The 1,153,433-nt window shown below is 47.2% G+C and overlaps 4 protein-coding genes and 1 long non-coding RNA gene across 27 annotated transcripts; 3 read left to right on the top strand and 2 right to left on the bottom strand.

The window, feature by feature from the left end:
• Positions 1-45,196: 45,196 nt before the first annotated feature.
• On the bottom strand, positions 45,197-84,559 carry PARK7 (Parkinsonism associated deglycase). Its single transcript, XM_069220965.1, has 6 exons — positions 84,359-84,559; positions 76,296-76,397; positions 69,382-69,441; positions 68,919-68,988; positions 46,081-46,167; positions 45,197-45,701 (listed from the first exon to the last, which is right to left on the bottom strand). Exons 1-6 carry the CDS (start codon positions 84,446-84,448, stop codon positions 45,541-45,543), a joined length of 570 nt encoding a protein of 189 aa, XP_069077066.1. The 5' UTR covers positions 84,449-84,559; the 3' UTR covers positions 45,197-45,540.
• A 197,192-nt stretch (positions 84,560-281,751) lies between these two features.
• On the top strand, positions 281,752-833,516 carry SCRIB (scribble planar cell polarity protein). 23 transcript variants are annotated; one of them, XM_069220951.1, is made up of 47 exons: positions 281,752-282,101; positions 453,558-453,675; positions 470,713-470,791; positions 483,494-483,583; positions 486,910-486,966; positions 498,563-498,626; positions 505,860-505,934; positions 506,341-506,485; positions 507,352-507,470; positions 509,308-509,507; positions 514,693-514,859; positions 515,800-515,927; positions 526,356-526,481; positions 541,670-541,897; positions 544,909-545,217; positions 556,038-556,100; positions 590,936-591,025; positions 592,893-592,970; positions 595,842-596,168; positions 607,809-607,889; positions 612,821-613,096; positions 625,103-625,213; positions 625,413-625,589; positions 628,420-628,536; positions 628,790-628,978; positions 629,314-629,439; positions 632,776-632,832; positions 638,935-638,991; positions 663,619-663,699; positions 673,164-673,682; positions 676,751-676,816; positions 679,901-679,948; positions 682,415-682,453; positions 685,180-685,305; positions 689,895-690,002; positions 722,709-722,756; positions 723,686-723,845; positions 724,501-724,675; positions 724,874-724,963; positions 725,485-725,673; positions 733,445-733,591; positions 761,642-761,781; positions 780,305-780,342; positions 781,267-781,341; positions 793,056-793,107; positions 793,846-793,879; positions 828,820-828,946. In XM_069220951.1, exons 1-46 carry the CDS (start codon positions 281,943-281,945, stop codon positions 793,848-793,850), a joined length of 5,919 nt encoding a protein of 1,972 aa, XP_069077052.1. In that variant the 5' UTR covers positions 281,752-281,942; the 3' UTR covers positions 793,851-793,879; positions 828,820-828,946. The 23 variants fall into 23 exon arrangements, 22 of the variants coding, with proteins under 22 accessions (XP_069077052.1, XP_069077043.1, XP_069077054.1 ...); XM_069220942.1 differs by lacking the exon at positions 793,846-793,879 and having other exon boundaries at positions 281,753-282,101; positions 828,820-833,516; XM_069220953.1 differs by lacking the exon at positions 781,267-781,341 and having other exon boundaries at positions 281,753-282,101.
• A 105,588-nt stretch (positions 833,517-939,104) lies between these two features.
• On the top strand, positions 939,105-982,387 carry LOC138278537 (nmrA-like family domain-containing protein 1). The gene is made up of 3 exons (XM_069219258.1): positions 939,105-939,213; positions 972,114-972,352; positions 982,199-982,387. Exons 1-3 carry the CDS (start codon positions 939,174-939,176, stop codon positions 982,385-982,387), a joined length of 468 nt encoding a protein of 155 aa, XP_069075359.1. The 5' UTR covers positions 939,105-939,173.
• A 26,093-nt stretch (positions 982,388-1,008,480) lies between these two features.
• LOC138278521 (nmrA-like family domain-containing protein 1) lies at positions 1,008,481-1,069,264 on the top strand. The gene is made up of 5 exons (XM_069219257.1): positions 1,008,481-1,008,563; positions 1,010,004-1,010,197; positions 1,027,680-1,028,045; positions 1,031,325-1,031,515; positions 1,068,705-1,069,264. Exons 1-5 carry the CDS (start codon positions 1,008,481-1,008,483, stop codon positions 1,068,900-1,068,902), a joined length of 1,032 nt encoding a protein of 343 aa, XP_069075358.1. The 3' UTR covers positions 1,068,903-1,069,264.
• Positions 1,069,265-1,117,984: 48,720 nt separating this feature from the next.
• Positions 1,117,985-1,128,116, bottom strand: LOC138274804 (uncharacterized). The gene is made up of 2 exons (XR_011200395.1): positions 1,127,840-1,128,116; positions 1,117,985-1,118,903 (listed from the first exon to the last, which is right to left on the bottom strand). It is a non-coding gene; the product is annotated as an uncharacterized lncRNA (long non-coding RNA).
• Positions 1,128,117-1,153,433: the final 25,317 nt, after the last annotated feature.

Raw genomic sequence — 1,153,433 nt, 5'->3', positions numbered from 1 at the left:
AGGTCCCTTCGTGACTGCAAACGGGCCCATTTGCAACGAGACCTTGCTGCTCTGACAGCATATCAGCGTAAAGCTCTGTTAGTCCAACTCTTCTCACTGCAGCAACCACTCACGGGGAAAGCCAACATGAAGCTCAAGCAATGCCCGCCCACAATGCCGGCCGTCTCGTCGCACTTCACCAACAGCCTCCTGTATCGATCTTGCAGCCCTCTTCACTGCAAATGAAAAGGTGGAGAAGTGTGGCACAATGGTTAAAGTGGCAGACCCTGAAGCAGAGATCTGGATCAAGACCAGGGTTCAAGTCCCGCTTCGGCAGGTCTTGGGCTCAATTTCCCTTGGACCAGATAATTCTCGCCTCAGTGCCTAATCTAATTAATGGGTCCCACTCTGCAACTCTGGGCAATAGCTTGCTTAATCTCCACAACGGCCCCACCAGCGCTTGGATGCCTGGCTTCACACTGGGGGTGCCCAGGAGTGGGCACCTCACAGGGAAAAAGCCAGGAGGGGTTCCATAGCGGTATGAGTACAGCGCCTTGAGACCCTAACGGGTGAGTAATGCGCTATACAAGTGCAAAGTTTACAGTTTTTAAATGGGACTCTTGGCACAAACTTGAGAAGGTAAACTTCAGTGGGCCTAACCTGGTGACTGTATCCAAGCTACACTCTGTCGCGGTCAGCCTGAACTTTTGACTTTGAACCGGTCCATCACAACCAGATATCCAGAGTTGGTGCGTTGTTCTTTTTGGTGCTATATTCACTACATTATTTTAAAAAGCTACCAGGGGGATGAGCACAGATTAATTTGGGGTTTGCTTAGGACTTCATCTTTACAAGGATTGTGGTTGCTGCTTGACCAGGGCTCACGCCCCAATCAACCAGTAATATAATTTCTCACCACTCGGATCACACCCCGATCAGCAGTTGAGGGAAGCAAAAAGTAAAAAATTAGCCCTCAAGGGTAACAGAAAAAGCCACCAGTGCAGACAAACCTTTAGAAGCCACATCAAACAAATTGGTACTAAAGACAAGACATGGACATGGAGAAACTTCATGAATGCCACAGGAGAGGCAGTTGTTACTCTTGTACAGAAAATACAGTCACTATTGTCGAAAATGCCACAAAAGTAGTACCAAAGAGGAATGTATCATGGGAGTTTACACCATGTACTTTGGTATTTCCAAAGCAAGATTTATAGTAAATTCATATTTTACATCCAAAAACTCTATATAAATATGATTTCAAGAAGATGACAGCCCTACAAGAAGTACTCCTCTGCTTCAGCAAGAAATAACCTAGTCTCAAGAGACCTCAAAGATGTGTGCTTCTGTGTTCCAAAGAACAAGCAACATTGCGAATTTCTTAGATTTGTGATGGGGCCAAACATTATTAATTAAAAATTGAGGCCCATTTTCATGAAAGGTTAGCGTCGTCTTAACGCTATTTATTTTGGCGCTAAAGCGGCCCTAACGTAACTCCATATTTATATTTTGACACTAGACCCGTCTAGCGTCAAAATATTGGAGTCCGCTCCATTATTAGGATGCGCCAACCAACCTTGTGTCAATATGATGCAAGGTAGGCGTTCCCTTCCTAAAAATGACGCTAGCTCCCCAGCACCATATTTAACTCACGACGCAGAAACGTCACGCAACTGGAGGCTGGCCTAAAGTGCCATTATTTAACACCTAGTCAGACAAGGCGTTAGAGTGCAGATAGGCCCATTTCCATGGGTAAACACCATGGAATGGGCACAAGGATGCCCACCCCCAACCTCCAGCAACACTACCACCCACACCACAGGGACGCTACAGGAGGAGGGAGCCCATCCTAGGTAAGTGTTTGTGGGGCCCCCTGCCTGGCACTGGGTATGTAGTGCTTGCCCAGGGGACACTGGTCTCGTGTGGTGGGCATTGGGGTAGGGGTAATGACTCCTGTCATTTTTTGGCTGCTTGTGCGTCAAAAAATGACATTAGGCTGACTAGCATGTTACAAACCACAGAGGATAACCCTGCCAAACCCAAGAGGGGCTGGGTAGAAATTATTATGAAACTACAATGCCCACTCGGGAACCCAACTATATATATCCTATAGTTGACATGCGCCATAAATACATACTTATTTGGAACACATCCTTTATTTTATATACAAAAATATATTACATATTCAAAACACCAAAATAGGACAAAGAAAAATGCCAAAAGAACAAGTGCTCGTGATTAGAAGAAAAATAAAGAGTATAAATCTCACACCTATCCAATAAAAACAGAGACTTAAAAGAAATGCCTGTTTGTTAATCCTTTTCCACATTGAATCATTACTATAACTATAACTACAACGGCCCCAACAGCGCTGGGATGCCCAGGAGTGGGCACTTCACAGGGAAAGCCAGGAAGGGTTCCACAGCAGTATGCGTACAGCGCCAAGAAGCCCGACTTACAGGGTAAAAGAGCGCTATACAAGTACGAAGTTTACAGAAATTTTTACTATAATTACAACAGTATTGAATCCCCATTTAAGTCCTTCCTTCATTGTAAAAAAAGAAAACACATCCAGGCTCAACCACCATCGTCGACGTTTCGACCCCCTCTGGCTCTCGGGCTAATTCCGGGCTTACACATGGGTCTTCTTCAGGACTAAAACGATAGGGGGACCACTAAACTAATCCAAAAGAGATAATCAATATACTTGTACTTATCTTTTATGAAGTATCATGCTGCTGCAAAACTATCTACAACAATACTCACACTTAGTGCAATCTCTCTCTCTTGAGGCAACAATCTTCTTCATCACCACTTCACCTCGCCTCACATCTACAAAATACAATCATAACAGAGACTGTCTCTGTTAGACAACTCATCTAACAACAAAGTTATATTAACCAAATTCCAAACAGCACCACACTCTTACCCGAATTACATAGGGATATCCTCCTTCCATTATACGTTCACCAAATCTCTTCAAATTTCACTTAATCCTTAAAGAAAACCAAAAACTCATTGTAATATCCATTAGGAAAAGGCACCCTATACATTCAGCAACCTATAAATTCCCTGTATTCTATAAAAAAAATACACACATAATAAATAACCCATATCTCACTTCATTATTTAAATTACTCTGTTAATCCTCTTCTCATAAGACCAAAATGGTCAGAAATAGTAATACAGTTCCACCTCACTAAGTTTTATATTGTCAAAGAAATCCAAAATATAGCATATCATAGAAACAAAATACATTTAATCCAAACAGTAACTACTCTGCTCTACCAGGTTTCTCCAAAAAAAAAACAATACCTTTAACTGTGCCAGCCGTTAGCTTTTCATCTCGCAAGACCGACCTTCAGTGTCGATCAAAGACCCGGCAAGCCAAAAGCCGCACTTTTATAACTTCCTTCGGTATGTGTAACGTATGAAGGTATGAAAAGAATGTTTCCAGCTGTTCCACTGCAGTTCGCATCCAAATCTAAACAGCGTAGCTCTAGACGGACCCCCGGCGTCTGATGGTAAGTAAAACATATCAGCCTCCTAGAACTAAAAGCGGTGTTCTCGCTCTGGAAACCACAGAAGCAAAGTCCAAATGGCAACACGACAACAAACGGGAACAAAATAGTACACACTGTCAAAACTAGCTTAAGAAATGTGGACATGGCCTACCAACAAAAACGTGTCAGGAGCATTACAAATACCTGGAGAACAAAACACAGATATACAAAGCAGGCAACAGGGAGGGTCCCACCAGTGGATTCAAACAAAGAAGTAGTGGACATGATTTTCAGAATGTGGGGAACCTGCTTGTAACAAGAAAAAAAACAGAAAGCCACATTGTTGCATCCAGATGTCCACACCCACAGCCCAGGGGAAATGCACTTCCAATAAACTGGTACGGAAAACTGGATTACACCTTCTAGTGATACCATTCATAGTAAGTGTTAGCACCAAATACTACAAAATACACTTGACAATTCTCTTTAGTACACCTAAGCGGGCATGTAGGATGTTGGGTTCTAGTTGAGGGGGGTGAAAACCATTGACAAGCAACAACCACAATCCTTGTCAGAGTGAACCACAAAAGTCACTTAATTAACCTGTGCTTAACCCCTTGGTAGCTTTGCATAAAAGCAGTCAGCTTCAACTTAGAGGCAATGTGTAAAGTAGTTATGCAATACTCAAACAGTAATAAAGTGAAAATATAACAAGGCAAATCTCACCCCAATTTAGAAAAAAGTAATAAATCAAATGAGACCAAAATTATAAAAATCCAATCAGTAGATGTAATTAGATGCAATTTGAAGGGTTAAAGTAAAATTAGTGTCAAGAAGTTGAAAGCACTAACTGTGGGTATCCGGTCACATCTGACCAGGACAAAGTTACAAGCTCAGGCCGAACGTGATGGATTGCAGGCCAGATACAGGGACCAGGTTAGTCCTGTTGTGAAAGTTACCTTCCCAAAGTCCAGCGTGTATGATTAAAAACTTCAGGATTTCACAGGAGGAGCTCAACTGATGTCAGCCAAGGGTCCAGGATCTGGGGAGGCACCTCTTGGAGACCATTAACTCACTCCAGCAGAGGCCAGTGATGCTCAGGCAGGTCCAGTTGCAGGGCTAGTTGTAGCAGGTCAGCTCGCTAATTCTAGGGAGGTCTCTGGAGCTTGTTGTGCCCATGTTGCTCAGAACAGGATGTCAGCCAACTGACCCTTGGATTCACTCTAATAGGCCTCAAGCAGCTGGGCAATCCTCTGATGAACAAGCAGCAGGACAGTCCCCTGAGAAACAAGCAGGCCTCTGGTAGCAGCAGGGCATTCATGAGAAAAAAGGCAGGCCTCTGGATAGCTGCAGGGTAGAAACAAGGCATGCCTCTGGTAGCAGCAGGTCAGTCCTCTGAGGAACAAGGCAGGCCTTAGCCTCAAGCAGCAGGGCATTCCTCTGGAATGCAAGGTAGTCCTTCCACAGGTGATAGAGAGTACTGAATAGTGGGTCTGTGAGCCCACTATTTATATCTGGCGCCAGCTTCAAAGTGAAAGAAACGTCTGAGGTCCCCCTACACATGGTTCTGGTATTTTATTCCTGCCCAAGTCCCAAGATGTCTAGGGTGACAAAAGCCAGGTGTCAAGTTCATTGTGAGTGTGCTGAGGCAGCTAATTTGAATTGTAAGTTGAGCAGAGAACAGCTCCACCCCTCCCAATCTAGCAGGATGGCCCTCTCCAGTTAAACCCAGGTCCTATTGTTCACGGTCTGGGCCAAGTACGCATTGCTGATGGGGGAGCAATTAACAACCCAGGCAGCTGGAAAGTCCTAGAAGGCTTCAAGGTTTAGGCCAGAAAATTGCCAACTTTCTGAAATTGGCGTTTTTAAAAATTGTAATCTAAATCAGACTTTACAATTTAAGAGGATTTTAAATTACTATTCATTTGAGTCCAAACAGGACATTTCTACCGGCTCCCAATCTAAGGCAGCCCAATTTATCCTATGGGAGAAGTAGGCCTCACAGTAATGGAAACAAATGTAGGAGTTTATCACTACCAGGAAATGGAAGCATGGATCCAACTTTTTGAATACAATGCACCCTACCCTATGAGCTGTTTAGGACCTACCATAGCGGCCGGAAATGTTTTACAAAAGGAGATTTAGGCCTGGCAAAAGGTTTATTTTGCCAGGTTGAATTGGCAGTTTAAAACTGCACTACAAGTTGCAAATGCAGACCTGGGGCTACTTAAGTGCGTGGCAGAATAAATACTACTAGTAGGCGTGCAGCACTTAATCTGCCGGCCCCGGATACACGCTGTAACACTTTACTAGGTAATCATAAATACATTAAATATCTCAACTGAGTGTTCACCATGTTTACAGTGAGCACATGCACTTTGCAGTCGCAAAGTGTACAGTCTTAAGGCCAGCAAAAACGAATTTCATCAAACAGGAGGAGAGAAAGAAAAACGTTTGGGGTAAGACCACCCTAAGGCTGACAGGTCCACCAGGGCACAACAAACATGGTACTTGCACCTACTAGCAGTGACACACAAATCCCAAACAGAACAGACATAACACAGACGAAAGGCTTTATTGGTCAGATCTTGCCAGCCCTAATCTAACAGCATGGTTCCAGAGGGCTTGGAATTTGGTTATTTACAGCCACCATCAGAATGCATAGTTATTAAAGGGGCAAGAAAACAGATCACTCACAAATGTTCATTATCTGGCACAGAAGAGAAAACATTAAAAAACTTAACAAATGAAGTTGTTATTGTTGGATATATAAAGTAATCACTAAAATCCAGACTGTCATATGCCTCACTTATCTGTTATAATATCGTACACTAAAAGGAAAAGAGAGGGAAAAATACTTTTAAGGATTTTATTTAAAGCAGACAAAAGGGGGGGTCCCACAAGTGGAAATTAAACCAAGAGGAAGTGGACATGATATTCAGAATGTGGGGAATCTGCTTGTGCAACACAAAAGGATGATGGACAGATGCTGAAGCTTTTCAAACACTTGCCCCCAGTCAGATCTGGATTCAATCCATTGTTCTTTTGCTCACCATGCCACCCCGGTTTGGACCCAGCCATATGCAAATCAGTCTTGACCCTGTTCCCCATGGGAACTCTCCAGCCCGAACTGCCAAGCCAGGTCCTTCCTGGACCAGAAACAAGCATCCTGGGACCGGTTTCAGGGTATCACCCTTCATCAGCCAGGCTAGCTTGAATCCAGTGGCGCAGTGAGCAAGGGACCCACGTCTGGTCATACTCTTCCCACTTAGGGCAACATTAGTAACACAAAAGGATGATGGACGGAGTGCTGACAATGCAAACACTCACCCCCAGTCACAGATCTGGGTTTAATCCATCGTTCTTTTGCTCACCATGCCACCCCAGTTTGGACCCAGCCATATGCAAATCAGTCTGGACTCTGTTCCCCATGGGAATCTGCTTGCAACAAGATAAAACCCCAAAAGCCACACTTTTGCATCCAGGTATCCACACCCATAGCCCCGGGGAAATGCACTTCCAATAAATTGGTATGGAAAACATGCTTACACCTTTCTGCTGATACCATTCATAGCAAGCGTGAACACTAAATATGAAGAAACACCAGAAGGTTCCTAGAAGGGGCAAAACAGTTAACTCACCTAAGTCAATTCGACCACCAGTGGGGTTTCACAAGTTAGTTCTTGCAGGGTTGATGCAACCACCTTTTGAACCCATGCAAAAGGCTACATCTCACATTAAATACAGCCCTCCTTATAACAGTGACTTCCCTTTGTAGAATATGTGAAATTCAAGCATTGACTATTCAGTTACCATACTTACAAATACACAAGGACAAAGTTGTAACAAGAACGAACTCTCACTTTATACCAAAACTAGTTTCACTGTTTCAAATAAATCATTCCACCCAAGTTCTTCTAACAATCAAAAATCACAAGACGAAAAAGTTTAGTTATGTCTCTCAGCTTTTGTTATACAATCAACAATTATTACATTGTTTGAAAAAAAAAAATTAGCGCAGGATATTTGAACATAGCAACTATGAGATCACTGATCAGAACTTCTGTGGGTTGTGTCATATTAATTAGCAGGACCCACAAGATAAACCATGCTTATGGTGCTGATCCTTGAATAGAACTCAATTTATTTAGTGACATTTTTGTATGTTTGTACTAAATTAAATAACGGTTCTAGGAATTAAATAGTGGTTCTGATAAATACTAAGTAGGACTTTTACGTGTTCTTTCAGCTTTAATTTGGTGGAATCCATATACTGTAGTCCAGCCACAGAAACAAATAATCAGGCACACATTGTGTTCTTTGTGAAACAGATCATAAAGGGACCTGATCTGAAATCTCAGTTTTCATTGCGTTCACAAACTCTTGCATGTTGTAGACCACATAATTGTCGCATTTGTGAATATCTCTAGGTAATGAAGGGAAACCCATTTTGGATTGGTTTGTTGGATGAATCACACTTGTGTCACTTGGACTTATCAGACTTTTGAGCAATGTGTTCTCTTAAGGGTCATAAGAGGTTTTCTGTATCTTTTTTTCAGATCTTTGTGTAGCTGTAAAACAACACAATATTTAGCTAAACTGGCATAAAATAGTTGTTGTCATAACTATGAGTAGTTATAAATCTAATTTGATCACTCGCTTATTATTATATCCGTTTTGTAATCCTATCGTGAACGTGATACCTTACATGCTTTGGCATATTTTTAAAATGTTATTTCACTATCCAGTCAGTGAATCTTTCAAAGACATATTTTCATTATGTGAGACACACTTTCTCTTTGCTTGCATAAACTCCCTTTAAGAAATATTATGTTGTCTTCTGGGATGACCAGATTGAGAACAGAGTATTGAGAGCAAGACATTTCTTGTCCTTGAGCAGGACATAGTTCTCTACTGTAAAGAAATGGCTCCCTGTCGCAGTTACCCCCCACTTTTTGCCTGATACTGATGCTGACTTGACTGAGAAGTGTGCTGGGACCCTGCTAACCAGGCCCCAGCACCAGTGTTCCTTCACCTAAAATGTACTTTTGTATCCACAATTGGCAGACCCTGGCATCCAGATAAGTCCCTTGTAACTGGTACCTCTGGTACCAAGGGCCCTGATGCCAAGGAAGGTCTCTAAGGGCTGCAGCATGTATTATGCCACCCTAGGGACCCCTCACTCAGCACAGACCCACTGCTTACAAGCCTGTGTGTGCTGGTGAGAACAAAATGAGTAAGTCGACATGGCACTCCCCTCAGGGTGCCATGCCAGCCTCTCACTGCCTATGCAGTATAGGTAAGACACCCCTCTAGCAGGCCTTACAGCCCTAAGGCAGGGTGCACTATACCATAGGTGAGGGTACCAGTGCATGAGCACTGTGCCCCTACAGTGTCTAAACAAAACCTTAGACATTGTAAGTGCAGGGTAGCCATAAGAGTATATGGTCTGGGAGTCTGTCAAACACGAACTCCACAGCACCATAATGGCTACACTGAAAACTGGGAAGTTTGGTATCAAACTTCTCAGCACAATAAATGCACACTGATGCCAGTGTACATTTTATTGCAAAATACACCCCAGAGGGCACCTTAGAGGTGCCCCCTGAAACTTAACCGACTGTCTGTGTAGGCTGACTAGTTCCAGCAGCCTGCCACACCAGAGACATGTTGCTGGCCCCATGGGGAGAGTGCCTTTGTCACTCTGAGGCCAGTAACAAAGCCTGCACTGGGTGGAGATGCTAACACCTCCCCCAGGCAGGAGCTGTAACACCTGGCGGTGAGCCTCAAAGGCTCACCCCTTTGTCACAGCCCAGCAGGGCACTCCAGCTTAGTGGAGTTGCCCGCCCCCTCCGGCCACGGCCCCCACTTTTGGCGGCAAGGCTGGAGGGAACAAAGAAAGCAACAAGGAGGAGTCACTGGCCAGTCAGGACAGCCCCTAAGGTGTCCTGAGCTGAAGTGACTCTAACTTTTAGAAATCCTCCATCTTGCAGATGGAGGATTCCCCCAATAGGGTTAGGATTGTGACCCCCTCCCCTTGGGAGGAGGCACAAAGAGGGTGTACCCACCCTCAGGGCTAGTAGCCATTGGCTACTAACCCCCCAGACCTAAACACGCCCTTAAATTTAGTATTTAAGGGCTACCCTGAACCCTAGAAAATTAGATTCCTGCAACTACAAGAAGAAGGACTGCCTAGCTGAAAACCCCTGCAGAGGAAGACCAGAAGACGACAACTGCCTTGGCTCCAGAAACTCACCGGCCTGTCTCCTGCCTTCCAAAGATCCTGCTCCAGCGACGCCTTCCAAAGGGACCAGCGACCTCGACATCCTCTGAGGACTGCCCCTGCTTCGAAAAGACAAGAAACTCCCGAGGACAGCGGACCTGCTCCAAGAAAGGCTGCAACTTTGTGTCCAGCAGCCTTGAAAGAACCCTGCAAGCTCCCCGCAAGAAGCGTGAGACTTGCATCACTGCACCCGGCGACCCCGACTCGGCTGGTGGAGAACCAACACCTCAGGAGGGACCCCAGGACTACTCTGATACTGTGAGTACCAAAACCTGTCCCCCCTGAGCCCCCACAGCGCCGCCTGCAGAGGGAATCCCGAGGCTTCCCCTGACCGCGACTCTTTGAATCCAAAGTCCCGACGCCTGGGAGAGACCCTGCACCCGCAGCCCCCAGGACCCGAAGGACCGGACTTTCACTGGAGAAGTGACCCCCAGGAGTCCCTCTCCCGTGCCCAAGTGGAGGTTTCCCCGAGGAACCCCCCCCTTGCCTGCCTGCAGCGCTGAAGAGATCCCGAGATCTCTCATAGACTAACATTGCGAACCCGACGCTTGTTTCTACACTGCACCCGGCCGCCCCCGCGCTGCTGAGGGTGAAATTTCTGTGTGGGCTTGTGTCCCCCCCCGGTGCCCTACAAAACCCCCCTGGTCTGCCCTCCGAAGACGCGGGTACTTACCTGCAAGCAGACCGGAACCGGGGCACCCCCTTCTCTCCATTCTAGCCTATGTGTTTTGGGCACCACTTTGAACTCTGCACCTGACCGGCCCTGAGCTGCTGGTGTGGTGACTTTGGGGTTGCTCTGAACCCCCAACGGTGGGCTACCTTGGACCAAGAACTGAACCCTGTAAGTGTCTTACTTACCTGGTAAAACTAACAAAAACTTACCTCCCCCAGGAACTGTGAAAATTGCACTGTGTCCACTTTTAAAACAGCTATTTGTCAATAACTTGAAAAGTATACATGCAATTTTTATGATTTAAAGTTCCTAAAGTACTTACCTGCAATACCTTTCAAATGAGATATTACATGTAGAATTTGAACCTGTGGTTCTTAAAATAAACTAAGAAAAGATATTTTTCTATAACAAAACCTATTGGCTGGATTTGTCTCTGAGTGTGTGTACCTCATTTATTGTCTATGTGTATGTACAACAAATGCTTAACACTACTCCTTGGATAAGCCTACTGCTCGACCACACTACCACAAAATAGAGCATTAGTATTATCTATTTTTACCACTATTTTACCTCTAGGGGGAACCCTTGGACTCTGTGCATGCTATTCCTTAGTTTGAAATAGCACATACAGAGCCAACTTCCTACATTGGTGGATCAGCGGTGGGGTACAAGACTTTGCATTTGCTGGACTACTCAGCCAATACCTGATCACACGACAAATTCCAAAATTGTCATTAGAAATTGATTTTTGCAATTTGAAAAGTTTTCTAAATTCTTAAAAGACCTGCTAGGGCCTTGTGTTAGATCCTGTTTAGCATTTCTTTTAGAGTTTAAAAATTTGTAAAAGTTTGAATTAGATTCTAGAACCAGTTGTAGATTCTTAAAAAATATTCCAACTTTTAGAAGCAAAATGTCTAGCACAGATGTGACTGTGGTGGAACTCGACACCACACCTTACCTCCATCTTAAGATGAGGGAGCTAAGGTCACTCTGTAAAATAAAGAAAATAACAATGGGCCCCAAACCTACCAAAATACAGCTCCAGGAGCTTTTGGCAGAGTTTGAAAAGGCCAACCCCTCTGAGGGTGGCAACTCAGAGGAAGAGGATAGTGACTTGGAGGAAAATTCCCCCCTACCAGTCCTATCTAGGGAGAACAGGGTCCCTCAAACCCTGACTCCTAAAATAATAGTCAGAGATGCTGGTTCCCTCACAGGAGAGACCAACACCTCTGAAATCACTGAGGATAGCCCCAGTGAAGAGGACATCCAGTTAGCCAGGATGGCCAAAAGATTGGCTTTGGAAAGACAGATCCTAGCCATAGAGAGGGAAAGACAAGAGATGGGCCTAGGACCCATCAATGGTGGCAGCAACTTAAATAGGGTCAGAGATTCTCCTGACATCCTAAAAATCCCCAAAGGGATTGTAACAAAATATGAAGATGGTGATGACGTCACCAAATGGTTCACAGCTTTTGAGAGGGCTTGTGTAACCAGAAAAGTAAACAGATCTCACTGGGGTGCTCTCCTTTGGGAAATGTTCACTGGAAAGTGTAGGGATAGACTCCTCACACTCTCTGGAAAAGATGCAGAATCTTATGACCTCATGAAGGGTACCCTGATTGAGGGCTTTGGATTCTCCACTGAGGAGTATAGAATTAGATTCAGGGGGGCTCAAAAATCCTCGAGCCAGACCTGGGTTGATTTTGTAGACTACTCAGTAAAAACACTAGATGGTTGGTTAACTGGAAATGAAGTGTTTGACTATGTTGGGCTTTATAATTTGTTTATGAAAGAACACATTTTAAGTAACTGCTTCAATGAAAAGTTGCATCAGTATCTGGTAGACCTAGGTCCAATTTCTCCCCAAGAATTGGGAAAGAAGGCAGACCACTGGGTCAAGACTAGGGTAACCAAAACTTCCACTGGGGGTGACCAAAAGAAAGGGGTTACAAAAACTCCCCAGGAGAAAGTGGGTGACACTAGAAACAAAGAAAAAGAGTCCTCTGTAGGCCCCCAAAAACCAGAACAGGTGGGTGGGCCCCAAGACACAACCCAAAACAAAGGTGGGTACCAGGGTAAGAACTGGGATGCCACTAAGGCATGGTGCCACAACTGTAAACAGTCTGGGCACCACACCAAGGACACTTCTTGTCCCAAAAACAAACCCCAGAACAAAATTCCAGGGGTAACCAGTGTAGCCATGGGAGATGACTCCTCAGATGAGGAGGTCTTCATAGCCTTCAACTGGAAACAGGGCCCAACAGGTGAGTTGGAGATTCCGGAGGGAAGTAGACACTTCCACCACCTACTGGTGAATGGAATCCCAACCACTGCCCTGAGAGACACTTGTGCCAGTCACACTATTGTGCATGACAGGCTGGTGCTCTCAAACCAGTACATCCCAGGTGAGACTGCCAGGGTAAGAGTTAGCCTAGACAGGGTCACTAAGAGGCCTGTGGCTTTAGTACCCATCGAAGTGGGTGGCACTCTTAGCTGGAGAAGGGTAGTAGTCAGTACAGACCTCCCCCTTGATTGTCTCCTTGGAAATGACTACCCAGAGGTTAGTCAGAGCCCAAGAGAGGAACTGGTCCAGTGCCAGTCCTCTCCCAAGGATTCTGGAAGTCCTGCCTCTGCAGTAAATGCAAGCAGGCCCCAGAAGAAGAAGAAAAGAAAACAGAGTAGGAAGGGTGGACAACCTTTAGCCAAGGTTACAGCAAGCCAAGGAGATTCTGCTCCAGTAGGGGAGAACTCCAAAAATGGCCCTGATAAAGTCCAACCTGACCCACAAGAAGTCCTGGCTAGTCAGGCAACTGTTAAGCCTGAGTGGGTGGCTCCTCAGCTAACAGAAGAAAGAGTGGAAGAGGGGTGTTTACTACAAGATGTGGTAACCCCCCACTCTAATACAGCAGACAGGCAACCTGAACCCAAAGAAGCCTGTAACTTAGCCCCTTCCCTTTTAGGTGAAGAGCTAAAGGTGTGGTTCTGGGCACTGACAGCTGTCAGTGGCCTCTGCTGGGTGTTAGCCTTTATGGCTGCACTATCCTTAGCATGGTGGTCTGACCCCATGCCAAATAGCAAGTTAGGCCCCCTGACCCTATTGGTCATGGTGGGGTTACTCCAGCTCTGGGTAACCTCTCTGGGTAAGCTAGGGGTAACCCTGGCCAAGATAAAGTTAGCAGAGGTGGATACCTCTAAGACCAAAATAGAAAGAATGGGTGGAGACATTGAAGAGGCAGACAAGAGGCAATTCAGACTAGGTCCTATCACTGTGGAAGTAGGTCAGTTCCCCAAAGGGAATGACCTGAACAGAAGGATGTAAGGCAGAGTAGGCCCTGCAACTAACCAGCCTATTTCTCCTACTCTTCCTCGCCTGACAGACTAGGAAGACTCTCCCAGCTTGGGCTGAGTCTCCTGGCCTGTGGGCTGGGGGGGGCTTGTGTAAAGAAATGGCTCCCTGTTGCAGTTACCCCCCACTTTTTGCCTGATACTGATGCTGACTTGACTGAGAAGAGTGCTGGGACCCTGCTAACCAGGCCCCAGCACCAGTGTTCCTTCACCTAAAATGTACTTTTGTATCCACAATTGGCAGACCCTGGCATCCAGATAAGTCCCTTGTAACTGGTACTTCTAGTACCAAGGGCCCTGATGCCAAGGAAGGTCTCTAAGGGCTGCAGCATGTCTTATGCCACCCTGCAGACCTCTCACTCAGCACAGACACACTGCTTGCCAGCTTGTGTGTGCTAGTGAGGACAAAACGAGTAAGTCGACATGGCACTCCCCTCAGGGTGCCATGCCAGCCTCTCACTGCCTATGCAGTATAGGTAAGACACCCCTCTAGCAGGCCTTACAGCCCTAAGGTAGGGTGCACTATACCATAGGTGAGGGTACCAGTGCATGAGCATGGTACCCCTACAGTGTCTAAACAAAACCTTAGACATTGTAAGTGCAGGGTAGCCATAAGAGTATATGGTCTGGGAGTCTGTCAAACACGAACTCCACAGCACCATAATGGCTACACTGAAAACTGGGAAGTTTGGTATCAAACTTCTCAGCACAATAAATGCACACTGATGCCAGTGTACATTTTATTGCAAAATACACCCCAGAGGGCACCTTAGAGGTGCCCCCTGAAACTTAACCGACTGTCTGTGTAGGCTGACTAGTTCCAGCAGCCTGCCACACCAGAGACATGTTGCTGGCCCCATGGGGAGAGTGCCTTTGTCACTCTGAGGCCAGTAACAAAGCCTGCACTGGGTGGAGATGCTAACACCTCCCCCAGGCAGGAGCTGTAACACCTGGCGGTGAGCCTCAAAGGCTCACCCCTTTGTCACAGCCCAGCAGGGCACTCCAGCTTAGTGGAGTTGCCCGCCCCCTCCGGCCACGGCCCCCACTTTTGGCGGCAAGGCTGGAGGGAACAAAGAAAGCAACAAGGAGGAGTCACTGGCCAGTCAGGACAGCCCCTAAGGTGTCCTGAGCTGAAGTGACTCTAACTTTTAGAAATCCTCCATCTTGCAGATGGAGGATTCCCCCAATAGGGTTAGGATTGTGACCCCCTCCCCTTGGGAGGAGGCACAAAGAGGGTGTACCCACCCTCAGGGCTAGTAGCCATTGGCTACTAACCCCCCAGACCTAAACACGCCCTTAAATTTAGTATTTAAGGGCTACCCTGAACCCTAGAAAATTAGATTCCTGCAACTACAAGAAGAAGGACTGCCTAGCTGAAAACCCCTGCAGAGGAAGACCAGAAGACGACAACTGCCTTGGCTCCAGAAACTCACCGGCCTGTCTCCTGCCTTCCAAAGATCCTGCTCCAGCGACGCCTTCCAAAGGGACCAGCGACCTCGACATCCTCTGAGGACTGCCCCTGCTTCGAAAAGACAAGAAACTCCCGAGGACAGCGGACCTGCTCCAAGAAAGGCTGCAACTTTGTGTCCAGCAGCCTTGAAAGAACCCTGCAAGCTCCCCGCAAGAAGCGTGAGACTTGCATCACTGCACCCGGCGACCCCGACTCGGCTGGTGGAGAACCAACACCTCAGGAGGGACCCCAGGACTACTCTGATACTGTGAGTACCAAAACCTGTCCCCCCTGAGCCCCCACAGCGCCGCCTGCAGAGGGAATCCCGAGGCTTCCCCTGACCGCGACTCTTTGAATCCAAAGTCCCGACGCCTGGGAGAGACCCTGCACCCGCAGCCCCCAGGACCCGAAGGACCGGACTTTCACTGGAGAAGTGACCCCCAGGAGTCCCTCTCCCGTGCCCAAGTGGAGGTTTCCCCGAGGAACCCCCCCCTTGCCTGCCTGCAGCGCTGAAGAGATCCCGAGATCTCTCATAGACTAACATTGCGAACCCGACGCTTGTTTCTACACTGCACCCGGCCGCCCCCGCGCTGCTGAGGGTGAAATTTCTGTGTGGGCTTGTGTCCCCCCCCGGTGCCCTACAAAACCCCCCTGGTCTGCCCTCCGAAGACGCGGGTACTTACCTGCAAGCAGACCGGAACCGGGGCACCCCCTTCTCTCCATTCTAGCCTATGTGTTTTGGGCACCACTTTGAACTCTGCACCTGACCGGCCCTGAGCTGCTGGTGTGGTGACTTTGGGGTTGCTCTGAACCCCCAACGGTGGGCTACCTTGGACCAAGAACTGAACCCTGTAAGTGTCTTACTTACCTGGTAAAACTAACAAAAACTTACCTTCCCCAGGAACTGTGAAAATTGCACTAAGTGTCCACTTTTAAAACAGCTATTTGTCAATAACTTGAAAAGTATACATGCAATTTTTATGATTTAAAGTTCCTAAAGTACTTACCTGCAATACCTTTCAAATGAGATATTACATGTAGAATTTGAACCTGTGGTTCTTAAAATAAACTAAGAAAAGATATTTTTCTATAACAAAACCTATTGGCTGGATTTGTCTCTGAGTGTGTGTACCTCATTTATTGTCTATGTGTATGTACAACAAATGCTTAACACTACTCCTTGGATAAGCCTACTGCTCGACCACACTACCACAAAATAGAGCATTAGTATTATCTATTTTTACCACTATTTTACCTCTAAGGGGAACCCTTGGACTCTGTGCATGCTATTCCTTACTTTGAAATAGCACATACAGAGCCAACTTCCTACATCTACATACAGCTCTACACCCAAAAATACAATTTTAGGCTGTCACCTTCCAAACTGAGTGTAACATTAAAATAATTTGCTTCAAATTTTCAAGATAACCAATTAGCTAAGTGATGATCGCATCCCATATCGTCAATATATTGTCTATATAGTTTCACCAGAATACAGTCTATTCAAGAAGATAAGGGAGACTGAGGCATGCTCCCCTTCATGCACACCCCCATCAAGAGGTTTGCATAAGAAGGAGCAAGCATGAAACCTACTGCAATCCCAGTTTCTGCATGTATAACAAACTTGGTCAATACTTGGTCAATTCAAGTATCATTAGAGAATGTTGCAGGAAACTGGCTGATTTCATTATGGAAAGAGCCTTATAGTTTCCAAGCAGCCTTCAACATGTTCTAGAACTGTAAATGCTGGCTACATTCATGGTCCCAAGGGATGTTAACAATATTTCCCAAAAGACCTTTAATAACTGATAAAAATGTGTATTCTCAACCCTCTGAGAATGCGGTTGACTTCTAGACATGTTCAGTTATCGCGCACCATCATTTTGATGACCACAGTCTTTGCAAGTTTTCCATTTTAATTAGTGACACTTTTAATCCTCTAGGGTGTAGTGTTTTCCTTTCTTTAGCCAAACCAATGTCACTCAGTTAAAACAAATTACTTGCCAATTCTCTTTTGCAAGATGGTTCGACATATCTCCTTTACACCAAGATAAATTAATTTACAATGAAATCACTGAAAGCAATAAATGCAAAAACATAATACATGTTCTATATTGTTAAGTGGGGTGTATTTCTAGAAGTAGTAGAATTAGAAGTAATGTGGTATAATACGTGAGACAACCAGGAGCAAGTGACTTGCGGTACATGAATACACCGTTGTGTGTTGGCATACAAACAACTCAAAAAGCTCAGTCCATTAACTCTATGTGTGTGCATCGGACAGCTTGGAGGCAAGCCATCCTCGCACCCACCCACAGGGGTGGCGTGGGGGCGGGGTGTGAGGCGAATGGGGGAGCGCTGTTGCACCCTCTGTGGGCTGGCCCGCAATATGACCCCTCAGGGATGGTAGGGAAGCGCTTTCGCTGCCACCTCTCACTTAGCGATCTGATGTCAGCTTGTACGCCACTCGCTGGCGTCATCAGAGCAGGCCGGAGGAGATAGGAGATACGTTTTCCTCAAGGGCGTGCAAAGAGGCACTGGCAGGAAAGGAAAGAGTTTCTCCTTTCCCCCCCGGTGTCTCTTTGCAGTTCATTCCTGCTGCACTTGTATGGGTGGGGCTGCGATCGTGCAGCAGAAATGTGACCACTAGCACCAGGGATTTTTTGTTTTGTTTAGGGAAGTGACCTAGGGTGACCACCTGGCATTGAGGCAAATTCTGGACAGGACTGTAAAAAATTCAGGACAAAGGGTCAAAATTCAGGACAAAAATTCAGGACAAATGGTCAAAATTCAGGACAAAAATTCAAGAACAAACGTCAGTTTTACAGACACACGCAAGAGAGGCCATGCCTCACTATGTTGTCAGTGCATTTATGTATTCTTTTTCAACATAGCACTATTTATTCACTGTGGACCTTTTGTGATTGCCTCCTGGTGTGCTACAGACAGGTGTCACATTACGTCCTTGTTCAGTAGTAAATTAATGCCCTTCACGGCAAGGCCATCACCCCTACCCAAATCTACCCGATCTTTCCTGAAGAGAAAGTAACAGCAACATTTTGATTATGTTTCTGAACATTTCAAAACCCCTGGCAAACAGTTTGGGAAACATTAAGGTAATTAACCTTATGCTAGTTTAAACAAATTGAACAAAAACATCTGGCTTACCGCAACCGCCCATGGACTTTCAACCTATTTTTTTTTAAAGAGGCAGGACAGATGGTGTGGGTGACAGTCTCACACCTAATGACAGGATGTGATGTACCCATAACTTGTCTGTAGTCTCACTGCACTAGAGTGTATGTTTGGGACTCTACATTTATCTCAGAAATGGGAGCCCGGACTACCAATCAAAGATAATAAAAGAGTAGGATGAAATCGAGATCAAATGGGAGATCCACGGCAAGTAATTCAAAGGGTTGTTGCTAACAACTGGATAAATAAAGAAGAGAAGAACAAGGTGGGACAATTCCTAAAATCAGACAAGATGGGTCCACCAAGACTATTTGAAGGTATTGGGTACCTGGGGAGTTGTCTGCACACAGGAGCGAAACAGGAGGGGCACTGTCAAGTGGTTGAACAATCAACACCCATCCACCTTGGCAAACTCTTCTGGTGCAATGGTCCGCTGTCCGTGCTTTTGAAGGGTGAGCAGGGGCCAGACCCCTTGCAAGGTTGTGCAAGGCAATTGCCCGCTTAGTCCATGCCTTTATATGGTTTTGAAATTGAGCAAAAGCCAAACTAGAGATCTGGGTTATCCCTAAGTGTCAAGTACACATACAATCTTCAAAATATTTGGGATATAAATTGCACAAACAAAATTTACAAATTTTACAATTTAATTAGTGTTTCATTAACATATGGCACTGTTTTCGCCTTCATACACAATTAGACCTCAGATTGAACTGGGAACAAGTTATCTTTTGATACCTAGTGATTAATATCTACCATTCTTACACTGATTTCCAGGATGAAAATCTCGGCAGAGCGAACGGTTCCTCCAAGCCCAGTTTGCTTTTTGGTCTTCTCTTCTGCTTTCTGTAGAGGCCATGCGGCACTAGTGAAGATGGTGTGCTACCCCAATGATAGTATTATTTTGCAAACCTTCCCCTGCTCATCCTTCATTCCTTCTTCAGACAGGCCACACATCTGATTTGGTCGCTGCGGCGCCATCGGGAGCTTTTTCCACTCTAAAGCTAACTGTGACTGCGGGTGGATTAGATCTTCTGGACTTGGAATGCTTTTATTCAGCTGCAGATGTCCAATGGGTGGCTCACTGGCTTTCTGCCCACCTCCCTGCATGAGATGGGGTTTACCAGTAAAGACTTTTAAGGAAGGCTTAATGCACTGCTCATCGTTTCCTACTGACCATTCTATGGATCACCATCCGGGGTTATCATGCATGGCTTTCTCTTGCCTTGCCAGAACCTGTAAACTCACTGACACGAAGAAACCCTATGCTCCTGCACTACCTTTGCTAAGCCTTCCCACTCGCACAGGATGGCTGTGCTCAGAGCAACTCTATCAGTGGCATATTGCAGGTGTCTTTAAATTGGGGACTTTGTTTCTGAACAGTGAGCTACTAAATTTCCAAACCCTTGTGGCAGACTACCATCTTCACCCCGGTCAACTCCTTACTTACAACCACCTTAAATAATCATTAAATGCCCTATTTCATGTCTGCTACCTAGCACTAACCCTACAAGAGGTGTGCCAGAAGCTCTGTACCATAGGAAATGGTGGCAAACTGATAGGATGGGTGTACAGACCTATCCTGCAACATGGAAACCACTCCAGGTCTTCTCGTCATACTACCTGGGTGATTGATGTAGCCAAACCTCTGCAAGATATGGTCTAAAATACTGGACTTTCCCCACAAAGTATCCCCAGCTGTCACTTTAAGTAAATTCATAGTGCTTCCTTGTGAATGCATTCTGCCCGTTGCTTGCCATTGGCCTTGTTGTTTGTAACTCACAATTTGTTGCTTTCAATTTGCTGGCTTTATTTGTTTTAGGCCATGCAGCTTGAATTTGTCCCTTCCCTTGCCAAAACCTTATTTGCTGTATCCTGCCGAGTGCTCCCTTTCTGTAAACAGGCCTGTAAATCTTGTTCTTATCTCATCATATTTGCTGTGCATTCAAAGAACAAAGTCAAATGTCAGGCTCTGTCTTCGGTGGGAACTTAGTGTTTACTTTCCTTTCTCTGACTTCAAAGTGAGAGGATTTATGCAACAATCTTGCTGGATACTGGGGTTAGGAAAGAGTTTTTTCTATCACATGACAAAATTTAAATATACTTCAGAATATATCAGAATTGCACCCTACTCTGTATCACTCCACTTTATGCCACTCCATGCCACTGTTCTCTTCTCCATTCGGAACCACACTGCATTATGTCACTGCTCTCTATGCTACGCCACTCTACTCTACTCTGTACTACTCTACTCTACTCTAAGCCACCACACTTTGCGCATCTCTACACCTCTGCTCGTCTGCACGCCATACCACTCCAGTCTAGGCAACACCAATATAATCCGCACAACTCCACTCTCTGCCACTCTGCAACGCTGCACTGTACGCCACTGCACTCTAAGCTAATATACTCTATGCTAATGCACTTTACTCTGTAACACTCAACTCTATGCCCCTGCACTCTACATCAATACACTGTACATCATTCTAATCTACTCTGCACCTCTGCACTCTATGCCACGGCACTCTACACTACTTTACTCTATGCAATCACACTCTATGCCACTTTATGCAACTCCACTCTAACCTGCACTTCTCCACTCTAAGCCACCTCACTCTACTGTGAAATAATCTACTTTATGCCACTGCACTCTGTGCCACTGCATTCTATGCCTCTGCACTCTACCCTGCACCTCTCCACTCTATGCAACTGCACTCTACTCTGACACAATCTATTCTACGCCACTATACTCTATACCACTCTGAGTTCAATGCACTCTACACCACTGCAAGCTGACTCTCTGCAACACTGCTCTGGTCGCCACTATACTCTACACCACTCTGCCCTGTACTACTGCATTTTGCACCAATATACTCTATTCCACTGCATTCTATGCCACTCTACTCTGCCCAATGCCACTCTATGCTACTGCACTCTACACCAGTGCACTCTAAACAACTGCACTGCCCTTTACTCTGCACCACTGTACTCTATGCCACTGTTCTCTGTACCACTCTACACCACTGCACTGACACTCTACTCTGCAACTCTGCACTCTACACCACTCTACTCTATGCCACTGCACTCTAGGCACTATACTCTACACCACTCTACTCTGCACCACTCTACTCTGCACCACTCTATGCCACATGAGTCTACTCTGCACTCTATGACACCACTCTGCATTACTGCGCTCTCTGCTACTCTATTGTATGCCACTCTACTCCATTGCACTCTATGTAACTCTACCCCATGCCACTCTATGCCACTGCACTCTGCGCCAATGCACTCTAAACAACTGCACTGTACGCCACTGCCCTCTACTCTGTACCACTGTACTCTACGCCACTGCTCTGTGCCACTCTACTCCACTCTACATCACTGCACTGACACTCTACTCTGCAGTGTTGCACTCTCCACCACCATACTATACACCAATGTACTATGTACTACTGGATTCTATGCCACTGCACTCTATGCCATTCTACTCTGCATCACTCCACTCTACAGCACTTTGCCCTACTCTGCACCACTCTACACTACACCACTGCACTCCCTGCAATGTGAGTCTACTCTGCAATCTATGCCACTGCACCACTCTACACTACTGCTCTCTCTGCTACTCTGTTGTATGCCACTCTACTCCACTGCACTCTGTGCCACTCTACCCTGTCCATTGCCACTCCATGCCACTGCACTCTAAACCACTGCACTGTACCCCACTGCACTGTACTTTGCACCACTGGGCTCTACGCCACTGCTCCTATGCTAGTCTACTCCACTCCACACCACTATGCCACTAGCTTTAAGCCATGCTGAACAGCAGCTACTCTGGTGTATAACATGACTAATGGCTAAAACACATTAGCAAAGCCATTAACTCTTTCGTAGATGAAACGTATTGGCTTTGCCAATGTTTGTTAGTACTATGAGGTACCGTGGTACCTGAAAGAACTGTGAAAAATACAATTACATCATAATAAAAGCTGCTACAAAATGCGCAAATACATTTCGGTTAAATAAATAAAAAGTGCTTCTCAAATACAGATTTGAATAATATACAGTTTATACCTAGTGATAAAAAAAATTATAACACTCCATTAAAACCACACACTCCACAGCTCACCTTGGAACACAATTACAATACCTCTCTGAAAGAAATATCTTTGCCACCAGAAAACTTCAAGTGACTCCTTTTAGTAAAGTCAATGCAGGTTTTCAAGCCCCTTTGTATTTGCAGATTTACCAGTTGCCACATTTGCATGTGTTTAGGGAAGGAGACCCCTGACAAGAAGGCCTATTCTTATCTGTCTGCCCCTCCCTCCCTCAGAGCACAGGAGACCCCCTGCCTTCCAGCCCAGCTGGGGAAACTCATCTGCCCGTAATTTCGCCCTGCCTCCGTTGCCCTTTAGGTGAAAGCTAAAATTACGGACAAATGCCGTCCGTTAAAGCTTTCATCACGGACAACGGACAGCAGGGCGAAATTACGGACAGTCCGTGAAATTTACGGACGGGTGGTCACCCTAAAGTGACCCCTTGGGCAAGGGCCGCTTCAAATACATTGGGCATCGTTTTGGCGGTTTTCTGACCCCCCCTGCCACCCCCACCTCCATGAGGGCAGATCGACAATAGTTTGAGGCCCATCTGCCCTCAAGGAGGGCAAAAAGCCACTATTACCAGGGAGTTTGCTTATGTATGTGTTCCGAAGCAGCTCTTTGAGCAAGAGTCGCTCCCATTGTGGGGGCATATTTTTATGCATAACTTTGGGCGTTTTCTGCCCCCTCCCTCCTTCCCGGGAGCAGATTGGTTATAGTTTGAGGCCCATCTGCCTCCAAAAGGAGTAAAAAACCCACTAGCACCAGGGAATTTGTTAATCTATATGTTCGGGAGCCACCCTTTGGGCAAGGGTTGCTCTCCTATTGTGTGGGGGTGGTATATTTTTTTCTGCATACTTTTATCAGGTTTCTCTCCACCCTGGCGGTAGATCGGCCACAGTTTGAGGCCCATGTGCCCTAATTGGGGGTGGGGGGCAGAAAGACACTAGGCATGAGAGATTTTATTTTTTATATGTATGGGAGCAGAACCTTGGGCAAGGATCGCTTCCCATAATGGGGGCAGTGTTTTTGCCTTTTTTGACATATTTTTAGGCCCATCTGTCCCCAAGTGGGTGCAGAAAACCACTAGGCACCATGGAAAGTTTGCATGTGAACTAGGGCTCAGGTGACTGTGTGTACTGGCCTTTGGCTGAGGGGATGTGTGTAGACTGGCGTTTGGCTGGTGCTGTGCATGGACTGGCTCTTGGCTGGTGGTCTGGCGCTTGGCTGGCGATGTGCATGGACTGGCATTCGGCTGGTGGTGTGCTTGGAATAGTGCTCAGCTGGCAGTATGCATGAACTGGCGCCTGGCTGTGGTAATGTGCATGAACTGGTGCTTGTCTGGCAGTGTGCATGGATTGGCACTTGGCTGGCAGTGTGTGCGAGCATACATTGGCTGGCAGTGTGTAAGTAGTAACTTGCTGCTGCTCACTACACACACTGCTAGCCAAACGCCAGTCCACACACTCCACCAGCTGGTGTGATTGCTGTGTCAGTCATGTGGGCGTATGGAAGTGATGGGTCCTTGAATGGTGCCGTCTGTTGATGCTAATGTTGTAATGTGGTGGCCTGCGGCTGGTGGTGTGACTGGTCTTGTGTGTGTCACGCATGAAAGGTGCGTGAATGGCCTGTGAAGCTGTTGGTGCCTTGTTGCGGCTTTACAGCTCATGAGCTGCGAGTCATTGTTCAGTTTTTTGACCTTTCAATTATTAACAGTGCATTTCAGTTTTGTGAAATCTCTGATTAGTAAAATTTACATTTTGAACCTTTCATGCAGCCGCGTGCCAAATCCACATAGAATGTGTGTGTACTTGAGGAATAAATGGCTGTGCAGTAATATTTGTCTTTTCAGTCTTTCTCTGCCTTAGTGTACACACTGTCTCTAGGGAATATCTACCAACTCTAGATAATTTTCGTAAAATAGACACCCAGGGGTGTACAGGGTGGGGTGCCGCTCGTGGATCCCAACATGTTTTTTTAGCCACAATGCCCTGCAAACCTCAAAATGTGATCAAAATCACACATTTTCTTTTCATTTATGTGCTATATTCTTCCAGGATCGGAAGGAAATCACAAAATTCCTACCACACAACATTTCCTCACTTGTCCCAATAAAAATGTTGCCCCACTTGTGTGGCTGTGTCTAGTGTCCGCAAGAGGAATGGATACATTTAACATCAATGGGAGTCCTTGCAAAGGGACCCTCATTCACCTTGGCTTGATTTGTTCTGTTGTAGGCACTAGGTCCAGCCACACAAGTGAGGTACCATTTGTATCGTGAGACAGGGGGGAATGCCGGGCAGAAGGACGTCTGTGGCTCCCTAAAAACTCCAGAACTTTCCATCAAAGAAATGGGAGGAAAATGTGTGGGGGGTTTTTTAGGTCACAATTTGCAAGGGATTCTGGGTAATAAAATGTGGTGAGAGCCACACACGTCAGCCCACCCAGGATACCCAGAGGTGTCTAGTTTTAAAAAATGTACAAGTTGGTTAGGTGTCCCTACGTGCCGTCTGAGCTAGGGTCCAAAATCTAGAGGTTCCCACATTGGAAAAAGAGTCAGTTTTCGGTAGAAAAATGTGCTGTGTCCATGTTGGGTTTTGGGCCATTTCCTGTAATTGGCACTAGGCCTACCCACACTAGTGAGGTACCATTTGTATTGGGAAACTTGTGGGAGCATAGAAAAGTAGAACACTTGTTATTACCACTTGGATTTCACTGCATTTGTGCCTTTCAAATGCAAGCCAGTGTGTAAGAAAGATGACATTTTCAAAAATACCCTCCAAATTTTACGCTAGTTCAGGTACCCACAAATTCAGAAATGTAGGAAAACAACACTGCTCCTAAACTCTATATCTTGTGCCCATTTAAAAAATACATGAGTTTACTTGATACACATTTTTCACTCTGCCTATTTCGATATAAGAATTGGTCTATACTCAGTACTCAATGGAAAAACTACTGTACGGTGAAGCTCAGTTGTTTATTCTGGGTACACCTTGGATTCTTGGAGACCCTACAAACCCTGAATATCCTCACAACCAGAAGGGTCTAGTGGAAGTAATGGTATATCGCTTTAGTCAACTGGCCAACGTGACAAAAAGTTACAGATGAAAATGTCACAAATGCCAGTTTTTTTCCTACTCATTTTCAATATTTCTTTATTTCAACAGTTATTTTCCTTTGGAAAACCTTGAGGGATCTACATATATGACCACTTGCTGAAATCTGAATTTTGTTTAGTTTTCAGAAATGTATAGCTCTTTGGATCACCCATGGGGTTCACACTGGTTTCCACCACAAACTGGGAGTAGGTTGAGAGCACATAAAAATAGGGAAAATAGGCTAATTCTTAGAAAATTGCCAAACCTGTTGTACAAAGTTCGTTTTTTTGATTCAGCCCTGCATGTTCCTGAAACCTGGGAAGGTGGTGACTTTAGTACAGTAAACCGTTTGTGGATACCATTTTTAGGGGGGGGGGGAGGGGGACACACTTATCTGGAGCACTTTTTCCCTATTTCCATTTAAATACAAAAACCTCAAAATTTAGCTATATTTTGCCTGTTTTCTCAGTCCTCTCTAGGGGAGTCCACAAACCCTGAATATCTTTAGAATCCCCGAGATGTTGGAAAAAAAAAAAAAAAAAAGATGTAAATTTGTTGGGATACTTGGTCTATGAAAAAAGATATGGAGACGTAAGCTCAAACACCCCCAAAAAGCCAAAACACTTTTTTGTGGGGAGGGGGAAGGTCTAGCAGCGAAGGGGTTAAAACAGACATTCATCTGTGTTTATATAATATCATAGAATGGCAACAGGTTTGTTAGTATGAAGAATCAAAAATGAAATCTGTGCAAACAACTGTTTTTTATGTTACCTTTAAATCCAGCGTTATAAGGTGCAACCATAGACCAGAACAAAAAACAACCTTTAATACTGCCCCCCCCCCCCCCCCCCCCCCCCCCCACCAACTTCTCCCGCCCCCCTGCTCCCCTTTAGTTGTGAGGCAGGTGAGTGAGATGAGTCACTTGGACTTAGAAGCCTAATGAAGGCCCCATGGCTACTTGGAGATTGTGTTGTATTAAGTCAATGTTCTGTCAATTGGGGGCAAAAGGCGCAAGACTTTCAGGTAATTGGGACAGGTGAGCCCATTAAATTTGGAGAAAAGAATTTGGATGAGGAGCACCCAGATGGTAGGGAGATGGCAGTTTTGGTGGTCTGCTTATACAGATAATTTCTCCATTCCCAGCGGGAACTAAAGTTTATGGAGCTATGCCGTGTGGTCCGATATTTTCCAAGTACCCCAGAGTGATGGTATTACCTGGTGGGCCGCTCCGACAGCCAGGGCCATCTTTCTCCCTTTCGTGGAGCATAGTGGGAAGGTTAGTGAGTTGGGTAGGCCCAGTATAGTGTATGCTGGGACTTGGTGGATTGTTGTGTTAAAGGCTAGGTTGATATCGTCCAGTATGCGATACCAGAAGTGTTCTAGCTCTGGGCTTTGCCACATGAGATGTAACAGCGTACCCATGTTGCAGCATCTTCTCCAACATGCTGTGGCCTTGGACAGGTCCCATGAGTGGATCCGGGCTGGTGTGAGGTACAAGTAAGATATTATTTTGTAAGCTGTTTCAGCACTGGCTGAGCTGTGGGCTGAGTGCTGGGCCCTGTAGAATGGCTCCCCATTCCCCGTCCGTCAGTTTCCTACCTAGTTTAGCTTCCCATCTGTGTTGGCCCAGTGATTTAGGCAGGTAGGTTTGAGTGCATATATCTCGGATATCAGGCGTTTGCCTTTGTGCTTGAGGAACACCTATTTCTCGAAGAGAGAGAGGTCTCTGAGCAAGAGGTTGAATTGTGGGTTGTAGTACCCAATGATGGACCTGCAGGTATTGTAGTCTATGGCCTTAGTAAAGTTATAATCCTCCGTAAGGCAGTCAAATGGAATGATGACAAGTGAAAGATGCCCCCCCCCCCGAAGTTGGGGTTGGCACATATGGACATTATGGGTGAAGGGAAGGAAGTCAACCTGGCCTTGGGTGTGACCATATCCCACACCCGAAAGACACTGCTGGTGATAGGAGAGGAATATAGGCCTATTGCTCTATGTTTACAGGGTGCCAGGGCTCTTTCTAGATGTGGGACCCAGCCACGGCTTTGTCCATGAAACAACAGTGTTTTTCAGTAAGTGGGTGTAGGAAGTTGGCTCTGTATGTGCTATTTCAAAGTAAGGAATAGCATGCACAGAGTCCAAGGGTTCCCCTTAGAGGTAAAATAGTGGTAAAAAGAGATAATACTAATGCTCTATTTTGTGGTAGTGTGGTCGAGCAGTAGGCTTATCCAAGGAGTAGTGTTAAGCATTTGTTGTACATACACATAGACAATAAATGAGGTACACACACTCAGAGACAAATCCAGCCAATAGGTTTTGTTATAGAAAAATATATTTTCTTAGTTTATTTTAAGAACCACAGGTTCAAATTTAACATGTAATATCTTGTTTGAAAGGTATTGCAGGTAAGTACATTAGGAACTTTGAATCATTTCAATTGCATGTATACTTTTCAAGTTATTCACAAATAGCTATTTCAAAAGTGGACACTTAGTGCAATTTTCACAGTTCCTGGGGGAGGTAAGTTTTTGTTAGTTTTACCAGGTAAGTAAGACACTTACAGGGTTCAGTTCTTGGTCCAAGGTAGCCCACCGTTGGGGGTTCAGAGCAACCCCAAAGTTACCACACCAGCAGCTCAGGGGCGGTCAGGTGCAGAGTTCAAAGTGGTGCCCAAAACGCATAGGCTTCAATGGAGAGAAGGGGGTGCCCCGGTTCCAGTCTGCCAGCAGGTAAGTACCCGCGTCTTCGGAGGGCAGACCAGGGGGGTTTTGTAGGGCACCGGGGGGGGGACACAAGCCCACACAGAAATTTCACCCTCAGCGGCGCGGGGGCGGCCGGGTGCAGTGTTAGAACAAGCGTCGGGTTCGCAATGGAAGTCAATGAGAGATTAAGGGATCTCTTCAGCGCTGCAGGCAGGCAAGGGGGGGCTTCCTCGGGGAAACCTCCACTTGGGCAAGGGAGAGGGACTCCTGGGGGTCACTTCTGCAGTGAAAGTCCGGTCCTTCAGGTCCTGGGGGCTGCGGGTGCAGGGTCTTTTCCAGGCGTCGGGACTTAGGTTTCAGAGAGTCGCGGTCAGGGGAAGCCTCGGGATTCCCTCTGCAGGCGGCGCTGTGGGGGCTCAGGGGGGACAGGTTTTGGTACGCACAGTCGTAGAGTAGTCCGGGGGTCCTCCCTGAGGTGTTGGTTCTCCACCAGCCGAGTCGGGGTCGCCGGGTGCAGTGTTGCAAGTCTCACGCTTCTTGCGGGGAGATTGCAGGGGTCTTTAAAGCTGCTCCTTTGGATAAAGTTGCAGTCTTTTTGGAGCAGGTCCGCTGTCCTCGGGAGTTTCTTGTCGTCGTCGAAGCAGGGCAGTCCTCAGAGGATTCAGAGGTCGCTGGTCCCTTTGGAAGGCGTCGCTGGAGCAGAGTTCTTTGGAAGGCAGGAGACAGGCCGGTGAGTTTCTGGAGCCAAGGCAGTTGTTGTCTTCTGGTCTTCCTCTGCAGGGGTTTTCAGCTAGGCAGTCCTTCTTCTTGTTGTTGCAGGAATCTAATTTCTAGGTTCAGGGAGAGCCCTTAAATACTAAATTTAAGGGCGTGTTTAGGTCTGGGGGGTTAGTAGCCAATGGCTACTAGCCCTGAGGGTGAGTACACCCTCTTTGTGCCTCCTCCCAAGGGGAGGGGGTCACATCCCTAATCCTATTGGGGGAATCCTCCATCTGCAAGATGGAGGATTTCTAAAAGTTAGAGTCACCTCAGCTCAGGACACCTTAGGGGCTGTCCTGACTGGCCAGTGACTCCTCCTTGTTATTCTCATTATTTTCTCCGGCCTTGCCGCCAAAAGTGGGGGGCGGGGCCGGAGGGGGCGGGCAACTCCACTAGCTGGAGTGTCCTGCGGTGCTGTGACAAAGGGGTGAGCCTTTGAGGCTCACCGCCAGGTGTTACAGCTCCTGCCTGGGGGAGGTGTTAGCATCTCCACCCAGTGCAGGCTTTGTTACTGGCCTCAGAGTGACAAAGGCACTCTCCCCATGGGGCCAGCAACATGTCTCTAGTGTGGCAGGCTGCTGGAACCAGTCATCCTACACATATAGTCGGTTAAGTTTTAGGGGGCACCTCTAAGGTGCCCTCTGTGGTGTATTTTACAATAAAGTGTACACTGGCATCAGTGTGCATTTATTGTGCTGAGAAGTTTGATACCAAACTTCCCAGTTTTCAGTGTAGCCATTATGGTGCTGTGGAGTTCGTGTAAAACAGACTCCCAGACCATATACTCTTATGGCTACCCTGCACTTACAATGTCTAAGGTTTGGCTTAGACACTGTAGGGGCACAGTGCTCATGCACTGGTACCCTCACCTATGGTATAGTGCACCCTGCCTTAGGGCTGTAAGGCCTGCTAGAGGGGTGTCTTACCTATACTGCATAGGCAGTGAGAGGCTGGCATGGCACCCTGAGGGGAGTGCCATGTCGACTTACTCATTTTGTTCTCACTAGCACACACAAGCTGGTAAGCAGTGTGTCTGTGCTGGGTGAGGGGTCTCTAGGGTGGCATAATACATGCTGCAGCCCTTAGAGACCTTCCCTGGCATCAGGGCCCTTGGTACCAGAGGTACCAGTTACAAGGGACTTATCTGGATGCCAGGGTGTGCCAATTGTGGAATCAAAAGTACAGGTTAGGGAAAGAACACTGGTGCTGGGGCCTGGTTAGCAGGCCTCAGCACACTTTCAATTCAAAACATAGCATCAGCAAAGGCAAAAAGTCAGGGGGTAACCATGCCAAGGAGGCATTTCCTTACACAACCCCCCCCCCAAACGAAAGAGGATGAGACTAACCTTTCCCAAGAGAGTCTTCATTTTCTAAGTGGAAGAACCTGGAAAGGCCATCTGCATTGGCATGGGCAGTCCCAGGTCTGTGTTCCACTATAAAGTCCATTCCCTGTAGGGAGATGGACCACCTCAACAGTTTTGGATTTTCACCTTTCATTTGCATCAGCCATCTGAGAGGTTTGTGGTCAGTCTGAACTAGGAAGTGAGTACCAAAGAGGTAGGGTCTCAGCTTCTTCAGGGACCAAACCACAGCAAAGGCCTCCCTCTCAATGGCACTCCAACGCTGCTCCCTGGGGAGTAACCTCCTGCTAATGAAAGCAACAGGCTGGTCAAGGCCATCATCATTTGTTTGGGACAAAACTGCCCCTATCCCATGTTCAGAGGCATCTGTTTGCACAATGAACTGCTTGGAGTAATCTGGAGCTTTTAGAACTGGTGCTGTGCACATAGCTTGTTTCAGGGTGTCAAAGGCCTGTTGGCATTCTACAGTCCAGTTTACTTTCTTGGGCATTTTCTTGGAGGTGAGTTCTGTGAGGGCTGTCACAATGGATCCATATCCCTTCACAAACCTCCTGTAGTACCCAGTCAAGCCAAGGAATGCCCTGACTTGAGTCTGGGTTTTTGGAGCTGCCCAGTCCAGAATAGTCTGGATCTTAGGCTGGAGTGGCTGAACTTGGCCTCCACCTACAAGGTGTCCCAAGTAAACCACAGTTCCCTGCCCTATCTGGCATTTGGATGCCTTGATAGAGAGGCCTGCAGATTGCAGAGCCTTCAAAACCTTCTTCAGGTGGACCAGGTGATCCTGCCAGGTGGAGCTGAAAACAGCAATATCATCAAGATAAGATGCACTAAAGGATTCCAGCCCAGCAAGGACTTGATTCACCAACCTTTGGAAGGTGGCAGGGGCATTCTTTAAACCAAAGGGCATAACAGTGAACTGATAATGCCCATCAGGTGTGGAGAATGCTGTCTTTTCTTTTGCTCCAGGGGCCATTTTGATTTGCCAGTACCCTGCTGTTAAGTCAAAGGTACTTAAGAATTTGGCAGCCCCTAATTTGTCTATTAGCTCATCAGCTCTAGGAATGGGATGAGCATCTGTCTTGGTGACAGAGTTGAGACCTCTGTAGTCCACACAAAACCTCATCTCTCTCTTTCCTTCTTTGGTGTGAGGTTTGGGGACTAAGACCACTGGGCTAGCCCAGGGGCTGTCAGAGTACTCAATTACTCCCAATTCCAGCATCTTGTGGACTTCCACCTTGATGCTTTCCTTAACTTGGTCAGACTGTCTAAATATTTTGTTTTTGACAGGCATGCTGTCTCCTGTGTCCACATCATGGGTACACAGGTGTGTCTGACCAGGGGTTAGGGAAAAGAGTTCAGCAAACTGCTGCAGGACCTTCCTGCAGTCAGACTGCTGTTGGCTAGAGAGGGTGTCTGAGTAGATCACTCCATCTACTGAGCCATCTTTAGGGTCTGATGAGAGGAGATCAGGGAGAGGTTCACTCTCAGCTTCCTGGTCCTCATCTGTTACCATCAACAGATTTACATCAGCCCTGTCATGGAAGAGCTTGAGGCGGTTCACATGGATCACCCTCTTGGGGCTCCTGCTTGTGCCCAGGTCTACCAGGTAGGTGACCTGACTCTTCCTTTCAAGTACTGGGTAAGGGCCACTCCATTTGTCCTGGAGTGCCCTGGGAGCCACAGGCTCCAGAACCCAGACTTTCTGCCCTGGTTGAAATTCAACCAGTGCAGCCTTTTGGTCATACCACAACTTCTGGAGTTGTTGGCTGGCCTCAAGGTTTTTACTTGCCTTTTCCATGTACTCTGCCATCCTTGAGCGAAGGCCAAGTACATAGTCCACTATGTCTTGTTTAGGCTCATGAAGAGGTCTCTCCCAGCCTTCTTTAACAAGAGCAAGTGGTCCCCTTACAGGGTGGCCAAACAGAAGTTCAAAGGGTGAGAATCCTACTCCCTTCTGAGGCACCTCTCTGTAAGCGAAAAGCAGACATGGCAGGAGGACATCCCATCTCCTTTTGAGTTTTTCTGGGAGCCCCATGATCATGCCCTTTAATGTCTTGTTGAATCTCTCAACAAGGCCATTAGTTTGTGGATGATATGGTGTAGTGAATTTGTAAGTCACTCCACACTCATTCCACATGTGTTTTAGGTATGCTGACATGAAGTTGGTACCTCTGTCAGACACCACCTCCTTAGGGAAACCCACTCTGGTAAAGATACCAATGAGGGCCTTGGCTACTGCAGGGGCAGTAGTCGACCTAAGGGGAATAGCTTCAGGATACCTAGTAGCATGATCCACTACTACTAGGATGTACATATTTCCTGAGGCTGTGGGAGGTTCTAGTGGACCAACTATGTCCACACCCACTCTTTCAAAGGGGACCCCCACCACTGGAAGTGGAATGAGGGGGGCCTTTGGATGCCCACCTGTCTTACCACTGGATTGACAGGTGGGGCAGGAGAGGCAAAACTCCTTAACCTTCTGGGACATATTGGGCCAGTAGAAGTGGTTGACTAACCTCTCCCACGTCTTGGTTTGTCCCAAATGCCCAGCAAGGGGAATATCATGGGCTAAGGTCAGAATAAACTCTCTGAAACCCTGAGGCACTACCACTCTCCTAGTGGCACCAGGTTTGGGATCTCTTGCCTCAGTGTACAGGAGTCCATCTTCCCAATAGACCCTATGTGTTACATTTTTCTTGCCTTTGGACTCTTCAGCAGCTTGCTGCCTAAGGCCTTCAAGAGAGGGACAGGTTTCTTGTCCCTTACACAACTCTTCCCTTGAGGGTCCCCCTGGGCCCAAGAGCTCAACCTGATAAGGTTCCAGCTCCATAGGCTCAGTTCCCTCAGAGGGCAGAACTTCTTCCTGAGAAGAGAGGTTCTCTTTTTGGTGTTGTGTAGCAGCTGGTTTCCCAGCTGACTTTCCTTTTCTCTTGGTAGGCTGGGCCATTTTTCCAGACTCCAGCTCTACTTTTTCACCCTGTGCCTTGCACTGTGCCCTAGTCTTGACACACACCAGTTCAGGGATACCCAGCATGGCTGCATGGGTTTTCAGTTCTACCTCAGCCCATGCTGAGGACTCCAGGTCATTTCCAAGCAAACAGTCTACTGGGATATTTGAGGAGACCACCACCTGTTTCAGGCCATTGACCCCTCCCCACTCTAAAGTTACCATTGCCATGGGATGTACTTTAGTCTGATTGTCAGCATTGGTGACTGGATAGGTTTGTCCAGTCAGGTATTGGCCAGGGGAAACCAGTTTCTCTGTCACCATGGTGACACTGGCACCTGTATCCCTCAGGCCCTCTACACTTGTCCCATTAATTAAGAGCTGCTGCCTGTATTTTTGCATGTTAGGGGGCCAGGCAGCCAGTGTGGCTAAATCCACCCCACCCTCAGAGACTAATGTAGCTTCAGTGTGACACCTGATTTGCTATGGGCACACTGTTGATCCCACTTGGAGACTGGCCATTCCAGTTTTAGCTGGATGGGAGTTAGAAGTGGTATCTTTCTTGGGACAGGCCTTGTCTCCAGTTTGGTGTCCAGACTGACTACAGTTTCGACACCAGGCCTTTTTGGGATCAAAGTTTTTACCCTTGTACCCAGGATTGTTTTGTGAAGAGGCTCTGGGCCCACCCTCCTGTGCAGGTTTTTGGGGGCCTGTAGAAGACTCTTTACTATTTTTATTTTTGGCTGTCTCACCACCTTTCCCCTGGGGAGGTTTTGTGACCCCTTTCTTTTGGTCACCCCCTGTGGAAGTTTTGGACACCCTAGTCTTGACCCAATGGTCCGCCTTCTTTCCCAATTCTTGGTGAGAAATTGGTCCTAGGTCTACCAGATGCTGATGCAGTTTGTCATTGAAACAATTACTTAACAGGTGTTCTTTCACAAATAAATTGTACAGCCCATCATAATTACTTACACCACTGCCTTGAATCCAACCATCTAGTGTTTTTACTGAGTAGTCTACAAAGTCAACCCAGGTCTGGCTCGAGGATTTTTGAGCCCCCCTGAATCTAATCCTATACTCCTCAGTGGAGAATCCAAAGCCCTCAATCAGGGTACCCTTCATGAGGTCATAAGATTCTGCATCTTTTCCAGAGAGTGTGAGGAGTCTATCCCTACACTTTCCTGTGAACATTTCCCAAAGGAGAGCACCCCAGTGAGATTTGTTCACTTTTCTGGTTACACAAGCCCTCTCAAAAGCTGTGAACCATTTGGTGATGTCATCACCATCTTCATATTTAGTTACAATCCCTTTAGGGATTTTCAACATGTCAGGAGAATCTCTGACCCTATTTATGTTGCTGCCACCATTGATGGGTCCTAGGCCCATCTCTTGTCTTTCCCTTTCTATGGCTAGGATCTGTCTTTCCAAAGCCAATCTTTTGCCCATCCTGGCTAACTGGATGTCCTCTTCACTGGAGTTATCCTCAGTGATTTCAGAGTTGTTGGCCCCTCCTGTGAGGGAACCAGCATCTCTGACTATTATTTGTGGAGTCAGGGCTTGAGAGGCCCTGTTCTCCCTAAATAGGACTGGTAGGGGGGCATTTTCCTCCAAGTCACTATCTTCATCCTCTGTGTTGCCATCCTCAGAGGGGTTGGCCTTTTCAAACTCTGCCAACAGCTCCTGGAGCTGTAGTTTGGAAGGTCTGGGGCCCATTACTATTTTCTTTATTTTACAGAGTGACCTTAGCTCCCTCATCTTAAGATGGAGGTAAGGTGTGGTGTCGAGTTCCACCACATTCATCTCTGCACTAGACATTATGTTTCTAAAAGTTGGAATACTTTTTAAGAATCTAAAACTAGTTCTAGGTTCTAATTCAAACTTTTACCAAACTTTTAAACTCTAAAAGAAATGCTAAACAGGATCTAACACAAGGCGCTAGCAGGTCTTTTAAGAATTTAGAAAACTTTTCAAATTGCAAAAATCAATTTCTAATGACAATTTTGGAATTTGTCGTGTGATCAGGTATTGGCCGAGTAGTCCAGCAAATGCAAAGTCTTGTACCCCACCGCTGATCCACCAATGTAGGAAGTTGGCTCTGTATGTGCTATTTCAAAGTAAGGAATAGCATGCACAGAGTCCAAGGGTTCCCCTTAGAGGTAAAATAGTGGTAAAAAGAGATAATACTAATGCTCTATTTTGTGGTAGTGTGGTCGAGCAGTAGGCTTATCCAAGGAGTAGTGTTAAGCATTTGTTGTACATACACATAGACAATAAATGAGGTACACACACTCAGAGACAAATCCAGCCAATAGGTTTTGTTATAGAAAAATATCTTTTCTTAGTTTATTTTAAGAACCACAGGTTCAAATTTAACATGTAATATCTTGTTTGAAAGGTATTGCAGGTAAGTACATTAGGAACTTTGAATCATTTCAATTGCATGTATACTTTTCAAGTTATTCACAAATAGCTATTTCAAAAGTGGACACAGTGCAATTTTCACAGTTCCTGGGGAGGTAAGTTTTTGTTAGCTTTACCAGGTAAGTAAGACACTTACAGGGTTCAGTTCTTGGTCCAAGGTAGCCCACCGTTGGGGGTTCAGAGCAACCCCAAAGTTACCACACCAGCAGCTCAGGGCCGGTCAGGTGCAGAGTTCAATGTGGTGCCCAAAACGCATAGGCTTCAATGGAGAGAAGGGGGTGCCCCGGTTCCAGTCTGCCAGCAGGTAAGTACCCGCGTCTTCGGAGGGCAGACCAGGGGGGTTTTGTAGGGCACCGGGGGGGACACAAGCCCACACAGAAATTTCACCCTCAGCGGCGCGGGGGCGGCCGGGTGCAGTGTTAGAACAAGCGTCGGGTTCGCAATGGAAGTCAATGAGAGATCAAGGGATCTCTTCAGTGCTGCAGGCAGGCAAGGGGGGGCTTCCTCGGGGAAACCTCCACTTGGGCAAGGGAGAGGGACTCCTGGGGGTCACTTCTGCAGTGAAAGTCTGGTCCTTCAGGTCCTGGGGGCTGCGGGTGCAGGGTCTTTTCCAGGCGTCGGGACTTAGGTTTCAGAGAGTCGCGGTCAGGGGAAGCCTCGGGATTCCCTCTGCAGGCAGCGCTGTGGGGACTCAGGGGGGACAGGTTTTGGTACGCACAGTCGTAGAGTAGTCCGGGGGTCCTCCCTGAGGTGTTGGTTCTCCACCAGCCGAGTCGGGGTCGCCGGGTGCAGTGTTGCAAGTCTCACGCTTCTTGCGGGGAGATTGCAGGGGTCTTTAAAGCTGCTCCTTTGGATAAAGTTGCAGTCTTTTTGGAGCAGGTCCGCTGTCCTCGGGAGTTTCTTGTCGTCGTCGAAGCAGGGCAGTCCTCAGAGGATTCAGAGGTCGCTGGTCCCTTTGGAAGGCGTCGCTGGAGCAGAGTTCTTTGGAAGGCAGGAGACAGGCCGGTGAGTTTCTGGAGCCAAGGCAGTTGTTGTCTTCTGGTCTTCCTCTGCAGGGGTTTTCAGCTAGGCAGTCCTTCTTGTTGTTGCAGGAATCTAATTTCTAGGTTCAGGGAGAGCCCTTAAATACTAAATTTAAGGGCGTGTTTAGGTCTGGGGGGTTAGTAGCCAATGGCTACTAGCCCTGAGAGTGAGTACACCCTCTTTGTGCCTCCTCCCAAGGGGAGGGGGTCACATCCCTAATCCTATTGGGGGAATCCTCTATCTGCAAGATGGAGGATTTCTAAAAGTTAGAGTCACCTCAGCTCAGGACACCTTAGGGGCTGTCCTGACTGGCCAGTGACTCCTCCTTGTTATTCTCATTATTTTCTCCGGCCTTGCCGCCAAAAGTGGGGGCCGGAGGGGGCGGGCAACTCCACTAGCTGGAGTGTCCTGCGGTGCTGTGACAAAGGGGTGAGCCTTTGAGGCTCACCGCCAGGTGTTACAGCTCCTGCCTGGGGGAGGTGTTAGCATCTCCACCCAGTGCAGGCTTTGTTACTGGCCTCAGAGTGACAAAGGCACTCTCCCCATGGGGCCAGCAACATGTCTCTAGTGTGGCAGGCTGCTGGAACCAGTCAGCCTACACAGATAGTCGGTTAAGTTTTAGGGGGCACCTCTAAGGTGCCCTCTGTGGTGTATTTTACAATAAAGTGTACACTGGCATCAGTGTGCATTTATTGTGCTGAGAAGTTTGATACCAAACTTCCCAGTTTTCAGTGTAGCCATTATGGTGCTGTGGAGTTCGTGTAAAACAGACTCCCAGACCATATACTCTTATGGCTACCCTGCACTTACAATGTCTAAGGTTTGGCTTAGACACTGTAGGGGCACAGTGCTCATGCACTGGTACCCTCACCTATGGTATAGTGCACCCTGCCTTAGGGCTGTAAGGCCTGCTAGAGGGGTGTCTTACCTATACTGCATAGGCAGTGAGAGGCTGGCATGGCACCCTGAGGGGAGTGCCATGTCGACTTACTCATTTTGTTCTCACTAGCACACACAAGCTGGTAAGCAGTGTGTCTGTGCTGGGTGAGGGGTCTCTAGGGTGGCATAATACATGCTGCAGCCCTTAGAGACCTTCCCTGGCATCAGGGCCCTTGGTACCAGAGGTACCAGTTACAAGGGACTTATCTGGATGCCAGGGTGTGCCAATTGTGGAATCAAAAGTACAGGTTAGGGAAAGAACACTGGTGCTGGGGCCTGGTTAGCAGGCCTCAGCACACTTTCAATTCAAAACATAGCATCAGCAAAGGCAAAAAGTCAGGGGGTAACCATGCCAAGGAGGCATTTCCTTACAGTGGGCAACTCCACTCGACTAGAAAGCGCAGCTAGGCTGCTTGAAAGTAGTGTGAGAGGCAGGGGACTGCCAATGCCCCTTCCCACTTTGAGCAGTGCAGTAGTTCTCTGGATAAGCATGCAGGTTTCCGATTCCAAATGAATTTAAAGAGCACAGACTGGAGAAAGTGTAGGGTGTTTCTCGGTGGGATGAGGGGAAGTGTTTGAACAAGGTGGAGGATAGGGGGTGGGATGGTGTTATGGTCATTTTGATCACTGTCTTGTTCCTCATCGTATTGGGAAAGGTCTTGAGGACACTCCATTCACCCGGACCAAAGCCTGAATTGTAGGCACATTAGATCCAGCTCATTAGTTTAGGGGTGAAATCAGAAAGTGTCTCAAATAGGGAGGGTCAGTGTACCCTATCAAAGCTTTCTCAGCATCAATTGATAGCATTGCCTCTCGCTTGGATCAATGGATCTCGTCGATTAGATGGCAGGAGGCGCTCAGTATTGTCTACACATTGCCTGGTTGACACAAAGCCTGCATGGTCTGGATCTACCAGGCATGAGGGGGTTCAGGTGGTGGGCCAGGATACCAGGGAAGCGTTTGGAATCAATATTAAGTAGCGATAGGGGACAATAGGACCCACAGGAGGCCAGGTCTTTGCCCTGTTTCGGGATCACAGTGATAGTTGTGTCCAACATAGTGTCTGTGAGGGAGCCAGTATTGGCAAAGGAGTTGAAAAGCCTTGTAAAGATAGGTGTGAGTTCTGAGCAAACGGTCTTGTAGGGGAGTGAGGAAAAGCCATCAGGGCCTGGGAACTTCCTGAGTTTCAGAAGGGCGAAGGCTGAGATGGTTTCCTCTAGGCAGATGGGCTTGACAAGAGCTTCCTATTCAGATTGGGGGAGTGGTGTGAGGTCACACTCATTAAGGTAGGTAGAGAAATCTGAGGCCGTGTCAACCTCAGCTGCATAGACAGACCAGTAAAAGTCTCAAAAGGCAGGTGCTATCTGTGGGTCTGTGCATGCTTCGCTAGCCTGAGATACCGTATCACTGAGATAGAAGCTGCTTGAGTGCAAGCCCGCAGTTTATGCACCAGGAGTTGTCCACGGAGATTGCACCCAGGTAGGCCGTGTGCTTCAACTGTGCTATGGCGTATTGAGCCCGGTCAAGATCTTATAGTTTCAGCTGCAGCAAGGCCTTTTCTAATTCCCTTCATATTCTGGGAACCCCTATGCATTTATGAATCTCCTCCCATCTGTCACTGTTCGTTCTAACTGGTGCCTTTTCTCTTTGCAAGCTCTGTTCTCCGTTGCAGAGATGGAGATCAATTCCCCTCGCACCACTAGTCTGAGAGCTTTCCAGAAGGAGGAGAGAGGCACTAATCCATTGTCATTGCTGCTAAGGTAGTCTGTGATAACCCGGCACGCCTCCACCGTGCTGGGCATATGGGGTAGTGTGTCCCTCAATCTCCAGACGGAGGGCTGATAGTGTGGTGCATCTATGTGTACCATGAATGTTAGGGAGGCATGGTCTGAAATGGAGCTGGGTTGGATCGAGGTAAAGTGGGTGCAGCTGTAAAAAGCAGAGAAGGCCAGTCGATATGTGTATAGGTTTTCTTTGCTGTGGAATAAACGGTGTAGTCACGTGTGTGGGTTGGTAGCGTGCTGTGTAGACCATTCCAAAGTCCGTAAGCCACTGGAGCCTGGCATGGGAGAAGGGTCTGGTCCAATCATTGTCCCAAACTGCCCAGGTTGTTACCCATAACCAAGTTCAGGTCACCCCCCATGACAATCACTGCATCTGGGGTGCTTAGGATCAGGGTTAAGGCCTCTATGATGAATGGCTCTTGCTTCATGTTAGGGGCATATATGGAGGCAATTGTAAAATGGAAGTTGCTAAGTCACATTCTATAGGCAAGTACTTGACCTTCTGTTTCAGCAACTTTTGTGAGTATTTCTCCTGGGAGGGTTTTAGATACCAAGATAGCTACCCCTCCCTCCTTTGCCTGCGTCGAGGACCAGAATTGCCGGGGGAACCATTTGAAGCGCATTCACTTGGTAGGGTTGTTGAGGCCCAATAATCAATAATTTACGTTTCCAGTGGCTAATGGATTAGTAAACACTTAGGAGTGCAGCAGCCGCATTGGCGGAGTGGAGCACCACTGGTGGTGTGGTAGTGCTGTGTGGGCAGGAGTGTTGTCTGATTTGAGAGGGGGGGGGGGGGGGGTTGTTTAATAACGAGCACAACAAAATTCAACATGTGAGCAATAACAACTCAAAGTCCCAAGACAGGGATGTATTCACAAATGAGGTGCAGACTACTGCACGGACAAGTCAACCAGCACAGTGTGTTGTTTGGAAGTCCCCCGCCGCCTCGGCCCTCGGTTAAGGAGCACGCAGAGCCCTGGGCCTGGATCGAAAGGAATCTTGTTGAAATCATCGTTAAATTCCCTATTTGCTGGTACCAGAGGTCAAGCTAGCCAAAATTGAGTCGTTCTTGGGCACGTTCTTCAGAGCTCTGCCGATTATGTTTCTGGCTGCGACCCGCCCTTTGCCAGCGTAGGGACCTCCTAGGAGAACCTTCTCTGGAAGCTCGTGTTTCGGAGTCTGAGGGAGGGGTGGTCATCAGTCAGTCATAGGACTCATCAGGCGTCTTGAAGTGACTTTGTTTGGTGCAGTTGACCCTCCCAGCGGAAGATAAGCCAGAAGGGATGCCCCCATTCATATGAGATGTCTCGGGAGTGCAGAAATTCTGTGATGGGTTTGAACACTTTTCGATGCTGAAGTGTATGTAAAGAAATGTCTTGGTACAGGCCCAACGTGCGATTCCCTGAACCAAATGGATTGTGTGTCTCGAGCAAGCCTCAGGATGTCTTCTTTGATCTGGAAGTTGTGGATGCACACTAAAATGTGCGGAGGTCTAAAGCCAGCTCGGTCAAGCTGTAGATCTGTCATCATCCCATCCCAAGATTGAGCAGAAAAGGGTTGTAGTGTATTCCTTGATGTTTGCGCCCTCAGCCCCTACAGGAACCCCCCCCAACGCGGATGTTGTTACAATGGGACCGATTCTCCACATCCTCCGCCTGGGCTCATAGTAGATCATGCTGTTCAATTAGGCAAACAATTTCTTGGCGTAGTGCTCTACATGTTCGTCCTGCGTGATCTCTTTGTCTTCCCAGCCAGACACCCTCTCCCCTATTGAGTTGAGATTGGACCAAAAGTAGCACATTACCGGAGATAGGTCTTTCCAGAGATCTTTCAGCACAGTTTTCATGGAGCTGAAAAGGGAGGTTCGAAAACCCCTGTTAACTGGGGCTAGCTCAGTATCGGTGGCCCCTTCAGAGTGGTTGTGGGGGAGGGGTGAGGTGGTTCCAGAATTTTTGTTGTGTGCTGGGGTGGACCAAGTCAGCATCTCCCACATTGATTGGTCAATCTTGTGTTTCTAGACGGCCATGCTTGTAGGGGTAAGGAGGAATCTTTGAAGACTATTTCTTGCCCAGGAGGGGGTTGGCAGTGTCATGGAAGGCCTGAGGGCATCTGATACTCCAAAACAGGTGCAGTGGTTCTAGGCGGCTGTGGGTCATAGAGGGATGCAGGACCTTTAGGTTAAGGGGAAGGTATCTAAGTCTTTGCAGTCTCCTGGATGTGGGTTGTGGGCTGGGATCCCCTCCTCTGTTCTAGCTAGTGCCTTCTTAAGAGGGTACGGATCCCAGGGATCTGTGTAGGCAAGCTCTCGGTGTCAGGAAGGCTGTGAGGGGGGAGAAATGCTCTGTTGGGGGCACGCATGCGAAAGGCTCTGTTGGTCTTAGGCCTGCCTAGTGTGTGAGGCAGTTTTGGAGCCCCGTGTGGTTGTGGTGTTTGCACAGTGCAGAGTCAGACTGCAGGGCCACGGGGTGGGACTGGCTGGGAAGAGTGCTCGTGAGGCTTTGCTGTAAGTAGCAAGTGGTGTAGTGTTTTGTTACGGGCAAGGTAGGTGGTGACTGCCCCAGCGGGACCCCTCCAATCTTCGGTTTGCCTTTGCTGTGCCAGTGTCAGTTTTGAGAGGCTCAGGGCATTGGCAGGGTGGCACCTTGCAGTATGTAGGCCCTGGGTCCCAGAACCGTCACTCCTCGGAGCTTGCGAGGGGGTAGTCACTGATTCTAACCAGGCCCGGAACAGAGTCTCCATAGGTCAAGGTTCCCTGTGCCCTCTGCCTGGTATGTGTCAGAGGTAGCGCTGGAAAGGTTCAGAGTGTGCTTCTTTGGAGTGAACTTGGGCTGCAATAGCCAGCAGTGAAGTCAGCATTTGCAGCGGATGAGGCTTGCTGTGCCCAAGCCAGTTTTAAGGGGACTTTTGTGCTAGTTGGCCAGCTCCTTTCAGGGCGGGGGGCGGGGGGGGGGTAGGCCCAGGGTAGGCCCAGGGTCTCAGTCACGTTGTTCCTCAGTGCGTGCAAAGGGTAGTCGCTGTTTCTGGCCAGGCCCTGGTGCGATGATAATCTGCTCAGGGCAAGGTTCCCTACGCGTACTGCCCGGTAAACGTCAAAGCGGTGCCTTGGAGATTCAGGTGTGCTTCTTTAGAAGGGGGCCTTGGATGGAGTGATCAGCTAGGGCAGCGGAGACCTTAGGTGCTGGGGGTGAAGCTCACCAGCTCATTGTTGAAGCGTGTGATGAAAATGCTCGTTGCTCCAGAGCTCTCTGCGTAATAGTAGGCCCTTGAAGCTAGCAAGAGTGGAGGGTGGTGGCGAGGCCTCCGGGGAGCACTGTTGAGGAACAGCAGTGCATGAGGGCACTGGGTTGCAAGCATGTGTTGAGATCCCTCAACTGTTGAAAGGCAAGATCTCTGGTGATGGGGCCCGATGGCCAGCGACAATGACGGGCTCGGAATGGTTGAGCACAGCAGTGCGGCTTGAGAGGCTCTCAGGGGCGTTTACCTAGGTCCTGGCAGCCACCATTTTAGGTGGCAGCCGGTCTGTCGGCTCGCCGCTTGAAACTCCAGGTGCAAGATGATGGAAGCCTGTGAGGACCCCCTCCACCCCAGTCTTCAGGGCCATTCAGCAGGCATGCAAAGGGGAAGAGGGGGGTGCGAAGGCTCAGGATGCTGCTGGATGGTGCTGTGTTGGGCCCGGGCAGCAGAGGGACGAAAGACCTGTCTTAGTCCGAAGCCATCTTGGCCACGCCCCTGTGTGTTTGCTTTAACAAGTCAAATTAAACATCTGCCTTTCACAATGTATAACTGAAACCCATTGGCACGGACATTACATTTTCATTTATGAAAGATAAGGCATTTACAACATTTCTTTCTTTTACAAGTAGGTTGCTTAGCACAGACTCCTTGCAACACTTCGGGTGACACACTTCACAAAATCGAGGCCTCATGGAGTGGTCTGAAGAGGTGTCTTCTGCTCATAGCACCTGCCCTCCATCTCCTGGGACAGATATGGTGGTAATTTTCTGACTTTAAGACCCAACTTCCAGTGGGATACATGGTGGAATAAAATATGTGGATCATACTCGATTGTGCTCAGGCTCGAGGGCAACAGAGGCAGTGATGACAGTGCCACATGTGAGCTTTCAGCAAATATGCTGATGTCTTGGGCCGAACTGGGTGGATTGTAGCAGGGCGTTCACTGTGTGCTTCTGGAAGTTCGCTTGAGTCACCAGACAGTCTTCCGGGGCTTCTTTCTGGACCTACTTTTTCCCCTTCCCAAGAACTTCAAAGGGACAGCCTCCTTGTTGTTGAGTATTTGGAGCATTCCACCCCTAGATCAGAAAGTAAAGGGTGGATGATGGTTTTGGAGATTCCAAACCCACACACTTCATCTAGCAGAAGATGCATTAATTTCCAGGGGTCTTTAATCTGTCAGCTAGGCCAGCCAAGCAGCGAACTCTCCCAGATAGGCAGTTCGAATCATGAATCTCATGATGGCTGACTCAGAAAATCGTGCCTAATTGTGAAGAGTATTAAGAAATCCAAATGTGTTAAACCGGACCTAATTTGGCTTCGGGCCCAAAACATACTCTGATCTTTGTATACTTTGGTACACTAAAACACAACTTCCACAAATAGTGCAGAATCAAAATGATACGCTGTACCCAAATTCTGATGGCACACACCCTTTTGATATCAAACCAAATTACATAAAAGTTTAGTCTGAACCCCATCTGCCACAGTGCGACTTGCGCCAAGATACCATTCAGGCATCAGCCTACATACATATGTGTATGTATTCATGTGCATCCTCTGCATGGAGCAGGCAACCTTATTTTAAAACGTTGGTTATAGCTCAAAAATATTTTCGGTAGAGCCATACAGTGGGCGGGACTCCATTACAGAGATTCCCACACAACAGCAAGGGCCCCAAGACTATACTGTGGGGGATGAGGGTTTGTAGGTTAAAACTCCTTCATAACTCCACGCACCATCGCCAGATCCATCTAAAAAGCATCAATGAGTCTTTGCGCATCTCTCTAAATTTGTTACATGACCTCTCTCGATCATGTATTCATGTAATCCAATTGCATATGGTTTGTGCAATGTTTTATGCTGAGCTACATAAAGAACCTTGGGTACATAAAAGCATCTACATGCCTTAATGACCTGCTCCTCTTAACAGTGGCATCCACCCTGGGATTGGATTTAATGACAATAGTTCCAAGATGGGGAAAATTTTGTATTGAGAGAGTAGACCTCCCCCAACCCCCCCCCCCCCCCCCCGCTACTACCGGGTTTACTGCCACCTTCCTCATGCTCTGGACCACGTGCCTACAGCCTTTTCATGGTTTCGAAATGCTGAAGATCCATCCAGGGAATGCCTTGAAGTAATGTTTTCCTCTAATTAAGAGAGGTCCATGTACTTTGCCTTTTATGCACTATTCAGCTCTCTCGAAAATACATGGCCTTTTCTGGCCTGTGTTACAAACTGTACACAAATAACCTCAGATATGTACATTGCAGGGAGCAGTAGCTGATAAAAAGAAAATCATGTGATTGAAGCAGTGTTAACAGATAAAATTAATTCCTAAAATATGAATGGTAGAAACCACAAACAGGACCCATCTACAGGACACCGCAATAAATACAATACATGCCTTTCCAGTGCAGTCTATTCTTTAATTTAAAGCAAAATCATAAACATCACTGGAACTTAAAGCAACATTCACTGCTCTTTATTTACTGTGTTTGTGTGAACTCCATCCACAAAGGAAGATTTAGAGAGAACCATCTGCTATTTGTAGCACTAGAAAGCCAGAGACTGCTAGACAGGTCAAGCTGGTTCATCATTGTCAGAATTTGTGGAAGGAGGTTTAAGGCAGATCCAATGGAAAAGTAGAACTGTTGCTGCAAGCCAGACACCTGTGTTCTTGATAAAACCAGGGTGAAATGAATTAAGTGCTCTTCTAGTCAAAGTGCTTCTGCGGCGGTCAGCGGCTGAACTAGTCCTTCAGGACCAGGGGAGCCTTCACTTTGCCAGCGGTCTCTGGGCCCATCAATGCTTCTACTATGGCCAGGGCAAACTCAAAGCTGGTGCCAGGGCCACGGCTAGTGATCAGGTTTCCGTCCTTCTGCACACGACTTTCAGAGTATTTGTAATGATCTGGGATGAGGAGCAAAAAGAAAGATGGTTGAAAGGCCATACAACGCTTCAGAAAAAAATAACCACCACACCAATCAGGTAATCAACCCCATGTAAAAAAAAAAAAAAAAAAAATGAATTCAATCAACCTCACCGAAAGGCTGTAAAGATGGGATTATCAGGCCACATTTGGATGGAAGCAAACTCAAAACAGTAATTCATTCCAGCTAGAAGCCACAGACTATTTCACGCATTGAGCCGGCAAGTCCGTGGATGCAAAAGGCAGACTTGTACAGACAGAGGCACCAGGGTCGCTTGCACTGCTCCACACTGAGCAGACCTCCTAGCACTAGGCCTTAGCCGCAGCATGCTCGCCATGATACACAGCAATCACCCTTACCTCCAGCCATCATTTTATCTTTCATCAAAGGATGCGTGGTGACTGTTTTCCCAAAGTGTATTCCATGTGCCAACAGAGCGGTGGGGCCTAAGAAGAAGAGAAGTGTTAGGACCTAGATCATAGTGGTCAACAATTTCCTGACTACTGAGAAACAAAGGAAAAACTGGTTTTCATGTAGTGTTAGTCCTCCTCCAAACTTCCCAAAGGATTGATAGTGAGTCTAGGGCAGGTGAAGAAAGAAGTCCCTTTTCAAAGAGGTGCAATAAAAAGAAACTAAGTTAACCCAGCTGTTGAATATTAAATGGAAGTTGCAGAGTATTAACAAAATCATGCCAAATAGTCTAACATTTAACTTGTTCCTGATGAGTTATCTACTAGATGTGCAGTAGTATCTTAGATGCACAAAAGAGACCCATGAAAAGTAGACTGCCAATAATGACACAGCACATGTGTAAGGAAATGCCTCCTTGGCATGGTTACCCCCTGCCTTTTTGCCTTTGCTGATGCCAAGTTATGATTTGAAAGTGTGCTGAGGCCTGCTAACCAGGCCCCAGCACCAGTGTTCTTTCCCTAACCTGTATCTTGTCTCCACAATTGGCACACCCTGGCACTCAGGTACGTCCCTTGTAACTGGTACCCCTGGTACCAAGGGCCCTGATGCCAGGGAAGGTCTCTAAGGGCTTCAGCATGTCTTATGCCACCCTAGGGACCCCTCACTCAGCACATGCACACTGCCTCACAGCTTGTGTGTGCTGGTGGGGAGAAAATGACTAAGTCCCCTCAGAGTGCCATGCCAACCTCACACTGCCTGTGGCATAGGTAAGTCACCCCCTAGCAGGCCTTACAGCCCTAAGGCAGGGTGCACTATACCACAGGTGAGGGCATATGTGCATGAGCACTATGCCCCTACAATGTCTAAACAAAACCTTAGACATTGACAAACTCCCAGACCATATACTCTTATGGCGACCCTGCACTTACAATCACGAACTCCACAGTTCCAAAATGGCTACACTGAAGACTGGGAAGTTTGGTATCAGACTTCTCAGCACAATAAATGCACACTGATGCCAGTGTGCAATTTATTGTAAAATACACCCAGAAGCAATCTTAGAGATGCCCCCTGAAAACATACCCGACTTCTAGTGTAGGCTGACCAGTTCCTGCCAGCCTGCCACACACCAGACGTGTTGCTGGCCACATGGGGAGAGTGCCTTTGTCACTCTGTGGCCAGGAACAAAGCCTGTACTGGGTGGAGGTGCTTCTCACCTACCCCTGCAGAAACTAACACCTGGCGGTGAGCCTCAAAGGCTCACCCCTTTTGTTACAGCGCCCCAGGGCATCCCAGCTAGTGGAGATGCCCGCCCCTCCGGCCACTGCCCCCACTTTTGGCGGCAAGGCTGGAGGAGATAATGAGAAAAACAAGGAGGAGTCACCCACCAGTCAGGACAGCCCTTAAGGTGTCCTGGCCTGAGGTGACCCCTGCCTTGAGAAATCCTCCATGTTGAGTTTGGAGGATTCCCCCAATACGATTAGGGATGAGCCCCCCTCCCCACAGGGAGGAGGCACAAAGAGGGTGTAGCCACCCTCAAGGACAGTAGCCATTGGCTATTGCCCTCCCAGACCTAAACACACCCCTAAATTCAGTATTTAGGGGCTCCACAGATCCCAGGAAATCAGATTCCTGCAACCTGAAGAAAGGACTGCTGACCTACAAGCCTGCAGAGGAGGAGGATGACGACAACTGATTTGGCCCCAGCCCTACCGGCCTGTCTCCAACTTCGAAAACCTGCTCCAGCGACGCATCCGACAGGGACCAGCGAACTCTGAAGCCTCCGAGGACTGCCCTGACCCCCAAGGACCAAGAAACTCCAGTGAGCAGCGGCTCTACTCAACAATCTGCAACAAACGTGCAACTTTTCAACAACTTTAAAGACTTCACGTTTCCCGCCGGAAGCGTGAGACTTCACACTCTGCACCCGACGCCCCTGGCTCGACCTGCAGAAAACCAACACCTCAGGGAGGACTCCCCGGCGACTGCGAGCCCTTGAGTAACCAGAGATGACCCCCCTCAACCCCCACAGCGATGCCTGCAGAGAGAATCCAGAGGCTCCCCCTGACTGCGACTGCCTGTAACAAGGGACCTGACGCCTGGAACCAACACTGCACCCGCAGCCCCCAGGACCTGAAGGAACCGAACTCCAGTGCAAGAGCGACCCCCAGACGACCCTCTGCCTAGCCCAGGTGGTGGCAGCCCCAAGGAGCCCCCTTGTGCCTGCATCGTTGAAGTGACCCTGGGTCTCTCCAGTTTTCAATCTAAAACCCGACACCCGTTTGCACACTGCACCCGGCCGCCCCTGTGCCTCTGAGGGTGTACTTTCTGTGCCTTCTTGTGTCCCCCCCTGGGGCTCTACAAAACCCCCCTGGTCTGCCCCACCAAGGACGCAAGTACTTACCTGCTGGCAGACTGAAACCGTAGCACCCCTATTCTCCATAGGCGCCTATGTGTTTTGGGCACCTCGTTGACCTCTGCACCTGACCGGCCCTGAACTGCTGGTGTGGTAACTTTGGGGTTGCCTTGAACCCCCAACGGTGGCCTGCCTATGCCCCAAACTTGAGACTTGTGTTTTACTTCCCTTCAAAACTAACCTTTACTTACCTCCCCCCAGGAACTGTTGATTTTTGCTCTGTGTCCACTTTGAAAATAGCTTATTGCCATTTTTACAAAGACTTTGATATTGCTTTTATTCAAAGTTCCTAAAGCATCTAAGTGAAGTACCTTACATTTAAAGTATTACTTGTAAATCTTGAACCTGTGGTTCTTAAAATAAAGAAAATATATTTTTCAATATAAAAACCTATTGACCTGGAGTAAGTCTTTGAGTGTGTGTTCTTCATTTATTGCCTGTGTGTGTACAACAAATGCTTAACACAACCCTCTGATAAGCCTACTGCTCAACCACACTTCCACAAAATAGAGCATTAGAATTATCTAATCTTGCCACGATCTTACCTCTAAGGGGAACCCTTGGACACTGTGCACACTATTTCTTACTTTGAAATAGTGTATACAGAGCCAACTTCCTACAACATGTACAAAAAGAAAAGCAGAGACAGCTGAAACCTTAGGTTACTCCATCCAGCTCGCGTAGCAGCACAATTAACAGGGAATTATAATGGAGTGAATAACTCTTCTTTTAAGAACACTGCATAACAAACACAAAATAAAAGCCTTAACAAAACAGTAGCTGTAGCAAGTAAACTCAGGTTAGACCAATGAGAAAGGAATCTCACAAATCAACAGAGCAAAAAACTCCTGCAACAGCCTAATGTGAGATTGTTGTTCAAAGCTTAAAATATGAATTTCAAATTTGAATACAGTAATAAAGGCATGAGCATGGGGCTTCCAACTCAATACTGCTAGCATTTTATGGCCATGACTTTCACAACCTCAAATAGTGTAGGATTTTAAGTAAGCTTAACAGATGGCTGGGGCCTTGAATACACTGATATTCTGATAGAAAACTTGGTACAGATGACCACTTACTTCCGCGTGACGTATGCTTCATGACCGAAACCTTACATAGCTGAAGAAGCTGCAGCTACCACATGTCGAAGTAAACAGCTCTGCATATGGAAAATCCTACTTTCAACATTAGCCAAGACACCACTAAACAATGCTTTGGAACACACTAGGCTATGGTTCGTAAACTGGGAAATAACAAAACTTGAGGCGGTCCTGCCCCTACAGTGGCAAGATTAACAAGCATTTGCAATGCAATCGGTCTCGCATTTGTGAAAGTTAGAGTTTTTAGCATTGAAAATGGCATTTTTTTTCTTTACTTTTGCTTTTTTTGTATGCAGAGGAGTGATGATATTTGCATAGCGCTTTTGCCATTTGTATGACCTTGCGGCGCTGGAGAACCAGAAAATGGGAAATCGTTTATGAGGGAGGAGACACAAGAGTAATGTGCTGGCTGGGGGGTGGGGGGGCGAAGACAAAAAAAAACAAAGAAACAACATCCTGGAAAAAGCAAACACTCAGAATGCAAGATTAAGTAAAGAATGTGAAATGTAAGCAGGAACAACATGGCTACGTTAATGCTTTTACATTTATAATATGCTGGCTGAAAAAACAAATCTGCAAAATGTACTGTTCTAATGTGCACGAAGCAGGGAAAGGGTGGAGTACCACAGACTGTGACTAAGTGTCCCTTGAGACCTCTTATGGCTACATAAGGTACTGCACCCTGCAATCTTTAATTCAATACATCCCCAATGACTTTTGGGCGCTGTGCTAAAAAATGAAGTACGGCACCCTTTTGAGAGAAACTTTACGCTGTGCATTCAAGATATGAGGAAGGGGAGACAAGAGTAATATGCTGGCTGAAAAAATTAAATATATAGAAGTATGAGGTCCTGCTATATGAAACTTCAGGTAGTCCTGTAAAGCGATCTTCCGATCGAGTTTGCACTATATGAAACTTCACGTCCTTCTGTAAAGCACTCAGACACCACAAAGAATCCGCTGCATGCCCAAAACGAGTAACAGGAAGAAACTACATATGGCCACGCAATGCAAAACGGCAATGCAAAAGAAAAAAGTAGTGTGCCACACTGAGCTATATGGCCGATCGTGCAATAATTCCTGCAACAGGGTCAGTCTCCAAGGCAGTAACAAAGCAGCCTCAAGGCAGGACAAACGTAAAGCGTTTGCCTACAAAATCAAGGGAAATTCTGAAAGGCAGGCTAAGGAATGACTGAAAGTGATGGGCGTGTTGCAAGCCCACAGATGCCGATTACAACATGTCGAGAGACAGCACTTGCACGCTGCCTAGGCTCAACCTAAAAAATTCTATTTGAATGCATCAGCTGGAGTAGCCTGTCCTATTTGTAAAAGCCTACATGTGAATGTGAAAAGTCCCCTTATTGCTGGGTCGGCTTACAGGGTAGATACAGAGGCCATCCACGTGCTACAGACATATTTAGCATAACTCAAACATAGTGATTAATATAAATGTTTTGGTAAATGAACTCCAAGTGTGACTTTATAAAAAAAGTTGCTTATCTGGCCTGAAGTCTCTGCAGTAGCTGGTCCACTTCTGGCAGGCTTCTGGTTTTCCAGAGCCGGTAGCTCTACAGCTCAGCTGAAAGGGTGTGGTGCGACTCTCCTAGTAGGACTAAGCCTCCAGCAGACCTTTGTGTGGGGCGCAACAGGATTACAGACAGCTAAACTGCAATGTGGGACTGGGGAAGGGTGGATAGGAACAACAAGATGGCTATAGAACAGGCTGACCCCAGATACTGGACATGTTTATGGTGTGACACTTGCCAAGGACTGTGGCGGGTGCACAGCCAGCTTATTACTAATACTACAGGGTAGCTTGGGGCTCAGCCCTGACCTCACATGATCAGCTTTCTATTTGGGAAGATAAAAGGTCTTCTTCACACAGAAGACCCCCTGGTCTGCAGCACCGAGCTTCAGGGCGTTTGGGATTCTTTTGCAGCTAACCGAGAGGAAATGCAGTAAGGAAAAAGCCCCCCCCCCCACCAGCTCGTCAGAACACAAGGGTCAGAACTGGACAGGGAATGGCTCTTGGCACCTTTCGGAAGGGCTCAGTGGGCAACTGTAGGAAGTTGGCTCTGTATGCACTATTTCAAAGTAAGGAATAGTATGCACAGAGTCCAAGGGTTCCCCTTAGAGGTAAGATAGTGGCAAAAAGAGATAATACTAATGCTCTATTTTGTGGTAGTGTGGTCGAGCAGTAGGCTTATCCAAGGAGTAGTGTTAAGCATTTGTTGTACATACACATAGACAATAAATGAGGTACACACACTCAGAGACAAATCCAGCCAATAGGTTTTTATATAGAAAAATATCTTTTCTTAGTTTATTTTAAGAACCACAGGTTCAAATTCTACATGTAATATCTCATTCGAAAGGTATTGCAGGTAAGTACTTTAGGAACTTCAAATCATCAAAATTGCATGTATACTTTTCAAGTTATTCACAAATAGCTGTTTTAAAAGTGGACACTTAGTGCAATTTTCACAGTTCCTAGGGGAGGTAAGTATTTGTTAGGTTAACCAGGTAAGTAAGACACTTACAGGGCTTAGTTCTTGGTCCAAGGTAGCCCACCGTTGGGGGTTCAGAGCAACCCCAAAGTCACCACACCAGCAGCTCAGGGCCGGTCAGGTGCAGAGTTCAAAGTGGTGCCCAAAACACATAGGCTAGAATGGAGAGAAGGGGGTGCCCCGGTTCCGGTCTGCTTGCAGGTAAGTACCCGCGTCTTCGGAGGGCAGACCAGGGGGGTTTTGTAGGGCACCGGGGGGGGACACAAGCCCACACAGAAATTTCACCCTCAGCAGCGCGGGGGCGGCCGGGTGCAGTGTAGAAACAAGCGTCGGGTTTGTAATGGAAGTCAATGGGAGATCTAGGGATCTCTTCAGCGCTGCAGGCAGGCAAGGGGGGGGGTTCCTCGGGGAAACCTCCACTTGGTCAAGGGAGAGGGACTCCTGGGGGTCACTCCTCCAGTGAAAGTCCGGTCCTTCAGGTCCTGGGGGCTGCGGGTGCAGGGTCTCTCCCAGGCGTCGGGACTTAGGATTCAAAGAGTCGCGGTCAGGGGAAGCCTCGGGATTCCCTCTGCAGGCGGCGCTGTGGGAGCTCAGGGGGGACAGGTTTTTGTACTCACAGTCTTAGAGTAGTCCTGGGGTCCCTCCTGAGGTGTTGGATCGCCACCAGCCGAGTCGGGGTCGCCGGGTGCAGCGTTGCAAGTCTCACGCTTCTTGCGGGGAGCTTGCAGGGTTCTTTAAAGCTGCTGGAAACAAAGTTGCAGCTTTTCTTGGAGCAGGTCCGCTGTCCTCGGGAGTTTCTTGTCTTTTCGAAGCCGGGGCAGTCCTCAGAGGATGTCGAGGTCGCTGGTCCCTTTGGAAGGCGTCGCTGGAGCAGGATCTTTGGAAGGCAGGAGACAGGCCGGTGAGTTTCTGGAGCCAAGGCAGTTGTCGTCTTCTGGTCTTCCTCTGCAGGGGTTTCAGCTAGGCAGTCCTTCTTCTTGTAGTTGCAGGAATCTAATTTTCTAGGGTTCAGGGTAGCCCTTAAATACTAAATTTAAGGGCGTGTTTAGGTCTGGGGGGTTAGTAGCCAATGGCTACTAGCCCTGAGGGTGGGTACACCCTCTTTGTGCCTCCTCCCAAGGGGAGGGGGTCACAATCCTAACCCTATTGGGGGAATCCTCCATCTGCAAGATGGAGGATTTCTAAAAGTTAGAGTCACTTCAGCTCAGGACACCTTAGGGGCTGTCCTGACTGGCCAGTGACTCCTCCTTGTTTTTCTCATTATTTTCTCCGGCCTTGCCGCCAAAAGTGGGGCCTGGCCGGAGGGGGCGGGCAACTCCACTAGCTGGAGTGTCCTGCTGGGTTGGCACAAAGGAGGTGAGCCTTTGAGGCTCACCGCCAGGTGTGACAATTCCAGCCTGGGGGAGGTGTTAGCATCTCCACCCAGTGCAGGCTTTGTTACTGGCCTCAGAGTGACAAAGGCACTCTCCCCATGGGGCCAGCAACATGTCTCGGTTTGTGGCAGGCTGCTAAAACTAGTCAGCCTACACAGATAGTCGGTTAAGTTTCAGGGGGTACCTCTAAGGTGCCCTCTGGGGTGTATTTTACAATAAAATGTACACTGGCATCAGTGTGCATTTATTGTGCTGAGAAGTTTGATACCAAACTTCCCAGTTTTCAGTGTAGCCATTATGGTGCTGTGGAGTTCGTGTTTGACAAACTCCCAGACCATATACTCTTATGGCTACCCTGCACTTACAATGTCTAAGGTTTTGTTTAGACACTGTAGGGGTACCATGCTCATGCACTGGTACCCTCACCTATGGTATAGTGCACCCTGCCTTAGGGCTGTAAGGCCTGCTAGAGGGGTGTCCTACCTATACTGCATAGGCAGTGAGAGGCTGGCATGGCACCCTGAGGGGAGTGCCATGTCGACTTACTCGTTTTGTCCTCACTAGCACACACAAGCTGGCAAGCAGAGTGTCTGTGCTGAGTGAGAGGTCTCCAGGGTGGCATAAGACATGCTGCAGCCCTTAGAGACCTTCCTTGGCATCAGGGCCCTTGGTACTAGAAGTACCAGTTACAAGGGACTTATCTGGATGCCAGGGTCTGCCAATTGTGGATACAAAAGTACAGGTTAGGGAAAGAACACTGGTGCTGGGGCCTGGTTAGCAGGCCTCAGCACACTTTCAATTGTAAACATAGCATCAGCAAAGGCAAAAAGTCAGGGGGCAACCATGCCAAGGAGGCATTTCCTTACACAACCCCCCCCCCAAACGAAAGAGGATGAGACTAACCTTTCCCAAGAGAGTCTTCATTTTCTAAGTGGAAGAACCTGGAAAGGCCATCTGCATTGGCATGGGCAGTCCCAGGTCTGTGTTCCACTAAAAAGTCCATTCCCTGTAGGGAGATGGACCACCTCAACAGTTTAGGATTTTCACCTTTCATTTGCATCAGCCATTTGAGAGGTCTGTGGTCAGTTTGAACTAGGAAGTGAGTCCCAAAGAGGTATGGTCTCAGCTTCTTCAGGGACCAAACCACAGCAAAGGCCTCCCTCTCAATGGCACTCCAACGCTGCTCCCTGGGGAGTAACCTCCTGCTAATGAAAGCAACAGGCTGGTCAAGGCCATCATCATTTGTTTGGGACAAAACTGCCCCTATCCCATGTTCAGAGGCATCAGTCTGCACAATGAACTGCTTAGAATAATCTGGAGCTTTTAGAACTGGTGCTGAGCACATTGCCTGTTTCAGGGTGTCAAAGGCCTGTTGGCATTCCACAGTCCAGTTCACTTTCTTGGGCATTTTCTTGGAGGTGAGTTCAGTGAGGGCTGTCACAATGGATCCATATCCCTTCACAAACCTCCTGTAATACCCAGTCAAGCCAAGGAATGCCCTGACTTGAGTCTGGGTTTTTGGAGCTACCCAGTCCAGAATAGTCTGGATCTTGGGTTGGAGTGGCTGAACTTGGCCTCCACCTACAAGGTGTCCCAAGTAAACCACAGTTCCCTGCCCTATCTGGCATTTGGATGCCTTGATAGAGAGGCCTGCAGATTGCAGAGCCTTCAAAACCTTCTTCAGGTGGACCAGGTGATCCTGCCAGGTGGAGCTAAAGACAGCAATATCATCAAGATAAGCTGTGCTAAAAGACTCCAAGCCAGCAAGGACTTGATTCACCAACCTTTGGAAGGTGGCAGGGGCATTCTTTAAACCAAAGGGCATAACAGTAAACTGATAATGCCCATCAGGTGTGGAGAATGCTGTTTTCTCTTTTGCTCCAGGTGCCATTTTTATTTGCCAGTACCCTGCTGTCAAGTCAAAGGTACTTAAGAATTTGGCAGCACCTAATTTATCTATGAGCTCATCAGCTCTAGGAATTGGATGAGCATCTGTCTTGGTGACAGAATTGAGCCCTCTGTAGTCCACACAAAACCTCATCTCTTTCTTTCCATCTTTGGTGTGAGGTTTGGAGACTAAGACCACTGGGCTAGCCCAGGGGCTGTCAGAGCGCTCGATTACTCCCAATTCCAGCATCTTGTGGACTTCCACCTTGATGCTTTCCTTAACATGGTCAGACTGTCTAAAGATTTTGTTCTTGACAGGCATGCTGTCTCCTGTGTCCACATCATGGGTACACAGGTGTGTCTGACCAGGGGTTAAGGAGAAGAGTTCCGGAAACTGTTGTAGGACTCTCCTACAATCAGCTTGCTGTTGGCCAGAGAGGGTGTCTGAGTAGATCACTCCATCTACTGAGCCATCTTTTGGGTCTGATGACAGAAGATCAGGGAGAGGTTCACTCTCTGCCTCCTGATCCTCATCTGTTACCATCAACAGATTTACATCAGCCCTGTCATGGAAGAGCTTAAGGCGGTTCACATGGATCACCCTCTTGGGGCTCCTGCTTGTGCCCAGGTCCACCAGGTAGGTGACCTGACTCTTCCTTTCTAGTACTGGGTAAGGGCCACTCCATTTTTCCTGGAGTGCCCTGGGAGCCACAGGCTCCAGAACCCAGACTTTCTGCCCTGGTTGGAACTCAACCAGTGCAGCCTTTTGGTCATACCAAAACTTCTGGAGCTGTTGGCTGGCCTCAAGGTTCTTGGTTGCCTTTTCCATGTACTCTGCCATTCTAGAGCGAAGGCCAAGTACATAGTCCACTATGTCCTGTTTAGGCTCATGGAGAGGTCTCTCGCAGCCTTCTTTAACAAGGGCAAGTGGTCCCCTTACAGGATGACCAAACAGAAGTTCAAAGGGTGAGAATCCTACTCCCTTCTGTGGCACCTCTCTGTAAGCGAAAAGCAGGCATGGCAAGAGGACATCCCATCTCCTTTTGAGTTTTTCTGGGAGCCCCATGATCATGCCCTTTAATGTCTTGTTGAATCTCTCAACTAAGCCATTAGTTTGTGGATGGTATGGTGTAGTGAATTTATAAGTCACCCCACACTCATTCCACATGTGCTTTAGGTATGCTGACATGAAGTTGGTACCTCTGTCAGACACCACCTCCTTAGGGAAACCCACTCTGGTAAAGATACCAATGAGGGCCTTGGCTACTGCAGGGGCAGTAGTCGACCTAAGGGGAATAGCTTCAGGATACCTGGTAGCATGATCCACTACTACCAGGATATACATATTTCCTGAGGCTGTGGGGGGTTCCAGTGGACCAACTATGTCCACACCCACTCTTTCAAAGGGAACCCCCACCACTGGAAGTGGAATGAGGGGGGCCTTTGGATGTCCACCTGTCTTACCACTGGCTTGACAGGTGGGGCAGGAGAGGCAAAACTCCTTAACCATGTTGGACATATTGGGCCAGTAGAAGTGGTTGACTAACCTCTCCCACGTCTTGGTTTGTCCCAAATGTCCAGCAAGGGGAATGTCATGGGCCAATGTTAGGATGAACTTCCTGAACAGCTGAGGCACTACCACTCTCCTAGTGGCACCAGGTTTGGGGTCTCTGGCCTCAGTGTACAGGAGTCCATCTTCCCAATAGACCCTATGCGTTCCATTTTTCTTGCCTTTGGACTCTTCAGCAGCTTGCTGCCTAAGGCCTTCAAGAGAGGGACAGGTTTCTTGTCCCTTACACAGCTCCTCCCTTGAGGGTCCCCCTGGGCCTAAGAGCTCAACCTGATAAGGTTCAAGCTCCAAAGGCTCAGTTCCCTCAGAGGGCAGAACTTCTTCCTGAGAAGAGAGGTTCCCTTTCTTTTGCTGTGTTGTAGTTGGTTTCCCAACTGACTTTCCTGTTCTCTTGGTAGGCTGGGCCATTCTTCCAGACTCCAGCTCTACTTGTTCACCCTGTGCCTTGCATTGTGCTCTTGTTTTCACACACACCAGTTCAGGGATACCCAGCATTGCTGCATGGGTTTTTAGTTCTACCTCAGCCCATGCTGAGGACTCCAGGTCATTTCCAAGCAGACAGTCCACTGGGATATTTGAGGAGACCACCACCTGTTTCAGGCCATTGACCCCTCCCCATTCTAAAGTAACCATTGCCATGGGATGTACTTTTCTCTGATTGTCAGCGTTGGTGACTGTGTAAGTTTTTCCAGTCAGGTATTGGCCAGGGGAAACCAGTTTCTCTGTCACCATGGTGACACTGGCACCTGTATCCCTCAGGCCCTCTATTCTAGTCCCATTAATTAAGAGTTGCTGTCTGTATTTTTGCATGTTAGGCGGCCAGACAGCTAGTGTGGCTAAATCCACCCCACCCTCAGAAACTAGAATAGCTTCAGTGTGGACCCTGATTTGCTCTGGGCACACTGTTGATCCCACTTGGAGACTAGCCATACCAGTGTTACCTGGATGGGAGTTTGGAGTGGAACCTTTCTTGGGACAGGCCTTGTCTCCAGTTTGGTGTCCATGCTGTTTACAGCTATGACACCAGGCCTTTTTGGGATCAAAGTTTTTACCCTTGTACCCATTGTTTTGTGAAGAGGCTCTGGGCCCACCCTCCTGTGCAGGTTTTTGAGGGCCTGTAGAAGACTCTTTACTATTTTTAGTTTTGGCTGTCTCATCACCCTTCCCCTGGGGAGTCTTTGTGACCCCTTTCTTTTGGTCACCCCCTGTTGAAGTCTTGGACACCCTTGTCTTGACCCAATGGTCCGCCTTCTTTCCCAATTCTTGGGGAGAAATTGGTCCTAGGTCTACCAGATGCTGATGCAGTTTATCATTGAAACAATTACTTAACAGGTGTTCTTTCACAAATAAATTGTACAGCCCATCATAATTACTTACACCACTGCCTTGAATCCAACCATCTAGTGTTTTCACTGAGTAGTCAACAAAGTCAACCCAGGTCTGGCTCGAGGATTTTTGAGCCCCCCTGAACCTAATCCTGTACTCCTCAGTGGAGAATCCAAAGCCCTCAATCAGGGTACCCTTCATGAGGTCATAAGATTCTGCATCTTTTCCAGAGAGTGTGAGGAGTCTATCCCTACACTTTCCAGTGAACATTTCCCAAAGGAGAGCACCCCAGTGAGATCTGTTCACTTTTCTGGTTACACAAGCCCTCTCAAAAGCTGTGAACCACTTGGTGATGTCATCACCATCTTCATATTTTGTCACAATCCCTTTGGGGATTTTTAACATGTCAGGAGAATCTCTGACCCTATTTATATTGCTGCCACCATTGATGGGTCCTAGGCCCATCTCTTGTCTTTCCCTTTCTATGGCTAGGAGCTGTCTCTCTAAAGCCAATCTTTTGGCCATCCTGGCTAACAGGAGGTCATCTTCACTGAGAGCATCCTCAGTGATTTCAGAAATGTGGGACCCTCCTGTGAGGGACTCACTATTTCTGACTAACACAGTTGGAGACAGGACTTGAGGGGTCCTGTTCTCCCTATTTAGGACTGGAGGAGGGACATTGGCCTCCAAGTCACTAATTTCTTCCTCTGTGATGTCATCATCAGAGGGGTTGGCTTTTTCAAACTCTGCCAACAGCTCCTGGAGCTGAATTTTGGTAGGTCTGGAGCCAATGGTTATTTTTTTGATATTACAGAGAGACCTTAGCTCCCTCATCTTAAGATGGAGGTAAGGTGTGGTGTCGAGTTCCACCACATTCATCTCTGTATCAGACATTATTTTGCTAAAAGTTGGAAGACTTTTTAAAGAATCTAAAACTGTTTCTAGAATCTCATTTCAAACCTTTAACAAACTTTTAAACTCTAAAAGACAATGCTAAACAGGGACTTAACACACAAGGCCCTAGCAGGACTTTTAAGAATTTAGAAAAATTTCAAATTGCAAAAATGAATTTCTAATGACAATTTTGGAATTTGTCGTGTGATCAGGTATTGGCTGAGTAGTCCAGCAAATGCAAAGTCTTGTACCCCACCGCTGATCCACCAATGTACGAAGTTGGCTCTGTATGCACTATTTCAAAGTAAGGAATAGTATGCACAGAGTCCAAGGGTTCCCCTTAGAGGTAAGATAGTGGCAAAAAGAGATAATACTAATGCTCTATTTTGTGGTAGTGTGGTCGAGCAGTAGGCTTATCCAAGGAGTAGTGTTAAGCATTTGTTGTACATACACATAGACAATAAATGAGGTACACACACTCAGAGACAAATCCAGCCAATAGGTTTTTATATAGAAAAATATCTTTTCTTAGTTTATTTTAAGAACCACAGGTTCAAATTCTACATGTAATATCTCATTCGAAAGGTATTGCAGGTAAGTACTTTAGGAACTTCAAATCATCAAAATTGCATGTATACTTTTCAAGTTATTCACAAATAGCTGTTTTAAAAGTGGACACTTAGTGCAATTTTCACAGTTCCTAGGGGAGGTAAGTATTTGTTAGGTTAACCAGGTAAGTAAGACACTTACAGGGCTTAGTTCTTGGTCCAAGGTAGCCCACCGTTGGGGGTTCAGAGCAACCCCAAAGTCACCACACCAGCAGCTCAGGGCCGGTCAGGTGCAGAGTTCAAAGTGGTGCCCAAAACACATAGGCTAGAATGGAGAGAAGGGGGTGCCCCGGTTCCGGTCTGCTTGCAGGTAAGTACCCGCGTCTTCGGAGGGCAGACCAGGGGGGTTTTGTAGGGCACCGGGGGGGACACAAGCCCACACAGAAATTTCACCCTCAGCAGCGCGGGGGCGGCCGGATGCAGTGTAGAAACAAGCGTCGGGTTTGTAATGGAAGTCAATGGGAGATCTAGGGATCTCTTCAGCGCTGCAGGCAGGCAAGGGGGGGGTTCCTCGGGGAAACCTCCACTTGGTCAAGGGAGAGGGACTCCTGGGGGTCACTCCTCCAGTGAAAGTCCGGTCCTTCAGGTCCTGGGGGCTGCGGGTGCAGGGTCTCTCCCAGGCGTCGGGACTTAGGATTCAAAGAGTCGCGGTCAGGGGAAGCCTCGGGATTCCCTCTGCAGGCGGCGCTGTGGGAGCTCAGGGGGGACAGGTTTTTGTACTCACAGTCTTAGAGTAGTCCTGGGGTCCCTCCTGAGGTGTTGGATCGCCACCAGCCGAGTCGGGGTCGCCGGGTGCAGCGTTGCAAGTCTCACGCTTCTTGCGGGGAGCTTGCAGGGTTCTTTAAAGCTGCTGGAAACAAAGTTGCAGCTTTTCTTGGAGCAGGTCCGCTGTCCTCGGGAGTTTGTCTTTTCGAAGCCGGGGCAGTCCTCAGAGGATGTCGAGGTCGCTGGTCCCTTTGGAAGGCGTCGCTGGAGCAGGATCTTTGGAAGGCAGGAGACAGGCCGGTGAGTTTCTGGAGCCAAGGCAGTTGTCGTCTTCTGGTCTTCCTCTGCAGGGGTTTCAGCTAGGCAGTCCTTCTTCTTGTAGTTGCAGGAATCTAATTTTCTAGGGTTCAGGGTAGCCCTTAAATACTAAATTTAAGGGCGTGTTTAGGTCTGGGGGGGTTAGTAGCCAATGGCTACTAGCCCTGAGGGTGGGTACACCCTCTTTGTGCCTCCTCCCAAGGGGAGGGGGTCACAATCCTAACCCTATTGGGGGAATCCTCCATCTGCAAGATGGAGGATTTCTAAAAGTTAGAGTCACTTCAGCTCAGGACACCTTAGGGGCTGTCCTGACTGGCCAGTGACTCCTCCTTGTTTTTCTCATTATTTTCTCCGGCCTTGCCGCCAAAAGTGGGGCCTGGCCGGAGGGGGCGGGCAACTCCACTAGCTGGAGTGTCCTGCTGGGTTGGCACAAAGGAGGTGAGCCTTTGAGGCTCACCGCCAGGTGTGACAATTCCAGCCTGGGGGAGGTGTTAGCATCTCCACCCAGTGCAGGCTTTGTTACTGGCCTCAGAGTGACAAAGGCACTCTCCCCATGGGGCCAGCAACATGTCTCGGTTTGTGGCAGGCTGCTAAAACTAGTCAGCCTACACAGATAGTCGGTTAAGTTTCAGGGGGTACCTCTAAGGTGCCCTCTGGGGTGTATTTTACAATAAAATGTACACTGGCATCAGTGTGCATTTATTGTGCTGAGAAGTTTGATACCAAACTTCCCAGTTTTCAGTGTAGCCATTATGGTGCTGTGGAGTTCGTGTTTGACAAACTCCCAGACCATATACTCTTATGGCTACCCTGCACTTACAATGTCTAAGGTTTTGTTTAGACACTGTAGGGGTACCATGCTCATGCACTGGTACCCTCACCTATGGTATAGTGCACCCTGCCTTAGGGCTGTAAGGCCTGCTAGAGGGGTGTCCTACCTATACTGCATAGGCAGTGAGAGGCTGGCATGGCACCCTGAGGGGAGTGCCATGTCGACTTACTCGTTTTGTCCTCACTAGCACACACAAGCTGGCAAGCAGAGTGTCTGTGCTGAGTGAGAGGTCTCCAGGGTGGCATAAGACATGCTGCAGCCCTTAGAGACCTTCCTTGGCATCAGGGCCCTTGGTACTAGAAGTACCAGTTACAAGGGACTTATCTGGATGCCAGGGTCTGCCAATTGTGGATACAAAAGTACAGGTTAGGGAAAGAACACTGGTGCTGGGGCCTGGTTAGCAGGCCTCAGCACACTTTCAATTGTAAACATAGCATCAGCAAAGGCAAAAAGTCAGGGGGCAACCATGCCAAGGAGGCATTTCCTTACAGCAACTGAAAGTGTGCTTTATTGGTGGCCATAGGCGCACAGAGGTAGGAAGGATGGTCTGCCACAGTACCTCTTGCTGGAGTTTTCAAAAAGAGCGCTGAGAAGTTGGGGAGCATTGGGATTATTCAACAAGAACATATTCAACACTTGAATAAATCAGGGGACAGATACAGAGGGGACATTAGTGGCCCGCGTTTTCTCCCTCCTTGCATCCTCCCACTCCCCCAGAAGAACTCTGACCAAATTTAAAAGCATTTGAGTACACCAGCTGCTAGGTAATACTGTGCCCTTCAGGAGCACACACTCTGCTGGTAACTGCATTTGCATTTTAGTGCATTTGGTAATGCACATGACTTACCTTGTTTGGAGGAAAATCCTGCTAATTTGACCCACTCATACCAGGGATAAGCCAAGATGTTCTTATTGATAGTCTATTTCCCTAATAGGTCACTCGATTACTGCTTTGGAACAGAGACTTTCCTTCAAAGTACTTAACCGGTCTTTTACGTGCAGAAACCAGTTACCACTGGAAAGGCGTAATAAATCGCCAAGACCTTTCTTTTTAGGCTTTGAGTTTCTGGGGGTAGCGGGGTTAATTAGTCAAGGTGTAATCCTGACTGTTTGCTGTTGGGGTAGAACATCTAGGAAAAGGAGCACAGGTAGCCTGCACAATAAACGAATTGTCCAAGCAATGTTATTTTCTAAAATAGGACTTAGTAAAATAAGTAAACATGCAGTTAAGGCCGAGATGGTCTATGGAATAAAGTTACTTCGGGTCAATTCACTGTAAATACAATCTCACTGCTTTCTATGTTAAACTAACCAAGAATTAAACACATTTAACTAAGGATTAACTAAACACTCTGCCAGCGTTAGAAGGTTGCACTGATGAGGGTGTGAATTTTTCTATTCCTCACCTTTTGCAAAAATGCATGACTGATCATGGAGTTCATGGATCCTGCAGTGTTCTGCCACTGCAGGCCTGTAGTCGGAAGGAGGCATGGCAGTATTATACAGCCCTTCAGCTGTGGAAGGTGAACCGGTGCAGTGTCTGTCAGCCTGAGTTGTGCTGTGCCTCGGTGAGGGTCGGGCAGGGCTGACAACTTCTTTTCAGCTTGTGGTCATGGCTCATGGATGCCAGTTCTCAACTAATGCTTTGGATAAGGATACAGAGGGCCCCTGGGTGAGACATGGTGTCCTCGCAGGGTCACATACCGGCTTGGCATCCGACGAACCACCATACAGAATGCCTACAGCTGGGTAACGTGTCTGCTTTCAAGGAGGCAAGCATCGGGGATCACAGCAGTGACAGGCTACTTCATGGAGTGCCTCATGCAAGGTACATACCAGCCTCAGGCCTGCAGAACTGTGTCCACTTTGGCTTGAGGTGGGTCGTCGAGCATGGTTTCAGTGGAACTTGTAGTTCAGACGCCTTATAACAACACAGCGCACAGGATCCCAAGTTTTAACCGTTGGAAGGCAGCACAAGGTAATCCCCACCATCATCATCATCACAGGGCTCTCTACAGCCTAAGTGATTTGGTCCTAATCCCTTGCAGGAGGCAGCCATGGATTTTGTCTCATCTGATCCTTTAAGTGGGTGTGAAGGACCAGCGAGTCAAAAAGGGAACACTGTGTAAGGGAGAGCAACTCACTTTGATCCAGTCATGGGGACAGGTGGCCTTCCTAAATGACCACAAGTTTAAGTTCAGATAGCCACAGGTAAATGGCAAACATGTGGGGGTAAAACATCCACCCTGCCATTTGTGTACGGGTAGAGTGTGTCCACGTGCTGTACAAAGCACAAGATTTGGGGTAGAGACTCAGTCTTTTCTTGGAGATGCATCAGGGAGCAATGTACCATATTCAGGTAAAGCAGTGGTCAAGTGACACGGGTCTCTTGCACCAGAAAACATCCAAGGTCTGGAACAACTGTTAAAATGAGAAGCAGTTTCTCACGTGAACTCTATGCTAGGGACTCTCAGCCCTATAAGCACTACACCTATAAATTCATAGCCTCAAATAAAAGAACATGAGCAGTGAAAATCCATGGGGTGGAATAAACACGGAATTACCCCTTTTTAAATGATTTATTCGGGTAACAACTGACGAACAGAACACATCTGAAACTGGTGATAATTTCCATCCACCTCAATCTAAAAATGACAAGGAATGAGATTTAAGTAGGCAAGATCACATTAAACTGGAATATCTGTTCATTACAGCAGTAACAACCTGGACATATCTGACCATTATTATGCATTAAAGCTCCGCTCTACAACAGAAGACATTAATCTGTGCTAGCCAGTTCGCGTGCAGTGTAGAAAGGGAGACGAAGATGCATCAAATCGACCCAACACACCTAGGCAAATCAGGAGGGAGAAAGGAAGAGACTGTGGAGTGGAGGAGGCAAGTCAGTCGTGTCTATAAGTTGGGATAAACAATCCTTCCAATAAAATGTTGTATGGTAGGACTAAGGCACCACACTGGCCAAAACACTGCTGGAGAAACAGTCAAGCCAGGGTAAGGCAGAGTGTGTCCCCCATATAAATGATGTAACCGTGCAGGGGTGAGTCCTCCCCGGTGTGTGGGCACACCACCTGGGCTCTGCGAGGAGATGCTGGTAATCAGACCAGCAGTACACTTGGTTTAAACAGCTCTGGTTATACCACACAAATCTAAGGCCTTTATACTTCAGGACACTGCAGTGAACTGTGCTGCTGCAGTAATATATCTACACCTCTATCTGCTCTTTATCGAGTTGACCCTCCCTTCGTCTATTCTCCCCAACAAAAGAATCCTATCCGTTTTAGTATGTTATGTATATTTTTAATTGACGTGTTAATTAAACGAAATATATGTCACTCCCTGCTTCTGTCTTTTGAACTTCTAGAGGCTGTATGCATCTTTGTTCATAGTCTACTCGTATAAAATGGTTACGAAAAAGATATATTTTTTTTGTTTGTTTTTTTACAGTTTTGTCAGTGGTCAGTACTTTTAGCTTTTTCTATATGTATTTCTTGAGTTTCCTTTTGCAGTAACTCATAGTTGAACACCGAACCGTTTGCTGCTTTTACTTGTTATAGTCCTGGAGAACTCTTCTCCAGTCTAAAACCATGAGCTGAGGCCTTGCTGTGATCAGGCTGCTGCCTACCCCGAGGGAAGGCCTGGCTCTTCTTTCCCAGAGGAGTGGGGGTGACTCTTGGTGTGCGGCGTGGGTCTTCAATAATGGGTGTGGAGATGTGTTTCAAACCTAGGGGTTCACCACCGCAGGAGGGATTATCCTGTCCTGTTGCTCAGTTATCAGTGGGCTACAGGAACACTCACTGGGGTAGAAATGCACCTGATGGCATCCAATGGCCAAGGTATCTGCAGTGATCCTGGCAGACAAGTTCTAATCCCAGCGTTCCTACACTAACACATTGTGTGCTTCTGTTTTGCATTTACTAATGACCGAACTGACAAAAATCTCTGGAATGCACTTCTTAGTTTAAAGAAGACATTTATTATTATTCCACCACGCGGTTGCTAAAAAAGGAAGGAGAATAGTAGGTCGAAGGCACACGTTTAAAAATAGTCACAGCAATGAAAGGAAAATATATCAAAGTGATTCTCAACTGCAATGTACACAGCAAATATATGTAATTATATTATAGCATAATTGCAAAACAAAGGCTAAAGTACAAAATTCATCACAGTAGGGCCTGCCAAGCTCTTCATCTTTCTCATGCCAGCAAGTTGATGACCCCTGTTCAACTGCGAGAGAGATATCCACCCTCATGGGACAAGTGTCTGTGTCAGGCATTTGACGTCCAATCTTGACCGAGGTCTCGGAAATACCCCTCGCTACTGACCAGGGCTACCTTTTTTATAGCTTAAACAATCATGGAAAATGCCTTCTGAAAGGCCCTCTCCTCTCAGATAGAAATATTCAAAACATGCTGGCTACTGTAAGTCAGAGTTGGAAGAAAAACGTTGAAAATTGGCCAACTTCAAGGATCCCCTTCCAAGGCCAACCTGTAACCTGCACTGAAGAAAAACAAACAAAATATGTGCTTTCTTATCATGCTATCGTGTTTGGTAAGAGCAAATTCGAAAAACACAACCTTAGTTTACCATGTGGAAAAACACAGCTCATCTGCAATGTTTCAACTGAAATGTCTAACCCCACGATAAAGCCAATAGGCAGCTAAACTGAATACAAAATTTAATCGGCAACTAGTGAACATTGAACAACTAATATGCACAGTGGTGAAACACAAAGTCAGTGTCAAACCTACCTATTTTCAATACAGCTTCTAAGCAAATTCTTTCATCTCCCAGTGGTTCAATTCTTAACATTTCTAGGGGCTACCCACGTCATGAACAAGGGGGGACAATCTATATTTCTGTGCAGTAGTAGCCAGCATGTGCACTAATAACAGAGTCCGCCACCAGACAACAACCAAGTTCTCAAAGTTAGTGTGCAGACAAACCACACGAGCATGAAAGAACTGGATTATTAGTGATAAATAAGGACGGGCCCTGAAAACTAAAACAGTGCTCTCTGTGGCCATCCAAAGTATGGCTGTTTGAGAACATGTGCGAAAAACGCCAGCTGTGAGTGTGAGGAGGTAACCAGGTGGAGAAGGAGGCTGGCACAGAATGTGGACAGAGGTCTATCCTGCAGGTCAGACCTGTCTGCTGGTCTCCAAAGATCTCGGCCTGTCTAACCAGATCAAGGAGCGGTCTTTAACTCGTCTTTCACTTGCACTCCAGTGAATCTTTTCACAGTCCGGGTTCACTCACTGCCTCACAGATGTCTGATATTGTTTCTCGAACCCCTAGGTGCTCTAATGTACTCACTTGCACATGTTTTACTTTAGTAGAATGCTGCCACATAACAGCGCTCAGTAGGATTGCTTTTCAACTGCTCAAATCAGGGTTGTTAAAGTCTGCAAACCTACAGCCCAGAGAGCTAGGAGCAGTAGAGCAGGAAGGTGACGTCAGGCAACACCATCAGGGGAGGAGGTAAGACGAGGGGCGTAAAGTTGCCCGACTCAAGTATTGCCTGGCTAGGAGTCAACAAAATGACACTTTGTTTAGAGAACCAAAACTCGCTGTTTCGGCCCTTGGCAAATTGCTGCAACGGGATCAATTAGAAGACGTTACCAAACTAGTAATGTTGGAAAAAGTAGGGTAACAGCACTAGTGAAACTGATTAACAGATTACTAGAGGAAAAGTGGGACACTTGCAGGTGTAGGTTGAGGATCCCCAACCTTAAACAGTGTGCTGTTTATTTAAACACATGTCCACTTGACAGGCCAGTTCCCTCCCTTTCTCCAGCACGCTGGCTGTCCAAGGCATGCTCACAGACATGAGATGCCTCACTGGCATCCATCTGTAACAACTGCAGCTGTAATCCTAGCTGTTTAACCTTTTGGCTCGACAACCAAACGGCAAGAAAGGTCAAAGGACCACAGGTTTGCGTTAAAAAAAAAAAAAAGCACAGAACTCGCCCTTCATATTGGAACCTGCAGACTGCTTAGTCAACAGTCTAGTGTGGCCACCACTGTGCGGATATCTAAGGAATCTTTCAATCCTGGTACTGTTTTCAAATTTCAGCCATAGACATTTGCGGACAGGCATAGTCGATCAAACGCATGTTTAAAAGTTCATATCTGCATGCAAAACACAGAGCAACATTCACTGATTTTTGTTAATCGGGAAATTGATTAACAGAGGACAGGGCACGACTCCTCTCTACCCGTTCACGATCATTCACTGACCTAGCAGTTAAGTGTCTAAAGTCAAAGGCGGGCCGGCTTCCAAAGACAGCTCTCAAAATCAGGCACACATGTGGACCACCTGTAGGAATCCCTATGGTGATTTGTACACTGGTGGCTCTTCTCAACACGCGCCCCCTGCTGGTGCTGGAGACTAGACCTTGGTTGCCCCTCTTGCTGGTCTTGCAGATACATCATCCCGGCTCAACTGCCCCTCCCCTCATCGTTGAGTCCATAGATCAGTCTCTGGCGACCCTGTGCTCCACCTGGCAGGCTTCGTTGATAGTGGAACTTCTACCCAAGAGAAGCTCTACAGAGAAGCGTTCACCAAGCCCTTACGCCACCACTGCGTATACTACATCAGGCTTAAATTGTCCACCTCTGAGGGTGGGAACCTCCAATGGCATCTCCGGTAACAGTGTCACGCAGACTTTCCAGCTGATATTCAGAGTACTGTTATTTTCCTTTAAAAGGAGCCTAAAAATGTGTTTGTTTATTCGTGCCTTCTAATTTGCTTTTTTGGAGCAGTGGTCGATGAGCATTTAGCGCCGGGACACTCTGTAGAGTAACCGCTCACTCTACAAATACCACTTGATTTGATTTTCAACAACCTTCTTTGCCCACTGGAGAAGAGCACAAATTTCCCACACAAAACACCTGCCTGCATCTCTGATCAGCTAAGCGTTGTTAATCTATTCCACTTATTACACAAGAGGCCTGGATCTGCTGCAGGTGAATGGCAAAATAAAGGATGATGTTCAATGGACTTCCGCAAAACAATCTAGGTGCTCAGGAGGGGAGCGATATGTGCCCAATGCAAGTGTTTGTACCAGAAGAAACTTACAGGTTGAAAACATTATAAAATATTACCTAACGAGCTGTGGGTTAAAGGAATGCCAAGTGATAGTTAAGTAAATATGATGCAGAGAAAATTCTACAAAAGTAAAAACAATCATCAAGTCAGAATCAATAGGTTTTAGTTAGTAGATTCATACCTGCACAGATTGCAGCGATAAGCCCCCCACTGCTCTCCTGGCTCTTCAGAACCTCTTTGACTGCAGGAGACTGGATGGAAGAAACCAGAAGCAACCAACTAGTAAAGAGAGAACCTCGAACAAACAACTTGCCACAGCAAAGAAGTCTTAGCAAAAACAAAAAAAAAGAACCTTGCCCCTCCCCTACAAATGCAGAGCTACTAATATGACAAATTCGGGATACTGGATATCTAGGGCAACAGAGGGAGATGTGAAGTATAAATCTTGGGTGTGAAGCAGCAGTACAGTCTGCGTGTAGTGGTATTATGCCACTGTTGCGTGCCACGGTCACACAGCGGTGCAGTACTAGCATCTAGTCTAGAGGCCTGGGACACAACTACAGGGAAACATTCCCACCAAAGGAGGATTAAAAAAATATTAAAATAAATCTATATGTTAGAGGAAGAAAGATAGTTTTTTTTACCTCAGATAAATTCTGGGCGCCCAGATTACCTCCTGGCAGAACCACAACATCATAAGGCCCCTGAAAGAGAAACAGCTGATGTTAAACAACAAAAGTACTCTAGCTCCCTGGCAGCCTCGCAAACTTTGCAGATTTCATCTTCAGAGCACACGCTATGGTTTGCGGGAAGAAGCTGAGAGAACAGACTGCACAACGTTGGCTCCAAACACAGAATCTCACAGTTGCTTCAAACCGCACCAGTATACTCTCAAACGTGCCAAAAATGGTTTATTCCAAGAGAAAGATAAGGAGAGCAACATTAGATACCATTGATATAATGGACCATGGAAGTTACAATCTCCCTTACAACTGATTTACCCAATAATACAAGAGACAGTGGAATGGTAGTAACCCATAATATTTTGGAAGGTAATGAAAATGTCACTTACCCAGTGTACATCTGTTCGTGGCATCAGTCGCTGTAGATTCGCATGTTTTGCATAGCTCGCCATCTGGTGTTGGGTCGGAGTGTTACAAGTTGTTTTTCTTCGAAGAAGTCTTTCGAGTCACGGGACCGAGTGACTCCTCCTTTTGTCTCCATTGCGCATGGGCGTCGACTCCATCTTTGATTGTTTTTCCCCGCAGAGGGTGAGGTAGGAGTTGTATTGTAGTAATAGTGGCCATGCAATGGAGTGACAGTATGTACCTATTTAAGGTTAAAATAATATATATATACAAATAGTTGAAGGTACCTTCCGAACTGCTACAGGCTCCCGGGGAGGCGGGTGGGCACATGAGAATCTACAGCGACTGATGCCACCAACAGATGTACACTGGGTAAGTGACATTTTCAGTTCGATGGCATCTGTCGCTGTAGATACGCATGTTTTGCATAGACTAGTAAGCAGTTATCTCCCCAAAGCGGTGGCTCAGCCTGTAGGAGTGGGAGTAGTCTGAAACAATGTTCTTAATACGGCTTGACCTACTGTGGCTTGTTGTGCGGATAACACGTCTACACAGTAGTGCTTGGTGAATGTGTGAGGCGTAGACCATGTGGCTGCCTTACATATTTCTTGCATTGGGATGTTTCCTAGAAAGGCCATGGTAGCACCTTTCTTTCTGGTTGAGTGTGCCCTTGGTGTAATGGGCAGTTGTCGTTTAGCTTTAAGGTAGCAGATTTGGATGCATTTAACGTTTAGTTTTCCTGATGCTCTTTGTTCTTTCAATGTAATACATTAATGCTCTTTTGACATCTAAAGTATGTAGTGCCCTCTCAGCTACGGAATCTGGCTGTGGGAAAAACGCTGGAAGTTCCACTGTTTGATTTAGATGGAACGGTGAAATAACTTTGGGTAGAAATTTAGGATTAGTCCTTAGGACGACCTTATTTTTGTGTAGTTGTATAAAAGGTTCTTGTATTGTAAACGCCCGAATCTCGCTTACTCTTCTTAGAGAGGTAATGGCGATGAGAAATGCAACCTTCCATGTTAGGAACTGTATTTCGCAGGAGTGCATGGGTTCAAAAGGTGGACCCATAAGTCTAGTTAAGACAACATTTAGGTTCCATGAAAGAACAGGTGGTGTTCTTGGTGGAATAATTCTTTTAAGGCCCTCCATGAATGCTTTAATGACTGGTATCCTATATAGGGAAGTTGAATAGGTAGGCTGCAGGTATGCAGATATTGCTGCAAGGTGTATTTTAATGGAAGAGAAAGCTAGGTTAGATTTTTGTAAGTGAAGCAAGTAACCCACTACATGTTTTGGGGTTGCGTGTAATGGTTGGATTTGATTAATATGGCAGTAGCAAACAAACCTCTTCCATTTACTGGCATAGCAGTGCCTGGTGGATGGCCTTCTGGCTTGCTTTATGACTTACAACTTACCCAAGAATGTATGGAAGTGTCCGAATTCTAGGATTTCAGGAGCCAGATTGCTAGATTCAGCGATGCTGGATCTGGGTGTCTGATCGTTTGGTTGTGTTGTGTTAACAGATCCGGCCTGTTGGGCAGTTTGATGTGGGGTACTACTGATAGGTCTAGCAGCGTTGTGTACCAGGGTTGCCTTGCCCAAGTTGGTGCTATTAATATGAGTTTGAGTTTGTTTTGACTGAGTTTGTTTACCAGATAAGGAAGGAGAGGGAGAGGAGGAAAAGCGTAGGCAAATATCCCTGACCAGTTGATCCATAGGGCATTGCCGTGGGACTGCCTGTGTGGGTATCTGGATGCGAAGTTTTGGCATTTTGCGTTCTCTTTTGTCGCAAACAAGTCTATTTGAGGTGTTCCCCAGAGCGTGAAGTAAGTGTTCAGAATTTGGGGGTGAATTTCCCATTCGTGGACCTGTTGGTGATCTCGAGAGAGATTGTCTGCGAGTTGATTCTGAATTCCTGGGATAAATTGTGCTATTAGGCGAATTTGGTTGTGAATTGCCCAACGCCATATCTTTTGTGCCAGCAGGCTCAATTGCGTTGAGTGCGTCCCCCCTTGTTTGTTTAGATAATACATTGTTGTCATGTTGTCTGTTTTGACGAGAATGTATTTGTGAACTATTATTGGTTGAAAAGCCTTTAGTGCTTGAAAAACTGCTAGCAGTTCTAGGTGATTTATATGCAGTTTTGTTTGATGTACGTTCCATTGTCCTTGTATGCTGTGTTGATCGAGGTGTGCTCCCCACCCTGTCATGGAAGCATCTGTTGTTATTACGTATTGTGGCACTGGGTCTTGGAAAGGCCGTCCTTTGTTTAAATTTATATTGTTCCACCATAGAAGCGAGAGGTAAGTTTGGCGGTCTATTAACACCAGATCTGTAAGGTGACCCTGTGCTTGTGACCACTGTGATGCTAGGCACTGTTGTAAGGGCCTCATGTGCAGTCTTGCGTTTGGGACAATGGCTATGCATGAAGACATCATGCCTAGGAGTTGTAATATCATCTTTGCTTGTATTTTTTGTGTTGGATACATGCGTTGTATGATGATGTTGAAATTTTGAATTCTTTGTGGACTTGGAGTGGCTACTCCTATTGTTGTGTTTATTATGGCTCCTAGGTATTGTTGTACCTTGCGCGGCAGAATGTTGGATTTTGCGAAGTTGACTGTGAACCCTGGTTTGTATGATTTGATTTGTGTGGTGCGAGCACGTTATTAACGAATGGGTCTTCATTAGCCAGTCGTCTAGATACGGGAATACATGTATTTGCTGCCTTCTGATGTGTGCAGCGACTACTGCTAGACATTTGGTAAAGACTCTTGGTGCGGTTGTTAAACCGAAAGGCAGTACCTTGAATTGGTAGTGTATTCCTTTGAATACAAACCTTAGGTATTTCCTGTGCGATGGATGTATTGGTATGTGGAAATACGTGTCTTTGACGTCTAATGTTGTCATGTAGTCGTGTAGTTTCAGCAATGGTAACACTTCTTGTAGTGTGACCATGTGAAAGTGGTCTGATTTGATGTATGTGTTTAGTATTCTTAGGTCTAGGATTGGTCTTAGCGTTTTGTCCTTCTTTGGTATTAAGAAGTACAGTGAATAAACTCCTGTGTTTATTTGTGTGTTTGGTACTAACTCGATTGCGTTCTTTTGCAATAGTGCTTGAACTTCTATCTCCAGGAGCTCGGAATGATGTTTTGATAAATTTTGTGCTCTTGGTGGTATGTTTGGAGGGAATTGTAGAAATTCTATGCAATAACCATTTTGGATAATTGCTAGAACCCAAGTGTCTGTAGTGATTTCCTCCCATGCTTTGTAATAATGACCTATTCTTCCCCCCACTGGTGTTGTGTGGAGGGGGTGAGTGACATGTGAGTCACTGCTTAGTTGTAGGGGTTTTGGGGCTTTGAAATTTTCCCCTATTCCTAGGGAATTGCCCTCCTCTATATTGGCCCCGAAAGCCTCCCCTGTACTGTCCCTGGTAACTGGATGGCGTTGCCTGTGAGGTGCTGGCTTGTGTGGCCTGACCCCGAAACCCCCCTCTAAAGTGTGTTTTGCGGAAGGTGCTGTAATTTCCTCTGCTCTGCGGGGAGTAGAGTGCGCCCATGGCTTTAGCAGTGTCCGTGTCCTTTTTAAGTTTCTCAATCGCCGTGTCCACTTCTGGACCGAACAGTTCTTTTTTGTTGAATGGCATATTGAGAACTGCCTGCTGAATCTCTGGTTTAAACCCAGACGTTCGTAGCCATGCATGCCTTCTGATGGTCACAGATGTATTTATTGTTCTTGCAGCTGTGTCTGCTGCGTCCATGGAGGAGCGTATCTGGTTGTTTGAAATGTTCTGTCCTTCCTCAACCACTTGCTTTGCCCTCTTTTGCAGGTCTTTGGGTAGATGTTCAATGAGATGTTGCATCTCATCCCAATGGGCTCTGTCATAGCGCGCAAGAAGTGCCTGTGAGTTAGCGATGCGCCACTGGTTTGCAGCTTGTGCTGCGACTCTCTTTCCAGCTGCATCGAACTTGCGGCTTTCATTATCTGGGGGTGGTGCATCCCCAGATGTGTGGGAGTTGGCCCTCTTCCTAGCTGCTCCTACAACGACAGAATCTGGTGGCAGCTGTGAAGTTATGAAAATAGGGTCTGTAGGAGGCGCTTTATACTTTTTTTCCACCCTTGGTGTGATTGCCCTACTTTTGACCGGCTCCTTAAAGATGTCTTTTGCGTGCCGAAGCATACCAGGGAGCATAGGCAGGCTTTGGTAGGAGCTGTGGGTGGCGGAGAGGGTGTTGAATAGAAAGTCATCCTCGACTTGTTCTGAGTGGAGGCTTACATTGTGGAATTGTGCTGCTCTAGCCACCACCTGAGAATATGCAGTACTGTCTTCTGGTGGTGATGGCTTTGTAGGGTATGCCTCCGGACTGTTATCTGACACAGGGGCGTCGTATAAGTCCCATGCGTCCTGATCCTGGTCACCTTGGCTCATGGAGGTGCGAGCTGGGGAATGTGATGGAGTTTGTGCTGGTGAGACGTGAATTATAGGTGGAGGAGAGGGTGGCGGAGTAACCCTTTTCACCATTTTTGTTTGTGGTGTTTGGTCAGTTTGAAATTCCAGTCTTTTCTTTTTCCTAATAGGGGGAAGGGTGCTTATCTTTCCTGTCCCCTGCTGTATAAAAATACGTTTCTGCGTATGGTCTACATCGGTGGATTGCAGGTCTTCCTCAAACCTATGCTTTCGCATTTGGGAGGTCATTGATTGCTCTTCTGTATAAGAGCCTGAAACTGGGTCGGTTGCAGGTTGTTTTGGCACCGAAACCCTGTCTGCATCTTTTTTCGGCTCTGAGGTGACTTTTTTCTTTTTCGGAGTCGAAACATTTCGGCGTCGATCTTCATCGGTGCCGCTGTCTCTGCGTCGAGCCGTGTCTACACCGCTATCTCGGTGTCGATGTATGTCTCCAGCACTTTCTCGGTCCCGAGAAGGCTGCGTGCCGGTGTCTCGACCGGAGTCGGACGGTCTCGGCACTGATTGGGCCTTTTTCGGTGCCGACGGTCGGTCACCGAATTTATGGGTGGAGCCATGGCCTGGTGGCAGTGGCGTCCCCTGGGCCTTGACAATCTTCTTATGAGTGGTTTTCGACGTCTTACTCACGGTTCGTGGATCGTCGAATTCCTCGGAGTCCGATTCGTATATCGAAAAGGTTTCTTCCTCTTCCTGTACCTCGAACTCTCGGTGCGCTGTCGGCGTGGACGCCATTTGAAGTCTTCTGGCTCGACGGTCTCGGAGTGTTTTTCGGGACCGGAACGCACGACAGGCCTCGCAAGTGTCTTCACTGTGCTCAGGTGACAGGCACAGGTTACAGACCAAGTGTTGGTCTGAATAGGGGTATTTTTTGTGGCATTTGGGACAGAAACAGAACGGGGTCCGTTCCATCGGCGTTCTTCTACACGCGGTCGGGCCGAGCAGGCCCCGACGGGGGATCGAAAACTACCCCGAAGGGCTCCGGAGCTCTTCGATCTTCGATGCGGTGTTGATTCTAACTACGCCGATCCCGAACGCAACAATACCGACGAAAATCTTCCGAAATTTTGCTGTTTTTCCGTTCCGAAACTCGGAGCGACAGGAACACGTCCGAACCCGATGGCGGAAAAAAAAACAATCGAAGATGGAGTCGACGCCCATACGCAATGGAGACAAAAGGAGGAGTCACTCGGTCCCGTGACTCGAAAGACTTCTTCGAAGAAAAACAACTTGTAACACTCCGACCCAACACCAGATGGCGAGCTATGCAAAACATGCGTATCTACAGCGACAGATGCCATCGAACCCTCAGTTTCGAATCAGTCACAGGCACTCCAACACGATTGGAAGGTTAGTGGTGTACGTGTGGCAACAGCCGGTGAATTAATCGCTTTCCACCTACCCACAAAACAGGCAGGTTTGGCTTCTGGTCAGCATTGCTCATAGATTATCTCATCTTACTGCACATTGATGCAAGGGTCAAAACAATACCGAATTAAAGTGTATATTTCCAATCAATTACAAGTCTGGAGCACGTAAACTGGCGGGAGGATTCAACGTAGTCTTTAAAGGAAACCTACACTGCACCTCACACCTTCCCATATAGTGGATAAGGGCTCAAAGATTCTGGTGCAAGATGAACAGAACCCAGCTGGACCTTGTAATCGGTCTCAATGACTTCATTTGCCGCAACAATGTAACTAAACAGACCTGTCAGACAAAAGGACTGAGCATTTTCTAGTTCACTCCTGAAAACAAAAGCAAACATTCCCTAGTTACTTACAAATAAAGAAAATGAAAGGATAACAAAATAACTTTCACCGTCTTGCGCCTAGGCAACATGGAGGCTGTGCTTTTGAGGGCTCAATACAAAAGGCATCCCTTCTAGAACACATGATCTATAAAGCATTACAATCACAAATCAAGGAAAAACGTCCACAGGGCTATCTCGGAAACAGTGGTCCTGCTGGTCTTCCGCCCCCAACACTATGCCTCAACTTACCTCCTTCCGGGCTTCTTCCAGACTTGTGTCTGGACATATAACAACATCACGGCTGCACTGCACAGGATCCTTTCCCACCAAGCCAGCAATGGTCACCTTGATCTATGGTTCAAGAAATAAATGCCATCAGAAGCAGAGACTGCAAAGGTAATGCCGCCTACTCTAGGACAACTGATTCGACTGAGTGTGGGGGAAGCATGAACATCACTACACTGAAGTAAACCCCCAACGCCACTGAAGCGGGGCACATATATGTTATACGCGAGGACCTACCAGGCTAAGGTTGGGTGAGAAACCCATGGCCAAACCACGGAAGTACCTCAAATATAACATCCCAAAAAGTATGATAGGATGCTGGAGTCGTGTAGAAGAAAGAGCACTCTAGATAACGGTGTTGAATCACAAAGGGCTCACAGGCCCTCTAATGATAAGGCATTGACTCAAAATGCCTTCTCCGCAACAAGCAAGATACCGGAGTATTTTGATGGAAGTGTAAAGGCTCCAGCATCTACGTCCTAGAATCCCAATCCACCTTTGAACGGAAGCAGAGGGGCTATTTTATTATTTAAGAGGTTGACAGCTACACAGAAGTATTGTTACAATACTGGCTATCAAAAATAAGCCAAAGAAACCCACAGGATAGCCAGATCCAGATCTCTGCCACAGATGCTTTCAACTTTTTAGGCCTCTGTCCCATTGTACTTGGTTTAAGTTGTTTGAAGCTGGGTCAAGAAGGTGACGCATTCCAAGGTGAGGTTTTCCAAAATGACAAGAAAGAGAGCACAAATTCCTCATAACAAGGTTGCCAAAAAAAGTACAGATTGTGTGATAAAAGGGAAGAATGGACTTCCTTAACAACAATTTTGGCCAACTTGACTGAAATCAAAGTAGCCAAACCTCCTTTTGCTCTACCTACGGATGCAGAAATTCCTGGGATGCAAACTGAATAATATCTATTTAGGCAAAACAAATTATACCACAGTAATTCACAAAAGGCAACCGATCTGAATTTAACAGTTTTGAGCAAATTCTGGAACGGTTCCATGAAAGCACCCCAAAAGCATGGTGTGTGGCGTTACTGACAGAGGGTGATGTGGCTGTGGAGTTAAGAGTCTGAACTTGTGGATTGGACTCTTCGGGTAATTCACCTTGGGTTTTCATATGGTACATGGAATTGGGAATTTCAATAACAGCCAGTCAGTCCATATGCTTCATTGAGACAGCAGCTTTCTAACTGTTCCTTGTTTCTATGTTGCATGTAATTCAGGATGAGCATAGAAGGAGCACTGGTGACTATTTTACTTTCAAAATTAAAATACGCAGAACCAACTTCAACTTGTAAACAAACATTTTGCTAAATTGTTGTGCAATTTTAACTAGAACTTCTCTGAGGAATCATTTAGTAAAACAAGTTTTATTAATTCTATTACTAAAAAACATCATGGACCATTAGTGTAAAATCATTATAGGGAAAATCAAAAGCAGCTTGAAAATTAATTAGGGACACGATTCAATAAGAGCAGCCAAGAAACGGCATCTGTAGGAATGTCCTTGCACTGGTGCAGATTTTAGACTCAGGTTATAGAAGTGAGTCCAGAAACCATTCTCTTAGCAACTATTTTTAATTTCATGTTCATGAGAAAATAAACGTGTGTATTTGCTCATGCAAAAATGTGTGAGTGATGGCTAAGGGCCAGATGTAGGAAACTCCCAAATTGCGACTTGCAATTTGCGAGTCCCTGCGACTCGCAAATTGCAAGTCGCAATTTGGGATGCAGAAAGGTGTCTCAGACACCTTTGCGAGTCGCTATGGGGTCGCAAAGACCCACCTCATTAATATTAATGAGGTGGGCCGCAATTTGCGACCCCACAGCGACTCAGGGCACTCACGGGGATGGAGGCCTGCTGGGAACAGCAGACCTCCATGTCCGTGACTGAAAAAAAAAACTGCTTTATTTAAAAGCACAGTGCAACCCGTTTTCCTTAAAGGAAAACGAGCTGCACTTTGAAAAATAAACCGAAACCTTTTGTTTCGGTATTTTTCAGGGCAGGTAGTGGTCCATTGGACCACTGCCTGCTCTGAAAAATTATTTTTGGGTCCAGTCACAAAGGGGAAGGGGTCCCATGGGGACCCCTTCCCGTTTGCGAGTGTGTTACCATCCACTTCAAGTGGATGGTAACTGCGAGTAACTGCGAGATGGTAACTGGAATTGCATACCACTGCGACTCGCAAGTAGGAAGGGAACACCCCTTCCTATTTGTGACTCGGAAATGCATTTTGCGAGTCGGTTCCGACTCGCAAAATGCATTTCTACATAGCATAGACGCATTTGCGACTCGCAATCTCCGATTTTTCGCCGTTTGTGAGTCGCAAATTCGTTGCTACATCTGGCCCTAAGTCACTTTATCTGGATTGTTGCACAAGGACACGAGGACCGGGGTCAGTATTAGCTATGTGTAGAGTCCACCGTGGGTCCTTTTCTATCGAGCAGGCCACCCTCTCACACTAGTCTGGGGAGACCAACAATCAAGTTATTATTCGAGCAGCCTAGTAGTTAATTCCCACTTAGGTTACATTCATAAAAACACTTTTCCTGAAGTTTCTGTTACAGCTGTACATTCTCCTCCGATGCATATGACAGAACAAATAATATTTACAAAGTGCAGAGGAAGCAGTGTTTAATTGAGTGCGTACATATATATAAAAAGACATCAAGAAATGTCTTTGGTTCATAAAGTTTTGACGTATATGCGCGTACAATATAGCACAATGTGGATTTACAAATAATCTAGGCACCAAGAAAGATGTAAGTCGACGTTTCGACCCCTTGTGAGTAAAAGGGTCTCCTCAGGACCAAAGAGTTATTTCTAAGGCAGCATGGGCATGCGCGTTCCTTTGGGTAGTGGGACATTGGGCAGAATAGGGGCTTTTGACTCCATATCAACTGCTGAAGCCAAAACACCACAATTCAAGCACTTGTACTGTTGCTCTATCGTTGAAGTAGGTAACTGTACAAAACAGTCCATACATTCAAACGTTAACAGTTGTATAGTGATCAGTGTTTATGTGCTATAATACTGCTAAGATCAGACCTTTTCCCCAGAGAGTTGTAGACACTTCTGGTTTTCACTGTCTATCTTAGTCTAGTGTGTATTATTTTTGGGATGTATTAAATAACTTCTTTTAGAAAGTAAGTAACACGCGGACTAGACACTCATCTTATTAGCTGGTAATATGGCGTATAATGAAGTCTGAAAGTCTCACGCACCTCAGCCCCTTGAGTAAGCCTTGGTCTGTGCTGTCTCACTACTCAAGAGAGACAAGTGCTGGAGAGCAGTACTTGGTGATACAGTTTAGGGTCCAATAGTACTGCAGCCCCAGGACACCAGTGGTGACCGGCACCAAATGACGCAGCTGGAGACCAGTAAAACCCCTAACTACTGGTCGCCACAACCATGCAACTCTGCATTTATTTACACTGCATGCCAAAAGTCAACATCTGAGTCTCTGCTCCGTGCCTTCATATTGGCGCCCTTTAAGGGGGTTCTTTAAATAGCAATTGTACGTAGACGGTAATGAATCCTGCACTAAAATAGAAGAGGGCAAGAAACCAAAAAAGCGAGGGAAAGGTTCTAGACACTCAGGACAGCAGTGTTCCAGAAGGTATGAAAAGGTCCCAGGATTGTTCTGAACCTGCTAAAACATGTGTAAATATTTTTTTTTCCCCATAGTCTTCTCAACTTGTTTATGTCCAATTGCCATCTTAAATTGAGTTTCATTCGTTTTGTGGGATTTTCTTACAGTTCCATTATTCAGGAAAGCTTTACTTTAAATACATTTTTATTGTGATTCATGTTAAATATTTTCACCCCAGGTGTATCCTGATGAGGACACAATTAGGACATTAATGTGGTAGTAGTCATCACACGGGTTCCCAAAGGTCTTCGTCAAAAGAGTATACACTTTGAAATTGCAAAACAAACGTATATGCACATCATGCTTGTGTGCATGTAAGAATTTACAACTTCATAAACATTCTGGCATCAACACATTTGCAGAGGTACTTGGGCTTGTTAGCTAGTGAGCCTATGGCTCCATTGCCAAAAAAGTTTACCTGATGCATCGAGAAGCTGAGATGTAGTACACCAGTATCAATTCATTCAGAGCATTGAGGGTGAAAGGGAACTGCATTACCTCTAATGCTGCAGACAGCATCTTCAAGCAGCCAGTGAGTCTCTTGTCATGCAAGCTCTGGGACCTACAAGGGGGTTCCTGCAACCCCCACAAATGCATTGGGGTCTTGCGTCTTCTCCTTAGACGCACACCACTTCATACACTGCTGCATAAGGAGACCTTAAAAACACCCACTGTGCCCTCATTGGAGCCAATCACATGAGGTTAACCCTCCTCGTGACCTCAGCCAAACACTGAAGAGGAGCTAACCTAGGATTTTACTAGGGGACATTAACGGGATAACCCCAGGACACTTCAAATTTCCATTACTGAATAAACAGGAAACGCCCTTTCCATTTCTGGAACACAACATTGCACAATCCATTACTCAATAAAAACAATGCTCATTTCATTCTGTTACTGGACAAAAACAGTTCACATTCCCTCTCATGACCGAATCAGCAGAACTGATTCAATTTCAGGAGCAGAACAGTGCAGATCCTGCGCCACTGTGCAACAGAGCATTATACGAAACCGTGCACAGTCCTTTCAATTGCTTAAGTGACAGTTCCAGAAGAAAACTGCACACTCCTTTCCCTTGATAACAAATGTGCATATTCCTTTCATTCTGAATGAAACAATGCATACCCTTTCCATTATGGAACACAGCAGTGCATTTTACCAGCACTTGAATAGAATATTCCCTGTGCCTTTACTGAACTGAACACAATAATGCACATTCCTTTATAATGCTATAATAGAAAGGGTTAGCTGTGGTTACTCGTATTAGCACTTCTATAGTACTGGAGGAGTTAGTTGGATGGTCAGAACTAATAAGCAGCCTTGTCTATACATGGCTGTTCACTGTGGGGCTCAATGAGTACGAGTTTCGGGCTTTACTTTTACAAAGTTCAACAGTATTGGAGAATCAAGAAGATTTGTTGTTAACTGAAAACAAGTGTGTGAGTAGTTGAAGCAGGAGAACTCTCACTTTATAAAGAGGAATAAAAAGCAGAGTGACAAACATCATGGATTTTGAGAAAAAATGATGGCCTAAGAAAGATCGACTTGGTGGGGCTTAGAGCATTCTGGGAGGTACGTGGTAAACTGGATATGGTGGATGGATTTCTAAGGGGGAAAGGGGGATTGTTCCCCCTGCAACTTTGAGGAAAAATATCTCAGTGCCATGAAGGACATTTAGGCATAATAAAAACTAAATCTGCAATGAAAAGTTTATATTGCTGACCTGGTATTGACAAGATGTAGAAAGAATGGTTAAGGAATGCCATGAGTATCTTTGCAAACAAATCTTTGAAAAGCTCGAAACCTATTAGTAATACTTTTGAGTGCTCTAAAGTTCCTTGGGAAAAAAGTGGTGGTTGACATTATGGATCCAATAGAAAGTTCTCAAAAATATATTGTTGTGTTGATGGCCTTGCATCAGAATTGTTGACAGAACACATACGGACACCATGCTCGGGTCATTGATGAGATTTGCTCAAATGAAAGGATTCCCATGACACTGCTGAGTGATAACTGAGTGCAGTTTGTCTCAGAGAAGCCAAAGAGTATTACAAAGAGATGTGGGATTTGCCATTGAACAACTTCTCTTCACACCGTCATTCCTCCACATTCCAATGCCGTCTCCATTCACTGATGTCACTGCTATTATTACATCGCCAACACTACAGTAGCTGATGGAAGCCAGTGCTAGTAGACATCTTAATAACCAGTCCACTGTATATTCAGGCTGTGTTAAGTGTGTGCTCCGAGATATGCCTTAAGGAGAGCTGTTGTCATGTGGAGTGGGGCATGGCCTTATTACAAAGTAAAGGCTGCATTCCATCTTATTACTGAAGGAAACAGTGCACGTTTCCATCTGGCACACAAAAAGAATAGTGCAGTCTTTGACTACTGAATAGCACTGCACACTATATTTGATAACTGAATAAACTGTATGAATAAAGCGGTTTATTAATGTCATATGTTCATCGTTAGCTTGCATCATGACAGGAGTAAAAGAGGCACGACTTACACCCGTAGTTTTATGCACGGACTGGAATTCCCGTAGGGCAAACTGACCTTCCATCCTTCAAGGGCAGTACATTTAGAACCACTGAAATGGATGGTAGCAAACACCTTTTGTTTGAAGTGCTTTAACACAGAAGTGAGATATGAACCACATGTAAATTAAGTAATTATAATATCGAAAAAACAGTGCCTCTACTTTGTGTTAGAAGAGCAACGGGGGGTGAGGGGAGCGCGAGGATTATATTTCTGAATGTTTCTTTCGATGTCTTCAGCAAAACTGAATGTTATTTTCCATCACCCAATAAAACAGTGCTGGCTTCCTCCGTTGCACACTTTCCTACAACCGAAAGTTGTGTTTCTTTACTTACAAAACCACTGCTTAGTACACAGGTGGGCATTAACATGGAGGGCATAGGGGTCTGAGGGCCATGCTCGTACCAGCAAACACTGAGACATGCATGGACACTTTAATGTTATTTGCTATCTGTGTAGGCACACTACAATTGGCCAATAGGATTACGGGATTCTGCAGCTGGGGTGCTTCCTGCATAACCCGGGATTTACGGCACTAACACGTGAAATCTGCAAATTATGCAGCAGATGGTTACAACAATACAAAAAAAGAGGTTTTGTTCCTGGCTGCGACTGTTTAATAGTTACTTGAAAACGGTTTCACGTGTGGTGCCAAGCAGCATCAAACACTTTCCAAATAGTAACTTCTCACCTGGTGCTATATTAAACTAGCACTAATGAGGAGAAACTTTTGATAAGCTGTAGTAATGTGTGAGAACATGAAAAATAATAAAATAATTCTGCAGCAAAATATGCCAAGTAATTTGATACTTATTATTTAGTCAACCACGCCGTGTAGTTTGGTACTCTGCTGCTGTCAAATTCCAGTGGCACCGAGTATGCTTCACATATTTAACCCATCATCAGAACAGCAATGCAAAACGTTTCACTCCCCTGTGCCACGGGGCTAGAACTAAAATGCAAAGTTTAAATCCCTAAAAACTTCACCACGAGAACTCTAGCCTCATTCTCCAGTTACCCCGTTGCCCACTTGACCCTTCTCGCTCATGCTGTCACCAGACTTTCTCTCCATTTTTATCTTCACCCTCCTCCACGCCTTTCTCATCACCCTTTCCCCATCCAATCCTTCCTTTTCGGGCAGCAAGCGTCAACCCTCTCCTTTAGCACCCATTCTCCCCTCACGTCTATATGCCAGCGGCCGTGCATAAAATGTATGAGAACTATGTGCACACATGCAAGAGGAGTCACCAACTGTGGCTAAGCTATCTACAGCTATAGCTGAAAAGAAAATACATTTTGTAAGTATAACACGGAGGTAACCGCACGTAGAATATTATGCACACACCTTAAATGAAATACCAGGTAAACTAATGTTGACAGGTGCAGGAGACCCTAATTCTTTACTTTTAAACAGAAGCAACTCAAGGTTGTCAGGGACAGTACAGGAACAGGTATTTTTTTCCTCAACAAATCCCAAACTCTGCTCCCTCCTCCTTTCATTTCTCTGCCCAGTCCTATCCATATGCTCTCTATTCTTCGTCACTACATACTCCCCTTTCCTCAGTTGCCCACCCATTCTGTATTTAATTCCAAACCGTTGCAGCTTTTCCATCACATAAAATAATAACCCCGCATCCGGGGTGTAACACTGGCCCCTGTGGCCAAGGGGGCCCAACCCTGCAGGGGCCCGCTTCAGGGCATCAAAGGAGCACGTGAGCTGTAGGAGACTCGGTGCCCCTCTTAATAACGTGCAGGGGGGCGTCATCCTGCGCCCCCCGCGGCCCATCCTGTCCGCAGGGCCTCTCCTTTACCCTTCCCCACTTACCCCGGCCCTCCGCATGATGTCGGCCGGGATAACGGTCTCCATCTCCTCGGCCCCCTTGGCCAGGATGAGCAGGGCCCTCTTTGTCGCCATTGACGGTTCTAGTGAAAGTCCTGAATAACTTGTAACCGCGAACAGACGGAGCAGCCCCTCTCACTCAGAGCCACACAGACCACTCGGGGAAGTCAGGAGGTGCTGCTGGCAGGTGCGGCCTGCCACGCCCCCGCCGCCATCTTGGGAGGTGTCTCGGAGCGGCCATCTTGGAATGGTGCGCTCCTCACTCCGCCCCGTATGTCCTGCCCCCAAGTCACATATATTCCACAATATAATCATCAAAGCGCGCCTTCAACTTAAACAATGATGATAATCTGAATATAACTCGTCTGGGGGTTCAAATACAAAACAATTATAATCAGATATTTACAACTAGCCTCCAATGTCAGATAATGTCAAAAGTGGGAGTTTTTGAAAACAGTTCTACGACTTCACGTTTGAAATCTATATTAGTACAGTGTTTCTGGTCATAAAAAACAGGTCTCGCCACCACTTCAACGTGGTTACGTATTGTACTGGAAATGGGGCGCTTGCCATGGCCGACACTAAAGAAGGACTCTGGTGGGCGGAACTGAAGGGAGTGTCGGTGTGGTATTTGGCAGCAATCGAGGGCTGGTGCAGATTGTTCTTGTTGCGACAGCCACAAACAATAAACACACTCTGCACCCAAAAAACAAACGGCAGTAAATTTAGTATATTCGACAGAGTTGCTATTGCTTAATATTTTTAAAGTAGTTAAGGAAAGATGGGCCAATTTTAAAAGTGTACAATTTATAATTTATAATTTTTCTATCATTCTTTAATTAGAAAGCATAATGATTTATAATTTATACAATTTATAATGTTTCAATCATTCTTTAATTAGAAAGCATGATGATTGTTCAAATACTATATTTTATATTTTAAAACTAGTGTTATATTTTTGGTGTTGCATGGCAGTTTGCAAAAGTGGTGGCAACAGGTATCCAAATGAACATGGATGGAAACGACATATAACAGAAAAAAACAGATTTGCAGAAGCCTGGGTTGACAAAAGCAATCATCATCAGATTTAAGTGAGAATATTTCACAAAATGCAAACAGACAGATTTCGAGCTCTCCGAATACCCAGTTTCAATCGTGAAAAAGTCTAGCAAGTGTGAAAAAATCACCTACTCTAGGTTTTTCTGTTCCATGCTGGGATTTGTGGTCCTTTTTTTAACCAATTAAAAAGCCATGACTGCAATGACCAATGCTAGCCAACTTTTTAAAACTAGAAAGTGGGAGATTTTGAAAACAAATCGGAGAATATATTTTCCCTCTTGACTTATATTGAAGCAGAGGCAATATTAGGTAAGCGATAGCTAAAATAAAGCCATATTTGGCTTCAAAAATGAAGAGTCTCCCAGCTCAAATGGGTCTGTAGGCATGTATGCAAGTCTGAGATAGTGTGTCTAACTTCTATTATCAATTTACAGGTGTTAGAAATTGTGTTTTGATTGAGGGGGATGAAAATCCTATTCAAACAACAACCCCATGCCTTGTCAGGGTGAACCACAAAAATTACCAAATTAACCTGTGCTTAACCCTCTAGTAGCTTGGCATAAAATAAGTCAGGCTTAACTTAGAGGCACTGTGTTAAGTATTTATGCAGCACTCAAATAGCAATAAAGTGAAAACATCACAGAAGAAAACCCCAAAATCATTTAAAAATAGAGCGGATTTTAATAAATGAAATTATACCAGAGTGATATAAATCCAATCAGTAAAAGATTTGCAATTTTAATATTTTAGGTAAGTATAGCACCCAAAATCACAAAGCGCCACTAGCAGTCATCTGGGAGTGCTAGACCAGATGAAAGACATAATTTCAGGCCGACCGAGATGGAACGCAGGCCGGATACAGGGACCAGGTTAGTCCTCCTGAAAAAGTTACCTCCTCAAAGTCCTGCACAAAGAGATCCGTTTTCGGTAGAGGAGGCCGTGAGGAGCAGGGAGAGCATCATGGATAGTCATTGTAGGACGAAAAGCAGGCTAGGCAGCGCAGGCTATCGTTGCTGTAGTGCAATGAGCCGGTCAGGTGACATGGACAGAAGTTGCTGAGCTTCACATTGGAGGTCACTGCGGGCTGTCGTTTTAATGGAAAGTGAAGATTTCGCATTGCTGGTTGTCACTGGTTGTCACTGTAACACGAAGATTTGGGAGATATCATATCGGGGATTGGGAGCTTTATGCGGAATGATGGTGCTTTACAATTCTGAGGTAAGAAGCTGTTTGCTGTGTTTGTGCAGTGGGAGTGTACTTGGACATTTGATTTTTTCTGCATTAGTTTTCACGCTACTCCCGGTATTTTGCCGGTTGAGTGTGGGGCTATCATTTTAGGATATCGGAGGGTGGTCCCAAACACTACTTTTTTATGCAGGCTGGGGTTATCCTAGCGGGCTGGATGGAGTGTTCTGTAGTTTCATTAAGGTTGGCCATATGTGTTACCAGGGGGATAGACAAAAGATTACCCGCTGCATGTTATCTGGGTAATGTGGTGGAAATGGACTATTTCATCATAGGACTATTGTTAAACCTGTTTTTTTTAGGGTAGTCGGAGTCGGTGGAGTGTGCTGATGGCACGCCCCCTTACCCTTTCTTTCTGCTTTTTTTCCGCAATAATTATTCGTTTAGGATTAGAAACAAGCTCCTGAGTGTACTCTTTGTGTATTTAATTGTAAGCTATGGGATCAAAGGATAGCAGGCTACTGCTAGGTATGGTGTGCCAGTTGAGTATCCTCAGGTAGCTCTCAGTTAAGAGGTAATAGTCGTGCCGGACCCCCTGGTACTGTTGGAATTATTAGAGCCCTGTTTTTCCCTCTTTTACTTCTAGGACTTGAGGGAACTCTTTTCCACCTGTTTTACAGCATCAGGGTGTTCCACCAATAGAAGACGATTCAACAGTAGGACACTCCATACATCTGTGTGTAGTGAGGAGGTATTATTATACAGGGCTCAGCACAAGGTAATTATGTCCTATTTATGGCCCACTGTGTTATTTAGGGTTAAATGATTGGGAAGGATTAAGCATTTTTCATCAGAGTTTTGTTTGTTTTCATTTACAGGATGTTACTTGATTGGCCATCCTCTTTCTTTATCAATCTCTGGGAGTTGCAGTTATTTTCACAGCAGGATTACAGAGGAGGGATAGTGTGCCCCATCCCTGAAGTGATTTTGAATAATAGGCTAGTGTAGGTGAGTGTAGCTCATCATAAGTGAATGACAATGGGGAAGAGAATACACCAGAGGGTTCATGGCATGCAGACATGATTTTGACATCTTATTTTCATTTCCCTCTTTCGGGAGACAATTCTTTTCACCCTGTTCTTTCTGGGGCAGTAATATGGACTCTTATAAAGAGTACTTTAAGGTTCAGGCCCAGAAGTTTCCGGACCACACAGAGGTGTAGCATGACTATCTTATAACCCTATTTTCACCTTTCTGTCTCATATTTATATCCGTATTAATGGTGATTCTCTTTGGAACCTGAGATTTTAATGGGTTTAAAAATTAGCCCTGCTAAAGAAATATTATGGTTCTGATTGCTCATGTTCATATATGTTTGGTAGATCATGCCCACTACCTACCATTTTGAAGTAACCAGAGTATACTGTGGTCCTAAAGAAGATGGATAGATGAAATTATTCCTACACCGAAACGCAGGTTGACCGCCTGTTGGAGGGTTTCCAGCTCAACTGCCAAAAATCAAAACTCTTTTCCCGTTGTATTGCGTTTCGTATGTGTAGAATGGCTGTATTGGGATATGAATGGCCCGTATGATAGGGAACGATTCTGGATGTGAGTAGGAGTGAGTGCATTGTTGGTGTATTTGATTATGTATTGATTTATCTTTTGTTGTTCTTTCTCTTTTTAATATGTAATATGTTTAATAATCTGTTTGTGAAGTGTTTTATAGAAGCAATTTATGGAAAAACATAGTGAAATCATACAAGGTATTTGAGGATTGAAGTTATTGGTATTTATGGGTGAAATTATGTTAAAAAAAAGTTTCATCAATGAAAGTGTTTAAGATATTATTATTTAATGGGGGATCAGAACCGATGGCATTTGTTTAAGCATATAGGAAGAAATACAGGTAAAGTGGGACTTTGTTCACTGTTAGTTTGACACGAAGAGTTGGGTTCACCAGAGCTTTGCGATGCTGGATTTCATGGGCAGCAGAGGCTCGGTATGAAAGGGCCCATTTGCAGCTGCAAATAGCCCAAAATGTCAGGAATTTTCCTTTTCTTGAAGATGGGTGCTATCTGATGCCAGCCAGGGGTCCAGGACCTGAAGAAGCCCCTCTTGGGGATCCGGGACTCACTCTAGCAGAGGCCAGCAGAGCTCAGGCAGGTCCTGCTGCAGGCCTAGTAGTAGAAGGCCAGCTGAACCCTTGCAGGGAGGTCTCTGGAGCTTGATGTGTCCCTGTAGCTCAGAGCAGGAGGTCGAGCAACTGCCCCTTGGAGTCACTCAGGTTATCCTGGGAAGAAGGGAGCAGGTTCAGTCTTCCTTCTCAGAAAGTAGGGCAGACGTTGAGCAGCAGGTAGTCCTCTGGGGAACAAGACTGGCCTTAAGAAGCAGGCAGTTGTCTGGGGAACAAGTCAAGCCTCATGCAGCAGGACGGTCCTCTGTTATCAATAGGGCTCTCCTCTGAGATACAAGGCAGGCCTCAAGCAGCAGGGCATTCCTCTGGCAAACAGAGCAGGCCGGAAACAGCAGTGCAGTTCTCTGGGAAACAAGGCAGTCCTTTTCTGTAATATCCACAAGTCTAGGAGAATACAGAAGAGGGCCACTATTTATACCTGGTGCCAGCCTTCGAAGTGTGGGGAATTTCCTATGTGACCCCTTCATCTGGTTCTGAAAAATTCTTTCCTTCCCATGCCAAGGCTCCAAGAAGTCTGGGGTGGCAAAAGACTAATGTCAGCTTCCTTCATGTGAGATGGAGGCAAGCCCTTTGAAGTGTAAGTGGGGTAGGAAACAGCTTCACCCTCCATTCGCCATAAATTATTCTGTGCTTAACCCTTTGGTAGCATTGCACAAAAGGAGTCAGCCTTCCCTTACAGGCACTGTGTAAAGTATTTATGCAACACACAAACAGTAATAAAGTGAAACACAACACAAGAAAAATCCCTGGTCGTCGCTTTAGCACAAAGAAGCAGTCAGGCGTCACAGACGATCGTTGCAAGAGCTTCACGTTTGGGGTCACCTCAGACTGTTGTTGCTATAATGTGAAGTGCATATCTCACATTGTAGTTTATTGCTGGCGGTCGCTGTAGTGTGAAGAGTTGGGTTCACTGGAGCTTCACATAGGCGGTCGTCGCTGGCAGCTTAGTTACAGTGCAAACCAGCCCGTTTGTAGTCACAAAGATCCCCAAACTTCAGGAGTTCTCCTTTTCTTGACAATGAGGATATTGTGACGGTCCAGGAAGAAACCTTTTGGAGGTCAGGAACTTGCTTCAGCAGAGGCCAGCAGGGCTCCGCAGGTCCAGTTGCAGTAGGCCAGCTGGGCAGTTGCTAAGAGGCCTCACGACATTGTTATGTCTTTGTAGCGCAGCCAATGGACTCTTGGAGTTACTCAGGTAGACTGGGATGAAGGGAGCAGGGCAATCTTCCTTCTCAGAGAGCATGGCAGGTCTAGAGCAGCAGCGCAGCCCTCAGGGGGTCAAGACAGTCCTGAAGCAGCTGGGCAGTCCTCTGCTAGCAGCAGGGCAGTCCTTTGGGGAGCAAGGCAGGCCTAAAGCATCAGGGCAGCACTCTGGGGAACTAGGCATCCTTTCTTCTGTAATGTTCACAGGTCCAGGATTGTACTGAAGAAGTGTTATAAGGGTCAATCATTGTATCTGGTGCCAGCCTTCAAAGAGGGGGAATTATCTAGGCTACTCCCACATCTGTTTCCGGAAAGTTCTTCCCTTCCCCCTCCGAGGCTTCAAGAAGTCTGCAGGGACAAAAGACTAGTGTCCGGTTCCTTTATGTATGCTGGAGGCAAGCCCTTTGAAGTGCAAGTGGGGCAAGGAACAGCTCCACCCCAGCCATCCTGGCAGGATGGCCCATCCTGCCACACCTAGTCCCCATTTGTCTCACTGACTGAGAGGAATCCACAAAGCAAAACAGCAGTGACTTTCACAGTCATGTGACCCAGGATACAGGCAGTAGGCACCAAATGGTTATGACAAGCAAATGCCAACTTTCTAAAAGTGTCATTTTCAGAACATTGACTTAAAGTTGGACTTAACCATTAAAGAGGGTCTGAATTTACAATTCATTTGAGTCCAAACTTGACATCTCTATCTGTTCCCAATCAATGGTTAGCACATATTACAGACTCAGGCCTTACAGTACTGAACAACTAATTTAAGAGTTTTTTTCACTACCAGGTACGTATAACATAAGAACACATGTCCTACTTTTTGAATGCACACTACCCTATTGGCTTTTAGCAAACAAGCAACAATGATGGACGGAATATGCAACTAATCAAACATTCACCCCCCAGTCACAGATCTGGGTTTAATCCACCAATCATTTTGCTCACCACTCCATCCCAGTTTGGACCCAGCCATATGCAAATCAGTCTTGACCCTGTTCTCCATGGGAACAGTCCAGCCCGAACTGCCAGGCCAGATCCTCCCTGGACTGGAAACAGGCATCCTGGGACTGGTTTGAGGGTTTCAACCTTCATCAGCCAGGCTAGCTTGAATCCAGTGGCATAGTGAACCCGGGACCCACGTCTGGGCATACCCGGCATACTTATGGCACCAAAAGCAAAAAAACACAAATGATGGACGGAATGCAGAGCTACCCAAACATTCACCCTCCATCACAGATCCGGGTTTATTCTATTCATTCTTTTGCTCACTATGCCACCCCAGTTTGAATCCAGCCATATGCAAATCAGTCTTGACTCTGTACCCCATTGGAACTGTCCAGCCCGTACTGCCAGGCCAGGTTCTCCCTGGAAAGTAAACAAGCATCCTGGGACAAATTTCAGGGTATCACTCTTCATCAATCAGGCTTGCTTGAATCTAGTGGCATAGTGCGCCAAGGACCCACGTCTGGGCATTCCCGGCACACTTAGGGCAACAAAAGCAAACAAACACAAATGATGGAAGGAATGCAAAACTAATCAAACTTTCACCCCCAGTCACAGATCTGATTTAATCTATCAATTCTTTTGCGCACCACACCACCCCAGTTTGGACCTAGCCATAGGCAAATCAGTGTTGGCCCTATTCCCCATGGGAAAACTCCAGTCTGAACTGCTAGGCCAGGTCCTCCCAGGACCGAAAACAAGCATCCTGGGACAAGTTTCAGGGTATCACCCTTCGTCAATCAGGCGAGCTTGAAGCCAGTGGCATAGTGAGCCCGGGACCCATGTCTGGGCATTCCCTGGTGTATTTAGGGCGACAAAAGCAAACAATCACAAATGATGGACAGAATGAGGAACTAATCCAACATTCACCCCCCCAGTCACAGATCTGGGTTTAATCCACCATTTGTTTTGCTCACCACTCCATCCCAGTTTGGACCCAGCCATATGCAAATCAGTCTTGACCCTGTTCTCCATGGGAACAGTCCAGCCCGAACTGCTAGGTCAGATCGTCCTTGGACTGAAAACAGGCATCCTGGGACCGGTTTGAGGGTTTCAACCTTCATCAGCCAGGCTAGCTTGAATCCAGTGGCATAGTGAGCCCGGGACCCACATCTGGGCATACCCGGAGTACTTATGGCACCAAAAGCAAAAAAAACACAAATGATAGACAGAATGCAGAGCTATCCAAACATTCACCCTCCATCACAGATCTGGGTTTATTCTATTAATTCTTTTGCTCACTATGCCACCCCAGTTTGAACCCAGCCATATGCAAATCAGTCTTGACCCTGTACCCCATTGGAACTGTCCAGCCCGTACTGCCAGGCCAGGTTCTCCCTGGACAGTAAATAAGCATCCTTGGACCAATTTCAGGGTATCACTCTTCATCAGTCAGGCTAGCTTGAATCCAGTGGCATAGTGCGCCCAGGACCCATGTCTTGGCATTCCCGGGACACTTAGGGCAACAAAAGCAAACAAACACAAATGATGGACGGAATGCGGAACTAATCAAACATTCACCTCCAACCACATAACTGGGTTTACTCCATCATTTGTTTTGCTTACCACACCACCCCAGTTTGGGCCCAGCCATATGCAAATCAGTCTTGACCCTGTTCTTCATGGGAACAGTCCAGCCCGCACTGCCAGATCAGGTCCTCCGTGGACTGAAAACAAGCATCCTGGGACCGGTTTCAGGGATTCACCCCTCATCAGCCAGGTTAGCTTGAATCCAGTGGCCTACTGAGCCTGGAACCCACATCTGGGCATACCCAGCGCACTTAAGGCGACAAAAGCAAACAAACACAAATGATGGCCGGAATGCGGAACCAATCAAACATTCACCCTCAGTCACAGCTTTGGGTTTAATCCATCATTTATTTTGCTCACTACGCCACCCCAGTATTGTATAGAATAAAAAAACACACACTAGACATTTTTAATGGACACTGGTTATTATTTTATTACCATTTCCAGTGAAATTTTCTGGTAGAACAGTAATATTTACATATGCACTTGCTAAATCGAAATCTACACAAATGCTCACCATGACTCTGCAGTTACAACACTTATGGTAATTTGCTGTATTTCTGGTGAATTACAAAAAATAAGGGAATTGCAACACAGAAAATGTTACCTGTACGGATGAATCCATTGATATAATGATCAATGATAAACGTTGGTACCCGTTGTGGCATGTTGTACAGTTACATGGAACTGGTGTTAATAAATGTTCATACAATCAATCAATCAATCAGTTTTTATAAAGCGCAACTACTCACACGTGAGGGTCTCAAGGCGCTGGTGGTGGGCCTGGGCCTCATTCGAAGAGCCATGTCTTGAGGTTCTTCCTGAAGATGGTGAGCGATGGGCTTTGTCTGAGGTGCGTGGGCAGGTTGTTCCAGCTCTTGGCTGCAAGTTAGGTGAAAGATCTTCCTCCTGCGGTGGTTTTCCGGATGCATGGAATGGTGGCTAGTGCCTGCTGGGTGGATCGGAGGGGTCTGGCTGGGTTATGGAAAGAGATACGATGATTCAGGTACGCCGGTCCAATGTTGTAAAGGGCCTTGACGGTGTGGGTGAGTAGTTTGAAGTTGATTAGCTTCTCCACCGGGAGCCAATGGAGGATTCTCAGGTGTTGGGAGATGTGTTCCTGGCTGGGAGAGGTTCAGGACGAGTCTGGCGGCGGCGTTTTGGATGAGTTGTAGTTTCCTGATGTTCTTTGTCCTGGTGCTGGCGTAGAGTGCGTTGCCGTAGTATAGCTTGCTTCCGACTAGGGCGTGGGTGACTACAGCTGCGTGGCCCACCTCCTCCCAGCTAATACCAGTTTCTAAGATGCCACAAGAGATGGATGATGCTAAAATGTCAGGTCATATAAGGCTATTGTTGTGTCCTGTGTTTCTGGGTCCAGGCCTGCAGGCATGATGTTGGTGCTGAGGAGGTGTGATGTGTGCAGCATGCTTGGGGTGTGTGGGTTGGACTCCAGGATGGGCTGAGCCAGAGTCATCATGTACTCAAGGTCTGTGTAACCTGACATTTCAGCATGACTCATCTCTGTACACTGGACTTCAGTGCATCCACTGAACTAGGCAGACCAGAGAAATATGCAAAGGTGGGTCTTTTCAGAAATTAGGCACTTCTTGCCATAAACAAATCAGTAAGACCAGTTTATGTAGCAGATTACACCCGACGACCATTGTTTTTACCCCCCAGAATGGAGTGAATGTGAATACTCAACTGTTAATATTCTGCAGAAAGGTAGATTTTCTGCAAAAAGGAACACATTGTCCACTTTAAAATAAGAATTTACAATTCCATGCTTCCCCACGGGTGAAGAGAGCTCTATCAAAATGCTATAAACGTCAATCAGTCAATCAGGATCACCCAACAGGGTATCCAGGCGCTTTCAGGTTCCAGAGGTTCATTCGAACAGCCAGATCTTGAGGGCCCTTCGGAATTCTTGAAATCGTGATTGGTAGGATGGCTGCACAAAGCAATTGCAATGCAATAGTTCTCGCATTTGCTCGAGTTAGAGCTACTGCCATTGTAAATTCATAACCAGACTTTTCTTGCCACATAAATTGGTCAACCCTGCCTCATAATTTAATCTTTTCCTGCCATATAATTCCAGGGGCCAGGCATAAAATGAAACCACTTCCATGTACCTTCTTCCTCTATCTGGAGCAAAAAATGAAAATGGTGCTATTTAGCAGCATTTAACTGGGCAAACTTAATTGAAGCACGCTAAGGTTGTGTATACTGAAGGCACATATGCGTTTCCAAAATACACAATTTCCACTTAAACACTATAGTCGAACCACGGAACACATTGACCACATGGAAAATAAATATTTTTTAAAAGCTAATGCCTGCATAGTAATACGATTGTGTCTTTTAGTATTTATGTTTACGTGTTGGTTTACTGGTGTGTCCCATACGGTGTTTGGCTGCAATTTGCACTGTTTAGGTGTAACTCACTCCACAAAGTTTTATAGCATCTCATAACATTGCTGCTGTCTACAGAGCAAGGCAGCCAGTCATTAACACTCTTTCATCTGGGTGATGCTGACCTTATACGAACACATGCTAATGTTTCTGCTCTGTGTTTTTGTTTTTCATGTTAAACTTTTGCCTCCCCAGCAGTCTTTTTTATGGTAATTTGCTGTATTTCACAGTGTTTACGAGTAAAGAGTGATTCATGTCTTTGTGTTAAAAATGTTTTGTACAACATGATAACATCTTGCTGTTTAAACTTCCAGCCTGGCAGCTTATTTGTAGCTTGGAGTGGAAGGAATTTTTTACATGTTAGAGTTTGCATTTCTAATAAATTATTCTTTATTTTGCCCTCAGTAAATCAGTGAAGCAGAAAAATAACTGATGGCCCTTTAACAAAAATTGTTTGTGCCCTACATCGGAACACACCGGCTCAAATTAAGCACTGCGAACATAATAAGCGTGCCTTCTTTAGATCCAGCTGTTACTCTACACAGAAGGCTGATTTATTTTTCCTTGAAAGCGCAACCATAAGCTTTATGTTTTTAGCTTAGGAGACCCACAATTGCCTTGTTGCATACACGAAAAGTATGATTTTCTAGGTTCAGCTGTCACTTTACACCGCACGCTAATAACTGCTGCATATACTTTTACGAGTACTGAATACTAAAGCAGGCTAATTTAAAATTGCAAAGAAGCAAATATTCCAGTGTTTGTGTTGAGCTTTCGTTTTAGGTTTGTTATAACTTTCCCAAGTGTCTCTTTTGGTCATACTAAATGCAGCGCTGTAAGCAAGAGATGAAGCTTGGAATTATTATAAGGCAGTGCAGAAGGTTAATGTGGCTGTTGCAAAAAACGTTTTGGAGGCAGATCACAGACTGCATTCAATCTTCAAATGTTAAAATAACTTTGGTGATTAATGTTTTGTCTAGAGAGAGAACTTACTTTTCTCTAGTGGAAGCTTGGAGTAATTATAAGGTAGCGCAGAAGGTTAATGTGCCTGCTGCGAGGAACATGAACTAGGCAGATCAGAATTGGCAACTAATATAGCAAGCTCATACGAAAGGTGATATTTACGTGCTGCTGGCAAGCAGCTGAAACTTCACTGGAAGGACAGCTAAGGGTTGTTTTTGTTAAAGCTCTTTTCCCCTTCTGGGTGTTTCGGAAAGGGATTGAAACCAAGGGCCGGCTCAGCCCCTTCGCTCCTGATAGCCAGCGATGATTTTGGTTTGTGCGCCGTTTCTAAGCAGTACCATAGTACCCCCATAGTGAAAAACAAAAACATGATCTGCTCAGAATGAAATATTCCAAAAACACAGGCTGATCGGCCCGTGCCCTTAAAACCGAGGAGGAAAGGGCATAAAAGAGGAATAAGTAGAACACACACCAAAGACATGATCAGTAAACAGCTAATAAAAGAATGAAAGTAATACAGTTTCACATAAGCGAGCCAACGGCCGCCATGAGATGAGCATCAACGTGAAGAGACGCAAAAGGAAAAGAAGTTCGCTCACAGTCAAACATATCGGCAAAAGTGCAATTAGCCATGTAACAGGGGCGATAGCCAAGGTGGTAACAAAACCACCCTCAGGAGGGACAAATTTAAAGCATTTACCAACGAAAAGAAAGGATTTTTGGAAGGCAAGCCCATGAATGAGTGATAGTGATGGGCGTGGTAAAAGCCCAGGTACATACCAACACTTTGGAAAAGCAGCTCTTGTGCACTGCTATGCTCGACCTAAAAAAGTAGTTCATCCACGCTGAAGTATATCACCAACTGTCAATAATCCACGTCACTGGGGCAGTCTGCAAGGCATGACAAAAACAGCCTCAAGGCGGGACAAACATATAGCAATTACCAATGACGTCAAGTGATTTTTGAAAGGCAAGCCCGCAAACGAGTGAAAGTGATGGGCGTGAGGTGGGCGTGGTTAAAAGCCCACAATTCTAACAACAGGTCAAAGTGCTTGCGCTCGACCTAAAAACGGGACAAAAATCACAGAGAAAGCAGTGAAAACGAGAGGGTAAAGCAAGGACAAGCCACACAAAAAAATTAGGAAATGGATACCATGTTCTACCTCTCGGTGTTGCTGCTCTGACTATTGTCTAGTGTCATGTTTAGTTTTTCAGTGTATTCTGTTTCTCTTGCTTACATTGGTCACCACGTGTTAATTTATTCGTGCGTTAACAAAGCAGCTCCTCGTTTCTCGTACTGCCCCTCAAAGCAAGAGTAGGCAAGAAAACATAAAAAGAGAGATTTTCATAACACTTTTAGGACTGCATCATTTGCTGCAGAAACTTCTTGTGATGCTCCAAGGCAGGTGCCTTTTCAGATTGGGTTTTCTAGCACCAGGTACATTTCTAGATTTAATGGGCCATCTGGTGAATGATGTCACAATAAGTCTCAAAACCCAGGCAGACGTAGTCAAGCAACACCATATTCTTGAAGGCCTGTTGTTGGTGATTGTTGGAGATGCAGAGCTGGGTGAAGAAGTGTTTTCAAGGGGCAGTGGGGCTAGTAGCTACGTGTCCACGTATCAATAAACACCTCATTCCAAAAAAGTCAAGTGCTGCTTGGTTTTGAATAACCATGGCAAAGACATGTCCTAGCCAGCGAGGCTCACATGTGAAAGACAACTTTCTGGCCAGTGCTAGGTAGCCTATTTTCTCTGGCTGGGGCCTCTTCCTCTGCTTCTGTCCCTTCAAACCTGAATTAAGTAAGTAACCTTTTTCCTCAGCCCAGACACCCAAGACACACCTGTCACTCCTGGATTGTGTTAGGTGCCTGTCTTGTCCACATGACGGGTCTTGCTACTCCTGTGACTTGAGCCCTATCCTAGGCAGGGGTGTAGCCTACTCAGTACTGTTAAGGGTGTGTGAGTCTGAGATTGTCCAACAAACAGTGTGGTGTGCTTAGTTGAAAAGATGGGGATGGGCTGGAATATAGTCTCGACTATGCTGTCCAGTGACGTCCTACAGCCAGGGGCTTAGCTGTAGGGGGGCTGTTGGGGTGCTACGCCCCCGTAAAAAAATGCATTCTGTAGTAAATAGTTGGGTACAGGTGCTTTCAGTTGGTTGTCGGATTTCTGGATCCTGGATTTTTACATGGCAACACTGACAAAAACACATGCACAGTACACTCTCACATCTGTTTTGAAGGCCTCAAAAAGTTAGTTAGTTTGAAAAATATTGTGTATTAAGTACCTCTAATAATCCAACCTCCTCTCTCTTTCCACTGCTCCTTAAACCCCTTGTGTCCTGCTTCAAATATAATACGTTTTAAAAAGGTGTGTCAGCGTGATTGTTGGGAAATCTGAAGCTCACCCCTCTCCAATCCGACTGATCAACCTATACCTCTTCCTACAGCAACGTAGGGCAAGAAGGGCAACAGATGAACAGAGCGCAACAACTGATGTTGCATGGTGATGTGGTAGGAAAGTCACTGTTTTTGGCATGGTTACCCCCACTTTGTACCTGCTGTCAGTATGCTTTGACTGTTTTCACTGGGGCCTTCCTAACCAGGGCCCCAGTGATTGTGCTCTCCCCCACTAACTTTGGTTGCCTAGGACTTTGCATACCCCACAATTGGCATACTGGTGCCCCTATATGTCTCTAGTATATGGTACTTAGGTACCCAGGGCATTGGGCACAACGGGTTCCCCATTGGCTGCAGCATGTATTATGCCACTCATGGAAACTCATGCAAAATGTGTCTGTAGGCCTGCCAATGCAGCCTGCGTGAAGAGGTGCATGCACCCTTTCACCACAGGTCACTGCACCAGGTCACTGTAAGTCACCCCTATGATAGGCCCTCCTACCCCAGAGGGCAGGGTGCAGGTCCCTGTGTGTGAGGGCACCGCTGCATGAGCAGAGTTGCTCCTACGAACTCCAGCTCTATTACACTGGACTTTGTAAGTGCGGGGAAGCCATTTTACCCGTGTACTGGACCCAGGCTAGTACCTGTGTCCAGCTACATAATTGTAACTCCGAGCCTGGGCAGGTTTGTTATCAAACATGTTGGAATCATACCCCAATACTGTTGCCAGCATTGGTTGTATGATTCCATACACTCTGAGGGCACCTTATAGGACCCCCAGCATTGCTCCTAAGAGTCTTCTGGGGTTTTCCGGGCAGCTCATGCGGCTGTCACTTCTCAGACAGGTTTCTGCCTTCCTGCTGCTTGACCAGCTCTGGCAGAGGAATGCAGAACAAAGGATTTCCTGTGGGAGAGGGAGGTAATACCCTCTCCCTTGGAAATAGGTGTTACATTGCTTGGGAGGGGTAGCCTCCCCAAGATACCGGAATGCTTTGAAGGGCACATTTGGTGCTTTCCTTGCATAAACTGGTTTGCACCAGCCCAGGGACCCCCGGTCCCTGCTCTGGCACGAACTGGGCAAAGGAAAGGGGAGTGACCACTCCCCTGTCCGGTGCCCAGAGCTCCTCCAGGTGGCCACTTGATTCTGCAATCTTGAATCCAATGTGTACAGAGGCCCCTGGGAGCATCTGAGTGGCCAGGTCAGGTAGGTGACATCACAGCTCCCTCCTAATAGGTGGGCACCCTGCTAGGTGACCAATCTCCCTTCCTGGGCTATTTAGGGTCTCCAACAGGACTCCTCTATATCATTTACTTCATCTTCTTGCCACTGGGACTGCAACTGGACCCTCCAGGAACCGATAATCTGCAACTTCAGCAACAACTCCGGTCTGCAACATTGTTACCTGGGTTCTTCCAGCAACTGCAACATTTCTCCCGCTGTTCACCATCTGAGGGTGGTGAGTCTTCAGTCTGCACAAGAAGTAGGAAGGACTCTTCCTTGGAGTGAAGGAGTCACTCCCCTGCATCAGCAGGCACAAACTGCAATGACGACCAGCAGCGTGGATCTGCTCTCTTCTGGAACTGTGTGGATCCTGCATCACAGGTGGTGGTCTGGAGTGGTCCCCTTGGTCCTCTCTACCAGCTTTCCAACTTGGGAGACAGTAAGGCTTGCAGGACAGTACCCCTGTGCACCACAACTCTTGCACCTGACAAGGCTTGTTGTGTCTCCTCCAAGGGATCTTCAGGATCCATGTAGCCGTGGCCCCCAGCACTCCTTCCTGAAAAGCACAGACTCCTGCCTGCTGCTCCAGCAATGTGGGACTCCTCTTCAGATGTGCTGTGTTGGCCTCACTGTAACTGCTGTGCCTGCTGCCAGTGGGTTACCTGTGGGGCTGCCTCCTCTTCCTGTGACTGTCCCAGCTGCTCAGGGTCACCCTGGACTCCCCTTCTTGGGTTGAGTCCCCTGGACCTTGCTGGTCCTCTGCAGCTTTGCAAACCCTCTTCTCTGTCTCTTGCATTTGCCAAGGCTTGTTGGTGGTTTTACAGCACCATTAACTGACTGCATCTAGACTGCCGACATGGGACATCACTTGCATCACTTCTGGGACTTCTCTCATCTCCTGTGCTGCACTGCTGACCTTCTTCGTCCACCGTAGACCTGGTCCTGCATCCACAGAAGGGTGGGTAGTGGCTACTGCCACAACCGGACACTCCACCATGAACTGGAGTTGGTCCCGTTCCTTTGCAGGTCCTCTTCTGTCAGGACTCACCTTCGGGTACTCCCCGTCTTGGTTGGGTTTTGTATAATCAGTTTCCAAAGTCCTCCTGTTGTTTTTATGTACTTACCTCTGCTCTCCTGGTCACTTGGAGTCACTCTGGCATTCACCTCTTGGGGTCCCTAGTTCCTCTATCTCCCCTCTACTGATTCCACTTCCTTGGATGGGGGATGGCCTTTCACATTCAATTTGTTTAGTATATGGTTTGGCCCTCTCCTAGGGCCCTCCCTGTTTACCTATACTTTTGCCAATGCTTATTGCTTTCTATGCTCTTTACTGATTTTTATGTGTATATAATACTGTGTTTACTTACCTTCAGTTGGGGGACTGCCTATTCAGTATTCTAGTATTTGTGTTGCTGTAAAGTACCTTTATTTTTGTAACACTGTGTGGTACTTTCATGTGTGTAAGTGCTGTGTGTGTGACTACAGTGGTATTGCATAAGCTTTGCATGTCTCCTAGATAAGCCTTGGCTGCTCATACACAGCAACCTCCAGAGAGCCCTGGCTTCCTAGACACGGTGTACATTTCACTAATAGGGGATACCTGTTATAAGGCGATAACACAATAGGTGTTCACCACACACCAAACCAACTTCTTACAATGTGTAAGTATGGCTTGATCTAAATACGCTAGAAACACTTGAGCCAAGTGGACGGCTTGGAACTAATATAGGTGCATGGTAGCCTAAGGAGGTGTCCCCTCACCGAGGGCATTGAAACGGTCATGTAATGCTGCAATACGTTATACATAAGATTGGGATTTAAGTCTTAAAAGGGAAATAATGGAGTAATGGGAAGTTGGAACCACCCTGAGGCAGGAGGAAGATGGAAAACATTGGGTACAAGCCATTTCCTTGTGGAGGCTGACCAGATTACTCTGTTCCAGACTTCTCCCTAGTTCGGTGTTCGCAGTGCCTACAATGTTAGTTGGTTGTTAGCTGGCGGGCAGGCTGCTCCTAGTGGGGTGCACCGTACAGCTCACAGGACAAGGCAGCCGGTGTTCTTGTCCCGGCTGAACTCACATCTTCATTATCGGTGTGAGCCTCCGTGGTGAATCAGGAAAGCAGAGGGAGTGTCAGCACCCTTCAAAGAGACTGCTTCGGAATTGCAGAGTTAGCTGCCCTCTTCCAGAACAGGGAACAAGAGAGCTGTGCACTTTTATTTATTTTTAACACTTTTTAAGCACTTTGAGAAAGTCAAAATTAATGTGTTTTAGGTCACAGCCTACTAGGCAGGGCAGCTGTCTGGTTTGCTAAAGACATCTTGGGAACTTTCAGAAAGTTGACCTAGAAATGCATTCTACCCATTGATTACCATTGTCTTTGTGGTTTATCTCACATTTTCTGGCTTTATATTTGACAGCTTTATTTGCTTTAGGCTCTCCAGTTTCAGTTCATCCCTTCCTTGGCCTAAACCATGTTTACTGTATTTTTCCTCAAAGTCCCTTTCTGTAAACAGGCCTCTAAATCGTGTTCTTGTCACATTTGCTGTGCATTCAAAGACTGAGGTCAAATGTCAGGCACTGTCTTCAAAGGCACTTGTTTACTTTTCTTTCTCTGACTTCAAGTTGAGAGGATTTATGTGACAATCTTGCTGGATACTGGGGGGAGAAAAGAGTTTTTTTCTAGTACATGACTACATTTAAATGAACCGTGTGAGTATTTCAAAATATATATCAGAATTATAAACGCACAAATAAAGCACCTTTGTTGTTATTTCTGAAGTGTGTTGGAAACAAATACTTTAGTATGACGAAAAAGAATCATTAACCCAGGTGATGCAATTTCCACATATTGTCCTGTAGTTTTATTGGTAAATCTGTATGTCTGTGCAAATGTAGTGGTCATTTCAATTGAAAATAAGTTGTCTGTAATGGCAGTTTGATACCACACCATGAATACTCTACACCACTCCACTCTACTTTGCACCACTCCACTCCGCACCACCGCACTCTACTCTGCACTCTACTCTGCACCACTCCACTTTACAACACTCTGATTTACACCACTCCATGCCTCTGCTCGCTATGCCACTTCAGGCTACGCCTCTCTACCCTGTACCACTCTACCCTGTGTCAAAGCACTCTTTGCCACTCTTCTCTACACCACTGCATTCTTTGCCACAGCATCCTACACCACTCCAGTCTAGGCCACACAATCTACTATACACAACTTCATTCTACACAAATCTGCAACACTGCATTCTACACCAGTGCACTTAATGCCAATACACTCTACATCAATGCACTTTAATCTGTAGCACTCAACTCTATGCACTAGCACTCTACGCCAGTCCAATGTATGCCACTCTAACCTACTCTGCACCCCTGCACTCTACATCACTTTACTCTTCACCATTACACTCTAGGCCACTCAAGGCACTGCACTCTACTCTATATCACTCCACTCTATGCCACTTTGGTCTACGCAGAAACAATCTGCTCTATGCCACTGCTCTCTATGCCACTCTACTCCACTCTGCACCACTCCTCTCCTCTCTGCACCACTCCTCTCTATGCCACTGCACTCTACGCCACTCTAATCTTAACCACTGTACTCTATGCAAGTGCAGGCTATACAGCTCCACTCTATGTCACTGCACTCTAGTCTGCATCACTGTACTCTGACACTGCTCTCTACACCACTCTACTCTACACCACTGCATTCTGACACTTTACTCTCCAAAACTGAACTCTCCACCAGTGAACTCTATGCCACTCTACTTTGCGTTACTCCACTCTATACCACTGCACTCTATGCTACTGCATTCTCTGGCACTATGCTCTACACCACTCTATACTAATGTACTTTGCACCACTCTATGCCACTGCACTCTATGCCACTCAACTCTACTCTGCACTCTATGTCACTGCCATCTATGCCACTCACCTCTTCTCTGCGTCACTGCCCTCTATATCACTCAACCCTGACTCAATTCTGCACCACCCTATGCCACTCTACGCCATTCTATTCTATGCCACTCTACTCTACGCTATTCTACTCTACACTACTCTACTCTACTCTGAGCTACTGTACTCTCCTCTGTGCCACTCCACTCTGCACCACTCCACTCTGCACCACTGCACTCTATTATGCACCAGTCTAATTTACTCCACTGCTTTCTACGACACTGCACTGTACGACACTGAATTCAATGCCATTTTACTCAATGCCACTATACTCTGCAACACTCTATGCCAATGCACTCAACACCAGTCCACTCCACTCTATGCCACTCCAGTGTATGCCACTGTACGCGATTCCACACGATGCCACTCCAATACAAAACATTCTCTACCACTCCCATCTACAACACTTTACTCCACACTTCGCCATTCCACTCTACGACACTCCACGACACTCTCCTCTATACCACTAACCTTTAGCCATGCTGAACAGCAGCCATGCTGGTGAACAAAATGGCTAAAACACATTGGCAAAGCCAATAGCTCTTGCATATGTGAGACCTATTGGCTTTCCCCAATGCCAGTCATTTGGTTAGTATAGCAGGAATAATTTGCTTACCTGTACGGAGGAATAGGCTGCCCTTATGAGGAAAGGACTGGCTCATAGAAGGGTGAGGAAGAAGAAGTTAACTATTTCACACTGGGCTTTTAGAGCGAGGTCTGTCATGGCCTTCAATTGACCACATGGTGGCACTCTCGCCTCAGTCCATGAAATGCAGTTTGCATCCTAAACTCAACATTCAGAAAATGTAGTGAAGCATTTATGCAACGTTTAAATTGTGAGCCAGTGCAATAAGAAGACAAATCCAGGCAGCTGCTTAAGCCTCTTTCTTCTAGTGGGCACCCTTTATTCCCTAGAAGAATGCGATTTTCTTAGCTAGAAAGGTGAAGAAAATTCCAGATTTTATTACAGAGAGGCGCATATTACACTTCCTACAGTTATTATCGCAGCCACCAATCATGGAAGACTTTACTTCTCAGCAAACCTTAGGTCTCATACTATAGGCTGAAGGAAAGTGAAACTACCAATCATTATGAGCTTATTCTATATATAAAAGTCACCGGTAAGTAACAGCCTCTTTTCTTAATATGAAGACAAATGAAACTCTATGAAAGGATGGAAGCATCAAGCAATCAGAGGTTTGTAAAATACAGCGAATCACACATAAGGGTCTCAAGGCGCAGGAGTTGCTGCTGCTTCGAACAGCCAGGTCAAGCTCGAGTCCTTTCCTGAATTACTGGAGCAATGAGGCGGTCCTTCCGCGTGGGGTAGGTCGTTCCAAGCTTTGGCCGCCAGGTGTGAGAAGGAGCATCCTCTGCTGTTGACTCAGCGGATCCTGAGAGAGGCGGATCGTGGGTGTCTGGTTGTTTGGTGGAAGAATGACATAAATAAAACAACAGTAGGACAACTTTCTTGGAATCCTCAGATAACTCATCTGGAATATCCAGGAGTGTGGACTCCCGAGGTTTATATGGGAGAGCATGTGGCTTGACAGCAAGAACTGCCAACTTTAGACCTGGGAACCAGGTTTGAGCTTTCCATTCGCTCAGCATTCTATAATGCTGGGCAAACCTTCCCACACCTAAAAAAACAAAAAGTAACCTTGTGTAGTGTAAGTGATGCTCATGTACAGCGCTCCAATACTGAAGCATTATGAAAAAACAGGAGTTGTAGCAATTGCAGCTGAAAGAAATCAAGAATATTAATGACATAGAAAAGTTAAGGGGGGAAGGAACAAAACATTTGACAAGTTGTAGACAGTGGTTGGACAATATTCATTCATGTGTCCTTCATAAAATTAGGACTTTCGACATTCCCTACTACCAAACAGGCATGGGCCACAAGGTTGCAATAAAACATCCTGAATGTTGATGCTGTGGGCCACTCAGCAGATCTAAGAATGTCTTCCAACCTTGTTTCAGCCAAAAAGGTTCTGAAGGCCATGTCGCCTCTAGTGGAATGAGCCGCAAGGGTTTATGTATCTTTTTCAGTCAAAGACACATCTGGCCAAAGTAGAACAGATGTAGGAGCATCTTCAGGAACAAAATAACTACGAAGGAGCAGTCATTCTTAAAAAAATTAAGTAGTATTTTATTCAAATTATTTAAGGGCACTATGCACAAATATAATGAGAAGGAAGGGTATTCAACATGACCAGAGGCATTCTTAATGTGTCTCGTGCCAGAAAAGAACACTACTGAAGGAGAATAATGTCTTGTAAAAACAGCTGGATTCAAATACAGACTCTTTCAAAAGGAAATCCATCAGGTTAGTGAGGGTGGCTTTGCAATGATAGTGAGTCAATGCTGGGCCTTGTCTGGAACAAATACAGAATTAGTTTAGTATCACAGGTTGAGGAATGACATTATTTAATGAGCAGAATATCTGAAATCCATTGGCAATTTACAAATTAGATACTGTTCCCCAACCTCAGGGCAGGAGAATAGCTGATCTGTAGCCATTAACTGCCCTGGAAGACACGTCATGAGATGCTAATTATGCCATGAAAGTCAGAACTGAGGTATAGTTGGTAACACGAGATAGTGATTCCTTTCTATACAGTAACCAACCCCAAGCTTGCCAGGCTGTCTTGTTGGTTTTGATGGTAGCAGGGGTCCAGAAAGATTTAATGAGGCTAGCAGCTGAAGGTACAAGCCCTGTTAGGGACCAAGATTACTAGAAGGTTTTGAAGCCATCAGATGTGGATTAGAGGAGAGTGTGACTCTCACTGTGGGCACCTTAGAAGAAGTGAGGGTAAATGGAAGCAATAGCAGATGGTCTGTGGCCACTCTGAGAAGAGATCTGAATCAGGTTTGAGCCATCCAGAGTAGGAAATTTAGAACAATCAATGCCATATGTCTAAGAATCTGAGATAGGCACCGTAGTTCATGACAAAAGGAGGAAAGCGCCAATCTGATCAGTTAACTAGTCTTGCGTGAACATGTCTCTGGCTAGATCAAACGGATACTGTAAACCTCGGGCAATTATAAGTCCATATATACGACAAGGATCTATTGGCAACAGGCCTCAGTGATGATTCAGTGTCTGGAAAACTAGTGATTACATCTCTGCTCATGTAGGTGCTGGGAGTGCCAACCAGCCATCATGTGAATGTTAGGACGAAAGTCTGCCCCACCTGGTTTACAATGGAGACAGGACTACGAAAATGGCTTTGCTAACCCTACAAGGGGCTCGGACTTGGTGCCCCCCAGATGGTTTATGTATTGGGCTCTGGTAATGTTGTCCAGCCACAAAAGTACAGTAAAACGTGCCTTGTCCGTGGTGAAACTGAATTGCAAAGGACCCTGTAAAAGATCTGAACAACATGTGTGCAATGGCAATTCCTTTTCAGACCATGTTCCGCCAATGGAGTCCTGGACACTTCAAGAACCTCAGCTCCACAGACTGGCATCTGCGTCTAAGATTAGATTTTGGGATCTGGTAAATATGGAAAGACCATACCAAGGAACTACTGTGGCATCTCTTCTCAAGTATATTTGTATAATAGTGCTTTGTAATTGGTAATGAAGCGTCTTGGAAATACAGGTTTAAAGCTTGAGAGATTTCAAGGAGAGTGGCATCATCCTTTTTTTTTTTTTTTATATATTTTTATTAACAGTTTGCTGTTTACATCACATAATCACATTGTTGGGAACATCTTATTCTTGTTACGCTTATTATTTAAAAGGATGTAACATTGTACTTGCGTTTATAAATATCTTGTGTTGGGGTTGAACGCTCACCCAGGGCTCTGTCGATCTCTGTTATCTGCTAGTTTTACGGTCCCAGCGTGGATTTCTATGGGTGTCTGGTTCTTCAGTGCTGTGTTACCCGTTCGTTTTTCATGTACATATAACAACTTCAACTCAACATTAAACTTTATACATACTTAATGGCTTTTGTGGGTGGAACTAGTGTTGGGTGGCGGGGGTAATTCCCTGAGGGGGTTTTACTTGGGGGGGGACTGCCAATCTTACTCGTGTATTTTGCTATTGCTCTCTGCGTTCAGCTTATGTTCCTCTCCGGGCTCTTCCCTGTGGCTTGCTATGAGCTGATTGTGTCTTTTACTAGTTTTTCCCTTAATGTTTTCCACCTCTACTTTAGTGGTATTGTTGGGGAAATCCCCTGCCCCTTTCCGCATTCACTCAGGTTTCTGCTTCTGTTGGTGCTGTATTGGGAGTTGGTGGTCTTTCTCTTGTGGCAACCCAGTTCATCATTAGTTCTTCCCACCCTGGAGCCATGGGAGTCTGCCGGATCCCCTTTACATCCTCTGTCTTTAATACCTGTAATTCCGCCCCGGCCCACCTTGTGACATCGCTTTTCCATTCAGCCAGTGAGGGTTGGCTAGAAGCCTTCCACCCCTTTCTGATTAATCTCTTGTAGAGAGCCAGGGCAAGATCCAGGAAGCGACCCTCAATCTTCCCCTGTGGCGTGTTAGTCTTCAGACCCAGCAGGCAGACATCGGGGGTTAACGGTAGTATTGTGTCATATAATCCTGACATGTGCTCTATAACTGCTTTCCAGCCCAGTTGTAACACTTCGCATTGCCACATCATGTGGTCAAAGTCTGCCTCGCATTTGTCACATCTGGGGCAAGTCCTGGGGGATCCCCCATATATGCGAAACAGTTGGTGAGGGGTAAGGTATGTTCTATGCAAATAGTTATATTGGATATATTGTAACCGGGTATTGCGCGATATCCTCCGGGGATAGGCCAGAGCTCTGTTCCCGTCTGACTCAGTTCGTTCATGCCCAATTGTTTTCTCCCATCTCTCCCTTAGCCCGCGCATGGGGTCCAGAGCAGCCTCTATTTGGGCTTGGTATATTTTCGTAATCAAGTGGGGTTCTTCCCCCGAGGTTAGCAGGAGGTGTAATACTCCGTGGACCCCGGGTTCCGCATTAACCGTATCCCAATGGTCCTTCAGAGTGTGCACTAGTCTCCTGTGCAAAAGAAATTGACCCTGAGGGATTCCCTTTCCCACCAATTCGGTGAAGCTCTGTAGTTTACCTTCCCTAAAGAGTTCTCCCACTGTCGTAACTCCTGCATCTGTCCATGCGCCCAACTCTCGTCCCCCAAGTCCAGCTCCTTTCGGCTCTACTCCCAAAACCGGTATCGGTAGCGCCGGAGAGTAGCGTGGACTAACTCCAGTTCTTCTCATGCACCTTTTCCAGTATGCTAACGCAGTGCTAGTCATTAAGTTGTCCCCGGTAGGGGAGAGCTTTTTCCCCATCATACGTGCTATTATTCGGACTATGTCCAGCACGCCATGGGAGTTAAATAGGTCCAGCTGCCCCCTGCCCACCGTCCAGCCCGCCACCCACTGCAGCTGGGATGCCAGGTAGTATGCCTCAAAATCAGGTGCCCCCAAGCCCCCCGCCTGTGTCAGTCTACACATAGTCGACAGTGCTGTGCGCCTATGACCCACATCCCATATCAATTCCCGAAGCAAAGCGTTCAATTCCCGAAACCATGTAGGAGGGACCCACAACGGGATGTTAGCAAAGTAGTATAGGAGACGGGGAAGCATCACCATTTTAGACAGTGCCACTCTGGCCATTGTTGTTAGTTTCAGTGATCGCCAAAACCCTAATGAGGCGCGCAGTGACGGGAGTGCTCTACCCAGGCTACCATCACGGAGGTCGGCCAACTCATGAAATATCTGGATCCCCAGATATTTAAAGGTCCGCGGGGCCCAACAGACATCTCTTGGGCACGTTTTGGGGCATACGTTGTTTGGCAATATAGGGAATACAAATGTTTTGCTTCGATTAAGGCGAAGTCCCGATAATTCCCCGAAGTCCTCTAGGTTCTTTAAAACCCACGGGAGGCCACTGGGTCCATCTCCTAAATACACCAAAATGTCGTCCGCGTATAGGGAGATGATATGCTCGTCTGGGCCCCAATTAATTCCTTTACCGACTCCGTCCTGTCGCAGTTTGGCCGCTAAGGGCTCAATTGCCAGAGCAAATAGCAGTGGGGATAGGGGGCATCCCTGCCTGGTTCCTCGATATACCGGGTATGTAGTAGATATTGTTCTGCCTGTCTTCACCCTAGCCAGCGGGGAGGCGTACAGTAGGTCCACCCATCTCACCCAATTTTCTCCTAGTCCCATCTCTAGCATCACAGCCCTGAGGTAATCCCACCTGATCGAGTCGAAGGCCTTTTCAAAGTCTACTGCTAAAAAGGCCCCTGTGGGTGGTTTCTCTGCTGCTGGCATGTGTAAGATAGCAAAGATCCGCCTCAAGTTCAACGATGTGCTGCGGCCAGGAACAAAACCATTTTGGTCTGCATGCACTAGTGCGGTCATTCGGGGGAGTAATCTGTTAGCCATAATCTTACTGAGGATCTTAAAATCGCTGTTCAGCATTGATAAGGGGCGGAAGTCAGTCACTGGTGGCTCCCTGTTTTTGGTTTTGGGTAGCGGCACCACCAAGGCCTCACGCAGTGTGCCTGGTAGTTCTCCTCGTCGCAAAGCCTCCGCGTATACCTCAGCTAGTTGGGGCACTATCAGTGTCTTGCATTTTTTGTAAAAGTCCATTGGGAGGCCGTCGGTACCAGGGGTCTTCCCGGGAGCTAATTGCAATATGGCCTCGCTTATCTCCTCCGCTGTTACCGGACCCCCCAGACTGTCTCTCCCCTCTGGGTCTAAGGTCGGGAGAGCGATTCTTTGAAGGAAATCCCGAAAGGCCTCAGCCCCTAAGTCCTGGGGTTTCCTATATAGGTGCATATAATATCCCCTAAAAGCTTCATTGATTGGGTCTGGGCTTCGCCTGCAAGTTCCTTCTTTGTCTTGTACACTCGTGATGGGTTCTCCTCCTCCACCCGGGCGTACCAGCCAAGCTAGCAGCCTCCCTGACCTACCTTCCTCTGATTGTACTGATGTTAGGTATTTTTGTGTGCTATGGCTTCTAAGCTGTGCTTCGATCTGGGAGTGTTCTCTACGGGCACGTTTATATTCCTCATTCTCTTGGACTCCAGTGTCCCGTCTCACTTCCCATTCGTGTATTTTCTTCTCTAAGGAGGTCAGTTCCCTTTCAAGTGTGCGTTTCACCCCTACCGACTGGCCCAGGCAGAAACCTCTTGTCACCACTTTAAGTGTTTCCCACTCGGTGGCCCTAGTCGGTAGATCCGCTATTAATCTTGATATGTTCTGTCAAATGGAAACGAAGGGCCTCTCTATGCGCTTGATCCTCCAGCGCAGCGGGGGGCAGCCTCCACGATGGTATTGGGGGCCTGTCCCCTGGAATACTCAGTGTCACCAGTAAGGGGTTATGGTCTGATAGTGTGCGGCCAAGGTACTCTGTATGGGTCACATAACACGCCAGGCCCGTGGTGCATGTTATTCTATCAATTCTTGTGTGCAGTCGGTGGAGGCCTGAGTAATAAGAATAGTCGCTATCTCTTGGGTGTTGTTCCCGCCAGACATCCACAAGCCCCCAGGAGTCCAACCATTCACAGAGCTTCCTGGCTGTTTTAGTGGACACCGCACCCCGCAGCGGAGGGGTCGATCTGTCCATGTAAATGTCCAGTATTGCATTGAAGTCCCCCCCCACTAGTAATTCTCCTGCACATTGACGGGTGAGGTGGCTCGATAACTTGATCAGGAAGGGGACCTGGTCCTGATTTGGAGCATAAATGCAACTCATGACAACTGGAGTACCATGCAGTCTCCTTTCTAACACCACAAATCTGCCCTCTCGGTCTATGTAGGATGAGTCTATTATCAGTGGGACCCCAGCCCTGATCCATATCAATGCTCCCCTCGCATAAGCCGAGTACTCTGTGGCAAACACCTGTCCCCTCCATCTTCGTCTCAGTTTATCAACCTCCCCTGCTATCAAGTGGATCTCTTGTAATAGTGCCACCTGCGCCCCTCTTCTCTTCAAGTAGGTGAGGACTCTGTGTCTTTTGGCAGGTGTGCTCATCCCCCTAACATTCCATGTTATGAGATTATATTCTGCCATCTTAGTAGAGTAGTTTGATAATACCGTCCCTGGTCCCCCCCGGTTACCACTCTTTTCCTACCCATGTTCGGAACCTTTACTACTATTATGTTATGTGTCGCCACCCATATAGCCAAAATAACTGATAACTGTAAAACCCAACTCCCCCACCCCAGGGCGCCTACTAACCTGCAGGTAGCCCAGAAAATCACGCAACAGTGCAACTTGTTCAACATTATAGCTTCAGTTCTCACCAGGCTAGCTAGACCAGTGAGGTACAGGTTCGGGGAGCGGTCAAGTCCGGAGGGGCCGCATGTTCCTCTGCTGTGCCGTGTTGCCAGGTCCGTTCGTGTAGTGCTTAACCAAGATCATCAGCAGTCTGCAGGGTCACCCTAGGTGCTCGCGTCGAGCAGACCGAGTCCCCAGCCGATGACACCACGGTATCATCCGAGTCCTCTCGTGAGCCCCCCGGGGGGGAGGTTCCACCGCCGACTCGGGCCGCAGCCTCCAGAGCAGCTCTCTTGTCTTTTTCCTTTTGTATTTGTGTTGGCGCTAGCCTCGGTCGACTCCCAGGTCGGCTCGTCTTACCAGCACAGCAGTTCCGGCCCGCAGTCGCTCTCTCGCCGACGGGCCCGCCCCCCTGGAGCCCCTGCTTCTCAAGCCATTCCCATGCCTCCACTGGGGTTTGGAAGAAAGTGGTTTTCTCATCCAGTATCACTCTCAGTCTGGCCGGATACAACAATGAATATTGAATCCCTTCGTCTCTGAGGGCCCTTTTGACTGCTAGGAATGAGGCTCGCTTGTTTTGTACATCCAAAGTATAGTCCGGGAATAGCGTCACCTCCCCATTTGCTACCTTGAATGGGCCCATCTCTCTGGCCTTCTGTATGAGAATGTCTCTGTCTTTGTAGTGCAGTAATTTGGCAATCACCACTCTGGGTGGCCTACCGGGGGCAAGAGGTCTCGACGGCATTCGGTGTGCTCGTTCCAGCGTATAAAAGGGCGTTAGGCATCCGGGCGCAACCGCTGTGCTTAACCATTTTTCCAGGAAGTCCACCATGTTGGACCCTTCGATTCCCTCAGGAAGGCCCACCACACGCACATTGTTTCTTCTGTTTCTGCCCTCCGCGTCCTCGGCCCTTTGTTCTAGGCGCGTTACTCTAGCCGCCAGGGAGGTCACCTCAGCCGCGAGGTCCTTCTGTTTTGGTTCAACAATTGCCAATGTGGATTCCGTTTCCTTGACCCTGTCCGCCAGTTTGTGGTGTTCTGTCCTTAGGAGGCCCACTTCGACCGCTACTTGATTGATGTCATGTTGTAATGTAGTCTTTGTATCTTCAATCGCCCCTAGTATTCTGTCTAGGGTTTCCTGAACGCTGGATTGCAGGTGGGGCCGTTCTTCCATTTCTTTGCGCTCTGGTGGGGGTGCAGTGTCCACGGTTTTCTTCTTATGACGGGCCCTGGGGGGCATCGGCCGGGCGGGCGGTGAGCACGGCATCCCCAGGCGCAGGCTCGAGCCTCTTCCCAGGCCCACTTCCTTTCGCAGTCTTGTGACTCAGGCTTGATCCCCGGGGCCCAGATCGGCACTAGGCTGGGCCCGCTAGTGCAATGCCGGAGAAATCCTCACCTTCCGCCCGCTCACTGGGTCTCGTCTTCAGCCGCTCCGATAACAGCCTCCAGGGGGTCGCAGCCTCTGGGTCCACCACTCTTTCTAGGCTGGGCAATTTCTGTTTCCTCCTTTATTTTCTTTGTTCTTTTTATTTCTGTTTTTTGGGGTTCTGCCCCTCCCTTTCTGTGGTGCTTTTTTTCCCTATTTTTCTATTTTTCCTTTTTTTTATATTAATTTCTTGTGTTATAGTTGCTCCCCCGCGGGGCGCCCTCTTTCTGGGGCCCCCGCCGCCACTCAGCGTTGTCTTCTGCTCCCCTCTTTTCCCTGGGGTCTGATCCCAGGGCTCAGTCCATACCGGGCTCCTCCGGTCGTTTCCGCTGACCCCGGGGCCGGGCGCCACTCAGTCCTGACTCCCGGGGAGGCCCGACAGCCCCAGTCCCCCTCACCGGGATCTGAATCAGCGGGGTCGCTCCATTCGCCTGCGCTAGTCAGGCTGCGACCCCGGGCTCACCCGAGGCCCCGGCTCAACGCGGCAAGGAAGGCCGCGAGTCCACCCCGGCGCCGGCGGGCCGATCCTGGGTCTGCGCTCGTTCCGGATCACGGACGGCGACCGGATAGCATCCAGGGTCCGCTCTCAGCCCCCGCGGACGTCCGCGGACGATGTGTCGTCCGGACGTGGCACGCTTTTCTGTGCGAATTTTAGCGGCCCCTCCGGAGCTAGGAGATTAGATGTCCGCCATCTCCCAGCAGTAGGCCACGCCCCCCGAGAGTGGCATCATCCTTAATAGTGTTTTCGATAACAGTTACCTTGCAGTCTGGAAATTATACAACTTCACATTTGTATTCTCCAGAGAAACTTGAATAAACAGCATGAAATGAAATTAAAGGAACCTCCTGTCTTCCAGACAAGCTGGAGCAGGGAGATGAGAGTCCTCACGGTCAAGCTTCACCATCCATCCTCCTGGAAAAGGGCACCCATGAGAAAGTGAAAGCCCTAAGGATAAAGGGAACACTTTTTGATGGCTCCCGGGAAAGGAGACTCCTACACTCTATGGCCCATATATATACTTTTTTAGCGCCGCATTTGCTTCGTTTTTTGACGCAAAAGCAGCGCAAACTTACAAAATACAATTACACAAAAAAATACTAAAAAAAGTATAAATATGAGCCTATATGAGCTCTGATTCTTCCACACATAAATGATTTGACCTTACAGAAAACCTTTAAAACAAAGGTGAGAACAACTATTTGAAAAACCTGTACGGTTTGTCCCAGGGATTTTCTGACATTGCTTACTGCATTTGTAGAAACTGTTGTTTTGCAGTCAATTAACAGAGGGGGAGAAAATGGATCCTGGCCTTGAGTGAAAGCTCTCCCTTGTCCTCCTTTCTAGGGGAAATGAAGACCTGTTATTCTTTGGGGAAATGATTGGTATTGATGAAACTGACAACCACATGGGTCATTTTGTAACCGGTTACTGGAGTGGTAATGGATTAGTTCCTAGACCTGCTGACTGTGAAAAACATGTTTCCCAAACTCCGTCTTCAGAAAGTTATGTCATTTGTATGGTGAAGACAAGCCTTGACATATATTCCCAGTTTCTTTGTAAAATGGTCACTGAAAAGGAAACATTGAGCTACTAGACGAGTCAATGAGCTTGCAAGTTTACACAATTTGTAATCAATCTCAACCAACAAGATGTTGTGTGCTTCCGTGAAATAGCCACATTGGCATTCCAAGCAAAGCGCAAAGTGGTGGTCTTGTGCGCAAGGTCCTTGTAAATCTGGTCCTCAGTTCCTTGGGCACAGTCAGACAAGACAGTCTGATGAATCTCTAGACTTCTTAGCTTCTCCTGCAAGTTCTCACATCTTAGTGGCTCAGCAATAGCTAAAAGCATGCCTCGGCAGAATACCTTGGCCCTCTCAATACTATTCTTTGGGCCACGGCATTTTGGTGAAAACGCTACCCACGGGCAGCTGTTGAACAGAAGTGCCGAGTAAGAGATGGATCAAGTATAGGGTTAACATTGGTTTGTAGAAAGACTGATACTACTTCTGAGATACTTCAGTCTTTAGGTACAGGTCAGTGAACCTCTTTTGTCTTTTTGATGGGTCATGACCAAAACAGAAAGCATTGGAATAATTCCAGTATCATTATCTTAATCAGTGGTATTATAATTATCGTAATCATACTTTTGTGCATTTTCCAGAAAAAAAAATTGGTTACTCCAGATGTGACGATCAAAGAACTGACTAATTCTCATTACATGTGAGCGGTTGAGAAGTCAATCACACCATCAAAATTATTAGAATAATCTCCATTAACTGCATCTGAATCAGTGGTATCATAATTATCATTATCATCCTAATGTGCATTCTCTCAAAATAACATTAGATCATTTGTTTGTCTTGCATCCTCCAGACTTGAGAGTCAAAAGATTGAATTAGTGTCAATATCTTTGGCAAGTGAGAACGGCTAATAAGAATACAGAGTTGTTGAGGGCGTGGCTTCGGGCGTCAAGATGGCGGTCGCACTCTGAGAGTGCTCTGGACCCCTCCGTCATCCGCCCATAGCTAACGCGGTTTCGCCGAGCAAGGGATGCCGTTCCGACTCTCCCCGTGACCCTTGGATCCTGAGGAGCCGGTTGAGGTGAGCGGTCGCGGAAGGCAGGCTCCGATCTTGCGCCACGGCCCGACCGGCTCCCGGGGGAAAGAAAAACAAAATGGCGGGCGGGATTGAACTCCCGCGACCGAGTCGGCACCGACGCTGCTGCCCTTCCTGACGCCGCGGCGCCGGTCTGAGGGTGTACTGAGAGCCCTGGAGGGCGCTGGGGCCGCGCTCCGCACGCAGAGCCCCGCGCATTGAAAAGGCAGCACCGCCCCGGCCCAGGAGAGAGGCCCTGCGCTGACGGGGCCGCCCCTGGGTGCCCACTTAGAGACACCGGTGAAGAAGACCCGCGGGGCCCCGCCGGACTGGAGGTACGCCGGGAGCCCTGAGGGCGCTGGGGCCGCGCTCCACATGCGGAATCCCACAGATTGAGGGGGCGGTGCCGCCCTGACCCGAGAGAGAGGCCCTGCGCCGACGGGGCCGTCCCTGGATGCCCTCTTAGTGACATCGGCGGAGAGGATCCGCGGAGCCCCGCCGGACTGGGGGTGCACCGGGAGCCCTGGAGGGCGCCTGGGCCGTGCTCTAGGTGCGGAGCCCCGCGCACTAGGGAAGCAACGCCGCCCCGGCCCGGGAAGAGGGGCCCTGCGCTGATGAGACCGCCTCTGGGTGCCCACCTGGAAACACCGGCGGAGAGGATCTGCGGAACCCCGCTGAATTGAGGCGAGGCCTTGTTGGAATGAAGTGGAACGGCGTGACAGCGGTAAGGAGGATGCCCACCCGCGGCTCCTGCTCCTCCCCCCCCCGATGCCTCGACTGACTTAAGGTGAGGGCTGAGGACGTGTGGTGCGCCTGAATCGTGCAGGGGATCGGAAGAGGCCCCGCTAGAGGCGTGGAGGCGACTCGGGGTGGAGAGGTGGGAAGGAGAAGAGACTTGGAGAAAGAGACGCTCTCCCCCCCCTTTTCATCAATTTTCAAGCAGCAATTGACAAGCGGGCCGATGGGCTGGGTTTGCCCTCCCCCGCTGGGCCCCTGACCTGAATAGGTCCGCTGCGGACCACAAATGCGACTGGAAACAGGCCGTTAACTGACCTTGGGTACTGCGACACTTAGGGGGGGCTAGATCCTAGGCCGAAGTGCCTCTCTCCTTCTCTCTCACCACCCCATACGCAAAGGGTGTCACAGAGAAACCGTCAAGGGGGGAACCACGAGCCAGACCCTCCAAACGGAATCGGCGAGGAGGGTGTCCACCTGGAGCTCACGGAAACACAGACGGACCTGGAGGGGGCTTTGAGCCCGTCTTCCTGGCCTTCGTGCACATAATACTGAGAACATCCGTACCTGCCCGCAGCGGCGGGTCCCCACCGGTGTGGGCCCCCTCCCACAGATTCACGATCATAATAAGTGAACTGAGGCCCAAGGCTTGAATTAAAATACTGCAAGAATTAACCTATCTGACTCCCCCCCTCGCCACGATGGGGAGAGACAAGGCGAACAAACAACCTCCACCCTCCCAGCAAAAGATCGACCAGTTCACGACGCCGACGGGCCGGCGGGGAGAGGGGGACACAGCTAGTGGGGGCCCGGCGCCAGACGGAGTGAGTGCCATCCTTCAGGCAATCCAAACATCGCAGTCCGCTGTAGAGACCAAGATTGGGGAAGTACGGGAAGATGTGGGCCTTGTTAGGCAAGACCTCAGAAACGCAGTGAACCGGATCACTGAGGTTGAGGCCAGACTCTCCCAGACTGAAAGCGACCTAACCGACCTTAAAACCAAGGTAGCCCAGCTGCTGACTCGATCCGGAGAGTTGCACCGCCGCGCAGAGGACACGGAGAACCGGTCAAGACGCAACAACCTGCGCTTCATTGGATTTCCAGAGGGCATAGAGGACGGCGGAGCCTCTGAGTTCCTGGAGAAATGGATCAAAACCTGGATGCCGGATCAGTCCCTCTCGCCCTGGTTCGTGGTTGAACGAGCCCACAGGGCACTTGTCCCTCGCCCCCCCCGGGCGGCCCAAAACGCCCGATGATTGCTCGCTTCCTTAATTTTAAAGACAGAGACAACATCCTTAAGGAGGCTAGACGACTGGAAGATCTTCAATGGGAAAACCATAAAATCCTAATTTTCCCGGACTACACCCGTGAGGTCCAGACCCACCGTCGCTCATATGAACACGTTAAACAAAAACTTAGAGCAATGCAGCTTTCCTACATGCTCCTCTTCCCCGCAAGACTCAAAGTCCTTTTGGCCGGGAAAGCATATTTCTTTGAAACACCTGAAGTGGCATGGGACTGGCTAACGGAGGAGGGCGTCCGAGCCCGGAGGGGACCCCCGGGTCCTGCGGAAAAGACCTCCCGGGTGGGACCCCCCCCCCGGGGGAGCCCCGGAGGAGCCCCGGAGGAGCCGGAGGCGCACCAGGTCCCGGAGGGGGAGGAAAAAAGACACAGACACTCCTGTGGTCAACGAGGCAGCCCGAAATTTGGACTCACAGATAGAGGGAGGTGCGGACCCCCCCGAGCCTCAGGCCTTGACCCAGGCGACGGACGACAACCGCTTGAGCCAGTCCCCGGCACTTGATTAATACCGCCAATGCAACATACTTGACCCCTGCTGGAGGATCTCAGGGGGGGGCCCGAGTTGTTCAACTTATAAGATGAGGGCCCCTTGGGGGCCGCCATTGGTCGCATTGTGCCCCTCTAATGCACGGCGCCTGGTCTCGGCACACGGCCACTAATTGCAATTGATCCGGTTAAATGGAGGGGTCCACCACTCCACCCCAATGATAGTCCTACTGGCTATCTGGTTCTGGTTGGGTATTTGGGCGACAGATGCTTCTGGGGTGGGAGTATGGGGAGGGGGGCAGTTTTGGGGGGGGGGTTTGAAATCAGTTTAAAGCGTAACGACTGGCTTAACCTCGTTTGTTATTTTAATGTTTCACTGTTATGTTCAAAACGGCCGTCCCTAGATCCACAGCCAGACACTCAACCTTGTACAATACATATGCAACCCACGCCTGGCATACATTGACCCAGGTCCTCTCCTGGAACGTAAATGGCCTGTTAGACAAGATCAAAAGGTCAGCAGTATTTAGTACTCTTCACAGATATTCCCCCTCAGTGGTCTTCTTACAAGAAACTCACCTCCTCGGGACTAGATGCCCCATGCTTGTGCGAGGAGGGTACGATAGAATATACCACGCAGGCTTTTCTAGAGGCTCCAGAGGAGTGGCCATCTTACTCCACCGCTCCCTACCTATGGTGCTCACAGGCACGCAGTCCGACCCACAGGGCAGATTCGTAGTAGTCACAGGGACGCTCCACGGGTCGCCAGTAAACCTTGTAAGTGTGTACGCCCCTCCAACGGGACTAGATGCCTTCCTACTCTCGCTCCGCTGCGTGACAGCGGACCTTCCCCAGGGGGCTACCCTGTTGGGAGGAGACTTCAATGCCGTTCTCGATCGCAACCTGGACGTGTCTGGCGGTGCCACTGCCAGTAGATCCAACAGGGCTTCGTCCCTCAATAGCTGGGCCGAGAGCCTAGGCCTATGTGAAATATGGAGAACCTGGCACCCCAAGGGGCGGCAATACACGCATACATCAGCTGCCCACCAAATGCAATCCAGAATAGATTTTTTATTCATGCCCGCCACGGACCTCCCGAGCGTTACGGGGGCAGAGATACTCCCTCGAGGAGTCTCAGACCACGCTCCAGTACGTGTCCGGCTGGGCGGAACAGACCCTTCCAGGCGCCCGAAGTGGCGCCTGAATGCCTGGTATTTGCAAGATGAAGACTACACCCACGAGGTCAGGACTCATCTTATCCAATATTTTGACCTGAACATGGGATCAGTCTGATCTCCAGGAACACTGTGGGCAGCCTGTAAAGCCACCCTTAGAGGGCAAGCTAAATACCGAGGCCAAGGCCTTAAGACTGGAGCGCCAACAAGTGACTTCGCCGTCTGCCTCTACCGCGAGGCAGCTGACAATAGTCAGAGACGAAATCAAACATATAATGCTAGAATCAGCAAAACATATCTGGAGAGCCTCTGTGACCCGAATATATGGCTGGGGAGACAAAAATGGGAAGCTTCTGCATTGGTTGGCCACCCGTCCTCTGGCCAACAGAGTTATTCCTGAGATTTTAGAGGCCTCGGGCTCCCTCGCCAAAACACCTATTGATATTGCGCAGACTTTCGCCTCCTATTATGCCCGCTTATATGCAATGCACCCCCACCCGACCATTGAGAGAGAGGCTCCCCTTCTAAATGATATTACCCTACCCAAGGTCTCCCCGGAGACAAGAGACAGACGAAACCATTAGCCTCGAAGAAATCACCAATGCGATCTCCAGCCTGGCATCGGGTAAGACCCCCGGCCCGATGGTTTCCCAGCAGAGCTATACAGGAAATGCAGTGACATTCTGGGTCCACACCTGCTTAACATGTACAAAGAGGCTGAGAGATTAGGCCGCTTCCCCACTGAGATCGATCAAGCTACAATTGTGGTGATCCCCAAAACCCAACCCCCATCACGACATTGTTTGGCGTACCGGCCCATCTCACTCTTAAACACTGAGGTCAAAGTGCTTTCCTCGATCCTTGCCTCCAGATTGAAAAAAGTAATGCCCACTCTGGTACATCCTGACCAATGTGGCTTTATGCCCACTCGCAGCACCAGACACTGCATTAGGCGGCTAGACCTGGCCCTGGCACACCACAAGACCCTGTCGCACAAGCCCTTGGCACTACTCCTACTTGATTTTGAGAAAGCCTTTGACACGGTGGACTGGTCTTACCTCGAGCAGGTTCTGCAAAGAAACGGGCTCGGCCCCAAATTCCGAAGCCTGGTGAGACTCCTATACTCCAGGCCGACAGCCCGAGTCAAGGTGAACGGAGTGGTTTGTGACCCATTCCCCATCGGCCGTGGAACCCGACAGGGATGCCCACTATCTCCCCTGCTCTTCGCACTGATAATAGAACCCTTAGCGATAATACTCCGAGGAGACCCATTGATCGAGGGCTGGTCCTGGCCCACCTCTTTAGAGGATCGCGTGGCGTTATACGCAGATGATGTCCTCCCATATATTTCCAACCCGGCCAAAAGCGGCCCCCGCGTGCTAGAAATCCTAGGCCTCTTCGCGGAGGCATCGGGATTGATCCTAAACCCCACCAAGTCCCTACTGGTCCCCCTACATCGCTCCAGAGACAGTGTGGACTGGCAGCGAAACATCCCAGTGCGAAGAAACAGTTTTAAATACTTGGGAATATATATCTCACTCCTCCCCGAGTTGACATGGGAGCTTAATATTACACCGTTAACTAGGAAAATCAAGACTGATCTCCTACGCTGGAAGACCCTCCCCCTTAACCTGCTTGGCAGAATAGCGCTTTACAAGATGATGACCCTCCCTAGGCTCCTCTACTTATTGCAAAATTTTCCGTTCCCCATACCCATAAAATGGTTCAGGGAAATGGACTCACTGGCACGTCAATTTATATGGAGCGGAGCTCGCTCACGACTGGCGCTCAAAACTTGCCAGAGAGATGTATACGAGGGGGGCTTAGGCAAGTCCAATATCCACTTTTACTACCTTGTGACGCAACTACTCGTGATCAACGACTGGGTGGGGGGTGGGTGGTCAGACCCGGCATACCGGTTGGAACTTCAGACCATGGGCTACCCTCGGATATTTAGCACCCTCTATGGGGGTCCGATTTCCCAGGACGTCCCGGATGTAACTAGGGTGGTTTTACAGGGATGGCAGACTGCTCAAAGGTTGACGGGGTGGCGGGGGCGTCTCACCCAGCAAACTCCGTTATGGCATGGGAGACACTTGGCGCAAGTGGCGGGCCTGGAGGGTTTTCGAAACTGGGATAACATAGGTATCTCCACTCTGGGTGACGTCTGGAGAGGGTCGTACATGCGATCCTTCGAGGATCTCCAGAAACTTTTCTCATTGAATAAGACACAGTTCCACGGATACCTCCAGCTCCGCCACGCCCTACTAGTACATGTCCGAGTGGGAGAAGCCATACCCGAGCATAGTCCTATGGAGGCCAAGGTGCTGATGGGGGGCCTGGGTAGGGGAGGTGTTTCTCAGATATACCGTGCCCTGGTCACCGGCACCCCAGGTCCCCTGGAGGGGCTCCGCCGGAAGTGGGAGGGATGGACGGGCCCCATGGAGGAGATGGACTGGGACGAAGCACTGATGACCCCGTGCGCCCTAGCTATGGCTACACGCCTTCGATTGATACAAATCTAATATCTTCACACAGCCTATCTTACACCCGTCAAACTACACAGAGCGGGCTTACGCCTCACAGCGGAATGCCCTCGCTGCAGAAGCCCTACAGCCGACTTTTTCCACATGGTGTGGACCTGCCAAGCCATGGTGACATATTGGGAGGCTGTTTTGCAGGAAATCTCTGAGGTCCTACAGGAAGATATAGAGAGGAAACCTCTGCCTCTCCTTCTGGGGATCATGGGCGACACTGGGTTGAGGAGACCAGATCGAGCTTTCTTTGGGGTAGCGTGCCTAGTGGCCAAGAGGGATATAGTGGCGGGCTGGAAGGCTAAAAGTGCCCCAACACTGACTAAATGGAGAAGAGGGGTAGACTGGTGTGCGCAGAGTGAAAAACTTGTATACGAGGCCAGAGTCTGTCCAAATAAATATAATAAGATTTGGGGGAAGTGGGAGGCCGCAGCAGGTCCCTAAATTAAACAAAGTATAGCCGCCAATTATATTGTACCTTCTGGGATTATGGGTTCGACCGTTGTTAGATGCCCGTTGGCATCCTGTTAAATGTATGTATCATTGTTTTCACTTTTTTGCAAAATAATAAAAAGTCTTTATCAAAAAAAAAAAGAATACAGAGTTGAAAGTCCATTGTGTAAAAGGCTCCTAGACATTATGAGAAAGCATATGTTTATAGTTAAATAACATTTACCTCTTTTGCATGAAGTCTGAATTTCTATGGCTACAGAAACATGCTTACTGAAAGAGGGCGCAGTTTGAGAATGGGATGTGCGCAGCCTGCTACTAACGGCACATGATGGGCAGGTTTTCAGTAATTGCACGAACAACAGAGGACACTATGGCCCTCATTACAACCGCCCGCCGAGGTTGGTCCGCCGGGCAGCCGCCAATGCAGCCGCACTCCCGCCGCTGCCATTATGAGATCCCCGCTGGGCCGGCGGGCGGAAACCAGGTTTCTGCCCGCCGGCCCAGCGGGGATCACGGCCGCAACACAGGAGCTAGCTCCAAATGGAGCCGGCGGTGTTGCGGCTGTGCGATGGGTGCAGTTGCACCCGTCGGGCTTTTAGCTGCACTGGACCGTGGCAGGAGGCCCCTGCACTGCCCATGCCAATGGTATGGGCAGTGCAGGGGCCCCAGGGGCCCCGCGACTCCCCTTACCGCCAGCCTTTTCATGGCATTAGGGGGACTCGTAATCCGCTGGGCAGCGTTGCAAGCAGCGCTGCCCTGGCAGATTTAAACCACCGGGACCACTGTGGCGGGAAACTGCCGGTCCCGGTGGTGCGACCGCGGCGCTTCCGCCGCCGTCGTAATTCCCTGTGGCAGTGCTTCCTCCAGAACAAAGACCGCCAGGGTTGTAATGACCCCCTATATCTAAAGCCAGAAACTTTAAAACATTGAGTGAAGAATATAGGTTATATTTTAATAATTATTGCTCTTCAGGTACAGTGCCTAATGAAAAGTACCAGGCTCTTCATAACTATTGTGAGGAAATGGGATTTATTATATGGTGTGGTTGTGCAACCTCACAGTGTTCTGCATTTACCAGTTCTAGGTCCCATAGGTTTCAACTGTCAAACCTCAGGTCAACCCTGGGTAGCTGTGGCTCTGAGCAGCAATGCTTACACAGAGGAACAAGTGTCAGGCATTTAAACAGCACCAAAACAATTGAACAAGAAATTGACAAGACACTAAAGAAATCTGGCACCAATTTATAAAAATAGGCTGTATTTTTCTGTATTTTTAGCCACCACAATAAAAAATATCCACCAGAAGTTTTGGGAGATATAGAATGTACGAGGTATAGTAAATCAGGGCATTTCACTCAACCTTGAACAAGCATTAGCAAATTCAACAAATATGACACTTAGAAACTTTTTAACTTAAACGTTTGGCTAGTCATAATGTGGTCACTTGGAGTCATTTTAGGTGACCAACTCCAGTAGGGAGCCAGTGAGGGGGGCAGCAAGGTCCTCAGAAACAGTTACATCAGCAGGCAGAGCAGTCTTCAGTCAGTTCCAGGCACTTTTATCCTTTTGCAGGACTTTCCTAAAGCACTGATGTGATCCTGCTGCAAGGGATTACAGATGCTGAAGATGCTCATGGATGCTGTGGAAGCGATGCTGTTGATGGGGATCTTCTTGCAACTACTCCTCAATCCATGAAGGGGTTGAGTTGATCCTGGTCATAGGGTCAATGTACCTCAAAGTCCTGTCAGTGCTGGCAGTCGCCATTGGAATACCAGTCACCCAGTATCGTAGTCACATGCCAATCGTTCCTGGGTCGTTAACTCATCCTCTGGAGGTTCCAGTTGCACTCTGATGACCCTCTTTGGCTCAGCGAACTCATGTGCAAGTATGTGGATCAGGTCCTGGTCCCTGGTGCTGCATGGTAGCGGCTGGAGACGGCTTTAAGACTTTGGGCTACCAGCTTGCCCCAGCACGCCTCCCCAGCTGTTGTGCCCCTTTACTGAGAGCAGGAGTCCAGTCAGCTGGCCCTTGGAGTCTGTTGGCTGTGGCTGGGCTCTGCAGATAACTTCTCCTTGAGCAGGACACAGCAGGCACAGTCCCTCTCCTTTGCTAGCCACCAAGCGCAGAAGGTGCAGTCCATGATGGTGCAGCCTCCGTTTGCTGGTTTCACAGTGCAGCAGGGCAGTCCTTCTTTGGTACTCCTTCCAGTCCAGTCGAGATCTAAGTTCAGGGTGCCAGGGGTGTCCTACTTATGCTCAGAAAATGTCCTCAGGGCAGGATGCCGTTGGTGTACAACAGGCTATCTGGTTCCCTCCTACCTTATGAGCACTTCCTGCAAAGTGCGACATTTGGACATTCCAGGATGCACCATTCTGCCCACTTCAAATATGGCAGGACCCCTCTCCTGGCGTGTTGCGCTCCTTAGGCCACCTTAGAGGTGTTGCTAACAAGGGGGCTACACTACTCTGGAAAAATGGTTTGAAAACTGGTTCCCCCCTCCTGTCCCTAGTGCCAGCCTGGCTGGTTGAACAATGGAGCAGCCCCTCTTCTAAGTGTCACCCATTTGCCCGTCAAAGACAGCTTCCACCTTGAAGCTCACCTTTTGGGCCAACACTCGTGTTGCTTCCTGCAGGAGGGAGGTGACACCTTATTCCAAAGCAGACCCCTATTGTATCCTTTCCTTGGAGTCGTTAGCACATCTCCCCAGGAGGGCAGAAAGTTGTCTTGGGGAGAGGACCCCCAGTGGCATATCTTGGTCAGTAAGATTGAGGGGGTGTGAGCTTCAGATTTTCCAACAAATACGGCAAACAGGACACTTGAGAGGGGACAAAGCGGCATTGAAGATGGAGACAAATGTGGATTGGCAGTGGTAGTAAGTGAGAGAAAACACAATAGTCTCTAAGATAAGCAACATTTTTTTAGACTTTCAAAGCAGAAAGGGAGTGTGTGTGTGTGCGTTTTTGTCTGTGTTTATGTAAAAATTACTGGTGAAATCTGACAGACATCTCACCTCTCCCCAATTATTTACAAGAAACTAGATTTATTAGGAGGGTGTAACACCCCAGCACCCCCCTGAAGTTACATCCCTGAGGACCCCGTGTGGAACCAGAATGGGCACAACTGACTTAAGCAATCAAAGTGTCAACTTTGCTAAAGTTGTACATGGCAACTTGTTAAATTAAGTTTAACTCAAGAATCAAATCAGGCTTAATGTGAAGAGTTGTTTGATACCTTGGATGACCCACTTTGGTTGCACCGTTTCAGATTTTGCACAGCCGAGGGGTCAGCATGTATCTCTGTACTTGTCAATCAGGCGACCAGGCTTTTTCACATTAGAAACAACAGTTTTGTGTTTTTATTATCAGAAAATGTAAAATACATGTTCTGCCTACGAGATATGCTGCACCCTGCCTTAGGACTCGATAGGCCTGTTATGGTGTGACTTACACATATAACAGGGGAAGTATGGTTTTGCCATTACTTTAAACAGCAAAGTCAGGGTAAACGTTTAAACTGCAAAAGGCGGGCTGGGAGTCTCGTTTGACATGTGTCACATCCAGGGTGGCAGAACCAGTGTTGCAATTCCTGGGAGACCCTCTAACTTACATGCCCGGGTACCATTTACTAGGGACTTACAGTCAAGTTAGCTTATCCAATCGGGTATTAGCCAGCTCGACATACCAGTTTAAAGGTAAGGGCTCAGGCACTGAGGTCTGGTTAGCAGCAGCATCATATATATATATAAATATATATATATATTTGTATAAATTCAAGATTTTGAAACCAGAACGGCCATACTCGCATGTAATTTTCATTTTTACTGCCTATGCCATACAGCAAACAATCTGACTTCTACATGCACAAAGACATAATCCATTCCCCCTTCAAATGTTTTCACCATTTCATCCTCAGGAAGACATGAACAGGTGTTTCAGCTGCTAGCCAGAATTGCATCGGCAGCCATGGGACCTATAGTTAGTAAATTGCCCCAGAACTGAATCTATGCTGGAATACCAATGCATGCTAGTCATTGCAGAGTCCATGTCATGCCTTTAAGCAGAGTGTCAGTGCATGATACATATTGTGCGAGTAGGAGAAGCCCAAGTAACAGGAAAAGGAAAACATTCCCAAAATAGATCTAAAGATACAGAAACAAAGCAAACAACTGAGAAGGGAAATAGTCAAATTAAGCCCAACATACTACCAAATATGCAATAACAAACACATTTCAAACTCATTTCTAACAATAGAATACAGAAAGGAATGACACAGAGTACCTAATGTGTGGCTCAGCAGCAAGCAATGCATAGAAATACTGTTTTGTGTGCAAAGGGAAAGCACTAAATTACCCCAGATACTGGAGAACTGTATAACTTATTATTCTAAGTCCAGTCCTAACGTATTTGGAGAAGGTGTATTTGGAACACCCAAAAATACACTTCCCTCAAATACAAATATTGTACGACTACAGTTTAAGCGGCAAATTATCATGTTCGTAAAGGTTTCCAGAAATGATAATTGTGCATCACCTCCAGTTTCGTGGTAAAGCATAGTAATGCGGCTACTTTAGGGCATTTCTATGTCTCTCCTCCTTCTGGTAGCCTTTCTGCCATATGTGCACAATGTGCATGCACGCATACCTGAGGCGTTGGGGCCACTCTGAGTGAAGAGAGTAAAAATATAGCCAAGATCCCTTACACAGAGCTGGCCGGAACAAGTGCGCTGCAGAGGCTCAATCAAGGTTCATGTATAGCGCGGCTAATCACCTGTTCGGGTCTCAAGGCGCTGGGGGTGGGGGCAGAGGGGATTCTGCTGCTGGGCCGAAGCACTGGTTGGCCGGTTCATTCGAGGACCCAGGTCTCAAGGTCCTTTCTGAAATGAGGCAGAGAGGAAGATTGCCTGAGATGAAGAGGGAGAGAGTTCCAGGTCTTCACAGCGAGGAAGGAGAAGGATATTCCTCCAGCTGTGGTCTTGCGGATCTGTGGGATGTCGGCCAGGGCCAGGTGAGCGGATTGGAGTTGTCTGGTGGGTGTGTGGAAGGTAAAGCGGTGGATGATGTATGCAGGTCTGATGTTGTGGAGGGCTTTGTAGGCCTGCATGAGGAGCTTGAAGGTGATTCTTTTGTTGCCCGAGATCTAGTGTAGGTCTCTCAGGTGCCAGGCTTAATCAAACAATCAGTTAGTAGATTAGTAGAGTGCTTCTTGTCACCTTTGAGGGTATCCAGGCACTGCAAAGCCTTTAACATACAAAACGCCCAGTCCTCTTTCAATGTCACTATTCTCTTGGTCTGTTTTCTATAGAATGGCTTGGCAACCAATTCCTAGGAGGAACAGAGTCAAGGAATTAGGCTTGCTCATATGGCAGTCACAGCACCAGCAGAGCCATCAGAAGAATTAGCATAACAACCAGGCAAGTGATATCCTGTGAAATGAATATAAGACTCTTTCAAAATCATATATATTATGTCTTTAACATTTCAAAGTGATTTGATTAAGCGTATTAGGTCGCACTGCAGACTGCTGCTCATCACTACATTGGGTGACAATTGTTTAAAGTAATCCTGTGCCAAATAAGAAGTATGAAAGATTTAAGAATCCACTTAACGCTTCAATTACATTTTATACGTGAACCAAGAGATAAGTCAGGTTTTACATGTCCACACTAGTGATAGTCAATGTTACTAAATATTATGAAACAAAGGGGCAGATTTACAAGAAACTGGCGCATCGGCACTGATGCACCAGTTGTTTTGTGTTGCCCCTTCCCCACCTAACGACACCATGGGTGTGCCATATTTACAATACAGCGCATCATGGCAGTCGTAAGGTTAGTAGCGTCAAACTTGACACTATTGTGGCGTTTTTCTGCACTAGCATCACAAATGTTGATGCTAGTGCAGCAAAGTGCAGAGAGACCCATTGATTTCAGTGGGTGCGTCATTTTAACGCCTGCTCTTAACATTATCTTGTAGATTTCACTGTGTAATTTTTTTTGGGGCCTCTCTGCAGCAGAACGCCCCCTTTGCCTACATTATGCCTGGCGCAGGCATAATGTGCTGCAAGGGAGTGCAAAGTAGTGCAATGCATGCATTGCACCACTTTGTGAATCTGGTGCAGCAAAAATGCCTTCCTAACGTCACAATAGAGTAAAAAAAATGACGCTAATGTAGCGCATGGAAGCAGTAGGGGCTTGTAATATGCCCCATAGGGCCTGATTTAGTTCTTGGCGGATGGGTTACTCTGTCACAACTGTGACGGATATCCCGTTTGCCGACATATGAATTCCATAGGACATAATGGGATTTATATTTTGGTGGACGGGAAATCCTTCCCTGTTGTGGCGGAGTAACCCAGGCCCATAGTCTATTAAAACATGTCCAAGTGAAGATTTTGCTTTGTATAGAGCAACTTCAAACTAAATTACTTCAAGGTGCTTCCAAATTTGGCAGTCAGTCACGAAACAAAATGATTTGTCTACTATCATCCAATTTTGTTAAGACTGGAGCCAGGGCTCACGTTTAAAGGCCTGATTTAGATATTGGCAGACGGGTTACTCCGTCACAGTGGTGATGGATATCCCGTCTGCTGAAATCTAAATCCCATAGGAAATAATAGATTTAGATTTGGGCGGTCAGGAAATCTGTCACCGTTGTGACAGAGTAACCTATCCGTCAATATCTAAATCAGGCCCTATGTTTTCCTATTACATACTCTCTAGTACAGCCACTAGATAATATCTCATTTTCTATCCAGTTTCACGTCAAAGAACAATGATTTGTGCTTGTTATTTATTTCTTCAGGAACTGATTCATACTCTGCGGCCCAGGGGAAAATTCATGCAGTGCAGCATTGCATGAAAATCAGCAGTGCTGTGTTGCATGCATGTGAATAAATTGAAAACTGCTACATTTAGCATGAGTTGCCTGTTTATCATATCATTGACCCATGCTCATATTAAAAAAAGTCGCCATGTTAGCACCAGCAGAAACATATAGTAAATCTGGACCAATGTTCTATGGCGGTAACTCACTTATACAAATATTTCTTGGAAACAGTTACTAAGATTTAGTGCATCATTTCGGTGAGCTGTCGGGCAGCTCAATGGGTAAAGGAAGCCCTTCCTCCACTTGCTTCCTGAAAGTGTCCGCTGAAGATCAGGTTGCGGCCCTACAGATTTCCATTAGAGGAACCCCATTAGCTTCTGCCCAAGAGGCTGACACACTCCTTGTAGCCCTTCCGTGAACTGAGCCAGGTACCTGACAATCCATACCAGAATATGGTTAGATGGTAGCCTGACGTACCCACCTACTGATGGTCATAGTGGATGGATTCTTACCTCTTTTTATCTAGCCAAAAGCAACAAATAACTAACTAGATTATCTTATTTCCTTTGTCTTCTCCATGTGATGTGTTACAGCTCTTTTAATATCCAAACCCCAGAGATATAAAGCCTCATACTGAGATTGAAAAACTAGTGATACCAACTCTTGCTGTTTGTGCTACTGAGATTTAATTTTGGGATGGAATTTCAGATCTAATTTAAGCACCACCCTTTTGGAGAAAAATCATCGCAAGCAGCAAAGTTTGTAGCTGCATATGCTCTTTTTAAGGCACGTTCCACGCTTTTATACCCAGGATCGACCAGTAATGCTTCCCCCGAAGCTCATGATGACCACCATGCTAGAGAGAACCGAATTCAACTTGTGAATTTATGGCAACTCTGCCTCATTGCTTTCCAGGGAATGTCTCTTTTATTTAAGAAATGTGAAACCATTGACTGTCCATGTCACTCCCTTCTTTGAGAACCGTTTCGCAGAATGTCACAAAATAACATTTGTTCTGTATTCGCTCCTTAAGTTGTGCATAAAAACCTTTCCCAGGGGATAATGCTGTGTCAAATCCCAGGACCACCCCCATATGAACAAGCATATGTGGAAACAAACAACTTGTACATATGTCCCCTTTGGTCCAGTGCTCTGCTCATCTTCATCAGGGTTCAATGCTTGTTTTTTTGCAACAGGCTCATGTAAAGAAAACAAGACTGCCTACGGAGTGAGAGACTGGAGGTCAGCTCTAGACAAGGTCACCACATCATCACCCCTTTGATCCTCCACTTCCACATAGTGCCTTTTCCTAGTAGCCTTTTAAAACTCCATAGCTGTCAGAATCTCACCTTGTTTTTCACGGGAGCAAGAGGAGGACACGATGCTGGCTCCCACCTTCTCCCTCGACCAAGGGAGCCCAACAATAGTCAAAGCCAATCAAGGTGGATGAGGAGGAGGGGAATGGAAGAGAAAAACAAGCATTTGCAATGCAACAGGTTTCGCATTTGCTCGAGTTAGAGCTATTTGCGTTGTAAACTCCTAACCAGACTTTTCTTGCCACACAAATTACAAGAAAAAAACACAGTGCGATCGCGCTATGTAAAATGCAGCGCAATCGCGCTGAAATTGAAAACAGAAAAACCGAGCACGAATGCGCTATGTAAACCCCAGCGCGATCGCACTGCGTGGAAAATAAAAAGATAAAGTAGTCCGGAAACCATGGTGAAAACATCGAGCCTCTAATGGTTTCAGTAGTTTACCGGTGCTGTGTAGGTGGGCTAAACACAGGAAAAGGCATGACGTATGCATGCCTTTCACAAATGAAAGCAAGCGGATTTTAAAAGGCAAGCCCACGAACCAATGAAAGTGACTGACGTGACATGGTCGTGGTTAGAAGTCCAAAAAGAGATTACTGCAGGGGATGGAGCGCTTTGCACATGCCCATAATAAGTCTCCCACGGAGACTAAAGCGTGGTGTAAGTGTCTACCTTGGGCTATTCAAGACTCCTCCTGATAGAAAAATGAAGACAAAGAGGGAGTCAGTGACATCGCCTTTTTGGTATACAGATTTGTTTTCTATGAGTAACTAAATACCTGTACAATTCCCCTCTTCCGTTTATAAGTAGAAAGAGAAAAGCTAAATGATGTGTATGTGTAACTAAGGGAAAAGACAGAGTACATGTATATATGGTAAGGAGCAACAGGAGGGATTAGAACAAGTACTCCCTATAGTAAAGCAAACCTTAGGTCTTACTGTTCCTTTTTTGTAGAAAGGCTCAAAAGTACACAAAAGTACTCAAGTACTGACTAGAAATGTACATGTGTTTTTCTAGCCATTAGTCAAAAATAGCAAAAATAAAGAGTCTTAAAAAGTGCACAGATATGAAAAACAATGTGCAACTTATTTGAACCCATAGAAACCATCATAATCATACTATCTTTGTCCTTTTAGGTAAGCCATCAGAGACTAAAGTTCATGAAACAGAATCCACAGACAAGATGCAAGTTAAGATAAGTATAGTTCCGATATCACCTATTAAACATATGAGCACACAGAGGGCCTGATTCTGATTCCGCCGCCCGCCAGAATTCCGCCCTCCAAAATACCGCGCCGCGGTCAAAAGACCGCGGCGGGTATTTCAAGTTTTCCCCTGGGCTGGCGGGCGGCCGCCAAAAGGCCGCCCGCCAGCCCAGGGGAAAACGACCTTCCCACGAGGATGCCGGCTCGTAATCGAGCCGGCGGAGTGGGAAGGTGCGACGGGTGCATTTGCACCCGTCGCGTATTTCACTGTCTGCCAAGCAGACAGTGAAATACTTGTAGGGGCCCTCTTACGGGGGCCCCTGCCGTGCCCATGCCATTGGCATGGGCACGGCAGGGGCCCCCAGGGGCCCCGCAGCACCCCCTACCGCCATCCTGTTCATGGCGGGTTTCCCGCCATGAACAGGATGGCGGTAGGGGCTGTCAGAATCCTCATGGCGGCGGAGCGCGCTCCGCCGCCATGAAGGATTCCCCCGAGCAGCGGTAAGTCGGCGGGAGCCCGCCGACTTGCCGCTTCTGACCGCGGCTGAACCGCCGCGGTCAGAATGCTCGTGGGAGCACCGCCAGCCTGTTGGCGGTGCTCCTGTGGTCGGTGGCCCTGGCGGCCACCGGCCGCCAGGGTCAGAATGACCCCCAGAGTGTGTTACCCTCAGCTTGGAAGCTGCAGAGCACCGATGCTATAACCCCTCTCTTCTTTTGCTTTATCAGATATTCAGAATTGGGCAGCAGGAGCAACCGAGAGAGGAATCCAATGAAGTGGACAAAAGTATTCACAGTGTGAGGAGCAACCAATGAGGAGCCACCGAGAAAGCCGAAGATCGATCAGGGAACCTGGAAGCAAGGAAAGTGAAACCAACAGCAGGAAGTTGTAGGCAGGGAACAACTAGAACACCAAGCAGCTTCTTGTGTGTCTACAATCATTATATATTAGCAGTGCTCCACCCCTGCTGCATCTGGAAAACGGATAGCGGCAGGCATGACAATAGCTGCAGGCAGGACAGTGGTAACTCTGCTTGTTCAGCAACCATTTCCTGATTACACAGGGTTTTGTAAGAAATTCTGTTATTAATTGAGGAGGGTGAGTGTCCTACTCAAGCAACAATAACAATAAATACTCAAGGTGAACCACAAAAGTCAATAAACAAAAATGTGTTTAACCGTCTGGTAGCTTCGAACAAAAGCAGTCAGGTTTAACTTAGAGGCAATGTGTAAGTATTTATGCAGCACACACACAATAATAAAGTGAAAACTGAAAACAAGAAAATCCCAAAGCAATTTCGAAAAACAGAGAAAACATTAATAAATTAAATAAGACCAAAATGACAAAAGTCCAATCAGTGGATACAGAGATATGCAACTTTTAAGTTTTAGGTAAATATACTGTCTAAAAGCACAAAGTGCCACTCTTGGTCATTTGGTTGTGCTAGACGTGGGGGAAAGTCACAAATTCAGGCTGACAACGGTGGAGTGTGGGGCGGATACAGGGACCAGGTTAGTCCAGCTGAAAAAGTTACCTTCTCAAAGTACAGTGCAAAGAGTCTAGAACTTTAGGATTTCACAGGAGGAGCTCAGCTGATGCCAGCAAGGGTTCAAGACCTGGGTAGCCATCTCTTGAGGATCAAGAACTCAAACCACCTGAGACCAGCAGCGTTTAGGCAAATCCAATTACAAGTGCAGGTAGAGTCCAGTTGAAGGGCCAGGCAGGGCCAGTTGCAGCAGGTCAACTGAGCAGGTGCAAGGAGGACTCTGAAGCTTGTTGTCTCCCTGTAGCTCGGAACAAGAGGTCAGCCACTGATCCTTGTAGTCACTCGGGTTAGCCTTGGATGAAGGGAGCAGGTCCAGTATTCCTTCTCAGAAAGCAGGGCAGGCCTCAAGCAGCAGGGCAGTACTCAGGGGAACATGGTAGGCCTCAGGCAGCAGGGCAGCACTCTGGGGAATAAGGCAGTCCTTCCTTCTTCTGTAATGTCCACAGGTCCAGGAATGTACTTATGAGTGGCTTAGGGGCCCAATATGTATACCTGGTGCCACCCTTTGAAGTAGGGTCCACTCCACATCTGGTTCTGGAAAGTTCCTTCTTTGCCCTTTTGTCCTGTGTTTAGGCTCCAAGAGTTCTAGGGTGACTAAAGGCTGGTGTCAAGTTCCTTTGTGAGTGTGCTTGAGGCAACATGTTGAAATGTAAGTGGGAAAGGGAACAGCTCCGCCCCTCCTACCCTGGGAGGGTGGCCCTCTCCCAGCTACACCCAGGTCCTATTGTTTACTGTCTGGGCCAAATACACATTCCTGATGAGGGCGGGGAAATTAACCAGAAGAGGCGGCAGAAAATTCCTAAAACTAAACCCAATGTTATCCTATAGGTGAGACAGGCCTCACAGCAGTGAACAACGAAATTGGGAGTTTTAATTACTGGGAAATGTGGAACTTAAATCACACATCCTATTCTTTAAACATAATGCACCCTGCCCTATGAGCTATCTCAGGCCTACCATAGGGGTAAATTATATGTATTAAAAAAGGAGGTTCGGGCCTGGGAAATGCTTTACTTTGCCAGGCTGAATTGGCAGCTGAAAACTTCACACAGGCCTAAGACGTGTTTTTAAAGGGCCACTAAAGTAGATGGCACAATGGGTGCTGCAGGGCCACTTTATAGGCCCTGGGTACATGTGGTTCCAATTTACTATGAACTTATAAGTTAATAAAATGTGTCAATTTGGTATGAAGCAATTTTACCATATTTAAAAGAGAAAACATAATTACTTTAGCACAGGTTAGCAGTGATAAAGTGCACAGAGGCATAATGCCAACAAAAGCAAATTTCAGCTAACAGGATTGGAGAAGGCAAAAAGTATGGGGGAAAAGCACACCAAAGCTGTCAGGTCTAACAAGATCTCATCTTGCAAGTTCACTTCTGGTAAACTATTTCAGTTTGTTTGTAGCGTGTGCACCGGAGTGAGACTCAACCTCTATTTCCCTCACTTCAAGGGGTGAAAATAACAGCCGCCAGCCATGGAATCCCCACATTCCAGCCCTACACATGGATGCGAGGATTATGACAGCTCATCTGATCACTGTGCTACCTAGGTGGAGCTTTACGTTCCCAGTGTGCATGTAAGGAAATAGCAAAAAACATTTTATTTTTAAATGTATTGTTGTGAGAAATTGGGTTTTTGTTTCAGGGAGGTGTGAACCCTTCTCAAGTAACAACCATAATCTCTTTCAGGGTGAACCACAAAAATCACCAAATGGTTAGGACAAGAAAATGGCAATTTTCTAAAAGTGACACCAGTCATGGCTTTCCTACCTGCTCCCAATCACGTGTTATCACTTATTACATGTTATGAGGTAATCCAATGTTATCCTATGTGAGCGGTAGGCCTTGCAGTAGTGAAAAACTAATTTAGGAGTTTTTCACTATCAAGACATACAAAACATAAGAGTACATGTCCAACTTTTTAATTACAATGTTCCCAGCCCTATGGGCTGTTTAAGGCCTACCTCAGGGGTGACGTACATGAATTAAAAAGGGAGTTTTAGGCTTGGCAAAAAGAACTTGCAGTTTAAAACTACTGGCAGGCTACAATGGCAAGCCTGAAACATGTTTTAAAGGGCTACTTAAGCAGTGGCAAAATAAGTGCTACAGGCTCACTAGTAGCATTTAATTTACAGTCCTGGGGTATATCACTTTACTAGGGCCTTATGAGTAAATTAAATATGCCAATCAGCTGTAAGCCAATCTTTTAGGGAGTGAGCAGAAGCATGCTAGCACTGATTAGCAGTGGTAGTAAAGCACAAATTCAGAAAAATTGGCAAAATGTTTGGGAAACATCTAGAATTGCATTCAGTGGTGGTAGTACTAAAAAAGAGAAAAGTAAAAAAGCATTCTTAAAAGCACAACTAAGCTCTTGGAAAAGTAAAAGCAAAGTTTGCCCATGGATGCTAAACCTAAAATAAAAAATAATAATACCCTCACCTCAGCAGTGGTATGATACAAATCACCCAGTCAGAAATGATGTAAAAAGGCTATGCCCCAGTAGTGGGACAAAGACGCAAACAGCCTAGAAAACCTAGAAATCCTTCAAATAAGGAGCATGGGACTGAGGTAGAAAAGAAAGCCACCCACTCAAGAGCAAGGAGCTGACCCAAAGTCCACTCTCCATGTTGTATTGTACGCAATAGGTCTTGGACAACACTTGCTAAAGCTGTCTGGAGGCAAGACTTAATAATGGAACTGATGTGCAGTGAGTTTTCTCCCACCCTAAATCCCTGGCTTTCCAACATTTATAGTGCCAGCAGCGTGATGATGTTTGGGAAGTCTGCTGAAGATTTCCGGCGCCAGAGCCAGATGGGCTCCTTTGATGCAAACCTGGTGGTCCCACACCTCTAAAATAGACATGGGAAGACAGTGGGTTTGGTTGGGTGGCCCACACTCTGTTTCACAGCAGGTGTCGCGGTTCCACCAAAACCTGAATGAATCGCTAAGACTCTACTGGGGAGAAGCACAAAAGAGAATATCGGTTTTGAACATAGAAAGCAAACCACATGAATTTACGAATGCATCTGAGCTCTTCTGTGTGGAGAGAAGTTAAGCGCAAGGGAAGGCAGGGCATTCTATGTGTTAATATCACTGGCTTCCCCTGACTTAACAAACATAACAATTTTAGAAGAGGCTCAACTGCTCAAAGAAGGCAAGGCTATTAAGCAAATTAACCAAACAAAGAGATCTCCCACAGAGTTTGTTCTTTTGTTAAACAACCCTGAGTATGACAGGTTAAGTGCAGCTTGGCTGCAAACGTACTTTCACCTACATGCTCTGCACTTAAACTACAGTTCAAGCAGTAAGGCACTCTCACAAACTGGATTTTGCTCATATGGTGCATACTTGCCAGCTGTCCTTGTTTAGGTCTGAAAAACGACTACCTTCAATGTAAATAGATTGGTCTTTGGATCCATCCTTTTCAGTCAAGGGAAGATGGCTCTGTACTTGGGGGAAGAGAGGGCAGGGTTGAGACAGTGCTGTCCTCAGGCTTGGGCAAGCATCGCAGGGCTCAAGTTTCCCAGATTCTTACACGAGTAGCTCATCCAGTGCAAGTTTTGTCTTTGCATTCTGGTTAATCCTGTTTGATCCATTATAAATTCAGAATTCTGCAGCCAAGTTACTCACTTGTTATGCTTGACCTTCTGTAGGTCTAGGTTGTAAGGTAGAGCAGCTAACCCTTACTCCAGCAGGGTCTGAGACTCGTAGATAGTATGACACAGTAACTAACACTGATTAGAACAGTGGTTCCCAATCTGTGGTCCATAGGGGTTCGTGAAGCCTCCTCAGGGGGCCTGTGACTGATCAGAATATTGAATAATAAGAACAGATTAGGTCCCCAGCTTTTAGTAATGACTCTCTGGGGGGGGGGGTCCCCGGTTGCCAATAATGATTTAGTGGGGGTCCTGAGTTCCAGTAGTGATAAAGTGGGGGTCCACAGAAGTCAAAAGGTTGGGAACCACTGGATTAGAGCACTGGAAATTTGAGTTCTCCATCGACGACAATGAAGTGACTCAGGGCCAAAAATAGCTGCTACAGACCCTCTGCTCCAACATTCCCAAGCTTTTTTCTGTTTCTCCTGGTTTATATTGAAACATTGTACCCTCAGTAGATGGAATGTTCTAATAGCCGTATAGCCCTTTAGGCTGCAGCTCAGGAGTATACCTCAGAAGCGTGCTTAGCAGCGGGCTATAGTGCTTAAATAGTGTCAATGTTGGTGCTATATTGTCACAGTAAAATAGAACATTTGTTTACAATTTGGTATCAAGAGAACTTAAAATGAAGATGCTGAAAGAAAATTGAAAGGTGCTATTGCAGTTTGAGGCCGAGACACAACGTAAACGTGATTATAGATCATTAGCGCTTGGCACTAGATTTTCTAGAACATTGCCATATATGAGGTCACATCTGTGTGTGAATATAATAACCTATGTAGTTGATAAACTCTGGGTACTTCAGTGCTCGTTAAGTCTCTGACATTATGTGTCGCCTTTTCTCCGTGGGGTGTCTAGTTTTGATTCAGAACTGGGGCAGGTTCACTACATAGACCGGCAATGACACCTATTGAAGAGAGATGTTCACCTTAGTTAAATATGTCAATGATAAACCGTGGTAGACACTTAAAAATGTGTTAAGTCCCACAGACACTATGGCCCAGATTTATGAGGGTCTAGCGCCACATTAGCATCTTTTTTTCATGCGATTGTGGCGTTGGGCCTAAAAAATCACTGCGCCATATTTACAAAGTGGCGCAATGCATTCATTGCGCCACTTTGTATCCCTTGCACCACTTTATGCATACGCCGTGCATAATGTATGCAAAGGGGGCATTTCCCTGTTAGGGGGACGCAAATATGGGGCAGTGCAGCTACTTTTACCGCCTGCTCAGAGCAGGCGTTAAAAGGGGGCACACCATTGGTTACAATGGGCCCTTATGTACTGTTTGGGGATAGCGCCAACATTTTGGCGCTAACCCTAAACAGTAAATCATTAGCGTCAAAACTTTTGATGCTATTGCCTCCTACCGTGTGCCATGGTGCACCATAGTCTACATACAGTGCACACATGGTGGCGGTAGGGGGGCCCTAAGGGGTGCAAAAAAAGTGGCGCTGCACTGGGTGGAGTGCCACTTTTCTTAAATCTGCCCCTGTGATTTTTAAACCTACAGTAATTAAGGGACAATGGTTAACTCAAGAAAAAGGTTTCCATAAGTGTGGATGCTTAGTTTGTTGGAAATTCACACCTGGTAAAGCTCGAACATTTCAAGATCACATTAACAAACAAGTGTATGATATACAAGTTTTTAAAACTGTAATACCTCTTTTTATATCGAAATAATGGTTTGTGTATTTAAACAAATGTATGTCCATCAACAACTGGGATATTGAAACTGAGGTGGGAGGAGCACTTACGAGCTATAAAAAACAATGATGTCAAATACTCTATAACAGTACACTTTTCGAAAGAATCTATTTTAGAAAATATATCACATATAAGATTCATAGGGATAGCACAGGTGTGACCTCACCAAAAGGAAGGCAATAGAGTTTTGAAACTTCATAAAGTAGAATCCCTTTGGATTCACAAGTTACAAAGTGTTAAGAAAGGGATTAATACGGATGAAGAGTTACACGTTCATTTAAGATAAGAACTCTTGTAGTATGAATGAATGGACCTGATAGCTCTAAACAGATGTAGCCAATTTCCCTTAATGAAATAATGAACAGAGCTCACTACTTCACTACTGTAGTAGTGTTATAGAGTTCTAGACTCAATAGCTCTTCTCAGATGTAGCCATTATGGCTCAATCGACTAATGAGCAGAGCTCACTACATCATTAGTGTTGTAGCGTTCTAGACTACTATAGGTGATAACACTGTCAGATGTAACAGTTTCAGACTTTAATGAGTCTTTTTTATTTGTATTTTCTTACTTTTATTTAACCAATGACTATGGATTTTTCTACTGGCTGGAACCTAGGTTTTCTCGGATGTTTCAAATGTGATGAATAGTGGTACTGGTGTCTGGGCACCTTGATATACACTATACAGAAGAGTACATGTAGCCTCAGCATATGGGGTCATAGTATAATGGATCTCTTGTAGACTGACTTTCATTTTGGGATTGCATAGATATTTAATTATGTTTATTTTGTGACCTAGAGAATTTCTGGATTTGCTTAATTAATTTCAGATTATCGATTATCTCAGGGATAGGGGAGCAGACTGCCCCAGGTGTGGAGCAGAGGGGGCGCATCTTTCCTCCATATGGCGTGGGAGTGCCCTGGTGTTCATGCATATTGGTTGCAGGTGGTGGTGTTGCGACTGCAAGTGACAACGAAGCTGCTGTTTGAGGAGTTGCCCAAAGGCTGCTTACTGGGACTGGTCAGTAGACCCAAGAGAGGCAAGATAGCATGGAAGTTCTTGCAGCTGGCCCTAGTGTTGGCCAAGCAAAGAGTGCCTATGGGATAGCTGGGAATTCAGCACCTTGCACTAGTGCTGTGGATGAAAGATGTCACAAAGTGGGCGGTGGTGGAAGAAGTTCACATGAAATTACATCAACGAGACGATGCACTGCGGGACGATCTGGAGGCTGCTAGAAACGTTTCAGCAAGAACAAGATAGGGATGGGAACATGGGAACACAGACATAGAGTGGTGTGAACGCAACTTCACTGGGGCAAAGGATGGGGGAGACGACGATAATGGGGACACGACCGCCCATACTGCAGAATCCATTGATTGATTGCAAGGTGTTGTTGAGGTGGGAGCGGGATGGGACTGGTACTGAAAAGGGAGGGAGGGGCAAGCGACACCCAGGTCGCAGGACAGATTATGAGTATAGGCATACAGGTCCTACAAGGGAACTGCACCAGGGACTAGCTGGAGCAGGAGGGATAACACTCAGGCATCTCCGACACCCCATAGGTGGGACTACTATACAAGATAAACTCATGTATCTTATTGGAGCCCTTGTATCTGCTACTGCCTTAGAAGGAATGTACCATGACTTATGTTCATTGATGATGCATAGACACTGTATACATTGTACTTTGAGAATGTTTAATTGTGATCCCACGATGGTGGGATACTTGTACCAAAACTAAAAAACAGATTTACAAAAAAAAAGATTATCGATTATCTTAGGTCTTTGTGGCTTAATTCTAGTGCGCTATAATGATATTTAGTTGATGACCTTTTGGTGAGATGGTGTGTGGTATCGTTGAGTCTCTTCTGGACCACAGAGTAGTATAATGCTGATATGCATGTGCCTGCCTCCATTTTGTTTGTGGTGGGCAACAATACAAAAAGCGGCCATTTTGTAGGTTATTTTCCTGCAGACGCAGTGATCATGAAACAGCATCATGCCGGGTACTTCTCTTGTCACGTAAGGTGAGGAGCGATCTTATGGGAAAGGGTGTCAAACCTTTCTAAATTACTTACCTTTTTTTAAAAAATAAGCTTGTTCTAATAAACATCTTATTTAGCACTCAAACAATCCAGGGATACCATTTGTTTTCTTTAGGCGATTTCTATGTCTTATCAGAATGATATTCTAATTGGAATCTAAGCTGAACAATGACAATAGGGAAATCTATATGAATTGAGGTAAATTATTTAAGGGTCTAATGAGCTTTACCTAGTGAGATTATGTTATATCGCTGATACTGAAGTTTGTTCTTAGGAATTAAATCTAGAAAGGTATAGTGAGATATGTCAATTTGCTTATATAGAATTCGTAAATTGAGAGGTAATAACCGTCCATGAAGTGTATACTGATGTATATTTGATTATTCATGCATATCATTTTTTGTTTTTATTCGATGAACTGACATATATTTTTATATTGGTGTTACATTTCATTTATTGCTTTCTGAGTTCTCTTCTGTCCCACTCTTTCATCTCAAGATTGTATATAGATCAGTTTAAGATGATATTGTTTTATACATGCTGTAGTGGACCTGAGAATGGTGTACTTGCTCGTTCACAATGTGGTGTAATTTCTGATTGCATCTGATAGTGTGCATACTTGTCTGGTGATTTTGTGTTTTTTATTTTGTTTATAGTGATGCACTGGCTCTGTATAATAGGCCCTGATGAAGACAGTTTCATCATGAAATATGCGTCAGCCGGTCAATACTTGGGCAATAAACCAGAAAGAACACTTTCTTGCTCCTCACATTTCTTTATGTGCAGAGTGTCTAGTTTTGCAGTACTGATACAAATGCACTGCTTTGCGAACATGTTTCTGCACTAGGCCAACTCTGTGTCAAGGAATCAGTAAATTAGAGCAAGGAACTGGAGAAAAGGACTGGTGCAAGAAGGGATTCAAATGCAGAAGGGACAAATAGTGGAGCAAGTGTGGAGACAGTGGACATCAGGTCTGGGATTGAGATGGAAAGGAGAACAACAAAGGGCCTGATTTAGATTTTGGCAGACACGTTACTCCATCACAATGGTGATGGATAGCCCGTCTGCCGAAATCTGCATCCCATAGGATATAATGGGATTTATATTTCGGCGGATGGGCTCTCCATCACCCTGTGACGGAGTAACCCGTCCGCCGAAATCTAAATCAGGCCCTAACTCTGAATCGCTCTTTCAGGTTGCAGAGGGCGGCACATACTTCCATCTGACATTAAGTAGAGGCAGCAGCCGGGTGCAGCTTAGTCAATAATGTTTGAGGATGTGAGTCTGAGATTTTCCAAACAAGCAATGTGGTGTGCCCAACTGAAAAGGACAGTGATGGATGGGGACATAATTGGGACTATGCTGTCCTCTCTAGTCCAGTTTCTCTGCACAACAGCAACAAAAGGCATAGAGGCCAAGGACACCAACTAAACAAACAAGTACTGATGTTGTTCAGTGATGTGTAAATTTGCCTTAATCTAGATGTGCTATTGATCTAGCGAACACTGAGCCGGCTTTGATGGCTTGGAACTAATTGATGAACATTATAGACCCAGAAGTTGTCTCAGAAGTAAAAAGATGGTGTGATTAGTATTTACAGCGCTTTGAAATGACACATGAAGCCCTATAAGAAGTACTCATTTTTATGATAATAAACTGTGAGTAAAGTGTACCCGTCTGTGCTGTGATTCTCAGATTTGGAACGTCATAGGTCAGGGACATCTTAAAGTTTTTGGGTGTCTTGGGTCAAATGTATTTTGGGGGCCCCTGTCCGGAATAGCTTTGAATTTATGGTCCAGTTTCAGCTCTCATGCTCTGATGATCACACGCATTCTGAATGTCTCATCCCCTTCTTCAGCCTTCCCAGATACTTGGAAACACACACCTGTCCTCCCATTGCTGAAGAAACTCTCTGCAGACCCTTCAAAGCTTGCCAACTACAGACTGATCACCTGCTACCATTCCTGGCCAAGGTTTTATAGTAAGACATCAACAGACGCCTCACCAAATACCTCAACGACCACCACGTCCTTGACACCACTCAGTTTCATTATATAACAGTGGCAGAACATACCTCAATAATCACATCTTCTTTCACAAACCTTCCAGACACCGCTGCTCGTTCAGACTACTACTTGCACAAACCCTATGCATATGGAAAACCAGATCCAGCGATCAGGTCTTCTTCTACATCACTCCTAAAGCGTTTAACGACCTTTCACTACACATAAGAGTCTGCTCCTCACTTCTTGAATTCCGCAAAAAGCTGAATACTTGGCTTTCCAAGTATTACCACTGTTAGAAATGGGGTCTTTGGTTGGCAGTCAGGTTATCACCTGTCCAAGCAAGGACCCTCACTCTAGTCAGGGTAAAGGAGAATCACCCTCAGTTAACCCCCGCTCACTCTCTTTGTAGCTTGGCACGAGCAGGCAGGCTTAACTTCAGAAGCAAGGTGTAAAGTATTTGTACCAACACACACAGTAACTCAATGAAAACACTACAAAATGACACAACACAGGTTTAGAAAAATAAATAATATTTATCTACACAAAACAAGACCGAAATGACAAAAATCCAACATACACAAGTCAAGTTATGAATTAAAAAAGCAAAAGTCTTAAATCCTTTAGAAAACAGTGAAAATGTTGTTAGCATATAATAGTACCTGGGTAGCATCACAATAAAGCTGCACTGGCGAGCGTGCGTCAAAAAAGGCCAGCGATGCATCGATTTCTCACTCGCAAGCGAGAGCGTGCATCTTTCCTCCTCCTGTGGGTTGGCAAGCATTGTTTCTTCTCTCCCGCAGAAGAGAGCGATGCGTCGATCCGGATGGACACCTCAGGTCCGGGCAGGCTTTGTATTGATTTTCCATGCCCATCGATTTTGTGTGGAAATACGGTCGCACGGTGTTAAGAAACCACACTGCTTGGGGGCTTTCGTCGTTAACAGCAGCCGCTGCAGGTGTTGCATGTTGTTTCTCCAGCCAGTTTGCGTCAATCTCCCAGACGCGATGCAGGTGGAGCGTAGATTTTAGACGTGAAGCCGGCAGCATGTCATTTTTCAGCCACGAAGCGGGTGGTGCATCTAAAGTTTCCCCGCACGGCGGTCTTTATGTGGATTTCTGTCATTTTCCACCAGCTGCACCTTTCAAGCGCCCAGAGACAGGCTAGGGCACCACTTGGCATGCAGGACTCTCAGCAGAAAGTCCAAGTACTGGCAGAGAGAAGTCTTTGCTGTCCCTTAGACTTCAACAACAGGAGGCATGCTCGGTTTCAAGCCCTTGGAGATTCTTCACCAGTGGGAAGTCACACAAAAGTCAGTCTTGCACTGTCACAGGCAAAGAGGCAGTACTCCTCCTCCAGCTTCTCCAGATCTTCCCCTTGGCAGAGGGTCCTCTTGGTTCCAGAAGTAATCTGATTTTCAGGGGTTTTGGGTACTCTTCTTATAGCCTTTTCTGCCTTTGAAGTAGACCTACTTCAAAGGAAAGTCTCTGTTGTTTTCAAGATCCTGCCTTTCCCCGGCCAGGCCCCTGAAACACACCAGGGGGTTGGAGACTGCATTGTGTGAGAGCAGGCACAGCCCTTTCAGGTGAAAGTGACCACCTCTCCCCTCCCCTTGGCCCAGATGGCCCATCAGGATATGCAGGCTACACCCCAGCTGCCTTTGTGTCACTGTCTAGAGGAGAGGTGTAAACAGCCCAACTGTCAAACTGACCCAGACAGGGAATCCACAAACAAGCAGAGCCACAGAATGGTTTAAGCAAGAAAATGCCTACTTTCTAAAAGTGGCATTTTCAAACACACAATCTAAAAACCAACTTCACTAAAAGATGTATTTTTAAATTGTGAGTTCAGAGACCCCCAAACTCCATCTGTCTATCTGCTCCCAAAGGGAATCTGCATTTTAATCATATTTAAAGGCAGCCCCCATGTTAACCTATGAGAGGGATAGGCCTTGCAACAGTGAAAACTGAATTTGGCCTTATTTCACTTTCAGGACATGTTAAACACAGAAGTACATGTACCACCTTTGACATACACTGCACCCTACCCACGGGACTACCTAGGGCCTACCTTAGGGATGCCTTACATGTATAGGAATGGAAGGTTTAGGCCTGGCAAGTGGGTACCCCTACCAAGTCGAATTGGCAGTTTAAAACTGCTCACACAGACACTGCAGTGGCAGGTCTGCGCCATGTTTACAGGGCTACTAGCGTGGGTGGCACAACCAGTGCTGCAGGCCCAGTAGTAGCATTTAATTTACAGGCCCTGGGCACCTCTGGTGCACTATACTAGGGACTTACTGGTAAATCAAATATGCCAATCATGGATAGCCAATGTACACATACAATTTATACAGGGAACACTTACACTTTAGCACTGGTCAGCAGTGGTAAAAGTGCCCAGAGCAAACACAAACAGCAAAAACAGAGTCCATCACACAGAAACAACCTGGGAAGCAGAGGCAAAAAGTTAGCGGAGACCATGCCAATGATGCCAAGACTAACACCCACTATGCCCTAGGTGTGGCTAGAATCACACCTGCTCAGTGCCCTGATACCCTCCTGGGTGATAGTGTGCTCTATAAATCAGCATAAGATAACACTGCTTGTGGCAGCTGGACGGACACTGATTCTATCCCTGGCAAGTTGCCCAGGTCCATGCATACTGAGCTGTTCCAGTACAGGGTCTTTCTTTGAATTCTGGGATTTGTAGTCTTGCTGATTCTATTATAAAACCAGGAGCCCAAGTCCCAGAATTCAAAGGAAAAAACCTGGACTGGAGCAGCACTCACACATGAAACTGGGAAGCTTGGCAGCCAAGCGATTCTGGCCCTGGGCCTTGTGAGTAATTTCCAAAGACAGAGCTTCAGAACCACTTTTGCTGAGCTGTCATGACCTCTGGAGACCTTCTGGTGGTGGGATGAATCAGGCCTCTGCTGGTGATCTTCTTTGAAGACAGATAGCCACTTTGATGTCAATCTTAAGCTAAAGCACCCTTTATTTCACTTTGCACTACTTCAGGGCTTCTTTGACCCACAACTCCCAATCAAACTGGCCCAGCACTTGGCAAACAGGCTCCAGATATCTCTGTGCCATGTTTGAATAAATTCTCTTTCTTTGCCAAGGAACTTGATTTGTCCCCTGTGCATGTTGTTGAGAACAAGGTTAGTAAATGTGTGTGTCCTGTATTGTGATATGGAGATGCACCTGGAAAAGCATCTTTCATGAACTCCAAAATCCAATTTATAAACTATGACCTTTCAGAGAGAGCTAAAAGGATCATCTCTTCTCAGCCAATCAGATTCAGATTTCAGATTCCAAACAACTCATTTCATTTTTCAAAAACTACTGAACTTGCCCATGGGAGTGGAAAGGTGCTCCTTTATCCTAAGCACTGTCCTACTGAAAAAATGTGTATAAGTCTGTCCTGCAGGTTTTACTGCAGCAGGTAGGGTGACTACCTGGCATAGAGGCAAATTCTGTACAGGACTGTAAAAAAATTCTGGACAAAGGGTAAAAAGTCAGGACAGAAATTCAGGACGAAGGGTCAAAATTCAGGACAAAATTCAAGAACAATCGTCAGTTTTACAGACACACCTAAGACCATACCCCATTATGTTATCAGTGCATTTATTTACTCTTTTTTAACAGCACTATTTATTCACTGTGGTCTTTTTGTCATTGCCTCCTGATGTGCTACATTCAGGTGTCACATTACATCCTTGTTCAGTAGTAAATTAATGCCCTTCAGCACTATGTCAATGCCATCACCCCTTCCCAAATCTACCCAATCTTCCTTGGAGGGAAAGCAACAGAAATTTTTTGATTACGTTTCTAAACATTTAAAAACCCATGGCAAACAGTTTGGGAGACATTAAGGTAAATAACCTTATGCTAGTTTAAAAAAGTTGAACGAAAACATCTGGCTCACCTCAACCTCCAATGGACTTTCAACCTAATTTTCTTTTATTGAGGCAGGGCAGATGGTGTCGGTGACAGTCTCAACCCTAATGTCAGGATGTGAGGTACCCACAACTTGTCTGTACTCTCACAGCGCTAGAGTGTATGCCCAAGCCCAGTTTGCTTTTTGGTCTTCTCTTCTGCTTTCTGTAGTGGGCCACGTGGCACTAGTGAAGATGGTGTGCTACTTCGATGATACTATTATTTTGCAAACCTTCCCCTGCTCATCCTTCTTTCCTTCTTCAGACATGCCACACATCTAATTTGGTCACTGGGGCAGCTTTGGGTAGCTCTTTCGACTCTAAAGTTACCCGTTATTGTGGGTGGATTAGGCCTTCTGAACTTAGAATGCTATTATTTAGCTGAACATGTCCAATGGGTGGATCACTGGCTGTTTGCCTGCCCCCCTGCATGAGATGGGGTTTATCCGTAATGACTTTTAATGATGGCTTACTTCGCTGTTCATTGTTTCCTACTGACCATTTTAGAGAACACCATCCGGGGTTATCCTGCACATCTTTCTCTTGTTTGGCTAGAACCTATAAACTCACTGACATGAAGAAACCCTGTGCTCCTGCACTACCTTTCCTAGGCCTTCCCACTCGCACAGGACGGCTATGCTCAGAGCAGTTCCTTCAGTGGCATGCTGCAGACATATTAAAATTGGGGGATTGTTTTCTATATGGCGAGCTACTAAATTTCCAAAACCTTGTGGCAAACTTCCATCCTATTTCATGTCTGCCACCAAGCACTAACCATACATAAGGTGTGCCAGAACCTTTACACCATAGGGACTGACAGCAAACTGATACAATGGGTATACAGACCTTTCCTGCAACATGGAGACCACTCCAAGGCTTCTTGTCATACAACCTGTGGGATTAATGTGCCAAACCTCTGCAAGATACAAACTGGACTAAAATACTGGAATTTCCCCACAAAGTATCCCACGGCTGTCACTTTAAGTACATTCGAGTGGCTCCGGTGGGAATGCATTCCACCTGTTGCTTGCCATTGGCTTTCTGATTTGTAACTTATTTTTTGTTGCTTTCAATTTGCTGGCTTTATTTGTTTTAGGCTCTCTAGCATGAGTTTGTCCCTTCCTTTGCCCAAACCTTATTTATAGTCGCCTTCTGAGTGCTCCCACTCTGAACCACTGCACTCTATGCCACTGCACTTTATGCCTCTCTACACCACTGCGCTCTGCACCTATGCATGCTGAACTACTCCAGTTTAGGCAACACCAATCCACTCCACACAAATCCACTCTATGCCATTCTGCAACACTGCACTGTACGCTACTGCACTCTATGCCAATACACACTATGCTAGTACACATTACTCTGTATCACTCAACTCTATGCCCTTGCACTCTACATCAATACATTGTACGTCACTCTAATCTACTCTGCACCGCTGTACTCTATGCCACAGCACTCTACACCACTTTACTCTATGCCATCACACTCTATGCCGCTCTGCTCAACTCCACTTTACACTGCACCTCTCCACTCTACACCACTTCACTCTACTCTGAAACAATCTACTTTACGCCACTGCAGTCTGCGTCACTGCATTACATGCCACTGCACTCTACCCTGCTCCTCTTCACTCTATGCCACTGCACTCTAATCTGAAACAATCTAGTCTATGCCACTGCACTCTATGCCACTCTGCCCCACTGCACTCTGAACCAATGCACTCTACTTCAATGCACTCTGCCCCACTGTACTCTAAACCACTGCACTCTACTTCAATGCACACTACGCCAATGCACTCTAAATAACTGCATTATAGGCCACTGTACTCTACTCTGTTCAACTGTACTCTATGCCACTGCTCTCTATGCCACTCTACTCCACTCTAAACCACTGCATTGAAATTCTATTCTGCAACATTGCACTCTCCGCCACTGTACTCTTCACCACTCTACTCTCTATTACTGTATTCAATGCCAATACACTATACACCACTGCATTCTATGCCACTCTACTCTGCATCACTCCACTCTATGCACACTGCACTCTACAGCACTCTACTCTACTCTGCAGCACTCTACTCTACTCTGCACCACTCTACTCTACTCTGCACCACTTTACACCACTGCACTCTATGCCACTCAAGTCTATGCCGCACTCTACGCTATTGCACTATACACCACTCTACAGAACTGCACACTCTGCCACTCCACTGTACGCCCCTCTTCTCTCCACCGCTGCACTCTATGCCACTCTACTCTGCACCACTCCACTCTGCACCACTGCACTCTACTACACACCACTCTAATCTATTCCTCTGCATTCTGACACTACATTGTACGCCACTGAATTTTATGCTGTTGTATTCAATGCCACTTCACTCTACACCACTATATTCTGCAACACTCTGTACCAATGCACTCTACATCCGTCAGCTCCACTTCCTGCCACCCCACTATATGCCACTCTACGCGACTCCACAGTATGCCATTCCTAAATATGACACTGTCTGCCACTCCACTCTACAACACTCAACTCCACTCTTTGCCATTCCACTCCGTAACACTTCCCACCACTCTCCTCTCTGCCACTAACTTTTAGCCATGCCAAACAGCAGCCACTCTGGTGTATAAAATGGCTAAAATGCATTGGCAAAGCCAATAACTTGGGTAGAAGAGACCTATTGTCTTTGCCAATGTTTGTTAGTAAGTCCTTATTTTAAACATGCATTACACACATCATAATATAGGCTTCTACAAAATGTGCAAATACATTTAGGTTAAATAAATAAAAGTCCTTCTAAAATACAGATTTCAATAATATGCAGATTATACTAGTGCAAATTTTTTTCATAAGAGTTCATTAAAACCATACACTCCACAGCACACCTTGGAATACCCCTACAGTACCTCTCTAAACGAAAATATCTTTGCCACTAGAAAGCTTCAAGTGACTCCTTTGATTAAAGTCAAGACAGGTTTCCAAGCCCCTTTGCATTTGCAGATTTGCCAGTCGCACACATTTGCATTTCTTTAGGGAAGGAGACCCTCTGGCAAGAAGGCCTGTTTCTTATCTGTCTGCCCCTCCCTCAGAGCACAGGAGACTCCCTGCCTCTTAATCCAACTGGGGAAACCGATCTGTCCTAATTACACTTTGTCCTTTTCCTGAAAGGCTAAAATTATGGACAAATGGTGTCAGTTAAGTGTTTCATCATGGACAACGGAGGGTAGGGCTAAATTATGGGCAGTCCATGAAAATTACAGACGGGTGGTCACCCTAGCAGCAGGCAGCATTTATTCCTATTGAGATGTGAGCGAGAAAGACAGCTTCCGGGGCCCGCCCTCAATAATATGTACCTTCCCTTTTCTTGTAGACAGAGCTGTGAGTATGTTTTTATTTTTTGGAAATTCTTTCATCGGGTACTAAGGTGTTTGGGAAAATTATGGAAAAAGAGGTTGTGACTTCACGCCGACAGTACGGTTCTGTCACCAGGGTGACATCACCTAACTCTGGAAGTACTTGAGCTATCTCTTTAGTGCTCTGGTTCTGGAGATATTATCATAGAAGCAGTTGATTCTTAACCCTAGAGGACATAGCGCAAGCCCAGTGACATTCTTGGTAAAGGTACAAGCAAAGTCTAGCTTAAGTTAAGTTACAATACTTTAGGTAAAGGTTCAAGCAATCTGTAGCTTAAGTCAAGTAAACTTACAATACTCTAGGTAACTGTGCAACCAAAGTCTTGCTTAAGTTAAGTGAAGTTACAGTACTCTAGGTAAAGGTACAAGCAAAGCATAGCTTATGTGAAGTAAAGTTACAATACTCTAGGTAAAGGTGCAAGAAAACCCTAGCTTAAGTTAAGTAAAGTTACAGTACTCTAGGTAACTGTGCAACCAAAGTCTTGCTTAAATTAAGTAAAGTTACAATACTCTAGGTAAAGGTGCAAGCAAAGTATAGCTTAAGTTAAGTAAAGTTACAATACTCTAGGTAAAGGTGCATGCAAAGTATAGCTTAAGTTAAGTAAAGTTACAATACTCTAGGTAAAGGTGTGAGCAAAGTATAGCTTAAGTTAAGTAAAGTTACAATACTCTAGGTAAAGGTGCAAGCAAACTCTAGCTTAAGTTAAGTAAAGTTATAATACTGTAGTTAAAAGTACAAGCAAAGTCTAGCTTAAGTTAGGTAAAGTTACAATATTCTATGTAAAGGTGCAAGCAAACTTTAGCTTAAATTAAGTTACAATACTTTAGGTAAAGGTGCAAGCAAACTATAGCTTAAGTTAAGTAAATGTACAATACTCTAGGTAAAGGCACAAGCAAAGTCTAGCTTAAGTTAAGGAAACCTACAATACTCTAGATCAGAGGTCTTCAATCTGTGGGTCGTGACCCCCAGGGGGCCGTCGACTCGTGGGCAGGAGGTCGTGCATTGCCCCAGCCTCACTTCATCCATCCAATCATTTAAAGTGTGACCTTGAATGTGGAAAGCTCAAGATCTGTATAACACCCATTAAGCAACTTTGTTCAACCACGCTACCTTTTAGATGTTAGCTACATCATGATAAAGGAACAATGTGGTTGCTGTTTCTTGGAAGTCGATTATTTACAGTCGGCGCATAATGCAGTTGAATTCATTCTCCACACATATTTATTAGCTTCATAAAGAGGATAATTTGCTAACGTTATAAGATAGAATAAAAATTACCCTCAGAAGCACAGTGAGTATCAGGCACATAACATATCTAACTCTGAAGATGTTAAGTAGCCACACAGGAACTTTGCAGACACACATTTTGAAGTAATTTTCATAATGTGACTCACGTTCAAAGTATAACTTTATGACCGTGCTGTATCTACATGAGGTGTGTTGCAATTCTCACGAAGAATAAAACTGATGTTGACAACAGAACATTGGCAATTTCCTATACAAAATAGTTCTCTTTGGACAATGATAAATAAATAAATATTCGTATTTTTCACAATGTACTCAAATTGTTATTAGAATTAGATTTGTGTAGATATGCGCCTGGGCAGGATTCATTGATATTTTGTGCGCCAAAGAACATATTAGGTGTAATAGAAATCCATGGATGGAGATTCTGTAATTCTGGTTCACAAATTCAGCTTTGCAGAAATGAACACCAAGAAACGGAATTTAGTAATATAACAAATCCACAAGTTTGGCAGTTTTTCTCTGCAAGTCCAAGTTTAGGGATTAGGGACAAGAATTTGGGGTGCCATGGGGTGCAGTCATGAACATGTACTAAACAGCCACAAGAACATACTTTTGTAAGTATTCACTAATATTGTGCTTTGCCTTTAAACAAGCACATTTAAAGCACCCCCTGCAAAAAGCAGGAATGCCCGTGCTTCCACAGGAGGCTCTTTGGGGTCACGAAGGCGTTTCTGACCACTGCACAAACAAAGATTTCATTCTGTTGCTCTCCGGTTACACACAGACCTCTGCAGTGTATTAACTTCTAGAGATGTTTATAATGCACTACAGTGCATTTCCCAATGAGTAACAACTTTTATTTATTTTTCATTTAAGCTCACTGTTATTTTATATGTAGCTACCTGATGGTGAATGACTTAAAAAAACTTACAGAATATTTTGGGGCTTATTTATTAGAGGCTTGCACCCCAAGAACATCACTCTTTTTGACGCTCGGTGGCACAAGCCTCTCTATCATACCTGTGAGGTGACTCAAAGCCACCCTGCATGGCTTTGCATGGCCTTGTAGATATGGAATAAGGTAATGCAGCGCAAGCCACTGTTGTGCCTTACTTTGCGTCAAGGAGGCGTTCCATTGGCGTTGTGGCGGGTGTTCCCATACAACACCCATGGGTTTTGACACTGCCTCAGATTGACAAAATCACGTAAACTGGAGCAGTGCAAAACGTTACGCCTCCCCAGAGCAGGAATAATTAGGATTTTTTTTTTTATTTCTCCTAGTTTTTTCCTATTTCCATGTGTGTTGCATTCTGCCACACGTATAGAAAGAGAAAAATGCCTCTCGGGGTTGTTTTTGTGCAGGCAGGTGCCCCTTCCTGCACAAAAACAACCCTCCCTTTGTTGGTGCTAGGCAGCAATTGTGCGTAAGCGCAGGGAGAAAGGACTGGAATGCACTATATTTCATAAATACGGTCCATTCCTGCCCTTTTATATTGCCGTAGGGCAGTGTAGCAAGAAGACTTGCGGCACTGCCCTATGCCAATTTCTCACAAATTAGGACCTTTGTTTTTAGCCACACCTTTGACCACGCCCCCACACTCACTGACCTTTGGCTTGCTAAACACTGTTTAATATTATTTCCTCACCGTAAAAATGATTTGCTGTGGGAATTGGGGACGTTTATGATTGTTGATGATGAGTACCAGGTTCTAGAAATTTTTGTGAGGAGGGGGTCCTTACACCTAAAACTTTTTGAGAGGGGGTCCTGGCATCAAAAAGTTTGAAGACCTCTGCTCTAGATCAGGGTGCAAGCAAACTCCAGCTTAACATGAGTTACAATACTCTAGGTAAAGGTGCAAGCAAAGTCTAGCTTAAGCTAAGTAAAGTTACAATACTCTAAGTAAAGGTGTAAGCAAACTCCAGCTTAACTTGAGTTACAATACTGAAGGTAAAAGTGCAAGCAAAGTCTAGCTTAAGTTAAGTAAAGAGGTAAATGTGCAAGCAAACTCCAGCTTAAGTTAGTAAAGTTACAATACTGTAGGTAAAGGTGCAAGCAAAGTCTAGCTTAAGTTAAGTAAAGTTACTATACTCTAAGTAAATGTGCAAGCAAACTCCAGCTTAAGTTAAGTAAAGTTACAATACTGTCGGTAAAGGAGCAAGCAAAGGGGGTGATTCTAACCCTGGCGGTCGGTGTTAAAGCGGCGGCCAACCCGCCAACAGGCTGGCGGTAAAAAATATGGAATTCTGACCCTGGCGGGAACCGCCAACACAGACAGCCACTTTAACACTCCGCCCGCCACGGCGGTACAAACAAACAGCGCGGCGGTCACCGCCAACAGCCAGGCGGCAGACAATGTACCGCCCACACTATCACAACTCACCAATCCGCCACCTTTTCCGGGGCGGGAGCACCGCCGATAAAAACACGGCGGAAACAGACTACGAACGGGAAAACGCACACCACTACGCACTCCAGGAGGAAGGAGGACAGCATGGAACTCGAATTAAACATCCTACCTGCTCTCGTCTACCTTCTCATCTACCACGAGTACGAAGTCCGGCGCAGACGACAACAGTGAGTACTGCACCTACGACACACGGGAGGGGGGAGGACGAAAGGTTACGGGCACACACATATGCGACCCCCCCCCCAACTATGTACACACCAATGCAGAGCAACAAGTCACAGTGACACCACCCAAACACCCCTGAAAAATGCTAGGACATAATCAAAATTGGAATAAATATTTATGTACCAAAAAGCTCCTGAAAATTATCGTACAACCATGAAAGATATTTACAAGAAAACAAATGATATACACATCAGTGTATAACTGAAGTAACAAGTCCTGCACATCCTACGAAGGGCCCAGCGGAGCAGTGCTTGAGACGGCGGGGCCCAGTGGAGCGGTGCTTGAGAAGAAGGGCCCAGCGGAGCGGTGCTTGAGATGAAGGGCCCAGCGGAGCGGTGCTTGAGATGAAGGGCCCAGCGGAGCGGTGCTTGAGATGAAGGGCCCAGCGGAGCGGTGCTTGAGACGGCGGGGCCCAGCGGAGCGGTGCTTGAGATGAAGGGCCCAGCGGAGCGGTGCTTGAGACGGCGGGGCCCAGTGGAGCGGTGCTTGAGAAGAAGGGCCCAGCGGAGCGGTGCTTGAGACGGCGGGGCCCAGCGGAGCGGTGCTTGAGATGAAGGGCCCAGCGGAGCGGTGCTTGAGATGAAGGGCCCAGCGGAGCGGTGCTTGAGATGAAGGGCCCAGCGGAGCAGTGCCTATCTTCACGGCGGGGCCCTCTTCAGCGGTGCTCCTCTCCACGGCGGGCCCTGTTCGGCGGTGCTCTTCTCCGCGGCGGGCCCTGTTCAGCGGTGCTCTTCTGCACGGCGGGCCCTGTCCAGCGGTGCTCTTCTCCACGGCGGGCCCTGTTCAGCGGTGCTCTTCTCCACGGCGGGCCCTGTTCAGCGGTGCTCTTCTGCACCGCGGGCCCTGTTCAGCGGTGCTCTTCTCCACGGCGGGCCCTGTTCAGCGGTGCTCTTCTCCACGGCGGGCCCTGTTCAGCGGTGCTCTTCTGGACCCTTCGGGGACGGACTCCTGGCCTCCTTAGTGTCCTCCTTCCCAGCTGGGATGTGACATGTGGGGTCCACCTTCTCCGCGCTCCTGCTGCCCTTCCGCTCCTTTGATGGGGCTCTCGGGCCCTTGCCTCCCCTAGATGGTGTGGCTGGTGAAGTGGCCGCACATTGCTCCTTGGGGGCAGCCCTGTCGGTCCTCGCACGGCGGCCCTTGTTTTTGCGGGTCCTCTTGCCGGGGGGGGGGGGCTGGACGTGTCCTTGCTGCTGATCGATGTGTCACTGCTGGCAAAGGGTGGACTCCAGATCCCATGCACAACAGTGACACTCGAAGCTGGGCTGGTGGTGGCTGCGGTGCTCTTGGGACTCTTTGCAGATGGAGGGGGGAGCTCATCGGAGGGAAAGAGGTCAAGATTAGCCATGAAAAGCTTTTTAGGTCCAAGGTAAAGGGTAGGAGAAGTGGTGATGGGAGTGGAGGAAGAGGATGTGGTTGTAGGAGAGTCAGGTGTGCTGTCATTGGGTGAAGGTGCTGGTGCTGTAGGCTGTCGTGAGGTGGATGTCTGTTGGGTGGGTGGCTGCCTGCGTTTGTGTGTCTTGGAAGAGGGGGTGACAGACACAGTGGGAGAGGACACAGGGGACGTGTACATGGCAGTGGGGGTGGTGACTGCACGAGTGTGGACTGTACTGGAGGGTGAGGTGGTGATGGAAGCACTGGCTGATGTTGGGGTGCATGCAGGTGTGAGTGTAGACGTCACAGGGAGGAAGGAGGGAGATGAGGAGGAGGGGGACACAGAGGTGGTTGTGACTGTTGGAATGTCTGCATCTGGGGGTTGCTTGGGTGAGTGTTTGTGGGATCTGTGGTGCTTGTGTCTGGATGAGCTGCCCTTGGGTGTTGAGGTGTGTGCAGGCTGGTCTGATGGTGTGGATGGGATAGGCTGAGGAACAGGAGACAGAGAAAGGCTGGAGGCAGTAAGAAGAGGGAGGCTGGAAACAGGGACAATGGCTGCCGTCAGTGCTGAGGCCAGAGCAGTGAACGCTCGTTGATGGGCAGCCTGACCCGAATGAATGCCCTCCAGGTACGCATTGCTCTGTTGCACCTCCCTTTGCACACCCTGGATGGCATTCAAAAGGGTCGTCTGCCCAACAATGAGCGTCCTCACCAGGTCAATGAGCTCCGCACTGAGGGCAGCAGGGGCAACAGGGGCAGGGGCTGAGGTGCCTGGGGCGAAGGAGACGCGCGCCTTCCTGGGCGAGCGGGCACGGAGCGTAGGCTGAGGGGCTGCTGGGAGGGCGGGGCTGGTGCGCTGGGTGGCGGCTGTACCTGTAGAGGCGGGGGGCCCGGATGTTGCCGCCACCGCTAGGGAGCTCCCATCCGAGGACGTGTCGCTGTCGCTGCTCTCACCAGCGGTCCCCGTCGTGGTGCTCCCCTCGCCCTCCGGATCACTGGTGCCCTCGGTGTCTGTTCCTGGGCCCACCGGGGCCTTGTGTCCTGCAGCTCCCTCGTGCTCCGATGCCAAATCTCCTCCGCCTGATGATGCTAATGCACACATGCACAAGAAGATGAAGAGAAAGGGTGGGGGGAGAAAAAAGAAGACCAGGTTGAGTGCATGCAATGTCAACACCGTTGGCGGAGAGGACAGACACAGGAGCCTCATGCACTAAGCCGCGCATTCGGGGTACACTACTCAGTACTACTGACTAGGACAACAGGCCAAGAGACGTCAAACGCGCACATGGGTGATGCTGGACCTTCAATGGCTGTACTTGTCACCCTACAGAGGTGGGGGCCGGGGGCACAGGGCCATGCCTAAGGGAGAGGACTACACTACAGAAAGCGCCCTGGCCTAATGTCACCCACAGCCCTCCTCCCCCACCCAGACGCCTCCACTGCGCAGAAAGATAGGAGAATGTGCTGATACTCACCCCCTTGTGTCTGCTGTGATGTCTTAAAGCGCCCATCCAATTCAGGGTAGGCCACCGCCAGGATCCGGGACATCAGGGGGGTCATGGTGCGACTGGCACCCCTCCTAGGTTGGGAGGCCATCCCCAGCAGTGTTTCTGCGGTCTTCCTTGATCCGCGGCAGATGTCCTCCCACCTCTTGCGGCAGTGGGTGCCCCGTCTGTTGTGGACCCCCAAGTTCCGGACTTCCTTGGCGATGGCACGCCAAATCTCGATCTTCTGATGGGCGCTAACCTATTTGACATGTACAGGGTGGAAAGGAGGAAATCATCAATGACCTGCATGTTAGATGTGATTGGCCCCCCCCACCAACTTTGCCATATGGCACATGCTCTCATCTGTCGGGCGTTGCACTCCTCATTCGCCCCCCACCCCACCAACTTACATCCACCCCAATCCACACAGGCATAGCCCATTCCATGTGCACCCGGTGTACTCACTTGTTGGTCTGGAAGACCGTAGAGTAGCGCATACTGGGGGAGGACCCCATCCACGAGCTTCTCCAACTCTTCAGACGTGAAGGCAGGGGCCCTTTCCCCAGTCGCAGCAGCCATTGTCACTTCCAGACCGAGGTCACAGCAGCACTTGCAGTATAGGTCCTCTCCTGTGGATGATCAGGTCTCGAGTGATCAATCAGCTAGGAAATGGCGGTCACGCCCGCGGCGGTGCGTACCGCTGCGGTGCGTACCGCGACCGCCGGCGCACATCGTCATTGGCTCCTGAAACCCATAGGGTTCAATGTTAACCAATGCGGCTTCGCGCCGCGGTCTTCGACCGCCTACCGCCACGGTGTGCCCCGCCAGCGCATTGACCTCACATCCCATTGTCCCACTTCACAGGTCAGGCAGCCGCCATTTCAAGGGCCTACATGGCTTAATTTTGACTGCGACACACAGGCCTAGGCCTTGCATTGCCACACATACACGCCTTTCAACCCATTGCCATTCTTTAACTGTGCAAGCTGTCTGTATGTACCTGTGGTTTGCCTGACTCTGTGCTCCATGTTGTCCTTCCTAGGCACCGTCCGCTGGGACTTGCGAGGAGAAGGACGAATCCTCGCGTGTACCGACCGCTGGTGGACCTGTCGACAATGGAAGAACGCCATATAATACTTCGATACAGACTTGACCGTGCCACTATCCATGAACTGTGTGCCCAGCTGGAGCCAGCCCTGATGTCCCCCATCCGCCAACCCACAGGGATTCCCCCTCTGGTGCAGGTTTTGTCAGTCCTCCATTTTTTGGCAACTGGGTCATTCCAGACAACAGTGGCCATGTCATCTGGAATGTCTCAGCCTATGTTTTCAAAGATTTTGAGCAGAGTGTTGTCTGCCCTGATGAAACTCATGCGGAGCTACATCATTTTCCCAGAGGAGGGTGACTTGCCTACAGTGAAGGGTGATTTCTATGCCCTTGGACATATCCCCAACATCATTGGTGCCATTGATGGGACCCATGTGGCTTTGGTACCCCCAAAAGACGATGAGCAGGTGTACAGAAACAGAAAAAGTTATCATTCGATGAATGTCCAGGTGGTCTGTTTGGCTGACCAGTACATCTCCCATGTAAATGCCAAGTTCCCAGGGTCAGTGCATGACGCGTATGTGATGCGAAATAGCAGCATCCCCTATGTGATGGAGCAGCTACAGAGACAACGTGTGTGGCTAATAGGTGACTCTGGTTACCCCAACCTGCCTTGGCTACTGACCCCAGTGAGGAATCCCCGGACCAGGGCAGAGGGACGGTACAATGAGGCCCATGGGCGAACTAGGAGGATCATCGAAAGGACCTTTGGCCTCCTGAAGGCCAGGTTTAGGTGCCTGCATATGACAGGGGGATCCCTGATGTACTCACCAAAGAAGGTGTGCCACATCATCGTGGCCTGCTGTATGCTTCACAATCTGGCATTGCGACGTCAGGTTCCTTTCCTGCAGGAGGATGGTGCAGATGGTGGTGTTGAAGCAGCTGTGGAGCCTGCGGAGAGTGAAGAGGAGGAACACTCAGAGGACGACACAGACAACAGGGACAGAGTAATAGAACAGTATTTCCAGTAGCACACAGGTAATAATCACCCATGCCATTTTACATTTCCTGAAAGCCTCCTGCATCTCAACTTTGTCGATTTCCCCCCAGAACTATAAACATGATGTTTGATTTTCCCTTCCCTTTTCTGTGCTGTATGAGCCACTGCGTGACCTCGGCTTGGTTGGCCCATGGACTAATGCTAAGTTACCTCGGTATGTGTAATTCACAATGTTAATAATACGTAATTGATATGTAATGTGTCATACATTTGTAAATAAGACAGGCTGAGTCCTGATTGATTTCAGTGCAATGTGTGATTTATTATTAGTGCATAGATATTGGTACATGATAGTGAAACAGTGATGGGTGGGGGTGGAGTAATGTCCATGGCGGAGTCCGGTTCTCAGTCTCACAGGTGCATTGTCCATATGCCTGTGGCAGGATGGAGCAGGGGCAGTTCAAGGTTTGACAGGGTGGCAATGTGGAACAGTGGGAGGACTTCAGGGGGTATGTGATGCTGGCGGGGGACTTGACATCCTACTCTGTCGGTTTTTTTGATCTCAGGCTCCTTTTGCAGGGCGGTTGTTGTTCAGCAGGAGGTGGGGTTCTGGTGGGCTGTCGTTGTGGTGGGGCCTCCTGTCCACTAGCGCCGGCGGAGGTGGTAGGCTGTTCCTGTTCCTGGCTAGTGACAGGGGCCCTGTGTGATGCCACATGGTCCCGAAACGTGTCCTCTATACGGTTCAGGGCCTGGACTATGCTCCCCATAGCGGTTGAGATGTTGGTGAGTTGGTCGCTGAACCCCATGTAGCGTTGCTCCTGCTGTGCCTGGATCTCCTGGAACCTGGCCAGTACCGTCGCCATCGTCTCTTGTGAGTGGTGGTAGGCTGCCATGATGGTGGTGAGGGCCTCTTGGAGAGTGGGTTCCCTGGGCCTCTCCTCCCCCCCCTGTCGCACAGCAGCCCTCCGAGTTGCCCTGTTTCCCTGGGCCTCTGTCCCCTGGACGGTGTGCCCACTCCCACTCCCACTGCCCCCAGGTCCCTGTTGTTGTTGGGTTGGTGGGTTACCCTGGGGGCCCTGTAGTGGTAGACACACCGCTGCTTGACCTGTCCTAGAGACAGAGGCATGGGCCCGCTGGGTGGGAGCTGTGCTGTTGTTCCCAGAGGGGGTTGGGTCTGCAGTGGCCTGTGTCTGGGTGAGGGGAACCGACTGCCCAGAGGTCCCCGATGGTCCGGGCTGGTCGTCAGGTTCCAGGTCGACAGAGCTGCTGTCATCACTAGGGGCCTGTTCCGGGGGTGGGATGGACATTTCTGGTCCCTCCTGACTGGTGTGTTGTCGTTCGGGTCCTGCATGGGGTAAGAGGGTATGGTTATTGTTTCTGTGTGTGCATTAGCTTGCGTTTTATGGGTGCCCTTGTCCCCCAGTGCTGGCATTCCCTTGGGGAAGGTGTTGTGAGGGTGTTTTGTGGTCATGCTTAGGTGATGGGTGTCCATAGTTTGGGGATGGCATGCAGGGGTTGGTGTTGGGTGGGTTGTGCTGGGGAGACATTCTCAGGGAGGATGTGTGCTGGGGGGTTGGGGGTGAGGGTGGGGGTTAGCATGCTGGGGGGGGGGTGAAGTGGTTGGCCTTGTACTTACCAGAGTCCATTCCTCCGTGTACTCCAGCGAGGCCATCAGGATGCAGGATGTTTAGTACCTCTTGCTCCCATGTTGTGAATTCGGGTGGAGTGGGTGGGGGTCCCCCGCCAGTCTTCTGCACTGCGATGTTGTGTCGCGAGACCATCGAGCGCACCTTCCCCCGTACGTCGTTCCATCGTTTGCGGATGTCCTCTCGATTTCTGGGATGCTGTCCCACCGCGTTGACCCTGTCCACGATCCGCTGTCAGAGCTCCGCCTTCCTTGCTATGGTGGTGTGCTGAACCTGTGAGCCGAAGAGCTGGGGTTCCACTCTTATGATCTCCTCCACCATGACCCGGAGTTCTTGGTCCGAAAAGCGTGGGTGCCTTTGTGGTGCCATGGGGTGGTGTGTATGAGGTGTGGGGTGGTGTATGTGATGATGTGTGTGTTGGTGTGTGGTGCTTTGTGCTTCTATGTGGTGTGTGTGATGTTGTGGTGTGCCTCTGTGTGTCTGGCTCTCTATTCTCTGATGTGTCTCTCTCTCCTTCGTCTCTGGTTTTTGTTGGTAGGGGTTTGTGGGTGATGTGGGTGTGTGTTTTATATGGTATTGGATGTGTGGGAGTGGTGTGTGTATGTGTTTCAGGTGTGTGCCTTTCAAATTGTCCAATGTGGTAGGGGTTTGTAAAGGTGTGTGTATTTTGACCGCGGCGGTGTGTACCGCCAATGGAATACCGCGGTTGAATGACCGCCGCGTGGATTTGCGGGTCATAATGGGATGGGCGTATTTCTGTTGGCGTGGCGGTGGAGGTTTGGTCTTCTCCAGTTTACCGCTGGCCGCTGATGTGGCGGACTGCAGTGGAGGGCGGATTTTTGGAGGTTTTGCAGTTGTGGGTCAGAATGTCCGTGGCGGCTGACCGCGGCCGCGGCGGTATTGTGGCGGCCTTCTGACCGGCGGTAAGCGGCTTTTACCGCCGAGGTCAGAATGACCCCCCAAGTCTAGCTTAAGTTAAGTAGAGTTACAATACTCTAGGTAACTGTGCAACCAAAGTCTTGCTTAAGTTAAGTAAACCTACAATACTCTAGATAAAGGTGGAAGCAAACTCTAGCTAAAGTTGAGTTACAATATTCAAGGTAACGGTGCAAGAAAAGTCAAGCTTAAGCTAAGTAAAGTTACAATACTCTAGGTAAAGGTTCAAGCAAACTCCAGCTTAACTTGAGTTACAGCACTCTAGGTAAAGATGCAAGCAAAGTCTAGCTTAAGTTATGTAAAGTTACCATACTCTAGGTAAATGTGCAAGCAAAGTCTAGCTTAAGTTAAGTACACCTACAATACTTTAGATAAAGATGCAAACAAACTCTAGCTTAAGTTAAGTAAAGTTACAATATTCCAGGTAAAGGTGCAAGCAAAGTCTATCTTAAGCCAAGTAAAGTTACAATACTCTAGGGAAAGGTGCAAGCAAAGTCTAACTTAAGTTAAGTAAAGTTACAATACTCTAGGTAAAGGTGCATGCGAAGTCTAGCTTAAGTTAAGTAAAGTTACAATACTCTAGGTAAAGGTGCAAGCAAAGTTTAGCTTATGTTAAGTAGAGTTACAATACTCTAGGTAAAGGTAAGCAAACTCTAACTTAATCTAAGTAAAGTTACAATACTGTAGGTAAAGGTGCAAGCAAAATCTAGCTTAAGTTAAGTAAAGTTACATTACTCTAGGTATAGGTGCAAGCAAACTCTAGCTTAAGTGAAATAAAGTCACAATACTGTAGGTCAAGGTGCAAGCAAAATCTAGCTTAAGTTAAGTAAAGTTACAATACTCTACTAACATCAGGAAAGGTAAATGAAAATGCTCTTACCAAATCATCTGAAGGGGAATCTTGATTGTGATCGAAAATTTAAAAACCCCTAGAAATCCTGAGTTAAGGTGAGCTACACAACCATGCATACTCCAGTGAATTGCTCCTAATCTCAAACATGATGTCACAGATTATATCAAACACAACATCACCCCTGACATCAAATAGTGCACCACCATTTACATGATTGATGACATAATTGAAGACGCTAGCAATTAATCTTTTCCTTTGTTCCACTTTGTACTCGCTGAGAGGCAGGTGTCTGTTGATGTTGGTAGTAAGTTCTTCCAGTTGGGATTCTTGTTTATAAGCCTAATTACTATTTTGGTGGACAGGTTACTCCATCACAATGGTGATAGATATCCCATCCGCTGATATATACACTCCATTATACCCTATAGGATTTATATTTTGGCGAACGGGATATACATCACGGTTGTGCCTGTCTGCCAAAATATGAATTAGGTCCTATGTGGGTAACTCTGTGTATGTGCAGAAGCCTTTATTATCTGTTAGCCAGAAATAACAACACCAAAATCATCACTAATAACCGTACATTACAACTGGCGCCATTGATGACATTTTTAACATATGTTTGCTAACAGTGGAACTACAATCTTGTTTCTATATGTACCCCTGCTACAACGTGTACATGTCGACAGCGTACTGCAGCCACTCAGCCACTATTGAAAACTGAGTGTCATTTAGCATAACTGCAGTCAAATTTAATTTATTCACTAGAGGCACAGGTAGCATCAGGCGTGACATTATGGGTAACGGAAGGTGACATTATGTGTCACATCCTCTTGTATATAGTACGTTCCATTACTGAAGCCGCCAGTAGACGTTCTTTTCCAAATGTGTTTGCTGGGAGCTGAAACACAGCCTTGCTTGTGTATGTACCACTGCGAGGTATATTGACAGTGGTCCCGCAGCTTTTGACAAGTAATGCCACCAATGATTTCACTGATGATGTAACATCTGAGATCATGCGCAGTGCACTGGTGTGGGGCAGCTGTCGTCACATATCTCACACAACCTGGTAACTTCAGTTCTTTTTTTGTCAGGATTCCGCCACCGGGAAGGCACTCATGAAGGTCCTGTCGGTTCCTGTGGGTTGCTGACTCTAGACCAGTTTATGTCAAATATCAAACCTTGCTCCACGTTGCACTCCTGTTCTAGTTTCAGCACCATCATTGCAATGCTTTATGGTCCATGTAGTTAATTCTGTCATCAGACCTTGCCTAGATCACATCCTAGAGGTGAAGCTCTGTTTTAACTCCATATATATATTTTGACGCTAGACCTGTCTAGCGTCAAAAATATTGGAGTTAACGTCATTTTTTGGATGAGTGAAACCACCTTGAGTCAATGAGATGCAAGGGAGGCGTTCCTGTCCAAAACACCCAGCAAACGCAGCAGGAGATAAAACAGGGCTTCTACCAATTTGATGGCTTCCCGCATCTGCTCAGTGCAATTGACTGCACCCATGTCCGACTTGTTCCACCTGCAGCAACAGAGCATTTATACTGGAATCACAAACACATGCATTCCATAAATGTGCAGGCCATAGTGGACCACCGGGGACTATTCACAAACATTTTGGCCAAGTTTCCTGGGAGTGTCCATGATACCTACATATTCAGGCACAGCAGGATCAAGGAACACTTCCAGGATGGACAATTTGGAAATGGCCTACTTGTGGGTAAGTCAATAAATCTAGCAATTTACACACAACACACCAACCCTGTAGGACACACAAGACATACACCACTCCAAAAACACCTGGCCAGGGTAACACAGATGTGCAGGTAACAACACATATGCAACATGCTGCAGTGCAGCATAATCAGTGCACACCACAAACACATACATCCACATGTAAGTAACACACCCACAACTTGACAGGCACACCACATGAAGAACAGGTGCAGAAATGTACCCTTTGCAAACAGAAGATGTACACAAACCACTACAAGTGCCCACAGGATGCCTACTATGTACACTTCACACACAAAGTACACCAAACAAAGAATAGCACAGCAATGTCAATGGCATACACCATGCACATGTAACGTAAGGCATACATAGGCACAGATCCCTCAAATCATGCAGTGCAAGTCTCTGCCAGAGAAAACATCAAATGCCAGACAAATGGTGCCAATACGAACTACATCTCATCAACACATACCTGACTTACCAGTAATGTGCATATACATCTGCCTGATGCATTGGGTTACACACATAGGAATACAACATTAATGGGCATCACATACCATGTGCCAGATTTGTGAGAAGTGGCACCACACCTACTATAGTGCCACCTCACATGCAGCACTTCCTGACCTACAACACCATCATGTCTGTACCGTAAACAATAAATGGCCCACCATGGGGCAGAGTCACTGTTAGACAGTGCAGATAGTGCAGATCATGGATGCCATGGTGGGACCCGGTAGGAGTGTTTAGGACATCACTGACCTTACATGCACTGTGCTAAGGGACACATTTGCTAAGCAGCTGAGCTCTATCCCATAGCCTGCACCGTGCATGTGTGGACAGTATAAATGACGATTCCTGTTTTGGAAGATAGGAGAGACAATGGTAGTGATGTTGATCATCCTGAAACAATGGGACACACACCCATGGACACCTGATGGCTGGCACAAACATCAGCTGCCACTCAGGATCACTAAGGGACCTATGTAAGGGCCCCCAATGCTATTGTCATGGCCTACACTGTCTGTACAAGTTGGCGTATGACCACTCTTGTTACTTGAAGCCACATTGGAAATCGGCCACCCTCCCATGCAGCACTTAGCGCGGAAGGGGCTTGCATTGTGTTTAGCATGCAGGTCTGTCATCACAAGATACATACCATTATGGCACTGTCACAGATGTAGGTGTCACCTAAAACCTGAGGCATTGCCAACATCAAACACCACCAAAGGGGTGCCGTTTGCAGGTTGCAATATGGAAATAGACTGTGATTTGAACTCATATGAATGTGCCACCAATGCATGCTGCATACTGCTGCACACACAGAAAGAGCCAATTGTCCATCAAAAATGTATATGTATAGGAAGATGTCCCTTCCTGCATAGATACATCCACCTCCAAAGGCAGCTAGCCAGGCACCCGGTGCAAGGTTGGTAGTGTTGGTGCACGGCTGCATATTAGGTGCCAGCGCAGGGAACAACAAAGAGTTGCCTAGTAACATGTCACACTTGGTGCATTCCTGCATAGTGAAAATGTTGCAGCACAATGCTGCTAATGTTGGAGCTGTGTTGTGCATTGTCCATTACTCATTAAAATGGGCCTAAGTGTTGCACTCCATCTGTAATAACACATGTCAAAATGGCTGGGATGTCCAGGCTCTGTAGGGCTACCACGTTGTCACCACATCTGACCCCAATGTGTTGTGAGGATATGTCATGTTCCCTCTAGCGATAGCACACTGATACAAAGGTGCACTACACAACACGTGGTACATACATACTGAGCATCAGTTATGATTCCAAAATATATGTCCCAGGTCCTTGAGCCAATACCGAAGATTGTTCAACAACACAGTGCTAAGAGAACTTTGCACAAGGAAAGGAACTCACACCATACCACAAACACATATGAGTCCCAACCAACTCAAAATAACAAATGCCATGCTACATCACAAACCTGTTGCAAGCCTTAACACCAGCTTACACCTTCCATCTTTTGCAGGGAATCAGGGTTATGGCATACTGCCGTGGATGATGACCCCATTTTTAAACCCAAGCACAGCAGTAGAGCGTGCATACAATAAGGGTCACCTTAAGACACGCAATATTGTGGAAAGGACATTTGCCATACTTAAAACAAGATTCAGGTGCCTGGACCTCACAAGAGGCAGCCTTCTATATGCCCCACACATTTGTGTGCAAACTCATCCTGAATGTGCTATCCTGCACAACATATGTGTGCGGAAGAACGTTCCAATGTTTGACCAGGTAGATGACCTGCCTGAGGAGGAGGAGGATGATGGTGATGATATGGAGGGAGAACAGCACAACACAGCTGCTGGGGTATGCCGGAGACAGCACATGGTTGACAACTTTTACTCTTAAGAACTACTGAATTCACCTTGTCAATATTGTAAATAAACACTTCACTAATACAACCAATCCTGCTTTGGTCTCTTCAATCTCCACTACACATAGCATAGGAACGTGAGTCAAAGGTCAGGGATCATGTTACAAATAGGAATCTGACAAGTACTGTTGCAACATCATACGTGATGTGTAAGATTGTACTGCCACCATCACACACATCACTAACAGCCTCATCACTGGTATGTGACAACTGAAGGACACAATCTATGCACCACTACATATTTTGTACATCCACATTGCCAACTTGTTAGTCAATAGGTCATCAGACACAACTACATCATGTCCAAATAGAATTATGCAAGGGGCCCACACATGAGGCAGTGGATGTCAAAAAAATTGAAATTAAGTCATGTTGGAACTGAACACTGTCACAACTCAGTGTGAGAGTTGCAATGTCTGCATGGAATATGTGTGACGGGGGCATCATTAGTAACTATGGTCATCATGATTTGCCCAGGAATAAACACCAATAGTAAAAGTTGGGCCTGCGCAGAATATCCATGGTAATCTGTCCTGCCACTGTCATGGGGCACAATCCTGACACAGGGTACACATGACCTCACACATTGCACAGACACGTCTGTGGAATGCACATCAGCATGGATGAGACCAATGCAGCTAGGGCTGCAGGTCCGCCACACAAGACCAATAACTATTGGTAATTGCAACAAGCATAATCAAACTTTTGAGATCAAAACATATTCTGGGCGGAACGTAGGCAGAGTGTGTCATACACACTATGTACCAAAGACGTACACATGTCAGATAAATATGCAGGCTTCACACAAGGCTCCATAAACTCCAAATCTACATACGGAGACAGTTGTCAGGTAATATTTCCTAGGTAGCAATGGTTCACCCATCATCAACAATGCCTGACCTGTGTATGTAGCTTTAAATGGTATGCTCTGTATGACAACATCACACATCACAGACAATAACACAATATACAATCACAAATCAGAACTATTGCGTTGTACTGAATGCCAAACATATGTGGATATACTGTTGTCACAAAAGCATATATATGCACGACGTGCAACAATTTGTATGTTGTTGACTCTGTAACACACACATAGGTGGAACAGACCAATCACACCCTTTGTCAGAAGATTACCCATTAAATCAAACTTCCACAGGAGCAGATGCCTTTTACCCAACTCCCTCCAACAGATGCGTGCTCAGACTTTAGCTGATTATCTGAACTCTGCATCCGCTAGGGGGAAAGAGGAATGGGAGTAGAAGAAGATAGACCGCCTCCAGATCCAGTTCCAGCCTGTGTTTCCCACTTGAAGATAGGATATTTAGGGGGTGATTTTAACCTTGGCGGACGGCGGAGGCCGTCCGCCAAGGTACCGCCGTGAAATGACCGCACTGCGGTCAAAAGACCGCGGCGGCCATTTAAACATTTCCGCTGGGCCGGCGGGCGCTCTCCGAAAGAGCGCCCGCCGGCCCAGCAGAAATGCCCCTGCAACGAGGACGCCGGCTCAGAATTGAGCCGGCGTAGTTGCAGGGGTGCGACGGGTGCAGTTGCACCCGTCGCGTATTTCAGTGTCTGCAAAGCAGACACTGAAATACTTTGCGGGGCCCTCTTACGGGGGCCCCTGCAGTGCCCATGCCCATTGGCATGGGCACTGCAGGGGCCCCCAGGGGCCCCACGGCACCCCCTACCGCCATCCTGTTCATGGCGGGTTTCCCGCCATGAACAGGATGGCGGTAGGGGGTGTCTGAATCCCCGCCGCCATGGAGGATTCAATGGGGCAGCGGTAAACCGGCGGGAGACCGCCGGTTTACCCTTTCTGACCGCGGCTGAACCGCCGCGGTCAGAATGCCCTCGGGAGCACCGCCAGCCTGTTGGCGGTGCTCCCATGGTCGGTGACCCTGGCAGTCACCGGCCGCCAGGGTCAGAATGACCCCCTTAGTGTGTGTCTCTGAAAACCTGCACCTTTCTTCCTATTGGGATTTCTTTAAAGAAAGGACCTGCAGTCGAGTGATAAGAGCATAGATAAGTGCATTCCTACTGTGCATTTAACTGTTCAGCCACTTACATTCACCCAATTCTATCGTTCTCCTAACCTGGATCTTTTGAGAGACTAGCCTCTCTCGAAGAGAACAATGTTAACTTAATATCTTCTTTTCTCCAGGAGTCAGAGGTTTCCAAGGTTCTCTGAAGAACAGTTCAAAAGTTCACAAAAATACAAACTACTAATGTATTTTACAGGAAACAAAAACTCCTTCTCAAGATTCAGTTTTCTCTATGACAGTCTCTAGGAATTAGTCTGAGCACTGAGGTTTGTCTCTAGGACTGTCAAGTCCGCAAAGCAAAGAGTTCTTAAATATATATGTACATATATATATTGGCAAGTCTGGAAACCATACAAAATGATTCCTTACTGCAGTTGCTTGAAGTTCTGTTTAGCCAAAAACAAATTCTCCTCAGAAAGCCGATAGCCAGGTGTTCGAAGAAGGAAAAAAGTCAGCTTCTTCAAAAGAGAAAAAGTAGCTGGTGTGCACACCATAACAAAAAAAAGAATTAATTACTCAAAACTGGTAGTATTCTCTATGAAACGAAGAGCCTCAGGAACACTGCTCATTCTCCTCAGGATGACAGTTGAAGTGCAGGGCTCCCACAGAGAAACAGCTGGAAGGATGCTTCAGCATGAGACTAAGGTAGAAGCACTAGAGCGCTGACCTCACAAGGATTTGCGGCCTCCATCTTGAGTGGCAGTTAAACCTGAAGAAGCTAGTTCTAAGAACAGCCTCCACAAGAGCCACCGGGAGTGAGGACGCCGCTGCAACCAACGTGGGAACAAGGAAAAGGGGAATCGCTTTTGCCGAGGGAAGAACTTAACAACTCTGGCAATAGTTTTCTTGACAGTACCCCCTCCAAGGAATACCCTCCCACAGAAGATTTGTTGGGGAAAGTGTCGTGAAATTGTTTTAACAACCTAGGTGCATACACATTTTGGAAGGCTTCCCAGGACCTTTCTTCTGGCCCAAAACTTTTCCAATCAATGAGGTAATATAATGTTCCTTTATTAAACTTTGAGTCTAAAATTCTATTCACTTCATATTCTAAATGTGAATCTACTTGGATAGGATCTGGAGGAGTGGTTGTCCTAACATTGGGAGTGCTTCTTTTGAGTAGCAAGACATGGAATACTGGATGAACCTTAATCTGAGGGGGCAAGGCGAGTTTGACTGTTACTGGGCTTACAATTTCCTTTATTTTAAAGGGTCCTACATGTCTAGGCTGTAATGTTTTGTTCCCTCTTAAATGTAAATGTCGAGTGGATAGCCAGACCTTCTCACCCTCGCAATAACCAGGGTTGCCTCTCCTCTTTTTGTCAGCATGTTTCTTTTAAGAGACCTTCGCCTTGGTCAAGTGTTCTCTAGCAGATTGGTAGATCTTTTGAATTTTCTTACTGAATTCATTCACAGCTGAGACCGAGCCTCCCTACCTTCCTGAGATAATGTTTGGGTGCCTAGCAGAGTTCAAATAGAAAGGAGACTAACCAGTGGAGGCATGAATAGCATTGGTGTATGCAAATTCTGCTGTCCAAAGGAAATCTGGCCAATCATTATCTTGGTCCAGGATATATAAGTGTAGGTACTGCTCTATCTCCTGGTTAACTTTTTCTGTCTGTCCATCCATTTCCAGATGATAACTGATAGAATAGCGTGAGTCTATTCCAAGTTGTTTCATAAAGGCCCTCCAGGATTGGGAAACAAATTGAGGACCTCGATCTGAGATTACAACCACCGGAATGCCATGAGCTCTCACTATGTGCTGTGAAAATAACTGTGTTAACTGTGAGACTCTAGGAACCTTCTTCAGAGGGATGAAATGATTCATTTTAGAAAAGGTGTCAATGAAAACTAGGATTGTGTCAAAACCTTGACTTGAAGGTAAATCTACAATCAAATCCATAGTAGTGGTGTGCCAGGGATATGGTGCAATGGGAAGAGGCTGAAGCTCACCTTCAGGATCTAATCGTGTTGTCTTTCCCTGAATGCATTTATCACAGGTTTGAGCGTATTGTCTTATTTAAGGGATCATGGCAGGCCACCAGAAATACCTCTTAATTAATTTGGGAGTCTTCAAAATTCCTTTATGGCCAGATAAAGGATCATCATGACACGCTTGTAGCGCTAGTTCAACAATGAAGATTTTCTAAAACCCTTCTTCCTTCTTTTTTATTGGCCCAATCTGAAACTTCTTGGTCAGACATGGATTCTCAAACCTTCCTTTTTATTTTGGAAAATTGTAAGGTACAAACAAACTTGTCTGCTGGAATAATTTGAAACTTTTCAGCTTCTCCGGCTCCAGGTATGTTATTCATTCTTGATAACGCATCTGCCAATGTCAGAAGCAGGTCGATAAGCAATGGTAAATCTGCAAACTACAAGGACCATCTCAGTTGCCCTGGAGTTAATGTCTTAGCAGATTTTAAAAACTGAAGATTTTTATGATGGGTGAACACAGTGACTACATGACAAGCCCCTAATAAATAATGCCGCCATTCCTGAAAGGCATCCTTCACTGCCAATAGCTCTTTGTCAGCAATTGGATAATTTCTTTCAGGAGGGGTTAATTTCCTGGATCGAAATGCCACTGGGTGAAGTTGCCCTGTTTCCTTGTGCCTCTGAGACAATACACCACCAATCGCTTGGTCGAAGGCGTCAGCTTCCACAAAACATGGCTCCTCAGGGTTAGGATGGAGAAGGATCGCGGCTGTCGTAAAGGCTCTTTTGAGGAACTCCAAAGATTCTCCAGCATCAGGTGACCATTGAAAGGGTACTCCTTTTCTCAAAATTTTATTAATGGGGACCATCTTTTTAGAAAACTCTTTTATAAATCAGCAGTAGAAATTGGCAAAGCCAATAAAACTTTGCACCTCCTTCACCGTTTTAGGAGAAGTACTATCCAGGATTGTTTGAATTTTAGCAGGATCCATGGAAATTCAATTTTCCGATAAGTTGAATCCCAAGAATTCTACTTCTTTCGCATGAAAGGCACACTTTTCTAACTTCACATGCAGGTTATTTTCCAACAATTTCTTTAGAACTGCTCTCACATGACCTACATGGTCTTGCAAATTCTGGGAGAAGATTAAAATATCATCAATGTAGGATACTACAAATTGATCTAAAAACTCTCTCAGAACATTGTTCACAAAGTGCTGGAAAGAGGCCGGCGCGTTGCATAGCCCATGAGGCATCACTTGGTACTCGTATAGACCAAACCGGGTGTGGAATGTCGTTTTCCGTTCGTCTTCCTTAGCAACTCGAATTAAATGGTGCGCTCCACGAAGATCTAGTTTGGGGTAGATTTTTGCGTCTTTTACCTGGTCTAGCGGTACTGAAATCAAGGGCAGGGGATATCAATTCTTCACCAAACTTGATTTAACGATCTGTAATCGATACAAGTTCTAAACTCTTCATTCTTCTTCTTTGTGATGAAAAAAAGGGGGGAAGAGACAGGGGATTGAGAGGGACGAAGAAAACCGTTTACTGAATATTTTTCCAAATATTCTTTTAGGAACTTGTTCTTCTTTTCAGTAAGGGCATAGATTCTACTGCAAGGTAGATTCGCATCTGGCTCAGGTTCGATTCTGCAATCATAAAATCTGTGGGGAGGTAGCTTCTCTGCCTCTGCTTGGTCAAACACCAGAGCACAACCCACATTGTATTTAGTAGCTAAACCTTGAGCAGGAGATAGTGCACTACTTATCTCTTGAGGACCACAACAATGCTTCCGACAGTAACTTGAATTTAATTTGGACAGTCCTATTTTCCCAATTAATTTCAGGGGTGTGTCCATAAGCCACGGTAAGCTCAAGATCAGTTGAAATTGAGGAGCATTCATGAGATTGAAAGATATCTTTTCTTGGTGTCCTAGATGATCTTTCAGAACTTTAGGTTCAGTTTCATCTGTGATAGGAGCTGAAGACAAGTTTGTTCCATCCACCACACAAACAGATTATTAATGAGGTAGTCTCATACATTCCAATAGCGATTACTTAATTGTGATTCAAAAAACATTGCAATTAGGTATTCACTATGTTAAGAATGATACATCTGGCCCATAGATTCTTATATCTTCGCTTGTCCTTTTCCTCTTTAGGCAGGGGGCCTCTTACACTGCAGATTTGCATTGGCTCTTCCGAAGAGTGTCTCTCGGAGGTCTTGATACTTTCCACTTTACTTCTATGGAAACGTGGTGGGATAGAACGAAATTCTCTCTTGCGTTCAGCTTTCCTTTCAAACAGACGCTGATCAATCTGTAAAACTAGATCAATTAATTTTGATACATCCGTAGGTCGATCTGGAATTTGGGATTGCGCATCTTTTAGTTCTTCTTGTAAACCTTGGGAAAAAACCGCAGCCCTTTTGCTCTCTGGCCAACCAGTCTCCACAATTAATTTGTTGAATTGGGCCAGATAAGAGATCAAATCCCCATTACCTTGTTTTAAGTGTAGTAATTCATTATCTGTGGCTTGGGAAATTGCTCTGCAGTCAAAGATTTGAAGGAATTCGGTTTTAAAGACTTCAAAATCATACAATATAGGGTCATTTCGTGACACCAAAGGCATGGACACTAAAGCTGCATCTCCACTCAAATAAGACAAAATGAACGCTGTTTTTGACTGATCCTCTGTAACAAAAAATGGTGCGACAAAGGAAGTGTAAGGAGCACTGGGTTAAAAATATCTGCGCCTTGCAAGGAACTCCACTAAAACGTTCAGGTGGGGCCAGTGGAATGATAGGGGAGATGGAATGAATGACTTGTGTGGATATTTCTGAGGTAGAGGTAGGGAAGGTTTTACCTGAAACCCCACTATTCCCAGCAGTATTCCCAGAAGTGAAGTTATTTAATTTGTCCATGAGCTGTTGGGTCTCAACATGGGATCTTTTTATTTCCTCTCTCAAGTTTTTGTTTTCTTCTAGGGTAAGGGTTAACTGTTTTTGCATTTTGTCCATAAGTTCCACCAAGGCATTAAAATCTAAACCTTCAGCCATTCTGCTCGAGTGGAAATAAGTATTTTTAGACACTTCAGTCTGTCAGAAGATTACCCATTAAATCAAACTTCCACAGGAGCAGATGCCTTTTACCCAACTCCCTCCAACAGATGTGTGCTCAGACTTTAACTGATTATCTGAACCCTACATCCGCAAGGGGGAAAGGGGAATGGGAATAGAAAAGGGGAGACCGCCTCCAGATCCAGTTCCAGCCTGTGTTTACCACTTGAAGATAGGATATTCAGTGTGTGTCTCTGAAAATCTGCACCTTTCTTCTTCTTGGGATTTCTTTAAAGGAACGACCTACGGTCGGGTGATAAGACCATAGATAAGTACATTGCTACTGCGCATTCAACTGTTCAGCCATTGACATTCACCCAGTTCTATCGTTCTCCTAACCTGGATCTTTTGAGAGACTAGCCTCTCTCTAAGAGAACAATGTTAACTTAATACCTTTTTGTCTCCATAAGTCAGAGGTATCCAAGGTTCTCTGGTGAACAGTTCAAAAGTTCACAAAAAATACAAACTACTAATGTCTTTGATAGGAAACTAAAAATCCTTCCCAAGGTTCAGTTTTCTCAATAACAGTCACTAGGAATAAGTCTGAGCACTGAGGTTTGTCTCTAAGACTGACAGATCTGCAAAGCAAAGAGTTCTTGAATATATATGTACATATATTTATTGGCAAGTCTGGAAATCATACAAAAGGATGCCTTACTGCAGTTGCTTGAAGTTCTGTTAAGCCAAAACGAATTCTCCTCAGAAAGCCGATAGCCAGTTGTTGGAAGAAGGAAAAAATTCAACTTCTTCAAAAGGGAAAAGGTAGCTGGTGTGCATACTGTAACAAGAAAAATAATTAATTACTCAAAACTGGAAGAATACTCTTTGAAACGAAGCGCCTTAGGAACACTGCTCATTCTCCTCAGGATGACAGTTGAAGTGCAGGGCTCCTAGAGAGAAACTAGAGACTAAGGTAGAAACACTAGAGTGCTGACCTCACAAGGATTTGCGGCCACCATCTTGAGTGGCAGTTAAACCTGAAGAAGATAGTTTTAAGAACAGCCTCAGCAAGAGCCACCGGGAGTGAGGACGCCGCTGCAACCAATGTGGTACAAGGAAAAGGGGAATCGCTTTTGCTGAGGGAAGAACTTAACAATGCTGGCAATAGTTTTGCTGACTCCTTATCACATTGTTGCATGGACTACCACATGTGGCCATAACCAATATGCCATACTGCAGCACAGCCCATGTCATATGTATGTTGAATGAGGGTGCATCTAAGGACAATGCAAAAAGCCACGCAATCAGGAAATGAAAAAAAAAATATGATGCCAATGCATCTAAAACATCTGCAAACGCAAAGTAAATGAAACATGGGCCCTTATCGTGAATTCCACCTTCGCACTCCTTTCAATGCTGACTTCAGTGAAATCGACGCATAACCATCATGCGTCTATATAAACGTACGTGCGTTATGCGTCTGAAAAAACCTACGCAAATGTCAAATGCATCACATAAATATACTGAAAAACGTGACGCACAGGGACAGGAAGTGATGTAATAGGAAATCTTGTCTACAATCATGGTACAGTGGGTGTAGTTTCACTTTCTCGTTACAGTCTGTGCCTTTCTGACTGTGTGGTTGTGTTTTGGAGCTGGTGGTTGTGTCTTGGTTGTGTATTAAAGTTTGTGGTGTCCTTCTTGTCGTGTCCTGTTATATATTGTGTGCATTTTGACTGGGTAGTTGTAATTTTGTGTGTTTTTTGTCTATAGTTGTATTTGTACTGTGGGGTGTCTGTCCAGGGTAGTTGCACATTTGGGATAGTTGGGATTAGATAGTGGGGTTAAGTTTCTGTGTATTTATATTTTTTTGGGGGTATTCGTGGTCTACTTGGACCATATACAACACATCTGGTAGGGGGAGGCTGATGAGGATGTCAGAGAATGAGCTGGGTGGATTTGTGTGGCTGGTAAGCCACTACCTGCCCATGATTGAAGAGATGGGTGGCTGGGCCAGCCAGGGATACCGGACCGAGGGCAAGGCGGATGAGGTGGGGCAAGGTGCTCCACAACCTGAAGAGAGTGTACAGGAGCGGTAGGAATGAGCACCAGCTCAAGCACCACTGGCCAGATCTGGTGGCCAGGGAGCAGGATCTGCTTGATCACCTTGGTGTTGAGATCGGCAGACCTGTTGGTGAGTCTTCCATTGGCATACTATTTACTGTTCACTGCTCTTGAATGACAGTAGCAGATGAGTTGGAGTGCTGCATGCAATGCTTGTGGACAGGTTTTATGCAACCAGAATGAAGTGCATCTGCGCCAGTCTAGGCCTGCAGTTCACATGTCCAACCATGATACCAATGCAGGTCAGATGTCTGGTGAGTCCTGCACAACCATCAGGTAGGCACACATTTTAGAGCATATCGCGTCATCTGTGCCCGGCATAGTGTCATGTATGAAACGCCAAGGCACCGCCAGCCTACCATATTTTCCCTGGATTGTGTCAACAAACGGTCAATGAATGTATTGCGCAACTTTGTCATCATTTCACGCACATGTCCCCTGCCATTATGTTAGCAAAGGGGGCTTACCCACCTTAGGGGGCAATGTATATGGGGCGTTTGATACCATTAGACAACTTTGCCACATCACTCATGGATTAATCAACGCATGATCATTGCAGACTTAAAATTGAGCGCCATGTCTATCACAAACCTCCTCTGGGTGCCTTGCAGGACAAGCTTGAATACCTGAGTCATATGTCTTGCAAAGCGCTAGGGTAGTGTCATGTTATTTTTACACAACTCCCCCTTATACCATTTTGTTGCATCTTCTATAGATGGCCCATATATGGTTGTTGTAGGGGGTAGCACTATATATGTTTCTAGCCCAGTGTTAGTGTTCAGATGCGTGGCTCTAACTCACTTGAGTGTCTGTGTCATTGTGTGATCGTAGTGGTGTTTCTGTTGCACTGTTTCCCACTAGGATAACTAGTTCACTCCTCTCAACTAGTTCACACTGAAATTTTTGTCCACTAGCAGTGACTGTGATATGACAATAAGCATGGTTTTTCATTCATGTCTTACAGGTGGACCTGCCCCCTATACAATCGGCGAAGTGGCGCGATTTGAGGACCCAGATGTATCCAGTAAGTGTGATAATGTGTGTCCTGTGAAGTAATCCAGGGTTTGATGTGAGTGAGTCATGTGTGTTGAATACAATAGCAGATGTGATAAGCTGTCCATTGATTAGATATCAGAGTAGGCTGGATCCTGACATTATGGCCATTTTAAAGGTTCCCCATGCACGAGCAGAGGGTCATATCTTGTGAGGCTCGTGGTGCACAATGGCCATCATCGTGTACACAAGGTTATGACAAGCCACATGTAGGGCCATATGTGACTGATTCTCACCACACAGGGATGCACCATATTGAACCTAATTTGGTGCATCCCTGTATTGTCATGAAGATGGAGGACTGGGCTGGCAATTGTCCCCCAGCATGGCGCTCCGTCTTTTGCACTCCATGCATGTTACACTTATGTGGAATGTAATTGGCTTGCATGCAGGTCAAGGCCAAACGTGTGCAGGCATGGAAATGGGTGTGTAAGGAATAGTAGTGGCAGATCAGGTATTGATGGGTGTCTTACACCTGGACACATGAATGTAGATGTGATAGACCTGTAGATACCAGCTTCCTAGTTGTCATCCCTCCTAACATATGGTCTACTCCTTGACTCCATGTAAGAGGGGGCATGCCTTGGTGGATGACCAGGACAGTTGAGATGATGAATTGCATGGCCATCCTCCCTTAGGCTCAGGGGGAGAGGAATACCAAATTAGTAGGTAGGTGTGATGCTCACAGTGTAGGTGACAGTCATATTAATCAGGCTTGCAAGTGTACCTTTCAGCTCTGACCCCTTATGGTTACCAACTGCATCCCATCCTCACATTAACATGTCCAAGTTCCTGGTGATGTATGGTTGTAAATAGACACAGATGATGTGGAAGTTTGGGGCTGATCTATGTAAAGTTTGCACTGCCTTTGCATCATTCTTTATTATGCAAAAACGATGCACACTTCCATATGTTTGGCTCATTTTCACATTTTGTGTTGCTTTAGTGGGAATAAAATTATGCTAAGGCAGCGTTGTCATTACATTTATCAGGGCCATTGTCTTTTCTGGAGTGTGAGTTGGAGTGCATGTGTAATTAGATGTAGCAGTGTGAGCCACTTATCGGTACAGACGCCACACAATGCTGACACTGATGGTTGGTCTCCATTTAACAGCTGCCAACATGACCAATGATGAGCTAAGAGGGCAGTGAGGTACCGCCATATCCTGGCAGTGGAATCTGGGTTCAGAAAAATGGCTCGCCTCTACCGTACTGAGAGGGCAACGGACATCTGGCACCACTCCCACAGCATCAACTACTACAACTACAGCAGTGCAACAGCCCACACCAACTGCTGCCATGGACACGCAATTGCTGACGGATCTGAAGAGGGACGTTTCCCTGGTCCTGAAACATCTGGACAGTTTGAAGAAAGAGGTGGCTGCCAAGACCAAGAGGCTGAAGTTCAGAAAAAAAAAACCTGAAGAAGGCCAAACTCTGAGTCACATCTGAACTGCCACCTCCAAGTTCTGTCTCTTCCCTTCTGATTTTGAGTTATGTTTTATTGTGTTTTTTAGGGGGTTAGTGTAGGTATGTAGTTTAGGATAAGTGGATTTGGGGGGTGGATTATTTACTTATTACGTGTTAATTGGTGGGTGGGTGGGGGGTCATGTTGGGGTGTATATGTGTTTTAAAAAAAATGTTATGTGACATGCTATTGTCTAAGGGTCTTCCCATGAGTGTCAAGTGCAAATTGTATGTTGGCCTAGGGATTCCGTCCTGCCCCCAAATCCCACTCTTGACATGTTCATCACTTGTTTACAACTGAGCTGTCACATTGGCAGCAACAACACATCTACTAGTCCATGCATCCGCCATCCAGTGTACCCACCACTCAAGGTCACTATGTTTACTTTGTATTGGACAGGTAGGTGTGGTACTTCAGCTTTCAGTGTTGGGGTCCTGTGTAGGAATGTCGGGAACTGTGGCACATCTGACAACAGCCTACATTTGAACTCTATCCTGCAAAACTGACCAGTGGCAATCACTAATGAGGTTAGGCACCTCTGTATCACACCAATGGGTTCAACTGGTACTCCCAGCTGATGATATTGCCCGAGAACTGTTTCACAGCCATTCCTGCCGTATGCAGTGAGTGAAGCATACATGTGTTCTTCATTTTTGACATACTCAGTGAATTGCTTGTAGGGGATGAGACTAGCACTGACATTTGTTATGTTGGAACCTTGTGTGTAGGTATGTGCCCCCATATTCCTGCACTCATGTGCTGACACACTGTGACTAATGACATGATTACACACATCACAATTCCTAAGCGTAGTAGATGTGTCACAATACACAAAGACATGCTGTTTGTGTAGGAGGTGTTTATTTACAAGAGTCGTAGTGCAATATTTACAGTGTCCAGGTCAGTGACCCCATTAGTGAAATCCATACAATTGTGACACAACACAAGTCCAGAGTTGAGGGATATGTCATGGGACATGCTTGGGTGAAGTGTTGTTAAATGCAGAGGAACAAGAATTGCGAATTGGTAAGTGAGAGACAATGACAGTTCATAGCAGACAGGCCGACAGTGTGTCGGTAAAGAGTGCACATATCCAACTGTGCTAACACTGGCATGATCTCAAGCACAGGACAAAGGAAAACACTAGCCATGTGGCATGGACTGGTGCTACCTGAAACTCTTACGAGTGAAGATAATCTGTTCCACATTTTCATCTTCCGATGTGTGTGGTGTCTCCTCTGTCCCTGATGGTAGTGGTGGGGAAGTAGATGGGGCCACACACACTTCAGTGGTTGGAGATGTGGAGTCCCAATTCCCAGCAGCTGCCATCTGTGGAACAACATATGGCATCACTACAGCAAGGAGGAGCTGATGATTTTTGAGGATAGCAGCAACATCTTGGTGGTAGGCAGCCATGTCTGCCCTGATGGAGGCCATTTCCCAGTGCATGGAGTCCAGCTTGTTCTCAGTCATGCTGCTGCCAGTTTGGGAGGGTTGTGGCCTCTCCCTTATTGCAGCAGCTATGTCCCTCAGACACTGCTGGACTCCATGCAGTGGGGAGTGTGTGCCTCGTTTGGCTGCTGTATGTTCATTGGTCGTAACGAGGCACATGCGCATTCCCTCTAGGCTGGCTGCCACAGTCTCCATCCCCACCGCACCTCCTTGGCCAGCTCCCGCTGGACTCCTACCATTGTCCTCTCAATGCTGGTCATTGGGTCCTCGGAGTCCTCGCTGTTATGGTGCTGGCAGGTTGTACTATTGGGGTGTTGGGTGGGGCATCTGGGATGGCTGTACATCAATACTCCTCCTTGCGACTGGAGGGATACCAGGACTTTTTGGAGAGTCTCTTGGCTGATGGTTGTCAGCTGGTCATCCAGGTCATTGGGGTACTCCAGGACAGGCAGATCGGCCGAAGAGCCATCATCCTCTACAATGAGATAGTGTAAAATCAATCTTTCTGTGTTGTAGCAATTGACATGTCACGTCACTGACTTGCTATTGGAGGCTCATTGTCATCTTACTTCCCAAACATTCTTCCTGTACATCATGGTTGCAGTCTATCGGCCCTTTGCCCCACCTAAGTGTTACATGAGGGGAAGCTCAGGTGGCGCAATTGGCTGCGTCATTTCTACTAGGTATGATGTATATCCTTTTTGTGGATTGACACTATCATATTATTGTCAACCCTCCCTATGTATCCATTTGCATGGTAGGGCCTTGCAATGGGTGTTGCAGTGGTCAAGCCATGCACCTGTGCGGTACTGAAACCTTGCACCACCCCAGGGATGGCATCGCCAAGACACTATGCTGTTGTTTCCTTTGATAGCTCCTCATGTTGATGTATGTGTATGTGTGCTACATTGGACAGCACACATGGACCTAGCAGAGTTCAATTTCATCTTCTGTATGTGCAGGTAAGTGCACCTTCCTACACACCTATGATCTCCCCCTCAATGCAGCCATCCTTGCACTATGATGCACGAGATGCAGCATGGTGGCAGTGCAGCTAAATTGACACAACAACAGGGGTGGACCCAGGGATGGCCAGCATGAATATCATTCTTTGCTGTGTACATCATTTTGTATATGATAGTGCCTGAATGTAAATTAGTTTCTGGATATAGACCGCTTGTTCTGCCCGTTGACACCAATCCATGTCACGCTCCCAGTCCTCAATTCGGGGAGGGGCTGCTGCACCCCAATCTCACTCTATGCTGCATTTGGCCTCTATTGTTTCCACAGCCAGCCAGGGGCCAGATGTATGTAGGTTTGGCTTTGCTATTTCCTAATAGTGAATCTTAGCGATTCGCTATTAGGAAATCTCAATCTGGGATGTGTAACAGTGTATTTAGCACTGTTTGTGATTCCCAATGGTGTCGCAAATTACATACCTCATCAATATTCAAAAGGTAGGTCGCAATTTTCGACCCCATTGGGAATGATCGCACTCATAGGGATGGGGACCTGCTGGGGGCAGCAAACCACCATGTCTGTGACTGCTTTTTAAATAAAGCAGTTATTTAAAATGCAGCCCGTTTTCCTTAGAGGAAAACGGGATGCATTCAAACAAACAAAAAAAAGAGCGGTAGTTAGGGGACTAGTGTCAGAATATTTGATGCTAGTCCGGCACTTTGGAGGATTAGTGTAAAAAATGTTGATGCTTATCCTGCAAAGCACCCAGAGGCCCATTGTAACCAACAAACGCCTCCTTTTAATGCCTGGTCTCAGCAGGTGTTAAAAGTGCCGGAAAAAAATGACACAAAGAAATCTGTCAGATTTTTTCAGAGCAGGCCTGTTATGAAAAAATGTTTTCCCTTCCATTCACAAAGGGGAATGGGTCCGGTGGGGACCACTTCCCATTTGCGAATGGGTTACCACCAATTTTAAGTTGGTGGTAACTGCGATTGTTGTACGACCGCATTCACAGTCACAAAACAATCTTACATCCCCAGCGACTTGCTATGAGGAATGGACTCCCTTGGCACGTCCCTTCCTAACAGCGACTCGCAAACCTTTCTGTGAGTCTGTAACAGGTTACTGACTCGCAGAATAGGATTGTTACATGGGGAAAATCCATTTTTGCGACCGGGAAAAGGCTTTCATACATCTGGCCCCAGATTGTTTGATACTTGGGCCAGGCCTCTCCTCTCATAACATTCAAAGAAGCAGTTTAGCATCTAGGTGCTGCTGGCCTTGTTCATAGCTCCTAGTCCCCTACAGACAGATCATTTTCCATGGAGCTTACACGCTATCAGTTATATTGGTTTTTGTATTGTCCTGCTTTGTTCTTTGCCATAGCCTTCCTGCTGCTTGTTTAGTGTGCCTACCTTGTATTTTTGGTTTTGTCTTCAGTAGACATTACTCAGTTCCAGACCGGTCTTTAAATCCCAGTCCGCTTCAGTCTTCATCGCTGGTCCTATCGGTTTCCCTCCAGGTTTTCGGATACTCCCTTGTATATGTGAACCCCATCACCTTGAATTCCGCGTGACTAGTCCCGGTAACAGGAGGGTGCTGGCAGTTCTGGCAGTAACCTTCTCTTACTTTGAGGTTTTCAGTGTTTTCAGGTGAACCTTAATATTAGTATTAATAATAATAATAATTATAGGAATTTTAGAACGCATAGCTACTTCATACAAAGTGTCCCAGCGCTAGGATCCTGCTCCCAAGTAAGAGACCACCCAACATACTGAGCCAGTTGTCAATGGGACCCTAAAAGCCAGGTTTTTATATTTTTCCTGAAGAGAGTTCCATGTGGACGCCTGTCAAATTGTCAGAGGAAGAGAACTCCAGGAGCTAAAGGAGCTACCACCTATGCGGATTCTTACATTTGGGAACAGCGGCCAGTTTTGCTTCTGCTGATCAAAGGTTTCTAGAGGCGGCATTAGGTTTGGCCATCATCTGAAGATTGTGTGGACCATTAAAGTATCACGCCTTACAGCAGCAGCAGAGGGCTTTGAAGTTGGTTCCCTCCCTCAGGGAGCCATAGAAGTTTTCTGATTGCAGTTCCGATACAAGCCCGTTTGGGCAGATTTAACAGGATCCATGCAGCAGGATTCTGGAACAGCTGAAGTCTGCTCAGGCGAGAGTGAGAAGCATCTAGATAGAGAACACTGCAGTGGTCCAGCCTAGATATGACCAGGGAGTGGATTACAGGTTTGTGAGCAGACTCTGGTAAAAGGCAGACATTTTTCATTAAGGATCTCAACATCCCAAAGCATTTCCCCACTAATGCAGTGATTTGGTTATCGAAGTAAAGTTTGTCATCAAACCAGATACCTCCATTTTTGACCTTGGGATTAGGGAAGCGTAGTCAACAGAGACTGTCAGGCCACCATGCACTGGACCAGATGTTAGGATGCTTACCCAGAACAAGCACCTCAGTCTTCCCTGCATTCAACTTTAGGCAATTAGGGCCCATCGAGGCGGCAACGTCTGAAAGACATAGGCATAGAGAGGAGGCATCCAACACTTCTGGTGACACCTGAAAAAAAGCTCCTTCTTAATGGCTACCCTACCGACCCTGCCTGCGTTAATGACTTTATTGTAATGAAGTCTATTTTAAGACGTGTAAAGACACAATTGTACCCTCAGATTGCAGCAGACCCTGTCTTTTATGTTCTGGGGACTCTTGGTCTGGCATGGCTGGCTCGATCATTGTTTCTGGGCAGGAGACTCTACCGGGGAGCTTAAGCACTGGCAGACAATCTGAGTATTTACAATGTACAGTGTACCACTACCCCTCGTATTGATCTTCAGCAGGAGTAAACATTGGAAGTAAAGACACAGGTTCCTGCCCTCCCTGTAATCACTGTGCCTGGTACATAACCAAAGAAGCAGACCCCCTCACAGATATAACAAGGGTCACGGGACAGGGGATAAACTAAATAAAGAGTCCAAACTACCAGCCTGACTTTCCAAAACTTTCCAAAACTGGTAAGTACGTGAATATCAATTTGCCACAATGTTGGATTCCAAATATAAAAAAATAATAATCATAGACTGCATACAAAATAGTTAATTCTATTGCAAGTTTTGTAGTTTAAGATACACATGTTAATGTGTCAATGCAAAATTCTACAGAATAATTATTTATACAGAAGACAAAATTATATAATCAAATCAACAGAAGACCTGCTCTGTCACTGTGCTCGATAACAATAGTTAACTCCTTCTGCTGGTGTATTTGGTAAATGTTGTGTCCTGGCTGAGTGTGGGTGTGAGAGGCCAGAGGAACACTGAGCGCAGATGGAGGCTGTCACACCCTCCCACAAATCCTTCTGCCTCATTGTACAAGTCGAAGGAGACACATACAGACATTTATATATTTATATATACTGTCTCAAACCCTCTTTAAAGGAATCAGGAGTTTACAAATAAAAGTGCAGCGAGAGAGTGCAGAACTTGTTTATAGATATGCACTTTCTCTCTTTAGGTAACGCAAGGAAAGTAAGATGCCTATGAAGTGCGCACCATATGCAAAGCATTGCAGACCTAGGTCAATGTTGTACTAACATTTACTATTCCTATAGCTCAAAACACACTCTGAATTGTGTGTTTGTGCCTGAAAAATCCTTAAAAACAATGTCAAAAATGAAATCGACAGCCAAAATATATCTGATTATTTCTAATCCGGGTTTAAAGCAAGTTGCAGCATTAAAATAGCTCTCATGCAAACCACTGACGATGCTCTGTGAACCTTGGATAATGTTGATTCCAGCTACTGTTGGCATCATCGACCTTAGTCTTCTCACTCAAACCGTGGAAGACCACTTGGCCTTTAAAGACATAGGGCCGGATTCACAAAGGTAAAGTTAGACCAAAAGTCTAAATTTAGACCTGAAGTCCAGCCGCGGCCCGTTCTTTAGAGCAGAGGGGCAATGCCCCCCACCTTTTGTCCCTCATGATGAGTGTCTGTTGAGGTGAACAAAGGTCAGCCTGACAAACACTCTTCATGTTCAGATCAGGCAGCCAGGAGCAGACATGCGCAATTTGCGCAGACTCCTGGCTGCCTGAGCTGAACTTTGCTGGGCTGAAGAGGTCACAGCTCCTGTGGGCGTGACTTCCTCGGCTCAGCAAAGGTGCCTCGAGGCCCTCCCCCGGGTGACCAGGGAAGCATCACCCATTGACTTCAACCTGGGCGCTTCAGGTTTAAGCCCTGAAGCCCCCAGGGTGATAGTCAATCATTGACACCTCGTCACAGAGTGGGGAGGGGTCAGAAGACTTACTTACCCCATCCCACTCTGTGACGAAGTTGGGACTGCTGCCTTCCCTTATTGGCTGACCTAAGGTCAGCCAGAGAGGGAAGGCAGCAGTCCCAACCTTCCTGGGACCTCCGAGCTGAAGATAAGTGTCTGTGTGTTTTTTAAATGAATGTTTGGTGCGTGCGTGTATGTTTGAATGTTGATGAGTGTTGGGAATGGATGTGCGTGCGTGTGTGAATGAATGAGTGTGAGTGTGCTTCCCACCCACCCCCTCCCTCCTAAAATTACCACCGCCACTGCTGAAGTCTAAGTTTAGACCTAAAGTCTAACTTTATACCTAAAGTCTATGGGGCATATTTAAGAGCCCATAGCGCCACCGTTGTGCCACCATAGAGTCATTTTTTAACACTAAGGCAGAGCTAAAGTGGCTTTTTCCCCATGCCATATTTACAAAGCGGCTCAATGCATGAATTGCGCCACTTTGTAAACCCTTGCGCCACATTATTCCTGCACCAGGCATAATGTATGCAAGGGGGGAGGGGGGGCGTTCCGGTGCTAGGAGGCCCGCAAAAATGGCACAGTGAAATTTTAAAGATTTCACTGTGCCATTTTTGGCATCATTTTTTATGCCTGCTCAGAGCAGGATTTAAAATGATGCTCCCATAGTAACCTATGGGCATCCTTGCCCTTTGCTGCACTAGCATGAACATTTTTGATGCTAGTGTAGCACACAATACTAATCTGGTTTACAACCTACATGGTTAACCATCCAGAAATGATTAAAAGAAGCACTGCTTTCTGGAAGCTCACTCCAGAACCACAAGGTCCCCCCCCAAGGATCTGTTGTTGCTCCTGCACTCTTCCCTCTCTAGCTTGAACTTCTGGGTGACATCATCACAGAGCCTGGCATATCAGGTCACCAATATGCTGATGACAGAGCTCAGTTGTTGGCACTTTCCAGATTAGATTGCAGAAAGGCTATTCTCTCCAACATACCGAAAAATTACCATCCGTGCCTCTCAAAGCATCACTCCATGTTGCAGCCCATCTCATTTCTGGAATAGACCGTTTTGATCATGTTACCCATCTACATCTACTGTTTACTTTGAGTTGGCTCCATATTGAGGGTGGAACTACCTGTAAGCTTGTGTGCTGAAGATTTTATGAGGTTCTACAATCTTTGCAGCTCTGACACTTTCCGATTTGAAATCCGTCTGTTTAACAGAAAACGTACCCTCAAATCTTTCTGTGGCTTAGCCCACAAATTATGGAACTCTACTCCACATTCCTTCCACATTTTTACCTCATTATAGTCTTCCAAATATGCATTAGCAAAGCTAATAAGTCTGGCTTTATGGCACCATTCACAAATGCTGCTTACATTTATGCATGCTCAAGTGTTGTTTATCCAGTTAAAGCCTGCACATTTGACTTTGCTAATGTAAAGTAAACAGTAAAAGTAATTGCTTTCTGTATAACATGCACATATGTGATAAAAAATTGAATGTGACACACTGTGATGATTTAGTGTACTATTAAGATGTAATATAGTCCCCCATGCTTTCCTGTGGTGGCACTCCTGTAAGGTGGAATTATACACCAAAAAGCTACCAGCATGTTGTTAGAAAGTTATTCTCTAGTAGGTGCAGTCAAAGCCCACTCTACATATACCAGACGGGCCAATTAACATGGTGCCACCGTGTGTCACCTGATTTCGGCTGCCTTTACACCGTCGCCGGGTGAGGAGCCGAAATCACACAGTGGCAGGAAAGACAGCTGGAAAACACGGCTCAGAGCGCCTTTCCAGCTCTTATTTTGGAAGCTATAAGCATCTGATGGTCATAAAGAGGTGTGAAACACCCAAGGGCATCGGTGAGAGGTGACAGCCTCAGCGACCTTTTGTTTCTTTAAGGTAGAGAGGGGGTGTGAGGGGATTTGTGGAGGGTATAGTGCTTCTCAGGTAGTTGTAGGTGTAAGGCCCCATCCCCTCCAAAGCACCGTCCCTCCTCACACCATGAAATGTTTTTGCAGGTTAGCAGGTCCGATATATTTTCAAGGAATCAATAACAATATTACTTGCAGACAGCTGCACTGTCAAGCCGGACCTAAAAAGAGGTAAAACATTTCCTGCTCAATTGTGACCTTCTTCCACTATCTTCATAGCTCCCGGCTATGCTCTTTAAAGTTCTTGAATTGCTTATTCATCTGCTGAAGAAACATCTGTCTTCTTAACATGCTTTCTTTGTGACTTCTGTCTTGTGTGATATGTTGTACTTGTGGCGCTGTACCGTGTTTCTGACTGCTCTCACGATCTTACCTTAATCCTTCCAATGCCCTTCATCTAGCTACAGTTCTACAAATCCGCCACTCAAGAACTGGCGGTCGGTCCTTCTCACTTTTGGCCGCCTGTGGTTGGAACCTTATACAGAGAAAGGTATGGGTAGTGGTGGTAAAATGGATGCACTTCCTAAGCATTATGGGAGTACAATCAATGATAGTTCGTGTTGAAGGTAGTTCAAAGTAGGGTAGAGCGCGGTGCTAAGCGGTGGAGTATGCGCCACTACCCGAAAGCATAATATAGTGTTCCCAAGAAACTCCATACATATATTTTTCAAAGATACCGCAGCACTCCAAAATAGCTCATAATCAACAAGTCATCCAGATGAGTTTGTTTGTAGAAGGTTCCTTTTATTTGTAAATAAGGACATTAAAGTAGCAAGATGAGTATTGTTCCACAATCACAGCCGACACGTGTTTCATCGAAACAGGTGACTTTTTCAAGGCTAGTTAGGTAAGCAAAGTCTAAGTTGGAAAAACCAAAACAGCGTGTGTCTCTGTATTACAAAGTGTAACAGAAGGTGGATATGAGATCAGTCACTTGTTCATGCATCAAGGTAAAAGGCAGTCCCTGGTGGTTGGACTACACTTTTTCGTACTGTTGCTGCCGGATACTCTAGGTTCTAGACTTACCATGGTCTGTTGCTTTGCTTACCCAACTAGACTTCAAAAAGTCACCTTTTGTGACAAAACACTCTGACCCCACTCTGAAAATTGTTCCAATGCCACTGAGACTAAGGCATCTGAAATCACTGGTGTTAGGTGGAAGCTACAGGACTAGACACTGTGGGCCATATTTATGGCCTGGTTTGCGTTGCTCTTGCGCCACGCAAAGTGGTGCATGAGCCACGCAAACTTTAAGTGAGATTTCTGAAGCCACGCAAGGCCACCTTTCACGGCATTACATAAATCTGCACCAGGGAGGCATTTCCATGGGTGTAGTGTGGGTATTCCCACGCAACATCAATGGATGTTGATGCATTCGCAGATTTACAAGAACTTGAAAAACCTGGGAATGCGCCAAAAAGATATGCCTCCCCAGGAGAGGGGCAATGAGGAGAAATATGTTTATTACCCGTTTTTTCCTCTGTCCATGTGTGCTGCAGAACACACATAGAAAGAGGAGAAAGCCTCTCATGGTTGTTTTTGTGCAGGAAGGTGTCCTTTCCAGCACAGAAACAATCCTGCCAACAACGCAACATAGGTGGTGAAACGCATTGTTGTGCAAGGGTGCATGCATTAGCGCTAAGCTGCCAAAATGGCGCCAGTGCAGATGGATAGGACAGGAATGTGCCATATTGGATAAATACAGCACATTCCTGCCATATCCCAGTGACAGAGGGCAGCACAGCAAGATGACTTACCATACTGCCCTGCACCACAAAGCTCATAAATACGGGCCTGTGTCCTTAATGATGTGAATGAAGGGCAAGTCTATGCATTGGGAAGTCCTGTAGCCCCAACACAAGAGGAGTGGTGTGCAGACACAGATTGGTGTAGGCTGGCTAAGGAGCACTTGTGTGAGGGAAGGAGCTGCCTTAGAAATATGAGAAATTCTGGATCCCATGGATGAAATGTAGAGGTGTGTCTTGGGATGGCGAAAGATTTGTGGAACTGAACAACTAAAGCACTTAGTGACAGAGTAATGTATTATGATAAGAAAATTGGTCGTTGACACCTGAAACGTGCATTTATTATAACGTAGGATGCTACCCTCTACAATTACCCTTGGGCTGGTAAGCTTCTTCATATGAGATATTTGTGTTGTTGTCCTTCTCATCCATATGTTCTTTGTATTTGTTTTTTTTTCAAAATCAAATAAAAATGTTTTGAATTACTCTTGTTTCAATCCAAATATATGCACAGAGCATTCCATGACGTCTTTGCAACAGGAGCATTGCCCACTGTACTATGATTCCCAGATAGGAGTTTGGGACCTGCAGGCACATTTACCACCTGAGCTATCTCAGCAGTATTGAAGTCTGAGGACTGTGGAATGCACACAGAAGTCACCCACTGCGGCCATGAATGTTTCTTGCTTGGTTAATATTCTGTGTCAGGACCGGAGGCTCAGATTATGCTTCTCAATCTTTACTACTCAAACACAGCAGCTAATAGTAAAACAGTAAAAAGAGAAAACACACTAAACACTGAGGCCCTCATTACAACCCTGGCGGACGGTGTTAAAGCAGCGGTAATACCGCCAACAGGCCGGCGGAAAAAGAAATGGAATCACGACCACGGCGGAAACCGCCAATATAGACAGTCACTTTAACACTCCGGCTGCCATGGAGGTAGAAACAAACACCACGGCGGTCACCGCCAACAGACAGGCGGAAGACAAAGTACCGCCCACTGTATTTCAAGACGCCTATCCGCCAACTTTTCCAGGGCGGAACCAACGCTATCAAAAGGACGGCGGAAACAGTACACAGAAGGGAAACCACTCACCTCTCGACACCCAATGAGGAACCAGGACGCCATGGAGCCCGAGTTACACGTCCTGCCCATGCTGGTCTTCCTCCTGCCGCATCAGGAGCAGGACAGACGCCGTTGACGACCACGGTGAGTACTGCACCTACAACACAAGGGAGGGGGGGAGGGAAAAGAGAGTGACACACACAGGCAACACACAATACCCCCACCCTCACCCACAACACCATACACACAAATACATGCAGCAACATTACATATACACTCCCTCACCCCCTGGAAGAACGCAAGGACAAAATTAAATGATTGTAACGAGTGTAATCATGAAAGATCAGATAGTGAAAGTTCAAAAATTAGTATATACAAATATGTACACCAACTACACAAGTCCGGATAGTGTACCAATCATTGTCCGTGGACCAGTGGTCCCAAAATGCATGGGCGAAGCCCACACAAGATACCTGACTCGAAACGGAGAGAACACTGCTGGGGCATCACATCGAAATTAAACAGGCACCTCAGGAGGAAAGTGATGGGGGCACCTCAACCGGATGAACGCACAACGCCACTGCTCCACAAGGGGGCTCCATGCCCATTGCTGTATCCTGGGGAGTGCAAAGCCACAGTCTCTCAAGTCTTTCAAGTGAGTGGTTTGCCCACTGCTTTATCCTGGGGAGCGCAAAGCCACAGTCTTTCCAGTGGGTGGTTTGCCCACTGCTTTATCCTGGGGAGTGCAAAGCCACAGTCTCACAAGTCTCTCCAGTGGGTGGGTTGCCCACTGCTTTATCCTGGGGAGTGCAAAGCCACAGTCTCTCAAGTGGATAACAGTCTCCACCGGTTCTGGAGGGGGCTTGGTGCCCAATGTGCTTCATCCTGCCAAGGACTGAGGTAGTGGATGCCTTTCTCCACTGGTTCTGGAGTGGGCTTTGTGCCCAAAGTGCTTCATCCTGCCAAGGACTGAGGTAGTGGATGTGAATCTCCACTGGTTCTGGAGGGGGCTTTGTGCCCAGAGTGCTTCATCCTGCCAAGGACAGAGGTAGTGGATGCCTTTCTCCACTGGTTCTGGAGGGGGCTTTGTGCCCAGAGTGCTTCATCCTGCCAAGGACAGAGGTAGTGGATTCCTTTCTCCACTGGTTCTGGGGATTGGGGGGTGGGGTGGGTTTGTGCCCAGAGTGCTTCATCCTGCCAAGGACTGAGGTAGTGGATGTGAATCCCCACTGGTTCTGGAGGGGGCTTAGTGCCCAAAGTGCTTTATCCTGCCAAGGACTAAGGGAGTGGATGCCTTTCTCCACTGGTTCTGGAGGGGGCTTTGTGCCCAGAGTGCTTCATCCTGCCAAGGACTGAGGTAGTGGATGTGAATCTCCACTGGTTATGGAGGGGGCTTTGTGCCCAGAGTGCTTCATCCTGCCAAGGACTGAGGTAGTGGATGTCAATCTCCACTGGTTCTGGAGGGGGCTTGGTGCCCAGAGTGCTCCACATGCAGTTTGGCTGGTCCCATTACCTCAGATGGGTGTGTGTGTCACAAGATCGCCTAGCAACAGGTAGCATGATATGCCATGGAGGCAGAGACATACCCCACCCTGCTGCGGCTTTGCCTCCCACCTGCAAGTGCAAACAGTGATGAGAGTCATGCCTCCTGGAAGCTGGGCAGGGTCCAGGAAGTCACCTCCAGCCCCGGATGGCTGCCCACTGGGATGGTAGCCACGTCAGCTGTGGTGCCACTGTCCGAGCATGTCACGGGGCTGGTGGCGGTGCTTGCGGCGGTGTCTGTGGTGGAGGTGCTGGCAGTGGAGCATGTGTCAGTACCTGTTGAGGGACACAGCAGGACGTCTCCTGCAGCCTCGGACGGCTGCCACTGGGGAAGATGCTGGGGACTGTTGCTGAGGCTGCAGACGTACAGGTGGGGGTGCTGGTGGCGGTGTTCGCTGCCGTATAGGTTGGTGTAGTGGTTGACAGAAGGGGTGACTCTAGTCCTTCAGTCGGAGCCACCGTGCCCTGTCCTGACCTGTTTGGCTTGTGTCCCTTCCCCACCTTTGATGGTGCCGCAGGTGTCTTGCCAGTGTCCCCTTTTGTTTTGGAGGAGCCCTTGGTGGCTGGTAGGTGCGGCTTCTCCCTTCAGGATGTGGGCACCTTCTTCACCTTGGCAGGTGGCGGAATGTCCTTGGCCTCGCTAGGTGGCGCACTCGATGACCCCGCAGTTGCTGGCACCACTGTGCCTGGGGATTTGGTGGCTGAGGTGCTGGGCTGGGACCTGGAAAGCCTGGCCCTAGGGGAAGGACGGGGGTGTAGGGAAGAGGTCAATGGTAGCCAGGAAAAGCTTCTTAGACACACTGGGACGAGAAGATGGAGGGGGTTTGGGAGTGGAGGAAGAGGTAGTGGTTGTAGGAGGTGTAGGTTTGCTGTATTTGGGTGAAGGTGCATGGGCCGGAGGCTGTTGTGAGGTGGATGGCTGTTGGGTTGGTGTGTGCCTGCGTTTGTGTACTTTGGGACGAGGGCTCACAGACACACTGGGAGAGGACACTGGGGATGTGTGAATGGCAGTGGGGGTGGTGATTGTACGTGAGCGGTGTGTGGTGATGGGCGGGCTGGTGATGGAGGTAGTGGCTGAGGAAGAAGTGCATGCAGGTGTGAATGGAGATGAGACAGGGAGGGAGGAGGAGGACGTGGAGGAGGGGGACACAGTGGAGGCAGTGGATGTTGCTGTGTCTGCATGGGGATGGTGCTTGTGTGAGTGCTTGTGGGATGTGTGGTGCTTATGTTTGCCATGTCCACTCTTGTGTGTTGATGAGTGTGCATGCTGGTCTGATGGTGTGCTTGGGATAGGCTGAGGACCAGGGGATTGGGTCGGGGTGGAGGAAGTTGGAGGGGGGAGGCTGGACACAGGAACAATGGCTGCCATCAGTGCTGAGGCCAGAGCCTGAAATGCTCTCTGTTGGGCCGCCTGCCCAGAATGAATGCCCTCCAGGTATGCATTTGTTTGTTACAAATGCCTCTCAACACCCTGGATGGCATTCAAAATGGTAGATTGCCCAACAGTGAGGGATCTCAGGAGGTCAATAGCCTCCTCACTGAGGGCAGCAGGGCTGACTGGGGCAGGGGCTGAGGTGCCTGGGGCGAAGGAGATGCCCACCCTTCTGGGTGAGCGGGCACGGGACATACGCTGAGGGGCTGCTGGGAGGGCGGTGCTGGTGGGGGGTGTAGGAAAGTACCATCTTGCCTGGCATGTTACCCCCATTTTTCACTGTATATATGTTGTTTTAGTTGTATGTGTCACTGGGACCCCGTTAACCCAGGGCCCCAGTGCTCATAAGTGTGCCTGAATGTGTTACCTGTGTAGTGACTAACTGTCTCACTGAGGCTCTGCTAATCAGAACCTCAGTGGTTATGCTCTCTCATTTCTTTCCAAATTGTCACTAACAGGCTAGTGACCATTTTTACCAATTTACATTGGCTTACTGGAACACCCTTATAATTCCCTAGTATATGGTACTGAGGTACCCAGGGTATTGGGGTTCCAGGAGATCCCTATGGGCTGCAGCATTTCTTTTGCCACCCATAGGGAGCTCTGACAAATCTTACACAGGCCTGCCACTGCAGCCTGAGTGAAATAACGTCCACGTTATTTCACAGCCATTTTACACTGCACTTAAGTAACTTATAAGTCACCTATATGTCTAACCTTTACCTGGTAAAGGTTAGGTGCAAAGTTACTTAGTGTGAGGGCACCCTGGCACTAGCCAAGGTGCCCCCACATTGTTCAGAGCCAATTCCCTGAACTCTGTGAGTGCGGGGACACCATTACACGCGTGCACTACATATAGGTCACTACCTATATGTAGCTTCACAATGGTAACTCCGAATATGGCCATGTAACATGTCTATGATCATGGAATTGCCCCCTCTATGCCATCCTGGCATAGTTGGCACAATCCCATGATCCCAGTGGTCTGTAGCACAGACCCTGGTACTGCCAAACTGCCCTTCCTGGGGTTTCACTGCAGCTGCTGCTGCTGCCCACCCCTCAGACAGGCAGCTGCCCTCCTGGGGTCCAGCCAGGCCTGGCCCAGGATGGCAGAACAAAGAACTTCCTCTGAGAGAGGGTGTGACACCCTCTCCCTTTGGAAAATGGTGTGAAGGCAGGGGAGGAGTAGCCTCCCCCAGCCTCTGGAAATGCTTTGTTGGGCACAGAGGTGCCCAATTCTGCATAAGCCAGTCTACACCGGTTCAGGGACCCCTTAGCCCCTGCTCTGGCGCGAAACTGGACAAAGGAAAGGGGAGTGACCACTCCCCTGACCTGCACCTCCCCTGGGAGGTGTCCAGAGCTCCTCCAGTGTGCTCCAGACCTCTGCCATCTTGGAAACAGAGGTGCTGCTGGCACACTGGACTGCTCTGAGTGGCCAGTGCCACCAGGTGACGTCAGAGACTCCTGCTGATAGGCTCCTTCAGGTGTTAGTAGCCTATCCTCTCTCCTAGGTAGCCAAACCCTCTTTTCTGGCTATTTAGGGTCTCTGTCTCTGGGGAAACTTTAGATAACGAATGTAAGAGCTCATCCGAGTTCCTCTGCATCTCCCTCTTCACCTTCTGATAAGGAATCGACTGCTGACCGCGCTGGAAGCCTGCAAACCTGCAACATAGTAGCAAAGACGACTACTGCAACTCTGTAACGCTGATCCTGCCGCCTTCTCGACTGTTTTCCTGCTTGTGCATGCTGTGGGGGTAGCCTGCCTCCTCTCTGCACCAGAAGCTCCGAAGAAATCTCCCGTGGGTCGACGGAATCTTCCCCCTGCAACCGCAGGCACCAAAAAGCTGCATTACCGGTCCCTTGGGTCTCCTCTCAGCATGACGAGCGAGGTCCCTCGAATCCAGCGACTCTGTCCAAGTGACCCCCACAGTCCAGTGACTCTTCAGCCCAAGTTTGGTGGAGGTAAGTCCTTGCCTCACCTCGCTGGGCTGCATTGCTGGGAACCGCGACTTTGCAGCTACTCCGGCCCCTGTGCACTTCCGGCGGAAATCCTTTGTGCACAGCCAAGCCTGGGTCCACGGCACTCTAACCTGCATTGCACGACTTTCTAAGTTGGTCTCCGGCGACGTGGGACTCCTTTGTGCAACTTCGGCGAGCACCGTTTCATGCATCCTCGTAGTGCCTGTTTCTGGCACTTCTCTGGGTGCTACCTGCTTCAGTGAGGGCTCTTTGTCTTGCTCGACATCCCCTCTCTCTTCAGGTCCAATTTGCGACCTCCTGGTCCCTCCTGAGCCCCAGCAGCGTCCAAAAACGTCAAACGCACGATTTGCGGCTAGCAAGGCTTGTTGGCGTTCTTTCGGCGGGAAAACACTTCTGCACAACTCTCCAAGGCGAGAGGGATCCGTCCACCAAAGGGGAAGTCTCTAGCCCTTTTTGTTCCTGCAGAAACCTCAGCTTCTTCTGTCCAGTCGAAGCTTCTTTGCACCCGCAGCTGGCATTTCCTGGGCATCTGCCCATCTCCGACTTGCTTGTGACTTTTGGACTTGGTCCCCTTGTTCCACAGGTACCCTAGATTGAAAATCCACAGTTGTTGCATTGCTGGTTTGTGTCTTTCCTGCATTATTCCTCTAACACGACTACTTTGTCATTAGGGGAACTTTAGTGCACTTTGCACTCACTTTTCAGGGTCTTGGGGAGGGTTATTTTTCTAACTCTCACTATTTTCTAATAGTCCCAGCGACCCTCTACAAGGTCACATAGGTTTGGGGTCCATTCGTGGTTCGCATTCCACTTTTGGAGTATATGGTTTGTGTTGCCCCTATCCCTATGTTTCCCCATTGCATCCTATTGTAACTATACATTGTTTGCACTGTTTTCTAAGACTATACTGCATATTTTTGCTATTGTGTATATATATCTTGTGTATATTTCCTATCCTCTCACTGAGGGTACACTCTAAGATACTTTGGCATATTGTCATAAAAATAAAGTACCTTTATTTTTAGTATAACTGTGTATTGTGTTTTCTTATGATATTGTGCAGATGACACTAAGTGGTACTGTAGTAGCTTCACACGTCTCCTAGTTCAGCCTAAGCTGCTCTGCTAAGCTACCATTATCTATCAGCCTAAGCTGCTAGACACCCTATACACTAATAAGGGATAACTGGGCCTGGTGCAAGGTGCAAGTACCCCTTGGTACTCACTACAAGCCAGTCCAGCCTCCTACAGGGGGTGGCAGCTGTACCTGTTGATGCGGTGGGCACAGAGGTGCCCGCCACCGCAAGGGAGCTCCCATCAGAGGAGGAGTTGCTGTCGCTGGTGTATGCTCCTGTCCCCGTTGTGGAGCTCCCCTCGCCCTCCGTCCTACTGGTGGCTTCAGACTCCGTTGCTTTACCCTCCAGGGCCATGTGGGTTGCAGCTCCCTCCTGCTCTGGTGCCACTGCTCCTTCGCCAGATGATGCTAATGCACGCAAGAACAGGGAGACAAAACAAAAAGTGGGGGGAAGACAGAAGAAACACATGTCAGTGCATGCAACACCACTACCGTTGGCATACACAACACACAGGGAGCAGCCCTATGCACTAAGCCATGTACTAACAGTTCCTAGCTCATTCACATGCCCATGGGGGACGAGGCCTAAGCCCAATTGCTGCACACCTGGAAGTCACAGGAGCCTGACTAGGTGTAGATGGCTATTACCAGTAGTGGGGTTGGGGTGCCACAGAGCCTGTCTAACAAGGGACCTTGCCTACCAAGTTCGCCCTGGCCTAGGGCAACCCACAGCCCACTTCGACGACCCAGACACCTCGTACAGAGTCAGCTGAATTAGAGTGTACTCACCCCCTTGTGGCTGCTGTGATGCCCTCAAGCGCCCATCCAACTCCGGATAGGCCACTGCCAGTTTCCGGTACATCAGGGGGGTCATGGTGCGACAGGCACCCCTTCAACGTTGGGATGCCATCCCCAGCTGGGCCTCCGCCGTCTTCTTGCTCCAGCGGTGCAGGTCCTCCCATCTTTTCTGGCAGTGGGTGCTCCGTCTAAGGTAGACCCCCAGGGTCCGGACGTCCTTGGCGATGGTACGCCAAATACCCTTCTTCTGGTGGGTGCTGACCTAGAGGAAAAGTGATGAAAAAATGGATGTTTCTATCCCGTACATTTAATCTCACGCATTGCCAAACACCTCCCACCCTGGCCCAGATATACATACACACACAATCCTGACATGCTGGCCTGTCCCCCTCCCAACCCTCTTCCATCCACGACACTCCATACACTCATGTGCCATCCACCATGCTCACAGTATACTCACCTGTTTGTCTGGAAGACCGTACAGTTGCGTGTACTGGGGGAGGACCCCATCCACCAGTTTCTCCAACTCCTCCGCAGTGAAGTCAGGGGCCCTTTCCCCAGACACTGTAGCCATCGTCGCTTCCAGACACTGGTCACAGCAGCACTTGCAGTGCAGGTCCTCTCCTGTTGAAGGTCAGGTATCAAGTAAGGGAACAGTAAGAAAATGGCGGCCACGTCCGTGGCGGTGCGTACCGTAACCACCGGCGTACATTGTCATTGGCTCCTGGGACCCATAGGGCCCAATGTTAACCAATGCTGAATTGCGCAGCAGTCTTCGACCGCCCACCGCGAGGGTGTACAACGCCAGCGCAGTTACCTCATTTCCCCTTGTCCCACCTTACAGGTCAGGCCGCCGCCATTTCAAGGGGCCACATGGCATGGAAAAAAACTGCGTCACATCTATTTAGGCCTGGAATACGAACAGATACAGGGACATTGCAAATTTCCAACGTTTTACCAAATAACACATTGTGATACCTAAGTGTTGGATGACCCTCTGCTCGCTGTTCTCCTCCATAGGGCACGTCTGCTGGGGCAGGTGATGAGATGGCGGCATCCTCCGGTGTGCAGACCCCTGGTGGACCTGTCGACAATGGAAGAGAGACACATCATTCTCACATACAGACTTGATCATGCAACAATCCTGGAACTGTGTGCCCAGATGGAGTCAGACCGGATTTCAGCTATCCGCGATCCCATAGGAATCCCCCCTCTAGTGCAGGTTCTGTCTGTACTCCATTTCCTGGCCAGTGGGTCTTTTCAAACAACAGTGGCCATGGCATCAGGGATATCCCAGCCAATGTTCTCTAACGTGTTGTCCAGAGAGTTATCTGCCCTGCTGAAACACATGCGCAGCTACATCGTTTTCCCACAGGTGGAGGATTTGCCCACAGTGAAAGGTGACTTTTATGCCCTCGGACATATCCCCAACATCATTGGTGCCATTGATGGTACACATGTAGCATTTGTCCCCCCCCCCGCAGGAATGAACAGGTGTACAGAAACCGGAAAAGCTACCATTCACTGAATGTGCAGATGGTGTGTTTGGCAGACCAGTACATCTCCCATGTGAATGCCAAGAATCCAGGCTCTGTGCATGACGCTTACATTTTGAGGAATAGCAGCATCCCTTATGTGATGGGGCAACTCAAGAGGCACCGTGTGTGGCTAATAGGTGAGCCCAAGGTCCCAACACAGTTGAGATAGGTGTCTGGGTATGGGGTTGTCCCTAAGGGTTGGTGTCTGTCTAACAGTTGTCCCTCAACATTTGCAGGTGACTTTGGTTACCTCAACCTGTCATGCCTACTGACCCCAGTGAGGAATCCCAGGACAAGGGCAGAGGAACTCTACAATGAGGCACATAGGCGAACTAGGAGGATTATAGAACGCACCTTCGGCCTCCTGAAGGCCAGATTCCGGTGCCTCCATCTGACAGGTGGCTCACTATACTACTCACCGAAGAAGGTGTGCCAGATCATCGTCGCCTGCTGTATGTTGCACACCCTGACCTGTTACTTTGCCTTTCCATTTCACAGATCTGGGTCCCACTTTGTGCCCTCTGCTATGTTTACTGCTGGTCTACAGCTGTGTTACATTGGTATGTGAACAAGTACATTGCTATATTCCAGAGGTTTTGCAATTACACATTTGTGAAAGCACCGACAGACTCCAGATTGTTTTTTGATTCAAGTGTGTTTATTTCTGTTCAAATTGGCTGGGGTGATGGTGGAGGAATGTCCATGGCAGAGTCCAATCTATTTGTTTCACAGGTGCATTGTCCAATGGGGCATAGGAAGTGGAGCAATGGCAGTTTAAGGTGGACAGGATGTCAAAGTGGGACAGAAGGGTGACATTCAGGGGGGTCTTATTTCCTGGCAGGGGTCTTGGCAATGTTCTCTGTCTTGTGCCTGGATCTCAGGGACCATTTGTGGGGTGGTTCTCGTTCTGCAGAGGGTGGGGTGCTGGTGGCCTGTTGGTCCTGTGGCGGTGCCTCCTGTCCACTAGCGCCGGCAGAGGTGGAGGGCTGTTCATCGTCCAGGCTAGTGTCAGGGGCCCGTTGGTGTGCCACTGTGTCCCTCCTGGTGTTGACAAGGTCTGCCAGCACCCCTGCAATGGTGACCAGGGTGGTGTTGATGGACTTCAAGTGCTCCCTGATCACCAGGTAGTGTTCCTCCTGCAGCCGCTGGGTCTCCTGAAACTTGGCCAGTACCGTGCCCATGGTCTCCTGGGAATGGTGGCAAGCTCCCATGGTGTTGGAAAGTGCCTCGTGGAGAGTGGGTTGCATGTCCCTGTGCTCCCCCTGTCGCACCGCAGTCCTCCCAGCTTCCCTGATATCCTGTGCCTCTGTCCCCTGAACCGTGTGCCCACTGCCCCCAGGTCCCTGATCGTCCTGTGTTAGTGGGTTTGCCTGGGTTCCCTGTAGTGGTGGACACACTGCTGATTGACGTGTTCTGGGGACAGAGGGATGGGCCCGCTGGGTGGGTGCTGTGCTGGTGTTTCCTGAGGGGGGAGGCTCTGTGGTGGTATGGGACTGTGCCATGGTTACAGACTGTCCGGAGGTCCCTGGTGGGCCAGGTTGGTCATCCAGATCCAGGCGTGCAGAGCTGCTGTCATCACTGTGGGCCTCTTCTGTGGGGGGACTGGATATGTCTGGCACCTCCTGTCCGGTGATGTTGGGTATGGGTCCTGTTGGGGTGTGAATGCATAATCTTAGTATCTGTGTGTGCCATCTTGTGCAATGGGTGAGTTAACCTCTACTCGTGCTTGCATTATTGCCGTGGCCCTTGTGTGATTGGTGATTTTGGGGCATGAGTGAGTCTCTCTACTGGACATGCTTTGGTGATAGGTGTCCATGCATTGGTGTTACATGCAGGGCTTGATTTTGGGATAGTGGGGTATCTGTGGGGTGTTGGGGTGATGGGTGTGAGGGTGGGAGTATGTGATGGCATGCAAGTGGGGTGTGGGGGATAAAGTAGTTAAGATGTGACTTACCAGAGTCCAGTCCTCCTGCTACTGCTGCGAGGCCCTCAGGATGCATGATCGCCAAGACTTGCTCCTCCCATGTTGTTAGTTGTGGGGGAGGAGTTGGGGGTCCACCGGCAGTCTTCTGTACACCAATCTGGTGTCTGGATACCACGGAACGTACCTTTCCCTGTAGGTCGTTCCACCTCTTTCTGATGTCATCCCATGTTCTTGGATGCTGTCCCACTGCATTGACCCTGTCTGCGATTCTCCGCCATAGCTCCATCTTCCTAGCAATGGATGTCTGCTGCACCTGTGATCTGAATAGCTGTGGCTCTACCCGGATGATTTCCTCCACCATGACCCTGAGCTCCTCCTCAGAAAATCTGGGGTGTCTTTGAGGTGCCATGATGTGGTGTGGGTGATGTGTGAGGTGCTGTCTGTTGTGATGTGTGAGGGGATGTGTTGGGGTGTGTTGTTTGAGGTGCGTGGATATTGTATAAGTGATGGTGTTGTGTGTCTGTGGATGCTGGTGTTGTGTTAGCTAATCTCTCTCTCTGGCCTTCTTTCAGAATTTTGGTTGTAAGGGTTTGTGGGTGATGTGGGTGTGTGCTTTATATTGGCTTGGGTGTGTGGGTGGGGTGTGTGTATGTGTATCAGGTGTGTGTATTTCGAATTGCCCAATGTGGTTGTGTTTTGTGTATGTGTGTGTATTATGAGCGCGGCGGTGTGTACTGCCAATGGATTACCGCAGTTGAAAGACCGCTGCATTGATTCGTGGGTCGTGATACTGTGGGTGTATTCCTGTTGGCATGACGGTGTGGGTTTTGCTATCGCCAGTTTATCACTGACCTTTGGTGTGGCGGACTTGTGTGGGTGTCTGTATTGTGGCGGATTCCGAGCTGTGAGTTGTAATACCTGTAGCAGAATTCCACAGCCGCAACAATATGTTGGCGGTCTGTTGCACGGCGAAATGCGGGATTTACCGCCATGGTTGTAATGAGGGCCTGAGTCTTTGAACTACGCCTCCCTATGAGCCACCAATAGCAGTCCATAACAGCCTACAAAATAGAGAGGCACCTTCTTGACTTCCTCTTTCTTTGCTGCTCCGGAGTCAAGATAAGTGCCTCTCTCTTTACTTAGTTGTAATTACGGTCTATGGTTTCCCATCGAAACCAGAAAGACAGTCACCCACGCCCTGGTCAGCAGCCGACTGGACTACGGCAACGCACTGTATGCAGGAACCACAGCCAAAATACAAATGAAAATGCAACGTATCCAAAATTCATCCTCGACGTCCCACGCCGCGACCACATCTCTGCCCACCTCAGAGACCTACACTGGCTACCCGTATCGAAGAGGATTACCTTCAAACTACTCACCCATGCACACAAAGCCCCCCACAACACAGGTCCGGCCTACCTCAATGACCAACTCACCTTCAACACTCCCTTCCGCCAACTCTGCTCCGCCAGCCTCGCCTCCGTCCCCCGCATTCGCCGCACCACCGCTGGAGGAAGATCCTTCTCTCACCTCGCCGCCAAGACCTGGAACTCCCTACCACTCCACCTACGCCAGACCCAGGACCTCCTGACTTTCAGGAAATGCCTCAAGACATGGCTATTCGACCAGTAGCCCCCCCCCCCCCAGCGCCTTGAAACCCTCACGGGTGAGTAGCGCACTTTATAAATTATGTGATTGATTGATTGATTGATGTGAGGTTAAGTCTATTAATAATACGTAAATCGCCAGAGCTCCGGAGCACGGTGCTCAGGCTTTGGTGCTTGCACCGCGTTCCTTTTTCAGCGTTAGGTGCGCGTTGCACCTCTGAATCCCCCCACCCCACCCCCACGCCCTCTGCCCATTTGTTAAACATCCTCCCCCCTTTCTCGGCGAGGCCTTCGGTAAGGTTTTTTCTTACCTTTGCCGAACACAGCTCTCAGACTCACTTTGCATAGTGTCGGGCTGGTGTCCAAGCCCGACATCCACACTTCCTCTTTTTTTAAAGCTGGTGCGTACACCGTAACCACCGTATTAGGTGCATACTGATTTGGGGAGGGGCATCCGATCACTCACTCGCGCTCGGCTGCCCGTTTCTGCAAGTCACACAACACCTCCCCAGGCTGCAATAACGAGGGATTTCATTCAGAGACAGATTATTAAGGAGAATTTTAACACTTGACGATCGGTTGGATCCAATTCTAAATTTTGGTAACTTTTCTGCCGAAACCAGCTCCCTTGACGACGTCCCAAGCCAGTTGAGGCTGGGGCTGCAATAATTTTGATTTGGGTCTCTAGGGTTTAACCCTTTCTATACTGTTTCAGACCCTTGTTCCTTAAGGGACTCTGGCTTGTGGGTTCCTTCTCACCATTATGTCTGATTCTGAAAATTATGAACAGGGGCTTGAGGCTTATGGCCCATATGAGGAACAAGTCATTGACTCCTCTGTCCAAAATTCAATTAGTAAAGCTTTGTCCTCTGTTTTACACCCTTTCTCAAAAAATTTAGACAAACTTGCCCAACCCCTAGACCCCATTCTCCATTCGTCAGGGGATTCCTCCCTTCCTGCTCCTTCTCACCTGGACCAACCTTGGCCCCATGCCAATCCCTTGGCCAAATTATCGCAGGTTAAAGAGCATACTTATGCAGCCTCTGCTTTTCCCAGTTCTTCTTGCCTTTAATCCCCTGTCAGATTCTGAATCCTGTTCCTTGTCCTCGTCCCAAGAATCTAAGAAATCCTGCAAGCGCTCTAAGAAGTGCAGACACCCCCCCACTCCTTCCCCATTTACTTTTGAACCCTCAGAAATCATCCACCCTAGATCTACGGATTGGTCTCCGTCCCTGGCTGTGGCCGAGTATATGCAAGCGCACCACAGAAAGAGTTTTGAGATGGAGGTGAGATCCAGGTTGAAGCCTGAATGTCCCCGCCTGGGTCTACCTCATAAAACGGCTGTCACTCCTGACATTGATTCGACCATGGTAACTTTCTTAAAGAAATATGACAAGGATCCTAAGAAAGGCATTGACAGAGCCCTTCGTGCTTGTCAAGACAAACTGTTAGATGTCTCTGGCTCTATGACAAAAATACTGGAACTGACCCTAGAAACGCAGGAATTGGGAATGCCATTCATCCGGAACGCAAACTGTGTGCTTGTCTCTGAACGATGGAAATCCGTCCTTCTACAGATTGACCCTCAATTGGTGGATCTAGCTTTGGCTGAGGCGGGTCCTCTAGCCGAGGGACAGTTGTTTGGAGACCGGTTCATGAAGGACATTGCAAAGTATGTGAATACCTTCACACCTTTGGACAAATCGCAAACGTCTTTGAAGTGCATGTTCAGTCCCCTTTTTGAGAGGGCTGGTCGTTTTAGAGGATGCTCGACAGGCCAGGGTTTCCAACAAAGTCCTACGAGAGGGGCTTACCCGATACACAGAGGATACGTTCAAGACCCTTCTACCCGTCCAGAGCTAGATACGACTGTGGCTGCAACTTCCGTTGTTCCTCCAGAGGCTTTAAAGCCATCGACAACAGCCCTGCAGGTAAAGAAATCTCTCTGTTTCCCTTCTTTCTCTGGGGGGCAGGTTAAAGCATTTTGTTCACATTTGGGAAAGCATTTCCTCAGATGCATGGGTGTTAAATACAGTTCAAGGTTACGCCAGAGAGTTAAAGGCCCCTCCCTTGCAGTCAGTCCCAACCCCACTTCTCAATTTTCCCTACAATACAAAGCTTTTACAGATTGCACAATTCAAGAATTACTAGCAAAATAAGCCATCGCTTTGTCTTCCCGCCACCCAACAGGTTTCTGCAGCAATGTGTTTCTAGTTCAGAAGAAGGGTGGTGGACAGAGATTGGTGCTCGATCTCAGATACTTTAACCCGTTCATAGTATATCGACATTTCAAGATGGAGGGTATTCATCTTTTACTAGATCTTCTCCAGGAGAGAGACTGGATGGTCCGTTTCGATTTGAAGGACTCTTATTTGACCGTCCCCATTTCTCCTTCCCACGGAAAATACCTGCAATTCGGCTGGAGGGACAAATGGTTCGAATATCTGACACTCCCGTTCGGCCTCTCTTCTGCCCCAAGCTTCTGAAGCCGGTAGTAGAACTTCAGAAAAGGGGTATTCGGTTGATCATATATCTCGACGAAATGATCATCTTGTCTCAAGATCAATCTCTTCTTCTCACCCACTTATCATGGACAGTCTCCCTATTACAAAATCTGGGTTTTGTGATTAACCTCAAGAAATCCTCTATGATTCCATCTCAGCAGATGGAGTTTCTCGGGTTTCAAATAGATTCGGTCAAGGCTCTGTTGCTTCTTCCCTCGCAGAAAATGAAGTCAATCAAGCGGGATTTGAAGACGACTCTGTCGAGACAGATGGTCTCTTTGAGATTCCTGGCGCCAATTGTGGGATTACTTGTTTCTTCAATTCAGCCACTGACTTACCAAGACCCTTAATCCTAGATCTTCCTTTGAAGGCACCTGTCATCATTTGGTCAAGAAAGAACAGATCGCGTTCTAGAAGGTTTAGTCAGGGGGTGGAATACATATGCCCTTTTTACCTAACAATGAGTGCAAAATAGGGGCATAGCTGCCACATTTTCCAGGTCCATGCGATGTGCGCTGCTCCAGTGCAGGTGTTTTCCTTTGAATTCTGGGACTTGTAGTTCTGTTTTATAATGGAATAAATAAATAAAATGACAAGTCCCAGAATTCAAAAGAAAAACCTGGACTGGAGTAGCACATCATGCATGGACCTGGGAATCTTGGCAGGTCTGCGAGGAAGGTCTGACGAGAATTTGTACTCAATTTTATTTTAACTGGCCCTCATTTAAAGTCATTGAAATATATTGGAGTGAAGAGATCGTTTGAAAGTTCACTGCTGGAAAATCTTTATTTTTCTATGAATACTGAAGGTGAACTGTTGGGTACTAACCAAATTTTACACTCATTATAAAGCCAATTTCGTGCTATGATCGTCCGATTTAACACTTTATTACAATGCATTTCAATGAAAAGATCAAACCGAACCATCACTTTGATGTCAGAGAAGAGGGGCTGCAATAAAACTTTGGAAGGTTCAGAGCCAAATGATGAGTAGTGATATATTTGACAGGATGCAGAAGGGAGAGGTCAGTGCTTAATTTGAGCTAGTGGTGGCAGGCAGTGGACACCAATACTTATTTTGGGACCGGGACTTATTTTCCATCATCAGACTTTGGTCCAGACCAAAAGAAAGGACAGTGAGAAAAGAGGGGGAAGAGAGGGTGGGGAAAGAGTGACAAATAGATAAAGGAGAGATGGAAAAGAACAATCAAGAGAGAGATAATAGTAACAGTGGGGTGGTGGAAGAAAGAGGCATGAGGTGGAATCAAGACTAAGCAGCCTTGGTGTTTGGCAACCACAATGTTTGTAGCATCAGACTTCTAAGGACAACTACGGCCCCTGAAATTATGTTTTTTAGGGTTGTGCCTGTGAGTGCATGCGCTAGCGAATGCGTCTCGCATGCAAGACTCTTGTGTACAGTAAAGAGCTTGGAGCCCGCCTGTTGCTAACCATTTGTTGGTTTGCGTGGCACTCGGCTTTATAGCCTCGTAATTCGTCAAGGCAGGCCTGGCAAAATTTCAGTTCCTTTGTGTGGAGCAGGGACCAAGCACTGATTGATTCAACTTAATTAGTGCTCCTCCGCTGCTCCCGACATGATCAAGGTACAATTTGTTCTTTTTAACCTCTAGTGCCCTGCAAACAGAAGGCTTGTGACTAGCAAAAATGTGCCCAGCAGGAAAAACAAAATTGCAAAGTTTTCTTTTTTTAAAGCTAACTTTCTTTTATTTTGCCAAGTCGGCTGTTATCACTTTCCACTCATGTTTTGTTTTGTTTTTGCTCATGGGCGCTCTTCTAAAAAGATGACAATTAACTTGTTCAAAATATTGCAAAGTGACATTGTTTCTTATTTATGTGTCATTTCGGACATTGAAGCTTTAACACATAGTTGTGCAGTGCACCCCATTCCACCCTGCTACAGTCCACCCCAATCCACCCCATTTTACCCCACACCAATCCACCCACTCCAAGCCAAACCACTTACTCCAACCCAATCCACTCCAACCCACCGCACTCCAATCTTCCCAACCCATCCCAATCTAATCTGCCACACTCTAATTTGTCCCACTCTAATGAAAAAACAATCTGCACCACTCCAAAACATTATGTCCCACTCCAATCCAAAACAATCTGCTCCACTCCAGTCTGCCCCACTGCAATCCAAAACAATCTGCCTCACTCCAATCCACAACAATCTGCCTCACTCCAATCCAAAACAATCTGCTCCACTCCAGTCTGCCCCACTGCAATCCACCTCACTTGATTCTGCCCCACTTTATTCCCAAACAATATTCCCCACTCTAATTTACCTCACCCCAAATCAATCCAGCCCACTCCAATCCAGCCCACTCCATCTAGTCCACCCCACCTCCATACAATCCATCCCACTCTAATCCACCCTAATCCAATCTGCTCCTCTCTAATCTGCCCTACTCCATTCCAAAACAATCCGTCCCACTCCGATCCGGCCCACTCCAATCTGCCCAATTCCAATCCAAAACAATCTCTATCACTTCAATCCACCCCACTCTAGTCCAAAACCATCTGCCCCACTCCAATCTGCTGCACTCCAATCCAAAACAATATGCCCCACTCCAATCCAATCCACCTCACCCCAATCCAATCCACCCCATTCATCCCTGTTCACCCCACTTCATTCCACCCCATTGCCATCCAGTCTACCCCACTTCCATCCAATCCAGCCCACACGGACCCTGTCCACCCGACTCCAGTCCCCCCTAATACAATCTCCCCCACTCCAATCCAAACCAATCTGTCCCACTCCAATCTGCCTAATTCCAATCCAAAACAATCTGCCCCACTCCAATTCAAAATAATCTGCCCCACTCCAATGTGCCTCACCCAATCCAAAACAATCTTCCCTGCTCCAATCAAAAACAACCTGCCCTACTCCAAACCATTTCAATCTGTCCCACTTTAATCCAAAACAACCTGCTTCAGTCCAATGTACCCCACTCCAATCCCAAACTGCCCAGTCCAATCCAAAACAATCTGCCCAACTCCAATCCAATCCAATCCACCTCACCTCACCCTAATCCAATCCACCACACTCCACTCCATCCCAGTTCACCCCACTCCAATCCACCACAACCCACCTCACTCCAATCCAATACGCCTCACTCCAATCCAATCCACCCCACCCCACCCCAATCCATTCCAGTCCAATTCACCCCACTCCTTTCCAATCCATCTCACTCCAGTCAAATCCACCCCACTCCAGTCCGATCCAAACCACTCCAATCCAACCCACCCCACTCCATCTGCTCCCACTCCACCCCAATCCAACCTACCCTGGTCTAATCCAACCCACCCCACTGCAATCAAGTCTACTGCTACCCAATCCATCTCACTCCAATCCAATCCACCCCACTCAAATACAATCCACATTAATCCACCCTACTTCAGTCCAATCCATGCCACTCCAAACCACCCTAATCTAACTCATTTCAATCCAGTACACACCCCTCCAATCAATCCATGCCACACTAGTCCAAACTACACCAACCCACTCCAATCGAATTCACCCCACTCCAATCCAATCCACCCCACTCTAATCCAATTAAAAGCCACCCCACTCTAATCCACTTCAATCCAACACATCCTACTCCAGTCCAATGCACCCCACCCTACTTCAACCCAATCCACCCCACACCAGACCAATCTAATCCACCCACTCCACCCAAAACCAATCCACCCCAGCACAATCCAATCAACCTCACCACAGCTGTATCACTCCAATTCAAACCACCCACCCAAATCCAATCTAATCCATCCCATTTGAATCTACCCCAATCCCATCCACCTCACCCCATTTCAATCCACCCCACTCCAATCCAATCCACCCCACTCCACTCAATCCACCCCACGATACCCAAATCCTCTCCAACCCACTCTACTCCAGTCCAATCCACCCCACTACCTCAATCCACTCCAACCCACTCCACCCTATTCCACCTCACTTCACTCCATGACATTCTCTGCCACTGAACCACTGTACTCTACTGTCCTCTATTGAACTCTACGAAACTCTACTCCCCCTACTCCACTCTGACACTCCACACCACCAACTTTTAGCCATGCTGAACAGCAGCCATACTGGTGTACAACATAGGAAAACATGTTTCCAAAGCCAATAGCTCTTGTATGGGCAAGACATATTTTCTTTGCCAATGATTGTTTAATGAAGCATTTGTTGTGGTGCTTCTTTGGCAATGTTTCATAGCCTAGTGTGTTGTTGGTGGGGTGGTTGCCCCAGGGACACGGCGACGAAGGCTGTCCTGTCTGCTGAGATATGCTTTTTTTTTTTAAATAGTATGTATCCGCATGAACCTTGTCAAATATGGTAATGGTTATAGACCTAGCTAAGGCTGCAGTAAATATCTTTAAAAAATAAGGCTTTATTTTGCAGACTTCAGCTATATTCTGTAATGAAATGTTATGTTCAATTAGGAATATATTGAAGATACATGACACCTGCCTATATCTGTAAGGCCACTTGGTTACATAGGCAACACCTGTTGTAGTGGTTCCTGAGTTTCATCTTACGCCAAAATACATATGTAACAAGCACTGGCAAAGCCATTAGGTGTCGCCTATTAAAAAGCTATTGGCTTTGGTAATGTGCTTTAGCCATGCTGTACACCAGTGTGGCTACTGTTCAGCATAGCAGACAGTGAAAAGCCGCATGGTGCCCTGTCAGGGGGCCCCTGCACTGCCCATGGCAGTGGCATGGGCAGTGCAGGGGCCCCCAGGGGCCCCGCGACTCCCCGTACCGCCAGCCTTTTTCTGGCGGTTCAAACCAGCAGCGCCACACCAGTAGACCGCCACCGGTCGTATTATGACAAATAATACGTCCTGGCGGTGTTCTGCTGGCGGGCGCTGCTGCCGGTAGCAGTGCTCCGTCCCCTGCTGGAAGATCCCCTGGATCCAGGTAAGTCAGGTCTCTGACAGGGGAGGGGGGTGGGGGGGTGTTGTGTTTGTGTGGGGGGGTGCATGTATGTGTGAGTGTGTGCGTACGTGAATGCGAGTGTGTGTGTACTGTTGTTTGTGTACGTGTATGCATGTGTGTGAGTGTGTGTATGAATGTGTGTGAGTGAGTGTATGAATGTGTGTGAGTGCGTGTATGTATGGAAATGTGTATGCGTGTCTGCATGTATGTTATGTTGTGTGTGCGGATGTGTGCGTGAATGACTGTATGCATGCGTGTATGTATGTGTGGATGAGTGTGTGTTTGCGTGTGTGTGTGTGTGTTTTGAGGAGGGACGTGGATGTAGGGGGGGTGGAGGGGTGTCTGGAGAGATTTGGGGGGAGGGGGCCTCCTATCAGTGACAGGGAAAGAATTCCCTGTCACTGATAGGGCCTACCACCATGGTTATCATGGCGTCACGAACGCCACGAAAACCATGGCGGTCGGCAGGGACATAATGCCGTTGGTGGCATAATGGCAGCCGCCGGGCTGGAGATTCTCATCTCCAGCCCGGCGGCTGCTACCGCCATGGCGGTCGGAGTGGTACACTGGCGGGTTGGCTTTAGCCAACCCACCAATGTCATAATGAGGCGGTATGTACCGCCAGCCTGTTGGCGGCACTACCGCCACATTTGCTCCGACCACCGGGGTCATAATGACCCCCTTAATGTGCTACCCACTTAAATGGCCTCTTAAACATGTCTCACGCCTGCTATTTGCAACCTATATGCATTCTTAAACTGCTATTTTGACCTTGCAAAATAGACCTTTGCTCAGGCGTAAACTTTCCTTTTTAATACATATGTCAGCCCTAGGGTAGGCCCTAAAGAGCCTACAGGGCAGGGTGTAGTGTATTTAAAAAGTTAGAAATGTGTTTTTAAGTTTTATGTGTCCTGCCAGTTACTACTAATGTAAGACCTACCTCTCTCATAGGATAAGATTGGGTTACCTTATTATGTTTAATATGTGATGACTTTTGCTTGGGAGCAGGTATGACTTTTATGTATGATGTCTGGGGAATTGAAATTTCAAAACCTCTTAAAAGGTAATGTTCGATTTTAAGTCACAATTCTGAAAATGCCACTTTTAGGAAGTTGGCTTTTTCATGTCCTAACCATTTAGTTCCTACAGCCTTTATCTTGGGTCACATGACTGAGTGTAATGGGCTGCCGGCCTTTGTTTATTCCTTCCAGACAGCCACACAATAGAGGGCCATCCTGACTCGATAAGAGGGGTGGGGCTGTCACCTATCACATTTGCTCTTTAAAGACACTACCTCATCTCACACACAAAGGACTTCACACTAGCCTGCTTTACTTGCAGACAGTCTGGGACCAGGACAGGGAGGCAGACAATGTTAGATGCCTCTGTAGGGGGAAGACTCCAGAAGTTTCTTCCACTGCACAGTGGGTACCAGGTATAAAAAGTGGATCTTCAGAACCACTCTTCATTGCACTCCTGGGCCTGTGAATACTACAGAAGAAGGACTGCCCAGCTGCCCGTGGACTGACGTTCTGCTTAAGATCTGCCCTTCTGTCTGAGAAGGAAGACTGGACCTGCATTCTTCATCCCTGGCTGAAATGACTCTTGGGTCAGCTGACTGACCTTCTGTTCTGAGCTACAAGGACACAAGAAGCTCCAGAGGCCTCTCTGCAACTGCCCAGCTGACTTCCCCAGCTGACTTGCTGCACTGGACCTGCCTGAGCCCTTTCAGCATCTGCTGTAGTGAGTTCCTGATCCCCAAGAGGTGCCTCTCAAATCCGTGACCCTTGGTGTAGCATCAGTTGAGCTCCTCCTAGAAGAAAAGGAGAAATCCTGAAGTTCTGGGCTCTTCGCGACAGCAAGTAGTCCCATTCACACCATGATCTTGCCACCCGTGCCGAATGCCACCGCAAAGCTCCAGAGAACTTGACTTTTTGCCCTACTGCGACTGGCAACGGATATCTGCACTTTGCACTACAGCATTGACAGCCCACAGTGACGGCCAATGCTAAGCTCTAGCACCAATTGTCCGTGACGCCAACAGGATCTGCGTGCTTCAGAGATGACCATCCATGATGCCATTCTTGCTCTTCCTGCTTTAGGGATGACCATCAGTGACACTACCCCTGCTCCTCGCAGCCTCCTGCACCGCAAACTGAACTCTTTGCTCTTTTTAAAAGGTAACTTTTTCAGAGGGTCTAACGTGGTCCCTCCTTTTGGCCCACCTGTCATCATAATCTGCTTGAAATTCTCCCGGTCTCACACGACCAGTTAACCGCGGTAGCTCTTTGTGTTTTTAGATGCTATACTTACCTTAATTCTTTGAAATTGCATTTCTCCGATTCTACTGATTGGAATTTTGTCCTTTTGGTGTCAAATAATTTGTTAAATTGTATTCTACTTTTCTAAATTAGTGTGGAATTTTTCTTGTGTTGTGTTTTCACTTTGATACTGTTCGTGTGCTGCATAAATACTTTACACATTTCCTCTGAGTTAAGCCTGACTGTTTTTTTTGCCAATCTACTGGAGGGTTAAGCACAGGTTAATTTATTCAGTTTTTATAAATTGGTGACAGATTTTTTTTGTGTTGTGCTTTCACTTTCTTACTGTTTGTGTGCTGCATAAATATTTACACATTTCCTCTAAGTTAAGCCTGGCTGCTTTTTGTGCCAAGCTACCAGAGGGTTGAGCACAGGTTAATTTAGTGACTTTTCTGGTTCACCCGGACAAGGATTGTGGCTGTTGCCTGTGAAGGGCTCCCTTCTGAAAGGTTCACTTCCCCCTCAACCAGCAGCCCAATTTCTCACACCCAGCTTATGTAAACACGTTTTTAGGTGCTGTGTACCTTCTTGCCTGCAGAGCCGAAAGGCTGGGTCAAGCTAAGAAAAAAGTGTTCATTAATGCAGTCCTGAATTTATTAGGGAAGGTGTAGGAAAGTGCGCTCCCATCTCCACCACCAGCACGTTTAGCCTGATATTGATGCTGATTTGACTGAGAGTATGCTGGGATCCTGCTAACCAGCAATCTTTCCCTAAACTGTACCATTGTTCCCACAATTGGGACAACCCTGGCAAACAGCTATCTCTCTTATAAACGGTACCAGTGGTACCAAGGGCTCTGTGACCAGGGAGGGCCCCTAAGGGCTGCAGAATGTATTGTGCCACCTTAAGGGACCCCTCACCAAGCAGATGCACAATGCCATTGCAGATTGTGTGTATTGGCTGGTGGGAAGAAAGGGATAAAGTAGACTTGGCATCCCTTTCAGGGTGCCATGCCCGTCAACCACTGCCTATGGTATAGATACATCACTCCTCTAGCAGGCCTTACAGCCCTAAGGCAGGGTGCACTATACCACAGGTGAGGGCATAGCTGCATGAGAAATATGCTCCTACAGTGTATAAGTTCATTCTTACACATTTTAAGTGCAGTGTGGCCATATTAAGTACATGGGCTGGGAGTTTGTCATTACGAACTCCGCAGCTCCATGATGGCTTCACTGAAAGCTGAGAAGTTTGGTATCAAACTTCTCAGCACAACAAATCCACACTGATGCCAGTGTTGGATTTATTGTACAATGCACCCAGAGGGCATCTCAGAGATGCCTCCTGTATTTTACCCAGCCCTTGAGTATAAGGCTGACCAGTCTGTGCCAGCCTGCCACTAAAAGACAAGTTTCTGACCCCATGGGGTAAGAGCCTTTGTGCTCTCTGGAGTCGGAAATACAAGTCTGCTCTGGGTGTAGGTGCTTCACACCTCCCCCTGCAGGAACTGCAATACTTGGTGGTGAGCCTCAAAGGCTCAGGTTTCCTGTTACAGTGCACCAGGGCACCCCAGCTAGTGGACATGCCCACCCCCCACCCCTGAATGAAGCACCACTTTTGGCTGCAAGTCCAGCTGGACAATTAGGTAAAACAGGGAGGAGTGACCACTCCATCTAGGACCACTCCTAAGGTGTCCAGAGCTGAAGTGACCCCCTCCCTGCAGAATCCTCCATCTTGGTTTGGAGGACAGGGACCAATAGGGTTAGGAATGTGCCCCCCTCCCAAAAGGGAGTGGGCACAGAAAGGTAAAGTAGCCTTTGGCTACTTCCCTCTGAACCCGTAACGCCCCTAAATCTAGGATTTAAGGGCACCCCTGAACGTAGCTCACCAGATTCCTTGCAACCTCAAGAAGAAAAGAAGAAAGAAGCAAGAAGAAGGACTGCTAAGCCGACCCCAGCAGGGAAGACTCCAGACACCCACTGACTTGGCCCCAGCCCTACCGACATGTCTTTAGCTTCAGAAGCTGTGCTACAAAAAGGCAACGCATCCTGCAGGACTAGCGACCTCTACAAACCCCCATAGGACTGCCTGCCCAGCAGAGGACCAAGAACTCCCGAGGACAGCGGTCCTCAATCAGTCAATCAATCATATATTTTTAGAGCGCACCACTAACCCATAGGGTCTCAAGGCGCTGAGAGGTGTGTCCTCAGAGATCAGTTGAAGAGTCAGGTCTTGAGGTCCTTCCTGAACTGAGGAAGCAATGGAGACTGTCTGAGGAGAGAAGGTAAAGTGTTCCAACCTTTTGCTGCCTGGTATGAGAAAGATCTTTCTCCAGCCGAGGACTTCTTTATGCGGGGTACGTTGGCAAGCGACTGCTTGGACGATCGGAGAAGTCTGGAAGGGGAGTACCAGGTGATGCGGTGGTTGAGGTAGCTGGGACTGCTGTCGTGGAGGGGTCTGTAGACATGTACGAGGAGTATGAAGTTGATCCTCTTCTTGATGGTGAGCCAGTAGAGGTTTTTCAGGTGTTCTGTGATGCGTTCTCGGCGGGGGATGTTTAAGACAAGTCTGGCGGCGGCGTTTTGTAGCTTGATCAGGATCTTCTTGGAGGTTCCGGCATAGAGGGAGTTGCCGTGATCAAGTTTGCTCGTGATTAGGGCGTGTGTCATGGTTTTCCGGCAGTCGGTTGGTATCTAACTGAAGATCTTCCGTAGAAGTCAGAGGGTGTGGATGCAAGTAGAGGCAACAGATTTGACCTGCCCGGTCATGCTGAGAGTTGAGTCGAGGATGACACTGAGGTTTCATGCGTGGTCTGAAGGGGTGGGGGGCCTGCCAAGTGTTGAGGGCCACCAGCAGTCATCCCAGGCTGAGAAGGAAGGTCCCAGGATGAGGATCTTGGTTTTGTCAGAGTTCTGCTTAAGGCAGCTCTCCCTCATCCACATGGCGATTGCTTCCGTCCTGTCCCTGAAGTTCTTCTTGGCTATTGAGGGGTTCTCAGTCAGGGAGATGATCAGCTGGGTGTCATCAGCGTAGGAGACAATATTCATACTGTAGTTCCTGACGATGGAGGCGAGTGGGATACTGTAGATGCTGAACAGCGTGGGGCTCGGTGATGATCCTTGGGGTACTCCACAGCTGATGTCAGTAGGTTCTGACAGGTGTGGTGGGAGCCTGACTTTCTATGTTCTGCCTGTCAGGAAGGAGTGTATCCACTGAAGGGCCTTGCATGGTATGCCTGCTGCGTGGAGTCTGCCCACAGTGTGCGGTGAGACACTGTATCGAAGGCGGCTGAAAGATCAAGTAGGGTGAGGGCTGCTGTTTGTCCGAAGTTGAGGAGGGAGCGGATGTCATCTGTGGTGGCGAGCAGGGCAGTTTCAGTGCTGTAGTTAGTTCTGAATCCTGATTGGGAGATGTTCAGGATGTTGTAGTCCTCGATGTGTCGGCGTAGCTGAGTGTTGATTGCTTTCTCAGTGACCTTAGCAGGGAAGGGCAGCAGCGAGATAAGGCGGTAGTTCTTGAGGTCCATTGGGTTGGCTGTGAGTTTCTTCAGAAGTGGGTGGATCTCAGCGTGCTTCCAGTCTTCGGGGTAGGTTGCTGACTCTAGGGAGCAGTTGATGGTCTTGCAGAGTTCGGGTGTGATCAAGGCGCTGGCCTTGTTGAAGATGTAGTGGGGGCAGGGGTCGTTCGGGGCTCCAGAGTGGAGGCTGCTTATGATGGAGTGGATCCCGTCCATTGTGAGGGGGATCGAGGCGTGCAGGACACCAGTCGTGGGGGTTCAGAGGATCCTGGCAGGGGTGTTGTTGGCGAGTTCAGAGTGTCTTGGGGTCAAAAACTGTTATAGATGTCTTTGATATTCCGATGGAAGAAGGTGGCCAGTCTGTCACAGAGATCCTGAGATGGAGAGATGTTAGTGGTCTCAGCTTGTGGTTTGGCGAATTGATGACTTTGAAGATTCGCAACACCTAAAGGTACCCCTGCACCTGCAGCCCCCAGTCTTTGGGGAAGCTGACCGATGGCCCAGCGATGTTCAGCAGGTGGCCCTCCTCCAGCCTGTGGTTTGCCGGAATCGACCCCCTGGATCCAACCTGCAGCATCTTTTGTGACCCCAGGGGGCACCCTAATCAAAGAGCATTGGGCGCCCAGCATTGTGTTTTCACGCTGCACATGGCCCTCCTGTGCCGCTGAGGGTGTATGATTGGTACCTACCTGTGCTCCCCGGCACTCAACTAAACCCCCCAGGTCTGCTTTCCAAAGATGCGGGTACTTACCTGCAAGCAGATCTTTTTCCAGCACCCACAGTCCTTATAGGATTCCATCGCAAACTAGATGCCAACTTTGACCTCTGCACCCAGCCAGTCTTATGTTGCTGGTGGTGCACTTTTGGGGTCAACCTAAACTTCGACATATGGACATCCCAACCTCCGAAGACTGAAGTCGTAAGTCGTGTATTTACCTGTTAACTATACTAATACTTCCCCTCCCACCCAGGACTCTATGGACTCCTGTGGAAAATTGCACTGTCAACTTTTGAAATAGAAAAATGCTACTTACTTGTAAACTGCTCTATCTGCTAAAACCAAACAAAGTATATTTGATACATATGCTTGATACCTACTTGCAACTGTACTTACCTGCAACAAAGTACTTCTGGTTCTAGTAATAAAGTAACAAAATATATTTTTGCTATATAAAACAATTGGCCTGGAGTTAGTCATTGAGTGTGTGCCTCATTGCTTGACTGTGTGTGTACAACAGATGCTTTGCACTACCCTCTGATAAGCCTAACTGCTCGACCACACTACCACAAAAGAGAGCATTAGTATTGTCTATCTAAGCCTCTGTTAAGCCTCTGTGGAACCCCTGGACTTTGTGCACACGATGGCCCTCATTATGACATTGGCGGTAAGTACCGCTTACCGCCATGCCGACTGCCACCAACATACCGCTGCCACAGCGGATTACCGCTACCCATATTATGACACACACATAGCAATCCATCACTATACAGTCACACACACAAGTCCGCCAGCCCAAAGGTCTGATAAACTGGCGGTTCCAAACCTACACCGTTACGCCAACAGAACTACGCCCACAACATTATGACCCACGAATCACTGCAGCGGACATTCAATGGCGGTAAACCATTGGGAGTACATACCACCATGGTCAAAATACACACAACCTAACAAAACAGCACTACATTGGTCAAATTCAAACTACACAAAGCTGACACCCATACACACACCACACCCACACCACTATAAAACACACACCCACATTACCAACAACCCTTTACGAAGACAAACAAGTGCCACAAGAGAGATAGCAAGACCACAGACAAGATCACTGCCACACACCACCACCACCTATACACCATGCACGCACCTTACATCACACACCCTAACACATCACCCCACACACTGTCACCCACACCACTCACACTACACCCCTGGCACCACAACAACACCCCAGGTTCTCAGAGGAGGAGCTGAGGGTCATGGTGGAGGAAATCATCCAGGTTGAGCCACAGCTATTCGGATCACAGGTGCAGCAGACATACATTGCTAGGAAGATGGAGCTATGGCGGAGAATCATGGACAGGGTCAACGCCGTGGGACAGCACTCCAGAACAAGGGACGACATCAGGAAGAGGTGGAATGACCTACGGGGGAAGGTGGGTTTTGTGGCAGCAAGACACCAAATAGCTGCACAGAGGACTGGCGGTGGACCCCCACCTCCTCCCCCACAACTAACAACATGGGAGGAGCCTGTCTTGGCAATCATGCATCCTGAGGGCCTGGCAGGAGTAGGAGGAGGACTGGACTCTGGTAAGTCAAATCTCTATTACTATCACCCCCACTACCTGCATGCCATCACCTACTCCCGCCATTACGCTCACTCCCATCACTCCACCACCTCCCACACACCCCATCACAACCCACCCCTCCCAATACCAAGCCCTGCATGCAACACCAATGCATGGACCCCCATCACAGACATGCATGGACACCCATCACTAAAGCATGCACACGAGAGGGAAACAGCTAGCCCACCAAATAACTACTCACACAAGGCAAAGCTGCTAGGCACTAACAACCATAGAGGGCAACACACCCATGTACAAGATGTCACATGCAGAAACAATAACACTGCATTTACATCCCCATAGGTCCCCAGCCAACGTCACCGGAGAGGAAGTGCCAGCAACATCCAGCCCCCCCCCCCCACAGAAGAGGCCCACAGTGATGACAGCAGCACGGGACGCCTGGATCTGGATGACCAACCTGGCCCACCAGGGACCTCCGGACAGTCTGTAACCATGGCACAGTCCTATACCACCACAGAGCCTTCCCCCTCCGGAAACACCAGCACAGTACCCATCCAGCGGGCCCATACCTCTGTCCCCAGGACACGTCAATCAGCAGTGTCCACCACTACAGGGACCCCAGGCCACCCCACAAATACAGGATGATCAGGGACCTGGGGTCAGTGGCAGTGGGCACACGGTTCATTGGACAGAGGCACAGGACAACAGGGAAGCTGGGAGGTCTGCTGTGCGACAGGGGGAGGACAGGCCCAGGGAACTGACTCTCCACAAGGCACTCACCAAGATCCTGGGAGCATACCACCATTCCCAGGAGATGATGGGCCGGATACTGGACAAGTTGCAGGAGGGACAGTACCTGAGGATCAGGGAAGACTTGAAGGACATCAACACCACCCTGGTCACCATTGCCTGGGTGCTGGCAGACATGGCAAACACAATGAGGGAGGCAGTGGCACACCACCGGGCCCCTACCACTAACACACCGATGAACAGCCCTCCATTGCTGCAAGTGGACAGGAGGCTCCCCCACAGGACCAACAGGCCACCAGCACCCCTTTCCCTGCAGAAGGAGAACCACCCAGCAAACGGTCCCTGCGATCCAGGCAGAAACCAGAGACTATTGCCAAGACCCCGCCAGGAAATAAGGCTCTCCTGATTGTCACCCTTGTGTCCCACTCTGTCACCCTGTCCATCTTGAACTACCATTGCTCCCCTTCCTATGTCCCCTTGGACACTGCACCTGTGATACAAATAGACTGGACTCTATCCTGGACTTTCCTCCATCATCAACCTAGCCCACTGCACATCCCCCTCTACTTATTAGCACTGAAATAAACACCATTTGAAAAAATGCAAGTATGGAGTCTGTGAAATGATTTAACTATGTATTTGTTTAACAAGCTTTAAACACTGCAATACAACTGTACAGTAATGTATACGTAGGAATGACCTGTAGTTGGCTGCAGTCAATACACCAGGAGCAATATTGGGGCACAAATATCTGCAAATAGAGATGCCAAAGGGTACAGTACGTGGCCATAGAAGTCGGAAAATCAACCTGCCAGTGCCAATGTCAAACACAAAACTGTCAATGAAAAGTGAAGTTACAGTGTCTTACCTGTGTGTCATTGGAAGTATTGTCGTATATTGCACTTCTGTTGTCCTCATCCTCATCCTCTGCCTTCTCATCTTCACTGTCCACAGGGTCCACTGCTGCCACATGGCCATCTCCAGCCTCATCCTCCTGCAGAAAAGGCACCTGGCGACGTAAGGCAAGGTTGTGCAACATACAGCATGACACGATTTTCTGCCAGACCTTCTTGGGTGAGTAGTACAGGGATCCACCTGTTAGGTGGAGGCAACGAAACCTGGACTTCAGGAGGTCGAATGTCCTCTCTATGATTCTTCTTGTTCGCCCATGTGCCTCATTGTAACGTTCCTCTGCCCTTGTCCTGGGATTCCTCCCAGGGCAGGGGTCAGTAGCCATGAGAGGTTGGGGTAACCAGAGTCACCTGCAAATATCGAGGGACAACTGTTAGCCACACACTAACCCTTAGGGCCCACACCGTACCCATACACCAACATCCACTGGGTGGGAACCAGGGCTCACCTATTAGCCACACCCGGTGCCTCTGGAGTTGAGCCATCACATATGGGATGCTGCTATTCATCAGGATAAAGGCATCATGCACAGACCCAGGATACTTTGCATTGACATGGGAGATGTACTGGTCCGCCAGGCACACTATCTGCACATTCATGGAGTGAAAGCTCTTTCGATTTCTGAACACCTGTTCATTTCTCCGGGGTGGGGGGGACAAATGCTATATGTGTACCATCAATAGCCCCAATAATGTTGGGGATATGTCCCATTGCATAGAAATCATCTTTCACTGTGGCCAAATCCTCCACCTGGTGGAAAACGATGTAGCTGCGCATGTGTTTAATCAGAGCAGACAACACTCTGGTCAGTACTATTGAGAACATTGTCTTAGACATTCCTGCTGCCAAGGCCACTGTCACTTGGAAGGAGCCAGTTGCCAGGAAATGGAGTACAGATAGGACTTGCACAAGAGGGGGGATCCCGGTGGGCTGACGGATAGCAGATATCAGGTCAGGCTCCAATTGGGCACACAGCTCTGTGATTGCGGCCCTGTCCAGTCTATAGGTGAGGATAATGTGCCTGTCCTCCATTGTTGCCAGGTCCACCAGGGGCCTGTACAGGGGGGGATGTCTCCATCTCCTATTCATCCGCAGCGGTTGCAATCTATGGGGAAAAACGGTGAGCAGCTGGTCAGTATTCCATATTTCCAAACACTGCACTGCAATGCATGTTGTGACTGTAACTGTATATTGTTGAATAGGCTCAAATGGTGCCTATGTGTACTGTGACGCAGTTAGGTGCCATGGCCTGCCCCCCCACCCCCCGAAATGGCGTCCGCCTGTCCTGTATGGAGGGACATGTGGAAATTAGGCAATTCTGCTGATGATGTGCGCCGTTGTGGGAGGCGGTCGAGAATCGCCGTGCAACTACTCATTGGATACCATTGGGCCCTATGGGTTACAGGGGCCAATGGTGATGTAGGCCAGTGGTGACTGTACGCACTGCTGCAGATGTGGGTGTCATTTTCTATCTGTTCACTCACTTGCTACCTGACCTTCAACAGGAGAGGGAAAACTACTATATGAGCTACTCGAATACATATGAAGATACCATAATCTTCATAAAAACAACAATAAAGTTAAGGATAATACCACCTAAGTATAATAAGCCAATGATACACATATGATATCGGACTGCTATATACTTATTATTAGTTACAGATAAAGTAATCCCATTATATGATTTTATATATATTTTTTATTTTTGTTATTTGTCATTCAATAATAATACAATTATAAAAGAATTATGTTTAATTATATACATCATTTAATAAAGAAAACAAAAATATCTAAATCAGACATACCACTCACATACACTAAACACAATAGGTAAGAAAAAAGTCTTATAAACTAATGAAACATAATATCAATGAGGCTAATCCTAATATCATAGTGAAGCTAAAACAATTTTTAATAATGAAGATATATTGACATAAATTCTTCTAATACATTATTGATAGTCTAATACATAAAAGGAAAAGATAATGCTAACGTGGTTCTATCTGAGTGGTACCGTAGGGACCAAAAGGCCTACGCGTGTTTCGGTGTTTCGTGATGGATACCATTGGACCCTATGGGTTACAGGGGCCAATGGTGATGTAGGCCAGTGGTGACTGTACGCACTGCTGCAGATGTGGGTGTCATTTTCTATCTGTTCACTCACTTGCTACCTGACGTTCAACAGGAGAGGACCTACACTGCATGTGCTGCTGTGACCTGTGTCTGGGACCGACCATGGCTCCTGTCACTGGGGAAAGGGCCCCTGCCTTCCCCGCTCGGAATTGGAGAGACTGGTGGATGGGGTCCTACCCCAGTACCGAATGCTGTATCGGCTTAAAGACCAACAGTTGAGTACAGTGTGAACACAATGCATGGGGCATGAATGCATGGAGTGCTGTGTGTGAGGGCATCGTGTAGGGGGGGGTTGGTGGAAGGGCCCTGGGCAGCGTGCTGCATGTATGGTAGGCCATGTCTATGTGTAAGAGGATGTGAAGGCTATGGTGGGCCATGAGTGTAACAGGCGGAACGGTCTGACTGATACCTTTTCCTATGTGTATTTCTCTGCAGGTTAGCACCCATCAAAAAAAGGGTATATGGCGTGCCATCACCAAGGATGTGCGGACCCTGAGGGTCTACAGCAGGCGGAGCACCCACTGTCAGAAGGACCTGAGACGCTGGGCACGGGAAGACGGCGGAGGCCCAGCTGGGGATGGCCTCCCAACGAGGAAGGGGTGCCCGTCGAACCCTGACCCCCCTGACGGCCCGCATACTGGTGGTGGCCTATCCGGAGCTGGATAGGCACTTGGGGGCATCACAGCAGCCACAAGGGGGTGAGTACAGTGCCCCAATACACTACTTGCGCGTGGTGGGGTGGCATCCGGGTGGGGGATGTGGGCCTGTGGGTGCCCTTAGGCCAGGCCGGACATTGCAGGGTAGGTCCCATGTTGGGCAGGGTCTGATGTAAACCTCCTCCTACCAAGATAGTAGGCATCCACTACTGGGCAGGGGTCTATGGGTCACAGGTATTCTGCAATTGGCGTTAGGTATCCCTATACATGGGCTGATGACTAGCATTATGTCTGTTAGTGCATTGCCTACTGCGTAGGGCTGTTCCCTGTGTGTGTCATGTGCGTCAACTGTGGTGTTGTTGCCGCCATTGTCCAAGTGTATCATTTGTCTCTCCCCCCCACCCTTTTTGTTTTGTCACCCTGTCCTTATGTGCATTAGCATCATCTGGCGGAGGAGCAGGGGCACCGGCGACGGGGAGAGCTGCATCCCACAGGGCCCAGGAGGCCGAATCCACTGAAGGTGAAGGCACCAGTGGGATGGAGGGTGAGGGGAGCACCACGACGGAGACTGGAGAGGACAGGTCTGACAGTAAACCTACTCCGATGGAAGCTCCCTGCTGGTGGCGGACACCTCTGTGCCCACCCCAACTACAGGTACAGCCGCCACCCCCGTACCAGCACTGCACCCCCAGCAGCCCCTCAGCGTGTTTCCCATGCCCGCTCACCCAGGAGGGTGGGCATCTCCTTCACCCCAGGCACCTCAGGCCCTGCCCGAGTTAGCCCTGCTGCCCTCAGTGAGGAGGCTATTGACCTCCTGCGATCCATCTCTGTTGGGCAGTTAACCATTGTGAATACCATCCAGGGGCTGGCAGCCCATTTGCAACAAACAAGTGCATTCCTGGAAGGCATTCACTCTGGCATGGCGGCCCAACAGAGATCAATCCAGGCTCTGGCCTCCGCACTGATGGCAGCCATTGTCCCTGTCTCTAGCCTCCCCCCTCCAACTTCATCTACACAGCACCAATCCCCTCAACCCCAACCTATCCCAAGCACACAGGCAGACCAGCATGCACCCAGGACAACACACAGAAGTGGTTCAGGCAAACACAAACACCACACATCATCCCACAGGCACTCACACAAACACCATCCAGATGCAGACATACCAACATCCACTGCCTCCACTGTGTACCCCTCCTCCTCATCATCCACCTCCCTCCCAGTAGCATCTACACTCACTCCTGCATGCACTACATCTCCATCCACTACCTCCATCACCAGCACACCTATCGGTACAAACCCCTCACTGGCAGTCACCACCCACACATCCATGCACACGTCCCCTGTGTCCTCTCCTACTGTGTCTCTGCCCCCTCCTCCCAAATTACACAAACGTAAGCACTCAGACACCCAACAGCCATCCACCTCACAACAGCATCCAGCCCATGCACCTGTACCCAAACACAGCAGACACCTCCTACACCCACTCCCTCTTCCTCCACTCCGAAACCTTCACCCTCTTCCCGCCCCAATGTCCCTAAGAAGCTTATCCTCTTCACTGTTGACCTCTTCACTACCACTCCCCTCACGTCCTTCACGTTGGGCCAGGGTGGTCAGAACCCAGGCGAGCACCTCAGCCACCCTGTTCACGGCCACAGTAGTGTTGACAGCTACTGCAGGTAGGACAAGATCCTGGGCACCAGGCAGACACACTGAAGAGTGCCTGCACCAGGTGCTTCAAGGAAGGGCAAGGAGGCACCACCAGCTGCGACAGGGAAGGGCAAGGAGGAACCACCAGCAGCGTCTAGGAAGGGCAAGGAGGCACAACCAGCTGCTACAGGGAAGGGCAAGGGGCAATCCCTGGCTGCTGACAGGAAGGGCAAGGGGACTGCACCAGCAGGCAGGAAGGACAGGAGGCCTGGTGCTGGGACTCATTCGGAGCCCCCACCACCAACCATGGTGGTCCAATTTTCCGAGGCTGCAAGGGAAGGGCTGGAGCCTCCCCCCACCACTGCCAGCACTGCCACCAGCACCGCCACCAGCACCACTGCCAGCAGTAGCAGCCCAGTGGGCAGCCATCCGAGGCTGCATAGGATGGGCTAAGGCCTCCCCCCACCACTGCCAGCACTGCCACCAGCACCGCCACCAGCACCACTGCCAGCAGCAGCAGCCCAGTGGGCAGCCATCTGAAGCTGCATAGGATGGGCTAAAGCCTCCCCCCACCACTGCCAGCACTGCCACCAGCATCGCCACCAGCACCACTGCCAGCAGCAGCAGCCCCAGCGGGCAGCCGTCTGAGGCTGCAAGGGAAGGGCTGGAGCCTCCCCCCACCAATGCCAGCCCCAAACCAGCACGGTCACTGCTACCACTGAGCAGCCGTCACCGCCGGTGGACAGTGTGTAGTCCTGCCTCCATGGGCTGTTGTGCGGCCTGGCCCCTGCAAATCCTGTGGGACTGACACCCAGGTGAGAGACTGTGACCTTGCACTCCCCAAGATCTGCATCACAGGGCACAGTGCCCCCTCCAAAACCAGTGGAAGAAGCCATCCACTCACCCCATCCTTCCCAGGATGAAGCACACTGGGCACTATGCCCCCTCCAGAACCAGTGGAAGTAGCCATCCACTCTGGGCACAATGCCCCCTCCAGAACCAGTGGAAGAAGCCATCCACTCACCCCATCCTTCCCAGGATAAAGCACACTGGGCACAATGCCCCCTCCAGAACCAGTGGAAGTAGCCATCTACTCACCCCATCCTTCCCAGGATGAAGCACACTGGGCACAATGCCCCCTCCAGAACCAGTGGAAGTAGCCATCCACTCACCCCATCCTTCCCAGGATAAACCACACTGGGCACTATGCCTCCTCCAGAACCAGTAGAAGAAGCCATCTACTCACCCCATCCTTCCCAGGATGAAGCACACTGGGCACAATGCCCCCTCCAGAACCAGTGGAAGAAGCCATCCACTAGAGAGACTGTGGCCTTGCACTCCCCAGGACAAGTCAGTGGGCAAACCACCCACTTGAGAGACTGTGGCCTTGCACTCCCCAGGACAAGTCAGTGGGCAAACCACCCACTTGAGAGACTGTGGCCTTGCACTCACCAGGACATTGCACAGGGCATGTAGTCCCCTCCAGGACCAGTGGTGTTGTACCATCTTCCGGCTGAGGTACTCCCCCATTCCTCGTCCCCCTGAGGTGCCTGTGTATTTTCGACCCGATGCCCCTGCAGTGTTCTCTCCGTGTTGTTGCAGGAGTGAGGTGGGGCCTTGGCCTATGTGTTGTGGCCCTCTGGCCCACAGACATTGAGGACTGGGCAGTGTCCCAACATTTATAAATATGTATATACATTTGTATTTTGATGCACTTATTCATAGTATTTTATCGTATTACACTCACTTCCTTCAAATCATTTTGTCCTTGAATTATTCCTGAGGGGTGCGGGGTGAATATGTAATGTTAGTGCATCTGTTTGTGTGTATGGTGTTGGGGGTGGGGGTGTTGCGTGTGTGTGTCACTCTCTTTTTCCTCCCCCCTCCCTTGTGTGCTAGGCGGCAGTACTCACCGTGGTCGTCTTCGCCGGCGTTGATAATGCAGCAGAAGGTAGACGAGCATCAGAAATATTTGCAGCTCGGGCTCCATGGCGTCGTGGTTGTTCCCTGAGTCTCCACAGGTAAATCCTTTGACTTCTGTGCAGTGCTTCCGCTAGGTTTTTGATGTCGTTGGTACAGCCCCGAAAAAGGTGGCAGATAGGCCGGTCATAATAGTGTGGGCGGTACATTGTCTTCTGCCTGGCTGTTGGCAGTTACCGCCGTGGTGCTTGTTGATTCTGCCTTGGCGGTCGGTGTGTCAAAGTGGCTGTCTGTCTGAGCGGTTTCCGCCATGGTCATAATTTCATTTTGGTTACTGCCGGCCTGTTGGCGGTATTACCGCCGCTTTATCACCGACTGCCAGGGATGTAATGAGGGCCATTACCTCATTTTGATATAGTATATACACAGCCAACTTCCTACATTGGTTTGTGACTAAGATTCCTGAAGAGTGTTCCATAGTGTGAGTCCCAAAATAGAGAAACTACGGCCATCAAAGGTGGATAAGGAAAAGGCAAAAGAACCCCTTATTCGTGGATTGCTGAACTTCAATAGTTTGCTAAATAACCTTTCTGCTGCCTAATAAGTAGCTGTGCAAGACACACATTTATGTTATAAGGTTCTGCAAATGCTGCCTGAACACAGAACATGCTTAACTCATGATGTCTGGGAGAACTGGTGAGATTTCAACTTGCAATGTCCAAAGCATGCATTTATAGATTCTGGTGCCAGGTTACAACTAGAGTTCCACCTTTCCCAGAAACAAATACTGGCCATTTGCTTTCAAATTCTAAAAGATCAGTTACATGACTAGGAATTTAAGTACACCATCTGTATTCTTTTTTTGCATCGTTATTCTGCATCTGTTTACTGTAACAATCATTTAGGAATGATTTAGGCAGGTCTAAAACACTTGTGAAATGATTTTTTCATGTGTTTGCTATTTAAAGCTTACACTTTGAAGGCAAAAAAGATCATATTTGCTGACGTTGCCAATTTTTATACTGTTAAAATACTAGGCAGGTGGCAATCCTAGTTATTTGGGTCGGCTGGTAATCTTTGAGAGTGGTGGGGTGAGCAAAGTGCCCTACTGCTTCCCAAAAAACAAAATAAAACACCCTCCCACTCCAAACGCCCAAAATAAAACACCTTCTCCCTCCAAAAGCCCAAAATAAAACAACTGCACTAACATTCAAAGTCAATAAAATGAAAATAAATGGTACTTACCCACTGCTGCACGTACTCTTCAGTGTTCTGAATCTGCAGTCTGCTGTGGAGCTCCCCTAATCAATCCAGACACTGCTCTCAGGCTATTAACCAGCATGAGAGAAGTGCCAAGAGTGGGTGGAGTGGGTTGGCTGGACACTCCTTCAGGCCCTGGAGGCCTGTGATTTCTCTCCACCCATCTGTCTAAGACAGCTCAGGATAGAGAGCTTCAAAGAGTGCATGTCAGGCTGGCCATCGGAGGTCAGCCAGCAAAACTGACATGCGCACTTCGGAGCATCCGCCCAGCCGCTGCTTCAATCCTCCATGCTGCCAATTGGCAGCAGTGGGCACGCCCCGCTTGTCACCCGGCTTGGGGGCACTGGGGCACGCACATCGGTGAAAACCATTTAATTGCCATTTTATTTGTTTATGCGTGGCCTGCAGTGTGCGGAGGGCAATGCTCCCCTGCCCTTGTGGAGAAACTGCTGCTGCAGTTACGAATAATAGCCTGAGCACCCTCCAGTGCTAGGTGCTGAAAGACGAAGTAGTGAGATACTCAAAAGAATGTCTCGACCTTCTAGCTAACAAAGCTGCAGTGAACCACAGGCACCACCTACCTCAAGCCCTCTGGATTATAGAGCTGCAGCTCCTTACAGGCAGCACCTACCTCGAGCCCTCTGTGTCACAGCACTGCAGCTCAGTACAGGCACCCCCATGCTCGGGCACTCTGCAGATCTGACAACTCACACAACATTGGCTCCCTTCACGCAGTCACCTGGTGAGGGGCCAATATCACACAGTGGCAGGGAAGATGAGCTGAAAATCACTGCACAGAGTGGGTTCCCGGCTTGTCTTTGGAGGCTCTGAACTACCTGTCTCGAGCCCTCTTGGTCACAGCACTGGAGCTCCGCACAGGCACCACCTGCCTCAAGCTCCCTGCAGACTTGACAACTCACACGGCACCACTGTGTGTCACACAATATCAGCTCTCTTCACACTGCCACCTAGTAAGGAACCTATACCACATAGTGGAAGGGAGGATATGCAAGAAACCCCTGCACAAGGTTGTCTTTGGAGGCTCCGAGCAGCCAATATCCATTAAGGGTCTGAACACACCCCAGGACATTGGCGGCAACCTCTGCAAGCTTTACTTTTCCTTCTTTTGGTGGTGTGGGATGTTGGCTCGGGGAGGGGCCAGAAGTGTCTTTTAGTCAGTTCTGGGCATATGGGCTGGAAGTAGGAGTGTAGGGGTGCTGCAGCACCCCCAAAATAATCATGATGCCATTCAGAAGGTAAATGAGCAATAAAGATGCCTCCAAGTTTTGTTGGTGTCTTGTCACATTTGCTGTATATTCAAAGACAGAGGTCAAATGTCAGGCAGGGCCTGACAAATAGTTGCTTATTCTTTAAACATGGGGAAAGATATTTACTTTTCTTTCTCTGACTGCAAAGTGAGAGGGTTTTGTAAAGTGAACTGCATGACAACCCTGCAGGCATTGAAGGGGTGGGGAAAGGAAGGGCTGGAGGGTGTCTATGTTTTTTCTAACACACAACAACATTTAAATACCTGTCAATGAACTGTAAAAAATGATTCAAAACATATCACCAGTTCGTAAAGCAGAAATGAGGCACAATTGTTTGTATTTATGAAGTGTTATGGAAACACAGTTTTTAATAGGGTCAGAACAAATCAAGACACTTTAGTTGGTAATGCACAAATGATAAATATTGTTTGAAACTCCACACATTATCTTTTGTAAGCGCCCTATATAGTTCTATCAATAAAAGCTATGTTTGTGCAACTTTAGTAGTCATCAACAGAATATATTCTGTCTGTAAATACTAGTGTGCTCTCACACCATGGTTTAGTAATATATTTGCACTAGTGTGCGTGGAAACGCACCACTGGCTGCACACCACGCCCTTACCACTCTCCTGCTGAAGGGCTGTGGCTCATTTGAAACACTTGTTCTTTGTGTGACGCTTGGATTTTTCAGAATAATTCCTATGGTTTCAGTGATGTAATATTGATACCAGAATCCTCACTCTGAAAGTTGTTCCAGCTCCACTGGCTCTGGGCAGCAGGCCCCGCCCCCTACTCACAGTGAAATGTTTTTGTTAAGTTGGCAGGTCTGGCCCTGAGCTGCAGCTCCACACAGGCACCACCTATTCAGATTCCAGAAAGAAAACACAGGCAGGCGGCCTGCACGTCCATTATTCTGCCTTACATAGGGCACACCCAGGGAAAAAAACTACAGGTGAGCTGCCCATGACATCATAAATGCAGGGCAGCTCACCGTACAAGAATGTCAGTGTCTAATGCACGTGAATAGAGCGCCTAGAGGCTCGAAACTGGGACTGCTCAGCACAGGCGAAAGAGAGGCAGGGCCCTGCCTACTGTGACCTGGGAGAAGAGCAGACTGGCAGTGAACTCTCCTGCAACGCTGCTCTCTTTACAGAGACACCCACTGAATATGCATTGTTCAGGGAAAACACAGGGCATGCAATGTTTGCCTCACCCACAGGAGTATGGGTGTAAGCCACCATTGGTGCAGCAGGTGCAGTGGAACCGGGGCCCAAGCCCTGCGCGGCCCATCGAACCCTGGACATTGCTGTGTTTTACTATCGCCACAGTGGTCAGAGGGGCCACGTTACTACAAGAGGCCCGTGGCAACAACCTGCACGTCAGCTGCGACCCCAGTCCTCCTCTTTGGTACCTCGGGTCTCAGGGTAGCGGCAGCAATAGAATATTTAAAAAAAGTTTCTTTGAGCCTCATTTACTTTCTGTACTTTCCACTCTTTCTTTTCGCCCCTCCGTAGCAAATAATACGTTTTTGAGGGGGTGAGGGTGGGACAAGGGGTCATCCCTGTGATGTCACTGGGGCTCACAGAGCTGCCCGGCGTGTGTACACACATCCTGACAGGAGGCGCCACATGAAAATAACACTGTCCATAGAAAGGACCTGGACACTGCTCCGAATTACTGCGTCATATCCTCTGTATGACGTGCTATGCCAGTGACGTGCTCAAACCAGGAGTACCTTTCAACAGCATGACAAGAAAAATCCTTTTAGAATGTAGCCACTAGAGGTTCAGCCACTGCTGTCCCATCCTGGAGTTTCTCAGGGGCCAATTAGACATATCCCTGTAACAGGCGGGTTACTGACGTAATCTTCAAAATCATACTATGTCTCTGGGTTTAGTGTACCCCCAATATATAGGATGACAGTTATATCACATCCACTACATCAACATACCACTGCCAGGTAGGTATGTATGCGATAGCATACCGCTGCCATACATTCTAAGGATATAGCAGGTCATGGGGGAGTTCTGTGTCCATAGAGAAACGAGGCCGAAGAACTTCTGGGTGACTTGCAAAATGCTCCCACGGAAAGGAACGGAGGCACAGAAGTAAAATAACACCCCCTAAAGTGGAAATAATGTAATTCTTTTGAGCATTGAAACATATATATATATATATATATACATATCTTTTTATATATATATATATATATATATATATATATATATATATATATATAAAGATATGTATATATATATAGATATGTATATATGTTAACTACTGGTGGTCATGAAATATTCAAAACTAGTGTACTAGTCAATTCGCCTGCTGTCTGAAAAGTTTTGGGGTGATTCATCAAGCGTGCTGAGAACAAGGTGGGGGGGTTCCAAAACACATTTTCCCCATACAATTTCCCATGGGAATTTTAGACACGCCTACAAGCCCGAACTGCTGGACAGAATTACACCAGATTTGGCAAAAATCTAGATCTTGTTCCAGAAAGAGCTTTTTTTATAATTTAGTGTAAATTTGGCCAGTAGTTTTAGAGTTATTAAAGAAAAGCTATTTATGTATGTTGAGAGATGCAGATCCTCCGTGGACCTACCGCAGTGGATCTGTGGATCAATGCGTCAACAGCACAGCTGTGATTGACTGGCTTCAACCAGACAGGACTGTTGCAGCTGTCATTTTTTTCTATCGGCACTCGTTCCGGAGGCGAGGGGAAATAAAGATGAAATAGGATATAAAGGGTCAGGATAGAGGTATCCTGACTCCATAGGACTGATGGAGGGGTCTGTGAGGGACCCCTCATGGACAAGACATTTTTGGGGCGTACATGAATCTGTGGATCCTCAGAGGTACTCAGAGTGGCCCCCAGTGTGAATCCATGGTGGATCTGAGGATTCAGACCCCAATTAAAAAACAAATACTACCACTCACAGACCCACCTACACACTCAGTCACACACCCATTCACACACACACACACAGCCACTCACACACCCACACAACCATCACACACTCGTACAGCCATTCACACGCCCCCTGACACTCACAAAACCACTTGCACACCCACTCACAGACCAACACAGCCACTCATATACCCACACACACACTCACATACCGACTTACACAACCACTCCCACTCACAGACCCACACAGCCACTCACACATGCAGTCACACACTCTGGTAGCAACAGGACAGTCCTCTGAGAAACAAGGCAGGCCTCAAGCAGCAGGGCAGTCTTTTGAAGAACAAGGCAGGCTTCAGCAGCAGGGCAGTTCTCTAGTAGCGGCAGGAGAGTCCTTTGAGAGCCAAGGCAGGTCTCAAGCAGCAGGGAAGTCCTATGAAGAACAAGGCAGGCCTCAGCAGCAGGGTAATACTCTGAAGAACAAGGCAGGCCTCAGTAGTAGGGCAGTCCTCTGGTAGCAGCAGGATAGTCCTCTAAGAAACAAGGCAGGCCTCAAGCAGCAGAGCCGTCCTCTGAAGAACAAGGCAGGCCTCAGCAGCAGGGCAATACTGAAGAACAAGGCAGGCCTCAGCAGCAGGGCAATACTCTGAAGAACAAGGCAGGCCTCAGTAGTAGGGCAGTCCTCTGGTAGCAGCAGGACAGTCTTCTAAGAAACAAGGCAGGCCTTAAGCAGCAGAGAAATCCTCTGAACAACAAGGTGGTCTCAGCAACAAGGCAATACTCTGAGGAACAAGGCAGGCCTCAAGCAACAGGACAGTCCTCTGAAGAACAAGGCAGGCCTCAGCAGCAGGACAGTCCTCTGAAGAACAAGGCAGGCCTCAGCAGCAGATCAGTCCTTTGAAGAACAAGGCAGACCTCAGCAGCATGGCAGTCCTCTGGAAACAAAGCAGTAGGGCGACGCTCCTCGCCTTAGCGGAGGAGCCGCCGCTGTATGCTTTAACTATAGCAGACGTACAAGTCGTCATGTGCACAACCACAACACATGAACCTTGGCCTGTATCAACAGTTTCATTCAGGGATCTGAGTGAGCTTGACACTGTGCCCGGGACTCATCACATCTGCAGAGGCACCGGCATTTCTAGTGCCTACGTCTTGGAACAAAGCGAGAATAGCACTACATATAGTGTCAGTAGCATTGGTAATGGACAGCAAATTGGAGTCACCAGTAAAGTGCACGGGTCCCTTCACTGGCTAAAACTATCCCCCTTATTTCTGGAGTGATCTCGAGACACCCCAGCTCTCATCTTAATTTTCTTCTTTCTTGACAGATCTCTGGTGGCGTGACCAGGACTAGCTCAGCACTGCAGTTAAATAAGAGCGGATGAAACATGTGCCCAGTGAAGGGTCACTTATAAATAGCGAGGAAGACAGTGCAATAAAAAATATAGGGGCATATTTAAGAGCCTCTAGCGCCACCATAGTATTATTATTTTTTTAATGCTAAGGCAGTGCTAAAGTGGTTTTTCTGCCGGGTCATATTTACAAAGTGGCACAATGCATGCATTGTGCCACTTTGTAAACCCTTGCGCCACTTTATGTCTGCGCCAGGCATAATGTATGCAAGGGGGGCGTTCCGGCACTAAGAGGCCCGCAAAAATGGCACAATGATATTAAACAGATTTCATTGCGACATTTTTAGCGTCTTTTTTTTAATGCCTGCTCAAAGCAGGCATTAAAATGACGCACCCATAAAAACGGCCTCCTTGCACTTGGCTACACTAGTGTCAACATTTTTGACGCTTGTGTAGCAAAGCTCCACAATAGCATAAAAAATGTTGATGCTATTGTACTAATTACTGCCATGATGCACCATGGTTGTTAGGTGCCGGTGGGGTGCAGAAAAAGTGGTGCATCATAGCTGATGCGCCACTTTTTCTTAAATATGGGCCATAATATTTTGGAATATAAACAAAACTGCACTGACATGTGCGCTTTCTCACTGCTCCGGCCTGGTGGCTGCAATCTTTCTTTGGCCCGCTCAGAATTTTATATTGCTTTTCAGAAAGAAACCACCAAAGTTCGGGGATAGGGGTTGTAGCTGAAAAGCAGAAAAATAATACCCATGATGTAAAGGGAGTTTTCTCCCTCACGTGGGAGAAGGAGGCAGGAATATTTAGTTGTGGTAACCTCGCTCTAAAGGGTTAGGGCCGCTGTCGGTGCCATCGCCCCTACCAACTGGCGGCCCTATTCTGAGTGGCTGCTGGGTCAGGGGTTCCACTAAAGGTACTGGCTCTGTGGGCATCAGTCTAGACAGTTTATGGTGTGGCGTCCACCCCAATGAATGCTAATGCATGCTTTTACTCTCTTCTTTAGCTACACAAAAGGATGATGGATGGAGTGTTGAAACTTTTCAAACACTCATCCTCAGTCACAGATCTAGGTTTAATCCATCATCCTTTTGCTCACCATGCCACCCCAGGTTGGACCCAGCCATATGCAAATCCGTCTTGACCCTGTCTGAGATCTCTGTACTGCGGGTTCATGTTTGACATTATTCAGCATTCCGTCCATCACTTGTTCTTTTTGGATTTGTCGCCCTAAGTGGGGAGGGTATGCCCAGACGTGGGCCCGTGCTCCCCATGCCACTAGAGTCAAGCTAGCCTGGCTGATGAAGGGTGATACCCTGAAACCGGTCCCAGGATGCTTGTCTCCAGTCCAGGGAGGACCTGGCTTGGCAGTTCTGGCTGGACTGTTCCCCTGGAAAACAGGGTCAAGACTCTTTTTGCATATGGCTGGGTCGAAACTGGAATAGCATGGGTAGCAAAAAAACGATGGATTTAGGCCCAGTTCTCTGTACTGAAGGTAAATGTTAAACATTGTTCAGCATTCCATCCATCACTTGTTCTTTTTGCATTTATTCTTTGCTTGCCACAGTAGAACAAATCAAAAACATTGTTCCAACTGATCCTGTAAGCAAACTTGAACAAGGCCGATGGAAGGTGTTTTATTACCTTCCATTATCACCAGATGCACCCTAATTCCACAAGGAGGTGCCTTACAAAGAAAAGGTCAACACACTAAGAAGCACCAGTCATTGTTCTTTACCTGAAAAGCAACTTAGAAATTCACAATGATATATACTTTTTTAATAAATATTTTTATTCCAGCATTTTAGACGCATCATAATATATAATAATCGTGAGTTCAAACAAGTTCTCAGTTCCCATCACTTTTCCATGGGGGATAGTGTGATAAAAGTCATTATGTATCAGATATACTCTTGTGATTTCCAGATAGCACTAAATAGCTGGATTTTGGAATACCTGATCATCGAGTCTCACACCAGCCCCCACCCCACCTGCGCTTCCCCCACAGGTGCCATCCCTCCCTCCCAGCTGTCCAAACCACCATCACCCCCTCCCAAGCCATACAATTCCATCCAGTATCACAAACTTTATACAGTCTACAAGGGCCTCCTCTGTATTCATATGTCACTTTGGAGCCCCCATATACAGGTCCATGCCGTTTTTCCTCTCTGTCCCTTTTTACTACTATCAAACCCAGTTTAGCCCGTGGGAGGTCCACGCATTGGCAATTCACAAAACTACAAACTGACCCAGCTCATGGAGCACCCTGCTCCCATATTCCTGTGTTTTGCCTCAACCCAAGAGTGTGTGGAGAAAAGTGTCTCCCATATTTTGCATCTTAGCAAAGATGAGAAGTGCAGAGCTTTTTATGAAGCTGGCTAGTGTTGTAGTGTGCACTGTGTAGGATTTTAAGCTGGATCAGGTCTAGTCTTGCGGCAATCGCTACTTCCCTAGGATGAATCAATGCCGCCCAGTGGCATGGAAGTCAATTCACCGAATTGCTAGGGTTAGCGGAAGTGACGTCACACGCCCCTTGACCTTTATTTTTTACTCACACAAACACGCTTACACCAGGCCCGGTTCCAGGAATTTATAACTGAATGGGCCAAGGATGCATTTGGGCGGGCCAATGTGTGCCCAATTATCGACAATTCTGGAGGCAGCCTACAACCTGGGCTCTGGTGCCACTGCACCTGCTGCATCATTGGCAGGTAAACCCCTGTCTCCTCCTCCCCACTGCAGCTCGCCTCAGACATGAGCTAAGGTCCCCACCGGCCTGTTTTCTTTTCACGGGCATGCCCAGAGTCTTGTCTCAGGCAGTAGAAAAATAGGGAAAACCATCTAAAGGTGGTATTTTGTCTCCCTACCAGTACACAAGTAAAACAGCACTTATTAAAACAATGCACTATTAAATGTACTCTAGAGATTTCTCATTGACCCTTGACTGATAATTAAACAAAGTGAAGCCAAAAATCACATTTGCCGACATGGAGGAAGCACTTAACAGGTGCTTTCTCTGTGGCCTCTTTTGCTGTTACTGGGAGGGCCAAATGTCATATTTGGGTGGGCCTGGCCCACCCGCTAGAACCAGGCCTGGTTTACACATACACACACTCTCTCACATAAACACACTCTCCCCTCAAGCACACACACAACCTACTTTTAAAAGCATTTTTTTACTTACCTTATCTGCTAGAGAAAGTCGTATTGCAGCTAGGTTTACCCCATGTTTATGAAAATGAATAGGGAATAATGTATTATTCACTACTAGTGTAATAACAAATTGACAGAAGAGCTGCCCCTTTGTTCCAGGCACTGGTTTTGCCACCTCTGAGGCCAGGGGTCGCAGAGGCAGTGCCAGAGGTCGCAAGAGGCAAGCCAGGGGTCTTAGCTGCGACTCCTGGCGACCCCTAAATCCCGTCCATGCCTAGTGGTGCTGGAACATCTTTCAGAGTGTGGGTGCTGCCATCAGTGTTGCATCAGTAAACTCATGTGAAAAATCTATGTCAAAGAAAGAACAAGTGTAGCAAATGATCCTCACCCAATCAACAAGACAAGGGCAAAGGGTGCAGTACGCAGCTGGGGGTGAACGCTGGAGTAGCTGGTCGGAAATCAGTTACCAGGGCATTGTATGGTAGCTCTTTGGCCTGATTTAGATTTCAACAAACAGGCTATCTGTCACCGCTGTGATGGAGTAACCCCTCTGCCAATGTCTAAACCAGGCCCTCTGGCAGGGAAGAGCAGGGAGCAGGGTAATAAAGATTACGAGGATGTAATCCAGAATTACAGCCGAAAGAACAACTTTGAAATCAGTAACATCTGTTGTGCCGGGAGACAGCCAGCAGTGAGGTTACCACATGGAACATGCAGGGCTGCCTGGGGTCAATGCATTACCAATGGCAATTCCCATTATAGAAAACGTATTAGCCCAAATTAATGGAACATACTAAGCAAAATAAGATCAGTTTTAGACTCTAGGCTGATAGGAAAACAAATAAACCCAATTTCCAGCTTCTCTGGAGTGAACCTTTGGCTACATCCAATTATCAAGCATGCAGGAGTGTTTTGGCATGCTAGGGCCTTGTTACTGAATTTTACAGAGCATCAGGTGCCATATTATATTAGTAGGGTGCCTGCTTCTGGTGGTGCTGGGAGCCTTATAGGGTGTGAGTGGCGCAACCTGGGACCGTGCGTCACATAATGAAAATAACTTTTTAGATATTGGTGCAGGCGTGAGCTTGCGCTGCATTGGATAGTGCACCAGTGAAAGGGGGTCTGGTGCTTTTTCACTGTAACGGGGCAACCTTACACCGAAGATGAGGTAGAAAATTCACCTCCCTGTGGGCGAATCCAAAGGTTACGCTAAGGGGGTGCATTAGCTGAGCAATACTTCTAAGTGGCAAACAATTGGTGTGCCTATATCACACCTGTGAAATATCCCTGGCACATCAGGAAAGATGGCCCTTATGGGCATGTGGTAATCCCCATTGAGGTCACTGCGATGAACCCATCCATCTCCCACAATGCCCTTGGAACCACCATTACTATGAAAAATCTTATTCCAGAAATAAAGGACAAAGGGAAAGTTTGGATCGGTACCTACAAAATCCTAAACTGTGATTTTTATTCCCACCTCCGCTGCACACAACCTTTGGCAGCACACAGACAGCGCTGTAAGTAACAGGGCCTGGCCGGCAGCCAAACCCTGCGTCCAGCCCGGTGTGAGCGACCAAGGCCTTGGCCTTTGGTTCTCCCCCTCTCTCTTATGTCTTTCTCTGCCTTACGCTATACCTCATTGCCTCACACTCTTTCTGTCTTTTCATGTTTTTAGCCCTTTGTCAAAATTGCACATCTAATCTGAATCGTAATTATTTACAAAATGCAAGACAAATCTAGTACTTAAAATGGCAGCTCTTGCAATTGCATTTTGAGTCGCGAAGAACACAGGCCTTGACTTTTTTGCACCCCTTAGTGATCCACCATTGCCACCATGTGTGCGTCATATTTAACACACGGCGCACCATGACACAGGGTAGGGGCAATAGCGTCACAATTTTGACACTACTGATGTACTGTGCAGGATTAGCACCAACATTTTGGCACTAATCCTGCACAGTACAATTGGGCGCAATAGTGTGTTCCTTTTTAATGCCTGCTCTGTGCAGACGTTAAAAGTAGCTGCAAAAAAACAATGCGCCATTTTTGCAGTCCCCCTATCAAGGGAAGCTCCCCTCACATACATTATACCTGGCACAGGCATAACGTGGCGCAAGGGGTTACAAAGTAGTGCAATGCAAGCATTGCCCCAGTTTATAAATATGGTGCAGCGAATTTGGCCTCGTTGGGCCACATTAGAGTGAAAAAAATGACACTAATGTGGGTCAAGGAGGCGCTAGGCCCTCTTAAATCTGAGCCACAGTTTCTACGTTTTTTCATGATCTGTTAATCAGGTTTTTCATGCCACTGGCTTCCCCATCACTACCCTGTGGTCAGACACTTGTTATAATCTGACCACAGGGACATTTTTTCCCAGAGCTCGAATGTCACTTCATAAACCACAAGGCTATAGGTCAAGAGGTTTGCAAATATGACTAGAATCCCAATATGGCAATACAGAATCATGTTACACGTTACTCTTTATGACATTTTATACTACAGGTTGATTTTGGCTCAGTTAGGTTAAAAAGGTACTTTGTCAAAAAGGGAATGTTTATTGAAAACAGTAGCTCAAATACTGGATTAAATTGTTTGCTTGTCTTTAGTAAAAAAGAGACCGGCACCTTCCCAACCATAATTATTATTGTGGGCAGCACACATCTGAATTTTCTTTTTACAGATCACTGAAGTTCAACAAAAATTCACATATGTATTCAATCCTACCTGCACTGTTTCTGCCAGTACCAGGGAACGATATTCATACTATCATGTTAATGTGGAATCCTGATGGCTTATCTATGGTTAATCTATTTATCTTATGCAAATGACACCCAGTTAATATCAGGACTAGGAGACCTTTCAAGCCATACAATCCAGGTTTCGGCTCTGCATGACTTTCATGGCGAACTGGATGAATTGTAATTTGCTCAGGCTCAAATCTTTCAAAACTGAAATACTGGTGTTTGGTGATGCCTCCAGGCTAAGATTGCGTCAACACCTTCCCTAGTCCTCTCGGCAAAACATCTAGGAATCATTTTTGACATTTCTAGTCTATCATTCCAGGACCATATCTCCAAAACTGTGTCTACCTGGATATTTCCTCATAAGGTCCTAGAGGAAGTACTTCCTTTTATACCTACTGATTATTGGAAAACAATTGTTCACGCCAGGACTCTGGATGTACTGGATTACTGTAATGCTGTCTCCATATGGCTCCCCAAAACGCAGATTCTGCATCTCCAAATCATTCCAAATTCAGTATCAAGTCTCCTATTGGAGAACAGTCCATTCTGCTGTATGTCCCACCACCAAAGTAATCTGGGAAGAGTTGCATTTCCACGACTCTGTTTTTGTCATAAAGCGGTTCACACTCTGGGTCCCATCTATGGCCAGAAATGTCCAAATTGTATATCTAGACTCTCATGCTTTGAGTTGCTCTGCCAATCTGTTGTGTCTCCCTTGAATGTGAAACATTCAGCTACGGCGTTGCTCCTTTCGTCATCCTACTTCTGTATCATGGAACAAGTTACCAACCTCGCTACGCACCACCTCGTCTCATATGATTTTCAGAAAAGAGTTGAAAACGTGCCTTTTCACGCTACTGCTTGCTGTTGCTATAGCACTCTTCCTTTACTGCTACTTTCTGCTGCTAGCGGCTGGGCAACCGGATGGGTAGCAGCGCACTGTAAAAAAGTTACAGTCGATCAACCAGTCATATGAGTGCTCTTAACCAAAGGATCCAATAAGCCTGAGAAAGGCCATGAGGTAGCACCCTCAAAGTGATAACAAAGCAGAGGGTAACTGTACAAAGACAGCCTCAAGAAATACAGCTTCACGGCTGCAAACCTCCCACTCCCCATCTTAGCTTTCGATTGTGACACGCTCTGCTTCCAGTCTGTTGTGGCTTGGATTAGATGACTGTGAACAGAATGCCACGTGTGTCACCATGCGCAGAGAGATGGAAATTGTGTCTCCTAGGATTAGACAGTGGTCAGAAGGATTGCCTGGTTACAATTTTGTTGTTGAGTATGTTCCAGGTTCAAAAAATTGTTTGGCGGATTATCTATCAAGATTGCCAATTGATCAGGGCGAGGATGATGCTGGAAGTATATCATTCAATAGGATTGTGAAGAGTTGTGCACAACATGCACTTCTAAATAGGAAATCTCTGAAGAATGTGTTGAGGGAGAAGTGGTTGGCACAGCATCACACCTAATATTGTGACGTCTCTATCCCCATTTGCTGCACTAAGAGGTAGGAAGCCTCACATCAACCTCAATCCAGTCTGGCTAAACTTCGTTACAGAGGTGGAAGAGCTGTATGCAGAAGATAAATTGGTACAGCGTAGATTAGATCACCAAGATGGATATGATGCTCAATTTGATGCAAAGAATTGTATACGAGATGGGAGCTGGAAAGTGGGTGACAGAGTGATGGTGAAAAGACCAACTATGATGAAAAAGGGACGTTCAAGCTTCATTGGACCTTTTGTGATAACAAAGATTTTTTTTAAATGTTGCAATTCTGGTTTCAGCAGATGTGTGGCGCATGTCTTAGTAAAAGTGGATGATCCAATGTCCCAAAAAACCTAACTTGGAAATCACCTCATGGGGGAACCAAGTTGTACTGACGAAATACTAACAAATACAATGAGAGTCAGGCCGTAGTGGCATAAGGATTATGAAATGGGGAAGTGTGTGAATTTAAGCTGAATTTGGAATTCATTGAAATAGTGTTACACAAAGATGAAGTCACAGAACACCAGGATGTCTGTCCATGTAATTACCCATACAACTTTCTATGTATGTGTAGGAAGTTGGTTCTGTATGCACTATTTCAAAGTAAGGAATAGTATGCACAGAGTCCAAGGGTTCCCCTTAGAGGTAAGATAGTGGCAAAAAGAGATAATACTAATGCTCTATTTTGTGGTAGTGTGATCGAGCAGTAGGCTTATCAAAGGAGTAGTGTTAAGCATTTGTTGTACATACACACAGGCAATAAATGAGGAACACACACTCAGAGACAAATCCAGCCAATAGGTTTTGTTATAGAAAAATATCTTTTCTTAGTTTATTTTAAGAACCACAGGTTCAAATTCTACATGTAATATCTCATTTGAAAGGTATTACAGGTAAGTACTTTAGGAACTTTGAATCATTACATTAGCATGTATACTTTTCACATAAAACACAATAAGCTGTTTTAAAAGTGGACACTGCAATTTTCACAGTTCCTGGGGAGGTAAGTTTTTGTTAGTTTTTGTCAGGTAAGTAAACCACTTACAAGTCTCAGGTTTGGGTCCAAGGTAGCCCACCGTTGGGGGTTCAGAGCAACCCCAAAGTTACCACACCAGCAGCTCAGGGCCGGTCAGGTGCAGAGGTCAAAGAGGTGCCCAAAACGCATAGGCTTCAATGGAGAGAAGGGGGTGCCCCGGTTCCGGTCTGCCAGCAGGTAAGTACCCGCGTCTTCGGAGGGCAGACCAGGGGGGTTTTGTAGGGCACCGGGGGGGACACAAGTTCACACCAAAAGTACACCCTCAGCGGCACTGGGGCGGCCGGGTGCAGTGTAGAAACAAGTGTCGGGTTTTCAATGGTTTCTTATGAGAGATCAAGGGATCACTTCAGCGTTGCAGGCAGGCAAGGGGGGGGCTCCTCGGGGTAGCCAACACCTGGGCAAGGGAGAGGGCTTCCTGGGGGTTACTCTTGCACAGGAGTTCCGTTCCTTTAGGTGCTGGGGGCTGCGGGTGCAGGGTCTTTTCCAGCCGTCGGGAAATGGAGTTCAGGCAGTCGCGGTCAGGGGGAGCCTCGGGATTCCCTCTGCAGGCGTCGCTGTGGGGGCTCAGGGGGGACAACTTTGGTTACTCACGGACCCGGAGTCGCCGGAGGGTCCTCCCTGAGGTGTTGGTTCTCCACCAGTCGAGTCGGGGTCGCCGGGTGCAGTGTTGCAAGTCTCACGCTTCTTGCGGGGAGTTGCAGGGATCTTTAAATCTGCTCCTTGAAACAAAGTCGCAGTTCTTTTGGAGCAGTGCCGCTGTCCTCAGGAGTTTCTTGGTCTCTTGGAAGCAGGACAGTCCTCTGAGGATTCAGAGGTCGCTGGTCCTGGAGAAAGCGTCGCTGGAGCAGGGTTCTTTAGAAGGCAGGAGACAGGCCGGTAGGACTGGGGCCAAAGCAGTTGGTGTCTTCTTTCTTCTTCTGCAGGGGTTTTCAGCTCAGCAGTCTTCTTCTTCGGTAAGTTGCAGGAATCTAAATTCTTAGGTTCAGGGGAGCCCTTAAATACTAAATTTAAGGGCGTGTTTAGGTCTGGGGGGTTAGTAGCCAATGGCTACTAGCCCTGAGGGTGAGTACACCCTCTTTGTGCCTCCTCCCAAGGGGAGGGGGTCACATCCCTAATCCTATTGGGGGAATCCTCCATCTGCAAGATGGAGGATTTCTAAAAGTTGGAGTCACTTCAGCTCAGGACACCTTAGGGGCTGTCCTGACTGGCCAGTGACTCCTCCTTGTTTTTCTCATTATTTTCTCCGGTCTTGCCGCCAAAAGTGGGGGCCGGGGCCGGAGGGGGCGGGCAACTCCACTAGCTGGAGTGTCCTGCGGTGCTGGCACCAAGGGGTGAGCCTTTGAGGCTCACCGCCAGGTGTGACAGCTCCTGCCTGGGGGAGGTGTTAGCATCTCCACCCAGTGCAGGCTTTGTTACTGGCCTCAGAGTGACAAAGGCACTCTCCCCATGGGGCCAGCAACACGTCTCTAGTGTGGCAGGCTGCTGGAACCAGTCAGCCTACACAGATAGTTGGTTAAGGTTTGAGGGGGCACCTCTAAGGTGCCCTCTGGGGTGTATTTTACAATAAAATGTACACTGGTATCAGTGTGCATTTATTGTGCTGAGAAGTTTGATACCAAACTTCCCAGTTTTCAGTGTAGCCATTATGGTGCTGTGGAGTTCGTGTAAAACAGACTCCCAGACCATATACTCTTATGGCTACCCTGCACTTACGTCTAAGGTATTGCTTAGACACTGTAGGGGCACAGTGCTCATGCACTGGTGCCCTCACCTATGGTATAGTGCACCCTGCCTTAGGGCTGTAAGGCCTGCTAGAGGGGTGACTTATCTATACCTGCATAGGCAGTGAGAGGCTGGCATGGCACCCTGAGGGGAGTGTCATGTCGACTTACTCGTTTTGTTCTCACCAGCACACACAAGCTGGCAAGCAGGGTGTCTGTGCTGAGTGAGGGGTCTCCAGGGTGGCATAAGATATGCTGCAGCCCTTAGAGACCTTCCTTGGCATCAGGGCCCTTGGTACCAGGGGTACCATTTACAAGGGACTTATCTGGATGCCAGGGAGTGCCAATTGTGGATACAAAAGTACAGGTTAGGGAAAGAACACTGGTGCTGGGGCCTGGTTAGCAGGCCTCAGCACACTTTCAATTCAAAACATAGCATCAGCAAAGGCAAAAAGTCAGGGGGTAACCATGCCAAGGAGGCATTTCCTTACACAACCCACCCCCCAAACGAAAGAGGATGAGACTAACCTTTCCCAAGAGAGTCTTCATTTTCTAAGTGGAAGAACCTGGAAAGGCCATCTGCATTGGCATGGGCAGTCCCAGGTCTGTGTTCCACTATAAAGTCCATTCCCTGTAGGGAGATGGACCACCTCAACAGTTTTGGATTTTCACCTTTCATTTGCATCAGCCATCTGAGAGGTCTGTGGTCAGTTTGAACTAGGAAGTGAGTACCAAAAAGGTATGGTCTCAGCTTCTTCAGGGACCAAACCACAGCAAAGGCCTCCCTCTCAATGGCACTCCAACGCTGCTCCCTGGGGAGTAACCTCCTGCTAATGAAAGCAACAGGCTGGTCAAGGCCATCATCATTTGTTTGGGACAAAACTGCCCCTATCCCATGTTCAGAGGTATCTGTCTGCACAATGAACTGCTTGGAGTAATCTGGAGTTTTTAGAACTGGTGCTGTGCACATAGCTTGTTTCAGGGTGTAAAAAGGCCAGTTGGCATTCTACAGTCCAGTTTACTTTCTTGGGCATTTTCTTGGAGGTGAGTTCTGTGAGGGCTGTCACAATGGATCCATATCCCTTCACAAACCTCCTGTAGTACCCAGTCAAGCCAAGGAATGCCCTGACTTGAGTCTGGGTTTTTGGAGCTGCCCAGTCCAGAATAGTCTGGATCTTAGGCTGGAGTGGCTGAACTTGGCCTCCACCTACAAGGTGTCCCAAGTAAACCACAGTTCCCTGCCCTATCTGGCATTTGGATGCCTTGATAGAGAGGCCTGCAGATTGCAGAGCCTTCAAAACCTTCTTCAGGTGGACCAGGTGATCCTGCCAGTTGGAGCTAAAGACAGCAATATCGTCAAGATAAGCTGCACTGAAGGACTCCAAGCCAGCAAGGACTTGATTCACCAACATTTGGAAGGTGGCAGGGGCATTCTTTAAACCAAAGGGCATAACAGTGAACTGATAATGCCCATCAGGTGTGGAGAATGCTGTCTTTTCTTTTGCTCCAGGGGCCATTTTGATTTGCCAGTACCCTGCTGTTAAGTCAAAGGTACTTAAGAATTTGGCAGCCCCTAATTTGTCTATTAGCTCATCAGCTCTAGGAATGGGATGAGCATCTGTCTTGGTGACAGAGTTGAGACCTCTGTAGTCCACACAAAACCTCATCTCTCTCTTTCCTTCTTTGGTGTGAGGTTTGGGGACTAAGACCACTGGGCTAGCCCAGGGGCTGTCAGAGTACTCAATTACTCCCAATTCCAGCATCTTGGGGACTTCCACCTTGATGCTTTCCTTAACTTGGTCAGACTGTCTAAATATTTTGTTTTTCACAGGCATGCTGTCTCCTGTGTCCACATCATGGGTACACAGGTGTGTCTGACCAGGGGTTAGGGAAAAGAGTTCAGCAAACTGCTGCAGGACCTTCCTACAGTCAGACTGCTGTTGGCTAGAGAGGGTGTCTGAGTAGATCACTCCATCCACTGAGCCATCTTTAGGGTCTGATGAGAGGAGATCAGGGAGAGGTTCACTCTCAGCTTCCTGGTCCTCATCTGTTACCATCAACAGATTTACATCAGCCCTGTCATGGAAGAGTTTTAGGCGGTTTACATGGATCACCCTCTTGGGGCTCCTGCTTGTGCCTAGGTCCACCAGGTAGGTGACCTGACTTTTCTTTTCCAGGATTGGGTAAGGGCCACTCCATTTGTCCTGAAGTGCCCTGGGAGCCACAGGCTCCAAAACCCATACTTTCTGCCCTGGTTGAAATTCAACCAGTGCAGCCTTTTGGTCATACCAACACTTCTGGAGCTGTTGGCTGGCCTCAAGGTTTTTGCTTGCCTTTTCCATGTACTCTGCCATCCTTGAGCGAAGGCCAAGTACATAGTCCACTATGTCTTGTTTAGGCTCATGAAGAGGTCTCTCCCAGCCTTCTTTAACAAGAGCAAGTGGTCCCCTTACAGGGTGGCCAAACAGAAGTTCAAAGGGTGAGAATCCTACTCCCTTCTGAGGCACCTCTCTGTAAGCGAAAAGCAGACATGGCAGGAGGACATCCCATCTCCTTTTGAGTTTTTCTGGGAGCCCCATGATCATGCCCTTTAATGTCTTGTTGATTCTCTCAACAAGGCCATTAGTTTGTGGATGATATGGTGTAGTGAATTTATAAGTCACTCCACACTCATTCCACATGTGTTTTAGGTATGCTGACATGAAGTTAGTACCTCTGTCAGACAACACCTCCTTAGGGAAGCCCACCCTGGTAAAGATACCAATGAGGGCCTTGGCTACTGCAGGGGCAGTAGTCGACCTAAGGGGAATAGCTTCAGGATACCTAGTAGCATGATCCACTACTACTAGGATGTACATATTTCCTGAGGCTGTGGGAGGTTCTAGTGGACCAACTATGTCCACACCCACTCTTTCAAAGGGGACCCCCACCACTGGAAGTGGAATGAGGGGGGCCTTTGGATGCCCACCTGTCTTACCACTGGCTTGACAGGTGGGGCAGGAGAGGCAAAACTCCTTGACCTTCTGGGACATATTGGGCCAGTAGAAGTGGTTGACTAACCTCTCCCACGTCTTGGTTTGTCCCAAATGCCCAGCAAGGGGAATATCATGGGCTAAGGTCAGATTGAACTCTCTGAAGCCCTGAGGCACTACCACTCTCCTAGTGGCACCAGGTTTGGGATCTCTTGCCTCAGTGTACAGGAGTCCATCTTCCCAATAGACCCTATGTGTTCCATTTTTCTTGCCTTTGGACTCTTCAGCAGCTTGCTGCCTAAGGCCTTCAAGAGAGGGACAGGTTTCTTGTCCCTTACACAGCTCTTCCCTTGAGGGTCCCCCTGGGCCTAAGAGCTCAACCTGATAAGGCTCCAGCTCCATAGGCTCAGTTCCCTCAGAGGGCAGAACTTCTTCCTGAGAAGAGAGGTTCTCTTTTTCTTGCTGTGTTGCAGCTGGTTTCCCAGCTGACTTTCCTTTTCTCTTGGTAGGCTGGGCCTTTCTTCCAGACTCCAGCTCTACTTTTTCACCCTGAGCCTTGCACTGTGCCCTTGTCTTGACACACACCAGTTCAGGGATACCCAGCATGGCTGCATGGGTTTTCAGTTCTACCTCAGCCCATGCTGAGGACTCCAGGTCATTTCCAAGCAAACAGTCTACTGGGATATTTGAGGAGACCACCACCTGTTTCAGGCCATTGACCCCTCCCCACTCTAAAGTTACCATAGCCATGGGATGTACTTTAGTCTGATTGTCAGCGTTGGTGACTGGATAAGTTTGTCCAGCCAGGTATTGGCCAGGGGAAACCAGTTTCTCTGTCACCATGGTGACCCTGGCACCTGTATCCCTCAGGCCCTCTACACTTGTCCCATTAATTAAGAGCTGCTGCCTGTATTTTTGCATGTTAGGGGGCCAGGCAGCCAGTGTGGCTAAATCCACCCCACCCTCAGAGACTAATGTAGCTTCAGTGTGACACCTGATTTGCTCTGGGCACACTGTTGATCCCACTTGGAGACTGGCTATTCCAGTTTTAGCTGGAGTGGAGTTAGAAGTGGTATCTTTCTTGGGACAGGCCTTGTCTCCAGTTTGGTGTCCCGACTGACTACAGTTACGACACCAGGCCTTTTTGGGATCAAAGTTTTTACCCTTGTACCCAGAATTGTTTTGTGAAGAGGCTCTGGGCCCACCCTCCTGTGCAGGTTTTTGGGGGCCTGTAGAAGACTCTTTACTATTTTTGTTTTTGGCTTTCTCACCACCCTTCCCCTGGGGAGGTTTTGTGACCCCTTTCTTTTGGTCACCCCCTGTGGAAGTTTTGGACACCCTAGTCTTGACCCAATGGTCCGCCTTCTTTCCCAATTCTTGGGGAGAAATTGGTCCTAGGTCTACCAGATGCTGATGCAGTTTGTCATTGAAACAATTACTTAACAGGTGTTCTTTCACAAATAAATTGTACAGCCCATCATAATTACTTACACCACTGCCTTGAATCCAACCATCTAGTGTTTTTACTGAGTAGTCTACAAAGTCAACCCAGGTCTGGCTCGAGGATTTTTGAGCCCCCCTGAATCTAATCCTATACTCCTCAGTGGAGAATCCAAAGCCCTCAATCAGGGTACCCTTCATGAGGTCATAAGATTCTGCATCTTTTCCAGAGAGTGTGAGGAGTCTATCCCTACACTTTCCTGTGAACATTTCCCAAAGGAGAGCACCCCAGTGAGATTTGTTCACTTTTCTGGTTACACAAGCCCTCTCAAAAGCTGTGAACCATTTGGTGATGTCATCACCATCTTCATATTTAGTTACAATCCCTTTAGGGATTTTCAACATGTCAGGAGAATCTCTGACCCTATTTATGTTGCTGCCACCATTGATGGGTCCTAGGCCCATCTCTTGTCTTTCCCTTTCTATGGCTAGGATCTGTCTTTCCAAAGCCAATCTTTTGGCCATCCTGGCTAACTGGATGTCCTCTTCACTGGAGTTATCCTCAGTGATTTCAGAGTGGTTGGTCCCTCCTGTGAGGGAACCAGCATCTCTGACTATTATTTGTGGAGTCAGGGCTTGAGAGGCCCTGTTCTCCCGAGATAGGACTGGTGGGGGGGAATCACCCTCCAAGTCACTATCATCATCCTCTGAGTTGCCATCCTCAGAGGGGTTGGCTCTTTCAAACTCTGCCAACAGCTCCTGGAGCTGTAGTTTGGAAGGTCTGGAGCCTATTGCTATTTTCTTTAGTTTACAGAGTGACCTTAGCTCTCTCATCTGTAGATGGAGGTAAGGTGTGGTGTCGAGTTCCACCACATTCACATCTGTAGTAGACATTATGCTTCTAAAAGTTGGAATACTTTTTAAGAAACTAAAACTAGTTCTAGGATCTAATTCAAACTTTTACCAAACTTTTAAACTCTAAAAGGAAATGCTAACAGGGACTAACACAAGGCCCTAGCAGGACTTTTAAGAATTTAGAAAAATTTCAAATTGCAAAAACAATTTCTAATGACAATTTTTGGAATTTGTCGTGTGATCAGGTATTGGCTGAGTAGTCCAGCAAATGCAAAGTCTTGTACCCCACCGCTGATCCACCAATGTAGGAAGTTGGCTCTGTATGCACTATTTCAAAGTAAGGAATAGTATGCACAGAGTCCAAGGGTTCCCCTTAGAGGTAAGATAGTGGCAAAAAGAGATAATACTAATGCTCTATTTTGTGGTAGTGTGGTCGAGCAGTAGGCTTATCAAAGGAGTAGTGTTAAGCATTTGTTGTACATACACACAGGCAATAAATGAGGAACACACACTCAGAGACAAATCCAGCCAATAGGTTTTGTTATAGAAAAATATCTTTTCTTAGTTTATTTTAAGAACCACAGGTTCAAATTCTACATGTAATATCTCATTTGAAAGGTATTACAGGTAAGTACTTTAGGAACTTTGAATCATTACATTAGCATGTATACTTTTCACATAAAACACAATAAGCTGTTTTAAAAGTGGACACAGTGCAATTTTCACAGTTCCTGGGGAGGTAAGTTTTTGTTAGTTTTTGTCAGGTAAGTAAACCACTTACAAGTCTCAGGTTTGGGTCCAAGGTAGCCCACCGTTGGGGGTTCAGAGCAACCCCAAAGTTACCACACCAGCAGCTCAGGGCCGGTCAGGTGCAGAGGTCAAAGAGGTGCCCAAAACGCATAGGCTTCAATGGAGAGAAGGGGGTGCCCCGGTTCCGGTCTGCCAGCAGGTAAGTACCCGCGTCTTCGGAGGGCAGACCAGGGGGGTTTTGTAGGGCACCGGGGGGGACACAAGTTCACACCAAAAGTACACCCTCAGCGGCACTGGGGCGGCCGGGTGCAGTGTAGAAACAAGCGTCGGGTTTTCAATGGTTTCTTATGAGAGATCAAGGGATCTCTTCAGCGTTGCAGGCAGGCAAGGGGGGGGCTCCTCGGGGTAGCCACCACCTGGGCAAGGGAGAGGGCTTCCTGGGGGTTACTCCTGCACAGGAGTTCCGTTCCTTTAGGTGCTGGGGGCTGCGGGTGCAGGGTCTTTTCCAGCCGTCGGGAAATGGAGTTCAGGCAGTCGCGGTCAGGGGGAGCCTCGGGATTCCCTCTGCAGGCGTCGCTGTGGGGGCTCAGGGGGGACAACTTTGGTTACTCACGGACCCGGAGTCGCCGGAGGGTCCTCCCTGAGGTGTTGGTTCTCCACCAGTCGAGTCGGGGTCGCCGGGTGCAGTGTTGCAAGTCTCACGCTTCTTGCGGGGAGTTGCAGGGATCTTTAAATCTGCTCCTTGAAACAAAGTCGCAGTTCTTTTGGAGCAGTGCCGCTGTCCTCAGGAGTTTCTTGGTCTCTTGGAAGCAGGACAGTCCTCTGAGGATTCAGAGGTCGCTGGTCCTGGAGAAAGCGTCGCTGGAGCAGGGTTCTTTAGAAGGCAGGAGACAGGCCGGTAGGACTGGGGCCAAAGCAGTTGGTGTCTTCTTTCTTCTTCTGCAGGGGTTTTCAGCTCAGCAGTCTTCTTCTTCGGTAAGTTGCAGGAATCTAAATTCTTAGGTTCAGGGGAGCCCTTAAATACTAAATTTAAGGGCGTGTTTAGGTCTGGGGGGTTAGTAGCCAATGGCTACTAGCCCTGAGGGTGAGTACACCCTCTTTGTGCCTCCTCCCAAGGGGAGGGGGTCACATCCCTAATCCTATTGGGGGAATCCTCCATCTGCAAGATGGAGGATTTCTAAAAGTTGGAGTCACTTCAGCTCAGGACACCTTAGGGGCTGTCCTGACTGGCCAGTGACTCCTCCTTGTTTTTCTCATTATTTTCTCCGGTCTTGCCGCCAAAAGTGGGGGCCGGGGCCGGAGGGGGCGGGCAACTCCACTAGCAGGAGTGTCCTGCGGTGCTGGCACCAAGGGGTGAGCCTTTGAGGCTCACCGCCAGGTGTGACAGCTCCTGCCTGGGGGAGGTGTTAGCATCTCCACCCAGTGCAGGCTTTGTTACTGGCCTCAGAGTGACAAAGGCACTCTCCCCATGGGGCCAGCAACACGTCTCTAGTGTGGCAGGCTGCTGGAACCAGTCAGCCTACACAGATAGTTGGTTAAGGTTTGAGGGGGCACCTCTAAGGTGCCCTCTGGGGTGTATTTTACAATAAAATGTACACTGGTATCAGTGTGCATTTATTGTGCTGAGAAGTTTGATACCAAACTTCCCAGTTTTCAGTGTAGCCATTATGGTGCTGTGGAGTTCGTGTAAAACAGACTCCCAGACCATATACACTTATGGCTACCCCGCACTTACAATGTCTAAGGTATTGCTTAGACACTGTAGGGGCACAGTGCTCATGCACTGGTGCCCTCACCTATGGTATAGTGCACCCTGCCTTAGGGCTGTAAGGCCTGCTAGAGGGGTGACTTATCTATACCTGCATAGGCAGTGAGAGGCTGGCATGGCACCCTGAGGGGAGTGCCATGTCGACTTACTCGTTTTGTTCTCACCAGCACACACAAGCTGGCAAGCAGGGTGTCTGTGCTGAGTGAGGGGTCTCCAGGGTGGCATAAGATATGCTGCAGCCCTTAGAGACCTTCCTTGGCATCAGGGCCCTTGGTACCAGGGGTACCATTTACAAGGGACTTATCTGGATGCCAGGGTGTGCCAATTGTGGATACAAAAGTACAGGTTAGGGAAAGAACACTGGTGCTGGGGCCTGGTTAGCAGGCCTCAGCACACTTTCAATTCAAAACATAGCATCAGCAAAGGCAAAAAGTCAGGGGGTAACCATGCCAAGGAGGCATTTCCTTACAGTATGGAAGTTGTTTGACTAATTGTTCGATTCATTTTTGTTTTTCTGATGTATTTTTATTAATACTCATATGCATTAATTATTCATCTACTGCCATAAGTAATTATTATTTTTAGTATTGTTTCATTTGAATATTATATGGGGGATCACAAGGGGGAAGATGTGTTGTGGCTTGGCTAGATGGCTGTGAGCAGAATGCTATGTATGTCACCTTGTATGGTCATAGCATTCTGCGCACCCGGGGATTCTGTGGTGTGAAAGTCCGTGGGCAGTTGGGGTTAATTACTACCTTAATATGTTGATGGTTGTGTGTTGTAAACTTCAATAAACCAGTTCGAGTGATATCATGTTTTGGAACTTAACACAATCAGTACCAGCTCAACATTATATGGTGACATCACAGATTTTCTTAGCTCTAGATGGCACTATAATATGCTCATAATGAAAATATGTAATCAATCATACTTCCAAAAGGAACAAAAACAGAAAAAATTCTGGTTAAACCTAATGCATTCTGGTAGTAGTGGGCATGACTCCAATTAGCAAAAATATCAGACCTAAACTAACATATTGAAATGGTGAATAAAAGGACAGGACATGCAAGGAGGTATGAGACCTCTTCACAAATAAGTCAAATTGATCAGGAAATGCCCTGGAAACATTGAGACACCTAGCACCCTCAAGCGGGGGGGAAATGGGATGTTATGAGATGAACCATTCTCTCAAGATAATAACGTAGGTGACAGAGCTCTCAAGTTCCCCAGGTCCAGGCGTGAGTAGCTCATCCAGTCTATATTATTTCTTGGAATTCGATGTCCTCTTTATCCCATTATAAAATCAGGACTTCAAATACCAGAATACAGAGAAAACCATGGACTGGATTACATACTGGTGCATGAGCCTGGAAAACTTTACAGTTCTGGAGTGGATTTAACAAATGACTCTGTATCATTGAAGACATCATGTTTTGTAAATCAATGAATTCTGGGGACAGTAGTCTTGCCTTGGTTCAACACTGCTCTCCAATTTCCAAGTCCATGCCTGAGTGAAGTTCAGGTTTATTCTGTGCATTTCATGACTTGTAGTAAGGTTTATCCCATTATAAATTCAGGACTAGAAATACCAGAATGCATTGAAAAAAGACCTGAACTGGATAATCTGCTCACGCACAAATAGGAAAGTTAAGCCCTCGAGTTCAATTAAACATCCTGAGGATAAAATGAAAACATAAAACCTTGGACTTCAAAAGTGGCTTCCTGGCACCATGGAACCATCTTGTATTTAGAAGCATGGGATGCAGAGTTCATATCCCTAGGTATCAAAATCCAAGGTTACAAGGTGATTCCATGTCACTAAGGAAGCAATGATCCATTCCTGGCTTTAATTCAACAACCAATAAGTCTTTATTCTCCTTAATTAAAGCAACTGGAATAAACAGTAGACAACAATGTTTTAGAAAAAGCATGCCCAGGACTGGAGCACAGAGTCCTTGGTGACATGGAGGCATCATGAAGCCCTGAGCACAATAAGCCAAAATTTCACAATCTCATGCACCCAAACTGCTTATAAACATACATTCCTGTGACCAACCTGCTATACACAGTGGCATGATTTCTCTAGTTACTTATGACTTTGGGTATGCATTGCCAACAATTTATCTAACCCAACATGGATTTCTGAGGAGAAAATCAGTTACTTGTTAGGACTTGTGGTATGCACGCCATCAGGTAATCTTCATTACTCGAACTCCTAGACTTCCCTGTCACAGTCCTTGCTCTGTGAGTTGAAAGCTCCTGTTTCCCATCACTCCAACATGGCTCCACCTCCTTTTCAAGGAAATACACTAACTTACATCCTGTAATATTGAAGCTTCCCTAAATCAGAAGCCGAAGCAAACCCCACTGTGCCAGTGGGATGGGAAACCTTGACTGTGACGGGGAAGTCTAGGACTTGGAGTAATAAAGATCACCAGTAAGTAACCAGCCACTATCTCTGCATCCACCTTCCCCGTCACAGTCTTTACAACATGAGCTGATAACCAAGAAGCATGACATCCGCTCCATAATGAAACCATACTACCAAATATGATGCAGCAAATCTAATGCAGAAATCACAGTTATAGATTTCAGTCAATATCTAATTCAATCATAATTCTGTAGAATGTTTACCACACAAGAACTGAAAACAGAACAAACATCTCCCCCCAAAACAATCTTATGGTGATTTATGAATGAATGAGGGATTGACAAGGTAGAAGCATTACATATCTCTAGCTTTGATGCCCTTTTAACAGCTGCCCAGAAGGCAGCAATACTTCTTGTTGACCTCCCCTCAATTGGCCCTGATAAAACGTTCCCTTGTTTCTTCACCTTAAATTGTGCTTAAAAGCTGTCTGCCCCCCTGTCTTTTTTGCCTTAAAAAGCCCGATTTTCAGAGTGTGCGCCCAGAACTATTGCAGTGTTTGTCTCTTAAACAATCTCCCCCTTACCTGAAAAGTAGACTCTGCTAGCTTGAAAGTGTGGATTCAGCCTGTCTGTATCCAAGGAGATACTGAATAGAGCACCAGTAGCCTCCCCCAGGCCCCAGGGACTGGACTTAGCTGATTGGCTCCCTGAGTCTCTGCTGCACCTGAGACCCGCCCCCCCCCCCCCACCTGCTCTGGCTCCTTAAGTTTGTGGAGGGAAGGCCAAAGACAGGCACCTCCATTTTGTGTTCCCTTGTTTCTTCACCTCCATTTTGTGTTCCTCTGTGCATTCTCTCCTGTGTCCTGATACAGCCCAGTGTTCAAGGATTGCAAAGAGACCTAGGTAAGGAGCCCAAAGATATTTTCTAGTCAAATAGTATTAATTGTTCAAACAGTGTTTGTTTTACTGTGAACTCTCTGTGTTTTTCAGGCAGCTTGGCCTCTTTTAAAGTGGTGTTTGTTTCAAAATCGTTTTTTGCTGTGACTGTGTGAATTCCCTTGCTAGTTTAGTGGCTCCCCCGCCCCCCTTTTTTTTCACCCCTATTCTTAGTAAAAAGACTACATAGATCTTTCAGAGTGTGGTTTTAGGAGACTGTTTTTTAATCTGTTTGTGTGATTTAAATAGTGCTTAAAAGCTGTCTGCCCCCCTGTCTTTTTTGCCTTAAAAAGCCCGATTTTTAGAGTGTGCGCCCAGAACTATTGCAGTGTTTGTCTCTTAAACAATCTCCCCCTTACCTGAAAAGTAGACTCTGCTAGTTTGAAAGTGTGGATTCAGCCTGTCTGTATCCAAGGAGATACTGAATAGAGCACCAGTAGCCTCCCCCAGGACCCAGGGACTGGACTTTAGTTAACTTGCTCCTTATATAGGTTCCTCGTGGTTGTTGCATATGCTGTTATGATAGGTTCTTTTGGGAGATGGTGTTTCATTGGTTGCTAGCTCCAGGGATGCATTTATGATTGGTGGATAGGGCTGGGATTCTGATTGGCTGTTGGTTTCTAGGGCTGTGATTGGTGGATAGGGCTGGGATTCTGATTGGCTGTTGGTTCTAGGGCTGTGATTGGAGGATAGGGCTGGGATTCTGATTGGCTGTTGGTTCTAGGGCTGTGATTGGAGGATAGGGCTGGGATTCTGATTGGCTGTTGGTTCTAGGGCTGTGATTGGAGGATAGGGCTGGGATTCTGATTGGCTGTTGGTTCTAGGGCTGTGATTGGAGGATAGGGCTGGGATTCTGATTGGCTGTTGGTTCTAGGGCTGTGATTGGTGGATAGGGCTGGGATTCTGATTGGCTGTTGGTTCTAGGGCTGTGATTGGTGGATAGGGCTGGGATTCTGATTGGCTGTTGGTTCTAGGGCTGTGATTGGTGGATAGGGCTGGGATTCTGATTGGCTGTTGGTTCCAGGGCTGTGATTGGAGGATAGGGCTGGGATTCTGATTGGCTGTTGGTTCCAGGGCTGTGATTGGAGGATAGGGCTGGGATTCTGATTGGCTGTTGGTTCTAGGGCTGTGATTGGTGGATAGGGCTGGGATTCTGATTGGCTGTTGGTTCTAGGGCTGTGATTGGTGGATAGGGCTGGGATTCTGATTGGCTGTTGGTTTCTAGGGCTGGGGCTATGATTGGGGGTCAGGAAATAGGGCTGTGACTGGTGATTAGGGCTGGGTCTCCCACTAATTGGCTAAATTAGGGTTTAAAAATCGGATTGGCTAGGGTTAGGACCAGCTTCTTATTGGCCAGTAGGGCTATAAAAGGCTAGGATTCAGGCCGTCTCAGCCCGGGCGTCGAGGCAAAGGGCGGAGAGGACAAGGGCAGCTGTCTGTTTGGGTCTGTTCGGGACAGGTAGGGACTAGGGACTAGGGCCAGAAATGCTGCCCAATTCCCATTCTCATTCTACCAGAAATGGTTTCTGCCCCAACACATCCCTCAACATGCAAACACATTATCTGCAAAGATATCCAACTCATGCATCACAAACTGATTACAGACATAATGCATTGCCCCACCACCCAACACAATACCCTACATACAACACATATACACATACACCCCATAACTATTACAGTCAAACACCTTCATACTCACAGCAAACACTACTCTATCCCCTCCCACTAACACTACCTGCCACCGCCCACACAATACAAAACTACAACATACAACTCTCTCAGTTTCAGTCTCCCAGATACACACTCTCTACACATACTAACCAAAAACACTATCCGCTGTTCGCTTCACACAGACCGCCTGAACTCATAACAATGCCAAAACCCTGCCTTCAAACACATCATCTACACACACTCTTCCCCTCTGCTCACCAATTACACACAACCATACAATTCCCACATTTCACTCCACCACACATATTACCTCTTCCAGTCATCTCAACTAATACTTATCTCCCTGACACACATCCATCACCTCATATACACCTCATACATTCATCTCCAAAACACATCAACACCCCATCTAACACTCAAATTCCACTTAACAGCACTAACTCGCATACAAGTCCCTCACCAAAAACAACTACACCAATAACCCCTCTCATTATTCCACAAAAACAATACCAACCACAAACATCAGCACATCAAAGCAACACAAACTTACATTACACTCTTCATCATACCCACTCTCACCCCCAAGACTACACACAGGATACAAATTCCACCCTATCTCCACCCCTACCCCCCCACTCTTCACAAACACCTACCACAAGCACCCCATCCCAGCAACCTTCATTCAGTCGCCTCTCCTCCATTGCACAATTTAGAGCCTTACATCATGATCCACATGCTCCTCCCCCACCCCTAACGCATACTCCTTCCACACTAAACAAACGCAAACATAATAAAAAACATGCCACTCATAGCAACCTCGCATCCCCTTGTTTGTTTCATAATAAAACTACCCTACAAAAAACACTACACTCCTCATGGCTCTCTCAGCCACCAAGTTCACCACCCACACACACAGACCCAACAAAATGCCTCCTTAACCTGCTGGAAGAGGAACACTATGTTGAAAAGCAAGACTATTGTGAGCCTCAAACAGTCAACACAACTAGCAACACTCCTGCTTCAAGCTCACATTATACTACTTACCCTTCTACTAAACAAAACAACACTACCACTAACACACCCTATCTAAACTGCCAGCTCATAAATGCTCGATCACTCTCAAAAAACAAGCACCACATCTACGACCTGCTCACAGACACACAACCTGACTTACTATTCATTACGGAAACCTGGTTGGGAGATGACATGGCACCAGTATTGCACGAAGCCCTTCTTCCAGGCTATCAAACCATCACACAAAACCGTATAGGCAAGAGAGGAGGTGGACTAGCTATTATATTCAAACAGGAAATAAACCTCAGTAAAACAGACAACATCTCCATACAAGGTTGTGAAGCCCTCCTTACCAGATGCCACCCTACTCCAACTTCCACCTGTAACTTTCTCCTCCTTTACAGACCTCCACCTAACAACTCCACTTTCCCAGATGCCTTTCTTGACATAGTCTCAAACCTTATTACACTATACTCCAATCTATGCATTCTTGGGGATCTAAACATTTGGTTTGACAAACCCAATATGCCCCATCCAAAAGCTATCACCACTGGCCTACTCGCATTGAATCTACATCAGATTGTACACAATCCCAGACACATCGCTGGTCACATCCTAGATGTCATTTTTGCTAAGCCTGAACTTGTTACTATTCATAGCATCACACCAACCACCTGGTCAGACCACCATCTGATAACTTTCCGACAGACAACTCCACAAATCAACACACCCCACAACCACCTACATACATACACCTATCGACCATGGAGAAAACTCAATTTGGATCACTTAGAAACACAACTAACAGCAAAGACAGATCTAGATACAATCAATTCTGTACCTAAACTTTATGAGTGGCTACAGGAAGCTTTTGATGTCCTAATACCACTCAGAAAAACTAAACATGACAAAAGAAAACCAACACCTTGGAGAAACACAGAACTTAAAAAGATTAAAAAACAAATCAGAAAGTTGCAGCGGACCTGGCTCAAAACAAACAACAGTCAAGACAAACTGCAGCTACACAAACTTAACAGGATATACAAATCATCAATCAAAAAAGCTAAAAAAAGATACTACTCAGACAGAATTCTAAATGCTCAATCTACAACCAAGGAATTTTACAAAATTCTCAATGAATTTCGAAAACCCACATGCATGGAAGGAAGTCATCCCACCACTCAAGATTTCACAAACAAATTGGCAACTCACTACACAACCAAGGCAGACACACTGGACTCCTATTTAAAACAGAAGAAAACCATCAGCACCAACCCCTTTACTAAAATACCCTTTAAGAATAAACCATCCCAACCTCTACAGTCCTTCAAACAAATATCCCAGGATGAATTTATGGATTTGGTCAAAGCAAGCAGACCTTCTGGTTGCCCTTCTGACCCTTGCCCACCACAGATCTTCAAGAACATCCTGCTATCTACTTCCGCTGCCACACCTGTAAGAAGAATCATCAACAACTCTTTAACTTCAGGAACTTTTCCTACAGACCTGAAAAAGGCATACATACGACCATTATTAAAGAAAACAAATCTAGACCCGCAAGACCCAAACAACTACAGACCTATCACAAATGGACCTTTCCTGGGCAAATTGATAGAAAGAGCAGCATTCGCCCAGATGTCACAATTCATTGAAGACAACTCTATACTTTCAGACTTCCAAACTGGATTCCGCCCAGGAAGAAGCACTGAATCGGCACTCATGGCAATCTGGGACGATCTTAAAAACACAGTTGACCGAAATGGAGTTGCTGCACTACTTCTCTTGGACCTCTCAGCTGCCTTTGATACAGTTGACCATGACACCCTAACTCAAAGACTCCACGAAGCCGGCATACAAGGGATTGCGCTCGACTGGATTACTTCCTATCTCCAAAAAAGAGCAAATATCATCCACTCACCCCCCTTCTCATCCGAACCCTACCTCACAAAAACAGGGGTCCCCCAAGGGTCAATCATCTCACCTTTGCTTTTTAACATCTACATGATATCTTTACCAGAACTGATCAATGATTTCCATCTCACATGCTACAACTATGCAGATGACACACAAATACTACTTCAATTAGAAGACCCCAAAAACATTGAAAACTCTCAAATCTTCAGTTGCCTCAGAGCCGTTGATCAGTGGATGACCTGGAGCCATCTCAAACTAAATACCTCCAAAACTGAAATACTCACATGTGGTGACTGGAAACATTATGACCCTCTGTGCGGCTGGCCTGACGATCTCGGACCACCTCCTCAATTATCCAAGGAAGTGAAAAACCTAGGAATCACCATGGATTCCAAACTAACTATGAATGCCCAAGTAGACAAATTAGCACGCACAAGCTTCATCACCTTAAAGACTTTACGACGCATTTTCCCTCACCTCGGATTTCCACACAAGGTGCAAGCTTCTATCTCACTTGTATTATCCAAACTGGATTATGCCAATAGCCTCTACCATGGATCATCTCTATCTGTTATGAAAAAACTACAACGTATCCAGAATTCCGCAGCCAGGCTACTACTACATATAAAGCCGCAAGCCCACATCTCCCCTGCCTTGAGAGCACTACACTGGCTACCCGTTGCCAGAAGATGCACTTTCAAGCTGCTTTGTATCACCCACAAAGCTATACATGGAACAGGACCGCTTTTCATCAGAAAGAAAATTACCAAATACATCCAACAAAGAACCCTCCGCTCAAGACTGGCACCCCGCCTTAGAACACCACCATACAAGAAAAAGACTGTAGGTGGTACATCCTTCTCCGTCCAAGCAGCCAAACTATGGAATTCATTACCCCCAACTATAAGAGCCACAGATAACTTTCTTGTTTTCAGGAAACTACTCAAGAGTTGGCTCTTTCCTTCATAACCACCTTTTTCAAACAACTATGAACTGCATATGCCTATGGGGATAATTATTTTTTTCAGATTATATGTATATTTCTATTGATTTATAGTTTCTTTGGAAACTAAAGCAAGGCTGTGCGCCCAGAGATCCCATAGCAGAAAAAGATCTAGAATCCTTCCTGGAGGTGAACTGATGATGTACTAGAGCGTAATCTGTATCTGACTGTGACGCGCAGGTTCTATCTCCCTCTCCTGGAGACACAGAGTAGAAGGTTCTCCCTTTATAAAGCACCTGTAAGCTCCGCCCGCTGAGCCACGCCCGTCCACCCTCGAAGTAGGTAAAGGAATTTCCCGCCTTTTACCAGGATGATGGACAGCTTTCCAAAACGACCCCAATGCGTTTACCGCCGTTTCCGGTGGTGCGTTGTTAATGCTCAGAAGCACGAGGACATCTCCACAAAGACGCACTAGTAACAATCACATTGCCAAAGGAACACAAGGTTGATGGAGACGTTTTTTTCCCCGTGGCCCATCACGTACCCTTAGTGTACAATATAAACTGGGCGTATAAAACATGCTAGGTTACGCTTACTAACATACTCGTAGAAAATACTCTGGTTGGGTAGGCCACAATGCACTTTTTACAGAGGCTAAACCTCAAAGGAAGCACTTGCAATTATAATCGTAGCAGGTGCCGCAGTTGAAGCTCAGTTTCAGGAAAGGACAAGCCACCCTAACTCTTGGGCTTGGCAAAGATAAAGCACGGCTGTGCGCTCAGAGATCCCATAACAGAAATGATCTAGAATCCTTCCTGGAGGTGAACTGATGATGTACTGGAGCGTAATCAGTATCTGACTGTGACGCGCGGGTTCTATCTTCCTCTCCTGGAGACACAGAGTAGAAGGTTCTCCCTTCATAAAGCACCTATAATATCCGCCCGCAGAGCCACGCCCCGTCCACCCTCGAAGTAGGTATAGGAATTCCCGCCTCTTACCAGGATGATGGACAGCTTTCCCAAAACGACCCCACTGCGTTTACCGCCGATTCCGGTGGTGCGTTGTAGATGCGCAGAAGCACGAGGACATCTCCACAAAGACGCACTAGTAACAATCACATTGCCAAAGGCACACAAGATTGCTGGAGACGTTTACCCCGTGGCCCATCACGTAACCTTAGTGTACAATATAAACGGGGCGTATAAAACATGCTAGGTAACGCTTACTGACATACTCGTAGAAAATACCCCGGTTGGGTAGGCAACGATGCGCATTTTTTACAGAAACTAAACCTCAAAAGAAGCACTTCCAAATATAAACGTAGCAGGTGCCGCAGTTGAAGCTGAGCTTCTGGAAAGGACAAGCCACCGTAACTCTTGGGCTGGGCAAAGATGAAGGAAGGCTCTGCGCTCAGAGATCCCATAGCAGAAAAGATCTAGAATCCTTCCTGGAGGTGAACTGATGATGTACTGGAGCGTAATCAGTATCTGACTGTGACGCGCGGGTTCTATCTTCCTCCCCTAGAGGCACAGAGTAGAAGGTTCTCCCTTTATGAAGCACCTGTAAGCTCCGCCCGCTGAGCCACGCCCCGTCCACCCTCGAAGTAGGTAGGGAATTCCCGCCTCTTGCCAGGATGACGGACAGCTTTCCAAAACGACCCCACTGCGTTTACCGCCGATTCCGGTGGTGCGTTGTTGATGCACAGAAGCACGAGGACATCTCCACAGAGACGCACTAGTAACAATAACATTGCCAAAGGCACACAAGGTTGCTGGAGACGTTTACCCCGTGGCCCATCACGTACCCCTAGTGTACAATATAAACGGGGCGTATAAAACATGCTAGGTAACGCTTACTGACATACTCGTAGAAAATACTCCGGTTGTGTAGGCCACGATGCTCATTTACAGAAACTAAACCTCAACAGGAAGCACTTACCAATATAAACGTAGCAGGTGCCGCAGTCGAAGCTCAGCCTCTGGAAAGGACAAGCCACCCTAACTCTCGGGCTTGGCAAAGATAAAGCAAGGCTGTGCGCTCAGAGATCCCATAGCAAAAAAAGATCCAGAATCCTTCCTGGAGGTGAACTGATGATGTACTAGAGCGTAATCTGTATCTGACTGTGACGCGCGGGTAACAATAACGCACTAGTAACAATAACATTGCCAAAGGCACACAAGGTTGCTGGAGACGTTTACCCCGTGGCCCATCACGTACCCCTAGTGTACAATATAAACAGGGTGTGTAAAACATGCTAGGTAACGCTTACTGACATACTCGTAGAAAATACTCCGGTTGTGTAGGCCACGATGCTCATTTACAGAAACTAAACCTCAACAGGAAGCACTTACCAATATAAACGTAGCAGGTGCCGCAGTCGAAGCTCAGCCTCTGGAAAGGACAAGCCACCCTGGCTCTTGGGCTTGGCAAAGGATGAAGCACGGCTGTGCGCTCAGAGATCCCATAGCAGAAGAAGATCTGGAGTCCTTCCTGGAGGTGAACTGATGGTGTGCTGGAGCGTGGTCTGTGTCTGACTGTGACGCGCGGGTTCTATCTTCCTCTCCTGGAGACACAGAGTAGAAGGTTCCTCCCTTTATGAAGCACCTGTAAGCTCCGCCCGCTGAGCCACGCCACGTCCACCCTCGAAGTAGGTAGGGAATTCCCGCCTCTTGCCAGGATGACGGACAGCTTTCCAAAACGACCCCACTGCGTTTACCGCCGATTCCGGTGGTGCGTTGTTGATGCACAGAAGCACAAGGACATCTCCACAGAGACACACTAGTAACAATAACATTGCCAAAGGCACACAAGGTTGCTGGAGACGTTTACCCCGTGGCCCATCAGGTACCCCTAGTGTACAATATAAACGGGGCGTATAAAACATGCTAGGTAACGCTTACTGACATACTCGTAGAAAATACTCAGGTTGGTTCGGTCACGATGCTCATTTTTACAGAAACTAAACCTCAACAGGAAACACTTACCAATATAAACGTAGCAGGTGCCCCAGTTGAAGCTCAGCTTCTGGAAAGGACAAGCCACCCTACCTCTCGGGCTTGGCAAAGATAAAGCAAGGCTGTGCTCCCAGAGATCCCATAGCAGAAAAAGATGTAGAATCCTTCCTGGAGGTGAACTGATGATGTACTAGAGCGTAATCTGTATCTGACTGTGACGCGCGGGTTCTATCTTCCTCTACTGGAGGCACAGAGTAGAAGGTTCACCCTTTATGAAGCACCTGTAAGCTCCGCCCGCTGAGCCACGCCCGTCCACCCTCGAAGTAGGTAAAGGAATTCCCGCCTCTTACCAGGATGATGGACAGCTTTCCAAAACGACCCCACTGCGTTTACCGCCGTTTCCGGTGGTGCGTTGTTGATGCGCAGAAGCACGAGGACATCTCCACAAAGACGCACTAGTAACAATAACATTGCCAAAGGCACACAAGGTTGCTGGAGACGTTTACCCCGTGGCCCATCACGTACCCCTAGTGTACAATATAAACAGGGTGTGTAAAACATGCTAGGTAACGCTTACTGACATACTCGTAGAAAATACTCCGGTTGTGTAGGCCACGATGCTCATTTACAGAAACTAAACCTCAACAGGAAGCACTTACCAATATAAACGTAGCAGGTGCCGCAGTCGAAGCTCAGCCTCTGGAAAGGACAAGCCACCCTGGCTCTTGGGCTTGGCAAGGATGAAGCACGGCTGTGCGCTCAGAGATCCCATAGCAGAAGAAGATCTGGAGTCCTTCCTGGAGGTGAACTGATGGTGTGCTGGAGCGTGGTCTGTGTCTGACTGTGACGCGCGGGTTCTATCTTCCTCTCCTGGAGACACAGAGTAGAAGGTTCCTCCCTTTATGAAGCACCTGTAAGCTCCGCCCGCTGAGCCACGCCCCCGTCCACCCTCGAAGTAGGTAGGGGAATTCCCGCCTCTTGCCAGGATGATGGACGGCTTTCCGGGGCGACCCCGCTGCGTTTGCCGCCGATTCCGGTGGTGTGTTGTTGATGCGCGGAGGCGCGGGGACGCCTCCGCGGGGACGCACTGGTGACGGTAACATTGCCGGGGGCACACGGGGTTGCTGGGGACGTTTTGCCCCGTGGCCCATCGCGTACCCCTGGTGTACAGTGTGGACGGGGTATGTAGAACATGCTAGGTAATGCTTGCTGACATGCTCGTGGAAAGTGCTCCGGTTGTGTAGGCCACAATGCTCATTTTACAGAAACTAAACCTCAAAGGAAGCACTTACCAATATAAACGTAGCAGGTGCCGCAGTCGAAGCTCAGCTTCTGGAAAGGACAAGCCACCCTAACTCTCGGGCTTGGCAAAGATAAAGCAAGGCTGTGCGCTCAGAGATCCCATAGCAGAGGAAGATCCAGAATCCTTCCTGGAGGTGAACTGATGATGTACTGGAGCGTGGTCTGTATCTGACTGTGACGCGCGGTTTCTATCTTCCTCTCCTGGAGACACAGAGTAGAAGGTTCTCCCTTTATGAAGCACCTGTAAGCTCCGCCCGCTGTGCCACGCCCCGTCAACCCTCGAAGTAGGTAGGGGAATTCCCGCCTCTTGCCAGAATGATGGACAGCTTTCCAAGGCGACCCCACTGCGTTTGCCACCGACTCGCGTGGTGCGTTGTTGATGCGCAGGGGCGCGAGGACATCTCCGCGGGGACGCACTAGTGGCAATGACATTGCCGGGGGCACACAAGGTTGCTGAAGACGTTTTGCCCCCGTGGCCCATCACGTACCCTAGTGTACAATGTGGATTGAAGCTCACCTTCTGGAAAGGACGGCCCACCCTGGCTCTTGGGCTTAGCAGGGATGGGGCGGGGCGGGGCTGTGCGCTCAGAGATCCCATGGCGGAGGGGATCTGGAATCCTTCCTGGAGGTGAGCTGATGATGTGCTGGAGCGTGGTCTGTGTCTGACTGGGACGCGCGGTTTCTGTCTTCCTCTGCTGGAGACACAGAGTGGAGGGTTTCTCCCTTTGTGGAGCACCTGTGGGCTCCGCCCGCTGGGCCACGCCCCGTCCACCCTCGAGGTAGGTGGGGGAGTTCCCGCCTTTTTACCAGGATGATGGATGGACGACTAAGTATTTTTTACCCATGTTTCTAATTATGTATTGTATATGCAGATGTGTGTGTATAGTCATGTGTGTGTGTGTGTATAAATATATATATATATGTGTATATGTTGTCTCTGTGCCTGGCATGTTTCTATGAATTTCTGCTCTCTTTTTATCACACTTATCTACTCATCGCTCTTATGTCATGTCTCTATCAAACTATCCTCCATTCTCACTCGGACTCATCCCAAATCCCTTCGACCACTTCCATCTCCTAAATATCTCTGCCTAAGCTCATCCCTCCACCCCCACATCTAACTCACCAAACCTCACTCTACCTCTGTGACCTCCCACACAACCCTACTAAATTCTCCTGCATTCATCTCACCCTGCTACTATGCTCTCCCTAACCCTTCCACATCCTCTTTCCCCTCCGCCCCCCTTTTATTCATCTCAAGCCTTTGGATTGAGCAAATGAAGGATAAACTCCCAATTAACACTTCTGGATTTCTTTCCTCCTCCACCCCTCCATTACTCCAGTCAATCTAACTAACAAACTCTCATATCCGCAACTCAAATTAACTCATAATAATACTAAAACTGTACTCCTTATTAAATTATACTAATCCATCACTAATTCTTGTTGGGTACCGGAGTAGCGTGCTACTCATCGAAAAGCGCTTCGACGCCTCGTCAGGGGTAGTAAGCGCTATATAAATACGATTACAATTACAATTACAATTACAATATGCAGTTATAATAGCTAATTTCAACCACCCACTCAATGTGGTCTCAGGTAGTTTCAAACCTTAACACTTAGAAACCGGGAATATATTTTAAAGAATTATTTTCAAATTTAAATTCTATCCTTGTGCATACATTATGAATTGTAACTATTATAAAAATAAACAAAATAGTGGCAATGATACTTCAGAAGAGAGAATAATAAAAAATATTGTAACATGTTGGTGATATCACAAAGCTTTATATTAATATTTCCAACCCAACCTATGTTTCTCTTAGCTAACAATAACTAAGCTAAACTTAGTACCAAAAAGGGCCTAATTCTTTTAAGTTTTAAAGATGGTTCACACCCGCATGCCTCTTTTGAACAAAAGAACCAGTGTTCAGTAAAGTAAAAGTGTCTGCTGATGCGTTTTCTAGATGTTCTGTAACACAGCTCAGGAAATAGGTTTTTTACCCTCAGACACTAAGGACTCTCACTGTGCCAACCAGAGATAGAAAATCAGTTGGACTACAACCACCTTACTATGTTATGATATAACATTTTTTAGAGCACACAGATACCCCCAAAGGGGCCTCCCGGCGCTAGTCACAGGTGAGATAAGGCAGCAGTAAGACACCGAACGGTACCCTACCTGGAAAACAGCCAAGATTTCAGCTGTTTTCTGAATTGTAAATAGCCCTGAATGTTCCTAATTTTAGGTGGTATAGAGTTCCATGGGGTCGGGGTAAGACAGGAAAAGAGCAGCCTCCCGTTCTGGCCCTATTGTGGCAGGAGACATAGGCCAAATTTAAATCAACAGAGCACAGTGCTCTTTTGGCATGTAGAAATGTATCAGAGTGGAGAGGCTGGGAGCTCCTTGCTTGTAAAGAATTTTGTGAGAAATTGTCAGCTCTCACCTTAGTTTCTGCAGGAGTGATAGGAACTTCACGAGGTAAGTTCCCAACTTCACCCACCACCGAGTAAGCCCAACACTAGTCAAAGCCGATCTAGGTTAAATGGAGGAAGAGGGGGTAGAAGAGAAAGAAACACATGTCCCACAGAGTCAGTGCAGAGATGTACGTTACCCAGGTGTAGGATGCGGTGTACATATTTCACGAATCCATTCTTTGGTTCCTTCGGTAAAGGCAAGTTTATTGCGTTATAAATCAGGAAAACACCTCAGCCACCGGCGCTCCCAACCGACACTCTCACACTCTCTCCTTCAATCTCCTCACGCATCCACGCCACCGTTCCATAAAGGAATCTCCTAGATTCTATTCAAAACCCAAGACACTACACCACCTCCCTCACTTCACTATCATATAGGTGTACAACATATGTATTAACTTAATAACTTTACAAGATATACATTATACATTTTTATGTATGCGTGTGCAACATGTATACATCATCCTAATAACTTTTACAAGACATAATCCTTCATGTAAGAAGGACGTTTCCGAACACGTTGAGATTTGCATCCTTGTACAGATTCACTGCTTGAGGAGTTACTTTTTAACCTCCTCTCCACCAAATCACTCTCTTTGATGGGAATGAACTTAGCTACTCTATTAAGATTCCACACCCTATGATCATCAAGTTTCACAGCATTCCTAAATACCTTGATCACCTTAAAAGGTTGACTAAAACCAGATGAACCTAGCTTCTTAGGAGACTTTATCTTCACCCAGTCTCCCACTCTCACTACTGTCTCCTTAACCGCTTTTCTCTCATCAAACACCACCTTCCTATGCAACATTTTCTCTTTCTCTCTCCCTCTCCATTCCCCAGTTTCATCTACTTGATTGTCCACCAAAGTTCTTTTCTCAGAAACCCACAAGGGCATGATGTGAGTATTAGGTCTCCTTCCTCTAAACAATTTGAACAGCGAAACCCCAGTGGACAAATGCGGGTTAAAACGGTACTCCCTCACTTTTTTATTTACAGCACCTTCCCAATTACTACCCGTAGATACTGCTAACTGTATACTTTCCTTCAACACCTTAATACCTTAATAAACCTTTCTACAATGCCATTACTTTCAGGATGGTATAAGGCAGCCCTTTTATGTCTTACCCCTCTCTCTTGAAGGAATTTCTCCATCTCATTGGAGACAAATTGTACACCGTTGTCCGATACAATTGAAGAAGGAAACCCTTCCTTCTCAAATAAACTTTCTAAGAATCCCATGACAACTTTAGACTCCACTGAATTCACAATTTTTACTTCTGGCCAACGTGAAAACATGTCAATACATACTAAAACATATCTGTCAAAAGAGTTAATTTTTATGGGCCCTAAAATGTCAATTGAAATGTCAGACCATGGGCCACTAGCTTGTTCTCTCACAACCATGGGTTGCGCCCTACACTTCAAACCCTTATCACACTGAAAGCATTTAACACAGTTTCTAACCAGTCTTTCAATCTCTAATCCATGGCAGGCCACCAGTATCCTTCCCTTACTCTTTCCTTCATTTTGGCTATGCCCATATGAGTAGTATGAGCATGCTTTATCAACACGTTCCTCACAGCAGCAGGTCGGATTAATTTTGTGCCCCTCATGAGTAGTCCATCCAACACAGATAATTCATTTCTGATTTGCCAAAATCCTCTTATACTTTCCTCACATTTATTTTTTTCACACCAAGTATTACATACATTGAACATAATCTTTATTAAAACATCATCCTTCTTCAACTCATCTTTCCATTGTTCCTCAGAAATAATTCCTTCCGAAATCTCACTGTAATGGGTTTGTTATCCCACGAGAGGGAGATATTGGAATAATGCGACAGGCGCAAGATTTGAGGGGGATAACCGATTTATTTAATTTCTAATTACTGCGGAGTGTTTTAATCTCTTGTTCTTTTCACAAGATTTGTCCGGTTACTTTCACTCAAGGCCCCTTTCTTTTCCTTGCAGGGCTCTTGCGGTGATCCCGATGTGGTTTGGTCCAACCTTGAGAGAGGTCCGGTCTTCCCCTTGGTCCAGCCGCCCAGGTTTCCCAGAAACGAAAAAGAAGAACAAAAGCAGGTAAGTGGGGCGTACGGGGGAAAAAGTCTCTATAGGGTTAGTAGGGTACTGCGGGGATAGGTAGAAGGGGTGGCGGTTGTGACGGGATAATCTTTAATTGTTTGTGCTCTTAGCTCTTTTGGTGTGTTCCCAGGACTTTCCCTTTCTCATGATAGTTCTTGGAGCGGCGCTCCTATCTGTGGGTTAGGGAGTTCGAGGTTAGGTTTCCCTTCTATTAGAGGGTCTCCCCTGCCCTGCAGGACCTCCCCGGTTTCCTCCCTTTATTCCCCCACCCGCCCCTTATTCCTGACAGCCACTCTGTCAGAGCGCCCCAGTTATGGTACACACGTACCTGAGGAGGCCACGCCCCTCTGGGGACGCGGCCGGCTGTTTGGCGGTCTCCCGGCTTCTGTTCCAGAGGGGCGGGAGGCACCCTGTGGTTCCCCTCCTTTCCGTGAGGCTCCGTTCGGCCGGGTTCCGTTTCTCCTTTTTCTCCGTCCTCGGTTTGTCTCCGCGGCGCGTCTCTCTCCGTCTCTTTTCTTGAGCTCCCTTTCTGTCCGTCTTCTCTGTTTTTAAACGTCCCGACGCCTCCTGCGTCAGACGTCATACCCCCTAGGCTCTCTCTGGTGCCCCGGGGGTATGTTGCTACGGATGCGGCCAGCACTGTGGACCTGTTGTCGGCGGCCGCTCCGTCACACATCCCCTCCCTTGAATGGGGCTGTTTGAGCCCCAAAGGCTCCGGGTACCGAGACAAATAGTCAGCCTGTCCCATAAGATCTCCAGGGAGATGGCAAACCTGGAAGGAGAAAGGTTGAAGCTCCATAAACCATCTCAGAATGCGAACGTTGGTATCTTTATACCTCGAGAGCCAGGTAAGAGGAGCGTGATCCGTGTACAATAGGAAGGGTCTCCCTAGGAGGTAATATTGAAGGCTTTCAATGGCCCACTTAATGGCGAGACACTCACGTTCTATTATTGGATATTTCTGTTCCCGGGGAAAAAGCTTGCGGCTAATAAAGACTACTGGATGGCTCACATTGGTTTTATCCTTCTGAAAAAGCACAGCCCCCAGACCTACGTCCGAGGCATCTGTTTGAAGGTGAAATGGAAGATCAAACTCAGGGCATTTTAAAACCGGTTGTGTAGTGAGACACTTTTGTAAGGTATGATAACTATGTAACTGTACCGGGTTTAGACTTGAAATAATTTTGGGCTGACCTTTCCTTAGGAGATCCGTCAGAGGGGCTGCCAAGGTGGAATAATGCGGTATAAATCTCCGATAGTACCCCACCAGGCCCAAGAATGAACGGATTTCTTTTTTTGTGGTGGGGGTACTAATGCGTAGGATGGCCTCTACTTTATTCATTTGGGGTCTAATGCTCCCTTTTCCGATATGATATCCCAGGTAGGGGATTTCATTAAACGCTAGTCGGCTTTTTGAGGGATTGGCTGTCAGTCCAGCCATTCGTAGTGCTGTAAGGATTTTGTCTAAATGCGTTAAATGGTCTTCCCAGGTCTCGCTATAAATAACGATGTCATCCAGATAGGCGGCCGCGTATCTGGTATGAGGTCGTAGGATGGTATCGATGAGTCGTTGAAAAGTGGCGGGGGCCCCATGTAGTCCAAAAGGGAGAACATTAAAATGATATAGGCCGGAGGAGGTGGAGAAAGCAGTTTTTTCTTTATCTTCTTTGGCTAAAGGTATCTGCCAGTACCCTTTTGTTAAGTCTAGGGTAGACATGTATTTAGCTTTACCTAGTCTTTCTAGGAGTTCATCTACCCTTGGAAGGGGATAAGTATCAAATTGGGATACAGCATTGACTTGTCGAAAGTCAATACAAAAGCGTATAGACCCGTCCGGTTTTGGTACTAACACCACAGGGGAACACCAGGGACTTTGGGAAGGCTCTATAATACCCAGGTCTAGCCTTTTTTTTATTTCATTTTCAACTATGACTCTCCTAGCTTCGGGAATACGGTAGGGCCGTAGCTTGACTATCTTACCAGGTTGCGTTATAATCCGTTGTTGCACTAGTTCGGTTTTACCCGGTATCGGAGAAAATACATGGTTATGAATGTTGAGGAGTTGGGTTAATTGTCTGTTCTGTTGAACCGAAATTTCTATATTCCGATGGGGTACATCGTCTTGTGAGGGAAGTTCGGTGGGACACCATCCTATTTCCAGTTCCTTGACCATATTAACTAAACAGCCCGTGGTCTGGTCTACCTGCGGTTCTTCCCACCTTTTCAGCAGGTTAACATGAAAGATCTGAGATTGTTTGGGATTAACTGAGAGTTGTATGTTATATGTAACAGGAGTTACCACTCCTATCACCCTATACGGCCCCTGCCATTTGGCCAAAAGTTTGTTATCTGAACTGGGTAGAAGCACTAATACCCTGTCTCCCTCCACAAAAGTCTGCATTTGCGCATTCCTGTCGTAATAACGCTTTTGCTTCTCCTGAGCTTTTTCCATATGTCCCCTTACATCTTCCCATACCGTTTGTAATCGGGATTTTTAATCGCTGGTGTATTCCAGAAGAGACTTTTCCCCATCCTCCTCTTCCTCCCATAACTCTGCTGCCATGTCTAGTAATGTCCTAGGCTGCCGTCCAAACAGCAGTTCAAATGGACTATGACCTGTTGAAGCTTGTTCATGGGTCCTGATGGCATATAACGCCAAGGGTAGTTTCCTGTCCCAGTCCTTACCTGACTCGGAAATTGACTTCCTTAGGAGTGTCTTTAGGGTGCGGTTGTACCTCTCCACTAACCCGTCTGTTTGGGGATGGTAGACCGCTGTCCTCAACTGTCTGATCCCTAGCAATTGACAAATCTGAGCCATCAAATTGGACATAAACTGGGTACCTTGGTCCGTTAATATTTCCCGAGGAAAACCGATTCGGGAAAAGAACCCTATCATGGCATTGGCAACACTTTTGGTGTTAATACTGGTGAGGGGTATGGCCTCAGGGTATCTAGTGGCGTAATCGACCAACACTAAAATATAACGGTAACCCCTGGAAGAGGGTAGCAGGGGACCTACTATGTCCATTCCTATCCTAGAGAAAGGTATGTCAATAATGGGAAGGGGATGTAATGGGGCTCTTTTCTTAGGTCCAGGGTCGATCAACTGACATTTAGGGCATTGCTGACAGAATTTCCTGATTTGAGAAAAGACCCCAGTCCAGTAGAACTTCCTTAACAGGTACTCTTCTGTCTTCTCCCTCCCATAATGACCACCCCCCGGTTGGTTGTGAGCTAGATGCAGCACCTGTTGTCTATAGGGTTCAGGAACCAGTAGTTGTCTCTTTTCTTCTCTGCCGCTATTGGTGATTCGGTATAACAAGTTTTTAATTATCGTAAAGGAGGGGCCCTTATCATCTAGGTTTCGGGGTCTGGCATTTTTCCAGGCATTGATCAAGCTTGGATCTTCTCTTTGACTACTACGGAAAGGGGGAAGACCCGTGAGGGTGTGTACCTGTGTAAGTACCCTAGCGTGGCTCACGTTTCCTCTTACATAGGACTTCCTTGCTTCTCGTTTTTCTCTTTTAGTAGGTTTATAGCGACCAACAGGGGCTTGTATGGGTAGCTTAGAAAAAGGAGCACTTCTCCACCAGGCATTCAGGTCCTCCTTATTCCGTGTACTGTCTAACAGTATCGGGAAATCTTTAAAGTCTGTTCCTATTATGGCTTCTTCAACCAAACGTTCAACCACCCCCATCTTTATAGGGATCTCCTTTCCTTCCCATGAAAGGGTGGTCCATATTAGGGGATATTCTCTTGTCTCCCCGTGTATACAGCAAATAGATACTGTGAGTCCCGGAGTGAAGGTAAGGCCGGCCATTAAATCTGCCCTCACTACGGATTGACTGCACCCTGAGTCAATGAGGGCCACCATTTTTCTTCCACTGATGACGAGCTCCTTTTTGTATTGGGTTTCTCTTCCCCCGGTGTAGAATACCCTGCCCCTAGTAACCCCTATTTCCATAGGTTCAGGTTTTTCGGATTTTAGAGGACAGAAGCGGGCAATGTGACCCCATTCCCCACAACTAAAGCATTGGGGTTGTTGCACATAGGGCTTCTCCGTCCCGCGTGGTTTTCCTGGTTCTTCTACTAGTCTTTTCCCCATGGTCGAGGATTGTCCCAGGCTCGGTCTAAGGGGGTTAGGCAATGTGCACGGGAGGGGCGTTTAAACTCGAGGGAGCGATGGAAGGCACAGGCTAGCTCAATGGTAGTGTTTGTATCTGGATTTGGGTGTTGCTTAATCCGGTTGCGTGTATTGGTAGGTAGGGCGTCTAGATATTGTTCCAAGAGGACGACCTCAATAATATCTTCCCTATTCGTCCCTATGGGTCCTAGCCACTTGAGACCCAAATCTTTGATCCTAAAGTATAACGCTCGAGGGTTCTCGGAGGGGCCCCACTTGGCCTTACGGAACCTAACCCGGTAATGCTCTGTGTCAAAGCCCATCCGTTCCAGGATGCTCTTCTTGATGTCCTGATAGGGCGTTGTTCCTCCCAGGTTAACCGCTTGATATGCTGCTTGGAGAGTCCCTGTTAACAAAGGAGCGATATACTGACCCCATCTATCTTGCGGCCAGGTGGCTGAAGTGGCAACGCGTTCGAAGTTAGTAAAGAAGGCGTTGGGATCCTCGCCTTCCTGATATCTCTGTAAAACTGAACTGGGTACATTAGGATGTACCCGGGTGGCTGCAATAGTATCAGTCAGGGTTTTTATCGCGTTTTCATGTACCAAGTGGTTGTTGGCCATGATAGTGGCCTGACTTTTAAGAGCGCTTTGTAGTGCCTCCCTTTCCACTTTGGCTTCTTTCTGTTGCTCCTCCCACACAATTTGTAGATGTCTCTGTCCTTCAGCTAACTGCTGCATCATGTCCGCTATTGTGGGAGTACCCTCCATGTTCTTGAATTATCCTGTCTCCCGTTCCAATATCCCACTTCTGACACCACTGTAATGGGTTTGTTATCCCACGAGAGGGAGATATTGGAATAATGCGACAGGCGCAAGATTTGAGGGGGATAACCGATTTATTTAATTTCTAATTACTGCGGAGTGTTTTAATCTCTTGTTCTTTTCACAAGATTTGTCCGGTTACATTCACTCAAGGCCCCTTTCTTTTCCTTGCAGGGCTCTTGCGGTGATCCCGATGTGGTTTGGTCCAACCTTGAGAGAGGTCCGGTCTTCCCCTTGGTCCAGCCGCCCAGGTTTCCCAGAAATGAAAAAGAAGAACAAAAGCAGTTAAGTGGGGCGTACGGGGGAAAAAGTCTCTATAGGGTTAGTAGGGTAGTGCGGGGATAGGTAGAAGGGGTGGCGGTTGTGACGGGATAATCTTTAATTGTTTGTGCTCTTAGCTCTTTTGGTGTGTTCCCAGGACTTTCCCTTTCTCATGATAGTTCTTGGAGCGGCGCTCCTATCTGTGGGTTAGGGAGTTCGAGGTTAGGTTTCCCTTCTATTAGAGGGTCTCCCCTGCCCTGCAGGACCTCCCCGGTTTCCTCCCTTTATTCCCACACCCGCCCCTTATTCCTGACAGCCACTCTGTCAGAGCGCCCCAGTTATGGTACACACGTACCTGAGGAGGCCACGCCCCTCCGGGGACGCGGCCGGCTGTTTGGCGGTCTCCCGGCTTCTCTTCCAGAGGGGCGGGAGGCGCCCTGTGGTTCCCCTCTTTTCCGTGAGGCTCCGTTCGGCCGGGTTCCGTTTCTCCTTTTTCTCCGTCCTCGGTTTGTCTCTGCGGCACGTCTCTCTCCGTCTCTTTTCTTGTGCTCCCTTTCTGTCCGTCTTCTCTGTTTTTAAACGTCCCGACGCCTCCTGCGTCAGACGTCATACCCCCTAGGCTCTCTCTGGTGCCCCGGGGGTATGTTGCTACGGATGCGGCCAGCACTGTGGACCTGTTGTCGGCGGCCACTCCGTCACACACACACACTCTGATTTTCTCCTCAGAGTCTTCACAATCATCCTCCAGCTTGCTTCCAACCTCCACCAATCTTGAAAGACAATCAGCCAAGACATTGTCTACACCAGGGATATACGTCACCTCGAAGCTAAATTCCTGTAATGCCACGACCCACTTACGTATCCTAAGAGACACTAGATCAATCCCTTTTTTACCAAAAACTTCCTTCAGTGGTTTGTGGTCAGTCTTAACCAAAAACTTCCTTCCCCACAAAAACTTCCTCAGCATGCGTACCGACCAATACACAGCAAGTGCCTCCTTTTCCACCACAGAATAGTTATACTCAGCTCCTCTCAATGCACGTGAAATAAATAAATTTGTCCGTTCTAGTCCATTCTTCTTTTGCATTAGAACTGCTCCTAAACCTTTGGAACTCGCATCAGTCACAACCCAAGTCTCATCTCTACAGTCAAAGCTACCTAGATTTGGAGCCGAATTCAGACATTGCTTAAAAAAACTAAATTCTTCCTCACTATGTTCTGTTCAACATAACTCCTTCCCTTTACGCAAAAGTTATCTTATGGCTGTAGTATTTTGAGACATATTTTGAATGAACTTTCTATAAAACTCAGTCATACCCAAAAACTTCAATACTTCCTCCTTAGTTTGAGATGATCTCAGACTGTTGATGGTATTGGCTAAGTCATTTTTGGGTCTAATACCAGTGCTGCTTATGACACGACCCAAGTACTCAATTTCTGCTACATTAAATTTACATTTTGCTATCTTCAGAGTCAAACTCGCATCCTTCAGCTTTGACAATACTGCTCTGACCCGCACATCATATTCTTTTTCAAAAGAGGCCGCAATTAATACATCATATTGGTGAACTCTCACTCCTTCCAAACCATTCAGGATATGTTCCATACTTCTCTGAAACACAGCAGCAGTAGAAATCAACCCAAACGGCATTCTTGTGTATTTGAACGTACCAAACGGTGTAACAAAAGCAGTTAATTCTTGACAGTCTGGATGTAACCTTATCTGATGACAGGCAGATGCTAAATCTAGTGACGAAAAATGCTTGGCACCATCTAAGAAGTACAACAATTCACATATATTGGGCAGAGGGTAGTGATCCACTACCAGCATTTCGTTCAACTCTCTCAAATCTATGCATAATCTCACCTCCCCATTACCCTTGCGAGCCATAACTACTGGAGACAACCACTCCGTAGCCTCCACCTTCTGTATTATGCCTTCACTAACCAACCTATCCAACTCCATCTTCATACTGTCTTGTACTGATAACGGTTCCCCTCTAACTTTAGCTACTTTTGGACTAGCATTACATTTCAACTTTATCAGGTGCAAATAATTCTTAAGACATCCAATCTTTTTGTTAAATACTTCTGGGAATTCTTTCATCCAAGACATACTACATTCTTGCTCAATACTTGATTAATTTTCCCCTTGCACATTAACGGAATCAAAGGACAGAGAACTAGCAATACTCTTTCTACTGCACACAGGAAAGTCAGCATTTGGATCTAAGATTACATTTAGGTCTCGCTGGTGTAACCAGCTTATTAGTGAATCACCCTTCATGGAAATATATATCTTTCCAGGAATAATTATGTCACTAAACTCAATGGTTCCCCAAAAATATCCTAGAAGAGGTATTGGAACACCGCCATAACCTCTATGTTTGATGTCCGGTTTGAATATTTGAACATGCCCAGCCAACTCTTGGTCATACAATGTTTTCGGAATCAAAGTTATCTTGGCTCCCGAATCAAACTGCATTTTAACTATACTCCCGTTGACTTTGACTTCTTCTATTGGGCCATTTGGAAAAAATCCTTTAACTTGAAAAATATTGTAACTTTCCTCCGGATTTCCTTCACTTAAATCAATTTCTTGAACTTTCTTCCAGCTTTTTGTAGATCTGCAACATCTGGTGAAGTGTCCCTTCTTCCCACAGGATTTACACTCGTCCCCCTGGATAAACCTTCCTTTGATCTCCTACTCTGCTGCGCACGGATCATTAGGATCAGCAGACTCTATTCAAGGTTTCTTGGGAGAAGAAGCCTCTCTTGCCTTAAAGGTGGACGCAATAGCCATCTCAATCATGTGATGAATGCCAGCTAAAGTTGGGAACCCTTCAGGCCCCCTTGAGTAGCGCCTCCATCTCCTGGGTCTGAAGGGTACTCCTCCTCAACCTGGTGCCTCTTAGAAGCACACTTTCTACACTGATTACCAATGTGGCTAAGCAACATCTCCTCCAATATGGGTGTGGCATTCAGCACATCAGCTGAACTCAGCCTTTCCTTATTTAACTTGCATTGCCTATCAATGTCCGAATCAGCATCGCCTGCCACACCAGCAGTGTTAGCACTCAAAGAGGGTTCAGTACTGAATGGAAGACATGTAAGTGTGAGCACAAGTTATGGCTAAGGGTGCCCTGGCTTTGCTACTGCAAAAGTGCTTCCAAGCATGTCCCTAATTACTTGAATTGGCCTAATATAGCAGGACCACCTCTAAGTGCAATACCTTATGGGGGCCACTACAGAGGACCCAATGTGTGTTGTTTAACAAAAAAACATATATTAAATAGATCCCTACGTATCTGAGATTCGTGACCATACTTGACAAAAAAGCAAAAAAAACAGGATGTGAAGTTAGTGTATTTCCTTTTTTATATCATGTGACAGAAAAGGAATTGTAAATAGGTTGGTGGGATGAGAAACAAGTAATTTAAGCTCTGTGCCTAGTTTGGTAACTTGCTTTTTCACTAGTGGAGAAAGGACTTGTATGAAAGTGCCTGTTTTTGACATGGATACTCCCCACTTTTTGCCTGGTACCTGATATTATTTAGACTGAAAGTGCACTGGGTTCCTGCTAACCGGGTCCACAGTGCCAGATCTCTGCACAGTTGTTTCCACAATTGGCAAAAGCTTTACCACTCTCTGTAAGTCCCTGTTAAATGATAGCCATGGTACCTAGGGCCTGGTGTACTAAAGAGGATCCCTGAGGGCTGCAGCAGGAATTGTGCCACCCTAAGGGACTCCTCACCAAGCACATGCCAGGCTGTCATTGCAGGATGCGTGTCTTGGTGCAGACAAATGTGAAAATACGACATGGCACAAAGCCGGTGTGCCATGTCCCCTAACACTGCATGCTGTATAAATAAATCACCCCTCTAGCAGGCCTCACAGCCCTAAGGCAGGGTGCAGTATATTACATGTGAGGGCATATCTGCACAAGCAGAAATGCCGCTGCTATGCCTTTCTCAATTTTCAGACACAGTAAGTGACCAGGGAAACCATTTTAAATGCATGTGCTGGACACTGGTCAGTACGAGTTCCCCAGCTACATGATGGCTTCACTGAAGATAGGGATGTTTGGTATCAAACATCTCATATTGGTGAACCCTCACTGATGCGAGTCTTGGATTTATCAATACATGCACCTAGAGGGCACCTTAGAGGTACCCCCGGAAAACCTACCAACTGCTAGTGTGTTGAATTACTGGCCCTGACCAGTTCAGCCACCTTTGCCATATTTCTGACCTACTAAGGTGACAGCCAGAGCTCTTGGGGGCCTGAGGCAAAAGAATAAATGGGCGGGGTGTTGACACCTCCTCCAGGGAAGAGGGACATTCATCCTGCCTTTGAAATGCAACCCAGGTCTCTCCAGATGGCGAAGCTGACCAACTCCCCTGACCAGACCCCACTTGTTGACGGCCAGACAGGCGGGAAAATTAGTTAGATTAGCAGGTGTAGCCACATCATGCCAGTCCCACCCCCAAGGTGGACGAGCTGAAGTGGACACCATTTTTTAAAACCTCCCATCTTATTTTGGATGGAATTAGACTTCTAGGGTCAGGGTTATACCCACTTCCAAACGGAAGTGGTCATAGCGAGGGTGTAGTTACCCTAAAGGTGGGCAACCCATTGGCTGCTACCAGGCACTCCCTGTAATGACCCTAAATTGAGTATTTGGGTGGCACCCCTGAACCCAAGAACTCAGATGCTTAAGACCTAAGAACACGAAGGACACTGAAGAATCGTACCCGCAAAAGAGGAGAAAAGCAGCAGCGAACCTGGCACCAATCCTGCCAGCCTGTCTGCAACCTTCGACGGACTCTGCACCAAAAGACGGCTCGTCCTGCAGCTGAGCCTCTAGAAACCCAGAACGACTGCCTGCCTTTGAAAAAGACTCAAGACTCCTGTGAGCAGCAGACCTGCTCCCCAACAAACTCTGAAGAAAGGACTCTGCAGCCTCCGGAACCGCAAAGACCTGACACTTGAGATTACCACATTACCCGCCGTCTCTGACCTGAAGTGAAGTGGACCACTGGTGCCAGAAAGGTTCCCCAGAGTTCGAGTCCATTGTGATTTCACCCCTTCTAGACTCCCAGAAGTTACCTGTAGCCTCTGCAGGCAGGCCTCTCTCCCAAGGCTTCTGTGGTGAGAGAAACCTGGTGCCTAATGCAATCACTGCACCCGTCGCCTCCAGCCTGAGTTGAACTGGACCCTTGGTGTCAACGATGTCCCCTAGCTCTCCTGAGCTTGAGTCCACTATGGTTTCACCCCTCCCGGACTCCACGACAATGCCTGCAGCCTCAAACCACAGGACCCCTCAACCACGAGTCCTCCCAGACACAGAGGATAACATCGACAAACTCTGAAACTGCACTATTTTTGCAAGTGAAAAGAATGATATTTAAAAACGTGCTTACCTTATGACGAAGTTTTTGGTATCAAAGTATATATAAAAAGAAGTGTTATTTTTCTAATTTGGTCTCTGATTTATTCTTTGAGTGTGTATCTCATTTATTGCCTCTTGTGAGTACATAAAATGCTAAGCACTATCACAGATAAGCCTACCTGCTCGCCCACACTACCACAAAAATAGAGCGTTAGTACTATCTACTTTTGCCTCTGCAAACCAGTTTGGGATCCACTGGAATCTCTACACAGTGTACTTCCTTTTAGTGCACTGTATAGAGAGCCAGCTCCCTACAGGACTGAGATGAGAAGGCAGACGAAGAGGTGATAAAACATACTGACATTGAAGTGCCGAGTATTACCACATTTTATGCAGCACTTTCAGCTTGTCCTTGCTTTTAAGTCGGACCCTAAACAGCACATTGCATTTTGGGTCATGTCATATCACTATTCCCATGCAGTAGTTTTAGCTGTTGCCTAAAAAGCCAGGACTGGCTGAAGGAGTTACAGATAAATGTATGCAAGAGCAACAAAAATGAAACAAAGCCAACTGACACTTGTAGATCTTGAAATTGTTCATGCACAAGAATAGGCATGGGTCTGTTAACGCTGAATTTTACTAATGAATATTCATGTGTTCTGAGTGTTGAATTTGCATAGAAAATAAGTTAATGTAGAGAAATAATGCATGCATTTGGAATTGCGCCTGCTTGAGTGGCCATCAATGTTCACGAAGTGTACTTATTATTGGCTTATTAATATAAAATGATGAGCTCATGTTTCAATTAATATAGTAGTATGTCAAATTAAAGGTTATGCATTATGTATTAGCTTTATTAATTGTAGGCCTTAGCTTTAGCAAGGTCTTGGGCCTAGTTGCACAGCCCGTGTCAAGCTGCATTTCTTAGGTGACTTATAAAATGGCTGCTTAGAGAATTAAATTGTGATTTTTCCTCTGTACTGACCAAATGCTCGTAGCTGAAATTCTTTCACATGAGAACTGTCTGTTAGAATATGCTGTACTAATTATGGAGACAATATATAACGTAATATGTGTAAGAATTACCTTCCCAGGAGAAGATAATGGATGCACTGACTGGAGTATAAGCCGCTACAATATTGATAGCTGACAAGCCCAACGACGGGAACAGGAGAAGAGGAGCCAATCATCGACATGTGAACCCTATACCAGTAAATTCTTAGATTTTGGGTTCTATTTTCATTGGACTAAATGCAAACATGCGATTCTTTAACCAATAGGGGTGTGAGAAGTAGTTTTAGGAAATCTAACTTAGCCAGACTGCACCGAGAGGAGAGGGCCCACTTTTTTGATTATTCTTTTCCGAGCCGCAAGAAGAGACTTTACTTTTCCTGAACTTTAATGCTGAATTCTGATGCCTTGCTGACCAGAAAGATGTCCAATTGACAAAGCCAGTCACAGCTTGCTGAACCACACTGAGGCAAGGTAAAAGATGATGTTACTGATTGTTATGTCTATTTGCTTCTCTCCCTAGGAACCAACTGCTAATTTTGATAAAGCCATAGTTAGATGCTTTCCAAATTTGTATTGACTAAACTACTTTTGCATGAAGTCCAAACATGCTATTCTAATCTGAAGTTTAGTTAGGGCACTCACTGGTGATACTCGCTACATGTAATAACAGTTGATGTATTTTCTTTGCTGAAGCTAAATGTATGTCATTTCGTTTGCGCAGTTATTCTTGCTATTAATTTGTACTGTAACCTTAGAATGTGTAGTGGCTCACGGTTTGATTAGATTGCGATTCTTTAGGCGGTTAGGGCAGCCAGTATTGTTTCTGTATATTTATCATTTGATTTTGAGACTAAGTTATGTGACATTAGCATTGTTAATATAGGGAAATAAGCATTCTAACTTTTTACATAAACGTGTGAGTATTCATGACTGAAAGGTCATGGTGTGTGGAAATTACTGACTCCTATTGATTATTGATGTTATTGATTGCTATTGCTATTGATTTGTATTTGTACGGGGTTACATGGTGGGAACTACTGAAAGCGCAGTCAAAATGTCCATCGACCTACAACGCGTCCCCTTGTAAGTTAAATTAAAAGGTCTGACGCACTAACAGGTCTGTAAGTCCCACCATGCATACCTGTCAATAGACCCGATTCAGACGAGAAACTCCTGATTTTTGAAGCCAAAAATGGCTTAATTTTGTCTGTCTCCTGCCAGAAACTGCCTATAGTCCAATAAAAAAATCAATGGGGGAAATACGTTCTCCTGATTATTCTTTTTTTTTATTTCCCACTTACCTATTCTAAAATGTTGGCATGTGTGCAACATGCTAAGTACTGTTTACGAAAATAAGAAGACTGACTTAAGGTAGGGTTATCACATGGCTGTGTTTTTAGTAGTATGACCAGTAGTTGAATGTCCTGGCTGGCTTACAAAAAGTAAGAAAATGACCTGTAGTAGGTATGTTTTGGCGTATCGCTACATACTTAAAATAGCAAATATAAATAGAAAGCACTTTAAAATGTGTTATGTGCTGCCTTAATGCCCCATGACTGATAGTCAATGTGAATAAAGACCGCAAATCCGTGTATAAAATGAATACGGATAAGTTTATAAAAAGTCCTATATAAATGTCATGTTCGGGCCTTTGCAAAATCCTAAAACCTTGAACAAATGGCGGGTATTTTTGCTGTGGGAAAGGTGGCAGCCCCAAAATAAGGCATCTGATATGGGACCTCTTGGCAGCTATGGCAAAATGATTTTCTACATAACCTGCCTCTGTTTGCAGACAAACTCAGGTGCCTTGCAGGAGTTAATTAACCCTAAATTACAAAAATAAAAAATAAAATATTAGTATCAGTGTTCTAATTTGCTGAACTCTAGAACTGGATGAATGTGTCTCGAGTGAAAAGGGTGTCTCGCCAACTATACTAAATTGAAGGTCGTGTAAAGGGATGGAGATGCTGTAAATGAGACAAGTGAAAGTTTTTGTGTCCCTTTGTGGCGCCGGTGAAATCTTATTCATTTAACAAAATTAAAAAAATAAAATAAACGTTCACTCTCCACCACACACTTAACATGTCTGCCTCGCGGCTGTTTCGTTCCATGCGCGTGCCGGGTGTCTTTGTGACGTCACTTGTTTTGGGAATACGTTTTTGGACTGTGTTATTTATTGTCCCTTTTCTGTGTCCTTGCTTTTAAGTCGGTTCGCTGAAGTTGGCTCTGGATTTGATTTTAGAATGTATTCCGAAGAGTACTGGGAGTTGTGGTGTTTTTAAGGGCATTTATCGCAATCTACAAGAGTAAAATGACTAATTGTCCCAGAATGAAGTGCGGAAAGATATTAGCGTAAAAAGGAGGCGAGGGGCAACCAGGGACTCGTAGTTTTCTTTATTAAATATCGACGTGACGCCACTACATCGATAATAGGTTGAGCTATGCCTCTCGGGAAATGTAGTCCTTCTTCCACCTGATTTCAGCTTTCTTATCAAAAGATTGGACTAAGTATCCCATGTCACCATGCGACGGCTGGCTTCCAATCAGGGCTTTGTTTACATACTGGGATACGTAGTTCCACTCCCGCCATGCGCCATTGTTTTTTTACACCCGCAGGACTCACCTTCCCAGAGGGCCGTGCGATAGAGAGCGGTGCGCGGCCTAGTGGCAGAGCCGGCAGGAGGCGCTGTGCTTGGCGGAGTGCGCGAGGGGCGGGCCGGGGCGGAGTGGCTGCCGGAGAGTGAGGCCCGGTGCGCGGCCTGTGCTGGAGACCGGGATGCGGTGCGCCCGCTGAGCCCCCGCCATGCTGAAGTGCATGCCCCTGTGGCGCTGTAACCGGCAGCTCGATGCCGTGGACAGGCGGCACTGCTCTCTGCAGGCTGTGCCCGAGGAGCTGTACCGGCACTGCCGCAGCTTGGAGGAGCTGCTGCTGGACGCCAACCAGCTGCGAGAGCTGCCCAAGGTAAGCGATGAGTGCACGATCCCGGCGCACAGTACCGGGGCGCACGGAGCCCTCGGGAACAAGTGTAGGGACCTCTCACGGCGAGGGGGAGCCCAGGCTGTCCATATGGGACGTGGAGGGAGAGAGGGGGACAGCTGGGAGCCGAGGAGGACGTGGGGTTGGGAGCCCCCCACCAGCTACCAGGGAGAATGGGGCCTTGAGCCGCTTGCAGCAGCTGCTCCTGGACAGAAAACCCGCTGGGAGGCTGGGTGGGGGAAGGCAGCTGTTGGGGTTTGTGGGGTTCAGGAGGGTAGCAATTACCACAAGATATGAGGGCATTTGGAACCAATTATTGGTGCTGCCAGTGAGGTGGCAGAGGGTACAAGACCAGTATATGGGCTCCTATAGGCCTTACAGACAGTTATAGAAGCTACCACTGGTGATAAATGGATGGCACCTACTTTATACTGTCCAGGATTGGGGTCAGATACAAGAGCTGTGGGGGCAAAGTAGGAAGCCTCACCTCTATGTAACAAGGGTTCTTTGAAGCAATTGCAGGAGCTACCCCTGGCGCGGGGGTAGCAACTGCTGGGACTTTGCAGGACAAGAAGAAGGACTGGGCCACCACAGGATATGGAAACAGCCTTCAAACTGTTTGAAAAATTTACTATTGGTGAGGGGTTTATCGGTTGCGTTCTGCCCAAGGGTGCAGGGTGCAGCTTCTGGTGGGCAGTGGGCTTCAGTGGCTCTTGTTAACGTGGTGTTGAAAATTTGAGAATTTTAACATTCTCTGTAAATATGACAATTAAGTTGGTATCTTTATCTTGATGTGTTAGTACAGTAAACAGAATCTAGAATGGACGAACCATGATCTCAATTGAAGCATTGGTATGCATTGACAAAAAGCATTGATTAGGAGCAAAAACTATATTATTGCTATATTTTCTTAACGTAACCAAATTAAGAAGAGATCCAGTTTTCGTTTTAAAACTTGGTCTTTGATTCTTCTGTGGGCAATAAAGTGAATACTATTGAGTTAGGTCACAGTATATATTTGTTATTCTGCTCCAAGTTACTTGTCTAGGTGAACATGCACCAAGTCTTTGTGGGCAAAAGGGAAGGGCCATTAGAAAGTGTTGATTGGGGCAAAGTTCCATACAACAAGTTACTGGTGCTACCCACTGACACGGGAGAGCGGCTCCTAAGGGGAGGGAGGGAGCACCGCAGTGTACAGAAGTCTGAGGCCTTAGGGCAAGTTGGAGCAGCTGCTTATGTTGATTGGAAGGCATGTGATGTTTTTACAATGATGGCAGTTCTAGGGAAAATGGGGCATGACTATGGTAATCAGACCTAGGCGATTAAAACAATTGTAGTAGTTTCCCATTGCGAGAGGCAAGCAGGTGCAGGGGGGCTTCTCAAGCAAGAGTACCACTATCACCATAAGAAAGGTGGGTGTGTGCCATTGCAAATGGCTGGCCACGGTGAGGAGGGAGTGTCAAGCGCAAAGGATTTTAGGTGGTTGAGAAGAAGGGACATGCCAAGGAAAGAGTTTAGAGATGCTTAAGAACTGCTGATATTCCAAGGGCGGGATTAGTTGCCCACAGTTGGGGTAGGCACTTTTATGTGGACTGTTAGCTTTGAATGGGAAAGACAAAATGCATGAGGATTTTGGCTTGGAGAATATGGAACTGGTTTCTAGTGTAATCACAGCGTCAGCCTTCCACTTCTGATAACGTACCACTACCCGGCCCTAGGTGATTCCAAGTCTGCATTTTAGCAAATTGTGCCCTTAAACTGCTTTGAAGTATATGTTAATCGTCCACACTCTCCTTGCCTAACATGTTAGAAGCAAACGTAATTCTTAGCAATGGACTAGGCTCTGTGAAACATAATTACCATATTTAAAACACATACTGATTGCAAATTGAAGATCTTGGTGTTACGGTTGATATTATAGTTATTTATAGAGCGCTTGAATGCCCAAAGGCGCCTTGATGCTAAAAAAAAAAAAAAAACTGCCACTGACATGTGATTCCAAAGGGACAAACTAGTTAAACCAACCATACATTCAGCAGATGGATGGGGAGAATAGCCAGGTTTTGAGCAATTTTCTGAAGCCCAGAAGATTAGCCTGGCCTCTCAACTGAACAGGCAAGGTGTTCCAAAGATGAGCTGCCAAAACCATAAATCTTCTGCAGCCCCAGCTCGATCTTCTAAATTTACATTCCTGATTGTTCTGGAATTAGAGGATTTTAATAATCTACTAGGGGTATACCAAGTGAGTTTCTCCTTAAAATATTCCGGAGCATCTCCATACAATGCTTTGTGGACAGGGCAAAGGGGGTTGACCTGTACCCTTTTCCGCACCTGCAGCCAGTGTAACTCTTTTAAAGTTTCTGAGACAGATTGGAATTTAGGTATCTTTTTCATAAGTCTGGCTGCTGCATGCTGAAGACGTTGCAATTTATTTAAACAATACCGATGAGCTCCTAAATGTGAGGAATTGCAGTAGTCCTACAGTCTAGAGAAGATCAATGCGACTCATAATGCTTTTGATTAGATATGTTTTATATTTATTAACTTATGAAGAAGGCTTGTTACGTTGAGTTGTCTGAAACATGTTGTAGCAGACTGTCCCTTATCGAGTTTTCAAGGAATAGTTTAATCCCCGAAGTGTCAGTGCTTGAAAGTATTGTGATTTCATCCACACTTTATGCTTGCTTGCTCTAGTGAGAGGAACTTGGTTGTTTACTGTTTTATTGTATATAAATCAGCGCTTTTTTAATTGTTTTGTTAAGTTTATTTAGTAATGCAATGGTTACTGTTCTTGGAAGAGCTGTAATTCACTTCGCTAATCAAATTACAAACTATTTTCTCCATTGCTCTCCATACTGGACAGGAAGAGATAGCATTGATTTTTTTTTTTCTTTCTTCCTATGAACTGTAAATTAGGTTTCATGCTGGTTTATTGAGTTTTAATGTAAGATCCTTTTTCGGTGAACATTGTGCTTAAATATTGTGATCTACTTCATCCTTCTAATCAGTAACCATTTGAATGCTGTCCTTCTTGTTTCTTGTGAGCCTCCTAAGAGAGGTGTTGACTGACGACCTGATGGATCCCTTGGTGTATTAGCAAACCTATTTTCTGGATTCAGTAAGATATAACTGTGGCACGAAAGTAGTTGCGTTGCTGGAAGGAGTCTTGCAGCTCTTTTGTACACCAAGGAGCTGTTATGTTTTAAATACCTTAAGCTGAGTTTGAAAAATACATACAGTAACTCGCTTGCATCAACGTCTGCAACAGCTATAGCAAATGTTTTGCAAATTGATTTCATGTATATTAATGTTTTTTTTTTCTTCATGTTTTCCTTGTCTTATCATCCTTTATCTCAGCGTGTGCCATGAAGAGCGAACACAATTTCCCTATTGTTTTTTTGTTAACCCTTCTTTTTTCCCCTCTTCTAGACTTAAAACAGACTCAGTGGTCGATGGGCAGACACGGTCTTGGGCTGTCATTTCTATTGAAAAGTGGGGGATGAGGAAATGTTGGCATTAGAAACAAGCACTGGCAAAGCCAATAGATCTCACCTTTGGGACCAATTGGCTTTGACAATGGTATTTAGCCAAGCTGCACAGCTCCTCAATGCTGTGTAGCACGGCTAAAGAATAAAAAAAGGGGGGGGTTTGATGCACCTAGTTGTCATTTTGTAGGCGTGCGTGTTCTTTATTTTTGGTGAGAGTGTGCAGAAGCAACATGGAAGATGGGGGCGAGGGGGTAAAAGCCATGTGAGGGCACGAGAGAGCAATGTGGAGATAGTGGGGGGGGAAGCACACGGGTGAGAGAGCAACACAGGAGTGGAGTACACGATGGAGACAGCTGGAAAACACATGTACTCAGGTGTGTTTAAAGAAAAAGTTAAAAGCAGCGCTTTGAAAGCGAGCAGTGGAAGTATTCAAGTAATGTGACAATGCTCCAGGGGAGGGACAAACACAAGAAGCGAACGGAATCTCACATAAGCTGACAAATAAGCAACCAAATAGAGACAATAAAGCCAACCAATGGTAAGCAAAGGGCGGGCCCTAAAACCATGATAGATTAAGAACTAGCATGCTCTGTGTAGTAGGCAAGGCCTAAAAATCTAGACCAGGGTGGCAGCTTCTTAGCGCTAATTTTGGATTGAGTGCAGCTCATAACTAAGGTTAAATGCTAATTTTGGAAAAGGAAGTCCATATCTGAGAGTTTACTTTGTTGTGTCGCCTCAACATGTAGATGAATGTTTGAATAAGCATTGAGTGGCCACCAGATACTTCAGTGTTAAGGAGATTGCCAAGTCTGCGATGCTGGGGTGAGGAGAAACTAGGAGGGAAGTGTTTTGGGACCCTCGGTGGCAGTCGATCAGTATTTACTTTGGGTGTGGTGGGTAGTATGTGTTATTGGGCAGAAATTAGACTCTTCAGTGTCCATTGGCCAGCTTATTTTTAATTAGCCTTTTGTTAGTTGCTGTCTACTGTTGATCTGACAACCAGATTAATGATTGGCGATTTATGGTCGGTAATGTTAATTTGGAAACCAGGCCTGGGCTGATTCGGGCGGTGAAAGTTCTTGGTGTTGAAGTGGTGTGGATGACTGCACACAGCGTGGTGCGCTGGTCCTGGCTGCTGTGGTGATGGGAGAGGGTGTCGGTCGGTGGTTACGACCTCTGCGGTTTTTATGGGAAGCCCCGGCTCTGGCCACGAGGGGGGGGTGTGCGGAGGGGGTTGGTTTCAGTTCTCCTGCTGCTGATGTGGAAGAAACGTGCTTTTATCTGCTGAACGGAGCCCTGGGCTATGGATGTGCCGAGCTGACTTCCATTGTGATGGCCGAGTCCCTCGCTCGGGGCCTTCCCCTGAACACACAGACTATTCAGCAGTGCCCGCCCCGGCTGGGCTGTGCGTCCTGCAGTCACACATGCATCCATTGTCAGCCTGCTCTCCCAGACCATGCGGGGTTACTCGGGTTCAGAGGGCAGGGCCGCTGCCTGGGAGCCTCTCCAGGGCGCAGCATCTACAGGGATGATGGGATCGTGGGTCTGTCTTCGCCCCTCTGCTGTGGGGTGGCTGGGGGACAAGGACGGCAGGCCCCAGGCTGCCTTCGCCCCTCTGCTGTGGGGTGGCTGGGGGACAAGGAAGGCAGGCCCCATGGATCTCCGCAGGGCCGCTGCCTGGGAGCCTCTCCAGGGCGCAGCATCTACAGGGATGATGGGATCGTGGGTCTGTCTTCGCCCCTCTGCTGTGGGGTGGCTGGGGGACAAGGACGGCAGGCCCCAGGCTGCCTTCGCCCCTCTGCTGTGGGGTGGCTGGGGGACAAGGAAGGCAGGCCCCATGGATCTCCGCAGGGCCGCTGCCTGGGAGCCTCTCCAGGGCGCAGCATCTACAGGGATGATGGGATCGTGGGTCTGTCTTCGCCCCTCTGCTGTGGGGTGGCTGGGGGACAAGGACGGCAGGCCCCAGGCTGCCTTCGCCCCTCTGCTGTGGGGTGGCTGGGGGACAAGGAAGGCAGGCCCCATGGATCTCCGCAGGGCCGCTGCCTGGGAGCCTCTCCAGGGCGCAGCATCTACAGGGATGATGGGATCGTGGGTCTGTCTTCGCCCCTCTGCTATGGGGTGGCTGGGGGACAAGGACGGCAGGCCCCAGGCTGCCTTCGCCCCTCTGCTGTGGGGTGGCTGGGGGACAAGGAAGGCAGGCCCCATGGATCTCCGCAGGGCCGCTGCCTGGGAGCCTCTCCAGGGCGCAGCATCTACAGGGATGATGGGATCGTGGGTCTGTCTTCGCCCCTCTGCTGTGGGGTGGCTGGGGGACAAGGACGGCAGGCCCCAGGCTGCCTTCGCCCCTCTGCTGTGGGGTGGCTGGGGGACAAGGAAGGCAGGCCCCATGGATCTCCGCAGGGCCGCTGCCTGGGAGCCTCTCCAGGGCGCAGCATCTACAGGGATGATGGGATCGTGGGTCTGTCTTCGCCCCTCTGCTGTGGGGTGGCTGGGGGACAAGGACGGCAGGCCCCAGGCTGCCTTCGCCCCTCTGCTGTGGGGTGGCTGGGGGACAAGGAAGGCAGGCCCCATGGATCTCCGCAGGGCCGCTGCCTGGGAGCCTCTCCAGGGCGCAGCATCTACAGGGATGATGGGATCGTGGGTCTGTCTTCGCCCCTCTGCTATGGGGTGGCTGGGGGACAAGGACGGCAGGCCCCAGGCTGCCTTCGCCCCTCTGCTGTGGGGTGGCTGGGGGACAAGGAAGGCAGGCCCCATGGATCTCCGCAGGGCCGCTGCCTGGGAGCCTCTCCAGGGCGCAGCATCTACAGGGATGATGGGATCGTGGGTCTGTCTTCGCCCCTCTGCTGTGGGGTGGCTGGGGGACAAGGACGGCAGGCCCCAGGCTGCCTTCGCCCCTCTGCTGTGGGGTGGCTGGGGGACAAGGAAGGCAGGCCCCATGGATCTCCGCAGGGCCGCTGCCTGGGAGCCTCTCCAGGGCGCAGCATCTACAGGGATGATGGGATCGTGGGTCTGTCTTCGCCCCTCTGCTGTGGGGTGGCTGGGGGACAAGGACGGCAGGCCCCAGGCTGCCTTCGCCCCTCTGCTGTGGGGTGGCTGGGGGACAAGGAAGGCAGGCCCCATGGATCTCCGCAGGGCCGCTGCCTGGGAGCCTCTCCAGGGCGCAGCATCTACAGAGATGATGGGATCGTGGGTCTGTCTTCGCCCCTCTGCTGTGGGGTGGCTGGGGGACAAGGACGGCAGGCCCCAGGCTGCCTTCGCCCCTCTGCTGTGGGGTGGCTGGGGGACAAGGAAGGCAGGCCCCATGGATCTCCGCAGGGCCGCTGCCTGGGAGCCTCTCCAGGGCGCAGCATCTACAGGGATGATGGGATCGTGGGTCTGTCTTCGCCCCTCTGCTGTGGGGTGGCTGGGGGACAAGGACGGCAGGCCCCAGGCTGCCTTCGCCCCTCTGCTGTGGGGTGGCTGGGGGACAAGGAAGGCAGGCCCCATGGATCTCCGCAGGGCCGCTGCCTGGGAGCCTCTCCAGGGCGCAGCATCTACAGGGATGATGGGATCGTGGGTCTGTCTTCGCCCCTCTGCTGTGGGGTGGCTGGGGGACAAGGACGGCAGGCCCCAGGCTGCCTTCGCCCCTCTGCTGTGGGGTGGCTGGGGGACAAGGAAGGCAGGCCCCATGGATCTCCGCAGGGCCGCTGCCTGGGAGCCTCTCCAGGGCGCAGCATCTACAGGGATGATGGGATCGTGGGTCTGTCTTCGCCCCTCTGCTGTGGGGTGGCTGGGGGACAAGGAAGGCAGGCCCCATGGATCTCCGCAGGGCCGCTGCCTGGGAGCCTCTCCAGGGCGCAGCATCTACAGGGATGATGGGATCGTGGGTCTGCCTTCGCCCCTCTGCTGTGGGGTGGCTGGGGGACAAGGAAGGCAGGCCCCATGGATCTCCGCAGGGCCGCTGCCTGGGAGCCTCTCCAGGGCGCAGCATCTACAGGGATGATGGGATCGTGGGTCTGTCTTCGCCCCTCTGCTGTGGGGTGGCTGGGGGACAAGGACGGCAGGCCCCAGGCTGCCTTCGCCCCTCTGCTGTGGGGTGGCTGGGGGACAAGGAAGGCAGGCCCCATGGATCTCCGCAGGGCCGCTGCCTGGGAGCCTCTCCAGGGCGCAGCATCTACAGGGATGATGGGATCGTGGGTCTGTCTTCGCCCCTCTGCTGTGGGGTGGCTGGGGGACAAGGACGGCAGGCCCCAGGCTGCCTTCGCCCCTCTGCTGTGGGGTGGCTGGGGGACAAGGACGGCAGGCCCCAGGCTGCCTCGTGCCTCATTGTTCATCGGGTTTAATGCCTGCTTTACAGCCGGGCACATGACCACAGGCCCCATGGATCTCCGCAGGGGCGCAGGTGCCCGCGCTGCCTCTCGCATGACGGGGTTGAGGGATGGCTTCGATGTGGCGAGTCGTGGGCTGGGGAGGGAGAGGTGCTGTGGCTGCCAGTTAGATGGCAGTGAGCGATGGCCATGTGCGGTGCGCGCTCCCTTGGGTACCTCTGCGCCCTCGCCATGATCGCTCAGATTCCCCTATGGACACTGGTGGGACACACAGGTGACGCACCCAGACAGGTACAGGAGAGCCCTGGGGGCCACGTCACTGGTGTATATAATACCGTGCCACGCAAGTAAGGGTGACGTTGCATAGTGATGGCGAAAGGAGCGCAGTTTGGGGAAGTGTAGGTGTACTCTCCCAGAAAGGTTTCTTAACGCCTTTGCTGTTCATTCGTGGAAGTTTGGCCATATATATATATACTAGTGTGCGTCTTGCTTTTTAGCCCCTCTCGAGTTTCCTACCGTGATGGTTCAGTTTTGCTCAGTAACACCCCACTCGTTTGTTCTAGGGTTAGCCAGCGGCGTTTGATTCGAGTAACATTTTACACACTTTCACTTTTTCACAGCCATTTATTTATGCGAACTTTCATCCTGCCTGTTTCATCCATTGGCCTGTCGTTGTATCATTCTGACTTTTCTTCTGCCCACTGCAGCACTTTACTGTGAGTGACACCAGTCTGCTCTCGCAAGGGGCACATCCACCCTCGAGTAGTTTCCTTTGAAACTGAAGAAAGAAAATGCTTTTAGACAATGCCATTTTTACGTTGGCGACGTTCCAGTTGTTCTCTAGTAACAGTTTTACAAAAAATATAAGAAATCAAATGGCCCTTTAGCTTTGCAATGGTTGTCACCCGATGCCAGACATATTGGCTTTGCCAGTACTGGTGTTAGGCAGTACCTTTTAGAGTTTACTAACATTTTAAAATTAAAAAAAGTAAAATAATATACTTAAATGGGCTTTCAGCCAGCCCTCTTCATCTAGTAGCCACTTTTCTGTCACCCCATTTTTCTTTTGCTCTCTACGGCATATAGCACTGGGGAGTGGGTCAGCCCGCTTCAGTCTTTGCCTAACTTCACGGTGAGTGACAACCTTCTGCCCTTTGACGAGGAGCACTTCCCCAGCCTGAGTAGTTCTTTCAGTGCCAGGGCCTCCTCTGACAATGTGTGCCTTCTGAGTCCAAAAACATATTTCTGTTTCTAGCCAATGTGTGTGTTTTAGATCGGCGGTGGCACATCATCTTCCCCCAACAATAACATTTTGCAAGAAACAGGACAAAACAAGCATTGGCAAAGCCAAAAGACTGGCGGACAACTCCAATGCTTGCTTTTATTACTTATGATCCCGCATGTAATATGTATATGCAATAGTTCCACAGTTTGAACGTAGCTAGTAGGCACTGTGCATTGTAGGAGAGTTAACAAATCTTCGTTAAATAGACAGACTGGTCTTTTAGCTTTCTGGAAGCTGAAGGGTTGTGGCGCTGCCTGGGTCGTTGTCGGATGCTGTTCCAGACTGTTGGAGTGTAACAGAGGAATGCTGTACTGTCCTGAATTACCTATTACACGTTTATATTGTATTGATATTTCTGAAAAGCTAATTTCCATGGAAAGCAATGGAACGCTGCTCATTACCTGACGAGGGTTGAGGTTTGAGAGACTTGGAATGTTCAAATAAATGTGAGGTGTGCACATTTGGCCCACTACAATTAAGTTGTTAGAGTTACATTTCCTAAGTGATTTACCCAGAATCGCACAGTTTTCAGTCGTCTCAAAGCTAGGATTAGACAGAATCCATATTTTTTATGTTGCCATTTTAGCCTCTAAATCTGATCTCCTTCCACCTCTGTGTTGCTCCTAAAAACGTGGATCATCACCTGAGTCCCCCTCCGACCCGATTAGAGATATGTACTACTTGCCTTACTGAGCATCTCTCCCGGCTCATGCTGGTGCTGGATTTTGTGTTCAGGTTTAGGCCTTAGCCTGATGGTACTGCGCCGCTGAATCCCCAGCCCAGTCTGGAAGGTATATGAGGTGCAATACTGGTTGTGTAGGCCTCGGTGATTGCTTTCGAAGCTTGCTTCTTTGCTGATTTGATTTATAGTGTCACTGGAGAGAAACTAAAACTAGTTGCCTCTCAACTTTGATCCGAGGAAAATAGATTTTATACTTGTTCTTTGTGTTTTGAAAGTCAGACAACCTGCAAGGAGTTTTTCCTGGAGTTTCTATAATCATGTTACATACCCCAGCTTGAAGGAGTAAGAGGTGCTGTAAGCTTTCATTGACGTGTGGTGGGTGCTTTAAACTTGTGTGCATCCCAAAGTGCAACGTGTGATTACCAGGCACCACCTTCTTCACTTCAAAACACTTTTATAGCTGTTTGTTTGCGATGCTTTGGTTGCACAGGCGTGTGTGATACTTCCTCCAGGTTAAACGAGAGAAACTTTCTAGTTTATGGAGGCGGTTGTAGACCGGGTGTCTCCTGTGCAGACACTAACCTGAGCTCTCTACCTGCCCAGCGATCCTGCCGCTTCCTACTCTGTGCAGCTGGAAGCCTTGGCAAAGATCATGCTGGCTTTGACACGTGGAGGTCCTTGTAAAGCACAATCAAATATAAATTGTTCTTCTTTCACCCTGGATATAGTCATGTCGTCACAAGTTGTCTTTCTAACGTTCCCTGACTTGCAAAAAGGCAAGTAATGCTGTTCATTGGCTAGCACTAGAGTACGTTCGAGAAACACTGGGTAGATGGCCTTCATGTGTCTGTAGACACGTGGAAACAAAGCGTGAGGTATTTGTAGAAAGGGACAGTCATGTGACGTTGTTGGGGTCCATGAACACTATACAGACCTTAAATATGTCGACCAACATTGAGCATATTTTGAGTATATTTTAGAACATGGAGAGTTTGATGAAGAAATGCACAACTTGGAGCCATGGTCGCTTGGAGAACAAGCACAGTATTGTATGGACAGTCGTGTACCATGTACCTAGGAAAATTGACTCACTTGTGAGGACCTTTGTGTACAGGCCCAGGCCTAGGAATTTCACAAGTTACATGAACAGATTGAGTGGTACCCAGGGCACATAGGCAGACGTAAGATCTGTTTGGGTCTCAGGCGGACAGACTTGGGTGATGCTTGGGCACATGGACGGATTTTTAGAGAAACCTTGAACACACTTGGGAGTGTTCCAGATGCACTGGGCTGGTGAGCCTGGATGCATACACAGGAGCTTCCAGTAATATGGATTACATCAGTGGTTGCCCTTATTCAGTCTTCTGCTAGAATGAAACACAGGGGCCTAAGCACGACTGAGATCGGTGTGATGCCTGAGACCGTTTATGGTCTTGCAGGTTCTATGTTTATCTTGTGTATTGAGTGGGCCTACATTAACTTTAAATTTGTACATCGCAGAATGGAATGGGACACAGTTCTGTCTTTCCGATTGCATACACTTTAATCTTTTGGTGAAATGGTGTGCTAGCCACCATGCTAGGCAAAACATCTTTTAAAGAAATAGACTACTTGGCAGTAAGTAGCCTGGTTAGTTATCTATGCATATTTTGCTTAGATAATGCTTGTTTAGCATTCCTCTTAGCAGTTTAAATCAGCCGAGAAAGTGGCTGTATAGAGCTAAAATAAAATGGTGACCATCCTCGAGCGGACTCCAGCATGTAGTGAAACCACACATTTTACTTTACCTTACTAGCTGCACTGAAAACACTGTTCTGGTTCTAGCATGGCTGCCATAATCGGTCTTTTGTTAATGTCCATCATCGAGTCTGATTTTCTGCTCCCCCCTTTTTTTTTTTTTTTTTTAACATATTTTATTGTAGTTTCATTCAACCATTTGGCAGATAGTCATAATACCGTGCAGTACAACATATAACATTCTTGTTATCTAATGCCCAATTTCCACCGGGTCCCTAGAATCCTACTTCCTAAGAGACCTGATATCGCAATTATTCCCATGCCCCTCCTCCCTAGGTGAACCCAATGATGTGCTGTAATAGCATCAGCGGAGCTGGATGTGTCGTGGTTAGGTGTGGCCTTCCTCTCATTGTGTATGCCAGCATTCAACTCACCCATCATGCCTATACCCCCCGAATATGTAATCATAAGGGGAACCTCCAGTAGTCAGAACTTAACTATGTCTATTTTGCCTATTAATCAATAATTCGGTCAGGGGGTCGGTTCTGACTGTATTTCCGCTCCAAAGGCTTCTATCCCTATCTCCCAGCTCTGAGCCACTTCTGGAGGTCTTATTCCTCTCTTGGCCTCCTGATGGAGAACATTTCCCTCACAACTAGCCCATTTCGTCAACTCTCTTCTCCATTGGGATATTCTCGGCCCTGATTTTCTGCTCCCTTGATGCTTCTCTGCAGCAATAGTCCACATCATGTCTCGGTTGGGTTGGCCTACATTGCTTGCTGTGAAATGGGACCATCAGTAGCTGGTCACTCAGCACCAAGAGATCAGCAACATCCACACACCATGTCTGCTCTGAGGTTCACGTGCTCTTTGGGCGCAGCCACCGTTCAAGTTAGTTCCTGGATTGGGGTGTTGTGGTAAAGTAAGTAGGCTACTGGTGGTTCATGCACCTCAGTGGTAAACAGATTTAACTTAACTCAGCTTCTGTGATTTTCATACGGAACACGCCCTGCCAAGCCTCTTTAACCATCTCGTCTGTCTCTTAGCAGCGCTTGTCACTTAGTAATGAGTACATATAATTACAGCATGTGCGGATGTGCACCCGCGCCTTAAAGCTACTAGTCAGTCCCCTCCACCACTAACCTACACGCTGCTTAATGATCAACAAAATTTGTAGAAAATAAATAAAGCACCTTGGAAGCACAAATCTGCAGGATTGTTGCAACAGACACAAAAATATGAAGGCAAATGGACTTGTTTATATAGAGAATAAGATTAAGAACTCAAATCATCTGGATTTGCTCTTCACAGTTCAGGTCCTAGACCAGAGCTCCCTCCACGCGTGCTCCCTGTTTGAGGGCGCTTGCCCTACTCTTGACAATGCTGATCTTTTTCCATGTTGGAGGGAAGTGTGCCCTGCTGCTGTTTAAGCCGCATCAGTTCTCTGATATAGGGAAGCATGCACGGCTGTCTAGCTGTCCCTCTACTGTGGGGCACTCACTTGCACGTCTGATAAACCTGTGGTACCCGTTCTGTGTGCTAGGGAAGATTGTACTACTCTTGGCACTGTGGATCCTGTTCTGTGTTAGAGAGAAGCGTGTCCTGCTGCTGCTGAAGATGTAGAAGTTTTACGAAGCAGGGAAGCGTGCCCTGCTTCTCAAGCTCATCAGTTCTCTATAGGGAAGCTTGCACTGCTGCCTCTTTGTACCATTACTGTGGGGGGCACACCTGTTCTGCTGATACACTTGGTACCTGTTCTGTGTATGTTCTTCTGCTTCCAAGGATTGGACAGTTCTGTGAGTTCTTAACCTGGCCTGTCAGAAAGCTGATGCCCATCTGGTACCTGTTTTGTGTTTGAGGGAGGCCTGTCCTGCTGCTGTCCAGGCTGTATCTCTTTTGTGCGCCAGGAAGCTTGCACTGCTGCTCTTCTTTACCTAGCCTATCCGGAAGGAAGCTTGCACCGCTGATGTCCCTGTGGTACCTGTTCAGTGTTTGAGGGAGGCTTGTTGTGCTGCTGTCCAGGCTGTGTATCTTCTGTGAGGAAAGAAAGCTTGCACCACTGATGCCCATGTGGTACCTGTTAACTGTTTGAGGGAGACTTGTCCTGTTGCTGTCCAGACTGTGTATCTTCTGTGAGGGAAGGAAGCTTGCACCGCTGATGTCTGTGTGGTACGTGGTCAGTATTTGAGGGAGGCTTGTCCTGCAGATGTCCAGGCTTTATCTATTTTGTGCAGCAGGAAGCTTGCACTACTGTTCGTCTTTACCTGGGCTATCACGAAGGAAGCTTGCACCGCTGGTGTCCATGTGGTACCTGTTCAGTGTTTGAGGGAGGCTTGTCCTACCCTCTCCAAGCTGTATCTCTTATGTGCTGCTGGAAGCTTGCACCGCTGATGCCCATATGTGGTATTTGTTCAATGTTTGAGGGAGGCTTATCCTGCTGCTGTCCAGACTTTATCTCTTCTGTGGTGCAGGAAGCTTGCACTATTGTTGCTGTGGTGCACTTGTGTGAGCAAGATAGCTCGCTCTGCAGGTGCCCATGTTGGACCCATTCCCTGCGTTTAGGGAGTAAGTTTAACATCCCATATGTTTTCCTTTTTTTAGTGTTTCATTTTCATTTTGACTTTTCTTTAAAATGGTAATTGTATAACCCTTGCAAGTCTCCTCCAGCGGATCCAAGAAATGAATACACATTTAAGTTGTATTCTACTCTTTGTACTGTTTTTGATTTTGTTTGAGTTTCTTGGTGTAGTGGTTTACTGTAAATCGTTCTAATGACTCTTGGTCCAGTAGTGCTGTATGAAAGTGCTTAGAATACTTCTGGCGACCACAGATAAACGTATCATGGTTGATATGTGACCGTGCGCTCGTCGGAGACGCTGCTGCTTCAAGGAAGCCTTGTGGACGAGGGATGGGACCTGGTGGTAAAGGTGACTGGCGTTAAACCCAGGGATGTAAATTAGAATCCTGGGTTTACACTCGACCACTTGTGTGATCCAGGGCAAATTATATCTGCCTGTGCTTTAGTTTCACCATTTTCCAAAGCTGTCCACATGTTTTTCTTTCCACAAACCTGTATGAAAACAAGCAGTGCTCTTGCTACTAGGTTCCTGTGTTACTGAGTATAGAGAGCTGGTGGCTTGGAGGGCTCGAAGATGTGCAGGACCAGTTTTCCCTTCTGTAGATCACTACTTTATGGAACTTTACCTACAACAGGCGCGGTGAAGAAATGCCATTGCCTTTTAAATATCTGCTTTTATTTGTGGACGTGATTTTCAGAACCTGCATTAAAAATACGAGTGTAGGAAGTTGGCTCTGTATGTGCTATTTCAAAGTAAGGAATAGCATGCACAGAGTCCAAGGGTTCCCCTTAGAGGTAAAATAGTGGTAAAAATAGATAATACTAATGCTCTATTTTGTGGTAGTGTGGTCGAGCAGTAGGCTTATCCAAGTAGTAGTGTTAAGCATTTGTTGTACATACACATAGACAATAAATGAGGTACACACACTCAGAGACAAATCCAGCCAATAGGTTTTGTTATAGAAAAATATATTATCTTAGTTTATTTTAAGAACCACAGGTTCAAATTCTACATGTAATATCTCATTTGAAAGGTATTGCAGGTAAGTACTTTAGGAACTTTAAATCATAAAAATTGCATGTATACTTTACAAGTTATTGACAAATAGCTGTTTTAAAAGTGGACACAGTGCAATTTTCACAGTTCCTGGGGGAGGTAAGTTTTGGTTAGTTTTACCAGGTAAGTAAGACACTTACAGGGTTCAGTTCTTGGTCCAAGGTAGCCCACCGTTGGGGGTTCAGAGCAACCCCAAAGTCACCACACCAGCAGCTCAGGGCCGGTCAGGTGCAGAGTTCAAAGTGGTGCCCAAAACACATAGGCTAGAATGGAGAGAAGGGGGTGCCCCGGTTCCGGTCTGCTTGCAGGTAAGTACCCGCGTCCTCGGAGGGCAGACCAGGGGGGTTTTGTAGGGCACCGGGGGGGACACAAGTCCACACAGAAATTTCACCCTCAGCAGCGCGGGGGCGGCCGGGTGCAGTGTAGAAACAGGCGTCGGGTTCGCAATGTTAGTCTATGAGAGATCTCGGGATCTCTTCAGCGCTGCAGGCAGGCAAGGGGGGGGTTCCTCGGGGAAACCTCCACTTGGGCAAGGGAGAGGGACTCCTGGGGGTCACTTCTCCAGTGAAAGTCCGGTCCTTCAGGTTCTGGGGGCTGCGGGTGCAGGGTCTCTCCCAGGCGTCGGGACTTTGGATTCAAAGAGTCGCGGTCAGGGGAAGCCTCGGGATTCCCTCTGCAGGCGGCGCTGTGGGGGCTCAGGGGGGACAGGTTTTGGTACTCACAGTATCAGAGTAGTCCTGGGGTCCCTCCTGAGGTGTTGGGTCTCCACCAGCCGGGTCGGGGTCGCCGGGTGCAGTGTTGCAAGTCTCACACTTCTTGCGGGGAGCTTGCAGGGTTCTTTCAAGGCTGCTGGAAACAAAGTTGCAGCCTTTCTTGGAGCAGGTCCGCTGTCCTCGGGAGTTTCTTGTCTTTTCGAAGCAGGGGCAGTCCTCAGAGGATGTCGAGGTCGCTGGTCCCTTTGGAAGGCGTCGCTGGAGCAGGATCTTTGGAAGGCAGGAGACAGGCCGGTGAGTTTCTGGAGCCAAGGCAGTTGTCGTCTTCTGGTCTTCCTCTGCAGGGGTTTTCAGCTAGGCAGTCCTTCTTCTTGTAGTTGCAGGAATCTAATTTTTCTAGGGTTCAGGGTAGCCCTTAAATACTAAATTTAAGGGCGTGTTTAGGTCTGGGGGGTTAGTAGCCAATGGCTACTAGCCCTGAGGGTGGGTACACCCTCTTTGTGCCTCCTCCCAAGGGGAGGGGGTCACAATCCTAACCCTATTGGGGGAATCCTCCATCTGCAAGATGGAGGATTTCTAAAAGTTAGAGTCACTTCAGCTCAGGACACCTTAGGGGCTGTCCTGACTGGCCAGTGACTCCTCCTTGTTTTTCTCATTATCTTCTCCGGCCTTGCCGCCAAAAGTGGGGCCTGGCCGGAGGGGGCGGGCAACTCCACTAGCTGGAGTGTCCTGCTGGGTTGGCACAAAGGAGGTGAGCCTTTGAGGCTCACCGCCAGGTGTGACAATTCCTGCCTGGGGGAGGTGTTAGCATCTCCACCCAGTGCAGGCTTTGTTACTGGCCTCAGAGTGACAAAGGCACTCTCCCCATGGGGCCAGCAACATGTCTCGGTCTGTGGCAGGCTGCTAAAACTAGTCAGCCTACACAGATAGTCGGTTAAGTTTCAGGGGGCACCTCTAAGGTGCCCTCTGGGGTGTATTTTACAATAAAATGTACACTGGCATCAGTGTGCATTTATTGTGCTGAGAAGTTTGATACCAAACTTCCCAGTTTTCAGTGTAGCCATTATGGTGCTGTGGAGTTCGTGTTTGACAGACTCCCAGACCATATACTCTTATGGCTACCCTGCACTTACAATGTCTAAGGTTTTGTTTAGACACTGTAGGGGTACCATGCTCATGCACTGGTACCCTCATCTATGGTATAGTGCACCCTGCCTTAGGGCTGTAAGGCCTGCTAGAGGGGTGTCTTACCTATACTGCATAGGCAGTGAGAGGCTGGCATGGCACCCTGAGGGGAGTGCCATGTCGACTTACTCGTTTTGTCCTCACTAGCACACACAAGCTGGCAAGCAGTGTGTCTGTGCTGAGTGAGAGGTCTCCAGGGTGGCATAAGACATGCTGCAGCCCTTAGAGACCTTCCTTGGCATCAGGGCCCTTGGTACTAGAGGTACCAGTTACAAGGGACTTATCTGGATGCCAGGGTCTGCCAATTGTGGATACAAAAGTACAGGTTAGGGAAAGAACACTGGTGCTGGGGCCTGGTTAGCAGGCCTCAGCACACTTTCAATTGTAAACATAGCATCAGCAAAGGCAAAAAGTCAGGGGGCAACCATGCCAAGGAGGCATTTCCTTACACAACCCCCCCCCCCCCAAACGAAAGAGGATGAGACTAACCTTTCCCAAGAGAGTCTTCATTTTCTAAGTGGAAGAACCTGGAAAGGCCATCTGCATTGGCATGGGCAGTCCCAGGTCTGTGTTCCACTATAAAGTCCATTCCCTGTAGGGAGATGGACCACCTCAACAGTTTAGGATTTTCACCTTTCATTTGCATCAGCCATTTGAGAGGTCTGTGGTCAGTTTGAACTAGGAAGTGAGTCCCAAAGAGGTATGGTCTCAGCTTCTTCAGGGACCAAACCACAGCAAAGGCCTCCCTCTCAATGGCACTCCAACGCTGCTCCCTGGGGAGTAACCTCCTGCTAATGAAAGCAACAGGCTGGTCAAGGCCATCATCATTTGTTTGGGACAAAACTGCCCCTATCCCATGTTCAGAGGCATCAGTCTGCACAATGAACTGCTTAGAATAATCTGGAGCTTTTAGAACTGGTGCTGAGCACATTGCTTGTTTCAGGGTGTCAAAGGCCTGTTGGCATTCCACAGTCCAGTTCACTTTCTTGGGCATTTTCTTGGAGGTGAGTTCAGTGAGGGCTGTCACAATGGATCCATATCCCTTCACAAACCTCCTGTAATACCCAGTCAAGCCAAGGAATGCCCTGACTTGAGTCTGGGTTTTTGGAGCTACCCAGTCCAGAATAGTCTGGATCTTGGGTTGGAGTGGCTGAACTTGGCCTCCACCTACAAGGTGGCCCAAGTAAACCACAGTTCCCTGCCCTATCTGGCATTTGGATGCCTTGATAGAGAGGCCTGCAGATTGCAGAGCCTTCAAAACCTTCTTCAGGTGGACCAGGTGATCCTGCCAGGTGGAGCTAAAGACAGCAATATCATCAAGATAAGCTGTGCTAAAGGACTCCAAGCCAGCAAGGACTTGATTCACCAACCTTTGGAAGGTGGCAGGGGCATTCTTTAAACCAAAGGGCATAACAGTAAACTGATAATGCCCATCAGGTGTGGAGAATGCTGTTTTCTCTTTTGCTCCAGGTGCCATTTTTATTTGCCAGTACCCTGCTGTCAAGTCAAAGGTACTTAAGAATTTGGCAGCACCTAATTTGTCTATGAGCTCATCAGCTCTTGGAATTGGATGAGCATCTGTCTTGGTGACAGAATTGAGCCCTCTGTAGTCCACACAAAACCTCATCTCTTTCTTTCCATCTTTGGTGTGAGGTTTGGGGACTAAGACCACTGGGCTAGCCCAGGGGCTGTCAGAGCGCTCAATTACTCCCAATTCCAGCATCTTGTGGACTTCCACCTTGATGCTTTCCTTAACATGGTCAGATTGTCTAAAGATTTTGTTCTTGACAGGCATGCTGTCTCCTGTGTCCACATCATGGGTACACAGGTGTGTCTGACCAGGGGTTAAGGAGAAGAGTTCAGGAAACTGTTGTAGGACTCTCCTACAATCAGCTTGCTGTTGGCCAGAGAGGGTGTCTGAGTAGATCACTCCATCTACTGTGCCATCTTTTGGGTCTGATGACAGAAGATCAGGGAGAGGTTCACTCTCTGCCTCCTGATCCTCATCTGTTACCATCAACAGATTCACATCAGCCCTGTCATGGAAGAGCTTAAGGCGGTTCACATGGATCACCCTCTTGGGGCTCCTGCTTGTGCCCAGGTCCACCAGGTAGGTGACCTGACTCTTCCTTTCTAGTACTGGGTAAGGGCCACTCCATTTGTCCTGGAGTGCCCTGGGAGCCACAGGCTCCAGAACCCAGACTTTCTGCCCTGGTTGGAACTCAACCAGTGCAGCCTTTTGGTCATACCAAAACTTCTGGAGCTGTTGGCTGGCCTCAAGGTTTTTGGTTGCCTTTTCCATGTACTCTGCCATTCTAGAGCGAAGGCCAAGTACATAGTCCACTATGTCTTGTTTAGGCTCATGGAGAGGTCTCTCCCAGCCTTCTTTAACAAGAGCAAGTGGTCCTCTTACAGGATGACCAAACAGAAGTTCAAAGGGTGAGAATCCTACTCCCTTCTGTGGCACCTCTCTGTAAGCGAAAAGCAGACATGGCAAGAGGACATCCCATCTCCTTTTGAGTTTTTCTGGGAGCCCCATGATCATGCCTTTTAATGTCTTGTTGAATCTCTCAACCAAGCCATTAGTTTGTGGATGGTATGGTGTAGTGAATTTATAAGTCACTCCACACTCATTCCACATGTGCTTTAGGTATGCTGACATGAAGTTGGTACCTCTGTCAGACACCACCTCCTTAGGGAAACCCACTCTGGTAAAGATACCAATGAGGGCCTTGGCTACTGCAGGGGCAGTAGTCGACCTAAGGGGAATAGCTTCAGGATACCTGGTAGCACGATCCACTACTACCAGGATATACATATTTCCTGAGGCTGTGGGAGGTTCTAGTGGACCAACTATGTCCACACCCACTCTTTCAAAGGGAACCCCCACCACTGGAAGTGGAATGAGGGGGGCCTTTGGATGCCCACCTGTCTTACCACTGGCTTGACAGGTGGGGCAGGAGAGGCAAAACTCCTTAACCATGTTGGACATATTGGGCCAGTAGAAGTGGTTGACTAACCTCTCCCACGTCTTGGTTTGTCCCAAATGTCCAGCAAGGGGAATGTCATGGGCCAATGTTAGGATGAACTTCCTGAACAGCTGAGGCACTACCACTCTCCTAGTGGCACCAGGTTTGGGGTCTCTGGCCTCAGTGTACAGGAGTCCATCTTCCCAATAGACCCTATGCGTTCCATTTTTCTTGCCTTTGGACTCTTCAGCAGCTTGTTGCCTAAGGCCTTCAAGAGAGGGACAGGTTTCTTGTCCCTTACACAGCTCCTCCCTTGAGGGTCCCCCTGGGCCTAAGAGCTCAACCTGATAAGGTTCAAGCCCCAAAGGCTCAGTTCCCTCAGAGGGCAGAACTTCTTCCTGAGAAGAGAGGTTCCCTTTCTTTTGCTGTGTTGCAGTTGGTTTCCCAACTGACTTTCCTGTTCTCTTGGTAGGCTGGGCCATTCTTCCAGACTCCAGCTCTACTTGTTCACCCTGTGCCTTGCATTGTGCTCTTGTTTTCACACACACCAGTTCAGGGATACCCAGCATTGCTGCATGGGTTTTTAGTTCTACCTCAGCCCATGCTGAGGACTCCAGGTCATTTCCAAGCAGACAGTCCACTGGGATATTTGAGGAGACCACCACCTGTTTCAGGCCATTGACCCCTCCCCATTCTAAAGTAACCATTGCCATGGGATGTACTTTTCTCTGATTGTCAGCGTTGGTGACTGTGTAAGTTTTTCCAGTCAGGTATTGGCCAGGGGAAACCAGTTTCTCTGTCACCATGGTGACACTGGCACCTGTATCCCTCAGGCCCTCTATTCTAGTCCCATTAATTAAGAGTTGCTGTCTGTATTTTTGCATGTTAGGCGGCCAGACAGCTAGTGTGGCTAAATCCACCCCACCCTCAGAAACTAGAGTAGCTTCAGTGTGGACCCTGATTTGCTCTGGGCACACTGTTGATCCCACTTGGAGACTAGCCATACCAGTGTTACCTGGATGGGAGTTTGGAGTGGAACCTTTCTTGGGACAGGCCTTGTCTCCAGTTTGGTGTCCATGCTGTTTACAGCTATGACACCAGGCCTTTTTGGGATCAAAGTTTTTACCCTTGTACCCATTGTTTTGTGAAGAGGCTCTGGGCCCACCCTCCTGTGCAGGTTTTTGGGGGCCTGTAGAAGACTCTTTACTATTTTTAGTTTTGGTTGTCTCATCACCCTTCCCCTGGGGAGTCTTTGTGACCCCTTTCTTTTGGTCACCCCCTGTTGAAGTCTTGGACACCCTTGTCTTGACCCAATGGTCCGCCTTCTTTCCCAATTCTTGGGGAGAAATTGGTCCTAGGTCTACCAGATGCTGATGCAGTTTATCATTGAAACAATTACTTAATAGGTGTTCTTTCACAAATAAATTGTACAGCCCATCATAATTACTTACACCACTGCCTTGAATCCAACCGTCTAGTGTTTTCACTGAGTAGTCTACAAAGTCAACCCAGGTCTGGCTCGAGGATTTTTGAGCCCCCCTGAACCTAATCCTGTACTCCTCAGTGGAGAATCCAAAGCCCTCAATCAGGGTACCCTTCATGAGGTCATAAGATTCTGCATCTTGTCCAGAGAGTGTGAGGAGTCTATCCCTACACTTTCCTGTGAACATTTCCCAAAGGAGAGCACCCCAGTGAGATCTGTTCACTTTTCTGGTTACACAAGCCCTTTCAAAAGCTGTGAACCATTTGGTGATGTCATCACCATCTTCATATTTAGTTACAATCCCTTTAGGGATTTTCAACATGTCAGGAGAATCTCTGACCCTATTTATGTTGCTGCCACCAGTGATGGGTCCTAGGCCCATCTCTTGTCTTTCCCTCTCTATGGCTAGGATCTGTCTTTCCAAAGCCAATCTTTTGGCCATCCTGGCTAACTGGATGTCCTCTTCACTGGGGTTATCCTCAGTGATTTCAGAGGTGTTGGTCTCTCCTGTGAGGGAACCAGCATCTCTGACTATTATTTTTGGAGTCAGGGTTTGAGGGACCCTGTTCTCCCTAGATAGGACTGGTAGGGGGGAATTTTCCTCCAAGTCACTATCCTCTTCCTCTGAGTTGCCACCCTCAGAGGGGTTGGCCTTTTCAAACTCTGCCAAAAGCTCCTGGAGCTGTATTTTGGTAGGTTTGGGGCCCATTGTTATTTTCTTTATTTTACAGAGTGACCTTAGCTCCCTCATCTTAAGATGGAGGTAAGGTGTGGTGTCGAGTTCCACCACAGTCACATCTGTGCTAGACATTTTGCTTCTAAAAGTTGGAATACTTTTTAAGAATCTACAACTGGTTCTAGAATCTAATTCAAACTTTTACAAACTTTTAAACTCTAAAAGAAATGCTAAACAGGATCTAACACAAGGCCCTAGCAGGTCTTTTAAGAATTTAGAAAACTTTTCAAATTGCAAAAATCAATTTCTAATGACAATTTTGGAATTTGTCGTGTGATCAGGTATTGGCTGAGTAGTCCAGCAAATGCAAAGTCTTGTACCCCACCGCTGATCCACCAATGTAGGAAGTTGGCTCTGTATGTGCTATTTCAAAGTAAGGAATAGCATGCACAGAGTCCAAGGGTTCCCCTTAGAGGTAAAATAGTGGTAAAAATAGATAATACTAATGCTCTATTTTGTGGTAGTGTGGTCGAGCAGTAGGCTTATCCAAGGAGTAGTGTTAAGCATTTGTTGTACATACACATAGACAATAAATGAGGTACACACACTCAGAGACAAATCCAGCCAATAGGTTTTGTTATAGAAAAATATCTTTTCTTAGTTTATTTTAAGAACCACAGGTTCAAATTCTACATGTAATATCTCATTTGAAAGGTATTGCAGGTAAGTACTTTAGGAACTTTAAATCATAAAAATTGCATGTATACTTTACAAGTTATTGACAAATAGCTGTTTTAAAAGTGGACACTTAGTGCAATTTTCACAGTTCCTGGGGGAGGTAAGTTTTGGTTAGTTTTACCAGGTAAGTAAGACACTTACAGGGTTCAGTTCTTGGTCCAAGGTAGCCCACCGTTGTGGGTTCAGAGCAACCCCAAAGTCACCACACCAGCAGCTCAGGGCCGGTCAGGTGCAGAGTTCAAAGTGGTGCCCAAAACACATAGGCTAGAATGGAGAGAAGGGGGTGCCCCGGTTCCGGTCTGCTTGCAGGTAAGTACCCGCGTCCTCGGAGGGCAGACCAGGGGGGTTTTGTAGGGCACCGGGGGGGACACAAGTCCACACAGAAATTTCACCCTCAGCAGCGCGGGGGCGGCCGGGTGCAGTGTAGAAACAGGCGTCGGGATCGCAATGTTAGTCTATGAGAGATCTCGGGATCTCTTCAGCGCTGCAGGCAGGCAAGGGGGGGGTTCCTCGGGGAAACCTCCACTTGGGCAAGGGAGAGGGACTCCTGGGGGTCACTTCTCCAGTGAAAGTCCGGTCCTTCAGGTTCTGGGGGCTGCGGGTGCAGGGTCTCTCCCAGGCGTCGGGACTTTGGATTCAAAGAGTCGCGGTCAGGGGAAGCCTCGGGATTCCCTCTGCAGGCGGCGCTGTGGGGGCTCAGGGGGGACAGGTTTTGGTACTCACAGTATCAGAGTAGTCCTGGGGTCCCTCCTGAGGTGTTGGGTCTCCACCAGCCGGGTCGGGGTCGCCGGGTGCAGTGTTGCAAGTCTCACGCTTCTTGCGGGGAGCTTGCAGGGTTCTTTCAAGGCTGCTGGAAACAAAGTTGCAGCCTTTCTTGGAGCAGGTCCGCTGTCCTCGGGAGTTTCTTGTCTTTTCGAAGCAGGGGCAGTCCTCAGAGGATGTCGAGGTCGCTGGTCCCTTTGGAAGGCGTCGCTGGAGCAGGATCTTTGGAAGGCAGGAGACAGGCCGGTGAGTTTCTGGAGCCAAGGCAGTTGTCGTCTTCTGGTCTTCCTCTGCAGGGGTTTTCAGCTAGGCAGTCCTTCTTCTTGTAGTTGCAGGAATCTAATTTTTCTAGGGTTCAGGGTAGCCCTTAAATACTAAATTTAAGGGCGTGTTTAGGTCTGGGGGGTTAGTAGCCAATGGCTACTAGCCCTGAGGGTGGGTACACCCTCTTTGTGCCTCCTCCCAAGGGGAGGGGGTCACAATCCTAACCCTATTGGGGGAATCCTCCATCTGCAAGATGGAGGATTTCTAAAAGTTAGTCACTTCAGCTCAGGACACCTTAGGGGCTGTCCTGACTGGCCAGTGACTCCTCCTTGTTTTTCTCATTATCTTCTCCGGCCTTGCCGCCAAAAGTGGGGCCTGGCCGGAGGGGGCGGGCAACTCCACTAGCTGGAGTGTCCTGCTGGGTTGGCACAAAGGAGGTGAGCCTTTGAGGCTCACCGCCAGGTGTGACAATTCCTGCCTGGGGGAGGTGTTAGCATCTCCACCCAGTGCAGGCTTTGTTACTGGCCTCAGAGTGACAAAGGCACTCTCCCCATGGGGCCAGCAACATGTCTCGGTCTGTGGCAGGCTGCTAAAACTAGTCAGCCTACGCAGATAGTCGGTTAAGTTTCAGGGGGCACCTCTAAGGTGCCCTCTGGGGTGTATTTTACAATAAAATGTACACTGGCATCAGTGTGCATTTATTGTGCTGAGAAGTTTGATACCAAACTTCCCAGTTTTCAGTGTAGCCATTATGGTGCTGTGGAGTTCGTGTTTGACAGACTCCCAGACCATATACTCTTATGGCTACCCTGCACTTACAATGTCTAAGGTTTTGTTTAGACACTGTAGGGGTACCATGCTCATGCACTGGTACCCTCACCTATGGTATAGTGCACCCTGCCTTAGGGCTGTAAGGCCTGCTAGAGGGGTGTCTTACCTATACTGCATAGGCAGTGAGAGGCTGGCATGGCACCCTGAGGGGAGTGCCATGTCGACTTACTCGTTTTGTCCTCACTAGCACACACAAGCTGGCAAGCAGTGTGTCTGTGCTGAGTGAGAGGTCTCCAGGGTGGCATAAGACATGCTGCAGCCCTTAGAGACCTTCCTTGGCATCAGGGCCCTTGGTACTAGAGGTACCAGTTACAAGGGACTTATCTGGATGCCAGGGTCTGCCAATTGTGGATACAAAAGTACAGGTTAGGGAAAGAACACTGGTGCTGGGGCCTGGTTAGCAGGCCTCAGCACACTTTCAATTGTAAACATAGCATCAGCAAAGGCAAAAAGTCAGGGGGCAACCATGCCAAGGAGGCATTTCCTTACAACGAGTCTCTATTAAAAGTCTGTGAGAAATTAGCCTCTTTCTAGCCTTGTTACCCCCACTTTTGGCCTGTTTGTGAGTATATGTCAGGGTGTTTTCACTGTCTCACTGGGATTCTGCTAGCCAGGGCCCAGTGCTCATAGTGAAAAACCCTATGTTTTCATTATGCTTGTTATGTGTCACTGGGGCCCTGCTAGCCAGGACCCCAGTGCTCATAAGTTTGTGACCTATATGTATGTGTTCCCTGTGTGATGTCTCACTGAGGCTCTGCTAACCAGAACCTCAGTGGTTATGCTTTCTCTTTACTTTCCAAATTGTCACTAACAGGCTAGTGACCAATTTCACCAATTCACATTGGCATACTGGAACACCCTCATAATTCCCTAGTATATGGTACTGAGGTACCCAGGGTATTGGGGTTCCAGGAGATCCCTATGGGCTGCAGCATTTCTTTTGCCATCCATAGGGAGCTCTGACAATTCTTACACAGGCCTGCCACTGCAGCCTGAGTGAAATAACGTCCAAGTTATTCCACAGCCATTTACCACTGCATTTAAGTAACTTATAAGCCACCTATATGTCTAACCTTTACCTGGTAAAGGTTGGGTGCTAAGTTACTTAGTGTGTGGGCACCCTGGCACTAGCCAAGGTGCCCCCACATTGTTCAGGGAAAATTCCCCGGACTTTATGAGTGCTGGGACACCATTACACGCGTGCACTATACACAGGTCACTACCTATATATAGCGTCACAATGGTAACTCCGAACATGGGCATGTAACATGTCTAAGATCATGGAATTGTCACCCCAATGCCATTCTGGCATTGGGGAGACAATTCCATGATCCCCTGAGTCTCTAGCACAGACCCGGGTACTGCCAAACTACCTTTCCCGGAGTTTCACTGCAGCTGCTGCTGCTGCCAACCCTTCAGACAGGTTTCTGCCCTCCTGGGGTCCAGCCAGGCTTGGCCCAGGAAGGCAGAACAAAGGACTTCCTCAGAGAGAGGGTGTTACACCCTCTCCCTTTGGAAAAAGGTGTCAGGGCTGGGGAGGAGTAGCCTCAACCAGCCTCTGGAAATGCTTTGATGGGCACAGATGGTGCCCATCTCTGCATAAGCCAGTCTGCACCGGTTCAGGGATCCCCCATCCCTGCTCTGGCGTGAAACTGGACAAAGGAAAGGGGAGTGACCACTCCCCTGACCTGCACCTCCCAGGGGAGGTGCCCAGAGCTCCTCCAGTGTGCTCCAGACCTCTGCCATCTTGGAAAAAGAGGTGCTGCTGGCACACTGGACTGCTCTGAGTGGCCAGTGCCAGCAGGTGACGTCAGAGACTCCTCCTGATAGGCTCTTACCTGTGTTGCTAGCCTATCCTCCTTCCTAGTTAGCCAAACCTCCTTTTCTGGCTATTTAGGGTCTCTGCTTTGGGGAATTCTTTAGATAACGAATGCAAGTGCTCCTCAGAGTTCCTCTGCATCTCTCTCTTCACCTTCTGCCAAAGGATCGACCGCTGACTGCTCAGGACGCCTGCAAAACCGCAACAAAGTAGCAAAGACGACTACTGCAACCTTGTATCGCTTCATCCTGCTGGTTTTCTCGCCTGTTTCCTGGTGGTGCATGCTCTGGGGTAGCCTGCCTCCTTCTTGCACCAGGAGCTCTGAAGAAATCTCCTGTGGGTCGACGGAATCTTCCCCCTGCAACCACAGGCACCAAAAGACTGCATCACCGATCCTCTGGGTCCCCTCTCGGCACGACGAGCGTGGTCCCTGGAACTCAGCAACTCTGTCCATGTGACTCCCACAGCCAAGTGACTCTTCAGTCCAAGTTTGGTGGAGGTAAGTCCTTGCCTCCCCACGCTAGACTGCATTACTGGGTACCGCGTGATTTGCAGCTGCTCCGGCTCCGGTGCACTCTTCCAGGATTTCCTTCGTGCACAGCCAAGCCTGGGTCCCCGACACTCTAACCTGCAGTGCACAACCTTCTGAGTTGTCCTCCGGCGTCGTGGGACTCCCTTTTGTGACTTCGGTGGACTCCGGTTCACTCCTCTTCTAAGTGCCTGATCCGGAAGCTCCGAAGAAATCTCCTGTGGGCCGACGGAATCTTCCCCCTGCAACCGCAGGCACCAAAGAACTGCATCACCGGTCCTCTGGGTCTCCTCTCAGCACTACGAGCGAGGTCCCTTGAACTCAGCAACTCTGTCCAAGTGACTCCCACAGTCCAGTGACTCTTCAGTCCAAGTTTGGTGGAGGTAAGTCCTTGCCTCCCCACGCTAGACTGCATTGCTGGGAACCGCATGTTTTGCAGCTACTCTGGCTCCTGTGCACTCTTCGAGGATTTCCTTTGTGCACAGCCAAGCCTGGGTCCCCAGCACTCTAACCTGCATTGCACGACCTCCTGAGTTGTCCTCCGGCTTCGTGGGACCCTCCTGTGCAACTTCGGGTGAGATCCGGTTCACTCCACTTCGTAGTGCCTGTTCCGGCACTTCTGCGGGTGCTGCCTGTTTCTGTGAGGGCTCCCTGACTTGCTGGGCGCCCCCTCTGTCTCCTCATCCAAGTGGCGACATCCTAGTCCCTCTTGGGCCACAGCAGCATCCAAAAACCCTAACCGCGACCCTTGCAGCTAGCAAGGCTTGTTTGCGGTCTTTCTGCGTGGGAACACCTCTGCAAGCTTCTTCACGATGTGGGACATCCATCCTCCAAAGGGGAAGTTCCTAGTCCTCTTCGTTCTTGCAGAAACCAAAGCTTCTTCCATCCGGTGGCAGCTTCTTTGCACCCTCAGCTGGCATTTCCTGGGCATCTGCCCACTCTCGACATTGTCATGAATCTTGGACTTGGTCCCCTTGTTTCACAGGTACTCCGGTCCGGAAATCCACTGTTGTTGCTTTGCTGGTGTTGGTCTTCCTTGCAGAAACCCCCTATCACGACTTCTGTGCTCTCTGGGGGTTGTAGGTGCACTTTACACCTACTTTTCAGGGTCTTGGGGTGGGCTATTTTTCTAACCCTCACTGTTTTCTTACAGCCCCAGCGACCCTCTACAAGCTCACATAGGTTTGGGGTCCATTCATGGATCGCATTCCACTTTTGGAGTATACGGTTTGTGTTGCCCCTATACCTATGTGCTCCTATTGCAATCTACTGTAACTTTACATTGCTTGCATTACTTCCTTTTGCTATTACTGCATAATTTTGGTATTATGTACATATATCTTGTGTATATTTGGCATCCTCATACTGAGGGTACTCACTGAGATACTTTTGGCATATTGTCATAAAAATAAAGTACCTTTATTTTTTGTATATCTGTGTATTGTGTTTTCTTATGATATTGTGCATATGACACCAGTGGTATAGAAGGAGCTTTGCATGTCTCCTAGTTCAGCCTAAACTGCTCTGCTATAGCTACCTTCTATCAGTCTAAGCTGCTAGAACACCTCTTCTACACTAATAAGGGATAACTGGACCTGGTACAGAGTGTAAGTACCGCTTGGTACCCACTACAAGCCAGGCCAGCCTCCTACAAAGTCCATTTGCGTTTTCGTAACTCGAGAAAGGCTGAAACCAGGGTGGGTTTTATAACATTTTGGGAACTGTCTCTCTAGGTAGTCCTGATTGGCACAGTGACTGGTAATCGGTGTCTGGAGTATATGCGCCCTCTGGGCTGGACCAACCTGGGACTCTCCCCACGGTATTCCTGCTGTGAGGGCCCTGCACTGCATTACCCGTTCTCCCGTGCTGTATTAATGCTCCGAGGTCCTCTCACTGCATTGTAACTTCTCCCAGAGTGTATTTGTGGTGTTAGGGCTTCCCACTGCTCTCTCTACACACACTCCCCACGGTATTCCTGCTGTGAGGGCGTTGCGCTGCATCACCCGTTCTCCCGCGCTGTATTCGAGTTGCGAGGGCCTCTCACTGCATTGAAAGCCTCCTATTGGTCACATGAACTATACATCCCACTGTATCTGTCCCCGTGCACTCGGGAACAGTACTTTCTGACGCAGCTTCCGTACACTTTGCCCGGCCTCCACTTCTTGTGTTCTCCGTTCACCCCCCCCCCCGGATCCCAGAAGCATACACCCTCGCCTCCGTGGCATACGCCCCAGGCGCCTTCGGCCCCGCATCACCTTGGAGTCTGCAGGTAGTGGGCACTTTCATGAACTCCAATGCAGCCTTCCCGCGCAGAGACGGACTATGTGGGCGCTTGTTGTGATCACTGAAGCCGAGGCCGTCTCGCAGGTCGAGCTGGCCAGGAGGTCAGTTCATGGTGACAGACGCTGCTCCCTCAGATAGAACATCAGTAAAGTTCTAGACCAGTGGTTCTTAATCTTTTGATGTCTGTGGGCCCCCACTTAGTCATTACTGGAATCCGAGGACCCCCACTGAATCATTATTCATTCTTGGAATCCGAGGACCCCGGTCTAAACAATTTCAGTGCTTTAAACTGCAAAACAATACACAAAAATACGGGAACGAGCGTTCATCAAACAAATACACAAATGATGAAATATTGAATTCACTGTCAAATATAACAAATACAAATGTTACTTTTAAAGGGAGGTTTGGGCGCTTCTAAATTTAATTGATGCCACCCATACTATATTCTGTTTGATGCACTTGCACTGCTCCCGCAGATCAATCTGAGGTTATCAACTTGATGTTTGGCCTCTAGTTTGAAATTCCTTCACATTTACAGAATGTTTTTAAGGTTTTTTTAATTTTACATTTTGCTTCTTTATTTATATACTCATAATCTGTTAATATTACTGTAGGAAAGTACCATCTTGCCTGGCATGTTACCCCCATTTTTCACTGTATATATGTTGTTTTAGTTGTATGTGTCACTGGGACCCTGGTAACCCAGGGCCCCAGTGCTCATAAGTGTGCCTGAATGTGTTACCTGTGTAGTGACTAACTGTCTCACTGAGGCTCTGCTAATCAGAACCTCAGTGGTTATGCTCTCTCATTTCTTTCTAAATTGTCACTAACAGGCTAGTGACCATTTTTACCAATTTACATTGGCTTACTGGAACACCCTTATAATTCCCTAGTATATGGTACTGAGGTACCCAGGGTATTGGGGTTCCAGGAGATCCCTATGGGCTGCAGCATTTCTTTTGCCACCCATAGGGAGCTCTGACAATTCTTACACAGGCCTGCCACTGCAGCCTGAGTGAAATAACGTCCACGTTATTTCACAGCCATTTTACACTGCACTTAAGTAACTTATAAGACACCTATATGTCTAACCTTTACCTGGTAAAGGTTAGGTGCAAAGTTACTTAGTGTGAGGGCACCCTGGCACTAGCCAAGGTGCCCCCACATTGTTCAGAGCCAATTCACTGAACTTTGTGAGTGCGGGGACACCATTACAAGCGTGCACTACATATAGGTCACTACCTATATGTAGCTTCACCATGGTAACTCCGAATATGGCCATGTAACATGTCTATGATCATGGAATTGCCCCCTCTATGCCATCCTGGCATTGTTGGTACAATTCCATGATCCCAGTGGTCTGTAGCACAGACCCTGGTACTGCCAGACTGCCCTTCCTGGGGTTTCTCTGCAGCTGCTGCTGCTGCCAACCCCTCAGACAGGCAGCTGCCCTCCTGGGGTCCAGCCAGGCCTGGCCCAGGATGGCAGAACAAAGAACTTCCTCTGAGAGAGGGTGTGACACCCTCTCCCTTTGGAAAATGGTGTGAAGGCAGGGGAGGAGTAGCCTCCCCCAGCCTCTGGAAATGCTTTGTTGGGCACAGATGTGCCCAATTCTGCATAAGCCAGTCTACACCGGTTCAGGGACCCCTTAGCCCCTGCTCTGGCGCGAAACTGGACAAAGGAAAGGGGAGTGACCACTCCCCTGACCTGCACCTCCCCTGGGAGGTGTCCAGAGCTCCTCCAGTGTGCTCCAGACCTCTGCCATCTTGGAAACAGAGGTGCTGCTGGCACACTGGACTGCTCTGAGTGGCCAGTGCCACCAGGTGACGTCAGAGACTCCTTGTGATAGGCTCGTTCAGGTGTTAGTAGCCTTTCCTCTCTCCTAGGTAGCCAAACCCTCTTTTCTGGCTATTTAGGGTCTCTGTCTCTGGGGAAACTTTAGATAACGAATGCATGAGCTCAGCCGAGTTCCTCTGCATCTCCCTCTTCACCTTCTGATAAGGAATCGACCGCTGACCGCGCTGGAAGCCTGCAAACCTGCAACATAGTAGCAAAGACGACTACTGCAACTCTGTAACGCTGATCCTGCCGCCTTCTCGACTGTTTTCCTGCTTGTGCATGCTGTGGGGGTAGTCTGCCTCCTCTCTGCACCAGAAGCTCCGAAGAAATCTCCCGTGGGTCGACGGAATCTTCCCCCTGCAACCGCAGGCACCAAAAAGCTGCATTACCGGTCCCTTGGGTCTCCTCTCAGCACGACGAGCGAGGTCCCTCGAATCCAGCGACACCGTCCAAGTGACCCCCACAGTCCAGTGACTCTTCAGCCCAAGTTTGGTGGAGGTAAGTCCTTGCCTCACCTCGCTGGGCTGCATTGCTGGGAACCGCGACTTTGCAAGCTACTCCGGCCCCTGTGCACTTCCGGCAGAAATCCTTCGTGCACAGCCAAGCCTGGGTCCACGGCACTCTAACCTGCATTGCACGACTTTCTAAGTTGGTCTCCGGCGACGTGGGACTCCTTTGTGCAACTTCGGCGAGCACCGTTTCACGCATCCTCGTAGTGCCTGTTTCTGGCACTTCTCCGGGTGCTACCTGCTTCAGTGAGGGCCCTTTGTCTTGCTCGACGTCCCCTCTCTCTGCAGGTCCAATTTGCGACCTCCTGGTCCCTCCTGGGCCCCAGCAGCGTCCAAAAACGCCAAACGCACGATTTGCGTGTAGCAAGGCTTGTTGGCGTACATCCGGCGGGAAAACACTTCTGCACGACTCTCCAAGGCGTGGGGGATCCATCCTCCAAAGGGGAAGTCTCTAGCCCTTGTCGTTCCTGCAGTATTCACAGTTCTTCAGCCTAGTAAGAGCTTCTTTGCACCAACCGCTGGCATTTCTTGGGCATCTGCCCATCTCCGAGCTGCTTGTGACTTTTGGACTTGGTCCCCTTGTTCCACAGGTACCCTCAGTCAGGAATCCATCGTTGTTGCATTGCTGATTTGTGTTTTCCTTGCATTTTCCCTCTAACACGACTATTTTGTCCTTGGGGGAACATTGGTGCACTTTGCACTCACTTTTCAGGGTCTTGGGGAGGGTTATTTTTCTAACTCTCACTATTTTCTGATAGTCCCAGCGACCCTCTACAAGGTCACATAGGTTTGGGGTCCATTCGTGGTTCGCATTCCACTTCTGGAGTATATGGTTTGTGTTGCCCCTATCCCTATGTTTCCCCATTGCATCCTATTGTAACTATACATTGTTTGCACTGTTTTCTAAGACTATACTGCATATTTTTGCTATTGTGTATATATATCTTGTGTATATTTCCTATCCTCTCACTGAGGGTACACTCTAAGATACTTTGGCATATTGTCATAAAAATAAAGTACCTTTATTTTTAGTATAACTGTGTATTGTGTTTTCTTATGATATTGTGCATATGACACTAAGTGGTACTGTAGTAGCTTCACACGTCTCCTAGTTCAGCCTAAGCTGCTCTGCTAAGCTACCATTATCTATCAGCCTAAGCTGCTAGACACCCTATACACTAATAAGGGATAACTGGGCCTGGTGCAAGGTGCAAGTACCCCTTGGTACTCACTACAAGCCAGTCCAGCCTCCTACAATTACTTATTTGTCTTAAGCAACCGTAGACCCCGTGAGTAGGCGTCGCAGACCTCCATGGGTTCAAAGACCACAGGTTAATTATTATTTGGAACCTGGCGTCTCCCACTAAATATTAGCGTAATCCAGGAACATTCCTGGAAGCAGAGGGCCCGGGCCTAATCACTGGTGATGACTGGAACTGCAAAACAATACACAAACATTTTAAACAAGCATTCACCAAATACTCCAATGATGAAATAATGCATTTTATTCACAAGCAAATCTAACAAATAACATAAAAATAATGGGAAGGTTGAAGCTTTTCTAATTTCAGTTGAGGCCACTCATCCATATTTAGTGGTTTACACACATTGCTCTCGCAAATCAATCTCAGGATACTAACTTAATTTGTAGCCTCCAGTTTCAAATTGCTTCACATTTATGGAACTTTTCAAAATGTTCAACTTTAGATTTAACTTCTTTATTAATATACATGTTATTAATCTGCTAAGAGTATTTAATTTTATAAGCAGTCGTGTCCCGCCCAAGGACGGTTTGCAAACCTGCCCCCCTCATGCTCCCCAGGGGTCCCCGGACCATAGGTTAAGAACCACCAGTCTAAGGCTCCAGAATTGGTTTGGGTTGGTTCTCTTTCAAATGTTATCAAAGCATTACTCTCCAAACACCGGCTTGTGCAGAGTGTGAGTTCTAACTGACGGTAGTGGGCTGCACATGGCTGCCAACCCCCTTCCTCAAGCAGTATTCCAGGACAGACACCCTTGGTCTTCGGGGAGGGTGATGGGTGACTCGTGGTCTGCTTAATGCTGAGCAGTTAGTGGTGTAGGAAGGCCTTGTTTGCAGGACATTCTCAGTATTTGGCATCTGCCTCTTGGGATTTGTTTAGGGTTTTCCTCCAAGGCACACTCTTTGTAGGTTCCATGTTTAGTTTGATGATTGTGGTGCTACAGCCAGAGTTTGCAGCGTACAAACTGGGCCTCTGACTTCCTGGCATCATCCTTTTAGGGTGAGCCAGTCCGGGCTTCTGGTGTTTAGAAGTAGCTTCCAGTTTAGAGCGCTATAGCAGCAGCGCGGGCACTGGCTGGCACCTTCGAGTGATCTGCAAGAACCAGATGCCAGGGATAGGGAAGCTTTGTTCAGAAGGCTTGGTGACCTGTGCCAGTCGTGGGATGAAGGCAGTGCCCGCTTGAGACTTCCCTGTGGACTCCCTGGCGGTTGTGACTGCAGTCATGCTGCTTACACAGTTGGCATCTTTGGGCCCGTGCCAGGCAAGTTCCTCTTTCTTCTCAGAGCTGGCATTGTTTTCTCTTTGACTGATCGCTTCATTAAACTCGACTTCCTCCTCCTCCATCCGTTGCCAGCAGTTGATGTTGGGAGACCGGTGTGGCACCCAGAGGCAGCCTCCCCCCGGGCTCCGCCTCGGACAGGAGTTTCCAGGTGGAGTCGGTACTCCCAGGAGAGGGGGTGCGGAGGAATGAATCACTACTCCAAGGCCTCCCTGGAGGACAGACGGAGCTCGGATCCTCTCCCTCGTACAGGTGGCATTGCCCTGCTGAGCATGGCACGGTGGCAGTCCCTCGAGGAGCTGTCTTCCAGTGAATCCCGGCTCTGCAAACAGTGGGACACTCGCAAGCATTCCCTCGTTACCTTGTCTAGCCTGCTTCACCTTGAGGCAACGCGGGCCTGACGGTCCTTGCTGCAGGGACGGCTCCATGCCAGGCATCAGTGTATAACCCCATCTCACTCACAGCTGGGCTCAGTGGAATTCAGTCACATTGCAGTAATGCTCTGGTTCCCATGGTCTGATTTTTAAATATACATCTTCATAGAGGTGGCTCTTTTTAAATTCTAGTGTTAAGTGTTATAGTGTCTGTAATTACAGAAAGCAGCCACAGCCTGTCCAGAATACAAACAAGCATTTGCAATACAATGGGTCTCGCATATTTTCGAACAGGTTAATTATCTCTTGACAACCGCACCCACGAGCAACAAAAAAAAGAGTGGAAACTGAGAAAAGACGACTTAACAAAATAAAGTCAGTTGTAAAAAATAGAAGTTTAAAATTTTGTTTGTCCTGCTGGGGACGTTTTTGCCAGTCACAAGCCTTCTGTTTGCAGGGCACTGGAAGTTAGAACAAAATAGTATCTCGATCACGTCGGGAGCAGCGGGCATTGATTAAGTTGAAATCAATTAGTGCTTGATCCCTGCTCCTCACAGAGAAACAGAAATTATGCCAGACATGCGGCGAATTCCGGGGCTGTAAAGCAGAGTGCCACGCAAACCAACAAATGGTGAGTGACAGGCGGGCTCCAAGCCCTGTACTGAACACAACAGAGTCTCGCAAGCTAGACGCATGCACTTGCAGGCTCGGCCCTAAAAACTGTCAGGAATTGCCACCAGGCAAATTTTAAGGATCCCCTCCAAAATCTTGAGTCTGAGCAGATGTCACATGTGACTTTCTACACACCCCTAAGAAGCATGGGCTTATGGGGCACCAAATCCTCTCTGGGATTAGATGTGGTGCTTATAATTAGCTTTCCGCCCAACATTTCACACGTTTCAAGGAGGTTTTGGTGAAACTGGAAATTATACTAAATGCCACCCCAAGATTTTAGAAGCTTAGGTGAAGTGTGGATAGCTTTGTGGTGGAGTTTGCTTCGAGACATAATGGGTGGAGATACCCCACCCCCGCTCCGCATTTCTTTCTTTTGGGTTAAGCGCTCCTCGAGAGTGTGTTTTCAAGCTGTCTGCATAGAGAGTGACTGAGAGTGAGTGAGTGTGTCCCCCTCTCTCTCACACACTCGCTCTCTCTCTCGCTGTGTTGGTCTCTCTCTCGCCGGCTCCCATTTACTTTCCCTCCACTGCGCGTAACTTTCTCCTCTTTGGTTTGTTTCCTCCCCCTGCCCTGTGTGTTGCCTGCCGTGCTGCCCTCCGTGTAGATTTTCCTGCATGACCCCCCTTACTTCCAGCCGCATAGCTCCATGACGCTATCTCTAGCCGCTGTTTCTCCCTTCGCGCTTCTCTTCCAGGGAAGCGGCTTTTGGGCTCTGCCTGGCCAGGGAGTGCATGACCTGCACGACCTTTGGATCATCTTTGCAGCTCCACCTCTGGGCCCTGTGCGCTACAGTCGCGGCCTCGGGAGTCGCAGTGGAGGAGGGCGGTCCCTCTTTCTCCTTTCACTGGAGCGCACAACTCCCCCTCTGAAGAGTGAGTGAGTGCCACTGAGCACCGAGGGGGCCGCACTTTCTATCTGCTGCCCAGGTGTTAGATTTGACTCCAGGGACTTCACTCCTTGTGGTGGGTGTGTTCATTGTCGCCAACGAGAGACTGATCCCTTCACCCCGGGCCCCCAACCCAGCACAACAACTCAAATGTGAATCTGTCGCTGAGCGGGTTGTGCAGTGCTTTGAAGCCGCAGCCTGCACGTTTTGCGCAGATGGCAGCTGCTGCTCAGCTCTCTGGGATATTTCACTGCTCCGCTACTGACGGGAGAATAGTATCCCCAGCATTGCAGCCAGCTCGTTCCTCGCCTGAAGAATCCCCGACCCCACTAACCTCGCTGTAGGATGTAGATAACAACCTTTTGATTTGCTTTGAGACTGAAGTGACGTTAGGACTGTCCCATTCTTAAACGCGTGGTCTGTTATGTGACGCACAGACATACAAATACCTCAACACAGAAAGGACGGAACATTCAGCAAGCCTGTGCGGTACCACCAAACGTGGTCCCCCGAGTTAACACTGGTTAACCCGTCACTTTCGGTATATCCTTCTAACATGTCGTCAGATTGGCTGCGAAGTGTCGTGTGTCTGCGACAGTGCAGAATCCGCAGTCCGTGTTCAGCAGACAGAGCCCCCCTGTAAATTACTTGCAAGCAGATTAAATCGGGCCACCCGGAGAATGGTGCCACAGTAGGCCTAAAAACCCAAGCAGACGTCTTCAAGACAGCATTCTGGAAGGCCTTGTGATGGTGTTTTTTAGGAGATGGAGGACTCGGCAAAATGAACTTATAATGAGCAGCCAAGATCCTGACGAGGATAGGTTAAATCGGGTGGAAAACCTAGCAGGCGTGCAGAGAACCCTCGGTTGCCACGGCACAGCCCTAAATCTGATACATGGCACACAGCTTCAAAGTAGGCCAAATCAGAAAGGCAGCATTATAGAAAAGGCAGTGATGACCAACTCCTTCTTTAAGGACACACGTACGTGTGCATACTTGTGAAGTTTGGAACACGCAGTAGAGCAGAGGTGCTTTGCGGTGTCACCCCGAGATACTACACTATAGGAAATGAGAGAAGCACCCATCCTCCTCCTAGGCTGCTCCAGCTGTAAAGCATCTTAAAAGCGAGGGCCTGGTCCTGACGGCGACGTCAGCCCTCCGAGCAGGGAGTCCCTCCCAACAATGCTGCGTGGTTCAAAGTTCAGCTTAGGGGGCAGGGACAGGCCGCTTTCTATAAGGGTTTTTGTTCCTCGGCTTTGCCAGCTTGAAGTTGGCTGATGCAGCAGGGAAACGGGTCTCTCAAATGGTGTCTATTTTGCATTTCATGGCCCGGTGGACAATAGGAGCGGAAGAACCGTTTGTATAGTGAGCGCTGCCCCTCCTAGTAAGAAGGGCCTAAAACCCTTGTACCACCGTAGCTCTGGTCTCGGAGGCTTGTCCGAACCATCGAGGACCTGGCAGTGCACCGGGGGCACCAGTGCCAGGGCCTGCGGTTAGACAGAAGGCTGCTGTCCGCTGATGAGCCCTGTGCCCCGGACCCCACTGCCGGCAGCTCGGAGTGAGGACTAGACTCCGCATGGAAGGGGGTCTGAGAGAATCAGGCCTTTTCCCGACCACACTCCCAGTGATGTGAGCGGAGCTCGAGGCCTGCGGACCCCCGTCCACACACCTCCTCGGAATCACTGCTCGGAGAGCCGGACGGTGTGCCCCTGGGAGGCCCGAGTCCAGCGTCCGAGTGACCATTCCAGGGAGAGGCCGGCGCCTTGTGCGTAAAGTCGGTGAGCACAGGCGCCCGGTTCTCAGTGGAGGGCTGGGGCAGCGCAGGTGGCCTCTCGCCTCGATGATTCTTTTGCACCTCTTCCTAGTCTTCGGAGTCGCTTCTATCCTATGACCAAGTGCCTAGAAGCGGATTACTTGTAGCGCACTTGATACAGGTTCAGCGGTTGCTCACACGTGGCCAGACTGTACCCCTGTGGCCTCTGTGGCTCCATAGCTGGTCCCATGTTGTCTAACTTGGGTGCCGTTTTTGGTAAACCCTGGGTTTGGCAGCTAGTGATGGATGGATATTAGCAGTACATCAGGAGTAAGCCTGGGCGAAACGTCTATAACATTTTTGCGGAAATTGTGTAAAATGGCCGGGAAATCATGCATTACAATTGAAAGTGCCGGCCTGGCGTTTGGCTTGTGGTTTTGTATTATTTTTGTCAAACATCCGTAAATCCATTTTGAGCACATGGGCACATTCTACAGTTAAAAAAACACAAACTGCCGGTGACTGAAAGAGCAGCTTCTCGCATTGCATTAGTTCGCCTTGTCCACAACAGGCCCTCGGGCGCTCTTCATCGGTTTCCTTGGCGGCGGTGCCCACCACAACCTGCCCCAGTGCCCTCTTCATCGATCCCGGGGAGTCCGGTGTCCACCACGGCCGCCCCCGGGGCCCTCTTCATCCCTTCCCGAGGCGGCGGCGGTGTCACCCGCAGCTGCGGGATGAAACCCGAGGCGCCCCGCGTCTTGCTGCGCTTGGCACGTTGCCAGAGTGGCTCCTCCGGGCGAGGCCTATGGAAAGCCTCTCGCTCACCACCGCCTGGGCCCGGGGGAGGGTACCCGGGCTGACAGCGGAGGGAGGGTCGGGTGCTGGGCTGGACACAGCTCCCCGGGCTGCAGCCACCCGCCCAGGCACCTGGCCCAGGGCGCGCTCTCCGAAGGACTGACCTGTGCCACCTCCCCGCCCCCGTGTCCTCATTCTTGAAACCCTTGCAGGGTGGCCCGGGCGCTGCTCGACGCTCACCGGACAAGCCGCCGTGCCCCGCTGCATGCTCGGGGTGCCCTCTCCCGGGTGATGCATCTGTGCCGCCGGCCCTCCCCTGGGAGTTTGGGACTCCTGCCTCCATTCATTGAGGCTGTGCGTCCTGCTGGCAGGGCGGCCCCGCTTGTTGGGTAATGTTCCTGCCGTCTCTGCTCTTCGGTTCTCGGTGTGACCCGCTGTAACTCATCACACATCGTTGGGTCAGTGCAGGCCACTGAGATCGGTGCTCGCCAGACCCCAGTAACTCTTCATCGTGCCTAGATTGCTAGAATGGTTATTGATTAGGTTGGAAGGCCTGTTATCAAGCCTCCGAGAATTCGGACTGGGTGCTGCATAAATGGTCCGTGTTGTAGTTAATATTTTGGGGTTTATCCTCATTGGCCGATCCTGCATTTTGGATAATCTACAGCGTGCATGCCCCTGTCAGTATTGAAATCCCTTTCTCAGATGTTTGATTTTAATTTCATTTCCCACCCAAGGTTTACTAACGCCCCGAGATGGAAGCTCCGTTTTTAGGATAGAATTATTATGCGGGTCTTGACTTTGAGCTGAGGAGCTGGGCAAGATGTCTAGTGTCACTGTCTATAGTGAGAGCTCCTGGGCTCTGCCGCCCGAGATCTAGGTGGCAACCCCTGTTGTGGTGCCCACTAAACAGAAGCAGGCATGCTAACGCCTTCTCTTTTCTTGTGCCTTAAGCGAACCTATAAATGTGCATCGTGTTATTCCTGTGCGCAGGTTATGAGAACGTAAAGTGACCATGTGTTCCCTATTCTAGTCCCAGCTACACATCCCCGTGTGTGTAATACTGTAGTATTGGCCCGCCGCACGCCCTCCTCTTAACAGCACCTCACAGTCGAGGTGCTCCATCTGCAATAACAAGCATTGGCAAAGCCATTAAGTCTAGCCTTAACAACCCTAAGATTTTTGTTAATTTATTTTTGGCAAACCTATGCATCAGGCATTAAGGGTAAAAGTAATAAAAGGTTAGTAAGGTGACAAGCATATATTTTCAAAAAATTAAAAAATCGGCCATCATAGACATAAGAAAAAAACGTTAAATAAAAGCAGATTGGTTTATCAGTCCTAGCAGCGAGGGGGGTATTTGTTATGTACCGGTGCACGGGAAGAATGCAGCCTCGCAGCGAAGAGAGCCTGTGGCGGGCGCCCCATTGCCGTGGGCTGAAGAGAGAGGCCTGTGTGGGATGGATGCAGATTTAGGTCTTTTGTTGTTGAAAACATGAGTCTGGTATAATACTCCTAGTTAAAGGTGCAAGTTGCCGAGCCACGTTCGTGGTGTATCAAACACTTGAAACGCCTTCTCCAGCGCCGCAGCGAAGCGCGCACATCCTTGCATGCACGGCCGCAGCACGCCCTGCTTCTTGTGCAGGGCTCACCCCGAAGGAATCCCAGGGCCCCCGACCTTCTCCTCTTCTGTAATCTTCAGGCATTTGCTCTGGCCCACTTGGCGGGCGTGTCTTGTTCCTGCACTTGGCTCCTTTCCTTCCATCGAGCTACGAAAAACTCTAGCGTAGGAGGATAGAAAAAGCGCGCAACATTGCTGCTTTCGCACAAAGTGTGGACTTGCAACAGTTCAGCCCGTGTTTATGTTCCGCTCCGGTGCGCATCTGCCCTTGGGGGTGCCCGGGCAAGAGCACGGCCATGCCCCCTATCAGAGTTTGCCTCTGCGCCGTGGGCAGCACAGCGGGGGACACAGAGGCGGCTGTTTACAACCGCAGGCCTGACGGTGGACCTGTCCAGAGGGAAGGGCATCTTCACCAGGCAGGCGCGGTGTCTGCACCCCTTCCGGCCTCGGAGAAGCACGATCCTTTGTTTGCCCTGGCACCTGCCTCCCTAACAAGGCACAGGGCCACACCCACGTTCAGATCACGAGGACGCAAATGTGCGCTTGTGCAGAAACGGACATGAAAGCGTCTTACTTTGTGTAACACATCTCCGGTTCTTGGCGTGCTCCAACCTTAGAAGCCCGAAGGTCACTGATGAGTAGATGCCTCCCTTTTATGACGTTAATAACTATACTTCATGGTGCGCGTTACACAGGCCTGGGAGGAGTTGCACTGCACTGGGAAGTACCGAACAAAGCCAAGGACTGTTGAATGCAAGAAAGACCTGTTTGCAGCACAGGGAGACCGGGGAACAACAGCCCAGAGTGGCATGCTTCTCTTGGAAGGTAGACGAGAAGCGGTGCACTGCGGGTGAGAAGTAAGATTCTCACACAACGCTGTGGAAAGGGTGCTCTGCAACCACGTGGCTCTTTTGGAAAGGCATGCAAACCATTGCCCCTATACATGAACGTTGCCATAAGTGAGGAAGGATAGGTGAAGGCCTTTAAAGACCCCTGACTTTCAACCCAGAGCGCCCTCCAGGAATGACTTTAGATATCTCTCACTCACTTGAATTTGGTTTGAGAGTCACAAGACCTGCCCCACCCCCTTAGAAAAGACAAACGTAGACAAAATCCTTAACTTTACTCCCAGACCACCCAGCTAACTTGGGCCAGTGGAGGGGTAAATGCCTTAACTTCCCTGACAGGCTCTTGGAGTAAAACCACAATTTTTGCTCTTACCAAAAACTCTGTAGCACTCATTCAAAAGACCTGCAGTCCTGGATATCCTCTAAGGCTTTTCGTTAGGTTTGATGACATTTGCTAAGTACGCTTACACCACAAAAGTGGTTTTTATACGACTAAAGCTGTTACCTGTGACCTGTGTGCTGGATTATACAAGGGAAATCGGCCCGAGATGAGAGAGATTCTAAGATTTGAAATGAAGGTGAGGTTGGTCATTCAGTTCTCTGGAACGATGATGGAGAGCCTAGCAAAATTGGGCATCAAAGACACTGCTGCTGAAGAACGCTTGTGCAGGTGGGGTTTTTCATTAGCTGGACATTTTGTGCATTTAGGTCCTAGAGGCTGGTGAGGGGGATTAGCAATCAAACCGTCTGAGCTGCTGCCTTAGGATGAGCTGTGTAGTGCAGCTGCTGACCTGAGCCTACGGGCTGTACGTCAGTCTGTAGGTAGGATGCAGCCTTCTGAAAGCTCAGCAGGCATCCTCAGAGGTACGAAGGGGTGCAGAGATTGGCATACTCATGCCAGGTATGTGCCTGCTCTGCCTCAGTATTGAGACTCTCCAGGTAGGTCTCCTTTGGCTACAGTTGGTGCATTATTTCACCTGGTCAACCATGTAATCTGTGGGACTAGCCTCACTTTTAGGTCGAGTCTACCAGACAACGCAAGCGGTCTGGTTGCAAAAGACCTATTGTGCGATTAGCAGGAAATTACAGGGGTTTGCACCCTGCACATTGCTTACCACTGGTTGGCTTTAGTGTCTCTCTCATTCGCTTGCTTCTTATTCAGTAGCTTGCCTTGTCCATCTTTTGTTTGTCCTTTTTCTGGAGCAAATCTGCTTTACTTGCCCTTCCTCTGCTCACATTAAGCAAACTACTGGTTTCATTTTTGTTTAGGGAAGAACAAGTTCATTTATGCTTAAGCATTCCAAAGTGTACACATTTCCTAGCTGTCTTCCTCCTGTGCGCCTCTCCCAATCCCCTGTGCTCAGTTTTGTTCTCCCTCGTCCATGTGCTGTAAATTGAGACCTTTTGGCTTTCTCCACGCTTGTTTCCACCGCCCCATCATGAAGAAAGGGACTTTGGGGCTGTTATCCGAGATCAGGCATCCTCATCAAATTATGTAATTAGTAACATATCTATTTTGGAGGATTTAATTTAAGCATGTTAGCATAAATCCTAAAAGAGTCAGCTTGAACCAAGTAGTTGATAGTTTGTTGGAAGAGCAATGTCAATGGGAAATGATACATGTTAAGAAGTGGGACAGGTGGCAGGACACAGGAGCTCAACACAGGGCCCTTGTTGAGGAGAGGGTTAGAGAAGTGACTGGAGAGCGTGAGGAAGAGAGTGATTTTACCCAGTCCCAGGGCAGGTGAGCAATGCCATCTTGAGATGGGTGGAAGATTGTCCAGAAGTCTGATGTCCAATGCCCATCCCTTTGCACATGCTTCCTTCACACCTGAAATTCACCCAGCGCTGATTATCTAAGCTTCTATTGCACGAATGGTTCTGAAGCCATTTTGTGGAGCCTCTAGAAGATGGCTGAAAGTAAAGATTGATAGCTACTGCAACGGGTGTCGAGGAGCTGTTGCAGTGTAGGCGTCCTTGCAACATTGGACGGGAAACAAGCACTGCTTGGTGCCGGGCTGGGCATCCCAGGCAGAGGCTGCTCTGGATCCGAAAGGGAAACAAGCACTGCTTGGTGCCGGGCTGGGCATCCCAGGCAGATGCTGCTCTGGATCCGAAAGGGAAACCAGCACTGCTTGGTGCCGGGCTGGGCATCCCAGGTAGATGCTGCTCTGGATCCGAAAGGGAAACCAGCACTGCTTGGTGCCGGGCTGGGCATCCCAGGTAGATGCTGCTCTGGATCCGAAAGGGAAACCAGCACTGCTTGGTGCCGGGCTGGGCATCCCAGGCAGATGCTGCTCTGGACCCGAAAGGGAAACCAGCACTGCTTGGTGCCGGGCTGGGCATCCCAGACAGATGCTGCTCTGGATCCGAAAGGGAAACAAGCACTGCTTGGTGCCGGGCTGGGCATCCCAGGTAGATGCTGCTCTGGATCCGAAAGGGAAACCAGCACTGCTTGGTGCCGGGCTGGGCATCCCAGGTAGATGCTGCTCTGGATCCGAAAGGGAAACCAGCACTGCTTGGTGCCGGGCTGGGCATCCCAGGTAGATGCTGCTCTGGATCCGAAAGGGAAACCAGCACTGCTTGGTGCCGGGCTGGGCATCCCAGGCAGATGCTGCTCTGGACCCGAAAGGGAAACCAGCACTGCTTGGTGCCGGGCTGGGCATCCCAGGCAGATGCTGCTCTGGATCCGAAAGGGAAACAAGCACTGCTTGGTGCCGGGCTGGGCATCCCAGGCAGATGCTGCTCTGGATCCGAAAGGGAAACAAGCACTGCTTGGTGCCGGGCTGGGCATCCCAGACAGATGCTGCTCTGGATCCGAAAGGGAAACAAGCACTGCTTGGTGCCGGGCTGGGCATCCCAGACAGATGCTGCTCTGGATCCGAAAGGGAAACAAGCACTGCTTGGTGCCGGGCTGGGCATCCCAGGTAGATGCTGCTCTGGATCCGAAAGGGAAACCAGCACTGCTTGGTGCCGGGCTGGGCATCCCAGGTAGATGCTGCTCTGGATCCGAAAGGGAAACCAGCACTGCTTGGTGCCGGGCTGGGCATCCCAGGTAGATGCTGCTCTGGATCCGAAAGGGAAACCAGCACTGCTTGGTGCCGGGCTGGGCATCCCAGGCAGATGCTGCTCTGGACCCGAAAGGGAAACCAGCACTGCTTGGTGCCGGGCTGGGCATCCCAGGCAGATGCTGCTCTGGATCCGAAAGGGAAACAAGCACTGCTTGGTGCCGGGCTGGGCATCCCAGACAGATGCTGCTCTGGATCCGAAAGGGAAACAAGCACTGCTTGGTGCCGGGCTGGGCATCCCAGACAGATGCTGCTCTGGATCCGAAAGGGAAACAAGCACTGCTTGGTGCCGGGCTGGGCATCCCAGGCAGATGCTGCTCTGGATCCGAAAGGGAAACAAGCACTGCTTGGTGCCGGGCTGGGCATTCCAGACAGATGCTGCTCTGGATCCGAAAGGGAAACAAGCACTGCTTGGTGCCGGGCTGGGCATCCCAGACAGATGCTGCTCTGGATCCGAAAGGGAAACCAGCACTGCTTGGTGCCGGGCTGGGCATCCCAGACAGATGCTGCTCTGGATCCGAAAGGGAAACCAGCACTGCTTGGTGCCGGGCTGGGCATCCCAGGCAGATGCTGCTCTGGACCCGAAAGGGAAACCAGCACTGCTTGGTGCCGGGCTGGGCATCCCAGACAGATGCTGCTCTGGATCCGAAAGGGAAACCAGCACTGCTTGGTGCATGGCAGGGCATCCCAGACAGATGCTGCTCTGGATCCGAAAGGGAAACCAGCACTGCTTGGTGCCGGGCTGGGCATCCCAGGCAGAGGCTGCTCTGGATCCGAAAGGGAAACAAGCACTGCTTGGTGCCGGGCTGGGCATCCCAGGTAGATGCTGCTCTGGATCCGAAAGGGAAACCAGCACTGCTTGGTGCCGGGCTGGGCATCCCAGGCAGATGCTGCTCTGGATCCGAAAGGGAAACAAGCACTGCTTGGTGCCGGGCTGGGCATCCCAGGCAGATGCTGCTCTGGATCCGAAAGGGAAACAAGCACTGCTTGGTGCCGGGCTGGGCATCCCAGACAGATGCTGCTCTGGATCCGAAAGGGAAACAAGCACTGCTTGGTGCCGGGCTGGGCATCCCAGACAGATGCTGCTCTGGATCCGAAAGGGAAACAAGCACTGCTTGGTGCATGGCAGGGCATCCCAGACAGATGCTGCTCTGGATCCGAAAGGGAAACAAGCACTGCTTGGTGCCGGGCTGGGCATCCCAGGTAGATGCTGCTCTGGATCCGAAAGGGAAACAAGCACTGCTTGGTGCCGGGCTGGGCATCCCAGGTAGATGCTGCTCTGGATCCGAAAGGGAAACCAGCACTGCTTGGTGCCGGGCTGGGCATCCCAGGTAGATGCTGCTCTGGATCCGAAAGGGAAACCAGCACTGCTTGGTGCCGGGCTGGGCATCCCAGGTAGATGCTGCTCTGGATCCGAAAGGGAAACCAGCACTGCTTGGTGCCGGGCTGGGCATCCCAGGTAGATGCTGCTCTGGATCCGAAAGGGAAACCAGCACTGCTTGGTGCCGGGCTGGGCATCCCAGGCAGATGCTGCTCTGGACCCGAAAGGGAAACCAGCACTGCTTGGTGCCGGGCTGGGCATCCCAGGCAGATGCTGCTCTGGATCCGAAAGGGAAACAAGCACTGCTTGGTGCCGGGCTGGGCATCCCAGGCAGATGCTGCTCTGGATCCGAAAGGGAAACAAGCACTGCTTGGTGCCGGGCTGGGCATCCCAGACAGATGCTGCTCTGGATCCGAAAGGGAAACAAGCACTGCTTGGTGCCGGGCTGGGCATCCCAGACAGATGCTGCTCTGGATCCGAAAGGGAAACAAGCACTGCTTGGTGCCGGGCTGGGCATCCCAGGTAGATGCTGCTCTGGATCCGAAAGGGAAACCAGCACTGCTTGGTGCCGGGCTGGGCATCCCAGGTAGATGCTGCTCTGGATCCGAAAGGGAAACCAGCACTGCTTGGTGCCGGGCTGGGCATCCCAGGTAGATGCTGCTCTGGATCCGAAAGGGAAACCAGCACTGCTTGGTGCCGGGCTGGGCATCCCAGGCAGATGCTGCTCTGGACCCGAAAGGGAAACCAGCACTGCTTGGTGCCGGGCTGGGCATCCCAGGCAGATGCTGCTCTGGATCCGAAAGGGAAACAAGCACTGCTTGGTGCCGGGCTGGGCATCCCAGGCAGATGCTGCTCTGGATCCGAAAGGGAAACAAGCACTGCTTGGTGCCGGGCTGGGCATCCCAGGCAGATGCTGCTCTGGATCCGAAAGGGAAACAAGCACTGCTTGGTGCCGGGCTGGGCATCCCAGGCAGATGCTGCTCTGGATCCGAAAGGGAAACAAGCACTGCTTGGTGCCGGGCTGGGCATCCCAGGCAGATGCTGCTCTGGATCCGAAAGGGAAACAAGCACTGCTTGGTGCCGGGCTGGGCATTCCAGACAGATGCTGCTCTGGATCCGAAAGGGAAACAAGCACTGCTTGGTGCCGGGCTGGGCATCCCAGACAGATGCTGCTCTGGATCCGAAAGGGAAACCAGCACTGCTTGGTGCCGGGCTGGGCATCCCAGACAGATGCTGCTCTGGATCCGAAAGGGAAACCAGCACTGCTTGGTGCCGGGCTGGGCATCCCAGGCAGATGCTGCTCTGGACCCGAAAGGGAAACCAGCACTGCTTGGTGCCGGGCTGGGCATCCCAGACAGATGCTGCTCTGGATCCGAAAGGGAAACCAGCACTGCTTGGTGCATGGCAGGGCATCCCAGACAGATGCTGCTCTGGATCCGAAAGGGAAACCAGCACTGCTTGGTGCCGGGCTGGGCATCCCAGGCAGAGGCTGCTCTGGATCCGAAAGGGAAACAAGCACTGCTTGGTGCCGGGCTGGGCATCCCAGGTAGATGCTGCTCTGGATCCGAAAGGGAAACCAGCACTGCTTGGTGCCGGGCTGGGCATCCCAGGCAGATGCTGCTCTGGATCCGAAAGGGAAACAAGCACTGCTTGGTGCCGGGCTGGGCATCCCAGGCAGATGCTGCTCTGGATCCGAAAGGGAAACAAGCACTGCTTGGTGCCGGGCTGGGCATCCCAGACAGATGCTGCTCTGGATCCGAAAGGGAAACAAGCACTGCTTGGTGCCGGGCTGGGCATCCCAGACAGATGCTGCTCTGGATCCGAAAGGGAAACAAGCACTGCTTGGTGCATGGCAGGGCATCCCAGACAGATGCTGCTCTGGATCCGAAAGGGAAACAAGCACTGCTTGGTGCCGGGCTGGGCATCCCAGGTAGATGCTGCTCTGGATCCGAAAGGGAAACAAGCACTGCTTGGTGCCGGGCTGGGCATCCCAGGCAGATGCTGCTCTGGATCCGAAAGGGAAACAAGCACTGCTTGGTGCCGGGCTGGGCATCCCAGGCAGATGCTGCTCTGGATCCGAAAGGGAAACAAGCACTGCTTGGTGCCGGGCTAGGCATCCCAGGCAGATGCTGCTCTGGATCCGAAAGGGAAACAAGCACTGCTTGGTGCCGGGCTGGGCATTCCAGGCAGATGCTGCTCTGGATCCGAAAGGGAAACAAGCACTGCTTGGTGCCGGGCTGGGCATCCCAGGCAGATGCTGCTCTGGATCCGAAAGGGAAACAAGCACTGCTTGGTGCATGGCTGGGCATTCCAGGCAGATGCTGCTCTGGATCCGAAAGGGAAACAAGCACTGCTTGGTGCATGGCAGGGCATCCCAGGCAGATGCTGCTCTGGATCCGAAAGGGAAACCAGCACTGCTTGGTGCCGGGCTAGGCATCCCAGGTAGATGCTGCTCTGGATCCGAAAGGGAAACAAGCACTGCTTGGTGCATGGCAGGGCATCCCAGGTAGATGCTGCTCTGGATCCGAAAGGGAAACAAGCACTGCTTGGTGCCGGGCTGGGCATCCCAGACAGATGCTGCTCTGGATCCGAAAGGGAAACAAGCACTGCTTGGTGCCGGGCTGGGCATCCCAGGCAGATGCTGCTCTGGGTCCGAAAGGGAAACAAGCACTGCTTGGTGCATGGCAGGGCATCCCAGGCAGATGCTGCTCTGGATCCGAAAGGGAAACAAGCACTGCTTGGTGCCGGGCTGGGCATCCCAGACAGATGCTGCTCTGGATCCGAAAGGGAAACAAGCACTGCTTGGTGCCGGGCTGGGCATCCCAGACAGATGCTGCTCTGGATCCGAAAGGGAAACAAGCACTGCTTGGTGCATGGCAGGGCATCCCAGGCAGATGCTGCTCTGGATCCGAAAGGGAAACCAGCACTGCTTGGTGCCGGGCTAGGCATCCCAGGTAGATGCTGCTCTGGATCCGAAAGGGAAACAAGCACTGCTTGGTGCATGGCAGGGCATCCCAGACAGATGCTGCTCTGGATCCGAAAGGGAAACAAGCACTGCTTGGTGCCGGGCTGGGCATCCCAGGTAGATGCTGCTCTGGATCCGAAAGGGAAACCAGCACTGCTTGGTGCCGGGCTGGGCATCCCAGGCAGATGCTGCTCTGGATCCGAAAGGGAAACAAGCACTGCTTGGTGCATGGCAGGGCATCCCAGGCAGATGCTGCTCTGGATCCGAAAGGGAAACAAGCACTGCTTGGTGCCGGGCTGGGCATCCCAGGTAGATGCTGCTCTGGATCCGAAAGGGAAACAAGCACTGCTTGGTGCATGGCAGGGCATTCCAGGCAGATGCTGCTCTGGATCCGAAAGGGAAACAAGCACTGCTTGGTGCATGGCTGGGCATTCCAGGCAGATGCTGCTCTGGATCCGAAAGGGAAACAAGCACTGCTTGGTGCATGGCAGGGCATTCCAGGCAGATGCTGCTCTGGACCCGAAAGGGAAACCAGCACTGCTTGGTGCCGGGCTGGGCATCCCAGGCAGATGCTGCTCTGGATCCGAAAGGGAAACAAGCACTGCTTGGTGCCGGGCTGGGCATCCCAGGCAGATGCTGCTCTGGATCCGAAAGGGAAACAAGCACTGCTTGGTGCCGGGCTGGGCATCCCAGGTAGATGCTGCTCTGGATCCGAAAGGGAAACAAGCACTGCTTGGTGCATGGCAGGGCATCCCAGGCAGATGCTGCTCTGGATCCGAAAGGGAAACAAGCACTGCTTGGTGCCGGGCTGGGCATCCCAGACAGATGCTGCTCTGGATCCGAAAGGGAAACAAGCACTGCTTGGTGCCGGGCTGGGCATCCCAGGCAGATGCTGCTCTGGATCCGAAAGGGAAACCAGCACTGCTTGGTGCCGGGCTGGGCATTCCAGGCAGATGCTGCTCTGGATCCGAAAGGGAAACAAGCACTGCTTGGTGCCGGGCTGGGCATCCCAGACAGATGCTGCTCTGGATCCGAAAGGGAAACAAGCACTGCTTGGTGCCGGGCTGGGCATTCCAGGCAGATGCTGCTCTGGATCCGAAAGGGAAACAAGCACTGCTTGGTGCATGGCAGGGCATCCCAGACAGATGCTGCTCTATCTGCAGCATGGAACCTTGCGCAAGGGCTTTCCAATGGGTGGGTTCTCTGTCATGGATAGGCCACACAAAGTGCTGCTTGGAGGTTAGAAGTGCATGTCGCCACAGCATCTCGATGGTTCATGACAAAACAGAATTATGACCAAAGGAGGCTGCATCCGTGTAACACCACCTTACTCCTGGCCACGAGCGGACCAACCACTGCGGCCCTTTAGCAGTACACAGTCACAGTGGCTAGAGCTTGCCATGCACGCTCACTCACAGAGAGTTATCATGTATAAAGCTTGTGCAGCACTAAGAAGGCCTTTCTCTACAGAGATGGTATCTTTGTTGCCACTGTGTAAAAATCTGAGTCCTAAAATGTTTGTGGTAGTTGCCACGGGTTGGCAAGCATGCTAGCCGTGCACATACAGCGTGGGAGCCCTTCACTCGAATTTTCAGTATATGCAGTGCCCATTGTGTGCTAGAGTTGAAAGGGCAGGAGCATCTCACAGGTAAAAGGGGGGTAGCTTTTGTGCCTTCTGACTTTGCCCATAGAAAATTATCCCACTTCAGTTTATCTTTAATAGTTAAGAATTAATACATGGCACAATCACTGGAACAAGCATCAGAGTTGGTATTACGCCTTTAAACGTTTTACACAAGCATGTATCCGGTTGACGAGACGTGCTTCCTATTAGATTAGATTTAGATCATTTTGTGGCTAACTTGGTGAGAAGTTGCAACATATCTTATCTGGACGCTGCTTGGTCGTCTCCCTCGTCTGAGATATTGCAGATTTTTGTTGTTGTTGCTTTCGTAGATCAGTACTTGTATTACTTTGGTAGCTGTAGGAAGTATGGTTCTCTGTTATCACTTTTTCACCACTGTTGCCCCCTGGTTTATTGGGTACCTGGTATTCTAAGCCGGATATCGACCCTCTAGCAGTAGCGTGGTCAAGCAGTCCAGGCTAAATCCGAGGCGCGACAGGGTTGAAATTCAATGTATGTCCTAAAACAGTAACACTCAAAAGTAAATGTCCGCCCAGGGTCCTAGGCAAATAGTACAGTTGATAGATCTATTCCTGTGTGTCATGCGGCCTTTCTTTGAGACGTAAGGCGGTGATAGCCTGTGGGCCTGCACACGGTGCCAGTGCTATGTTACCGCTACATGGGCACAGAGGAAAGGTCTGTTCATAGCGTGGGCCCGGCAGTACGTATGCAGGAAGGTATGGAATATTGGTGTTGAACATGGAATTGATTGCGTCTCGGACTGACATCCTGGTTAAACGTAGTTTGGGGCAGTGCCATAGCAGCTGGCAAAATGCCCCTGTGCAACCCACCAGAACTTGCTACGTTTTTCAGAGTCCCGCACATGTATCTTGGCTGGTGTATGATAATACCTTTATGTTATTTTCTTCACAATTACCTCTTTAAAGGCAGTGCACCTGGATGTTCTGCGTTCTGTAGTATACCCGTTTCCATACTCTCACTGAGTATCTTACCTAGTTAAGTCCTCCATCTCCTCTGTCCGGCTATTTTGTTCTTTTTGTTCGTTAGTTTATATAAATCTGAGGTGATGACACTTTAATGGCTGCTTTATGGCTTTTTGTTTAGAAAGTGCTTGATGTTTGTATGCCTTAGCATCTCATTAAGACATGGTGCTGTTCACTAATTGTCACTGTGTGTTCATTTGTTTCACTTCGATGTCATGAGGTTGGATTTACAGCTTTTTTTAGTTGCAAAATAGAGGTGTGCATACGTGCTTTCTTAAAGATGCAATACAAATACTGGACCTTAATCAAAAGCATCTACTACGCAGTAGTTTGCTCTGCATGCCTTTTAAGTTTAGCAAGTCGAATAAACACGCCATCTTTTTATTCCTTTTATAATGCTTTTCTTTCCAGGATGCAGATTAGCTATGTAAATTAAATATGTTCCTTGAAGTTGCCCTACTCCCAGCTTTCATGTTGTAGTCCAAGATTTTTCTCTTTCATGAGTTTGATAACAGCCACCCCCAGGTATTAAGAAACAAACTCTCCCTCTATCAAAAAAACAGACTAGTATCTTTGCCAATGCTTGATTTTTTTTTTTTTTTTTTTTTAATATGTATATATTTTGTCGAGGGAGATAGCTGACGGTGGTAGGACATCAAATAGTTTTTTTTATGTGTGGCCGAGCGAGTTGGGAAGGGATAGGAGCAGTCTGTTCTGCAGGTGATGACCACTCCCTTTGGTCCCTATCCTCCTCCTCAACTGACTCCCAGGACAGGGTGACCAGATTTTGAAAATCAAAATCTGGTACATTCCCCAAGCATCGAAGTAGGACTGCAATTTTGCATCAACCAAGAGTCACAGAAAGTGCTCCTCTATGTGGAACACAAGGGATTAAGGCAGTATGGGTAATTAAACGCTTCTTTTAAACACTGTATAATTAGTGCTAATTAGACTGCTTTTTGATAAAGATAGTTGACTGATCCTATACTGGAACACAAGAAAACCTGCCTCCTTCGGTGTCCAATCGCCCCTTTTTGAAAACCCGGACATGAGCTAAATTTGCAGAAATCTGCCGGGACGGATGGTAAAAAGCTGGCTCTGTCCTGGGAAATCCAGGCTGCCTGGACAGTGCCGCGGGAGCATAGTTAAGTGGAGGGTGAGGTGTTGTTGGGAGGGCACTTATATAAGATTGTATATGGATAGCGGTCAGTGTGACGTTTCCCATAAACCTGACCCGAGCTATTTTGGTGCTAGACGTCACTTGCAAACCCATAGTGAAAATATGTATGGGTAACGGAGGATACTGGGGTTGTTGTACACTGAGGGGTTCTGAGTGACAGCATGGGCGAGAGTGTTAAGATATCACTCAGGACTACAACGTGAAAAGCTCCTAGTCCTCTTATTTGCTTTCAGGCATCGATAGTGTTGTCACTTCTAACTCCTACAATCACCTGCCCTTGTTGTAAGCGCTACACAGGGCAGCTGAGTAATGGGGTGCCATGTATAACATGGCCTCTTTTTGTTGCAAAATTAAAAAAAAAAAAAAACACGGGCCCTTAACACCCCCCAACCACAAAAAACCCCAAACTCCCCTCTGTGTCGAGTGTGCTCCTGCTCTCCATCGCAGCAGAGTGCCGGCGTGGCACTGCCGGGCTCTCAGAGGGAGCTCCTTTGGCACAGGTCTAGTATCCATCCCATCCAGTAATGTTTCCCATGGTCCCGCCTTCTTCCCTTCACAGCTCCCCGAGTCCGGCAGAAGGTCCTGGCGGCAGTGATACCTCTCGCATGTACTGTGGGCTCACGAAGGCCAGAGTCGGCGCTGCAGGCCTTGTGACGTCTAGCCGGAGCATAACCAACTTACTCGACACAGTGTGTCGCCTCAGCATCGGCCTGAAGCATCCTTTTCTAAAATAGCTCCTGTGGCCACCATATGCAACAGGCTGATGCCCGGACCTGGCCACATATCCTTCATTGTCAGGGAATGGAACCAAATACTGATCTTCCACAGGCGTGGGTCGAGGGGTCAGAGCTGCCATCAGAGACCTTGGAAACTCAGTGGACTGATGGGAACCTGAGTTAAACAGTACATGCCTTCCAAAGGCGATCCCTGGCGCCAATCACAATGAGTTAATTAGCCCACAATATCACTGTGACATCTCCGTCGGCACAGGTTTGAGTCTCGGCAAAACAGTTGAGTAATATTACTTGTTAATTACAGCGCTTAAAAACGGCAAAAGTGTGATAAGGGACACCCTTTACAATGCATCATTTTTGTACGTTTAGTCGGTCTCTTGGCTGAGTGCGTGTTCCTCCCGTCAGACTGGGTGCAGACCTTGGCCTCTTCAGGCTCCCACACGTGTGTCGGGCTGTTGTAGGTCTGTAGCGGTGAGATTCTATGTCGGGACCGGAGGCTTCCCATTATGCTTTCTCTTTCTTTACTGAGAAAATAAAGCAGCCAATCAACATTAACCAACACAGAAAAACTACATATCCCAACAATCCTGGTAGTCCATAGTGCCCAATCCCAGGCCTGCACTCCATATAACCGTCTTTCTCTTTAGTTCTTCCTCTTTCTTTGCAAATAATCAGAACAAAACAACCTGATATCCAACTGAGTTCTCCAAGGTCCCAACGAAGCCAAACAACTGTAGCCATTGTCCAAACTGGCGTGATCATCTAGTCCTCCACGAAACTTTGAAGAATTCATTTGCCTTTATTATCTGATCTTAAAACCTGTACCAATAATCTGGCAAAAAAAAAAAAAGACGGGGGAACAAATAAAGTATATCAGAAACACATTATGCATATCATAAAATCATAACATAGATCGTAACTACACAAAGATTGCAGTAAGTATCACAATAATATCATAACAGTAATAAGGGTGGGATAATCCTCACCTCCTGTCCTTAATAGAATTGAACATTCTTGACGCGATAGCTAGAACATTTTTTTATTCTGTGTGCGGACCAGAGGCTTCAGATTATGCTGGTTCAAAGCTGCTCCACCATGGTAGACGCTACATCCACAATAGGTTTGTGATAGAAAACCTTAAACGTAATGTCAGAAGACCAATCCGCGGCTGCCATGATATCCTCTGATCAAGAACCCGCCCCAAAGGACTTGGATGCCATGGTGCCACGCACTGAATGTGTTCCAAACTGGGAGGAATCTGTACCTGCTTCCCCCAAAAGCCATTTAACCCATCTGGCCAAAGTGGCTGATGAGACTGGTGCAAAGGGACTTCGTGGCTATATAAGCAACTGTCCTTGAGCATCCCTGCGAATCTCTCTGGTGCAATTTTCATAAGCCTTTAAACATTTTACAACACACAACATTTGATTATGGGGGAAAAGCTGGATAAGAAATACACTTAGTTGCTGTTTTCGTACGATTGTCATGGGCCAGAAGCAAGGAAACACCGACCTGTGTAATGAATGTACAAGCAGGCAGTGTTGACATTCTATTAATTTGAAACAGCGGTGTCTGAGGCCTCAGTGGTGAGCGACAGAATCCGCCACGTTGTGTTGCGCACCTGGTACTCTTGGGAAATCACTGCACACTGTGTCGTGGAATCACGGTGTACACCACACGGCTGAAGATTCACTGCACCTGGCTTTATGATGGGATCGCTGTGCATGATATTCTGGAATTGACATGCACGTGATATGCTGGGATATCTGTGCATGATATTCTGGAATAGGAGTGCATGTTCTATGGTGGATCATAGCATGATATTCTAGAATCAACGTGCACCTAATATGGTGGGATAGCTGTGCATGATATTCTGGAATCGGCGTGCATGTTCTATGGTGGATCATAGCATGATATTCTGGAATCAACGTGCACCTAATATGGTGGGATAGCTGTGCATGATATTCTAGAATAGGCGTGCATGTATTCTGGTGGGTTCGCTGTACATGATATTGTGGAATCGGCGTGCATGTACTATGGTGGATCACTGCATGATATTGTGGAATCAACGTGCACATATGGAATCACTGTGCATGATTTTATGGATTCATTGCGCCTGATATTATGGTTGAATCACTGCGACTGATCTTGGAATTAATGCTCACATCACAAGATTCGTGATCCCCGATGCTGCATGCCTGCAAACATCACAAGATCCTGGAATCCCCGATGCTGCATGCCTGCAAACATCACAAGATCCTGGAATCCCCGATCCTGCATGCCCGCGCACATCACAAGATCCGGAATCCCCGATCCTGCATGCCTGCGCACATCACAAGATCCGGAATCCCCGATCCTGCATGCCCGCGCACAACACAGGATCCTGAATCCCTGATCCTGCATGCCCGCGCACATCACGATCCTGGAATCCCTGATCCTGCATGCCTGCGCGCATCGCAAAATCCTGGAATCCCCGATCCTGCATGCCCGCGCACATCACAAGATCCTGGAATCCCCGATCCTGCATGCCCGCGCACATCACAAGATCCTGGAATCCCCGATCCTGCATGCCCGCGCACATCACAAGATCCTGGAATCCCCGATCCTGCATGCCCACGCACACCACAAGATCCTGGAATCCCCGATTCTGTAGCTCAAATTAAGAATGGAGCACACCTAAACAAGTGAAAGGGATTACAATTTCTAGTACAATACATGGAATCCATAATACTGTTGAGAAATTTGATAAATAGTCGTACTGTGATTTAAGAGAAAAAAATAGACCTACGCTGTAAGACAATGGTGTATGATGTATCCGAGACTGTACTGTTACAATACTTTTAATACCAAGCATATCTATAAAATGTGCATGTGTACAACAAAAAATTTGTGAAAGACCAACAAGAAATATTTATAATAAAGCCAAGTCAAGAATAAGCAAGAACACCACACATTTGTCCCAAGACCTATGACTTAGTCACAGCCTCGTATTTTGTGTTTTGGCAATGTCCAAGCCTCATGTTGCAATAAGTTCATCAGTAGCCGAGTAATATCCAATTCATTGGTTTGTTGCACTGAAAGTTCTTGTCATCCAATGTGGAAGATCGACATGTAATTTAATAATCCATTTCAGACCGATGTAGAAAAATTTTTGTAGATCAACAATCCAATTCAGCCATAATCCAATTCAGCCAAGTGAATTTTAAAATCCAATGTGATACCACACACCAACTACGTGTGAACACATCTAAGCACCTAAAAGTGTGATAAGAAAAGGACCTCTACATCAAAACACCAATCAACATGCCAACACAATTCTATGTATTCAAAATAGTATCAGACTTACACAATATATCTAAAAAAGTAGCTTTTGTATTAATTGAAATGTCAGAAAGAAGACAATAATTATCAGGTAGAGAGAGGGAAGAAAGAAGTGCATGCTATGTTCATGCAAGTTAATGTTAGTTGTTGCACCAAGTAAATCAGCAACACGATATCCTGTCACCATATGTTTAAGTGAAAGGAAATATCTATTCTGACCATGAGTAAGTGGCTCTAATAAAGAGCTGAGTAGTGTAAAATGAAAATTTAGATGTTTATATCCTGTACCTTATTTTTCTGTATTCTTTGTAAATAGAATGTCCTGTTTCAGATTGAGTAAATCAATTTAGATGCAACAGCACTGTAGAGCTACAAAAAGACAAGGTCAGTAAACCATGTCAAATGAAGATAGCAACAAAGGTGTCCCGAAGTCAGTAAGCCCAAGAGTATCACTAACCTGTAGTTGTTTATACAATAAAATCCAAATGTACAGTTCACAGGTATGAGTGATTTATGCACTGCGTAACCTGTAATAAGTTGTACAAACAGAAAACTTAACGGATGTTCATCACGCAAAGTCTTGTAGCAAGTAATGGAAAAGAACCAGAAAACGCTACTGCCAAAGTAACACTCAGCATCCAAACAATTTAAGATTGTTGAGTACATGTGTATGCTAATTGCTATACAGTGCATACACGCAATAAGTCCTCACACACAGAACCCTTAATGCCGTCTCCTACCTAGTTTGTAGTCCGTTCGGACTGTGTCGAAAGTCCTTCCGTGTATGTAACGCGAACCGGAATGTCTCCTGACTGCGTCTTTAGTAGTAGTTAGAAACTGAAATAGGACTACCCGCGGCCGCCATCTTAGAGTGTGCAACGAGTATTTCGTTAGCACACACGGCCCATTACAGGGAAACGCAAATGTCTAGTATCGACCTAAAGGTTACGGGGACTCCAAAAGGCAATATTAGATTATTATGCGACTACGAGGATTTTGACGCACTTGTCACATTATGTCTCTCAATGTAGATAATGGCTATTTGCAGTGCTGTTAGTCTATATTGTGAAGTGAATTAGAAGTATCAATGGTTAGTGGAGATTATAGAGTGTCATGCAAACCATATTTTAACCATATTAGGATACATATTGGTTTTTCACAGTTCATATGCATAACAGAGTAAGAGTCACGACATATGTAGTTAGAAAACATGAGAGGCATACATAAGTACATGTTATTAATCTGGCCATGTAGCTTCATCACAAGATCCTGGAATCCCCGATCCTGCATGCCTGCATCACAAGATCCTGGAATCCCCGATCCTGCATGCCTGCGCACATCACAAGATCCTGGAATCCCCGATCCTGCATGCCTGCGCACATCACAAGATCCTGGAATCCCTGATCCTGCATGCCTGCGCACATCACAAGATCCTGGAATCCCCGATCCTGCATGCCTGCATCACAAGATCCTGGAATCCCCGATCCTGCATGCCTGCGCACATCACAAGATCCTGGAATCCCCGATCCTGCATGCCTGCGCACATCACAAGATCCTGGAATCCCCGATCCTGCATGCCTGCGCACATCACAAGATCCTGGAATCCCCGATCCTGCATGCCTGCGCACATCACAAGATCCTGGAATCCCTGATCCTGCCTGCCCGCGCACATCACAAGATCCTGGAATCCCTGATCCTGCCTGCCCGCGCACATCACAAGATCCTGGAATCCCTGATCCTGCATGCCCACGCACACCACAAGATCCTGGAATCCCCGATCCTGCATGCCTGCATCACAAGATCCGGAATCCCCGATCCTGCATGCCTGCGCACATCACAAGATCCTGGAATCCCCGATCCTGCATCACAAGATCCTGGAATCCCCGATCCTGCATCACAAGATCCGGAATCCCCGATCCTGCATGCCTGCGCACATCACAAGATCCTGGAATCCCCGATCCTGCATGCCTGCATCACAAGATCCTGGAATCCCCGATCCTGCATGCCTGCATCACATGATCCTGGAATCCCCGATCCTGCATGCCTGCGCACATCACAAGATCCTGGAATCCCCGATCCTGCATGTCTGCGCACATCACAAGATCCTGGAATCCCTGATCCTGCATGCCTGCGCGCATCACAAGATCCTGGAATCCCTGATCCTGCATGCCTGCGCACATCACAAGATCCTGGAATCCCCGATCCTGCATGCCTGCGCGCATCACAAGATCCTGGAATCCCTGATCCTGCATGCCTGCGCACATCACAAGATCCTGGAATCCCCGATCCTGCCTGCCTGCGCACATCACAAGATCCTGGAATCCCCGATCCTGCATGCCTGCGCACATCACAAGATCCTGGAATCCCTGATCCTGCATGCCTGCGCGCATCACAAGATCCTGGAATCCCTGATCCTGCATGCCTGCGCACATCACAAGATCCTGGAATCCCCGATCCTGCATGCCTGCGCGCATCACAAGATCCTGGAATCCCCGATCCTGCATGCCTGCGCACATCACAAGATCCTGGAATCCCCGATCCTGCCTGCCTGCATCACAAGATCCTGGAATCCCCGATCCTGCCTGCCTGCGCACATCACAAGATCCTGGAATCCCCGATCCTGCATGCCTGCGCGCATCACAAGATCCTGGAATCCCCGATCCTGCCTGCCTGCATCACAAGATCCTGGAATCCCCGATCCTGCCTGCGCACATCACAAGATCCTGGAATCCCCGATCCTGCCTGCCTGCGCACATCACAAGATCCTGGAATCCCCGATCCTGCATGCCTGCGCACATCACAAGATCCTGGAATCCCCGATCCTGCATGCCTGCGCACATCACAAGATCCTGGAATCCCCGATCCTGCCTGCCTGCGCACATCACAAGATCCTGGAATCCCCGATCCTGCATGCCTGCGCACATCACAAGATCCTGGAATCCCCGATCCTGCATGCCTGCGCACATCACAAGATCCTGGAATCCCCGATCCTGCATGCCTGCGCACATCACAAGATCCTGGAATCCCCGATCCTGCCTGCCTGCGCACATCACATAAAGCGGGCTCTTGTCCCGTTCCTCTCCTCGGCAGCCCGTCGGGTGGCAGGGGGCCTGCGGCAGCTGTGCCGGGGGGGATTAGCGCCTTCGCCCTCCTTGTTGCCGCCATCTGTTGGGAGGACCCAGCGAGTGGGGCGAGGAAGCTCCCCGCCCGTAGACGGCTCGTCTCGTCCTCTGTGCTGGGGGCCGACAAGCGGAGCCACCGGCTGCGGAGGGTCCGTGCGGGGGTGACAAGCGGAGTTCAGGCCGGGTCACTGCGGAGAGGAGTGTCTGGGCACCGGCTCTCGTGGTCCGTGGTCCCTTTGCGGCTCAGTTGCATGTTTTTGTTGTCTCTAAAGATTATTTTCTTTACCTGTCCCAGGGCCATCCTCTGCACCCCAACATCGCCCACATAAATGGATAACATTCGGGTCTCGATGGAATTGGGAGACATGCGGGTGGGCGAGGGCTTGGGGAAAGAGTTGCCCGTGCAATACCTGCCCCTCAGCCCATCAGGGCTCACGTCCCTGGATTCAGGACCCGTGAAAAACTTCGTGTCTGGAAAGTGCAGAGTACTGGACGTGGCGTCTGCTGATGGCCTTAACTTGACCAAGTTATCCACAAGTGGTGCCAGTGACCTGCACCGACACACCGGGGTGGGCGGGTAATACCTGCAGCACAAGCCGTAGGCGAGAGTTGGAAACCCTCCCACCAGGATGAAGGGGCGCATGAAACCTTCAGTGTTTGTTTATATCCGTTTGCAGGGCACGAGTCACCCCAAGACTGCTGGGGCATCAGACTGGGACAGTTTGCGAGTTCCCAGATCACTTCCACCCTCACACCAGGGGTGGAAGTCACGGGCCGGGCGCTGGCCGCTCTGCCCCGTTATATGGTGATGATATAAATATAATATAACGAGTTTGTAACGTTAAGGGTTGGTTACCCCATCTAAAGTCTACTTCGGCGCGCAGTGGGCTCGCCGTGTGCTGCCCCCGGCCCCCGCAGTCCGCTTCCACGGGGGTCCCAGAGCGGGAGGTGGCCTGCGGCCGCCGCCTCGGCAGGACACGGAGCGGAAATGTGTCGCCTGTCACAAAGGAGAGGGCCCGGAGAGCGAGCAGACGTGCTCCGGCGAGAGACTTCCTGCCCGCTGGAAGAGCGGTGCCAGGGATGGACGTGCCTCGCTGGGCACTCTTCGTGCCCCCGCCCATCCTCTGGCCACAGCACGGGACGACCCCTTGATTCACCCGAGGCCTCGCTCCCTCTCTTGGTGGTTCTGCGACCAACTGAACTTGCTTTCCTAGCGAAAATTTTAAGCAAAGAATAAATAAATATTCAAGTTTTACTATTAAAAAAATACGAGAAAAATTGAAATGAAGTTGTTTTTTTTTTTTTTTTCTTTTTCTGAAGGGTGTCCTTGATGTAACCCGTTTGGGCAGGTCCCAAAGCTGTGAGAAGTCACCGAGTCCCGTTAATGTCACTGAGAGTCTTTCACGGGCGGTGACTGGGGCCTCCGTTCCACTGAGGACCAGGGCCAGGTACCAGGGCCAGGTACCAGGACAGCAGCAACCCAGGACCGGATAAACCAAGGTGACCTGGCTGATGGGCCTAACTAGGGCGAAATCGTGTTGGGTTTCTTGTGTTCCGGGTCAGGGAGGGCCTGGTAGATCGGGCTGGATTTAACTGAGGTGGCTTGGTGTGTGCAAAATAACGGATTAGGATGCGACCCATGACTTTTATAGGGTCGAGCCTGCGAGTGCATACGTCTAGCTTGCGAGACTCTGTTGTGTTCAGGACAGGGCTTGGAGCCCGCCTGTCGCTCACCGTTTGTTGGTTTGCGTGGCACTCTGCTTTACAGCCTCGGAATTCGCCAAGGCACGTCTGGCATCACTTCCGTTTCCCTGTGTAGAGCAAGGATCAAGCAACGGGTACTTTTTGTTGTTTTTAACTTCCATTGCCCCACTAACAGAAGGATTGTGACTGGCAAAAACGTGCCCAGCAGAAGAAACCAAATTGCTAAGTTTTATTTTTAAAAGCTACCTTTATTATGCCAAGTCGTCTTTTCTCGGCTTCTGCACGTTTTCTTTTTGCACGTGGGCGCTGTTCTCAAAAGATGATAACTTGTTCAAAATATGCAAGACCCATTGCATTGCAAAGGTTTGTTGTATGCGTGTAGCAGCTTAATGTTGGGGCCTGGACCCGGCCGACACTCCAGCCTTGGTGGTCTTCTGATGTTGGATCTTCCTGGCTCTGTTCCTCTCCTTCACGGCAGACCCCTCTCCTTGCAGGCACTCCCAGCCCCCAGACTGCGGTACCTCTCCTGGATCACCAAAAACAGGACTAGGACCCCTCCGAGTCCCCAGCAAGGCCATCTTCCCATGTTGCCGAGAGGGAGGGAGGGAGTGAGGGAGCTGGCCTGACCGTCTCTAGAGTGAGCCCACGGTCCAGGCCAGCAGTCTCGGGGCTCATGGCTGGTGGCTTAGCCCCTGCTGGTCTTGCCTCATGATTGTAAACACCTCTTCTCGTGGGGTAATGCGCAGGCCTCCCCAGGCTGGCGAGGCCCTGCAGTCACACATCCTGGCTCTGAAGCGCCAGTAACTCCCTCCGGGGCTGCACTGGTCACTGAGTCCTGGCACCCGGGCCTGGGTACATATTGTAGCTTTGCAGCGGTAGATATGGTTCCAGAGACGGTCTCTGGAGCTGGTTTAAGCCAGTCCCTGACATATGGTTTATTAGGTCAGCCTAGAGGATTGTCCCACTCACAATCAGCTGAAAGAGAGGGAGTGCCTGAGTGTCCCCTGATCGGAAAATGTGGAACAAAGCACAGGAGAGAGAAAGAGAGGATCCCTCCTAACCAGCGACTACACAAATCTGCAGTAACTCCCCTGGGGGGGAGGGGGGAGAGGGTAAGGTCTGGCCCTACATTTAGAAGAAGCCTCTGCCCCCTTCTTCCGTTCACAGAGGGCTTCTGTAGTGTCCATGCCACGTCACTTCATCATGTGTACCACTCACACACAGCATCCCTGCTCACACAGCCACACCCCCCAGTCCATGCTCACCCTAGTCCAGCGTGCACGTGTCACACCGCTGCACATGCGCACTGTGCGCCTCCTGCAGCCCGCGCCTCTAGTCGACTTCTATCAGAGCTTCCCTCTTCAATCATCCCCGCAAATTACATGGTCGTCTCGTGTCTCATTTTCCTTGGGTGGTAAAATGAGTACTTGCATCTAAATAACTGCCTTTAATACCATACATACCCAGGGTGTTCAGGCACTCCCTCGCCACCCCAGAGACCTCCCCCATCAGGCTCCCCTCTCTGACTCTAAGCGCGGAAACGTCTCAATTTGTAAGGCATTTTCGAGAACTGTGGCCTGTCTTTAGGTTGTTACTGCCGAGAGGCGCCGTTCTGGGCCTTTACTGGGAGCAGTGCCTGTAGGCTGGTAATTTTGAAAAGCAGCCTTCCAGGGTCTTTGTTCTGAGTAGTGCCTGTAGGCTGTTAATGTGGTGCCTGTCGGCTGGTAATGTTGAGAGGTGGCCTTCCAGGATGTTAACTGTGAGTGTCTTCAGGCCATTAATGTTGAAAGATGACCTTCCGGGGTCTTAAGGTGAGCAGTGCCTTTAGGCTGTTAATGTCAAGAGGTGCCCTTCCGGCGTGTTTGCCCTGAGCAGTGCCTGCAGTTTGGAAATGTTGAAGTAGTGCCTGTAGGCCGGTAATGTTGAAAGGTGGACTTTTGGGATGTTAACCGTGAGCAGTGCCTGCAGGCTGTTGATGTTGTAGTGCCTGCAGGCTGTTGATGTTGTAGTGCCTGGAGGGCTGTTGATGTTGTAGTGCCTGGAGGGCTGTTGATGTTGTAGTGCCTGGAGGGCTGTTGATGTTGTAGTGCCTGGAGAACTGTTGATGTTGTAGTGCCTGGAGGGCTGTTGATGTTGTAGTGCCTGGAGGGCTGTTGATGCGGTGACGCCCTTGGCTGCTGATGTTGAAAGGCGGCCTCCCGGGCTCGTTAACATTCAGCCTGCAGGCCTCGCTGTCCTGAGTGCCGTCAGTGGTCAGCAGCAGAGGGTCTGAGAGTCCTTGTTTCATGCTCGTGGCCGGTGGGATCTGCTTCCTGGGGATCTGACAAACCTCTTAGAGACGATCGAGTTTGCCAGCAGGTCCGTGCCTCTGTACTCTTCTATTGATCGGTTTGTGTTGGCGCTTCCTGTTTACTGCGTGGAGCGTCTCTTCCCAGCCTGTGGGATGAAGACTGTGGCTTCTGGTGTGGCCGGGCCCAGGAGCAGGCAGGGGGCTCAGGGGAGGCCCGGTCCTGCCTGCACCCCCTCTTAGCCAAAGCTTTTAACTAACAGTGGATCCTTTTCTACCCAGTCGGTATTTTTACTTTATAAGTTTTCTATTTTTTACGCTTTTACTTACGTTGCGTGTTTTTATTGTAATGTTTGGTATCCCCCCTAAAATGTGACCCGTCTGTGCTGCCCAGGTGTTAGTCTGCAGATCCTGCTGTTCTGAGTATTTGAAATCGCATATTAAGAACAGAACACATGAGTTACTGAGCGCTGCTTGCCAGGTGAAACGCTGGTCGGTGCAGTGGTATTATTTTGGGGTGTAACTGTGAGCATGTATGTTTCTGATGTCTTCAGCGCTACGAATGGTTTTTCAGACTGACATACATGTTATACATTGGAAGGCTGGTCCCGTGCTTGGCAGTTTCGCGCTTCTGGCCTTCAGGCTTCTTTGGCCGGTGATCCAGGCTCGGGTGAGACGGTGACTTTGCCCCCGAGTCGGAATGGCAGCCGGTGCAGACATTGCACCTGGAGTTTGTAGTCCTACACTGACTTCACCAGATGACACATTGCTGAAACGTGTGTGATAAACATGCATTGTTCCGAGTTCAGCATCTTTGAAGGGAGTGGTTGGAGGGGGCTGCGGTATCCCGCAGTCCACGGTGTGAAAATGGTAATCTGGCGGTAGCGCCTCACGGTACATACTGTGCCTTACTATCGGGGTTTCCCAGGCGCTGACGTACTCCTGGTGGGAGCGAGGCCCTTCGTGTTGGGTGCAGTGAGCGCCTGGGAGCGAGGCCCTTCCTCTTGGGTGCAGTGAGCGCCTGGGAGCGAGGCCCTTCATGTTGGATGCAGTGAGCGCCTGGGAGCGAGGCCCTTCATGTTGGATGCAGTGAGCGCCTGGGAGCGAGGCCCTTCATGTTGGATGCAGTGAGCGCCTGGGAGCGAGGCCCTTCGTGTTAGCAGTGAGCGCCTGGGAGCGAGGCCTTTCATGTTGGATGCAGTGAGCGCCTGGGAGCGAGGCCCTTCGTGTTAGCAGTGAGCGCCTGGGAGCGAGGCCCTTCGTGTTAGCAGTGAGCGCCTGGGAGCGAGGCCCTTCGTGTTGGGTGCAGTGAGCGCCTGGGAGCGAGGCCCTTCATGTTGGATGCAGTGAGCGCCTGGGAGCGAGGCCCTTCGTGTTGGGTGCAGTGAGCGCCTGGGAGCGAGGCCCTTCGTGTTGGGTGCAGTGAGCGCCTGGGAGCGAGGCCCTTCGTGTTGGATGCAGTGAGCGCCTGGGAGCGAGGCCCTTCGTGTTGGGTGCAGTGAGCGCCTGGGAGCGAGGCCCTTCGTGTTGGGTGCAGTGAGCGCCTGGGAGCGAGGCCCTTCGTGTTGGGTGCAGTGAGCGCCTGGGAGCGAGGCCCTTCGTGTTGGGTGCAGTGAGCGCCTGGGAGCGAGGCCCTTCGTGTTGGATGCAGTGAGCGCCTGGGAGCGAGGCCCTTCATGTTGGATGCAGTGAGCGCCTGGGAGCGAGGCCCTTCATGTTGGATGCAGTGAGCGCCTGGGAGCGAGGCCCTTCATGTTGGATGCAGTGAGCGCCTGGGAGCGAGGCCCTTCATGTTGGATGCAGTGAGCGCCTGGGAGCGAGGCCCTTCGTGTTAGCAGTGAGCGCCTGGGAGCGAGGCCCTTCGTGTTAGCAGTGAGCGCCTGGGAGCGAGGCCCTTCGTGTTAGCAGTGAGCGCCTGGGAGCGAGGCCCTTCGTGTTAGCAGTGAGCGCCTGGGAGCGAGGCCCTTCGTGTTGGGTGCAGTGAGCGCCTGGGAGCGAGGCCCTTTCTCTTGGGTGCAATGAGCGCCTTGAGTCGTGTGGTATGTCTTCTTTAGATGCTAAGCCGTGGGTGGGTATGCACCTTGTGAGCGGCCAGTCTTGCAGTGAGAAGTGAGGCTCTCGCTGGACGAGGCCACCCCTGAGGGGGTGTGCAGTGTTTAATAACCGCCCCCATCTAGCATTAATGCACAGCACATGGCCCAGACGGCCGCTCCCCTACAGCAGCAGCAGAACAGACCCTCTGTGTGGAGGGCTCGAGTCAACTGGCTAGAATGGTGCACAGTTCCGAGGCGCCCAGGGTCACACGGGGAGACGGCTTTCTCCACCCTGAGCCGCCCGACTACGGTCTCAACAGTCACCTCTTGTCCCAGGTATTTCTAATTTCTTCCTGCTGCCGGTCTTCGTGCTTCCAGCACACTGCAGGTTTTGTTTGTACTTTCCGCATCAGTGCACTTGGGATGCCAGTGAAATGAATTCCTCTGCCCTGCTGGAGTTGATTTCTCGCCCTGCACCAGGACTTTCTGGCTTTTTTGGCTGTTTTAACTCCGATGTTTCTTCTATGTGTGCCTTAACGAAGGCAACTGGTTCCAGACTTCAAGAAAAGACAGAAGGGCGTGAATGTCCTCAGTGGGTAATTCTCCCCAGTAGCAAGAGACGTCCTCAGTGGGTAATTCTCCCCAGTAGCAAGACCAGTGTGGCTTTCGAACCACTTCTTAGGCTGATTACCGCAACACAAGCCTGTTACAGCTGAGCCTTCAAGTTGACCTTCTCACATCGCGACAGCCTGGCCCCACAGCTCACCCTTGGTGTTCTGCCACATTATTGCCGCTTTATTCTCTGCTAGCGGCTTGCTGAGGGTGGCAATGCTTCAAGTTGCTTTCTGCCTTCTCTAGGATGCACCTTCTCCTTTCTAGCCTTTGAGTACCCTTCCTCTTCTCATCATTGTGCTGATGTCTGTGATTGTTTAAGGTGGCCGTGGAGAGGTCTCGCCAGTACTTGTGTGATCATCTCTTGGAGACTGAAGTCAGTCAATGCTTCCTTCTCACTTGATCCTAACAGCTGCTTGTCAATCTTTGGATCTCGATGTACCGATCTGGGATTCTGCTCCTTACCGTCTAGTGCTCACCAGAGTCCATAGCAACCAAACATGCACATTTTGAATAGCATCCGAGGCCCGGGATCTCTTTGTGCACTATCGATGGCCTAGAAACGGAGGTCCTCAAAGCCGCTTTCAGAGGCTGTAGATGTATTATGTCCAGTCAGGCATCTCTTTCCTTGCGTAATCGCAAAATGTACATCTAACAGCACTTTTTCTAATTTGAATCCAGAGGCCGAAGGTTTAAGATGGACCTAAGCGCTTTCACATAAACATGAGCTGTTATTTGGATCATTCTTTGTCAGTCAGTCCATGTGCAGAGCAGGCTTCGACTGCTACGACTGCTACGATTATCCGGGTATGGGCACAGCTAAGCTACCTACGCCCGCTTTAGAACAACTGCAAAGCCAGACAGGTCTGTGAAGCCTGTGGCATATGAGAGAATGGTAGGGGCTATGATGGCTCCTAGAAAACATTGCATAAGTCGAACAGATGGTGACGGCAATTGTTTGTGCCAGGCTATGATAATAAGAGATTGTACTTTGTGCATGCCATATTTTTGTCTGAAGGTAGCTGCACTGGCCCATTTGCAGCCATCAGGTGGAGTCACTACCCCTTGACCAGCCCACGCTTTGGGTGGACTCTTTCCCTGCTCAGGCACATGCAGCACGCATGCCGCTCTCCCCTGGGTGCTCCTGCTGCCCCCCAGCCTGCACTGCACTCTGGTCCCACATATAGCCTTCAAAACTGAGTGAGAAGCAGTGTACCCCAGCCTCCATCTCCCCATGCACTGATTTTACAATCTGAGGAAGCCATGCTCAAGGGAAAATGGGCATCTGCAGCTTTCAGCATCCCTAGATGAAAGCTGGTGACTGCAAATAATTCAAAGCACACACGTCTTAGGTCGCAATCAGATAAAGAGACGGAAAATGGCAGATGGTCACGGGGTGGCGGCAACAGCAAGTGGTATCCTGGATTCAAAAAGTGACACCAGGAGCACAGCAGAGATGCCAAAGGCAAGCCTGGGGGTTCAGTGTGGATGCAGAATTCCAGCCTGGAGACTCAGCTAGGGTGCAAGACTCCACAGAGGGAAGTCGATGCCGCATGAAGTAACTGCAGGCAAACCACTGGAACACCCGAGGGAAGCAGAAATGTAGTGTTGTGGCAGAATTATTCGTGGCTGAAATGCCAGCAGATTCCTGTTGAGGAGTCTAGCAGACTGGTGCGAAGGAACTCTGCTGAGAATTGTCATTTTAGATGGGGACGTCCTGCCCTGTTAATGTCGTGGATTGTAGCAGACGTGCCTTGAGCTCCATTCCGGCATGTTTGTGTTGAGAATTGTGATGCATTGTTGTGGAGGGGGAAGTGTCCTACATCCGTTCTGTTAAGAAAAGGGACAGCTGAACGTTGACAACCTGTTTTACATTAAATTACCCACTGCAGTGTGACATTGTGCCGTGTGTGATAGCCTTGCTTGATGGATAAAAGGAAAGGAAAACAAGTTATGGCAGTCTGCGTAAAGCGCTCCCTTTTGGAATATATATCAAAGGGTTGCTTATTTTCATTGACAAATATTGTATCGATGTTCTAAAGTGTGAGCGTAGTTTGCACATGGCACTTGGGGGGGAATAAAAAAAAACAAAAATCGAGATGGCCACTAGGTCCTGCAGAATTTAGAATTAAACACTACAGCAATTTTAGGTTGCGATGCTCAGTGGGGCCTGTAGAATTTGCACTTGGGTTCTACAATGGTTTAAGATTGCGAAGCTCCGTAGGTTCTGCAGAATTAAAAATTGTGCTCTAAAGTGGTAAGAGGTTGTAATGCTCAATGAGGCCTTTATAATTTGTAATATCGTTGTACAACGGTTTAAGATTGCGATGCTCAGTTGGTTTTGTAGACTTTGGAATTGCGCTCTACAACGGTTTGATTGCGATGCTCAGTAGGTTTTGCAGACTTTGGAATTGCGCTCTACAACGGTTTGATTGCGATGCTCAGTAGGTTTTGCAGACTTTGGAATTGCGCTCTACAACGGTTTGATTGCGATGCTCAGTAGGTTTTGCAGACTTTGGAATTGCGCTCTACAACGGTTTGATTGCGATGCTCAGTAGGTTTTGGAGACTTTGGAATTGCGCTTTACAACGGTTTGATTGCGATGCTCAGTTGGTTTTGCAGACTTTGGAATTGCGCTCTACAACGGTTTGATTGCGGTGCTCAGTAGGTTTTGCAGACTTTGGAATTGCGCTCTACAACGGTTTGATTGCGAAGCTCAGTTGGTTTTGCAGACTTTGGAATTGCGCTCTACAACGGTTTGATTGCGATGCTCAGTTGGTTTTGCAGACTTTGGAATTGCGCTCTACAACGGTTTGATTGCGATGCTCAGTTGGTTTTGCAGACTTTGGAATTGCGCTCTACAACAGTTTAAGATTGCGATGCTCAGTTGGTTTTGTAGACTTTGGAATTGCGCTCTACAACGGTTTGATTGCGATGCTCAGTAGGTTTTGCAGACTTTGGAATTGCGCTCTACAACGGTTTGATTGCGCTGCTCAGTAGGTTTTGCAGACTTTGGAATTGCGCTCTACAACGGTTTGATTGCGATGCTCAGTTGGTTTTGTAGACTTTGGAATTGCGCTCTACAACGGTTTGATTGCGCTGCTCAGTAGGTTTTGCAGACTTTGGAATTGCGCTCTACAACGGTTTGATTGCGGTGCTCAGTAGGTTTTGCAGACTTTGGAATTGCGCTCTACAACGGTTTGATTGCGATGCTCAGTTGGTTTTGCAGACTTTGGAATTGCGCTCTACAACGGTTTGATTGCGATGCTCAGTTGGTTTTGCAGACTTTGGAATTGCGCTCTACAACGGTTTGATTGCGATGCTCAGTTGGTTTTGTAGACTTTGGAATTGCGCTCTACAACGGTTTGATTGCGCTGCTCAGTTGGTTTTGCAGACTTTGGAATTGCGCTCTACAACGGTTTGATTGCGATGCTCAGTTGGTTTTGCAGACTTTGGAATTGCGCTCTACAACGGTTTGATTGCGATGCTCAGTAGGTTTTGCAGACTTTGGAATTGCGCTCTACAACGGTTTCATTGCGATGCTCAGTAGGTTTTGCAGACTTTGGAATTGCGCTCTACAACGGTTTCATTGCGATGCTCAGTTGGTTTTGCAGACTTTGGAATTGCGCTCTACAACGGTTTGATTGCGATGCTCAGTAGGTTTTGCAGACTTTGGAATTGCGCTCTACAACGGTTTGATTGCGATGCTCAGTTGGTTTTGCAGACTTTGGAATTGCGCTCTACAACGGTTTGATTGCGATGCTCAGTTGGTTTTGCAGACTTTGGAATTGCGCTCTACAACGGTTTGATTGCGATGCTCAGTTGGTTTTGCAGACTTTGGAATTGCGCTCTACAACGGTTTAAGATTGCGATGCTCAGTAGGTTTTGCAGACTTTGGAATTGCGCTCTACAACGGTTTAAGATTGCGATGCTCAGTAGGTTTTGCAGACTTTGGAATTGCGCTCTACAACGGTTTAATTGCGATGCTCAGTTGGTTTTGCAGACTTTGGAATTGCGCTCTACAACGGTTTGATTGCGATGCTCAGTAGGTTTTGCAGACTTTGGAATTGCGCTCTACAACGTTTTAAGATTGCGATGCTCAGTTGGTTTTGCAGACTTTGGAATTGCGCTCTACAACGGTTTGATTGCGGTGCTCAGTAGGTTTTGCAGACTTTGGAATTGCGCTCTACAACGGTTTGATTGCGATGCTCAGTTGGTTTTGCAGACTTTGGAATTGCGCTCTACAACGGTTTGATTGCGATGCTCAGTTGGTTTTGCAGACTTTGGAATTGCGCTCTACAACGGTTTGATTGCGGTGCTCAGTTGGTTTTGCAGACTTTGGAATTGCGCTCTACAACGGTTTGATTGCGGTGCTCAGTTGGTTGTGCAGACTTTGGAATTGCGCTCTACAACGGTTTGATTGCGGTGCTCAGTTGGTTGTGCAGACTTTGGAATTGCGCTCTACAACGGTTTGATTGCGATGCTCAGTAGGTTTTGCAGACTTTGGAATTGCGCTCTACAACGGTTTGATTGCGATGCTCAGTAGGTTTTGCAGACTTTGGAATTGCGCTCTACAACGGTTTGATTGCGATGCTCAGTTGGTTTTGTAGACTTTGGAATTGCGCTCTACAACGGTTTGATTGCGATGCTCAGTTGGTTTTGTAGACTTTGGAATTGTGCTTTACAACACTTTAAGATTGCGATGCTCAGTTGGTTTTGCAGACTTTGGAATTGCGCTCTACAACGGTTTGATTGCGATGCTCAGTTGGTTTTGCAGACTTTGGAATTGCGCTCTACAACGGTTTGATTGCGATGCTCAGTTGGTTTTGCAGACTTTGGAATTGCGCTCTACAACGGTTTGATTGCGATGCTCAGTGGCTTGACCTCGGTCAGCACACTTTGTATTGTTACAGAACAAGCAAAGTACATGTGTTGAAGGGAAAAAAGTCTTGTAGTGGTGGTGATGGTAATGAAACAATCGGGAACATGAATAAATTATACTTGCATAAAGTACTATAAATAGTAATATATAGTACTATAAATAGTAATAAAAATATAGTATTAAATTATAAAGAAAAGTTGTGCTCATATATTGCAAAATACCACATACAAAGCAATAAAACCAGACAATGATATTGGAGCTTTACGTACGTCACTATCTGTTACTCGGGTAAAAAGATCATAGAGGATTCTGAAAAGTGTGGTGCTTAGAAGGCTTCAGTTTAGAAATGTCTTTTGAAAATATGTGGGACTAATTTCTTGAACATAGTTTGCAATGACATGAAGCTGGGGGGTGCAGGCCATCAGGACATCCCATGAGGCAGGTGGACTAGAAGTGAACGCTTAAACATGGCTTCCGGGGATCCCATCTGCGCAAACTGACTGGTGGTATCTGCACAAGGTCCGTCAGTTGAGGAGACCACGTTGCTGCCGACATTGAGGCAGCCGGGATCTGCTGAGACCGCAGATCACGTGACCAAGGGAGAAATGCTTTAATTTGTAGCTTCCACTTGGAGCATGACTGTCATAACAATAATTACTCTCTCTACGTGGCAGTCTTTCTTTCCGAAATAACTATAATTAACTCTAATTGGGAACGTTGTTCTAGCTTTTGAACAGTGTTCTGGGGTCTGTGTCATGGTTTTATGGCGCATCCTGCCTCGCGACCTTCAGAGTTGCCAGTTCCGATGTCTCACCAGAGGTAGGTTGAGGTTTATCCACTATACTCCCTTAGTGCAAGATGGGACCGGATTCCCCCCCAAAAAATTGGCTGAGAATGAGCAGCCGTGATGGTCCTAGTTTGGATCTAGCGAGTACCTTAAGAAAAGCGTTGTGTTCTGTGGGAATAGGTTTGACAACCTGTGGGTTTAGAATTCCAGAGACCCTGGTTTACTAAACTAAACACTGATCACTTAAGATGCCAGGTCTCATCAACAGAGGATGCTGGCAAAAATGTCAAAAGATATTGGGAGACTGGATCACATATTACTCCCTGGAGATATAGATCAGGTTGGGGGAAACAGTCTTAAGAGAGAGACACGAGAGATAGGATAAAGTGCCGTTTATGGAGAGACTACAAACACAGGTCTAGGGATGAAAGAAACGAACAAGTCTGGTGGGGCTGATCAAAGTGAGGTTGTGTGCCATAATGGGAGTTGGGGGAAGGGGAGAGGGGTTGGCGGAGTTTTCTTTACTGAAGAATATATATCTGTATTTTTTTTTCAGAGACCTTATACTGTGATCCGTATGTGTAACTCCCTGGAAATATTGTGTCTCGATATAAATGCAAATAAAAAAATGTATTAAAAAAAAAAAGATGCCAGGTCTCTCCTCCCTATATTTACTCATCAGAACTTAGTGGCTTCTACACTCATGTCCTATGTCCTATGTTCTTGGAAGGATTAAAGTCCTGGCGTGATCTGTTGTGCCGTTGGCGCCAGACACACAGCTCTGTGCTACAAAGACTGGCCTGATGCTGACTGTAGATGTTTGTGCCTAGGCATGAATCCGGCACTGAAGATTGACGTGTACACAGAGCCCTGTGCCACAAATGTGTCCCCATGCTTGTCCCAGTCATAAGAGCCTAATCCTGGTTGCAGGCCTCAATCTTGGTGTGTGCGAGGAGCCCTGTGGTACTGAGATGGGCCTCCATGCTTAATGCAGACGTTGGAGCCTAGCAGTGCCTCCAGAGCTGAAGCTCGACGTGCTCAAGGAGCTCTGTCCTTCAAGGATGATTCTGCATCCTTATTGCGAATATTAATTCCTAGCCATGGTTCCCTAGACAAAGCTTGGTGTGCACAAGGAGGAATGGGGTACAAGGATGTGTGTCAGTGCTTACTGAAAACATTATAGCCTATCCGTGGCTCAAGAGCTGCAGCTTGGTGGGTGCCAGGAGCTCTGTGCTACAAGGATGGTTTTCCATCCTTCTTGCAAATATTAATTTCTTAGTCATGCCTCCTGAGCTCGAGCTTGCTGTGTACAAGGAGTTATGTGGTTCAGTGATTTGGTGATGCGGGATCTGAGTAGCCATATTCTTGTAGTCGAGCAAGGCACCCAGGCTTTTGACTTTGGCTACCAGGTAGATTGGGTTAGGCAGGGGTCAGGAGTAGCAGTCCCCTAGAGTGGAAGGCCACGTGGACGTTGTCCCAAAGGTTGTTTGTGAAAAACTGAGAGGATTTCAGAGTTGGTAGGTTTATTTTGAAGTAGTTTATAGCCCATTAGTTATATATTAATTTCATGGTGGCCTGTGCACCTGTAAGCACATCATGGGAGTCGCCCCTTAAGTTGATGATGACTTGGGTGTTGTTGGTGAGTTGGGTATTGCCTGCATAAAGAAATAGAGGCTTTACAGTGTTCAAGGAGTACTGCTAAAGTAGAATGTAGGGATTGAAGACCCACACCTCACCGGAAAGTAGGGTAGAGAGAAAACTTTTAGATGGGTAGTTTGCGATCTGCAAGTGAGGAATGAAGCAATACACTTAAGGTCAGTCTCTTTCATTTCAAGCCGGTTGAGATGATCAAGGAGTATGATCAATGGTATCGAACGCAGGCAGGGAGCTCCAGGAGTAACAAGACTCCTGAAGCTCCTTTGTCTACCAGTGTGCTTACGCCATCCATTGCTGTGAGAATGACTATCTCACTAGAGCTACCAGGTCGAAAACTGCTTTGATTGCTACGCAGATTTTGTGCCTCAGCAAATGCTTGGGCTTGTCAATGGTCTGCAAGGACATGGCCAGGGCTGGTGCAGGTTACCGCCTCCCCCCGTGTTAGTAGTTTTACAGGCTCCAGCCTCAGACCAAACTCTCTGTCCGGGTAGTTGCTTTAGATAATGCCATGATTCCAGTTTCTATGATGCTTATTCTTAAATAACACATCATTTGGCATGAAAAGCATTAATTGCCATGCCAGGTTCCATAGTGCCTGCTTGCCCTCCTTCACCCTATGCATCCCATGCTCACACCTCGGGCAGTGTTTCGGATGAGCTGCGTGCCAGCCCTGTGTTCTTGATGTTGCCCTGGTCAGCGCCTTGAGAGGAGCCTTCAAGGGTAAAGAGTGGTTCTTCAGCAGCTGTTTCTTATATATCGCGAATCCCCTTGGGCTCGAGAGAGGGAGTGCCCACCTTGTTAAAACAAGCTAGTCTTCAGAGCTTTCCAGAAGGCAAGCTGCTGGGTTGTCAGACTCTAGTGCGCCCCAGCTCTTCCACAGCTCTCCAGCTCCTGCTGGAAGTGCTTTTCTGCCATTCCTAGTCTGATTGATTCTAGGTGATGCCAGTAGTGTCACTAGAGCCGCTTTGCCTACAAGAAAGGTGTGGTGAGACATCACCATAGATTGCTTTATGTATCGTAGTCGGGGTTGCAAACTGCATTCTTCTGAATAGACAGTGCTAGGGTCTCGCGTGATGTTTTTTCATGGTCACAGTGCCACCGGAAGGAGCAGTGTCAGGGCTCCCACCCCATCTTCATGGGTTATAGATTAGGTTTGATCCTGCAGACACCATCACAGATCTGAGACAACAATCCACTTGTAGAATGGTGGTGCATGGCCATGCCAAGGACACACAACCTCTCTTCTCTGGTTTACAAGTATTTTATATTGGATCAGGTCATTGCTGCTGTCAGCAGTCCTAGAGGCTTTGCTGGTGAGCAACACTTAATGGTCCAGTTGCTAACCCTGTCAAAGGGGGAGCTGGAAGGCCGTCATGGACAAGTGTAGGCTAGTCCTTTCTGGCTCCTGCACATCTGCCCCAGCAGGGCTTTCATGGTGTTCCAGCCGGCCAGTCTGACTCTGTATAATACTGTTCCTTTGGAAACCGTATTGAAAAGATGCTCTGGTGATGTTTAGTGGTGTGTGCCAGTGTGAACCATAGGTTTGTTATCTTTCACAGGATTGTGGTCTTTTAAACCACTTCACACTCAGGCTAGTTGTGCTTTTGAAGGGATCCCTGTAGTGTGTGTAGGAGAAGTACATATACATGTATGGATCCCTAAACTCAAAGGTAGTCACTCCTGGAAGGAGTGTGAGCATGACTACTTGCAGATGCTGCATAGCATCTCCCTCCCTACATCTTAATATAAATAAAATAATTTAATATAAAAGCCTGGCTCTAAGAAGATACATACGAATCCTATTTATAATAGAAATGGGAATCCTCTTGAGCAAGCGTCTGGACAAATTCAGTCGTGGACTGAGTTGCCTAGAAGTTATTTCAGAACCTGCCCGTAAGCAAAGATGTTGAGTGTAGTGATGCACACGCCTTGTTGCACATCACGGCTCGCCCCACTTCAGGTAGTTTCTTGAGTTGGTGTAACACCGGTTGTAGTCTTTGAATTTAGGTTTGCCTATTGATCACAAGGTTCTCTGGAGTAGTGTTGTGTGGGAGGGAGCGTTATGGAGAGGCATAAAGTGGAGTAGAGTGTCATAGAATGGAGTGGCATAGAGTGGAGAAGCATAAAGTGGTTTATAGTGGAGTAGAGTGACATAGCATGGAGAGGCATAGAGTGGAGGAGCATAAAGTGGTTTACAGTGGAGGAGCATAAAGTGGTTTACAGTGGAGTAGAGTGTCAGCATGGAGTGGCATAGAGTGGAGGAGCATAAAGTGGTTTACAGTGGAGTGGCATAGAGTGGAGGAGCATAAAGTGGTTTACATTGGAGTAGAGTGTCAGCATGGAGTGGCATAGAGTGGAGGAGCATAACGTGGTTTACAGTGGAGTAGAGTGGAGTAGCATAAAGTGGTTTACAGTGGAGTAGAGTGATATAGCGTGGAGTGGCATAGAGTGGAGGAGCATAAAGTGGTTTACAGTGGAGTAGAGTGATATAGCGTGGAGTGGAGGGGTACAAAGTGGTACACAGTGGAGTAGAGTGACATAGCGTGGAGGCACGTAAAGTGGTATACAGTGGAGTAGAGTGACATAGCATGGAGTGGCATAGAGTGGAGGAGCATAAAGTGGTTTACAGTGGAGTAGAGTGACATAGCATGGAGTGGCATAGAGTGGAAGAGCATAAAGTGGTTTACAGTGGAGTAGAGTGACATAGCATGGAGTGGCATCAAGTGGAGGGGCGTAAAGTGGTTTACAGTGGAGTAGAGTGACATAGCACATAGTGGTGTAGAGTGAAGGGGTATAAAGAGGTTTACAGTGCAGTAGAGTGACATAGCATGAAGTGGCATAGAGTGGAGGAGCATAAAGTGGTATACAGTGGAGTAGAGTGACATAGCGTGGATAATGCATGGTGCGGTGTGTCGTAGAGAGTTATGGTGTAGACTGGAGAATGCATGGTGTGGTGTGACATTACAGAAAACACAGTGTGCTAGAAAAAATAACATCCTATAAGCATTTCCTTTAAACCCCCAGTATGCAGCAAGATTGTCTAATAAGTCCTCTCACTTTGCAGTCAGAGAAAGAAAATAAAACACCAACTTCCCTTGGAAGACAGGGTCTAACATTTAACCTGTGTCTTTGAATGCACAGCAAATGTGACAAGATAAAAACAAAAGGGAAAAGCCTGTTTATAGCTCATTCACGTCTGAAATCCAGCATAGTTATTTTGGGGATGCTTCAGCACTCCCTTACTTCAAGCGCCTATGGCATGGGTGTGAAATTGATGAAGAGGATTGTTTGTTATGCTATAAGTACAGAACACTGACCAAAATAAGCTTATAAAAAGAACATTGTTCCTCACAGGCATGTGAGGTTGATGAACTGGTTTTGGCAAAGATAAATAGAGTAAGTCAAGCAGAAAGACAGGATGCAGGACACTTTTTCAATACGATACAACATGTTTATTGGACTTGCTTAAAATGGAGATGACTGAAAACACATATACACTCGTTGAGTGCCTCACAAAAAAGAAATGGTTCCCAGAAAGCGATCACTCGTGGAAGAATACAAGGAGCCAGTCACAGAGGTGTTACACAAGCTATGCTCCACAGAGGGACAAAGACATGCTGGACAGCCTAAAACAAAGCCAGCAAATAGAAAGCAAGCAAATGTGGGTTACAAAACAGAAAGCTAATGGAGAGCAGTGGGCGGAATGCATTCCTAGGGAAGCTTCCAGCATATTCCCAGTATGTCTTTGTGACCCGACAGCTGCCCTGTCTGGTAGGCTTCCACCTGAAAATGAGCCCCACATTTTGCATTATAGAGGGAGGTGAATTCAAAAAGCCATGTCAATGTTAGTGAGGTCTGGAAGAGAGAACAAAACAACTAGATATTGAACTTAACGCATTACGAGCAGCGCTAACTGCTTGATGTCCAGGCCTTTAGAAATGGTAAGGAGGCTGTAACCGCTGATATCAACTGAACGCTTATGAATGAAGGTCTAATAGGAGCGAACCATCAGCAGCGTTCCATATGAAGCTGTGGACATGGACAGCAGGACTCCCCGCAGAAGGAACCTTGTTGATTTTGAACAAGGGTAGTGATAAGGCTGGCGACTGTTGAACCCCGCACCACATGAGTTGCATTTTACACATGAATTGACCTAAATAGACCTGCGGCGAACAATTTGTTTAAAATGATCAGACCCATTCTAGAGCCGTACCACACACTCCTAACTTGTGGTCTAGCCAGGTAAGAAGCAGCCTATTAATTAGTCTAAGGCAGGCTCTAGCTGGTTACTGCTTGGCAGTCTGTTCCGAAAGGGAATCTGCTTGCATTGTATTTAGTTGTCAGTACACGAAGGAGAATGAGGCCCGTGACACATGTTTTGTGATGGAAGAGCTCAGACTGAGGTTTGTGGCCCCTGTACTGTGAAGGAAGAGATAAGACTTAGGTTTGAGGCTCCTGTACTGTGAAGGAAGAGATCAGACTGAGGTTTGTGGCAGCTGTACTGTGAAGGAAGAGCTCAGACGGAGGTTTGTGGCAGCTGTACTGTGAAGGAAGAGCTCAGACTGAGGTTTGTGGCTCCTGTACTGTGAAGGAAGAGCTCAGACTGAGGTTTGTGGCTCCTGTACTGTGAAGGAAGAGCTCAGACTGAGGTTTGTGGCAGCTGTACTGTGAAGGAAGAGCTCAGACTGAGGTTTGTGGCCCCTGTAAAGAAATGGAAGAGATGAGGTTATGCTTGAAGGCAGCTGAATCACGTGTCTCAGTCTAGCAATACGGTGCTTTCCCTGTGTCACTGGGGATAAGGGAGTTGAGGACATGGATTTTCCAGTCAGCATTGCGTCTGCCTTGAGGAGTTAAGCGCTGTGAAGGGCTGTTAGATGCCCCTGTTGTGGATTGTGAAGTACTAGAATGAGGAACAAAAGACTCTACTGAGGTACAGAGTTACCGTGTTCGCAGTTGAAGGTTTGGAAATGTGTTTGTCAATTTAAGTTCATTGTAAGACTCTCCAGTAAAAGGTGCTGGTTTTGGCGCACATACTGTGGATCGGCAGTGGCGTCTGGCCTGCCATCCTTTCAGCAGAGGTATATGACTTGTAATTTTCGCTATTTTAGGGTAGGAGCGGTATCATTAAACTCGTCCACAGATGGGCACCCCAAATATGCATCCTTGCCTGGTACTGGCCACTGCTAAGAAATAAGAACATAGCTAGCATCTGAGTGCCAAGTCCCTGAGGGGCAAAGCTTCTCCTGCTAGACTGGAACTCTAGTAGGTAATGTGGAGGTTGAAGTGAGTCATTCGAAGTAATAGATTCTGTGTATATCACCGAGGAGTTCCATGACCATAAAGAGGTCTGAGGCTGAAGGCCAACATCCTTTACAAGGCTATGGTACTCCAATGTGACTTACAATATAGTTTTCATGTATGGCAGTGGGTAACTTATAGTGGAGCATATAGTTCAAGAATATGAATTTATGGTACGGCAGGGGGTACTTTATAGTCACACTGCCACCTTTCCCTTCAAACCACTTGAATTCTTGGTACTAGCTCTTTCGTATAAAAGAGAGAGTATGTTTAAAAATATCAGAATAAAAATAGAATCTCTAATGCAAAATTAAACACATCAAAAAAGCTGTGAGATTTGTTGCAAGAGTGTATTGGAATCAGTTCAACACAAGTCAAGAAAAGGCACAGTAACTCGAAATTTGTGGACACCTACAGAAATATTGTAACTCTTCTGTAATTACCCAAGTAGTGCAAAAAATAAACCTGTTGCCATAAATATCTCCTTTCTGGTTGTGACTGTACAGCTAGAAAAACAGAGCAGAAGAAAGAAAAGCAAGACTTTGTTTGTTCTTTAAACAGTTGCTTTAATTATGCTCTCTGACCTGACTTGCCATTCATTCCCCTCAGCTGCTGGCTCAGGCAGCAGGCATTGTGATGTCAGAACTTATCTGTAATAAGTTATTACAGTTGGGTGGCTAGGTCATTTCTCAATAATTGGTGTCTAATTGCATCACAAGTCCCTGATCATAAAGAAATTAGAGACTGTTTTTTATACAGCGTTTATAGAATGCTTTGTATCATAACAATACTAAACTACTCTCCTTTCACCATATATTAACTATGTTTTATAATGTATTACCGCAGAGGAGTTGTGATAGTTTGTGTTAAGAAAGTGGGTCTGCTTTCTAATATTTGAGGAATTGGAAAGCGCAAGAAAAGGCCCCTGAAAGCTTCCATTCCAACTTGTCCCGAGGATGCACGAAGACTAACCTAATGGTTAAACGATTAAGCATCAGTCCGTGGGTTTCCAGAATCCTAAACCTCTTTGGCTTTCAAGCGTTTAGAGTGCTCTGTGCTAAAGACATGTTGGGTATCAATACTCTAGTTTCATAAATAGCTACATCTGCCGTAACCTGAACTTTGATGGCTTGATCACATGAGGGTCAAGTATGGTATGGACATTTGTCTTGTCTTCTAACAGTTCTGGGTAGAAGACCCAGGGAACTTGGTGTATAACTTCTGAAACTACTAAGTGCTCCCTACACCCATCAGAATCTGGAGAGAAAGTCTGACAGTGTTTGTATTGACATCAAGTCTGCCATCTTGTCTACTTGCGGTCAAGGATGGTGCGCTGTTATGTCTCTGTTTCAGCACCACACTGTCCATAAATTCTCCAATCTTCATAGACACAATACTGCAGTGCTGTGCAGGGAAAACTCATTCACCATTTTTACTCGCCTTTGAGTTATTAATTATTAATTGTGTTACCATAGAGGAGGCCAAGCCGGATGTCCACCTGAGTGCTGAACATTCATAACATAGCAAAGTGAAATGATATTGATTGGGCGTTTCTGCCATGCCCTCAGGTTGGCTTAATGGATAACTGAGTGACTTACTAGCTGGCTAATGGATTAAGTGAAGTGGAACAGCCGCAGGCACATCACTGGAGTTTGCCACTAGAGCTAGGACTTTGATTACTGGCTCTGTGTAGCTCTGCACTTGGCAGGGTGCAATGCCTGTAGCAGGTCCCAGTCAAAGCCCCCCTGCGAATGCCCTTGCTCGTCCCCTCAAGGATGTGATGTTCTAGATCTATTACCCCCCCCCCCCGTCACCTCTCCCTTATTCCCTCAGGCATTCTCGCTTTTAGTTAACAGCTGAACTGTCGGGAGGCATAGGTGTGCTGCTTTCGCTTCGGTTGCTAAGCTTTGAACCATAATCGGGTATGTTACCTCCTTTTTCCTGCAGGGCACTGAACAACCCCATGTTAATAGGTAATACAGCCCCATGCATAGAAAGGGCTGCTGCATGTATTTACATATGTGTCACGTCACCAGTAGTTCTGCAAGTTTGCCCTATTTTGGGACGGGTTTTGCTGTTTCACACTTTTTTGTCGATCTAGGAAGGGTGGAGTGCCTAATCGCCCCGCCCTGGGTTCAAACATGACGATACCGGGCTAGTCGTTGTGCCCTAGAGGATGCTTAGCTTGGCTCTGTTTCGCTAGGCCGGTGTCCTGCATGGCCTGGAGTAGGCCGACGGCTTGGCTTGCTCGGTCACATAGGTGGAGCACCTACTCCTCCTCGCCTGTTGGGTTTAGACGGTATTCCTAAACTCATCGGGTGGTTGTTATTTTGATTTACTATGGCTTCCCTCCTCTGTAGTGGAGACAGAGAATGGAGCAGAGGGAAGGTGGGAGGAAGTCAGTACTGAAGCCTGAACCAATAGTAAAACTGACTATAAGCAACAATCGCCAAGTTGAATGAAAAGTAAGACCAGGTTAAAGTAAGTGCATTATCATAAATCCTGCGCTAAACATAAATGTAATATGTAAAGACGTAAGATCGACAGTCCTCTGTGATTGCCTATGGCTTCGTTTGACACCTCCAAGAAGGCTTCGGTGGTTTCCACCTGCACGAACCTGTCACCTGCCTGAGTAAGAGCTTCAGCTTCGTGTGGGCCAGAAAGAGGCTTCGGTTGTAGTTTGGGTAGGCCCTATAACTGACTCCTCCTGCAGTACGGATTGTGACTGTAATCTGGAATATTAACATGGCGCTCCCGTTTAGGGTTTCATGCCTCCTCCTGCTGGCTCTTGCATTAAAATAAGGCTCCTTGGTCAGACTGCCCAGCCTTTCTACTACCACTGTGCCTTTGGATTCAGAGGAGCCCCTCGGCCTCTTGTAGGCGGCCTGTATGCTTTGCACAGGGTTATCCGTGCTGGGGTCCTCAAGAAACTCTGGATCACTTGCTTCAGGTCACCTCGGTTGGATCCGTCTCAGGAGTACCCATAAAGCGGATGTTTGCAGATCTGAGGGTGTCCTCTGTACACGCCATCTGAGGTTCCTTGCAGCTCATTGAGCGATTTTGTAGATTTTCCACTGTTCCTTCCCAGCTGATTCCACGTGAGCTATGCTCGTCTCCAGAGATGTAAGTGTGGCCGCAGTGGGGGTCACTTTTATCTCAGTGTGTCGTGCAAAACACTCAGAGCTGCCAAAATCAGGGAGTCCCTCCCCCAACGGATCAAACCTCATTCTACTTTTCCTGCCTCAGGCGCGGTCCCTTGTTCTGGAGCACCGCCTCGTGGTCCATCATATCACCCTTCGCCTTACTTACTTTTCCTTGCACCTCTTTCCTGGTCATGGTGGTTCCCTTCGCCCCCTAATCTCAGTCCGGGCACCCACCACGCCCCCCTCGCCTGAGGTGTGATGCAGCCACTGGGGTCTAGAGGCCCAAGCCTACCATGACTTCTCCTGCGCCCCCGGCCTCAGAAGCAGGGTGTGGTCGGAGAGGAGCCTCCTTTAGTGGGGCCGCCAGGTGCCCAGCTCCCTCGCACAGCAGCCCGGCTGGCCCCATCGTGATTCCTGCTGTTGGTAGCGGAGTCTCTCGGCCCAGTTTCCAGCTGTGAACGGTGGGCGTCGTTCATGGCTGAAAACTGGAGAGGCAGTGGTTGGAGCAGGTAAGAGTTCCCCGGAGCTCCAGGCTCCCCCACCGAGCTGTTACTCGAACTCCGTCCTGCTCGGTGCCTGTGCTGAAGGTCTGCAACCTTCCCCTCCACTCTAGGGACTGCGACTCCATGAACGCGCAGGAGCCGGCAGGTGAATTAATCTCCTCTTTATTTAAGATCAGAGGTAGGGAAACAGGTCCGTGAAGGAACACACCGAGGCTCAACTGACACAGGGAGACTCTGCATGTCCTAGACTCGTGTCACCGCCTCAGCATCCCCCCCCAAGCATAAGCACACACAACACACTCCCACCTCTTGCTTTCTCTCTGCCCATGATTTGCTGGTGATACTGGCCTGTTCTGTGCTGACAACGCCTGTGGAGTCCGGGCACTAGTGACCTGGAGCTTTCCTAAGAGGCGTGACTCTCCCTAATACCTCGCAACACTGCATCGGGTCCCATACAGGTGTCCTAACCAGACAGGGCATCGTAGGGAGAAGTCCAGAAAGTGCTCAGATAAAGCACAGTGTATGGCCTGCGGCCTGCACATAGGCGACCCCTGAGCCGGTGGTAGGGTGTAGGTATGAATGTGCTCTGATGCATGTGTGTGCTACAAGGGGTGGGGGGGGAGGAAGACGAGGAAAGGTGTGTGTGTGTGAGGGGGGGGCTGCACTTCAGCCTGTGGTGGGACGCAGGCGCTAATGTGCTGTGTGTGTTGCTGTAGACAGGCTGTGGTCGGTAATCCTCTGATGAGCAGGTGCTGTGGTGCCTAGACAGGAAGGAGCTGTCATTACCGAGTCTCTGGCTGCAGAGTAGAACAGAGCTGACACTTGGTGGGGCAGCTTTCTCTGCAGCATCTGTGGTGTTTCACAGGTAGAGGTTTAAAAAATGTTTTTTTGCAAAGCAGTGTGACACATTTTGTGGTATGTCGTAGCTTTTTGCCACAGTTTGTGTCAAGTGGCCCTTTTAAATGCTTTCTAAGCGCTTTTGGACAGATATACTTTCCGGAATATTTAGTATTCAACTCCTCAGTGCTTGTGCATAGAACATTGCAAAAGGTAAGTAACTTCGCAGAGAATATTTCTGACTACAATATTCAGCATTCTGATGAAAGTAAGGATTCACTTGAAAGGCAATTAAAATTATTTTCAGACTGTGGGAACTTCGCAAAATTTTGTCAGTGAAAAAGGAACTGCACAGCTCTAGTTTAAGCACAAGGCAGGCATCACTGTTTGGTAGTGGCCAGTCGACTCCCGGGAAACGCTGCCGACTTCACTGAGAGACTTTTAGCAAGGCACTTAATAATCTGCACAGGCATTACCACGCTCCGTATAAACAAGATATCCAATTTGCTAAATAGAACAACGTGAAATAAGCAAGGGCACCTCCTAGGAGTCTGTTGTTTTACGTATTAACTCGTAATTGCTCTTTGTCTAGTCGACCGCATTGAGACCCCTTGTGCACTCGATGAATCTGTAACCTGTGAAGCTCACTTTACCAGCAGTAAGCTGAAGTAAACACATCTTGTTAGAGGTTTACACCTCTTTGGCATTACAGGGGAGGGATTCTGGCCTTCTCTTCCTTTCAAGCTACTTAAGCTCCGTGAGGTTTGAGGACACTTCAATATGCACAACTTTTTAGTGGGTTTGAGGTGTAGACTTTGACGTTCCAAAATCCTAATTATTTTTTTTTCCAGATATATATAGCTATATCAACAAGAATTGCTTCACTTCCAGAGGTATAGATTAGCAGATTCCATTCATTCACAGAGCATCACTTAAGACACTACTATGCGTTTCAACATTTCATCTTCCCCAGGTGGTTTTAGTCTGTAGGTACGCATGGTTCTCATTTACCTGCCTCATATACACAGGAGCATTCTGGGAGTTATAGTACAAAAGTGCCACTTTTCGGAGTCCTTCTTTAAATGTTAGTGATCAATATTTGCGCTCTGCTTATTTCACAAGTAAACATACTATGAGAGGTCATAACAGTCCCTGTGTAGTTTGTGCTCAGTGCTTTTATACTTGTACTTCCATTAATAAAGAGGACATTCACATAGTTAATTCATTAGCAGAACCTGTGTTTGAACATTTCAGTACAGAGTTCTCTGCAGGCATACTGTTCAAAATAAGTCTTTCCAGAATAATTCTTTGTCAGCCCCTTTGACCTCCATCTCTGTGATGATAAAACTGTGATTTACTACATTGCCTCAGGCCATTTCCCGCGAATAATTATTCAGTTAGGGCGGCATCAGTGTTGTGGCACAACAATTGTAGGACTTAACTCACCAAACATCTTGATAAGGATGCCCCACTGATTTCAGGATGACGCAAGGCGCATTTGTTTTTTTTCATATTTATCCGTCTCCAAGTGTACAGTACACACGCAGGAACATAGTATTTCCTCACCACCTGTATCATTTCATGATTTTTCCATTCCACAAAACCGGGTGCTGCCACTTGTGAATGAATTGCAAAACAATTGGTCTGAAAAGCACCGCTTTTCAGACCAATTGTTTTGATTGATATATATATATATATATATATATATATATATATACACACACACATACACACACACACCTATATTGTGTGTGTGTTATGAATCATTGCCCTGTTGCATTCTGTTGGACAGAGAAGAATTCAAGCTGGACTAATTGATTGCAAGATGTCTAGGTTCTGTGGCTGCAGGCCATGCTCACATCCTTGACCATTGTTATGAGGTTTTTGTGTTTGTGTTTTTGTGCATTACAGCCATACAACTTCACTTTGGTTTCATCTGCCCAGAGGACGTTGTTCCACATGCTCCGGGGTTCATTTAGGTGTTGTTTTACAAACTAAAACTGTGTAGCTGTTTCCATTTTTGGAGAGGAGGTCTTTTCTCCTGCCTACCACTCTACAAAATCATACTTGTTAAATCTTTTCACAATAGTGAACTCTGTTTATCGTGTTGACCGATGGATAAGTAGACCCCTGAATGTAGCTTTGGGCTTCATTGTGATCTCTTGAAGCACCACAGTTTGTTAATGGCAATAAGTTTTCTGGGGCATTGCTCCTGGGTGGACTGGAAGTGTCTTGAATTTTCGCCTTTTGTAAATCTCTCTGTGGAATGGACTTTTTTTTGGATGTGGTTTCATAACACTTCAAAGACTGAGCGGTAACAGTTCTTTTTTCTGTAACTGCCTTAAATCGCTTGACCTTGGCAAAATATATTACCACAACTCTGAATGCACTGGACTAACTCAACGAAAGATTCACATTTTATATACAGAAGCTAGCACTCTCTGATGATCCAGTGATCGTGGACATGGTTAGCAGCATTTGTTTCAAATTATTTTCTTAACTTGTATGAAAGCAGCAAAGGTGCACTTTTTCACACAAGGCTTCTGAATGTTGACTGATTATGTTTGTTTACTAATTGACGACCATGTGAAATTACTTAATTTGGACATAAGGTTAGGTGTAGCTTCTGTTTAGAGTTGGGGAGGACTAGGTGGGGTTCTCGTAAGTAATTACTGAATTTTAAGAGGCTTTATGTATTTTTTCATATCAATCTATGGTAAATCTTTTAGCCTAAAATATGAGCCACCTGCTGCTTGCTGCAGATGCTGCAGGATCTCTATAAACTTGGGGGACTTTATTTTTCCTTCCATGCTTTGAAGCGTTGAGTTCCAAAGATGCATCCGTTCCGATAAAGGGAAACCTATGATTGTGACCAAAGAGAGTAGATTTAATTTGTGGAAGATACTTCCCAAAGTGGCAGGCTTGTTCTACCAATAATTGTGAGAAGGTCGTGTTTTAGAAAGTCGATCTCGAAAAGGGAACTATTAGATGGTTACAGGTCCAGTTCCCAATTTCCTGGATGGCGGGAAAATATCTGAGGCTGCAGATAACTCCCATTTGGGGGTGTTATCGAAGAGTATGGGGCTGGTAACCAGTTGAATACTTTTTTAAGGTCACAATTTCTACAACAATACTTGACTTGCAGATCGGTAACCAGAAAACTAAAATAAGCTTAAACTTTGAACTGCTAGTTACAGTAAAAGTACATTAAAACAAATCGACATAGCTGTGCTGTTGGTAGTTCAGGCCACCCTCCCGTTAAGGCTTCAGATTCTGTAGGGGGTGTAGTTCTCTGGTCCCATAGGTACCAAAAACACGATCGGTACGTTTAAAAAACCAGCCCATCGAGACTAAAGTTAAACTATTGCACCATGTAGTGCGCGTCAACGAGTACAGGTCACACATGAGCAGTTATTCATCAGTGCAGAAGAGGATGCTGCCTTTCCAATCACCACACGTGCAGGTGAGAGGACCGGTGTTGGGAATTTCTTGATGCAAAACCAAATCCACATTATTATACTTTGTTTTTTTTCTCTCTTAACGCTGCCAGTGCTATTGTGATGTTTCCCGTTATTTAAGCTGCCCCTATATGACCATGATGTTGGGATCCCTTGGAGCGCTGAAATAGCTTCTCCGGAGGAGCCGGGGAGGAGGATGAGGGGATGCTGAGGTGGAACTGGCAATCTAAGAGTGACTTCCTGTTAAACACATCTGCTTTCATGAAGCTTGCCAACCTGTGTGCCTCATGCCGGCTTTCTGCGGGATGGCATCTGTGGTAATGAAGGAGTATTCCCTTACCACCTTTTGCTGATGGAGGTGGAAATAAGGGGGTTTCAGTCTTCCAGTGTCTTCTCGGCTTGCTAAAACGGATATGACATCGTTTTGGTGATGGTTGATATTAGATGTTATGTTGCCTTTCATTGGGTCCTGCCAGTGCCGACGTTCTCGCTTTCGTAAGCATGAGTCTCCCCTTTTCAGCCTTCTCTTCCCACCCTTAGTATGTTACGAGCTCCCAGGCCTCTTCGCCCTGATATATTTGCTTAATTTTCTTTGGGGATATTTTCTTTCTACTTCCCGTGCGGAAGGCTTTTTCCTGGTCTGTTGGGACCGCCTGCAGTCTCACCTTTGATGCTTCTAGGTGGTCCCTGCGACTTGAGGAGATGTGAAAACGTCTGACAGTTCACGTGCAATAATCATTCCAGTCCCTGTGATGTGCCCTTTAGTCTGTGTTGCCTGCATTACTTCACCTGTGAAGACACCCAGGACTTGTGCTGCACACAGGGTGCCAGTGTCGCACCACCAGTCACAACAGGCTCCACAGTGTGACATTCGTGGTCTGTGACACAACCTGGCGGGCCATTTAACGTATGGTTGTATTTCTGGACTTGAGCTCCACCTAGCATGCTCGCCAGCCATTCTCCCAGCAGGCTCGCCATTATTCATTGGCATGCTGCCAATCCTTGCCCAGCAAAAACATGCCAAGTCACCAAGGCAGGCAGGTACAAACACTGCACTCCTCGGTACACAATGAGCTCATTCACTGCATGCGTTTGATAAGAAGCAGGAGCAGCCAGCCAGATCTGGGAGCGCTCAGCCTGCGGAATCTACTGCTCTGCAACCCCAGGGCAACTGCAGGTCTGCAGGGGGCTCAGCACTGGGACTGTGCTACGGCGGCCTCATCAGTGGCTGCTCTAGATCTGCAGGGGTCTCAGCACTGCGACTGTGCTACGGCGGCCTCATCAGTGGCTGCTCTAGATTTGCAGAGGGCTCCGCACTGGGACCAGTGGCGTAGCGTGGGTGGTCAGCACCCGGGGCAAGGCAAGTAATTTGCGCCCCCTAACCCGGGGCAAGGCAAGTAATTTGCGCCCCCTAACCCGTGGATTTAGTCTCTTCCAAGATGGTGCGCCCAGTGCGGCCGGCCCCCCCCTGCATCCCCCACGCTACGCCACTGACTGGGACTGTGCTACGGCGGCCTCATCAGTGGCTGCTCTAGATTTGCAGGGGTCTCAGCACTGCGACTGTGCTAAGGCGGCCTCATCAGTGGCTGCTCTAGATTTGCAGGGGGCTCAGCACTGCGACTGTGCTACGGCGGCCTCATCAGTGGCTGCTCTAGATTTGTAGGGGGCTCATGTAGGAAGGTAGCCTCTTTCTAGCCTTGTTACCCCCACTTTTGACCTGTTTGTGAGTATATGTCAGGGTGTTTTCACTGTCTCACTGGGATCCTGCTAGCCAGGGCCCAGGGCTCATAGTGAAGACCCTATGTTGTCAGTGTGTTTGTGTCACTGGGATCCTGCTAGCCAGGACCCCAGTGCTCATAGGTTTGTGGCCTTAATGTGTTCCCTGTGTGGTGACTGTCTCACTAAGGCTCTGCTAACTAGAACCTCAGTGGTTATGCTCTCTCTGCTTTCCAAATTTGTCATGAACAGCCTAGTGACTAAATTTACCTGAGGTACCCAGGGTATTGGGGTTCCAGGAGATCCCTATGGGCTGCAGCATTTCTTTTGCCACCCATAGGGAGCTCTGACAATTCTTACACAGGCCTGCCACTGCAGCCTGCGTGAAATAACGTCCACGTTATTTCACAGCCATTTACCACTGCACATAAGTAATTTAAAAGTCACCTATATGTCTAACCTTCACCTGGTGAAGGTTGGGTGCAAAGTTACTTAGTGTGTGGGCACCCTGGCACTAGCCAAGGTGCCCCCACATCGTTCAGGGCAAATTCCCCGGACTTTGTGAGTGCAGGGACACCATTACACGTGTGCACTATACATAGGTCACTACCTATGTATAGCGTCACAATGGTAATTCCGAACATGGCCATGTAACATGTCTAAGATCATGGAATTGTCCCCCCAATACCATTCTGGTATTGAGGGGACAATTCCATGATCCCCCAGGTCTCTAGCACAGAACCCAGGTACCGCCAAACTGCCTTTCCGGGGTCTCCACTGCAGCTGCTGCTGCTGCCAACCCCTCAGACAGGTTTCTGCCCTCCTGGGGTCCAGGCAGCCCTGGCCCAGGAAGGCAGAACAAAGGATTTCCTCTGAGAGAGGGTGTTACACCCTCTCCCTTTGGAAATAGGTGTGAAGGGCTGGGGAGGAGTAGCCTCCCCCAGCCTCTGGAAATGCTTTGATGGGCACAGATGGTGCCCATCTTTGCATAAGCCAGTCTACACCGGTTCAGGAATCCCCCAGCCCTGCTCTTGCGCGAAACTGGACAAAGGAAAGGGGAGTGACCACTCCCCTGACCAGTACCTCCCAGGGGAGGTGCCCAGAGCTCCTCCAGTGTGTCCCAGACCTCTGCCGTCTTGGAAACAGAGGTGTTGGGGGCACACTGGACTGCTCTGAGTGGCCAGTGCCAGCAGGTGACGTCAGAGGCTCCTTCTGATAGGCTCTTACCTCTCTTGGTAGCCAAACCTCCTTTTCTGGCTATTTAGGGTCTCTGCTTTGGGGAATTCTTCAGATAACGAATGCAAGAGCTCACCAGAGTTCCTCTGCATCTCCCTCTTCACCTTCTACCATGGATCGACCGCTGACTGCTCCAGGACGCCTGCAAAACCGCAAAAGAGTAGCAAGACGACTATCCGCAACATTGTAGCGCCTAATCCTGCCGGCTTTCTTGACTGTTTCCAGGTGGTGCATGCTCTGGGGGTAGCCTGCCTTCACCCTGCACCAGAAGCTCCAAATAAATCTTCAGTGAGTCGATGGAATCTTCCCCCTGCTAACGCAGGCACCAAAAGACTGCATCACTGGTCCTCTGGGTCCCCTCTCATCCTGACGAGCGTGGTCCCTGGAACACAGCAACTCTGTCCAAGTGACTCCCACAGTCCAGTTACTCTTCAGTCCAAGTTTGGTGGAGGTAAGTTCTTGCCTCCCCACCCTAGACTGCAAAGCTGTGTACTGCGTGATTTGCAGCTGCTACGGCTCCTGTGCACTCTTCCAGGATTTCCTTCGTGCACAGCCTAGCCTGGGTCCCCAGCACTCCGTCCTGCAGTGCACAACCCGCTGAGTTGGCCTCCGACATTGTGGGACCCCCTTTTGTAACTTTGCGTGGACTCCGGTTCACTCTTCTTCTAAGTGCCTGTTGGGGTACTGCTGCGGGTGCTGCCTGCTTCTGCGAGGGCTCTCTGAGTTGCTGAGTGCCCCCTCTGTCTCCTCCTCCAAAAGGCGATATCCTGGTCCTTAACAGCACCCAAAAACCTCTACCGCAACCCTTGCAGCTAGCAAGGCTTGTTTGCGGTATTTCTGCGTGGGAACACCTCTGCAAGCTTCATCGCGACGTGGGACATCCATCTTCCAAAGGAGAAGTTCCTAGTCCTCTTCTTTCTTGCAGAACTCCAAGCTTCTTCCAGCCGGAGGCAGCTTCCTTGCACCTCCATCCGGGGTTTCCTGGGCTCCTGCCCCCCCCCGGACACTGTCGTGACTATTGGACTTGGTCCCCTTGTCTTACAGGTACTCAGGTCCGGAAATCCGTTGTCAGTGCACTGTTGGTGTTTGTTCTTCCTGCAGAATCCCCCTATCACGACTTCTGTGGTCTCTGGAGGTAGTAGGTGCACTTTACTCCTACTTTTCAGGGTCTTGGGGTGGGGTATTTTTCTAACCCTCACTGTTTTCTTACAGTCCCGGCGACCCTCTACAAGCTCACATAGGTCTGGGGTCCAATCGTGATTCGCATTCCACTTTTGGAGTATATGGTTTGTGTTGCCCCTATACCTATGCTTGCCTATTGCAACCTATTGTAATTCTACACTGTTTGTATTACTTTTCTTTCTCTTACTTACCTAATTTTGGTTTGTGTACCTATAACTTGTGAATATTACTTACCTTCTTACTGATGGTACTCACTGAGATACTTTTGGCATATTGTCATAAAAATAAAGTACCTTTATTTTTTTAGTAACTGTGTGTATTGTATTTTCTTGTGATATTGTGCATATGATATACGTGGTATAGTAGGAGCTTTACATGTCTCCTAGTTCAGCCTAAGCTGCTTTGCCATAGCTACCTTCTATCAGCCTAAGCTGCTAGAAACACCTCTTCTACACTAATAAGGGATAAGTGGACCTGGCACAAGGTGTAAGTACCTCTGGTACCCACTACAAGCCAGGCCAGCCTCCTACAGCTCAGCACTGCGACTGTGCTACGGTGGCCTCATTTCAACGGTCTTTCTAGCTCTGCAGAGCCCTCAGCATTGGGACTGTACTACAGCAGCCTCATATCGGTGGCAGCTCTACCTCTGCACTGAGCTTCTATGGGGGTCTTTCTGGCTGCATATCTCCACGGCAGCTCTTACACTTCACAGCGTCCAGCCTGGGAATCGGCTGCAGCTGCATATCTCCCACATCCGCTCTTACTCTGCACAGTCTGCTTCAGCCGCATGTCTCCAACGGTAGCCCTTGCACGTCACAGCGCTCAGGTTGGGAGTCTGCTGCATATCTCCCACTGCAGCTCTTGCACTTCACAGCGCCCAGCCTGGGAAAATGCTGCAGCCGCATATCTCCCACTGCAGCTCTTGCACTTCACAGCGTCCAGCCTGGGAAAATGCTGCAGCCGCCTATCTCCCACTGCAGCTCTTGCACTTCACAGCGTCCAGCCTGGGAAAATGCTGCAGCCGCATATCTCCCACTGCAGCTCTTGCACTTCACAGCGCCCAGCCTGGGAATCTGCTGCAGCCATATATATCCATCACGGCAGCTCTTACTATGCGCAGCGCTCAGCCTGGGAATCTGCTGCATATCTCCCACGGCAGCTCTTGCTCTGCACAGCGCACAGCCTAGGAATCTGCTGCAGCTGCATATTTCCCACGCCAGCTGTTGCACTTCAGCGCTCAGTTTGGAGATCTGCTGCAGCTTCATATTTTTCATGGCAGCTCTTGCTCTGCACAGCGCTTAGCCTGGGAATCTGCTGCTGCAGCGTAGCTCCTACAGAAGCTCTTGCTCTTCACAGCGCTCAGCCTGGGAATCTGCTTCAGCTGCAAATCTCCCACAGCATCTCTTGCTCTGCACAGCGCTGAGCCTGGGAATCTGCTTCGGCTGTAGATCTCCCACAGCAGCTCTTGCTCTGCACAGCGCTCAGCCTGGGAATCTGCTTCGGCTGCAGATCTCCCACAGCAGCTCTTGCTCTGCACATCGCTCGGCCTGGGAATCTGCTTCGGCTGTAGATCTCCCACAGCAGCTCTTGCCCTGCACAGCGCTCAGCCTGGGAATCTGCCTCGGCTGCAGATCTCCCACAGCAGCTCTTGCTCTGTACAATTCTGAAACTTGGGAATCTGCTGCACAGTAAACCCCATAGCAACATTGTATTAATTGCTTGGTTCCAGCCCCCTTCTTACTTTTTTGGTGCGGTCTACATTCAGCTTTTGCTGTTGGTTGTCGAAAGACCTGGTGTGTACAATACTAGTACGTAGAGTGCTGGCCTTATGTCAACCATTGGTTCACATTTTTGTCAATCTCATTTGCTTGCTTCTTATTTCACGCTTTTCGTGTCTCTGTCGTGGTGCATAGCTTCTTTACCATTGATTGGATGGATTGTATCCTTCCACTGCTTACAGTCCTAGAATTACTTTTTTTATTTTTATTTTGTTGTGGCTGTCTTTTCCTACTCTCATCCAGTATATTCACTCAATTCCCCATACCAGCATGCTCTGTGTTGCTCTCCTTCTCGCAGCTCATCTTTTGTTTCATCGACCCTGCCCACTTTGGCAAGCACAAAATGGAGGGGCTGGGGAAGAAGCACCCAGGCTAAAAAGCAAAACGGAGCGGGTATGGGGAAGCAGTATTCAAAGGAGAAAGCTGGAAAGCACATGCACTCTCATGGAATGCTTAACCAAAAAGAAAGAGAAACAAGCACTGGCAAAGCCAATAGGTTGCTCCTGTGCAAGTGCTGTGGGCTTTGCCAATATGTCTTAGCCATCTTGTTCACCAGCGTGGCAGCTGTTCTGCATGGCTAAAAGTTAGTGTCATAGAGGGGAGCGGCATGGAGTGTTCAGTGGAATAGTGTTGTGACAGTGTGTCATGTATTGGAGTGGCATAGTGTGCAGTCCCGTAGAGTGGCATACAGTGGAGCAGCATAGAGTAGAGTGGACTGGTGTAGAGTGCATTTGCAGAGAGTATTGCAGAGTGGAGTGCTGTAGAGTAGGGTTCAGTGGCGGAGAGTGGAGAAGTGCTTGAGTGCAGTGATGTAGAATGGAGTAGTGCAGTGGCGCAGAGTGCAGTGAAATGATGTGGAGTGGTGCAGGTTTCAGTCCAGTTGTGTAGAGTGGCATAAGGTGTAATAGTGTAGAGTAAAGTGGTGTAGAAGTGCAGTGGTGCAGAAAAGATTAGAGTGGTGTACAGAAGATTGGCATAGAGTGCAGTGGGCTAGAGTTGAGTGTTAGAGTAAAGTGTGTTGGTGTAGAGTGTATTGATGTGGAGTGGAGTGGCATAGAGCGCAGTATCGTAGAGTGAAGTTGTGTAGAGTAGATTGGTGTGGAGAAAAGTGCATTGGTGAAGAGCGCATTGGTATAGAGTGATGCAGGGTAGAGTAGAGGCGTAGCATTGGAGTGGTGCAGAGTGCAGTGGCGTGGAATGATGTAATGTGGGGGGGGGGGGAGTGCAGTTGTGTGGAGTGTTGATGGTATGGTAGCGCACTGGCATGCATTTTCAATTGAAATGACCATTACATTTGCACAGACATACAGCTTTACTAATAAAACTATTCAGTGCACAGACAAAAATGTGTGGAAATTGCATCACCTAGCTTAATGATTTGTTTTCATCATATTAAAGTATTTGTTTCCAACACAATTCACAATAACAAAAGATGTGCTTCATTTGTGTGTTCATAATTTTTAGGTATTCTGAAATACTTGCACAGTTTGTTTTAAACGTTGTTGTGTGCTGGAAAAGACAAACTCTTTTTTAACCCCTCCCTCCCCCAGCATCCAGCAGGATTGTCCCATAAACCCTCTCATTTTGAAATAGAGAAACAAAAGTAAACAAACACCCTTGGAAGACAGCACCTGACATTTGAAGTCAGTCTTTGAACGCACAGAAAATGTGGTGGGATAAGATTTAAAGGCCTGTTTACAGAAAGCAGTTTGTAAAAGGATACAGAAAACACAGTTTAGGCAACAGGGGGGGAGGGGGGGGAGGGGAGACAAACTGAACCCGGAGAGCCTAAAGCAAATAAAGCCAGCAAATGGAAAGCCAAAAAAGTGTGTTACAAATCATGAAGGGAAATAGAGTGGAATGCATTCCTAGGTTAAATTCCTGAAAGTCCCCAGGATGTATTTAGCAAATTAGATAGCTACACTGTCTGGTAGGCTGTGACCTAAAAAGATGGTGCTTCAGAGGTGATCAGTGGAAGGAAACAAGTAATATTTGAATGCTCCAGAGTAGGGACAAATGCAAGAAGACGTGAAGCCCACACAAGCTGACATGAAATGAGTGACAAGCCAACCAATGATAAGGAATGGATATGCTTTAAACCAACTGAAAGCTCACAATAGCTCTTTTTGCCAACAGATAGCTTGCACTATCTGGTAGGTGAGAGCGTAAAATGAGGACGTATGTCTATTTCAATCATAGCACTCCTAAAACAGTAGAGTTGGTTAGTGATTTATCACGGAATGTCTTTGAGGCATTTGTTTTAGTGCATCAGAAGTCTCCTGAGATAGATGTTGGAAGGCTTGGAAGAATACCATACTGTACAGAATGACTTGGATATTGGTGTAGGATTGTATACTGCATCTTTCATGAGCTTGAGGGGTGGTGAGTATTCTGTTCACATGCCACTTTAGTACATGTTGGTGCAGTATTGCCCTCTGTAGCTGTGTGCTCACAGTAGTGCTAATGCTGTGTTGATCTCTGGCTGTGCAGCCCTGGTGGTCCCTGGCTGTATAGTTGTTTACTGTTTAAAGGGCTTTGCCTGGTAGTGCTATGCTGCAGTATCCTAACTGTAGAACAGTATTCAGCTGACGCGGTGTAGAAGTGCCAGTCCTTGAACAGAGTTGAGCTGGCACAGTGATGCTGCATTATTAAAGAGCTGTTGATGGATGCTATTGGTGCTGCAGTCGTTGTGTTGGACACAAGTGGTGATGCAGTGTTTACCCGCAGAGATGTGGACAAGTAGTGTTAGGTGCTTGTAGAGCTGTCCTGGGCCGAACAGATGTGTGATGTTGGCAGCTAACTGCAGAACTGTGGTTGACCCAGTTTGTGCTTACAGGCTAGTCTTTGCACGGTTGTGTTGGCACTGCATTTGCTGGGCAGTATTGCTTCTGCATCACCAGTGTTCGTAGGACGTTGTTGACAATATTTGCGTTGCATTAGTCTCTGCGGAAATGCGCTGCTCTGTGTCAGTGCTGCAGTGTTCGCCTCTGCAGATCTGTGCTGCATTACTGTGAAGACGACTGGTCAGTATTGGTGTTACAGGTTTAGTCTGCAGGAATGTGCTGAGCAGTATTTGTACAGCAGTGTTAACTTGTAGAGCTGTGCTGGGTTGTGTGGCTTAAGCATGGTTAGGTCTGTGCGGGACAGAGCCTGGGGCAGGGGTCTACTGAAGTGGTGCAGATATCTCCTGCTTCACTGACCAGCAATGTCGGAAAACTCTACTGATACTGTGGGTTAAATGTCTCTTTCACTTTCAAGTTGCATTTGCCTTACATTTTTCTCACTAGAATTTTGCAGCACCTCGGATACAGTCACAACGTGGGTCAAACGCCCTGATCTGAGTGCTGGGAGTTCACCCCAATAGCAGAAATGGGCAACACAAATGCTGGTAACTCAGCCATATTGCTGTTCTTTTGAAATACATATGCAATGGAACATGTTGCTTGTGTGATGCAAGTAAAAGGAGTTTAAATTGCCCAACACATCTCCGAATACATCCCACGCATTTAGCAGCAGTGTCTTCTCACCTCGCCGCAGTTTATAGCTTCAGTTACTTCATTGCTTGAGTTTTCGTTGCACTTCACTCTTAACCTTCATCCTTTCTGCAGAGGGATCGATGGATTAGGGAACTTAGAGGTACAATAAGTCTTGGGGTGCAGGCGCTCTCTCTCTTCACTGTATCTCCCGGCTCCTGCTCCCTTCTTTTGTAAGGAGGGCAGTGGACGACTGTATGCCTCATGGTGTTCTTCTTGTGTCCTGGTTTAGGCTCTGTTCCCCTTTCTCCTACCACTGGGGTCTCTTCTGCAATGCCTTTGAAGGGTTGGTTCTCTTGCTGGTATGGTTGCAGTGTGATAGTTGTGTGATCCACGCCCATCGCTGCTTTCCTTACGTGTTCCCTGTGGGTGGAAGTGTACTTGTTCATCTTGGTGTGATCCAGCTATCCTCTCCCTCCACCTCATTCGCAGTTTACCTTCATGTGCTACTCAGTGTGCTGGCAGCTAGACCCAGGCCCAGAGCCTCCATGCTTCATATCCTGAAAGTACAAAAGCAACAGACGATGGACAGAATGCAGAGCAAATCAAACATTCATCCCCAGTCACAGATCTGGGTTTAATCCATCAGTTTTTTTTGCTTGCCATGCCATTCCAGGTTGGACCCAGCCATATGTAAATCAGTCTTGACCCTGTTCCCGATGAGAACAGTCCAGCCCGAACTGCCAGACCAGGTTCTCCCCGGACCAGAAAAAGGCATCCTGGGACCGATTTGAGGGTATCACCCCTCTTCAGCCAGGCTAGCTTGAAGCTGGTGGCATTGCAAGCACAGACCCACGTCTGGGCACACCCTTCCCACTGGGGGTGACAAATAAACTAATGGATTAAACCCAGATCTGTGACTGGGGGCGAATGTTTGATTTGCTCTGCATTCCGTCCATCATCTGTTGATATGGCTTATATCCTGTAAGTGGCACCCATTTGACACAAATCTATCTGTTGGCATCACCATAAATCATCAACTATGTTCCTTAGTCAGAACTGGTTGTCTCCTTTGCCCGTGTGGCATCTTAACCAGAGTGGCTTGCCCTGTGCTAACTGTGAAAACCTGAGAGTTGCGTGTCCAGAGACCAGTGCCAGGCATCTCTGCTTGTGGCTCCCATAGTGTGGGCACGGGGGACTGTTGGCCTGCGCTTTGGAGATCCCTAGAGGGGCACTGACCGCTTCTCTTTTCAGTGATGTACTCAGCCCTCTAATGTTCTCCAGCGGCCCGTGAAACATTTTCCATATTTGCGTGGAGCCTCCGTGTGTTTTTATGGAGCTGGTCGACTGTTACTTATCTTTTGCACTGTAATATCTACTGCTCTGTATGCTTCCTGTGCACTGCTGCTATGACAATCATGGAATTTGACATACCTTGAAGAGTTTTAGAGTATTGTATGTTGTTTATTAGAAGTGATTATAGGCTGTTTTAAGGGTTTTTAAGCTTTTTGAAGCAGTCTATGCATATTTTCCGGTTGTATTGTTTAGATAATTGGCAGTTAACCTTTGACTTCGAAGTCGGATTCGGGTTTCGTGGTTAAGGTGTATTACACGCTTATTTCTTACTACAGCTCTGCTTGGCGTAGTGGCAATGTTAAAGTGAGCACAGGCCCCTGGTACCCAGTATTTGCCAGCAGTCCTGATGTTTGCATATATTGGCTTATTTCATATTCTTTTATGTTGGTTTGCTTGCTTTTATGGTTTTTGTAACCGAAATAAAGCATCAATGACTGAATGATTTTCCATATTTCACAGGTACCTGTGAAATACGGGTTTTTAATACCACTCCATTGTTTTTACAATGAAAGCCCCTAAATTACGAGCGCTTACACACCCGCTCGCGGTGTTAATGTCCAGTAATGATACACAGCGTAAGGCCGAGGGCTGAGTGGTTTGTAAATGTCACCAGAATATCAAGACGGCCTTGTTCCGGCCTTACTGTATGTCAAGTGTTATGTATTTTAAGAAATATTTAGTGAAAGTCGTAAGTGAAACAGCGGAGTGCGCTGCCTGGTTGGCAGGAGTAAAGAGAAGGACAAGGTGGGCTCAGTGGACGGAATGAGCGCCGTGTAAGCGGTGCCTCCCGTCTGCGGTGCAAGCTCCGTGTATTTCACATCCTGTCTGCAGGGGCCGGTAACAAGGGGCCCCGTGGTGGTTAGAAAGCTGGGGTGCGCTTGGAAGCTCCGCGGGGCAGGTTGCTCCTCTCACTGGGTGCGCGCTGTGCAGCGCTGTCTGGGGTTATCCTTCCGCGGGTTGTGAGCGGTTATAAACGGACGTCACTGTTTTGTGGACGGTTATTAACGGACGTCACTGTCTTGTGGACGGTTATTAACGGACGTCACTGTCTTTGCAAAATGAACGTAGCGGCGCGTGCAACGCTCCGTGCTTGCGCAGTCGGGCGCGTGCGTTTGTTTCCGGGGTGACGGGGGGGAGGGCGGGGTCGGGCTCCGCAGCCGGCACCTCCCCTGCTGACCCCCTCACGCGGCCGAGGAGCTCGGGGAGTGTCCGGCTGCGCGTGAACGGGCCCGGCCGCCTCTTCACTAACCATCGCCCCGCGCGGTGGCGCTCAGTGTACAGCGCCTCTGGGCGCAGAGGCCTGCGGAGGGTGAACCGGGCCCGGCCCCTTCAGCGTCCTCTCTTCACACTGCACGAGAGGGGCTGCGTCCGCCTCTCGCCGCACTCGCCGGTGGACTGCTGCAGCCCCCTCTCCACGCTGCACAGTGCTGCACCCCCTCTCCACGCTGCACAGTGCTGCACCCCCCTCTCCACGCTGCTGCACCCCCTCTCCACGCTGCACAGTGCTGCACCCCCCTCTCCACGCTGCACAGTGCTGCACCCCCCTCTCCACGCTGCTGCACCCCCCTCTCCACGCTGCACAGTGCTCCACCCCCTCTCCACGCTGCTGCACCCCCCTCTCCACGCTGCACAGTGCTGCGCCCCCTCTCCACGCTGCACAGTGCTGCACCCCCCTCTCCACGCTGCTGCACCCCCCTCTCCACGCTGCACAGTGCTCCACCCCCTCTTCACGCTGCTGCACCCCCCTCTCCACGCTGCACAGTGCTGCGCCCCCTCTCCACGCTGCACAGTGCTGCGCCCCCTCTCCACGCTGCTGCACCCCCCTCTCCACGCTGCTGCACCCCCCTCTCCACGCTGCTGCACCCCCTCTCTCCACGCTGCTGCACCCCCTCTCTTCACACTGCACGGGAGGGGCTGCGTCCGCCTCTCGCCGCACTCGCCGGTGGACTGCTGCAGCCCCCTCTCCACGCTGCACAGTGCTGCACCCCCTCTCCACGCTGCACAGTGCTGCACCCCCCTCTCCACGCTGCTGCACCCCCTCTCCACGCTGCACAGTGCTGCACCCCCCTCTCCACGCTGCACAGTGCTGCACCCCCCTCTCCACGCTGCTGCACCCCCCTCTCCACGCTGCACAGTGCTCCACCCCCTCTCCACGCTGCTGCACCCCCCTCTCCACGCTGCACAGTGCTGCGCCCCCTCTCCACGCTGCACAGTGCTGCACCCCCCTCTCCACGCTGCTGCACCCCCCTCTCCACGCTGCACAGTGCTCCACCCCCTCTTCACGCTGCTGCACCCCCCTCTCCACGCTGCACAGTGCTGCGCCCCCTCTCCACGCTGCACAGTGCTGCGCCCCCTCTCCACGCTGCTGCACCCCCCTCTCCACGCTGCTGCACCCCCCTCTCCACGCTGCTGCACCCCCCTCTCCACGCTGCTGCACCCCCTCTCTCCACGCTGCTGCACCCCCTCTCTTCACACTGCACGGGAGGGGCTGCGTCCGCCTCTCGCCGCACTCGCCGGTGGACTGCTGCAGCCCCCTCTCCACGCTGCACAGTGCTGCACCCCCTCTCCACGCTGCACAGTGCTGCACCCCCCTCTCCACGCTGCTGCACCCCCTCTCCACGCTGCACAGTGCTGCACCCCCCTCTCCACGCTGCACAGTGCTGCACCCCCCTCTCCACGCTGCTGCACCCCCCTCTCCACGCTGCACAGTGCTCCACCCCCTCTCCACGCTGCTGCACCCCCCTCTCCACGCTGCACAGTGCTGCGCCCCCTCTCCACGCTGCACAGTGCTGCACCCCCCTCTCCACGCTGCTACACCCCCCTCTCCACGCTGCTGCACCCCCCTCTCCACGCTGCACAGTGCTCCACCCCCTCTCCACGCTGCTGCACCCCCCTCTCCACGCTGCACAGTGCTGTGCCCCCTCTCCACGCTGCACAGTGCTGCGCCCCCTCTCCACGCTGCTGCACCCCCCTCTCCACGCTGCTGCACCCCCCTCTCCACGCTGCTGCACCCCCTCTCTCCACGCTGCTGCACCCCCTCTCTTCACACTGCACGGGAGGGGCTGCGTCCGCCTCTCGCCGCACTCGCCGGTGGACTGCTGCAGCCCCCTCTCCACGCTGCACAGTGCTGCACCCCCTCTCCACGCTGCACAGTGCTGCACCCCCCTCTCCACGCTGCTGCACCCCCTCTCCACGCTGCACAGTGCTGCACCCCCCTCTCCACGCTGCACAGTGCTGCACCCCCTCTCCACGCTGCACAGTGCTGCACCCCCCTCTCCACCCTGCACGGTGCTGCACCCCCCTCTCCACGCTTCACGGTGCTGCACCCCTCTTCACACTTCACAACATGGATTGCTGCACCCCTCTTTTCACACTGCACAGTGCGCCACCCCACTCTGTTCTACACTGCACAGTGTGGATTGCTGCATCCCTGTCTCTTCCACGCTGCACAGCATGGATTGCTGCACTCCTCCCTCTTCACACTGCACAGAGTGTGTTACTGCACCCCTCTCTTCACACTGCACAGCGTGGATTACTGCACTCCGCTGTCTTCACTTTCCACAGCGTCTATTACTATACCCCTCTTCACACTGCACAGCATAGATTGCTGCACCCCTCTCTTCACACACTACAGTGTGGATTTCTGCCCCCCTCTCTCTTCACTCTGCACAGCGTGGATTGCTTGGCTCGCCTCTGATCACACTGCACAATTTAGTTTACTGGGTCCCCTGCCTTCACACTGCACAGCGCATTCCTTCAGATAGTGTACAGTGGTGATGCCTGTGTTGGCATAGTTGTTGATACTCATAGTGCCACCAGATGCCTTTGTTCTGATGGTGTACAGTCGGTGACTCCTGTGGTGGCATCAGATGCCTTTGTTCGGATGGTGTATTATCAGTGACTAGCCTGGTGGCATCAGATGCCTTTGTTCTGATGGTGTATTATCAGTGACTAGCCTGGTGGCATCAGATGCCTTTGTTTAGATGGTATAATGTCAGTGACTCACCTGGTGCCATCAGATGCCTTTGTTTAGATGGTGTATTATCAGTGACTCGCCTGGTGGCATCAGATGCCTTTGTTTAGATGGCGTATTATCAGTGACTCGCCTGGTGGCATCAGATGCCTTTGTTTAGATGGCGTATTATCAGTGACTCACCTGGTGGCATCAGATGCCTTTGTTTAGATGGTGTATTATCAGTGACTCACCTGGTGGCATCAGATGCCTTTGTTTAGATGGCGTATTATCAGTGACTCGCCTGGTGGCATCAGATGCCTTTGTTTAGATGGTATAATGTCAGTGACTCACCTGGTGGCATCAGATGCCTTTGTTTGGATGGTGTATTATCAGTGACTCACCTGGTGGCATCAGATGCCTTTGTTTAGATGGTATAATGTCAGTGACTCACCTGGTGGCATCAGATGCCTTTGTTTAGATGGTGTATTATGAGTGACTCACCTGGTGGCATCAGATGCCTTTGTTTAGATGGCGTATTGTCAGTGACTCACCTGGTGGCATCAGATGCCTTTGTTTAGATGGCGTATTATCAGTGACTCACCTGGTGGCATCAGATGCCTTTGTTTAGATGGTATAATGTCAGTGACTCACCTGGTGGCATCAGATGCCTTTGTTTAGATGGTGTATTATCCGTGACTCACCTGGTGGCATCAGATGCCTTTGTTTAGATGGCGTATTATCAATGACTCGCCTGGTGGCATCAGATGCCTTTGTTTAGATGGTGTATTATCAGTGACTCACCTGGTGGCATTAGATGCCTTTGTTTAGATGGCGTATTATCAGTGACTCGCCTGGTGGCATCAGATGCCTTTCTTTAGATGGTATAATGTCAGTGACTCACCTGGTGGCATGAGATGCCTTTGTTTAGATGGCGTATTATCAGTGACTCACCTGGTGGCATCAGATGCCTTTGTTTAGATGGTATAATGTCAGTGACTCACCTGGTGGCATGAGATGCCTTTGTTTAGATGGTGTATTATCAGTGACTCGCCTGGTGGCATCAGATGCCTTTGTTTAGATGGTATAATGTCAGTGACTCACCTGGTGGCATGAGATGCCTTTGTTTAGATGGTGTATTATCAGTGACTCACCTGGTGGCATTAGATGCCTTTGTTTAGATGGTGTACAGTCAGTGACTCACCTGGTGGCATCAGATGCCTTTGTTTAGATGGTATAATGTCAGTGACTCACCTGGTGGCATCAGATGCCTTTGTTTAGATGGTATAATGTCAGTGACTCACCTGGTGGCATCAGATGCCTTTGTTTAGATGGTGTATTATGAGTGAGTCACCTGGTGGCATCAGATGCCTTTGTTTAGATGGCGTATTGTCAGTGACTCACCTGGTGGCATGAGATGCCTTTGTTTAGATGGCGTATTATCAGTGACTCACCTGGTGGCATCAGATGCCTTTGTTTAGATGGTGTATTATCCGTGACTCACCTGGTGGCATCAGATGCCTTTGTTTAGATGGTGTATTATCAGTGACTCACCTGGTGGCATCAGATGCCTTTGTTTAGATGGTATAATGTCAGTGACTCACCTGGTGGCATGAGATGCCTTTGTTTAGATGGTGTATTATCAGTGACTCACCTGGTGGCATCAGATGCCTTTGTTTAGATGGTATAATGTCAGTGACTCACCTGATGGCATGAGATGCCTTTGTTTAGATGGTGTATTATCAGTGACTCGCCTGGTGGCATCAGATGCCTTTGTTTAGATGGTATAATGTCAGTGACTCACCTGGTGGTATCAGATGCCTTTGTTTAGATGGTGTATTATAAGTGACTCACCTGGTGGCATCAGATGCCTTTGTTTAGATGGCGTATTATCAGTGACTCGCCTGGTGGCATCAGATGCCTTTGTTTAGATGGTGTATTATCAGTGACTCACCTGGTGGCATTAGATGCCTTTGTTTAGATGGTATAATGTCAGTGACTCACCTGGTGGCATGAGATGCCTTTGTTTAGATGGCGTATTATCAGTGACTCGCCTGGTGGCATCAGATGCCTTGGTTCTGGTGGTGTACAGTCAGTGACTTCCGTGGCCGTACCAGAACCCTTCCTTCTGATGGGGTGCAATCAGCGATACCCTTGCATCTGCTGCCCTGGCTCCGGTCCCATAGCTCCTCGGAGCGCCCCGTGGAGCGCAGCACAGGGTAGAGCACCCCTTCAAGGCGTGCCTGTCCCTTCCTGCACTGCTGTGGTGCCCCTCCATCCCACAGGGCACCGTGGCTGCCAGGCACAGCTGTGCGCGCTCACAGAGGCTGGGATCCGTGGGAGACGGCTGTGGTGCGCCTCCGGGATCCGCAAATATTGATGTCCGAGCCTGGAGAGGCCGCCGTGCAGGGCTGTAGCACCCGCCCCCTCTCCCCCGAAGGCCTCCGGCGTGGGCTGCGAGGTCTGGTGCCAGGGGCCCGGCTGACATCAGCGTTTGCCGAGTCTCTGGATGTCAGAACTGGAGGAGGCTGCCGCTAGGCGCTAGAATACCAGGGGCCCAGCTGGCGCCACGGCTGCTGACAGGGCCGGCTCTAGCGCTGGTGGCCCCCGGTAGGGCTGCCTTTCTGACCTCCTTCTCGGATCCCCTCACTTCTGCCTGTCAGAAGTGCCCCTTATCTCCCAATAGACCAGGGGTCTTTAAACTGGGGGGCGGGCCTCCCTAGGGGGGCCTAAAGTGATCCCAGGGGGGGCGCCAGGCTCTGGCCAAAAGAAGCATTACACAGATAAGTGTTCTGTTTTAAGCAGAAACCTGTTATTGCACTTTTAAAAAGGTAAATTACTTAACTGCAATGTTTTAAATACGTCTAGACAAATTTTAAACATTGCCATCTTTATAAAATTATTGTGAAAAATTCTGAAGGGGGGCCCCAATGATTTTTATTTTTCAACTGGGGGGGGGCGCAGAATTAAAGTTTGGAGACCACTGCTATAGACTCTCTCTCACATACATTCCACTTGTTTCAAAGCACTGGTAAGGGCTGGTTTTACTAATCCACTTAGCTGTCCATATAGAATGCAGATCTCTTCCTTGCAGCAGGTATGTTAGCCCTCTGCGCTACTTTATGGCGAGAGAGCATTAATCACAAGTCTCATCTTGACATTTTATTTGTGGCTAAAAGTTGGATGCAGGGATGTGGACTTTATTAAAATACCAAATGCTCTATAAATCTTCTTGTCCCATAACAAAATCCACTTGTCCCTTTGGTGCCGTGCAATGAGCAACAAATTATGGCAGCAATCTCATTATATAAGGTCACTGATGATAGCCTCTCTGAATATGCCAGGGCTCTTACTATAGTAGGGTTTGAATACTGGCAAATCTCCTATTTTTCCACCTTTCCACAGATGTACATACTGAGGCTGTAGGTAGCGGTAAGCAATAGTTTCAGGGTCGGAATACCCTTTTGAGTCTGTGCAGACTTACGAACTTGCATGTTTTAGGGGGTTTTGCCAGATCTTCTCTAATCTTTTCCCATACTGAGAAAGCTTGGAAATGTATTCCTAACAGTTGGGTAAAAGTAATTGGAGAAAAAGTGAAATTGTACAAGCTCAATAGATTTTCACATGAGCAAATCCACCCATACATATTTGGTTGAGCTAAAATGCAGTTCTCAAATATTTTCTAGAAATTTCCATTTCCTGACCTTCTTCTGTAAATCTGCACTAATGCAAAAATATAAACCATGGGTGCATTTTGTGACCTTTTAAAAAAAGAATCGGTCCCCTAATTAGGCATGGCATTAACCAATACCTTTTTGTTTTTATTAAAATTCTGTCTATTACCTGAGTTAGCTATGAGTGACAGCATTGTGCTGTTTCAGAAGGGGCATATTGACACACAAAGTAGTTTTATTCAATGCCAATAACTACTGTGGCAATGTGTGCTTTTTGAGACCATAAATATTTTTGCTTTTTGCTAGTGTTTGTTATAACAGTGATGGCCCAGCAGCTCCCACAGCAATAACATTTTACAAAAAACATGTCAAAATAAGACACGCATTGACAAAACCAAGAGGCCTACGACCAAGGTTGCAACGTCTAGCTTTGCCAATGCTTGTTTATTTTCATGTTTCCCATAATATTGCTTAAACTGGTTTCAATGATTCTTCCATTATGGATATATGTTTTGGAAATACTAGCATGCATCAACACATTTTATTAAATAATACTTAAAAGAAATGGTACCTAAAATTTCACAGTAGTTTAACAAAGCTTCTCTTTCATAGCTGTATTTTTTTAATGGACGTTTTGATTTTGGAAGCAAAGAATCCTCAGAATTGCTTTCAAGCTTCTGCAAATATTTGCATCTAATTAAAGAACATTCTGGGAGCATTATACTTAGCCTCATATTTTTAAACTTTGCAAATGTGTGTACAATTTTTATACTGGAACTATCAGTAGTGCAGTCCAAGCTTACAACATTTCCTTAGTTTACGCACCCTAATAATAAAGACTTTGCATTAATGAACCATAAATACAAGTTTGAACAGTATTAGCATACAAACACAAATGTTACCTTTACTGTAGACAGTGTCCTTCCCTGATCCATAATGTGGTATCAGAAAAAAGGGTTTTTGCTGCAGGGGTATGGGTCTACTTGTCCCAAGGGCAAAATAAATATCAGGTGCTCTTAAATTGCAGATTATTGTTCAACACAGCGCCTCTCCTGAGGTCAGTGCCCCTCTCTAGGTCAGTGCCCAGTGCGGCCTGTCACACACCCCTAAAGCTGTGGTTGCTGATATCAGAAATGCTCTTGGCTGACACTGGAGGACGTTAATGTCCAAGCAGATACGGGCTGATATTCACTACTGTAATACCAGAGGGCCCAGGTGGTGCCACTCCGATGGAAGCTGCTGATGAGAAATCTGCTAGTGTGTGTTGCTTGGCACTAGAATACCAGAAGCTTCAGCAGTGATCAGTATTGGTGGAAGCGTGCGCTGCTCTGCACTAGAAGAAGCCCAGTCCGAGGCCACTGATAATATCCGCTAAGGCTGATATTTAACTTTACAGTGCCAGGAGTCCCAAATGGCATCCATTCTGTTGGTGTCACAACTGGCAGAGGAGGCTGCTCAGCACAATACCTGGAGATCTGTCTGCTGCTAGAGCCGTCTTAGGCTGCAGATATCATAAGTGGAAGAGGCTTCTCTTCAGCACTAGAGTAGCCAAGGCCTCCTGGTAGCAATGCTGCTGATATCAGAAGTGGCAGAGGCTGACGTGCAGCGCTATGGTACCAGGGGGGCCGCCTGGCAGGGGTGCTGCTGCTAATGTCCCTAGGAGAGGCTGAAGTTAAGTGCTGGAGTAGTAGAGGACCACCTGGCAGCAGGGTTGCCGATGTTAGAACCGACAGAACTGAGCAGCATTACTGCCAGATGCTGCTGAAATCTGAACTAGCAGAAGCAGAGTTTCATCCCTGGGGTACCAGGTGGGCCATCTTTGAAGTGCTGCTGATATGAGAACGGGCAGAGGCTGAACTTTGGCCATTTGGTGATGGCCGCTTGACAGCAATGCTGCTGATATTGGCCTTGGCTGAACCTTAGCGCTTCGACAATCGCCATCTGGCAGCATTGCTGCCGGCACCAGAGTGCGGGGGCTGAGGTCCCTCGCTACAGTCCAAAGGAGCCAGTTGGAAGCGTCCAGAAGCCACTTGTAGCGGAACTGGAGGGGAAGCTGCCTGTAGTTGTCATGTCAAAGAATACAGACATGAAGGTGGACTTTCAAGAGCGGCTTCAAGTAAGGAGTCTGTAGGATGTGAGGGGGCTTCTTCGACATGGCCGGCGGGCTGGGGTCTGCCGGAGAGGAAAATGTTCTGAAAGTGAGCACAAGATAGTAGGTTGAAGGACATGAGCACAGCTGGGGCGGTTAAGATGGAGGAACAGGGAGTGGGCTGCGACTTATCCAGGCTAGTTAGTGTTCTCACAAGGGGGCGATGGTCAGTAGAGGTCTGTGGTTTTCTTGTCCGACTGTTCAACTAGTACTCTATGGAATTGTTGAGATGTGTGATGTAGAGTTGTGCTTACTTGTGCACTGTTGAAGTCAGACAGGAACTTTAATAAACTCTTTAAGGGAGCAAACTGAGCCAGCAACACAAGTGGCGTAGTATTAAGCATTTGTATCCTTGGCTGATGTACTATATAGTTTGAGGTGTTAGTTTAAAAAACAAAAAAACAGCATGTGTGTCGTGGGTCGGAGCTGGCCTTCATTTTAAGCTGCAAGATGCGTTTTTGTTTTAGTTTTTTTTTTTTTTTTAGATCTGGCCTTAGAGACAGGTGTAGCGGTCTCGCCTGCCTCATGTTTTCCAAAAAATAAAATACAGTACATAATAAAATACATTTAAAAAATAAATAAAAAAAAAACATTCAATAATGCCGTCTGTATTCGTTGGCGTGTTCAAGTGTCAGTCACATTTCACTTCCACCCACTACAGCATACACTGTCTGGCAGTGAGTTAGTTCACTACAGCCACTAGCTCGCTGCTCTTTTAGTGATTACGTTTTGCTTGTGCATATCTGTCTAAAAAGTAATCCACTTCATGTTTTTCCTATTTTTTACCAAATTTTTTTGTTGCAAAAATATGCATGCTCCTGCTGGAAGGTGGCATTTTTAGGTCTTGCCTACTAGGTAGCTTTTGACGCTCTCTTTGCGAAACACCTTGTGAACCATACTAAACCTTAGCGGGCCGATGGCCAGCTGGCTGCTTACCATTGGTTGGCTTTCTTGTCAATCACATTTCCTTGTTGCTCATTCGATGGCCTTTACTTTATGTTTTTGTGATTGTTCATCCTCTGGAGTGTAGCTTTTTTACGGTCCTCTTGATTGGATGAGTTGTATCCGTCCTCTTCTCAAATTCTTGTTCTCACTTGTTGCTTCTGTCCTTAAATCTCCTCTTACCCTCCCTCCTCAGTTAATACTTTCGCTTCACTGACCCCGCTCAGCTTTTTTCTGTTTACAAATTGTTTTTAAACTTGCTGCTCTCCTCCACCTGCCTCTGCCTTCTTTATTGTTCGCCCACCCACCTCCTCCCGGTTGCACCCCTTGCATCAATTTCTCCCCCTACTGCTGCTGGCCTGCTCATGTTTAAAAACACACTTTTGAGCACATTTTAATTTTTTATTTTTTATTGATCTGTGTAAGATTGGCAGCTGCCACCATAGAACAATAAATCTAAAAAATAAATAAAATGACGGCTGCTTCATGTTGTGTGCATGTTTATACGTCATCATCCTGGGCCACAGTAATATAATACAGAAGCATGCATGTGTGACGATGCGTGTGTGCTTACACATCATTGTGTGTTTTAGGTCTCTCCTACAAGACAGCTCAAACGATCCTTAGGCAAAAAAATAAAACCCAGTTTGCAGTAGGCTTGGAGCTCACCTGTTGCCTGCTATTGGTCGGCTTTGTCACTCATTAGTTTTCTTATTTGTTAGTTTGAGTGGTCTTGTCTTCCTCTTTTTGCGTTTGCCCCTCCAGAGAAACATAAGCACATTACTGTGTTCTTCTACTGCTTGCTTTTCAAGCACAACTTTTTTTTATTTTTAGTTAAGCTCTCCATCTTAGTGCATGTGTTTTCTCCATCAGCTTTTGTGTACTTCTTGCCCCTGGCCGCAGTCCACTTTGCTGTTGCTCTTCTGCTTTCCCCCATCCCTTCCATGTTTTGCTGCCGCTTTTTGTTCTTCTCTTCCACCTACCCCAACGTGGTTTTCTTGCTCATGTGCTCCTCCCATGCCTGCTCCACATTTAGCTCTCTTGCCCATGGCTCCTCCCCTGAATCTCCTCTGCCCTCTGTGTTGATTTCCCCACCCTCGGTGTTGCTTACTTCCCTGCATTGCTTCCCCCACCCTCGGTGTTGGTTCTCCATTCCGTTGCTGTCTGCCCTCTGTGTTGCTTCCCTTCACCTGCGCCCTCCATGTTGCTTCCCTTCACTTGCGCCCTCTGTTTTGTTTTTCCACTTTGCATGCAATCAGTCATCCTCCCACACCTGGGTTTAAAAAAAAAAGAAGAAAAAAAAATGTGCAGTACTTTCTAGGGTCGAGCGCGCAAAGCGCTCTGTCTCTGTTGCAATCTCTCTGTGGTCTTTTTACCCACGCCCATGTCACCCCCATCAGTTTGGTTGGTTTGTGGGCTTACCTTTTAAAATTCGCTTTATTTCATTAGTGAAAGGCATGCATATGTCATGCCTTTTCCGGTGTTTAACCCTCCTCAAGTTTACCGGACAACTACTGAAAACGAGGCTCCATGTTTTCCATAAGGTTTCTGGACTACTTTTTCTCCTCATTTCGTAGGCAGCGTGGTCTCGCTGGGCAGCGCTTTGCATGACATCGACCCTGTTACATGGAGATTTGCACTTTTGCCGGTTATATGGAAAATTGCACTTTTGCCGATACGTTTCACTGCAAGGAAACTTCTGTTTCCTTTTGTGTGTCTGCTTTGCGCTCATGGGGGCCTTCGGTTTGCTTATGTGAAACTGTTTTACTTTTTATTTTCAGTTTGTGCAAGAAAAGTCCGGTTAGGAGTTTACAACACTAATAGCTTTAATTCGAGTAAACGCGGGACCCATTGCATTGCAAATGCTTTTTTTTTTTTTTATTACTGCACCAATTTGGTAAATACAAAAGCAGTCCTGTCATTTTGAAGGTGCGTGCATGTGTGATGCTTGTGCCTACAAAATGATACTGCTGCCACTCCGTAGAGCCTTTTTATGGTTCCTTTAGCCATGCTGCAAGCATCGTGATGATGTGCAACTTTACTAAAAACCATTGAGAGCGTCGATAGATGTCAAAGGTTTGATCTATTGGCTTTCTCTGTAGTTTTCTTTTTAGCATTGGCAAAGCCTATAGATCTGCATAGGCAGCCAAAAGGTGAGCCCTGTTTGTAATTTTTCTTTTTATTACTTTTACACTTTCAGTGGTCAATTAATATTTTTGCAAATAAATTGCAGGCTTTCCAAGCCCAGACTGGTTGGCTTTGCTAATGCTTGTGTCAGTAAGGTGTGGACGTTTGTTTTGTAAACTGTTTAGGTCCCTGGAGGTGGATGTAATTTGAAAATTTTAAGGTGGTTAAAGATTTTTAATGTCCAGTTGTTGAAAAGTGAGTCACTAACCCCTGGGAGGAAGGACATGCCATGGTGTCCTCAAAATTAACGGTTTCTCAGATCTGGTGCATTGGGGCCTTGAGCAGTTTCCAGAGGCTCTCGGCGTGTGCCTGCAGACGGACCCTGCCTGCTTCACTCTCCTCCTGGCAGACACCTTTACCTGCAGAGATGGGAGTGAGCCTGCGTCTGCTGACGGGCCCTGCCTTCTTCACTCTCCTCCTGGCAGACACCTGTACCTGCAGAGGTGGGAGGGGAGCCTGTGTCTGCTGACGGACCCTGCCTGCTTCACTCTCCTCCTGGCAGACACCTGTACCTGCAGAGGTGGGAGGGGAGCCTGTGCCTGCAGACGGACCCTGCCTGCTTCCCTCTCCTCCTGGCAGACACCTGTACCTGCAGAGGTGTGAGGGGAGCCTGTGTCTGCTGACGGACCCTGCCTGCTTCACTCTCCTCCTGGCAGACCCCTTTACCTGCAGAGATGGGAGTGAGCCTGCGTCTGCTGATGGGCCCTGCCTTCTTCACTCTCCTCCTGGCAGACACCTGTACCTGCAGAGGTGGGAGGGGAGTTTGTGTCTACAGACGGACCCTGCCTGCTTCCCTCTCCTCCTGGCAGACACCTGTACCTGCAGAGGTGGGAGGGGAGCCTGTGCCTGCAGACGGACCCTGCCTGCTTCCCTCTCCTCCTGGCAGACACCTGCACCTGCAGAGGTGGGAGGGGAGCCTGTGCCTGCAGACGGACCCTGCCTGCTTCACTCTCCTCCTGGCAGACACCTGTACCTGCAGAGGTGGGAGGGGAGCCTGTGCCTGCAGACGGGCCCTGCCTGCTTCCCTCTCCTCCTGGCAGACACCTGCACCTGCAGAGGTGGGAGGGGAGCCTGTGCCTGCAGACGGACCCTGCCTGCTTCCCTCTCCCCCTGGCAGACACCTGTAGCTGCAGAGAGGGGAGGGAATCTGGTGCTCCCTTGGGTTCTGCGTGTAGATCCTACCGTCAGCCTGTACTCCTGAGGCCCCTCTTCCTGGAGAGAAGGTGTGGGGCTGTAGGTGAACGGTTTGCGTGTAGTTGGATGGCGAGGGCCTAAGGCTGATGGGGAGGGAGCACCGCCTCTTTTCCTAGGCAGAGGAGCAAGGCATTAATGTCCGGTAGGTGAGGGATGGCTCTGCTCTCGGTTATACCTATGATGACACTGCAGGTGGCTCCTTGTTTTGCTGTCTGACCTGTGAGAGATGGCTCTGCTATCTATACTACACGGAAGATAGGCCATCGGCGCAAGGGAGTGATCTGTCAACAGTAACGGGTGCCTGAGGTGACGGGGTTAAGTGCGGGGTTGCGCTGCTGTCTGAATGATCGCCCAGCGAATGATGGCTCTGCTGTTGGTGACAGGTGGACGAGAGGCCTGTTCCACCTGCCTGCATATCCCGCCCTGGTGCCGGTGTACGCTCGGATGTCTGCTCAGGGGGCCTGCTGCTGGCATGTGGAGAGATGCGAGCCCCAGCAGAGGACGGCTAGAGATAGCCCGGGGATGTTTCCCGAGGCTCAGAGGAATGAGTGCAGGCCTCGGCTTTACCGCTGGTTCATTTGTGCTTTCCGAGCCTGTGAATGCTGATCCCGTTATGTCCCACTGACGCTAACTCAAGCTGTCCGCCCTCCTAGTTCACTAAAGGTTCGTGTTTAAAGGTTATCACTTTTAATGAAGTACTTATCGGTGCAGTGTTGTAATGTGTTTTATTGATGGTACTGATGACAGTGCCTCCTCATGCTAAAGAAATAACGTTTTTTGAGTTTGACTTTACCATATTTTAAGTGGAGTTTGATCTATGATTTACATAGCAAATATTTTCAGGGCTTGGCTCGTGCATGGGCTCTGAGATCCGAGCCAGACCCTTGGCACGGCTCTCCCTGTTAATGTTTACATTTGCCCATCTTTAGTTGTGCCCCGTATGGTGCCGAGAGCTGATGTGTCATGTATTATCCACTTACCTTCATGGATTTCTTCCACTTACCTCCTGCCACTGAGCATCTCGTCGTTGCATGTTTTCAAGGACCTCACTCTGTTGTGTAGACTTCTGACCCGCAAATTATCTAACCAAGCTGGCCAGGATCTCACCCAACCCCATCCTGGCCATACTGCTGCATGGGGGGGGGGGGGTGTACATTCTGGACCCCTCTGCCTGCAAATGGGGGGACCCCATTACTGACGCCGGCGACAGCGGAATGCTGTGAATCAGTTTGTCTGTGACCCGGGCCGCTGCACCCCAAAATAGCAGCCGGCTTCTAGGCGAGCCCCAGCAGCGCCGCAGAAGAACCGACGTCTAGCCGCCCTGGAGGGTGAGGCTGCCCCCTGGCACACCTGTGCAGGACTGAGCTGGCGCCGGGGGCTCCGGGCAGGTGTGTGGCCGGGCACGGAGGCGATGCCCAGCCTGTGCCCCTGGAAGAATGGGGCTGCGGAGACCCGGCTCGCAGGCGATTGAGGTGCCCGGGCGGTGATCCTGCCCGGGCCCTGGGCTGTGGCCCCATAGACAATAGATACCCGACATAGCGCCCGGATGCCCCCGGAGCCACGAGTAACCAGCATCCCTGGAGGGCGGCCCTGCCCCCCTGCGCGAGTGCTTGACCTGGCTCTCGGAAGTAGGCACGTGAGCTGGTGGAAGCTGGGCCCACGCCCCGGAGGGAGCTGGTGGGTGCACGGAGGGACGAAGGCGGCCCCGTGGGGAGTGAATGCTCACCTGCAGAGAGGCGCGTGCACTGATCCTTGCATCATTGACATGGACCCCCCATTACCTGGGAATGGGGACGGCGTGGAGGGTAGCCAGGATCACACCCGGGATCACACCCGGGCCTGAGCAGCACTGACTGTTAAGCGGAGCGGCGATCACCAGATCTGTCACTTAGTTCTGCTATCCCCCCTGCGGACACCCCAAGATGACAAATAACATGGCAGTGGGAGTGGAGGGGTTTGGGGGTCCCCATCAATGGGCACAAGAACCTTGACCCCATAGCTCGGTCCTATGCTTCATGGCCACTTGGGGAGGCGAGCCCAGCCTAGCCGGACTACACCACAAGACTGCGCCCACACGCCCAGACACGTGAAATTGAAAATCACTCCTCGAGAGAGCTAAATATTAGGAGGAGACCTGGCCCACCCTGTCCTGCCACGGAGACGAACCACCATTATCAAACCCATTAGGTGGCTGTGCTGTTGGGTAATGTCAGTGTAAGCGTTGACGTTAGGTGGGGCTCTCTCTCTAAGTGTCTATCGTTTCTGGGATTGGCCTTCAGCTGTGTAAGTGCCACCACATAGGTAGACTCCCTCTTTCTGCTCCACTAGCTTCCAGCTGAAGCCCGTCTGCTGTTGGAAGATGCAAGGACCTCTGGAAGCTGGACTCTGCATCCATGGCCTTGTGATGGTCCAGCATCCTCTCAGCCCAGGCTGAGATCCACCCTTCCTCCTTGAGCCTGTCTCTACGGCCTTCTTGCCACGTTCCCTCCTTCTCAGGTCACCTCTGTCAAGCTCGGTCGATACTTTAATATGTCTACTGTAGAATAACGTCAATGAATTAAAGGTTTTCGGGGACACTTGTGATGCTAGAGTTTGCAGGTTTTAGCTGGACATCTCTGTGGTTTCTTACCTTAGCATATGTCTGTTTTTGGGATCTTCTCTCTTGTTAGCATTTGGTGCCTGCACGTGTCTTTCTTCCCCCCTGCTTCAGTTGTGGGGAGCACTTTTTCCTGCATGGTCGCCTGGTGTGGAGGCGGCCCGGCGTTGGGGAGGGAGGGAGGGCCAGGCCGATAGCCGCCTAATCCTATTCCCGCGCCAGCCTTTCATGGCTGCTGCCCGGGCTTTGTCTCTGGTGGGAACCCTGCCGCCCCGGCTGGCAGTCCTGAAAGGGGATTTGTCTTCTTTTATCTTCCCTCATCCTCTGATCCAGTTTAGTGGGCGCCGCAGGATTGTGCAGCAGGGATTGCAGGCCTCTCGGCTGCAAGTCGCCTCCTCCACATGATCACGCAAAGGGCACTGGTTTTGCGCAGCCCTTTCACTTCTATAAATGGTTTACAAACTCCAGTGTGGAAAAGAGGCTGGTTTCACTATGCAAACGTCTTCCTCACCCTCCCATCCTTCTCTGCCTGTGCCCCCTTCTCTCCAGTCCAGTGGTGTCCAGAAGAAACATTATGAGCAGTGTTTGGATAGATTGGTCACTTGTCTTCCATTGAAGGTGCTTGTGGGGACAGATCAGTGCCTCCCCAGGCACTGACTGACCCTGCGAGTGAGAGTCCCTGGAAGAGGTAGGTGAGGCAGAGGAGGGGGTGTGATTTTTCAAAGGTCCCAGCTCAGCCCCTAACCTCTTCTAGAGGGGTAGCTTTGAGGGAAGTGTGACATTTGCCCTGTTATGCCGTTCAGTGACTGACACAAACACCCTGTTGTGGGAAGTATTTGCTGCAAGTGAAGGTTCCCTGGGAGAGGTAGGTGAGGCGGAGGCGGGTATGTGATCGTCCCAGGGTCAAGGCTCAGTCCCTGACCGCTTCTAGAGGGCACCTCTCAAGATGCTTACCGAGCATTGCTACCCCTAGCTGTGAGAGGAGTGAGACATTTACCCTGTTATGCCGTTCAGTGACTGACACAAACACCTTGTTGTGGGAACTATTTGCCGCTAGTGTACTCTCCACACAGGTTTGGTTAACGTAAGGTCCCTGGGCGCCATGGTGATTTACAGTAGACCACGAACACAAGCACAAGAAAGCAAGAGCCTGTAGAAACCAGCATTTTCCACTGTTAACTGCTTTCAAGCTCACAACATGTGAAGGGATTTGACCCTCACGAACATTTATTTAATAAACAATCCAATGTAGCCGCGGTGCAGCCATCGAAGGTCAGGCCTTAAAGGTTTCCTCTGATTGCCGACTACCCCAGCCCAGCTCAGACAGCCTTCTTGTAGATGCTTGGAGCTGGAAATCCCACCTGGGGTAGTGCTGTAGGAGATCAGAGGAGGGACCCCTCCCAGTGCTGCAGGGGAGCATCTCCTGCGCGCCTTACCTCGCCAGACACCCGAAGTCCGAGATTTGTGGTCCTCCTGAGAAGAGCCTCGGTTAAGAGCCTAAGGGGAGTCCCCTCCATGGGAGAATTGTCACACTGAAAAATAAGTAGACGTCCCAATCGTGAAAAATGAAGCTCTGACTAAGGGATGTGAATTCCTGCAGACAGATGGATCCCCTCAGCCCTTTTAGGGTACCTTGAGTGCTCAAACCTGGATCTAAGTGTGAAACCGTAAGACAAGCGATGCCGCCCCCAGCAGCATTTAAAAAGCTTGTTATGATATTGGGTGAAACTTTAGCAACAATTACTACTTTCACGTGGCTGTAATGGTGCAGTTACGGGTGCTGTTTTGGAATGTAAACCAGCTTCACATCTTATTCATAACAAATTTGAAAGATCTACCTTACTATAGGGCGGCCTGAATACCTGTGCAGAGACCTCTCAAAGGTTCTTGTTGGATTGGTTGTGACATCACTACTCAACTCTAATAAGAAAGTTACATCGTTGTTCTGGTTAGTAAGATATAACCGCAGAGTTGCAGGACAGTAAGCAGACAATACAGAAGAAAGGCATGGAGCTGAATTACACCTGCTGCTTAAACAAATAGTGGGGTTTCAGCTTTTTGTTCTGATTTTTGCTTTTAATCACCAGCAATGTATTTTGTTAAGCTGGTAAGGAGTTCCTTTATCTAAGTGGGCTTATTCATTCGACTGCTGTCATTCACCAGGAAGGCAGGAGTATGTCAAGTCACCTACACTTTGAACAAACCGCTTGATTGATGTGCTTGCCAACATAGAGTGAACTGATCACGGGCGTGTTCGGTTTCACACCACAGGTTCTGTGTTTTATTCTCCATGCCTGCGATCAGAGGGTGTGTTTTATAATAAGGTACTGGAGAACGACAGTGTGGATGAGGAGTGGAGGAGGGGTGATGTGTGTGAAAGCAACCGTATAGAATATAACACGTCCTACCATACACCAAGGACGTCACAAGTTACCTTGTAGCCCCCTCTACGCTATGAAGCCGTCTGTCGCTGTATAACTGCAAACTCCTCGTGACGTGCGGGGTCTTTCACATATAAGGTAGTAACTATTTTATTCCGATATGTGCCCCCTCCCGTAGTTACTCACATATCTTCAAGAGATGATGGTACCCCACCCAGCAGTGACCAGTGGCATCTTTAATGCTTCTGAGTAGAGAGGGCCCTGCCTTTAGGGCCCATCTACTGCCCCCTCGTGGTCGTTAGAGGGTACCTTTGGATTGAAGATGGCTAAGTGGTCATGAATGAATTGCTGCCCTCTGTTGGTAGGAAGCATTGACAGCTCCTAGCCCGGTGCCTCTGCCCTGCCGATGGAATATTACTTGTGAATGGCATCCTCTCCCATTGGAGGGTTTGATAAATCCTCACTAGGGCCTGCTGGGCAGGCGCACAGTCTGCCTTTGCACGACCCAGGCGACAAGTCTTTTAAGGGCTAAGATCCAGTCTCTGGCCGCTTTTTATGAAATGACCCAAACATGCATTTTCAGGAAACCCAAGCACTCCTTTCGCCTGGATTTTGTTTCTTAAACTTAAGGTCAGTTTGAAATAAATATATTTTACACTGTAAACATAGGTCATTGGTGTGTCTGTGTACATGGTTAAGAAATAAACCCAGATACTGTGTTTCCCCGTCATTTACTGTACTGTAGAGTGCATCTCTTGCTTCACCCTTCTGTGTAGGGTCGGAGTGAGTGGGCTGCGGGCAGTGTCACTGGCGCGGCTCCAGACGGTGTGCGTGTGATGACACCTCTCCGTGGAGGGCCTGCCCTCGGCACTGCCCAGAGCAGTGATAACATCACATCCCCGAGCTAATGCTGACTGTGCGTCTGCTGCACTCCGCCCGGACAGCAGAGGTTCACCTGCCCTGCTGTGTGCCAGAGGTTGATAGCGCCTCTGCGGGCTCTATGCCCTGCTCTGTCATTTATTCTACCCCCTTGGGCTCTCTGCCCTGCTATGAATCCGCTGTTTCTACCTCAGTGGACTCTCCGCCCTGGTGTGGACTCTCTCTCTCTGTGGGTTGTTCCCTGCTGCGCCAGTTGTTAGTTCTGCCTCTGTAGACTCTGTCCAGCTGTACACCAGTTCTTAAATCTACCTCTGTGGGCTCTGTTCTGCTGTTCACCTGTTAATTCTACTGTCCAGCTGTACACAGTTAATTCTCCCTCTGTTAACTCTGCCCAGCTGTACACCAGTTAATTCTACTTCTCTGGACTCTTCCCCAGCTGTACACCAGTTAATTCTACCTCTCTGGACTCTGGACTCTTCCCCAGCTGTACACCAGTTAATTCTACCTCTCTGGACTCTTCCCCAGCTGTACACCAGTTAATTCTACCTCTCTGGACTCTTCCCCAGCTGCACGTCAGTTAATTCTACCTCTCTGGACTCTTCCCCAGCTGCACGTCAGTTAATTCTACCTCTCTGGACTCTTCCCCAGCTGCACGTCAGTTAATTCTACCTCTCTGGACTCTTCCCCAGCTGCACGTCAGTTAATTCTTCTGTGGACTCTGCCCAGCTGCACGCCAGTTGTGATTCCTACCTCGCTGGACTCTGCCCTGCATAGTCAGTTTTCTATTCTTCCTGTCTGGACTCTCTGCCCTGCTGTGTGTCAGTTGTTGATTCTACCTCGGTGGGCGCTGTGCCCTGTGTGCCATGTGTTCCTTCTACCTCTGTGCAGGCTCGGCCTGGTTACCCTCACAGCTGATAGTATCTGTTCGACCACATTTTCCTCTCCTGTTTGCTAAATATGACACCTGGAAGGGTTGATGCTCGAGTCCGGGGCTTCTCGCGCTCAGTCCCTGCATTATCCCTCGGGTTATCAGCATCAAGTCTATAAAGCGCCTGTGCATGTGTTTGACTCTTGGAGTGATGTGCAGGCATGTGTTAACACGTGATATGTATTACATGCGTGTGGTTTCCATGCACTTCTCTCATGTTATCTTGAGGCTTCATGCCTTTCACAGGATAGTCCTGTGTGTTCGTTTAGGCGCTTCTGCCTCAGGGTTGTTTTCACAGAATGTTTGATTGGGTAACCAGCAGGATGTGTTCGTATTTCTGATAGATGATAGGCCCAGGGCAGAGTCACTCGCGTGGGGTAAGCCCGCCCACTGTGACAGCGTCCAGTGCTGCGGGGTGTATTCCGGGCGTGCAGTGTGCGCCTGCGCGTGTTTAAAGCCACGAGTTTCAAAGTTTTTAGCCGCCCGGCTATCCACGTGAAAACTGGCACGTTTGCAACAGTTTGACCCATTTTTCCATATTTTACATAAAATATGTACTGGGGAAGACAAATCCTGTGTGCACTTTCTAGCCTGGAATTGACGCACAAGCAGTGATTGGACTTGCTCCCTCCATCACACTAACTAGCAGCTCATAACTTAGCAGCCAGCCAGGTCGGTGTGGGTAGAAAATTAAGTTATAGAGTTAGCTTAAAATATAACCATAGAACGGATACTACATGAAATACATCACATGTACCGTTCCACGGATTCATAAGAGTTTATTAAAAAAAAAAATCTTGCATTTAAAATACCTAATACTTCTCCGTACAGGCTGTTGTCTACGAACATTATTTATTCATACATTTTTGTCTAAAACTCTTTCCTTATTCGGAAAAAGTTTGAAGCATAAACTGAACCCATCCTTGAGCCTGCTGAACATATCGAGTCACAAGTGGCTCTAAAAACCTGGTGAAACTGCTCCCACCCTGGATTAGGGGCGGGTAGCCCTTGAAATGGGGAGAAGCTGCCTGAGTTGTGGAGTTGTATTCCATAGTGCCCTGCACATTAAGCCCCTCGTCTCCAGAACAGCCATAGAATTGACAATACTGTTTCATGCTGTTTCTAAATCCCTGCCCTCCCCTGCACCCTGGATCCGCCTTCCCTTGCTGCCACAACCTTTGGCTAGTCAAGTGTATGAAATAAGTGACTTGATTGTTGAAATACAATCAAATTCTCTGCCCCACAATCTTCTTCTGCGTTTAGTCCCTTATCTGTGTATAATAAGCGTGCCTAGAAGCTCTGTTTAGGTAGCAAGTGCCATTAAAAAACATCCTTGACAAAGATGCCCGACTAAATGTGCAATTCACTGAAGTAGACAAACACGCAACCGCCACAGCTAGACATGGCACAGTGGGAAAGCTTTAGTCATGGCACCAAGACTTGACCTATTACCCTGGCTTTACCACTTCGCCAAAATATGCTGTTTGTAAACCGTTTTCAGAGTATTGTCCGGTTTCACAGCACAGTGACATTTCTTAGCTGCGTTGGTCTTTTCAGATCCTCACCATCATATATTAAGCAGCACTAGCCCCATGGGCTGCAGCACACTGGACTTATAAATAGAAGTCAAGCTCCCATTGAATGGATGAGTCACTAAATGGCATCTATCTATCTATCTATCTATCTATCTATCTATCTATCTATCTATCTATCTATCTATCTATCTATCTATCTATCTATCTATCTATCTATCTATCTATCTATCTATCTATGTTCAACAAAGTCATCTTTTAATGTTAGTTTTTTAAAACCATATTAATATAGTGAAACAAATTGAGTCTGTAAATAAACAGAAAGAAGCAGTTTGTGCGTCCAACAGTAAAAACATTGATTAAGAAGAGAAAATAATGAATATTTTAAGAGTCTTCCGTTTTGTTTGTGTTTTCTAACGTTGGTGGCTTTTACAATCTTTAGTTTCACAAAGACGGTTATCAAGATAACTTGGACATAACGAGCTTATAACAAGACTTAAAATATTCGTTCTTCCTTTTTGTGTTCCTAATCACTGTTTTTACTATTTGGTAACCAACTTACATATTTCTTTCGATTCACAGACCCATTTTATTTTACAGTATTGATATTAAACTAACAAAGATTTAATTAACTAATTTCTTACATGAGAGTAATTATGGAGTCTAAGCATCTGATCCACTTTCACCCCTTTTTTATGTAATGAGCCAGATGGAAACTAGAGACATATTTTGTAATAATATTGTCCTCTTCTTCTGAAAATTCTGCACTTTTGGGTAATCATATTCTGAAATTATTTATCAGTTTGTTTTCTTAAGATAGGAAAAGCCTAAACCAAACTACCCCGTATCATTCATTTAATGAAGTAGGGTATAGTGAAAAAGTTATGAATCTTGAAAAAAAAAGTCCTGCACTGTGGCGTTATTACTCTGCTTTAGCAAGTTGTTTGATAGTTAAATCATTTCCTTCCTCTGCCTTTGTCTCCTTGCTTGCGACAGTGTGATAGAGGAGAGGGAGTCACTGAAGGCTCAAGCCAAGCTGCAGCCAGATTCCTGGCACTGGCTCAGTTCAAGATTCTTTTAGATCCTCTAGACCAGAACGAGCTGAGCCTTCAAGTGACGTCTGTCTGCCACCCACACTATAGCTTCCTGTGCTAAGAGTTAAAGACAAAGCATTAACTGTAGCTGTAAAACAGAGGCAAAGAGATGCCCATCTAGCTTGTGAATTTCAAAATTGGGGTCAGTCTTGGCTTCCCCAAATGAAAAAATTGTGTGCCCATAGTGAATTATTTTATTTCACTTTGCCTGCTTTTTCTTTGTTATAACATATGATAGCACCTTGAAATGCAGAAGTTCAGGATGTTCGTGGTACAAAACCTTCTCTTGTGGTTAATTTAATACACTATAATGTTGTTCCGTGTATAACAACAACGTAGGTCACCCAGAGAGTGCATGACAACTGACTTGCATCTTGATTCACTAATGGCATTGTTGTAAAGTGGGTGTGTATGTGAATGTTTTTAGGTTTGTGTTTTAAAGCTATCACTTTAAATAAGTGCCTTTGAAAATGATGCAATCTGATGTACCAAGGTTCAATGCTTCTGCATGTTCACGAACTACACTTTTTTTGAATTTTTAAGAGACTTTATCATATATTTGTAGGTTCTTTGCACAATGCCTTTCAAAATGAAGGTGTGTAAGGAAATGCCTCCTTGGCATGGTTACCCCCTGACTTTGCCTTTGCTGATGCTATGTTTTGAATTGAAAGTGTGCTGAGGCCTGCTAACCAGGCCCCAGCACCAGTGTTCTTTCCCTAACCTGTACTTTTGATTCCACAATTGGCACCCCCTGGCATCCAGATAAGTCCCTTGTAACTGGTACCTCTGGTACCAAGGGCCCTGATGCCAGGGAAGGTCTATAAGGGCTGCAGCATGTATTATGCCACCCTAAGAGACTCAGCACAGACACACTGCTTACCAGCTTGTGTGTGCTAGTGAGAACAAAATGAGTAAGTCGACATGGCACTCCCCTCAGGGTGCCATGCCAGCCTCTCACTGCCTATGCAGTATAGGTAAGACACCCCTCTAGCAGGCCTTACAGCCCTAAGGCAGGGTGCACTATACCATAGGTGAGGGTACCAGTGCATGAGCACTGTGCCCCTACAGTGTCTAAGCAAAACCTTCGACATTGTAAGTGCAGGGTAGCCATAAGAGTATATGGTCTGGGAGTCTGTTTTACACGAACTCCACAGCACCATAATGGCTACACTGAAAACTGGGAAGTTTGGTATCAAACTTCTCAGCACAATAAATGCACACTGATGCCAGTGTACATTTTATTGTAAAATACACCACAGAGGGCACCTTAGAGGTGCCCCCTGAAACTTAACCGACTATCTGTGTAGGCTGACTGGTTCCAGCAGCCTGCCACACTAGAGACATGTTGCTGGCCCCATGGGGAGAGTGCCTTTGTCACTCTGAGGCCAGTAACAAAGCCTGCACTGGGTGGAGATGCTAACACCTCCCCCAGGCAGGAGCTGTAACACCTGGCGGTGAGCCTCAAAGGCTCACCCCTTTGTCACAGCCCCGCAGGACACTCCAGCTAGTGGAGTTGCCCGCCCCCTCCGGCCCGGCCCCCACTTTTGGCGGCAAGGCCGGAGAAAATAATGAGAATAACAAGGAGGAGTCACTGGCCAGTCAGGACAGCCCCTAAGGTGTCCTGAGCTGAGGTGACTCTAACTTTTAGAAATCCTCCATCTTGCAGATGGAGGATTCCCCCAATAGGATTAGGGATGTGACCCCCCCCCCTTGGGAGGAGGCACAAAGAGGGTGTACCCACCCTCAGGGCTAGTAGCCATTGGCTACTAACCCCCCAGACCTAAACACGCCCTTAAATTTAGTATTTAAGGGCTTCCCTGAACCTAAAGAAATTAGATTCCTGCAACTACAAGAAGAAGGACTGCCGAGCTGACAAACCCCTGCAGAGGAAGAACAGAAGACACCAACTGCCTTGGCCCCAGACTTACCGGCCTGTCTCCTGCCTTCCAAAGAAACCTGCTCCAGCGACGCTTTTCAAGGGACCAGCGACCTCTGAATCCTCTGAGGACTGCCCTGCTTCGAAAAAGACAAGAAACTCCCGAGGACAGCGGCACTGCTCCAAAAGAACTGCAGCTTTGTTACAAGGAGCAGATTTAAAGACCCCTGCAATTCCCCGCAAGAACCGTGAGACTTGCAACACTGCACCCGGCGACCCCGACTCGACTGGTGGAGAACAACCAACTCAGGGAGGACCCTTCGGCGACTCTACGACTGTGAGTAACCAAAGTTGTCCCCCCTGAACCCCCACAGCGACGCCTGCAGAGGGAATCCCCAGGCTCCCCCTGACCGCGACTGTCTGAACTCCATTTCCCGACGGCTGGAAAAGACCCTGCACCCGCAGCCCCCAGCCCCTAAAGAAACGGAACTTCTGTGCAGGAGTGACCCCCAGGAGGCCCTCTCCCTTGCCCAGGTGGTGGCTACCCCGAGGAGCCCCCCCCTTGCCTGCCTGCGTCGCTGAAGAGACCCCTTGGTCTCCCATTGAAAACTGAAGGAAACCCGACGCATGTTTGCACACTGCACCCGGCCGCCCCCGCGCTGCTGAGGGTGTACTTTCTGTGCTACTTTGTGTCCCCCCCGGTGCCCTACAAAACCCCCCTGGTCTGCCCTCCGAAGACGCGGGTACTTACCTGCTGGCAGACTGGAACCGGGGCACCCCCTTCTCTCCATTATAGCCTATGTGTTTTGGGCACCTCTTTGACCTTTGCACCTGACCGGCCCTGAGCTGCTGGTGTGATAACTTTGGGGTTGCTCTGAACCCCCAACGGTGGGCTACCTTGGACCAAAAACTGAAACCTGTAAGTGACTTACTTACCTGTTAAAACTAACAGTAACTTACCTCCCCCAGGAACTGTGAAAATTGCACTGTGTCCACTTTTAAAACAGCTTATTGTGTTTTATGTGAAAAGTATACATGCTAAAGTAATGATTCAAAGTTCCTAGAGTACTTACCTGCAATACCTTTCAAAAGAGCTATTACATGTAAAATTTGAACCTGTGGTTCTTAAAATAAACTAAGAAAATATATTTTTCTATTACAAAACCTATTGGCTGGATTTGTCTCGGAGTGTGTGTACCTCATTGTCTATGTGTATGTACAACAAATGCTTAACACTACTCCTTGGATAAGCCTACTGCTCGACCACACTACCACAAAATAGAGCATTAGTATTATCTCTTTTTACCACTATTTTACCTCTAAGGGGAACCCTTGGACTCTGTGCATGCTATTCCTTACTTTGAAATAGCACATACAGAGCCAACTTCCTACATTGGTGGATCAGCGGTGGGGTACAAGACTTTGCATTTGCTGGACTACTCAGCCAATACCTGATCACACGACAAATTCCAAAATTGTCATTAGAAATAGATTTTTGCAATTTGAAAAGTTTTCTAAATTCTTTAAAGTCCTGCTAGGGCCTTGTGTTAGTCCCTGTTAGCATTTCTTTTAGAGTTTAAAAGTTTGTAAAAGTTTGAATTAGATTCTAGAACTAGTTTTAGATTCTTAAAAGCATTCCAACTTTTAGAAGAATAATGTCTAGTACAGAGATGAATGTGGTGGAACTCGACACCACACCTTACCTCCATCTCCAGATGAAAGAGCTAAGGTCACTCTGTAACATAAGAAAAATAACAATGGGCTCCAGACCTACCAAAGTACAGCTCCAGGAGCTGTTGGCAGAGTATGATAGAGACAACCCCTCTGTGGATAACACAGAGGGGGATGATGGTGAACTGGAGGAAGAATCCCCTCCACCAGTCCTATCTAGGGAGAACAGGGCTTCTCAAGCCCTGACTCCAAAAATAATAGTTAGAGATGCTGGCTCCCTCACAGGAGGGTCCAGCCTCTCTGAAATCACTGAGGATAACTCCAGTGAAGAGGACATCCAGTTAGCCAGGATGGCCAAAAGATTGGCTTTGGAAAAACAGATCCTAGCCATAGAAAGGGAAAGACAAGAGATGGGCCTAGGACCCATCAATGGTGGCAGCAACATAACTAGGGTCAGAGATTCTCCTGACATGTTGAAAATCCCCAAAGGGATTGTAACTAAATATGAAGATGGTGATGACATCACCAAATGGTTCACAGCTTTTGAGAGGGCTTGTGAAACCAGAAAAGTGAACAAATCTCACTGGGGTGCTCTCCTTTGGGAAATGTTCACAGGAAAGTGTAGGGATAGACTCCTCACACTCTCTAAAAAAGATGCAGAATCTTATGACCTCATGAAGGGTACCCTGATTGAGGGCTTTGGATTCTCCACTGAGGAGTATAGGATTAGATTCAGGGGGGCTCAAAAATCCTCGAGCCAGACCTGGGTTGACTTTGTAGACTACTCAGTAGAAACACTAGATGGTTGGATTCAAGGCAATGGTGTAAATGATTATGATGGGCTGTACAATTTATTTGTGAAAGAACACCTATTAAGTAATTGTTTCAATGATAAACTGCATCAGCATCTGGTGGACCTAGGACCAATTTCTCCCCAAGAATTGGGAAAGAAGGCGGACCATTGGGTCAAGACTAGGGTGTCCAAAACTTCCACAGGGGGTGACCAAAAGAAAGGGGTCACAAAACCTCCCCAGGGGAAAGGTGGTGAGACAGCCAAAAACAAAGATAGTAAAGAGTCTTCTACAGGCCCCCAAAAACCTGCGCAGGAGGGTGGGCCCAGAGCCTTTTCACAAAACAATTCTGGGTACAAGGGTAAAAACTTTGATCCCAAAAAGGCCTGGTGTCAACTGTAGTCAGTCTGGACACCAAACTGGAGACAAGGCCTGTCCCAAGAAAGATACCACTTCTAACTCCCATCCAGCTAAAACTGGAATGGCCAGTCTCCAAGTGGGATCAACAGTGTGCCCAGAGCAAATCAGGTGTCACACTGAAGCTACATTAGTCTCTGAGGGTGGGGTGGATTTAGCCACACTGGCTGCCTGGCCCCCTAACATGCAAAAATACAGGCAGCAGCTCTTAATTAATGGGACAAGTGTAGAGGGCCTGAGGGATACAGGTGCCAGTGTCACCATGGTGACAGAGAAACTGGTTTCCCCTGGCCAATACCTGGCTGGACAAACTTATCCAGTCACCAACGCTGACAATCAGACTAAAGTACATCCCATGGCTATGGTAACTTTAGAGTGGGGAGGGGTCAAAGGCCTGAAACAGGTGGTGGTCTCCTCAAATATCCCAGTAGACTGTTTGCTTGGAAATGACCTGGAGTCCTCAGCATGGGCTGAGGTAGAACTGAAAACCCATGCAGCCATGCTGGGTATCCCTGAACTGGTGTGTGTCAAGACTAGGGCACAGTGCAAGGCACAGGGTGAAAAAGTAGAGCTGGAGTCTGGAAAAATGGCCCAGCCTACCAAGAGAAAAGGAAAGTCAGCTGGGAAACCAGCTGCAACACAACACCAAAAAGAGAACCTCTCTTCTCAGGAAGAAGTTCTGCCCTCTGAGGGAACTGAGCCTATGGAGCTGGAACCTTATCAGGTTGAGCTCTTGGGCCCAGGGGGACCCCCAAGGGAAGAGTTGTGTAAGGGACAAGAAACCTGTCCCTCTCTTGAAGGCCTTAGGCAGCAAGCTGCTGAAGAGTCCAAAGGCAAGAAAAATGGAACACATAGGGTCTATTGGGAAGATGGACTCCTGTACACTGAGGCAAGAGATCCCAAACCTGGTGCCACTAGGAGAGTGGTAGTGCCTCAGGGTTTCAGAGTTTATTCTGACCTTAGCCCATGATATTCCCCTTGCTGGGCATTTGGGACAAACCAAGACGTGGGAGAGGTTAGTCAACCACTTCTACTGGCCCAATATGTCCCAGAAGGTTAAGGAGTTTTGCCTCTCCTGCCCCACCTGTCAATCCAGTGGTAAGACAGGTGGGCATCCAAAGGCCCCCCTCATTCCACTTCCAGTGGTGGGGGTCCTCTTTGAAAGAGTGGGTGTGGACATAGTTGGTCCACTAGAACCTCCCACAGCCTCAGGAAATATGTACATCCTAGTAGTAGTGGATCATGCTACTAGGTATCCTGAAGCTATTCCCCTTCGGTCGACTACTGCCCCTGCAGTAGCCAAGTCCCTCATTGGTATCTTTACCAGAGTGGGTTTCCCTAAGGAGGTGGTGTCTGACAGAGGTACCAACTTCATGTCAGCATACCTAAAACACATGTGGAATGAGTGTGGAGTGACTTACAAATTCACTACACCATATCATCCACAAACTAATGGCCTTGTTGAGAGATTCAACAAGACCTTAAAGGGCATGATCATGGGGCTCCCAGAAAAACTCAAAAGGAGATGGGATGTCCTCCTGCCATGTCTGCTTTTCGCTTACAGAGAGGTGCCTCAGAAGGGAGTAGGATTCTCACCCTTTGAACTTCTGTTTGGCCACCCTGTAAGGGGACCACTTGCTCTTGTTAAAGAAGGCTGGGAGAGACCTCTTCATGAGCCTAAACAAGACATAGTGGACTATGTACTTGGCCTTCGCTCAAGGATGGCAGAGTACATGGAAAAGGCAAGTAAAAACCTTGAGGCCAGCCAACAACTCCAGAAGTTGTGGTATGACCAAAAGGCTGCACTGGTTGAATTTCAACCAGGGCAGAAAGTCTGGGTTCTGGAGCCTGTGGCTCCCAGGGCACTTCAGGACAAATGGAGTGGCCCTTACCCAGTACTAGAGAGGAAGAGTCAGGTCACCTACCTGGTGGACCTGGGCACAAGCAGGAGCCCCAAGAGGGTGATCCATGTGAACCGCCTTAAGCTCTTCCATGACAGGGCTGATGTAAATCTGTTGATGGTAACAGATGAGGACCAGGAAGCTGAGAGTGAACCTCTCCCTGATCTCCTCTCATCAGACCCTAAAGATGGCTCAGTAGATGGAGTGATCTACTCAGACACCCTCTCTGGCCAACAGCAAGCTGATTGTAGGAAGGTCCTGCAGCAGTTTGCTGAACTCTTTTCCCTAACCCCTGGTCAGACACACCTGTGTACCCATGATGTGGACACAGGAGACAGCATGCCTGTCAAAAACAAAATATTTAGACAGTCTGACCAAGTTAAGGAAAGCATCAAGGTGGAAGTCCACAAGATGCTGGAATTGGGAGTAATTGAGTACTCTGACAGCCCCTGGGCTAGCCCAGTGGTCTTAGTCCCCAAACCTCACACCAAAGAAGGAAAGAGAGAGATGAGGTTTTGTGTGGACTACAGAGGTCTCAACTCTGTCACCAAGACAGATGCTCATCCCATTCCTAGAGCTGATGAGCTAATAGACAAATTAGGGGCTCCCAAATTCTTAAGTACCTTTGACTTAACAGCAGGGTACTGGCAAATCAAAATGGCCCCTGGAGCAAAAGAAAAGACAGCATTCTCCACACCGGATGGGCATTATCAGTTCACTGTAATGCCCTTTGGTTTAAAGAATGCCCCTGCCACCTTCCAAAGGTTGGTGAATCAAGTCCTTGCTGGGTTGGAATCCTTTAGTGCAGCTTATCTGGATGATATTGCTGTTTTCAGCTCCACCTGGCAGGATCACCTGGTCCACCTGAAGAAGGTTTTGAAGGCCCTGCAATCTGCAGGCCTCTCTATCAAGGCATCCAAATGCCAGATAGGGCAGGGAACTGTGGTTTACTTGGGACACCTTGTAGGTGGAGGCCAAGTTCAGCCACTCCAGCCTAAGATCCAGACTATTCTGGACTGGGCAGCTCCAAAAACCCAGACTCAAGTCAGGGCATTCCTTGGCTTGACTGGGTACTATAGGAGGTTTGTGAAGGGATATGGATCCATTGTGACAGCCCTCACAGAACTCGCCTCCAAGAAAATGCCCAAGAAAGTAAACTGGACTGTAGAATGCCAACAGGCCTTTGACACCCTGAAGCAAGCTATGTGCACAGCACCAGTTCTAAAAGCTCCAGATTACTCCAAGCAATTCATTGTGCAAACAGATGCCTCTGAACATGGGATAGGGGCAGTTTTGTCCCAAACAAATGATGATGGCCTTGACCAGCCTGTTGCTTTCATTAGCAGGAGGTTACTCCCCAGGGAGCAGCGTTGGAGTGCCATTGAGAGGGAGGCCTTTGCTGTGGTTTGGTCCCTGAAGAAGCTGAGACCATACCTCTTTGGTACTCACTTCCTAGTTCAGACTGACCACAGACCTCTCAGATGGCTGATGCAAATGAAAGGTGAAAATCCAAAACTGTTGAGGTGGTCCATCTCCCTACAGGGAATGGACTTTATAGTGGAACACAGACCTGGGACTGCCCATGCCAATGCAGATGGCCTTTCCAGGTTCTTCCACTTAGAAAATGAAGACTCTCTTGGGAAAGGTTAGTCTCATCCTCTTTCGTTTGGGGGGGAGGTTGTGTAAGGAAATGCCTCCTTGGCATGGTTACCCCCTGACTTTTTGCCTTTGCTGATGCTATGTTTTGAATTGAAAGTGTGCTGAGGCCTGCTAACCAGGCCCCAGCACCAGTGTTCTTTCCCTAACCTGTACTTTTGATTCCACAATTGGCACCCCCTGGCATCCAGATAAGTCCCTTGTAACTGGTACCTCTGGTACCAAGGGCCCTGATGCCAGGGAAGGTCTCTAAGGGCTGCAGCATGTATTATGCCACCCTAAGAGACCCCTCACTCAGCACAGACACACTGCTTACCAGCTTGTGTGTGCTAGTGAGAACAAAATGAGTAAGTCGACATGGCACTCCCCTCAGGGTGCCATGCCAGCCTCTCACTGCCTATGCAGTATAGGTAAGACACCCCTCTAGCAGGCCTTACAGCCCTAAGGCAGGGTGCACTATACCATAGGTGAGGGTACCAGTGCATGAGCACTGTGCCCCTACAGTGTCTAAGCAAAACCTTCGACATTGTAAGTGCAGGGTAGCCATAAGAGTATATGGTCTGGGAGTCTGTTTTACACGAACTCCACAGCACCATAATGGCTACACTGAAAACTGGGAAGTTTGGTATCAAACTTCTCAGCACAATAAATGCACACTGATGCCAGTGTACATTTTATTGTAAAATACACCACAGAGGGCACCTTAGAGGTGCCCCCTGAAACTTAACCGACTATCTGTGTAGGCTGACTGGTTCCAGCAGCCTGCCACACTAGAGACATGTTGCTGGCCCCATGGGGAGAGTGCCTTTGTCACTCTGAGGCCAGTAACAAAGCCTACACTGGGTGGAGATGCTAACACCTCCCCCAGGCAGGAGCTGTAGCACCTGGCGGTGAGCCTCAAAGGCTCACCCCTTTGTCACAGCCCCGCAGGACACTCCAGCTAGTGGAGTTGCCCGCCCCCTCCGGCCCCGGCCCCCACTTTTGGCAGCAAGGCCGGAGAAAATAATGAGAATAACAAGGAGGAGTCACTGGCCAGTCAGGACAGCCCCTAAGGTGTCCTGAGCTGAGGTGACTCTAACTTTTAGAAATCCTCCATCTTGCAGATGGAGGATTCCCCCAATAGGATTAGGGATGTGACTCCCTCCCCTTGGGAGGAGGCACAAAGAGGGTGTACCCACCCTCAGGGCTAGTAGCCATTGGCTACTAACCCCCCAGACCTAAACACGCCCTTAAATTTAGTATTTAAGGGCTTCCCTGAACCTAAAGAAATTAGATTCCTGCAACTACAAGAAGAAGGACTGCCGAGCTGACAAACCCCTGCAGAGGAAGAACAGAAGACACCAACTGCCTTGGCCCCAGACTTACCGGCCTGTCTCCTGCCTTCCAAAGAAACCTGCTCCAGCGACGCTTTCCAAGGGACCAGCGACCTCTGAATCCTCTGAGGACTGCCCTGCTTCGAAAAAGACAAAAAACTCCCGAGGACAGCGGCACTGCTCCAAAAGAACTGCAACTTTGTTACAAGGAGCAGATTTAAAGACCCCTGCAATTCCCCGCAAGAACCGTGAGACTTGCAACACTGCACCCGGCGACCCCGACTCGACTGGTGGAGAACAACCAACTCAGGGAGGACCCTCCGGCGACTCTACGACTGTGAGTAACCAAAGTTGTCCCCCCTGAGCCCCAACAGCGACGCCTGCAGAGGGAATCCCCAGGCTCCCCCTGACCGCGACTGTCTGAACTCCATTTCCCGACGGCTGGAAAAGACCCTGCACCCGCAGCCCCCAGCCCCTAAAGAAACGGAACTTCTGTGCAGGAGTGACCCCCAGGAGGCCCTCTCCCTTGCCCAGGTGGTGGCTACCCCGAGGAGCCCCCCCCTTGCCTGCCTGCGTCGCTGAAGAGACCCCTTGGTCTCCCATTGAAAACTGAAGGAAGCCCGACGCATGTTTGCACACTGCACCCGGCCGCCCCCGCGCTGCTGAGGGTGTTCTTTCTGTGCTACTTTGTGTCCCCCCCGGTGCCCTACAAAACCCCCCTGGTCTGCCCTCCGAAGACGCGGGTACTTACCTGCTGGCAGACTGGAACCGGGGCACCCCCTTCTCTCCATTATAGCCTATGTGTTTTGGGCACCTCTTTGACCTTTGCACCTGACCGGCCCTGAGCTGCTGGTGTGATAACTTTGGGGTTGCTCTGAACCCCCAACGGTGGGCTACCTTGGACCAAAAACTGAAACCTGTAAGTGACTTACTTACCTGTTGAAACTAACAATAACTTACCTCCCCCAGGAACTGTGAAAATTGCACTAAGTGTCCACTTTTAAAACAGCTTATTGTGTTTTATGTGAAAAGTATACATGCTAAAGTAATGATTCAAAGTTCCTAGAGTACTTACCTGCAATACCTTTCAAAAGAGCTATTACATGTAAAATTTGAACCTGTGGTTCTTAAAATAAACTAAGAAAAGATATTTTTCTATTACAAAACCTATTGGCTGGATTTGTCTCTGAGTGTGTGTACCTCATTTATTGTCTATGTGTATGTACAACAAATGCTTAACACTACTCCTTGGATAAGCCTACTGCTCGACCACACTACCACAAAATAGAGCATTAGTATTATCTCTTTTTACCACTATTTTACCTCTAAGGGGAACCCTTGGACTCTGTGCATGCTATTCCTTACTTTGAAATAGCACATACAGGGCCAACTTCCTACAAGGTGTACTTAAAGATAAGCGGTGCAGGACACCTTCTTGGTTTGTTTTCCTTTACTTCAGTTAACTTAATCCGTAAATAACTGCTTGTCTGTTGAACAGCTTTCTGAATATTAGTGCTCAGGCAACTACATGGCAATTCAGCACAGGCTGTAGATAAAGGTCAGGAGTGCGGCACAAGCTATTTTGTTGTAAATTAGTGATGTTCTTCTGTACCTCATAAAGGTATAGTGTCCGATCTGGCCAAACGGTAGCTGGGCTGCTGGTGCACAACTCATGCTTTGTGTTACTGTTATTTGCTCTGTTGTCGCATCTTCCAGACATTGACCTGCGGCTGTGATTTATCTACTAGAAGATCTTCTCTGGAGGAATTTGTTCCCAACCTTGTTGGTGAGATTTGTTGGTGTTGAATGGTGTGGGTTATCTTCACAGAGGTGTTCTGGAAGGGAAATGTGGGTCTTGCAACCTAGTTACATAAAATCTGTGAAAGCCGAGTGTGTAGTGACTTGTCTTTGTGCAGTGGTTCACAGTGGGGGTCAGGAACTTGAAACCCCTGCGCCTAACCTGTCTCAGCCACAGCAGTGTTATTTGAGGCTGTGAATCTTAAGCTCTTCTAGATCAGTTTGGTAGTCAGTTCTTGGTATTGTAGTGTGTTAGACCTGGCAGCTCTTGGTGTGGGTTCCCCTGTCTTTTTTTGTATCTGACCTCCTGTTGTGGTCCTGTGCTGAGTTTCGTTTTTGTGGCTTTAGGACTCTGGGCACTTTACCACTGCTGACCAGTACTAAAGTGTAAGTGCTCTCTGTCTAAATTGTATTGGTGATTGGTTTATCTTTGACTGGCATGTTTGACTTGCTAGTAAGTCCCTAGTATAGTGCACTGTGTGCGCCCAGTGCCTGTAAATCAAATGTTACTAGTGGGCCTGCAGCACGGACTGTGCCACCCACAGGAGCTGCACCCACTTGCCAGGCCCAGCCTTCCCTTTTACTCCATGCAAGTTAACCCTAAGATAGGCTCAAGGCAGTCCCATGGGCAGAGTACAGTGTATTTAAAATGTCAGACGTACTGGTGTGTTTTACATGTCCTGATAGTGAAATACTGCTAAATTTGTTTTTTGCTATTGCAAGGCCTCTCTCTCTCCCACAGATTAACATGGGGATTGCCTTGAAATACCTTTAAAGTGTAATTTCCCATTGGGAGCAGATGGAGATTTGGAGTTTGGTGTCTATAAACTCACAATTTAAAAATACATATTTTAGTGAAGTTGTTTTTAAATTGTAAGTTTCAAAATGCCTCTCCTAGAAAGTGGGCATTTGTTTACTTAACCATTCTGTGCCTCTGCCTGTCTGTGGAATACACGTCTGGGTCAGGATGACAGTTGGGCTGTTTGTGAATTCACTCTAGACAGTCGCACGAAGGGAGCGGAGGTGTGCCCTGCATATCCTGATGTGTCTTCCTGGGCTACAGTGGTGGGAGGAGCTGCCACTTGAACCTGAATAGGGCTGTGCCTGTCCTCACACAAAGCAGTCTCCAACCCCCTGGAGTGTGTCTGGGTCAGGGCAGGAAAGGCAGGGTCTTGTGCACTACAAAGACTTTGAAGTTTGCCTACTTCAAAGGCAGAAATGCGTATAAGTATTAGACCTCTGAGACCACAACTTAAGAATCTTTCTGGACTGAGGATATTCTGCCAGGAAGAAATGCTGGATGCTGTAGGAAGGACTCCCACTCTGCCCTGCTGCTTTCTGCTTCTGTCCTGGGAGTGAAAGGACTGGACTTTGCTTTCTACATCCTGTTTTCCTCGATTCTCAAAGGGCTTGAACTGAGCATGCCTCCTGGTAAGAAATCTAAGGGACATCGAAAACTTCACCTACCAGTGCCTGCATGCCTGGGCTCTTCTGCGGGGAGTCCTGACTTGCCAAGTGGTGCCAAATCCAGTCACTGGGCCCTTGGAAGATAAAGCTGGCATCCTGAGAAAGAAAATCTATGCATCAAAGTGCTGTGGCTGAAAATTGTTACAATGCCTGAAGAAATTGATGCAGCACCTGTCTTGCGGTAGAAGAATCGATGCAGTGCCCGTCTTACGTTGGAAGAATTGATGCAGCGCCTGTAGGACCAACTCATCGCATTTTCACGTGGTCCATCATCACAGCGTGTCTGGATTTTCCACACATTGTATCTGAGCATCACTTTCTCATTGACCCCCCTGCACGGCTGTAAGGAACCGAGACTGCATGATCGGAAACCGATGTATCGCCTCTCCTGCCAGAAAGGAACAGACGCATCACCCCGCCTGTGCAGTAAGGAACGGACGCGTCACCTCCACTGCTCAGTAAGAAGTGGACGCATTGCTTTGGTTTTCCACCGCATCACCTCCTTTGCAGCACACATTATCTATTTTTTATGCATCGCATGTACTGTGTTAAAAGGATATAACAACTAATCACTATGGATTAAGACTCTTTTGAACCTTCAAAAAGTGGTATTTTTATTTGTGTATGTTTTTTGTTTTGGTCTTGTTCAGATAACTATTGAGCATGTTTCTAAACCGTTGTGGAGTACTTTGTGGTGTCTTCACTGTGGTGTGTGTGTGTGTGTGTGTGTGTGTGTGTGTGTGTACATATATTTTACACATTGCCTCTGAGATAAGCTTGACTGCTTGTGCCAAGCTACCAAGGAGATGAGCAGGGGTTATCCTAGCTGTGTGACTTCTTTACCCTGACTTGAATGAGCATCCCTGCTTGGACGGGGTGCTAACCACAGCCAACTAGAGACCCCATTTCTAATACAGTGAGTCTGTCGTCTGGAGTATCTACCTTCTGTCTCTTTGCAGGGGGCCTATCTTGCACGCTCTCCATTGTTCATGTGTGCAACGCTTATATGTAGCTGTCTGCGTTTTCCCTGCCCAGTGTTGCTCTGTGTCCCCTGTACCCATGTCTCCCTCACACTTGCTTTCCATTACCCATCAAGAAGGAGATCCACCAGCTTGACGAAGGGTTGGCCTTGCAAAGGCGAGGGGTAGTTGTGCTGGCTGTGGCAAGTGGGTCAGTGCTCCGCTCTCTGTGACAGCTGAGAGATAGCTGTGCTGTCTTCCCTGAATAACGAAGTAGTCCGCATACTAAGGGCTGGCTTAGCTGACAGTGGCAGGTGAACATGGGGCCTCTTACGCCTATCTATAGCAAAGGCAAGTCTACTCCCTGCACCCGAGCTGCTGCGTTCTGAAGTCTGCATCAGATGACTACTGGGAGAAACGGGCCTCGCTGCTTCCTGTCACTGATCAATACATTTATCCATAGATCCCTGCAGAGAGAATTGAAATAAGTAAGAGCTAGGGGAGTGGCCGTTCCTCATTTCTCTACATAATATGGGGCTTTGGGAGGGTAGGGACACCAGAGTTTAAGACCTTAGGCCATTTGTGTGTTATGAGATGAGCCCTGGCATGTTTCGATAGCAGGGATGCACCGACCAGGCTGCTCTAGCTGTGGCCCTCAGTGGTGGCTGCTGCACTTAGTTGCATCGGTCTAGACCCGACCATGTGACCGAGGGCCCTTCACCTCACTATGCCTGCGAAGGAACAGATTCTGTAGCAGCTAACTAGCAGCCTCCAGTGCTTGAGCCATAACAACACTCGTGCACAGGCTTTACATACAGCTTACCCGGGCTTGGGAGCAGTATCCTGCGGTTATGTACACACAGCTTACCCTGTCCTCGGGTTTGTGAGCAGTAATATGCAGTTATATACACAGCCTACCCTGTCCTCGGGCTTGTGAGCAGTAATATGCGGTTATATATACACAGCCTACCCTGTCCTCGGGCTTGTGAGCAGTAATATGCGGTTATATATACACAGCCTACCCTGTCCCGGGGCTTGTGAGCAGTAATATGCGGTTATATATACACAGCCTACCCTGTCCCTGGGCTTGTGAGCAGTAATATGCGGTTATATATACACAGCCTACCCTGTCCCGGGGCTTGGGAGCAGTAATATGCGGTTATATATACACAGCCTACCCTGTCCCTGGGCTTGGGAGCAGTAATATGCGGTTATATACACAGCCTACCCTGTCCCTGGGCTTGTGAGCAGTAATATGCGGTTATATATACACAGCCTACCCTGTCCCTGGGCTTGTGAGCAGTAATATGCGGTTATATACACAGCCTACCCTGTCCCTGGGCTTGTGAGCAGTAATATGCGGTTATATACACACAGCCTACCCTGTCCTCAAGCTTGGGAGCAGTAATATGCGGTTATATACACAGCCTACCCTGTCCTCAGGCTTGTGAGCAGTAATATGCGGTTATATTTACACAGCCTACCCTGTCCCTGGGCTTGGGAGCAGTAATATGCGGTTATATATACACAGCCTACCCTGTCCCTGGGCTTGTGAGCACTAATATGCGGTTATATATACACAGCCTACCCTGTCCCTGGGCTTGTGAGCAGTAATATGCGGTTATATATACACAGCCTACCCTGTCCTCGGGCTTGTGAGCAGTAATATGCAGTTATATACACAGCCTACCCTGTCCTCAGGCTTGGGAGCAGTATCCTGCGGTTATATACACAGCTTACCCTGTCCCTGGGCTTGTGAGCAGTAATATGCGGTTATATACACAGCCTACCCTGTCCCTGGGCTTGTGAGCAGTAATATGCGGTTATATACACAGCCTACCCTGTCCCTGGGCTTGTGAGCAGTAATATGCGGTTATATACACAGCCTACCCTGTCCCTGGGCTTGTGAGCAGTAATATGCGGTTATATACACAGCTTACCCTGTCCCTGGGCTTGTGAGCAGTAATATGCGGTTATATACACACAGCCTACCCTGTCCTCAGGCTTGTGAGCAGTAATATGCGGTTATATACACACAGCCTACCCTGTCCCTGGGCTTGTGAGCAGTAATATGCGGTTATATACACACAGCCTACCCTGTCCCTGGGCTTGTGAGCAGTAATATGCGGTTATATACACAGCCTACCCTGTCCCTGGGCTTGTGAGCAGTAATATGCGGTTATATACACAGCCTACCCTGTCCCTTGTCTTGTGAGCAGTAATATGCGGTTATATACACAGCCTACCCTGTCCCTGGGCTTGTGAGCAGTAATATGCGGTTATATACACAGCCTACCCTGTCCCTGGCCTTGTGAGCAGTAATATGCGGATATATATCCACAGCCTACCCTGTCCTCAGGCTTGTGAGCAGTAATATGCGGTTATATATACACAGCCTACCCTGTCCCTGGGCTTGTGAGCAGTAATATGCGGTTATATACACACAGCCTACCCTGTCCTCAGGCTTGGGAGCAGTATCCTGCGGTTATATACACAGCCTACCCTGTCCCTGGGCTTGTGAGCAGTAATATGCGGTTATATATGCACAGCCTACCCTGTCCCGGGGCTTGTGAGCAGTAATATGCGGTTATATATACACAGCCTACCCTGTCCCTGGGCTTGTGAGCACTAATATGCGGTTATATATACACAGCCTACCCTGTCCCTGGGCTTGTGAGCAGTAATATGCGGATATATATCCACAGCCTACCCTGTCCTCAGGCTTGTGAGCAGTAATATGCGGTTATATATACACAGCCTACCCTGTCCTCAGGCTTGTGAGCAGTAATATGCAGTTATATATACACAGCCTACCCTGTCCCTGGGCTTGGGAGCAGTAATATGCGGTTATATACACAGCCTACCCTGTCCCTGGGCTTGGGAGCAGTAATATGCGGTTATATATACACAGCCTACCCTGTCCCTGGGCTTGTGAGCACTAATATGCGGTTATATATACACAGCCTACCCTGTCCCTGGGCTTGTGAGCAGTAATATGCGGTTATATACACACAGCCTACCCTGTCCCTGGGCTTGGGAGCAGTAATATGCGGTTATATACACAGCCTACCCTGTCCCTGGCCTTGTGAGCAGTAATATGCGGTTATATACACACAGCCTACCCTGTCCCTGGGCTTGTGAGCAGTAATATGCGGTTATATACACACAGCCTACCCTGTCCCTGGCCTTGTGAGCAGTAATATGCGGTTATATACACACAGCCTACCCTGTCCCTGGCCTTGTGAGCAGTAATATGCGGTTATATACACATAGCCTACCCTGTCCCTGGGCTTGTGAGCAGTAATATGCGGTTATATACACAGCCTACCCTGTCCCTGGGCTTGTGAGCAGTAATATGCGGTTATATACACAGCTTACCCTGTCCCGGGGCTTGTGAGCAGTAATATGCGGTTATATACACAGCCTACCCTGTCCCTGGGCTTGTGAGCAGTAATATGCGGTTATATACACACAGCCTACCCTGTCCTCGGGCTTGTGAGCAGTAATATGCGGTTATATACACACAGCCTACCCTGTCCCTGGGCTTGTGAGCAGTAATATGCGGTTATATATACACAGCCTACCCTGTCCCGGGGCTTGTGAGCAGTAATATGCGGTTATATATACACAGCCTACCCTGTCCCTGGGCTTGTGAGCAGTAATATGCGGTTATATATACACAGCCTACCCTGTCCTCGGGCTTGTGAGCAGTAATATGCGGTTATATACACACAGCCTACCCTGTCCTCGGGCTTGTGAGCAGTAATATGCGGTTATATACACACAGCCTACCCTGTCCCTGGGCTTGGGAGCAGTATTATGAAGTTAAATACAGTTTACCCTGTCCCCGAGCTTTTGCGTTTATATACACATAGTTCACCCTGTCTCCGGGTTTGTGAACAGTATTATGCGGTTATATACACCCAGTTGACCCTGCCCCCGGGCTTGGGAGCAGTATTATGCAGTTATCTACACTCAGCTTTCCCTGCCCCCTGGCCTAGTAGCAGTATCATGTGGTTAGATACACACAATTTACCCTGTCCCCAGGCTTGGGAGCAGTATTCTGCAGCCACATACGCACAGTCTGCCCTGTTCCCGGGCTTGGGAGCAGTATTATGCAGCCAGATACACACAGCCTACCCTGTCCCCGGGCTTGGGAGCAGTATTATGCAGCCAGATACACACAGCCTACCCTGTCCCCGGGCTTGGGAGCAGTATTATGCAGCCAGATACACACAGCCTACCCTGTCCCCAGGCTTGGTAGCAGTATTCTGCAGCCAGATACACACAGCCTACCCTGTCCCCAGGCTTGGGAGCAGTATTCTGCAGCCACATACGCACAGTCTGCCCTGTCCCCGGGCTTAGGAGCAGTATTATGCAGCCAGATACACACAGCCTACCCTGTCCCCAGGCTTGGGAGCAGTATTCTGCAGCCACATACGCACAGTCTGCCCTGTCCCTGGGCTTGGGAGCAGTATTATGCAGCCAGATACACACAGCCTACCCTGTCCCTAGGCTTGGGAGCAGTATTATGCAGCCAGATACACACAGCCTACCCTGTCCCCGGGCTTGGGAGCAGTATTATGCAGCCACATACGCACAGTCTGCCCTGTCACCGGGCTTGGGAGCAGTATTATGCAGCCAGATACACACAGCCTACCCTGTCCCCAGGCTTGGGAGCAGTATTCTGCAGCCACATACGCACAGTCTGCCCTGTCCCCGGGCTTGGGAGCAGTATTCTGCAGCCACATACGCACAGTCTGCCCTGTCCCCGGGCTTGGGAGCAGTATTATGCAGCCAGATACACACGGCCTCCCTACCCTGTCCCCAGGCTTGGGAGCAGTATTCTGCAGCCACATACGCACAGTCTGCCCTGTCCCCGGGCTTGGGAGCAGTATTATGCAGCCAGATACACACGGCCTACCCTGTCCCCAGGCTTGGGAGCAGTATTATGCAGCCAGATACACACAGCCTACCCTGTCCCCGGGCTTGGGAGCAGTATTATGCCCGTTTGGTCCAGAAAGCTTCTCTGGAGATCTCCTAAGATGCTTAGCCTCTGATGGCTAGCTCATGGGATGCAGACCTTCGCACACACACTTTGGCCTGGTGTCAGCTTGTCCAGCCATGATGAGTCGAATCTGGAGAATGATTGAGTTGGGTAATAATTGTCATTTAAACGCACAAACGTAATGCTGTTGGTGTCTAATCACCACATCTGCCCGATGCACAACTTCGTTTTATTCACCTTCTCAAACTCTGTAGAACAAAAGGACAACCAAATGAGCTATTCTGCCCTCGTCTAAGGTAAGGAGCGTTTTGTATGTGGGTGACTTTTAGAGGTGGAGGATATTAAATGTCTACCAGATGTGCAAAGTTTGCAGTTTGTGATAGTTTCAGCGCTTTTTAATCTTAATGTTAGCTGAAAGGACAAGTTCTTGGTGAAGAATGTTTTCACTGAAACATTTTAGTGCGGCTATTCACCCACAAAGGTGAGTTAATGTGGAGCATTTGTTTTCTGTAGCAAGACACATCATTTCAGGGTATTTTCTTAACCCCCTTAACTTTTGGGGAACTAAAGGTTGTGCTGTGCTTTGGAATGGCGAGGTCAGTGTGGTATTGTGGCGATTATAGACCGCGTCATAGCTCTGAGACGGCGATGCTCTCCCTTGTGATTGGAGCACAAGTGTTCTGATGTAGCCTTCAGAGGAGCATGCACTTGAGCCAGATTCGATGGCTCGGGTTACAGAGGGTTGGCCAGCAAGGACGGTGTAACACCTTGTGTGGGTGGCCAAGGCGATTGATTCCTGGGCCGAGGTCCCTTGCTCGCTGTGCACGGTATCCTTGCTGAGGCGGCCTAGTGAGACCACAGCTGGTCTAGGGTTACTTGTGTTCCCCACTGGAAGGGGCACGCCATGCTGTCGCGATCCACTGTTTCCATGAGGAGCAAGGGGTAGTAGTGATTTGCACAAGACTGGCACATTGGATGAAAAATTATGGCTAGGAATGATACCCAGACCATTTGCCAGTGGTTTGTCCATTCGTAAGCCTTCATCCCATCACCTTTTGAGTGTTTGCCCACTACAAGATTACCAGCTGACATCCCCTCCGCGCACAGTGGAATGTCAGTGCATCGCGAAACCTAGTTTAGTGTGCAGCCGATTACCTGTGCCGGTACTGTTGAGAGGTTTCGCGTGGGCTTGCACAGAATGGCATTGCTTTCCGATCAGTGATTCATGCTCAATGTGCTTGTTGAAAAGTTCCTAGAGCCACTACAGAAAGAAAGATTGTATGTGAGACCAGTATATGTTGAATGATCTGACAGTATTATTGTGTCCTAAATATAGTGTACCAAAAATTCATCAACATGGGGGCATAGATTTTGTATTAACTCTAATTTAGGGATATTTTTGTAATACTTTTTAGGACACTGGTCCAGATTTACTAATATTTTGTGCCTGGTTTGTGTTACTTTTGTACTGTTAACACTGTGCAAAGTTTACTTTCCAACGTCAATTAGAATTTGCACTGGTAAATTGGTCAAAGTAGAGCACACTGGGTTGCGCCCCGGGGGTGATACATGGATGTTCCTGTGTAGCCTCCCTTCGGATTTAATGCAAATCGCTATATATTAACCACTGTAGACGTGGCTTTGCGGCAAAACCTTACACCTTACTTCCAGTAGGCATAACAGAAGAAAAGTGTTTTAATTTCGCCATACTTTTCAAACATTGTGTGCTGCTCTCTACCGCACAAATACAAGGTGGGGAAAGTAGTAAAGAATTGTTTTTGTACTGGAAAACTCCCCTTCCAGTGCAAAACTTCTGCTTGATGACCCCCCACCCCCACGCAGCAGGTGTATTTTCTAACCCATCACTTGCAGGTTATGCAAAGACCGCAGCAGGAGGCATTCTTGAGCTCTCTCTCCTGAGATGATGCTGTAACTTGCAGTTTCTAAGGCATGTACTCAATACACCAGTCTGTTAATTGACAACTTATCCGGTCTTTGCACACAACACACAGGTGTGGAATAAATGTTGGGGCAGGCCGGAAGGGCTGCTTTTCAGGATTGTCTGACATATCATACCCCCTCCCCCCCTCACTGTTCCACTTATTTGTTGTGTCGTTTATTGTAGCGGGGCTGCCCTACGGTGTTTGTTAGAAAAGCTCAGACTTGCATCCCGAATCTCACTACATGGGTCAGTCATGGTGCACTCTACGCCCCCCGAGGACCCCTGGCTCCCCTGTCACAGGGCCCGTGGCTCCCCCAGGCAGCCCCCCCTCCCCGCCCCCGGCCAGCGGGGCAAGCGTGCCGCCGCCCCAGGCGCACGGCGGATTTACGGAGCCCGGGCCTGCTGGCGGCCGCCTCTCGCTTTGTCCCTCGGTAATGGTCCCTGCGGGGGCCTCGTTGGACCCTGAGCGCTGCTTTGTGCGCACTGAGCCCCGCCCTGCAAGGACACCCCCGCTCCTCTGCGGTGGCACATTTACTGCCCATCCTAAGTGCACTTTAACTACATGATCCGTGCGCCCCGCCTCGGGCTGCTCCTCTCAATGGCCCCGCACACGCCTCCTTCGTGCGCTTTCTCTCTCAGATAGACTGGGATGTTTTCCTTCGCCTGTCCCCCCCCCAAATCCCTCCTCCCAATGGCCCTTTCCCGCCTCGCTGCCCGTTCTCATTGTATCTGTACCTTCTGCCCCCACCCCTCTTCTCCCTTTATCGTGGCAGCTACTTCTAACTTCCTGGGGCTTGGAGAGGGGATCTCGCGGGCGAGGGCTTGATTGAAGGGATGGGGTTTGGTGTAGGGCATGGGTACTCACAAACTTTTTCTCAGGGGCCAAAATTGCAGTATGGTTTGCGGCCGAGGGCCGCACTGAAGTGACAGCGGGGGGCGGGGCTTAGAGGGGGAACAACCACCCCACCCCCTTTTTCAAAACAATGCCCCTACCCCAGTAACACACACAGCGCGCACACACACAGCGCCATCTGCTCTCACCCCTACCCCAGTAACACACACTGCGCCATCTGCTCCCACCCCTACCCCAGTAACACACACTGCGCCATCTGCACACAGCGCCATCTGCTCCCACCCCTACCCCAGTAACACACACAGCGCCATCTGCTCTCACCCCTACCCCAGTAACACACACTGCGCCATCTGCACACAGCGCCATCTACTCTCACCCCTACCCCAGTAACACACAGCGCCATCTGCTCCCACCCCTACCCCAGTAACACACACTGCCCCATCTGCACACAGCGCCATCTGCTCCCACCCCTACCCCAGTAACACACACAGCGCCATCTGCTCTCACCCCTACCCCAGTAACACACACAGCGCCATCTGCTCTCACCCCTACCCCAGTAACACACACAGCGCGCGCACACAGCGCCATCTGCTCTCACCCCTACCCCAGTAACACACACAGCGCCATCTGCTCTCACCCCTACCCCAGTAACACACACAGCGCCATCTGCTCTCACCCCTACCCCAGTAACACACACAGCGCGCGCACACACAGCGCCATCTGCTCTCACCCCTACCCCAGTAACACACACAGCGCCATCTGCTCTCACCCCTACCCCAGTAACACACACAGCGCCATCTGCTCTCACCCCTACCCCAGTAACACACACAGCGCGCGCACACACAGCGCCATCTGCTCTCACCCCTACCCCAGTAACACACACACACAGCACAATCTGCTCTCACGCCTACCCCAGTAACACACACTACATTAAAAACAAATAAATAAATAACCAAAGAGCCTTACCTGACTCAAAGCACTGTAAAGATGCCACAAATGTGGAACAGCAGGCACGCAGGCGGGCAGCAGACGACCAAAGCCCCATAAAAGTTAGCTGCAAGCGCTGACTTTTATGGGGCTTTGGCTTCCAGGATCGTCAGGGCAACGCCATAAACAATGGCCACTGTATGTAAACATAGAGGAGGGCCGCGGGAGCATGCTCCCGCGGCCCTCTTCTATGTTTACATACTGCTGCCATTATGATGTGGCGTTTGGTGTGCGTCTCACGGGCCGCCAAGCTAGGTCCGTGGGGCCGCTGGCGGCCCGCGGGCCGTACTTTGAGTACCGTTGGTGTAGGGTGACCACCTGGCATTGAGGCAAATTCTGGACAGGGCTGTAAAAAATTCAGGACAAAGGGTCAAAATTCAGGACAAAAATTCAGGACAAAGGGTCCAAATTCAGGACAAAAATTCAAGAACAAGCGTCAGTTTTACAGACACATGCAAGAGAGGCCATGCCTCACTATGTTGTCAGTGCATTTATGTATTCTTTTTTAACATAGCACTATTTATTCACTGTGGACCTTTTGTGATTGCCTCCTGGTGTGCTACAGACAGGTGTCACATTACGTCCTTGTTCAGTAGTAAATTAATGCCCTTCACGGCAAGGCCATCACCCCTACCCAAATCTACCCGATCTTTCCTGAAGAGAAAGTAACAGCAACATTTTGATTATGTTTCTGAACATTTCAAAACCCCTGGCAAACAGTTTGGGAAACATTAAGGTAATTAACCTTATGCAATTTTAAACAAATTGAACAAAAACATCTGGCTTACCCCAACCGCCCATGGACTTTCAACCTATTTTTTTTTTAAAGAGGCTGGGCAGATGGTGTGGGTGACAGTCTCACACCTAATGACAGGATGTGATGTACCCATAACTTGTCTGTAGTCTCACTGCACTCTGCGCCAATGGCACTCTAAACAACTGCACTGTACGCCACTGCCCTCTACTCTGTACCACTGTACTCTACGCCACTGCTCTGTGCCACTCTACTCCACTCTACATCACTGCACTGACACTCTACTCTGCAGTGTTGCACTCTCCACCACCGTACTATACACCAATGTACTATGTACTACTGCATTCTATGCCACTGAACTCTATGCCACTCTACTCTGCATCACTCCACTCTACAGCACTTTGCCCTACTCTGCACCACTCTACACTACACCACTGCACTCCCTGCAATGTGAGTCTACTCTGCAATCTATGCCACTGCACCACTCTACACTACTGCTCTCTCTGCTACTCTATTGTATTCCATTCTACTCCACTGCACTCTATGCCACTCTACTCTGTCCCATGCCACTGCACTCTAAACCACTGCACTCTATGCTAATGCACTCAAAACAACTGCACGGTACCCCACTGCACTGTACTTTGCACCACTGGGCTCTACGCCACTGCTCCTATGCTACTCCACTCCACACCACTATGCCACTAGCTTTAAGCCATGCTGAACAGCAGCTACTCTGGTGTATAACATGGCTAATGGCTAAAACACATTAGCAAAGCCAATAATTCTTTCGTAGATGAGACCTATTGGCTTTGCCAATGTTTGTTAGTACTATGAGGTACCGCGGTACATGAAAGAACTGTGAAAAATACAATTACATCATAATAAAGGCTGCTACAAAATGCGCAAATACATTTTGGTTAAATTAAAAAAAAGTGCTTCTCAAATACAGATTTGAATAATATACAGTTTATACCTAGTGATAAAAAAAATGTATAACACTCCATTAAAACCACACACTCCACAGCTCACCTTGGAACACCATTACAATACCTCTCTGAAAGAAATATCTTTGCCACCAGAAAACTTCAAGTGAGTCCTTTAAGTAAAGTCAATGCAGGTTTTCAAACCCTTTTGTATTTGCAGATTTACCAGTTGCCCACATTTGCATATCTTTAGGGAAGGAGACCCCCTGGCAAGAAGGCCTTTTCTTATCTGTCTGCCCCTCCCTCCCTCAGAGCACAGGAGAACCCCCTGCCTTCCAGCCCGGCTGGGGAAACTCCTCTGCCCCTAATTTCGCCCTGCCTCCGTTGCCCTTTAGGTGAAAGGCTAAAATTACGGCCAAATGCCGTCCGTTAAAGCTTTCATCACGGACAACGGACAGCAGGGCGAAATTACGGACAGTCCGTGAAATTTACGGACGGGTGGTCACCCTAGTTTGGTGGTGTTGACCAGAAACTTGACCGAACCTTATTCATTTGTTGGTTGGGAAGCACCACTGTACCAGCAGGGAAGCTTCAGGCCTCCTGCAGGAAGCCAAAGGTGGAGAGGAACTACGAAGATGGACTTGACGGTGATGGCCAGAGTATAGACCATCACTTGTTTGGAGACGAAGGTCTTCAGCCTATTGCACTGTTTCCTGAGGTTTGTCTGCAGGTGAAGAGGCCGTGCGGGGAAGCTTCAGACCTCTAGCACGAGGCCAAAAATGGAAAGATGCCCAGTGTATAGACCACCAGGCGAAGAGGCAGCAGGAGAGTTCAAAGCATGGTGTCTTGAACATACATGGATCTCTCACCAAGCTGTTCGTGTCTTGGTGACTGGAGTGAGACGCCTTTGATGGAGGCCTACCTGGGGTGGCACAGGTACATCAGTTTCCAAAGTAGGCTGTAACCCCACCTGGCAACACAAAAGGATGATGGATGGAGTGCTGAACAGTGCAAAACACTCACCCCCAGTCACAGATCTGGGTTTAATCCATAATTCTTTTGCTCACCATACCACCCCAGTTTGGACCCAGCCAAATGCAAATCAGTCTTGACCCTGTTCCCCAAGGGAACAGTCCAGCCCAAACTGCCAGGCATGGTCCTCCCTGGACCAGAAACAAGCATCCTAGGACTGGTTTCAGGGTATCACACTTCACCAGCTAGGCTAGCTTGAATCCAGTGGCACAGTAAGCAAGCGACCCACGTCTGGGCATACCCTTGCCACTTAGGGCAACTTTAGCAACACAAAAGGATGATGGACGGAGTGCTGAAGAATGCAGACACTCACCCCCAGTCACAGATCTTTGTTTAATCCATCGTTCTTTTGCTCACCAGGCCACCCCACTTTGGACCCAGCCATATGCAAATCAGTCTTGACCCTACTCCTCATGGGAACAGTCCAGGCCGAACTGCCAGGCCAGGTCCTCCCTGGACTGTAAACAAGCATCCTGGGACCGGTTTCAGGGTATCATCCTTTTCTGTAACACCACCCTATAGTGCCTGTTGGTTGGTACCTAAGGTAGACTGCCAGAAGCACTGTGCGGCGGTCCCTGGCATCGACCAAGAACATCTGACTCGGTCCAGGCATTTTAGAACTGTCTGCCGGTTGAGGTGGGCAACTTATTCCGTTAGTTTCTGGCTATTAGCTGAACAATCACATATTCTAACACTAACTCTGCAAAATGTTGTATTATCTGCAAAATGTTGAATTCCATGTTGAGTGAGAAGGATAGTCTCCACGGAGGCTATGCAGGCATTGTAGTATTTCAAACTCAGGCACGCATCATGAGATGTTGCAGCTGTCGGAAGGGAATATCACCATATATGTAATGATGCTGAGAAAGCAGGAAAAATGTCATACATTTTAAAGGTTTGCATAAAATGGTTCCATGAGGTCCTGTCTTATTACTGGGGACTAATTAAAGTTAATGGTGTGCAAAGTTAAGAGTATGGTACGATGCAGGGAAAAACAACTTCATTTACAAGTTTGACAGTTAAGCTAGATAAATGTTGATTTAATATAAAAAGTCAGATAAAATAAGAATTAAAAAAATTCCATATATTTAGGACATATTATATTAATTAAATATCACACCCTAAAACGCCCAAATTTTGTTGCCACTGCACCATGTTCTCTATTCACAAGGGGATTGTGGCGTCCACCGACGAGCCCCATGGTAACTGGAGTGGTTTTTTTTTCCTTCACTTTTCATGGAATCACCTGATGCCCATCTGGTGCAGTGTAAGTTTTGGACCATAGGGCTGGAAACATGGTGCGGAAGGGTGGTTGCAGACATCCCACAACAAGCCACTAACTGTGTCTCTAAACACAGGCTCGACTGCAAATCCCTTTGCGCCCTTTGGTCCACCTGCACCTGGGATTATAGTACCCAATTTGGAGGTAAGGGAGTCTTTCAACCACTTATACCCCCAACCAGTATTCCCTAAAGATGGGGTTCCCTTGCTCATTGTGCCTCTAGAGCCAAGCTACACCTCAATGATGAACCCCAGTCAGAACGAAACCAGTCTTGAGTTGCTTGTGTTGCAGTTCACGAAGCACCTGGCCTGGCAGTTTTTGCTGTTCATATTGGAACAGGGTGAAGACTGGCATGTGGCTGGGTCCAAACAGAGGTGGCACAGTGGGCAGAAAAAACAATAGGTTCGAATTCTACCCCGGGCAATTGCCAGTGGTTAGTCTTCATGCAAGCATTCCTCCCATTTCGCCTTTTTTGGTGAAAAAGCTATCTTTTTCATGCGCTTCATGGAATACCAGACCACAGCACAGACTTTGGACTTTGTGACCTCTGCCAGACAGTTCCCTCATCAGTTTCTGTCCTTTTGAGGCTACTATAGAGGTTTGGTGTATAGACACCTCCAGGGCCAACTGCTCCAGCTTCAGTCACCTCAGCGATTTCGTGGCCGAGGATAGGGATCATCATATCCAATAGATGGGTCCTTCAGATCTTCCACCAGGGCCATGCCTGCACCTTTCTCCTTCTGTCTCCCCTACCTCAAGTTCTGAAGAAGATTAGAAACACCTGGGCCCAAGTCATCCTAGTTGCCCCACATTGGGCCAGGAGTATGTGGGACCCTGAACTTCTGTGCATGAGCATCTGTCCTCTGATTAGGCTACTGCTTTGGGATGATCTTCTGTTGAACCTGAGCAACCTACAGCACCATGTATGAAACTTGACTGGCAACAGTTGATTCAATTCGATCTTCAACTTGATGTTGTGGATGCTATTCTTGCTGCCAGGCGTCTGTCTGTAAAGTTCACTTATGCTGGGCGCTGGGACAAAGTTGTGGACAGGTGTGGAATTTATGAAATAGACCCTTTGCAAACCAAACTGTCACATGTTTTATTATTTCTGCCTTTGGTCCAGCAAAATCCTATAGTTGTCATTATTAAAGGTTATTTGTCGACCCTTTCAGCCCTTTCCATCCCTGTTTAAGTGACCTGTTGGTGTGTGGTTTATTAAAGTTGGAAATGCATGTTTCCCAAATTGTTTGTGTTGAAACACTGGGATCTTAAATTGGTCCTTCTAGCCAATGCACTGCTGCTTGTTGCCTCGGTTTTCAACTGACTGTTTTCCTTACTGTAATCTCTTCAGCTCGTTGCACGAGTAATCTCCAGGCTCTCTCGATGCAACTGACCTACACCACCCTTTCCCCGGACAAATTCATGTTGATGACCGGGGTGGCCTCTTTGCCAAAAGTCACTTTTTCATGTTGGCCAATCAAACAACCTCTCAAAACTCTTTGCTTTGTGTATCCCTCAATAGAGGAGAAGAGACTCTGGTGTGATCGATGTAATAGCTTAAGGCTTTTTTGTGGTCTAGTAAACAAAGTCCATCCGGTGAACGATCAGTTTTTCAAGAGATTGCTGGGGCAAAGAAAGGCAAGGCAGTGCAGAAACTGACTTCGCAAAGGTGGATCGTTCTCTATTAAGATGTGCTATGCGTTGGCCAAGAAGTAGCCTGTGGAAGCACTGGTGGGCTCCTTCACCAGGGTCAAGCCTGCTTCTACTGCGTTGGCACGCAGAGTGCTATTGACATCTGCCAGGCTGTGGTGTGGGCGTCAGAGCACACGTTCACAAAGCTCTATTGACTTGCTTGACATCCTGGTCTGACAGGCCATTTCATCTGTCAGTCCTGCAGGACTTTTGGTCTGAGCCCACTCCACTTTTGGAAGATATTTCTTTGATACCTATTCTGAAGGTGAGGTGTCTGCAGTTAAAAGTATCCATCAGAGGAACAAGCTAAATAATGTTCTTCCTGCTGGATACTCCGACTAGCAGCAGATTCCTCACCGCACCGCCACTTACTTCCCTGTTCTGTGGTGTGGACTCCCTTTTACCATCTAAAAAGGTCTCAAACTAGAGACAAATAGACAAGTGTTTCGTGCTGTGTCCAAGGGTGTGGAAAGAGTTGAGCTGGAAGCGGACATCTACGTGCAGTGGTGGTGCTTACCCGCAATATTGACCTACAAAGAGGGCATTTTTATGGGATGATGCCTTTTCAGACTATACTACTGTCCCTGGCATACTGGTGGTATTGTGTGCTTTACACGGCTACCTACAGAGGATTGTATCCAGTTCTTGGTGTCACTTGTGAAGTAGTGTAGTGTGAAGGAGGGTAGCTGACTGTGCTTCCTTCTACAGCCTGCATACGTAGTTTTAAGTTTACAGGGCTTTTATAGGGTGCGTTTCCATTTATTGGGGTTACGTGTGGAGGAGGTGGGGCATATCTGATATGTTTGTTCTGGAGGCTGCATGAGTAGTATCAAAGGCTAATGTAAATTGTCTGGTTCTTGGGTGTCTCGTGTGAAGTATTGTGTGACTGCTTCCTTCTTCAGCCTGCATGCGTAGTATTTAGTTTACAGTGGCACAGATAGGGTGTGTGTCCATTTGTTGGGGTCACGTGTGGAGGAGGGGGCACATGACTGGTTTGTTCTTGAGGCAACATGAGTAATACGGTGTATTTTACATATTGTTGTACCCAGCTTCTAGTGTCTCGCATGGAGGAGGGGGCACGTGACTGGTTTGTTCTTGAGGCTGCATAAGTAGTACTCTGTATTTTACATACAGTGTTGTACCCAGCTCCTGGTGTCTCGCGTGGAGGAGGGGGCACGTGACTGGTTTGTTCTTGAGGCTGCATGAGTAGTGCTGTGTATTTTACGTACAGTGTTGTACCCAGCTCCCGGTGTCTCATGTGCAGGGGGAGGGAGCACGTGACTGGTTTGTTCTTGAGGCTGCATGAGTAGTACTGTGTATTTTACGTACAGTGTTGTGCCCAGCTCCCGGTGTCTCATGTGCAGGGGGAGGGAGCACGTGACTGGTTTGTTCTTGAGGCTGCATGAGTAGTACTGTGTATTTTACGTACAGTGTTGTACCCAGCTCCTAGTGTGTCGCGTGTAGGAGGGGGCACGTGACTGGTTTGTTCTTGAGGCTGCATGAGTAGTACTATGTATTTTACATAGTGTTGTACCCAGCTCCCAGTGTCTCGCGTGGAGGAGGGGGCACGTGACTGGTTTCTTCTTGAGGCTGCATGAGTAGTACTGTGCGTTTTACATACAGTGTTGTGCCCAGCTCCTAGTGTGTCGCGTGGAGGAGGGGGCACGTGACTGGTTTGTTCTTGAGGCTGCATGAGTAGTACTGTGTATTTTACGTACAGTGTTGTACCCAGCTCCCGGTGTCTCGTGTGCAGGGGGAGGGAGCATGTGACTGGTTTGTTCTTGAGGCTGCATGAGTAGTACTGTGTATTTTACGTACAGTGTTGTACCCAGCTCCCGGTGTCTCGTGTGCAGGGGGAGGGAGCATGTGACTGGTTTGTTCTTGAGGCTGCATGAGTAGTACTGTGTATTTTACTTACAGTGTTGTACCCAGCTCCCGGTGTCTCGTGTGCAGGGGGAGGGAGCACGTGACTGGTTTGTTCTTGAGGCTGCATGAGTAGTACTGTGTATTTTACATAGTGTTGTGCCCAGCTCCTAGTGTCTCGCGTGGAGGAGGGGGCACGTGACTAGTTTGTTCTTGAGGCTGCATGAGTAGTACTGTGTATTTTACATACAGTGTTGTACCCAGCTCCCGGTGTCTCGTGTGCAGGGGGAGGGAGCACGTGACTGGTTTGTTCTTGAGGCTGCATGAGTAGTACTGTGTATTTTACATACAGTGTTGTACCCAGCTCCTAGTGTGTCGCGTGGAGGAGGGGGCATGTGACTGGTTTGTTCTTGAGGCTGCATGAGTAGTACTGTGTATTTTACATATTGTTGTACCCAGCTCCCGGTGTCTCGCGTGGAGGAGGGGGCACGTGACTGGTTTGTTCTTGAGGCTGCATGAGTAGTACTATGTATTTTACGTACAGTGTTGTACCCAGCTCCCGGTGTCTCGTGTGCAGGGGGAGGGAGCACGTGACTGGTTTGTTCTTGAGGCTGCATGAGTAGTACTGTGTATTTTACGTAAAGTGTTGTGCCCAGCTCCCGGTGTCTCGCGTGGAGGAGGGGGCACGTGACTGGTTTGTTCTTGAGGCTGCATGAGTAGTACTGTGTATATTACGTACAATGTTGTACCCAGCTCCCGGTGTCTTGTGTGCAGGGGGAGGGAGCACGTGACTGGTTTGTTCTTGAGGCTGCATGAGTAGTACTGTGTATTTTACGTACATTGTTGTGCCCAGCTCCCGGTGTCTCGTGTGCAGGGGGAGGGAGCACATGACTGGTTTGTTCTTGAGGCTGCATGAGTAGTACTGTGTATTTTACGTACATTGTTGTGCCCAGCTCCCGGTGTCTCGTGTGCAGGGGGAGGGAGCACGTGACTGGTTTGTTCTTGAGGCTGCATGAGTAGTACTGTGTATTTTACGTACAGTGTTGTACCCAGCTCCCGGTGTCTCGTGTGCAGGGGGAGGGAGCACGTGACTGGTTTGTTCTTGAGGCTGCATGAGTAGTACTGTGTATTTTACATATTGTTGTACCCAGCTCCCGGTGTCTCGCGTGGGGGAGGGAGCACGTGAGTGGTTTGTTCTTCAGGCTGCATGAGTAGTATTGTGCATTTTACATACAGTGTTGTACCCAGCTCCCGGTGTCTCGCGTGGAGGAGGGGGCACGTGACTGGTTTGTTCTTGAGGCTGCATGAGTAGTACTGTGTATTTTACATAGTGTTTTATCCAGCTCTCGGTGTCTCGTGTGCAGGGGGAGGGAGCACGTGACTGGTTTGTTCTTGAGGCTGCATGAGTAGTACTATGTATTTTACATAGTGTTGTACCCAGCTCCCAGTGTCTCGCGTGGAGGGGGAGGGAGCACGTGACTGGTTTGTTCTTGAGGCTGCATGAGTAGTACTGTGTATTTTATATACAGTGTTGTGCCCAGCTCCTAGTGTCTCGCGTGGAGGAGGGGGCACCTGACTGGTTTGTTCGAGGCTGCATGAGTAGTACTGTGTATTTTACATACAGTGTTGTACCCAGCTCCCGGTGTCTCGTGTGCAGGGGGAGGGAGCACGTGACTGGTTTGTTCTTGAGGCTGCATGAGTAGTACTGTGTATTTTACGTACAGTGTTGTACCCAGCGTCTCGCGTGGAGGAGGGGGCACGTGTGCAGGGGGAGGGAGCACGTGACTGGTTTGTTCTTGAGGCTGCATGAGTAGTACTGTGTATTTTACGTACAGTGTTGTGCCCAGCTCCCGGTGTCTCGTGTGCAGGGGGAGGGAGCACGTGACTGGTTTGTTCTTGAGGCTGCATGAGTAGTACTGTGTATTTTACGTACAGTGTTGTACCCAGCTCCCAGTGTGTCGCGTGTAGGAGTGGGCACCTGACTGGTTTGTTCTTGAGGCTGCATGAGTAGTACTGTGTATTTTACATACAGTGTTGTGCCCAGCTCCTAGTGTCTCGCGTGGAGGAGGGGGCACCTGACTGGTTTGTTCGAGGCTGCATGAGTAGTACTGTGTATTTTACGTACAGTGTTGTACCCAGCTCCCAGTGTGTCGCGTGTAGGAGTGGGCACCTGACTGGTTTGTTCTTGAGGCTGCATGAGTAGTACTGTGTATTTTACATACAGTGTTGTGCCCAGCTCCTAGTGTGTCGCGTGGAGGAGGGAGCACGTGACTGGTTTGTTCTTGAGGCTGCATGAGTAGTACTATGTATTTTACATAGTGTTGTACCCAGCTCCCAGTGTCTCGCGTGGAGGAGGGAGCACGTGACTGGTTTGTTCTTGAGGCTGCATGAGTAGTACTGTGTATTTTACATACAGTGTTGTACCCAGCTCCCGGTGTCTCGTGTGCAGGGGGAGGGAGCACGTGACTGGTTTGTTCTTGAGGCTGCATGAGTAGTACTGTGTATTTTACATATTGTTGTACCCAGCTCCCGGTGTCTTGCGTGGGGGAGGGAGCACGTGAGTGGTTTGTTCTTCAGGCTGCATGAGTAGTATTGTGCATTTTACATACAGTGTTGTACCCAGCTCCCGGTGTCTCGCGTGGAGGAGGGGGCACGTGACTGGTTTGTTCTTGAGGCTGCATGAGTAGTACTGTGTATTTTACATAGTGTTTTATCCAGCTCTCGGTGTCTCGTGTGCAGGGGGAGGGAGCACGTGACTGGTTTGTTCTTGAGGCTGCATGAGTAGTACTATGTATTTTACATAGTGTTGTACCCAGCTCCCAGTGTCTCGCGTGGAGGAGGGAGCACGTGACTGGTTTGTTCTTGAGGCTGCATGAGTAGTACTGTGTATTTTACGTACAGTGTTGTGCCCAGCTCCCGGTGTCTCGTGTGGAGGAGGGGGCACGTGACTGGTTTGTTCTTGAGGCTGCATGAGTAGTACTGTGTATTTTACATATTGTTGTACCCAGCTCCCGGTGTCTCGCGTGGAGGAGGGGGCACGTGACTGGTTTCTTCTTGAGGCTGCATGAGTAGTACTGTGTATTTTACATACAGTGCTGTACTCTGCTCCCGGTGTCTCGTGTGCAGGGGGAGGGAGCACGTGACTGGTTTGTTCTTGAGGCTGCATGAGTAGTACTGTGTATTTTACGTACAGTGTTGTACCCAGCTCCCGGTGTCTCGTGTGCAGGGGGAGGGAGCACGTGACTGGTTTGTTCTTGAGGCTGCATGAGTAGTACTGTGTATTTTACATATTGTTGTACCCAGCTCCCAGTGTCTCGCGTGGAGGAGGGGGCACGTGACTGGTTTGTTCTTGAGGCTGCATGAGTAGTACTGTGTATTTTACATAGTGTTTTATCCAGCTCTCGGTGTCTCGTGTGCAGGGGGAGGGAGCACGTGACTGGTTTGTTCTTGAGGCTGCATGAGTAGTACTATGTATTTTACATAGTGTTGTACCCAGCTCCCAGTGTCTCGCGTGGAGGAGGGAGCACGTGACTGGTTTGTTCTTGAGGCTGCATGAGTAGTACTGTGTATTTTACGTACAGTGTTGTGCCCAGCTCCCGGTGTCTCGTGTGGAGGAGGGGGCACGTGACTGGTTTGTTCTTGAGGCTGCATGAGTAGTACTGTGTATTTTACATATTGTTGTACCCAGCTCCCGGTGTCTCGCGTGGAGGAGGGGGCACGTGACTGGTTTCTTCTTGAGGCTGCATGAGTAGTACTGTGTATTTTACATACAGTGCTGTACTCTGCTCCCGGTGTCTCGTGTGCAGGGGGAGGGAGCACGTGACTGGTTTGTTCTTGAGGCTGCATGAGTAGTACTGTGTATTTTACGTACAGTGTTGTACCCAGCTCCCGGTGTCTCGTGTGCAGGGGGAGGGAGCACGTGACTGGTTTGTTCTTGAGGCTGCATGAGTAGTACTGTGTATTTTACATATTGTTGTACTCTGCTCCCAGTGTCTCGCGTGGAGGAGGGAGCACGTGACTGGTTTGTTCTTGAGGCTGCATGAGTAGTACTGTGTATTTTACATACAGTGTTGTACCCAGCTCTCGGTGTCTCGTGTGCAGGGGGAGGGAGCACGTGACTGGTTTGTTCTTGAGGCTGCATGAGTAGTACTATGTATTTTACATAGTGTTGTACCCAGCTCCCAGTGTCTCGCGTGGAGGGGGAGGGAGCACGTGACTGGTTTGTTCTTGAGGCTGCATGAGTAGTACTGTGTATTTTATATACAGTGTTGTGCCCAGCTCCTAGTGTCTCGCGTGGAGGAGGGGGCACCTGACTGGTTTGTTCGAGGCTGCATGAGTAGTACTGTGTATTTTACATACAGTGTTGTACCCAGCTCCCGGTGTCTCGTGTGCAGGGGGAGAGAGCACGTGACTGGTTTGTTCTTGAGGCTGCATGAGTAGTACTGTGTATTTTACGTACAGTGTTGTACCCAGCGTCTCGCGTGGAGGAGGGGGCACGTGTGCAGGGGGAGGGAGCACGTGACTGGTTTGTTCTTGAGGCTGCATGAGTAGTACTGTGTATTTTACGTACAGTGTTGTGCCCAGCTCCCGGTGTCTCGTGTGCAGGGGGAGGGAGCACGTGACTGGTTTGTTCTTGAGGCTGCATGAGTAGTACTGTGTATTTTACGTACAGTGTTGTACCCAGCTCCCAGTGTGTCGCGTGTAGGAGTGGGCACCTGACTGGTTTGTTCTTGAGGCTGCATGAGTAGTACTGTGTATTTTACATACAGTGTTGTGCCCAGCTCCTAGTGTCTCGCGTGGAGGAGGGGGCACGTGACTAGTTTGTTCTTGAGGCTGCATGAGTAGTACTATGTATTTTACATAGTGTTGTACCCAGCTCCCAGTGTCTCGCGTGGAGGAGGGAGCACGTGACTGGTTTGTTCTTGAGGCTGCATGAGTAGTACTGTGTATTTTACATACAGTGTTGTACCCAGCTCCCGGTGTCTCGTGTGCAGGGGGAGGGAGCACGTGACTGGTTTGTTCTTGAGGCTGCATGAGTAGTACTGTGTATTTTACATATTGTTGTACCCAGCTCCCGGTGTCTCGCGTGGGGGAGGGAGCACGTGTGTGGTTTGTTCTTCAGGCTGCATGAGTAGTATTGTGCATTTTACATACAGTGTTGTACCCAGCTCCCGGTGTCTCGCGTGGAGGAGGGAGCACGTGACTGGTTTGTTCTTGAGGCTGCATGAGTAGTACTGTGTATTTTACATAGTGTTTTATCCAGCTCTCGGTGTCTCGTGTGCAGGGGGAGGGAGCACGTGACTGGTTTGTTCTTGAGGCTGCATGAGTAGTACTATGTATTTTACATAGTGTTGTACCCAGCTCCCAGTGTCTCGCGTGGAGGAGGGAGCACGTGACTGGTTTGTTCTTGAGGCTGCATGAGTAGTACTGTGTATTTTACGTACAGTGTTGTGCCCAGCTCCCGGTGTCTCGTGTGGAGGAGGGGGCACGTGACTGGTTTGTTCTTGAGGCTGCATGAGTAGTACTGTGTATTTTACATATTGTTGTACCCAGCTCCCGGTGTCTCGCGTGGAGGAGGGGGCACGTGACTGGTTTCTTCTTGAGGCTGCATGAGTAGTACTGTGTATTTTACATACAGTGCTGTACTCTGCTCCCGGTGTCTCGTGTGCAGGGGGAGGGAGCACGTGACTGGTTTGTTCTTGAGGCTGCATGAGTAGTACTGTGTATTTTACGTACAGTGTTGTACCCAGCTCCCGGTGTCTCGTGTGCAGGGGGAGGGAGCACGTGACTGGTTTGTTCTTGAGGCTGCATGAGTAGTACTGTGTATTTTACATATTGTTGTACCCAGCTCCCAGTGTCTCGCGTGGAGGAGGGAGCACGTGACTGGTTTGTTCTTGAGGCTGCATGAGTAGTACTGTGTATTTTACGTACAGTGTTGTGCCCAGCTCCCGGTGTCTCGTGTGCAGGGGGAGGGAGCACGTGACTGGTTTGTTCTTGAGGCTGCATGAGTAGTACTGTGTATTTTACATACAGTGTTGTGCCCAGCTCCTAGTGTCTCGCGTGGAGGAGGGGGCACGTGACTAGTTTGTTCTTGAGGCTGCATGAGTAGTACTGTGTATTTTACATACAGTGTTGTGCCCAGCTCCTAGTGTCTCGCGTGGAGGAGGGGGCACCTGACTGGTTTGTTCGAGGCTGCATGAGTAGTACTGTGTATTTTACGTACAGTGTTGTACCCAGCTCCCAGTGTGTCGCGTGTAGGAGTGGGCACCTGACTGGTTTGTTCTTGAGGCTGCATGAGTAGTACTGTGTATTTTACATACAGTGTTGTGCCCAGCTCCTAGTGTGTCGCGTGGAGGAGGGAGCACGTGACTGGTTTGTTCTTGAGGCTGCATGAGTAGTACTATGTATTTTACATAGTGTTGTACCCAGCTCCCAGTGTCTCGCGTGGAGGAGGGAGCACGTGACTGGTTTGTTCTTGAGGCTGCATGAGTAGTACTGTGTATTTTACATACAGTGTTGTACCCAGCTCCCGGTGTCTCGTGTGCAGGGGGAGGGAGCACGTGACTGGTTTGTTCTTGAGGCTGCATGAGTAGTACTGTGTATTTTACATATTGTTGTACCCAGCTCCCGGTGTCTCGCGTGGGGGAGGGAGCACGTGAGTGGTTTGTTCTTCAGGCTGCATGAGTAGTATTGTGCATTTTACATACAGTGTTGTACCCAGCTCCCGGTGTCTCGCGTGGAGGAGGGGGCACGTGACTGGTTTGTTCTTGAGGCTGCATGAGTAGTACTGTGTATTTTACGTACAGTGTTGTACCCAGCTCCCGGTGTCTCGTGTGCAGGGGGAGGGAGCATGTGACTGGTTTGTTCTTGAGGCTGCATGAGTAGTACTGTGTATTTTACGTACAGTGTTGTACCCAGCTCCCGGTGTCTCGTGTGCAGGGGGAGGGAGCATGTGACTGGTTTGTTCTTGAGGCTGCATGAGTAGTACTGTGTATTTTACATAGTGTTTTATCCAGCTCTCGGTGTCTCGTGTGCAGGGGGAGGGAGCACGTGACTGGTTTGTTCTTGAGGCTGCATGAGTAGTACTATGTATTTTACATAGTGTTGTACCCAGCTCCCAGTGTCTCGCGTGGAGGAGGGAGCACGTGACTGGTTTGTTCTTGAGGCTGCATGAGTAGTACTGTGTATTTTACGTACAGTGTTGTGCCCAGCTCCCGGTGTCTCGTGTGGAGGAGGGGGCACGTGACTGGTTTGTTCTTGAGGCTGCATGAGTAGTACTGTGTATTTTACATATTGTTGTACCCAGCTCCCGGTGTCTCGCGTGGAGGAGGGGGCACGTGACTGGTTTCTTCTTGAGGCTGCATGAGTAGTACTGTGTATTTTACATACAGTGCTGTACTCTGCTCCCGGTGTCTCGTGTGCAGGGGGAGGGAGCACGTGACTGGTTTGTTCTTGAGGCTGCATGAGTAGTACTGTGTATTTTACGTACAGTGTTGTACCCAGCTCCCGGTGTCTCGTGTGCAGGGGGAGGGAGCACGTGACTGGTTTGTTCTTGAGGCTGCATGAGTAGTACTGTGTATTTTACATATTGTTGTACTCTGCTCCCAGTGTCTCGCGTGGAGGAGGGAGCACGTGACTGGTTTGTTCTTGAGGCTGCATGAGTAGTACTGTGTATTTTACGTACAGTGTTGTACCCAGCTCCCGGTGTCTCGTGTGCAGGGGGAGGGAGCACGTGACTGGTTTGTTCTTGAGGCTGCATGAGTAGTACTGTGTATTTTACATATTGTTGTACTCTGCTCCCAGTGTCTCGCGTGGAGGAGGGAGCACGTGACTGGTTTGTTCTTGAGGCTGCATGAGTAGTACTGTGTATTTTACGTACAGTGTTGTACCCAGCTCCCGGTGTCTCGTGTGCAGGGGGAGGGAGCATGTGACTGGTTTGTTCTTGAGGCTGCATGAGTAGTACTGTGTATTTTACGTACAGTGTTGTACCCAGCTCCCGGTGTCTCGTGTACAGGGGGAGGGAGCATGTGACTGGTTTGTTCTTGAGGCTGCATGAGTAGTACTGTGTATTTTACGTACAGTGTTGTACCCAGCTCCCGGTGTCTCGTGTGCAGGGGGAGGGAGCATGTGACTGGTTTGTTCTTGAGGCTGCATGAGTAGTACTGTGTATTTTACGTACAGTGTTGTACCCAGCTCCCGGTGTCTCGTGTGCAGGGGGAGGGAGCACGTGACTGGTTTGTTCTTGAGGCTGCATGAGTAGTACTGTGTATTTTACATATTGTTGTACTCTGCTCCCAGTGTCTCGCGTGGAGGAGGGAGCACGTGACTGGTTTGTTCTTGAGGCTGCATGAGTAGTACTGTGTATTTTACATACAGTGTTGTGCCCAGCTCCTAGTGTGTCGCGTGGAGGAGGGAGCACGTGACTGGTTTGTTCTTGAGGCTGCATGAGTAGTACTATGTATTTTACATAGTGTTGTACCCAGCTCCCAGTGTCTCGCGTGGAGGAGGGAGCACGTGACTGGTTTGTTCTTGAGGCTGCATGAGTAGTACTGTGTATTTTACATACAGTGTTGTACCCAGCTCCCTGTGTCTCGTGTGCAGGGGGAGGGAGCACGTGACTGGTTTGTTCTTGAGGCTGCATGAGTAGTACTGTGTATTTTACATATTGTTGTACCCAGCTCCCGGTGTCTCGCGTGGGGGAGGGAGCACGTGAGTGGTTTGTTCTTCAGGCTGCATGAGTAGTATTGTGCATTTTACATACAGTGTTGTACCCAGCTCCCGGTGTCTCGCGTGGAGGAGGGGGCACGTGACTGGTTTGTTCTTGAGGCTGCATGAGTAGTACTGTGTATTTTACATAGTGTTTTATCCAGCTCTCGGTGTCTCGTGTGCAGGGGGAGGGAGCACGTGACTGGTTTGTTCTTGAGGCTGCATGAGTAGTACTATGTATTTTACATAGTGTTGTACCCAGCTCCCAGTGTCTCGCGTGGAGGAGGGAGCACGTGACTGGTTTGTTCTTGAGGCTGCATGAGTAGTACTGTGTATTTTACGTACAGTGTTGTGCCCAGCTCCCGGTGTCTCGTGTGGAGGAGGGGGCACGTGACTGGTTTGTTCTTGAGGCTGCATGAGTAGTACTGTGTATTTTACATATTGTTGTACCCAGCTCCCGGTGTCTCGCGTGGAGGAGGGGGCACGTGACTGGTTTCTTCTTGAGGCTGCATGAGTAGTACTGTGTATTTTACATACAGTGCTGTACTCTGCTCCCGGTGTCTCGTGTGCAGGGGGAGGGAGCACGTGACTGGTTTGTTCTTGAGGCTGCATGAGTAGTACTGTGTATTTTACGTACAGTGTTGTACCCAGCTCCCGGTGTCTCGTGTGCAGGGGGAGGGAGCACGTGACTGGTTTGTTCTTGAGGCTGCATGAGTAGTACTGTGTATTTTACATATTGTTGTACTCTGCTCCCAGTGTCTCGCGTGGAGGAGGGAGCACGTGACTGGTTTGTTCTTGAGGCTGCATGAGTAGTACTGTGTATTTTACGTACAGTGTTGTACCCAGCTCCCGGTGTCTCGTGTGCAGGGGGAGGGAGCATGTGACTGGTTTGTTCTTGAGGCTGCATGAGTAGTACTGTGTATTTTACGTACAGTGTTGTGCCCAGCTCCCGGTGTCTCGCGTGGAGGAGGGGGCACGTGACTGGTTTCTTCTTGAGGCTGCATGAGTAGTACTGTGTATTTTACATACAGTGCTGTACTCTGCTCCCGGTGTCTCCTGCGGAGGGCAGCAGTTGTGCAGGAGCATGAAGACTGAGGACGAGGGAGCGCAGGTAGGTTGTTGGTCGTGGGGTGGAGCGCTCCGTGGGTGTCGGCCCTGGCGATTGTTCTCTACTCCTGTGTGGATTTGTGAAATCTTGTCTGTCCCCGATGTCTGGTTATCAAAGTACAAAGGCAGCATTGTTGAGAGGCAGTTCTCCTACTGGCTATGAGAGCAGTCTCTGCTGCTGAGGCCATATCACCTCCTCCCTATGAGAGCAGTCTCTGCTGCTGAGGCCATATCACCTCCTCCCTGTGAGACCAGTCTCTGCTGCTGAGGCCAGATCACCTCCTCCCTGTGAGAGCAGTCTCTGCTGCTGAGGTTGTCAGATGTCCCCGCTGTGAGTGCAGTCTCTGCTGCTGAGGTTGTCAGATGTCCCCGCTGTGAGTACAGTCTCTGCTGCGGAGGTTGTTGGATCTCTCCTCTTTGCTGTGAGTTCAGTCTCTGCTGCTGAGGTTGTCAGATATCCCTGCTGTGAGAGCAGTCTCTGCTGCGGATGCTGTTAGATCTCTTCCTCTTTGCTGTGAGAGCAGTCTCTGCTGCGAATGCTGTTAGATCTCTCCTCTTTGGTGTGAGAGCAGTCTCTGCTGCAGAGGTTGTCTGATGTCCCCGCTGTGAGAGCAGTCTCTGCTGCTGAGGTTGTCTGATGTCCCCGCTGTGAGAGCAGTCTCTGCTGCTGAGGTTGTCAGATGTCCCCGCTGCGAGAGCAGTCTCTGCTGCGGATGCTGTTAGATCTCTTCCTCTTTGCTGTGAGAGCAGTCTCTGCTGCAGAGGTTGTCAGATCTCCCTGCTGTGAGAGCAGTCTCTGCTGCTGAGGTTGTCCGATGTCCCCGCTGTGAGAGCAGTCTCTGCTGCGGATGCTGTTAGATCTCTCCTCTTTGCTGTGAGCGCAGTCTCTGCTGCTGAGGCCAGATCACCTCCTCCCTGTGAGAGCAGTCTGTGCTGCTGAGGTTGTCAGATGTCCCCGCTGTGAGTGGAGTCTCTGCTGCTGAGGTTGTCAGATGTCCCCGCTGTGAGTGGAGTCTCTGCTGCTGAGGTTGTCAGATGTCCCCGCTGTGAGTGGAGTCTCTGCTGCTGAGGTTGTCAGATGTCCCCGCTGTGAGAGCAGTCTCTGCTCCTGAGGTTGTCAGATGTCCCCGCTGTGAGAGCAGTCACTGCTGCAGAGGTTGTCAGATGTCCCCGCTGTGAGTGGAGTCTCTGCTGCTGAGGTTGTCAGATGTCCCCGCTGTGAGTGGAGTCTCTGCTGCTGAGGTTGTCAGATGTCCCCGTTGTGAGAGCAGTCTCTGCTGTCAGATCTCCCCGCTATGAGAGCAGTCTCTGCTGCGGATGCTGTTAGATCTCCACCTCTGTGAGAGCAGTCTCTGCTGGGATGGTGTTAGAGCTCTACCTCTCTGTGAGAGCAGTCTCTGCTGGGATGGTGTTAGAGCTCCACCTCTCTGTGAGAGCAGTCTCTGCTGGGATGCTGTTAGAGCTCCACCTCTCTGTGAGAGCAGTCTCTGCTGCGATGCTGTTAGAGCTCCACCTCTCTGTGAGAGCAGTCTCTGCTGCGATGCTGTTAGATCTCCACCTCTCTGTGAGAGCAGTCTCTGCTGGGATGCTGTTAGATCTCCACCTCTCTGTGAGAGCAGTCTCTGCTGGGATGCTGTTAGAGCTCCACCTCTCTGTGAGAGCAGTCTCTGCTGGGATGCTGTTAGAGCTCCACCTCTCTGTGAGCGCAGTCTCTGCTGCTGAGGTTGTCAGATGTCCCCGCTGTGAGTGGAGTCTCTGCTGCTGAGGTTGTCAGATGTCCCCGTTGTGAGAGCAGTCTCTGCTGTCAGATCTCCCCGCTATGAGAGCAGTCTCTGCTGGGATGCTGTTAGAGCTCCACCTCTCTGTGAGAGCAGTCTCTGCTGGGATGCTGTTAGAGCTCCACCTCTCTGTGAGAGCAGTCTCTGCTGGGATGCTGTTACAGCTCCACCTCTCTGTGAGAGCAGTCTCTGCTGGAATGGTGTTAGAGCTCCACCTCTCTGTGAGAGCAGTCTCTGCTGGGATGCTGTTAGAGCTCCACCTCTCTGTGAGCGCAGTCTCTGCTGCTGAGGTTGTCAGATGTCCCCGCTGTGAGTGGAGTCTCTGCTGCTGAGGTTGTCAGATGTCCCCGTTGTGAGAGCAGTCTCTGCTGTCAGATCTCCCCGCTATGAGAGCAGTCTCTGCTGGGATGCTGTTAGAGCTCCACCTCTCTGTGAGAGCAGTCTCTGCGGGGATGCTGTTACAGCTCCACCTCTCTGTGAGAGCAGTCTCTGCTGGGATGCTGTTACAGCTCCACCTCTCTGTGAGAGCAGTCTCTGCTGGGATGCTGTTACAGCTCCACCTCTCTGTGAGAGCAGTCTCTGCTGGGATGCTGTTACAGCTCCACCTCTCTGTGAGAGCAGTCTCTGCTGGGATGCTGTTACAGCTCCACCTCTCTGTGAGAGCAGTCTCTGCTGGGATGCTGTTACAGCTCCACCTCTCTGTGAGAGCAGTCTCTGCTGGGATGCTGTTAGAGCTCCACCTCTCTGTGAGAGCAGTCTCTGCGGGGATGCTGTTAGAGCTCCACCTCTCTGTGAGAGCAGTCTCTGCGGGGATGCTGTTAGAGCTCCACCTCTCTGTGAGAGCAGTCTCTGCTGGGATGCTGTTAGATCTCCACCTCTCTGTGAGAGCAGTCTCTGCTGGGATGCTGTTAGAGCTCCACCTCTCTGTGAGAGCAGTCTCTGCTGGGATGCTGTTAGAGCTCCACCTCTCTGTGAGAGCAGTCTCTGCTGGGATGCTGTTAGAGCTCCACCTCTCTGTGAGAGCAGTCTCTGCTGGGATGCTGTTAGATCTCCACCTCTCTGTGAGAGCAGTCTCTGCTGGGATGCTGTTAGAGCTCCACCTCTCTGTGAGAGCAGTCTCTGCGGGGATGCTGTTACAGCTCCACCTCTCTGTGAGAGCAGTCTCTGCGGGGATGCTGTTACAGCTCCACCTCTCTGTGAGAGCAGTCTCTGCTGGGATGCTGTTAGATCTCCACCTCTCTGTGAGAGCAGTCTCTGCTGGGATGCTGTTACAGCTCCACCTCTCTGTGAGAGCTGTCTCTGCTGGGATGCTGTTACAGCTCCACCTCTCTGTGAGAGCTGTCTCTGCTGGGATGCTGTTACAGCTCCACCTCTCTGTGAGAGCAGTCTCTGCTGGGATGCTGTTAGAGCTCCACCTCTCTGTGAGAGCAGTCTCTGCGGGGATGCTGTTAGATCTCCACCTCTCTGTGAGAGCAGTCTCTGCTGGGATGCTGTTAGAGCTCCACCTCTCTGTGAGAGCAGTCTCTGCTCGGATGCTGTTAGAGCTCCACCTCTCTGTGAGAGCTGTCTCTGCTGGGATGCTGTTACAGCTCCACCTCTCTGTGAGAGCAGTCTCTGCTGGGATGCTGTTAGATCTCCACCTCTCTGTGAGAGCAGTCTCTGCTGGGATGCTGTTACAGCTCCACCTCTCTGTGAGAGCAGTCTCTGCTGGGATGCTGTTACAGCTCCACCTCTCTGTGAGAGCAGTCTCTGCTGGGATGCTGTTAGAGCTCCACCTCTCTGTGAGAGCAGTCTCTGCTGGGATGCTGTTAGAGCTCCACCTCTCTGTGAGAGCAGTCTCTGCTGGGATGCTGTTAGAGCTCCACCTCTCTGTGAGCGCACTCTCTGTTGCTGAGGTTGTCAGATGTCCCCGCTGTGAGTGGAGTCTCTGCTGCTGTGGTTGTCAGATGTCCCCGTTGTGAGTGCAGTCTCTGCTGTCAGATCTCCCCGCTATGAGAGCAGTCTCTGCTGGGATGCTGTTAGAGCTCCACCTCTCTGTGAGAGCAGTCTCTGCTGGGATGCTGTTAGAGCTCCACCTCTCTGTGAGAGCTGTCTCTGCTGGGATGCTGTTACAGCTCCACCTCTCTGTGAGAGCAGTCTCTGCTGGGATGGTGTTAGAGCTCCACCTCTCTGTGAGAGCTGTCTCTGCTGGGATGCTGTTACAGCTCCACCTCTCTGTGAGAGCTGTCTCTGCTGGGATGCTGTTAGAGCTCCACCTCTCTGTGAGAGCAGTCTCTGCGGGGATGCTGTTAGAGCTCCACCTCTCTGTGAGAGCAGTCTCTGCTGGGATGCTGTTACAGCTCCACCTCTCTGTGAGAGCTGTCTCTGCTGGGATGCTGTTAGAGCTCCACCTCTCTGTGAGAGCAGTCTCTGCTGGGATGCTGTTAGAGCTCCACCTCTCTGTGAGAGCAGTCTCTGCTGGGATGCTGTTACAGCTCCACCTCTCTGTGAGAGCAGTCTCTGCTGGGATGCTGTTAGAGCTCCACCTCTCTGTGAGAGCAGTCTCTGCTGGGATGCTGTTAGAGCTCCACCTCTCTGTGAGAGCAGTCTCTGCTGGGATGCTGTTAGAGCTCCACCTCTCTGTGAGAGCAGTCTCTGCTGGGATGCTGTTAGAGCTCCACCTCTCTGTGAGAGCAGTCTCTGCGGGGATGCTGTTAGAGCTCCACCTCTCTGTGAGAGCAGTCTCTGCTGGGATGCTGTTACAGCTCCACCTCTCTGTGAGAGCTGTCTCTGCTGGGATGCTGTTAGAGCTCCACCTCTCTGTGAGAGCAGTCTCTGCTGGGATGCTGTTAGAGCTCCACCTCTCTGTGAGAGCAGTCTCTGCTGGGATGCTGTTAGAGCTCCACCTCTCTGTGAGAGCAGTCTCTGCTGGGATGCTGTTAGAGCTCCACCTCTCTGTGAGAGCTGTCTCTGCTGGGATGCTGTTAGAGCTCCACCTCTCTGTGAGAGCAGTCTCTGCTGGGATGCTGTTAGATCTCTTCCTCTTTGCGGTCAGAGCACAGCGGGGTGTGTGGCCGGTAGGTCGGGCCCGGCCTCTTTCGTTGAACAGCATCACCCTCTGTTACCAGGGACTGAGGGAATAAACGCATCCGGAGCCTTGATGTGCTATCGCGCATTTACACAGCGTCCTCCGGTTACTTGGCTTCTTGGCGCAGATTGTAATCTGTAGCTGTGATTTTGCACAGTTTCTCGGTTGGGGGGTTTGGGTTCTTGGAGCGTGTTGACACAAGCGGATGTAAGGGACACCCACAAAGGGGGGGGGGGAGACAGAGAGAGAGAGATTTTCTTTATCTTTTCTTTCTCTCCCGCCCTCACTTATGCGTGTGTGTGCTGGATTCCCTCTGCTTGGGTGGGCCTCTTCCGGCTTGGGTAGTCAGGTCACCTGATAGTAATAGAGCCTTTACCCAGCTGTTACCGGGTCGTAGTGATTGTGTGATAGTCCTTTGCAACCCTTTTTTGGGGGGTTGGTGGGGATGAGTAGTATTGGCTCTCAGTCGTGGCCTTAGCGAGAGGACTTGGAAAAGCTGGAGCCGGCCGCTGACTGTAAAGCAAGCCTGCACCATCACTATCCAAACTTCACTCGGCCATGGCGTCCCCACTGGGGCCCCTTTTGGAAGTCAGGCGTGACGTCATCCCCTGCACGCCTCTGTCCAGCAGAACAGCCAGAACTGGGAGGCCCCCAGCACCCCTGTCTGACCGCCCCTGACCACCACCACCACCACCTCATAGGCTCTTAGAAGCAGCGGACGTGCTTCAAAGACCAACTTGTATTCATGTTCTTATGTGTAGTAGCCTGGCAGCCCCCACCACAGCCGCTCACCTCCGTCATCGCCCCTGCATGTCATTGCTTCAGTGCCCCCCCCCCCCCCCCTTCTGAACAGGATCTCACTCCACTGCAGATTTTTACTGCAGATATTGTGCTCCTTATTTTTGTAGGTAGAGAATCATTCACCTGTCTAGTGTAAACATAGATGGACGTCTTCTCTAGTCAGTGATCCAAATGACACATTTTTGATGCGCACAGGCAACGAGTTCAGTTTTATTGAGGCCCGCAAACTATAAACGTGGGGCCTATTTCTTTTCTAAGGTGGTGCTCTCTCGGGGATCCGGCAGTGTACTTTAGGTTTGGCCACTGGGGGGCAGCGAATGACTGTTGTTCTTTCTCAGTATAGCAGCCCTATGGGGCGCATCGCAGGCTTTTATTTAGAGACTAGACCCTCTTGTCTGGTACCGACCCGACCGTGCACTCTCTCCCCAAGGACTATCGATTCTCCGTCTGAAATGTAAATCCCAGATCTGCTGTCCGGCATCAGCCTGCCTGAAACTGCTCCTTCCACCTGTTCTTCCCGCCAGGAATGTCTGCCGCCCTTGTCCTGGCCCCAGACACCCGCCCTCCTGCAGATTGGCTCCTTCCCCGACTTCATGTTCCTATTTCAGCTCTTCCTGACTGGTCAGCACCTGCTAGGCCACCCCACTTTGTTTCTTCAGGCATTGTTAAAAAAACACACAAGTTTTCTAGCATCCTATCCTCATGTCTGACCCGCCGATTGTGCGCGGGCCTCCTGTACTGTTTACGTCTGCTGTATTCGGCACTTTTGTTAAACGCCCTACAAAATGAGATGCGCTGTTTGACAAAAAAAATATACTTAATCATAGCTTTCTCTGACTAAAATACTGAAATACGTTATTCCCTAGTAGCAAAGCCCATGCTCCGGTGAATTGTTCTACATTTACTTGGAGAAAAGGCAGACGATTATACAAAAGGTTAGATTACAACTCGAAGATGTGCACTTGTGTCCAACACGAGTCCGTGCAGCCCTCTTCGAATATCAGGGGTCGCCAGGCTGGCAAGCTCCCGACCTTAGTCTCTGTGAGGTCTGGCCGGAGCGCCTGGGGCAACTCCAGATAGAGTGTTGGCCTAACCGGGTCTGGATGCCTCCAAGGCTCATACTGCAACGTCACATCTGCAGTGCCTCAGACCAGACATGTTATATGGCAGAAGCAGGATGACAACATTTACCTGGGATCAAGAGACAGATCTCTTATCGAGCGGTAGCCCAAGTACAAGATACAGATCTCTTATCAAGCGGTAGCCCAGGTATTAGAGACATATCTCTTATCGAGCGGTAGCCCAGGTACAAGATACAGATCTTTTATCGAGCGGTAGCCCAGGTACAAGATACAAATCTCCTCTTATCGAGAGGTAGCCCAGGTACAAGATACAAATCTCTTATCGAGCGGTAGCCCAGGTACAAGATACAAATCTCTTATTGAGCGGTAGCCCAGGCACAAGATACAAATCTCTTATCGAGCGGTAGCCCAGGTACAAGATACAAATCTCTTATCGAGCGGTATTACAAGATACAAATCTCTTATCGAGCGGTAGCCCAGGTACAAGATACAAATCTCTTATCGAGCGGTAGCCCAGGTACAAGATACAAATCTCTTATCGAGCGGTAGTACAAGATACAAATCTCTTATCGAGCGGTAGCCCAGGTACAAGATACAAATCTCTTATCGAGCGGTAGCCCAGCTACAAGATACATATCTCTTATCGAGCAGTAGTCCAGGTTCTTCATTTTGACCCAGGACATGGACAACCGCTTAACCTACGCGGTCAGGAGGTCGTGTCCCAGATCCTATTAATGGCTCCTACAATCCCATGAACCTATTGTCTCAGTCCTTAATTTCAGCCACTGTGCAATCCCTAACTACCATCGGCCAGTCTTTGATGAAATCTTCTGACGCGCCCTCCACCCCCCTTAAATCAGAGTGAATCTGGGTCTGCCTGGAGGCGGGACCCTATGGATTGGAAAAATGTTATCAGTGGTACTATATATCACCATAGGCTCATAAGACAAAGCAGAACCAGAAGGGTCTCCGCAGCCGAGGAAAACATTGGATCAGAATGATCTAAATATATATTAGAAAAATGTTAATTATTCAGTGAGGTCTGCTTTGGGAAAATGTCTGCACTTTACATGACTTGCAGCAGAGGGAACACCTTGTGCATGGTCTTGGCCCCATCACTGTGCAGTGAATAGCCCTTCCCAGCTGCACTGGCAAGACCCTTTTCTGTCCCATTCATAACAACACCCTTATCAATCACACGCTCTGGTCAGCCTAAACCACCACAAAACCCTATAGTCCCTGTTAAGTGGAGAAGCGTGGCACAATGGTTAGAGGGCAGACCCTGATGCAGAGATCTGGCCCAGGACCAGGGTTCAATTCCCCACCTTGGTGGGTCTTGGGCTCAATTCCCTTGGACCAGATAATTCTCGCCTCCGTGCCTAATCTAATTAATGGGTCCCACTCTGTAACTCTGGGCAATAGCTTGCTTAATCTTCACAATGGCCCTCACAGCGCTTGGATGCCTGGCTTTACGCTGGGGCTGTCCAGGAGTGGGTGCCTCACAGGGAAAAGCCAGGAGGGGTTCCACTTCGGTATGCGTACAGCGCCTTGAGACCCTAACAGGTGAGTAGTGCACTATACAAGTGGGAAGTTTACAGTTTTACCCTGTTACTCACTTTTGCGGTTGTGCTACCTGTTTTAAAACCCACTTAAACGTTGATCACCTCTTGAACTTTCAGTGAAAAAATGTCAATTTTTGTAAATTATTTAGTCCCACTTGAATCAAAATCTTCAAAGCTGCTAAAAATAAAAAAGTCATCTTTGTGCTCCAGTGAACTGAATATGGAGAAAAGATTTAACAAAATGGACAAAAAAACCTACAGTCAAAATCAACACATTTTTTGAAAACGCAAAATAAGTTTTAAGATCTCTAACCCCATACTTGAAATCTGAATCCGCTTGGCCTTAAATGCCCTGTTGTCCTATCCTACACCACAGCTTTGGCTCGGCCTGTGTACTTTCTGCGCACACTGTACCCTTCTTGAGTGAAATAGCCTCATATCTATACTAATCATACTATGAACCATTGAGGATGAGGTGCAGTGCATGACAAACCGAAGAGCCGTGAACTGGCAAAGTATAGTTCCCTTCAGGCTTGTTTGTGTGTCTGGTTGGAGTGAGATGGGGTTCATCCCAGGTGAAATATTGGTTTACGTTAGGAGGCCTGTGTGTAACATGTTATCGCAGCAGAGGTTCCACACTAATAGCTCACTCCCTAGAAAAGAAAGATGGCCATGATATTCTTCTAACAGGAGCAAGAGGAGAGGTTCTGCGCTGCAATTGGAACAGCAGACACTACAGGGAAAGGGGCTACAGGGTTTCAGGCTTTTTAAGTTTGATTCTTTAAAGCCATAGGTAGGATGGCCTCCGTAATGGAGACTGGGCTTAGCAAGGCCATAAGTATTGTCTACAACAGTGACTGGGATAGAGGTCTGTAGAGACCCAGCTTGAAGATTATAGTTATCTGGTTCATGTTCCCCTAATGCAAAATGCAGATAAGCTGTGGTGCCCAGATTTCAGGAGTTGTGAGCAGTGGTAGTCATAGGTACAGCGTGTGTCTGTAGAGCCTTCAGATCTAGATCATTGAGTGTACTGAGCAGCCTACACCAAGGGTCTCCACACAGAGAGATGACCTGTGGGTCGACTACTCGCTAAGTGTATTTAGGAAGGTGTTTGGTTAGAAAAGGTAGATGTTGATGGAGAGGATGAGTGAATCACCACTTTAGGTATGCTGTTAGGTTTGTGTGGCCCTTGTGACGCCCACACCAGGAACCAATTAATGCACCTCGAGGCTGAGGGCCCAGACTCATGGGAAGCTGTTCCCAGGTTTCCTCAGTTTAGTCTGTGAAATTAATCTTCCTGAAGAGTATATTCAGTGCTTGAAATGGAAAAATTAAAGTGCAGGTACTCTGTGCCAGAGTACCTGCTTGTTTCTGAGAAGTGCCAGTACTCTTCAATTGAAAGTATTACGTTTTTCTTGAGATGTGCCGGTACTCTCCCTCCCAAAATAAAAAAGTGCCGGTACTCAGTACCGGAGAGTACCGGCCCATTTAAAGCACTGAGTATATTGTAGTAGTAAGTAATAACCGCACAGTGCGTCAAGCGTTTAATCCCCTGGAAGCTGTGAATGCTTGTCACCTTGTAAGTAACGAAAGAGACTGCCCCAGGGGGGGCATCTTGTGTGGAGAAACCTGCATGCTGTTTGCTGGCGCTCTTTCTCTAGTAAGCAGATTCTACAATATAGGTGTTTTTTATGAAGTTTGTTCCAGTTGTATTTACTCTTCAGGGACCAAGTTTACTGTCACACTGGGTGGCAGCAGCTGAGGTCTCCCAGATAGTCATGATATGATCTCTGCTGAGAGGGAGTGGACGCCCTTCCATAGGAGCCAGATAATGTTCTCTCTTTAGCGGGTGCTACCTTAGCAAATCAACCTCTGAGACAATGGCCCAACAGCACCTGGAGACTGTAAAGTTCAAGAAACCTAAAGATGTCTCAGAGTAGCGCTGACTCAATAACTGTGCCACTTGCCTTCCTTAAGCTGTACTTGTTCCCCAGCACAAAGTGGAATTTATGAATGGAAAACCAGGATTCAGGGAAGAGATCCCTTACATTTGTTTCCTTTTGTGCAGTTTGTCGTTGTTGGAGTGAGATGCTGTGTGGTCTCTTCTAACCCATCTCCTCTCTTCTTCCTCAGCCATTCTTCCGGTTGCTGAATCTACGAAAGCTGGGCCTGAGCGACAATGAGATCCAGAGACTGCCTCCGGAGGTGGCCAATTTCATGCAGCTGGTGGAGCTCGACATCTCCCGGAATGGTAAGGAGCCAAAGGTCATATAGTGCTGCTGTCGAGTTGTAGAAGCCTTGTCAAATGAAAACTTTAGATGTTCTTAGATTCATTTTCACTCCTTAAACCAAGTTTCTTGGAAAAGGTATCACCATTAGGCTGTTCGTTGGTACGAGCAGTTCAGACGCACAGTACTGTGGCCAATAATTCTTAAGGCTTTTACTAGTCAGGGACACCTTCCCTCTGGATTTGGATTAGCTTTCAAGATTGACTCTAAGCTTTGGTACGCTCAGATTCTGGTTAGATCTTGGATTTGAAAAGTGTGTAGATACCTTGGCGCTTTTGGTCTTTTTTCAGTGCTTTGTCCCTAGATTTGAAGCTGAATTTATGATCTGCTTTTCTTGAGTGCTCGTGGCACGTTAAGGGTTTCTTGGTCCTGAATGAAGTCGTAGGGCTCCATAATAACTATTGCATGCAAAACATAGCTCCATTTTACATTCCTTTATAAGGATGAGTGGCACGTAGGCTATCCCAGAAGGTCGGGGTTCATGCCCCCACATTCTCTGACTGTTATGGGGAACTAAGAGCAAACCCTGGTTGGCACAGTGCAGTGCATGACCTGGAGAATATCCAGTTAATTGGTTGTTTAAAAATAAAAACGCTAAGAAAGGCCTTGTGTTCAGCACCGGGTCCAGCGGCAGAATTCTGTCCCATCGGTTGACATAAAATGAGGCTCTTTGCAGGGCATCCTTGTGATTCATCATAAAGCTTACGTTATGTTATGCGCCCTTTTTATCACTAAATTGTGGTAGAGATCTCTATAGTTTAGAACACAAAAATAATGCATCACAGGCACTGAAACCGGTGCTAATCATATCCTGGCTCTTTCCTATCGTCAAGCTGTAGGTACATGCGCCCCCAAACATTGTTCATTGCTGTTAAAGTATTGTGCAACCAATCCAACCCTTTAGGAGTGTTACCATGAATGCTTTGCATCTCAGAAGTTGTATCTATTTGTGTCAATACTGTACTCTTACCCAGGTTACTGTTAAAGAGAACATTTGTCAAAGCAGAATACTTTGTTTCCATTGGTGCTTAGAGAAGCCAGGAACAAATCACCCCTTGCACTGGAAAATGAGTTTCAAGTCCCAGAGCTTCATCCACTGCCTTGTTGTGATTTTCTGTGTCCTTGCTGTGAATGGTGTCTGAAGAACTCCAAGGGGTGTTTGGGTGTATGTGTGTGTGTCAGTTAAATGCAGGTTTGGGTGTGGGTGTGTGTGTGTGCGTCAGTTAAATGCAGGTTTTGTGTGTGTATGTTAAATGCAGGTTTGGATATATGTGTGTGTGTCACTTAAATCAGTTAAATGCAGGTTTGGGTGTGTGTGTGTCAGTTAAATGCAGGTTTGGGTGTGTGTGTCAGTTAAATGCAGGTTTGGGTGTGTGTGTCAGTTAAATGCAGAGTTGTGTGTGTGTGTGTCAGTTAAATGCAGAGTTGTGTGAGTGTGTGTCAGTTAAATGCAGAGTTGTGTGTGTGTCAGTTAAATGCAGAGTTGTGTGTGTGTCAGTTAAATGCAGAGTTGGGTGTGTGTGTGTGTCAGTTAAATGCAGAGTTGGGTGTGTGTGTGTGTGTCAGTTAAATGCAGAGTTGGGTGTGTGTGTCAGTTAAATGCAGAGTTGGGTGTGTGTGTGTGTGTGTGTGTCAGTTAAATGCAGAGTTGGGTGTGTGTGTGTGTGTGTCAGTTACATGCAGAGTTGGGTGTGTGTGTGTGTCAGTTACATGCAGAGTTGGGTGTGTGTGTGTGTCAGTTAAATGCAGAGTTGGGTGTGTGTGTGTCAGTTAAATGCAGAGTTGGGTGTGTGTGTGTCAGTTAAATGCAGAGTTGGGTGTGTGTGTGTCAGTTAAATGCAGAGTTGGGTGTGTGTGTGTCAGTTAAATGCAGAGTTGGGTGTGTGTGTGTCAGTTAAATGCAGAGTTGGGTGTGTGTGTGTCAGTTAAATGCAGAGTCGGGTGTGTGTGTGTCAGTTAAATGCAGGTTTGGGTGTGTGTGTCAGTTAAATGCAGGTTTGGGTGTGTGTGTGTCAGTTAAATGCAGAGTTGTGTGTGTGTGTGTGTCAGTTAAATGCAGAGTTGTGTGTGTGTGTCAGTTAAATGCAGAGTTGTGTGTGTGTGTGTGTCAGTTAAATGCAGAGTTGTGTGTGTGTGTGTGTCAGTTAAATGCAGAGTTGGGTGTGTGTGTGTGTCAGTTAAATGCAGAGTTGGGTGTGTGTGTGTGTCAGTTAAATGCAGAGTTGGGTGTGTGTGTCAGTTAAATGCAGAGTTGGGTGTGTGTGTGTGTCAGTTAAATGCAGAGTTGGGTGTGTGTGTGTGTCAGTTAAATGCAGAGTTGGGTGTGTGTGTGTGTCAGTTACATGCAGAGTTGTGTGTGTGTGTGTCAGTTAAATGCAGAGTTGGGTGTGTGTGTGTGTCAGTTAAATGCAGAGTTGGGTGTGTGTGTGTCAGTTAAATGCAGAGTTGGGTGTGTGTGTGTGTGTCAGTTAAATGCAGAGTTGGGTGTGTGTGTGTCAGTTAAATGCAGAGTTGGGTGTGTGTGTGTGTGTCAGTTAAATGCAGAGTTGGGTGTGTGTGTGTCAGTTAAATGCAGAGTTGTGTGTGTGTGTGTGTCAGTTAAATGCAGAGTTGGGTGTGTGTGTGTGTGTGTCAGTTAAATGCAGAGTTGTGTGTGTGTGTGTGTGTGTGTGTCAGTTAAATGCAGAGTTGGGTGTGTGTGTGTGTGTGTCAGTTAAATGCAGAGTTGGGTGGGTGTGTGTCAGTTAAATGCAGAGTTGGGTGGGTGTGTGTCAGTTAAATGCAGAGTTGGGTGGGTGTGTGTCAGTTAAATGCAGAGTTGGGTGGGTGTGTGTCAGTTAAATGCAGAGTTGGGTGGGTGTGTGTCAGTTAAATGCAGAGTTGGGTGGGTGTGTGTCAGTTAAATGCAGAGTTGGGTGGGTGTGTGTCAGTTAAATGCAGAGTTGGGTGGGTGTGTGTCAGTTAAATGCAGAGTTGGGTGGGTGTGTGTCAGTTAAATGCAGAGTTGGGTGGGTGTGTGTCAGTTAAATGCAGAGTTGGGTGGGTGTGTGTCAGTTAAATGCAGAGTTGGGTGGGTGTGTGTCCGTTAAATGCAGAGTTGGGTGGGTGTGTGTCAGTTAAATGCAGGTTTGGGTGTGTGTGTGTCAGTTAAATGCAGGTTTGGGTGTGTGTGTGTCAGTTAAATGCAGGTTTGGGTGTGTGTGTGTCAGTTAAATGCAGGTTTGGGTGTGTGCCAGTTAAATGCAGGTTTGGGTGTGTGTGTCAGTTAAATGCAGGTTTGGGGGTGTGTGTGCGCCAGTTAAATGCAGGTTTGGGTGTGTGTGTGTCAGTTAAATGCAGGTTTGGGGGTGTGTGTGTGTCAGTTAAATGCAGGTTTGGGTGTGTGTGTGTGTGTCAGTTAAATGCAGGTTTGGGTGTGTGTGTGTGTGTCAGTTAAATGCAGGTTTGGGTGTGTGTCAGTTAAATGCAGAAATACACCCACAGGGCGGGTGTCTCACTCTGCTCTTCTACCTTCCAGCTACTTGAAATCTCTTCCCCTCCTCGGTTGTCCTGTCCTTCTAGGATTGTACAGCGCTTCTCTTTGGTTGTTAACCTTTACCCAACACCCGCCTACTGACATCAACTCCTGCCCGCTTTGTCCATCCATGCATCTGGTTTCGCGAAAAGTTCATGAACTAATTCTCAAAATGGCCTAATTTCAGTCATGTCACCACAATCCATACCAAATTAAAAAAAATAAAGAAACAAACTATGCTTCAGAGCCTAGAATTGTGAAAGTTCAGATTTTATGACTAATAAGCGTGTTAACGAACTGGAACATTTCCAGCCTTTTCCTCTGCTCCATTGGTGGGAGCTTCGTTTCTCTGCTAACTCTGAGTTAGCCATCCCTCCCACGTCTTCATGGATTGTTATAATTCTGGAATCATTTTGTGTCCGCACAAATTGGAGTTCTTTTGATATGGCATTTTTACTGTAAAAACGACTCAAACGATTTAAACTTTCCCGAAAATGAAATCCTATGCGACAAGATTTAAAATTTTTAAAAGGTTTTAAAAATGAAATCATATGCAAAAAGATTTTTACATTTTTCAAAGGTTTTTAAAACTGTATTAATGTATGAATGTTTAATTAGATTTTATCGTTTGTATACATGAATGTGTGAACACCTTCGTAGGTTCGATTTTTTTAAAAATAAAACAACGCAGATGGATGTTCAGGTACATAATAGAATTACAGTTCTTAGATTCTGTTCCCACAAACAGAAGATAGTCCGCCTCCGTGGGCACGGTAATGAGGTTTCAGAGTCTGAAAATTTCGAAAGAATCAGTTTCACTGTGGCTTCAGTTCTGTAGTCCAGTGACATTTCCAATTGTTTTTTTATGTGCTTTTCCGTAAGCAATTAACGTTCTAGAGTTTTCCTTTGTGGGTCCAAGACTGAGTATTCCGTATATGAATCTTAAAGCACAAATACTTGCTAATAAACATTTACATATTTATCAGCATGCTTCCTGCCAACATTTAAACCAAAGCTGTCCACCCACTAAATCCTGAGAGCTGCCTGTGCAAATCTTTGGTGTCATTTTAGATATTATTCCTACTCCTAATAAGGTCTGCAAAGTTCTAATGACTTTGCTCTGTTGAAAGTCGGTAATCTATATCTAAACAATTCACATTAGAATGTCCGCTATGGATTCACATGTGTTTGTGTCCAGCAGATTGTAAGATCTCTGACATTTAAACACTGCATCAGAGCATTAATTCCACCCCCCCCTCCACTGAGTCACGTTTTAATTGCCAGTATGTCACGGTGCCCCCGTTAAAACTCCTGTTCTTCGGAGGACCAGGGCTTGCATTGTTTCTCTGATAGTGTTCGATGCTTCAAGCAGTTCATGCCTCAGCTGGTACCACCAAAGGCCTGACTGCCGCCCTTCTCTCAGAAGGTGACGTCAATTGATGGACAGGTCTGACATCGCTCACCGATTGGGTCAACAGCTGGATCTGGAGGTGACTTTTCCTGCTCGGTTTCGGGAAAGCCCTATCATGCACATATTTCTCCTCTGTCCAGACACACACTGAGGTACCTTGCGTGCCATGTGGTGGCCAGGGACGCTAAGGTGGAGTGTTGAGTGGTGTTTGTGGAATTGGTGGCGGGCCTTCCCTTACAGTTAAAAGCAAGGAGAGCAGTCCCTCCTGGAAACTCTGTGGTTGGCAGTTGAAATGGCAGAGTAGGTGGTCATCCATGGCTGTTTGTACTCATACATATTGTAAGGTGTGGCAACAGTGTGTGCAGTGTTAACGTGTCTTGCCACTTGCACTTTTGCATGAGAAATCCATCAAGAAGTGCTAAAGTCCTACTAGGGCCTGGAGGTCACAATCACCAACACTTTCACAATTCTGCTCCAGGTCTAGGAGGTGAGAGGCGGCAAATTATTTTTAAGATGTCCTTAGAAAAGTTGGGTCAGTTCTGAATGTACTATGGGAGTGTTGACCCCCAGGTTGTCCTTTCCACATCTGCCTCACACCTCCTTCAGAAGGCCTTCCTCTCCTTCCATGTCCTGCCATTGCTGGGCTCTAGCATCTGGATCTTGTAGAGCTTGCCATTCCCACCTCTTAATTTCAGGCGACTTGGGTGCCCGGTCAGCACCGCTCACAGCACAAGAACAGTTGAAGGTTATGTTATTGAGTTTTACCCAAGGATCTAAGGCAGTTTGCTTGCTCTGTGGACAGTCCTTCAAAGCCATCTAAATAACCAAACAGTATTACTTTCATCCGCATGTTCATCCGATCAGGCATCCTGGCTTTCTTGGTACTTGTACCCATTTCTGGCCATGTTAATGCATGTGCCCATAGCGGCTTGAAGTCCCTCTTTGATTTTCTTTGTGTCGCCATCATTTGTCAGGTGTGATGATGAGCTCCAGGCCTGTGTACCTCTTGCCACACACTTTGTTCCATGAGGACAGTGTGGTAACAGCCACTCATTCTGCTTTTGTCCTTATGTCGTTCTGTACATTTATTACTGAGGAAGGGGATTTGTCTCCTTCAAGTTGTACTTTCCCTGCAGTCCTCCCAGTCAGTGAAACACTTCGATATCAGCAGATGTAGTTTGCACATTCAGCTCGATAGGGCTCCTGGCACAGGTGAGTCTGGTGTGTGCATGGCCAGTTGTGCTGATGATGATCTTGCATGTCTGAGAACATGAGCGAGTGAGCGAACGGTTGGCGTTGGTTGGCTAGCGCCGTGAGCCGTGGAGTCTGTCGCTTGTGACTTCTGTGGTCCCACCTTATGCGATGCAGATGTGCTGCAGGCACCTCTCAGTGATGGCTGCGGGCTGATAGCAACAGCACTTATTTCTGGGATTTGGGACTGTCTGAGGTTCGCCCTCATTAATCAGGCAGTTTGTGTTTCAATTTCAGTCCAAGCTGCAGTAAGCGTCTGGCTTGGTAGACGCGTCACAGCACAGGGGAGGGACTGCCTTAGCCTGCTATGTACTCTGGCCTGCTTTCTCCAGCCTCCTATAGGCTGATGGTTGGGCCACGCATGGAAGGCTGGCATGCATATGCATGCCAGCTGAAGTTGTGCAGGTTTCGTAAAACAAGTACAATGACCAGGAACAACATTCTGTTCTGGTGTTTAGCCAGCCTTGGCAGAGCCATTACCTGGTGTGGTGCTGCAGCCTGACATTATAATGAAATAAGTGCCATGTGTACACTTTTAAGGTAGAGTCTCTGGCAATCTCCAGATATGTACAAAGTAATATGTAGGCCTGATATGTTGGAAAGCCTGTATGCACATGACATGAATTTGGCCTTGAATTTCCGTGTACCTAGTTATGCCTCTCCCTTCTCCATAGTCCTTTATGCTGTGGCGTCTATCTGGAAAAGGTATGGAGAGAACCCTATTATATGTAGTTTTTGCATAGTGTTGCTTTCCGCCCGTAAAAGGATTCTAGAGCACTTCATATAAAGGAGAGGCAAGTTCTTAAACTAACAGCCTGGTAGCAAGAGGCTTGGATGAAATCTACTGAAACAATCAGCAGGAAGGCATTAAGCAAGCTTACCTTACCTTCATTATGATTCCGCTTCTGGTGGTCCCTGGCTCTTCCAAAACCCTTTTGCCAAATGCTCAGCCATTGCACTCAAATAATAGATTTAGTTCCTTCTTCAAGAAAGCTGCTGATAAGGTAGCACACCCTTGCTGTAAAGAGACGGAGTCAATGTATGACTTACCTGTCCATGGCACTGAGTGCCCCAAGCTATAATGAACAGCTATAGCATCAGTTTACCTTCTGGTCATGAGCTGGTACCAGTTGCCGTCAGTGGTCCTTAGTTTATCAACCTCTTCTGAAAACAAAGCCTTGGTGGGACCCGCAACTGCAGACTCCACGCAGATCTCTGCAGTGGGTAAGCTGTCTTACCAAGGCATTACTCTAATTCTTTTATTTCTTCTCACACTGAAAATGTCCCTTGTTTTTTATTTTCGTCTAAAGGGTAATATGGACCCTTTTTTAAAAACATATTTTTATTAGCATTTGAATAAGACTGTAGGTCATCAATATAACAACAGTTATCACATATTATTGGCGCCAAGATTGTAGTCAACATTGCATCCCAGAGTAACACCACTATGGGCAATATGGACCCTTTTTTTAAAACATATTTTTATTAGCATTTGAATAAGACTGTAGGTCATCAATTTAACAGTTTTCACATATTATTGGCTCCAAGATTGTAGTCAACATTGCATCCTAGAGTAATACCACTATGGGCAATATGGACCCTTAATAAATAATTTGGAATGGAAGACCTAAAGGCAAGGAATGGATTATTAAATGGACTTCAGTAAGTTAAAATCCAGGGGTGTCAATAGTCATGCGTAGATCGGAAACCTTTTTGGTGGTTGGGAATATACTTTGAGGCGAAGCGGTCCACAAGCAGGAATCCCACAAAGGCCTTTGATAGGTTTGTAGCAGAAGCACTTGTGGCAGCATGGGATTCCTGCAGTATGCCCATTAGTGCACTTGGGCGTAAAGTCCTCAATCTGCAGTTGTGTAAAAAATCAAAACCACCAGCAAAGTTATGTAAATTACAGCTGGATAATGAGCTGATTCATCTTTGTTCATGATTGGCTGGGGCGAGGCAGTGGGCACTACAAGGATGGACGGGAAGGTGACTCTGCCATTGCCTTAGACTCTCCCATGCTTCCTTGCTTCACCTCTCGGCCACTACTGTGCCAGTAGAGTTGGGCATGGGGCATCTCATAGCGCAGATGTTCTCTCTTGGTTTATCCCTTTGTTGACCACCTACATAGTCATGGAGGATCAGAAGCCAGATTCAGAGGTGCTGCTGCGAGGAAGGCTTTGGTAGGAGCTAGAATGGTTGTGGTTCTATAGCCCGATGGTTGTAAATCTGTTGATAAAGTCTTTGAGCAGAAGGGCTGACCTGCATGAGGGCGTCGGCGAGAGCTTTGCCTGCTGCACGTAGTGGACTGGTTGGGTGTTTAGAATGCGTCATCACAAGCCAACGGTGCTGCTAAGAGTGGACACTGAGATGTGCAGCATGATGGGCAGCTGAGAAGGTTAGGTTGCATGAGCCATCAGTGTTTGTGGAGACACAAGCTTCCATCTTCAGATGGCTGCTATCTTGTTTATTATTATTATTTTCTTGACCGATTTCCAGACTTGGGCTAATTTACCTTGTCCTACCCACCCCCATGGACTTCTTTTCACAGGAATGCTTTAGGTAGTAACACAGCATTTGACTCATCACCACAGTAACGTCGGTGTTGACTATTTGAAAAAGCCTGAAGCCCACAACAGTCCTATATTTGTTGTTGATGAGCAACGAGTGGAGATTACTGGTAGCTGACGTGGATCTCAGTGTTTTCATTTCTTTTGCTGCCTTCATGACCCTTTCAGAGCAGGATGTGCAAGTGTAGTGCCAGGGAAAACAGCTGATTCTTCTGGTTATCATTAATTGACGTCCATGTGCTCATCTCAATCAACCAATCAATCTTTTTTAAAGCCCAACACTATCACCTCTAGGGGTATCTGGGCGCTGAGGTTTCTGCGTCGAAAAGCCAGGTCTTGAGTTGCTTTCTGAGGTCTGCCAAGGAGGGTGCCGTTCGGCGGTTGAGGTCATTCCAGGCTTTGGCGACTATGTAGGAGAAATTGCAGCCCCTGCTGCAGGTGCGTTTGATGCAGGGACATGTGCGAGGGTGAGTGAGGAGGAGCGAAAGTGTTTTGAGTGAAGATTGAAGTTCAGACGGTGGTTGAACTTGTAAATGTATTGCATGGAATTGCTGCAACTGCAGCTCATTCACTGTATATGTTTCAACTATTATTAGCCCCTGACTTTCTCCTTGCTACTGTTTCACCGACTTTTTTTAATTCATTTAACTTTTTCTTTTCCTTACTGGGGGACTCTCTCCGGTCCAAGTATTCCAGAAGACATATATTTTTTGTTCTTATTGGGATTTGGGTAATCACCACCCTCTCCACTGCAGCATCTCCTCCCTCCTGCTATTATATTTTTTTGCTCTCTTTAGTCCCTCTTGTGCAGTGTCACACTCCCGTGCTGGTGAAGCCGGTGCTACCCCCAAAACTCCCTTTCTGTGTTGTGCCACCCTGGAAATTGGTTTTGGATCCTATACATTCTCCAAAACAAAATGTTCTTTATGTTTCGGTGCGTTCAATCAACTTTATTATCTTCAATACAATTTACATGCCAGGCTCAAAGTGGGGCACATGGACCAGTGATGAGTTTGGTGCAAATCTGGTGAGTAAAGGTTAGAAAGCTAAAGTGACTGTCAGGTAGACTTAGGGTGACTTAAGTATTAAGGTTGAGCCCTACTGACGGAATCCACAAAGAGAATCTTTTTCATGAGCATGAAGGAGGACCCAAACAGGAAACCCGTAATCCACTCTGTCTTTGTATCTGTCCCCACAAGTGTTTTCCTTGTTCTTTCCTTCATCTCAGCCAAAGGCTGGTTTAGTCAGTAATTTCACTACTGACTGTATAACTGTTTTTATTTGGCTGTCAGCAAGAAGTGAACTTTCAAATGAAGTTGCGTTTTGGCAACATTCATAACTAAATTCTGCAAACCTGTCACTTCAAAATCTTTATACACTTTCTTGAACTACCACTGCAGGGGTGTAAAGTTTTATAAAATATCTACTTGTCAATGGGGTAGGTTGTGTTATAAATGTACTTGTACTGTATATATAAAAAAAATCCACTTGTTCCTTTGATGCAGCATGGTGCGGTGATAAATTATGGCAATAACCCATTATATAAAAGCTCTGATAATAGCCTTTTTGATTATGCCTGGGTTCATACTATTGTAGGGATTTAATTGTAGCAAGTCCTGCATGTTGCAGACTTTTCACTGATCTACATACTGGTGCTGGAGTTAGTGTTAAGTAGTAGTAATTCCAGGGTTGGAATGCGTGTTGGAGTCTGCAAACCTTCTTTCTAACTTAAATATTTTAGGGGTTTTCACCAGCTCTTCTTTAGTCTTTTCCCATACCGAGAAAGGTTGGAAATTTACTCCTGACAAGGACAGAAATATAACTTCTTCCACAGTTGAGGAAAAAGTGGTTGAAGGGAAAGTGAATTTGTAAACTCTCAGCAGATTTTCGTACGAGCAAATGTACACATGCATATTTCCTTGAGCTAAACTGCATTTCTCAATTTTTTTCTATGAGCACGATTTCCTGGCCCACTTCTGTAAAATCTTGTGAATTCATGAAAGCTGTAAATCTGTACTAATGCAAGAGCATATATCATTGGTTCACTTTTGTAACTCTTTAAGAATTGGGCCCATAATTAGCTCTTGAGTTAACCAAGACCTTTTGTTTTTTAATAAGTCTCTCTCTTCATATCTATAGACTCTCTTCAATGCCAGCATTCTGCTCTTTCACAAGGAGCATATTGGCGCACAAAGTAGTTTTGTTCAGTGCCCGAGACTACTGTGGCAATGTGTGCTTTTAGGGATCAAAGAATATTATTGCTTTTTGCCTATGTTTGTTATAATGGTGAGGTCCTGGTACCTCCCACAGCTATAACGTTTTACAAAAAACATGTCAAAACAAGACACACATTGGCCAAACCAAAAGGCTGATCACCAATGTTAGACCTATTGGCTTTGTGAATGATTGTTTATTTTCATGTTTCCCATGATCTTGTTGAAATTGGTTGCACTGGTTTTCTGTTATGAATATTTTTGGGTGATACTAGCAGGCATCACCTCATTTTATTAGATGATGCTACAAAGACGTGGTATCTAAAATTTCACAGTAGTTTAACAAAACATTTTTTGTGAACATTTACTTTGAAAGCATTTACTCAGTCTTGCTTACAAGCTTCTGCAAATATTTGCATCTAATCAGATAGAATTCTGGGAGCATTGTACGTAGCCTCGTACTGTTAAACTTTACAAAGGTTTGTACACATTTTTATACTAGGACCAATGTCAGCAGTGCAGTCCGAGCTGACAGTTTCCTTAGAGCGCGCATCCTAATAAAGGCTTTGCATTAATGAACCATGAATACAAGTTCTAGCAGCATTAATATATGGACACAAATATTACCTTAACTGCAAACAATTCCCTTTCTTGATCCATAATGTGGTGTTTTAAATTGGCAGCCAGAGGGTCTGTACTGCAGGGGATTGGGCCTACTTGTCCCAAGGACAAAATAAACATGAAAACTTGTTGTCCTTGATTCCAAACAACATGTCCTGGGAGTTGGGCTATAGGAATTCCACACCCTTGCTCTGTTTTGAATCTGGAATACTGGAGCGGTGATGGTGGGGCAGAAGGCATAACCGAATCTCTCCTGGTAGACTGTCTGCCCTTGTATGTGTGGCATTTGTATAACAGGCACTGCGCTAGCAGATTGATTTGTATGTATGTCTTGGTATTTGTAGAGTGCGAGGCTAGGTTGCGGGCAACGTGAACGAGCTAGCGTGGGTAGCGGACTACTTTGTATGCATTCATAGAGTGTGAGCTTAGCTCAAGGGCAACATGCATGAGCTAGCAAGGGTAGCGGGCTTCTTTGCGTGTGTTGCTGTTGGTAGAGTGCGAGCCTAGCTCAAGAGCAACGTGCATGAGCCAGCAAGTGTAGAGGACTTCTTCGTATGTATGTGTTATTAGTTGAGTGTGAGCCTAGCTTACGGGAAACGTGCATGAGCTGGTGAAGCTAACGGACTTCTTTGTATGTATTTGTCGAGTGTGAGCCTAGCTCAAAGACAAAGTGCACGAGCTAGTGACGATAGTGTACTTGTTTGTTAGTATTTGTAGAATGTGCAACATAGCTCAAAGGCAACATGCACAAGCTATAGAGGGTAGAAGACATCTTTGTACGTATGTTTCAGTATTTGTAGAGCGTGAACCTACCTCAGTCAATGTGCACCATGATCTTGAGGGAAGCAGACATCTTTGAATGTATGTGCGAGGGAAGCAGACATCTTTGAATAAAAATATTTATTTGGGGTGACTTTTGTCCACTCCTATGTAATAAATGACATAAGTTAATTTAGAAATTGAATTTTCAGTGAAAATTCTGGTTTAATGTGGGCTGTACTGTAGAATTTGATGGGGATGGTTGTTTGTAGCGTGTGTAGCTAGTTCAAAGGCAGTGCACAAACGGGGGTAGCAGACTCCTTTGTATGTATGTGCTGGTATTTGTAGAGCGTGTACCTCGCTCAAGGTCAGCATGCACCGAGCCTGTGAGCATGACAGGCGTCTTTGAATAAAGAAACTCTGCAAATTAAGCAGATCAGTGTATCAATGGCCAAGCTGGTGGGGCATCTTCTGGAAGTTGAAAGTGAGACTTGAACAGTAAAACGTTCATATTTTAAATAATGATGGGAGGTTGGGAGCAGCCAAGAATTGCCAAGGCACGAGAGCGGAGTGTCCAATAGCTCAGGGTTGACTTTCAGCGCGAGGGAGCTGGTTTTGCAGTTGACAATGTTCGTAGGGGGCTGTAAAGGATAATCACGAGGGGTCTTCTACCAGTGAAGCCCGATGACTGGGAGGCTTCCAGTTTGTTATGGTGCTGGTGAGGTGACCTTCAGGAGACGTCAAACGCCTTCCTCGTTGGACGGGTCACCCCAGGCCCTATTAAGAGTTGCTTTCCGGCGCAGATGTGATGGTCTGTGGGAGAAGTCACTTTTCTGTAAATGTGGTTCTGCCGCTTTAATAAGGGCGCAGCCTCTAAGTCCTCTCGGTCTGTGAGTTGTCGGAGCCACGCCGAGGCCGGCTGCGGCATTTAGGTCAAAGTCTCAAAGGTCGCCTAAGCCCAGTGCTTTATCTAAATAGGCAAGAAGTTCATATTATTTTGAATCGGACAACTTCATCTCTGCCACTAGGGGGCAGAAGATACAAAGGCATGACTCTGGAAGTATATTTGCTGAATAACTAATGTCTCTGTTAACCATGCTAGCGTTTGTTTTTTTTGCTCAGATTTAATTTTTAGCTCTCACGTGACAGCAGCTGCCGGTTTTTGTAACCTGTTACAATTTATTAAAAATGTACACAATGATCCTCGGCTCCACCCAGAGGAGTATGACTCTGACCCCACGCCATTGACTGTTGTGTGGGTCCCCCCCCCCCAAAATAAAATAAAAACACACACTTCACTTAAAGCTGAGCATTGAACAACTGTAAACCACCACTAATCCTTTTGGGTTCCGCAGTAGCGTGCTTCTCGCCGAAAAGCGATTTGACCCCTCCTCAGTAGTAAGCGCTGTATGAATAGTTACAACAGAACAAATTACATTCTGCTTTAGCCATTGATCCATACATGTGATACCTGATAAACCCAGAAACACCACGGACACCTGGATTCCAAGATGGCTTCCAGACCACACAAGCAGCTGTTCTGCAGCTGTGTTTCCTTTGCTCTCTGTTTTTTCTAGTCCGGTATTAATAATAGAAAACAAACTAGAAGTACTGGATTCACTGAAAAGACTAGATAGGTTCCTTGTCTGCCAGAGGTGAACTTGAAGGTTCTGTTTATTTCTAGTTGAGGTTGTAAATCTGCCTCTGTCCATTCCTTGGTCGTTCGAGTCCAGCTTGCCCACACCATTGAGTAGTAGTTCAGCTGTAGGCACGCTTGTTCAGTGTTGTGTGGGCCTGATTGACCCACCAGTGGTTGGCCAGCCAGCGACTCTCCCGTCTATTGAATGTGGTGGGCCTTGGAGAGGCCTCTTGTGCACTAATGCTGACGCAACTCTTGTGCCTTCGTAGTATCTCTATTCCTCAAATATAAGCTTGCTTCTCTCAGCATCGCTAATGTTGCTCAGCAGCCGCGGTTCTTCCATGTAGAGCTATCTGTCTTTTGCTCAGTCACTGAAGTCATGATTGTAATCTCCTCAATTAAATCCAAGTGCCCTAAAAAAAAATTCTGTGGCATAGCCCTGGTAAACACCTGCCAGGGTTAAGCATTTGAGGTCTGAGATAAAGACCATGCCTGGTTCTCTGGGGCTTGGTGCGTTTCTGGTGATGTCCCAACACAAAGTGTCAAGATCCTACACATCTGGGTGTTTAGTCACTGATATGCCAGTTCCCAAATTTACTCTGTTGGAAGGAATGACTGATACACCGATAGTGACGATGTCAGGGTCCTGACGTATGATATCATTTCACGCTGCTAGCTAATGTTCCTTATATATCATTAACTCCATGGGAGCCCTTTTTCATACTGTAGCCCAAATCATATTGACAAAAAGTTAATTCGAGCACATCTCGTCGGTTCGGAAGGAATTAGATTAGATCTATATGCTGAAATAAATTGTAAAACCTGTTGTCTGATGTGTATGGCTCTGTATTTGGCTACCTCATCTTACAGGGGTTCGCTGCTCACCTACTCTGGAGGATTTCGGGGGCTAAGTGATAGGTTGTACATGTTTTCTTGTAAACACGGCCCAGTAGATCCTTGGAGGCCCTCAGGCAAGGACATCAGACTGTGGACCACTCATCTCCGTCAATTTACCTGCAGGTTATGTGTATTGAGCAAACAATCCGATCCTGCCTGAGACTGTCAAAAATGCATTTATATTTCTAGTGGTTTGTTGCCACCCTTTACCGCAAAAGATGTGCACAGCCCCAATAAATCCATAGTTGTATATCAAGGCTTTATTAAAACAATGGCCAGTTTTAGTGCAGATTATATACAAAGGTGTAATTGCAGAGATCACATGTGAAACAAGATTAACAGAGGCACAGCATGTGAGCAATACGAAAATTAACAGTTTTTTATGGAATCCCTTTTCGCCTAATTCTAGCCAATGTTTATGATGGCGCCAAAATGTGAAATTTCCCAAGAGTTCCCATGATGCACATGCGTAAGCTGCCCATTGCCTGCCCTCCCCCCCCCCCCCACCCTCGAATGCCCTAAAGCCACTGGTTCTCATCTCTTCGTCAGTGATGTCGCTGTTCCAAGTCACACAAAACAGAAAGTGTCACCGTGATGCAGATGGTTTGTTGTAGGAGCTCCCGGTAAATGTTGAAAAGTTCTCTCGCCTTGAGAGACTTGCGGACACACTTGATATAATAATAATATTCAAACTTATTTTGGGAAGAATTAACTATGTGATGTAAGTTGAGAATAGAAGTGTGTGAATTCTCTTACATCTTTATCAAGAGCTGTCATGCTTTTCTCTAAAAGTCACACTTCGTGAATATATAACACCCAAGACTTCAAGCATCTTTGGTGCTAAGCAACCCTGTACTCACGCCGCAACCAGTTTATAGAGCATCCTTCTGTCCCACCCAGGACACCACCCAAACTCCTCACCTTCAATCAATACAGGTGAACGCTGATCTTTTGGGATCGCATGTTGACAAAATCTGTGTTTGCCCTCTCGTGTGTTGTTGTATTCCTGCATCCTTCCAGCTAAATCTCTCATGGTAACTCTCATCTCCACTTAACCCCACATGTTTTTCAGTGTTCAGCGTTTGTATTTTCAGATGTAAGTCACACTAATGCCTTTCGGTACAGGGGCTCTACAGAAAGATGAAGAGTTGTGTGTAAGCCACAGCTACTCAACCACTGGTTGCCCCAGCCCTGTGTGTCCACAGTGAGGCGCAGGTGTTGTGGTAGTTACATTCTGATACAATATTCATAAAACCAGTTTTGAGCTCACTAAGTGCTCCCTGGCATTGATTTCTTCTGGCTCCTATCTTCGATCTGTGTCGATTGTCCCTCCTCAGTACTTTGGAGAACCCTTTGATTTGACTCAGTGCTGTCACACAGATGGAACATATTTGTGTCCACCTAGACCACTGCAAACCTCCCAGTAAAATGGGAACTTCGTTTTAAGTCACAAATGCACCCGTAAGTTTGCTGCATTATTTATTTGGCATTATTTTCTACCTTACCTCATGATAACACAGCTGCCTCTTCAGTGGTGAACAAAGCTTCCTTTTTGTCTAAGGTTTGGAGTGCTCATAAGTATACTTAAATAGCCGTCTTGTTTTCCAGCATAAACAGGTAACCTTATTTTATATCATGAACTGCAAGTCGAAGGGCCCCTGAGGAGCCGTGTGCGAGTCTCTGTTCTCTAGTAATCCCAGTATATTTTGGTTTGGAGACCCTCACTTCCTCAATCACTGAATTCATTTTAATAGTGCAATCTTACCCTTTTTCCCTTCTTGCTGAAAGTTTGCTGTAGTCGCTGTGAATCAGAGCATTGACTTGTAGGAAAGCACAATCAGTTGCTTTCTTGATGTTAAATCTCGGTTTACCAACATCTCTGGTGGGGAAGGAGGGGGATTGTTCTTGCACTGCTTCTGGACATAGTTTTATGCACGACCATCCTCTCGAAGGAGCAATGTATTCATAGCAGCCATTAGTTGTCACCACGTGTTCCCTTTGCCAACTCTCATGATGCTTCTCAAGCCCCGTGTGTCACTTTAGCCCACACATTTGTCTCTGGGCCTTTTCAGTTTTGGGGACTTTGCAATTTCCTGATGTAACTCTTATTGACTTCTGTTTTCAGACATTCCAGAAATTCCAGAAAGCATCAAGTTCTGCAAGTCCTTGGAGATCGCAGACTTCAGTGGCAATCCTCTGGCGAGGTAAGGCCGTACCTCTTTTCCGATAAGGTCCAGTGCTGTTGGGCTGTTTCTAAATGACTTCTCTTATACACGTTTTATCAAGTTTCAGTAAGCCTTCTCAGAGTTTGGGCCAGGGTGGGTTGCTGCCTTCTTTCGAGGCTTGTGGCCAAAATTCTATTTTTTGTGAAATGCCATAGAAGTTAACAATTATCTAAGTTTGTCTAGTTTGAGCTTAAACCCCAGGGCGGAAAGTCCTCCCCACACTCTCTCCAGGGCCGTTAGTTGTGAGGTGGGTACTGTTCGTCTCTTCAACACCCTGTTCTTCATCTGTTTGGGAAGTGTCCTAAAGACTATAGGCATTCCTCCAGTCTGTGCCGCCCAGAAAGAAAATACTTCTCCATGCTGGCTGATCGAATTTAAAGGGACAAATCCATTTCAGTTGTCACTTTTCTGCATTGTTACCACAACTCACCCACCTCCCGGTTTCATTGAATTATTTAATATGATGTTTAAGTGAGAGTAGGCCAGTCACCGAGTCTTTCCATCTTTTATTTAATAGACCATGAAAAGGTACTGTACTAAAGTGGCTTGGGGATCGGGTTGGGTTGCAGGGGAAGTGGAGGTTATTAAAGAGTACACTACTTTAGGTCGGGATGATAGCGGAGGCTTCTGGCATGCGGTAACCTCCTGTGAGGGGCTATATAGTTATTTACCACTTGTATGCAAGAGTCTCCTGTTCTGTTGGACTCCAGGTGTATAACCAGCACACGCTTGACTTTAAAAGCAGTCTCGTTTTAATTCCGAAGGCCTGATCCCGAAGCTAGTGTCAAGGCTCAGACACACTGAGATTCATCACACCCTAACTCATTGTACATAAAGTAAGCGTCAGACATTTTACAAAATTCTCTGCAAAAGAAGCCAGGTGTCTGTAGGGCCTTCTGCGGATGCAATACAGTGTGCAAACATGTAGCAGCACTCATACTGTGGTGCTGTGCTTAGAAGACCACTGGGGCACTGGGACTGTCTCATGATCTAAAGAGATGATTCTGAGTTCTCTGCTATCTTCGTTAAAATGTGCCCTTTGCATTGTGTCCTGATGGATAATGCTTCCAGATGCCACAGAGAGATCCATTTTCTGTGACATGGCGGGCGGCCCTCTGCCCTGGTTTCACGGCAATCTTGGGAGTAAAGGACATCTCCGCTCTAGCTCTGGGCCTGGTTGGCTCAGAAGTGTTTGAACACCCATAGAACCATCACCCACATGTGGACTAGGCTTCAGATCCCATACCTAGATAGTGGCTTTAGGGTGTGAGGCAGCTTCATTCAAAGTGCAGGTTCCGGTATTTACATAACAGGTCCACCCAGGGTCCAGTGCTCGGGGAGAAGGGCTCCGGTCTCACCTCCTGGAAGAAATGGTGCAGTTCGCCCATGGGATTACCACGGTCTCTGTTCCCACAGTGGGGTTTCTGGCACTGAGAAAGGTGTTAGCATACGTAGTGAAGCCTCTTCTGGCTATCCAAATCTCAGTTGCTATATTTCTTATGCAGTTGGTCACTATCCAAATTCCCTGCCTTGTGCACCCACAGGCTGCAGAACTGGACAGACTCTGACCCACTAGAAACCTGTGACCTGCGATCATGGGTCACAACTTTACTGCACCTTTAAACGCCCGCCGAACCTTTACAGTGTATGGAGATTCTCCAAATCTTTGTGAAATCACAAGAATCAGCCCTGGCCTACAGGACACCGCCCTAGGAGAAGAGAGACCAATCCTCTTGTGCTTCGAAGGCTCATAACCAGAGGATACAATCTTCAACAAACGAAACGGGGCAACATTCAATGAACAGTGAGTATGTGCCATCGGGGGCCGTCTGTCTGTGGTCCCAGCATGCCCTGCTCTCCCAGGTATAACGGATATGATGGGTCGGCCACCATCAGCTGGCTGTAGATTCTCTCCGATTCCGATCTAGGCATTGGTTATCCCCAGACAGATTATGGCACTGAGTCTGACGCTTGATTTGGGGGTAAGTTGCTTCTTTTATTTCAGTGACGGACAGTGTACTACATTCAGAGCCTCATAACCTTGGCCCTCCAGAGTGGCACTCCGCTTCCTGCGCGAGACCTAATAAGGATGGGTAGAGCACGCACCCACCGGTCATACGAATGCATATTCCAGTGGAGACTGTAGACTTTCGGAGTGAGGTTTCAACTGTTTCCAGACACCCCAAAGTGCAAGACTGAGAGAGAGACTTCAGAAACATTCATCAGTTATGTGCTGTGCCACATACCTCTTTTCTACAGGCAGAGCAGCCAAGCTCCACAAATTGTTTTAGACAGCCAAGCGGGGGTATGGCCTGGCAAGAGGCATATGTGAATTCCCCTAACTTTCCCAGACATATTTCAGGACTCTGGAAGCTACATAAAGAATGTCTGCCTAACAAAGGCAGCATGGGGGGGGAGTGGTAGAGGTGGCCAACCACCAAACAAGGTGGCCACTCCCTAGAGAGGCTCCCACACACCCATCAGCTATAAACCCCTAACAAAATGATACATAATCCATCCTTATCGGCGAGCATGCTTCACTTTTGACATCAGCACGTCGAGAGGAGCCAAATGTGCTTTACATTTTGCTTTGATGCTGCATTAAAAACTACGAACATCGCACGGCCTACATGACGAGGCTCAGCCTGGACCCGAGTGCGACAATAGGGCGGACAGAGAAGATCGCTAAGCCAGAAAGCGGTGAGAAGGTGACGCAGACTTACCTTCACACGCCAGGTAATCGTGAGCGAACGGAGGATTCCTAGACCACGACAGAGAGAGAGAGGACCAAGATGAGTGGCTCTCCCCAGGCCTGCACAGCAGGGCGCTGCCGCAGGGGAGCGGAAGGCTGAGACGACAGTGGGCCTTGCGCTTTGTCCCCGGGCTGGTGGGAAACTGAGTGCTGGCAGAGGAGGTGATTAGGCCAGAAGAGGGCCTAAATGAGCTGCTGAGTGTGACTCCCCCAACCGTAAGAGGCTACACAACTCTGGCAGGTGACCGGCGGACAACTGGATTGGGCGCGCAGCAGCCACGTCAGCGAAACACCCCTACAAAAGTGTGCAACAAATACTAGCACCCCAGAGTACAGTGACAATGTAAAAAGAGACAGTTTGTGGGGATGCAGATATGCAAGGGTGCTGCAGAATACACAGATCCGCGGGAAGCCAAGAGGAAATTCGAGAGGTGAGCAGTGGGGAGTGCGGAGATAATGACTAAGGAGGGGTGGAAGATAGTAGCCGGTCCTTTAATGTACCCCCCTATCACTGTTGACAAGCAATGCCAGCTGCAGCGACTGCAAGAAGTAGCCTTGAGGGAGAGCCCCGACTGAGTAAGTCTAGTTCTCTAACTTATACTGGAAATAAAGGCAAAATCAGAGAGGGCAGCTTCGGGGGTGAGAGGGAAAACCAACAACCAACTGGTGGTATCCCTGCTGCCACTAGGCTGGCATCAGTTAGTACCTTGTGCCCCTAGGGTCTGCTTAACCTTGTTGCGTGGCTTTGAGGTGAAGAGTGCAGCAGTGCCACAACAGTCGGCCACTATGACAGGAGGCAAAAGCGCAAGAGGTGCCCACCAGGCCAAGCTGGAAAACATATGCTTACTCAAAAGAAGTGCCCACACGGGGAGGGGCTGCCCCCACACCACCTGCAACAGCTTCTGACTCTGCAGAAGGGGCATCACTCACGCTACTTGATGTAATGAACGCCATTCAAGGAGTGCTCACCTCCCTGGAAACAAAGATAGACTCAGTTGCAGTAGAAGTTACCCTAGTGCGGGCAGACCTGCGCAAAATAGGTGACAGGGTGAAAGAGGTGGAAGATTCTACGGGCACCCTTAAGGTGGGCACGACAAAGCTTACTGCCCAAGTAGATGAACTGCGCACGATAACCAAAACTCTGGAGGCCAGACTGGAAGACTACGAAGGCTGCTTGCGGCGAAACAACATTTGAATAGTTGGAGTCCCCGAACTCTCCGAAGAGCCAGCAGTAGATCTGTTTGTTGAGGAACTCATGCTGGAGAAACTGCAGCCGTGAGGCCTATCCAAATACTTCTTGGTGGAGCGTGCTCATTGGGTCCCAGAGGTCCCTCCAAAACCGGACGGGCCACCTCATGCAATAATAGCCCTCATATCTAACTATCTGGATCAAGATGTAATACTGCAGCCGGCTTGAGCAGCCCCACCACACACCCATTAAAATGCACAATCACTTTCTTCCCGGACTTCACCCTCAAGGTCCAACGTCAGCTGCGCTGCTTCCTTGAAATCAAACGCACCTTGAGAGACTGAGATATTATTAAATATTCAATGAGCTTTCCTGCAAAGTTGCAAGTGGCAGCAGAAGGCAAAACATGGCACTTCGCAATGCCAGAGGAGGCCGGGGTTTGACTTGAGGGTGAGAGAAAAGTAGACTGACAGAAAATCTGGGTGTACACAGACAAACAGGGGCAGAAACCTGCCATGCCTGACCCACAGGGTGAAGCTGCCAACCACCAAGATCATGTCGACTCCACGCGACAGCAGACACTGTAATACTCCGACTTGGTTGCAATTTCCTCTGATGAAGCTACTATAGGCTTGTCTGCTGTGTGATTAGACCAGAGGGCGATGAAACTGAGGCACCTCCGGCACAAACCTGCTTGATTGCAGCATTAAAAAAACTACAAGGCGGGATGAATGTCCATTCCATAGGACTCCGTGTACTACACTGGTAAAATGGGCTTTGCCCTTGTTCTCGTCAGGGGTGCTGATGGGGGGCCCTTAGTACTTGGCCCAACTAACCCTAAGTAATGATATGTTATTGGGACGACAGGCGCTCTGCATCGTTGGGGTGGCAGGCATGTTTTTGTCTGCAAGGCAGGGAGGGAGTGGACGTTGGGAATTGTGTTGTTTGTTGAATAGATTTCTATGTGACATTACATCACCTGCACAATCGCAATTCCATTTTAAGAACTTTAGCATACATGCCCCTTCCCTCCCCCCTGCAGCACTGACACGGGCCAACTCGTGGTCACACAACCTACGGCGCTGGTGGATACAAAGAAGGGTGACATTAGATTAAAAGTGCTCTCCTGGAGTGTCCAAGGGAGGGAGACAAAATCAAGAGAGGGATGGTCCTCTAATTTATTAAGATACTTGCCCGGCATAGTACTCCTACAAGAAATGCCCCTGCAAGGTAACACAAACAGGGCCCTAGACAGGTGGGGATATAAAATGTTAGCTCATGCTGGCTACACCTCGAGCTTCCGGGGAGTGGGAATCCTTGTACACAGAACACCCTTCACTATCAACGCACCTGGAACGGTGCACGCAGAAGATATGTGGCAGTCTCAGGGGTGTGGGAAGGGCGAGTGCTGAACTTCATTTCAGTGTACATTCCCCCCAGGTTGCATGATGCTGTGTTTGCAGACTTGAGTACCCTCGTGTTAAGCATCCCTGTAGGTGATTTAGTGATGGGCGGAGACCTCAACAACACTCTATGCGACTCTGAAGACTGTTGGCCACCTAGACAGGTTGAATCCCCTCGCAAACTTCTTGAAAGCGCTGGGACTCGTAGACATTCTGCGCGCACACAGCCTGTCCACGAAACAGTACACGTTCCACTCTGGGGCACATGGTAGCCTCTCACGTATTGACTACATCCTTACTCTGTCTGATCTCTTACCATGCTTAAGAAAGGTCGGCCATCTTTCGCAAGGCATCTCGGATCACTCACCAGTCTGGCAACATATGAAAAACCTGACAGTAGCCATTCTGGAAATTTAGGGCCATATGTACGAACACTTTTTCCCATAGACACAGAATGGGTAAAAACCTTTGATGCATCTGGCCCTTAGTGATTAACCCATGGTTCCTGAAGATTTTCCACATCCGGGCAGACCTTCACAAAGCTTGGAGAGGTACTTCAAGGAAAATGAAGGCTCTGTAAACTCACCATAGCTGTTGTGGGAAGCATATAAGATGGTTATAAAAGGTGAAGGACTCTCACTGATAAAGGGGCACAAAAAAGAGAAGAGGTCCTATCTAGTGTTGCTCAAAAGCGAGATTATAGGCTTGGAATCCAGATTTAGCGACAGACTGTGAAAGCTTGTGCCACAATTTAGTAATAAAGCAGGAGGAGTACAGGGATATAGCGGAAGAGGCCACCAAAATCAGTCACAGAGCAGCACTCTGCCGACTATACGAGGGAGGAGACCGGGCCGGGAAACTATTGGCCCGGCTCGATAGAAGTGAGGAGGGCAGATGGTGGGTCCTCGAAATAGTGACTGATAAAGGGCACTGGGTGAGAGGCAGGACAGATAGTGACTGATAAAGGGCACTGGGTGAGAGGCAGGACAGACAGTGACTGATAAAGGGCACTGGGTGAGAGGCAGGACAGGACAGATAGTGACTGATAAAGGGCACTGGGTGAGAGGCAGGACAGACAGTGAGTGATAAAGGGCACTGGGTGAGAGGCAGGACAGACAGTGAGTGATAAAGGGCACTGGTTGAGAGGCAGGACAGACAGTGACTGATAAAGGGCACTGGTTGAGAGGCAGGACAGACAGTGAGTGATAAAGGGCACTGGGTGAGAGGCAGGACAGACAGTGAGTGATAAAGGGCACTGGTTGAGAGGCAGGACAGATAGTGACTGATAAAGGGCACTGGGTGAGAGGCAGGACAGATATGGCAAACGCTTTTGCGGCGTATTACACACAACTCTACTCCCGACACTCCTAGCCACAGCTGAAGAAGCGCAGGACTTTCTGGCAGACATTCACCTCCCAGGCCTTCCACACTCTGATAAAGCCCTCCTTAATCAAGACGTTACTGAAATGGAAATTGTACAAGCCATCCGAGACCTAAAATCTGGTAAAGCGATGGGCCCCAACGGGCTGCCCATAGACCTCTCAGTTACTGTAGTGCCTCACCTCCTGCGTATGTTCATGGAAAGCCCTGAACTCCGATCCCAGCCCGAAGATCAATGATTAGCCAGCTTAGTGGTTCTTCATGAAGCAGGCAAAGTGCTCTGTAGACGCCTCATATAGGCCCAGTTCCCTGCTAAATGCAGAGCGCAAGATCTTAGAGAAATTGTTGGCTTCAGGCCTGGTCCGAGTGATCGAAACACTATTAAGCCACATCAATCGGTTTTGTGCTGGGCCGCAACACTTTACTCAATCTGGGGAGATTACATGGAGTCTTGGGACGAGCAGCTACTATCGGGGAGGATGCCCTTGTGCTTTACTTGGATGCACGCATGGCCTTTGATATGGTCGAATGGCTGTTCCTGTGTGAAGTGCTGGCTAAAATGGGCTTTGGTTCATTCTTTTAAGCCTGGATACGCCATTTACACACAGACCTACTCGCACAGGTGAAGGTAAATGGAGGGACGTGATCAGTGTTTAGCCTTCAACACAGCGAAAGACAGGGCTGACCACTTTCCGTCCTAATTTTTTCCCTGATACTAGATCCATAGTAGCCTGGATTAGGCGTGACCCCCTCGTCAGAGGAGCTGGTGGTCTGAAAATTGGGAGGACCGAATGTCCTTGTACGCCGATGATATCTTGCTCTATATCTCGGAACGGATCACTACACTAGACAGAATAATGCACATATTTGCTCTATAGCGTCAACCCTCGGGTATGCTACCCCCAGACTGTGAAGCAACAGTTGTCACTGAGGGACTGCCCTTTGTCCCTTCTAGGGAAAGCAGCACTAATCAAAGTGATGGCACTACCACGCTTTTAATATGTGCTCCAAAACACCCTATACTTAGTCCCCTCATCCTACTTTTAAGCAAAAGATAGTGAAACATTCCTCTGGGGCAGGGAGTCCCCAAGGATAGCACTTAAACTGTCGCATACGTGGTATTATGGTGGGATTTCCGTACCGGACATACAGAAATACTACTGGCTGGCGCAGGGTGGTGGTAATTAGCCAATGGGTCCACGCCTCGGAGTGAACCAGATTTCTGTATGGACAGATAAATGATGCAACCTGGGGGGGTTCAATTGGGGCATATACCGAGGTAAGAGTAACACTTCTATCCCAAACCCCACAGCAGTCATGCTCAAAGTCTGGCTCATGGCCACAAATGCCCTAGGCTGGCGTGAACTAATTACGCAAGCCATACTGTGGGACTCTGCCAAACTGGGCACACTGAGGGCGCCAAGGGGTTGTGCCGAATGGGACTTCATAGGCATTTAAAGGTGGGTGACCTTTGGCGGCAAGGGTACCAATTGGCTTCCAGAGAAACATATCGCTACCTACAAATTTGTCACACACTATTGAAGGTGCTACCAAGGGGGGCAGAGCTCCCTGAAGCCCCTCCACTAGAAGACCGATTACTAGATGACCCAGTGCCCTGGCAGGCAATCTCATTGACACACCGCAGACTGATAAGCAACAGCCCTGATAGCTTGACCAAGTTACAGGAACTATGGGAGCAAGGTCTTGTAAACCTAGAGGAGGATGGATGTCCAGCGGCCCTAGCCTCCCCTCAAGAAGTAGCAATAAGGTACAAATGTTGTTTAGTCCAACTTAAGATGCTACATAGGAGCTACTATGATTGCACAGTTTCGGAAAAAATGGGAAGGGCATCATCCGCCTTATGCATGAGGAAGTGTGGCCAAGGTGGGACATCCTTCCACATGATATGCAGCTGCCCTGTCATCAGCAGTTTTGGGAGGCGGTGGTCGCCCATCTTACTGAGGTATGCAGATGCGATCGAGAGTTATCCGCTGAGTGGTGTCTCTTCAATGTCTGGGACGAATCTGACTTTCCAAGGTTGGCTCAGATGTGGCTAACACTAGGCCTGATGGTTGGCAAATGAACGTAGCGCGCCTTTGGAGGGCACCCCGGGCACCACAGCTTGGCGACTGGGAAAGAGATATGGACTTGTGTATGACAGAGGAACGACCAGACTACAAAGGCAGGGGCTGCCCCCGCAGATGGGGACAGGTTTGGGGGAAGTGGAATGAATATAGGGGAACGCTTTGCGCCCAGTGGAGAACGCCACTTGTAATGGCCAACATAGGTGGCGCTTGCCCATTTAAGGTATCTGAAATGGAAGTGGGTTGGAAAGGGAAATCGTATTTTGTGTCCAGAGTGCTGCAATATTTTTCTGTTTTTTCTGTATTACTAATGTTATAATTGCAGTAAAACACATAGTAAAAAAAAATATAATAATAATAAAACCACATGCATCATTGAGGTGAACCATCCCATAGTTAGAATACCATCCTCATAGCACATGAACTCCTAGGCATGTAACTCAGCCGTCAGCTGATCACATGCACACAGGGAAAGGGGCCCCTGTTGTGAGGCAATGGACCAATTTATCCATTCATGTGTTGCCAGTGGACTCCATAGGTACAGGTAACAAAAAATCTTGTGACCCTCGCTAGAACTGCACTTGCCACCAAACATCAGTCGTGCCACGAGAGGCATTAGTCACCATCCGCCGTTGAGTGCGTCTCCACCCAACCACGTGTGCTCTTTGACAAGCAGGACACACAAACTCCATCGGTGCCTACTTCTAGTTTATTACGTGGTAAGGTATGTTCCTTGTGCCCGCCGGTGCAGTCTGTCTTCTCGGAATGTAGGTCAATGTTTTCAGCTGTTGAGAAAACACCGCGGCTCTTGGATGTGTCCGCTTTGCGCACCAGAAGCCAGTGTTTCCCTTGATCAGTGAGCAGCAGTGACTGTGGGGCAAGGAAAGGCTTGTGGCACTGAGGCCGGGCCCAGGGATCTCCTGCACATCTTCCGGCTTCCCGTGACGTGCGGTGCGTCTCCGCGGCCCAGACATAGGCGCTTTAGTTCCCATCTTGTGCACCGGCCTCGCGGCGCTGTGATCCGTCGGGGAGTCCGCACCTCACCTGTGAGGCTCAAGGAAAGGCTTGTGGCACGGAGGCCGGGCCCAGGGATCTCCTGCACATCTTCCGGCTTCCCGTGACGTGCGGTGCGTCTCCGAGGCCCAGACATAGGCGCTTTAGTTCCCACCTGGTGCCCCGGCCCCGCAGTGCTGCCATCCGTGGGGAGTCCACACCTCACCTGTGAGGCTCAAGGAAAGGCTTGTGGCTCTGAGGCCGGGCCCGGGGATCTCCTGCACATCTTCCGGCTCCTGTGATGTGCGGTGCGTCTCCGCGGCGCAGACATAGGCGCTTTAGTTCCCACCTGGTGCCCCGGCCCCGCAGTGCTGCCATCCGTGGGGAGTCCGCGGCCGCCGGCAGCAGTAGCTGCTACTCTGAATCCGATCCTCTCTTTCCTAAGCGTTAAAACTGTTGAGGTTCTCTGGATGGTTATAGGTGAATGGGGCAGTCCGTTCCCGGTGCAGCGACCGCACAGTTAACCTGTTGGACCTTCCCTCCACCGCTCCTGTCCTGCGCATTGTTTTATTGTTTGCGCGTATTTGATGTGCTCCGTGCCATCCCTGCGAGCCTACGATGCTGTCAGCCGGCTTGGCCTAGTTGTGGCGTAGGCATACCTTTCACACTGCACTTTAGTGATCTTGATGCCTTTATGTGGCCTCCTATAGTCTAAACTAGGTGTTGCTAATTGTGTTTAAATGACCAGGTTGTTCCATTATTGTATGCCAGGTTGCTGCTAACGGGCAGGGGCTACTCATGCCTTTGGCACACCTTGCATATTGCACTTTCGTGAACATACCTGTTGTCTTTTGTTTGCATGTTCAACACTGTTCTCAAATTTTCAGCCCGTTTGGGTGTGCAGTAACGGCTCGGGTGGGCACGTTTTGCATATAGGACGTTAGGGACTACAGCTGATGCCAATTGATTGGTCATTAATGCGTATTACATATTATTTGTAATGTTCACTTTTTTTTTTATTTTATATTTACTTTAGGGACCATACTTGTTGCCTTTTGTGTGGCGCCTGTCGTCATTGCGCATTGCTTATTGCATTTAAATGACCAGTTGTGTTTCATCATTGTATGCCACGATGCTGCTGACGGGGTGGCTCTACATATGCCCTCACACTACTCTGCATATTGCACTTCAGTGAAATATCTGCTGCTGTTTGCTTGCACATCGCACACGGCTCTCATGTGTCTACCTGTTTCATACTTTGCCTCGCGGCGCTGTTTAGTGTTTCCACGTTATGCCTCGCTCTAACATTTTTTTTGCCCCGCTCCCTTGTCATTGCTCGGACTGGCCTGCAGTGGGTTAGTTCGGCAGTGAGACAATCGTGTAATATGTCCTTTTCATGTGCCACTCTGGTTCCGCCTGATGAATTTTGCACATTGTGCTGTTTATTCGAAGACGAAGGTGTGTATTTTTTAGGGGGTCTACACAAGAAAATGCACTTTGCTTTTTTTATCTTCAATAACGGCTTACTTGAATCGCCTCTTGCCTAAATTTATAATTGATGTTTTAAATATGCAGTGTTTTTAATCCTGTATCTTGTATATTTCGAATTGTTCTGTTTGTAAAGGTTTTAAATAAATGTACTAAACTGACTGACTACTTAATCTGTGGTCGCTGCCCCGTTCTAGTAACTTTTCCTAGTCACTGCCTTGAGGTGTCATGACAGCTCTAGAGGTCACACCTTAAGGCAGTGAGAGTGGTTGTTTCCCAGTAGTGACACCCAGCAGCTCTGACCTATTGTAACACCCCAGGGCGAAGACAGTATAGTTGCCCTTGGGCCCCGGAAGCGGAGTTTAATTTTTTGGTAACCCCTCAAACCAAGGAATACTGATCTTAGAGAGCTGCGTTGTAAAAGCCTCCTGAGGATTAATTGCCCTGGCATTTTGACAGAGATCTGTGCTGTTTGAGTTTGTGTTTGATAAGACCCTATGACATCGGTTTATAAGGTGGTGCTTTGAATCTAGACTCCTCAGCTGTCCCTTATTTGATTTTTAGGGTCAAGCTTGCGTCGCATGCGTTTCGCTTACAAGACGCTTTAGGAGTTAGAAAAGGGCTCGGAGCCCCGTCCATGTCACGTCAGTGTCTTTCATTGGTTTGTGGGCTTGCCTTTTAAAATCTGCTTGCTTTCATTAGTGGAAGGCACGCATGCGTCATGCCTTTTACGGTGGCTAGCCCTCCTCGAGTGCAGCGACCAAGTACTGAAAACATGTGAGGCTCGCTGTTTCCCGTCCGGTTTGTGGACTACTTTTTATCTTTTGTTCGCAGCGCGATCTCGCTGGGCAGAAGTCGAGCGCTTTGCATAACATCGACGATGTTACCTAGTTAATTGCACTTTTGCCGGTTACGTAGATAATTGCACTTTTGCCGATACGTTTCACTACGCGTGAACTGTAGCAGCGCCGTTTTTTTCTTTCAATGTGGAAAGAAAAATCCGGTTGGGAGTTTACAACTGCTAATAGCTGTAACTCGGAGAAATGCGAGACCCTAGTGCATTGCAAATGCTTGTTTTAATCAGAGGTCTGTTGGTCTTTAATTGTCTGGTAACATATCTAAATTCACCTTCATTTATATTTCATATGTGGCTTCACTTTACAGACCCATCTATGCTTAACTTCACAATTTTCAAGCTTTCATGTAGGAGACAATGCCCAATCATCTGTACTTACCTGTGACACTCAAGTCTTACTCCAGCACACCCAGCAATGAAAAGCACAAGTTACATCATCGAGTCTGAGTATCTGATTACATTTCGACAATCTCTTCTTTGGTTGGGAAGTAGTTGGCTGGTTTACTGTTTTCATTTCTATCTGTTTTTGTTTGCAGATTGCCGGATGGGTTCACACAGCTGCGTAGCTTGGCGCACCTTGCACTTAACGACGTCTCACTACAAGCCTTACCAAGCGACATTGGAAAGTAAGTGTCTGTCTGTCCCCTATGCTCTGTAAGCTAAGTGAGGGAACCTTTCCAGTTGGTGGTTTATAATGAAGGAAACTATGACTTATCTGTGCGTTAGTGGCGTCACAGCGTTGAATCAGTTTTCTGCAGCCGCTATTGCCTCTTGTAAGGTGCATAGGGGCTTCTGTGAAGGATCTGTGGAGACTTTACTGTTGAGTGTAGCGCTCCGTCCTGCTGCAACGTCCAGTGTGCTTCTAGCTTCACTGAGTGTAGTGCTCCATCCCGCTGCAATGCCCAGTGTGCGTCTAGCTGAGTGTAGCGCTCCGTCCCGCTGCAACGTCCAGTGTGCTTCTAGCTTCACTGAGTGTAGTGCTCCATCCCGCTGCAATGCCCAGTGTGCGTCTAGCTGAGTGTAGCGCTCCGTCCCGCTGCAACGTCCAGTGTGCTTCTAGCTTCACTGAGTGTAGTGCTCCATCCCGCTGCAATGCCCAGTGTGCTTCTAGCTTCACAGAGTGTAGTGCTCCATCCCGCTGCAATGCCCAGTGTGCTTCTAGCTTCACAGAGTGTATCGCTCCATCCCGCTGCAATGTCCAGTGTGCGTCTAGCTGAGTGTAGCGCTCCATCCCGCTGCAATGTCCAGTGTGCTTCTAGCTTCACAGTGTATCGCTCCATCCCGCTGCAATGTCCAGTGTGCGTCTAGCTGAGTGTAGCGCTCCATCCCGCTGCAACGTCCAGTGTGCTTCTAGCTTCTGAGAGTGTAGTGCTCCGTCCCGCTGTAATGCCCAGTGTGCGTCTAGCATTACTGTTGTGTAGTGCTCCATCCCGCTGCAATGCCCAGTGTGCGTCTAGCTGAGTGTAGCGCTCCATCCCGCTGCAACGTCCAGTGTGCTTCTAGCTTTACTGTTGAGTGTAGCGCTCCATCCCGCTGCATTGTCCCGTGTGCTTCTGGCTTTACTGTTGAGTGTAGCGCTCCGTCCCGCTGCATTGTCCCGTGTGCTTCCGGCTTCACTGTCGAGTGTAGCGCTCCATCCCGCTGCAATGTCCAGTGTGCGTCTGGCTTTACTGTTGTGTAGCGCTCCATCCCGCTGCAATGTCCAGTGTGCTTCTTGCTTTACTGTTGTGTAGTGCTCCATCCCGCTGCAATGCCCAGTGTGCGTCTAGCTGAGTGTAGCGCTCCGTCCCGCTGCAACGTCCAGTGTGCTTCTAGCATTACTGTTGAGTGTAGCGCTCCATCCCGCTGTATTGTCCAGTGTGCTTCTGGCTTCACTGCTGAGTGTAGCGCTCCATCCTGCTGCAATGTCCAGTGTGCATCTAGCTTTACTGTTGTGTAGTGCTCCATCCCGCTGCAATGCCCAGTGTGCGTCTAGCTGAGTGTAGCGCTCCATCCCGCTGCATTGTCCAGTGTGCTTCTAGCTTCACTGTCGAGTGTAGCGCTCCATCCCGCTGCAATGTCCAGTGTGCTTCCGGCTTCACTGTTGAGTGTAGCGCTACATCCAGCTGCAATGTACAGTGTGCTTCTAGCTGAGTGTAGCGCTCCATCCCGCTGCAATGTCCAGTGTGCTTCTAGCTTCACTGTCGAGTGTAGCGCTCCATCCCGCTGCAATGTCCAGTGTGCTTCTAGCTTTACTGCTGAGTGTAGCGCTCCATCCAGCTGCAATGTCCAGTGTGCTTCTGGCTTTACTGTTGAGTGTAGCGCCTCATCCAGCTGCAATGTCCAGTGTGCTTCTAGCTTCACTGCTGAGTGTAGCGCTCCATCCAGCTGCAATGTCCAGTGTGCTTCTGGCTTTACTGTTGAGTGTAGCGCCTCATCCCGCTGCAATGTCCAGTGTGCGTCTAGCTTTACTGTTGTGTAGTGCTCCATCCCGCTGCAATGTCCAGTGTGCGTCTAGCTTTACTGTTGTGTAGTGCTCCATCCCGCTGCAATGTCCAGTGTGCGTCTAGCTTTACTGTTGTGTAGTGCTCCATCCCGCTGCAATGTCCAGTGTGCTTCTAGCTTTACTGTTGTGTAGCGCTCCGTCCCGCTGCAACGTCCAGTGTGCTTCTAGCTTCACTGTTGAGTGTAGCGCTCCCTCCAGCTGCAATGTTCAGTGTGCTTGTAGCTTCACTGTCAAGTTTGCAGCTCCATGCAGCTGCAATGTCCAGTGTGCTTCTAGCTTCACTGTTGAATTTCAGCAATATTTAAAATGTGAGAACATCATTTGACAAGAAATGCAGTAACTCGCATCTTGTGCCTTGTTGTGGACTCTTTTTTTTTTTTTTTTTTTTTTTTTAGGGGCTCGGCAGCAAATAAAAAGGAAACCTGGAATAGTACCATAGATTTACTGAATATTTGCAACTACAGCTTAGGCGTAAAAGATGCTGAACCTTGATTTGTTAGTTGTTGCCCTACAATCCAGTTACTGCATCACTGTAAATAAGACCTTTGTCTAAATGGCAGCAATTTGAAACGCCCTGAAAAGTGTGGCCGGGTGTTGCTTTCTGACCCGTCGGTGACGTCTCTTGGTAGGCATAGATTGACTACTTGCCGAAGGACCAGTTATTGTCAGTGGCTTTTGTCACCCTATGGTGCATCATTCCCCTTTAGGTAGTCGCCAACTGTGCATGAAAAAGCTCTCATTGCTGATGGCCGACTTTAGACCTTTTAAAAAAGAAACAGCCTCCAGCCCCAGGCCAGTTTGATTAGTATAAGCCTTGGATGGGCATTTATCATCGCACAGTATAGTTAAAGGCTCCTGGTGTAGAGACTAGAACTGTGGAACCTGAGAACATGTTGCGTGCTCAAGAATGAATGTAAAAAAGCAAACCCAAGCCGTTTGTTGGTTTGTACCGGTTGGCATAGCAGGGAAGTTCTGCAGTAGTCTCTGCCTCATTGCTGGCACCTGCTCTTGTGTTGGCCATCTTAAGTCCTAGACACGTTTGGGCTGCATATTTCCAGCTTGTACTGAGAACTTGGTCGAAAACAAGTTCTGCCTGACTACCAAGCGTTCATTGTCTTGTTGTGTCCACTCAGTTTTTTGTCTGATTTACCTGTGCCTGTTCTTGAATCAGTGATCCTATCTCCTCTGTGTCTCTCTGTTTCCTAGGGCAGAGACCTTCCTTTTCCCTAGAAACAGTGCTGCTGCTGTGCACAGTGGGCTGGTGGAGGGTGGTACCTTTTGTACCAGTCTTGCGATGAACCAATTTCTCTGCGGCCCCTCTCCTAACGTGTCGGTGTTGTTGAAACACATGTGACAGTACTTTGTAGGGGAGGGTTGCCTGGGCCTGCTTTGTCTGTATTGTCTTGGTTTATTGGGAGTGTTGCTAAACAAAGCCTGGATAACTTCTGCCTCTCCTGTCGTTTCCAGCCTGGCAAACCTGGTGACCCTGGAGCTGCGGGAGAACCTTCTGAAGCTGCTTCCAGCGTGAGTACTTGGGGACTTGCATGTCCATTCCTGATGGATTAACATCAGAATGCACCTTTATCAAAGCTATATTGAAATACTATTTAATCAGTCCTGCATGCAGTCGTATTTGTCATGGACCGTGACACCTTTATTCTTGATGTTTGTTGGTATTTTACAATCTACTATCTTATCCTATTGAACAACAAATGTTCATCAGTCCTCCAACCAGTGGATTCATCTTTACTGTAATGCCCTGCCTTCACAATACTTCATATTGCATTTGTGCTCAGATATTAAAAACATTTACAATGAAATATCAATTCAAAGGGGACCACCATTGATAAAGTGGAGGGAGATCTGCAGGTTCAACCTGTGGATGTCTCGTCTCTTGCCCCTTCAGTATGTCCCCATGTATGATAAGCGCTTTCCTCTAAAGCTGAATTACACTTTGAGATTTCTTTGATGGGCACCGTTCATGGCTCCCAGACACCAAGGGATTCCTTCGAAAAATTCTCCTTGTAGATGAGTTGTTTCTAGCACCTGCAGAAACGAGAGGTAGTAATTTAATGCTTCCGCTTCTTGCAGATGAGAGCAATGAAGTAAGGGCCAACTACTCCGTGGAACATTAACTGAAGGCAAGGAGGCTCTGTAAGGTCAGCTCAGAGTAAAAGTGAGCCCCTATGTTTAAGCATATCACTCTAGTTGTCAGATTTTGGCTTCCTGTGTGATTTTGCAGTTACTTATTTTCAGACTTACTGGATTTTAGCATGCACTTCTGTGAATTTTTTCAGGGTTTAAATCTGTAGATTACTGTAGAGAATTTGGGTAACCGGTCGAGGAGTGGCACTCAAACAGCAACCACAATTCTTGTCATGGTGAAACACAAGCAAACCCCAAATTAACCTGTGCTCAACTCTTTGGTAGCTTGACACAAAAGTGGTCTGGCTTAGCTTAGAGGCAATCTGTAAATTATTTATGCAGCACTTCAAACACTATTAAAGTGAAAACACAATACAAGAAATATCCCTCACCATTTTAGAAACAGTAAAATGTAATCCATTTTTTAAATTCACAACAACAAAAATCCAGTGACTAGAACCGGAGATATCCAATTTTAAATGATTTAAGTGAAAATAGTGCTTAATGCACAAAGCGCCAACTGTGGTTATCTGGTTGTGCTGGACCGGGACAAAGTCACAAGTTCAGACCCACCACGATGGAGCGCAGGGCGGGGTACAGGGACTAAATTAGGCCTGCCGAACAATGTACCTCAAATCTCGGTTGCTGAGTGTTGCAAGTTCCTGCATTGAGGATGCTTTGTACAGCTGTAGTTCTGATGAGCTGTGGGTGGCTGTGCGAGGCCCTCCGCCGTGCAGTGGCGGTTCCAATTGAGCCATCAATGGGGCTTGCAATGTGAGGTCCTTTATCGTCGTTCAGGATGCCGTTGATTGAGGCTTTCCATCTGGAGTCCTGCCTCTGGGATGCGTCTCACTGTTCCAGTGTGGGGCTGTGAGGAGATGTGCCACGCTGCGTCGGTTCTGCCTAAGAGACCACATCTGTGCCGGCAGAGCACCTTCAGGCCCACTTCCAAGGGTGCTGGCCTAGAACCACCTATGGTGCAAGATTCACATCACACAGTGTCCCAATGCTGGGTTCAGGGTGGTTAGAACCTTTTTTGTCCCTGAGGCTCCAATCAGGAGGCCAGCCAACTAGCTCTTGGAGTCACGCTGGTGGTCCTGGTTTGAAGATGCAGGCCTGTCCTCCTCACTCCAGCAGCAGATTGTACAGAGTAGCAGTTCTTCTTGCTGAGCAGCACAACAGTTCTTCTGAGTCCTCCACAGGTTCAGAGGTGTGCTAAAGAGTTGGGTGTGGGAGTCCAGTATTTATACCTGGTGCCACCTTTGACTAGAAGGTTCTGGAATTTTGCACCCCCAAAGGAATTTGTAATTTCCTGCCTCCCTGCTCTAGCCACAGGTTGTCTGGGGGCACAAATGACTAGTGTCAAAACCTTTGTTAGTATGCTCAGACAGAGGCTTTGTGATGTGCAAGTGGTAGATGACAGTTCCTCTGCCTTATCAAGTCAGAGATGGCTCATCCTGCCAACACCTATTCCCCCTGTCTGGGAGGAATACTCAAAGACCAACTGCCAGCTAAAACGAGTCATGTGACCGAGGCTGCAGGCACCAAATGGTTGGGACAAGAAAATGACAACTTTCTAAAAGTGGCATTTTCAAAATTGTGACTTAAAATCTGACTTTACCATTACAGAGGTCCCCGATTGAAAGTTATCACTTGCAATAGGTTAACTAGGGTATGCATCTAGGCCAGGCAGAACCCACCTCTCGAGTCAGGGCAAGTAAGTTACACATCAAAAATAACCTGTGCTCACCCCCTGGTAGCTTGGCACAGAGTAGTCAGGCTTATTCCCAGAGGCAATGTGTAAAGCAGTGGTTCCCAACCTTTTGATTTCTGTGGACCCCCACTTTAACATTAATGGAACCCAGGGCCCCCCACTGAATCATCATTGGAATCTGGGGGCCCCCGCCTGAGTCATTACTGGAAGCTGGGGACCTAATTTGTCAATATTTGTTAATATTATTTTTTTTCTAGGCTTTCGCGGACCCCCTCAGAAGGCTTTGTGGATCCCCAGGGGTCCCCGGACCACAGGTTGGGAACCACTGGTGTAAAGCATTTGCCCAACACACTCACACCAGTGACACAATAAATGGACCACAAAAGAGACTCCCCATGTGCTTATTTAAAAATGTGTTTCCCTGTTGTAAGTATCATAGGTCCAGAATGACGTAAACCTTACTAGGCGATACACAAAATGCAATTACTGTAGTAGACTCAGTATCCTGATAATGCAAAGGCCATAAGTTATACATTAGGCAATACCAAGCAATGCAAGCGGATCGCCCATCTGGCAAAATTACATGAATTGTAAATATTGTGCACATTATGTAAATACTGAAGGAGTATTTGTTATCTCGGACTTTTAAAAGATACAAAATAACATACCTTAGCAGTAGTCAGGGCATAACATGCAGCAAGTTGGTTATGACCAGGGCCTCTGCAAAAGAAGGTCAAATTATGAGTAAATTATGCGTCAAGAAAAGGCAAGTTATGCGGCACATTTTTGTATAGTATTTCTTTATTATCTAGTCAATTTAAAACTTGTTAACACTGTCTGGGCCTTTGTTGCACTTCATTTGTACCAATTTAATGCCCAAATAGAACAATAAGCAACAGAAAGGTGACCAGTCCAGCCTTGCGAAGGGCCTTCCACCATGCAACAACACGTGTTACTTCATTTTTAGTAACATTTGAACCGCTTGAGCTAGAAACAAATTGTTTTGGGTTAAAATCTGCAGATTATGTAGCCAATGATGGATTATGTGACAAGTCCTGCAAGACAATAACTATGTGAAAATCGCTGCGGCTGCACAACCTCATAATTCCAGTGTCCCTGTTTATGACACACATAGACCCCAAGGTATCACCCTAAATGCTCGAATCACCAATTATTCCCCATAAGTGGATAAGTAATGATAAGTGTATGCTGCAGGAGCCCCTGCATGCCTACTGTATGGAAGGTGGTAATTCACCATTTTCTTAAGAGCAAGTTCCTAGCAGTATTCTGCTGTGCGCGGAGACCTCGGTACAGATCCCATAACTCCAAGGTATGTACTCAAGGGGACTTGGTTGAATTAACAAGTTCGGGCACCCGGACACCAGCTGTGCCTACTAGTTTCAGTATAGGAGTGAGGTATCCTCAAGCAGGAAGGCTATTCCTAATGGGGCTTACCTTGTTTGAGCCCAAGCATCACGAGGGAAGCGTCACCGCGCTCAGCAGATTTGCTCGGGAGGATGCGCTGACAGGCGGGACTCCATCCGCGACCCATAGGGTGCTTCAAGGCCGCAGGTAGCTTTCAACACAACTCTCTTCTGTAGTGCAGTGTTGGGCCGGCTCTCCATGCCAGTTGCGGCACAGGTGCCTGACCAGAGGCCCGACTGGGGGGGGGGGGGGGGGGGGGGGAGGAATGCAGCAGACCAATACTTTGCTCCCCCATGTTGCACGTCATTGTCCCCTCCACGGGGGGGTGTAACAGCATGGTCCATAGTGGTATCACACGCCACTCTCCTGAAATCGTCCGGAGCACTCGCCTTGCTCTCTGGAACACCTGGTGAGAGCGCTTCTTCCAGCGCTGGATGCAAATACAGGCTGCAGGCTCCGGAGGCGAATAGTTCGGCACACGCTGCAAACGGCAAACTAGGGAGCAGCCAAGCAGCGCTTGCCACATGCTATTAAAATGGTAAAGCTCTCCTCATGCTTTGAGAGTAAAAATGAAGGGCTCACCACTCACTAGTTTTAAGAGAAGGAGGCAGGGAGCCATAAACAGCACTTCTCAATGCACTCGTTTTTAAAAGCACAGGGCAGGCCACCATGCTCCGAGAGAACACTGAGTGGGCACAAGGGGGCAGCCAGGCCAGCATAAGTGTGGCAGGGTGGCAATCACTCCAGCAGCCCAACAGGTGGACAGATCAGCACACAACAAAGCATGTGGTTCATATGGTGGTCTCTCCTGGTAGCCTAGTAGGGCCTGTTGAGACCACTGTGAGGGAGCAGCTGGCCACAGGGCAGCAAGAAGAAAAGCAATCCAGTGAGTACTTTAGGCCACCCAACAAGTAGTAGGCAGCAGGGCAACAGCAGAAGAGCAGTCCAGTTGAGTCATTCGAGCACTACAGCAGTCCTGACAGGTGTTCATTCCCAGTTCCAAAAGTGCTCTGAAAACATGTGGTCAGATCCCCTGTACTTCTACTCAAAACATTCTTTGATTAAGGGGTGACTTTAAAGGAACCCTTTCAAGTGTAACACAACCCTTTTCAACCCAGCCCAGGCTCTAGACATCAGTAGGTAGTAAATCAGCCCTTTGTGTTAGGGCAGTACACAACCTATTGACATTTAAGGTGTGAATGACCTCTCCCAGTCCAGGAAGACTTATCGGTATGCAGATAACTTTCCTGTCGCACCCAGCCCCATCCTTTGTTGTGGCTGTCTGGAAAGTAGGCACAAAGTTGTCTGTCAGTTTGCCCTAGATGTGGATTGGAGTCAGGCTGCAAAACACTAGTTATAAGCACAGAGAAATGCCCACTTTCTAAAAGTGGCGTTTCTAAAATAGTAATGTAAAATTCAGCTACACCAGTAAGCAGGATTTCTCACTACCATTCCAAACATGCCCATGCTACTCTTTTCAGGTCATAAATTACCACTTAAAAATGAGAATTCTCAATGCTAACTTATGAGAGGAGCAGCCCTCACAGTAGTGAAAAATGAAATAGGCTGCTTGTCATCACTAGGACATGTAAAACATTAAAGTACATGTCCTACCTTTTACATACAAAGCACCCCGCCCATAGGGCTACCTAGGACCTACCGAAGAGTGACTTAGAAAGGAGAGTTTAGGTCTTGGTAATTAGTTTGAAATGCCAAGTCAGAGTGGCAGTAAACTGCACATGCAGGTACTGTAGTGGCAGGCCTGAGACCGGTTTGAAAGGCTACTTCAGTGGGTGGGTCAATTAGCGCTACAGGCACACTAGTAGCATTTAATGTACAGGCCCTGGGTTTATGGGTTTACCACTTAGTAAGTGACTTACAGGTTATTTAAATATGCCAAACAGGTGTAAGCCAAACATACCATGTTTTAGGGGAGACAGCACATGTACTTTATCACTGATTAGCTGTGGTAATGTGCCTAGAGTCCTAAAGCCAACAAAAAGAGGGTCAGAAAAATAGGAGGAGATAAGCAAAAGGGTTGGGGATAGCCCTGCAGAAAGGGCCATTTCCAACAGTTATCCTCTGAGAGGCAAGCCTTGCAATAGTAAAAAAAACTAATTTAGAAAGCAGGTAAGATGGCATGGAGTTTCAGTATTTATATAGGAAGTGTTATAGCAACCCTTTCTCTCAGGCTCTCTGTAGCAGTTGTCTAATGTAATGTAATTATTGTACAACGAAATACACACACATGTCGAACGAACAACAAATACATGGGCTGTTTATGATTAAAATGGACCATGGGGTTAGGTAAGGATGGAGGTGGGAGTTCAAACTGACAAGTGACAGCTTGGCACATAGAGCCCCACTGGATCTGCAGGATTCACAAGAATGTTGGCAACAGAGCAAATTAATCATTTATACTGTGGGGGATTCCATCTACATAACTTTGGTTCTGTACATATAGGTTGACAGATACAGAAGAAGGAATTGAACCTCGTTCCTGATATTAGGAAAGGGTTAATTTTAGGGTAATTTGAAGATTAACTAGAATGTGTCTGCTTTCATTATTGGGACACATTGATAATATCTAGAGGAAGTGCACGTTCCCGTAATATATAGGGGTGGTTATTATTGATAACAGAGGATCTATTGAGTATTGAGACTTGGCGTGGCTATCTTTATAAGAACAATTACCCAAACTCGCAGGGAAATGAGATTCAAAGGAGTGGGTTATACGGACAGCAGTGGTCACTAGTAGGTAAGCTCATTTCAATATATCGTATTTGAGCTAAAATAGGAGATTTTGGAATACATTCCGCCTAACCACCATTTCCAACCGCAGTAGATTACCATACAGTGTATATCCATTAAAGTATTACATTATATTTGGCAGCTCGAACAAGTGATTTGGGTGAGATGAAAAACAGTGATCAGGAGATCTTCTAACCTCAGTATATATCAGGACTCCACTTCACAGGTGCTGTCCGTTGGGTTTGGTTGTTGCCCGGGGTATTAGGATAACACATATTGGTGTTTAAGAAATTATCGTCTCCACGTGTGTGCATGCAGATTGTGATGGATTTAATTCTTGTAAAAAAAATATTGGACATATACCACCTATACTAAGGGGTTGCGATTGATATAAAATCACTGTGTTCTAGTTGTGAGTATAATAATGTGTTTCGCTGACACAATGTTGGTAGATGAGTGTGTCTAGCTCATTGATATAAATCTTTGGGTTTTATGGTAGCACTTTACGTATTACTCTGGTTTCCACCTTAGGTACACTGGAGATGGACTGGGATATGGTAGTGATGGAAATAATTGGAATTGACTTTACATTATTGCATATGTGTATTAATCACAGTCCTGATGAAGTCATTGGGTTGCATCCAAGATGAAACACGTATTGGCTGGATTAGGAGCTGAAGGAATAAACCACCAAGATCACACCACGAGTGTGGATCAACACAAGGCGTGCGCCTTGTTTTCTATTATGATGGCAGGTAGCCCAGCTTTCTGAAACATTCCCTTTCATACTGCCTCAAAAACTGGTCACAAGATCCTCCGTACCTTAAAGCATCAAACTTGAGGCATTGGTTCAGCCTAGTTCTAGTTCTTTTTTTCCCTCACAGAACATAACCATGCTGTAGATCCCTAAATTTCACCTCATGATAATGAGAAGTGCTACTCCTTAGTACAAAACAGTGGAACAAACTTACCAGATCTTTTGATCCTAACGAAGTAGGTTAACTGATGTGATCTATGCAGGAACATGCAGAAAAGAAATCCAGAAACTTTAAAGGGTTCAAACAAAAGCGAAAAGACTATGCCTGAACCTCATGAGGTGGGCAAAGGATCATATGTACAATTCTTTACATTGAAGACATAGGCAAGCAATGTGTGGTTGCCCACCGGCTACACCAGCTAATTCAGCAAGCATCATACTGGTTTGTACACCCCAGTTGATCTGTCCAGAGTCAGGGGCAGAATTCTGGAATGGCAAGAATCTTCACTCAATGCCCCTTTCTAGGCTACCAAGAGTCAAAAAGCCTTTGAAACCTGCTTTTAAAAGAACCTTTCGAAATTAACTTATCCGCCATGGCCCGTGCTACATTTCTGGCTTGAAAAAGTGGGTGTCAAACTGTGCATGAAAATACATGGAGGTCTCAGTCGTACGAGATGCTGCCTTTTACATGTTTGCTTAAGGTTATGTAATAAGTGTTACAAGAACTTCTTGGAACCTACATGCTTCAAAAACTGAGTCACCCACCCTAGAAAGCCTCCTCAATTCATCCGGCTGCTCATCAAGCTTGCATTGCTGCTCCTGCACTTTTAGAAAAAGCTGAAAAACTGCGGCTTGTCCATTGTTTCTTTTAAAACTGCCTGTTTGGCCTGGTACCTTCAACCTAAGTAGTAGCCCTCATCCATTTGGCTCGCCACCATTATGTTCTTCTTCCATAAACATTTAGGAATCGGTTCCCTACTCATTGAGCAGTGCTCCCTTGCTGTCCAGCTTTGCTAATATAGAAACATGTTTATGCTTGCATATACGGATTGCGTCCTCTGGCTTAGGGTGCTGCATGAGTGATCTAAAGGAGAAAAAGCTGTCCCATAGTGTGTGAAAACTCAGCTCATTAGGGTGGCACAACTAATCCGCTGACTCTTTTACAGGGTGTTGGGGGTACAACGGTCATAAATGCGTCAGTGGACAAAATAGTGCAGCACAATAGTACAGCAAAGGCACTTTATTAAAACATGCTTTGTTTGTTTCCAGGTATAACCTACTCTAATCCACTGTTCCTACAACTAATTACAGGCAAGGCTTTGTTAAAATCGGACATTGGAAAATGGTACATTTTTTGAGCTACATTTACTGTGAATGTATACATTTCTTTAAAGGCGATTTCCAGCTAAGTAGTGCTTCAGATTTACCAAAATCCTTTTCCAAGTAAAGATGGAGCTTGTACTGCATCAGCAGTCTTTGTGGAAACACAGTTCAGCCGTTCCAATCTTAGCTCCTCAATAATACAGGACACTGGTTATTACAAAAATAATCACACGCTTTGACATCTAATTGCTGTGGGAACTGCACAACGCAATATGCCTGTGCATGATGATCACTCACAGTGAAGCCGAGACCAACGGGAATGGAAGAAATTGTACTAGTGTTTTTGGGCGGATGCTCCGACAGCAGTAGTAGTGTATGACCTACTTTGATAGAAGACTGTATGACTGAGAACGGTAAAAGACTGATTCATTGAGAAAACCTGGGCTTACCCCAGTAACAATGGCATAAAGCTGTAGTCTTTTCCTCAAGTATGCAAGTGAAAGAGTCAAGTCTCCTACAACCAACCAAGGTAGAAACCAATCAGTAAAATTCCACCACCAATTTTATCGGAAGAAAAAAATGTAAAGATTAAAACAGTATTAAAAAGACAAAATCTGGATAGGACATTCTGGATGTATATGTTTTAGAAGTGTACCAAAAAGCAAATGAGGACTGTCTGGATGTAAAAGGTTGCCTCTGTGCATTACCTACAGAACGGCACTGTTCCTCCAAAACTAAAGACGTCTGCCAACATAGCAGTCCGCTAGTGCCCTCACGTAGTCTGCAGGAGGAGGACAGAGCTGGCACTCAGGCAGACCTTTACTCTCCTGTACGTCCACTCTTCTGGAAGGGGAGGAGAGGTACAAGAAGGTGCCTGGCTGCTGATTCCCCAGTGAACACATTCTTCTGTCCCTCGGCTTCCAGGTCGCATTAAATATGCCCTCAGACTTTTAAAAAGAGCTATCAGGGCACAGATGACAGGCTCAACGGATCACTACAGGCTGTGCTGCAGCACAGCTCAGTCCACTTCCAACTGGTCAGCAGGTCCTTCCACAGAGGCCTTCTTTGCCTTTTCTGTCCTTGAGGATACAAGATTCCAACAGGTCTGACTCTTCAGAACTTTCTGCCCTAGATTCGAAAGGGACAAAAATGAGTCTTTCTCACAAGCCGACACGGAAAGTGGGCCCTTATCCCTCTGATCTTTTCCAAGTCCAGCAGTGTTTCCTTTCTTGCACAGGATGCAGGATGTCCAGCCGACTACCATAGGGCATCTTTCCTGACCCTTTCAGATGCTCTTCTAGAGCTGGCCATAAATGAAAATAGGCAATACCCTCCATACTCCAGCGGGTAATAATATGCTTTCTCTGTCTTGTTCATTCCAATTCCGGTGGTGCTCCAGTTTCCAGGTGGTAGGAGCTCCAAGATATGATGCAACCTCAGTAGTGTAGGGCCCCAGCCTTTCCCCACCCTCTGAGCTTTTCAGCCGTTTTCCCAACTTGCTACAACAGTTACAAGAGACATTATTCCATGGGCTTTCTAAAATGAAATTTCTCCCTATACTGCCAGAGCTCTGGGTCCTGGCCACAGGCTCCCCTGCTTACCAGAGTGAAATCTTCAGAATCTGATCGTGTCTTTTTGACCTTTCTGAGTGAATGAAGCTGTCTAGCTGAGCCAGATCCCCATAGAAGGCAGGTTCACTGTGACACTGTTTAAATAGGAAGGTCTCAAGCATGTCTTTGCCTATCATAGTCTGTTGATGCACAGGTCTCCCCTCATATGCTTGAGATATTTGGGGGTTAGGGGGGACGAAATGTAACTTCTAAACCACCTCTGCTGTGAACAGAGGGAAAGCCTGCTCAGTCCTTACAGGAGGGGCTGTGGAACTGGCCAGGCTCTGTTCCTGGGACTGCTTTCTCACATTCAGGCAGGGATTCTTGATTTTATTTTTCTGAAAGTCTCTACTAGGAAATGCCAGTTAAAAAAGAAAAGACTCTACATGCTGATTATCCATGCCGTCTTCTCCATTCACTTAGAAACTTGAATGTTTTGGAGGAAGCTCTTGGCACAGATAGACACTGTGCAATAGTTTAATAATGTGTGTTAAAACTGTGCCCATCTCAGTGAGCAGGGATCTCCTTGTACTCAAACCTGCAGTGAACGCAGGTCCCATTGGGCTGGATCCCTCTGTGGACTGTAGACCCTTGGGTTGGAGCTGGCAGTGGGTAGGTGGTCCCTTTCTACTGGATGCCACAGTGTACAATTTTTATCTTGGGTTGACCTCCGGGTGTGTGATGTTCAGTTTGGGCTGATCAGGGAGTGGATTACCATACTATTGGATTGGTTCTTCAGTGGATAATATTAGCCTGGTTCAAGCTCATTATTGAGTGATGTTTCCTTGGCTGAAATGTTGCTTTAGCTGGTTCTGTAGTAGACAAGATTTTATTAAGGATGATTATTCTAAGAAACAGTAAGTTGGTCTTTCGTTGTGCTACTTTCTGGTTCTGTAGTGGGTGTATTATCCCTGTACCTGACCGTGTAGTAGATATGGGTATTGGGAAGGCCATGCTTTCCTTTAGGTTCCTTGGTAACTTAGCTTGCTGGGTGCCTGGGTCTTCTCAGGCATGTGTGTGGTTCTTTCTGGGTTTATCCTACTGCTACTTGTTTGTCTTGGACTGGTTGCTTAGTAGGCGAGGTTGTACTTAGGCTACATTTGGGGTATAAGTTGATCTATTTGAACCTGTGTAGGCTAATGTGATTTTTCCTAACTAACCACAGTATTTATAAGATACCTACATAGTTTGTTATGCAGTAAGTGGCATGCAGAGGTTGATTCCATAATGGGTCATTACGTTAATCAGATTAAAATGTTTTCTCATGCAAACTGCTTGATTTAAAATCATTTTTTCTTCTTCTTCCCAACCTTTTCTTATCTCTATTTTATTCTTCTTTTTCCTCTTCCCTTCCCCCTCCGTGTGTCTCTTGTCTGACTGCGTGGCAACATTCAGTTCTCTTTCATTCCTTGTCAAGTTGGAGCAGCTGGACCTTGGCAGCAACGACCTGGAAGTCCTGGTAAGAGGTCATGCTTCTGACTCACCTCTCTAGAAAGTTGCGCTTCCCTACAGAACACAGTTTGTGCTTTGGGAATTTATTAAAAATAAAGAAAAACAGCAGAATTGCTGTTTGTTCAGGTGAAAAGTCTAACCTCTTTTCATGGATTCCTGCTTTCAAGTAAGTCATCTGAAGCTCTGCTGACATTTAATGAGACCATCCTCGATGCTGTCTGATATTGGGGGAACCCCACTCTGCGTTTGCTGTACAGAGAAGGCAGCGATTAGACACCGGCCAGCGTTTCCTGACCAAACATACCCATGCCCACAACAGACCTGGGAGTTTGATGATGAAAACAGTCTCCTTAGCATTCTCCTGTGGATCCCTCTAACAAACATTTAAAGCATATTGATTCCTTGGGAAAAATGTCTTACCTCTAGAAGTAATAGCCTGTCCCTACAGGTATCTGGCTTATCATGCACGATAGTTAGGTACACTTAGGCACTTTGCAGGAGGACTAATATAGAGCTACTTTTTACCAACTTCATTTTTGCTCAGTGTGGTCTTAGCGGACATCCATCCACACAGTCTTTTTCTTGGCACTGGAAGGTATTATCACATTGGTGCATCCTGAAGAAGGAAAGTGTGGGGGGAGTGGGGATGCCTGTGATTTTATGGTTCGCTTTGTCCCTGATTACGTGGGTACTGCCAAAAATTATTTGCAGCAGTCCCTGCCTTCCTCTGTTCTCTCGAGTGAAGGTAATTTGTTCAGTTGTAAGTAGTATTATTTTTTATGATTAGATTGCCAATACCGTCCCATTCACATTTTAAATCACATTAAAGTGGAATCTTAATCTTGCACTGAGGCTTCTAATGGGGAACTCCAGGTGATTCTTTTTGATCGTGTCCTCTGTTATTGAAGTTGTTAAACATTTTCTTCTTGAACCGGTTATTTCAGCCAAAAGCGAGGTAAAGTTTCAAGTTTTCTTCTTGTGGAACTATCTCTGTGGTTTGCTGAGCTATTAAGCTCATGCCCAGCAAGCGTTTGTCCTTCATTTTGCTTTAAAGTAATTTCAGACTTTCGCATCTCATGGTCATGTTGCCTTCATTCTTCTCTCCTTCGAATACCTCCAACCCTAAGATCGATTTCATACTCTAGACCATAAGTGGGATCGGAGTTTGTATGCAGAACTTTCGAAGAGGTACTGTCTCCGTCCTGGAGATAATTCTAAGCTGTGGAGTCTGTGTGAGTTTCATACTGAGCAAGAGTTAATGAAAAGGATCAATTTGTTCTTTGACAATCACGACCAAGCAGTTGTAATAACGTTTCCCTGTTTTTCAACTTTTAATCATGTTAATTCTGTTAGGAGTTACACCATTTGTCCCCCACACGTTGTCACCATGGTCGTTATAACTTGATTTTGTTGCCACAATGTCATGGCTGCAAACATCCCTGCTAGGCTGTTTTAATAGCCACTTTGGTTCTCACTTCTTGGATCAACCTGATTTATTGAACCTTGTTTTATGATTTCCCTTGTTCTTGGACTTGTCCTTGTTCATGGACTTTACAAACATCCATGATGAATAACACCTTACAATGGGACCCCATCAGAAGGTTTTTTCATCCAGAATCATGGCGTAAACTAGTGCAGTTACACATTTTCAAGGTAGGCAGCATCACGGTTTTGCGTGGTTCCCAACAAAAATCCCTTGAAGTACATCCCAGAGCAGTATGAGTTGAAATACCTTTCAGAAGTCTGTGGTGAGGTTGGAATGCAGTGGAGCAGGTCACGTTCTCCAGGATTTCTTGGACACATTCTGTTTGGATGTATATCCAAGTATCAAACACCAAAATACCCACCTGCAACAACCAAGACTACAAGAGGTCGAGTTGCACAGTATTGATAGGTTAAACATTCTGAAGAGATTGTAGATTTACTGTTTACCAAACCTTGACAACATTGTGAAGTTCGATATCTTGAAGTGGCGCTTGTTGTATGTCAGTATTTGAAAGTTGATATTGTGAGACTACACCTTCTTCTCTTAATTTCTGAGGAGTAACCCTCTTCCCTGCATTTCCCAGGCATTAGATTGGATGTCGAACACCTTTGGGTCCTTGCATATCACTGCTGCTAACAGCCTCCATTGGAGTCAGAAGCTGCTTTGTAACTCCAGGAAGTTACGTATAAACTGTATTAATGGGGCCTGTAGCATTGGTTCGTGCCAACTTTCCCCTAAAGAGTGCACACTCAAGACACCTGAACTGGTATAATTCGGGATTTTTTTTAGAAGCCAAGCCAGGATAGAGCATATGCAATATTATAGTGGCAGGTATCAGAATTACTGTGCATATAGAATGCGGCAACTGTAAATATTATGACAGGGATAGTATGTTTGTTCCATAACTCCCTTTTGTACTGATTTTTCGATAATTAGAATTAGCACGGATAAGTCTGCCATCTGTTTGTGTCCAGACAGGCTCCTGTGTGCTTGGGAAGTCAGGCTCTGTCTGAGAACTAAGCTTGTTTTCTTGGCAGTGGAGAGACAACCTTCCTGGATCCCATGATGACCATCTCTCTCAGAAGGCTGAACATGCTGTAGTTATACTGTTTCACTGGGCTATTGTGAGAAAGTGTCCTTGTGATTACTTACTGAGTGTGTGAAAGAATGTCATGGAAATTCTCACAGTTCTAGCTACAAATATCCGTATATGAAACTAAGTCCTAAACTGACACTCTCTGTACCTTATGGGAATATATGAATTAGATGTACACAATCCTAATACATGAAACATAGTCAGCATTGTAATACTGTCTGATAATGCAGAAAGGCAATCATGCTTGACGGTACATGCTCTCTGGCTATAGGTCATAGGCAAATGGTGGGCGCCCATGGAAATATTGTGTAAACTCACCTCATATTGACATGAAGTTGTGCAACCTGTGCCCAATAATGTACCTGAAGAGAGGGCAGGCTAATGGTGTGAGAGAGGAATCCATGGAGAGGAGATCCAGATCCCCTTCAGAGGAAGGACGCACACCCTGTCTTGTTCATGCAGTTGATTGGCTTAAAGAGCTTAAGCTTAAAAAGAGCATATTAGGTCCGCTGTGACGTCATGGTAAGAAAATAAATTGCTCAAAGGAGGGTACATAATTTTCTGAATCGTTACCCGTCTTGGAATAGTTGACTTCACTTAAGTTTCCCACTGTAAGTTCCACTGTGACAGGCATTGAGGCCTCCATGAAGACAGTGTTGGTCATATCTTCTGCTGGGGGCCTGGTTGTCATGGTGCCATACACTTTAACTTTGGATGATTTTTGTGGCCTGGGTTTCACTCGACCTGCCCCTGAGAACCATCAAAGCTAACTTCTGTGCACTGCTTATCTCTGTGTCAAATGATGCCTCTTGCAGGGACCTCAATGCTGTTTACAATGCCAGTACTGAAGGTATCGAGCCAGTGCATCTTAGAGATAACAAAGGCCAAATCCTTTTCTTACCTGCAGGGAAAAGAGCTGACCATTATGCCACCTGTTGCCGAACTTATGGCGGACCTATCAGGTGGGACTGAGACCTTGTGCAAATGTCCCAACAGATTTGATATTACAGGACTAGGAGGGTAGGGCTGTGAACGAAGCTGGGTTCTGGTTGCAGTACCCCTCCACTTTTTGCTTGGTATGTGGTGCAACTTTGACTGAAGTGAACTGGGTTCCTCCTAACCAGGTTGCAAGTGTTTCTTTCCCAAAACAAAACACCTGGTCACTTGATGCCCTAGTGCCCAGGCCCCTTAGCACCTCTGTAAGTCCCTAGTAAATGGTACCCCTGGTACCTACGGCATGGGTCCTGAAGAGGGCTCCAAGAGCGGCAGCACAGCTTGTGCCACTCTAAGGGATCCAACACCAACCTCATGCAGACTGCCATTGCAGGCTGTGTGACAAGGTGCTCCCAAAAGTGAAAACACAACATGGCACACACTGTGTGCCATGTCCCCTAAAACACACTGCCTGTAATATTTGTTAGTCACTCCTACAGCAAGCCTTACAGGCTCAAGGCAGGGTGCATTATGTTACATGTGTGGGCATATCTACAACAGCAGATATGCCCCTGCTATGTCTTTGTTGATTCTTAGACATAGTACGTGTGCAGTGGAGCCATTTTAAATACATGTGCTGGACACGGATTAATACGATTTCCCCCGCTACATGGTGGCTCCACTAAAAATAGGGATGTTTGGTATCAAACATCTCGTATTGACAAACCCACACTGATGCCAGGGATGTATTTATCAATACACGCACCCAGAGGGCACCTTAGAGGTGCCCCCTGAAAAACTACCAGCCTCTGGTGTGCTTGCTGACTGGTTCCTGCCACCAGAGACACTGCTCTGACCTCCTAGAGTGAGAGCCTTCTGCTCTCAGGAGGCCCAGACCCACCTTAACTCCTAGAGATTAGTCCTGTAAGTCATTGTACTATACCGGTTTGCAGAACTTGCTCTTCCTTCCATAGGCTAACATTGCAGAACTCAAATTGCTTTAAGTGCCCACTTTTTAAAGTAAGAAGAATTTATATTTAAAAAAAGTACTTACTTGAACGATTTTTGATTGATGCCTAAACATTTTTTAAGATACTTGCTATTTTTATAAATTGGTGTGGGTCTCTTTCGTGAGTCGTGCATCCCATTTATGTTGACCATTGTGTGTATTTGTAGATGTCTTACTTATATCACATTGAGAGCCAGCTTCCTACATACTTGTCTATTCATCTTATATTTGTAGTCCTGTAATGGCAAACCTCCGCGGGGACGTTTCCATAGTTATTCAGCTAGGGCACAGTAGAAAATTCCGCCACTTGAACCTTGGTCCCCCATTTGCCAAACATTACTGTCTAGTTTCAGATGAGTGGAACAGTCCCAATTTGATAGTGGTCCTGCGATCCTTCTTGTTGCAAGTTATGATGCATCCTCAACGATACTCTTCTGTTGCTTTCAGATGAGTTCCTATAGGGAATCTGCAGATATGCATTAGAACAAGAAGTTAGCTTTGGTAATGTTCGTTCTGACTAACATAGGCGTGTTTCCCTTAATTTCTTACTACCCTTTCACCTGCCATCTTGCTTTTGTTTGGCTCTGCCCTCTTCGTTCTCAGCCGGTGCGGGCACCTACGTAACCTTGGACAGAACTTAAGTTACTGATGCTTGTACACAGTTTGTACCGGTATGCCTTCTGGTACTTTGTACTGGTAATACGTACTGGTAATTTGTAGTGGTAATACGTCATTGGGACAAGCCATGCCATCTGTGACTGTTGGATGCTTTCTAGCGCCAGTGACCTTAAATGGCCAAAAGGCTTTCTGGATGCAGTCTGACACATGAGAATTTGTTCATGTAAGGGATCTGTTACAGCTCCTGTGTCCATCACCGAGGGTTCTTTCTTTTCATGCTCTTTCATCACAGAGGAAGAGAAAATATTTTAAATGTGCTATTGATCATCTTATTGAAAACCCTTGTAATCTTCCAATTCATCCCCACTCATTAATTGGTGCTTGTGTTCCCAGGATACAAAATGGCTCTTGGCTTTGAAAACTATTGTAGATAAGTTAATGCTCAACCCACATTAGCATGCGTTGTTAATCAAATAACTGAAGTTCAGTCGTTGGAACCAATAAACAGAAAATGCTTTCTATATGAAAGACAACAATCAGCACGCTCTGAAAATGCCTCAGGAGGAGGAGGAAGGGGTGCAGCAGGCACTGGTGTGGACGTTTGTAGTTAGACAGGGTCCACTGGCTTCAATTTCTGAGCAGTTTCCTTGTGGTGATCCATCTGGTAGAGAATTATAACCATGAACAAAAACATTACAAGTGTAAAAAGGTGTACAGATGAAATTACCTTTTACATTCTATTTAGAAGCCCAGGAAGAAAGTAAATGGAAGGAGAAAACAGGGGTTAAAGGAAGAACCCAGGCTAGAGGGAGAGCTTGTCTCACTCCTGCCTCCAAATATTTGTAGCATCAATGTATTTTTTTTATTTTTATATATTAGCCTAGATTTGGTACAAAAAAAAAAAAGCCAAAGAAGTCTTCGAAAATAGAAAGACAATTGGTTCCTTCCTGGCCTGAAATATTGTAGTCGGCAAAATTCCAAAGCTCCATTGCCAACTTTTATATCAGTGTCTAAAAGGGCGATGGGGGAGATCCAGTATTGTGTTGAGTAGCAGACTTTGTGTGATGTCTGGACACACCAGAACAGAATTAGCATTCAGTTGTTTGACTTGTTTCTGGTATTTAGAAAGAGGTGGTTTCTCAAGTAAGTTAACTTGAACCACTCTTCTTTGTGGTTTGCTGGTGAACTGTATATTTTGCTGCTGTGGAAGTAAAGCATCTCCTGGCTACCTGCAGAGTACAGGTGCTTCAGAAGTTCGACCATTAAAAGGATGGGTGGAAATAATGAATTGCATTTGTAGGAGAACCAAATGGCCTGGTGATTCTGTTAGTATTCTGAAGGACGTGAGGGATTCTTGCAGTCAGGTGTGTTTCAATAGTGACTGCTTAGGGGGTGAGGTTTCTGGCGATCTTTGTGAGGATGTGGAAGTTTGACTGCCATTTAGATCCAGTTATTCAAGGGGGTTAGGAGGTGATTATTTTCTGTAGGTCAGTTTATATAAGGGGCAGGGAGCCTAGGATCCTCCTTCTCGTTGGCCAAGGAGCTGACTTCTCATTGGGGTCAGTGTATGGATTAATGAGGAAAGTTGCTGGCATGTATCTGGTGCAGTTTATGGAATGGTGATTCACTGGGCAGATTTCTCATAGACCCAGTCCATGGGCTGGCAAGGTAATGTACGGCTTTAATTTTGGGTTCAGTGTATGTAATGTTGAGCAAGGGGGAGTGGCTGCTCTTTGAGCCACTGTAAGGGCTGGTGATCCAAGGAGAGAGCCCTTCTTGCCTGGTCAGTTTTTGGGATGGGGATCCCAGTAGCTGTCGCTCAACTAGCTCCTCATGTGAAATGCTGAGGCAGTGGGGTCAGCGTATGGAAGGGCCTAGAGTCCGGACTCTCCTCTGGCCGGGGTGTGAGCCAAGGGACATCTTGAGATCCAGTCAGTCTGTTGGATGGTGAGGTAAGGGACTATATTCTCAAGGTAGGAATGCATTTTGGTTTTCAGCAGCAACAGAAAAGTGTATATATAATATTTTGTGCTTTTCTAGACTATTGATTAGTGGTCGTTTATTCATGAATAACACTAATTCCTTTATTTTGGTGCAGCCAGACACTTTAGGAGCGTTGCCAAACTTACGCGAACTATGGCTGGACCGTAACCAACTTTCTGCACTTCCTCCAGTAAGTACTGTTCTTGCAACAATAATGGGTCTGTTATTATTTTACCACCCGTGTGCCAAAAAAAGTCTTGGTCTTGGTAATCGACTTTAACAATGACATTTGCTTAAAGCATCAGTGCCTCAAAACCTTATTAACCGTTAGCTCAAATAGACAACAAAAACAGAAGGGTTTGGGATTACGGAGCAGAATCGAACTCTTAAGATTAGTTATTGGTCTCACACTCACTGTGAGATTACTTGAACATTTAGTGTTTTTAGAAAATGTGGCTGTAAAGCCTGGCTGCTTATTGCACGTCTCTGCTGCTAGGGATTGTTTTTCTGAGCAGAGAATGTGCTCCACCGGAGCAGAACCTTGGTTTTCCCCTGTGCCGGGTGCCTTTCAATCCTCCTTTCTTCGTCTTTTGCAGGAGCTTGGCAACCTCAGACGTCTGGTGTGTCTAGATGTGTCAGAGAACAAGCTGGAACACTTGCCTGCTGAGATCAGTGGCCTGGTGGCTTTGACAGACTTGCTGCTCTCTCAGAATGTACTGGAAAGCATTCCTGATGGCATTGGTGAGGAAGCCGTCAATCTTCGTTCTTTTGTACCTATGTGTTGAACTGTGTATGTGCTCGGCTCTGCGCTCGTGCTGCCTTTTCCTTATTCTACCATGTGCTTGATAACTGCCTGTAACATGGCTTTCTATTGCTTCAGTGTGTTAAATGCTGTGTCATGTACTCTGACACCAGTATGGAGTATTTGTATATCATGCTGTCATGGAGATTGAGATTTTTATGCAGCCTTTGTGATCTGCTAGTGAGATATTCTCTTTGACAAATAATGTTTTGTTCTCCCTTACTAGTGCTGTAGTAGTTGAAGACACGTTTGTTTAGAGAACACTACATAACGCATTAAAATTTCATAAACCAGACCCCTCTACCAGCACTTGTGGACTCTATGTGCATCTTTGACACTGCTCAGAGCTCCGCTGCCTTTTAACTGGGTTTGCATTATAGAAATGATGCATATATCCAGCATTCTCCACTCTAGAGTACTAGTAAACCAACCAGTTTTAGTATCTCTCCTCATCATGCCTTACTCTCCCAGCAAGCCCAGCTATATCCTGGAATTGTTGGGGGACATAATTTCTTGCTAAGCCTGCATCAAGCTTAATTTTGGATTTTTATCCCAGCATGTCTTGCTATATGTCCAAACAGCTTAAAGCTGAAATTGTGTCCCACCATACACTATATCTAGATTGCTGTTTATGTGACCCATAGTTCCCCTAACTAGATAGCCACCTGTGCACTTAATGCTGTTAGTTGTATCATCCCAGCACGTCTGCTCTGCTACACTGTGATTTTGTGAACAGTTGCAGCCGTGCCTTATTACAGATGCTTTGTTTTCTCCTCTCTAACAAAACTTTGTGTCTCTACTCCAGGTCAGTTGAAGCAGCTCTCGATATTGAAGGTTGATCAGAATCGCATTGGCCTTTTGACGGAATCCATCGGGGACTGTGACAACCTGACAGAGCTCATCCTCACAGAGAACCTGCTAACGGTGTGTTTTCACTACTAAACCATTTAATGGTGATCACTCTACCACCCTTGGAAATATGGACGGGTCAGCTGCCCTTGCTGGAATTCAAACTTGTGACCCTCAGATCACAGCAAATGTCTGAGATGCATTTAACATGCTAAGCCACCTTACTGAAACTTGAAGTTCTTACTTGCATCACGTAGCACACTTACTCATTTCGGGGGAAGTGAGGAGCCTTTTATGAGGGTCTCAGTGGATGTTAAGTGATTGTCAGTAGACACCTCCACCTGTGCTACATGGTCAAAAACAAGCTGCACCCCTACATCAGAATTAACAACCACTGACCATCCATCTGCCCAAGCGTGGTGAGCTCCATTAGCTCTCATTTCTCCTCACTGGGTCTCAGAGGTCAGGGACTCTTGAGAGAAGATGTCCTGTCAAACTAATGCTGATTGTGTCAGGATAAATGAATGACTTTGCTGCCTCTTCTGGCTCTAGATGCTAATTGTATTAACATCTGGGTGATGAATGATTCAGTTTGCATTTGTATAAGTGTTTGGCTTCAACCTTTCTATCTTAACAAGGCTCAAGGCCTTCACCGGCCATGTGGCTCAGTGAGTTAACATCTACAGTCAACATTTGTTTTGGTGTGCAGATCACAAGTTTGAATGTAAGCAAGGCCAACTCAGCTTATTATCCTGCTTCCTGCCGAAATGTTTGTTTTGGAGAAGGATCAAGACTGGCTTTCCTATACTTGTCTACTACCTGGAGTAGTGCAGTTGGGGATCAGAAGGTGGACTGGAATGGCAGCTCTGAGCAGTTGCAGTAGCTGAGACTTTTGCATGGATTCCATCCATCGCCTTTGTTCGTTTTTAAGAAGGGTTTCCCCCACCATATCTTTGGGTGTCCTTTATCTGAAGAAGTCTCCATCACTCAGTTCTCAGTCTTCTCAAGGTTTCAAGTCTTACAAAGCAAGACCCATCTCGAAAACCAAACTCAAACTGTGGTGCCTTGGGGTGAAAGGGTGTGCTTTGTAGTTTGCAGTGATAGCAGATTATTAGATTTGTTATGTTGAATTTTGGGGTTCTCCTCATGTATTGTTTAGGGGCAGTTGTCGTTACTGGGCAGTATCCTGCCCAGGATGCTATTGTTTGCCACTAACGTCACAGGCCACAATAATATTGCATTTTACATAGAAGGCCAAGTTTCTCCTTTGGCCTGTAGATTGTCATTGCCTGGTGAAGTTAGGTAGCTTTGTCCAGAGTTTGATTATTACACAAAAAACTCTGATTCATAGCCCAACCCGTGTTATATTTTTAAAGTAACTAAAAATTGCACGTACAACTATGATACACAGAGAAAATATATCTGTGTGCTCTGCTTATGCATGTGCCCGGATCCAAGCGTCATTTTTAGTACTAAATTTTGTATTAAGTTGGGGGTGGGGATTACGAGGAATAGATCTCCGGGGTTACTCTCATCCTCTGGCCTTGTGTTAGAGGCACACCACAGGTCAGGTGACAAATGAAGCTACAAGAGGGCTTGGCACTGCTTATCAATCCACGCAGAAAACTTGTTGCAGCACCCAGGCCTTTCAGAGGCAGCTATTCCACTTTGTCAAGGTAGCTGCCCATGGAAGTCTAAAGAGCACCTTTTCAGGTGAGGTTTTATTTGAACAGATACTGTGTACATTGTGTTCCGAAGGATAGGGCAAGGTACACTACCTTTCCCCCCAAAAAAATCACATTTTCTGAAACTAAAGAAATGATTGTTGTAACCCGTGCTAGTGTGTTTTTCATTTCATTAAAACGTGAAGATTTGTGGCTATATTTTTTTCATGTTTTATTGTCCACTCTAGACTCTTCCTAAAAGTTTGGGAAAGCTCAGCAAGCTGACCAACTTGAACGTGGACCGGAACCGGCTCACCGTTCTCCCACCTGAAATTGGTGGCTGCGCCTGCCTAAATGTCCTTTCTTTACGAGACAACCGCTTAACGTGCCTTCCCTCGGAGCTGGCGGACGCCACTGAGCTGCATGTACTGGATGTAGCTGGCAACAGGTAAACCTAGGCTCCTATATATTCTGCTCCAAAACAGCCTCTGTAATCACAAGCTGTCCACTTCTGGTCTTCCTCATCCAGACTACTAGAGGATTGACCTGTGTTGTATTTGTGTGTGCTTATGTAGTCCTTAAAATGTTTTAGAGGATAGTAAAAAAGAAACTTCAGTTACCAGAAAAAAAGAAACTGTTAGACAACTGGTGACATAGTACTCAATTCTCCATTGAGTATTGCTAGTTAGGCCACAGGAGTGCATACTGGAATTAACTGAACTGTTGACAGATATTTGAGTTCCTTCTGTACATTAGTTCCATCAGTACATTTGAACTGGATTACTGTGATGTCCAAAGACCTTATGGGCTCAGCGTTTCATAAAGTAGATGAATGGCACCACAACATAAATTAAAGACTTTGTAGAGTACAAGGAGATTATACATCATAAGAAAAGAAAGGCGACCAGAAATTCGGTAAAGTAGTTGTTGTGGAGGTTACAATTAAAGCTTGTCTAAATTTAAGAATTTGTTAAATCCAGGGGTTATAATGGTCTTCTTATTTTGCATAACTTCATTTATTGTCAAGAGGTTCTGTAAATGTGTGCTGCGCTGGGGTTAGTTCAAACCACCAATGGGGAAAAGACTGGCATGATGACAGAAAGGGGACTTTAGAGTCCAGCTTGACAGGGTAAGTGAGTGTGTCAGAGGTACTTCAGTTCTACCCTCTGTTGTGTGTTGAGGTCAGCTGAAGGGTAGTCGGAAATATTCAGATTTCTAAATATCTTGTGGTTTGCTTTGAATTCAAGTGTGCGTTCCAGTGGACCATGCCCTTGTATATGCAGTGACCTACCTCTGTGGCTCCCACTCTTGTACAGTCATTGATTATTCATGGTGGTTTTAGCATAGGTTTGTGCAAAATGACATCAAAGTACAATACACCTCTGTAGGAAAGCACCTCTTTTCTGTGTGATCACACCCCCCCACCCCAAACAAAAAGTATGCGTGCAATTGGCGAACACCCGATTGACTCATTTAATTACTTGTATGTCCCTAGTAGATGGTATCAGAGGTACCTAGGGCTAGTAAGTTAAATGTCACTAATGGACTGCAGCACTTGATTGCATCACCACTGCTGGGACAAGGTGTAAACGTGTCCCTAGGCCTGCCAGTTCAGGCTGGTCAGGCAGCTTAAGCCCACCAACTCAACTTAGCAAAATAAACCCTTTTGTCAGCTCAAAACCTTCCTTTTTGATGCTAGTAAGTCACTCCTATGGAATGCATAGGGAGCCCACCAGACAGGGTGCTTACTATTAAAAAGAAGGGCATATTCATTTTGTATTTAACATACTCTGACAGTGAAAACGCAAAATCGATATTTTCACTGTAGCAAGGACTCCATTGGCTAACACAGAGTTTAAGTAGTCTCTGCGCTAAGTGCTCGCTTCTATTTGGGGACAGCAAAGCTATTACGCCAATGTATCAAATTAATTGTTATATTAAACTTGACTCATTGCTGAGATCGTATTTAAGGTAAACTTTAATAGAAAGGTTGACTGTAATAAGTCACCACTTTATTGCGCAAACATTTGGGAGCCTTTTTTGACTATCTGCTGCAGTTGTCACCCGGAAACCCATGCTACCCCCAGCTAGGAAGTGTGTAGCACTCCTAAGAACAGGGAGCAGTGAGAATTGCTGAATTGGCAGGGTGGGGGGCTTCTGAGGTCCTCTTCCAACAGGTTGACTACTGGTCGGTTTTCATAGGTGGCCCAGCATCAAAAAGGTTACTGCCACAGTGAAACAAATGGAAATCGCATCTTCACCTGTGCACTCTTTTGTGTAGGCAGACAGGCTAGAATCTCATCCAGAGGGGGGGAAACCCGTTGCAGGTCTGGTCTTTCAGTAGGAGTATGCAGGATACACCCCAGGTGTGTGTCCAAGGCTTAACACATTGGTAGATGGCATGCACTATCCTGGTTTAGGGTAGTGAAAGGAAATGCCTGCTTGGCATGGTTACCCCCTGACTTTTTGCCTTTTTTTGATGCCAGTTATGATTGAAAGTGTGCTGGGACCCTGCTAACCAGGCCCCAGCACCAGTGTTCTTTCCCTAAACTGTACCTTTGTTACCACAATTGGCACAGCCCTGGCACCCAGATAAGTCCCTTGTAAATGGGACCCCTGGTACCAAGGGCCCTGATGCCAGAGAAGGTCTCTAAGGGCTGCAGCATGTCTTATGCCACCCTGGGGAACCCTCACTCAGCACATGCACACTGCCTCACAGCTTGATTGTGCTGGTGGGGAGCAAATGACTAAGTCGACATGGCACTCCCCTCAGAGTGCCATGCCAACCTCACACTGCCTGTGGCATAGGTAAATCACCCCTCTAGCAGGCCTTACAGCCCTAAGGCAGGGTGCACTATACCACAGGTGAGGGCATATGTGCATGAGCACTATGCCCCTATAGTGTCTAAGCAAAACCTTAGACATTGTAAGTGCAGGGTAGCCATAATGAGTATATGGTCTGGGAGTTTGTTGAACACGAACTCCACAGTTACATAATGGCTACACTGAAATCTGTGAAGTTTGGTATCAAACTTCTCAGCACAATAAATGCACACTGATGCCAGTGTGGGATTTATTGCAAAATTTACCCAGAGGGCATCTTAGAGATGCCCCCTGAATACCAGTCCGACTCCTAGTGCTAGGCTGACCAGTTTCTGTCAGCCTGCCGCAACCAGACGAGTTTCTGGCCAATTGGGGAGAGTGCCTTTGTCACTCCGTGGCCAGGAACAAAGCCTATACTGGGTGGAGGTGCTTCTCACCTCCCCCTGCAGGTACTGTAACACCTGGTGGTGAGCCTCAAAAGGCTCATGCCTTTTGTTATAGCACCCCAGGGCATCCCAGCTAGTGGAGATGCCCGCCCCTCCGGCCAGTGCCCCACTTTTGGCGGCAAGGCTGGAGGAGATAATGAGAAAAACAAGGAGGAGTCACCCACCAGTCAGGACAGCCCCTAAGGTGTCCTGAGCTGAGGTGACCCCTGCCTTTAGAAATCCTCCATCTTAAGTTTGGAGGATTCCCCCAGTAGGATTAAGAATGTGCCACCCTCCCCTCAGGGAGGAGGCACAAAGAGGGTGTAGCCACCCTCAAGGACAGTAGCCATTGGCTAATGCCCTCCTGACCTAAACACACCCCTAAATGTAGTATTTAGGGGTGCCCCAGAACACAGGAAACCAGAATCCTGCAACCTACAACAAGGACTGCTGACTTGAAAGCCCTGCAGAGAAGACGGAGATGACAACTGACGTGGCCCCAGCCCTACCGGCCTGTCTCCAGACATAAAGAACCTGCACAGCGACTCATCCTACAGGGTCCAGCGACCTCTAAAGCTTCAGAGGCTGCCCTGAACCCGAAGGACCAAGAAACTCCTGTGAACAGCGTCACTGTTCAAAAACAGGAACAACTTTGCAACTTTCTTGCAACTATTAAAGACTTCACTCTTCCCGCCGGAAGCGTGAGACTTTACCCTCTGCACCCGACGCCCCCGGCTCGACCTCCAGAGAACCAACACTACAGGGAGGACTTCCAGGCGACTGCGACCTCGTGAGTAACCCGAGACAGCCCCCCTGGACTCCCACAGCAACGCATGCAGAGAGAATCCATAGGCTCCCCCTGTCCATGACTGCCTGAAACAAGATACCTGACGCCTGGACCAAGCACTGCACCCGCAGCCCCCAAGACCAGAAGGAACCGAATTCCAGTGCAGAAGCCCCCCCTGTGCCTGCCTGCACCGCTAGAGTGTTCCTGGGTCCCTCCATTGAAACCAATACAAAACCCGATGCCTGCTTGGTACACTGCACCCGGCCGCCCCTGTGCAGCTGAGGGTGTTTTGTGTGCCTACTTGTGTCCCCCCCCCCCAAGTGCTCTACAAAACCTCCCTGGTCTGCCCCCGAGGACGCAAGTACTTACCTGCTGGCAGACTAGAACCAGAGCACCCCCTGTTCTCCATAGGTGCCTATGTGTTTTGGGCACCTCTTTGACCTCTGCACCTGACCGGCCCTGAGCTGCTGGTGTGGTAACTTTGGGGTTGCCTTGAACCCCCAACGGTGGACTGCCTATGCTCCAGAACTGAGACTTGTAAGTGTTTTACTTACCTCCTAATCTAACCTTTACTTACCTCCTAATCTAACCTTTACTTACCTCCCCCAGGAACTGTTGATTTGTGCACTGTGTCCACTATGAAAATAGCTTATGGCCATTTTTACAAAGACTGTATATGATATTGCTTTTATTCAAAGTTCCTAAAGTATCTAAGTGAAATACCTTGCAGTGAATGTGTTTACTGCAAATCTTGAACCTGTGGTTCTTAAAATAAACTAAGAAAATATATTTTTCAATATAAAAACCTATTGGCCTGGAGTAAGTCTTTGAGTGTGTGTTCCTCATTTATTGCCAGTGTGTGTACAACAAATGCTTAACACTACCCTCTGATAAGCCTACTGCTCGACCACACTACCACAAATTAGAGCATTAGAATTATATAATGTTGCCACTATCTTACCTCTAAGGGGAACCCTTGGGCTCTGTGCACACTATTTCTTACTTTGAAATAGTACATACAGAGCCAACTTCCTACAATTACTTACTGAGGTCTCACAGCGACACCACATAATAATCCTCTTTTCTACAACCTACAATTTGTGCTGTTTTTTAGGCTTAGCTTCAGGTATGTCCAGGGTCTATATCATGATGGGCAATATTGCAATCCAGTCAAACTCCATTGATGACTGGCATGTTATTGCTTTATGAACATTTAATGTAAATTGAGTTATTATCAACTATTGAGTGTGGCAAAACATGGTTTCTGGTATTGTGTGCCCCAAACATCTCTATGTGAGGATTGAAATATAATTCTCCTGTATGTTCAGAATGTGAACATTGTGATCTGAAAGTCCAAAATCAGACATCCAGACATTGCTTTGTTTCTCTTTTCTACATTCATTGTAAAAAAAATCGAACAGCAATGCGTTGTACTTGTTTGTTCTGCTGATAAAATGTTAGAGGAAACCGTACGTTAATGACACCCAGCAGGCACTATAAAGATGTCCTTGCATTGGACTGGGACTGTTGCATATGTTTTACAAACAAATCAGGTTTTCTGTGTCACTTCCTTTTATTTTTGTTCTAAAACCTTCTAGATTGCAGAACCTGCCATTTGCCCTCACAAATCTTAATTTGAAAGCACTGTGGCTTGCGGAAAACCAGTCCCAGCCCATGTTGAAATTCCAGACCGAAGATGATGAGAAGAGTGGAGAGAAAGTCCTTACTTGTTACCTGCTCCCTCAGCAGCCATCGCCAAGCCTGGGTAAGAGTTGTGATGTGCCCTCAATCCTTGGGCCTTGTCACTTGGAGGTTAGAATGTCTTTCTTCATTGAAACTCTCTCCTCTGCCTTTGGTGAAGTACCACACTATATCTAATTACAGCCTAAGATACGTTTTAAAAACACCAACTGGGAAACAGTTGCACCTTCACTTGCAGCATACTTTCTGGCCAGTATTCTACCTTTCGCAGTGTCCTATGAACTCCATCTTTTTTGAGCATCACACTGTTACCTTTTCTCATCTAGTAAAATATAGCAATATTTTGGGGACAATGTCAGTTTTTATTTTGTATTTCATTGGTCTGCCTTCCTTTGCTATTTCTATCCATGTGGTGGTCCTTGCTTTTTTATTCTTCCTTATAAGCACTTAGCTCTTACCGATTGGTTTTCCTCTCTTCTTCAGTTCCCCTCCCTTGTTGGTCTACCTACCTTGATGATTTCCCACTCATTGGTTGGCCTTCCCTTTAACTGTTTCCTTCTTTTTGGTCAATCGCCCTTCCACATTTCAATACTTATTCTATTATGACACCATCTTTAGCATTGGGGACTCAAACCATCTACCTGGGGAAGTTACTAGCCCGGCCATTCGCAGTGGCAGGGACACTGGACATGCCCCACGGGCATAGTTCGTCTCTCATTAGTCCGTGAACCTCTCACTAATAAACTGGCAATTTACAATTTCTCCTGGTATCCATCCTTCGTACATTTCCCCTGTTACGGGTTCCCCTTCCCTTAAAGTGCATTCTTGTCATTGTTGACCAAAATCTCTGGAAGCTGTTTGGCAGCTCTTCTAAGCAGTCCTAAACACCACCCCACAGCAAGGTTGTATTAAGGTGGCATTCAAAGACATGTCCTGCTAAAACTCTTTTTCACCTTCGGCTGTCTTCCATTTGATGAATAAATGTTACATCACTTACTCTGCAGAGAACCTTCTTCAGGACAGTGTGGACGAGAGCTGGAATGACTCCAACCTAAACCGGGTCAGTGTGATCCAGTTCTTGGAAGAGCCCAAGCCTGAGGAAGATGACGACGACGATGGAACGGAGAAGAAGGTAGGATGTGAAATAGTCTTGTCACAGGTAAGGCAATGCTTTAGCAGGTTGCCAGACCCATCTCAGGGAAAGTACATTCTGAAGGATTAGGCTTATTTCCCGATTCTTCAGCACATATGATCGCCCATTAATTTACTTGTTGGAATTATTATAGCCAGGTCTCTTCTTAGCCTTTCCCTCAGTAAGGGAGGGCTTGCTGTCCGTTGACGTCACAGAAGCAAGAACTACCCACTCTGGCGCAATTGTGCATTACTTCTCTAAACCTACCACCACTTCTCATCAGTGCTATTTTGGTCCTTGTGACACTTTTCTTGTTTCTACTATCCATTTGATGTAAGTTATTTCTGTATTTTTGCTCACTGCATGGAAAATGTATGTTTCTTTGCAGGCTGCTAGGTGATTGGCTAATGTTTCTCTTTTGTTATAGTTGGCTAGGGTTAATATGTATTAATTTTGCTCTTGATTTTATTTTTTCTATGTTTCTTTCCTTTGGAATAATGAGAAGTAGTCTCTATACCACTGCCTTGCTCATAGCAATGGAGCTAAAGATGGTTCTTCTCACACATGGTCATGTTTGACAGTGGAGATAATTTAAAGATAACCCTATGCTGAGGCCCAAAGGGCATTGGAATGCTTCACTGTTGATTTCTCAGAGGGAGTAGGAGAGGATATTGGATACGTTTCCTTTGCCGACTCCTCCATCCAGTCCCAACATCATTCGAACAGATGAGTAGCCTTTGAGCAAATGACTGGAGTAGTCCCAAGCCTGAACACTAGAGTGCTTCAGGGACCCTTCTTAGGAGCTCAGAAAGTAAAAGAAAAAAGAATATCCTTGTCAAGTCACCACCCAAGTGTTTTACGAAAGCCACACATGATGGGAAGATCAAGTAATTCTCAAACTGATATGGCAGTGCATTCTCTAATTCTGATAGAATAACACTCCTTGAGTGCCAAGAGTCCCCGACTGCCGCTTGATGCCGAATTCTCCTTCAGTATTATGAGAACTTCGTACTAACGCATATTAACCACTAGACGTAAACAGGCAGATTCAAAACGAGTTGGGGTTCAAAATCGGCTGTTTTCCTTGAATAACATTTGAGTTAGGCAAGGCAGCAGGTCACAATAAGAGTCCTGGTAGCCAACTGTGACCTCTGACTACAACTCTGTTTGTTGGTGATCCTAGTATCCCGGTAGCACATCTCTTTCACACCATGCGTTCTCAGGCATTTGGGTAAAAAGATGTATTCCCTTTTATTATAACACTTTTTATCTCAACTGTTGTCAGAGCCTGATTCAAACTTCATTGTTAGAAGATGCATCTGTGCTTCAATCCTGCAGTCTCTCTTAGCAGTATTGCAGATATGTCTAGGAAGAACTTGATGTTCAGAGTCTCAAACAGGTTCCCTTCACAGCCACTCAAGGTGTTACAGTACTTTGAGCAAGAATGAAGTTTACGTTAAGATAATACCAACACATCCCTTAAATTAAAGTAAATTGAAACCCTATGGAGGAGATCTGGCAAGGTAAGTGGATCACTGTATCTCATAATTGTGAGGGCAGGAATTACTTTACCACTTTCCTTCATGAATGTGTTGACAGCTGGGCCTGCATTTTGATTCATTTAAACCTCCACTGACTGTTGTGGCTACTGAAACCTTAGCAGGATTGAGAAAACATTTCTATAAATGTAGCTGTAACCACGATCAGCCATGAAGGGATGTAAATCAATGTTCATAAATACTGTAATATCTTAGCCTATGTGCTGTTTTAGTCAAACAAAAACGTTTTCTGTTTTTCTGTTTTTCTTTCGGTCTTTTTAAAGGCCTATTCAGATTAAACCCTTTCTAAGCAAGGATTGTTTCTATTTGGGCCCTCTTTTTTATCTTACTTTTCAATAAGGAAGAACGTCAGGAACAGATTGACAGCTGCCCCACAGAAAATAATTTGTCACTACCACTTTAAGACACTGAGGTTGCTCCTGAGACCCACAATGCTTCAGTGACAGCGCCAAGACTTAGCATAGAGTTTGCTATTTTACATTTTATGCTCCTAGTATGAAATTTTAAAGAGTTATTTTGGCCTCCTTTTATGCACTTGTGTTAGCTATCAGTGGAAACCCTGATTGTGGCATGTGTAGTTGTAGATACACAAGCTCTGCATACTCCTGCCATCTAGTGTATGGCTGGGATGCGTGCAACTTATTTTCAGTTACAAGGTATAGTGACTCCTCCTATGACTGGTAGTGTGTATGGGCATCGGTTCCTCTGTCTGTGTCGGACGTGCATCACCAGGGTTCTTAGTCTCTGCCTTGTGGCACTCTTCATCAGGGCCTCTTGAGTCTTCTGTTCCGATAGGTTTGAACAATCTTTCTCTGCATTGCATTTCTTCACCTCTGTTGTGGTCCTTCTATTGGATCCATGTCTTCGGTTCTTTGGCGCCTTGTTTGGGGCCTCGCCTCTTCCGGGCTTTTTCCGCTTGGTTCCGCGCTCCCCAATGCAAGCACAATGATGGAAAAACACCCTTTTGTCACTGTTCACACTGCCACTCCAAGTACTTGTAAGCAGATCAACACGCAGTCTGCAATCTCTGCTTGTTGCCGGACCTACTCCACCTGCTTCGCCTTTTGGTCCAAAAAGACCACCAGGAACCAGCAAGATCATCAACTTGCGGGACTCGCCATGGAACTGCAACGTGACAATGATATCCCCAACATCTTTGGGACAGACTTCAAAGAAGAAGCGTAAGAAGAGGCAGATATTAAACAAGCCACGGCATTCAGCCTGTAATCAGATTCGCCCTCTGACTCCGAGGTGCAAGACTCAGCCCACACCAAGCCAGAGACCGAATACGGCAAAAGTGAGTACCAGCTTTCACCATCATATCACCCACCTTCCCTACATGTATCGAACCCACAGTCGGGGACCTAGCCTTCTGGTCTGCCACTACATCCCAGCCAAGGCTGGCATGGTTGTAAGGCTTCGGAACCATCTTCGAATCCATCCTACCCGCTGAGCCAGCTGTTTAGGATCTGGCTTGCCTCAACACCGACAGCTCCCTTAACAACCTCTAGAGTCTCGGCACAAACCCTGACAGGCTCTTCTGAGCCGACGCAACAGTCGACATCGAAACTGGCTTCAAGGCTGAGACAGCCTTCAGTGCCCAGTCAACTGGTGACTGCAGGCTTCGAGGATCACGAGCCACTGATTCTGCAACACCGCCAAGAGGAGTTGGACTCTCAGGCAGCCGAGACTGTTTATTCACCCTCGAACAAGTGAAATTACAGCAAAGCTGCCATATAAGGTGCAGAAGACCCTTTCTCGTAAGAAGAAGCTCACCTGTGAGGAGCAGCTGGCATTGGAGCCTCCTCCACTTTCAAGGATGAAAAAGCATCAAGATAGGGGCACCTGTCCCCTGCCCTCTTGACCTGCTTTACCACCTCATCCGTCTCCTTCTTCACCTACACCACCACATGAGCCTCAGCCTCCTTCTCCAGAGCGCACAGCACAGTCTCAGATGGGGCGGGGAGTCCTTAGCACATGACTCAGAGCCTCGGGACGATCCATGGGACGATTATGGGATTGTCCCTAAAGGTGACAAATGACCCCGACCTTTACCCTGTCAAGCCTTCCCCCTCCTGGCTATTCCACCTCTTACTATGAGATCATTCACAGGGCAGGCACATTCCACAAGGTAGACCTTCACACCATTGTGGATGAGGATGACTTCCTGGTGGAAACGCTTTCACACACTCTGTCTACAGTTTTTGCCCATGGTTAAGGAGATGCTTAAGCATATGCAGCATATTTTCAAAGACCTAGTCAAGGCTAGAATAACCATACTGAGGGTTGCCAAAAATACAAACCCTCCCCCTTGGACCTGCATTACATCACTGGTCAACTCCCACCAGATTCATTTGAAGTGCACACCCACCTGTAAACGGGCAAACACACAGGGTAATGGGGATGTCCCACTGCCATACAAAGCTAGAAAAACGATGCAGCGGGGCAACAAGTTGCAACACAATCTGCAACTCACTGCTTGATAGCCAACTCCATGGGGTTATTGTCCAGGTGGGACTGAGTCCAATAGAACGACATGAGAGGCCTGATCCACCATCTCCTGGATGAAAACAGCAGCACAGGAGATTGCAGTGCAAGGGCAAAGAACCTCCAGTACCATGATAGGATATGCTCTATGTGGTTGACACCGCTGCCAGAGGCACTAGTGTCTTGATCTGTGATATGCTCTATGTGGTTGACACCGCTGCCAGAGGCATTAGTGTCTTGATCTGTGGACATGCTTGTCTCTGGCTTCAAGCCAGAAGTGAAGCAGCAGGGAATAACTATTTGGGCCTCAAGGTGATCAGATGCTCAAAAAAGACAGAAAAGGCAATCCCACAGCCAAACCAATGGGAGCACTCCAGTCTCCATCGCCCCAAAGCCCCCTCCCACCACAGGCAGCAACACCTGCCACAAGCATCCCGTTTATTTTCCAGGGGTGCCTATAGGAGGAACAATTCTAAGGGTATGGGTAGAGGTGAGGTGGTTAAAGGAGCCACACCCACCAAACAGTGACTTTCTCTCCCATCCTCCTGAACACACAACACCTGTCGGACATCTGCAGTGTTTCCTTACATAGTGGCAGACTATCACATCAGACCAGTGGATTCTGTCAGTTGTTCAGCAAGCTTAATGCTGGAAACCTACCACCAAACGTCCCCCCCTCCTCACACCTACCCAAACACCCCCTGTCAGCAGAACACCAGCATCTTCACCAGGAAGATGCAAATGCACTCTGACTCAAGGGTGGCTGTGCTACTAGTACAACACAGCAAATGGTGTACTCTGTGTACTTTCTAATCCCCAAGAAAGACGGGACCCTCAGGGTCATTACTAGATCTCAGGCCCGTCAACAAGTACATCCTGTCAGCATTTCCACATGGTCACGCTCCAGGACTTCGTTCGACTATTGCAGCAACACTGCTTCATGACCATTCTCCCCTTGAAGGACGTAAAAATCAATATCCCAATCCACCCTGCTCATCACCACTACCCAAGGATTCTGGTAAGTGGACGGCATTTTTAATTCAAGCTTCTGCCTTTTGGGGTAAACACCGTGCCCAGAGTCCTCAACAAATGCCTTGCAGTGGTAGCTGCTCATCTCTGGAGGGGCAGCATCCATGTCTTCCCGTACCTTGACAACTGGTTGATAGCGTGCAAGCAAACAACAATGTTTGAGTCAGATCCCCTTAGATTTAGATATCCTCCACAATCTAACTTGCACCATCAACGTGGGCCCACTTCCAAACCCTACAATTATAGCCCTTCCTATGAGCAATTTTAAACTCAGCAACTGGGAAAGCTTATCCCAGCCCCCGACAGGTTCTTCTGCCTCTTTTTTTAGCTGAATCGTCAGCTAACAGTGAGAACAGTAATGCACATCCGCTGCATGATGGCTTCCTGCATTTTTCTCCACGCTCAGTTTCTTGTGCGCCGGCTTCAGAAGTGCCCGGCGGAAGCTTCAGGAGTGCCTGACAGCACAAGCAGCAGATGCTCAATTGGAGGATCTCGTGTTGATTTGGGCCAACACCCATCGCTGCCTGCAGTGGTGAAAGAACAACAATCTGTTGCAGGGCAGGCCTTTCCTAGACCCAGTCCCCCATGTGAACATCACCACGGATGCCTTCTCGCGGGCGAATCTGCAGGACATGATGGTACAGGGTCTGTGGAGACCCTTTCAACAGACCTTCCACATCAATTATCTTGAGTTACTGGCAGTCCAGTTGGTTCTCAAGGTTCTCTTCTTCTGTAAACATCACAAAAGAGTCCTGGTTAAAACAGACAACATGACTGCCATGTATTATCTGCGGAAACAGGGGCATGCACTCTCCCAACTCACAGCATTAGCGCAAAGCATTTGGCGATTCACCCTAGGGTCCATTTACTAGTGGAGTACCTTCTGGGAGCAGACAACCACTTCCCAATCCTGCTCAGCAGTATGTGACAACAAGTCCACAAGTGGGATCTCCGTCCTCAAGTCCTGGTCCCATACTTCCACCCTTGGGCGTTTTCTGACGTAGATCCTTTAGCAACTGCCGAAAATGCCCAAGCTGTCTCTTCAGATTTCCCCACCCACCAACTATGGGCAATACACTCTAGATGAACTGGTCAGGGGTATTTGCTTGTGTTTTTCTACCTCTCCCACTCCTTCCATATGTGGTTCAGAAGCCATGGCAAAACTTAGTCCTAGTGACCTCCACGTGGGCCAGGTAACTGTGGCTCACAACCCTCCTCGAGTTGTCCGTAGTCCCTCACAAGAAGCTCCCCAGCAGGCCGGATCGTCTCACTCAACACCAGGGCATAGTCAGGCATCCAAATCAGACAGCTGGTGATCTGGCTCCTGGGTCCCATATTTTGGGCATCTCAGTTTACCAGCTGAGTGCATGTCCATTCTCAAAGAAGCTCGCTGTCTCACTACACTAGCCTGCTGTGCAGCAAAGTGGAAGAGATTTGTCCACAGCTGCCTCCCCAAACACACAGACCAACTCAAGCCATAAAGTAAGACTTTAACTTGTGCCTTCTTCATGCACAGTTTTCTTATCAATATTTTACTTGAAGCATTACACTGTTATTATCAATAATGTCATAGAAGATGTCATGAGTGATGTAACATCTGGGGTAATTAGCAGTGCATGACAAGGGCGCAAGTTCTAGGTACCTTAGGACACAAGTTAGTTACTTAAAATAACAGCTGAATTTATATGGTTTTGTGCGTGTAAAATCTGAACCTAACTATAGCGTCCATGTAACCTTTGTTTTTGTTTTTTTAAGTGAATTTCTAAGGGTTTTTCAATTCTTTTTTCTAAAAACACCATTGTAACCTTTGTTTTTTTTCAGTGAATTTCTAGTCTTATTTAAAAAAAAAACTGTTTATCAAGGTTATGTACGATGTCCATGGCAGTGCACGCCTCAGCTGGAATTGTGCTGCCCCCAACCAAGCTTGCTGCTCTTGCTCCCCCTCCCCTTGCTAACCATTGTCCAAGTCCATGGCCTTGCTCCTTCATTACCGCCCTGTGTGGCGGTGTTCTGCTGCTGCTGCCCTTTGGGTCTACCCTGAACAGTTGGCTTGCTGTCCCAGCCACCTCCTCCCTATCCTCTGTTGTCCGAGTCTGTGCACCAGCCCCCTTTCTCCTGCCTTGCATGGTACGATGAGCTGCCGTTGCCCTCCATTTTGCTTCGTCACTGCCCTCTGTAGCCCAGTTCTGTGTCCCATCATTGCCCTCCTGCTTACCCTCTGTGCTTAGCTTGCTGCCCCTATCCACCTTCCCACTGCCCTCCAATATCTGTGTGCTTGCCCCTGCTCCCTCCTTTTTGCCCACCATGTTGCATGGATCTTCTGTTCCCCCTCCGATCTACTCTGAGTGTTCTATTGAGCTGCAGCTGCCCCGCTCACCTGCCTACCATGATCAGATGGCTGCCACCTCCACTCTGCAGGTCAGAGTTCAGTCCCCCTATCCCTCCCTTCTGTCCTCCATGGTCCATTTTGCTGTCACTCCCCTCTGCTCCCCATGCTCTGTTGTGCTGCTCCTACTCCTGGCTGCCCCGTGTGGTCTGTTGCGAAGCTCCTTCTCTTGTCAGTGTCCAGCCACTACGCCTCCCTTCTGTCCTCTATGGTCCTTTGTGCATGCCCCTGCCCCCTCCCTCTTGCCCACCTTGGCCATTGTGCCTCAACTAACCCTCTTGCGTGCCTTGCATGCTCTTCTGTGGTGCCCCAGCCTCTCCCACCTGCCTTGTGTGGTCAGCATGCTGCCCCTGACCCCCTCCCACCTTCCTTCCCTTGTGTGTGTATGCCATTGTCTTGCTTTTGCCTTCTATGGTGTGTTGTGCTTCCAGTTCCCATCCCGCCTGCCCTCAATGAGCTGCTTTTACTGCTCCTGCCCTGCCCGTTTCCCCCTGCCCTCAGTTTTCCATGTGCAGGCCCCTATCCCCTCCTTGGTGCCTTGTCTGGTCTGTTGTTTTGCCTCTGCACCCTCCCACCTGCCCTTCATGGTCGGTTATGCTGCAACAGTGCCTTCGGTCTGTCTGGTATGGTCAGTTGCCATACCCCTTGCCCTTTGTGGTGTATTGTACTGCTACAACCCCTGACACCTGCCCTGTAAGGTCAGTTTGGTGCCCTCTGCCCATCTCCCTCCTGCTCTCTTGTATGCAAGTCCATGTCCCTACCCCATTCCTCCTGTCCTCTGTGATCCAATGTACCATACTTGCCAGCATTTTGTACTTGGTAAGAGGGAGATTTTGAAGGAAAAAAACCAAACCTGTGGAATTGATCTTCTCCATTGACTTGCATTGAAAAAGAGAAGATTTTAGACAGGAGACAGATGAAATAAACCCCTTTTGGACTTAAAAATATCTGGAGTCTCCTGCCTGAATCGGGTCTGTTGTCATGTATGGTTGTACCGCTACTGCCTCTTCCTTCTGCCCTCAACGGTCTGTTATATTGCCACAGCCTCATGCCTGTCCTGCACGTTTAGTTTGTTTGCCCTGACCCCCCTCCCCTTCATGGTCTGTTGTGCTGCCACTGTACCTCCCGCCTGCTCAGCATGGTCAACTTGTTGCTCCTGCACCCTTCTCTCTCAATTATCCAAATCCTTGCCCCTGACCTCTGCCTCCCCACAATATTCTAATGAACAACTATATTGCTAACATTCTATATTTATTACAAAAGTGTGGCATGCCTGACGTCATCTTGATGTAATCAAAACTGTAATACCTAAAGCATTTCTTTTAGAAATTATAAAAATGGGAGTGTCTATTTCAATAGAAATTATGTTTATGCTCTAAAAAACTAAAATGAGTTCATATTTTCTGAATTCTCAAAATATTTAGTATCTTTGTTTTTTTATACAGTTGATCACTTGATTATTTGTTACACTTAGGGGAGAAAATGTGGCGTTATGGCCAGAGCTGCAGATATTTCAACTGGGTAACCAGGTTTGAGTTTTGGCGTCAGCTCAACATCCTGTGATTCTGGACAGATCATTTAATCTCCTCATGCCTGAAAACCAAAATGATGAGTATTTGTGTAATGTAACTGATGCTCATGTAAAGCACTCCAATACCTTTGGGTCAAGTCTTCGCCATATAAAACTGCAAAACAAAACAACCAATTAAGTGTTTTGCATACTTCCATCATTGGGCTATATTTGGGGGATATTTGTGCTAGATTTTGGCTCTTTTATTCCCTCCGGTGGCCATCTTGGATGGATGGCTTATTTGATATGAAGCTCCCTAATTTCCTCATTTACTGTAGTATCCACAGAAGAAAATCCTTTCAGTTTTCCACTTCGATTCCATCAAGATGTCGTTCAGATATGCCACACTTTGGGCATAGATTCAGAATGTTAGCCCTCTAGTTGCTCATTAGAACACTGGTATAAAGCTGCTGCTGATCACCAGAGAGTTAACTGGTAGTCTGCTGCTGGTGTTGAAAGTGCATGTTTCAGTCTGCACGTCCGTATGTGTTAATGAAATAGAAGAGTAAGATATTTGAGAACCCACTTAAAACATGTCCTACTTTTTCTTACTACAGCACAAACCATAATTTCTATGACAAAATTAACTTCCTCATTCTGTTCCTTTCTAAATTAAATGTTTTAAGTTTTACCAAGTTGATTCAATCAAGATGGCTTCAGGTGTGCCATACTTTTGTCATAAGTAAGACTGTTAGCGCTCTAGTTGTTCTATGGAACACTCTGGGAGGCTGCAGTAGAAAACGAGGGAATCGACTGACAGGCTGCTCCTGTTGGAAGTACGTGTTTTCCTGAGAATGTCAGACTTCATTCTTATGTGGCTGAGAAAAATAGTGTGAATTTACAGAAAATATACTGTAATTTTTGCTTCTGGATCACCTTGCATAACCTCTATGAGAAAATCATGAGAAAAGAGTTTCCTCTCAACCATGATGCATGCAATCCCAGCAGAAGGCTTTTTCACAGGGTAAAATCACCTTGGAACACACCACAATTCCTAAATGTAGTATGGTACCATCAAATGATTTATTTTGTAAAACATTGTCACTCACTACTATGCATTCCAATGGGGGTGCTATTATGTATGTTGGTCCCAAGATAGCTGCCAGCACTTCCTGGGTGAAGTACTGACAGCCAATCAGATCTCACCATAAGATCTGTTCTTAGGCTTTGCCCAGATTTACAATTTCTTTTCTTTTAATATCTCAAAAACTACTGAATGGATTTACACCAAATAACAAAAAGCACACTTTCTGGACCAAAAGCTACCTTTCTGCAAAATTTCTGTAGTGCACTAGTGCCCTGGTCGAGGGAAAGTCTGTTTTTCTCACCCACAGCCTGCTTTTGGGTTTGAGTGCAGATAACAATGCTTACTCTTCTCCCTCTCCCTTTCCTCACAGATCCTGCAGCGGCGAGCCACCCCACATCCAAACGAGTTGAAAATGATGAAGGACAACATTGAGGGGCGGCGCAATGAGCCCTACTTCGCCAAGCCTGACACTGAGCTGGAGTCTCCCAATGAAGAGGTAATGGCCCACCCCACCTTGCCTTTTTGCAGGCATTGGGTTTGGTGATGTTCAACTTTCCTCCAGTCAAAGTTGATCCCAGCGTAGAACTATTTCCAAGGCTCACGTTTGTTCTACTCCTCAGAAGCAGAGATTTCACACTGTGTTTTAGATAGCTCAAGTAGTAGCTCAAGTGTTTTAGATAGCTCAGGTAGTATCTCAGCTTAATAAGAACTCAATGGCATATTCCCTTGAAAATGTATTTTACTTTGTTTTGGCCATATTTGTGTTATGGGCCACTCACTCTGCACTATGCTCTCTAGAAGTGCACTTGTCCATTCACATTGGAAAAAAGTTGGAAATAAGATGCTTTTCTTCTTATGATAGATCTGGGTGATTAGGACACATAAGTTGGAGTGGCTTGTAGAATCAAAGGATGTCTCTGCTAAACATTGCACAGTTACAAAGCATGCATCTTGGGTGATTAGAAGAGGGACCATAAACAGACGTTTAGTGGAAAAAGCACATTTTCTGACACTTAAACTTAGGATAGTTATGTTGTCCCACTCGAAGGATTTAACCCAGATCTGTGACTGGGGCTGAATGTTTGACAATATCCAGCTTTCCATCCATCATTTTGTTTTGTTTTGTTGCCATTGTCACCCTAAGTGGGAAGGGTATGCCCAGGCATAAGTCCTGTGCTCACTGTGCACTGGATTGAAGCTAGCTTGGCTGATGATAGATGATACCCCGAAACCGGTCCTAGGATGCTTGTTTCTGGTCAGGGAGGGCCTGGCATTTCGGGCTGGACTGTTCCCATAGGGAGCTAGGCCCAGACTGACTTGAATATGGCTGGGTCCAAACTATGATGGGATGGTGAGTAAAAATACAGTGGATTTAACCCAGAACTGTGACTGGGGGTACATGTTTGACAATGTTCAGCATTCCGTCCATCATCTTTTTGTGTTGCTACAACCTCTAAACATATGTCAGTAACGGAAATGTTCTTTACAGTGCTGCAGTAGCAGCTCTTCCTTTTGTTGATAGGGCTCTGAGCCTACCAGGCAAAGTTTTGTTGGCACTGCGGTAGCATAACAGATAAAAGGAAACAATATTCAGATATGGACTGTTTTGGCGTGGCTAGCCTTGTTTGTACTGGACCATAGTTTTCAAAAAGGTGGTAACTCTGCCTAATGTCTTTAGTTTTAAATAGGTAGGATTTTTAAAATATCTCAACATCTAGAGAATATAAAGACCTTCCTGATGAAGAAGAGGATTTCTGGAAGAAAGTTGGAAAAGTAATAGTCTGGTTGATGTGAAAATAAAAGAAGGTTTAGGCAGGAAACTAGAATGGATTCTCATCACAAACAGATCTTTGTGGAAAACCATATTCAGTTCTTTACTGCGTAGGGCCTGAATCTCACTAACACTATTTATTGGTGGACATTATGGCCACTAGAAAAAGTCTTCCTGGAAATATGTTGTAATGTAACATTATGGCTAAGCTCACATGGAGGATACATTCAGTGAGAAAGGATCACGTCTAGCTCCCAAGGAGGAGAAGGGCTCCTTAATGGACAGTAAAGCTTCTTTAATACCTTCTAGAAAGTCTTTGACACCTAAAGTTTATTTATATATAAAAAAATGAAAAAAAAGTTGTGAAAGACTTGCTCTGTAAGAGGTAATGGTGGCTAAGTGTGCCTTTATTGAAGAAAAGTGCAGTCAGCCTTCGTTACATCAAGAAGCATCCCAAAAAGCTGAATTTCAGGTTTCACACCTTAGCCAGATTCATATTTTCTTTGAGACAGTCACTCGAAGCCAGTGGTCTTCAAACATTTTAATGCACCCCGTCGTGGAGAAAAAATAATTGGGGGGCTCCAAATTTTTCACAACTATTCTATTAAATTGCCTATGTTTAAATACGTCTACACTTATTTAAACACTGCAGTTAAATTCTGTTACTGTTTTAAAAATGCAAACAAATACATGATACCAAACATACTACTCTGGTCCAGCAGGTCTTACTAATGTGAAAAGGTATCCACAGTATGATTGTTAGAAGTGGGGGTTTTAAAGAGTATTTTGAGTCCCTTCCCCTTTGACACATACTCCCAGCTTTGATATAAATGAGATGTTAATGATGGCCCATTACATAACGGTTTACTGCTGCACATTTTGTTTCATCATAAAACATAGCCCACTATTTAGCATAATGCTTCTTTTGACCAGAGCATGCCCCAACCCAAGCCCCCCCCGATCCTCAAGTTTGAAAGCTCTTGATCTAAGCAGTAGATAGGACTTAAATTGGAATATTTTATTGGCACTTCGGACCTTCCATGAATATATGTAATCTCCATGTAGGTCATCAAAAAAATACAAAGTTTGGCAATTGCATAATTTTGAGGAAGGTGCTGAGCTGTACATTTTATGGGGGGTGGACGGGGTCACGTGGAACTCACATCATGCTCCATGACTAGTTTGTGTCCGGGTCAGAGGGCAGGCTGATGGATCGGTACACGAAGAGTGGCGAGTGGAATGCTGTGGCTTGAAGCAAAGGCTCGGAAGACCAGCCGCACGAAGGAACGATTGGCAATGAACCGAGTCGAATATTTGGTATCCCGGAGTCTACGAAATTGAGAGCGGCGTGTAAAGAGGGTCGGAGGAGGCCACAAAACAAACCTCAAGCATATCAGTTTCTGACAAAATTCCTTCGTGATCTGACCCTACAGGATCCTTGGCGGCGAGACCATCCGCAAGAGCAATGTTTCACTTGTTTTTCAAAAAGGTTTATCTCGGCATCAAGGATCGATTTCTTCCTAGTATCTAATTTTTGGGATACAGCCGGTTCTGGTATAATATCCAATCCCTTTTCAGACCACACTGTTACATTGGTACAATTATCTTTCCCTACTCAGCAGCGAGAAAGACCAAGATGGTCACTGGATAAATCTTTAGTAACTAAGGAAAACTGGATCTCCGGACTCAGATTATCAGTTGCCGAGTTTCTAAGTAGAAATTAAGCAACTGCTTCTATATTTGCCGTTTGGGAATCATGTAAGGCACACATTAGAGGGGAAGCCATAGCTTTTAATGTCTTTCTTAGGAAAGCCAAGAAGGAGAAAGTAGACAACCTTCAGCAAGAACTTGATTATGCCACGCACTTGTATCAGACGTTTGGTGACCAAAAATCATGGTCTAGCCTCTACGAGGCTAAAATTCAATTACAAAATATTTTTCTACAACAAGAGGTTGTCAATCATAATACATGCTTTCAGCAATATTATGAAGAGCGCGAGTATGTAGGTAAATGTTTGGCACATTATATTAAAAAACATCAGAATGCCTCCTTAATTAAATCTATTTTTGACGAATCCCAGGGGCGTATGGTCGATCAGGCGAAGGAGATAGGGAAAGTGTCTTTAACTCATTATACAAATACTTACACTCCTAAGTCAGCTATAAGTGATGAGCTCATTGATGAATATCTTACATCGGTTTTTCTACCAAGCGTTGACCAAGAACTCCAATCTACATTGCTGCAGCTGATTACTAAAGCAGAGGCGGCAGAAGCCATTAGCGACTCCCCAAATGGTAAAGTTCCTGGGGAAGATGGCCTTCTGGCAGCTTGTCTGATCAGATCGTGGTGTTCTTAGCCACACTCTTTGATGCAATACTCAATGGCGAAAAAGTACCTAGTTCATTTACCCGGGCAGTTCTTGTCTGCTTTCTTAAAAAATACAAGCCCGCTGAAAAACCTGAATGTTATCGCCCTATTAGTCTTGATAACGATTATAAGAGCCTCATGAAAATCTGGACAGCTCGTATTACACCTTTAGTTAAGGGACTCATTCATCACGATCAGTGTGGCTTTCTCCCGGAAGACTTACATCTACCCATACAAACGTTCTGCTTCAGACGATAGATTATTACTCTACGAATGAAATCAAAGCTGCTGTAAAAATGTTGGATGCAGAAAAAGCTTTCGATCTTGTACAATGGGAGCTCCTTTTTGCAATTCTCTGCAAATTTAAGTTTCCCAACAAAATGATTAATTTTTTTTCTAACCTTTACCTCGGGGCAGAGGCCAACATTTTAATCAATTCACAAGTAATCAGCAAAGTTTCAATACGACGTGGGACCCGGCAGGGATGTCCTCTGTCTCCGGTCCTTTTTGTTTTCTTTATTTAGCCATTGGCTTCTGCCCTGAGGCAGGACATTTCGATAAAACCCTCCGATGCCAGGTGCTCCTAGGGTAAAACCTTTTGCAGATGATGCAATCCTATGCCTCGCAGCCGATTCTCAGAATATAGAAAAGGCCTTTAGCAAAATCCAAACGTTTTCCAATTTGGGAGCCTATCGGATTAATAAATCCAAATCAGAGGCCTTGCTGTTTAATGCTCAAGATTCTGTGTTAACAATGTAGATGCAAACTAATTATCGGACTCGTCATTCCATCAGATATTTAGGAATTTATGTCACCCATAACATGTCCGACCTTTACTCCTTGAACTATCTCGCTATATTTAAGAAAGCACAAGCTCTCATGCTTAAATGGCAGAATGCACCAGTAACAATTATCAGTCGTATTGCCTTAATCAAAATGATGATACTACCATTATTTTTATTTGCCAATGTTATGATCAAGGCATCTTCAAAGTTTTTCAACGATCTTAATATAATACTACGCAAATTTATCTGGGCGAACAAAAAACCTTGCACTCGGTTCGAGACAGTGTATCTTTCTATAGAGGATGGTGGTTTAGCTTTACCCCATTTTAAAAAGTATTATGAGGGGACTTACCTAGACTGGATTGTGAGTGCTTCTTCCATGCATCATGTTGATTCAAATTTCTACTTGAAACAGATGCTTTTGGAGAACAATATTCATTTGTCTAAATTTTTTTAAATGCCATGGCTTCCGAAATGTACTAGATACAAGACTAAAGTTTTTCTTTGGTTTAGAGATGTAGAACTCCAACTGAGTTATCATTTTACTCGGATCCATCCAATCATTCCCCTAAGAGAAGTTGTTGTTTTGGGGCTTCCTCTTGCTAATAAAGCCCTCAACGATTGGTAAAATCTGGGGTTGGGAAAGCTACAAGATTTTTTAATAGGGGATAGTGTCATATCATAGATACAACTCCAAAGCAGCATCCCAGCTGATCCATCACGTTTACGCTTCTAGTGCCTTCAGATTTTCCATTTTATTCGATCAATGGGGCCAATAGGTTCATAGCCAGCCGAGCCATTGTATCTCAGAATTACACTAGCTATATGGGTGCAGAGACCGACAGGGGTTGGCAACTGGTATCGTATTCTTGTAGAGGAAGTGCCAGCAAAAATTCGTATTCCTGCTCTAAGCAGAATAACAGCAGCTACAACTTGCGTAATTGATCCCCAGACGTGGAAACATCATAATTACCTCTCTGCTAATGCCTTTCGTGGCACAACTTTCAAAAGAATGTAATTTTTCACTAAGTGGATGCTTTATTATACTCCCGCACAACTTAACAAGATGTACCCATCAATTCCAAGCACTGGCTTCCGATGCCACTGCGAGGTCAGGGATTGGCTGCATATCTGCTGTCCTTTGCCCTGTTGTCACTGATTTCTGGACCAAACTTTTCCAATCGTTTAGTTTGAAATTACAGGTAGCATTAGCGCCAGATCCATTGGGAGCACTCCTTGGTATAACTAATCATCCCGCGCTCTCCAAATACGCAAAACAATACTTTATTGCAACTTTGATTGCCAAGTCACTGATTCTACAACAGTGGAAGACCCCCTTAGCACCAACGTACAATCTTTGGGAAAAGAAAATGAGAGCAGTCCAAACCAAAGAATTTTTGTATGCGCAAAGAATCGGGGCCACACGGAAATATCATGCCATTTGGGAAGAGCCTTTTTTATCCCTAATATGACTTATAACTTAATTCAACTTAATGGATATTGATTTAGCACGATTTATGATTTATGATTTAGGACTTAATAGCTTAGAATAATTATGTAAAAGAAGCACGACAAAACTCAGTTCAAAGTAATGCACTGTATTGTATTGATTTTTGTTCTCATGCTTTGCTAATACTATTCGAAATCTCGAAGCTCGAATATTGTACCGGTGTAAGGAAATGCCTCCTTGGCATGGTTACCCCCTGACTTTTTGCCTTTGCTGATGCTATGTTTTGAATTGAAAGTGTGCTGAGGCCTGCTAACCAGGCCCCAGCACCAGTGTTCTTTCCCTAACCTGTACTTTTGATTCCACAATTGGCACACCCTGGCATCCAGGTAAGTCCCTTGTAACTGGTACCCCTGGTACCAAGGGCCCTGATGCCAGGGAAGGTCTCTAAGGGCTGCAGCATATCTTATGCCACTCTAGGGACCCCTCACTCAGCACAGACACACTGCTTGCCAGCTTGTGTGTGCTGGTGAGAATAAAACGAGTACGTCGACATGGCACTCCCCTCAGGGTGCCATACCAACCTCACACTGCCTATGCAGTATAGATAAGTCACCCCTCTAGTAGGCCTTACAGCCCTAAGGCAGGGTGCACTATACCATAGGTGAGGGCACCAGTGCATGAGCACTGTGCCCCTACAGTGTCTAAGCCAAACCTTAGACATCATAAGTGCAGGGTAGCCATAAGAGTATATGGTCTGGGAGTCTGTCAAACACGGACTCCACAGCACCATAATGGCTACACTGAAAACTGGGAAGTTTGGTATCAAACTTCTCAGCACAATAAATGCACACTGATGCCAGTGTACATTTTATTGTAAAATACACCCAGAGGGCACCTTACAGGTGCCCCCTGAAACCTAATCCAACTACCCGTGTAGGCTGACTGGTTCTAGCAGCCTGCCACACTCGAGACATGTTGCTGGCCACATGGGGAGAGTGCCTTTGTCACTCTGTGGCCTGTAACAAAGCCTGCACTGGGTGGAGATGCTATCACCTCCCCCAGGCAGGAGCTGTAACACCTGGCGGTGAGCCTCAAAGGCTTACCCCCTTTGTTCCAGCACCACAGGGCACTCAAGCTAGTGGAGTTGCCCGCCCCCTCCGGCCACGGCCCCACTTTTGGTGGCAAGGCCGGAGGAGATAATGAGAATAACAAGGAGGAGTCACTGGCCAGTCAGGACAGCCCCTAAGGTGTCCTGAGCTGAGGTGACTCTAACTTTTAGAAATCCTCCATCTTGCAGATGGAGGATTCCCCCAATAGGGATAGGAATGTGACCCCCCTCCCCTTGGGAGGAGGCACAAAGAGGGTGTACCCACCCTCAGGGCTAGTAGCCATTGGCTACTAACCCCCCAGACCTAAACACGCCCTTAAATTTAGTATTTAAGGGCTTCCCTGAACCTAAGAATTTAGATTCCTGCAACTTACCGAAGAAGAAGACTGCTGAGCTGAAAACCCCTGCAGAAGAAGAAAGAAGACACCAACTGCTTTGGCCCCAGTCCTACCGGCCTGTCTCCTGCCTTCTAAAGAAACCTGCTCCAGCGACGCTTTCTCCAGGACCAGCGACCTCTGAATCCTCAGAGGACTGCCCTGCTTCCAAGAGACCAAGAAACTCCAGAGAACAGCGGCCCTGTTCAACAAAGACTGCAACTTTGTATCCAGAGGAGCAGATTTAAAGACCCCTGCAATCCCCGCAAGAAGCGTGAGACTTGCAACCCTGCACCCGGCGACCCCGACTCGACTGGTGGAGAACCAACACCTCAGGGAGGACCCTCCGGCGACTCCGAGACTGTGAGTAACCAAAGTTGTCCCCCCTGAGCCCCCACAGCGACGCCTGCAGAGGGAATCCCCAGGCTCCCCCTGACCGCGACTGCCTGACTCTAAAATCCCGACGGCTGGAAAAGACCCTGCACCCGCAGCCCCCAGCACCTGAAGGATCGGAACTCCAGTGCAGGAGTGACCCCCAGGAGGTCCTCTCCCTTGCCCAGGTGGTGGCTACCCCGAGGAGCCCCCCCCTTGCCTGCCTGCATCGCTGAAGAGATCCCTTGGTCTCCCATTGAAACCGATTGAAAACCCGACGCGTGTTTGCACACTGCACCCGGCCGCCCCAGTGCTGCTGAGGGTGTACTTTCTGTGCTGACTTGTGTCCCCCCCGGTGCCCTACAAAACCCCCCTGGTCTGCCCTCTGAAGACGCGGGTACTTACCTGCTGGCAAACTGGAACCGGGGCACCTCCTTCTTTCCATTGAAGCCTATGCGTTATGGGCACCACTTTGAACTCTGCACCTGACCGGCCCTGAGCTGCTGGTGTGGTGACTTTGGGGTTGCTCTGAACCCCCAACGATGGGCTACCTTGGACCCCAATCTTAACCCCGTAGGTGGTTTACTTACCTGCAAGAACTAACAATACTTTACCTCCCCCAGGAACTGTGAAAATTGCACTGTGTCCACTTTTAAAACAGCTTATTGTGTTTTATGTAAAAAGTATATATGCTATTGGAATTATTCAAAGTTCCTAAAGTACTTACCTGCAATACCTTTCAAATGAGATATTACATGTAGAATTTGAACCTGTGGTTCTTAAAATAAACTAAGAAAATATATTTTTCTATAACAAAACCTATTGGCCTGGATTTGTCTGAGTGTGTGTTCCTCATTTATTGCCTGTGTGTATGTACAACAAATGCTTAACACTACTCCTTGGATAAGCCTACTGCTCGACCACACTACCACAAAATAGAGCATTATTATTATCTCTTTTTGCCACTATCTTACCTCTAAGGGGAACCCTTGGACTCTGTGCATACTATTCCTTACTGTGAAATAGTGCATACAGAGCCAACTTCCTACAACCGGCTTACACTGTGAGGTAATAAAAATATATTATTTTTTAAAAAAATGAGCTGTACATAGTGCAGGAGGCTGGCTCTGTTTGTTATACACCTATGGTGTGGCACCCTATACTGAGTTCCGGCAACCCTTAGTGATAGTGTTTAGGTATCCAGCTAGCAAACGTTCTCTAGGGGTAGCTGTGGGAGCAGCTAAAGTTTATCTGGAGGAGTGTAAAACACTTGCAATACCACAATAGTCAGTCAGTAACCATCCACAAGAAAGAACACTAAAGCTGTACTAACATTGGTATAGCTCCACATGGAGATATCAACGCACAAAAATATACACTCGGCAGCAAGCAGGAAAAACATAAAAATAGATAGGACCCTGTGGGGGACAAAACCATATACTAAGAAAGTGGTATAAGAATGCAGGTGCCCAACCAAGGTAAGTGTGTTGGGTGCCAGGGACTGGGGAAGTAGGAAATCACCAGAGGTCCCAGAAATCCCACAGGCGCCTGGGTGCAGAGCGGTTATCGAGCTGGTTGTCGCATAGGCTAACACATGACTGTCACAGTTGGATTTTTATGGATTCAGGATCCTTCTCAGTGGACCCCGAGGAAGCCAGTTGGCACAAGGAAAGTTGGAGAGTGCCCTCTCCTGTGGATACCCAGAAGACTGGAGTACCTACAGCAGGGAGCCCAAGTGCATATGGATGAAGTGGTGACAGAAACCCTAGTTGAAGTCAATGGAAGCCTCGCTTGTCCAGCTGCTGTCGCGACCTGTGGGCCAGGCCAGCGGAGCCAAAAGGTGGACTCCAGACGTGAAGAACCTGAAAAAGGAGGGAGCAGTGTCCAGACCACTCAGAGATGTCCAGGCGGTTGCAGGTAGGCAACGCCCACCCTCTTGGAGATGAAATACTGCAGAACGGTGAAAGAAGTCCATTTGCAGAGTCCGGGGGGCTGCAGGAGATCCTTGGAGTAGCCCATGAGCTGTCCCATGTTGGTTGCCGGATTGCAGGAGGGTCAGTGGCCAGCAGGACCACCAACAAGCCTTGGGAAATGCAAATAGTGGTTGTAAGGAAGTTTGCAGATTTTGGAGGACCAGCAAGGTCCTAGTGACTCGACCCTTGGAGGGAAGTCAGGGCAGGCCTTCAGCAGGAGGGAAAGCCTGCCGTAGTTGGAGGAGACCCCACAAGTGGCCCATTGGCAGAAGGCACAGGGAGACACAGTGAGGCCTGAGCAGCATAACAAAACAGGAGTCCCATGTCACAGGAGCTGCAGAGTGGACGTGAAAGCTGAATCTGGAGTTTCAGAGCGCTGAAGGCTGAGGCTCTTAGAGCTCGAAGAGCCAACAAGTCTTGGCAAGATCATCAGTCGCGGTGCACAAGTGTTCCGTTCCAGTGGCTGTAGCAAGGGTTCATCTCCCAAGTTGGTCAGAAGACAACTTGGACCCAGGGAGGACCACAGAACCACCACCTGTTAGTAGAGCCTTTACGTTGTCCTTGGGACATCAGGATCCACCAGCCGGTCGTCATTGTCTTGAGGTGCCTGCAGATGCAGGGAAGTGACTCCTTCACTCCAAGGGAGATTACTTCTAGCTTCTTTGGTGCAGCTGAAGTCTTGCCAACCCCAGAGGGTGCACATCCGTGGAAATGTTGCAAGTTGCCGATAGGAGCCGTGGAAAAATTGTTGGAAGAAGAGATATTCTCAGTGTTGCAGTCTTGTTCGGTTCCTGTGAAGTCCAACAGCGGTTCTGTGGCCAGAAGCAGAAGAGGTTGTTGCAGAGGAGTCCTGCACGCCGAATCTGGGGACGCACCCGCAAGGGAATATCTAAAAGGCTCAGAAAGGGGCTTGGTCACTGTGCAAGGTGACCACCTATCAGAGGTGGTCACTGACGTCATCTGCCTAACCTGACCAGTCAGATGCTCCCACTAGCGTCTGCCCATCTTGTTTTTAAGATGGCTGAATCAAGTGGTCACCTGGGATGGTGATGGACAGGGGAGTGGTCACTCCCCTTTCTTTTGCTCTGTTTCATGCCAGAGCAGAGACCGGGGATCCCTGAACAGGTGCAAACCGGATTATGCAAGGAGGGCACCAAATGTGCCCTTCAGAGGAATCCGTTAGTCTGGGGAGGTACCCCTCCCCAGCCCTGTAACACCTATTTCCAAAAGGAGAGGGGTTGCACAGCTCTCCCACAGGAAATCCTATGTTCTGCCTTCCTCTTCCTGAGCTGGTCAAGCAGTAAGAGGGCAGAAAAGTGTCTGGGGGGGCTGCAGCAGCGTTTGCTGCTCGCAGACCCTAAAAGACTGCTAGGAGTAATACTGGGGGGTCCTCTCAGGAGCCCCCAGAGTGCATGGAATCATGCCACCAATACTGGCATCAGTATTGGGGAATGATTCCGACATGTTTGATACCAAACATGCCTACGTTCGGAGTTACCATTATGTAGCTGGACCATAGATAGTGACTTATGGCCAGTACATAGCTAAAATGGCTTCCCCGCACTTATGAAGTCCAGGCAATTGGAACTAAAGTTTGTAGGGGCACCTCTGCTCCTGCAGGGTTGCCCACACACAAACACTGACCTTCATCCTGCTCTTTGGGCTAGAAGGGCCTACCATAGGGTGACTTACAGTGTCCTAGTTTAGAGACCAGTGGTGAAAGGGTGCATGCATCTTGTCCCACAGGCTGCAAATGGCAGGCCTGCAGACAGTTTGCATGGGCTCCCATGGGTGGCATAATATATGCTGCAGCCCATGGGACCCCCCTGGTGTACCAATGTCCCAGATACCTAAGTAACATACACTAGGGACTTACAGGGGTGCACCAGTATGCCAATTGTGGGGTCTAAAGAGTACCATTACAACCAAATTTAGAGGAGAGAGCACAATCACTGGTTACCAGGATCCCAGTGAAAACAGTCTAAGCACACTGGCATCAGGCAAAAAGTGGGGGTAACCATGCCAGAAAAGTCTTTTCTGCAGGATGTATACGATTAACTCACTAGGCACATCGGTTCCATAAAGATGGCCTTAAGGCGCCATGCTTAGTTGAGGAAGTCTGGCTTTTTGGGGGATGTCTAATGCACTCTTATGGACATGCCCTTTGATGGCACCCACTCTTCGGAGACAAAGCAGACTTGGCGCTCAATCGCTTTAGGAAGTCCTGGGTCAGGTCCTTGGGCCACGCAGCTGCCCCTAACCCCTCAGTCTCCTTGTTGCCCTTTTTGTGGCTACGGAAGAGGTGTCCCACCATGTCAGTTTTCCTTCAGCCACTGTGCCGCGCATGCTGGCCAGCCTTTGTGTGATTGGAGATGCGGGATCAAACATCCTCGTGGATCAGAGAGCCAGTGGTTTAGACAGCCCACTGCGCACCCCACCCTCCACCCTCTCATCCCCCCCTTCCCCGCAGCCTCCAAACCTTCCTAGTCTGACGCTTCCCCACTAAGGACCAGTCGGAGTCAGAATTCGCCATCACCTACTCCTCTATCCATGCCACTATCCTACAATCACATGACGGAGGATCCCTTAGGACTTCTCCGCAAGGAGGTTATGACTCTCTTGGCCAAAGGAGTCATGGAGAAGGGTCTCTGAGCCAGAAGTAGGTAGTGGTTGTTATTCCTGCTACTTTCTGGTGCCTAAAAAGGGCAATGGCATCCGCCCTATCCTAGACTCCGGTCCCGCAATCTCTTCCTCAAGAAGAAGTTCAAAATGCTCATTCTGGCTCAGGTTCTATCTGCCCTGGACCCAGGAGACTGGATTGTAGAGTTGGACTCGCAGGTTGCCTATTTCCATATTCCCATCCTGCCTACCTACAGACGGTACTTGCAGTTCACTGTAGACAACAAACATTTTCAGGTTACCATGCTCCCCTTTGGTCTTACCAGCCCTCCTTAGGTGTTCACTAAACTGATGGGGGTGGTCGCAGCTTATCTTCCCAGGTCAGGAGTTTCATTCTTTCCCTACCTCAACGACTGGCTGCTGAAGTCAGGCTTGCCCCAGGCTGTCATCTCCCACCTCCAGACTATGGTGGACCTCCTGCATTTGCTGGGGTTCACTATAAACGTACCAAGGGTGCACCTGACTCCCTTTCAGACGTTGTCCTCCATCAGAGCTGTTCTGGACACAGTGCAGTTTTGGGCTTATCCTCCCTAGCGGCGAGTCTAGGATATTCAGGCTATGGTACCAATGTTTCTGCCTCTATCCTGGATATCGGTGAGAATGACTCTGAGCCTTCTACGCCTCATGGCCTCCTGCATCCTGTTGGTGATGTATGTCAGATGGCATATGCGGGCTCTGCAGTGGGTCCTGAAATTCTAGTGCCCACAGCATCAGGGGGACCGCTCCGACATGGCCCAGATTTCGGAGGGTACTGCGTAAGATCTACAATGGTGGCTTTTGAACTGCACTTGGGTCAGAGGCAGAACCCTCTCCCTTCCCCACCCAGATCTGTCAGTGACAGATGCGTCACTCCTGGGATGGGGTGGCCATCTAGGAGAGGTGGAGATCTGAGGCATCTGGTCTCCGGGGTAGTCTGGGCTCCACATGAATCTTTTGGAACTCGGGGCGATAAGACTGGCATTGAAAGCATTTCTTCCCTCTATGAAAGGGTAGGTAGTGCAGCTGATCACGGAAAAACACCACAACCATGTAGTATTGCAACAAGCAGGGCAGGGTGGAGTTGTGGACTTTTTCAGGAGGCTCTGTGCATCTGGACATGTGGAACATCAGGGCATTTCCCTGGTGGTTAAACACCTGGCAGGCGCTCTGAACGTCAGAGCGGATGAACTCAACCATCAATGCCTGGCCGATCACGAGTGGTGTCTCCATCCTGCGGTGGTGCAAGGTCGTTTTCAACAATAGGGAGAGCATTGGTTAGATCTGTTCACCTCCACAGAGAATGTGCAATGTCAGCAGTTTTGCGCGTTGGAGTTTCCAAGGCGGCACTCGCTCTGCAACGCTTTTCATCTTGAGTGGAGCTCAGGCCTCCTGTACACCTTTCCGCCCATACCACTTCTGCCAAGAGTGAGTCTCAAGACGATCAAGAACGACCGGGCCCACGTGATCCTTGTGGCACTGAACGGGGCACGAAGAGTCTAGTATCCCGAGCTATTGAGCATGGCCATTGATCCTCCAGTCAAACTGCCCTTCGGGAGGATCTTCTGTCGCAGCAGCAGGGGAAGGTTCTCCACACATACCTGTCCAACCTCTGCCTTTGTGCGTGGTGATTGAGCGGCAGCAGTTGACAGCTTTTGACATACCGTCCGAAGTCTGATGTTATCTTGGCAGCCAGGCGTCCTTCAACCAAAAGGGGGTGGTCGCAGCCTTTCTTATGTAGGTGCCACCCTGGTGCGCTAACATAAGAAAGGCTGCGACCACCCCCTTTTGGTTGAGACGTCCTATCCGGTGCGCACGATGACAGGCGCAGAGCTGACCGACACCACATAACTGTGCCGAGGTACTGCTCGAGAAAAATCTCCATATACAGACTGATGCCTGGGGAAATTCTAAGGTAATGAATCTGCAACTAGAATATGTCTCTACCAGATAAGGCGTTACCGAAAGTAAGTAACGTGTTCAGGAGAGCCAAGGAACTAACAAGTTTTCGTTCAGTGGCTGTCAGTCTTTCAAATATCTACACCAATGGCAGGTGGCCAAAATGTATAGTCCCTTTTATGGCTTCAAGAACTTCACCAAAATATACCAGCTGCTCGAGTTTGGCAAAAACCTTTGTTCTGAATTGTACCCTCTGAAAACTGTGAGTCTACTCTGAGTGTTTCATTGGGTGTTGCATGTGGTCTGCTATTCTTTATTTGGTTTAGCTGTATTAGTTATACAACTAAGAGGGTACTTGTCCTCTTATTGACTCCAATCCTGCTGTTTGTCATCCTGTTGGCATGAAGAAAACACACTTCCTCCTGAGGGTGAGGTGTTCTTAACATTGTCTCTGCATCCTGGCTCTCCCAAAGGTATGCCATTGTGGTAGCTGCTGTTCTGATGTCAGATTCTTAAAATTGTGGTCCCCAGAGTGTTCTCTTCTAATTGTAATGGGCGTCTTATATAGACACATAGAAGAAGGAAATGAGCAAATTATTCACTGCTGTAGCTGCTTCAGGGGCATAAAGATGAAGCTGACTGAGCGCAGTCCATGAGGGTCTTGTTTTAGTGTATAATAAAGCGCGCCAGGAACCATTCCAGATCCTCCTTTTGTGCATGTCCTGTTAGTGAAGACTGTTTCAGCTTTGCCTTTGCCATAATAAGAGGCAAAGTCTTATGCTTCCTCCGGATTGAGACTGTACTAGAGTGAATAAAATACATAATAATTGAAATTGGCACTCACCAGTTAATGTTTCGGCTTAGACTTGAGTGAGGAATTAAAGGGCTGTTCTCAGTTTGCTTATAACCTTTTCTTCTGTATCGCATAGGAGAAGAGGCTCAGTGCATTATCCCATCAGAGTGAAGGGTCTCACATCTCCAGCAGCACAGCATCAGCTGGACACCGGGAGGAAGTAGAGGGCAACAGGCAGAACGGTCCAATAACATTAGACATTTGGAAAGAACCCCAGAAGGAAGCCCGTCAGCTGCCAGAAAAGGAAGTTCAAGGGGAAGATGAAGTCATCCCAGAGGATGAGTTGGAGGTGGAGTATACTGAGGTAAGTGAAATGCAAGACGCAACACCAGATGTCTATTGAATATTTTTCAGTATTCCACAGTGAAGGACTTCACTGAAGTTGACCAGAACTGTATACATAGTCATGTTCACCTGGCACATTATCCATGGCCAGATGTTGGATGCACCTACAGAGCTCTCAGAACGAAAGGATGATACCAGATGTTTGATACAACATACACTTCCAGAACTATCTAATTCAGTCCCGGGTCAGATGGACCAATAGATCTCGCTGAATGACAGAGTTCAGTCCCTTGTCAGATACACCCAGAGATTCCCCAGTACAAAACAGTGTAGACCAAGGTTGAATACAGCTAAAGAGCTCAATAAATGGTAAATTTCAGTCTTAGGCCACATTCACCTAGAAACCTCCCAGAAAAGTGTCATTCATTCCCATGTCGTATGCATTTGATGAACTCCTAGCACAGGGCTCAGTCATTTGTCATTGAGGTTCCAGAAAAATGGGATTCAGCCTTTGATGTGATACGCCTAGAAGGTTCGCAGATCCATTGGTGGAAGTCTCTGGTTGAAAACAAATAGAATTTTCAGTACAAGAGGATTCAGTCCCAGCTCTATATATTCCTAGAGAGCTCCCTGTACAGTAAGATTCAGTCCTAGGTTGGATAGACTTACGGAGCCCCAGAACAATACGATTCTGTCCCAGGTCTGGTACACCTAAAGACCTCCCTGAATATTGGTACTGTGTTCCCAGCCGCATGCACCTAGATGTTTCCCTACACAGTAGTCAAGTCCAGTGTCTGATAAGCTTGTAGGAATGTTTATCAATCATAAGGCTTACTTTTCGAGAGTTCAGCTGCCCCAGAATGCCTGCCCGCTAAAGTGCCTGCTGGGCAACCAAATCCTGAACGTCCTGAGGTGTACCTAAGACTGTGGAACTCGCATTCAAGGTCGAAGTGGTCTCTAGTCTCCCAAAGAGAAAGATTTACTAACCTGCAAAGAACCACTGAGCCCGCTGTAATAGGGAGACTAGTTGATCAGTAGCAACTTGCTGCATCATAGTTGACCTACTCTTGAGGTCGGAGATGACCCTTGACGCTTGTGGGCTCCAGGGCAGCACCAGAACTACTCACTGCATCTCTTTGTATCCTGCATCCCTAGCATCAGGACCACTTCTTGGCTGGAAAGCGGTACAGAATAAAAATTCAGAAAAGACTCTGATACTGCTAACGTGACAGGTGACAGTGGTCTCTGTGACTGGCCACCCAACCTGTTGTCGCCCGTCGAAGTAAAGAGAAGTAGCCAAGTAGAAAAACTACTAAACTGCTAACAAAGAATGATTGCATTTCCCAAGAGTGAACTACAATGATTTAATTGCCTTTTAAAAATTCCTGTTTCCCTCAATAGATTTTTGGATAAAAATACACATTTTTTTAAAATTGGTGTTCGATTTTTACTGTGCTGTTTCTTACTTACTGACTGTTTGTGCGTCCAAATGCTTTACACTTGTTGCTTTGATTAAGCCTGACTGCTCTGTGCCACAACTATCCAGGACGGAGGTAAGAGTTTTATTAAAGAAACCTTAGTGTACCGGAAAACAACTGTGACATTAATACATGGTGAAGTCTCACAGCTACACCACATACAACTTTCCAGGAGCGAGACCCCTAGAGAGGTACCTTAACAATAGGATTTAGCCCCATATTGGATGCGCATAATACTTCCTGAGCAATAGGATTCAGTCCCCTGTTGAATGCACTTGGAGAGCTTCCTGATTTAAAGAACTCCGTTGTATGTCAGATACCCCTAGAAAACTCACAAAATAAGAATTCATATTGGATACATTTAGTGATACCCTGAAGAATAAAATTCAGCCCCATGATAACTCACAAAATAAGAATATTCATATTGAATACATTTAGTGATACCTTGAACAATAAAATTCAGCCCCATTCAGTAATATCCCAGGACATGCGGCTTCAGCCCCACAATGGCTGCTCCAGAAAGCTTGAAGAACAGTAATGTTCAATCCTGGTTCGGATGCATTTAGAGAGCTCTCAGAACCGTAGGATTCAGTCCTATTTCAATTACACGTGGAGAACCTCCTGACAATAGTGTCGTAGAACTTTCTAGGCTCTTGTGATTGGACCACAGTTGTAGTGGTCATTTTTGAGCCTTGAATATTTATATTGGCTTTTATTTCACTTTTATTCTTTACTTAGGCACCTTTTTTTTTCCTTTTAAAAATGTTCGAGGAGATTGATAGACGCATGAACTGACTGTTATCTGTCCTGTCCCCACCCCGCGTGAACTTTCTACCTATTAATGGGTAAAATGTTTACAGAAACAGTACTTGATTATTTAGGAAGGGGATGTATACAGTGGACCTCTCTTTTTCAGTGGATGAAGTGGATTCTGTGAATGAGTATCCTCGTCAGACTTTGGATTCTTTATGCTCGGAAGCTCTAATTGCTTAAAATACCACGACCCCAGACATTTTCATGAGAAGCATGAGCTCTGACTCCAGTCTCCACCAGCTGAACCTTCTTTCAAGCTGAAATGTTGATGATTATAGTCATCGTGCCCCCGAAGGGAGATGCCACTCGGGACACTCTCGATTTATCTCCTTAGTTTTAGAGGGTATGCACACCATTTCAAAATGTCTTTCTGCTGAAATGAAGACGTTGCAATCCGAGCACTCTCCAACAACCTGCCATATTTCCCCAAGACTGAAAGTGCAGAGATCGCGTTCTTTTTCAGAATATGGTTGTCCAGAGTTGTTAGCGCAGGTCTCCACTTCTCTGTTCACGCTTAAGAACAAGGTCTTGCTGGTTTGGATTATTATAGGAATATTGTTTGAGGCCTTTTAGTAAAAGAATGTCTAGTTAAGTAACTTGATTTGATTCCAGCTTCCTCTTTGACACATGTAGTTGTCATTTGTGTCCCAGTTCTTATTGTGAGTGTGCATGCCTGTGAACCTTGCATACATAGTCATGTCTGTGATTGTGAGAGCTCTATAATGCCGTCTCTGTTCAGCCTACAGTGCACTTTGCAGAGGATACTCTTATCCGAAGTGATGACGAGGATGAAGACCGCCGTTCACCAGTTGAAAAGCAGCGCTTGATCCGCAAGGACACTCCCCACTACAAGAAAAACTTTAAAATCACTAAGCTGCCTAAACCAGAAGCTGTGGTGGCGCTGTTACAGGGGTACAGCCGCCCAGAGGTACCCGAAGAAGGGGAAGAGGAGGCGGAGTACGAAGGCGACGAACAGGCTGCAGATGAACAACCGAGGGAGTGGGATGGGGAGACAAAGAACGGGAGGCTGGTGGAACAGCCAATTAAGGTAGGGTCTTTGTGGAAGCCCGAGGAGTCCCAGGGATGGTTGCATTGGACCACTTGTCCGTTAGTAATGAAAGAACAGCTGCTCGCTGCCTAGGACACACACACACCAATTAGATGTGTTATGAGTAGATGAAAAATGCCGTGTAACATGTTATGTAGTAAAGCGGCCATTTTTCCATTTCCCCTCCCCATTACAGAGAGCATTAGAAAGTGGTCTATTAAGTCCACCATAGCCTACCTTTTACTGTGCCAGTGGTTGATCCTAAGGGGTCTTCCCATTACAAATCAGCTGCAGTTGATTGGTAATTTAAATGGTTAAGCCATCCCTTTGCCAAGTTGTGACTTCCTTTTTTCCTTCCTGTGTATTGGCTTAAAGCCCACCTGCCTCTCCCGAGTGAAGTGTTTCCTTTCTCTACACTGCCTAGCAATGATGTTGCCTGGCATTGTACACTTTTCTACCACTGCCCCAGCCTTCTGCTACACAATAAAGTTGAGTTAAAAGTCCCTTTTTTTAAATTCCATGTGTGGATGAGCATAGCTCATGATGCTGTTGCTCAGTGTACTTTGCAAAGTGGACATTGTCCATAATTAACACTGCATGGACTGGGTTCCTCAAAATCAGAGTCTTTAGATAGAAATACTCAGCCTTTGCCCCGGTGATTCATTTTCTCCCTATTCCTTCATTGAAACTAGTCAGTATCCTCTCACATGCTCATCACCAATAGTATTATTCAGCTCTTAATCCCTACCCTGATCTCCTTTGTTTCGCACAACTCCTGGCAGAACCTCAGTGGGTCCTATTAGGGACTCATCCCCCACCCCCTTTCGCGCCTTACTCAGCTCTTTGTCAGACAGCCTTATAAGGTCTCTGTGTACCAGTGGTTCTCTTCTGGAGATCCTCATCAGTAGTAATAGGCTCTGAACTGTCTCTCCAACGTGTGGGACAATTCAGTGCTTATGGGTTTAATGAAGATTCTCCTGAGGAGCACTAGGATTACAACTAAGTAACATTGAGTGCCCTGGATCCTGTTACAGAATATGCGGCTCGTACAGAGTAAGCCGTGTCAGTTTCCCATGGTAGATCATCTAGGTCAAGTTCATATTGACTCCATTGTGGTGCTTCGTGATTTGAACTGCGACAAATGTCAAGTCGCTGCATTTCTTTGCCATTTCATTGCGATATATTGTGTTGTACCGGTATTAATTGTGGTAGTGTGTTGTACCAACATTAATTTGATATTGTGTTGTATCCGTTGTCCAAAGCATTTGTCAGGCCCAGCATGTACCAGTGTCTAGGAATCGCATGGATTTGTTTGAAGGCGCTATGCACTTTGTACATTTTAGCTTGGGGCTAGTCCTGTGCTCTCATGACTTCCATGGGGGTGAGTACATACCAGGACCTCCCATTGCCCTCTTTATTTGATTTTGCCCCTGTACTCAAGTATTTCCTCTGCCTGCTTCCCCATATTTCTCCAGCACCTTCTCCTTTCCCCTGCCCTCGTCCCTATTGGCAGGGACCTTGCTTGTACTGAATGATTATTCATATACCATAATTGTCTTAGAGCGACATTTGGTTTTAGTGGACCCACTAAAGCCAGATTCTTCCTAGCCCCTCAATTCCTAAGCACTGTGCACTCCAAAAAGTGGGACTGTCCTCTTGAGACCCTACATTTGGTTTGTGGGCTCACCTCTGTAATGCAGTCTTCTGACCTTTGAAGTTCAAGCTACCAAGTCATTGTTTAGAATATGAAAGAGCAACAGCGCCAAGGGCACCGCCAACACAGTCAATCCTGACGTAGCTTTATTTTGGGGCTGTTATAAAGGATTTGTTTGCTGCCTCATCTGGGGGAAAAACTCTTTAAACGTGGGATCTGATGGAATAGCCAGCAAAGGGTAAGACTTTGCCCTAGAACTTTAATTTTTTTAAATGGTGTAATATTATTACTCTTACCCATTTGGAATGTATAAGTTTCTCTCAACTAAGTTATCGTAAAATCAGAGCAACTAGCCGCTATCGAAGCACGTTTTTCCTTTTTGCATATGTAAAACATAGGCACTGTCAGCAAAGCATGGCTTGTGCTATGACAGAGACTGAGTGCTTGTACTTGCATTCCATGTTGATAAAACAGTGGGTTTGGTTTATTATCTCTTTGCTGTTTAGCTATTAACAGAGGTCCACTCTTGAGTAATGTTTGGCCTTTAAATGTGTAGAAGGTCATCTTATGCAGGATTCCAACCATGGATCACTTAGGCTGCCGTGTACCACACAAGTCAAGTCATCACTGGCTTCAGTCAGTAATCGGCTAGATACACTCTCAAACAATGTTAGTGCTCCTTTGTGCCCTGTTCAGGGTTTGCAAACCTTGAGTAGGAAAACATTTAATTTGCAGTTTTACATGTTCTTTTTTTCACACTGAGGTGCTAGGAAGGAAATTGGAAGTATATACCTTAACCGATCACCACCTCCTCTCTCTCCTTGCTAATATGCATCCCCATGTCCCTTCTGTCAATTTTTCCTCATGGCTTTTATACCTTCCTGCCCCAATCCCATCCTTGCATTCCTACCCGATTGTGCACTCTGCTCAACTTTTTCTTTTGCCTCTAAAGTTTCTCGTCCTATTGAGTACCATTAACCACGGTCTTTGCTTCTCGTCCATGTAACTGACTTGGCAATAGAAGACGCTTAGTAGATCTGTTGTCTGACAGCTTGCAGGATTCCATTGTTGCCGTCTGATCCAGAAGGGTGTTTATACCAGATAGTGACGCCTGTTCTTTGAGCGCTCTCGTCTGTGGTTTGCTTGAGGTCTCATCTGTGTTCTCATTTTTAATGGGCTTCCCTGTTGCCTCAGTGATACTCCTCAGTGAAGTTTGCACATGAGTATGATTGCCTGAGAGATCAAACTCAAGACTGCAGAAGATCATTGTGTAACCAAGATGTAGCCCTAGAGTCTTTTCTGGGTTGTGAGTAGCACTGGGAAAATTTATCTTCTTTAGGCTGATACTCCTTTCGAATCTGCGTACATGTGGATCAGTGACTGAGAGTTCAATTTCCCTTTTTTCTCTTTTAGTCCAAGTTTTACAGTTTGCTCCAGGCTCATCCAAGCTATGCCTATTGGTTTAGAAGGGTTTTCTACTTACTTCCTCAGTCAAAGATCCATAGCGACCTATATTCATGCTACTTTGTGGGGTTTAAGAGGACCTCTGGTGTATATACCACCTGGATCTCATTCACTCTACTGGCATGTTTCAAGATTGTAGCCCTGGCTCCCATGGCTCTAACTAAAGTGTGCTTGGAGTGCCGGGGTAGAATGGACCCTTAAGGATGACTTTTTCCATGCACGTTTTCACTGCAGAAAATATTAGGCAGCTCATGCACACCTTGGGGTGTGCACTACTGATTGATGGTCAGCTATTTTTGGAGCGGATTCCCTCAAACATAAAGTTTCTATTTACCTTGTGTAAGAATTGCACAATCTATACCTGGTATTTTAAATGTTTTTTTTTTTTATAGGTGAGGTTGCAGTTTATTTTTCTACTCTTTTGAAATCCTTGAAGGTTACCATTTGTTTGGTCCTGTACAAACATTTCAGTGTGATGCCGTTAGTAGCAGCTGCACTTGTGATTGTGTTATATACTTCAGGCTCATTTGATCAGTGTGCAGACCTTGGTTCTCTTGTGAGTGCATTTGGGAATTGCTAGATTTGCATACTGTGGGGCTGGATTTAATGCTGCAGCATGTTAAATTACTGGCTTTCATAGGTGTACCCACCTAAGTCAATATAGATTTTTGTTTGCAGGCAAAACAGGAAGTTAAGTTGGCTGTACCTGTCTCATAAGGCAGCAGGCCTGATGTTTTTTTTATTTTAAATAAAGGAGGTACAGTGAAAATCTCTGAAAAATGTTTTCAGATGCTCACGCTTCTGAAGACTGGACTGAAACATACAACAGTGTGTGTAAAGTTGTGCTGCCACACAACTTAATAATGGTGCTGTGTTCTGAAAGCTAGGGGTATCTCCAGTGGGTATATCCGAACCCATCTGAAATGCTACATACGCATGAATTCCTGAGGTTCCCCTTGTCCCCCTTTAAACAGCAACTTTCTAACACACACTGGAGTTGTAGCCAATTTTTTTGTTGGCAACTATTTTGCCACCTGTTCATTCCAAGGAGGGCCTGCGTTCTGACAGTACCAATCTAATGTCGACAAAATAAAGAAGGATGTTGCCCACTTCTGCAGAGCCACCATAGAAGACTGAAGTACTCTACAGCCCATTACGTTCGTAGCACGTTTTTTAAATATCCTCACAATGTTTTGGCATGTTTACCTGTGCAACTCATGAATGGTAGCTGCATGAGGGTTGGTTTAGCTTTGCTCCTATGGATTTTAATGACAGTAGTTACATCTGCTAGAAAGATAAATGACCTGCCTTCCTTTTCTTCTGATAAAATCTACACAATATTTCTAAATGAGTAATGTGGCTCCCAGAGACAATCCTTAAATTTTTCCCCACACGTCTTTTTGGATTTTTACATTAAAGGGGATTTTCCTTCAAATATTTCCCCATTCAGTCTTCAAATGCATTTATGTGGAAAGACAAGTCACAAGAGGCTAACAGCAACTTAAAAAATGAGGTTGGGCATTTGCATGACCTTAACGGAGGAGATTCATGATCGAATTCCCCTCGTACGGCAATTCTAAGGGAGAAATCCATAAAGTACACAGAGGAGAAAATAAAAAGATTGTATGAAAGCAACAAAAGAAACGAAGGACAATTTTTGAAAGTCTGGTTTTCTTAACGGAGAAAGATTCTTAAAATTTGACGTTTGATGTTTCTCTGTCGAGTCATCCTTGCAGGTTGTTAGGTACCCCAGTTGAGACTTGGTTCAACTTGTGATGGTTGTTCCAAGAATCATTTTATTCAGAGTAGGATTGAGGTACTCCTAACTTTTGTTGCCTTTTTCTTTGGTCATCTGAAATTTATAGGAGGGGAAAATGGTAAACGTGTAGTATTGCAGATCAGTCTAACCAAGCTTGTATTCTGTTTCTACTTGGGTAGTGTATAGGAATGGCTTGGATCGAAACTATCTAAAATAATGTAGATTTTCCTAGTTTTATGACGGGAAGTCTTAATTTTATTAAAGACACGGAGGCGAGTATTATGCATTTCTTGTCTTACTTTAATTAAACAGCAGCAGTCAAGAAACACACTACAAATCCCATGAGGCAAAGGAAAAAAAGCCAATGGGGACAAAAACGTAGTCACAACATGGCAACCAATCAGAATGCATATAGGGTATTATGACATCACTTGACTGCGAACGGCCCTCTTTTCTTGCGTGATAAGTCAATCAGAACTAAGTAAAGGGAAAATGGCAAATAGATTAAGAATAGCCATGATAAAGGACAATAAGTCAGAACAAATGTTCAAAATTCCAGGGAGCTGAGAATGATCCGGGAATGCAGGATCAGCAAGCAATCCAACTCTTGAAGAAGACGATTAACTTTGAAGACTGGAATTCCAAGTAGTAGATGATGCTTTAAAATTGAAGGTTGAGTGATGGACGTTGATGCTAAAAAAAGGGAGGGGAGAACAACAAAGATTAAACAATGTGGTGGGATAATACTCTCCTCCGTGTCTTTAATAAAATTAAGACTTTCCGTCATAAAACTAGGAAAATCTACATTTTATGTCAAGACCGGAGGCTCCTATTAAGCGAGTTCAAAGCATATTAATTACATTCAATGAAACGTTATCAACAGGCTTGCAATAAAAAACCTTAAATACATTATCGTTAGACCAGTCTGCAGATTTAAGAATATCCTCTAAACGGGAACCTGCCCAGAATGCTTTGGAAGCCATAGCTCCTCTGGAAGAGTCAGCGCCAAACATGGATGTATCAAAACCCGCCAAGGACATAATCCATTTAACCCAACGAGCCAGAGTAGTGGCTGAAACAGGATTGTAGGGTTTTCTAAAAGAAATAAGAAGTTGGGATAGAGAGGGCATTCTTAAATGGTTGGATGGGATAGCTGAGCTATATAAATTAATGGTACGAAAAGCTTTACCTTTGCTGGCTTCGTCAGCTAGGAAATTGGCGATAAAGATCACATCTGCTGAAAAGGAATCAGTGTGTTTTCCCAAACACCAGCTGTGCCATAAATACCAGGCTGATTTGTAAGCTTTCTTGGTCCCTGGAGCCCAGGATTGTGAGATATATTGTGAAGCTTCTGACAAAATGAAAGGGAGAGATTGGGAATTCCCGAGATTTTCCATGCCGACAGGGTCAGGAGATTGTCCAAAATGAGGGTGTGGGGACGGTAAAGTGGATCTAACAAAAGGTTCGGGAAAGAAGGAAGAAGGAAAGGAAAAGTCTACTGAAAGTTCCAGGAGAGTTGGAAACCAGATTTGAGATTGCCAATTTGGAGCTATGAGCACCAAAGTGGCTTTTTGTTGTCTGAGTTGCGCAAGCACCCTGCTGATCATGAGAAAAGGGGGAAAGGTGTAATTCAGGAAGCTTGACCAACCCTGTGAAAAGGCATTGGATGCTAAGGCCAACGGATCCGGCCGCCAACTGTAGAATTGAGGAAGCTGAGTGTTGAGGCGGGATGCAAACAAGTCGATTACTAAAGGGCCCCATTTGTTCTGAATTTTTTGAAAAATTGAGGAATAAAGTTTCCAATCGCTCGAGTCTCGAAGATGGCGCGAATGCCAATCTGCTACTGAGTTGAGAGCGCCTGGAAGGTACACTGCATGAACCGAAATATGGTTTGAAAGGCAAAATTCCCAAAAGCCCTTGGCTAGTTCCGCCAAGGGTTTGTATTTTGTGCCCCCGAGGTGATTTATATATCGGACTGCCAAAATATTGTCCATCCTGAGAAGGATAGCACAACAAACTTTGTTATTTGCAGGGCTTCTGATTGCAAAGGAGCCAGCAAGCATCTCTAAACAGTTGATGTGCAATTTGGACTCCTCTAAAGACCATGTACCTCCAGTCGAGATTGGCCCACATCGAGCCCCCCAGCCTGTACGGCTTGCATCTGATTCTAATACTAGATCTGGGGCTGATGCAAAGATAGTTCTTCCGTTCCAGGCGTCTAAATGGTCTAGCCACCATTGAAGTTCTGTGGTCAAATCGAGATCTAGCGGGATAGTGTCTGAATATGATAGGCCTTTTCTTAAGTGTTGAATTTTCAGTCTCTGAGAGCCCGATAATGTAGGGGGCCTGGAAATATCGCTTGAATAGAGGAGGAAAGAAGACCAACTATTCGAGCCAGCGATCTTAGAGAAATCAATGAGCTGCGTAAGATCTGAAGAATCTCTGATTTTATGGATTTGATTTTTGCAGAAGAAGGATGGCCGAAACTGAATTTATTTGGAAGCCTAAGAATTCTATAAGCTGGGTCGGGATTAGAAAGGATTTTTCTCTGTTGATGATAACACCTAGGTCGGATAGGAGAGAACATGTGAGAGATAAGTGAGACATAAGAGAATGAGGAGACTGGCTCATTATGAGGATGTCGTCTAGATAAATGATGAGTTTCACACCTTGAGCTCTGAGAAAAGCTACCACCGGTCTCATGAGCTTGGTGAGACACCATGGGGCCGACGATAGACCGAAGGGAAGAGCGGTAAAATGAAAGTGTTGGTCTTAGCCACTGAAATTGGAGAAATTTCCTGAAATCTGGATGAATTGGAACAACTAGATATGCGTCTTGAAGGTCCAAACGAACCATCCAATCGTGTTGGAGGAGCGTATCTCTGAGGTGAAGGATGGATTCCATTTTGAAGTGTTGATAGACCACAAAATGATTGAAGTACTTGAGATTGATTACTGGCCGCACTTTTTTGTTTTTCTTTTGGACCAAGAAAATGGAGCTGGTAAAACCTGACAGATCGGGTTGGGTAAGATAAATGGCCTGTTTTTTCATGACGGATTGTACTTCTGAAGAAATTAGATTGGACATTTCTGTGGAAAAACGTGGAAGGGGAGGCAGCTGTTTTTGAACAGGGATTGAATAAAGTTCGATAATATAACCTTGGACAGTGTTCAGAACCCAAGGGTCTGATGTGATTTCCAACCATTTTGGAAGAAAGTAACGAAGACGACCCACTACAGGAATAGACCCAAGAGGTAGGCTTACCTGATTGATTGGAAGATCTGGAATTTCTGTAACCTCTGGAACGGTAACTTCTCCCTCTCTGTGGGTAGATTTGCGGCCTATATTCCTGGTAGGATGCATTGTAATAGCCTCTGGAACCTTGGTTGGAATAACCACTGCCCGTAAAGTGGTTCCTGCCTCTGCCAGCCCTGACAAAGCACGTTGTGTAAACATTTTCTTTAAGGATTGTTGATCCTTATCCAATGATGTGAACGTGGCCACATATTTCCTCAATTCTTTGATGAACGTTTCTCCAAAGAGTAAACCTTCAGTTTTGATATGAGGATGAACAGTTGCCAAATTGACTAATTTTGGATAAAATTTCAATAAAAGGCCTTTCCTCCTTTCATGATTAAGCGCGGAGGTAGCATTTCCGAGGAGACAGAAAGTGCGCTGAACCCATAAAGAGAGTTCTTCAGGATCGATAAAGGTACCATAAATTCAGGCCGCCTCAGTCAGATCAAATATGCGTGTCAGAGGCCCGAGAACATCTAAAAGTTTATCTTGGCAAGATGACCATGCCTTGTCCACCCCTTTTCACAGATACTTACCAAGTTTTGTAAAAAAATGTTAGAAGAGGTTGGTCAATAGAAGGGATAATAGAGGTTTTGAGAAAGGGAAGCGCGAGGACATTCAAACTTTAACTTGGCCCTGGTCTGTTTGTCCAAATGGCAATTCAGTTTGGCAGAAACATATTCGGCCACGTGGTCCGCAGGAACCCACTCAGTAGAGTTGGGGTGAAGAACGTGGCATGGGTCAAACATTGGTAAGCCTTCAGAGTCCAAGAGAGTCATGGGTTTAAAAATGTCAAGGGAGGATAATCTGTTTTTTTTTTTGAAGGAGGGGGTGATAAAGAACTACCGTCATCCTTGCCAGATAAATTAATATCTTGATTCCATATCAGGCATGTCGTCATCCGTATCGGGGATGGAAGTAATGAATATAGGGGGTATAATATTTTTAGATTTAGATTTATGCTTTAAAGACGATTTGACATTGTCCAAATTTTTATACTCCTTGGTAGGAGTCTTGTGAGGGACCGCGTCCTCTGCCATGTGTGAGGAACCCTCACTTACCTTTAGCGGCATTTTTTGTAATTTCTTGGGATACTTAATAGATGAAAGGCGCTGACTGCTTTTCCCCGCCGACTGGGCCGAAATGGTCTTGGTAATCATGTTAGAGATTGATGACTCCAAATTTTTTGATAATTTTTTAGAGGAACATGAAACTGCCTGTTGTCCATAGGATTTTATAAACGCATTAAGTTCTTGTCCAATGGTGTTAATGTCATCAGGGGCATCCTGCCCTAAAGGAGAGCTGTCAGTCTCCATATTGTAGTTGTAAACTGAACATGCACTGAAAAACCTCTGAAACCAGCAAAAAAAAGGGATTAAAACTGGAGAGGGAGGTGAAAAAAACGAAACACCGCCTATGGGCGGTATTATGAAGGAAGGAGGAAATACAGGAACCTGTAGCTGTCGCTTGAGCAGAAAGGAGGAGGCGACGAGCCCAGGTAAGGAAGAACGGTATAAATAGAAAATATGCCGTGCGGAACGAAAACAAGATGCTAGCGCTTTCTCAGACGTGGTAAATATGTCAACCCCAGTCTGAGGAAACGAGAAAACCGTTGATGAGGGGGAGCGCGAGGAGCAGCGCTCCGGATATGCGTGACGCAACTTGCCAACTAGTGAAAGGGGAAAAAACGGCAGAAACATGACAGAGCCTAAAATGCAATAACAATGAAGACAGTAGTCGAAATATAGTAAATTACAATGAAACATGAGTAAATATTGAATAAAGAAAATATGAAGGTACTTAACTTGACTGCGAGCAGCAAGAAAAGAGGACTGTTCGCAGTCAAGTGATGTCATAATACCCTATATGCATTCTGATTGGTTGCCATGTTTTTACTGCGTTTTTGTCCCCATTGGCTCTTTTTCCTTCGCCTCATGGGATTTGTAGTGTGTTTCTTGACTGCTGCTGTTTAATTAAAGTAAGAAAAGAAACGCAAAATAGGAGCCTCTGGTCTGGACATAAAATTCAGTTTTATCTAGTCCATACACATGCCTTGGCACTAATGCTGTATCTGTCGCTGCAGGGCATCTGTTGTGTACATGGGTCTTCTCATAAGACTAGTCCATCCAAGTGCGACTTGCTTTAGGGGGACTCCATGTCTCAACTGTCAGGATTTCTTGTGGTGATCAACTTAACTTAGTGTCAAGAAATCATAACTGATCTATCGATGGTTTACCATTTGCCATTACTATTTTCAAGCAGTGAATTCAGAACCAAAATTTGTTGCGTGTTCCTTGAGGACTTAAGAAGCAAAAATTACCTTAAGGCTTGTGTTGGCGGTGCCCCTTTATATATAGGCCTTCATTGCACTTGACCTTTCGTGGTTCCAAAGGCCATTGTACAGAATTCTTATTGGATCAGATTCTGTTCATCCTAAATCTTTCGCGGAATGAACTTCACAGCTCAGACTCCTGGGAGAGGTTTCTTCATCCTGATGATGAACACAAGAAGCAATTGGACACGGTGGTGGTGGCTGCAGCGTGCTTGCTTGAGAGGTGGGTGTTGGTGTTTTATTTTGGTTTTTGGCTCCACTAATCCGCATGCGTCTCTCTTTTCTCTCTCTGCTGGTTTTCCTGTCCTAACAGGGGGTGTCGTTTGATCAAGTCAATAATCTGCTGATTGAGCCTGCTCGAATAGAGGAGGAAGAGGTCTGTATCGCTCTGCTCTCTCTCACCAGAAATCACCGGGGTTTGACTCACCTGCTTCATAATTTGTTCAGCTTCACTGGGATTATCATGCTGCTGCCTATCTCATCTGTCTAATCTGTGTCACACTGTGGCATCTACAATCATGAAATCACAAAATGCAATGATTATTTTCTGCTTCTTCATCGCACCCACACTTTTTCACCTTTTTAATACCTTGTAACCTGCAGAGAAAATGAGGAAGCAGGTGCATATGGAAGAAGTGTTCTACCTGGGGCGCTTGTGTGGTATTGTAGACATATGAAAGTGTGTGACTCGTCTTGGAGAAGCAGGAAGCTTTTGAGGGTTCGTATGGGCAGGCCTAGTGTTGCACCTTATTTACTATGGTGTATAACTGATTGTATTTAGTGAAATAGAAACAATACAATAATGTAATGCAGTGGTGCTCTGTCATTCAAAGGGTTGACCTTTTTACCCAGATCTTGCATATGGTGAGTAAGGAACAAAATCTATTCTATTAACTTTGGTGTGAAAAGTTCAGTTTTTCATATAAGTGAGAGATTGCTTTCCATTTGCACCGATATTGCATCAGTTGTTTGTAAGGGTTTTATCTAATCGTGGGAGGTGGGTGAACCTCTAGCCAATGTGTTTGTGGCCTTTTTCTTTACACATCTTGTGTGTGTTTCATTATCACAAGAATAACAATTTTTTTCTTGGAATCCAAGAGCTTGCTTTTGATGGCGCCAATCATTAGCCCAAGGTAGTCAGTGATGGGCAAAACAAGACTTTCGAAACTGACAGGAATAAACGATGTGTGCATGACAGTCATACAAACAACGTCACTGAAAAGCAGCATAAAGGTAGCCATGACTGTGGCTATACCCAATTTGTAACCCTGCCACAGACGTCTTGTTCCTTAAATATTTGGAAAAGCCAGCCTTAAGGGAGTGTGATTCAAAGAATTGGTTTTCAGCTCTTCCATTTAGAAATTGTATGTTCGATGGCATCTGTCGCTGTAGATACGCATGTTCTGCAATAGCTCGCCATCTGGTGTTGGGCCGGAGTGTTACAAGTTGTTTTTCTTCGAAGAAGTATTTCGAGTCACGGGACCGAGTGACTCCTCCTTTTGTCTCCATTGCGCATGGGCGTCGACTCCATCTTCGATTGTTTTTTTTCCGCCATCGGGTTCGGACGTGTTCCTGTCGCTCCGAGTTTCGGAACGGAAAATTAGCTAATTTCGGAAGATTTTCGTCGGTATTGTTGCGTTCGGGATCGGCGTACTTTGATTCCACACCGCATCGAAGATCGAAGAGCTCCGGTGCCCTTCGGGGTAGTTTTTCGATCCTCCGTCGGGGCCTGGTCGGCCCGACCGCGTGCTGAAGAACGCCGATGGAACGGACCCCGTTCCGTTTCTGCCCCAAATGCCACAATAAGTACCCTTACACAGACCAACACTTGGTCTGCAACCTGTGCCTGTCACCTGAGCACAGCGAAGACACCTGCGAGGCCTGTCGTGCGTTCCGGTCCCGAAAAACACTCCGAGACCGTCGAGCCAGAAGACTTCAGATGGCGTCCGCACCGACAGCCCAACGGGAGTTCGAGGAACAGGAAGAAGAAGGTACCTTCTCGATCCAAGACTCAGACTCCGAAGGATTCGACGATACACAAACCGTGAGTAAGACGTCGAAATCCACTCAGAAGAACATTTACAAGGCCCAGGGTACGCCACTGCCACCAGGCCATGGCTCCACCCATAAATTCGGTGACCGCCCGTCGGCACCGAAAAAGGCCCAAACAGTGCCGAGATCGTCCGACTCCGGTCGAGACACCGGCACGCAGCCTTCTCGGGACCGAGAAAGTGCTGGAGACAAGCCTCGACACCGAGATGCCGGTGCCGACACGGCTCGACGCCGAGACAGCGGCACCGAAACAGATCGACGCCGAGAGGTTTCGGCCCCGAAAAAGAAAAGAGTCACCTCGGAGCCGAAAAAACACGCAGACAGGGTTTCGATGCCGAAACAAACTGCAAGCGACCCAGCTTCAGGCTCTTATACAGAAGAGCACTCGCTAACCTCCCAAATGCAGAAGCATAGGTTTGAGGAAGAGCTGCAAGCAACTGATGTGGACCATACGCAAAAGCGTATCTTCATACAGCAGGGGACAGGAAAAATAAGCACCCTTCCCCCCATTAGGAGAAAGAGAAGGTTGGAGTTCCAGACGGAACAGACACCACAACCAAAAGTGGTGAAAAGAGTTACCCCACCACCCTCTCCTCCGCCTGTGATTAACGTCTCACCAGCACAAACTCCATCACACTCCCCAGCTCACACCACCATGAGCCAGGGTGACCAAGATCAGGACGCATGGGACCTATACGACGCCCCAGTGTCAGATAACAGTCCGGAGGCATACCCTACAAAGCCATCTCCACCAGAAGACAGCACCGCGTATTCTCAAGTGGTGGCTAGAGCAGCACAATTTCACAACGTAAGCCTCCACTCAGAACAGGTCGAGGATGATTTCTTATTCAACACCCTCTCCTCCACCCACAGCTCCTACCAAAGCCTGCCTATGCTCCCTGGTATGCTCCGGCATGCAAAAGACATCTTTAAGGAGCCGGTCAAAAGTAGGGCAATCACACCAAGGGTGGAAAAAAAGTATAAGGCGCCTCCTACAGACCCGGCTTTCATCACTACACAGCTGCCACCAGACTCTGTCGTTGTAGGAGCAGCTAGGAAAAGGGCCAACTCTCACACATCTGGAGATGCACCACCCCCAGATAAAGAAAGCCGCAAGTTCGATGCAGCTGGTAAAAGAGTCGCAGCACAAGCTGCAAACCAGTGGCGCATCGCGAACTCCCAGGCACTACTTGCGCGCTATGACAGAGCCCACTGGGACGAGATGCAACATCTCATTGAACATCTGCCCAAGGACTTACAAAATAGGGCAAAACAAGTGGTTGAGGAGGGACAGACCATTTCCAACAACCAGATCCGCTCCTCCATGGACGCTGCAGATACAGCTGCACGGACAATTAATACATCTGTAACTATCAGAAGGCATGCATGGCTCCGAACGTCTGGATTTAAACCAGAGATTCAACAAGCAGTTCTCAATATGCCTTTTAATGAAAAAGAACTGTTCGGTCCAGAAGTGGACACAGCGATTGAGAAACTCAAAAAAGATACGGACACTGCCAAAGCCATGGGCGCACTCTACTCCCCGCAGAGCAGAGGGAATTACAGCACATTCCGTAAAACGCCCTTTCGAGGGGGGTTTCGAGGTCAAAGCACACAAGCCAGCACCTCACAAGCCACACCGTCCAGTTACCAGGGACAGTATAGAGGAGGTTTTCGGGGACAATATAGAGGAGGGCAATTCCCTAGAAATAGAGGAAGATTTCAAAGCCCCAAAGCCCCTACTACTAAACAGTGACTCACAGGTCACTCACCCCCTCCACACAACACCAGTGGGGGGAAGAATAGGCCATTATTACAAAGCATGGGAGGAAATCACTACAGACACTTGGGTTCTAGCAATTATCCAACATGGTTATTGCATAGAATTTCTACAATTCCCTCCAAACATACCACCAAAAGCACAAAATTTAACAACACACCATTCCAATCTCCTGGAGATAGAAGTGCAGGCACTATTGCAAAAGAATGCAATCGAATTAGTGCCAAACACACAAATAAACACAGGAGTTTACTCACTGTACTTTCTGATACCAAAGAAGGACAAAACACTGAGACCAATCCTAGACCTCAGAGTAGTGAACACTTTCATCAAATCAGACCACTTCCACATGGTCACACTACAAGAAGTATTGCCATTGCTAAAACTACACGACTACATGGCAACTTTAGACCTCAAGGATGCTTATTTCCATATACCAATACACCCATCGCACAGGAAATACCTAAGGTTTGTATTCAAAGGAATACATTACCAATTCAAGGTACTGCCTTTCGGATTAACAACCGCACCAAGAGTCTTTACCAAATGTCTATCGGTAGTCGCTGCACACATAAGAAGGCAGCAAATACATGTGTTCCCATATTTGGACGACTGGCTAATCAAGGCCCATTCGTTCAAACAGTGCTCAAATCACACAAATCAGATCATACAAACCCTCTTCAAACTAGGGTTCACCGTCAATTTCACAAAATCCAAAATTCTGCCACGCAAGGTACAACAATACCTGGGAGCCATAATAAACACATCAAAAGGAGTAGCCACTCCAAGTCCACAAAGAATTCAAAATTTCAACACCATCATACAATGCATGTATCCAACACAAAAGATACAGGCAAAGATGGTATTACAACTCCTAGGCATGATGTCATCATGCATAGCCATTGTCCCAAACGCAAGACTGCACATGAGGCCCTTACAACAATGCCTAGCATCACAGTGGTCTCAAGCACAGGGTCACCTTTTAGATCTGGTGTTAATAGACCGCCAAACTTACCTCTCGCTTCTGTGGTGGAACAACATAAATTTAAACAAGGGGCGGCCTTTCCAAGACCCAGTGCCACAATACGTAATAACAACAGATGCTTCCATGACAGGGTGGGGAGCACACCTCGATCAACACAGCATACAAGGACAATGGAACGTACATCAAACAAAACTGCATATCAATCACCTAGAACTTCTAGCAGTTTTTCAAGCACTAATGGCTTTCCAACCAATAATAGTTCACAAATACATTCTCGTCAAAACAGACAACATGACAACAATGTATTATCTAAACAAGCAGGGGGGGACGCACTCCACGCAGTTAAGCCTGCTAGCACAAAAAATTTGGCATTGGGCAATTCACAACCAAATTCGCCTAATTGCACAGTTTATACCAGGGATACAAAATCAACTCGCAGACAATCTCTCTCGAGATCACCAACAGGTCCACGAATGGGAAATTCACCCCCAAATTCTGAACACTTATTTCAAACTCTGGGGAACACCTCAGATAGACTTGTTTGCGACAAGGGAGAACGCAAAATGCCAAAACTTCGCATCCAGATACCCACACAAACAATCCCAAGGCAATGCCCTATGGATGAACTGGTCAGGGATATTTGCTTACGCTTTTCCTCCTCTCCCTCTCCTTCCTTACCTGGTAAACAAACTCAGTCAAAGCAAACTCAAACTCATATTGATAGCACCAACTTGGGCAAGGCAACCCTGGTACACAACGCTACTAGACCTATCAGTGGTACCCTGCATCAAATTGCCCAACAGGCCAGATCTGTTGACACAGCACAACCAAAAGATCAGACACCCAGATCCAGCATCGCTGAATCTAGCAATCTGGCTCCTGAAATCCTAGAATTCGGGCACTTACAACTTACCCAAGAATGTATGGAAGTCATAAAACAAGCAAGAAGGCCATCCACCAGGCACTGCTATGCAAGTAAATGGAAGAGGTTTGTTTGCTACTGCCATATTAATCAAATACAACCATTACACACAACTCCAGAACATGTAGTGGGTTACTTGCTTCACTTACAAAAATCTAACCTAGCTTTCTCTTCCATTAAGATTCACCTTGCAGCAATATCTGCATACCTGCAGACTACCTATTCAACTTCCCTATATAAAATACCAGTCATTAAAGCATTCATGGAGGGCCTTAGGAGAATTATACCACCAAGAACACTACCTGTTCCTTCATGGAACCTAAATGTTGTCCTAACTAGACTTATGGGTCCACCTTTTGAACCCATGCACTCCTGCGACATACAGTTCCTAACCTGGAAGGTGGCATTTCTCATCGCCATTACTTCCCTGAGAAGAGTAAGCGAGATTCAGGCGTTTACTATACAGGAACCTTTTATACAACTACACAAAAATAAAGTCGTCCTAAGGACCAATCCTAAATTTTTGCCAAAAGTTATTTCACCGTTCCATCTAAATCAAACAGTGGAACTTCCAGTGTTCTTTCCACAGCCAGATACCGTAGCTGAAAGGGCACTACATACATTAGATGTCAAAAGAGCATTGATGTATTACATTGACAGAACAAAAAACATCAGAAAGACTAAACAACTCTTTATTGCATTTCAAAAACCTCAGGCAGGAAACCCAATTTCAAAACAAGGTATAGCCAGATGGATAGTTAAATGCATCCAAATCTGCTACCTTAAAGCTAAACGACAGCTGCCCATTACACCAAGGGCACACTCAACCAGAAAGAAAGGTGCTACCATGGCCTTTCTAGGAAACATCCCAATGCAAGAAATATGTAAGGCAGCCACATGGTCTACGCCTCACACATTCACCAAGCACTACTGTGTAGACGTGTTATCCGCACAACAAGCCACAGTAGGTCAAGCCGTATTAAGGACATTATTTCAGACTACTTCCACTCCTACAGGCTGATCCACCGCTTTTGGGGAAATAACTGCTTACTAGTCTATGCAGAACATGCGTATCTACAGCGACAGATGCCATCGAACTGAAAATGTCACTTACCCAGTGTACATCTGTTCGTGGCATCAGTCGCAGTAGATTCGCATGTGCCCACCCGCCTCCCCGGAAGCCTGTAGCAGTTTGGAAGTTACCTTCAATTATTTATATATGTATCATCTCAACCTTAAATAGGTGCATACTTAGTCACTCCATTGCATGGGCACTATTACTACAATTCAACTCCTACCTCACCCTCTGCGGGGAAAAACAATCGAAGATGGAGTCGACGCCCATGCGCAATGGAGACAAAAGGAGGAGTCACTCGGTCCCGTGACTCGAAAGACTTCTTCGAAGAAAAACAACTTGTAACACTCCGGCCCAACACCAGATGGCGAGCTATTGCAGAACATGCGAATCTACTGCGACTGATGCCACGAACAGATGTACACTGGGTAAGTGACATTTTCATTCTTCTCAAGGAACCTTGATAGCACCAGCAAAGGATGATGCAGGCACATTTTTAGAAAATTGTGAAAGTCATGGTAGGTTGTTTCTTTTGCTGTCAAAGTCTGGTTAAATAGCGATCAATATAGCAAAGGTTGTCGGGACTTAATCCTTCTAAATTCTCAGGACCAGAAGGTTGCAGCAATTAGTAAAGCTCTCTGGAAAGCCAGGCAATATTATTCACTGATAAACGGTGGGTGGCCACATTGAAGAAAGGCACTATTTGATTCGGAAGGTGGGATCTCACCACAATTTGTAGCCTTAAAAGTGGTTATTTGCAGTACACCGGATAAGACTTGTCTTACAAAGGACCTCAGTTGACACCATTTGTTTGAACTTTTCAATCCACACAAAACGTGTTCTCAGGCTCTTGTTCATACAAAAGACAAACAGAAGGGGGAGGAATAAAGCCAGGAATTTAGTTCATCTTCTTATGTTTAAAAGTACAAATTTCGACTTGGAGCTTTGACGATGTAAAATCAGGAACCTAAATGGCAAACTGGACAGAGTAGTCCACTTCAACATCTACCCGTATTGCTGTTTGTAGAGGATCTAGGTTGGGTGTCATCCCTATAACTGGCCTCCTCAGGCAATCCCAGAGCCTCCCTCCTAGATCTCATTACTACAGCCTTCATTTCAGGGCTTGCTTATGAAGAGAGGCTGGCACCAGTGTCATCGGTGGACCACTGGCAAAGGCATGGGCATTGCTCCGGCTTATGTTGATGTACATTGTAGAAAGCCTCCTGGGTCGGAAAGGTGCTGAGGTTGAACATGCTGGCGGTATCCCATTCAAAGCCCTGGGTGGAACCATGGGGTCCACAGGTGCACCAAAGGGTACTGCTACACTCCTGAAAACAGGAGTTTCCAAAAAGCCAGGGCAGGAGATTGTTGTGCTCGGAGCTGCAGTGATGAATTCGTTGGAGTAAGGTCCACCAATTGTAGCTCAGAGTATTACTCCGCCATAGGTAGAGAACACCAAGGTGACCTACATTGCGAGAGGGAGCGGCGTCAAGGTGTGCACTTGTCTCATCTCCTCCTGTTTGTGCTTTCTCTTCTTTTCCTTGGAAGACTTTGAAGACTGAAAGGCATGGCATCGAGCCTAATGCTGATCTTGCATTCCCTAAAACAATGTAGCTCCCTACTCCTTTATTGCCTTGGTGTCCATGAGGCTACATTTATCAAACAACTTTGAGTTGTGCTTTGGCCCCAGACACCACACACAGAACTCATTGGAGTCGGAAAAAGGCATTTGTTCATGAAAGTAGTGGCACTGCTTTATTCCTGATTCCTTAAGGAAGATTCCATAGAGTTAGGAAGATTTTGTGGTAAAACATGAATATATCAGGGAGAGAAGCTTGAGATCAGCATTGAAGGGAGCAGAAAAAAGGGAACTGACTTTAGAGCACTGGGGTGGCACTATGTGGCTCCAGTGACATCACATCTGTGTTACAATTTATGTCGCACTGAAGCTATCACCACCAACCGGCGCGGGAAAGCTATAGCGAAATTTCCTGATCCCGTCCAGTGCATGCGACAATTCAGAAGGTGAGAAATCAACAGGTAGATAGTGTATCCATCCGGAATTGTCGTTACGGAAGATAAGTAACTTTTTCTTTCTGGACATTAAATATTTCTTTCTGGACATCAGACAGTTCTAGGTGTTACTTTTTATTGGTACCTTGCTGAAGATAGATGTTCCTCACTTCTGCCCATCTGTTCCCTAGTACAAATCTTCCTAGACACCTTTGAACACTTTACAGAAGTGCACCTATGACTGCCACTACATCACCTGCCTCTACATTGTTCCAGGTTTTATAAGCTAGGTTAAGTCTCCGGATTATTTAAATAACATAGGGTTCGGTTTAGTTATTACAAGTAAAAGGAGTGTTGGGATGATGAAATATAATGAGGTAGGTCGGTTTCGTTGCAAATGATAAGGCAGCTGTTGAGATCAGAATTGATGGCCATAATCAATGATCTTAGATTACTTTACCCTACTTTCCCCTTCCCTATAATGCTATTGCTTTGCTCAATTCCTCCTTTCTACAAGAGTGTTCAGAATCCAACAGTTCATGCCACTTCCTTGCAAACAGGCAATTTTCTTCCCCGCTAAATGCAACCAATGGGGAACCTAAGATCTGGCATGCCAGAAATTGTGTGTATCCCTAACCCTTTGTGTTTCAACATCGCTGAATTTATCAAATCCCCCAAATTATAGTTTATAATGCATCCTGGTGACATCCAGATTCACATCAAAATGAAAGATTAAGTGTGCACTCCAAGCATAATTAGCATCTCAGATTGTCCTGCCCCTCATAACACAATGGCTTTGAAAAATGTAAAACCAAAACTATGCTTTCCTCTGAGGTTATTAATATCCCTTCATCTTCCACCATCAGCAGATTACAAAGACTGTGTGATGTTTGGTTTGGTGCTGTCACTTACATCCAGATTCACATCAAAATGAAAGGAGATTAAGTGTGCACTCCAAGCATAATTAGCATCTCAGATTGTCCTGCCCCTCATAACACAATGGCTTTGAAAAATGTAAAACCAAAACTATGCTTTCCTCTGAGGTTATTAATATCCCTTCATCTTCCACCATCAGCAGATTACAAAGACTGTGTGATGTTTGGTTTGGTGCTGTCACTTCATTTTTCAGTTGATGCAGTGATCCTAAGAGTTCATTGTGTATTACACCTGTTGCAAAATTGTTGCTGCCCTTTTATTCAGTATTAGTGGTCACCTGTCTGATCAAATGTACCTGTTGCATTGCCTACTAAAGTGACACACTCAGGAAGCAAAACCAGTATTCCCACTTGGCAGTTGTAATGAATCTAGGGCCAAGAAAAGGAAATTGGGAGTGACCTGCTGCCAAAACCTTCACCAGCTTCCACAGAGCTACCTTAGTCTGCCTGTTATTTAGGTCACTAGAGGCATAGCTGCATAGGAGGAAGACCACTTTCAGGTCACATGTAGGGTGACCACCTCACTCCAGGTCATTGTGGACACTATCTCCAGTTTTGAAAGTTGCACTGACAAATCATTGATTTAAGGTGTTTTAGTCAAATTATATCAGTGGAAGCCAAATATGATTACGACCTAAAAGAAGGGTGCATTTGACTATCGTACAAAAGTTCAGGCCTGGAAACAGTGTCAATAATGACTTGGAAAGAGCTGGCCACCCAATTCTCAGGGCCTGACATCTGCTCTGTGTCTCAAAAATGCAGTGTGGCCTAATAAAATTCTGAAATTATGGATAAGCTGTGGTTTGAAGGACGTACCAAAACCTGTTTCGGCCAGTCTTTCCTGCAGGCCACGTATACATAATAGTTGAGATCCCCTGAACAAAGCCCACTTTACTAAAGTCATACGTTGCTCTCAAGTGCTCAGTCAAAATGTATGACTCTAGGTTAGCAGGTGAAATAATTGATGCTATTTGCAAAATACTTTTCTAGAGGAGAGGCCAGATGGCTGAGTCACAGCAAATTTCCCATTTGCTGTGAGACATAGCAGCTTTGTTTCACAACTTGAGTATCTTTGCTGCAATAAAACCGTGCTTCAGAAGCTGTATGTCAGCAGTGATTGTCTCCGGCTACCGTGACCTTTAGGAAAGGTGACTTTGTCTTGGAAATGAGTTGAAGGGCAGAGCATCTGTGGTCTATTCTCCAATTGCTAGTTTCCCAATGGCATGGTTGCTGGTGAAAAGGTGCAGAAGCTGTGAACTACACCTTCTCCCCCCCCCCCCCCCCCCCACTGTCTGTTACAGAACCATGGGATGAATTGCCATTGGTACATACTTCATCTCCTAGACCTTCTGTCCAGTGCCCAGTGCTGCAAAAGACAGCCCTTTCCTACATCTCATGACTTCTGAACAGGGCAAGATTTTTAAAAAATAAATTGCAGGAGTTGGTCCCTGCAAGCCGCCACATAAATTTAATAGGGTGTGTTGACTTTATGTCCGTTGCTCCACTTGGAGAGGGTACATCCTTGGGCATCTGTGGACTGTGCTTCATCTTAGTTGTCCTTTCTCCACACTGTGATAGTAGAGCCTACCTTGACTTCACAGTATCGCTTCACCCTAGGCCCTTCATTACAACTCCCGCCCCTAAAGGCAGAGATTCACAGGTCACACGCTCATTCGTCCATTAACTGGAAAGAGCGACAAAGCCCCAAGTTAAACTGTAGCTTCTAATCCCCATTTACCATCATGGCATTTCCTGCAATCCAAAGTGATGTAGGTTCTCCAAGCCATCGTTGATTTTTCTATGGCCTGCACCATTTTGATACAATAGTTCCTAAGACAGAGGCAGAAAGTTGAAATGTCACCTCCAGCCAAGAAGGGTTACGCCTCTCCATTGTGTATAGGCAACAGTGTTCTCCATCAGTATTTTTGCGTTCACTCTTTCTGGGATCAGAAGTAATGTTTACCATGTCTCTAGGGGTAGGAGTTCTTGAGGAAAATGGCACAAAGTATGATTACATCCCAGCCACTTCATACCTACCTATGAGGTGCATCTGGATGTGCAGACCTTAGTTGTCTGAGAGTGAGAAGCTCAGCCCCTGCTCCCCTCAGTAGTTTTTGTGCAATAGAGTGGATGTGCTCTAGTTGAGTAAGTATGTGTTCGATGGCATCTGTCGCTGTAGATACACATGTTCTGCATAGCTCGCCATCTGGTGTTGGGTCGGAGTGTTACAAGTTGTTTTTCTTCGAAGAAGTCTTTCGAGTCACGGGACCGAGTGACTCCTCCTTCTGTCTCCATTGCGCATGGGCGTCGACTCCATCTTCGATTTGTTTTTTTTCCGCCATCGGGTTCGGACGTGTTCCTGTCGCTCCGAGTTTCGGAACGGAAAGTTAGTAAATTTGGGAAGATTTTCGTCGGTATTGTTGCGTTCGGGATCGGCGTAGTTAGATTCAACACCGCATCGAAGATCGACGCGCTCCGGTGCCCTTCGGGGTACTTTTCGATCCCCCGTCGGGGCCTGGTCGGCCCGACCGCGTGTCTAACACCGCCGATGGAACGGACCCCGTTCCGTTTTTGTCCCAAATGCCACAACAAATACCCGTATACAGACCAACATTTGGTCTGTAACCTGTGCCTGTCACCTGAGCACAGTGAGGAGACTTGCGAAGCCTGTCGCGCGTTCCGGTCCCGAAAGACACTCCGTGACCGTCGAGCCAGGAGACTTCAGATGGCGTCCACGCTGACAGCGCACCGAGAGTTCGAGGAACAAGAGGAAGAAGAAACCTTTTCGATCCACGAATCGGACTCCGAGGAATTCGACGATCAAAGAACCGTGAGTAAGACGTCGAAAACAACACATAAGAAAAGTGACAAGGCCCAGGGGACGCCACTGCCACCAGGCCATGGCTCCACCCATAAATTCGGTGACCGACCATCGGCACCGAAAAAGGCCCAAACAGTGCCGAGATCGTCCGACTCCGGTCGAGACACCGGCACGCAGCCTTCTCGGGATCGAGAAAGTGCTAGAGAGAAGCAACGACACCGAGATAGCGGTGTAGAAACGGCTCGACGCCGAGACAGCAGCACCGACGAAGATCGACGCCGAGAGGTTTCGACTCTAAAAAAGAAAAAAGCCACCTCGGAGCCGAAAAAAGATACAGGCAGGGTTTCGGTGCCGAAACAACCCGTAACCGACCCAGGTCCAGGCTCTATACAGAGGAGCAATCACTGTCCTCTCAGATGCGAAAGCATAGGTTTGAGGAAGAGCTGCAATCCACCGAAGTGGACCATACGCAAAAACGTATTTTCATACAGCAGGGAACAGGAAAAATAAGTACCCTTCCACCTATTAGGAGAAAAAGGAGACTGGAGTTTCAAACAGACCAGGCGCCACAAACAAAGATGGTGAAAAAGGTGACTCCGCCACCCTCTCCTCCACCTGTAATTAACGTCTCACTGACGCAAACTCCGTCACATTCCCCGGCTCACACCACCATGAGCCAAGGTGACCAGGATCAAGACGCTTGGGACTTGTATGACGCCCCAGTGTCGGACAACAGTCCGGAGGCATATCCAACAAAGCCCTCACCACCTGAAGACAGCACAGCATATTCTCAAGTGGTGGCTAGAGCAGCACAATTCCACAACGTAAACCTCCACTCAGAACAAGTCGAGGATGACTTTTTATTCAACACCCTCTCCTCCACCCACAGCTCCTACCAAAGCCTGCCTATGCTGCCAGGTATGCTTCGGCACGCAAAGGAAATCTTCAAGGAGCCGGTCAAAAGTAGGGCAATAACGCCAAGGGTGGAAAAGAAATATAAAGCACCTCCTACAGACCCTGTTTTCATCACCACACAGCTGCCACCAGATTCCGTCGTAGTAGGAGCAGCTCGGAAGAGAGCCAACTCCCACACATCTGGGGATGCACCACCCCCAGATAAAGAGAGCCGCAAGTTCGATGCAGCTGGGAAAAGAGTCGCAGTACAAGCTGCAAACCAGTGGCGCATCGCTAACTCTCAAGCACTACTTGCGCGCTATGACAGAGCCCATTGGGATGAGATGCAACACCTCATCGAGCATCTACCCAAGGAACTTCAAAAAAGGGCAAAGCAGGTGGTTGAGGAAGGACAGAACATATCAAATAACCAGATACGATCTTCTATGGACGCAGCAGACACAGCTGCAAGAACAATTAATACATCTGTGACCATTAGAAGGCACGCATGGCTACGAACATCTGGGTTTAAGCCAGAGATACAGCAGGCAGTGCTCAATATGCCATTCAACGAAAAACAACTGTTCGGTCCAGAAGTGGACACGGCGATTGAGAAACTTAAAAAAGACACTGACACTGCTAAAGCCATGGGCGCACTCTACTCCCCGCAGAGCAGAGGAACTTACAGCACCTTCCGCAAGACACCCTTTAGAGGGGGGTTTCGGGGTCAGGCCACACAAGCCAGCACCTCGCAGGCAACACCGTCCAGCTACCAGGGACAGTACAGGGGAGGCTTTCGGGGCCAATACAGAGGAGGGCAATTCCCTAGGAATAGAGGAAAATGTCAAAGCCCCAAAACCCCTACAACCAAGCAGTGACTCAGATATCACTCACCCCCTCCACACAACACCAGTGGGGGGAAGAATAGGTCATTATTACAAAGCATGGGAGAAAATAACTACAGACACTTGGGTCTTAGCAATTATCCAACATGGTTATTGCATAGAATTCCTACAATTCCCTCCAAACATACCACCAAAAGCACAGAAATTGTCAAAACAACATTCCGACCTTCTGGAAATAGAAGTTCAAGCACTATTGCAAAAGAATGCAATCGAATTAGTACCAAACACACAAACAAACACAGGAGTCTATTCACTGTACTTCTTAATACCAAAAAAGGACAAAACACTGAGACCAATCCTAGACCTCAGAATACTAAACACATACATCAAATCAGACCACTTTCACATGGTCACGCTACAAGAGGTGTTACCATTGCTAAAACTACACGACTACATGACAACCTTAGACCTCAAAGACGCGTATTTCCATATACCAATACATCCATCTCACAGAAAATACCTACGGTTCGTATTCAAAGGAATACATTACCAATTCAAAGTATTGCCTTTTGGTTTAACAACCGCACCAAGAGTCTTTACAAAATGTCTAGCAGTAGTGGCTGCACACATCAGAAGGCAGCAAATACATGTATTCCCGTATCTAGACGATTGGCTAATCAAAACCAATTCACTAACAAAGTGCTTACAACACACAAATCAAATCATACAAACCCTCTACAAACTAGGTTTCACCGTCAACTTTGCAAAATCCAACATTTTGCCGTGCAAAGTACAACAATACCTGGGAGCCATAATAGACACAACAAAAGGAGTAGCCACTCCAAGTCCACAAAGAATTCAAAATTTCAACAAGATCATACAACGCATGTATCCAACACAAACGATACAAGCAAAGATGATATTACAACTCCTAGGCATGATGTCTTCATGCATAGCCATTGTCCCGGACGCAAGACTACACATGAGGCCCTTACAACAGTGCCTAGCATCACAATGGTCACAAGCACAGGGTCACCTTCTAGATCTGGTGTTGATAGACCGCCAAACTTACCTCTCGCTTCTATGGTGGAACAGTATAAATTTAAACAAAGGGCGGCCATTCCAAGACCCAGTGCCACAATACGTAATAACAACAGATGCTTCCATGACAGGGTGGGGAGCACACCTCGATCAACACAGCATACAAGGACAATGGAACGTACATCAAACAAAACTGCATATAAATCACCTAGAAATGCTAGCAGTTTTTCACGCATTACGGGCTTTCCAACCAATTATAACTCACAAATACATTCTTGTCAAAACAGACAACATGACAACTATGTATTATCTAAACAAACAGGGGGGACACACTCAACGCAGTTGAGTCTTCTAGCACAGAAAATATGGCGATGGGCAATTCACAACAACATTCGCCTAATAGCGCAGTTTATTCCAGGGATCCAGAATCAACTTGCAGACAATCTCTCGAGATCACCAACAAGTCCACGAATGGGAAATTCACCCCCAAGTTCTAAACACTTACTTCAGACTCTGGGGAACACCTCAAATAGACTTGTTTGCAACAAGAGAGAACGCAAAATGCCAAAACTTCGCATCCAGATACCCACACAGGCAGTCCCAAGGCAATGCCCTATGGATGAACTGGTCAGGGATATTTGCCTACGCTTTTCCTCCTCTCCCTCTCCTTCCTTATCTGGTAAACAAATTGAGTCAAAACAAACTCAAACTCATTTTAATAGCACCAACTTGGGCAAGGCAACCCTGGTACACAACACTGCTAGACCTATCAGTAGTACCCCACATCAAATTGCCCAACAGGCCGGATCTGTTAACACAACACAACCAACAGATCAGACATCCAGATCCAGCATCGCTGAATCTAGCAATCTGGCTCCTGAAATCCTAGAATTCGGACACTTACAACTTACCCAAGAATGTATGGAAGTCATAAAGCAAGCCAGAAGGCCGTCCACCAGGCACTGCTATGCAAGTAAATGGAAGAGGTTTGTCTGCTACTGCCATCATAATCCGATCCAACCTATACACGCAACTCCAAAGGATGTAGTGGGTTACTTGCTTCACTTACAAAAATCTAGCCTAGCCTTCTCTTCCATTAAAATACACCTTGCGGCAATATCTGCATACCTGCAGACTACCTATTCAACTTCCCTATATAGGATACCAGTCATTAAAGCATTCATGGAAGGGCTTAAAAGAATTATACCACCAAGAACACCACCTGTTCCTTCATGGAACTTAAATGTTGTCTTAACAAGACTCATGGGTCCACCTTTTGAACCCATGCACTCTTGCGAAATACAGTTCCTAACCTGGAAGGTTGCATTTCTCATCGCCATTACATCTCTAAGAAGAGTAAGCGAAATTCAGGCGTTTACAATACAAGAACCTTTTATACAACTACACAAAAATAAAGTCGTCCTAAGGACTAATCCTAAATTTTTACCAAAGGTTATTTCACCATTCCACCTAAATCAAACAGTGGAACTACCAGTGTTCTTCCCACAGCCAGATTCCGTAGCTGAGAGGACACTACATACATTAGATGTCAAAAGAGCATTAATGTACTACATTAACAGAACGAAAAACATCAGAAAGACTAAACAACTATTTATTGCATTCCAAAAACCTCATGCAGGAAACCCAATATCAAAACAAGGTATAGCCAGATGGATAGTTAAATGCATCCAAATCTGCTACCTGAAAGCAAAACGACAGCTGCCCATTACACCAAGGGCACACTCAACCAGAAAAAAAGGTGCTACCATGGCCTTTCTAGGAAACATCCCAATGCAAGAAATATGTAAGGCAGCCACATGGTCTACGCCACACACGTTCACCAAGCACTACTGTGTAGACGTGCTATCCGCACAGCAAGCCACAGTAGGTCAAGCCGTGTTAAGAACGTTATTTCAAACCACTTCCATTCCTACAGGCTGAGCCACCGCTTTTGGGGAGATAACTGCTTACTAGTCTATGCAGAACATGTGTATCTACAGCGACAGATGCCATTGAACTGAAAATGTCACTTACCCAGTGTACATCTGTTCGTGGCATCAGTCGCTGTAGATTCACATGTGCCCACCCACCTCCCCGGGAGCCTGTAGCAATTCGGAAGTTAGCTTCAACTTTGTATATTTGTATATATATTATTTTAGCCTTAAATAGGTACATACTTAGTCACTCCATTGCATGAGCACTATTACTACAACACAACTCCTACCTCACCCTCTGCGGGGAAAACAATCGAAGATGGAGTCGACGCCCATGCGCAATGGAGACAGAAGGAGGAGTCACTCGGTCCCGTGACTCGAAAGACTTCTTCGAAGAAAAACAACTTGTAACACTCCGACCCAACACCAGATGGCGAGCTATGCAGAACATGTGAATCTCCAGCGACTGATGCCACGAACAGATGTACACTGGGTAAGTGACATTTTCATTATAGAATATTCTGTGGTGATCATTTGGTGTGCAAACTCCTACCCTCTATGCTGGGCTCAAATGTTGCAAGTTGTTTTCATTGAAGTGCTTGAGGTTTCAAGGTGACTCGAGATACCCACCTGGAAACTCGCAATGGACCAGAACACAAGATTTTTTCTTAAACTGTCAGCCCGCTGACCCCATTAGGCTTTTTCCTGCATCCCTGTCAGCACTAACCCATGCCTCCAGCCTATTTCTGAGGCCACTCCAATCATGACCTCGCAAGCATCTACAGACTACAGCAGTGCCTGCTCCAGATGGCCATTATACTTCCAGCTCAGATTTGATCCAGAGCAGATGTCAGCCTGCGTCAAGCCCATATCCTGCTGTGAGCTATCAAGGGTGCACCCTCCATTCTTGGGTAAACCCCAGCCTTTTCCTTGAAGCCAGTGCTTCCGGAGGCTCATGCACCCGTTTTGCTCAGCTTTCAGGTGCATTTCCAGGGCTCCAAAATTATTTGCAGGATGAAGATTAGGATTAATTGAACAATTTATTGGACTATACCTAGATGTACAACATGCTAATCATTTACGTACGTCTCCTGAAACTGAATTGGAATCTTTTCCAGAACCGCCCACTGAATAAGGTGCTTCTTTCACTGCTGTTGTCCGCAGAGTTGCAGAAGTACTAGATCTCCAGTTTCCAACTTTAGAGACCAGAGATCTTGTAGCTTGGGTCTGCTACGCCAGAGCCCTTAATATCATGTACTGAAGACCTAATATACACCCTTATGGCATTATTGACCATGTTGTTCTTGTGTTCTCTCCTATCATCTTGGCTCTTTAGTCCCTGAAAGCTATCTTTTTTCGGGTTGGTCCACACATGCCCTTTGGTATGTAAACAGCGAGATCTTGTCGGCCATCCCCAACTAATTCAGAAATCACTTGACCAAAAAATTATGTTGAAAGCCAGCCTCGATACAGTGGATTGTTTGCTGTGCCATGGGCACCATTGTTATGATCAGATGTCATGCCAGAATGTGTTCAATAGACTTCGTTAGTGATAGAGGCCTCCTTTATGGACATGCTTTTGATGGTTCCGTACTGAAGCAGGCTCTACTCTGAATCGTTTAATAGACAGCCGAGTTACAGCCCATCAGTGGACACCACCAAGGATGTCCATCTTAATCTTCCTCCTCACCTACCATAATGGCTAGCAAATAGTTGTTTCCTCCTTGCATGGGCATTCTTGCTGAAGAGCTAAAACTTCAGATTAGTGGGCACTACAATTGTTTAAAGGGGTTGAGTCCTACCCTTCACATCTCCCTCCTTACATCTCACCTGTTTTCACTCAAACTTGAGTGCCACCATCCTTCTGAGCTGCTAGCTTTGGTCGAGAAAGGCTATAGGGAGGTTCCTGGATGTGCAAAAAGGCAATTTTTTTACAGTGTCCAAGAAAGGTGAAGGGCTCAGGTTCATTTTGGATCCTGGCCCCTGGAATGCCTTACTATTGAAGGACAAATTAAAGATGCTACCTCTGGCCCAGGTCATTTCTACCCTGGAACCGAGGGATTGAATGGCGTCTTTGGATCTGCAGGTCACGTACTTTCATGTGTCTGTCCTGGTGTGCCACCGACTCTGCCTTTGGTTCATAGTTGGATCAGAGCACTTCCAATTTCTGTTCTACCATTTACATCCTTATCTTGGGGGTTTATAAAAGGGTGATGGTTGCAGCCCATCTTCGCAAGTCAGGAATACACATTTTCCTGTACCTCGACAACTGACTGCTGAAGGCAGTTTGCTGCAGTCTCATAGAATACCTCCACATGACGGTCACCCTTCTTTCATCCTTGGGGATTTCCATCAGTGTTCCGAAGTCCCATCTCATGCCTGCCCAGAGGATTCCCTTCATAGGGCCCATCATTTTCACTGTGGTGTTCAGGTTTTTCCCACCCCGCAGCAAATCTCGGACATTTATATGATATGATACAGATGTTTCTGATGTTTACTTCTAACTACAGATTTATCACTTGTAGAGTATCTGCAGGTGCCAGACTGCATCTGGAAGATTTTTCAGCATTAGCCCTGTTTGCCACTAGGTGGCGGTGTGCAGCTCTTCACCTACTTCACTCCACCCCAGAAGTGACTGGAGCTACTTTCCGCTCCTCCATTCTCTGATCTGTAGCTAGCTCCTACTGACTTTTCTTTTCTACTTAATTCTTTTCCAGTATGTAAGGGAGAAAATATCCCCCCATAAAACTACAGGATTTAATCCTTGTAGGGACATTTGCAAACTAATGTTCCCACAAAGTGTCTCTTGAGGTCGGGCTAAGACTCCAAGTTGTGCTTGGAGTGTGCCCTAATGCACCTGAAGGCGTTCTAGGATGACAAAGCCAAGCTGTAGGTCACCCAGCGCCGAAAGAAGACACATAAAGGCTGTTCATGCTGAAAGACATGGACCCGTTCTCATTCTTGGGGCCAGGCTTGCAGAAGATCATTTGCGTTCCAATCCTCAGGTATTCTGAAATCCAAAAAGAAACACAAGAAGTCAGAGCAGCCCTCGTCCCAGCCTTGCCACTCTGTCTGAGATGTTGAGAGGATGTCAAGGTGCCCTTTGGCCTCTTTTCTGGTCCAGGACTGAGAAGCTGATTCCACAGCTGATCCCAATGCACCCCCAATTGCCCAGTTCTTCAGCGATGCCACAACAGGTTTAAGTGTTTAAGGAGGCCATGCCTTGCATCTTCAGCCCCCTATCAGCTCCCTCTGGCGCACGCTTGGGCCCTGTGGATCTACGGAGCTTGCTATCAGGTCTGCCATTTGTACCTCCAGAACCTCCCCCTGTAGCCAGCTCCACACCCAGCACCATGGCGCATTCCTGCTGCACCCATGACCATTCCTGCCACGTCAACGCCAGCAAAGCCAGTAAGAAAAATTAAGCCCATAGTCCTCTCTGACACCACACCAAATCTGTTTCCAAGGAGGCTGAAGCTGCGCTATAGTTAATTTACTGCACACACAGCCCCTAGACATTCTGACTCTTATAAGATTGTGTTTGTTTAGGAGCCGCCCTCCAGTGCTTCAACAGCCATTCTGATCAGACTCTGACCAGAGCCAACCAGCTTTTGGCAATGATGGTGATTGACAAATTCTCCCCACAGTATGAACATTTTTATGCTAGAGGCCAGTAAGCTGGACACCTCCCCTCACAGGGCTGGCCTCTCCCCGTTCTATAGAATAATCTGCTTTTTTGCCTTGACTGTCCGATGCACAGAGTTAGTTTTGAATTTACAATTTCCTTCTTTTGAATACCCTACTCCTGGGAGCCTAATAGTACAGGCCAACCCCAGTAAGTTTTGCCCTACCCTCTTGGACAAAGCATTAGACAGAAGGGAGACAATTGGGCAGAGGATGTTTTCTTCCGCTAGCTTTGCCTTCAGATCAGTCAGCACCAGCTGTTTACTGCGAAGGCGCTGCAAGGCATTATGGGACTCAGTGGTGGAGATCTTGCCCGCAGTCCCAGAGGAATTTTGTGCCAATTTAGCACAGACCAAACTGGATTCATCAAAATACATCATGTGATCAGGCCTGGGCATGGCAGACTGATTATTGCGGGTGGTTGGCACCATCATCGTGCTCTAGTGCAGAGTTTCTCTGGTGACGTTCATGTCATGCCTTCCGACAAGAAGGCAGACTCCGCCGTCAGGTGCTTCAAAGGGAGTAAAGCAGCTGCTCACTCTTTCCACACCCGCAAGGCACTATCCTTAACTGTATTGCCACTTTTGAGGCATCACCAGGGGGCACATACACTCGGTGTCAAGGTCCATTGCCCCAATAACAAGTACACCAGTCCTTTTGGGATCCGGGTAGGGGTTCTGGCGGACGGTGTCCAGACCAGCAAGGGCACCACACTTCCTAGTCCCTCCAGCAGCAGCCTGCGGGCACTTACATTTATCCTTAGAGGCACATAGCCACTCAGTGGAAGTCAGGCCACTCGTCTCCACAGGTGGCAAATCGTATCATCCAAGGTGGGTCCTGCAGGTAATCCAAAGGGCCTGTGTCCTGCCATTCCTTTCTGCCCCACCGCCTATTCCACCTACATCATTTTGGCTGTCTGAGGTTCATTTGTCCATTCTGCAGGAGGAAGATCAGATCAGGCCCTTTTGGATAAAGGTGCCATAATGATTGTCCCAGCCTTGGAGATTGAAACTGGGTGTTATTCCTGTTATTTCTTTGTGCTAAAAATTGTGGAAGCTTTTGCACTGTTCTAGATCTTCAATCAGGAGGACAAATTTTAAAAGCTCATGTTGGCCCAGGTCCTATTTGCCCTAGATCCACAAGACTGGATATTGGCATTTGATCTATAGGATGCCTAGGATTTGCATACCCCCATCCTACAGGTCAGCAGGCTCTACTTGTGGTTCCAGGTGGGCCACGAGCATTTTTAGTTTATGGTTCTCTCTCTCTCTCTCTCTCTCTCTCTCCCGTCCTCACAAGTGACCCTCGGATGTTCACAAGGTGATTTCAGTGGTTGCAGCACACCTTCGGAAGGTCTTCTCCAACTAGACGATAGGCTGTTGAAGGTGGGATTGCTGCATTCAGTAGTGGATCATCTCTAGATGACGGTGAGCCTCCTTACATTGTTGGGGTTCTCGCTCAGTGGGCCAAAGTCACCCCTGACTCCTTTGCAGAGGCACTCTTTATTCAAACCCATCCTGGATACAGTGCACTTTCAGGCATTCCCTCCGGAACGAAGAGTCATTAAAATTCCGGTTATAATCCTGATGTTTCATAATCAGTACTGGGTCACAGTGAGGATGGCTCTGATGCTTCTTGCCCTACTGGCTTCCTGCATCTTGCTTGCAGACCATGCCAGGTGGCATATGCAACTGTTGCACTGGGATCTGAAATCTCATTAGGCCCAGCACCAAGAGAATCTTCTGTACTCCATCCAGGTTTTGGAGGAGTCTGCAAAAGATCTGCTGTGGAAACTACTCAACCTCAATTGGACCAGCTTTAGACCCTGCTTCCTATCCCACACAGAGCTGATCGTGAAGACATACTCATCCTTGCTTGGTTGGGGAGGTCACCTGGGAGAGGTGGATATCAGAGGACTCGGCTTCGGTGGAGACCTGCCTCCACATCAGTTTGCTGGAGTTGTGGGCTTTCCAGTTGGTGTTAAAAGCCTTCCTGTTATCCATCAAAGAGAAGGCCGGTTCAGGTCCTCATGGATCACACCCCATATGGTTTTGCAAAAAGCAGGGCCGGTGGTGTCACGATCTCTGCGCTAGGAAGGCTTTCATCTCTAGACCAGGCTGAATCATCAGGGTGTCTTCCTGATGGTACACTACCTGACAGGATCTATAAACGCCAAGATCGATGAACTCAGCTGCGCATGGTAGCTACCTCCAAAGGTGCTGCAGGATGCCCTCCAACAATGAAGGAGAACCCAGGCCCGATCTGTTCACCACCAACAAGAACACACATTGTCTACACACGTGCAGATTGGAGGTACATTCCACCTAGAATAGAGCATGGTACTCCTGTATGCTTTCCTGCCGCTCCTTTCCTGAGTTCCGAGGACGATCACAGATTACTTGGCCTAAGTCATTTTAGTGGCTCCGGATTCTGCCAGGAGTGCTTGGTACCTGGAACATCTGCCCAAGATCATCTGTCCTCGCTCAGGCTCACGCTTTGGGAAAATAATCTGTCGCAGTAAAAGGGCAGGATCTTGCACTCGGGCCTTCGCAGTCTACACCTCTATGCATGGCAATTGAGCAGCAGCAGTTGACTGCATTTGATTTGCCTCTTTAAGTAGTGGATGCCATCCTGGCGGCGAAGCATCCGTCCATTAAATCTGTTTATGCTGGACTGTACATCAAATTTGTGGCTGGGTGTGGCACCCATAACCCGGACACATTGCAAGCTATACTGTCAGACGTTACTTTTTTTTTTCTTTTTGTCTTTCACCCAGCAAGGGCTTGCAGTGGGCACTGTTGAATGTTAACCATCTGCCATTTTGCGTTTACCAGACCAAATCATAGATGTTCAAATCACCTGTTCTAATGCGTTTTCTCAAAGGTTTGGTTTTCATCTCTCTCCGTAATCCTTTTGTGATTCTGCAGTGAAACCTTAATCTGGTCGTTGCTTTGCCTATGTGTACTGCCTTTGAGCCATTATACCGCGGCTTCCTACTTATACTGACCTAGGCGATGGTCTTCCTCATTGAAATAACCTTGAGTGAGTGAGTGAGCACCAAGCTCTGTCAGTCCATCCACCCTACAATACCGTCTTTCTGGACAAACTTGTGCTGAGGACCAGTGCGGTCTTTCTCCCCAAAGCTGTGACTTCATTGAGTAGTCCATCGCTCTTCTATCGTTCTTTACCCCACCTCATCCCTCGAAAAGAGGAGGAGATGCTCCATCGTTTGGGCCCCAAGCGAGCACTCCGCTTTTACATTGATCGTATCAGAGACCATCAGATGGACAGTTAGCTCTTTGTGGGGGGGTTTTGGGACAAAGAAAGGCAAAGCGGCACAGAAACGTACTTTGTCCAGAAGAATAGTCCTCCGTATTAAAATCTGCTTCTCTGTCAGTGGCAAAGAAGCAACAACTAGAAGTGTGGAGGGCCCACTCCACCAGGGCCAGTGCTGGTGCACCTTCGTTGCCGCTCTGAGTGCCTGTTCGGGAAATCAGTCAGCCTGCAACATGGGCATCAGTGCACATGTGCATGAAGTGCTACTGCTTTGACCGCCAGCTCCGACGGGAACGGTATTTTTGGACTTTCAGTGCTGTGGGAGTTTGTGGTTTGAGCCATTATGCCAGATCCACCACCTTCGGTGGTACTGGTTTGGTATTTATTCTGCATGTACGGAATCTGTAGTTACAGGTATCCATCAAACGAGCCAGTTACTTTTCACCAATCACTACTGCCTCCATAGTCCAAGACCACAGAGATAGTGGATTTGCCTGCTTGGTACTGCAGGACTTAGGGTGTTCACTCCTCAGTTTCAACTCTTTTTGGGGTGTACTGCTTAGTATACATTCAAAAGGGGACGAATGTGCAGTTAGAAGTATTTAGCAGAAGAACCAAGTTACTTATCTTTGGTAACGCTCTTTCTTGCGAATACTCCATAAATCCATAGATTCAGTGCCCTGTCTCCTCACCATTCTGTGAACTCCTGTGATCATAAGAAAGCCCAGGGTTCGATTCAGCACACCGTCAACGCCAATCTGTCAGGTTAATCCATGTCTAAGGGTGCGGAAGAGTTCAAGATGAGCTGCTGTCAGGATGTAGAGTGTGGCGCTTCTTTGCTGCTACGCACCATCGCTTCTGGAAACTGTACAAGGTTGCTGCAATGTGCAGTGGTGCCACCTACTGACACTCAGGAGCAGTTGCTTGAAGAAAGTCTGGATATAGTCTGCAACCTGGAGCTATTGAAAAAGTGAGGACTCTACAGTTGGAGTATATCCACTTGAAAGAGCCTTACTGCAGATAAGTAACTTGCGGTTATGAGAAAAACGCTCCTTTTAAATTTTGACGCACTTTGCAGGAGCACATTTCTGTAGTCAAGCCAACATCGAGTCTGTACCCTACTTAACCTCCATGTATTGAGAAACCATGACACAAATGCCTGTTCGGAGTGCTGTACCTTTCGGCATCAAACACTACTCAGTCAGCCAAGGGTCCTGTCGACTAGAAGTCAGAGTATTTGAATCTGACAATTTAGGGTTGTGGAGGTGGTCGTGGAGGTAATCTGGAGACCCATCGGTAGCAAAGCCCTTTACTTTTATCTCCAGAAGACTCCGACTCAAGAGGGCAAGGTTCTCCAGTGCTCCTTGTGAAGCCAGCACCCAGAACTAGGACCACATTTAGGGTTTCAGTATCATTGAGGACCAACCCCAGCACCCCCAGACTTGAAACAAACATTGTCCATTCACATATTGTGAACCATCCCCCCTGAGATTGGGCCGAAAGGAAACTAAACACTTACCCAATGGTATGGACTCATAAAGAACGCTGTGCCCTGTTTGAGGAACTACCTCAAAAGAAAGCTTTACCTCCACAATATATGCCTCCTTAGATGCTGTACCGTGTTTGGCATAAAAAATAAACTGACTCTGGAGGAGTCACAATGTTGATATGATGGCGACCAGTCCTTGGTGCTGAATTTGACCTTAACGCACACACGACCCTTGACATTCAGTAGGGATTCATCTTCCACAAAGAGTCAACTGCAGAAGGAATGTCATACCCCTCGGTTACCATAGCCAAATGTACAACAATGCATTATTTACACTGACCCTGACACATGGCATCTTTTTGCCAGGCTTCCACACAACTTGCAGATGCCCCAAAAATGCAAGATTATATATGAGGAAGCTATCACACAGGGGAGTCTGTGCTTTCCCCAATCCTAAGAAAAAGAAATTGTCCACAATTCCAACTCCGTCATTCCCACTGAAACCCCGCCTCAGCATACTCTGATTCTGAAGAAGACATCTCTGCAGACCCACTGCCCCCATGTCAGGGACAGCAAAACAAGAGGATGATGGGTAGCGAAAGTATATGGTGGATGTGAATGACGACTTTAACCACCAGTCATGTTTTGTATAGGCCTCTCCACCTGTGGATACTTTGCATACTGTGCAGTATTAGTTAAGGCTGCATAACTGTACAAACTCCCACTTGAAAAAGAAGAGGTTGATTTTATCACTGAAACGCTGTCAGATTGAAAGAAGCGACCCATGATAAAGATTATCCCAGTGCCCCCTGTAGAAAATAAGTTTGAGCCTGCTCCACGAGATCCTCTCTCCATCTGGGGGGCAAGTTGCCTTAGATTCACTGATCGTGCAAACAACCAGAGAAAAAGCTTTCATGCAAGGGAAAGCAGATACCCCACCAATAAAATAGAAGGATAATTGACACATTAGGAGGGGGTTGAATCCCATTGGCATGTGGCCATCTCACTGGCTCTGTCAGCGCATTAAATTAGTCACCGTTGGAAGGAGCCTTAGAAGCAGTTGCAGCACCTCCTGCAACCTCATTGAAAAAAGGCACAGGGTATCGTCCTGGAGGGGAATTCGTTTCAAATGCGCCAGTATTTGATATCCTCTGGATGCAGAAAACACAGACTCTCTGCAAGTGAACACTAGCGCGCTCCTCCATAGTTATGCTCGCTGCAAATAGCAAGGTTCCGTTCAACAGCATCTCATAGCCCTGCCGTTTGATGATGGAGTTCTATTTGGTCCTTTGGCGAGAATCTAGAAACAAATTTAAATTGCCACTGATATCTTAAGACCACAGTACCTTTTAATTCACAAAAGCTTAACAAAAAACAGCTCACACATGTTGAAAGTGTTAAAGGCTTTGCTTGTGAACATAGCAGTAGATGGATATAGCTTAACCTCTTTAGCCTTTCTGTTTCTTTAATACCTACAGTGATCTCATTGTATCTTTAATTGAAAGTTGAAAACCAAATAGTAACTCAGGTAACCCTTGCCCAGCTCCAAGAGCTTCTGAGCAATCTTCGTCCGTCACGCCCATCTTGACTGCTTTTATCAGCAATAGCCTGCACTGTATAGAAGCCCCAACAATATTAAAACACTCTGTTATCCCTCATTTCCTTGAAAAACCTTTGTTGTACAGCGGACCATCCCAACTATTATCTCATTGTGTTCTGACCTTGGATTTCCACAGTAATTAAAAAGATGTTATCACCTTATTCTGAAACCACCTTCAAGCTAACAGCATTCTCATCCCTCATCTGCCAGGTTTCTGACCTAAGCATGGTACTGGGAACTTCCATGCTGAATATCTGGAATGACATCCTCCTTATGCCTGACGAGGGATCACTGCATACTGATCCTTCTTGACCCGCCCGTCTCCTTTGACATAGTCACCCAAATAGAACTGCAAATCCAGGGGAGACAGACACTTCACAGTGGCTGGACCCCACTTGTTGAAACAGCCTGTCCCTCCACTTATGAATGAAAGATCAACTTCGACCAAAACTCAACCAATACTTTAAGTTGTGGGGGTCCTAAACTGTAGATTTTTTTTGCCACAAACACAAATGAAAAATGCCAGAACTTCACCTCTGGATACCTACACTCAGTCTCTGTGGAATTCCCTACAAATAATTAATTAGGGATATCTGGACAACCCGCTGTGTGACGCTTTACCTACAGCTCAAAAGGCAGCAGTCACCAAAGACTGTCTTTTTTTTTGTTTAGCCAAAATCTGCCCACCAGCCCAAGTACTCTCCTATTAGAGAGGTGCATTCAACCACACTAAAAAGCTACCCTTGCATCCTCACATTCCCAGTCAACAACAAGGTGAGTTGTTGCATCCCAGCCCATCCTCGAGTCACTCATTGTGGCTATCTGGTACCTGAAGTTGCTTCATGAATTCCTGCAAATTCTGAAGCAACCTAGAAAATCTTGTACACAAGCATATTTTGCAGCTAAATAGGAATTTTATATCATGAAATCTATTACTCAAAACATACACCCTCTCTGTCACTCTTTAACACATTGTCGGCTACCTGCTTCTTCTACGAAAACAGGCGTAATTTATTCTGCTGTATGCATACATCTAGGTGCAGTCGTCCTGCACCTGAAAAAGACATTCAGTCTTAATAAAGGATTTTATTGAAGGACTAAAAAAAGGGTAACTGTAGGAAATCTGCATTTTCTGCTGGGTCACCCCCTATTTTTTGCATTTTGTTGGACTGTATATTTTTTATAGCTTTCGAAATCTGTGCACTTCAACCCTGCTTAGCTTTGGTAAAGTGCCTGTGCGCCCCCTTAAACATGGGCGAATTGCAATATTCCTAATTGGTATATTTAAGTTATATATAAGTCCTTAGTATATGGTACAAAATGTACTTAAAGCCTTTAAGGTAAATGTCACTGCAGCACCTGTTGTGCCATTTACTACAATGATAGTGTAAAACATGGCTTCAGGCCTACCATTGTAGCTTGACTGTCGCAGCAGTTTAAACACTGCACTTTGACTTGTTAAAATAAACTCTTTTGACCGGTCAGAACTTCAGTTTACATATTATTCGGTCACCCATATGTAGGCCTCACAAAGCAGGGTGCATGGCAGTTAAAAGTAGGACATGTACAATTTTAATGTTGTCATGTCCTTACTGTGACTAGCACCTAAAAGCTATTTTCACTATGGCAGGCCTAGCTGTCTTATGTAGAAAAACAGCAGTGCTTACAATCTTAATACAGTACCTCAGGAATGGGACTAGCTAGAAAATTAACTATTGTAATAGTTAATAACATTCCAATTTGATAGTTAAGTCATATTTTTAATAAATATTAAAGCGATGTGACTTTTAGAAAGCTACTTTTTCCCCTGCCTGACATTCTTGGAGGCTAATTTGCAGTTTTCTCTCAAAATTCTCATAGCCACTGATTAGCATTTGAATAGGTGTGAAAAAGACATGAAATGCCTCCCAGGAGCAAACAGTAGGCTGATCTGAATGGGTAGAGAGGACTCCTCTGAACCTACCTTCATATGCAGGGTAGGGGTCTTTGTATCAAATCCTGCTGGAGTGTCAGAGTGTTTATATATAACACTTTAGGGAACACTTGAAAGGCAGGGAATAGGATGTCAAGAAAATTGTCTATCTGTTTTTTTGCTTGCTAAAGGTCCCTGCTTTTATCCCAGCAGGCGTATGTCTCTGGGTTTCACTTTTAACACTGGGGGCACTCTTGAAAGAATTGGAATAGGATGGCAAGATAATTCTTGTGTTTCCGCTATCTGGTTGCTGATGAACCCTGTTTTGTTTAACTAGACTTAATGTCTCAGAGTTTACTCTGGGTACACTGGGTGCCCCAAGCAGGATTTTAGTGTTAGATGTGGGAAGAAACTAAGATTACCATAATACACTCCCCACACACAGCCCTCGGCGCACGTTTAGTGTGGCTGAAGATTTTTGCCATCTTGAAAATGCTCAAAAAGTAGGATTGGTCTCATGAACTTTTACCCCATTGGTTAGGGCATACGCATGAGTCATTCCCCTCGCTAGCTTGTGCCAAGCATAAAAGTGACACCTCCAAGAACCCCCATTAGAAACCTTCTGAACCTGAGGAAGAACAGAAGAGGACATGACCTGCTGCCTGTGACCTGAGAGGACCCCTGAAGGACTGGACCTGCTCCCTATTGTCATAAGGCTGACCTCCTGTTACAGCTACAGGGACACAACAACCTGTTTTATCCTTCAACTGCTGAGCCGACCAGTGGCAACTGGACTTGGACTTTACCCTGCTGTTTGCCTCTGCCTGACAGCCTGTGCGTCTCTAAGTGTCTCCCCTGCGCTTCTGGGAACCTTAGAAGTGCACTACTGTGGTGAATTGGGACTTAAAGGACTAAAGCCAGAAGGTAAAGCCTTTGACCAGAATGGACCTGGGTTGTGTATCGGACCTCCTCTCCATAGTGGTCAGCGTCAGGTTGTGCCTAGGTTCTGTTCTACCATGACCGTTTACTATCATTGACAATTAGTACCTCTTAGTGCTATTCCTACTTAAATCATTTAAAAATTCATATCTCTGTTTCCCCATATTAGATGTTTGACATTTTGATGTCGTTTTGTATATGAAGTGTTCCCCCTATTTGTATAATTCTGTTTGGGAGCTTTATGGTTTTGGATTTAGACTTTATTACTGCTTTTGATAGTGCATAAATACTTTACACAGTGCCCTACGTTAAGCCTTTCTATGTGCCACAGCTACCAAGGGGTTGCATTCAGGTTAATTTAGTGACTTTGAGGGGTCACCGTGCCAAGGCTTGTGATAGTTCTTTCACAGCATTTACTTGTTCATAAGGGGCAGTACTGGACACTGCAAATCGAGCCCTCCCCACCCCGTGTCATTTATACCTACGTGACCTGCTAGCACATGAGGGCCCTCAATTGGTGCTGCTGCAGTCAATGGGTCCACACTAAGGAGAGCTCACGATCTATTGTGATTCCGAGGGATGCTGCAGGGGATTGGCGGAGAACCTGGTTCTAGGGATGTCCTTTCTAGCCTCCTCCAACAGTGGCCATGGTGGTGATGGAAACTTTCACTCGAGGGTAGGGGAGCATATTGAGGAACTGGAGATCACAGATCTCCACTCTGTCTTCCTCACAGTGTAAACGTTCTCTCGCATTCGTCCAGCAGGTGCTGCACCTAGACCTCCAGAGACTCCACCTTCATGCCTGGAAGTTGAGCGGAGATTTCGGAGTATGTTTTGGCCTTTTGGAGTGGTGGATGTTGAATTAAGTGCCTGTAATCATTCTACCAAAATGGTTTATTCTAGTAGATGATGTAGCTTCAGAAAGTGGTGCTCAGGCCACTATGTAGATCCTATCAAGGCCACTTTTTGGATGTTCTAAGATCACCCTTTTGTTAGCTCAGCAGGGTTGTGCAGTAAATACAGTGAAGGTCTACTTATTTGCTTTGTTGACCTTTCGGTGCCTCCCAGATCAGCTTTTGTTGTTCAAGTCCCCACAAGGCTTGAGTTGCGAACGCTCATTTTTAAGACTGTTGTTCTTATTACTGTTAAATAGGCTAGACTTCTGAGTGAATTGCATTCACCTTCAATCCCCACTTTCCTCCTTCACTGACAAGCTGGTTCTTAAGATTAGGGCTGCTTTCCTGCCGCCCTTCAGTTTAGGTCAGTCCACCACCTTTCCTGCCCTCTTTCCCCCTCCACGTCTCACTAGAGTGGAGAAGGTTCACTCCATGGGACTATAAGAGGGCTTTCAGTTTTTATATTGACCATACCAAGGACTTCGACTTGATGACCAGATTTCAATTGGCTGCACCAGTAGGATGAAGTGCAAAGCTGTCTAGAAGAGAACATTGTCACCGTGGAACATTTTGTGCATCACGATATGTTACGTCTTGGCCCACATCGGAGAACATTAGAGCTCATCTCTACAGGGCAAAGACTTTACCTTCAAGTCGGGCAAGGGGAGCGCCCTTGGCAGACATCTTGGGCTTCCCTGCACACCTTCACAAAACATTACTCTTTGAATTCAGTGGTGCGGAGGGAAGGTCACTGTGCCCTCAGTCCTCCATGAATTTTTACTTTCAGCAGTCCTTCGAGCTCCTCTCTTGGTTGGGTGCTGCTCGAAGAATCTTTTCAAAGTGAGGACTCTACAATGGAAGTATCCAACAGAAGAAAAAGTTACTTACCTTTGCTCACCAGCTTTCTGGTGGATAATGTGTCTACCTGCAGATTCCGCGCAGTCCCGCCCACCTCCTCTTCCGCAAGGCTGGCTCTCCATTGCAGACATTAAAATAAAGTTCCATTTAGTTTTAACGCACCAGTGACATTTTTTCTGGCACAGAGGTGAAGCCAGCGCTACACTTCCAGCACGGAGAGCTATTGAAAAGTTTCCAGATCCAGTCTGACGCCTGCTGTTTAGGCACCCATCTCCAAAGTAAGCCTAGGTAAATGGATTGCCAGGTGAACTCACCTGTTACGCCAAAGGTGAGAGCACGGGATGCAGAACTCCTAGACTACAGTCCACATGTGGTATACCATAAGTAAAGCAGCTGCTTGGTCTGTCTCATGCCTTTACCAAGCATGGCTGCGTGGATGTTCCAGCTCACAACGAAGGGCAGGTTGGAAAATGTGTATGTAAAACTGTGTTCCAGGCATCTTCTGCCTCTGCTCACAAGCCACTGCTTTGTAGATCGGCAGCGCGCGCCGCAGACGCGGAAGGTTACTTGGGTTTGCAACTTGTAGTGCTGTAGATTCACATGCTCCCTATCTGTGTGCGTGGATGTGAGGCGACGAGAGATCTCCGTCACAATCCAGTATGCAGAGTTCACAGTGCGCTGCAATGCTACACATATTTATGCCTAGAGGGGGGGGGGGGGAACATCCTGGGGTGCAGTCTGTGTCCTGGTGAACTGTGGGTTTCGGGAGGAATCACAAATCGAAACCAAACACATTTGTCAAAACAACAACTTGAAATGTTCTGAGCCCATCACTAGATGGCAGGAGTGTGCAGCATGAGATTGTACGATTACACAAGCTGGAACCCGGTAGTTACATGTAAGTAACGATTTTTTAACTTGTTCGCCTCGCCTACATTTTTTTTAGTGGAATCCCTCTTCATTTAGATTTTTCTGCTGACAGCTCTTTTTCCGAAACTTTAAAATATTTTTAATGTAAAAACGTAAGATTGCCTTCTCTGCTAGTGCGCTTAGTAGATCAGACAACCTGCTCAGCATTGAAGTGCCCGTAGCTTCTTCACTGTCGTGGGCACTGTCGGGAGGTGGAACCCAGTCTTAAGGGGGGTTGTTTTTGCTTTAAAATAAAACCTTTCACTTATTAGTAGGGAATGCACCCTCAGTCTTCCTTCTCGTCCAGGTAGGGGGGGTTAGGTAAGGCACCTGGGTTATGTTCTCAAGACATGTGGCTGTTCTCCCTTCCCCGGCACTGTTTACCCACCCATCCGTGCGGCTCACGTGTTTCACGTTTCCTTTGCATAGACCTTGGAAGTTAGCTTCCCCAGCAGCTCACAGTCCCAGGTGACCGTGCGTGGCATCCTCGTGGAAGCCAGGGAGCGTCCATCACTCAGGGTCCACTGGTGGTGGCTTCTGGTACCCGGGCTTCCGCTGCCCCGGATTAAAGTGAGGGGCCCGCCAGCATCATCTCCTGGGTCCTGAGGTCAGACTGCGGTCTTGACCTCCTGAGCGGGATGCTGTAGGCCTGGGAGGCCCTCCGGCTGCTTCCCCCATCACTTCTGTACAGACCTCGGCACAGGATCCCTTGCGTGTCCGGCACTCTTTACATAATATCCGTCTTCCTTCCACTCACTCGGAAGCCCCTCCTGGAATTGCCAGTGCCACCCACATGTTTAGCTCTCAGGATACCCCACGGGGCCTTCTGGGATGGGTGCGGCTACTTATTGATCGTGCAGTGTCGCACTGAGCCACGCACCACCACGTGTCATTCGTAAAAGCTTCTGAAGCCGTGTCTCACCAGCACACTGGGGCCTGGTCCACAGAACCACGACAGCTGGCGCTCTGGGCCGTGGCTCCTCTGGTCAAGCCAGTGCCGGTCAGATAATCCGCCTCTTCAGACCCAGCCACCAATCACTGGCTGCACTCTGGCACCTGAGAGAGGTGGCATTAAACCCATCAAAGTCAAGTTGTTTTTGCCACACATCACCTGACATCCCCCCTTTACCATCCATCCATTCACCCAGTCAAGCACCTCTCTAGCCATCCATTCAGCATCTCTTCATGAGGGAAGGCTATTTAGCGAGCAGTGGGAGAACCAAAACGTTGTAGTGCTTGTAAATGATTGTAAAAGAAGGCATTCAGAATATCGGAAGGAAAAGGAAACGCTTGTTTTAGGTTATCTCAGAACTAAACATCCAAGCCAGTATTTTCAATCTTTATAAATAGCATGGTTTGTTTTTCAGATGTTGAGTGGAAAACTTTGAACTCTTAAAGATCCCGTTACATGTGATTCGGTTTAAAAATAACACGACGGGCAAGATTCAAGCGCTTAAGAGCATAACATTTGTCTGATGAAGTGTCTGAAATGAAGGGGAAACACTTACCAGTTACTTTCTTCACGACTTGGAACTGGAAGAGACGGTTTCGCCATTTAGTGCTGATTTATGGGCCTCTGAGAGAAGAGACCTCTTTCCAGTCACTCTTAAGTACATTTTCTGCCTCAAGAAACAGACAGAGTGCATCTCCCTTTCACTTCCCTCTTTGTGGCAACACATGGCAGGAGAAAATCTAAATCTAAACTGATAGTCTGCACTTCAGTCAAACCTGGCAAAGATATACCAGTTTCTGTGCCTTTATGGGTGAGCTCGTGGCGTGCAGAGCAACACGGAGAGTGGGCGATTGGAGAGGAAAGTAGCGCATATGGGAGAGAGTTAGAAAATACTTGCACTCCCGTGCAGTGCTGAAAGTAAAAGAAAAAAGTAGTTCCCTGATGTGTGCCGTGGAAGAATACAAGTCATCCAGTCAGAAGGGTGGTAAAGAGGCTATGCTCCAGGTGAAGGGCAACACAAGAACAATAACACATGTAATCAGATAAGCAAGCAAATGGGATTGACAAGAACCTCAACAAGTGGTAAGAAACTGGCCGACCCAGAGCCCACTCTCAGCACTGGTATTGTATATGGCAAGTGTATGACTACAGACAGCTTAGAGCTGCCTGTAGGCGAGACCTAAACATGCTGCTCGTCCAGATAAATGCCAGCTAAGTTTATTAAGAGGTCAGTGAAGAGGGTTAGGAGTTGTTTTCATATATTCGATTCTTTCCAGTGAGCACACAAACTGCTAATATGGATGAAATAGTCCTGTGCTCCTCTGTAATTCCCACAGCGTTACTTGTAAATGGACATCGTATTAAATGTGTGATTAATTGTTTCTTCGTCTGTTTCCAGTTGACTCTCAGTATCCTGCGTCAGACCGGGGGCTTGGGCATCAGCATTGCAGGGGGCAAAGGGTCCACCCCATACAAGGGGGATGATGAGGTAAGAGACCGCGCAGACGTGGCAGCTCTTGGCTAGCTGTAGACAGATCAAGCTGCTGTTTGCTTCATGAACATGGGCTTTGCCCTCACGCCTCTGTTTGAAGTGGAGAAGAATGTGCACTGACCCAGGTTAGAAAGGAAGTTATTGACTTGAAGTGACTTATAGTTTCTTCTCCGTAGCCGGACCATCCACAGATAGACCTCTTACGTCACTGGCCACTTTGACTTTCTCCGTCACCTTGGACCAATTTGCCCTGAACCAATTGGGTCCATCCTAATGATACTGATCCACCTGGAACCCTACAACAGTATCTCGAGCCTTGGGCCCGTAGCCGCTGCTCTCCAGAAATGGTCGTATGGATGGTCTCGGATGGACAAGACCTCCTCCACCACCCCAATCCTTGACTTAACTCTCTCCTCATTTAAGCGCCTGACCATCTCACCCCAACAGTTCCACTGGGCTGGTTCTGCTGCTGGGGTGCTCCCCATCACCCCTACCCTTTTTCGACCTGGTCCCATTGCCTTCATTATTAAGTCTGGATGAACCGGGCACTGCAGGGCCAAGAGGTAACATTCTCTGGTGCCACCCTACCGCAGACAGTAACAGGCTGGCACAGCCCCTACAGGCAGGCTGCCGCGCACAGTGCTGCGTCCTCCGCATGCTGGTGTCCTCCTTTTGCCCTAGGGTGGGTAGGAGCTCCTACCCCTCTACTGCCCGAGCTGTTGTCTAGGCTCTCGCTGTAGTAAGAGGGTCTCACATCTTGCCCACGCACACAGGCGCAGCGCAGAGTAGCTTTGGCCCGAGGACGAGCAGTGATAAAAGCATCAGGGGCGGGCAGCAGCCCCCACCAGCGCTACCACCCAGGGGATATCCAGCTTTGGCATCCAGCAGTGTGTGCGGAAGATCCTCCAAGCAGGGAACCCAAGACCAGTCTAGCAGACTCCTGGTCAGTACCAGAACGAAGCCCTTTTCCTGCTCAAGTGATTTCTGTTTTTCTTTAGCTGTGCCATGAGGTTGATGTTCGTCTGTTCATAATGGCTGCATAGTTATTCCTCGATTGTCCATTTTATCATGAGGCCATGATCTCTGCACAGTACCGCCCCCTTCATCCACCAGGTGGCATTTAGAATCTATGTATTGGCCCCCTGCATCCCTCTTGTGAACCCCGAGATGCCTCTTGTGATTGCAAAGCACCACGGTTCTACCTGGCATTGATGGGACGTGTGCCCTGGTTCTCCCTCTGTGCCGGAAGCCATGCTGCTTCAATCCTGGGGGGTCTGGCGTGCAGTCAAACTTCAGCTGCTTGGGGTCTCGGGTTGTTTTTAGCTGTTGCCGTGCCCAGATCAAACTTTTCCTTAAGTAAACAGCGGCCCTTTTCTGCAGTTGCAAAACTTTGTCCTAAATAAGCCCGGCATCCATTCTGGCTCCTGATTGGTAGAGGGTTCTGCTGCTTGGGGGCAGTGAGCGGGTCCTGACGATGGAACAAGATGAACCCTTACCCCGAGCTGGAGTCAGCCCGGCTCCTGCTTGTTGGAAGACAGAGAATAAACTGCTTCTGCAGGCGATTCCCCTTCTCTGCGGGGTCTGGGGGGTGCCACTCTGTGGCTGGCATTAACGGGGGGGTACACAAGCCTCTGAAGCATCACCCGATCAGTAGCACCAGCAGGGAGGGAGCCGAGAGACCTCAGTGCGGTTTGTAAAGGGTTAATGCTGCATGTCGCCTCACCGTGCTTGTGCTGCCTCAGTGCAGTGTTGCACACGTGCCTGGTGCTGCATGGTTTTCTGACAGTGTGCGGTGCCCCGTGTTGTGGTTCACGGCAGGGCTTGTTTGTGTTGAGTTCCTCCACTGACTCTCTCTTTCTTCCAGGGCATCTTCATCTCCCGAGTGGCCGAGGAGGGTCCTGCGGCCCGAGCTGGCGTCCGGGTGGGCGATAAGCTGCTGGAGGTGAGGCGCTGGGGGTGACGCTCTGTACCTGCGACCCTGCCCCCTGTTCTTAGAGTTGATTGCTCACTGCTCCCCTTCCTGCGGGTATCTTTAGCTGCCTCTCTGCCCCTGGCTGGCACTGCCGCTGGCACGCGTTAAATGTTGCCAGGGAACTGATAGCGGCTGCAGTGACCTGACCTGACCAGAGGCCACCCTCCCGCCGCCTTTAGCAGATGCTGCCTCAGCAGCATGTGGGTGGGCCGCTGCTGGTGGTCACCTGCTGCCCCCTCTTTCCTGCGGGTGCAGTACAGTCATGCAGCACCCTGGGCCTTTTCAGTGTTGGCAGCTTTGCTGTTGCAGTAGTTATTGATTGTTTTTTCCACAGTCCGTGATGTTGTAGGATGAAGAGCTGGTATAGGCTGGAGCTGCATGTTCTTGAGTGCTCGAATGGCCCTTACTAGAAGCAGCTGCATTGAATCCTTGGCACAGAGGTGATGCGCAGGCCCCTGGTCCAGGTGGCATTGCAGCATCTCGTGCAGTCAGTGGTTGGCACCGATACACTATGTTCACCCAGAAGGGCCCGGACACCTCAGTATCAGGCCGGTGCTGACGAACTTTAGATGAGCTCCGTTACCCCCAGTGTTGCATTAAGGGGCGGCTGAGAGGCAGGAGCCCCCCCTGCCTTGCGGGGTGCCAAGCACTGCATTGTAAGGAGTGATGGACGGCTGTTAGCAGATTTGCGGTACCCTGATAGCCGGGGTGTCGAGTTGCAACTTGAGGGATTTCTTTTTTTAGGACTTTGGAATTTAAAGCGTGTTAATTTGTTTTGAAAAAGTATAGGAACACTTAAAACTAGGTTTTGTAGGAAAACACACATATGGTGGGGAGAATTATCTCAAATAGGATCTAGCAAGGCCATTTTAAACCCTTAAAAGTTGGGTATTTGCTCACGGTCCTTTCAGACTTTACCCCTGGCTCTCTGTTCTGCAGCAAAAACACGCTTGCTTACTGGCACCTTCTGTTTCTTGCCTTGTCGACTGCTTAACTGTGTCTGGGAGCCGCACCACTCCATCGTAGGCATCTTCCGTCGATGGATTCACTGGGCCACGAACATCTCCCTTCCAGTCCCCTTCTGAGCAGCTGGTGGCAGGCACCGGACAGGTTGTAAATAACCGCAGCATGAAGGTTGCGCTTCTGTGGTCCCCAGTAGCACTGTGAAGCTGCCTGCCTTCTCTTGCAGCACACCTGACACAACACAGGCACTGTCTGTAGAGGCTCAGCAGGCAGGGCAGTTTATCTACTCCGCAAACATCTCTTCCAGTCTCCTTCTGAGTAGCTGGTGTCAGGCCGCAGGATACGCTGTAAATAACGAGAACCGTCCTAAACAACGCGGCTGCTTGCCACACAAGCGGAACAACGCTTGTCTAAACCACGACTGCCTTTTTCTCTGCCTTAACCACGCATGTGCCTAAACCACGCTTATGCATGGGTAAGACCGAGATAAGGCAGCGAGCGGTCCAGTGGTGCAGAGATCAGAGCAGGGAAGTTCTGGAGATGAAGCGGTGAGGTAGATGTGGCTTGGGCACAGTTGGGGGGGTAGTTTTTAGGGGCAGGGTGAATTTAGGGCTTAGGATGGGTGGTGGGGTCGGGGTAGTTTATTTTTTCGAATTGGGTCATTTTTTTGGGGCTTAGGGTGGGTTCAGGGTAGTTTAGTTATTAGGGGTGGGGAAAGGTTTTAGGGCTCAGGATGGGGGGGGTAGTTTATTTTTTAATGGTGGGGTCCTCGGGTAGTTTATTTTTTAGGGCCGTGGGTGGGTGGGTGGTCTGGGTAGTTTAGTTATTAGGGGTGGGGGAAGGTTTTAGAGCTCAGGGCAGGTGGGAGTGTTCAGGTAGTTTAGTGCTTAGAGGTGAGGAAGGAACAGGAGAGGATGCGGTGAGGTAAGTGGGATTGGGGTAGGTTTGGGGTAGTTTTTAGTGGTGGGGTGGATTTAGGGCCTAGAGAGGGTTTGGGGGGGTCGGGAAGTTTGTTTTTTAGGGGCGGGGTGGGGGGTTAGGGTACTTCAAATTTTAGGGCTTAGGTGGGTGAAGGGGTTGGGGTACTTTTAGTTATTAGGGTGGTCTGGGTAGTAGGGGAGGTTTTAGAGCTCAGGGCGGATGAGGACATTGAAGTAGTTTTTTTAAATTTAAACAGGAGCCAGGGTTTTTTTTTGCGGGGGGAGTTTTTAGGGGTGGGGGTAGTTTTGGTCCTCAGGGTGGTTGGGGGTGGGGCAGGTTGGAGTAGTTTTTTTAGGTTTAGAGGGGTAGATGTATAACACAACTATGCATGCCATTTCCACATATTCCTTTACTAAGCATACTTTTACAATGAAATTGCGTGGTAAAGTCTTGCGTGGAAAAGAAGAGGTCATGGTTCTGACCGCGTTGTTAAGAAACGCCTGGTTCCGGGATGCTTTGGTTGTGTCATACAACCGTAAATAAGACCAGCACTGAAGGTTACATTTCTACGGGCCCCAGTACCACTGTATGGTGACCTGCCTGCTCTTGACACAACACAGGCACTGTCTGTAGGGGTTCAGCAGGCAGGGCAGTGCAGTTTATCTACTCCACAAACATCTCTTCCAGTCCCCTTCTGAGCGGCTGGTGTCAGGCACTGGACAGGCTGTAAATAAGACCAGCACTGAAGGTTACATTGCTGTGGCCCCCAGTATCTCCCTGTATGGTGACCTCCCCTCTCTTGCACGGGCACACCTGACACAACGCAGGCACTGTCAGTAGAGGTTCAGCAGGCAGGGCAGTGCAGTTTATCTGCCCCAGAAGCTCGGTGAGGCTCTGCCAGGATGTGACCGCTGTCTCTGGATGGCCACAGTTTCACCCTCTTGCTTCCTCCATCAGGTGAACGGCGTGGACCTGCACAACGCGGAGCACCACAAGGCGGTGGAGGCTCTGCGCAGCTCCGGCACCTCAGTCACCATGTCCGTGCTGCGGGAGAGGATGGTGGAGCCGGAGAACGCCATCACCGTCACCCCCCTGCGGCCAGAGGACGACTACTACCCGCGGGAGCGCTGGAGCGCCATGTGCTTCCCGGAGGAGACGGAGGACGAGCCGGCGGCGGCGGTGCCCACGCGACGCTTCTCCACCTGCCTCGTGCGCAACGAGAAGGGTCTGGGCTTCAGCATCGCGGGGGGCAAGGGCTCCACGCCATACCGAGCGGGAGACGCGGTGAGTACACTCTGGCCTCCAGACAAGTGCATTCTCAGGGTGGGGCTCCCTGATTTCGCAGGCCCTGGGCATCCAGAGTCCGCATCCCCAGTTCAAAGTTGCATTTATTTCTCTGCACTAAAGATGCATTTCCAAACGTAAAAGTAAAATCCTATATTGTACAGTGTGTAGTTTTAGTGTTTTACAACTGCATGTGAGATTGAAGCATCCGCTGCTGTACATTATAGTCCAGTCATTGTGGCCGCTGAGAGGAACTGTATGTGGCCAGCTACCCACATAATGTCACTGAAACTCTTGCATGACTTGCTGTATATGTTAAAGTCTAGTAGAGGCCACTTACTCCATATATAATCGAAATTCATCAGTCAGTATTCATTCAGCAATTCAAGGCATTCTCCCTCCAGCCTGTTTCCTCTACATGATGTGACCATTGAATGGCTTAACAATCGCCACGTTCTTAAATCTTTGCTAATTTATATTGAAAGTAAATTGTGGGAGCAGGTCAGTGTAATTCACTTTAATGCTGAAGGGTTGGTTGTAAAATGGTTCATGTGTGCATTGCCCCGTAAGCTCCTTTGTTTATAGTAGCATCACACTAGAAAAAAAATGAATGCTTCCGCACATTAAATGTTTCTCTGTTAGCTAGTTTCTGAATTGTAGAGAGGTTCACCGGCAAGAAAGTTTAAAAATAGAATGACACCTTCCTTTTCAATACATATCCAACAGCATTTCTGGCATACCAGGATTGAAGGTTGCTAGAGACTTTGCAGCATCTAAAGGGTCGGAGTTTACACAGATATTACCTGGCTGCAATGTATTACATGACATAAAGTACCCCCCTGCATACATTATTAGGATTGCACAAGTCACCAAGGAATTCTGTGATCTCAGAAGCACCAGACTGAGGCTTTGGAAGGCCGCTGAACTCAAACCTGTCTTAGAATATCCTTTTCATGTACAAGTTAAGGTATTGTGTTTCTCCTTGCGATGGCTTTATAGCAGTCAGGGGGACCTGCATCAATGAACGTCAATTCACCAAAATGCCAGGGGTAGGAGAGGTGACATCACACGCCATTTAATCTTTACTTTCACTCACACAAGCATTCATACACACACATTTACACATATACACACACTCATTGTCACTTGAACCTACTCTCACCTGCAATAGCGCATACATTTAAAGTCATTTTTTTACTTACCTCATCTCCCAGGGAGGGACATATTCCAGCAAATTGTAATTCATTCATTATTACACCAATTGTGAATAATAACATATTATTCTCTATTAATGTAATAAGGAATTGACAAAAAAACTAGTAAACTGGGGCTTCCCTCGTGTGCCTGCGACTGATTTTGCCACCTCCGAGGCCAGTGGTCGCAAAGGCAGTGCCAGGGTAGCAAGGGCGCAGCCGCGACTCCTAAATTACGTCCATGCCTGAGCATTCTGAGCAGTCCAGCCAGTCTTGGATTAGTAGCCAAGAGCTTTTTTCAATGTAGGGATGGTTTCTACCAGATGTGTAATGTTCGCATTAATACTGTATCCCACAACTCATCCTGCTGTAGGATCAAAGAGAGGAATAACCAAAGTTGTTGCACAAGGAACCACATAACCGCTGTTGAACTGCAGCAGCCAAGCAAAACCATTCTTCATGGTCGAGAGCATGCCCCTGCCTCAAACCTCAAAAAGTAAATAAAATATTTCACACAACTGTTTCTTCGAATGCTCCAACCTCAAAAAATATTCTCTACCTTTTTGAGAACAACTTGTTTCCAGTATGGCGTTCCACACTTCACTTCCACTATTTCTAAACACTGTGAATAAGAGGTGTAACTTCTTATCCAAATGAATTAATTATCATCTGCGGTGCCCCCCATTTGTGTTTAGGTCGAGCCTAGCCAGCGCTTGCACTGTTGCTTAGCGACCTGTTGTAGATGGTTTGTGAGGCTCAGCGCCACCTTTTCATTGTGATTTGTGTATGCCAGTGTCCTTAAAAAATCTTTGCTTGCTACTGGATAATATTACTATTTGCCCCACCTTTTTTTCTTTTCTGTCTCCTTCCAGGAGATTGCACCAATTACTTTCTAAATACACTGCTCACCATTTTAAGATGTGTTCAGAGGCTACTTTGATCTTTCATCTGGAGCACTGGAGAGAAGTGCTTATCTTTCTGAGCTCTGCTGTAAACGGGGTTGTAAATCTTATATGGTCACATTTGCTGTGCATTCCAAGACTTTCCTCCCTCCTCCATGTCTTACTCGTTTGTTTACATCGCAGGTTAAAGTATTGTTTTACTTTGGAGGCTGTGCACCTTTCAACGCTGCGTCTGCTTTCATTTTCACCATTGTGTGTTTCTTGCTCGTGGCGCCTGCTCTCCCTGTGCCATGTCTCATGTTTCGGTTGGTATTTGCATCGTGGGTTTTGCGCCTTTTAACGCTGCGTCTGCTTTCATTTTCACCATTGTGTGTTTCCTGCTCGTGGCGCCTGCTCTCCCTGTGCCATGTCTCATGTTTCGGTTGGTATTTGCATCGTGGGTTTTGCGCCTTTTAACTACACGCCCGCTTTCATTTTCACCATTGCGAGTTGTTTCCTGCTCGTGGCGCCTGCTCTCCCTGTGCTCTCTCTCATTTTATTGATGTACCACATGTAATTGTCCCTCCTTTGTGTGTTTTGTTCCCTCCCATGGCGAAGCCACTAATGGTTCCTTTTGGTTGTCCCGCAGGCGGAGGCAGTGCCTTGTGGGTGGGGGCGTGCGTCACACACTGCTCTTTGCGCTCAGTGCAATGCCCAGCAGCTTGTTTACTTTAGGAGCGTGTTTGTGTTTTGTTGGTTATCTTCTCCCTGATCACTAGTGAAGCCGTTTGATGTCACTCAATCTCTCTGTGCCATCCCCTCCGGACCCTCTCACCACTCCCCCGCCCCCGGAACCCCTCAGAGGTCTCTGCTTGTTTTTTTCTTTTAACTTAATATAAATTACCACTTCATTTGTAGTGCCGTCACTTAATCTCCCTGTGCCTCTCCACCTCACCCCTCCCACCACACTACTTGTTTTAGGTATGTTCCTTCCTGCTCACACTTTTAGGTTTGCTCCTCAGCTCGCGTATCAGCACGGTGCGCAATTCCATGCTTAGCGGACATTATTCCTCCTCACTTGCTGAAAACCATGACTACAACAAATGTCTCTTACCCTCTCTCTCCTCTCCTTTCCTTTATTTGTTCCCCTGTGGAATGGATCCAAAAAAGAAAGAGAAACTTTGGCTGCAAATGTATTTTTCTGACATTGTTTCTATTCCAAAGTGCACCCCCCCCCCCCCAAAAAAAAACAACGAAACAAAGTAAGGCATAGTGCTCGCAAAGTGGGCAGATAGGTTTTATTCACAACCACACACAGCGCCACAGATTTACATATTTAAAGCAGAGATTGGATGGTTTTAAAGATCTCTCTTGGTTTGGCTTGCAGTGCGCGCACTGTTGGAGGTGGTAATGTGGTCCGCGGGGCCCTCTGCCGGTACATATCTACCGTGGCCCTAGGCAGAGGCGTCTCCTCTGGTTTGACTTGCAGTGCGCACATGGTTGGAGGTGGTAATGTGGTCCCCAGGGCCCTCTGGTACAGATATACCGTGGCCCTAGGCAGAGGCCTCTCCTCTGGTTTGACTTGCAGTGCGCACACGGTTGGAGGTGGTAATGTGGTCCCCAGGGCCCTCTGGTACAGATATACCGTGGCCCTAGGCAGAGGCCTCTCCTCTGGTTTGACTTGCAGTGCGCACACGGTTGGGGGTGGTAATGTGGTCTGCAGGGCCCTCTAGTACATATCTACCGTGGCCCTAGGCAGAGGCGTCTCCTCTGGTTTGACTTGCAGTGCGCACACGGTTGGAGGTGGTAATGTGGTCCCCAGGGCCCTCTGGTACAGATATACCGTGGCCCTAGGCAGAGGCCTCTCCTCTGGTTTGACTTGCAGTGCGCACACGGTTGGGGGTGTTAATGTGGTCTGCAGGGCCCTCTAGTACATATCTACCGTGGCCCTAGGCAGAGGCGTCTCCTCTGGTTTGACTTGCAGTGCGCACACGGTTGGAGGTGGTAATGTGGTCCCCAGGGCCCTCTGGTACAGATATACCGTGGCCCTAGGCAGAGGCCTCTCCTCTGGTTTGACTTGCAGTGCGCACACGGTTGGAGGTGGTAATGTGGTCCCCAGGGCCCTCTGGTACAGATATACCGTGGCCCTAGGCAGAGGCCTCTCCTCTGGTTTGACTTGCAGTGCGCACACGGTTGGGGGTGGTAATGTGGTCTGCAGGGCCCTCTAGTACATATCTACCGTGGCCCTAGGCAGAGGCGTCTCCTCTGGTTTGACTTGCAGTGCGCACACGGTTGGAGGTGGTAATGTGGTCCCCAGGGCCCTCTGGTACAGATATACCGTGGCCCTAGGCAGAGGCCTCTCCTCTGGTTTGACTTGCAGTGCGCACACGGTTGGGGGTGTTAATGTGGTCTGCAGGGCCCTCTAGTACATATCTACCGTGGCCCTAGGCAGAGGCCTCTCCTCTGGTTTGACATGCAGCGCACAGAGGTGACGGCGGTAAGGTGATCCGCCGCTCTTTGGCTCGGAGGTTGTGGTTGTATTTTGGGATCCGTGCTGAGTCAGGTCAGGTGCTTGTGAACTTCGGGTGAGCGGAGACCAGAGCTCGGAGGCCCCGCGGGAGCGCACGGTCCAGCCTGTGGAGAGAGCGCCCGGCTCCGCCGCCGCACAGGTACGCGGCCGCGTGTGAGGGTGCTCGGGGTGCCTGTCCTGTTATCTGGCTTCTGTGTCACTGGTGGGATGTGACCCCCCTCTTCATGTTTGTATCCCCCTCCCCGGCTCGTCCTGAGGGGTCCGAGGTTTCCCCGCTTTTGGTTCAGCAGGGGTCTCGCCCAGTGTCCACGGTGCCCACGATCGCTCCGTTCTTAACACCTGGACTTTCTCCTTGGCTTCCAGGTTATTTTACGCATGGCACACTTCAGCTGCACGCATGAAGACGGCAGCAGCTGTGCGCCCCAGTGGATCGAATTCCTTGATTGCTGGATCACTCTTGTATTGAGGCCAAGATTACAACTACCTGTTTCTTCTCCGAGTTGTATTCACCTCTCCGGGATTGTGTCCGATCTCTGAACATTGTGTTACCGCTCTAATCTCGGAGATTATATTTACCCGTGTGAGGTTCTGTTTGCTGATGTCATTTCTGCCAACATAGATGCGACGGAGATGACATTATCCTGTGTTAAATCTACTCCGATTTACGTTTGGTCGCCTGTAACTGTCCGATTTCTCTCTGAGAATAAATGTAACCGTTTCATGGCTGCCTGGGAAGGCACCAGCCCCCCTGATTTCTATTCGATGCACAGCAGGGGTGATGCCTTCCTTGGAGGATGACTCCATGAGCTGTACGTTCGCCCTTGATGCATACAGTGATAGGAAGACACGAGTACAAATCCCAGCAAGTCGGACTAAGCGTTTCATCCTTCGTAGGCCAATAAATTGAGTGCTATAAATCTGGGTAATAGGGACATCTTTTACGTACAGCGTTTAGAAACTCAGATGTGTAATATGAAGCGCTGTATGGAAACAAGTCTCACTTGTTTGATTACCTCTGGCTGTCCCATCTCTCTCAGGGGTGAACAGTTACCCTGCATTACCCTTGTTTGTCTGATTTCTGCCTGTTTGATCTCTGTCTGGAATTAGATCACCTGTCTAGTATTGCAACTACTTGTACAGTTTCTGTTTTAAGGCTACATCTACCTGTCTGACGTATTCTGGAATTATTACTCTTGAAGTTGTAGGTTTTATAATTTTGTTAACATAGCCATGTTACTCGTGTAACGCATGCTGAGGATGGCGTTCTGACTTTACTTTTAAACTAGGCTGTTTCATAGGCATGGATTAGCCCACGAGAACCTTTGATATTTGCAGATTTTTAGGTAGAGCGTAAACTTTTGACCTTATGTATACTTTTAGTATATTAATATACTTCTTATGGCTCAAAGCGATTTCTTTTGTTGGGTGCAGTGTCCTTTAAAAATTCTTGCTCGCTATTGGTCAGTTCTGCCTTTCTCCCTCCTTTTTCTCTTTCAGAGCAGAGGCCAATAACTGTATTATTCCACTTTGGTTTCTTTATCTGTTGCTGTGACGGACTCTTTTTTTTACATTTCTTTGGTGCTCCTCTTTCACTGTGGGTGTTTTAAGCTAGTAGCTGCCTGCGTTTTATTGCAGCACTCCGTTCTTCCCATCTCCTCCCTGTCGCTGACATTTTTTTGGCTTTATTCCAGTGCTGTCCTCGTTTACCTCTGCCTCCTAAAATAAGCTTGTTTAGCTCACGAAAGCTACAATATGCCCTTTCTAGTAAAATGTAGCTAAACTTACAAGCAATGATGTGAAACTTGCTTAGCTTCTGTAGGAAGCGGGCTCTGTAAACACTATATCAAAATAAGGTATAGTGTGCACAGTCCAGGGGTTCCCCAGAGGCTTATCAGAGGCTAAAGTAGATTATACCAATGCTCTCCTTTGTGGTAGTGTGGTCGAGCAGTTAGACTTATCAGAGGGTAGTTTAAAGCATTTGTTATACACACACAAGCAATAGGGGAAGCACACTCAAGGACTAACTCCAGACCAATGGTTTTTATATAGCAAAAATATCTGTTGTTCATTTATTTCTAGAACCACAAGATTCAAGTTGCAGGTAAGTACATGAATAAATAAGTATTCCATATATGTATCAATACCACTTTGTGTAGAATTGCCAAGCTATACAGTTTTCGAATAAATTGCAATAATCTGTTTTAAAAGTTTACACAGTGCAATTTTCAGAACAGTTCCTGAGAGGAAGAAACGTTAGTACGATTTGACGATAAGTACAAGACTTACAGATCAATTGTTCCGGGGGTTAGGAAGTCCACAAGTTGGGGTTCAAGTTAACCCCAACCCACCACCAGCAACACAGGGCCGGCCGGGTGCAGAGGTCAAAGATTAGGCAAATTTAACATGGGCTCCTATGGAGACTGGGGGCAATTGGAATCAGGCCTGCTTGCAGGTAAGCACCCGCTTCTTTGGAGGGCAGACCTGCGGGGTTTAGAGGAGCACTGGGGTGGTGGGGGCCGCAGGTCAGCACCAAACACACACTCTCAACGGCACAGGGGCGGCAGGATGCAAACACAACATCGGTCTCCCAATTCTTTCCTATAGGGGGACCCCGGGGCCCACAAAGATGCTGCAGGTGAAGTCCACAGGTTCGGTTCCGGGAAACCAAAGGCTGGACAAGGAGGGGGGTCCACCTGATGGACATTGCTGCACCGAAGGTCTGATTCCCCAAGGCCAGGTGGCTGCAGGTGCAGGGGTACCTTTTGGCATCGGGAATCTTCATCTGGTTCTGTCGTGGTCAGGGGGGCCCTCCAGATTCAGTCTGCAGGTGTCGTCGTGGTGGACTGGAGGGGTGAACCCACGGTGGGCACCTGCTCAGAATTGTTTAGAGACCAGCTCCAGTCAGTTGGGCCACCTGGACTCGGGCCGCGGGCGTCCATGCCAACAAGGGCATTTTCCTACAGCCTTGCATCGCATCTCAAATCTCTCTCTCCAGGGCCCCTCCCTGCCAGCACTCACAACATCACACACAGGGCATTGCTTATCTCCTTTATTGGGGCCATAAATCTTTTTAGGCTGCTATGTTTTGAAATGCAAGGCAATAATGCTTGCAAGGCTTTCCATTCTGTTACAATAAAAAGAAAATACTTTTCCAACCTTATTTTCCAATTTCTGTTCAGGTGTTTACACAACGCAAGGTAGTGCAGTCATTTCCTCGGCTCTCCTTAAGGGCTTGTGATTTCTGATGTCAGTAGCCGCCAGTGACCACCAAAACATGGCAGGAAAAGACAAAATTATTAGACAGGGTTGACCTATTTGTGGTAAGAAAAGTCCAGTTCCGAATTTACAAAGCCAGTAGCTCTAACTCAAGAAAATGCGAGACCTATTACATTGCAAATGCTTGGTTGGGTTGTAAAAATTTACAGCTAGCCCGCAGGTTGCACAGACCTTCCAAGAAGCATTATTGCACAGCAGAGCTCTTCATTGGATTACACAGACCTTGGAGTGTGAGGCAGTTTCCTGGAGGTCCTGTGGCAGGCAGCTGTTAATGGGCAAGATGTGGGTCCCAGGCTCACTATGCCACTGGATTCAAGCTAGCCTGGCTGAAGAAGGGTGATGCCCTGAAACTGGTCCTAGGATGCCTGTGTCTGGTCCAGGAGGACCTGGCCTGGCAGTTCGGGCTGGACTGTTCCCATGTGGGACAGGGTCAAGACTGATTTGCATATAGCTGGGTCCAAAATGGGGTGGCATGGTGAGCAAAAGAGTTGATAGATTAAACCCAGATCTGTGACTGGGGCTGAATGTCTGATTGGTTCTGCAATCCGTCCATCATTAGTGTTTCTTTGCTTCATCTTGTACAGCCATGCCTATGATGGTGCCTATGGATAAACTCCATGCAGTTAAACACCTACCATGCACAGAGAAGTTACCCATATCCATCCCACACATTAATGGGATAAAGTCCCCAGATATTAGGGGTAGACAGTTGGAGGAGAAGTGGTGATCAGCCCCTCCAGCAGGACTGCAGGTTAAAGATCTGTTCTCCTGCACTATGGTCGCTGCCATCATGGCACTTTACAACTAGGGTTGATTGGTCATTATCCACTTTCGCTGAGGATGGGGAGCAGATATTTAATATACCCTCATATCTGCAGAGCATGCCTCAGTTAATGAACCATAGTATCCATGTGTAGCAACTCTAATGGTCTTGTAGATCGTTGAGGTCACTGGAGGAAGAAATTGGGAAAGGCCATAAAAAATAAAAAAGGGACTCTTGGCTCAACTTTTCCAACCCCCCATAGAAGTCTTGTGCCTCGTTGTCCTGTGATTAGGCTCACAAAACTGATCTTTCCCTGAGGTTACACAGCACTGACTCACATAGAAAAGCAATGCAGCTAGTGTACATGAAAGTGCTAAACACCAAGTTATACATAGGTTAATGCACAAGCCGTGCAAAGCTCAGTGAACACAAACCTGTGTGGCAATGTTATCCCACTGGGTTCCTCACAGACCTTACAGTGGAAGGACCAGAAGTCCCTGCATGGCTAAGTTTTTGGCACTTCTGGATATCGCTCTGTTTATTCACATCTGGTGGCTCGCTTCCTTTAGTTCCTGCAGGGATTAGTGTTACTGTGTATGTGCCAGTTGTGTAACTGCCATCATGCAGAATTGAACATATTCAGTCTTTGGTAGACTGATTTGTTGGTGTCCTTCACTATAATAGTGAGAGGCACAATGTTTTCTACCTGTACCCGACCCCCTCTGGTAAAAATAAACACTCAGTTTATATTGGTTTTCCACACAATGACGAGCCCTTGAGAACGTAGCACTCAACATGTTGCTTCCCCTTGGACATGTGCCATGCACAACTCTGTTTTATTTTTTTAGTCTTTGTTTATTGGCAAGGCAACATAACACCTGGTAATGCAGTGACAATTGACAAAGTACCAGCAAACAGTATGTGACAAGGTAAACTAACAAGTGGTACACCACAGTGACGGTCTGTGGTCCTTTAGCACTTTAATTCTTGGCTCTTATTCTGCCCTCTCTTTACTTGTTAGTTCTTGTTTATGCAGTACTTTTAGTTAGTGTTTGTCAGGACCCCTTTGCTGCTCTTACATTTTTTTTCCTGTAGCCGTCTTGCTCTACCTCTCCTTAGTTCTTTAACTACTCCTTTGGTCTGACAGTGCTGCTTCCAATGGTGTCCATTGTGCTGTAGTGCTCTTTTAGTTCTCAACAGCACATGTTTGTTTTGCTTTTTGTGTTCAGTTCTTTTCATGTCCCTTTGTTCTCTCACTATATATTTTCATAGTCCTCTTTCTTTGGCTTCTTCTTGTGTTTTTTACTTTCATCTGCCTGTTTTAGCCTTTCTTTTTCCATGCCTTTTGGCCTTGTTGTGCCCCCCTTGCCCAGCTTTTTGTCTGTTGACTTATCCCCTTTGTAATATGACTTGCTTGTCTTTTTTGCAGACCCTCTTGCTCTTCCACATATAATTTTTGCACCTTTTGCTGTATGTCTGATTGGTTCTAGCGCTGACCCTCCTACCCTAAGTGCGGATTCACCCATGGTAATATGCCACTTGAAGGCAATATTGTTGATCAGTTACTCCACCCGTCACTGGGTCTCATCTTTTTTTCTTATTTTTTCACTCTGTACGTCTTATCCCCAACAGGTCACCTTTGCTCGTCTGCTACAGATGTTGTTTCACCACTTGTACTTCCGCCCTTCGGTTCTGTTGCCACAGTTGCAGCACTGTTTTTTCTGTCATGGTTAAGTTTTTCCCATCTGTCTGTAGACTTTCTGTGAAATAAATAAGGGCTTAAGTATAAATTGCAAACAAATGTGAACTGACATCAATACCACTGGTGCAACGGCTTGAAATGTTTTGTACATCCTTTATGACAAGTCTATTGAGGGCACATTAGCGCTGTTTGCTTTCCAGTGTTATGGGTGACTTGGTTTCGCACATGATAGCTTGATTTTGAGAAAAATATTTTGACAGATGTTTCAGAATGGATGAGCAGGGGATGTTGGTTGCAGTCAAGTTCAGTACCTGAGCAAACTCTATTGTGAGTTTGACCGTGTGATATGGTTCAGTGCCTCACCCTTTCATTGATTTCTATAAGGTGATTCCAAAGTTGTACTTAGGTTCTGAAAGGGCTCATTTTTGTTTCTCAGTTCAGTGTTACACACTGTTAAACAGCTCTTACTCATCTCCACACCAGCACTTTCCTCTGCATGTACTCTGAGATTTGAGACTTCTCATGGTCTCACATAGCTGCCACTTTTCTTCCTTGTGACTACCATGAAAGAATTACTCACAACCATATTTCTGAAGCATAGTCTATCTTCTTTCTATATACATTTGGTACTTTCCGGACCACACCTTTGAAAAAGTCACTTGTTGTGACGAAACACGTGTTGGCTTGCTTATGCAAAGATGTTGATCCAACTAAGTACGATGGCTGTGGTTAAGGAATGTTGATCACTCGAAGGACCTATGCTGATGGCTTCTAATAAAGGATCATTTTGCAACTGTTTTCAACTGAAAGACTGATTTATATATGGACTTTCTGAGTGCGGCAGTGTCTGTTAATAACACTGTCCTTGGTCCTGGAAGGATCTCTTCTGTTCAGTGGGTGATGCTCACATGTGTTCCGTATAGTGCAGAATTGGTTTGTATGACCGGTGTCTCGTACTAAAGTGCTGGTGCTCTTTTCAGACAGCAGTGACATACTTTAAGCGGTGGTCATGGACTTCCATAGCGGTCTGGGAACCCCTTCAGCAGTAAAGTTCAATTCACATGATTCTTAATAACTGTTGAGCACAGTGCAGATGACTTACCCCTGTAAATCTAGGAATTTGTAACATGGCAACCAACTCTCCATGTCTGCCCAACAGGTTCTGCTACCTCTGCCTCCCTTCTTAGTTCTTGACCATATCATTATGCAAACTCTTGTCCCTGCTTGCTCTTTACAGTACTTTTATGCAGCCAGGTTCTATGAATTTGACCAAGGTTTCCCTCTTTTTTTTATAGGGAATTTTCATCTCGCGGATAGCGGAGGGCGGAGCTGCTCATAGAGATGGTGCTCTCAGCGTGGGAGACCGGGTTATGTCGGTGAGTATTTCAGCTGCATGCTTCTTTCAGGGTTGCTGACATGTCATACTCGCTCCCCCTTCCTCAGGTTTCCAGTGAATGTACACGCTCATCACATCTCTACAACGTAAGAATTGAAGTGACTAAATAACGTGTGGCGCTTGCATGGCTGCATGTTCGTACTCTTGGATTTGCAACTCCATGGTTGGGTCTGTTCTGTCAGGCATCACCCCTAGTTTGTCATATATCCTTTTGCCTTTGTGAGTACTTGCTCTGCTTATGCCTGTTGCTTTTGTCTTTCTTCCACCCAGCTGAGGTTGGGCTTTTATTATCTTACCCGTCTTTGTTTTATACCAGTCTTTTCTCTTTCTGTGCACTTTAGACCAACTGGAATGAGTTTTCCTTTGTTTTTTTGCGTGATCTATTCACAACAGTCATGCATTTGCCGTGTTATAGACCATCCCTTTCCTTCTGCACGTTAACACAGTTTCTCCTCCGTCCCCAACTCTTCAACTCCCATGCCCTGCCTCCCTTTTCACCTCTTTGCTCTCCTTGACACTTGGAATGCCATCCTCTCATCACTCTACATGCTCCAAGTAGGTTGAGCTCACCTGGCAGCTGCTGGTGGAGTGCTGGTTATTCTAAATCTGCTGTCATGGTAACAGCATGTGTTGCCGTAACAACTCCCATTGGTAAGAGCGGATACTGCCTTGTCGGTGCTGGCTTTCTGTCTGTCCTTCACTTCAGGACTGCACTTTCGCCACCTTTAGTCCTTAATCCTCTATAAACAACGCTGATGCCCGAGAGCAAGTAGCAGACTTGGTCTCTGACCTTATTCTGCTTAGTTAACTAAAAGGGACTCCTTGTTGTAAGGTTCTGTTTTTTTCTGCTAGACTGACCTTAGTGTATTACATATGAAAGATATTTAAAGGTAGTATCAGAGTTCACCTGCCTTCTTAGCTTGTGGCAGCTCTCTCGTCGGTAGCTCATTCAGCAGATTTTCGAGTCTTGAATTACATGAGATGTTGGTAATGAAATACATAAAATGTCTCAACCCATCCTGTGTATTTTATATCTATGGCCTGAGCACATAACCGGCATGCTGTACCTCCTGTTCAGGGCCTGCGGTCCCTTTTTATTAAAAAAAAGTCCACCTAGTGTTTCATAGTACAAACAGCCCACTACCCCTTCTCCTGCTCCCCATGCAAGTAAGGAACACAAACATCCTGACTCGGGCTGCTGAGAAAGGAGAGCTTTGAGGGGCATTTCTTAGCTCTTCCTTTGAGTGCTACTTGCTGTTTCTGGGAGGTGGCAGGTGAGGAGTCTCTGGTGATGATGTGGCTTGGTCTTATCCTTCAGCCTTTGGTCCTGTATGCTGGTCCTATCTTCCTTTACTAACCTCTGAGCTCATGTCTGCTTCCTCCTCTTCTGGGGTTGGGTTATGAACAGACGTGTCTTTGTCCACACATGCAGACCACACATGCACAAGACAAGGGTGTGTGAAGTAGGGGACTAGTAGCACTGATCCTTAACATTTTGTGTGAAACATACCTGAGTAAGCCATCACCATATGTCTAAATCTTCACTGATCCTACGGTGATCCTTGTTAATAATTACTTAACACAAGGAGGCTTTTGGGTACTGCAAGAAATCTTAACTTGAAAAGGCTTTTGGGTACTGATGGTGCCTTGAGTTCCAGTGCAAGGACTTTGCAGCAGAAGTTGCATTTAGGCATTTGTACCAAATGTTGCTGTAGTGTTTGTAAATGTGGTATGTTAGATGTAGCACTTATGGATATGGCACCGTGGTTGGAGGTTTTGGGGTATGACAGTACTGAATTGGTGATATGAGGATTGTGTGAAGTTGGGGTATGACGTTGTGTTTGGTGTTGTAAGGATTTTGTTCAAGGAATGTAGATATTGATGTTGGCAGATTAGGTAACCGTATTCAGGGGGCATAGCCACAGACTGAACTCTTGAGATCACTACAAGAAGGAAGCCTCAAATTGTTCCCTTTTGTTTACGCTTTGTCACTAGACAGTAGCAACAGCAATACTTTTGATTAAGGGAAATGTGGCAAGTCTGTAGTACAGTAAGCCCTGGAATTGCAGATGTCTTCAGTTGTGGCCCAGTCTGCTGCTTGCTTGCATCACATCTCCTATCTATTTCTTATCTATCCATTGCACATTGGCTCTTGTGTCATTATCCCAAATCTCTAGATTTTGGTGTTTGTTAGAGCTTTGAGAGTTCATCTTGTCCTCGTGACATCACCGGTCTCAATCACTTTGAAAATGCACACATTTGCCTTGTCGTTGGCACTGTGGAAATTCATGATGTCATGGATGGCTCTCTAGTCAAGAAGGAAATTGGTAAATTAAGTTTACGTCTCGGTCTCTCCTTTAGCTTTTGCTTCCTCTCTCCATCGCCAATCTTATGTCACTCATCCAGCAGTTTGCTGTTGGACAGTGAATAAAACATAACCACTATGAAACCGGTTTCTTGACCTGCCCTGCCACACCAACTTGATAGACACCTGCTACGGCTGTTTGACAGTTTTAGACCTATAAAATGGGCAATGGCATCTACTGGAAGATCCTGAAACAAATAAGGTTTATTTCTGGGGTAACAAGCAAATTCATCTTCCTACCACTCGCAGGATTATAAGACCGCTAGTGGACTTCGTGGAAGGGTGAACAAGTCACCCACTGCTGCAGTCAAAGAGTGATTCATTGCTCCATGTCAACATTGGGTTTCCTCTACTGTGTAGATAAATAACTGAGGAATACTTCTAACAGCGAGCCGCTGCCTGGGCATGCAACTGTGGGAGCTGATGTAGAAGTTGTGTTGATATTTGTGGTGTTTTCCAGATAAAACATTTCAATTTAATATTGCTTGTCAGCGTATCCCCTCTAACGTTTCATCGCACCTTCTTCCAAGTGTATCCACCATCTATGGCCGTGGACAGACACCCATTTATATATCTAATGCTGCACTGCCATACACAAACTATTTTGAGATCCCAATAAAACAAGTGTCATCACATATGATGTCTAATCTCATCAAGGATCTTTGGCTCTAAACAAAAATAAAAACCCTATCAAGGAGACCTGTGTGGTTTTCATGATCCCATTGAAATAACCTTTCCATATGGGGATATACTACTTCAAACCAGACCCTGTCCGTTGAACACCTCGACTGTCTCCTGTAGGCCATCATACTTTTTCGTATCCCCTCTGTCTCAGACCATCTTATTCAGGGACTTTATTGCACTTGTTGCAGCATCAATATGTAACAAAACTACCTTGTCATAAGACCCCATAACTGTACTACATGAACATGCTGTGGGAATTCCTCTTTAAAAACCCACTTGGCACAAGATCCCGCAGTGACAGAACTGGCGGACCATCATGTTCTCTCTCCTGGACATTCCATGGGGCCTGAATCAGTGCTGCTTCGATGTTCTAGGTACTTCCTCACTCCAGATCAGCACTTCCTGATTCCTGCACCATCTGCTGTCTTTGTTGGCAAATGCCTCCTGCGAACCTTTGTAGCATTCCCAGTGCTGTACACAGCATTAGGACACACACAATCGCATTTTAGCACTGGTGCCATTAACCAGCATCTCCACTCTTCTGTCATACCAATAGTGTCCTCAGGCATTACCATTCGGGTGTGCTGTCATATCTTGCCAATAGTACCATGTAGCACTACCATGCATTCGGAACTCACCAGTAGTGCTTTGTTGCTTTACCAGGTACATGCACTCTTGTATCCAACCACGAGGATGCTCTAGAGCATTACGAGGCCTGTGTACTCTCATTGTTGCAATAATTACGAAGCTACCAGACCTCTTCTTGTGCACTACCAATAAAGTTCTCAGGTGTACCAGGCATGTATAACCTTGTATCTTACCAGTAATGACATGCAGCATTAGTCAGTAGAAGTACTCTCATATGTTACCAGTAGTGCCTTGCAGCATTACCCATAATTTTACTTTAATTTTAGGAATAATTCAGTGTGCATAACAAACTATCTGTGCTCCTGTACTTACCACTAGCACTCTACAACATTGCCAAGTGCATTATCTCAAAGGCGGCAAAGAACATCCGAGCTGAGTTTAACACGTTTATTCTGCCACTGTAGGAGCTCTTGACAGCATTTTGAACAAGTGAAAATAAGTCATTATTTCATCTTGGCCTTTTCTTTCATGCATCAGTAGTAATAGACTTTACAGTGAGCCACGGGGGACCTGTCAACGTAATTGTTTTCGACATTCACCGGGGACAGTCAAAGCAACTACTCCCCGACTGTCGTAAGCAGATTGTGTGGTTTAGTGTTCTACTGGACATAGGAACGGTTCCATTGCTGCTGAAGATTTTAGACCAGCTCCCTGCCTAAACTGTGTTTGTGATTCAATCAGTGGGCTTATAGAGGCTTCATCCTTGCTTTGTGCATCCAGTACAGTCCACCTCTTTCATGTACTCTGTCTATTTGAGGAGCTCATCCACTCCGGAGTTGAGTAACATTCTAAGCACAATACAGTGCTTTCTGTGATCTTCCAGAGCCCCCTCCTTTGTTACTATGTTCATCCCCATCGCCCCTATCTTGTCCGACTGCTGTTATATTTGCCCCATCACTGGCACGCTAACTCGACCCCTGCTCTGTAGCTTGCATCGGTCTAATCTTGATCTTGTTGCCTAGAAGAGAAGCACCTTCTGAGTTGCAATTCTGACCGACCATGGCCTTCTCAATATGATAAACTAATTCTTCACCTAAAAATCATGTCCTCCGTAGCTTTTAATTTTGTTTACTCTTGTTGAAAGAAATGTCAGACAAACAGAGTCTGAAGTGTGTGGCTTTGATAAATGTGTTCGTGAATTGGGACTACTGTGGATTTCAGCTCCATGTGACTGTTCTTCCAGATGCTGACACTGGGTTTATGGGTTGTTTTAGATCAATGGGGTAGACATGACAGAAGCCAGGCACGATCAGGCAGTAGCGCTGCTTACCGGTTCCTCACCCACCATCACCCTGCTGGTAGAGCGAGAGATAGTAAAGTCGGTTGAAGAAGCAGATGTTGGAGCCTCCCCGGCACTGCAGCGGATGAGGCCACATTCCCCACCGCCACCAACTCGAGTGGATGCTGGTGACGAAGCCGACGGGCAGGAGGCGGATAAATTCCAAATGAATAACCGGACGCGAGGCATGGAAGATGAATATCCAATGGAGGTAAGAAAGTATATTTTTTGTCCCAATTATTTTAAATTCACTAAAGTAATTGCATGTTATATAGAATTTGAGCCCGGTCACACCAAACCTTTTGTTTTGAAAAAAATCATTTGTTTTTCAACATTCATTATTTAGTATTAAAATTTGTGTTTGCAATACTTAAGATTTCTTTCTAGTATTTAAGAGGAGGATTTTGTTTTTAATGGTGTTAATGACACAGTCACATTGTGTAACCTGCCCTCATGTCAATAAAATGTACACGACAAGGTGAGTATGAAGGGGTATTTGGGTCCTTGCAGAATCATACGTGTTCAGCAAACAATAGGAGGCCGGAAGGCTGCGACCCCGAACGAAAGAGGTTTGTATCTCTTCTCTCAAAAAACAAGATTAAAAAATATTTCAGCAGCCGCAGTGGTGGCTGGGGAATTTATTTACTTGCGTATTTATTTTCAGCCAATTTTGTGAGTAAATCATACAAATGTTCAAAAATCAAGGAAACATCAAAATATTATGAACATAGCTGCATAAATAGAAAAGAAAACATAAAAAAAAACGTATGGTGGCACTGCTAAACTAAGGAGATGTCTCTTGAGCATTTTTAATAGGCATGGAGAGGTAGTAACTTCATTCTCAAGTTTCGGGCTTTAAAGAAAAAAAGGGTACCAAAATGAGAGTAAAATCATGTAAGATATTGGCCATTTTGAAGACATCTACCCTTAAATGAGCTGGCTGGTGTAAAGTGAGCAAATCAAAGCGAAAGAAGGTGTGGTTAAGACATTTAGTACATTTAAAAATGCTGCACAAACAAAAGGTATGCAGAATAGGCAAGCCAAGCGGACAAGGTAAGAGAGAAGTAAGTAATATGAACCAGTTGACTGAGTCCAAGTGAAATGCACACTGAAGACCAGACAGTAGATTCAGGTATCAGATTGAGGAAAACCAAAACACACAGAACAATAGTATGTCAGAAGAGGAGCATGGGAATGCCTTTAAATAGGGAGATAATTTCTAAGTTCACATAGTACTATTGTTAAGGGTTCTGATCATAGGCATTGTCTTGAACTTAATCTAGTGCAAAAGGAGAGTAGTACTGCTTTTACAACAGAGAAGTGCTAAGGTTTTGTCACTTTGTGGTTTTATTGTTGCAGTGTTTGTGACATTGCTATAAACTACCAACCCTAAATATAATCTAGCAACTGAGCACGACCGATATCTAGGTCATGAACAGTCTCTATCGCCTGTAGTCATTGAGATGGGTGACCTGGTACACATGTTCTCTCTAAAGTAATACTTTGCTTACTCAGAAAGAAAGGGGCTCTTCTTTCCTTCTAGTAGGGGTCTTGAGAATTTTTCTTTGTGTCATTGGAACTGAATGAATGCAACTGAAACCTCAAGAACCATCACCTTCCAGTTTGAAGCACACTGTAAATGTTCTGAAAAGAAGACTTGGGTAACAACGTGAGAACTTCTTCTCATGGTTACCAGGCTGCACCAGCAGTTCCCATACAGTAATCTCGGATAAATAATTTATATTGCATGCCGTTAATGAGCTACATTTGTGTTTGGGGCACTAACCCTGGCCCAGAAGGAGCAAGGCACTTATTTTGCAATATTTATGCATGTTTAATGTTTATTGTATCCTTGACTTATAAATTATGTTTTTTCCTTTGTAAAATAATTGTCTGGAGCTTTATGTATTAAAAAAAAGAATTCGGGTTGAGAAGGTGGTCACGGGACCGCTGCAGGAGCCCCAAGTCCTCTTCGTCCCATTCAAAGTCCTCGGGACACTTGAGGAAGAGGCAGAAGAAGAAGTCGTCCAAGAGGATTTCGACTTTGCCTCTTCCGTTGACCGACATGATGGGTGGGGAACATCGGTGGTCCCAGCACGGTTCTGCAGAGTCATTGCCCAGTTCGACTTCACATCTCTTCCCCCCCTCCCCCAATTTCCAGGAGTCAGATCTACACCCGCTTAGATCAGATTTCATGCGCAGTGTATTTGAGCAGGCCTACCCCTCTGGCACTCCTTTGGGCCCGCAGGGTGAGAGAAGGCCCCATCCGGTTAACGCCGGCGGCTTCATCGTCTGCTCCGATGAGGTCTTGTGAATCTGATTCCGGACCGGCATTGGTCGTACCCACGCAGCCTTCTCTGGTGCTTGTCCTGACGCCTCTGCTCCTGGCACCCACCGGAGGCGCCAGACCCATTCTGATTCCCGACGACCCAGAGCCGATGGCGCCCACATGTCAGATCGTTGCCTGAGCCTTATTTTACACAGCCAGGCATGAGAAGAGTGAGAGGGCTCCCTGGACCCTTTGGGCCATCAGTTAGAGAGTAGTTTGTACTGGTATGATGAGCAAGGAGAAGCCAGTTGTCTGGACACCTCTCCAGATACTGGCTTGCTCCTCCCCTACTGTGGCTACGGATGAGGGAACTTCCTATGCAGTGGTGGTGCAGGGCAGCGGAGGTCCTTGAACTTCCCTCAGTGGCTGTTGAGCTGAACATCTTGACAGAAGTGCTTCAGCCTTGGGCTTCTACATCCGAACCCCTTCTCCTCTTTAACAAAGCACTTACAGACGTTCTGCTGGGAATTTGGTCCAAGTCCAGCACAGGGGCCCCTGTAAAAAGGATGATCATCCGCCGCCATCGCTCTGCATTAGGCGACCCTCACTTCCTCAGTCAGCACCCCACCCCTGAGAGCTTAGTAGTAGTAGTGATTTTATTCGATCAATATACATAAAATACATCATTGTCTCATAAAATAGATAAATGCATTCTTGAAAAAAATATAAAAACACAAGGTGCATTTCCAGCAATCAGCATACTAAAACAACAATACACCATAAAATACAGTTAAAATTACATCCACGTGTATTATCAAAGCTACACCATAACCAAACATCGATAATACGAATTCTGGACTGATATTTTGTTTCTAATCCACTAGGCAAAAAGAAGGTACCTTGATATGGAAAACGCAAGCCATTCCATACTATCTGATCTTAAAATGTGCATAGCTTCTGTAGATTGTGAAATACACATTAAACGGCAGGCTGGAACTATCCATCTTCTTCTGGTGTTCACATTTACACGGCAAAAAAAGATAGGATTTCTACAGATTCAGGACAGAGATTACAGGCTGGGCAAGTCGAAGATAAGGTAAACTGCTTCCATTTGCTTTTACTCAGATTCACAGGCAAAGTCCCATAGCTGATTTGTAGGTTAAGTGCATGTGCAGGCGGTGGATCTGTCTGATCCATGAATGCCCCCAGAAAGAAAGTGCATTTAATATCCAGAAACTGTTCAGTTAAAGTGTCAGTGAATTAAAAGAAAGAGCCCTGATTGAAGTCCCAGAATCTCCCCTTTACAATAAAACTGTGTCCTTGATCATGGACTCGGGATCCTCCCACGGTTCCCTCAAATGTAATTTATACAGCCAATGTTTAATCGCCTGCACCAGGGCATAGTCCTTGACACCATGTCTAATGCCTGCACCTGGACAGCAGCGGCTTTGACAGGGATCTGTGACTTGCCTCTCCAAAGTCTCACCCAAAACACTCTGCCTTTTAATGAGAAATAATTCTTAGCCCAAGGTCGAGGCATACCGGGACCAGCAGTGTTATTAATGTTAAATTCAATGTAGATCTTATAAACGTATTTTCAACCGGCTCTAATCCCTTTGTCTGTTCCAAGTCCCACGATTCAACCCCATCTAAACCTTCAACCAGCCCCTTACCTCAATAGATTTCAAGAACTGGGGCAATGGGGTGAAAGGCAGACTGGTTTAACTTTTTAACAATCGCCGCCCCTATGTGTTTTTAGTGATATTTTGCTTTTTTGAATCAGGGCAGACCATGACAGATTTCCAGACATTCCAAGCCCTAAATAATCGAGCACCTTAACCTGCTCAAAAACTTCAATCCCAACAGTAACTTCCTCTTGTAGGATCAATGAAGCCGAAAGTCATACATTTTGTTTTAGAGTTATTGATCTCCAGACCAAAATTGTCACATACGTTGCAAACCTATTTAATATATTCTGTATGCCCATTGGTGTGTTATAAATTGACAGCGCATCATGGGCAAAGAGAAGTGTTGGTATTGGATGACTGTAAGGAAATGCCTCCTTGGCATGGTTGCCCCCTGACTTTTTGCCTTTGCTGATGCTATGTTTACAATTGAAAGTGTGCTGAGGCCTGCTAACCAGGCCCCAGCACCAGTGTTCTTTCCCTAACCTGTACTTTTGTATCCACAATTGGCAGACCCTGGCATCCAGATAAGTCCCTTGTAACTGGTACTTCTAGTACCAAGGGCCCTGATGCCAAGGAAGGTCTCTAAGGGCTGCAGCATGTCTTATGCCACCCTGGAGACCTCTCACTCAGCACAGACACACTGCTTGCCAGCTTGTGTGTGCTAGTGAGAACAAAACGAGTAAGTCGACATGGCACTCCCCTCAGGGTGCCATGCCAGCCTCTCACTGCCTATGCAAGTATAGGACAGTCCCCCCTCTAGCAGGCCTTACAGCCCTAAGGCAGGGTGCACTATACCATAGGTGAGGGTACCAGTGCATGAGCATGGTACCCCTACAGTGTCTAAACAAAACCTTAGACATTGTAAGTGCAGGGTAGCCATAAGAGAATATGGTCTGGGAGTTTGTCAAACACGAACTCCACAGCACCATAATGGCTACACTGAAAACTGGGAAGTTTGGTATCAAACTTCTCAGCACAATAAATGCACACTGATGCCAGTGTACATTTTATTGCAAAATACACCCCAGAGGGCACCTTAGAGGTGCACCCTGAAACTTAACCGACTGTCTGTGTAGGCTGACTAGTTCCAGCAGCCTGCCACACTAGAGACATGTTGCTGGCCCCATGGGGAGAGTGCCTTTGTCACTCTGAGGCCAGTAACAAAGCCTGCACTGGGTGGAGATGCTAACACCTCCCCCAGGCAGGAGCTGTAACACCTGGCGGTGAGCCTCAAAGGCTCACCCCTTTGTCACAGCCCAGCAGGGCACTCCAGCTTAGTGGAGTTGCCCGCCCCCTCCGGCCACGGCCCCCACTTTTGGCGGCAAGGCTGGAGGGAACAAAGAAAGCAACAAGGAGTCGTCACTGGCCAGTCAGGACAGCCCCTAAGGTGTCCTGAGCTGAGGTGACTCTAACTTTCAGAAATCCTCCATCTTGCAGATGGAGGATTCCCCCAATAGGGTTAGGATTGTGACCCCCTCCCCTTGGGAGGAGGCACAAAGAGGGTGTATCCACCCTCAGGGCTAGTAGCCATTGGCTACTAACCCCCCAGACCTAAACACGCCCTTAAATTTACTATTTAAGGGCTACCCTGAACCCTAGAAAATCAGATTCCTGCAACTACAAGAAGAAGGACTGCCTAGCTGAAAACCCCTGCAGAGGAAGACCAGAAGACAACAACTGCCTTGGCTCCAGAAACTCACCGGCCTGTCTCCTGCCTTCCAAAGAACTCTGCTCCAGCGACGCCTTCCAAAGGGACCAGCGACCTCTGAATCCTCTGAGGACTGCCCTGCTTCGACGACGACAAGAAACTCCCGAGGACAGCGGACCTGCTCCAAAAAGACTGCAACTTTATCCAAAGGAGCAGCTTTAAAGAACCCTGCAATCTCCCCGCAAGAAGCGTGAGACTTGCAACACTGCACCCGGCGACCCCGACTCGGCTGGTGGAGAACCAACACCTCAGGGAGGACCCCCGGACTACTCTACGACTGTGAGTACCAAAACCTGTCCCCCCTGAGCCACCACAGCGCCGCCTGCAGAGGGAATCCCGAGGCTTCCCCTGACCGCGACTCTCTGAAACCTAAGTCCCGACGCCTGGAAAAGACCCTGCACCCGCAGCCCCCAGGACCTGAAGGACCGGACTTTCACTGCAGAAGTGACCCCCAGGAGTCCCTCTCCCTTGCCCAAGTGGAGGTTTCCCCGAGGAAGCCCCCCCTTGCCTGCCTGCAGCGCTGAAGAGATCCCTTGATCTCTCATTGACTTCCATTGCGAACCCGACGCTTGTTCTAACACTGCACCCGGCCGCCCCCGCGCCGCTGAGGGTGAAATTTCTGTGTGGGCTTGTGTCCCCCCCGGTGCCCTACAAAACCCCCCTGGTCTGCCCTCCGAAGACGCGGGTACTTACCTGCTGGCAGACTGGAACCGGGGCACCCCCTTCTTTCCATTGGAGCCTATGCGTTTTGGGCACCACTTTGAACTCTGCACCTGACCGGCCCTGAGCTGCTGGTGTGGTAACTTTGGGGTTGCTCTGAACCCCCAACGGTGGGCTACCCTTGGGCCAAGAACTGAACCCTGTAAGTGTCTTACTTACCTGGTAAAACTAACAAAAACTTACCTCCCCCAGGAACTGTGAAAATTGCACTGTGTCCACTTTTAAAATAGCTATTTGTGAATAACTTGAAAAGTATACATGCAATTGAAATGATTCAAAGTTCCTAATGTACTTACCTGCAATACCTTTCAAACAAGATATTACATGTTAAATTTGAACCTGTGGTTCTTAAAATAAACTAAGAAAAGATATTTTTCTATAACAAAACCTATTGGCTGGATTTGTCTCTGAGTGTGTGTACCTCATTTATTGTCTATGTGTATGTACAACAAATGCTTAACACTACTCCTTGGATAAGCCTACTGCTCGACCACACTACCACAAAATAGAGCATTAGTATTATCTCTTTTTGCCACTATCTTACCTCTAAGGGGAACCCTTGGACTCTGTGCATGCTATTCCTTACTTTGAAATAGCACATACAGAGCCAACTTCCTACAATGACTCCCTAGTTTAGGGGGGTGTCGGAAGCTGGCTCTGTATATACTATATCAAAATGAGATCTAGTGTGCACAGAGTCCAGGGGTTCCCCGGAGGCTTAACAGAGGCGAAAGTAGATCATACTAATGCTCTCTTTTGTGGTAGTGTGGTCGAGCAGTAGGCTTATCAGAGGGTAGTGCAAAGCATTTGTTGTATACACACAGGCAATAAATGAAGCCCACACTCAATGACTAACTCCAGGCCAATGTTTTTTTTATAGCAAAATGTTTTGTTACTTTATTTCTTGAACCACAAGATTCAAGTGGCATGTAAGTACATTTGCAAGTAAGTATTCAATATATGTATCAATACCACTTTGTTTCAAATTGGCAAGTTATACGTTTATCGAATAAATAGCAATAATCTATTTCAAAAGTCGACATTGCAATTTTCAGACACAGTTGGGGGGGGGGAGGGGGTCAGGGGTGGGGGAGTTAGCACAGTTTCAAAGTAAGTACAAGACTTACAGTTCCAGTCTCCGGAGGTTAGGATGTCCACAGGTTGGGGTTCAAGTTAACTCCAAACACCGACCGCCAGCTGTTCGAAGCTGGCCTGGTGTGTGGTGGGTACCTAAGGTACTTTACCCTTATACCAGGTCCAGGTAGCCCCTATTAATGAAGTGTAGGCAGTGTCTAGAAGCCAGGGCTCTCTAGGGGTAGCTGTGGATGAGCAGCCAAAGCTTATCTAGGAGACATGCAATGCTCATGCAATACCACTGTGGTCACACAGCACTTACACACATGAAAGGAAGCACTCGGTGTTATGAAATAAAGTACCTTTATTTTTGTGACACAATTACCAAAAAGTACTGGTTAGACAACACTCCAATAGGAGGTAAGTAACACACTAAATATGTACACCGGTAATCATAAATAGGCATACATAGCAATAGAAACCAGTGCAATAGACAATAATGACCCTAGGGGTAGCCCAAACCATATACTAAGAAAAAGGAATGCAATTGCAGGACCCCCACCTAGGTAAGTGGAATGTTCGAGGGGAACTAGGAAACCCCAAAGGTAACAACCACAGTGCCCCCGAGCAACCAGCAAGAAAGGAGTAACAGTTTTTTCCCCAAACCACCAAAAGGACTAGAAAGAAGCATAATGCAACACCCAGACAAGACTGCAAGATACCAGTGGTGGATTCCTGAAGAGGAAGACTCCAAAAAGAAGGGGGCGAAGTCCGAAACCGAAGGAATGTCCGGTGATGGCTTGAGCCACTACCCACCTGTCTGGTTGCAGGTGTTGGTCTACAGTAGTACGAAGACGGTCAGCAATGCAGTCCTGCAGTCGGTGAAGAGTTCCTGGAGGATGTCGTCGTCGTTCCACGCCGGATGGAAGATTGCAACCGTCTGTGATGTGGAAAAGCCACCAACAAGCCTTGGCAAAGGCAAGAGTCGTGGTAGAGGAAAAGTGGAATTGTCTGGAACCAGCAAGACCCAGAGGGACTCAACCCACGGAGAGTCTCAGGGGACCCTCAGCAAGGCAGAGAGTCCACAGGATAAAAGGCAGCCCCCATAGAAGACCCACTGAAAGAGGACCAAGGTGTTGCAGAGGACCCCACGCAGCACAACTGAAGAAGGGTTCCCACGTCACCGGAGGAGTACGCACAAGGCTGTGTGTTGCAGGGAACAGTGCTGGGGCTGGGGCTGGGGCTGGGGCTACACAGAGTCTGAAGATCCCTTGGAGGAGATGCCAACAAGTCTTGGTAGCTGCAAGAGACGAGGTGCACAAGGGTACTGTCCTGTGTGGGAAGGCAAGGGCTCACCTCCACCCAAGTTGGACAACTGGCAGAGAGGAACAAGGGTGCCCCCCCCCCCACCCCACCCCTCTGCGGGTCTTCATTTTATCCTGCTATTTCACTGCTTTCTATGGCAATTCCTGTGTATAATAGTGTTTACTCACCTTTTAGTGGGGTAATGCCAGTCAGTGTTTTAGTATTTGTGTTAACCTAATAAAATACCTTTATTTTTGTAACACTGTGTGTTGTGTTTAAGTGCTGTGTGGCTGTAGTGGTATTGCATAAGTTGTGCATATCTCCTAGATAAGTCTTGGCTGCTCATCCAAAGCTACCTCTAGAGTGCCTGGCTTCTAGTCACTGCCTACACTTCACGAATAGGGGATACTTCGACCTGATATAAGGTGATAACAACATAGGTGCTCACCACACACCAGGCCAGCTTCCTATAGGTTTCTCTTATTTCTATGGTTACATAATGGCACTAAACTTTTATATGACATACAGGTCCAGTTGTCTTCCACGGCCACATTTAAATTTCTATGCCTAGTCATTCATATTTAATTGAAGGTGTTAATGGAAAACTGGCTAAGGATTACATTTGTTTTATTTGGTAAATGTTCTGTATAAGAGTGGGACGTGCTCTCTTTAGTGATTGTGACAAAAGCTCTAACTTTGTTGTGGAGGTGTGCACTGTTCTCCGTTGGAGCAGTGCCTTGTTGAGCCATTTGTTAGTAGTTCAGCTTTCATTTCTCTGACGGTTTCTCTTGCACTTTTGCTCCCCAACTGCCTAGCATTCACACTGCACACTTCACCGCAAAGTGCCCTTTAGTTACTATCCAAATACTGCTAAACATCTTGTGTTGAGTGAAAGCTCGTTTTGTTCAAGTGAATTATTGCTTACACCAAAACAGTGAGGCGTTTTCTTTCTACCTTTGCACAGCCAGATGTTACTGGACAGTTTCCTTGGTTGCTCCTTTGCACAGCCAGATGTTACTGGGCAGGTTCCTTGGTTGCTCCTTTGCACAGCCAGATGTTACTGGACAGGTTCCTTGGTTGCTCCTTTGCACAGCCAGATGTTACTGGACAGGTTCCTTGGTTGCTCCTTTGCACAGCCAGATGTTACTGGACAGGTTCCTTGGTTGCTCCTTTGCACAGCCAGATGTTACTGGGCAGGTTCCTTGGTTGCTCCTTTGCACAGCCAGATGTTACTGGGCAGGTTCCTTGGTTGCTCCTTTGCACAGCCAGATGTTACTGGGCAGGTTCCTTGGTTGCTCCTTTGCACAGCCAGATGTTACTGGGCAGGTTCCTTGGTTGCTCCTTTGCACAGCCAGATGTCACTGGACAGGTTCCTTGGTTGCTCCTTTGCACAGCCAGATGTTACTGGACAGTTTCCTTGGTTGCTAATGTTTACAGTCCGGGTCCCTGGGCTGCCAGCCCTGTCCAGTCGGCTAACCAAGTTACTTCTTTTCCGCCCTTGACTCTCCAGGGGGTAGTGAATTTGAACAGTTAAGGCTTACCTTTGAAAGTAGTTTTTTTTAGTTTTAAATTAACACACAGCATGACACTGTAAAGGCAACGTTCTTGATAGTCGTAGCTGTGAAATGCAGCTTCTTTTTTACAGGTGGGTAAAATAAAAAGTTAAGCTCTTGAATTTTAGAAAAATATTCAAAGTTGCTAGCACCTGCCGAGGCGCGCACGCAAACTTCAGCCCGTTTTGAGCATTTATGCCATTGATGCCTTTATAATAAAAAAATAAAAAAACCTTTGGATGTGTAAACAGAGCTTTCCCATGGTGGTGTTAGCATTCATGGTTAGCCCTTTCACTTACTAGCTTGTTCACTTTGTTAGTTCAATAGAGGACATGCCTGTGATATCATGTAGAAATGTTGTCTTTTTTTTTTTGTCTGACTTGCACGCACTGGGTTATTTCTTGTCACAAGGCAACATGTGAAGAAATTCCGAACTACTCTAACAAGGCACCCACATCCAGTTCACAAGAGCCTTGCTGTTCTCATTTAATGAGGTTGCTGGGAGTTCAGTAGTGACAATGTCCCAACAGGTTGACTGGACGAGGGAGTCACTTGGAGATACAACTGGTCTAATGCTTTCTACGGGAACTGGGTGCTGTTGGTTGTAGGCACATCCAGCAAAGTCCTTCAACTGTAGCAAACAGGGGCCTGAAGCTGAGAACTACATAGTTACAGTCAAAATGTTCATTTGGCTTTGGCACTCAGTGGTCGCGGTGGCCCACTAGCCCCGCGATCTCGAAGAAGCACACCTGAGAGCTGAGATTTAGAGTCTGGGGAAACATGACTTAAGCATTTGTAACTCTTGAGCAGTTAGGGCTCGAATGACCATTCCTTTGGAGCCAGAATAATGGCAACCAGTTGCAGCTTAGATGGGGGGTGATGAACAAAATAAAAAGTCTGTATCTCCGTGCTGGATATGGGTGGATACAAGCTCTTCTTCGGTACCAGGATGGGTTTGGCTGGTGCAGGCTTTCCACACTCAGTCCTAAAATGTATTTTGGCAACTCCTGGGCCTCTGATTTCATAGTCTCTTCTAGGGGAAATTCTGCTTAGCTGGACTGCAAGGCCCTCATGTGTCCTGGGTTAAGCGGCTCTGTTTGCTTTTTGTTCCCTTGGAGCGGAACCAGCTCTTCTACCCTCTTGTGCAGCTCTGCGGATGCTCTTCCAGTATACAGCCTTGTCCACGTTCTTGAGGGGATCATCTAGCAACGAGCTCCTCTCTTAATAATCATTCTATCTGACGTAGTGCATGAAGCCTCCTCGAAGTCCTGATGAAATATGACTTACTTTTTCAGGGAGGCACTGGCTGTAGCTAGGATTGGCAAAAATGCTAACTTATTTCAAAATCGAAACATTCTTCGTGTCATGGGGGATGTCTACGCTAGGCTTTCCAGCCCGGCGGCCAGAGGCATGGCAAATACCACCCAGTCACAGTATTTCATGTTTGACTCCAGACAACTTTCCCCTGTTTTTTGGGTTGCTGGAGAATTTTCAGTGGAGGAAAGCTGGTTTTGTCTCAGCTTGCAAGTGGTGATTCACAATGTTAAAAGAAATCAGTATATTCCTCTATGCTTGAAATTGTTTTCTACAGAGAAGAAACACATGATTATGCTGCACTAATGGTTCAAATTAGACATAATTAATTTCCTTTTTGTAACGCCCTTACGTTTGATGATTTTCCCCAAGGAAGTATCTGAGTATGATAATGTGATCCACAGAATCATGGCACTTTGGCAGTAACTCAAAGGGCAGCTGTTTCCCTCACTTTGGCACGGTCTGGGTGTCATTAGCCATCTGGTGTATGCAGACTATCGATATTGAACTGTAATTGATCTGAGACTGTGTGGTCTTCTCAGCATTAACTTTATACTTCGTAAATCCCACCATTCATTTCTTACAGGAGGTCCTACTTGTGAAAGCAGGTGGTCCACTTGGACTCAGCATCGTTGGTGGAAGCGATCACTCAAGCCATCCTTTCGGAGTCCATGAACCGGGAGTCTTCATTTCAAAGGTACTGTGAAAAGGAGGCAGTCAACCCGTGCACTGGGAGGTGTGCACTTTGGGGGGGGAGGGGGGTCAACATATTCTGGTTTGATGATGTGATTTTAATGTTGGATACCAAGGCACAGTTGTCTCCTTACTTTATTTTTGTACACACAGAGGGTGTCTTTTCCCACCTCTGATTCTCTGGTCTTCGTCATTTATTTAAGGTGATTCCCCAAGGGCTAGCTGCTCGTAGTGGACTACGGGTAGGCGACAGGATCTTAGAAGTAAACACCATTGACCTGCGACATGCTACCCACCAAGAGGCAGTGAACGCCCTGCTTTCTAACTCGCAGGAAATACGGATGCTGGTCAGGAGAGATCCTCCACCACCCGGAATGCAGGTACATTTGCTGTGTCAAATATTGTGGATAATTTGAATGGAAAGGACACTTGGTAACAAAGCGTTGTGTGTCTCTTTGTATAAACTATGGAAACCACTCCAATAGTATCTATGTTTATTTTACACTTGTTGCGGAATTCCTTACTCCATCAGAATAGTGTTTGTGGGAGCATCTCTTCCTAAGCAGAATGAGCTGACATGGCATTGGATCAATTGTTTTTCAGGGTCCGTATGATTAAACTTACGGGTTCAATTCAGTGGTTGCTTAGCACTGGAAACAGCAACAATTGATCTGATTGAGTTAAGGTGACCTCATACTTGCAGTTGTTAGTCCGTGTTTGGCCACCTTAGCTTAGTAACTGGGTGGGTCTCATGGTGGCTTAGAGGCCTCCATGAAGGCAGCCAAACAACCAATGTTGGTATTCATCCTCTGAGACATTTTGACCTCATCATGAATCAGGATTCTTTAACCAACCCTTAATTCACCTCTTAGTAGTATGTGTGTCAACAGCAATGAGGTGCACTTGCCCCACGAAGGGACAGAGGTTACTTGTTTAGCAAATCAAAGTACTGCGATCGACAAGCCTTACTTCTCAAGGCGTCCAGCTTTCTCAGTATTCAAGTTGGTGTCAGAATAAATGTGGGTAGATTTTCCAGACTGGCACGGTAGAACATATGACTCGGGATATTATAGTGCTTCTCCACACCATAGAATTGATCTTCAGGCCTCCCTTAGCACCACCAAATATGGACCGCATTCTGCATCTGGTAGCATTGCTGGCAGAGATAAAAAAAAAAAAAAAAAATCTTCAGTAAATGGCGAGAGATCCAGTGCCTAAGTCCGAACGCATCCTGGGATTTTATCTTGATTCCTTCTTTCTGGTGTGAAGGAAATTGGGGTATGATGCCCTTTCTGGACCCAAAGAACAAGTCTGGAAAGAAACACTCCTTCTGCATAGTCTCTCTCCTCAACATACTAGAATCACGAAGGATATGTTCCTAGCGTCCATCAACTTGAAGGATGCCTGTTTTTATATTCCATTCCACCTCAAGCACAGAAAGGTCCTTTGGTTTATTGTCAGTGATCGGCACATTTAGTCCAAGACTTGGTTTTTGTTTGACTCAGAGTCTTACTCAAATGTCTGTTACTTGTGAATCAGTTGAAACTCTGCATCAACAGGTCCTATATATCGGATCTTGGCATTGTCACGGTCATCTGAGGGCTTATTCATCGCAGGAAAGGTCAACAAGCTAATGTTGTTTATAGTAGAACTCAGTGAGCAGACTGTATTTTTATTCACAAATATGACCATGCTAGCGATGTCATCTTGCATCCTTCAGTTCCTCTTCCAAATGCCTCCTCTCCAAAAGCAACTATAGCTTCAGTGGTGACAGGTTATTGGGCCAGTATTGTTTCCTGGATTCCAAAAGCAGAACAACCCATTGCATGGTGGACTGACCTGGTCAGCATCTTGGCCAATCAGGCCTGTATTTGAAACATCTGTTGTAAGTTCTGGTGCACCACCTCTTCCCTGCTTCAGCCAATGCCAGGCACCTTCTTTACGCAAGCAGGTAGTGGTAGACCGGGGCTTGAGTGGCAACTGGTTCGATTCCCTGGCCAGGGATCGGGAAAGGTAGTTTTGGTATATAGGACGTCTGGTGGACATCTTAATTTGATTCAAAGTGGACGCTTATCTGCAGACTAAAGGTCACAATCGGATTCTGCACCACAACCCTTGATCGAACCCCTGTCTGCCTGGTTCCTGCAGGTTAAGAATTTGGATTTGGCAACAATGGTGACAATAATTTCAACATCTAAGACATATTTTTATCAGTGGAAAAGATTCTGTATTTGCCTCTGGTAAAGTCTGGACTGAAATATACCTCCATTTGTCTTCCTTTTGACGCAGTCTTAAGATATTTCAGAACACCAGTGACATCATATCTTTTCTCCGTTAGAGTGGTGAAGAAGTATAAAGGGTTTGCTTCAAACCTTTCCACAATTAAACAATATCCGCCAGGGGATTTTATATTGTTTTATGGGCTCTCACACAAAGCCCCTTTGAACCCATTCACAGATCCAATCCGCAAATGTTATTAGCAAGCCTGCAACTTTTTTTTTTTTTTTTGAAAGGCATTCAAAATGTGAAAGTAACAACTTCTAAATGTGTATGTTTGCAAAAAAACAAACAAACAAAAACGACCTCATGAAAAAAAAAAAAAAATTATAAATGAAGTAAATCCAGGCAGAGATTGGCCTACCAGCTCTTGTCACTAAAGTGTACAAGTTTATATGGTGGCGTGGACAAGCAAAATGCTGTCAAATAGAAAAGAGCGAAAGGCTGAATTGAGGTGTGCCGTTGCCCATGCTGTTGTGTGGTGGTGGAAGGGAAATGTTAATCACACTTGAACAGACCAGTGGATAAAGAGGGCTAAGCAAAAGCCCCTGTTTGTATCAATAAATGTAGGTGTGTTTTGAAAAGAATTTGTCGGAAAATATGAGGCAGGTGAGACAGCTAGACAGGTCTCTGCACCAGGTCTAAATCTCTGATGCCCCCCTTTGATTTCTAGTCGAGTTGACTCTCTCATCCTATTAAAGCTGGACACTGGCAGTCCAAATACAACTTAACTGGCAAAACGATTTACTGCCCTGGCCTAGGGTGTCAGTTTTTTTGTTCTGCTGTCCACTTATTTTAATGACGGAGGTTTTCGTGTGTGTATGTGCGTGCACGCGCTGTGTATGGTATACAGATTTGACGTTGGTCAGTGATTTTGGACGAGAGTAGAGTACTTTTTGTTTTTTTTACTCCATATTTTGCTTGTCTCTGCAGGAGATCAGCATTGAGAAAGCTCCTGGTGAGAAGCTTGGTATCAGCATTCGAGGTGGAGCAAAGGGTCATGCAGGGAATCCATTTGATGCCACAGACGAGGGAATATTTATCTCCAGGGTAAGTGCACACTAGGCCATGATTCACAAAATGCCTTAAGGAGAATGCTTTGACTATGGTCATGTGTCTGTACTTTGCTCTCCGCAGATGCATTTTAACTTGTTGAGTGCCTCATAAGTTGCTATTGTGCAGTCTTGCTGGTAGGGGAGAATGCAGGGTACTTTTTAATGCCTGTTGCAGCACTTCCTGGGACAAAGTGTCCTCAGCAGGTTTGTGGCTGGATAGCAGTGATACGGTCTCCTCTTTCTTGTAGGTGAGCTCTTCGGGTGCTGCGGCACGGGACGGCAGGCTGAGAATAGGCATGAGGATCTTGGAGGTGAATCACCAATCTCTCCTGGGAATGACGCACACTGAAGCAGTGCAGATTCTGCGATCGGTTGGCGACACCCTGTTAGTGCTGGTGTGTGATGGTTTTGATCCCAGAGCTGCAGCTGCTATCGAGGTAAGTATCTGTTCTCAAAGGGGCTTTTGAGAGGGAGTTGCAAGCTGGTACCCTAATCCCCCTGTTCTGGTTGGACATATTGTGTGCTTTCATCTATGGCGCCAGTATGTACTCTCCATGGCAAAAAGGCATCCTGCTGCAGGTCTGGCCATTATTGTAAGCCTAGCTGTGCTTTGGGCACTCTGCCAGGTAATTGTCCATCTTTGGGATGCTTAGGGCATATGGCAACACCTACCAGAGAGCGTGGTAAGAAGTGTTGTTTTTCTTCTTAGTTGTGAGGATGACACAGTTGCAGCTTCTGGGCTCATTCCTTGATCATTGTGTTTCATTCTTAGGTGTCTCCTGGAATTATTGCCAACCCTTTTGCTGCCGGCATAGCCAGGAAGAATAGCATGGAGAGCATCTCCTCCATCGACCGCGACATGAGCCCCGAAGAGATGGAAATCCTTCAAAAGGTGAGGGTGAGTGTGTCTACCAACCTCAGTCCCACAGCACCCATCTTCAGTTTTCCTGCGCTGGTAGCTGTGTGATAGGGCTCACTTTGGAATTCCAGATAACTAAATACTGAAAATAACAAACTCTTGATCTCTGTAGCTGACAGTGTGTTTGCAGATTCTGATGCAATATATATGACATTGATAAATGAACATTTAGAAATCCTTTAGGTTTATATTCTGTGCAGAGAGCTGGACGTGTAACATCTAAAAATAGAGATGGAATCAGGACTCGCTTTGGTGAAATTGTCTTACATGCATCACCCATAAAGCATGTTAGCTATAGATTTCTTATGTCATGAACATACACCATTTATTTCAGTTGCTTGTCCTTCAAAAGGCTTTTTCCTGTTTAAAGCCCTCCGCATAATCCACCATCTGCCAACCATGTGTCGTCTTATACGTTGAAAAATAAATTATTGCCTTATCTTGATTTCTCTCACACACACAATAGTATATATACTAATTTATGTAAAAAACCATAGAGTTAATTCAAATGTTGTGATGGCATACAGGTTCATGGCTAGCATATGTATGTAAAGGTATATATGCTATGCACATATACTGTGTCATAGAAAACATCAAATGCCTATAGAAAGGACATCCGTTCCTCGCAGCCCTCCTGGTTGGAATCTTGACATAGAGCATACCATCTCTATAATCAGATGATCCAAGCCCTCGTCAACTCTTAAAAGTATGGTTCCAATCATCATTGTCCTGACCCCACTTCCATGGCTGATACCTGCTCTGTACACAACACAAGGGGACATACTCCACTGCTGTGGCTGGACAGAAGAGGCCTGATAAGATATGGTTTCCATATCTTAATATTTATTTGGATTATTATGTCTTGTTAGTTACAGGACTTTTAAATAGCAGAACTGCAAAAATTCTGTATAAAAACATGTTTTTGTGAAGACCTTGCTATTTTTGGGGACATTCCTTGACTTATGAAGTGGAATGTGTAGTCTGCCATAAAGTCACTAGGACTAGTAACCAGCATAAATCTGTCAGTTGGCACAGTGTCAAATCGCAGTTGCATCCAAGCAATACCGAGCTCTGTTACTTGATGTTACATTAATGCAATAGGTTGTGGAAAACAGAATGTTGATGGCATCTTTACAAGGAGGCCCTTGAGGAGCAGGGAACTAGGCCTGACAGGATGAAAATGTGATGTTCAGAATTGTACTGGACCTTGCAAAATGTATGTCTTCATCAGTCTGCGAATCAATTGCCTCAGGGGGCAGATTATCTTTTACTAAACTGGCATTCATTTGGGGAAACCAGCAGTAAGCCGTAGGTAGGACATTTGGGAAACTAGCCACTGGAAGCCGTTGGACATACGTAGTATTTCCACATTGATTTGTTGACGGTGATCAAACTAACCCTGAATGTTTCTTGCCCATATTGAAGGGTTGGAAGATGCAACTATCAGCTGGAACCTACATTTGGAAACAGGATCAGGAACTTCTTCTTTCTCCAAGAAGGACCATGCATTGTGTAAATGTACTCACAAACCAAGCCAGTTACTGATAGCATAATGTTTCCTCAGAAGATATAGTAAATACCTTTAGTAGGCATATACATTGCTTGCAGAAATGGAGGGCATGTTGGAATCTCTTTAAACAATGTGCTGGCTGGCTGTCAAGAGGGGTCAAGAAAACTTTCAGTAATTTGCCAAAAAGTACTTGAAGAAAAGTCATTAAGTGGGAATTTATTGGGGGACTTGGTGCTAGGATCTCACCGAAATTGCTTTTCAAGTCTCAGCGTGATAGCTGAAAAGTTCTTCTGATTTAACACTGGGTTCCAAGGTCTTGTTATTTCGCTGCTTGACTTCTGGAGTTCAGAGCCATGCATCGTAATGAAGAATCCAGGGCACTGCTTTGACAAGCAAGGGTTTGGTCGCCAACACTAATGAGTCATCAGTTACACTCTACAGACGTGCCATAAATGCTTTGAGATGAAAAGCATTTGATTCTGTTTTCCTGCACTATCAGACTATAGCTTGCAGATATCAAAGTGATTAAACGTGCTGCCACAAGAGTAGGGTTTTGCATCTATATTGAATACCATAGACTATTTTTATCCTGTGCCATCCAGCTAAATCGAAGCATGAGTTAGAAGTGCCATTTGCGTCCCCTCCTCTTCCTTATTGCATTAGATGCACTGGCAGCCTTTATCACAGACTCAGATAAATGTTTCCATCTGTACTCTATTAATCTTCCCAGCGCTGACCCGCATTGGGTCCAGGCTGACCACTATGTAAATAACTCCAGTTTTTTAATATTTGTTTGCAAATGGTTCTTTTGCGGTTATGCCACTCCCAAACTATTGTTGGGCATTTCTGCCTTCAGTATATAGTAACAGTACTCTTGTGTGTGTTGTTCTAGTATGTCCATCTACACCTTCATGGTCCTTAAACTATACCGCATGTGAATGTCTCTTTCACAAAATCAGATCACAGAATCAAACATTGCCTTACTACCCCTAACGCTGGCGGCACTTGTTGTCTCCCATTTACTGTGAGAGCTTTCATCTTAACAGGCCCTTCTACATATCCCTCAAGGGCAAAGGACATGCTGGGGTGGTCGGCTTGGAATTTTGGGGCTTAATTCAGGGAGTTGGGGTACTCAGACATGAGCGGTATATGGTATTGTCTAGAAGGCCAGGTAAGATTCATGCATGTATTACAAAGCAGTTAATGTTATGTAAAAAATGTGTAGAGCACCTGGTTACTCCAATCGGAGTGTCCCCACGCTACAGCTTCACACACCAGGAAGTCTGCAGACTGCAGCACTCGAATCTATGCTTGCCTGAAAGAGCCAGGTCTTTTCAACAAAAGACCTGGGACATGCTGCTCTTTAGAACGTAGATTACCATTCGGTTCCAAACATAAAAAGGAAAATATACTTTAAATCCTACCTCTTCCAGCTTGGGTGTCCAGCTCTTCCAGCACCACCCTTGGTCCTGCATTGTTGCTCTCATTGGCCGGTGGAGGTCTGAGCCACAGTAGAAGCATCTGGGCCACTGATTGTCCAGTCTGCACCCAGTGATGAGCAGCTTTAGCGCTTGTGCATTTGTGTGTTCTTTCGTCTTTCTGGACTCAATTCAGTTGTAGTGATTCAAGTGTCAGTATTGTGTTATCGCTTGCAAAGCTTGAGTACAAGTGGTTTAAGAGTAAACCCGATGCTTGCGACCATAGCATTGTGTAATGTGTGATGTGTGATGTGGGTCAGGGCTTAAGGCTCTCGCTGGCAGGTCTCGCGCTCACGCTTGTAATGCTTGTGTTGTGCTTTTGTTCAGGAAATGGAGATGGAGAGAGAAACCTCTCAGTGGGAGAAAGAAGAGCTGGAGAAAGTGGTGAGCACATGGATCAAATGTCAACAGTTTCATCCTTTACTTACTAACTGAGAAGTAGCAATCCTGGGCTATGAATACTAGTACCAGCAGACATGTTGCACTTAGGCATCGTCACTATCATTAGTTTGATGCCAGTGCACATGGAATTACACACACTTTCAGGGTATTACCATACCACTGCTAGAGCTAAGTCAAGTAACAACTGTTGCTCTTTAAACCACTGACTCAGACTAACTTGCATTCATAAGTCTCTTACCCAGGTTCCACTAGTCTGGCCTTGCCATCAATGTGCCTTCCTGTAATACATAGTACATATGTGCAGACAGCAGAGGTGCACTGCAGGATATAAACTTAGATGTGTTCCTTCGCCAACTGCAGGGCAACCATAGCTCAGAAGCAGGGGAAGGGATGGGGCGGTGTTAGATTGCAGCCCTTGACCATATGTATTGCTATGAGTTTTGAGCTCTGTTGTAATATGCATCACTTTCCCCCATCATCAAGATCTCCATCTTCCATACCCGTTAGTTCTTCGTAGCATCAACCATCACACCAAGTAGCACATGTGGATTCCTCCATCTCGTGCATCTCATCTAGATGTTGCATTTCCCTTCATCTTGGCTGCCTCCTGCTTGCTCGCTTACCGCATCCATCGAACCCGTTCTCAATCCAAGCTTCAATTGAGTGCCACTGGTACAGACGAAAAATCTGCCCTTCCTCTTTCTTTCCGGTACATATATCAAGCGCAAACTAGTTGAATGTTTCTCATCAGTCAAGTTCATACTGGGATGTCTACACGAAAAGTTTACTGGGGTAAGAAATCCCACTTTACTTGCTACTACTCGTAGCAGAGCTAGTATCAGCCAGCAGTGGTTCTAGTAGTGTCACTGGTTGTAACAGTGAGTTCTTGTTTAGGCACAACCTTTAGCATTCCTTGAAGTGGTACTGATAGTCATATCATTAGTTAGTAGCATCTTTAGTAACTTTGTTTGGCTTCTTAGTAACAGATCCAGTAGTGAACGTGATAGTGTTTTACTACTTGTAATGGGTCAGGCTAAAGTTAGCAGTACCCTGTGTGCTGGTTCTTCTAGTGGTGCTGGTGTAATGTCAGTACTAGTGGTTCCAGCTACAGTGATGTTAGTGGGTTTGCTACTAACGGGTACAGTAGTGACAATTGTAAGTGATGCTCTGCTGCGAGTAATTAGACATGGGCTCATGTTTATATTTTTGTAGGCAGGGCAGCTCCGGTCGCCTGTATTGCAGTGCTCAGAGATCAGGACATATCAGAAGGTGTTTGTAGCCACATATCTGCATCTGAAACCTCCTTCCGCTGGGACATGACAGTTGGTAAATGTCGCCTTGTTCTCTGTCTTGACTTCCTAAACCAAGAGTAGATGAAGCAGAGGTAAACAAGCCCTCTTCAGAGTTGTTTTCTCGAGCCCTCATCAGCTTTACCTGCGGGAAGGAGCCTGGCTACGATGGGAAAGGGGCAGACAGGCAAACAGTGGCATCTACCAACGTCACTGAACCAGATCACAAGTCACACCTGAGTCTTTTGGCAGCTTGTGGTGTCCACACTATATAATATCTGCTGCTCCACCCCTTCCTGACCACCAGTGTCGTGGGCATTGTCTCAGACATTTTAGGAACTTAAAGACTTCGCCTTTTAAGTTTTTGGGGACATAGGTTTTGTCTCGCCTGCTGAGAGACAGCAGATCTGCCGTTCCCCCCACTTTATTGAGAAGGAGACGTGAGCCTATTTATACCCCTTTACGTCCCAATCCCACTTAATCACACAACATTTATTATTCAATGTAAACAGGTTCCTCTCCTTTCAGGACTCTGGTTGCTGACTGTGGGTCAGATCTTCACAGCAGATCACATCACCTGGTTTTGTTCTGTAGACTTGCATGATGTACATGTTTGTGTTTTTCGGGTGTTCCTTCAATTAACAGGAAGGAACCAGTTTGTAAGTACAGACCACTTTCCTTTTTCCTGACTCAGTAGCGTCCCTTCTGCTGCTGAAGAAAACACATTAGTGACCTGATCTGACTGGGTAAGGGCATCCTCCAGGATGCTCTCTGTATCAAATCTGGCTTGTATTGTCTACTCTCCATTGACGTTATTTAATGATCTTCCCAAAATCTTCTTGGACATCACTTTTAACTTTGTCCTGCCTTTCGTTTTACTCATCTACCCATTACCTTGATGTTATTTTACCTTCACTTTGTCACCCATACCTAATCCTAAACTTTACCATAATGATATAAGTAAATTAATTCTTTTTATGCTGACCCTGAATCAATTTATTTTTACAAATACTAAATCCAGCCATCACACTGGTTTCATCCTATTTCATGTAATGGGTCCATCTCGGACACCTCACGATTCTACGCCATTGGTGCAGCTTCCAAGCAAGCATGTGCCTTCCAAGGTGCCACCCCCTGTGCCACTTTCAGTGCGGATTCCAGTACCACCCTTGAAACAGACTTTGACACAGTCCTTCCTTGATGCTGGAAGACATTATCTGGTTGCTAAAAAAAAAAAAAGTTTGTTCTTGCTTTTATGGCAAACAATTGGAGTAGTTTCCCAGAGCCTCAAGATGTGCCAAATGGAGGAACATTTTGGATCGGATACCGGTATTCAGGACACTGGTCGCATAGTGACCAAAGACTCAAGACAAATACCCTCCTCCCTTCTAACAATAACATTGCTGATCTTTACTTGATTTACCAAATGTTAGATTCATCTAAACTTCTCCCAAAAGAAAATCTCCCTCATCCCCTCTGTACCACCGTAGGAAGGATGCAGGTCATTTACCATGATCTTACAGAAAGCTGCAGAATAATTGAACTAACCTTGCTCACCACTGAGGCAAAGTTTAAGCGGGTGACTGCGCCCTTTACCTTGCACTGCTACTGATGGATGCACTCCACAGGGTTTTCAGTAGAAGTGCAAACAACTTTAAGGGGCATGCCCTTTGATGGTGAACATCTACTTTGTGTAAAACCATATCCTTCCCTGAACAGTTGCTCAACTGCAAGCTTTGTGGGATTGCCATACTTACCTCCCACACCCCCAGTTTAAAGGCTTCTCACAGGCACAGCAATCCTGTTGTCAACACCTGCTGCAACTGATCCAGGAAGAGAATTTGGGGAGACGCAAACACTAGGTGCAGCTCCTGTCATCGCCATACTCTGCCTGCTGTGCTGCCTCAAAAGCTTTTTCACTCCTGCACTCCCTCCCAAACTTTTTATGCACCAGGGTCTGGTGCGTGGGGTACTGTCCCCCACCTCTCCACCTGTTGGGAGGAGATCACAGTGGATTACTGCATCATCCCCCTTATTTGCAAGGGATACTCCCCTACCCTTTTTTCTTCCCTTCCTGCCCCCCTTCCACCATGATGAACCCCTGACACATGGAGACACACCATCCCTGCCCAGAAATCTCACCTCGTCCCCACTCACAGGTTGACCTTCATAGGAGAGGTGCTAGACCCACCCTCTACGAAGGTTTTTCCTCCTCCTCAGCGAATTGCAAACATTAGTCATATGATTTTGATGTTTCTGGTTTAGACACCGATTCCAGTCCTCCTTGTCTTATTTATGCTCCTTAGGCCTGATAACCTCACATATACTATTGGTGCTCCACGCCAGTTGGTGAATGAAGACTCTTTAGTGGAGTCTGAATAACTGTGGCTCTAGTATCTGCGGAGTCTTTCTGCTCAGGTTCAGAATTATGATTGTTCTTTCTTTGCCCTACCATCTTTTTCTAGGTTGTCTCTTCAGTTCTTTCATATTGTAGGCTGCAGTAGTTATGGATGCCTTGTGGCAGGGATGCTTATCTTTGCGTGAACAGTGTGCTGTCCCCTTGCAGAGCAATGCCTCCACATTCATTTTTTCGTGTTGTGGGGGGTTTGCCTCGCCTTCAAGGACTTCCACTCACCTTTCTCAGGGAGCTGCATTCATGTTCTGAAGCTCTGCACTTGCTGCTGCCTCTCGCCCTTTAGTGCTTGGTTGTCCTTTAGACTGCCCATCTGCCTTATGTCTCCCTGACCATCCTTCATTACTTGTGGCACATTTTTTGAAAAGTTTACCATCTTTTCTCTCCCTTATTGACTTTTGAATTTTTAATGTATACTTTCTCAAATGATATCTCTATTCGAACCAATCCACAGTTGCTTGGTTCTTCTGCTAATGCTTTAAGCTGGCTTCTGACTCAGAATAATTTTGGTGCGTAAGGATGCTGATCTGCAGGCCCTTTTGGTCTGGCTACCTTTCATGGTGTTCTATCCAGACAAACTGGTGCTCGGCACCAGCCCTGCATTTCTTTCAAATGTTGCTTCTCTTGGGTCAATCCAGCATCCTTCCATCTTTCTACCCTCCTCCTAACCCCATCAAAGATGGAGGGATGCAATTTACTGAACCCCATGTGTGCGTTGTCTGATTATATTGATTGCATTTAACAGAACGGAGTGGATGGTCAGCTCTTGGGGGCTTTACTGCAGCCAGGAAAGTCAAGGTGGTAATGGAGCACACCTTCTCACTTTGTTGCCCTTTGTATTAATATCTGTTATGCCTTGGACAAGACAAATCCTCCAGTTGCAGTTGTGCCCTCTCTACGAGGCCTACGGGGACTTTTAGTGCCCTCGCTAGCGTAGTCCATGGCTACTACTTGGTGGATGACCACCTTGTTCATTCCTTCATATTTTTGCCTTACTCTGTTGCGTCACAGCTACGGCTCACATGGATGGCTACCTTGCTAGTGCTGTGTTGAAACAGTTCTACTGAATCCCATCTCCTGCAGTTTGATTTTTGCTCATTCTTAAGGTGAGGAATCTGCTGAAAGAAATATCCATCAGAAGAAATAGTTACTTTTCTCTGGTGCCATTGTTAATCAGATCTCACGGTATTCAGTGTTTTGCCCACTGTTATTGTCGATGCTGTGCGTGCTTTCTTAGTAGCTGCCCGAACACCTTGATATGGTACGGAAAATGTACCAAGTTGGTTCCCTCTTACCACAGATTTGGACTAAGATTGACTCAGAAAGTGAGCAAAAGAAAAAGTTGCCTTTGTGGTGGTGCTATTGCTCCCAGTCCAGAGACGGAGTCTGTTACTCCCAGCACTCTAAAGCATCTGTTGGTAAAAACTTCACACTAAGATCAGTGTTGAGGGGTCGCTCACACAAGCGTAGTTTCTCTCACGTGCCTGCTAAGGGTCATCTGTAGATCTGTAATAAGTTTTGATCAGCAGTTTTCACTCCTGCCCACAGACCAGGATGAAACATAAGAAGGGTTCTTTATCTTTATAAATGTAAGAGTAATGGATGCAGTATACTGAGTTCTTTAGTGGATAAATGAATAGATTCGGGCTATGAAATCCAGCCTTGTTGTGCTCAATCTAATTGCATCCTAAAGATTGTTGACCAAAGGTGATGCAGTGTTTTGTGGCAAGCTTGCCAGTGACTATGGTCCTGATGTAGAACTCGGCGGATTGGTTACTCGGTCACAACGGTGATGGATATCCTGTCTGCCAAAATCTAAATCCCATTATATCCAATGGGATTTAGATTTTGGCAGACGGGATATCCTGGACAGCCGTGAGGGAGTAACTTGTCCGCTGAGTTCCAAATTAGGCCCCAAGTTCTTTGTTTCTGCAGTGACATGAGATCTACTAATAAAATATAGTTGTTGCCTTTAAGTTTTAGTGTTTCTCAACCTTCTATTGAAATGTTTTCTTCCCAAGGAATGGAGAAAAAAGTCTTAAAGGCCTACATTATGGGGCACATTCTTACACCCATAGCGTAGGTCAGAAGTAGGCACAGTTGGGAAGTTCGTTGCCACCAGTGCTGTATTACAGGCAAATTTGGGGTCACCTGTTCCCACCATGCTCCATCGACACTCAATTGAAAGTTGATGACAAAAGGAGGTATTCCCTGTGGTCATTGGTTGAGGTTGACAAGCAGCAGGAATTGGCAGCCGCCCTCTTCTAGCTCCATCTTTCACTCTTATACCTTTCTTTCTCTCCTTGATCTTTATGCTTGCGCTGCTTTGTCTCTTTGGCCGGATGTTGCTCTGACTGTCATGCTGTCCTGTTTCCAATGAAGGAAAAGATGCGTAGGGAGCGGGAGGAGGCCACACGACTCCTCGAGGAGGAGGCAGAGGTGAGAAAGGTCAGGGGTACAGACTGGGGGGGTGGGAGGGATGGGGTGGGGTTGGGGCTTGTTTGTCTAACTGCTTGCTTTGCTTCCCTGGTGGGGTGCACTTCCTCTTGCTGTCTACTCTGCTCCCCTTATTGTCAGCAGCTTAATCACCTGATGCTCCCATTCCATGAGAAGGTCTCTACTACTGGTGTGTGGATGTTTCCACTCCCACCTCCATAGTGTTATTCACAAGATGCTTCACTCTCTTCCCACACTAGGCCCTCAGCCATATCATAGACTACAAAGCCTTAATGTATGGGGAGAAGTGGGTATCGTATGCGCCACCTTTTGTAAGGTAGACATGTTGAACCTTGTGCAAGCTGAGAGTCTTTGTCCTACAAGGGCTCTCCAGGGAAATGAGATTATGGGTATAGCCTGTGTAGCTAAAGAGCACATGCTTTGCTGCTCCGGCAATCTAATGTTGAGCATGGACGATTCAAGTTTTTCTTCGTAGTGTACGTTTTGAGGTGACTCAGAATGCACCCTGACAAAGATTCCACCTCAGATTGTTTTTTTTTTTTTCCCCCCCAACACCGAGTTTGGGTGTGCTTTGGAGCTCTGGGACTGCCGACCTGTGAAACACAATTGTTCTACTTTAGTGACTAAAATTGCCTCCATTAACTTTGGAAGACTCCCTTCAGCCGGGGCGACTTGAATTCGACCTGGACCTGATAGTTTTTTCTCAGCCCCAGGTGGAATGAGGATGAGTCATGAGATCGCGTGGGTTGTGTAGATTACACCTCCAGTTTTGCCGCAAGTGCAACAGTAAGTTCCTTTGAGCGGTCCACTACGGAGCTTGTGATTTACTTGGCCAGAGGCCATGAGGAACCGAGCCAGTAAGAACAAAAAGATAATTAGATATAGAAGGGAACGTCGCTGGGCATATTGCACAATACAGCTTCTAATAACAGATTTCTCACCTTTAGAATATCCACGGGTGGCAGACTGGACCCAGAGGATTTAAACTGCGTTGCTCCTGTGCACCATTAAGCGGCTTTGTGTTGACTTTGTTGCTCCTTGGAAGTCACGATGGAGCTGCATACACGCGCCACCCCTGCGTGATCAACATTGGTTCCTTTCTCTCTACAGCTTCATACTCTAAATCAAAGTTCACTCCGAGGTTTTTCTTTTGAATGAGTTTTTTTCTGAAAAATGTTATCCCATTGTGCAAGGGAGCTGTGTCCAAGGCCGCATCCTGAAGTCTTACTCCCAGTCCAATCCGATTCTGACTGGACCATGCCTTTGCCTCGGATCCCCATCCCTGCACTCCAACAACTTTCGGTTCCAACTCTGATCACAGCCATCCAGCCTTTGGAGATGACAATAGAGATGAGGGGAAGTTTTTTCACCCACATGATGATGATAATTTATACCAACTTGCAGGAGGCCAGTAGGTTGGACACTTCCCCAGACACTGGGGCGTGCTCTCCCACTGGGTCATCAACTGAAGAGAATGAGACTGGCAGTAGAGATACTGAATTTACTGTCATCTTTGAAAGTAAAAATGTTAGTACTGACAGATGTTTAGCAACCTTGAGAAACTTTGACCGAACCCTTATATCCATTTACCTAAGTCTAGAGTGACACATTTACAGGCACCTAGTCTAAGCCTTGTTCCTGATGTTTGGTGGTTCAGGTTTCCCCTAGTGGGGTGAACCTTATTTCCTTCTCTATGACTCACTCAGAGTGAGAGTCATAATGAATTGGTTCATTCAGGAAGCAGATGTTTTCCTCAGCCAGTCTAACCCTGTGGGTAGTCAGTGCCAGCTGATTGCGGGGGAGATATACCCACGCTTTATGGGACATGGTTGGTGAGATCTTGTAGTCGCAGACAAATTTCAGGCCACTCTGGCTAAAAACCATCCAGGATACCACAAAATACATTTTTGGAATGGAGCCTAAAGACTTCTTGATTAGGCCAGCTACACTGAGGGTCGGCATACCGCCAAAGCCCACCACCCCTGCACAAGCCACCCTATCCTGTCTGTCTCAGGGTTCAAGCAGACAACGTCCAGGCCACCAGGGGCAATAAGCTTCCCAGTCTTGGAGATATTTTCTCCAAGTGTGGCAAACTATAACTTCTGGCAGTTGGGTCGTTCAGTTTGTTCAGTGAGGGTATGCCCTGCCATTTTTGTTTTGATCTGTCGCATCTTACACCACATCAGAACATTTTTCAGGGAAGCAATTATCCATCTTGCTCCAGAAAGGGCCATATCAGCAATAGAGAGGGCCCCAGAAATGACCAACAAGTTCAGCCTGCCTAGCAAACCCTTCAACCTTTTTGTGACAGAGTCCACAGTATTTACAGACAGTGTGGACAACAGGGGCAGCATTTATCATTGTCTTCCAGCCTGCCCCTTGCTGTAGCCCCAAAAACTCTTCAGTGCGCCCTTCGAGACACACAGCAACCCCATTGGAGTCAAAATCTGCATTTTCTGCCAGGGTGGCAGGCGATATGTTTGGACACGTGGGTCTTAGAGATTATTTAGTGAGGTACCTGCTGCACCATCCACCATGGTCAAAACCGCTGACTGAGGACCATCTGTCTCTCTTATATCAAGAAATGCAAGTCCTGCTGGCCAAAGGAACCATAGAGAGGGGCTGGCCTCCAAAGTAGGCTTGGTTGTTGTACCCAACTCCTTCACAGGCGCTACTCTTTATCCAAGCCAGTCTGGACATAGTGCAGTTTTGTAAATGAGCATATATCCTCCTTGGGTGGATATTCTGATGCAGCAGCGGAACAGGGCCTTGCAGCTAAGCCTATGCAGTTTTCACTTCCATGCTTGGAGTTTGAACAGTGACAGCTGACTGCCTTCGACCTCCTTCCCAAGGTAGTAGAAGCCATCTTGGCAGCCTGGCATCCCTCGACAAAATCCATATACGCCTACCATTGAGACAAGTTGGTGGCTTGGTGCAGTATTAGGCAGATTGATCCACTACAAGCCAGCTTATCCGAAGTATTGTTTTGTGTTGTTGTTTTGTGTTGTCCCTAGCCCAGCAAGGACATGCTTTAGGCAGAGTTAAAGAGGGTCAACTCTTTCGTCTTTTTTGCAGTTGCCAGATCAGCCTTATTTGTTCAAATCGCCGTTGTGATGGGTTTTGTGAAGGGGTTAAACATTTAATTCCACCATTTCCTTTTTCATGTCTCAGTGCGACCTTAACTTTGTCCTCACCTTTCTGATGTGTGCTCCCTTTGAACCGCTGCACTGCTGTCCACCATGGCTTCTTACCCTCTAGTCAGTGTTCCTCTTCGCCATGATATCGACGTGGCGGGTGAGTGAGCTGCAGGGCCTCTCTATGGTAACTCAGTTTCTTGATGGGCAAAGCATCACTCTACTGGCGTTCTTTGCTTCACCTCCACTCTCTAAAGAGGAGGATAAACTCCATCAGCTGGATCCAAAGAAGGCTCTGTTTTTACATCAATCCTACAAGGGAACATCTCGTGGACAACCAGCTCTTTGGCGGATTTACTGAAGCGATGAAGGACAGTGCAGAGGAGGACATCCTGCATTAAAATCTGACAATCATTGGCCAACTAGCAGCCCGCTGGAAGGTTTGCAGGCTCTTTCCACTAGTACCAAGGCTGCTACCACTGCGTTGGCATGCAGAGTGCCTGTTAGACATTTGCCAGGCTGGTACGTGGGTGTCAGTCCACACACTCACGAAGCACTACTATGTGGACATCCAAGTCTGTTGACATGCGCATTTTGCCAGCTCAGTCCTGTAGGACTTCTTTGTTTGAGCCAGTTCACAGACCTACCACCTGGGAGGTTCTGCTTTGGTAGCTATTTTTTAAAAATGAGGAATCTGCAGGTAGAAGCATCTACCGGAAGAGCGGTGCTCGTTCTGGTAGATACTCTAAATGCAGATTCCTCATTTACCCTCCCATTCTCTCCATTCTGTGAACTGGGCTCTTTTCCACCTTAAAAGGTCCCAAGTATAGGATCTGCACACTGGTCCAAGCCAATTTTGCTGATGCCCTCTGAATCTGGGGATACAGCCAGCCTAGAAAATAACTGATGTCAGTGTGCGCGGGAATATCGCTTCTGGAGTGGGGTGACGGTGTGAAGCCTAATGACGCCACCTACTGGTGCACAGGGCTACTGCTTTAAAACAGTTCCGGGATCCAGTCTGATGCCTGGGGAATGCTCAAAAGGTGATGAGCAGGCGGTTAGATAGAGTATCTACCAGAAAGAGTGTTAAGTACCTTGTTCATCTGGGAACATTCTAGCTCACCCTCTACAACAACAAGCATACCCATCATCTCAGAAGAGGAATCTAACATTTGTAGAGGCCATCTCCGATGAGCTGCACATGTTCCCCATACCAAACCGTAGGCCGAAGAACACCAGCCCTATTCCTCAGCCACCACTAAGCTGCACTCCTCTCCCACCACAGTCGCCACAACTTTCTCCTCCACCGCAGCACTCCACACACTGACTCAGCTCAGGACATGGAGTATGACTCAGGATCCATGCTATGAGCTTGCTTCAGCAACTGATGGGTAGGATCCACGACCAGATTACAAGCTGGATGCACAGCTATGCCACCTCCGAGCCCTACCCAGTGAAAACTTCACCACCAGATGACACAGCTGCTATAATGCGGTCAAAAGGCAGCATGCGACCACATGGGAAAGCTGCATGCCGTCGAGGAAGATGCCAAAAAACATGCTCTGTTCAATTCCTGTCTATGCTTAAGAGCATGACAAAGTGGGTGGCAGAGAACTTTTAAGGAGCAAGTTATGATCAGGGTGGTCATACTTAAAAAAATAAAAAAAATTGCACCTGATAACCCACTTTACATGAGGGGTCATATACTTCCCGACTCCCACGAGAGCATTTGCCCAAGGAATTGCTTCCAGATAAGGGGAGTGTAAAATCAATGCAGCAGGAAACCAAGTGGGGAGAGCAACCTTGTAGTGGTGCATCACCAGCTCTGTAGGCCTTCTCTCAGGGTATCATAGGTACGATTGGGAGGAGACTGAGGAATTGGTCCAATGATTCCATGAGGCATACTACAAATGCGGTAAGGAGTTGTTGAAGGGTAAAAAACATCTACTACAAACATTTGCTGTACATTAGATGCAGTAGTTACAGCCTCTAGGAAAGTGAGCACCAGTGTTATCCTGAGAGGGCATGCCTGGCTTTGGGTATCTGGATTTGGTCCTGAAGTCCAGGAACACATCGTCAGCATTCCTTCCGATGGTGAACGATTCTTTGAGCTACAAGAGGACTCTGTCATCAGCTAAAGATGGGGTCATTCCAAATGCAAACTTCTAAAAATGGTTTTCTCTGGCTAAGACTGCAGCAGCACTGCAGAGGTCTGTCTTTCAGCATCATCAGCCATTTCGGACAGCCTAAAAAACACGAGGAAGATTTGTGGCAGCCGAGGAAAGGGGAGAGGGACCAAGGAAGGGGCGCCTATACCTCATACCAATGACCTGCCTCCTTCCACTTTGTCCCCCAAACACACAACACCTGTTGGGGGAAGGATCAGTTTATTATTTCCTTAATGGGCAAAAAAATAACCTTGGGCAAGTGGGTCCTGTCAATTGTCCAAAAGGGAAACTGGTTGGGGTTTCACACCACGCCACCCAACATTTCACTTTGCCAATGTGCCAAAAGGCAGAAACCTTAAAGATCTGCAGGAGGAGTTGCAAGCACTTCTAATCAAGTGTACAATGGAGCCAGTTCCACCACACCAAAGGGATCAAGCAGTACGTTCTATATTTGTTCATCCCAAAAACAAAACCACTTAACCTCAACCTCGGGCCACCTAACTGTACCATACTGTATGAGCACTTTAGGATGATCATGCTGCAGGACATTTTTCGCTGGTGTGCATCAAGATCATATGGCAACTGTCGATCTCCAGGTCAACAACTTTGACATCAATATCCACCCGATGCCTCATCGCTGCTTAATATTCGTGGTAAGTGGACAGTGAGAACAGTTTTGTGCTCACAATAGTTCCAAGAGTATTCACCAAATGTTTAGCAGTGGTTGTAGCACATTGGCGCCACATCATCAGTCATTTCTATCTGTAACTGGACAACTGGCTGGTTAAAAAGGAGTAGCCGTCAGCAGTGCCAAGCAAACACTCACAGTAGCGTCACTGCTACACTTATTAGGTTTCACAGTCCAGGCCAAAAAGTCACTTCACTGCCCACATCACGCACAATCCTTTTTAGGAGCACTATAGAATATAGTGACAAGCAAGGCCTGATCCACCCAGGAGAGCATGATGGCATTTTAGAGTCTGCTACATTTTTAATCAGATGTGACCCTCAGCTCCAACAAAACAGTACTACCAACAACACGACAGCATTGTAGGACACCCTGAAACAAGGCGGCAGCTGTCTAGTTGATATGGCACATGACCATTCACCACCAAATTCTGCTTTTAGTGGAGCATCTGCTGTTGGTGGAAACTACTTTGCAGACTTGTGAAACAGGGTGCATCAACAAGTATACTTTTGGGAGATGAATCCCAAGTAACTCAGCAGTACTTTCAGGAATGGGGGACGCCCACAGAAGAGTTTGCCAGTGCAGAAAATGTAAAATGCCAAAGCTTCCTCAACAGGTACCCTCAGACCTTAGACAAAGCACTGTGGATGAACTGGTTAGGGATTATGCTTATGTTTTTCCGGTTCTTTCTCAGATCCCTTATGTAGTTACTCCTTCCCATCACTCTCACACGGACAAGACAACTGTGATGCCCAATGCAACTGGAAATATTTGTCTGAGAGCAGACCTAATGCGCATCAGGGTCAACTCATGCATCCAGATCTCATCTAAATGAACCAATCAGGTTCTTTCAGTTTGGCCGTCTCCAACTTCCATAGGAGTTTATGCTCAATCCATGTGAGGCTCACAAACAAACCCACTCAACCTTGCTATCCTGCAAAATGGAAATAGAGTAAACGTATACAGCCTCTACAAGCATCAGTCCTGGGTATTATGTTACTTGTTGCAGATTCAGAAATCGGGGCTAGCATACACATCCTAGTCTTTAACAGTGGTAAATGCTTACATGTGAACCAGACAACAGGCATTTTCATTTTAGATTCTTATGGTAAAAGCATTCACGGAAAGTCTTACATAAGTTATTTCCCCAAGGTCATCACTGGTGGTTGGACCTTATTGGAGTCCTCACAGGAGTCAGGGGACCTCCATTTTAGCCATTACATGCTTGCCAGATGCAATATCTTTCAAGGGAAGTTGCATTCCTAGTAGCAGTCAGTTCCATGTTTAGGGTTAGTGAATTGCAGATTTTCACAGTGGGCGGTGCCTTTTGCCCCGGTCCATAGGGATCAGTCAGTCTCAAGGATAAAACAAAGTTTCCTGCCAAAGTGAGAACTCCTCATTCATCGTCAATCAAACAGTTGACTTGGTTATTTTCTTTCCGCAACCTCACACAGTAGCAGAAAGACCAGTGCACACATTAGATGTCAAAATAGCTCAATGTGTTAGGTTGACCATGTGAAATCCATTCTTTAGACAAAGCATCTCTTTGTTGCATTTGCAAAACCCCACTTGGGAATCCCTGTCTACAAGTTGTCCTTGCGTGATGGATGAATGTATGACAAAAGAACTTTTAAAGAGCAAATGTTCACTAGCGAGGCTTCTCAGCACTGTATTAAGGTCTATGAACGACAAACTGTACTGATTAAAAAGCAAACCATACTCATGATGCTGCACCTGAGTCACATTCTACTTGGAGCAAGTGAGCCATAACGGCCTTCCATTGAAACATTCCACTTGCTTAACTTTGTAAGGCTGCTGTGTAATCTGTAGCATACACTTTCACAAAACACTACTCTGGTGTCCATGCTTGACAAGCACAAGTTGGGCAGTCTGATTCAGACATGAGCCAGGCTTTGAGCAGGTCCCCAAGCGGACAGTGAGGAGGCAGATCAACTTCTTCCCTGTCATTTTTCAGATGATGATGACCTCTGTCTAGATTTACTGACCTGACTCTCCCTTGCCCCCCCCTCTTGCCCCCCATCCCAGTCCGCAAGAGGCGAGTACTTTTGCAGTGATAGTTTGTGGGGCTGCATTTGTCCTGGACTTGCAACTGCCTACTTTTGATACTAGAACCAGCCTGTTAGTGGAACTATTACAACCTGGTCAGTCCACAACATATTGGCTGGTCTTCCAATGAGCCATGTGATTGCTTGCCAGGATAGGGAACCATCCTTTTAGACACAACATCCTACTCTGGAAAGTCTGATGGTCTAGGTCTAGGCTTCTGTTAGGAAAGTCAACCTAAACGCATCTCTTTCAGCTCTTCCAGAGAAACAGTCCAAGTGCATTGAGGGCTTGGGTAAATGTGTTCTCTTCTGTTTTGCTTGCCTTTCGCTCATTGAGTGCTGTGTGACTCTTGGGTCACTATACCAATGCTCTGCAGGATATGATGAATGAGATTCGGCCTGCTCCCCTTGAAGACAAACTTTTCCACAAAATGTGTCCAGTTTCCAGGATGTGACCAGGTATGTTTTCAGTGCCCATCTGAACACTATGGACTTCGTTACCTGTGCCATAAATGCCAGCCCATTTATCTAACAGCTGTTCATGTCTCATTGATGGACAAACGTTTTGGCAGAGTCAGGCTCATTGGGGATGAGGAGGATTTTAATGGACACTTCTACCTGAAGATTACTCACATGTAGAATAATACTAGACTCTGAACCTTTTAAAGCTCTCATATCGCCATTAAGGGGTTGCTGGCTTCATGTTGACCCCCGGAAGTGCTGTCAGAGGACGTCACTGAAGCCATATATTGCCCACCCTGGGGTAACGACAAATGTTTTCTTTTTTCCAGTCCTTCAACGCAGATTCAGAGCTTGCACCCTTTGCGCAGTACCATTCGCCCCTCAAGAAATCAAGGTTTAAACCTCATAAGGACTGTGACTGACAGATGCCCATAACAGATCCCCACTCCATCTGCCTCTGATGTCTTGGATTAGACCACGACTCCTGTGCCTGCAAACAATGCCCGAGCATGCACCGGAGGGCCATCAAAGAGCGGGAAGTAAAACTCTTTATGTCCAGGACATGGGAACACTGCATTTAACAACGCTCAAGACCTCCTTTTAGGTCACCTTTCTTCCACTTATTGGGGACCGGGGAGAAAGTAGCACAAGATACATAAGAAGCAAGTGAAAGGTAAGTCACTCCAACATCCTCCGACTTCCACAGGAGCCTCTTCCTCAAAATTGGAGGTAATTGCTTTGGAGCCCTTTGTTCCCCTCTGAGCAGCCCTGCACCGGTGACTCCTCTGGACTCAGCCCCAGAGCCACCTGATCCCTCTTCGGCTTCTCTACCAGATTTTCCAGATCCTTCTGCACCACAACAATTACACCTGAAGTTCTTGACTTAAGCTCCAGTCGTCCCTGAGTTTTCCAACTCCAGGCTCGGATCCAGCATCCAAGCACTCCATCTTTTCTGGGACATCTGGTGCGCCTATGTCTTCATGCAAATAACCGATGTTCATGCCAATGACTCAGACACCACTCAGGGTTGTCCCACTGGACCAATGCCAACTCCACACTGGTTTACCCTGGCACAGTGTTACATGAAGGCTATGCCCTGGACGGCTCTGCTTCCACAGGTGCTGCCTCCACCCTTGCCATCTGCACTGGACACTGCCACCGGCTCCAATCCTTGAACCTGCGCCCCATGTTAGATCCTGCATGGAGGCACCATGACTGATAGAGGAAGAGGAATATAGAAGAAGGATGCGTGACCCTATTTAGGGCGATCCTCTGGGTCTTAACTCTCATGAATGAGCTGTACATGTAATTCCCCACTGGCCATCCAACCCCAGAAGTACAGTCATTTCACTTTATAGTGAAAAGGGCTGCAGAAGTGTTAGATCTTCAGCTTCCTACAGTGAATGTCAAGACCAATGTTCTAATGAAAGTCCTCTTGTCACCGCCACCAACTGCTGAACATCAGGTGCCCTTTAATGATGCCCTTCTAGACCCAGTGGTGGCAGCCTGGCAAAAACCAACTTCATCTGCTGCTCTGAGAAGGCTGGTGGCACGCCTCTGTTGCACGACTCCAGGTGACCTGTCCCACCTATCATCTCCCCCTCAACCTGAGTTTCTAGTCATTCAGGTGCCCTGCTCTTCAGGGCAGTTGGCCGGGTCCTTCGCAGCAGTCCCCTCAGATAGAGAATCAAAACCACTGGAGACATGGGGTAAGAAACCCGTCTCTGCATGAAGGCTAGCTCTGAAGTACATCAACACCAACTGGCTCCTTGCATTCTCCAACCACATCCTCTGGAACATTGCTCGGATGGTGGTGTTTCATCTGGGGAAGATCAGCAGAGGTGATCCAGGACAGTCAGAACAACTCTCTCCATATTGTCACATCAAGTTTGGACATGTCTGATTCAGTGTCCCGGCTACTGATACCTCACTCTCCATCCGGAGGACTGATTAGCTTCATACTTTCAACTTCTCAATGGCGTCTAGGTAAATTTGATGGACCTGCCTTTCAGTGGAGCTCGTTTGTTTGGAGACCAGGCTGATCCTGGACCTCAAAGAATGTAACTTCTTCCTCAAAAAGAAGCTCAAAATGCTGACCCTGGCTCTCAAGTACTGCTGACCTTGGAGCTTGCAGAATGCATGGTGTCACTCGACCTCCAAGATGCATATTTGCACATTCCTGTCCTTCGGTTACACTGGAAGAACTTGTGATTTATGGTGGGTTCTACGCACTACCAGTTTGCATCACTACCCTTTGGCTTACCATTGTCGCCTCGAATGTTCAAGAAGGCAGTGGCAGTGGTTGTGGCCTGTCTCAGAACATCGGGCATCCCAATCATTCTGCACCTTGATGACTGTCTAAACAAAGTCAGTTCACAAGAGGCGGTGTGGCGCCATCAGTACTCAACAGCATCTCTGCTTTTTGACGTGGGCTTTTCAATCAACTGTACCTTTCCTCCACTTCAAATGATCGCTGAAATATAGGAAATGGTTCCACTCTTTTAACATGCGGGTTCCAGTCCTGAGGATCGTGTGGTTCCTGGGTGTGATGGCTTCCTGCATTCTCCTGATCACACACTCACGTTGCCAAATAAGGGCCCTGGTCATGTGCCCACGCAGGCAGTGGCTACAGTATGGGGGAGACCTGACAGACGCCATTGTGATCTTCCTTAGCACTGCAGCAGAAATGACTTGGTGGGGGAACGAGGCAAACCTCAGCAGCGCAGTGGCCTTCATCCGCCCTTCCTCCAGCAGTGGCTACAGTAGTGATGGATGTCTCCATCTTAGTGTGTGGCGCTTACCTGCTGGATCTGGAGAACAGGGACCTCTGGCCTACAGAAGAACAGGTTCTTAACATTAACCCATTGGAACTGCGGGCAATTTATCCTGCACTCCAGGTTTTCATCCAAGGTTGGTCCATCCAGATCTTAACTAACAACACAACGGTGATGTGGTATGTGAACAAGCAAGGGGGAGTAGGGCCTCATCTCCCTTGTCTGGAGACATTGAGACTGTGGACTTGGGCACAACCTAAGGGTCTGGCAGGGGTCTCTGAATGTCAGAGAAGACAGCCTGAGCCAGCATTATCTCGCCGATCATGAAGTGTGACTTCTGCTGGAGGTAGTCCAGGACATCTCCCAGTGGGGCCACTCCTCATGTGGACCTGTTTGTCTTCTCTGAGAATGCTCAATCCCAGCTTTTCTGCGCCCTCCAGAATCCTTTGAGGGAGTAGTGGGGTACGCCTTTCAGTAGAAATTGAATTTTCCACTGCGTATTTCGCCCCCAACTCCTTGATTCCTGGTTTGAGAGGAAGATACGCCAAAACTGAGCCTCAGTTTTTCTCGTTGCCCCGGATTGGCCAAGGAGGTTGTGGTATGCAGACCTCCTGCACTTCTCCAAATGTCACTCGATCAAGCTGCCAGTCAGTCCGGACGTCTTCTCCTGTCTAAAGTGATGGTTCTGTATCCTAGTCTCCAATGCCTCCACCTACATGCTTGCAGATCAAATGGGGGCATTTGAGTTCCTTTGTGTTGCCATCGAGGTGTTGAATGTCATCCTCTCAGCTCGTAGTCCCCTCCACCAAATCTGCTTTCTCTGGGAGATGGAACAGCTTTGTTGCATCATGTACAGCCGACAAGAATCTAGACTCCTTACAGGTCAAATTGCCACACATCCTCGATATGCACTTTCCCTTGCCTAAAAGGTTTGTGAAGTATGCCATGTCAAGGGGTATTTGGCTGGATTGTCAGCATTCCTGGTGCTGCCAGGCTAGCAGTCCCTTACAAAATGCCCCATTGTTATACTTTTTCTGAAGAGGTTAACAAATATGTATCATCCCACCCCATTTGTTGTGCCCTGGAAGAACCTTATTATGGCTTTAACTTCCTTATAGGGACTCCGTTTGAGCCCCTGAATAGTTGACCCTTAAGGTTGATAAAAAAATGTTTAACTGCATTTTTGATGGCTATAACTTCAGCCAGACAAGTGGGCAAATTAGAAGCTTTTAGTTCCCATCCACCCTTCACTTCTTTTTCCCTGACAAGTTGCGGCTTTGTACCGTGGATGTTTCCTGTCCAACATGACTCCCTCCCACCTGGGTCAGTCCATTGGCCCTACCTGCTTTACCCCACACCCATTTCCACCCAGGAGGATAAGCGGTTGCATAGGCTGGATCCTAGGTAGGCGGTCATTTACTACGTGGACCATACCAAAGGCATGCGGCTGGATGACAGCTCTTTGTTGGGCACTGTGGATCCAAAAAGGGGAAGGCAGTGCAGAAGAGGGCCCTTTTAGGTTCTCTAACCCAGGCAGCTGGGTTAGAGAACTCTAAAGTGAGCATGTATGTCTGGCCATCACAAGACAGCCGGCCAAGGAGACATGCGCACTTTAAACAGGGCACAGGCAGCCTGCCACTCCTCCCTGGTGCCGCCGCCGCCACTCGGCAGGCCCCTCCCCGTCCTCACACTGTGTTCAGGACAGGTTGAGGAAAAGCGAAATGGTAATGAATTAACTTCATTATCATTTTATTTTTGGGCTCTGTGGGCATTTCCTTGGGACGACGCTCCACCCTCTAATGGAGGAGCCGCCCCTGGTGAGTTCGTTACCACAGGTAAGTAACTTGTTCGATGGCATATGTTGCTGCAGATACACATGTTTAGCACAGTCCGCTGCCTGGTGTTGGGCTCGGAGTATTACAAGTTGTTTTTCTTCGAAGAAGTCTTTTTTGGTCACGGGACCGAAGGACTCCTCCCTCTTCGGCTCCATTGCGCATGGGCGTCGACTCCATCTTAGATTGTTTTTTTCCGCTGTCGGGTTCAGACGTATTCCTTTTCGCTCTGTGTTTCGGTTCGGAAAGTTAGTCAGAATCTCGGAAGAAAGCGACGGTATTGTTCCGTTCGGTATCGGGATAGTTAGGTACATCGACCCCAATCATCGGAAGACTTTGGGGTAGCTTCGATCCCCCATCGGGGCCTGGTCGGCCCGACCGCGTGCAACATCGAAGCCGATGGAACGGACCCCGTTCCGTTTCTGCCCAAAATGTCACAGTAAGTATCCTTATACAAATCAGCACTTGGTCTGTAACTTGTGCTTGTCCCCCGAGCACAAGGAGGATACCTGTGAGGCCTGTCGAGCCTTCCGGTCCAGAAAAACACTCCGGGACCGAAGAGCCAGGCGTCTACAAATGGCGTCCACGCCGACAAAACAACGTTTCGACGACGAAGAGGAAACATTCTCGGTTCCGGACTCAGAATCCGGAGACTCCGACGTCGAACAACAACAACAAACAGTGAGTAAGACGTCGAAAACAAAAACCATCGAAAAAACAAACAAAGGTTTCAGGGGATATAGAGGGGGTCAATTCCCAAGGAGTAGGGGAAGATTCCAGACTCCAAAAACACCTCCACCTAAACAGTGACTTTCAAGTCACACAACCCCTTCACTCAACACCAGTGGGGGGAAGACTAAGCCAATTCTACCAATCTTGGCAGCAGATTACAACAGACAATTGGGTATTAGCAATAATCCAACATGGCTATTGCATAGAATTCCACAAATTCCCACCAAACATCCCTCCAAAAACACGCAAAATGTCACCACAACATTTAGAACTTTTAGGACTAGAGGTTCAAGCACTACTGCAAAAGGATGCAATAGAGTTAGTACCAGTACAACAAAAAAACACAGGAGTTTACTCCCTGTACTTTCTAATTCCAAAAAAAAGACAAAACATTAAGACCAATATTAGATCTCAGGACACTAAATACCTACATCATATCGGACCACTTTCACATGGTCACACTACAAGACATCATTCCACTGCTCAAACAGCAAGATTACATGACCACATTAGACCTAAAAGATGCGTACTTTCATATACCGATACACCCTTCTCACAGAAAGTACCTAAGGTTCGTATTCAAAGGAATACATTACCAATTCAAGGTGTTGCCATTCGGAATAACAACTGCACCAAGAGTATTCACAAAATGTCTAGCAGTAGTAGCAGCACATATCAGGAGACAACAAATACATGTGTTTCCTTACCTAGACGATTGGCTAATCAAGACCAACACAGTAAAAAAGTGCACAAACACCACCACATATGTCATACAAACCCTTCACAAACTGGGTTTCTCCATCAACTATACACCGTCACACCTCGAACCGTGTCAGACACAACAATATCTAGGGGCAACCATCAACACATCAAAAGGAATTGCCACTCCAAGTCCACAAAGAGTTCAAGCATTCCACAAGGTAATAAGTGCTATGTTTCCAAACCAAAAGATACAAGCAAAACTGGTGCTAAAACTTCTAGGCATGATGTCATCATGCATAGCCATTGTCCCAAACGCAAGACTACACATGCGACCCTTACAACAGTGCCTAGCATCACAATGGTCACAAGCACAGGGTCAACTTCTAGATCTGGTGTTGGTAGACCGCCAAACATACCTCTCGCTTCTATGGTGGAACAGCAACAATTTAAACAAAGGGCGGACATTTCAGGACCCAGTGCCTCAATACGTTATAACAACAGATGCTTCCATGACAGGGTGGGGAGCACACCTCAATCACCACAGCATTCAAGGACAATGGGACGTACACCAAACAAAATTTCATATAAATTACCTAGAACTGTTAGCAGTATTTCTAGCGTTAAAAGCCTTTCAACCCATAATAACACACAAATACATTCTTGTCAAAACAGACAACATGACAACAATGTATTATTTAAACAAACAAGGAGGAACACACTCAACACAATTGTGTCTCCTAACACAAAAAATATGGCAATGGGCGATTCACAACCACATTCGCCTAATAGCACAATTTATTCCAGGGATCCAAAACCAACTAGCAGACAACCTTTCGCGAGATCACCAACAAGTCCACGAATGGGAAATTAACCCCCAAGTTCTGAACAATTACTTTCAAATTTGGGGAACACCCCAGATAGATTTGTTCGCAACAAAAGAAAACGCAAAATGCCAAAACTTCGCATCCAGGTACCCACACCGCGAATCACAAGGCAATGCTCTATGGATGAGTTGGTCAGGGATATTTGCATACGCTTTTCCCCCCTCTCCCTCTCCTTCCATATCTAGTAAACAAATTGAGTCAAAACCAACTCAAACTCATACTGATAGCACCCACATGGGCAAGACAACCTTGGTATACAACTCTACTAGATCTTTCACTAGTACCGCATGTCAAACTACCCAACAGACCAGATCTGTTAACACAACACAAACAACAGATCAGGCATCCAAACCCAGCATCATTGAATCTAGCAATTTGGCTCCTGAAATCCTAGAATTCGGACACTTAGACCTCACACAAGAATGTATGGAGGTCATAAAACAAGCTAGAAAAGCTTCCACTAGACACTGCTATGCATCTAAGTGGAAAAGATTTGTTTGCTACTGCCATACCAATCAAATCCAACCATTGCATGCCTCTACAAAGGACATAGTGGGATACTTACTACATTTGCAAAAAGCAAACCTTGCTTTTTCATCTATAAAAATACACCTCGCAGCAATATCTGCTTACCTACAAACTACTCATTCATCGTCTCTATTTAGAATACCAGTTATTAAAGCATTCATGGAAGGGCTAAAAAGAATTATACCACCAAGAACACCACCAGTTCCTTCATGGAACCTTAACATCGTCTTAACAAGACTCATGGGTCCACCTTTTGAACCCATGCATTCCTGTGAAATGCAGTATCTAACGTGGAAAGTCGCATTTCTCATTGCAATCACATCCCTCAGAAGAGTAAGTGAAATACAGGCATTTACCATACAAGAACCATTTATTCAAATACACAAAAATAAAATAGTTCTAAGAACAAATCCAAAATTTCTACCAAAAGTAATCTCACCATTCCATTTAAATCAAACAGTAGAATTACCAGTGTTCTTCCCACAGCCAGATTCCGTGGCTGAAAGGGCACTACATACATTAGACATCAAAAGAGCACTAATGTACTACATTGACAGAACAAAGCTAATCAGGAAAACAAAACAACTGTTCATAGCTTTTCAAAAACCACACATAGGAAATCCAATCTCTAAACAAGGCATTGCTAGATGGATAGTCAGATGTATTCAAACATGCTATCTTAAAGCCAAAAGAGAATTGCCTATTACACCAAAGGCACACTCAACCAGAAAGAAAGGTGCTACAATGGCCTTTCTAGGAAACATTCCTATGAGCGAAATATGTAAGGCTGCAACCTGGTCTACGCCTCATACATTTACTAAACACTACTGTGTAGATGTGTTATCTGCACAACAGGCCACAGTAGGTCAAGCTGTACTACGAACATTATTCCAAACTACTTCAACTCCTACAGGCTAAACCACCGCTTTTAGGGGAGGTAACTGCTTTATAGTCTATGCTAAACATGTGTATCTGCAGCAACATATGCCATCGAACTGAAAATGTCACTTACCCAGTGTACATCTGTTCGTGGCATTAGTCGCTGCAGATTCACATGTGCCCTCCCGCCTCCCCAGGAAGCCTGTAGCCGTTTAGAAGTAAATCTTAACTCTTAAACATTTGTACATTTGTACATTTGTAAATAATTATTATAAACTTTTTATGTACATACGTATTCACTCCATTGCATGGGCACTATTTATAGCAAACAACTCCAGCCTCACCCTCTGCGGGGAAAACAATCTAAGATGGAGTCGACACCCATGCGCAATGGAGCCGAAGAGGGAGGAGTCCTTCGGTCCCGTGACCAAAAAAGACTTCTTCGAAGAAAAACAACTTGTAATACTCCGAGCCCAACACCAGGCAGCGGACTGTGCTAAACATGTGAATCTGCAGCGAGTAATGCCACGAACAGATGTACACTGGGTAAGTGACATTTTCAATTCTGCGCTAGAGCGCTTTAAGGACAGGAGGGCAGTGGCTTGTTCTGTGGAGCTGGTTTCCCCCGGTAGTCTGGTTCCCCACCAGTGCTGGACATTGTGGGGCTTTGCACGGTCCCGTGCCTTTCACTAGGGGCTGCCCACTCTAGAGGCTGCCCGGCCCTTATGCTGATCGAGGTGAGTGGCAGGATTCGTGCCAGCCGCAGGGCCGGCGTTCCTCATCCTCACCTGCGGCAGGTGCTGCTGAACCTCCCATGCCCCCCTCGTCCAGTCACTCCCGGGGCCCCCCCTCGTCCAGTCACTCCCACCCACCCACCCCCATCGTCCAGTCACTCCTGCCCCCCCCCCCCTCGTCCAGTCGCCCCCCTCGTCCAGTCACTCCTGGGCCCCCCTTCGTCCAGTCACTCCTGGGCCCCCCTTCGTCCAGTCACTCCTGCCCCCCCCCCCCCTTTCATCCAGTCACTCCTAGGCCCCCCTCGTCCAGTCACTCCTAGGCCCCCCTCGTCCAGTCACTCCTAGGCCCCCCCTCGTCCAGTCACTCCTAGGCCCCCCCTCGTCCAGTCACTCCTAGGCCCCCCCTCGTCCAGTCACTCCTGGGCCCCCCCTCGTCCAGTCACTCCTGGGCCCCCCCTCGTCCAGTCACTCCTGTCCCCCCTCGTCCAGTCACTTCTGGGTCCCCCCTCGTCCAGTCACTCCTGCCCCCCCCTCCTTTCGTCCAGTCACTCCTAGGCCCCCCCCCTCGTCCAGTCACTACTAGGCCCCCCCTCGTCCAGTCACTCCTGGGCCCCCCCCTCGTCCAGTCACTCCTGGGCCCCCCCCTCGTCCAGTCACTCCTGGGCCCCCCCCTCGTCCAGTCACTCCTGGGCCCCCCCCCGTCCAGTCACTCCTGGGCCCCCCCCCCCCCCGTCCAGTCACTCCTGGGCCCCCCCCCCCCGTCCAGTCACTCCTGGGCCCCCCCCCCGTCCAGTCACTCCTGTCCCCCCCGTCCAGTCACTTCTGGGTTCCCCCTCCAGTCACTTCTGGGTCCCCCCTCGTCCAGTCACTCCTGCCCCGCCCCCCCCCCCGTCCAGTCACTCGTGGGCCTGCTGTTGCACCTTTACTTTGGGTCCGTGGGTGCTTGGAATTGCTAAAGTTGGCTGCGCCCTGCTGCTGTCCCTGCCACACCCGCCCCTCGGCCCCCAGTCAGCTCTGAATAGCTGATGGAGTTGAGAACTGCCAACTTCATAGAATAATTATCAGAAAATAGGTTTAACATTCTATAGAGGTTGAGAGGGGTATGACTTTTTTTTTTTTTTTACACGGTGGCGAGGGGCAGTGTACAAAAACTTGTTAAATCATTGCTTTAAGTGCTACAACAGTAATGTGTTGGCTTTCTTACCTATATATTCCTTAATGACATTTGGGATGAGGGTTGCATGGACTCAGCGTTTCAGGAAACGAGTGATTCCATCAGACACCTGCAGCCGCATGCTGTGGTGAGACCTCCACACCCCAGTGCACCCCCTGCTTAAACGCCTTTTTGCTTTGAAGAGCTTCTCAAAGGCGAGACACCCCAGGCTGGGAATTGGAGGGGTTTTGTTTTCCCATTTACGCCACCCCTCAGCATTCACATGGGGATGGGTTTATAGCGCCTACTCATTTCCACATGTTTTGTCTTTTGCTTTCTTCAATGTATTTAAGGCCTTTGCCCTCCTCTCCTCCCATTATTCCTTCTTATTCACAGAAATATATATTATAAGCGTCTGCCTGATTTAAAACTAGATGCACCAAAAGGAGCCGAAAAAGTTGTCCATACTCCTCCTTTGGTGCTACTTTCCCTAACAGAGGTCTCAAGGCGCTGCCCACGGAGTGGATTTGAGACCTGTGCTCACAATAAGAACCTGAGAATCAGTACTGCTAAGGCTGCGTTTACCATTATAAACCCTGCGCCGCCCTTGAACACACTTTCTCTACAGAGAGAAAATTGCTAGAACAGGTAGATTCGGACTAGACGGATGCCAAGGTAACCCTCCTCTCCTCTACCACCTTCACCCTCCACCCCTCCAGGCACACCATGCCAACCACTCCTCCCCCCACACCAACTTCCAGCAACAACACGAGTGATATAAAACTTTACTGATGGCCCTTACAGAAAGGCTCACTGCCACTGGTCTTTCATTCTTTTAAAACACAGTTTTGTTCGTCTCTGCCGCCTAGCTCCTTGCATGCCTGCACTCCCCCTGCAAGCGCTGCCGCCCTCCCCTGCGACCCCTTCAGCCCAGCCCTCGGGGTTTTAAGGCCTTAGGTTTAAAGGGCCCCTGTCTAGTTGAAGCCTGATCACTATAGCATTGAAACCAATGTAAAAACTTCAGTGCACACGTAGAGTACGGTACGGCTCAGGTATACCAAAGTGTGGCTGACGTTCATCCGTTTCAGTGCACACGTAGAGAGTACGGTACGGCTCAGGTATACCAAAGTGTGGCTGACGTTTATCCGTTTCAGTGCACACGTAGAGTACGGTACGGCTCAGGTATACCAAAGTGTGACTGACGTTTATCCGTTTCAGTGCACACGTAGAGTACGGTACGGCTCAGGTATACCAAAGCGTGGCTGACGTTCATCCGTTTCAGTGCACACGTAGAGTACGGTACGGCTCAGGTATACCAAAGCGTGGCTGACGTTCATCCGTTTCAGTGCACACGTAGAGTACGGTACGGCTCAGGTATACCAACGCGTGGCTGACGTTTATCCGTTTCAGTGCACACGTAGAGTACGGTACGGCTCAGGTATACCAAAGTGTGGCTGACGTTTATCCGTTTCAGTGCACACGTAGAGTAAGGTACGGCTCAGGTATACCAAAGTGTGGCTGACGTTTATCCGTTTCAGTGCACACGTAGAGTACGGTACGGCTCAGGTATACCAAAGTGTGGCTGACGTTTATCCGTTTCAGTGCACACGTAGAGTAAGGTACGGCTCAGGTATACCAAAGTGTGGCTGACGTTTATCCGTTTCAGTGCACACGTAGAGTACGGTACGGCTCAGGTATACCAAAGTGTGACTGACGTTTATCCGTTTCAGTGCACACGTAGAGTACGGTACGGCTCAGGTATACCAAAGTGTGACTGACGTTTATCCGTTTCAGTGCACACGTAGAGTACGGTACGGCTCAGGTATACCAAAGCGTGACTGACGTTCATCCGTTTCAGTGCACACGTAGAGTACGGTACGGCTCAGGTATACCAACGCGTGGCTGACGTTTATCCGTTTCAGTGCACACGTAGAGTACGGTACGGCTCAGGTATACCAAAGTGTGGCTGACGTTTATCCGTTTCAGTGCACACGTAGAGTACGGTACGGCTCAGGTATACCAAAGCGTGACTGACGTTTATCTGTTTCAGTGCACACGTAGAGTACGGTACGGCTCAGGTATACCAAAGTGTGGCTGACGTTTATCCGTTTCAGTGCACACGTAGAGTAAGGTACGGCTCAGGTATACCAAAGTGTGACTGACGTGTATCTGTTTCAGTGCACACGTAGAGTAAGGTACGGCTCAGGTATACCAAAGTGTGGCTGACGTTTATCCGTTTCAGTGCACACGTAGAGTACGGTACGGCTCAGGTATACCAAAGTGTGGCTGACGTTTATCCGTTTCAGTGCACACGTAGAGTAAGGTACGGCTCAGGTATACCAAAGTGTGGCTGACGTTTATCCGTTTCAGTGCACACGTAGAGTACGGTACGGCTCAGGTATACCAAAGTGTGACTGACGTGTATCTGTTTCAGTGCACACGTAGAGAGTACGGTACGGCTCAGGTATACCAAAGTGTGACTGACGTTTATCCGTTTCAGTGCACACGTAGAGTAAGGTACGGCTCAGTTATACCAAAGTGTGGCTGACGTTTATCCGTTTCAGTGCACAGCTAGAGTACGGTACGGCTCAGGTATACCAAAGTGTGACTGACGTTTATCCGTTTCAGTGCACACGTAGAGTAAGGTACGGCTCAGGTATATCAAAGTGTGACTGACGTTTATCCGTTTCAGTGCACACGTAGAGTAAGGTACGGCTCGGGTATACCAAAGTGTGACTGACGTGTATCTGTTTCAGTGCACACGTAGAGTAAGGTACGGCTCAGGTATACCAAAGTGTGATAGAGTACGGTACGGCTCAGGTATACCAAAGTGTGACTGACGTTTATCCGTTTCAGTGCACACGTAGAGTAAGGTACGGCTCAGGTATACCAAAGTGTGACTGACGTTTATCCGTTTCAGTGCACACGTAGAGTAAGGTACGGCTCAGGTATACCAAAGCGTGGCTGGCGTTTATCCGTTTCAGTGCACATGTAGAGTACGGTACGGCTCAGGTATACCAAAGCGCGGCTGACGTTCATCCGTTTCAGTGCACACGTAGAGTACGGTACGGCTCAGGTATACCAAAGTGTGATCGAGTACGGTACGGCTCAGGTATACCAAAGTGTGACTGACGTGTATCCGTTTCAGTGCACACGTAGAGTACGGTACGGCTCAGGTATACCAACGCGTGGCTGACGTTTATCCGTTTCAGTGCACACGTAGAGTACGGTACGGCTCAGGTATACCAAAGTGTGACTGACGTGTATCTGTTTCAGTGCACACGTAGAGAGTACGGTACGGCTCAGGTATACCAAAGTGTGACTGACGTTTATCCGTTTCAGTGCACACGTAGAGTAAGGTACGGCTCAGGTATATCAAAGTGTGACTGACGTTTATCCGTTTCAGTGCACACGTAGAGTAAGGTACGGCTCAGGTATACCAAAGTGTGACTGACGTGTATCTGTTTCAGTGCACACGTAGAGTAAGATACGGCTCAGGTATACCAAAGTGTGATAGAGTACGGTACGGCTCAGGTATACCAAAGTGTGACTGACGTTTATCCGTTTCAGTGCACACGTAGAGTAAGGTACGGCTCAGGTATACCAAAGTGTGACTGACGTTTATCCGTTTCAGTGCACACGTAGAGTAAGGTACGGCTCAGGTATACCAAAGCGTGGCTGGCGTTTATCCGTTTCAGTGCACATGTAGAGTACGGTACGGCTCAGGTATACCAAAGCGCGGCTGACGTTCATCCGTTTCAGTGCACACGTAGAGTACGGTACGGCTCAGGTATACCAAAGTGTGATCGAGTACGGTACGGCTCAGGTATACCAAAGTGTGACTGACGTGTATCCGTTTCAGTGCACACGTAGAGTACGGTACGGCTCAGGTATACCAAAGTGTGACTGACGTTTATCCGTTTCAGTGCACACGTAGAGTACGGTACGGCTCAGGTATACCAACGCGTGGCTGACGTTTATCCGTTTCAGTGCACACGTAGAGTACGGTACGGCTCAGGTATACCAAAGTGTGACTGACGTGTATCCGTTTCAGTGCACACGTAGAGTAAGGTACGGCTCAGGTATACCAACGCGTGGCTGACGTTTATCCGTTTCAGTGCACACGTAGAGTACGGTACGGCTCAGGTATACCAAAGTGTGACTGACGTTTATCCGTTTCAGTGCACACGTAGAGTAAGGTACGGCTCAGGTATACCAAAGTGTGGCTGACGTTTATCCGTTTCAGTGCACACGTAGAGTAAGGTACGGCTCAGGTATACCAACGCGTGGCTGACGTTTATCCGTTTCAGTGCACACGTAGAGTACGGTACGGCTCAGGTATACCAAAGTGTGGCTGACGTGTATCTGTTTCAGTGCACACGTAGAGTAAGGTACGGCTCAGGTATACCAACGCGTGGCTGACGTTCATCCGTTTCAGTGCACACCGCGGACGGGTGCACGGGCGCGTGTAACACGGGCTTCCAAGTGCAATCCGTTCTGCTTTCTTATCGCGATTAAACCAGCAAAGCCTAGAACGGGGCTGCCGGGCGATCAGGGACCCCCTAAAGCAAGGCCTGCGGAAGGATATGGTACACGTTGATGGAGTTGGCTTCAGGGGCTGTGCCCCCTCTCGAGCACTGCTGCCCCTGGAAGAGATGCACGAGTCTTGCCATCATCCCGCCGTACATCTTCACCAGTTACTATCTGTAAAGCTAAGTGCCTTCCCTTATTATGAGGGAGCGCCCCCTACTGATGAATACTTGTACAACTGAGTTGCCGCTGCGGTGTAGAAAAGGCAGAAGAAACCACATGTGGGGGGACTCCTTCCTGAGAAAGCCCCGTTCAGACTCAGGAAGCACTAAAATGTACTTTGGAAAAGCTGCTGCTCAAAGTCTGAAATGTCAGAGTTTGTCTGAAATGCTCCGTGTCCTCCCCCCTGAGACCCTGAGACCCCCGGACATCAGTTGTGACCTTGGGCTTGTTAACAAGACTCCAAGCCCATGTGCTTCGACTCAAACCGTTTGTACTTCTCCCTGCACTTGAACAATTGCAGATACATAGGTCTGACCCCCCTACACCCAATCAAAGTGTCAAGATTTACACACCAGCTGCCTGGTGTCCCCCTGCACCCACGAGTACTGACACACACCGCAAGAATCCGGCCATTACCTGCGGACCGTCCAGCGTGAGCCTCGGGGGCTAAATTACAACTCAGGGACTGGGTACTCCATCACAGGTGACAGCGATCCCGCCTGCTGCCACCTAAATCCCATTATACCCAAGGGGATTACTGGAATTAGGATCCCGGTGGACGGGAAATCCGTCACCCTTGTGAGTCAGTAACCTGTCCGTCAAGTTCTAAGTCAGGCCCTCGCCCTCCCCTGTGGGTGCCGGTCTACGTTCATGGGGATCATTGAAACTGTGGTTTCATCTTGGAAAAAAATGACATTATTAGCTGATCTCAAGTATCAGGGTAGAGATTGAACCACCTGAGCCCTTCAGGAAGATTTTTTTTTTTTTTTGTACGATCCTAGATGGTTTCAGGAAAAAAAAAAAAAACCTTTGAGGGGTTTGCTGCCTCGCCGTAGTCTTGACTGCTTAGGGTCATTCCAGCCAGGCTTGACTAAGATGGATGCTCAGCTATAGACTGACTGCCTGACACATTGTGCGCTTACCAAGGGGCGAGGGGTTTTATCATTTTTATTCCTAAAAATGTAAACCTCAAATTCCACGGAAAATGGAGGTGTCTTGTATGTTTCAGTTACTTGCATCCAGCAACTTCTAAGCAGTGACATGGTGTATAACACGAGATCCGGCGATGGGTACTGTGTGGGATTTCCTCTTTAATTGTTAGTTTTTTTTTTTTTTTTCAGAGCTATGTGACGCAGCCCATGAAACTAGACTACAAGACGTTAGCTGCGCTCCCCAACACCAGCCTTCAGAAAGTCAACCGGGTAAGTGTCTCACCTCCTGCCCCCCCTCCAACCCCTCATCTTTGTGGCATGAGTTTTAGATACTGGTACTAATTTGAGCGCGCGCACCGTGGTGGTTTACCTCTCCTAACCGAGGTGTTTTGATCCAACTCAGTTGAGTGGGAAGTGAAGCCCAGTGAGGGCGGTCGCCTTCCCCCACACCATGCAAGGATGAAACCCCAGTGATCTTCCCTCGAGTGACGCAAGGCAGCACGTGTGTGCTCCGGCCAAACTGATGGGGTTCTTGACCAAAGAGTCACATTCATTTGACTGAGTGTCTTCAGACCTGCATTGGGCCTCACAGCACGTGTGATTGATCGATCTGCTCCCCTTTTTTTAGACCTGAGGGTTGACTTGGAGGTTATTGTCCTTTGGGACTCCGTCCCGCTCTTCAGCCGCCTCCTAAACCACGCAGTGTCCCTGGCTGTTGAGGTCCTAGTGGTACTTTACCTACGTCGCTGACACTTGTTTCCTGCGACGTCGACTTCTGATTCTCTTGAGTTATTTCTTCCTCTGTCTATGGTTGTATATTTTCCTGCTGTTACTATTTTGGGTGTAGCCTCACCCTGGGCCGCCATGTCGACCAGTGACATCAGGGTGCTCTGGGGAACGACGAGTAACCGCATGTGGGCTAAAGAATGATCCACTCACACTAATAGAGACATGGCCTTGGAAGAGGGCCCAGGGAGGCTCAGGGGTCCACCAGGCACTTTCCCAACTTGCAGATGGGAGGAGGAGATACTCATTACTCAGGGAGCTGCTTATTCTCTTGATGTGAAAGTCAGACTCGGGCATGAGCAACAGAAACTTCTAAAGGGAGGGTTTTGGCAGTTCGCTGTATGGTTGTAGCAGTCACTGGCGGATTACTGCGCGTAGCGTGTTTTAATGCCAGGCATGACTCGAGATTATGTCCTGGCAGTGGAAGCAGTCACAGAGGCACAGCCTGCAGCATTTAAGGATGGAGACAACCCTCCCAGTGGCAGCCTTTTGAATTCGCTGGATACTGTTTGCAGCAAATGTGCTCACTTCCTGTGTGGTTTGTCTATTAAAACCTAGGATAGTTAAGCTGGTCTAGAGGTTTGATGGTTAAACCACGTGTAAAGTCATTGTTTTTTTTATTTGCTGGTCCAGACATATCCTGGAGTGGCATTGTATATTGTGTAGGCAAGCAGAGTACATTAGGGGAATTGGTAGAGTTGTGTTACCAGTGGTCTTCAAACTTTTTAATGCCGCGCCCCCCCCCCCCCCCAAGTTGAAAAATAAAAATCATTGGGCCCCCCCTCAGAATTTTTCACAATTATTTTAGAAACATGGCAATGTTTAAATAGGTCTAAACCTATTTAAACATTGTAGTTAAGTACCGTTACCTTTTTTAAACTGCAATAACATGCTTCTGCTTGAAACAAAGGCATGTTATCTGTATAATATTTCTTTTGCCCAGAGTTTGGCGCCCCCCCGGGATCACTTGAGGCCCCCCAAGGGGGGCCCGCCCCCCAGTTTGAAGACCTCGGAGTCTTGGGTGATATCTGGACGTTTGTGTGGCTGGGAAGCGTAGGGGAAGAGCTGTGTAAGGTTGTTGGCGTGGTTGCATGTTTTGGAAGCGGGAAGGTTGGCGTGGCAGCATACGGAGTAAGTAGAGGTCTGTGCAGTGTTATATACGGCAGCATGTTAGGGGGACCTTTGGGGGGGACTTTGCACGGCAGCCGGTAGGGGAAGAGTTGCGTACGGTGTTTGGTAGTGGCAGTGTGTTATATGGGAGGGGAAGGGCTTTGTTGTGTGGGTGTGACCGTGTTGGGATGAACATCCCCTACATGACTTGGAAAGCCTCAACCCTCCTGCCCTCCTAGTGTTTTCTGAACTACCCCATATTTTTCCATTTTGACCACTAGAGTGTTCAGTGACATTTTTCGTTTTGTCAACATCCCAGCTGGGTTATGTCAGAGAGACCCCCAAAGCTGTGCCCTTTGATTGAGAGATCCTGCTACCCTTTGACCGGCACTTTAACACTGTTTTAACGACTATTGATTGTACTGATTGAATAACAAATGTAAAAAGCTCTGAAAGCCACTTGCCTTCCAATTTTTAAAATGCTTATGTTTTTATTGATTGGAACCAATCGATAGTTATTATTAATTCCAGAGTGCCTCCAGCCCTGTAAACCCACGATAGGCAGTGACTGGTGACGTGGTTATAGTCTGGTGTCGCGTGGGTCAGCTCTCTCCAGTGATCGTTCCCACTTATTCCTGTAACTGGGGGTCTCATACATGTCTCTGTGTGTGGTTGTGTGTGTCTGTGTAGTGTGTGTTGTGTGTGTGTTGTCTTTTTTTCAGGGTTTGACTGGTTAATGCTATGGTCCATGTTGATCCTGTGCGCCTGGCTGTGCAAGATGGTTGACTCCTACAGCTATGGCCATCTCGGATAGGTCAGCTTTCATTCATGTATTTTCTGCCCCCGCCGAACACCCCCCCCCCCCCCCCCCAACATTTGTACCTGCTCGGTGGGAAATGTCTGTAGCCCATTCCTCATCTAGTGTCTGTTCTTGTGCCCTATTCCCAATGTCCTGTGCTTTGTCCATCTCTCTTGGCAATGGGAGCTGATGCTGACAGGAGCCTGAAACCAGTGCACAAACCCTGGTGCAAGTCCGAACTGATGTGGCAGCGGACAATATGGCCAACAAGGGCAGGATGCCATAAGGATGCCCAGATACTTCCGGGCTGGTTGAATTTACTTCAGTTCTTGTCTGTTTGGGGCGGGGGGGGGGGCTTCTACGAGGGTTAATTGTACAGTAGAGACTTTAGTAGTCTGTGTTCACAATCCCTCGCCCCGCCGCTTCGTCTGTGATCTAGGGGGGCGAGGCCCTGGGGGTCAGGGCCCGGCGCGCCCTCTCAGCTGCGGTGCACGCGGCTATGTTACTTTCCAAGGTCACACTGGGGTCAGACGTCGGGAGAGAGAGATATGTAGTCTCTTTTCGCGTCTATCATAGAGCTTGTAATTAGGGGGGGGTGGGTGGGCAGTGATCTACTCAGGGGCTCGTCCTCGCTGTGTGCACGCGCAGGATCCAGTGACCCATGTGCATTGCCTGTGCAGAGCTCACTCGGACTGAGTTCTCATGCTCCCACATAGAGGCTTCAGCCGCTCCCCTCGCGGTGGGGGTTCTAGCCCGCTGACACTTATTTACAAGACTGCTCCTGAGGGCAGACCCCTGCCGAGTTTAGACCCCACAGGCAGCTGGCACAGTGCTCAGAACCCACCGCAGGGTCCTCGAGGAGCTAGACTTGGGGGTTAAGTGCCCATGCCAGAGTCCGTGTTGAATGAGTGCCTGCACACTGTGGGCCGTTTGTTTCGCGGCGCTGTATAGCGGCAGGACGTGCAGTGCTGCCGTAGGATTCAGGGGGCTAGTGCCAAGAAGTCATTAGCCTAGTTGTGTGGTGCCTCGCCTCGTCACACGGGAGTCTGGTTGTTTTGCGGTGCTGGGTACCCGGTGCACTTTGTCTGCTCTACTTTGGTGTGTTTAGGGCTGTTGCCTGCCTTTGGGGTGCCTACATTTTGGTGTCCGACTGTCGTTCTCCGAAGTTTTCGGCCTCTGCTTTTCTAGAAACGTTTAGTTTTGCTAGTTAAACCACCTTGCGGCCTTTGGCTTTCTGTTTCTCAAGGCGCTCGAATTCGGTGTTAAACTACTCAGAAGCGCTTTCGTTGAACAGCAAATAAAGTGTGTAGAAACCCCGAATACCAGAGAGTGCCTAGAAGGGTTTCAGTTGGTAGTTGTATTCATTAAAAGCGGTGTACTTCGCCGTTCCGGGCGCACTGCTTTACTTTTCCTAGTTTGTTTGCCTATTCATTATAGTTTGTGATACTTACTTTCTAGGCGCCAGCGCCGACTGATGGTAGCAATGCGTAAATAAATTAAAGTCAATAAATAGGCCTTAAATACCACAGTAAGGTAATCTATTCTTGTACTTGCAGATTCCGACTTCAATGTACCAACATCATAGGGTATTGTGCGCAAGTTGAGCCACTTGACGTTGCCTTTCCTAGTGCCTAGAGGTGCTTGACTTTTCTGTTCTGGGCATAGATGCACTTGTCTTTCAAAGTGCTAAAAGCGCCTGTCTTTGCTGTATCGAGCACATGGGTCGTTCTCTGCTATTTATTAGTGCTTGTGGGTCGTGAATGCGCCTTTTGAGAGCTGAACGCCCTTAACATTGATATTGAAAGTGCTTAGAGGCGCTTGACTGCGCCTTTAAGTGCTTGGAGGGACTGGAGTATGGAGTGCTTCATTGACAAGTAAGAACTGTAAATATATTTCACAACACGTGAATGTTCCAGTAGGCTTTGTACATTTTCCGCCCGCAGCCCCGTAGATGCGCTAGAGGCCCGTTCTGACGTGCGCTTTGAAGCCTCAGGTGACGGGCGCTAGGAATGCCTGTGTCATGGCACAGTGGCCCGCACATTCCGAGAGGCGTAGGTGGCTATTTCTGCCTGTCCCCCTGTGGGAGCCGGGCGCTGGGAGGAATGCCCGGGCGCCCCCTCTCTCGCAGCTGCCATTCCAGGCCCGTGAATCAGGGTCCAGATATTAATACACTGTCCAGGCCCCACCCCGCCCTGGAAGGACACTGGGCCTGCCCTCGGCGCTGCCGCCATAGCCTTCCCTCCGCGGCGGTGGATGTCCGAGGTAAGGGGGTGCAGCCGTGGGGTGTTCCTGGGGGTTTAGGGCAGTGCTGAATTTGTAAATAAAAAACGTACCAGTGCCCAAAGCTCTCTTGAAAAACTCGCCTGCTGCATTTAAATGTGCGAGCCATCTCGAGCCTCTGTAATCCATTTACAGCCCCTCCCTGCCCTTCAGGTCACTCTTGCAGCTTTCTGTCTTTGTGACGCTTTTTCGTTTTTCTCTTCCTCCACGTTTTCCATTTGGCTTATGCTCACAGTAAATGCATCATATAGAAAACGAAGTGCCGGCCCTCAAAAATAAGTGCGGTGCCCCGCACCGGCTCAAATTAAGCACTGTTTTAGGGGCGCATGGGGCACGTGACCGCCCGCCTGTCTGCAACGGGAACAAGTGAAGAAGTTTCCGTCGGGGGTGTCATCACGAGGTGTAGATGGCGTGGGGGTCGGCCTGCGGCGAGGGCTCGCAGCGCATCCTTGAGGGATGTCAGGGACGCGCCTGTACCCCTGAAAGGAGGCGGCCCTAAACCAGCCGCGTCCGACCTGAAAGCCTTCGATGCTGCCAGCCCGGCCGGCATTGGCCGGACGGTCCTTGTCGGGGCCCCCGGTCTGAGGGAACACTGCATTTTACAGGTTTGCCCATGCACGGAGGCACTGCCGAGCGCCAACTCTCACTCGTTCATTTCTTTAGGAGCTGTAGCAGAGGAGCTTGTTTTTTTTTTTAAAGGGGGTGGTCTGTTCTGTAGAAACTGCACTATCAAGCATGGGTTAGAGTTACTCTTAGCCAAGTTTCTTTTACAAATAAAACATCACAGTCTAGACACATGTAACTCGTCTGCTGCAGTCCAGAACTGATCCAGGTAGCTCAGTCCGCGCGAGTTATTGTTTGCACTCCTCTCCTCCTGGTACCCAGACACAGCCCGGCTCCACGCCTCCGCACCATGGGACAGTCACCGATGCTCGCTTTCTTTTCATTCCCCATGCAAGTGTTTCCCAGCCTCTGGCTTCCGTTCTCCTTTAAACGGGCGCTTCTTCCTCTCACCACCGCTGTGTGTGGGGAGAGCGGCGAGGCGCCCTGGCAGCTTCAGAGGGAGGCGGATCCCACAGATCTGCGCACCACGAGCCCTAGGAGAAGTCATGTATGCAGGTCCTTGAAGCTCGTTGAGCAGGCCTCGGTCCATAGTAGAGGTTAAAAACGGGTGGCAGGTTGGCATTGATATCTGATAGGACTCTGTGCAGTGGAATAGAATGGGTGGGACTCTGTGCAGTGGAATAGAATGGATGGGACTCTGTGCAGTGGAATAGAATGGGTGGGACACTGTGCGGTGGAGTAGAATGGGTGGGACTCTGTGCAGTGGAGTAGAATGGGTGGGACTCTGTGCAGTGGAGTAGAATGGGTGGGACTCTGTGCAGTGGAGTAGAATGGGTGGGACTCTGTGCAGTGGAGTAGAATGGGTGGGACTCTGTGCAGTGGAGTAGAATGGGTGGGACTGTGCAGTGGAGTAGAATGGGTGGGACTCTGTGCAGTGGAATAGAATGGATGGGACTCTGTGCAGTGGAGTAGAATGGATGGGACTCTGTGCGGTGGAATAGAATGGGTGGGACTCTGTGCGGTGGAATAGAATGGGTGGGACTCTGTGCGGTGGAATAGAATGGGTGGGACTCTGTGCGGTGGAATAGAATGGGTGGGACTCTGTGCGGTGGAATAGAATGGGTGGGACTCCGTGCGGTGGAATAGAATGGGTGGGACTCCGTGCGGTGGAATAGAATGGGTGGGACTCTGTGCGGTGGAGTAGAATGGGTGGGACTCCGTGCGGTGGAATAGAATGGGTGGGACTCCGTGCGGTGGAATAGAATGGGTGGGACTCCGTGCGGTGGAATAGAATGGGTGGGACTCCGTGCGGTGGAATAGAATGGGTGGGACTCCGTGCGGTGGAATAGAATGGGTGGGACTCCGTGCGGTGGAATAGAATGGGTGGGACTCCGTGCGGTGGAATAGAATGGGTGGGACTCCGTGCGGTGGAATAGAATGGGTGGGACTCCGTGCGGTAGAATAGAATGGGTGGGACTCCGTGCGGTGGAATAGAATGGGTGGGACTCCGTGCAGTAGAATAGAATGGAAGGGAGTTTACACCTGCTTTGAAATGCTCGAAGTATGTTGTTCACATACTCATCACTGTCGCCCATCCCTCCGCTGCTGCCCAGGGTGGCTCACGTGCAGTCACTCTTTGGTCCACAGTGGTTGTCCACGAAAGTGACCATCCACTGTAAGGTGGCCCGTTAAGAAGGACGCAGCTCGGAAAAAATCGACATCATTGAAATGTAACCGCAACGCTAAACGTTTCTACCCGAGAGACCAGAGCACTGTACCAGTTAAAGTGTGGATTTGACAAGAAAAATGTGGTCTTTGCTAGGAAGATTGAGACTTGAGTAGTTTATTAAGACATTAAAGGAATCTAGTGATGTTGTTGCTGCTACTGAATGTTTAAACACCTCTGGAATAAATGACACTGCACTGAGCCAGCTGGGGTGTAGCCAACGTGGTGCAAACATGCCAAGGTGGCCATTTAATCAGCTACAGAGCGCCCTCGTAGCAATTAAACATGCCGTCTGTCTGTGATATTTAAGATGGTTGACCTCCAGCTTTGTCCATATTTGGAACGCTAACCGGAAGCCGACACACTGGACTTCTGTCCTGTAAGAACAGGAGCACTGTTTCCTCATCAGTAAGAACGCGAAGAGTGAATTAGAGTGTATTGTAATCGCATTTATTTAGCGCTTGTTATACCTGATGGGGTGTTGAAGCGCTTTACGCTGGGCAGCACCGTGCTCTGGCTCCCAGGGTTAGTGGTCTCACGCTGGCAACAGACCCGTTGCACACATGCCCTTGCTCCCTGTGGTGACTGCTTTAACTGGAGTTAATAGTGATCATCGGTGCCGGGGGGGTATTCGACTTCATGCAGACGGCTGGTGGGATTCATCGATGAGATTAGCTATTGTTGGGTTGCAGGCACCAGCCAAATGGAGCACATTTGTGGAGATATTACAATCCGGATTAAGGCGAACATGAAACATGCATGTCTTCAAGTAAAATTCACTGTTCTGTGCCTTGCTTCGGTTTGAGTAGAGCCCCACCTCACTGAAGTACCCAGCGCCCTCCTTCTTTCACTGAGAGACTTCTGAAAGTGTTACTGCGTGATAAACATTTTCCTCTGTTGTACATTAAGGGTGGAGACTTGACTGAATGTGTACCTTTCGGAATGAATGCCTGGATAGAAGTCTTGCTTGTAGATAAGAAGTTGGAAAAACGACCCTGGGATTACGGGCTCTCTTGCAAGTGTTTGGTTCTGGTTTGGAATGTTGCCCTCCTTAGAAACAGAAGAAGGACTCGCTCCTATAACTAATTATAACTCGCGCAGGTGTCAGCTGAGCACTGCGCTGTGTAGGACGATGGAGGCCATTGATTCAGCAGCAACCCTGCCTGGTGTGAAGAGCTCGGGTGCATGAGACTGGCATGCCTATGTAGTGGGCACAGGCCCGGGGTTTTCAGCCCTTCAGTACTTGTATTGGTAACCCGGGTCTGAAGTGAGAGCCCTGAGGCCAGGAACTGCACTCTTCTCTTCTTTAGCGAGTTGTGACTCGGAACCAGCTACAGCACTTGGACCTAAAACACGATCAGAATATGCCAAGGAAATATTTGATTTTTCCAAAAAGTGTGGGTCAGAGTGTACTGTATTAGGGGTATAAGATATTAGGGATTATGATAGGAGTCTGGGATAAGATTATGTGGTCGTAAATTGAGAGTTTGAATCTCTGGCACTAAACTGTTATTCTTTCCAGAAAGGGCGAGGTAAACACAAGATACTGGCACACCAACTTATGTAGATTGAAGAGATTTGGGGCGTTAAAAATCCAGTCTTAATATGTGTATAAAGTTGGAGATTCTTGCTTGCTTGATTGTTCTGTAAGGAAAGTAAATACAAAGGGCTTGAAGATGGTAGATGCGTTAGGAGTGGATTAATGTTTCTGTAACAAGACACACCCGAAGGTTAAGATACTGGAGTATCGCCCTTTAGTGAGTTTGGAAAATTTGCTTATTGGAGGATTGCGCTCTAGCTCTGCCATATTTTGGAGCAGTTGTGTTTTTATGCAACACAGCCATCCTAGAGTTGTTAGGAGACTGCAGTCCAGTCGTGCACTCTCACGATGGTCTTATCTTAGAGGATTGAGATGAGGGCTTCATATACTCTTCTGTGGCAGGCATCTGATCATTCAGCCCTGCCGGCCTGTGATCAGTAGAAAGCCGGTAGAGCCATGGAAGGGCAACTCCAAGGTATAAGTAGACTCTGGGAAAAGTGAGCTGAGACTGGGAAATTCTGCTCTGTGGTAGGAGGCGGTAGCGATAGGGTGGGCACTCCGACCTTCAGTAAGACAACGCAATGCTCTCTCTTATCGTGAGAAGTTGCAGATATGTGGCTGGAAATGGAGAAGTGAGACAGGACTAATGCGCAGTCATGAGATGGAATGGACTTGAAATCTAATTCGCATCTGTAGTCTGTGTGAGGACTTAAGACGGATTTCTCTGTGTTATTCTGAAGCCGCTGCTCTGCTTGTGAGGGGCCATTGGTAATTATCTGTAACATGCTCTAGCTAGGAGACTGACCGTTGCATCAGATTTTTTTTTTGTTCTCATCGCTTTTATTTTATTTTTTCCTTTTCTTCACTCTTTTCTGTTTCTATTTCTCCTGTTTCCTTGTGTCTGTCTTTGACTCTCAATGGTGTCTCAGCTGCTTGACACTGATACGCATACATTGGCAATGGATAGAGACAGCCCCGTGCTTCAGGAGCTCCCTCGCTGTGCGGACTCTGGGGTCCCTCCATGTCAGGACTTTGCAGGACTTGCAGCCACTCAGGAATTAGTAAATTGTGGAAGGGCGTGTCCAGCAGTTGACCCCAGTGGGACCTCCCAGTATCTCGCCATCCAAGGTGAACGAAAGATGGCACCGACTCAGGAGAGCCCAACAAATAATGTCATTGCCACGAGTGAGGCGTGCATGGTGGCTGCTGACCATCTCCCACAAGAGGATCTGAAGCCAGAGACATCAGAATCGTCTCCCCCCAGACCTGAAGCCCCTCCTCAGGAGGGCGAGGAAACCATGGTGGATTCTCAACCCATTCTGTTCAGTGAGAACCCGTTCGTGGTAGCCAATCGCAAGGGGAAATCCAGAGGCGGTGCCTGCCTGGGAGGCCCCCCGCTTGGCTACGGCAAGAGTGGCGTGCTGAAGACCAACATGTTCTCCAAGAAGGCAAGCTGCCTGTGTGTTGTCTTTCGTGGGCCCATGTATGGAGCATGCACGTCACATCACCCTCTGACTAAACAAGCCAAGCGTGTTGTGTGTTTGTGGCATTAATATTAGTGTGCATGGTTTAACCTGCGCTGCACGGCTGCCCTGCTTCTTCTGTCACAGTAGCTATGCTTGTTTGTTGAGCACAAAAACCACATTGTATGTACTGAGTGGGCCCAACCCCCTGTGCAAAGATTGGGCAAGGCGGTGTGCTTTGGTGGCATGGTGCCCATTACTTACAAGTTTTTCCCCGGTAAGTTGATATTCACCATGGACCTCGTCACCAAATGTTCACCGGTGGCACGAATCATGGATTCACTGCCTTTCATTTTGCAATCGTGTGTCCTCTGTGACCGTCACATGGGCTATGGCCTTTCAATCGTGCTTAGGTGACTTTCCGTGGCCTCAGAGCGTCTAAAGTGGTTGTGTTTGTTTGTCAGGTGTCACTTTGCCACTAAAGGGCGGACTCTAGGGCACTGGTTGGGCCTCTGAGTATGTTCTCTTGTCACCTACATGCCTTGGAGGCATTAAATATTGCTGGCTGCCCTTTCCGCTGCACACAGCCCCAGCACAGGCGGGGTTGGCTAAGCTGGCTTGTTGAGAGCGAGTCTTGTTGGCTCACATTTTAATCGAGCATTCAGCAAGCAGTAACAGTTATGGTCCCACTTAGATTTTCATTCTCTTATTTAACATCATATTTCAATCCATCTGTCCTGTGCCCATTAACCAGTAACTAATGTAGACTAGAATGTAGTTTATAGTTTGTAGTTTAATGTAAATCTCCTATTTGGTTGACGAACCAGAGAGAATCGTAGCAGCAGTGGCATCAGTGGGCATTGGCAGAAAGGGGTAACCCCGGGTGTGGTTGGGGGGCTGTCTAGCTTAAGAGTTCTCAGTATCTTTTATCAAAACCTTTGCCATGTGGGCACTGGATTCCAAGTCCATCTGTTTACCAAGGCACACTCCGTGCCCTACAGCAGGAGAATCCCACCCATTCCTTCTCCGCCCGGGCAGCTCTTGCGTCTTGCGCTTGAGGAGGGCATATACCTGGTTCCAGTCATTAAAATAATTCTAGTCCCCCCTTTGTCAGCCCCAGATGACATTGGTTCAGCCACTGACCTTGATTATTACTATTTCAATTGATTAGTAACATACACAAAGTCTCTTTGGAAAGCCAGCTTCTACTGCCCACTAATAAAATGCTGCTCTATTTATGGCCCACCCAGTTCATTTCATTTTCCAGCATTTTGTTTGGAATATTCACCCTGGTCTAGATTGCTGTGGGTTTTGTGGTCCTCTAACTAGTTCTAGATAATGTGAGTTATTCCTCAGTCCCGTCCACACTAGGTTTCTGTGCTTCTCTGTCCCAAGCCCTCTTGATCCAAGCACTGGACAGCATGAGACAGAAAAATAAATCTAGGTGAAAAACAGAGACCTCATGAACACCCTTGTTTGGTGTTAAAGGTACCTGTTGCATTTATGGCAGTGCTGGAAAATAATGCAGTTGTGTTTAAAAACCATCACTGTTGTAGATGACCGTGCACTTACATTTTATTTGTACCGACTTCTTCATGGAGAGGTTCTGGTATGTCAGACATTCATTTTTTTGCTCCAGCTCATTCTTATATCCCAATTGAGTTGCACCTGGTGTTCAAAATGTGTGCACAATGCTTTGCTCTTTTATTCTGAATAAATTGTTTCTGTCCCAATAAGGAAAACGCCACCAATCTTTACATTACTCGGTCACTTACTACAATGGTATTAGATTTACCATAGGTGTTTTTGTTAAGCTGCCCTCTTATAGTCCACCATTAGCACGTGGGGGGAACAGTTTATACCTGGCAAGAATTTAGCCCCAGATGTACGATGTAATTTTACGATCACAAAAGGTGAAAATCGTACAATGTACCGACCTTATTTTGCAAGTAGGTACCCAGTTACCGACTCACAAAATCGGGATTGCGACTCCCAATTAGGAATCGGTGTGAATGCGGTCGCAAGACAATTGCAGTTAACACCGATTTCAAATTGGTGTTAACCCATTCACAAACGTGAAGGGATCCCCATGGGACGGACCCCTTCCTCTTTGTGAACAGTAGCGAAAATGTGTTTTCAGAGCAGGCAGTGGTCCTATGGACCTCTGCCTACTCTGAAAAAATGAAAATAAATTTGTATTTTTATTTATGAAATGTGGTCTTTCTTGAGAAGCAGTCACAGACATGGTGATATGAGGCAGGGCCTTTGCAACCTATTTGATAATTGCAAATAGTGGGGTTAAAACTGTTGTACGTTTTGTTTTGCAACTCGTAATTTGCGATTAGCAAACAGATTACAAATTGCGAGTCTCAAAGCAAAAGGCCGTACATCTGACGCTCAGTGGTTATATAATCACCAAGCGGGTATTATGCTTTTTTTTTGGTGGGTTCAGACAGCTATTTTGTGCAAAATCTTGTATTCAGGTTGTCCCGGAAACCCTTGGGCTCATATTTCATATCCAATGTGATTTGTGCTAAGAGCTGGCAAGTGACCTAAAATCCGCCCTGGATCTCAAATTTCAATCACTTACGGATCCATTCTTGAAACTCTAAATCTAATGATGATGGTGACACCGGAATCCATCCCCAGTATTAGAACCCGCTAGATATCCAAGACTCTGCCTCAGTAGCCTACAGCTCTTGGATAACATCACACAGCGAGGGCCTGGCTTGGCTATGGTGGGTCAGGCTGTTATGGTTTTAGGCTAAGGTCCCATACCGGGGCTCTCATAATTTGGTTGGTCCTTCCATTGCTTAGACTTGATAAATGCAGCTTTGTAATCTCTTTATTCGTGATGTCCACGTCGTCTTTTGATTTGCAGTGGACAGTGTTTTCGTTGTCCTCCAAGGTTGCCCACTGCTGGACACGGCTGCCTTTTGATGTGCTGCTACTCTTAATTTTACTCGTCCAGTTGTTTTTTTGTACTTTGTCCTGCATTAGAAACTTGCTTCTGCCTCCAAGATAATCACATGTTTGATATGTTTTATTTTCAGACAACTGATGCGTTCTCCGGGAGCAGCGTGAAACGAGATGCCCCTTATTCTCCTTCCGCTCAGCAGGTAAACCCCTCCCCAGGACCCCTATATACGAGACGATCCAAAGCGCACCTGAGCAGGCATAGCGCGTTCCATCATTTCCATGGCTTTTCCTAAAGATAATGCGCTTCAGTTTTTGCTTCCGATCATTTCAACATGCTTGCCTAAAATACTATGTAGACAAAATATATTTTTTGACAGTATATTTAAATCATTATAACCATTCCTTAATCGGTTAGCCTATCGTTTTGCCGTCCAGTATTGTAATCATCACTCTAATATGTTCTTTAAGAGCTTTTTTCATTCACTAATTGACTTGCTGAGGAAAAGGTGAACTTAGCATGCCCTGACACATTGATTCCAAATTTGCTTCCCGGATGCTGAGAGTGAGCTTAAAATTGATCCACCCTTGGCATAGACCTTAAATAATTGCTACCAATTGTCAGTAGTTCATCTCTTGATAATTTTAAATTACAAGAGTAGAGAAATTTGAACTTTGGTGTGGCTGTTTCAGGCTTTGTCGTAGTTGGTGTTCTTTGCTCAATGGTGTAAGTAGAGTTGTTTCTGGATTAAAAGGTCACCAAAGCTTTTTATTTTTTATTTTATTTTTTTAACTTGTGAACCCTAAAAATAACTGCATTTTGCAACCATGATTTTTCTTTGTTTCACACACACTCTCTTGTCAGGGGTTTGAACCCAATTGTGTACCATAATCGTCATCTAATAAGATATGCACTTATTCTGCTGCTTTATTACTTTCTGAGCACAAACCAGGCCAGTTTCAACATGAGTTCTGACAACTTCTCAGTTAGTTGCTACAAGTACCTAAGCGTGGCAGTGCACCTTGTGGGCTCACACAGACTCCAGGATTCAAAACATTGACCACGAAGACAGTGGTGGCATTTGTCGATTAACATCCTTTTGAAATGGACTTTAGGGAAACCTAGATGTACTCAGTGCTGTTCCTCACTTAGTTGCATTGTGTGTAGCCATCTATGTAAAGTGCACCATTGTTGTGAGACAAAACACACAGCAACTCCAAGCACCCCTCGGATATTGTCTGATCTTAAGCTACCCACTGTTAAAGAAGAAAACAGTGGAAGTGCTCCAGGTGAAAGCCACATTAGACTGTTTGTGCTTCTCTGGAGAATCCATTGTTTTAATCTGGAGCCACATACATCTGAGACCAGACACCGTGAAAGATAATCTGGACTCTATATGTCTGCTGCAAAATTTAATCCGGATTAGCTGCATGGAGCTCCAGGCTGGAGGAAAACTCAATCCGAGTCGAGGAAAACTGACTTTACAAGCCCGAACAGAAGTTTTTCCTCCTCGTTTCACCATGTGCCTCCTCCAAACCCTCACACCTTTTGAACAATAGAAATGCTTTCCATTTACCTCTCTACTGAGACCCTCACACCGAACGCAGAAATAAACCCAAAATACAGACATAACTTCCATATAGGTTAAACAGTGCAGCTTGTGTAAGAAGCGTGCAGTCTTTGATAGATTTCACCTTTACACACTTGAATAGTAGATTGCATTACAATAAGATGCAGAAGGTATTGACGTCAGGATCACTGACCATCAAATTGCCTGCAGGCAGATCTCCGCAATAAATGTAGGCATGCAAATTCAGATAGAAGAGCGCTTTCTGCAGAGCTTGGCTTTCTTTCGAGCAGGGAGCAAAAACACTGTTCTGCAGATTTTTCTTAACTAATTTAATGACATTAAATTGTTCCAGAGTTTCATGTACGTGATAATCTTTCAATATTGCTGGGTGTCAGTGATCTTGCTTTCAGTGGTCCTAATGATTCTAATCAGAGGCATTCTTATTCGTTTTTTGAACATATATGATCACATACAAGTTGTATGAAATGCACACGATCTTTAAATAGGACTTTTGTTAAGCAAGTTCCCTAATTTAGGATCTGGTCTTGAGAAGCACAGGTTCAGGTAAACGGTGGAGTTTCCAGGTGCAGTAGACCTTCACTGTCTAGATCAAGCATCATTGCTTGGTTGGTCAGTTTCTCTGCACTTCTCGGATGCTGTAGTGGATGGATTTGTGAAATTAATGACAAGAACTTTGATCTAGAGCAACTGTTTAGTTATAGTGGCGAGTTCCCTTTCCTGTGCAGCATCACTTGATTTCCAGTCTCCTGGTATATGCAAAGGGGAAAAATCCAAACCACCCACAGTGCTTTTCTGTGCCATGTTATTTGGACAAAACCCAACTCTGGTGTGGCTATCGAGCTCAAGCATGAGATGAACATGTTTTAAATTCTCACCCTGACCGCTTCAGCCTGCTTGTTATCATCCATACTTCCTAATGGAAGGCTAGCAGATGCGTTATGCACAGTTTGCAGTAATCCAATCTACACCTAATTTGCCCGGCCTTTTTGCAAGGGTGGACCAAATCGCCAGACCCTGGGTGATATAGGCCTGTCCTGCTCTCATTAGCATCAAACCCAGCTTTGTATGTCAGCAAAGACAGTAAAGGCAGGGCAGAGTCAGAATGTAAAAACTACAGGCTGTGTCCAGTGGAGTTCCCTGATGGTGCAGGAGTAAGACGAGGCGCGCGCTGGACTAACTTTGGCCGGTGGAGATTGAGTATAAGGGGTGGGTTCAGTGCGTATGTGGCAGTAGATACTTGGGTAGTTGTCTGCTTGCATTGATGAAGTCTGGTTGGTCCTAGGTGGTGTGGTTCTTATTGTAAAACGGAGGTAAAGTGTTTTTTATTTTAAAATAAGAGAACACCACAGTAAGATTGGGCAAACATTGATGAACCTCCCAGTCGAACCTGCTGCAGAAAGTATCCTGTTGATGTTCCCAAAGCCAGCTGCTGCACCCATTATGTGCTAGTCCAAGCCTTTAAATTACCCCCGAGACATTTCCGTCAAGAGGCCATATACACTTTACCGGTGGTCGTGATGGCAAGATTAACAGTTTTGTGTAAGTAAGTAAAAGTAGCAGTCCTGCAGATGCATTCACTTTGTTGGACCATCGTTTGTGTTCAGGTGCCTCTTGTAAATACACCCAGGCGCGTACTGCTGAAGGTTCACTCACCATCCATCTTCTCTGTTGTGTTTGTCCCCTTGTGTCCAGCAGCCTGCTGCCTCTCGGTCCGCTCCTCTGTCAGGCAGGGAGACGCGCTTTGTAAGTGGGGTTGTGCTTGCTGTGTGCAAGGGCTTCGCTGGCTTCTGCACAAGCCTGATCATCGTATGCCTTACCCGCTTCAGTGCCCCTTGTCCTCCTCTTGTCCCTCAGACCTCTGCCCTTATACACCCCTCTCACCTCAGACTTTCTTGCTCAGAATGACTTGGATCATCACCGTTGCTGTACTGATTTCTGTCATCTGTGAAAGACCAGGGCAACCCAAATGTCCATGTGAACACGGGTATCAAGCGCGTGTTCACGTGGAACTCATTGTTCAGTATCACTATGTTAAACAGGGAATCCTCCATTGAATAAATCAACATTTAAAAAAAATATAAGACGGTGCAGATTCTCTCAGGCCATAATGAATAACCATGAATTATTAACACTCAGTATAACATTGTATTATTCAATCACATGAACTTGATTTTTATTAGAGTACAGATTGCAGCAAAAACCGTAAATTCACGATTGGCGAGTAGGGAAATAGCTGAAAGCAGTCCCCAGGAGAAGGGATTCCCTGTTTACCTTTGTGATAGTACTGTTTCCTGTGCCATCTTTCATCATAAATGCTTCCTGTGCCCTTGCACTCAGATCACTCCCTGTGAGTTCTCCTCTCAGCCTGCCTCCCCTGAAGTCCTTCATCGCAGATCCCCAGGTATACTCCTTTCTCCGCCGAAGGTCCTGCCCATAAGTGGCCTTTGTAGGCTTATCGCTTCACTTGCACCCATCACACCACAGTCTTTATTTCTCCATTCTCCTCTATCGTGGGTTGCATCTCTGCATAGACCAAGTCTCATGATGTGATCCTCCGCGCACCAGCATAGCGCTCCCTTTAGAAGCATTGGCGTCCTGGAGATAAAACACTCAAAACCTTTCTGCAACACACGTTTTGTTTTTTAAACAATCTTCGTACGATTGTCCATACTGTCCTGTTGTCAGGGCAGTATAGGTGTCATGGTTTATGGTTTGCCTGCAACTGGCTCGGAATTGATGTGGCCGTGTTGCATGCATGGACAACTCTTGTGCATGTATCACCATTGCTCATAAAATGCATTACGCAGTGTTCTTGTTTTTGTTGGTCAAACTGCAGCTATGCTTTGCATTCACGGTTTCACCAGTAGTGACAATCCAGTGTAAACCATTGCTCACCTTTTGTGCCCATTGACTTCCTGCCAAACACCCTTAAACTTCCTCCAGTCTCTAGGTTAGTCTATGAACAACTGTTGCTGTTCGGACACTTGAGTGGCCAGCGCTCAGGTTTGCAGCATTCCGAAGGCCCACGTTAATGTCTCCATTTCAGACCCTGAATATGTGGTTGAATTGGAATGCCCGAGCAGGCCTGGACCCAGGCCCAAGGAGCATCCCCAGGCCAAACAGACAGCGCTGTGATTGGTCCATTACATTGTTCTAAATTGCATTTGTGTGGTTGAAGCTTTAGTGCTGCAGCCACAAGACTTCTCGAGATGTGTTGGGCAGTTCAACGTGGTTTCTTCTTCTACGTTCTAAAGCCGACTTCAGCCAGCGGTGAAGCTTACGGTTTAACAACACTCCTGGTAAATAACTATTCATCGAGATAATCGATTTAGCATTTAAAGTCCTGATAGAAAGAAACAGTTATTTAAAACTCCTCATTCAACTGATGAGAGCAGTGGACAGGACTTCAGTGGTCTTCACTCCAATGAAGCAGTGTTGAATTATAAAATGAATGCATTTTTATAATTCAGCACTGCTTGGCCCTGTGGATGATAATTTGGCAATTACAATTTCTTTTTGGCATCTTGGCACCTCTGTTCCGCCCGGCTTCATGCCCAGCCTTGGTTTTTGTTTATTTCATTCACTGGATATGGCGGCTCAGTAGCTGTGCAAGTCATGATCATCAGACTTGTACATTTTTTGCCTTGCCTTGTACCTGTCCAGGCTGTTACTTTGATAAATATTGTTCCACTACTTTTCAACACAGAGATGTTTCAGATGCTGCTGTTGCCCCGATGCCTTGAGAAGGTACAGTCTGTGGAGGTGTAACCCCACGAATGGGAATTAGGTGGTGTGGACATGTGCTGGTATGCATCATCTGTCCTCCACCATCAGAGCAAAATGCCTGGAAGTTACAGATATTTCCTTTATTGCTACTGAAATGCATCATGTTTTGCAGCTTGGAAACATGCATATGTTGGAACACTTTCCTTGCATGTGTTGTTGTTTTGGGGCAACATTTTTGCTTTCCAAAAATGGCCATAATGTGCTTCTTTGAAAGTTGGCTCAGTGCTTTTTACACACTTTGTGGGGGCTTTCCGAATCTGTCAGTTTTTATAAGTTTGTAACATGCTGCCTTTGTGTGCATTTGAAGTAAGAATGCTCGCTCTGCTAGAGTGGGCCCTGCATGTGTTCATCAATGCACTGTGTCCTTGTGGTATGTTGTTTGCTAGTGCACTCGGAAGAAGCTCACACCCTCTCTCTCCCTAGGCTTCCATAAACTTCCTCTCCCAGAGCGACAACCGATCGGTAAGTGCCACTTCCTCTCATCTTCATCTCCTGATGTGATTTTGTTAAAAAAAAATGTTATCTGTGTGTTTTCTAGCCTCTGATAACGAACCCCAATCTGTTCCCAAACTTGGGGCTTGCCTAGATGGGAGAACTAGGGGTTGTCCACACCAAGGTCTGCTAGAGGAACTAATTACAATAGAAAGACTCGTGAAGAGCTCATGGTTGGAAGAGCTGCCCAAGGTACAGGGTGAGGCAGCAGTAGGAAGGTTTCAGGTTGGGGCTCGTTTAGTTTTACACACGGGGAGGGGTCATTTTGCAGTGGTCCTTGTGTTAGGAGTCATGGTGGACAACAGAGTAGACACACCTGGAAGGGAGAAGTTCTGAACCCACCGGTGGGCACCAGTAAAGTGGAAACAAAAGAACGGACCACATTTCATGATCACAGGATTAAAGTAAGATGGAAGGTAATGGGAAGGCAGTGCTGTTCCTATGAAAGGGGTTCAGGGCGAGCACCTTTTCTGTTACCATTGAGGCCAAAGGACTAGAGGTCAAAAGGACTCTGGAATTCATGCAAAAGCTCTGATCTCAATTTCCCAAATGTGCATATCTCGGATGCTACAACTTCCAAAATGTTATATCCTCTGCCAGTGTGGTGGTGATGCCATGATTTTGCTGCAGACATTATTGGGCCTGCTTTGGTCCTGTTTGGAGCAGTGAATCATTCAGCATCTGAGAAGATAAGCCGCAGTTCTGAGCAGGTTGTAAGCTTCCTATCGACAGCAGAGTTATCCCTGCACAAGTCTGGTGAAAAGGATTATTTACAGTCGCGAATATGGAAGAAAACTGATCTCAGTAACATGAGAGAATATGCCATAAACTCAGGAGGCTGCACGTGGTTTTGCTGTTAATTAGCCATCGCTACTGCCAAATACACCGTCTTCATCTGCCTACCTTGGGCCAGATTAGCGTTTCAGATTAGCATAGCAGAGACGTTTGGCTGCTGCTAGGTCTGTTGAATTCTACTAGTTTTTCTTTTAAGTGAATATATATATTTTTTTACTTGCATCTGCTTTTATAACTATTTTTAAAAGGAATCTTGCAGCTCTTGCTTCTTTTTCAGATTCTGATTTTGTTCAGATTATTCCACTTTGGCCTTGCTCTGTATAATGTTGGATGGGCTTTAGTTGTCTAAATGTGATCCTGCAGCGTGTAGCCTATAACTAGGAAACTTGGTTCTGATCTGCTCGCTCTTTGTGGCCACTGCTCTTAGATGAGGTGTCTAGAAGGGCCACTTCAGGGAATCATCACTTCGTATCCCAGCTGCCGGAGCTCTCAAATGGAGAAGCGTAAAAGGTTCAGCCCTTCTTCCTGGCCTTGAGGGACGCATTCCAGACCCAAGCTTTACAAGTGCAGTCTCTAAGTATAGAAACACTTCCCTGCATCACACCCTGTTCCATGGAAACAGATACGTGGCTGGGTGCCAGAGCCTTCAGAGTAGCAACATTCCCAGAGTGGTCTGTGGTTTATCAGGTTTTCAAAAATCCTTTTTTAAAACATGTTTTATTAGGTTTTCCAAAAAATAAGTAACAAGAGTCATGAGAGAGCTGTTGAGGCACCCCGTGTAAGATGCCATTGAGGCCCTTAAAATACTTCAGTTGAGTTCATTGTATTTTGAAATCTTGATATGGGTTTGGATGGTCCTAGTCAATTGTCCCCTTGAATAAGGGAGTCTCATCCTTCCTGGAATCCCGATCCTCGTTGGGATTCTAATCTTTATATTTTTTGGGTCATGTTGGCAGCAAAGGTTTAGTTTCGGAATATTTTCTATGATGTGAAGAAATTATTGGTAGTGGCTATCACTTCAGTCCGGTGAGTCCATGATCTTTAGGCCTTTTTTGCTTAGTTGCAGGTAAGGTTGGGACAACCACATGCTGCTTCATGTGGCTTTGTAAGCATCACTGTTTAGATTTCAATTCAGAAGTGGCTGCTGAGTGTAACCAGGCTGGAAAATTCAACGTGACCTGCATCTATAATAGAACTGTTTCATAGTGAGTCTACCTCTTAGTGGCAGTAACGGAGGTAGTAGAGAAGGACAACAGAGTAAAATAAATATCATGGTCGGAAAAATAAAAATGAATGCATAGCTGCAGCTTATGAAGTTGCGGTAGAGTCAATCAAATAAAACATCTGGATGGAATAGAAGACCCCCCGAGCGGTAGGGCTGCCCCAGTCTGCCAGCAAATAAGATCTTTCAACTTCTGTTTTCCTTTGACGTTACAGCATGGTATAACTAGGTGGGCATGTTTCCCGGTGATAAACTGACCCTTTGGTGATCATTATTCTTTGTGTAACTTTCTGTCTGTTTGGTGATGCTTAGGCATGCTTTGAGAGATTTGCAGTGATCTATTTTTCAAAACTTCCCAGACCTAATTACTGTTTTTCCACACTTTTTCTTTCCTCGTTTTCTTTTGTTTTTGTTGTGTTTGTTGATTCCTTATTGTGCTCATTTGCTTTCTATAACTTGTTTTTTTCTGCCTTTTTACTGCTCAATCATTTATTTTGACCCACATTGCTGCCCCTTTTTTCTCTATACATTTTCCTAAATCTTCCTTTCTGTTTGGTGTCATTTTTTCTATCTTCTCCTTCCTTTGTATGTTTTACTGTTTCTCCACTGGCTCCCATGTCTGTCTGTATTTCACTCTCCCATCCCTGACATCCGCTTGATGGGGTTGCTGGATAAACAGACAAAACCAGGTGCCATTCATCCTCATTCCTGGGTGCGGCAGACCATAACTCCACCTAACACAGAAGGCAGGAACAGCCCGAACCCATTCCAACAGCCCGAGGTCTCATCCAGCGGACACAACTCTGTAAGTGCCCCGTATCCCTCCTTATGATAAGAGTTTAGCTATATATGAAAATCTGCTTCTATGGCAAAGTTTTGCTGGAAGCCTGAAATATTGACAGTCTTATTTTTGTACTCGTTTGGGTCGACCGGAAACTAAGAAGGTTTCTCACGATTCCTTTTGTGTTGTCGTAACACACAGGAAGGAAGCATAAGTTCTACAGCTGATTCACCTGACACCATCATGAACCACAATTTCTACCTTCACTTTCACATTCCTCTCCCATCTTTTTAGTGTGCACTATCATAGAGTTCATCCAAATCGTTCCACAATGTCCATCATCGTGCAGATTTTAAAACTTGTCTTAGTTTATTGCAAAGTGTTGTTAGCTGCACCACACATCACAACTGTGTTCCATCTCTTTCTCCTGCCACTAGCCAATTATGCCAGTCTAGTGGTTTAGTGAAGTACGTTGACTTTTCCAGTGCCATTGCTCTCTGTGGTGGTTGCAATCTGTATATTAGAGGTGCACACCTTCTTCGTCACTGTACCATGTCCCCAACTCTGTAGTTGATAATCTGCTGCCCCTAGGAGTCCTCTCCTAGAGTCGCCTGCTCCTTCAAGTGGAAAATAGATATCTAGTGTAATATGTACAAATGTGTGCATAATTCATTAGTCACAGCCTGTACTATGTGCTGTAAACATTAGTAACATAATTCTGAGTTTGTTCATTAGGTTGGAGTTTGTCGTCCTTAATAGTTTTTGCCCTCTGGTGATTCTTGCATTACAATTTAATATTGACATTTACTTTAGCGAGCCTTATATTGGGGCCATAGTCTGCAATATTGCCTATTTAGGTAAATATGTGTTTTAATAACTTTTGGGTTAGCCTTGTTGTGGTTTGTGTGCCTTGGTTTTATTTTAAAACTGCAAGTGGTATTCCTTCAGGTTAGGTTCTGTGTTCTCATTTGATAAATGTTTAGTTGCCTCACTACAGACCTAAATGTGTGTCACATAAAGACAAACCATTTCTGATGGACCTGACCAGCTACCTAGGCACAGGTGACAAGTGTTCATGCGAGAAGTCACCTGGTCCCTAATACAGCACCTGTATGCTCCCCGTCCATTGATAAACTAGACATAGACTTAAACTATCAGTAGGAGCTGAAAACCGTGAAATGTAACCAGTGTCAGTCGGCTGTCACCCATCTGACCCCTCTCCTAACCCACCTGATTGAGTCCTAGTGCATGGGCACAGCATCCGGAAGTTCAGCTGAGTCCGATTCTCTGCCCTTCAAAGAAAGTTTTAAATTGCACTCCACACATGCTCACTGACATGTCACTGGAAGTTGGTTAGTCGTTTTATAATATTTGCATCTATACCTTATCTGCCTAGCCAGTGCTCGTCTAGCTTGAACTCTATCCCCAGTTTCAGTCTCTAAAATCCATTTAATCTTTCAAACACTGTAACCCTAGCATAAGCTTCGGTCAGAAATCATGCTGTTTTTTAAATGGTCTGTAATGTGCACCTCTGCTGTATGTTCATTTGGTGTAATTGCACCCTACTCGGCAGCCCTCCAAGTATAAACCCTCCTTAGCACAAAAAAGCCAATTGAGCAACGCATTTAGGGATATTCTTTATCTAAAATGATGAATTACAACACCATGATTGATTTAAAAAAAAAAAAAAAAAAAAAAAAGAAAAGGATCCCAGTGCTTTTAAAAATAGCTGTCTCAACAAAAATCAGTAAACGTTTTGTATTGTATGGAATGGTAGGCAACAATTTAATTGGAAATATTCATCCTGCCTCAAAGTGAAGTAGTGTGTGTAAATTCATACAATCTTGCACCAAAGGCTACACAGTCCAACATGTGCATACTTCTTTCAATAAAGGGTGTGCCTTTTTAATTTCACTCATGCTAGGTTTAAACTTTTCACCTGTAGCTCAGTGCTGGGTTTAATATGTACAGCACATGAATTGCATATTTATTACAGACGTATCTCTCTAGAAAATTAAATTTTTTTTAATGTTGAGATCAAAACTGTTTGGTGGTGGTCTTGGTTCTGTTTACAAATTTCCTGTAACTGATAATTTTGAAACATTGTGGGGTAAACAGGCATAGACCCCCAAATGTGAAACAAATGATTTTCATTGAACAAATTGCCCATTCTTTGTTCACTATTAGAGATGTATATGAAAACATTTTGATGCGTTTCCTGTTAGAGAAAAAACAAAAATGAGGTGCTTTGTTCACTGGTAGCAAGGGTGCATTATTGGTATTAATATTTTCCAAGAGAAGTGCTTACCTCCGAATGCCCCGAATACAGCAATGAAAGGTAATTATCTTTTGCAAATCATCAGCACCTTTATTTTGTTTTAAATGGAGAGTTCCTACAAACATTTGATCAATTTGAGCTATACAAATAATATTGCTAATCTTCAAATTACCTTCAAACGCTGAAAAACCCACAACTATGCTCATTGTGCAGCAGAACCTGTAAGGGTCAGTATATTAGGGACTGAAGGCCTGTTGGAAAATGTCCTCCCCTTCTTTTAGGCCAGACTACCCTGCCAAAGGTAGGAAAATTGGGGAAGTTGTCTGCCTCCCAAAAACTCATGCAAGAAATTTGGCTTTGCTACCTGTATTTTTTCTGTACAATAAAAGGATCTTATGGTTCAGAATATTGAGCGAGATAAAATAAGACAAACTTAGTCAGTGAAGGCAGATAAGAGAAGCTTACAAGTTCCAGCCATCCCACATTCCGGTCTCTAAACGGGATTTTTCCAGCTTACTTGAGACTGCACCTGTATTTTTTTCTACTTCAGTCCAGTACAACTTTGGTATCCTCTTGGTTGGTGGATGCTGTCAGAAATGTGTTTGGGCTTGTCAGCAACAGCCAGTCTCTGACCTCTGACAACCCCTTGCTCCACCGGTGGCCCTCTTGGTTGCACGTGAAGCAGATGGGCCTAGTCATTCTTGATCTGAATAGTTCCTGCAGTAGAGCAGGCAGATCCCTGATTCTCGGTCAGTCCTTCCTCTAGTAGGTGCACAGAGCTTCTGCTCGTGGTCAGAGGTGAACCTGAATGCCTCTCTCAGATGTTCAGTTTATAATCCCAAGTAATGACAGATAGGCCAAGTCAAGAAGCCATCACTGGTGTTGTCATTAACATTTCTGGGCAGTGGGGGACCAATTGGATTTGAGTACATTTTTCTCCAGATATCCGATATTGATGAGTGACAGATATCTGATAGAGGTCATGCCTTGCAGACGACTGGAAGCTTGCTGTTCCACAGATCTAGACAGTAATGAGGTATATAGCGCATATTGGATTGCCCGTGAGCTGATAGTTGGTGCAATATGTATCTTCTAATTAAATAAATTTCGTTCAGTCTCAAGGTAACACACCCTCCATGTTCTCAGTGTTTCTGGTTCCATGGTGATGGCAGACATCCTATAATGCCACCAGAGACACTGTATTTGCCCCAGATGGTCCTCCAGCCAGCATTGGACTGCTGCTGCAGTTAAACTCCCCCCCTTCCAGAGCCGACCATCAAGAGTGGGGGTGGGCAGTCATCACACCACACTTGTTAAGGCATTGGCTATACCCTTGGCCTCAGTCTTCGTCAAGTTAATGCTTCTTGCAGCTTGAGGAGTGATCTGTGCACACAGGCGTTGTGCAGTGGGTTGACCACTAGGTAGACAAGAATGTGGATAGAATGGAGGGTGAAGTGTGTAGCTGTCTTATGTCCTAAGAACAGCAGTGGGATATGCAGGGGAGACAAATGCCAAAGAGCCCCTGCTGTCCAGCATGGTAAACCCACCTTCATGGGGCTAGACATAGATCTGGGGAACCTCAGTGGGGAGTACACAACCCCTCTTGCACTCCTGTCACATCTTTTTTTGCCGCACACACCAGCAATATGCAGGGAAGGCAAAGAGTTACAATAATGATGGACTGAACATATTTTCCAGGGAGGGTCAGCAGTTGGTGTCCACAACCTAGGATGCAATGCCCGTACCCCACAACTGTCATGGCATGGACATGAACATGGGGATGGTAGTTGCACAAACTAAAAAAAATGGGCCACTTTAGGATGAACCCCATCTCCTGCTGAGTTGAAACCTCTGCTGTGGAGCCTTGTCTTCCAAAACAGGTAGACCACCTGCCAGACTGTGCCAGTCAACATCTCTGCCAGAAATACTGAAACGAGGCGCAGACTGGCTCCCCAGCTGTTGCACTTGTATTCTTAAACCATAACATCCTTTGTCCCTTCTCGAGTGTCACAATATCCACGTGATATGACTGCAAGTAGTATCACACATGAAGTGGCTCAATCATCCACTGCCCTAAATACACAAAATAAATGCTACACACAGACACACTGTAGTGCAGACCCATAGACCGATATGCTGCCTTTTAGTCTCTTGGATGTTAACGCTGACTGCTAGGTTCTGTCCATTATGTTTTGCCCCCTCTTGTATTCATGCTAATAGTGTTCTTAAATATTTTCTGGTTCTCTCTTACTGAACTTTCCTGTTTCTTTGTTTCCTTTCTTGTGTTTTCCCTTCCCACTCTTTTCCTGCTTTCCCTTCCTTTTTTCCTCTGCAGCCAGGACCTTCCACCCCTCTTTCTCCTGATGAGTTCCCAGCCAATATCAAACAGGCATATAAGACCTTTGCTGCTGTCCCCGTAGCACAGCCTGTGCTCGAGCTGCAGGTACTGTTGCATGCTCCTCCTCCACAGTCGTACTTTGTTTCTGAAGGCTCACTGCTGCTTGCCATGCTGTGGTCTATCCTTTTAAGTGAGCACAGGTTTCTGTTCCACGCACGTGCATGCCTTCAGTGTTTTCCCAAAATGTCACGTTCCTGCTAGTACTACCTTTACTTTTCTTCTCCATCTGTAGCTGTCCAGCAGATGTGCTCACTGGTACAAAATGTGTGTGCCTTTGATTTAGTTTAAAGGGTTGGTCATTTTTCAGTTTGGTTTACTTTACCAGGCATTGCAAACTGAATGATTGATGGTTGTTAGCATAGGAATAATGTCTGCAAAACTCTTAAAAACCATTTGAAACTACAACTTTACCAATGTGCAGGAGTGCTCCTCTAGCCATCTACTTAGCAGATACTGGACTTATTCCATGTAGTCATGAAGAAATCTCATGACTGTCATCCAGCTGGCACTTAGAAAAGGACTAAGCGTGATGTTTAGGAGGGTGCTCATGTTAAAATGAATGGAGGAAAAAAACATTTTGAGGGGTGATGCAGATAAGTAAAGAGGTAAACCTAACAGGCGTCTTTGAAAGCAGGTTGTATTTTTTTTAGGAGGGTGTATATTATTGCAAAGAGGGTGTCATGTAGTCAGTTTCCTTCCATCTCCTGATGAGAGAGAGAGAGTTAACTTCTTTGTGATCTGAGGTTCCTCAATATTGATGGTTGTCCCACAGAAATGATTTCCTGCACGAAGTGCTTTCTAGGCTTCCAAATCTGCATTCGTTTAGTCCCAATTTGAAGGTCCTAATGTGTGTGTGTTGTGTTTATATGTGCATGATCTCGTTCACATAAAGGAAGTGGCAGTACAAAATTGATGTGTATTGTGAAAGATTATAGGTTTTCTTGCGTGGGATGTTTTGCTGCCACGTGGTATTTACTGGACACAGCACCAAGAGGCCTGCTTTTCTGATAACTGATTGTTCAACAAACCCACGACGGTGTTAGATTATGTAAGGGCTCATATTCCACTACTCGCTACTTTAGACACTGAACCTGTGGACAACCCCAGCCATTTGAAAAGGGCTCAGTAATAGATTACTCAGATTGGTAGGGTTATCAATAGCTTGTTGACAAAAGAAACTATCACAGTTTCAATTGGTTAAGATGATTTCATTTTCCCTCATTTTACCAGTCAGTGAGCGTTTATTGCAAATAGTCAACACTGAGACAAAGGAAGGATGGCCATTTTTGAAGTGCAAGCTTCCTGTGTGACACAGGGACGAACTAACCAACAAGGCCATTGTTTTATGCAAGAACCTGTGCCCACCTGTTCTATCCCATTTTAGCGTCGTTCTAGGCCCTGCTGAATTGGCAGCTTTTGCTAACACCTATGCTAAATAAAAAATAACTGATATTGCCTAAAATCTTCTATACCAGCAGTTGCTGTTGGAGCCAATCCACAACACATTTCCCAGGCCAATGGCCTTGGAGCTCTTTAAAGATAGCAGAGTTATGGCTCACTCTTTGGGTGTGTGGTCTCCAATCCCTCAGTTTCACCAACTTTACCAGGAATGCCAGAGCTACTCAGTGGCCCTTGTCTATCATCAGAGGTAGTCCTAACATCTCCAAGAAGTTGCTCAGCCTTTTTGTGGCTCCAGAATTGGTGGTGGTTGAGCATGTTGTGTTCGTCCTCATCAAGCCACTCCAGTGCACCGACAGTCGGTCATTTGTAGCCAGTAGGGAGCAGGATTTGGTTTTGTCTGTCAGCTGGCACACAGTTGTCTCAAACCAGTGGGTTTTAGGTGTTGAGAATAGTTATGCCCTCCCCTTTCAGTCTGCTTAACCTCCTTTCCCTCCTCAGGCTTTGAACGATCATTCCGCCATTGTCTCTCAAGAAGTGCAGAAAAGGAAATAGGATGCTAATCTAAGTACTTCCTGGAACCTAAGAACTATAGTGTGCTACAACTGATTCTAGATCCTCTCTTTCTGAATGCATTCCTTCGGAAGGAGAAATTCAAAATGCAGATTCTGACCTGTATGTTGACCTTGGACTTTCAGACTACATACTTCAGTTTCCCTTCCTACAGTTCACGGGCATTTCTTCTACTTTTTTGTGACGCGGGACTGATTTCAGCTCACCTTCCTCCCCATGAGCCTGGTGACAAAGGTGATCTCAATGGTTGCACATAATCATTTCATGTATTCCCCTGCCTCAATGACTAGGTTCTGAAAGTGAGAATGCCACAATCAGTTGCTGACCAGCTGCAGACAGTCACGCTGTTGTCTTCTCTAGGGTTCTCCATCAAGCTGAAATCCCACCTTTGAACAGTGCAGAGTATTCCCTCTATATTGGCAGTTCTGGACACATTGGCTATCACAGCCTTTCTAACGCCACAGCGAGTGTGTGATTTCGATGTTTTGGCCTCATCTTGGGTTTTGGTCTCATTTCAGGGTACTTCATGCTTGGTCTCTTGGCCTCATTCGTCCTGCTGATGGTTCATGCCCATTGGCACATGCAAGCTCTGCAGTGTAACCTTCACCTTCAGTTGGCTCAGCTGTTGGGGGACAAGGCAGCCCTGGACCTTAATTGGTGGACAAAGGATGCCAATCTGACTTACGGCAGACCATTGTCCTGCCCCATGTAGAACTTAGTTTTGATGGACACATCACTGGGCTGGGGCGGCCCTCAGGACAAGTTGGAGAGCAGAGGCACATCAGTCTTCTGGACTGGTTCTGACAGGCAACAAGATAGCCATGTTGTACTTGCAACAAGCAGGGCCTTGTGGTGTCCCATGTGCTGTACCAGGAGGTGTTGAAACTGTGTTGCTGACTGGCTCTTCATAGGATTTCCCCAATTATTAACCATCTGGCTGGCTCCCAGCAGACCAGAGCTGATGACCTCAGCGGATGTTAACTGTCCAACCAAGACTGGTGTCTACTCCCTGAACATGTTCAGGTTGTCACACTGTGTGATGTCCTATGTACAACATTTTACTACTGCCGTGAATGCACAGTGTTGGGCCTTTCGTGCTCAGATGTTTACGCCTCTGAGCGTTCAACCTTCTCGGTCATCATTTCTGCCACTCCTTAGCTGAGCCCTCAGGAATGTTAGGAGAGACCAGGCAGGGCTCATCCTGATAGTCCCACTGTAAGTTCTGAGTCTGGTACTCTGATCTGCTAAGCCTCAGCATTTGCCCTCTGCCTTGTCTACCTCTTCAGAAGGACCTCCTGTTTCATCAGTAGGGCAGGGGTTCTGTAACTTGGCAACCTACACCCCTCTGGATAGTGAACAGAACTATCTGAATGGCTTTGACCTGTGGAAGTGCTGGCTGTGACTTTGGCTTTTCGCAACCCGTCCACAAAGTAAAAAGTATTTTGGCTGCTAGGCAAAGTTTGTGTCCTGATGCAAGGACTGTTGGGCTGATCCACTTCAGGCTAAGCTTTCTGACGTACTTAAGTTTGTTCTGTCTTTTGCGTAGTTAGGCTTCGCTGTGGGCACTGCTAAGTTACTTGTTGGTCTTTTCCACCTTTCTGCATTTGCTTGATCCGACCTCTTTGGTCAGATCACCTGCTATGATGTGTTTAGACTTACTTAAGTTTCATCCCCCACCTTTTATTTTCCTCTGTGGGGCCTTAATTTGGTACTGATGTTCTTAATGTGCATGCCCCTCCAGCCCATAAATAGGTGTTTTTTTTGAGGTTGCTGACCCTTAGGACTGTTTTCTTATTGCAGTCACCTCTGCACTGCGTCATTGAGCTGCAGGAACTGTCAGTTGGTGTAGGAAGGGACACTTTTTGCTATGGTTAGCCCCTTTCTTTTTGCCTGGTACCTGAGGTAATTTAGATTGTTAGTCCACCGGGTCCTTGCTACCAGGTCCCCAGTGCCAGAGCTCTTTCCCAAAACTGCACAGTTGCTTTGCACAATTGGCACAGTCTTTATCACCCAGTGTAAGTCTCTAGTAAATGGTAACCTGATACCTAGGGCCTGGGTTACTAAGGTCCCAGCACCAGTTGTGCCACCCCCAGGGACTCCTTACCAAGCCCACACAGTGCTTTGTTTTTAATGTCCTCATATCCCCACCAATAAGCACCAACCAAGTTTCCAACATCCCTCATGCTTAGAATCTGGGGCTCCTCCTCAGTCAAGTTGACTGGGCTCCACCAAATGGTCACAGTCTCCCCAGCCTTACTGATTTGAGAGGATGTAATCATTGGCCGAAATAACATATATCTTCAGCAGTTCCCCAAAACTTCCTTCTTCATTCCCATTATTTCTCCTCCTATCTATTTCCTTGAAGAAAACCACCAATCTCTTCCAGGCTTGCCAGGTGGGGAAAGAGGCCTATGTCTAAAGCTTACATATTTCCCTTCTTGCAATCAAAGTTAAATAAAAAGTCAAATTTCAATACTTAACATGGGAAAAGAGGCCTTCCGTGTCCTGCTGCACTATCCCAAGCATAACTGACGCAGTGCTTCCCTCCATAGTGATTACCAAAGAGTGAAAAATTATCTTCTTCACTGCTCTCTAAAATTCTTCCAATTTTGGGCAAGTAGCAAATATATGCACATCGGCCTCACTGCTACCACACCACTTGCAATTTGAGTCTTAACTTCCCCTCATTTTTGCCAGTTTTTTCGGGGTCCATTAGACTTGATGGAAGGTAAACAAGTGTTTTTTCCTTAGTGCAGCAGTTTTAACCACAAAGTAAAGTGTAGCTAAAGATACTTGCCGTAAGTCTTCCAGCTCAGCATCAGGCAAGTATCCATTCTATGCAGAATATGGTCCTTTAATCTTGACGTCTGCTGCCATCACTAGTTGCTGGTACCAACACGCCACTTCCTTCTTCATGACCCAATAATCCCGAAGATCTGTTTCCATTTGCCCTGGTACAGAGGCAACCTGACTCTTGAGCCACGCATTCACTTGGTAGACCATAAACCTAGAGATAGCCCCCTCTGCCTTGTTATTCCAACAATCCCAGGTTAACCTCTGCCCATTGTCGACCAACTGCCCCATCTGATAATGCCACTCTGCTTCAAGGGCTTCGCAAGACTGTTGAGCAGACACTGGTCCTGGGGAATCCCGTATGGGAGACAACCTGCTGTAGTAGGCAGTACCCAGACGTGATCTAACCTCATACCAAGTACTTGCTGCTGCCTGTCGACATTCCAATCTAACTTTTCGGAAACATTTGTTGCCCCAAATTTATAAGATAAACCTTCCTCAGGCAGGCCCAAAAGCATTGCTCTGAACATTACCTCTATCAAGGTCTCATCTGGGCATAGTAGAAGCAATCTATTGTTTTTTTTTTTAACTGGAAAGCCCTGCAATAAAGTTGTAAGTCTGGAAGTCCTAGCCCCTCCTACCTCTGCTTTCCTCCTCAGTTTCTTCCAAGAAAGACGTATTCCCCTACTAGCCCAGATAAATGATGTTATTTTACCCTGCGATTTCAGGAGAGCCTTTTTATAAAAAAATTGAGGGGATGTTATCAAACACAAAAGTAATTTTAGGTAAAATAGACATTTTCACCAAGTTAATCCACCCATATATAGAAAGCGAGAGGTTCTCCCATTTTTGTTGTTGAAAATTCTCCTATCTTGTCACCCGTCTTTTCAATATGTACTGCTTCCATTTCCCCTATATATAGTTATTTTTAGCCCCAAATATCTCATTTCAGCAATTTATTCTTTCCCACCAACACTTGATTCCAGCTCATTATTTCTGTTTTCTCTTCATTGATCTCGTTTCTAGCGAACCTCCCAAAGATCCTTGCTTTAGGGAGCGCAGAGCTGGGGTAGGGGTGACAAACTAGTCGTACCACTGAGAAATTATCACATTGACTGGACCACATAAGCCTGCGCTATCCCTATGGGGCCCATCCTTCAATATGAGGAGGGTTTCTGTCCTGTACACTTAACTTAGTTTACTACAAGAGTGAGGATTAGGTATGTCTTTTTTAGGTCCTAACAAATCGCACCTAGATCTTTTCAGACTACTCTAGCGAGAAACATGTTGACCCTTTTCATTTAGGCAGTATAGGGACTTCCAATTCTGCCCAGTACCAAATCCCAAGACTGTAGGGTTTGAGAACATTAGACACCATATTTGAATAGGGTAAAATAGACATTAATCTTATTTTCCCCTTATCTCTTTTTTGTTTTTAATCTTGACAGTAGCCCATTTCCTTAATAAACATTTTCTTTCATGGTTCCCGCTAGTCAATTTTAACAGCTTACTTCACTAGTCCCTCATAACTGCACTCACCACCGGCAAACATCTCTAAGAATAAAGATTTCTCGCTAAGAGCCCCCTTGAGGCAACCGTCCGGCATTTCAGTTCCGGCCTGACGACGAGGAGCAAAGCCCGATAATGAAGCATGTCACCAAATGGTGAGTGAGGGCTCCTGTTCCTGACTTAGGATACCCACAGGTACCTACCGATCTCTCCCAGACTGGGACTAGATCCACCATTTCTACTGTGGAACTGTGCATCCATTTTTTTGTGATTTTTATGGGAGTATTATGCACAGGACCATTCTCTTTGGAAAATCCTCCCACAATATATGCCCTCCTTGTTTTTTGTTTTGACGTATAAATCATTAAACCTTTGGTATATAAAGTGATTTTCCCGGAGTATACAAAGGGTTTTATCTCTTTATTTCATTTCAAACTTTGGGCAAAAGGTTTGATGTAAAGATAAAAAAGAATAGGGCAAAGGGGGCAGCCTTGCCTTGTCCCCCTTTCTATTCTCACTAGTAATGATAGACTGTCATTCACTGATATCCGTGCCGTTGGAGCACTATAAATCTTAGAAAGTGTGTGTTGGATGTGGCCCTTTTGGCAGGTTCATCTCCTGACTTTTTGCCTCCTTCCTCCTATTGTTTCTGACCTCTCGCTGTTGGCTCCAGGACTCTGAACACTTTATCACTGCTGATCAGTGCTAAAGTGCATGTGCTCTCCATTCTAAAGTTGGTATGATTGGCTTCTACCTAATTGGCATATTTAATTTACCTGTAAGTCCCTTGTACAGTGGTATCCCTACAGCCAGGGCCTGACAATTAAATGCTATGTGGACCTGCAGAGCTGCTTGTGCCACCAACTGAAGTAGCCTTTCAAACCTGTTTCAGGCCTGCATGCAGATTTTTTCTGCCACAGGGACCTGGTGTTGGAAATGGCCTTTCTGCAGGGCCACTCCCAAATTTCTTGCCTTGCTCCTTCCCTTTTTTTCTGACCCCATTTTTACTGGCTTTAGGACTCTGCACACTTTACCACTGCTAATCAGTGCTAAAGTGCATATTCTCTCTCCCTAAAACATGGTGACATTGGCTCGTAGCCAATTGGCATATTTAGTTTACTTGTAAGACTCCATCAAAGTACACTACATGTGCCCAGGGCATGTAAATTAATTACTACTAGTGGGCCTGCAGCACTGGTTATGCCACCCACATAAGTAGCCCTTAACCATGTCTCAGGCCTGCCACTGCAAGGCCTGTGTGTGCATTTCCCTGCCACTTTGACTTGGCATTTAAAAGTAATTGCCAAGCCTTAAACTCTCCTTTTTCTACATATGTCACCCTTAAGGTAGGCCCTGGGTAGCCCATTGGACAGGGTGCTATGTAGGTAAAAGGCAGGACATAAACATGTGTGTCTATATGTCCTGGTAGTGAAAAACACCTACATTCGTTTTACACTGCTGTGAGGCCTGCTCCTTTCATAGGATAGCATAAGGGCTACCCTCTTATACTGTTTGAGTGGTAGATTATGATCTGAAAGGAATAACCAAGTTATAGTTAGTATGGTACTAGAACATTTTGCTTAATTTTTGAAGTTGGATTTAATATTACTATTCTAGAAATGCCACTTTTAGAAAGTGAGCATTTCTGTACACTTAAATCCTTCTGTGCCTTACACTCCACATCTGGCTAGCTGACAGCTCCCTTGTGCATTTCACTCAGACAACCCCAAACATAGGAAGCTCAGTCACACCTGCACACATCTGCATACTGAATGGGTCTTCCTGAGCTGGGAGGGTAGAGGGCCTGACACATGTCAAAGGACAGTGGCCTGCCCTCACACAGTGGACTGCCAAACCCCCTCCTGGGATCTTGGAAGACCGAATGGAACTGAAAGGGGACCCTGTGCACTTCTAAGCCATTCTTTGAAGTCCCCCCACTTCAGAGGCACATTTGGGTATTTAAACAGGGCCACTGACCCTACCAACTCAGACACTTCTTGGCAAGATACCTACTGGGAAAGGAACTCTGAGCCAGAACCGGCATCCTGCTAAGAGAAGCTGCCTGGCTGCCCAAAGGACTCACCTGACTGCTTTGCTGAAAAAGACTGCTGCCTTGCTGTTGCCCTGCTGCCCTCTGGCTCTACTGAGAAGTGCTCTCCAAGGGCCTGGATTAAGCTTGCCTCTGGTTTCCTGAAGTCTCTGGGCTAAAAAGACTTCGTCTCTGCAAAAGAACTCCTTTAAGCTGCAAAAATCGACGCACAGCCTGCCAGATTGGATGCACAGCCTGCACTGCAGTGAGAAAATCACTGCATGCAGAACTGGAACGCCGCAGCCCGGCACCCGTAGTGGAGATAGACACAGCCCCAGCTTTGCGACCGGAACTTCAACACATGGCCCACTGGATCGACGCATAGCCAAGCCGGAACAACGCAGCCCGACTTCCTTCAAGAGGAATCGACGCAGTGCCTGCTGTGCAACAGAAATTTCCCCACATCGCCCACTAGATCGACGCAGCTCCTGTGACTTTGCCCTGCACGCCCAGGATTTCTCCGCCTCGTCTCCGGAGCGTCCAAATACCCTGCACCCCAAAGAGGATCCACGGCTGCGTGCCGGAATCAACGCAAAGCCCTTGTTGCGTGATAAAGCATTGACGCATCATCTGTGTGCGTCCGGAGAAACCAACACACACCTCCCCGTTTTCCACGCATCTCCTCTGTGGTCCCTTGACTTTTTAGGATGCTAGTTTTAACCTTTGTACCCACCCTTGGATTGTGAAGAGTCTCAGGCGCACCCTCATGTGCAGGTCTTAGGGGACCTTTTAAAGACTCTTTACCTTTATCCTTGTTCTAGTTACCCTCTTTCCCTTGTGGGTGCTTTTTGGCCTCCTTTTTGTGGTATCCTCCTCTAGTGGAATTTTTGGTCACCCTTGTCGTGACCCAGTGGTCTGCCTTCTTCCCAGACTCTTGAGGAGAAAGTGGAACTAGTTCTACCAGGAACTGGTGTAACTTCTCCTGCACATAGTTACTCAACAGATGCTCTTTCATCAATAAATTGTAAAGCCCTCCTTAATCATGCACTTTGTTACCTTTCAACCAGCCACCTGGTATCTTCACTGAGATGTCCACAAAGTCCACCATGGATCGAATAAATGACTCCGGGTTTTTTTAGTCTCCCTGTATTCCTCAGGATTGAGCCCAAATCCCTCAATCAGGGTATCCTTCATTGAGTCATAGGACCTTGTTTCTGCCTCATTCAGTGTCCGAAGTCTATCCTTCCACTTTTCTGAGGTCAGTTCCCACAGGAGAGAACCCTAATTGTTTTTTTTCCAACATCTCTGGACACACAGGCCCTCTCAAAGGCTGTGAACCACTTGATGATATAATCACTGTCCTCATACATGGGGACAATCCTTTGGGGATTTTAGAGTCAGTGCCCTACTCTGTCCCTAGGCATGTAATGGATTCCACCAATCATGGGTGCTAAACCTATTTCTGCTCTTTCCCTTTCTATGGCCAGTATCCTGACCTCCAGGGCAATTCTTCGAGCTAACGTCTCTAAAATAATCTCATCTTTGGATAATTCTTCTCTGGACCTTGAACAACCTGAACCATCCTCACTGGAGGGGGGTGCTCTAGGCACCTTAGGTTGTTTGTGGGGTGCAGGTTCCACTCTCAAGTGGTGAGGGGTCCAGATCCTCCTCTTCACTTGAGCTGCCCTGATCTAAAGGGTCAGTGGCTCCATCAGTAGGATGGGTCCGCTCATTCTCTGCCAACAGCTCTTGCACCTTTAGAGAGGTAGGGCTTGAGCCGGTTTTATTTTGTACCCTTTACAGAGGGCTCTTAACTGCTTGTGAGAAATCTGAAGGTGAGGGGTAGGGTCAAGCCCCTTATCCACACCCTCTGTGGTACTCATTTTTGTTCTAAATTGGGACCTTTTTGAGCTAGAGAAAAAATGCTAGCACAGTTTTTACAGCCCTACCTAAAGTAAGTTTTTTAAAGATTTTAAAACTGTTAAGCTACAGGTACCTATCCAGGGCCCTAACAGTTACTTTTAAGAATGTGGAAAAAAATACCCAGTTCAGAACTACAGTTTAACTAAAGGCAGTTTTTTGGATTTACTTGTGTGTCACTTATTGACCCAGTGGTATCCGCAAATGCAAAATTGCAGACCCCATCGCTGCCAGTGTAAGAAGCTGGCTCTCTATATGGTGCACTAAAAAGAAGTACACTGTACAGAGACAAAAATAGATAGAACTAATGCTCTGTTTTGTGGTAGTGTGGGCGACCAGTTAGACTTATCATAGGGTATTGTTAAGCATTTGTTGTACTCACGGAGGCAATAAGTGAGACACACACTCAAAGAATAAATCTGAGACCAATTTAGAAAAATACTTCCTTTTGTATGTACTTTAAACCCAAGAATGTTTTCAAACATAAATACTTTTTAGTTTAAAAAATCGACACAGTGCAATTTCAGAGTACTTCAATGTTAAACTTTGAAGGTGAGCAATGTTCAGCAAACATGGAGGCCAATTTCAGAGAGTTAAGGTAAGTACTGGGCACTAATCAGAACCACACCAGCAGGTAACTCCATGCAGCACTGGGGCGGTCGGGTGCAGGGGTGCACAAGGCTTCAGTTGGCCAGTGGGATTCAATGGGAATTGGTCCTCGCGGAAACAGGCTGCAGGCTCTGGCCAGAAAGTCAGTCGGAGACAACAGATAGGTTGTAGACATGGGGTCCTAGGGTATGTAGGTGCACCTTTGGTCCTTTTCTCCAGGGCCGACGGATGTAGGGGTGTCCTAAGGCGTTGGGTTTCTCCATCCGGGAGCACTCCCAGTCAAGGGGTCCTGTGTGTTGAAGCTGCAGGTGTCGTCAGAGAGTCCACCAGGGGGGAACCCAGGCTGTACTAGAGCTCAGGGGAGCCCGGGGGATTTCGTTGGCACCAGTGACCCACCTCAGATTGGGTTGTGGGCGACAGGTTTAGTGGTTGCTGGAGATGTCGGGTTATCTCTCACCACAAGGCTGCAGGAGTTGGGGGGTCTGCGTGCAGAGCTGCAGGCAACTTGGGGGAGTCCAAGGGGGGTGAACTCACATTGAACTCGGACTCTGGATAGTTGGGGACCCGTACTGGTGCTGTTGGTTTGCTCCACATCGGGTAGTGGACGCCGGGTGCAGTGGTCACTTAGGGTGTCGGGTCTTTGCTGTTCCAGAGCCCGCAGAGTCCCTTCTTGAGACTTTGTTGCAGATCATATTAGCTACTCACAGGAATCTAATTGCTTGTAGAAGGCAGGCAGTCCACCTGGGGTTCTTGGAGGCTCAGCTGCGGGATGAGTCGTCTTTTTGGGAAGAGTCCATCAAGGTCAGCAGGCAGGCCGGTGGGGCTGGTACCAGGTCAGATGCTTCTTCTTTTCCTCTTCTGCTGATGCAACTCTTCTGTGTCCTTTTCTTCATAAGGTCGTCAGGATCTGAGTACTAGGGTCCAGGGGTGCCACCTAAATACTCAATTTAGGGGCGTTAATGGAGTGCCAGGTGGTAGCCGGTGGGCTGACCACCTTTAGGGTGATTACACCCTTTTTATGACCACTTCCGCTGGGAAGTGTGCATAACCCTAGTGACCTAATTCCTTCCAAAGATGGGGGAATTTAAAAGGTGGTGTCCACTTCATGCTCGTCCTACCCCTAAGGTGGATGAGCTGAAGCGGGCACACCTCCTTATCTGCCTAATTTTTCCGCTTGTTCTGCTGCCGAAAGTGGGGTCAGGACAGGGGTGTCGGTCATCTCCGCCACCTGAAGAAACCTGGGTCGCATTACAAAGGCGGCTGAGCCTTTGAAGCTCCCTGCCCTGGCATGTCCATTGTGCCTGGGTGATGGGCTACCACTCCCTCCTAGTGCAGGCTTTTGTCTCTGGCCCTCTAGCGTGCTAGCTCTCACCTTGGGGGGCCAAGAACGTGTCTAAGGTGACTAAACTGGTCAGGACCATTCATTCAAAACACTAGTAGCTGGGAGGTTTTTAGGGGGCACCTCTAAGGTTCCCTCTGTGCGCAGTTATTGATAAATCCCTCATTGGAATCATTGAGGGTTTATTAATTCGAGATGTTTGATACCAAGCATCCCTATATTCAGAGAAGCCATCATGTAGCTGGGGAACTTGTAGTGACCAGTGTCCAGCACATACATTTAAAATGGCTTCCCTGTTCAGTTACTATGTCTAAGAAAAGACCGAGACATAGCAGGACATATCTGCACATGCACATATGCCCTCACATGTCAGGATGCACCCTGCCTTAGGGGTGACTTACACCTGGCACATGCAGTGGTAGGGGACATGGCACACAGGGGTGTGTGACAGGTTGTGTTTTCAATTTTGACCTGCACCAACACACGCCCTCTGCAGTGGCAGCACTGTGTGGGTGTGGTGAGGGGTCCCTGGGGGTGGCACAACAGGTGCTGCAGCCCTCGGGGACCTTCTTTAGTATCCCAGGCCCTAGGTGCCAGGGGCACCATTTACTAGGGACTTACACTGGGTGCTAAAGAGTTTGCCAATTGTGCAAAACAACTGTGCAGGTTTGGGAAAGAGCTCTGTCACTGGGGACCTGGTAGCAAGGACCCAGTGCACTAACAGTCAGAATTACTTCCGGTACCAGGCAAAACGCGGGGGCTAACCATGTAAAAAAGGGTGCTTGCCTACAGTTGGTATTTCATACTCAAGAATATTCTTCCAAAAATATATCGTCCTTCCATGTGGGTCAGACCATCATGCTCTTCTTTGTGATACATCCCTCTCAGAGGGAGGAAAGACTACACAATTGGATCCCAGGAGAGCCCTTAGCTTCTTTATTGATAGGACTAATCCGAAGGGGCTCATTCCACCAGAGACCGAGCTGCCACCGAAGCCTAAGCCAGGGGTGTTTCAGTGTTGTACATCTGCCAGCCTGCTGTGTGCAACCTTTTTCTGGTGGATACTTCTGGGAGAAGATTCCTCACCTTTAGACTAACTCCAGGCGCCAGACTGGATCCAGAAGATTTAAACAGCATTTCTCCCATTTGCAGGTTGGTGGCGTTCTGGAGCTCCCCATCAACGTTGTTCTGCACCAACAAAGCAACATATAAGCACCACCCCGGACCCTGTCAGTTCCTTTCTTTACGTGGCTTTTTACGTGGATCCAGAGCACGTTCTCAACTTTCTTCTCATCGGTTGACAAGTTTTTTTTTCCTTCAAAATTATTTTTTCCAACATACAAAAGAACTGTGTTCTCTCCTAAAACTGCAGGGTTTAAGCATTGCAGGGATTGTCGCAAACGGATGTCTGTAGCAAATCCTCACAAAGTCTTTCTCTGGTGTTTGGTACAGCCCACAACTTTAAGTTCTTAGAGGGGTGTGCCCTTATGAACCTGTAAGCGTCCGGGAACGTGAATCTGTATGACATCTGGACAGAAAGAAGCCTCGGAAATCCCATTTCCACTCAACTTTCAGGGTTTGGACCCATTCCTGCTGTTCAGGAACTTCCCATGACCGGTCTTCACCGAAGTTTGTCTAAATAGAAGTGGAAGCACAAGAAGATCAAGCAGGTTTTGTCTCAGTCCCACCACTTTCAGTCTGCAAGGTCACCTGCCAAAGAGCTGATTCCGCCACTGATCGCGATGCACCCCGATTTCTGGGTCCATCAGCCAAGTCCCAATAGATTAAGGCCTTTAGAGGGGCCACACATTTCTGCACCCTTTTACCGCCTCTGGTGTGCATTCGGGCCCCAATGATCTCATAGGCCTCCAGAAGAGATACCACTGGGTGGGTCCACCCTCAGTGCTGTCTGTGCCTGCAAAACTTACCTTGGGTTCTGCTCCGATATTTGAGCAGACTTCCAGTCGACAAAATCCATACCTGTCCCTGCAACATTGATGCCGGCACCACCATTCTAGAGGATGACTTAATTCTAATAGCCTTCTCCAACTCCAAGCCTAATCCATCTCTGCCCTGACTGAGGTTGTCTCTCAATGCCATACTGACTCACCCGGCCCAGTTTATTCTGACTGTTTGCCTTGGAGCCACACTCCAGCAACGTTTTGGTTCAGACTTTGATCAGAGTCAGTCTGCCATTGGGGATGACAATGAGGATGAAGGGGAATAGTTTCACCAAAAATATTATGACAGGTTATTTCTGGATTTACAGGAGGCCAGTGGATTAGACACTTCATGGACACTGGGTTGTATTCTCACCTGGGACCGCCAGTGGAAGAGGGTGCCTCCTTTGCTGTGGTAATAAGATGTGCAGCGGAGGTCCTAGTCTTGTAACTGCCAACTGTGGAAGTCAGAACCAACATACTATCAAAGGTTTTGCAACTGAACAAACTTCGTCAGAACCATTGCTTCCATTTAATGAAGCTCTGGTCTAAAGCCTGTTCTTGTCCTCCAGTGAACAGGCAGGTTGTCAGACACCACAGGACAGGCTCCAGACGACCCTGATTTCTTGACCCAGCACCAACTAAAGTTGTTTGGTGGTTCAAACTTTAACTAGTAGGGTGAAACCCAATTCTTTCTCCATGATGACCTCTGGCAGAGTCCAAATTTCTTGATACCTTCGGGAAGCAAATGATTTCCCTGCTGATCTAGCCTTTGCTGTCAGTCATTGTCATTTGCTTGCTGGGGATATATACCCATACTTTAAGGGATGTGATTGGCAAGATCTTGCTGGCATTTCTGGAAGTATTTCGGGTCAGCCTGCAGCAATCTGACCACCCTTGATGGTGTGAGTCAAAGTATTTCACCCGGTGTAGACTGGGCACCAACTGCTTGAGCAGAGGAGTTGGCACTAGCATGGTGCTTTGACTGCAGTCTTCGGAGCCATCCAAAGGTTTCTCAGGAGACATGCAAGCTTCTTTAATAGGCATGCAGTTTGATGGGCCTTGCCTGTTTGATAAGAAGGCCAGTAAAGCGTTGGAACACTTAAAAGAAATCTAAGCCATAGCACCTGCCTTAGGTCTTTCCACCCCTGTGAGACGGCACTCTTAACAATTTTGCCCCGTTTACAGCTACTCCAAAGGGTTGGTGAATCAGCAGCACCATGGCCCATTACCCCTGAGGGTTTGTGTATCAGCAACACACAACCAAGTCCTTTCAGCTTCAGGAGTGGGGACAATCAGACAATACCCAGGCCATTAGGGACAATGTGCTTCCTGGTCCCCTGCCCCTGTGGCAACAGCTTCCAAGCCACTTTAATTTGCCCTTAGTGGCCCATGACCACCTTGTGTGAGGCAGGATCAGGCATTTCCTCCACAGGTGGCAAAGGATAATATCCATCAGGTGGTTCCTGCAGATCATTCAACAGGATTATGCCCTGCAATTCCTTATAGACCTTCCCCCATCAGAGCTCCTTTCAGAGGAGCTTCTGCCCATCTTGCTCCAAAAGAGCAATAGATGGGTTCCTCTTTCCCGAAAAAGAGGTTGTATATTACTCCCAGTATTCCCTCGTGCCAAAGGAGGACAGAGACCTTTGTCCTGTTTTAGATCTGCGCCTTTGAAAAGCCTTCTTGCGAAAGGACAACCTCTGGCCCAAGCTCTGTCTGTCAGGGATTCAGACAACTGGATTGTGGCTTTGAATCTGCAAGGCGCCACTTCCTTGTACCTTTCCTGCAGTCCAACAGATGCTATTTATGGTCCAAGGGGTTTTCAGTTTGCCATGGCCTCACAGTGCCCCTTGGATGTTCACGTAAGAGGTGGTGCTGTTCACAGCACACCGTCAGAGGTTGGGAATTCCAGTTTTCCCTTAACTCAAAAACTGGGTATTAAAGCAGGCTCCCCACAGTCCGCTGTACCCACCTTCCGACGGCTGCAAACCTCCTGACATTGCTTCACTATCAGAGAGGTCACACATGCCTTCCTTTTATTGGAGACATCCTGCTTACAGTGCAGTTTCAGGCCTTCCCTCTGCCACTACCACAGTGAATCCAGGACATTTGGGCTATGATCCCGATGTATCAGCGCCAGTCATGGGTCTCACTGAGTGTGGTTCCGAGGCTTCCGGGTCTCTTGGCATCCGGCTTATCAAATATGCCAGGTGTCAAATGTGGACTCTGCAGTGGAACCTGACGTCCCAGTGGGTTCAGCATCAGTGGAATCTATCCTATTCCCTCCAGGGTTTGAAGGAGACTGCAACATTATGGAATGGTGGCTCAACCACAATTGACCCTTCACCTTGCCCCAAACAGAGCTTAAGGCTGTGCCAGATGTCTGGAGATCAAAGGATTCTGGTCTCTAGCAGAGACCCACCTCCACATCAGTCTCCTGTAATTGCTGGCCTCTGCGTGGCACTGTAAGCCTTCCTACATTCCATCAAAGGGAGGCTGGTTCGGATTCTCACGGAAAACACCGTAGCTATGTGGTACTGCAACTTGAGGCAAGCATGTGACTCCTGAATGCCTTTCCACTTCTGCCTCTCCTGCCCCAAATTCTGAACAAGATTAGGAACTACTGGCCCAGAGTCATCCTACCGTCTCTGAAATGGGCAAGTAGAGTGTGGTACTCAAAACCTCTGGACATGAGCATATGTCCTCGAACAGGTAACTGCTTCAGGAGGACCTCCTGTCAAAGCAGCTGGGCTGGGTCATGCACACAAATGTGCACAATCTGCACCTACATGCGTATGATTGGTTGGTTGCAGTTAAATACATTCAGTCTTCCTCCTGAGGTTGTGGCGGTCATCATGGCTGCCAGATGTCATCCTACTAACTCTACCTACATCGGGCCCTGGGACAAGTTTGTAGCCTGATGTGTTTCCCACATTATTAATTTTTTGCATGCCAGATTGTCGCACGGACGCCTGTTCCTTTTATCATTGGCCGAGCAAGAACGTGCATTGGGCACCGTTAAAGGTTATCTATCAGCTCTTTTAGCCTTTTTATGTTTACCAAACCGATAGTCCTTCTTCAAATTACCTCTTGTGATGAGATTTTTAAAAGATCTGACTCGCTTATTTCCTCAAAACTCCTTTCTGATGTCACAGTGAGACCTTAATGTGGTCCTTTGTCATACGCACCCCGTTCAAACCTATGCATGGCTCTCCACTACGTCTCCTAAATATGAGACCATGTTTCTAATCAGGGTTACTTTGGCAATTTGGCAGCTTGCATGCTGCTGCACAGACTTGACACAATCTCCCTTTTCATAGTTATGAAAACCTGAATTAAAATAATAAATTAGTCATCCATAAGTGCACCTTGCTTGCCCACAGTTGAGGGTGCATAATATTTAAGAGCTGAACATGTGTGACTTTAGAAATGGCATGATCCCCTTGTGAGTAGGCCCAAAATTACTTTCACTATTCAGACTGTAGCTGGTACATAGAAAAAAGTCAAAGTATAGATTATACACCTTTGTCCTTCACTAGCTACATACTTCCCTCCAAGACTTACTTTTATATTTAATAAGAATCCAATCTAATGGTAAAGTTGGAATTGTATTAAAAGTATGGGAAATGTTTTTTTTTTTTTAAAGAAAGTTACTATGCGTAAAGTTGATGGAGGATGATTTACATTAGCTCTCCAGTAACTGCCCAGCCAGTGCTTAGCCTGAATTAGGTGTGAAAGATGTGAAAACAAGTCACAAAGCAGATACAGTGCCCTGGGAGTGGAGCAATGTATTCTTCCTCTGTCAGGAACACCAGTTGGGGTGGGCCCAGGCACCTAATTTACATCAAAGAGGCCTTCCCTGTCACAAGGCAACACCTGGAAAGGCTCCCACTTTTGCCGGCCCCTTCTCCTCTTACTCAGACTGGTACCAAACCCAGTGAGAGAAAAGCTATCCCCAGAACATGTTTTGATTGACCACTGAGAAAGGGGACTGCTAACTACCCTGGTTGCATCTGTGGGTGAATACTCCGGATATGCACAAGTGTATGGGGGTTTCCCTATCTTGAATTTTGGGAATAGGATGCTCTCTAGGATTGTTTGCTGAAAGGCAAACTGGAACTGCTGAAAAAGTAGTTAGGCCAGGGCCCAACGTACTTCCATTGATCAGAGAGGGCCTAGGGGTGTCTTGGGGTGTGCCCCACCTTCATGCTGATAAACCCGACAAAGCTGGACCCTCACCCAGCCTGCCTCAGAACACTGTCTGAACCTACTGAAGAGTACTGGGCCTGCTGTCTTTAATTTGTGAGGAGCTCTGAAGGACTGGACCTGCTCCTTTTTGTACCCAGGACAAACAAGTGGAGTGCAATGTTCAGGTGGCTGACCTCCTGTGTGGCTAGAGGGACACACAACTGCAAGAGGCATTTTGTATACAATTCCTTGCTGACTAGCGGCAACAAGAACGTAAGGCTGGCCTTTGCTGGTGACCTCTGCTTGTCACCCTGCAAGTCTCTAGGTGCTCCCTTTATTTTTTGGGACTTAGCAAGTTTTTGTAGTGAACATTTCAAAACCGCCAGAGCCCTCGTGGGACAACCTTGTGAAAGGTATCGAAGCAGCATTTCCATAGCAATGGCTACAAAGTCAGAATTGTCCCACTTGGATGGATATGTTTCTTCAAAAAAGCAAGAAGTCCTTTTTTTGGATTAGGACTTTGAAACTTTTTCAAACTTTTTTTTTTTTTTTTTAACTTTCAGCCGTTTTCCGGGACCAATTCACTTCTTGCATCCAACCATGGCTCCATTGCGGATCGCCTGAAATCATTCCTAGTTCCCTTTCTGCCGCTTCCATAGACTATCATTGGCACTTTGCACTTTTTTGTACTATTTTCACATAAATCTTTAAATATTATCTCCAGTTTCCCCTGTTGGAGTTTTGTCATTTTGGTATTATATCACTCATAAAATGCTGCTCTGTATTTTAAAATTGTTTGCAGTATTTCGTATTGTGACTTTCCTATTTTGTATGCACTGATTAAATACTTAACACATTGCCTTTGTTTTAAGCTGGCCTCACCTCTTTCCTCCACCTACTACAGATTAGAACATACAGAGTTAAGTCTGTATCACGCCACAGAGTTTGCATCACCCTTATCTTGACAATCAGCAAAAAAAATCAACCTCAGACAAACAAACCCCTTTACCTCCCCAAATCCAGAAACTGTCTCATTCGTAGCCATCAGTTTGTCAGAATCCCCAACCTGTTAATAGTCTGCACTCCAGCAACTACTCCAGGTATTACATTCACATTTATTTGGTCTGAATCTCTCACCACAGCGCAAGTTATACCCACTGCTCGCAATGATTCCTTCTATGTTCTCTGCATCACCTTGGGCATGGGACATTGTTCCTTTTCCTAGTCAAAAATAAAACTGTCACTCCTTTCAAAGCGCTAAAATATCAAACTGAAATGGGCTTGTAAAGGGCACCTGATTCTCATGGTTCTGAGGGGCAGGAGCAACTGGAGATACACAGTACTCCTGCTGAAAGTACAACATTTTTAACTTCTTCCTGAAGGGATATGGGCGTGTTATATTTCAGATGGGATGGGTAAGGATTCCAATGTTTGGCAGCCAAGTAGGAGGAAAGAGCGATCATCCGTGCAGCTATGCTTGCAACGTAGCATCATCACCTGGTTGTCCAAGGAATAGAGTAGAGAGTGGGAAGAGCAATAAGGAAGAAATTTGCGTCTAAGGTATCGAGGCTCAGATGTTAAGAGCCCAATGAGCACAGCAATAGCTTTAACGACCTAACTTTACAATTAGGAAGCCAAGGTCTAACTCCACATTTAACAGCTCCATTTCTCGCTGCCATATGATCAGTCTATTTTAGTGTCCCACTCTCAGATTAACACATCCCTCTCGTCATGTCTCTGGAAAACGTCAGTGAACATCACAAATGTTTGATAAATCACATATCACAAGTGGCTAAACTTGCCTTCTAAAATGTGTCCAAGAAAATGAACACCAAACAAGAAAGCACAGAGTACAGGACAAGTAATTTTGTTTTTATAAATATCACGTACTGAAGTGTGGCCTGTAGGAAAGTACCCTCTTTGTGGCATGGTTACCCCCACTTTTTGCCTGCTGTCAGTATGCTTTGAGTTTTCACTGGGATCCTGCTGACCAGAACCCCAGCGATTGTGCTCTCTCTCCCTCTAAATTTGGTTACTTAGGACTTTGCACAGCACACAATTGGCACACTGGTGCTCCCATATAAGTCCCTAGTATATGGTACTTAGGTACCCTGGGCATTGCGGCACCAGGGGTTCCCCATGGGCCGCAGCATATATTATGGGAGCCCATGCAAAATATGTCTGCAGGCCTGCCATTGCAGCCTGCATGAAAATGTGCATGCACCCCTTCACTACAGGTCATTGCACCAGGTCACCCTTATGGTAGGCCCTCCTAGGGCCGGGTACAGGTACCTGTGTGTGTGAGGGCACCCCTGCATCAGCAGAGGTGCCCCTACAAACTCCAGCTCCGTTGCACTGGACTTCATAAGTGCGGGCAAGCCATTTTAGCCATGTACTGTACACAAGGCACTAACTGTGTTCAGTTACATAATGGTAACTACGAACCTGGGCATGTTTGGTATCAAACATGTCAGAATCATAGCCCAGTACTGTTGCTGGTATTGTTTGTATGATTCCATGCACTCTGGGGGCTCCTTAGAGGACCCCCAGCATTGCTCCTACCAGTCTTCTGGGGTTTCCGGGCAGCCCGCGCTGCTCCAACCCTCAGACAGGTTTCTGCCCTCATGCTACTTGACCAGCTCAGGCATAGGAAGGCCGAACAAAGGATTTCCTGTGAGAGAGGGAGGTAACCCCCTCTCCCTTGGAAATAGGTGTTACATGGCTTGGGAGGGGTAGCCTCCCCAAGCCACCGGTATGCTTTGAAGGGTACATTTGGTGCCCTCCTTGCATAAACTGGTTTGCACCAGCCAAGGGACCCCCGTCCCTCTCTGGCGCAAAACTGGACAAAGGAAAGGGGATTGACCACTCCCTTGTCCATCACCACTCTAGGGGTGGTGCCCAGAGCTCCTCCAGGTGGCCACTTGATTCTGCCATCTTGAATCCAAGGTGGGCAGAGGCCCCTGGGAGCATCTGAGTGGCCAGGTCGGGTAGATGATGTCACAGCCTCCTCCTGATAAGTGGTCACCCTGCTAGGTGACCAGACCCCCTTCCTGGGCTATTTAGGGTCTTACGCAGAATTTTCAGACCCTTCCTTGTTTCCCTTCCAACTCAGTAAGCTGTGCCTTGGCTAGTCAGATGGTGATGCCACGTTTCATGCATAAATCCACTGTGGGTCGCACTTTTCATACATTGCTGCCAAACATTGGAATACCTTACCCAACCATCAGGAACATAATTTGGCAGGAAAAAGTTAAACATCTTGTATTTCCACCTACACTATTCCTTCCCTGCAATTGTTGTTCCTGTCCCTCAGCACCATATTGCCATTTGAGTGTAAGTTGTGCTTTACAAGCCCAATTCAATTCAATATTTTAGATGTTTCAAGGGAGGAATCTTCTCATATTTAGCAGATGATAAATGTAAGGAAATGCCTCCTTGGCATGGTTGCCCCCTGACTTTTTGCCTTTGCTGATGCTATGTTTACAATTGAAAGTGTGCTGAGGCCTGCTAACCAGGCCCCAGCACCAGTGTTCTTTCCCTAACCTGTACTTTTGTATCCACAATTGGCAGACCCTGGCATCCAGATAAGTCCCTTGTAACTGGTACTTCTAGTACCAAGGGCCCTGATGCCAAGGAAGGTCTCTAAGGGCTGCAGCATGTCTTATGCCACCCTGGAGACCTCTCACTCAGCACAGACACACTGCTTTCCAGCTTGTGTGTGCTAGTGAGGACAAAACGAGTAAGTCGACATGGCACTCCCTTCAGGGTGCCATGCCAGCCTCTCACTGCCTATGCAGTATAGGTAAGACACCCCTCTAGCAGGCCTTACAGCCCTAAGGCAGGGTGCACTATACCATAGGTGAGGGTACCAGTGCATGAGCATGGTACCCCTACAGTGTCTAAACAAAACCTTAGACATTGTAAGTGCAGGGTAGCCATAAGAGTATATGGTCTGGGAGTCTGTCAAACACGAACTCCACAGCACCATAATGGCTACACTGAAAACTGGGAAGTTTGGTATCAAACTTCTCAGCACAATAAATGCACACTGATGCCAGTGTACATTTTATTGTAAAATACACCCCAGAGGGCACCTTAGAGGTGCCCCCTGAAACTTAACCGACTATCTGTGTAGGCTGACTAGTTTTAGCAGCCTGCCACAAACCGAGACATGTTGCTGGCCCCATGGGGAGAGTGCCTTTGTCACTCTGAGGCCAGTAACAAAGCCTGCACTGGGTGGAGATGCTAACACCTCCCCCAGGCAGGAATTGTCACACCTGGCGGTGAGCCTCAAAGGCTCACCTCCTTTGTGCCAACCCAGCAGGACACTCCAGCTAGTGGAGTTGCCCGCCCCCTCCGGCCAGGCCCCACTTTTGGCGGCAAGGCCGGAGAAAATAATGAGAATAACAAGGAGGAGTCACTGGCCAGTCAGGACAGCCCCTAAGGTGTCCTGAGCTGAGGTGACTCTAACTTTTAGAAATCCTCCATCTTGCAGATGGAGGATTCCCCCAATAGGGTTAGGATTGTGACCCCCTCCCCTTGGGAGGAGGCACAAAGAGGGTGTACCCACCCTCAGGGCTAGTAGCCATTGGCTACTAACCCCCCAGACCTAAACACGCCCTTAAATTTAGTATTTAAGGGCTACCCTGAACCCTAGAAAATTAGATTCCTGCAACTACAAGAAGAAGGACTGCCTAGCTGAAAACCCCTGCAGAGGAAGACCAGAAGACGACAACTGCCTTGGCTCCAGAAACTCACCGGCCTGTCTCCTGCCTTCCAAAGATCCTGCTCCAGCGACGCCTTCCAAAGGGACCAGCGACCTCGACATCCTCTGAGGACTGCCCCTGCTTCGAAAAGACAAGAAACTCCCGAGGACAGCGGACCTGCTCCAAGAAAGGCTGCAACTTTGTTTCCAGCAGCCTTGAAAGAACCCTGCAAGCTCCCCGCAAGAAGCGTGAGACTTGCAACACTGCACCCGGCGACCCCGACTCGGCTGGTGGAGATCCGACACCTCAGGAGGGACCCCAGGACTACTCTGATACTGTGAGTACCAAAACCTGTCCCCCCTGAGCCCCCACAGCGCCGCCTGCAGAGGGAATCCCGAGGCTTCCCCTGACCGCGACTCTTTGAATCCTAAGTCCCGACACCTGGGAGAGACCCTGCACCCGCAGCCCCAAGGACCTGAAGGACCGGACTTTCACTGGAGAAGTGATCCCCAGGAGTCCCTCTCCCTTGCCCAAGTGGAGGTTTCCCCGAGGAATCCCCCCCTTGCCTGCCTGCAGCGCTGAAGAGATCCCGAGATCTCTCATAGACTAACATTGCGAACCCGACGCTTGTTTCTACACTGCACCCGGCCGCCCCCGCGCCGCTGAGGGTGAAATTTCTGTGTGGACCTGTGTCCCCCCCGGTGCCCTACAAAACCCCCCTGGTCTGCCCTCCGAAGACGCGGGTACTTACCTACAAGCAGACCGGAACCGGGGCACCCCCTTCTCTCCATTCTAGCCTATGTGTTTTGGGCACCACTTTGAACTCTGCACCTGACCGGCCCTGAGCTGCTGGTGTGGTGACTTTGGGGTTGCTCTGAACCCCCAACGGTGGGCTACCTTGGACCAAGAACTAAGCCCTGTAAGTGTCTTACTTACCTGGTTAACCTAACAAATACTTACCTCCCCTAGGAACTGTGAAAATTGCACTAAGTGTCCACTTTTAAAACAGCTATTTGTGAATAACTTGAAAAGTATACATGCAATTTTGATGATTTGAAGTTCCTAAAGTACTTACCTGCAATACCTTTCGAATGAGATATTACATGTAGAATTTGAACCTGTGGTTCTTAAAATAAACTAAGAAAAGATATTTTTCTATACAAAAACCTATTGGCTGGATTTGTCTCTGAGTGTGTGTACCTCATTTATTGTCTGTGTATGTACAACAAATGCTTAACACTACTCCTTGGATAAGCCTACTGCTCGACCACACTACCACAAAATAGAGCATTAGTATTATCTCTTTTTACCACTATTTTACCTCTAAGGGGAACCCTTGGACTCTGTGCATGCTATTCCTTACTTTGAAATAGCACATACAGAGCCAACTTCCTACATTGGTGGATCAGCGGTGGGGTACAAGACTTTGCATTTGCTGGACTACTCAGCCAATACCTGATCACACGACAAATTCCAAAATTGTCATTAGAAATTCATTTTTGCAATTTGAAATTTTTCTAAATTCTTAAAAGTCCTGCTAGGGCCTTGTGTGTTAAGTCCCTGTTTAGCATTGTCTTTTAGAGTTTAAAAGTTTGTTAAAAGTTTGAAATTAGATTCTAGAAACAGTTTTAGATTCTTTAAAAAGTATTCCAACTCTTAGCAGAATAATGTCTGATACAGAGATGCAGGTGGTGGAACTCGACACCACACCTTACCTCCATCTTAAGATGAGGGAGCTAAGGTCTCTCTGTAATATCAAAAAAATAACCATTGGCTCCAGACCTACCAAAATTCAGCTCCAGGAGCTGTTGGCAGAGTTTGAAAAAGCCAACCCCTCTGATGATGACCTCACAGAGGAAGAAATTAGTGACTTGGAGGCCAATGTCCCTCCTCCAGTCCTAAATAGGGAGAACAGGACCCCTCAAGTCCTGTCTCCAACTGTGTTAGTCAGAAATAGTGAGTCCCTCACAGGAGGGTCCCACATTTCTGAAATCACTGAGGATGCTCTCAGTGAAGATGACCTCCTGTTAGCCAGGATGGCCAAAAGATTGGCTTTAGAGAGACAGCTCCTAGCCATAGAAAGGGAAAGACAAGAGATGGGCCTAGGACCCATCAATGGTGGCAGCAATATAAATAGGGTCAGAGATTCTCCTGACATGTTAAAAATCCCCAAAGGGATTGTGACAAAATTTGAAGATGGTGATGACATCACCAAGTGGTTCACAGCTTTTGAGAGGGCTTGTGTAACCAGAAAAGTGAACAGATCTCACTGGGGTGCTCTCCTTTGGGAAATGTTCACTGGAAAGTGTAGGGATAGACTCCTCACACTCTCTGGAAAAGATGCAGAATCTTATGACCTCATGAAGGGTACCCTGATTGAGGGCTTTGGATTCTCCACTGAGGAGTACAGGATTAGGTTCAGGGGGGCTCAAAAATCCTCGAGCCAGACCTGGGTTGACTTTGTTGACTACTCAGTGAAAACACTAGATGGTTGGATTCAAGGCAGTGGTGTAAGTAATTATGATGGGCTGTACAATTTATTTGTGAAAGAACACCTGTTAAGTAATTGTTTCAATGATAAACTGCATCAGCATCTGGTAGACCTAGGACCAATTTCTCCCCAAGAATTGGGAAAGAAGGCGGACCATTGGGTCAAGACAAGGGTGTCCAAGACTTCAACAGGGGGTGACCAAAAGAAAGGGGTCACAAAGACTCCCCAGGGGAAGGGTGATGAGACAACCAAAACTAAAAATAGTAAAGAGTCTTCTACAGGCCCCCAAAAACCTGCACAGGAGGGTGGGCCCAGAGCCTCTTCACAAAACAATGGGTACAAGAGTAAAAACTTTGATCCCAAAAAGGCCTGGTGTCATAGCTGTAAACAGCATGGACACCAAACTGGAGACAAGGCCTGTCCCAAGAAAGGTTCCACTCCAAACTCCCATCCAGGTAACACTGGTATGGCTAGTCTCCAAGTGGGATCAACAGTGTGCCCAGAGCAAATCAGGGTCCACACTGAAGCTACTCTAGTTTCTGAGGGTGGGGTGGATTTAGCCACACTAGCTGTCTGGCCGCCTAACATGCAAAAATACAGACAGCAACTCTTAATTAATGGGACTAGAATAGAGGGCCTGAGGGATACAGGTGCCAGTGTCACCATGGTGACAGAGAAACTGGTTTCCCCTGGCCAATACCTGACTGGAAACACTTACACAGTCACCAACGCTGACAATCAGAAGAAAGTACATCCCATGGCAATGGTTACTTTAGAATGGGGAGGGGTCAATGGCCTGAAACAGGTGGTGGTCTCCTCAAATATCCCAGTGGACTGTCTGCTTGGAAATGACCTGGAGTCCTCAGCATGGGCTGAGGTAGAACTAAAAACCCATGCAGCAATGCTGGGTATCCCTGAACTGGTGTGTGTGAAAACAAGAGCACAGTGCAAGGCACAGGGTGAACAAGTAGAGCTGGAGTCTGGAAGAATGGCCCAGCCTACCAAGAGAACAGGAAAGTCAGTTGGGAAACCAACTACAACACAGCAAAAGAAAGGGAACCTCTCTTCTCAGGAAGAAGTTCTGCCCTCTGAGGGAACTGAGCCTTTGGAGCTTGAACCTTATCAGGTTGAGCTCTTAGGCCCAGGGGGACCCTCAAGGGAGGAGCTGTGTAAGGGACAAGAAACCTGTCCCTCTCTTGAAGGCCTTAGGCAGCAAGCTGCTGAAGAGTCCAAAGGCAAGAAAAATGGAACGCATAGGGTCTATTGGGAAGATGGACTCCTGTACACTGAGGCCAGAGACCCCAAACCTGGTGCCACTAGGAGAGTGGTAGTGCCTCAGCTGTTCAGGAAGTTCATCCTAACATTGGCCCATGACATTCCCCTTGCTGGACATTTGGGACAAACCAAGACGTGGGAGAGGTTAGTCAACCACTTCTACTGGCCCAATATGTCCAACATGGTTAAGGAGTTTTGCCTCTCCTGCCCCACCTGTCAAGCCAGTGGTAAGACAGGTGGGCATCCAAAGGCCCCCCTCATTCCACTTCCAGTGGTGGGGGTTCCCTTTGAAAGAGTGGGTGTGGACATAGTTGGTACACTAGAACCTCCCACAGCCTCAGGAAATATGTATATCCTGGTAGTAGTGGATCATGCTACCAGGTATCCTGAAGCTATTCCCCTTAGGTCGACTACTGCCCCTGCAGTAGCCAAGGCCCTCATTGGTATCTTTACCAGAGTGGGTTTCCCTAAGGAGGTGGTGTCTGACAGAGGTACCAACTTCATGTCAGCATACCTAAAGCACATGTGGAATGAGTGTGGAGTGACTTATAAATTCACTACACCATACCATCCCCAAACTAATGGCTTGGTTGAGAGATTCAACAAGACATTAAAAGGCATGATCATGGGGCTCCCAGAAAAACTCAAAAGGAGATGGGATGTCCTCTTGCCATGTCTGCTTTTCGCTTACAGAGAGGTGCCACAGAAGGGAGTAGGATTCTCACCCTTTGAACTTCTGTTTGGTCATCCTGTAAGAGGACCACTTGCTCTTGTTAAAGAAGGCTGGGAGAGACCTCTCCATGAGCCTAAGCAAGACATAGTGGACTATGTACTTGGCCTTCGCTCTAGAATGGCAGAGTACATGGAAAAGGCAACAAAAAACCTTGAGGCTAGCCAACAACTCCAGAAGTTTTGGTATGACCAAAAGGCTGCACTGGTTGAGTTCCAACCAGGGCAGAAAGTCTGGGTTCTGGAGCCTGTGGCTCCCAGGGCACTCCAGGACAAATGGAGTGGCCCTTACCCAGTACTAGAAAGGAAGAGTCAGGTCACCTACCTGGTGGACCTGGGCACAAGCAGGAGCCCCAAGAGGGTGATCCATGTGAACCGCCTTAAGCTCTTCCATGACAGGGCTGATGTCAATCTGTTGATGGTAACAGATGAGGATCAGGAGGCAGAGAGTGAACCTCTCCCTGATCTTCTGTCATCAGACCCAAAAGATGGCACAGTAGATGGAGTGATCTACTCAGACACCCTCTCTGGCCAACAGCAAGCTGATTGTAGGAGAGTCCTACAACAGTTTCCTGAACTCTTCTCCTTAACCCCTGGTCAGACACACCTGTGTACCCATGATGTGGACACAGGAGACAGCATGCCTGTCAAAAACAAAATCTTTAGACAGTCTGACCATGTTAAGGAAAGCATCAAGGTGGAAGTCCACAAGATGCTGGAATTGGGAGTAATTGAGCGCTCTGACAGCCCCTGGGCTAGCCCAGTGGTCTTAGTCCCCAAACCTCACACCAAAGATGGAAAGAAAGAGATGAGGTTTTGTGTGGACTACAGAGGGCTCAATTCTGTCACCAAGACAGATGCTCATCCAATTCCAAGAGCTGATGAGCTCATAGACAAATTAGGTGCTGCCAAATTCCTAAGTACCTTTGACTTGACAGCAGGGTACTGGCAAATAAAAATGGCACCTGGAGCAAAAGAGAAAACAGCATTCTCCACACCTGATGGGCATTATCAGTTTACTGTTATGCCCTTTGGTTTAAAGAATGCCCCTGCCACCTTCCAAAGGTTGGTGAATCAAGTCCTTGCTGGCTTGGAGTCCTTTAGCACAGCTTATCTTGATGATATTGCTGTCTTTAGCTCCACCTGGCAGGATCACCTGGTCCACCTGAGGAAGGTTTTGAAGGCTCTGCAATCTGCAGGCCTCTCTATCAAGGCATCCAAATGCCAGATAGGGCAGGGAACTGTGGTTTACTTGGGACACCTTGTAGGTGGAGGCCAAGTTCAGCCACTCCAACCCAAGATCCAGACTATTCTGGACTGGGTAGCTCCAAAAACCCAGACTCAAGTCAGGGCATTCCTTGGCTTGACTGGGTATTACAGGAGGTTTGTGAAGGGATATGGATCCATTGTGACAGCCCTCACTGAACTCACCTCCAAGAAAATGCCCAAGAAAGTGAACTGGACTGTGGAATGCCAACAGGCCTTTGACACCCTGAAACAGGCAATGTGCTCAGCACCAGTTCTAAAAGCTCCAGATTATTCTAAGCAGTTCATTGTGCAGACTGATGCCTCTGAACATGGGATAGGGGCAGTTTTGTCCCAAACAAATGAGGATGGCCTTGACCAGCCTGTTGCTTTCATTAGCAGGAGGTTACTCCCCAGGGAGCAGCGTTGGAGTGCCATTGAGAGGGAGGCCTTTGCTGTGGTTTGGTCCCTGAAGAAGCTGAGACCATACCTCTTTGGGACTCACTTCCTAGTTCAAACTGACCACAGACCTCTCAAATGGCTGATGCAAATGAAAGGTGAAAATCCTAAACTGTTGAGGTGGTCCATCTCCCTACAGGGAATGGACTTTATAGTGGAACACAGACCTGGGACTGCCCATGCCAATGCAGATGGCCTTTCCAGGTTCTTCCACTTAGAAAATGAAGACTCTCTTGGGAAAGGTTAGTCTCATCCTCTTTCGTTTGGGGGGGGGTTGTGTAAGGAAATGCCTCCTTGGCATGGTTGCCCCCTGACTTTTTGCCTTTGCTGATGCTATGTTTACAATTGAAAGTGTGCTGAGGCCTGCTAACCAGGCCCCAGCACCAGTGTTCTTTCCCTAACCTGTACTTTTGTATCCACAATTGGCAGACCCTGGCATCCAGATAAGTCCCTTGTAACTGGTACTTCTAGTACCAAGGGCCCTGATGCCAAGGAAGGTCTCTAAGGGCTGCAGCATGTCTTATGCCACCCTGGAGACCTCTCACTCAGCACAGACACACTGCTTGCCAGCTTGTGTGTGCTAGTGAGGACAAAACGAGTAAGTCGACATGGCACTCCCCTCAGGGTGCCATGCCAGCCTCTCACTGCCTATGCAGTATAGGTAAGACACCCCTCTAGCAGGCCTTACAGCCCTAAGGCAGGGTGCACTATACCATAGGTGAGGGTACCAGTGCATGAGCATGGTACCCCTACAGTGTCTAAACAAAACCTTAGACATTGTAAGTGCAGGGTAGCCATAAGAGTATATGGTCTGGGAGTCTGTCAAACACGAACTCCACAGCACCATAATGGCTACACTGAAAACTGGGAAGTTTGGTATCAAACTTCTCAGCACAATAAATGCACACTGATGCCAGTGTACATTTTATTGTAAAATACACCCCAGAGGGCACCTTAGAGGTGCCCCCTGAAACTTAACCGACTATCTGTGTAGGCTGACTAGTTTTAGCAGCCTGCCACAAACCGAGACATGTTGCTGGCCCCATGGGGAGAGTGCCTTTGTCACTCTGAGGCCAGTAACAAAGCCTGCACTGGGTGGAGATGCTAACACCTCCCCCAGGCAGGAATTGTCACACCTGGCGGTGAGCCTCAAAGGCTCACCTCCTTTGTGCCAACCCAGCAGGACACTCCAGCTAGTGGAGTTGCCCGCCCCCTCCGGCCAGGCCCCACTTTTGGCGGCAAGGCCGGAGAAAATAATGAGAATAACAAGGAGGAGTCACTGGCCAGTCAGGACAGCCCCTAAGGTGTCCTGAGCTGAGGTGACTCTAACTTTTAGAAATCCTCCATCTTGCAGATGGAGGATTCCCCCAATAGGGTTAGGATTGTGACCCCCTCCCCTTGGGAGGAGGCACAAAGAGGGTGTACCCACCCTCAGGGCTAGTAGCCATTGGCTACTAACCCCCCAGACCTAAACACGCCCTTAAATTTAGTATTTAAGGGCTACCCTGAACCCTAGAAAATTAGATTCCTGCAACTACAAGAAGAAGGACTGCCTAGCTGAAAACCCCTGCAGAGGAAGACCAGAAGACGACAACTGCCTTGGCTCCAGAAACTCACCGGCCTGTCTCCTGCCTTCCAAAGATCCTGCTCCAGCGACGCCTTCCAAAGGGACCAGCGACCTCGACATCCTCTGAGGACTGCCCCTGCTTCGAAAAGACAAGAAACTCCCGAGGACAGCGGACCTGCTCCAAGAAAGGCTGCAACTTTGTTTCCAGCAGCCTTGAAAGAACCCTGCAAGCTCCCCGCAAGAAGCGTGAGACTTGCAACACTGCACCCGGCGACCCCGACTCGGCTGGTGGAGATCCGACACCTCAGGAGGGACCCCAGGACTACTCTGATACTGTGAGTACCAAAACCTGTCCCCCCTGAGCCCCCACAGCGCCGCCTGCAGAGGGAATCCCGAGGCTTCCCCTGACCGCGACTCTTTGAATCCTAAGTCCCGACACCTGGGAGAGACCCTGCACCCGCAGCCCCCAGGACCTGAAGGACCGGACTTTCACTGGAGAAGTGATCCCCAGGAGTCCCTCTCCCTTGCCCAAGTGGAGGTTTCCCCGAGGAATCCCCCCCTTGCCTGCCTGCAGCGCTGAAGAGATCCCGAGATCTCTCATAGACTAACATTGCGAACCCGACGCTTGTTTCTACACTGCACCCGGCCGCCCCCGCGCCGCTGAGGGTGAAATTTCTGTGTGGACCTGTGTCCCCCCCGGTGCCCTACAAAACCCCCCTGGTCTGCCCTCCGAAGACGCGGGTACTTACCTGCAAGCAGACCGGAACCGGGGCACCCCCTTCTCTCCATTCTAGCCTATGTGTTTTGGGCACCACTTTGAACTCTGCACCTGACCGGCCCTGAGCTGCTGGTGTGGTGACTTTGGGGTTGCTCTGAACCCCCAACGGTGGGCTACCTTGGACCAAGAACTAAGCCCTGTAAGTGTCTTACTTACCTGGTTAACCTAACAAATACTTACCTCCCCTAGGAACTGTGAAAATTGCACTAAGTGTCCACTTTTAAAACAGCTATTTGTGAATAACTTGAAAAGTATACATGCAATTTTGATGATTTGAAGTTCCTAAAGTACTTACCTGCAATACCTTTCGAATGAGATATTACATGTAGAATTTGAACCTGTGGTTCTTAAAATAAACTAAGAAAAGATATTTTTCTATACAAAAACCTATTGGCTGGATTTGTCTCTGAGTGTGTGTACCTCATTTATTGTCTGTGTATGTACAACAAATGCTTAACACTACTCCTTGGATAAGCCTACTGCTCGACCACACTACCACAAAATAGAGCATTAGTATTATCTCTTTTTACCACTATTTTACCTCTAAGGGGAACCCTTGGACTCTGTGCATGCTATTCCTTACTTTGAAATAGCACATACAGAGCCAACTTCCTACAATAAATCTTACCAGGAAAAGAAGCAACGTCCTGTGCTCGAAGTGAAGCAGGTATCATAGATGGAATCGGATTCTGAGCAGTGGGTGTATCTTATGCTGTGGTGAGCAATCCAGACAAAATAAAGTTGAACCTTAATACCTGGGGTACTTGTTTTTGTGCAGACTGTTAGCAGGTTAGGAATTCTATCGAAGTGATGGCTTGTTGATTTGGATTTGGGGAGGTATAGTATTGTGCCTGTTTCCATATGAAGCAAGTGGATGGGATTTTTTTCCTGCAGATTAGTGTTCACGATAAGGGTGTAGCAAATTCTGAGCAGCGATGTCGACTTGAGTGGGCACGTTCTACTCTGTAGAATGCAAAGAACAGAAGTGAGATGGACTCTGTTGAGGGGTATGGTAAAGGTAAGTGGTGAAGCAAAATCTGTACACTTCTAGTGTGATGGTTGGCAAGATAGGATCTGTAGTGAGTGCAATGAGGCGTACGTGCTAGGGGTGTAATAGATGATTCAGATCTTTTAGTGATAGTGAAATATTACAAGAGAATCAGCTGGTCCCCAAACCTGTGGTCTGTTATTTCCATGCAGGAGGTGTACATCCCAAGAACTCCGGAGAGACCAAATGCTCCATCCGAGGTAAGTGTGCACCTACTGAAACACATTTATTCACAGTCTCGTCTCCCCCTGCCTATGCAAGCATTCTCTTTTTGTTTGAACCAGATACAGCGTAGCAAGTACAGATCTGATGGAGGCTTTGGAATGCCTTCTTGGGGCGGGTAAACATGTCTTCATAAAATTGATAAAATAGCTAAAACATCATTGGGCTTTTTCCAAAAGACTTAGCAAACCTAAATTGGGTGTTTGAGCACCCACAATTTTTTGGTGAAGAGATGAAAACAGCTTTGTCTCACTCTGTTTATTGACTGGGAAGCCAGCAGTGATTTTTTTGTGATATGTTCCACAGTTCACAAGCATCACTGGAGGGTGGCGTGCCTCCTACTCCTCTATTCTTGATTGTACTTGGCTTCTCTAAACCCTGTACATCATGGATTAAAGGTTTAAAGCAGTATTATTTCTTTGTAATCCATATTAAATAAAGTGAAAGAGAACCATCAAATGGTCTCAAAAACAAATTGTTAGCAACTTCATCTTTTAATACCAACAGAGTCCTCGTATGGTTTCCTTAAAGGCTATCTCCAGGTGATAATCCTGCCCAAATGAGGGATCTTAGAGCACTTTGTTTTGTGTAATATTTACATTAAATGTTTAGTAGTAGATGAGAGAATAAAACTTAAGGGAGAACAGAGATTTTGCTGATGAATTGACGGATATGGTTTGATTTGTCTCAGATTATGTGTAATGTAAGCCTAATGTGACATTTCCTAAAGCGTGTTTGTTGAATATCTCGTCAAGAAGCAGGAGCATTGCCTCAACAGGCATAAAGTCAGGTTATTGGACATTCTGTCTCTAGCTGTTTTTGCTGAAGGTGTGGCTGGAATGATGTCAGTATCACTTCTTGTACCATTTTCGGCTAAATAACAAGCATGATTATGCATTGTATGCAGGTTTCAACTCCAACAGGTTTGGACAGCCCAGAACAACGATCCTTCCGTGAGCGGCAGAAATACTTTGAAATCGATGTTAAGCAGCAGTCGTCCGAGAAGCCACCCAAACGTGTGTCCCTTGTTGGAGAAGATGACCTTAAAAAAATGAAGGAGGAAGAAGGTGAGAGGGTGTAGAGGAATGACCAGTTAAATCACAGGGGCAGTCTGATCTAAGAGAAGGTGACATCCCGCTGTCTCCGGTACTAAAGCAGACCACTCTAGTGCGAAGCATTGGATCCTTGCATTACATATTGCAGGCCGAGGGAAAAGGAGCCGAACGATGCCTATTCTGACACGATAGGAGAAGCTGCTGGTTCAGTGGTGGTTGAGTGAGTCACCGCCTTTGGAAGTAAAAAGAGTGACACAAGTATGTAGGGGAGCAGGTGGAGAAATCATGAGACGCCAGTGCCCCCAAAAGATAGACTTTCACTAATCAATGTTAACCACGATTAAGGAGCTGTGGGATGAGGCTTGGTTGTTTCATCCGTTTCGGATGTAAACCTTTGTTGATATTAGCTAACTTTATCACTACATTATTGAGTCTCTGCATTAAGCCATGCCTCATCAGTCACTTGAATGTCTGCACCATCCAATATAATGGGACAGTTATTTTTTCTCTTGCTGTAGAGGTTATTGCTTCTTTTCACTGTTGCCTGCAAGCATGCCCGTTTAATTGCTGTCATTTACCCTACATTTATGGACAGCTCAGTAGTTAAGTACTCATTTTGTTACTGCCCTGTTTTGCCCTTACTATCTACTACTTTTTTTTTGTAAAGCTCGGAAACTGCAACAGAAGAGGCAGATGCTCCTGCATGAGGTGGACGAGGAGGATGAGGAAGATGCAGTGAAGAAAATGGCCGACATGAGCAGTCAGTCCACTGTCTACATCGAGGGGGTTGAATACAAGATCGAGAGGATAGACGGGAGGAACCAACCTTCGCCTCTTACCGGGTAAGAAGTTTTGTTCCCCAATTACTTTGTACCTCCTGTCACATGATGTCATTTTCCCAGGATGTCTAGTGATGCTTTAGCTGTCCATGTGTTCATAATATCACTCTAATTCAATAATATGAATGCCTTCTCCCGTCCAACTTAGTTCTCAAAATTTACAAGTATAGCTAAATAGGATGAAATGGATTTAATTTTCAGAATTTCGCGAGTTGATGGACATGGAGACTCACAAAGAAACTCTCTGGAGGACAGTTTGAAGTCCAGCGAGAGGCCGGACTCGATGACTGGGTACGTGGACGTTGTTTAAACTGGCTTCCCCTCAGATGGGGCTGTTAGCACGTGCTTCCCAATTGATTTCAGTTGCACATCTCATGGGACACCAAAAGTCAAAACCACACTACACTGAATTCTGTGTCCTCTCGTGGGCTCGGTACAGTGCCCAGAACTGGGTCTAGCTACATCCCTTTGATGAAGTAGTTATGTGTTTTTCCAGTAATCCCAATTTTGTTTCTGGGCAGCTTGGCAGATGACCCTTCACCTCTAGTCTCAGGTAGATCTGCAGGACCTTTCAATAGTTTGTCAGCTTTATTCTGAGGGAGCGTTTCCCATTAACCCTTGGCTCATGTTGCAAACATTGTCCATCACTAACTCAGCTGTGTGGCTGTGGGTAGCAGCGCACTGTCCCTTGGTGGCTCTGGTATTGTGCCATACTGACCCTATTCAGGTTTCTAGGGTAACCGCACTCTATCCCACACTCGTTCCACCCATACCCACTGCCGCAGTACTAATTGTGTTCTTGATTTCGTCAGGCTGACTCCAGTTTACCCAGGAAGTGTAGATGCCAGTGCGCCTATCAGGACAGCAAAGGCTGAGCGACGATACCAGGAAAGAGTCCGAATGCAGAGCCCGGAGTTGCTGTCCCCCCAAGAAAAGGACATGTCCCCGGCAGAGCGTCGTGCCCTGGAGGCGGAGAAGAGGGCCATGTGGAGAGCAGCGAGGTAAGCTTGATAAGATGATGAGAGCAGGTGCTGCCCTTGGTCCTCTGCAGTGAGACCCATGAGGCAGTGAGGATAAAATGCAATCACTAAAGAGACAATAAAATCTACAAACCAATTCATTCATTCATTTCAGTTTTAAATTAGGATAACCCTTGCACCTGCCTTGGCTGTTTAGCGATTTCCAAAGGACCAGCATTGAGTAAACGTCGGGTTGTATCTAAGACAGTAATAACCAGACATTGTATTTGTAAAAATATGGCCAAAATATGATGTCCAAAGACTGACGTCTTGGAAAATGTTAAGTAACCACTCTGTTTTTTGTTTTGGTAATATAGAACTGCAGGACATATACTTCCCGACCCCCTAAGGTGTATTTTAATTATTTAGAGAGTTTCCCCTTTGGCTAGGAATACATTCTTTATGAAACCATTGAGTGTAGCTATCTGTAGCCTTTGAATGACAGTACCCGCTTCATAGTTCTACAGTACGGTCACTCCGAGTGTGGGAGTACAGCTCATGGGCAAACACTGCTAGTTCACAGGCTTCACACGACCTCCAAGGAGGTTTGCAAATTAAGGAGCTATGCGTGTGAGTTGATATAATGTATTTGAAAGGAGTGATGGTTTTATCACTCCTTTACATTTATTTTTTCATGTAATTCAGTTTTTCATTGGGCACCCCAATAGGTGTGAACTGACGTGAACCACCTGTCGTCTTTTGTCTAGGCTTGTACTGTACAGATGCCATATCCATAGGTGTATTCCTTTGTTTGTTGGTTCAGGCTTTGAAGGCTTTGTATTGGAGTTCATATCCTCTTCCCAACTTTATGAAGTCTGGTTGTTTTGCCCTTGTATGTTTCTTGCAATCACTGTTTTTTCTCTAATCAGCTAGACAAATATCCACACCCACTGGAGGTGTTTTCTTTGTTTTACATGTTGACAACCAACCTGTGCTCCAATGTCAGAAGGGACACCCTAAATACATCCTGTTTTGTGTGATAGGCTGCATTTAGCTAGTGGTAGTCTATGTTGTGAGCGCAAAGTGATTTAAATCAGGGTGTTGAGTTTCCCCTGTGAAATATCTAGTCTTTGTAACTGGGATAATTTGCCTCCATAATGTCTGGGACATGTATGAAACATGCCTGGTGCAACCTTGGTGCTCAGAGTTAAGAATGGTCTGGTGAGTGCATGTATGTGTGATCCACTAAATAATACTCTTTTGTGCTGGACTGGTGGTGCCCCTCTCAGACTTCCATTCTCCCTCTCAACTTCCTCCACCCTGAACTATTTACTTGGTGGATGGACGAGGTAGGTTTGCCTTCCTGGGTGAAAATCACTCTTTCACCCCCGTTCCCTTTGTTGTGGCCATCTCTGTTGACAGCGGGACAAGAACAAACATCAGAGTCCAGTAACACAGTGCACCAAGTTACCCAGACCCAGTTTTAGTGTGGAAACTGGGCTAAGAGCCTGGAAAATCTGCCCAGCGACAGAATGGTCCTCAAGGATTAGGGTGCCCACAAGTATTTGAATGTTGGTAAACCTCTGGTTCTTTCTGACAGCCCACCTAAAGCACCAGAGTGGCTCATATACTGGACCTCTCCGCCAGTACTTTATTCACAGTCACGACTCATCACGTGGAAGCTTGTACATTCAGACCAGACTTCTGGACCAGGGGTAGAATGTCTGCCAAAAGGTTCCTTCCTTCAGAAGGGGCCTAGGAAAGCCTGCTTAGTCACCATGTTAGTGTGAACTAGGGAACGAAAGAAGGCCTACCTGCCTCTCTTACAGTGGGAGTGCATCAGCAATGCAGAATGACCTGACTTCCCATGAAGATCAACACAATTCCAGCTAACTAAAATCCTGCATGAGGACATCTTGACTTGCTGATGCTGCCAAGCAGCCTTGGGGTCTTGCCACTCTGCCTCACTTTCTCTTCAGTGAATGTCTTAGCAGATAGTTCAAAGGGAATGCACAAGTTCAACAAGCTTGTTTCTTTCCATCTCTGACGTTGTATGTCCGTGACTACTAGACCGTGAACATAGACACTGGAGCACTATGCAGGATCATAGATAAGCATCAAGACTACAAGTGATCTGAGAGGTAGCTGGGCTTTAGATGGGTATGCATTGTGAGGTAGTGGTATTTAAAGGGGTGTGTCTTCAACTCTTTCCTACATTAGAGTGGCTTTCAGGCAGTCCTGATGGCTTGTGGGATGTTGTTCCAGACCCTGAGTACAAAGTTGCAAAAGGCCAGCTGCCTTTTTTTTTTTTTTGTTTTAATGCTTCTTAGTCTGCAGTCTGATGTGGTCCTGGCTGCAGGTGTGCCTGAACCACCAGAGACGGTGAGTTTGTTCTCAAGATACGCGTTGTGCTGGTCGTGGTAGCTTTGGAAGTGCTGAAGCTGATGTTGAAGATGGTGCGGGCTGGCAAAGGGAGCCAATGGCTTTCCATCAGGTTGGGGTTGATGTGATTACATTTATTCTGACCTTGGGTGAGATGTATTGTGAAATGTAGGATGCTCTTAAGGGGTGCCAGTGTGTGTGAGTCTATAAGGCCACGAGCAGGGTGTTAGCACCATCCAGATGCAAGAGTACAGGAGCTTGAAGAGCAGGTCTGATGGTGGTTCCTGAAAGAAATGGTTTTACTTTCTCTAGAAAGAGCTGGTTCCAGGCCACACAGTAATTTCTTTTTTTTTTTAATGAATTAAGTTTTTTGCCACAGTGAGTGCTCAGGGTGAATCTGAGCTACTTCGCATTTGGTTGAAGTTGTGATTTGTAGCCAGCAAGTTTAATTTCATTTTATTGAGCCAGGTTTGTACTGTTTCTTGTTTGTTGTGCTTGGAATACTGTCTTGGTTGCTTTGAGCTTCAAGCAGACTCTGGAGATCCAGGTTTGGATGTTGTGCAGGCAGCCTTGGAGGTGTTGATTGTCTAAAGCAGAGGAGACTTTCACGTAGAATTGACATCGGTGAATCTTGATGCTGGTACATGTGAGAAGAGCACCAAGCGGCTCAATGTAAAGGTTGCCAATGACTGGAGACAGTGTGGATCCCTGGGTGACTCCCAAGTTGATTAGGATATCTTGGGACCTGGAGGTGCCCATGTGAAGAAACTGGTGTCAGTTGGAAACGGGGCAGTCTGTGGATGCTGTTTAGAGGTTTATTGCATCATTAGACAACTGAGAAACTACACAAGGTGGTCAAGCTTTTCTGACACAAACTTCTCAATACAGAATCCTCACCTTGTAAATTTCTCCCGGCGCTGGACTGGATACAGAAACGTTTTACAAGAAATTCCCTTGCATGTTGGCAGGTGGCATTGTGTGCTGATTCATGTCGGATCCGTCCTGCTCCAGTGGTGACGTTGGAGCCTCAATATGTGCACCTCCTAGGTGCGCTGACACCAGTTCCTCTCTTTCTGAGCCTTCTGATGCTAATCCAGAGCTTTCGATTCCTGATACTTTGACAGACTTGTGTGCAGCATCTCTCCTAAAACAGGATTTAAACTATGTTGTGACTATATTTGTCAAATGTCAGTGTCTGATCTGACGACTGTGACATTTGTCTCTGGTCCAAACTCGACTTCGCCTTGTGCGACTATTGCACCAAAATGAACCGGTAGGCTCCCACAACCACAAAACGAAACTCGCAGTCACCGAACTCTGCAAGTCGAAGCTGAAGAAACAATCCCAGTCACAGTAGAGGGCACGAATGTGCTCTTGCTATCGAGGCCGTTCCCGTGACTGATCCTCATTGAGTTCAGGGGGTTCAGATAAGTCAAAAAAGGCCAAGAAACATAAGAATTATAGGTATAGGTCCTGATCATACCATCTGTCTCACCACTTCGAGTCGGGGACACCCCGGGCACCTCTAGGCTGCTGTGTCGTTCCTCCAAGCTGGAACTGATTACAGTGCTGGTCCCAGTGAGTCCCAAAATCCCTGGGCCATTGGCAGTGCTACTCCAGCTCCGAGAGCTGAAACAGGCCATAGACACCATTCAAGTTACCACCAGCAGGTCCATCTCCCACGCAGACTGTGCTCCACGATATGAGGCTGGCGTTGAGCTCCACCAACTGTAGCACTGCATCAGACGCCCCTGGTTCAGAAACATCGGAATCTGAGCCGATCATCTTATCGGCCTCCGATACCCATCCTTTTCCAGACCTCAACCAATATGTCTAATATGAATCTACCACTTATGTCCCCCAGTGTGATAATAGGGACAATGATGATGACCAAGACCAGGGCCACTGGAATTATGCGATTGTGTGGCTGTGGCGATGTTCGCATATTTATAGATTTGCCACATAATCAATCATTGGCAACATAATATGAAGTTTTTAACAAAAAATTGTTTCTAGTGTAAACTGTTAAAAAGTTAGGAAACACGCAGGTTGACACGCTATGCAAGTCCCTTTGCAAAGGTTGACTAATCACTTTGGTGTAGCTTAATGCTATATTTGGGTGGTAAACCTGTACTAAAGAGGTACAGTTAATTCCCAGACAGTGTTAACAAGCTTAAAAATGGCAAAATAATGAAGTAATACTGTCACAAAATGTGCCACATAATGCAACATAATTGCCTTTTCTTGCTGCATAATTTACTCAACCCTGCTGCATAATTTGACCCTCCTCTGCCGCATAATTTCAGTGACCCTGAGTAAGACCAATATGACAAAGGCAATATTTGACCTTCAGGATGCCAGTGGTCTAGATACATCCCCAGATAAAAGCCTTTCATTCCCCACCTAGGCATATAATGGAAGAATTTGCCTCTTTCGCCACTGTGATCAGAAGGGCGGTGGAGGTTTTAGATCTCACTTTACCTACCACTAAGGTGAAAAAAGATGTACTCACTGAGGTCCTCAACCGTAGACAAAATAGCCAAGAACCTGTAATACTCTTTACAAGACCTTGACTGATGTTCTGGAGCGATCCTTGACGAAACAAAGTTCTTGCCCCTCAGTGAATAGGCAAGTGGAGAGGCGAAACAGACCTGCTCGTGAAGATCCAGCGTCCCACTCCAGAGAGCTTGCTAGTACAGGTGCGCACCAGTTGCCTGAACCCCCAATTCATTCTCCACTACTCCCTTACAGAGTCTAAACTGATGAGACATTCGCCAAGCAAACGTTTTCGTCCTCCACCTTTGCCCTCAGGTCTGTAAACATCCCTTGCTTCCTGGGCAGGTATTTGCACACGTTGTGGGATATTCTGGTGGACATTTTGTCAGCTTCCCTAGAAGAAATCTGACCAACGTTTTATTTTGGGCGGTCAGGACGCAGCAAAGTACTGTCAGTTTGGGCCTGGCTACCACTGACTGACTGGGTAGGGCAGTCAGGACCAGTCTCGTGCTTCACCTGGATTCTCTCCACAGGCTTGTCCTTAGACGTCCAACTGTCCTTGATGGACATGCCCTTCGTCTTGTGGCTGCTTGCAGTGAAGGCTGATTGGACTTTAGAAAGGTTTAAAGGAAACAAGACCATGACTCAGTCTCTAGGCGTAGCCCAGCTTGCTCAGCAGTTTCCATAGCAACATTGCTCCTTTTGAAGCTCAGGCAAGGAGTACCAGCAGAGGCAAAACACCGGTACATATCTGTGTCATCAGGCCTGTTGTTTCCAAAGGTCAGTCACTTGTTCTTCTAGTGCCACCAGACCCGAGTTCCACACAGGAGAACGAGTGGTAATGTGCTCGGAGAGACACGTTCATGTTGACGTGAGATGTTTACCTCCACTGTACATTGCAGTTGCCAGTCTCAAAAATATTAGGCTGCATCAAGGCGCACTGGTTCTGTTTTTACTCACATTTGGGGCAGAATGCCTTCTCTAAAACCTGCTCGAACAAGGGAAGGAGAGGAATGTTAATAAAAACAAGTGTTTAAATACCCTGACCATCCAGTCCCCCATATCTTTCATGGGACTTGTAATGTATCTTCTCTGCTATTAGGCTTTGTGATTGAGAGACGCATCCTCGCAGACTGCACTTTCTCTCGCTTAAATATAGTATTCTCACCCAGGAGCCTTTCCACAAAATCTGTTACCAGTAGAAGATAATTTGTATAACTTTCTTTGTGGGTCTTTGTCTCTATGAATGTCGAGCCCACATACGAGTATCCAACAGCAAAGAAACCTTACAGCTCTTGGCTGTAACCACTAATTGTTCTTTTCTCTGTGCGTACAGATAGTTCACCCTATTCAGTTATCTCTCAGTTGAAGGGTCTCTAGAGAGTGCCACATCTCAAACCTGCCTGAATACCATCACCAGCCCTCAGGTAGTGAGGAAACCACTGACAGCTCATTTTCTTCTGAGATGTTTTTTAAGTAAGACTTTAGAGTGGTCCAAAGTTCTCGGGTCCTCACTGACTCTCCTCAGTCTTCAAGGGTACATAAAACAAAGGGTTACAAATCTCTCCATATGGCTTTCATGTTCACTAATTATGAGCAGCTCGGAAAATATCTCGCACCTTTTTCACCCAATAAATTTTGGAATTTCAAACCTGCAGAAATTTACCAGGTCTCAAAAGATACAGTAAATAATGAGCAATACAGAATTTGGTGTCCTAAACAACAAAATATTAATTTTAAGTCCCAACAGGAGGGCAAAATTCACAACTGCTGTTACTGCTTCCGATAAATAATTATTTTCAAGTTACTGTTAATAAAGGGATGCTATAAATAACCTTAGTTACAAAGAGCTCACAGTTGTAGCCTTTTAACAGTTAATGCGTCTTTTTCCTCTTCCTGAATTTACTTTTGTTTCAGGGGTGGTAGTCCAGTGTTGAGAATTGTGTATAGAGGAGTGCTTGCTCTCACTGGCCTACTATTTTTAGATTTTTTTACAGTAGTTTAATCTTGAAGCTGGGTTTTGCAGCATCCTGTACCATGGCAGCCTGTCTGTATTTATAAAGTTGTATTCTCCCATTGCGATCAGCTGGGGTATTTTTTTTACAGGGCAGATACATTTGATTCGTTCTCTCGCCACATCCTTGGGTTTATTGTGGAGGCTGCTACTGAGTGCGAGACATAACTTTCTCGCTTCATCAAGGAGCTCTTGATAACTCAAAGGCAAATCAAACAAGATTTTAGGTATGTTGGACTTGTGGTGCTTCCAAAACAGCAGGGCTCCAGAGGATAGCAAATGAACCAGGGCTACTCTTGGATGTCTCTGTGCAGTCCACAAGGTTCTGAAAACCGAATCATAGGCCATGAGGTGAGCAAGTGCTTGGCAACGTGAACATACAACTGAAGCATGTAAAAGAACTGCAAGACATACCAGGAGCAAGAGTGCTACATCACATTTAAATTCACGATTTGGGTTAGCTGCTTATTTGGTCCAATTTGATCAATCCTTAAAGAAATGCATCTTACTCAAACTATACCAGTCAGCCAGGCTCGGGCTGGCCACGCTTTGGACTCCCACTCACCTTCCCACCCCAGCTCATTGTTCTCACACTCTGATCAGCTTCGACTTCTCTTCCAAGGTTTGTGGTGATTTTTTTTGTACAATTTCCTGGTTTTGATTTGTTTGCAGGTTGACTTACTCATTTCTCTTACTATGCCTCTCTTCTTGATGCTGTCAGCCAGCTGTTGTTCAGGTTGTGATGCCTTCTTTCCTCCCTGCCTGCTTCTGCCTTCATTGTCTATTTCCAAATTAACTTGTCATATTATGACACATGTTCTCTTTCTCCCCCTTTCCTCACCCGCTGTGATGTTTGCTTTCGTCATCTCCTGCTGCCGCCCGCCTCTTCCTCCTTCGCTTCTTGCTCCTCCTTCGGTCCAGCACTTTGGAAGAGAGTATTAAACAGTATGAGCAGGATCTGGCCAGGAAGTTGTACCAGTCGCGGCAGCGCATGCCTGCGCCAGTTCAGGCATCAAGTCCAGCACAGACTCCCATCCCAGGAGCAGCTGTGCCAGCAGGCAATTCCAGGTGTGCATAGTGCCACTTTTCCACACCTGCTGCATGCAGAGCAGGTTTAGAGCGCATGCAGTTCCTACGCCCATCATGTGTTCTTGCGATATCCATATAGGTAAAGTTAGTGTGGGGGCAGGGGGGATTCCACACCTGCCATGCCCCTTTTGTTTCATTGGGCGTGCAGCATATATCAGTGTTCTTGGTCTGTATGATTGCCATGTCTTGGAGGGCTTCTCGCATGTCTGCACTGGCCTCTTCTTTCTCCTGCAAGCTTCTACAGTTTTCACCATTCTAGGTGCTTGAGTAGAGAAATCACGTGTTACTTCATTCACTACCATGAGTGCCTGACCTGTGTGCACATCCCACTCCACTCTCATTCTCCAAATATTTTGCATTTAGGAATGAAGTTGCATGTTCACTTTATATTTTCTGTTGTAATGTATGTTTTTTACAGGTTTACCTGTAGACCTCTTTCCTGCAGCCTCCCTCATTGAAACCCGCAGAATGGGTTGGTTATAAATTGTTGATTGTGTTTGAAGTGTGTAGAACTTGTGCAAAGAAAGACTGTCACTGTTAATGATCAAGGATAAGATGTTAGTTTCAACATGTCAAGAAACCTCTCTCTGTGGAACGTTGGTTAGCTGATCCTCCAGACTTTGGTTTATTTTGGGCATCTCGTTAGTACAGTTATGTGACTGGAATTTCATACATTGGGGATTTGTAGCTAAGAGCAGTAATTTAAGAGGGCAGCTCATTGCACTGCACGTTGAGTAGATTGTGTTTCTTGGAATGAACCAGTATGTTCGATGGCATGTGTAGCTGCAGATACACATGCTGTGCATAATTCCGCCATGTAGTGTTGGGCTCGGAATGTTACAAGTTGTTTTTCTTTGAAGAAGTCTTTTCTTGACTCATGGGATCGTGTGACTCTCGTGTTTCCTCTCGCTCCGAGACTTTCGATTCAGAAACTTTATATTAACTTTATTCTACTGTTGGAATTGTTTCGATCGCATTTCCATCTGCAATCGATCCAATAGTACCATCGGGGAAAAGAAAACACCCTTTTGGGCGCTTGCGCCCTACTTGGGTCTGTTCAGGCCTACCACGCCATAGCCTGATGGATCGGACTCCATTCCGATTCTCTCCTTGATGCCACGAGAAATTCCCTTACGAGTATGTGGCATGTAATCTTTGCCTTTCTCCAGAACATCGAGAGGAAGATTGTGAAGCCTGTTAGTCATTTCGGTCGAAAAAGACACTGCCTGACCGGAGAGCAAGAATACTCTAAATGGTGTTGAAGTATACAGAGTCCACCGACACCTTAGAGGAAGAGGAGGGTCAGACGGCTGTTTCGATTCAGGACACCGACTCCGAAGCAGATTCAGGTGAAAACAGCCAACCGATCACTGCGGCTCTGCATGTGAGTACTCTTGCCCTTGCGCCCACTACCATGACTACTAAGGTCTTGGGTGCCCCTCTGCCAGAAATCCATGGTTCCACACAAAATACATTTATCCGCAACCGACCCTTGGGTTCCATGCCGAAAAAGGCCAAGTCACCCTCTCAAACAGGCCATGCCTGTTTCGGTGCCGGAGTCGAGCAAACGCATTAAAAACTCCACCTCTGAGCCAAACCGATGTCCACAGTCTTCGGAGTCGAAAATTCAACGTCTGCCTTCGGAGCCGAAATCTAAGATAAAATCTTAGGGACCGAAAAAATTAAGTACCACTTCGGAGCCGAAAGAATCCTACACAGAAGAGACAGGACTTTCGAGCCGTTTAAAGCACATGTCAAAGACAACAAATGAACAATCCTCTAAAGGTATAAAACCATCTGAATAATATTCTGAGGACTCTGATATCCAGCCAATTTTGGAGGCTATGGACAGTAGACAAAGAAGGATACATATCCATAAGGAGACTGGGAAAATTATTGCTTCACCTCCTCCACAGACCAAAAGGAAGCTGACGTTTCAAGACATTCGACACTGCTCCACCGCCAGCAAAAATATTTAAAACAAAGGAGAAGCCATCACCTCTACAGCTCTCTCCACCACATTTGCCACAGCTTTCTTTCTCTCCACCACCTACTACCCCACCACCACTGCCCTCACCAACACTGTAAGGAAATGCCTCCTTGGCATGGTTACCCCCTGACTTTGTGCCTTTGCTGATGCTATGTTTTGAATTGAAAGTTTGCTGAGGCCTGCTAACCAGGCCCCAGCACCAGTGTTTTTTCCCTAACCTGTACTTTTGTTTTCACAATTGGCACACCCTGGCATCCAGGTAAGTCCCTTGTAACTGGTACCCCTGGTACCAAGGGCCCTGATGCCAGGGAAGGTCTCTAAGGGCTGCAGCATATCTTATGCCACCCTGGGGACCCCTCACTCAGCACAGACACACTGCTTGCCAGCTTGTGGGTGCTGGTAAGGACAAAACGAGTAAGTCGACATGGCACTCCCCTCAGGGTACCATGCCAACCTCACACTGCCTATGCAGTATAGATAAGTCACCCCTCTAGCAGGCCTTACAGCCCTAAGGCAGGGTGCACTATACCATAGGTGAGGGCACCAGTGCATGAGCACTGTGCCCCTACAGTGTCTAAGCAAAACCTTACACATTGTAAGTGCAGGGTAGCCATAAGAGTATATGGTCTGGTGTGTGTTCCTCATTTATTGCCCACCGTTGGGCACCGGGGGGGACACAAGTCCACACAGAAAGTACACCCTCAGCAGCGCGGGGGCGGCCGGGTGCAGTGTGCAAACACACGTCGGGTTTGTGATTGAAATCCATGGGAGACCAAGGGGTCTCTTCAGCGATGCAGGCAGGCAAGGGGGGGGCTCCTCGGGGTAACCACCACCTGGGCAAGGGAGAGGGCCTCCTGGGGGTCACTCCTGCACTGGAGTTCCGATCCTTCAGGTCCTGGGGGCTGCGGGTGCAGGGTCTTTTCCAGGCGTCTGGATCTGAGGGTCAGGCAGTCGCGGTCAGGGGGAGCCTCGGGATTCCCTCTGCAGGCGTCGCTGGGGTGGGCTCAGGGGGGGCAACTCTGACTACTCACGGTCTCGCAGTCGCCGGGGAGTCCTCCCTGAAGTGATTGTTCTCCACAAGTCGAGCCGGGGGCGTCGGGTGCAGAGTGCCAAGTCTCACGCTTCCGGCGGGAAACACGAGTTGTTTCAAAGTTGCTTCTTTGTTGCAAAGTTGCGGTCTTTGGTGAACAGAGCCGCTGTCCTCTGGAGTTCTTGGTCCTTCTAGATGCAGGGCAGTCTTCTGAGGCTTCAGAGGTCACTTGTCCCTGTGGAAAGCGTCGCTGGAGCAGTGTCTTTAGAAGTCGGGAGACAGGCCGGTAGAGCTGGGGCCAAAGCAGTTGGTGTCTCCGTCTTCTCTGCAGGGTTTTTCAGCTTAGCAGTCCTCTTCTTCTTAGGTTGCAGGAATCTGATTTCCTAGGTTCTGGGGAGCCCCTAAATACTGAATTTAGGGGTGTGTTTAGGTCTGGGAGGGCAGTAGCCAGTGGCTACACCCTCTTTGTGCCTCCTCCCTGAGGGGAGGGGGGCATATCCCTATTCCTATTGGGGGAATCCTCCAAAATCAAGATGGAGGATTTCTAAAAGTCAGAGTCACCTCAGCTCAGGACACCTTAGGGGCTGTCCTGACTGGCCAGTGACTCCTCCTTGTTTTTCTCATTATCTCTCCTGGACTTGCCGCCAAAAGTGGGGGCTGTGTCCAGGGGGCGGGCATCTCCACTAGCTGGAGTGCCCTGGGGCATTGTAACACGAAGCCTGAGCCTTTGAGGCTCACTGCTAGGTGTTACAGTTCCTGCAGGGGGGAGGTGTGAAGCACCTCCACCCAGAGCAGGCTTTTGTTTCTGTCCTCAGAGAGCACAAAGGCCCTCACCACATGGGGTCAGAAACTCGTCTCTCAGCAGCAGGCTGGCACAGACCAGTTAGTCCTGCACCGAACAATTGGGTAAAATACAGGGGGCATCTCTAAGATGCCCTCTGTGTGCATTTTTGAATAAATCCAACACTGGCATCAGTGTGGGTTTATTATTCTGAGAAGTTTGATACCAAACTTCCCAGTATTCAGTGTAGCCATTATGGAGCTGTGGAGTTCGTTTTTGACAGACTCCCAGACCATATACTCTTATGGCTACCCTGCACTTACAATGTCTAAGGTTTTGATTAGACACTGTAGGGGCATAGTGCTCATGCACCTATGCCCTCGCCTGTGGTATAGTGCACCCTCCCTTAGGGCTGTGAGGCCTGCTAGAGGGGTGACTTACCTATGCCACAGGCAGTGTGAGGTTGGCATGGCACCCTGAGGGGAGTGCCATGTCGAATTAGTCATTTTCTCCCCACCAGCACACACAAGCTGGCAAGCAGTGTGTCTGTGCTGGGTGAGGGGGTCCCTAGGGTGGCATAAGACATGCTGCAGCCCTTAGAGACCTTCCCTGGCATCAGGGCCCTTGGTACCAGGGGTACCAGTTACAAGGGACTTACCTGGGTGCCAGGGTTGTGCCAATTGTGGAGACAACGGTACATTTTAGGTGAAAGAACACTGGTGCTGGGGCCTGGTTAGCAGGGTCCCAGCACACTTCTCAGTCAAGTCAGCATCAGTATCAGGCAAAAAGTGAGGGGTAACTGCAACAGGGAGCCATTTCTTTACACACTCCCACACCTACTCACAGGGAGATACAGTGGACCCCTGGGACTTGTATAACCCAGGTCCTATACTGTTAAATGACCCAGATCTCTATCCTGCCAAACCTTCACCACCAGACAATAGTACAGTTTACATTCAGGTCATTTCTAGATGCATGCTGAACCATTGGAAGAGGATTTTCTTTTTAATACATTATCCTCCACCCACTCACGCTACCAGTGTTTACCAATGCTTCCTGGTATGCTTAGACATGCTGAAGACATATTTAAGGAACCAGTCAAGGCTAGGGTTTTAACCCCAAGAATAGGTTTAAAAAAAATATATATAAGCCTGCGCCAACCGACCCAGTTTACATCACCCAACCGGTACCACCAGACTCTATTGCAGTTAGTGCTGCAAGGAAAAGGGCCAACAGCCAGTCTTCAGGGGCAAACGCCCTGAAGGCCGACTCCGGAACAACAAAGTCATGGCCAACGAAAGCGGAACTACGCTTTCTCTTCCAGGGGATCCTCATCAATAGTCATAAACATTTGAATATTCCCGCCCTTGTGCGGGGACCCCGGAGCATATATAAAATACACACATATTATACATGTGTAAAACAGCAATGCAGGCTATAATGTTAAAACAGGCTAAAATGCTTTATTTCTATGAAGTTTTTTTTAAAAAAATTTTTAATATATTATAAAATTACAATAGATAATAAATATCTACCCAAGCCCCCAAAACTGGGCTTAGGGAAGTAAGCAGCAGTAAACTCTAGAGAAAAAGAGAAAAAACTGCATTGAAAAACAATGGAGCATTCTTAGCCAATAGGCTGCATGCAGGTTAACACAGGAGAACCATAAAAACTTTGGCACCGTGCCTTTAAGACCCTGAGCACCTCCAGTATCCCACCATGCCTCAGGGGTGAAGGAAAGGTGACAGTTGGTTCACAGTTAGGTCAGTTCTTTTTTCCGGCTTCTTCTGAGAGGATCCTGGAGCATTGAGCTCTCAGTTTTTCTGAGTTTTTTCACTTTTCATTCGACAAATAACATCTTTGTCTGAGCTAGGCAGTTTTTTCCTGACAGAAAAATGCCTTCACTTTTTGTCAAATGCCCTGCTTGTGGGAAGAAGGCCCAGTCAGATCCCCACTCTCTGTGTATAGTGTGCCTGCCTCAGAGTCACTGCCCTGACACTTGTAAGTACTGCAAGAACATGTCTAAGAGGACTCTGAAAGACAGAGAGAAGATCCGGCTACATGGGCTTCAGGAGAGGCAAAGAACATCGTCCTCCTCACTTCCCAGACAACCAGAAGGCCATTCTCAGGAGAGAATGGCTCGGTCGACGTCCGCAGGTAGGAAAGTACCTGTTTGTTCGACGTCGTCGCTACCACCGTCTCACCAGCATAGATCGCCGTCGACGGCGACACACCCGACGTCGAAGGAAACGGCGTCGAGGGAACATCATCGCAGGGGCAGGTCTCCGTCGACGGCAGCCCGCCGATCGACGTCGAGCCATCGCCGGCGTGCCCGGTCGCCGCCAAAGGCTGTGCGCCCCCCGACGTCAGGACACACGACGTCGAAATCACCACAACGGCATGAGAGACATCCGCCGTCGACCTCCCACCGCTCCACGCCGAGGCACACGACGGCGAGCAGGTCGAGGTCCAAGGATCGCCGTTCGACGTCAAGGCACTCTACGTCGAGGCACTCAACGTCGAGGCAAGAGCAACCGGCTGGGCGCCCTTCGACGTCGACACAGCCATCGACGTCGACGCAGGTTTTACCTGTCCCACAGGGAGCAGAACATCGCCCCACGCCAGACAAGGCCGCACCATCTCCAGTGGTCTCCATACCGAGCGACTCTTCTCGGTCAAGAGCGGCATCATCTGGGCATGCCGCCCATCAATCTATCTCCGAGATGGCTGGAGAGCCTTAACAGACCAGCGGCCTCCCCAGATTCGCAATATTCGCGAATGTATTCGCCTACTGCCTCCCTGCCAAGAACGCCATCACTGACAGCCAGGGCAGAACGGGCTCGTTCTGCTCCTCGCCAACCGGCCGCGAGGCCTAGGCGCTCTGCTACAGCGTCTCACAGCAGGTCTCGTTCTCAACGAAGATCCAGGTCTCGTTCAAGAAGAAGATCACCCTCTTGGTCTTCATCAGGTTCATCTGTGGGGCGTTACTCACCCACCCTAACAGATTCACCACCTGCTAGAGTCTCACCGGTGGATCACATTACCACGTTTAACGAGGTGCTGCTAAGAGGAGCGCAGAAACTCAACATAGAGGTTCCAGAGCCATCTACCTCCTCATCAGTCATCTTTGAGACTCTACAACAGAGATCAGCATCAAAAAAGCTGCTGCCTCTAGTGCCTGGTTTGTTGCAGCCAACCATGGACACTTTTCTGGCCCCAGCCTCGCTTAAATCTGCCCCGGCTAGGATTCTCAAAAAATACAAGGCTCCCGAACAGGACCCTTTGTTCCTCAGGAAGGATCCGCCACCGGACTCGGTTATAATAGCTGCCGCCCGAAAAACCCACTCGGTGGCATCTTCATCCACGGTACCCCCGGATAAAGAGAGCAGGCATCTAGACTCTCTGGGGAGAAAGATATGCGGGACGGCGGCTTCGGCAATGAAAGTCTCCAGTGCGTCTGCGCTCCTGGGCAGGTATGATCGTTCTCTGTGGGACTCGCTCAGTAGATTCACAGAAAAATTGCCCAGAGAGGACAGACAAGATTTCCAGGAGATACTGCAAGAAGGATGCCTGGTATCCAACCAGGTTATCAGCGCGGCAGCAGATGGGGCGGATTTAGCTGCTCATGGGTACGCACATGGAATCTGTGCAAGGAGATCTTCCTGGCTGAGACTCAGTGGTTTGAAACAGGAAGCACAACAACGCATCCTGAATCTCCCATTCGCCGGGAACTCTCTATTCGGTGCCCATGCAGACGAAGAAATGGCCCGCATGAAGACCGAGGTGGATACCATGAGGGCAGTGGGCCTGGAAAGAAAGAAAGATTTCAGGCGGAGGTACAGGCCGTATGACAGGCGCCCTTTCCAGCAGAGGGTTCAAACCCCTCATTGGTCGCAAAGGTCGCAGCAACGACAGGGACGCCCTTTTTTTCAACGGAGAAACACAAGGGAGCGAGGGTCAAGTAGACCTCAACAGTCCACTCCGAAAGCACCCACCAAGCAATGAAATCTCGCTTCCCTCGACACTGTACACCACTCCGGTGGGGGGGAAGTATTACAGCTTATCTTCACGAGTGGCACTCTATCACAAGAGACAAATGGGTGCTCAATATTGTCGAACATGGCTATTCTCTTCTTTTCAAACAGCCTCCACCACGCTTGCCACCAACCAAAGACCATCCATCTCATCTCAGCTTGCTACGCAAGGAGGCTCTTGCCCTCCTAAAAAAGAATGCCATAGAAAAGGTTCCACCTGCACACAGAGGACAGGGGGTCTACTCCCGTTACTTTCTGGTGGCGAAGAAGGGTCGAGAGGGCGTTTTCAGGCCAATTCTGGACCTACGGCTGCTGAACAAATACATAAGGAAGCAGAAGTTCAGGATGCTAGCGCTTCACCAGATTTTCCCTCAACTACATCAGGGAGACTGGATGTGCTCCATCGACCTGCAGGATGCGTACTTTCACATCCCAGTAGCTCCCAAACATCGAAAATTCCTGCGCTTCAGAGTAGTGTTACAGCATTACCAGTTCAGAGTTCTACCCTTTGGCCTGAAATCTGCCCCAAGAGTTTTCTCGAAATGTATGGCAGTGGTGGCGGCGCATCTTCGAAAACAAAGGATATACATATATCCATACCTAGACGACTGGCTACTAAAGGCTTCTTCTCCGGAGCAGGCGAGAAGCCATCGGGACATTGTACTCGGAGTTTGCGAAGCTCTAGGTCTTCAGGTCAATTACCAAAAGTCAACCTTGATTCCAACACAGAATCTTCACTACCTGGGAGCTATCATAAACACAGAACTCCAAAAAGTGTATCCTTCGGAGGAACGACTATCCTCAATAGGCAGGAAGTGTCAGGACCTGTTGAGAGCCAACGCACCTACGGCACGTCAGGTGACATCGCTGCTGGGCTCCATGGCATCATGCATTTTTATTGTCCCAAATGCCAGGCTCCACATGAGACCCCTCCAAGAGGCATTGGAGACCAACTGGAGCCAAAGAACAGGTCGCTGGGAGGACACGGTGCAGCTACCGGCGGTAGCACTTCAGTCATTGAGATGGTGGATGCACAGACCTCACCTGTCAGTGGGTGCTCCGTTTCACCAGGTGCTTCCATCCGACACCCTAGTAACGGATGCGTCTCTTCAGGGATGGGGGGCTCATCTGGGTCCCTTTCAAGCGCAAGGTCTGTGGTCAGACAAGGAAAAGCAGTACCACATCAATCTGCTAGAACTCAGAGCGGTCCATCTGGCTCTCAAGTCTTTCATACCACTAATTCAGGGGAAAACGCTCTTAATACAGACGGACAATACAACCACAATGTATTACTTGAACAAACAAGGGGGAACGAGATCCCTACCCCTATCGCGAGAGTCCCAAGCGATATGGCATTGGCTCCTGGCCAGAGGAATGTCAATTACAGCGGTTCACCTGCCAGGTCAGCAGAACGTGGAAGCAGATTTTCTGAGCAGACACCTAGAGGACGCTCAAGATTGGGTCCTACACGGCGAAGTCGCAGAATACATCTTCGCGCAATGGGGTCGGCCTCAACTGGATCTCTTCGCAGACGAAGTAAACAAGAAATGCCCAGACTTCGCATCCAGGTTCTACCGTCCGGGATCTCGAGGGAATGCCCTGTTGATCGACTGGTCAGGGATATTTCTCTACGCTTTTCCGCCGATTCCCCTCATTCCGGCAGTGATCAGCTAACTTTACAGATCCAGGACCAGAATGATTCTTATAGCGCCACAATGGCCCCGTCAATTCTGGTACACAGATCTCCTCAACCTGTCGGAAAAACCTCACAGGAGGCTGCCGTGCAGACCGGATCTTCTGAGCAGAATGGAGGGCAGAATTCTACATCCCAACCTACCCTCTCTGAGCTTAACAGCATGGCTCCTGAATTCCTGCAGTATGGGCACCTAGGACTCTCACAGGAGTGCATGAACATCTTGAAAGAGTCCAAACGGCCTTCCACGCGGCGTTCTTACGCTTTTAAGTGGAAGAGATTCTACATATGGTGCTGTCAGCAAGGTCATAATCCCATACGGGCGCAGGAGGATGTCATACTGTCCTATTTGCTTCATCTAGCGAAGTCCGGTCTGCAGGTATCGTCTATTAAGGTACATTTGTCTGCTATTACAGCCTATCGCAAGTCACCTTCTCAGGAATCCTTCTTTACGAAACCTGTAGTCAAGGATTTCTTAGAAGGTTTGAAGAAAGTTTTTCCGCCCATTCGGAGACCTCCTCCTCCATGGGAACTGAACATAGTCTTGGCAAAACTTATGGGCCCTCCTTTTGAGCCTATACATAAGGCCTCTTTACAACACCTTACGTGGAAGACGACTTTTCTAGTGGCCATTACTTCAGCGAGGAGGGTCAGTGAAATCCAGGCCTTGTCTTCCAAAGAACCGTACACGGTTTTTCATGACAATATAGTGGTTCTACGAACTCACCCATCTTTCCTTCCGAAGGTGGTGTCAGAATTCCATATCAATCAGACCATATCTTTACCGACTTTCTTTCCCAATCCGGAGACTCCGGCAGAGAAAGCATTGCACTCCTTAGACTTGAAAAGAGTGCTAAAATTTTATCTGGATAAGACAAAATCGATTAGACATTCTAACCGCTTGTTTGTAAACTATGGTCATTTGAGGACAGGAGAGGCAGCATCTAAACGAACAATTTCAAGATGGATAGTTTCTTGTATTGTTAATACTTACCAGCTGGCTAATAAACAATTAATAGCGAGGCCTAAAGCGCATTCCACAAGGGGAAAAGCGGCTACTGCTGCCCTCCTTAACAATGTTCCAATATCTGAGATTTGTAAGGCTGCTACATGGAAGTCTGTGCATACATTTACTAAACATTACTGTTTAGACTCAGATTCAAGAGCGGATGCCCAAGTGGGGCAGGCCTCTCTGAGAAATTTATTTGCATAATACGTATCTATTCCTGCACTTCTATCGGACAGTCCGCAGAGTCTAGGGATGGGCTTGCTAATCTATTCAATGTTTATGACTATTGATGAGGATCCCCTGGAAGAGAAGGATAAGTTACTTACCTGTAAATCCTAGTTCTCTTCCAGGGGTATCCTCATCAAAGTCATAAACAACCCACCCTCCTCCCCGGACGCACGTCTCCTAGAAGTGCAGGACAGACTGTCTTTCGAATCAGTTTCACAGATTGTCACCGTAAAAGAGAACTGACCTAACTGTGAACCAACTGTCACCTTTCCTTCACCCCTGAGGCATGGCGGGATACAGGAGGTGCTCAGGGTCTTAAAGGCACGGTGCCAAAGTTTTTATGGTTCTCCTGTGTTAACCTGCATGCAGCCTATTGGCTAAGAATGCTCCATTGTTTTTCAATGCAGTTTTTTCTCTTTTTCTCTAGAGTTTACTGCTGCTTACTTCCCTAAGCCCAGTTTTGGGGGCTTGGGTAGATATTTATTCTCTATTGTAATTTTATAATATAAAAAAAAAAAAAAAAAACTTCCTAGAAATAAAGCATTTTAGCCTGTTTTAACATTATAGCCTGCATTGCTGTTTTACACATGTATAATATGTGTGTATTTTATATATGCTCCGGGGTCCCCGCACAAGGGCGGGAATATTCAATGTTTGACTTTGATGAGGATACCCCTGGAAGAGAACTAGGATTTACAGGTAAGTAACTTATCCTTCCTTACCACTACTTCGTTGTTTTGTGCCTTAACCACGCATGTGCTGAACAACGCACATGCGTGGTTAAGGCACAAACAAGGGAGTCGGCTGAGGAGGACGACGCAACAAGTCAGGTAAGTGGGGCAGGGGTGGGGGGTCGGGGTATTTTTAGTTTTAGGTGTGGGGGACGGGGGTGCGGGGTTGGGGTTTTAGTTTTAGGGGTGGGCATGGGGGGTCGGCGTATTTTTAGTTTTAGGGCCGGGGTGGGGAGTCAGGTAAGGTAAGAGGGGCGGGGGTGGGGGGTTGAAGTATTTTTCGTATTAGGGGCGGGGGTCGGGGTATTTTTAGTTTTAGGGGCGGGGGTTTGGGGTTTTAGTTTTAGTGGCATGGGTGGGGGGGGTCGGGTATTTTTTCTGTTTTAGGGGTGTGCGTTTGGGTGCTTTTAGGGGTGGGGGTTGGGGTAGTTTAGGTTTTAGGGATGGGGTGGGGGTTGGGGTGGTTTTAGGGGTGGGGGTTGGGGTGGTTTTAGGTTTTACGGGTGGGTTGGGGGGTCGGGTAATTTTAGGGGCGGGTTGGGGGGGTTTAGGGGCAGGGAGAGGGGCTCGGAGTAGTTTTAGGGGTGGGGGTTGGGGTACTTTAGGTTTCAGGGATGGGTGGGGGTTGGGGTTGTTTTAGGTTTTGGGGGTAGGGTGGGGGTTGTGGTACTTTTAGGGAGGAGGTGGGGGGTTGGGGTAGTTTTAGGGTAAGGGTGGGGGTTTGGGATGGTTTTAGGGGGGTTGGGAAATCACAGTAATTTTTAAGGGTGGGGGGCCAGCGGGGGACGCATGCTGGAACAATGCATGCCTATCACTAATGCCTTTACCAGGAATGCCTTTACAACGAAAAATCGCTGTTAAGGCATTCGTGGTAAAGGCATTAGTGGTAACAACGAGGTCGTTGTTCTGACTTCGTTGTTCAGGCATGAGTTGTTCCGGCAGGCGTGGTTCCGACATACATTCGTCTTCAGGGGATACCCCTCCCCCTGACAAAGAAAGTAGGAGGTTTGATGCTGCAGGTAAAAGGGTAGCTACACAAGCTAACCAATGGCGTATTGCCAATTCCTAAGCCCTGTTAGCAAGGTATGACAGGGCACACTGGGATGAAATGCAAGAGTTTTTGGAATATTTACCCAAAGAGCATCAGAAAAGAGCACAACAAATTGTTGAAGAGGCACAAGCGATCACTAATAATCAAATTAGATCTGCCCTTGGCGCAGCTTATACTGCAGCTAGAAGTATCAACATTAGCATAATAATTTGTAGACCTGCATGGCTAAGCTCCTCTGGGTTTAAACCCGAAATACAGCAGCCAGTGCTTAACATGTCTTTTGATAAGGAACATCTTTTCGGACCTGAAGTTGATACAACTATCGAAAAACTCAGAAAGGATTCTGACACTGCTAAAGCCATGGGAGCCCTGTATACCACACATTTTTGGGGTTCCTTTCGCAAACAGCAGTTTAGAGGATGTTTCAAAGCCCAAACTACAGAGGCTTCCACCTCACATCCTAAACAAACGCAGCAGTATTATCCAAGAGGATCATTTAGAGGCTCTTTGCAGAGGCTAACACGTTAGAGCCAGAGGAAAGTGTAATACCTCAAAAGAGTGTTGTAAGGAAATGTCTCCTTGGCATGGTTACCCCCTGACTTTTTGCCTTTGCTGATGCTATGTTTTGAATTGAAAGTGTGCTGAGGCCTGCTAACCAGGCCCCAGCACCAGTGTTCTTTCCCTAACCTGTACTTTGGTATCCCCAATTGGCACACCCGGGCATCCAGGTAAGTCCCTTGTAACTGGTACCTCTGGTACCAAGGGCCCTGATGCCAGGGAAGGTCTCTAAGGGCTGCAGCATGACTTATGCCACCCTGGAGACCCCTCACTCAGCACAGACACACTGCTTGCCAGCTTGTGTGTGCTGGTGAGAACAAAATGAGTAAGTCGACATGGCACTCCCCTCAGGGTGCCATGCCAGCCTCTCACTGCCTATGCAAGTATAGATAAGTCAACCCTCTAGCAGGCCTTACAGCCCTAAAGGCAGGGTGCACTATACCATAGGTGAGGGTACCAGTGCATGAGCATGGTACCCCTACAGTGTCTAAACAAAACCTTAGACATTGTAAGTGCAGGGTAGCCATAAGAGTATATGGTCTGGGAGTTTGTCAAACACGAACTCCACAGCACCATAATGGCTACACTGAAAACTGAGAAGTTTGGTATCAAACTTCTCAGCACAATAAATGCACACTGATGCCAGTGTACATTTTATTGTGAAACACACCCCAGAGGGCACTTTAGAGGTGCCCCCTGAAACTGTATCCAACTATCTGTGTAGGCTGACTGGTTCCAGCAGCCTGCCACACTAGAGACATGTTGCTGGCCCTATGGGGAGAGTGCCTTTGTCACTCTGAGGCCAGTAACAAAGCCTGCACTGGGTGGAGATGCTATCACCTCCCCCAGGCAGGAGGTGTAACACCTGGCAGTGAGCCTCAAAGGCTTACCCCCTTTGTTCCAGCACCACAGGGCACTCCAGCTAGTGGAGTTGCCCGCCCCCTCCGGTCACGGCCCCACTTTTGGCGGCAAGGCCGGAGGAGATAATGAGAATTACAATGAGGAATCACTGGCCAGTCAGGACAGCCCCTAAGGTGTCCTGAGCTGAAGTGACTCTAACTTTTAGAAATCCTCCATCTTGCAGATGGAGGATTCCCCCAATAGGGATAGGAATGTTACCCCCTCCCCTTGGGAGGAGGCACAAAGAGGGTGTACTCACCCTCAGGGCTAGTAGCCATTGGCTACTAACCCCCCAGACCTAAACACGCCCTTAAATTTAGTATTTAAGGGCTTCCCTGAACCTAAAGATTTAGATTCCTGAAACTACAAGAAGAAGAGGACTGCTGAGCTGAAAAACCCCTGCAGAAGAAGAACAGAAGACACCAACTGTTTTGGCCCCAGTCCTACCGGCCTGTCTCCTGCCTTCCAAGAAACCTGCTCCAGTGACGCTTTCCAAAGGACCAGCGACCTCTGAATCCTCAGAGGACTGCCCTGCTTCAAGAAAGAGAAGAAACTCCCGAGGACAGCGGCCCTGCTCCAAAAAGACTGCAACTTTGTTTCAAAGGAGCAGATTTAAAGACCCCTGCAACTCCACTCAAGAAGCGTGAGACTTGCAACACTGCACCCGGCGACCCCGACTCGACTGGTGGAGAACAAACACCTCAGGGAGGACCCTCCAGCGACTCCAAGACCGTGAGTAACCAAAGTTGTCCCCCCTGAGCCCCCACAGCGACGCCTGCAGAGGGAATCCCCAGGCTCCCCCTGACCGCGACTGCCTGACTCTGAAATCCCGATGGCTGGAAAAGACCCTGCACCCGCAGCCCCCAGCACCTGAAGGAACGGAACTTCAGTGCAGGAGTGACCCCCAGGAGGCCCTCTCCCTTGCCCAGGTGGTGGCTACCCTGAGGAGCCCCCCCCCCCTTGCCTGCCTGCGCCGCTGAAGAGATCCCTTGGTCTCTCATTGAAAACCCGACGCGTGTTTGCACACTGCACCCGGCCGCCCCCGCGCTTCTGAGGGTGTACTTTCTGTGTGGACTTGTGTCCCCCCCCGGTGCCCTACAAACCCCCCCTGGTCTGCCCTCCGAAGACACGGGTACTTACCTGCTGACAGACTGGAACCGGGGCACCCCCTTCTCTCCATTGAAGCCTATGCGTTTTGGGCACCACTTTGAACTCTGCACCTGACCGGCCCTGAGCTGCTGGTGTGGTAACTTTGGGGTTGCTCTGAACCCCCAACGGTGGGCTGCCTTGGACCCAAACCTGAGACTTGTAAGTGATTTACTTACCTGCTAAAACTAACAATAACTTACCTCCCCCAGGAACTGTGAAAATTGCACTGTGTCCACTTTTAAAACAGCTATTTGTGTTTTATGTGAAAAGTATATATGCTACTGTAATTATTCAAGGTTCCTAAAGTACTTACCTGCAATACCTTTCAAATGAGATATTACATGTAGAATTTGAACCTGTGGTTCTTAAAATAAACTAAGAAAATATATGTTCGATGGCATATGTTGCTGCAGATACACATGTTTGGCACAGTCCGCTGCCTGGTGTTGGGCTCGGAGTATTACAAGTTGTTTTTCTTCGAAGAAGTCTTTTTTGGTCACGGGACCGAAGGACTCCTCCCTCTTCGGCTCCATTGCGCATGGGCGTCGACTCCATCTTAGATTGTTTTTTTCCGCTGTCGGGTTCGGACGTATTCCTTTTCGCTCCGTGTTTCGGTTCGGAAAGTTAGTCAGAATCTCGGAAGAAAGCGTCGGTATTGTTCCGTTCGGTATCGGGATAGTTAGGTACATCGACACCGATCATCGGAAGACTTTGGGGTAGCTTCGATTCCCCCATCGGGGCCTGGTCGGCCCGACCGCGTGCGACATCGAAGCCGATGGAACGGACCCCGTTCCGTTTCTGCCCAAAATGTCACAGTAAGTATCCTTATACAGATCAGCACTTGGTCTGTAACTTGTGCTTGTCCCCCGAGCACAAGGAGGATACCTGTGAGGCCTGTCGAGCCTTCCGGTCCAGAAAAACACTCCGGGACCGAAGAGCCAGGCGTCTACAAATGGCGTCCACGCCGACAAAACAACGTTTCGACGACGAAGAGGAAACATTCTCGGTTCCGGACTCAGAATCCGGAGACTCCGACGTCGAACAACAGCAACAAACTGTGAGTAAGACGTCGAAAAGTAAAACCATCGAGAAAACGAAAGCCCAGGGGACGCCACTGCCAACAGGCCATGGCTCGACCCATAAAACAGACGACCCGTCGAAGGCGCCGAAAAAGGGCACGCCCATAGCGAAGACACCCGACTCCGGTCGAGGGACCGCCATGGAGCAACCTCGGAGCCGAGATAGCGGCTCCGAGAGACAAAAACAAGATACCGGCACCGAAAAACATCGGCACCGAGACTCCATGCCGAAAGGAACAAAAATTCTGTCGGTGCCGAAGCCGAAAAAAGATTCTCTCTCGGCGCCGAAAATTTCCACACCTTCATCCTACACAGAGGAACAAGGAATAAGTGGCCAGATGCACAGATTTGGACAAGAGCTCCAAAGTGTAGAATCAGACTACACACAAAAGAGACTGTACATCCAGCAAGATACAGGGAAGATATCAACCCTTCCCCCAATAATGAGGAAAAGAAGGATCGGTCTCCTCAAGGATGACGCACAACCACAAGCCAAAGTGGTTAAAAAAGTCACGCCTCCGCCCTCTCCACCACAACAGGCATCGCCGGCACAAACACCGCCACAAATGCACTCACCAGCGCAAACTACCATAAGTCAAGATAATCAGGATCAAGACGCTTGGGACCTATACGACACCCCAGTGCCGGACAATGATCCAGATTCATACCCCACAAAGCCGTCACCGCCAGAGGACAGTACCTCATACTCGCAACTGGTGGCTAGGGCTGCAGAATTCCACAATGTCCAACTGCATTCCGATCCTATAGAGGATGATTTTTTATTTAACACCCTCTCGGCTACACATAGCCAATATCAATGTCTCTCAATGCTACCAGGGATGTTACGGCACGCAAAACAAATTTTTGAAGAGCCCGTAAAATCAAGAGCCATCACCCCAAGGGTGGATAAAAAATACAAACCACCACCCACAGACCCAGTGTTTATTACTTCGCAGTTACCACCTGACTCCGTAGTAGTAGGGGCAGCTCGCAAAAGAGCAAATTCCCATACATCTGGCGACGCCCCACCTCCGGACAAAGAAAGCAGAAAATTTGATGCGGCAGGAAAAAGAGTAGCATCACAGGCAGCCAACCGGATCGCAAATTCTCAAGCGCTGCTGGCCAGATATGACCGCGCACACTGGGATGAGATGCAACTTCTCGTAGACCATCTTCCCCAAGAATACCAAAAAAGGGCGCAGCAAATAGTTGAAGAGGGACAAACGATCTCAAACAATCAAATCCGCTCTTCACTGGACGCAGCCGATACTGCAGCGAGAACAGTCAACACTGCTGTCACCATAAGGAGACACGCTTGGCTCCGCACTTCAGGCTTCAAACCTGAAATCCAGCAGGCTGTCCTTAATATGCCCTTCAACGAAAAACAACTTTTTGGCCCTGAAGTGGACACCGCCATTGAAAAACTTAAAAAGGACACAGACACGGCCAAAGCCATGGGCGCACTCTACTCCCCGCAGAGCAGAGGCTCTTTTAGAAAAACTCCATTTAGAGAGGGGTTTTGTGGCCAACCCACAGACACCACCAGCCAACAAACAAGAACCACACCATATAAGGGTTCATTCCAAAGGGGAGGTTTCAGGGGATATAGAGGGGGTCAATTCCCAAGGAGTAGGGGAAGATTCCAGACTCCAAAAACACCTCCACCTAAACAGTGACTTTCAAGTCACGCAACCCCTTCACTCAACACCAGTGGGGGGAAGACTAAGCCAATTCTACCAATCTTGGCAACAGATTACAACAGACAATTGGGTATTAGCAATAATCCAACATGGCTATTGCATAGAATTCCACAAATTCCCACCAAACATCCCTCCCAAAACACGCAAAATGTCACCACAACATTTAGAACTTTTAGGACTAGAAGTTCAAGCACTACTGCAAAAGGATGCAATAGAGTTAGTACCAGTACAACAAAAAAACACAGGAGTTTACTCCCTGTACTTTCTAATTCCAAAAAAAGACAAAACATTAAGACCAATATTAGATCTCAGGACACTAAATACCTACATCATATCGGACCATTTTCACATGGTCACACTACAAGACATCATTCCACTGCTCAAACAGCAAGATTACATGACCACATTAGACCTAAAGGATGCGTACTTTCATATACCAATACACCCTTCTCACACAAAGTACCTAAGGTTCGTATTCAAAGGAATACATTACCAATTCAAAGTGTTGCCATTCGGAATTACAACTGCACCAAGAGTGTTCACAAAATGTCTAGCAGTAGTAGCAGCACACATCAGGAGACAACAGATACATGTGTTCCCTTACCTACACGATTGGCTAATCAAGACCAACACAGTAAAAAAATGCGCAAACGACACCACATATGTCATACAAACCCTTCACAAACTGGGATTTTCCATCAACTATACAAAATCACACCTAGAACCGTGTCAGACACAACAATATCTAGGAGCAACCATCAACACATCAAAGGGAATTGCCACTCCAAGTCCACAAAGAGTGCAGGCATTCCACAAGGTAATAAGTGCTATATTTCCAAACCAAAAGATACAAGCAAAATTTGTGCTAAAACTTCTAGGCATGATGTCATCATGCATAGCCATTGTCCCAAACGCAAGACTACACATGCGACCCTTACAACAGTGCCTAGCATCACAATGGTCACAGGCACAGGGTTAACTTCAAGATCTGGTGTTGGTAGACCGCCAAACATACCTCTCGCTTCTATGGTGGAACAGCAAAAATTTAAACAAAGGGCGGACATTTCAGGACCCAGTGCCTCAATACGTTATAACAACAGATGCTTCCATGACAGGGTGGGGAGCACACCTCAATCACCACAGCATTCAAGGACAATGGGATATACACCAAACAAAATTTCATATCAATTACCTAGAACTGTTAGTATTTCTAGCGTTAAAAGCCTTTCAACCCATAATAACACACAAATACATTCTTGTCAAAACAGACAACATGACAACAATGTATTATTTAAACAAACAAGGAGGAACACACTCAACACAATTGTGCCTCCTAACACAAAAAATATGGCAGTGGGCGATTCACAACAACATTCGCCTAATAGCACAATTTATTCCAGGAATACAAAACCAACTAGCAGACAACCTTTCGCGAAACCACCAACAAGTCCACGAATGGGAAATTCACCCCCAAGTTCTAAACAAGTACTCTCAAATTTGGGGAACACCCCAGATAGATTTGTTCGCAACAAAAGAAAACTCAAAATGCCAAAACTTCGCATCCAGGTACCCACACCGCGAATCACAAGGCAATGCTCTATGGATGAGTTGGTCAGGGATATTTGCATACGCTTTTCCCCCTCTCCTTCCATATCTAGTAAACAAGTTGAGTCAAAACCAACTCAAACTCATACTAATAGCACCCACATGGGCAAGACAACCTTGGTATACAACTCTACTAGACCTTTCACTAGTACCGCATGTCAAACTACCCAACAGACCAGATCTGTTAACACAACACAAACAACAGATCAGGCATCCAAACCCAGCATCATTGAATCTAGCAATTTGGCTCCTGAAATCCTAGAATTCGGACACTTAGACCTCACACAAGAATGCATGGAGGTCATAAAACAAGCTAGAAAATCTTCCACTAGACACTGCTATGCATCTAAGTAGAAAAGATTTGTTTACTACTGCCATACCAATCAAATACAACCATTACATGCCTCTACAAAGGACATAGTAGGATACTTACTACATTTGCAAAAAGCGAATCTCGCTTTTTCATCTATAAAAATACACCTCGCAGCAATATCTGCTTACCTACAAACTACTCATTCATCGTCTCTATTTAGAATACCAGTTATTAAAGCATTCATGGAAGGGCTAAAAAGAATTATACCACCAAGAACACCACCAGTTCCTTCATGGAACCTTAACATCGTCTTAACAAGACTCATGGGTCCACCTTTCGAACCCATGCATTCCTGTGAAATGCAATATCTAACCTGGAAAGTCGCATTTCTCATTGCAATCACATCCCTCAGAAGAGTAAGTGAAATACAGGCATTTACCATACAAGAACCATTTATTCAAATACACAAAAATAAAATAGTTCTAAGAACAAATCCAAAATTTCTGCCAAAAGTAATCTCACCATTCCATTTAAATCAAACAGTAGAATTGCCAGTGTTCTTCCCACAACCAAATTCCGTGGCTGAAAGGGCACTACATACATTAGACATCAAAAGAGCACTAATGTACTACATTGACAGAACAAAGCTAATCAGGAAAACAAAACAACTGTTCATAGCTTTTCAAAAACCACACATAGGAAATCCAATCTCTAAACAAGGCATTGCTAGATGGATAGTCAGATGTATTCAAACATGCTATCTTAAAGCCAAAAGAGAATTGCCTATTACACCAAAGGCACACTCAACCAGAAAGAAAGGTGCTACAATGGCCTTTCTAGGAAACATTCCTATGAGCGAAATATGTAAGGCTGCAACCTGGTCTACGCCTCATACGTTTACTAAACACTACTGTGTAGACGTACTAAATGCACAACAAGCTACAGTGGGCCAAGCTGTACTAAGAACATTATTCCAAACTACTTCAACTCCTACAGGCTAAACCACCGCTTTTAGGGGAGGTAACTGCTTTATAGTCTATGCCAAACATGTGTATCTGCAGCAACATATGCCATCGAACTGAAAATGTCACTTACCCAGTGTACATCTGTTCGTGGCATTAGTCGCTGCAGATTCACATGTACCCTCCCGCCTCCCCGGGAAGCCTGTAGCCGTTTAGAAGTAGATCTTAAATCTTAAACATTTGTACATTTGTAAATAATTATTATAAACTCTTAACGTACATACATATTCACTCCATTGCATGGGCACTATTTATAGCAAACAACTCCATCCTCACCCTCTGCGGGGAAAACAATCTAAGATGGGGTCGACGCCCATGCGCAATGGAGCCGAAGAGGGAGGAGTCCTTCGGTCCCGTGACCAAAAAAGACTTCTTCGAAGAAAAACAACTTGTAATACTCCGAGCCCAACACCAGGCAGCGGACTGTGCCAAACATGTGAATCTGCAGCGACTAATGCCACAAACAGATGTACACTGGGTAAGTGACATTTTCATTTTCTATAACAAAACCTATTGGCTGGATTTGTCTCTGAGTGTGTGTACCTCATTTATTGCCTGTGGGTATGTACAACAAATGCTTAACACTACTCCTTTGATAAGCCTACTGCTCAACCACACTACCACAAAATAGAGCATTAGTATTATCTCTTTTTACCACTATTTTACCTCTAAGGGGAACCCTTGGACTCTGTGCATGCTATTCCTTACTTTGAAATAGCACATACAGAGCCAACTTCCTACAAGTGTCACCACTCCTCCAAAACAATGACTTCCTCAACATCCCACAATCCCACACGTCTCCTGTGGGAGGAAGACGGCAACAATTCTACTCTCACTGGCAAAACATCACCACAGATCAATGGGTACTTTCAGTTATCCGCAATGGTTACTGCCTAGGACTCATGTCTACTCCAACAAACATTCCCCCTCGCTCTCACTGACTCTCTCCAGAACGCAATGTTCTGCTAAAACAAGAGGTGCAATCTCTATTACTAAAAGGTGCAATAGAAACTGTTCCAGTATCACAGCAGGGAACAGGAGTGCATTCACTATATTTCCTGATACCACATTAAGATGGTACTCAGACCCATCCTAGATCTCAGACTTCTAAATCTATACATCCTGTCAGAACATTTTCACATGGTCACTCTACAGGACGTAATTCCCCTACTACAAAAAAAAAGATGACATGACTGCCTTAGATCTCAAAGATGCTTACTTCCATATTCCCATACATCCAGCTCATCGCAAATACCTAATATTTGTAATATTTCAAGGTAATTCACTTCAGCATAACAGCAGTTCCAAGGGTTTTCACAAAATGTCTAGCTGTAGTAGCAGCTCACCTCAGAAGACACCACATACATGTCTTCCTTTATCTAGACGATTGGCTAATAAAATCAAGCAATATTATACAGTGCCAACAACACACTCAATGCACAATAGATACCCTATACACATTAGGGTTCACAATCAATTATCAAACATCTCCCCTTCAACCAGCACAGGTTCAACCTTACCTAGGTGCGATTCTCAATACTCAAAAAGCATTAGCCTACCCAAATCCACAAAGGATACAGGCTTTTCAAAACATCATATCACAGATACAGCCCAATCACAATTACACAGTAAGTTTTATCATGAAACTATTGGGAACAAGGGCTCATGCATAGCAATAGTACCGCATGTAAGACTAAACATGAGACCACTGCAACAGTGTCACAAAAATGGTCTCCAGCATAGGGTGAATTACAGGATCTAGTGTTAGACCGCCACGCCAAACTTACAACTCTGCAATGGTGGAATCACAACAATTTAATAAAAGGGTGGTCATTTCAGGACCCTGTGCCTCAGACCATAATAACAACAGATGTGTCAATGACAGGTTGGGGAGCTGATTTCAACAACCTAACAATACAAGGGAAATGGAACTCAACGAAATTAACTTGTCACATAAACAATTTAGAATTGTTAGCTGTGTTTCTGGCCCTAACAGCTTTTCAACCTCAGATCAGGCACAAAACAGTCTTAATAAAAACAGACAATGACAACAATGTATTATCTGAAGAAACGGGGGGGGAGGACACATTCATCCCAATTGTCCCTTCTAACCCAAACAATATGGAAATGGACAATTCACAATCAAATTAACTTGCTGGCGGAATACATCCCAGGGATACACAACCAGCTAGCAGACCTGCTAAGCAGGACGCAGCAACAAATACACAAATGGAAAATTCACTTGCATGTACTTCAACAGTACTTTCAAATGTGGGGCACACCAGACATAGACCTTTTCACAACAAGCGAAAATGCAAAATGCCAAAACTTCTCATCCAGACACCCACACCCTCTGTCCAAGGGCAATGCTGTATGGATCAACTGACCAGAGATATTTGCTTACGCTTTTCCCCGCTCCCTCTTTATTTCCATTTCTGGTCAACAAACTGCATCACACCTCTCTTACCATGATACTCATAGCTCCCACGTGGGCACGACAACACTGGTGCACAACACTTCTGGATCTGTCAGTAGTACCCCATTACAAACTTCCAAACAGACCAGATCTGTTAACACAGAACAAGGGTCAAATCAGGCATCCCAATCCCAGTGTACTCAAGTTAGCGATTTGGCTCCTGAGGTCATACAGTTTGGACATTTACACCTTCCATTAGGATGTATGGAAGTTCTAAAACAAGCACGCAAACCAACAACTAGACAATGCTATGCTAAAAAGTAGAAACGGTTTGTTTACTACAGTCAACACCAAAATATAGATCCACTTAAAGCATCAATACAAGATATTGTATGTTACATGCTTCATTTACAAAAAGCAAATTTAGTTTTTTCCTCTATTAAAATTCATCTCACCGCTATATCAGCATACTTACAAACCATACAACATACTTCTCTCTTCAGAGTCCCTGTCATTAAAGCCTTTATGGAAGAACTTAAGGGTATTATTCCACCAAGAACCCCACCAGTTGCTTCATGGAATCTCAATATTGTACTCACAAGATTAATGGGACCACCATTTGAGCCTATGCATTCATGTGATATTCAATTTCTCACTTGGAAAGTTGCTTTCTTAGTAGCAATTACTTCATTAAGAAGAGTGAGTGAAATACATGCATTCACTCTAGGGGAACAATTTTTCCAAGTACACAAACATAAAGCTGTACTTAAGACAAATACGAAATGTTTGCCAAACGTAGTTTCTCCTTTTCATATTAACCAGTCAGTGGAATTGACAGTCTTCTTTCCACAGCCAGCCTCAACTGCTGAAAGAGCTCTTCACACTCTTGACCTTTAAAGAGCTCTAATGTACTATGTTAACAGAACAAAAGAGTTTAGGAAAACTAAACCGCTTTTTGTTGCTTTCCAAAGGCTACATAAAGGAAATCCTATTTCTAAACATGGATTAGCTAAATGGATTGTGAGATGTATTCAAACATGTTCCATTAAAGCAAAAAGACAACTTTTGATAACTCCTAAAGCACATTCCACTGGGAAAACATACCAATGGCAGACATATGTAAAGCTGCCACATGGTCCACACCACATCCATTCACAAAACATTACTGTGTGGAGGTATTATCAAAGCGACAGGCCAATGTTGGTCAAGGAGTACTTAAAACACTATTTCAAACCACTTCAACCCCTACAGGCTAGCCACCGCTTCATTGGTAGGACTGCTTTTTAGTCTATGCACAGCATGTGTATCTGCAGCTACACATGCCATTGAACGGAAAATGTCACTTACCCAGTGTACATCTGTTCGTGGCATGTAGTGCTGCAGATTCACATGCATCCTCCCTGGAGTCCTGTAGTCGTTGCAGAACTTATTTGTTTATATGTATATATTTTTACATTTGCATTGACATCTTATTTATTACATTTAGTTGTACATTTACATTCTTTCACTCTATCACTCCTTCCTAAACCCTTCGGCGGGAAAACAATCTAACAAAGAAGTCAATGCCCAGGCGCACTATCACAGAGAGGAGGAGTCATTCGATCCAGTGACTCAAGAAAAGTCTTCTTCGAAGAAAAACAACTTGCAACACTCCGAGGCCAACACTAGGTGGCAGAATTATGCACAGCATGTGAATCTGCAGCACTACATGCCACAAACAGATGAACACTGGGAAAGTGACATTTTCCATCCTGAACGCCTTCTCGTTTTCTATTCACTTTTGCAGCTCCCGGCTTTCTTCTAGAAACATAGGAATGTTTCTTTGTACTCCGATTATGTTAAGAGCTTTCCGTAATCCCCTGTACCAACTTGGATTCCTTTTTCTACCAACGTTACAATAATGTCATATTTCATATGTGTGAACATATTGTAGTTTAATGTGCATTGTTGGTCCGTATGTCTATTTAACTATGAACGTTTTTAAAATTTGGGTCATGCTCCTGGTGCATGTAGGTAACAGCATACAAAAAGCTACTTGTAGAGATACAGAACTAATACTGCATTAGCATGAGAACACAGGAACTTGAGCAGTTAAAGATCCCACTACAGAATGTCAAACTATACCATGCAACCTGCAAACTTGAAGCAAGACTTTCTACTAAATTGAAAACTTGCTTGAAGACGATCAGACTCAGAAAATGTAATGAGACTGGCACTGAAGTAAGAGTTTGTGGGGGACCAACTATAGTTAAAACTATCTAAAGCGGACGCAACTGTTTTATTTTATATTAAAGGAACTACCAGTGACATACTTGTAAACTAGCATTCCGTTTAAGAGCTTCAAAAACCCAAAACAAGATAAAATAATGTTGAAAAGTGACTTAAAACTCAGCTGGAATGCAGCTGCAAATTAAATGAGACAATGTGGCTGCTGCTCCACAAACCTGAATCAGTCGTACACAGTCCTAAAGCTTACTTTGGTCAGAGAGCAGACATAGCGAACATTTAAAGGCTCTGATAGCCCCCCACATAACTAGCGAGCTCTGTTTGGATGTTACTTCAGCCCAGATGTCTGAATTTGAGCTAATGTAGTGTCAGCTTTTTTTTTTTTTTTTTACCACTCTTAAGAATCATCAAATGTAGATTCTTGTTCTACAGCTTGGTCCATCTCTGCTTCAGTGACCATTGAACATGTAGTCCGTATTTGCAACTAGTACTACTTGTCTTCCATAGAGTAGGCTAAAGCAATGTTGGTGGCTTTGTAGCCCTGAAATGCTTGACCCATGGAGGAGTGTTCGGAGGATTTCATTGAATTATGAAAATTAAGGCACATCACACAGTAGCAAAAATATTAAGTGGCACACCTAGTTAGTCCGGTCTGTCAGTGTCCGAAAAGTGAGAGAAATCCGATCCGTGGATGTTTGGCTGTCTGTCTTCTATGAAGCAAGAGTAGTAGTTTGTGATCACTGCAGCTCAAACAGTCCACTGATGCGATGTTTTGAAAGGAATGAGCTCCGCTGGTGACGTAAAGGCATTGGTGCATCAGTTTGTTACTTCTACACATAGGGAAGAAGAAACCTGTATTGGCAAAGCCCTCATATTTAACCTGCATGTTTACACTACTAAGAGTGGATACATAGTGGTAGGACAGTGCCAGTGAAGCTGAAAATTGCAGAACTGTTTCCCTTCAATGTAAAAATGGTGGATCTTTCTGCAATATGTTGGACCCTGTACTGTATCAATCTCTTTAGCTGCTGGAAATGGTTAGGAGAGGTAAAGCTCTCTGTAGCCAGAAGCTTAAAAAATATATCTGGCATTGGCAAAGCCAGTAGTTCTTCGCAATGCAAGAGCTGTTGCTTTTGTCAGTGTATTTTAACCCTGTTGTGCAGCAGCATGGCTGCTCTCCAGCATGGCTGAAAGTCATGGGAAACCTTTGCTATGGCACGGCCAGGTCTGACTGCATCATACAGCTTTTTTGTCCAGCAGGAGGGGTGTAAGCAGCATGCTACGGGGGACGTGGCAAGCAGTACAGTATGAGAGGGGGTGGATGGCGGATGGGGAGAAGGTTAAAAAAAAAAAAAGCACTATGACGTGGACAGCAGTGTCCACATCGTAACACTTTTTTGTTGTAGTTGGGACAAGAATTAGTTGAGGGAGTGGTGAAAGGTGAGGTGGAGAAGAATTGGGCAGGGGTAGGAGGATGAGAGGGAAGAGGAACAATGGGGATGTGGGAGACAGGCTGAAAACACAAGCCCTATATGGAGTGCTTGAACCCCCCAAAAATAGTTAAGAAAACAGGAACAGTGGAAGAGCAAAAACAAGTATTTGGTCCATGCTCCAGAGGAGGGCCAAACACTAGAAGAGGACAGGCATGCCTTGACGAACTGGAAGGAAGCAAATGGGGACACTGAATTTTACCAGTGGTAAACTATGGGCAGGCTGTAAGCTCACTGTGTGTAAACAAAATGTCTTGAGGATGTGGAGCATGCGCTTTCTAGCCGAGACCTAAAAATGTGCCCAAAGCTGGAAGCGTTGTAAAATAATTGCACCGTTTCCCCTTCAGGTGCCTTTGCTGCACAAAGCCCTTTTTTTTCCAAGCACTAACAAGATTTAACAAGTAAACACGAAATCCACGCAAGTCTGTTCTTAACCCCTTCCAAAGTCAAGGTTTACACGTTTCACTCTGTATTGCGTCTCTTTAAGGTCTGCGTATCGGTAGTGGTGTGCTTTTTTAATCACCTCGAAAATAAAGCACTCCGCATCGGTACATACTTATTCATGTGTGAGCCCTAGGATAAGGCCATTTAATTTGACGAAAAGGTATTTGTGTGAATGTGAGGAGGCAAATGCATGAATCTGCTCATCTACCTCTTCCGTTGTGTATTGCATATGGTTATTGGAAGGTCTTTGGTTTGTAAGTTCTCCTCTGTGGTATTGATCTGAAAATCCTCTCCCTGGCTAGGGAACCTAGGGTACTGTTGCAACAAACCTATAAAGGTCGACGCCATGAGATGGATCACTTACACAATGTGTGGGTTGTGTCCTGGCTGGAAAATATGCTTTTATTTAACCAGTCTTCATTCATATAATTAGCTATTGCCTTTTGAATACATAACTGATGCTTTGCTCCTTGAAGGTGAATATTGGCTGCATTTGAGGTACTGGGGAAGGTAGGAGATGAGACAATATATTATTCTGGATGTTTCTGGCTAATATGAACACCTCTGTCTCTCTTTGTAGGATGAAGTCTCTAGAACAGGATGCCCTCAAAGCCCAGATGGTAATAGCCAAATCGAAAGAGGGCCGCAAACGAAGTACGCTGGACCAGCTTGCCGAGTCTCCTTCCCCAGCCCCCACCCCATCACCGACGCCACTGGAAGGTATGATATTTGGTGATTGGAGTACTCCAATACCTGGAGCTCAAAATACATCCTTCTTGTTTCGGAAAGTTGTTGTTTCTATCTACAGATGACTCTAATGTAAGTCATTTGTAATTTCATACATAATGTCAGAGATGCTGATTGGCAGCAACGTGCAGTAATGCACACTACATGTCCTTGAAAAAGACTAGCAGTGTAAAGGAACTAAATTCACTTGAACATCGCTGCTTGCTCACTCTGCTTGATGCTGCGTCAAGTCCATCTTGTAGTGTTCTGTTTCATGTTTCCTTAATGTTTTCAGTTTACTACAGAATAGAATAAGACACCTCCATGTAGTTTAAGCATTACACCTCATGTCAATCTGGAGTACCATGTCCAATATGTTGACAGAGAAGCTCTCCATGTCTCTTGGCCGTTCCAGTTGGAGCCAACAAGTTAAATTAGATTGCTGAAGGAGACGTTTTGTGACTGAATGGTGTGCGCTTCCCTGTTCCTGGTTCCGTTGATGTCATGTTAAATTTGAGGGAAAGTCAGAGTACCTGCACGGTGACTGAGTGTAACCCCTCCTTTGATTTTTTTTTTGATTTTTTTTTTTTATTGTTCTTAGAGCTCCCGCCTCACAGCATTTGCTCATAGAACAGATCAAGAGACCCCTCTTATTATTTTGTCAGATGCCCTATGTCATTGCAGAGCTCTTGTCACAACAGAATGGGGTACCTGATTTCAAACTCTTCTGTATAGGAAAGTGCCCTCTTTCTTGGCATGGTTTCCCCCATTTTCTGCCTGTTGTCAGTGTGTTTGTGTGCACTGGGATCCTGCTAACGAGGACCCCAGTGATTATGCTCTCTCCCTTCTAACTTGGTAACTCTACCCCTTTCCTCCCACAATTGGCATACTGGTCCCCACATGTAAGTCCCTAGTATGTAGTACCTAGGTACCCAGGGCATTGGGGTTCCAGGGGATCCCTATGGGCTGCAGCACTTATTCTGCCAACCGTAGGGAGCCCATAAAAAGGGTTCTGCAGGCCTGCCATTGCAGTTGGAGTGAAACGGGTGCATGCACACATTTTCACTACTGGTCACTGCACCAGGTCACTATAAATCACCACTATGGTAGGCCCTCTCAGCCCAGAGGTCAGGGTGCAGGTACCTGTGTTTGAGGGCACCCCTGCACTAGCAGAGGTGCCCCCTCAAACTTCAGGCCCATTTTCCTGGACTCTGAGAGTGCGGGGACGCCATTTTACGTGTGTACTGGACATATGTCACTACCTATGTCCAGCTACATAATGGTAACCCCAAAACTGGCATGTTTGGTATCAAACATGTCGAAATCATACCCCAATACTGATGCAAGTATTGGAATTATGATTCCATGCACTCTGGGGGCTCATTAGAGGACCCCCAGCATTGTTACCACCAGTCTTACAGGGTTTTCCAGGCAGCCCTAGCTGCTGCCACCCCTCAGACAAGTTTCTGCCCTCTTGCTGCTTGATCCGATCAAGCCCAGAATGGCAGAACAAAGGATTTCTTTTGGGAGAGGAAGGTAACACCCTCTCTCTTTGGAAATAGATGTTACATGGCTTGGGAGGAGTAGCCTCCCCAAGCCAGTGGTATGCTTTGGAGGGCACATTTGGTGCCCTCTGTGCATAAGCCAGTCCACACCGGTTCAGGGACCCCAGTACCTGCTGTGGTACGAAACTGGACAATGAAAAGGGGAGTAACCACTGTCTTGTCCATCACCACCACAGGGGTGGAGCTCAGAGCTCCTCCAGAGGGTCCCTGTGTTCTATCAGCTTGCTTCCAAGGTTGGCAGGGAACTCTGGGAGCATCTGAGTGGCCAGGCCAGGCAGGTGACTTCAGAGTCAACTCTTGATAGGTGCCTACATGGCTAGGGGACCAATTCCCCCTTGCAGGACTATTTAGGGTCTCTCTTAGGTGGGTCTTCAGATTCAGCTTGCAAGATTCCAGCAGGACTCCTCTGCAACCTCTGCTTCAACTTCTGGCCTCCAGAACTGCGACTGGAACCTCCCGGACCTGACAAGCTGCTTCCAAAAAGAACTCCTCTGCAACATTGTTTCCAGGGCTCCTGCCAGCAACTGCAACATTTCCACCTGCTGTGCATCCTCTGAGGGCGGCGTGTCTTCAGACTGCCCTTAGAAAAAAGAAGGAATCTCCCTTGGAGTGAAGGAGTCGCTCCCCTACATCCGCAGGCACCTGCTGCAATGACAACCAGTTGCGTGGATCTCCCCTCATCCTGAGCTGCGTGGATCCTGCATCATGGGTGGTGGTCGGGAGTATTCCTCTTGGTCCTCTCTGCCAGCTGTCCAACGTTAGTGGAGGTAACCACTTGCCTTTCCAAGCAGGACAATACCCCATGCACCTTGTCTCTTGCAGCTGCAGAGGCTTGTTTGCATCTCCAAGGAATCTTCAGGTGACGTGTAGCTCCAGTCCCAGCACTCCTTCCTGCGATGCACAGCCCTCTGCGTGGTTCTTCTGCGGCATGGGATCCCTTTCTGTAGTGTTGCGTGGGCTCCTTCTACGACTCCTGTGTCCCTGTCCTGTGGGACACCTGTGGGTGCTGCCTACGCACCTGTGGGTCCTCTCTATCGCTGAGGGGCCCCTGTGACTTCCCCTCCTGGGTTGAGTCCTCATGAGCCTTGCTGGTCCCCAGTAGCGCCACTTTTCCACTAACTGCGGGTTAGCCTTTGCCACATCTTGTTGGTGGAATTCCTGCACCTACACCTGTCAGCAGACCACTCCAGCGGGAACTCTCCTCTGGCTCCAGGGCTGCAGTGCTGACCTGGTCTTCCTCACAGTCGACCAACTCCTGCAAGTACAGCTGTGTTGGTAGTAGCTCCTACTCCTCCTGGACTCCACTGTGACTTTTGGACTTGGTCCCCTCTCTCCACAGGCCTTCTTCTCCAGGAATCCACTGCTGGTTTCTTGCAGTCTTGTCTGGGTGTTTTCTTTTTATCTTTTCCTTCCTTTTGGGTGGTTTGGGGAAAATCCAGTGATTTACTCCTGCTTTCCTGGTCGCTGGGGGATACTGTGTTATTTACCTCTGTTGTTTTCTAGTACTCCCAGATCCCCTCCACACATTCAACTTACCTAAGTGGGAGTCCTGTGATCACATTCCATTTGTTTCAGTATATGGTAAGTGCGTACCCTTCACTAAGAGGGGATACCTGGACCTGGTATAAGATGTAAGTACCTTAGGTACCCACCACACACCAGGCCAGCTTCTTACAATCTGTTACTATTGAATGCACACCAGATTGGATATCTTGTTGGAGGTTTAGTGATACCTCGCATTGTGTGAATGCATAGCTGGATTGGGGGTATGTGAGCTCTAGTGCAGTGAATGTTAGTGTGATACATTTGAACGCAGAGCAATTACACAATTGTTTGCCTTCTTTAGAATTCAGAGCAGAATGTGGAATCAGATTTCAAGTTCAATGGGAAGCTTTATTTTGCATTTGTTTGCTTAGGGCTGGCGTCTTCACCCCGCTTTGGTGGGAAAGACTTGTTATATTTGAGGTGGGAGCTGAGCGAGATATTGTTTGCAGGTTCAGTAGGTTACCTGTATGCATATTAATGTGGTGGTAGAATAGTAATCTCTTGTCCACATTGAGTGTATCTGAAACATGCTGTGTTTAATGGCATGTAGAAGAGGTTACAGGTGGGGGTGATCACCACACAGTGTGCCATATTTTTATTCCTAGCTTCTGGCTTGTGACCAACAACTTCTGTAATGCCTAGAAATCGAAGACAGAAAGACGCATACAGCAGTCCTCCTGTTGGTATGTGTATCCTGGCACCTGCATGTCTTCCATCTTGGTCATCTTTTTATTATATTTGATTCTTTAGGACTATTGGCTCCGTCGGCCAGTTATGCGGGGATATTTATACAACAGACTTTTTTTGTATGGCTTTGTGATCTATTCTATGCCCTAAAAGGACAGTTCGAAGAATCCACAGACTTAACACAAGGCCTGATCACCATGAAGTAGATGGGAATACCCACTCTGTTCCTGCTAAAACAGATCTCAGATACCAGGGCTCCACGAGGATTTAGATATTATAAGATGTATTAGAATAGTCAAAAGGACTTTTGTCAACAAACGTCTGTCACAGGAATTGGTTTTGACATAGTTGCAGTGCCAAGGTAGGAAGCTGTGAACTTTGCTGTAAAGAAATGGCTCCCTGTTGCAGTTACCCCCCACTTTTTGCCTGATACTGATGTTGACTTGACTGAGAAGTGTGCTGGGACCCTGCTAACCAGGCCCCAGCACCAGTGTTCTTTCACCTAAAATGTACCATTGTTTCCACAATTGGCACAACCCTGGCACCTAGGTAAGTCCCTTGTAACTGGTACCCCTGGTACCAAGGGCCCTGATGCCAGGGAAGGTCTCTAAGGGCTGCAGCATGTCTTATGCCACCCTAGGGACCCCTCACTCAGCACAGACACACTGCTTGCCAGCTTGTGTGTGCTTATGGGGAGAAAATGACTAAGTCGACATGGCACTCCCCTCAGGGTGCCATGCCAACCTCCCACTGCCTGTGGCATAGGTAAGTCACCACTCTAGTAGGCCTTACAGCCCTAAGGCAGGGTGCACTATACCACAGGTGAGGCCATATGTGCATGAGCACTATGCCCCTACAGTGTCTAAGCAAAACCTTAGACATTGTAAGTGCAGGGTAGCCATAAGAGTATATGGGCTGGGAGTCTGTCAAAAACGAACTCCACAGCTCCATAATGGCTACACTGAATACTGGGAAGTTTAGTATCAAACTTCTCAGAATAATAAACCCACACTGATGCCAGTGTTGGATTTATTAAAAAATGCATACAGAGAGCATCTTAGAGATGCCCCCTGTATTTTACCCAATTGTTCAGTGTAGGCTGACTGGTTCCAGCAGCCTGCCACAACCGAGACATGTTGCTGGCCCCATGGGGAGAGTGCCTTTGTCACTCTGAGGCCAGTAACAAAGCCTGCACTGGGTGGAGATGCTAACACCTCCCCCAGGCAGGAGCTGTAACACCTGGCGGTGAGCCTCAAAGGCTCACCCCTTTGTTCCAGCACCGCAGGACACTCCAGCTAGTGGAGTTGCCCGCCCCCTCCGGCCACGGCCCCCACTTTTGGCGGCAAGGCCGGAGAAAATAATGAGAATAACAAGGAGGAGTCACTGGCCAGTCAGGACAGCCCCTAAGGTGTCCTGAGCTGAAGTGACTCTAACTTTTAGAAATCCTCCATCTTGCAGATGGAGGATTCCCCAATAGGATTAGGGATGTGACCCCCTCCCCTTGGGAGGAGGCACAAAGAGGGTGTACCCACCCTCAGGGCTAGTAGCCATTGGCTACTAACCCCCCAGACCTAAACACGCCCTTAAATTTAGTATTTAAGGGCTTCCCTGAACCTAAGAATTTAGATTCCTGAAACTACAAGAAGAAGAAGACTGCTGAGCTGAAAAACCCCTGCGGAGGAAGAACAGAAGACACCAACTGCTTTGGCCCCAGTCCTACCGGCCTGTCTCCTGCCTTCCAAAGAACCCTGCTCCAGCGACGCTTTCCAAGGGACCAGCGACCTCTGAATCCTCTGAGGACTGCCGTGAGGACTGCCCTGCTTCAAGAAAGACAAGAAACTCCCGAGGACAGCGGCACTGCTCCAAAAGAACTGCAACTTTGTTTCAAGGAGCAGATTTAAAGACCCCTGCAACTCCCCGCAAGAAGCGTGAGACTTGCAACACTGCACCCGGCGACCCCGACTCGACTGGTGGAGAACCAACACTTCAGGGAGGACCCTCCGGCGACTCCGAGACCGTGAGTAACCAAAGTTGTCCCCCCTGAGCCCCCACAGCGACGCCTGCAGAGGGAATCCCGAGGCTCCCCCTGACCGCTACTGCCTGAAACTCCATTTCCCGACGGCTGGAAAAGACCCTGCACCCGCAGCCCCCAGCACATAAAGGAACGGAACTCCTGTGCAGGAGTGACCCCCAGGAGGCCCTCTCCCTTGCCCAGGTGGTGGCTACCCCGAGGAGCCCCCCCTTGCCTGCCTGCGACGCTGAAGAGATCCCTTGATCTCTCATTGAAAACCATTGAAAACCCGACGCGTGTTTGCACACTGCACCCGGCCGCCCCCGCGCTGCTGAGGGTGTACTTTTTGTGCTGACTTGTGTCCCCCCCGGTGCCCTACAAAACCCCCCTGGTCTGCCCTCCGAAGACGCGGGTACTTACCTGCTGGCAGACCGGAACCGGGGCACCCCCTTCTCTCCATTGCAGCCTATGCGTTTTGGGCACCTCTTTGACCTCTGCACCTGACCGGCCCTGAGCTGCTGGTGTGGTAACTTTGGGGTTACTCTGAACCCCCAACGGTGGGCTACCTTGGACCCAAACCTGAGACTTGTAAGTGATTTACTTACCTGACAAAACTAACAAAAACTTACCTCCCCCAGGAACTGTGAAAATTGCACTGTCCACTTTTAAAACAGCTTATTGTGTTTTATGTAAAAAGTATACATGCTAATGTAATGATCCAAAGTTCCTAAAGTACTTACCTGCAATACCTTTCAAATGAGATATTACATGTAGAATTTGAACCTGTGGTTCTTAAAATAAACTAAGAAAAGATATTTTTCTATAACAAAACCTATTGGCTGGATTTGTCTCTGAGTGTGTGTTCCTCATTTATTGCCTGTGTGTATGTACAACAAATGCTTAACACTACTCCTTTGATAAGCCTACTGCTCGACCACACTACCACAAAATAGAGCATTAGTATTATCTCTTTTTGCCACTATCTTACCTCTAAGGGGAACCCTTGGACTCTGTGCATGCTATTCCTTACTTTGAAATAGCACAGTCAGAGCCAACTTCCTACATTGGTGGATCAGCGGTGGGGTACAAGACTTTGCATTTGCTGGACTACTCAGCCAATACCTGATCACACGACAAATTCCAAAAATTGTCATTAGAACTTGATTTTTTGCAATTTGAAATTTTTCTAAATTCTTAAAAGTCCTGCTAGGGCCTTGTGTTAGTCCCTGTTAGCATTTCCTTTTAGAGTTTAAAAGTTTGGTAAAAGTTTGAATTAGAACCTAGAACTAGTTTTAGATTCTTAAAAAGTATTCCAACTTTTAGAAGCATACTGTCTAGTGCAGAGATGAATGTGGTGGAACTCGACACCACACCTTACCTCCATCTTAAGATGAGGGAGCTAAGGTCACTCTGTAAAATAAAGAAAATAGTAATGGGCCCCAGACCTTCCAAACTACAGCTCCAGGAGCTGTTGGCAGAGTTTGAAAAGGCCAACCCCTCTGAGGATGGCAACTCAGAGGATGATGATAGTGACTTGGAGGGTGATTCCCCCCTACCAGTCCTATCTAGGGAAGACAGGGCCTCTCAAGCCCTGACTCCACAAATCATAGTCAGAGATGCTGGTTCCCTCACAGGAGGGACCAACCTCTCTGAAATCACTGAGGATAACTCCAGTGAAGAGGACATCCAGTTAGCCAGGATGGCCAAAAGATTGGCTTTGGAAAGACAGATCCTAGCCATAGAAAGGGAAAGACAAGAGATGGGCCTAGGACCCATCAATGGTGGCAGCAACATACAGGGTCAGAGATTCTCCTGACATGTTGAAAATCCCTAAAGGGATTGTAACTAAATATGAAGATGGTGATGACATCACCAAATGGTTCACAGCTTTTGAGAGGGCTTGTGTAACCAGAAAAGTGAGCAAATCTCACTGGGGTGCTCTCCTTTGGGAAATGTTCACTGGAAAGTGTAGGGATAGACTCCTCACCCTCTCTGGAAATGATGCAGAATCTTATGACCTCATGAAGGGAACCCTGATTGAGGGCTTTGGATTCTCCACTGAGGAGTATAGGATTAGATTCAGGGGGGCTCAAAAATCCTCGAGCCAGACCTGGATTGATTTTGTAGACTACTCAGTGAAAACACTGGCTGGTTGGGTAACTGGAAATGAAGTGCATGACTATGTTGGGCTTTATAATTTGTTTATGAAAGAACACATTTTAAGTAACTGCTTCAATGAAAAGTTGCATCAGTATCTGGTAGACCTAGGTCCAATTTCTCCCCAAGAATTGGGAAAGAAGGCAGACCACTGGGTCAAGACAGGGGTAACCAAAACTTCCACTGGGGGTGACCAAAAGAAAGGGGTTACAAAGCCTCCCCAGGAGAAAGTGGGTGACACTAGAAACAAAGAAAAAGAGTCATCTGTAGGCCCCCAAAAACCAGACCAGGTGGGTGGGCCCAGAGACGCAACCCAAAACAAAGGTGGGTACCAGGGTAAGAACTGGGATGCCACTAAGGCATGGTGCCATACCTGTAGACAGACAGGGCACCACACCAAGGACACTTCTTGTCCCAAAAACAAACCCCCTAGCCAAATCCCAGGGGTGACCAGTGTAGCCATTGGAGATGACTCCTCAGATGAGGAGGTCTTCATAGCCTTCAACTGGAAAAAGGGCCCAACAGGTGAGTTGGAGATTCCAGAGGGAAGTAGACACTTCCACCACCTACTGGTGAATGGAATCCCAGCCACTGCCCTGAGAGACACTTATGCCAGTCACACTATTGTGCATGACAGGCTGGTGTTCTCAAACCAGTACATCCCAGGTGAGACTGCCAGAGTAAGAGTTAGCCCAGACAGGGTCACTGATAGGCCTGTGGCTTTTGTGCCCATAGAAGTGGGTGGGACTTTTAGCTGGAGAAGGGTGGTAGTCAGTACAGACCTCCCCCTTGATTGTTTCCTTGGAAATGACTACCCAGAGGTTAGTCAGAGCCCAAGAGAGGAACTGGTCCAGTGCCAGTCCTCTCCCAAGGATTCTGGAGTTCCTGCCTCTGCAGTAAATGCAAGTAGGCCCCAGAAAAAAAAGAAAAGGAAACAGAGTAGGAAAGGTGGACAACCTTTAGCCAAGGTTCCAGCAAGCCAAGGAGATTCTGCTCCAGTAGGGGAGAACTCCAAAAGTGGCTCTGATAAAGTCCAACCTGACCCACAAGAAGTCCTGGCTAGTCAGGCAACTGTTAAGTCTGAGTGGGTGGCTCCTCAGCTAACAGAAGAAAGAGTGGAAGAAGGGTGTTTACTACAAGATGTGGTAAACACCCACTCTAATACAGCAGACAGGCACCCTGAACCCAAAGAAGCCTGTAACTTAGCCCCTTCCCTTGTAGGTGAAGAGCTAAAGGTGTGGTTCTGGGCACTGACAGCTGTCAGTGGCCTCTGCTGGGTGTTAGCCTTTATGGCTGCCCTATCCTTGGCATGGTGGTCAGACCCCATGCCAAATAGCAAGTTAGGCCCCCTGACCCTGTTGGTCATGGTGGGGTTACTCCAGCTCTGGGTAACCTCTTTGGGTAAGCTAGGGGTGACCCTGGCTAAGATAAGATTAGCAGAGGTGGATACCTCTAACCCCAAAATAGAGAGAATGGGTGGAGACATAAAAAGTACAGACAAGAGGCAATTCAGACTAGGTCCTATCACTGTGGAAGTGGGTCAGTTCCCCAGAGGGAATGACCTGAACAGGAGGATGTAAGGCAGAGTAGGCCCTGCAACAAACCAGCCTATTTCCTCTACTCTTCCTCGCCTGACAGACTAGGAAGACTCTCCCAGCTTTGGCTGAGTCTCCTGGCCTGTAGGCTGGGGGGGGCTTGTGTAAAGAAATGGCTCCCTGTTGCAGTTACCCCCCACTTTTTGCCTGATACTGATGCTGACTTGACTGAGAAGTGTGCTGGGACCCTGCTAACCAGGCCCCAGCACCAGTGTTCTTTCACCTAAAATGTACCATTGTTTCCACAATTGGCACAACCCTGGCACCTAGGTAAGTCCTTTGTAACTGGTACCCCTGGTACCAAGGGCCCTGATGCCAGGGAAGGTCTCTAAGGGCTGCAGCATGTCTTATGCCACCCTAGGGACCCCTCACTCAGCACAGACACACTGCTTGCCAGCTTGTGTGTGCTGATGGGGAGAAAATGACTAAGTCGACATGGCACTCCCCTCAGGGTGCCATGCCAACCTCCCACTGCCTGTGGCATAGGTAAGTCACCCCTCTAGTAGGCCTTACAGCCCTAAGGCAGGGTGCACTATACCACAGGTGAGGGCATATGTGCATGAGCACTATGCCCCTACAGTGTCTAAGCAAAACCTTAGACATTGTAAGTGCAGGGTAGCCATAAGAGTATATGGGCTGGGAGTCTGTCAAAAACGAACTCCACAGCTCCATAATGGCTACACTGAATACTGGGAAGTTTAGTATCAAACTTCTCAGAATAATAAACCCACACTGATGCCAGTGTTGGATTTATTAAAAAATGCATACAGAGAGCATCTTAGAGATGCCCCCTGTATTTTACCCAATTGTTCAGTGTAGGCTGACTGGTTCCAGCAGCCTGCCACAACCGAGACATGTTGCTGGCCCCATGGGGAGAGTGCCTTTGTCACTCTGAGGCCAGTAACAAAGCCTGCACTGGGTGGAGATGCTAACACCTCCCCCAGGCAGGAGCTGTAACACCTGGCGGTGAGCCTCAAAGGCTCACCCCTTTGTTCCAGCACCGCAGGACAATCCAGCTAGTGGAGTTGCCCGCCCCCTCCGGCCACGGCCCCCACTTTTGGCGGCAAGGACGGAGAAAATAATGAGAATAACAAGGAGTCACTGGCCAGTCAGGACAGCCCCTAAGGTGTCCTGAGCTGAAGTGACTCTAACTTTTAGAAATCCTCCATCTTGCAGATGGAGGATTCCCCAATAGGATTAGGGATGTGACCCCCTCCCCTTGGGAGGAGGCACAAAGAGGGTGTACCCACCCTCAGGGCTAGTAGCCATTGGCTGCTAACCCACCAGACCTAAACACGCCCTTAAATTTAGTATTTAAGGGCTTCCCTGAACCTAAGAATTTAGATTCCTGAAACTACAAGAAGAAGAAGACTGCTGAGCTGAAAAACCCCTGCAGAGGAAGAACAGAAGACACCAACTGCTTTGGCCCCAGTCCTACCGGCCTGTCTCCTGCCTTCCAAAGAACCCTGCTCCAGCGGCGCTTTCCAAGGGACCAGCGACCTCTGAATCCTCTGAGGACTGCCGTGAGGACTGCCCTGCTTCAAGAAAGACAAGAAACTCCCGAGGACAGCAGCACTGCTCCAAAAGAACTGCAACTTTGTTTCAAGGAGCAGATTTAAAGACCCCTGCAACTCCCCGCAAGAAGCGTGAGACTTGCAACACTGCACCCGGCGACCCCGACTCGACTGGTGGAGAACCAACACCTCAGGGAGGACCCTCCGGCGACTCCGAGACCGTGAGTAACCAAAGTTGTCCCCCCTGAGCCCTCACAGCGACGCCTGCAGAGGGAATCCCGAGGCTCCCCCTGACCGCGACTGCCTGAAACTCCATTTCCCGACGGCTGGAAAAGACCCTGCACCCACAGCCCCCAGCACCTAAAGGAACGGAACTCCTGTGCAGGAGTGACCCCCAGGAGGCCCTCTCCCTTGCCCAGGTGGTGGCTACCCCGAGGAGCCCCCCCTTGCCTGCCTCTGACACTGAAGAGATCCCTTGATCTCTCATTGAAAACCATTGAAAACCCGACGCGTGTTTGCACACTGCACCCGGCCGCCCCCGCGCTGCTGAGGGTGTACTTTTTGTGCTGACTTGTGTCCCCCCCGGTGCCCTACAAAACCCCCCTGGTCTCCCCTCCGAAGACGCGGGTACTTACCTGCTGGCAGACCGGAACCGGGGCACCCCCTTCTCTCCATTGCAGCCTATGCGTTTTGGGCATCTCTTTGACCTCTGCACCTGAGCTGCTGGTGTGGTAACTTTGGGGTTGCTCTGAACCCCCAACGGTGGGCTACCTTGGACCCAAACCTGAGACTTGTAAGTGATTTACTTACCTGACAAAACTAACAAAAACTTACCTCCCCCAGGAACTGTGAAAATTGCACTAAGTGTCCACTTTTAAAACAGCTTATTGTGTTTTATGTAAAAAGTATACATGCTAATGTAATGATCCAAAGTTCCTAAAGTACTTACCTGCAATACCTTTCAAATGAGATATTACATGTAGAATTTGAACCTGTGGTTCTTAAAATAAACTAAGAAAATATATTTTTCTATAACAAAACCTATTGGCTGGATTTGTCTCTGAGTGTGTGTTCCTCATTTATTGCCTGTGTGTATGTACAACAAATGCTTAACACTACTCCTTTGATAAGCCTACTGCTCAACCACACTACCACAAAATAGAGCATTAGTATTATCTCTTTTTGCCACTATCTTACCTCTAAGGGGAACCCTTGGACTCTGTGCATGCTATTCCTTACTTTGAAATAGCATATACAGAGCCAACTTCCTACATTTGTCATTTAAGAAGCATGTTGTAGGAAAGTCACTATTTGTTGGCATGGTTACCCCCAATTTTTGCCTGTTATCAGTGTGCTGAGACTGTTTTCACTGGGATCCTGGTAACCAGGACCCGAGTGATTGTGCTCTCTCTAAATTTGGTTGCCTTGTTACACTTTACACCCCACAATTGGCATACTGGGGTACCCACGTAAATCCCCAATGTATGGTACTTGGGTACCCAGGACATTGGTACACCAGGGGTTCACCGTGGGCTTCAGCGTGTATTATGCCACACATGGGAGCCCATGCAAAATGTGTCTGCAGGCCTGCCATTTGCAGCCTGCGTGAAAAGGTGCATGCACCCTTTCACTGCTGCCCACTGCACCTGGTCACTGTAGGCCACCCTTTGGTAGGCTCTTTCAGCCCAAGGCCAGGGTGCAGGTCCTTGTGTGTGAGGGCATCCCTGCATGAGAAGAGGTGCCCCTACAAACCCCAGTTTTAATGCACTGGACTTCGTAAGTGCGGGGAAGACATTTTACCCGTGTACTGGACACAGGTCACTCACTACCTGTTGTCCAGCTACATAATGGTAACTCCGAAACTAGGCATGTTTGGTATCAAACATGTTGAAATCATACCTCAATACTAATGCAGGTATTGGTGGCATAAATCCATGCACCCTGGGGACCCCTTAAAGGACACCCCAGTATTGCTCCTACCAGACGTTTTAGGGTTTGCGAGTAGCCACGCTGCATCAGCCACTCATACAGGTTTCTGCCTTCCTGCTGCTTGACCAGCTCAAGCAGGGGAAGGCAAAGGATTTCCTGTGGGAGAGGGGATGCCACACCCTCTCCCTTGGAAAAAGGCGTTACTTGGCTGGGTAGGGGGGCAGCCTCCCCACAGCACCAGCTTGCTTTGAAAGGCACATTTGATGCCCTCCTTGCATAATCTGATTTGCGCCAGTCCAGGGAACCCCGGACCCTGCTCTAGCATGAAACTACACAAAGGAAAGGGGAGTGACCACTCCCCTGTCCATTACCACCCCAGGGGTGAGGTGCTCGGAGCTCCTCGAGGTGGCCACTTGATTCTGCCATCTTGAAAACAAGATGTACATAGGCCCTTGGGGGCATCTGGTTGGTCAGGACAGGTGACTAACGTCCGTTAGCCCCTCTTATTGGAGTGACCAAGCCCCCTGTTAGGGCTATTTAGGGGACTCCCTTGCAGGTGGGTCCCCAGATTCAGCATGTAAAACTCCACTAGGGACTCCTTTGCATCAACTTCTTCTGCTTCTGCCCACCAAACAGCTGCCGGAGTTCACAGGAACCAAACAAGCCTGCAAGTCCTGAGGTAACCTCGCCTTGCAACATTGTTTCTCTGTCTCCTTCCAGCAATTGCAACATTTCCACAGCTGTGGATCTTCTGGGGTTGGCAAGACTTAAGCGGCACCAAAGAAGCAAGAAGGAATCTCCCTTGGAGTGAAGGAGTTACTCCAAGGAAGGCTCCTAAGGCAACAATGTCCGACTGCTGGGATCTGCTCTTCACTGGAACTGCGCAGATCATTCAACGCAGGTGGTAGTTCTGAGTGGTCCTCTTGGTCCTTTCTGCGTTCTTTCCAACTTGGAAGACAGTGAGCCCTTGCCTCTACTTGCAGGACAGAATTACTGTTCACCGTGACTCTTGCAGCAGCCAAGGCTTGTTGACTTCTGCTCCTAGGGATATTCATGCTCCAAGTTTCCCCGGCCTTCAGCACTTTGTCCTTGCAAGGACAGTCTCCTCTCTGCTTCTCCAGCAACGTGGGACTCCTCTCCAGGTGTCCTGACGGGCTCTCACTGCAACTTACTGTGCTTGCTACCAGTGGGTTGCCTGTGGGGGTTACGACAGCTTCTGCTGTCTCTCCCTCCCGCTGAGGGTCAGCCCAGACTCCCCTCCGAGGGTCGAGTCCCCTGGACCGTGCTGGTCCTCCTCCATTCTGAAAAACTTCTTCTGTCCAGATTTGCACTTGCCAAGGCTTGTTGGTGGCCCCACTGACCCATCTGCAACCTGGCAACCAGCATGAGACTGCTTCTGCACAACTTCAGGGACTCCTCTTCATCTCCTGGGCTCCATAGCTGACAATCATCTTCCACTGTCGAGCCGGATCGTCACCCACAGAAGGGTGGCTCCTGCCCCACCTGGACACTCCTGCTTGGACTGGACTCTTTCACCCTTTTCTGCAGGTCCTCTTCCTCCAGAGTCCACCGTTGGGTTCCACTGGGTTGGTTCTGGTCTTGCAAACTTCTTTTTTCAAATCCTCTTGTTCGTCTGTGGAAAGGCCAGGTAACTTACTTCTGGTCGCTGGGGGTCATCTAGGTACTCACCTCTTGGGGTTCCAAGTTCTACCAGCTACTCCACATCCACATTGCCTGGTGGACCGAACTTGGCATTCCACCATTTTAGTATATGCGCCCCCACCCCCCCAAAGAGCCTTAGCTATTTTCTTATGTTTCTTGCCAATGCTTGTTGTTTTTCTATTCTAAGTCCTAATACTTACTGTGCACATATATTGTGTATACTTACCTCCAGTTGGGGGTCTGCCTGTAAGTAATCTAGTACATTATTACTGTATTAAAGTGCCTTTATATTTACAACACTGTGTGGTTCCTTTCATGTGAGATAAGTTACAGTGTGACTACTGTGGTGTTGCAAGTGCTTTACAGTCCTCCTAGATACGTCTTAGCTGCTCACCACAGCTACCACTAGAGAGCCCTGGTTTCCTGGACACTGTTCACTATCTAGTAGGGGTGCCTGGACCTGGTATAAGGCGCAAACAACATAGGTGTCCACCACCCACCAGGCAACCTTCCTGTTTTTTTTTTTATCAACTAATATTATTTTAAGGTATTCAATGTGTATAGGTCAACTTGATCTAATAAACATCAATGCAATATACTGTTGTAGCAAAAGCATCTTAGGTGTGAGGTGCTTGTACATATGGTGTGTGGAATATGGGCATGAAAGAGCCTGCAACATGAAGTGTTGTATGGCCCACTGTAGGAAGCTGGCTCTCTAGATAGTGTACTAAAGTTAGGTGTTTTGTGCAGAGTCCAGGTATCCTCAATTAGTGCGCAGGGCTTGATTTAATAATCCAAGGGTGCTCTTTTTGTGATAGCGTGGTCGAGCTGTCTTGAGCCTATCAAAGGGGAGTATTGGGCATTTGTTGCACACACAGTCTCAATAAATGAGACACACATTCAATAAGGAAATTCAACACCAATTTGCAAAAATAGCACAGATTTTTATATTAATTTAGCCACCGAAACCTTCATGACCAGTTCAGCGCTTTTCGATTTAGCGATTTTCAAGCATACAGAAAATACAGCTGTCAGATTTGAGGCATGAGCCTCGAATGAGAAGAGAAACGTAAACTTCGTAGGGTGACATACAGGACTGTTCTTCTAGACTTAAGGCAACTAGGAGTCAAGGTCCTAGAAAGCATCAATAGTTCGGGTCTGCTTGCCCTGGTGTGCCCGGGTGCCTCCCGCTGTTTTAGCCTAGGAGGCTACACGCTGAAGTCAGTGGGGAAAAGTACCTATAGGAAAAAGGCTGCAAGTGGGTACTGGGGGGACCAGTCTGACAGAACTCAGCAGGGGGCTCGGCTCTTGAGGGTTTCTTGAGAAAGGGCACACCGTCAGTAAGCTCGGATTCGTGCTGTGAGGCTCAGGTTTTGTCCTGTGAGGCCCGGGTGCAGAGGTTTTGTCCTGTGGGTCACTTGTTTTGGAGGCTCTCACTTTTTATGTTGACCTGAAGATGGGGACCAAACACGACAACAGGTCCACTCAGCTGTGACCTTGATGATTCTGACACCCCACGTCTGTAGATCTGTCTTGGCAGTGTTGGTGTCTGGGCGGACACTTAACAAGCCTTGGTTGCTGCAAATGCTCCTATATCCAGGGTATTGGTGCTGGGCGGCTCCTAGAGGTCCTGGTGTCTTCAAATTTGACGAGGAGATGCATCTTTCCTCCTAAAAAGGCAAAGTCCTGTTTCTGGAGTGCTGCTTCCTCGGTGGACCCAATGGCCTGCAACACGGTGGAGCGGGCAGATGCTTGTCGGTGCCTGCAGCTGCAGGGGATGGCTCCTCCACCCCAAGGGAGATGCTAACTGGTTGTCGAAGTGCTGGGCAGTCCTCTGAAGCTCTGGGCAGATACACAGCTTTCGGATGAGTAGGGTCTTTGCAGTTATCGGGGTTACAGCAGTTACGCAGGCTTTTTGTGCCAAATTTGTGGTCAATCCGCAGTTCCCGCAGTGACTGTTCTTCTATAGTCCTCTTCAGTTCTTAGGAACTCAAATCTGAGTCCCTGGTGTCAGGGGGCCCTAAATAATGAATTTAGGGGACCCTGGGGTGGTAGACAACGAGCTACTTACCCCTGAAGTGATTACACCCCCTATAAGGCCACTTCCTTTGGGGAGTGGGCATAACCCTGTCCCAGAGTTTCTAGTTCAACCAAAAACAAGATGGTGGAACCCTTCTTTCATGGAGCACATCAGGCAGCCCGCCTTAGGGTTGTGACTAGCCTGGAAGTGCAGCGCACCTACTGTGTAGCTAATTCCCTGCCTGTCCTGGTGCTAAATGGGCCTTTGGGAAGGGGGTGGCATTCTCCAGGACTGAGGAAGCCATGGTCACATATAAGAAGCCTCCAGCCCAGATAAGCTGATTTATTAGCCATCCTGCTGGAGGAGGTGATAACACTTTCCCCCAGAGCAGGCATTGTTTCTGGCCTCTGAGAGTGCAGGCTCTCACCTCCAGGAGGTCAGAAACTTGTCTATAGTGGCAGGCTGGTTGATACCAGTCAGCCAGCTCACTAGCAGACGAGTAGGTTTCAAGGGGCACCTCTAAGGTGACCTCAGGCTGCATGTCATAATAAAACTAATACTGGCATCAGTGTGGATTTATTAAGATGAGGTGTTTGACACCAAATAACATAGATTTCAGTGAAGCCTTTATGTAGCTAGGTAACCCATAATGACAAGTGTCCAGTACATACCTTAAAAGGGCTTACCTGTTTATTTGCAGTATTTAGTAATGGAACTAGACTTCACAGGGCATATATGCAGATATGTACTCACATAAGATATAATGCACCCTGCCTTAGGGCTCTAAGGTCTGCAGTGAGTTCGGCATGGCACATAGTGAGTGTGCCATGTTGAGTTTTTACATATGGTTTTCATGATGTCACTGCAGTGGCAGTCTGCATTCAGTTTGGCCGTGGATCTCATAGGGTGGTACAATACATGCTGCAGCCCTTAGGGATCCTCTTCAGTACCCATGCCCTAGGTACCAGGGGTGCCATTTCCAAGATAGATACTTACAGGGGTGCTTAAGTCCTGGCCAATTGGGTTGCAATTGTCATTTTCCTTTTTAAGGGAAAGAGCACTGGGGCTGGTTAGCAGGGACCCAGTGCACTGTCAGAGTTGAAAACCAGCATCTAGTAGTCCAAATGGGGCAAAACATGGGGGGCAACAAACAAAAAAAAACTGGTTTCCTACAAGGGTGAATGTTCAAAATGTTAATGTCTGTCTCTTCTGCCTTCAATTAAATTTTTTTATTAAAAAACAGAAGCTGTGTCTTTCCTTGAATGTGGTTGGTGCACCCCAAGCAGAGCCTGTCCCTCAGTGCTGGCAGTGCACATCCAGCAGGGCTGGTCCTTCACTGTGGTCTCTGCACCCCTTTCAGTATGTTATGTGCACCCACAGCAGTGCCTGCCCTTGAATGGACTCTGTACTCCTAAGTGCCTTCCATGGAACATGACCATTGCTCTCCCCAGCAGTGTCTTTTCTTGAACACGGCCAGAGCACCTCCTCCAGCATCTGCTGTGGAATGTGGTCAGTGCAACCAGGGTAGTGTCTACCTTTCATTGTAATCAGAGGACCTCCCGCAGCAGGTGCTGTTGAACGTGGTCAGTGCATCAATGGTAGTGTCTGCCTTTGACCCTGGTCAGAGCACCTCCTCCGGCATGTGCTGTTGAACATGGTCAGTGCATCCATGGTAGGGTTTACCTTTGACTCTGGTCAGAGCACCTCCTGCAGTGTCTCCACATGAGCCTGGTCCATGAGCCCCTTTTCAGCCACATCTTTGTTATGAGCAACAGTAATTGGGCTTAGATCAGTGCTGGTTTCTTACTCTCTTCCTATTCTCTCCCTCTCAGATTACAGCCCCAGGAATGTGACGTCTCCAGGGAGACTGGTAAGAAATATTCTCTTTCCCTGGCTTTCTTCCCCCATTTTTCAGATGAGATTGTTTCTGAAAATTGCTAAATGTCTGCACTTTTTCCTGTGTACACTCAGTCATTCACTTCATTCAGTTAAAGGGCTAAGTGCTCTTCTTTCCTTTTCTCTTTCTCACATATTTCAGTCTGAGCAAGAGTCCCCGGACAATTATGTATTATCTCAACCCTTATAAACTTTAATGCGCTGCCAAGACAATCCCTGCGAAGTGGAGCCTTGTATCAAAGTGAAGCGTATGTTGGGTGAAGCCCAACAGCTCAGCACTAGCGCCCTTACACTCTGACTCACCCCATATGTAGGCACAGTACCACAGCTCATCGCCAGGCTCCGCACTCCCCAACTCACTACAAGTGCAAGAAATACACAGAGGGTATCGCATTTCCCTCGCATGCTCACTTCCTGCAGGTGAAGCACTTAGGCTGATCACTGCTACCACCTTCACTTACTGACTCGATCCATGTGCATGTGAATAACACACACACATTTACTCTTCCCATGCCCTGCTGAAGCACTGAGGCTCATCCTCACTTATTCTTCACTAAGAAGAGAAATGAATCGTGATCATAGTTTGTGTCTGCACTAAATATCTCACAGCCATTCACTGAGTCGCACCCGGTCCCAGATTAAGCCCTTTTGTTCGTTTTCACTCCCCCTCCCTAACCTGCTGATCTTCACGCAGACCTCCATTTGCAGGGATGTCTTCCATGGCTCATTCACTCTCAACAGTCACTGACCTTGTCCACTGCTCATTCTTTCTTCTCCCTCCTTCGCTCTCACTCTGTGCCCGGTGAAGCAAGGTTGCTCATCCTCACTACCTCTCCCTCCACTTACCCACTACCGCTCACGCTGTTTCTCTCCCTTCTGTTTTTGCTGTTCTTTCCAGTCCATCTCTGAAAAGAAGTTTGACTACAGAGAGTTTGCTGCTATTCCTTCTTCCAAACCAGTGTATGAAATCCAGGTACTGCCTGCATGCTGATTGCCACTCCCAGCTGGGTCATAATTGGAGGCCTAACCAGTTGGTGTCTGTTTTTTGTGGGCATAAAGCCCCTCCTTCCCATTGCCAGCCCTTCATTGCAGATTCTGTCTTCATTGACACATCTACTGACCTGCATCCTAAGAGGGTGTAGTCTTGCCTCATCTTCAGCTGGCTCGTGTGGAGGCGGGTCAGAGGCAAATTGGAGACGGGTCTTTTGATGGGTGACTGGCATGCTGTTATGGGAAGTAGGATCTGCCCACTGTGGTGTTATGTTGGGATCTATAAGGAATCCACTGTCTCGCCATCCTGTCTTCCTTGCTGCAGTCACTTCTGTGTCTTCTGTCACTCCATCCATGTTTTGCAGTCAGGACTGAAGGCCCAGCAGGGCACTTAGAAATATAGAGCCTAGAGACTGGCGCTAATTGGCTGTTATGGAATTACGAAGCCTGTTTTTTGGGCATGTAATCCACAAAGCCAGGTAGGACTGGAGATGTCAAGAGTGCCAGGCTATCCCTACACATGACTGTGTCTTTGTGAGTCTGACTAGTCTGTTAAAGGTACTTGTTGGGAAATCTGCCACTTTCCCTTTATACCGGTCTCCCTTTCTCCAAGATATTGATTAGGCCTGAGGTTTGGATGCGCTTGAGCAACTTATAAGGAGTGCTCCCACACATCCTCTGGCAGTCACTCGCACTGTCAAGAAATTAACCAAGTTAATCACAACAAATTGCCATTAATATTATGTGGAGTCCTCTCACCCTGTTATCATTAGTGATTATAGTCTGAGCATCTGCTCTGAGATGCCACAACTATTTTACCAGTGTTTATAACGCTGGACAGAATGCTGCTCCCACAGTTGGCAAACTAAATCTATTGTATGTTCTACTTTCTGACACCACCTATTGATCATGGAAATTTGGGTGTACGCTGCACAATTAGGCTGTACGCAGAAACCTTTGTGGCAGATCTTCGTGTCTGTGGCATCTTGCCTCTTTCCATAATGTATGTGGCTTATTTTCTGTTACTCTGGATCTCCCCTACAAGATGGGTACGTAGAAGTGGGGTAGGTGGGGGCGGTGTCTTTGTATGAGATCCAGAGCGGCAGGAGTGGTGGTTGCTGTGGGGAAAAGGGTCATTTTTACAGTATGATTAATCATTCTTGTTGGGCTTGTGTTATACTTTTTTTTTTGTGTGTGTGTGACATACACTGAGTTTAGCTAGCTGAAAAATGTTTCTATGACATGACATTTTATTTATTTGGGGGATGGTTCCGGTCTCTGATAGTCCTCCTTGGACGTTCATTTCCTGTTCGAGGAAGCAGTTCCAAAGAGCTGGACCCAGCACAGAGAATACTGTGCCTCCCTTGTAACTCTGGAGGGCATGGGAATTCTCAGTATGGAGTGTATAGGTCACTTTATCATCCCTATTGGAATATAGGGCTTGAAGTGCGTTGACAAAAAGGGATTTTCCATTGTGTTAAATGGCCCAAATTTGGCCTTTAAGTGGGATGTGCGTCAGTGTATCCTGGTGGAAACCTTGATTAGTTATTCCTCCATCTGCGTGGCTAGTGAGTTTTAAATTTGTTGAGATTGATACACTGGTACTGATCTAACCCTGAGGATATTATGGAGAAGAGATGGCTTCTAGGAGAGCACATGGATTGGCCAATGAGTCAGACTTTTTTTTTTTTTTAAGAAGTACATTTAAATACATTGCCTATTTTGCTGGTCTTCAAGACTCCTGCTCTGTCAGGAATACAGTTCATGGAGACAACAATGCTTTTAAGATCCTGCAATTCGCTTTTGTGGTATTACAGACCAAGCTGAAAGGCATTTCTTTACAAGAGTATTCATTTTAAATGCAGTCATAATTGATTACCTTACAAACCATATTAAACAAGCATTTACAAAGGCATTGGCAAGTGTACAGTTTTTTTAAATCTTTTTTTTCCCAAACTTATACAATATGTCAGAAATTAGCCAAAAATATAAAGGAATGTCCAAGCAGTCCTGGCACCGAAATGTACATGTGACCAGGGAAAATAGTGTCACTCACAGCTCGGGACAACCAATAATGAACTGGCCCATTGCACCAAGATGTTTGCTGTGGTGGGAATGCAAAGGACACTTGAACAGATCCATGGAAGAAGCTGGAAAGCCCAATGTGTGTGTGTAAATGTAGATATGTATGTGCATGGCTAGATAGTCATGCGTCCGGCAGCACAGCTAAACTGTTTATAAACCAGACCTAAATAGGCTATTGTTGATTAAGGAAAACAGCTCTCTTGAAAAGTGGTGCACAGTTTTCTGGACCTTATAAAAGGAAAAGAGTGAATCCATTTTTGAACCATGAACCAGTGGCTGTTCAAATTAGTAAAATATTGCAGAGTTCAGTTTAAAATATATAAAATAAAAGCTGCCGTATAAATGTTTGCATTCCAGTTTTTGTTGACATTGGATTTGTTATAACAATTTTGGAGGAGCCACATAGAAGCACCAACCCTGGTCACTGACGTTTGTTGCTTTGTTTCCGCTCCCTTCAACGTGGATATGCAGTTCTGCTTCCAGCTTTGTCGGTTTTCTGATGGCTCCAAAATTGTTGAAGTAAGTGTGCCAGGGAAGATGTCTCCTATGAAAGCGACCAAATGCAAGCTGTGCTATGATTGCTGGAAACAGATGCTGGTCACTGACCCATCTGACCTGCATCAACGTGATTGGGTTCTGGTTGCTTTTGAAAGTCATGAGATAAGTACGCACTCAAACGCCCAAAAGCAATTAGGGAGTGGGAGACAAAGCATTAAAAATTCTCAGTCACAAAGTCTAACCTGTGCATAGTCCCGGTCTCGCTCAGTCTTTGAGTAAGCCGAAAACACACCTTAAGTGCACACAATCCAAGCAGGACTTGACTTCGTGCCACCCATTGACATCTGGCGAGAAGTGACAAGGGTGACACTCAAAAGTTCTGCTGTCTTCTGACTGAGCAGGTCCCTGCCCCCCCAAATTTCCCAGTCCGCCATCAACCCCACAGCAAATAGCACTTCACTGCTGCAGATTTGCCAGATGCTGCAGACGCTCTGCACACCTTCAAGTTCCGTGGAGATACACAGGCCTCCAGTTGGACTTTAGCTGGTGGGCCATACCCCTGAAGTGGAATACCTTCTCTAGTTCTGTTCCTGGGCCCATGCCATGGTCTGTACAGACTTTCACCAGGGCTCCACAAGTTCCTTCCTTTTTCGACCCTGATGATGACAGTAACAGGTCCAGCTGCGGTGGCTCCCGAACTCAGGCCTATTTACTGCTAAGAAATAACTAAGGCGCAGCTAGTGATTTTACAGTCAGACCTTCATCTTCGGCCTCTCCCTCAATGCCAGCACTATCTGACGTTAGAGACTGTTCAGGCAAGGGCATCTCTGATGTACCTCAACACTGATAATGATCAGGAGATGGACAAGACACTTTTCTCTTCGTTAAACGGATGACTATCTGTGCTTAGATTTGCAAATGCCAGTGGGCTGGATACCTCATTAGTGATAGATCTTGAGTCACCACATGGTCCACCCCTGGAAGTGCCTTTCTTGCAGTGGTGGTGCATAGAGCAGCAGAGGTGCTAAATTTGCAATTGTCTACTCTGGCAATCAAAGGCAGTTTTTGACTGAAATTATTCAACTGGTTTCAACTTCATCTGAGCCACTACTGCCATTTAATGAGGCTCACACAAGCAGGCTTAGGAGAACTGTGGTTAAGCAGCACAAACTAGCCCCAGCGAATCTGACTTTTTGATGAAATACTCCATCCCAGAGATCCTTGTGGTGCAGGAATCCACAAATAAGGGAAATCCAAACGCTGTTCTTTTGAAACCCCTCGCATCTGGAGTAGAAATGTGTTGATGTCTTTGGCAATAACCTATTTGCCTCAACTCACCTAGCTTTACAGTCCTTGAATACGGTCTCTCTTCTGGCCATGTACACCCATGCTTTATGGGACATAACCAACAAGATCTTGCCATTTATCTTGGAGGACGTCAGGGCTTCACTGGACCAAATGATTCAAGATGGAAACTATGTAGCAAACTGCCTTGTGTGCAGGCCTGGGCACCACCGACTGCATAGGCTGTGTGACTCGCACCAGCCAGTTGCTTAGAAACATTCCTGGATGCAGTCATCCCAGTTTTTGGATGCCAAATCGTCCCTTTTTGACATACCCCTCAGCGGTTCTGGACCATACAAAGAAAAAGCTGACTGTGCTCAAGCTGTTCAGAGATAGTCCCACACATCTCAATCTTTGGGGTTTTTGTCCTCATCCAGACTATTCCTCCAAAATGTAGGGGCCATTCTGGAATCCTAGCTTACCAGCAATATCTGCCTTCCCAGCTGGTGCAGCATCAAATTCAGCCCTTTCAGGGCAGAGGATGTGGTAGCAGCTGAAACCATGCCCATCAGCATAGACTGCAGTCTTCAAAGTCGTCCTCAATTGCTGCAGCTGTTCCCACGCTGCTTTGATTTGCTCTTAGGCCCACATCCAACTGGTAGAGGGTAGGATATGATATTTCCTCCCTGGCCGGGAATCCATCATGTGAGATGGATGGGTTTCACAAATTGTTCAAAGGGGCTACGTCCTGCCTTTCATTTAGTCCCACATGTTATCACCTTTCCATGACTACAGTGAGTCTGGGACATTTAAGATATGATCCCGACGTTTCGGGATCATACCTTGGTCTGGGTGAGCATGGGTCAGAGGCTTCTTGAACTCATGCCTCATGCATCCTTCTTGTGGCATATGCAGAACCTGCAGGACTACCTCCCTACAGTTTGTGTCACCACCACCAGGGTTGTTTCTCTGAATCCATGCACATCTTGCAGGAGACTCCCCAGAACTTCATGTGGTAGCAGATGGTCACTTACCTGATAGTTGGCAGACCACTCTCCCTTCCCCACCTGGATGCCTGTTTTAACTGATAAGTTTTTGCTTTGTGGAGTGGGCCATCTGGCTTAGACGGAGATAGGAGGCCTCTGGTCTCTAGTGGAGAACCAGCTCCACATCAACCTTTTGGAGCCTTCTCCTGGACCGAAATGCCTTCCTATCATCCATTAAGGGCAGGCAAGTGCAGATCCTAGCGGTCAACACAATTGTCATGTGGTACTGCAACAAGAAGGGTAGGGTGCAATCCTGTATTCTGTGCCAAGAGGCTAAGACACCTGGACCTGCAGCCCTGCAGAGGAGCTTTCTGGAAGCCACCCGCCAAGCAGGGTCTGTGATCATGAGACCAGATGTGCTGGCCAGACATCTACTAGTAGTCCACAACTGGGGTCTCCATCCGAGGCTACGTTTGAGTGGGGCATTCCTTGGCTACATCTGTTTGTCGCTGTTGAGAAGGCACTGTGTCAAAGCTTCTGCACTGGAGTTTCCTAGAAAAGGTCACTGGGAGATGCATTCTGACTGGGATGGACTCTGGTATCCTGTACGTGTTCCCACTGCTATCTTGTTTACTTATGGTTCTGAGCAAAGTTAGAACAGACTGGGCCTACTCATCTTAATAGTCCTAGATTGGGCCAGGAGAGTTTAGTACCCAGAGCACCTGAGCTTTTCCCATCCCACCTGGCTTCCCCTTCTTGAAAACCTTGCGGTTCAGCAACAGGGGAGAGTCCTACACTTGAATCTCCACAACCTGCATCTCCATACAAGGATTGAGAGGTGACAGTCAAAGTCTTTTGGCCTACCTCCAGAAATGGTATAGGGTCATTCTTCTAGTCAGATGCCTGTTCACGGAATCCATCTGGGTCATGCACTGGGAAACTTTTGTGATGTTGTGTGTGGTCCGTAAACCCACCCTCTGCAAGCCAAACCTTTGGATCCATGGTTGGTTTTGTTGCTGGCCTAGGCAGTTCTAAGGACGGTTTTTGAAACATCTGTCCCATCCACACCCTAACAACTGCTTATTCAGTGGGACTGCTTTACAGTTGATACAGTGTGTGTGTGTCTAAAGCAACATATGTTATGAACTGAAAATATTACTTGTGCTGTAAGCATCTTTGTATCATGCAGTGCTGTAGACTCACATGCGCCCTTCCCCGGAGCATGTCAGTTGGGTTGCATCTCTCTCCATACTATATCCAAAACATTAATGCACATGTGCACCATACTCTCTTTACCACTCCATTCTAGTATCTTCTGCCGGACAACAAAAATGTAACATGGAGTCAGTGTCCATGAGCAATAACAGCAAAGGAGTCGTTCCCATATACTTTGTGACTCAAAATATTTTTTCGTAGACAAGCATCTTGCAAACGTCCAAGCCCAACACTAGATGGCAGGAGTGTGGAGAGCATGGGAATCTACAGCACTGCACACTATTAACAGATGCTTACAAGGAAAGTAACATTTTCCTTAAGGGTTACTTGTAGACCCCCTTATTCTTTTTTGTTGGACTAATGAACCATCCCTCTTTAAATCACCAGTTGCCTTTTTGAAAGACTTAACATATATTCTTTCTAAAGCCTTTGGTCATGCTTCAGGGGAACCTAAACCTTGTCCTTACAGTCCTTATGTGCATGACATTTGAGCCTATGGGCATATGCTTCCTACAGCCTGTGACAATAAAGGATTATGATGTGGATGATCAGCTATTTGTAGGGTTCACTAGGACAAAAACAGGCAAGGTGTTGAGGTGAATGGTCCTCTGCATTAAATTCAACTCCTCAGTAGCTAAAATGCAAATCACAGCAGGCCTGCATGCTAATTCCGCCCGGGCCAACTCTACTATGATTGTATTGGCAAGGGAGGTGCCTGTTTTGGATTTCTGCCAGGATCTAATGTTGGCGTTGGTATGCACGTTCACAAAACACTACTGACTTCACCATCAGGTCGGGTGGGAGGGCTGTTTGGCCTGCTCAGTCCTGCAAGACTTCTTGCTCTGAGTCCACATCTTGGACCTTCCCCCTTTCGGGGAGTACTGCTGTGGTGTATTCTAAAGGTGAGGAATCTAAAATTAGAAGTATCCATAAAAAGAAAGATCCTGCTAGAGACCTCACCTTTTGAATGTTACCCAGCCGTCAGACTGGATCTGGAAACTTTTCAGCTGTGCCTCTGCACTCCAGTAGGTGGTGCCATGCTTCTTCCTACAGATGCTGTTTCACAAACAGATGGAGCCATGCCATGCCCCACTCATCGAAGATGGTCAGTATCACCTTGGGGGGAAACCCCACTTGTGGTCTACCAGCAGATGTCTGGTCAGCTTATCTGCTCTCGTTTTCACAGAACCTGCTGTGTGGTTGGCTTCCAAAAAGATGATCTGCTGCTCCAGCCATCTCTAGATGAGTAAAGTCTCTTGGCATCCAATCCTTCTCCTGAAATGAATCTTTTAGGCCTATATAGGCAATACTCCCCCACACATTGATGTCAGTTTTTTCCATTCCACACCACCAATGTGGATTCAGAGCTCTCTTGTGTCTCTCAGAGACAGTAACTTCAGGTATTTTGTGAAAATTTCAAACTGGGGGGAATGCCCCCTTCACCCTCCTCACCCCACCCCAAAACCACCACCACCAAATGTCAGGTTTTAGTCTGAAGACGGTCCAAACTCAGTTAGCCACCACTACCCTCATTTGATTTGCTGTCTCCACAAGGGATACCACACACCTTGCACTCCCTCACCAGCACAGACTACAACAGTTATGAAGTGGGTGATGATTTCGCTCAGCCCTACACAAAGGACAACTGCTACAGCGACTTGCAGGAGGCCAGTGGTCTCAGTACCTCCCCTGTATCAGGTCTTTTCTCAGCCCCTGGCCCGGCTACTGAAGAACCCCCCTCCTACACCATGGTGAACTTAGTGTGACTGAAGTACTTGATCTCCAGCTCCCCATCTTGGAGGTTAAAACTGATGTGCTGACAGACGTCCTTCAGTCGGGGCAAACATCTTCTGAGGTCGTTATACCATTTAATGATGCACTAACAAATACTGTGTTGGGTGCCTGGGCCTTGCCTTGGCTTCCCAGCCAACAGCAAATAGTGAGGTGTCATCACCCTCCCTCAGACGACCCTGCGTTCCTTTCTCAACACCCTTCCCCGGAAGTTTAGTTGTACAAATGTCCACAAGCAGGTCTAATCCCAGCACTTTTCTGACTACTCCCCCCCGATAGGGCTTAGACATTTGGGAAGAAAGATTTCTTTTTCACCAGCCTGGCCGTCTGTTCAGTAAATGCCAGCTGTCTCCTGAGACGCTACTCTCATGCACTTTTGTCCCCAAAGAACTCGAACATGTCCTTGCCCAGGCCATCCAGGGCGGTCAGGCCCTTGGCCAAGTTCACAATATTTTGAGGCTTGGACAACACCAGTTCCATTGGTGCTGCCATCTGCACCATTCTTGCAATTCGCTGCCACGCTTGGTTGCGGTACACCGTTTTTTTCAGGTAACATCCGGTCGTCCCTCAAGGCAGTGCCATTCGATAGTATCCACCTGTTCGGGGATAAGGTAGACTCCACTCTTCAGTATTTCAAGGAAAGCAGAGCGCTATGGCTCAATCTCTAGGCCTATCTGCCCCACTTCTACAACTGCACAAGACCTAGCGCTCCTTTCACAGCTTCGACAGAGGTACCTCATACAGTCAGCCACAGGATGGTGCCCAGCAGTTACACAGCCTTGGTGCCCACTGCCTCCTGCACCAGAGTTCAGCGAGCCACCCATTCAACAGCCTTCCCCCGAAAAAATCCCCCCTTGCAGCCCCACCTGCCATACCCCTTAAGTATGCCCTTCATGGAGCACAGTCACCTGGTGAAAGGCAGGATCTAAAGATTCTTGCTGGGTTGGCAGCCCATAACATCGAAAGGGCTATGCTCTCCCCTTCCTTTCAGCACCGCCATACCTTCCACTGTCCCCCCAACGGCTGACAGAGCGCCATCTTTGTCTTGTGCCAGGAAGTGCAAGCCCTTTAGCCAAGGATCTTCTGGACGAGGTGAAGATCAGAGGCCAGTTGTCTTCGGTGGGCTTCTGCTTTCATATCTAAAGCTTTTGGAGCTGAGGGCTATTGGCTGAAAGACTTCCTCCCGTCCATCAAAGGTGATGTTTACAGACAAAACCACCACAATGTGATACTGCAACAAAAAGGACAGGGTGGGGCTGTGGATCTTGTGGCAGGAGGTCTTGCGCCTCTGGAAGTGGCTGGATCACCAATTAATTTTCCTGATAGTAAACCACCTGGCATGGTCTCTGGCAGGTCCCGGAGCTGAGGGCCGTCTTCTTTTCACAGAAAGCCTTTCTACTGTCCATCAGAGGAAGGTTGGTACAGGGCTCACGGAGAACACCACTGCCTGGTGGTACTGCAACAAACAGGGTGAGGTATGGTCACGGACTCTGTGCCAAGAGGCCTTGCATCTCTGGAAGAATCGTTGAATGCCAGAGTGAACGAGCTCAGCCACTGACACCTACAGGATCCCGAATGGCGATTACACCTGGAGGTCTCTTTTGCGAATGAGGAGAACCTTGGCTCGATCTGTTCGACGCCGCTGAGAAAGCACAATGTCAGCCCTTCTGCGCGTTGGATTTTATGTTGTGTCTATTGCTTGAAGACACTCTGCCTCAGGTGGAACTTGGGACTTCTGTATGCCTTTCAGCTGATACCACTCCTGACAGAGTAGTCAAGAAGATCAGGACAGATGGAGCCCAAGTCACCTTAGTAGCTTTGGGACACATTTGTGGCCTGGTGCACAATCAAAGGAGATTGCCCCATTTGATGCCAGCTGTCCAAGGGTTTCTTGTTAATTTTGTCCCTAGCCTAGCAAGACTTTGCTTTTGGCTCTGTTAAAGGGTACCTGTCTGCTATTTCAGCCCTTTACATTTGCAGCACTAGTGTCCCTTTGAGATTATGCAAAACTGTCCTCTCAGTTTGCTCAATCTTAAAATGGTCTTCTTGGTGGCCATACCATCGTCACGGAGGGTGAGCGACCTTTAGGCATTCTCCATGAACCATCTGTAGACCACTATCTACCCAGATAAGCTGGTTCTTTGGACTCGTGCATCCTTTTTGCTTAAGGTAGGGACTTCTTTACACGTCAGACTAACCAACTCATTCTTAGCTCCTCACCCTCTCAGAGTATGAGAAGAGTCTTCATTGCTGGGTCCAAGGAGAGCTGTCAGTTTTTCCGTCGGTCATACCGGAAAACACTGCACGGACGATCAGCTCTTTGTTAGGTTCACAGGAGCAAAGAAAAGAAAAGTGGTGCAGAAAAAGCTCTCTCTCACTGGATCGTACTCTCCATCAGGATCTGCTACGCATTAGCAAAGAAGCAGCCTCCTCCTCAAGCCATGCAAGCTCATATGACGAGACACAAGGCTGCAACCTCTGCATTGGCATGCAAAGTGCGTCCTGGTTGTATGCCAGGTGGCCTCATAGGTATCACCACATATGTTCATAAAGCGCTACAGTCAGGACAGCCGGGTTAGTCGAGACAGCACTTTGCTCGTTCAGTCCTGCAGCCCTTTTTGACGAGCCAGGTCACAGATGCACCCTCCTGGGAGGGATTGCTGTTCATCCTTTTGGTCAGTGTCTTGCCCCTCTCTTTACCAGTTAGTTTAACTTCACCTACCAGGGTGGGTGGCAACCGCAGAATTTGGAAGCTAACATCCTGTGTATCAACACCACAATTCTGCTTCTATTTGTTTTTAAAAAACATTTAGGAATCTTTTTCACAACACTGACCTACTTTAGGTATCTTTTTATCTTGTATTTGTTAAATTAACTTTCTATTTTAAAGGAGAAAATACCAAATTTGAACGATCTTCTCTCTTTTTTTTGCATGCATGTATGCGTACACCCCAGGCCAGCAGATAACAGCAGAATCAATAACCTCTCCAGGGGACTCAGATTGTCGAGCTGTCATCTAAAAAATAAATAAAAGGGCATGACAGCTCATAGAATTCCAAGGAGTGCTAGTGTGCTATATCTTCGTCATGCATGAACATTGATCTGTACAGAATTGTTGTGCAAAATGTTCCTGTCAGGTCCCTTACTGATGAGAACATCCTGGAAATGTGAGGAAAAGAGGATTGTAGTGCAGGAGTCACTGCAGTGTGTTCTTTGGTGTTGTGTGTGGTCCATCACTTCACCTTTTAGCCGCATCAGATTGCGTTATCATACTTGGACATAAGTCATTTAATTTGCTAATAAGACACTTGAGGTCTGGGATTGATCTGAGACATATTTGGTATATTGGGTGCATGCAGTAAATTCTATGAACAGACCAGCTTTGGCAATTCAAACACATCTGGCTTGTCTGGAATACTTAGAGCAGGTACTTGGAGGCATCAGTAATCCATGTACGTACATTTTTGTAGAAAACTTAGTTGTTTACCTGTGATATAATGGGGTCAGTTATACAAAATGCACATATGCTGTATGCTCGGAGCTGGAGCACGGATATCATTAGCTTGCCAACAGATGCTGAAAATGATTCCGTTAAGGGGAGGTTGCTCTGCCTCAAGCACCAAGGTGGGCAGGTGGAGATGTTTTTTTTGCCAGTGCATCACCTACTGGTATTTAGCCCTGACTGATATGTTTTTACTAAATATCTCATTAACTGTGCTCCATATTCAGCATTAAGTGCTAGAGAGCGTGACTGCCAAAGTAGGTCTAGCCCGAGAGCTCAACTCAGAGATACTTCATCATGGCCAAGCCTAATTCTTTTCTATTTCTGTTATTGCAGTCTCCCGACTTTGGACATGACCTGAAATACACGGCTGACACTAATACTTTAGGTAAGTGTGTCCTGAGGACTTGAGAGAATGTTGAAATTAGAGATTGGGTGAACATTGTAATTTGCAGGTGTCAACATTAAAGTCTGACGCACGGGGTGGGGGTACCTAGAACTCCACGGCCAGAGACTATTGAAAGACTTTTTGGTGGTTGGGTTGTCTCCTTGCATTATGCCTTAGGGAAGTTTCTCCTACAGTGCTTCTCTTGAAGAAATGTTACCTCTCCTAAATATTGTTTTGATAATAGTCCCTTTCTTGGTCTCTGTGATGCCTTCCATCCTAAACTTGGAATTGCACATAGGTGCCTCAACTCGGCACAGCTGCTGGTCTGGTATCTTAATGTAATTACTCATATTGAAAGGTTTAGAGCCCCATTAAGGTGGCTGCTTTGATATTGTAATGAAGAAAAAGCCCTTCTGCCCGGCAATAATTTGAGTGTGTGGCAGTGTTCATATTGCTTCTGATCTAGGCCCAGGTTTGACCAGAGCTAGGCAGTCAGCTACCAGGAAAACTGATTTTGGTCAACAACTTTCCGAGGTTATGAAGCACTTCCACATTACTTCTGACTGCCATCTATTCCTTGCCAGGGTAGATCACTCGTTCTCCACGTTGTGGGAAGTCACTACATCTGCATACACCACATCTTTTGTTTGCTAACATACTGGGAAGTGGTAGGGAGGAGGAGTAGTAATGCTCATATGTCACTTTCCTCCTAAAGTTTGTTTTTCTTCCTCTGCCCAGACTGATCCATGTGGTGAACAACGCTTAACTCTGGGTAAATGCCTGTGCCTTGTAACTCGATTGTGCTAACCGAGTGGAAAGCGCATGTCTCTAGAGTGTGCTGGGCGCAGTTTTCGTTATGCTGCTAACTTTGCAATTATCTTTCTTTGGGGTCCCATCATGCTTTTTTGCATTAAGATACTACCAGTAGTCTGAGAGAGCAAGGTGCATGTCATTCTTTTGTCTTCACTACTCCTGGAGTAATAGCATCTGGAACATGTCATCAGTGGTCCTACGTCTGCTTTTTCTCACAGTGTATCTTTCTCTGCCCTGACTGTAGGCAGCTGACTCTGTATACACTATGTAAAAATTATATATTGTGAGCACAGAATCCAGGGGTTCCCCAGAGACTTAACAGAGGCTAAAGTAGATAATACTAATGCTCTCTTTTGTGGTAGGGTGGTCGAGCATTTAGGCTTATCGAAGGGTAGTGCAAAGCATTTGTTGTACACACACAGACAATAAAGGAAGCACACTCAATGACTAACTCCAGACCAATGGGTTTTATGTATCAATATATTTTGTTACTTTATTTCTAGAACCACAAGATTCAGTTTGCAGGTAAGTACATTTGCAAATACGTAGCAAACATGTGTCAACACCACTTTGTTTCCATGTGGCAAGTTAAACGGTTTTCTAGCAAAAAATCTGTTTTAAAATTGACAGTGCAATTTTCAAAGACAGTTCTGGGGGAAAGAAAAGTTAGTATAGTTTTAAGGTATGTACCAGACTTACAGTTCCAGTCTCCGGGGATTAGGATGTCCACAGGTTGGGATTCAAGTTAACACCAAACACCTACCGCCAGCAACACAGGGCCGGCCGGGTGCAGAGGTCAAAGTTGCAGTCTGGTTTAAAATGGTGGAGACTGGGGGCACCTGGAATCGGGCCTGTTGTGGGTAAGTACCCGCGTCATCGAAGGGCAGACCTGGGGCGTTTAGGAGAGCACTGGGGGGGGGGCACAGTTTAGCACCAAACACACACCCTCAGCGGCACCGGGGCTGCAGGGTGCAAACTTAGAGACAGGCTCCCAGTGCTTTTCAGTAGGGGGACCCGGAGGTCATAAGTAGGCTGCAGTCTGGGTCCAAGGGGTCAGTTTAGAAAAACCACAGGCTGGACAAAGAGGAGAGCCGCCTGCTGCACCGGATGTCCGGTTCCCCAAGGCCAGGGGGCTGCGGGTGCAGGGTACCTTTTGGCGTTGGGTATCTTCATCCGGATCCTTCACAGGCAGGGGGGTCCTCTGGATTTAGTCTGCAGGCGACAGGAGGGGGTCAACCCAGGATGGACACTAGGTCACAATCGCCTGGTCCGTTGGGCCACCTGAACATGGACAGTGGGCGTTGGGTACAGAGTGGGAAGGACTCGCAAATCTGGGGTGGTTCTAGAGTCCTTTGCCTGGAGTTTCTTTCTGGACAGGTCCTCTGTCCACGGGAGATCTTGGTCCTCTGGAGTGCAGGCAGTCCTTTTGAGGCATTTAAGAGGTCGCTGGTCCTGCAGAAGGCATCACCTTTTTATAGCAGGGGCTACAGAAGCTGGAGCCAGGGCTGTAGGGCTGGGACAAAAGCAGTTGGTGTCTTCAGGCTTCTCTGCTGGGGGTCAGCTTAGCCGTTCTTCTTGTCGTCTACTTGAGGTCGGCAAAAATCTGAGGAGCTGGGTTCCAGGAAGCCCTTAAATCCTGGATTTAGGGGCGTTACAGGGGTCAGGGTGTAGTAGCCAGTGACTGCTGTCCCTGAGGGTGACTACACCCTTCCGGTGTCCACTCTCTTTGGGGAGGGGGACACAAACCTAACCCTATTGGCCCCTGTCCTCCAAACCAAGATAGAGGATTCTGCAAGGAGGGGATTACTTCAGCTCTGGGCACCTTAGGTGTGGTCCCAGCTTTAGTGGTCACGCCTCGTTTTTCCTAATTTTCCTGCTGGACTTGCTGCCAAAAATGGGGCTTTGTCTGGGGGGCAGGCATCTCCACTAGCTGGAGTGCCCTGGGACACTGTAACAAGAGGTGTGTGCCTTTGAGCACCACCAGGTGTTACAGATCCTGCGGGGGGAAGATATAAAGCACCTCCACCCAGAGCAGGCTTTGTTTGTGGCCTCAAAGAGCGCAAAGACTCACCCCATGAGGTCAGAAACTTGTCTGTTAATGGCAGGCTGGCACAGACTGGTTAGTCCTGCACTAAAGGGTTGGTTAAAATACAGGTGGCATCTCTAAGATGCCCCTGGGGTGAAACATTGGCATCAGTGTGAGTTTACTGAAGTTTGATCCCAAACTTCCCAGTCTTCAGTGAAGCCATCAGGGAGCTGTGGAGTTCGTAATGGAAAAACTCCTAGCCCATGTACTCACTATGTCCACACTGCACTTACAATGTCTAAGAACGGACTTAGGCACTGTAGGGGCATATAGCCCATGCAGCTATGCCCTATGCCTCACCTGTGGTGTAGTGCACCCTGCCTTAGGGTTGTAAAGCCTGCCAGAGGGATGACTTATCTATGCCACAGGCAGTGGTATATGGGCATGGCACCCTGAGGGAGATGCCATGACAACCTTACCTTTTCCTTCCCACCAGCACACACAAGCTGCATTGGCAGTGTGCATGTGACTGGTGAGGGGTCCCTTAGGGGGGCACAATACATGCTGGAGCCCTTAGGGAACCTCCCTGGTTACAGGGCCCTTGGTACCACTGGTACCTTTTACAAGGAACTTAGCTGTGTGCCAAAGGTGTGCCAATTGTGGAACAATGGTACAGTTTTAGGGGCAAAAACACAGGGTGCTGGCGCCTGGTTAGCAGGACCCCAGCACACACACAGTCAAGTTAGCATAAGATAGGCAAAAAGTGGGGGTACTGGAAACAAGGGGCCAGTTTCCTACGCAAATACTCTGCAAAGGGTTCCTAAAGATGAATGCCAAATGAAGGTTTACTGCAAGCACTTTCTTTGAATTGTCCAAGAGGAAGCTTTGAGCTAGAGCCAAGTTAAAAACTTAATGAAAGACAAATTCAAATACTTCAGTTATAGACATCCCAGATGTTGTCAGCACTGCCAGATAGCTCCTATTTCCATGTTTCGGGCGTCCATAGATGCTGAAAAAGGTGGGGAGGTGGCTGCAGGACACCCAAATAATCTTGCTGGAGTACAGAAGGTGAATGAGTAGTAAAGATCCCTTAATATTTAGTTTTTATTGTTTCACGTTTGCTCGGTTGCTCTGCGTTCAAAGATTAGTTAATTGTCAGGCTACGTCTTCTGAGCAATCACATCTTATTCTTTTAACACGGAGATTGGTGTTTACTTTTGTCTGATTGCAAAGTTGCAGGATTTTCTAATCTTGCCAATCTTGCTAGGGTTCAGGGAGTGTGAAAGAAAAGGCTGTAGAATGTCTGCTTTTAGTAAATGAACGGTACAAATATTTCAAAATGTATCAACAGTTACGAAAGCACAAATGAAGCACATTTTGTAAATTTGATGCTTGATTGAAACAAACATTCAAAATAAAGAACAAAGGATTAAAACAAATCAAGGCACTTAGTGATGTACAAATGGTAAATATTTGCTGAAACCCAATTTCACAAATGATTGTTGGTACACTATATAGTTTTATCCAATAGAGACTTCTAGTTGCATATTCCTTACCTTAATTTCCTTCAGGCATTAGTCTGGATTCGGAGATTTTTCTCTAGCAGTACCCCTACGTGCCATCAGGTGGTGTACGTCGGCTCCTCGTCAGTCGTCAACATTGTGCTCTCCTGGATATGAGATTGCGGAACCTGTATAGGCACCACACCAATGCTCTGACATCAGTTCTTTTCTGTCTGCGCCCACCTAAGCGCAGATCCGAAGAGCTCCCCCCTCAAGTCACTTTTTAACTAGACTTTAACTTTTGTCAAAGCTTTTTTGACTTTCTGGTGCATTGTGTTGTCATAGAAGACCGGATTCAAGACTTGTGACTCCTGTCACCAGATGATGTCCATGACAGAGCCGCACCTCGTGTGTCTCTGGTGTTTGGAGGGCGACCATGACCCGAAGTCGTGCTCCAAGTGCCAGGCCATGAACCCAAAAGCTTTGAGGCTCAGCTCCATGACGTTCTCGGTCGAGAGGATGGTCTCGAGATCGTTTGTGGAACCCACACTGCCGTTCCACTCTAAATATCAGGGCGTTCGGGTAAGCACAAGAAGAAGTCGAAGAAGAGCAAACGTTCTTCGTCTTCACCTTGTCGTTTGGCTCACACAGTGCCGGAAAAGGAGCATTGTCACTCTAGACTTCTGACCTCTGAGACTACTTCTGGGTGAGATCTGTGCCTCTCTGAGTTTCCAGGATCCGCAGCCACCTCTACCCAAATATGTGAGTTTTATGAGGCCACGCGCCTCATTTTTGGGCAGTACAACCCCGCCGGAGCGCCTTCAGGCCTCGCCGGGTCGACAGGGGCCCCCTCTTTTTCTGTGCTGGCCGTTTGGGCTACAGAGGACACACAGGGATCCATTCCTTGATGTGAACTGGCATCGGTCATGCCACCACGACCTTCCCCGACAAAGGGTTCAGACATCACTCCCGACATCGCTCAGGCCTGCGGTTGGTATCAGTCGCATACTCCTTTCTGACACGGAGCTGGACTGGCACTGCACGGCTCCAACGTCGGTGGGGACCTTGCTGCTTAGGTTGAATCTTGACCCTTATTCTTATGGGTTCGGGTATCGAGAGAGTTTGGAGGGGTTGCTGGACCCTTTAGAATACCAGCTTGATGGCTCCATGGTCTGAGCTGAGGACCTGGGTGAAGCCAGTGGTCTTGACACTTCCCTTGACACTGGTGTGCTTTCTATCCCTACCATGGCTACGGAGGGGGGGGGAGGCTTATTTCATGGTGGTGAGGAGAGCAATGGAGGTCCTGGGCCTCCAGCTACCTTAGGTGGCTGTCAGGACTAACCTCCTGACTGAGGTTCAGCCCAGTGCTTTCTCTTCAGAACTCCTTTTTCCCTTTAATGAAGCCCTCACTGATGTCCTGCTGTGGACTTGGTCCAAACCCAGCACACGCTCCTGTTAATAGGACAATCGTCCACTGCCATAGACCAGCTTCTGATGACCCAGTGTTCCTAATGGAACACCCAAACCCTGAGAGCTTGGTTATCCAGGTTTCTGCATCCCAGGCACATTCCCTTCTTCACCCCCAGATAGGGACTCCAAAAGACTGGAGCAGCATTGCAGTCCGCATGCCTCTTGGGCCGTTACTCCCATACTTCATGGGACACAGTTGCGCAGGTGCTGCCAGAGATCTCAGAGGAGGCCCAGGCCATACTTTCCCATGCTCTTGCTGATCGTAGGGATGTGACGAAGTTCACAATACAATGTGGACTGGATACGACCTACTCACTAGGAAGATTGGTTGCATCGACTGTGGCCTTGAGACACCACGCTTAGTTGAGGACGCCTGGCTCTTCTGGAGTTGTCCAAACCACGCTTATGGACATGCCCTTCAGTGGCACCCTTCTCTTCTGAGACAAAGCAGACTCTGCGCTCAAGTGCTTTAAGGGGTCCTGGGCTACGGCGAGGTCCTTGGGCCTCGCAGCTGCCCCTCACCCCCTCTGTCTGCTTTTTGCCACTTTTGTGGCTACAGAAGGGGCACCCAAACAGGTCCCTTTCCCTCCAGCCACTGTGCCACGCATGCTGCCCAGCTGCTGCTCAGCCGGAGGCATGGTATCCAATGTCCTCATGGATCAAGGGGCCAGCTGTCTCCCCAGTCTACCCCCCCTCCCACTGCAGCCTCCAAGCCTTCCTAGTCTGACGCTTCTGCGTCAGAGGCAGGATTCACCATCACCTGCCCTGCTGGCAATCCATCACGTCAGACACGTGGGTTTTGCAAGTAGTCCAAAGGGACGGCTCCCTCCCCTTTGAAACTACCTCTCCATCCATGTCGCCATCCTATGATCGGACGACAGAGGATCACCTGGCACTTCTCCACAAGAAGGTTACGGCTCTCTTGGCCAAGGGAGCCATGGTTGTTATTCCCGCTACTTTCTGGTGCCCAAAAAGGACACAGGCCTCTGCCCTATTGTAGGAAGCTGGCCTGGTGTATGGTGAGCACCTATGGTGTTATCACCTTATGCCAGGTCCAGGTATCCCCTATTAGTGAGGTGTAGTCGATGTCTAGGAAGGCTCTCTAGAGGTAGCTATGGATGAGCAGCCAAGACTTATATAGGAGGTATGAGAAGCTTATGCAATACCACTACAGCCACATAGCACTTACACACGTGAAAGAGCCATAGTCGTACAAAAATAAAGGTACTTTATTATGGTAACACAAATACAAAAATACTGTATAGGCAATACTCCACTAGGAGATAAGCAAACACACTATTATGTACATGTTAGTAGTCAGTGATTAGCATAGAAAGAAATAGCAAATAGTAAAAACAGTAGAAAATAGTGGAGGCCCTAGGGGATACCAAACCATATACTAAGTAACTGGAATGTGAAAGGCAGTCCCCCATCCAAGGAAGTGGAAGCAGTAGGGGGAGCTGGAGGGACTAGGAACCCCAAAGGCTAAGTACTAGGGTGCCCCCTAGCAACCAGGAGAGAAGAGGTAAGTACCTGTTTTTCACACAACCCACAGGAGAGCTTTGGAAAAGGACTGTGCAAGACTGGACGAAACCAACGGTGGATCCTGACAGAAGAGGACCTGCAAAAGAAGGGGACCAGGTCCAGTTCCAGTTCGAGTTGGAGTGTCCGGCTGTGGCAGGAGCCACTACCCACCCTTCTGTGGATGCAGGACCAGGTCGGCAGTGGGTGAAGAAAGTCAGCAGTGCAGGAGCAGAAGAGGAGTTCCAGAAGAGGTGAAAGTGATGTCCCACATCGACGGATGTGATGCAGTCAGTCAGTGCCGCTGGAAAACCACCATCAAGCCTTGGCAAAGGCAAGAGTCGGAGAAGAGCAAGGCCCAGGGGACTCATCCCAAGGAGGGGAGTCCAAGGTGACCCTTAGCAGCTTTGAGAGTCACAAGAAGTAGCAGCCCCACAGCGACCCACTGGCAGCAGGCACAGGAGTCGCAGTGAAGCCAACTCAGCACACTTGGAGAGGAGTCCCACTTCACTGGAGCAGTAGGCAGGAGACTGTGATTTGCAGAGAAGAGTGCTGGAGGCTGGGGCTACATGAAGCCTGAAGATCCCTTGGAGGAGGAACAAACAAGCTTTGGGACCTGCAAGAGTCGTAGTGCACAGGGGTACTCTCCTGCAAGGAGAGTCAAGGGCTTACAGTCTCCCAAGTTGGACAGCTGGTAGAGAGGACCAAGGGGACCTCTCCAGACCACCACCTGTGCTGCAGGATCCACGCAATTCCAGAGGAGAGCGGATCCATGCAGCAGGTTGTTGTTGCAGTTGGTGCCTGCGGATGCAGGGGAGTGACTCCCTCACTCTAGGGGAGATTCCTTCTTGTGCAGGCTGAAGACGCATCACCCTCAGAGGAAGCACAGACAACGAAATGTTGCAGTTTCTGGAAGGAGCTGGAGAAACAATGTTGCAGAGCGTCATCCTTGCTGGAGTTGCAAATTGTCGGTTCATGGAAGGGTCCGGTTACAATCCCGGTGGCCAGAAGATGAAGTAAACAATGCAGAGGAGTCCTTCTGGAATCTTGGATGTTGAATCTGGGGACCCACCCAGGTGGGTGACCCTAAATAGCCCAGGAAGGGGGGGGATTGGTCACCTAGCAGGGTTACCACCCATCAGGAGGGGTCTGTGGCATCACCTGCCTGACCTGGCCACTCAGATGCTCCCAGGGGCCTCTGCCCACCTTGGATTCAAGATGACAGAATCAAGTGGCCACCTGGAGGAGCTCTGGTCATCACCTCTGGGGTGGTGATGGACAGAGGAGTGGCCACTCCCCCTCCATCGTCCAGTTTTGTGCCAGAGCAGAGACCGGGGGTCCCTGGACTGGTGCATACCGGTTTATCCAAGGAGGGCACCAAATGTGTCTATCAAAGGATTGCAGTGGCTTGGGGGAGGCTACCGCTCCTAAGCCATGTAACACCTATTTTCATAGGAAGAGGGTGTTGCCTCCCTCTCCCAAAGGAAATCCTTTGTTCTTCCTTCCTCTGCTTGAGCTGGTCAAGCAGCAGGAGGGCAGAAACCTGTCTGAGGGGTGGCAGTAGCGCAGGCTGCCCCTAAAACCCCAGAAGACTGGTAGGAGCAATGCTGGGGGTCCTTGAATGAGCCCCCCAGAGTGCATGGAATCATACAACTAGTCTTGTCCAGTACACAGATAAAATGGCTTCTCGCACTTTTGAAGTCCAGGGAAATGGAGCTGGAGTTCATAGGGGCACCTCTGCGCATGCAGGGGTGCCCTCACACACACATACCTGCACCCTGCCTCTGGGCTAGGTGTCCCATAGGGGTGACTTACAGTGACCTATTGTGAAAGGGTGCATGCACGGCCTGCAGACACATTTTTCATGGGCTCCCAAGGGTGGCATAATACATGCTGCAGCCCATGGAGAACCCCTAGTGCCCCTGTGCTCGGTGTACCTAAGTACCGTATACCAGGGACATATATAGGGGCACCAGTATGCCAATTGTGGGGTGTGCTAAATCCTGAGCAACCAAATTTAGAGGGAGAGAGCACGGTCATTGGGGTCCTGGTTAGCAGGATCTCAGTGAACACAGAAACACACTGACAGGCAAAAAGTGGGGGTAACCATGCCAAAAAGAAGGTCCTTTCCTACACCTATTATAGACCTTTGATCCCACATTCTCTCCCTCAGGAAGGTGAAGTTCAAAAACCTCACTGTCTCAAGTCCTTTCTCCTTTCTGCTCTGGACCCAGGAGACTGGATGGTAGTGTTGCACTTGCATGAATCGTAATTCTGTATTCCCATCCTACCTGCCCACAGATGTTACTTGTTGTTTGCTAGAATATGTCTCTACCAGGTAATGCGTTACCGAAGGTAAGTAACTTGTTCATCTGATAGAGCCTTCTAGTTACAGATCCCTTACCTTAGAATAGATACTCAAGCAATATCATCCCCGTAGGTGGGTCTGCGAACCAAGATCATACTAGGAAGTTCTGCAGGACCGAACACTCATCAGTAACACTACATGTCAGTGCAAATCTGTGGCCATTTCGGTGGAGAATACGCTGTTTGTAAATGAGTGTGCCACCATATCATACTTTAGTAATAAATTTGGACCAGTGTACTCCAACATGCACCACAGGCTACATACCACACCTTTAGCAATCTCCTGCTTAATGGCTGTGGCTCATTTGCAGTACTTGTTCTTTGTATGGCTCTTGAAATTTTTCACAGTCTATTAATTCAGTGATGTAACATCGATGGTAGCATTCCTGCTCTGAAAACTGTTCAAGCACCACTACAGTTGTTCCATCCCAAGGGCATTTCCTATAGTTAAGTCAGAGCACAAATCATGCAGGTAATACATCACAGTTCACTTCTTCGCTGTGAGTGGTGTTTCCACCATATATTAGTGTTATTGAAAATGCAATAATACTGCTTGGAAATGTCAGGCGGTAATTACCCCTTTAGTAGTGAGGTATGGGTCGAAATTTTTACAAAAGCAGTGGTGTAAATTCACTCGCTGCCCTAAAATGTCTGCTAGAAGACAAGGGTGGAACTGCATCCCTCCACCTGTTCCACAATACAGATAAGTTGTGTTTTCTTCCCCAAATAAGATTTAACACACCGTAAAACCCTGCAGATAGACATATCCCTTATCAATGTTCATTGTTTCTTTTTACTAACATCTAACTGAAAGACAAAAAAAGCTTTGTAAAAGCATGTATATATGTGTTGAGCATGAGACTCCTGTGTGATGTTGTGTTAATGCTTTAAATAAAGTAGATGGGATATTAACTGGATCTCTCTGTCCTATGATAATCCTGTTCAATTATAGCAATTTTTTAGTGGTTGTAAATGCATCTGACTAGGTCAATGCCCATGAACCTAGACTTATGTAAATATAAGACTTTTCAAATCCACACTGTAAGAAAGTGGCTTTGTATATACTGTTCCAAAGTAAGTAATATTGTGCACAGAGTACAGCAGTTCCCACAGGCTTTACAGAGGCCAAAGTAGATAATACTAAAGCTCTCTTTTGTAGTAGTGTGGTCAAGTAGTTAAGCTTATCAGAGAGTAGTGCTAAGCATTTGCTGTACACATGCAGTCAAGAAATGAGGCGCACACTCAATGACTAACTCCAGTCCAGTGTTTATGTACAAAAAAATGTACATTGTTACTTTATTTCTGGAACCAAAAGGGTCTTTGTTGCAGGTAATTAGTTTCAAGAATGTATCACTTTCAAGTATCAAATGCACTTTGTTTGCAATTCACAAGTAATACAGGTTTCAGGTAAGCAATAATTTTCAATAGCAAAAATCATTGAACGAAATGCAGTCCTAAGGGAGGAAAAGTATCAATACAGCTTACAGGTAAGTACTCAACTTACAATCCCAGTTTTCAGGGAATAAGGTGTCCACAGGGCAAGGTTCAAGAAGACACCAGGGGTGCACCACCAGCAACACAGGGCCGGCCAGGTGCAGAGGTCAAGGTTGGTATCGGGCGACCAATGGAGACTGGCGGTGCTTGGAAGGAAACAGATTGCCGGTAAGTACCCGGTTGCAGGAAGATGGCTCTGTATATACTATTTCAAAGTAAGAAATAGTGTGCACAGAGTCCAAGGGTTCCCCTTATAGGTAAGATAGTGGCAAAAAGAGATTATTCTAATGCTCTATTTTGTGGTAGTGTAGTCGAGCAGTAGGCTTATCAGAGGGTAGTGTTAAGCATTTGTTGTACACACACAGGCAATAAATGAGGAACACACACTCAAAGACTTACTCCAGGCCAATAGGTTTTTATATTGAAAAATATATTTTCTTAGTTTATTTTAAGAACCACAGGTTCAAGATTTACAAGTAATACTTCAAATGAAAGGTATTTCACTTAGATACTCTAGGAACATTGAATGAACACAATATCATGTACAGTCTTTGTAAAAATGGCAATAAGCTATTTTAAAAGTGGACACTGCAAAAAATCAACAGTTCCTGGGGGAGGTAAGTAAAGGTTAGTTTTGCAGGTAAGTAAGTAAAACACTTAAAAGTCTGAAAGTTAGGGCATTGGTAGCCCACCGTTGGGGGGGTTCAAGGCAACCCCAAAGTTACCACACCAGCAGCTCAGGGCCGGTCAGGTGCAGAGGTCAAAGAGGTGCCCAAAACACATAGGCTTCAATGGAGAACAGGGGTGCCCCGGTTCCAGTCTGCCAGCAGGTAAGTACCTGCGTCCTCAGGTGGGGCAGACCAGGGGGGTTTTGCAGGGCACCGGGGGGTGTGGGGGGCACAAGAAGGCACAGAAAGTACACCCTCAGCAGCACAGGGGCGGTCGGGTGCAGTGTGCAAACAGGCATCGGGTTTTAGATGGGAAGTAATGGAGGGACCCGGGGTCACTTTAACGATGCAGGCAGGCACAGGGGGGCTCCTCAGGGTAGCCACCACCTGGGCTAGGCAGAGGATCGCTTGGGGGTCGCTCCTGCACTGGAGTTCGGTTCCTTCAGGTCCTGGGGGCTGCAGGTGCAATGTTGGTTCCAGGCATCGGGTCCCTTGTTACAGGCAGTCGTGGTCAGGGAGAGCCTCTGGATTTCCTCTGCAGGCGTCGCTGTGGGGGTCCAGGGGGGTCGCCTCTGGCTACTCACGGGCTCGCAGTCGCCGGGGAGTCCTCCCTGAAGTGTTGGTTTTCCGCAGGTCGAGCAGGGGGCGTCGGGTGCAGAGTGGAAAGTCTCACGCTTCCGGCGGGAAATGTGAAGTCCTTAAAGTTGTTTCTTTGTTGCAAGAAAGTTGCAGGTTGTGGAACAGGGCCGCTGTTCACGGGAGTTTCTTGGTCCTTGGTTGCAGGTCAGTCCTCTGAGGCTTCAGAGGTCGCTGTTCCCTGTTGGATGCGTCGCTGTTGCAGTTTTCTTCGAAGTTGGGAGACAGGCTGGTAGGGCTGGGGCCAAAGCAGTTGTCGTCTCCGTCTTCACTGCAGGGCTTCAGGTCAGCAGTCCTTCTTCTTGTTAAGGTTGCAGGAATCTGATTTCCTGGGATCTGGGGAGCCCCTAAATACTGAATTTAGGGGTGTGTTTAGGTCTGGGAGGGCAGTAGCCAATGGCTACTGTCCTTGAGGGTGGCTACACACTCTTTGTGCCTCCTCCCTGAGGGGAGGGGGGCACATCCCTAATCCTATTGGAGGAATCCTCCAAAACAAAGATGGAGGAATTTTTAAAGGCAGGGGTCACCTCAGCTCAGGGCACCATAGGGGCTGTCCTGACTGGTGGCTGACTCCTCCTTGTTTTTCTCATTATCTCCCCTGGACTTGCCGCCAAAAGTGGGGGCTGTGTCCAGGGGGCGGGCATCTCCACTAGTTGGAGTGCCCTGGGGCATTGTAACAAGAAGCCTGAGCCTTTGAGGCTCACTGCAAGGTGTTACAGTTCCTGCAGGGGGGAGGTGTTAAGCACCTCCACTTAGAGCAGGCTTTTGTTTCTGTCCTCAGAGAGCACAAAGGCTGTCACCCCAGGGGGTCAGAAACTCGTCTCTCAGCAGCAGGCTGGCACTGACCAGTCAGTCCTGCACTGAAGGATTGGGTAAAATACAGGGGGCATCTCTAAGACGCCCTCTGTGTGCATTTTTTAATAAATCCAACACTGGCATCAGTGTGGGTTTATTATTCTGAGAAGTTTGATACCAAACTTCCCAATATTCAGTGTAGCCATTATGGAGCTGTGGAGTTCGATTTTGACAAACTCCCAGACCATATACTTAATATGGCCACACTGTACTTACAATGTCTAAGAATAGACTTAGGCACTGTAGGGGCATATTGCTCATGCAGCTGTGCCCTCACCCGTGGTATAGTGCACGCTGCCTTAGGGCTATAAGGCCTGCTAGAGGGGTGACTTACCTTTGCCACAGGCAGCATTTTGTGTGCATGGCATCCTGAGGGGGATGCCATGTCGACTATCCCTTTTTCTCCCCACCAACACACACAATCTGCAATGGCAGTGTGCATGTGTTAGGTGAGGGGTCCCTTAGGGTGGCACAACATATGCTGCAGCCCGTAGGGACCTTCCCTGGTCACAGGGCCGTTGGTACCACTGGTACCTTTTACAAGGGACTTATCTGTGTGCCAGGGGTGTGCCAATTGGGGAAACAATGGTACATTTTAGGTGAAAGAACACTGGTGCTGGGGCCTAGATAGCAGGGTCCCAGAACACTTCTCAGTCAGGTCAGCATCAGTATCGGGCAAAAAGTGGGGGGTAACTGCAACAGGGAGCCATTTCCTTACACCGTGGTTTCAGGGCAAAGGGACAGGGGTTTAGATCAGCATCGGGGAGAGTGCCACAGGTCAGCACCGAACATACACCGACACTGTCAGCGTCACGCAGGCGGTCAAGTGCAGGGTGCAAACACACTCTTTGTGAACTCCGGGTTCACAAAGAGGCTTCACACTTGGTTGGGTTCCCCAAAGCCAGGGGGCTGTGGGTGCAGGGGTACCTTTAAGCATCAGGAATCTTGACATAAGCCGGTCGCAGTCAAGGGGGTCCTCTGGATTTAGGCTGCAGGCATCATCACGGTGGTCAGGAGGGGTCAATCCAGGGTGGAAATTGCCTGGGGACCTTCTCTGGAACGGTGAGCCACCTGGACTAGGGCCTTGGGCATCAGGTGCAGAATTGGCAGGATCTGCGGATCCGGAGGGGTCTGGAGTCCTTGTTGGAGGTTAGTTTGTGGACAGGACCACTGTCCTCTGGAGTTCTTGGTCCTTAGGGTAGGCAGGCAGTCCTCTGGGGGTTTGTAGAGGTCACTGGTACTGCAGGATGAGTCGTCTTTTTGCAGCAAAAGTCTTGAGGCTGCAGACAGGCCGGTATGGCTGGGGGTCACGTCAGTTGTCATCTGGAGTCTTCAATGCTGGTGCGGTTCTTCTGTCCTTCTTTTCCTTTAAGGTTGCCAGGAATCTGAAGAGCAAGCTTCAGGGGCGTTACAGGGGTCCTAGGGCAGTAGCCAATGGCTACTGACCCTGAGGGTGCATACACCCTTCCTGCGCCCACTCCCTTTGGGAAGGGAGGCACATTCCTAACCCTGTTGGCTATTTCCCTCCAAACCAAGATGGAAGATTCTGCAGAGAGGGGTTCACTTCAGCTGGGGTGGACACTCCTTCTCGCATTTACATATTTTCCTGCGGCTAAAAGTGGGGCATCTCCAGAGGCCTGGCTGGAGTGCCCTGAGATAGTGTAACAAAAAGGCAGGTGCCTTTAATGCTCACCGCCAAGTATTGCTGTTCCTGTAGGGGGGAGGTGTGAAGCACCTCCACTCAGAGCAGACTTTGTCCCTGACTCCCGATAGCACCCCCCTTGGGGTCAGAAACTTGTCTGGTGGTGGGAGGCAGGCATAGACCGGTCAGCCACGCACTAGAGAGTTGGGGGAATTTCGGGGACATATCTAAGAGGGCGCTCTGTGTTAATTTTTCTGTAAATGCAACTCTGGCATCAGTGTGTGTTTATTGATCTGAGAAATTTGATACCAAACTTCCCAGCATTCAGTGAAACCATCATGGAGCTGTGGAGTTCGTAGTGACAACCTCCCAGTCTATGTACTCAATATGGCTACACTGCACTACAATGTCTAAGAATGGATTTAGACACTGTAGGGGCATATTGCTTATGCAGCTATGTCCTCACCTCTTGGTATAATGCACCCTGCATTATAGCTGAAAGACCTGCTAAAGGGGTGACTTACCTATGCCACAGGCAGTGTTCTGTAGGCATGGCACCAACACACAGTGTGCAATGGCAGTGTCCATGTGTTTGGTGAGGACTCCCTTAGGGTGCCATAATACATTCTGCAGCCCTTAGGGGCCCTCCCTGGTCACAAGACCCTTGGTACCACTGGCACCTTTTACAAGGGTCTTAGCTGTGTGTCAGAGGTGTACGAGCTGTGGAAGCAATGACACAGGGAAAGAACATGGGTGCTGGGACCTGATTAACAGGATCCCAGCACACACTTGGGGAAGGGAGGGGGGACCATACCAAATGGGCACTTTCTTACACAGACCGCATGGGACTTTTTGACACAGGTACTAACGACCTGTGTGAAGCCTCTGACCTGTAACCAATAAGCAGCATTTAACCCATTACAGGACTGACCCTTAACCAACCATGGTGAGAGACATGCTCGTATCTTCAAACTAGAGTGATTGTGCACTCAGAAATAAAATCATATTTTCAATTTGCCTTGAAAACGCCCTAGGCTTGCCAGCCAGTACAGAATGAAATATGTATTGGCTGACTGCTAAGGTTAGAGGGACACACACAAGACCATAGAAATTCTACAGTTATACTTAGTTTAAGAAACTAGAACTCGTGCTCGAAGTATAACTCGCACTCTTTATTGCAAATGTTCCGTTGACATCAATGATGTTATATAAGCTGTTATGACTGATGTAATATGTGTGGTAATTAGCAGTGCCTGGCTATTATGATATGTTAAGGTCTTAAAAATTGAATGATTGCTGAGGTGCTGCAGTCTAGGCAAAGTAGAATCCGCATTTACCCTTCAATGAGGGAAAAACTGTATCTTCGTGGTACGCCACGTTTGTAACATTCCCAACCACGGAATGAATATTAGCAACGTATATTCTCTTTTTTTGCCATCTGACTAGTGACAATTATCAAGGAAACACACATTGTCTCTGTTATTTATTATTTCTATAAAGACCTCTGGTTGGAAAGGTGTGTATTAACTTTACTGTTTGAGCATCGCACAAAGGTAATGTTCAGTTGAAGAGGTCGTATATTCTCATCATCGTCTGACCCCAAGAAGTGACTGTGTTCCTTATGTGGATGCTTTAAATCTATAAGTAGGAGTTTCTAATGAATACTTCTAACCACATATTCTTCACCTTGTGAATATTCCCCAGGTGTCAGACTAGATCTGGAGATTTTTAGAACAGTTATCCTGTGCTCTGGTAGGTCGTGTTGTACAGCTCCACTCTGACAACATTCTGCTCCAGAAGCGAGAATCAGACCCACATATAAGCACCACCCATGTGCACTGATGTCAGCTTGCTTTTTTTACCCACGTTCAGACGTAGGTCCGGAGCTTTTCTTAGATCTTTTAGACCTCAGATTCTTCAAGATTTACCAGTGTGAAAAATAAAATGTCACCCCTCCACCCCCTTAAGATGACTGGGTTCAAACCCTATAGAGACTGTCTCAAACAGATGTCTCTGACAGATCATTACAAGATATACGTATGGTGTCAATTCCAGGGCCTCAGACAGCTGTGCCCAGAAGAACTCACAGGGTATATGGGACTACAAGGTCTGCCTGTTAATAGGCCGGTAATCATTGTCCTGCACCAGATGACCAAGCCTTATGTACACAGCATCCAGTGCCACAGACTTTGGTGGTACTGGTGTCCACTAGCAAAATTAAGCCTAACCCTTTTCCTATCGCTCCACCTGATCGTGAATCTTAACAAATCAAGGCATTTGGAAAATGAGACTTGCTCTGAAGCCAGTGAACACCTGTAGCATTCTTGGCCGCTACACCCTTGCCTTTTAGGGCACAGTGGCACAAGTTTTACCAGCTGTTCCTGATGGCCTTATGGCTATCCAGGATGGTTGTGGTGTGCAGTGAAATCCGTAATACGCCCTTACTTGAACGCTATCAACTGTTTAGGTCGTGCAATGTTCACAAGTGTGGCTCTTCTGCACCATGCCTGGATGAGGTTTACTGGCTTCTTCGGATATGTCCAGTTGCCCCTGATCGACATGGCATTTGACTGGTCCCACCTCTTAGACACAAAATTGGCCTTAGAACGATTTAAGCACATTCCCTGGGTCTTTTTGCTCCTGACAGACAGTTCTACTAACAAGTTAGCCCTCTCCATGGCTACAGTCAAGGATTTCCGTTTGGCTAACCCTAGACCCCTCCACCAGACCATCAGACATTTCATCCCTTTCATGACCAGGTGCAGAAGGCAGCCACAAAGCTGTATTAGTGTGCCCTTGCCACCATGTCGCAGACAGGACCTGATATTTCCTCCATGGCTGGCAGGCCATTACTTCAGACAAGTGACCTTTTAAATTGTTCCCCAGAGCTACCCGCTAACCCCACCCCCGACACCTCCACCACACCCACCCACCTCCATCAGGCTGGCTGAGCACCATCTGTCCATTCTGCAGCAGGAAGTACAGGCCTTTTTGACCACATTGGCCATAGAGAGGGTTCTGGCCTCAGAAGTAGGGAGTGGGTTTTACCCCTGCTTGCTACTCCCTTGTGCCGAAGGACTGAGGCCTTAGTCCCATTTTAGATCTTCAACCTGTCAATGCCTACCAATCAAAGGACAAAAGCAAGATGCTCAGACAAGCCTAGGTTCTGTCTACCCTAGACACTGGGTAGTTGTTTTGGACCTGCAGGTTTCTATTTTCATATTCACTTCTTGCAGGGCCTCAGTCGCTACCTGCATTTCACTGTAGACAAGTTGCATTTTTAGTGTGCAGTGCTTCTGTTTGACATCACCAGTGCCACTTGGATGCACAGCATAACCTTCCGAAGTCGGGGTACCAGTCTGCACCTACCAGGATGCCTGGCTCCTGGATGTGGGCTTGCCATAGTCGTGAACCACATCAAGACAGTGAACCTTAATTAAACATTGCTGTTGTACACTATCAGTGTGCCGAAGTCACACCTATCTTCTTCTCAGACGCTTCCCAACATCAGAGCTATTCTTGATAGCATACTTTTCACACTTTTCCTCCAGAGCAGAATGTCCAGGACATTCAGTCTATGATCCCAATGTTTCAGCCCTGGTCTAGGATCACAGAGCAGATGACTCTGAGACTGCTGGGATTGTAGGCTTCCTGAATCCTGGTGTCACCTACAGGCTCTTCAGTGGGCCCTGAAATTCCAGTGGGCACAATGTCAGGAAAATCTGTTGAATTGTATCCAGATTTTAGAGAAGATTGCAAAACATCAGCATTTTCGGCTCATGGACCTCGAAAAAGTCAGTGATAGGCCACTCTGGATGTTGCACCTAGAGCTGGTAGTGGTCACAGATTCATCACTACTGGGTTCCGGGAGGCCATCTGGGAGAAATGGCGAGCAGAAGACTCTGGTCTCTGGCGGAGACTTGACTCCGCTTCAACTTGTTGGAGTTAAGGCAATTCACTTGGCGCTGAAGGCCTTCCTGCCTACCATCAAATAAAAGTTGGTGCAGGTGCTCATGGATATCACTACCGCCATGTAGTATTGCAACAAGCAGAGTGTAGTGAGGTCCTGGTCCGGGTAACAGCAGGCCGTGCTCCACTGGAAGCGAGTGGACTGCAAACAGACTTCTCTTGTGCTGAACCACTTGGCGGGATATTTAAAAGCCAAGGCCGGTGAACCCAGTCTCAGCCGCCTAGGGGATCATGAATGACAGTTATTCTTTGAGGTGGCACAGACTGTCTTCCAGCAGTGGGAAGGACCCTTGCACGATCTTTTCACCACCTATAAGAAAGTCCAGTGTCACCACTTCTGCATGCTGAAGATTTCAAAGCAGCTCTCACTCAAAGATGCCCTGTACCTAGAGTGGAGTTCCAGACTCCTGTATGCCTTCCTACCAGTAGCTCTCCTGTCCCAAGTGCTAAAGAAGATCAGGAACGACTGGGCTCAGTCTTCCTAGTGGCACCAGATTGAACCAGGAAGCCCTGGGCATGAGCATCTGTCCTCCTATCAAGCTGCGGCTTTGGGAGGATCGTCTATCGCAGCAGCAGATCAGGGTGTTTCATGCAGACCTGCACATTTTACATCTCCATGCTTAGAATTAGAGTGGCAGCAGTTGACCATCAGCTTGCAACCCGAGGTCATTGGTGTCTTTTTGATGATGAGGCGTCCCTCCACTAAGTTAGTGTATGCCAGCCATTGGGACAAATTTGTGGATTGATGTGGTACACACCGTACTGACACTTTATGGGCAAAGTTGTTTTAAGTTTTGTTGCTTTTTTTGTCCCCAGCTGGCCTAGGACTTGCCTTGGGCATTATTAAGGGCTGCTTTTGTTACCTCTTTTGGCCGTCGTGCGGATGCCAAATCAATGTTTATTGAAATCACCAGTTGTGATGCAGTTTTCAAAATGTTTGCCGCATTTTACTGATAGACTTATGACTGCAGATTCCTCACCTTTTGAATACTCCCCCACGCATTAGACTGGACCTGGAAACTATTTAGCAGTACCACTGCATGATGCCACTTGGCTCTGTAGCAATCCACACTCAGCCCATTTGGTCACGAAGTGATGTGTGGAGTAAATGTAGGTGCCACTCCCTGACATCAATTCCTTTCTTTCAATGCTGCCAGATACAGGTCCAATGCTACAGTTAGTCTGTTTTGAGACCAGTTTACCTCCATTTTACATTGGTTGCGAGGCAGATGCCATCTTACAAGAAGACAAAGTTTAATCCTTGTAAGGACTGTCACTAGCAAATGTCTGGTCATTCATTGTCGCGCTCCAAATCTTTGAATAAGTCAAAGAAAAAAACTTTAAAACCCAAGTGGCACTCTGCTCCTATCTGCCACTCTAGTACACCTGAGGAGGTGCAAGGACATCGTCAGTCCTTTTGATCTTGCAGCCAAATTCTGCTGATAAAGGAGCCAATCTTGTAACTTATCTCTGCACAAATGTTTTTCCGGGGCCACCTGTGATACTGAGGCAGATCCAAGAGTTCCCAAAAGCCATGTTAAGTATATTTGGATCCCTTCCGACTCCCTTTTGCACGCCTGCGGGCCCCATGGAGCTGAGAAGCCCCCCGTCTGGAATACTGTCAGTCAGTTGGTCCTTGGCACCAGTTGGACCCTATTATGCTGTCACCAGACCTCTACCAGTGCCCTTGCTAACTCCAGCTCAATGCCGGTTCCTGGAGTGCTGATACCCACTACATCAATGCAGGAGGGTGAGGCACAACCCATTTTGCTCTCGGATTCCGAGCCAATTCCAAACTTGACTGAGGCTGCGCTTGAAGTTCATTGAACCGCAACCTTTGCGCACTCCATCTGAGCTGCTTAGTGTCCCAGCAAGGCAGGCCTCGTACATTACATTCATTATTTGGCGATGTTCAGTTGTCCCTAATTGACATGCTATTTGATGGGCCTCACCTTTTTGGGGACAAGGGAGGTTACCCTCTGGAGCTTTTCAAAGAGAGCAAGGCCACAGAACTTTCTTTGGACTTGTCTGTTCCACAGCACCAACCACATAAGCTCTTTAGTTCTTTCCACCGCTCTGGCAGGTATTTCCCACACACAGACACTTCAGCCTTACTTGGGTTCCCATCTGTTTGATGGCCAAGGACGTTGCAACCACTGACACCGTGGTCAGGAACAGCGTGTCAGCCACTCCACCACTCACCTTTGGCCCAACCTTCCAAAACCCCTTAGCATGTCCTTAGTGGAGCACAACCACCCAGTTGAAGGCACGATTCAACACTTTTTACTTGGCTGGCAGGCCATAACATTGGATTGAAGGAAGGGTGGGGTGGGGGGGGATTGATAATGCAAATGGTCGAGAAGAGGGATGCTCTACCCTTTCGGCTGCTTCAACCTATCTTCTACCATACTCTGAATGACAGACAGAGGACCAGCTGCCTGTCTTATGGCAGAATGTGTGATCCCTTTTGGCCAAGGGGGCTATCAAGAGTGCATCGGCATTGGAAGCGGGTTTAACTCCCGTTACTACCTGGTGCCTAAGAAGGACAGAGGCTTTCATGTTATTTTAGACCTGTGTCATCTCCATTCTTTCCTTAGGAATGACAAGTTCAAAATGCTCACTCTGTCCCAGGTCTTCTCTTCCCTTCATCCTGGAGACTATATTATAGTGTTGGACCTGCAGGACACTTATTTTCACATCCCAGGTCTGCAGGCTCACAGGCACTATCTGTGGTTCGTGGGGGGGGCAGGAGCATTTCAGTTTGCGCTTCCTTTACATCTCACCAGTGCCCCACAGCTCTTCAAGAAAGTGATGGAGGTGGTGGGAGCACATCTTCGGAGATCAGGGGGCCCAGCTTTACCCTACCTAGACAACTGGTTGCTGAAGGCTGGCTCGCCCCAGGCAGTCATCACTCACTGCCAGGCTACAGAGAATCTTCTGATGTCCTTAGGGTTCACTACATGCAGAAGTCACACCTGTCTCCTCCTCAGACGCTCCCTTTCATCCAAGCCATTCTGGACACTGTTCGGTTTATGCCCTTCTCCAGCAAAGGAAAGGCCAGGACATTCATGCTATGATTCCCAATCTTTGAGCCGCTGTCCTGTATTTCATTGAGGTCGACTGCGGCTGCTGGGACTGATGGCAACCTGCTGGCTAAGCACTTCAGGTGGCATTTGCAAACTATGAAGTAGGATCTGAAGACTGAGTGGGCCCAGCATCAATGGGATCTCTCCGGCCTTATCAGATCTCAGAGGTTACTGCAAAAGAACTGCAGTGGTGGTTAGTCATCCTTGATCAGGCTAGCCACAGGCCTCTCTCCCTACCTAATCCCACAGCTGTCAGTGGTGACCAATGCATCTCTTGTGGTTTGATGTTCACCTGGGAGATGTGAAGATCACAGGCCTCTAGTCTCCAGCCGAAGCCTGGTTCCACATCAAACTTCTGGAGCTGCAAACCATCTGCTTAGCTTTGAGCCGTCCAGCCCCCCATAAAAGGAAGCACATGCTCACAGGCAACATGCCCACCAAGTAGTATTTCAAGAATCAGCTCAGGGTAGGGTTGTTAACCCTATGCCAGGAGGCGTTGCACCTTTTGAAATGGCTGGACTGTCAAGGTATCTTCCTGGTGCTGAACCACCAGGCAGGTTGCTTGAACGTTGGGGCAGACACACTCTGCGGCAGTCGCCTAGTGGATCACAAGTGGCAGTTACACCTATAGGTTGTGCAAAGTCAAACCATCACCTTACTGACATTCTCTGCTCCACCTCACCCACCAAGGAGGAGGAGAGAAGAGACTTCATCATCTGAAACCCAAGAGCGCTGAGCTTTTACACTGATCACAGCAGAGAATATTGAGAGGATGATCAGCTGTGTGGGGTTTCTAAGACCAAAGAAAGTCCGAAGCCATGCAGAAGGAGACCATCTTGTTATGGATCATGCTCTATGTCACGATCAGCTACATATTGGCCAAGAAGTATTAAAGAAAAAGGAGTCTACCCTATTGACCCCACTCTATATGGGTAAAGGCAATCAAGAAATTAACAAGTGATAAAAGTAGGGAAAAATACAATTGTTAATTTCAAACAAATGAAACTGTTAATCATTGAGACTGCAATTTAATTACATATTCTTAATAATTCATTCTATTTTGCTCAGACATAATAAATATTAGTAATAAAATTTAAAATTAGTAATTTAATAGTAATAATAATATAATAGTAATAATAAAAATAATAAATAGTAAAATAATAGTAATAAAATTAAAAATTGTTCATAAGGATTTCTTAAGTTACACATCTTGCTTCAAATGTGTGTGAAAATTAAGGGTAATACAGAGATGTGTATATAATGCAACAATCTCTTTTGCTGTGGATTTACACTGAAAGCATTGGCAGTAATCACGCTGTTTTTTTTGGAGAAGAGGAGGAGATTGAAGGACTGTTTTTCGGATTTTTTTATTTGTATTTTGATTTGTGTATAATATGTTTTAGAATGTGTACAGGCTATTCTTGCGTCTGAGCAAAATAGAATGAATTAAGAATATGTAATTAATTAAATTGCAGTCTCAATGATTGATTTACAGTTTCATTTGTTTGAAATTAGCAATTGTATTTTCTCTACTTTTATCATTGGTTAATGTTTTTGACTGACATATTGGCCAAGAAGCAGCCCCTGGAAGGATGAAGGGCTCATTCTATCAGAGCCAAGGCTGCTACCAGTACATTGGCATGCAGAGGTCTTGTCCTGGTAATTTGTCAGATGGGTGCCTGGGAGTGTCTGTATATGTTCACAGAGCACTCCTGTCAAGACAACCAGGTTTGCCGAGAGAGCTGCTCAATCCTAGAGTACGTTTTGGTTTGAGCCAGTTCGCTGACACTCCTCTGAATGTTGGTCTCTTGCTCGCTGCGCTACTGGATTCTAGCTAGCCTGGCTGATGAAGGGTGATACCCTGAAACCGGTCCCAGGATGCTTGAATCTTGTTGAGGGAGGACCTGGCCTGGCAGTTCGGGCTGGACTGCTCCCATAGGGAGCAGGGTCAAGACTGATTTGCATATGGCTGGGTCCGAACTGGGGTGACGTGGCAAGCAAACTAATGATGGATTAAACCCAGATCTGTGAGTGGGGGTGAGCGTTTGAAAAGTTTCAACACTCCGTCCATCATTTTATTTTGTGATGAGTACACTGCTGAATAAGTCTTGCTTTGGTATCTATTGAAAAGGTGACTAATCTGCCATTGGGAGTTGATCAGAAGAACAAGTTACCGATCTTCATTAACGCTCTTTTTCGTAGAGACTGTCTAACCGCAGATTCACCAACCCTTCCATCCTCCCCCATTCTGTGAATTGAGCTTGTTCCATTTTAAAAAAGATCCTAAGTTTAGGAATCTGCTCCCTGGTTGAAGCTGACTACTGGGGCTCTGTCAAGGGGACAGCCTTGAAAGCAACTGACAGAGTGCAGGAATGGTGCCTGTATAGGCTCCACAAGTCATTTCCGGAGCACAGTGGCATCGGTGAGGAGCCACATGGTGCCATCGGGCACCGCACAGAAGTACTGCTAAAAGGTTTCTGTATCCAGTCTGACACCTGCTGAAGTATTCAAAAGATGAGGAATCTGCAGTTAGATAACATCTCTACCAGAAAGATTGTTACTAGAGGTAAGTATTTTGTTTCCACTTTTCTTCACATTCTTGATGTGCATCCATTTTGAGCCATTGCACAGTTGTGCCTTGACACTTTTGACCTTGAAGACAGTCTTTCTCATCACCATAAAGTCGACTAGACATTAGTGAGCTTCAGGCTGTCTGTTTAAATCTGCCTTAGCACCACCTTCTTCCCTGGTGAGTTGGTTGTGATGACCCAAGCTTCCTTTCTACCGAAAATGGTTTCTCCTTTGCCTGTCAGTCAGAACGTGATACTTCGAGCATTTTTTGCTCTACTTCATCCCTCTACGAAAGAAGAGGGACTCCATCATTTGGACCCTAGAAGAGTATTGACTTTCTATAGCAATGTACCAAAAAACAATGAGTGCCAGATCAGCTGTTTGGAAAGCTTTCAAGAGCAAAGAAGGCTACTGCAGTGCAAAAATAGACACTCTCTCGGTCAGTTCTTTATCAGCATACAGATCTGCTAATCACTGGTTAAGCCCCCAGGTTGCTTACAGGCTCATTCCGCCAGAGCCAAAGCTGCTACCTCTGCGTTAGCATGCGGCGTGCCTGTCCTGTACATCTATCAGGCAGCCACATGGACTTCAATATGTTCACAAAACACTACTGTGTCGACAGTTGTGCTTGTCAAGACGGGCATTTTGCAGACTCTGTCCTGTAGGGCTTTTTAGTTAGAGCTAGTTCGCAGTCACACCACCTTAGGTAGTATTGCTTTGCTATCTGTTCAGAAGGTGAGGAATCTGCATTTTGAAGCATCCATCAGAACAAGTTACTCACCTTCAGCCCTTTTGGTAGATATGTTAACCTCAAATTTCTCACCGACTATTCCACCTGCTCTTTCTGTGACCTGGACTCATCGATCTAGAAAGGTGTGCACACTGGCCATACTGATTTGCTGATGAGCTCTGTATTTGAAGGCTGAACAGCCTACAAAGCAACTGTCAGTGCCCAGGGGTGGCACTTATGTGCGGTTCCACTCATCACTTCGTGAGCAGAACAATGTAGATATAGAGCCACACAATGTAGATATAGAGCCACTGAACTGCTCTGACAGTTTCCGGATCCAGTCTGACTTCTAGGGATTATTCACAAGGTGAGTAATGTGGTTAAATAGTGTATCCACCAGAAAGATAGTTACAGAGGGTAAATTTATTCTTCTAGACCGTTCTACTAGAACTAGTGTAACAAGAAGTACTGCTACTACTCGTAGCACTACTGCGACCAGTTCTGCTGTTTTATTAATTGATGCTACTAAATTTGGTCCTTACTACAATCGCTACTACACATAGTAACACTATCACCGCCATGTCTAGTGCTGTCAACAGTGAATTCTTCTTTTTCTGCTATGTGTGCCATTGCTACCTTAAATATTAAACCTAATAATTCTATGAGCTATGTTTTATTAGGGGAGACACTGCCAGCCACCCTATCACACTTTGTTATATTTTATATTTTTTTGTTTTTCTGCATGTCCATTGAAAAATCACTAATTATACAGGTATGCAATTTGACGTGTACACCAATATTTTTAAACTGACTTAATGTACTGTGTAGTCACAATGTTCGAGCTTGTGGAGGTGGCCCGGTGCCATTCTAAATAGCGGGGGCTTGCTTGGGATATTAGCTAATTATTTTACATCACTTCTCTGGTACAGAGACGTGTAAGCCAAAACTTACTACCCATGTGTGGGGTGCTGGAGCAGTGGCCTGCATGAGTTTCATTCTACACCATGTAGGGCTTTTGTCAGAAAGGGCTTTGTCTTTGTTTTTTTATCCTATGTGGCAAGTGATTCCATGTTGTACATGATGACCGCCAAGGTGTGTTTATCGGGTTATGGGACATTGCGCTTGGCAGAGAGATGAATGAAGAAGTGTGAGAGAGGAGGTGTGCAGTGTAGGAAAGTGCTCCTTTTGGCATGGTCACCCTTCCAATATTTGCCTGATGCTGTGTGTGTGCTGGGATCCTGCTACCAGTGCCCAGCACCTGTTCTTTCTCTAAACTGTACCATTGCTTCCACAATTGGCACACCTTTGGCAAACCGCTAAGTCCCTTGTAAAAGGTACCAGTGGTACCAAGGGCCCTGTGGTCAGAGAGGGTCTCCAAGGGTTGCAGCATGTATTGTGCCACACTAAAGGTACCCCTCACCAAACACATGAACACTGCCACTGCAGATTGTGGGTGTGGGTGGAGAGCAAAAGGTAAAGTCGACATGGCATTTCTCCATGGGTGCCATGCCTGCAAAATACTGACTGTGACATAGGCAAGTCACCCCTCTAGAAGGCCTTACAGCCCTAAGGCAGGGTGCATTATACCACAGGTGAGGGTATAGCTATAGCAATATGCCCCTACAGTAAGTGCAGAGTAGCCATGTTGATTACATGGGCTGGGAGTTTGTCACTACGAACCCCACAGCCCCATGATGGTGTCATTGAGTGTTGGGAAGTTTGATATCAAACTTCCCAGCTCAATAAACCTACACTGAGGCCAGTGTTGGAATTATTGTAAAATGCACACAGAGGGCATCTTGGAGATGCCCCCCCTGAAATTGACCCTATAGTGTGTGGCTGGTCTGTGCCAGCCTGCCACCACCAGACAGATTTCTGACTCCATGGGGTGAGAGCCTTTGTGCTCTCAGGAGCCAGGGACAAAGCCTGCTCTGGGTGGAGGTGCATCACACTTCCCCTCCCTGCACGAACAGCAACACTTGGCAGTGATCCGCAAATGCTCCTGCCTTTTGTTATGCTGCCTCAGGGCACTCCAGCCAGTCGTGATGCCAGCCCCCCCTCCCCCCCCCCCCCCCCCCCCCCCCCCAATGGCCCAAGCCCCATTTTAGGTGATTGGTCCAGCAGGAAAATTAGTAAGCACAAGGAGGAGTGTCCATCCCAGCTGGGACCACCAGAAGCTGAGGTGACCTCCTCCTTGCAGAATCTTCAATCTTGATTTGGAGGGAGTTAGCCAGTAGGGTTAGTTGTGTGCCCCCTCATGAGTTTCATTCTACACAGTGTAGAGCCTTTGTCAGAAAGGGCTGTGTCTTTGATTTTTATCCTATGTAGCAAAGGGACTGGGCACTGTAAGGGTGTAGCGACCCCCAGGGTCAGTAGCCATATGGTACTGCCCTCTGACCCCTGTAAAGCCCGAAATCTGTTATTTAGGGGCACCCCTGAACTTTGTTGTTCAGATTCTCGGGGACCTAAAGAAGAACCACTAGGGAAGACTCCAGACAACTGACTTGGCCCCAGCCCTATCGGCCTGTCTGCAGCTTCAAGACTCCTGCTACAAGAAGATGACTCATCCTGCAGGACCAGCGACCTCTACAAATCCTCAGAGGACTACCTGCCTTCCCTAAAGACCAGATCTCCCGAGGACAGCGGCCCTGTCCACAACACCTCATCCAACAGAACCCTCCAGATCCGCGAGTCCTTCCCACTCTGTACCCGACGCCCATGGCCCGAATGCAGGAGGCCCACTGCTCCAGATAAGGTCCCTAGGCGATTCTGACCTCAAGTTCATCCTGGGTTGACCCCTCCTGACCACCACGATGCCTGCAGCTGGAATCCAGAGGACCTCCCTGACCGGATCCGGTGAAGCTACCCGACGCCTAAAGGTATCCCTGCATCCGCAGATCCCTAGCTTTGGGGAACCCAGCCGACAGTCCATCAGCGTCCAGAGGAGCCTCAACTGACCTGTCCAGCCATTGGTCTTGTTCATCCAGCCCCCTAGACCAAGCCTGCAGCCTCTTTGTGAACCCAGAGTTCCTCATTGAAAAGCATTGGGCGCTCTATGCTGTTTGCACTCTGCACCCGGCTGCCATTGTGCCACTGAAGGTTTATGTTAGGTGCTGACCTGGGTCCCCCTTCCACCTCCCGGGTTGCTGATCTAAACCCCCAGGGGGCCCATGCTCTGAGACCACAGGTACTTGCACAACGGTCACTTCTGAGTGCCCCCAGTCTCCATAGGATTCCGTTAGGCACTCCAAACCAACTTTGACCTCTTCACCCGGTCGACCCCATGTTTCTAGTGCTGCACCCTTGGTGTCTTCCTAAACGTCTCTGTGGACGCCTTAACCCCCGAAGACTGGGAACATAGGTCTAGTACTTACCTGCAAACTGTGTATGTACTTCTATCCCCATCCCCCCAACCCCAGACTGCATTGTCATCAATGAAATTTGGACTGTCTAGTTATGGTATTGAAAAGTATTGCTTACCTGAAAACAGTTTTACCTTTGAATTACAAAGAAAGTGCATTTGATACTTGAAACATTCTTGAAGCTGTATTTACCTGCAGCAATATATATTTTTTGATACATAAAACATTGGACAGGAGTGAATCATTGAGTGTGTGCCTCATGTCTTGACTGTGTGTGTACAACAAATGCTTAGCACCATCCTCTGATAAGTTTAACTGCTCGACCACACTACCACAAAAGAGTGCATTAGGTTTGTCTGCTTCGGCCTCTGTAAAGCCTCTGGGGTACACCGGACTCTGTATATACTATACCAAAATGCAGTATAGTGTGTACAGAGTCAGTCCTACATGCAGTTTATGGTTTTCAGTAAGTTGCCAGCTTTAAACAGCTCTGCAGGCCCCTTTATGACATGTCCTGTGATCTTAGTACACATAGCTGGCTACAGCACAGGGTTGTCCATTCTCCAGTTCTTTTTTTTTACGATTACGATCCAGAGCAGGCATAGGTTGCAGGGTGAAGTGGCCGAGAGATCTACTGTGATGGACTAAGTTACTATCTTGCTGTGTCTGATTGCCATTGTTTGATGTCAAGAAGCGGTCACGGTAGGTAGCTTGTTAGGCCCTGTGTTGTTGACTAAATTACGGTCATGTATTTGCCAGCAGCATGTTGCAGATTTCTTCAATTATTCCATACCTGGTTAGCTGATAATGGGTGGGTTATTGCTGCAGACTGGTACAGTATTGGGTGATGGACATGACTTGTAACAGTTTTCTTATGTGAGTGTAAGTGTCAAGCGGTATAATGGAATTATTATGCAGAATTATTAGGAACAACAACCCCCGTCCGACCGCTGAGTGTGATATTAGTGTTGGTTAGGAGGGTTACGTTTGAATTGACATTTCTGGATGCTGCCCAGGCTAGACTAGGGTCAGCCCTTCACAATTTACCTGGATATAGAAATTTGTTGGTGAATGTAAGACATTGGGTTATTGGTTAAGGGGACTGCGAGCCCCACTCAGGTAATTCTTGTCAGAGTGAACCCCAAAAGTCACCAAATGAGCCTGTGCTTAATCCTCTGGTAGCTTGGTACAAAAGCAGCCAGGCTTAACTTGCAGCATGTAAAGTATTCATGCAGCACACACGCAACACAAGAAAAATTCCAAACCAGTGTAGAGGAATAGAGTAAATTTTAATAAATAAAATACCAGCACAACAAAAATCCAATCAGTAGAACCGAAGTTATTCAAGTTTAACGTTTTTAGTGAAAATAATACCTGAAAGCCCAAAATGCCACCCACAGTCATCTGGTCTTTGTAAACCAGGGGAACATCACAAGTTCGGGTTGACCACATTAGAGTATAGGACAGACAGAGGTACCAGATTAGTCCCACTTAAGGTCCCCTCTGAGTCTGGAGTCAGGAGTTCGGCTCAAGGTGGAGGAGTCTGCAGGGAGAGCATCTCAGACAGGTATCACTGTAGCACGAAGAGCCTGTCAGGAGTCACGGATATTTGTTGCTGTAATTTCACATTGGTGGTCACAGCAAGCCAGTATTGCTGTAGCATGAAGTGCCGATCTTGTGTTACCTTGTTGGCGGTCGTCACAGGGAGCAGTGTCTGGCTGCGGCTGAGCACATTTGCAGTTGCAGGAAGCCCAGACTTCAGGATTTCTCCTTCTCATTTACGAAGGAGTTCACTCCAATGCCAGCCAAGGGTCCAGGACCTATGGCGACACTTCGTGGGGAACAGGGACTTTGCAGGTCCATCCCAGGAGGTCAGCTGGGCTGTTGCCAGAGGCTTCTGAAGCTTTTTATGTCCCTGTAACTCACAGGAGGTCAGCCAACTGCCCCCTGAAGTTAATCATGTTAGCCTGGGATGAAAGTAAACACATCCATTCTTCCTTCTCAGACAGCACAGCAGTTGTCAAGCAGCAAGACAGTCCTCTGGCAGCATGTCAGTCATTCTGTAATATTCACAGGTCCAGGAGTGTTTTGACGAATGTCTCTGGAGGTCAATATTTATTCCTGGTGCCTGTCTTTGTGTAAGGGAGTACTTCCTTAGCTACCCCCACACCTCCTCCTAGAAAGTTCTTCCATTCCCTTGTCAAGGCTTGAAACCGTCTCTAGTAACAATAGGCTGGTGTCATCCTCCTTTGTTTGCCGAAGGCAAGCCCTTTGAAGTGTAAGTGAGGCAAGACAGCTCTCCCCGTCCTGGCAGGATGGCCCATCCAGCCCAAACACCAAGTCCCCTTTGTGTCATTGTCTAGGTGGAATATAGAGACCCCAACAGCAGAGCCATTTACATCGGTGTGACTCAGGACACTGGCAGAAGTCACAAATGGGTAGGGCAAGAAAATGCCAAATTTCTAAAAGTGGCATTTTCAGAATTGTGACATAAAATCTGACATTACTGTTAGAGGATATAAAATTACAATTTGTTTGAGTCTAAATAGCAGATTTCTACCTGCTTCCAATCTAGAGTTAGCACTTAATGTAAAAAGGTAACCCACTGTTAACCAATGGGAGAGATAGGTCTTACAATAGAGAAAAACAACTTTGAGTTTTTGACTACCAAGACATCAAAACTTAAACCCACATGTTCTACTTTTGCAATACAGCGCACCCTGCCCTATGAGCCTTTAGGGCTTACCTCAGGCGTGACATGTATTAAGCATTTGCAATGGAGTAGGTTTCGAATGTGGTTGAGTTAGCTCTATTGGTGTTGTAAATTCATAACTGGACTTTTCTTGCCACATAAATTGGTCAACCCTGCCTCATAATTTTGTCTCTTCCTGCCACAACATTCCAGTGGCCCTGCACATAACTAAAGCCCTTCCATTTAACTTCTTCCTCTAATCTGCAGCCAAAAATTAAAATGTTGCCATTTATCATCCTAATTTAAATCTGCCTTGCCGATTCCAATAGAATACCACTTTTACCACCCCACCATCGGATCTCCTGGCTGGCTTACACAATTCCCCCAAAAAAGACACTAGAGAGCCACCGAGGAGTAAAGAAAGAAACTAGAAGGGTCACCTAGTCTCTAGAGGGCATAGCACATTACACATGTTTAGGGCTAGCAGGCCTACTGAAGTGAAATTACAAACAAGGCTCTTAAATCACAAACTACTCTCAGCTACAAAACAAATGTTCCAGCCATGAGAGACCTTAAAAAGACACTTAATGGTGGAGGGGTTATTATATTGGGGTCCCCAGTAACCTAGTGTGGTGACCTAGAGATGATGTAGACATAGCACTCCATGGTGAATGTCCTAGGACCACCACAGGCTGAGTTATGAGCAAAAATGTTTTGTAATAGTAATACCCTGAAAAGCATTATGGAGTGAGTTTTCCGAGTGCAGGTACTATTGTATCTTTGAGGAGTTTTGTGTTTTTCACGTTAAGCATTTAACAATTACAAGTGTTTTTGTGAAAGCTATGGAGAGTGAATTGGAGAGCCAAAAGAAATGACTCTGATTAGATAAGTGTGAACAATGCGACTAGCCCTTCAGTACCACCAATGTAGTTTGCGGTGTTCTGAGCTGTAAGTGCCATGGAGTACGAAGGGGAAGAGACAAAAGACAAAAAAATTGTTCGCCTACTCTGAAGTACAGGGAGTGCAGAATTATTAGGCAAATGAGTATTTTGACCACATCATCCTCTTTATGCATGTTGTCTTACTCCAAGCTGTATAGGCTCGAAAGCCTACTACCAATTAAGCATATTAGGTGATGTGCATCTCTGTAATGAGAAGGGGTGTGGTCTAATGACATCAACACCCTATATCAGGTGTGCATAATTATTAGGCAACTTCCTTTCCTTTGGCAAAATGGGTCAAAAGAAGGACTTGACAGGCTCAGAAAAGTCAAAAATAGTGAGATATCTTGCAGAGGGATGCAGCACTCTTAAAATTGCAAAGCTTCTGAAGCGTGATCATCGAACAATCAAGCGTTGCATTCAAAATAGTCAACAGGGTCGCAAGAAGCGTGTGGAAAAACCAAGGCGCAAAATAACTGCCCATGAACTGAGAAAAGTCAAGCGTGCAGCTGCCACGATGCCACTTGCCACCAGTTTGGCCATATTTCAGAGCTGCAACATCACTGGAGTGCCCAAAAGCACAAGGTGTGCAATACTCAGAGACATGGCCAAGGTAAGAAAGGCTGAAAGACGACCACCACTGAACAAGACACACAAGCTGAAACGTCAAGACTGGGCCAAGAAATATCTCAAGACTGATTTTTCTAAGGTTTTATGGACTGATGAAATGAGAGTGAGTCTTGATGGATGGGCCCATGGCTGGATTGGTAAAGGGCAGAGAGCTCCAGTCCGACTCAGACGCCAGCAAGGTGGAGGTGGAGTACTGGTTTGGGCTGGTATCATCAAAGATGAGCTTGTGGGGCCTTTTCGGGTTGAGGATGGAGTCAAGCTCAACTCCCAGTCCTACTGCCAGTTCCTGGAAGACACCTTCTTCAAGCAGTGGTACAGGAAGAAGTCTGCATCCTTCAAGAAAAACATGATTTTCATGCAGGACAATGCTCCATCACACGCGTCCAAGTACTCCACAGCGTGGCTGGCAAGAAAGGGTATAAAAGAAGGAAATCTAATGACATGGCCTCCTTGTTCACCTGATCTGAACCCCATTGAGAACCTGTGGTCTATCATCAAATGTGAGATTTACAAGGAGGGAAAACAGTACACCTCTCTGAACAGTGTCTGGGAGGCTGTGGTTGCTGCTGCACGCAATGTTGATGGTGAACAGATCAAAACACTGACAGAATCCATGGATGGCAGGCTTTTGAGTGTCCTTGCAAAGAAAGGTGGCTATATTGGTCACTGATTTGTTTTTGTTTTGTTTTTGAATGTCAGAAATGTATATTTGTGAATGTTGAGATGTTATATTGGTTTCACTGGTAATAATAAATAATTGAAATGGGTATATATTTGTTTTTTGTTAAGTTGCCTAATAATTATGCACAGTAATAGTCACCTGCACACACAGATATCCCCCTAACATAGCTAAAACTAAAAACAAACTAAAAACTACTTCCAAAAATATTCAGCTTTGATATTAATGAGTTTTTTGGGTTCATTGAGAACATGGTTGTTGTTCAATAATAAAATTAATCCTCAAAAATACAACTTGCCTAATAATTCTGCACTCCCTGTATATCTGCAATCGTGCAACAATCCATGTAACAGGGTCAGTCTGCAAGGCGGTAACTAAACCGGCCCGAGGAGGGACAGTTGATTTTTGAAAGGCAAGACTACGAACGAATGCAAGTGATGGGTGTGGTTAAAAGCCCACAGAATACTTACAGCAGGTCGAAAAGCGCTTGCACGCTGAACCTAAAAGGGAAGGTTTCGGTGTGAGAGGTTTATTATGCCAGGTCAAAATGGCAGTTTAAACTGCTACACAGGCTGCAGTAGCAGGCCTAATTGTGAGGGTGGTACAGTTAATGCCCACTAGAGGCATTTAATTTACAGGCCCTGGGTACATGTAGTACCATATGCTAGGGACTTAAAGGCAAGTAAAGTGTGGTGTAGGCCAGTTTTACCATGTTTTAGGGGGGGACCACAAGCACTTTAGCACTTATCAGTGGTAAAGAGGACAGAATCCTCAACGCCAACAAAAACAGGTTTAGCAAATGAAGGCAAAAAGTTTGGGGTGTCCTTGCAGAAAGGGCCAGGTGCAATAATGCAATTAGTAATCTGCCAAATGAACCGTTTGTTTTGCTATGAAATTAATACTTTAATATCCTCTGTCCAGGTTTAATGTTTGAGTTGCAGACATTATTACATTTTCCTTTGTAAGGCATCTCTCACTGCTGTCAGGCATTCCCTGTGAGGCAAGACTGCAGCAACTTGTGGAGCGTGGGTATTCTCAAACTTCTGTTGAGGTAAACATTCATCCCATGCAATGTATGGTTCTACACCATCATCTAGACAAATGCCCTTTCATAGCATCTGAATCTGTATGTGCCCAACCAAAGTGGAGGAGGCACATCCGAGCCTGGTATCGGGATAGTCACATATGATACATTTCCATCCAGTGATTTTAAAGTCTGGCATGGATCTTGTCCTCCCAAGCCTAAGTTAGACAGTCCTGTGACGAAGGAGAAGGTCACGCTTGTCCCCCTTCAAAGGAGTTCTAGCTATCTCTGTTTAAAGAAGCTGTAGAGGTGCCGGAAGAGCCGGGTTCTTGTAACATGACCTTTGGCGCCATTCCTCCAATGGTAGGATTTGATTCCAAGTCAAGTGATGAGGCTTCACAATATTTTCAGTCTAATAAGGATTTGGTATTCACTACTTGACACCATGGTACGTTATAATATGCTATTAGATGTACAGATCAAGACCCTTTCACTCAGGCCAAGCAATCAATGGACAAACCACCACCCACTAAAGAGAAACTACAGTGGAAGAGTAGTTGATCACACTCACCCATGGCCAGAAAACACCGCTAACGCCTCCACAGAGTTAATGCAAATTCACTTCACACTAAACTACACATACGCTTCTAAACTAAGCATTGACCATTTTCTACCTGTTGCACACAACCGAGCTCCATCTAACAACAGATGCAACGAATCTATGACCTTCTATGGTCTGCAGGCAAGAGAGACCAGAGAGAATACAACAGTGGCGCTTACCTTTATTTATTTCCAGTATTTTGCTATTGCTCTGCTTCACCTGTTGGTATCAGAACATTTAGGACTAGAAATACATGCCCCAGATACGTTTAATAGAGTGACATGAGGGAGAGGGACACCAAGACAAATAAAAGCTATCAGCGTGTAAGAAGCAATGCTACTGAGAACCAACTTTTTGTTTCCATTTGTCTTGTCTTAGAAGATGGTCTTTCTTCATAGTTGCATATTTAACTGTCTGTTATTTCCCTACACAGTTCACCCAGAGGAAGATGGAGAAGCCGAGGATGCAGATTTAGCTGAGAACATCTCCATACCCAGCCCCTCCGCACTTGAGGAAATGTCCGTTTACAGCAGCAAAAGGAAACTACGACACGGCCGACGAAGCCTGGAGGCAGCCATTCCAACATAGATCGCCAGGCAAGGGGCAGAGCACCGCCAGGGTTGCAGCTGTCCTCTTTGCTTCATATCACGCACTTGGAACTGTGAAATCCCACTACATGATAAACTGATGGAGCAGCAAAGGCTGGGACCCTCCAGAGCCCCTCACTGCCATGGGGTAGGGACTAGCGCGCAGTCTTTGCCGATGGCCATGAGACTGATCCTGGACACCACATGGGTTGACTGGCTTGCTAATGTGCTCTTTGACAGGTTGAGGTGGACTTCTGCTGTCACTTTCTTGGTGCCGAGGACATTTGGAATGGGGTAGGGTGTCCAAAACAGGGAGGGGATTTTTTGGGATTTGGGCGGGAGCAAGTTGAGTGGGTAGGGGGGCTTCTGGTATTAAGCTTTTGTTATTTTTACCCTTATTGTGGAAGTGGGACTGGAGAGCAGCAGCCATACTCTAGTCTGCAATATCGAAGTCGGGGTGGGGGGGGGGAAAAAGAGGCCGGCCTAATTCTTAATTTGTAAATAGTGTATGTATTATCGCGTGTGCATGCGTGAGATCACGCATCTGGTTTTTCAGAGAGCCCTGGGAGAAGACACATCTCCACTGGGCCCAGAGCTGTTTTTATCATGTTTTTATGCTGCCAGAGACTCCTTAGTTGATTTTTTTATTGAATTAGTAAATGCAGGGAGTTGGGTATTTTAACCTTTCTTTTTTACTTGTGGAAGAGTAGCACAGTTAGGGTGGCTTTAGGTTTTTTCGATCTTGCAAACAGCAATATTTCACCTGCAATGTTGTCCTCTCTGGTATGTCATGTGCAGCTGAAGGGAGTACTGGGATATCCCGGGGCCTAGCTCCTGAGGGATGGCTGGGTAGCTGTGTCATTCCGAACAAACTGCTGATGTCTTTGCTGCCAAGTGTCTTTTGTGGGGTTTTTCTCCACGCTGTTCATGGCTGTTTTATTTTTCTTTGGTCTCTTGGCTCATTGTGCTCTTATGACATTGCATTGGTTGGGTTCCACCTCAGCGCTTGGTTGGTTTTGCTAACTGATTTTGGGTTTCACTTGAGTGACTGTTCTTTCTGCAATCCTTCAGTTCCTACCCATGCCCCCAAAGGAATTGTTATATAGCTTATTTATATTCTGTTTGGAGACAAAAAGTGGAAAAACTGCAATCTCCCAATGAATTTCGGGACCTGCAGCTTGGCGTCTGATGGTGCGAATGTAAAACGGTTGTCCGTTGCATGTTTGTAAGGAGACAGGGAGCTGAGCAGAACATGGGGGTAAAGAGGCAGTGGTCTCCTGGTATCACGAAGGGCTAGTAGTGACTTTCAGCTTAGGGAATCTAGCACGATCTGTAACACGTTAGTGGAATGGAAAGTGTAACATTGCACAGCAATGATGCTGAGCTCCAGCAAGCGGAATGATGTTTCAGACACAGAACTGCTGTGCTCGAACCCGTACAACAATGATTGCAATATGGAACCAATCCAAACCTCTGATGCTTCATTTACCCAAGTAATGATAGTTTAAGCTCTTTGAGTTACAGTTCCATTTCTCCTAGACCTGGACTCTTTGTAAAGCTAGAACATCTCGCCTGTTCTAAATGGGCAGTGCTCGATCTTAGGTGTGCCTTCATTGCACTTGTGACAGCTGAGATAGCCTCCAGATTACCAGTTGCACCATGCAACTGCAAGTGTCCCTTTGAGTAATAGTCTGATTGTGAGGAGGCTGCACACCTTGGATGCGGTGTGCAAACGGGCTGGCCAGTGCTAGTTCAGAGTTTACTCTAAAGCAAGCAATTGGAAAGCCTACCTATGTTACGCGTTATAGCTGGTTCCAGAGTAGCAGCATTTTAAATCACAAAGCACTCTTGACTGGTGGTATCTGTGAACCCTGATATTTCTGAGGCAGCGAAATCCCCTATCTTACTGGTGCTATCGTTCATATAAATAGTGCCTGGAGATCCACTCGAAGACAGTAGACCGCAAGTGGCTAAACATTCTTGGCATCTCTGCAGTACTTCGTGAAACCTCCTTTTTCCCCTCCTGTTTTTTTTCTTACGCCTTTCCTCTTCTTTTCTTGTATTTGTCTGTGAAGGGCTAACCATTGATCTTAAACATACATGCCCCTTCTCTTCTAGTGTGCTTGCAGTAGGATTGTCACAAAGGAGTCAGTCCTTTCACCCTCTGTACTGTCTTCTATGTACCCTTCAGGAGAGATCTGTTTGGCAGCCCTGGACACATTCATTTTTCACAACTCTCCACTGTCTTGTAGCATTCTCTTTCTCTCCCCATCGTCATACCTCAACACCAAACCCACCGAAGCAATTACATTGAGAATGCCTGCACTTGCAAGGGTGTAGGACGTGTTCCTGTGTTGGCTGGGCATCACTGTATATATTTACTGCCATATGGAATTGCGTTTATTCCCGTATGTGAGTGTTTGCCTGTATCCTTGTATGTTTGCTGTGTAATAGTGAAGACCTAAACACATTTGAATTTGATTGCAGTCTTTTGTTCCTGATTATGTGCTTGGCAGTGTATGGGGAAAAGCGTGAGTCTTTGCTTAATCTGTATAGTTTTTCCACTGCACTCATTTTTAGTGTACGGTATCTATGTATGTTCGTATTTATTTGTTTAATGCACATGCCTGAGTGGATTAGATGTGGAGGGCGGTATCAGAATGTTTGTTTATGCGTGCTGCTGCGTGGGGATTGTGCAAGCCCTGTTTGTATATATGTACATTAATGTTAATGTGCCTGTTCTACTACTTGTTTAATTTTGGATGTGTATTTAATATTTGGCTTTGTGTAGTTCTTTCCAGGGATGGATGGATGGATGTATGTATGTATTTATTATTGCCTGCGTTTGATACCTTCCATCTTGAGGGAGTTACCCATCTTATAAACACAAAGGGAACTGGTGACTTGTCTGCCTGGTTGCCAATCTCTTAACATCTCATGACCTGGAACAATGCTTCATACAACCAAATCATTTCTGTAATAATGCCTTTCTCCATTTTTCCCACCGTCCGCCATTCTTGTACCCTAAGCCAGTGGGTTTAGCATTGTCACCCTGTATCCGAAGCTCCTACATTCTATCTCCCCATGTGTCCGACAGTGGTAACAGGGTGGTCTCTCCTTCTCTTGTCTGTGGTTGCATCTTTCTTCCTCATTCCTTTTATTCTGACAGTGGTTCTACTGTTCTCTCTGTCCCCGTTGTCTGAGAATAATTCCATTGTTACCTCGTCCCTTTGTCTGATATTTCTTCCCCTCGGTCTCTGATGATGGTGCAGTCATTCCCCCACCTCTACCATTCACTGTGATCCTGTTGTCAGACGGTGGTTGCAGAACTCTCCCATCCAGTGGCTTTATGTCTGAGGTGTCCGCTTTGGGTTCAGGCATGTTTTTCTGTTTCCACGGACTCATGACTCCTATCTCTGCCATTGTCTGTCTAGAAGTTTGACATCTCTTATACTTCCACCACCCCTATTCCGTTGATAAAGCAGTCTTTCCATCGTCATTACCCAACCGTGTTTCCAGCAGCTGGGGCGCTTCTCTATGAGTAGTGTGTTTTTTTTCTTGACTCATTGTTTGAGAGCAGTTCCAGCTTGTGCTCTTCTGTTACTAATGGAGTCCAGTATAGCCTGGAGTCCTCACATCTATTTACCTTCACTTACCAGAACTCATCATTCCCTTTCTTGTTTACCATCAAGTCGACACATGTTTGTTTTCCATTGCGACGTTTTCTTTAGTCTGTTAGAAGCTCCACTGTTGTCTGCCATTCAAAAGCCAGTGTCTGCCACTGTCGGCCATGTTTTTGAGCTGTCTTTCGCGCCTGAAATATGCATCCTACTGGTTAGCGCTGCTGTTCCGCCAACAGGATCCCCTGTTGTGTAGCCTTCCAACAAGTCCAGAGTTGTCCAAATTTTTGAGTTGTCTGTCAGTGAGCACTTTGTCGCCCTGTTTCACAGCCACGTCTCTGACCAGTGTCCACTTCTCTCTCTAGTAATCTTCCGTTAAGATCAGCTTCGCCTACTCCTTTCAATCTGCCAGCGTGCCTCCTCTTCTGGTTCCCAACCTGCACTTTTGCATGTTTCTGCGATGAATGACTGTATGCCTGTCTTTAGAGAATTTTTCAAATAAAACCAAACTCGTAAGACTTTTTTTAAAATTGTTGATGGGCCTGGCAGAGGAGGTAGGTTTGACGAGAAACAAACACTTTTTTCAGTTCTCTTTTTTGAGCCATGTATTTAACAATGAACGGTTTTATCTATTTTTGCTATAATCAAATGATTTTAGTGTTTTGGCTTTGAACTGGAGTGCCGTCTGGGGTAGGAGGAATTCATGAATGGCTTCTGCGGAAGAAAAGGAAACTGAAAATCTAGGGAACAGGATCAGAAGCCTCCGCTGTCTTTTACATAGTTCTTTGTGGTTCTCCTTTGCCACAAGCAGGAACGTAGCTGAGGGGGGGACATAGCTCACCAAGACTGTAACTAGTGAAATTTGTACAACCAAAGAAGTCTATTTTGTGGTTCTCAAACAATAAAGTTTACTTTACATTTTACCTCTTGTGTGAAGTCCTGCTTTCAAGTGAGTATTGACAAATCAGCAGAGGGTGGGACGGAATGCCTTCGATATCCACTGGGACAATTCCACACCATAAACAGATCCTTTTGTCAACAACTCCACTGACTGATTGGAGATAATTCTTCCATTGGGCATGTTCTTGATGTGTCAGGGTTGAACAAATATAAAAGTACAGTTTGTGGCCTATAGAAGGATCACACTTCAAGCAGACTTGTAAAAATGACGCCTGTTATTAGTATAACACATTTTCAGATGGATACTACTAATTACACTTCACTATTACAATATTCCTTTGGTGCCAGACTGGATCTGGCAACTTTTCATAGCAGAACGTCTTGTGCCACTAGATGGCCCTGTGCAGATTCCCTGAAAGCAAAGGAGCGGAGCCACATTTAAGCGCCACCCCTGTTTGCTGAAATCAGTTCCTTTCTTTCTGTGCCTTGGAATACAGATCTTTAGACCCCTCCCCTTACTTTAGGTATTTGATGACCTTCCAATCTCAAAATCAAATGTGCAAGAGTCCAGTGTCCCCACCCTAAACTACAGGATTCAAACCATGCTGTGACTGTTGAAAACAAATGTGGGTAACTGACCCACACAAGGTGCACCTTTAGTGTTTGGGCTTGGGGCACAACTCCAAGTTGTGCAATGAGTGTGTCCTCATGCACTCGAAGGCGATCTAGGACCGTAAACTGATGGTGTCTGTTGCTGAACAGTAGTTACAGACCTTGTGTAATCCCCACTCCAAAGAGAGGGCACGGACCCGCTTCCGAGGCCAATCTTTTGACAGGTCAGTCAGAGTGTGGTACCAAAAAATCTGGGTATGAGCATGTGCCCTCTGATCAGATTGCCATTTCTGGAGGATCATCTGTTGCGGCAGCAGGGTAGGGTTCTGCACCCATGCATGCACTATCTGCATCTCTAGTCATCGAGATTGAGTGGAAGACGTTGACTGCTCTTGATATGCCACCCAAAGCTGCTGTTGTCATTCTGACTACAAGGTGCTTTACCAACTGTGTATGGAGGGCACTTGGACAATTTGTGGCCTGGAATGGAGTCTGCAAGACAGACCCTTTATATGCCAAATGGACAGATGTTTTATTTATCTGCTAGAGACTTGCAGTTGTAGATTCCTTACCTTAGAATGTCCCCAGGCGTCGATCTGGAGATTTTTCTTCAAGCAGTATCCCTGGGTGCCGTTAGGTGGCATCAGTCGACTTTGTGTCCCTCGTTGGCATCGCGGTCTCCGGATATGATGTTGTGGGTCGTACATAGTTGCCACCCCAGGGTGCTGACATCAGTTATTTTCTTTCTGCGCCAGCCTACGTGCAGATCCGAAGAAGAGCGACCCTCTGTTGTTTTTGACTGGACTTTTGACTATTTGTTGAAGTTTTTTTGGGCTTTTTTTGACAGAGCTGCCCCCACCCAACTCAATAAGGCCATGCACCTCATTTTTGGGCAGGCCAGCTCTGTTGGAGAGCCCTCAGGCCTCACGGGGTTGGCAGGGGCCCCTTCGGGTTCCGCATCGGTGTCTTCGCCCTCAGTTCTGAGGGACATCCAAGGATCCGCTTCCGGCTCTAAACCGGTGTCGGTCATACCTCAACCTTCCCTGACGTTGGTTCAAGCATCGATGCTCCCAATGCCGCCCGGGCCTGCTGGGGGTGTCCACCCTATACTCATCACAGACTCTGACACGGAACTGGAATGATGTTGCTCGACCCCGATTCTGTCTATGGCAGGACATTTTATCCCTAGATCAGATTTCGACCCTTATTCTAATGGGTCTGAGTTCAGTGAGGGTATGGAGGTGTTGCTGGACGCTTTAGAATATAAGCTGGAAGGTTGTGTGGACTGGACTTAGAAACTGGGCGAAGCCAGCAGGTTGGATACCTCACCTGACTCTGGTATTCTTTCTCCCCCTACCATGGCTACAAAGGAAGGAGCTTCTTACTCCATGGTGGTAAGAGCGGCCCAGGTCTTGGGCCTCGAGCTGCCCTTGGTGGCTGTCAGGACTAACCTCATGACTGAGGTGCTTCAGCCTTTGGCTTCCACATCGGAACGCCTTTTACCCTTCAATTAAGCCCTCACTGATGTCCTGCTGGGCATATGGTCCAAGGTCAGCACAGGGGCCCCTGTTTAATAGGACTATTGCCCACCACCCTAGGCCTGCGCCTAATATCCCCAATTTTCTGACCCAACCCCCTACCCAAGAGCTTGGTCATCCCAGCTTCAACCTCCCTTGGCGCGTTCCCTTCTGCTCCCCCTGATAGGCAATCAAAGAGGCTGGACCATCTTGGGAAGAAGTTGTTCTCTTCCTCCAGCCGTGCATTGTGGTCAGGGAACACCGCATGCCTTTTGGCCCATTACACCCACTTTGAGACACAGTGGTACAAGTGGTGCCACAGTTCCTGGATGAGACCCAGGCCATTCTCTCCCAAGCTGTTGCTGATGAGAGAGACACAGCGAAGTTCACCATCAGATGTGGGCTGGATACGACCGACTCTCTGGGCAAATCAGTTGCATTGATGGTGGCTTTGAAATGCCATGCCTGGTTATGTACATCTGGCTTTTCAGGGGATGTCCAATCTACTCTGATGGACATGCCCTTTGATGGCACACACCTCTTCAGGGACGAATCAGACTCAGTGCTTAAGGAGTCTCTGGCTACGGCCCAGTCCCTCAGCCTTGCAGCTGCCACTCGTGCCCTCGCCCCCAGTCTGCTTTTTTCCCCTTTCATGGCTATGGAAGGGGTACCCAGCCATGTCAGCCACCATGCTGTACAGCCTCCGCATGGCCGATGGCGTGCAATCCAGCGCCCGCTTGGATCTGGGAGCCATCGGTCTAGCCAGTCCGCCGCCCCTCCCCCCCATTTGCTGCAGCCTCCAAGTCCTCCTGATCTGGTGCTTCACAACCAGGGACCAATTGGTGGCTGGATTTGCCATCACCTTCCCCACTGGACCGTCACATCAGACAGGTGGGTTTTGCAAATAGTCTGAAGGGGCTTCTCCCTTCCCTTCAAAACTACCCCTTTCTCCATGCCACCATCCTGTGATCGTGTGACTGCGGATCACTTGCCTCTTCTCCGCAAGGAGATATCTCCTTGCTTGGCCAAGGGAGCCATAGAGATGGTCCCTGTGCCAGTAGTAGGTTGTGGGTGTTAGTCCAGCTACTTTCTGGTACCCAAAAAGGACAAGGGCCTCCTCCCTATCCTCAAACTCTGGTCCCTCAATCTCTTCCTCAGGGAGGAGAAGTTTAAAATGCTCACTCTGGCCCTGTCTGCCCTGGAGAATGGATGGTAGTGTTGGACTTACAGACACTTATTTCCATATTCCCGCCCTCCCTGCCTACATGTTATTTGTGGTAGGTCAAAACATTTCCAATTCACGTGCTCCCCTTTGGCCTTACCAGCACCCTCTCGGGTGTTCACCAAGGTGATGGCGGTGGTCAGAGCTCAAATGCACAGGTTAGAGGTGTCAGTCTTCCCCTACCTTGACGACTGGCTGTTGAAGGCAAGTTTGCCCCAGGCTGTCTTTCCCAGCTCCAGACTATGGTGAACCTCCTGCATTCACTCGGGTTCATTATTAATGTGCCGAAGTCGCTTCTGACTCTCTCAGGCACTCTTTCATCGGAACGGTTCTGGACACAGTGCCTTTTCGTGCCTATCGCTCCGAGCGGCGAGTCGAGGATAATCAGGCTATGATTCTGATGTTTAGGCCTCTATCCTGGATTTTGGTAAAAAAGACTGAGGCTGCTAGGCCTCCTGCATCCTGCTAGTGACTCGTGCCATATGGCATATGTGGGCTCTGCATTGGGATCAGACCCCAGAAGGGATGGCGTGAGATCTGCAGTGGTGGCTTTTGAACCTCGATTGGGTCAAGTTCCGATCCCTCTCCCTTCCTTAACCACATCTCACTGTAGAGGCAGATGCGTCACTTCTGGGATGGGGCAGCCACATGCGGGAGGCAAAGATCAGAGGTGTCTGGCGAAGTCAGAGTTCCATATCAGCCTTTTGGAAGTCGGGGTGATTCAACTGGCATTGAAAGCATTCCTTCCCTCTCTCAAAGGGAAAGTGACGCAGGTGCTCACAGACAACACCGCCGCCGTGTGGTACTGCAACAAGCAGGTCCGAGTGGGATCTTGGACCCTTTGTCAGGAGGCTCTCTGCCTCTAAGCCTGGCATATCCCTGGTGGTTTGACATTTGGCAAACTCTCTGAACGCCAGAGTGGACTAACGCAGACGTCAATGCCTGGTTGATCACGAATAGCGTCTCCATCCACAGGTGGTGCAAGGCCTCTTTCAGCAGTGGGGGGAGCCTTAGTTATATCTGTTTGCCTCTGCTGAGAAAGTGCAATGTCAGCTGTTTCGCGCATTGGAGTTTCCAAGGCAGCAGTCACTCGGTGACACTTTAATCTCAAGTTGAACTCAGGCCTCTTTTCCGCAAATACCACTTCTGCCCAGAGTGTTCAAGAAGGAGTCTCGGGCTACCAAGATCAAGAACGACCGGGCCCATCTCATTCTTGTGGCCCCAGAGTGGGCAAGAAGAGTCTGGAATCCTTAGCTCTTGAGCATGGCCGTCGATCCTCCTATTAGACTTCCTCTTTGGGTGGATCTTCTCTCAAAGCAGCCGGGGATGGTCCTCCACCTGCACCTGTCCAGTCTTCACTTTCTTGCATGGAGATTGAGGGGCGGCAGTTGACAGCTTTTGACCTTCCTGCCAAAGTCTCTGATGTTAACTTGGCAGCCAGGCGTCCCTCCACCAAAATGGTATATACCTGTAGTTGAAACAAATTTGTGGCATGGTGTACGGACAAGTCTGTTGACCCCCTCTCTGCCCCTCTTCCTGAGGTTCTTCTGTTTGCTCTTTCTTTAGCCCAGCAGGGCCCTCTGGGGACCCTCAAGGGTCATTTTCTGCCTTCTTGGCCTTCCTTCGTTTGCCAGACAACCCTCCTTGTTTAAGTCTCCCATTGTGGGATGATTTCTTAAGGGTCTTGCCCATCTTTATCCTCCTTGAACTTGGTTCTGACTTATATGATGTTTGCTCCCTTTCAGACACTTCATAATTGTCCACTTCACCTGCTTACTCTGAAAACAGCCTTTCTTGTGGCTATAACCTCTGCCCACAGAGTGAGTGAGTTGCAGGCTTTTTTCTTTTAAGTCACCTTTCCTCTCCGTCCACCCTGACAAGGTGGTGCTTCGTACTAGGGCTTCTTTCCTCCCTAAAGTGGTCATGCCCTTTTATGTAGGCCAATCCATCACCTTGCCTGCTTTTTGCGTGCCCCCACATCCCTCTAAGAAGAGAGACTCCACCACCTGGACCCAATCATACTCATGTGTTCCGGGTTGATGATGAACTCTTTGTGGGCTATGTGGGTGCCAAGAAAGGTCAAGCAGTCCATAAAAGCACCATCTTGAGATGGGTTGTTCTGTACATTAAAAAGTGCTACGGTTTGGCTAAGAAGCAACCCCCTGAGGGTTTGCTTGCCCACTCTACCACATAACCAGCTGACACCACTGCGTTTGCAAGCAGAGTTTCAGTCCTGGATATCTACCAGGCAGCAACATGGACGTCCTTGCACGTGTTCCCTAATGGTACTGCCTAGACAGTCTGGTCTGCAGGGGCAGGTACTTTTTGCTGTTCTGTCCTACAGGACTTCCTAGTATGTTCTTGGTTCGCAGACCCTCCTCTGGGGATGGTATTCCTTGGGTATCTATGTAGAAACTGTCCTCTTTTTGCAGTATCTCTCCCCCCGCCCAACACACACACACACACACACACACACGTTCTTTATCTAAACTGTAGCATTGCTTCCACAATTGGCACTCCTCTGGCCCACAGTTAAGTCCCTTGTAAAAGATACCAGTGGTACCAGGGACCATGTGACTAGGGAAGGTCTTTAAGGGCTGCAACATGTATTGTGCCGCCGTAAGTGACACCTCACCATACACATGCACACTGCCATTGCAGATTGTGTGTTGGTGGGTAGAAAAAGGTAAAGTTGCCATGGCATCCCTCCCTGGGTGCCAGGCCCACAAACCATTGCCTGTGGCACGGGTAAGTCACCTTACAGCCCTAAGGCAGGATGCACAACACCACAGATGAGGGCATAGCTGCATGAGCAATATGCCCCTACAGTGTCTAAGTCCATTCTTTGACATTGTAAGAGCAATGTGGCCATATTGAGTACGTGGGCTGGAAGTTTGTCATTACAACTCCACAGCTGCATGATGGCTTCACTAAAGACTGAGAAGTTTGGTATCAAACTTCTCGGCTCAATAAACCCACACTGATGCTAGTGTTGGTTTTATTGAAATATGCACACAGAGGGCATCTTAGAGATGTCCCCTATATTTCACCCAATCCTCTAGTGTAGGGCTGACAGGTCTGTGCCAGCCTGCCACAAACAGACAAGTTTCTGACCCCATGGGATGAAAGCCTTTGTGCTCTCTGGGGTCAGGGACAAAGCCTGCTCTGGATGAAGGTGCTTCACATCTTCTCCCCTGCAGGAACTGCAACACTTGGCGGCAAGCCTCAAAGGCTCCTGCCTTTGTGTTGCACTGCCTCAGGGCACTCCAGCTAGTAGAGATGCCCGCACCCCAGACCAAGCCCCACTTTTGGCAGCAGGTCCGGCTGGAAAATTTGTAAACACCAGGTGGAGTGTCCACCCCAGCTATGACCACGTCAAGGGTGCCCAGAGCTGAGGTGAACCCTTCCTGGCAGAATCCTCCATCTTGCTTTGGAGGGTATTAGCCAATAGGGTTAGGAATGTGCCCTTCCTCCCCAAGGGGGGTGGGCAGAGGAGGGGTGTAGCCATCCTCAGGGTCAGTAGCCATTGGCTACTGCCCTCTGACCGCTGTAAAGCTCCCAAATGTAGTATTTAGGGGCACCCCTGAGCCTTGCTGTTCAGAGTCTTTGTGGACAGAACCGGTGTCCTCTGAGATCTTGGCCCTTGGGTAGGCAGGCAGTCCTCTGGGGATTTGTAGAAGTTGCTGGACCTGCTCGATGTGTCGCCTTTTTGGAGCTGGAGTCTTTGAAGCTGCAGACAGTGTGGTAGGGCTGGGACCAGGTCAGTTGTCATCTGGAGTCTTATCTGCTGTGGTCTGCTTAGCAGTCCTTCTTCTTTCTTCTTCAGGTCACCAGGAATCTGGTAAGTGAGGCTCAGGGGAGTCCCTAAATACTACATTTAGGGGCGTTACAGGGGTTGGACCCTTTGGGAAGGGGGTGGCCACATTCCTAACCCCATTGGTCCCTACCATCCATAACAAGATGGAGGATTCTGCAAGGGGGGGAGGGGCTTAACTTCAGCTCTGGACACCTTAGGGGTGGTCGTAGCTGCAGTGGTCCCTCCTCCCTGTTTTACCTAATTTTCCCACCGGACCTGCTGTCCGAAGTGGGGCTTGCTCCAGGGGGCGGGCATCTCCACTAGCTGGAGTGCCCTGGGGCACTGTAACAGGAGGCAGGAGCCTTTGAGGCTCACCGCCAGGTGTTACAGTTCCTGCAGGGGGGAGGTGTGAAGCACCTCCACCCAGAGCAGGCTTTGTTTCTGACCCCAGAGAGCACAAAGGCTCTCACCCCAAGGGGTCAGAAACTAGTCTGTTACGAGCAGGCTGGCACAGACTGGTCAGTCCTGCACTAAAGGGTTGGGTAAAATACAGGGGGCATCTGTAAGATGCCCTCTTTGTGCATTTTACAATAAATACAACACTGACATCAGTATGGGTTTATCGTGCTGAGTAGTTTGATACCAAACTTCCCAGTCTTCAGTGAAGCCATCATGGAGCTGTGGAGTTCGTAATGACCAGCTCCCCGCCCATGTACTCAGTATGGCCACACTGCACTTACCATGTCTAAGAATGGATTTGGACATTGTAGGGGCATATTGCTCATGCAACTGTGCCCTTGCCTGTGGTATAGTTCACTCTGCCAGGGGTGTGGAAACTGGTACAGTTTAGGGAAAGAACACTGGTGCGGGGGGCCTGGTTAGCAGGATCCCAACACATTCAGTCAAGTTAGCATCAATATCAGGCAGAAAGCGGTGGGGTAACTGTAGGAAAATTCCCTCTTTTTCATATGGTTATCCCCATTTTCTGCCTGACGTCAGTGTGCTTGATTGTGTTCACTGGGATCCTGCTAACCAGGACCCCCAGTGCTTATGCTCTCTCTCCTCTAAATGTTGTCACTGTATACTGGTAAGCCAGTATTTCACCCAAATTGGTGGCCCCTTATAAGTCCTTAGTATATGGTACCTAGGTACCCAGGGCATTGGGGTTCCAGGGATCCCAATGGGCTGCAGCATTTCTTTTGCCACCTATAGGGAGCCCATGCAAAGGCTTCTACAGGACTGCCATTGCACAATGTGTGCAAATGTGCATGCACCCTTTCACTGCCATTTACACTGCACCAGGTCACTTATAAGTCACCCCTATAGCAGGCCCTCCAGCCCTGAGGGCAGAGTGCAAGAGTACCTGTGTATAGGGGCACCCCTGCTCTAGCAGAGGTTCCCCCACCACCTCCAGGACAATTTTCCTGGACTTCGTGAGTGCGGAGACGCCATTTTACATGTGTACTGGACATAGGTCACGACCTATGTCCAGCTACATAATGGTGACGCCGAACACAGGCATGTTTGGTAGCACACGTTGGAATCATACCCCAAGCCTTTTGAAAGCTTTGGTTGTATGATGCCATGCGCTCTGGGGGCTCCTTAGAGGACCCCCAGTATTGCCATTCAGCCATAGCTGCTGCCAACTCTGACAGGTTTCTGCCCTCCTGTTGCTTGAGCAGCTCAAGCCCAGGAAGGCAGAACAAAGGAAGGGAGAAGGGAGTTACACCCTCTCCCTCTGGAAATAGGGGTAGCCTCTCCAAGCCACTGGAAATGCTTTGAAGGGCACAGATGGTGCCCTCTGTGCATAATACAGTCACACCGGTTCAGGGACCCCCAGTCCCTGCTCTGGTGTGAAACTGGACAAAGGAAACGGGAGTGACCACTCCCCTGCCCGTCACCACCCCAGGGGTGGGGCTCCGAGCTCCTCCAGTGTGTCCCTGGGTTTTGCCATTTTGGATTCCAAGTTGGCTGGGAACTGTGGGAGCATCTGAATGGCCAGTGCCAGCAGGTGACCCCAGACACTGTTCTGCCCTCCTGCTGGTGAGCCCGGCTCCGGCCAGAGGAACCGAACAAATGATTTCCTGCAAGGGAGAGGTGTGACTACCTCTCCCTCTGTATTAGGTGTCTAAGGGCTGGGGTGGGGTGGCCTCCGAGCGCCACCAGACTGCTTTGAAGGGCACGTTTGATACCCTCCTTGCATTATCCAGTCGGCAGCAGTTCAGGAACCCTGGTTCCCACTCTGGCACAACACTAACCAAAGGACAGGGGAGTGACCACCCCCTGTCCAGTTCCTCCCCCAGGGAGATGCGCTGAACTCTTCCAGGTGGCCCCTTCATTCTGCCATCTTGGAAATAAGATGTGCAGAGGCCCCTGCGAGCATCTGACTGGTTAGGCCAGGTAGATGACGTCCTTGACCCGCTCTGGTAGGTGGATCACTGTAGAGAGTGACCACCCCTTTCAGAGTTACTTAAGGGCTCCCTTGCAGGTGGGTGCTCAGATTAGTCGAGCAAGAGACTCCAAGGAACTCTCTGCAAGACATCTGCTCCTGGCCTCTGGAACCGCTGCTGGTTTGCTTTGGAACCGAAACACGCCTGCTTCTAGTGGGAAGGATTCCATTGCAACATTGTTTCTCCGGATCCTGCAAGAATAAAAAAAATTCTAGCTTACGCGTCAAGAATTTTCAATTAATCTATTAATTCTATTAAGGACACGGAGGCGAGGATTATGCTTTCTCTTTCTTTACTGTTAAATCACAGCAGCCAATCAAATAACAAGAAAGGAAAAAACAAAATAAGAATAAAAACTACATATCCCATGGTGCTATCGACCAGTATCACATGCACCAATCACTGTCCGTGACCTATCCCAAATCAAGCATGAACCTAAACATCATATCCTCTTTCTTTGCAAAATCAATAACCTTGAAACTTCTGCACCAAAACGATCCAATGAACTGAAGAACTCGAACCCTTTCAGCCACTTCCAACTTGAACGATCTCCATGGACCTGGAAGATGAACAATTTTCTAAACACCAACCGAACATGATCTTCTCCGATATCCCTCTCTCAGATGATCAAGCATTCTTTTGATCTGAACCTAAAATATAATAATAAAAGGTAAAACCTTATACTGTTGGCATATTAAAGTCAATATAAACAATCTTATTCAATAACCCAGGGTGGGCACAATAATATAATCTATAATAATTTTTCATTTATGAGCAATCAGTAATATGTATAACAAACATCTACGGGGGGGATAATCCTCGCCTCCGTGTCCTTAAAAGAATTGAAAATTCTTGACGCGTAAGCTAGACATTTTTTTATTCTATTTCAGGACCGGAGGCTCAGATTATTCTTGTTCAAAGCTGATCAATAACCACAGAAGCAACATCAACTACTGGTTTATGATAGAATATCTTACAAGTAGACTCGGTAGATCAATCTGCAGCTTTCATAATGTCTTCTAGTCTCGATCCCAAAGCAAATGTTTTTGATGCCATAGCTCCTCTAACAGAGTGAGCTCCAAAAATATTTATATCTATACCCGCCTCACTCATGAGCCATCTCATCCACCTAGCAAGAGTGGCTGAGGAGACAGGTTTAAAGGGTTTTTGTAAGACAATAAGTAATTGACCATTGACATTCTGTCTAAACTCTTCAGTGATTGTTTCATAATCTTTTAAGCATTGAACTACACATAATTGAGAATTATCTGGAAATTTAGGATACGTTACTGACCTGCAATTTGTCTTCGTTATTTTGGTAATGTTAAAAGAAACTCCGACTGGAGAATATACTCTACCTGCGAGATCTAAGGCCTTGACATCTGAGACTCTCTTGCAAGATACCAGGCAAAGTAACATAGTTAATTTTGCAGAAATCTGTTTACGTGATAAATACCTATTGGATGGCCAGTTCTCTAGAAACTTCAAAATACTCACATCCCACAATTTAGAGAACTTAGCCTGAGGGGGATTGGACAAACTAATACCTCTCAAAAGTTTACATACTAATGGATGTTCTCCCACTGGTTTATCGTTTGCCATAGTATGACCAGCTGAAATGGCAGATCTAAAGTTGTTGATGGTCCTGTAAGCCAGACCAGAAGAAGCTAACTCAGCAAGAAAATTAATAATCAAATCAATGCCCGACTCCACGGGATTACAATTTCTTCCACTGCACCAACCATTCCATCTACGCCAGGCAGACGAATATATTTTTTGAGTGCTAGGGGCCCAAGCTTGTTCGATAAAATCCGCAACCTGTTGCGAAAGGCCTGAGGAATTCCATCTCGACCTGGAACTAACCACGCCATCAACGTCAACTTCCCTGAGAGTATCAGTGGATGTTGATGGCCCTCCGGATTCAATAAGAGATTCATCCGAGGAGGAATGAGAAGAGGATGGGCACATGTCAGTTGTAGAGCAATTGGGAACCAAGGCTGCCGACCTCCAACATGGTGTCACTAGAATCAAGTCTATTTTCTGTCTCTGTATTTGAGCTAAGACTCTGGGCATTAATAGAAAAGGAGGAAACGCATAACCCTGAAACAGAGAGCAATCTTAAAGGAAAGCATCCGTCGCTAGAGCAAGAGGGTCTGGACGCCAACTGAAAAAATTCTGCGTCTGAGTATTGAGACGGGATGCAAAGAAGTCCACATTGCAAGGACCCCATTCTTTGATTATCTGGGAAAATATATCTGGATCCAGTTTCCAGTCGCTGGAATCCGACAGGTATCTGGAGTTCCAGTCCGCCACAGTGTTCAGAGTCCCCGGAAGGTACTCTGCTATCACTATTAATCGATGTTCCTGGCAATAATGCAAAAAATCCTTGGCTATCTCTGCTAGAAGATGGGATCTCATCCCTCCCAGCTTGTAGACATAACGTACCGCTGAGATGTTGTCCATTCGCAGTAGTATGCAACAATTCATCTTTTGAGGAGAAAGACTCTTTATAGCAAACGAGCCTGCTAGAAGTTCCAGGCAGTTGATATGAAGGGAGCTTTCCGTCTGAGACCATCTGCCTCCTGTCACCAGGGATCTGCAACGGGCTCCCCAACCCCATTGACTGGCATCCGATTCTATCACTACCTCTGGGTGTGATCCAAAGATGGCTCTCCCATTCCAAGCCTCCATGTGTTGCAACCATCAATGAATTTTCTCCCTGACTTCTGTCGTCAAGGGAATCAACTCGGAATAACTCAGACCCTGCTGAAGATATCTTATCTTTAGTCTCTGAAGAGCACGATAGTGAAAGGGGGCTGGGAAAATTGCCTGAATAGAGGAGGTTAACATACCCACTAATCTGGCAATGGTCCTCAGTGAGATAAATGTGTTTGCTAACGCTGCTCTCAATTCCCTTTTGATATTGCAAATTTTTGCTGATGGTAGAACCAGGAGAGCTCGGACAGAGTCTATCCTGAATCCCAGAAACTCCATCATCTGAGATGGAATCAATGACGACTTCTGCGCATTGATCAGGAAACCCAAGTCCTGTAATAAAGTGATGGTCCAGTTCAGGTGTGTTAGAAGAGAGCGAGGGTCCTGAGCCATCAATAAAATGTCATCCAGATATTTAATCAGTCTGACCCCCTTCGTTCTCATCGATTCTACAACTGGTCTGAACAGTTTCCTGAAACACCAAGTGGCTGATGACAGGCCAAACGGAAGTGCTTTGAACTCCAGACAATGGCCTTTCCACAGAAACTGAAGAAATCTTCTGTGAGGGGGAAAGATTGGAACTGATAGATACGCATCTTTTAGGTCTAGACGTACCATCCAATCTCCCTCTGAAAGAATGTCTCTCAACATGTGGATTCCTTCCATCTTGAAATGTCTGTAAACAATCCAAGAATTGAAGTCTTTTAAATTGAGAACTAGACGATGACCTCCCCCTTTTTTGTCGACTACAAAAATAGGACTGCAAAATCCGGAGGGGTGAGGAGTAGAAAACTCTACAGCTCCTTTGTCTAACAAAGCCTGTACCTCTTCGTCGATAAAATTCTGAACTTCGAGGGACAAATTCATTTGCACAGGGGGAGTGGATTGGAGTGGGGTTCTGACAAACTCTAGATGGAACCCAGAGACCGTCTGCAGAATCCAGGGATCCCCAGAGATCTTCTTCCAGTTGTCCAAGAATAGACCCACTCTGCCCCCAAGAAGAACTTGAGTGTATTGAATAATGTTTACCTGACAAGCCAGGATCTTGGATGGCTCCTTGTTGACTCCTGCGCTGCCCTCTGCGGAATCTGGGGCGACTGCCTCTGGAGCGGGTGGGATAAAAGGTAGGGTCGGGTTGATTTCCGTACCATCCACCTCTGCCTCTGGGGTAATAGTTTTGGGGACTAGAATAGGATCCTCGGCCGGGCATTCGTCCTCCAAAACGACCGGCCCTGACAAAAAGGCCTCTTCTGAAAACTTTTTTAATAGACATCTGGGCTTTTTTGAGGGAAGAAAAAGTTGAGCAGAATTTTGCCAGTTCTTTAATGAATGACTAACCGAATAGCATTCCGTCAGCCGCAGTACCAGCTTCCGAAGTCGCTAGGTCCACTAATTTAGGGTCAATGCGCATAAAGATAGACTTCCTGCGCTCTGCGGATATGGCACAATTGGTGTTACCCAATTGGCAAATGGCTCTCTGCGACCAGCCCATTAAAGTATCTGTGTCGACAGGGGTCCCTGATTCCTTCGCATTAACTGCCATCTCCAAGATTTTAGTCAGAGGATCCGATAAATCGAGGAGTTTGTCTTGACAGAGCCTCCATGACCTATCCAGACCTTTTTTGGGGTCTTTTGCGAATTTTTTATAAATGTTACCATTGTAGGATCAATCTCAGGGGTATCCGATACCTTATTGTCTAAGTCAGGTGTAGGACATTCCGCTCGGAGCCGAGTGCAGACTTCCTTATCAAAACTCTTCCTGAGATTAGAATGTACATACTGCGCTACCTCATCCGAAGGAAGCCAGTTGGAAGATCTGTGGTGAATAAGTTCATTAGGGTCAAAATTCAAAACTTGTGATGTAGAAGGCTGTTTTCTGGTTTTCCTACTGGGTCAAGGGACGTCTGAGTCATCAGAGTCACTGGAAGAGTCTTTATCAGAGGATGACGACAATAACTGGGCGTCTTTCTTAGAGCTATAATTATGTTCTGCCGCCCTTTTCTTGCGCATCTTTTTAAAGATGTCCGCATGAGGGTCTATAGGTTGGGATTTGGTGTCCTCATTAGACTTAGATTTAGTTTTCTGTTTAGAAGTATCCTCTCCTAAAGGAGGGTTATTTTGGTTAGACAACCAGCCCTGCGATTGAGCATATTCGAAAAGCTGTCCAGAAAAAGGACCCAAAGCTCTAACCAAAGCATCGTTTACAGACTGCTGTACTCTGTTATCCAAAGCTTCTACTAAATTAACCTCTAGCTGATTGCTAGAATCATCAGGGAAGTATTCTGCTTCTGGGTCTTCCCACTGAGCCATAATGCTCTGAATTCTGTATTATCTGTAATAGGGGGAGTGGAAAAACCCCTAGCAGCAAAATCAAAAGAATATACAGGCCCAATAAGGTGTGGCGGGAGCTGCCTGCGACCACTCTAGGCAGAGCCTAATTTATTTTACAACCCAGGTGTCAAGCACTCTGGGCGTCGGGGAGCAAGAAGGATTTATACTGCTTCCTACTAGGAAGCGTTCGAAGCAGACCTGCTCTCCAACTGAGAGCTAAAATTAGATTCTCATACGCGCGCAGACCGGAACACGAGCCGGTCTCCAGCAGTCCTTGAAAGTCGGAGATCGGCTCGTAGTCCCGTGCGCGCGCGTCTTATAAATTAAAGAAAAGACAGACTACGCGCAGTGCGCGGAGACGCTCCCACTCCACCAGAAAAAATAAAAAACGGGCCAAATAAGTAGGAATTCAGACACAAAATCAATTATGAAATAAAGCGAGCGGAATCGCATCGCTGTGAAAGACAGTTATAATCATACAAATATGTCACATTAAACAAGTTTTACACACAAGAAGAAGGGAAATAGTACTTATCTGCTGCTAAGCAGCAAAGAAAGAGAATATGACGTTTAGGTTCATGCTTGATATGGGATAGGTCACGGATAGTGATTGGTGCATGTGATACTGGTCTATAGCACCATGGGATATGTAGTTTTTTCCTTTCTTGTTATTTGATTGGCTGCTGTGATTTAACAGTAAAGAAAGAGAAAGCATAATACGAGCCTCCGGTCCTGAAATAGAATTCAGCAACATCCAAGGGTGTGCATCCTCTTGGGTCACAAGGAGTCTTTGTACCTGGAAGCACAAAGGAATCTCGCTTGGAGTGAATTAGCCACTCCCCTGCACCTGCAGGCACCTCAAGACAGCATTGACCGGCTCGTGGGGTCTGCTGTCCATGGACATCTGAAGATCCTGCAACACAGGTGGTGAGTCTGTGGCCTCCTCTGGGTCCTGCTTATCTTCTAACCAACTTGGGAGACTGTCGACCCCTTCTCCTGCCACTAGACTGGAACCCCTGTGCACCGCGGCTGTTGCACTTGACAGGGCTTGTTGGCTTTTCCTCCGTAAGATCTTCAGATCTGTCACCTGTGGGTCACTCGTGGGGCCTCCATTGACTTCTGATGGCCTTCCTGCGTGCTGACAGCCAGCCTTGCCTCTCCGTCCTGGGTTGAGTGTCCTGGACCTTGCTGGTCCCCAAAACTTTGCAAACGCTTGTGCAGCTCCTGCTTGCATTTGCCAGTGGTTGTTGGTGACCTGGTTGTCACTGACCCACCTGCAAACTGGCAAACGTCAAGGGACAGATCGTAGGTGACTTCTGGGCTCTGCAACTCCTGGTCCCAGGGGCACACAACAACTTTGCCGACCTCTTCAGCAGGATGCGGGAACAAGTCCACGAGTGGGTTCTCCACCCACAAGTCCTACACCCCTAGAACGTCTTGCGGTTCAACTAGCGTTGAAAGCGTTCACAGTTCACCTAATCAACAAAGGTGTCCTAACCGTATATTATGTGCAAAAACGGAGGAGACACTCTACAACTTTCTCATCTATCGCAGACGATCTGGCATTGTGCCATTCGCCACAAATTCAGCTGCTAGCCGAACAACTCCCTGGGGCACACAACAACTTTGCTGATCTCCTCAGCAGGATGTTGGGAACAAGTCCACGAATGGGAACTCCACCCACAAGCCCTGCTTCCCTAATTCTAAAAGTGGGCATTCCCAGACATAGACCTATTCGCAACAAAAGAAAATGCAAAATACCCACACTTTGCTTCCAGGTTCCCGCACTCTCGGTCCAAAGGTAATGCTCTGTATATGAATTGGTAAGGGATATTTGCCTATGCTCTTCCACCTCTTCCTCTCCTTCCATTTCTGGTTTTGAAACTTAGGCAAGCATCTCTCATATTGATCCTGGTAGCTCCCACATGGGCCCTGCAACCCCGGTTCACCACTCTTCTAGAACTGTCAGTAGTTCCTCACGAGAAACTTCCCCGCAACTTGGATTTTCTTACTCAGAACCATGGTCAAATCAGGCACCTAAATCCCAAGGAATTAAATCTTGTGATATGGCTCCGGAGATCATAGAGGTTGGATACCTTAAACTGCCTCAAGAATGCATGGATATTCTTAAGGAGGTGCGCAAACCCACCACTAGAGCATGTTATGCAGCAAAATGGAAACGTTTTGTCTGCTACTGTCTATCCAAGCAATGGAACCCTTTCAAAGAGTCAATGCAGGGTATTCTTTCATACCTACTTCATTTGCAGAAAGCAAACTTAGCTTATTCTTCCATAAGATTCAGAACAGTGTTATTCTCTTTTCAATATTCCAGTCAGTAAAGCTTTTATGGAAGGACTTAAACGAGGGATTCCGCCAAGGATACCTCCAGTGTCCTCTTGGAGTCTTAATATTGTACTCACTAGACTCATCGGTCCACCGTTTGAACCTCTACATTCATGCCCGTTTCACTTTTTATTATGTAAGTTGGCATTTTTAGTTGCTGTCACTTCACTTAGGCGTGTAAGTGAGCTCCAGGCTTTAACACTTCAAGAACCCTTTTCTGAATACACAAGGATAAAGTAGTTCTCCACATCAACCCAAAATTCTTCCCGAAGGTGACGTCTCAATTTCACCCTACATCAATCCATTGACTTGCCAGTCTTCTTTCTGCAACCAGATTCTGTTGCTGAAAGAGCTCTCCACACTAGACGTTAAGAGAGCGCTTATGTTCTACATTGATAGAACTAAAACCTTTAGAAAAACTAAACTGCTTTTCGTTGCTTTCGCACCATCACACAAAGGCAACCCTATATGTAAATCTGGCATAGCCAGGTAGTTCGTTAATTGTATCCACACCTGCTATGCTAAAGCCAAAAGACCATTACTTGTTCCACCTAGAGCACACTCCACTCGTCAAAAAGGATCAGCCATATCTTTTTTTAGGTTCTGTTCCCATAGTTGCGCTATATAAGCCAGCCACATGGTCCACACCACACACCTTCACTAAACATTGTGTGTATGTCCTAGCACACCTTCAAGCTAATGTAGAGCAGACAGTGCTACGTACACTTTTCTAGACCACTGCAACACCCACAGGTTTGCCACCGCTTTTGGGAGGCACTGCTTTACAGTCTGTGTAGAGCATGTGTATCTACAACCACACATGCCATCAAATGGAAAATGTTAACCAGTGTAGGAAGTTAGCCCTTTATGTGATATGTGAATACTGTGTAAATGGGTTCCTTAGTGGGTGGGTAGGGCTTGCTATGCAATCCCAAAGTGCTCTGTTAGTAGTATTGTCGAGCAGCCTTCGGCTTAGCCCAGAGGAGTGCATGGCATCTACAAATAAACACAATAGTCAAATGAAACACAGGACTCAAAGGAGATCTACACCAATTTATAAAAAAAAAAAAAAAAGCAAGTATCTTTGTTTAGGCATCAGAAAGAAATGGTTCAGGTAAGTACAATTTTAAATAGGAATTCTTTTCACTTTAAAAAGTGGACACAGGTCAATTTCTTGGTTCTGTACTGTTATCCTACGGGAGGAAAAACAAGTTCTGCAAACAGGTAAAATACAGCTACTTAGAAGACCAATTTCCAGGAACTAAGGTGAGTAGTGGGCAAGGTCCATGGCAGCACCCACAGTGCACCCTAGCGGCACAGGGGCGGCCAGGTGCAGAATGCAAAACAGCGTTGGGTGCCCAATGTCACTATGAAAATAGGCTGCAGGCTCTGGCCAGGAGGCCAGTTGGGCTGAACCAACAGCGGGGCTCAGACCTCCCGATGCTCATGCACAGGTAGGCACCTTTGGTCCTCTTCTCCACAGCTCAGGGTCAATGGCTGCAGAGGTGACCTTAGGTGCTGTTTTTTTCTGACCAGAGCGGTCGCTATAGAGTGGGGCTGTTTGCAGAAGCCAGGAGGGGTGAAACCACGATGGGCTCGGACTCTGGAGGACTGGGGAACCTTGTTGGCACTGGTGGTCCACTTCAGCTCGGGTCGGAGACTGCAGTGCAGTGGTGACTTCAGGTGTCTGGTTTTGGTGGTACCAGAGGCTCCAGAGTCCCTTCTTTTGGAGTTTGTTGGAGAACATGACTGCAGTTTGTGGGAGGTCTTGATGCATTTTCGAAGGCAGGCAGCCCTCCCGGGTTTCTGAGTCACAGCTGCAGGACAAGTTGCCTTTGGTGCTGATTTTGACAAGGGATGCAGGCAAGTCAGTGGGTTGGTACCAGATCAGCTGCTTCTTTTCTCCTCTTTTGCTGTTGCCCCTATATGGCCACTTATGGGAAGTGGGCATAACCCTGTCCCAAAATCCCCAGGTATGCCAACTCAAAAAAAATGTGTTCACCTTTCAGTAGCCCATGTTAGGGGTGGTACTAGCCTGTAGTTGGCACCCCTGCCTGACTAGATAATTTTCCTGCCTGTACAGGTGCCAAATGGGCTTCTGGACGGGGGGTGGCTCCCTCGCCTGTGAGGGGAGCCAGATTCACATTTCAAAGGTGGCAGGTCATCCTGTGGAAGTGGGTGTCACACCATCTTCCCAGACAGGCTTTTGTTCTGGGCCTCCCGAGAGCAGAAGGCTCTCACTTTAAGGGGCCAGAATAGTGTCTTAGGTGGCAGGCTGGCAGAAACTGGTCAGCGAGCACGCCAGAAGCTAATAAGGTTTCAGGGGGCACCGCTAAGGTGCCCTCTCGATACTTATATTGGTAAATCTAACACTGGCAGTGTGGGTTCACTAATATGAGATGTTTGATACCAAACATCCCTGTCTTCAGTGGATCCATCATGTAGCTGGGGAACTCGTATTGACCAGTTTCCAGCACATGCATTGAAAATGGCTTCCCTGGCCACTTACTGTGTCTGAGAATTGACAAAGACCCAGCAGGGGCGTATCTGCTTGTGCAGATATGTCCTCACACGTAATATAATGCACCCTGCCTTAGGGCTGTAAGGCCTGCTAGAGGGGTGGCTTACATATACTGCATGCAGTGTTAGGGGACATGGCACACCGGCTGTGTCCCATGTCGTGCTTTTACTTTTGTCTGCACTAAGACATGCTGCCTGCAATAGCAGCCTGCCATGTGCTTCGTGAGGGGTCCCTTAGGGTGGCCCCTCAGGGACCCTCTTTAGTACCCCAGGCACTAGGTACCAGGGGTACGCTTTACTAGGGACTTACAGAGGGTGCTAAAGGATATGCCAATTGGGGAAACAATTGTACAGTTTAGGGAAAGAGATCTGGCACTGAGGACCTGGTTAGCAGGATCCCAGTGCACTTTCAGTCAAAATCACATCAGATACCAGGGAAAAAAGTGGGAGGTAACCATGTCAAAAAGAGGCAGTTTCCTACACCCAGTAAGCATCTGTTTGTGGCCTGTAGTGCTGTAGATTCACATGTGCCCACCTACCTCCCTGGACACCTGTAGCAATTGCAGTCTTTTCACAGTATTCATTCATTCATTCATTTTCATGGTTGTCTTTCTTTTCTCGTACAGTACACTCGATTCTCGCCCGCCTGCTAGAATACAGTCTAACAATCACTACATCTCATGACTAGAAAGACATTTTACAAGAAAAACAACTTACATCCTTTCAGACCCAATACTAGATTGCAGAAGCATGTAGATCATGTGAATCTACAGCACTACATGCCACAAACATTTTCCTTCTCGAATACCAGTCTTGCCCTGCGATCGGTCAACACATCATGACTTTTGGGACAGGATTCCCCCACATTGTGGGGCAGGGTAGTGGACGTTTCCCTCGATGTCCCATAAGACATCAGAGCAACCCCTCAACTTGGATGGTCAAGATGTGGCGAAGTGCATGTTTGCCTCAGGTCTGCACTTGACACACTGGGTTAGGGCAGTTGAGACCAGAGTGGTGCTTTGCTGCACCTGGATTTGCTCTATGGGGTTTTCATCGGACATACAGAAGAAGTCCCTTATGGACATGCCCTTTGATGGCTCAAAACTATTAAGAGCAAATGTTGACTAAGCCCTGTAGAAATGTAAAGAGAGCAAAGTCACTGCTCACTCATTGGGCCTAGCTCAGCCTGTCCGGCGATTCCCACAACATCTCCCCTTTCGAGGCTTTGGAATGGGATATCAGCAGAGGCAGCGTTACTATCTGCCTCAGCAGCAACATGCCTCCATACATTCAGGGGTGAGACCGGGGAGCAAACAGACAGCATCCAGGCCCCCAGGGGTGAGTCGCTACCCCTACAGCCACTTCACAACTGCTTCATACTGTCCTTGGTGGAACACGACCAGCCTGTAGGAGGTTGAGTCACCTTTTACCTCCCTTAAGGGCAGAGCATCATGCTAGATTAATGGGTACTCCAGAACATGGAACACTGATATTCCCTACCCTTTCTGTACTGCTGCCTCTGGACATGCTGTCTGAACCAGAGCACCTCCTGGATGACCACGTATCCATACTCCACAGAGAAGTTACCTCTCTTTTGGGTGAGGGAGCAATAGAAAGGTGAGATCACAACAGGCTTCTACTCCATTTACTTTTTGGTTCCGTCATATCCTAGATCTTCACCTTCTATATTTCTTTCTCAAGCAGGGCAGGTTCAAAATGCTCATGTGGCCCAAGTTCTTCTTGCTCTGGATCAAGGAGATTCAATGGTATTGCTGGACTTGCAGGCTGCATATTTTCACTTCCGAGCTCTGCAGCAGCTCCACAGATGTTTCCTACGGTCTCAGATATGCCAAGAGCACTTTCAGTTCACTGTGCTTCTCCTGGGCCTTATTAGCGCACTTCTGGTGTTCACAGAATTGATGATGGTGGTCACAGCACATCTGCGGAGGGAATACCAGTCTTCCCATACCTTGACAATTGTCGGGCTGGCCTCAAACAACTGCCAACCTGCTGACATTACTCTGAGTTTCAGTCAACGTGCAGAAGTCACACATGACTCCTTCGCAATGGCCTCCCTTTATTGAAATCATCCTGAACACAGTGACTGTCCAAGCCTTTCCTCCACCTCCAAGTCCAGGACATTTGGGCTGTGCTCTTGATGTTTTAACGCTTGACTTAGATCTCAGTGAAAGAGGCTCTGAGGCTTCAGTGCCTCCTGTGTCCAGCTTGTGCAATATGCCAAGTGGCACATGCAGGCTTTGCAATGGGATCAGTAACCTCTGTGGGCTCAGCCCCGAGGTAACCGGTCAGTCCATCCAGGAGCAGGAGGAGACGTGCAAAAGACCTGCAGTGGTGGCTGCTCTACTGCAATTGGACCAGCATGCAGACCTCTTTCATTACCACACCTGGAGCTAGTTGTCATAATGGATTCTTTTTTGCTGTCCTTACCAGGTCATCTAGGAGAGGTGGAGATCAGAGGCCTCTGGTTTCCTGCGGCGGTTCTGGAGTTAGCAGTTCGCCTTGGCTCTAAAAGCATGTTTCCCAACCACCAAAAGGAAACGTGTGCAGATTCTCACAGACCACAAAACTGACATGCTGTACTGCTACAAAAAGGGTGGCAGGATGTGGGTTATGTGCCTGGGGGCCTTGCATCCCTGGATGTGAGTGACACTCAGGGTGTTTCCCTGATTGCCCATCACTTGGTGGGCTTTTCAGACACCTGGGCAAACTCAGCCAACATTTCCTAGCAGATCATGAATGGCAGTTAAACTCAGAGGTGGCAGAGTGCATATTTCAGCAGTGGGGAGAATCCTATCTCGATCTATTCACCATTGCAGAGAATGTGCAGTGTCCAAACGTTTGTGCACTGAAATAAGGCCTTTCTCTGAAATGCCTATCACCAACATTAGGGGTTGGGGCTCCTGTATGCCTTTCCACCCCTCCCTCTCCTACCCAAAGTGCTGAAAAAAAATCAGTTCCACGTCATCCTAGTGGCTATGTTCTGGCCATGAGCACGTCCTGTGATTTGGCTGCTCCTTCTGGAGGACATCTACTGTTTGAGCAGCAGGATCTAGACCTTCACCCATGCCTGCACAATGCACATCTCCATGCATGGCGATTGAGTGACAAAAGTTGACGGCCTTCAGCCTTTCTCCCGGAGTGATTAGTGGCATCTTGACAGCCAGGCATCCACCTTCCAAATCTGTTTACTCAGGAAGCTGGGAGACATTTGCTGGCTGGTGGTCCTCCTGCCACATCCAACCCATTCACACACAATGGTCAGATGTTCTCTTATTTAGTCTGTCCTTCCCCTAGCAAGGCATTGCTGTGGCAACAGTTAATATTTTGGTCTTTTTACGTTTAACCGGTCAGCCATCCCTCTTCCAGTCACCTGTTGTGATACGTTTTCTGCCGGTGTAGGAAGCTGGCCTGGTGTGTGGTGGGTACCTATGGTACTTGCACCTTATACCAGGTCCAGGTATCCCCTCTTAGTGAAGTGTAGGCAGTGTCTAGAGGCCAGGCTCTCTAGAGGTAGCTGTGGATGTGCAGCCAAGGCTTATCTAGGAGAAATGCAAAGCTCATGCATTACCTCTGTAGTACACAGCACTTAAACACATGAAAGAAAACATTCAGTTGTACAAAAATAAAGGTACTTTATTTTTTTTAACAAATCACCGCAAAATACTAAATACTATAAAGGTAACCTACCCTTAGGAGGTAAGTCATGCACTAAATATATAAACTAGTTATCAGAAACAGGCATTGAAAAGGCTAAAAAAACAGTGCAAATAGCAATAACCAATAGTGACCCTAGGGGGAGCACAAACCATATACTAAAAAAATGGAATGCGAACAAGGTACCCCCACCTATCTAAGTAAAATGTGTAGAGGGGAGCTAGGAGTACTAGAAAACCACAGAGGTAAGTAACACAGTATCCCCTGTGACCACGAATGCAGGAGTAAAACTGGATTTTCTCCAAACCACCCAAAAGGAGGAAAAGAAGAAGAAAAAGAAGACATCCAGACAAGACTGCAAGAAACATAGTGGTGGATTCCTGAAGAAAGAAGACCTGTGAAGAGAAGGGACCAAGTCCAAGAGTTACAGTGGAGTTCAGGAGGAGTAGGAGCTACTATCCACCCAGCTGTGGATGCAGGAGTTGGTCGACGGTGATGAAGAACAGGTCAGCACTGCAGCACTAGAGCCCTGGAGTTAGGGAAATGTTGCAAAGTTGGCAGAAGATCTGGAAACAAAGTTGCAGAAGAGTCTTCTTTGCTGTAGCAGCGTTTGTCGGTTCCTGGAGGGTCCAGTCGTAGTTCCAGTGACCAGAAGTCGAAGCAGAGGTTGCAGAGGAGTCCTGCTGGAATCTTGCGAGCTGAATCTGAGGACTCACCCAAGTGAGACCCTAAATAGCCCTGAAAGGGGGATTGGTCACCTAACCAGGTAAGTACCTATTAGGAGGGGACTCTGACATCACTTGCCTGGCCACTCAGATGCTCCCAGAGTTCCCTGCCAACCTTGGAAACAAGATGGCAGAACCCAAGGACCCTCTAGAGGAGCTCTGGGCACCACCCCTGGGGTGGTGATGGACAGGGGAGTGGTCACTCTCCTTTTCATTGTCCAGTTTCGTGCCTGAGCAGGGACTGGGGGTCCCCAAACCGGTGTGGACTGGTGTATGCACTGAGGGCACCAAATCTGCCCTTCAAAGCAAACAGTGGTGTGGGGAGGCTACCCCTCCCAAGCCAGTCACACCTATTTCCAAAGGGAGAGGGTGTTACCTCCCTCTCCCAAAGGAAATCCTGTGTTCTGCCTTCCTGGGCTTGATCAGATCAAGCAGCAGGAGGGCAGAAACCAGTATGGGGAGTGACAGCAGATGGGCTGCCTGGAAAACCCTGTAAGACTGGTGATAGCCATGCTGGGGGTCCTCTAAGGAGAGCCCAGAGTCCATGGAATCATACAACCAATACGTGCAACAGTATTGGCGTATGATTCTGACATGTTTGATGCCAAACATACCCAGGTTCGGAGTTACCATTATGTAGCTGGACATAGGTAGTGACCCATGTACAGTACATGCGTAAAATGGTGCCCCCGCACTCACAAAGTCCAGGAAAATGGATCTGGAGTTTGCGGGGATACCTCTGCTAGTGCAGGGGTGCCCTCACACACAGGTACCTGCACCCTGCCCTCTGGGCTGAGAGGGACTACCATAGGGGTGACTTACAGTGACCTGGTGTAGGGAGTGGCCTGTAGTGAAAACGGTTGCATGCACCTCTTCACGCAGGCTGCAATGGCAGGCCTGCAGAGCCCTTTGCTTAGGCTCCTTATGGGTGGCAGAATAACTGCTGCAGCCCATAGTGATCTCCTGGAACCCCACTGCCCTGGGTACCTAGCAGTATGCCAATTGTGGGGATAAAAAGTTACCAGTAACCAAATTTAGAGGAGAGCGCACAGTCTCTGGGGTCCTGGTTAGCAGGATCCCAGTGAACACAGTCAAACAGACAGACAGGCAAAAAGTAGGGGTAACTAAGCTAGAAAGCGGCTACTTTCCTACAGCCGGGGCTCATACACATGCTTCCAACAACACCATTTGTCATGCTGCAGTGAGATCTTAACTTGTTACTCAAGTATCTTATAAGCACTCCATTCAAACCAATTCAGAGTTGTCCTCTTTGAATGCTTACCAGCAAAATGTCATTCCTCATTGCCATACTGTCAGCCAGAGGAGAGAGTGAACTCCGGTCGTTGTCAATAGTTCCACCATAATCTTCTTTCTTTCAGGATAAACTGGTCCTTTGGGCAAAAGCAACATTCCTGCTCAAGCTTGTCACGCCTTTCCCCATATTGCAGTCCATCACTTTGCCAGCTTGCATGCTCATTTCACCAGAGCAAAGGTTTCTACCACCCCATTGGCCCGTGGTGTGCCTGTTCTGAACATTTGACAGACTGCAACATGGGCATGTCTCCACACGTTGAAAAAACATTCCTGCCTTAATATTATAGCTAGGTACATTATAGCTGTCAGTCCAACAGGGTTTTCTGGTTTGAGATTTTTCACAGACCCACCACAGGGGGAAGTGAACTGCTTTAGTATCTATTTACAAGGTGGGGAATCATGGTTAGAAGTCAAAAGAACAGGTTGCTTATAATGCCTATTCTGGTAGAGGCTCTAACCACAGATTCTTCACTGACCCACCCTCCTCCTCGTTCTGTGGAATGGACCCATATAGTCCATTAACAAGATCTCAATCTGTAAATCTGCACCCTGCCATATTCTGATTTCGGTGGCTCCATGTCTGTTGGCATGAACAGAAAGTAACTGACGTCATTGAGCGTAATTGATATAGTGGCCCAACATCATGTCTAGGGAAGGAAGGACCCGATAGAGAGCCACACAATGCCACCTGTCTGCACACTTGGGAATTGCTGCAAACATTTACAGATGCAGTCTGGCACCTGTGGGAAATTCACAAAATGAGGAATCTGCAGTTAGTCTCTGTGGTTAGATGGTCTTTACCAGAAAAAGTGTTAATGAAGGTAAGAAACTTGTTCTTCACTCAGATGTTTGTGGTCCCCAATGTATGCACCTGCTGTGGTACCTCTCTCTGCCCTTCCTGCACAGCATGGTTCAGTGCACCCTGACTTACACAGAATTTGCCATTTAAAAAAAGGTGGTAGATTTTAACAGATTTACCTGTGAGATGGCACTGCTCCTTTTCCACTGCCAGTTCAAAGCAAAGGGCAGTGTGGTAGGATCTGCAGAAGCCTCAGGTTTGGGTGGACAAAGGAGAAGGTCAACTCAACATGGTCGGTGTTTGAGCTGTCCTTTGGTGCAACATTTGTGACTATTCTCTGAAATGTCTGATTTATTTATTTTTTCCTCCCACCCACATTTTATTTTTTAATGTTGTAAGTAACATAACAAGACAACAGAAACCTCCAGATGTTGATGTATCACAAAAGGGTTATACAAAAAGAAGCAGCCTAGGGATGGCACAGAGGAGGAGGACGAAGGGGAAATTGCAGGAGTCTGTTCAAAACACATCACAATGAGAAGAAGTGAGAATGGCTCATCTATAGCTGGGGAGAGGGAGAGTCTGTGACCCATCACTGTTTCCTTCATTGGGCTCCAGCATTTCTTCAATATCTATGGTATCATGTTCCAAACAAGTAGACATCCTGTGATACAGGCTCTTTCTCTCTAGGTCTGGACTGTGTTGTGACATTTTCCAACCCCCTTTCTGAGTCTTTACATAAATCCTTAAACAGTTTATCTGTCAGCAGCTCAGTTAGTCTTTCCATTGTTTAAACATGCCAAATTATAATACACCATATGCCTAGCACGGGTGAAGCTTTTTGACTCCCGCAATGCGTTAGCCTCAAATTTCAGAGTTTTATATATTTGAAAAAAGTAGATCTGATAGAGACATCCAGTTGCAGATTCCTTACCCTAGCAGTTCCCCCAGGCTGGATCCAGAGATTTTTCTCGAGCAGTACCCCTGCGTGCCATTAGTTGGCGTCGATCAACTCTGCATCAGTTGTCTGCATTGTCCATGTGGACATTATGTGGCGGGTCCTATATTGGCACTACCCCAGCGCGCAGACCTCAGTTCTTTTCTTTTTACTCCAGCCATCACTAATCGGAAGAGAGCTACCCCTCTGTCAATTTTTGACTGGACTGTTTTTTTTACTATCTGTCAAAAAAAAATTGGGAGTTCTTAATTCCTGGTGCGTGGAGGGATATCATAGAGGAAGACCGAGTTAAAGCCCTGCGGGTCCTGCCATTGAGCGATGTCCGTGATGGATCAGCACCTCATTTACTTTTGGTGTTTGGAGCACGACCACAACCGGAAGTTGTGCTCCGTGTCCTGGGCCATGCATATGAAGGCTTTGATGGAGCGATCCCTAAAGCTGATGGGGGCCCAGCACTTGACTCCTAAGTTAAGGTTGTCGGTCAAGAGGAAGGTTTAGGGATCAGTTGTGGAGTCCCTGCTCTTTGCTGTCCCACTCCAAGGGCCAGATGTATCAAGCTTTTTTGCATTCGCAAGCGGTGCGAATTGCAAAATTCGGCCGTTTGCAAATGCAAAAATGCCTTTTGCAATGTATGAAAGGCATTCGCAGTGCAATTTTAAGGAATTGCTAAAATTGCGATTCCTTAAAATTGCGATTCTCTAAATGGGAAATCGCAAATAGAGAATTCCTATTTGCAATTTCCAAAGCACATGTTTCAAGTATTTCCTAAATGCGAATTGGGCATTTAGGAAATGCAAATACCACAAATTAAAGTTTGGTGGTAACCATGTGTAAATTTTACCCTGATTCATTGGTTGTGTCTAATGTCCGGAAGAGAGCTAATTACCAAATCACAGCTGACGCTCCTCCTGATAAAGAGTCCATCTAATTGATGCTCCAGGGAAGCGAGTAGCAAGGCAGGCCACAAATCACTGGCAAATTGCCAGTATTCAAGGTCTATTAGCCAGGTACGATTGCACCCACTAGCACGAGATGGAGGAGCTCCTCCAGTATCTAACAGACAAGCATTAAAAAAGGGTGTAGGAAAGTGCCCCTTTTTGTCACCCCCCCCCCAAAAACAAAATCTCTCTTTCCCTCTCCACTTCCTTCATTGGTGGTGCTCCTGCCATCCGTATTAGGGGAGCTTGGGGCTTTTGCCAAGCTCCACTGGGCATTATGTTGCGCTGCCTCCCAGGAAGTGTGCATTGTAGGCAGCTCACATCATTTTTCCCTGGTGTGTCTCATGGCCTGCTTTTTCCTATTCAATTTTGTATTCCTTGGGGGTGCTTGGTCCTACCTGGGCACCCACATGCAACTCAGGGGAAGCTCAGGGAGCCCACCCCTGCAGCAGCCAGCTCCACACCCAGCTAGCAATCTCCTTTGCTGCCGGCGAGGGAGCTGACTCCAGAGGTCCAGACTTCCTCCTCTGTTCAGTGTGCTTGGGCTGTCACATCCCTGGTATAGTGTGACCGCTATTTAATGGATGCCGACACCACCCTTTCTTATTCTGGAGCTGAGTGAAACACTGTGTGGGGGAGGCCTTTATTCCTGCTGCTGGAGAGCAATATCATTAACTTAGCGCCTTGAGACCCGCACGGGTGAGTAGCGCGCTTTATAAATGTTAATGATTTGATTTGATTAACTTGGCCCACAGAGCAACGAAAGGCCTGGGCTCTGATAATGTGTTAACCCACCTCCCCCTTAGCCCCCCTCACCCCCCCCCACACACACTTTTTCCCTGATATCTGATGCTAACTTGCCTGAGAGTGTGCTGGGATCCTGCATCTGTCTTTTTTCCCTAAACTGTACCATTGCTTCCACAATTGGAACACCTCTGGCACACAGCTAAGTCCCTTGTAAAAGGTACCAGTGGTACCAAGGAACCTTTGACCAGGGAGGATCCCTAAGGGCTGCAGCATATATTATGCCACCCTAAGGGACCCCTCACCAAACACATGAGCACTGCCTTTGCAGACTGTGTGTGCTGGTGGAGAGAAAAAGGTGAAGTCTGCATGCCTACAAAACACTGGCTATGGCATAGGTAAATCACGCATCTTGCAGGCCCTACAGCCATAAGGCTGGGTTCACTATACCACAGGTGAGGGCATAGCTGCATGAGCAATATGCCCCTACAGTGTCCAAGTCAATTCTTAGACATTGTAAGTGCAGCATAGTCATAATGAGTGTATGGTCTGGGAGGCTGTCACTACGAACTCCAGTGCTCTATAATGGCCTCAGTGAACAGTGGGCAGTTTGGTATCAAACTTCTCAGCTCAATAAACCCCCACTGATGCCAGTGTGGAATTTATTGAAAAATGCACACAGAGGGCATCCTAGAGATGACCCCTGAAATTCACCCCTCTCTAGTATGTGGCTGAGCGGTCTATGCCAGCCTGCCACCACCAGACAAGTTTCTGACCCCATGGGGTGTGAGCCTTTGTGCTTTCGGGAGTTAGGGACAAAGCTTGCTCTGGGTGGAGGTGCTTCACACCTCCCCCCTGCAGAAACAGCAACACTTGGTGGTGTGCCTCAAAGGCTCCTGCCTTTTGTTATGCTGACCCAGGTCACTCCAGCAAGTAGAGATGCCCGCCCCCTGGACCAAGCCCCACTTCTGGGTGACGGGTCCGGTGGGAAAATTAGTAAGCAAGAGGAGTGTCCACCCCAGCTGGGACCACCCATAGGATGCCCAGAGCTGAGGTGAACCCTTCTCTTCAGAATCATCCATCTTGTTTTGGGGGATGTTAGTCAATAGGGTTAGGAATGTGCCCCCTTCCCAAGGAAATGGGCACTGGAAGGGTGTAGCCACCCACAGGGTCAGTAGCCATTTGTTATTGCCCTCTGACCCCTGTAACGCCCCTAAATCTAGTATTTAGGGGAACCCCTGAACCTTGCTCTTCAGATTCCTGCCAACCTAAAGAAGATGGACTGAAGAGCAGCACCAACAGTGAAGACTCCAGACAACAACTGACTTGGCTCCAGCCCCACCAGCCTGTTTGCAGCTTCAAGACTCCTACTACAAAAAGACTACTCATCTTGCAGGACCAGCAACCTCTACAAACCCCAAGAGGACTGCCTACCTTCCTAAGGACCAAGAACTCCTGAGGACAGTGGCCGTGTCAACAAAGAAAGCTCCAACAAGGATTCCAGAGCCCTCCAGATCTGCAAATCCTGCCCACTCTGTACACACGACCTGCGTTCAGGTGGCCTACCAGTCCAGAGAAGGTCCCTAGTCGATTCCAACCTCAAATCCACCCTGGGTTGACCCCTCCTGACCAACACGACAACGCCTGTAGCCTGAATCCTGAGGGCCTCCCTGACCAGCTCCTGTGGAGATTCCCAAAACCTAAAGATACCCCTGCACTCTGGCCTTGGCCTTGGGGAACCCAACCAATGTTCCACCGACGTCCAGTGGGATCTCTACTTACCTGTCGAGCTGTTGGTCTTCTTCATCCGACTCCCTGGACCAAGCCTGCAGCCTCTTTGTGAACTTGGAGTTCCACATTGAATTGCATTGGGCACCCAACGCTGTGTTTGCACCCTGCCGCTCCCATGTCACAGAGGGTGTATGTTTGATGCCGACCTGTGCCCCCCATCCCTGGTGGTGATCTAAACCCCCAGGACCTGTGCCCTGAAACCGCAGGCACTTACCTTCAATCTGTTTTCTTCCACGTGCCCCCAGTCTCCATTGGTTTCCATTGCTCGCCGAACTTCAACTTTGACCTCTGCATCTACTCGGCCTTTTGTGGCTGATGGTGCACCATTGGTGTCTGCTTAATCCTTGCCCTGTGGACACCTTAAACCGCAAAGACTGGGACCATAAGCAGAGTACTTACGTGTAAACTATGCTTGCACTTTTCCTCCCCTTGGAGTGCATTGCCTTCAATGATTTTTGCACTAAGTGCCTACTTTTGCTATTAAGGTATTGCTTTCCTGAAACCTATATTAACTGTGTTTTACAAACAAAGTGCATTTGATACTTCAAAGTGATACATTCTTGAAACTACTAACCTGCAACTAAGATCCTTTTGGTTCTAGAAATAAAGTAACAAAGTATATATTTTTGATACATAAACAATTGGACTGGAGTTATTCATTAAGTGTGTGCCTCTTTTCTTGACTGTGTATGTACAACAAATGCCTAACACTGCCCTCTGATAAGCCTAACTGCTCGCCCACACCACCACTAAAGAGAGTATTAATATTATCTACTTTTGCCTCTGTAAAGCCTCTAGGGATCCACTGGACTCTGTACACACTGTTACTTTGATATAGTATATACAGATCCAGGTTCCTACAAAGGGGACAAGAAATAGTACAGGAGGGCGGGCAAACTCACTTCGAACAACTACATTAGGTGTGCCCTACATTCCGCAGATACAGCTACCAGTGGTAGAAATCCCAGTGTGTTGCTGTGCTGATATGTTGGCTGCAAATATCTGGCGTCAAACCAGAAGTTCTGCAAACACATTTAAACGTCCCTTTTAATAAGAAACATTTGTTTGATCCTCAAGTGGACCAAGTATTAGAAAAGATCAAGGACACTGAAGTTTCCAAATCCATGGAGGCACAAACAGGAAGCACAAGCCCTCTTACCGAAGGAGCTATAGAGTCCATCCCTCTTCAAAATCAAGGATCACGAGTATATTGCCTGTACTTTTATTCCAAAAAGGACAGTTCACTGCGGCCCATCTTAGACCTCAAGCCCTTAAATCTTTGCATCCAGTCAGAGCATTTTCACATGGTCACCCTCCACGACGTGATCCTACTGCTCTAGCAAGACGACTTTGTCAGCACTAGACTTAAAGGACGCCTACTTTTACATCCCAATCCATCCAGCCCACTGCAGATATCTTTAGCTTGTCATAGCTGGCAAACATCAGTTCAAAGTGCTCCCATTCGGGTTCACTACTGAACCCGGGATGTTCAGCAAATGCTTAGCCCTGGTAGCAGCACATCTATGTAGGCAGAACATCCATGTCTCCCCGTATCTAGATGACTGGCTTATCAAAGCCAGTCCCCTTTCTCTTTGTCACCAACAAACTATAGATCTGCTCCATCTACTTGGGTTTACCTTCAATATACAAAAATCACAATTTCTACCTTTACTGGTTCAGACGTATCTGGGGGCTATTCTCAACACACCAGTGGAATTAGCCTAGCCCAATGCAGCACGGTTTTAACATTTTCAGACACTTCTACCACAATTTCAGATCAATCAACATCTGTCAGAACAGTTATACGTCTGCTGGTTATGATGGAGTCATGCATCATCATAGTGCCACATGCACAAATGCACATGCGCCCACTGCAAGAATGACTAGCACACCAGTGGTCTCAGTCACAGGGTTAGTTAGAAGATCTAGTGTTGATAGACAGCCGCATTCCTCGCTCTCTGCAGTGGTGGAACACACAAAACCTGTTAAAAGGGCGGCCATTCCTCAACCGTGTTCCACAAGTTGTTTTAACAATGGACACATCTCTCACAGGATGGATTGCTCACCTACAGGATCTCAGAATTCAGGGTCTCTGTGACACCAAACATGGGGGTCTCCACATAAACTACTTCGAGCTTCAAGCTGTTCACCTAGCATTGAAAGCATTCCTACCCCACCTGCTAGGCAACGTAGTCTTAGTCTGGGTGGACAATACAACTTTATGTACTATATAGAAAGACAGGGGGTGTACACTGCAGTTACCACACCTATTTCAGACCATTTCGCGTTGGGCAATACAACACAACATCCACCTGTTAGCAGAACACCTCCCAGGAACGGACAACAACTTTGCCGACCTCCTCAGCAGGATGCGGCAATAAGTCCATGAGTGGGAAATCCACCCGAGTCCTCCTCCTATACTTACGCAAGTTGGGGTTTCCACAGATAGACCTGTTGGCAACCACAGCCAATGCAGAATTCAAAAACTTTGCCTCCAAGTTCCCACACCCACTATTCAAGGGCAATGCTCTATAGATTAACTATATTTGCCTACGCTTTTCCGTCTCTTCCCTCTTCTTCCTTTTGTGGTTCGGAGGCTGAGGCAAACATTTCTCACCCTCATTCTAGTAGCTCTGACTTGAGCTCGTTAGCCGTGGTTTACCACACTACTCAAACTCTCCGTAGTTCCCTACGAGAAGCTTCATTTCAACCCGGACCTTCTCACTCAGAACCATGGAGAAATCAGGCAATCAAATCCAAAAGATCTCAACCTTGTGATTTGGCTCCTGAGGTCATAGAATTCAGGGAGCACGGAGCTGGGGTAGGTGCTCCAGAGGGCGTCGTTCCTGAAGCAAATTAATATATTTGTTGAACAATGCAAGCCCAATTTTATCCCCATTGGGCCCATCCTTCTGAATCGAGGAGGGTTCCTGCTTAGATTAATCATATGGTATGTGTCTACATGTTCTTGTTATATGTCCTGATGAATCACAGCTAGATCCTTATGACTACTAGAGCGAGAAACATGTTGACCAGTTTGTGATAGGTAGTGTAGGGATTACCAACACTTGACCCATTGAGTTCGTCACTAGAGTAGGGGTACATGACACACGACTAGACATACTTAGAGGGGAATTGGGTCATTGTACTTAACTTCCCCCACCTTTGTGGTTTTTAATCTTGAGAGGGGCTACATTTTCATAATAAAGGTCAGTCCTCTTGATTTCCCCCCCCCCCCCCCAGTCATTTTTAACAGCTTTTTCACCAATCCCACATTATTGCACACACCAACGGCAAATATTTCTAAAGGATCTCCTGCAAAGAGCCCCCTCGACGGCCCAGTCAGGCACTGAGGTGCCGGCCTGACGAGGAGCAAGGCAAAGAGGGCTCTTGTTCCGAGTATTTTATGCTTGTAGGGACCAGTTGGCTTCTCCCCAAATTGGTAGTGAGTATAGGCATTTCCAGTAGAACTGTGCATTCTTCTATTTTGTTTCATAGAATTCAGTTACCTAAATCTCCCACCTGAACATATGACCATTTTTGAAGAAGCTCGTAGGCCTACAACTAGAACATGCAGCTAAATGGAAAAGATTTGTTTTCTTTTGCCATAATAAACACATTGATCCATTTGACGCAACTGTGCAAAACATTGTTTATCTTCTTCATTTACAGTTCTCTGGCCTTGCCTACACTTCAGTATTCTTACATCTAGCTGCAGTGGCTGCCTAGCTATAAAACAAGCAGGACTTATCTTTATTCAAAGTACCATTACCGAGGGCCTTGATGGAGGGCCTAAAAAGAGTAATTCCACCTAGAGTTCCACCTGCAGCCACATGGAATCTTAATATTGTCCTCACCAGATTCATGGGTCCACCATATTGAACCATTACATAACCGTCCCCTCCAATTTCTTTCTTAGAAGATCGCCTTTTTGGTTGCCATTACTTCACTTAAGTGTCAGTGAGCTCCAGGCACCACCCTTAGAAGAAACTTTCTTCCAACTACACAGGAATAGGATGCTCCTTTCCACCAATCCAAAATTCCTTCCAAAGGTGGTTTCCCACTTTCCACCTTAATCAATGAGTTGAGTTACATGTGATCTTTCCTGAGCCAGACTCGGTTGAGGCGAGGGCCATTCATACACTAGATGTTAAGAGCTCTAATGTATTACATTACTAGAACTAAAGAATTTCGTAGAACCAAACAGGTCTTTGATGTTTTCTCACTTCCTCACAAAGCAAAACCCGTGTCTAAATCAGGCATTTCTAGATGGATAATCAAATGTATTGAGATATGTTTCGCCAACACTAAAGGGACTTTACCTACAACCCCTAGAGCAGACTCTGCTCGTAAAACAGGGTCATCAGTTGGTTTCATGGGCAATATCCCAATAGCGGACATTTGTAAGGCAGCTACATGGTCTAAACCACACGCTTTCACTAAACATTGTGTGGATGTTTTAGCACACCAACAAGCAAATGTAGGACACTTTTCAAAACAACTGCAACGCCCACAGGTTAGCCATGGGGGACACTGCTTTACAGTCTATACAAAGCATGTGTATCGACAGCCACTCATTCCTCGAACAGAATGTTACTTACCCTGTAACCAGCTGTTTGTGGCATGAAGTGCTGTAGATTCACATGCACCTGCCCTCTTCCCCGGACACCTGTGGCCGTTGCAGCTCCTTTTTTGCTATTTCATGGACATCTCTTTACTTATACTTACGCTCCATTCTCATCCCCCTGCCGGAAAACAATCTAACAATGGAGTTGATTCCCATGTGCATTATCACCAAGAGGAGGAGTCACTTTACCTCGTGACTTCAAAGGCTTCTTCGAACCCAACACTAGATGGCAGGTGTAAGCAAAGCAAGTGAATCAACAGCACTACATGCCATGAACAAATGCTTACAGTGTAAGTAACATCCTTATTGCAAATAACCATACCACACCTTTCCATGTACAATCTAGCACATAACTATATAGGGGGGTGACACTTTACATCGGGTCAATGTCAGCACACATAAAGACCAGAATCACATGTTAAAATACCTCATTTGATCACTGACTTCAGTAACTATAATCCATCTGTAATTATTACAAGTTTATAAAGCATTGCAGCCATGTGCAGTTATCACAACAGGCCATTGTTTTAGCAATATGCATTGTCAACAATTATAGGCATTCTAGTTCACATCTTTACATAACATTTTGTTGAAAAAAAGGTGAAAAGTGCTTTTAAAAAGCATTTTTCAAACTATTGCAAATAATATTTTTTGAGTAAAGAACTGTTCGAACATTAATCGTGTCTGTCCTTTTGTTTTTTCCTTAACAACCTTTAGTCTACATCGACGTTACTCAAAGTACGGCCCGCGGGCCGCCAGCGGCCCCACGGACCTACCTTGGCGGCCCGCGGAGACGTACAACAAACGCCATATGATAATGGCCGCAGTATGTAAACATAGAAGAGGGCCGCGGGAGCATGCGCAACAGTGGCTTCTTTGCACATGCTCCCGCGGCCCTCCTCTATGTTTACGTACGGCGGCCATTATTTATGGCGTTTCTGTGTCGATCCTGGAAGCCAAAGCCCCATAAAAGTCAGCGCTTGCAGCTAACTTTTACGGGGCTTTGTCGTCTGCTTCCTGTCACCGGCTCCACGTCTGCTGCCCGCCTGCCTGCCTGCCTGCCTGCCGTTCTACATTTGTGGCATCTTTACAGTGCTTTGAGTCAGGTAAGGCTCTTTGGTTATTTATTTATTTGTTTTTAATGTAGTGTGTGTGTTACTGGGGTAGGGGTGAGAGTAGATTGCGCTGTGTGTGCGCGCTGTGTGTGTGTTACTGGGGTAGGGGTGAGAGCAGATGGTGCTGTGTGTGTTACTGGGGTAGGGGTGAGAGCAGATGGCGCTGTGTGTGTGCGCTGTGTGTGTGTTACTGAGGTAGGGGTGAGAGCAGATGGCGCTGTGTGTGTTACTGGGGTAGGGGTGAGAGCAGATGGCGCTGTGTGTGTTACTGGGGTAGGGGTGAGAGCAGATGGCGCTGTGTGTGTTACTGGGGTAGGGGTGAGAGCAGATGGTGCTGTGTGTGTTACTGGGGTAGGGGTGAGAGCAGATGGCGCTGTGTGCAGATGGCGCTGTGTGTGTTACTGGGGTAGGGGTGAGAGCAGATGGCGCTGTGTGCAGATGGCGCTGTGTGTGTTACTGGGGTGGGGTGAGAGCAGATGGCGCTGTGTGCAGATGGCGCTGTGTGTGTTACTGGGGTAGGGGTGAGAGCAGATGGCGCTGTGTGTGTTACTGGGGTAGGGGTGAGAGCAGATGGCGCTGTGTGCAGATGGCGCTGTGTGCAGATGGCGCTGTGTGCAGATGGCGCTGTGTGCAGATGGCGCTGTGTGTGTTACTGGGGTAGGGGTGAGAGCAGATGGCGCTGTGTGTGTTACTGGGGTAGGGGTGAGAGCAGATGGCGCTGTGTGCAGATGGCGCTGTGTGCAGATGGCGCTGTGTGTGTTACTGGGGTAGGGGTGAGAGCAGATGGCGCTGTGTGTGTGCGCTGTGTGTGTTACTGGGGTAGGGGTGAGAGCAGATGGCGCTGTGTGCAGATGGCGCTGTGTGTGTTACTGGGGTAGGGGTGAGAGCAGATGGCGCTGTGTGTGTGTTACTGGGGTAGGGGTGAAAGCAGATGGCGCTGTGTGTGTGCGCTGTGTGTGTGTTACTGGGGTAGGGGTGAGAGCAGATGGCGCTGTGTGTGTTTTACTGGGGTAGGGGTGAGAGCAGATGGCGCTGTGTGCAGATGGCGCTGTGTGTGTTACTGGGGTAGGGGTGAGAGCAGATGGCGCTATGTGTGTTACTGGGGTAGGGGTGAGAGCAGATGGCGCTGTGTGTGTTACTGGGGTAGGGGTGAGAGCAGATGGCGCTGTGTGCAGATGGCGCTGTGTGTGTTACTGGGGTAGGGGTGAGAGCAGATGGCGCTGTGTGTGTTACTGGGGTAGGGGTGAGAGCAGATGGCGCTGTGTGCAGATGGCGCTGTGTGCAGATGGCGCTGTGTGTGTTACTGGGGTAGGGGTGAGAGCAGATGGCGCTGTGTGTGTGCGCTGTGTGTGTTACTGGGGTAGGGGTGAGAGCAGATGGTGCTGTGTGCAGATGGCGCTGTGTGCAGATGGCGCTGTGTGTGTTACTGGGGTAGGAGTGAGAGCAGATGGCGCTGTGTGTATGTTACTGGGGTAGGGGTGAAAGCAGATGGCGCTGTGTGTGTGCGCTGTGTGTGTGTTACTGGGGTAGGGGTGAGAGCAGATGGCGCTGTGTGTGTTTTACTGGGGTAGGGGTGAGAGCAGATGGCGCTGTGTGCAGATGGCGCTGTGTGTGTTACTGGGGTAGGGGTGAGAGCAGATGGCGCTATGTGTGTTACTGGGGTAGGGGTGAGAGCAGATGGCGCTGTGTGCAGATGGCGCTGTGTGTGTTACTGGGGTGGGGTGAGAGCAGATGGCGCTGTGTGCAGATGGCGCTGTGTGTGTTACTGGGGTAGGGGTGAGAGCAGATGGCGCTGTGTGTGTTACTGGGGTAGGGGTGAGAGCAGATGGCGCTGTGTGCAGATGGCGCTGTGTGCAGATGGCGCTGTGTGTGTTACTGGGGTAGGGGTGAGAGCAGATGGCGCTGTGTGTGTTACTGGGGTAGGGGTGAGAGCAGATGGCGCTGTGTGCAGATGGCGCTGTGTGCAGATGGCGCTGTGTGTGTTACTGGGGTAGGGGTGAGAGCAGATGGCGCTGTGTGTGTGCGCTGTGTGTGTTACTGGGGTAGGGGTGAGAGCAGATGGCGCTGTGTGCAGATGGCGCTGTGTGCAGATGGCGCTGTGTGTGTTACTGGGGTAGGGGTGAGAGCAGATGGCGCTGTGTGTGTGTTACTGGGGTAGGGGTGAAAGCAGATGGCGCTGTGTGTGTGCGCTGTGTGTGTGTTACTGGGGTAGGGGTGAGAGCAGATGGCGCTGTGTGTGTTTTACTGGGGTAGGGGTGAGAGCAGATGGCGCTGTGTGCAGATGGCGCTGTGTGTGTTACTGGGGTAGGGGTGAGAGCAGATGGCGCTATGTGTGTTACTGGGGTAGGGGTGAGAGCAGATGGCGCTGTGTGTGTTACTGGGGTAGGGGTGAGAGCAGATGGCGCTGTGTGCAGATGGCGCTGTGTGCAGATGGCGCTGTGTGTGTTACTGGGGTAGGGGTGAGAGCAGATGGCGCTGTGTGTGTTACTGGGGTAGGGGTGAGAGCAGATGGCGCTGTGTGCAGATGGCGCTGTGTGCAGATGGCGCTGTGTGTGTTACTGGGGTAGGGGTGGGAGCAGATAGCGCTGTGTGTGTGCGCTGTGTGTGTTACTGGGGTAGGGGTGAGAGCAGATGGCGCTGTGTGCAGATGGCGCTGTGTGTGTTACTGGGGTAGGGGTGAAAGCAGATGGCGCTGTGTGTGTGCGCTGTGTGTGTGTTACTGGGGTAGGGGTGAAAGCAGATGGCGCTGTGTGTGTGCGCTGTGTGTGTGTTACTGGGGTAGGGGTGAGAGCAGATGGCGCTGTGTGTGTTTTACTGGGGTAGGGGTGAGAGCAGATGGCGCTGTGTGCAGATGGCGCTGTGTGTGTTACTGGGGTAGGGGTGAGAGCAGATGGCGATATGTGTGTTACTGAGGTAGGGGTGAGAGCAGATGGCGCTGTGTGTGTTACTGGGGTAGGGGTGAGAGCAGATGGCGCTGTGTGTGCGCGCGCTGTGTGTGTGTTACTGGGGTAGGGGTGAGAGCAGATGGCGCTGTGTGTGTGCGCTGTGTGTGTGTTACTGGGGTAGGGGTGAGAGCAGATGGCGCTGTGTGTGTGCGCTGTGTGTGTGCGCTGTGTGTGTGTTACTGGGGTAGGGGTGAGAGCAGATGGCGCTGTGTGCAGATGGCGCTGTGTGTGTGTTACTGGGGTAGGGGTGAGAGCAGATGGTGCTGTGTGTGTGCGCTGTGTGTGTGTTACTGGGGTAGGGGTGAGAGCAGATGGCGCTGTGTGTGTGCGCTGTGTGTGTGTTACTGGGGTAGGGGTGAGAGCAGATGGCGCTGTGTGCAGATGGCGCTGTGTGTGTTACTGGGGTAGGGGTGAGAGCAGATGGTGCTGTGTGTGTTACTGGGGTAGGGGTGAGAGCAGATGGCGCTGTGTGCAGATGGCGCTGTGTGTGTTACTGGGGTAGGGGTGAGAGCAGATGGCGCTGTGTGTGATACTGGGGTAGCGGTGAGAGCAGATGGCGCTGTGTGCAGATGGCGCTGTGTGTGTTACTGGGGTAGGGGTGAGAGCAGATGGTGCTGTGTGTGTTACTGAGGTAGGGGTGAGAGCAGATGGCGCTGTGTGTGTTACTGGGGTAGGGGTGAGAGCAGATGGCGCTGTGTGTGATACTGGGGTAGGGGTGAGAGCAGATGGCGCTTTGTGCAGATGGCGCTGTGTGTGTTTCTGGGGTAGGGGTGAGAGCAGATGGCGCTGTGTGCAGATGGCGTTAGGGGTGAGAGCAGATGGCGCTGTGTGTGATAGACCGGACCCTGCAAGGGTAAGAACTGTGCTGCTGTATCTTTGTCTTGTAATGCTTAGGCACCAAGTTAGACCTTTGTTTGTGCAACCTCCAAACAATAATGCTTACTTTTATAACCCATACCCACCAACCCAGTACAGCCAGAGAGAAACCACCCACCCATGAAAACTACCAAAAATCAGATGACAATCCCAATATAAATCAAACCATTTGTGAAGTGTCCAGTGGGGTACACTTTGTGTGATGGGCAAACACCTTCAGCTTACTCCTCCTCCCAGGGGTGCGGTTGATAAATGGCTGCTGCATCTAATTAAATGTCTCTTGTGATTAGGATAGGGATATACTCTGGAACATTCCCATTTGGCTCTTGTGATTCGTGTAGGAATATACTACTAGACCCAGGGCTGTTGAAAATGTCTTACAATAATACACTTTTTTTTATCTGGCCCCTGGCATTTCGTGCACAGTTGATTTCTATTGCTGTGTGACCCAGCATGCTGAAAAAAAACAGTCTCTAAAAAGGGGCTCGTATACCATTCATTGGCCTCATTATCACTCTAGTATGCCTAGCAGGTTGCAAGCATAATTGCAAAAAATACTTTTTATAACATGGTCCTCTGGGAATCGGCAAAGGCCAGCATGTGTGTTGCCAATTGTTAGATCACGGTATGCTTTGTTTCCTTTTACACATCACTTTATATTACTTTGCTGTTGTGCACAGAGGTCTGTAGCGAGACGCAGTGTTGGTCCATTGGTCGTGAGGCGGTGTCGGTCCATCGGTCGCTCGTGAAGTGTTGTCGGTCGTGAAGTGGTGTCGGTCCTTTGGCTGTGAGGGGAAAATCTGATTCCTGACCCTTGAAAATCATTGCAAAAACTCGCTGAGACCAATGGCCTACAGTCCAGTTACCAAGCCTTGCAAACGACCCCGATCCATACAGAGTGAACACAGATCATTCCAGGCAGCATGGGAGGAAGAGTACTTGTTTGTTGAATGGCCAAAGGAGAAAGCTACCTGTTTGCTTTGCAAGGAGAAAGTAAATGTTCTTAAGAGATATAACCTGGAACGGCACTACAAAACTCGACACGCAAGTTATAGTGAGAACTTCCCATTGCACTCACAACTGCGTTCAGCAAAAGTGGCATCGTTAAAGCAAACACTTCTTTCCCAGCAGAAGCTCTTTCTTTGCCAAATGAAGGAATCTGAGGCTGTTACAGAAGCATCATTCAAAATATGCTACCTGCTTGCCAAACATAAGAAGCCATTCACGGAGGCAGAGCTGGTGAAGAAATATTTCTTTCAGCAGCTGAAATTTTGTTTGAAAACTATAGCAACAAATCCAGCATTTTAAAAGAAATTGGTGCCTTACAGCTATCGTATTCCACTTGTGCACGCAGAATAGAGGCAATGGGTGAAAATATCCAGGAGCAGGTGATCAAAGCTGTCAGAGAGTCACCGTTCTTCAGCATTGCCATGGATGAGTCCACAGATATAGGCGATGTGGCCCAGTTATTAGTTTGGGTGAGGTATTTGGACCAATCACTTCATCCCAAAGAAGAGCTCCTGTGCCTTCTACCACTGCACGGGCACACAAGAGGAGAAGATATTCTGGACAGTATCTGCAACTACTTCGAAACACATCACATACCACTGGACAGTCTTGTTAGTATCACAACAGATGGCGCTCCTGCTATGGTAGGCCATGACAGAGGCTTTGTATCTTTGCTTAAAAAGAAGCTCACTGGACAGCCTGTAATAGCCTAACACTGCATTATTCATCAGGAAGTTCTGTGTGCAAAATTAAAGCATGGAGAACTGAATAACGTCCTAAAACTTGCAGTGAAAATTGTTAATTTTATTTGTGCCAAAGCCCTTAACCATAGATTTTTTAAGGCTATGCTGCAGGATTCTGAAGCTGAATATACAGACCTCTTGGTGCACACTGAAGTGCGATGGCTAAGCAAAGGGAAAGTTCTGGAGCGGTTCATTGCTTTGCTTCCTGAAATTGAACACTTTACAAACAGCAGAGGTCAAACATTCCCAGAACTAAAGGATGTGAAATGGCTTTTAATGCTACATTTTCTTTCAGATCTATTTGCACACTTCAATGCTCTTAATTTGATGCTGCAAGGCAAACAACAGCTTGTGTGGTCCATGATGAATGGTATTTAGTCATTTGAAAGTAAGCTTGTGCTATTCAAAGAACTGGATGTTGCTGACTTCACCCACTTTCCAAAACTGTTGGCTGTGACTCAGAGGTTTCCAAATGCACAAGAAATGCTGCCAATGCTAAATCTTGGTGCATGTCTTGAGGAAATTTCTGGGGAGATCAAAATGCGATTTTCTCAATTCAGAACCCTCACCCCCCTGTTCAGGCTGGTTGAAAACCCCTGGATGGTGAGTGCACGAAATCTTGATGCTGTTGAACTTATTGGCGTGAAAAGACAGCAAGCGCAAATGGAGCTGATAGACATGCAGCACAACTCAGCTCTCGAAGCATCTTTTTTGGGGCAGGCACCAGAAGAATTCTGGAACATTGTGCCTTCTGACAAATTTCCTATTCTTTTTACAGTGGCCCCGAAAATAATTTGTATGTTTGGGTCAACATATGTTTGCGAAAGTTCGTTTTCCACAATGGGACTTTTGAAGAGTAAATTCAGAAATAAGCTAACAGACTTACATCTGGATCAGCTCTTAAGGCTTGCCGTTTCAGACATAGTACCAGATTACGGGACACTAATAAGAGACATGAAGTGCAAAATAAGTTCTTAGTATGTCTTCCTTTGACATACCTATTTTCCAGACTCAGAGAAACCTGTGCTGCATTGGGCCTGTGCTGAATATCCTGTTCACAAGGATTACCATGCCATGCCTCTTAAGATTACTATTGTCTGATAACAAAAATGATTTTCAAAATGTCCTCTTTGTAGGTTTGTAGTTATACCTGGATTCAAAATGCAGCATTGTTTAGCAATGTTTTGAAAAAGGGGGCGGGGTGGTTGTGCCCCCTATAAGCCCCCCCCAACCCCGCTGTCACTTCAGTGCGGCCCTCGGCCGCAAACCGTACTGCAATTTTGGCCCCGAGAAAAAGTTTGTGAGTACCCATGGTCTACATAAACTGCAGCCATAGAATAAACCCCTAGAGGGCGCTGTGCTCCCAGCTATAGAGCTAAAGCTCCAGCCTTGGGAGTGCTTGAAAGCAAAAGCAATTCCTAGGTTAGTCATCCTTTCTGAGACAGTGCAAACTTGCAGTATGTCCTTTTTGAGAATTTCCTTGGGGGGGGGTGGGGGAGGGGGAGAGAAGAAAGCAGCTGCACTCCTGCAGCCCCCCTACACACACACACACACACACACACACACACACACACACACACACACACACACACACACACTCTCTCTCTCTCTCTCTCTCTCTCTCTCTCTCTCTCTCTCTCTCTCTCTCTCTCTCTCTCTCTCTCTCTCTCTCTCTCTCTCTCTCTCTTTGCTTCGTTGGTGGTGCTCCTGCCATCCTCGGACCACCATATTAGGGGAGCTTGGGACTTTTGCCAAGCTCTGCAGGGCATTATGTGGCGCTCCCTCCCAGGAAGTGTGCATATAAGCGGCTCACACCGCTTTTCCCTGTTGTGTCTCATGGCCTGCTTTTTCCTGTTCAATTTTGTATTCCTTGGGGTGCTTGGCCCTACCTGGGCACCCCACATGCCTCTCAGAGGTAGCTCAGGGAGCCCACCCCTGCACCAGCCAGCTCCACGTCCAGCTAGCAATCTCCTTTGCTGCCAGCGAGGGAGCTGACTCCAGAGGTCTGGACTTCCTCCTTTGTTCAGTGTGCTTGGGCTGTCCCATCCCTGGTACAGTGTGACAGCTATTTGATGGATGCCGACACCACCCTTTCTTATTCTGGAGCTGAGTGAAGCACTGTGTGGGGGAGGCCTTTATGCCTGGTGCTGGAGAGCAATGTCATTAACTTGGCCAGCAGGGCAACGAAAGGCCTGGGCTCTGATAATGTGCTGAGCCAGAGAGTAGACCATTCTGGATGACTCAAAAGATGTATAGATACCTTTGTGGAACTCTCAGATTTAATCTTAGCGCACATTTTGCCCCATTTTAGTATGTCACTGGACTCTGTAAGTCAAAGGTATGTGAAACTGCATTCTAAGGCAGAGTTTCCCCATGTGTATAGTAAAGTGTCACTGCAGCCGAGCCAGTAAGTCACGCTGACTTTCCCTATGAGTGTACGCCAATATTAAAAGGCCTCCTCAGGTCAGTATCTAATCCTGCAAAGTCCCCTTTGCGCCAGCCTACCAGTGTGCTGTTACCAGGCTGCACAAGTCTGTAGTCTGACACGCGCAACCCCTCACGTGTGCACACATGTTCACACATCACCAGCCATGTTCCCCTTACCGCGTCACAGCAGGCTTATCTTAAAGGCAGGCACTGGCAGTAACCACCTGCAATCTATTTACCTTGTGGTTACCGAGGGTGAGACACCAGCCCAAAAACCAGGTGATCAGAAAGTGAAACATCTGGGTGTATTACATGGGCACAGGTCCAGGTTAGTGTAGACCAATTGTTTGAGCAAAGTCATAACTCCTCCATTCTAAAATCACCATAACACTGATGTGCTTCTGAGGCTAATTCGTCCCTGTAATAAAAATGCATTTTGTCTACCACAGTAGCAGGACAATTAGAGGTCATTCACTTAATCGACCTTTTTCGAAATAAACGAGATGGGCATGGAAGCTATGACCAGAGTACCTCGGGTTGAAAGAATAGAATATGCCCAGAGACATGAGTACTAGTGGGCAACAAATCAAGCACCATCTCTATGACCAAATAGTCTTACTTATTGCCACTGTCGATGAGTCCTGGAATGCCACTCTTAGAGGAGAGGACAGCGCCATTTAAGTTAATTATGAAAATCTGCATAACTTTCCAAACCCGTCATCGTTGCAGCTAGGAGTTTTATAATCTTCTTAAGTCTGAACTCCAAGGATGTCTACTCATACACTACAACCTGTCATACCAGCTGTATGCTGATGATGGTTTATTTGATAGAGACTTCTAGCTGCAGATTCCTTACCTTTGAATTTTCCCCAGGCCTCGAACTGTATCCAGAAGATTTTTCATGAGCAGTACCCCTACCTGCCAGTAGGTGGCATTGACCGGTTTTGCATCTTTCATCTGTGGCGGAAATGACATTGCAGTTCCTATATAGTCGCCACCCAGGGGTGCAGGTGTCTGTTCTTTTCTTCCCGCGTCAGCCAGCTCTGAGCCAAAGAGAGCTACCCTTCAGTCACTTTTTGGCTGTTTTATTTTCTCGACTTTGTCGAATTCTTTTTGAGCTCACTTCTTATGTGTTGAGGGATGTTGTTTAGGAAGACGTGTTTCAAGCACTGTGGATCCTGTCATCAGGCAATGTCTGTGACAGATCCACACCTTGTGTGCTTGTGGTGTTTGGAGCGCGACCACAACCCAAAGTTGTGCTCAGCATGCCAGGCCATGCATCTGAAGGCTTTGAGGGAGCGGTCCGTAAAGCTGATGGCAGCCCAGCATGCGACTTCGCTTAGGTCGAGGCCTGGGTCAATAGGAAGGTCCTGGGACCAGTCGCAGAATCCAAAGTCATCGTTGTTCCACCCAAAGCCCTCAGGGCGATCAGGTAAGTCAGGACACAAGAAAAAGATTAAGAAGCCGAAGTGCTCTTTGAGTTTTCCTCGTCCATCACCCAACGCAACAAGGGAGCGTCATTTAGGCCTCGTTCTTTGGAACCTGCAACTGTGCCAACTCCATGCCTCCCCGAATTTTCAGGAGCCTGAGCAACACCCTCCACAATTGGAAGAATTTTCTGAAGCCATGCTTCTCATTTTTGGGCAAATCAACCTTGCTGGAGCACCTTTGGGCCCGACAGGGTTTGGAGGGGGCACCATTGGGTTCCGCATCAGCTGCTCCAGCCTTGTCATCAAAGGGCTCTCAGGGACCCAGTGCTGGTCGTAGCACATTCACCTTCCCCGGTGCCGGCCCTGATGTCATCACCCACCGGCGGCACCATGCTTTCTCCCTCTCCCTCTACCATTCCTACAGAGGAGGGAGGCTCTTATAAAATGGTGTTGAAGAGGGTGGCTGAGGTCCTGAACCTTCAGTTACCCTCAGTGGCCATCAAGACTAATCTCTTGACAGAGGTGCTGCAACCGAGACCTTCTACCTCAGAAGTCTTGCTCCCGTTCACTGATTCCCTCATTAATGTCCTTCTGGGGGTACCTGGTCTCCTGTGAATAGGATGATTGCCCGCTGCCATTATTCCGCACCTGGGGACCCAAGTCTCCAGACGCAAGATCCCACCCCTTAGAGCCTGGTGGGCCAAGCCTTTACTTCCCATGCCACGTTCCCTACCGCTCCCTCGGATAGGGAATCCAAGAGGCTGTATTCATTTGGGAAGATTGTTTTCTTCTGGCATCCTTACGTTGCAGTCTGTGAACACTGCATGCCTTTTGGGCCATTATTTTCATACGCTCTGGTGCATGGTTGGGCAAGTGCTGCCACAGGTCCTAGAGAAGGCCCAGGCTGTACTCTCTCAGGCTGTTGCTGACAGGAGAGACTCACCAAAGTTCATGATCCGTTGTGGATTGGACACGATCAACTGACTAGGCAGAGCAATTTCAGTGACAGTGGCCCTGAGGCCCCACTCCTGGCTGAGGGTGTCTGTTTTTTGGGGGGTAGGGGGGGGAATGTTCAAGCTTCGATGGCACTAGTCTCTTCGGAGACAAGGTAGATATGATGTATGAGCGCTTCAAGAATTCTTGTGCTATGGCCAGGTCCATGGGCCTCCCGGCGGCCTCTCGTCCCCCTAATCAGCCTTAAGTCGCTACGGGAGAGGCTTCTAACCATGTCAATTCCTGTCCAGCCACCGTGCCGCGCATGCTGCCCAGCCTCTGAGCGGCCGAAGGCACGGGACCCACTGACTTCGTAAGTCAGGTGGCTAGCAGTCTGGTCAGTCTACCGCCCGTCCTCTGCAGCATCCGCTAAAACCTAGTCTGCCTCTCCACCACCAGGACACTCATTTGGTGGCAGGATTCGCTATCACCTGCCTCACTGGCAATCCATTACTTCAGACAGGTGGGTTATGCAGATAGTCCAAAGGGGTCACTCCCTCCCCTTCTAGATTACCCTTCCATCCATGCCACCATCTTCCGACCAGATGATGGAGGATCACTTATCTCTACTCTGTGAAGAAGTTGTGTCTCTTTTGGCCAAGGGGTCATAGAGAGGGTATGATGCCAGAAGTAGGCTGTGGATGCTTTTCCCTCTACTTTCTGGTCCCCAAAAAGGACAAGAGTATTCTCCCTAGCTTAGCCCATCGAGCCATCAATCTCTTACTCAAGATGGATAAGTTCAAAATGCTCACGTTGGCTCAGGTCTTGTCTGCCTTGGACCCATGAGACTGGATGATAGCATTGGACTTGCAGGATACTTATTTTGAGATTCCTGTTCTGCCTGCCCACAGATGTTACCCGTGGTTCATGGTAAGCCACCAGCACTTTCAGTTCACTATATTCCCCTTTGGCCTTACCAGCACCCCTTGGGTGTTCACTAAGGTGATTGTGGGGGTGCAGCTCATCTGCAGAGATCAGGGGTATTAGTCTCTCCCAATCTCGACAACTGGCTGTTGAAGGTGAGCTTATCCCAGGCTGTTGTCTCCTACCTCCAGACTACACCGGACCTGCAGCATTCGCTGGGGTTCACTATAAACTTGCCGAAGCCACAACTGACTCCTTCTCAGACGCTCCCTTTGATCAGAGCTGTTCTGGACATAGTGCAGTTTTGGGCTTATCCTCCCAAGCAGAGAGTCTAGGATATTCAGGCTATGATACCAATGTTTCAGCCTCTATCCTGGATTTTGATGAGATTGACTCTGAGGCTGCTGGACCTCATGACCTCCTGCATCCTGTTGGTGACACGTACAATACAATAACATACAATATTTTTCATGGTCTTAGCCTTCTTACAGAAAATGGCATATACCAGACTCTGCAGTTGGACCTGATGTTCCAGTGGTGCGCAGCATCAGGGGAATCTCTCCAACATGGTCCAGATCTCGGAGGGAACTGCGAAATACCTACAGCGGTGATTCACAAACCATGGTTGGGGCAAAGGCAGATCCCTCTCCATCCCCCAACCAGATCTGACAGTAGTGACAGATGCGTCACTCCTGGGATGATCATCGGAAGATGGACTCTGACGGAAACAGGATTGCACATCAACATGCTGGAGCTCTGTGTGATCCGACTGGCATTGAGAGCCTTTCTTTTCTCTGTCAAGGTAAGGATATTACAGGTGTTCACGGGCAACACCACTGCCTTGTTGTACTGCAACAACCATGGCGGCGTCATGGACCCTTTGTTACGATGCTCTATGATTCTGGACATGGCTGGAACAGCAGCGCATATCCCTGGTAGTTCACCATCCGATGGGCTCTCTGAACACTAGAGCAGACAAACTCATCCGAAAATGCGTAGCATATCTCGAGTGGCGTCTCAATCCGGAGATGACGTAAGGTCTCTCTCAGCAGTGGGGAGAGCCTTGGCTAGATCAGTTCTTCTACGCTGAGAATGTGCAGTGTAAGTAGTTTTGCGTGCTGGTGTTTCCAAGGCGGCAATCACTCAGACGCTTTTCATCTTGAGTGGAATTCAGGCTTCCTTTACGTCCATACCATTCCTGCCTATAGTACTCAAGAAGATCAAGAACGACTGGGCCCAAGTAATCCTTGTGGCTCCAGACTCAGCATGGGGTTAAATATCCTGAGCTGCTGAGCATGTCCATCGACTAGGGCTATTGATCTGCAATTTCTGCGTTTTTGTGGTTGTCTAATCAACCCTCCTTGTTCAAGTCTCCTATTTACATAGGTTCCCCAAAGGTTTTACTAATCTCTTCCCTCCATTCCCATTCATTATGCTCTAATGGGATGTTAATTTGGTTCTGACCTTTTTGATGTGCTCTCCTTTTGAGCCTCTTCACAACTATCCCCTCAGACTTCTCACATTGAAAACAGCCTTCCTTGTGGCAATTACATGTGCCCGCAGAGTGAGTGAGCTGCCAGCCTTATCATCCACACCACCCTACCCCTCGATTTATCCTAACAAAGTGGTGCTTCGCACTAGGGCCTCTTTTCTGTCAAAAGTGGTCACCCCCACATCCTTTTAAGGAAAAGTAGAGACTCCACCACCTGGACCTAAAAAGAGCGTTGATGTTCTCCCTTGATCGTACAGAGTTCCGGGTGGATGGCCAGCTCTTCATAGGGTTTGGGGGTGCGAAGAAAGGTCGGGCCGTGCAGAAGCGGATCATCTCCAGATGGGTCATACTCTGCAATAAGATCTGCTACGCACTGGCCAAAACGCAACCCCCTGAGGACTTACGTGCTCATCCTACCAGAGTTAAAGCTGCAACCACTGCGTTAGCATGAGGAGTTCTGGTCCTAGACATCTGTCAGACAGTAACGTGGGCATCTCTCCACACGTTTACCAAACACTACTGTCTTGACAGTTAGGTCCGTAGCCACAGGCACTTTGCCCAATCGATCGTGAAGGACTTTCTTGTTTGAAATTAGTTCACAGACCTACCTCCAGGGATGATATTGCTTGGGTATCTATTCAAATGTAAGGAATCTGCAGCCAGAAGTCTCTATCAGATGAACAATTTACTTACTTTTGATAATGCCTTATCTGGTAGAGACAATATCTAGCAGCAGATTCCTTACCAACCCACCCATCCTCCCCGCTCTGTCCCTATTAACGGCGACAGACGCGTTTGACTGTTTTTCCTCGCATTTGCGGCTAAAATTGTAACATGGAATATTTGTTGTGTTATTGGTTGTTCAGAACATTCTTAAGAAGTTCAATATGTATCTTTATGCCTTGAGAAAGCCCAGGTGAATGCACCCCTTTGGGCGAAACACATGTTGGTTGCTTTAATGTTATTGTTACAAGTGGGACCCTACTATATATCAGCTAGTTTACGCCAAGTTTAGAGGACCAGGGTCCATTTCCTCCGGTTTGAGTTCCCACATCCATCGCATGAACAGGCAATTGACACGGGAAGTAATTCAACTGGACCCCTTGTATACTCTTATTCAAAGGTAAGGAATCTGCAGCCAGAAGTCTCTATCAGATGAACAATTTACTTACTTTTGGTAATGCCTTATCTGGTAGAGACAATATCACTTGCTCATCTATTTTTATTATATTCTATTATCCTTGTGTATCGTCTTGCATGTTATTAGGTGTTCCAACAGGCACTGGCCTGGTTTCCTCTGAGCTTGGTGCTTTACAAATGAGTGTATAGTCATTGGAAAAATGCAATTCCTGGCAGATTGTCCATGTAAAAAAATAACTTCTTACTCCACCCTCACAATCCTCTATCTGCTGAATAATTTACGCCTTTAAACACAAACGTTTCTTGCTCAGACATTATTAAAGCATGTAGCGCACATGGTGTCTGTCAGTTTTCTGCTGAGTGCTGTAGTTCTTGTGATAGAGTATAATTCACTCAGCACTATATCCCCGCTCACGGGAGGCTGAAGCACATTGGTTGACTAGCAGTGCAATGCACCACGGGCTGTGCCTGGTTGTAAGAATGTTGGTTTGTGGTGTGGCATGTGATGACGCAGAAAAAGAGGGTCCAACATATATTCACATATTGTATAATCAAAAGCATATCATGTAGTGTGATTTTTGTAAAGAAAATAATGTACAAGGGAAATTGTGCCCTCGGGGTAGTTCGCCATCATTGTAAACGAGCTTTATTAATCATGAAGAATTGAAATTGTAGTAATTCGTCATAATTACAAATGTATGCCATGATTTCTTATTTGAAAACTGTTTTGCTTAGCTTAAATTTAGTAGAGGCTTTGGCCTAGTTGCCTGGTCTCAAATTCTAACTGCGTGGCTTTTCCTTGAACTAATGAAACATATATTCTTGCTTGAAGTTGTATTTTTTCCAGCAGAGATGACTAATGCACTTATCTCCAAGGTTTCGTACTAGGCCGGTTTCATCCCCTTTGATACAAGGTCAGTCTCTGCAGGTGCGGACAATGAAGGTACAGATACCAAAAATAATTGGCAAACCATGTTACGACTTGTGTTCCAAGGCTCCAAGGACAGTGTATGCATAAATGAGCGCTAGTAAAAAGACAATTTTCATTGGACAATTTGAAGCCAACCTATGAACCCTCCAATGGAAGACCCTGCAGAATTTGGAATGTTTCTTACTTAAACCCACTGGACAAAGAGAAGTCAGCCATTTTCCTCGATGCCAATTTGAAGCCAGATGCCAGACTCCATTTTGGACGACACCCTGATGCCCTTTTCTCTATCTGAGAGAAAGAGACTTTAAGAATTCTCACCCTAGAGACTTTAACTTTGATTTGCCCCGTCTTGCCCATGAAGTAACTTTGCCCCATTCTCCTTGCCGCTGCAAGGAAGCTTGCCCTTTACTTTGCCGCTTTGAAACCTGCCCCATACTGATCGAACCAGTACCTGAGGGACGAAGACTTTCTTGAATGCTGATTGTATTTGATAAATATGAAAGGATAAATGTATTCTGCATTGTGTTTTTCTTTTTAGGTACCAACTGCTATTTTGATAGGGCCCAAGTTAGAAGTTTTCCAAATTTGTGTTGTCTAAATTCGTTTTGCATGAAGTCCCACATGCCAATGCTAATTAGAGGTTAGTCGAGGTATTCATTCGATGCTCCATGCTAATGTGAAATCATGCTATGCTGACCAATGTATGAAATTAGTCAAATACAGTTAGTCATATTAGTGATTTGTATTGCCATAACTGAGTGCATCATTATTCAGATTTTGCGCAGATTGCGTTTCTTCCGCCGCTATGGACAGCTAGTAATGTTCATATACATATATCATTTGGTTTTGAGACTTATATACATCGTGTTAGCTTTGTTAATATAGGGAAATAAATTCACTAACTTTTAATAAATTGATGTGGTTATTCATGACTGAAAGGTCATGGTGCGCCGAAATATCAACTGTTATTGATTCCTGATGTGTTATATTGACCTATTAGTTCAGTATTGATCACCGATTGCAATAGTTATTGATTATTGATCTGAGTGACCCGACTATTCTAGGATGAGGAGGGCCTGACTCAGTTAAAAGATTCACCGACCTCCAATGTGTCCAGGTACAGGTAATTTATAAGGGCTGGACGCGTTATCAGTAGATGGTAGCAGAGATTGATGGTTTAGCCCTTTGGGACCCCATCCGAGCAATAGACGGAGTTAAGTTAGAATTTTCTTTGAAACAAGTTGGAGGGATGATGATGCCCTAAGTCCCCAATGACTTTCCCGGGATCTCGGAGCTTGCGAATGGAGGACATGGAGGTGTGAGAATGGTTTAGGCGGTTCTAGTGACGGTATGAGTGAAGTTAGGGTTTTTGCGCTTGCACAGCTTATTGCCGCAGATTAATTGAGAAGTTTGTGAGGATTTTTAGGGGGTTAAATTAGAGGAGTGTTACTCCAAAGTGTGAGAGTAGGGAAGTCGTCGAACTTCAGGTGCGTGTATCGCTTTGTGCAGAAAAATTGTCCACATGGTTGTTGATGTTGAGACGGGCCCTGCGAGGTCTAGAGACTCCAGAGTATGTTGAAAAGTGTATGAGACACTTGTTTGATGTTGTGATCTGGTCGGTTTAATAGGTTGATCGGGCGTTGTCAACAAGTCGGTATGAATATTGAGGAATGAAAGAAATTTTTCGACTTTGAGATTTGACGAATTCTAAAGTGCACTAGAATAGTTCACTGATCAGTTGAGAGTAAAGTTTGCGGGTCAGATTTTGCTTGCGAAAGCGGGAAACCGAGAAAGATGGAATAACTGCTGAGGCTAGTGAAAAATCCCTAAGGTTTCCGAAGCAATTGTATTACCCTTCCTGTAGTAAACCGACAGATCTGTTTTATTCTTTTGGTTAGTGCTCGCGTTATATTGCAGAAATTCATTTGTGAGTGAAGCCGAATGAAAAGAGGACAAGCCGCGGGACTTTGTCAGCCGCAGTGTGTGAGTGTGACGTCACTAGGAGCCGCGCTGGGATAGGTCGGTTGATGAGAAGGGTCGTGCACGGATTGGACACAGTCTGTGAAGCGCAACTGATAGGAGAAAGGCAAGCGAAGAGTATTCCGGGAATTAAAGTCACTTATTGATTTACACATTTTAAGAAAACAAAAAAAAAAACGGAAAGATGAAATTTTTCAAAGCATTTAACAGTGCCATGAGGGGAGATGTTTATATTAAAGCAAATGTAGGAGAAGAAACACCGCCTGAGGGTACACCAGCTTACATTGTCATTTAAGAAAAGGGTGTAGCACCATGCCTTTGGTTAAAACAATGGTGCAAACTAACAGAGAAGCATGGAAGTGTAGCGTTCCCTATCCATGGGTCGTTTAATCTAAGGGTTTTGGAAAATCTGAGATTTGCGCTATACGACATGAAAGTACCTCCAAGACCAGCACAGTTTGAGGCACTAGCAATCTGGGAGCTAATAGCTAGAAACCAACAACAAAAGAAGTTCTAGACCAGAATAAGAAAAGTAGAAAAGACACTAGCGGATGCTAGATGGGACAGTACACAAAAGGTTTGGAGATCAGATGTATTGCAGGGGATTAAATTGTTTCCAGCAATTACTGATGAAACGGAGACGGAAGGAAGGAAAGCTACCTATAAGACAAACAGGAGTCAGTCCAGAGATAGAGAGAACAGAAACTCAAAAAGGTCAGACGATGAGGAGTTCATTATACAATTGCTGAATGATCGCCCGCCACCATACATGGAAAGTGAAAAAGGCTCAAGCATTAGTACTGCCCCTCCAGAACCAATACAGGGTAATGTAACACCAAATTTGAGAATATCTCCGAGGCCAAGCAGTTCCGATATGCCTTTCTCACTACAAATACCACAGGTCCAGAGAATATACCCAGACGTGCCTAGTTTGAAACCTGCTGATAATTATCAGCCACAGGTTCAAAGGCACTGCTGTGATGGGCATAACATGGGAATGACTTCTGATTCAATGGCGCAGGGAGGACAAAACTATCAAAGACCGACATTGATTCAAGACGAATCAACACAGTTTTTGATGCCTCAAAAGCAGGCAGAAGAAGGGCCAAAGTACACTTGAGTAACAGAGAGCCAACTAGGTATGCCATCAATGATGAACTATAATGTGGGATTAACATGCCACAGAATTCGGGGAACAGACAGAATCCAGACGTGATATCTCTGCCTATTACTGTAGGTCCACCAGTACCACTGTACATACAGGCAAATTCAAGCACAAGCGACCAAGGGTTAATGATACAGAGTGGGACAGGGAGAAGGTGCATAGAAACCACTCCAGAAACAACTCCAATAGCGGCCCTACCAAATGGATCTGGGTCCTTGTCGGAATTTAGTCCAATCCTAATTTGTGCCTCGTCAACCGTGGTAAGGTCACATCCGCCACTATTAGTACTGTTAACCTCAGAGACTGAAACATAACAGAAGCCATCAGTGGCAGTTGATGTAACTGCTACACTGATGGGACTGAACGCACAACAGTTAACACAATGGTTCAACAGCCTGAATTCCCCACAGAGTACATCCAGCGGGAAGGGAGAAGAATACCTGAATAAAATAAGATTGGGTATGGAGGCAGATGAACTGGTAGAGGGAACAATGGGGCTGAACAGATTAGAATCATACACAGAAGAAGAGCTAAGATACATGTGCCCTAGGATTACAAGAGACGTAAGCAGCATACATAAAAAGTTACAAGAAATTGCAGACAGAAACAAGATTGATATAAGCAAGACTAAACACCTGAGCAGAAGTTACAGGTTAGATTTTGAGACAAAAGATTTTGAACACATGAGATCCGCAGGGATGAAAACTGTGGATTGGCAGAGGATTGACAGAACAGCCCAAGAGGTTAAAGAATCTATACATGCGTACTATGAGAGGTTGTTGAAAGCATTTAGGAATTATAGTGGCACAGAAACGATTGAGGCAAAGGACATGTTTCATTTTGTGTTCAGATTTGTGGAAGGCTTGAGACCCGAAATCTGCCAGACGATTAAAACACATTTGATTTGTTGGCAGTCAAAGTCGATCGATGAAGTGTTGAATTATGCAAAATACTGCAGTGATGAGATTGAGACAAAGCAGAAAAGGTTGAAAGAAAAGGTGATGGTGATGCAGCTTAGAGCAGCTCTGACAGGTTTGCAAGGGTTGCAAGGTTTTCAACAACAGATGCCGCAGCAGCAGCAGCAGGGAAATGCTATGTTTCTGCCGCAAATGAGAGGCAGAGGCCGAGGAGGTTTTGTGAATAATGGTCCTGATTTGAATACCGTTAGGATTCCAAATGGTATACAAGCAATGAAGAAGGTGATGCCATGTCACACGTGCGGAATCGTCGGGCATTGGAAACGGGAGTGCCCAATGATGGTGCAGGAAGGTGTAGGTCAGCAAAGCAATGATGTCAATGCATTCCAAACTATGAGAGGACCGAAATTGAGAGGTCCGAATCCAAATTTTCAAAACAATATAAACCAGATGCAGGGTTTACAACCCATGCAATCGCAACAGGTGCAAATGCCCCGTGTGCAAATGGCACAATTGCAGCCAATGCAACAGCAGTTTCCTATGGTACCTAATCAGCAAATGCAAATATCCTTAGCACCAATGAATCAGCAGCAAGCAATGCTTCCTCAACAGGTCACGGGTCAAGGAATGAATCAAAGTGACACAGTACACCAATTCCCATTATATAGTGAGAATGGAATAAACGATGCATGGGAGAGTGAAGGTTCAGATGAGGAGGGAAATTGTATGCTTGCAGCATCCTTGGAAGTTGATCAAAAGGGTCCGTATGTGGAGGGAAGAGTTATGGGTCACCGCGTTTCATTCTTGGTTGACACAGGAGCTACACGTTCCACTGTTAGGAGCATTGAGGTACCAAATTTGTCACTTTCAGGGAGAACAGTTCAAATAGTGGGAGTGGCAAACAGGTATCTGACAAACCCAATCACAGACCCAGTTCAAGTCAGAATTGGTAACTATCAAGGGTCACATAAGTTTGTGGTGTGTGGCTCAAGCCCAATATCACTGTTAGGGAGAGACCTATTGTGCAAATTGGGGTGTTCGATTATGTGTTCAAACGATGGAATTAAAATTCAGACAAGCAGTGATGGGGAAGAAGAGGACAGTGTAGGAGGGGATGAAATGGAAACTGTCGATGAAGAGTATCCCCTGATTACTCTTTATCCAATGACCACTGAAGCAGACATTCCTGCTGAGTTACAAGAAACAGTCGGAAAGGAAGTGTGGGATATGACAGGGAAAGAGGTGGGATTGGTGAAAGGAGTAGAACCAGTGAAAGTGGCTGTAAAACCCAATGTAACCTTTCCCCAGGCCCCACAGTACCACATGGCACAAGACACCCTCATAAAAGTCGCCCAACTCATTGATGAGTTTGTAAAACAGGGAGTACTGAAAGAAGTGTTAAGCAGTCCATGTAATTCACCAATCATGGGACTAATAAAACCGAGTGGAAAGGTCCGAATTGTTCAGGATTTGAGGAAAATAAATGACATAATAATCAAATGTTGTCCCGTAGTACCAAATCCAGCTGTGATAATGTTTCAAGTTCCCTGTGATGCTGAGTGGTTCTCAGTCATCGACTTGTCACAAGCATTCTTTTCTGTGCCTCTTCATGAGGACAGTCAATTTCTCTTTTGTTTCAAATTCCTAGACAGGGTCTACAGTTCGAATTCCTCAAGGGTTTTCGGAGTCGCCATCAATTTTCAATCAGATTCTAAAGAAAGATTTGGAAGCGTTGGAGTTGCCATTCGAGTCAACACTGGTACAGTACATTGACGATTTGTTGATTACATCCAAGACCGAAAGTGACTGTACAGCTGACACCATTGCCCTATTGAACCATTTGGGGAGGAACGGACACAAGGTGTCCCCTTCAAAATTACAGTTCTGCCAGAAGAAAGTGAAATATTTGGGTCACCAAATAGAGAAAGGGTCACGAAGAATTATGAAGGAAAGAATAACAAGTGTACTTCAAATGAGTCACCCAAAGACGAGGAGGGAAGTGAGAACGTTTTTGGGAATGGTGAGCTACTGTCGCCAATGGATTCCCAATTTCTCAACTCTAGCAAAACCTTTACTGAAATTGACCCAGAAAGATGCACTGGATGAAATTGAGCTGAAAGGAGATGAGATGGATGCTTTTATTGAATTAAAGGAATGCATGTGTAGGGCCCCAGCTTTAGGTATGCCTGATTACACAAAGCCTTTCACATTGTTTTGTCATGAACGTGATGCATGTTCCTTGTCTGTCTTGACCCAAGCCCATGGTGGCGTAAACAGACCAGTGGCATATTTTTCGGCTACTTTGGATCCGGTCGCAGAAGCACTGCCAGGGTGCCTGCGTGCCGTAGCTGCAGTTGGTATCAGCCTCACTCAGAGTGAAGGAATAGTGATGGGACACCCTTTAACAGTCATGGTCCCTCACTCAGTCGAGATACTTTTGACACGTTCCCGAACACAGCACATGACTGGTGCTAGACTCACAAGGTATGAAACAATAATTCTGGGATCACCTAATGTGCAGCTGAAATGGTGCACTACGTTAAATCCAGCAACCTTGTTTCCCAGTGAAAATGCCGAAATTGAGAACGCTGAAGACATCGAGCACGACTGTCTTCAGGTGACTGAATTTTGCACCAAACCAAGACCTGATATCAAAGATACCCGATTGGAAGAAAATGAGCAAGTTATTTTTGTTGATGGTTCATGTTTAAGAGATGCACTGGGAATATTGAAAGCAGGATATGCTGTATGTACTGTAACAGGTGTTCTGGAAGCATCTTGGCTTCAAGGAGTTTACTCTGCACAAGTGGCAGAATTGGTAGCCCTTACTAGAGCTTGCCAACTCTCTGCATTGATGAAAGTCACCATTTACACTGACAGCCAGTACGGTTCGGAATAGTGCATGATTTTGGACAATTGTGGTCACAGAGAGGCTTCATGACCTCTTCAGGATCACCAGTGAAAAATGGTGAAAGAATAAGAGAATTGTTACATGCCATTCAGTTACCAGGGGAAGTAGCAGTGGTGAAGTGCAGTGCACACTCAAAGGGACAAGACTATGTTTCTCTGGGAAATGGATATGCGGATCAAGTCGCAAGGTTTTGGGCATTGAACTGTATATTGCTCAGGGATGAGTGGAATTTGATAAATGAGCCAGAACTTGAACCAAGTGAAATATTTGCCCTAAAGGTTGTAGATACAATGGATGAATTGAAAACCTTACGGAATGATGTCAATGAGGATGAGAAACTCTCATGGACCAAATCGCAATGTGTAAAGAGACTAGATGAATTATGGGTTTCAAGTGAAGGGAAATTTGTTCTGCCAAACAGTCTTTTGACACAGTTAGCCAGATTCTATCATGGACAAGCCCATCTTGGGAGGGATGCCATGATTAGACTATTTAAAACCGATTGGTTTAACCCCAAATTCCGTCAAGTTGCTGAAGCAGTTTGCCATTGGTGCGTCATTTGCCAACAGATGAACGCAGGGAAGGGAACCGTAGTAAATTTGAGCCACATTGGAAGAGCAGGGGGTCCCTTCAGCAGGATGCAAATGGACTTTATTGAGATGCCTGTGCATGGAGGCTTGAAGTATGTGTTGGTGGTTGTGTGCATTTTTAGTCACTGGATTGAAGCATACCCTACACGCAGAAATGACAGTCTCACAGTTGCAAAACTGCTCTTGAGAGAGCTAATACCACGTTTCGGATTCCCAATCTCTTTAGAATCAGATAGGGGAAGTCACTTCAATAACGAAGTAATAAAATTACTTTGTGCAGCGCTGAACATTGAGCAAAAGTTGCATTGTAGCTACCGCCCTGAAGCATCAGGTCTAGTGGAGCAAATAAATGGCACATTGAAATCGAGGATGGCGAAAATATGTGCATCAACAAACTTAAAATGGCCTGACGCATTGCCCTTGGTGCTAATGTCAATGAGAAACACCCCTGACAGAAAAACTGGACTGTCCCCACACGAGATCCTCATGGGCAGAGCCATGAGACTCCCAGCAGTTCCTGCAAATGCTCTTTTGAATATTACAGATGATATAGTGTTAGACTACTGCAAAGGTCTAGCTGATGTGGTCCGCTCTTTCTCTCACCAGGTGGAGGCAACCACCTTGCCACCGATCCAAGGTCCAGGACACGCCCTGAAAGCAGGTGACTGGGTCGTGATAAAGAAGCACGTGAGGAAGTCGTGTTTGGAACCCCGTTGGAAAGGACCCTTTCAAGTGATTCTGACAACTACCACCGCTGTGAAGTGTCCAGGAGTTCCCAACTGGATTCACGCCAGTCACACAAAGAGGGTGTCGTGTCCCACAGACGAAGAAGTTGAAGCACTGAAATCACCAGTGTCTGATAACAAAGTGCCAAGCACCGAGACAGAGCGAAGAGGAACCAGAAGCGAACAGGTAGACATAGAGGAAGGAGAAATATTTTCTGAGGACGAAGCAACTGATTCCTTTGGGGAAGACCAAGGAGGAGCCTCAGAAAGTGACAAAGGTCCTGAAGGTGACAAAGAGCCTGAAACGGCTGAAGGTGACAAAGAGCCTGAAGCAGGTAACTGTGACAAAGAGCTCGAAACAGGTGAAGAAGCCGGAGAGCCTGATCAGAGGAGGGCTTTCCCAGAAGCAGACGATATTGGAAAAGAAAAGGAGAACCTGATTGACTTCCCAGAGGGAGAAGACAAGGCAGGACAGAGCGAAACAGTTCAAACTCTTCCAGAAGAAGTTGCAGGTCCATCAAGTGGACACAGTGCAAAAAGAAGACAAAGCATATCGCCAGTAAAATTAAGAATCAGAGAAACGTTAAACGACAGTGAAGGGCCAAAAGAGAAAAGAAAGGAAGTGTCTGTCGCAATACCAGCACCAAGTGAAGAGAAAGACTTGGCCAAGGTAGAAAGTACCAGCGAGAGGGAGTCTAAGAGAGATGCAAAATTGAAAAGAAAAAGAATACTGAGCAAAAGATATTCTGGTCCGGAGTGGGCGTATTTGGCCACTAACGATTGGTCAGACGAATTCGTATCCTTCAGTCTCGAGAACGAAGAGGCAGAACTTCACTTTGGCACATGAGGAGTGAAACTCCATGAACTTTACCGAATAGAGACATTGATAACCTGATTGACTTTTCAACCGGCTAAGACATTGCTAACTTGATTGACTTTGAAACCGATTTTGAGACAACGCTGCTAACCGATAAGAGACTAAGCTGCTAAAGAAAACTGTGTGAACATTGAACTCGTTCAGCTTTGTAAATATCTGCAAATCCGCTTTGATAAGGTGTCTTCAACTTTCTGATTCTATACAGATCATGACTAGCTTCACTACACAGGGGCGAAAAATGAAGTGTTGTAAATACATGTGTATAGGTCTAATAACCGCATGCGTACTAATCATTGTAGCAATAGTTCTTGGAATGCATGGTAAGAATGAGAGTGAGACGAATGATGCTTCTACTTCTAAACCTACTATTATTACTGAACTAACAGCTCTGAAGAGACTCGAACAAGACGAGAGACATTTGCATGATAAGAAGGAACTTTCATCTAACGTTTTCTTTCGCTTGCTGAGTGAGTATGTTGAGACCATGGATGCGAAAGATTGTTGTGTGTACACAAATACCTACCTCAGTAGTGGAAGGGGTGACATATCACAGTATGCCTCTTACGTACGGAATTACATGTAGTATAATAACATCCAGATTTTATGGTCAACAGTACATTCATTATTTTTACTCTAATTATGATGTCACATTTGCATATGTCCCCATAATCGACTACCTGAGTAAAATAGCTAGAGATTATTATTTCAAATTAATGAGAGAATTCTTTGAGCCGTTGTCACCTTTTCACACAGCTCACGCACATAGAGAGAACCTTACATGCTTGCTTTCACCGGTAGAGATAAATTTCTTAGACCGCACTGACGATAGGAGGAAAGAAATGAAGGAGGAGTTAGAAAGAGAATTACACAAAAGGACATCTGTAGATAACTATGCTTTTGCCGCAATAAAAATACAAGGGAAAATAGCTTTAGATACATTGCATGTAGGGAGATTTTGTATACATAGACATAAATCATATTATGACACCGTTTTTGTGGGAACGAGTGAATGTAAACACACGTTTTTGTTTCAACCTAAGTGGACGTTCATGCTGAATGGACAAAACCCAGTTATTCCTGGGATATATTATATCTGTGGACTCGACGCCTATGATCGTCTTCCTAAAGGATGGTATGGGAGATGTTATTTGGGAATAGTGTTCCCAAAGATTTATCAACTGGACGACTTAAAGAAATTTCCAAAGCTGTCTGAATCACATCATGTTCAGAAAAGGGAGACAGCTTCTGGTGTGGTAGGAGATATATTTGGAGCATTGATTCCTTCAGTGGGAGTCATATTGAATTCAATCAAAATACGAAAGTTGTCCACTATTGTGGATAACATGCTGACAAAATTTTCAGGAGCTATAATCCTGATGGATGCTTAACTTGCTGCAGAAAGAGCTATGACTCTTCAAAATCGGCTTGCCTTAGGCATTCTTTTAGCAAAGGATGGCGGCGTTTGCAAAATGCTTGGTACACGTCACTGTTGTACATATATACCGGACAGCAGTGGAAAAATTAGAACGATGCTTACAAATTTAACTAATGAAAGTATAGATTTGAAGGAATTGAAAGAACCAGGAGTCTGGGAGAAAGTTGGAAAAGGATTTGCTTCTGTGGGAAATTGGCTCAGCAACGTTTGGAACGGATTGTTACTAAAAATAGTGAAGGGGATATTAATAATATTAATTTGTCTATTAGGCTCTTGGGGAATATGGAAAGCTATCAAAATATTAAAAACAAGGCGTGAAATAAAAAGAGAAGAAAAAGAACAAGAAAAAATGGTAGAAATATATAGAGAAAAATCTAAAGGTATTAAAAGAAAAAGGAAATTGACTGAAGTGCCAAATTACTATACAGAATTTTAATGGAATAAAATTTGTGGGTAGATTTGATGTGATGACATAATTAGTCATCAGAGGAGGGATTGATGACGCAGAAAAAGAGGGTCCAACATATATTCACATATTGTATAATCAAAAGCATATCATGTAGTGTGATTTTAGTAAAGAAAATAATGTATGAGGGAAATTGTGCCCTCGGGGTAGTTCGCCATCATTGTAAACGAGCTTTATTAATCATGAAGAATTGAAATTGTAGTAATCCGTCAAAATTACAAATGTATGCCATGATTTCTTATTTGAAAACTGTTTTACTTAGCTTAAATTTAGTAGAGGCTTTGGCCTAGTTGCCTGGTCTCAAATCCTAACTGCGTGGCTTTTCCTTGAACTAATGAAACATATATTCTTGCTTGAAGTATTTTTTCCAGCAGAGATGACTAATACACTTATCTCCAAGGTTTCGTACTAGGCCGGTTTCATTCCCTTTGATACAAGGTCAGTCTCTGCAGGTGTGGACAATGAAGGTACAGATACCAAAAATAATTGGCAAACCATGTTACGACTTGTGTTCCAAGGCTCCAAGGACAGTGTATGCATAAATGAGCGCTAGTAAAAAGACAATTTTCGATGGACAATTTGAAGCCAACCTATGAACCCTCCAATGGAAGACCCTGCAGAATTTGGAATGTTTCTTACTTAAACCCACTGGACAAAGAGAAGTCGGCCATTTTCCTCGGTGCCAATTTGAAGCCAGATGCCAGACTCCATTTTGGACGACACCCTGATGCCCTTTTCTCTATCTGAGAGAAAGAGACTTTAAGAATTCTCACCCTAGAGACTTTAACTTTGATTTGCCCCGTCTTGCCCATGCAGTAACTTTGCCCTATTCTCCTTGCCGCTGCAAGGAAGCTTGCCCTTTACTTTGTCCCTTTGAAACCTGCCCCATGCTGATCGAACCGGTACCTGAGGGACGAAGACTTTCTTGAATGCTGATTGTATTTAGTAAATATGAAAGGATAAATGTATTATGCATTGTGTTTTTCCTTTTAGGTACCAACTGCTATTTTGATAGGGCCCAAGTTAGAAGTTTTCCAAATTTGTGGTGACTAAATTCGTTTTGCATGAAGCCCCACATGCCAATGCTAATTAGAGGTTAGTCGAGGTATTCATTCGATGCTCCATGCTAATTTGAAATCATGCTATGCTGACCAATGTATGAAATTAGTCAAATACAGTTAGTCATATTAGTGATTTGTATTGCCATAACTGAGTGCATCATTATTCAGATTTTGCGTAGATTGCGTTTCTTCCGCCGCTATGGACAGCTAGTAATGTTCATATACATATATCATTTGGTTTTGAGACTTATATACACCGTGTTAGCTTTGTTAATATAGGGAAATAAATTCACTAACTTTTAATAAACTGGTGTGGTTATTCATGACTGAAAGGTCATGGTGCGCCGAAATATCAACTGTTATTGATTCCTGATGTGTTATATTGACCTATTAGTTGAGTATTGATCACCGATTGCAATAGTTATTGATCATTGATCTGAGTGACCCGACTATTCTAGGATGAGGAGGGCCCGACTCGGTTAAAAGATTCACCGACCTCCAACGTGTCCAGGTACAGGTAATTTATAAGGGCTGGACGCATTATCACATGCTTGGAGAGGGTTAGACTGTGGTGAGGGCCAGAGTGGTGCTTTGATCTTGTTGTGTCTCTGTTCTTAAGCCTGTCCTGGAGCAGAAAGGAAGGTGGAATGGAATGTGAGCTTTATACCATTGTTAAGTAATTTCAGTTTCTGAGAGTCATGTCCCCTTACTACGACATCACAACAGTTGATAAAACTGGCTCCTAACTGCTATGATGTCACAAAGGCGTCCCAGGCCAGGACACCAGGCTCTCTGAGAGCCTGTCTGCGCAGCCTACTTGTCTGCTGTGATGTCATAGAGGCCTCCCAGGCCAGATGGGAGGGCTCTGAGAGCCTGTCTGCTGTGATGTCATAGAGGCCTCCCAGGAAGGTGAGAGACTCTGAGAGCCTGTCTGCGCAGCGCTGCTTGTCTGCTGTGATGTCATAGAGGCCTTCCAGGCCAGGTGAGAGGGCCCTGAGAGCCTGTCTGCAGCGCTGCTTGTCTGCTATGATGTCATAGAGGTCTTCCAGGGCAGGTGAGAGGGTTCTGAGAGCCTGTCTGCAGAACTGCTTGTCTGCTGTGATGTCATAGAGGCCTGCCAGGTGAGAGGGCTCTGAGAGCCTGTCTGGAGTGCTGCTTGTCTGCTGTGATGTCATCGAGGCCTTCCAGGCCAGGTGAGAGGGCCCTGAGAGCCTGTCTGCGCAGTGCTGCTTGTCTGCTGTGATGTCATCGAGGCCTTCCAGGCCAGGTGAGAGGGTCCTGAGAGCCTCTCTGCAGCGCTGCTTGTCTGCTGTGATGTCAGAAGCCTCCCAGGCCAGGTGATCGGGCTCTCTCTGCGCAGCGCTGCTTGGCTGCTGTGAATGAAGGCAGAAAGCACAGCAGCAGGGGGAAGGAAGGCAGAGAAGGTGGTGGGTATTGGTTAAGGATGGCATTTATTTTTCACATTTGTGCATGGCCGGACTGGCCAGTGAGGCAATCGGACATTCCTCCGGGAGGCTGGAGCCCCAGGAGGCCAGTTTTGACACTAGGAGGCTGGTTTAGGGCACCAGGAGTGGTGGTGCACGTTACGTGATCCCGGCGGTAACTTGAAAGAGTTGCTCTGTTTCCAGCGCACCTTAGCACGCATGCTCATGCGTGCTGAATTTATCCTTTTTGCCAGGGCTGTTTCAAGTTTCCAGTCCGGCCCTGCATTTGTGTCAAGGAGGAGAGGAGATGTTGTGGATAGCTCTCCCATTATCCTCTGTCCCTCCACAGTAGTTGAAGGCAGAGGCAGATGGTTTTTAGGGCCGTACATAACATCAAATTATAGATGGGTAACTGAATTTCAGGGATGTTTTTCAACTCTGGCCTCTAAGTGACATCGTAGACAAATCAAGCTTCGCTCTCGTTGTCTATTTTTGAGATGCTCCACTGTCTTTGATAATCCCCAAATTTCTTACTTCAGTTCATGTTGCCTGTGGATGGTCAGATTCCTGGAAAATGACCGCTGTAGGCCTATAGTTCCATTCTCCACAAGTTAAATCTCAGTTTTAGAAGTTACATTTAAAGCAGTTACTCAATCCCATAGGCTGGGGGCTCAGAGGTGGTATTAAGTCCTCAGGTGTCTATATCATTTGGGTTTTCAGGTTAAGAGTGATCTGCGTGCCATCAGTGTAGCTGCAGGAAAGTGGGTAGAAACACTTGTGTCCATATTTATACTTTTTTTGCGTCGCATTTGCGTAATTTTTTATGCAAAAGCGGCGCAAATTTACAAACTACAATTGTATTTTGTAAGTTTGCGCCGATTTTGCGTCAAAAAGCAGCGTAAATGCGGCGCTAAAAAAGTATAAATATGGGCCTTGGTGAGGTCTGGTAGTGGGCTGAGGTAGACACTGAAGGGGAGAGGTCAGATGATCGAACCTCGAGGTATGCCAGAGTCGGAGCTGAAGAACATGCGGTGTGGGGGGCAGCAGGAGGATCCTAGATCTGCTGGTAAAAGGTCCATTTGAAGGTGTTTCCTTGCATGCCAAGTTCCTTAATCCACTCTAGCAGCGTGTAGTGATGTAGGGCAGTGGTTCTCAACCTGTGGTCCGGGGCCCTATGGCAGTCCATGAAGCCCCCTCAGGGGTTCCCCAACTGCTTAGATATTCAGATTAAATATTATTAACAGATTAGGTCTCCATCTTTCAATAATGACTCAGTAGGGGGTCCCCGGATTCCAATAATGATTTAGTGGGTGTCCCCGGGTTCCATTAATGATAAAGTGTGGGTCCACAGAAGTCAAAAGGTTGGGAGCCACTGAGGTAGGGTGTCAAAGGTGGCAGACAAGTCCAGACTCAGTGAAGATTCTCCATTCCTGCCCGGAGTAATTTTGAGATCAACCCAGGCAGATATCAGAGGGTATTTGTTGGTTGTGCTCTGGCAAGCTCCCATTCGATGAGTTTAGAGTAGGTGGGCTCTTTGTATGAAGTCAGAGATGGGAGTGAACACAGCTCTTTCGGTTTGTCTCCTAAGTACCACAGACACCCTCAAAGACACCTCAAACAGTAATAGCCACAGTTTACTCAAACTGGATCAATAAAAAATCCTCAAAGAGGATAGAAATGTATGTTTCAAACTAAAGACCCAGTCAGAACAGAAATGCTAAGTATATGGGTGCAACTTTAAATTTCAAACTGATTGGGATGCGACTGCAGGGCCGGCTTTTGGGCGGTGTGAGCGGTGCGGCCGCACCACGCGCCGACCTCAGGGGGGCGCTGTGTTTAGCAATAACTTCTGAAACTTGCGATTTAAAAGCAGCTGCGGAAAAGTTTCTTGTGCGTCCAGACTTCGGGAAACAATTAAAATGTCAAGATACCTCTTGTGATTAATGTTCCTGAGAGAACGAGAGATGGGAGTTTTGCCTACTGGCAGCTCGCTTCTCGCCAGGAGCAGCTGATTTTGGGACACTGCCGAAGTATATGTGTAAGCGTACCTGTCTGTCCACATTGACGCCGGCATGTACTATCACTACCCGTCTTCCAGCTGGGGTATAATACCAATAATGGGCTATTTGAAGGAACAACTCCTTGCTGATTGTGTCACGTGCTGAGACCCGTGCACGATGTAGGACATCATGCCACTCGTGGACTGTGAAAGTGCCTTTGCATTCTGCCTCCCATCTACGTCGTGAAGGGTTCTCGTCAGAAGTGGTGGAGTGATTAGAAAGGCATAGTTGTCGGAGAGGAGTCGCTTATCAGATGAGTGAATAAGGAGCCGTTTCTCAAACTGTGTAAGGGGTCCTACTGGCACGGGAGCGAATGAAGGGCAGGGACACCCAGTGGTAAACGGCCAAGTATTGCCAATAGGCCGTTGCAAAGAGGCCATACCCCGTTTGGAGCTCAGTAAAGTCCATAAGTCCATCGGCATCGAAAAGGTTGCCTACTCTTTTGCAATTGGCTTCTTGCCACGCATGGTAGGAGGGTTCGGTCAGAGCGGGCAGGAAGTCTGGGCTCCCTATGATTGGGGTCTGGGGAGATATGTGGGCGGACAGGCCCTTCCATGTTTGTACCTTATCCCAGACTCCCACTGTGGCTCACAAAATGGAGGAGATGTATATTCTGGGTGGGGGAGGGGGTGCACTTTTGGTAGCCATGGTACTTTCCAAATATGCACCCCTGCTACTGCTTGGTCTATAAAGCATCAATGCTTTTGGGTGCTCGGGCAGGACCATTCCACCATATAGTGCAGTGAGGCAGCTTGAGAGTAGCTCACAAGATGGGGGACTCTCAATCCCCCCTCTGCTTGCGGCAAGTAAGCTTGCGTTTTTGTCCTTCTTGCCTTCCCAGACAAACTCCCAATGAGGCTCTGTAGTTTGTCCAGCAGTTTGGGGGAGGGGTTGTAATGGCAATGTCTGCATTACATATAGCACCTTTGACAGCAGCAGCATCTTGACTGCTGCCAGATGAACCAGCCAAGAGAGGTCATGGCCCTTCCACCTAGCCAAATCCGAGCGAGCATCCTTCGGAAGAATGGTGTAATTGTGTTATGCTGCAGATGTTGCTAAAGGGTATATCTGCAGACCTAGATATTTCACCCCTTGTTTAGCCCAGCTAAATGGGAGGGCGGTCTCCAGCGGTGCTCTGTCTGACTTGGGCACGGTGAGATTCAGAATGGACGATTTGTGCGGATTGGTTTTAAACCCAGATACCTCCCCAAAATTCACCAGCTCCTAAATGATGGCTGAAAGGGAGACCTGCAGCTGTGACAGAAGGAATAATACATCATCTGCATAGAGTGCCAGTTTGTGTGTTATGCCTCCTTTGGGTATGTCCGATATATGTAGGTGGCTGTGTATCCATTCAGCAAACAGTTCCACGTATAGGGTAAATAATAAAGGTGACAGGGGACAGCCCTATCGCGTGCCCCTAGAGATATAAAATTGTCGGGACAGGGCTCCGTTCACACGTACCACAGCCTTCGGTGACTACATGTACATTCAGTAGGGAAATGAAACAATAGGAGGAGCAAAACCGGGGGTCCTTTCCCAGGTCGGGGATGACCGTAATTGCTTCCAGTTGCATTGTGGGAGTGAGTGAGTAAAGTCATTATATAGCCGTACCAGCACAGGGGCCAATAGTGTCCCAAGTATTTTAGAAACTTCCACCACTTATCCATCGTGCCCCATGGCTTTACCAACCCGGAACCGCTGCATTGCCATAAGTACTTCAGTAGGGGTTATGTCTTTGTCTAAGCTGGCGATAGCTGTCGGGGGGACTTGAGTCACGGAACCGATTCCAGATATGCCTTGATGTCGTATGTATTGAGCTCGTCTGCGGCATAAAGGGTAGCATAGAATGATTCAAATTCTCTAAGGATCTGCTCTTCCCCCACAAGTCAGTTTGCCATCAGGCAACTTTAGCTCCTCCACTCTCCGCTGTACTGTTTGGGAGCAGAGGCGATGGGCCAGGAGATCGTCCGCCCTATTTCCTCCTGCATTATACTTTTGTTTCATGCGCAATAAAGCGTACTCTGCTCTGTCCATGTCCACCACTCTCAGTTGTTTGCAAGCTGAGTTAAGCCATCTCCTGGTTGCTAATGATCCCCTGTGTCTATCGGAGGGTTTGAGTTCCCTCAACGTATCCTCTAACTGCAGACGCTTATTGTGTCTATCTGCGTTGAGGTGTGCTGCAACGGTAATAAATTGGCCTCGCAATACCGCTTTTAGGGTGTCCCACAGTACTGTAATGGTGGTCATGGGTGTCATTCGTGGCCAGGAAGGTCTCGATCGTGGCCCTAACTGCTGTGAGTATGTCATTGTAGGAGAGAAGTTTGGTGTTGAGGCGCCACGAGTGTAGGTTGAATGTGGGAGTAGGGAGTGTGAAGCTCAGGGTGAAGGGGGAGTGATCAGATAGCAGCCTCCCCAGTCTCCACCAATGACGCCTTGTTCGTGATGCGTGGTGATGTGAGGAAAAGACCTGTGCAGGCATATGTTTGGTATGCTGCAGAAAAGAAGGTGTAGTGCCTACCTGTGGGGTGCTTCTGACGCCAGATGTTAGGCCCACTTCTGCCAGCCATTCCCAGAAGCTCAGTGACAATGCACCAGTCTGTCTGTGTCTTTGGATAGATCAATCTACCTGCGAGTCAGGGGCAAGGTTGAAGTCCCCTCCAATAATAACATTGGCATTTGATGTAGTAAGAACTCTTCCAAGTGCATCTTTAATCAAACTTTCTTGATGATCATTGGGGCCATAAAGGTTTGCTACTGTGAACTTATGGCCCTGCATGTTAATGTGTAGGGAAAGAAGCTTCCCTGATATTTCGGATATTTCAGCCTGTGTTTGGACCACCCTCCCCGGGAAGTGAGTCGCCACTAAGATAGCCATCCAGCTCATTTCCAAGGTCCTGAGGAATGGTATTGGCAATCATACCACTGGGATCTCAGTAATTTCCAGTTGCCCCTTAACAGATGTGTTTCTTGAATAAGGCAGATGTCACATTTGGTTTCTCGGATAAGAGAAAGGAGAACCGTCCGCTTCACGGGGCGTTGAGGCCTAGAATATTAATACTAAGAATGTTTACCATTATGTGAACATTATGTATGGAGTGGTTGATGCCCTTGAGGTCTGTCTAGAAGTTGAGGGTTCCCAGGGACTGCTTGCAGATAGTGTCAGTGTGAAGTAGATGCTTATGGAAGTCGTCACTAGAGGAGCCGGGGTAAACATAGAACAGATAAACAAAACACTTCCCTGCCTGGGAACACAGTCAGACAAGCCTGGGGGATCCGTATCGGTGGACCGTGGAGTATGTTAGTCGTCTAGTTGTGAGATGTGGAGCTCCGCTGCACATACTGCAACCATCAGCAGGAGGCCACCCGTAAGCGACCACAACTAATCAGCAAGGTAGTCATGAGCCGCCATGGCAAGGATGCCTCTTATGCACGACAAGCAACCCAGGTATTCAGTTGCTCCAAATTCTTAGTTGTTAGTTTCCACCTACAACACATTGCCCTGTCTCTGCAGCCGACAGATCAGTGCGGCTTTTTCTTTCTGGCTCTCAGACTCCAAAGGCTTATGTAGTTTACCCTTCTATGGTCGGGCTTTGCGGCGTCACTCCGTGGCGGGTGTGACCAGCTCTTGTGCCAACTCCTGCGTCATGGGGCCTCCTAGATGTGACGGCATGTCCGGTAGTGAGTGGGTCTCCTCCAGCGTGTGAATGCTCTGTCTCTTTATTCCAAACAAATTGGAGACAAAAAGGGTGTCCCCATTTATACTGAATCCCCTTCTCCAGGAGGAAATCGGTCACAAGACGAAGAGACCGGCTGCCTTGCAGTGTCACTGAGGAAAGGTCCTAAAATAAGCCTACTTTGAGTCCTTCAAAGTCAATTGTATTCTGGTTGCGAACTGCTAACAAGATGGCCTCATTTTGCTTATAATAATGCAGACGTGAGAATGTCCTGTGGTTGTTCAGGGGAGCTGGCCAGTCGGCCGGTCCTGTGAGCGGAGTCAAGTATTATGCCCTGGTCTTTAAGTGCTGGAGCTACATGGCAAAAGAGGTGGACAGTGAAGTCCTCAAGACTCCTGGTTACCGCATGCAACAGGACTCCTTCAATACGGATTTTGGATCACCGGGATTGGTTCTCCAAATCTTCCAGATGATACAGTAATTCCTGTTTTTTGACTTGCAATGCAAGGAGCTTGTGTCAGTGATGATCTAGTTCCTCTTCGCATGCATTGTGCTTCTGCCCCAGTGAATCAACTCGTTATCACAAATGGGTGACCTCTTTCTTGAGGTCTTTGACCTCTGTTACTATTTCCTGCTTAAGGGTGGCAAAGTCTTCTCTGAGGGCCCCAAAGAGCTGGTCAAGGACTGACCCCATTATTGGGGCATTGCCACCTTCCAAACCTCCGCTTCTTCAGTTGTGCCTAAGTCAGCAGTCTTTTCTTTAGGTAGGTCCACATTTTTTGCCGGGGACTTGGTGAAGAGTTCTTTGAGGGTACCCTCTTTTTTTGGTATGGTACTCTGAGGTCATTGTGACTTGGGATTGGTTCTCGCTTTGGTGTAGGAGAGCAGACTCTGGTCCAGAATGAGAACCAGTTCGCCTGTCACCATCAGGGCAAGCAATTACACCCCCCAGCCTTCCCTAATGTTCATTGTAGTCTTGCAGGTCTTATGTTAGCCATGAAAGAAACACCACTGTATTGGCGTATGTGTAATTGTATGTGCTATGGGCGCCTTATTGCCGTTTCTATGGAGGGCGACCAGCTTAAGCTCACTTGTTGCACATCTTCAATTCCAAACTCGGCAGTGCGCTTGCCCCGCTCAGATTCTTCTCCCTAGCAAGGCCTTGGTATTTGGACTCCGGTAATGAGGCATTACCAGATGCCCAACAAGCACCGATCTGGTTCCCGGGTCCGCATGTTAGGCCAACGTCGCCTGGGCAGTTAGCGTTCACCACTGTGTCTTTCCTTTAAGGTGCATGAGGTGCCTGCCCTGATGCACATGCAGAATGGCTCCGGTTCCCTTCAGTCCCCAGACAGATCCCCTGGGCGCCAGCTTCTCGCATGCCTCGAGATTTCTCAAATCAGAAGTGCCCCCACCTCTGCCATGAACATCCAAGATCTGGCCTGTGCTGGAGTGCCGATCCCTGATCACATGTAGGGTCTTCTGGTCTTTCGTGAAGTGTTGCAGTCACTGTGGGGTGGGGGTGGCGGGTGAATGGACCTCATCAGCATTTTATCTTTAGGGCTGTAAAATGCTGTGGGTCATCTAGGCCACATCTGCGTCCACTGCTGATACTTCCCCTCTGATTCTGGGTGTACCGTCATCTCAGGGGGCCCGCTCCAGGTCACCGCAGTGAGCTTGAACATCCCGCATTGTATTTCCATGATCTAGCTGACTGCTGCAGTATTAGGAGTTCCTCAGGAGCCGGGCTGGTCACCGGAGGCTCAGCAAAAAACAGTTCAGCCTGAAAACACATCGATGGTGGCCCGATCCGCTCCCAATTATTCACCGGCAGCGGAGCTCCAGAGAGACGCTTCTACTTGGCGCCATCTTGGCCATGCCCCTGAGGGTACTGTTTTAAGGAAGGACAATAGGCTGACCACCTGGCACTGAGGCAAATTCTGGACAGGACTGTAAAAAAAATTCAGGACAAAGGGTCAAAATTCAGGACAAAAATTCAGGACGAAGGGTCAAAATTCAGGACAAAAATTCAAGAACAAATATTAGTTTTACATACACACCCAAGCGAGGCCATGCCTCACTATGTTGTCAGTGCATTTATTTACTCTTTTTGTAACATAGCACTATTTATTCACTGTGGTCTTTGTGTGATTGCCTCCTGATGTGCTACATTCGGGTGCCACATTATGTCCTTGTTCCATAGTAAATTAATGCCCTTCAGCACTGTGTGTGCTGGAAACAAATAGCTTTATATGATTTAAACAAATTTTGCATTAGGTGATGCAATTTCCACACATCATTGTCTGTGCACAGTATAGTTTGATTTGAAAAACTGTATGTCTGTGCAAATGTAATGGTCATTTCAATCTATGGCACTCTGACAAGCACCACTCTGCATTACTGCACTCCCTCCCTCTTTATTGTATGCCACTCTACTCCACTGCACTCTATGCTACTCTACCCCATGCCACTCTATGCCACTGCACTCTGCGCCAACGCACTCTAAACAAATGCACTATACGCCACTGCTCTCTACTCTGCACCACTGTACTCTATGCTCTCTGTGCCGCTGTACTCCACTCTACATCACTGCACTGACACTCTACTCTGCAACATTGCACTCTCTGCCACTGTACTGTACACCAATCTACTCTGTACTACTGCACTCTATGCCACTGCACTCTATGCCACTGCACTCTACTCTGCACTACGCCACTGCACTCTCTGCCACACGAGTCTACTCTGAACTGTATGCCACTGCACCACTCTACACTACTGTACTCTCTCCCATTCTATTGTATGCCACTCTGCCCCACGCCACTTCATGCCACTGCATTCTAAACCACTGCAATCTACGCCAATGCACTCTAAACAACTACACTGTACCCCACTGCACTCAGCACCACTACGCCACTGCTCCTATGCCACTCTACTCCACTCCACACCACTATGTCACTATCTTTTAGCCATGAACAGCAGCCGCTCTGGTGTATACCATGGCTAAAACGCATTAGAAAAGCCAATAACTTGCGTAGACGAGACCTATTGGCTTTGCCAATATTTGTTAGTACTATGAGGTACCGAGGCCCCTGAAAGAACTGTGAATGTGTAAGTCCTGATTTTAAACATGCATTTGACGCCTTGTCAGAGGTAGTAAGCGCTATATAAATACAATTACATCATAATATAGGCTGCTACAAAATGCACAAATACATTTCAGTTAAATAAAAAAAGTGCTTCTCAAATACAGATTTGAATAATATACAGTTTATACCTAGTACCAACATTTTTTATAACACTCCATTAAAACAACACACTCCACAGCTCACCTTGGAACACCATTACAGTATCTCTCTAAAAGAAAGTATCTTCAGATGTCATCAGAAAGCTTCAAGTGACTCCTTTGATTAAAGTGGATGCAGGGTTTCAAGCCCCTTTGCATTTGTAGATTTACTAGTTGCACACATTTGCATTTCTTTCTGGAAGGAGACTCCCTGGCAAGAAGGTCTGTTTTTTTAATCTGTCTGCCCCTACCCCGAGTACAGGAGACTCCCTGCCTTTCAATCCAGCTGGGGAAACTGATATGCCCGTAATTTCGCCCTACCATCCATCGTCCTCTTGGTGAAAGGCTAAAATTGGGGACAAATGCCGTCCGTTAAGCCTTTGATCACGGACAACAGACGGCAGAGCGAAATTACGGGCAGCCCATGAAATTTACGGACGGGTGGTCATCCTAAAGGACAATGATTAACTGTTTACAGTATAGCTGATTGATTGGATGGTCTCAATTTTCTACTTTGATTGGATCTGCATATATAGAGCAGTTGTGTAGGAAAGTGCCATCTTGCCTGACATGTTACCCCCATTTTCACTGTATGTATGCTTTTGCCCACGTGTCACTGGGATCCTGCTAGGCAGGACCCCAGTGCTCATAATGTATGCCATGTATGTGTTCCCTGTGTGGTGCCTAACTGTATCACTGAGGCTCTGCTAACCAGAACTTCAGTGTTTATGCTCTCTCTGCTTTTAAAATTGTCACTGCAGGCTAGTGACTAATTTTACCAATTCTCATTGGCACACTGGAGCACCCTTATAGTTCCCTTGTATATGGTACCTAGGTACCCAGGGTATTGGGGTTCCAGGAGATCCCTATGGGCTGCAGCATTTCTTTTGCCACCCTTAGGGCGATCAGACAATTCTTACACAGGACTGCCACTGCAGTCTGAGTGAAATAACGTCCACGTTATTTCACAGCCATTTAACACTGCACTTAAGTAACTTATAAGTCACCTATATGTCTAACCTTCACCTGGTGAAGGTTAGGTGCCAAGTTACTTAGTGTGTGGGCACCCTGGCACTAGCCAAGGTGCCCCCACATTGTTCATGGCCAATTCCCGGGACTTTGTGAGTGCGGGGACACCATTACACGTGTGCACTACATATAGGTCACTACCTATATGTAGCGTCGCAATGGTAACTCCGAACATGGCCATGTAACATGTCAAGGATCATGGAATTGTCACCCCAATACCATTCTGGTATTGGGGTGACAATTCCATGCATCCCCGGGTCTCTAGCACAGAACCCGGGTGCTGCCAAACTGCCTTTCCGGGGTCTCCACTGCAGCTGCTGCTGCTGCTGCCAAACCCTCAGACAGGTTTCTGCCCCCCTGGGGCCTGGGCAGCCTCGTCCCAGTAAGGCAGAACAAAGGATTTCCTCTGAGAGAGGGTGTTACACCCTCTCCCTTTGGAAATAGGTGTGAAGGGCTGGGGAGGAGTAGCCTCCCCCAGCCTCTGGAAATGCTTTGATAGGCACAGATGGTGCCCATCTCTGCATAAGCCAGTCTACACCGGTTCAGGGATCCCCCAGCCCTGCTCTGGCGCGAAACTGGACAAAGGAAAGGGGAGTGACCACTCCCCTGACCAGCACCTCCCAGGGGAGGTGCCCAGAGCTCCTCCAGTATGTCCCAGACCTCTGCCATCTTGGATTCAGAGGTGTTGGGGCACAATGGACAGCTCTGAGTGGCCAGTGCCAGCAGGTGACGTCAGAGACCCCCCTCTGATAGGTGCTTAACTTTCTCAGAAGCCAGTCCGCCTTTTGGGGCTATTTAGGGTCTCTCCTCTGGGCTATTCCTCAGGTAACGAATGCAAGAGCTCACCAGAGTTCCTCTGCACTTTCCTCTTCGACTTCTGCCAAGGGTCGACCGCTGACTGCTCCAGGACGCCTGCAAAACTGCAGCAAAGTAGCAAGACGACTACCAGCAACATTGTAGCACCTCATCCTGCTGGCTTTCTCAACTGTTTCCTGGTGATGCATGCTCTGAGGGCTGTCTGCCTTCACCCTGCACTGGAAGCCAAGAAGAAATCTCCCGTGGGTCGACGGAATCTTTCCCCTGCCAACGCAGGCACCAAACTTCTGCATCACCGGTCTTCTGGGTCCCCTCTCATCCTGACGAGCGTGGTCCCTGGAACACAGGAGCTGGGTCCAAGTGTCTCCCACAGTCCAGTGGTTCTTCTGTCCAAATTTGGTGGAGGTAAGTCCTTGCCTCCCCATGCCAGACAGTAATCCTGAGTACTGTGTGATCTGCAGCTGCTCCGGCTTCTGTGCATTTTTCCAAGGATTCCTTTGTGCACAACCTAGCCTGGGTCCCCAGCACTCTGTCCTGCATTGCCCAACTTGCTGAGTTGGACTCAGACTATTTCTACCTAATGCATCCTATTGTGATTCTACATTGTTTGCACTACTTTTCTTACTGTTACTTATCTGTTTTGGGTTTTTGTACATATAATTTGTGCATATTACTTACCTCCTAAGGGAGGGTATCCTCTGAGATACTTTTGGCATATTGTCACTAAAATAAAGTACCTTTCTTTTCAGTAACTCAGAGTATTGTGTTTTCTTATGATATTGTGCATATGACACGAGTGGTATAGTAGGAGCTTTGCATGTCTCCTAGTTCTGCCTAAGCTGCTTTGCCATAGCTACCTTCTATCAGCCTAAGCTGCTAGAAACATCTCTATTCTACTAATAAGGGATAAACTGGAATAAACTGGAATAAACGATGAAGGTCCCTATAAGAACCTTACTTAACAACGGAATAGGTCAGTGTTCGAATATAATTGTAGATCGTGCAGTTTTCCCTCATGCTTGGAAAACAAGGTGTTGAAACTAAAGGGGCGAAGACACAACGAGTTAAGGTGCCACGTTTTGGGATTTTATTTCCTACTTGGCCCCTAAACTCTTTCACATATATCATTTTGACAAGACATTTGGTGGGTGGGTAGGTGTGATGAATGTGCCACACTTCATGTCCAGTCCGTTCGGTGCAAGCCTTGTCTGCCCGCTGCCAAGTCTCTTGGACAGTTAAGTGTACAAAGGTCAGAAACCTGCTATCGCCTTTGTTCCACTCCTGCAAGATACTGAGGCTAGTGGGTGCTACTAAAAAAAAATAACACTTTGTCAGGAGAAACAACAGTGCTGCAGCGCGGGTCGAGGGCAGAAAATTGGCCCGGGCCGCAAAATAAACGTAGCCCACGTGTGTTTACTTTGTAGTTAGAACAAAAGTGGCCCAATTTTGTAAATCGAGCCACTCTCCACTTTTTGAGACCTGCTGTCTGGGGGGTCTCTGTGATGCATTTATTTGTGCTCGCTGCAGGCAATGGTAATACTGGAGCAATGAGGCAGCGGAACTCACAATGTTCCCTCTCTATCAAAAACATAAAAACATTGGCACATTTCCGCTCTTTGGCCCCTAAACTATGATTACTCCATCTGCGCCGCACGTGACGAAATAAAAACAGCCACAGCCCCCAGTGCTGCTTGCTACTGCCTCCTAGTCTTTATTATAAGATATGTGTAACTCCATCCCACACACGGCCACGACACCAGTCCACACACAGCCACGACGCCAGACCACACCAGTCCACACAGACACAACACTAGTCCACACACAGCGACACCAACAGCCCACACAATCCATAAAAGAAGCCCAAACACAGGCACACCAACAGCCCACGCACAGCCACGACACTAGCCCACACACAGCTATAAAAGCAGCCCACATACGGCCACACCTCTAGCCCACACAGTTACAACACGAGCCCACACACAGCCACGATAGCATCCACCACACACCCACCACACAGCCACAACACTAGCCCACACACATCCATAAAAGCAGCCCACACAGCAACACCAGCCCACGTACTGCCACACTTCTAACCCACATACAGCAACACTTCTAACCCACATACAGCAACACTAGCCCAAAGACAGCCACGCACCATCCCACAGACAGCCACGACACCAGCCCACACGCAGCCACGACACCAGCCCACACGCAGCCACGACACCAGCCCACACGCAGCCACGACACTAGCCAACACACAGCAACAACACCAGCCCACACACAGCCACACCACCAGGCCACACACAGCCACACCCATCCATAAAAGCGGTCCACACACAGCGGCAACACCAGCCCCCACACAGCCACGACACCAGCCCACTCACATCCATAAAAGCAGCCCATACACAGCCACGACACTAGCTCACACACAGCCACACCACCAGCCCACACACAGCCATACCACCAGCCCACACACAGCCATACCACCAGCCCACACACAGCCACACCCATCCATAAAAGCGGTCCACACACAGCGGCAACACCAGCCCACTCACATCCATAAAAGCAGCCCATACACAGCCACGACACTAGCCCACACACAGCCACACCACCAGCCCACACACAGCCATACCACCAGCCCACACACAGCCATACCACCAGCCCACACACAGCCATACCACCAGCCCACACACAGCCATACCACCAGCCCACACACAGCCATAACACCAGCCCACACACAGCCACACCAGCCCACACGCAGCCACAACAGCAGTCCACACCACTCAACACACAGCCACATCAGTCCACAACAGCCCACGTACAGCCACAGCAACAGCCCACACACAAACATAAAAGCAGTCCACACACAGTTACGACACCAGCCCACACACAGCCATAAAAGCAGTCCACACACAGTTACGACACCATCCCACACACCGCAACACCAACAGCCCACACACAGCAACACCAACAGCCCACACACAAACATAAAAGCAGCCCACACACAGCCACGACACCAGCCCACACACAGCCACGACACCAGCCCACACACAGCCACGACACCAGCCCACACACAGCCACGACACCAGCCCTCACACAGCCACACCACCAACCCTCACACAGCCACACCACCAACCCTCACACAGCCACACCACCAACCCTCACACAGCCACACCACCAGCCCACTCACATCCATAAAAGCAGCCCACTCACAGCCACACCACCAGCCCACTCACAGCCACACCACCAGCCCACTCACAGCCATACCACCAGCCCACTCACAGCCACACCACCAGCCCACTCACAGCCACACCACCAGCCCACACACAGCCACACCAGCCCACACTCAGCCACAACAGCAGTCCACACCACTCAACACACAGCCACATCAGTCCACACCAGCCCACATACAGCCACACCAACAGCCCACACACAACCATAAAAGCAGTCCACACACAGTTACGACACCAGCCCACACACAGCCACAACAACAGCCCACACACAAACATAAAAGCAGTCCACACACAGCCACGACACCAGCCCACACACAGCCATGACACCAGCCCACACACAGCCACGACACCAGCCCACACACAGCCACGACACCAGCCCACACACAGCCACAACCCCAGCCCACAGACAGCCACAATCCCAGCCCACAGACAGCCACACCACTAGCCCACACAATGACCACCTGGCATTGTATGATTGCCCTAGAGGCCAGGCTGCCCCGCAAGGTTGGCCATTCACTGGGGCGGGCAGGGTTGGACTGGGACAAAAAATAGGCATGGATACCAAAATAAAAATTGCTCTCATTAATAAATCAAATAGCTAAAAAGTGTCTCATATTCTGCAAACCGGGCAGTTTTGAACTTATAAAGCACATAGGATGGGTATTTTGCAAGGTCTGGGAGACTCATGCATGTGTGCTTGCTTCAGGTAATGTTTGTGGTAATATCAGATACATTAACAGTCGTGTGCTCTTGGGCTATCATTTTTTTTACTTATTTTTTGGCGAGATAGATGTGTGATAGGAAAACTGGGCTGGAACCCAAACCACATTTTATACAACCCTGGGGAAGGCAGCACTCACTCTCACACTTTACCCACAAAAATATGCAGGTTGTGGAAAGTTTCAGATGGGAGTGAGTGGCCATCGGTTGCACAATTGGTTCTTCGAGTACAGCAAACTGTTTGATCTTGGGAAGATCATGTGCTGTCTCTCCCCCACTCCCATTATGTCTGATTAGGGGAGACTTTTAAGACAGGGACACTGTAGGACATTAGGGCCTTTTTCACAGATGGTGCTCACCACAACATTCATTCTCATGTGAGTGTGATTTTATCATACTTTCACGGCCATCTCGGTGCACTTGACAGATGATGACCACTGTACCCCAAAGATGAAGCACTGTAACCCACTATTCGGTCCCAGGTTCTGTCTTTGCTCTAACACTGGGGCTGTGATGAACACATGCCGAAATATATAACTTCCAACACCTCCCAGATCACAGGAAAGAAAACTGCAAACTTTCCGGAGATGATTAAGTCTTATTTTCCTTTTAACCGTGCGGTGAAATTAGTGAAACTAAGTGCTTTGTTTCACAAGGGATGTCAGAAATGAGATGGCCATTAACTCAGTCTGTCCAATTATTTACTGTGAGCTATTTTAAGGAGTTTGAAGAATGTCCCCAGGGCCTCTTCACTGCAAGTGTCTTCAGTCTTCATTTAATATCTTTCAGGGTGAACAGGTGTCTAAACCTCTATTGTGCAGAATGCCTTTTGTGCTGCAAAACGCTGTCCCTGGGCGGGCATCTCTGCTCAGCGCATGTTACATGAGAGCGACAGCCCGTTAGAGGTATGACCAGAAGGGTAGCTTCCACTGGTGCAGCAGGCGCAGTGGCACTGGTGCCCTGAGGGCCCACTGAACCCTGATTATTACAGTATTTCACAGTTCAACTAGCAACTGGGGGGCCCACGACACCACTGAGCATGACTGCCCTCACTTCCTCCATAACCTCCAAGGCGCGGCCATCATCACCATCACAGTGAGACCTTTGGTGTCCCGCACCAACTGGGGGTGAACATGTGACGCACATTCCAAGAACGGGACTGTCCTGCAGGAAACCAGTTTATTGGCAACCCTTGTTTCCACAGGACGCCTACTGGCACGTGCAAAGTGAAAGCGCGGACAGGGCTCCCTCGTGCGCGCGACACTCTGGTAGCGGTGCAGCTGAGCCAGTGGGATTCAAGGGGTGTGAATCTCAAATTTCCCAACTAAAAAAAAAGTGAGATGCGTCACTACTGATTTGCATTAGGTGGTCCTCTATATGCAGTGGCACACGGGGCGGAACACAATGGGTTGGAATGGTGCCCAGAGCGATTGTAACAAGTTAGACAGTTTGCAAGCGTTCAGCCCATCACCTTTAGCGTGTTTGAGTGCCAGTAGTACGCCTGGAAACCTGAGACTGGTGCAGCTTTCCAAGCCCACTACTGCAATGTTTGTGAAATCCAAAAAGAAGTAAATTTGCACCTATCCAAAGGGTACTTCTGTGCGTGGAGATTTACATCTTATTTAGTAAAACTTTTCACTAGATATATTTGTTTCCCGTCCAAAAAATGAATAAATTAAAAGCTCTTAGTGAAACGAGAATGATGAGAAAAAACTGACACAGACAAACTCAACTCAGGGACCCCAGACCCAACCACAGTGGCGGCCCGTCCTTTAGGGCAGAGGGGCCACGCCCCACCACCTATTGCCCCCCATGAAGAGTGTCTGTCAGGCTGAACAAAGGTCAGCCTGACAGACACTCTTCATGTTCAGGTCAGGCAGCCAGGAGCAGACATGCGTGATTTACGCAGACTCCTGGCTGCCTGAGCTGAACTTTGCTGGGCTGAGGAGATCACAGCTCCTATGGGCGTGACCTCCTAAGCCCAGCAACGGTGCCTCAAGGCCCTCCCCTGGGTGACGAGGAAAGCGTCACCAATTGTCACTCTCCCTGGGCGCTTCAGTTTAAGCCCTGAAGTGCCCAGGGCGAGTGTCAATCAGTGACACTTCGTCACAGAGTGGGGTAGGGTCAGCAGTCTCACTGACCCCATCCCACTCTGTGACGAGGCTGGGACTGCTGCCTTCCCTCATTGGCTGACGTAAGGTCAGCCAATGAAGGTCAGCCAATGAGGGAAGGCAGCAGTCCCAACCCTCCTGGGACCTGGAGGCCGAAGGTAAGTGTGTGATGTTTCAATATGGAATGTTTGGTGCGTGCGTGCGTGCTTGAATGGTTAATGGATGTGCGTGCGTGCGTCTCTGTGTGTGAAAGAATGAGTTTGTGTGTGTGTGTGCCCTGCCCGCCCCCCTCCCTCCTAAAGCTGCCGGCCGCCACTGCCCAACCACCAAGCCAAAAATGCATTTGGGGTGTGTCGCACCTCACTCCCCCCTCCCCCTCCCTCCCCCCGAAGCTATGCCTCTGCCTTTCCCACCTGGACCTGGTAGTTCTCGCTGGGAACTTATGACTACGATTGCGTACAACACAATGACCTGGCGTCCCTGCCCTGGGATCACTTATTTTAAAAACATCTTCACTACACAAGCACTTCATCTCTGCTATTAAGCCTTGATGGTAGAGGTGTCAGATCGGTGAATGCACACAGGGCCCCATGTTTCCAGTCCTCGCCTTTTACCAATCATTCTATCAACTAACTGATGGCCTAATGCCCGACTCGCAAGTAGAAGTGGGCGCTGCAGCAAAGTTCTAAGGAAATCCCAACCAGAGCCGAGCCACAGGTCGGGCTTGGCTTTAAGAGTCCACGCACACGCTAAGCCATGAAAATGTTCGGCATGTATACTGTGCAACAAACAACATGTACATTTATGATACAGTCTCTTCAAAATTTACAAAAAGTATATTTCTTTAACATGCAGAAGTATTTCATCTTCGTACATCAGGTTATATAGCTGCATGGACAGATATTTATTAAGTGTTTTTAGAAATATTCACGGCACGGCCCCCAATGCCATGGTGAAGCAGAAGGTAAGTCATGTAAAGCTACACATGGCCTAGATTCTTAATATGGATGAAGCATCATTACGGTCTATTAAACTGAATATAAGAGGTGCTTGTACAGCACACATCCCATCTAAAAGTAGAAAAAAGGTCTTGTGAAATAGAGTATGTTTAAACATGAACTTAGAAACATTAAATGGTCACGCACCCTCAATGAAAATGCCATTAGTGCACTAAGAGGCAAGTCAGGAATCCTCTAGTGACCTGTATTCCTATTATAGATGGAGCAACATTGTAGACTACTGACTCAAACAGAAGTGCTTGCACAGCGCTCATCCTGAACTCAAGTGTTTGAAAGTGCTTTCATGTGTGATACAGAAAAAGGATGCTCTGTAAAATAAAATGTTTGCCTTTATCACACAGTTTGGATAAGAAGGGAAGCCAGTATTGGTTCCAGGTAACCTGGCTTCACATTTTGCAAGATGACTGTTGGTCTCTCTTCTGTTTTGCATCAAAGGAGACATTTTTGGCTTTTATTCTTGGACAACAACACACATAGACATAGCAGACCTTACTCGGGCCCCCAGACCCAACTACCAAGGATGCATTTATTTGTAGGGTGTCGCACCCCAATACCCCCCTTGAATCTACACCCCTGCGGCTCTGGCATTCTGATCATTGCTCATGACAGATGGTTAATAAATCTCAACTGTTAGAAATGGGGTCTCTACTTGGCAGTTGGTTTGCACCCTGCCCAAATATGGACCTTCACTCTAGTCAGGATAAGGGAGATTGGTAGCTTGGCATGAGCAGACAGGTTTTAGAACCCGGAGACCGCCAGCAAGCCCTCACCCCCACAACACCAGCATTACGTAGGCCGACAAACTTATTGGTTGGAAGAAGTTTTTTATTACAATTTAAGTATGATATTTTTACATATAACTTCACCATAAATCACTTCAAATAAACCTTTTCATATTCACAAAAACATAAATCGCATCCATAAGACATCTTCAGTAACCATAAATCATTTACTCATGACAGGATCCCTTCCTGTCCTGAACCACCATTGGACCACACAAGTGAGCCGTACCTCACCTGTATCCCTAGGAGGGACGGTTGCCCTGACTACACCGTTCCTTGTCCACACGCTCAGGGTTCCGCCCCCCCTCCAAACAACAATTTGCTTAGGGGTGTAACGGGGCGGCCAAGAGCGGGAGCCCCATGGCCCCCCCAGTGATCTGGGCTCCCTACCCCTTAATCTGGTGTGTACATCCGCAGGTCGGCTCAGGACTTCAGGATCCTATCTCTGGTGTTAAACCGGGGCCCCAGCCTTGGGGACCCCTCTGTTGATCCTGGTTACTTTAATACCTCACTTTCCGCCACGAGGGCGACCAGGGCCCCAAAGGTCCTTCGCCCTCCCCACCCCCAAACAGACTGCGACGCAATTGGGGAGGTGCTCTGCCACAAAACCCGGATGCCTTCAGTAGGTCCCTGTCCCAACCTCGCCAGATATAAACCAACAAAATCTGATTGTTTTCGCATTGTAACGATTTTGTAATCATAAAAACATGCTGTAAGTTGACAACCCATCCTGTCCTAAATCATGATAAAGACAAGCCCAAGGATCCTCCTGCGTCCCAAACACCGTTGGACCACACAGGTGAATAATACATTACCTGTATTCCTTGGGGGGGGGGGGGGGAGGGGGACGGTTCCCAACACCTCACTGTCCCTTGTCCATGAGCTCAGGGTTCCGCCCCCACCCCAACACTGAGCTGCCACGGGGGTGCAAGTGGGTTGGCCAGGAGCGGGAGCCCGTGCTCAACCCAACGATCTGGGCACCCTAATCCCCAAGCTGGTGTGTACATCCTCCAGTTGAATCAGGACTGCATAATCTTACCTTTTGTGGCATCAAGGGTGCCCTGCCTTGGGTACCCCTCTTTGACTCAGGGTGCAATTATTAACTCATTTCACGCCACAAGGGCGACCCGTGGCCCAGAGGTCCAACGCCCTCACCATCCTTAATCGAACCGTGGAAAAAAGGCCCACACAACCTCAATGCAACAGACTGTGCCCACAACAGAGAAGTGCACCCTCTTCTCAGCATCTGTCTGCACCTACAACAGACTGTGCAGGGTATTCCCCATATGCCCTGAACTGGGGTATTACCACGGTATACTTGCCTCACCCATATCCGGGTCCCACCTCAATCCGGCAATGAGGTCCGGGAACAGAAGTCCTGCGCACCCCTTCACCCTTTGGACTAGTCGCTGTAGCTGAGTGACCCTCAGTCACCTGCCGGACAAAGGAGTGACTGAGCACCCGTAACACGTCCTGCTACTGAAACAGAAGAAACAAGCATGAGTGCGTTGTACCAAAGGTAAGCATAAGCAAAGCAAAATTGGCTTTTGTTATTGCGGCCCTGGCCGATTATACCGACAGCTAGCAGACAGGGGACCACCGGCTGCTCCTAAGTGCCATGTTTGCAGCCACCCATAGAGACAAAAGTGGCCCCAGCACAGGAAAACCACAGCCCGAACATTGCTCTTCCTTTAGGACAAATGAGCTGCTTGCCGTGGACTCAGCAGAATGTTGCTGACGCAACGGGTCATGGCCGGCTCAGGCCTCCTAGGGAGTAGGGGCCCGGGGATTTCACAGACAGAGTGAGAGAGCTGGCCCGTCAGTCAAGGAGAGAGAGGGAGCCATCCTGTGCTTGTCTCTGCGAGGGTTTGAAAACGCCCCCACGCTAGGCTTGCATTGGAGGGGAAGAGCTGCGCGGTCCCGAGAAGGGAGTGTCATGTGTACACTGTGCATTGGCACCTGAGATGTGAGTGCAGCACTACTGGCGCACTCCGATGCCCTTCACCCAACCCAGCAATGATAAAGCACCCCCACTGAACGGAACGAAGAGATATGTACTTGAAATGCGTACTTATCACCATAAGGGGAAGTTAATGCAATGGTAACACGTTAAAATGAATATGTGGGGTTCCCATTCCTTTTCCCACAAATCTCTGCGACGACTAGGCGCCTGGTGTGTAGCTTTTCATGGATGGGTAGTAGAATTTTTAATAAAGTTGAACATCCCCAGATACTGTGGCAGCGTTAAGCTCTTCAGTTCCTTATGTTCGCAATCAATATTTTAAATACCATTACCATACAATATAAGACCCCCCAGGCCCAATACTATGCCACGCAGAGATCATGCTGTTTATTTGTAGATCATACGCACTGCACAATAATTACCTTCTACCACTAGACACTCTCCCACACACATAAGAAAAACTGGTAAAGGCCATTCTCATTTTATGTTCAATAAACATGACCGCATGTCATGACTTCAATCACAAATCTCGCCTCTCTATGAAATGTGCCTGAAGTATTTATTCAGTGCGGTATGCTGAAAGAAACAAGTCGACATCGTTTCATTTTACCGACATGAAGAGCTCAACCCGGCGTCTCCTTCTGTAGCGCCTCACAATACTTTGTAAGCGCCTGTGTGCGTGAACTTCAGCCATACCGAAACTCTAACTTTAAAAAATTCCAAATTATTAGGTTTCTCCCCTGCCATAGGGGTGCAACGAGGCGGCCAGGGGCGGGAGCCCCGTGCCCACCCTCCATTCAACAGCTGAAGCACTGAATAAGTTTGTACGTAAGCCATTTTACACAGTGATGCATCCCATGGTCAACAGAAGTTCCTTCTAAAAGCATCCATGACTAGTTACCTCTGATGCAACATTGCGGTCAAGCACGCGTGGCAGGGGGCCAAGCCAGTTCACCAAATAGAACATTTACCATTGCTTTGTTCCTTGGTGCTAGACGAGATACTTAAAAAAAAAAAATAATAATAATTAACAACGAATTATTGGTTTCAATTACCCCCACCCCTTTCAACAGGTTCCAGGTAAATTACTGACAGCTTCCCCTGTCTGTGAGTGTGTTGCTGACCGCTTCCCCTGTCTGTGTTACTGACAGCAGCCCCTAAACATCAGCCTACAGATATATTACTGACAGCAACAGAGGGTTTACATTACCCCCCTATCAACAGGTTCCACGTAGTTTACTGACATCATCACGGGGTTACAGCACGCACCTACCAACAGTCTGTAGGTATATTACTGACAGCTTGAAAAGGTTTATATCAGCTCCTACCAAAAGCCTGCATCTATATTCATGACAGCTTTAGAGGGTTTAGAGCAGCACCTACTACCAGGTTTCAGGTATATTAAGAGTTCAAAGAGTTTACCGCAGCCCCTAACATCAACCTGCAGGTATAACAACTTCAGAGGGTTTATAGCAGCGCTAAGCAACAGGTTCCAGGTATATTACTGACAGCTTCAGGGGGGGTTACATTATTGGCAGCTTCAGAGGGTGTAAATGACATACCGTTTCAGAGGGTTTACATGTTCCAGGTATATTACCGACCGCTTTACAGGGCTTACAGAAGCCTCTAAACAAGCACCAGGTGTAATACTGACAGCTCTAGAGGGTTTATAGCAGTTCTCCAACCCACAGGCTACGTGTATATTACTGACATCTTCAGAGGACTTACAGCAGCCCCTATTGCAAGTAAATTACACACAGTTCAAATGATTTACATCAGTTACTAACAGCGGCCTGCAGTTCATCATTGACAGCTTCATGGGGTTTGCATAAACCCCTACTGATATACTTCAGGTATATTACTAACATCTTCTGAGGGTTTACAGCAGCCCATACAAACAGCCATTAGGAATATTACAGACAACTTCAGAGGGTTTCCGGCAGACCCTGTCAACAGGCTGCTGGTCAGTGGTCAAAAGTACCTTAAAATCGTGGCAGCTGTGATCGTAACTGCAATGGGGGCCCTCAGTGAGTGTGAGGGCAGGGTCAAAGGCATGGCTAAAAGGATAAAAATATTCTGTAATTACATCGATGGTCTCACTTTCCAATAATACTATTTAGAATAACACACCTCTTAAAAGAAAAATTAAATGCAACTTGAATAAATCCATGGGAACTGCACTATTTCGGCTACCATATCTCTGTTGGGTTAACACGGTCAGTTACCAGAGAGCCACAAAATTGAATCCTGGTTGGTTCAGTCAGAAATAGTAACTTGTATATTTATAGGGCTAAAAGGTAACAGCTCTGTGAATATGTATCCCATTGTTTTAAACTTGTATTACACACAATATAAAGTAGACTGCCTCAAATGTGAAAAAAGGATTGTTTCAGATAAAGAGTTTTCAAAATAAAGAGTTTTGCAGTTTGCACTCAAGCTGTACCTAGTGCAAATATTTGTCTATAAGTGTCCCTTAAAAACCGACACTCAAGAACTGACACCTTACATTACCTCTCAAAAAGAATAAATGTTGGTCATCGTGAAACTTCAGCAGATTTCAACACTTGCAGGCAATTCTGGTGTCCAAGCAGCCTTTATATTAGCAAATTAACAAATTACAAAGGTTTACATTTCTTTTTAGGAGCAGGCATCCTGGTGAAAGGGCTTACTTTTTCTATAAATCTCTGACTCTCCTTCCCTGTCCCTTTCCGCCGAGGCAGCTCAACTTTTAAAATTAACTATTCCGGAGTGGTTGTCTTTTAGGAAAAAAGTAGGGGGACTATTTCTGTTAAATTGGGACAATTTCAGACAGTTTACAGAAGCCTCAGCCAGCAGAGCTCGGGTATATTACTGACAGACTGGGATGGTTTGTCACAGCCCAGACCTACACACCGCAGGTATTTTACTCCCTACAAATATACATTGAAGGTATTTTTCGCTCCCAGTCAGGCGCCTTATCCATTAAGCCACACAGCGGCAAAAGACCAATGATGTAAATACCTTGCTCAGGCCTATTGCGTCTCTTAGCGCCTACCACTTCCCGATCTCTTCGACCAGCGAGGGGCTGCAAGTTCGAATCCGGCCCCAACCTCTGCCCACGGCAGACTGCGAGGGCATGGGCAGCAGATCTCTGCCTGAGACGATGCCACTTACCGCCCTCGCTTTAAAGTTTCCCGGAGGTAATTCTGATTTTTAAAGAGGGGACTGTCGTACGTGAGTTGACGTACTAGACGTCGGGGACAGGGTTTGTCCTTCCTTAATGTTTATAGCCTCCTGACGTCACGGCCAATCCGCATCGAGGGTAGTCGTGACGTCAGGGGGCGGCGGGAGACACAGAAGGAAAGCGGAGCGCGAAGACGCGACTCGGCGGTGCTCTCGCCGGCTCCTCGTGGGCCTTGTTGTTAGTGGCAGGAAAAGAATAAAGAACGGTTTGAACACAATGCAGCTGCCTCGCATCCTTCATTCTTGCCACTACAAATGGCGACGAGGGTCACAGCTTCTAACATGGCCCACGAGTGAAGCCCTCCATGCCTGATGGTTCCTGATGTTAATGGGGCGCGCTGATGTCTCCCCGCCGACGACCACATGCACTGCTCTCGGTAAGCTGATGCTGGGGAGCCCCAAGCGACCGATATCTGACGATCCCTGCCACGTGAGGACCAGGAAATAGGCCTGCGCCCCGGGGTTCCTGCCCACTTGTGCACACCGTATAGGAGGTGGCCCGTATACTGGTGGTCCTCGGCTGTCCGACGTCTTGGGGTATCATCCCGCGCTGCCCAGGAGACTTCCATAGTCGCTGCTGCACCTATATCTAGTGGTCTCTCCGGGAGCGGAGCCCGCTTTTCTGTCATGTCGCAGACCGGTCATATCTGCGTGCCTCCTCTCTTCCTGGACTCTCCTGGTAAGCCGTGCATGAAATGGAAGGGATGGCTGCGCGCATTTGAGAACTATATCGTCTCCATTGATGGTAAGGGGTATAGCCCCGAGCGGAAAAAGTCGCTGTTATTCGGACTGTTGGGGAAGGCAGGCCAGGAGGTTTTTGATAGCTTGCCGGTTTATATGAATGCCCCTGGAGCTACTACTCCTCTAAATGAATACCAGGAGGCTGTTAAGCGACTTGAGCTGCAGTATGCTGAGGAGTGTAACATCATGGTGGGGCGCCACAAATTCGCACTGCGGAAACAGGAGGAAGGAGAGACTATCGAAGAGTACATTGCGTGCTTACGAGTTTTGGCCCAAGACTGTGAATTTGCGGAGATGACTGATACGTACATCAGAGACCAGGTGGTGTTCTACTGCTATTCGTAGAAAGTGCAGGAACGGTTGCTTGCATGCAGGAATCCTTCACTGAAAGAAGTGATGGCCATTGCAAAGGCAGTGGAACGCTCCATGATGTCTTCTAAGGAACTGGCGAGCACTAGTCAGGCTTCAAATGTGTTCTATGTGCAGGACAAGCATAAACATACGCCCAAGACTCCAGACAGGGCGACGAGTGATAGAGGGGGAGGCAGGAGGTTGCTCGCTTGTTTTAGATGCGGGTCAAGGGACCACTTAGCGGACAGCAGGACTTGCCCTGCCTTGTCCAAAAGCTGTTCTAAATGCAGGAAGATGGGCCACTTTGCGGCCGTATGTAAAGCCAAGAAATACAGTACGGGCATGAGAGTGAGCTCGGTGAGCGAGAGTGACATGGATGCGGATGCGGACATTGTGTTGTCCATTTATGATGAGGACGGAAGAGTGAAGGGGCCCATTGGCTCTGTCATGATTGGTGCGGTTGAATTGCCATTTACGGCTGATTCCGGTTCCCCACTTACCCTGATCTCTGATAGGACATTTGATTTGAAATGGCAGGATGTACGACTGCATGAGACGGATGCGAATCCCAAGGCCTTTGGGGAACATGACATAGTGATGAGGGGGTACTTCTGGGACTCCCTCACCTTTCGAGGGCGCACGGTGAGAACAAAGATATATGTAGCTGAAAAAGGGAGGAGCCTTGTGGGGTGGAAGGACCTGGCGAAGCTGGGTGTGGTGCTAGTCCCTGGGGCAGAAGATCCCATAGTTCTGAGAGATGATTGGGTCAATTATGTGCAGCCTGAGGATTTGCATGAAGGATTAGCTGAGGTCCTCGATGAATTTGATTCCGTGTTCGAAAACAAGGTAGGGTGTGTAAGGGGTTTTGTGCATGCCATACGGTTGAAAGAGGGTGCCATACCAATTAAGCACAAGGTCAGAACGATTCCTCTTTCTGTAAGGGGCGAGCTGAAAGCTGTTCTGGATAGGCTGAAAGTGGAAGGAGTAATAGAGGAAGCAGGTGCATCAGAGTGGGTGTCCGCAATCGTGGTGTCTAAGAAGAAGAGGACAGGGGACATTCGGTTATGTGTTGACCTGCGATCCTTGAACAGAAATATCCTGGTGAATTGCCATCCTCTGCCCAACATTCAGGAGATATTAGCTTCCACATCAGGATCGAGATTTTTCACCCTGATAGACCTGAAGTCCACATACCACCAGGTATGTCTCACGGAGGATTCCAAGGAATTGACCACCTTTATTACCCCATTTGGAGCATACCGATACGTCCGTCTTCCGTTCGGCCTTGCATCGGCCTCGGGCGTCTTCCAAAAGCTGATGGATCTTCTATTCCGCGATATGAAGGGAGTTGAAGCCTTCCAGGACGACATTTTGATACACACGGAAGATGTGGAGGGGCACCTGGAACTGCTAGGCAGGGTGCTGGAGGTGCTAAAAGAAAAGGGGATGACGGTCTCCAAGGACAAATGCAAGTTCATGGAAGGGAAGATAGAATACCTAGGGCATGTGCTTACTCCAAATGGCATTGCGCCTAAAGATGATTTAGTGAGGGCCATACGAGATGCCCCTTGCCCAGGAGACAAGGACGCCTTACGATCGTTCCTGGGACTCAGTGAATACTATTCCAAGTTCATGCAAGGATACGCGACCACCGTGGAACCTCTAAGGAAACTGCTACGGAAGAACGAAAAGTACACGTGGGCGCAGGAACAAAATGATGCCTTTGAATCCGTCAAACAGGCAATCGCCGCGGCTCCAATATTACAGCCTTACAACAAGGATCTCCGGAACGTAATCACGGTTGACGCTAGTGCCAAGGGCATCGGCGCAGTGTTTTGCCAATTTCAAGGGAAGAAGGAGAACACAGTGGCATTCATATCCCGATCATTGAACGAAGCAGAGAAGCACTACAGCACCATCGAGCGGGAGACGCTCGCATGCGTCTGGGCCGTGGAGAAACTGAGGAACTATCTGTGGGGCAGGGAGTTCGAACTGGTCACTGACCACAAACCCTTGATATACATGATGGACGGGAAAGGACGTGGCAATGGCAAAGCCAGCTCGAGGCTCCTACGTTTACTGTCCAAGTTGCAAGAATATCACTTCAACATCAGACACATCAAGGGTGTCCTCAACTGCAGGGCGGATTGCCTATCGCGCATACCAGTCACGGGTGACGAGGACGCTTCCCTGGATGACACGGAATGCGTGGTAGCAATGGTTGACGCTACAGCCATGTGCGAGGGATCTATATCGGAGGAAGAGTGGTTGACGGCTCAGGAGAAGGACACGACTATTCGAAGGGTGATGGACCACATGACGTCTCGATGGCCCCCGGTCCGGAACTTGCACGGAGCACTCAGGAGTTTTCAACAGGTCAGCCCAGAACTCACCATTGAGGGCGGCTTTGTGAAGAGGCACGAGCTGTTTGTACCTCCGGAAAGTTTGAGAGACAAGTTAATCAGGATTGCCCATAAGGGTCACCCGGGCAGTACCGCTACAAAAAATCTCCTCAAACAGTACTACTGGTGGCCAGGGATATGCAGCGACGTCTGCAGCTTCATTGATCGGTGCGGACCGTGCTTAAGGGCCGACAAGCATTGGAAGACGGCAAAAGGGGAGCTGCAACTGGTGGACATTCCTGCCAGCCCATGGAACAAGATTGCCATTGATTTCGCGGGCCCATTCACACTGCTACCAGACGAGTGTAGACATCTCATCGTCCTCACGGATTACTTCTCCAAATGGATTCACTACAAGTTCGTCAGGGAAGTTACCACTGAACGAGTGATCAAGACATTGACGAAAATTTTCGCGATTGAGGGGCAGCCAAAGATCATGGTTTCCGACAATGGCACCCAGCTAGTGTCCAGGCAGATGAAGGATTTTCTGTCCAGGTTAGGGATTAAGCAGGAGAAGACCCCGCTGTACAGCCCAAAGAGCAATGGGCAGGTCGAGCGGATGAATAGGTTCCTCAAAGAGGGCGTGCAACAGGCAGTCGCCTCCCATATGGATGTGAAAGCGTTTCTAGCAGACAAAGTACACACTTTTCACAACACGCCCAGTGAAGTTACGGGACACACTCCATTCTACTTGATGAGAGGGAGAAGATGCATGAGTGAGCTTACCCCCAAATTCAATAAGTGGTATGACATGAGGGAGGAAAATGAGGGGGTATCTGACGAGAGATTGAGAGTCAAAGAAAGAATAATGGCTAAACAGGAAAGCAACAAGCGGTATGCTGACAATGTGAATAGAGCCAAAACTAAAAATATAGTGAAGGGGGATTGGGTATTGGTGAAGAAACCTAACAAGGTAATGAAAGGAGAGTCTGTGTTTCAAACCCCTGTACGGGTGCAAGGAGTGACAAGAGGGGCAGTCTGTTTGGAAGGAAGGGGATGGCGAAGCAAGGACGACATCATCAGGCTCAAGGCTGGTCAGGAGGAAATCATCATGAGAGGTAGTCGTGCGTGTGGGACCGAAAGCACGGACGATGAGGATGAGTGGCAAGGTCGTGGAGCCAGGGATGTAGTCAGTAGTGATGAGGAGTATGTGAGTACGTCTCCTGTGAGAGAGCGAATTGGGCATGGAAGTGCAGAGCGATGTGAGGAAGCATGGCGCGGCTTGATGAATGTCGAAGGACAGAATGGTAGCAGGACCGAACCTGCGAAGAGTGACAATCACAACGTGATGAGTTCTGATCAAGAGGATGCATGCGCCGTCGGGGTGGGTTCACCCCAGTATAATACTTCTAGTAGGCCAATGAGGCATATCCGAGCTCCCAAGAGGTTCGAAGATTTTGTTATGAGATGAATCTCCATAAGTTCTTGTTCTGTTAAAAGGGGAGATGTCGTACGTGAGTTGACGTACTAGACGTCGGGGACAGGGTTTGTCCTTCCTTAATGTTTATAGCCTCCTGACGTCACGGCCAATCCGCATCGAGGGTAGTCGTGACGTCAGGGGGCGGCGGGAGACACAGAAGGAAAGCGGAGCGCGAAGACGCGACTCGGCGGTGCTCTCGCCGGCTCCTCGTGGGCCTTGTTGTTAGTGGCAGGAAAAGAATAAAGAACGGTTTGAACACAATGCAGCTGCCTCGCATCCTTCATTCTTGCCACTACAGGGACATTACCCCCAAGTTTATGGGCCCTTCCCTCTTCCTTGTGGTTTCAGACTTTAAAGGCTTCTCGTTTGAACCTTCACGTGCAGAGCCCGAGGGCAGGTTACAAATCTACTTGATGTCCGCCACTGAGCCCGGGCAACCACATGCATGCAGTGAACGAGATACATGTCTCTAAAGTTTCGCGCCAGAGCGCCCGCTTACCCACCTCACCTGTTCCTGCACCAGCCACCTCCCTACGCCTCCCCTCCTAGTTGACGCAGCCGCGGCACATGGGCTCGGTGAAGTTCTGAATCATGACCAAGGGCATGCGGGGCAGGTCGCACAGGTAGCACGACTGGCGGCGGGAGGACGAGACCTGCGCCGCTGACATGGTCCCTCCTGGGCTGAGGGCTCTCTCGCAAGGCGTGGGGGCGGAAGTACAGGCCAGCCCATCGCACCACTAGTGCGAAGGGGTTCTTGGGCCTCGGCGGGCCCGTATTCTAAGGGGCCGCCCTCCCCCATCTTGGGGGGCGCTCTTCCAATCTCAGAAGCAATGTGTAAAACATTTGCACCTAACACACAGTAACACAGTGAAAACACTACAAAAGGACACCACACCAGTTTTAGAAAAATATCCAGTATTTATCTGTGTAAAACAAGACCAAAACGAGAACAATCCAACATACTATAATAAAGATATGAATTTTGCAAAAATTACTTAAAAATACAGTTTCTTGAAGTAAAAAGCTGCGCCTGGGGCTATCACAGCGTTGTGAACAACAAATCCAACAGTGCAGGCCGGCCGCGGCATCGCGGGCCAGCGACAGTGTCGGGAAGACCCACAACCAGTACCTTGGAAATGTAGGGTGGTATTATCCCCGAAATGACATCTGGAGTGGGGCATCAGTCCCTTGACTTGACACATGTTGCAGATCGAACTCCGGGCTGATGAGTCAGGAGCGCTGGTGTGGATGGCGTCGGGGCTGCGGTACAAAGCTGGACGATGCGACGCGCGGTGCCCACAGGTCACGGTGCAGGCAGCGTCGTCATCGCCATTGCTGAACCTCTGTCATCAGTAGGCCCAAGGATGTTGATGACACTGGAGCCAATGGTGCTGGCGGACTGGGGCTGCGGTGCGGGATGGGACAGTGCATCGTGTACCTCACGAGCAGTGTCCTCAGGCCGTGGTGCAGGCAGTGGCATCGGTATCAGCATGGAGGGTCGTCATCAGGGAAGCCAAGGCTGCGGTGTGACAAAGGAGGTGCGCAGTGCGGGGGTCACGTTGCAAGCAGCGGCTCGGTGACAGCATCCGGTGGCAGCGTCAGTGAGACCAGGCTTGCAGTCTGACGTGGGGCACGGCTCCGTGTGATGTTATCAGGTCACGGTGCAGTCAGCGGCATCATAGACGCCATTGCAGTGGTTTTTCTTCTGTTGCAGCACAAAACACACAGTTCCAAGTGCTGTAGGCAGAAGAAGCAGAAGTCTTTGATATCCCTGAGGCTTCCAACCAGAGGCAAGCTGTACTCCAAGCCCTTGGAGAAACTTCACAAGCAGGATACACAGCAAAGTCCAGTCTTTGCCCTCTTTAAGGCAGAAGCAGCAACTGCAGGCAAACCCAGCAAAGCACACACAGCAAAGGGCCAGTACTCCTCCTCCAGATCTTCAGCTCTTCTCCTTGGCAGAGCTTCCTCTTGATCCAGAAGTGTTCTAAAAGTCTGGGGTTTTAGGTCCACTACTTATACCCAGTTCTGCCTTTGAAGAAGGCAAACTTCACAGGAAAGTTTCTGTTGTTGACAAGATCCTGCCTTGTCCAGACCTGTCCCCAGGAACACACCGAGGGGTTGGAGACTGCATTCTGTGAGGGCAGGCACAGCCCTTTCAGGTGCAAGTGACCGCTCCTCCCTCCACTCTAGCCCAGATGGCCCATCAGGATATGCAGGCTACACCCCAGCTCCCTTTATGTCACTGTCTAGAGGAGATTCACAAGCAGCCCAACTGTCAGTCTGACCCAGACGTGGAATACACAAGCAGGCAGAGGCACAGAATGGTAAAGCAAAAAAATACCCACTTTCTAAAAGTGGCATTTTCAAACTGACAATCTAAAAACCAACTTTACCAAACGATGTATTTTCAAATTGTGAGTTCAGAGACCTCAAACTCCACATCTCTATCTGCTCCCAATGGGGAAACTACACTTAAAATATATTGAGAGGCAGCCCCCATGTTAACCTATGAGAAGGATAGGCCTTGCAACAGTGAAAACAAAATATGGCAGTATTTCACTGTTAGGATATGTAAAACACACCAGTACATGCCCTACCTTCTAAGTACACTGCACCCTGTCCATGGGGCTACCTAAGGTCTGCCTTAGGAGTTTCCTTACATGTGGTAAAAGGGAAGGGCTGGGCCTGGCAAGTGGGTACACTTGCCAGGGCGAATTGGCAGTTTAAAACTGCACACACAGACACTGCAGTAGCAGGTCTGAGACATGTTCACATGGCTACTCAGGTGGGTGGCACAACCAGTGCTGCAGGCCCACTAGTAGCATTTGATTTACAGGCCCTGGGCACCTCTGGTGCACTTGGCTAGGGACTTACCAGTAAATCAAATATGGCAATCATGGATAATCCACTCTCCAATACCCTTTACATAGGGAGCACTTGCACTTTAGCACTGATCTGCAGGGGTAAAGTGCACAGAGACAATAAACCAGCAAAAACCTATCAGAAAAAATAGGAGGAAGAAGGCAAACAGTTTGGGGATAACCCTGCAAAAGGGCCATTTCCAACATCAACTATGTTGAAATTTACTAAAATCAGTGCAGTCATTAAACTACAATTGTTAATCTTTATTTGTAACATCTAGATCCGAAGCACAAGATGCAGAGGATCACACATCATCACATAGTATCTGTTACTTAGACTGGGTTGGTGTAGGAAAGTACCATCTTGCCTGGCATGTTACCCCCATATTTCACTGAATATATGTTGTTTTAGTTGTATGTGTCACTGGGACCCTGCCAACCAGGGCCCCAGTGCTCATAAGTGTGCCCTGGATGTGTTCCCTGTGTGATGACTAACTGTCTCACTGAGGCTCTGCTATCCAAAACCTCAGTGGTTATGCTCTCTCATTTCTTTCCAAATTGTCACTAACAGGCTAGTGACCAATTTCACCAATTCACATTGGCATACTGGTACACCCTTATAATTCCCTAGTATGTGGTACTGAGGTACCCAGGGTATTGGGGTTCCAGGAGATCCCTATGGGCTGTAGCATTTCTTTTGCCACCCATAGGGAGCTCTGACAATTCTTACACAGGCCTGCCACTGCAGCCTGAGTGAAATAACGTCCACGTTATTTCACAGCCATTTACCACTGCACTTAAGTAACTTATAAGTCACCTATATGTCTAACCTTTACCTGGTAAAGGTTGGGTGCTAAGTTACTTAGTGTGTGGGCACCCTGGCACTAGCCAAGGTGCCCCTACATCGTTCAGGGCAAATTCCCTGGACTTTGTGAGTGCGGGGACACCATTACACGCGTGCACTATACATAGGTCACTACCTATGTAAAGCGTCACAATGGTAACTCCGAACATGGCCATGTAACATGTCTAAGATCATGGAATTGTCACCCCAATGCCATTGTGGCATTGGGGAGACAATTCCATGATCCTCTGAGTCTCTAGCACAGACCCGGGTACTGCCAAACTACCTTTCCCAGGGTTTCACTGCAGCTGCTGCCAACCCCTCAGACTGGTTTCTGCCCTCCTGGGGTCCAGCCAGGCTTGGCCCAGGAAGGCAGAACAAAGGACTTCCTCAGAGAGAGGGTGTTACACCCTCTCCCTTTGGAAAAAGGTGTCAGGGCTGGGGAGGAGTAGCCTCCCCCAGTCTCTGGAAGTGCTTTGATGGGCACAGATGGTGCCCATCTCTGCATAAGCCAGTCTACACTGGTTCAGGGATCCCCCAGCCCTGCTCTGGCGCAAAACTGGGCAAAGGAAAGGGGAGTGACCACTCTCCTGACCTGTACCTCCCAGGGGAGGTGCCCAGAGCTCCTCCAGTGTGCTCCAGACCTCTGCCATCTTGGAAACAGAGGTGCTGCTGGCACACTGGACTGCTCTGAGTGGCCAGTGCCAGCAGGTGACGTCAGAGACTCCTTCTAATAGGCTCTTACCTGTGTTGCTAGCCTATCCTCCTTCCTAGGTAGCCAAACCTCCTTTTCTGGCTATTTAGGGTCTCTGCTTTGGGGAATTCTTTGATTAACGAATGCAAGAGCTCATCAGAGTTCCTCTGCATCTCTCTCTTCACCTTCTGCCAAGGAATCGACCGCTGACTGCTCAGGACGCCTGCAAAACCGCAACAAAGTAGCAAAGACGACTACTGCAACTCTGTAACGCTGATCCTGCCGCCTTCTCGACTGTTTTCCTGGTGGTGCATGCTGTGGGGGTAGTCTGCCTCCTCTCTGCACTAGAAGCTCCGAAGAAATCTCCTGTGGGTCGACGGAATCTTCCCCCTGCAACCGCAGGCAACAAAAGACTGCATCTTCGGTCCTCTGGGTCCCCTCTCAGCATGACGAGTGTGGTCCCTGGAACTCAGCAACTCTGTCCAAGTGACTCCCACAGTCCAGTGACTCTTCAGTCCAAGTTTGGTGGGGGTAAGTCCTTGCCTCCCCACGCTGGACTGCATTGTTGGGTACCGCATGATTTGCAGCTGCTCCAGCTCCTGTGCACTCTTCCAGGATTTCCTTTGTGCACAGCCAAGCCTGGGTCCCCGACGCTCTAACCTGCAGTGCACAACCTCCTGAGTTGTTCTCTGGCGTCGTGGGATCTCCTTTTGTGACTTCGGGTGAGCTCACGTTCACTCTTCTTTGTAGTGCCTGTTCTGGCACTTCTGCGGGTGCTGCCTGCTTCTGTGAGGGCTCCCTGTCTTGCTGGGCGCCCCCTCTGTCTCCTCATGCAATTGGGGACATCCTCGTCCCTCCTGGGCCACAGCAGCATTCAAAAACCCTAACCGCGACCCTTGCAGCTAGCAAGGCTTGTTTGCGGTCTTTCTGCGTGGGAACACCTCTGCAAGCTTCTTCACGACATGGGACATCCATCCTCCAAAGGGGAAGTTCCTAGTCCTCTTCGTACTTGCAGAATCCACAGCTTCTACCATCCGGTGGCAGCTTCTTTGCACCATCAGCTGGCATTTCCTGGGCATCTGCCCAATCTCGACTTTGTTGCGACTCTTGGACTTGGTCCCCTTGTTCCACAGGTACTCATCTGGAAATCCACTTTGGTTGCATTGCTGGTGTTGTTCTTTCTTGCAGAATTCCCCTATCACGACTTCTGTGCTCTCTGGGGAATATAGGTGCACTTTACACCTACTTTTCAGGGTCTTGGGGTGGGCTATCTTTCTAACCCTCACTGTTTTCTTACAGTCCCAGCGACCCTCTACAAGCTCACATAGGTTTGGGGTCCATACGTTATTCGCATTCCACTTTTGGAGTATATGGTTTGTGTTGCCCCTATACCTATGTGCTCCTATTGCAATCTATTGTAACTATACACTGCTTGCATTACTTCCTTTTGCTATTACTGCATATTTTTGGTATTGTGTACATATATCTTGTGTATATTTACTATCCTCATACTGAGGGTACTCACTGAGATACTTTTGGCATATTGTCATAAAAATAAAGTACCTTTATTTTTAGTATATCTGTGTATTGTGTTTTCTTATGATATTGTGCATATGACACCAGTGGTATAGTAGGAGCTTTACATGTCTCCTAGTTCAGCCTAAGCTGCTCTGCTATAGCTACCTTCTATCAGCCTAAGCTGCTAGAAACACCTCTTCTACACTAACAAGGGATAACTGGACCTGGTACAGAGTGTAAGTACCCGTTAGTACCCACTACAAGCCAGGCCAGCCTCCTACAGTTGGTTTGCTTGATTGGGTTGTGCTGGGTTTTGCTGCGAGAGTAAGGTTCTTCTGTTACTATATGTAAAGATGGGGGTGTGTTGCACCTCATGTTTGTCTTCTGATCGCTTTTGTTCCTTCATTGCTCTACTGTGTCATGGTGGTGCAAATGGTGGCAGGAACTTCCACCTGAGAATTTGGAGTGTGGCAATATGAATCTGGCAAGCGCCATCAAGAGACTGATCCCCGGGTACCTATTGACTTAATGTCTTTAATTGTAATTAAAAGGATGTAAATATGGGATACAGAACACCCTGTTTTAAATTGTAAATAGGGTTCCCTGTTTTATGGTATTTATGTTTTAAACATTTATGTCTGTATTCGTCCATATTTATTTTTTTGCCATCTTATCAGTATTTATCCAAATTTATTTTGTGTTCTGTTACTATACAACATTGTAAAATTGTATATTTCCACATTTATTTAACTAATAAACATACACTTGTACTTTGAAGCAGCCAAATATAATATAACAGTACACCCACAGGTAAATATTAGCATTATAGCATAAATGGATGTTGACATATTTTGTTATTTAAGAAATCGCAATGTTAGAAATTGGGTCTTTGGTTGGCAGTCAGGTTACCCCCTGTCCAAGCAAGGACCCTCACTCTAGTCAGGGTAAAGAAGAATCACACTCAGTTAACCCCTGCTCGCCCCCTTGGTAGCTTGTTAAGTATTTGCACAACCATACAGTAATACAGTGAGCCACTACAAAATGACACACCACAGATTTAGAAAATTAGTAAATATTTTATCTAAATAAACAAGACCAAATACGATAGAAATCCGCAATATACAGTAACCAATACGAATTTAGCACTTAAAAGCAAGAAAACAGTGCCTTAAGGCACAAATACCACAAGTTGGTATTATGTGGCGTTGTGACGGAGTCGTTTCCTACAATGCGATGCCAATGGCGCCATTTACAGAGTCCTTTGACCCCCAGGTACAGTTGCTTAAGAAACAAGTAGAAAACAGGCCGGTGCACGGAGTTGGGGAGAGCAGCGGAACTGGGTCCGATGCAGCATCGGTTCCGGTGCCAGGGGGCAGAAGGACAGCTGTCGCGCAGCAGCGTCAGGTCCTCACTACTGGGCAGCGGAAGTGAAGCGGCGTCAGATGCGAAGTTGGTCTCTTGGTTCCAGCAGATGCGAAGTCCGGTGGAGTCATGATGCTGCGGGGCAATCTCACGGGGTCGCTATGACATCACAGGGCTGCTGGCGTCGGGTCATCGTGGACATTGGATTTACGACACTCCAGTGTCAGCGAAGTGGGGCGGGATCGGAGGCTGCAGCGACGCGAGGCCTACAGGGTGACCGGACTTCTACGAGGGCCATGACCTAGGGGCAGGTGGTGTCGTGGTTCCGGGGTAGCGGCGCCAGCTCATGGGGTCGTCGGATTCATCGCTCTCAGCGAGTTCCACGGCCTTGGGGCAAGGAGCGCCACAGTTCCAGGCAGCGGCGTCCTTTGCAAAGTCGCATGGTGTCGTCCGGCGTCATTAGAATGTTTTTCCTCCAGGAGTTCACTTCCAGGGGTCCAGGAACTGGAATGTCACCCTCTGGCAAGCTAGAGTCCACGGCAAGTAGACTCAGGTCTGGTTGGTGAAGCCTTTGCTGTCCCTGAGGCTTTAACAGTAGGCAAGCTCTACTCCAAGCCTTTGGAGTCACTTCTCAAGCAGGAATGCAACAAAGTCCAGTGTCTGTCCCCTTGCACAGGCAGAAGCAGTAACTGCAGGATAGCCCAACACAGCACAGTCACAGGCCAGTGCAGCACTTCTCTTCAGCTCTTCTCCAGGCAGAGGTTCCTCTTGAATCCCTGAAGTAATCTAAAGTCTGGGGTTTTGGGTCCAATACTTATACCCCTTTCTGCCTTTGAAGTTGGCAAACTTCAAAGTAAAGTCTCAAGTGTTTGTAAGATCCTTTCATTTCCAGGCCAGGCCCCAGCCACAAACCAGGAGGTTGGAGACTGTATTGTGTGAGGGCAGGCACAGCCCTTTCAGGTGTGAGTGACCACTCCTCCCCTCCAGCCCAGATGGCTCATCAGGATATGCGGGCTACACCCCAGCCCCACTTGTGACACTGTCTAGTGAGAGGTGCAAACAACCCAACAGTCAAACTGACCCAGACAGGGAATCCACAAACAGGCAGAGTCACAGAATGGTTTAAGCAAGAAAATGCCTAATTTCCAAAAGAGGCATTTTCAAACACACACTCTAAAAAACAACTGCACTAAAAGATGTATTTTTAAATTGTGAGCTCAGAGACCCTAAACTCCACATTTCTATCTGCTCCTAAAGGGCATCTGCGCTTTAATAACTTTTAAGGGCAGCCCTCATGTTAACCTATGAGAGAGATAGGCCTTGCAACAGTGAAAACTGACTTTGGCAGTGTTTCACTGTTAGGACATGTAACACACAGCAGTACATGTCCCACCTTTAACTGCACCCTGTCCATGGGGCTACCTAGGCACCTTAGGGGTGCCTTACAGATATACAAAGGGAAGGTTTAGGCCTTGTAACTGGGTACACTTGCCAGGTCGGATTGTCAGGTCAATCTGCACACACAGACACTGCAGCTGCAGGTCTGAGCCATGTTTACGGGGCTACTTATGTGGGTGACACAATCAGTGGTGCAGGCCTACTTTCTAGCATTTGATTTACAGGCCCTGGGCATCTGTAGTGCACTTTACTAGGGACTTACAAGTAAATCAAACATGCCAATCAGGAACAAACCAATCAACAGTACAATGTACACAGAGAGCATATGCACTTTAGCACTGTTTAGCAGTGGTAAAGTGCCCAGAGTAGTAAAGCCAACATAAACAGGGCAGAAAAAAGGGAGGAAGGAGGCGAAAAGATTGGGGATGACCCTGCAAAAAGTGCCAAGTCCAACACTCACCCTGTTTTTTTTTTGTTTGTTTTTTAACTCCTCTCACTATCCTTCTGCTCTGCCTCAGCCTGGAATTCATGAAAGACAGTATGAAAAGTGACTCAAAAGACATTGTTTTCTGTCTGTATTTATCTGTAAAAATCAGTAAAAACTGAAAACTGTGAGCCTTAATTATAAAGGTATTGCAACTCAACGTGGAGTTCCATGACCATATAGAGGAAGAAGGCCAAAGACTGAGTTTCTCCGTAAGGTTTTGAAGCTCTGAGGTGACTTGCAATATCCTTGCAATGTACTGCAGGGGCTACTTTATTCCTTATAATACATGGACTCACCGTCACCGTTCCCATAAACCACTCAAATCCTTAGTGCAGAGCTCTTTCATATGAAGGAGAGAGCTTATTGCAAACATGAACATTACAAATAGGTTCTGTAGTGCAAAATTGAACACATCAAAAAGCTGTTAGATATTTGGCTCAAATAGATATTAGAATCAGTTCAATTCAGATCAATCTAAACAAAAGTGCAGTAGCTCGAAATGTGTAGAAACATGCAGAAGGATTCATACCTTACTATAATTACCTAGGGAGTGCAAACAAATGTTGCCATAAATATCTCCTTTCTGCTTGTCACTATACAGCTTAATAAATAGAGCAAAAGAAAAGCAAATTTTCATTTTCGTTTTTCAAACATCTGTTTTAATTATGGTCTGTGACCTAACCTGCCTTTCCTCTCGGCTGCTAGCGCTGGCAACAGGCATTGTGACTTCAGAACTTAGTTTAATAAGCTTTTAAAGTCGAGTTCTGATGTCATTTCTTTAAACTAGGAGACTGGGTGCATTACAAGTTACCAGTTACAAAAGAAAGTAGGTGCTTGATACAAGGATTGCAGGACCCCTTATGTAATAGGGCTCTTCCTGTAACTGCAGCCTTTTGTAACACTGTCAAATGGAAAAGATGATGGTTCTCTAGTGTCTTCTGTAATTTACCTAGGCTATTTCCCATGAATCAAGGTCTGGGGGTTATTCCATCAGTGGACCCCACATCTACCCTCAGCACCAGGGTCCTTCTCCTCCCAGGTTGGTCCGTATGTATTTACCTTGGCTCCTGGTGATTGCATGTGGGTCTGCTCTGAATGATGAGCTGTGGAACAAGAGGCCCTCTTTGTATTGAAGGAGGGTGCAAAGGCCCTGGGCTGTCACCCTTGCTCTGTCAGGATGGCACTGGAGTGTCCCTCTTTCTCATGTCCCGTAGGTCCTCCTTTTAAGGGTGGCTGCCACGCGCACCCCTATGTTTTGTTCTTGTTGCAGAAGGGCTCAGTTTTCTTCAGTAATCTCTCGACCCAGGGCATTAATTAAATACAAGCCTGACAATTAGCATGATGCAATACACAATATTGTCTCTATTCCCTCAGTCTGCTGGTGGAGAGCTGATATTACATGAAGGGTGCACAGTGAGCTGGAAACCTCCTGATTTATTTTATTTTTTTTGCATGCTGCAGTGAGATGCCCTGAGTGTGTAGCATATGTCCAGGCGTGGGCCCTCTGCCACTGGAACCCAGCTGCACCTGACCACAGTCCGGGTAGAACCGGTCCTGGGCTGCCTGTGTTCTGGTTCAGGGAGGACCTGGCCTGGCAGTTCGGGTTGGACTGTTCCTATTGAAGCACTGTCGAGAATGATTTGTATACGGCTGGGTCCAAACTGAGGTGGCATGGTGTGCGCAAAGTAACAATGGACCGGGGTGGTCAAGTAATTCAAGCATTCCATACATCACCTTGTTTGTGTACTTCAGTGCCGTAAGTGCGACTAGTATGCCCAGACATGCCTCCTGTGCTCACTATCCCACTGCAGGCTTCATCCGTTGGTCTGCTTTAAAATTTTGAGTTTTCCTCTCACCCAACACAGCATACAGCAGTGGGCACAGGTCCCACCCCTTTTCATCTATTGGCCTGCCAGGCTTTATGCTCTTGCACAGGTGCACATCCGCACATAAGTAGTCCCTTTCAGTATAAAAAATATACTTTGTGTCTTATAGACGTTTTTTTCATTCACATACAAATTTAGCACTGGCAAAGCCAGTCAGCAGCCACAGCCAGACCTACTGGCTTTACCAGTGCTTGTTCCTGTTGTTTTTATAACTGTACTTTTGCTGTTGGGTTCGAATCCGTAATAACCTTTGGGGTGACATTGAAATATCTCGGAGGCCAGAGTGCACAGACCATAGGAAAGGCCTGGATTTGAGGTTCCCTATAATGACATGCAAATACAGGCTGAACCCGAAACAGACGATAGGTTTTGGGGAATAACCGGGATTATAACTGCTGAATTAAAGAGCCGCGCCTTTTATTACAAGAAGCGGTGCACATGGGCTTGTTTTTTGGACGAGAATTGTATGTTTCCCTCAATTTGTTTTTACTCTGCTGGTAGAAAAGACACTCTTAATAACATTATATTTATATACTTCCGTGCAAGACAAAATCGATAATTGCTAGGCGATTACATTTTGTAGAGGATCTGGTGAATGCAAATAATTTAATTTCTTAAGGCACCTTTGCATATTCTATTTGGTCCCTTCTGCATCAATTTGTGGAAAATATCTTTATTATAAGGCCACAGAACATGCATCATAATTGGCCCATCATCGAATAACATTTCTCTTATTTTTTTTCTTCTCATACCGCATAATTTAGTCAGTCTTGCCACATAATTTGCACCTCCATTGCCGCACCATGCCCTACATTTTTTATTGCACACTACGGACATAATTACTTCTAGGCCCTCCCTCGCTTTTTGATGTATAATGTAAGGTAACGAAGGTAGGGGGACATAAGGAGATCTGCCAGGAGCACACAACTTGCTTTGGAGGAAAGCCAGGACTTGCTTCCCCGGTGCACTGTGCCTGAGGCCTGGGGCTTGGGTAGCGCTGCACCGTGATCTCACGCGACGCTAGCTATCAGGCAGGAGTGGGGGATGGGCTGGGCTCCCTCGCTGGTGCCAGAGGCACGGGGAGGCTCTGAGACAAGCCCCGTCAGGGCCTTATAGACACCAGAACTAGATCTGATCCTGGCAGCGGTGACTGGCGCAGCTCTCTGGCTTTCACTCTCCTGAGGGGTCGGTCAGGGTGGCGCAGGCGCGATGGCGAGCAGGAAGCTGATCACAGTGTTCGGGGCGACAGGTAAGAGGCCGAGACGAGCACCTGAGCAGGTGCAGCTGGAGGGACCGGAGCAGAAACGTGTCAGAAACTTCAGAGCGAACACTTGGTGGGGTGAGGGGGGTGGTCCTGTGTCCATCCCGAGAGTATATACTTTGGAAACCTGGCCCCATCACATACAGTTAGAAAGATAAAGTTCAATGTTTAGGTTTTTAACTTTTTAAAAAAGCTTTCGGTTAATCTGAGATGCAATTTGCGGTGTATTCTGGGAAGCCAGAAGCCAGTTTTTAATCACTATCTCTGGCTTGCCCTCCCTCATTAGTCTTTCCTGCATTTTATTTCATTACACATCGACTCATGCGCTTAACATGCTGACACAATCTGTGTGAATATATATTAAGAGGGGATTAGAGGGTTTCAACCACTGAAGTTCACATTTACCTTGAATTTCTGGAAACCCGTAAACAAGAATTGGGAACATTCACAGTAAATCAAACTGCAGTGGTGTGCAAATGTCTAATAACTGGGGGGAACGGGATATATCTTTGTAGGTGGCAGCTGGTGGTTCTGCCTGTAGGAAAGTACCATCTTGCCTGGCATGTTACCACCATATTTCACTGTATGTATGTTGTTTTAGTCTATGTGTCACTGGGACCCTGCCAGGCAGGGACCCAGTGCTCATAAGTATGTGCCCTGTATGTGTTCCCTGTGTGATGCCTAACTGTCTCACTAAGGCTCTGCTAACCAGAACCTCAGTGTTTATGCTCGCTCTGCTTTCCAAGTGTGTCACTAACAGGCTAGTGACTAAATTTACCAATTCACATTGGCATACTGGTACACCCATATAATTCCCTAGTATATGGTACTGAGGTACCCAGGGTACTGGGGTTCCAGGAGATCCCTATGGGCTGCAGCATTTCTTTTGGCACCCATAGGGAGCTCTGACAATTCTTACACAGGCCTGACACTGCAGCCTGCGTGAAATAACGTCCACGTTATTTCACAGCCATTTACCACTGCACATAAGTAACTTATAAGTCACCTATATGTCTAACCTTCACTTAGTGAAGGTTGGGTGCAAAGTTACTTAGTGTGTGGGTACCCTGGCATTAGCCAAGGTGCCCCCACATCGTTCAGGGCAAATTCCCCGAACTTTGTGAGTGCGGGGACACCATTACACACGTGCACCACATATAGGTCACTACCTATGTATAGTGTCACAATGGTAACTCCGAACATGGCCATGTAACATGATCCCCGGGTCTCTAGCACAGAACCCGGGTACTGCCAAACTGCCTTTCCAGGGTCTCCACTGCAGCTGCTGCTGCTGCCAACCCCTCGTGCAGGTTTCTGCCATCCTGGGGACCAGGCAGCCCTGACCCAGGAAGGCAGAACAAAGGATTTCCTCTGAGAGAGGGTGTTACACCCTCTCCCTTTGGAAATAGGTGTGAAGGGCTGGGGAGGAGTAGCCTCCCCCAGCCTCAGGAAATGCTTTGATGGGCACAGATGGTGCCCATCTCTGCATAGGCCAGTCTACACAGGTTCAGGGATCCCCCAGCCCTGCTCTGGCGCGAAACTGGACAAAGGAAAGGGGAGTGACCGTTCCCCTGACCAGTACCTCCCAGGGGAGGTGCCTAGAGCTCCTCCAGTGTGTCCCAGACCTCTGCCATCTTGGAAACAGAGCTGTTGGGGGCACACTGGACTGCTCTGAGTGGCCAGTGTCAGCAGGTGACGTCAGAGGCTCCTTCTGATAGGCTCTTACCTCTCTTGGTAGCCAATCCTCCTAACTTGGTAGCCAAACCTTCTTTTCCGGCTATTTAGGGTCTCTGCTTTGGGGAATTCTTCAGATAACGAATGCAAGAGCTCATCAGAGTTCCTCTGCATCTCCCTCTTCACCTTCTACCAAGGATCGACCGCTGACTGCTCCAGGACGCCTGCAAAACCGCAACAAAGTAGCAAGATGACTACCAGCAACATTGTAGCACCTAATCCTGCTGGCTTTTTCGACTGTTTCCAGGTGTTGCATGCTCTGGGGGTAGCCTGCCTTCACCCTGCACCAGAAGCTCCGAAGAAATCTCCCGTGGGTCGACGGAATCTTCCCCTGCTAACACAGGCACCAAAAGAATGCATCACTGGTCCTCTGGGTCCCCTCTCATCCTGACGAGCGTGGTCCCTGGAACACAGCAACTCTGTCCAAGTGACTCCCACAGTCCAATGACTCTTCAGTCCAAGTTTGGTGGAGGTAAGTCCTTGCCTCCCCACAGTAGACTGCAAAGCTGTGTACCGCGTGATTTGCAGCTGCTCCGGCTCCTGTGCACTCTTCCAGGTTTTCCTTTATGCACAGCCCAGCCTGGGTCCCCAGCACTCTGTCCTGCAGTGCACAACCTTCTGAGTTGTCCTCTGACGTCATGGGACCCCCTTTTGTAACTTCGGGTGTACTCCGGTTCACTCTTCTTCTAAATGCCTGTTGGGGTACTTCTGCGGGTGCTGCCTGCTTCTGTGAGGGCTCTTTGAGCTGCTGAGCACCCCCTCTGTCTCCTCCTCCAAAAGGCGACATCCTAGTCCTTCCTGGTCCTCAGCAGCACCCAAAAACCTCTACCGCGACCCTTGCAGCTAGGAAGGCTTGTTTGCGGTCTTTCTGCGCGGGAACACCTCTGCAAGCTTCATCGCGACGTGGGACATCCGTCTTCCAAAGGAGAAGTTCCTAGTCCTCTTCTTTCTTGCAGAACTCCAAGCTTCTTCCATCCAGAGGCAGCTTCCTTGCACCTTCATCCGGGGTTTCCTGGGCTCCTGCCCCCCCTGGACACCGTTGCGACTATTGGACTTGGTCCCCTTGCCTAGCAGGTCCTCAGGTCCGGAAATCCGTTGTCAGTGCACTGCTGGTGTTTGTTCTTCCTGCAGAATCCCCCTATCATGACTATTGTGCTCTCTGGGGGTAGTAGGTGCACTTTACTCCTACTTTTCAGGGTCTTGGGGAGGGGTATTTCGGTAACACTCACTGTTTTCCTACAGTCCCAGCGACCCTCTACAAGCTCACATAGGTCTGGGGTCCATTCATGGTTCGCATTCCACTTTTGGAGTATATGGTTTGTGTTGCCCCTAGACCTATGTCGGCCTATTGCAACCTATTGTAATTCTAAACTGTTTGCATTACTTTGCTTGCTCTTACTTACCTAATTTTGGTTTGTGTACATATAACTTGTGTATATAACTTACCTTCTTACTGAGGGTACTCACTGAGATACTTTTGGCATATTGTCATAAAAATAAAGTACCTTTATTTTTAGTAACTCTGTGTATTGTGTCTTCTTATGATATTGTGCTATATCATATAAGTGGTATAGTAGGAGCTTTGTATGTCTCCTAGTTCCGCCTAAGCTGCTTTGCCATAGCTACCTTCTATCAGCCTAAGCTGCTAGAAACACCTCTTCTACACTAATAATGGATAACTGGACCTGGCACAAGGTGTAAGTACCTCTGGTACCCACTACAAGCCAGGCCAGCCTCCTACACAGCCCCAGAGGAATGTGTTGGGAAATACCAGAAACAGCGCCTTGAAGTTTGTTAAGATACGAGCTTTGATTAAAGGTGTGCAGGTTTCATTGTCAAATCTGAAAGGCGTTTGACGTTTAAAGAGAAATAGCATTGTAAATGGTACACATTAGTAGTAGCCAGGGCCTCTGGAATTAAGCGATTGTGCGGCCACAGTTTGTTTGGCATAAGCATAGATTTGCCGCATTTGCCACATCTGCTAAATAATCTGCAGATTGTAACCAAAAAAATGTGTTTCTAGCTCAAATGGTTCAAACTCAGCCGCGCGTGTTGCTGCGCAGTGGAAGGCCCTACGCAAAGCTGGACTGGTCACCTTTCTGTTGCTTGTTGTTATATTTGAGTGTTAAACTGGAACAAATAAGTGCGACCAATGCCCAGATATTAACAAATGTAAATATGACAAAATAATGACGTAATGCCATCATAAAATGTGCAGCATTACACAGCATATTTTTCTCAACCCTGCCACATAATTTGCTTTTCCCCTGCCACATAATTCAAGTGGCCCTGTTAGTAGCTGCCTGTCAGAACCCATTTCAGAGGGTCAAAGGGCATGCAGGAGCTACCTAGGCCTAAATGTGGTGATTGAGATCTTTTATTGCTAATGTGCCGGGCCCGGCCTACTATGGGCTCTGAGTAACTGGACCAAGTCCCCCTTCTGCACTTGCTTCTCAGTGGTAGCTGTGGACGAGCAGTCAAAGGCGCCCTTGGAGGGGGTGGGGGTGCGAGGACAGCGTGAAGTAAGATGCAGGTAAGTGGACACAACTCATGATTCACACAATACAAACAATAAATGAATGTTCATTCCCAAACTTTTTTTATAAGAAAAATAAGTATGTTATTTCATACTCTACACATGCAAAGGAATAACAATGCTCATATGCAATAACACCCTCTCCTTGAGGACGGGGCTCCACTAGTTGTCAGGTAAATCCCTGTCCAACCCGCTACCTTGTAGCAAGTTCGGGGTTATTCCCCATTCCCTCATGGTTGCATCAAGGGAATGCAGACTAGTAGGCTGTGCTCGAAAGTCCCCCTTTGACTCCTTAATTGTTAATCAAAAGTGTCTGTGATGCTGCAGTATCATTAGCACCAAGTCCCCTCGGGCGCAACAGCCCCATCTCCAGTCTTTACCCGCTCCGGGAGGTATGGAAGTGTTCAGCGGTGCAGCCAGTGACCTCTCTTTGGGCGCTCCGGAGTCCAGATCCTGTTTGGCGGAGACAGGCCACATGCAGTTCACAAGACAGCACCAGCAGGTGCAGGCTTTACCCTCTGAGTAATGCTGCTGGCTCGTTCAGCGATCAAAGCTGCTCCCGCTCGGGCAGCATGAGGTAAGTCACTCTTCTCCTAATGGGGGGTTGGTGCTGGGATTCTCCAGCTCCTGACTGGATCTCTGGCGAGGGTGTGACGTCTTTGACAGCATCCTGCAATCCTCATGGAAGCAGTCAGGTGTAGTTGGCTGATTTAACCTGCCGGTCACTGCAGTAACCCTCTTGTCCAGGCCGTGACCTGAGCACTTGGCCACAGTGGTACCAACAGCCCCTTCCGGCATACGTGGTTGCTGCATTAGTCAAGATCAGGGAAACTCTTCTGGTGCGATTTCCCTCCCTAAGGTGTAGCTAATTTTCAGCGGACCAATTCTCACACTCCTGGCCCAAAATGGTGGCCCCCTCTGGCATACGGGTTGCCATGCGGGCCTAGCACTTCTCTCAAGGCTCTCTTCACACGGATGAGATCACAGCGGCCCTCTCCTGCCACACAAGCACAGCCATTCTCCTTGCACCTCACTCAGGGAGTCCTCCCCGTAGGGCTCCCCACTGACCCTACCTTCCTCCAGTGCTCTCTTCTTCCTCACAGGGCACACAAGTCTTGCAAAGCAGGCAGGCGCTGGTGCTGCAAGCCAGGTGATCTTGGTTTTCCCCTGCGTAATGTCTCCTCACCCAGCACGGAGACTAGCAGGTCTTTGCCGCCAGTCCTGGCCACAGGTAGGGCTTCCCCTTCTCACACAGCCCATCTGGCTGCTTGGCAGATGACAAAGTTTGGGGTGTCAACCAGTCGTGGCTCGCGGCGCACGGAAGGGGTAGCGTGTGGGGGGTGGGAATAAAAATGAAATAAAAACAAATAAATAAATAAACACTTACCTTGCTCGCCGCCGCACCGCTCCATCTGCTTCTCCGCAGCAGGCGCAGGCTCCCAGCCTGCCCTGCAGCCGATCCTGACGCTGCTCAGAGCAGCTTTGGGATTGGCTGGAGCGCCGAGCCAGGGCGGCCCCGGGCAGACTAGGAGCCTGTGCAGGCTCTCTCCAGCCCGGCAACTGTGTTGCTGGACTAGAGAGTCCCTACTGTGCCTGTGTGTTTGGCCGGCCCGAGATGGCCAGCCAACACACACTCTATGAGGGGGAGTGATGTCCACTCCCCCTCACTGCTTGTCACCCCCGTGGCCCGCCTCTTTACAAGGAAACAATAATAAAGTGTTTATTATTGTTTTCTTGTAAAGGTTTTGCAGCTGTCGCTGCTGGCGGGGCAGCAACGCTCCTACGCCCCAATGTGGGAGCCGCCCCTGTTGTCAGCCTTCTCTTCTTATAGTCCATTTACAGACTTCGGTTCTGAGTCTTTGAAGTTCTATGTTGGGGTTCTGCTTCATGTCACGTGTCCACTTCTCTTTTTTTCTTTCCCTTTGAAAGGATGCCTGGCACATCAGACGTGACTCCGAAGCTCATTGTCCACAACACAATTCATGGAAGTGACTATAGTTCACACCTGGATGTCAGCCACAGTGCTATGTACATCAACAGGTTAACACCAGGCCTCCCAACCCTACTCTTTACGATTCCCTTATCAGCCCCATCACCTTCCTGAGATGTGTCCAGGTCCCTTCCTTCTGATTTATCACTAAATCAAAGAGCAACCTTTTGAAGTGTAAAGGGATGGCCCCTTTCTCTGGTGTGTCACACCCAGACCACAGGAATGCAGCAATACACATCTGTCTGGGGGATCCCTCTCCTGCTCGTGTCTTCACCAGACAGGCCTGGGCTTCCCAAAATGGAACCCAGCGTCCTCCATTTAATGTACCAATGCAGGCACACTTACTCAGTGTACATTCACAGCACACGTACTGTCCAGCACTGTCAATCGCATGCACTGTACCATTACAAGTACACACACATTCAATACACATTTTCAATTTTGCTGTTTAGCTCTTAAACTTTTCTACAGTGTACACGGTGTGCCATTTGCAAACACATACACGGCCAGCACACACTCACCATGTGCGTGTTGCACAACATTTCACCCTTCATGCGTTGCACTTCACGCAAGCACACATACACTTGGCACCTGGGAAAATAATTCCTGTAATACCCAGCGCACATCAAACACACAAAAGTGATGGGAGAAATGCTTGTAATAAGCCTGATCACTGGCAATGACTCGGGGTAGCATTCTAACACATCGTTCATAATTACAACAAAAAAACAAACAAGCAGTATGTGTGTCATCACTCCATATATACACACTAAGCTCTGTGGAAACAACCACTTTTATGGCTCCTGGCACGGTGAGTCAGATATCTTAGACTCTTGCTTTCATACCTTCTCCCCGGCTGCTGTTTAATCCTTTGATTTTCCTTATCTTTGATAACGCCTTTCTAATCCTCTTTTTATGATCTGGCTTGACAGCTCAGCTGTGGGCAAACAATTATGTGAGCATCACTAGAGCGGCTTTGGCTCCACCCACATGTTGGGAGCCAGGAGTACATGTTTTGATTGGGCAGAAGATGCTTCCACAAAAAAGTGCCTGCCCTCCACCAGCTGTGATCATTCAGTTTATTTATCAAGCAGGCTGAGCTTCAACTTTTAGCACACACATGACATGTTAAAGCTATTAAAGTGTTCTGAGTAACTAGAAATTGTATGTGTTTTTTCCTCTGGCAGCATCACAGATGGGAGTTGGGCAGTCATTAACTTACACAGATGTTTAGGTCTGGCTTGAAGGTTCCACTGTCACTTCATCTTCTAACCTTAACCAATATTATTCTACAGTTTTTTGCCTCTACACAAATACATATCCAATGAAATGTTTTTTTCTTGTAATGCTTCGCATTACCATACAACATTCCTTTAAACCCAGACCTATTGGCTTTGCCAATGGTTGTCTTTCTTCCATCGCCTGGACTGCAGAGTCCCCTATTCTACAGCGTGAGCTCCTTTGTGATTTTTTTGTAGCACGTTGTTCTAGTTTTACCATCCCACCCAGTTCATTAACTCCCCTCCTCCTTGAACTCAGTTTACTTCTCTGACATTTTTTAGTTTATCCTTGGCACACCCCTTGTGGCCTCTTTGCCTCGTTGTTGGCACACGCTGGCACCAATCCATTCTTAGGATTCGCCTGCACTCGCTGCTGTGAGCTCTTTCTTGCAAGGCTTTCGCCAAGCCTGTTCCAATCTCTTAATTCCTCCATATTCCTGCACTCCCAGACCCCTTAAATTGAACCCACATTTGAACACATAATCCCTTCGGCTTCCCGTACTGTGAAGCAGAGGCTGGAATCATGTTGGACTGCAGCAGCATCTGTCGCCCGCTACAGAGCACGGGTGGGCGAGCCAGCAAGTGAACAGGGTGAGCTGAGCCAAGCCAAACCTAGGGCCGGCTCTGGCCCTAAGAGTCTTGCACGAGCCAGGCCTTGAAGTATTTGGCACGTGAATCATGCAATATACATAAGTGATACATAAGGTGAAGTCTCTTCAAAAATCCAAAAAGTGTGTTTCTTTAAGATACGGAAGACATTTTACCTTAGTCCATCAGATTAAATCTTACCTTTACGAGGTATACATTAAAAGTGATAGCTTTTAAACAAGCACTGAGAAACGTTCCTGCAAAGGCCATTTGCCTTGTGTAACCTGCATGTGGCCTGGATTCTTATAGATGGGGGAACTTTATAGGCTAATAAATCTGTAAAGCAGACACCTGGAAGTCAGGTACTTGAAGGTGCTCTCAGAGGTGACACTGAACACAAGTAGCCTGGGATCATTCAGTCTGGTCAAGCAGGGAAGCCGGGGTTTAGCCCAGGTTTTCCAGTTTCACACTGTGCACTTCAGCCACCGGCTGGGAGCCTCTTTCTGACATCACAGGTTAATGCTTTAGCTTAATTCTTGGAGGATGAGATTACAGTAGTGTGGGTGATTGTCAGAATCCATAGTTTGTTTGTCAGTTTTACATAGTGCTAACCATGCCCAAGGAGATAAAGGCACTCGACAACAGACACAGACTAGGTACACCTTTTATTATGGCAACAGGAGATTTGGCAGGGTTCACAAGATGCTGAGCTGGGATTTGAACCTGGTTCCCCATGTTGCATGACCAGCAGCTGGAGCCACGAGGCCACATCGCTTCCTATGAAAACTCGGCTCGAGGTTCCAACAGGGCCTCAAGCCGAGCCAGAGCCCGGTTACTCTTGAGCTTTTAGTGGCTCGTCCACCTCAATCATACGTGCCAACATTTTCAAACTAGAAAGTGGGATCGGGGACTTTATTTTAGATTAAATACATTGAAGCAAAGGATATTTTAGGCAAAAGACTTCTAAACTAGAGCCATTGTTGGTTAACAAAAAGTAGGAGTCTCGCCTGAATCTGGTCTGTTGTCATGTATGCTCAACTGTACCCGAGAGGTCATTTGGTTTTGTAATCCAGGGTTACACCCAAATAGGGTTGCTACCGCGCATGTTTTTTTACAGGCATGATCAGTATTTTAATATGTTGTCCGGTACAAAAAGTAGGACAATCACCCAATGTCAGTATTTTTCCCCTAACATTAATTATAAGAATAAAGCACTTTAAAACATGTTCTGCAGATGTCTTAATGATCCCTTACTGATAATTAAAATAAAGATAGAAAGACCATGCCATCAATTAAAACAAGCATTGGCAAAGCCAATAGGATTTGCCTTTGTTTTTTCTGTTGCATTGTATCTTACTAACTGGATTATAAATATTAGAAAAAGCCTATAATAAAGTTTGTTCTAAATTTGATAAACCGTTAATAGTTGTTTGTGTTGTGATGTATGTTGAATTACTATCCCAGGGTTCCAGACTCGTAATTGGTACCTTATTTAATAGGACATTGTATTAGAGTACAGTAATGTGCAGTTAGTAGAGTGCCACTGCACCTGCTGCACATTCGAATCACGCCCCTTTTAATTGCAAGGTAATCACACTTGTGACTGCCTGTTTAGTAGTAAAATATTGTAATACTTGGTGTTTAGAGTAAATATGACAACTTTTGGCCCCGGTGTCACTGCACCTGCTGCACCATTAAAATCGTGACCCTAGTGGCTTGAAGATACCTGCACTTGTGACTGCCGGTTTAGTGGTAAACTATAGCAATATTTCAAATCATGACCCTAGTGCCTGCAAGGTAACTGCACTCGTGACAGCATGAGAGCAGTACCAGGATTGGTAGAGGGGACTTGGATGAGGCTTTTGCAGCTTGCTGCCTGTGCTGGAGGAGCAACCGAGTGCTGAGATGGGTAAGTAAATCTTTATTTCTGTATTTTAATTTAAAGTAACTCACTGAGAAACCCGCAGTGCCTTGAGCCTCAACTTCAGAGCTCTCAGTAGTGGCTCATCATACACACTGTGTAAAACGGACCTCGATGGAGAGCTTTGGCGCTGGTCGAGGGGCAGTGCTGTGTTTCTTTACTACCAGTGCCTGTCACTGGGTTACATATTCACCCACCACTTTCATTTGCTGCTGGCCGCCACTGGTAAGTGACGATGAAGCTCTGAGGTCTTGCCTGCTTCCTCAGACTCACAGGATCAGCTCTGGCTAAGCTACCCAGTTCAAACACACATTCAGGAGATTTGGACTCGGCCCTCCCAAAGTTGACATTGGCTTGACACCAGTGCTCATAATGGAAATAAAGACCGGCAGGTACTCACTGTTTGGAGTACCTCTTTGCTACTGTGCTGGTACTCTACCCATTAAATGTATTGCATCAGTGCTGAGAAGTGCAGGCATTGTCCCATTAAATGTATTGCAGCAGTGCTGGGAAGTGCATTTGCTTTACCCATTAAATGTATTGCATCAGTGCTGAGAAGTGCAGGCATTGTCCCATTAAATGTATTGCAGCAGTGCTGGGAAGTGCATTTGCTTTACCCATTAAATGTATTGCATCAGTGCTGATAAGTGCAGGTACTCTCCCATTAAATGTATTGCATCAGTGCTTAGAAGTGCAGGTACTCTCCCATTAAATATATTGCACCAGTGCTGAGAGGTGCAGGTTCTCTACCCATTAAATGTATTGCATCAGTGCTGAGAAGTGCAGGTACTCTCCCATTAAATGTATTGCACCTGTGCTGAGATGAGAAGTGCAGGCGCTCTACCCATTAAATGTATTGCAGCAGTGCTGAGAAGTGCAGGTACTCTTCCCATTAAATGTATTGCAGCAGTGCTGATAAGTGCAGGTGCTCTACCCATTAAATGTATTGCATCAGTGCTTAGAATTGCAAGTACTCTCCCATTAAATGTATTGCACCAGTGCTGATAAGTGCAGGTACTCTCCCATTAAATGTATTGCACCAGTGCTGAGAAGTGCAGGTGCTCTACCCATTAAATATATTGCACTAGTGCTGAGAGGTGCAGGCGCTCTACCCATTAACTGTATTGCATCAGTGCTGAGAAGTGCAGGTACTCTCCCATTAAATTTATTGCAGCATTGCTGAGAAGTGCAGGTACTCTCCCATTAAATGTATTGAATCAGTGCTGGGAAGTGCAGGTACTCTCCCATTAAATGTATTGCAGCAGTGCTGAGAAGTTCAGGTACTCTACCCATTAAATGTATTGCAGCAGTGCTGAGAAGTGCAGGTACTCTCCCATTAAATGTATTGCAGCAGTGCTGAGAAGTGCTGGTGCTCTACCCATGAAATGTATTGCACCAGTGCTGAGAAGTGCAGGTACTCTACCCATTAAATGTATTGCACCAGTGCTGAGAAGTGGAGGTACTCTCCCATTAAATGTATTGCATCAGTGCTGAGAAGTGCAGGTACTCTCCCATTAAATGTATTGCAGCAGTGCTGAGAGGTGCAGGTACTCTACCCAATAAATGTATTGCAGCAGTGCTGAGAAGTGCAGTTACTCTCCATTAAATGTATTGCATCAGTGCTGTGAAGTGCAGGTACTCTTCCCATTAAATGTATTGCAGCAGTGCTGATAAGTGCAGGTGCTCTACCCATTAAATATATTGCACTAGTGCTGAGAGGTGCAGGCGCTCTACCCATTAACTGTATTGCATCAGTGCTGAGAAGTGCAGGTACTCTCCCATTAAATTTATTGCAGCATTGCTGAGAAGTGCAGGTACTCTCCCATTAAATGTATTGAATCAGTGCTGGGAAGTGCAGGTACTCTCCCATTAAATGTATTGCAGCAGTGCTGAGAAGTTCAGGTACTCTACCCATTAAATGTATTGCAGCAGTGCTGAGAAGTGCAGGTACTCTCCCATTAAATGTATTGCAGCAGTGCTGAGAAGTGCAGGTGCTCTACCCATTGAATGTATTGCACCAGTGCTGAGAAGTGCAGGTACTCTACCCATTAAATATATTGCACCAGTGCTGAGAAGTGGAGGTACTCTCCCATTAAATGTATTGCATCAGTGCTGAGAAGTGCAGGTGCTCTACCCATTAAATGTATTGCACCAGTGCTGAGAAGTGCTGGTACTCTCCCATTAAATGTATTGCATCAGTGCTGAGAAGTGGAGGTACTCTCCCATTAAATGTATTGCATCAGTGCTGAGAAGTGCAGGTACTCTCCCATTAAATGTATTGCATCAGTGCTGTGAAGTGCAGGTACTCTACCCATTAAATGTATTGCATCAGTGCTTAGAGGGGGTGGAACTCTACCCATTAAATGTATTGCACCAGTGCTGAGAAGTGCTGGTACTCAACCCATTAAATAAATTGCATCAGTGATGAGAAGTGCAGGTACTCTACCCATTAAATGTATTGCACCAGTGCTGAGAAGTGCAGGTGCTCTACCCATTAAATGTATTGCACCAGTGCTGAGAAGTGCAGGTACTCTACCCATTAAATATATTGCACCAGTGCTTAGAAGTGCAGGTACTCTACCCATTAAATGAATTGCACCAGTGCTGAGAAGTGCAGGTGCTCTACCCATTAAATGTATTGAATCAGTGCTGAGAAGTGCAGGCGCTCTACCCATTAAATGTATTGCATCAGTGCTGAGAAGTGCAGGTACTCTCCCGTTAAATGTATTGCAGCAGTGCTGAGAAGTGCTGGTACTCTACCCATTAAATGTATTGCATCAGTGCTGAGAAGTGCAGGTACTCTACCCATTAAATGTATTGCATCAGTGCTGAGAAGTGCAGGTACTCTCCTATTAAATGTATTGCAGCAGTGCTGAGAAGTGCAGGTACTCTCCTATTAAATGTATTGCAGCAGTGCTGAGAAGTGCAGGTACTCTCCCATTAAATGTATTGCACCAGTGCTGAGAAGTGCAGGTGCTCTCCCATTAAATGTATAGCATCAGTGCTGAGAAGTGCAGGTACTCTACCCATTGAATGTATTGCATCAGTGCTGAGAAGTGCAGGTACTCTCCTATTAAATGTATTGCAGCAGTGCTGAGAAGTGCAGGTACTCTCCTATTAAATGTATTGCAGCAGTGCTGAGAAGTGCAGGTACTCTCCCATTAAATGTATTGCATCAGTGCTGACAAGTGCAGGTACTCTCCCATTAAATGTATTGCACCAGTGCTGAGAAGTGCAGGTACTCTCCCATTAAATGTATAGCATCAGTGCTGAGAAGTGCAGGTACTCTACCCATTGAATGTATTGCAGCAGTGCTGAGAAGTGCAGGTACTCTCCCATTAAATGTATTGCAGCAGTGCTGAGAAGTGCAGGTACTCTACCCATTAAATGTATTGCATCAGTGCTGAGAAGTGCTGGTACTCTCCCGTTAAATGTATTGCAGCAGTGCTGAGAAGTGCAGGTACTCTACCCATTAAATGTATTGCAGCAGTGCTGAGAAGTGCAGGTACTCTTCCATTGAATGTATTGCATCAGTGTTGAGAAGTGCAGGTACTCTCGTATTAAATGTATTGCAGCAGTGCTGAGAAGTGCAGGTACTCTCCTATTAAATGTATTGCAGCAGTGCTGAGAAGTGCAGGTACTCTCCCATTAAATGTATTGCACCAGTGCTGAGAAGTGCAGGTGCTCTCCCATTAAATGTATTGCACCAGTGCTGAGAAGTGCAGGTGCTCTCCCATTAAATGTATAGCATCAGTGCTGAGAAGTGCAGGTACTCTACCCATTGAATGTATTGCATCAGTGCTGAGAAGTGCAGGTACTCTCCTATTAAATGTATTGCAGCAGTGCTGAGAAGTGCAGGTACTCTCCTATTAAATGTATTGCAGCAGTGCTGAGAAGTGCAGGTACTCTCCCATTAAATGTATTGCACCAGTGCTGAGAAGTGCAGGTGCTCTCCCATTAAATGTATTGCACCAGTGCTGAGAAGTGCAGGTGCTCTCCCATTAAATGTATAGCATCAGTGCTGAGAAGTGCAGGTACTCTACCCATTGAATGTATTGCATCAGTGCTGAGAAGTGCAGGTACTCTCCTATTAAATGTATTGCAGCAGTGCTGAGAAGTGCAGGTACTCTACCCATTAAATGTATTGCATCAGTGCTGAGAAGTGCAGGTACTCTACCCATTAAATGTATTGCATCAGTGCTGAGAAGTGCAGGTACTCTCCTATTAAATGTATTGCAGCAGTGCTGAGAAGTGAAGGTACTCTCCCATTAAATGTATTGCATCAGTGCTGACAAGTGCAGGTACTCTCCCATTAAATGTATTGCACCAGTGCTGAGAAGTGCAGGTGCTCTCCCATTAAATGTATAGCATCAGTGCTGAGAAGTGCAGGTACTCTACCCATTGAATGTATTGCATCAGTGCTGAGAAGTGCAGACACTATCCCATTAAATGTTTTGCAGCAGTGCTGAGAAGTGCTGGTACTCTAACCATTAAATGTATTGCATCAGTGCTGAGAAGTGCAGGTACTCTTCCATTGAATGTATTGCATCAGTGCTGAGAAGTGCAGGTGCTCTCCCATTCATATTGAAGCAGTGCAGGTACTCCGTACCGGACAGTACCTGCCCCTTTAAAGCACTGCTTGACACCCCACTCTTTTGGACACCCTGCCTACCCCTTCTGGCTCCGTGCTCCAGGAAAAACATCCCTTTGGCCTCCAGGTTGTCTGCAAATTCTAGTGCCTCCAGCAGCCTTCCAAAGTATAGCGCGCTGACTCCTGGTAAGGCATCTCTTAAGAAGCGTCAGTGTAGAGGTTCTACAGTGCATGTGATCATCTCACCTCCTGGGGCCCTCGCGGAGGAGGATGACGGTGGTGATGAAGATGACCTCATACGAAAGATGCCGACGACCTCCTTCCCAACGCGTTACCTCCTTTCAGTTTCTCCTTTCTTCTGCTACGTCACCAACAGTGGGACCCCCTGGCATCTTTGAACCTCGAGGTTTACACTTAATCAGCGCTGCACAGCTGCAGTGTGTGCTCTTAGGAAAGTCAGGCAAGTGGAAATGTGACAGGTCAGGAATCAAAATGGAGGGCATCTGGCATGCAGTGAATGGGAAGGGCCAGCATAGCTCCTGCAGAGATGCCTGTGAGTCCTGTCACACTCAAGAGAGTGCTTTTTCCAGACATCTATGTTAATGTACACATTTGGATAGTGAGCTATTAAAACGTATGTAAACCAGATAGTAGATTTTGTAGACATGTTTGTGAGTTCACAAGTTCCCTAGCAAGCGCTGTGAATAGTATAGCGCTGCTCACACCACAGACTTCCACAACTTGTGTGATCTTTGGGGAAGCTGCGAATAGATACTGTGAAGAGGTGAAACAGATGTGACCCTCTTTATGTCAAGAAGTACACACAATATGCCAGAACATGAATTTTGCAATCATGTGCCCACATTTTATGGGTCCTCCGTATGTCAGGAATACCTCTAAGTGCCTCCATCCCACAATATGCCACGGTTGCCCTCCCTTACGCAGTAATTACCTCTAATATGCCAGCACCAGCATTCTGCCATGGATGCCCCCATGTTCCAAAAAATACTCCCTTTATTGTCAGGGCTTACATTTTGCATCGGTGCCCTCCCTTACAAGTATTACATGTAACAGGCCAGTGCCAGCAAGTTGCCGTAGGTACCTCCATCAGTCACTCATTGTCTCTAGTACTCCATGGCCAGTGGCAAACTTGCAAGCATCTCGCATATCTCTCACTCTCACTCACACACACACACACACACACACACTTGTTTAGTCCCCTCTCACCCATTTATTCTAACTCACTCACATTCATACTCCCTAATTTATCATCACTCATTCTACCTGTAACTCACTCGTACTCATTCACACAAATATACTCACACGCTATCACTGTTGCTGACACTCTCACTTATTTGATTCTCATTCGCTCACAGACACTCACCCACACTCATTCTTCCACACTTTCTCTGTCACTCCCCTTCGCTGATTAACTCATACTCACTCACTGCATCTCACTCTCTCCTCATTCATTCACACTCTACTTACTTTCACTAACTCTCCTTCACTCCATTACACACTTACAGGCTCACTGATTTTCATTCCCTCTCATTGATTCTCATTCACTTTTACTCACTCTCATTCACATACATTTGTATTAACAAACACACTCACTCTCAAATACTGCAATTGATCCACACTCCTCTCTTACACACAGACCACACTCACTGTCTCTCACGCCCTCTTACTATTTCACTGGTTCTCACTCTCTCAGACACTCAAACACATACTCACTCATTCACTCTTCTTCTCTCACTCCCTCTAATTGTAACTGATACTCACACTACCTTGCTTACTCTGCTGTCCATACTCACATCATGTCATTCACTGTCACTCACTCTCGTTCGTATTCGCTTTCTCGCAATCACTGCTACACACACTCACAGACATACACTGACCGATTCTCACTCCTCATGCACACATGCTCATTCGTGCACACCCTCACACATGCACACTGACTGGCCTGCGGTGCCGGGTGCTGCAGATTCTCGAGGTTGGCTCCTTCCCTGGTTCTGTAACAGCCCCATTGGGCCTGTGCCCAGCTCTGGATCAGTTTCATGACTCTGGCATCTGTGGACAACTGGGCGGGTTCCAGGGCCGCTGATGTCCTTCAGTGACACTTCCCTTCGAATGGCTCATCCGGAATTTGAAGCAAGTCTTTGCTCGTTTTAGAGAAGAAATCTGCGTTGATGGGCTTTGCCATTCAAAAATGAGGCAGAAGGGCGGTGGTATATGATTTGTTGAGTGTGAAGGAAGGCAGAAATGTCTCCTTTTTAGGTTTCACCTGTACAGCACCTGTGCTGTGCTTGCTAAATCTCGTGTAATAAAAAACAAATCTTAAAAGGGGCTTTGGGGCCTCCTATTAGTTACGTTTATTTACTATTGGATGGCTCCCACAACACCATTGTTTCCTTGCTTCTTATTGGACAGTGCCTCCTTCTCTCTCTGGCTTCCTCCAGGGGCTTTGTGTGTGTCCCTGCCGTGGAGCTTGGACCAAGTACTGCTTCCTGTCTGTGCATGCACGCCTGCAGAGGTACTTTTTTTTAGTTTGTACTCTAGCACTCCATCAGAGTAGATAATTTTGCTGGCATTTGTCAAAGTCCAACCTAATTAAACTATTCTAGCCTCAGCCCTAACACCCTGGGGCCATGCAGTACGTGCTGAGCAGCCAAGAGGAAAAACTCAGACTGATCAGCCCCCGGGCTGCATTCCTTTATTCTTCACTGACAGGCACCGCGCAGGGAGCTGTGTTTCTATTTCTAGCACGGCCCCTGCCTGCCAAACAAAAACATCCCACGGCAATGAAGCCCTCAACAGAGTGCAAAACTGCAGAGCCACGTGTAAACTGGTGCACAGAGGATTCTTCTCTAATCACTGCAAACCACTCTGGTCCCCACCAATGCCTTTTCAATTAAACAAATCAAAACCAAAAAATATCAAGGGCATGTAACAAACACCATACCAATAAAGAAAGGAATTGTGTGGGAGGCAGCACATTCTGGTTGGATGAGGCAAGACCATAGCCGCTGAACCCCCCACTTCCAACAAGGGTGGGTGATTACACTTACTATATAACCTGTGCTCACCCTGGGGTAGCTTGGCACAGAGCAGGGGTCCGCTGATCTGAGTCACCCTGACCATACGTTCATACACAAGCCAATTTCCAAGATGGTACTACCTCGGACAGGGGCAGCAGTCTGGTGCATGATGATTTGAACTACACCAGACACTCCGGACTCCCCCACAACGGATGTAAATCCTGCACTTCTCTGGGAGGCACAAAGTCTGGCACACAATGACTTGAGCCGCACTAGACTATTTGGTCACACTCAGAACTTGGTTTCTGTGCCTCTCTGGAATGAGGCACACTGTCTAGTACACAATTACTTGAAGTCACACCTGACTCCCTGGTCACACACTTCGACTCAAATTCAGCCGTGCTGAACGAGGCCAAGGTCAGCACAACATAGTTTGCACCCCCACCTCCGAGGGTTGCAACCAATGAGCAGGGCACCACATGCAATGAGCATACAGCTGAGGCTCACACAAGAGAAATATGACGCACTCAACAATAGCTGGCCCCACGGAGACCCGCACTGGGTGATCCTGTTCACACCAATAAGATGTTTCAGCGTGCAGTGGTCCCCATGATGAAGGGCCACTCATCTGAAGTGCGGGCAGCAGTGGCGTCCGGCAGCTTTGGGAGGAGGGCGGGCGGGGCACACACACAAACACATACACACACACACACACAGACTCATTCTTTCACACACAGACACGCACGCATGCACGCTCATCCATTAAAAACACTCATTCCATTCAAACATGCACGCACGCACCAAACATTCATTTTACAAATTCACACACATTCATTCTTCCACACACACACACGCATGCACTCACATCCATTAACACTCATTCCATTCAAACATGCACGCACGCACCAAACATTCATTTTACAAGATCACACACATTCATTCTTTCACACACACACACACGCACGCACATCCATTAACAACACTCATAACACTCAAACATGCACGCGCGCACCAAACATTCAATGTAAAACATAACACACATACATACACACACACACACACACACTTACCTTTAGCCTCCAGGTCCCAGGAGGGTTGAGACTGCTGCCTTCCCTCATTGGCTGACCATAGGTCAGCCAATGAGGGAAGGCAGCAGTCCCAGCCTCGTCACAGAGTGGGATGGGGGTCAGTGAGACTGCTGACCCCACCCCACTCTGTGACGAAGTGTCACTGATTGACACTCGCCCTGGGCACTTCAGGGCTTAAACCTGAAGTGCCCAGGGAGAGTGTCAATGGGTGACGCTTTCCTCGTCACCCAGGGGAGGGCCTCGAGGCACCTTTGCTGGGCCGAGGAGGTCACGCCCATAGGGGTTGTGATCTCCTCAGCCCAGCAAAGTTCAGCTCAGGCAGCCAGGAGTCTGAGCAAATCGCGCATGTCTGCTCCTGGCTGCCTGACCTGAACATGAAGAGTGTCTGTCAGGCTGACCTTTGTTCAGCCTGACAGACACTCTTCATGGGGTGGGCGGGGCATGGCCCCTCCGCCCTAAAGGACGGGCCGCCACTGGCGGGCAGTCCTTTGCAAGCTCCGCACCAGGCAATTCCAGTCTCCTAACACAATACTTAGGCCACGCTAAAACCGCTGCTGACTGGTGAAATCCATCATACAATGTAGAGGCAGCAGACGGCACCGCTTTCCAGATATTACCGGTTGTCAATGTAAGTCCTTCTCAGGAGGTCTTTGATGTCCCTGAGACCTCCTCAGAGAACAGGGGGCAAACTAACCTGCCCATGGAGAGTTACCCTTCGGGATGCTACATAGCAGCAGGCAATCAGCCCTAGGCCAATCTCTAGGCATGAAGGGAGCACAGATCCCCTCCTTGGACAGGTATCCTCCTGGGCACAACAGATTCCTCTGGCAGCGTTACAACTCGGTCCAGCAGCACCGGTCCTGCGCCTCCATAAAGGTTTCTCTGCCTTGCAGATGTTGAGCACCCCTAGTTATACTAGCTGATTCCTTTGAAGTTGGGGGTGGTTTAAAGGGTTCTCCATTGAAACACAGATGTCTCCCCTAAATAACCTTCCTGTCTGCCGTGAGGCTGTGGAATGCAGATCTTTCTTAATCACATCGAGAGCGGAGGGGAGAGAAAACCCCATACTTTTTCTCCTAAGAACATAAACAAATTAACAAGGAGTATGGGGTATCATATGAGTACAAAATACATTTAATTTGCCATGGACTGTCTACAGATCCCGAACTTCGGGACTTGTTCGTGTGCTGGGGATGGTATGGAGGTGAAAGTTTCCTTACGGACTAGGTGGTCTCACACACTATATAGTGTCATGCTTCATCATATGACCACCTACCCCTATCCAGGTAGGAAAATACCACCTGGACGGACTCAACCTCGTTGTTAAAAGAACTTGGAGAGAGTGCAGAGATGACATTTTTCTGGATAATGAAGGGATCCAGTTGTGCTACAGAAAACTAAAAACACCTAATCAATCACCTATATGCGTTTTACCTTTATTAATGGTGATTGCTGGTGAGATTAAAAACAAATGGGATGCTTTCAGAGGATAATGACTCAAAGAGTCACCTACTACTTACTGGCCAACATGTTTCTGCCCACCAATTCAAGCCAAAGAAGGTCTAGGGGCATTTGTCAGGGCCTAAGGATCCCTAAGTTCCTGAACTGAAGAATATTGTATTGAGCAGAAAATGAGCCTACCTCAGTAGGAGGTGGCTAGGGTGGTATAATGAAAATGGGCCTACCTGTGACTTGTTTGACACCGGTGGCCCTATGATAGAGGGGCGATTGGCCCCTGGTCTAGGAGAGGGGGATGTCCCCTTGTAGTCACACTTCTGTCAAGTGGTGACGCTCACTGGCGCACCTAGTCTGAATCCCTCCCCGACCGTCAAATGTAGATCTTTTTCTTTAGTGGGGCCATGCTCTGGCTTCGAGGCCAAGTGTCAAAAACCTCTCACCCCAATTTATCTATCCAGGCCCCAAATGGCAGGGATCTGTCGTTCTGGATGCCCAAGTTTTACAGCAGTCGCCTGGGGAATGAACAGGTGTGCCATACCCCTGTGACTCGTAGAAAGAAGCCTAATTTATAAGACACCAGAACCACGTCAGAACCTCGAAATGCCCACTTCCTAGAAGTGGCATTTCTAGGTCATCGATGACAAAACCACCTTTACCATCAGACGGGATTTGTCATCTTGAGTCCAACAATACTAAACATCATGAGGCTGCGCCCCTGCAATCCATTATTGCAGCCAGACGTAATACAACTTGCTCTCCCATGTAACCTTATGGGTAGAGCAGTGCTCATAGGTACTGCAAATACGTATAGGTGTTTGGCATTCCCTGGGCACATATGCCCTGACGCACACCCATGCCCGCCGGGGCATGTGGGTCACTATCGTTAAACCCACCACAAAGGTGCACGAGCGCCAATACTGGCCTGCTCTATCAGGCTCAGTTACTGTATCAAGGTACCCGTGCGCAAATGTGCACACCCGGGCAAGTGATGCCAGCTCCTGTACCTACATAGGAAAACCACCAGGGTGCAAATTTCACACCCAGGCGAGTGATACTAGTTGCCACTCACATATGGCAACACCTGTGTGAAAGTATGCACACACTGGCAAGTTCTGCCAGTCTCACTTAGGCGAACGATTCCCTGGTGCACGTAGACATCTCGAGGCCAGCTATGCCAAATTCCTTATATATATGAACTCCCATGTGCACATGGGCATGGAGAGCCCCCCTGGGCCTGGCTTACTATATGATCTAGTGCCCCTTGCCAAGGGTGCCCCTATTGGTAAGCTGTGCCAGGTGGAACAAACCTGAAATCCTCCATCGTGTAAGTGTGCACCCACTGGCCTGGTATGCCAGGCTCAGTACCTCTGAAGGCTCCATGGACTCTGTGCACAGCCTGGGCCCTGCCAGGGCAGGACCCAAACATGTTGGTCAGTACCACCTCTTCTCCAAGGGAGGACATGCGCACGCACTTCCCCCATCCATACAGGGGGATAGTGCCCATGGCCCACAGCCACTAGTAGAGGACCAGGCCACCCTTAAGTGGTGAACCCCTGCCCGAACAGGGTACACCCTTGTATACCCGCCCTGCCTTCCGCCTACCACCAGCCCCGGTGTTGGGAACCTCCGCGGGAGGCATAAGGAAGCTCAGAGTTGGCCCTTGCATCAGGACGACCACCCTGAGCGCAGGCGCACTATGGCCCCTGCAGGCCTCTTCCATAGGCCTAGAACATGGTTAACAGGGTCTTCTAGGTGGTTGCACACCCAGTGTACGCCCCCCTAGTAGCCAGGGCCGTACCCACACGGGTATGTGGTATACCTGTTTCACAGGGCCCTCCTGGGTGCAGCACCTCAACCATGGCTCTACCCGCCGCTTCCTATCATAGGTAGGATGGGCGTGCCCACTTTCCGACTACCAGACTGTGGGGAGGTGCCCAGAGGCCTAAAGTCACACACAGCGAGTCAGCAAAGACTGGGAGAAAAAAAGCAAAATGTTTCAGGAAAATTCCCTCAGCAGAGTCATGTCCAACAGGAAGGATTAGTTGGACAAGCACACTTTATTTTGTTTACAGGGTTGTTTTAATTGTTAACTCACTAGCAACCTGGAAAATTATTTAACGCGGCACCTCATTGCCTAAACAGAGCATCTCCGGTGTCAGAAAAATCTAAGCTTCCATCAAAGGCCACTTACTGGTTTTGAGAATGCTGAAAGTGCACTGATAGCTTAGAATGTGAAACTATAGCCATAGAGAAGACCTGGCAGAAAAGAAACAAAAGAGGCCACTTTTTTAGGGTTGAGCCTGCAAGTGCATGTGCTAGCGCATGTGTCTTACTTGCAAGACTTGTTGTGTATAGTAAAGGGCTGCGAGCCCGCCTGTCGCTTACTATTTTTTGGCTTGTGTGGGACTGCTTTACAGCCTCATAATTCGTCACTGCAGGCCTGGCATTATTTCCGTTCCTCTGAGTGGAGTAGGGACCAAGCACTGATTGTTTCAAGTTACTCAATGCCCATCCGCTGCTCCTGACGTGATTGAGGTACTACTTTTCTCTTTTTTGACTTCTAGTGCACTGTAACCAGGCATGAGACTGTCAAAAACGCACCCAACAAGACAAACAAAATTGCAAAGTTTTATTTTTCATAGCTAACTTTCTTTTATTTTGCCAAGTTGTGTTTTCTCACTTTGCACTCATGTTTTCTTTGTTTTTGCTCGTGGACGCTGTTCTTAAAAGATGACAATTATGTTGTTCTAAATATTGAAAATAGACATTGTGCAACTTCTGAACTAATGCTTTAACTCATAATCGTGCAGTATACCTCCCAATCCATCCCACTCCAATCCACCCCACTACAATCCACCCCACCTCATGCCACACCAATTCTCCCCACACCAATCCACTCCAACCCACCCCACTTCAATCTTCCCAACCCACACCAATCTAATCTGCCCCACTCCAATCCAAAGCAATTTACACCGCTCCCAAATAATCTGCCTCACTCCTATGTAAAACAATCTACCCCAATCCAATCCAAAACAATATGCCCCACTCCCATCTACCCTACTGCAATCTTCCCCACTCCAACCCAAAACAGACCTCCCCACTCCAGTTCAAATGAATCTGCCCCACTCCAATCTGCCCAATCCAAAACAATCTGCCCCACTGCAATCTGCTGCACTTCAATCCAAAACAATTTGCCCCACTCCAGTCTGCCCCACTGCATTTCAAAACAGTCTGCCCCACTCCAGTCCACCACACTCCAATCTGTCAACTTTAATCCAAAACAATCTGCCCCACTCCAATGCGCCCCACTACAATCTACCCCACTCCAAAACAATCTGTCCCACTGAAATCCACCCCACTCCAATATGCCCCATTCCTATCCAAAACAATATGCCCCATTCCTATCCAAAACAATATGCCCGACTCCCATGTACCCCACTCCATTCCACAACAGTCTGCCCCACTCCTATCCAAAACAATTTGGCCCACTCCAAACTGCCCAATCTAAAACATTCTGCTCCACTGCAATCTGCGGGACTCCAGTCCAAAACAAACTGCCCTACTGCTGTCCAAAAATATCTGCCCCACTTTGATCTACCCACTCCAATCCAAACAATATGCCCCAATCCAAATTCACCAGACCCCAATCCAAATTCACCACACTTCCATCCAATCCATCCACACCAACCCAGTCAAATCCACCCCACTCCAATTCAATCCACCCCACTGCTATCCACCCTAAATACAATCTGCCCACATTAATCCACAACAATCTGCCCCACTCCAATTTGCCCCACTCCAATCTGCCCCACTCCACTCCAATCCAAAACAATATGTCCCATTCCAAACCAAAACAAAATGCCCCACTTTCATCTGAAGCATTGTGCCCCACTCCAATTCAATCTGCCCCACTCTAATCTTTCCAATCCAGAACACTCTGCACCACTCCAATCTGCCCAATCCAAAAAAATCTGCCGCACTCCAGTCTGCCACACTGCAATCCAGAACAATTTGCCCCTTTCCAAACCATCTCAATCCAATCCAACCCCCTCCATTGCAATACAACCCACACCACTCCTACCCAATTCACCCACTCAAATCCACCCCACTCCTTTCAAGTCCACTGCTACCCAGTCCACCTCACTCCAATCCACCCACACCATCCCAATCCATCCCACTCCAATACAATCCCCTTTAATCCGCCCACTCTAGTCCAATCCAGTCCACATTAATCCACCCCACTCAAAACCAGTCCACCAATGTCCAATTAATCCACCCACACCAACCCAATCCACCCATTTCAATTCAATCCACTCATTCCAATCCAATCCACCTCACTCCAATCCAATCCACCCTAATCCACCCCATCCAATCCACTCCACCCCATCCAATTCACTCCACCCCATTCCAATCCACTCCACTCAATTGCACCCCACCCCACTTCACCCCACCCCAATCTGATTACCCCAATCCAATCTACCCAACCCCTATCCAATCCACCCCACTCAGTCCACCACACTTAATCCACCCCACCCTCCCTAATCCACTCCACCCCACCATAATCCATCCCATTCAATCCACTCCACCCCACTCAGTCCAATCCTCCCCACTCAGTCCAATCCTCCCCACTCCACTCAAATCCAATCCACCCGACCCCGATCCAATTCACCCCACTCAGTCCAGTCCTCCCCACCCTATTCTGATCCACCCCACTCTAATCCAATTCACCCCACTCCACCCTACCCCTCCAGTTCACCCCATTTTTGTCCACTCCACCCCACTTCAATCCACCTCACTCCTCCCCAATCCACCCCCCCCATTCCAGTTCAATCCACTCACTCCAATCCAGTCCAATCCAATCCACCCCATGCTATTCCAATCCACCCCAATCCAATCCACCCTACCCCAATATAACCCAGTTCAGTCCATCTCCCTCTAATCTAATCCATCCAATGAACTCCAATCCACCTGACGTCAATGCAATCCACCCCACTCCATCCACCTCACTCCAATCCACCCCAGTCATATCCAGCACACTCCACTCACCCCAATCCAGTCCACTCCATGCCAACCCAATCTACCCTACTCCAGTCCAATTCACCCCATCCAATACAGTGAATCCAATCACCCCACCCAAATCCACCCCACTTCAATCCAATCTAATCCACCCCACTCCAATTCCCAAATCCAGTCCAGTCCACCCCACCCCAGCCCCATCACTCCTATCCAAATCACCCACCCCATCCAATCTAATACACCCCCCTCAAATCCATCCCAGTCCAATCCACCTCACCCCATTTCAATCCACCCCACACCAATCCATCCCTCTCTACCCCAGTCCAATCCACCCCATTCTACTCAAATCCACCCCTCTACTCCAGTCCAATCCACCTCATTACCTCAATCCACTCCAAACAACTCCACCCCATTTCACTCTACAACACTCTCTGCCATTAAACCACTGAATTCTACACCCTCTTCTCAAGTCTACAACACTCTATTCCACTCTATGGGTCTCCAACAAATCCACTCTACACCACTCTACTCCCCCACTCCATGCCGCTAACTTTTAGCCATACTGGACAGCAGCCAAACTGGTGTACAACATGGCAAAACACATTGCCAAAGCCAATAGCTTTTGTATAGGCAAGACCTTTAGGCTGTGCCAATGCTTGTTTTTATTTAGCTTTCGTCTGTACAGCTTCTTGGTCTGTGCTTGTGAAATATCTTGTAATGAAAGAAAAATCCCACCGGCCCTCCCATTCATGCAGTTGTGAGGCCAGTGGCCGCACTGGTTTCGCTGGGGCAATTAGTCATTGACAGCTGTTTTCTGTAGTTTTTATTTGAACTTCATGCAGGCCAGCCCTAGTGCAATTTAATACTCTGTGCACAGCTATGACAAGCGGTAGTCTGCTTCCCTCGAAGGACAAATGACTATATAGTGTTTTTTTTACATGTTTTACAGCCAACATGGCTTAAAGTAAAATAAAAAAAATAAAAAAAACAAGCATTTGCAGTGCAATAGGTCTCACATTAGCAAGAGTTAGAGCTGTTGGTGTTGTAAATGATAATGACAACCTTGCATTTGGGACCTTATAAATATTTAGCCATGCAGCACATTAAACCTTTATCAGAATGGTCTGAACTGCCCCTACAGAGCACCACAGTAAAAAAATCTTTTGGAAGAAATATGGTCATGTAACCATATATTCAGCCTCTAGAGGGCATAATCACATAAAAAAGAATGATAAAGAACATTGCAGTGTAACTATATGATCAGCCCCTTGAGGGCATAGTCCTAGCAGGCCTTTTAAATGTCATTTAACTATGGAGTCAGTTGCACAAGGGTGCAGTGCTGCAGGTCATTACTAGATGTCCTTGTAGAGTCAACAGCAGCAGGTGCAATACCACGGCCGTGGCTTGATGACCCTGTGGAGCCTACTGGGTTAGTAGTGCCTTAGGGCAATTATCATCCTTCAGCCCTTGGAGAGCATAGTGCATTACACATTTGCAGGCCGAGCAAGGATGTCAGAATAATATTACAAAAAAGGCCCTTATAACACAAAATCCCATCAGCGGTAAAAACAAAAGTTCCAACTATAAGCGAGTTTAAATATGCATTGAATGGTGGAAGAGGTTATGATTTTTGGGCCCCATCTCACCTAGTGTGACCCACAAGATGGCCTGGACAGAAAGAGCACATAGTTCGGAATGTTTTGGTGGTGGTCCCATTGTCCTAGGACCCCTACAGGGTGAGTTATGGGCAACAATGTGTTGTAAAAGGAATGCCTGCAAAGCACTATGTGTTGAGCTTCCCTGAGTGCAGTGAAAATTGTAGTATCGGCTCTCCCACTGTGTGGAGAGAGCTGCTGTTGAGAATTCATTCCTGGGTCGATTTCATGCTATATAAAGCCCAAAAAAATTACAAAACGCACGCACAACACAACTGCTTGTAATTACTGATTATGTAAAGTAAGGACTAAGTGAAGGGCAAACACTGAAAACGAACCATGTGTGAACATGAGTGCTTACTGACAAAGACGAGAGGCAGGAAACAATGAAAAATAGTCCGTCCAAGCAACAGAAAAACATTCCAGGCGTAATTAAACTCTACTTGGCCAGTGCTCCTCAACCAAGTACAGGAAGTGACGTATCGGCTGCCAAACCAGTTAGGAGGCAGGAAAACAAGAGCAACACTGCCTTATACCTATGGTAAGCGGCAGGCAGCTGCAGGCGGGAGCAAGTCCTGTGTTCCATCCAACAGGTCTTGCAGACAGCGCATGCGAGCTGTCTAGGCTCGACCTAAACAAAAATCTAACACTATGATGCGGCCAGCATTAACTGCGTCATTGCGCTTTTTTTTCTTTTCCCCTGAGGCCATGTTGCAGCTCGTGCTGCTGTATAACATGGTAAAAAAAACACATTGACAATGCCTGATCGATCTCGCTTAGGCTTTGCCAATGCTTGTTTGTAGCATTATACCTATGCTCCACTCTCAGCACCTGTGTCAGTCACACAATGCACCATACCCCGGGTTTACAAATATTTCCTACAATGCAGTTCAGCACGCGAAGCAAAGGGAGAGAGCAGAACTGCGCTATATATTAAAAGAAATGGTCAGTTCTGCTGTCTCCCTGCACCGGTGCTCACTGACTGCCTAGCGCCAACACAGGCCCCCTCGCACCATCGTGCAGGATGCTTGCCTTATGGTTAGAGTAGTTTTTGAGCAGGAAAGGGCACCTTCCCACACAAAAATAACCTTGGAGGCGTTTTCGTCTCCGTATGTGTGCTGCAGAATGCACGCACAGAGCCACGCGCCACCACGAGTAATACGGATAGACAGCCTCTCTACATAATGGGACATTTCTAAACGTTAGTAGCCAATTTAATGAAAATCGATTTACTGACCTCAGATTGATGAAAGGCGGAGATGGTGTTGGAGGAACTAAATTTGTGACATGTCAGTCAGAGAAGTAATCAGCAACGAGTCTTTATCTCACTGAGCCATCACGATGGAGAAGTGACTTACCACTGACACCTTCTGTAACCTTCTGAAACTTGCCAAGGTCAATTCTTCCTTCCATCCTTCCAAGGTTGGTAAATTGAGTTCTATTCCTTCTGGTAATATTAACACCTGTTATTTACAGTGCTTAGAAATGTGGTACAATGCACTAGCAAAAAACAAACTATCATTTATTATTCTTAGAGGAACATTTCATTTACTGATCCATCTTACTGGAGTATATGAGCAGCACCTGCACGTATACACAGGGCCCCCACCATGTTTGTACATGCTACAGCCCTGCATGTGTGAGCACTCACAGACCCGAGACCAGCTGCTCACTTAGCAGCCATGTTGTGAAATCCCAGTCCAGAAAGCTCTTTAACTACAACAGTGTCTACCAAAGACACCGAGAGCCAGAAAATAAGCCAGGTGACCTCAGACTGTGTGCCAGCCCGCAGCACGTGACTGTGTGTGCACGAGAGGGCCGGAAGAAGGAAGTAGAGTGGGGAAGGGGGAGAAAGCAGATTAGAGAGCAAGAAATACTGCAGGGGGGCAGGGAACAAGGGGGGAGAGGCTCGGGGAAGGGGGGCAGATGCAGGAGGAACCTGTACACAACCTGCTCTTCTCCAGCCATGATGATGCCTTAAACTTTTTATACCCTGCGAGCCCTGTCTCCTCCTCTTGATAGACCTCTCCGTGGCATTGGACGTCGTACACCACAATATACTCCTTGATACCATGCAAAACATGCAGGTTCCTATCATCTCTGTAACCAGAAAATGAAAGTTCACGTAGACAACCACTGCTTTCCCTCTTAAACCATGCCCAGTCAGTGCTTAATTTGGGCCGGTGGTTGCAGGTGCCGGGCACTGGCAATCACCCTTTGGGATATTGACGCACCTTTCATCATCAGACTTTAATACAGAGCAAGAGGTAGAAGGCAGAACAGGCAGGAAGGGAGAGAAAGGAAGGAAAACAGTGACAAAGGGAGAAAGGAGGAAGAGAAATATAGGAAAACAAGTAGAAAGACATGCAGCAGGGAAAAAAAGAACCAGCAGTAGTGAGATAAAGAGACAAAGTCTAGGGTGGAGGAGAGAGGCGTGAGCTGGAATGAAGACAATGGCCTTGGTGTTCAGCAGCAGTCAGTGGCAGGCTCCCAAACCTTGGTTCTCTGTACACTAGTATTGTTAGTATTATTAATAATATTGATAGTTTTATTGATGTTGATGATGATAATTGTGTAATAATATTAATTGATAATTTGTACATGGTAATTATTCTTGTTATTATTATTGTTAATAATAAAATATAATTTATTATTGTTAACACCACTACTAATAATAATGTTATTATTATCACAAGTGAAGCACTGTTAATGCCAACACGGGGTCTGTCGTAAGGTAAACTCTGTTAAAGGCGTGTCACTTCTTACCATAAGCCTAGAACAAATGCAGTCTTGGATGTCGCAACACATGTGCAGTCTAAACCACTTCAAACAACACGTTTGCAGTTCCCCCTCTCATGAAAACTCATGACACACCTGCTTCAAAAGGTAGGCTTTGGGATTCAACCAAGAATCTGGACTCCATTTGTTAAAACATAGTAAAATCTCTTGCAAAGACAACAAAATCTTAAAAAGTGACTTAAAGCCTGCCGATTACTTACATTAACTTACCATGGGTTGGCTCCCACATCACTTGTGTTCCGTTGCTTCCTATTGGTCAGTGCCTCCTCCTGCCTCTGGCTTCCTTCTTGGCTTCAGGTCTTGTCCTTGCCATGGAGCATGGACCAAGTACTGTTTCCAGTGTTTTTCCACTGGTACACAGGCTTCTGCAGGTACTTTTTAAAAATGTATTTAAATTCCTGCATGCAGTCCCTCTCCTTTACCCCACCCTCTGTGGTGTCATTCTCCCCATCGCCGTTGTTCCACCCAGACCTCAACGCTGTCCTCCAGCTCTTCAATGTGTTTCCCATCCTCCTCCCTCGAGCTGCTTGACTCCCCTAAACCCTTCCCCCGCTCTGTTTTTTTTTAAACATGTCACACAGCTGCAAGGGCTGCTGTGCAACATGGCTGTAAAAAAAGCAGCCGTTAGTGCTTTTTTAAACTTGTTAACTATACAGCAGCTGTGCTCCTTGGTGTCAACACAGCCAGGATTTGTGCTGCGGCCTACAAAGTGATCTTTGGGCTGCTTCTGCTCTGCCTGGCAGCATAATACGGCCTTCCTGCTCTACTCTCGGGGAAATGTATTAAACAAATCTCATGGAAATTAGTGCATGAATTACTGCGGAGGGGCAGATAAGATTCTTCCTGTTTTGCTAAGCAATGGCAGTATTTTGCAAGCCTCTTGAGCTGCTGTAGGGTGTGAGCATTTTGACAACAGTCATTAAAAAAGTAGCCCACACAGCTGCCCCACCTCTACCCCGTTCCCTCCTCTAATGGCTGCGCCATGGCTTAGCAAGAAAAACAAGAAGAATCTTATCTGCCCCTCGTCTATCTGCATTTAAGAATAAATAAGCTGACAGAAGAAATGTTGCAAAAGTGAAACGACTTGCTGAGTAACCAAGAGTGACTTGGCGAGCCGGCCCGCCTCAGACGCCCCTGGAAAGTCAGGGAAGGAACTAGCAGGATGACGCTCCTTTTACCCATGTGGGATCTCCGAGAGCAAAGGAGACAAACACCCGTCTCAAGAAGCCTGCGGAGCAGTTCCTCCCCCTTCTCCAATGGTTGCACCTGCAGAACCCGAGGCAGCAATGGAGGTGCAGAGCGGCCCCTGGGGATTGCAGGCTATGTTTGGCCCTGAATTTCCCTACTCCCAATAAAGCGCTCGGTGAGGCTGGTGCCTGTGTTATTTTTGTTTTTTTTTTAAACAAGAAAAATTATAACGGAACAGTTAGTGCTCTGATACATAGAAGGCAAGCTTCACACTCCTAAAACTCCAGTTAGACGAGATGGGATTCAGAGCGCCGACTTCAGACAACAGAAGCTAAATAAAAAATGAGTGCGCAAAAACTGAGACACATTGGTGATAGCAAAAGGATCCATGTAGCAGGGGCAGTCTCCAGGGCGGGAATAAAACAGCCAAAAGGTGGGACAAATGTAAGTATTCACCAACGAAACGAAAGAATTTCAAAAGGCACACGAAACAACCAATAAAAAGTGGTGGGCGTGTTCAAAGCCCACAGAGGGAATACAGTATTTCTCGCAAGACAGTGCATCCGCGTTGCCTAGGCTCAACCTAAAAAACATGAAACTTTCTTGTAGTGAGGGGAGCGTTTAAACACAAAAATCTGAGAGCGTAACAGGGGAAGAGAGAGGAGAAATGGTTATACAGACTTCCCTTTCACTGTGCGATTTGGGGAGAACTTACCCTGCTATCTTATCTAATCTCCAACTTGTTTTTCAAAACCTTGACTTCAACAATGCTGAAAGACAAATTAAACTTAATTTAGCTCTATCTACAGTCAACAGGAAGACTGACCCGCTGCCCCTTTATTTATGGCCCTCTATTTATGGTCATCAAACCCACATCTTCTGCCCTGATCAAACACAAAGATTTGTAAAGCAATAATGGCTATATTCATCGGTTATTTGCAGATAGCCATCTTCTGAAACTGCTGTTTCTAAGCACACATGATTATTTACCCATTTTACGGAACAAGTTCAGTAAGTGAAATCCACTACCCACATTGGTCCTTGCTTTTAACTTATTCACTATTTTCCTACACTGCTCTGGAGCACTCCTCAAGTACTTGTGTCCTTCATCTGCTCCCTTAATCGAGCCCTACATTTTCCTTTTTATCTAAGTACTTGACTAGAGTGAGTGTCTTTTACAGCAGCCTCCCTCATGTAGTCGTCCGTGTTGTTTTGCCCTTTATGTTCTTTGCCCATCCTCCCCGTCTGTGTTGTTGCTTTCCCTTCATGCTGCCCATTTTCTTGGCTGCCTCAACCCTCTATCTGTGTTGTTGTTTACCTCCATCCACTGTCATTATAGTTGCTCTCTCGCCAATCCCCTGCCACACACCTGCTATCTGTGTAGTTTCTTGCCTCCTACTACTGTCTTTGTTGTTGGTTGCCCCCACCCACAGCGTGTGTTGTTGGTTGCCCCACCCAATGCCTGTGTTGTTGCCCTCCCTCCCACCCCACCTGCTGTCTGTGTTGATGCCCTCCCTCCTGCTGTCTGTGTTGTTGCTCTCTCTCTGTTGAATTGGCAGGAATATCTCCATTTGAAAAATTATATATGTGGATTTGTATGATATTACCATCTCGACTATCTTCTAACTACCAAAAATATATGGTTTAATACATATTGCATAATTCTTTCTTTCCAGATTTTCTTTTATAGGTTTACTTCTAAGAGTTAATGTGTGGTGCCCTTGCACATGGTTCTCTAGACTGTGCCACCATCATCTGCCTCTGTTACTTTCTCTCTGTGTCCGCACCATTACACCACAGTTCGTTGATGGGCTGTTTTCCTGCCACTTTCTGTTGTATCTGCAGGCATTCTCCTCTAGTTTTCTCTACCACAGGACCAAAATTCCACATTTTAAATGTTCTGTTCTTTGTGGTATTGTTTTTGGGCTTTAGAGTGGGTCCCTTTACTACTGAAAATCTATTGTAACACCCAAGTTGCTTTCCCTGCACCCTGCCTGTACTCCTAGGTGCTCAAGGTGGGTCTGTTGCACGAGCCCTGCTGGGGAAGCCTGACTTTGCGGTGAGAGCCGCCACTCGAGATGTTAAGCGACCATCCTCGCTGGCCCTCTGTGACCTGGGAGCCACAGTAGTGCAAGGAGACCTGGACAGCGAGAAGAGTGTGGAGGAGGTCATGGGCGGAGCTCATGGGGTGTTCCTGGTGACCAACTTCTACGAAGGCTTCAGCAAAGAGAAAGAAATCCGGCAGGTGAGAAGAGAATGTCTGTCGTCGGTTGTCATATAAGGTACCTCCTTGCAATGATTGTACTACTGAATATCAACACCAACAATATTGTGGCATACTGATATCAAGAACAGAGTATCGAGGGACAAAATATTGAAAGGTAAGTACATATAGGAAAGTATAGATCTACTATTCTTAACTCCTCATCTATGTACCTTGAAGATATATGTACTGCATAGGTGGAGTTATGTATAGAAGATCTAGACTTATTTACTTGTTGATAAACCATTTTCAATATTCTGTGCCATTGATATTGTTGATTCGATATGCAGGGGACACACCCCTTTCTTCTGATGTACCATTTCCCAGGTTCATTTAAACTTCTTAAAATAAGTACCCGGTGTTTTGAGGGTGGGGGGAATCGAACCCAGTCTAACTCAGAAATATATGCAGACATTTTCTTTGAAAGTTTACCTTTTGCAGAGTTTTTCTATGTTAAATGGCTTTGTGCAGAAAAAAAACACTATTTTCTGTGATGTATGTCTTTATGCAAAACAATTTAGTTGGTATTACATAAGGGTGCATGCAACATAAGTTGTTGCAAAAGTCATGTTATTAATGCTTTAGATATAGGGCGAAAAACCTTTAAACCTCATCTGAAGTTGCCAAGTTTTTCCTAAAACTTCGATAAGGATAAAAAAACCTTTGCGCGCACACATTTATTTTTCAGATGCATTGTCATCATGGTGAGTGTCGGCAAACTGGGATGACAAATGTAGCCAGGCAGTACAGCAGCTCAGATGCTTTGCAGTTGCACTAATTTTTGAAAAAGTGCTATGATGCAGCAAAGGCCCTTTTTTTTTTTTTTTTTTTTAAGTGCATTAGCTCTGGATGCATCATAGTACTTTGAATATAATTTTTAGCTATGCTGCACAGCAGCCACATGCTATACAGCATGACCACAAATCATTGCCAAAGTCAGCAATTCATATACTGTACAGCAGGACCAAAAAGCAATGGCAGAGCCAAAACTCTCAAAGGCTAGACCTCTTGGCTTTGCCAATGCTTGTTATGTTGTAGTACAAAACCCCTTTCATTCTGAGCAAATCAGTTGTTTTGACATTTGTAAAAAAAAAAAAAAAAAAAAAAAAAAAAATCACATAAAGAAAGCAATTCTGCCCATGTCGATGTCTTACTGAAAAGATATTTGGAAGCAGGTAACATGTTATCACAATAAAAGCAGATAACATGTGTTGTCATAAGAAACACCTATTTCCAAGGAGAAAAGGGCTTCTTTGAAGTGTGTGTGGTACAGTAAAAAAAACAGTTACCAATGGCAAGAAGTAGAAGAAGTACAACAGCAAATAAAAAATAACAGTAGTACCTCAATCACAGCACGATCAGTGGAAGGAAAACAATCAAGCTGAAACAACCAGTACTTGGTCCATGCTCCATCTGAAAGAAGAATAAGTGAAGCCAGCATGCACTGGCCAATTAGAAGGTAGTAAATAAGAGTTACAGTGAAGCCAACAAATGTCAAGCAGTGGGCGGGCTGTAAGCCCTTTGTTGTGGCAATGATTGAAAAGCTCGCTGTGGGCAGACTTTGATTCCGAGTCTTGGACATAGATAGGCACATAATGGGTGCCCCCTTTGGGTCACGGTGGCAGCTGCACTCATGCATAACCTCAGCACTCCTTGTACTATTTGACCAGCGAAATGTAATTTACAAAAAGGAGAATTCTCAGTTTTGCAAATGGATTGTCAAGATCTGCAGAGCAGGAACCCCAAGTCTGTCGTCTCAGGTGGGTTTACATCCTGTTATATTGCAAGTTGAAACTTGCAAGGATTGTGCCACGTCTAGGCCCGGGTGAAACTTCAGTTCCGCTTGTGAAAGCTACTGAAATTAGGAATCTTGCTTCATCCAAAATTTCTTGAAATATGACATTATGAGATCATCCTAATTTTTTTTCACCAATGGGAGACTAATTTATTCAGAAAACGTCTCAAGAGAATGATAAAATCAGAGCCAGCAGCTTGTTTCTGCTTGAACCAGTTTCCTGCTGGTATCTGGTTTGACTTTTGCACACCAGGTATGTCCTCACATACAAAAGATACCCGCAAACAATGCTTCATGTAACTTAGTGTTATTTTTCTTAATTAAAAAAAATACACAATTTTATCCACCCTTAGCCACATCCAATTAGAAGAAGCCAGAGTTGGCATGCATCTTTGCGTTGTTCTATTTCTATTGCTTTTCAGGTTCTGTTGCTGTGTCCAGTTTGGTGTAAGCTGAGTACTTGATTTGCACAGTAGAAGGCTGTAGTGTGGTCTTTGTTGGTAGAGTTGGTGATGTGTGTGAGGAGCACCGGGTACTCCAATCTTGTTAATGAGCCTTAACATTGGGTTTATGGGGGAGGTAGGGGTAATGAGTGGGAAAGGAGAGCAGGGTGGGGTGGGAACAAGAAACGCGAGGTGACAGAGGAAACAGAGGAGTTCTCAAGAAATTCCATCCTTTCTCCAAGTTAAAACACTATCAGCCAGCCAGCAGGTAGGGGAAGTGTCATTTTAGGATTTGGAGTGGGTACAGGTAGCAGCAGCCAGTCAGCAGGGGAGGTATAGGGTGTCTGGCATAGGGTGAAAGCATCTGCTACCTGGTAGGCGGGTGAGGCCCTGCAGGCTTCTGAGGAGTGGGAGACCCGCAGGCCTGCAAAGATGTGCAGGTGAAGACTCCAAAACCACCCACAACTGAATGATGACTGATTTAAAACAAGCATCAGAAAAGCCAACAGGTCTCGCCTCTGGGGCCAGCTGGAAAACACATGCAGAGTGCTTAAACAGAAAGATAAGCATTAGCCAAGCCAATAGGTCTCACCTATACAAGAGCTATTGGCTTAGCCAATGTGTTTTAGACATGTTGTATAACAGCATGGCTACTGTTCAGCATGACTAGAGGTTAGTGGCATAGTGGAGAGTAGCATGGAGTAGAGTAGTGAAGAGTGGAGTAGAGTGTCATGGAGTATCGTCGAGTGTTAAGGAACTCCATTGTCCTGTCATTGAGTGGAGGGGCACAGAGTGGAGTATAGTGTCATAGAATGGAGTGTTGTAGAGTTGAATAGAGTAGTGTCGTAGAGTGGAGCCGCATACAATGGAGTAGATTTGTGGATTGAGGTAGAGTGGAGTAGAGTGTTGTAGAGTGTAGTGTAGTAGAGTGTCATAGTGTGGGTGGATGAAAGTAGAGTGTCAGAGTGGAGTAAATTAGAGTGTCATAGAATGGAGAGGTGAAGAGTGGAGTAAAGTGGAATGGAGTGTCATGAAGTGTCGTAGAGTGGAATAGAGTAGGGTAGACAGTCCATGAGTGGGTTAAAGTAGAGTGTCATAGAGTGGAGAACCATAGAGTGGAATAAAGTAGCGTAGAGTGGCGTAGCACAGAGTGGAGTAAAGTGTCATAGAATGGAGTGGCATAGAGTGAAATAAAGTGGCATTGAGTGTCTTAGAGTGGCATAGAGTGTTGTGGAGTAGAGTGGCATGGATTTGTGTGGTGGAGTGGAGCGGCATGGATTTTAGTGTGGTGGAGTGGAGCGTGGTGGAGTGTCGAAGCAGTGTGGGGGAGGATGTTGTAGAGTGGAATGGCTGAGAGTGGAGTATTGGTGGTGTACTATTACATACAACACATTTTTAATTGACTATTACATTTGCACATACAGTTTTACTGATAAAAGTATGTAACGCTCAAACGATGTGTGGAACAGGCATCACCTAGTGTACTGATTTTTTTTTATCGTATTAAAATATTTGTTTCCACCATACTTCATGATCACAAAAAATTTGCTTTATTTGTGATTTTCTAATTCTGAAATATTTTGAAATATTTGCACTGGTCATTTAGACATTGCATTTTGTTGAATGCTAGAATTAAACATTTCTTTCTCAATACCCAACAAGATTGTCACATAAATCCTCTCACTTTGAAGTCAGAGAAAGAAAAGTAAACACCAAGCTCCCTCAGAAGACAGAGCCTGGCATTTGACCTCTGTCTTTGAATGCACATCACATTTTACAGTATAAGATCAACATCTAAAGGCATGTTTAGAAAAAGTGGGCTCTAGTGGAAGAATACAAGGAGCACAATGGTGAACAGGCTGTGCACCCCAGGAGGGACGTAGACATGCTGGAGAACCTAAAATAAATAAAGTAATCAATGGAAAGCCAGTAAATGTGAGCTACAAACCACAAAGCCAATGGTAAGCAATGAGTAGAATGCATCTCCAGGAAAGCTTTCAGAATACCCACAAAAAGTATTTTTTCAACCAGACAGCTGAGCTGTCTGGTAGACTTCGAGCTATAAAAGTAGTTCCTAAAGCGAGCAGCAGAGGGACATAGCGGTGGGTGAGCCACTAAACTGACAGGGAGAGCAGAGCCAAGACGAGGTCTGGCTCAGAACTTAGAGCCCTTGCAAGAGCCGAGCCCTGAAAATGTTTGCTATGTAAATCACATAAAATATAATGAAGTCTCTTCAAAATCCAAAAGTGTGTGTTTCTTAACATTTGGAAGCTTTGACATTAATATTTCACATTACTGTACTGAACTTAAAAGTGATAGTTTTTAAAAATGAACCATTGGTGAACTAAGAGGCAAGGCAATTGTTATGTAAACCCTGTATGTGGCCCGATTATTATATGGCAACATTATAGTCTAGTAAATCAAACACATAGGTTTTTGTATCACTGGTGCTCTGAATTCACGTTTGAACGTCATGCGTAATGAAGAAAAAGAGTTTTGGTGAAATAAATGATTTGCCTAACGATCTCCTGCACCTCGGGGCTGTCTTCATTCCAGCAATTCAGGAAGGACTCAAGACCTAGCCTTTCCAATGAACAGATCACCACGACGCGGTTAGCAACTCCAGCGCCTTGAGACTCTCATGGGTGATTTGCTGCGCTTTATAAATCCTTGATTGATTGATCTAAGATCACATAATTTAGATGGGGAAGCAGTGATACGTCCATGTTTTCTGCTTCCTACAAATCAGCCAGTAAACCCACATCATTTGTCTTTCCTTATGTTAAAGTTTTGTTTATACCCTTCATGCATTTTTCTACAGTTTTGTGTAGACCAAACTCTTTGTATGAGCTCCTGGTTACATTACACAAAGTCACCATTTATTGTTTATACGGTTGGGAAGATGAACTAATTTGCCCAGAAACAATGGATGTTGAGACAACTCAAACCTGATTCTCTAGGACCAAATACAGCAGCCGGGGTTGTAAAACCACAAATTCGGAAGAGTCAGTAGCACTTATTTGAAATGCACTTCATACTTACATGAGGAAAATTCAGTGCCTTCTCTGTTAGGGCCCTCTTTAATGGGTACAATTCTTTTTCAATATTTCTTTATTGGTTTTAGGATCTTAGATAGCATATGTACAAAACATATAGTGTGGCAAAGGTACAGTACTTAGCAGGTACTTGTGTTCTCAGTGACCATAAGATGTAAGCATCCTATACTTGTGGGTGATGTCTAGATGTGGAACAACAAGCACCATAAGTTGCTAACATTGATGCCAAAGGCAGTACACATCACATCTCATGGGCTGCTATAACCTAGTGGAATGAACTAGAAATATAAACCATAGCATGTGTGGAACTGTTCACCTGGGGACGGGATTAGGAAGGGTGTATAGGAGTCCTGGAAGATACACCAAGAGTGGACATGCCTTAGTGCAAGTGTCGCCCATTGTTTGAGCAAGCAGGGTCCCACCTGACCCCTAAGTGGGCCTTGAACCCACAGGCACTGTCCCCTGTGGGATGTATCGTGGGCATTGAGTGTGTGGAGGGTGATTGTCACACGTCCACTGCACAAGGCGGTGTGGGGGCTGCCTGCCAGTCTGGTGTTGTGGGTGAGAGAGCTCGCCTGGACCCAGTGTCCCCCAGCGCCTGTTGCTTCACCAATACACCAGATCACAAGTCAGAGAGCCACCGCCTTACGAGGGAGGGTGTGGTAGATTTCCAGGACAAGGCTTTCCTTCGTTTTGCTAGCACCATCGTGAGGTCCACGGATTTGTTGATTGGTTTGCGTGCTGCCGTTCAGGCACTGATGCCTGATAAACAGTGCTGCTGTCCTTGCGGAAAAGGGTGCCCAGAGCGTCTGTGAGAAAGCCTGTCATCTCATCCCAGTAGGGGGAAGTTTCGGGCAGTCCCACACCATGTGTATGAAGTCAGCCGCAGAAGTTTGGCAGTGGGGGCACATGTCTGCTGCTCCCGGGTACACGTGTGTCACACTTTTAGGGGTCAGGTATGTGTGGTGCAGATAAGTGAACTGTGTGTATTTGAACCTAGCAATCGTTGAAACACGTTTTGCTGCGCTCACACATTGTGACCATTGTTTGTCTGTCAGTGGTGTCGCTAGGCCGTTTCCTAGTAAGCTCGTGTCTGGTGCAAGGGGATGTCCCTTTCGGAACGTGTAGTGTTATATAATTGCATTATGGACTTATGGGAAGTCCCGTGTGACGGCAGGACCTGGAGCACCATGGTGGGCTCCGGCTCGTCTTCTGTTTTTTGCAGAAATCTCGTAAGAGTATCATAAAGAAGGAAGGCGCCCTGTGGTGTCCCATATTCATCTACCAGGCATTGGAATGTGCTGATAATCTTATCGGTGAACAGGTGTCCCCAGGCCGTCAGCCCCCCTTAGACCACGCATTCGCATCAGCTTGCGTCTGCAGGTCCCCGCACACCGGCAACACCCACAGGGGAAGCGCTGATGAGTATGGGGGCAGTTATGTTTCCCAGTTACATAAGAAGGTCCATCAGGACTTGGCCGCCCTTATCAAGGTGGTTCCCCTATTTCCAGGTATCTCCACGTCGGGTCCCAGTAACTATTGTAGTGTAGTGTCCATTGGTGTCAGTCCATTCCCCATGGGTCCCATTTCTGACATGTTTTGGCCTGCAAGGCATCTTATAGGTCATTGGAGTTGGGCAGCTGCATAGCAGTACTCATAATTCGGGGCACCTAGTCCGCCCCTTTCAGTTGGTGAGTATAGTTTGGTTAAGGCCACTCTACATCTGCCTTTGCCCCATATCAACGTGATAAGGAGTGGGCGGAGGTCCGTGAAAATTTTGCTGATAATAACACCGGTAGGGCAGAGAAAAGCATAATACCCTGGGGAGGGTGAGCATCTTGGATATGGCGATTCTACCCACTGGCGAGAGCGGAAGGGATATCCAAAATGGAAGAGGAGCTTTTGCGCTCCTGATGGCTCTACCCACATTGCCATCCGCTGTCTGTGGTGGAGTGGTACACACAGACCCCCAAATACTTAATAGAATCGTACTCCCAGGGGAGCAGGGTGCGTTATAGCCCCCTCTTCTTAGGTTCAGTTAAGGCTGTCATCAGGAATAGGTGGGACGTATCCCAGTTCACCCTCAGACCGGATGCCTCGCCGAATCCCTGCAGTAGATCCATAGGTTGAGGGAGCACCGTGGCATCCTCTCTAAGGTATCCCAGTGCATCCTCTGCATAGAGTGAGAAGATATGTCATTGGCCCAGTCCATAGCGCGTGCACGGAGTGTGCAGGCTAGGGGCTCCATTTCTAGTGCAAAAATAATAGGGGACAGGGGGCACCACTGCCGAGGCAAACAGCAGCTCGTGCGGACTTCAGGCAGGCGCTACAGTGCCACAACAGACCCTAATGTGTCCAGGTGGGATGGTTGGGGCACAGGATAAGGTCCAAGCAGATGCACCGTGGCACAGCAGTCCCGCAAAGTTTCCGAGACACACGTATTCTATGTGGAGAATAATCTGCATTCCGCTCATGAATGCTCTCACTTTGAAGTCAGCCAAATGCATATTAAACACCAGGCTCCCTCAGAAGACAGTGCCTGACATTTGACCTCAGTCTTTGAATGCAAAGTAAATGTGACAAGATAGGAACAAGATTTACAGGCCTGTTTACAGATAGGGAGCACTTGGAAGGAAACTGTAACTAAGGTTTTGGCATGGCAGGGATGAAGTGAACCTGACGAGCCTAACCTAGCAAATGAAAAGCAAGAAAACATGAGTTACAAGCCACAAAGCCAAAGACAAGCAACAGGCAGAATGCATTCCCAGGTCAACTTCTGAAACTCCCCAAGATGTCTTTTGCATACCAGGCAACTGCACTCTCTGGTAGGCTGTGACACAACCCTAAAAAGTAGCTGCACCATTTTGTAGGTGGCGCTTACATGGTGCACGCTTGCATGGTGTGCGCACCTACACAATGCTGTGGCTTGCCACATCATAGGGTTTTTCCTTATTTATTTATGGCGCACAGCATTGGGGATGCTGTACAGCATCGCTAAAGAAAATTGACAAAGTCAATAGGTCTCAAAGGCAAGACCTACTGGCTTTGGCAGTGCTTGTTAGGTTGAGCGTAAGCATTCAACCTCTTGTATACTTAAGGATACTTCTGAGGGCTTCTAGCTATTTCATTTGTTAGTTTAAGTGTCATTCAAAAAATCTTGCTTGCTAGTGGTCTGTTGTGCTTTTTTATCCCTCCTCTTTAGGGTCGAGCCTGCGCTAGCATACGCTTGCGCATGCGTATCGCTTGCGAGACGCTGTAGTAGTTAGAAAAGGGCTCGGAGCCCCGTCCATGTCACGTCAGTGTATTTCATTGGTTTGTGGGCTTGCCTTTTAAAATCTGCTTGCTTTCATTAGTGGAAGGCATGCATACGTCCTGCCTTTTCCGGTGGTTAGCCCTCCTCGATCGCAGCGACCAAGTACTGAAAACATACGAGGCTCGCTGTTTTCCGTCTGGTTTGTGGACTCTTTTTTCGCAGCGCGATCTCGCTTGGCAGAAGTTGAACATTTGCATGACATCGACCCTGTAACATAGTTAATTGCACTTTTGCCAGTTACGTAGATAATTGCACTTTTGCCGATACGTTTCACTACGCGTGAACTGTAGCAGCGCGATCATGCTCTTTTTTTTCCATTTAATGAGGCAAGAAAAGTCGGGTTGGGAGTTTACAACTGCTAATAGCTCTAATTGGAGAAATGCGAGACCCGTTGCATTGCAAATGCTTGTTCTGTTTGGAAGCAGGGATCAACTACGGTATAATTACACTGTGTTGTGTTTGTTTGGTCTTTGTGGGACTTTTTTTCCTTGGTTTTCTGCTTGTGTTTGCCAAAGCTGCCTTTTTTCTTTGCAGAGCATTTTTTTTGCTTTCAGCTTATCTTCACTGTAACATTGCTTCAGACAACAGGTTTGTAAATTATGTTGTTATCTGAAAGCTGTACGAGGAGCTGAATTGCGAACGAGTGTATGTAAATGGGTTAAAGAGGCCCAGGATCGCTTCAGCATTACACAGCTCCAGTATTCCTTATTTGTGTATTTACTTACAGAAGCCGCAAGTTTTAGAGGAGAGCTTTTGGTAACAGCACGATTCATTTACAAATGAATCACTGCTGAAAATGCAAGCGTAATATTATTCCTGCAGAAAGTGAATTTGAATTACAAATTAATGTTTACCTACAATACGGAAACATATATCGGAGTAAGTGTGATTTGTACTGCTTAGGTGATAGTAAAGATAAACTATCCGCCCAGTGTTGAGTGAGTTTCCTTCAGACAGTGAATCAGAAGGCTGCACGAGTGAGCTACATTGCTAATGAGTGGCTCTATATGTATTAAAGAGACCTGAAATGCCTTTAGTACTAGCAGGTTTTACGATTTCTGTTGAAAGAAATTATGGGAAGGGAATATAAAAACATATGTTAATAAATAAAGCAATGGCTGATGTCCACAAAACAGTGCTTAATTTGAGGCGGTGTTTTTTTTTTGCGTGGCATCCGTACTTATTTTTGAAGTTTGCCACTTATTTATTTGCATCACTCAGTTACTGCGAGCTAAAGATGCACATGGGAAAGACGGAGGAGGAGAGAAAAAAATGTCACGAAGGGAGAACATAGAAAGCTGCTCGATTGAGCTGAATTGGCAAGGAGTGGCTGTAAATGGGTTAAAGAGACCCGAGATCGCTTCAGCATTACACAGCTTCAGTACTCCCTGCTCGCATGTTAAGTTGTAGCAGCCGTGAGTTTCAGAGGAGAGCTTTGGGCACCAGCACATTTTTATTTACAAATTAAGCACTACCAAAAATGCAATAGTAATAATATTCCTGCATAAATTTAATTTAAATTAGAAAGGAAGGTTTTCCTACAGTATAGAAACATATATCTGAGTGACTGTGATTCCTATTGCTTTGGTTATACTGAACATAAACCATCCGCCCAGTGTCGAGAGTGTGTTCCTTTCAGGCTGTGAAGCCGATGTCTGCATTAGTAAGCTGAATTGGCAATATTTGCCTATGTGTGGATTAAAGAGGCCCAGAATTGCTTCAGTATTACACAGCTTTAGTATTCTGTGCTTGCACATTTAGTTGCAGCAGCTGCGAGTTTTAGAGGAGAGCTCTGGGCACGACACGTTTTTATTTACAAATCAAACAGTGATTAGAAATTGCAAGCATAATATTATCCCTAATAAGTAATAACGGTTTTAGCAGTACGGAAACATACATCGGAGTGAATGTGATTCCTACTGCTTTGGTTATACTGAATTTAAACCCTACATTTATGGTATTGTGATTTACCGGTTCTATCAGGAAGGAAGAAGTTTGTGCTGGTCCTTGTGTTTAACATTGAGTGTTAAGGCTCATTTACATTGTTAACAATATTCTACAGTCCTATCCTTAGCAACATTTGTGTCACAAGATAAGATCTTCAGACGTGGAAGAGCCAGGAACCTTTAACACTATTATTAAAGGTTTCTTTTTACTTTGATCTTTTAAACCTATCAGTATTTACCATATGTTTGCATCCTACGTCTATGGGGATAATAAAGTTTCGAACCTCTAAAAGATCACTTGCTTAATTTTGTCCTTCAATTTTTCCTCGATACTTAAATATTTTAAATATGCACAGTAAAAACTTATTAGTAATACTTTTCTTTAGGTGTTATAAATGGGTCAAAGAGGCTCGAGATCGCTTCAGCATTACACAGCTTCAGTGTTCTCTGCTCGCATATTTAGTTGCAACAGCCTCAGGTTTTTAGAGGAGAGCTTTGGCACCGGCAGGTTTTATTTACAAAGTAAGCACTACCAAAAATGCAAGCGAACTATTATTCCTGCTTGAAGTGAATTTGAATTAGAAACTAAGGTTTTCTTACAGTATGGAAACATATATTTGAGTGACTGTTATTCCTACTGCTTTGGTTGCTGAAAATATGTGGCAGAGAAGACCAAATTATACGGCAAGGTTGACAAATTAATGTAGCAAAAAAAGTCCAGTTATACATCAACAAAGCCAATAGCTCCAACTAAAATAAATGCAAGACCTATTGAATTGCAAATGCTTGTTTTTCTAGTTGCTAAAACTTTAAAATTATTTCCAATATTAAAAGTGAGAAAAAAATAGAATCAGCTTTTTATGGATACTATAGTTCTGAATATATATTGTATTTATTACACGCTCATACCACAACTAGCAGCTTTGAAGCAACCTGTAATGCTAGTGAGGCAACAGGACACATGCTGCTTTTCTAATCAGCACTGCAGCTCTGGCAGGATTTACTCCCAGGTTCTGCTGGTGTTTGGAAAGCACTGCCCTAATCCCAATCTGAGCTGCTTTGGTGTTAAAGCGCAGTACGTTTCATCGTTCTTAAGGAGCCCAGTAGGTTTCTTGGTTTTTAAGGAGGAACATTGTACTCTGTGAAGAATGTTTTGTATTTTTTCTCTCTCTCTGTCTCTATTTCAATCTCCAGATAAGATTTTGAAGGAGTTCTCTACTGCCATTCTATAAAACTTGGGAGTAAAATTATTTTGTAGAATTTCAAAACACATTATTGTGTAAAAGTTCCCAGATTGCATTTTACTGTTTTGGAAACAAAAATGCAGATGTAAATCAGTGTGTTTCTTTTTCACTCTATCTTAAAAAATGCCAAAATACTGAATAAAGGTCTAATTGTGAGCATCGCTCCTGAATTTTAATCATGATTGCAAGGCAAGTACTGTACAGATTGTATGGTGATTACATAAAGGGACAGCATTTCCTTACGTAGCTCTATGTATGAATATGTAATTGTATTACAATCCTAATATTTTCAGATAGTCTATTGAGAAGTCTATTTTTGTATTGTATGTGGTTGTTTTTAGTGCCAAAACCTGATAGACAGCTGTTATAAAGATGAAACGTGGGCCAAGATGAGTGCAGAAGTCTTTATTCAAGGTCTCCACTTTCCATCTCCATCATCCCTCTGTCAGTCGCTCCCACTGTCCGCACTCAACCTTCTAAGGTAGACTGCATTCCTCAACAGAAGGAATGCACCGCGAGTAGAATCAGGCAGGGGAAAATATTTACGGAAATAAACCATTACTCATAAAGGTTATTTGACAGTTTATAACTTTTGACGTGAAAACAAAAATAATTATAGAACATGTTTTATTGAGTACTATAAGTGGTTAGCACATTACAACAACAACTAAATGAAAGTGTACTTTTATTGATTTCATGCTCCCATCTAATTAGGTAAGATAAATTAAAAATAATACAGGTAAATATGGATAAAAGTACCAAGAAATAATTAACAAGCATTTGCAATACATTGGGTCTCGCATTTGCTTGAGTTAGAGCTATTAGCATTGTAAATTCCTAACTGGACTTTTCTTGCCACTTAAATTCAAAATGAAAAGTAAAATAGTTGACATTAGCGAGCCGATTCAAAGCGCCATGGCCGCCATGAGCATGAGTGTGAAAGAAAAACACATAAAAAGAAAAATAAGTTTACTCACAGTCAAACGTATCAGCAATCATGCAATTATCATTTAAGAGGGTCAGTCTGCAAGGCGGTAACGAAACCGCCCCAAGGAGGGACAAACTTAAAGCATTTACCAATGATAACAAAGGATTTTTGAAAGGCTAGCCCACAAACAAGTGAAAGTGATGGGCGTGAGGCGGGCGTGGGTGAAACCCCACAATACTTACAAGTCAAAGCCCTTGCATGCTTGACCTAAAAATGGAGATGCGGGCGGAAATACTAAAAACACAAATACCATAAAATCTGGAGCTCTAATTGTAAGGCAAGTGAAAATATACCATATCCTTTGCCATCACCCATGTCAGAGCTCTGTTGCCCCTACCTAGGCTTGACCTATATACACGCCCACTAACATACATACATAAAACATAAGTAGTTTTTGTGCAATTCATACTTACTTAGTATTGATTACTTAATGATACAAAAAAATGTCTTGTGAGTGACTTACCAGGAGCATCTGTGTATACATATATTTAGGGTGACTAGAAATTTAAAGCCAGTGTAATGTCTGTTAATTAAATTGCTTTCTGATACCACCTGCTAACTAGCTCCGCTTTGGAAAACCAAAAACAATCACCTCCCATCATTTTCAGGCAACCCTCTCTAAATACCGGAACATGGGATACATTTCCCAAAATCTGCCGGGACAGCTGGTGGAAAACCCGGACTGACCCGGCAAATCCGGGACGCCTGGTCACCCTATCAATATTCTAAGACACGTCCAGAACAAGAGAAGTTGCTTCCAGCTTTACTTACTGTCGTTATCAATGCACTATTAACTCATTCATGGAATATGCTGGATCAACAGAATAAACTTGTGATGAGTGATCGCTTAATTCCAGTGAGCGGGTAGCAGCACTTACCGGCCCCATTGAAATTTTAGGTTTTGCGCAGACATTTCAGCTTCTGAAAACAGTTGAAATCTCCATGTGGCAGTCTGGCGAAAAATGAAGAGTTCCCAGGAGAACCAGACCCGGAATTCCGGATTTTTCCAGTGATTTCTCATTTTTAGGGGGCCCCAGTGCTTAATTCGAGCCAGTGGCTGCTGGCGGGGCCCATTGGCACCTATTTGTTGGAGATGGCGCCAGCTCCTCCGCTTGGGCAACCGCCAGCAGCCACCGCTGTGAATATTTAACATTCCTTGTTAAAGGTCGGGGCAAATGGGGTGACGAGCAGTGAGGGGAGTTCACTGCGCACTCCCCTCACTGCGCATGTATGTTTTGCCGGCCGTCTCGTGCTGGCCAAACACACATGCGCACAGGGCTCTCTCCAGCCCGGCAATGCAGTTGGCGGGTTGTAGAGAGCATGCAAAGGCTCCCTGTCTGCCTGGAAGCGCCCTGGCTGGATGCTCCCAGCCAATCCTGACGCTGCTCTGAGCAACGTCAAAATTGGCCGCAGGGCAGGCTGGGAGCCTGTGCCTGTCTGCAGCGACGGAGGAGAGGAGCGGCGCGCGGACAGAGGTAAGATTTTTTAAAATGTATTGTTTTTTTATATTTTTAATGTCCCCCTCCCACCCCCTCTCCCCTGCGCATCGCCCTGCCCCATGTGTCCCCCACGAGCCGCAACTGGTTGGCTCTGCACCCAGAGCAAGAGAGAGAAAAACACAACAGGGTGGAGGAAGAAAACAAAAGAAAAACTGCAAAAAAGATAGAAAACATGGATGAGAAAGAACCTGAAGACTGAAATTAAAGGGCAGGGAGTGTCTGGCGGTGGATCAAAGAGGCAGAAGATGAAATCAAGAATGAGACTACACAGCCTTGGTATTCGGCTCCACCCGGATTCGTTAGTGCAGACCGCTTCAGCGCAAAACTGTGGGCATCGACACTTATCCTTTGACAAATTAAGCACTGGTGGTCTCTCGTGGTATTACTGATCATGGGTGCGTTTTCTTCATATGAGGAGTTATTGGTATTCCCAGTATCACCAACTCCAGGGGAGAGAAAAGCACGGTCCTGGAAGTGCAATTTTGCACCCATAACCGTGAAGATGTGTCAAAGTGGCTTAGTGACACTCGAATCGTGAAGAAGTACAAATACACGTGAAAGTGGGAGGGGGTCAAAGAGTAAATACAGACCAGCGATGCAAATGATGGCCTGCACTCACAATGCAGCATATTGTGATGTTGGGTACCTCATTCAGAAAAACAAACACAACATTTTCTCCAGTCTTTCTGGGAGTAAAAAAACACCTTAGCCCACCCTACAGAAAGAAGTGATGGATTTACCTGGGTATACGTAAAAAAAAAAATGCAGACCGCCCATAATAGCCAGCTAGGTGACAGGTCACACCCCGAGGGGTGGACCAGTGCAGGCTGGTTTGTGCCAAGCTGCCATGCCCTTCTACTTAGGTGCCCCCTCAAGGAGCATCCATGGCTGCCAGAAGCCAGTCACATGTGCATCTGTTTCTTTGCAACAATCCGTAAATGGTGCAGCAGGTTTATGGTGCTGTCTAACACTCTGTCCTGCAGCACCATGCTGCTTCACATACGGGACAGCGCTGAAATGGGCAGGACACTGGTGCATGGACTAGAGGCTAGTGCTTCACATACCAGACAGCGCTGGCATGGGCAGGACACTGGTGCATGGACTAGAGGCTAATGCTTCACATTCCAGACAGCGCTGGCATGGGCAGGACACCGGTGCATGGACTAGAGACTAGTGCTTCACATACCGGACAGCGCTGACATAGGCAGTAATCTGGTGCATGGACTAGCGACTAGTGCTTCACATACCAGACAGCGCTGACATGGGCAGGACACTGGTGCATGGACTAGAGGCTAGTGCTTCACGTACCGGACAGCGCTGACATGGGCAGGACACTGGTGCATGGACTAGAGGCTAGTGCTTCACGTACCGGACAACGCTGGCATGGGCAGGACACTGGTGCATGGACTAGAGGCTAGTGCTTCACGTACCGGACAGCGCTGACATGGGCAGGACACTGGTGCATGGACTAGAGACTAGTGCTTCACGTACCGGACAGCGCTGACATGGGCAGGACACCGGTGCATGCCTAGAGACTAATGCTTCACATACCAGACAGCGCTGACATGGGCAGGACACCGGTGCATGGACCAGAGATTAGTGCTTCACATACAGGGCAGTGCTGACATGGGCAGGGACTAGAGACTAGTGCACCTCGAGAGGGCCTGAACTCCACTGCGTGTGCTGCTGTGTCCTGACTCTGGTCCTTAAGACGGCACGTGCTACAGGGGAACGGGCCCCAGCCCTCACCACGGAGGAGTTGGACAAGCTGGTGGATGGAGTCCTACTCCTGTATGCAAAACTGTCTGGGTGACCAGAGGCTCAGGTAAGTTGCTATTTGACATCCATGAATGTGTGTGAATGTTGTGGTTGCCTGTAGGTGTTTTTGTGGGCTGTGTGGATGCTCAGCCATGATGTGTCTGGCAGTTGTTGTGTTGGCTATTGTCTATCTGGCCATATCAGGTTGAAAAGGCATGGCATTTGTGAATGGCTCACCCACACTGACGTCTGTTTTTACTCTGTGTGTCCCATGCAGGTCAGCGCCCATCACAAGAATGGATTGTGGCAAGCCATCGCCGAGAAAGTGCGGACCCTGGGGGTCTACAACTTGCGGAACACCCACTGCAGGAAGGGGAGGGAGAACCTGCGGCTCTGGGCCAGGAAGACCGGAGAGGCCGAGCTGGGGACGGCCTCCCAACGTGGGAGAGGTGCCCGTCGGACCCTGACCCCCCTAATGGCCCGCATACTGGTGGTGCCCTATCCGGATTTGGATGGGCACTTGAAGGCAGCACAGCAGCCACAAGGGAGTGAGTACCAACACTATTGTGATGCTACTATGCTGAGTGTTGTTAGGTGCCATGGGGTGCATGCTGTGTAGTGCCAGGCCCATAGATAGGAGTGTCCCTGCAGTCCTGCCCCCCTCTACGTCCGTAGGATGGTGTCCTTAGGTTGATATGGCTGGGTATGCAGGCCTGTGAGGGGTCCCCTGTTTGGTCTATTGGTTCAAATGTAGCCTCATGGATTTGAAGATTTGTTGTCTTGCCATCCTCTCTTATTGTATCCCATTGCAAAGTGCATCAGAGAAGAGGGCCAGGATGGTCATGTAGTGTACTGTGGGATCATGCCTAGCAGTCAGGGGCTCATTCATGGCAATTATTGTGTCTGCTGGGGGTTAGTGCCTGAGATGGGTGGGGTTGTATTTGTGCAAACAGGTATGTTTCACCTTGGTCTGACATACTTCTTTCTTGTTTTGTCCCCCCACCCCTCTGTGCTCTTGTGTCTTTAGCATCGTCTGCAAAGGGAGCTGAGGCACAGGTGAGTGGGGATGCTGCAGCCCATGGTTCCCAGGAGGCAGAGTCCACTGACGCCATATGGACCAGTGGGTTGGAGGGCGAGGGGAGTACCACGGGGGAGGCAACTACCACTGGAGGTAGTGACTTCGACACCTCCTCCGATGGCAGATCACTGGTGGTGGCGGACCCTAGTGGGCCCACCCATTCTTTGCCATCTTCCGCCACCCCCCATACCATCACCGCCCTCCCAGTAGCTCCCCACCAAGTTGCCCATGCCCGCTCAGCCAGGAGGGTGGGCGTCTCCTTTGCCCCAGGCACCTCTTCTCCTGCCCCAGCCAGCCCTGCTGCCCTCACTGAGGAGGCTATTGACCTCCTGAAGACCATCTCTGTAGGGTAGACAACCATCTTGTATGCCATCCAGGGGCTGGCATCCCAGATTCAGCAATGCAATGCATTCCTGGAAGGCATTCAATGTGCCATGTCTGGCCTACAGAGATCTTTTCAGGCTCTGGCCTCCTCATGGATGGCAGCCAGTCCCTGGTCTTTCCGTCCCCCCTCCCACCACCTGTACCCCTTCACCCATCCCAAGCACACATCCAGACAGCCATGCACCCAAATCAAAACACATGAAGCACACAGACAAACACAAGCACCACACATCCCACCACATGCAGGCACACACCCAACATACCAAAGCAGACACACCCACATCCACCTCCCCCACTGTGTCCACCCACCCTCCTTCCAAAACACAGAAATGCTCACACACATCCACTCCACATAAGCAGACTACACAGGCACCTGCATCCAAGCACAGAAGACCTACGCCTCATACCTCCATTCCCTCAACCTCCACTCCCAAACTTGTCTCCAAAACCCCTCCAACTGCTCCTCGAAAGCTTGCCCTCTCCCATGATGACCTATTCGAACCCACTATCCCACCCCATCTCATCCCTAAACGTTCTCTTGGCCTCAGCAAGTCCACACCTTCCTCCTCCAAGTCCTCCCCAGTCCGCCCTTCCTGTTCCCATGCCCCTTCCCCAGGGAGGAAGAAGCCCGTGTTGTCCCTGGTCCCTCTGCCACCCCCCGGTCCAAGCCCACTGCTCCCCTTCCCAAGGGCAATCCCACACCCTCTCTGCCTCCAGAGCCTTCGCCCAAGACTCCCCCTTCCAAACCTGAGTACCCATCCCGCCACCCACTGCCCCTGAACCCTGAGGTGCCTGGCTGCCCCATTGATGCCCCTGCCCAGTGGAGCCTTTCTGTCATTGTGGGAGTCATGTGTGGGCTTTACTTGCCCTTCCAGACATTGCAGTAGGACTGGACTACGACCTTGTTTGGACATTGTTCATCTATTTTATTTTGTGTGGTGACTTGATGGTTCAATTTTGTCCAGTTGTCCAGCGTTTCACTGTGGGTGAGTGGTATACACAGGTGTGTGCATTTGTACAGATATATGATAGCATGTGTCTGGTAAGTACATTTTATTTGGGTATGTATGGCTTGGGAAGGGATGTGTAGAGGGGTGCGTGCGTTGTGGTGTGGGTGGGGTGGGTGAGTGTGTAATTGTGCCCTTTCCTCCCATGTGTGCTAGGCTGCGGTACTTACTGTTGTCGTCTTCGTTGGCCGTCACGGTCCTGGAGGAATATGGCAAGGAGAAGCACTGGCATTACTTCCAACTCTCGCTCCATGTTGGCGTCAGCGTGTTCTGTGGGCCTCCGGTGAGTGTTTGCCTTTATAGGGGTCATTTCCGCCAGGCATTGCACGGCAGTGGTTCCCGCCTGGAAATGCTGGCGGTGTGGTGGTTCATAATATGGTGGCTGTGTAGGGCCTTTCCGCCTGCCTGAGGATGGCCTCCGCCGTCGTCAGCGGTGCTCCCAGAGTAGCGGTGAGTGGTTGGGCCGCTGGCTGTTTCTCATGTGCTTCTTTATGTGGCGTTCTCAACCGCCAGCCTGTTGGTGGTAGTTACCGCTACCACCGGCGGTGCGGTCTTTACCACCAGGTTCCAAATGACCACCTCAGTGTTACAAAAATAAAGGTACTTTATTTTAGTGACACAATACCAAAAAGTACTAGAGATGCAACCCTCCAATAGGAGGTAAGTAACACACTAAGGGGCATATTTATACTCTGTTTGTGCCGAATTTGCATCACAATTTTTTACGCAAATTTGGCGCAAACCTAACACCATATTTATACTTTGAAGCCCGACCCCGCGAACGTCAAAATTCAGCAGTGTGCGTCATTTTCTGGATGCGTGAAACCGCCTTGCGTTAAAGACATGCAAGGTAGGTGTTCCCGTCCAAAAAATGACTTTAAGGCATGTGTGCCTTATTTATACTCCTGTGTCATTTTGACAAATAGGAGGGGGCGGGTCTTAAAAAATGGCGCCCAGCCTGATTTGCGCCGTTTTTTAACGCCTGGGTGAGGGCAGGCGTTAAGGGACCTGTGGGCTCATTTCCATGGTCTCTGACCGTGAAGCAGTCCACAGGTGCCCTTCCCTGCCCCCAGGGACACCCCCTGCCACCCTCGCCCACCGCTGGAGGACACCCATGGATGGGGGGACCCATCCCAGGTAAGTACAAGTAAGTAGAGGTAAGTATTTTTTGTAATTTTTTTTTTATGTGGCATAGGGGGGCCTAACTTCGGCCCCCCTACATGCCACTGTGCCCAATGGCCATGCCCAGGGGACAGAAGTCCCCTGGGCATGGCCATTGGGGAGGGGGGCATGACTTCTGTCTTTGCTAAGACAGGAGTCATTTCAATGGGGGTTGTGCGTCAAAACATGGCGCAAGTCCGGTTAGAGCCATGATTTTTTACTCTAACTTGACTTGCACCATTTTGTGATGCACAATCCCCATTCTTCCCATACGTTGAGCAGCTGCCTGCCTGCCCTGCCTAATTAGTAATTTTTTTTACTCTAACGAGCCCGCAGCGCCGGCTACCGTCAATCCATAAATAAGGCTCCCTCCTGGCGCGTTGAAATGGCGTTAGCCGGCAGTAAATTTTTTGACGCAAACCAGCGCTGGCGCTGGTTTGCATCAAAAAGTATAAATATGGCTCTAAATATGTACACTAGTAACCAGAAATAGGCATAGAAAGTGCTAAAAAACAGTGCAAATGCAAATAGACAATAGTGACCCTAGAGGGAGCCCAAATCATATACTAAAAAAATGGAATGCAAACACAGGACCCCCACTTAGGTAAGTGGAATGTGTAGAGGGGAGCTGTGGTTACTAGGAAATCCCCAAGGTAAGTACCACAGTGCCCCCTAGTGACCAGGCAGAAAGGAGTAAGTTACTGGATTTCCCCAAACCACCTTAAAGGAAGAAAATACAACACCCAGACAAGACTGCAAGAAACCAGCGATGGATTCCTGCGATGGATTCCTGAAGAGGAAGACCGTGGAAGAATGGGACCAAGTCCAGAAGTCACAGAAGAGTCCAGGAGGAGTAGGAGCTACTACCCACCCAGCTGTGGATGCAGGAGTTGGTCGACGGTAGGACAAAGACGGTCAGGAATGCAGCCCTGGAGGAGGTGAAGAGTTCCTGGAGGATGCAGTGATGTCTCACGCCGGATGGATGATTGCAGGCGGTCAGTGACCTGGAAAAGTCACCAAGAAGCCTTGGCAAAGGCAGAAGTCGTGATGAAGCAAAAGTGGAGCTGCCGGGGACCAGCAAAGTCTAGGAGGACTCAACACATGGGGGGAGTCCTAGGGGATCCCTAAGCAAGGCAGAGAGTCCACAGATGAAGAGGTAGCCCCCACAGGAGGCCCACTGGATGAGCAATCAGGAGTCACAGAGGACCCTACGCAACACAACTGGAGGAGGGTCCCACACCGCAGGAGAAGCACACAGAGGGCTGTGCATCGCAGGAAGGAGTACGGGAGGCTGGGGCTACATGGAGCCTGAAGATTGTGTGGAGGAGATGCAAACAAGCCTTGGTAGCTGCAAGAGACTTGGTGCATGGGGCTACTGTCCTGAGTGGGAAGGCAAGTGCTTACCTCCACCAAAGTTGGACAGCTAGCAGAGAGGACCAAGATGGCTACTCCTACTACCCTTGATGCACGATCCATGCAGCTGAGGATTAGAGGAGATCCACACAGCCGATCATCGTTGCAGTTGGTGCCTGCGGATGCAGGAAAGTGACTCCTTCTCTTCAAGGGAGATTCCTTCTTCGTTCTCATGCAGACTGAAGACTTGCCATCCTCAGAGGATGCACAGCCGTGGAAATGTTGCAGAAACTGGAAGGAGCTGTGGAAACAATGCTGCAAGCAGAGTCTTCAACGTGGATGCAGATGATCAGTTCCTGGAGGGTCCAGTCGCGGTTCCAGTGGCTTGAAGTTAAAGTAGAGGTTGCAGAGGAGTCCTACTGGAATCTTGCAAGCCGAATCTGAGGACCCACCCAAGAGAGAGACCCTAAATAGCCCTGAAAAGGGGATTGGTCACCTAGCCAGGTGACCACCTATCAGGAGGGGGCTCTGATGGCACCTGCCTGGTCTTGCCACTCAGATGCTCCCAGAGGACCCTACCAACCTTGGATTCAAGATGGCACAACCCAGGTACCATCTGAAGGAGCTCTGGGCACCACCCCGGGGATGGTGATGGACAGGGGAGTGATCACTCCCCTTTCCATTGTCCAGTTTCGCACCAGAATAGGGACAGGAGGTTCCTGGACCGGTGTAGACTGGTTTATGCACAGAGGGCACCAAATGTGCCCTTCAAAGCATACCAGTGGCTTGGGGGGGGCTACTCCTCCCAAGCCATGTAACATCTATTTCCAAAGGGAGAGGGTGTTACCTCCTTTTCTAAAAGGAAATACTTTGTTCTGCCTTCCTGGGCTTGAGCTGATTAAGCAGCAGAAGGGCAGAAACCTGTCTGTGAGGTGGCAGAAGCTTGGGCTGCCTGGAAAACCCCAGAATGCTGGTAGGAGTAATGCTGCGTTCCTCTAAGAAGCCCCAGAGTGCATGGAATCATACTTCCAATACTGGCAACAGTATTGGGGTATGATTCTGACATGTTTGATACCAAACATGCCTAGGTTCGGAGTTACCATTATGTAGCTGGGCATATGTAGTGACCTATGTCCAGTACACGCATAAAATGGCATCTCCACACTAACGAAGTCCAGTAATGTGACTGGAGTTTGTGGGGGCACCTCTGCTAGTGCAGCGGTCCCCTCACACACAGGTACTTGCACCCTGCCCTCAGGGCTAGGAGGGCCTACCATAGGGGTGACTTACAGTGATCTGGTGCAGTGACCTGTAGTGAAAAGGGTGCATGCACCTTTTCATGCAGGCTGCAATGGCAGGCCTGCAGAACCCTTTGCCTGGGCTCCCTATGGGTGGCATAATACATTCTGCAGCCCTTGGGGATCCCCTGGTACCCCAATGCCTGGGTACCATATACTAGGGACTTACATGAAGGCACCAGTATGCCAAATGTGGGGTGTAAGTAACAAAGTTACCAAGTTTGAAGGGAGATAGCATAATCACTGGGGTCCTGGTTAGCAGGATCCCAGTGAACACAGTCAAGCACACTGACATAGGCAGAAGATGGGGGTAACCATGCCAAGAAAGAGGGTACTTTCCTACACCGTCAAAGCCCCAGATGGAGTTATTGACTGCGAAGAACAGTATTTTTAAGTTAATTCTTGCAAAATTCATATCTTTATTACTGTCTGTTAGATTTTCCTTTTTTTTGTCTTGTTTTACACAAATAAATATTGGCTATTTTTCGAAAACTGGTGTGGTGTCCTTTTGTAGTGTTTTCTCTGTGTTACTGTGTGTTATGTGCAAATGCTTGACACATTGCTTCTGGGATAAGCCTGACTGATCGTTCCATGCTACCAAGGGGTTGAGCAGGAGTTATCTGAGCTTGGTATCTCCCTTATCCTGACTACTACTTGTCCCTACTTGGACAAGGTGCAAACCCACTGCCAACAAGAGACCCCATTTCTAACAGGGACACTATGAAAGATCTATTGATGCCTCAGTACTATGACACCACAGCAGCAACAAGTGACAATAAGGGTATCTCGGTACCAAAGCGCACAGCACATCAAAGATAGGGAGTATTATGCAACATCCGAGTCGCTAACAGTACAATAAGGAGAGTTGTGAGAGAGCCGTCATTGTGTCAGTACTACAGTGCCACAGCACAGAGCAACTAAAAATAAGGAGCATTGTGTGAGATCAACGGGCGTCTCAGTACCATGTTACCATAGCAGAAAGGTCAGAAGCATTGTGCGAGTTCGGCAGATGCCTCAGTACTACAATACCACTGTGCACAGAAGGTGGAAACACAATTCATTTTGGATGGTCTGGAGCTATGTCAGTACTGTTAAGAACAGCACGTCAAAATGCTGAGCATCGTGTGAGGTCAGTGGGTGTCTCAGTACTAAGGCCCATATTTATACTTTTATAGCACCGCATTTGCGCCGCTTTTTAATGCAAAAGCGGCGCAAACTTAAAAAAATAGTATTCTGTAAGTTTGCGCCGCTTTTGCGTCAAAAAATGACGCAAATGCGGCGCTAAAAAAGTATAAATATGGGCCTAAGAATCTAAACGCATAGCACGTCAAGCTAAGGAGCATTGTGCAAAATCCATGCATGTGTCAGTACTATAATACCACAGCACACTGCAAATGTCTCAGCACTGGATGGCACTGCACGCTGCAGGTCAGTCCAACAGTGTCAGAGCTCTAGGGCTACCTCAGTACTACGATGGCACTGCATGCTAGATGGGAGATGTATTACAGTGAGCACTGAAAGTGCAAGGTTTTAGGAAGAACACAAGCTTCTGAAGCAGCTGAGCGCTGCACAAATGTTACTGATTATTAAAGAAATCCTGCTGTAGATATAGGAGCCCATTTCCCAAAGTCAGTAGTTTCCCTTACTCACTAGTGACATGACCCATGGCGATGATGTTTCCTTATCTTATGTAGTTGTTTTTTTTTCCTTTTAAGCAGGGATGTAACTGTTTTAAGAAAAGTGTTTTCAGTAACTTTCAATTTGTTCCTTAAAATGTATTTTCACACATGCCAATTATAATCTTGTCATGTAAGGCACGTGTCTAAAATTCCAGTGCTTTAGATTACAGTTAGCTGACACGTGTTTCGCTGAGATAAATTGAGTTGCTATAATATGCTTCAATTCTTTTGGGGGATTTCTCTTGTCTCATAAATAGACACACTATCTGGTTGGGGGAAAAATTCAAAAATTTCAAGAGAAGTTTCAAAAGCAGTGTTTCCAAAAGAAAAGTAGGCCTCATATGGAATGGTAGCTCATGATAGAAATGAAGTGGACTGTTGGAATGCTGTGTGAGTGTGTCCGTGCGGGATGGCAGAGCGTGGTGCAAGGTGAGAGGTCTGAGGATCTCATTATCAGTTTGGCGGTCGGACGAGCTGACCACCAAATTAGCGGGGAGAATGCTGCAGTCATGCCAGCGACATTCCCTACCCCATCGTATTACAATGTTCCCAACTGCAGGAACAGTGCTACGGAATTGGTCTTGGCTCCCATAAGGGAGCGGAGGCCAGTACTGAAGCACACCAGCACCCTCGGAATGCGCACTGTCTGCAAAGTAGACTATAGCCTGGAATGTGGCGGTCCGACCGTCACCGCAAGGTGACATAATGAGGGCCTTAGTACTTCTGTACCATTGCACGGTGCAGTGTGCATTGTGACAGCACTAGGCAGACCCCCACCATGTAGCGGTTTTACGATTTTCAAAAAGTCATAAAGTTAATAACTTCAATTGATATCTCCTGCAATTTTCATAAAAGCTCCCATGAAACTAATAATAATTTGTAAAAATCAGCAGTGATTGAACAAACACATCTATTTTCACAGTGAAGTTTGAGTACTTCTCGGTTCCTTGATGCATGTATGGATTGGTATTCATAAAGCACAAACCTAGCTGGGAAGCTTCACATTACATGGGGCTTGGGAGATGATCAAGATAGTGTACATCCAGTGGGGATTACACAAATAGATTCCACTCAGGGCATTTAAATTGTTTGTATGCACAAGAAGATTAAGTGATTTGCCCAGAATCACACATGTGGAGAGAGTCAAGGGCCAACGCCAGGATTCAAACCTCGGCCCCAGGTTCCAAAGTCGGCAGTTCACTGTTTCCAAAAACGTAGGGTTTAGAGGCTCAATCTATGGATCAAAAGTGTGTTGTGCAAGTCAAGTCTTGACGCACATGACACGTCAGCCAAATTCTAACTACAATGTGTTTTAATATAGTGCTTCACATCGTCCTTCTGCTTAAGCGCTGTAAAAAGTTGGTTTTCTTCAGCAGCAAGTTATCACTAGAAGGCTGGCATGTGTTCTTTACATTTCTAACTTGTTTGCCCCTAATGCCTCCCTGGGCATTCTATTTCTAGCTTCCATGCATCTGTATAGATGCCAGTTTACTTTTCAGCCAAAGGCATATGTAGTTAAGGCAAAATCTCAGCCCCGCATTGGCAGCCACAGTCCAAAGAGCTCGGTTTTGTGAGATCAGCTCCCAGAGAGTTTAAAGAGAGTCATTATGTCTCTTCAGTGAGAAAACGGACTGTTTGCTTTATTTAACATTTCTACACTGCTAAACTGATAACTCTGATGTGCCCCATGGAACAGAGAACAAGCATTGGCAAAGACAATAGGACTGGATTTTTCTAACTGATGCTGTGTTAGCATATTCAAGCAAAGCATATATGAGAGAGCCTGGAGCAGCAGATAGATATATAGTTGTAAAGTAGTCCCTCATGCAGTCCAATGCAAGCACTCCAGAGAAGGCAGCAGGATACATCCAAACAGCCAATTGATTTAGGTGAGAGGTCACTACTGCACTGGCCTGAGCCAAGGCATGATTGACCAAGCCTCAAGCCGATGGCTGAACGAGGCTGGTCAAAGTAAGCTAGTGGTTGAAAATGGCAGACCCAAAGTCCACTCATATGTACTGTTAGCTCTGTTTGAAAGCTGCACTAAAAAGGCATCTGCAGGATTTCTTAGTGCGTGCAGGAAGCACAGATGTGCTACTGATTTGAGCATCGAAAACGTGTGTGAGTGGCAAAAAATGGTTTATTTAGCGCTCCAGGTGGCGGCATCATCCATCAATCTTCTTACTTATGCTATAGGCCAGTGCCTAATTTGTAAAAGAATAAGTGCTGGAGCCCAAAGCTTTGCTCAGAAGCCGCTGCTATTGAAGGTCACGGTACCAAATACCAAGGCTGCATAGTCTTGATTCCACCTCATGGCTCATTAACCCACCACTAAACACTCCATGGCTCTCTAACGTGGAATCGTATGTCCCTGCTTTCTTCCTGTGTGATTGCTTTTCTGTTTTTCTCTTCCCCCTTGTGTGCGTTTCACTCTCTTGCTTAAGGACAATTTATGCAAAATAAGTTCTAGTTAGCAAACATGAGTGCAGGTGGGGCCCCAAGTGCAAACACTGCCTCAAATTAAGCACTGCGTGCTACAAATCAGACCAGAGAGTGCTGTCAGAGCACAGGAGGGCAAAGCCCAGAGCTACGATTCATGATCGTTTGGTATCAGATAGAACATTTGTTGGCTCCGATGGTGTGTGTGGAGGTGATGTTCTTTGATGAACTGTCTTTTTAGTTGTTTTCGTAAGTTCTGGAGGTTTAAGCAGTTCTGATGTTAATGGGAATGTTGTTCTACATCCCAGGTGTGTGGATGGAGAAGGCCTAAGGAGGATCTGTCATGTTTTGCGCTCATTCGAGAAGATCCAGTTTTTGAGGGAGGAATTGCTGATATTTCAGAGAGGTACGCAGTGTTTCCATGACTGGATTTCATGATGGAAGCTTCTGCAATGTCATCTTCATAGGAAGTGGCCTTCAGGGAGATGGGAACATTTGTGAATTCAGTGCGTGAGAGGAAATCTGTCCTCTGAGGGGGTAGCGTGACGGGATCAGATGTCTGGTGTCATCCATGTAGGTTCTGATCATTTTTATTTATTCTGTGAAGGATGGATTGATGGCATTGCACTTGTCGATGGAGTGTGAGATGGGACGATCCAGTGGCAGATTGACACAGAGCTTGAATACCTTGACAGGTGCATAGCTTTCTGTTGGTTGCGTTGTTGATGGTTGTTGATGGCTCATGTTCTGCTGCTTGAGATTCATGCACAGAAGCATCCATGCGAAGGGCCCTTTGCACTCATCTTGTTCAGCATCATTGAACGCGCCTGGTAGTTATCCAAGGTCTGCTAATTTAGTCCTGTTCAAGTAAGATTTTTCAACAGAAAAACAATAACAAGAAAATCTCCATTGACTAACTGCTGATCGTCATCTATACAACAAGAGGTTGAAAAAACTTTCTAAGTGTGACCAGTGGGCTTTGGAGAGACGTGTGCCCTGATATCCTTGGGCTAGGCACTGCACAAAGTGTTTCGTTTGGATTTAACATTGATGCAAAGTTTTTGGATTGTTATTTTCTGTTTGCTGTTGTTAAAAATGGTGTTTCTGGTTGGCTGGGGTATGCACCTATGTCAGGCAGAACCCGCCACTCTAGTCAGGGTGGGGCGGTTACACACCAAAGATAAAGCAGTCAGGCTTATCTCCAGAGGTCCTGTGTGAAGCATTTGTGCAACACACTCACACCAGTGACACAAATACACTACAAAAGACTCCAAAATATATCTATATTGTATCATGTGTGTAAAACATAGACAGAGTGACAATATTTATAAGTACTATGCGTACTATGCAGATCCTGGCCCAGTACTCATTACCTAGCTTAGGCAAAGCTAAGGAATGTCATACATCAGAACATCAGGGCATGGTGCCCAGTAGGTAGATTATAGAAGAGTGCACACAAATAACCATGTACCACACATAATGGGCCTTCTATGCGCTTATCCTGTTATTGCAGAATCAAAGCTACATACAACATAGATTTACTTTGTACTAGTACTGACATAGGGCAGGGACACGTGTAATAGCATCAGAGCATGAAATGCAATCTTTAGGGTTGAGGCAGTACACATGAGTCCTCATAGATCATCATAAACACATGGGTACCTGTAAAGGAATATGGACCTAGGAACCCCTGCTCCCCTATTAGCAGGGTAATGATCATCCCAGTGGCTTAGTTGCCAGCAGAAGTTTTATGCCAAAAGTGTGAGCTGCATAAGGCGCTGCACGCCTTTTATAAAGGTTATGGTAATTCACAGGCTTCTGAAGACAATGCTCTCCAAGGCGGTCAGAGCCGCCGGGGCGGGTGAGTGTCTGTAAAAGAGTGGTCCAAAGCATGAGGTACCCACCAACCGGTGAGGAGAGAAACCACTGAAGAATTTGTGGGGAGACCTCGCTGGATTCCTCTGTCTCAAGTAGTGCGGGACTGCTGCCCACACACCCGCAGTGCAGCTGTTGTACAGTGTTTCACCAAACCCCTTTTACCCATAACTCGCCAGACAAGGACGATCCCCATCCTCTGGGATCTGAGCAACTAGGAAGGGTCTTCGGTGAAAGTAAATGGGCCTGGTGGGGCTCTTCCTGCAGAAGTTCTTGCAGTGGGAAGTCTGGGCATCCTTGATGCCTACAGTGATGTTCGAGGTGCCTCGCCTCTCAGAAATATGGTGCATCAGCTGCGGTTCTCTGGAGGCAGGGGAAAAACAAATTCATAGCTAAAGAGAAGGAAAGTTTCAATTCTATTAATGACATGGAGGTGAGGATTATGCATTTTACTCTTCACTTTATTGTCACAGCAGTTTCAAAGAACCTATTAAAACATGAAACATGAAAAAAGGTTAACACTACATGTCCCATGAACCTAGTGGAGAGAGTCCCCATAGCAACCATTGTCCAATCAATGAACAGTCTGTTGTATATATTTGTGTGACGTCCCTTACTGTTCCTTCTTCTTCCCCGGAATAAGTTAACCGCAGGTGTACACTCTAATCCCATTTCTGATCATTATCTGGAATACACAAGGGTAAGTCTTATTTCAGAACTCCCAACATTAAATCCCATCCACAGTTAAGCCCATATTGCAAGAAACGATTACAGTCAAAACAATTTATGTGAGAAAGGCAAGGAACACATAAAGTAGCAGTAAGGCATCTGTAATCGAATGCTGAGATTTCACATTAGCAAAACACTTAATTGAAACAATGAGATGGTTACAATTGATAAGAAAGTATTGTGATTGGATGGTCATACTTACTGTAATGTAATGCAGGGTAGGGGGATGAGGTTATCCTCGAATCCTTGGGTGGGATAATCCTCGCCCAGATATAGGTTTAGAATAGAATTTCTTGAAGGTCGATTCTAATGACCAGTCCGCCACATTCATTATGTCTTCCTACCTTCCACTTACTTGAATAGCTTTAGAGGCCATAGCGACCCTTGTCGAATGGGCAACAAACCTCCTCACATCAATTCCTGCTTCTGCCGTAACCCACCGTAGCCACCTTGCAATGGAGGGAGAAGAAACTGCTTTAAAGGGTTCCTTAATGGCTATTAGCAATTGTCTCTCACCTGCTCGTCTAGACTCACTTTACATCTCCTCGTAGGCTTTAGTGCAACGTACCACACACAATTTAAAGTTTGCTGTAAAAGCAACGATAGGATACTGTCCTGGTATTGGTCTTCGTTCTCTTGGAGATTGTAATTGTTACCCCCTCTGGGATAAAGACCCTGACTGAGTTATCCAAGGCCCGCACAACCGAAACCCTCTTGCATGAAATGAGGCATAATAAAGTGGCCAATTTCACAAATAACTCCTTCCTGGACAAATACTAGCTGTCCTGCCAATTCATAAGGAGTCGCAAAACCAAATGAACATCCCACCGCTCTGAGTATCTGGGTTCCGGTGGTCTGCTGAGCCTAACCCCTTCATGAGTTTATATGCCCAAGGATGTTCCCCTACGGGTATGTTGCGATGGTGTTATGACCGGCTGAGTTGGCTGATCTGAAGGAGTTTACCATACTGTACACCAAACCTGTTTGGGCCATCTCAGCTAGAAAGTTCAGTATGTGTGTAATTTCTGCCCCCAGGGGATCCATCTGTCTCTCCAAGCACCAACAATGCCATCATCTCCAGGCCAAACGGTATCTCTTGGAGGTGCCCACAGCCATTGCTTGTTGCGTACATGTTGAAGCCTCTAGTGAAAGGTGGATGGATGTCCTTCCAGCATCGCCAGAAATCCTCCATGCCACGAGGGTTAGATGTCCCTGGAGAACCAGAGGATGAAGTCATCCCAGAGGGTCCCTGACTATAGATGAGAACAAGGAAAGAGCAATCGGGAGGTCCCAGGAGAGTTCCATCAAAAAGGAGAACCACACCTGAGACCTCCAGACCAGTGTTATTAGGATCAACAATGCTTTCTGCCTCAGAGCCTGAGACGCTACTTGGGGAATCATCACGAATGGTGGGAAGGCATATAAGTTGTTTTTAGACCAGCCCTGTAGGAAAGCATTCACTGCTTTGGCTTCCGTCCACCAACTCACAAATCTTGGCAGTCTGGAAGCGAAGAGGTCCAGGTCGCACGGGCCCCTCTGTTCATGAGGGCTAGGAAGGTGTTGCGGTCCAGTTGCCAGTCGCTGCTCTAAAGTTCCTGGAGCTCCAATCCACAATTGTGTTACTGATGCCCGGGAGGTACTCCATCTTGAGAAGTATAGAGCAGGACACTGTGTTCTTGGTGAGGGATTTTATCGCGAAGGTCCCCACCAGGTGTTCGAGGTAGTTGATGTACAGATTCAGCTCCTCCTCTGACCATCTGCATCCATGGATAACTCGCTACACCTGGCTCCTTAGCCGTGGCGGCTGACATCCTGGCTCCGTCCTTGTTCTGTAGACAGAGATATTAGCTCGGAGAAAGCTAGGCCCCTCCTGATGTGGCTAGCTTTCAGTCGCTGTAGGGCTCTGTAATGCAGGGGTCCCAGGGATATGGCTTAAATCGAGGATGAGAGAAGGCCAACCATCCTGACCAGTTGTCTTAAGTAGATTCTGTCCCTTCTTTGGACTGTTTGAATTTCTTTCTTCATCTTGTAGTCGGGAGGCTCAGTGTAGCCTCAGTCGAGTCGATGAGGTACCCCAGGAATGTAATCTTCTGAGTCCGAGTCAGTTCAGACTTGTCGTTGTTGATGACAAAGCCCAGATCCTGCAGCAGCGCAGTAGTCATGTTCAAGTTGTAAATGAGGTGGGCTTGAGGTTGACCCATGAGAAGGTTGTCGTCTAAGTAGATAATCATCCTTACCCCTCTGGTGCGAAGGGTCTCCACCACCGGACGTAGTAGTGTGGTGAAGCACCCCAGGGCTGACGAGAGGCCGAAAGGGAGAGCCTGGAATTTGTAAGTCTGTTCTTGCCAGATAAATTGGAGAAATGTCCTGTGAGTGGGGTAAATGGGAACTGAAAGGTAGGCATCCTTGAGGTCCAACCGGACCATCCAGTTGCCCGACTGAAGCATGTCTCTCAAAAGATGGAGGCCCTCCATCTTCAAATGTCGAAATACAAGCCACTCATTAAACTCCCTCAAGTTTATGACTGGCTCTTTTTTTGAATCAGAGATAGGTTGCTCACAAATCCATACGGGTGGCAGGTCGTTTTGGGGATTGCTCCCTTTCGTGGTCTATTAGGAGGGTCTCCTCGCTTGAAAAACTAAGGGTCAAGTTCGTACCCTCTGGGCCGACGTCTCATAGAATTCTTTGTGGATCTCCCTGACCATCTGAAGAAACCAATGGTCTGACATGATCTGTTCCCATGCATACAGCCTTAAACTTCCCCCTAGGTCTTGAGGGTAAGACTTACCAGAATGTCCTTTCTGAAAGAAGTTGGTGCCTCTGCCCACTCTAAAGTTCTTTCCTCTTCTGGATCCTCGGCTCAGGTAGAATGGGCCTTGCCTCCCGTCATTCCAGCCGCTGTTCCATCTGGATAGGTTTCTAGGGGGACTTGCGTGGATAGACAGAGGAGCGTTCCCTACCCCTTCCAGTCCTTGCAAAAACCTTCCCCGGGAAGATTTTCTTTATTGACGATTGCCCCTTGTCAGGGGCTGAGAATGTTGCAACTAACTACCCCAGCTACTTGATGAAGGGTTCGCTGAATAGATTGCCTTGTTCAATCACGCCGGCCTCGATGGTCACAAGTTCCCCCAGCTTGGAGTCGTTTTTTACGAGAGAAGACCTCCTCCTTTCAGCTTCCAGCACACAATTAGCTATGCCCAGGAGGCCCGGCCAGCATCTATGTCGGTGGACATAGTTGTTCCTGTTGGCTTGGCGTGTTCTGCCATTTCTATGATTTTTGTTCAAGGTCCCAGCACATCCAACAGTTTGTCATGTCACGCTGTCCAGGAACTATTTATGCCCTTTGCTTTAGAAGGTGCACATCTTACGGTCTACATAAGGCATGGCCGCTACCCTTCTACTCAGCGCGGGCCTAGGGCATTCCGCTCTCAGGCGCACCACTCTCACCTCCATCTCTAGGGGTCTGGTATCCAATCTGAGGACCTTGGGTGGTAGATCCTCCCTGGTCAAACATGTGTGAATGTCTGGCATCTCCTTCAGGGGATTCCAAGGCCAAGAAGCCTCCACAGTCTACTGGAGTCTCCCTCCTCGTCTGAAGACATGCCTGTCTCACCTTCCCCTCTAGCTGGGTCCCTGGTTTCAGGGTCTGAATTCGGGGAGACCAAGTCGCTGATTTTCCTGGGTTCATCATGTTTGAGCATGCGCACTCTTATGGAAGGTCTGATATATTTTAGTGAAACCTTTGAGATGCCCCGCGGTACACTTCTTGGCCTTCTTTTATCCTGCCTGCAAGCCACTAGTCCCTGCGCCTGGGGAACTAAGATCGAAAAAACCCTTGGTATGCTCTTGGCAAGTTTGTCCACTTTCTCCTGTATTGAGGCCAAAGCCCTGGATATCACTTGGGAAAGAGTTCAATCCACAGGCAGGCGCTGAGGGCATTCCTCCCTGGCCTCCTGTGTGGAGGAATATTCATGGTCCCTTGGGGCGTCCATAATATTGTAGAGGGCAGAGCACCAGCTGTATAGATAATTACTGACCAGAAAAAAAAGACGCCCTATTGGTATCTTCGGCAGCCCCCCGCTTGTGCTTGTGTATTTTTTTTGCTTCATTGTGGTGTATTATTTTTGAGTGAGTGCACCACATAGTAGTCATCCTGAAAGGTCGTGATCAGCCTGCACAGACCGCTGAGGAGCGGTGTTATCAGTGGTTGGCAGGAAAGCACAGAGGGAATCCTCTAGGGAAAACCTCTATAGTGCTTTCCTCACACAAGAGCAAGCCTGCAGGAGCGCGCACTGCGCTGCTCTGACAGATCACAGCTCACCATCCGGATCTTCCATCTGCGCGAAAGTGCGCCCTCTGGAGGTCTGGTGTGGTACTGTGTGAGTAGCCTGCTGCGCTGCCTGTCAATACCACCGCAGCAACAGCAGAACAGCAAACAGGATAGGCAGAAATATATATATATATATATATATGTGTATAGCGGCGAAAATGCAAACCACAATCAGTAAGAGTATTATGTCAATGGATGCAAAGCAGTTAAGCGCGAAGTAAAATGCTGTGACTTAACTGACGAGCAGTGAAGAAGGAGGAACCGGAAGGGACGTCACACGGACATATACAACGCACTGTTTATTGATTGGACAACGGTTGCTATGGGGACTCTCTCCACTGGATTCATGGGATATGTAGTGCTAACGTTTTTCTTATCATGTTTTAATACGTTCTTTGAAACTGCTGTGACAAAGTGAAAAGGAAAATGCACAATCCTCGCCTCCGGTCCTGACATAGAATTGTTCCAGCCCCACTGCACCCTTTTAGGACTTCCTGTGGGCCACACGACGATGGATGGCTTTGAAGTGGCTTGAAGAAAAAGGTAGTTCTCTTTGCCCATTGCTGCATCTCCAACCATCACCTCTCCTAGAATGTCGCTTTGTTTGATGATATCTGTTATTGGCCTCAGATCTGTTGTGACAACATCTACTGTCCCCGGCCCCTTTTAATTTAAAAAAATTACTCTGAATAAGAAAGAACTGCTCCTTGTAGGCACGAGCAAGGGCGAGTGACTTCTTCTCCTTGGCCGTCCAGTTGGGATGCCCCTTTTATTCTTCACTGAAAGTAAAACCCCTGGGCCTAAGTTAAGATGATGAGTTGTGTACGCACCAGCAGATAAACACCATCCGCAGCACCAGTTACTACGCTGTCCCCCTCCGTAAAACTGCCTTTCTAAATCTACCCAAAATGTTACACGTTCCTACTGTCTCACCTTGCATTTTTTTCTAAACTGGACTGCTGCAGTAGCCACTATCTGGTTCTTACTGTGGACAATTGCAAAAAAAAAACAACCAGAAGGTGCAAAACTAGCGGTCTGTCTTCTTTACTGAGCACCTTCGCCTGCACACAGGAAGCTGCGCTGGTTGGGACAAGGAGCAGCGGATCCAGTTAACATCACTATGCCTTACCCACAAAAACGGACAAATCCTACAATATTTGATTCTATGTCCTGTCTACCAGCCATAGGTATCTGTAAGAGCTCTCCAACGGGAAGGCATGCATCTTCTGAAAATTCTATTAATAAAACACCCTGATTTAGTGCCCACTCCATCAGACTTTTGGGAGCAAAACTATGGAACAAGTCACTCCTAGCTGAAGGCAGATTTCACAGCTGTTGAATTCCAGGAAAACCTTGAAAACATTTCTTCTCTGTTAATTCTTGGCTTTATCTCTTTCCTGGCTTGTTAGCTCCAAGAAGCCCTTGGGTGTAAGGGCGCTCTATAGATACCAAAACCAAATTAAAACCAGCCCTGCATGGGATTTTCTCTTCTGACGCCATCAGCAGGACCTCTCGATTGGGATTGCCTACTGCTATGAAATGCAAATATTTCTGGCCTGTGTAGCTGTAGGAGTGAAAGAGATCAACTCACGGAAAGTGCATGTGAGAAACACGAGGGTTGCAAAGCAAAGATGACAGGGTGTGATGAGGGTTAGGATGTGTGCCTGTGCAGAGGAAGTGGTGGGTGTTTACTAAGGTCAAGCAAAAAGGATTAATTGGAAGGAGGATTTGAGACAGTGGGGGGGACAGGTGTTAGGGGAGAGTTTGAGTGAGGATGAGAGAGAGTGAGATAGAGCATGTGTGAGAGGGGGTTGGTAAGAGGGCTGTGCCAGACAGGATGTACTAGAGAAGTTGTGAGAACAAGGTGACTATAATATACATGAAAGGAAGATATGAACGTGGTAGAGAGCGGATTGTGAGAAGATGGTGGATAAAGGAATAAGGAGCTGGTTGGTGTGTGATGTGAGAATCTGGAAAGTGCGAAGGAGAGCAAGGAGTCAGAGGATGGAGAGAGAAGGTGCGTGTGAATGAGACGCATGAGATGGAGTGAGTGCAGGACGTTTAAGAGTGGAGGCGGCACTGGTGTATTCACTCACAATTTCATCTGTGATTTATCTTTGTTGATCAAGCTGCAGAGACCAGAGGGTGACCTGCGTGGCAGGGATGTTGGATCTGTACTTCTATACGCCATGTACATTTCAACTATTACTGTCGTGCATTTGTAGGAAAGGAAAGCTTGCGCTTCTGCTACCGGCTGTAAGAGTGCAATGCCTTTTTTGCTACTGTCAAGCTCTACCTGTTCTGCGAGAGAGTGAAGCTTACACTGCTGCAGCCCAATCTGCACCTGTCTAATGAGTGAGGCAAACTTGCACTGCTGCTGCCCACAGCTGTACCTGTCCTGTGAGTGAGGGAAGCTTGCAATGCTGCTGTCTGGCTGTACCTGCCCTATGAGCCAGGGAAGCTTGTACTGCTGCTGCCAAAATGTACCTGTCCTGTGAGCGAGGGAAGCTTGCACTTCTGCTGTCTGGCTGTACCTGCCCTATAAGCCAGGGAAGCTTGCACTGCTGCTCCCAAAATGTACCTGTCCTATGAGCCAGGGAAGCTTGTACTGCTGCTGCCATGCTGAACCTGCCCTATGAGGCAGGGAAGCTTGCACTGCTGCCAAGCTGTACATGTCCTATTAGCGAGGGAAGCTTGCGCTGCTCCTGCCCAGAGCTGTACCGATCCTGTGAGCGATGGAAGTGTCCACAGCTGCCAAGCTGGACCTGTCCTATGCACGAGTGAAGCTTGCACTGCTGCTGCCAAGTGTACCTGTCCTGTGAGTGAGGGAAGCTTGCACTGCTGCCAAGCTGCACCTGTCCTATGAGTCAGGGAAATTTGCATTGTTGCTGCCAATGTGTACTTGCCCTATGAGTGAGGGATGCTTGCACTGTTGCTTCCAAGTTGTACCTGCCCTATGAGTGAGGGAACCTTGCACTGCTGCTGTCCGGCTGTACCTGCCCTATGAGCCAGGGAAGCTTAAACTGCTGCTGCCAAGTTGTACCTGCCCTATGAGCGAGGGAAGGTTGCACTGAAGCTGCTAAGCTGTACCTGTCCTATGAGCTAGGGAAGCATGCACTGCTGCTGCCAAGTTGTACCTGTCCTATGAGCCGGGGAAGCTTGCTCTGCTGCTGCCCCTGATCTATGATGGCGGGAAGCTTACGTTGCTGCTGCCATGCTGCACCTGTCATATGAGCTAGGGAAGCTTGCACTGCTGCCAAGTTGTACCTGTCCTATGAGCCAGGGAAGCTTGCTCTGCTGCTGCCCCTGTCCTATGATGGCGGGAAGCTTACGTTGCTGCTGCCATGCTGCACCTGTCGTATGAGCTAGCGAAACTTGCACTGCTAAGTACCTGTTCTGTGAGCGAGGGAAGCTTGCACTGCTGCCAAAGCTGTACCTGTCCTATGAGCCAGGAAAGCTTTCACTGCTGCTGCCAAGGTGCACCTGTCCTATTAGCCAGGGAAGCTGATACTGCTGCTGCCCCTGTCCTGTGATGGTGGGAAGCTTACGTCGCTCCTGCCACGCTTCACCTGTCCTGTGAGAGAAGAAAGCTTGCACTGCTGCCAAGCTGCACCTGTCCTATGAGCCAGGAAGGCTTGCACTGCTGTGAGGTTATACCTGCCCTATGAGCAAGGGAAGCGTGCACTGCTGCTTGCATGCTGCACATGTAGTTTGAGCCAGGAAAGCTTGTACGGCTGCAGCACCTTTCCTGCAAGGGAAGCTTGTACTGTTGCCATGCTGCACCTGTCCTGTGAGCGAGGGAAGCTTGGACTGCTGCTGCACCTGTCCTGTGAGTGAGGGAAGCTTGTCCTGTTGCTACACCTGTCCTGTGAGCGTGGGAAGCTTGTACTGCTGCTACACCTGTCCTGTGAGCGAGGGAAGCTTGGACTGCTGCTACACCTGTCCTATGAGCGAGGGAAGCTTGGAAAGCTGCTGCACCCGTCCTGTGAGTGAGGGAAGCTTGGACTGCTGCTGCACCTATCCTGTGAGCGAGGGAAGCTTGTACTGCTGCTACACCTGTCCTGTGAGCGAGGGAAGCTTGGACTGCTGCTACACCTGTCCTGTGAGGTACGGAAGCTTGGACTGCTGCTGCACCTGTCCTGTGAGCGAGGGAAGCTTGGACTGCTGCTGTACCTGTCCTGTGAGCGTGGGAAGCTTGGACTGTGCTACACCTGTCCTATGAGCGAGGGAAGTTTGGACTGCTGCTACACCTGTCCAGTGAGCGAGGAAAGCTTGTCCTGCTGCTACACCTGTCCTATGAGCGAGGAAAGCTTGGACTGCTGCTGCACCTGTCCTGTGAGCAATGGAAGCTTGGACTGCTGCTGCACCTGTCCTGTGAGCGTGGGAAGCTTGTCCTGCTGCTACACCTGTCCTATGAGCGAGGGAAGCTTGGACTGCTGCTGCACCCGTCCTGTGAGTGAGGGAAGCTTGGACTACTGCTGCACCTGTCCTGTGAGCGAGGGAAGCTTGGACTGCTGCTGCACCTGTCCTGTGAGCGATGGAAGCTTGGACTGCTGCTGCACCTGTCCTGTGAGCGTGGGAAGCTTGTCCTGCTGCTACACCTGGCCTATGAGCAAGGGAAGCTTGGACTGCTGCTGTAGCTGTCCTGTGAGCTAGGGAAACTTGTACTGCTGCCATGCTGCGTCTGTCCTGTGAGCGAGGGAAGCTTTTACTGCTGCTACACCTGTCCTGTGAGCGAGGGAAGTTTGCATTACTGCTGATGCAGCTGTCCTGTGAGTGAGGGAAGCTTGTACTGCTGCTACACCAGCCCTATGAGCGAGGGAAGCTTGTGTTACTGCTGCTGCACCTGTCCTGTGAGCAAGGGAAGCTTACACTGCTGCTGCTCCTGTCCTATGAGAGAGGGAAGCTTGCACTGCTGATGATCAAGTTATACATGTTCTATGAAGAAGGGGGGTTTCCACTGCAGTTGCCCCTTCTGCACTTTATCTGTGAGGGTGAGAAGCTTGCACTGCTGATGATCAAGTGATACCTGTTCAGTGAGGAGGTGAAGCTTTCACTGTTGCACCCTGTGTTATACCTCTTCTGTGAATGACAGAACCTTAAATGGTTTCTAATACTGCTGACACCAGCCCTGCATCTGTTGTTTGGGAAGTTTAAACCGAGACTGCCCGTGCTGTAACTCTGTTCGGTGCTATTGAAGCTTGGTATCAACTTTCTCACTGTACTCTTGAAAAAATAAGTGAACTGATTTTCCTTTTACTTTTGTATGTGAACATGCACAGCTTTTGAAATACTTTAGACCATTATTAAGATTTTAGAACATAGCTGCTATGTGGGGTGTGACACCTTCAGCTGATCCTGGTTCATAGCCAACACCATTGAGTATGTTGGAGTTTGAGCCTTTAACAACATTATTAAAAGCAAAACTGCAAGCCTAAGAATGCAGCATGCTGTAGGGTGAAAAGCCGGGACTGGCTGCTGGGTCCACATGTCAGAACCATCAGTTTGTGATGTTATGCTTTTTTTCTTCAGGGCAACAAAAAGTTTAGCAGCCAAGTGGGGAAGGGGCCAGAGGTGTCCCTTTCTGATGTAAATATGTTCATCTAACTGCTAATGGGCAAACCTTGCCACAACTAAAGGCCATGTTACAACATCTGTATTGTCCAACACAATGAGAAGCTGCATTGGGCACTCAGAGATAGCATCACCTGCACCCCCACCTCTCCTGTGGATACCATAGTACTGAGCATAGACCAGAGTGCACTGTGCGTCAAGTGCAGCACCTGCAACAGACCTGCCTAGCAGGCCCTCTGCCTTGAGCAACACCGTGGGCCTGGATTCACCAAGATGTCAGGAGCGGAGTAAGTGACATCACATAGTCTTTGACCTTAATGACATTGCAGGAATGTGACATTATATGACCCTTGGCTCAGATCCTTTTCAGGAAGGCATGTCACATGACTCTAACATCACACTCACACTGCCCTCTTACACTTGTTCTCATTCATTCTCTCTCAGACACTTGTATTCACTCTTAAGCTCACTCATACTTATTGACAGTCAGACCCAGGTTTACTAGCGTTTTGCAGTTTGTTTGTGCCACCTTTGAAAAGCAAACCTGGTGGAAAATGATAGGGTGTGATTTACTATCCAACACGAATCCTGATTTGCATTGGATAGTATCCCAAAGTCACACAAAATAGCTTTGTTTTATTTTGCATTGAGTAGGCATTCTTTGGATGGGGGTTGGGCATTCCCATGCAACCACCCATAGGTTTTGATGCAAATCCCTATCCACAAATATTATTAGGGGGAACGTGCACCAAAATCTTACGACTTCTCAAGGAAGGCATAATGTGGAGAAATGTTTTAATTTCTTGTTTTTTCAGCTTTGCATGTGTTGTGCATTGTACAGCACACAAACAAAGTGGTAAATCCTTAAAGCATAGTTTATGTACTGGACGGTGCTCCTTAGAGTATAACGCCTATGCTTCAGAGAATGCACACACCCTCGCACTATGGCGCAGGAGTATGTGCATTGGCATGTGGCTGCCAAAAGGGCAAGGCAGCATAGCATCTTTGATGCAGCGTTGCCTTGCATCAAAGAACTGTAAATGTGGCCCTCAGTCTCACACATTTCTCACTCACAACCTGTCACTGACTCTTGCTCACTTACACATGCATGCTTACACATACATGCACTTGCTTACGCATACACATACCCTTATCTCACATAAACACACACCCGCCTGCAAGCCTGCACACAGCAAACATTTAAAGATATTTTTACTCAACGGCTGCCACCAGAGGTACTGTTTCAGTGTGCTTCATTTTTTATAACACTAATAATGAAGGAACTTTGCTGGCATCAAAATCCGCTAGGATTGGGGCGTTGTCTGGACAGCCAAGATGGTGGGCGCAGTTGCATGAGATCCCACCGGCTGCCACCCTAATTACCGCTCTCTTTGATTGGCGTCCTTGAGGAACTGGTGTAAGTGAGTCAGCACCCCTCCCTACAGCGGGACTACATATTGCTCCCCAGACAACGCTACCCTCTTGGCGACACCTACTTGGTGATTTTGCCTAACCACGAACCTTATAATCATATGACTTGGCTGGTAGTGGCATCATTGGTTCCGATAAGGGCCCATTGGGCCACGTAATAATGGACAAATTTACTGCACCACCGGGAGAAGCGAAGGAGACCCCGACAGAGGACTTTAGTCTGGGACCCCAACGAATGGAGACAACACCTCTGTTATCGTAAAAGCCATCCGTGACTCCAAAAATGCACTGGAGACTAAAATAGGGGAGGTTGGTTTGGATATGGCCCTGGTTCTCCACGACCTCCGCAAGTGGAAGAGAGGGTAACAGAGGCAGAGGGGAGGATCTCAGAGCCGGAGGACACCGTTAAAAACCTCTCCTCAGAGGTGACCCACCTTTTCCGGCATGCAAAAGCCTTCCAAGATCGCGCAGAAGATGCAGAAAGTCAGGCCTGTCAAAATAGCCTCTGCTTCACTGGATTCCCAGAGGAGGCCAAGGGCCATTTCCCCAAAACTTCCTTGAGCAATGGATCCTGTCTTGACTAGAACCATCAAGCCTGACTCCTTGCTTTATCCTTGAGCTGTTCACAGCTCCCTGACCCAAAAACTATCACCTGGAGCCCTACCCAGGTCTCTGATAGCACCTTTTGTTAAAGTATAGAGATCAGGTTGTAGTGCTGAAGGGTGTCCGACTCAAAGGAGTCCTGCTGTTCCAATCAGGGCGCATACAGATTTTCCCTGATTACACCGACTTGGGCCAAAAGCAGCGCAAATCTTACGACCAGGTAAAGGTAAAGTTAGGAGCCATGCAAATTCCCTACATGCTTCTCTACCAGCCAAATTGTGAGTAATTCACGACTCCAAGACTGTTTTTCGACTTCCCAAAGGAGGCCTGGACATGGCTTACTAAACAACGTCCACTTGTCACTAACCCGCCACCTCCCTGGTATGCTGTCACCCTGTGAAGGTGTCCTGCCAGGGTTCCGTGAAGGCAAAGGGGAAGCTTCAGCGGAAGAGATCCGACGAAGGCACACCGCGCCACCAGAGGCAGAGACCACCACAGTCTCAGACAGAGAGAGAAGGCACCATATGGGCTGATTCTGCGTCTTAACCATGACCTGATCCAGCTACAGACTCATACTTGGGACTAATCCCTGATGCTGCATGAAAGATCCTACGAGCACCAGCACCACTGTCTCCTACGATAATATTGTCAATCAAGGTTTCTTGGGGGATGGCTGGTGTGTTGCCTATCCACCACACTTGGGTACTTCATCCCCTCAAAGTTAGTTAGTTCTAAGTCTAAGTTGGGGATGGGAGACAGATGCTTCTACAAGGTGGGAAGTATAGGTGCGGGGTTACAAGGTTTGGGTCGCTTCAAAGGTTTGATTTGCTCATTCTTACTTTATACCCACTACCTCTGGGTGTGCCACACACTATCATACCCAGCAGGTATTTGGACAGGTTTCCCTATTGGATGGGTCACTATCAGATGCCCCTTCCGGGAGGTGGAGGGGCGACCTGTAGCGGGCTTACATTGAGTTTCTTTCCACCGTTATGCCACGGGCCTTCTCAGTAATGACTTGGAATGTAAGCCGTCTACAAGACCATATCAAGAGATGGGTAGGGAGGGGTCTGTGTTCCATTTTCTGCAGCAGTATTATCCAAAGATTGAATTGCTTCAAGAAGCTCACCTACAGGGCCATAACTGTCACTTTCTAGCCCACAAGAGATACGATAGAACATGCCATGCAGAATGCACTGGAGGGTCCTGAGGGGTGGTAATCCTTCTACATAAGTCACTACCACTGGCCACAACCAAGAGCACACACGACAGCCACAGCCAATACACAATATTGGAAGGCACAGTAGAGGGCACCACATACTGTCGTAAATACTCTTGTTATAGTAGCAAGGCTGCTGGATTTGGGCAGCAGCACCACGGGACACCGGGGACTGAGTCTGATCCTGCTCCATGTGACAGCTGTCAGCCTAACCCTTCCAGACAGCTAGCAGCACCTCACCAGTATCCAAGAGTAAAGGGTGATTTGGGGCAGTCCTTAGCATGTCATCTGGATTTCTCAGGCGAATTGTGATGGAATAGATCTTACCCCTTTCTCTCAGTCACATTTGTCTCACACATTGAAAGGCAAAACAGAAGCAGGACTAGGTTCAATGGGTTTCATTGAATCAACTGCATCCTACATAAAAAGGCATGTACTATGATTATGAGGGTGATAAAACATAATAAAAGAAAGGCTGTGAGAAGAAAAGTGAAACATAGGAAAAGTCCCACCATACTGTCACAATGGTTCTAAAATCCTTGCCTGCACTACTAAGGTTCTCTACAAAAGAATGGCAGTGTAAGCCCTAATCTGCCCATTAGCCCCCCTCGGGAGGACCCCATCCCCCATACATGTGATTGTATAGAAGAGGTCTGTTGGTCTACTGCAAATTCTCCCACATGAAAGGAGAGACTGCATCAGGTCTCAGCAGAAACCTGCAAAGCGGCATGCTTTGTACGATGGCAACTGGTTGGAATTCCCCTCTATCGTGTAGGGGCAGTGAGGTGTTTTATAACAAAACATCTGCCCTGACGTGACAACACATATATTTCTGTGTATGAGAGTTGGCAACATGATAAGCGCTTTGTACCAGCAATAATTTGTAACTTATTGCATACAACCTTGGGTAGAGCACAGAATGAAAATGCTGTGCAGAGAAAGAATATCAGAAGTCTGTGTAAAAGGACAAACTGCTAAAATAATAAAAACATCTCCACTAAATTAAGACTTCTGCTAAAATAATGGAGACATAAAAATTCATGCCTCAGAGTGAAAGGGCACAAGCTGCAGGCGTAGGCTAAAATAACGTGCCTGTGTAATAGCTTAAATAGCCTCACAACAATACAATGTCTTGAGCATCTCTATCCCACCAGCCATGCACCATTTTGTGGCATCACTACCTTCCAAGATGACCATAGTGGGGGTGACTTTAATGACGTCATGGGGTGGATGAACTGGTGTAGGATGGGAAGGGGGTCCCTGTTACAGGTCAGAGATCTAGAGGAATGGGTGAGGGGGTTAGGCCTTAGCAACACGTTGCGGGTTTAGAACCCTGAGAAACTAGAGCACACTCACCCATAGGCTGCACATGGGTCAATTTCTTGAGTAGATTATTTGTTTCTTCCAGCCGCTGATCTCCCTTATGGCTTGGGATCGAAAATTCCCTCCCGTGGCCTATAAGACTGTGCCCCAGTCTCCTTTTCGAGACAGCACACATAGGGAAGCCCCATATATGGTGCCTTAATGCTCTTTTCCTCATGGATGACAAATTTGCTGACCATCAGCTCTTGGAGCTGAAGGCCTTTCTTGATCTGAACAGGGATTCGGTGGACTCAGCAGGGACCCTGTGGGAGGCTTGCAAGGCCTTCATGAGGGGCACTGCCCGATCCTACATTTGGGGAGTTGACCGTGAAAAGGGTAGCAGTATCTCCAACCTGGAAATCTCAAAATGACCAGAGAGCGTGAAACCCCAGATAAGTTGAGTGACTCGAGGGTACATCAACTATAGCTTGAAAGAGTGACGTGGCACCAACTTTGTTTGGAAGACGCCTGTAAGTGTTGGTTTGCATCCATGCTCCGAGTTTACAAATAGGGGAATAAGTCAAGCAAGCTTTTGCATTGGCTAGCTACACGTGACTCAGAATCTAGGGTAATATCTTCCATACTGGATGAGGCCAGAGGGTGGGTTGAATACTCACAGGGAATAGCGGCGGTGTTTGTTCAATATTATGAGAGCTTATATGTGACAAGGGCCCGGCTAGATTGCGAGACAACCGACCCTCTGGTGGCAGAGCTCCCCCTACCTCTCATTTCCAACTCAGACAGGACTGCACTGAAAAACCAAAGGGTACAGGAACAGTATAGTTAGGTTCTGAATTTACTCGTTCAAAACAAAAGAAATTCAACAATTGTTAGAAATGGGGTCTTTGGCTGGCAGTCAGTTTGCACTCTGTCCAAGCAGGGACCCTCACTCTGGTCAGGGAAATGGAGATACACACTTGGGTAACCCCATCTCACCCCCTTGGTAGCTTGGAACAAGCAGTCAGGCTTATCCCAAAGGCAATGTGTAAAGTATTTGTATCAACACACACAGCAATACACTGAAAACAATGCAAAATGGACACCACGCCAGTTTAGAAATATAGGTAATATTTATCTAAATCAAACAAGAGCAAAACGACAAAAATCCAACATACATAAGTTGATATGAATTTTCAAAAGAATAGGAGTCTTACTGCATAGAAAACGTTGATTTTACCTGGTTTGCGTTAAAAAAAAAAGCTGCACGGGCAAGCATGCATCGAAAAGTCAGTGATGCGTCTATTCGTAACTCATAAGTGAGGCCATGTGACGTTTCTTCTCCGGTCGGGTAGGCAATGTGTTGTTTTTCTCCCTCGCAAAGAGATCGATGCACCGATTTCTAGACAGGTCACCTCAGATCCGCTCTGATTCACGATGACTTTGACTCCCAGGGACGATCCATGACAAATCCGGTTGCACGGTGTTAGAAAACCAAGCTGCGTGGGGTTTGCATCGTTATCAGGATATTGTGTCGTTTCTCCAGCCGCGATGCGGCGAGCTCCCAGCCACGATGCAGGTGGAGCGTCGACTCTTGCCACGAATCGGGTGGCGCGTCATTTATCATCCGCGTTGCAGATGGTGCGTCAAAAATTTCCCAGCACGGTGTTCTGTGCATTGATTTCACCTCTTGTTCTGCCAGCTTCACCTTTCAAGGGCCCAGGGACTTGATAAGGCAGCACTTGGCAGGGCAGGAGTCTCAGCAGAGAGTCCAGGTGCTGGCAGAGGAAGTCTTTTATGGCCCTGAGACTTCAAAACAGGAGACAAGCTCAGTTCAAATCCTTGGAGATTCTTCTTCAAGCAGGAATGTACAACAAAGTCCAGTCTTTGTCCCCTTTCACAGGCAGAAGCAGCAACAGCAGGACAGCCAAACAAAGCACAGTCACAGGCAGGGGCAGGACTTCTCCTCAGCTCTTCTCCTTGGCAGAGGTTCCTCTTGGTTCCAGAAGTGATGTAAAGTCTGGGGTTTTGGGTCCACTAATTATACCCCTTTCTGCCTTTGAAGTAGGCAAACTTCAAAGGAAAGTCCCTGTTGTTCACAGGATCCTGCCTTGCCCAGGCCAGGTCCCGGACACAAACCAGGGGGTTGGAGACTGCATTGTGTGAGGGCAGGCACAGCTCATTCAGGTGTAAGTGAATATTACTGCCTCCACTCTAGCTCAGATGGCTCATCAGGATATGCAGGCTATACCCAAGCTCCCTTTGTGTCAGTGTCTAGAGGAGATTCACAAACAGCCCAACTGTCAGTCTGACCAAGACAGGGAATCCACAAACAGGCAGAGTCACAGAATGGCTTAAGCAAGAAAATACCTACTTTCTAAAAGTTGCATTTTCAAACTAACAGTCTAAATACCAACTTCACTAAAATATGTATTTTTAAATTCTGATTTCAGAAACACCAAACTCCACATTTCTATCTGCTCTCAAAGGGACTTTGCACTTCAAAAATATTTAAAGGCAGCCCCCGTGTTAACCTATGAGAAAGATAGGCCTTGCAACACTGAATACCAAATTTGGCAGTATGTCACTGTTAGAACATTTAAAACACATCAGTCCCTGTCCCACCTTTAATATAGACTGCACCCTGCCCATGGGGCTACATGGGGCCTACCTTAGCGGTGCCTTACATGTATAAAAAGGGAAGGTTAAGGCCTGGCAAGTGGGAACATTTGCCAAGTCGAATTGGCAGTTTAAAACTGCACACACATACACCAGTGTTGCAGGTCCTCTAGTAGCATTTGATTTACAGGCCCTGGGCACCTCTAGTGCACTTTACTAGGTACTTACTAATAAATCAAATATGCCAATCATGGAAAAGCCAATTACACATACACTTTACATAGGAGCACTTGCACTTTAGCACTGGTCAGCAGTGGTAAAGTGCCCAGAGTACCATAAACAGCAAAAACAGAGTCCAGCACACAGGCAAAATATGAGAAGCAGAGGCAAAAAGAGACAGGGGAGACCACACCAAGGATGCCAGGTCTAACAACCAAGTTCCACTTTTGCAGGTTGGTCGAGGTCGCAGTAGGCATGCTGTGCCAGCTGGAGAAGTGTGGGTGGCTCCCGGTTCTGACGGGAGCAATGGTGGAAAGTCTCTTGGAGCTGGTGCTGGGACACTGAGGGGGACCACTTGGAAAAGGTCTGTTCTTGCAGATTTAAAGGTGGTGCCTGGGGGTCCCTTTGGAGTGTCAAGGACACTAGGGGTGAGGGACCCTTGGGGCACAGCTGGTTCTTTGTTGCAGGGCACAGAGCGGCCAGGTGCAGAGTGAATCGGTGAGCCAGAGGCTGTGCAGAAAGGAGCCCTTTGGATCTGGAGGTAGGTCTCTTAGAAGGTGGCCTATAGGACAAAGGAGGCACTCTGGCTGGAGGTCCAGGGTGTTCCTGAAGTCCCTCGACTAGTGCTTCCTCCTGGTCCTTTTTCAGCTCTGGGCGAGCTGCTTTTCTAGGTGTCTGATGACCAGTACCCAGGGTATTAGTACGGTCCGGCCACTATAGGGTGCAGTGGCACCAAACTTGGCACACTTGCAGGGTTTGTCCTTGTGGTCGTCAGGGTGTTGTCAGGTGCAGCTGCGACTTCTGGTTCGGGAGATATCAGCCGGTTAGTGAAGTGGCCCTCGCTGGGTTGCTGGTTCTTTGTCTGTTGCAGAGTGGTACTTCCACTCAGGAGGGAGTTCTTCGGTGATTGGTGAAGTCTGGAGGTCCTCAGGGTCTCTTGAGGTCAGTCCAGTGTCCAGCTCCTCTGCAGCAGTGATTGTTGAGTCCTGGGTGCTGCAGGTATGGTTTTGACGCCTTTCTTTGTGCAGCAGGTCCACAGTTCTCGTGCCTTGGATCTTCTTTGGGCTAGTCTTCTTTGTGCCCTTCGAATCTGATTTCTTGGTCCAGGGATGCCCACTAAATACTGAAGTTAGTGGGCATTTTAGAGGAAACCTGGTAGTGTCCAATGGGAAACTTACACTTGGGTGGCTACACCCACTATAGTGGCCACTTCCTGTTGGAAGGGTCACTTCCCTAAACCTAATTGGCTATTTTCCTTCCATCTAAGATGGAGGAAAATAAAATGGAAGGTCCATATCACAGGACAACACCTTAGGGGTGGTGCATGCCAGGTGGGGCCACTCCTCCTACCCTTTGTGTGGGTTCCTGTCTTTGCTCCTGCAAAAATTGGGGATTTGCAAAGGGGGAGGCCATCTGCACGTGTCCAGCACGTGTATTAAAATGGCTGCTCTGTTCACTCACTTTGTCCCAGGTTTGGCAAGGACACAGTGGGTGCATATTGCTCATGCAGCTATACCCTCACATATAATATGGAGCACCCTGCCTTAGGGCTGTAAGGCCGGCCAGAGGGGTGTCTTGACCACAGTAAACGCAGTGTATGGTGGACAGGGCACACAGGCAGTGTGTCATGTTGAGTTTGTGTTTTAGGTTTGCACCAGGACACTGACTGCAATGGCAGTGCTGGGTGCATCTGGATGCATGCCCCTAGAGGGTGGCAAAATCAGTGCTGCTGCCCTCAGGGGCCTACCCCTAGTACCTCATGCCCTGGGCACAATGGTACCCATTTACTAGGGACTAATAGTGGTAGTTAAGGGTGTATCCAATTGTGCCAATGTATCACAACAGTTTTAGGGAAAGCACTCTAGCCCAGAGAACCTGGTTAGCAGCAGCCCTGGGCACTACACCTTCTAGCCTACATCAAACATCAGGCAAAAAGTGGGGCTAACCATGTCAAAAAGAGACCTTTTCTCGCAACATTACCCTGGGTGAAATACATAAAACATTCACTATCCACCTTGGGTCTGATTGCTCTTTGGAGTCACCCAAAACCCATCATCTCATCTCCTGTTACACTGGTGAAGACGACCTTTTGGGAGAATGAAGATACCAAAATTATTCAATCACCAAATCCTGGCACACTGACTGGTAGGTTCCTAGAAATAAAATCAACCCCCATGTTTAAGCCCTTTCTTGATGAGACTGACCCGCCATTCACGAAATCTCTTTATATAAGATTCAGGTTGGGAAACCTACCACTTGCAACTGTTACCTGCAAGTGGAAGGGCCAAACCGAAGGTAGTAAACTCTGTCAAGAGTGTAGGGAAACAGAAGAGATTGATGAACACCTGTTTTTTTTTTTTTACCAACCTACATAAGACAATGTAAGTTCTGGATCGTGCCTCTTGGCCACACCCTGGAAATTCGCCAACATAGGGTTGCACTGAGGCTTTGCAGGTCGGATACCACACCGTACATTGTATTCTCAATTACAAAGTACCTTAAATCTATCGGGCCTATTCGGTCTAAGATCTTGTCTTATTCGGTTCCCCCATAGCAAATTATGCTCGAAGCGCTTATGGGCTCTCGCCCCTTGGACATATAGGCAATAATTTGAATAAATGCGATCATAACTTGGTTACAATGAGTATCTATGGAATTGGAAATTGTTCAATCTTATATGTTCTTTCTCCTATGACTTTGTGCTTTATTGCTTTGAGCACAAGGGGATCAAATTACTAATTTTAATAGCGACATTTAAATTCGTTTTTTATCTGAGACCTAAACAATTGTTCGTTAGCTTGAATTTTTAGGTCAAGCGTTAGCGTTCGGCCTGCTGTATACTAAAGTATACAATAGAGTGAGTTCCAGTGTTTTGATTTGTTAGTTGCAGTGTCCTTCAAAAATCCTTGCTTGCTAGTGGTCAGTTCTGCTTCTTTGTCCTGCCTTTTTTCACTTTGGGAGCAGCACAAAGTACTGTGTAATTGCGCTATGTCCTGTTTATCTCTTCTGTAAGGGACTTTTTTTTGCCATTTGTCTATTTCACCTCAACAGTGTGGGTGCTTTTTCAGTCCCTCCTCCCCACCAGCTCCCTCTGTAAACATAAACCAACAGCAGAGGAAGGCTTTTCTAGGGCCAGCTCACCCTCGCTCTCTTTATTTTCAGTCTGTGTGGCAAGAAAAGTCCACTCAGTAATTTACAACGCTAGGAGCTCTAACTCGAGCAAACACGAGAGCATTGCATTCCAAATGCTTTTTTTTTTTATTGTTTCCTGCTCATTAGGTGCCCATCACTGATCTCAGCCACACAAAAAAAAGCAGCGCAATTGCGCTGCGTTTTTTTTTCTTTTCATTAGTGTGGCAAGAAAAGTCCAGTTAGGAGTTTAAAACGGTAATAGCTCGAACTCGAGCAAATGCGCGACCGGTTGCATTGAAAATGCTTGTTTAATATTTATATTCAGCGCGCGCTCCCAGGACAATACACTGCAGAAAAGAATGATCTACATCTGCAAAGCTAGCTGCAGTCAATTTGCAGGAAACTGAGCGGGGATCCATGTGTTTCAGGGTTTCCCTCAATTCTGCACTCGCCGGACTATCGGATATTTAGTCCCTGCTGAAAGATGCTCTTTACCTCATTCGTCATCCCTAACCGCCTTCCTAAACGTGCCTTGGGCGCCTGCCTGAGTAAGTGACCCGCAACATCAGGATAAGGCCTGATAGTAACCCCACATGTAGTTGACATCAGCGGCACCGCAAATGTAATTTTTTTTACGTGCGCAGGATTTTTAAGTTTGCACACTGTTTGGTCTTTTCATCAGAATGAGTAGTGAAAAAAACCCGATTTCTATGTTACAGTCCAATTTAATCGAGTCTGATGTTTCTCCGGGACTGACAGAATGCCCAACGGCACAATATTACTCTCTCACTGGTAATGTGATGGATTATAATGTCAGACAAAATAATCAATGCCGTGAGCACAGCCATCGAACATCGATGAAGCATTGCATCACAACAGCCAGGCCTAATGTGGAGCGCCAGGTCCACAGATCATTGAGATGACGCTGCAGAGTTGGTGACCCAAGTCGATGGGGTAACAGTATTTGTTGTAAGAAAACAAACTCCGGCGATAGTTTCGACTCACAGTGCTAGACCCCAAATCAATCGTATTCCCTGTACCCAGTGCTTGTAATGGAAATATAGAAGTAGAGGTACTCATTGTTTAGAGCAGCTTCTTGCTCCTGAAAAGTCTGGTACTCGCCTAATAAATGTATGAGAATAGTGGTGAGAAGTGCAGGTCCTCTCCCTCTCAAATGAAAGAAGTGCAGGTACTCGGACCTGCATAATTAAATCATTGATGGTACCATTCATGGAAGGAGGCAAGAAAAAGTCAACCCGGTGCTCTTTTCAATGAAGCACTTGCGTTTGTCAGCGCCTCCTGAAAGTATTGGTATTTCCAAATTTCTCTAGAAAATCTGAGGAGAGGCTTAAAATGACGCCCAAATATTTGAGTACAGGGTCATTTAATATTCTAACCTTGAAGCAGTCAGGGCAATACCTGCATGTTAGTGCGCATGCGTGAAATGCATCAGAACTGCAGGCAGCGGTAGGGCGTGAACTGACAGCTCGCGTCAAGACAGACCACACATAAAAACATGGCAGTAGGCACTACACCCACTGACCTATCTCATCGGCTCTATATTACAAAGGACAACAAACACCTTATTTCAGCCAGAAATGTCATTTGTTTGCGTCGCCCATCCCACGTGTTTTCTGTATGATGTACACCAGTGTTCCCCAACCCCCGGGCCGCGGACCGGTGCCGGTCCGCGGATCAATCGGCACCGGGCCACCGAGGAACTTCAAATCTTGAAGGCATGTTTAAATACAATTAAATTAAAATTATTAAATCAAAACAAGCGGGCCACGGAAAAATTATCAAACATTTACCGGTCCGCGGCGATAAAAAGGTTGGGGAGCACTGATACACAATCGTTAATTAAAATACACATCTCGGGTTAACACCCCAAACCTAGCCGAGAAGCATGAAAGTATTGTTTTTTGACATGCAGAATTGTTTTGCATTTCAGTTCACATGGTGCAGTTGCATGTGCCTGTGCAGCACTTAGTGAAACATTTCTGTGAAAGAAAATACAATTGAATTATCTTTTTATAGTTCCACCCACGTCTTTCCCGAAGCCGCTGGCTCAAGGGCGCTGTCATCTTTCTTTCAAGTCAAACAAACTCCCCACCTGAGAATGCTCTCATAGAAAATCCCTCACTATGCTGAGGGTTGCAGAACGATTATCAAATGCCAAGAGAAACAGCCGCTTTTCAAGACACAACAGGCTTTTGCTGAATAATGAAGGACTTTCCTCTGTGAGGCACAGACTGAAAACGTGTTCCTGTTCCTGCAGCTTTTTCTTACTAATTACACAGCACAGCCTCACACTTAACTAGCACAGGAAGACCAATTCCAAGGGAACCGCAAACATGGCTTTCAAACAACAAGAGCACTATAAACTCAGTTCTTTTCATCAGTGTGTTGTCTCTGTCGGTGTGGTATCAAGTTGCGGGCATGTCAGCACAGCGAAACAGTTTGGGGCCCATGACACACTCCTCCCGAAGGCGTGACCAGCTGGCCACGGGAGGCTGCTCTGAAATTCTTTTTTCATGCCATTCACAAAGGGGAAGGGGTCCCATGGGGACCCCTTCTCTTTTGCAAATGGGTTATGTTATAAGCACAAGACTAGTAAACAGAAAAGAGAAATACCACACTGGAAAACTACCAACATGATGTTACTCAATGTCTGTAAATACTGTATTATAATTTATGTTGTAATAGGTATTAGGATTAGTTAAATTGGTTGTCTATAATCATGTTCTAGTAATGGGATGCTCCTGCCTACCTTAGAATCTTGGCATTGGGCTGGCTTGGAGTTTGCCATAGAATGTTGGGGGCTGTGGTGGCATTGTTCTGTGAGGAGTCTTGAAATAAACTGGCCATCCCACTTGCTCTGTGTAGCTTTCGCAGATTCATTTATAACAGGTTACCACCAGTGTAACATTGGTGGTAACTACGATTGCTTTGTGACCGCGAACGCGGTCACAAAACTTTGATGGTGCCAATCAGTTAGGGGGCCAACGGATGCCGCAGAGTGTAAATTGGGGAGTACGGGAGGGCACCCACCATAACAAAGGACATCGCGGTTCTGGTGTTAAGTAATACACTGAACCTATTTTTAGGGGCGAGCGGAAAGCACTACGTCTCGTGTTGTAATCTCTCTTTGGCCTTCAAACCACGCCCATGTCATGTCAGTCTCTTTCATTGGTTCGTGGGCTTGCCTTCTAAAATCTGCTTGCTTTCATTAGTGAAAGGCATGCATACGTCATGCCCTCTCCGGTGTTTAGTCCTCCTCGAGCGCAGCGAGCAAGTACTGAAAACATACGAGGCTCCACGTTTTCCGTCCCGTTTCTGGACTACTTTTTCTCTTTTTTTTGCAGCACGATCTCGCTGGGCAGAAGTTGAGCGCTTTGCATGACATCAACCCTGTTTCATAGTTAATTGCACTTTTGTCGGTTACGAAGATAATTGCACTTTTGTCGGTTACATGGATAATTGCACTTTTGCCAATAGGTTTCACTACAAGTGAACTTTTATTTCCCTTTGTGTGTCTGTTTTGCACTGATGGTGGCCGTCAGCTCGCTTATGTGAAACTTTTACTTTCCAGTTTATATGGCAAGAAAAGTCCAGTTAGTTATGTGAAACTGTTTTATTTTCATTTTCAATTTATGTGGCAAGAAAAGTCCGGTTAGGAGTTTACAGTGCTAATTGTTCTAGCTCAAGCAAACGCGAGACCAGTTGCATTGCAAATGCTTGTTTTAATTTTTAACCTTACCAAAGCACTTTATAATATTGGCACAACATGCGAGTCTTTTTATGGAAACTTTACACTGTACTTTTGATATGTTGTTGAGCTCGATTCTTAATTATTGGATGTGCTGCTTTTATATGAAAGATTGAATATTCTAATTTGCTTATGCTGTTTTTAAGGTCTTTGACCGAAATAAAGTGTTTTTGAGACTAATAAAATTTTATTCAACGTGTAAAGAAATTTGTGCTGAAAATAAGGAATGTGGCCACCCATGTGTTCTTGGCACTGATTTTGCAAACTTTGAGGTCAAGGGTCGGAAAGACAGTTCCAGGGGCTACAAGGAGAAAGTCAAGAGTCGCGACTCCGACGCCTGGCGCCCCCTAAATGAGGTCTATGTGCAACACATTCTATTGGTTCAGCACAGTGTGGGCTGACAGTGGACTTGCTGTGTTTCCACTGGGGAAGTGTGTGCTTGTCTTGTGTTGATGTGTAGAGTGTTTGCAGAGGTGATGATACATGTGGTGCTGGAGTTGTTGAGTTGCTGCTTTCCTGTTGGCTATGTTTGCACATGGAGAGGCATCATTTATCTTGTGTTGGTGCTCTAAGTGTCTGCATAGTAGGGGCGTAATTTGGGCCCCTGCAGCCTCTGGGGCACGAGAGGTCCCATCCCACCAGAGGGCCCCCAACCCATAGCCGGTGGGGCCCTCATTGACCACAAGGAACATAAATATCTGTAAGAGATGGGAGACTCAGGGGCCCCTCATCACATTCTGCATGGGAGGGCACCATCATTTGACGTTCCACCTCTGCTGCATACGTGGTGACGCTGTAATACTATTGCTACAGAGTTGCTGCATTGCCATAGTGCAAGGTAAGTTGTGCCTTGTGCAGCTATGTTGGCTGTCTGCAGTGTTGGAGCATTGACTAGCTGCAGTGATGGTGTACTGAGGGTCTGCAGAATGGCTGCATTCAATGTCAGCAGAGGTGGTGCATCAGTACTGGTGCTTTCTGAGTCTGCACTCGTGGGGTGAGGTTGGGGGTGCTCTACCCTCAAAATAGCCATGCTAGAGCTCAGAACGTAAGCGACCAATCAAGATGCCTTTAAGCGCTGTTTTATCTTGTGATATTTGCTGTGTGTTCAAAGATAGAGGTCAAATGTCAGGCTGTATCTTCTCACAAACTTTTGCTTATTCTTTTAACATGGTCATTGGTGTTTATTTTTCCTTCTCTCACTGTAAGTTGAGAGACGTTTGTAAATTTAGCTGTGACAGTTGCTGGGGTGCAGGGAGTGTGGAAAGAAACTGTACAATGTCACTTCTTTTAACACAACAAAATGTAAATATATGTAAATTAACTGTATATATATTTCAAAATATATCATCAGTTAGGAAGGCAGAACTAAAGCAATTTTTTGTAATTTTTCAGTATGATTGAAACAAAGATTTTAGTAGGATCAAAACAAATCAAGACCATTTACTTGGTGATGTGCAAATGATACATATTCACTTAAACTCAATTTCCAAACATTATCTTTTTTGCACAATGTAGTTTTATTAGTAAAACTGCATGTCGGTGCCAATGTAGCAACCTTTAATGGAACATGTGCTGTCTGTAAATGACAGTGCACTGCAATACCACGCTTTAGTGATATGTTTGCCACAGTGTGCTCTAAAATGCACCACTGGCTGCATACCACACCTTTACCACTCTCCAGGTGAATGGGCGTGACTCGTTTGCTGTACTTATTCTTTAAATGGCACTTGGAATTTCCACAATCCTTATGACTTCAGTGACATAACACTGATCGCAACACCCTGACTCTAAAAATTGTTCCATTACCACTGGTGCTGAAAGAACTGGTGACTATTTGCCTTGTTTGTGTAACGAAAGTTGTGCGCTGTGTTATGGGTCTGCAAATGTGCTGCTAGGCACATCACACAGATGTTATGAGTGACCCTGTAGAATGTATGACTGCAAATATGTTTGAAGTGCAGAGACTGCGAGTTGGTTGAGGTATCTATGAAGCTATCATGCTGTGTGTTGTGTGGGAATCATCTATCTTACATGTTCTGTAACTTAAATAAAGAAGAACTTTCTTGTAGGTATCAGTGCTGGATCTAAGAAATCCCGTCTGCCTGTTCCACTGGGTAAGACGGTGGCTGACGTAGCGAAGCGGCTGGGCACCAAGCACGTGGTCTACAGCGGTCTGGAGAACGTGAGTGCCGTCACCGGCGGGAAGCTTCAAGTGTTGCACTTCGATGGCAAGGGCGAGGTGGAGCAGTACTTCTGGGACCAGGGGGTGCCCATGACCAGCGTCCGCATCCCCTTCTACTATGAGAACTTCCTCACCATCATGAAGCCGCTGAAGGCGCCAGTATCAGACCATTACACATCCTGGGTATGTGGTGCTCGCTCTCCAGATAGTAGCGTCTACTTGGTCTTCTTGTCCCTTACGCTCTCCCTACCCAGTTTGTGCCCTTTAATGCTAACCTGAACCACCGCCTTCCATGACTCAAGGCGCCACATTTGTGGAGGAGCAACCCCCTCCGCCAAACTCTATATCAGGCCCTTAATGTCCACAGTAGAAGGAATCTAGGCCTTTTGAGGCACCTCAGGAAAGGCACCTTCTCACGAAACGTTGTGTTAGTTCTCCATGTGATCATGAGGAATGTGTGGTCACAGCATCTAGAGGCTTTGTTGCATTTATTACCACTAAATAACAGTACTGTTCTAAGCTATCTCAGTTCGAGAATGAAAGGACGAATTGGCCCTGCAGCTGGCGCCTTAACCAAGTCAGCTATTTCATTGTCAGTACACTGTAGATGAAAGGAGCGTGGAATGCCAACTAGAAGTATCCGGGAGTACCAACTGCTACCCTTGACATCCCCCTAGTCCCCTAATGCAACCGAAGTTTGAGAAAGAGGGGTATTTTATAAAGTCACACACAGTTTCGCCTCACTAATGTTATCTGAACCTTTATCACTATGCTTGGGTGTTCGCAATAGTAAGTGATTCTAATGACTCAACAATTCCCTGCCTGCTGCATATTTCACAGGGAAACAATTAAGGCTTTCTGATACTACTTGGTGATTTTTGTTTTTAAAAGAGGACGCAACCCCTCACTCACACTAGAGGCATGCCACATCATATGGGGCTCCTTTACCAGCATTATTATGGTGTATTCTGAGCTCATCCTGAGATCTTTTTAGGTCGGGCTTAGCAGCACACAAGCGCTGCTCTTCGACCGGTTGTAATCTACTGTGTGGGCTTTAACCATGCCCATCTCACGCCCATCACTTTCATTCGTTCCTGGGTTTGCCTTTCGAAATTCCCTTGACTTCCTGGGTAAGTGCTTTACCTTTGTCCCGCCTTAAGGCTGTTATGTTATGCCTAGCAGACTGACCCTTTTACATGGATTATTGCAATATCAGCCAGATACCTTAATATGGCGCACTATTTTTTTCTTTTTCCTTGCTGCTTCGCAATGCGTGCCCGTATGTTGTTTCTTCCTCTTCCTTGTTTTAGGCATGCTGCTGTTTCTTTGTTGTGTCTGCTCACAAAGGCTGCAACCTGGAGGGGAGTTTTTTTTAATTTATTTAATACACTTTTTTCTGAGGTTCATATAGCACAAACTCAATCAGAGGAGCGCTGAAGTTTCATATAGCGCAAACTCAATCGGAGGAGTGCTATAGATGACTACGTGAAGTTTCATATAGTGCGCCCTCGATGAAAGGAGCGCTTTACATGAGGACCACTTTACAATTTTAGCAGTTGAAAAAATATACAAAACTGGAGCATTTACAAAAGAAGTAAACACAGAAATCCTCAAAGTTGATCTCCCGGCACAACAGGGGAGCCGATACTACAATATTCACTGCACTTGGGAAACTCGCCCCATAATGCTTTGCGGATCATTTTTGCAGTTAACTCAGCCTTTGGTGGCCCTAGAACAATGGGACCACCACCGAACTGCGCAGCACGATGCACTCTTTCTATTTACATCATCTGTGGGTCCCCCACCCTAAGTTGGGGGGGACCCCAAAATAGTAACCTCTCCCACCATTCAGTTTATTTTTAAGCTTTCTCATGGCTGGAACTTCTGTTTTACAGCTGAGAGTAGTTTGTGTTTTGAGGGCCTTGTTTGTAATAATATTGTAATAGACCTGCTTGGCCTGAAAATGTGTAAAACACAAAGTTTTCTAGGGGCTACATATATAGTTACGCTGCATTATTTTCTCCCATTCTGTTTTCATGTCATTATGCCCTCTAGGGCTGACTATATGGTTACATAACCATGTTTCTTACAAGTGCTATTTTTAATATGTTGTCCTGTAGGGACTGTTCTGAGCATTACAATGAAAATACTACAATATTCGCTGCACTCGGAATGCTTTGCAGGGCATTCATTTTACAAAACATCTTTGCCCATAACTGACCTTGTGGTGGTCCTAGGACAATGGGACCACCATTGAAATGTTCTGAACAACTCACTCTTGCTGTCTAGCACATCTCTGGGTCCCCACTCTAGGTTAGGGGGGGACGAAATAGTAACCTCTCCCACCATTCAGTGTCTTTTTAAGTTCTCTCACAGCTGAAACTTTGGTTTTACAGTTGGGAGTAGTTTGTGTTTTAAGAGCCTTGTCTCTAATATAAATGCAGTAGGCCGGAAAATATGTAAGGCACTACACTCTCTAGGGGCTACATATATGGTTACAATGTATTACTTTATGTCATTCTGTTGTCATGTCATTATGCCCTCTAGGGGCTGGTTATATTGTTACATGACCATGTTTCTTGCAAATGCTATTTTTATTATGGTATCCTCTAGGGGCTGTTCTGAGCATTACAATCAAGATACTACAATATTTGCTGCACTTGGTACGGGCATTCCTTTTACAAAACATTTTTGCCCATAACTCACCACATGACCTGCTCTTTCTGTTTAGGTCATCTCTGAGCCCCCACACTAGGTTGGGGGGACCCAAAATAATAATATAAAAAATATAATAAACAATGGCAATATTTCATTTTTTGCTGCAGCTAGAGGAAGAAGGTAAACTGAAGTGCTTTAATTATATGCAAGACCACTGGAATTATGTGGCAGAGAGGACCAAATTATGCACCAATTTATGTGGCAAGAAAAGTCCAGTTATGCATTTACAATACCAATAGCTCTAACTCAAGCAAATGCGAGACCTATTACATTGCAAATGCTGGTTTATTTTTTAAGGAAGTTTTGTGAAACGTAAAGGGTAGTGAGTTATAGGTTAAAACTGTACTGAGACAGGCACTATTATGGTTGCTTTATTATGGGATGACCCTATCTCTTACAAGAATAAAATCAGGGAAGGAGTGGGGTGTAGTAGAGTTTATGGCACCTTCCTCCCTGCCTTGTTTGGATCAACACGTTTCAGTGTGCTGTCACATCTGTGGGTATTCTGGTTAATTACATATATGGGGGAAGACATGATCATTGTTAATCTATCTGTTAATGCCTATTTGCTTCTATTGGGCCCAAAGTACTAAATAAACTTTCAAACTTTGCCTGACCTTCCATGACTTGCAACATCTTAGAGATTTAAGAAGGGAACAGTGGAATATACCTCTTGGTTTTGTGATGTGTTATATGGAGGAAGGAGGTGGGACAATAATATTAAAAAATATTGGGGTCACCCTCCATATAAGAAAGTGCTGTATTCCCCCAACATTTGTCTCCGTTAATTCTCTCTTCTTCCTTCCTGCACTAGTGTTCCCCATGGGTGATATTCCAATGGATGGTATATCCGTCGCAGACATTGGACCTGCCGTGGCTAGACTCTTTGAGTCCCCGCAAGGTTTCCTGGGGAAGCCCGTTGGGCTGACCGCTCAGCGCCTGACAGTCAAGCAGTACGCGGAGGTACTATCCAAGCACATGGGGAAGACAGTGATGGAATCCAAGGTGAGTCCAAAATGTGAGAAGAAAACAGCGTGCTCCATAACTAACAGTTAATTTTATATCTATGTTTTAGTTACTGGTTAAATATATCCCTGTGAATCACCTTTTGTGTGTAAGTGGCCAAAGGTATGCCCAGACTTATGTCCCTTGCTCACTGTGCCACGGGACCCAAGCTACACCCAAGTGAAGACCCCAATTACGGTGAAACAAGTATTTTTTTATTTGATTGATTTAGATCTCAACAGAGGTCAACAATACAAAACACCATAAAATATCACAAAAAAGTTTAAAAGACACAGCCAGCACTGCAGATGCCTCTAGTTAATACAAAGATAAAAACGTTTTAAAAACATGAAAACTGTTAATACACACAAATTCATCAGACAAGGACTGTGCTAGAGCAATCAGGTAATTGATTTTAAACACACCAAATTTAAAACACAAAGGTTTTATAAAACGGATCCTCATCTCTACCACTTTCCTATGAGGACAGGTTTATAAAACATGTTGGCCATCTTGAATCCCTCCCCGGCAGAGGTCACATATTACTGCCTTATCACTAGAATTCTTCCAGTGTCTAGTAACACTATTTAGTGGTAGCAGGCCCAAGCGTAGCATGATTATACACCACCTAGTGTAAACCCCAAATACTTTTGAGGACTTTGATATGCAAAATTATCAGCAAGAGGCCTAGACATCGCCAGCCGGGAGCAATGTGCGGTGTCCAGCGTAAAACTTAGGGCCTCATTTACGAGAAAGTGCCGCAGTGTGAAGCTGTGCCAAAATTGGCAGCGCCGCGCTGCGTCACTTCAGAAACGCAGGGATGCACCGTATTTACAGAAATACAGCGCACCCCTGTGTTTCCACTAGCGCTGGTGCTAAAATTAGCTGCCCAGTTCAAGGGTGCCTGTGTTGCCGGGAAAGATTTTTATGTGCAGGAAGGTGTCCCTTCCTACACATAAACAATTAATAATGGCGATTTAGTCCTATGTATGCTGCAAAATGCAGCACACATAGGAAAAGCAAATGCGAGGAGAAATAAAAGTATTTGTCTTCGCAGTGCCATGCTAACGCCACCCCGGGGGTGGGTTTGTTTTTGGTGCTGCCTCAGATTTACGAGTCCTCGTAAATCTGAGGCAGCGCCAAAATGCAATAGGTGTTGCAGGAGAATGCCCACAGCAACACCAACTACACGCCCCTCTGCCGAAGAAAACTGCTTCGGCGGGGTCCATATTTAAAAGGCAATGTTAAGCCACGCAAAGTGGCTTAATGCCGCCTGGCAAATATGGAAAATGGAACAGCGCTAGTGGAGCATCACTAAAAGTGACACTCTGGGGGCGTTAGGGGCTTTTAAATAAGCTCCTTAGTCTGGGCATTGAATTCCTCAAAAACTGCTTCAAATGCGCTGGTGTCCATGTTTTCAAATGGGCGATAGAACCCTGGAATTTCTCTTGCACAGTCACAAGATTGCTATTGAAGGTATATAACCTTCCATCCTCTGAAAGGCCTCAACTCTCAAGAATGCTCTCAAGGAGCCTTCAGTCACATGCATAAGGTCATAAGCCCACCGAATTACATTTGCCAAAGATCTAGAATAGGCACTGGGCAAAGAAAACTCTAGGCATAATTCCTGTATAGGGGTGGCTTGGCTCAAGGATGTAATCTTGCGGAGAAGCCTTCCTTCAATTATGTTTAGAATTGACCATTTGCTAGCGGGAATATTTTCAAGTGCATACAAGAGGATAGGCGGTATCTTGACCTGGTGGATGACAAGAAGGATTTTAAAATGTCTCTTGCCAGAGGCGGAGTAAAATCTTTTTAAAGCACCTACATGGGCAGTAGCCTTAAGCCCTATGTGGGAAAAATGAGAGCTACATTCTCAAGTCTGCGAGAACACCCACCCTAAATAAGTATATGTTTCGACCACTTCAACTGGCCTTCCTCTTAGTCCCCAGTTATGGGGACAATACTGTTTTCTCCCTCTGAATGGTACTACTTTGGTTTGAGATATGTTAACTTTCAGGAGGTTTTCCTCAGAGTATTTAAATAGCGCGTCAATATTATGCAGAAGACCGATAGGAGTAAGGTCTAGAATGACCACGTCATCAGCATACATTAACACATGCACATTTTGAGAAGCTAGTTTTTTTCAAGGAAGGTTGCTTTAGAAAAACAAGCTGACAAATCACTAAGAAATGAGGAAAATAGAAGAGGGGCTAAAAGACATCCCTGCTTCAGTCCATTGTGTGTACGTATCCTTGGAGTCAACCCTTTACCTCCCCCATTGGAACTCTGCACCACGTAGATGTGTGCAGAGTGACTATTAGCTGAAGTGGCGTATTGGGGATTCCCAGGCTCTCTAATTTCATCCATAGGGTAGGTCTATCAACCCTATCACATGTGGTTGAGAAGGCAACAAACACAGAATAAACCACGTGTGATTTATTCACCACAAACTTATCAATAACTGTTTGTAATACAGCAATATTATCTGTAACTGAGTGTTTGGACTGAAAACCTGCCTGAACTGTTGGAATCACGCCCCTAGAAAAGGTCCACTCCTTAAGGTGGCCCAAAATACTGGTGGCAAAAATCCCCCCTGAATCTCCCGAGAAGTGCAATTTGACAATAATTGCAGGGAGAAGACCGGGAACCTTTTTTGTAAAGGGGGACCACTATACTACCGGACGAAGAGCTTGGAATGCTTCCTGTTTCATATCAATGGGAAAAAAGTGGATAGAGAAACTTGTTCCATCCTACTGGGTCATCCCGGAGTGCTTTTATGGGAGGCTTATCAGGACCCATTGCTGCTGAGTGTCGTGCTTTCCTTATATATAATTCAATAGAGGCTTTTATGCAAGTCCAATGTATTTTCCTTCGCCTTTTCCGTAAGGCGCGGATTTCTTTACCCCTTGAAACAGAGTATTCAATAAACTGCTAACAAATAAGCTTGTTGAGTTTGCGAGAAAGGACAAGATCTAAAAACCCTTTTTTCCTTTGGGCCATTTTATTACTTGGCATTGACCATCCTTGGAGCAAGAGAATAGCTGCTGAAATATGTTCTTCAAAAAATAGGATGGGGTTACTTCCTTCAGGTGTATGGCACCATCTCAGAGAGGTGATCGCTGCGTTCATCTTGGAGATATATTTTTGGAATTCCATATGATTCAACCCCGATTGCCGACAATTAAAGCCTTGCCATTGCCACCTGCTACGGACTATGACAAAGGTTTGTAAAGGTTTATTGCTAACTCTGAATAGAGTAATGCGTGGTCATTGCATTGTACAAACTCCACTTTGAGGAGTTTAATGTTATTAAATAAATCATGACTAGCTATAATGTAGTCCAATCTAGAAAGCCCGGTGACCCCCTTCCTTGTGAAGGCTGCTGGTGTGTCCACTTCTGTTCTACCATTTAGGATCACCCCATTAATTCCGTTTAGGGATTCCAATAAAATTCTTCCTCATTCATTAGTCTTACTAGTGGCTGGAAAAACAGGATCTGGGATAAACCTTGATTCCTCAAGCTCCTTATTTTTATGGGCTCCGTGGAGGGCATTGGATGTTTTCGCATTAAAATCCCCCACTATCAGCATTTGGAAATGACCACCTGACTCCAAGGTGGATTCTATTAGGTCGCACAACTCAACCAGCAAAACATTAATTTCAGGACCCGGGGAACATACAAATTAAATAAAAACAAGGTTGAAGAGGGACTTGTTTTTTGTTAGATTTATCTTGATACATTGTATGTTATTGTGGAAAGTATGAACAAGTTCAAAGTCCCATTGAACCTCTACCATAAGCAGGATTGCAAGACCGCCCTTTGCATGGCCTTTCCTAACCTTAGAAGCGGGAGCGACTATAACATAATAGTTGTTCCAGTCTACTTCAGCTGTAGAGTACGTTTCTTGTAGACAGATAATTTCCAGAGAAAATCTCTGCAGACCACTCAAGTTTGAGTCTTCCAGACCAGCGATATTCCACGATATTCCACGATATAATAAAGATGTTATTGCTAAAAGGGAAGTTTGAAGCCACTTTTTGATTTGTTTTTGTATACATTTCTTAGGAACCAAGACCAAGCAGCTACCTCATGTGTTTCCTCCTCGTTGGACAGGCTGTGATTCCAGACATGAGTGTCTTCATCCTTTAAACAGACTGTCAAAGTATCTGCAAGTCTTTTATTAAACGTGTTGTTGTCACTACTGAGCAGAGGTAACAGCTGCTTAACTCCCCGGATGATAACATGCTGGTTTAGAGAGGCTGCTGGAGATTTATGATGGATGCCCACTACATCAAAACCATTTATGTGGAGACGTTCACTTTCTAGAACTAGTGATGAAATTACGCTAGACCAGAATTCCACCCAGGCTCTAGACTGATCTTGTTTATAAGGAAAAGACACCATTTGTATTTCAGAGGAGGTTAAGGAATTGAGATTTTGCCGGAGTTTTAAAATTCTTAGGCAATTCAGAGGGTCATATCCATTTGCAAAGAGCTGTTAACTTAAGGATACAAAACTGGTCCGTTACTGCATTTGCCAATGTTGATCCTTTTCTAGGACTATTTTCCAGTGTAGGCAAGCAGATCTCCTGAAAAGGCCTTAAGCTCACAACACTAGGGGCCTGGGTATTTAGTTACACTGTCTCCTCCCTGTTGGGAGAATAGAAAAACAAACTAGAGGCTTGCAGACTCTCTAAATTTGCCAGAGATACGACGTATCCCTTTGCTTCATCACTAGAGGAAGCTCTGCGGGGCTTATGTTTGGAAATTATTTCTGGTGACCGGTTTTCTGCTGGTGACGTAGTGGTGAAGATGACAAGGGATACTTTAGAGAAGTAGCTCCCGTTGCAGAGTTGAATATTGGATAGCAGGAGCAAACTGCTGTCTCTGAACTTGCCTCTAGGTGCGATGAAGGATCAACTAACAACCTACGGAGTGAATAAACTATTTTAGTCCCATCCCCTTTCTTTTTTCTCCCCTACTGGGGTCTCGTGATAGTCTGAGTTGCACTAGTGTCTGTGAGCATATTCTGTGAGAATTGAGTTTTTGGAAAGCTGCGGTCACACTTATGAGCCTACTCTCTAGAGGGGCGGCCTTTGCAGCTGTGAGCAGGTTTTGCTTCGGTAAGACCTCGAAAATTGAAGTCTGAATTTCCAATGAGTGGTCTGAGTTGTTTGTTATTTTTTGTAATAGTGAAAGAATGGCTTCACGTACCCTTTGAAGGGTTTGTAGAGACTCAGAGATTATAAAATGCTTGTCTACAGGGTGAAATGATAATAATATAGGTAGATCCCGGGAATGACATAAACTAGTATCCAATGCCAATACTTTGCTTAGTGTACTATTAAGAGGTTGAAGAGTCTCCTGGGGGTTTCTCCCGTCCGGGTGAGGAAGCTGGCTGAGCTCAATATCGGGGAGTGTAAAATCCATTGGAGGTGAACATATTGAAGGAGCATTTAGGGTACCCTCGATTGCTTGTACTCAAGGAAGTTATCGGTCCTAATGCTTTCAGTATTATCTAAAACTTTTAGCACAGCTTTGTTACAATCTGTTTTTAAAATATCACTTGATTCATCACCTGGCACTGATGTACAACCAGCCTTTTACTGCTCGCTCATTCACAGTTGGTATCGAAGAGATCATAGGGAAAAATGTAGGGATTGCTGTTACCCCTTCAAGGACGCTGTACCCAGCCTCTTCAGTACTAAAGTACAATTTCTTAGCTTTGTGATTGTCCTTGTGATGAAAATACCATCTCCTTTATTATAGTTGGAACACACCACCAGCTTTACTTACTGCAGGACACTCAGCGTAAGTAGCGAGTGGGTACTGGTTGAAACTTGGAATGTACCTCTGGAGAAGGCGCTCTATTCTCGATAATAGATAGAAGCAAAAAATGATTGAGTAATTACATTTCTGAAGATGAAATGAGCACCAGGGGGTAACAGCCGGTTGGATAGTAAGCTCCCCACGCCTCCCTCCTTTCCTCGCCCCTTTCGCCAGCACACATCTCCTTCTACAAGCCGCAGCCAGAACGGACAACTCATTGAAGTTGGGGTGATCCTGTGGCACAAACAGTATCTTTCACAAGAGCTGCGAGGGGCTCGCCTCATTCCACACAGAGACTCCCTTTGAAGGGGCGTGCTGCAGCAGCTACAGAGACCCCCACTCCTCCGATGGAGCGCAGCAGCGCCTCTTGGTGACAGGGGCACGCGCACTCCACTGTAGTGGGTGCACTGTAGCGCTTGAGGTGCCTTCAGAATGGAAATACTGCAGAGCAGATTTGACTGGGAATCAGTACAAAATAAAGCCAGGAACCTGCCCAAAATCTGATTGGGCCCAAGCGCCGCCACACCCCTCTCCCTGAAAATATATCTTGCTTAATCGAGCAGGGCGCGCGAGCACGTTGACAGAAAGGGGAGCACGCTGGGCAAGGGTAAGACCTCCCCTGCTGCAGGGGCATAGACAAGCTTCACAGTCTTAGCAAACTGATCCTTGGGGGGCTTACTGCCCGATGCTGCCAATAGCCGAAGAGACTTAAGGATTTTCCAGAATGGCTTCCAGGAAGAGTGGGGGGAGGGCGGAGGCAGAGCTGGCACATAGAATAAAGACAGTGGGCACAAGCTGCACCAGCCTACTGCCGGCTGTGTCCGCACCCACTGGGTATACTCCGTGGCCTTGCACTTCACCCCTTCGCGCTGCCCCTTTACCTTGCTCCGTGTAGTCTGGTGGCATGTGGGCAGATTGCACCCACTTCCTTCCTGGTTTTCCTAGTTTTCGTTCTGCTCCCTCTGGCCCCAGGTGCCCTGAAACCAGCGTGACTGCAGCGGGACGGTGGGGAGCCTCAACTTCTGAATCTCTGCGGGAAAGCACAAAGCCGAGAGCAGACTCGTGCTCCCTGGTGTTCCTGGCACTGCCCACACTCAGTCCGCGCTCACGATCAGCGTCTTCTCTCATCTCGTCAAATCACATAACTCAGAACCCAGTCTTGGTTTGCTTGTGTTCCCGTTCAGCGAGGACCTGGCTTTAACAGTTAGTTCTGGACTGTTCCTATTGGAGCAGGGTCAAGGCTGATTTGCATATGGTGGGTCTAATCGGAGGTGGCATGGTGGACTGGGATGCGGCCCTGAGTAATTACCAGTGGCTGAGACTTATTGAAGCGTTCCATCCACCAATTTTTTCCATTCTTTAGTGTGTAAATTACACCAGTCATCAGATCTACCTTGAGCGATTACCAGTGTATAAACTTATTCAAAGCATCCTCCTATAGGAAAGTGCCTCCTTTCATATGGTCACATCCAGCACACGTTTTGCCTGGTCTCTGGTGTGATTTGACTGTTGGTGCAATGGTACCCTGCTAACCAGGTCCCCAGTGCCAGATCCCTTTCCCAAAAACTGCACAGTTGTTTTGCACAATTGACAATCTCTTTAGCTACCACTGTAATTCCCTAGTAAATGGTACCTCTGATACCTAGGGCCTGGGGTACTAAGGAAAGTCTCTGAGGGCTGCAGCACCAAGTGTGCCATCTTCAGGGACCCCTCACCGTGCTGCCATTGCAGACTGCGTGTGTTGGTGCAGTCTAAATTGAAAACACGACCTGTCACACACCCATGTGTGTCAGGTCCCCTAACACTGCATGTGCTAGGTGTATGTCACCCCAAAGGCAGGGTGCATCCAGGCACATGTAAGGGCATGTATGCATGAGAAGATATGTCCTTAACTATGTCTCTGTCAATTATGAGACATAGTAAGTCCACAGGGAAGCCATTTTAAATGCATGTGCTGGACACTGGTCATTACGAGTTCCCCAGCTATGTGATGGCTCCACTGAATCCTGGGATGTTTTGGTAGAAAACATCTCAGAATAATCAACCCTCACTGACCCCAGTGATGGATTTATTTAAAAATGCACACATAGGGTACCTTAGAGGTGCCCCTAAAAACCTACCCAGCTACTGGTGTGTTCACTGACTGGTCCAAACCAGTGTAGCCACCCTAGACTGAGTTCTGGCCCCCTTAGGTGACAGCCAGCACTCTCGGAGGCCCAGAAGAAAGGCCTGCTCTGAGCAGAGGTGACAACATCTCATCCAGAGCAGGATGGACATTCCAGGGCAGGAAGCTTCAAAGGCGTTGCCACCTTTGAAATGCAACACAGGTCTCTCCAAATGGTGGAACTCGCCAACCCTCCTGTCCCGACCCCACTTTTTGTGGCAGCACAGGCAGGAAAATTAGGCAGATTAGGAGGTGTGCCCACTTCATGCGAGTCCCACCCGTAAGGTGGATGAGCTGAAGTGGACACTACTTTTTAAATTCCTCCATCTTGTTTGGAAGGAATTAGGCCATTAGGGTTAGTGTTATGCCCACTTCCCAGCGGAAGTGGTCATAGAAAGGGTGTAGTCACCCTACCGCCTGGCACTCCCTGTAACGCCCCTAAATTGAGTATTTAGGTGGCACTTCTGAACCCTAGAACTCAGATCCACAGAAGAAGAGGAAGGAGCAGCAACTGACCTGGCATAAACCCTTCCGGCTTGCCTGCTGACCTCACTGGACTCTGCACAAAAAGCCTCATCCTGCAGCTTCAAGAAACCTGGGCTGCCGGCCTTCTAAAAAGACTCACGACTCCCGTGAGCAGCAGACCTGCTCAGCAACCAAGTATCCAACAGGACTCTGCAGCCTGGATACCCGACAACCTTGACCCAGTGAGAAGCCCACCAACAGTGCCAGCTGGGCTCCCCAGCTATCCTGAGCCTGAGTCCACCCGAGTGTTTCCTCTCCTGGGCTCATCCAAGTTTCCTGCAGCCCCTGCATGCAGGCCCTCTCTCTCACAGCTGGTGGTGAGAGAAAACCCGACACCTATAGCAACCACTGCACCCAATGCCAACTGAGGCGGGCCACGGGTGCCAACGATGTCCCCCGGCTCCCCTGAGCTTGTGTCCACCTTGGTTGACCACTTGCTGGACTCCTCAATGACACCTGCAGCCTTAACACACAGGACCCCCTGACCGCAAGTACTCCCCAACGCCAAAGGACACCCCTTCATCTATCACCTCTGGAGACAAGGACCAACGGTGCACCTACCTTCCTGGACATCTCAAGTCTTTGGCCTACCTGCTTGTTTTCCCCGACTGGCTTCCTAGCCAGAGCCTGCAGTCTGTCTTCACAAGGACCAAACTCCCATAGGAAACCATAGGGCACCTGACGCCTTACAGCACCTCTGCACCCGGCCACCCCAGTGCCGCTCGGTGTGACCGGTTGGTGTGGTTCTGATCAGTGCCAACTACTTAACTTAACTTCCTGAGATCAGCTTTGTAAGTCGTTGTTAACCCTGTGTTTGCTGAACATTTTTTCCTCCATAGGATAACATTGAGAGAACTCTGAAAATTGCACTGTCTATTTTTGAAACTGCAAAGTATTTATGCTTAAAAGTCTACTTACCGGATTATGACGTTCTTGGGTTTGAAACATATAAAAAGAATTGTAATTGTTCTAAATAGGTCTCAGATTTATTCATTAAGTGCGTTTCTCATTTATTGCCTCTGTGAGTACATGAAATGCTTAGCACTTCCTTCTGGTAATCCTAACTGCTTCCACAAACTACCAAAAAAAAGAGCATTAGTCCTAGCTACTTTTGCCTCTGCAACACCAATTGGTGACCCGCTGGACTCTCTGCACAGTGTACTTCATTTTAGTGCACTGTATAGAGAGCCAGCTTCTTACACCTCCCATCACCTTTTTGTGTTCGGAGTAATCTATGTTCATGAATTTTTAATTTGACACCAGGGGGTATGCTATGTTATGTACCTGGTGTAGTTAACAAAACGTGTACATTGATGTGAATGCAGAACCTTCATAGTTACAGGGGTTGTGTAGGAAAGTGCTACTGTTGGCATAGTTACCCCCCACTTTTTGCCTGATATTAATGCCAACATTGATGGAAAGTGTGCTGGGATCCTGCTAACCAGGCCCCAGCACCAGTGTTCTTTCCCAAAATCTGTACCTTTGTTTACACAATTGGCACACCCATGGCACACAGTTAAGTCCCTTGTAAAAGGTACCCATGGAACCAAGGGCCCTCTGGCCAGGGAGGGTCCCCAAGGGCTGCAGCATGTATTATGCCATCCTGGGGGACCCCTCAGCAAGCACATGCACACTACCTCACAGCTTGTGTTGTGTGTCCTGGTGGGACAAAAAATGCAACGTCGACATGGCATCCCCCTCAGGGTGTGCCATGCCCACAAACCGTTGACAGTGGCATAGGTAAGTCACCCCTCTAGCAGGCCTTACAGCCCTGAGGCAGGGTACACTATACCACAGGTGAGGGCATAGCTGCATGAGCAATGTGCCCCTACAGTGTCTAAGTCCATTCTTAGACATTGTAAGTGCAGTATAACGATATTGAGTATATGGTCTGGGAGTTTGTCATTACGAACTCCACAGCTCCATAATGTCTTCACTGAATACTGGGAAGTTTGGTATCAGACTTCTCAGCACAATAAACCCACACTGATGCCAGTGTGGGATTTATTGAAACATGCACTCAGAGTGCATCTTAGAGATGTCCCCTGTATGTTAGCCAAACTGCTAGTGCAGGACTGGCCAGTCTGTGCCAGCCTGCCACTTTCAGACAAGTTTCTGACCACATGGGGTGAGAGCCTTTGTGCTCTCTGTGGCCAGAAACAAAGCCTGTCCTGGGTGGAGGTGCTTCACACCTCCCCCCTGCAGGAACTGTTAACACCTGGGGGTGAGCCTAAAAGGCTCAAACCTCGGGTTACAGTGCCCCAGGGCACTCCAGCTAGTGGAGTTGCCCGCCCCCCGGACAAAGCCCCACTTTTGGCAGCAAGTCCGGCGGGAAAATTAGGGAAAACAGGGAGGAGTGACCACCCCTAAGGTGTCCAGAGCTGAGGTGACTCCCTCCCTGCAGAATCCTCCATCTTGAATTGGAGGACAGGAACCAATAGGGTTAGGATTGTGTCCCCCTCCCCAAAGGGAGAAGACACAAGAAGGGTGTAGCCACCCTCAGGGACAGTAGCCATTGGCTACTGCCCTCTGACCCCTGTAACGCCCCTAGATCTAGGATTTAAGGGCTCCCTTGAACCCAAGTCATCAGATTTCTGCCGACCTCACAAGAAGAAGGATTGCATAGCTTAAACCCCTGCAGAGAAGAAGTACGACACAAACAGACTTGGCCCCAGCCCTACCGACCTGTCTCCTGCTTCAGAGAACCTGCACAAAGAAAGCGACGCATCCAGCGGGACCAGGACCTCTGCCAAGCTCCAGAGGACTGCCCTGCACCACAGAGGACCGAGAACTCCAGAGGACAGCGGCCCTGTCCACAAAGAATCTACCTCCCTGGATCCGTGAGTCCTGACCACCCTGCACCAGACGCCTTTGGCCGATGACCAGGTGGCCCAACCAGCTAGAGACGGTCCCCAGGTGATTGTGAGCAAGTGCTCACCCTGGGTTGACCTTTCCACCCCTCCACGACGCCGCCTGCAGAGGGAATCCTGAGGACCCCCCTGACCGCGAAAGGTCCGGACGAAGATATCCAACGCCTAAAAGACCACTGCACCCACAGCCCCCAGGCCTTGGAAAACCCGACCTCCGGTACAGCTACATTCAGCAGGCGGCCCTCCTCCCTGTCCAGCCTGTGGTTTGTCCAAGCCGACCCCCCTGGACCTCGCCTGCAGCATCTGAGAGCCCCCCGGGGTCCCCTCATAGACCAGCATTGGAAACCCGCGCCTTGTTTGCACCCTGCACTCGGCCGCCCCAGTGCCGTTGAGGGTGCGTGTATGGTGCCTACTTGTTGCCCCCCCAGTGCTCCTCTAAACCCCCCAGGTCTGCCCTCCGAAGCCGCGGGTACTTACCTGCAGGCAGGCCTGATTCCGAGTGCCGCAGTCTCCAAAGGAGCCCATGTTAAATGTACCTCAACTTTGACTTCTGCACCCGGCTGGCCCAGTGTTGCTGGTTGTGGGTCCCCAATCCCGTAGACTTCCTAACCCCTGGAGACTGGAACTGTAAGTCAAGTACTTACCTGTAAATTGTACTAACATTTTCCCCCCAAGAACAGTTTCTGAAAATTGCAGTGTCAACTTTTAAAACAGATAATTGCCAATATTTAAAAAACTGTATAACTTATCAATTTCAAACAAAGTACTATTGATGTATGTGTGAAATACTTAATCTATTGAAGTACTTACCTGCAACTTGAATCTTGTGGTTCTAGAAATAAATTAAGAAAAGTTATTTTTGCTATATGAAAACCATTGGGCTGGAGTTAAGTCATTGAGTGTGTGTTTTCACTTATTGCTTGTGTGTGTACAATAAATGCTTTGCACTACCCTCTGATAAGCCTAACTGCTCGACCACATTACCACAAAAGAGAGCATTAATATTACCTATTATTGCCTCTGTCAAGCCTCTTGGGGTACCCGTGGACCCTGTGCACACTATATCTCAGCCAGCTTTCTACAGGTGGCATTAGTAGTGGTGAGGCAATTCGAGTGCGTATTAAAACAGTGTTCAGGAGAATTAGCTAATAGACCAGGTAAGGTAAAATTGGACATAGCACTACAACAATAAAATCCTTTAAAAATATGTTAGTTCCTTTTGTCCCTCCCATGTGGTTAACAGCCTATGACGGCACAATGGCCTGACCCATCCGTCTTAGAACATAGGTTGTGTTGAGGGATCCAGAAGGTTACACTGCCCGCTCTTTGGTCCACCCCTGATTCCATGAGTAGAACAAGGACTACGGCTATTGAATCTGAGCAGCTACTCGCAGTGTTTGGGTCCGAGGATTGTTACAATTCACTTTTCTTATGAGTTCCCCAATAGTAATTTGAGCTAAGAGAGAGCTAATTGTTTGTGGCACAGTCGAGACAGTGAGGATGTAGCTACTCCCTCAGTAAAATTCCTCTCTCTCTTTGTGCTGTGAAACTCTAACTCAGTTGCTGGCAAAAGCAGATTTATTATGATTTTGCATCAAGGTTGCATCTCTAAACTTTGTAAATATGGAGCATTTCTGCTCTCTCCCTCTCACGCAACGTGGGGCAGCAAGTTCCCTTGCTGCGCCCCTTTGCGTGAAAAAATAGTAAATGTGCCTCTGAGTTTTTAAGAGATTTCTCAAGTTTTGGTGGGTCAGGGAGTCACACTAGACAGGTTGGATTGTGTAAGGCTCCAAGAAGTGAATACGGGGGCTTTGTGACCTGGCAGATTACTGAGCTTTATCCATGTCCTAGAAGAAGTGATGCATCCTGCCAAGGGCCCCTTCTTCCAAGGTGTGGAGGTGTCACCCACACTGGTTTTATGCAAGTGGCACCAGTAACTCCCCCAAAGGTGAAAGCACCCACGGTGATATTTTACAATCTGCACAGTGCAGATAAGACAGGGTAGGGTGACTTACACATTGATAAGTGGAAATTAGGGGACGGAATTTGCACCTGTAGATATTCTGCATAAACAGATATCATACCATGTTGCCTATGTTTACTCAGGATAAAACAGGCAACATGCATTGGCTGACTGTCAGTTGTTGCATTCAGGTTAAGACTCTCCGTTTGGTCCACCGTGCTCTTCAAGACTCAACCTCAGCCTTTGTGTAGCGGAAATTGATACCCTGTGTTCTCCAAGCACCGGTATGCTGCTCACCACGGCTTCTTTTACTCTCACAAAGGTACAAAAGAAAGTCCTTAAGAATAAGAACTTGATCTATGAATATGTTCTATCCATAAGAATGGATCAATGTATGAACGTATCATTGACCCACGTATATGATCTCCTGTAGACATGGCATTAGGTTTGGTCTTCTTAGGCACCAGGATGGGGCACTGCCCCTTCATTATCCAGACTTTCTTCTAATCCCTTGCGTTCACCTACTAGTTCTTAGTCTGTTCTCCTCTCTCTGATGATGCTTTCTGTGAGTGACTCTGTGGCAACATCCGTACTCCCCGGTGTCAGGGGTCACTTCCTTGTGCAACAGGCGAGCAGGAGATTCCACTGGGGATAAACCATCTACTGGCCTCCTCAGGTTTGTCATTGAGCGTTCATGAGGGATGCTGGGTATGAGCGTACAAACAATCAAACTCTTGGTTCAATGTCTTTGGCCCTGCACTCCTGAACACGTGTCACTCACTGGCTGTTTCCTCAGGTGAATGATGGATGAATGTTCCTCCTCATCTTCCAGACCTGGACCTGGCCGACAGGGATCTAGGACTTTGTCAATTCTGAATGTAAATTACATCTAATATTCTGCCACTTGGGTCTATCAGCCGGCCATGTTTGATTGTCTCATTGATTGATTCGCTGCCTCTTTATCGTCTCACTATTGTGGGTGTCTTCAAATGCTCATCAATGATCACAGTTAATGGCACTGGCAGAAGGTGGGGTGTATGTGGCAATCAATGTTATTGGACTGGTGAGCTCAACATTGAAATGATCAGATGTAATGGAAGGATCAGTTGTTTTTATATTATTTTATTTAAAGGTTTTCTAAAGGGCCTCATGAGTCCAAAGGTGCTATACAATAAAATGTCTGTGATGCTATACAATAAAAAAAAGCTCAAAGGAAAAGCACAGGTGCTAAAAAACGAATACAAAAAATAGTAAATTAAATTGTGGACAAAAACAATTTTTTTTTTAATTTTATTGTTGTTTTTTTTAATACTTTATTTTAAGTTTACATCAAACATCAGCCGAGTATGGCATGTGGACATTGACATGGCTGTGAGTACAATTATACAGGTTGTACAAACAATGAGAAAAGATTCACAGTCAGGGTGACCGGGCTGCCAGAGGCAGGCAGATTTCCACAGTGAATTACACTACTCGATGCCCATCAACATTACCACCGAGCAGCGGCGGCCGGTGACTTTCCAACGAGGTGGGGTGTAAATGTTAGGGGTGAGTTTGAGTCAGCGAGGCCAGCGGACATTAGGAGGGTTCCGGGGGGATTTAGCATCTGCGAAACATTTGAAAAAAAGAGGCAGATGGCACACTTCAGAGTTAATTTTGTAAATTTGGTAAAACTCGATAAGGACTTCACCTGGAGTCTCCCCTCAGTCCCGCTGGAGATGACCAGACTCGCTCGGTCCGTTCACTGGCACTGTTGAATCTGGGCTTCCCTGATCATTTCTGCAGGGCTGGTTTACGCCCCCGTCCTGGCTTACCCTCACCCCTCTGAGGTCGTTCACGTAGGAAATGCCGCCCTCGTTTTTAGTAACCTGTAGGAGCAGTGCTGCGCATATTTCTCAAGCATGCAAGCTAGGTTTCCAGTCACTCACTCCACAAAATTGTGTCTGGTTGACCAGTCAGAGACTTGTCCATCTGGGCATGCGCACTGGACTTAAGTCCTGCTGCCCAAGGCTTCTAAAGCCAGGATCAGCCCCGCCCTGCATTACTGCATCGTCTCCGAACCGGCGAACACATACAGCAGCTAAGGCTCAGTTCTTTGAACACGGGCGGAAACTTTTAAACGATGCACTTGTGGCAGCTCCCAGTGGTGCAGAGGGTCAACGCCCTTGCGCCCCAGGGGAGAAACGTCCTCCGGGCACTATCACAAACCCAATGGTACAGCAATAAATTATAACAGCCTCTATCCTCCAATATTGTTATTGATGTATCGCTGTGCACCTGCGAATATGTGAGTTGTACCCCACGATGCATCAATAACAACATTCGAGGACAGAAGCATGCTTAGCCCATTACCCATCTGCCACATCATCAGCAGCCTCCCCTGCTGGCCTCTCTACCCCGAAAATGGCCAGGTAAGCCTGATAAGGTCCCCAAATATCTCAAGGGCGGCTCCGATGCTGGAGCAGCTCGCAGTAGGTGTCATACCCACGTGGCACTCCCTCTGAGCCGGGAGTGGGCCATGGGCCGAGCGCATTGCCACCCGGCGTCTCGCGAAAAGCGAGCCAATGGCCACCAGCCGCCGAACAGCATCCTGCACATCCCTATTGTATCCTAGCAACGCCAGCAATAGGGCAGGCTCCAGCATCTCGCCAATGACAGCCTCCAACTCCCTGAACACAGCCCATCAGAATTCCTGCACTCCGGGGCAAAACCAAGCAAGGAGCACAAAGTCCGCCTCTTCCTCATTGCAGGGCATGTAGCCCGCACTATCACGCAATCCATATCTATGCAGTACACTCTGTGGATGTACGTGAAGTGCAAGAGTCTGTCTACTATTCAGTGAGACAGTCTTCACAACAAAGCAGAAATACTGACATTGTTTAGCAGTAACTATCCACAGAGACCTCTGTCACTTGAGCCGAACCTTAGAGACCTCTGGCCTACGTGCGTCCTGCGCAAACACATAGATTCTCAGCACTAGTTGGTGAGGGGCTGCTGTCTGCAGGAGTGATGACACCGCTGGTATTTCCAGGGGTTCCAGGATGTCCTCACCCAACAATCACCGCAGTGTGTGCCGCGCTCTGAAGTAATGAAATTGGGTGAGGATAGTGTGTCTATCGCTGCACTCCTGAACCACATCCCAGCTACACATTGCACCATCACTAAAGAAGTCCCTGATAGTACATACACCCAGCCCCCCCCCCCTCAGTGCATTCACAGCCCCTTGTTCTTAACCCGTAGGGAACCATAAGCACCAAACTAGGGGCATATGTGGTGCCCGGCTTGCCGCTCCAATAGACGCTGCCAAGAGTGTACTGCTGCATTCAGGGAATCAAAGACACCATGAGATGCACCAAACTCCCAAACAGCGTCTGGGGCAACGTGCGTGAGGCCGCAGCGTCACGTTCCAACCACAGATGCAGCAAGTTTCTGTTGTAATTAATGATGGATCCTTTGTGGATTATAAGATGTAGGTTTATTCAGCTCAGTTACAGGTACCAGGAGCAGCATCCATGCTGCTCAGCCCACTCTCACCAAATGACCATTCAACATTTGGGTACTCAACCCTGAAATGCAACATTGGAGTACTCAACCCTGCAATGCACAATAGGGTACTCAACCCTGCAACGCACAATAGGGTACACAACCCTGCAATGCAACACTAGGGTACCCAACCCTGCAACACTAGGGTACACAGCCCTGCAATGCAACATTAGGGTACACGACCCTCCAATGCAATACTAGCATCCTCAACCCTGCAACGCAACACTGGGGTACACAACCCTGCAACGCAACACTAAGGTACACAACCCTGCAACACAGCACTAGGATACTCCACCCTGCAATGCAACATTTGGGTACACAACCCTGCAACGCACACTTGGGTACTCAACCCTTCAACGCAACACTAGGGTACACGGCCCTGCAATGCAATACTAGGGTCCTCAACCCTGCAACGCAACACTGGGGTACACAACCCTGCAACGCAACACTGGGGTACACAACCCTGCAATGCAACACTAAGGTACACAACCCTGCAACACAGCACTAGGATACTCCACCCTGCAATGCAACATTTGGGTACACAACCCTGCAACGCACACTAGGCTACTCAACCCTTCAATGCAACACTAGGGTACACAGCCCTGCAATGCTACATTAGGGTACACAACTCTGCAACACTAGGGTACACGGCCCTGCAATGCAACATTAGGGTACACAACCCTGCAACAGTAGGGCACATGGCCCTGCAATGCAACATTAGGGTACATGACCCTGCAACGCACCACTAGAGTACTCAACTCTGCAAGTCAGCGTTAATTCAAATTAAAGCATTCAGGCAAATATTGTGCATTCTAACAATTGACACAGGCATCAAATCCACATAGGCAGCAAAGTCAGCACGGCATAGATGGCCATACTCTCAGACAGCAAAATCAGCATCGCCGCTCGTACAATAACACACTGAGGATTATAAAAATATCCACATGCAGCTGGTCCAGACTTGCATCAAACAAAATACACTTAGGGAGAAAATTAAAACACAGCAGCAAATTAAGAACAGCACACAAAGATAAACTAACATGACATTATAAACATATTATAAATGGTACAGAATTATGTCCAGCAGTAACACTTAATGTCCCCGGTGAGCGACCTCTCACCCGAAACCTCTCTCCACTCTTTAAAACTTGAATGCTTATAGTTTCTCAGCAACACTTAGAACTTTTTCCAATGTATGCATCAGCTTTCTTGTGGAAAATCTGCACACAAGTTTGTACTTTACAATTGGATAGCTTACACTGGACAGTCAGCTGTATATTTGCAAGTACATTGAAAACATGTCAATTTTTTAAGTAAGAAATTCCTCACTGTTAAGTATGCTGCTAATCGAGGTTAATAGACACAATGTCTCAAGGTGTGCCCATCACCGCATACTCCTTTCTCATGGAACAGTGACTAGCCAGTAGCCGGTGCCGCAAACCTTGATGAACTGATGACAGATGCTTTATTATAGTATTAGAAGTACACCTTATAGGCCATAGTAGCACATTGAAAACATCCCAAATGAGGAAGATTGAGATGTGTGGCGTCGTTTTCCAAGGTAAGTTGACCTTGTCTTGCCAGAGCGGTGCACAACAGTATGAGCTCTCACTGTAATGGGGTAAAATCCTCCCCAAACACACCATCGATGTGATGCTTTATAACATGCTGCCTCCATGCTGGTTCAGTGCTGGTTCATACTCACAGCATATGGCAGTAAAACTGCACTTTAGTTCCTCAAGTGGTTGATGTTGGTTAACTTCACATCAGAAATGCTGCATTCTTTGTTTTTCTGAGTTGCCCACTCCCACCAATTGACCATTCACACCAACCAGGCACTCATCAACATTCCGTGAACTCACAGACACACTGGCTGAGCAACAGGGAACTGATAACTAAGGAGAGAATGCATAGCAACAATTCAAGTCAGAACAATTACACAGACCATGAATTCAGTAATGAGCAAACATACACTGTGCAGCCCTGTAAAAGGCTTCTAGATCAGGTGCATTAAGTCCCCCATATCATATGGTAAGGTCAGGGTCACCCAGAGCATCCGCAGCTGCTTCCCTGCCTGTGCCAGATGGATCATCAGAGCCGAAGATTATTGAACACCGCTTGAGGCAGTAGCATCAGAATATTCAGGAACAGGAATATAAATTAGGAACAGGAACCACCATTACTGGTTTTATGCGCTGGTCTGCTTGTATACTGTCTGCCCTTTCATTCCCCTTAGCACTCTCCAGGGGCTGGAGGGCTGCTTCCCCGCACCCCTGTCCATCTGGAAGCTTGGGGGCTCCCTCCCTGCTGGCCACAACCCATGCTGAGAAAGAAGTGTATGGTGAGTACTTTAGTTTTCCTGGAAAGGGCGCATATGCCTCAGTCATTGGGTGGCCCCTCCCTCCACTGCAGCTGGTGGGCTGCACAAGAGCTGTGCTCTGGACCAGCGTGTCCCTGGCTTCATTTCACCCATCTGGAGTGTGAACTAAGCCGTATTCCCTGGCCAATGCGTTGTGGCACCACTGGCCTGGAGTCCCCGATTCAGCCCGCCAGAAGGGAGTGTGGCCGAGCGGAGAGAGCAATAAGGAGCACGCAGCTGTGTTGCGCATTCACGGGCAGCTGTATGCAAACACTGTTGTTGCTCCAGAAGGAGGAGACTCCGGGAGGTCTTCCCATGTCAGATGCAGTGGGAGGTGTGTACGCATCAGAGCTGGAGTCTGGGAGGCCCTGGAAGGGCTCCGGACACACTCCTGGTTCCAGGTGGCTCATTGAGTCACAGAGGTCAACAGCTGCACCATGCAGACATGGGTGGTTGTCTTTTACAAGCAAGGTCTCTGACGAGGGCGCCTGCAGTGGCCACACCAACTGTTCAGTTTCCGAGCCGCAGGAGTACTTGGCGAGGTCTCCCCGCTGGTGTGGGTAGCGGGTGTGTGCCCCCCCCAAATCTCCATGTGGCATACCTTTGCGGGCATTCGTGATCCAGCCGGATGGACAGGAAGGCATTCTCAATGGGGGGGGGGTCCCAATCCTGCCATTTCTGTGGGGAGTTACCGCCTATCATATAATAGAGGTGCAGGTGCACAGGATCTATGTGTTTGCAGTGGTAATTTATAAAACAGATATTACTGATGGCGATATCTTGTGGAGTTCTGTACCGCTAGTGGTATTTGGTGATTCATGTGTTTATCCATGATGACCTTGCATTTACAATGACAGATGGTGATTCCTTTAACATAATGCTGCATTTTTATATCCTGAGTCTAGGCCCTGAAGTCGCTATGTATGTCGTGCTGATTCTTGTTTGGCCACTTTAATGAGTACGCCTGCAGCACTCACTTAATGGGCATAATATCCATAATTCGTTGTTTTGCCAAAGGAACCATTCATTTGCATTATTGGAGTTGCCTAATGTATAACCCCATGACCTTGGTATTAGCATGATAGAGCTTTACTGCAGTAACTGCATTTGATGTATTATCTGTGTAATTTATGTCACTGTGCAGAATTTTGATATTTACAATATAAGAAGCCTATAATTTTTTTATAACCCTGTGTGGAGTTTCCTTTGTGTTGTATTTATTGTGTCACTGGTGTGAGTGTATTGCACAACCCATTTATACATTGCCTCTGGGGTAAGACTGACTGCTCTGGCCAAGCTACCAAGGGGTGAGCAGGGGTTATCTTTGGTATGTATCTTACTCTCCCTGACTAGAGTGTTGGGTTCTGCCTGGCTGAGGTGCATATCCTCGCCAACCAGAAACCCCATTTCTAACAGTCATTCCACTGCCCGTGTCCTACCAGGGCTGTGGCTACCGTAACAAGGCACAGGGCTCCACAGCCACAAAGGGCTTCCCCACCAGACTCAATATGCTCACCCTGGCCCGAGCAGTCATGAGCAGGAGCTCACAGCGCGCAGTTACAGCATGGGCCCTCCGGCCCGTTATACCCATCAGCTATGCGGCGCTCGCCATGCTCCTCGTTCGGTTGCTCGCCCCTCCATGGCCACGGCCGCCGGCGGAGCCCCCGATCTGGACCAACGGCCACGGGCAGTGTTCAGGAGGGTCACCGGCGACCGAGCTCCGTCTCACGCTGGTGCCGGGGCCCGTTCCTCAGATTGCAGGCCACGTGGCGGTTCGTACGCCGCCACAGGTCTGCACCAGTAGTCACAGCAGCGAAGGCCGCAGCTGCTGAAAGGCTCCCCCGCTTCGGGCGCCTCCGGCCCGTAGCTCCCTCACCACAGAGCGGTAGCCCGTCTTTTGTTGGATATCCCCAGAAGGAGCTCTGTAAAGGCAGGATTGAACATACTACATTGGTTACCCGTTGATCTCAACGCATCAAATTCAAGGTTTTGTGTTGTATCCACAGATCGCTCCACAACAGGGGCCCCCAAATACTGAGAACCCTTTCTTCTTTTTACAAGCCTAATAGGGATCTTAGGTCAGCATCAGTGGCCCTTGCTATCCTCCCCAGAATAAAAAAATCTAGATGGGGAGGTGCCACTCTTGCATACCAAAGGGCCAAGCTATGGAACTCTCTTCCCACTGGCTTGCGTATGACGACCAATGAATATTACTTCCGGAAGTCCCTAAAAACGTGGTTGTTTTAGGTGTAGGGTACTTTCTCTCTGTCTGTACTGGTCCGTAGTCCTCTAGCGCTGGGAAGCCTATTGGTAGCCATGCGCTTTATAAATAATATAACATAACATATAATATAACAGAGGCTCTCCCACGAGGCAGGCCACGGGCCGGTCCCCATTTGCTCTGAAGCACCGAAACTTGTTCTTGCCGCAGTTATCACCGCACCCGAAGTTGCTGAGTGCAGCTAGGCGGGCGCAGCTGAGTTCAGTGTCAGTTAGCCACCAGAATCATGTGGCATTAATCAACGGCCAAATGGGCGCACCTAAATGGTGTCCATCTTCGAGCCTGGCGAGCTCCACCGCCTCCCGACAAAACCCACATTTATAAAGGAAAAAAATAACCTTGGGAATCCAGGTTTTTTTTTTTTATGGGAAACTATTACATATTTCTCCAGTCTCAATCATGTTGCAGCAAACTACACACCTTTGCTGCAATACATGTGAACGTCTTTCATAGTTCTAGATTATTAAAATCTAGGAATCTCCAGCCTCTTTTACTAAGTTGTACCATGATAAAGAACTTTAAATATAATGAATGTTTGTCTACACAACTAAGATTCTACAAAAACAAGATTTCTCTCTACAATGAAGTTTCTACACTATGGAGTTTTGTTTGCACAATGAAGATTTGTCTTCCTAGCAGTCCACCTCTCACACAGCATGGTGAGATTTTCTCTCTGAGCCCCTCGCTATCTTGCAAGACTGAAACTATGACACAGCTAAATTTGTGTCAAGTTTGCAGCCTTCCCTTGAAGAACTTTCTATTTAGTCACTTCTGTGGGTGTCAGCTGGGTTAACTATTATGTTCTGTTGTGCACTTTTGACACCATACTATAGCTATAGCTCATGGGTACTCACAAACTTTTTGCCGGGGGGCAAAATTACAGGCTGGTTTGTGGCCGAGGGCTGCACCGATGGGCCTGTGAGGGGGTGGATGGTGCCAAGGGGCGGGGCCAGCGGGCGGGACTACTGGTATAAAAAAACATTACTAGACAATGCTGTATTTCGAAGCCAGATTTAAGTACAAAGCTAGATATTTTGACAATACATTTATATTATCATACAATAGAATTCTTAAGAGGCATTGCATGGTAATCCTCGCTAAGCGGATATTCAGCACAGGTTTAACTGAGACTGAAAAATAGGTACGTCAAAGAAAGGTATACTAAGAACTTATTTTACACTTCATGTCTCTTATTAGTGTCCTGTAATCTGGTACTGTGTCTGAAACGGCAAGCCTTAAGAGTTGATCCAGATGTAAGTCTGTTAGCTTATTTCTGAGTTTACTCTTAAACAGTCCCATTGTGGAAAAAAAACTTTCACAAACGTATGTTGACCCAAACATACAAATTACTTTCTGGGCCACTGTAAAAAGAACAGGAAATTTGTCAGAAGGCACAATGTTCCAGAATTTTTCTGGTGCCTGCCCCAAAAAAGATGCTTCGAGAGCTGAATTGACACATATGGGAAAGCCGGAGGAAGAGAAAAACGAAAAAGCGCCACAAAGGGAGCTGAAGGGGCAGGGAGTGGCTTTATATGGATTTAAGAGGCCCGAGATGGCTTCAGGATTACGCTGCCTCAGAATTCCATGTTCGCACATTTAATTGCAGCAGCCACTTGTTTAAGAGGAGGGATTTGGGCACCGGCACGTTTTTATTTACAAATTAAGCACTGATTATGATACATCCCCTCTAGTCTGCCGCCCCCGAAGCCAGGACCACCCATAGGGGAGCAGATCGTGGGGTCTTACCTTTAAATCAGGGAGAGTGAAGAGACATTGACGCAGGCGGCGAAGGTAGCGGGAAGCTTACAAAAGACCATTTTAAAGTCAGCTGACTTTTAAAGGCTCTTTGCGTCCCTCTACCACAAGCATGTGACGTTACCCCGGCTCCGGCTCCAGGGCAGGAAACACAGAAGAGGGCCTCTGGAATGGGAGGCATGCGCAGCAAAGCTGCTATCTTGCATGCTTCAGCGGCCCTCTTTTGTGTTTACCAACAGGACGTAGTCGTAGACTCATAGAGTCTACATTTAGGAAAAAAGGTCCGCGGGCCGCCACGGAAGGTCTGTCGGGCTGTACTATGAGTACCACGGTTATAGTTCATAAATGTCACACTCTCCTTATCTCTTGACCCTAGTGCATAGTTTATGTGTTTCTAACAATTGTGACTCAGAGTTTGAGTGAAACCCCTGTTCTCCCTGCTTTCCACTCACCAGTGTCACAGAGTTCACTAGGCATGATAGACTCACAAGCCTCACACAAGTTAAAAAAAAATATCTGAAAGGGTGGGGTCAATGAGAATGAGGAGGGTCAAAAGAAACCCCAAAGTACTAGTGACTTAGGAAGCCATGATTTGGACCCAATGCGTAAAGGTAAGTAGCAGTAAGTAACAGTTATGTTTTTTAATTCATACTTTGGGCTCACTGCAAGATTACTGGATGGTGATTGCAGGTCCTTGTGGTCCTTCAGAAGTCGACTACACTCAGGACTGTAAACTTTCAATCAGTTAATCAAAAGCCAGACTAAAATTGCATGAAATTCATCCACACCATTATGGTCTTTCCTGTCTGAGTTCCCATGACTACTCAAGGCCTGTACTCAGTGTAAAATCAGTGGGTCCACCTAAACCGTGGAGCCCTCCGCAGTCACACACCCAATGGAGGTTATTCTGGTAGGCAGATGGGGTACCATAGAAGAACTGGAAAACTGGATTCCCAATGTGTCTGAGGCTCCTGATTCCAAGTACTAGATGGGGGCATACTCAACATAGTTCAAGAGGGCCCAGTTCACTGGCACGGCAGTCAAGTGTTTTAATTCAGGATGCCAGGGGAGGCAGTTTGATGGATTATCACCTCTCAGCTAGCTCCGAAGGACGTTAGTCAACATTGGGAGCTTGTATCGGGGATGCATCTGGAACAGAGTGCACAAAACTTGAGTACAGCAGATCCTGATTTAGGTTTACTGTAAAACTGAAATGTTAATCATGGTAGATGAGAAGTGCTGATTATATGAGATGATGACGAGATTAGGTGGTGGTATCTTTAGAAACAATCATCCGTACAGGCACACGTTTATACACTTTTATGCTAACACATTATGCTCCCCAGATCTCTTGTTCAAGAAAGTACAGAGCTAAATGTTATAATTAGATTGTCCGACTGTCAGTCGGAAGGCGGGACACAAAGATGCTTTGGTACCAGTGTATAGCAAAATGGCAGAACAACCTAACATGGTTAACATAAACTTATATAATTTATGTCTCTACCCCGGATGTAGCTTAGTATTGTTATGGGATGCATGGTTGAGATTTCTCAACAAACAACGATATGTACTCAACTAAATAGGTGAGGCAGGGGCCAGTGGATGGTGGTAATGGACAGGGTTAGTGGTATTTGCTCTCCGTGATTTGGAAAAGTAAGGCCAGTCAGTGTATGCCCTCAGTGAAATAGTCTGCACTATGTTGTCCACTGTAGTCCAGTTCATCCTCACAGCAATGTAGAGCAGAGAAGCTAGGGAGAGTAGGCTAGCATAAGCTCGTACCCAAGACAGGGCTTAGGATGGGTGCAGAGAGCTGGGCTTTTAGTAGCCCAGGCCCAGCAGCAATCCTTGCTTGGAAGAAGACAGGACTTGGGCGGTCTAGGTGAACGTTACGTAATAGTGAAAATGCTGCAAAATACCTAGCAGTGTGTAATAGCACAAGTCACTTAAAACTCCTGGAAAGGAGAGATTGAAACAATCTGGATAAAAATAACATTATACACTGATGATCTACACAGCAAGTAACCAGTGATCCTGTTGTTCTATCTTTGAACAGAAAATATAAAAATGGCATCGCAAATTTAAAGATATGAAGGTTATATGCGTGGCGTTGTGTGCTGAGGGGAATTGAAATTTGTTTTGTTCTACTGGGATGTACATCTGTCCATTATTCGGCTTCAAATGGTTGTTAAGTTTTGAGCCACTTTCCTAATTATGTGCCTTTGATGCCAAGTATTTGTGGATTTGATATGTTTAACTTTTTCACTCTAGGTGTGGATCTATAATGATTTAATTTGTCAGTATATTTTGAAAGGGTGTACCACTGAGGGAGCAAACACTTGGACAACTGTATGACTTTGATCTGTATTTATTTAAAAAAAAAAAAAAAAAATTTCCTCATATGCCTCGCCCCTGCTTTGGTTAAGTAGGAAAGGCGTTGGCGTGACAGACGACAACATGCCACCAAGTACATAGTCCAAACCTTAGTAGATCATCCCCTCTGATCTACTGATTATACTTTCTCGTACGGGTGTCATTGATCAAAAGTTGTCACTTTCAATCATAGCCAAAGCAGTACCTCCAAAGAGCGTGGGGAAGATCTTAATCATTGGACTTTTTAAAAAAATTCAAAGGTATAAGGAGCTTATATGACAAAGAAATAATATATTATTGATACACATTTTCCCAATATAACCAAAAATTATCTTTTCTAGACAGGGGACCCTGTTGTTCCAATGTACAGATTCGATTTACAGATATCTGCCAATCCAACAAACGAGGAGGAAGAGGATCAATCCATTTACGACAAATTTCTCGCCTAGCTAGAAGAATTAATATGAACAGCAAATGCTCCTGCTGAACTGACAATTTCTGGTAGTTTGTATCCTGTTCCCGCACCCCAAACACCACTAATGCTGGGTTTACAACTAAGTTTACATTAAAGATTATTTTGAAAATACTCTCTATCTCCCCCCAATAATTCGACAACTTAGCGCAATGCCAAAACATATGGATATCATCCGCCTTATCATCCCCGCACCTTGGGAAGTTTTTCTGAGTCTTCCCAATAGCTGTTAATTTAGCCGGAGTCCAATAAGCCCTATGGAGTGTGAACAAATGATTTTTCTTCAGCCCCGCAGGACTGGTAGTAAGCCACAATATTGAACAAGACTTTTGCCACATTGTTGTAACATCTAAAGTTGGAAAGATCGCTCCCCACTTCGATAAGGGAAGGGAAGCGCTATCATCTGATGTTTCTAACAAAGCGTGGTACCACACTGCAACCTCTTTGTTGATGGTTCTCTGATTTAGCTTCCCTTCCCATATACTCCTCCCTATTTCTCCATTTCGGCGGGACTTTACCCAACTAGATATTTGAAGATACTTAAATCTAGAAACCATCCCACCGGTACCTTCCTGGAATGCGCCACAACTTAACACTTCAACTCCTTCTATTAACTGACCCCATCTTTCCACCCCACTTGTTCTCAGAGGAGTTGATAGTTTGTCTATAAGGCATTCCGGAGTGCCAAGCGAGTCCCAAATGGGAGCTGAACTACAAAAATAAGGTATATCTAACGTCCTCCGAAAATGCATCCAAACATTGCATGCGTGACTGGGGAGTTTCAAACGAACTTTCTTGAAGTAGCTGGGATGTCCAAATTTATATAGAAAATGGTCTGCTCCTTCTTCAAGGTGAACCGTTAATGCTCCCCAGACTGAATCGTGCTCAGACTTTTTATTCAATAAAAATCTAATATTTTTTAACTGAAAAGCCAAATAGTACTTAAAAAAGTCTGGAGACGCAATACCTCCCCATTCCCTTTTTCTACTCAACTTCTTCCAAGCAATCCTAACTCCCTTGGAAGCCCATACAAATGAGGATAACTCCCCTTGTAGTTTTTTAAACCAGCTCTTCTCAAACTCTAATGGGATAGTATTAAACAGAAAAGTAAATTTTGGAAGAATACACATCTTCAAGATATTAGATCTCCCAATTATCGTAAGAGGAAGAGCAGCCCATGCTTTTAACAGTTTTTTGTTTTCCCTATCTACTATATCAAAGTTCACTTTAGCTACCTTATTAAGATCAGCTGCTATTCGAATACCCAGATATCTGATCTCTTGTTTAACTAAAGGGGAAGCATACAACAAATTCCAGCACATTATTTCTGTCTTTTCTGCGTTTATGCTGTACCTAGATAGTCTACCAAATTGTTCCATCAAGGCAATCACCCTAGGTAGAGTAGACCTAACATCACTCGTGTATATCATCAAATCATCTGCGTATAAAGCTAGTTTTTTTTCCCATCCCCCAGTTCGGAATGGGATAATCTCTTTAGAAGACCGAAGTAAAGTAGCCAAAGGTTCAATATATAAGTTAAAAAGCAACGGAGATAGAGGGCATCCCTGTCTCGTACCTCGCCTGATCCTAAATTCTTGTGTTAATTGGCCATTGATCAAAATTCTCGCTAGGGGACAACTATACAGTTCCCCTATCGCCCTAATAAAAGGGAATCCCAAGCCCGCTTTTTCCAGAACCACCTTTAAAAACAGCCAATTAACACGGTCAAAGGCCTTGGCCGCGTCAAAGGACAAAATCGCCAATGGTGCCTTCTCGTGTGCCGCCAAATCGACTGCAGCAAATAACTCGTGAGTTATCTCGTGAAGCTGCCTCCCCTTCATGAAACCCTTTTGGTCCGGATGGATTAGATTACCAACGACTCTCCCCAATCTCTTGGCTAAAATTCCTGTATAAAGTTTATAGTCTGCGTTCAGCAAGGAGATGGGCCTATAGGAGGAACAAAACGTGGAATCCTTACCCGGCTTTAACAATAAGCAAATTGTCGCCTCTCTCCAAGAATTGGGAATTTGGGCCCCTTCTATCAGCATAGAGTTAAATAGCTCTAATAAAAATGAGGTAAGTTCCTCCCCCAAAGCCTTATATAATTCATTAGGGAGACTATCTGGCCCCGCTGCCTTACCTTTTTTTAGGGCCTTTAAACCTTCCGCCAACTCAGCCTCATTTAACTTATCATTCAGTAGGAGCATCTTAGACTCCACTAAAACTGGGAGATCTACCTTATCTAAGAATTCTCTTACCGGCTCTTCCAAGTTAACCGAACTCTCTGAATATATCTCCTGAAAGAAAGATACGAATGCCCCCTCTATCTCCTCTTGCTCCGTACAGACCTGATTCATGGGCTCTGATTTGACAGATAAAATGTGCCTTTTGGAAAGGTCCGACTTAACCTTCCATGCTAACAGTTTACTACAACCTTCTCCATATTCAAAATTAGCCTACTGACTACTTTCCCATTTTAACCTACAGCGGTTTTCCAAAAAAGCGTCTAGACTGGACCGGACCTTTTCCTCTTGACAAGACAGCTCCATTACTAAGTCCGTTTTCCCTTCTAACTGTGCATTATTCTTTGCTACTTGAAAGGTTTTCAATGACGACTCCATGTTTCCCAACTTTTCCCTCTCTTCACGGTACTTATGAGCTGCCAGGTTAACTAGCCTCCCTCTTATAAAAGCCTTAAACGCATCCCAAACACACCACAAACTTGCTGTTCCTTGATTCACCTGAAAAAATTCTCTAGTATCTTTTTTTAACACTTCTACTGATGCGTCATCTAAAAATAGAGCACGATTGATTGTGCTCCTAGTTGTCCTATTACTAACCCTAATATCTAAGTGTAGTATTACTGCAGAATGGTCTGACAAGTGTGCTGTGTTGTGAGCCACCCTTCTTACCTCCGGGCATAAACTTTTATGAATTAAAAAAAAATCTATTCTGGATCTATGCCCATATTTTTTATTGTGAAATGTGTATCTATCTCCTTCTCCCCTTCCCCAGTGCCAAGCATCTACCAAGCCTAAATCCTGCATCGCTTGCTTCACCAATGCCCTTGTATTAGGTGAATTAACCGTACCCGAGGGGTTGACTTGTCCTGTGCAGGGTCTAGCAATATATTAAAATCCCCACCCAACACCACTGGGTACCTAGCTGAAAGTAGAATATTAAATAAGTCTTGAAGTGGCGATGGGTCGTCAATATTCGGCCCATAATAACCCAACACTGTAATCTAGTGACCACCTACACACAGCTCCACCACTACCCACCTCCCTCTGGGGTCAACATGTACTATTCCAACCCTGAACCTCATGGATTTCTTAATCAAAACTGCCACACCTTTTATTGTACTAGTTTGAGAAGAACATACGCTGAACGCAGCCCAATTCAGTTGTTTAAGCCAGGTCTCCCATTCAGTTTGGTGGAGATGGGTTTCCTGCAGTATAATAATCTCTTCCTCAACCAAACGTAAGTACTCAAGGATCTTCCTCCTCCTACCAGACACCCTTAGCCCATTCACATTCCAAGAGAGGAATCTCAACTTTTCTTTACCCTGCATGACCGTTCATAACAAAAAGGAGAAAAGAAGAAGAACACCAACCTCCCCGACCTAAATTAGTAACATATGAGGACTTTCTTATTTTATCCTTTTCAACCCACCAAACCCAAAACAAACCCCAACCCCCGGTGCCACCCACCCCTGCACTCAACACCAACATGCCCCCAAAACCCCACCCCCCCCCCAGAGGAACCCTCCCTGTTTCTACTGGGATAACCATCCTGTTATCCTATCTTCGAACCCCATGTCGGACGGGGGCTTTCCACTAGGTCTTATTGAGACGCCTTGATCTGGTCTATAAATGTACTGACCTCGCCAGGGTCTCTCATATTCTACATTTTATTCTTCCACATTATACGGAGAGCTGCCGGGAACCTTAGTTGGACTGTCGCCCCTAGTTCACGGAGCTCCCGCATAAAATTTCCCAGCTCCCACTGCCTATCTAAAGTTGCCTTAGACAGATCTGATCTTATCCTAAGAGACCATTCCCCCTTGGGAAAAGCCCCAACCTTGAGGGCTTCGGACAAGATTCTTTCCTTAATAGAGTATGTGTTGAAATTTATCAAAATCCTCCTGGGGGTTTTCCTTCCTGGATTTTTCTTGAAAGGATCACGGTGGACTCTCTGAATGTCCTCTTCCAGATTGATCCCTACCATACTGGGGAGGACCTCCCTAATCAGCGAGATCACATAGCTCTTAATATTTTCCCCTTCCAAGCCCTCTGGAACTCCCAGGAGCCTGATATTGTTTCTCCTCATGTTATTCTCCAACACTTCCAATTTATCTTGCAACAACTTTTCCTCCCTTTTCAATTGTAAAAATTCCTTAGATTGAGCTAACACTCGCTCCTCGTGGGCCTCCACCACAGCCTCTAGTTTCCCCAGCCGGTCTGATAACAGGTTGATTTTACTTTCCAAGACCTCACAGGCTTCCCGAATCCTGGTTTGATTAGTTTCTGAAATTTCAAATTTCCCTCTAATTTCTTTAGTAAGAGAAATTAACAGAGTCTGTACATCCAAGTCATGTGGTGTTGATCCACTGGAGAAATTACCATCAACTTCCAGCAAGGGTAATGTCTTAGAGGGGCCCTCTCTCAGTGTAACTGGATCCATATCTAATAGTTCTTGTGCTGGGCCGACAGCTGAAACGCCTTCAGCTAGCTTAGAAACCCCCAACTTGCCTAAGGCTGGTTGAACGTTTGCCATGTCCTGTGGTGGAGGAATTGTGGTCCAGACACCTGAGTCCGAAGATTAGCACTTGCACCACGGGTGCCGGGCTTACTTTTCCTGGCCACAATCACATCGTTAACTTCTGCCCGAGCACCCCTGGGGCGACGCTTAATTAATGACATGAACTGCAGGGTTCCAGCACTCTCACACTCCTTTCTTACCCCCTTCCCACTTAAGTTGGTTCTGAAGAGGCCCCCTGGGGTCTCCGGGAGGCTCCCACGAAGAGAGCAACGGGCGGTATAAGATCTCCCACGTCGCACGCCCCTTGCCGCTTCTGTCCAAATACTGGAATTTAGAGCCTGTTTCCAAAACACCCCTCCACCCCTCCCTGTATTCAATGACCCTCCCTTCTTGTTCGCCGTTTTCCTTCCTAGTTTTCCCGACAAGAGTCGGAAAAGGGAAAACACTGTAGAGAGGAAGAATGAAATTAACAAGGCGCAGTAACAGAAGTATTCTTCTTAGCCCCCTCTCTTTCTCTCTTCCTCCTTCTAACGCCTGAAAATCCGTGGAGACACAGCACAAGGTGTGAGGGACCAAGTACCCCCACCCAACGGGGTACCTATCTATACGATGGTCCACCTCTCTTCTCAAAACCTTTAAACCTTTAAACTTGAGGAATCCTCAATTGAAACAACCGTTTAGTTCTCAGCCCTTCCAGCAAACGGCGAACCACCACGAGTACAGGGGTGTTGAATATTTGGCGTCCATCTGTATCTCACCTCCCTTCTGTGTAGAGCAGCGAGATTTACACAGGTTTTTTGTGCTTATGGCGTGAGAAGCGCTGAGACATAACAATCCCTGGCGAATATGCAGCTGTAAAACGCGATATTAGGCACGCAGTTCCTCTGGTACAAACTTCTAGTAGAAAACTCTAGCGCTTGCTTACTTTTACCATAAGCAACACTTTTCATATGTGTACGCGTTTTCTTTAAGCCCCCCAATACTCCTGGGAGGGCAGCCTCGATATTACTAACAATCTCTGCCTGCTAACAACAAGTTATAACCAAGCTGTAGTCAATGGACTGAATCACCCAGGCTCCCCCCCCCCACGCCGCCAGAAATATAATGTCACCGTCTTTTTGCCGCTCCTTGCTCCGCTGACACAGCTCCAGGGGCTTCCCCCAAAGAAACGCTAAAGCGGGAGCTCCGAATCTCAGGCTCCCCGGCTTCTAATCCGGCGCGCGGAGGGAATCCTCGCCCTCGCTTTCCTATCGACACGCCATCGCCAGGGGGGGGGCCGGGGGCACAAACAAACTCGTATCCGGGGGGAAAACTTCCGCAGCTTTCCCGAGCAGAGACCGAGGGAAGGTCTGCTCACAATCCAAGTCGCGCGATGTTTGGAATCACCTCCGTCCAACGGGAGTTCACGGGCAGCTCATTAGCTGACCGTCATGTTCCTCTGGTAAAACGTTTTTCGACTTTGATCTGTATTGTACATATGATGGTGACAGGAATTGTGTCTAATGCGTACTGTTGTTGTAGCCTATTAGTGTGGCTTGAGCTGGATGCACTACTGATCTACCAAAAACTGACCATCTGAATGGCTTGTAGCTGACTGATGCCCCTCGGAGTTGTTCTCTCACTTATTTGTATGTGACAGGACACCACAGAGCGTTGAATTGAAGGGAAATAATAATAGAAAGGGTAGATGGAACCAGGCTGAAGCAACAAGAGGTTGAGCGACACCAACTACAAGTCAACAACCCCACTACCACCCTCTGTACCGCAGATGAAGAGGGGCCTTTAGGTATACGCGAAAGGAAGGGACCAAATGAGGGCAAGGGTATCGCAAGGATAGCTCTAACAAAATTATCAAGCGACTAAGCTATCCTTATTAGACTACCAATGTGAGATCTAACATTAAGTGTAAAGCTCTGATGCATGTACTTAACCATCCAAGCTATTTCAAGAGAATTAAAACTGTGACCATTGGTCTGGTCAGTGTTTCATGCCAACTCAGACAGAACAAAAATCACAAAATCATTACAATGCAGTATTTTTCCATTTTGAGGATAAACATAAAGCTGTAACTACAAGATTAAAACACATGGAAAGTATTTTAGAGCTGTCTAGACTATTCCTAAACAAGTAGATGCTGAAATGCTCTGTTAAAAAAAAGAATACAGATAGTTTTACACAAACTGCTATTCAAGAGCTGGTCCTTCCATAACCTCACCAATCACAGAAATATCAAGTATTTTTCTCTGAGAAAGATGGCATCCCTCCCAGTAAGTTTTCAGAGAGGATGGGAACACCCAATGGATGTTCACAATCATGGTTAGAACCCACAGACAGATGCACCCCCATGGCATCAACAGACAAGTACTAAACAATGGGTGTAATTAATGCCTATGAAACATGAGAGTACAAGCTTCTCTCCCTCACAGAATAGGTATAGCACACCATCAGCAGTGCAAGCACCACTCGCAGAACAGGCACAGCTGGGCATTAGAAGTGCAAGTCTCCCTCTCTCACATTACAGATGTACCGCATGCATCAGTTGACAGGCATCCCATCGTCACAGAAGAAGTATACTACGGCATCCCTCAAGCAGAAGGTACAGCTGGGAATCAGTGCTATGCTTTGATTCCTCATGAAACAGATAAAGCATGGACCAATGTGCAAGCTTGGCTCCTTTACGGAACAGATATAGCATAGTAACAGCAGTGGAAGCTCCCATACCTGATGCTACAGCAAAATAAGCTTCCTACTGTAACATAACGGGTAAAACACAGGCAGTACCAGTGAATTGCCCTTTATCAAATTTTGCCCTCTATCAAGTAGCAGGTGCAGCAACAGTGGTGCAAATACCCTTGCCTGTTTGTTGACTGTTTCTGATGGTTGTGTGGATTGGTAGGTGCATGGATGGTTCAGCGAGTAAAACAGCTAAGTACATATGGTTGAGTATAAATATCTGTTATTTCAGAGCCATGATGCCCCCAGAGGTGAATGTGCGCTTACAAATCCATATGTCATGTGTTGTTATGTGTGGAGTGTTGATACATGAGTAAATGGATGGAGTACTTGATGGTGGCATGAGCTGGTGGACAGTTGAGTGATTTGGGAGGCTGGATGGGTTGTACATTAATGGTTTGATAAATGCTGAATTTATGTGGATATAAGCATGAGAAGATGAGTGGAGAATGTAGATTGTTGGGCTTAGCCCTTTCTGCAGGGTCATCCCCAAACTTTTTGCCTTCATCCTTCTGTTTTCTGAACTCATTTTTGTTGGCTTTTAGAACTCTTTGCGTTTTCACAGTTAACCAGTGCTCAAGTGCTTGTGCTCTCTCCTTAAGGCATGGTCAAATTGGCTTACACCCAGTTGGCATATGTAAGTTGCTTGTAAGTCCCTAGAAAAAGTGGTACTACATGTGCCCTATGGGGCACCGCCGCTTGGAGTCCTTTTAAGGTGGCGCGTGTAACCTTCAAGGCTATTTGCTACACTATGACTGCTCGCCGTCTGTTTCCCCTTCCTTTTGCTCACCTGTGCTTGAGTCGGCGTCCTCTGTGTCGTGGCCTCCGACGAACATTACGTCTTTGGTATGACACTGTGACTTGACCAGTACTGGCTGTAAGAGAAGCTCATAACAGAAAGAATAGCAGTGAGCCACCTTAGTGAATGACTCCAGTAACATTCATGATTTACAAGAACAAATCTCTGGAGTGCTGTCAGTAAAGTGATTCCTGGCTTGCCCCTTACCACCCCTGGCCTCAGAGTTGACAAAATCACACTGGTGGTTCAGAATAGTTTATTTTAAGCCCTTTTTTCTTTATACTAATAATTAATAATATTATATTATTCACTATTAGTGTAATGGGAAAGGAGCACGCTTTGCTGGTACAGGACCTTTGGTGGCAGCTGAGGTAATTACAAATGTTTTTAAATGTATGTTGTATACATGCTTGCACGTGAGTGTGTTTATGAGTGAGAGTGTGTGTCTGTATCTGTAAACGTGTGTGTGAGTGAAAGTGAGTGAGAGTCAGTGACAAGTAGTGAGTGGAATTGTGTAAGACTGAGGCCCAAGTTGGAAATCAACACTCTAGCAAAGATGCTGTGCTACCTTGTGTCAAAGGGAAAGAGAAAAAAAGCAACATATGCACAAAGATATGGTGCATTGCTTCTCTCCCGGTGTCTAGTGCACTTTTGACAGCCACACACCAAAGCACGCACCCTTGCGCTATAGTGCAAGGGTGCGTGTGTTCTCTGCAGCACAGGTTTTCTATTGGAAGGGTACCTTCCAGTACAAAAACTATGCTTTAAGGCTTTTCCCACTTGGCATGTGTGCTTTACAATGCAGCACACTTGCAAAGTTGCAAACCTAGGAGAAATTAAAACATTTCTCCCCATCAGGCCTGCCTTGAGGAGTATAAGATTTCGTCACAAATTCCTCTCTACCAATGTTTGTAGATAGGTATTTCCATCAAACCCATGGGTGGTTGCATGAGAGCACCCATGTGGCACCCTTGGAACGTCTATTTGATGCAAATAATGCATAGCAGTGTATAGAGCAAATTCATGTTACTTTGGGAGACTATCCAACGCAAATCAGGATTTGTGTTGGATAGTATCCCACCCTAACACAAAAGTGACACAAGCATGGTGCAAAGTGGTAGTAAACCTCGGCCTTGTTGTCAGTAATTATGAGTGAGATTACAAGTGAAGGCAAGTGGGTAAGAATGAATCAGAAGGAGTGTAAGGGGGTATCATTGAGTGTGGTGTTAGGGTCATGTGAAATAACTGCAGGGGAAAATCAAGATGAAAGGTCACTCCAGTGACACCCTGCTAGCTAAACTGCAAGGTGTGCAGAATACAGCTGCACGGCTAATTTATAATTTTTCTGCGTGGTTTTCCTCTGCCTCTATCTCAAAAACCTTGCATTGGCTTCCCATCAGGAAAAGGCAATCTTTAAGCTATGTTGCCTGACTCATAAGGCATTAAATAAGGTCCTTCCTGCCTAGCTTCATTCTAGACTTTGCCTCTATCAGTCCACCAGACTGCTAAGGTCCACAAATATAGCCCTTCTTCAGGTTTCACTTGTTCACACCTCCAGATCTGGTGGAAGATCCTTCTCGCATTTGGCCCCTTTTCATTGGAACAGACTTCTTGTATCCCTATCTGCTCTAATTTCACAAAATTCAAAAAGTTGTTAAAAATGTGGCTGTTCTAATGTTTCTAAACAGCTAAGCACCTAAATACTCCTTCAGGAGTGAGTTGCGCGCTATGCTAAGTATAAATAACATACCATAACATTTAATTAAGGCTGAGGTCTTCAAACTGGGGGGCGGGCCCCCCTAGGGGGGCCTCAAGTGATCCCAGGGGGGCGCCAGGCTCTGGCCAAAAGAAGCATTACACAGATAACAGGGCTTTGTTTTAAGCAGGAACATGCTATTGCATTGTTATAAAGGTAACAGTACTTAACTGCAAAGTTTAAATAGGGATAGACTTATTTAAACATTGATATCTTTATAAAATAATTGTGAAAAATTCTGAGGGGGCCCAATGATTTTTATTTTTCAACTGGGGGGACGCGGTGTTAAAAAGTTTGGAGACCACTGTATTAAGGTTAAAAGGCATGTGATGTCACTTCCGCTACCCGTGGCATTTTATTTAATCAACACCCAAGGATGGCAGTCCAGTTTACTCGAAAACTGTGCAAAGCTTGTATTCCACGAGTGTGGTTTTAATTGGTTTCCAATTACTGACCAACCCTCACTTTGTAGAGTTTTCTGCTCCTCCTATGTCTATGCCCTCGTGTATTTTTTATCTCATGAAAGTTGGCTGGAAGCAGTTACTTCTGACCAATGTGTATTGGAATGCTTTGACTGCTTAGCTTTTTCTCACAATTACTCAGAACCTGTGCCATGCAGGTAAGTCACGTGGCTTTTACATGGCATGGTATATTTTCATTCGCTTTTCATTGCAGTAGTTGGTTTGAAATTAAACTTCTGTGCAAAATAATTGAAAAAAAAACAATTTATATGTGCAAGCCCTACTTTTTGAGAACTTTGCGACTTTTGCAGATTTTTCCTAGTTTTTGTGAGAAATCACTCAGTCGGCAAGAGTTTTTTCTTCACTTTTTCCATGTGCTAATTTACTCTCCCTTTCTATTCAAATGATGAGCTGCCTGTTGAGACAGACTCCTGTTTTCCATTAAGTTCGTATTTTTGTGCAGCATTTAAGGTATAGGATATAATACGAATTGCAACTGAGGATTTTGGTAATTCCATGTCTTTGTCTCTCTGCTCTTTCACTAGATTACACCTGATATGTATGAGAAGTTGGGATTTCCAGGGGCCAAGGAGCTCGCTGACATGTTCCGCTACAAGTGGATGAAGCCGTACCGGGACATCGAACTAACACGCCAGCTCAACCCGAATGTCAGGAGCTTTGACCAGTTCCTCTCTGAGAATAAAAAGGCTGTGAAAGATATTTTGAAAGTAACTTCTTTGTAGAAATGAGCCTCATCAACACAGGACCAGCCATGTTATCTTTCCCAATTGTCACAGACCTCAAAATGCCATTCCTTACCTCAAGTGCGGTTTGATACAGCACACACACAAGACCCTGAGGCAGTCCTGTCCATATTCAACTATTTTTAGTTTTGGAACTATGCCTATACTTACCAGAATCTCTTTACCTGGCTGCCAGTCTACTTAGAACTCAATGATATTCATCCGTATCAACTTTCCACTGCCTTGAAAAAGCCCCAGGTCTGAACACTACGAGGGGCGAAACACGTGTATGGAATAACTGAACTTGAGTTATGAAGTTGTATTCTTTCAGTACTTTACCTGTGCTTTATCTGACAATTGTGCTCACAGATTAAATTACTTTCAAAGAATTATACGTGATAGCGTCTGTGTTTCCAAAGTTTTATGAATTGTATTGGCTTTTGGTGGGCTTGGAGGGCTTTATCCATAATTTAGAAACGCATAAATATGTACTGATCTGAATACAAAAGATACCTAACCGCTTGACAAAAACAGTGTGTATTGTGCAAAAGAGAATAGCGCCCACAACTGAATACTTCAACTGATGTGAACTGGTGGTGAAGAACACCGTGTGAGTCTCTCTCTCTTTTTCACGCACACACACACACACACACACGAATGTAGATAAGAATTCATAGCACACACATCAATAAGATGAATAAATGAATAATAGATTGTTATAGTAAATACAGAGACTGCACTCTTACTTGTAGTTTAATGTCTTGCAGCACTAGGGAGTGTTGTGACTCTTCTGTAATGCATTTACTTATTATTTCATTCTGTTGTTGTGTTCCATGTTAGCTCCACTCCTCTACTTTCCTAGGATGTGTTGTCTTATGTTCATTCCATTGCTTGGCCTTCATGGGGCGTGCGGTATTATGTTCTATCCTCATTCCATTCCTCTGCCTTGCAGAGGTTCATTCTATTCCTCTCCCTTCTGGGGGTATGGTGTGTCATGCCCAAAGTTCATTCTATTCTCTGCCTTAGCCTAATATTGTGTATTCTCATTCCATCCCTGTGCTCCAGGGTTGTTGTCTGTGATGCCCTACTCATTCCATTCTTCAGCCTTCTGGGAGAGTGATGTGTGATGTGCTAGGTTTATTCCTCTGCCTTCGTTTGGTGTGTAGTGTGAAGCCCTGTGTTTATTCCATCCCTCTGCTTTCCTTGGGTGTGGTGTGTGTTGTTCTATGTTCATTCTTTCCACTGCCTGCCTGGGTGTGGTGTGTAATGATCTGTGTTTATTCCACTCCTCTCCCTTCCCTGGGGCCTGGTGGGTAATCGTCTGGTCTCTGCTAAATGCTCTGCCTTGCTAGGTTGTGATGTGTGATATCCTAAATTCATTCCATTCTACTGCCTTTTTAGGCTGTGGTGTATGATGTCCTACATTCTTTCCATTCCTTTGCCTTCCTGGGTGTGGTGTGTGACATCCTTTGTTCTTGCTATTCGTCTGCTTTTTTGGGGTTGTGGTGTGTGATGTCCTAGGTTCATTTAATTCCCCTACCTTTGTTGTGTATGGTGTGTGATGTTCTATATTCATTCCACTGTCTTCCTGGGTGTGGTGTGTGCTGTCCTGTGTTCATTCCACTCCTCTGCCTTTCTGCACTGTGGTGTGTGATTCCCTAAGTTCATTCCATACCTCTACCATCCTGTGGTGTGATGTCCTTTGTTCTTGCTATTCCTCTGCTTTTCGGGCGTTGTGGTGGGTGGTGTCCTAGGTTCATTCAATTCCCCCACCTTTTTTGTGTATGGTGTGTGATGTTCTACGTTCATTCAATTCCCCTGAATTCCTAGGGTGTGGTGTGTAATTTACTATGTTCATTTCCTTCCTCTGCTCTCTAGGAGTTTGGTGGATTACACCCTAGGTTAATTGAATTCTTCTGCCTTCCCTGTGTTTGGTGTATATTGTCCTATATTCATTCCATTCCGCTAACTTTCTAGGGTGCAGTGTGGTGTCCTATGTTCATTTCATTCCTCTGCCTTCCTAGGGTGGTGCCCTATGTACATTCTATCCCTCTGCCTTCTCAGAATGTAGTGTGTGGTGTCCTAAGATCATTCCATGCCCCTGTCTTTGTGAGGTTTGGTGCGTGATGTTCTGAGTTCATTCCATTCATCTATCATCTTGGGGTGTGGCGTGATACCCTATGTTCATTCCATTCCCCTGCTTTTCTGGATGTGTCGTGTGATGGTCTGTGTTCATTTCTCCATCCTAACATACAACACTCGACATACAACACTAATTTTCCTTCTATATTGTCCATGCTTTAGTTTAATTGTTTCCTTATTCTCCTGTATTCTGGGGCCCTATCACCCCTTTATTATTGTGTGCTGCCCTTGTGTACTAATGGAGGTTGTGGCTGAAAGCTGCTTCGTTCTTATGTGTTTTATATTTTCTTTTCAGCTTGCAGATCTTCATGCTTTAGTCTTTCCTTTCATTGAACATGCAAGATAGGATGTTGTAATGTTCAACTTTTCTAGTATTGTGAGTCTCCTCTTGTTCTTTCATCATTTAGATTGATGTTGATTGTTCATCTATTTACTCATGCCCTCCTCAGCCTTATCACCCTGTGTGTTAAGTCTCCATGTTTTCTGTCTTTAAGTACATGGCAGCTTTAGTGCAACACCCCCACCCTTATTAAAATGTACAACAAATGCTTATATGCTGCCATTGTATATGAATCTTTATATTTTTACATACTCTTGCTAAACTCTTTGCACTATGTAAGACAATTAATAAAAACATAAAACAATAAATAAGCAAATGCTTACATAAATACATAAATAAATAGATCATTTTGTTGCATTCCTTGGGCTATCCTGGGTCATGGTGTGTGATACCCTAAAGCTGTTCCCTTCCTTTGCCTAACATAGGTGGGTATCTTCCTATTTGAAGATGCCATCACGGATAGAGTTTTCTTTGCCTAGTTAGGATGTGTCCGCGGCGCAATGTCTATGGTGCTGTTAGGGGTTCTGTTGTGCCGTACGTGGACAGAAGATCCAGGCAGAGGTAGATTAAACTAGATTTATTGAAGAAGAATCAGCATTAGCGTCCCTCAGCGACCATCACTCAGAGACGACAGCAGACAACTGATACACTCTGGAATGCGGCTCAGGGACCTCAAGGCATCACATTCCTAACTTAGCAATACCAGAACCACAGATACACATTTGTTTTAAAGTGTATTAAATTAAAGCAGGTATAATGACACGTATCATGACATAACACATCTCCCCCTTTTACCAAAACATAACATAGCTTAAGAAATGCACAAATAATTTAATCTCACTAACTTCACAAAGAACATCCTTCAAGACAGCACAAAGTCCTCAAGATATTTAGGTTTGTTTGCCATTCTTTTAGGTCTCTGCAAACTATTGCTGTTCCCCTGCCGTTCAGCATCCGCAATGCTTTTGGAACTATCTTCCAACACTCTTGACTTCATCCCAGAGTCAACCAAAGATTCAACAGCACCTGCGCTCTCCATGTTACAACTGTCTGCCATGCCATTCAATTTATCTGTACCATTAGCTGCCTCTTCGGAGGTAGCGAAATGAAAAGCACTCTGGCAGCGGGTACCATACTGACACGAGCATTCTCATCTCTTAGAGACATTCTCTCAGCTTGCTTTTCTCTCCCACATTCTCATGGGTTTTTGGAACTCTCCTTTTACTCCACCACTTTCCCCCTTCCCTTTAACCACGTGTTTGGCAACCTGAACAATGCTGGTTTCTGGGATGAATTTAGAACCCTTCTTGTTAGAGGGTCTCCCCATCCTGACACATTCTCCCACAAAACACTCCACTTCTTTTACCTTCTTAACCCCTTCGCCGTCAGGCATTTTCCCCTCTGGTGCCAGGTCTTTTTTTGGCTATTTTGGGCAGTTCGCACTTACGCCCTCATAACTTTTTGTCCACATAAGCTACCCATGCCAAATTTGCGTCCTTTTTTTCAAACATCCTAGGGATTCTAGAGGTACCCAGACTTTGTGGGTTTCCCTGAAGGAGACCAAGAAATTAGCCAAAATACAGTGAAATTTCCTTTTTTCCCCAAAAATGGCTGCAGAAGAAGGCTTGTGTTTTTTCCCTGAAAATGGCATCTACAAAGGGTTTGTGGTGCTAAAATCACCTGCTTCCCAGCTTCCCATCTTTCAGGAACAGGCAGACTTGAATCAGAAAACCACATTTTGCAACACAATGTTGGCATTTTATTGGGACATACCCCATTGTTACTATTTTTTCTGCTTTCAGCCTCCTTCCAGTTAGTGACAGAAATGGGTGTGAAACCAATGCTGGATCCCAGAAAGCTAAACATTTCCGAAAAGTAGACAACATTCTAAATTCAGCAAGGGGTAATTTTAAAAAAACAATCTTCCCTGGTCTCTGGTGGGCTTTCTGCCCCCCTTGGGGGCAGATAAGCCTTCCAAAAACAGGCATATGGCCAACAATAATAACAGCATATGACCCTTGCCCAAGGGGCTGCCCCCCCAAACAAAACACACACATACACACACACCAGTCCCTGGTGCCTAAGTGGTTTCTGCCGCCCCCCCCCCTCGGGGGCAGATCGGCCTAATAGAAATAGGGTGCAGAAATGGCCTAAATACAATTCCCCCCCTCCCAGGGGAGCAACCCTTGCCTAAGGGGTTGCTCCCCATATATAAAAAAATTAAGTAAACAACAAAAATATATATCCCTGATGTTTAGGTGTTTCTGCCTCCCCCCACACCCCCCGGGGGCAGATCAGCCTAATTATAATAGGCCGATCTGTCCCTGGGGGGTCAGAAAAGGCCTAAAAATATTTTGTCCCCCTGGGGAGGGGCCCTTGCCCAAGGGGCCGCTCCCTCATTCAATAATATAAAAAAAAAAATCCATGGTGTCTAGTGGTTTCTGCCCCCCCTTGGGGGCAGATTGGCCTAATGAAAATAGGCCGATCTGCCATCAAGGGGAGCAGAAATGGCCTAAGAGTAATTTTGCCCCCGGGAAACGACCCTTGCCTAAGGGGTCGCTCCCCACATATTAAAGAAAAATATATATATATATATATATACCCCTGGTGTCTAGGGGTTTCTGCCCCCCTGGGGGCAGATCAGCCTAATTATAACAGGCCGATCTGCCCCCAGGGGGGGCAGAAAAGGCCTAAAAATACTTTGCCCCTCCTGGGGAGCGGCCCTTGCCTAAGGAGCTGCTCCCCTCTTTCAATAATATATATTTAAAAAAAATCCATGGTGTCTAGCGGTTTCTTTCCCCTTGGGGTAGATTGGCCTAATAAAAATAGGAGCAGAAATTGCCTAAAAAGATTTGACCCCCTGGGGAGCATCCCTTGCCCAAAAAACTCCCTGGTGTCTAGTGGGCATTTCTGCTGTCCAATCACATTCCTTTCCTTTGATGCCTTTCTCGGCCCCTCCACGTGATCAGAGGAGAAATGCAAAAGCATTTCTCCTCTGATCTGTGCTGGAAGCTGAGCTTCCAGCGCGGAGGGGCAGGTCTCTGATGAGGTCATGCGCAATCGTGCACTGACGTCATCAGACGCCACAGGGGTTGGAGGGGGCGAGGATGGAAGTGGAAGTGATTCCCCTTCCATCCCTGCCCAGGGGAGTGGGGTGCGAGGCCCCCGGGGGGAGCACTAGCGCTTCCCCCGAAGGCCCCTACTTGGACGTAACCATTACATCCAGGGCACCCAAGGGGTTAAGCTCATCATATCTGCTCTTGGCTTTCCTTTGAGAGACTTCCACCTTGCGTTTAATGGATTCAAAACTGAGAATTACCTTGTCTGGATCACATTTTTCTACTACTCACTTGGGAGACAACTCATTAAACGAATCCCTTCCTCTCAGCAGCGCAAATGGGGTATCTCCCATCAGAGTGGGGAGTATTATTATAACACTAAACCCTTTCTGCCGGAGCTTCTTATATTCGCCCCCAGTGGAAACTGCCAACTGCACAGTTTCTTTCATCATGCCGTTAACCCTCTCTACTATGCCATTTCCTTGAGGGCTATAAAGCGTGGTGGTCAATTGTTTAGTTCCCAGATTGTCCAGGAACTCCACCATGTGATGCAACACAAACTAGATGCCATTATCTGTGACCATAAAAGCAGGAGTCCCTTCCAAACAGAATAAATTCTTCATGAAGTCTATCACACTACCAGTATTTGGTTCCCTCATGAAATTGTACGAAACCCACTTGGCGTGGTAGTCGACAACCACCAGTACAAACCTCTTACTATCCTCAATTCCTCCAATTGGTCCAATGAAATCCATGCCAATCTTTTCCCTCAGGCGTTCTGGAATTGATGCATTTTGGACAACAACCAAATCAACCTAGGACTAGTATTATCCATACCTTTGTCATTCCACATATACACTAATGGTTTGTAGTCCTTAACCACCATAAACTCCCTACCCCACAAATATGTGGAAAAGTGGTGAACACCCCAAACACAGGCCAGGGCTTCTGTGATCCAAAAGCCACCATACTCTCTTTTCCTTCGTACATATGAGTGAGCAAAGCACCATTCCCTAGATTACTGCAGGGGTGTGGAACTTGATAAAATATCTACTTGTCCATGGGACAGGCTGCTTCATAAATCTATGTTTCCTGTAAAACAATCTACTTGTATTTTTGGTGCCAGGTAATGCAGCAACAGATTATGGCAGCAATCTCATTATATAAGAGCTGTGATAATAGCCTCTCTAATTAAGCTGGGGCTAATACTATAGTAGGGATTGAGTACTAGCAGCTTCCTTATTTTGCCACCTTTACATACTGGGGCTGGAAGTAGCGGTAAGCAATAGGTCCATGGTTGGAATGCCCTTTTGAGTCTGTGCAAACATACTAACATGCAAGCTTAAAGGGTTTTACCCAGCTCTTCTATAATCATTTCCCACACTGAGAAAGGTCGGAAAGTTACTCCTTACAAAGGTCCGAAGTAAAACTTCTTCCAGGGTTGGGGGAAAAATGTGGTTAAAGGGAAAGTGAACTTGTAAACGCTTAACAGATTTTCGCATGAGCACATATACACCTGCAGATTTGCTTGTGCTAAAGTACAGTTAAGAAATATTTTCTAGGACTAGGATTTCCTGGTCTACTTCAAATTCTTGTGTATTCATGAAATACACAAATCTGCACTAATGGAAAGACATATACCATGGGTGCACTTTTGTGACTTTCTCTAAGAATTGGCCCCCTAATTAGGTCTGGCGTTAACCAAGACCTTTTGTTTTATTAAAATTCTATCTCTCTATCCATCTATCGGCTTGCTTCACTGTGACTGATCCTACTTGCAGAACCCACTCCTACTCAGTGCCTGGATACCCTCACGAGTGACAAGTTATGCGCTGTACATATCCATGTTACATTGCATTACAATTATTGCAATCTGCTCTTTCACAAGGAGCATATATCGGCACACAAAGTAGATCTGTTTCGTGCCAAGAACTACTGTGGAAATGTTTTTTGGGGGGGTCAAAAATATGTTTGCATTTTGTTAATATTTGTTACGATTGTGAGGGCCCAGCAGCTCCCACAACAATAACATTTTACAAAAGCCATGTCAAAACAAGACACACCTTGACAAAACCAAGTCTGACCAAAATGTCGTACCTATTGGCTTTGCCAATACTTGTTTATATGCATGTTTCCGATGATCTTGTTGAAACTGGTTACACTGACTTTCCATTGTGAATATTTTTGGAAATACTAGCAAGCATCAAGACATTTTACTAAATGATGATTCAAAGAAATGGTACCTAATCTTTTATAGTAGTTCAGCAAAACATTTTTTCCTAGCTGGATTTTTTGTGAACATTTTATTTTGAAAGCAAAAAATCATTAATCTTATGCAAATATTTGCATTTAATGAAAAAGCATTCTGGGAGCATTATACGTTGCCTCATATTTTTAAACTTTGCAAACGTGTGTACACATTGATTTTTACTGGAACCACTGTCAGTAGTAGAGCTTGAGCTTACAGCATATGTTTAGAACGCTCACGTAATATTAAAAGCTTTGTGTTAATGAACCACAAATATAAGTTTGAACAGCATTTACATAAAAACACAAATATTACCTCAGCTGCAGACAATTCCTTTCTAACCTTGTACTGTAAATCGGCAGCCAACGGGTTTTCACTGCAGGGGATTGGGCCTACTCTTCTCAAGGACAAAATATTCTGAAAACTTGTTGTCCTTGACCCCAAACAATATGTCCCGGATGTCGGGCTATAGGAATTCCACACCCTTGTTACTGACATCCACTGTAACAATAGATGTGGCTTTGTCATAAAAAAAATGTATTGCTTGTGCCCCTATGATCAAATTCTTTAGTGTTATGAAAGCCTCATTTTGTTCTTTTTCCCAAACAAACTTGGCATTCCTTCTCAACCATTTCTTGAAAGGCTCACTTTGTAATGCAAAGCTTTGCACAAACGCAAATAATATTCATATAACCCCCAGAAAGAACCTTAATTGGTCCTTGTCCACGGGTTGGTAACATTTTTCAATGCCCATTAAAAGATTCCACCTCCTGCAATAAAAATTTACATTTCTGTTCTTTCACCATGATATTGTGATCCTCCAAAAACTCAAAACTCTGTCTAGATTGTCCAAGTGGGACTGCACTGAGTTTGAGCAAATCAAGATATCATCTTGATATGTTAATTCATCACTTTCCTTCCCCAATAATTGGTGCATCAATTTCTGAAAAACAGAAGATGCCGATGCCAAGCCAAACGGCACTCTTAAGAAACCAAATGTACCAAAAGGTGTGTTAACTGCTTTTAAATCCTTGGAGTCCTGGATAAGATCAACCTGTGGCTTTAAGAGCAATAGTAGAAAAAATGTTTGTACCACAAAGCTGGGTGAGCATGTCCTCAATTCTTAGCAGAGGAAAACAATCAACCTGGATGTTCTATTCAAGGACCTCAAATCAACACAGAGCCTAAGCTCACCAGATTTTTTTTTATGGCAACTATAGGGGAAATCCATTGTGACAAATCTATGGGCTCAATTACTCCCTCCGAACACAACTTTTGGAGATGTTCTTTCAGCTTTCCTCTAATGCTCAACAGAACATTCCTTACCTTGTGAATTACAGGAATGGAATCAGGCTTCAGGATGATCTTATGTTCATAACCTTTGACCACCGGTAGCCTGTCTTCAAATACCCATTAATGCTTGCTAATGACATCTTCCAATGATTTCACTTTTTCAGTAACTCTAAAGACCAAAGAAATTGGATTTTTTTGTGTCAGGCCTAAGGACCATTCCAAATTTACCTTGATCTCTCCGCCCCAAGATGTTGTATCTTTTTTTAGCTACATAAACTTTGGAGTGAATAGATCTATTCTTATAGTACTTGCAGTCCATAAAGTAGCCAATTCTGTCAATCGCCTGTCCTCCGAATGCTACTGTGTGAATATCTGGAGACAGAAGCTTCAATCCACACCATTCTTTCAAAAACAATCTATCTGAAATGATGGTGATAGGTGATCCTGAGTCAACAGTTACTTTGACATCTGTTTTCCTAATCCTTAGCTTGCATATCGGATCACCACCCACATTCACTTCTTAAGTGGAAGTTTCTACAGTATTTATTGATAATACCATTCTTTTGCTAATGTCACCTTCATTAACCATGGGGTCGGAAGTATTGGTTTCTTGATTGTCAACCCACGTTACTTTGGGAGAGTTTCTGCACACTCGTGCAAAATGACCTATCTTTTTGCACTTGGAGCATGACTTACCAATTGCAGGACAATTGTTAGCACTGGCCAAATGAAACCTTGAACTATACCTAAAACATGTATTATTCTTGCCACCTTTATTTACATCAGACTTACTATGTGACACAATTTTAGACTTGTATGAGATGGCATTTACATTTTCGCATGTGGACATTTTTGTCTTACCCAATACTTTTGAGGCCAAAATGGGCCTTTCAATAGCTATTTCAAGTGTTTCCGCTAAGGTGAGGTTTCTACAGCATAATATTCGTTTTGGGACTTTAGTGTCATAACAATTCACTACTATTTGATCCCTCAAATATCGCTCCCGGGACCCCACTACCTCACATGACGAAGCAAAAATTCTCAATTCTGCTACACAATTGTCAATAGTTTCATGTTCATATTGTTTCTGTGTGAAAAACTTGTCTCTCTCAACAATCATACTAGAGCCTTCCTTAAAGTGCTTCTCTAACCTCTTAGTTTCCTATGTAAACTTATACCATTCTGTAGAAGTCTGCAAACTTAACTGTGGTTGATGGTCAAAACATCTCTGGCCTTCAGCTCCTAAATAGTTATAGAACATAGCTTTCTTTCTTGTAGCTGAAAAACCTGCCCCATCAATAGCAATCAAATAACTATTGAAGGGTCTGTACCACTGGCTCCACTTGACCTGTGGTGCTCCAGGTTCTGGTAAAAAAGGCATCCGGTAAGTTTGCAGTTTGCATGGTGAAAGAAAGAACAATCTCTATATGCTGCAATAAATATTAAACTAGAAATCTTGACTTCCTCTCCTGAAGTTACTACTAAAATCCTATTAAGTGCCTCTTCCTTGACTGTGTAAATATTATTTGACAATGTTTGGCAAATTGTATAAATAAGGTGTGCGCATCACCGTGCTGGAAACCAACAATGCAATTTGCTGATGAATGGTGTGTACATCACCGCATAATGAACTATGCACTTTTCAAAGGTGTGCGTATCACCGGTTATGTTGAACACAGGATGCGTAAAAGCAGTATGACATGTTAGGGTACTGAGAAGTAGCATGAACTAATGAATAAATGCTCAAGAAGCAGGTGAGGCACAACAAAACTCTTTAAAAAATGTGTGCATCACCGCGTTAGCTAACAGGTGTACGCATCTGAGTACTTCACCAATATTTCCACTGAGTATGACATGGCCTTTAGGCAGAAAGGGCGCCTCGTCTCTAAGGATGAAATCATATGCCACATCTTCACCACTGCATTCCAGCGTCCGACACACGGAGAGTCTGCGAGCTGCCGAGTGGTGATGACACAAGGAGTTGACTGAGAGTCGGAGAATGGCACTATGCGTGGTCTCACACCTACCCAGGCATGCAACAATTTTTTTTTTTCGAAAATGAATTGCGCCACACGCACCACAGCAATTGTCTCTAAACAATAACTAGGTAAGCGGGCAGCTTGACAATGTGATGCCTGAGCTGCACTGTGACAGTAACATCCTTTGGTGCCAGCACTAGCCAACCTGGCCCAATCACAAATAAAAAAAGGACAGTACCTGTAATGAGACGCAATGGAACGAGAAGAGCTTCTATACTTAAAGCATTCGCTGAACTTGAGGGACGCTGGTTTCTGTACCTGAAAGGTTTGAAAATCTTGCGCTCTAGACTATGCACGGAAATGTAGAAGATCCTTGCATCCAACCTTAAATAAGTTGAGGGTCCTTAAATGCTGACTCCAAACACTAGTCGCCAATTAATGTTGTGCCATATGTGGACAGAAGACCCAGCAGAAGTAGATTAAAGTAGCTTTATTGAAGAAGAATTAGCATTAGCGTCCCTCAGCGACCATCTCCTAGAGACGACACTCTCTGGGATACAGCCAAGAGAGACAGAGATCAGTTCAAGCTTTCCACCCTTCATTGTTTTTGTTTGATTGTAAGACACGAGATGGAAGTCTTGACATTGTTATTTTCAGCTCAACACTGGACATAATTATAGAGTTAGATGCCTGATGATTGGATAGGGGAACCAGACATGTTAATCTCAGGCAAGGAGCTGAATTAACACACAAAGGCCTGTAACTACTGCCAGACAGGCTTGTTTCCCTCAAGATGCTTCTTGAAGGACAAACCGTGATGCTGCATTCTGCTGAAGTACATCACTCAACTAGGCACTATGAGAGCAAGACATCTGGTATAATTGAGGATGACCAGGCCAGGACATATTACCTAGAATGATAGATATCAGTGAAGGTGGAATATCTAGCGGCAACGAACAATGCAGAAGTGGATGAGAACTCCCAGTACCTCAAGCATTCCAGTGGTTGGATGCTGGTCTCAGCTAAGCTGACAGTGCTACTACACCTTACTTCTTGTAAGAATTTAGGCAAAAGTATGTTGACTTGAAAGGAGAATGTTTCCCCCAGAAGGGGTACATTTCCCCATCTAAAGAAGGACAAAATGGTTTGGAATCATAGTCAAGTTTTCTTGAGAATCTCACATGTCTTTTGTGGGATGCCTCTGGGTATATGAGATCATGAAGGTTTTTAGAGCCAGAGGTGAGTGGCAATTACTCATTTCATTTAGGAAAGTGTTGCCCTAGTCTGCGCTGCTCCTCTAGCAGGTTGGGAGCATTGGATTATTTGAAAAACAGGTTTTCAGACAGAATGGGGGTGCACTTAGTCCAAGGTGCCACAGCATTAAAGGGCTTTGGGGTTTACCTTGGTTAAAGAATATTATGCGGTCAGCTGATTGGTCAATAGAACTTATCATAGACTTCAATTGTGGGGCACCAGAGATAGTGTTGTAGAGATTGCGTTTAGTCTCCAATTTAGTTTTTTCTTTTACCATAGCATATTTTTGGGATGGTGGTTTGAACATGTTTTTCTCTAACACGTTTATTTAGACATTGTTTTGTAATCTGCAGTTAGTTTCAGGGACAGCTACTAGAACACGATGCCCTTGCTTTGTTTGTGGTTGTAGGAGACAACTCTTTTCCTCAGACTGAGGCGGTCATTATGTACATGGCGGTGTGGGCCGCCATGCCGGTGGTGGCGGCCCACACGCCACATAATGAACCCATGGAGGGCCGCCGTAGGTGGCCCTCACCCACCGCCAGGCTGCCTCCGTCAGGCAGCCTGGCGGCCGTCGTCATCATCATCATCCCACAGGGCAGCGGTGCTGCCCCTCGGATAATGATCCCGGAGGCTGGGGGAAGGGGTGCACGGGGGCACCCCTGGGGGCCCTTGCACTGCCCATGCACTTGGCATGGGCAGTACAGGGGCCCCTGTGCAGTGCCCCATCGCGCTGGTCACTGCACCCGCCGCACAGAGGCATTGGTGGCGGCTCCATGTGGAGCTGGCGTCAATGTCCCGGCCTGGCATTCTTCTGGGCGGGCGGGCGGGCGGAAACAATGTTTTCACCCGCCAGCCCATAGGAATGTTCATAATACAGCCGGTGGGGTTCCGGGGGTGCTGGCGGTCATGGAGGAGAAAGCCAGCATGAACACGGCGGTTTTGAGGGCCTAAGTAATGTTGTTTTTCTGCCTCTCTTGCTGAGTGTGACAAGGCCAGTGTTTCATAATTTAAACAATTCCTGTGCTGAACTCAGGTGAGACAAGAACAGAGAGGACCCCAAGTGGCCATAAATCAAAACCAATTTTAAGTGGATAAGGCTCAACTAAGGACATGAATCCTATGTGAATAAGAAAGCTTTTGCAGGTAATTTATCTTATTTCATTTCACTTCATTTTAGCACTGATTATAAAGAGGACAAAGAATATGACAACAAATTCAATGGAGTAAAAACAAAAAAACAAAAAAAAAATATTTGGGGTATCCCATTTGCATTGAGGTCAAAACGTGTCAGTACTTCCAAAAGGGACGAAGGTGGAAAAGTTGCTACTACCTTGTAAAATCTCAAATTAACTTTTGTAATGGAAAATGAACAATTGATACGGGGAAATTTCCTCACAGTAGGAAAAGGACTCAAAATGCTATAACTTCCACCTTTTCCTTTATGGGATTTCATGAACTATGCCAAGGCAGGTCTGACTCTTCCCAGATGTTCAGTAGACACTGTTTTGGGAAACTTGTCTACGGACCGGTGGGGCAGCGCACCACAAAACCCAGCTGTTAGTGCGGCAAGAGGCCGCCCAACGTCATCTTAAGCGCCCGGAGGCACATTTAAGGAACCTTGTGGTCCTGCTGTGCTGTGGGAGACTGTTGTTTATGGGCCAGGGGTGACACGCACCACAAAGCCGAGCTGTCAGTGTAGCAAGAGGCCGCCCAATGTCATCTTGAGCACCCAGAGCCGCATTTAAAGAACCTCGCGGTCCCGCTGGGCTGTGGGAGACTGTTGTTTAGGAGTCGTGGGTGGGGGGCACCCCTAAGCCCATCTGTCACTGCGGCAAGAGGCCGCCCAACACAATTTTGGGCACCCAGAGGTGAATTTGAGGAACCTTGCGGTCCTGCTGCGCTGTGGGAGACTGTTGATCACTGGACGGGTTGTTGCGCACCAATAAGCAAAGCTGTCAGTGTGGTAAGAGGCTGCCCAGCGTTATCTTGAGCGCCCAGAGGCACATTTTAGGAACCTTGCGGTCCCGCTGCGCTGTGGAAGACTGTTGTTTACAGGATGGGGGGAGCGAGCACCATGAAGCACAGTAGTCAGTGCAACAAGAGGCCGCCCAACGTCATCTTGAGCGCCCAGAGGCGCATTTTAGGAACATTGCGGTCCCACTGCGCTGTGGAAGACTGTTGTTTACAGGATGGGGGGGGGGCACGCACCACGAAGCACAGTAGTCAGTGCAACAAGAGGCCACCCAACGTCATCTTCAGCGCCCGGAGGCGTTTTAAGAAACCTTCTGGTCCAGCTGCGCAGGATGTGCACAGGACGTGCCCAGGTGTGTGCCAGGACCAAGAGCAGGCCCGTCTGTGCCCATCCGCGGACAAATGAGGCTGGGCTGGGCTGGGCCTTGGGCCTGGGTGCTTTTCTTTTGTGAGTTGGAACCGATTAGGAGGTACTAAGAAGCCAGTAGTAAGTGAATTTGTGGACATTTATCCCACTTAATTCAAAATGTAGCAGCACACGCTAAAATCTATAATCAGCACAAGTATAGCAATAAGTACAACAAAACAAAGCAGAATATTGAGATTATATATAGAGAGCAGTATTCGTCCCCTGAAAGTTAGAATCTCAGAACACTGGAGGGCAATTAGACAGGAATACGAACGATATCCAATTGCCTCCCATAGGAAGACATGTGAAAAACAAGGTACCCATAAAGAATTCAAATTCTTTGGTTTTGATTTATGTGAACAAAATCCCCGAGGTGGGAACAGGGAACTAACTTTACGGAGAAGGGAATCAATCTGGATAATGCGACTATGGGCAGTGGAACAAGGCTTCAACTCAGATTACGAAATGGAATATTTCTTTGGTGATAGATAGGTAGGAATCTACCATAATGATGTTACGAATATGGCTTAGGTAGGACTCTATAGGTATTTTGTGACTAGCATCATGACTTACAATTTTTGAAGAAATGAAAATTAGGAATAAATGTAGAAATATAATTTTGATTTGGAATTACTGATTTAGAATTTAAGGCTGAAAATGATTTAGGGAGTAGACTGTATATTATGTAATGTGCCCTTGTTTGATCAAGTATTCTCACATACGTAGGCTTAACCATAAGATATTTAGATTGAAGGTATAAGAGAGACATTGCAGATAACATTCTCTTGGATAAACCATATGGGAATAAATACCTTTCAGCCACATTTAATTTAATTTAGAAAGTTTCACTCTAATTCATAATCTCAATTATTTTGAAAAACAAGAAAAAGCGAGTACACATAAAGATGAGTCCGTTTTCTAAATTTATAGATCGGGGGCAATTTATTTACTATTTCCATAATTTGCCGAGCACATAACGTCGAAGGAAACATGTAAAGATGAGTCCGTTTTCGATTTCTATAGGGCAGGGTAGTCCATTGTCTATTTCCATGCTTCTGCCAAACACATAAACGCCGAGGGAAACAATGGCGTTTCCTTAGTAGTGTTGGGCGTACTCACGGCAACACATTGTTTAAAAGGAAGGTAAGACTTACATTTGCGGGATGATGTATGACACATCACTTTATTTGTGCAGTTTCTTGGACCTTTTATTAACTTACATGCACTAAAAGTTATGATTTATTGACAGGATACGCCGGGTTCCGGCATCCAATAACGAAACTAAAACCACTGATCGGTCTGTCTGAGATTTAGCAGGCAGTAGTGTAAGTTCAGATATTGAGTACAGGTATGCCTTTAGACGTTGCGGTTTGCGCACGGGTTTACTTAGGGATTCTCATTACACTTTAGCGCTGGTGCTAATTAGGTTAGTACTATCTTGCTAACACTATTTATTTGGGCACTTAAAATGAGAACATGATTTATGGGACTAATACTGGAGACTTTAGTCAACAACTAATGATCATGGGCTAAAATAATGCAAATTCACAATTTTGATCATTTGGGGCACATTTATTAAGAATGTTTTCACTTAAATTTCACGGCTTCCACATGAAAAGCATGCAAAATGAAACATTAATCAAAGGGATTGTGGGAAGACAATGTGGCTATTAATAACGAATATTAATTTACATTTAATGGAAATGTTATTATAGGAAGTCCTGAAGAAGTCAATGGGCACTCCATAGACGAAACACGTGTTGACAAGTAACAAGCGGGACAAGTGACAAGTGGTGGTGATAAGTGGTAAGTGATGATATAATGGATTGAACTTTTAAATACGGACTAAATCAATGGAAATTTGGAATACGACATTGTGATGATCCTTTGATGAAATTTGGAACATTATGAAAAATATGTGATGGAATTTGGGAACAAGCACAAGAAGAATTATACAAGAATTTGTGTATGGAACCGATTGGATGAGGACTCTCTATATATAATCTTAATATTCTGCTTTGTTTTGTTGTACTTACTGCTATACTTGTGTTGATTAGAGATTTTAGCGTGTGCTGCTACATTTTGAATTAGTTGGATAACAATGGTTATCATGTAGGGCTTCACTGGGGGTGTAGCTCTAGTATAGCAGCACCGAAGAATATCATATGATCTAAATATTGTGATATAGAGCGCCATTTACCCCTCATCACCCCCAATCAATTAGATATATCCCACTTAGTAAACCCTCTTACTGTAAAGGGTTGAGGACAATTAGCTAAGGCTACATTATACGGGAGAAGTGATCCGTACCTCACGCTTAAGGGACCTTAAGTTTGTGACAGATTGACAATATGGGCAAGGGAAAGCCAGGGAGCAATGAGCTAGCACTTGGGGTAATGTGTACTACAATTGATTCTTTCCTTGCAGAGGCTGTGGGAGTAATTTCCAAAGAAATAGATCTGGGAGAAAGATGCCTTTCCCGATGCGTGGCTGGGCTCAGTGAAGTAATGGTGTCATCACCCGGCATTGTGGACCAAACTACTGACTCGCTCTGTCCCTGGCACTGTCTGTAATAAAGAGCTGGAGCCGGCAAGGAGTTGTGCCTCTATTATAAAGGAGGCACTGGGTCCAAAGTAAAGTCTTCAATCTTCGGCTACTGCAGTTGTTGACTCCCCATCTCTTGTACATTCACCTGCAGCTAAAAGGAAGAGGAGGTGTAGGAAGGCAGTAACTGAAAACCTGGGTCTACTTGACCAACAGCATACTGAGGATGCTATTTCTCCCCCCCTGTTAGCAGAGGGGTCTTTCGGGAGCCCATCATGGAGTAAATGTTTACCAGCTATCAGTGACGTGCTGACACCACTCAAAGATAAGTTGGATAAACTAGAGGGAGAAGTTATGGATTTTTGTAAATATCTATTGACCAGGTACTCCTAGCCCTCCATAATAGCGCTGGGGGTAGGGCTCCTGGTCCTGATGAAGTGCTGGTAGATGTTTTCAAATCAGCCATTAACTTATGGGATCCAGTCCTAACAAGGGTGTTCAATGCTCTAGTAGTTGGTGAGATTCCATCCTCATGGGGCTCTTCTATAATCATTCCAATTTATAACAAGCATTTGCAATGCAATAGGTCTCGCGTTTACTTGAGTTGGAGGTACTGACATTGTAAAAGCATAACTGCACCTTTTTGCCACATTAACTGGTCAACCCTGCCACATATTTTGGTCCTTTCTGCCACATAATTCCAGTTGCCCTGCATATAACTAAAGTGCTAGTAGGGCTATTGGAATATTTTTTTAAAGAAGGTCCTTAAAACACAAACTACTCTCAGGTGCAAAACATATTTACTTGGAAGTTGGTACAGGTGACATGTCCCGTGGGGCAATGAATAAATAATTGTACTCCAAGATTGTGTGCTTACTGGATCACTGTCCCTTTACTGCAGTCTGGGGAGTTGAACAAAACACCCACCTCACACGCTTGCGGAAAGCCATCTCATATGATATTAATGATCCTCAATCAGTCTTGAACTGAAATATCAGTTATAAAATATTGACCATTGTACAGCATAATCACCTGTAATCTCTCCTCAAGGTTATTTTTACAAATACATGCACACGCAGCTCAAATTTCACAGACTCAAACGTGTATAGTTCATCTAGTCAGGTTTCTGCTTTGCATTCGCAGCTTGTATAAGGTTATAAAAATAAAACTACAAGTCCCAGAATGCAAAGCAGAAACATAAGCTAAATGAGTGAATCATGCATCTAACTAGGGAGCTGGATAACTTTACGAACACTACTTCAAGGGCTGGTTTCCAGGATATATTGCGCTGTAAAAATATAACAAGTTCCAGAATGAATATGTGTGCTGCAAAGAACGTGTACTAAGCAGATCAGAGTGCATATAATGTAAAAAAGCCAAAATAACTCTCGCAATTAATTTTCTTTTTGGAGTAAGAATGTACTTTTGTCTAGTGGAAGTTTGGACTCATTATAAGGTAGCGTAGATGGTAATGTTCTTTCTGGAGACAGAACATACTTTTGTCTAGTGGAAGCTTGGACTTATTATAAGGTAGCGCAGAGGGTTAGCGTGCCTGCTGCAAAAAACGTGCACTAAGCAGATCAGAGTGCATACAATGTAAAAAGTACACAGGCGATCGTGTTTGCGCTCTGAGCACAGTGAGCGCAATGGCAGCCAAGAGAACGTACTTTTGTCTAGTGGAGGCTTGAAGTCATCTTAATGAAGACAACAGGGTTAGTGTGCCTGCTGCAAAGAATGTGTACTAGGCAAATCACAGCATGCATGTAATGTAAAAATGACAAAATAACTCTGGCAATTTATGTTCTTTAGTCTAGTGGAGGCTTGGAGTCATCATAAGGTAGTGCACAGGGTTGATATGCAGCTGCAAAGAACGTGTACTAAGCAGATCAGAGTGTATATAAACAATTGAGTATGCGCTATGAGCGCTGTAAGCGCCATGACAGTCATGAAGCGCAGACAAAAGAAAACAGTAGTTCACCCACACTGACATACATTGGTAATTGTCTCGATGGATTAAATGGATAATGAAAGAGGCTGTAATAGATACCAACCAATTTGGAGCACATTCAGTTAGAGGAGCTATGGCATCCAAATCTTATGCACTAGGATCTCGCCTAGAAGATATTATGAAGGGAGCTGATTGGTCTTCAGAGTCTATGTTTCAAAAATTCTATCACAAGCCTGTAGTAAATGTGGCTTCGGTTGTTATTAATTAGCTTTAAACTAGCATAATCGGAGCCTCCGGTCCTGAAATAGAATAACAAAATTTCTAGCTTACGCGTTAAGAATTTTCAATTCGATTAAGGACACGGAGGCGAAGATTATCCCTCCCCATTCACTAATACTGTATAGAATAAAATATTGTAATACTATAATGATATTCATGTCAAGATTTTATTTTATCCCACTCTATGACCTATGTATGGACTTAAAGTTCTGTTTATCATACTAGGTACTATGATATTACCTATAGTTGTTATTTCTTTTAGGTTCTGATCAGAAGAATTCTTGAAGTTTTGATGTAATCCTTTCGGAGAAAATCGTTTTTGGACCGGTTGTCCATTTCAGACGAAAGACTTGGTTCCAGTGGAGATGAAGTCCTGTTGCAGTTAAGAATTGAGGACTCATTCTCTTCGAATATGTAAGAAGTTTTGTTTCTGAAGTTCAAATTGTCGGATGTGGACAAAGAAAGAGGAAGTGACATGGAAGGTCAAGGCTTTTATGGACAAAGGGCATGTGATATATGACATATGTATCATGGGAAATGTAGTTTAATGTTTTTCTTTACTTTGATTGGCTGCTATATTTGGAACAGTAAAGAAGGAGATCGCATAATCGGAGCCTCCGGTCCTGAAATAGAACTTCAAACATTCCTACATCATCACTATCTGGTTGTCACGAAGAGGGTAGCACATGCCCGGCCCTTATTCACAGGGGCTCATGAACCCGTGATGGTATCTCCCGGATGCTGCTACATAATTACATCACTTGCACCTTACCACGGATGGCCTGCCTACCTGCGCCTGCCAAAGTCTAAGGAAGGGAGCAAAGGCAGGTGGTGAAGAATGGCAAATGGGGCTTTCAGTGGCCTAAGGCCTGCCGCAAACACTGTTAAGGTGCCCCACAGTTGCAAAGCAATGATACCAGGGTCTTAATTACTTGCAGTCAGGTTATGGTATTATCAACAACAACAAAAAAACTGACGACTGTAGTATAAAGACGTGGTAATGTGATTTCTCCTTCTAGTTTTGAAATGTCAACATGGCCCATTAATTCGGGTTTTATCTGCACTTGATGAAAGAGGCAATCTGCCTAGCAAAGCACCTTGAAATAAATCAACACCAGATGTTCACTGGCTGCGACTGCAATTAATGTTCTTTGTACAACGAGGCTTTCTAAATGGTTCCATTTTGTTGATCTCACACAGGTCTTCAGAGAATCGAACAAGCTTACAATTAGGGCCAGATGTAGGTATATATGATTTTGCGACTCAGAAATTGCGAGTCGCAAAAACATATGCAGAATGGTGTCCATGACACCATCTGCGAATCGCAAGGGGGGTCCCAAAGACCCACCTCATTAATATTAATGAAGTGGGTCACAATTTGCGACCCCCCTTGCGATTCCCTGCACTCACAGGGATGGTGGCCTGCTGGAGACAGCAGACCTCCATGTCTGTGACTGCTTTTTTAATAAAGCAGTTTTTTTTTTGTATTGCAGCCCGTTTTACTTAAAGGAAAACGAGTTGCAATACAAAAGAAAAAATGAAACCCCTTGGTTTCTTTTTTTCCAGAGTAGGCAGTGGTCCATTGGACCACTGCCTGCTCTGAAAAAATATTTTGGCAGACATTCACAAAAGGGGAAGGGGTCCCATGGGGACCCCTTCCCTTTTGCGAATGAGTTAGCACCCACTTGACATTGGTGCTAACTGCGAATTGCTTTGCGACCGCGTTCGCGTTCACAAAGCAATTCTGCATCGCGGTGCGAATCGCAAATAGGAAGGGAACACCCCTTCCTATTTGTGAGTCGCATTCCCATTTTGCGAGTCGGTACCGACTCGCAAAATGGGAATGTGCATTGCGATGCCCGTTTTGCATGGGGCAAACTGCAAATTTCGCAGTTTGCGCCATGCAAAACGGTTGCTACATCTGGCCCTTTGGCAGACTCGGAAATTGCGAGTCGGAGCCACTCGCAATTTCCGAGTCGCAAAATCATATGCAGAATGGTGTCCATGACACCATCTGCGAATCGCAAGGCGGTGGCAAAGACCCACCTCATTAATAACCATTGGACCACTGCCTGCTCTGAAAAAATATTTTTTGCCCCATTCACAAAGGGGAAGGGGTCCCTTGTGAATGAGTTAGCACCCACTTGACATGGGTGCTAACTGCGAATTGCTTTGCGACCGCGTTCGCAGTCACAAAGCAATTCTGCATCGAGGTGCGAATCGCAAATAGGAAGGGAACACCCCTTCCTATTTGCGAGTCGCATTCCCATTTTGTGAGTCGGCACCGAAGTTTGCGCCATGCAAAACGCTTTGTACATCTGGCCCTTAATTCTGTGAATACTTTCGCATGTGTCGCGGTGGGGGGCGGAATGGCGGCTGGGACTCGCAGCAACTGAACTGCTACCCCCTAACTGATGCGCTGTAAACAAGACTCCTCAAATTGGCTCCTGGAAGCGGGATACAATCTGCCTGGAGCAGTAAGTTACCCCACACAAGGTTTGTCGTCCTGCAAACACACACACGCACGTGCGCGCGCAGGTTGCCAATGGCCAAAAATTCAGTGATGTTTGTCAGGACTTCAAAACTAACATTCAAAATGAAAACCAGGATACGAGCGGGTAACATTAACCAATTGGCCAAAACAATATGCGGGGGACATACGAACCGCACAGATTTCTTTCTTAAGAGCAACACGTGAAAGTAGGCACAAAAAAAACATTTTAAAGTGGAATATTTCCAGTGCACGAATACTACCCCTGCGTACCTGTTAACGAGGTATTTTGTCTTTATGCCGTTATTTGACAGTGTTGTGCATCACTATTGTATAACTAGTTTCACTTTCCTTATTTATGTTATTTTCTGGGCAGAGATATTGATAACGCAGAAGTTGTGAGAAAGCACGTGTATCCAGTCAGGAATCTAATAAGGCAAGTATTTGAAATGCAATAGTCTTGTGTTTGCTTGAGTTAGAGCTCATAGTGTTGTAAATTACTGACTGGACTTTTATTGCCACACAGACTGAAAATAAAGAGAGCAAGGGTGAGCTGGCCCTGGAGAAGCCCCACTCTGCTGTTGGTTTATGTTTACAGAGGGAGCTGGTGGGGAGGAGTAACTGAACAAGCACCCACACTGTTGAGGTGAAACAGGCAAATGCCAAAAAAAAGTCCCTTACAGAAGAGATAAACAGGACATAGCGCAATTGCACAGTACTTTGTGCTGCTCTCAAAGTAAAAAAAGGCAGGACAAAGAGGCAGAACTGACCACTAGCAAGCAAGGAATTTTGAAGGACACTGCAACTAACAAATGAGAACGCTGGAACTCACTCTATTGTATACTTTAGTATGCAGCAGGCCGAACGCTAACGCTCGACCTAAAAAAGGAGATAAATCAGATCCTAAAATATATAGTCCAATTTCGCTTTTGGACTCCTCAGTGAAGTTATTAAGCAGGATCCTGCTGTCAAGGCTGGAAGAATGGGCTCAGGATCAGGATATTTTATTCCCTGCCCAATTTGGATTTAGAAAGGGCCTGGATACTTTTGAGCAATGTGTACATTTTGACCTATTGGTGGGAAATATACCTGTCTCTCCTTTACTCCTGCTTCTATACTTCTGCCTTTTTTTACTTAGTTTTTTCTATAGTTTCTCTTCATTTTCTGTCTCTTCCTTGACCCTCTCCCTCCCACGCCGCTGCTGTCCCTCCCCTTGCGAAGCGCTTTTCCCACCTTTCCACCTCCCAGCTGACTGGACCCCCCACCTCCCTCCCCTTCTTAACGGCAGATGCAGTGCGACCGCGCCCGTTGCACGCCAAAGGTGCACCAAAGGGAAGCCTGGGTGCGCCCGTCCGTGCCCATACCGCACCAAGCGGCAGGAACCCTGGATCTCCGACAAGCCATTCCCTGGCCAGCCTCCATTACAATGCCACGACCCTCCACCGCCTTAACACCGGACGTCTCAGTGTCTGCTACATTGCATCTCCTAAGGATGCCCAGGCACCTTTTTCCTGCTGGAACTGCAACCTCAGGTTCAGCCACAACAAACAACCGGCACACCCCAAACCTGAAACCACCGACGCCCGCCACAACCTCATCAACTGCCTCTTTCTAAATATGCGCTTCCTCCAAAAGCACACCACAGAACTTTGGGACCTGATCGACTCCACCCACCCATACATCGCTTTCCCAACCTGAGACCTGGACCAACCCTAGCTCCGGACCAGACATCGCCATCGCAATCCCGGAAGGATACAACATCGTAAGGAAGGACCGGCCCTCCTGTCTGCACTGGCCATCGTACACAAGTCCTCACTCCGCATCATGGTCAACGCGGAGGAACACTGCACCACAATGGAACACCTACACTTCCTGATCCAAACTACCTCCTCCTCAGCGACTTGAATTTCCACCTCAAAGACCGCAACGACCAAAACACCATTTCCCTACTCGACAATCTCACCATCCTGGGACTCCAACCACTAATCACTGCGCCCACGTACACCACAGGACACACGCTAGATCTCATTTTCACCTCAACCAACCGGATGACCATCAAGAATATCTCCATCCCGGACTGGACCGACCATCACTGCCTACACTTCGTCATCACCGCACCCAACAGCTGCCTCCGTGTCCCCAGTGCCCCCCATAGGAAATGGTACGAAATCACAGACAAGTAACTCACCACAACCCTTGCCAAATCACCCCGCCCCAAATGACGACGCCAACATCGCAGAACACAACCTCAACACCTAGATCACCAAATGCACCAATTCCTTAGCCCCCCTCTGATCAACACCGGTCAAGCACACCACCAAACTCCAACAATCCAAGCGCACTTGCAGGCACCTAGAGAAGAAATGAAGAAACAGCAAAACCAGCGAAGACCTCACCTCCTTCAGAGCTGCCACTGCCACCCATCACCGACGCATGAAGAATGCGAAAAAAGCTGCATTCTGGGAACGCAGTAACACCCCCCGCACAACACAAGAGAACTCTTCATGGTAATCAACAAATTCACCAATCTTCCCTCCGAAGCCACCAACATCCCCCATCGCAAGACCTCTGCGACACACTGGCCACCTTCTTCCACCACAAGATTAAGGTAATCTATGATGGCTTCCTCCTGCAAAACCCGCCCAGCATCAGAACCTACGACCGGCCCACCCCCCCAGAACCCACCCAAACCGTCCACAGCTGGTCCACTCTCACCACAGAAGAGACTGAAATCATCATGAACAGCATTCACTCCGGAGCTCCCACAGACCCCTGTCCTCACCCATCTATGACAGAGCCAGTGCATCCATCGACCCCGAACTCCGCAAGACACTGAACTGCTCTATCAAAACAGCCACCTTCCCTGATGATTGGAAACACACTGAAGTCTGCCCTCTACTGAAGAAACCCACAGCCGACCCATCAAAGCTAAAGAATTTTCGGCCCATCTCGCTGCTACCCTACCTGGCCAAAGTCCTGGAAAAAGCCATAATCTCACAGCTGCAACAATTCATAGAAGACAACAACTCTCTGGATACCTCCCAGTCTGGCTTCTGCAGCAACCACAGCACGGAGACAGCTCTTCTTGCAGCCACTGATTACATCCGCAGACTCCTCGACCGCATCACTCATACTCCTCAACCTCTCAGCAGCCTTCGACGCAGTCTCCCACACCTTGTGCACAAGACTCCACGACTCAGTAATCCACGGCAAAGCCTTGCAATGGATCCACTCCTTCCTCACCGGAAGAACACAGAGAGTCAGGATCCCACCCTTCATATCCAAACCAAGAGAAGTCAGCTGCGGAGTCCCTCAGGGATCCTCTCTGAGCCCAACGCTCTCCAACATCTACATGGCTCTGCTTGCAGCCATCGTCAGAGGCCACGGAGTGACCACCATGTCATACACTGATGACACACAGCTCATCATATCCCTCACTGAAGACCTGGACAAAGCTCAGAGGAACTTTCATACCGGAATTAAAGCTGTCGCTGCCCGGATGAGGGAGGGCTGCCTCACGCTCAACTTAGACACAACTGAGCTCATCATTTTCGGAAACTCCACTTCAGCTGGGGATGACTCCTGGTGGCCCACATCTCTCAGCGTCCCACCTACTCTGACTGACCATGCCCGCAACCTGGGAATCATCTATTGACTCCTCCCTAACAATGACCTGACAGGTAAACACAGTCACCTCTTCCTTCTGGCACACCCTCCGCCAACTCCACAAAAAATCGTCAAAAGGATCCCAGACGACAGCCTCAAGATAGCCACCCACTCTAAGCCAGCACCACGACAAAGAACATCAGGAAACTACATCTCATCCAAAACGCCGCTGCCAGACTCGTCCTGAACCTTCCCCTCCAGGAACACATCTCCCAACACCTGAGACTCCTCCATTGGCTCCCAGTGGAGAAGCGAATCAACTTCAAACTACTCACCCACACCTACTAGGCCCTTCACAACATCGGACCGGCCTACCTGAATCATCGCATCTCTTTCCATAACCCCACAAGACCCCTCCAATTTGCCCAGCAGGCACTAGCCACCACTCCACGCATCCAGAAAACAACCGCCTGAGGAAGTTCTTTCACCTACCTCACAGTCAAGAGCTGGAACAACCTACCCACGCACCTCAGACAAAGCCCATCACTCATCATCTTCAGGAAGAACCTCAAGACATGGCTCTTCGAATGAGACCCAGACCCACCACCAGTGCCTTGAGACCCTCACGGGTGAATAGTTGCGCTTTATGAAAACTGATTGATTGATTGATTGATATTTGCAAGTAAATTAGGTAGTCAAGTTTTAGAGATATGGTTGATGTCTACAAGGCTAGAGTAGTGGCTATGGCTACTTACGGGGTTGGTCTTAGGGGACATACGAAAAGCTCATCCCTACAAATAAAAGAAAATAAGTTTTTAAAATGTTTATTCTGTTTACCTACCTCATCTTCTATTTGGATAATACACCAGGAGGTAGGACTGCAGTTCTTGGAGGATGTGCTTTTGACAAAACCCCTGTTATTATGGTATAATATCTGGGCTAAGGAAGAAACCAGTTTTACCTAGCAGATCATTCTTAGTTGTTTAAATCTGGATAATGCTTTACGGATTCCCTGGTTAGCTTTTATTGACCATTCATTTAATACCTTGTTAAATATATATATATATGGTCGGATCTTTTAAAAGTGCTTTCTCTTTCCAAAAAACCTATTAAAGAGTCCTTTCTGCAGTATAGAACAAACTGTAGGAGGGGTGTTGAAATGATAAAATCATTAGTCGGGCTTATAAGTCGTTTACTTTGGAAGAAGATTGCAACAGTTGTTTGTCCTGTTTCCACAATATGCAACACCGCTTCGTTCGGATCAAATTTAGATTGGGAATTGTGCACCATTTAGTGGCGTTTTCCCAAGATAGGAATCTGTCTAACTGATACGGTTCTGTGTCCATGTGATGGGTCTTGCAAACAAAGCACAATGCACTTTTTTTTAAAAAATGTATTTTTATTAACAAATCGCTGTCTTACAAGTGCAAATCAAATTATGGCATAATCAGGTTCCCATTCTGTTCACAGTCATCAATGTTAATAGCACACCGAGCTGTTACATGTTCTGGAGCTTACATCATATTGTTCTTTATGTCTGTGATTCAGAATTAAGTTTTCTGAGTACCGAGTTTGTTAAAGCTTCTTGGCTATTCATTCCTTCCGTGTGGACTCTATAATACCATTTTTGTCTTTATGTCTACATAACAGTCTTAACTAATACTAAATAATATTTTAACGTGATGGCGCTATAGTGAGCAGGTATTTTCAGTTGCTGGGGTAAGCCTCTTTTCGGCTCCAATGGGGCGTGGGATGGTACCATTCACATTCTCCCCCCGCTCATTGGTGGATAGGTGGCTGTCCATATCAAGCCTGTCTACGCCCTAATATGCTCAGTTTGCTCCCATTGCTACCTCCATACCCACATCCCACGTGGCCCCCCGGCCCCTCCCACGGGCCCCACCACGGCAGGTGTAATGTCATTCCCTTCCTTCTTTTCCCCCTCCTAGATTTCCTACTCTTGCTGGCTCTTCCGTGGGTGTTCCCCATCCCCTCACCATGCATTCCCAGCTCGTCAGTATTTCTTCCCACGCCGGGGCAATAGGGGTTTGACGGAGACCCCTCACTTCTTCGCTTTTCAGGACTTGCAGTTCCGCTCTAGTCCACTTCGCCACGTCCTGCCTCCACTCACTCAGTGGTGAATGCCTGTGGTATCTCCAGCCCTTCGTGATCAATCTCCTATAGAGGACCAGAGCCAGGTCTAGAAAGCGACCTTTCACCTTCCCATGTGGGAATCCCTCTTTAAGACCCAGTAAGCATATAGCGGGGGCCGGAGTCAGATCCACCTCAAATAAGCGCTCTAAGTCAGCTAGTACCGCAACCCAACCTAGCTGGAGTTCTGGGCAACTCCATACCATGTGGTCGAAGTCAGCGTCCACGTCCTCACATCTGAGGCATGTCTTGGGGGCTCTGCCATATATTAGCGACAGTTGGCGCGGGGTAAGGTACGTCCTGTGAATATAATTGTACTGAATGTATCTCAGTCGTGTGTTTCGGGAGACCGCCCGGGGGTAAGCCAAAGCCCTACCCCACTCTGCGTCCGACAACTCCCTACCCACTGTCCTTTCCCATCTCTCTCTCAGGGGCTGCAGTGGGTCCAATGCATCCTCAATCTGGACCCGGTATAGTTTAGTAATTAAGTGGGTATCCTCTCCAGATGTCAACAGGAGATGTAACACCCTATGGGTGGTAGGTTCTGCATTGATCGTTTCCCAGTGTTCTCTCAGGGTATATGTCAACTTCCGGTATAGGAGGAACTGTCCCTGGGGGACTCCTCTGTCCTTTAGGTCAGCAAAGGATCTCAGCACCCCCTCCCGGAACAGTTCCCCAACTGTCTCCACTCCTGCTTTCCTCCAAGGTCCCAGCCCTGTGCCCGCCGAGCTCTTACCCCCCACGTCCACCACCAGAACCGATAGCAGCAGTGCTGGGGAGTAGGGTGGGCCCACACCCCAACTCTTCTGGCACATCTCTTCCAACACATTACGGCCACCCTCGTCATCAGGCTGTCTGCCTGAAGAGTTATCCTCCTATTTGTCATGCGTGCTATAATCCGATCTATGCCTACCTCTTCATGGACGGTACTCCTGTCCAATTGTCCCTTTCCAGCGAACCACTTGGCTGCCCACTGCAGTTGGGATGCCAAATAATAGGTTTCAAAGTCTGGGCTTCCCAGGCCTCCCAAGTGAGCCGGCCTGCAAAGGGTCGAAAGCGCGGTGCGTCTGCGGCCATCATCCCATATAAGTTCCCTAAGCAGGGTGTTCAATTTGCGGAACCACGCCGAGGGGATGAGTAGTGGTAAATTAGCAAAGTAATAAAGGAGGCGGGGTAGCATGATCATTTTAGATAATTATATTCTAGCCATTATAGTTAACTTCAAAGAGCGCCAGAAGCCCACAGGGAGCGAAGTGCCTTACCGAGGTTACCATAATGGAGGTCCCCCACTTCATGGAACACTTGTATGCCCAAATACTTAAAGGTACATGGGGCCCAGATCATGTCCCCCGGGCACGAGGCGGGGCGTTCACCACTCGGTAATATGGGGAAAACAAATGTTTTGCCTCTGTTAAGGTGTAGTCCCGACAGCGTCCCGAAGTGTTCTAAGTTCCTCAAAGCCCAGGGGAGTCCAGTCTCTCCGTCCCTAAGGTAAATTATTATATCGTCGGCGTATAATGAGATGACATGCTCAGATTGTCCCCATTCTACTCCCCTACCCACACAACCCCTTCGCATCTGGGCCGCCAGAGGCTCGATGGCCAGGGCGAATAATAGTGGAGACAGAGGGCATCCCTGTCTAGTTCCCCTATATATAGGGTAGGCGTCAGATACCGTCCTGCCCGTCCTCAACCTTGCCAGGGGGGACGCGTATAGCAAGTCCACCCATTTTACCCATCCCTCACCCAGGCCCATTCGAAGCATCACAGTCCTCAAGTAGTCCCACCAGACCGAGTCAAAGGCTTTCTCGAAGTCCACTGCAAGCAATACTCCAGACGGGGGTTTCTCTTCACTGGGCATATGTAGGAAAGCGAAGAGGCACCTCAAATTCAGAGAGGTACTGCGATTCGGGACAAAACCGTTCTGGTCTGCGTGCACAAGTGTGGGTATGTGGCAAAGCAAACGGTTGGCCATAATCTTACTGAGAATTTTAAAATCGCTGTTCAGCATTGACAAGGGGCGAAAGTCGGTCACTGATGCCTCCCTTGATTTTGACTTGGGCAGCGGGACCACCAGTGCCTCCCTCAGAGTACCCGGCAGCTCATTGCGGTGTAATGCCTCTGTGTACATTTCCACCAACTGGGGGGCCAACAGTGTCACATATTTTTTATAAAAGTCCATGGGGAGGCCGTCTGTCCCCGGGGTCTTCCCAGGGGCCAGTTGCGATATAGCTTCACTGACCTCCTCCACCGTCACCGGACCCCCCAGACTATCCCGCTCCTCGGTCGCCAAAGTCGTCAGTGGGAGCCGCTGCAGGAAACTATCGAGAGCCATCGTCCCAAGCTCACCAGGCTTCCTATACAGATGAGTATAGTATTCCTTGAAAGCGTCATTTATAGGGCCCGGCCTATGTCTTCGCCCCCCCTCCTTATCCAGCACACTCGTAATGGGCTCACCGTCCCCTCCTGGCCTCACCAACCACGCCAGCATTCTACCTGATCTGCCCTCCTCTGATCACAATGAAGCAAAATATTTTTGTATGTTGTGGCATCGGAGTTGTTCCTCGACCTGGGAATGGGCTCTCCGTGCCTGGTCGTATTCCTCGCTCTCCTGTGCGTCTACTCCCTGTCTCCGTTCCCCCTAGTGTATTTTCTTCTCTAGACTAGTCAGTTCCCGTTTGAGTGTACGCCTCACCCCGGCCGACTGTCCTAGGCAGTAACCTCTTGTCACCACTTTAAGTGTCTCCCACTTCGTGGATCTAGAGGTGGTAGATCCCTTATTGGTTTTAACATGGTCAGCCAGGTATAGACGCAGGGCGTCTCTATATGTCTGATCTTCTAGGGCATCAGGGGCCAGTCTCCACGTCGGGATGGGGCCTGTCTTCCGTCACCCTCCAAGTCAGCAGTAAGAGATTGTGGTCAGAGAGGGTACGTCCAAGATATTCAGAATGAGTCATTCCCTGCACCAGGGTTGCTGTGCACACCACTCTATCAATTCTGGTATGCACTCGGTGGAGGGCTGAGTAGTACGAATAATCCTTGTCAGTCAAGTGCTGTTCACGCCAGACGTCCACCAGCCCCCAAGAATCCAACCATTCTCTCAGTTTTTTGGCTATCTTACATGTGACTGCCCCTGGCAGCGGCGGAGTGGACCGGTCCATATCTATGTCTAGCACACTATTGAAGTCTTCCCCGATTAACAGTTCTCCCATCCATTGGCGAGTGAGATGACTCGATAACCGTGTCATGAAGGGGACCTGATCTTGATTAGGGGCATATATATAGCCCAGGACAATCGGAGTGCTGTGTAACTTCCCATCCACAATCACAAACCTGCCTTCGCGGTCTATGTTAGTGGATTCTACCTCGAAGGGGACCCCAGCGCACACCAATATCAGTACACCCCTGGAGTATGCAGAGTATTCCGTAGCGAACACCTGCCCTCCCCACCTGCGTCTCAGCTTCTCTACCTCTCCTTCTGCTAAATGGGTCTCTTGCAGCATCGCCACCTGAATGTCCCTTCTCTTTAAGTAGGACAATATTCTATGCCTTTTAGCTGGCGTCCCCATCCCCGTATGTTCCATGTTAGGAGGTTATATTCTGCCATGTTGGTATATCATACGTATAACAGCTTTCCCATCCCGCCCCAGTGGCCGACCTCCCCCTGGGTCTTATCGGATACCTGATACAGTCAAACCACGTCTCCCAAAGCGCCAGCAGAAATTGCAATTGCGTGACCCAACTCCCCCTCCCCAGGGCACCTCTCAAACAGTAGGTTGCCCAGAAAACTGTGCAACAGTGCAACTTATTCAAACATTTAACTGTAGTTCTCGCCAGTCTGACAGAAAGGGCGAGATTCCGGTTGGGGGGCCATGCCCGGAGGGGCCTCATGATCGCATGTTTCTCCTCGCCTCAGGGCCCTCTTATGTGCTTAGTTATCCAAGTTCATCTGCTGTCTGCGGGGTTACCCTCGGTGCCCACGCCGAACAGCCCGAGTCCCCAGCTGAAGACACCGCTGTGTCATCTGATTCTCTGGGGGGGACCCCTCTCTGCTCATGAAGGCTGCTGCCTCCAGTGCCGCCTTCTTCCCGATTTCCTTCTGCGTCTGAGTTGGCGCCAAACAGGGGCGATTCCTGGTCCGCCGCCTTCCTGAGCCCCGGTGGGATCCGCTCCCAGCTGGGCCCTCTCTTGCATGCCACTCGGTTGGATCCCACGGGCCTCCAGCCACTCCCACGTCTCCTCGGGGGAATGGAAGAATGTGGTCTTACCATCCAGGATCACTTTCATCCTGGCCGGAAAGAGCAGCGAGTACTGGATTCCCTCTTCCCTGAGAGCCCTCTTAACTGCCATGAATGAGGCTTGCTTGGTCTGGACATCCATTGTAAAATCAGGGAACAGTGTCACCTCTCCGTTCGCTACCTTAAAGGGGCCCACCTCTCTGGCCCTCTGTAGAAGAATGTCTCTGTCTCTGTAGTGCAGCAATCTGGCAATCACTACGCGGGGGCCTGCCCGGGGCGATGGGCCTCGAGGGCACCCGGTGCACTCATTCCAGCGTGTAGAAGGGGGTCAGGCGGCCCGGTGCCACAACTGTGCATAACCACTTCTCAAGGAATTCCACCACATTCGTGCCCTCCGCCCCCTCTGGGAGGCCAACCACTCGCACATTATTCCTCCGGTTTCTCCCCTCCGCGTCCTCCGCCCTCTGCTCCAGGCGCGCCACTCTGTCCGTGAGCCACGTCACCTCGGCCATTAGGTCTTTTTTTTCGGTGCAATTTCCGCCAATGTGGTCTCCGTCTCTTTGACTCTGTCCGCCAGTTTGTGGTGGTCTGCCCTCAGGAGTCCTACTTCAACTGCGACCTGATTGATGTCGTGCTGTAGTGTTGCCTTTGTATCTTCAATTGAACCCAGTATTTTGTCTAAGGTGCCCTGTACTTTAGTTTGTGATGGGTCCTGCGTGTCCCCCCATTGTGCTGTCCATGACTTTACTCTTGTGCCGGTTCTTGGAGGACATTGAATATATGAGGTGTTGTACCGCCGGGGTCGAGGTGGCGGGCAGACTGTTATTGCGGCTTCTCCTTCGCCTGGGTCCTCTGCCGTTAGCCCGGTTTAGACTGTGTTATGGCCTCCGGTCGGTGTTGCCCCAGTCCGCCGAAATGCGCTCCAGCAGCTGCCAGCATCCAGCAGGTCCTTTGTATGCCCAGCAGAAATGGGAGGCTCACCACCATCTGGTTGCGACCGTCTGCCGGAGTCAGGCTGGGGGCCAGTGCGCCTGCACCCCCTCTCGTCGAGCGCGGGGAGCTGCGCCTGCCCGGGTCCCCCCAGGGTGCACAAAGGTTATCCCCCTGCTGTCTTCACTTGATGATCCCCCAGAGGCTGCTGCTCTGCTCTTAATATGGTGCCGGGGGTGGCAGCACGCTCATCCGCCCGTTCTGTGCTGGCACTGTCTCACCAGTGCCACTCTCGGTTCGGGGGTGCCCCGCTTGGGCCTGCCCTAAAGTCCTCTCTATTTCAGGGTTGTTGGAATGTGCCCTGTAGCTCCTTGCTCTGCGTTTGCTAGGGCGCGGCCTGGCGCCGCACCACCAGGGCTCCCCGGGCCCCTCTCGGCATCCCAGCCGCTTCGCCGCACACTAGGAGGCCGCCGGTCCTCCTCCTCTGCTCCGGGCTGGCGGAGCCACCCACCACTCTCACCTCTCTGGGTGGCAACGTTCCGGAGTCCCCGCCGTAGTTCCCGGCTGGTCGGCGCCGCCTCCGGCACTCTCTTGGCGCACCCGGCAGCCCGATCTAGCCTCACGCGGGCGCGCACCTCAACTCCAGTCCCCGGCTTCTGGCCACGGGACAGGCCGCCAGCTCTTCGCGCTGTCAAGACCTGCGCCCAAGGGCCCGAAAAGGGCTCTGCGGCTCTCCCGCCGGCTCCCTCGGGCACCTCCCGCAGTGCCAACACGGGTTGCCCCGAGGCCGGCTCCCGACTCCCGGATAAACTACAGGCCCCTCCGGATCAAGGGGATTATGCGTGCGCCATCTTCGGCTAATTGGCCACGCCCCCAAAGCACAATGCACTTTATGTTGTTTTGTAAATTTTATGTGCATCTTTGACATTTCTATCTTAAACCCCTCCTTGTTTTTTTTTGTCCTCATGGTGGATTTGCGTCGACCAATACCATCTGATCAGAAAAGGTTCAGCTAGAGATCCCTCCTCTACTCCCATGTCGCACAAAGATTGGTCATAACCAGCACCTCAAATCCTCTGGAGGCATCAGTTTACATCAAGAGGGGGACCTTGTAAAGCTCTTAATCATCGGACAACCCTGATGTACGGACATCTGGAGTTACCTGCCTCTCTGCCCAGTATGCCCAAACTCTATCCCTTTTCTGTGATGAAAAACCTTGTTCTAATCGGCACCAGTTCGTAACTGAGCTCTTCTATTCTTGTACTGTCAGGCCGAGGAGGAGATCCATTTTAAACAAATCTCACAACGCGCCAAAAGAATTAAAACAAATAACAGAACTTTTTTTTTGTTGAAAAAGCCTTACTTTTCGAGTCAGCTCCCCTTCACCTACTACTCCAAATATTACCAATGGCAGGTTTACCTCAATCTCCGCACTTATCACCTGCTTGATTTCCTTACCCACATCTTGCCAGAACTGACTTAACATTGGACACTGCCAAAACATATGAATACCGTCTGCTCCCTCCTCGGCACAACAGGGCAATTCTTCTTACAGCTCCCAAAAGCAGTCAACTTCTTTAGCCACCAATAAACTCTATGCAAGGTAAACAGATGATGTTTCTTTATACATGCAGATTTCACCACATCCCATAACATTGTCATTGATACTTGCCAGAGAGTAGTAACATCCAGTGGTGGAAAATCCTTTCCCCACTTCTTTTCAGACAAAGGGGGGGATTACTCTCCCACTTCTATCAACATCCAATACCATAGAGCAACCTCCTTGCAAGGGATATGTCTCTGTGTCAGTCTCTCTTCCCAAATGTTCTCCTCTTGCCCACACCCTTCCTTTGGTACATACTCACCCAACTTGCCAATTGATAGTACTTGGAGTTTGAGAGGGTGCCTCCCAGTTACTCACTTGGGGCCAGATGTATGAAAGCTTTTTGCATTCGCAAACGGTGCGAATGCCCGTGTGCGAATGCAAAAAGCCATTTCAGAATGTATCAAAGGCATTCTGAATGCAATTTTAAGGAATCGCAAATTGCGACTCTCTAAATAAGAAATCGCAAATAAGGATTCCTTATTTGCGATTTCTAAAGCACATGTAAGAAGCAATTCCTTAATGAGAATTGGGTTGAACCTGGTGGTAACCATGCGCAAATTTTAAAAATGCATTTAAAATGCATTTTTTAAAAATTTACATGTATAGCACACATGCCCTTTTGGCATGTGTGCACCTTACATGTTGTAAAAAAATATTTTGGGGTGCAGCAGAGGGGAGCCTTAGGCCCTCAGCACCTGGGGTTTTGCATTTCCAAAATTGCAATTTCCAGTTAAGAAATCGCAATTTTGGAAATGCAAAAAAATCGCAGATATTGGCCTGCAGGCCCATAGGTGCGAATGGGGCCTGTATCGCGATTAGGTAATAGCATTTGCGATTTTTAAGCAATCGCTATTACCGATTCGCAAATGTGATACATTGCATTTTGCGAATCAGAAATAGCGATTTCTTAAAAATCGCTATTTCCGACTCGCAAAAGGCCTTCTTGGTACATCTGGCCCTAAGTGCTGACCAGGACAGCAAGACATTGTTCTCCAGATAATGGCCCCACTTCTCCAACCCACTCTTCTTTAGGGGAGTAGATAATTTGTCCTGCAAAAATTCCGGGGTACCTGGTGAACTCCAGACTGGTGGCAACTTACTATAATAAGATATTCCTATTAGCTTCCGGACCTGGTCGGGCTGGGGGAAACATGGCGGCCAGCTGAACAATCCAGTCGCGAGCTCAAGGAGCCCAGGCGGTGCGCACTGGATTGTGCAAGGAGGCGGATGCCAATCGCTCTCTGGGAGCTGAGGAGCAGGGACCCGGCTGAGAGCCCGCCGGCCCGCTCGTGTGAGGAGGTGGACACTGATCGCGGCATTTGAGTGTGGGCAGGCGCGGCTCGGGCCTTGATCGCTGCATGGTTGACTTCCAAAGTGCAGCCGGAGAGCACTTCAGGTTTGTTGAAGTGAGGGCTGGGCTTTTAGAGTTTTTGCACGACGACTGGCTGGGGGGCGGGCATGGTACATGATGCCGATTCACGGTGTACACGGGCCTTCTTGCCCTCTTTCAACACTTTGGCTCGAAGTAAACAAGTTAAAGCTATAGAAGGATATCAAAACACTTTGGTGGGGGAGCTGGCAAGATGAGGCACCTCATATGAACTGTAGGGTGCTGACCTACAGAGGGTTCGATTGAGAAAGGGGGGTGCTACTGTTAAAGGGAGACAGGATGATAAAGATCACAACATGGATAATTCTTCCCATCCCAGGCCACCAAAACTGGTTAGAAAGAATCGAGGAAGAACAGGTATAATCTCTTCCCCTGTTGATAAAGATCTTACCCTGGGGGACCCTAAGGCCCATATTTATAGTTTTTGATGCAAATCAGCGCTTGGGCAAATTTGCGTCAAAAAGTTTACCGCCGGCTAACGCCATTCCAACGCACCAGCCGGGCGCCTTATTTATGGAATGACGTTAGCCGGCACTGCTGCCTGGTTAGCGTCAAAATAAATTATGGAACCCGGGCAGCGGAGTCGAAGGGAAGACTGGGGGTTGTGCGTCAAAGAATGGTGCAAGTCAGGTTAGAGTCACAAATATTGGCTCTAACCTAACAGGAGACATGTCCCCCTGACCAATGGCCATGCCCAGGGGACTTCTGTCCCCTGGGCATGGCCATTGGGCACAGTGGCATGTAAGGGGCCCAAGTTAGGCCCCCCTATGCCACTTAAAAAAAATTTATACTCATCTGCACTCATCCATGGTGTCCTCCAGGGGTGGGTAAGGGGGCAAGGGGGGCAGGGGGTGTCCCTGGGTGCAGGGAAGGGCACCTGTGGACTGCTTCCATGGTCTCTCACCATGGAAATTAGCTCACATGTCCCTTAAAGCCTGCCCTGACCCAGGCATTTAAAAACTGCGCAAATCTGTCTGGGTGCCATGTTTTAAGGTCCGCCTCCTCCTGTGCGTCATTTTGACGCCAGAGGTTTAATAAGGCACACATGCCTTAGGGTCATTTTTTGCACGGGAACGCCTACCTTGCATGTCATTAGCGCAAGGTAGGTTTTCACGTACAAAAAATGACTCAAACTCCATAACTTTGGCGCTAGACGGGTCTAGTGGCAAAATATAAATATGGAGTTAGGTTTGCGCTGAATTTGCGTTAAAAAAATGGTGCAAATCTGGCACAGAGTATAAAGACCTCCTAAGACCTCCCCTTCACTACATCCTATTTTTAAGTCCCCCTTACTAAAAGCTGAAAATCTTGTGGATACCCCCGCTCAGGCAGGGGGTTTGCCCATAAGACGCAGGTCATAAGAACTACAAAGCAAAGGTGTTTGTCATCCCATAAAGGGGTTATGCTGGCAATGAGCCAGACTGAGTCTGTGATACAGGCAGGGGAGGAGCAGGTACCTGCGCTCCTGATACCCCAGCCTTCGAGCCAGGAGTCCCAAATGGATATGAAGAGTCTTTTGCTGTCATTAAAGGAAAACATTAGAGGGAGATTTTAGATCTCCGAGAGCAACCAGGAAAAAATTAAAGAAACTTGTGAGATAATGGAAAACAAAATAGGCATATTGATGGAGAGGATGGGAATATGGAGGTTGCACTCGAACAGCTTGATAAACAAGTGATCTCGAACAAACAAGAAATACAGCAGTTAAGAACAGGAGAGAAGGCCATACAAGAGAAGCTTGAGACCCTGGAAAATAATCTCAGAAGGAACAACATTCGGTTTTTAAATGTTCCTGAGGGTGAAGAGGGGGATGATAATAAGAGATTTGTAGTAGCATTATTTAAGGAGTCAATCCCGGCTGTAGGTTGTCTCAACTTGGAGGCAGATATCCAGAGAGTGCATCGGGACCCCTTCAAGAAAAACCCAGCCAGGAAAAACCTGAGAAAGATTTTGGCCAACTTCGGTTCCTACTCCAATAAGGAGACTATCTTGCTAGAGGCTCTCAACACAAATAGCTTTTGTAAGGGAGATTGGTCCTTTTGTATCAGATTGGATAGATCAAGGGCAACACAAGACAGTCAGTGGGAGTTGGGGAGATATATGCAGGAGCTCAGGTCCATGGGGGCGAGTGTACAGCTTCCATTACCAACTGCACTTAGAATTATGTGGGACAACAAGATGCACAACATCAGGGATCCAAATGAAGACTGCACCTTCTTGGAGCAAATTAAAGCAGCTTGCTAGACTTGTTTTTTTCTTGACTTTTAGCTGCCCAGAGCCGAGTGAGCTAACTAGGGCTAATCCTAGGATTATCCCAATGAGAATAGGGAGGGTTCCCTGTGGCGGTAAGGGGTTTGTGGCACTAAAGGGAGGTTTTGGAATCACAGGTGGTGGGAGCATTAGGGAGAAAATTATAAAAATAGTCCTCATAGTGTCTAGTTTTTGATACAACTTGTCTAGGGAGTTGGGATATAGGTTTTTGAGATGTATAAAATGGGCCTAATTCAGATGAAGGTTTTATCTTGGAACGTGAATGGTCTCAGGGGGCGTAGACAGAAGATTTTCGAATTTTTGAGGTTGCTGGAAGAGGAGGTGGTGATCCTCCAGGGGACTCACTTGACACAAGAGGAATGGGGTAGCATTTTAAAGCAATTACCATGGGTGACATATTGTGTAAGCATCAACTAGCCCAATACAGTTAAAGGGGTTGCTATTCTCTTTAAAAAACCCTTAAAGGTAGAGTTGGGTAAGTTTAGTGTAGACTCGAGAAGGCAGTGGTTGGTGGTAGAAGCTAATGTATATGGGTCGTGGTTAACATTCACAGGATATTATGGCCCCAATATAGATGATCCAGACCCCTTTCAGGTGCTCTACAACCAGCTTTTAGACTTTAAGTACCCGCTTGTGTTGGGGTGGGACTTTAATGTCCTCTTAGATCCAATTCTGGATTAATCAACTACGAGAAATACAGCTAATACCCCCAAGACAAGAATCTGGGTTAACCAGGGGATGGAGGACGTGGATTTAGTGGATATCTGGAGGTGGAAAGGCAGTAATGGACCAATATTTACTTTTCACAATAAAAAATATGGGCACTATTGAAGGATTGATTTCTTTTTAGTGGGTCGGAGTCTTTGTGGAAAAGTAATTGATGTAAAACATGCTCTGGAGCATTTGTCTGATCATTCGGCGATGAGGCTCTATTTCTTGTTTGATAAACCATTGGTTAATTCAAGGTGGACGGTAAATCGTGCTTTGCTTCAGGAGGAGTGGGCTATTGAGAAACTAAAGCAGGATACTAAGGTTTTTTTCAAGTTAAATCATGGGTCTACCACTATTTATAAGGTTTGGGATGCCTATAAGCATATATAAGGTGTCAGTTGACTAGTATGGAAATGTATAGGCACAAAGAAGAGAAAATCCAGATAAAATGTCTGGAGATGGAGATACAGAATTTAAAATATAAGGCGCATGGCCCAGTTGATCAGCCAACATTAGTTTTGGAGGATCAGATAAGGAGAGCCTAAGCTAATTTAGACATTTTTTTGGAGATAAAGATTAGAAGGAAATGAGAAAGTAGTAGGTTCGCTCATTATGAATATAGGGAAGGGTGTGGTAAGCTTTTTTCCTGGAAAACAAAAGTAGAGCAAACTAGAAATAAAATTATATCAAATATGGATAAAGGCACAGGTCAGATGTATCTTAGGGATGATGAAATAGAACATGCCTTTTTCTCCTTTTTCCAGGATTTATACACAGAGGACTCTAAGGGTACAAGGGAACAAATTCAATATTTTTTGGACAAATGTCCAATTCCCTGTTTAGATGAAGATTCGAGGCATAACTTGGGTGCCCTGCTAGATAGAATGGAATTGTTAGAGGGCATTAAGAGTTTCAAACAGCGTAAGGCTTCAGGACCTGATAGTTTGCCTAATGAACTTTATGTTTTACTCAAGGATGAACTAGCCCCAATCTTGCTGGAATTACTCAATAACATCTTTGTTGAGGGTGGAGATTTGCCAAAATCTTAGGATGAAGCTACTATAACTCTAATTTTGAAACCAGATAATTGTGACTCTTACAGACCAATCTCATTATTAAATTCAGATTATAAGATTTTTACACCTATATTATCTAAAAGATTGGAGACGACGGTTGCCTCATTGGTTCATCAGGATCAGAAAGGTTTTACTAAAGGTAGACAACTCTCTGAGTTAACGCATGATTTATTGGGGGCTATTGATTTGACTACCCAGGAGAATTTACCTTTGGCCGTGCTCACTTTTGACACCTCCAAGGCATTTGATTGGGTTAATTGGTCTTTTTTGTATATGGTCATTGATCGTTATAAGCTTGGAGATATCTTCACCAGGGCAATAAGGTCTCTATATAAGAACCCTGTGGCTAAAGTGCTGGTTAATGGCAATCTTTCCCAGCAAGTCCGAATTGGACTTGGCACCCATAAGGGTTGCCCACTTTCCCCTTTATTGTTTGACTTTTATATTGAGCCTCTCGCAAGTACAATTAGACAGAATGTAAACATTTTGCCTTTCCAATATAAAGGATGGGAGAAGAAAGTTGCTCTTTATGCAGATGATCTAATGGTATATACAAGGGATTTCGGTGTTTCACTACCAAACATTTTATGATCCTTAAGGACATTTGGAAGGGAATTCGGGTAACCAACAAAAAAAAAGAGATAATGTGTTGGAACACCACTCCTAGTAGTCCATGGATAAAGAAGGAAATAAGGTATTTGGGGGTGCAGGTTAAGGGTAATTTGGATGATGTCTTCCGGGTTAACTTTAACAAGGCAATGGCTGCAACCAAGAAACTCTTAAGGGTGTGGACTGGTCTCCCTCTCTCTCGATTATTGGGAGGTTGAACATTTTGAAGATGATCATTCTACCTAAATTTCTGTTTCTGTTTAATGCGATCCCTTTAGAATTTAAACAGGCCTGGTTTCAAAAGTTACAAGGAAAATTAACCTAATTTATGTGGGCAATATTATTTAGCTTTCCAGGTAAAAAATGTGAGAAGTCTACTGAATGAGAGTTCCAGTTTTACCCCAGTGTTCAGGGCTATGATCATTTATCTTCAGGAAGCAGGGGAGCATTTTCTATTTAAATTCGGCTACCCGAAGTTCTTTAAGAAGATAAGGCTGAAGTGTTTGGGGGCGGCTTGTAAGGTATGGTTTCAAACCTCTCCTTGTTGTCCAGAACATAAGAACTCACCAAGATGCTATGAAGTTTTTTTTTTATTTAACTACTCCTGTTTTATATATTAGTTATGTATATAATTTGGTATGAAAATATAGATATGATGAGTTATTCTTAGGAATACTTTAACTATTTATTCTATGAATATATTTATTTATTCTTTGAATGCTTATATGTTCTTGTAAGTGAATGGTTTTTATGATTGTTTTTATAATTTACTTGTATGGCTTTTCTATATATGTCGATTAAAGTTTATGAATTGAATTGAGTTGAGCTGAACCAGCCTAAACCCTGATTGCATTGCTATCTCTTTCGGAGAGGCAACAGCCTCTTGCCATTCATCGTCTTCAATTTCCCCCAGATTGTCCATCCAGTTCTCTCTCAAATGGGCCACCCTGTCTTGCATAATATTTAGTATTTTATGTTAGAGAGATGGATTTCCTGGGCATTTATTCATCCAGCAATCTATCTCCCAAGGGGTCCGATTCCGGTAGTGTTGTTGATTTCGGTAACACAGTGTAGAGTGCATGTCTTACTTGCAGTTATCTATAGACTTCTTTTGGGGCCAGTTGATACTCGTGTTGCAACTCTGTGAAGGTGACAATGTCCCCCTGTTGCCATAGGTCCCTTACCTTGGAGATACCCAACAAATCCCAACTTGCGAACGGCGGGACGCACCTCAATGTGCCCAGTACCGTTGTGTCCCACAGAGGGGTCACCTGAGTGATGGTCCCTTTCCAGCCTAGTGCTTGTGTGGCTGTGTGCCAGAGGTCCACAACTGTGCTTGTGGGACCCGTCAGTCGTTTACACAGCATGGGACTGTAAAGTGTACCTAGATGCTCTCCAACCCCATTTGCCATTTGTCAAGTCAGTATGCAGGTTTGTTTGGAGGGCCATACGCCCAGCCATTAATGTTGGATAGTTGTGCCGTCCAATAATATTTTGAAACGTCAGGTAGGGCGATGTCACTGTTGTACCTACTCCTCGTTAACCTATTTTGTACAATACATGCTGGGCCTCCATCCCACAGCAATGTGCCTACTTCTCTCTCAATGTCTCGAAAATAAGGCGTTGATACTGGAAATGGTGTGTTGTGAAGTATGTATCGAAACCATTGTAGCAACAGCATTTTCAATATGGACGCTTCGCCCAATAGCATCAAAGGGAGATATCGCCAGTGCTGGACATCCCTCTTCAAGTGTTCTGATGGTGGCTTCAAGTTTTGTTAGAAAAATAGCATGTGGTCCATTGTCACAAACAGCCCCAAGTACTGGATACCCGATGTGGCCACGGAGGCAACGCAGTCGGGTGGTAGTCACAGGGGATCCGCCAGTCATACAGGATGAATGCCCTGAGTTGTGCTTAATCCCTTAAAATTGGTTTTGGTTTATGGCCACTGGGGGTCCTCGCTGTTTCCTGTGAAAGGCACTTCCCACCGGAGTTATCAATGATGTTGCTGCGGAGAGCTGTGAACTGGAATGCAGCCTTGCAGGCCCCGTTTGCCCACAGAGACAGAGTGTTTTCATTGCATGCACTGAGGCTAGCTTCCTTGAACATTACACCAAGGTAGGGGGTTAGATAATTCCAACTAAACCTGGCAGAATGTTCTCACTATTATAAGACTTTTAGTGCAAAGTAGAAGTAACTTTAGGTACAAAACAATATGGTTGAATTATTTGTGTTTTTCACCATTCTGATAATGCTGGTTAAAGTGATGTGTCTGATCTGTCTAATAATTGCAGTTCATGTTTTTACTACAAGGAATAGATGTTTACAATAAACATTTGAAAAAGTATTATTGTTCTTGTCTTTATGAATTTTTGGGCATGCAAAAGTAACATATGAAAGACCTAGATCTGTTTCCACAAATTCCTTGGGAATCAGAGTAGTCATGTTTGAGGTTGCCGACAGCATCTATAACTCTGGAAGGTTCCGTGTGGGTCTGTGAGCTAGCCGAACAAACATTTAATGATTATAAAACAGGACTAAGTCCCTGTAATATGAAGTTTTGTTGATCCAAAAACACAGTTCTACTAAATTCGTGGAAACCGTCTAAAACAAATACCAGTTGGTACTGCTGGCTAGTCAATTCTAACTCGCACTACTGACATTGCGACTCCTGGTCTTAGAGGCAGCAGAAGGACCAGAAGACACATAACAATTTAACCATTCACTAAAAATAAACTTAATAAGAACTGTCTAAGGAAAAGCAGAAACAATATTTTCCACCCTTAAAGTGATTCAAACATTCACAATCCTTAGTGTTATACATTAATGAGATCTAGATGATCCATTATTATGTCACAAATATGTTAAAGATCCATAATAAAAAATTAAAATACATGCAAATAAAATACATTTTTATTAGCTTTAGTAACTTTCTTGTCATTTCATTTGTCTTGTATTCTAGATGACATGATCAAGGTCACTTTCTGTAATGTCCGCAAGGGCACAGGACATAAGACATTACTTCCTGTGATGTTGAGGAGTACTACGTTGTGTAATGTCAATTTCTGTGATGCCATCAGAGGATGAAAGGACATTTGGGCCCATATTTATAATTTGTTTTGCGCCGCATTTGCGTCATCCTTTTGACGCAAAAGTGGCGCAAACTTAGAAAATATCATTGTATTTTCTAAGTTTGTGCCGCTTTTGCGTCCAAAAATGACGCAAATGTGGCGCAAAAAAAAGTATAAATATGGGCCTTGATGTCACTTCTTCTACCTGTGGTATTTTGGCAAATCAACATCAATGGAATCTATGACCATGATTGATGTTTTATCTTAAGACTTTGAAGGATGTGGTCTTTTGTATCTAAAAGAGCATAATCCTTTCCTCTGCTCTCGTTATGACAAAGAATAAAAAAAGTTCCAGTTCTATGAAAGTAATGGAGCAAAGAATTATCCCAACCAGTGTTTGAATTATCAGAAATTAGCAACAGAAGAGGCCAAGGTGGAAGTCAGAGGTGACTTTGGAGATATTATTTGGAAAATGTTGTATATAATTCTGATTCTACGAAGTCTCTCTGCAAAAATAGTGTTCAACATGTATTGGTTTTCAAAGCTGCTGAGAGTGTCAGTTTTGAAAATTGAGTATAATCTCGGCCTCGGTGCCCTCAGTAGAATTTAAACTTTCCTTTATGAAAGCTAGAAATGTAGTTTGACTCTTGGACCAGCTGTGAGGGTGTAGGCTATTCCTCTGGATTATAGTTCGCCTTTATTTCAATTTGAACCATGTGCCCCTCCGCTGCTATCAGCAGAGAGGGCACATGCATCTAATCCCTTACCCGGGACACACACCTCAATATGTAAAGTCTGGAATGGTGGCGAGGCTGACGTCAGATAAACAGCCACCTGGTTGTCTCAATGATGCTGGTTAAGATAAGGTGTATCAGTTTGCTTGTAAATATGGACTCTGTGCTTTCTACGTTTATTTTTGAGATAAATGTTAGCTTCTGCCTGGTATTTGCTTTGTTAACACTTTGAAGTTTGCAGTTGCTTTCCCAGCACATACGTTTCTTCTTCTCCTGATGTTTATGCGGAGCTGCTTGTATTTATGAATTCCTGATGAATGCAGGACCATTGCTCTTGTATTATTTCCTAGTTCTGCAGAGTTGAAGGATAGATTTACTCTTGTTCATACCGCGGAGCACTGAGAACTGCAGCGACACCTGGCGTGAAAGACAGAGCACTGCACACCTCAAGACTTTCCCTAAACAACCAGGCAGCGCTTCATCTGCGGCTCTGACGCTAATAAAATGCAGCTTGGCACCACTCGGAGCCTTGCGTCATGGCGCGAGGAAGACCAAGTGGAGTTTAATATATGATCTGTACTTTGGGGGGCACTTTCAAGTCCAAATTCCCATGCGAGATCAACCAGAGAAGGTTGAGGCAGTAATATGTGTTCTTTATCATAAAGTACACATTTCATGTCTGCGAAATACCCTATAGGCCCCGTTTGCAAAATTGCATCTAGGCCCATATTTATACTCTGTTTGCGCCGGATTTGCGTCATTTTGTTTTACGCAAATTCGGCGCAAACTTAACTCCATATTTATACTTTGGCGCTAGATCCATCTAGCGGCAAAGTTATGGAGTTTGAGTAATTTTTTGTACGTGAAAACCTACCTTGCGCTAATGACATGCAAGGTAGGCGTTCCCGTGCAAAAAATGACTCTAAGGCATGTGCGCCTTATTTATCCTCCGGCGTCAAAATGACGCACAGGAGGAGGCGGGCCTTAAAACATGGAGCCCAGCCGGATTTGCACCGTTTTTTACCGCCTGGGTCAGGGCAGGCGTTAAGGGACCTGTGGGCTCATTTCCATGGTGGGAGACCATGGAAGCAGCCCACAGGTGCCCTTCCCTGCACCCAGGGGCACCCCCTGCCAGCCTCGCCCACCCCTGGAGGTTACCCATGGATGGGGGGACCCATCCATGGTGAGTGCGGGTAAGAGCAGGTAAGTATAATTTTTTTATTTTTGTAAGTGGCATGGGGGGCCTAACTTGGGCCCCCTTACATGCCACTTTGCCCATTGGCCATGCCCAGGGGACAAGAGTCCCATGGGCATGTCCATTGGGCAGAGGGGCATATCTCCTCTCTTTGCTAAGACAGGATTCATTTCCATGGGGGTTCTGCGTTACGAAATGGCGCAAGTCAGCTTAGAGCCAATATTTTTGCCTCTAACCTGACTTGCACCACTCTTCGGCGCACAACCCCCAGTCTTCCCTTTGTCACTGCTGCCCGGTTACTGTCATTTATTTTGACGCTAACCAAGCCGCTGCGCCGGCTAACGTCATTCCATATATAAGGCACCCGGCTGGCGCATTGGAATGGCGTTAGCTGGCGGTAAACTTTTTGACGCGAATCCACCCAAGCGCTGATTTGCGTCAAACAGTATAAATATGGGCCCTAGTGTCTCTTCGCATTAGGTTTTGAGGTAAACGCAGGTAAGATCATGATGGTTGATCCGACTTAGCATCGAAACCTAGGGGTGTCTGCACTGGCCTGCCCAGACATGCATCAGGGTGGGTCAGTCCAGGGCACAAGGCAGCGTTGGCGTGTAACAAAGGTTAAATGGCAGAGCCCCGAAACTTTAGCACTGAGCAGTTGATCAATGTTGTTGTTTTTTTGCACCGCCCTTAGTGCAAACATTTTGATGACCTGGGCCTAAATATTACCGAGGGATATATGTAAGTCATTATTCCATTCAGGGGCACCGCACCAGGGTGGGAGATTGGGCTTTTCCACCCCCCTAAAAATGTATTCTGTAGTAAATAGTTGGGTATGGGTGCTTTCAGTTGGGTCTGGGGAGGTGTCAGTCGGATTTCACTCTCTGTCTTGTCTCAGTTTTGAAAGTCTACACATTTTTTGGTTTATTTGAAAATGATTGCGTTTTAAGTACTCCTAAAAATATGCACTTACGCCGCCCTCGTATCATGCTTCTCATATAATGTATTTTCACAAGATATGCCCGTGTGATTGTTCGGAAATCTGAAGCTCACCCCGCCAATCTTACTGACCAAGCTACACCTGCACCAGTGTTTAATTTGTGTTTCTTGTTTCCAGTGCTGAGCACCGGCACTTATTTTTGAAGGCCGACGCTTATCCTTCTGCCTCAAGCAGTTACTGCGAGAAAAACGAAAAAGTGTCACAAAGGTAGAAAGCAGAAAGCTGCAAGAGTGAGCTGAAGGGGCAGGGAGTGACTCTAAATGGATTGAAGAGGCCCGAGATGGCTTCAGGATTACGCTGCCTCAGTATTCCGTGCTTGCAAATTTAAATGCAGCAGCCGCGTCTTTAAGAGGAGGGCTTTGGGCACCGGCACGGTTTTATTTACAAATTAAGCACTGACCCGGACACCATTTTGAAGTGAGTAAATAATCTGTCTTTAACATTAGAATCATCCAAGTTTCACAACAGGCTGGAAACAGCTGCTGCATACTTCTGGTATATCATCAGCTACCCTCACACTGCATACATAATTGTAATGCCCTATAATATTGTTATTCAAAGTAGGATGAAACGCTTCAATTTCCAGTAACAATCCTTTTATCCTAAACCTCAAACTCAATCTTTTGGTTCAATAAAATGTATTAAAGGTCTCCATTCATCTACTGGGAAGAAAAAGCTGAATTAGGCAGTGAATTAATGGATATCAGACAATCATGGCTGCATTCTATGAAGAAAAATGCTTGGTGAATCTGAAAAAATTTCTACATTTCAGACACCGGAAGAAGACCACAGAGAATACTTTGGTTCCCAACATTTGACTTCTGTGGACCCCCACTTTATCATTACTGGAAGCCGGGGACCCCTAACGAATCATTACTGGAATCCGGGGACCCCTCACTGAGTGAATATTGAAAGCTAAGGACCAAATCTGTTAATATTATTTAATTTTCTAAGCAGTCGAGGATCCCCTGAGGAGGCTTCGTGGACCCCCAGGGGTCCCCGGACCACAGGTTGGGAACCACTGCTGTAGGTTTTATCCAGGAGAAAGCCCCTGAAGTGCACCCAGGTTCCAGTGTTTAAGGCACAGCTAATGGCGACCAGGAGAAATCATGATGGAAGCAGAACCAAGTGTGCACTTTAAAAGTAAAAAAGCCACCCAGTGGAAAGATGGAGAGAAACAAGGAGTATGAGAACCATAGGCACTGGAAGTAGGGGTTCAAGGGTGCTGCAGCATCCCCAAAATAACCATGCTGTAGTTCAGAAGGTGAACAAGCAATAAAGAGGCCTTTAAAGTGTGCTTTTCTCTTGTTACATTTGCTTACAAAGACAGAGATCAAATGTCCGTCTATGTCTTATGATAAAATGTTGCATCTATCTTTTCTTTCTCAGACTGCAAAATAAGAGCATTTTGTAAAGCTGACTAAGTGACAATCTTGCTGGTGTACAGGGAGTATGAAAAGAAAGGCTGCAGGATGTCTATTTTATTCTAACACACAACAACATATAAATACCTGTAGAGGAGCTGTACATATACTTCACAATCTATCAGCCATTAGCAAAATACACAAGACACATTTTTCTAATGCTGAATTGTGATGGATACAAAAATGTTGATAGGATCAAAACAAATCAAGACATTTTTCTTGGTGATTTGCAAATGATAAATATTTGCTGAAACCAGACTTCCACATTTTATTGTTTATGCATTATAGAGCTTTATCAGTAAAACTCAATCTCTGCAAGAATGTAAGGGGTATATTTACTAGAAGCGGTGCAGCGTGGCCGCTGCGCCATAGTGGCAGCGACATGCTGCGTCACTTCCAAAATGCAGGGATGCACCGTATTTACAAGAATAATCCCTGTGTTTCTCCCTGCGCCGGCACTAAATTAGCTGCGAGCGCCAACGCAGCCACCCTAGTGGCACTGTGCAAGGATGGCTGCATTGCAGGGGGATTGTTTTTATGCAGGGAGGGACACCTTCCTGTATAAAAACAATCTTCAATGGCCTGTTGCTCTTTCTCTGTGTGCTGCAGAATGCAGCACACATAGAAAGAGAAACAAGGAAGAGAAATGAAAGCATTTCTCCTCGTTGCGCCAGGCTAACGCTACCCCTGGGGTGGAGTTAGATTTTGACGCTGCCTCAGGTTTATGAAATCTTGTGAATCTCAGGCAGCGACAAAACGCAATGGGTGTTTCTGTGGAACACCCACAGCAACACCCATTGCACACCCCTTTTATGCAAAGTGCTGCGTGTTAAGGGGACATATTTTCAAGGTGGCATTAAACCATAAAAAAGTGGCTTAATACCGCATCGTAAATATGACACAGTGCACAGCGCCACCAGAGTGTCACATAAAGTGTGGCTCCAGTGGTGCTAGGAGCTTGTAAATATGCTCATCAGTGGCCATTTCAATGGTGCTGTCTGTAAATGACAATGTGCTACCACACATTAGTAATATATGTGCAACACTGTGCTCCAAACTCCACTACAACCTACATACCACATCCTTACCCCTCTCCTGCTGAATGGGTGTGACTCACTTGCTAAACTTGTTCTTTGCGTGACACTTGAACTTTTAACAATCTAGAGATATAATATTGGTGGCAGCACCCACACTTTAAAAACTGTCCCAGCAACACAGATAGGAATCATAAAGAGGGAATGTTTGTGTGAGACATTAAGGCAGTGTGGGAGACCGGAACAGGAAACTGACAAGTATTCATAAAGGGTGTGATTTAGATATTGGTAGACTGGTTACTCCACCAGAACGGTGACGGATATCCCATCTGCCTTAAGAGATTTAGATTTCGGTGCAATGGATATCTCTCCTTGTTGTGACAGAATAACGCCTCCACCAATATCCAAATCAGGCCTATATTTGGTAGTATGCCTACGCTAGAAAAATTTGTTTTTCAAAACTAGAGCAATAAGTGGTTGGAGCAATGCTAGAAAAATAACAAAACCGTGAAAAACAATGAGAGAGTAATTGAATGAAAGTGAGAAAACGTAACAGAGAATTCGAAAGGGAAGACAAAAAAACTAGAGTATTGTGATGCGGATTGAAGCAAAGTTAGAAAGTTCAACCTTTTGCTTGTTTTTGCAAGAAAGAAAAGAGATACAGAAAAGAGTTGATTGTGCTGTCATTGATGGTGTTCAATGCATTCACTGGAGCTGGACCATTGGTGGGATCTCTCATGCGCAGAGATGATGCTGTATAGTCACCGCGGCGTCTCATTTCTTTATCCTCGATCCGCCTATACAGCTAGCTTGACGTCCTCCTCCCAGCACCCCCGTGGAGTCTCAGCAGCGGGTTCAGCAGCGTAGATCTCCACTTCACAGAGCGTGAGGTACTCCTTGCGCCCCGGGATGACCACGCTGATGTACCGGCCCTCCATGCCACCGCAGCAGAGGGTGATCACAGGCTTACTTGTGGTATTCGTGATAGTGGCACATCTGAGGGTAAGCCAAAAGAGAGAATGTGGAAACAGATACAGTGTGTTGGACAAGACAAAGTTTACCTACAGCCTTCTTGGGGGAGGGTCATGAACAGTCTAACTCAGGCAGTAGCTGGTTTTCCCACCTTTACTCAGCTGACATTCCCTTTTGTGCTTGTCTGGGCAGTTATCCTGGACCTACAGCACTCAAGGGAAACAAGCCAGTCTTTGTGACAAGTGTGGCCACTGTCCCTGAAACCACAAGAGCCAAGTACTGCCGCAAACCCACTGAATTTCCAGGTACCTCCTTTTTAGGCTTTATCTTTCACGGGGTGGCAAGGTTGAGTCCAAGGTTCACTCTTGAAAATTGGTTGTGGAGTGGGGATCATTTAATACAAAAAATGGAATTCCAGATCTGTATTTATGCTAGACTGCAAATGTGAAATTATGGATACTGACAATGTACATATGTATCACATTTTAATTGTTTCACGACATCATATATGAGCACTATGTCGTCTGCACGTCACTGATTTCTTTCCAGCACCTTGTGGAAAGTGGAATACATTTTTAGATTTTGGAAATGATCAAGTCTGACGTGCTCTAACCTCATTGGGGTCTCTACAGAGCCCCGCGGGACCACTGGTTAAGGTACACCCAGGTTTCGATGATTGGGCAGCCTGGGGTTTGGTCCTGTGTATTTTTCTAGGGCCAACTGAACAGGGCATATAATTTTTCCCATGTTTCATTGACCCTGAGGCCAAGGGTGTGAACCATGTAGAAACCCTTGGTGGCACATTATATAATGGAACAGTTTACAGTACTCCTGGTTAGCGGTCCTGCTCATTCTAGTCACATTCTATGATTGTATATGGACCGGATAAGTGACGTCCCCTCTGGTGACTGGATCTTAGTTCACTAAGACCTGGGCCTTGACGGTGAGCCTCTGCCAGTCCTTGCAATGTACTGCACTATTTCTGCACTGATTTATGCTCAAATTTGTTACTCCTTACTTCTAATATTTTAACCTGCTCATATTTTTTACTTCATACTTTTAATGTTTTAATCTGACGATAATTTTAGGATCTTGGGGTGGGGGGGATCCAGGTTTTATTTAAACGGTTGTGTGGGAGGTTTTTAAAACTTTTGTCCCGTGTTCAGTGGCCCTTATTTCCCTCTTGGTGTGAATCTGAATTTTTGTAATAGCGCCCTGATTGCGGCCGCCATTTTTATCTAAGGCAAGAAGCACGCTCTTTAGCCACCATTTTAGGGGGTTGACGTTCTAGTCTTGCTCAACCTCTTAATTCCGGATTCAGTAACTATTTTTAACCTGCGATGCGGCGGGCACGCAGCGGACCTGGGCCTTGGTGGTGAACCTCGGCCAGTCCTTGCACTGTACCACACTATTTCTGCACTGATTTACGCTTAAATTTGTTACTCCTTACTTCTAATATTTTAACCTGCTTATATTTTTTACTTCATACTTTTAATGTTTTAATCTGACGATAATTTTAGGAGCTTGGGGTGGGGGAGATCCAGGTTTTATTTAAACGGTTGTGTGGGAGGTTTTTAAAACTGTGGGACTGTGTTCAGTGGCCCTTATTTCCCTCTTGGTGTGAATCTGAATTTTTGTAATAGCGCCCTGATTGCGGCCGCCATTTTTATCTAAGGCAAGAAGCACTCTCTTTAGCCGCCATTTTAGGGGGTTGACGTTCTAGTCTTGCTCAACCTCTTAATTCTGGATTCAGTAACTCTTTTTAACCTGCAATGCGGCGGGCGCGCCAAAGGCGCACCAGAGGCAAGCCCGTCTGCACCCGTCCGCGCCTTAGGGCCGTCCCCGTTGGTGCTATGATTTCCTCAGGGTCTACTATGCCGACTTACTGCTACAATAGTGAGCAATTGAACGCACTGAGACTTCCCTGAGATGAAGATTGTATGATTTGCCTGGATGGTACTATAAATAGTTTGTATTGTCCCACCTGTCAGTGGACTCCTCAATGTAGGGAGGTAAGGCCAGATACAGGAGTTAAATCTTCTACCTCCTTTTTATATACGAATTGTCGCTCTTTGGCTGCACATACGTTGGATATTAACTTACTACAAACTGAGTCGACCCCTGCAGCCTTGTTCCTCACGGAAATGTGGCTACATGAGGGATCGGGCCCAGACATAAATCTGGCACTACCTACTGGTTACCCAATTGCCAGGGTGGATAGACGGTCCTCTAAAGGTGGAGGAATCACAATTATCTACAGGGACTCTCTTAACCTTACCTACCAATCTCTGCAATTACTTGAAGGTGAAGGCATGTCCTTCTCACTGGCACTCAACCCCCACGATACATTTTCAGGGATTTTACTTTACCGCCCTCCTGGCACATCAGAGAAATTCTTGGACTCCCTCTCCAATCACACAGCCAATCTTATTTGCTCTAAACCTTATCTTACTATCTTAGGGGATTTTAATATTCATGGCGAAACTCTTGACCAGTCGGACTCAAGATGTCTGATAGGGAATATGGAGGCGTTGGGTATGGCTCAAGTTGTCAGAGGTCCCACACATGAAAAGGGACACACAATTGATTTAGTTTTTAGTAACACATCGGCCTTAACTTGCAAACCCCCCACCCCACTTGCATGGTCAGACCATTTTTTAATCCAGTTTGAATTAGCTTGGGATTCTGTGGTAAAGGGATCTAGGCCAACAAGGCAGGTTGGGAGACAGTGGAGTAAGCTGGATAGCAAGCAATTCATAGCTACCTTAGAACTCCACAAACTCCGGGCTATGGACAGGACTGACATTGGAGTAAATGGTTTCAATGATTGGATCATTGATAGCCTAGACACTGTTCTTCCCCGTAGGAAACTAAATGGTCAGTGTAGGAAAACCAGTGCCTCGTGGTTCACATCCCAGCTGCATCTCCTCACAAAAGAGTGTAAAAAGCTAGAGAGAAGCTGTAGGAAAACATATGATGGGTCAGACAGGGACACTGATAGAAGAGCTATCAGTAAGTATCATATGGAGATTAAAAGAGCAGAAAGCTCCTTTTATCAGCAGAGAATAGAAGCCGCTGCTGGTTCTTCCAAGAAGTGTTCAAGGTCCTCAAGGAAATTCTCCAAGTACCGGTGGAAGAGAATTCTACGGAAGCCTCGATAGATCACAGTAATGTGTTAGCTAATTTCTTCCAACAGAAAATATTGGATATTTACTCTAACTTTGATAATAATAGTCCCAGAGTAGAAGAGGGGGAGAGATATATTGAAAACAGACTAGTTTCTTTATCTCGTTTTCCCCCCCTCTCCCAGGCACAGGTTCTTGATTCGCTTACTTCTCTTAAGTCAGGATCTCCATTAGATTTGGCACCCCCCCACATTCTAGTGCCAGGGGCGGAAGCTATAGTTCCAGTGCTCACAGAACTGTTGAACTCATCTATAATTGGAGGATCAGTTCACAGCCTGTGGAAACACGCGATAATTAAGCCTCTGCTTAAAAACCTCACTCTGGATCCTGGAGTTCTTAAGAACTACAGGCCTATTTCCCTACTACCTACCCACGCCAAGATACTAGATAAACATATTAATCTTCAACTTTCTTCATTTCTTAAAGATAATAGTCTCCTACATCCTACTCAAACAGGCTTTAGACCAGGGCATAGGACGTAAACAGCACTCATTGCTGTTATGGAAGAAGCCAGCGAGTGCGTTGATCAGGGACGTACCACAGTGATCATCATGCTGGACCTAAGTGCAGCATTTGAAACTGTAGATCATATAGTTTTGATCCGGAGGATGAGAGAAATTGGTATTAGGGATCTAGCTCTTGTGTGGCTCTCATCCTTCCTGGAAGACAGGTCCTTTCAGGTCCTGGATTGCTCCTATTTTCGAGACACCCTACAGTGTCAGTGTGGCATCCCACAAGGCTCATCTCTGAGTCCGACACTATTTAATATATACATGGCTCCCTTAGCATCTTTGGTGGAATCTTTTGGATTAACGCTGCTCTCTTATGCAGATGACACTCAATTGGTCGTCTCCTTCTCCTCTAATGTAGCCCTAGAAGGGGTCACTTTATCTTCCTGCCTACAAGCCGTTTCAGGTTGGATGGCTGGCTGCAAATTACAGCTAAACGAGGAGAAAACAGAAATAATGATCCTAGGTCCGGAACCCAGATCAGGAAACCTGCGTTGGATCCCACAGGTGCTGGAGGAATTTCCCCCTCCTAAGAAGGAGATAAAGAGTTTAGGCATCTGGCTTGACCCCCTCTTGACGCTGGACACTCATGCGATGCACATCTCATCGACGTGCTTCGGCTTACTTAGACTTCTAAGGAAGGTCTTTTCTATTCTACCCGCATTAGCAAGAAGGCTCATTGTGCAGGCTATCATTCTATCCAGATTATACTATGGTAATGGACTTTTCCTTGGCTCTCCTTCTTATGTCAAGAAGAAACTGCAAAGGGTGCAAAATGCGGCGGTACGTTTGCTGCAAGAAATCCCGAGATGGTCTTCAGTAAGGTCTGCTCTAGTTACTTTACATTGGTTACCCATTGAACAGCGGATACAATTCAAGGCCCTTTGTTATATACATAGGTCCCTTTACGATAAAGAGTCCCCACTTCTTAAAAATCTCGCCACCTTTTATAGACCTAATAGAGTACTTAGATCGGCCACTACCTCTCTGGCCATCCTCCTCAATATAAAGAAGGTCTGAAGGGGAGGCTCCACATTAGCTTTTCTGGGTGCTAAGTTGTGGAATTCCCTACCCCTTAGCTTACGACAGATGAATCAAGAATACACCTTCCGTAGGGCACTGAAAACCTGGCTGTTCTAGCTTTGTTATGGGTTACGCTGTTCCTAGGTCATGGTCCGATAGCGCTGGGAAACACGAGGGTAGCCATGCGCTCTATAAATAGCATAACATAACATAACTATCACAATACAGATAGAGACAAGCCTGCAACACAACCCTTGCTTGCCCTGGGTCCTGGTGCAAGCAAGGAAAACAGGCCCTCTTCTGAGGGCCGGGTATTAAAATACAACCATAATTGTAGTTCAGTTGGCCCCTCAGACCCCTGGGCTCTGGTGCCACTGCACCTGCTGCATTATTGGTAACTGTACCACTGATCCACAACCACCATCGTTAGATGTTTGCATCTTCCATTGTTTTACTCTGCGGGTGAAACCTCTTCTGTGGACTGTCTCAGCACATCTGAGGATGGGTGGCATGCATAGTATGATCCAAACAGAGAGATCTGCAGGGCAGGCATTTAGGCCTCATCTTACGCACTCTGCAGTTGCATCTTCGTCCAGGGACAATGCACAGTTTGTTAAAGAGGCCTTCAGAGACCTTATTCATTTATTCTCTGGTTACCCAATAGAGCCTTTCATCGTGACTTTGAATTTCCACTTGATACGGAATTCATATATATTTTATATAGCGCCAACCAGACCCAATTGTTACCAGAGCACGTTACATAAAATAAGACAAAATAAATTTGTACAGAATAATTACAGATGTATCGTTTGATAGAGAACTGCAAACACACTGACACACACAGAAATAATCTGTAATAAATATCCAGTTAGGAACCAAGAAACAGTCATGGATATCTGGATACAACAAACCATCAAATTAACCTAGATGGTGTACAGACAGAGGATAAACACATTTAGCATTCCAATAAGTCTATGTACAAGTCATGTGCGTGGTAATAAAAAGTTAGTTTTAGGATGTTAGACCAGGTAGCCTGGGACAAATCAATGATGTGGAATCTCAAGCAAGAAGTCGTAATTGTAGAGTGTGTTGGAGGAGGGATGCTGTTTGAGTTCTGTCTTGAAAACCAAGTAGAAAGGATTTGTTTAGAGGGGAGGAGACAAAACGTTCCACATTTTCCGATAATTACCTGCGTAATAGTACGTTTCCTTTTGAAATTTAGCGGTTAGCGGAGATGTTCAGGGCATCCTAAGAACAGAGGGCCCAACATACAATAGGCCTCCACCCCAGAGCATCACTGTTTCTGACGCTTCCGTGGCGCAGGCCTGTCAATCATATCTATGAGGCAACTCAAAGACACTTTGCGTACCTTCGAATGACCTCATAGATATGGAGAAGCCAAGGCAGTGCTGCATTGCTTACTCTGCGTTTAGGAGGCATCCCATGGGCGTTGCAATAGGTTTTCCCACACAACACCCATGGATTTTTACACATTTTCAGCGTTACAAGAATCTGTAAACCTGGGAATGCGTCAAAACTGTACGCCTCTCTAGTGGAGGCATTACGAGGAGGAATAATTTTATTTCTCCTTATTTTTTTCTCTTTCTATGTGTGCTGCACTCTGCATTCTGCAGCTCACAGAAAGAGGAAAATGCCTCCTTTGATTTTTTTGTGCAGGAAGGCATGCCTTCCTGCACAATAACAATCGTGGCAACAACACAGACTTCCTTGACCATCGTGCAAAGGTGCCTGCTTTGGTACTAGGCACCAATTTGTGCGCAGGCAGAAGGAACAGGAATGCGCCATACTGCTCATTCCTGCCCTTTCCTTTTGATGCAGGGCAGCGAACTTGCTGAGCTGCCTTGGTGCAAAAACTCGTAATGAGGCCTATAGTCCACTTGAAATTATTAGTTGCTGCACCAGATATCGAGGAGAACCAAAGCGTAAGGCTTTGTGAACTGGGAAGGCCATTTTGTAGGTGTATTTCAGCTGGAAGCTATTGAAGGGTTAAAAAAAATATGGCCCTGATTTATACTTTTTGGTGCAAAACTGCACCAACGCAGTTGTGCACCAAAAAGTTTCACACCGGCTTGCACCATTTCTGAGCACCAGCCGGGCACCATATTTATGAAATGGTGCAAGCCGGTGCAAAGGGTAGGCTAGCATTAAAAAAATGATGTTAACCAGGTGGGGCTGGCGGTATGGAAGAAGGGGGTTTTGCACCAAAAAATGACATTTGGCAGGTTAGAGTACAAAAAAATGACTCTAACCTGCCCAGAGTCATTTTGTGATGCAAAACCATCCATAGTACATGACTCCTGCCTTATAAAAGACAGGAGTCATGCCCACCACCCCAATAGCCAGCACAGGGGACCAGGGTCCCCTGGGTATGGCCACTGCACCCAGTGTCATGTAGGGGGGCCTATTTCAGGGCCCCCAATAGCACTTAAAAAACAAAATACTTACCTGTACTTACCTTGGATGGGGTTCCCCATCCTCCACTGTCCCTCTGGTGTGGGTGGGGCTGTACCTGGGGCTTAGGGAGAGCCCCTGTGGGCTTATTCGATGGTGTTCCACCATGGAAATAGGCCCACAAGTCCCCTAATGCCTGCCATGATCCAGGCTCTAAAAAATGGTACAAAGCGAGCTTTGCACCACTTTTTGACCCCTCCTCCCCCCGTGCGTGATTTTTGCACTGGAGGATAAATAAGGCTCTAGGGCCTTGGAGCCATTTTTTGCCCGGGAACGCCTACCTCACATCTCATTGATGCAAGGTAGTTTTCTGCAGGCAAAAAATTACTTTAACTCCAGTATTTTGGCGCTAGACATTTCTAGCGCCAAAATATAAATATGGAGTTAAGTTTGCGCCGAATTTGCGTAAAAACAAATGCCGCAAATCTGGCACAGAGTATAAATATGCCCCTATATGTGTAAAGCTTCTGGTTCTTGTGAAAAACCTAGCTACATCATAAAGGGATGCTTTTGGGGGACAATGTGAACTATTGTAATCAATTTCTGCAAACAAGTTTTGATAAGACTAGGGACCGTACCACATCCTTGAAGGAAGATCCTGGGATAAAGACTGTAGAAATTGTAAATGAAGTTAGGCGTTTGTGTCCAACTTTTTCAGAGATTGAACCTCTCATTAGAATCCATCCTTGAGATTTCATGCACTCAGTGATGGACGGCTTCCAAACAAGGATGCCGGCTCTCAGTTTGTAAATAGGAGAAATTAAGGGAATAAGAACAGATTGTGACTACAGTTATCACAACTCTCAAACTCCAAGTAGGCTTTCTCCTGTTCCTGGCATGCTCATGTCTGATCTTCAGTACAGAAGAGGTATGTCTTGATAAAAAGCGACCAGGCAATGGGGCACACTAACCAGGAGAAGGGAGCAAAATTATATCTACACTATGATCCATACATGGTAGCAGCTATCTCACTCTTTGAACTGAAAAGCTTGGAGAAGCAATTTTGAGTTTTCCACTAGGTATCAGGATACATACGGCCAGATTTACAAAGCCCTAGCGCCTCTTAGCGCCACACTAGAGTCATTTTTTTTACACTAATGTGGCGTTAAGGAGGCCATTCTCCATCGCTATATTTACAAAATGGCACAATGCTAGCATTCCCCCACTTTGTAACCCCTTACGCCGCATTATATCTGCCCCAGGTATAATGTATGCAAAGGGGGCATTCCAACGCAGGAAGGCCTCAAAAAAGGGTGCAGTGAAATCTAGGGCCTCCCTAGTGCTTTGCTGCAATAGCGCCATAGTTTATGGTGCTAATCCAGGAAAACAGCACAATAGCCTCATGAATTATGAAGCTATTGTGGAAACGAGCGCCATGGTGCGCCATTTTGTAAATACAGTGCAACCATGGAGTCGTTAGGTGGCGGTCGGGGCCCATCAGTATCGATGCACATGAATCTTGTAAATCGAGGCCATAGAGTTTGTGAATAGCACTTACCCTACAGACTAGAAGTAACAGAAACTTTTTACTCAAATGTATCCTCTTACTTCGGTAAAATGGGCTGACGGGGGAAAATGGGAAGAGCGATTTAAGAAACCATGCACCACTGCTACTGCAAAATGCTTTAAAGTGCCTAGACGCGACAGACATGTGCCAAAACAATTTTGGGCCTCCTATTTTTAGAGAGTTGGTCCCTATAACCAGAGAAAAGTGTTGGATTTAGGATAACCAGCCCAACAATGACAGATATAAATTTGCTCTGTAACTCACACAGGATTGCAATTGTCTGGAGAATATCCGATCCGTACTTCGGCCCCCCATAGGCGCTCTCTGCAGCAGTCGGCCCTGTTGACCAAGACGATGGAAGATATTCTGTGCAGTTCCTGAAGGTCCACCTGCCACCAGGGGGACATGTCCAACAGGGTGTGAGAGCAAGAGCCGCCCGAGAAGGAGGAGTTACGGTTCCCATCAATGGCTGCCGGTGAACTGTTATGGCCAAGGTAGTTGGAGATTTGAGAAGCTTTTCCTGCTGGTGCTAAATTATTCCCTGAAAAGGAAACCCAAGAAGTGTGAGACTTTTCAAGCACATTTCATTGGAGGTGCAACAGGTCATCGTAGAGAGAGCCCTGGATGGGCAACAAGATATTTTCTATTAAACACTAGCCACACATGAACTGTGACCAAGGGTCTGATGCACCAAAGGGTTTTGGCCATTCTGGGGCTTATTTATAAAAGGCTTACGCCACGGGTGCGTACATTTTTGTGACGCTCCGGTGGCGCAAACCTCTCAACCACATCTATGACGCCACGCAAAGTCACTCTGCGTGGCTTTACGTGGCCTTGTTGATATGGAGTAAGGCAAAGCAGCGCAATGTTGCTGCATTGCCTTACACTGCGTCACGGGGGCATTCCAGGGGCGTTGTGGTGGGTTTTCCCAAGCAACACCCATAGACTCTGCCCCAGATTTACAAAATCACATAAACCTGGGGAAGCACCAAACCCTTACACCTTCCCAGGGGAGGAGCAACCAGGAGAAATATTATTATTTCTCCTCATTTTTAGGTGGAGGGTGCAAGACCTTTGACCTGTTGTACGTATTGTGGGCTTTTAACCACGCCCACCTCACACCCATCACTTTCACTTGTTCGTAGGCTTGTCTTTCAAAAATCCCTTGATGTCATTGGTAATTGCTTTACGTTTGTTCTGCTTTGGGGCGGGTTTGTTACCGTCTCTGGATTGAAACAATCCTGCATGCAACGCAGACACCCTTGCACTATGGTGCAAGGTGCCTACATTGCACTAGGCTTCCGAAACAGCTCCAGCTCACAAGGAAAGGACACGAAACCATATTGTATAAATATGGTGCATTCCTGCCCTTTCACATTGGCGGAGGGCAGCACTGCAAGAAGAATTGCAGTGCTGCTCTACGCCAATTCCCTATCCTGTGTCTATGGGAAAATGCTTTGATACATGAAGAGCTTTACGCCTCGTTCAAAGGTTCTAAACCATGGTTGGGTGAGACCACCAGAAGGGGAAGATGAGCTGAGCTTGCACGTACCCTGATGCTGATCTACGCCTGAGTCTTTAATGCACACCTGCAGTGGTGGCCGCTGTGCTGCACCAACATCAAGGCCATCTTCTGCAGTCTGCATATAGAAGTTGACAATTAGCATCAGCATATTGGTAGAGTCTCCATGCTTGTCACACCTCCTCACCCCCACCCCCCACCCCCTTCAGCACCTTGAGACCCTCACGGGTGAATAGCCGCGCTGTACAAATCCCTGATTGATTGATTGATTGATTGACAAAGAATATATTGTTACTCTGAGGCACTCACGCATAACACATAATCATCGTTTATAGTACCTATTTTTAATTGTTTAAATGTTTATCCACACATATTTTGTTCGCTGGGAAAATACAACGTTGCAGCTGGTGTTTCCCAACGCTCATTTGCACTTGGTTGTATAGAGTTAGATATATTTAAATGTGCACAACAGTAACACCATACTCATCTGAAAACCCTAAAATAATTATACATGTATTGCAAGAGACTCTGCAGGCATTATGGCTCTTTCTGGATTGTTCATGGGATGAAGAACTCTGAACGCCTGTTGACTATTTGCAGATTATTCTGGTATGTCCATGTTCAGCCCTGCATCTGAGAATGCCTGTATGTCAGGTATGAATACTGTGTCTTGTGTATTTGTTGAACACTTCAACAACATTCATGATGCCAGTTTGTTGTCTTACAAAAAAGCTCAACACTTGTAGGAGCTACGTATCTGCATGAATAGAATCACACCATATAACTTTTTGTAAATCTTCACCCCAGTTGGCATTAAATAAGAAAGCAAAGTAGGGTACTGACCGGGAAACGACCCTTCAGTTTACATTTCTTATAAGTGCATCTGAGCAAACTACAACTTTTTATGGAGTGATTGAAAAGTAATTGTGCCTTTCCATGATATTGGAAAAATATGTCTTTCTATTACCAATCTCATCTGTATGTGTTGTATTCACCTGATCGATGATGAAAGGCCAAGCGTGCCCTGCTTGATTTACTCTGAATCAATAAGGTGAATACTTTAACACCAGGGGACATTTTAAGAGCCCCTAGTGCCTCCTTTTGCCACATTAGCGTCATTTTGTTTACACTAATGTGGCCCAACAAGGCCAAAATCGAAGTGCCACATTTGCAAAGTGGCGCAGTGCATGCATTGCACTACTTTGCAACTCTTTGCGCTACATTATGCCTGCGCCAGGCATAATTTATGCAAAGGGGGCGTTCCCACATTAGGGGGCGAAAAAAATGGTGCAAACAAATCTAAAAGATTTTTTGCATCATTTTTTTTCGGCACTTTTAATGCCTGCTCAGAGCAGGCGTTAAAGGGAGGCACACCATGGTTTGCAAGGACCTCCAAGTGCTTTGCAGGATTAGAGAAAAAAACTTGATGCTAATCCTGCAAAGCTCCGAACTAGCGTAAACATTTTTGATGCTAGCTCCCCAACTAACGCCATGGTGCGTTGTATCTTAGATACGGTGCACATGGTTTTAGGGGGGCGCTAAGGGGCACAAGGGGCACTGGGTGCAGCACTACTTTCCTTAACTCAGGCCCCAGGTGCTTAACTCACTTGGGAATTGTTCAAGATAAGTAATAATCTGCAACAAGAGCCCATTCTGTTTAGGACACACCTGTGGGTTGAGTTTGTGCTGCTAACATCAGGCGACAGATTTGACACCCAGCAAGGCCGCATCCGCATTGTATTATTTCTTTATAGAAATGAGTAGCACTGCTTTATATGGAGTGTCATCAGGACCTCAGAAAACTTTGACAAGCACGTGTAATCAGTATCTTTTTTTGTTCCAAGCAATACATTTAGAGAGGCATTGATGTAATGCACTGCTTTTACCTCGCAAACTGCTATGAGTGGTTGAGGGCCATGACACTTCTTGCCCCAGCCCTTCTGAACTCCCTAAACCAATTTGTGTTAATGTCAATTTACACTAGCCCCGCCCACTTGTTACAAAGTCCTGCAGATGATAATCAGTGGCAGCAGAAAGACCAAGGGGGCTGGAGCAGTGAAATTAATTGTAACAATTTAGAAAAGAGTGACTTCATTTTGAAACCTAAGTGCTCTAAGTCCAGTCAGTGACGTTATAGCTGGTTCAAGTTATAGTTACTTAAGTTAATTATTACTGGTGAATTTCAGTGTTTAAGTTTAAAATGGTATTTTTAACAGCCATTTTCACCTAACTATAAAGTCACTTTAACCATTGCTCTTTTCACAGAATTTATATGTTTTTTTTTAAAAAGTGAAGTATGATTTTCTTATCATATTTAATTATATCAACAACCTCCGGAGCTCACGGCCTATACAGGCACCACTGTGTAATTATAGTTTGGACCAAATTTCCATAGGAAATTAATTTTTTGTTTTCCTAATATCTTTTTCGCAGTTTGACAAATCTCCACACACATTTACAAAAAAAAAAGGTTCATCCAATTCAGCTTCTTCCTAAAAAGTTTCAGGGTGGTCCGTCAAGAAGTGTGAGCGAGGGGAAGAGAAAAATGGGTTATCCCAAAACTTTTTCCTATGTAATTTCCCACAGGAATTTTAGTTAAAGGTACAGCCAAAATGGCTCAATGGATTGACACCAAATTTGGCAGAAAGCTACACCATTACCAAGAAAGTGTGCTTCTTGTGCCCTGATGAAAATCCATTCAGCCATTTGAGAGAAATTAAGCTTCAAATGTATTGACACTATTGAGTACTATACAGGGAAAAAACAAGAAGTGCAGCATTCTGATTGTCTAGATCAAGCACTGTGATTGGCTGGCTGCAATGTGAAGAGAAATACTGTGGCTGCCATTTTAGGGCTTGGGGACTCAGTCCCCATTTCTGGAAAAAGAAAATAAAGCATCATATAAAGTGGCAAGGTAGGAGTACCCTGACCTCTTGACCCCTAGAAGGACAGCCTCCCCCTGGTGTTCAAAATACAAAACTTACAGTACTCATCACGGCCCGCATGGACATTAGCAGGGGTACTGTGAAATGACTGCAAGATTAGCCGGGGACCAAAGAAAAAAAAGTAAAGTTGGTTGGGTGCCTGCTGGTGTTCTGCGACTGTGGGGGAGTTGACCAACAAGGGGAGTGGGGGGCTTGCTGCCTGCCTGATGTTGGGTGCAGGGCCCCACCACATTTCAGGCCCTGCGCCCAACCCCACACTGCGCACAGCTCAAGACCACTGAGATTCACCAGTTATACTTTACTGAAGTACGTATAACTTGTGCACGTGCCATGCACTGTTTATGACCCTGCATAATCTACTTTCCGCTTCGGTGGTTCTGATCCTGAGGTCTTTTAAGTCTTTCCTGTATTCCTGCTACTTCCACTTCAAGCATAGCTGTGTTAGCCTTAGTGTGTTGCGCAATGTTGTGGACCATGCGTGGTGAGTTTCTTTAGGATTGCGTCTAACATTGATGAGTTGTCTGGTTTATCCCTGATCGGTGATTCATGTACCAGTGGGTCCTGTTTTGTTCTCTTTACGTTCTCCTTTGTGTCTTTACCTTTATGGTCCGCCTTTTTGCTGGTAAATCGGCTGTATAACTGGCAGAGGACGCTGGGAAGAACATGGTAAGCGGTGCAGATCGCAGTCACATTGAGAGAGCTCGTACCCTGAGAATCGATGTTAAAGCAACATTAACTGCCCATTTGCTAGTGGTTATTTAGGCATGACATCTCTTCTTCTAGACGTTGGGCTGGTGATTCAAACACCAATGCAGGCCATAACATCCCACTAATTTGTTAACAAATCATGGATGGTGCAAAGCGTTCTCAACAGATAGTTTGAGAGCCGGCGGCTAACTCCTGGGGGAGGCACGGTTCACGTACAGCCAAAGCGGTTGCAGCAGCACTGGTGCCTCAGTACTGCCCATTTGTAGGTCTCACCTGTGACAGCGCATGCACTGCATGTGCTCTAGCTTGCAGGAGATATTGTATACCTCAAGGGGCTTACAGCCCGCCCATGCGCAGCATTTGTTGGCTTCATTGTCACTCTTATTTGTTGCCGACTACCTGACCAATGCGGGCTAGTTTCAATTTTGCTTTCCACTGGAGCATGGACCAAGTACTGATTGTTTCAGCTTGACTGATGTCCCTTCGCTGGTTGCGCTGTGATTGAGGTACTACTTTTATTTTTTATTTTTCCCAGTCTTCTTTGTGGAAACTCTTGCTATTTGTAGCTATGTTTTACTGCGCCACACACACTTTAAAGAAGCCCTTTTCTCCTTTGAGATAGATGTTTGTTATGAGAACAGATGTAATCTGCTTTTACAGTGACAACAGATGTTATCTGCTACCATACACTTTCATTAAGACATATTTGAAATTGTTTTCATTATGTTATAGGATTTTTTGCAAAATGTCATATTTTTCCCTGCATGATAGGATTAACTGATTTACTCAGAATCAGAGGGACGTTGTGCTAAGACCTTATAAGCATTGGTAAAGCCAATAGTCCTTGACGTTTGGCTATTGGCTCTGCCATTGTCTTTTGTTCATGTTGTACAGTATAGCCATTTCCAACTTTGCCAATGGTTTGTAGCCATGCTACATAACAGTGTGGCTACAAGTAATAGTCAAAAAAAGGACTATGATGCATCCAGCACTAATGCACTTTAAAACAAAAAGAGCATTAGCCCTGACTGCGTCATAGAGCTTTTTAAAATTAGTTTTGTGGAGAGCACTTATCTTATTCAGGTGATACATTGCCCAGTGTTTTGCAGCGTCGCTCAGAAAAGTACCAAACTCCATCAAGCATAGGTCAGACTGAGTTCATGAAGTGGTGGAGTCCATGAAGCAGGCACTGCTGTTTTAGTAGCTGGGCAGTGCCAGGTCAAACACTGCATCTATAGCCGTATTTACAAGAGATGACACATTGCTGCATTGGGACAGCGATGCGTCAAAACAACTTGCGCCCTGGTGCAACAGAATCTTACCCCATGGATGCGTTGTATTTACAATATGGCACACCATAGCATAAGGATCCTGCCAACATCAAAAAAACTGATGCATCCGTGTGCGCCATGTCATAGGAAAATCCGACGAAACTGTTACAAAAGTGATGCAGGGCTGACTTGCGGCATGTAAAGTGACGCAAACTGGCCCTGCATCACGTTTTAGTGCAGAATGCATCAAAAAAGTACAAAAAATGATGCCTCGTATTTAAAAAATGGCACACTTCACAGAAGGCAGCAGGCAGTAACAGAAGAGACAACAACCCTAGCACAGCCAGGATGCCCAGACAGACTCAGAGGGGAAGAGGAAGTGTAACTTCAGTGATGAAGAGAATGACATCTTGATCACAGAGGTGACATAGCACAAACATCAGCTCTTTGGCACTTCAAAATTACTACCAGGGAGAAAAGAGGCAATTTGTCAGGCCATCGTGGAGAAAGTCAACAGTGTGGGACAAGTGAAAAGGTCTATTTGCGATTGTAAGAAGTGCTGGCACAATTCTAAGTGTCGGAGAAAGGAGAAACTGGCCAAGAATTTGAAGGCAGCAATGCAGAGTGGAGGAGGGAGCCCAGCACCCCAGGAGGAGTGGTGGTGGCAGCTGTCAGTTGGTGGCTGGAGTTCCCGGACAAGACAGGGCAGCACACGAGGAACTACCACCAGCACGGAGCAAGTATCAATAAGGGCTGGTGGGTGCAACAAATGTAAAGTTTTGCAGTTCTGCTAGCTATGTCCCACTGATCCGTGGAGCTGTCTGCAGGGCATAGAGCAGGAATCTGGATCATGTCCTGTGAAATGCGACTGAAAGGTCACTCACACTGCGCAGTAAAATGTTGCACAGCTCCGTCAGGCTTCGTCACATGTATCCATTACATTTGTTAAGTTCTGCGCCAGTACAGCCCAACCTGTGTATCCTGGCACATGTAGTGCAATGCACAACACGAGCCTACAAAACTACAAGTCTCACAGCTTGCCATTCCCCGGTGGATGGCAGTGCTGCAAGCCATCTTGTTGTGCTGCTCTGTGTCAAAAGTAAATAGCACGAATGTGCTGTATCTATGAGTTTCGGGCATTCCTGTCCTTTTTCCTGCACTGGTACACAAGGGGCTGCCATGCACTAATGCAGGCACCGTTGCAACGTGGTGCAGGGGTGTCTGCATTGCAGGTATGAGTATTCTTGTGCAGGAAGGGACAGACCAACTTGCACTGCATTACCTTACTTCATATCTACAAGGCCATGTAAAGCCATGCAAAGTGGCTTTGCGTGGCCTGGTAGACATGGGCCTGTAGCCTGTGCTGCTGGTGACACACCAGCAACACAAGCCGCTTGCAAATATGCTCCGGGGCTCAATCACAAACTAAGTGGTGCAGGGCAGCAATGCAAGTCATCTGGCTTCCCTGTCCTGTGCCACATGGAATGGTGAGGAATGCCCTGTACCAAATAGTTGCCATGTATCCCTGCTCACTCCCCCTGTGCCGATGCACACTGGCGCAAGCACCCTGCCATCCATGTCGCAAGGATGCCTGCATTGCAGACAGGATTGGCCCTGTGCAGGAAGGGACACCTTCCTGCACAAAGGCAATCGTGTCAGGTTGTTTCCTATTCTTATGTGTGTGACAGAATGAAGCACACTAGAAAAAAAGATTAAAACTTTGATAATAAATGATACCACTCCTTGGTATGGGTCATCTGGGGAGGTGTTACACTTATTGGCAAAACCAGAGTCACAAAATCTTGTAAGTGATGTCAGTGTAGGTGGAACTACCACTATGTCTAAATGGGGAGGCATTGCAAGGATATTAGAATGGATATGTGTTCTGAAAGATAACATAAACAAAAAACATGCAAAGCTGTGTCTGACAGTGTCACACTTGTGTTGCAGCTGGGACTGGATGACAGAGAATAGGCCATTGGGGTACAACAGCCTACATGCCATGTGGTCCTGGGTAAAGAAGTAGCATCAGGCAGGAGGGAGTCTGAAGGGAAATTGTGTCACCTTGCCACATATTTCCTGTTTGGCACATGTCAAATATGGATCTGTCAAGGGACATGTACAAATAGTCAGCCAGTACAAAGGGCAAGAGTCAGTGATGTTTGGAGACTGAGGTGGATGCTATCAGTCAGTTGCAAAACCAGTTGGATTCATGTCACCATTTCCAGCACTACTACCCTGTGGGGTACGGCTTGACCCATAATAAGAGCCAGGTATGTTAGTATATTGGACATGATCACACATGAGAGGAAATGTATGAGGTGGTGACATCACTGTGGCAGTATTTTGTGTCCTTGGCCCTAAATGAGGAGTGGCATAGGAGGCATATACATGCACAAGTGAGCAGCGCTGAGTCGAAAGATCTGTCACGCTATGCAGATACTTAAATCTTGCAAGTATCAATTCGAGTGAGTGTCAGTGCTAGCAAAACTATCTAGTGTGACACTGACCATAGCAGCATCTGATTTGGTACATAGTGCCCACCGTCCACAATGATGGACCTAACAAGTGTATGTAAGCATTATAAATGAGGAGACGGTGTAGGAAGGCAGCTTTCTTCCAGCATGGTTACCCCCATTTTTGGCCTGTTTGTCAGTGTTTGTCAGTGTGTTTTTACTGTCTCACTGTGATCCTGCTAGTCAGGACCCCAGTGCTCATAGTTTGTGGCCTACATATGTTGTCAGTATGCTTGACTGTGTCACTGGAGTTCTGCTAACCAGAACTCCAGTGCTCATGTTCTCTCTGTTCACCAAATTTGTCACTATAGTTTAGTGACTCATATTCCAATTCAGATTGACACACTGGATCCCCCTTATAAGTCCCTATTATATGGTACCTAGGTACCCAGGGCATTGGGGTTCCAGGAGATCCTTATGGGCGGCAGCATTTCTTTTGCCCACCCATAAGGAGCTCATACAAACACTCTTTCAGGACTGCCACTGCAGCCTGAGTGAAATAGTGCACAAACCATTTCACAGCCATTTTCACTGCAACATGTAACTTATAAGTCACCTATATGTCTAACCTTCAGCTCCTGAAGGCTAGGTGCAAAGTTACTGTGTGTAAGGGCACCCTTGCACTAGCAAAGGTGCCCCCAATTTGTCCAGGACCAATTTCTCGGACTTCGTGAGTGCAGGGACACCATTATAAGCGTGCACTACATATATGTCAATACATATATGTAGCTTCACAATGGTAACTCTGAATATGGCCATGTGAGGTGTCTAAGATTGTGAAATTGAACCCCCAATCCAAATCTGGTATTGGGGGGCCAGTTCCATGCACCCTGGGGGCTCCACCATGGACCCCCAGTACTGGCAAACCAGCTCTCTGATGTTTCCACTGCAGCCCCAGCTGCTGCCACCCCACAGACAGGTTTCTGCCCTCTTTGAGATTGAGCAGCTCAATCCCAGGAAGGCAGAACAATGCATTTCCTTTAGGAGAGGGGTGTTACAGCCTCTGCCATTGGAAATAGGTGCTACAGGCATGGGAGGGATAGCCTCCCAGAGCTGCTGGAAATGCTTTGAATCGCACAAGCAGTGCCCTCCTTGCATAATCCAGTCTACACCGGTTCAGGGACCCCCAGTCCCTGCTCTGGCACGAAACTGGACAAAGGAAAGGGGAGTGACCACTCCCCTGTCCATCACCACCCCAGGGGTGGTGCCCAGAGCTCCTCCAGAGTGTCCCTGGCGTTAGCCATCTTGGATTCCATGGTGTGGGGATCCTTTGGGAGCATCTGGGTGGCCAGTGCCAGCAGGTGACGTCAGAGACCCCTCCTGATAGGTGCATACCTGGGTAGGTAGCCAATCTCCATCTCAGGGCTATTGAGGGTCTCTCCTCTGGGTGTTTCCTCAGATTCGGTTTGTAAGACTCCACCAGGACTCCTCTGCATCCTCTGCTTCAGCTTCTGACCATGGGATCGACCGCAGACTGCTCCAGGAGCCGCTGTAACTGCAACAAAGTATCCAAGATGGCTACTGTGACCTGCAACTACAGCTCCAGCCAGCAACTGCAACAGTTTCCAGGTTGTGCATGCTCTGAGGACTGCATGTCTTCATTCTGCATTCTGCACCAGAAGAACCAAAGGAATCTCCTGTGAAGGTAAGGGCTTGCCTCCCCTTGCCAGGCAATACCCCTTTGCCTCGCGTCTTCTGCAGCTCCTTGGGCTTCTGTGCACTTCTTCCAAAGGTTCATACACAGCGTAGCTCAGGTCCCCAGCACTCTATCCTGTGATGCTCAGCTCCCTGAGTTGTTCGCCGGCGGCGTGGGATCCCTTTGTGTAGTGTTGCAATGACCACATTTTGCAACTCCTTTGTCCCTGTGTCCTGGGACTCCTGTGGGTGCTGCCGGGTCTTCTGAGGGCTCTCTGAAGTGCTGAGAGCACCCTCTGTCTCCTCAGTCTGGGTTGAGACCCCCAGGTCCCTCCTGGGTCTGGGCAGCGCCTCTTTGATGCAAAACACGTCCTTGTGTGAACCAAGGCTTGTTGGCGGAATCCAGCGATCCAAACAGCCTGCATCCAACGACTCGACGTGGGGCACCTCTTGCACCAAGCAGGAACAAACAGCTGCCTTCTTTGGTGCATTTCTGTACTTTTTTTCTAACCGGAGAATCCACTTTTACACCTTCATCCAGTTTGGCAGGGGCTCCTGTTCTTCCTGGACTCTTCATCGACTTCTGGAAATGGTCTCCTCTCTCCACAGGTCTTCAGATCCAGGAATCCATCATTGGCTTCTTGCAGTCTTGCTTGGTTCTTTCATAATCCTGTACCACGACTTGTAGTGTGTCCTGAGGAAACTTGCTGTCCTTTACTCCTGTTTTCCTGGGCTCTAAGGTGGGGTACTTTACTTACCTTTGGTGTTTTCCTACACTCCCAGCGCCCCTCTACACACTACACTTGCCTAGGGGAGAATCCAACTTTCGCATTCCACTATTTTACAATATGGTTTGTGTTGCCCCTAGGCCCATTGCAATCTATTGTGTTTTCTACTGTTTGCACTATTCTATGACTGTTTACTTACCTGATTTTGGTTACTAGTGTATATATTGTGTATAATACTTAACTCCAGAAGGAGTATTGCCTCTGAGATATTTTTGGCCTTGTGTCACTAAAAGAAAGTACCTTTACTTTTGGTAACACCGAGTATTGTCTTTTATTGTGTATAGGTACTGTGTGACTAGAGTCGTATTGCAGGAGCTTTGCATGTCTCCTAGATAAGCCTTGGCTACTCTGCTACAGCTACCTCTAGACAGCCTAAGCTGCTAGAATACTGCCTACATTTCACTAAGGTGGATCACTGGACCTGGTATAAGGTGTAAGTATGTCAGGTACCCACCACAAACCAGGCCAGCTTCTCACAGACAGAAATAGGTACTGCATGGGAAGTACATGCACATTCCTGCAGTCTATCACTTTTCTTTTTGTGTGTAGGGTTGTGCAGAATAAGTGTAACAAACTCAGCCCTTGAATACATGATGTGCATGGTAGACAGCACAAGGCAGAGTCTCATATAGTGTACAGTGTGAAGTCCAGATGGCAGGATCATAACAACATCATGAGTAGAGCCACATCACATGCACAGGAGCAGTGGGATGAATACTGGCACAGGGAATTCAGCCACCCTGGGGAATAATTGCAATTAAAACAATAGTGGGGTCAACATGTCAAAAGACAATCACTACAGGCATCATTCTTATGTGTGTGGCAGAGTGCAGCACACATAGAAAAAAAGATTAAAACTAGGATAGTAAATGATAGCACTCCTTGTTATGGGTCACCTGGGAAGGAGTTACACTTATTGGCAAAACCAGAGTCGTAAAATCTTATCATCTTGTAAGTAATGTCTGTGTAGGTGGAATGCATATCAACTTGATAGATGTGATATATGTGGTCAAGTTTTCTTTACATACGTCCTGGAATGGAAGGCCCAGTGACCTGTGTAACAGTGTTGCAATATGCCTCATGACTCCAAAAGTCTGTATTGTCACACAGTGGTTGTAGTGATGATGCAGAAATACTGCCATTTGAAAAGCAATTACAGTGCGTGTAACAGATATTCCTAGACAAAAATGTTGTTTTGAAAGTCAAACATTACCAAGGCATATTGTCAAACAGTTTACCCTTGTAAACATTTCACAAAGGAGACCTATAACATTTCTCTCTATCATTGCAAGGATGAACCTACACCTCCTGAGCAGCTGCCTGTCCAGGATGACAATCTGGGTGAGAATGACAGCCTGCCCCTCCCTGATTAAGATACCCTCTAAAAAATCCTGGGCTCCCTTGGCACACCATCTCTGGTTGCGGTAAGGACCGACAATGTTGCGGGGTCTCCAAAAGATCCACCCAGCACACAACAAATATCACCTGCCACACCACCCACAGCCCTGGACTCTGAGGTTCCCTAATTAAAATTCCAACATTGGGCGGTAGGAGTCCAGCGTGAGATGCAACATGCTGTGCGGGTGGGGATAGAGACCATGGCGGGCACCTTAGAGGCAGTCCATAGGACACCTCTTCCTCTATACGAGGCACCTACACTCCACTTTGTGGACTCCAACAGTCCCTGGCTGACATTGCTGGTGTCCTCAGGTAGAAGCATGAACAACTGCCCTGCCACAATGGCACCAGTGAGGTTGCCACACAACTGGGGGCTACATGTGAGATCTTGGAGTCCGTGGAGTGGAAGCAGGACACATACTTTGTCACTATGTGTGCCTACCACTGCAACCTTGGTGCTATACTGGCAAAATAGCAGGCCCTTTAAGTGCACTGCTGCCTCACCTCTTGGCACAGAGAAATGATGGTGCGGGTGGGGATCCATGTCTTCTGCCCAAGATGTGTGTGTGCCTCCTTTGCCTTCACCTCGAGTACCTACAACACCCCCTCATGAGAAGCAACACACATCAGAGAGGGGAGATGTGGACTCCACCTGTTTCCAACATAAAACTGCCTGGTAGCAGTTTTCTGCACCAAGATGCCTCATCCTCCCTTGCACAGTGCTAATGACTATGCCAGTAAACGTTACAACTGGCAATGACCTCACTTTGCTGTCCCACTTGTTGCCTCACCCATGTGTATACTGTCAATGTGGCCTCCCCTATTAGCAAATTTGTCATTCTCCTCTTTGCTGAAACTCTCCTCTACTCCACATGGCACATGCAGTGGTTCACCCTTGGACTCTCTCTGGATCTTCAATGACAAAAAATGTATGGGGTTGTTGCTTTAGCAACTGTGGCTGTGATTAAAAAAAATATTGCACATGTAATTAAATGCACTGATTCAAATCTGTGCGTTGTATGTGTGTAGGAGTATGTAGAAAATAGACCATGCAGTCAAAGTTGACGGTAAATTAAGTCACAGCACTAGTGGGGAGTCTATCCATGGACACTAGTCAAAAAACTACACTGCTGTGACAAGGAAATGATGAAAGGCACAGTGTGTAAGGGCTGTCAATCAGTGTGTGACTACAGATATCCTGGATTCATGTCAATGCTTTTACATCACAACATCTACCAGGCATGTGGCATGACACACACACAGAGCAATACATTGAGTCAACATGGTTTGGACTGTCTCCCCTTTCGCGTTAAGAGTGCCACTTGCAGAGCCCCACTATGTTTGTCAATCCCTGTCATTCTGCGCCCAAACTGACTGATTCCTCACCATAGGCATTTCACCAAGTCACGCATGTCTAAAAACAATGCCAGCAAAGACAAATGCATGTAGTTAATATTACGTAGGCACACATGCTAACACCTACACATAACACATGAGATAGACTCTTATGTAGATTTCAAACATATTTGATGTAAAGATAAAACTTAGCCTACATAAAAATACCTAACAATGCTGTCTTAACATACTTAAGCTAAATTAAACCTATTTTAATATATGCTATATGAACTACGCTGTCTTACCCTAAAAACATCTAATACAACCTCATCTTAACTTAGCCTACTCTAAACATACAACATGTCAGGTTGAACATCAACCCCCCCACCCACCTTATTACACATCTACATACAGAAACAACATACACTACACTTATACAAAAAACACCTACACATATTAATCCACATACATATATATGTGTTTGTTTTTTCATTTGTTTAAACACATATATAACACATCAACCCCCCTCCAACAGAAAAACCCTAAACACTTCTACCCAGTAAAAATGTACCCACCCCACCTAAAACATTAAAACAACTATTCCTACTCTACATCAACACTAACCCTAAACTAAGCCATAAAACATTATTTCCTTTAAAAAAAAAAAAACTCTATACATGGTGAATGGCAGAAACTGTACCTATGGATTATTAGGAGGTTTCTCCACAGCCTGCTTCGTTTCCTTGAGGAGCCGAATGACAGATTCCAATTTGTACTTTAGACCTGCGACTCTGTATTTAAGGTCCGAAATGTCCTTCATGATAAGCTGCTCATAGGAGCTAACCTGTCCTGTGCCTTGAGCCTGGGGTACTGCCGGTCCCGTGGGCTGGCTGATGGAGGGGCTGGCAACAAGATCTGCAGAACCACCCTGGACAGCATCGACATCCTGGGCTTGGGTAGGCCTGTCAGCTTTTGGTGGTCCTTGTGGTGTTAGCCTCCATGTTCCTGATGCCCTCTCTTCAGACAATTGCCAATTGGCTTTGATGATGAGCCAGATGTGGCAGTAGCCTTCAAGGCGGATGTAGTGTGCCGCCTTCTGCTCCGGGGTCATGTTGTCTGTTTAATCAGAATAAAAAACTGCCAGACAAAGGGTAACTGAGAACTGGTTCAATCATCATTATACGTAATTTCAGTTTCCTACATCATGTGTTATTTCCTAAACCAAAAATATTACATCTATGGTTAAAGTGAGCATACATTTACCTAATATTTATCATCGCCATATTTACTAAGGTCGAAGAACCAAGCCTTACCAAATGTTGGCCAATGCAATTGCATCATCTTGGCACATCTCGGTATGACCATATGAGTACAGACTATGTTTAGGAACAGTACTGTTGTGTACCCAGGGTATGGTACATATGTCATAATTACTGATCATTAGTGTCCCTTCTGCATCCTGCAATGGGCTTAATTCCATCAGCATTAGCCAAAATAAGATGAACAATGTCTGCAAAGTACATATATTGTGTCACAACATTGTGACACAAAATATGTGACACATTGCTACCTTGACTTAACATGTGCCAGGTATTAGATCTGGGAATGGAGGGTGGATAGCTAACTCTCATCACACGTGATGTAAGAAACATCTCCTTAATGGACTGATATAAGTCCATGGTGGACCATGCCACGGCTCATTACCTGCAGCAAGGGTAATAGGATGTGTCCCTCTACACAGCCTAGAGTCTGTCCTATATGTCAGAAATGCCATCTTGCTGCACATCAGCACATCCAGGGTGATGGGTGTGTGCAGGCATGCTCTACATCTTATCTGCCCAGGTATCTTGTGATGCAAATAGCAATTGCTATTCAAAGTGTGATCCTGTTTGGGATACATTTTAAAGACCATCAGGTGCAACACAATCTGAAGGTGGATTGGGCAATTGCATGTGGATGACTATACTGTGCAGACATGCCTCTTGTCAAACACGTCTTGGCATTTCTGTTAAGAAGACAGGGCAAAGGTAAGTTTTTGTATTTACCATAGAGTTTGGAGCATTAGCCAACATGTGTGAGGCCTTCAAATGCTTTACAATGTGTGGAATGGTGACACCTTGCCTTGTCATGCTTAAGGGCTTATTTGCAAGGCCATCTGTCCCACGGGAAGGTCGCTTTTAGTGACGGTCCTGTGGCACACACAGCAGGGTCATATTTACAAGCCCATTTAAAGCCACCCTGCCTTGCCTTTCGTGTCCTTGAAAATATAGCTCATAGTCTTCCTGTCTTTCCTGTTGTGTGATTCCTCCCCCTTCTGTGTGGACTAGCCATATCAATTGGACTGAGAATACAATGTGAGCAACTACAGTAGAATTGTTAATCTGAAATGCATTTTGAAGGTTTACCATCTCCAGCCATGTTCACCTATGAATCCACTACCACATATTTTCACAGAGTATGGCAATTTGGTCATGGTTCCTCTGTCAGCCCATCTATCATGCAGTTCATCAGACATTGGCAATATATTCACCTTGACATTAGTCAGATGCCACTGCACATGCTACACATAAAATCTAGCTTCCCAGACTATCTTTATATGACACGTTTTCTTGGAGTCAGGGATGCACACTGGACATGGCATTGCACACAGCATCCTACATCAAATAAATCAATGCCACAAAATGTCTCAAGGGTGCCTGACTTTCATGGCTCTATGCACCACAAGTACTCACATACCACACTCTGCAAGGTATTGCAATACCTGTGCCTTTCTTATATCTTTGCATGTCATTGACAATGATATATACATCACACAGTAGCCACCCTTGTTCCTTCACTTAACTGAGATCAGTACTGCAGTCAGTCAAGGGTTAGTTTATTAGTCAATTAAAACCATAAACTATTACATAGTATACATAAACATGCCACTGACAAAATCAATTTTATTAAACATGCATTCGACAATTTAAAACATGACAATTAGTAGAAGACCAACGCTCCTTATCCATATTACCTCCATTGTTGCGAGCCTAGGCTTCTAGGCACCTATCACTATTAGAGGGCTAAGATACCTCCCTACGCTGTGCTAACTGGCGAGTGACCCGGAATGCCAATTAGTCAATTAAAACCATCAACTTTGCGTATCACACCTAAACACGTCGCTTATACAATTAAATTATAAACATACAAAGCTAATATACCTAAACATACGATCAATAAAATCAACTTACAAACACGTTGACCAAAGACATTGGATAAATAGCCCAAAGGGCCGCATGCACCCTTGAAGAATGTCATAATTAATGGGCTGATCGAATGAGCATATAAGGTACTGAAGTACTAGTACGGTTTGTCACGTGAAAATAATGTCTATCCACCCAAGATTAACATTTTACTAAGGGCCCCAACAGCCATGATACAGGGTGGGGGCTGGATAATATTTATAGCCCTAAGCAACCTGTCATGTCTATGGACCATTCAGGGAGTTAGACTTAACTTGCTGACCCTGAAGCAGAGAAGAGGGGCAAGGGCGAAACTGGACTTACAGCCAGCGGCGCGTCGACACACTGACTAACAGCCAGCAGCTGAAAAATAAAACGATATTTTATTATCATTATATTTTTCGGCTGCTGGCTGAGCCAGCGTGTGCAGGGAGGGGCAGGACCGGGCCATGTGAGGGGGAGGAGGAGTGGAGTGCAATTAAAAGTGCGCATGTGGGTTTGATTGGCCGTCTTAGGCTGGCCAAACTGACATGCGCACTTAGGTTTCTCCAACCCAACTGTGTTGCACAGCCGGGTTGGAGAAACAGCACAGACTCCCATGCACTGTTGGATGGCAGACCAAGCCACTCAGACCAATCCTGACACTGCTTTCATGCTAGGTATAGCATGAGAGCAGCACCAGAATTGCATGGGGAGCCTGTGCTGGTGTCCCAGGGACTGCTGGGACACCATCAGGAGCTGGAAAGAAGAGGAGCAAGGCATCCGGTAGCAACAGGACAGGTACATTTTTAAAATGTTATTATTATTTCCCCCCAAATCAACCCCACCACCCTTTTTGAGGTTTGTGGCAGTGCTACTGCTTACCGCTCCCGAAGCGACCCAACTGGTAAAGTAAAGTTATAGATACACAGTGCTAATACACCTGGACGTGCTACCAATAAGATCAATTTATAAACACACTGACTTAAGACATTTGATAAAAAGTCAAAAATACCATGTGCAAATCTTAAAAACTGTCATAAGTTAGCTCGCTGGTCAGATGGGAGCACAAAGTGCTGGAGTGCTAGTACAATAAGTAAAGTGCTAGTGGTCCCCTAAACTTTTACTAAGGGGACCAAGAACATTTACCAAGGGCCCGAGAACAGAGAGAAAGGATAGGGACTGGATGGTACTCCTAGTCCCTAACAACTCGATGTGTCTCTGGGCCCTTCAGGGAATGAGTCTTATCTTGCTGACCCTGATACGAGAGGTCGAGCAAGGGGTAAATTGGGTCCACAGGTCCCTAGTGACCCAACCCTTCCTTAAGCGCTTCAAGTACCCACACTTGACTAACAGTCTAATCCTCTGCCTGAGTAGCAGGATTCTTTTTAACAATATCCTTAAAAATATCAAGAAATTGCACCAATCGGATGTTACATGTTAGGTTCTGAGGATTAAATGCTTCTAATACTGCTGATCTGCACAATCTAATCCCCAGTGACGTGAACTTAGTACTTGTAAGTGCTGCATAGTACCAGACATTGCCCGTACATGTCCTGTGCAGCCCAAACAATATTAGAGAAAATTAACACCAACATGTATGAGATATGTTTAGATGTGTCCAATTCAGCCTGTCTAACATTTGGATAAAGTCATGTGAGTGGGGTCCCCTGCAAGATACATTGGGCCTCATTGACAAGAGGCATGCATAGCTACTGGAGCGTAATTTATAAGAACCACTCCAGTGGCTCAGCCCTATTAATCTTTTGTATTAGGCCATGAAAAGTTACCCTGCGTGGCATGGCATGCATTCAGAGGTATGGAGTGAGGCAAAGCAGTGCAAATCACAGCGTAGCCATACTCTACATCAAGGAGGCATTCATGTTCCATTTCAATTGCTGTCCCAAAAAAACAGAAATGTGTTTTTACACCTTCCCAGAATTGCAAATCTATGTAAAGCATGGAAGGGCTCATTTCTGCGTGCCTACCCAGGGGAGGCATAACAAGCAGGATCATTGGCAATTATCTGGGTGGTTTTCAGTATTGTATGTGCGCTGCATTACACAGCACACATCGAATACGGAAAACACCTCCATTGAATGTCTTTGTGCAGAAAGGTGTCCCTTCTAGTACCAAAACAATTGTGCCAACAGTGAAGACAGACCTGCACCATGGGGCAAGGGTGCCTGGGCTTGCTCAAGGCACCAATTAGGACACCTGTGCAGGCATAAAGCAATGGAATGCCCCATATTATATGACTTCCGACCAATTCTGCACTTTCGATTTGATGCTGGCCAGCACAGCCAGAAGCCTTGTTGAACTGCCCTGCACCACAACTTGTGAAATGCGATGCCACAGAGTTTTGCTGACACCTTTACGTGTCACTTATGTTATGTAAACAGTACCTGCTTGTGGTGTAAGAAGCACCTCTGAGCTGCCCTGCACTACCTGCGTCATTATCAGAGAAGTGGCCCAGGGGTATTACAGGCAGGTGCGGCTGCTTTATGCTTCCCTGGAATACTTTTGTATTAACAAATGGGCCACGTACACTTATGTGGGCCTGTCTGTGACACAGATAGCACTGGGGCACATAGAGCACCAGCGCTAACGCCACAGCATGTTTGCTCATTTGCATAGTCACATGCAAATAAGGGAATCCCTTTGCCTCTGTGTTTGCACTGCATATTACACATGGGCCAGAGGCAAATAATCTGTCGGAGGTGCACTGATAATGCATCACCTTGAAGAGGGTGCACTGTCAGTGTGCCCCCTGATGGTCGACCTCTGGATGGATGAAAGGGGCTATTCTCTATCCCCCAGACATCCACTTGCAGGCAGGTGAAGTTGCTCACTGTACCCACCTACAAAGGGGTCTCTAAACACACTAGAAAGTGCAGGCGGCTTGACGCATGCACAGTGAAACACAGAGCTGCAGCCTTAAACACGCTCCATTTTTCATGTAACAGCGCTGCCTCCAGGGCATCGCAAGCATGCAGCTGCCCCGGGTGCAGGTCATTACATGGGCTACTGACAATCCAGTATTGTAATGCCTCTGTGGCATGCTTTGCCTTTAAAACATATTTTTTATGGGGGCATGACAGTTTTGCGCAAACACACGTCAGCAACAGAAACTATTAACACAAATCATCTATAGACAAATGGGACACAGGGAGGCACTCACAGAATATGTGTACTTACCCGCTTCTCCACCAAGTAGCGCTCCAGTGTAGCTCGGGCGGTCACCCTCCCAGCTGACCACATCCACCCAGCAATGTTTGAGCCGGGGAGCGTCCGATCAATATTGTAGAGGCGAATCGTAGATTGCGGCACCTTCTTCCACCTGGTCGTCTGCTCCTGTGTGGAGTATCCTTGGATCATCCATTCACCACTAGCTCTCATGTTGGGCAGATAGTGGGTAATGAGCCACAGAAAACCTCAAAACTCCTGGCATTCATATTACGTGCTCTTTTCTTCCCAGACATGTCCTTTCCCAGCAACAATCCGACCCACAGCAATCCTAAACTACTCAAAAAACCCACAACTACCCTAAAGAACAATAAATCCCCAAAAGACAGACACCCGACAATACACAGCACAAAACAATAAACACAAAGCACAAATACAACTTTAGGGACACCACAGGGACAGCACACACTACAAAAAGACACCAAGACACTCTCCCGCACAGCCAAAACAACCCTCCAGCAAGCACAGACAGCAAGACTGTGAGGCAAACTGAAAGTAACTTCACAGTTCCTGGTTTGTAGCTTGCCTGAGCCACTGCATCATTTTCTGGGCGGATGTGTCACGTTTTCAGTTAATGCGTTGTTTGTTTAATGCTTTAAATAGATACAAAGCCAATGCGTGAATTTCACACATGGCCTGATAAGGGACCATGTAGTAATTCTGATGCATCAACGGGGATGCATCACATCCGCCTGGCGCGATGTCTGCAAAAAATCACATATTACGTGAATGCGTCTTTTTTAACGCAATGGTGCAAATGTGTTTGTTCAGTGTTTTTGGTGTTGAAATGTATGCTAACAAGTACATAAATCAGTGTATTTCATAGGACTAGTGCAAGGGACATGCTTGAGGCATAATTAAAAGTTAATGGTGCAGGGCATTGCCACAAGCCTTCTTGCTGCACTGCCCTGCGTTAAAGAAAAGGACAGAAATACGCCTTAAATATAGGATATGGCACATTCCTATCCTTTTCCCCTGCGCTGGGACACAATGAGCTGCCATGCACCTACACAAGCACCCTTACACCACTGAGTAAGGGTGACTCCGTTGCATGGATGATTGTTTATGTGGAAGAAGGGACACCTTCTTGGACGAAAGACGACAATGAAGTAGTTTCCTTTTATCTATGTATTCTGCATAATACAGCACACATGGAATTAGTCAATGACAATGTCACAGACAGATTTCTCTCATGGTAACACGACCCTCCGTGATGCGCTGGTTATGTTTCAATCCCGGGGTTACATACATTGTGTAATCAGTCACTGCCTGAAATCCGTGGTAAATGCATGATAACGGCCATGTTCCCTACATGGAACGCATTCCTGAATGAGATGCGATGCTTTCCATCACTGGATGCAGATTTGTATACATTTATTTAAGACACACACAAGGGGTGCCCCTTCCCTGGTTTCTGGATTGAGTTGGGACCTTTCGTCTAATGGATGGATAACAACAGTGCAATGTTGACACAAAATGGTTTGTGATTGAGGCATTAATGTTCTACATTTCTTAATAGCATGGTGTTCATATGGAAGGATCCTGCCCACAGAAAACTTCCTTTCTTGAATGTTGTGGTGCGCAGGACTCTCACGCATACTGTCTTTGCTTTGCAAAGCAAGCATGCATAGCTGTGAGTGACCTCGTGATCATTGGTTAAGGCAAGGAAGCGTGAAGCACAGCACAGCTTGAGATTGTGTCAAGGAGTTGTGGCATGTGCGTTGCAGTGGCTGTTCACAATAAAGACACATGGAGTTTGACACTAACCCAGGTTCTTAGGCTCATATGAACTTAATGCATGGTCAAACCTTTATACATCCCCAGAAGAGGCGTAACAAGGTGAATCTTCATAAAACATGCTTGTCTTACAAGTTACCATGAGTGCTGCAACATGCAGCACACATGGTACATGCCATAAAAACATGTATGGGTTATGTACATGAAGCTGCATAGGTATATTTGATGGAAGTTGATGTCAGATTGGATGAAGCCATAAGCATATTCAGCTACTCCATGTTATAATCCTAAAAATGCTCATCCTGGATATCCATGTGTGCTGATTGTCAGAACATCCTGCAAGTCACATGAAACACACACATGACACAGGGTAGATCAAGGCTGCCTGCTGATGTGCCTTGATTTACCTGATAGCTATGAGGCCAGGATGAGCCACCCAGAATGATTTGGCATGCTCTCATGGATATGTCTGAGATGCTTGTGCCGCCTGAGGTCTATGTTGATATGTGCATACCAACAGTTACCAGAGAGTCATGTTGGACAACCGCCATATCATGTCATGGTACATACACATCTGATGTATGAACTTCAGTCTGGAAAGATATGTGTTGCATGGGCACAATGTCATTATACAATATTTTTGACTAATATCTTTCTCATAACTTTGTGTTGACAATGCCAGCATGGCTAACGAACAACGGGTCTGATTTCTTCCAACGAAGGCTCTGCTACTGGTAGGCATAACCATATGTGGAGATATTGATGGGTAACTTGTACTTTGGAAGTGGGTATGCATTCACACAAGTTGTTAAGCTGTGCATTTATTGTCACATTCTGCCACTCTGACCTGGAATGCATCAGTGCATGTTACCTTAGCTGTACATTTAGTACCTGCTTCTGTGTAAAGTTTACATGATCATACTCTGTGTTGTACTTTAACACTCACACATGAAATGTTGTTAGAGGAATTAGCCTATTGTTTGTATCTGAGTGCAACACAGGAACATGGTATGCAACATCCCCGCTTGGTCCATTTCCATAATCACCTAGTGGGGCTAACGTGGCAGCATTGGTAGTAGATAGACAATCTTGTACTGCCATGTTTGTATATTTTCAAGTGATATGATATGTCATAATGTATTGCATATTTGCATGCACACATTGTTGAGGCATGTCTACTGTATGGGTTGGACTGAGGTCTCAAGCACATACTAAGGGCCATATGTACAAGGACCTTTGCGCCGCCGAAACATCACTTTTAGTGATGCTCTTGTGGCGCAAACTGCAGGGCCATATTTACAAGGCCACGTAAAGCCACCCGGCATAGCTTTTCATGGCTTTGTAAATATGGTGAGTCAATGCAGCATAAGTTGCTGCGTTGCCTCCCCTTGAGACAGTGAGGCGTGCCATGGGCATTACGGTGGGTGTTCCCACATAACACCCATAGCATTTGACACATACCCAGATTTACAAGATTTCATCAAGCTGGGAATGCGTCAATAGCCTACGCCTCACAGGGGAGGTGTAGGGAAAGTGCAAAGAGGAGAAATAGCTTTATTTCTCCTCGTTTTTCCTTTTTCTATGTCTGCTGCATTCTGCAGCAGACATAGAAAGAGGAAAACACCTCTTGTGATTGTTTTTGTGCAGGAAGGTGTTCCTTCCTGCAGAAAATCAATAATACCGGCAACACAGACACCTTTGCACCATGTGTTGGCGCATGGAAGGCCATTGTGCGCCAGGACAGGGGAAAAGGACAGGAACGCGCCGTATATTATGGATACAGCGCATTCCTGCCCTTTTCTTTTGACGCAGGACAGTGCAACAAGAAGACGTGCGGCTCTGCCTTGCGCCAAAAAACTTGTAAACATGCTCAATAGTATTTTGACAAATTTCACTTATAGACAAATGTTTGTAAGTGTTTTGTTGTCTGACTTTATTTACAAAGCAACATAACACATTATGATGAGCTGCACAGACTTTGCCACATTACAATAGTTGTTTGTGATCTGTATTCCCAACGACATGCATTTGCCAGAGGTCCTTGGCATAGACACTATTTTTGCATTGCAAGATGTTGTCCAGCCGTTTGTTAGACATTGTTACATACCTTCATTGTGTGCCAATGACTAGCAGATATGAATAGATGTTTCAGTGATTTTCAGTAAGTTGGAATCAAGAACGCTTACATGTTCTTAGTGGTACAATATAATTTCATATCTATTTTTCTTTTGTCAGGTATACTATGCATTTATTGGTGGCTTGAATAGTATTATGGCTCTGTAAAAAAACATTCACAATTTGCTCTCTCTGTTGTGTCATGGCAATTGATGCAACATTTGGATGTTGGCCCTCTTCTTCCTCATCATCCTCAGCTGGGCCTAATTGCTCCACATTTTCCGCATCCCAGGGGACATTTGTCCACACACAAATATTGGGCAGAATGCAGCAGACCCGGATGATTTTACAGACAACAGGGGGGAGAGCAGGGACTGGGAACCCAAAGCAGCCCTGGCAATTGTGTCAGACCAGCCCCTGGCTTGTGGGAGGAACAGGACTAAGCACTGCAGGTTTTGTTCTTTTGTTACTGGGTACCGATATTGCAACACTGCTGCAAAACTGGCCCCCAGTAACAAAACTGGTCCCCACTGCTGAACAACCGCCCCCCAAGCATCCAGCCTACCGGGAAAACACCCAATGCCTGGGATTGCCAGTCCAGCCCTGGGGGGAGTAGAGCAATATTCCCCTGGACAACCCAAGACATCTAAAGCGTGATTTGAGGATCCGGAAAGTCCCTTCAACAATGGACCGGGTACCGCTGAGGGCATTATTGTAGATGTGCTGTGCCTCCATCTTAGGATGTGCATATGAGGTCATGACCCATGGCTGCAAACCATATCCTTGGTCAGCTGTGAAGACGGGGGGTCCAATAAGACAAAGTTCATAAGGTTGTTGTGACCAAATTAATTTAAAACTGTTTTATGTCATGATTGACTCAGTCACTTTTCACACAGTACAGGAGGTGTACTGACACTGTTTGACATACATGCACTTCAATTTTTGTTATGGCTGACACTGTATTACACATACGAGGGTACTGGCCTTGGTGTTATACTTACTATCTTTCCAACTTGTGAGTGCCAATGCCATGGCGAGTCATTATTCTTATGGATAGTCAATTAGCAATTGACATATCATACTTCAGAATTGTTTCTGTTTGGGACTTATGTTGGGATTTCTGACCTCATAAATGTTGAAAGGTTCAAACCAGGAAGACAGTCACCCATGCACTCATCAGCAGCAGACTAGACTACGGTAACGCCCTCTACGCCGGCACCACACTCAAACTCAAATGCAAACTCCAGAGAATCCAGAACACAGCCGCACGCCTCGTCCTTGGCCTCCCCCGCCACGAACGAATCTCACCACACCTCAAATCCCTTCAGTGGCTCCTAAGACAAGAGAATCACATTCAAGATCCTCATCCACGCACACAAATCCCTCCACAACACCGGCCCAACCTACCTCAACGACAGAGTGAACTTCCACACTCCCACAAG

This window comes from Pleurodeles waltl, chromosome 2_2 (assembly GCF_031143425.1).
Source record: "Pleurodeles waltl isolate 20211129_DDA chromosome 2_2, aPleWal1.hap1.20221129, whole genome shotgun sequence".
NCBI lineage: Eukaryota > Metazoa > Chordata > Amphibia > Caudata > Salamandridae > Pleurodeles > Pleurodeles waltl.
The sequence above is the reverse complement of the archived record's forward strand: the minus strand, read 5'-3'. Positions and strand labels throughout refer to the sequence as shown.

Excerpts from the sequence above, each read along its gene's own strand:
- PARK7 (XM_069220965.1), bottom strand. The coding sequence starts at position 84,448 with ATGGCGACAAAGAGGGCCCTGCTCATCCTGGCCAAGGGGGCCGAGGAG. Across the intron at positions 46,168-68,918 it reads TATCGCTGCAATCTGTGCAG|GCCCCACCGCTCTGTTGGCA; the intron begins GTATGAATCTAC and ends TCTTCTTCTTAG. Across the intron at positions 45,702-46,080 it reads AGATAAAATGATGGCTGGAG|ATCATTACAAATACTCTGAA; the intron begins GTAAGGGTGATT and ends TCCTCATCCCAG.
- SCRIB (XM_069220942.1), top strand. The coding sequence starts at position 281,943 with ATGCTGAAGTGCATGCCCCTGTGGCGCTGTAACCGGCAGCTCGATGCC. Across the intron at positions 498,627-505,859 it reads GCAACGACCTGGAAGTCCTG|CCAGACACTTTAGGAGCGTT; the intron begins GTAAGAGGTCAT and ends ATTTTGGTGCAG. Across the intron at positions 515,928-526,355 it reads ACGATGGAACGGAGAAGAAG|ATCCTGCAGCGGCGAGCCAC; the intron begins GTAGGATGTGAA and ends CTTTCCTCACAG.
- LOC138278537 (XM_069219258.1), top strand. The coding sequence starts at position 939,174 with ATGGCGAGCAGGAAGCTGATCACAGTGTTCGGGGCGACAG. Across the intron at positions 939,214-972,113 it reads CACAGTGTTCGGGGCGACAG|GTGCTCAAGGTGGGTCTGTT; the intron begins GTAAGAGGCCGA and ends CTGTACTCCTAG. Across the intron at positions 972,353-982,198 it reads AAGAGAAAGAAATCCGGCAG|TTACTGCGAGCTAAAGATGC; the intron begins GTGAGAAGAGAA and ends TGCATCACTCAG.
- LOC138278521 (XM_069219257.1), top strand. The coding sequence starts at position 1,008,481 with ATGGAAGTGTCCACAGCTGCCAAGCTGGACCTGTCCTATGCACGAGTG. Across the intron at positions 1,010,198-1,027,679 it reads ACTGCTGCTGCACCCGTCCT|GTATCAGTGCTGGATCTAAG; the intron begins GTGAGTGAGGGA and ends ACTTTCTTGTAG. Across the intron at positions 1,028,046-1,031,324 it reads CCTTACGCTCTCCCTACCCA|TGTTCCCCATGGGTGATATT; the intron begins GTTTGTGCCCTT and ends TTCCTGCACTAG.